At 44.6% G+C, this 1,153,433-nt stretch overlaps 2 protein-coding genes across 3 annotated transcripts; one reads left to right on the top strand and one right to left on the bottom strand.

The window, feature by feature from the left end:
- The first annotated feature begins 449,294 nt into the window (after nt 1-449,294).
- LOC123397754 (transcription factor MYB44-like) lies at nt 449,295-450,857 on the top strand. The gene has a single exon (XM_045092290.1). It carries the CDS (start codon nt 449,444-449,446, stop codon nt 450,425-450,427), a length of 984 nt encoding a protein of 327 aa, XP_044948225.1. The 5' UTR covers nt 449,295-449,443; the 3' UTR covers nt 450,428-450,857.
- Nucleotides 450,858-1,026,580: 575,723 nt separating this feature from the next.
- On the bottom strand, nt 1,026,581-1,032,644 carry LOC123452430 (uncharacterized protein At4g37920). 2 transcript variants are annotated; one of them, XM_045129076.1, is made up of 6 exons: nt 1,032,330-1,032,644; nt 1,029,863-1,030,146; nt 1,029,433-1,029,598; nt 1,028,722-1,028,963; nt 1,027,867-1,028,054; nt 1,026,581-1,027,047 (listed from the first exon to the last, which is right to left on the bottom strand). In XM_045129076.1, the coding sequence occupies exons 1-6, from the start codon at nt 1,032,490-1,032,492 to the stop codon at nt 1,026,831-1,026,833; spliced, it is 1,260 nt and encodes a 419-aa protein (XP_044985011.1). In that variant the 5' UTR covers nt 1,032,493-1,032,644; the 3' UTR covers nt 1,026,581-1,026,830. The 2 variants fall into 2 exon arrangements, with proteins under 2 accessions (XP_044985011.1, XP_044985012.1); XM_045129077.1 differs by lacking the exon at nt 1,026,581-1,027,047 and adding an exon at nt 1,027,133-1,027,443.
- Nucleotides 1,032,645-1,153,433: the final 120,789 nt, after the last annotated feature.

Below are 1,153,433 nucleotides of genomic sequence, written 5' to 3'. Positions count from 1 at the left end.
AAGTCTAATACTTGTGGGAAGCCAGCTCATCTAGGAGCCCTCAAGAACCTTCCTAGGTAATAGGACCCATTCTAACACCATGTACTTAAGATTAGTCTTATGGGCGAAACCCAACCCAGACCTTTTCACGAGAAGCTTCGAAGAGGCTAGAGAGGAAAAATCTGAAGATGCACCGGAAGCATGCGTTCATGACGGCAACGACAAATGGCCAGAGAAGAATGAAGCACATAAACGAACAACTTACTCAAGTAGAAGAACTCGACGAAAAATCTTACGATGAACCTTTCTATTCTAACCCGAGACATCCACGTGTGGCTAACCAACGTGTGCAGCCCCAGGACCAGCACCCAGACAGGCTACCTTGCCACATATTCTGACTTTGGAGTACACCTGCAAGCCAGACGCTTGCGAGAACTTAGTTCACCAAGCCCCTGACCCTTAGTCAAGCCTAACTTATTGCCAAAACCTCGTTCATGGCCACGTCAAGATGAGCGGGGAATTCGAAGCTATATCAACAAGCACTTCAAGACCCACACGGAAACCCCATCAAATAGGGAGCAACATGGGGACGTGAAGACTGCCCTCGACCCAAAGTTCTGTATCTCTCCAACGCCTAGCCTAGAAATCTAGAGGACGAGATTTTTTAAGGGGGTAAGGTCTGTCACACCATGTGTTTTAACTCTCTTGTTTAAACTAACACAACTCAAAAATTAGGACCAATTAAAGTTTTTGTGAATGCTTGTGATGCTTGATGTGATTGTTCTTTGCTGCTTGTTTGCTTGTGTTTTAGATCACTAGGTTCCTACTATTCTCTAGACCCACCTCCTTAACCCAGACCTTTGTCCAATGACCATACCATATCTATAGGACCAGAAAATATTTTTACCAAATATTATTTTGACCAAAAAGCATTTATTTGATTTAAGCTTTCAAAAACCCCTAGGTTTGGATTTGTACTACAAGTCCTCAAAGTAGGAAAGTTGTGTTGCCCCAAATATTTTATTTGGATCCCATTATCAAAAAAACTTCCCAAAAGCTAAAAATTATTATTTTAAAAGTTATTTTCCTATGTTATTTAAATACCTTTATCCGAGGCCAGAAATGGTCTTTTACAAAGAGAGATTATTTTGCTTGCTTTCAAAATATTTGAGAAAATTTAGGGAAGCCACTGGATATATATATTCCATATATAAGAGTTTCAACACATGGTCATGTTCAAAATATTGGACAAAACCCTTCAAAACCCTTCTGCCTATTTCAAGCTTTTGGTATATTTCCATAGGAAGTATTCTCAATAAATTCCAGTAAAATTCTAGAAATTCACACATGAGGTATGTGATGATCTTGCCAAGTTTCATCTCAATCCAAGTTGATTTGATTCATCTAAATATTCCAAAACCGTGTCTGTCCAGATCCAAATTTGAGCAACTCTACGTTTCCATGTGTCTCGAATTGTGCTCATATTTTGTGGACATGTTTTGATGCTCCTATAATGTATCCCCACCAAGTGGTTCATTAAGAAGAATAGATTAACTTGTCCAAAACCCTTCAAAACCTTCTTTGTTGATTTCTAGAATTGGGAAACTTTACATTGTGAAGTTTCTCCAATTGATCCCAAACTTTTTGGGCACGCCTTGATACTCAAATAATGTCACCAAACCAAGTGGTGCATTTGTGGAAATTAAATTACATGGGATTATCTCTAGAAAGTCATTCCTGCCTATTTCCAGCGTTTTTCAAGTCTACATTGGAAATTTTCTCCACCAAATCTCCAATTTGGTGTACAAGCTCATTTTGACCTATCTTATGATCCTGTTAAGTTTCATAGCAATTGGAATCCATTTGCTAGCCCAAACACCCATCAAACACCTTCTGCTCACTTACCAAACTTGCTTCTTTGACCCCTTCTACTAATCTCCTTGAGCTCAAACTTTTACCACAGTGTCATCTATCCTTATACCAACTCGAGTAACTTTGCCATGGCATCTGGTCAATTAGTGGTGGGTGACTCTCTCTCTCTTTACCTCTTCTTTTTATGATGGCAACCCCTCTTTTACTATTTTCTAATAATTTTTTTCAAGCCAATGCCCCAACTCCTTCCAGAGCATCTCTAGTATGACTATGCACAATTTCAAGCAAAGATATGTCATGCTCATGTGGCAAATATGAGCAGCCCTTCTGAAATTTGATTTTGGCAAAAATGTGACCTTGAACTGCAAGTGCTTGCTACACTCCTCTCCTTGATCTAAAACTCGATAGTCTTCTAGTCCTCCCATGCCTAAGACTACCAGACAAGGTTTTATTTCAAAATCCTCCCAGTAAAAACATTTTATGATAGCCCAAAGTTTGTTGTTGCAAACTTACCTCCACTGAAAACCCAACCTAACCTGCTCCATTCAGGTCCAAATTGCACAAGTGCCCTCTGGCACGCATGCCTTGCATGCTGGATGCTACGGCAATAGACAACAGCGCCAGAAATTGGCACATTGACGGAGACTTGGCTTGCGCTGGTTTTTCCCTTGAAGAGGAAAGGGTGATGCAACACAGGAGCAGTAAGTATTTCCCTCAGTTTGAGAACCAAGGTATCAATCGAGTAGGAGAATCGCGTCAAGTCCGGAGTACCTGCGCAAACACAAAAGAGCTTGCACCCAACGTTATAAAGGGGTTGTCAATCCCTTCAAGATTGATTGCAAAGTGAGATCTGGAGGCGGAAAGTGCAACGAAGTAAAAGTGTAAGGCTGAAAATATGATGTGAAGTAGACCCGGGGGCCATAGTGTTCACTAGAGCCTTCTCTCAAAAATAGCAAACATTACGGTGGGTGAACAAATTACTGTCGAGCAATTGATAGAACCACGCAAAGTCATGATGATATCTAAGGCAATGATCATACATATAGGCATCACATCCGAGACAAGTAGACCGATACTTTCTGCATCTACTACTATTACTCCACACATCGACCGCTATCCAGCATGCATCTAGTGTATTGAGTTCATGATGAACAGAGTAACGCCTTAAGCAAGATGACATGATGTAGAGGGATAAACTCAAACCAATGATGAAAACCCCATCTTTTTACCCTTGATGGCAACAACACGATGCGTGCCTCGCTACCCCTTCGGTCACTGGGTGAGGTCACCGCACGGTATGAACCCAAAACCAAGCACTTCTCCCATTGGAAGAATCATAGATCAAGCTGGCAAAACAAAACCCACAACTCGAAGAGAATTACAAGGATATAAAATCATGGATACAAGAGATCAGAAGAAACTCAAATAAGATTCATATATAATCTGATCATAAATCCACAACTCATCGGATCTCGACAAACACACCGCAAAAGAAGATTACATCGGATAGATCTCCATGAAGATCATGAAGAACTTTGTATTGAAGATCCAAAAGAGAAAAGAAGCCATCTAGCTACTAGCTATGGACCTGTAAGTCTATGGTGAACTACTCATGCATCATTGTAGAGGTCATGGTGTTGATGAGGAAGCCCTCTGTATCCGAATCCCCCCTCCGGCAGGGCACCAGAACGTGCCCCATATGGGATCTTGCGGAGACAGAAGCTTGCGGCAGCGAAAAAGTATTTTCGTGGCTCTCGTGATTTTTTTGGGATTTTAGGGAATATATAGGCGAAGGAGCTAGGGCAGAGGAGGCCCACGGACCCCACAAGCCTGGGAGGCGCGGGCCCCCCAGTCGCGCCATGAGGGCTTGTGGGGTCCCTGGAGACCCTCTGCCTTGGTTCTCAAGTCTCCCAATCGTCTTCTGTTTTGGAAAAAATCTTTTCGGATGTTTTATTCCGTTTGGACTCCGTTTAAAATTTCCTCTGAAAAGGGTCAAAAACACGAAAAAATAGGAACTGGCACTTGGCACTGAGTTAATAGGTTAGTCCCAAAAAATATATAAAAGGCATACAAAACATCTAAAGTTTGAGAAGATAATAACATGAAACCATAAAAAATTATAGATACGTTGGAGACGTATCACTGGACACCTTGGCCTGGCCAAAGGGTGGGCGCGGACATACTTTGGCATGGTGACCACGCTGTCTGCATGCAATAATGGTGCTCTACACCTATTTCTCTTGCTGCAGCTTAGGTCCGGCTGTGGCAGCGGTTCCCAGCGTGCCATAAGACCTCCCTTTGACCGCCCATGCCCCTGTGCGTTCCAAGCTAACTTCCAAAGTTGCTACGACGAGTGTGGTAGCCGTGCTAGAGCGCTCCTAAGCGGACCCAAGCTCACACTCGTCGCCCCTTGCTAAATTCTTTTCCCCCGAGCTCCCTGACTCCCCCTAGGGCACTCCCCCTCTTCCAAGTGTCGCGTGCCTGAGCCATTGGAGCTCCCGAGCTCGAGAGGCCTTTCTGTGGCCTCCATTGCCATGTTTTGACCTCGCTCGAATTCGACCGTCCCCGAGCCCCTTCTCTCCTCTCGAGCTTGCCATGGCCTCCCAAGGTTTGTGGTGGCCCTTCCCTCATGCAGTTTTCTCCCTCCAGTTCTCGGTGTGCCATTCCCCCGCGGTCACCAATGACTGCTCCACCGCGGCTAATATCCTGCATGCCTCGGTGGTCCCTGGCGGGAGCAGACCACCCAGGCGAGCGTGCCTCCTAGCCCCGCACGCATCTGGGGTCGGGGTGATGTCACGGACGACTGGGGGCTACAGGGCCAAGCGCTAGGTGCTGCCCTGCCCCGCCTCCTCTGTCTCTCCCCATCGAGTGGGAGTTAGAAAACGGTCCTGACCGACGAGTCCCGCGTGTCGATGACCGACGAGTCCCGCGTGTCGATGACCGACGTGCCAGGCCCATGCATGGTAAGTGGAGATGGGAGCCTCCTGGCCACTTCCCCGCACAAAAGGCACATTGCCAGGAAGGCGCTTCCTGCGCCACCTGCTGCCCGCCAGACAGAGGCACTCAGCCGGCCCACCTCCTCCGAGCGCCACTAGGCGCAGTTTAGCTCCCCTGGTAAAAAGTTTCCCCCCATTTCTTTTAACAGGAACTTCTAAAATCCATAATTACTTATTATGAACTCCTAATTTAATGATTCAAGTTCCTACATACTCCAAAAATCCTTGCCTTCCCAAATATGTGCATTCACATTTTTCCAAAGAATCCTTTAGTGGCGTTAATATTCAAATCCAAATTTGAATGTTTCAAATCCTCCTTGTAAAAATCCTAGAGAACTCAGATCAACTCCAAATGGAGTGATTCCAATTTATAGGTACCCCAAATATCATGCACTATTGTTCTAGCCTTAGTCAACATTTTTATCTACCATATTTGTGTTGCATCAAATAAATAGCACCTATTCCTATTTATTCCATATTGTAAAACCCCTAGAATATTCATACCAACTCCAAATCCAGTGAAATCACTTCTTAATGTTTCTAAAAACATACCCTATTAAATGAGTGCCTCCACTCATTTTTAACAGAATATTTTCTATAGATTTTTGCGGGGCGAGTGATGCCTCCATTTCTACCATTCAAAAAGCTCCGGTGATCCAAATCCCTTAGAACAACTCTAGGCTTTTTCTTCTCGCCATAGGTGTCCAAGAGTGATAAAACTTCTATTTATAGAGCACTTTGTGTTTCTTCTTGTTGTGTGACTTATAATTGTTGTTCCGATGATAGTTGGTGAAATAAACGGAGTACTCGGAGTTGAATCGGAAGAACTCGAAGACCCGGAGACCTATAGAGCAAGGCAAACATCCCTTTAACCATGTCTGAGAAAATACTTTCATGCATGCCATGTTTATTATTTGATTTCGATGCATGTGATCATGATTGAATCCGTAAACCCCTCGGTATGTTGTTTCCGATGGTTCCTCGATAACACTTGCATTTGAGCATGACCCTACCACCTATGAGGGTTACACACATAAAAACGTTGATATGTTGCTAGTAGTGCTACACATAGGATGAGTATATGCATGGTGATGGTAAGTTCGTAACATGGAGGTGATTTAAAAGGATTTTCGGAAACCCCGTCGGGTGCCAATAATGCCCGAGGGTGATGGTGTTGAGATGGTGACCACTTGATAAACAAGTGGTGTACCGGAAAAAGGTTTTGTGTGTGTGTGGTTTTGAAAACAAGGAGAGATTTACGATGTCTCGACCGTGCCAACCTTACATGTGCGACCACGATACCCCTTATGGGACGGGGCTTTGTTGATTACCTTGGTCGACGTGAGCAGAGAGCTTGCAATACTAGTGGCGGTAGTGGTGTGGTCACTCTCGTGACGGGGTCGTGCCGGGTATGGCGACCATGCTGTTTTTACAGGTTCCGGGCACACCGTTGGTCCGTGCATGGATGATATGATCTAGAGCGAGGCTCGTAAGATGTACATCTTGTGGGCTAGGTACCAATCAAGTGGACTCTTTGTTTAGTGCCGTCAGGGGAAAGGCATTGTTCGGGTGCTTACCTCGGGTATGTTATATACCACAAGTCGTGGATGACACAGAAGTTCCCCGAGTCTTGTGGGTACAACACGCAACCTCTACAGAGTGTAAAATTATTCGAATAGTCATTTCCATGGTCAAGGACAGTTGGGTAATCCTTCTTAAACTACGTCCATACGTTTTCACATAAACTAAGTGTGCGTGTGTGAAAAAGATGATGGTGTGAGAAAGATGTACCTGGGTCAAGTCAGAGACTTGGCATGGAGGGTGAACATGGGATGTTCATCCCTCAGATGATATTGATATATGTAACCTCTTCACATGGTTACCACTTACCTTATGATGCATATCCATACATGCATTTTATCATGTTACTGCATTCAGGGAAAAACTTGCTTTCCGCAAAAACTTGTTACTAGTATTGTGTCATGCTTCATTATTGCCTTTTTCCACATCATGGGTTTCTTGCGAGTCAACGCCATAATGGTGAGATATGGATTTCACCTCCTGGATTTCACACCCAATGCAATGGCGTGCATGGAGATCTTTGCCCACCTGTGCGAGAACTTTGTCAGAGTTGCCCCCAACTTAGATTTGTCCAGGCACTTCTTCATCCTACAGATAGAGGACAAAAAGCACCGCTCGGGGAACATTAGCTGGATTCCCTAGGGCAAGAAGGATGATTGGGGATAACGCCCTGGCCAATGTCACGGGAAGTGGGAAAAGTGGAGGGGCAATTGGTGCTAGATCAAGGATGCTGAAGCCCCCGAGTTTTGTTCTACACTGACTAGTTGTGTCTCGCGCGACAGCGACTAGAGCAGCTTGGGCCTTTCCAATGACAAGCTTCACCCTGCACTGAACAGGGTCACCCACCTCAAAGCTGTCAGGCTTACCATTAAGTATGTAGGGGACGATTTCCTTCGGCGCCGCATCACACCACTTCAGAAGAGGGACATGTTTGCTTGGGAGTTAAATAGTCCTGCCGACTGGATGCGGCTCTACCCAGGCGCAAGCAACAACCTGATGATCTACTTCCATGGATGGTTGTGCAATCAGTTGTATGGTGCCATGGGGCCGTTCCATCTGCCGGTAGGGGTCGTCCCCCTTAACATTAACTCTGCCAGGAACTAGATTCTGCAATAGATGCCAGATTGAGACGCTTCCAGGGTCAGGCCCAATTGGGCCCTGCCCTCCCTAGAAGACCAGATGGCATGGCTCTCCAGCTTGGAGGAAAGGGCCTCCAAACAAGAAGACAACCTGACTGCACGCACCAAGGATGCAGAGAGGGCTTTCATTGATGCCCAGATCGCGGAGGATAGACAGGTCAGGGCCGCCATGGGAGCGGCTTCCTAGAACGAAGGAGAAGAGGAATCCGGAGAAAGCGACTTTTCCGGAGAGGAAGACGAGAATCTTCCCCCGGAAGAAGTTGTCGGGTTGGAGTCTGCCGGGACTGGAGCTCCCCAGACTGAGGGCGAGGCTGGGAAGACAAAAGAACCGGTGGTGAAGGAAAAGGGACTCAAAACGGGCCCCAAGCTCCAGAACCAGGGCGGCACCCTCGCCGGCGCGTCGGCCGGTAAGCGGCAGCTCCCGCACCTTCGTAGGCTCCTCTGAAGATGAAGAATACAACTTCTAAGGGAAGAGGACGTTAGGGTGCACGTCGTCAATCCCCCGCCTTTCCCACCCCAAATTTCTCCTGTCAAGCGACGGAGGGTTATGCGGGTGGACCCCAACCCACAGTCAAGTACAACTTCTTCGCCTTCTGCCTGAAGCCCCAACTCTCCCGCCAAACCCTGCTCCACTGAATCTGAAGAGGGATAGATTAACTCCTCCGCCTGCATCATATGATCTAGGATCCATGCTCATGTTGGGGAACGTTGCATGGGAAAAACAATTTTTCCTACGCACATACAAGATCTATCCATGGTGATGATCATCTACGAGAGTAGAGATCAGATCCACATACGCTTGTAGATCACTAAGTGGGAAGCGTTAAGAAACGCAGTGGATGTAGTCGAACGTCTTCGTTATCCAATTCGCAAGCTGTCCCGCGATCCAATCACGATCTAGCGCCGAATGGATGGAACCTCCGTGTTCACCAAACGTACATCTCGATGACGATATCCGCCTTCTTGATTCAGCAAGAGGGAATGGAGAGGTAGATGAATTCTCCGGCAACGCAATGACGTGGCTCCGGTGTTGGTGGAGAAGATCCAGCAGGGATGCATCGTGTGCTACCGAATCGATCTAGAGGTGGAACGAACTAGAGGAGGGAGAGAGAGTTGCGCCGTGGCTTGGGTGCGGCTCCCCTCTCTCCTCTCCAATATATATAGTAGGGAGGGAAGGGGTGGCGCCCTAGGGAAAATCCCTAGAGTTGGTCAGTGGCCCAAGAGGAGGACTCCTCCTCCAACTGGGGAGGTGGAGGCTCAAGAAGGAGTCCTCCTCCAATTCTGACTCCCCCCTCCTAACACTACGGTGCATAGGCCCATAGGGGCTGGTCGTTGAGCCCACCAGGGACTGGTGCGCCACCTCTTAGGCCTATGTGCCTCCGGGGTGGGTGGCCCCTCCGGTGAACCCCGGAACCCATTCATCACTGCCGGTAGTGCCCGAAGCCTTTCCGAAACGTGTATACCTCTTTCCATTATATCAATATTTATCTCCAGACCACTCTAGAACTCCTCATGACGTCCAGGATCACATCCGGGACTCCGAATAACCTTCGGTCACCAACATACATAATTCAACAATACCGAAACATCATCAGACCTTAAGTGTGCAGACCCTGCGGGTTCGAGAACTATCTAGACATGATCGATACACTCTCCGGTCAATAACCAATAGCGAGACTTGGATACCCATATTGGTTCCCACATATTCTATGAAGATCTCTGTCGGTTGAACCTCTATGTCTAGGATTCAGTTAATCTCGTATGATGTTCCCTCTGTCCATCGGTATGTTACTTCCCTGAGACTCGATCGTCGGTATCTCCATACCTAGTTCAGTTTCATTATCGGCAAGTATCTTCACTCGTTCTGTAATACAAGATATTGCGACTAAATCCTTACTCACATTGCTTGCAAGCTTCTTGTGATGTTGTATTATCGAGTGGGCCCTAGAGATACCTCTCCGTCATACGGAGTGACAAATCCCACTCTCGATCCATGCCAACCCAACAGACACCCTCGGAAATACGTGTAGAGCACCTTTATATTCACCTAGTTACATTGTGATATTTGATACACACAAGGTATTCCTCCGGTGTGCGGCAGTTGCATGATCTCATGGTCATAAGAACAAATAACTGACATGTAGAAAGCAATAGCAATAAACTGACACAATTATATGCTACGTTCATAGTTTGGGTCTTGTCCATCACATCATTCTCCTAATGATGTGATCCTGATATCAAATGACAACTCAGGTCTATGGCCAGGAAATCTTGACCATCTTTTATCAACGAACTAGTCCATTAGAGGCTCACTAGGGATAGTGTGTTGTCTATGTATCCACACATGTATTTGAGTTTACAATCAATACAATTCTAGCATGGATAATAAATGATAATCTTGAATAAGGAAATATAATAATAACTATTTTATTATTGCCTCTATGACATATTTCCAATATTCCTCCACTTGCACTAGAGTCAATAATCTCGCTCACATCACTCTGTGATTTACATTGTAATGAATCTAACACCCATACAGTTCTAGTGTTGATAATGTTTCGCTCGTGGAAGAGGCTTAGTCAACGGGTCTGCAATATTCAGATCCGCGTGCACTTTGCAAATATTTATGTACTCCTCCTTGATGTAATTGCAGATGGAAATGAAGCGTTACATTACGTGTCTGGTCCTCTTGTGAAACCTTGGTTCCTTGGCCACAGCAATGGCATCAGTGTTGTCATAGATCAGAGTCATTGGATCCAGGGAACTAGGCACAACTCCAAGATCTGTCATGAACTCCTTCATCCAGACACCTTCTTTAGCCGCCTCCAAGGCAGCTATGTACTCCTCTTCGCATGTAGAATCAGCTACCACACTTTGCTTCGAACTGCACCAACTTACCACCTACATTGATAATATATATATCTATCCCGTTTGTGACTTAGAGTCATCTGGATCAATGTCAAAGCTTGCATCGACATAACCCTTTATGATGAGCTCTTGATCACCTCCATACACGAGAAACATTTACTTAGACCTTTTTAGGTACTTTAGAATATTCTTGACCGTTGTCTAGTGCTCCATTCATGGATGACTCTGAAACCTTCCCGCCATTCTTATGGCAAGGCTGACATCACGTCTTGTGCACAACATTGCATACATGATAGAGCCTATGGCTGATGCATAGGGGGCGACACTCATCATTTCTCTATGTTCTGGAGTCACTGGGCATTGAGTCTTACTCAACTTCACACCTTGTAATACACGCAAGAACCCTTTCTTGGACTGATCCATTTTTAACTTCTTCAAAACTTTGTCAAGGTATGTGCTCTGTGAAAGTCCTATTAAGCATCTTGATCTATCTCTATAGATCTTGATGCCTAATATGTAAGCAGCTTCTCCTAGGTCCTTCATTGAAAAAGTATTATTCATATAATCCTTTATGCTTCTCAAAAAATATATATTGTTTCCAATCAGCAATATGTCATCCACATATAATATTAGAAACACTATGGAGCTCCCACTCACTTTCTTGTAAATACATGCTTCTCCATAAACTTGTATAAACCCAAACGCTTCGACCACCTCATCAAAACGCTGATTCCAACTCCGAGATGCTTGCACTATGTGACACCCTCGATTTAATCGTACGCTAATCATACACGCAAATGTGTACGATCAAACTCAAGGACTCACGGGAAGATATCACAACACAACTCTAGACACAAATAAAACAATATCAGCTTCATATTACAAGCCAGGGGCCTCGAGGGCTAGAATACGAAAGCTCGATAAACACACAAGTCAGCGGAAGCAAAAAATATCTGAGTATGAACATAAAACATGGGGTGCCTTCGAGAAGGCTAGCACAAAAGATACAACGATTGAACGAGGCGAGGCCTCCTGCCTGGGAACCTCCTAACTACTCCTGGTCTTCAGAGGCCTCCACGTAGTAGTAGGCACCGTCGGGGTAGCAGTCGTCGTCGGCGGGAACCACCATATCCTGGGCTCCATCATCTGGTCGCACCAACGGATCAAGGGGACAAAGGGGGAGCAAAGCAACGGTGAGTACTCATCCAAAGTACTCGCAAGTTTTACATCAGAACTAAGCTAAGTATGCATTAGTATCAAAGAAGGGGGTTATATGTGGACTGACTGCAGCAATGCGAGAAAAGAGAGAGAAGGCCTAGTCCTATCGAAGACTAGCATCTTCAGGGTCTTGCAGCAATAGACGAGAGTAGAACAGGTGTACCACAATTAAATAGTCATATTGTTGCAGCAATATTAAAAAGAGGTCATGCCCAGAGATCCTCGCTCGACTCCCTGCGAGGAAGCAATCCTGAGGCAACTAATTCCAGTTAAGTAACAATTGTAGTTCTATAAGATCAGGGCACAACTCCAAGTCCTCCTGTAACCATGGACACGGCTATCTGAATAGTTAATTTTCATCCCTGCAGGGGTGCACCACATGTCCCGTCACGCTCGATAACACTCTGGCCGGACACACTTTTCTGGGTCATGCCCGAGCTCAGAATATCGACACGTCGCAGCCCCACCTAAGACTCAATAGAGAGGCCAGCCCGCCGGTCTAATTCCTAAGCACAAAGGGTTCGTGGGCCCAGTTCCCCTTCGTGCTCCTGCATGATGCGTGGGCGACCGACGCCAGTCCTAGCATCCCTTAATCACAAGCGCGATGCATCTCGGGACCACTCGGGCGCGCGCCGCTACATTGCTGACATCTGAAAAGCTTCGACTGATACTGCGACGCCGAGTACCCATAATTCTTCCCGCGTAGCCGGTTAGTGCGAAAAGCTCTCCAACCAACCCAGATCAAATACCCAAATCCATTATTATTTGAATTAGGCCATCGACACAATCTCGCGGGAATCCACCCGTCTAACATCTAATCACCAATGATCCCAGTAACATGGTTGAGTAACTGTGTGGTTGTAACATCGGGGGGAATCCGAGGTATCACTCTCATTCGATTCCGAACGATGTATCCGTCAAGGTGGGCTTAGAGGAATCACCCTCGGGGGTCCCACACTTGAGGGTTTGCACGACAAAGGCATCGTCGGGGATGGTGAAAGAGGAATCAACCTCGATAACTATGACCGACTAGCTATACTACATAGATATCATCAGGAGTACTTAGCGAGGTGTCACCCTCAGTACTCGATAGTATCTCTATAGCATCGTACAACTAAGAGGGGTGTATGTGCTGTGTCGGGTCCGGCTCGTCGATCAGGGATCGAGATTTGAAAGCAAAGCGGGGCAACTGGACTACGGGGTCAGAAGGGATGACTGCTCCACCTATACTAAGCAGATTTAAAGGTACAATACTGAAAGTAGCAGTTCATCAAAAATAGGCTATGCATCAGATATAGAAGCTAACTACAAGTATAGCAAAATACTAATGCAAGCATGAGGGAGAAAGACATAGGCGATATAGGAATGATCAAGGGGGTTTGCTTGCCTTGCTGCTGTGCAGCAAAGGACTGATCAGCAGGGTCGTAGATGTAACCGGCAACAGCGTCAGTCTCGGGGCCTACCGGTCGGACGAGAAACAATGGAAAAGTTCCATGTTTGCTACGCTAGGGACGCGTGACAGACAAATGGACCGTGTATCCGGGTTCGTCTCATTTTGCTGATCAACTTTCATGTTGAAAATATTATGATCTGACTTACGGATTATTTTATATTAATTTCTATAGTTTTATTAATTATTTAGGGATTAAAAACAGATTTAATTAATTTAATTAAATGCTATTATGACATTAGCATGATGCCACGCTCGCATCAGCAGTTGACTGGTCAACTGACCAGTGGGTCCCAAGCGTCATAGACACAAGTTTTTAATTAAGATTAAATAGTAATTAATCAAATTAATTTAGTGGGGGACCCACGTGTCATACTCTAATTATTCTAATTACCCATTTAATTAATTAACTAATTAATTAACTAATATACCTATTTATTTAATAAAAACATATTTTTATTTTTATATTTTAATTTTCATTTTTCTTCAATGCGGGTGTGGGGCCTCCCTGTTATAGACAACGGGGTGGGTTGTCCCCACCGGTAAGTGGCAGTAGCCACATACACATATTTACCCATATAATAAACATAACGTATTTCTCCATATACCTAGATACATAAATACATACATACGTGCATCTCATACATACAAAATATATACGACATCTAATACATACATACATAGACAAATACATCATTTTTTTCCTTTTCTTTTTTTTCATCTCTCTGCTAACTCTTTGTGTTCACACAAGAACCTCTCTGGCAACAGAGAAATAAGAGCATCTCTATCTACCCCTACGCGATCCTAATGACGTCGGAACGGAGCGCCGTTTGCCGGAATGGAACCGGGACGGCGCAAGGAAGGAGACGGTGGGAGAAGCCCGAATAGGGGCTCACCGACGTTGACGAGAGGGCCCGGTGAAGCAGGAGTTCTCGGGAGGCGTGGAGGAGGACGAGGCAGTGGCAGTGGCGCAGTTCCGGAGACGGTGGTGATGAGGAGGGCCGGCCAGAGGGCCGCCGTGAGGAGCCCCGGAGGGGAGGGGCCCAGGGGATGGAGCCGCTGTGGGGAGCTCCGGCCGGTGGGGTGACGGGGGTGAGGCGCGCCGTCGGGAGAGGATCGGTGTTGGAGGTGGGGGGGTCGCCGGCAGGAGGGTGTGTGGACGAGGTGGAGGTGCGGTAGGTGGGGGGCTCGATGGGGAGGCAGGAGCCCGTGGGGAGGGAGGCCAACGGGGGGGGGGGGATCTGGGGCTCAGTGTGGGAGGTTGTGTCGAGGGGAGGGAGGGAGAGAGACCGAGAGGAGGGAGGGTCTCGGTAGGTGGGAGAGTTGTCGGTGGGAGGCAGTGGGGCTGGGGGGCTCGCGGTTGGTGAGCGGGAGAGGTCCAGCGGGCGCGGGCGGCGGCGGCCAGTGGGAGGAGTGGGAGGAGCGGGTGGGGATTAGGGTTGCCCCTTGGGGGGCTTTATACCCCACGGAGGGGTGGGCCGAATGGGAGTGGGATGGTAGGCCCAATTCGGGCCAGGGGGTCTTTTTTTTGCTTACTTTATTTTATTTAATTATATATATATATAGCTTTCATTTTAAATATATGGGGATTATAAATGATTTCAATAATTCCCGATTCACATTTATAATTTATTAGAAAATTTTAATAACTCCCCGACGTTCTTATTTTAACAACATAAAACCTTTCTCGTTCGACTTTAATTTTAAGTTTCGAATTTTGATTCGGTTTCAACTAACATGAGATCATTGATATAATTAACGGTGACGTGGCATCATTAGCGTGGGATCACTGTCGCTTAATTACAATCATCACTGTAGCAAAAGTCGAGGATGTCACACACTAGTCCTTAAATGGATTGCTGGAGCTTGCACACTTTGTTAGCATTCTCCCGATCGACAAACCTTCCGGTTGCATCCTATGCAACTCTTCCTTAAGGAAACCGTTAAGTAATGTTGTTGTGACATCCATCTGCCAAATTTCATAATCGAAAAATGTAGCTATTGCTAACATGACTCTGGCAGACTTAAGCATCGCTACCGATGAGAAAGTCTCATGGTAGCCCACTCCTTGAACTTGTGAGAAACCCTTTGCCACAAGTCGAGCTTTATAGACGGTGACATTTCCATCTGCGTCAGTATTCTCCATAAAGATCCATTTAATCTGAATGGCCTTTTGCCCTTCAAGTAATACTTCCAAAGTCCACACTATGTTTTCATACATGAATCCTATCTCAGATTTCATGGCTTCTAACCATTTGTTGGAATACGAGCCCACCATCACTTCTCCATAGTTCGTAGGTTCATCGTTGTCCAACAACATGATTGATAAGACAGGGTTACTATACCACTCACGAGCAGTGTGTTCCCTTGTCGACCTACGTGGTTCGATAGCAACTTGATCCGAATCTTCATGATCATCATCATTAGCTTCCTTTTCAATTGACGAAGGCTCCACAAAAACAACTTTCTGTGTTGTGCTACTCTCCAGTTGAAGTTAAGATTCAATAACCTCATCAAGTTCTATGTTCCTCCCACTCAATTCTTTCGAGAGAAACCCTTTCTCAAGAAATGTTCCGTTTTTAGCGACAAACACTTTGCCTTTGGATCTGAGATAGAAGGTTTACCCAACTGTCTCTTTTGGGTATCCTATGAAGACACATTTCTCCGCTTTGGGTTCCAGCTTTTCTGGCTGAAGCTTTTTGACATAAGCATCACATCCCCAAACTTTAAGAAATGACAACTTTGGTTTCTTACCAAACCATAGTTCATATGGTGTCGTCTCAATAAACTTTGATGGTGCACTATTCAAAGTGAATGCATGTGTCTCTAATGCATAACCCTAAAATGATAACGGCAAATCAGCAAGAGACATCATAGAACACACCATATCCAATACAGTATGATTACGACGTTCGGACACACCATTACGTTGTGGTGTTCCAGGCGGTGTCAACTATGAAACAATTCCACATTGTCTTAAGTGAGTGCCAAACTCATAACTTAGATATTCTCCTCCTCCATCATATCATAGGAATTTGATCTTCTTGTTATGATGATTCTCCACTTCACTCTGAAATTGCTTGAGCTTTTCAAACGTTTCTCACTTGTGTTTCATTAAGTAAATATAACCATATCTACTTAAGGCATTGGTGAAGGTGAGAAAATAACAATATCCACGACACGTCTCAATGCTCATCGGACCGCACACATCAGTATGTATGATTTCTAATAAGTCACTTGCTGGCTTTATCGTTCCGGAGAACGGAGTTTTGGTCATCTTTCCCATGAGGCATGGTTCACATGTGTCAAGTGATTCAAAATTAAGTGACTCCAAAAGTCCATCGACATGGAGTTTCTTCATGCACGTTACACCAATATGACCTAAGTGACAGTGCCACAAGAAAGTGGTACTATCATTATCAACTCTACATATTTTGGCATCAATGTTATGAACATGTGTGTCATTACTATCGAGATTCAATAAGAATAAACTCCTCACAACATGACCATCAAAGATATTACTCATATAAATAGAACATTATTCTCTGATTTAAATGAGTAACCGTCTCGCAGTAAACAAGATCCAGATATAATGTTCATGCTTAACGCATGCACTAAATAACAATTATTCAGGTTCCTCACTAATCCTGATAGTAATTAAAGTGAGAGCGTGCCCACGGCGATTGTATCAAGCTTGGAACCATTTTCCACGCACGTCGTCTCTTCGCCCTTCGCTAACCTCCGACTATTCCGTACTTCCAACTTTGAGTTGCAAATGTGAGCAACCGAACTAGTATCAAATACCCAGACACTACAACGAGAGTTTGTGAGGCACACATCAATAACATGTATATCATATATACCTTGTTTGGCGTTAGCCGCCTTCTTGTTGGCCAAATACTTGGGGCAGTTCCGCTTCCAGTGACTAGTCCCCTTGCAATGATAGCACTCAGTTTCTGGCTTGGGTCTAGCCTTGGTTTTCTTCACAGGAGGGGCAACAACTTTGCCACTCTTCTTGAAGTTACCTTTCTTTCCCTTGCCATTTTTCTTGAAGTGGTGGTTTTATTGACCATCAACACATGATGTTCCTTCTGGATTTTTGACTCATTGACTTTCAGCATCGCTAACAGCTCAACGAGTGATTTATTCAACCCTTGCATGTTGTAGTTCATCACAAAGCTTTTCTAGCTAGGTGGCAGTGATCGAAGAACTCTATCATTGACCGCCTGTTGCGGGAGAACAATTCCCAACTTAGCCAGACGGTTAGCATACCCAAACATTCCGAGTACATGCTCACTGGCAGACCCGTTCTCCTCCATCTTGCAACCATAAAACTTATCGGAGGTCTCATACCTCTTGATCCGAGCATTCTTTTGAGGGATAAACTTCAATTCCTGGAACATCTCATATGCTCCATGACGTTCAAAACGTCTTTGAACTCTCAGTTCTAAGCCATACAAAATTGCACACTGAACTACTGAGTAATCATCCAGACGTGACTGCTAGACGTTCATAACGTATTCAGCTGCCGGGAAGGGGGCGCATCACCAAGTGGTGCATCAAGGACATAACTCTTTTGGGAAACCGAGAGGACAAATCTCAGATTACGGGCCGAGTCTACAAATTTGCTCCCATCGTCTTTCAGCTTGGCATTCTCTAGGAACTCATTAAAATTCAGGACTGCTACTGCGCGAGCCATTGATCTACAACATAAATTTGCAAAGATTACTTAGACTACTATTCAAGATATGAGTTTAGTTAATCATATTAAAAACTCTCACTCAAATTGACATCCCTCTAGTCATTCGAGTGACCCATGATCCAAATCGACCAACCCAAGTCCGATCATCACGTGAGATGAGCTTGTTTCAATGGTGAACATCTACATGTTGATCATATCAACTATATGACTCATGTTCGACCTTTCCATCTCTAGTGTTCTGAGACCATGTTTGTACATGCTAGGCTTTGTGAAGTATAACCTGAGTGTTCCGCATGTGCAAAACTATCTTGCACCTATTGTATGTGAACATAGAGTCTATCACACCCGATCACTGATGACCCACAAGTATAGGGGATCTATCATAGTCCTTTCGATAAGTAAGAGTGTCGAACCCAACGAGGACCAAAAGGATCTGATAAGTGGTTTTCAACAAGGTGATCTCTCCAAGCACTGAAATTATCTGTAACAAGTAGTTGTGTGACAAGATGATTCGTAGCAAGTAGCAAGTAACAAAAGTAACAACGGTGCAGCAAAGTGACCCAATCCCTTTTGTAGCAAGGGACAAGCCTGGACAAAGTCTCAAAGGAGGTAAAACGCTCTCGAGGACACATGGGAATTTCTGTCAAGCTAGTTTTCATCATGTTCATATGATTCACGTTCGCTACTTTGATAGTTTGATATGTGGGTGGACCGTCGCTTGGGTACTGCCCTTACTTGGACTAGCATCCCACTTATGATTAACCCCTCTAGCAAATCCACAACTACGAAAGAAGAATTAAGACAAAGTCTAACCATAGCATTAAACTAGTGGATCCAAATCAGCCCCTTACGAAGCAACGCATAAACTAGGGTTTAAGCTTCTCTCACTCTAGCAACCCATCATCTACTTACTACTTCCCATTGCCTTCCTCTAGGCCTAAATAATGGTGAAGTGTTATGTAGTCGACGTTCACATAACACCACTAGAGGAGAGGCAACATACAACACATCAAATATCGAACGAATACCAAATTCACATGACTACTTATAGCATGACTTATCCCATGTCCTCAGGAACAAAAGTAACTACTCACAAAGCATAATCATATTCATGACCAGAGAGGAAATGAGTACCATCAAAGATCTGAACATATAATCTTCCACCAAGTAATCCAACTAGCATCAACTACAAAGAGTAATTAACACTACTAGCAACCTTACAAGTACCAATCGGAGTCCCGAGACGGAGATTGGTTACAAGAGATGAACTAGGGTTTGGAGATGAGATGGTGCTGATGAAGATGGTGATGGTGACGAGTCCCCTCCGATGAGAGGAGTGTTAGTGATTGACACGTCCATTTTGCATCATGTTTTCATGTTGATATTTATCGCTTCTTTGGCTGTTATTTCACTTCACGGTACAATTCTGATGCCTTTCATCGGAGGGGACTCGTCACCATCAACACTCCTCTCATCGGAGGGGACTCGTTACGATCACCATCAACATTCCTCTCATCAGAGGGGACTCGTCACCATCAACATCTTTATCAGCACCATGTCATCTCCAAACCCTAGTTCATCACTTGTAACTAATCTCCGTCTTGCGACTCCGATTGGTACTTGTAAGATTGCTAGTAGTGTTGATTACTCTTTGTAGTTGATGCTAGTTGGATTATTTGGTGCAAGAGTTTATGTTCAGATACTTGATGCTACTCATTACCTCTTTGGTCGTGAATATGATTATGCTTTGTGAGTAGTTACTTTTATTCCTGAGGACATGGGATAAGTCATGCTAATAGTAGTCATGTGAATTTGGTATTTGTTCGGTAATTTGATGTGTTGTATGTTGTTTTTCCTCTAGTGGTGTTATGTGAACGTCGACTACATAACACTTCACCATTATTTGGGCCTAGAGGAAGGCATTGGGAAGTAGTAAGTAGATTGTGGGTTGGTAGAGTAATAGAAGCTTAAACCCTAGTTTATGCGTTGCTTCGTAAGGGGCTGATTTGGATCCACTAGTTTAATGCTATGCTTAGACTTTGTCTTAATTCTTATTTCGTAGTTTCGGATGCTTGCGAGAGGGGTTAATAATAAGTGGGATGCTTGTCCAAGTAAGGGTAGTAGCCAAGCGTCGGCCCACCCACATATCAAACTATCAAAGTAACAAACGCAAATCATATGAACATGATGAAACTAGCATGACAGAAATTCCCGTGTGTCCTCGGGAGCGTTTTTCCTCCTATAAGACTTTGTCCAGGCTTGTCCCTTGCTACAAAAGGGATTGGGACACTTTGCTGCACCGTTGCTACTTTTGTTACTTGTTGCTCGCTACAAATCATCTCACCACACAATCACTTGTTACCGACAATTTCAGTGCCTGCAGATTTTACCTTGCTGAAAACCACTTGTCAGATCCTTTTGCTCCTCGTTGGGTTCGACACTCTTACTTATCGAAAGGACTACGATTGATCCCCTATACTTGTGGGTCATCAAGACTCTTTTCTGGCGCCATTGCCGGGGAGTGAAGCGCCTTTGGTAAGTGGAACTTGGTAAGGAAACATTCATATAGTGTGCTGAAGTTTATTGTCACTTGTCACTATGGATACTAATCCTTTGAGGGGCTTGTTCTGGGTATCTTCACCTCGAACGGAAGCACAAATAGTTGCTCCTCAACCTGCTGCACCTACTTAAAGTATTTTCTTTGAATTTCCTTCGGGTATGCATGAGAAACTGCTGGCTAATCCTTTTACACGAGATGGAACATCACATCCAGACTTGCGTCTGATCTATGTAGATGAAGTTTGTGGTTTATTTAAGCTTGCAGGTGTGCCCGAGGATGAGGTAAAGAAGAAGATCTTTCCTTTATCTTTGAAGGATAAGGTGTTGACATGGTATAGGCTATGTGATGATACTGGATCATGGGACTACAATCGGTTGAAATTGGAATTTCATCAAAAGTTTCATCCTATGCATTTAGTACATCGTGACCGGAATTATATTTAAAATTTTTGGTCTCGTGACAGAGAAAGCATCGCTCAAGCTGGGGGGAGGCTTAAATCAATGCTATATTCATGCCCCAACCATGAGCTCTCGAGAGAAATTATCATTCAGAACTTCTATGCTCGGCTTTCCCATGATGATCGCACCATGCTTGACACTTCTTGTACCGGTTCTTTTATGATGAGAGATATTGACTTCAAATGGAATTTATTTGAGAGAATTAAACACAACTCTGAAGATTGGGAGCTTGAAGAAGGTAAGGAGTCACATATGAATTTCACGTTTGATTGCGTTAAATCCTTTGTTGAGACAAATACGTTTAGTGATTTTAGCGCTAAGTTTGGACTTGACTCTGAGATAGTAGCTTCATTGTGTGAATCCTTTGCTTCTCATATTGATCTCCCCAAAGAGAAGTGGTTTAAATATCATCCTCCTTTAGAAGTCAATGTAGTTAAACCCATTCCAGTTGAAGAGAAAGTTATTGCCTATAATGATCCTGTTGTTCGCAGTGCTTACATTGAGAAACCACCTTTCCCTGTTAGGATAAAGTATCATTCTAAAGCTTCAAATGTGATACGTAGAGGCTATATTAGAACACCTACACCCCCTGAGCAAATTAGAGTTGAACCTAGCATTGCTATAATCAAAGATCTTCTGTCTGAAGAAGTTGAGGGACATAATATTCACTTTTGTGAAAATGCTGCTAGAATTGCTAAACCTCACGCTAGAGACAAACATAGGCCTGTTGTTGGCATGCATGTGGTTTCTGTTAAGATAGGAGATCATTGTTATCATGGTTTATGTTACGTGGGTGCTAGTGTTAGTGCAATACCTCAATCCTTATACGATGAAATCAAAGACGAGATTGCACCTGTTGAGATAGAACCTATTGATGTCCCTATTCAGCTTGCCAATAGAGATACTATCTGCCCAGTGGGAATTGTTAGGGATGTTGAAGTCTTGTGTGGTAAAACGAAGTATCCTGCTGATTTCCTCGTTCTTGCTACTGCACAAGATAGCTTTTGTCCCATCATATTTGGCAGACCCTTCCTCAATACTGTCAATGCTCATATTGATTGTGTCACATGAGTTCAATTTCTCTAAGGTTGGTAGACAACCTCATGAAAAGGAGTTTCCTAGTAGGGATGAAACTATTGCCTTAGCCTCTATTGCCGTGCCTCCTACTGATCCCTTAGAGCAATATTTGCTTGAGCATGAAAATGATATGCATATGGATGAAAGGGATGAGATAGATAGAGTTGTCTTAGAACAATATCCTATCCTTAAGAATAATCTTCCTGTTGAACTGCATGGGGATCCACCCCCACCAAAGGGTGATCCTGTGTTCGAGCTTAACCAGTTGCCTGATACTCTTAAGTATGCTTATCTTGATGAAAAAGAGATATATCCTATTATAATTAGTGCTAGCCTCTCAGAGCATGAAGAAAAGAAGTTGCTAAAAACTCTAAGGAAGCAACGTGCTGCTATTGGATATACTCTTGATGATCTTAAGGGCATTAGTCCCACTCTATGCCAGCACAAGATTAAAACTGATCCTGACTTCAAACCAGTTGTTGATCATCACACGAGATTAAATCCTAAGATGAAAGAAGTAGTAAGAAAAGAAATACTAAAGCTCCTGGAAGCGGGTATTATCTATCATGTTGCTCATAGCAATTGGGTGAGTCCGGTGCATTGCGTCCATAAGAAGGGAGGCATTACCGTTGTCCCTAATGATAAGGATGAATTGATCCCACAAAGGATTATTACTTGCTATAGGATGGTGATCGATTTTAGGAAATTGAATAAAGCCACTAGTCAAGATCATTACACTTTGCCTTTTATCGACCAAATGCTAGAAAGGCTGTCTAAACACACACACTTCTGCTTTCTAGACGGTTATTCTGGTTTCTCCCTAATACCAGTTGCACAATCTGATCAGGAGAAAACGACTTTCACCTGCCCTTTCGGTACATTTGCTTATAGACATATGCCTTTTGGCTTATGTAATTCACCTGCCACCTTTCAAAGATGTATGATGGCTATATTCTCTGACTTTTGTGAAAAGATTGTCGAGGTTTTCATGGATGACTTCTCCGTTTACGGGTCTTCCTTTGATGATTGCCTGAGCAACCTTGATTGAGTCTTGCAGAGATGTAAAGACACCAATCTTGTCTTGAATTGGGAGAAGTGCCACTTTATGGTTAATGAAGGCATCGTCTTAGGTCATAAAATTTCTGAAAGAGGTATTGAAGTCGGTAAGGCTAAGGTTGATGCAATCGAGAAAATGCCATACCCCACAGATATCAAGGGTATAAGAAGTTTCCTTGGTCAGGCTGGTTTCTATAGAAGGTTCATTAAAGACTTCTCTAAGATTTCTAGGCCTCTTACCAATCTCTTGCAAAAGGATATTCCTTTTGTTTTTGACGATGATTGTGAGGAAGCCTTCGAAATATTTAAGAGGGCTTTGATAAGTGCACCTATTGTTCAACAACCTGATTGGAACTTGCCTTTTGAAATAATGTGTGATGCTAGTGATTATGCCGTTGGTGTTGTTCTAGGGCAAAGAGTCGATAAGAAGTTGAATGTTATTCACTATGCTAGTAAAACTCTAGAGAGTGCCCAGAGAAACTATGCGACTACGGAGAAGGAATTTTTTGGAGTCGTGTTTGCATGTGAAAAGTCCAGGTCTTACATAGTTGATTCCAAAGTCACTATTCACACTGATCATGCTGCTATTAAGTACCTCATGGAGAAGAAGGACGCTAAACCTACACTTATCAGATGGGTTCTCTTGCTACAAGAATTTGATTTGCACGTTGTCGACGGAAAGGGTGCTGATACCCAATAGCAGATAACTTGTCTAGGTTGGAGAACGTTCTTGATGACCCACAACCTATTGATGATATCTTTCCCGATGAGCAATTGAATGTCATCAATGCTTCACGTAGTGCACCGTGGTATGCTGATTATGCAAACTATATTGCTGGCAAATATATACCACCTAGTTTCACGTACCAGAAAAAGAAAAAGATTCTTCTTTGACTTGAGACACTACTTTTGGGATGATCCTCACCTTTATAAGGAAGGAGTAGATGGTGTTATTAGACGTTGTGTACCTGAACATCAACAGGGACAGATCCTACATAAGTGTCACTCCGAGGCCTACGGAGGACACCATGCGGGAGATAGAACTGCACACAAGGTATTGCAATCAGGTTTCTATTGGCCCGCCCACTCTCTTCAAGGATGCGCGTAAGTTTGTCTTGTCTTGTGACGAATGTCAAAGAATAGGTAATATTAGCAAACATTAGGAAATGCCTATGAACTATTCACTTGTCATTGAACCATTTGATGTTTGGGGCTTTGATTATATGGGACCTTTTACAAAATCCGATGGGTATACTCACATCCTAGTTGCTGTTGATTACGTGACTAAGTGGGTAGAAGCTATCCCCACTAGTAGTGCTGATCACAACACCTCTATCAAGATGTTGAAAGAAGTTATCTTCCCTAGATTTGGAGTCCCTAGATATCTAATAACCGACGGTGGTTCACGCTTCATTCATGGTGCTTTCCGTAAAACGCTTGCTAAGTACGATGTCAACCATAGAATTGCATCTCCCTACCACCCTCAATCCAGTGGTCAAGTAGAGCTAAGTAATAGAGAGATTAAACTAATTTTGCAAAAGACTGTCAACAGGTCTAGAAAGAATTGGTCTAAGAAGCTCGATGATGCACTGTGGGCTTATAGAACTGCCTATAAGAATCCCATGGGCATGTCTCCGTACAAAATGGTGTATGGGAAAGCATGTCACTTACCTCTTTAGCTAGAGCATAAAGCTTATTGGGCAATCAAAGAGCTCAACTTTGATTTCAAACTTGCCGATGAGAAGAGGTTATATGATATTAGCTCGCTTGATGAGTGGAGAATTCAGACATATGAGAATGCCAAGCTGTTCAAAGAGAAGGTTAAGAGGTGGCATGATAAGAGGATACAAAAGCGTGAGTTCAATGTAGGTGATTATGTCTTGCTATATAACTCTCATTTAAGATTCTTTGCACGCAAGCTTCTCTCTAAATGGGAAGGTTCCTATGTTGTTGAGAAAGTATATCATTCCGGTGCTATCAAGAGCAACAACATAGAAGGTAATTGTCCGAGAGTGGTAAATGGGCAGAGAATCAAGCATTATATCTCAGGTACTCCCATAAATGTTGAAAGCAATATCATCAATACCATAACTATGGAAGAATACCTAAGGGATGTTTATCAGCCTGTTTCAGACTCCGAAAACGAAGAGGCATGCGATTCGGTAAGAAAACGGAGTGCAAAACTTTTCCAGTAGGAATTTTTCTCCGTTTTGGAATATTTGAAAAATACAAAAATTCGAAGTAGTCCGAAAAGCCTGCACGGTGCGGGCCCGCCCCCTAGCCGCGCCGTGAGGGCTTGTGGCCACCTCGTGCGCCTCCCAGACTCTGTTTTCGTGCAGGGTACTCCTTCTGGTCTGACCCCTGCATCATGCAGATTTCCTTTGTTTTTCGTTTCGAGCCTGTTTTCTGCCGCAGATCTAGGTCAAGATGTCGTCCCAGGAATCTGTGGGGAGAACAACCTCTGTCAAATCTATGGAGAAGTTCATGTAGATCTGAAAAGGATGGAGGTCATGGAGGCTAAGGAAAGGCTACCTAAAGAAACCAAGGGCAAAGCTAAGGAGAAGGATCAGGCATGGGATGAAGTGCAATCTCTGCTCAACAAGGAAGAAGTTGAAGGAGTGGATTTCCTCCAACCCTACCTCCACCTACTGTCTCCATCCTTGATTGAACTCTTGAGGTTTTTTGAAACAACTCGTGCTCGCAATACTTGTCCAACTCGTGAAGTTGTTTTGCTGGAAAAACATGTCGCAAATCTCCAAGGTATAAATCAAAGATTAATGGCCCTCTTGGAGTCAAAGATTGCAACAACTCCACCACCATCACCACCAAAGGAAGACAACTGAGCATTGGTATGGGCAATCCCCTTGGCTTGTGCCAAGCTTGGGGGAGTTGTCCCGGTATCATATCACCATCACATCTTTTGCCTTTACCTTTGTTTTAGTTTTCCTTTTCAGTTTTCTTTTTCTCTAATAGTTTAAAAGTCTTAGTGTTTTAGTTTTGAGCTTTCCTTTGTGTCACCCCCGATGTATTCGAGCTCGTGAGCCATATAATAAAGAGTGTCTTAGTTGAAGGGCTTTGCCTCTTGCCATGATCAAAAGAGTGAGAATAGAACAAAAGCATGAAAGATCATGTAATGATCTTATGGGAAGTGATGGCTTCACATATAAAAAGAATGAGGATTGAAACTTGTTGAGGGTAGGCAAACGTAGACCTTGGTCATTGTTGCAATTAATAGGAAGTAATAAAGAAGGAGAGGTTCACATATAAATATATCACCTTTGACACCATCTATGATTGTGAACACTCACTAAACTATTACATGCCTAGAAGGAGATGTTGGACAAGGAAGACAACATAATGAATTGTGTTTGCTTGGCTCTGAACAATGTTATATGATTAGAGATCCCTTAGCATGTGACGATTGCTTCTACCTCATATTAGCCAAAACTCCCGCACTAAGTAGAGATACTACTTGTGCATCCATAAACCTTCAAACCAGTTTTGCCATGTGAGTCCACCATACCTACCTATGGATTGAATAAGATCCCTCAAGTAAGTTGTCATGGGTGCAAGCAATAAAAATTGTTCTCTAATATGTATGATCTATTAGTGTGTGGAAAATAAGCTTTATACGAACCTGTGATGAGGAAGACATAGAAGCGACAGACTGCATAATAAAGTTCTTTATCACAGGAGGCAATATAAAGTGACGTTCCTCCACACTAAGAGGACACGCATCCAAACCTCAAAAGCGCATGACAACCTCTGCTTCCCTCTGCGAAGGGCCTATCTTTTACCTTTACTTTTTGCCCTTGAAAGAGTCATGGTGATCTTCACCAACTCCTTATTTCTCCTTTGTCTTGGCTAACGTCATATGCTTGGGAAAGATCTATATTCATATGTAAACTTGGAGGTAGGCATTCATGAATTATTATTGTTGACATTACCCTTGAGGTGAGCAGTTGGGAGGCAAAACTGTAAGCCCCTATCTTTCTCTGTGTCTAGCTGAAACTTTGATCTCATGAGTACCACGTGAGTTGTAGCAATTGTAGAGAACGAAAGAATGATTGAGTATGTGGATTTGCTTTACAAGCTCTTATTTGACTCTTTCTGGTGTTGTGATAAATTGCAATTGCTTCAATGACTAAAGGCTATCGGTTGTTAGTTCTCGGTAAGGTTCTTGATCCATGCTTTACTTTGTGAAGGAATTATCACTTTAGCATGAGAGATTATATGTTGGTATTGTTGTTCTGATCTTGATCATGATGCATGCATGTTCATATCTTGTTTTGTCAACACCTCTCTCCCTAAACATGTGGACATATTTATTGAGCTCGGCTTTCGCTTGAGGACAAGCGAGGTCTAAGATTGGGGGAGTTGATACGTCCATTTTGCATCATGTTTTCATGTTGATATTTATCGCTTCTTTGGCTGTTATTTCACTTCAAGGTACAATTCTTATGCCTTTTCTCTCTTATTTTGCAAGGTTTACATGAAGAGGGAGAATACCGGCAACTGGAATTCTGGCGTGAAAGTGGAGCAAAGTTGAGATACCTATTCTGCGCAACTCCAAACACCGTAAAAATCAACGAGGAATTTTTTGCCCGATTTATCAAAAATACTGGGCCGAAGAAGTGCCACAGGGGCACCAGGGGGTGCCCACAAGCGTGCACGGCACGACCACCCCCCAGGCCGCTCCATGGGGGCTTGTCCGCAGCCCACTGGCCCACGCGCTCCCCTCTTTTGCTATATGGAGGGTTTCGTCAAGGAAAAAAATCAGAGAGGAGCTTTTTCATGGTTTCGCCGCCGCCACGAGGCGGAACTTGAGCAGAACCAATCTAGAGCTCTGGCAGGACGATCCTGCCGGGGAAACTTCCCTCCCGGAGGGGGAAATCGTCGCCATCATCATCACCAACACTCCTCTCATCGGAGGGGACTCGTCACCATCAACATCTTCATCAGCACCATCTCATCTCCAAACCCTAGTTCATCACTTGTAACCAATCTCCATCTCGCGACTCCGATTGGTACTTGTAAGATTGCTAGTAGTGTTGATTATTCTTTGTAGTTGATGCTAGTTGGATTATTTGGTGGAAGAGTTTATGTCAGATCATTGATGCTACTCATTACCTCTCTGGTCATGAATATGATTATGCTTATAGAGTAGTTACTTTTGTTCCTGAGGACATGGGATAAGTCATGCTAATAGTAGTCATGTGAATTTGGTATACGTTTGGTAATTTGATATGTTGTATGTTGTTTTTCCTCTAGTGGTGTTATGTGAACATCGACTACATAACACTTCACCATTATTTGGGCCTAGAGGAAGGCATTGGGAAGTAGTAAGTAGATGATGGGTTGCTAGAGTGACAGAAGCTTAAACCCTAGTTTATGCGTTGTTTCGTAAGGGGCTGATTTGGATCCACTCGTTTAATGCTATGGTTAGACTTTGTCTCAATTCTTCTTTCGTAGTTGCGGATGCTTGCGAGAGGGGTTAATAATAAGTGGGATGCTTGTCCAAGTAAGGGCAGTACCCAAGCGCCGGTCCACCCACATATCAAACTATCAAAGTAACGAACGCGAATCATATGAACATGATGAAACTAGCATGATAGAAATTCTCGTGTGTCCTCGGGAGCGTTTTTCCTCCTATAAGAATTTGTCCAGGCTTGCCCCTTGCTACAAAAGGGATTGGGCCACTTTGCTGCACCGTTGCTACTTTTGTTACTTGTTACTTGCTACGAATCATCTCACCACACAATCACTTGTTCCGACAATTTCAGTGCTTGCAGATTTTACCTTGCTGAAAACCACTTGTCAAATCCTTCTGCTCCTCGTTGGGTTCGACACTGTTACTTATCGAAAGGACTACGATTGATCCCCTATACTTGTGGGTGATCAGTGATGATGATGGCAACGATTTCCCCCTCTAGGAGGGAGGTTTCCCCGGCAGGATCGTCCTGCCGGAGCTCTAGATTGGTTCTCTTCAAGTTCCGCCTCATGGCAGCGGCAAATCCTCCGAAAAGCCTCCTCCTGATTTTTTCTGGAATGAACCCTTCTTGTAGCAAAATGGGGGAGCCAGAGGGCCAAGTGGGAGCCCACAAGCCCCTTAGGCGCGGCGAGGGGTGGAGGCCGCGCCTAGCAGGCTTGTGGACTCCTGCTGGCGCCCCTGTGGTACTTCTTCGGCCCAGTATTTTTTATAAAACACAAAAAAAATCCTCGTTGATTTTCACGGCTTTTGGAGTTGCGCAGAATAGGTATCTCAAATTGCTCCTTTTTCAGGCCAGAATTCCAGATGCGGGCATTCTCCCTCTTTATGTAAACCTTGCAAAATAAGAGAGAAAAGGCATAAGTATTGTACCATGAAGTGTAATAACAGCCCAAAAAGCGATAAATGTCAACATGAAAGCATGATGCAAAATGGACGTATCAACTCCCCCAAGCTTAGACCTCGCTTGTCCTCAAGCGAAAGCCGAGATCAATAAATATGCCCACGTGTTTAGAGAGAGCGGTGTCAACAAAACAAGATACGAACATGCAGGCATCATGATCATAATCAGAACAACAATACCAACATATAATCTCTCATGCTAAAGTGATAATTCCTTCACAGAGTAAAGTATGGATCAAGAGCCTTACCGAGAAGTAACAACCGATAGCCTTTAGACATTGAAGCAATTGCAATTTATCACAACATCGGAAAGAGTCAAATAAGAGCTTACAAAGCAAATCCACATACCCAATCATCCTTTTGTCTTCTACAATTGCTACAAGTCACGTGGTACTCATGAGATCAACGTTCCAGTTGGACACAGAGAAAGATAGGGGCTTATAGTTTTGCCTCCCAACCACTTACCTCAAGGGTAATGTCAACAATATTAATCATGAATACTTACTTCCAAGTTGACATATGAATACAGATCTTTCCCAAGCATATGACGTTAGCCAAGATAAAGGCGAAATAAGGAATTGGTGAAGATCACCATGACTCTTTCAAGGGAAAAAAGTAAAGGTACAAGATAGGCCCTTCGCAGAGGGAAGCAGAGGTTGACATGTGCTTTTGAGGTTTGGATGTGTGTCCTCTTAATGCAGAGGAACATCACTTTATATTGCCTCCTACGATGAAGAACTTTATTATGCAGTCTGTCGCTTTTATGTCTTCCTCATCACAGGTTCGTACAAAGCTTATTTTCCACACACTAATAGATCATACATATTAGGGAGCAATTTTTATTGCTTGCACCGATGACAACTTACTTGAGGGATCTTATTCAATCCATAGGTAGGTATGGTGGACTCTCATGGCAAAACTGGGTTGAAGGTTTATGGATGCACAAGTAGTATCTCTACTTGGTGCGGGAGTTTTGGCTGATATGAGGTGGAAGTAATCATCACATGCTAAGGTATCTCTAGTCATATAACATTGTTAGGAACCAAGCAAACACAATTCATTAAGTTGTCTTCCTTGTCCAACATCTACTTCTAAGCATGTAGTAGTTTAGTGAGTGTTCACAATCATGGATGGTGTCAAAGATGATATATTTATATGTGAACCTCTCCTTCCTTATCACTTCCTATTAATTGCAACAATGACCAAGGTCTACGTTTGTGTACCATCAACAAGTTTCAATCAACATTATTTTTATATGTGAGTCCATCACTTCCCATAAGATCATTACATTATCTTTCATGCTTTTGTTCTTTTCTCATTCTCTTGATCATTGTATGAGGCAAGGCCCTTATCTAAGACACTCTTTATTATATGGCTCACGAGCTCGAATACATCGGGGGGTGACACAAAGCAAAACTCAAGCCTAAAACACTAAGACCTTTATTCTACTAGAGAAAGATAAAACCAAAAAGGAACAAACTAAAACAAAGGTAAAGGGAAAAGATGTGATGGTGATACGATACCGGGGCAACTCCCCCAAGCTTGGCACAAGCCAAGGGGATTGCCCATACGCATGCTTAGTTCTCTTCCTTTGGAGGTGATGGTGGTGGAGTTGTTGAAACCTCGGTTTGATCCTCCGTCTTCCAAGGCATAGGTGCTCCATCATGGAAAGATGACCGAGTCTCCGGAATCCTCAAATCTGCAGCCAACGGTATTGATTTAAATCTATACTCATACTCACAGTTTTGGTTCTGCAGGTCATAGATCTGGGCTTGGAGGTGATCAATTCTGTCATAGAGCCTGGAGAGGTGCTTCCCAATGTCATTGGCATCTATCTTGTGCTTGTTTGTGAACTTCGTGATCATCATGTGGTTGGCGTTGAGTCCGCGCTCCACCATCCCTTGGCACTTGAAGACTTGTTGCTCCATTGCTTCGAGCATCGCCTCCATGCTTCCGGTCTTCTTGGGCCCCTCAACATCACGGATGTGCAGCATCCCCTCACGCATCTCAATAGATTGAGGGTGTTGCAGCACTCCCGCGAGGTAAGGATTTATGACCTCCTCGAAGATCTTGTCCTTCGGAGCTTTTGGTGGCGCCATAGCGATCTAGATGTGCAGCAGAAACAGGCTCAAAACGACAACGCAGGAAATTTGCGTGATACGAGGGTCAGACCTTTCGGGAGAATATATAATGATTTTTTCCGACCAAAAGGAGTACTCCGCAATAAAACGGAGTCCGGGAGGCACACGAGGTGGCCACAAGCCCCCCAGGCGCGGCCAGGGGGTGGCCCGCGCCTGGCAGGCTTGTCGCCTCCTCGTGCACTTTCCGGACTACTTCAAAATTTTCTTTTAAAAAAAATTCCAAAACGGAGAAAATATCCTACTGGAAAAGTTTTGGAGTGTGTTTACTTACCGAATCACATACCTCTTCATTTTCGGAGTCTGAAACAGGCTGATAAATATCCCTTATGTACTCCTCCGGAGTTATTGTATAGATAATATTGCTTTCAACATTTATGGGAGTACCTGAGTTATAATGCTTGATTGAGTACCTAAGATATAATGCTTGATTCTCTGCCCATTTACCACTCTCGGAAAATTACCTTCCGTGTTGTTGATCTTGATGGCACCGGAACGATATACTTCCTCAACAATGTAAGGACCTTCCCACTTGGAGAGAAGCTTGCCTGCAAAAAATCTTAAACGAGAATTATATAGCAAGACATAATCACCTACATTGAACTCACGCTTTTGTATCCTTTTATCGTGCCACCTCTTAACCTTTTCTTTGAACAACTTGGCATTCTCATATGCCTGAGTTCTCCATTCATCAAGCGAGCTAATATCAAATAACCTCTTCTCACCAGCAAGTTTGAAATCAAAGTTGAGCTCTTTGATTTCCCAATAAACCTTATGCTCTAGCTCAAGGGGTAAATGACATGCTTTACCGTACACCATTTTGTACGTAGACATGCCCATGGATTCTTATAGGCAATTCTATAAGCCCACAGTGCATCCTCGAGCTTCCTAGACCAATTCTTTCTAGACCTATTGACAGTCTTTTGCAGAATCAGTTTAATCTCTCTATTGCTTAGCTCTACTTGACCACTCGACTAAGGGTGATAGGGAGACACAATTCTATGGTTGACATCATACTTAGCAAGCGTTTTACGGAAAGCAGCATGAATGAAATGTGAACCACCGTCGGTCATTAGATATCTAGGGACTCCAAATCTAGGGAAAATAACTTCTTTAAGCATCCTGATAGAAGTGCTGTGATCAGCACTACTGGTTGGGATAGCTTCTACCCACTTAGTAACGTAATCAACAACAACTAGGATGTGAGTATACCCGTTGGATTTTGGAAAGGGTCCCATATAATCAAAGCCCCAAACATCAAATGGTTCAATGACAAGTGCATAATTCATAGGCATTTCCTGACGTTTACCGATATTACCTATTCTTTGACATTCGTCACAAGACAAGACAAACTTACGGGCATCCTTCAAGAGAGTGGGCCAATAGAAACCTGATTGCAATACCTTGTGTGCAGTTCTATCTCCCGAATGGTGTCCTCCAGAGGCCTCGAAGTGACACTTCTGTAGGAGCTGTCCCTGTTCATGTTCAGGTACACAACGTCTAATAACACCATCTACTCCTTCCTTACAAAGGTGAGGATCATCCCAGAAGTAATGTCTTAAATCAAAGAAGAATTTCTTTTGCTGGTATGTGAAACTAGGTGGTACATATTTAGCAACGATATAGTTTGCATAATCAGCTTACCACTGTGTACTATGTGAAGCATTGATGACATTCAATTGCTCATCAGGAAATCTATTATCAATAGGTTGTGGTCATCAAGAACATCCTCCAACCTAGACAAGTTATCTGCTACTGGGTTATCAGCACCCTTCGTGTCGACAACATGCAAATCAAATTCTTGTAGCAAGAGAACCTATCTAATAAGTCTAGGTTTAGCGTCTTTCTTCTCCATTAAGTACTTAATAGCAGCGTGATCAGTGTGAATAGTGACTTTGGAATCAACTATGTAAGACCTGAACTTTTCACATGCAAACACGACTGCTAGAAATTCCTTTTCCGTAGTAGCATAGTTTCTTTGGGCACTGTCTAGAGTTTTACTAGCATAGTGAATAACATTCAACTTCTTATCAACTCTTTGTCCTAGAACAGCACCAACAGCATAATCACTAGCATCACACATGATTTCAAAAGGTAAGTTCCAATCAGGTGGTTGAACAATACGTGCAGTTATCAAAGCCTTCTTTAGCATTTCGAAGGCTTCCTCATATTCATCGTCAAAAACAAAAGGAATATTCTTTTGCAAGAGATTGGTAAGAGGCCTAGAAATCTTAGAGAAGTCTTTAATAAACCTTCTATAGAAACCAACATGACCAAGGAAACTTCTTATACCTTTGATATCTGTGGGGCATGGCATTTTCTCGATTGCATCAACCTTAGCCTTATCGACTTCAATACCTCTTTCAGAAATTTTATGTCCTAAGACGATGCCTTCATTAACCAGAAAGTGGCACTTCTCCCAATTCAAGACAAGATTTGTATCTTTACATCTTTTCAAGGCAAGACTCGATCAAGGTTGCTGAGGCAATCATCAAAAGAAGACCCGTAAATGGAGAAGTCATCCATGAAAACTGAAACAATCTTTTCACAAAAGTCAGAGAAATATAGCCATCATACATCTTTGAAAGGTGGCAGGTGCGTTACATAAGCCAAAAGGCACACGTCTATAAGCAAAGGTACCGAAGGGGCAGGTGAAAGTGGTTTTCTCCTGATCAGATTGTGCAACAGGTATTTGGGAGAAACCAGAATAACCATCTAGAAAGCAGAAGTGTGTGTGTTAAACAGTCTTTCTAGCATTTGGTGGATAAAAGGCAAAGGGTAATGATCTTTCCTTGTGGCCTTATTCAATTTCCTAAAATCGATCACCATCCTATAGCCAGTAATAATCCTCTGTGGGATCAATTCATCCTTATCATTAGGGACAACGGTAATACCTCCCTTCTTAGTAACGCAATGCACCGGACTCACCCAATCGCTATGAGCAACATGATAAATAATACCTGCTTCTAGGAGCTTTAGTATTTATTTTCTTACTACCTCTTTCATCTTAGGATTTAATCTCCTTTGATGATCAGCAACTAGTTTGGAATCATGATTGGTTTTGATCTTGTGCTGGCATAGAGTGGGACTAATGCCCTTAAGATCATCAAGAGTATATCCAACAGCAACGCGGTGCTTCCTCGGAGTTTTTAGTAACTTCTTTTCTTCATGCTCTAATAGGCTAGCACTAATAATAACATGATATATCTCTTCTTCATCAAGATAAGCATACTTAAGAGTATCTGGCAACTGTTTAAGCTCGAACACATGATCACCCTTTGGTGGGGGTGGATCTCCAAGCAGTTCAACAGGCAAATTATTCTTAAGGATAGGATATGGTTCTAAGACAACTCTATCTATCTCATCCTTTTCATCCATATGCATATCATTTTCATGCTCAAGCAAGTATTGCTCTAACGGATCAGTAGGAGGAACGACAATAGAAGCTAAGTCAATAGTTTCATCCTTACTAGGCAACTCTTTTTCATGAGGTTGTCTACCAAACTTGGAGAAATTGAACTCATGTGACACACCTTAAAAGCCAACAGTGATAGTTTGCTCCTCATAGTCAATATGAGCATTGACAGTATTGAGAAAAGGTCTACCAAATATGATGGGACAAAAGCTATCTTGTGTGGTAGAAAGAATGAGGAAATCAGCAGGATACTTCGTTTTACCACACAAAACTTCAACATCTCTAACAATTCCCACATGGCAGATAGTATCTCTATTGGCAAGCTGAATAGAGACATCAATGGGTTCTATCTCGACAGGTGCAATCTCGTCTTTTAATTTCATCATATAAGGATTGAGGTATTGCACTAACACTAGCACCCACGTCACATAAACCATGATAACAATGATCTCCTATCTTACCAAAAACAACAGGCCTATGTTTGTCTCTAGCGTGTGGTTTAGCAATTCTAGCAGCATCTTCATAGAAGTGAATATTACGGCCATTAACATTGTCGAACGTGAGATCTTTGATAATAGCAATGCTAGGTTCAACTCTAATTTGCTCAGGGGGTGTAGGTGTTCTAATGTAGCCCCTACGTATCACAGTTGAAGCTTTAGAATGATACTTTATCCTAACAGGGAAAGGTGGTTTCTCAATGTAAGCACTAGGAACAATAGGATCATTATAGGCAATGACTTTCTCTTCAACTGGATTGGGTTTAACTACATTTACTTCTAAGGGAGGATAATATTTAAACCACTTCTCTTTGGGGAGATCAATATGAGCAGCAAATGATTCACACAATGAAGGTACTATCTCAGAGTCAAGTCCATACTTATGGCTAAAATCACAAAAAGTATTTGTTTCAACAAAGGATTTAACGCAATCAAACTTGAAATTCATACCTGACTCCTTAACTTTATCAAGCTCCCAATATTTAGAGTGGCGTTTAATTCTCTCCAATAAATTCCATTTGAAGTCAATATCTCTCTTCATAAAAGAACCGGTACAAGAAGTGTCAAGCATGGTGCGATCATCATGAGAAAGCCGAGCATAAAAGTTCTGAATGATAATTTCTCCCCTGAGCTCATGGTTGGGGCATGAATATAACATTGATTTAAGCCTACCCAAGCTTGCGTGATGCTTTCTCTGTCACGAGGCCAAAAATTATAAATATAATTCCGATCACGATGTACTAAATGCATAGGATAAAACTTTTGATGAAATTCCAATTTCAACCGATTGTAGTTCCATGATCCAGTATCATCACATAGACTATACCATGTCAACGCCTTATCCCTCAAAGATAAGGGAAAGACCGTATTCTTGACCTCATCCTCGGGCAAACCTGCAAGCTTAAATAAACCACAAACTTCATCTACATAGATTAGATGCAAGTCTGGATGTGATGTTCCATCTCGTGTAAAAGGATTAGCCAGCAGTTTCTCAAGCATACCCGAAGGAAATTCATAGCAAATATTTTCAGTAGGTGAAGCAGGTTGAGGAGCAACTATTTGTGCTTCTGTTCGAGGTGAAGATACCCCGAACAAGCCCTTCAAAGGATTAGTTTCCATAGTGACAAGTGACAATGAATTTCAGCACACTATATAAATGTTTCCTTACCAAATTCCACTTACCAAAGGTGCTTCACTCCCCGGCAATGGCGCCATAAAAGAGTCTTCATGATCCACAAGTATAGGGGATCTATTGTAGTCCTTTAGATAAGTATGAGTGTCGAACCTAACGAGGAGCAGAAGGATCTGACATGTGGTTTTCAGCAAGGTAATCTCTGCAAGCACTGAAATTATCGGTAACAAGTAGTTGTGTGATAAGATGATTCGTAGCAAGTAGCAAGTAACAAAATTAACAACGTTGCAGAAAAGTGGCCCAATACCTTTTGTAGCAAGGGACAAGCCTGGACAAAGTCTTATAGGAGGTAAAACGCTCCCGAGGACAAATGGGAATTTCTGTCAAGCTAGTTTTCATCATGTTCATATGATTCGCGTTCGCTACTTTGATAGTTTGATATGTGGGTGGACCGTCGCTTGGGTACTGCCCTTACTTGGACAAGCATCCCACTTATGATTAACCCCTCTCGCAAGCATCCACAACTACAAAAGAAGAATTAAGACAAAGTCTAACCATAGCATTAAACTAGTGGATCCAAATCAGCCCCTTACGAAGCAACTCATAAACTAGGGTTTAAGCTTTTGTCACTCTAGCAACCCATCATCTACTTACTATTTCCCAATGCCTTCCTCTAGGCCCAAATAATGGTGAATCGTTATGTAGTCGACGTTCACATAACACCACTACAGGAGAGGCAACATACAACACATCAAAATATTCAACGAATACCAAATTCACATGACTACTTATAGCATGACTTATCCCATGTCCTCAGGAACAAAAGTAACTAATCACAAAGCATAATCATATTCATGACCAGAGAGGTAATGAGTAGCATCAAAGATCTGAACATATAATCTTCCACCAAGTAATCCAACTAGCATCAACTACAAAGAGTAATTACACTACTAGCAACCTTACAAGTACCAATCGGAGTCGCGAAATGGAGATTGGTTACAAGAGATGAACTAGGGTTTGGAGATGAGATGGTGCTAATGAAGATGGTGATTGTGACGAGTCCCCTCCGATGAGAGGAGTGTTAGTGATGATGATGGCGATGATTTCCCCCTCCGGGAGGGAAGTTTCCCGTGCAGGATCGTCCTGCCGAAGCTCTAGATTGGTTCTGCTCAAGTTCCACCTCGTGGCGGTGGCGAATCCTCCGAAAAGCCTCCTCCTGATTTTTTCTGGAACGAAACCCTTCATGTAGCAAAAGGGGGGGAGCTAGAGGGCTAAGTGGGATCCCACAAGCCCCCTAGGCGCGGCCAGGGAGGAGGCTGCTCCTAGCAGGCTTGTGGCCTCGTGCTGGCGCCCCTCTGGTACTTCTTCGGCCCAGTATTTTTTGTAAATCCGAAAAAAATCCTCGTTGATTTTCATGGCTTTTGGAGTTGCGCACAGTAGGTATCTCAAACTTGCTCCTTTTTCAGGCCAGAATTCCAGGTGTCGGCATTTTCGCTCTTTATGTAAACCTTGCAAAATAAGAGAGAAAAGGCATAAGTATTGTACCGTGATGTGTAATAACAGCCTAAAAAGCGATAAATGTCAACATGAAAGCATGATGCAAAATGGACGTATTAATCATCACGTGGTGTATCGAAACGACGAACTTTCGCAACGGTGGACACTCGGGGAGAACACAATTTTATCTTGAAATTTTAGTGAGGGATCACCTTATAATGCTACCGTCGTTCTAAGCAAAACAAGGTACAGAAAAAGGACTTACATCACATGCAAATAATAAGTGGCATGATATGGCCATGATCTTGTGCTTTTGATCTCCATCTCGAAAGCACTCGCGTGATCTCCATCGTCACCGGCACCAGACCATGATCTCCATCATCATGACATCCATCATTGTGTTGCCATCGAGGATGTCACGTCAGCCATGATTGTACTATTATTGCTACCGTTTAGCGATGAAATAAAGCATTACCTAGCGCTTAATGAGTGACACGAAGGTCATACAATAATTAAAGACAACCCTATGGCTCCTGCTACTTGTCGTAGCATCGACATGCAAGTCGATATTAACTATTACAACATGATCATCTCATACATAAAAAATATATCATCCTGTCTTTGTCCATATCATATCACAACATACACTGCAAAAACAAGTTAGACGACCTCTAATTTGTTTTGCATATTTTACGTGGCTGTTATGGGTATCTAGCAAGAACACTTCTTACCTATGCAAAAACAACAATGGTGATATGCAAGTTGCTATTTAACCTTCTACAAGGACCGCCTCTGCAAAATCCGATTCAACTAAAGTAGGAGAGACAGACACCCGCCAGCCATCTCTTTGCAACAAGTTGCATGTCACTCGATGGAACAGGTCTCTTCTACATGGAACAGTAAGGTTGGTCCGGGCCGCTTCATTCAACTATACTGCTAAATCAAGAAAAACTAAGGAGGGAAGCAATCTGAATATCAACACCAATAAACTCCTTTGTGCTATGCTCGAGATGTCATCTACTCATAGACTTAGCTCTGATACCACTGTTGGGGAACGTTCCATGGGAAACAAAAAATTCCTACGCACATACAAGATCTATCCATGGTGATGACCATCTACGAGAGGAGTGATCGGATCCACATACCCTTGTAGATCGCTAAGCGGGAAGCATTAGGAGACTTTGGTTGATGTAGTCAAATGTCTTAGCTATTCAAATCGCAAGCCATCCCGCGATCTAGTCACGATCTAGCGTCGAACGGACGACACCTCCACGTTCAACACACGTACGTCTCGATGACGATCTCCACCTTCTTGATCCAACAAGAGGGAACAAACAGGTAGATGAATTCTCTGACAACACGACGGCGTGGCGGTGGTGTTGGTGGTGCTAATCCGAGAAGGCTGCGATGTGCGCTACTGAATCGATCTAGAGGTGGAACGAACTAGAGGAGGCACAGAGAGCTGCGTCGTGGCTTTTGTGAGGTTGCCCTCTCTCCTCTCCAAAATATATAGGAGGGAGGGAAGGGGTGGTGCCCTAGGGAAAATCCTTAGGGTTGGCCGGCATCCCAAGAGGAGGATTCCTCCTCCAAATAAGGAGATGGAGGCGCAAGGAGGAGGCCTCCTCCAATTCGGACTCCCCCTCCTCACACTACGGCGCATATGCCCATAGGGGCTTGTCGCCGAGCCCACCACGGCTGGTGCGCCATCACTTAGGCCTATGTGGCCCCTCTAGGTGGGTGGCCCCTCCCGGTGAACCCCCGGAACCAATTCATCATTCCCGGTACTCTACCAGCAGTGCCCGAAACCTTTCCAGAACTCGTATACCTCTTTCCTATATATCAATCTTCGTCTCCGGACCACTCCAGAACTCCTCCTGACATCCAGAATATTATCCGGGACTCTGAACAACCTTCGGTCACCAACATACATAATTCAACTATACGGAAATGTCAATGAACCTTAAGTTTTCAGACCCTGCGGGTTGGAGAACTATGTAGACATGATCGAGAGACTCTCCGGTCAATAACCAATAGTGAGACCTGGATGCCCATATTGGTTCCCACATATTATACGAAGATCTCTATTGGTTCAACCTCTATGTCAAGGATTCAGTTAATCCAATATGATGTTCCTTTGTCCATCGGTATGTTACTTTCTCGAGTTTCGATCGTCGGTATTTCCTTACCTAGTTCAATCTCGTTACCGGCAAGTCTCTTTACTTGTTCCATAATACAAGATCCCGTGACTAACTCATTAGTCACATTGCTTGCAAGATTCTTGTGATGCTGTACTATCGAGTGGGTCCTGGAGATATCTTTCCGTCATACAGAGTGACAAATCCCAGTCTCGAACCATGCCAACCAAAAAAACACCCTCCGAGATACCTGTAGAGCACATTTATAGTCACCCAGTTATGTTGTGACGTTCTATAAACACAAGGAATTCCTCCAGTCTCCTGGAGTTGCATGATCTCATGGTGATAGGAACACATACTTGACATGGAGAAAACAATAGCAATAAACTGACACGATCATATGCTACGTTCATAGTTTGGGTCTTGTGCATCACATCATTCTCCTAGTGATGTGATCCTGTTATCAAATGACAACTCATGTCTATGGCCACGAAACCTTGACCATCTATGATCAACGAGCTAGTCCATTGGAGGCTCACTTGGGACATTGTGTTGCCTATGTATCCACACATGTATTCGAGTTTCCAATCAATACAATTCTAGCATGGATAATAAACAATTATCTTGAACAAGGAAATATAATAATAACTATTTTATTATTGCCTCTAGGGCATATTTCCAACAGCTCATGGCTTCAGAGTAAGTCCTTTGACCACCAATAGCGTCAAAGCCCTTCATGTTTTATGCCTTGACCGATTTGGTATGATCGTCTTCTTGATAGGGATGAGGACGAGGAGCCCCTCGTGCATAGGGCCAAATGGGATTAATCCATGGCAGGGAGGGATCCCGCGGGAGATACGGGCATAGAGGAAGATGCAGGGGGAACCCCATGTCTAGCCCCCGGGCCAGCCCCCACCACGAGATCCAGGCGCAATCCCCATCCTGTGGCGGGGGCAAAGAAGGCATCCTCCTACCCCCGAGAAGGAGACGGGAGAGGTTCATCAAGGAGAGGCACGCCTAGAGTGGCCTTCCCTTCAAGGCCTCTGTGCAATCATTGCCATGGGGAGAGATTCTTCGGCAAGGGCCTCCGCCGAAGAGCCTGTCCGCGTAGAAGCTGCCATCAATGAAGCAATGATGGATCGTCCCCTGGCAGTTGATCTTGTCGGGGAAACATATATTCTTGCGTGGCAGACTCCATTGGGTATCCCACTTGCTTGTGACTTTATTTCCTCTGTCCCTTTATCTTTCTTTGTTCTGCCATTTGACTTTTATCTTGATGTCCATTGCCTTCGATTACATCATCGCCATCTAAAGAATCAGAGCTGCTCGAAGAGGTGGCTGTTATCAGGAAGGATGTTGCCGTGGAGGCGGAGAAGATTACTGTCGCAGAGGGCTAGGGTTTGGTTGCCGGGGAACTTCACGACTCCCTTGAGATAACGGTATCGAACCCCGGGAGCCCAACTGTCCCATCTTAATCATTGAGGGGAAGACCCCCCCCCTTCAGGATCCGGGACCCTTGCCTCCGTGGTATCCTCTCCTGTCATCTTCCTCGGATCAGCTCACGATGATCACTGCTCCACTTTGTCTTCTAACTCTAGACTTGTCCTTCTCAGCAGCCGCATACATCATTGAAGGGATCGAGCAAGCGTTGGCACCGCTGTGTCAGAAAGTTGGAGGGGTCAATGACCGTGCCAACAATGCCAAGGATCTAGCTTTCTTGGAATCCATGGCTGCGAGGATCAAGGACATGCAGAGCAGGTACAACCTCAAGGAGCAGGCAGCCAGAGAGCAATGAGAGTAGGTGGGCCTTGTGGGCCAGCAGTTGAGACGCAAGGGAAACAAACTACAGGAGTGGTACAACTAGCAGGTCAATTCCCTCAACAGGCAACATGAGATGCTATCCAGGGCCAAGGAAGACGTTGCAGCCCAGGAGACCAGCCTGGCAGAGTGCAAAGCGCATCTGGACACCAGGGAGGCAGAAATCTCCTCCCGTGAAAAGGCCCTCAAACTTTTCCTTCGTGTCCTTTGCAACACACCGAGGAGCTAGAGGACGGCCACAAAGCTGCTCTTTCCACACTCTCCTCGACTTCTGCTGCCAAGTTGAAGAAGGTGTCCGACGAGCTTGCTACTACGGCTGCCACCAAGACCAAATTGGAGGCCCACCTGAACACACTAATGGAAGAACTTGCTAGAAATTGAGAGGAGACCAAGGCTCACAAAGAACAGGCGCGGAAAGTGAAAACCACTATGGAAGAGGCGCACTCGCAGCTTTCTTCCAAGAGACAAAGCCTCGACACTGCCAACGATACTATCTCTGGATTGCAATCCAGACTTGCTTTGTTGGAGCAGAAAATCGAGTTGGCTGGTGTTCGAGAGGAGATGTTGTAGAAGGACGTGACCAATTCCCAAACTCTCCAGAAAGATGAAGAATACATATTGGCGAACCAGATCAAGCAGCACAACCACTAGATTAGGAGCATGGTTGACATCGCTGTGCGCCTCACCACCCAGCTTGTGATCATGAACATGAAGAGTTGGGCCTTCTCCGTCGGTCGGCATGAAGTCCCAAGTGTCAAGATGACACTTCTTCGAGGGCTTGATCGACAAGCTGTAGACGTACAAAACCATAAAAAACCAGGAAGACAATGAGGTTCCATTACGCAGCAGATTCACCATACAAAACCATGGTTGCAAAGGGGAATATGTAAAATGTAAGTTTTTTACCGAAAAATTGACGGTCGTGTTGACTTATCATTGATTAAGGTTTCTTCTCTATCTTGGTGCTCGTCTACCCACATCCGTCGTTCCCTCCTTCTTCCATTGGTGTTCCTCCCTTCGCTGTTTCCACCACGATCATGGTGTAAACCATTGTTGTTCTGGAAGGAAGAGAAGAACGAATAGAGATGAAATGGAGATACTTGGGGAAATGTTAGTTATAAGCATGGTCGACGACAAGAGCTTGTTGGGCCAGTGCAAGCGCTCACAACTTAGTTGGAAGGGAAGGAATAGTAAATATGCTCGGTCGAACCTTCCTTCTTCTCCGTCTTGCCCAACGGTCCCGTAAAAACAATGATGGAAGGAACGTTGGGAAGAAGGACCTCACCGTGGCTCGTTCACTGGGGTTGCCGAGCAACGGATCCGATCGATCATTTGGACTGGGATTTACCAAAGTGGGGAAAATGCAGGACCTAGACGCATGCGAGCTCGCCGACATCGGCGGCTCCGTCGTGACGCGAAACTGACCACATGTGGGAAAGGAGAAGAGATGAAGGGTATCGCCGTGTACCTTTGCTTCTTCCCCGCCAATTCAATCGTAGCCGCACCTCCTCAGGGGTTAGGCGGGCCAGCTCAGAGATTGTAATAGGGATGGCGCCGTTACCTAGTACGCTTCTGCCCCTGCCGAGGTTGTCACCATGGTCGCGCCGTCTGTGTAGGACGCAACAAGTGTGGCATCGATGGTCCTCATTGCTTTTGACGCAACCACGACGGTGGTACGTGGCATGGGGCCGGAGAGGAAAGAGCTCGTAAGGCGACATTCTTCCTCCTTGACGCTCCACGCGGAGGGGATGCTGATGAAGATCGACGAAACGCTCGCAATCTCGGGTTTGCACGAACGGAGCCCCCCTACCTGATGTGCCAAAGATGTCGCTGCAAGTGTGCACTCAATCACATATAGGACCTTTGGCCCCTTTGTGGTTCAGCGGGGAGGTCGTGTGGCACCAAGAGCAGAAACTACAAGGCAACACGATGATGAGACTTGGGGCGTTTTACTCAGGTTCGGGCCGCTGTGAAGCATAAAACCCTACTCCTGCTTTGGTGGATTGATTGAGGAAGATGAAGTTTGCACGAAGTTCTGCCCCGACAAGGGTTGGCACGGAGAGCTATCATGTATGTATAAATACACTTGGTTCTAATCCCCTGGGGTACGAATCTACCAAGTGTTTGAATCCCTTCCTAGGTTGCCTTGGGCCTCCTTTTATAGCTCAAGGGGCATCCACAGTGGCAAACAGTCAACATCAGATAGCTAACAGTGCTATCATACCTAACTCTGCCACCTATTAGCTCACCGTGGCCTAGTGTATTGACACGCCTATGGACAGGTGTCAGCAGGTCATAATATGTCTTCTGGCGCACTGCCACGTATCTAGCGATAGCCACCTAGCCATCTGAGAGGTCGACACCTCATTGATTGGTGATTGGTGTAGCGATGAGGTGGAGCGGTGGCTGATTGGCCCACACTTGCTAGGGTGGCGTCTTGCTGGGTCTTGTTGAGGATGCTTGTGCCATCTCCCCTCGCTGGTGTCTAGGGGTTCTTGGCATGTCTTGGGATGCTTGTGCAGGCCTTGTAGGCATTGTCGCCATCGGGATCGCGTTTGTCGGAGTCTTGGCGTTCTTGATGTGCTCCTTGACCTCTCATACAATGACTTCTCTGGCCTGGGCGAGACCTTGATGGAGTGGTAGCATTCCCCGTCAACCTTAGGTCATCGGTTTGGAGGCTTATTGATGACCCAAAAGTAGAGGGGATCAATCGTAGTCCTTTTGATAAGTAAGAGTGTCGAACCCAACGAGGAGCAGAAGGAAATGATAGGCAGTTATCATTAAGGTATTATGTGCAAGTGCTATTAGTGACAGTAGTAGATAGTTTTGCAGCAAGATATTTTGTAACAAGTGACAAGTAACAATCGTAACTAAGGTGCAGCAAGGTATCCCAATCCTTTTTACAGCAAAGGACATGACGTAAAGTGTTCTTATATGAAGAAAGTGCTCCCGAGGACACATGGGGATTTTTATCTAGTCATGTTCATCAGGTTGAATTGATTCGCATTCGCTACTTTCATAATTTGATATGTGGGTGGACCGGTGCTAAGGTGTTGTTCTTACTTGAATAAAAAATCCAGTTATGATTACCCCCTAGTGCAAGCATCCACAACTACGAAAAAGAATTAAGATAAATCTAACCATAACATGAAGCGTCTCGATCCATATCAGCCCCTTATGAAGTAACGCGTAAACTGGGGTTTAAGCTTCTGTCACTCACGCAACCCATCATCTACTTGTTACTCCACAATGCCTTCCCTTAGGCCCATAACATGGTGAAGTGTCGTGTAGTCGATGTTCACACTACACCACTAAGAGAAGCAACAACATACATATCATCAAAATATTGAACGAATGCCAATTTCACATAATTACTTGTGACAAGACTTACCCCATGTCCTCAGGAACAATAGTAACTACTCACACGTCATCAACATGTTCAAGATCAATGGTATAATGATGGTGACAAACGATATGAACATAATATCTTTTACCAATTAATCCAACAAGCATCAACTACAAGATGTAATCAACACTACTAGAAACCCACATGTACCAATCTGAGGTATTGAGACAAAAATCGAATACAAGAGATCAATGGGTTGGAGATGATATGGTGTTGGTGCTGGTGTTGATGCTGACGAACATTGGTTCTCCCACGAAGGAGGAAGCATTGGTGATGACGATGGCTTCGATTTCCCCCTCTCCACGGGAAATTTCCCTGGCAGAATCGCACTTCCGGAGAGAAAAAGGGCCTCTGCCCAGGTTTCCGCCTCGAGACGGTAGTGCTTCGTCCTGAAAGGGATCTCCTGATTTTTTTTCTAGGGTAAAACACACCATATAGGAGAATATGGACGTCGGAGGGCCAGCAGGGGCCCCACAAGTCATCAGGGCACGACCAGGGGCTTGGTCGCGTCCTCTTGGTTTGTGCCCAGCTCGCAGCCCTCCTTTGGTGTATTTTTGTTCCAGAAATTATTAAATATTCCAAAAATATTTTCCGTGAAATTGCAGGTCATTTGTAGTCTGGTGAGTTATGTGCCTATTCTTCCGTTTTCCGGTCCAGAATCCTAGTTTCCAGATATTTCCCTCATTGTGATGTTCCTTGCATATTTAGAGAGAAAAAGGCATATGAATTGCATAACAATTTGTAATAATGGACAATAACAAAGTAAAAGGTACAAGAAATCATGATGTAAAATGGACGTATCACTTATCGTCCGTGCACAAGTGAGGGGGAAATAAACACCCCTGTTTGTGTACCCCGACAATAAGTGGTTAAATTTGTTGAAGGTTGACAAACATAACATTGGTCGGTGATGCAACACATGAAAGAATTAATAAGGGAGAGAAGATTTACATAGAAACACACTATCCTCGACAACTTTTATGATTGTGAGCCCCTATTACTTATAGTATGCAAAAACTATTGACGTTGGACAAGGAAGACAAGTAATGATTTATGTTTGTTCACATTAACATATAAGTTATGTTGTCATAGATCTTCTAACATGTGGTGCTTGCCCAATATCTTTTCTAGCCAAAACTCCGCACTAAGTAGAGATACTACTTGTGCATCAAAAACCTTAAATCCAAATCCATGTTTTAAGAGTCTACCATACCTACCTATGGATTGAGTAAGATCCTTCATGTAAGTTTTCATCAGTTCAAAAGGCAATAAAAATTACCTGTAAACCTGTTCGATCATTTAGTGTAAGGTAAATTAAACGTTGTACGAACTTGTGATGGCGATTACAAAAGTGATAAAACGCATAATAAGGGTTGCTATCATAAGGGGCAATATAACGTAACGTTCCTTTGCAATAAGGGATTTGGCATACAACTAAAAAGGCATGTCAACCTGCGCTTCCCTCTGTGAAGGCCCTATCATTTACTTTTATGTATTTACTTTTATGCAAGAGTTAAGGTATTCTTCTCTACTCCTTTTTTATTTTCTCTTTTGCAAGCATCACGTGGTGGGGAAAGATCTAGGCATATATATCCAGTTGAATGTGGGTGGTCATGAGTTATTGTTGTTGACATCACGCTTGAGGTGAATACGTTGGGGGGCAACATGTTAAGCCCGTATATATCTATGTGTCCGGTTGAAACCTTTTGCTCATATGTATGCGGTGAGTGTTAGCAAGCATAGAAGACTAAATAATGGTTGAGTATCACTACTGGAATTGAGAAATTTGCCATCTGCCATGCCTTTGCCGTCTGCAGACGCATGGCAAAGATCCTCTTTGCCGTCAGCTAGCACAAAGCAGACGGCAAAGAGGTTGCTGATGGCAAAGGTTTTATTTGCCGTCGGCCACCTCTTTGCCGTCTGCTGACGCATGGCAAAGTCCCCAAAGGCGGACGACAAAGAGAACCCAGACGGCAAAGGGGCGCCACCCTAACGGCCGAAGCCCGCCCCACCCCACCCACCCCTTTGCCGTCTCCCTCCCAGCTTCTGCAGATGGCAAAGGGGGGCTCCCCCTAACGGCACCCAGCCCCCACCCCCGCTCCCCTAACGGCACGCTCCACCCCCGCTCTCCTCGGTCTCCTGCCTCTCTCTCGCGCGCCCCTGCCCACTACAGCGCTGCCGCCACCACCCCCTTCACTTCTCCGGCCCACCGCCGCCGCCCACAACCGGAGCTCCCCGCTCCCCTCCTCCCTGCGTCCCTCCTCCCCGCGGCCCTCCTCCCCGCCGCCCACGACCGGAGGTCCCCGCTCCCCTCCTCCCCGCAAAGGGGCGCCACCCCCACGGCCGGAGCTCGCCCTCCCCTCCTCCCAGCGCACGTCCTCCCCACGCCCCTCCTCCCCGCCGCCCAGGGCCGGAGCTCGCCCTCCCCTCCTCCCACTGCCCTCCTCCCACTGCAGGTAAGTTTTTTTTTCTTTTTTTCTTTATTTGCTGTTTTTTTAAACTAGTAGATAGTATATAGTATAGACATATAGTGTGTAAGTTAAATGACACTTTTGATTTTACATACACAATAGATATTATATAGTATAGACATATAGTGTGTCATTTATTTAGGCTTCACATGTCATGTTTAGGCTTCACCTGACATGTTTAGGCTTCACATGACATATAGTGTGTCATTTATTTAGGCTTCACATGTCATGTTTAGGCTTCACATGACATATAGTGTGTCTATTAAATTGGATAGTTAGTTTTTTCCGTTTTTTATGTGAAATTAGATAGTTAGTTTATTAGGTAGAAAAAGTAGATAGAGAAGAAAACAATAGATAGAAAAAAAACTTAGAAGAAAATAAGAGAATAATAAACTAGAAGAAAAAGGAAGAAGAAGAAGAAGAAGAAGAAGAAAGAGGAAAGGAGGAGAAAGATAAAAGAAAGAAGAAGAAGAGGAGGAGGAGGAGGAGGAGGAGAAAGAAGAAGAAGAAGAATAATATGATGATCAAGAAGAAGAAGAAGAAGAGGAGAGAGGAGAAGAAGAAAGAAAAAGGACCCCGACCCCCGACCCCCGGCCCACGACCCCCAACGCCCGACGTCACCTACCCCCGACCCTCGACCCCCGACCTCCGACGCCACTGAGACCCGACTACCGACCCCCGACGCCCGACACCACTGACCACCGACACCTGACTCCCGACCCCCGACTCCACTAACCCCCGACCCCCGATGGCCGACGCCATTGACCCTCGACTACAGAAGCCACCGACCCTCGACCCTCGACCCCCGACGCCCGACGCCACTGACCCTCGACTCCCGACGCCACTGACCCTCGACCCCCCACCCCCGACGCCCCTGACCCTCGACCCCCGGCCCCCTACCCCCGACCCCCGACACCATTGACCCCCAACCCACGACACCTCTTCGGCCTCTTGTTGACCAAAGAGACCCCAACCCCCGAGGCCAGTGATCCTCGACCCCCGACAACACTAACCCCCGACCACCGACACGACTAACCCCCGACCGCCGACGCCACCGACACCCGACACCACCGACCATCGACGCCACTAAGCCGACAGGGTCATAATTTTGTAAATTATGAGTTAGGTCACATATTTTCCGATTATGTTAATTATAAAAACATCATATTTGTGTTGATCGGGTGAATTTCAATGTGTAGTTGTTCGAGGACCTCCACGTGCGTTGGACGAGCTCCGCCCTTGCGTTTGTTGGTGAGCACAAATGACTTCTCCTCCTACCCCCTTAATTTGCTCTGTCCCGGTCTTCGTGCCGATGAAACTTGCTAGCTATAGGTTTCTTCAATCATGAGTATGCGTGACCAGTATGCGTCTCCCGTTTGAAAGGGCGACATCTATAAATATGCATTTCTTTGCATATTTATAACCGCCATCCTTTCGAATTGTCCAACATTATCCATGGACAGCCCGAGTATGTGTAGATTGGGTTTGATTCCCCGTATGTTGTGCTCCGGATCCGATGCGGAATTTCATCAGTGCCTCCCCTGTTGTTCTCCGGGTACACATCCTCTCTGCTTATTGCCGAGACGTGTATCAGGAGAACAACGGGGAGGTGCTGCCGAAATTCTGCGTCGCATCTGGAGCAGAGCATGGGAAAACGAACCCAGTCTACACATACTCGGGTGGGATTAGGACCTATCTTTATCTATTAGCGTGTAGGTTGCATGGACGTAATAAAACTGACAAACTTGATTAGCGTATGAATATAGACGATGAATTATATATTTATTTCTTGTGCCCCCATAGGTAGCTAGGCAACATGAGTGATCGTGCTTGGATGTACACTGGTCACCCTAGTCAGAAAGACATGACCCATGAATGGTTAACAAAAACCAGGGGGTTTGTGAGAGCCGCATTTGCAAATGGCCAGCATAAAACATGGTGCCCCTGTCCCGACTCCGACAACTGGAAAAAGCAGACAGAGTTTGAAATGGGTAAACACCTGCAGAAGTGGGGTTTTACGCCTAATTATACGGTGTGGACTTTTCATGGTGAGTCTGACCAACGTGCCAGAGCTGAGGTGATTCGTCGTCGCACCGACGAGCATGGTACCGGGATTGAAGACATGGTGCAAGACTTTGATGATGCTCGTGATTCGGACGATGGGATGGAGGAATCTGCAAAGGCCTTCTATGAAATGCTGGAGTCTTCAAAACGTCCTCTCCACGAGCAGACTGAGCTTTGTCAGCTGGATGCCAACGCACAAGTAATGGCTCTGAAGGCTCAATTCAACCTAGGCAGAGAATGCTACTACGCGATGATGACGATATTTGGACGCTTTCTACCCTAAGGCCATGTACTGCCTGCAAACCTGTACCAGTCAGAGAAAATCCTCCATGTACTTAAGATGCCCTATGAGAAGATACATGCCTGTGAGAATGGATGTGGTTTATTTAGGCTTGAGTATGCGGCCTTGAATGAAGAGGAGAAGAAGGGGACGAGAGGAGAAGAAAGAGGAAAAATGAAAGGAAGGAAGAAGAAGAAGAGGAGAAGAAGAAGAAGGAGAGGGAGGAGTATAAGAAGAAGGAGAAGAAGGAGGAGAAGAAGGAGAAGGAGCTCCTCCTTCTCCTTCTTCTTCCTCCTTCTTCCTCCTTCTTCTTCATTTCTTCTTTTCTTCTTCTTCTCCTCTTCCTTCTCCTTCTCCTCCTCCTCCTCCTTCTTTTACTTCTTCTTCTCTTTCTCTTCTTCTACGTAGCTTAGACTCATCCAACAAAGCCTAAATTGGCTAATTATCCATCTAAATGACATAATTAGCTTAGTTAACTCCTAAATGGTCTATTTAATAAAACATGACCTATACTTAGCTAATTATCCTCGAAATGACATAATTAGCTCCAAAAAGGCATTCTTAGCCAATTTAGCCCGAAGAAGGGGACGAGAGGAGAAGAAAGAGGAAAAATGAAAGGAAGGAAGAAGAAGAAGAGGAGAAGAAAAAGAAGGAGAGGGAGGAGGATAAGAAGAAGGAGAAGAAGCAGGAGAAGAAGGAGAAGGAGCTCCTCCTTCTCCTTCTTCTTCCTCCTTCTTCCTCCTTCTCCTTCTCCTTCTTCTTTTCTTCTTCTTCTCCTCTTCCTTCTCGTTCTCCTCCTCCTCCTCCTCCTCCTTCTTTTACTTCTTCTTCTCTTTCTCTTCTTCTACGTAGCTTAGACTCATCCAACAAAGCCTAAATTGGCTAATTATCCATCTAAATGACATAATTAGCTTAGTTAGCTCCAAAAAGACCTATTTAATAAAAAATGACCTATACTTAGCTAATTATCCTCGAAATGACATAATTAGCTCCAAAAAGGCATTCTTAGCCAATTTAGCCCGAAGAAGGGGACGAGAGGAGAAGAAAGAGGAAAAATGAAATGAAGGAAGAAGAAGAAGCAGAGAAGAAGAAGAAGGAGAGGGAGGAGGATAAGAAGAAGGAGAAGGAGGAGAAGAAGGAGAAGGATCTCCTCCTTCTCCTTCTTCTTCCTCCTTCTTCCTCCTTCTCCTCCTCCTTCTTCTTTTCTTCTTCTTATCCTCTTCCTTCTCCTTCTCCTCCTCCTCCTCCTCCTCCTCCTTCTTTGACTTCTTCTTCTCTTTCTCTTCTTCTACGTAGCTTAGACTCATCCAACAAAGCCTAAATTGGCTAATTATCCATCTAAATGACATAATTAGCATAGTTAGCTCCTAAATGGTCTATTTAATAAAACATGACCTATACTTAGCTAATTATCCTTGAAATGACATAATTAGCTCCAAAAAGGCATTCTTAGCCAATTTAGCCCGAAGAAGGGGACGAGAGGAGAAGAAAGAGCAAAAATGAAAGGAAGGAAGAAGAAGAAGAAGAGGAGAAGAAGAAGAAGGAGAGGGAGGAGGATAAGAATAAGGAGAAGGAGGAGAAGAAGGAGAAGGAGGTCCTCCTTCTCCTTCTTCTTCCTCCTTCTTCCTCCTTCTCCTTCTCCTTCTTCTTTTCTTCTTCTTCTCCTCTTCCTTCTCCTCTCCTCCTCCTCCTCCTCCTCCTCCTTCGTTTACTTCTTATTCTCTTTCTCTTCTTCTACGTAGCTTAGACTCATCCAACAATGGCTAAATTGGCTAATTATCCATCTAAATGACATAATTAGCTTAGTTAGCTCCTAAATGGTCTATTTAATAAAACATGACCTATAGTTAGCCAAGTTCTCTCCTAAATGACATAATAAGGCTTACGTAGCTGCAACATGACCTATTCCCCCTAACTTAGATATTAAATGGCCTATAATTAGCCTAGCTAGATCAAAAATGGTTTAATAAGCATAGTTTGCTCCGGAATGACCTATTTTACCCAAGTTAGCTCCGAAACGACCTATAGTTAGCTAGGGTTCCACCTAAATGACATAATTAGCTTAGTTAGCTCCTAAATGGTCTATACTTAGCTAATTTCTCTCCAAAATAACCTATATATACACTACTTCATCTAGTATTGTTCTTCTAACTTTCTTATTTGTCATTTTGCAGATTACCTTCACTTCACGGGAAGCTTGGAAAATATTGATGGAATGCTTGAAGATGATTTCTTGTACCATGGGTTGTATTGAAATTAATGTAGTATATGAATATATGAAACTTTGTATGCACGTGGATGAAACTGGTGTAATATATGAAACTTTGTATGCACGTGGATGCAACTTGAAAGCTAGATATAAGAGGTTATTTTAATATGGTTATGAGTACGGAAAGAAATTTATTTATGTCAAATATATATATATATATATCCTGATTATTGTTAAAAATGTTGGATATAACAAAAAATAAATAAAAAAGGGGCTGGTTCCCCTCTTTGCCGTCTGCCCCCACATGGCAAAGGGGGGAGGCAGACAACAAAGGGGGGAATCTGCCCCCACTCTCTCCCCTCTTTGCCGTCTGCCCCCACATGGCAAAGGGGGGAGGCAAACGGCAAAGGGGGGGAATCTGCCCCCTCTCTCTCCCCTCTTTGTCGTCTGCCCCCACATGGCAAAGGGGGGAGGCAGAGGGCAAAGGGGGGAATCTGCCCCCTCTTTCTCCCCTCTTTGCCGTCTGCCCCCACATGGCAAAGGGGGGGAGGCAGACGACAAAGGGAGGAGGCCTGCCGTTAACACTTAACGGGGATGTTGCAATATATGCCGTCCCAGTTAATTTTCCGTTTGCCCCCTCATGGAAAAGTTTCTTTGCCATCCGCTTTGGGAAAGTAGACGGCAAAGAACCTCTTCACCGGATTTATTTTTACCGTCTACTTTGCCGTCTGCTCACCGACGGCAAAGCCTTTGCCGTCCGTGGTTGCACCCTTTGCCGTCCGCTTTGGCAGAAGGCAAATTTCTGAATTTCAGTAGTGTATGTAGACTTGCTGAAAAAGCTCTGATATGCGACCCTTCTTGAAAATATGATGAATTGTGTTGCAAAGTTCACTAAAAATATTGTTTTATCAGTTTTCATTAGAGTTTATGCTTGATACTTTGATGTTGTGATGAATTGTTACTTGTTTATGAGAAGTTTGTATGATGAAAGCTATATGATGAAAATGATGTGGTGAAGTATTTTATAAAGTTTATTTTCTGTTAGAATAATGAGCATGACAATAATATGTTCGCATTTGTATTTATCGACACCTCTCTTTCAAAGTATGTGGCCATGATTCTTGTTATTGGCTTTCGCTTGAGAACAATCGAGGTCTAATCTTGGGGGAGTTGATACATGCATTTTGAATCATGATTTGTTACTATTATTTATAGTGTTTTGATGCATTATACCACTTTATGGAGTAATTCTAATTCCTTTTCTCTCATATAATGAAAGGTTTACACCAAGCGGGAGAATGCCAGCTGATGGAATTCTGGACCTGAAAAAGCTACGTCGGGGATACCTATTCTGCACATCTCCAAATGGGTTGAAACTGCACGGGGAATTTTTATGTAATAAATACAAAATACTGGAATAAAGAAGTACTAGAGGGGGACTGCCAGGTGGCCACTAGGCACCAGGGCGCTCTAGCCCCCTGGTGCGCCCTGGTAGGTAGTGGGCCACCCGGCCCACTTCTGGCGACCATGTTCTCGTATGTATTCACGTTTGACCTGGAAAAAATAAGGAGAGGACTTTCCAGATGGAGCACCACCGTCTCGAGGTGGAACTTGGGCTGGAGCACCTTTGCCCTCCGGCGGAGCGATTCAGTCGGGGGAACTTCCCTCCTGGAGGGGGAAATCGAGGCCATCGTCATCACCAACAACCCTCTAATCTTGGGGGGGGGGTCGTCATCAACTCCATCTCCTCTCAAAACCCTAGTTCATTTCTTGTGTTCAATCTTGTACCCGAACCTCAGATTGGTACCTAGGGGGTGACTTGTAGTGTTGATTACATCTTGTAGTTGATGCTTTGTGGTTTATTCGATGGAAGATCATATGTTCATATCCAATATGCTATTTAATACCCCTCTAATCATGAGATTTTTCATCACTTCTGAGTTGTTACTTTTGTTCTTGAGGCCACGGGAGAAGTCATTTTGCAAGTAGTCTTGTGAAGTTGATATTCATTCGATATTTTGATGGTATGAATGTTGTGATTCCCTTAGTGGTGTTATGTGAACGTCGACAACATAACACTTCACCATCTTTGGGTCTAATGGAATGCATTGTGGAGTAGTTATAAGATGATGGGTTGTAAGAGTGATAGAAACTTAAACCATACAGTATGCGCTATTCTATAAGGGGCTTATTTGGATCCCTATGTTTAATACTATGGTTAGAATTTATTCTTAATACTTTTCTCATAGTTGTGGATGCTTGCGGAAGAGTTAATCATAAGTGAGAGGCTTGTTCAAGTAAGAACAATAGCCAAGCAGCAGTCCACCCACATATCAAATTATCAAAGTACCGAACGCGAATTAACCCGACAAGACGAAAGTGACTAGATGAAATTCCCATGTGCCCTCAAGAACGCTTTGCCTATTATAAAAACCGTTTTGGCCTATCCTTTGCCACAAAAGGATTGGGCTATCTTGCTGCACTTATAGTTACTATTGCTACTCATTACTTGTGTCGGTGCACTAAAGACTAGGGTCCCTAGTGCCCCAGACTTGTGCACAGTCGCGAAGAGCCCCTGCCGGCAGGGCATGGCAGGACCCAGTCAAGATGCAACCCCCAAGATTATCAAGGCATCGGCAAGCCTGCCTTGCCGGGAGGATGACCAAGGTCGCGTCCATTTGGTCGGCGTGATGAACTCACGAAGTACAAGACCCCGACAAGATCCCTTGCCGGGATGACGACTGAAGCCCCTGGCAAGCTCCCGTGCTGGGACGAAGACTCAAGGCCCCGGCAATCTCCTTGCTGGATGATGGTCCTGGCCACTTGATGGCAACCGCCCTTGCCACACTGCCACCGCCACCCAAGTGCCAGCGCATTCCGCATGCGGCAGCGCAGCTTCCAGGTGTCGAAACACCTGGATACGTGTCTTTACCAGCACATCGCTGACAAGGACAAGACGTGCATTAAATGCACTTGACAACGGTAGATGGATAAGCACCGCCCTAGGTTCACTGTAACTCCTCGTGAACCTACCACCGAGCACTCTAGGTGACCCCTTTGCCTATCAAAGGAGGCCCTTGGCTCATTTCGAAGGGTTTGGACTTTTTGGACATTGATCGATAAGACGGTCATTGACGGTCACTATAACAATCGGAAAAAAACGTTTAATACAACCAGACAAGGAGGACACAGGGTTTTACGCGTAAGCGTCCCAAACCTGGGTAAAAAGGCTTCTCGGGTGCTGATCGTTAGCTGTGCCCTTCACGTCACCTCTCCCCGCCCTATGATCACAAGGTTTTCACGTTGACTCCCATAGGTGTCGACCTCGCATCGCCGACATATTCGGCGCGCCAGGTAGGTGGTGTGGAGTTTTGCGCAAATCTGAGCAAACTCAGCACCAAATTCTTGGAAGTTTGGGCGCTACGCCGCAGTTCCCCCGGAAACGGGGTACCAAGGCGGACACTTTGTTCTGCTACGCTTCCCAAGGCCTGCACTAGCGTGTTGCTACGCGAGCACGAGGCAGGGAGGCGGAGGCTCCAAAGGCGGCGACGTCAGGCCAATGCGTCGCTCGGGGCCAACGCGCAGTTGTCGAGTGCGTACCTGGGAGCTTCACAGAGGCCTCGGTGCATTCTCCGACGGACGCACCTCTACGGAGCGATGCTAGTCGTTGAGGATGCGCCAAACGGTCCCGAAGCCCCGGCATGCACTCCAGCGTAAGTGTTGTGCCCCTGAGAGCGTCGTATCGTCGCCCAAGATGCGCTCAGGGGCTCCGCAAGCACAGGCTAGCAATAGAAAAGTAAAGGGGGTTACACCCTGGCCAACTTTTTGTCCAAATGACGGTCGTGGTGTCACATCCCTAGTTTCCATTTGATGATTACCAAGAATGTGCTGATGTTTTATTCTTCTATTAAAAATGAAAATAGAAAAATCAAAGAAAAACCCTAGTACTTCCATATTCAACCCAATTAAAAACTTGTGATAAATTAATGAACCCAAAATGGCATTCATAAAAGCCCACCATTTTTGATAAATATTGGAAACAATATTTCAGAGGTGGAATTTATTTTTAAAATACTTTTGGCATTTTATTTAAATCACAAAAGCCACTGAAGTCTGTCACACCCTGTTTATCACCACAAGTATTTTATGTTGCAAAATCAGAGCTTGTTAAAACTTTTTCAAATAATGTTGTGAGTGCAATGTACGCCCTTGTATGAGTGAATGCTTGCTTGCTTGATGACTCAAACCCATGAAAAACTTATTATTTTGCTCTCTTCAAAAACCCTTTTTCCTTTATATCAAGGTCACCTTCACCATGTTGGGATACACTACTAGCTCATGAAGCCAACTCGCACTTCCAACCAAAGTTGGTGATCTGATCCAAATATTATTTTCATTCATTAAAAACATTAATTGGTGATTTAAAATATTATTTTCCTATTTTATATTTATGTCTGTTTCTAAGGCCAGGAATGATATTCCACAAGGAAAATTGCTTTCCTGCCTTAGAAATTCTGCGGAAATTCATGGAAGCTCAAAAGGACATATATTTTCCATATATAAGATTTTCAACCCTATTTTATATTATTATTATTTGAGTAAAACCCTGAAAACCATTTCTGTCTGTTTTAGCTTTTTGAGATGTTTCCAAAGGAAATAATCTCAATAAATTCCCATAAAATTACAGGAGCCCTCCCAAGCCATATTAGGTGCTCACACAAAATCTCACCTTGATCCAAGGTGGGGAAGTACACCTAATGAGCCCAAAACCCTTTTGTCCAGAGAAGAGTTGGAACAACTCTAAAATGGAGGAGAAGACGAAGAAGAAGAAGAAGAAGAAGAAGAAGAAGAAGAAGAAGGAGAAGACGAAGAAGAAGAAGAAGAAGAAGAAGAAGAAGAAGACGAAGAAGAAGAAGAAGAAGAAGAAGAAGAAGAAGAAGAAGAAGAAGAAGAAGAAGAAGAAGAAGAAGAAGGAGAAGGAGAAGGAGAAGGAGAAGGAGAAGGAGAAGGAAAGGAGAAGGAGAAGGAGAAGGAGAAGGAGAAGGAGAAGGAGAAGGAGAAGGAGAAGGAGAAGGAGAAAGAGAAGGAGAAGGAGAAGGAGAAGGCATTGCAAAGTTTCTCCAATGGAGCTGAAACTTTGCAGAGGTGTTTGACACCCCAAATGAGGACTCCATACCAAAGATGGGATTTGTGAGACTCTGTTTGGCCATACTTCCTTTGTAAAGGACAGTACTGGTCATTTTGAAGCATTTCCAAGTTTACAAAGCTAAACTTGTTCAATGGAGCTCAAATTTGGTGAAATCCCATGTTTTTACCCCAAGACCAAACCTGTTAAGTTTCAGTTCCAGTGGTGGAGTGGAAGCACCCCAAATCACTGTCGAACACCTTCTGACAGGAAGGTAAAAACCCTCCTAGCCAGTGTTTTACCCAATGGCAAAGCCCCAAACTTGGTGAGTTAGAGCCCAGAACACCCTGAGCACTCAGTCAACCAGCCCCTCCCCAGCTCCAAGCACTAGTGACAAGATCTTCAATTTGAGCCGCAGGCCAGGACTTGCAACACTGGTGTTCCTTGCCTCCTTTGACCAGTTCGTGCTGCCACTAGCACACAACGGCTAGGCACACTCCCAGCAACACTCAGGACATGGAGGACACGTCCTAAGTGCCCCAGAGCGTGCCAGCATGCCGTGGCATGCCAAAACTGCGCTCTGGGCACGCTACAGAGAACCTCCAGCAAGGGGACGTCGCCCCAGCCAGTTCCAACCTCCCCAGTAATGTCCAAACGCTCCCCCGACAGCCACTCTGTGCAAAGCTACCATCAGGGCCCCCTTCTCCTCGCGCAAGAGCTCAGGCGACGCGTGCCCGCGTAGGCCCGACCCGGCCGAGCATGCACGGTCGCCGCGGCTCGACCCCACTCGCTCTCCCGCTACGGCCGATGCACCAGAAGGTCCTAAACCACGTCCCAAACCCGTGGTTTCGCGGCCAGCACCTCACTGTGCATGCACGCGCGCCACGGTGAGTCACCGGCGCGCCCGAGTCGGCTCACCGTCGCTGGCCTATAAATAGGCCTCCCCGGCACCCCAGCACCCCCCACGCAGCTTCAGCACAACCACTAGACTCCCCCTAGCCGCCCAATCGAGCTCACAGAGCCCCGGTGCTCGAGATCGACCGAGGCCCCTCCGCCTCGGAGCTCTGGTCGATCTCCGGCTACACGCCGGCTCCTACGCCGCCCGACCTCCCATTGCACTTCCCTTGACGCCAGGATCATTTCCCCCAACTTCCCCGAGCGAATCCGTGCCCCTAGCCACTAGCTCGACGCCATCCCAAAACCTTTCCGCCACGGTCACCTCATCGCCGGCGACCCAGACCACCTGCGGTGACGTCCCGACCACGAGCGGGTAGGCGGAGGAACGAGGGACCCATTCCCGCTCCTAGATTGGCCTGAGGGCAACGGTAGCCTCGCCGGCGTCCGTCTCCACCTCTCTGGCTGGAGGTAGGAGAAGGACCTCACAGGTGGAGCCCACCTGTCGGTGTCCTGGGCCAGCCAGCGCGCGCAGCCGCTGACACTAACCCCAGGGGCCCGCCTGTCAGGTTTGAACCTGGCCCGGGCGCGCCTGGTGGCCGGTCTGCTGGCTGGGTCGGCTGGGTCCTTCCCCCCTGGCCTTTTCTTTTATTTTTAACCTGCTACCTTAAATGATTTTTATAAAAATATTTAGCCAGTAGAAAAATATGATTCTTCCACCAACAATTTTCTAAAAACGTGTAGTAATTGATTCTATAGAGTTTGGCATTTTTTGAAAACAGAATCTGTTTTGGTATAATAAAATGATATTAAAAGTATTTGTTTGCTCCTGTTTGCTTTTAAATAAATATGCTTAGCTAATAAAAACCATAGGAAACATTTTCCAAAATAATAAACTAAATTTATTCAAGCTTTGCAACATTTTTAAAAGCACCTTGTGATCTGTTTTGGTGTGAGCTATTATTTATTTATTCCTTTCTCGACGGTAGAGTTACCGAGTGACGGAGGATTCGGAGCAGAAGACCTCGAAGACCCCGGATACCTAGCTGACCTTTGACCATCACTTGATCATAAACATTGTTGCATGCTAGTATAGTTGGTATTTTCCCGTTGCATGTGATCACGATGCCGGTTCATCATTGTGGTGATGGCACCGAAGGCTTCTTCAAAGCCCTTGCATGTTGATGATGTTATTCATATGGCTCCTCGGAGCACAAGCATGATGAGCTTGACCCTACCATCGATGAGGATCATGCTACTGTCATGTTGACTAGTAAAGTTATAGGATCATTGCACTGAGCTTGACCCTACCCCTTGAGGGTCATGCTAATACCATGTTGACAAGTTAAGTAAAAGTACTTTATCGTGAGCATGATAATGAGTTAAATCAAAGAGTTTATGAAAACCCCGTCGGGTGCCACTAAAGCCCGAGGGTGATGATGAGTTGGTGCCCACTTTTGCATAAGTGGTGCACCGGATATTTTGGCGTGTGTGGTTTCAAAAATGGGATTAGATTTATGATGTGTCGACCGTCCCAACCTTACCTGTACAACCATGTTACCCCTTTATGGGAGGGGGCCTTTTTGATTACTCTGGTCGGTACTAGCAAAGAGCCACATTACTAGTGACGGGAGTGATCGGTGTCACTCTCGTGATGGGGTCGTGCCAGGTAGGACGACTATGCCATTATTATGAGTTCCAGGCACACCGTTGGTCCCCGCATGGTTGATACTGTCCAGAGTCGGTGCTCGTAAGACGTACAATATGTGGGCTGGGTACCAATCGAGTGGACCTCTTTGTCTAGTATCGTCAGGGGAAAGATGATGATCGGGTACTTAACTCGGGTATACGTGATATACCCCGAGTCGTGGATGACACGGAAGTTTCCCGTTTCTCGTGGGTCCAGCGTACTACCTCTGCAGAGTGTCAAACTATTCGAATAGCCGTGTCCACGGTCAAGGATAGTTGGGTGGTGCTGCTTAAACTACATCCAGCGTTTCCTCATAAACCAAGTGTGTGTGTGAGTTCGGGGAATGGTGTTAATAACCGGAGTTACTTGAGGAATTGATATGACCAAGTTCGGTGACTTGGCATATAGGGTGAACCCGGTGTGTTCAACCCTTGTCAGATATGTTGATATCTGTAACCTGTTCTTCAAGAGTAGTTCTTTAATTTGTTGCATATACCTATTCATTCCACCAAATTGCATTCCACCAAAGATACATGTTACGATTATTCTTCACTATCAATGTTCATATCATGGGCTGTTTGCGAGTACATTCAAAGTACTCATTGGCTTGCCACTGGTTATATTATTGACCAGACATGGAAGGACCGGAGTTTGGCGACGAGTAAGCCTGCGGAGACGAACCTTCGATCTAGGACGCTTCCTAGTCAGAATGCCTGTCGGTGTAGGCTTGATGGCATGGGCACCGCTTAGCCCTTACGAGTTTCCGCTACCCGATGTATCTGTTTAATTGGCTTTAGGCCTTGCTCTTGAACCCGACCTTCTGGTCGTTTGATGTAATAATTTCGGTACTTGGATGTAAGACTCTATTATTCAATATATGTGTTCAGTGAACATTGATCCTTGGGGTCACTGGGCACGGCGAACTCGACTTGCTAGTCGGGGTCCCCACAGAACTGGTATCAGAGCCATCCTGACTATAGGAAGCCTTAGATAGCATGGACATTAGCCGAGAACGTTAGAACGCCAGCCTTGCACAAACTTTTGCACATACAACCTTCTGACTTCTCTCCTATACCTTGTAGATGGCTGTCGTACCTGAGACGCTTTTGGAGACCGGCTTTCCACTACTCCTGGTGGATTTTCTCGAGAAGTGCCACGTACGTCGCACGCCCATCTTCCTCTACCACGAGCACTGGGTCAACGCCGACACTAAGGAATATCACGTGGACGTGATAGTGAAGGCTAATGACTCCCCGTCTAGTTGGTTCTTCGAAGGACCACAGATGGGAGAGCTGATGTTGGCAGTGGACACGGCCGCTCGAGAGTCGCTCGTGCGTCTCCGCAGCATCCTCCCTGAGATGGCTAACGAGCCTGTCACTCGTCACCTACCTTTCATTAAGGAAGGAGTGGATGGGAGTTGGACACTCACCCCAGCCATGGAGGATGGATGCCATTAAGGTTTCAGACCTACTTCAGCCTCTCGTCGGACACCCTGACGCACTTCCTGGTTAAGGAATTAGCCAAGCTTCGCCAAGAGCTGCACCTAGTCAAGGGCCTGCTCCACACTGAAAAGATGCAGAATCGCAAGATAAAGAATGCAGGCGCACCTGAAGGAAGGACAGCTATTGCTACTAGGGGTGGTGTGTTAACCATCCAGGCAGTCCCTCTTCGGAGTCGCCGCCTAACAACGGAAGAGTACACTGAGATCTTTGCCGCCTCGCCTAAGAGACACCGTGATGTGCGGATTCTTTCTTCCACTCCTATAAAGGAAGAAGATGTTGATGAAGACGAAGACAAAGATGAGGATCCTGTTGAATCCGCCTTTGAGACCGAGCAGTCCGCCCCGTAGGATTTAGCGTAGGAAATTAGGAGTACCCCGAGCATAGGGTATCCATGTATCCGTTTCTAATTTACGTATGTGTGTATGATGTAAGTCACATATTGCCTTAGGAAGCCTGTAAGTGACTACCTCACCTAGTTTTTATGAATGCAATTTCCGTTTGTCAAAATCTTTGGTTTTGAAAACTTGGCACTTGCACGCATTGGACCCCCTCTTACTAGGAACGAATCCTTGTATTTCCGAGCAAGGTGGCATTTTGACCTGTCTGTTTCTATGACAGGATGGTGAACGCAACCCGCAACAGCACCTTCGGCAACCCCGGCACCGGCTCCTCAGGGATGCCGCAGGGAACCGAAGGGGAAGCTCACGCTGGAGGTCACCACGAGCAGCATAGCGACATTCCGCCACCACCTCCTCCTGAGAACTTGACGATGGCTCAATTCCTTCAACCTCTTCGGGAGGAGCGTCAAGCCAGCAATGCCGCTATTCATCAGCTGACTCAAGCCAGGGTGAACAACCCGCCGCGGAATGGGAATGGCGGTGGCCGCTCTACTCTTTCTGAGTTCATGCGGACTACGCCCCCCATATTCACGGAGACGACTGAACCACTGGACGCCGATGACTGGATCCGCACCACTGAAGACCTCCTTGCACTGGTCAAGTGCATCGACGATCGTGAGAAGGTCCTTGATGCTTCTCACTGTCTCGGAGGCACCGCCAGGGCATGGTGGGATGGATTCCAGATCATGCGGATAGGGCAAGTCATCACTTGGGTGATGTTCAAGGAAGGATTTCGCGTGGCTCACATTCCACCTAGAACGATGACCATTAAGAAGCGGGAATTCCAAGCCTTGAGGCAGGGCTGTGGAACTGTTAAGGAGTACCTGCAGAAGTTTAACCTCTTGTCGAGGTACGCGCCCGAAGATGTTAACACTGAGGCCGCTAAGGTGGAACGCTTCATGGAAGGGTTACAGCAGTCCCTGTAATATCAGCTGGTGGTTTGCGACTGCAAGACTTTCGGCGAGTTGGTTAACAAGGCGCTTATGCTGGAAGACAAGCGTCCTGCGATGGACGACACCCGCAAGCGCAAACTGATACGCAATGGAGGACCCAGTAGCGCAAGACCAAGGCCATGGCGGTCAGCACCTGCAAGACCCAACTTTCAGCAGCAGCAGTACAAGCACCCGGTGTTCCGCCAGAATTATCAGCCTCAGCAGCAAGCCAAGCCAGTAGTCAACCCGCCGAACAACGGTGGAGTCAAGACCAACCCTCCGGGGCAGGTCACCTGCTTTGGGTGTGGTCAGACCGGGCACTATTCCAGGCAGTGCCCCAACAAGAAGCCCGACGCACCGCGTCCCAATGCACCCAACCCCGGTCAAGGTGCACCAGGAAGGAACCAGGCTCCCCGCAACCAGCAGTTCAATGGAAGGGGCCGGATCAATCACATCACTGCAGAAGAGGCGCAGGAAGACCCGGACTGCATTCTGGGTACGTTCCTCGTCAACTCAACTCCAGCAACAGTGTTGTTTGATTGTGGTGCCTCACATTCTTTTGTTACTCAAAGGTTTGCGGAGAAGTGTGGTTTAAAACCCACTCTACTCCGTGGACAGATGGCAATCCAAACCCCGGGAGCAGTATTGAGGACCAACCTAGGGTGTAGAAGGGTCGAGATAGTTATCAGTGGAACGATTTTCTTGCCAGACCTCATTGTGCTTAAATCGCAAGGTTTAGAAGTAATCCTCGGCATGGATTCGTTGGGCAAGCACCAGAGTCTTTTGGACTGTGCCAACAGGGCCATTACCATGACAAGCAACCAAGGGGTCAAGGTCAAGTTTGTCTCCGAGCCAGTATCGGCTCAAGTGCGTCGAGTCAACAGTCTATCCGAGGTAGAGCTTGATCAAGTGCCTGTAGTCTGTGAATACCCGAACGTCTTTCCTGACGAGCTACCCGGAATGCCTCCTAACCGAGACATCGAGTTCATCATTGAGCTCATGCCCGGATCAAGGCCTATATATAAAAAGTCTTACAGGATGGGTTCCGAAGAGCTGGCAGATCTGAAGAAGCAGCTGGATGAGCAACTCAGGAAAGGGTTCATCCGTCCTAGTGCATCACCTTGGGGATCACCTGTTCTATTTGTTTCAAAGAAGGATGGTACCATTCGACTCTGCGTCGATTACCGTTCTCTTAATGAAGTCACAATTAAGAACAAGTATCCGCTCCCCAAGATCGAAGACTTGTTTGACCAGTTAAACGGGGCCAGGGTATTTTCCAAGATCGATCTTCGATCGGGATATTACGAGTTGAAGATTCGACCTGAAGATATATCGAAGACTGCATTCGTGACCCGATACGATCTATATGAATGCACTGTCATGTCCTTCGGTTTGACAAATGCCCCAGCCTACTTCATGTACCTCATGAACAAGGTCTTCATGGAATATTTGGACAAGTTTGTCGTCGTGTTCATCGATGACATATAAATCTTCTCCAAGTCCGAAGAGGAGCATGATCAACACCTGAGGTTAGTTCTGGGAAAGCTTCGAGAGCACCAACTTTATGCCAAATTCAGCAAGTGTCAGTTCTGGCTGAACGAAGTTGGATTTCTGGGTCATACCCTAACGGCAAGCGGTTTGGCCGTAGATCAGTCCGAGATTAGTACAGTGACCAACTGGGAATCACCAAAGGACGTGAAGGATGTCAGGAGTTTCCTTGGGCTCACGGGATACTACCGCAAGTTTGTAGAAGGATTCTCCAGCATCGCTTGACCTATGACTCGGCTCTTGAAGAAAGGTCGAAAGTTCGAGTGGACACCGGCGTGTGAAGCAAGTTTCCAGGAGTTGAAGAAGAGGCTAACTACCGCCCCGGTATTGGCTACCCAGACATCAACAAGGAATTCGTGATATATTGTGATGCCTCTAGAACCGGGCTCCGTGGAGTCCTGATGCAAGATGGTAGGGTCGTGGCGTACTTGTCACGGCAACTGCAACCGCATGAGGAGAACTAGGCCACCCATGATCTCGAGCTAGCAGCCGTAGTGCATGCTCTGAAGACGTGGCGACATTACCTTCTGGGGAAGCGATGCGAGATATATACAGACCACAAAAGTCTGAAATATATCTTCACTCAAAAGGAGCTGAATATGAGGCAGCGGAGATGGCTTGAGTTGATCAAGGATTACGACCTCAGCATTCAGTATCATCCCGGCAAGGCGAACGTGGTAGCCGATCCCTTAAGCCGGAAGGCAGGCTCCTTGAACGTCATGCTCAAGGAAAGGTTACCCGTCTTGTATGAAGAGATTGAGAGCTTCGGGCTTGAGATAGTCGAACCAGGATACCTGGCCAACCTCGAAGTCAAGCCTACTCTCGCAGACGACATCAAGGAACCCCAGAAGGGACACAATAGTATCGAAGGTCTCAAGAGGAAGGTGTGAGAAGGCAAAGCCCCAGGATTCTCGATTGATGAGCAAGGAGTACTGTGGTACGGGAAGCGCTTATGCGTACCTAACAAAGCCGAACTTAAGGACTTGATCCTGCAAGAGGCGCATGACACACCGTACTCTATCCATTCAGGTGGTACCAAGATGTACCAAGACCTCCGAGAACGATTCTGGTGGCATGGCATGAAGAGAGAAATTGGCTCCTATGTCGCTAAATGCGATGTATGCCAGCGAGTCAAGGCTGAACACCAGCGACCTGCTGGATCGCTGCAACCTCTTCAAGTGCCGGAATGGAAGTGGGATAAAGTCGGCATGGACTTCATCACCGGGTTGCCCCGGTCGAATAAGGTTCATAACTCCATTTGGGTCACAGTCGATCATTTGACCAAGGTGGCCCATTTCATCCCCGTTAACACCACCTACGATGGTAGCCAGCTGGCCAGTTTATACATTCATCGAGTGGTGAGTCTCCATGGAGTTCCCAAGGAGATCGTGTCCGACCGCGACACGCAATTCACCTCAAGATTCTGGAAGAAGTTTCATGAAGCTCTCGAACCAAACTCTCCTTCAGTACGGCTTTCCACCCGCAAACGGGCGGACAGACGGAGAGGGTAAACCAGATACTTGAGGACATGCTCCGCGCCTGTGTTTTGGCTCATGCTGCCAAGTGGGAAGATTGCCTGCCGTTTGCTGAGTTTTCTTACAACAACAGCTACCAGTCCAGTCTTCAGATGGCCCCATTCGAAGCGTTATATGGGCGGAAGTGCCGCACCCCGCTCAATTGGTCTGAAACCGATGAAGGACTAGTTTTCGGACCAGAAGAACTGCAGGAAGCAGGGGACAAGGTTCAGCTTATCTGAGAGAACTTGAAGGCAGCTAAGTCAAGGCAGAAGAGCTATACGGACCCTCGCCGCAGAGATGTGGAGTTTGTTCCCAGAGACCAGGTGTACTTGCGAGTCACGCCTCTCAAAGGGACCAAGCGTTTCCATGTCAAGGGGAAGCTAGCTCCAAGGTTCATTGGACCCTTCAAGATCACGGCAAGGCGCGGGGAAGTAGCTTATCAGTTGGAGCTACCTCCTCAGCTTTCGGGTGTGCACAACGTGTTTCACGTGTCACAGCTCCGGAAGTGTTTACAAGTGCCGAACCGTCCCGATCTTTACAAGGACATTGATCATCAAGCTATTGACCTTCAACCAGACCTTACCTACCGCGAGAAACCGATCCGCATTTTGGATGAAGCCGAACATTGCACCAGAAGCCTCACCATCAAGTTTTTCAAGGTTCAGTGGAGCAACCATACCGAAGCAGAAGCCACGTGGGAACGTGAAGACTATCTCCGATCAGAATTTCCCGAGCTATTTAACGCTTAGCTTAGGAATCTCGGGGACGAGATTCTTGTAAGAGGGATAGGTCTGTCACACCCTGTTTTTCACCACAAGTATTTTATGTTGCAAAATCAGAGCTTGTTAAAACTTTTTCAAATAATGTTGTGAATGCAATGTAAGACCTTGTATGAGTGAATGCTTGCTTGCTTGATGACTCAAACCCATGAAAAACTTATTATTTTGCTCTCCTCAAAAACCCTTTTTCCTTTATATGAAGATCACCTTCACCATGTTGGGATACATTACTAGCTCATGAAGCCAAGTGGCACTTCCAACCAAAGTTGGTGATCTGATCCAAATATTATTTTCATTCATTAAAACATTAATTGGTGATTTAAAATATTTTTTTCCTATTTTATATTTATGTATGTTTCTAAGGCCAGGAATGAAATTCCCACAAGGAAAATTGCTTTCCTGCCTTAGAAAATTCTGAGGAAATTCGTGAAAGCTCAGAAGGACATATATTTTCCATATATAAGATTTTCAAACCTATTTTATATTACTATTATTTCAGTAAAACCCTGAAAACCATTTCTGTCTATTTTAGCTTTTTGAGATGTTTCCAAAGGAAATAATCTCAATAAATTCCCATAAAATTACAGGAGCCCTCCCAAGCCATATTAGGTGCTCACATAAAATATCACCTTGATCCAAGGTGGGGAAGTACACCTAATGAGCCCAAAACCCTCTCTGTTCAGAGAAGAGTTGGAACAACTCTACATTGCAAAGTTTCTCCAATGGAGCTGAAACTTTGCAGAGGTGTTTGACACCCCAAATGAGGACTCCACACCAAAGATGGGATTTGTGAGACTCTGTTTGGCCACACTTGCTTTGTAAAGGACAGTACTGGTCATTTTGAAGCATTTCCAAGTTTACAAAGCTAAACTTGTTCAATGGAGCTCAAATTTGGTGAAATCCCATGTTTGTACCCCAAGACCAAACCTGTTAAGTTTCAGTTCCAGTGGTGGAGTGGAAGCACCCCAAATCACTGTCGAACACCTTCTGACAGGAAGGTAAAAACCCTCCTAGCCACTGTTTTACCCAATGGCAAAGCCCCAAACTTGGTGAGTTAGAGCCCTAGAACACCCTGAGCACTCAGTCAACCAGCCCCTCCCCAACTCCAAGCACTAGTGACAAGATCTTCAATTTGACCCGCAGGCCAGGACTGGCAACACTCGTGTTCCTTGCCTCCTTTGACCAGCTCGTGCTCCCACTCGCACACAACGGCTAGGCACACTCCCAGCAACACTCAGGACATGGAGGACACGTCCTAAGTGCCCCAGAGCGCGCCAGCATGCCGTGGCATGCCAAAACTGCGCTCTGGGCGCGCTACAGAGAACCTCCAGCAAGGGGACGTCGCCCCGGCCAGTTCCAACCTCCGCAGTAATGTCCAAACGCTCCCCCGACAGCCACTCTGTGCAAAGCTACCATCAGGGGCCCTTTCTCCTCGCGCAAGAGCTCAGGCGACGCGTGCCGCGCACGCCCGACGCGGCCGAGCATGCACGGTCGCTGCGGCTCGACCCCACTAGCTCTCCCTCTGCGGCTGATGCACCAGAAGGTCCTAAACCACGTCACGAACCCGTGGTTTCGCGGCCAGCACCTCACTGTGCACGCACGCGCGCCACGGTGACTGGCGCGCCCGAGTCGGCTCACCGTCGCTGGCCTATAAATAGGCCTCCCCGGCACCCCAGCACCCCCCAGGCAGCTTCAGCACAACCACTAGACCCCCCCTAGCCGCCCAATCGAGCTCACACAGCCCCGGTGCTCGAAATCGACCGAGGCCCCTCCACCTCGGAGCTCCGATCGATCTCCAGCTACACGCCGGCTCCTGCGCCGCCCGACCTCCCATTGCACTTCCCTTGACGCCAGGATCATTTCCCCCAACTTCCCCGAGCGAATCCGTGCCCCTAGCCACTAGCTCGACACCATCCCGAATCCTTTCCGCCACGGTCACCTCATCGCCGGCGACCCAGACCACCTCCGGTGACGTCCCGACCACGAGGAGGTAGGCGGAGGAACGAGGGACCCATTCCCGCTCCTAGATTGGCCTGAGGGCAACGGTAGCCTCGCCAGCGTCCGTCTCCACCTCTCTGGATGGAGGTAGGAGAAGGACCCGACAGGTGGAGCCCACCTGTCGGTGTCCTGGGGCAGCCAGCGCGCGGAGCCGCTGACACTGACCCCAGGGGCCTGCCTGTCAGGTTTGAACCTGGCCCGCGCGCGCCTGGTGGCCGGTGTGCTGGCTGGGCCGGCTGGGTCCTTCCCCCCTGGCCTTTTCTTTTATTTTTAACCTGCTACCTTAAATGATTTTTATAAAAATATTTAGCCAGTAGAAAAATATGATTCTTCCACCAACAATTTTCTAAAAACGTGTAGTAATTGATTCTATAGAGTTTGGCATTTTTCGAAAACAGAATCTGTTTTGGTATAATAAAATGATATTAAAAGCATTTGTTTGCTCCTGTTTGCTTTTAAATAAATATGCTTAGCTAATAAAAACCATAGGAAACATTTTCCAAAATAATAAACTGAATTTCTTCAAGCTTTGCAACATTTTTAAAAGCACCTTGTGATCTGTTTTGGTGTGAGCTATTATTTATTTATTCCTTTCTCGACGGTAGAGTTACCGAGTGATGGAGGATTCGGAGCGGAAGACCTCGAAGACCCCGGATACCTAGCTGACCAAGGCAAGCAGCGCTTTGACCATGACTTGTTCATAAACATTGTTGCATGCTAGTATAGTTGGTATTTTCCCGTTGCATGTGATCACGATGCCGGTTCATCATTGTGGTGATGGCACCGGAGGCTTTTTCAAAGCCCTTGCATGTTGATGATGTGATTCATATGGCTCCTCCGAGCACAAGCATCATGAGCTTGACCCTACCATCTATGAGGATCATGCTACTGTCATGTTGACTAGTAAAGTTATAGGATCATTGCACTGAGCTTGACCCTACCCCTTGAGGGTCATGCTAATACCATGTTGACAAGTAAAGTAAAAGCACTTTATCATGAGCATGATAATGAGTTAAATCAAAGAGTTTATGAAAACCCCGTCGGGTGCCACTAATGCCCGAGGGTGATGGTGAGTTGGTGGCCACTTTTGGAGAAGTGGTGCACCGGGTATTTTGGCGTGTGTGGTTTCGGAAATGGGATTAGATTTATGATGTGTCGACCGTCCCAACCTTACCTGTACGACCACGTTACCCCTTTATGGGAGGGGGCATTGTTGATTACTCTGGTCGGTACTAGCAAAGAGCCACATTACTAGTGGCGGGAGTGATCGGTGTCTCTCTCGTGATGGGGTCATGCCAGGTAGGACGACTATGCCATTATTATGAGTTCCAGGCACACCGTTGGTCCCCGCATGGTTGATACTGTCCAGAGTCGGTGCTCGTAAGACGTACAACATGTGGGCTGGGTACCAATCGAGTGGACCTCTTTGTCTAGTATCGTCAGGGGAAATATGATGATCGGGTACTTACCTCGGGTATAGGTGATATACCGCGAGTCGTGGATGACACGAAAGTTTCCCGTTTCTCATGGGTCCAGCGTACTACCTCTGCACAGTGTCAAACTATTCGAATAGCCGTGCCATGGTCAAGGACAGTTGGGTGGTGCTGCTTAAACTACGTCCAGCGTTTCCGCATAAACCAAGTGTGTGTGTGTGAGTTCGGTGAATGGTGTTAATAACCGGAGTTACTTGAGGAATTGATATGACCAAGTTCGGTGACTTGGCATATAGGGTGAACCCGGTGTGTTCAACCCTTGTCAGATATGTCGATATCTGTAACCCGTTCTTCAAGAGTAGTTCTTTAATTTGTTGCATATACCTGATCATTCCACCAAATTGCATTCCACCAAAGATACATGTTACTGTTATTCTTCACTATCAATGTTCATATCATGGGCTGTTTGCGAGTACATTCAAAGTACTCATTGGCTTGCCACTAGTTATATTATTGACCAGACATGGAAGGACCGGAGTTTGGCGACGAGTACGCCTGTGGAGACGAACCTGCGATTTAGGACGCTTCCAAGTCAGAATGCCTGTCGGTGTAGGCTTGATGGCATGGGCACCGCTTAGCCCTTACGAGTTTCCGCTACCCGATGTATCTGTTTAATTGGCTTTAGGCCTTGCTCTTGAACCCGACCTTCTGGTCATTTGATGTAATAATTTCGGTACTTGGATGTAAGACTCTATTATTCAGTATCTGTGTTCAGTGAACATTGATCCTTGGGGTCACTAGGCACGGCAAACTCGACTTGCTAGTTGGGGTCCCCACAAAATAACCCAAATATGTGATTTTAAATATTTCAGAATATCATAAAATGTTGAATTATTTATATGGGCTTGGAAATAATTCAAATAGCACCCACAACTATTTTCACTATTTATGGGAATAGTTTGGAGCCAAAATAAAATAAAACAAATCTCAAAAATGATTTAACAGAAATCAGAAAAGAAAGAAAAGTAGAAAAAGCTTACCTGTCTCTCACCTTGGCCCAGCCCAGTTGCTCCTGTCATCTTCCCCTCGCCAGTCGGCAGCAGCAGGTGGCCGCTGCTTCCTCCGGCGCGGCCACGCACCTGAGTGCGTGCCTGGCCTCTCCATCGCGCTGGCCGCGAAGGGATAAGCCTCCCGAGCCCATTCCATTCCTCTCCCTCTCCCCATTCACTCTCCTGCTCCCCTCTCTCTCGGCCGCCATTAGAGCCGAGCTCGAGCTCGAGCTAGCCGTCGCTTCTGGCCACCGCAAGCCTCCCCGAGCACGCCATCCTCTCCGCCTCGTCGAGCATGTCGTCCATGCCAAAGGAAACGAGCCCCCGAGCCCTGCATCGCCTCAACGTCGTCGTCTTCTTCCTCGGATCGTCGAAGTTCGCCATCGTCATTCTTCCTCTCGAGTCCATCCCTGAGCCCGCTCTTGACGCCTCTGCAACCCCCTTGAGCTCAGGGTACCTTTCCCCTCTTTTCCCCCTCGATCCCGAGTTATAGGCCTCGATTTCACCGGAGCCCGACGAGATTCGCCGTGGGAGCTTGTCTTTAGTGACGCTTCGATGATCGGTTGGTCATTCTGAGGCCACCATCAGCTCCAGCTCGTCGAGTAGGATCCATAGGAGCCCAGCCCCGTGCGTGTTGAGCACCGTAGCAGTGACCTCCACGAGGCCCGAGCTTCGGCCACCGCCAAGCTCGTCGCTAGTGTCGATTCTGACCACCCCAGCCCCTGGGGTTTGCTCCATCGTGCGCGCCATCGAGTGGTCGTTCTCCAGTACCTTCCACCGCTCATTTGGTCATCGGAGATGCGTTTCTAACGCTCCCCGCTGTCCCTGGTGCTGCCGGAGGCTCACCGCCGGCGAGATCGACCTCATCGCCGGTGGGTTCAACCCCCCTGATCCTATGACAGGTTGGGCCAGCCCCTGAGTAATTAAGTTCAAGTTAATAAAAATAATTAATTAATTAAATCCCTAACGAGTCACTCACATGTGGGCCAGCCACTGCTAATTAGCTATTTAACTTAAAGTGTAACTAAAAACTAACCAGAGTCACTGACTAGTGGGTCCCACTGGTCAGGTTTGACTTTCAACAGCCACCTTGACCTACTAATGTCATGCTGATGTAGTAATACTATTTATGTTTTAAAATAATTCCAGAATAAGTTCAAAACTTTGGAAATTCATAGAAAATTAAATATAACTCCAAATTTGACAAATAATATATCTAAAATGATCAGAAAAATTCAATGAACACAATGGTGCTATTTTCATGCATGGCAAACATAGTTATGAAATAGCATCAGGTCAAATAAATTAAAGGAATTTAATTAATGTCCCACTTTAATTAATATTTGAACTTGAATTCAAATCAGGATCAAAGCAAGGGTTTGATAGCTACACTAGCTCATGCTACATTTCATTTCATGCCATGATCATGCATCATATTGCTGCATATGAATGTTATGATTGTCGTTATTATTTCGGTAGGCTCTGCCCTTCCGGATACGTCCGAATATCCGACTGGCGGATTTAATCCTTCTGCTGAGCAACAAGGGAAGCACCCTTTTGATCATCCCGATATAATCCCATGTTCCTCCTCCTGCTCCCACTTATTGCATTAGGAAAAAATATTTCAAATGCTTTACTTCGGTAGCTGAACCTATTCCTTTGCATGACCTGTCATTGTCACAGTAAATAGCCAAACCTTGCAACCTAGCATACCTGGTAGCTGCTTGAGCCATGATGTGTCTTATCCTGCTATGCTTGCTATACCTAGAGTTCTGTCAGGTTGTTTCATGTGGGTGACGAACAGGAATGGATGAATGTGTTCTAGTGATAAAGAATAAGTGTGGAACCTGATTTGGTAAAGGTACCGATGAAAGGCTATGTAGGAGTACATGGCGCGTTGTTTCATTAGAACCGTCCTTAGGAACTAAGTTCCATGTATGTATTCCAAGACAAGTTACTACCACATGTTGGGCCCTGAAATATAACCCCGCTCGACTTATTAATCACCTAGTACTCGGTCCAGGAGTTGCAAGTAGTTTCTGGTGTTTATAGTCATGCTCGAGGCCGTGCATAGTGCTGACCTTAGAGGTGGGCTATGATGCGGTAGGCAGTGGCACGGTGTACCAAGTGGCACCCGAATGGTGGCCTTGGGAACCCTGCGCACATCGTTTGGAGCCGTGGTGGAAACCTCGGCCGAACTTCTGTGCTGGTTCACTCTCAAATAGGCGATAAACCTAGACTAGGTATTAGAGTGGTTAAAGGTCGTGGCCGACTCACTCGCTGGGCTTCCGCTTGAAGGCTGCCGAGGTGCATGACGTGCACATGGCGATAAATGGCGAGAGCGTGTGTGAAGAAGGACACCCCTGCAGGATTATGATCTATTCGAATAGCCGCGTCCGTGGATATGGACTACTTGAAGGCATATGTTCTTCATAGACAACTTTAATGGCTACTCATAAAAGTATCAAGATAAGTGTGAGTATCATGTATGGCATTTCTGTAGGGAGACGGAAAGGAATCCGTGACAGTGTATTGTTGTGGTGGTAGTGGACTCGTGTGCGACTTAACAAAGTTGTTTAAAACTATTTAAAATTGTAGTTATTCTAGCCAAGAGTCAAAGATGGCTTGCTGCATGAAACCCCTCAACCCCCTTATTGATACATGTGCATGAGTAGATAGATCTGTTCTAAAGTCTGGCTGAGTTCCTTTGTACTCATGTTTGTTTAATAAATGTTGCAGAGGATACCCACGAGCCAACACGTGGGTTCTATCTAGATCTCGATGATGACGAGTAGCTGGTGTCCCAACTATGACCTTGCCCCTTTCAGAAGGGATCTGTAGATAGTCATGCTTTATGCTTTTTCCTTTCAACTGTCTGTACTTAGACAACTTTAATGCTTCCGCTTGGTTTGTATAACTCTGCTTGTATGACTTGAGTGTCGGGTCATGTGACCCCTACCTGTATGAACATATTATGCAAGACACTTCCAAGTCTTCTAAATAAATATTGTTATGTTGTATGGTTATGTTGTGATGCCATTGTTGTATCTATGCATATCAAGTATGTCATGCGTACGTGTGATGCACTGTGATATGTATGGGATTCGACACCTAGTCGTATGCCCTTAGTAGCTCTCTATACACAGAAATGCCCCTTTGTGCTTCCACCGAGCCTTGGTAGTTCGCTACTGCTACGGACACATTGGTTGACCGGAAATTATCCTTCTTATTTGTTGTGTATGTACCTACGGGGAAATGTCACGCTGTGTAATGAAGTCCTTGTAGCTTGCTATGACTCGTCTACACTCGCTGATGACCGACACCTGCTTTGTTGGGTTATGTATGCCTGTCTGTGTATAGTTGAGCCACTTGAGTTTATGACTAGTTATGTCGACCCGGGTTCTTTGACGTTGGAATGCTAGCGACACGAATGCATACGTGAGTCAAGAGGCGCAAACGGTCCCGGCTAAGGTAAGGTGGCAGCCGTGGGGTTAACCGTGCGTGAGACCGCAAAGGGATGGGATGTGTTACAAGCTGAATTCTTATGGCTTAGGATCAGGGTCCCGACAGCGTTTGTACCAGAGCCTGACTGACTGTAGGATTACCAAGCCAAACCGGTCGAAGTTGAGACTAGAAATGCTTTAGTTATATGTAAGGGAATTGTTCGTGGAAGGGAACGTAAGTTCTTGCTTCTCTTCTCTAGTCATTCTACTGTGGTGATCCTCATCTTTCCTACGGGGATTAAGAATTAAGTTTCTTATCTATCTTTCAGGATTGCGTGTTACTAATCGGTAGATTGTAGGAAAACGGTTCGAGAGTTAATCTGAGTTTTCTTTTCTTACAAGGAAAAGAAAATAAGTATTTGATGACCATGGAATTGAACTTGATAGTTGAGTGGTTATGCTATTCTATCTTTTGTGGGTTATCTCAAAATTGTTTTTGAGCATTTACAGCCGTTATGCTGCCCAATTTTATCTCCTGAGCTCTAATGCATTTTGCATTATTCTCTATTTCAGATGTTTGCACGTCCTTTTCGTCAGGTGGTCCGTCTGACTAGGTGCATTGATGTACAAGGTCACACGGCCATGCTAGTCAGGATGATGTCAGTAGCCGGTTACCGCTGGTACCCAGAGTATGCAGTGGAGGAGCAGTTAAGTTTCTAAGTTTAAGATTCAGATCTGAAGTAGATAATTTCTATGTTTTCCCTTCAAAAGTTTCCAATATTTGTGTGTGGAGTCTGCGCAGACTGGGACCTTTCGAAAGATCAGTGCACCTTGTCTTTGTTTCGAACTCGTTCAAATGACCTGAACTGCCACAGAGCGCCTTCAAATTGTTTCGAACCTAATCAACAGAGCAAGTGCCTACGTAGCGCCTGATTTTGTCTCAAGGTGCGCTTGGCGATTTCTATGGTTGCGTACGCGGCAAGGAGCCTTGCCGGTAGTTGCAGGCAAGCTCCCAGATAATGCAAAGGCAAATCATACAAAGAATAGAATAGAAAAAAGGGAAAACAGTTTTTCATTCATTTGTTTGGGATACTCTCAAATATATTACATGGATGGTATGATCTACTCTAACCTAGAACTATTATCTTTGGCGAGGAACTACGCTCTCCGGACTCGAGTTTAAGAAGACATGGAGCGGCCCTCCGCGCGATCCAGGTTGGTTACTCCGGGACCAGCACTGCGCGGAGGAGAACGAGGCCGGGAGAGATGGAGAAGCAGAAGACTGGGCGCTGATAGGAAGATGAGGCAGCTCCGATCGGTCCGGCACGGGAGGGAGCGAGCGGCAGACTAACGATAATGGTACGGCCGACGGTTAGCCCAAGGATAGGTCCTTGTATGCAGACAATGTCTGCATGGGGCCTGACCCGCTTCCGCTGTCGTCACCATTCGTCCCTTCATCGTCACTCCCAAGCGAGGAAGGGCTTTCAGTCCCGCTCGAGCTCTCTTCGCAGCAGCCGAGACGCGCACCTGAGCTCTCGTATAGTTTAAGGGAGAGCATGTTATCCACTATCTTCTTGAAATGGAGAACGTGCCCATTCCAGAGGTTGTGGGCGCGGGTGAAGCTTTTCCACCCACGACCCAGGAACAGGGTCCGAGGCCCAGTATGCTTCGCGGCCACCGGCACGGCGCCATTGCCACAACCATGCATGCGAAGCCACACGGTCGGGGACCCCTCTCCTTCCGTTGCCTCGGTGAAGACACCAGGGAGTCGGAGGCGGGACCGTACGGGTCCTCGTAACTCGACGAGGAACTCCACCGTTCCTCGTGGACCGCCACATGAGCAAGCCTCGAGGAAGGCGGAGGCATTGGAGTAGCGCTCCGCCTCCCCCGACCTCGACGTCCACGACGACTGCGGCCCCTTGCCATTCCTCCACCACGGGCGCTCGGGCCGTCTTCTTCCGCGGCGCCCCCAGAAGCTGTGGCATGCTCCGAACGGGATCCTCTCGCCACCCTAGTGGCCGACGGTGTCCGAGCTCGTCCCCTAACAATGGTTAGGGGCGAACGCCATATATAGACAAAAGAAGACACTAAAGAACAAGGCTGAGGAGTTGGGTGAGCAAAACCCCTCGCAAACACTCCCAATTTATAGGACGGGGCACGAGGGCTAGCCTCCCTTGCTCTCGAAGCCACCACCAGTCTCACCCAATCGCTCGTGAGTGACGGGGCGCATGGGCTAGCCTCCCTTGCTCTAGAAGACACCACCCTCTCGCCCAATCGCTCGTGCGCACGGGCGAACAGGGAAACGCCCTGCTGAACCAATGCATGCACGGGCGGGCCCAGCCACTACTGCGCCTTTTAAGGCCACGTCTCCCACCTGTCCATCTATAACTGCGCATGCCACGTGCAGTGGAAAGGCCACTGCGTGCACAACTCCCCACTTCCCGCGTTCAAGGACGACGTGGGGAAAAGCAACTGCCAGCGGATCCAGCCACGAACGCATGTGCACCTCTTTGGGCCTGGCCCAACAACGCTTTGCGTGCGTGTGTGGCCTAGGCCTGGATGCTCCTGTTGGTGCACTAAAGACTGGGGTCCCTAGTGCCCCAGACTTGTGCATGGGCGCGAAGAGCCCCTGCCGGTAGGGCATGGCCGGACCCAGTCAAGATGCAACCCCCAAGATTATCAAGGCCTCGGTGATAACCCACGAGTATAGGGGATCACAACAGTTTTCGAGGGTAGAGTATTCAACCCAAATTTATTGATTCAACACAAGGGGAAGCCAAAGAATATTCTCAAGTATTAGCAGTTGAGTTGTCAATTCAACCACACCTAAAAGATTTAGTATCTGCAGCAAAGTATCAGGAGCAAGGTAGTGTGATAGCAATAGTAGCAACGGTAACAGTAGCAGCAGTGGAAACAGTAGCGCCAGAGTAACAGTAGCAACAGTGATAGCAGTAGCGGAAAAGTAACGTAGCAAGGACCAGTAGGAAAAACTCATAGGCATTGGATCGATGATGGATGATTATGCCGGATGGTATTCATCATGCAACAGTTATAACATGGAGAGATATGTTCCAGTTCGTCAATGTAATGTAGCCATGTATTCCGTATGTAGTCATACCTGCTTAGGGAAAAGAACTTGCATGACATCTATTGTCCATCCCTCCCGTGGCAGCGGGGTCCTAATGGAAACTACGAGATATTAAGGTTCTCCTTCTAATAAAGAACCGGACCAACACATTAACACTTAGTGAATACATGAACTCCTCATACTATGGTCATCTCCGGGAGTGGTTCCGGCTATTGTCACTCCGGGGTTGCCGGGTCATAACACATAGTAGGTGACCAGAACTTGCAAGATAGGATCAATAATACACATATATTGGCGACAGCATAATAGGTTCAGATATGAAATTATGGCACTCGGGCCCTAGTGACAAGCATTAAGCATGGCAAAGTAGTAGCAACATCAATCTCAGAACATAGTGGATACTAGGGATCAATCCCCGTCAAAACTAACTTGATTACATGATAGATCTCATCCAACCCATCACCGTCCAGCAAGCCTACGATGAGATTACTCACTAACGGTGAAGAGCATCATGAAATTGGCGATGAAGAAGGTTGGTGATGACGATGGCGACAATCTCCCCTCTCCGGAGCCTAGAAGGGACACCAGATCTGCCCTCCAGAGGAAGAACAGCAGGCGGTGGTGCCTTTGTATCGTAAAACGCGATGAACTCTTCTCCTTGATTTTTTTCCGAACGAAAGGGACTAAATAGAGCTGGATTTGGAGGAGGTGGAGCAACGTGGGCCCCACAAGCCTGTCAGGCGCGACAAGGGGGGCCCGCGCCTGGTGGGCTTGTGGGCTCCATGCTGCACTTCCTCGGTTGATTCTTGCGCCAGTATTTTTTATATATTCCTCAAAAATTCCTCGTAATTTTCCAGGTCATTTCGAGAACTTTTATTTCTGCGCAAAAACAACACCATGGCAATTCTGCTGAAAACAGCGTTAGTCCGGGTTAGTTCCATTCAAATCATGCAAATTAGAGTCCAAAACAAGGGGAAAAGAGTTTGGAAAAGTAGATACGATGGAGATGTATCACACGGCAAGCCTGCCTTGCTAGCAGGATGACCAAGGTCGCGCCCATTTGGTGGGCGTGATGAACTTACCAAGTACAAGACCCCGGCAAGCTCCCTTGCTGGGATGACGACTGAAGCACCCCACAAGCTACCGTGCCGAGACGAAGACTCAAGGCCCCGGTTAGCTCCTTGCTGGGACAACGGGCCTAGCCACTGGTGGCCAACTGCCCTTACCACACTGCCACCACCCCCCAAGTGCCAACGCATTCCGCATGCGCCAGCGCAGCGTCGAGGTGTCGAAACACCTGGATACGTGTCTTCACCAGCACATCGTTGACAAGGACAAGACGTGCATTAAATGCACCTGACAGCGGTAGATGGATATGCACCACCCTAGGTTCACTATAACTCCTCGTGAACCTACCACCGAGCACTGTAAGCGACCCCTCTGCCTATAAAAGGAGGCCCTTAGCTCATTTCGAAGGGTTTGGACTTTTGGGACATCGACCCATAAGACGGTCATCGACGATAACTGTAACAATCGACAACAAAACATTTAATACAACAAAACAAGCATGACATAGGGTTTTACGCGTAAGCGGCCCGAACCTGGGTAAAAAGGCTTGTCCGCTGCAGATTGTTAGCTCTGCTCTTCACGTCACCTCTCCCCGCCCTACAATCACAAGGTGTCGACCTCGCATCGCCGACAACTTGTTACAATTGTCTTGCTATCACACAACTTGTTAGCGCTATTTCAATGCTTGCAGAAATTACCTTGCACGATTGTCATTTCCATCTGCTCCTCGTTTGGTTCGACCCTTTCACTTATCAAAAGGACTATGATTGATCCCTTATACTTGTGGGTCATCAGCCCATTCACTTCATATTACTAAAACCCTAAATTACTTGCTGGAATTTATTTACTTTTATTTTGTTTTGCAATTCCTATATACCACTATTAGAATTAACCCTTGTTGTTAACAAGTACAAGGGTATTGAGAACCCTCTTGCCCGTGTTGGGTGTAAGTATTTATTGTGTGTTTGTGTGCAGGTACTACTAACTGTTTGTTTGCGTGATCTCCTATTGGTTCGATATACCTTGGTTCTTAACTCAGGGAAATACTTTCTACTACTATACTAGGTGACCCGCTCTTCAGGTAACTCACAATGCCTATCACAAGTAGGAGAATAATTTCTGGCGCCCTTGCCGTGGAGACTTTCTTCATCAAACAAACACAATGTCAATTTGCTAAAATTTATTATTTACTTGATCTACCTTACATTTTTTTCCATTTTTTAAGTACCAAGAATATCTTGTATACTTTCTTTGCTTGTTGCTAAGGCTGGTTCTTCACCTGACATTACCTTTCCCCCATACATTCGGGTGGGTTTTGAGATTTTAAATTTCAAACAACTAGGTGATGAATCTTTACAAGAAGCTTAGGATGGATTATTGGAAATGCAAGCTAGGGATAATCCCAAATGGAAAATTAAGACATTACTTAAGATTTTTTATGTTGGTTTATTCCTCCATCATAGGCATGTATTGGATTTAATATTTAAGGGTGATTTTGTTGGAAAAAGTGCTTTAAATTCCTATGGAAGAATGAAGAATTTACTAGGATAACCCAAAATAGAAACTACTGAACCCACCCTTCTAGTGAACTATCGACAAATTGAATTGACAAAGGACACTAAAGCTAGGATAGATGCACATATAAATGTTGCAAATATTCCTAGAGGCAATAATAAGTTGGTTATTATCATATTTTCTTGTTCATGATAATCGTTTATTATCCAAGTTAGAATTTATTGACCGGAAACTTAAATACATGTGTGGATATATAAACAACACGGTGTCCCTAGTGAGCCTCTACTAGACAAGCTCGTTAATCAAAGATGGTTAAGGTTTTCTAACCATTGACATGAGTTGTCATTTGATAATGGGATCACATAATTAGGAGAATGATGTGATGGACAAGACCCAACCATAAGCATAGGATATGATTGTATAAGTTAGTTTGCTGCTACTGCATTCTTCATGTCAAGAATTTGTTCCTAAGACCATGAGATCATGCACCTCCGTGATACCGGGGGAATGCCTTGTGTTCATGAAACACCACTTCATAACTGGGTGATCATAAAGGTGCTCTACAGGTATATCCGAGGGTGTCTATTGGATTGGCATGAATCGAGACTGAGATTTGTCGGTCCGTATAATGGAGAGGTATCTCTGGGCCATCCCGGTAATACAACATCACAAGAAGCTTGAAAGCAATATGACTAAGGAGTTAGTCATGGGATATTGTATTATGGAACGAGTAAAGAGAATTTCCGTTAATGAGATTGAACTAGTTATGGAGATACAGACGATTGAATCTCGGGAAAGTAACATACTATTAGACAAAGGGAACTACATACGGGATTGATCGAATCCTTGACATCACGGTTTGACAAATAAAGATATTCATGGAATATGTAGGAACCAATATGGGCATCCAGGTCATGCTATATGTTATTGACCGGAGAGGTGTCTCGGTCATGTCTACATGATTCTCGAACCCGTATGGTCCACACGCTTAACGTTCGGTAACGCTAGAGTAGTATTGGGATATGTAGTTGGTGATAGAATGTTGTTCGGAGTCCGATATGAGATCCTGGATGTCACGAGGATCTCTGGAATGGTCCGGAGTTAAAGATTTATATATGCGAAGTCATATTTAGGCTACCAAAAAATTTTGGGTTTTGCCGATATTGTACGGGGGAGCTTCTGGAAGGTTCTATAAGATTCCGGAGGGGTGTGGAAGTCCATGGAGAGTTCCACCACGCCCCTTAGGACAAAATGGGATGCAGGGGGGCTATCCCAGCCTTATTGGGCCAGCCCCTCAGGGGAGACGTCATCAAGCCGCACGTGTGCTGAACACGAAGGTGTCGTCTGTTTGGCGCTGGATCGGATTGGATCGCGATTGGATCATGAAGAGTACGACTACATCAACCATATAATATATGCTTCCAATTAATGGTCCATGAGGGTACGCAGACACACTATCCCCTCTCGTTGCCATGTATCTCCATAGATAGATCTTGGATGTTCGTAGGATTTCATTTTTCATTTCCCATGCAACATTCCCCAACACTGGCATCATGAGATAGGTCTATGCATAGATGATATGCACAAGTAGAACATAGATATGTTGTGGGCATTGATGTTAAGATTGCGTACCGCCTTAGTCGTATTTTGATTCGGTGGTATTGTGGGATGAAGCAGCTCAGACCAACCTTACTTGTCCTCGCACAAGAGACCGGTTAAACCGATTGACATGCAACTTGTTTTGCATAAAGGTGGCTAGCGGGTATCTGTCTCTCCCACTTTAGTTGAATCGGATTCGACAAAGGTGGTCCTTGTAGAAGGTTAAAAGGAAACTTGAATAGCACTGTTGTGGATTTGCATAGGTAAGAACGGTCTTCCTAGTTTCCTATAGGAGCCACGTAAAACTTGCAACAACAAATTAGAGGACGTCTAACTTCTTTTTGCATGGTATGTTGTGATGTGATATGGCCAAGACATGATTTGATATATGTAATGTATGAAATGATTATCTTTTGTAATACTTATCATGACTTGCATGTCGATGAGTACGACAACCGGTAGGATCCATAGAGTTGTCTTTAAATTTGTTTTATGCCATTGCTTTACTTTATCGCTATGCGTTAGCAATAGTTGTAGAAGAAATAGTTGGCAAGGGAACCATGTGACAACACAATGATGGAGATCATGATGATGGAGATCATGGTGTCATGCTGGTGACGATGGAGATCATGCTGGTGCTTTGGAGATAGAGATCAAAAGCACGAGATGATGATGGCCATATCATGTCACTTATTTGATTTCCATGTGATGTTTATCTTTTTATGCATCTTATTTTTCTTAGGTCGCCGTTAACATTATAAGATGATCCCAAACTTAATTTCAAGAAATAATTGTTCTCCCTAAGTATGTATTGTTGCAAAAGTTCGTCGTATCGAAGCATCTCGTGATGGTCGCGTGTGATAGACTGTTCGTTCACATACAAGTTACAATGCGTGTAAGCCAGTTTTTCTCATGTAGAATACTTGGGTTAAACTTGATAAGCCTACCATGTACATACATGGACTCGGAACACAAGAGACTGAAAGGTCGAACATGAGTCATATAGTAGATATGATCAACATGGATATGTTCACCATTGAAACCACCTCATCTCATGTGATGACTGGACTTGGGGTTGGTGGATTTGGATCATGTCACCTGAGACAACCCGAGGTACATTGTTTTGAGTAGGACTTCATTTGTAATTTGATTAACTAAAGTAAATATCCTTAACATAGTCTAAAGTCTTCGGAAAATTATGTTGTAGATCAATACCTCGCTCTATAGCTCCCCTAAATTTTAATACGTTCCTAGAGAAAGACTAAGTTGAAAGATAGTGTAAGAAATTATACGAACTGGGTCCATAATGTGAGGATTGTCCTCACTTCTGCACATACGGCTGATGTCCTTGATGCACCACTCGGTGCGCTACCGCCTTAAGCATCGTGTATGGATGTTGTGAACGTCTAGCAGGCTTGTTCTGATGACAACTCGACAGTTCAGTGCGCCATGCTTTACGACTTAAAACCGGGGCTCCAAAATGTTTTGACCACCACGAAGCATGTGAGATGTTCCCAGAAATGAAATTGGTATTTCAACCTCACGCCTGTGTCTATAGGTATGAGACCTCCGACGGGTTCTTTGTCTACAAGATGGATGAGAACAACTCAGTCGGTGAGCATGTGCTCACAATGTGCGAGTGCTACAATCGCTTAAATCAAGTGGGAGTTAATCTTCCAGATAAGATTGCGATTGTCAGAGTTCTCCAATCACCGCCGCCAAGCTACAAGAGAATTATGATTAACTATAGCATGTAAGGTATGGAGAATACAATCCCTGTGCTAGTCGTGATGTTTCATGTCGCGAAGGTAGAAATCAAGAAGGAGCATCAATTATTGATGGTTAATAAGAACACTAGTTTCCATAAGGGCAAGTGAAAGAAGGTAAACTTCAAGAATGAAAGCTAGTTATCGCTCCGCTGAACAAACCCAGGTTGGACCCAAACCCGTGACTGAGTGCTTCTAATGTAAGGGCAACAGTCACTAGAATCGGAACTACCCCAAATACTTGGCACACAAGGAGGTTGGCAGCGTCCAAAAAAGTATATGTGATATGCAGGTTATTGATGTGTACCTAACTAGTGCTCGTAGTAGGCCCGTGGGTATTTGATACCAGATCAATTGCTGATATTAGTAACTCGAAATAGGAGCTCCTGAGTAAACGAGACTAGCAAAGGACGAGGCGATGATGCACTTTCTAAGTGTCTCCAAGGTTGATATGATCACCATCGACACGCTCGCTTTACCTTTGGGATTAGTATTAAACCTAAATAAATGTTATTTGATGTCTGCTTTAAGCATGAACAATATATCTAGATCTTGTTTATTGCGAGACGATTATTCATTTAAGATAATAATGGTTGTTCTGTTTGTTGGGGAACGTTGCATGGGAAACAAAAAAATCCTACTCACACGCAATGCCTATCCATGGTGATGATCATCTACGAGAGGGGAGAGTTAATCTACATACCCTTGTAGATCGCTAAGCGGAAGCGTATATAACGCGGTTGATGTAGTGGAACATCTTCGCGATCCAAATCGCAGCCCGTCCCGCGATCTCATCACGACCCATCCCGCGATCCCATCATGATCCATCCTGATCTAGTGCCGAAGGGACGACACCTCCGTGTTCAGCACACGTACAGCTCGATGACGATCCCCGCCATCTTGATCCAGCAAGAGGGACAGAGAGGTAGATGAGTTATCCAGCACGGTGGCGTGGTGGTGGTGGTGGTGAACTAATTGAGCAGGGTTGTCGGTGAATACTCACAACATATGCCATAGGTAGGCTAAAGTCGGTGAGAACCGAAGGGACAAAGGTGGACGCTGGGAACGAGGTTGGTACACACATGGGACGCACGATGTACCCAGGTCCAGGGCTCTCCGTAGAGATAAAACCCCTAATCTTGCCGGAGTGTTTGATGTGTATGAACAGAGTACAGGGTTGCTCCCAGAGCTGTGTTGGGAGGAGGAAGAGGGGAGCTGCCGGCTCGTCTCTGCCTCTCTCTGTGGTTGGTGAGCGTATGGTGTTGTGTGACTGTGGAATGATCGGCCCCCCTGCATGGAGGGCAACCGGGGGGTTTTATAGATGAACCCGCCGGCCTACAATATGGATAAAGGGTACAAGTGTGGGACCCGGCTGGCAGCCTCGCCGGCTGGCCAGGGGCCCACTAGAGGGGCCCGCCGGCTGCATGGTCTCGATTGGCAGTGGGACCCGCCGGCTGGCCAATGAAGCTATCACGTAAGGTTGACGCCTTGCACGCGCTGTACGTCAAGCGTCGCCCAGTGATATTCGTCGTGGGCAGGTAGTACGACCACCTCCACTGTTCCCCACGTTGAGTGTAGTAATGGAGTGGGAGTGTGACGGTCCGACACTATGCTAGGTGATGGATCAGACCCCGGGTAGGTCAGCGGCGTGGCCACCGACGCTCGTACCTGCCGGGCGCCCCGATCTAGTACCTTTGCTAACGTGTAGCTACCTTTAATCGTAAGGTCTTATCCTGACCTACGATCTGATGTGACTTGTGATCTTCAGCCGGCTAGCCTACTTGGCTAGCCGGCTTGGGTGCGGCCGCCTCATTCCTAGCCGGGCTGGTGAGACCTGGCCGGCTCAGAAGAGGTAGCCGCCTCGACTCTAGCCGGCAGGGGTTGCCTGGCCGGCCAGAGGGATGGCCGCCTCGTCCTCTAGCCGGTAGGTGCTGCCTAGCTGGCCGGAAGACTTGGGCCTTGGGAATCTGTGTATGTTCATGTCCTTAGGGCTGGAAATGAAGGAGCAGGCTTGATGAGCCTACCCCGAGGTTATCCCCCGACAGTAGTCCTCGAAGCTGGCGAGGCCTGTTGCCTGCAGGCGGGCAGCCTCACCGGCTTGATGATTTGCGTCGACATTTTTGCCGCCACTCGCGACGAGGGGTGCCGGCTTCGAAACCGACTGGCTTCGAAACGACGCCTCGGCCTCGTCGCAATTCGCTCGGGGAAAGCCACGTGCCAGGCCCCGCCTGGCGTAATGATCGTGATTACTGATGACGGAACCGGGCCTGGGCCCTGGGTCCCGCCATGACGCCCCCTCGACCTCCGCGCGAGAGATCCTCTGTGGATTTACTCCACGATGGTTGGGCTTAGGGAAGCGTTACCGCCCGTAATACACGGGGTTAATGGGGGTCCGGTGCGTATCGGATCCCCTCCCCACGATGCTTCGTGGGGGTTTAAATGGGATGCGGGGGTTCCGAGGAGGCCATTCTCCCCCTTCTTGCCCTGCATACGCACTCTCTTCCTCCCTGCGCCCATAGAGAAAGAGCTTGCATCCTTCGTCTTCATCGTCTTCGTCGCCGCGAAGTCGCCAACCCCTTCGGGTTCCCATCACCCGCAGCCATGGCCGGTGGTTCTTCCCCGAAGAGGCCCTCGGCGCAGAAGGCGTTGTTGCAGGGAGCCTGGCTGGGCAGCGATGTCAGCGAGGGGCACATCGAGGCGCTCCGTCACCATCGACTACTGCCCCCGGCCTCCCAAGCGTTGGTGCGACTCCCTGGCGCCGAGACCGCTCCCACACCCGCCGTGGGGGAGGTCATGGTCTTCATCGAGCATTTTTACCGGGGCTTCGGGCTTCCGGCCAGTGCTTTCTTTGCTGAATGGCTCCACTTCTTTGGCCTGCAGCCACATCACCTAGCGCCGCACGCCATTCTGCAGCTGTTGGCCTTCGTGGTCCTATGCGAGGGCTTCATGGGGATCGAGCCCCGCGTCGACCTGTGGCGCAGCCTGTTCTTCTTCAAGCAGCAATCCATCGCTATGGAGAAATCCGAGGTGGAGAAGCTCAAGGGGCCGCGCCCAATGATGCCATGCAGGGCCGCGTTGGTGCACCACCGCTCGAAATCGGGCTTCCCCCAGATGCCCATGCAAGAATCCATCAAGCATTGGCAGAAGGGTTTCTCCTATGTGAAGAACGCCGACCCTGCCCAGGATGTCCTCAACATGCCCCCGTTCGACATCGCTCCTCCGACGAGGTTGAACTAGGATTCGAAGACCCCCAATTCGATTCCGGAAGTGGCGCTGATCTGTGCCCACCTCGACATTTTGGAGAAGGGCGGCTTCCTTGACCGCGACCTGATCACCACCATGGTGGCCCGCCGGATCCTACCCTTGCACAGGCGGCCGCATCTGGTCTGCCAGATGAGCGGCCGGCATGATCCATTTTGGCTATCCATCAAGAGGTTCACCCCTGGTGCTCTGGCGCGAAGGGTGAACCTGATCTCCAACGCCCGCATGGATGAGAGCGGGGAGTGGACGTGGGGGATGTCTCCCATAAACAGGGCCCATCCGCCTCCGATGGTAGGTGGCCTTTCTATTCTTTGTTGTTTGTCTTGTAGCCGGTCGTGTTGCTGAGCCGATGATCGAATCCCTTTCCGCAGCTGTACGAGAACCTGTAGGGGATCCTCCGTCCACCCGCTCCCGATGTGGATGTGTTTGACGCCTCGGAGATTGAGGACGACGGCATGATTGAATCCCGCTCGGACTACTCCGCCGGCTCGGAGAATCCCCTGGAGTCGGAAGGGACAGAGCCATCTGGTGAGTACGCACGGCCCTCTGTTGCGGACTGGAGGGATGACGACGGGATTCCCTCATTCATTTCTGGTGCAGCCTTCGAGGGGGACTCCGATGGGGTGGAAGAGGTCACCAGCCCGCCACTGACGCGCGGCAGGTGCCAAAGGGGCAGAGCGACCGCCGCCGACGAGGCAGCCGGGAAGAAGGACAAGGGTTCTACAGCTTCCCGACCGGCTCCTAAACGGCTGGCGCCGGGTCCTCCAGCCAGAAAATGAGCGGGCGGCACAAAGAGATGCCGCGGGGCTGGCCGGAGGCAGGTCCCTATGGTAGCGGGGTAAGATTTCCTCCCCCTTTTCTTCCTTTATCTTATGAGGAGCTTTGTTCCTTAGGAGCTTTGCTTGATAGGGAGGCGAAGGATGTGGAAGAGGGCACCGCCTCCGTAGCCGAGCGGGCTGGCTGGGCAGCAGCCGATGCTGCCCAGAGGGAGCTTGAGATGGAGTCCAAGCGCCGGTGGGACGTGGCTGCGTGGAAAAGCGGCCGTGGGCCAGTCTTGCCCCAGCCGGCTCGAGAGGCTGGTGGAGAATCGTGCGAAGGCTAGACATGACCCCTCCGCACATGCTCGCGTGGAGGAGCCAGCTAGCGAGGCCGCTTCAAGGCCGGCCCCAAGGGCCGAGGGGGCCCAGCTTTCAGGGCTGGAAGCCTCGACGCGGGTGGACCTGGAAACGGTCCCTGACTCCCCTAGATCTGAGGCGGCACGCGACGCGCCCGAGCTGGACCTAGCTGCGCCGGACACGGCCCCTGACGCACCAGGGGCGTCCATGGATGTGCTGGATGCGGCCCGTCCGCCTCCCGCAGAGGAGGTAGCGCCAGCCGGGACGGTGCCAGAGCCGGTCGCCGAGCCGGCGCCAGGAGCCGGTGCCATCGTCATTCCCCAGCACGGCCCTATTGCACCAGGAGCTGGGGCGGGTCTGGGAGCCGTCCCATGAATACATGGCGGGCGGCCAACCTGGCCCGCCTACAAATGCCAGGCGGAGCGCGCTTACCGGCGTCCCGGAGCTGGTGTCGATGTTTACCAGGAGCCAGTCCAAGGTGGACCAGTCGGCCCGCGTGGTGTGCGGCGACATGGAGCGCGTGGAGGCCCGCACCCAGGTAGGTGTTTACTTTGGCTTTTTGAACTTTTTTCTTCCGTTTGCGTATGTGGGGGAACGACAGCGCACCCACTGGGTGTAGCACCCGATAATCGGGCCGGTCGATCGTCGACCGGTCTGAATCTCTTGGAGGTCCTTTTCCCTGTATTGTTTCTTCAATGGGGGAGCGCTAGCGCACCCACCGAGTGTAGCTCCCGAGAATCGCGTTGGTTAAGTCTTAACCTGGCCGAATCTTAATCCTGTTCCTTTTTGCTTTTTTGGTAGGAGCTTTATGATGCTTAGGCGCATGCTTATAACGAGCTGCGGACCCAGCATCTGGGAGCTGATGGCCGGATCGCTGAGCTCGAAGTCCGGCTGGGTGAAGCTGTCACGGAGCGGGACGCCCTGCGTAATGCCGGCAACCAGCTCCAGGAGCAGCTGGTCCTTCTTCAAACGGAGAAGAAGGAGCTCGAGGCGGCCAGCCGGGTCGAGCTGGAGCGACTGCGCGATACGCTGCAGGAGAAGGAGGCCTCCTACTCCGCCGATGTGGATCGCCTCGCGTCGCTTCATCTCAAGGAGATGGACCTCAAGGACGCCGCCTTGAGGGAGATGGAGGAGGCCCTTGTCCAGAAGCAAACGCAGCTGGCCAAGGCCTTGCAATCTGCAGCGACTCGCCACGAGGAGGGTGCTCGCCTTACTCATGCGAGTAAGGTGCGGGAGCTCGAGGTCCTCGAGAGCTCCCATGAGACCGATGGCGCCTTCCATCGTGAGTCTCTCTTCCTTGTCTTGTTTTTGGTCTTTTTGGCCGTCTCCTCTTTTTACTGTGCTCTTACGTCTTGGCTGTTGCCATTCCAGGTCTATTTCCTGAGACCCAGATCGCGGCTGACACCGCCGTCGAGGTGAGCCGCGAGGAGCGCCACGCGGCTGGGCAGGAGGTAGACACTACCTCCGGCTGGAGCGTGGAGGAGATCGGGGTGGGCCTTTGGGCCCGCCTGCACGCCCTGGGCGAGTCTGTGGCTCAGCTCTAGATCGCAGGCTCGTCGATGGTGGCCGCCTTGTGGCCAGAGGGCATGGAGCTGACATCAATGAGCCGGCTCGCCTGCTTGCTTGCAGCAGGCGGAGAATGCCTGGATGCCTGGCGCGCCTCTGTCGCGCGAGCTGGGGCTTATATGGCCCTGCGCTTGGCAAGGTCCTGGTATCGGAACCTGAACTTGGGCAAGCTCGTCGCCCAGCGTGATGGCTCGGAGGCGGAGCTACAGGGCATGGAGGAGGCACTGCGTGTGAGGGCCAGCGACATCGCTGAGTACGCAGCCTGGGACTATTTTGTTTTGGAGCGGGGTGAAGATGGCGGTGTGATCGCTGAAGATCTGCACGGCCTTCAGCCCTATGACCCTGACGGTAGCTCCGACGAGGCGGCTCGAGCTATGGAATGTGCTGCCGCCTCCAGTGGTGCGGCGTACGCCGACTCCAGTGCGGATGGAGCCGGGAGCCCTCGCGAAGGAGACGGTGCAACCGCCTCGGGAGCAGCCGCAGATGGCGAAGCTACCACATCAGGAGCAGCGGTCGGGGCCACCGATGAGGCCGCAGCCCCATTGTCGGTGTCCTTTGTGTTTTGTTCTACCCCGGAGGGATGTAATTGTTGGAAATATGCCCTAGAGGCAATAATAAAATGGTTATTATCATATTTCCTTGTTCATGATAATCGTCTATTGTTCATGCTATAATTGTATTAACAGGAAACAGTAATACATGTGTGAATAAATAGATCACAATGTGTCCCTAGCAAGCCTCTAGTTGGCTAGCTCGTTAGTCAATAGATGATCATGGTTTCCTGATCATGGGCATTAGATGTCATTGATAACGGGATCACATCATTGGGAGAATGATGTAATGGACAAGACCCAATCCTAAGCATAGCACTAGATCGTATTGTTCGTATGCTAAAGCTTTTCTAATGTCAAGTATCTTTTCCTACGACCGTGAGATTGTGCAACTCCCGGATACCGTAGGAGTGCTTTGGGTGTATCAAACGTCACAACGTAATTGGGTGACTATAAAGGTGCACTACGGGTTCCTCCGAAAGTGTCTGTTGGGTTGGTACGAATCGAGATCGGGATTTGTCACTCCGTGTGACGGAGAGGTATCTCTGGGCCCACTCGGTAGAACATCATCATGAGGTCAATGTGACTAAGGAGTTAGTCACACGATGACGTGCTACAGAACGAGTAAAGAGACTTACCGGTAACGAGATTGAACAAGGTATAGGTATACCGACGATTGAATCACGGGCAAGTTCTATACCGACAGACAAAGGGAATCGTATACGGGATTGATTGAATCCTTGACATCGTGGTTTATCCGATGAGATCATCGTGGAGCAAGTGGGAGCCACCATGGGTATCCAGACCCCGCTGATGGTTATTGGCCAGAGAGGTGTCTCGGTCATGTCTGCCTGTCTCCCGAACCCGTAGGGTCTACACACTTAAGGTTCGATAACGCTAGGGTTATAGGGAATTGTTATACGAGGTTACCAAAAGTTGTTCGGAGTCCCGGATGAGATCCCGGACGTCACGAGGAGCTCCGGAATGGTCCGGAGGTAAAGATTGATATATAGGATGGATGGTTTCGGACACCGGAAGTGTTTCGGGCGTCACCGGTAACGTACCGGGACCACCGGAGGTGGCCCCGGGGGTCCACCGAAGGGGGACAACGACCAGCCCCTAGATGGGCTGGTGCGCCTCCCACACCCAGCCCAATGCGCAAGTGGTGGGGAGAGGGGGCAACCCTAGGCGCAGGTGGGCCTTAGGCCCACCAGGTGGTGCGCCACACCCCCTCCCATCCTAGCCGCCGCCCCCCTCTCCCATCTGGTGCTCGCCGGCCTCTAGGGAGGGAACCCTAGGGGTGACGCAACCCTTCCCCCTCCTCCTATAAATAGAGAGGGGTTTTGGCCATTGAGAGACACACTTTTCCCTCTCCCTCGGCGCAGCCCTGCTCTTCTTTCTCCTCCTCTCTGCCGGTGCTTGGCGAAGCCCTGCCGGGAGACCTCGTCTCTCCATCGACACCACGCCGTCGTGCTGCTGGAGTTCTTCCCCAACCTCTCCCTCCTCCTTGCTGGATCAACGTGCGGGAGACGTCACCGGGCTGCACGTGTGTTGAACACGGAGGTGCCGTAGTTTGGCGCTAGATCGGAATTGCTGCGAGTACGACTCCATCAACCGCGTTCCAACAACGCTTCCGCTTAGCGATCTTCAAAGGTATGAAGATGCTCTTACCCCTCTCTCGTTGCTGGTCTCTCCATAGGAAGATCTGAATATGCGTAGGAAAATTTTGAATTTATGCTACGTTACCCAACAGTGGCATCAGAGCCAGGTTTTCTATGCGTAGATTCTATGCACGAGTAGAACACAAAAGTTGTGGGCAATGATTTGTCAATTTGATTGCCGCTACTAGTCTTATTCTTTTCCGGCGGTATTGTGGGATGAAGCGGCCCGGACCGACTTTACACGTACGCTTACGTGAGACTGGTTCCACCGACAGACATGCACACCGTGCATAAAGGTGGCTAGCGGGTGTCTGTCTCTCCTACTCTAGTCGGATTGGATTTGATGAAAAGGGTCCTTATGAAAGGTAAATAGTTTTGGCATATCATCGTTGTGGCTGTCACGTAGGTAAGAAGGCGTTCTTGCTAGAAACCCAAATCAGCCACGTAAAACTTGCAACAACAATTAGAGGACGTCTAACTTGTTTTTGCAGGGTTTGACATGTGATGTGATATGGCCAAAGTTGTGATGTTGCATGTATGATGTATGAGATGATCATGTTATTGTAATAGGTTTCACGACTTGCATGTCGATGAGTATGACAACCGGTAGGAGCCATAGGAGTTGTCTTAATTTATTGTATGAGATGCAACGCCATGTGCTTACTACTTTTACTTCATTGCTAACGGTTAGCTATAGTAGTAGTGATAGTAGTAGTTGGCGTGACGACTTGACGGAGACACGATGATGGAGATCATGGTGTCACGCCGGTGACGATGAGGATCATGCGATGCCTGAAGATGGAGATCGAAAGAGCAAACATGATAATGGCCATATCATGTCACTATATGATTGCATTGTGATGTTTATCATGTTTTACATCTTATTGCTTAGAACGACGGTAGCATAATAAGATGATCCCTCTTAAAATTTCGAGAACATATTCCCCTAAGTGTGCACCGTTGCGAAGGTTCGTTGTCTCGAAGCACCACGTGATGATCGGGTGTGATAGATTCTAACGTTCGCATACAACGGGTGTAAGCCAGATTTACACAGGCGAAACACCAAGGTTGACTCGACGAGCTTAGCATGTACAGACATGACCTCGAATACAAGAGACTGAAAGGTCGAACATGAGTCGTATGGTTGAATACGATCAGCATGGAGTTGCTCACCATGGTGACTAGTCCGTCTCACGTGATGATCGGACACGGGTTAGTCAACATGGATCATGTATCACTTAGATGACTAGAGGGATGTCGATTTAAGTGGGAATTCATACTTAATTTGATTAAATGAACTTAATTGTCATGAACTTAGTCTAAAAGTTGTCTTTATAAATATTGTAGATGGCCAGCGTCAACCTCAATTTCAACGCATTCCTAGAGAAAAACAAGTTGAAAGATGATGGTAGCAACTATGCGGACTGGGTTCGCAACTTGAAGCTCATCCTTGAAGCAGCTAAAAAGGCTTATGTCCTTAATGCGCCGCTAGGTGACCCTCCCACTCCCGTAACAGCCCAGGACATTCTGAACGTCTGGCAAACGCGAAGTGATGACTACTCTCTGGTTAGGTGTGGCATGTTATACAGTTTAGAAACGGGGCTCCAAAGGCGTTTTGAGCAACACGGGGCATATGAGATGTTCCAGGAGCTGAAGCTAGTTTTTCAAGCTCATGCCCGTGTCGAGAGATATGAAGTCTCCGACAAGTTCTTTAGCTACAAGATGGAGGAGAACAGTTCTTTCAGTGAGCACATACTCAAAATGTCTGGGTTACACGGTCGTCTGACTTCACTTGGAGTCGAACTTCCGGATGATGCTATAATTGATAGAATCCTCCAGTCTCTCCCACCAAGCTACAAAGGCTTTGTGCTTAACTACAACATGCAAGGGATGGAGAAGACCATTCCCGAGTTGTACTCGATGCTCAAGTCTGCAGAAGTAGAAATCAAGAAAGAGCATCAAGTGTTGATGGTCAACAAGACCACTAGTTTCAAGAAAGGCAAGGGTAAGAAGAACTTCAAGAAAGATGGCAAAGCTGTTGCTGCGCCCGGTAAGCCAGATGCCGGGAAGAAGAAAAAGAACGGACCCAAGCCTGAGACTGAGTGCTTCTATTGCAAGGGAAAGGGTCACTAGAAGCGGAACTGCCCCAAATACTTAGCGGACATGAAGGCCGGCAACGTTAAAGGTATATGTGATATACATGTTATTGATGTGTACCTTACCAGCGCTCGGAGTAGGCCTTAGCAAAGGAACCAAGGTTTCACAAGAAGACCAGACACATCAAACGACGCTTCAACCTCATCCGCGACTACGTCGAGGAGGAGGACGTAAATATATGCAAAGTGCACACGGATCTGAATGTAGCAGACCCGCTGACTAAACCTCTTCCACGGCCAAAACATGATCGACACCAGAACTGTATGGGTGTTAGATTTATTACAATGTACTTCACATGGTGATGTGAGGGCTAGATTATTGACTCTAGTGCAAGTGGGAGACTGTTGGAATTATGCCCTAGAGGCAATAATAAATGTATAGTTATTATTATAATTCCTGTATCAAGATAATAGTTTATTATCCATGCTATAATTGTATTGAATGAAGACTCATTTACATGTGTGGATACATAGACAAAACACCGTCCCTAGCATGCCTCTAGTTGGCTAGCCAGTTGATCGATGATAGTCAGTGTCTTCTGATTATGAACAAGGTGTTGTTGCTTGATAACTGGATCACGTCACTGGGAGAATCACGTGATGGACTAGACCCAAACTAATAGACGTAGCATGTTGATCGTGTCATTTTGTTGCTACTGTTTTCTGCGTGTCAAGTGTTTATTCCTATGACCATGAGATCATATAACTCACTGACACCGGAGGAATGCTTTGTGTGTATCAAACGTCGCAACGTAACTGGGTGACTATAAAGATGCTCTACAGGTATCTCCGAAGGTGTTAGTTGAGTTAGTATGGATCAAGACTGGGATTTGTCACTCCGTGTGACGGAGAGGTATGTCGGGGCCCACTCGGTAATACAACATCACACACAAGCCTTGCAAGCAATGTAACTTAGTGTAAGTTGCGGGATCTTGTATTACGGAACGAGTAAAGAGACTTGCCGGTAAACGAGATTGAAATAGGTATACGGATACTGACGATCGAATCTCGGGCAAGTAACATGCCGAAGGACAAAGGGAATGACATACGGGATTATACGAATCCTTGGCACTGAGGTTCAAATGATAAAGATCTTCGTAGCATATATAGGATCCAATATGGGCATCCAGGTCCCGCTATTGGATATTGACCGAGGAGTCTCTCGGGTCATGTCTACATAGTTCTCGAACCCGCAGGGTCTGCACACTTAAGGTTCGACGTTGTTTTATGCGTATTTGAGTTATATGGTTGGTTACCGAATGTTGTTCGGAGTCCCGGATGAGATCACGGACGTCACGAGGGTTTCCGGAATGGTCCGGAAACGAAGATTGATATATAGCATGACCTCATTTGATTACCGGAAGGTTTTCGGAGTTACCGGGAATGTACCGGGAATGACGAATGGGTTCCGGGAGTTCACCGGGGGGGGGGGGCAACCCACCCCGGGGAAGCCCATAGGCTTTGGGGAGACACACCAGCCCTTAGTGGGCTGGTGGGACAGCAGCAAGGGGGCCTATGCGCCAAGAGAAAGAAATCAAAGGAAAAAGAAAAAAAAAGAGGGAAGAAGTGGGAAGGGAGGGGGACTCCTCCCACCAAACCAAGTCCAACTCGGTTTGGGGGGGAGTCCTCCCCCCCTTGGCTCGGCTGACCCCTTGGGAGTCCCTTGGACCCCAAGGCGAGGTCCCCCTCCCTCCTCCTATATATATGGGGCTTTTAGGGCAGATTTGAGACGACTTTCTCACTGCTGCCCGACCACATACCTCCATAGTTTTTCCTCTAGATCACGTTTCTACGGAGCTCGGGCGGAGCCTTGCTGAGACGAGATCATCACCAACCTCCGGAGCGCCGTCACGCTGCCGGAGAACTCTTCTACCTCTCCGTCTCTCTTGCTGGATCAAGAAGGCCGAGATCATCGTCGAGCTGTACGTGTGCTCAACGCGGAGGTGCCGTCCGTTCGGTACTAGATCGTGGGACTGATCGCGGGATTGTTCGCGGGGCGGATCGAGGGACGTGAGGACGTTCCACTACATCAACCGCGTTCTCTAACGCTTCTGCTGTACGATCTACAAGGGTACGTAGATCACTCATCCCCTCTCGTAGATGGACATCACCATGATAGGTCTTCGTGCGCGTAGGAAAATTTTTGTTTCCCATGCGATGTTCCCCAACAGTGATATGTTTTATGGTCATGCTCCGCTGGTGAATGGTTTATTCTTGATGAATCTCGGTCGTGATGTTACACATATTCATAGTGTGAGTACCAAAAGATGTAAAGTTGATAATGATAGTCCCACATACTTGTGGCACTGCCGCCTTGGTCATATCGGCGTTAAGCGCATGAAGAAGCTCCATACTGATGGACTATTACAGTCTCTTGACTTTGAATCATTTGACACATGCGAACCATGCCTCATGGGCAAGATGACTAAGACTCCATTCTCAGGAATAATGGAGAGAGCAACCGACTTATTGGAAATAATACATACTGATGTGTGTGGTCCAATGAACGTTGAAGCTCGCGGTGGTTATCGTTATGTTCTCACTCTCACCGATGATTTGAGTAGGTATGGGTATATCTACTTGATGAAGCACAAATCTAAGACGTTTGAAAAGTTCAAGGAATTTTCGAGTGAGGTTGAGAATCAACGTGATAGAAAAATCAAATGTCTACGATCTGATCGTGGAGGAGAATATTTGAGTCACGAGTTTGGCACACACCTAAGGAAGTGTGGAATCGTTTCACAACTGACGCCGCCTGGCACACCGAAACGCAACGGAGTGTCTGAACGTCGTAATCGCACTTTATTAGATATGGTATGATCTATGATGTCTCTTACCGACTTACCGCTATCATTTTGGGGATACGCATTAGAAACTGCAGCATTCACTTTAAATAGGGCACCGTCTAAATCCGTTGAGACGACACCGTATGAACTATAGTTTGGCAAGAAACCTAAGTTGTCATTTCTTAAAGTTTGGGTCTGTGATGCTTATGTGAAGAAACTTCAACCAGAAAAGCTCGAACCCAAAGCGGAGAAATGCGTATTCATAGGATACCCTAAGGAAACTATTGGGTATACCTTCTATCTTAGATCCGAAGGTAAAACCTTTGTTGCTAAGAACGGATCCTTTCTAGAGAAAGAGTTTCTCTCGAAAGAAGTAAGTGGGAGGAAGGTAGAACTTGATGAGGTAATTACACCCCCTCTCGAACAGGATAGTAGCGCAGCGCGGAAAGTTGTTCTTGTGGCGCCTACACCGACTGAAGGGGAAGTTAATGATGATGATCATGAAGCTTCAGATCAAGTTACTACTGAACCGCGAAGGTCCACAAGGGCACGCTCCGCACCGGAGTGGTACGGCAACCCTGTGATGGAAATCATGTTGTTAGACAACGGTGAACCATCGAACTATGAAGAAGCGATGGCGGGCCCGGATTCCAACAAATGGCTTGAGGCTATGAAATCTGAGATAGAATCCATGTATGAGAACAAAGTATGGACTTTGGTGGACTTGCCCGATGATCGGCGAGCCATAGAAAATAAATGGATCTTCAAGAAGAAGACTGATGCAAACGGTAATGTAACCGTTTACAAAGCTCGACTTGTCGCAAAGGGTTTTCGACAAATTCAAGGAGTTGACTACGAAGAGACTTTCTCTCCCGTAGCGAAGCTGAAGTCAGTCCGAATCATGTTAGCAATTGCCGCCTTTTATGATTATGAAATTTGGCAAATGGACGTCAAAACAGCGTTCCTTAACGGGAACCTTAAGGAAGAGTTGTATATGATGCAACCAGAAGGTTTTGTCGACCCTAAGGGTGCTAACAAAGTGTGCAAGCTCCAGCGCTCCATCTATGGGCTGGTGCAAGCATCTCGGAGTTGGAACATTTGCTTTAATGAGGTGATTAAAGCGTTTGGGTTCATACAGGTTTACGGAGAAGCGTGTCTGTACAAGAAAGTGAGTGGGAGCTCTGTAGCTTTCCTCATACTGTATGTGGATGACATATTATTGATGGGGAATAATATAGAGATGTTGGAGAGCATAAAGGCCTATTTGAACAAGAGTTTTTCAATGAAGGACCTTGGAGAAGATGCATACATATTAGGCATTAAGATCTATAGAGATAGATCAAGACGCCTCATAGGTCTTTCGCAAAGTACATACCTTGACAAGATATTGAAGAGGTTCAATATGGAAAACTCAAAGAAAGGGTTCTTGCCAGTTTTGCAAGTTATGAGATTGAGTAAGACTCAGTCACCGACCACGGCAACAGATAGAGAGAAGATGAGTTTTGTCCCCTACGCTTCAGCCGTGGGCTCTCTAATGTATGCCATGCTGTGTACCAGACCTGATATAAACCTTGCCATAAGTTTGGTAGGGAGGTACCAAAATGATCCAGGTATGGAGCACTGGACAACGGTCAAGAATATCCTTAAGTACCTGAAAAGGACTAAGGAAGCGTTTCTCGTTTATGGAGGTGATGGAGAGCTCGTCGTAAAGGGTTACGTCGACGCTAGCTTCGACACAGATCTGGATGACTCTAAGTAACAGACCGGATACGTATATGTGTTGAATGGTGGGGCACTAAGCTGGTGCAGCAGCAAGCAAGAAGTCGTGGCAGCATCTACATGTAAAGCGGAGTACATAGGTGCTTCAGAAGCAGCTCATGAAGGAATTTGGATGAAGGAGCTCATCACCGACCTTGGAGTGGTTCCAAGCGCGTCGGGTCCAATGACACTCTTCTGCGATAACAATGGGGCCATTGCCATAGCCAAGGAGCCCAGGTTTCACCGGAAGACGAAGCACATCAAACGCCGCTACAACTCCATCCAGGACCATGTCCAGAGTGGAGTGATAGATATTTGTAAAGTACACACGGATCTGAATATTGCAGACCCGTTCACTAAACCTCTTCCACGAGCAAAACATGATCAACACCATAATGCTATGGGTGTTCGATACATCACAATGTAACTAGATTACTGACTCTAGAGCAAGTGGGAGACTGTTGGAAATATGCCCTAGAGGCAATAATAAAATGGTTATTATCATATTTCCTTGTTCATGATAATCGTCTATTGTTCATGCTATAATTGTATTAACACGAAACAGTAATACATGTGTGAATAAATAGATCACAATGTGTCCCTAGCAAGCCTCTAGTTGGCTAGCTCATTAGTCAATAGATGATCATGGTTTCTTGATCATGGGCATTAGATGTCATTGATAACGGGATCACATCATTGGGAGAATGATGTGATGGACAAGACCCAATCCTAAGCATAGCACTAGATCGTATTGTTCGTATGCTAAAGCTTCTCTAATGTCAAGTATCTTTTCCTACGACCGTGAGATTGTGCAACTCCCGGATACCGTAGGAGTGCTTTGGGTGTATCAAACATCACAACGTAACTGGGTGACTATAAAGGTGCACTACGGGTACCTCCGAAAGTGTCTGTTGGGTTGGTACGAATCGAGATCGGGATTTGTCACTCCGTGTGACGGAGAGGTATCTCTGGGCCCACTCGGTAGAACATCATCATGAGCTCAATGTGACTAAGGAGTTAGTCACACGATGACGTGCTACGGAACGACTAAAGAGACTTACCGGTAACGAGATTGAACAAGGTATAGGTATACCGACGATCGAATCTCGGGCTAGTTCTATACCGACAGACAAACGGAATCGTATACGGGATTGATTGAATCCTTGACATCGTTGTTCATTCGATGAGATCATCGTGGAGCAAGTGGGAGCCACCATGGGTATCCAGACCCCGCTGATGGTTATTGGCCAGAGAGGTGTCTCGGTTATGTCTGCCTGTCTCCTGAAACCGTAGGGTCTACACACTTCAGGTTCGATGACACTACGGTTATAGGGAATTGTTATACGAGGTTACCGAAAGTTGTTTGGAGTCCCGTATGAGACCCCGGACGTCACGAGGAGCTCCGGAATGGTCCGGAGGTAAAGATTGATATATAGGACGGATGGTTTCGGACACCGAAAGTGTTTCGGGCGTCACCGATAACGTACCGGGACCACCGGGTCGACCGGAGGTGGCCCCGGGGGTCCACAGAAGGGGGCAACGACCCCGAGAGGCTAGATGGGCTAAGTGCGGGAGGGAACCAGCCCCTAGGTGGGCTGGTGCGCCTCCCACACCCAGCCCAATGCGCAAGTGGTGGGGAGAGGGGGCAACCCTAGGCGCAGGTGGGCCTTAGGCCCACCAGGTGGTGCGCCACACCCCCTCCCACCCTAGCCGCCGCCCCCCTCTCCTATCTGGTGACCGCCGGCCCCTAGGGAGGGAACCATAGGGGTCGCGCAGCCCTTCCCCCTCCTCCTATAAATAGAGAGGGGTTTTGACCAATGAGAGACACACTTTTCCCTCTCCCTCGGCGCAGCCCTGCTCTTCTTTCTCCTCCTCTCTGCCGGTGCTTGGCGAAGGCCTGCCGAGAGACCTTGTCTCTCCATAGGCACCACGCCATCGTGCTGTTGGAGTTCTTCCCCAACCTCTCCCTCCTCCTTGCTGGATCAACGTGCGGGAGACGTCACCGGGCTACACGTGTGTTGAACGCGGAGGTGCCGTAGTTCGGCACTAGATCGGAATCGCTGCGAGTACGACTCCATCAACCGCGTTCCAGCAATGCTTCTGCTTAGCGATCTTAAAAGGTATGAAGATGCTCTTACCCCTCTCTCGTTGCTGGTCTCTCCATAGGAAGATCTGAATATGCGTAGGAAAATTTTGAATTTATGCTACGTTACCCAACAGTAATGAACGTGGGCCGTGGGCCAATGCTTTTTTGAATGTATATATTCAGCATTATATTCGTATTGCCAAGCATGTTGTCTTATATTCTTGTCTTTTGATTCCTGATTGACTCCTTTTTTTTCAATCCTCGTATTCCTAATCTTCCAACCCGCCAACCCGACAGCCGAGAGCCGGTCTGTGGCTGGGTCGAGGTTTCTGATTTTAGAATACGAGACTTAGATTTTTCGAAGCCATCAAGACTTAAAGAACAGGACATAAACCAACAGAGGCCGGCTTGACTGAGATCGTATATATGATCGAGCCATCCCGGGTCGGCGACCCTTTGTAGCCGAACTTTGCATGTATCAAACCTGACCTCGCGTCACCTCGCAAGCCAGGCGGCCGGAGCCAGCCTGCAGGCTCGTACGAGGTGACCAAGGATCAACCGGTTACACTATGTGTTCTTTTACAATAGGGAAGGCGTCCGAGCGGCTAGCGAGCCCCCGAGAATGTTAAAGCCAGCAAGCGGCGTGCGCTGGGTAGCCTCCGAGCTTGATAAAGCGAGCAAGAGGTGTACGCGGTGTAGCCCCCGAGCTTATTGAAGCCAGTCACGGGGCGTACACTGAGTGAAAAATCTCAATAAAAAGATACATGAGGCATGCTCTTTTTATTGCATTTGATGTTGATCCCTGAAGAGGGAGTAAGATACATAAGCATGCTCTTTCCCTTGTTTGATTCTTGCCTTTTAGCAGTAGAATGGGCGAAGCAGCGCCGCGTTCCATGGATGTTCCGTTTCTTGGCCGGAGTTGTCCCTCTTGCGCTTCCTTGCCTTTTGGGCATCGATTAAGTAGTAAGCGTTGTTGTGCAACGCCGCACTGATGATGAAGGGTCCCTCCCATGGGGATGAGGGCTTGTGTTGGCCGGCGGTGCGCTGGATTCTCGTGAGGACCAAGTCTCCCTCCCTGAAGGAGAGAGGCATGATCCTTTTGCTGTGGTAGTATCTGAGCTTCTGTTGATGGATGGTCGTCTGGCTCAAGGCCAAGTCCATTGCTTCTTCGAGGAGATCGACACCGTCTTCTCTTGCCTCCTTCACCTCTGTTTCTGTGTACAGGGCGACCCGAGGCGAGTCGAACTCGATATCCGTTGGAATAATAGCCTCGGACCCGTGTACCTGAAAGAATGGAGTGAAGCCGGTCGACCGGTTGGGCGTGGTGCGGAGGCTCCATAGCACAGGCGGCAGTTCTTCAATCCAGCAGTCGGCTGATCTGACCAGTGGTGCCACCAGTCATGGCTTGATGCCGGCCAGAATCAGGCTGTTGGCCCTCTCTGCTTGGCCGTTTGACTGAGGGTGTGCCACTGATGCCAAATCGAGCCGGATGCCTATCTTGGAACAGTAGAGCGCTAGAGCGCCCTTGGCGTAATTGGTGCCGTTGTCGGTGATGATGTTGTGGGGAATGCCATATCGAACAGATATGTCTGTGATGAACTTGATAGCGGTGGGGCCATCAAGCTTCTTGATAGGTCTGGCTTCGATCCACTTGGTTAACTTGTTGATGGCCACCAAGAGATGCGTCATCCCACCGCGAGCCGTCTTGAAGGGCCCGACCATGTCCAGTCCCTAGACGGCGAATGGCCATGACAGAGGGATGGTTTTGAGGGCCGAAGGCGGCATATGGCTCTTCGCGCTGAAGAATTGCAGCCTTCGCACTTGTCGACCAGATCCAGAGCCTCCTCGAGAGTCGTTGTCCAGTAGAATCTGTGGCGGAATGCCTTGGCCACCAGGTTCTAGAGGCGGCATGATGTCCACACCCCCCTGGTGAATGTCTCTGAGGATCTCCTGTCCCTTTTCTGATTCAACGCTGCGTTGAAACACGCCGGTCACGTTGCACCGTACCTGTTCGCGATTGATAATGGTGTAGGCTGCAGACCTGCGATGGATCTGCCCTCGTTCTGAGGAAGTTCGCCGCGAAGAAGGAAGGCCAGAAAAGTTTGAGCCCATGATGGAGCCGACACAAGGGTCGCCTCCACCTCGTCTTGACTGTAGGGGGCTTCTGCAGCCCCCGAGCTTGATGGAGCCGCGGCTGTGGGCTCGAGACAAGGTGTCTCTGGTGCTGCCGCAGCAGTCGACTCACTGTCTACCTCCATGACGTCCACCCACTGGGTGTCGAGACGACAGGATTCGAGTCCAGGCAGAGCCGGGGTTGTTGTCGTAGCCGGTGCCGCCATTGGAGTCAGTGGGGCAAATAGAGCCCGCATAGGAACTGCAGCCGGCGTAGTTGGTGGAGCCAACAACGCTTGCACCGTGGATTCAGTCGGTGCCGCTATTGGAGTCGGCGTAGTCGGCGCAGCCGGCGTGGGAATCGCAGCCAGCGTAGTTGATGGAGCCGACGGCGCTTGCACCGTAGAGTCAGCCGGCACAAAGATCGATGCCGACTTGGGAGACGGCTTGATAGACGGCTTATGGAGTAGCTCGAGGGAGACGCTGGCTGGAATGGCTTATCTCATGGAGCCGATCTTCGCCAGTGTATCGGTCGCCTCATTTTCTGCCCTGGCAACGTGGTGAAACTAACAGCCCTCGAAAGGGCCGCTGAGCTGCTGAATGAGGAAGCGGTAGCTTGCCATGTTGGCGTCCCTGGCGTCCCATTCGCTAGAGACCTGCTGCACCACCAAGTCTGAATCGTCGAAGCATATGAGCCGCCGGATCTCGATCTCCTTGGCAAGACGGAGGCCATGAGCCAATGCTTCGTACTCGGCGACGTTGTTGGAGGCGGCGAAATCGATCTGGAGAGCATACTTGAGCTGGTCCCCTTTTGGAGACGTCAAGACGATGCCGGCTCCGAGTCATGTCCGCATCTTCGAGCCGTCGAAGTGCATCCGGCAATGCGTGGAGTCTGGAAGGGGTGGCTCAAATGGGTCTCGGCCCAGTCGACTAAGAAATCGGCCACCACTTGATATTTGATGGCGGTATGGGGCTCGTACCGGATATCGTGATCCTCCATAGCGATGGACCATTTGGCAATCCTGCCCGTGGCATCACGGTTGCCCATGATCTTTGAAAGTGGAGCAGTGCTTACCACGGTGATGGCATGCTCTTGGAAGTATTGCTTCAACTTCTTTGCAGCAAGGTAAACACCATAGCACATTTTTTGACAATGCGGATAGTTCTGCTTAGAGGCGGACAAAACCTCGCTAAGATAATAGACAGGGCGCTGCACTGGCAGTGCCTTGCCCTCCTCTTTACGCTGAACTACAAACACTACGCTAACCACGCGAGTGGTCGCCACAATGTATATGAGTATGGGTTCCCTTTCAGACGGCGCTGCCAAGATTGGCAGGCTCGAGATTACCCGCTTGAGGTCGCGGAAGGCTTTGTCCGCCTGGTCATTCCACTCGAACTTTGTTGTATTCTTCATGAGCTGGTAGAGTGGAAGGGCCTTCTCGCCAAGCCGGCTGGCGAACCGGCTAAGGGACGCCAAGCAGCTGGCGAACTTCTGGAGGTCGAGGATTCGAGCCGGCCGCACCATCCGCTCGATGGAGCCGATCTTCTCGGGGTTCGCTTCGATACCACGGGCGGACACGAAGAACCCCAAGAGTTTGTCGCCTGGAACACCGAAGACGCACTTCTCCGGGTTCAGCCGGATCTTGTACTCGCGCAGATTAGTGAACGTCTCCCGCAAGTCGTCGAGGAGGCTGAAGTGTTGCTTCGTCTTGATGACGATGTCATCCACATAGACGTGGATGTTTCTGCCTATCTGTGGCAGTAGGCACTGTTGCATGCAGCGTTGGAACGTCGAACCTGTGTTCTTCAGACCGAACGTCATGGTGGTGTAGCAGTAGGTCCCGAAGGGCGTGATGAAGGAGGTCTTCAGGCGATCAGCTGGATCCAGCTTGATTTGATGGTAGCCCGAATAAGCATCCAAAAACGACAGCAGTTCGCAGCCTGTAGTGAAGTCGATCACTTGATCTATCCTGCGCAACGCGAAAGGGTCTTTCGGACAAGCCTTATTCAGGCTAGTGTAGTCAATACACATTCGCCAGGTATTCTTCTTCTTTAGCACTAGGACTGGATTAGCCAGCCAGTCTGGATGGAAAACCTCCATGATGATGCCGGCTGCAAGGAGCCTGGTGATCTCTTCTCCGATCGTGCATTGCTTCCCCTCGGCGAAGCGGCACAAGGGTTGTTTCACCGGCTTTGCATCCGGCCGCACGTGAAGTTTGTGCTCGGCGTACTTCCTCGGAACACCCGGCATGTCCTTGGGGGACCATGCAAAGATGTCCCGATTCTCACGGAGGAAGTCGACGAGCTCGCCTTCCTATTTGGGGCTGCGGCCAGCCCCGATGGTGACGCACTGCTTTGGGTTGGGAGGGTCGAGTGGGACCTACTTGGTCTCTTTAGCCGGCTTGAAAGAGCCCTTGCCAGCCAATTGGGACAGAGGAGAAGGAATCGCCGGCTGCTCAGTAGCCTGGGCCACGAGCCGGTCGATCTGCCGCTTCTCCTCAGCAATCACCAAGGTGTCGGCGAGGCGGCTGCTATCTTGGGCACACTCGAGCGACTTCTTGTAGTCGCCAACGACAGTGATGATGCCCTTGGGACCCGGCATCTTCATCTTCAGGTAGGCATAATGCGAAATAGCCATAAACTTGGCCAGAGCCAGTCTTCCCAGCAGCGCGTGATACGGGCTGCTGAGATCCACTACCTCGAACCATATGGACTCTTGGCGGAAGTGGGCTTTGTCGCCGAAGAGGACGTCCAGCTGGATCTTACCAATGGGCGAGCAGGACTGCCCCGGCACGATGTCATGGAATACATTACTGGTCGGTAGGACGTCCGTCTCCTTGAGTCTGAGCTTGAGGAGAGTGTCGAGGTAGAGGATGTTGATGCTGCTGTCGCCGTCGACCAACACCCGGGAGAATTGGCAGGTGAGCCTCTTGGAGGCGAGGGTGGGGTCGAGGACGAGTGTGTACGATCCCGGGTTGGGCATCACCACAGGATGGTCCACCCGGCTCCATGTGATTGGTTTGTCGGACCAATGCATGTACTGGGGAACCGGGGGGACCGTGGCGTTTACCTCGTGCCGCCTCTGGCGCAAGCTGTGCTTGTCGTCGCCTTCACTGGTGAAGATGACGAACGCTCCGTCTTGATGAGGGTAGTCGTCTTGGAGGTGGCCGTCGTCGCGAGGCGGCGGCGGCGGCGGAGCCGGAGCGTGGATGGGAGCCGGTGCACGAGGTGCCGCCTGCGCACCTGGAGGAGCCGGCAGGCCATCCCCTTGCGACAGCCGACGTGCAAAGCTGCACTGCCGAAGGGTGTGGGAAGACGGCTGCGCTCCAGAATGTATTTTGCAGGGGGCGTCGAGCAGCTGCTTGAAGGACTGCTTGGGCAGCCAGTTGGTGTTGCTTCTGTTGAGACGCTTTCGCGGAGGGCCGGCTTGAGGAGCCGATGTTTCTCCTTCCACGCTGGCCACCAACTTGCTGTTGCAGCGGGAGTCTGTCCGATCTGCCTTGCGCTTGTAGTTGTTCTGGCCGCCTCGGTTGTCCCCAGCCGGCTTGGGAGTAGCCGGTGTAGGTACAGCCTTGTCCGAGGCGGTCACCTTGATGCGCATCGCCGAGTCGGCTGTGGCGTATTTGTCTGCCTTGGCCATGAGCACCTCCAGAGAGGTGGGCTCGGAGCACATAAGCTTGTGCTTGAGGAGGGTGCCGTCTCGGCAACTGTCGACGAAGTACTGGATGGCTTGTACCTCATGCACCCCCTCGCAGGAGTTACGGAGCTCCGTCCACCCGGTGAGGTAATCGCGAAGCGGCTCGTCGGCCTTCTGGATGCTCATGGCCAGCTCACGGGGCCGGCCAGGGTGCTTGTACGTGCCCGTGAAATTGCGGACGAACGCCTCCTCGAAGTCCACCCAGGAGTTGACACTGCCGGCCGGAAGGCTATTAAGCCAAGTCCGGGCCGAGCCGGTCAACATCAGTGGCACGTAGCAGACCGCTACGCGCTTGTTGCCCCTGGTAATGCCGAGGGCTATGGTGTAGTCAATCAGCCAGTCCTCTGGCTTGGCCGTGCCATTGTATTTTGGCATGTCCCGAGGCAAGGTCAAACCTCGGGGGAACAGCTCCCCTCGGATCCGGGGGCCGAAGAAGGCCGGACCGACGGGACCGTCTTCCTCTAGGAGGGCTGAATGGGCCAGGACGATGAGACGTCGGCGAGCATCCCGATCATCCTGGGCGACGTGAGCGCCAGCCCGAGTGGCGAGAGGAGAGGTGCCTCGCGAACCAGAGACGTGAGTTCTTCGCGGGGGAAGAATCTCACACTTTGAATCGACCTCGTCGCCTGCGTGATGCAAGCCCAAGGTGTGCTCACTCTCGCGCTGAGAGCGCTGGTCTTGGCTTCCCTCGCCCCTTCGGTCGGAAGGGCAATGCAAGGAAGATCCTTCTGCATGATGCTGGCTGCTAGGGTTGCGGCGTGCTCCGGGGTTGGGTCTCGGGGACTCCGATCGAGCCTGACTGGGGTCGCATCGAGTGTGTTGCTGGTTGGCGGTGTCAAGGAGGTCCTTGATCCGCTTTTCCTGCAAAGCGCGCTCCTCGCCTTCCAGGCTCGCCATCTCCTCCATGGCTGCCTGCGCCGCTCGCATGTTGGCCGCGGGGGTCTCGTAGGTGGGCAGATCGCCACCTAGGACTTCGGCAATGAACCGGCCACGACTGCGGACCGATCCAAGCCGGCTAGGGGCCTCGGAAATCAGAGTAAGGCCGTATGCGGAGTTATACTCGCACTGTGTAGCCTCCATCCGACGTTTCACCGAAGCTACGACAATGCCCTCCTCCAGGATATGTTTTTGAGCCTCCTCCAGCGAGGCCCGAGCGTCAGCAGGGTTTGTGGAAGCGGTGACGGGTGTCTTCAGGCCGGCAATGGCGTCCCGAAGAGTATCGGCGGTGGTAGCAGCGGGCTCACCAGCACCTGCTGAGGCCTTGCCGGGAGCTGTGCTGGTGCCGGTGCCGATAACCATCACTTCCATGGTGTTGGAGACGGAAGCAACGTGGTATGGGGTAAAAACCCCACCAACGGCGGAGCACCGTCGAAGACGAGGATGTTGCTCGGATATACATCCTGGGCAGGCATCTTAGCGATAGAGAGCCTGCTTAAGCTGGCGCAGAGCGCCTCAACGTCGAAGTCCTCGCCGAAGTAGCGCGGACCATCATTGAGACGTAGGTCGCTGAAGAGAACACTAAGGTTCTCCATAGCAGCGACGACGACTCTAGGGAGCGCCTCGTCATTAGAATCTTCGTCCGAATCCGCATGGCGGACGGGGACGTCGATCATCATGGGTGTTGCCTCGTCTAAAGCGGGCTCCACGGGCAGGCAAATTGATCCGGACGTGATGCATCCGGTGGTGTAGGTGCGGGGCCCCGCCCAGCGCGTAAAGCCAGCCGATGCCGCGATCGGACCCACGGTGGGCGCCAAATGTCGGTGAATACTCACAACATATGCCATAGGTAGGCTAAAGTCGGTGAGAACCGAAGGGAGAAAGGTGGACACTGGGAACGAGGTTGGTACACGCATGGGACGCACGATGTACCCAGGTTCAGGGCTCTCCGTAGAGATAATGTACCTAATCCTCCCGAAGTGTTTGATGTGTATGAACAGAGTACATTGTTGCTCCTGGAGCTGTGTTGGGAGGAGGAAGAGGGGAGCTGCCAGCTCGTCTCTGCCTCTCTCTCTGTGGTTGGTGAGCGTATGGTGTTGTGTGACTGTGGAATGATCGGCCCCCCTGCATGCAGGGCGACCAGGGGTTTTATAGACGAACCCGCTGGCCTACAATATGGATAAAGGGTACAAGTGTGGGACCCGGCTAGCAGCCTCGCCGGCTGGCCAGGGGCCCACTAGAGTCTTGTCTTGTCGCTTGAGGGGCCTGCGGGCTGCATGGTCTCGATTGGCAATGGGACCCGCCGGCTGGCCAATGAAGCTCTCACGTAAGGTTGACGCCGAGCACGCGTTGTACGTCAAGCTCACCCCGCGAGATTCGTCATGGGCAGGTAGTACGGCCGCCTCCACTGTTCCCCACGCCGAGTGCAGTAATGGAGTGGGAGTGTCATGATCCGACACTATGCTAAGTGATGGATCAAAGCCGGGGTAGGTTAACGGGATGGCCGCCGACGCTCGTACCTCCCGGGCGCCCCGATCCAGTACCTTTGCTGACGCGTAGCTACCTTTAATCATAAGGTCTTATCCTGACCTACGATCTGATGTGACTTGTGATCTTCGGCCGGCTAGCCTGCTTGGCTAGCCGTCTTGGGTGCGGCCGCCTCATTCCTAGCCGGGCTGGCGAGACCAGGCCGGCTCAGAAGAGGTAGCCGCCTCGACTCTAGCTGGCAGGGGTTGCCTGGCCGGCCAGAGGGATGGCTGCCTTGTCCTCTAGCCGGTAGGTGCTGCCTAGCCGGCCGGAAGACTTGGGCCTTGGGAATCTGTGTATGTTCATGTACTTTGGGCTGGAAATGAAGGAGCAGGCTTGATGAGCCTACCCCGGGGTCATCCCCCCGACAAGGGCTTCGCCTAAGCACCGCTGAACTAGACTAGAGGAGAAACAGATCTACAGAGAAGTAGAGGGAGCACGTGGTTGTTTTTCTGTGTCTCAAAACCCCTCAATACCTCTAGTATATATGGAAGGGCGGGAGGGGAGGAGGAAGCCTCAAACCCTCATGGTTTGGACGAAATTGGAGGTGGAGGAGTCCTACTCCAATCCTACTAGGAGTAGGATTCCTCCTTTCCACTTGGAAACCATTTCCACCTTTCCCCACTTTCGGTTTTTTGCCTCTCAAACCTCATCGGCCTTAGTGGGAGCTTATGTCAGCCCACTAGGGGCTGGTTTATATCCTCCCACAACCCATAAGGCCCGTCGGGGCGTGACACCCCTCCCAATGGTCCCCGGTACCCTCCCGGCACTCCCGATACATTACCGATGAGCCCGAAACTTTTCCGGTGACCAAAACAGAACTTCCTATATATCAATCTTTCCCTCCAGACCTTTCCGGAGCTCCTCATGATGTCCGGGATCTCATGCGGGACTCCTAATAACTTTCGGTTACCAACACCTATAACTCAACTATACCGAAACGTCACCGAACCTTTAGTGTGCAGACCCTACGGGTTCGAGAACTATGCACACATGTCCGAGACACCTCCATGGTCAATAACCAATAGCGGGACCTGGATGCCCATATTGGCTCCTACATATTTTACGAAGATCTATATCAGTTGAACCTCTATGTCAAAGATTCAGTTAATCTCGAATGTTGTTCCCTTTGTCCTTCGATATGTTACTTGCTCGAGATTCGATCATTGGTATCTGTATACCTAGTACAATATCGTTATCGGCAAGTCTCTTCAAACGTTCCGTAATACAATATCTCGTGGCTAACTCCTTAGTCACATTTCTTGCAAGGCTTATTGTGATGTTGTATTACCGAGTGGTCCTCGAGATACCTCTCCGTCATACGCAGTGACAAATCCCAGTCTCGATTCACGCCAACCCAACAAACACCTTCGGATATACCTATAGTGCACCTTTATAGTCACCCAGTTACGTTGCGACGTTTGATACACATAAGGTATTCCTCCGGTGTCCGGGAGTTGCAGAAAATAGTAGCAATAAACTAACACGTTCATATGCTACGTTTGTAGTTTGGGTCTTGTCCATCACATCATTCTCCTAATGATGTGATCCCTTTATCAAGTGACAACACTTATCTATGTCTAGGAAACCTTAACCATCTTTGATCAACGAGCTAGTCCACTAGAGGCTTACTAGGGATAGTGTTTTGTCTATGTATCCACACATGTATTTGAGTTTCCAATCAATACAATTATAGCATGGATAATAAACGATTATCATGAACAAGGAAATATAATAATAATCAATTTATTATTGCCTCTAGGGCATATTTCCAACAGTCGCCCACTTGCACTAGAGTAAATAATCTAGTTCACATCACTATGTGATTTTGATGAATCTAACACCCATACAGTTCTCGGGTTTGACCATGTCTTGCTTGTGAGAGAGGTTTTAGTCAACGGGTTTGAACTTTTCAGATCTGAGTGTGCTTTACAAATATCTATGTCATCTTGTAGGTGCTGCTACCAACGTGCCATTTTGGAACTATTCCAAATGATTGTCAAAGCTTGCATCGGCGTAACCCTTTACGGCGAACTCTTTTAACACCTCCATAATCGAGAAAATTTTCCTTAGTCCACTAGTTACTAAGGATAACTTTTTACCGATGTCCACTGATCCATTCGTGGATCACTTTCGTACCCCTTGACATATTCATGGGAACACACCCATCAGGTGTGGTACACAACATAGAATACTATAGAGCCTATGGCTAATGCATAAGGGACGACCTTCGTCCTTTATCTTTCTTCTGTCGTGGTCGGGCTTTGAGTCTTACTCAAATTCACACCTTACAAACAACCAAGAACTCCTTCTTTCCCGATATATTTTGAACTCCTTCAAAAACTTGTAAAGGCATGCATTTCATTGAAATTTTTATCAAGCGCCTTGATCTATCTCTATAGATATTGATGCTCAATGTTCAAGTAGCTCAATCCAGGTTTTCCTCTTAAAACACCTTTCCAAAGAACCCTATATGCTTTCCAGAAATACTACATTATTTCCCATTAACAATATGTGAACCACATGTACTCATCAGAAATTATATAGTGCTCCCACTCACTTCCTTGGAAATACAAGTTTCTCACAAACTTTGTATAAACCCAAAAGCTTTGATCATCACATCAAAGCGCATATCCATCACCGAGATGCTTACTCCAGTCTTAGAAGGATCGCTAGAGTTGCATACTTGTTAGCATCCTTAGGATCAACAAAGCCTTCTAGTTGTATCACATGCAATCTTTCCTCAAGGAAACCATTGAGGAAACAATGTTTTGACAACCATCTGCAAGATGCAGCAACTGCTAACATAATTCCAACAGACTTTTAGCATCGCTACAAGTGAGAAAGTCTCATCGCAGTCAACTCCTTGAACTTGTCAGAAACCTCTTTGCAACAAGTCGAGCTTTCTTTAATGGTGACTTTCACCATCATTGTCTGTCTTCTTTTAAAGATCCATCTGTAGTTAATAGTCTTACGACCATCAAATAGTTCTTCCAAAGTCCACACTTTGTTTTCATACATGGATCCTCTCTCGGATTTCATGGCCTCCAGCCATTTGTCGGAATCCGGGCCCACCATCGCTTCTCGATAGCTCGTAGTTTCACTGTTGTCCAACAACATGACCTCCAAGATAGGGTTACCGCACCACTTTGTAGTAGTACATGACCTTGTCGACCTACGAGGTTTGTAGTAACTTGATCCAAAGTTCCATGATCACTTATCATTAACTTCCACTTCAATTGGTGTAGGTGCCACACGAACAACTTCCTGCTCCCTCCTACACACTGGTTGAACTGACGGTTCAATAACCTCATGAAGTTTCCACCATCCTCCCACTCAATTCTTTCAGGAGAAACTTTTCCTCGAGAAAGGACTCGTTTCTAGAAACAAACACTTTGCTTCCGGATCTGAGATAGGATATGTAACCAACTGTTTTGGGTATTCTATGAAGATGCATTTATCCGCTTTGGGTTCGAGCTTATCCGACTGACACTTTCTCACATAAGCGCGTAGCCCCAAACTTTTAAGAAACGACAGCTTAGGTTTTTTCAAACCATAGCTCATACGTTGTCATCTCAACAGAATTATGTGGTGCCCTATTTAAAGTGAATGCGGTTGTCTCTAATGCATAACCCAAAATGATAGTGGTATTTCGATAAGAGACATCATATTATGCGCTAGATCCAATAGGGCTCGGCTATGACGTTCGGACACACCATCACACAATGGGGCTCCAGGTGGCATGAGTTGCAAAACAATTTCGACAATGTCTTAACTGTGTACCATACTCGTAACTCAGATATTCATCTCTATGATCATATCATAGACATTTTATCCTCTTGTCACGACGATCTTCACTCTGAAATAGCTTGAACTTTTCAATGTTTCAGACTTGTGATTCATCAACCAAATACTCATGTATCTACTCAAATCGTTAGTGAAGTAAGAACATAACGATATCCACTGCGTGCCTCAGCACTCACTGGACTGCACACATCAAAATGTATTACTTCTAACAAGTTACTTTCTTGTTCCATCTCACTAGAAAGACGAGGCCTGCAGTCATCTTGCCCATGTGGTATGATTTGCATGGCTCAAGTGATTCAAAATCAAGTGAGTCCAAACGATCCATCTGCATGGAGTTTCTTCATGCATTTATACCAAATATGCATGGTTTGCATGTCTTAAACGTTTCAAAAATGAGTGAGTACAAAGATCTATTAGCATGGAGGTCCTTCATGCATTTTATACCAATATAACTCAAGCGGCAGTGCCACAAGTAAGTGGTACTATCATTACTACTTTGTATCTTTTGGCATCAATATTAAGAACATGTGTACCACTACGATCGAGATTCAATAAACCATTGAAGGTATTTATTCAAGCAAATAGAATAACCATTATTCTATTAAAATGAATAATCGTAATGCAATAAGCACGATCTAATCATGTTCATGATCAACGCAAACACCAAATAACAATTATTTAGGTTTAACACTAATCCCGATGGTAGAGGGAGTGTGCGATGTTTGATCACATCAACCTTGGAAACACTTCCAACACATATCGTCACCTCGCCTTTAGCTGGTCTCCGTTTATTCCATAACTTTTATTTCGAGTTACTAACACTTAGCAACCGAACCGGTATCTAATACCAACATGCTACTAGGAGTACTAGTAAAGTACACATCAATATCGTGTATATCCAATATACTTGTGTCGACTTTGCCAGCCTTCTCATCTACCAAGTATCTAGGGTAGTTCCTCTTGAGTGAATGATCCCCTCATTACAGAAGCACTTAGTCTCGGGTTTGGGTTCAACTTTGGGTATCTTCACTAGAGAAGCAACTCGTTTTATGTTTCATGAAGTATCCCTTCTTGCCCTTGCCCTTCTTGAAACTAGTGGTTTTACTAACCATCAACAATTGATGCTCCTTTTTTATTTCTACTTTCACGGTGTCAAACATCGTGAATAGCTCAAGGATCATCATATCTATCCCTGATCTGTTATGGTTCATCATGAAGCTCTAGTAGCTTGGTGGCAGTGACTTTGGAGAACCATCACTATCTCATATGGAAGATTAACTCCCAACCAATTCAAGCGATTGTAGCACTAACACAAGCTGAGCACATGCTCAACGATTAAGCTTTTCTCCCTTACTTTGTAGAAAAAGAATCTTTTCGAAGGTCTCATACCTTTCAACAAGGAAACGAGCATGAAATCCCAATTTCATATCTTGGAATATCTCATATGTTCCATGACGTTCAAAACGTCTTTAGCGCCTCAATTCTAAGCCGTTAAGCATTACGCACTGAACTATAACGTCGTCATCAAAAACGTGTATGTCAGATGTTCGCAACATCCACAAACGACACTCGAGGTTCAGCACACCGAGCGGTGCATTAAGGACATAAGCCTTCTACGCAGCAATGAGGACCATCCTCAGTTTACGGGCCCAATCCGCATAATTGCTACTATCATCTTTCAACTAAATTTTCTCTAGGAACATATCAAAAACAGTAGAGCGACAACGCAAGCTACAACATAATTTGCAAGGACATTTTGACTATGTTCATGATAATTGAGTTTAGATAATCACATTACTAATAACTCCCACTCAAATAGACATCCCTCTAGTCATTCGAGTGGCGCATGATCCAAATCCACTAACTCAAGTCCGATCATCACGTGAGTTGAGTATAGTTTCAGTGATGAACATCTCCATGTTGATCATCTCAACTATATGATTCATGCTCGACCTTTCGGTCTCTTGTGTTTCGAGGCCATGTATGTACATTCTAGGCTCGTCAAATTTAACCCGAGTGTTCCGCGTGTGCAACTGTTTTGCACCCCTTGTATGTGAACATTGAGTCTATCACACCCGATCAACGCGTGGTGTCTCAAAATGACGAACTGTCGCAACGGTGCACAGTCGGGGAGAACACAATTTTATCTTGAAGTTTTAGTGAGGGATCACCTTATAATGCTACCGTCGTTCTAAGGAAAATAAGGTGCATAAAAGGATTAACATCACATGCAAATCATAAGTGACATGATATGGCCATGAGCTTCTGCTTCTTGATCTCCATCACCAAAGCAGCGACATGATCTCCATCGTCACCGGCGCCGCACCATGATCTCCATCATCGTGCCGCCATCGAGGTTGTCGCGCTATCTATGCTATTACTACTAAAGCTACCACCTAGCAATATAGTAAAAGCATCTGCAAGAACAAACATTAGTTTAAAGACAACCCTATGGACCCCGTCGGTTGCCGTAGCATCGACGTGCAAGTCGATATTTAACTATTACAACATGATCGTCTCATACATCCAATATATCATATCATGTATTTGGTCATATCACATCACATGCATACCCTGCAAAAACAAGTTAGACGTCCTCTAATTTGTTGTTGCATGTTTTACGTGGCTGCTATGGGTATCTAGTATGATCGCATCTTACTTACACAAAGCCACAATGGTGATATGCAAATTGCTATTTAGCCTTCCACAGAACCGCCTCGGTCAAATCCGATTCAACTAAAGTTGAAGAAACAGACACCCGCCAGTCATCTTTATGTAACAAGTTGCATGTTAGTCGATGAAACCGGTCTCTCATAAGCGTACGACTAAAGTTAGTCCCGGCCGCTTCAATCCAACAATACCGCCGAATCAAGAAAAGACTAAGGAGGGCAGCAAATTGAACATGAACGCTCACAAACTCTTTTATTTTCTACTCGCGATATCATCTATGCATGAAAGTAGCTCATGATGCCACTGTTGGAGAACGTTGCATGGGAAACAAAAAATTTACTACGCACACGCAATGCCTATCCATGGTGATGATCATCTACCAGCTGGGAGAGTGAATCTACATACCCTTGTAGATCGCTAAGCGGAAGCATACATAACACGATTGATGTAGTGGAACATCTTCGCGGTCAAATTCGCAGCCTCTCCAGCGATCTCATCATGACCCGTCCCGTCATCCCATCATGATCCATCCCGATCTAGTGTCGAACGGACGGCACCTCCGAGTTCAGCACACGTACAACTTGATGACAATCCCCGCCTTCTTGATCCAGCAAGAGCGGCTGAGAGGTAGATGAGTTCTCCAGCAGGGTGGCGTGGTGGTGGTGGTCGTGAACTAACCCAAAAGGGATTCACCTAAGCACCGACGAACTAGACTAGAGGAGAAACAGATCTATAGAGAAGTAGAGGGAGCACGTGGCTGTTTTTCTATGTTTCAAAAACCCTCAGTACCTGTAGTATATCTAGGAGGGAGGGAGGGGAGGAGGCAGCCTCAAACCCAAACGGTTTGGCCGAAATTGGAGGTGGAGGAGTCCTACTCCAATCCTACTAGGAGTAGGATTCCTCCTTTCCACCTTTACCAGCTTTGGGTTTTTTTGCCTCTCAAACCTCATGGGCCTTACTGGGAGCTTATGTCGGCCACTAGGGGCTGGTTTGTATCCTCCCACAGCCCATAAGCCCCCTCGGGACATGACACCCCTCCCGATGGTCCCCGGTACCCTCCCTGCACTCCCGGTACACTACCGATGAGCCCAGAACTTTTCCGGTAACCAAAACATGACTTCCTATATTACCTCCGGACCATTCCGGAGCTCCTCGTGACGTCCGGGATTTCATCTGGGACTCCTAATAACTTTCGGTTACCAACACCTATAACTCAACTATACCGAAATATCACCGAACCTTAAGTGTGCAAACCCTGCGGTTTCGAGAACAATGCAGACAGGACCGAGACACCTCTACGTTCAATAACCAATAGCGCGACCTAGAGGCCCATATTGGCTCCTACATATTCTACGAAGATCATTATCGGTTGAACCTCTGTGTCAAGGATTTAGTTAATCCCATATGTTATTCCTTTTGTCGTTCGGTATGTTACTTGCTTGAGATTCGATCGTCTGTATCTCTATACCAAGTACAATATCGTTATCGACAAGTCTCTTTACTCGTTCCGTAATACAATATCTCATGGCTAACTCCTTAGTACATTGCTTGCAAGGCTTATTGTGATGTTGTATTACCGAGTGGGCCCCGAGATACCTCTCCGTCATACGGAGTGACAAATCCCAGTCTCGATTCACGCCAACCCAACAGACACCTTCGGATATACCTGTAGAGCACCTTTATAGTCACCCAGTTACGTTGCGACCTTTGATACACACAAGGTATTCCTCCGGTGTCCGGCAGTTGCATGATCTAATGGTCATAGGAACAAATACATTGACATGCAGAAAACAGTAGTAATAAACTGACACGTTCATATGCTACATTTGTAGTTTGGGTCTTTTCCATCACATTATTCTCCTAATGATGTGAGACCTTTATCAAGTGACAACACTTGTCTATGGCTAGGAAACCTTAACCATCTTTGATCAACGAGCTAGTACACTAGAAGCTTACTAGGGACAGTGTTTTGTCTATGTATCCACACATGTATTTGAGTTTCCAATCAATACAATTATAGCATGGATAATAAACGATTATCATGAACATGGAAATATAATAATAACCAATTTATTATTGCCTCTAGGGCATATTTCCAACAGTCACCCACTTGCACAAGAGTCAATAATCTAGTTCATTTCACTATGTGATTTTGATGAATCTAACACCCATACAGTTCTCGGGTTTGGTCATGTCTTGCTTGTGAGAGAGGTTTTAGTCAATGGGTTTGAACCTTTCAGATGTGAGTGTGCTTAACAAATCTCTATGTCATCCTGTAGGTGCTGCTACCAACATGCCATTTTGGAACTATTCCAAATGACTACACCACTATACGAATCTGGTTTACTACTCAGAGTTTTCCGGATTAGTGTCAAAGCTTGCATCGGCGTAAACCTTTACGGAGAACTCTTTTAACACCTCCATAATCGAGAAAAAATTCCTTAGTCCACTAGTTACTAAGGATAACTTTTGACCGTTGTCCAGTAATCCATTCGTGGATCAGTTTCGTAACCCTTGATATATTCATGGCAAGGCACCCATCAGGTGCGGTACACAACATAGCATACTATAGAGCCTATGGCTAATGCATAGGGGACGACCTTCGTCCTTTATCTTTCTTTTGCCGTGGTCGGGCTTTGAGTCTTACTCAAATTCACACCTTACAAACAACCAAGAACTTCTTCTTTCCCGATCTATTTTGAACTCCTTCAAAAACTTGTCAAGGCATGCATTTCATTGAAAGTTTTATCAAGCGTCTTGATCTATCTCTACAGATCTTGATGCTCAATGTTCAAGTAGCTCAATCTAGGTTTTGCTCTGAAAACACCTTTTCAAACAACCCTATATGCTTTCCAGAAATTCTACATCATATTCGATCAACAATATGTCAACCACATATACTCATCAGAAATTCTATAGTGCTCCCACTCACTTCCTTGGAAATACAAGTTTCTCACAAACTTTGTATAAACCCAAAAGCTTTGATCATCACATCAAAGCGCATATCCATCTCCGAGATGCTTACTCCAGTCCTTAGAAGGATCACTTGAGCTTGCGTACTTGTTAGCATCCTTAGGATCGACAAAGCCTTCTGGTTGTATCACATACAATCTTTCCTCAAGGAAACCGTTGAGGAAACACTGTTTTGACATCCATCTGCAAGATACAACAACTGCTAACATAATTCCAATAGACTTTTAGCATCACTACAAGTGAGAAAGTCTCATCGCAGTCAACTCCTTGAACTTGTCGAAAACCTCTTTGCGACAAGTCGAGCTTTCTTAAATGGTGACTTTCACCATCATTGTATGTCTTCTTTTAAAGATCCATTTGTACTTAATAGTCTTACGACCATCAAGTACTTCTTCCAAAGTCCACACTTTGTTTTCATACATGGATCCTCTCTCGGATTTCATGGCCTCCAGCCATTTGTCGGAATCTGGGCACACCATCGCTTCTCCATAGCTGGTAGGTTCATTGTTGTCCAACAACATGACCTCCAAGACAGGGTTACCGTACCACTCTGTAGTAGTACGTGACCTTGTCGACCTACGAGGTTTGTAGTAACTTGATCCGAAGTTCCATGATCACTTATCATTAACTTCCACTTCAATTGGTGTAGGTGCCACATGAACAACTTCCTGCGCCCTGCTACACACTGGTTGAAGTGACGGTTCAATAACCTCATGAAGTTTCCACCATCCTCCCACTCAATTCTTTCAAGAGAAACTTTTCCTCGAGAAAGGACCCATTTCTAGAAACAAACACTTTGATTCCTGCGCCCTGCTACACACTCGTTGAAGTGACTGAAGGCGATATAACCCTAGGGTAGGGTCATAGGTCTGACCAATACGTCCTACCCAAGGGCACCTCATTATTAGTTTAAGGACTACAAGGGAAATTCCTACTGGATCGTGACAACATCTAATCCACTCGGTACGGATCCATTTAGACAAGTACATTCCATCCACTTGGATGACAGTCAACCACTCGGCCAAATGACTCACTCGGTCATGCAAATACCAATAGTAGGCAAGGTATGTGTAGTGGGCTGACATTATGGCATCAATGCCCCATCTTGTAACATAAGAGGTGAGGAGGTGGCGCACTCTATATAAGCCACCCCCCTCCACATAGCTAGGAACATCTTCTTATTCTCCTCCTTCGGGCTCATTCTTTCCCTGGAGCTCTGGCTCTCTCTATACCATGTAACTCATGTCCATGACAGGTAAAACAAAGCCTCTCCGGAGCACGAGACGTAGGGTTGTTATCTCCACTGTGAGAGGCCCGAACTCGCTAAAACCACCGTGTCACCCATGTGCATCTTGATAGATCATGCTCTATTATCCTACCCCCTTTCTATTGTCGGAATCGTTACCACGACAGTTGGCGCCCACCGTGGGGCATGGCGTCTATCGAGCCATGATGCATATGGTTATTTCTTCAGCCACCGGCGGCGGATCGATTCCGCTAGTGCCCTCTATTCAGTTTCATCTTCATGATTTAACACATTTGTCTGTATTGTTCATCTCCAAGACGAGCAAAGCATCGCAAGCAGAAGGAAAATAGACATCTATCCAAGCACATACAAGGAGCACCACCGACCTTCAGGAAACTGACTGCTCCACCGCACGCGGCCGCCGGCGTGGTCTCCCTCATCGTCGTCTTCGACCTCGACGTTGCACACTGCACTTCATCTGCGATGTCGTCGTGCGGCCCCCATGCGCGGCCAATGGCACCGTCCGCCTCATCGTCGCCATGGGTGGCCGTAGGAGCCTTCCGCCTCATCGTCACCACGCGTGGCCACCGGTTCCGTCCGTCTCATCGTCGTCGCGCACGTTCGCCAGTGCCTTTCGCCTCATCATCGTCTCCAACCACGTTGAGCCCCCACACAGGACCGCCGCCACCGTTCACCTCGTCGTCGACACGAGCCTTGTGTTCTCAGCCACTCGACGGCAACCTACGCGGTGGAAGCGGAGGCTCCGTGCGGTGCGGGCACGCAACGCTTCTTCCTTCAACGCCGGCCACCGGCGAGGTCTCTGTGACCAAGGCGCACAGCAACGACGACCTATGAATCAGCCTCGACTTGCAAGGCTGCAACCGATGGCCATCCAATGCTTCGTAAGTGCGTGTGTTACACGGGCCTGTTCCTTGATTAGATTAACTGCATGCAGGAAAAACGGAAACAGAAGAACGTGGTCTTCATAGTCCTTCATGGGATGGGCTGACGGTTTGCATAAGGTAATGGCCTCATTAACCGGCTCATCAGGTGAGGATTGATGACATCGGTTTCCTAATTAGTGCGGCCAAAACATCTGCCACACTGTTTCCATCAATGGCCAATCGTGCATGCATGCATGCATGCATGCATATTCATTGGTGGTTTTTATTCATTGCAAATTAGCAACTATACAGGACACTTATTCCATTAAAAAATATTCGTAGCTATGGTTACTACTAACATGCAACGAGTCAGCTGCCCCGCGTGTCGCCACTCTGCAGAACGCCTCTACATCAATCGGCCGCCGCACGCATCGCCACTCCGCAGGATGCGTCTTCATCATTCGGCCGTCCCGCATGTCGCCACTCCGTAGGATGAGTCTTCATCATTCGGCCGCCCCGCGCGTCGCCATACAATCGGACACGACGGAATCAATCGGCTGCCCCAGGCGTCATCACTCAATCGGACGCGTCGTCATCACTCGGCTGCTCTACGGGACGTTGCTCAGTCGGACACGTCGTCATCAATCGGTCGCCCCGGCGCCGTCCCTCAGTCCGGCACGTCGTCAACAATCGACCACCCCGTGCGCCGTCCCTCAGTCGGGCGGGTCGTCAACACTGGGCCGCCCCGTGCGCCGCCCCTCAGTAGGATGCGTCTTTATCATTCGGCCGTCCCGCATGTCGCCACTCTGTAGGATGAGTCTTCATCATTCGCCGCCCCGCGCGTCGCCATACAATCAGACACGACGGAATCAATTGGCTGCCCCGGGCGTCATCACTCAATTGGACGCGTCGTCATCACTTGGCTGCTCTACGGGCCGTCGCTCAGTCGGACGCGTCGTCATCAATCGGTGTAGGTGCCATAGGAACAACTTCCTGCGCCCTGCTACACACTGGTTGAAGTGACTGACGGGGATATAACCCTAGGGTAGGGTCATAGGTCTGACCAATACGTCCTACCCAAGGGCACCTCATTATTAGTTTAAGAACTACAAGGGAAATTCCTACTGGATCGTGACAACATCTAATACATTGAGTAGTTGATATCGTTATCAAAATCGCAGCCCTTCCCGCGATCTCATCACGACCCGTCCCGTGATCCCATCATGATCCATCCCGATCTAGTGCCGAACGGACGACACCTCCACGTTCAGCACACGTAAAACTTGATGACAATCCCCGCCTTCTTGATCCAGCAAGAGGGGCTGAGAGCTAGATGAGTTCTCTAGAAGGGCGGCGTGGTGGTGGTGGTGGTGAACTAATCCAGTAGGGCTTCTCCTAAGCACCTTCGAACTAGACTAGAGGAGAAACAGATGTACAGAGAAGTAGAGGGAGCACGTGGCTGTTTTTCTATGTTTCAAAAACCCTCAATACCTCTATTATATATAGGAGGGAGGGAGGGGATGAGGCAGCCTCAAATCCTCAAGGTTTGGCCGAAATTGGAGGTCGAGGAGTCCTACTCCAATCCTACTAGGAGTAGGATTCCTCCTTTCCACTTGGAAACTGTTTCCACCTTTTCCACCTTTGGGTTTTTTGCCTCTCAAACCTCATGGGCCTTAGTGGGAGCTTATGTCAGCCACTAGGGGCTGGTTTGTATCCTCCCACAGCCCATAAGGCCTCTCGGGACGTGACACTCCTCCCGATAGTCCCCGGTACCCTCCCGGCACTCCCGGTACACTAGCGATGAGCCCGGAACTTTTCTGGTGACCAAAACAGGACTTCCTATATATCAATCTTTACCTCCGGACCATTCCGGAGCTCCTCATGATGTACAGGATTTCATCCGGGACTCCCAACAACTTTTGGTTACCAACACCTATAACTCAACTATACTGAAATGTCACCGAACCTTAAGTGTGCACACCCTGCGGGTTCGAGAACTATGCAGACATGACCGAGACACCTCTATGTTCAATAACCAATTACGCGACCTGGATGCCCATATTGGCTCCTACATATTCTACGAAGATCGTTATCGGTTGAACCACTATGTCAAGGATTCAGTTAATCCCATATGTTGTTCCGTTTGTTGTTCGGTATGTTACTTGCCCGAGATTCGATCGTCGGTATCTCTATACCAAGTACAATCTTGTTATCGACAAGTCTCTTTACTCGTTCCATAATACAAGATCTCGTGGCTAACTCCTTATTCACATTTCTTGCAAGGCTTATTGTGATGTTGTATTACCGAGTGGGCCCCGAGATACCTCTCCGTTATACGGTGTGACAAATCCCAGTCTCGACTCACGCCCACCCAACAGACACCTTCGGAGATACATGTAGAGCACCTTTATAGTCACCTAGTTACGTTGCAACGTTTGATACACACAATGTATTCCTACGGTGTCCGGGAGTTGCATGATCTCATGGTCATAGGAACAGATACATTGACATGCAGAAAACAGTAGCAATAAACTGACACGATCATATGCTACATTTGTAGTTTGGGTCTTTTCCATCACATCATTCTCCTAATGATGTGATACCTTTATCAAGTCACAACACTTGTCTATGGCTAGGAAACCTTAACCATCTTTGATCAACGAGCTAGTACACTAGAGGCTTACTAGGGACAGTGTTTTTTCTATGTATCCACACATGTATTTGAGTTTCCAATCAATACAATTATAGCATGGATAATAAACGATTATCATGAACAAGGAAATATAATAATAACCAATTTATTATTGCCTCTAGGGAATATTTCCAAGAGTCACCCACTTGCACTAGAGTCAATAATCTAGTTCATTTCACTATGTGATTTTGATGAATCTAACACCCATACAGTTCTCGGGTTTGGTCATGTCTTGCTTGTGAGAGAGGTTTTAGTCAACGGGTTTGAACCTTTCAGATCTGAGTGTGCTTACCAAATCTCTATGTCATCCTGTAGGTGCTGCTACCAACGTGCCATTTTGGAACTATTCCAAATGACTACACCACTATACGAATCTGGTTTACTACTCAGAGTTTTCCGGATTAGTGTCAAAGCTTGCATCGGCGTAAACCTTTACGGAGAACTCTTTTAACACCTCCATAATCGAGAAAAATTTCCTTAGTCCACTAGTTACTAAGGATAACTTTTGACCGATGTCCAGTAATCCATTCGTGGATCAGTTTCGTACCCCTTGATATATTCATGGCAAGGCACCCATCAGGTGCGGTACACAACATAGCATACTATAGAGCCTATGTCTAATGCATAGGGGATGACCTTCGTCCTTTATCTTTCTTCTGCCGTGGTCGGGCTTTGAGTCTTACTCAAATTCACACCTTACAAAAAACCAAAACTTCTTCTTTCCCGATCTATTTTGAACTCCTTCAAAAACTTGTCAAGGCATGCATTTCATTGAAAGTTTTATCAAGCATCTTGATCTATCTCTACAGATCTTGATGCTCAATGTTCAAGAAGCTCAATCTAGGTTTTCCTCTGAAAACACCTTTTCAAACAACCCTATATGCTTTCCAGAAATTCTACATCATTTCGATCAACAATATGTCAACCACATATACTCATCAGAAATTCTATAGTGCTCCCACTCACTTCCTTGGAAATACAAGTTTCTCACAAACTTTGTGTAAACCCAAAAGCTTTGATCATCACATCAAAGCGCATATCCATCGCCGAGATGCTTACTCTAGTCCTTAGAAGGATCACTTGAGCTTGCGTACTTGTTAGCATCCTTAGGATCGGCAAAGCCTTCTGGTTGTATCACATACAATCTTTCCTCAAGGAAACCACTGAGGAAACACTGTTTTGACATCCATCTCCAAGATACAGCAACTGCTAACATAATTCCAACAGACTTTTAGCGTCACTACAAGTGAGAGAGTCTCATCGCAGTCAACTCCTTGAACTTGTCGAAAACCTCTTTGCAACAAGTCGAGCTTTCTTGAATGGTGACTTTCACCATCATTGTCTGTCTTCTTTTAAAGATCCATTTGTACTTAATAGTCTTACGACCATCAAGTAGTTCTTCCAAAGTCCACACTTTGTTTTCATACATGGATCCTCTCTCGGATTTCATGGCCTCCAGCCATTTGTCGGAATCTGGGCCCACCATCGCTTCTCCATAGCTCGTAGGTTCATTGTTGTCCAACAACATGACCTCCAAGACAGGGTTACCGTACCACTCTGTAGTAGTACGTGACCTTGTCGACCTACGCGGTTTGTAGTAACTTGACCCGAAATTCCATGATCACTTATCATTAACTTCCACTTCAATTGGTGTAGGTGCCACAGGAACAACTTCCTGCGCCCTGCTACACACTGGTTGAAGTGACGGTTCAATAACCTCATGAAGTTTCCACCATCCTCCCACTCAATTCTTTCAAGAGAAACTTTTCCTCGAGAAAGGACCCGTTTCTAGAAACAAACACTTTGCTTCTGGATCTGAGATAGGAGATGTACCCAAGTGTTTTGGGTATCCTATGAAGATGCATTTATCCGCTTTGGGTTCGAGCTTATCAGACTGAAACTTTTTCACATAAGCGCGTAGCACCAAACTTTTAAGAAACGACAGCTTAGGTTTCTTCAAACCATAGTTCATACGTTGTCATATCAACCGAATTACATGGTGCCCTATTTAAAGTGAATGCGGTTGTCTCTAATGCCTAACCCAAAACGATAGTGGTATTTCAATAAGAGACATCACAGTATGCGCTATATCCAATAGGGCGCGGCTATGACGTTCGGACACACCATCACACTATGGGGCTCCAGGTGGCATGAGTTGCGAAACAATTTCAACAATGTCTTAAGTGTGTACCAAACTCGTAACTCAGATATTCATCTCTATGATCATATCATAGACATTTTATCCTCTTGTCACGACGATCTTCACTCTAAAATAGCTCGAACTTTTCAATGTTTCACACTTGTGATTCATCAAGCAAATACTCATGTATCTACTTAAATCGTTAGTGAAGTAAGAACATAACGATATCCACTTCGTGCCTCAGCACTCACTGGACTGCACATATCAAAATGTATTACTTCTAACAAGTTACTTTCTTGTTCCATCTCACTAGTAAAACGAGGCCTTCAGTCATCTTGCCCATGTGGTATGATTTGCATGCCTCAAGTGATTCAAAATCAAGTGAGTCCAAACGATCCATCTGCATGGAGTTTTCTTCATGCATTTATACCAAATATGCATGGTTTGCATGTCTCAAACGTTTCAAAAATAAGTGAGTACAAAGATCCATTAGCATGGAGCTCCTTCATGCATTTTATACCAATATAACTCAAGCGGCAGTGCCACAAGTAAGTGGTACTATCATTACTACTTTGTATCTTTTGGCATCAATATTAAGAACATGTGTACCACTACGATCGAGATTCAATAAACTATTGAAGGTATTTATTCAAGCAAATAGAATAACCATTATTCTCTTTAAATGAATAATCGTAATGCAATAAACACGATCTAATCATGTTCATGATCAACGCAAACACCAAATAACAATTATTTAGGTTTCACACTAATCCCGATGGTAGAGGGAGTGTGCGATGTGTGATCACATTAACCTTGGAAACACTTCCAACACATATCGTCACCTCACCTTTAGCTGGTCTCCGTTTATTCCATAACATTTATTTCGAGTTACTAACACTAAGCAACCGAACAGGTATCTAATACCCTCATGCTACTAGGAGTACTAGTAAAGTACACATCAATATCGTGTATATCCAATATACTTGTGTCGACTTTGCCAGCCTTCTCATCTACCAAGTATCTAGGGTAGTTCCTCTTCAGTGATTGTTCCCCTCATTACAGAAGCACTTAGTCTCGGGTTTGGGTTTAACCTTGGGTATCTTCACTAGAGCAGCAACTCGTTTTATGTTTCATGAAGTATCCCTTCTTGCCCTTGCCCTTCTTGAAACTAGTGGTTTTACTAACCATCAACAATTGATGCTCCTTTTTGATTTCTACTTTCACGGTGTCAAACATCGCGAATAGCTCAAGGATCATCATATCTATCCCTGATCTGTTATGGTTCATCATGAAGCTCTAGTAGCTTGGTGGCAGTGACTTTGGAGAACCATCACTATCTCATATGGAAGATTAACTCCCAACCGATTCAAGCGATTGTACCACTCAGACAAGCTGAGCACATGCTCAACGATTGAGCTTCTCACCCTTACTTTGTAGAAAAATAATCTTTTCGGAGGTCTCATACCTTTCAACAAGGGCACGAGCATGAAATCCCAATTTCATCTCTTGGAATATCTCATATGTTCTGTGACGTTCAAAACGTCTTTAGCGCCTCAATTCTAAGCCGTTAAGCATTACACACTGAACTATAACGTAGTCATCAAAACCGTGTATGTCAGATGTTCGCAACATCCACAAACGACACTCGAGGTTCAGCACACCGAGCGGTGCATTAAGGACATAAGCCTTCTGCGCAGCCATGAGGACAATCCTTAGTTTACGAGCCTAGTCCGCATAATTGCAACTATCATCTTTCAACTAAATTTTCTCTAGGAACATATCAAAAATAGTACACCTACAACGCAAGCTACAACATAATTTGCAAGGACATTTTGACTATGTTCATGATAATTGAGTTTAGATAATCACATTACTAATAACTCCCACTCAAATAGACATCCCTCTAGTCATTCGACTGGCGCATGATCCGAATCCAGTAACTCAAGTCCGATCATCACGTGAGTTGAGTATAGTTTTAGTGGTGAACATCTCCATGCTGATCATATCAACTATATGATTCATGCTCGACCTTTCGGTCTCTTGTGTTTCGAATCCATGTCTGTACATTCTAGGCTCGTCAAGTTTAACCCGAGTGTTCCGCGTGTGCAACTGTTTTGCACCCGTTGTATGTGAACGTTGAGTCTATCACACCCGATCATCACGTGGTGTCTCAAAATGACGAACTGTCGCAACGGTGCACAGTCGGGGAGAACACAATTTTATTTTGAAGTTTTAGTGAGGGATCACCTTATAAGTCTACCGTCGTTCTAAGCAAAAAGATTAACATCACATGCAAATCATAAGTGACATGATATGGCCATGAACTTGTGCTTCTTGATCTCCATCACCAAAGCAGCGACATGATCTCCATCGTCACCGGCGCCGCACCATGATCTCCATCATCGTGCCGCCATCGAGGTTGTCGCGCTATCTATGCTATTACTAATGAAGCTACTACCTAGCGATATAGTAAAAGCATATGCAAGCACAAACAATAGTTTGAAGACAACCCTATGGCTCCTGCCGGTTGTCGTAGCATCGACGTGCAAGTCGATATTTAACTATTAAAACATGATCATCTCATACATCCAATTATCATATCATGTCTTTGGTCATATCACATCACATGCATACCATGCAAAAACAAGTTAGACGTCCTCTAATTTGTTGTTGCATGTTTTACGTGGCTGCTATGGGTATCTAGTATGATCGCATCTTACTTACACAAAGCCACAATGGTGATATGCAAATTGCTATTTAACCTTCCATAGGACCACCTCAGTCACATCTGATTCAACTAAAGTTGAAGAAACAAACACCCGCCAATCATATTTATGTAACAAAGTGCACGTCAGTCGATGAAACCGGTCTCTCGTAAGCGTACAAGTAAAGTTGGACCCGGCCGCTTCAATCCAACAATATCGCCGAATCAAGAAAAGACTAACGAGGGTAGAAAATTGAACATCAACACCCACAAACTCTTTTGTGTTCTACTCACGATATCATCTACGCATGAAACTATCTCATGATGCCACTGTTGGGGTACGTTACATGGGAAACAAAAAAATTCCTCCGCACATCCAATGCCTATCCATGGTGATGATCATCTACAAGCTGGGAGAGTGAATCTACATACCCTTGTAGATCGCTAAGTGGAAGCGTATATAACGCGATTGATGTAGTGGAACATCTTCGCGATCAAAATCACAGCCCTTCCCGCGATCTCATCACGACCCGTCCCGTGATCCCATCATGATCCATCCCGATCTAGTGCCGAACGGACGACACCTCCACGTTCAGCACACGTAAAACTCGATGATGATCTCCGCCTTCTTGATATAGCAAGAGGGGCAGAGAGGTAGATGAGTTCTCCAGTACATCGGTGTGGTGGTGGTGGTGGTGAACTAATCCAGTAGGGCTTCTCCTAAGCACCTCCGAACTAGACTAGAGGAGAAACAGATCTAGAGAGAAGTAGAGGGAGCACGTGGCTGTTTTTCTATGTTTCAAAAACCCTCAATACCTCTATTATATATAGGAGGGAGGGAGGGGAGGAGGCAGCCTCAAATCCTCAAGGTTTGGCCGAAATTGGAGGTCGAGGAGTCCTACTCCAATCCTACTAGGAGTAGGATTCCTCCTTTCCACTTGGAAACTTCTTCCACCTTTTCCGGAACTTTTCCAGTGACCAAAACAGGACTTCCTATATATCAATCTTTACCTCCGGACCATTCCGGAGCTCCTCGTGATGTACGAGATTTCATCCGGGACTCCCAACAACTTTTGGTGACCAACACCTATAACTCAACTATACTGAAATGTCACCGAACCTTAAGTGTGCAGACCCTGCGGGTTCGAGAACTATGCAGACATGACCGAGACACCTCTATGTTCAATAACGAATTACGCGACTTGGATGCCCATATTGGCTCCTACATATTCTACGAAGATCTTTATCGGTTGAACCACTGTGTCAAGGATTCAGTTAATCCCGTATGTTGTTCCCTTTGTTGTTCGGTATGTTACTTGCCCGAGATTCGATGGTCGGTATCTCTATACCAAGTACAATCTTGTTATCGGCAAGTCTCTTTACTCGTTCCATAATACAAGATATCGTGGCTAAGTCCTTATTCACATTTCTTGCAAGGCTTATTGTAATGTTGTATTACCGAGTGGGCCCCGAGATACCTCTCCGTTATACGGAGTGACAAATCCCAGTCTCGATTCACGCCCACCCAACTGACACCTTCGGAGATACATGTAGAGCACCTTTAGAGTCACCCAGTTACGTTGCGACGTTTGATACACACAAGGTATTCCTCCGGTGTCCGGGAGTTGCATGATCTCATGGTCATAGGAACAGATACATTGACATGCAGAAAATAGTAGCAATAAACTGACACGATCATATGCTACGATTATAGTTTGGGTCTTGTCCATCACATCATTATCCTTAACGATCAAGTGACAACACTTTTTGGCTAGGAAACCTTAACCATCTTTGATCAACGAGCTAGTAAACTAGAGGCTTACTAGCGGAAGTCTCTTTTCTATGTATCCACACATGTATTTGAGTTTCCAATCAATACAATTATAGCATGGATAATAAACGATTATCATGCACAAGGAAATATAATAATAACCAATTTATTATTGCCTCTAGGGCATATTTACAATAGTCTCCCACTTGCACTAGAGTCACTAATCTAGTTCACATCACTATGTGATTTTGATGAATCTAACACCCATACAGTTCTCGGGTTTGATCACGTCTTCCTTGTGAGAGAGGTTTTAGTCAACGGGTTTGAACCTTTCAGATCTGAGTGTGCTTTACAAATCTCAATGTCATCCTGTAGGTGCTGCTACCAACGTGCCATTTTGGAACTATTCCAAATGACTACTCTACTATACGAATCCGTTTTACTACTTAGAGTTTTTCGGATTAGTTTCAAAGCTTGGATCGGCGTAACCGTTTATGACGAACTCTTTTAACACCTCCATAATCGAGAAAAAATTCCTTAGCCCACTAGTTACTAAGGATAACTTTTGACCGATGTCCAGTAATCCATTCATGGATCACTTTCGTGCCCCTTGACATATTCATGGCAAGGCACCCATCAGGTGCGGTACACATCATAGAATACTATAGAGCCTATGGCTAATGCATAGGGGACGACCTTCGTCCTTTCTCTTTCTTCTGTCGTGGTCTGGATTTGAGTCTTACTCAAATTTACACCTTACAAACAGCCAAGAACTCCTTCTTTCCTGATCTATTTTGAACTCCTTCAAAAACTTATCCAGGCATGCATTTCACTGAAAGTTTTACCAAGCGTCTTGATCTATCTCTACAGATCTTGATGCTCAATGTTCAAGTAGCTCAGTCCAGGTTTTCCTCTGAAAACACCTTTTTAAACAACCCTATATGCTTTCCAGAAATTCTACATCATTTCAGATCAACAATATGTCAATGACATATACTCATTAGAAAATCTATAGTGCTCCCACTCACTTCCTTGGAAATACAAGATTCTCACAAACTTTGCGATGTTTGATACACACAAGGTATTCCTCCGGTGTCCGGGAGTTGCGTGATCTCATGGTCATAGGAACAGATACATTGAGATGCAGAAAATAGTAGAAATAAACTTACACGATCATATGCTACGTTTATAGTTTGGATCTTGTCCATCACATCATTCTCCTAAAGATGTGATATCGTTATCAAGTGACAAGACTTGTCTATGGCTAGGAAACCTTAACTATCTTTGATCAACGAGCTAGTCAACTACAGGCCTACTAGGGACAGTGTTTTGTCTATGTATCGACACATGTATTTGAGTTTCGAATCAATACAGTTATGGCATGGATAATAAACGATTATCATGAACAAGGAAATATAATAATAACCAATTTATTATTTCCTCTAGGGCATATTTACAATACTGCTTACATGAATAATATTTTTTATGATCATGCACCCAATGTGAATGGTTTATTGAATCTCGATTGCAGTGATACACATGTTCATAGTATTGATGCCAAAAGATGCAAAGTTAATGATGATAGTACCACATACTTGTGGCGCTGCTGCTTAGGTCATATTGGTGTAAAGCACATGAAAAAAGTCCATGTTGATGGATCTTTGGACTCACACGATTTTGAATCACTTGAGACATGCAAACCATTCCTCATGGGCAAGATGACAAAGACCCCGTTTTCCGGTATGATGGAGTGGGCAAGTGACTTATTGGAAATAATACCTATTGATGTATGCAGTCCAATGAGTGTTGAAGCATGCGATGGATATTATTATTATCTTACCTTCATAGATGATTTGAGTATATACGGGTACATTTACTTGATGAAACAAAAGTCTCAAATTTTGAAAAGTTCAAACAATTTTAGAGTGAAGTTGAAGATCATCATGACAAAAAGATAAAATGTGTACAATATGATCGTGGAGGTGAATATATGATTTACGAGTTTCGTATGCAAGATAATATGGAAATTGTTTCACAACTCATGCCACCTCGAACACCACAGTGTAATAGTGTGTCCGTATATTGTAACTGTACTCTATTGGATATGGTGTGTTCTATGATTTCTCTTATCAATTTTCCACTATCATTTTGGGGTTATGCATTATAGACCACTACATTCACTTTATATAGGTCACCACCTAAATCCATTAAGACAACACTATATGATTTATGGTTTGATGAGAAAGCTAAGTTATCGTTTCTTAGAGTTTGGGGATGTGACACTTATGTCTGATAAGCTCGAACCCAAAGCAGAAATGTGCATCTTCATAAGATACCCTAAAGCAACAATTGGGTATACCTTCTATCATAGATCCGAAGGCAAGGTCTTTGTTGCCAAGAATGGATCCTTTCTAGAGAAGGAGGTTCTCTGGAAAAAATTGTGTGGGGGGAAGGTAGAAATTGATGATTTTATCGAACCTTCACTTGAATGGGAAGTATCACAAAGCGGAAAGGTGTTCATGTGGTGCGTACACAAATTGAGGAAGCTAATGATGATGATCATGGAACTTTGGATCGAGTTACTACCGAACCTCGTAGGTCGACAAGGACACATACTACCCCGAGTGGTACGGTGATCCTGTGTTGGAAGTCATGTTGTTAGACAACGATGAGCCTACGAACTATGATGAAGCCATGATTGGCCTGGATTTTGATAAATGGCTTAAGGCCATGAAATACGAGATAAGATCCTTGTATGAAAACAAAGTATGGACTTTGGTTGACTCGCCCGATGACCGACACGCCACTCAGGACAAATGTATCTTTAAGAAGAAGACAAATGATTATGGCAATGTCACTGTTTATAAAGCTCGATTGTTGCAAAGAGGTTTCTGACAAGTTCAAGGAGTTGACTACAATGAGAATTTCTCACTTGTAGCAATGTTAAAGTCTGTTGGTCTTATGTTACCAGTTGCTGCATTTTTTGATTATGAAATCTGGAAGATGTATGTTAAACCAGCATTTCCTTAACGGTTTACATAAGGAAAGGTTGTATGTGATACAACCAAAAGGTTATGTCGACCCCAACGATGCTAAAATGTATGCAAGCCCCAGCGATCCTTCTATGGACCGGTACAAGCATCTTAGAGTTGGAATATATGCTTTGATGAGGTAATCAAAGTTTTTGGGTTTATAGAAAGTTTATAAAGAAACTTGTATTTACAAGAAAGTGAGTGGGAGCAATATAGCATTGCTCATAAGTATATGTGGATGAAATATTGTTGTTTGGAAATGATGTAGAATTTCAGGAAATCATAAAGGGTCATTTGAAATGAGTTTTTCAAAGGAAGACCTCGGAAAGGTTGCTTACATATTGTGAATCAAGATCTATAGATAGATCAAGACGCGTGATAAGACTTTTACACAACACAAACCATGACAAGATTTTGAAGTGGTTCAAAATAGATGAGTCGAAGAAAGAGTTCGTGCGTGAGTTGTAAGGTGTGAAGTTGAGTGATACATCTCCAACATATCTATAATTTTTTATTGTTACATGATATTATATTATCATTGTAGGATACTTTTTGGGAGTTTTTACACCAATTATTATTATTATCGAGCACTAACTTATTGACATAGTGCCGAGTGCTAGTTCCTGCGTGTTTTTTGCTTTTGAGGTTTACAGTGCCAAACGAAGTCCAATTGCCATGAATTTTTTTGATTTTTGCTTGACCAAAAAAAGTCGAGGAAGCTTGGGGAGGGGTCTAGAAGCCGCACGAGAGGAGCAGCACATAGCACGGCTCGACCAATGGGGTAGGACGCGACCTCTTGACTCGTGCTCCCCTCGGTTGCCTCCCTGCATACCTATTTGTCCTATAAATTCACATATATCCCAAAAACCATAGACAGCAACCCAAAACACTTTTTTCTCAGCTGCAAGTCTCTGTTCCGCCGTGTGGCCATCTGGAGCCCTTTTTCGGTGCCTTGTCAGAGGGGGTCGATCACGGAGGACCTCTACATCATCCTCGCTGCTCCGATGCTGATGTGTGAGTAGTTCACCACACACCTATGGGTCCGTAGTTAGTACCTAGATGGCTACTCTCTCTCTTGATCTCTAATACAATAATCACTGCATCTTTGCTTTGATCTATCCGATGTAATTTATTTTTGCGGTGCGTTTGTTGGGATCCGATGAATTATGGTTTTATGTTCATATTATTCATGATAAATATTTGATTCTTATATGAATTATAAATATGATTCTTATGTCCATGATCATTATTGCTTTGTAAATCTCTTCGATCTATTGATTTACTTTGGCCAAGTAGATTGATTTTTCTTTAGTGAGAGGGGTGCATTGTTGTGGGTTCAATCTGATAGTTTTATATATCCTATTGACACAAAGAGACATGATATGTCTTTGTATTGTTTACACTAAGGATAAAACAATGGGGTTAGTTCATATTAATTGAATCCTCTTTGTCTACATCATTTCAATGTTCTCCAAGCGTTACTCTATTTTACTTAATACTCTAGATGCATGCTGGATAGCGGTCGATCGGTGGAGTAATAGTAATAGGTGTAGGAAAGAGTTAGCCTATTTGCTTATGGACATGATGCCTATATACGCATAATCATTTTCATGAATATCACATAACTATACGCCTTTTTATCAATTGCCCAACAATAATTTGTCTACCCACCGTATGCTTGCTTTCATGATCGATGACACTAGGGAAAACTATGGCCCCTGGGTCTATTCACTTATAAGTTTAAAAACAAGAATTTCCTTGCTGCCTTCATTTACTTTTTACTTACTTTTCAGTTTGCAAATTCCAACCTACACTACTTACTTTCTTGCAAATAACAAGACATGGGGATTGATAATCCTCTTGCCCGCGTTGGGTGCAAGTGTTTGTTTCTCTTGTGTGTAGTCACTAAAGACGGGGGTTGATTGTTAATACTATTGGTTCGATCAACCTTGGTTCTCTACTGAGGGAAATACTGACTTATATTGTACTACATCACTCGTTCCCCATCACAAAAAACTCAACGCATATCACAAGGATCAAGAAGGATTTATGGCGCTGTTGCCGGGAGTATCGTCAACCTACTATCAAGTAACTTCACACAAGTTATCATTCACTTGTTCTTATTTTTATTTTTTGTTTTATTTTTCTTGCATCTTAAAAAACAAAACAGAAAACAAAAATATCTATCTTTGCTAGTGTTCTTTCCTAGATATGCTATGTTTATGTTGTCATACACAAACAGAAAATAAAAGCAGAAGTTTAAGATAAATGGATCCTCATCCATTTGCTAATCTTTTTAAACTTGCTGCTTATTGTAAACTATAGCTCATAATGAAAATGCTATTGGGATACATTTATTTAATGAAAAGGATGATCACAATTTTCTCAATATAAATTCTATGAATATCAATTGTGCTAATGATCATGATTGGGGTGATAATAATCATTGTTCTTCTAATTTTGAGAATTCTGAGCTTCATAATGAATCTATTATTGATAAGGATATTTGCAATACTACTAATAGTGGGTTTGTAATAGTGTCAACATTAGGTAATAATGGTCCCACTACTTTGGAGAACGATCAATATTATGAAAACTTTGATATGAGTGGGTTTGGAGAGCTAATGACTTTAGTTGATGTTAATCCCACTATCTTGGAAGACTATAAAACTTTCATGCATGTGGATCATGCAAAAATTATTTTGCATGATAGCTATATCGTTGAATTTGAAAATGACCCTACATGTAATTTTTATTAGAGAGTAAAATATGGTTATAGAAATTTTCATGTTACTCACTCACCTCTTTTAATGTTCAATTTGTTAATGCTTTCCTACATGCTTATGTTGGATACTTCTTGTCTTGATAATTTTGTTTACTTATAAAATGCCTATGCATAGCAAGTATGTTAGACTTAGATGTGTATTTGACATGCTATATGATGCTCTTTTTGTGCTTCAATTATTATCTTTCATCTGAGCATCATTGAAATCTCAAGCCTATCTTGATGGCTATAAAGAAAGAGCTTGTTGGGAGACAACCCATAGTTATCATTTATTTCTGTTTGTGTGTCATAGCATGATTTTTTTCCTATTTAATAAATATTTTTTTGTGATTAAATTAGTGTTTGTGCCAAGTAAAGCCTTTGGGATTGCTTGGATAATAGTAGAATTGATGCGGTGCAAAACATAAACTTTAGCATTCGATGCAGAATTTATCTGAGTTTACTAGAACATATTTTTGATCTGAATTGTTCAAACAGTATTGATATACAATTTCCGCGGGTCACCCTAGTTTTTCATAATTTTTGTAGTTACATAAGCATGGTATTTAACTATATCATTACATGATGTTCTGTTTTAGACAAGTCCTGTTTTTGCTTGCATAGTTTGCTTGTTTTAATGATGCTATGGGTTATATCGGGGGGTATAAGTCATGAAGAAGTTAGAATAAGATACCTAATGCAATAATAAAATTTGAATCAATTTATAATAGTACCAAATTTATTTGATATGTTTAATATACTAACGGATCTCACGAAGTTTCCGTTGAGTTTTGTGTGCTGAAGTTTTCAAGTTTTGGGTGTTATTGATAACCCATACGTGTAGAGGATCATTTGTAGAATTTTTAGATAAGTAAGAGTGTTGAACCCAACGAGGAGATAAAGGTATAATTAATATTCTCTCAAGTTCTATCAAACACCTATACAACTCCACGCATGCTAGCATTCAAGTAGAGATTACAACAAGGATAAGAGGGTTTACACCGCTACATAGAGGGGGACAGACTCGGTGGTGACGGCGGCGAAGTTGTTGGTGTAGATCGATGTCACGATGGTTGTCCTAGTGGTGCTCTGCCCGCGCGGGAGAGACGGAGAGCGAGCCCCCTCCTTCTTCTTCCCTGACCTCCTCCCTAGGTGGGAGGAGGGTTTCTCCTCTGGTCCATGGCTACCATGGCTCCGTGAGGGCAGCAGCACCTCCGAAATTGGATCTCTCTCTCTCTTTCTCTCTTGTTTTGACTTCTATTTTCTGGCCCTTCATCATTTCTTAAATATCTAGAGATCCGGAACTCCGATCAGGCAGAAATTTTGAGGGAATTTTTATTGCAAAAGTAGTTGTCTTGCGACCAAGGGATAGATCGAACTGACTTAAGGGCTAACCACAAGCTATCAGGGCGCAACCCCCCAGGTCGCCCCTTGTTGGCTTGTGGGCCCTCGAGCAACGTTTTGCGTTGATTGTGAATCCCAAAATTCAAATATATTCCAAAAAAATCCTCTAAATTTGTATCACGTTTGAACTTCGTTTGATATGGAATTTCTATGAAACAAAAAATAGGAACTAACACTCGGCACTTGGTAAGTAAGTTAGTCCCAAAAATAATATGAAATTTTGCCAAAAGTATATGAAATTTGTAGAATATTGGCATGAGACGATAAGAAATTATAGATACGACGGAGTCGTATCAGCATCCCCAAGCTTAATTCTTGCTCATCCTAGAGTAGGTAAATAATAACAAGATAATTTTTGATGTGGAATGTTGCCTAACATAATCTTGAACAAGTGTCTAATCATGAAATGAATATTAAGATACGAGTGATTCTAGGAAATATTCTATTATTTGACAAAAATACATCCATACTGAGGTTTACTAGCAAGCAATCATGTCATTTCAAAATAACGATGCTTGAGGAATGCTATCCCGACAAAATCATATAGCCTGTCATGTTTGGTCTTCCTAGCATAAAGTATAAATCATGAGCACCCTAGTGTCAAACAAAGCAATTGGATCATAATTTTTAATGCACTTCAGTTTTTTTATTACTCACGCAATACATGAGCGTGAACCATGGATATAACATAAAGGTGGAATAGAATATGGTGGTGGGATTCAAAGGGGTAAAAGTGGAGAAGAAAGTCTCGCATCAACTCGGTGTATCAACGGGGTATGGAGATTCCCATCAATAGATATCAATGCGAGCACTAGGGGTTGCCATGCAACAGATGCACTAGAGCTATAAGTGTATGAAAGCTCGATTGAAGCTAAGTGAGTGTGCATCCAACTTGCTTGCTCATGAAGACCTCGTGCATTTGAGGACGCCCGTCATTGAAAAATACAAGCCAAGTTCTATAATGGAAAATTCCCACTAGCGTATGTAAGTGACAAAAACAAGAGACTCTCTATATGAAGAATATAGTGCCAGTTTGAGGCACAAGAGTGGTAAATGATAATAGCAAAGTCCCTTCTCTATTTTTCTCTCATTTATTTATTTTATTTATTTATTGATGGTGGGATTTTTTTCTTTTTTTCCTGCCACATTTTTTTGATAGTGGGCTCATTTGGCCTCCCCCATTTTTATTTGCTCACTGTGAAAATGCTCTAATAATGATGATCATCACACTTTTATTTACTTTTACTATGACAATGCTCTAACAATGCTCTAAAAATTGATAGAAAGATACGACTCTATATGAATGCCTCTAGCAGTGTACGAGGATGTGCAATCATCTAGAGTAGCAAATTATATCAAAAAATGTACAAGCCATGTAAATATCATTGTAGCTATCTTACGATCATGCAAAGCAATAGGACAATGAATGCTCAAGTCATGTATATGATGATGATGGAAGTTGCATGGAGATATATCTCTGAATGGATATGGAAATGCGATGATAGGTAGGTATAGTGGTTGTTTTGTGGAAGATATAAGGTGACTTATGTGCAACATAGCATATTATGTTATGGGGTTTGTATGCACCGACAAAAGTTGCACCGATCCTTGAAGTGAGAATGGTCAATGCACGGTACAGAAGAGGCTAGGAAATATGTGGAGGCGAGAGTGCGTATATCCATGGATTCACATTATTCATAAAGAACTCACATACTTATTGCAAGGTTTTATTAGCTGTATCAAAGCAAAGTACTAATCGCATGCTCTGAGGGAGAAGGTTGGGAGGAGTTAACCATCACGCGACTCTAATTATAACAACTCAAAGGATTTCAATCAAGGATAAATTATGCTCCAATCTTCATTGCATAACTAGAGACTATACGTGCATTCTTCGGGAATCAAAAACCTTAACATCAATATTCTTAATCCACAATCATCAACTAGTGCACCCACATATTACTATCTTAATGTCACAAAACTATTGCACGGAATCAAACATATCATATTCAGTGATCAACAAGTTTTATGTAGGATTTTATGACTAACCATGTGAATAACCAATTACCGTTGACACTCTAAATAGGTATAAGTGAAGCATGAGAGTTTATATCTTACTACAAAATACCATTCTCTAATATATATAAGTGAAGCAAAAGAGCTTTATACAAATAACAGTTTTCTGTATGTAGAGAAGCAAGTATCCAACTTCAATTGATATAAGTGAAGCACATGACGCATTCTATAAATCAACTCAAAAGATATAAAGGAAGTGCAAAGAGCATTCTGTAAATCAATGATGAACTTTCCCAAACCAGCATGGTGCATTGCTAAAAGGAAAATAAAAGGCACACGACGCTCCAATAATTTACGCATATCATGTGAACAAAACAAAACCGAGAGATACCAATAATTGTTGAAGAAGAAAGATGGGATGCCTTTTGGGGCATCCCCAAGCTCAGACGCTTAAGTCTCCTTGAAAAATTACTTGGGGTGCCTTGGTAATCCCCAAGCTTCAGCTCTTGCCTCTCCTTATTCTTCACATATCAATACCTCCTCGATCTTCGAACACTTCATCCACACACAACTTAACAAAACTTTTATTAAAAACATTATTGCATAATCATAAAATCTCATCTTGTCCTGCCATGACATTATCGTATAATTATAATATAACATTACCCATTGTATGCTATCACAATTCTATGCCTCCCAAGTCAATGGGGATCAACAAGAATTCAAAACATAAGCATGCAAAGCAACTATAACAACAATCTATGAAAAACAGGACAGTCTGTAAAGATGCAGATGAAACGTATACTTCTGTAACTCAGACAATTCTGAAAAATTAGACGTGGTAAAACATTTTTATAACAGTACTGTGTAAGAATTTCAGATTTTTTTGATGTTCCAGTAAAATATTAAAAATTAATCACTACAGCCAAAGTTTCTGTTGTTGCACAACACATATCAAACAAGCAATTAAAACATCCTAAAGGTAAATCTTGGTACATTATTTTTGTAATACAATGGATTTGTACAAGGGGATAATTATTTTTGTTGAGAAGTTGTTGTAATCAAGATTCACAAAGTTTTAATGGGCGGGAACAAAGTTCAGGGCTAGCCCCCACTTCAAAGGTGCTTGTCCTTCTCACTTTCACTTTTCTTTTTGAAAAAGTTTTAGGTTCCCCACTTTATTTTTTCTTTCTAATTATTTTAAAATCAGATAATAAAAATAAATGAATCTCTAAAACTTCCGGGTTGTCTCCCTGGCAGCGCTTTCTTTAAATCCATTAAGCTAGGCATATAGTGGTGAAGTAATTGATCCACCCGGATTCCAAGGTATATCAAAGTCAATGATTTGTAATTTAGTAGTGAGCATAAAGTGATATATATCATGTAGCAACGAAGTCTAACTCTCTTCTTATGCATTGGCATGTCATAAAAGAACACTTCATTCATACAAAGTAAAGACCAATACATAGCATAAGTAGTTTCTTGCAATTTTATCGAATTGAAAACATAGAGAGGTGAAGATTTGATTCCTCTCTCATAATAATTGCAAGTAGGAGCCGCAAGCACATGAGAGTTATATCCTTCAAATCATCATGTGTAGTGGTAAAACACAAACCATCAATACAATTCTAAAAGATATGATCAACACAAGATTAACATGTCATGAATGCAAAATGCATGCAAGCATCAAACACAACCATCTTAATCATGGATGCAACATGATATTATGGAACTACATGAAATTCTAGGCAAGTTTTGTGTACAACATATTCAAAACGGAGTCAGAGTTCACAAACCACAAACAACACAAGTTTTTGTTATAACTTTTCAAAACACAAACATAGCAATTTGCAACCATAAAAAAACAAGCTACAAGAACTTAAAATACACAAACAGTACATCCACTTCATTTTATCAAAAGGGATCATTGTGAAAAGAGTCATGGTTGAAAGGCTATGAAGCCGAGCACATGTAAACAAAATATAGCAGATTATAACTTGGCATATTTTCACAAACAGTGTTAACATGAAGGCATATTCATGGCAAGTTTCAAATAAGCTACATAACTTTGCATGGCAGGCAATTTTGCATCATGGTATCACATATAATGCACTTCATTTCATTCAACATAAGCATATGCGAAAGATGCACACATTCTTGGCTATTATCAACCCAACAAGCAATGTTGAAAATTACATATTCTCAGACTTAGTGAAAATAAGTGTAGACATGACCAACCTTTTTTAACAAGTTAACATGTTTGAGTCCAGAAACAAATATGACGCCAAGTCTATTCATGGCCCAAGATGATACATGAGAGCATGCTTTACAAAACACCCAAAGTGAGCATACTCAAAATGGCTATAGATCCATGGCAATTAATAAGACAAAATGCAAAGTTGATGAACATATTTCACAATTCGAATTATTTAGCTAGCTCAAGACAGCAACATTGTGTAGGCTTGTTTATATGATGAAGAATATAACTAAACATGTATTTCATGGCATGGCAAAATACTAGTGGCAAATAGACATGACATACTTCAAATTACCCCACTGGCACAACTTTATAGAATGCATGGTTTGGTTAATATGAATTTCGCAAAATGGAACTTAATGTTAATAGAAAACCAATTTTAACACGAAGGCCACTTTAGAGCAACAAATGAACATTCTATGGATGTTTTCCATGACAGGTAATGGCATGTAATAAAAGTAGACATAACAGGGAGCAAAATACATGAATGAACCACATGCATAGGACCTATGGATTAGATGCGACCATCATTCAAAGTTTCAATAAAATAAGAGTATTTTGCAATTATTTCACGATGCACTATTGCAACGAAAATTAAAGCAAGTAGATGCCTCCTAAAATTCATGTGAGTGGCACCACCATGTAGATCACATTGAGTAGATCAATTTACATATATAAAACATTTCCATATGATGAACCGGTACAAAGATAAGGCCATCACACAATGCTATCATGGTGATATTTGCGGGAAGAAAAGTTTAGAGAAATTTACCCGGGACAAAATGGCATGGGGTAGTTCATGGATGCCGGGCAGCAGGACTCTGTTTCGTTCGCAGGGTAGAGGAGTCCATGACAGCACGGGCGGCACAGGCTAGGATGGCGGGGACGGGGCAAATCTGGGCCATGATCGCTGGATCTATGGCGGCCAACCCGTTCTCGGCGACGGGGCTAGAGAACTTTGGGGTCAGGAGGAGGAGAGGTCGCGACGATGGGTCCGTGCGGGGTGATGCAGCGACAACGGCATGAAGTCCGGCAGGGACGCAAGGGCACTCGCTCCGGTGGCTGGTCAAGGCGAGGTGCGCGGAGCGGCATGCTTTGGTCGGGCGGAGGGCGCCAAGAACGGGAGAGGTCGAGTGTGCGGGGCTGTGGTGGCACTACGTAGTCTCACAAGGCCTCGATGGGCCTCCCGCGGGCTCGATGGGCCGAGGTGGATGGTGGTGGCATGGGGCAAGGGGATCTAACGATCCAGATCGCTATAACGGTTGGCATGGTGACTGCCAAGTGGCGAGGAGAGTGTGGCCGGTGCGAATTCTGAGGTGGGTGGCATCGGTTGGAGGTTAGTGGTAGGTCTGGGGTTCTAAACATGGGAGGTGAGGATGACTTAAATAGGCAGGGCTAGGTTTTAGGAGGTTTTCCTTCCATTTTCAGTTGTTCAATCTCGATCGGACGGCTCCGGTTGCTAGCTTGGGCTAGGTGGGCTAGGCTGGTTGTGTAGATGTTGTTGGTCTGAGTTGAGAGAGAGGTTTGCACACCAGCACATGTTTTAGAATACCGCAAATATGTGTGGTTTTACCGCATATCATGTCGCTATATGTTTAAGGGTTGGGGTATGAGAAGACCTCTGAATTGGACCGAATTTGGCACGCGGTCTCCCTACAATAAACCAAGAGTGCATGCCAACTCTCAACACATTTCGAGAACATCTTATTCGGAGTTATAAAACAATATTTTAATGATGCCGTGGGCGCACGCATGTGTGATTGGAATCGTGACGGTCAACAAAGATAATGGGAAAAACCGGCAACTACGAACAGATGCAAGTTTTGAAAAATGATGGTGACGGAGTGCCGCTACAATGTAACTGATGCAATGGTGGATGCCGCAAACAAATGACACATATGGTGACACTCGAAATAAATGGAAGGCATCTGGGGTGATAGTTTGAGGATGTTACAAATATGCTATTTGCCATAGAAAAAATTCAGAAGTAGACTTTCAGTAGGAAGCGTCGTCGTCCCGAGGCGGAACCTAGGAAGGAGCACTTTTTCTCTCCAACGCAGCGATTCCGCTAGGGAAACTTTACTCCGAGTGGGGAAAATTTAAGTCATCGTCATCGCCAATGCTCCCTCCTTCATGGGAGGACAAATCTTCATCACCACCATCTCATCTCAAACCCTAGTTCATCTCTTGTGTTCAATATTTGCCTCAAAACATTAGATTGTTACATGTGGCTTGCTAGTATTGTTGATTACATCTCGTAGTTGATACTAGTTGGTTTATTTGGTGGTAGATTGTATGTTTGGATCCTTAAGAATATTCAATACACATATGATCTTGAACATGAATATGATGGGTGACTTGTTACTTTAGTTCTTGAGGACATGAGAGAAGTCTTGTTATATGTAATCTTGTGACGTTGGCATTCGTTTGATATTTTGATGTTATATATGTTGCTCTTCTCTTAGTGGTGTAATGTGAACGTCGACTACATGATACTTCACCTTACTTGAGCCTAAGGGAAATCATTGGGGAGTAATAACCAGATGATGGGTTGCGAGAGTGACAGAAGCTTAAACCTTACTTTATGCATTATTCTATAAAGGGCTCATATGGATCCATATATTTAATACGATGGTTAGGTTTATCTTAATTATTCTTTCATAGTTGCACATGCTTGCGAGAGGGATTAATATAAGAGGGTTCATTGCAAGGGAAAACACTACCAGTAGCGTGGGTTTTCTGCATACTAGTAGCATGGGGCACCACGCTACTACTAAGACGCTACACCTAAATTTTAGCAGTAGCGTGTTCTAACTCACGCTAGTGGTAAACAGACATACCGGTACCATTGGTAACCCATGGTACTACTATTTCATACCCGCAAAACTATTAACACAATAGTAGTAGCACGTCTATTATACACCCATGCTACTAGTAACTAATTAGCATGTCAAAAAATAGAAATCAATATACTCCAGTTTAGACATACATTTCATAATTCTTACATACATGCATTTGATAATAGGTACATGTTATGCATACAATCAATCATACATATCTGATATAGATAACAAATACATATATACATATATATATATACAATATATGACACATGTATAGGTCGTCGACGCGGGAATCGATGCCTCCACTAACCATGTTGATGGTGTTGATGTCGTCATCGTCGCCACACGAGCAGCATTGTGACGATGTCGTTGTCGTCATCGTTGTTGCCGCCTCAGAACCATGACGACGGTGTCGCCATCCTCGCCACCGCAACACCATGACGAAGTAGTCATCGTCGCCGCCACCGCAGCCCCATGTCGATCTCGATGTCATCGTCATTGTCGCGGCCGTAACCCCGTGTCGATATCATCATCGTCACCACCACGACTTCATGTCCATGTGTTTCCTACTAGGAACTCACAAATCTTGGAATTAAACAATGAACCAAAGCCACTACTAGGAACTCATAAAGAACCTGGAGCATTAGTGCAGTATAACAAACCTATGGAGCACTAAGTAACAACAAAAGAAACAAAAGCATATAGCAGCAGCATAGTATATGTGAATTATAAGCAGTACCAAACAAACCAATCCTAGAAATCAAGGAAACCCCAACTTAAGAAGGATATAGTGCTAGGCATGACCACAAGTGAAACAAGATAAGGAATTCCAAGGCACTACCAAATCTTATTGTAGATCCTGAATCTGAGTTTTTGAGGCAAATAGCAACAAGCAAAGGTTGTGCACAAAGTAGAAGTAATTCCCAGGTCATTCACTAGCAAGCAATCAAGAAGGCATCAACAACAGTAGATGTATTACCAACATTGTACCCTTTACTTTGAGGTGATCTCAGTTTAACTCTTGGTTGCACATGTATTATTGTTGTAGTACTAGTAATCGTCAATAGTAACAACACTTGGTGTCTCAATCTATAAGCAACAGAACCAACAATGATGTATCCTTTATTGATGTTCTAAGTAATCAAAGAAATTGAAAGCACACAAGGATGAGAGAAGTGTGTGATAAACAGTTAAGGAATCTGAAAGCTCTAGAGTGCAAGGTTCAGATGTCATAAGTGTTCATTCTGATATGAGGGATTATGCTAGAAGTTCATGAAGGTCAGTCACCTAGATTCAGAATTCAACATACATGGCATTCCATAACTCCTTACAAAATAATTTCTCTAGATCGCTCGACCCATGGTAATTATATTGACATAATCTACGTGCTATGGACAATCCACATGAGCATAGTGCCTCTCAGCGGTCTCATACTCGACATGAGCCTGCACAAAACAAAACAAAAGAGGCCATAGATTAGCACTTGATCTACAAATGGAGATGAACACAGAAGAATGTATGCCTCAAAATGTCAGCAGCAAGCAGTAAGACCGGACCATTGAGATGGTGATTCCTCCGGCCTTCTCCTTCAGGGCCATGTCGATCTCATCAAATGCCACCGCCTTGGCGCTCCCAGCCTCCGACGTCACTTGCGAAAAGAGTCACTCTTTCGTAATTCAGATCACACCTAGACACGGCGAGCGATTCAAATTTGAACCAACTCACATTGCAACTGAGCCAGAGCATGCCTCATCTGATCTTGGTGATGGCGGCTGTGAGGGTCGTCTTGCCATGGTCGATGTGCCCGATGGTGCCAATGTTGAGGTCGGGCTTCCTATGACACAGGTTTTGCTGAGAGGGGCCATTCAATCTCCTAGCCACGGTACGAAAAAAGGGGGGAAAGGGGAGAGCGTATGGGAGGAGCAAAGTGAGGGAGGGGGTTCTCACGTGCGAGTGAAGGTGGCCATGGACCTCACCAAAAGGGGTGGATGGCGGCAGCGGCTAGGGCCCCGTGGCCGCAACCATGTTTGGGAGCGAGACGGGGACGGAGATCATAGTGGCGCGAAGGGCCGGGAAGGCGAGGACACAGCTGGAGCTCGCCAGAACCGAGCGTTGTGGGTGGTGGTGGAGGCGAGGAGATCGTGGGGAGAGGCGCTCGGCCGAGGGGTGGGGTGAGATACGTGAGAGAGTTTTTAAGGGATTCTCAAGAGAGTTTGGTGGGGTGGGTAGTGGGAGTGGATTAGGGGGTGGATGGTGGCGTGGTTAACATGCTCAATAGTAACTGTGGGTGTCTCACCTATGCTTCAACTACTCACTTAGTAGAAGCGCATGTTATACAACCTGCGCCACTACTATGCCCTGTCCGTGGGAGATATTACTAATAGCACATTTTTTCTCTTCATGCACTACTAGTAACATTTACTAGTAGCGGTCGGAAATATATTGCACTATTAGTAATTAGCAAGAGCGTGGGTCAATATAGAGTACTACTAGTAAGCGTCTACCTATAAGCTATTTCCTATTTGTGGTTGCTTGCTCAAGTAAGAACAACATCCTAGCACCACTCCACCCACATATCAAATTATCAAAATAATGAACGTGAATCAAGATGAGAATTTCCATGTGTCCTCAGGAACTGTTTGATTGCTATAAGAGTACTTTCCGACTTGCCCTTTTCTATAAAAAGGATTGCCACTTGTTGCTTGTTACACATCACTTGGCTACGAAATTATCTATCGCCACTACCTTCAGTACTTGCAGAGAATAGCTAAAAACAACTTGTCAATTCCTTTTGCTCCTCGTTGGGTTTGACACTCTTACTTATTTGAAAGACTATGATTGATGACCTATACTTGTGGGCCATCAGTGATGTGTTCCCAATTGCAATCACGGGGCTTCTTATGAGAAGCTCTGGTTGCAACAAGGTTATACCAAAGCTTGTCCCGAAGTGGAAGAATTTTTACCACAACATGTTGGTTACATATCACTGCACCATGCCAAGTTTCATGAATTTCAGAAGAGTTTTGTATTTACAAGAACTTCTAAACCAAGTTTCTAAATGTTTGTAGTCGAGTTACGACGTTGACATGTTTGAGATTCATTCACGTTTCCTACATGGCACTTAAACATGCACCGAAGGACACATATACAATTTTTCAACACATTTTGGCGCACTACAGTATGTGCATGTAGTACAAGTTTGAATTATGTATATTAAATGCCTCAAAAATTCAATTGATGTATAAAAGGCCAAAAAACAGAACTATTCTCTATTTTACCACAACATTCCTATAGTTGTATTTTCGCTACTTATAAATGTTCTAGAAATTCAAACAACATCCTTTTTTGTTGTAACACCATTTTGTCTTGCAAATCAAAACAAAAATCAAGTACATCATACATAGTGTGATAGCACGACTTGTGAGAGATGTTGTATAAAATATCGTGGGGCACCCTCATATATGGCTTATGCCGGAAGATTCGTCGAGTATAGCCACCACCGACACGTCAACCACACTCACTCTCCAATCCCATTTTAATGTCCAATCGTTGCCGGTCAAAGATGGGGACGTGGATCTGTGTCGTGGGGCAACTTCAGCAGCACCCTCCGGGCCGAGTGTGGCCACATCGTGCTACTTTTATATCATTATTGCATTGTTTTGGTATAATGTTTTTAATATTTTGTTGGACTAATTTATTAATTCAGTGTCCTGAATCGGTTTGAGGCGCTACAAGATGGAACCATGAGACCCACATGGCACCACCTTGCTGTCGGCATGGGGATGACAACCCACAACTTTAAGGGTCGTAAAAGTGAGGACTCTCAAAGAATATTTATAATTCTTAGTAGTTGGATTATTAATTCAAACATAGATGAAAACAAATACTTACTAAAGAGAATTTCTTAATTAATAGGAAAAAAAACTTTTGTGATTATAGTTGAATTGTGGAATAGTAACAAAAGCAATAATACACAACAGTTGTCAAGAACAAAAATAAAAGAGCAATAATGATTGAAAGTGTTGACATGGTGATGGATAGTGGTCGTTGCATGCATAAAATCAATTATAATAGTGATAAGATACGAGGATAATAAGTTACCTTTTGTATATGTAAGGAGCATTATTTTTAGCACGTTGATCAAGGCACATAATTATGGATATTTTAATCCAAAATTATCCTTGTATAATTCATGGATTAACGACAAGTAAATCATTTAGGTTAGGAAAGGAAGAGATACACGCAATCAGGAGATGGGTAGTTTAATTTTTTCTTTACAAAGAGATATATGCAGTTTGAAGGACCACAATCTTAATTATGAGGAATTGCAACAATTACACCTTACATATGGATCTTTATTGATAAATAAATACATCTTACATAAAAAATGGAGAAAGTATTGCTATGCACCTTCTTTTCGGCCCATCATAGTGCAATTTTTGGGTTCTAGGGGACACGTTACACATCTATCGTCTCTTCATGTGTCCAGTAGAGATGACCTAATGATTTCTCATAGGTCCCCGAACGTTTTTTTCGAAAAGGAGGATCAATCGATGCATGCAGCCATTTCATTAAGCAAAAAACCAAACAAAGTCTTAAGTTCTGAAGTACAGATCAAAACTTGGATAAAAACCGCTTACAAGTGGAAAATAACTACCAATCCGGCAAAAACAAACAAATAGACTATGATGCCTATACACCTACTCTATTAGTAGCTCGTCATCTAAATCGGCTGAAGATAGCCCGTGCTACCGTCTCCCAGCGGTTGCACCCAATATCCATAAGCTACCTGCAGTCCACATGGCTAAGTAACGACCACGTACGAATCCACGATGTAGCTCCATGAATAACCTGCAAAAAATTGTGAATACTTTTGCCATTAAAAATCAGATCTTTCTCGTGTTCCATATAGCCCAAAATAGCGCACTTATTGCAATCCTGATATGATTTGCTACAGTTACGTCCACTCCGTTGATTCACGTCCCAAATAGTGTGTTAATGCTTGTTGTATGAGTAATGTTAAAAGATATATGTACAATGCGCCATAAAAGTTAAGCCAAAGGACAATCAAGAAAGAGGTGTTTAACTGTTTCATTCTGACCACAATAACAACATTTAGGACTGCCTATCCATCATCTTTGTATCAAGTTATCTTTGGTTAACACAACCCCCTTGTGTATAAACCACATGAAAATCTTAATTCTGAGTGGCACTTTGATCTTCCAAATATGTAAAGATCTCGAAAGTGTTCCTGAATTAATGAGATCAGTGTACATTGATTTCATTGTAAACCTACTAGACGTAGTTACTTTCGAGTGAATGGAATCTACCTGGTCCAACAGTTGAACATCCATCAAACGTCTCACCAAGTGCATCCAGGCAGTCCATCTATCTCCCACTAGCACTCGCATGAATTCAATATTTAGAGGTATTGATTGAAAACTGTCGCGATGTAATCTTCCTTAACACCTGATCCCTTGTGGGTGTGGAATTAATGACCTATGTCATCATTAACTTTAACCCCAACACTTCCTTGCTGACTGAAAGAGGACACCTGATCCCTCCAGGACTCATTGAGCCCTTTCATACGTAAGGCCTGCTGAAGGAATGACCACTTGACCTTATCGTAATACTTCTTGAAATCCACCTTAAAGATAACCCCATCAAGTTTCTTTTTATGAATTTCGTGCAATGTTTTGTGCAAGACGACAACCCCCTCTAGGATGTGTCTTCCAGGCATAAAAGCAGTCTAAGTTGGTTGTACAACAGAGTGAGCTATCTGTGTTAGCATATTCATGCAAACCTTTGTAAAAAAATTGAAACTCACATTGAGCAGGCATATCGGCCTCGACTGCTCAATGTGGATGGCTTCCACCTTTTTTGGCAACAACATTATTGTTCCATAGTTTAGGTCAAAAAGTTGAAGCTGATCATCAAACAGATCATGAAACATAGGCATAAGATCATCCTTTATGATATGCCAACAGTTTTTATAGAACTCTGGAAAGCCATCCGGTCCCGGTGCCTTATTTGGTTTCATTTGTGCTATTGCGTCAAAAATCTACTTCTCCGTAAATGGTGTTGACAAAATCTCATTCTCATCCGAGCCGAGCTAAGGTATGTCACCATTTTCGGTATCGTCAAGAGAGACAAAATTGTGTTCCGGTTCACCAAAATTTTTCTTGTAATACTTTGAAATGTACAATTTTAGGTTCTCCTGTCCTATAATTGTACCCTCATCTTGTTCTAGATGAATAATCTTCTTCTTCCTATGCTCGCCATTTGCAATCATATGGAAGAAGTGCATCTTCTCATCCCCATGGACTACCTTCGACACCTTTGCTCGAAGAGCCCATTTCATCTCTTCCTCTCTTAGGAGGATTTGTAGTTTCTTCTCAGCCTCAATCTTAATATCTCGATCCAAAGTGATTAGAAGAGAATATTCAGCTTTCACATCTGACTCATTAATGATTTTGATAAGTCTGTCCTTTTCTACTTTGTATCTGCTAGATTGATTCTTTGCCCACCCTCTCAAAAACTGGCGCAAGTGTCTAATCTTATTTTGCCACTTGTCCATACTATAAGATCCATCATAATATCTTGCCCATCCCGAGGTAATAAGATCCATGAATCCTTCTCTCTTCAACCAACTTAATTCGCAAGAGAAGTTATTCTTGTTACATAAATGTGTCGCTTCCCCAGAATCGACTAGTAGTGGCGTGTGATCCGCAATTGCCCTTTAAATGGCATGGACTTTGACAAGCGGGTATTTCTGCTCCCACTCAGTGCTAGTCAGAACTCTATCCAACTTCTCATATGTTGGCATCGGTAAAGAATTAGCCCATGTGAATTGTCTACCAGTGAGGTCAATCTCCCTCAAGTCAAGACTCTCAATAATCATATTGAACATAAATGACCATCTTCCATCAAAGATATCATTATTTTTTCCTTGTCTCCCCAACCAGAAGTGTGAGCCTTCCACAACCACAGATTCTCACTAAACCAACCAGAAAATCAGATTTTAGCTCTGGCTGCGCCGTCCCATATACAACCGCCAGAGCCCATCAGAAGCCATGAATCTTTGATCTTACACGAAATTTGATGGCAAACTCACCATAAATGACACTTAAAACCTCTAATATATCACACTTAACACCAAGAAGGATCCCACCAGATCTACCTCTTGGTGGCAAGCAATGCCAATCAAACTCAACTCCTCTAGAAATGTTGCTAAGAAATTGCGGCGTAAAGTTGTCTCTACCCGTTTCTTGCAACTCTAGAAAATAGAGCTTATGCTCAAGTGAAGCCTCCGTACGAAATCTTATTTTAGCCAAGTCCACTAGACCTCTGCTACTCGAAAAGATTCCTAGCATATTTCATCATGGAATTTTTTCTTTTGCTTTACTCTCGCGCTTCTCCACACCGTTGATACTGGATACACCTTCCTCTTCCAAGGTCTCTTAGGTTTATCGTGGTCATTGGTGTGCGCATTCTGAGGAAAGTTGTCACACATCAAAGGGGCCATATACCCCTCTGATCCCAGTATTTCCTCTTCCACCTCCTCACCCTCCTCTTCCATTAGAGCGTCACAAAAGCTTTGCAGTTTTGTGGCCCCTAGGTTACAAATCTCACTATCATCCATACGTTTAATTGCTGCTAGGTTTGTGATAATTTCCATGTCTCTCTCAGCCTCTGAGTCTAGAATGTCATTAATAGATTTCATAATTTCTTTTTTGTTGCACCCCAAAGATATTCCTAGGTTATGAGCTTTGTCAATGATTTCATGCTCAGAGAAATGAAGTATTGAACAATTAATATTGACTGGCATACCTGTGTTCACTTCGATATCACGAAGGTTAGCGGCTCTCATAGCACGCCCCATTAGTACGTTGTCAGCATCAGGTTGCCCCTGGATACGGTGACTAAATCGCCGCTCCCCAGTAGAAGGATCTGAAATTCCTCCCAAACTGATGACATCCTCCATGGACGTCTCCACGGCTGAACATCACCTCTCAGAGTCCCTCCGTCGTTGGAACAATCACCAGAAGTTGCATGTGTCTCCTTGACAGCAGCCTGTGGTGCTAAACTGCCAGCTGCCTGATGATGAGTTGATGGATATACTTCTGGCCCCTCGTTGGTTACCCCAAGTGGAAGGTGGAGATGTAGTCAGCAGCAGATTTCCCTTACATGGAGACTGTAAGGTTTATCGAACCAGGAGGACTCCTAGGCTCAACAAGTAGTTGTCTTCCACCCTCGCGCTAGCAGAAGACGTGGACCTGCACACACAACAAATAACTTTGCTCCCAACGAGTACAGAGAGGTTGTCAATCTCTCTGGCCTTCTAGTTTTCAAACGATCAAAACACAAGCGGGAAAGTAATAGTGATTGCAACAACAAAGTAAATGAAAGTGGTAAAAGATGGAGGTGTAAACAATGATGGTGATATGGACCGGAGTCACATGATGTTCACTAGTGATGTCTTTCTCCCAAAAGATGATAAACAACTATGCTTGGGTAAACAATTGACAGTTGGGCAATTGACAGAATTATGATCGCACCGCAATGCTAATTATGCTACTAGATAGTTAGAGGTTCAATAGTAATGGGCAGTACGCCAAGATAAGTAGACCGTTTATTCATGAACATCTACCTACTAATCATCCACCTTGAGATATCTATCCAGAACATCTCTCCGGTATTATGTTTCGAGCCCCACCCAAAGTGTAAACTCAAAGCAACGGACAACTGCATTAACGAACTATGCATAAGGTAAACAATCCTTGCAACCGCCAAAGCAATAAATAGCAATGGAGAAAATGCATGAATCACTAAGGAACATAATATAAAAGGATAATCAAATATATAACTAATAACAATCTGAATATTATCTCATAATCCATCCGATCTAAACAAACCGAGCATATTAATATCAAGAGAATTACATAGATGGCTTGATCATGTAGGGCAGCTCACAAGGACTAACCATTGAAGCACAAGATTGGAGAGAAGACATCACATAGCTACTAGTCAAGGACTCATGGTCCAAGGAGGACTACGCATGGCATGTCTGGGAAGCGTCCATGGCTGTGAAGAAGCTCACGGAGGTCAATCCTCCCTCCGGCAGGGTGCCGGGAAGAGGTCTCCTGACGCTCCCGATCTAGCAAGCGCTATGGCAGTGGAACGATGGAGAAATTCACGATTCCTGAAAGTCTACGAGGGTTTCCTCTCGGGACTCTAAATATAGGCCAAAGGAGGGCACCGGAGGAGGTGGGTCCCACCGAGGTGACCTCCTGGCATGGCCTAGGCCTCGCCGCGCCAGCAGGCCGCCTAGGAGGCCCCTGGCACCCCTCTGGCCCTTCTACGGTGATCCGGAAGCTTGTGTTACGCTGATGTTTTATATATTTTTTCTGGAATTTTTCGGGCTTCAGAAAATTGGGTAAAAGCCCGTGCAAAATAGACATCAGCGGACAAAATGGCACTTGGTGCATTGAGTTAGTAGGTTAGTTCAAATATGTGTAAAATGATATAAAAGTGTATCAAAACATATAACAATGTCGCCCAAAAGATCATGGAACAAGCAGAAATTATAGATACGTTTGGGACGTATCAACATCCCCAAGCTTAATTTCTGCTCGTCCTCGAGTAGATAAATGATAACACAATAATTTTTGTGGTGACATGCTAACACACATATAAGAACTTCAAAGTAAAGCAAGTAAAATATGAAATTCAAGTCAAGACAATAACAAGCAAGAGTTTATATCTAGTATTGAGTTTAGCAAAGTAAGAATATAAAGGTGCAAGATCTCTCGCTGTCTGTGACTCGAATGTCTCCAAATGGTGTTTGCGTGCAAGAAGTGGGAGATGGGTTGAGATCATAATTTTTTATATTGAAAACTCAATTTACTAAACCTCACACTTAGTCTGCTTCGAAATCTTATTTTGACTCATTCCCAGACCACTAGTCACGCACAAGTCAAAATGATCCCCTCCCTTTCGACTTTGAGCACTCATGCAATGGATGAGCATAAGCAAGATATGTTGGCACTTAGGATGGGAAATATAATATTTATGGGGAAGGAAGACAAAAAGGTGTGAAAGGATCACATCACTGAGGACAACCATAGGCGAGAGAAAGCCAAATGATAGATATGATGTGAGGAGTAGGGATTGCCATGTAACGGATGCACATATGAGCTAAGGTAAGCTCCCCAATGGAACTAGTGGGGGTGCATCCAACTTGTTTGCTCACGAAGACCTAGAGCTCATTTGAGGAGGCTCATCATTGGAATATGCAAACCAAGTTCTATAGTGTAAGGGTCCCCACATAGTTATGCATGAATGATAATCTCTATGTAGTACCAATATAGCAATGGAGTACGAGTGTGGATCTTTCAAAAGGAATAGTAGTGTTGCCCCCTCCTCTCTTTTTATTTATTTTCCTTTTTATTTTTCTATTTTTTTATTTTGTGGACTCTTTGGCTCTTCCTTTTTATCTCTCATTTGTCCTCTTTGGGATCTTTTGTTTTGTCCACTTTGGGATCTTTTCCTCACTTAAGGGAAACACTCTATGTTTTACATGAATAAAAAGAAAAATTATCACACTTTATAAGAAGTACTCAACATAAAGACAAGTGAAAACTATCATGATGTATGCCTCTGCCAGTGTAGCAGGATATGCAATGATGCTAGTGCGTCGTGCAGCAATAATTTGGGCAAGGCCCAACTAGCATGCGTCTCTACGATCAAGCAAAAGCATGTATGACATGAAGATCAAGTCATGAGATGGTGGATGTTGCATGGCAATGTATCTTGGAAAGGCTATCGAAATGTCTTAATAGGTAGGTATGGTGATTGTTTTGAGGAAACATATAATGAGGCTTATGTATGACAGAGTGTATCATGTCATGGGTTTGGATGCACCGGCGGAGTTTGCACCAACTCTCAATGCGAGAAAGGGAAACGCACGGTACCGAAGAGGCTAGCAAAATATGGATGGTGGAAGTGCCAAAAATCGAATACTCACATTAGTCCGAAGAACTCATACATTTATTATCGGTAACTCTCTATATAGTTAGGAAATTCACAAAGAGACAAGTACCCCGAGGAGGAGTGTTTGGGGGTTTGGTTATCCTTGCGCATTCTCGACTCATGGTAACGTGAGGGTACTCTATATATTCCAACCCCTCTAGAGGTTAGCGATCAATTTAGTAGCTAGAGTTCTCAACTAATTTTTAGTTTTTGAAAAACACACGGATTTCCCAAAATACGACATCTATCACTAATAGGCTCAAGCTCTTGGCACCAATAGTCCAAACATTACTCAAATCAATACCTCAAAACTATTGCAAGTTACTACTATACTTAAATAGCAACCTCAGTTACCTACTCATGCAAGACACACAACTCAGTGCAACGAGCCAACTCTCTAAACAAGATAAACATGATAACTCAAGAGAGTTCCAGAAGCAACCTATATAATAGCTGTGAAAAAGGTAAGCATGAAAACTAAGAGCTAAGCATGACAGTAGCTACGAAAAGATGAAGAACACACACAAAAAAGATAAGCATTAAAACCTATCTTGTGTTCTAGAGTGGAATGGAGCGTGTTTCTCTCCCAAACAAGGTAGGCTAGGTTCCGACTTGTTATGAACAGCAAGCAAAACTAAAACAAACTAAAAAGTAAATAGCGAGACGCTCCAAGCATAGCACATATTATATGAAGTGATAAAAATATAGCATGGAGATGGACGAACTGATGATTGTTGATAGATAAGGGGATGCACGGGGGCATCCCCAAGCTTAGATGCTTCAGTCTCCTTTGAATATTTCTTGGGGTGTATGGGGGCATCCCCAAGCTTGAGCGCTTGACACTCCTGTATCTTTTTTCATCACCTCTCCCATCGCATACTTGAAAACTCCCTTCATATAAAACTCATCATAAGCTGATTAGAGTGGGTAGTAACCTTAATTAAATTAATTCATTATCTGCTGGAAATAAAGATTTTCATGAAAAGATACTGCTTCTCATATTTCCAAAAGGTTTTTTGCAAATAAAAAGCTAGCTTAGGAATTGCAAAACAATGAAAACGCAAAACATGGCAGAATCTCTGAAAACAAAACAATAGGTAGTACATAATTTATTCGGGGCACTTCTACACCTCAAATCAAAAACTCAGAACAGATGCCAGAAAGGCAATTATATAGAGCATGCTGACAAAACAATTCAGATCAAAAAGATGATCTGGTGATTTTTGGTGAATTGTTTTGTCAAGCAGACAGAATCTGTTTCTGGACAACATGTCACAATTTTTGAACTTTCTTGCAATCGGAGGCTATAACTTGGCACAAAGCTTAAAAATAAAGATACAATGATGTTGCTACAGTAGTAACAAGCATCAAGACCACTAAAACAGAAAGTAAAAACAAATTGGGTTGCCTCCCAACAAGCGCTTTCTTTTATGCCTTTGAGCTAGGCATAATGCAAGAAGATCAAGTATTATCAACTCCAAAAGAATAACTTGCGTGAGTAACGGACTCATAAGGTAACTTAATCTTGTTCCTAGGGAAGTGTTCCATTCCCTTTTTAAGAGGAAATTGGAATTTAATAATTCCCTCTTTCATGTCAATGATAGCACCAACGGTGTGGAGAAAAGGACGTCCCAAAATAATTGGACATGAAGGATCACATTCAATGCCCATAATAAGAAAATCAACGGGCACATAATTATCATTGACAATAATAAGCACATCATGAATTCTCCTAAAGGTTTCTTTATGGAAGAATCAACAAGACAAACACCAAAACAACATGGATCATAAGGTTTCCAATCAAGCATATCATACATTCTTTTGGGCATAACGGAAGCACTAGCTCCAACATCACACAAAGCAAAGCAAGACATATTATTTAATTTTATTTTGACCATAGGATCCTAGCCATCTTCTAGTTTCCTAGGAATAGAAGTCTCTAGCTTGAGCTTATCCTCCCTAGCTTTGATACGAGCATTGGTAATATGCTCGGTGAAGGCAATATTGAGTGTACTAGTGTGGGGGTGTTTAGCCATTCTTTGCAAAAAGGTGATAACTACGGAGAGACTACAATTGTCAAAATCAAGGTTACTACCATTAATTAAAGTGGTAGTAATGTCATCTAAGGTCATTCTTTTGGTAGTCTCTAAATTCAAAGGACCTTCTTATCCTATAGTTGAGGTATTAGCATCACCATTAATAGGTCCATTGGGACTAGGAGTGAGATGGGTGCTAAACGTTTTGAGATCCTCAACAACTTGTATCGTAGCAATGGTTGTGTGTGTAGGAAGGATCTTAATTCTCTATTCCTCTTCCTGAGGTACAACCACTTCGGGTTTGGCCGCCATTTGATTTATCAAAGTGGACTGTGTGTGAGACATATTGGTAACTTGGGTCTCCGTCGTGGTGAGTCTAGTTTGGAGGTTGGAAATCTCACTATTCAGGCTCTCAAGTTGTCTTCCAATGTTTTGCAAAATAGAAGAATGCTCATCTAATTGTCTATAGAAGGCTTTGTTTTGTTCATATTGGGTGTGCATATAATTCTTTGTAGCCTTATCTATCTCTAAAAGTTTTTCATAACTAGGCATTCTTCTATCAATAGGAGTGTTACTATAGGTGTCTCTATTCCCATAGTTGTTGGATGGGAACGGTCTAGGATTGCTACCAAAATTACTCCTATAAGCATTGTTATTGAAGTTGTTCCTAGAAATAAAATTAACATCCACTTGCTCTCTTTCTTGAGCAACCAAAGAATTTAAAGGAACATCATGAGGATCAATAGGAGCTTGCTTAGTAAGTAGAGTCATGATCATGTCAACCTTATCTTTACGGGAGGAGATCTCCTCAACAGAGTTTACCTTCCTACCTGTTGGAGCTCTCTCGGTGTGCCATTGAGAATAATTTGTCATCATCACATCCAATAGCTTTGTCGCAGCACCAAGTGTAGTTGACATAAAGGTTCCTCCTGCGGCTAAGTCTAACAGATTCCGTGAGGTATAGTTCAATCCTGCATAGAAAGTTTGGATAACCATCCAAGTAGTCAAACCATGTGTAGGGCAATTCTTAACTAGAGATTTCATACGTTCCCAAGCTTGAGGAACATGTTCATTTTCCAATTGCCTAAAATACATAATGTTACTCCTCAACTGGATAATCTTAGCAGGCGGGTAATACTTCCCAATAAAAGCATCTTTGCACTTATCACAAGAATCTATGCTATTCCTAGGCAAAGATTGAAGCCACAATTTAGCTCCTCCTCTCAAGGAGAAAGAAAAAAACTTAAGTTTAACAATATCACCATCTACTTCTTTATATTTTTGCATATCACAGAGCTCAACAAAATTGTTCAAGTGCAAGGCAGCATCATCTCCACCACCGGAGAATTGATGTTTCATAACTAGGTTCAGTAAAGCAGGTTTAATCTCATAGGACGTGGCTCCACTGGCGGGAGAAACAATAGGAGTGGATATAAAGTCATTGTTGTTTTGACTAGTGAAGTCACACAACTTGAGGTTTTCAGTGGAACCCATAGCAGCAGCAACAAGCAAGAACAAAGCAACTAATTTTTTGTGGTTTTCGGTATAAGTCTCTAAAGAAAATACTAAAAAGCAAACTAACAAGACTAAAAAGCAAAGATAAAAAATAGCGTGCAACTCCCCTATCTTGAAGGTTGGAGTCCCCGGCAACGGCGCCAGAAATTTGCTGGATGATGAGTTGATGGATATACTTCTCGCCCGTCGTTGGTTACCCCAAGTGGAAGGTGGAGATGTAGTCAGCAGCAGATTTCCCTTACACAGAGACTGTAAGGTTTTTCGAACCAGGAGGACTCTCTAGGCTCAACAAGTAGGTGTCTTCCACCCTGGCGCTAGCAGAAGACGTGGACGTCCACACACAACAAATAACTTTGCTCCCAACGAGTATAGACAGGTTGTCAATCTCTCTGGCCTTGTAGTTTGCAAAGGATCAAAACACAAGCGGGAAAGTAATAGTGATTGCAACGACAAAGTAAATGAAAGCGGTGAATGATGGAGGTGTAAACAATGATGGTGATATGGATCGGAGTCACATGACGTTCACTAGTGATGTCTCTCTCCCAAAAGACGATAAACAACTATGCTTGGGTAAACAAATGACAGTTGGGCAATTGATAGAATTATGATCGCACCGCAATGCTAATTATGCTACTTGATAGTTAGAGGTTCAATAGTAATGGGCAGTACGCCGAGACAAGTAGACCGTTTATACATCAGCATCTATTTACTAATCATCACCTTGAGATATTTATACAGAACATCTCTCCGGTATTAAGTTGCGAGCCCCACCCAAAGTGTAAACTCAAAGCAACGGAGAACTGCATTAATGAACTACGCGTAAGGTAGACAATCCTTGCAACCGTGGTCACAAGCACCGTTGTTTTCTCCCTGGTGGCAATATATGAATCACTAAGGAACATAATAGTAACATGTGTGAATCACTAAGGAACATAATATAAAAGGATAATCAAATATATAACTCATAACAATCTGGACATAATCTCATAATCCATCGGATCTCAACAAACCGAGCATAGCAATAACAAGAGAATTACATAGATGCATTGATCATGTAGGGCAGCTCACGGGGACTAACCGTTGAAGCACAATATTGGAGAGAATACATCACATAGCTACTGGTCATGGACTCATGGTCCAAGGAGGACTACTCACGGCACGCCGAGAAGCGTCCATGGCGGTCGAGAAGCTCCCGGAGGTCAATCCTCCCTCTGGTAGGGTGCCGGGAAGAGGTCTCCTGACGCTCCCGATCTCGGAAGCGCTGCGGCGGCGGAACGATGGAGAAATTCACGATTCCAGAAAGTGTGTGAGGGTTTCCCCTCGGGACTCTAAATATAGGCCAAAGGAGGGCACCAGAGGAGGTGGGACCCACCCAGGCGACCTCCTCTCGCCCCGTCTCGCCCTTCTTTGGTGATCTGGAAGCTTCTGTTTCGCCGATTTTTTATATATTTTTCTGGAATTCTTCGGGCTTCGAAAAATTGGGTAAAAGCCCCTGCAAAATAGACATAAGCAAACAGAAATTGGCACTGGGTGCACTGAGTTAGTAGGTTAGTCCAAATATGTGTAAAATGATATAAAAGTGTAGCAAAACATATAACAATGACACCCAAAAGATCATGGAACAAGCAGAAATTATAGATACGTTTGGGACGTATCAATGCCCCCATGGACGCCTCCACTGGCCGAAGACCATATGTTAGAGTCCCTCCATCGTTGGAACAATGGCTAGTAGTTGCATGTGTCTCCTTGACAGTAGCCTCTATCGCTGGACTGTCACCTGCCCCGAGTCAATAGTGGGGGGATTGACAAGCCTTCAGGATGCCCCTCATGATGATCCTCGTGGGATCCTATGAACCCATCTGTTGAAGACTGTGGCTGGTAAGGCACTGGCACACATATGTCATGATCACGTTCGCCTGGGCCTCACCCTACATCGAGCGCCAGCTGTGACCGTGGTGTCTGAATCATGCAAAACTTGCCATCTTCTACCACATTATCACATTCCATAGCAAAATCAAACTTCATCGCTGCACATCCATCAACCATGTCCGCATGACCCCCCCCCCCCCCCGCCACGCACACACACACAAGTTGCTCGGAGCAGACATCGGCTTGAAAGAGCCAAAACGGAGAGAAGCCATGGGTATCGATGAAGGAGCAGTACCCTTTTCGCACTACGAAGCAACATATTTTGACGGTTGAGATTGCTGCCTTTTTGAGACCTCATTCTCGATATTACCAGTTTTCTCATTTTGTCCATGATTTCCACCACCTTCGTCCTCATCCATCATATCTACATCGCCATTCGCATCATCAATAACCTGCTGTGAAAATTCCTCAACCTGCACATCCACATCATAATGCAATCCATCATATGACCATTTAACAAAGTCTGGCAAGAACTCGAGATCAAGCACTCCAACAAGCAGCCTCGCAATCCCATGTTTGCGTGTGAACAACATATCAACCTTATCAGTCTTACCAAGCAAAGTGCCGAGACTCCAGACAATAAGGAAGTCATTAACAAGTGACTCAGGAACACCAGAGAACCTTAGCCGTGCAATCCATCACAAAGTGCCCGGTAACCCCACACCTGAAGCAACAAAGTTTCTCCTTCTTACGCGCCGCCTTGCTTGCCCGTGTAACCTCAGCTTTTTAAGGCCCCTTGTTAGTGCCTTTTCTTTATCTTCAATCACCGTAACAACCGGTATACTAACCACTGCTAGAGCCTTGACCGCCAAAGCCGCGGCCGGAGGCAACACATCGATTTTGCGAACTCCTCCTCCTTCAGCCGAAGCCTCCAGCTCCGCATTGTTGTTCGTGGTCCGTCAAGGCAGAGGCTTGCAACCAAAGCCACGGCCACCACCCCCACATTCGCCGTTCGGACGAAAACAAGAACTCATTGCTCCCTCCACAATGTCCCCTACAGGTGGCGTGAAGTTTTGTTGCCAGTTATTGCTCTGTAAGCCCTACCACCGCCATCATACCATTGGCTGCTCCCTCGTGTATCATCATACCAATGCCAGAACGGCTGCTTCGGACGGTATTCGTCGATGCCTCGGCCATTCCCATAACCACCGCGTCCGCCTGTGTCCGGGTTGGGTCTGCTACCGCGGCTCTAAACCTCGCCTCGCCCGCCCATGCTGTTTGCTCGGTTAGCTCCGGCAGAAGGCTTGGTAGCAGCCGGCTTCGCTGCGGGCTGCTCGTGCGGATTCCCATGACCTGCCATGGTGGCGGGTGGAGGTTCGTTCGCGGGCACAACCCTAAGCACACGCCCCTATCGCGAAGGAAAACTAGGGTAGCAGCGCTTCCGAACCCTAGTCTCTGTCGATCGATCACGCCCCGCATCGGCAATCAAAACACCGATCGGCGAGGCACGCGTTTCCTTCATTTGTTTCCCTTCGGAACACAATGCACCCTCCTGAACTGCAGCCGGTCTGTGGGCCACATACCCAGTTTTCATGAACCCACTTTGGTCCATCTCCGGCCCAAGCGAACCCAGCAGGTAATTCAAGTGCGACATCCTCACCGCTCAGATCTCTCCTGGAGTCTCGGCCGACGGCAGCCACGACAAGGGCTTCTCCGCCGCCACACCACCCTTTTTGCGACGGACCGGAATCGTCTTCTAGTTTGAAAGAAAATCAGCAAGAGTAAGCGCAGGGAGACGTACCTTAGGCAGGGGATCCTTCCACGGCTTGTTCGTCGACGTCGCCGTTCTCCAGTGAACTATGCGTCAGAAAAGATCGATGTTGTCATCACCGCTCAGCCCATCCCATGCCAGATCAGTCTTCGGCACGAAATGGTCAATGCGGGCCGCAATGTGATTCTCCGAATACCCAACAGAAAGAGACTCATAAATGATATCGGAGGGCGTCGAGAAGAGACCCCGAACTCGCGTCGACGAGATCCCGAGCATCCTCGTCGTCTGACTCACTAGTGGGGACAGGGCCTATAGCCCCGGCCCGTAAGGAGCTTTAGTCCCGGTTCACCAACCGGGACTAAAGGGGCAGGACTAAAGGCCTAACCTTTAGTTCCGGCCCTGTTCCAAGCCGGGACCAAAAGTTCTCCACGTGGGCGCCTCGGAGCGCCCTCAGGGGCAGGCCCTTTAGTCCTAGTTCTTAACACGGACCGGGACTAAAGAGTTTCAGATTTTGTTTATTTTTGGGTTTTAGGGTTTAGGTGTTCGGGAGATTAACGTGATGCCTCGTTTCGTGTTCGGGAATTAGTTTTGATATAATTATAAATAGAAATAATTATGCATATATATATATATAAGATTAACTTATCTTACAAGCGAGCATATATATACAATTATATGGAGATCTGAATTATCGGGACTAGAGCCCGTCTATTCGATTACATGGACCAACATCAGTAATGGCCCCTAGCTACACTAAATCGTCCTTTGTCATCTATAGCTTCCGTCCTCAGAAAGGTCGCAAGCTCCTCTGCAACAGCAACCGCGCGTTGCTCTGGTAGGACCTTCTCCCTCATGGCCGTGTACTATATAAGAAGAGGGGATGAATATGAATATCAATCATGATAACAAAGAATGACGGGTAAAAATAGAGGTGTGAATGTTCATTGCTTACGTCGAATCTGTGATCCTTGTGCTCAGAGGTAAACGTGTGAATGGTCTTGCAAACATAGTATCCGCATAGATGCGTCCCCCGTGGCTGCTGGTCGCACTTTACGAGAATAGAATATATATAATCAAAATAATAATCTACCATCATAAATGTATTGAAAATAGAAGTATATCATACTACTACTTACCTGAGCCGCTCTAAAGGTCAGCTTCTCAGGCTCGATACCGGGAGTCACGCACCTGAACCGCTTCCAAACCCTGTCCGACAAGGATAATGATTTGCTAAGTTTTTCATTAATTGATATATCAGAAAATCATCGAAAGAGACCGATAGAGCGCAAGAATGATTGAAATTACCCTTGGAGCATGTCCTGTAGGCTTTGGAACTGTTCCAAGGGTCTCGATAATGGGTCGAAGGCATCAACTCTTCCCTTATCAATTTGAATGTCCAACAGAATCCAATGGAAGCTGCACATGTATATATATATATGTGTGTGTGTGTGTGTCAGTAACTTATCAATTACACTTATAAGTGAATGGACACAACAGAGTAAAGACCCTCACCTGAAGTTGTATGGAAACAGTATGTGGTTACAGAAATTTTGATCTGTTAGAAACCTTAGAAGGTTTTCCTCCGTCTCCTTGGGTTTATCAGTTAGCGTCGCTATATGTATTTTATCTGGGTCAATAAACCCAATATTTAGGATGTTCCTATTTTTACAATCCAGAATCTTCATTCTGCATAATAGAGTACAAGTTATATATAGACAATGAATTGAAATAACTAAACAAGTTATATGTAGACAACGAATTGAAAAACTTACAGACAATAGCAACTCATAAGCGATTTGTCGAGGGTGTCGGCATTGTACATTTGGAAGAGTTCATCAAAGTCGATATGGATTTCTTCGGGCCGGCCGTACTACTCCCGTGGGACACTCACCACGATCATCGTTCTCCCATTCTTTGATTCACTTAAGTATCATGTATGCAAGTAACGCATATTTGTTGGGAGATCATCTTTGCTGACCAAAGGCGCTCCCATGACAAACTGTGGCTTAGGGGCTACCACACCGGTCTCTGCCTTTCACTTCAGCAATTCCAGTGTGCTACCCAGCTTCTTCTGGCCATCTTCACAAGTTGGTTACAACAATTTGTTGTGGTCCTGTAACATCTGCTCGAACTGCAACCTCTCCTTTTCTGTGTCGCAACCTCGCCGTGCATCAGAAATGACCCGGCCAAGATCATCAACGGGCTCATCTGGTTCCCGTTCTTCATCCTGATCTTCTTCTTCATTGTCTTCCATTGCGGTATCAGCATACTCAGGGAACATAGAACGGTAGTTGTCATCATCGTTCTCTTCTTCTTCATCGTCGTCTTCCATCATAACCCCTCTTTCTCCGTGCTTGGTCCAAACATTATAGCCCGACATAAAACCGGACCGAAGCAGGTGGCTCTGAATGACTCTTGAGGAAGTGTAGTCCTTCTCATTCCGACATTCAACACATGGACAAAACATAAAGCCACCACCATGCTTGTTCGCATCGGCTGCATCTCGAAAAGAATGCACGCCTTCTCTGTAAGCGGTTGTGCGTCGATCACCGTACATCCATGGATGGCTCATCTGCGTTATACGACAGTATATCAAATACAATCACGATCCTAAAAATTAGTATCGCGCGGTCTAAACGAGGAAATATAGTTGCTAACCTTTTAGAATAAGTAGAAATAAAGAGGAAGAGGTTTAAGCGTGGCTCAGGCATCTCATATCGTAGTTGTGTTTGGTGAACTGAAGCGGCATCGCTCTAACACACATTTCAACAAACAGCTCTAGTGCATGAAAAAAATGGAGAGCTAGCACACATCCACACTCTTCCATCCAAGAAAAATGCAAGGAAGAGGGGAGAGGGGGGCTGTGCTATATATAGGCAGAGGACTTTAGTCCCGGTTTGAGACACAAATCGGGACTAAAGGTGGCGCACATGCGGGCTGCACACCGCGTAGCCCTTTAGTCCCGGTTTGGGACACAAACCGGGACTAAAGACTCCTTACGGGCCGGGACCAAAGCCTCGTGGGAGGCAATGCGATTTGGGGCGACGTGGCCGGGCCTTTAGTCCCGACCCAGAGACAGGCCGGGGCTAAAGGGTCCAGGCCAAAGGCCCGTTTTCCACTAGTGTCATGTGAGTCCGATCCGGCGATGGCCCAAAACCGGCTACCCTGCTGGAGAACTCCCGCGTGCACCGTTGTTGTTTCACGGCCGCCACACCCCAGGGGTGCGTGTCGAGTCGCCCTCGTGATCGCCTCTCATTCAGTTTAACTTGGGGGTCCTACCCCGAACGTATAGATATTACTTTCTTCGTCCGAAATTATTTATCATAAAAATGAATAATAATGTGCTACCTTCATTTCATAATGTAAGAACATTTTTTACACTAGCATAATATTAAAAATGCTTTTATATTATGAAACGAAGGAAGTATATAGATATATTCATTTTTTCAACAAATATTTTCGAACGAGGGATTATATATAAAAAGGATCGGATCGTATCGGTCGTGCTGATCCGCCCACGCGTCACCAAGGCATGTAGATCTTTTGGTTTGTCCTACGAGCCGTACTTTGATCCGTGCAGCAGAAGAAAGCAAAACAGGTGGTACTCGGCGCACATGCATGGTCGACCGTGCGTGCGGGTGCGGCCACCGGTTGGCTTGTTTGCGAGTTTAATTGGCAGCGGTGGTGGCAGCATGAGCTGCTGCTGATTGTTGGTGCACATGGTATTTGATTCACGGTGCCCCTGTAGACTGTAGTCCCGGCGGCCTGTTGCCTGTCGGCAGGACACGACGACCAAGCTGCCCTACGTACGTACGGCCATGAGTTACCAGATCTAAACTACATTCTTTTTAGATGCATTTTGCATTAGACGTTCTATTTTGTTTAGGTTTTTACGGACACAAACTTATAGTACTCAAGCATCAGCCCTATAATTTCACCTTACACAAATCAATAACTTCCAAGGGGCCGGAGTCAAACCAGACTATAGTTCTACCATCTGCTCTAGCATAATTAGCTGAAAAATCACAAACTAAATTTTGACAATGGTTGATATGAGCAATATGAGTCATACGAAGAGATTTCAGATGTCTGATTTCTGCCACCAAAGATGCATGGACAGACCTGTATGTGTCATTATCATTCAAAATGTTTCGCTCGTAATGAGTCCAACTACATATGAATGGGAGATCGGTTTGCTGGATAGAGAGAGATAAACCTTTCATGCATGCACATGACTTTGTTTCAATGGCATCCCCACAAGAGAAGAGTACCCTCCAAGATGAGTAGATTGTGTTGCCGAGATTATCAAGAGACGTCTTATTAGATCGAGTCTTCATGGATGAGGGGTTTCTGCACAAAGAAATGTAGGGCCGCTACTTTAGGGGTAGACGTGTTCCGCGACATGGATTATGCACTTTACGAGCACATGCTTCAATCTTTTACCAAAATTTAAAAAACGAGTTGGAAAGTTTCAAAAATAATAAAGGACTTCTATAATTACCAAATGCTCGGATTTTAGCTATAGATCCGGACGACTCGTTTCCCACGTGATCACTATCCTCCCAGTTTCGATTCAACTGATTTTTTTTGCTTCTCTCAAAAACCGTAGATGCCAATAGTAATCGAAGATGAGTTTTCTGATTTTTTGCTACACACTATAAAAAAGAAAATAAATTGCTAGAAAGGGAACTCGGATGCGGGTCTTTTCAATAGCTATTATAACCAAATAACCAACTAACCCACATTCAGTTGTTGTCCAGTGTACATAAACAATGTTTTCCGAATCTTTCTTTTTCTATAATATCAGCAATAATAATAATTTTTGGCTTGCTAACTTTGGCACGACTCGCATGATAACTATCACATGAGGAACATGATAACTATACCATGATAATCCTGATAACTACAGTATGAGATGATTAATAACTATATCATGACAAGCATGATAACTTTAGGATGGAGCAGTATGGTAACTTTACACCGAGGTATGTTTCAATAACTTTTTTCCCTGGATGAAGGTTATCATGGTATTTAAACTTAAGATATTAGGTCCGTGGTGCTTAAAATTACCAAGAATTTACATGGAAATTGTGAAAGAAGTTATATTTCAACGCCTTTTCCTTGAAGTCAAAGTTACTATGGTGCTTGAATGTAAGTTGTCAGGTCCGCGGTGCAAAATGGCCATGCTATTTACAGAGTAGTTACCGGCATATTTTAATAACTTTTCCATGGGTAAAAAGTTGTTAATGTGTTGTATATAAGTTATCCGGTGTATGTGGCGTAAATTACATGCTATTTACACTTACGTTATCATGATATATTTCTACAAGTTTTTTCATCCATGGTGAAAAGTTATCAATGTGTTTATATGTAAATGATCACGTATGTGGTGCATAAATTACCATCTTATTTACACGAAAGTTACCGGGGTAAGTTTCAACAACTTCTTGTGCCCAGATAAAAAAGTTACCAATTTGTTTGTATGTACATTAACAGGTCTACAATGCAGACATTGTCATGATATTAACACCCAAAGTTAACGAGGGATGACCAAAAAAATCCTCACGTGAAACTTAACATGACGTTTTTTTGTTATCTAATTGCGCATGAGTTATCGAGGATAAGGTCACAATTACCACGAAATTTATACATGAATAATCAATTGCTTAATTCATATATTATGATGATATTTAGACATAAACTATTGGATGATTGTTTTTTAACAACTTTTTTCCTGGGTCAAGATAGTTATCACATCTGGGCTTAGTTAGTGATCAGGTGTGTTGTTGTACGTATATACCAGGTTATTTACACATGAGTTACCGTAGGTATTTTTCAACAAAAAAATTCTCCGCCTCAAATGGTTATCACATTTTGGCTAAGTAAGTTACCAGCTTTGTGCTCTGTATATTATCATGCTATTTAAAGAGAAGTTAGCGGGATATATCTTTCAATAAAATTTATCTCAAGGACAAAGTTATCATGGTACTGGTACGTGAGTTACCAGCTCTGCATTTGTAAAATATCATGTTATTTACAAAGTAGTTATCGGGGATATATTTTCAATAGAAAATATCCCCGGTTTAAAGTTCACACTTTTTTGCATTTAAGTTATCATATTTGTGATGCACGAATTATCATGCTATTCACAACAAAAGTCATCAAAGAATAGCTTAACAATATTTTAGGGTCAATGTTACCACATATGAGCGACTTAAGTTTGATTCTCATTCATGGCACCAATTTTTATTTAATAATCTGTGGAAAATATGAGAGAACGTATGAGATTCCTGCCTTAATGTTTCTGGAAAGATCCACTCGGCAGGAGCGGCACCTCCATCCATATATGGGAGCAGAATACGCCTTTACAAATGTACAAAATCTATTTAACTACCAGCCAACCACAAAAATTACCAACCCTAGATGGTTACTATACTGTGTTGCCATCCATGAGGCCAAGGGATCGAATTCTTCTTGCTTTTTTTTCTTGCTTTTTCTTACTAGGGAACACGCAGAATAAAAAATGACGTGAGGGTACTTGGCCGTGACTCTTGCCAAGCATACCGGGCCATTGAGCGTTTGAAAGTTAGAAATTTGAAACTATATGGTGTGAGATAGTCGGGTCAGCCATGTGCGGGCAAACTTTCAAGAATTTCTTTCACTTTGGGACAAGTGAAGGTGAGCAGCGAGAATATCATTTTCATTTTCCTATCATGAAAAAGTGTTTGGATCTTTTTATCCCTTTATCACACATGGCAAATAAAATACAATGCAAATTTTATGAAGCAAAACAAAGTCATTTGCATGTGAGGGTGTACTAAAAATATCGGATGAGTGAAAATTATCACTTTTGTAGAGCTTCCCCACATTCTGTGCTTAGGAAATCTCCAACGTGAACCAGCAAACCGTCTGCATCCGTCTGGATCAAGCGGTTCAGACGCACTTTGCCATCCAACACGGTAAATCATCGGTCCTCAGACTAGAACGTTCGTTTTCCCGCAAAACTGAAAGAAAATTAGGGTGGGGGAGGGCATTGCGGGCGTTTGGACCACTGCTACGCATTGATCCGACACCCTGTACCTATTAGAAACAATCTCCTCGCACACGCTCTTTCCCCAGGAATGAGTCGTTGCACATGATGTTCACCTCCCTCTCTTATTTTCATGCTGAATTGAGTCTTGCTCTTTGAGGTTTCTTTATGTTGGATTGAATATTTTGGATTAGAGATCACTTTATGCATGTCTCACTCGCGGATACTTATGATGACATTGGAATATCTATGTGACAATAGAGCTGATTGACGCGCATCATATGATGTTGTCGTATTATAATCTTTGAAACTATTTGTGATACTTTCGGATGGTTCATAAGGTTGATTGGAAACATAACTTTGAGGGGGTTTATTACTTATACGATTTCATCCTACTTTCTGTGATAGTAATAGGAACTTTGGAGTGATTCTTTTCCACACTTTGAGGGATTTTCATCTGATTCAATTATGTTAATGTTAAGAGATTGCACTAGCAAAAGTGTGAACCTTAGGCCTTGCTTCTAAGCATCGAGATACCGTTTATACTCACTTTTCTTACTTGTTAACTTGCTATTTTTAATTTTCCATATTATAAAAACATATTTTTGCCATCCATATTACACATATGTCATCATCTCTTTGCCAAACTAGTGCACCTATACAACTGAAAATTGTATTGTATATGTTGGGGACATAAGAGACTCTTTCTATTTGACTGCAGGGTTGTTTGCACTAACAATCTTCATTGTACACTTCCCACAAATTGATAAACCTTAGGTCATCCTTCATTTAAGGGAAACTTTCTACTGTGATACAAAAGTCATCGTGGGAGCCCCTGCAAGAATAAATATTTATAGTAGACATCAGCATGTCATAATAAATAGCCCACCGCTTGGCCTGGTCGGTGCCCGCTATTTATACAACGCCAGGCCCAACAAGTGCCGTGCCACCCCCTTGCTCCTTAAACCCTCTTTGCACCACACCCGCCATGGCCTCGATCTCCAAATAAATGTTGGACATCCCCTCAACAATAGAAGTCAGAAGCAATTGTCAAGGAGTCAATGATTAAGGGAATTTCTTCAATAATCCCAAGGAAATCCTCTCCGAGTGGAAGAGCAGATAGCAACTATATATACTGGAACAATAGGATATCTTGATTCGTTAGAAACCAAACAGGTAAATAAATTTAGGGACAATTAACTTTGTGCCCCTAGTTGTGTCCCTCTCGTCTGTTTTACCCCTAGTTTGAGAAAGTCACCGGTTCTGTCCACACCACTTTGGAATTCTTTCGTTTTTTCCCTTCCGTCAGGGCTCCGCTTGGTCAGCGCCGTTTGACCACATACGACGCTCTGTTTTGGACCCTGCTTGCCCACCGCTAGGACAGAACCCACTCGAACCCGTCTTACTCTCATCCCCACTCTCTCATGGACCCAAGCCAGGAGGCGACGGCGGCGACCAAGTCAGGACCAACCAAGCCCTAGCTAGGAGAAGACGGCGGCAACCAAATCTGCTACTACTGGAGATGGTGGACGACGGCGACGGCAGGGGTTTCACCGGTGGCGCCCGTGGCCACAAGACAAGGACACGGTCACAGGCAACATTAGGGTAAGTTCCCCCATCCTAGATCTGTTGTTTCTTCCTCCCCCTAGATTTGTCCACACTAGGGTTGTTTGTTGTAGCATTTAGGCTTCTGTAGGATTTGGATTATTGTGTTTCTTGGATGATTTTGGCTAGTATGTTGTTGTATGTTGATATTGTGCCATGTTTGCGTAGGATTGATCTGGCTAGAGCATTTAATATCTGTTAGAACGGAGACATGCACTTTAACTGCTGTTGGTACAAAAGGAAAAGAAATTGGCTTCACATTTCCAATAGTCCGTGGACAAGAGTAGCACATTTGAGAAGTTTAGGGCAACAGTAGCACATTTGAAGTTGTTGAACTTGTTTGATCATATGCGATGCTTGCTATGTCATGCTTTAATTTGAAGTTGTTGAATTTTAACCTATTATGTCATCTGTCAATATGAACCCAATATGTGGTCATCTCCCTATTCATGTACCAATATGAACCAAACTGCAGAAATTTGGAACACCAAATAGCATTACATTTAGATTGGTACATTACAAAGTTCATCTCATGCACTACAAGAACAACAAACATACTTGCTTCACTTAGTGGCTTGATTCTGTGAAAACACTGAGAATGCCACAACTACAACACACACAACAATTCCAGTAAATAACACTGCCCAAACATTAACCATCTCATCTCCCTCCTTCAGTTTCTTCTTCAAAGCACGGTTCTTCTTTGCCAGCTCCATATTTTCCCTCTACAATTTATGAGACTTGATCCACCTACATTCAATCTCTGCATGTAGATCTTCAAATGCAAGGGCCACACATAGTGGAGGAGGAGGGTCAACCCAAACCACCCACTTGCACTCATCTGGCAACTAATTAGATAAAAAAATAGAAATTTCAAAAGAACAACAACCTCCAAATTTGACAATCAGATAGACAAGCAAATCATTACATCAAGAGGGCATCCCAAAAATCGTCGGCCAGTTCTAGCCCCTCCCCAAGCCACGCAACGAGCAGGAACTAGGCCATGTCGAGGGTAACAGTGCTTAGATCTAGGCTCCAAGCCGGAAAATGATTCGTCTCGGTGATGGTACTCCGAGACGAGCTCCACTATCCCCATCCCATCGATCTAAATAAGTAGAAAAGCAAAAAATCCACATATCAGAGAAACCCTAGAATGAGGGGGTGAAATGCGAATGGAATGCTTCACTTACCTCTACGGTAGTAGAACCAGCCGTCGTTGACGAGTTCGACGATGGGAAGCTCGGCGTCCGCATCTTGTCCTCCCGCTCATGCCTCTACCACGGCGGTTGTCGATCTGTTCTTCACAAGCTCTCCCACTCCCTGTTTGTTTCTGCAAGTGAGCTCGAGGAGAACGAAGGGGTAAGGGGACAGTGGACACAGGGGCAAAAATGTCCAAAACGGAGCACCGTATGTGGTCAAACGGCGCTCACCAAGCGAAGGCGTGACGCAAAGGCAAAAACGAAAGAATTCCAAAGTAGTGTGGATAGAACCGGTGACTTTCTGAAACTAGGGGTAAAACAGACGAGGGGGACACAACTAGGGGCATAAAATTAATTGACCCATAAATTTATGGATGAGTCACGTAAACACCTAAGAGATACTAAACCTCAATTCCAAGAAATTATATCTTCTAGCAATACATTTTGATTCTATATTATCCGCACATGTAGAATACTAGCAAGAGAATATCTCTCATTTTTTATGTAATTTAAATGGTATTGATGAATAAAAAATTAACATAATGGCGTTTATTAGTGTCGCATAAAACCTGAAGTGGGGCGTGGTCAATTGGTAAGGCAGCGGGTTTTGGTTTTATTTGTGCTTAGTATTGCCACGATTAGGTTATATGTATATTTATCTTAATTTTGAGATGAGAATTGATTTTTAAGTGTTTTCAGTGGAGTTTGATCTTTTTGATCCCGTAGGATCACGTTTGTATCATTCTACAGAACTTAAAATTATTTTGTTTAGATGTTTGTGATGGGGTCTGCCCGTGTCGCTCGTCGTGGGCCAACAAGTGCATCCGAAGATGCCGCATGCAAGCCATGTGTTTATTTTTTAGCAATCTATCTCATTGATCATGAAGCCAAGAAGAAGTGATGTATGCTTCATGAGAGGAACATGAAAACCATCAAGTAGGCGTGTTTATCCATAATAGTCAAGCTGGTCATCAACAACAAATTCAATTTATTATGTGCTAATGCTGAATTGCACACTTTATGTATGGGGGACATGTCATGTATCATTTGTTGATGCTTTAGTTTCTTAGTACTCTCTTGCACAATGTTTGCTTAAAGCCACGAGGAAAAGATGAGCGGATAACATTCTTCCTCATGGACTGTGACTCAACATCACCTTACGGAGTAGTGTAACTACTTTGGCTTCCTCCACAACGATGAGCACATTCACTACGTCTACGATTTCTTTGATCTACATTGTTATTCGATATTTCCATTATCTTATCACTAACTTGTTGCAGGCACGAGCAGATGTTTCTAAAGTTAATGAAGAGAATACACATATTCATAGAAAGTCTGAAAACCTCTACATTTACTACTCACCCAAGTTAGGGGCAACATTTTTGCTCCACTTAACACACCAAGCATATTGCTCAAAAGTAGACGTTGCTTGTGGCGGAGTGATCACCTTGTTGGCCAACTTCTTTGCCCTAACACTACAAGGAATATGCTAATACACGACGCTATATTTTCGTCGCTACATCGTCACGGTTTTTAATTTACGACGATCTCACGACGAAAAACCAAGCGTCGGAAACGGAGCGTCAGAAATGAACAACAGCGATGTTTTGATCAAAATCGTCGTAACTTTTACGACGATTCCTGGATTGTCGTAACCTTTACGACGATCCTAAATCATCATTGGCAATCTAACACAGTCCTACGTGGCAGTCCTACGTGGCAAAATTACGATGAAATCAAAACATCATGGTTAAAATCAGCCCAACCCATTTTAATTGATCACATGGGCTGGTTTATTTTTTTGGGCTTTTTTTATTGGGCTTCTTTTTGGGCCTTAGCCTATTTACAACCACTTCTAATATATTTTTTCGAATTTTTTTGTATCATTATAATTTGGGCCCTGGCCTTTTAGTGTCCAAATACATTTGGTCCAGTTTGAGTTTTGGCCTTTTTTCATTTTTGAATTCAACAACTTTTTATACCAGAACTTGGTTTCATTTCTATTTATTGGGCCTTTTCAACCCAATTATGTGTCCAATATTAAATCCAACACTATTTCATATTCAAATCAAGAAAACTTCAAGTCGAATTAAAATCATCCATCGTATAACATCACATAATAAATCTCCCAGGTTTACATAACACAATAACTCATCTCATGGATACATTTCGTTACACAGGAATATAGCAACAACGGACAGAATATAGCAAATACATGTTCTCCCAGGTTTTGCCTCAGAACAAGTTGTTGAGGAAGGAGCTGTTGAGAAACGAGTTGGACAGCCTGTCGAAGCACAAGAGAAAGAAAAAAGAAAGCATTGTTACTGATATGAGAACACGTAGAGCAAATTATGTGCATAGGCATTGTAACAACTTGTTTAAGACTATTTATAGCCAACAAAATACAGTAAGATTCGGGCTCATTTAATTAATTCAAGAACAACACTACATATATGACAAATGTACCCACACCAACTGATAGAGTATGTTTCTTGGCACTTCGTCAAAAACTAACGCATACCAAAATCACTGCTAATTGTTTTGTACTCAAAAAATATTATTCAAGGGAAACAAGCAAACTTAGTATTAATGACATTACAAACTGACAAGTTGAGAATAATAGCTTTGGATGGCATCCAACACATACCTCTGGCTCTCACTGCTAATTGTTTTGTACTCAGAAAAGATTATTCAAGGGAAACAAGCAAACTTAGTATTAATGACATTACAAACTGACAAGTTGAGAACAATAGCTTTGGATGGCATCCAACACATACCTCTGGCTCTCTGAACGGGAGCGACAACGATGCCTTCTGTGGCCATCTCTATCACGGTCCCTTCTGCATTATCGCAACATAGATAAGATTATTAACAGAGTAAGCGGCATGGCATACTTTCTGGATAGCAAATGTCGTTCTTTAAATAAAGATAGAAATACAGAACTGTCACATCAAAACAGTCCCATGAGAAGCTTAAGTCATGTGTTTCAAGGGAAAAGTTAAGCAGATACTATCACTAGTTCATGACTCTTATCACTATTAAAATTACTGATTTACTATGCTAAGTGAGGAGCACCACTGCATCCAGCACCACCCCACTAGAAAATATCACAGCTCCGAGATGGTTATACATCAGCAAAGTTGGCTACATTTACCAGTCCTCTAGTTCATGAAGTGACATGTGGGGTTGCCATGTGCAGTCAATAACTATGTTAATGTGTAGAACCATATAAGACAGTCAACAATTCCTACAGATAAAATTACAAAACTCAAAAATATCTACCATAAAGCAAATGTTACACCTTGCCATTTCTTCAGAAAATATAAACATCTCCCTACTAAGCACAAGGATGAATAAGTTTCAACATATTTAACCAGCAATCAATTAAAAGCTAACAATGCTGGAATCACATCCGAATTCACTTTTCAAGGGCGCAACCAAGAACTGAAAACACGATCCAGCACTCATTCGGGGTGCGAAACTTGAACCGGGCTAGGAACTGAACGCTGCTCAGCAAGTTAAAAGCCGAGCTATTCCGAACGAACACTACATATATGACAAATAGCTATCTTGACGCGGTGCCAAGAAACTTGCCAAAATGAGAGAGCTCCAAAATTTCCTCATCTAGAGTTACTGCACAACAAGAAACCCCACATATGTACTTACGCCCACAACAACCAACAATGATTTCCGAAAACATCGCCCCCCCCCCCGAAAACAGAGAGCATCAGGAACTGAATGTGCGCACTCTGTTTCATTCACGAGCATACATACTTTCATGACCCAAAGTTAAACGATACTGGCAAGCAAATTGGCAATAGCACTCACCCGCCATTGCCCGAGGCAGTTCCACAACGTCTCGAACTCCACCGGCCCTGCAACATTGTTTGGAGGCAGCAAGAATATCAGTATCTGTTTTTTGCTGCGACAAAACAGGGTGCTGTAGAACCGAACAGGTTGCAACGCCAAAAGACAAAACAGGGTAGTACAGAATCATGAAGCTGCAGACAAAACAGGGTGCTGTAGAACCGAACAGGTTGCAACGCCTCGTTAGTAGTTTTTATTATATATGCTTATATCACGATTGAAGCTCTGTTGATGATTGACGGCATGCACACAGCAAGACGAACATGAAAAGTCAGGTGCTATTGCCAATTATTAACAGGGGACATGTAAACTAGCAGTACTACACAGTACTAAGAATTAAGGAACCTGTGAGAAAAAATCATTCTCAGTAGCTATTTAATGCATCAATGGTAAGAGCAACTAGCAGGACTCTGAAGAAAATAAGGCACCAGTTTTCATGTGTCAATTAGATAGCATATGTAGCCAACAAGTATGCAATGACGTGACAAAAAAAGTTTCGATTTAGAAGAACTTTTGACCAGAATCTGATCAGGGAGGAATAAAAACTTGTAAAATTGTGACAATGTGGTAGTGCAGTTTTAAAATCCACAAAAGAACGCAAAGAGCAATCTTTTAAGAACAAGAAGATTGCAGTCTAGTTATTTTGGGTGATAGGAGTGAGGTTTGTAGTCAAGTTACATGATACTACACAACATATTTATCGTTTATCAGTTATCGCTGTCATAGAACAAGTGCAGTCTCTTTGTAATCCGTTAAAAAACCCCTAAGTTTATAGGGGGAGATGCGTTAACACAGATGCATGACTCGATACTTAACCGTTGAAAAGTGCCAGGCTTATGTACATAACCCGTCCACCACTACAACTTAGTTATTATTCCAAAGTGAGCACCACATATTATTATATAATTACAGGGACTACAGAGGAGGAGCCGGGATCATCAGGATTGGGACCTTATAACTTGAGAGGAAGTGTACCTTTTGAGGAACAAGCGACACCGGCAGGTTTCAAGTCCTTGCATGCAGGAATGACATTTTGTCAATGCATGTAAACTTTAATTTATTCTATTGAGAAAAGATAAGTACTACTATGACCATTTGTTTCAAATGGTGATCATGGTGAAAACCTACTGTCCCAGATATAACAGCAGAATTAAACATCATTACCACAAAATCAGATTGTTTTCTTAGAATAAAGCAAATACACACTATGATATTTAATGATGTAGGAAGATATACAGCAGAATGCAGCAGCATTAGGAAGAGGCCATACATAGCGCCTCTTCTTTTTATTTAATTAGCATTCACATGTTACTCTGGAGCGCAGTAGAGAGATACTAGTAGCAGGCAGGCATGGAACTGAATCTGTCCAAGAGAAGAGAGAGCACACCAAGATAGATAGAGAGACAGAGTTGGTTCGGCCATCCTCCGCTCGCCTCGCTGTGGTCGGCGGGATGGTCTGGCTTGCTACCACCACTAACACTCTACCGGTGCGTCCTTCATCATCCAGGTTGCCGGATCTCCGACGAGGACGAGGCTCTACCTCAGAATCGGATCGAATCGAATCAAGCGCGTGCGTCGTAGCGAGAGGAAAAGGGAAAGGGGACTCACGAGCCTACGCAGCGCCCTCTCGGCCGCGCCTCCGGCGCCCGCCCTTCCTCGCCGGAGCGCTCCCGCCACCAACGCTGTCGACGAGGGAAATGGAAATTAGTGGCCTTGTCCTTAATCGACGAGGTTGGCCTTGTCCTCGGCGCTGAGCTCTGCATCGAACCACCACCACAGAAACCTGCGGCGTTGGGGACGGCGGCACCGAGGGCGGAGAGGTCGAGGGTGTCCTTGCCGTCGCTGATGGCTGCTGCTGGAGATTCGGGCTCCTCCTTCGAGGGAGGCGGCGAGGGTGAGAAACCCTAGCGGCGGCGGCGCGTGGGGGTGGGGGGTTGGGGGCGTGGACTGCTGCGCGTGGGGGGAGTGGAGGGGTGGAGTGGGGAGGGTGAACGGGTCGGCTAGGGTTAGCCCGAGGGTGGTTATGGGACGGGGCGGTAGATGGTCAGCTGGGCCACTTGGCCTAGTTGGGCGAGGGGATCTTTTTCTTTTTCTTTTTTTAAATACTTTTTTCTATTATTTTTTTATTAGTTATCATTATTATTATTTATGTTTTAAATATATAGGATTTTAACCAATTTTAGAATGTCCGATTCATAAGTATAATCTACTAGTCGTAGACCCGTGCATTTGCACGGGCATAGTTACAAGACTTATATTTAGGAATAGAGGGAGTGTGATATTAAATGGAAATAATTGCAAAAAGTAGTAACTAAAAGGAAAATAAAACCATTTCTCAATCCAATGAGATGTTGGTTGAAAGTACATATATAAAATATTAGTTGACCAAATGATTATGGGAAGAATAGATTATTGAACATTAATTATTCAACATTAATTATTGAACGGTCATACCCGTAGTTTTGACCGTGTTTTGAAATGGCCATGAAAAATTCAAAACAAATTCAAAAAAATGGAAAACCATTGCATTGTGTCATTGTATGTAACAAAGTTACCAGGAAAAATAATAAACTAGTAATACGATAATTATTTTAAATAAGTGTTCTTAGAAATGGGCTATCATGTGTGAAGATTCATGGCTTTCAAGCCAAATGATCAATCTTATGGCCACATTTATGACATAGTTTGTTGAAATGATATAATATTATGCACAAGGGTGCATATTGGAATGGCAAACAATGTTGATTAAGGAAGTTTTCATTTTCCTTGTATGAAAAATTCATTTTCCATTTTTCAAGTGACCAAAATGAGTTTTTTTGTGAAGTACCTACCATATATTTGTTTCAAAATTGGACCAAATCATTTTTCTAAAATACTAGGCCATATTTAATGTATAATTGACAAAATGGTTGGGTGTTAAAGGCTTTTATCGATCTCTCCTAAAAAAGACAAATTTTCGTTGAATCAGTTGAAAGCGGGTCAAATTTGAACTGCATCTACATTATAGTTTGCTCTATATTTTTGCTAAAAACAACTTATGGGTACACAAGTATCTATTTAATCATAGAAACATCAAAACATTGCCAAGATTCAACCACTAGGTATGAACGGTCATACCCGCTATTTTGACCGCGTTTTGAAATGGCCATGAAAAATTCAAAACAAATTCAAAAAAATGGAAAACCATTGCATTGTGTCATTATGTGTGACAAAGTTACCAGGAAAAATAATAAACTTGTAATACGACAATTATTTTAAACAAGTGTTCTTAAAAATGAGTTATCATGTGTGAAGATTCATGACTTTCAAGCCAAATGATCAATCTTATAGCCACATTCATGACATAGTTTGTTGAAATGATAAAATACTTTGCACAAGGGTGCATATCGGAATGGCAAACAATGTTGATTAAGGAAGTTTTCATTTTCCTTGTATGAAAAATTCATTTTCCATTTTTCAAGTGATCAAAATGAGTTGTTTTGTGAAGGACCTACCATATATTTGTTTTAAAATTGGACCAAATCATTTTTATAAAATACTAGTCCATATTTAATGTACAATTGAGAAAATGGTTGGGTGTTAAAAGATTTTATCCACCTCTCGTGAAAAAGACAAATTTATCTTGATTCAGCTCGAAGCGGGTCAAATTTGAACTAGAGTTGCATTATAGTTTGCTCTTTATTTTTCCCAAAAATCATTTATAGCATATAAGTATCTATTTAATCAGAAATACATGGTGTGGTGCCTTGACGTCGAGGTTTGCATGGTGGTCGAGGGCCCCAACTCTAGAGTGTGTGAACTTGCATGCCACTCGCATGGTCACCGCCTAACCATTGCATTGCCACGTGTTCTAGGTGGAATAGTCATGTCTGGTGGGTTGGACAATCCCTCGATAGGTGTTAGCAAGAATAATACAATAGAATAATCTCATGAGGAGACTGAACTAAGCACAAACATGAATTAGCAGCCAAGTGTTTGATTAGCGGTGCGGGTAATTCACATAGACAATGGGCCTAAATTTTGGCTGAGGATGATCATCTACTAAGGAGACTCTCTTGGAAATTTTTTATCTCAAATGGATGAATCTAGGTGGCACTTGCTTTGCAAAGTAACACATTGTGCAGAAATATGGATGTTGAAGCTAGGATCAAATGAATGAATGGATTGACCTGAAATTTGGTGTATGATGTTAACTTGGGCATATGAAGGCACTGTATAAAAATTATACCATTTGGACATGCCAAAGTGACACTTCCTTCACAATGTGCCAATCTGGACAGAAAATGGTAATTAAAACTCGGCTCACATAGATGATTGGATTGAGCTTAAATTTGGAGGAGGATGATAATTTGGGCACATTAAGGTACTGTAAAAAATTCATAAAATTTGGATAAACAAAAATTGTACTTCCTTCACAATGCTCTCTACTGAATAGAATATTGGGAAAAATATTGAGAGAAACTGGCTGAATTAAATGAGCTAAAATTTGGTGCAGTGAGGTTATATGGTCAGTATCATCCCGTGGTAAATTTTTCATCAACTATAAAGCAATATAAAACATAGTTGCTTCACAAAATGAAAATATCACCAAAAACAAAGATTGGATGATGAGCTCACATGAATTATTAGATGTGGCTAAAATTTTATGGAGAGCTACGTTTTGGGCACATAGATGATGTGGAAAAAATTCAACTCATTAGGATATTCCTATCTAGTACTTCCTTCACAAAGTTGTTAGCTGAACACAAACTTTGGAAATTTGTTAAGAAAGATTTAATGGGCAAATCGTTACGAACGTTTTCATGAGGCAATGATTTGGATAGGAAAGAGTGCCCAAACAATATGAGGGTAATCAAAGAAATAGAAATAGCACTTCCTTCACAAAGTGCTATTCTTAACAAAATAGGAAAATGAATATTTTTTAATTATTTTTGAACTATGGAAGGGAGGGTTTTCACATATTTGAGGAATATATAGTCCAAAGTATTTATGAGAATTTTTCGAGAATTTTTGGAATGATAGAATAGTAGGTTGCTTCACAAACTAGGATCAGGTGGGATAGAATGGACCCACGAGTGACATGTCAACATAGTTAGAACATGTTACGACATTTTTACAATCATCGTAAAAGTTATGACGATCTCATCTTATGCGGTTACGACGTTTTGACTCACATCGTCGTAATTTATATGTAGATTTGATCCTCTCAAACGGTTTACGACGATCTCGGATGAAATCGTCATAGATTTATGACGAATTCATCAACGACATTTTAAAAAACATCACATATGAGCATATTTCTTGTAGTGTAAACTTCACCAACCTCCGTCCAGTTATTGGTAACACCCTAGTCAATATTAACGTTCTTACAAGTGTGGGGATGGTAGTAGCGCTCCAAGGTCATTGGATTCAAATTACTGGAGTGACACCAGTGGAGAATGGGCATTTAGTCCCAGCTGGGAACGGCCTTTAGTCCCGATTCGCCAATCGGGACTAACGGTTGGAAACTAAAGAGTCCGGACCTTTAGTCCCGGTTGGCCACACCCCAGGACTAAAGTCCCTCCACGTGGGAGCGCGCGTGCGGTGGGGCGGAGGATCTTTAGTCCCGGTTGGTGTCATCAACCGGGGCTAAAGAGTTTGTTTTTTGTTGGGGTTTAAGGTTTTAGGGTTTATAGTTTATTTTTCCTTTTCATTTTGTGTTTTCCATTCAATTCTTTTTCATTTCAAACATATTTTAGGCCACTACATATTGTACACGTTGATGCATATAATTTCTCGTACGACCATACATATATATATATATATTACTATACACAATTTGGAGATCATTACATGTAATGGTATTCTTCGCCTCTAGGTATGACCTCATTAAGCAAAAATCTCGCAATTTCCTCTTGAATTACTCGTATGCGATTCTCTGGTAGGAGCTTATTACACAATTCATCAATCTTTAAACAAAGGAGATCAATATAAATATATTAGGTTGTATATATATTAGATCATCATAAAAAATTGTGAATAGTGTTTACATACATGACGTTGTTGGCCACTAAAGCGTCGGCGTTCGATCGCAATGCGAATGTTCCCGCAAATGTAGTATGCGCATAAATTAGTCCTCCATTCCTGCCTCATGCACTTTGAGAGAATAGAATTCAATCAAATAACAATCAAGCAAGATAATGGTATTGAAACTGGAATTAAAGAGATGCACGGACCTAGCTAGTACTACTTAATTAATTACCTTGACCATTTTCCAACGCAGCTTCAGAGGCAATTCAGCTCTGCCTCTTTGATGAACTATTTACAAACCCTACCTGGCAAAGAAAATGAATAAAGGAGTTATTAATTACTTGATATATCAGGAAATGAACGACAGAGGCCGACATAGCTAGTGCGATAATGATTGAAATTACATGTCGAGAATTTTAACTACGCTTTTGTAATCTTCAGGATTTTTACCTAGTGAATGATAAGTCTGCGTCATATCTATAATTTTCGATTGTTTCATGTCAATATTATACAACTTTCATTACTTTTGGCAACTTTTTATACAATTTTTGGGACTAACAAATTGATCCAATGCTAGTGCCAATTCCTGTTTGTTGCACGTTTTTTGTTTCACGGAAAATCCATATCAAATGAAGTCCAAACGGGATAAAAACTTACGGAGATTTTTTGGAATATATGTGAATTTTTTGAAGTGGAATCAACAGAAGGAGGTGCCCGGGAGGCCCACAAGCCATAGGGGGGCACCTTGGTGGTAGGGCGCGCCAGGGTGGCTTGTGTTCACCCCGTAAGGCGGTTGATGCCCTTCTTTCGCCGCAAGAAAGCTAATATACGGATAAAATCGTGTTAAAATTTCACCCCAATCGGAGTTAGGGATCTCCGGAAATATAAGAAACGGTGAAAACCCAGAATCTGGAACGCAGAAACAGAAAGAAACACAGAGAGAGATCCAATTTCGGAGGGGCTCTCGCGCCTCCGCCACCATGGAGGCCAAGGACCAGAGGGGAAACCCTCCTCCCATCTAGGGGGGAGGCCAAGGAAGAATAAGAAGGAGGGGGCTCTCTTGCCCTCTCTCCCGGTGGCACCGGAACGCCGCCGGGGCCATCATTGTGATGCCAATCTACACCAACAACTTCGCCACCGTCATCTCCAACTCTCTCCCCTTCTATGCAGCGGTGTAACACACCTTCTGCCCACTGTAATCTCTACTTAAACATGGTGCTCAACGCTATATATTATTTCCCAATGATGTATGGCTATCCTATGATGTTTGAGTAGATCAGTTTTGTCCTATGGGTTGATTGATGATCATGATTGGTTTGAGTTGCATGTTTTATTATTGGTGTTGTCCTATGGTGCTCTCCGTGTCGTGCAAGCGTTGGGGATCCCCGTTGTAGGGTGTTGCAATGTGTTCATGATTTGCCTATGGTGGGTTGCTTGAGTGAGAGAAGCATAAACCCGAGTAGGTGGGTTGTTGCATATGGGAGTAAAGAGGACTTGATACCTTATAATGTTATGGTTGGGTTTTACCTTAATGATCTTTAGTAGTTGCGGATGCTTGCTAGAGTTCCAATCATAAGTGCATATGATCCAAGTAGAGAAAGTATGTTAGTTTACGCATCTCCCTTATAAAAAATTGCAATAATGATTACTCGTCTAGTTATCAGTTGCCTAGGGAAAAATAACCTTATGTCACAAAAAGATCTCTACTAGGACCAACTTAGTTGTTTCCTTATCTTAGCAGCCCCTAGTTTTTTATTTACATGTTCTTTATTTTCTTGCAAACCTATCCTATCATACCTACAAAGTACTTCTAGTTTCATACTTGTTCTAGGTAAAGCGGACATTAACCGTGCGTAGAGTTGTATCGGTGGTCAATAGAACTTGAGGGAATATTTGTTCTAGCTTTATCTCCTCGTTGGGTTCGACACTCTTACTTATCAAGAAAGGCTACAATTGATCCCCTATACTTGTGGGTTATCAGCGAATCATCGACTTCAACAATTCCAGCATCTACTCTAATGTTTAGAAGGATCTAGTGGAACCTGCACACATTTAATTAGATAAGCACACATGCATAACTCATCAACTATACTTAACATCGAGTTAGAAAAATAGAATTTGTAGTACAAGACAGTAACACTCACTTGAAGTTGTAAGGTCATAGCATTTCTGTTTTGGTATTTTGTTCCTTTAAGAACCTTAGCAAGTTCCTCTCTAAGTCTCTGGGCAAGTCTGCTATTTATTTTTTTAGGAAGGGTATATGGGTCAATGTACCCAATGGCATATATTCGCTCTCTTTTGCATTCGAGAATCTTCATTCAGCATAATAGCGTAGAAAAGAATATAGTGAGGGTAATTACAGGCAATCAACGAGTTGAGCTAGAGACTTAAATTACACAAAGAAATCACTTACACACAATAGCAACTGACGATAGATTTGTCGAGTGTGTCTTGATTGTATACCTGAAACAATTCCTCGAACTCAATGAATATATTGTTTTCATAGAAGTTATGATCTTTCTTGACTTTCACCATGAGGTGCAATACGCCACCGTTAACTGCTTTCATGCACCACTCATGCAGTCGTCACATTTGTGTTGTTAGCTGCGGCATCTGCTCAGGTTTGACCAGAGGTTGATCGATCACATATCGCCATGCTAATTCATCCACGAGGATATCCTTGATGCCTTTGAGTTGATTAAAACATAGACCGATGTCTGTAGCAGCGTCGCTCATCACCTTGAGTGGGGGAATCAATTGCATTTCCCGTTCTCCGAGATGGGGAACTATTTTCCCGCTTTTTTGACTATGTGTAGATCTTGACTCCTCCATTTGTTTTTATCTAATATCCTAACAAAGTGACCATAGTCTGATGGCCTATTCAACACATATGATGGGGGTCCCTCAAGAAATGCCTGAAAGTGGTCTATGATTTTCTTAGAACATTTATCCTTTGGCAGCGGGGGCGGTTTTCGTGCAAAATGACATTTCACTTTGGCAGCCACGACCTCGTCGAGTTCCTCAATAGTATTATCGTAAGCTAACTGCTTTTTGGCAGTAGTCTCTTTAGCTTTCTTCTTTTTAGCTTTCTTCTGAATAGGATCGGTCATCGATGGAACGGTGGTCCTCTGCTTTTGGCCGTGCTGGAACATAGGGGGTGGAGTTGGCTGACGCACTGGAGATCAATGTGTACTTGTGTTGGGCTCCATGATATTGACGTGGGGTACTCGAGTCGGCTCACGCAGCGAATATTGGCGTGTATTCCTACTCGGAGGAGTCGGTGGCCTTGACGTCGAGTTTGGAAACACGATGCATTCCTTTCTCCATAAAATGACACAATGTGCGATCTCTCCAAGTCTCTTCTCGCCTTCACCTCTAGGAATGTCAAGCTCTAGTGACTCATATCATGGCATAACATCATCCGCCCTGACTTTAGCATAGCCATCTAGAATCGGATTGCCATGGCAGGTTGCTCCAGGTGCACTCGGTAAAGCAAAGCTGACCGCCACCTTCATGGATATGTTCCACGGGGTAGCAAGCGAGCAGTGCATCATCCGCCAGGACCCCCGTGGAACCCACGCTGCTTTTTCGCATAGATGGTACATCAGTATCATCGAATGTTGGATTTGTCGCATAGATGGTACGCTGCTTTTTCTTCGTGGATGTCCCCTACTTATGATTGCGCCATAACTACGGAGAATCTTCATCGTTTAACAGGATGCTTGGGATAGTGTTCACTTTGAAGGGAGGAATTTCATCAAACTTATTATAATCTTCTAACATGTCTGTCTTGTCCTCTGCTACGGCAACAGAAGTCCTTCCCCGGGAACACTAGGAATTCTTCTTGCTACTTCTCTTGCTTGTGTCGGTTCTTTCACGTATCAAGCATCCCCAAGCTTAACTCCTGCTCGTCCTCGAGTAGGGAAGTGATAAAGAATGAATTTTTGATGTGGAATGCTACCTAGCATAGTTGTCCTTTGCAACTTCTTTCACGTGACATGAATGTTCAGATCCGTAAGATTCGAAACAATAGTTTGCTATTGACAAGAAAACAATAATACTTCAAGCAAACTAGCAAGGTAATCATGAACTTTCAAAATAACAAGGTCAAAGAAAGTTATCCCTACAAAATCATATAGTCTGGCTATGCTCCATCATCCTCACACAACTAATGTAAATCATGCACAACCCCGGTATTGGCCAAGTAATTGTTTTCGCGCTCTTACTTTCTCAAACTTTTTATAACTATCACGCAATACATGAGCGTGAGCCATGGGTATAGCACTATAGGTGGAATAGAGTGTGGTGGTGGTTGTGATACAAAAAGGAGGAGATGGTCACATTGACTCGGCGTATCAAAGGTCTATGGAGATGCCCATTAATAGATATCAATGTGAATGAGTAGGGATTGCCATACAAGGGATGCACTAGAACTATAAGTATGTGAAAGCTCAAAAGGAGAACTAGTGGGTGTGCATCCAACTTGCTTGCTCACGAAGACCTAGGATAATTTTCAAGAAGCCCATCATTGGAATATACAAGCCAAGTTATATAATGAAGATTCCCACTAGCATATGGTAGTGACAAAGCAAGAAGCTCTCAATCATGAAGAACATGGTGCTATTATGAAGCACAAGTGTGGAAGAAGATAGTAGCATTGTCCCTTCTCTCTTTTTCTCTCTTTTTTTTATTTGGGCTCTTAGGCCTCTCTTTTCTCTCTTTTTTGGGATCTTTGGCCTTTTTTTATTTCCTCACATGGGACAATGCTCTAATAATGATGATCATCACACTTTTATTTACTCACAGCTCAACGTTTAGAATGATGATGACTCTATAGGAAATGCCTCCGGCAGTGTACCGGGATGTGCAATGATCTAGCTTGGCGTATGACGTTGAAACATCTCGCTAGCTATCTTACGATCATGCAATGGCAATATGAGAGTGACGGCACAAGTCATGAGACGGAACGGTGGGAGTTGCATGGCAATATATCTCGGAATGGCTATGAAAATGCCATAGTAGGTAGGTATGGTGGCTGTTTTGAGGAAGGCATCTGGTGGGTTTGTGTACCGGCGAAAGTTGCGCGGCACTAGAGAGGCTAGCAAAGGTGGAAGGTGAAAGTGAATCTATACCATGGACTCACATTAGTCATGAAGAACTCACATACTTGTTGCGAAAGTTTTTATTAGTAATCGAAACAAAGTGCTAAACGCATACTCCTAGGGAAAAGGTTGGTAGGTGTTAACCATCGCGCGATCCCGACCTCAACACAAACGATGACAATCAATACATAAATTATGCTCCGACTTCCTAACATAACGGTTCACCATACGTGCATGCTACGGGAATCACTAACTTCAACACAAGTATTTCTAGATTCACAACACCCTACTAACATAACTCTTAATATTACCGAATCCACGTCTCAAAACTAATTGAGAGGAATCAAGACTTCTCTTTCTACTCAATGCACATGAAGATGGAGGTTTTTGTATCCTCTTGGGGTACCTATAACCTTTGGGACTACTTTCATAGCATAAGCCAACTACCAAGTCACGCACCGCCGTGCTCTAAAAGATATAAGTGAAGCACATAGAGCAAAATTATCTAGCTCAAAAGATATAAGTGAAGCACTATGAGCATTCTAGCAAAATCACGATGAGTGCATGTCTCTCTTTCTCAAAAAGGTGTGCAGGAAGGATGATTGTGACACAACAAAAAGAAAAGACTCCTACGATACAAGACGCTCCAAGCAAAACACATATCATGTGGTGAATAAAAATATAGCTCCAAGTAATGTTACCGATGGATTGAAGACGAAAGAGGGGATACCTTCCCGGGGAATCCCCAAGCTTAGGCTTTTTGCTGTCCTTGAATTTGGCTTGGGATGCCTTGGGCATCCCCAAGCTTGAGCTCTTTCCACTCCTTATCTCTTTGTCCATGAGAACATCACCCAAAACATGAAAACTTCACCACACAAAACTTAAACAGAAACTCGTGATATCATTAGCACAAGAAAACAAACTAACACCCCTTTTGGTACTGTACAAAACTTGAATTCTATCTATATTAGTGTTGGGCTACTGTATTCTCACTTTTCCATGGCTAGTACCCCCTGATACTAACCATAGTTTCATCGAAACAAGCAACCAACTCAACAAAAACATAATCTGTCAAAAACACACCAGTCTGTAGCAATATGTATACTTTGTATACTTCTCGTACCTCAAAAATTCTGAAAAATTATGACTGCCTGGGAAAGAGGCATATCAACCAGAAGCAAAACGAATCAACTCAAAAGCTATTTCTGAATAAAAATGAAAAATCATCTCGTGAGGGAAAAGTTTATGTCTTTTTCCAGCAGGATCAAACAACCATTACCAAGACTAGTCATAAAGGTTTTGCTTGGCTCAAACACAAAAAGAAACACAAAAAACACAATCACAATAGAATTATGAAAGTGTGCATGCAACAAAACAGAAAGAAAAAGAAATAAATTCATTGAGTTGCCTCCCAACAGGCGCTATTGTTTAACGCCCTTAGCTAGGCATAAAGCGATAGAATCTAAGTCTAACATACTTCCTATGTATAGGCATTTTATAGGAAAACAGTTTGTCAAGACAACCAATAGTTACCATATGCAAGGAACAAGAAAGAGACAATAGCAATCTCAACATAACGATAGGTGATTTAGTGATATGAAAGTTTCTACCGCCATATTTTCCTTTCTCGTAATAATTACATGTGGGATCATATTCGAATTCAACAATGTAACTATCACATAGGATATTCTTTTCATGATCCGCATGCATGCAAAGTTGACGCTCTTCAAAAATAGTGGGATTATCATCAACTAAAGTCATGACTTCTCCAACCCACTTTCAATAATATTGCAAATATCATATTTATCATGAGGCTTAAACAAATTTTCAAGATCATAAGAAAAATCATCGCCCCACTCATGATCATTGCAACAAGTAGTGGACATAGCAAAACTAGCATCCCCAAGATTAGGGGTTTGCATATTTTTAGCATGATTGTCACTAATAGAATTTATAGTGAAACCATTGCAATCATGCCTTTCATCCAAGGAGCACTTGTGGATCACTTCATAAATTTCTTCCTCACAATTTTCAGATTCACGCATCTCAAGCAAAACTTCATAAAGATAGTCAAGTGCACTCAACTCACTAGCAATTGGATCAACATAATTGGATATGTTAAAGAGATTAGCAAGTGGATGAGGATCCATATCACTAGATTTTTCAGAAAGCGAAGATGCAAGCATATTGAAGGCACATGGCACACAAGCGAACAGAAAGCAAGCGAGAGAAAAGGGCGAACGAAAAAAGGCAAACGAAAAAGGCAAATTGGTGAAGTGGGGGAGAGGAAAACGAGAGGCAACTGGCAAACAAAGTAAATGCAAGAGATGAGTTTGCGACACCTACTTGGATGAGTTCTAGACTTGATCCTCCCCGGCAACGGCGCCAGAAATTCTTCTGCTACGGCAACAAAATTCCTTCCCCGGCAACGCCAGGAATTCTTCTTGCTATTTCTCTTGCTTGCGTCGGTTTTTTCCCTTGAAGAGGCAAGGGTGATGCAGCACATGAGCAGTAAGTATTTCCCTCAGTTTGAGAACCAAGGTATCAATCGAGTAGGAGAACCTCGTCAAGTCCAGAGAAACTGTGCAAACACAAAAGAGCTTGCACCCAACGCTATAAAGGGGTTGTCAATCCCTTCAAGATTGATTGCAAAGTCAGATCTGAAGGCGGAAAGTGCAACGAAGTAAAAGTATAAGGCTGAAAATATGGTGTGGAGTAGACCCAGGGGCCATAGTGTTCACTAGAGGCTTCTCTCAAAATAGCAAGTATTACGGTGGGTGAACAAATTACTGTCGAGCAATTGATAGAACCGCGCAAAGTCATGACGATATCTAAGGCAATGATCATACATATAGGCATCACGTCCGAGACAAGTAGACCGATACTTTCTGCATCTACTACTATTACTCCACACATCGACCGCTATCTAGCATGCATCTAGTGTATTGAGTTAATGACGAACAGAGTAACGCCTTAAGCAAGATGACATGCTGTAGAGGGATAATCTCAAACCAATCACTACTGGAATTGAGAAATTTGCCATCTGCCATGCCTTTGCAGTTTGCTGACGCATGGCAAAGATCCTCTTTGCCTTCAGCTCGCACAAAGCAGACGGCAAAGAGGTTGCTGATGGCAAAGGTTTTATTTGCCGTCGGCCACCTATTTGCCGTCTGCTGATGCATGGAAAAGGCCCTAGAGGCGGACGGCAAAGAGAACCCAGACAGCAAAGGGGTGCCACCCTAACGGCCGAAGCCCGCCCCACCCCACCGACCCCTTTGTCGTCCGCCTCCCAGCTTCTGCAGATGGCAAAGGGGGGCTCCCCCTAGCGGCACCCAGCCCCACCCCCGCTCCCCTAACGGCACGCTGCACCCCTGCTCCCCTCGATCTCCTGCCTCTCTCGCGCGCGCCCCTGCCCACTACAGCGCCGCCGCCACCACCCCCTTCACTGCTCCGGCCCACCGCCTCCTCCCACGACCGGAGCTCCACGCTCCCTCCTCCCCACGTCCCTCCTCCATGCGGCCCTCCTCCCCATGGCCCTCCTCCCCGTCGCCCACGACCGGAGCTCCCCGCTCCCCTCCTCCCCGCAAAGGGGTGCCTCCCCCACGGCCGGAGCTCGCCCTCCCCTCCTCCCCGCGCACGTCCTCCCCACGCCCCTCCTCCCCGCTGCCCAGGGCCGGAGCTCGCCCTCCCCTCCTCCCACTGCCCTCCTCCCACTGCAAGTAAGTTTTTTTTTCTTTTTTTCTTTATTTCCTGTTTTTTCGTTTAAACTAGTAGATAGTATATAGTATAGACATATAGTGTGTAGAAGAAGAGGAGGACATATAGTGTATATAGTATATAGTACAGAAGAAAATAAGAGAATAGTATAGACATATAGTGTATATGGTATATAGTATAGAAGAAAATAAGAGAATAGTATAGACATATAGTATATAGACATATAGTGTATATAGTATAGACACAGGGCCAGGCCGACAAAATTCAAGGCCCTGTGCAAACTCTAAAATGAGGCCTATCTTCCACTGACCGAGCTACACTTTTCTTTAGCGGAGTAATCTAAAGAAGATCACATAAAAGGTGTAAATTCCAAACCATATGTAGTAGTGTTTTAGTGAAAATAATACACACTTGATACATTTTGTTCCCATTGATTATTATATCGGCAAGTTCATCCTTGAAACAATAAGGCCAGCTCGTGCAGGCCGAGGAAAACAAAGAACTCAGGGTTATATCCAACTCTTGTGCACTTTAATAAAAGGCGGCAAAACATTTGATAAATGGCAGTCAAATAGCAGAGGAAGTACACAGAAATTCAGACAATGTATAAAATAAAACTTAGAGAGCCTATACAGTGAATATTGGACAACACCAACACTGAATTTTGTACAACAAAATACTGAAATTGGGACATCACATACACTGAAATTTACATATAGCAAGATGAATGAAATTCTGACAGAAAATAAAAGGGATTATGGACAACATCACATCAACAAGACTTTATCAGTGTCAAGAATGAGCTCACCGGGAGGAGGGGATCCAAGTGGCCTGGCGTTTGGCTTCCAGGACTTAAGCTGTGCCATGTAGATCGAGCTTGACGATGTCCTAGACTCGTGGGCAGCACCACCAGCCCCAGAGGAAAGACAACCCGGTGAATCAGGCTAGGTCCCCGACGTTCCCGGTGGCTTCGCACAACAGGTCCTCCTCGGATGGAGCGGCGCGTGCGGCGGGGGATCGTACTTGTGTGCTGGACATGTAGCGTGTGCGCGGCGGCGGCTACATGTATGCCGGTGCCCACACACTGCGCTTCTTGGACCAGCACCAGATTGATCTGTTGTGGGCTAGAGAGAGGAGCCAGCGATGGATCCATTTGATGGGCTGCGTGCTACCAAGTTGGGCCTTCTACAAAAAATGGGCTATAAGCCAATACTTGATTTAAAAAATCTGGGGCCCCCAAAACTAGGGGCCCTCTGCGGATGCACAGGTTGCACACCCATGGGCCCGGGCCTGTATAGACATATAGTATATAGTATAGACATATAGTATATAGTATAGAAGAAAATAAGAGAATAATAAACTAGAAGAAAAAGGAAGAAGAAGAAGAAGAAGAAGAAGAAGAAAGAGGAAAGGAGGAGAAAGATAAAAGAAAGAAGAAGAAGAGGAGGAGGAGGAGGAGAAAGAAGAAGAAGAAGAATAATATGATGATCAAGAAGAAGAAGAAGAAGAGGAGAGACGAGAAGAAGAAAGAAAAGGACCCCGACCCTCGACCCCCGGCCCACGACCCCCGACGCCCGACGCCACCAACCCCCGACCCTCGACCCCCGACCTCCGACGCCACTGAGACCCGACTCCCGACCCCCGACGCCCGACACCACTGACCCCCGACCCCCGACCCCCGACTCCCGACCCCCGACCCCCGATGCCCGACACCATTGACCCTCGACCCTCGACCCCCGACGCCCGACGCCACTGACCCTCGACTCCCGACGCCACTGACCCTCGACCCCCGACCCCCGATGTCCCTGATCCTCGACCCCCGACCCCCTACCCCCGACCCCCGACACCTCTTCGGCCTCTTGTTGACCAAAGAGACCCCAACCCCCGACGCCAGTGATCCTCGACCCCCGACAACACTAACCCCCGACCACCGACACAACTAACCACCGACCGCCGACGCCACCGACACCCGACACCACCGACCATCGACGCCACCGACACCCGACACCACCGACCATCGACGCCACTAAGCCGACGGGGTCATAATTTTGTAAATTATGAGTTAGGTCACATATTTTCTGATTATGTTAATTATAAAAACATTATATTTGTGTTGATCGGGTGAATTTCAATGTGCAGTTGTTCGATGACCTCCACGTGCGTTGGACAAGCTCCGCCCTTGCGTTTGTTGGTGAGAACAAACGACTTCTCCTCCTACCCCCTTAATTTGCTCTGTCCCGGTCTTCGTGCCGATGAAACTTGCTAGCTATAGGTTTCTTCAATCATGAGTATGCGTGACCAGTATGCGTCTCCCGTTTGAAAGGGCGACAACTATAAATATGCATTTCTTTGCATATTTATAACCGCCATCCTTTCGAATTGTCCAACATTATCCATGGACAGCCCGAGTATGTGTAGATTGGGTTTGTTTTCCCGTATGCTGTGCTCCGGATCTCATGCGGAATTTCGTCAGTGCCTCCCCTGTTGTTCTCCGGGTACACATCCTCTCTGCTTATTGCCGAGACGTGTATCAGGAGAACAGCGGGGAGGTGCTGCCGAAATTCTGCGTCGCATCTGGAGCACAGCATGGGAAAACGAACCCAGTCTACACATACTCGGAGTGGGATTAGGACCTATCTTTACCCATTAGCGTGTAGGTTGCATGGACGTAATAAAACTGACAAACTTGATTAGCGTATGAATATAGATGATGAATTATATATTTATTTCTTGTGCCCCCATAGGTAGTTAGGCAACATGAGTGATCGTGCTTGGATGTACACTGGTCACCCTAGTCAGAAAGACATGACCCATGAATGGTTAACAAAAACCAGGGGGTTTCTAAGAGCTGCATTTGCAAATGGCCAGAATAAAACATGGTGCCCCTGTCCCAACTGCGACAACTGGAAAAAGCAGACAGGGTTTGAAATGGGTAAACACCTGCAGAAGTGGGGTTTTACGCCTAATTATACGGTGTGGACTTTTCATGGTGAGTCTGACCAACGTGCGAGAGCTGAGGTGATTCGTCATCGCACCGACGAGCATGGTACCGGGATTGAAGACATGGTGCAAGACTTTGATGATGCTCGTGATTCGGATGATGAGATGGAGGAATCTGCAAAGGCCTTCTATGAAATGTTGGAGTGTTCAAAACGTCCTCTCCACGAGCAGACTGAGCTTTGTCAGCTGGATGCCATCGCGCAAGTAATGGCTCTGAAGGCTCAATTCAACCTAGGCAGAGAATGCTACGACGCGATGATGACGATATTTGGACGCTTTCTACCCAAAGGCCATGTACTGCCTGCAAACCTGTACCAGTCAGAGAAAATCCTCCGTGTACTTAAGATGCCCTATGAGAAGATACATGCCTGTGAGAATGGATGTGCCTTATTTAGGCTTGAGTATGCGGCCTTGAACTATTGCCCCATTTGCAATTCTTCCAGGTATATTGTGGTAGACAACGGCATGGGTGAGAAGAATCAGACCAAAATCCCCATTAGTGTTCTTCGATATCTGCCAATCGTACCAAGACTTCAACGTCTTTTCATGGTTGAAGAGACGGCCAGACAGATGACATGGCACAAATTGGGCAAAAGAACCGAACTAGATGCGGATGGGAACAAGATGCTGGTACACACTTCAGATGGTTTTGCGTGGAGGCACTTCGATGCATTACATAAGGATAAACCGGAAGATCCAAGGCAACCTAGAGTTGCCATCAGCACAGATGGGTTCAATGTGTATGGTATGATGGCAGCACAATACAGTTGTTGGCCTGTATTTGTCATTCCAGAGCTGGTGATGATAGCTGGCAACGGGAGGCCCCATGGCTCGATCGCCATTGGAGACGGCCTTATACGTTGTCCTAGGTCTCTCCGGCAGATAAAGGCACGCCAAACGAGCTCTTGTCCGGAGATAACACGTCGTCCACGGCCAGTCGAGCTCGCCATCGAGGTTAGTTTAATGGACTAAACTATCTTTCCGCATTATGTTGTGCGTTGGAACCAATATGATTACATTGCTAACAATGAGTTGTGTTGTAGGCTGCTATTCAGAAAGAGAGAGAGGCAATGCAGGCGGCTATGGCGGAGAAGGATAAGGAAATTAGGGAGCTGGAGGATAGGACGACTGCATTGGTGGAGGCGGAGAGGGCACGGAATGATGCGTCTACCAGGGCCATATACGAGCTCTTCGTGGTAAGTTTCTTCTTCATGTTATTTCAAATCTTGCATTTGAATGTCCGTTTCATTAATAAATAAAAAGTTTGACTTGTGGAAACCAAATGTACAGTCTATGTGCGAGAAGAACGGCCAAGTCCCTCCGCCGATGCGAGTCATTAACGTGGCGGGGACGGTGAGTTTCATTTCAGTGGAGTGATCTTAAGAGTGTCCTCATGCTAACTACACATTGCAAACGATGTTTGGTGCAGAATATGTCCCGAAACGCATCGCACGACCATTCTACACTCGAGCCTTCTCCAGGCCAGCCTTCTCCAGGTGAAACAAGCCAGAGCCACCGTGCTTGACCCTAACTTAGGTATGTTATTTCTAGTGTTTTAATAAAAGATAGCTAGATGACATAATTAGCTTAGTTAGCTCCAAAATGACCTATTTCATAAAAAATGACCTATACTTAGCTAATTATCCTCGAAATGACATAATTAGCTCCAAAAAGGCATTCTTAGCCAATTTAGCCCGAAGAAGGGGACGAGAGGAGAAGAAAGAGGAAAAATGAAAGGAAGGAAGAAGAAGAAGGGGAGAAGAAGAAGAAGGAGAGGGAGGAGGATAAGAAGAAGGAGAAGGAGGAGAAGAAGGAGAAGGAGCTCCTCCTTCTCCTTCTTCTTCCTCCTTCTTCCTCCTTCTCCTTCTTCTTTTCTTCTTCTTCTCCTCTTCCTTCTCCTTCTCCTCCTCCTCCTCCTCCTCCTTCTTTTACTTCTTCTTCTCTTTCTCTTCTTCTATGTAGCTTAGACTCAGCCAACAAAGCCTAAATTGGCTAATTATCCATCTAAATGACATAATTAGCTCAGTTAGCTCCTAAATGGTCTATTTAATAAAACATGACCTATACTTAGCTAATTATCCTCGAAATGACATAATTAGCTCCAAAAGGCATTCTTAGCCAATTTAGCCCGAAGAAGGGGACAAGAGGAGAAGAAAGAGGAAAAATGATAGGAAGGAAGAAGAAGAAGAGGAGAAGAAGAAGAAGGAGAGGGAGGAGGATAAGAAGAAGGAGAAGAAGGAGGAGAAGAAGGAGAATGAGCTCCTCCTTCTCCTTCTTCTTCCTCCTTCTTCCTCCTTCTCCTTCTCCTTCTTCTTTTCTTCTTCTTCTCCTCTCCTTCTCCTCCTCCTCCACCTCCTCCTTCTTTTACTTCTTCTTCTCTTTCTCTTCTTCTACGTAGCTTAGACTCATCCAAGAAAGCCTAAATTGGCTAATTATCCATCTAAATGACATAATTAGCATAGTTAGCTCCTAAATGACCTATTTAATAAAAAATGACCTATACTTAGCTAATTATCCTCGAAATGACATAATTAGCTCCAAAAAGGCATTCTTAGCCAATTTAGCCCGAAGAAGGGGAGAAGAGGAGAAGAAAGAGGAAAAATGAAAGGAAGGAAGAAGAAGAAGAGAAGATGAAGAAGAAGGAGAGGGAGGAGGATAAGAAGAAGGAGAAGAAGGAGGAGAAGAAGGAGAAGGAGCTCCTCCTTCTCCTTCTTCTTCCTCCTTCTTCCTCCTTCTTCTTTTCTTCTTCTTCTCCTCTTCCTTCTCCTTCTCCTCATCCTCCTCCTCCGCCTTATTTTACTTCTTCTTCTCTTTCTCTTCTTCTACGTAGCTTAGACTCATCCAACAAAGCCTAAATTGGCTAATTATCCATCTAAATGACATAATTAGCTTAGTTAGCTCCTAAGTGGTCTATTTAATAAAACATGACCTATACCTAGCTAATTATCCTCGAAATGACATAATTAGCTCCAAAAAGGCATTCTTAGCCAATTTAGCCCGAAGAAGGGGACGAGAGGAGAAGAAAGAGGAAAAATGAAAGGAAGGAAGAAGAAGAAGAGGAGGAGAAGAAGAAGCAGAGGGAGGAGGATAAGAAGAAGGAGAAGGAGGAGGAGAAGAAGGAGAAGGAGCTCCTCCTTCTCCTTCTTCTTCCTCCTTCTCCTTCTCCTTCTTGTTTTCTTCTTCTTCTCCTCTTCCTTCTCCTTCTACTCCTCCTCCTCCTCCTCCTCCTCCTTCTTTTACTTCTTCTTCTCTTTCTCATCTTCTACGTAGCTTAGACTCATCCAACAAAGCCTAAATTGGCTAATTATCCATCTAAATGACATAATTAGCTTAGTTAGCTCCAAAAAGACCTATTTAATAAAAAAATGACCTATACTTAGCTAATTATCCTCGAAATGACATAATTAGCTCCAAAAAGGCATTCTTATCCAATTTAGCCCGAAGAAGGGGACGAGAGGAGAAGAAAGAGGAAAAATGAAAGGAAGGAAGAAGAAGAAGAGGAGAAGAAGAAGAAGGAGAGGGAGGAGGATAAGAAGAAGGAGAAGAAGGAGGAGAAGAAGGAGAAGGAGCTTCTCCTTCTCCTTCTTCTTCCTCCTTCTTCCTTCTTCTCCTTCTCCTTCTTCTTTTCTTCTTCTTCTCCTCTTCCTTGTCCTTCTCCTCCTCCTCCTCCTCCTCCTTCTTTTACTTCTTCTTCTCTTTCTCTTCTTCTACGTAGCTTAGAGTCATCCAACAAAGCCTAAATTGGATAAATATCCATCTAAATGACATAATTAGCTTAGTTAGCTCCTAAATGGTCTATTTAATAAAACATGACCTATACTTAGCTAACTATCCTCGAAATGACATAATTAGCTCCAAAGAGGCATTCTTAGCCAATTTAGCACGAAGAAGGGGACGAGAGGAGAAGAAAGAGGAAAATGAAAGGAAGGAAGAAGAAGAGGAGAAGAAGAAGAAGGAGAGGGAGGAGGATAAGAAGAAGGAGAAGAAGGAGGAGAAGAAGGAGAAGGAGCTCCTCCTTCTCCTTCTTCTTCCTCCTTCTTCCTCCTTCTCCTTCTCCTTCTTCTTTTCTTCTTCTTCTCCTCTTCCTTCTCCTTCTCCTCCTCCTCCTCCTCCTCCTTCTTTTACTTCTTCTTCTCTTTCTCTTCTTCTACGTAGCTTAGACGCATCCAACAAAGCCTAAATTGGCTAATTATCCATCTAAATGACATAATTAACTTAGTTAGCTCCAAAATGACCTATTTAATAAAAAATGACCTATACTTAGCTAATTATCCTCTAAATGACATAATTAGCTCCAAAAAGGCATTCTTAGCTAATTTAGCCCAAAGAAGGGAACGAGAGGAGAAGAAAGAGGAAAAATGAAAGGAAGGAAGAAGAAGAAGAGGAGAAGAAGAAGAAGGAGAGGGAGGAGGATAAGAAGAAGGAGAAGAAGGAGGAGAAGAAGGAGAAGGAGCTACTCCTTCTCCTTCTTATTCCTCCTTCTTCCTCCTTCTCCTTCTCCTTCTTCTTTTCTTCTTCTTCTCCTCTTCCTTCTCCTTCTCCTCCTCCTCCTCCTCCTTGTTTTACTTCTTGTTCTCTTTCTCTTCTTCTACGTAGCTTAGACTCATCCAACAAAGCCTAAATTGGCTAATTATCCATCTAAATGACATAATTAGCTTAGTTAGGTCCTAAATGGTCTATTTAATAAAGCATGACCTATACTTAGCTAATTATCCTCGAAATGACATAATTAGCTCCAAAAAGGCATTCTTAGCCAATTTAGCCCGAAGAAGGGGACAAGAGGAGAAGAAAGAGGAAAAATGAAAGGAATGAAGAAGAAGAAGAAGAGGAGAAGAAGAAGGAGAGGGAGGAGGATAAGAATAAGGAGAAGAAGGAGGAGAAGAAGGAGAAGGAGCTCCTCCTTCTCCTTCTTCTTCCTCCTTCTTCCTCCTTCTCCTTCTTCTTTTCTTCTTCTCCTCCTCTTCCTTCTCCTTATCCTCCTCCTCCTCCTCCTCCTCCTTCTTTTACTTCTTCTTCTCTTTCTCTTCTTCTACGTAGCTTAGACTCATCCAACAAAGGCTAAATTGGCTAATTATCCATCTAAATGACATAATTAGCTTAGTTAGCTCCTAAATGGTCTATTTAATAAAACATGGCCTATAGTTAGCTAAGTTCTCTCCTAAATGACATAATAAGGGTTACGTAGCTGAAACATGACCTATTCCCCCTAACTTAGGTATTAAATGGCCTATAATTAGCCTAGCTAGATCAAAAATGGCTTAATAAGCATAGTTTGCTCCGGAATGACCTATTTTACCCAAGTTAGCTCCGAAACGACCTATAGTTAGCTAGGGTTCCACCTAAATGACATAATTAGCTTAGTTAGATCCTAAATTGTCTATACTTAGCTAATTTCTCTCCGAAATAACCTATATATACACTAGTTCATCTAGTATTATTCTTCTAACTTTCTTATTTGTCATTTTGCAGATTACCTTCACTTCACGGGAAGCTTGGAAAATATTGATGGAATGCTTGAAGATGATTTCTTGTACCATGGGTTGTATTGAAACTATTGTAGTATATGAATATATGAAACTTTGTATGCACGTGGATGAAACTGGTGTAATATATGAAACTTTGTATGCACGTGGATGCAACTTGAAAGCTGGATATAAGTGGTTATTTTAATATGGTTATGAGTACGGAAAGAAATTTATTTATGTCAAATATATATATATATATATATCCTGATTATTGTTAAAAATGCTGGATATAACAAAAAATAAATAAATAAGGGGCTGGTTCCCCTCTTTGTCGTCTGCCCCCACATGGCAAAGGGGGGAGGCAGACGGCAAAGGGGGGAATCTGCCCCCTCTCTCTCCCCTCTTTGCCGTCTGCCCCCACATGGCAAAGGGGGGGGAGGCAGACAGCAAAGGGGGGAATCTGCCCCCTCTCTCTCCCCTCTTTCCCGTCTGCCCCCACATGGCAAAGGGGGGAGGCAGACAGCAAAGGGGGGAATCTGCCCCCTCTTTCTCCCCTCTTTGTCGTCTGCCCCGACATGGCAAAGGGGGGGAGGCAGGCGGCAAAGGGAGGAGGCCTTCCGTTCACACTTAACGGGGACGTTGCAATATATGCCGTCCCAGTTAATTTGCCGTCTGCCCCCTCATGGCAAAGTTTCTTTGCCGTCCACTTTGGGAAAGCAGACGGCAAAGAACCTCTTCACCGGATTTTTTTTACCGTCTACTTTGTCGTCTGCTGACCGATGGCAAAGCCTTTGCCGTCCGTGGTTGCACCCTTTGCCGTCCGCTTTGGCAGACGGCAAATTTATGAATTTCAGTAGTGAATGATGAAAACCCCATCTTTTTACCCTTGATGGCAACAAAACGATGCGTGCCTCGCTACCCCTTCTGTCACTGGGTGAGGTCACCACACGGTATGGACCCAAAACCAAGCACTTCTCCCATTGCAAGAATCATAGATCAAGTTGGCCAAACAAAACCCACAACTCGAAGAGAATTACAAGGATATGAAATCATGCATATAAGAGATCACAAGAAACTCAAATAAGATTCATAGATAATCTGATCATAAATCCACAATTCATCGGATCTCGACAAACACACTGCGCAAGAAGATTACATCGGATAGACCTCCATGAAGATCATGGAGAACTTTGTATTGAAGATCCAAGAGAGAGAAGAAGCCATCTAGCTACTAGCTATGGACCCGAAGGTCTATGGTGAACTACTCATGCATCATCGGAGAGGCAATGGTTTTGATGAAGAAGCCCTCCGTATCCGTATCCCCCCTCCGGTAGGGCACCAGAACGTGCCCCAGATGGGATCTGGCGGAGACAGAAGCTTGCGGCGGCATAAAAGTACTTTCGATGATCTCCTGATTTTTTATGGAATTTTAGGGAATATATAGGCGCAAAACCTAGGGCAAAGGAGCCTCAGGGAGCCCACAAGCCAGGGGGCGCCGCCCCCCCCCCCCCCCCCCCGCCCGCGCCATGAGGGCTTGTGGGGTCCCTGGTGGCCACCTGCCCTGATTCTCTGGCTTTCCGATATTTTTCTGTTCCGGAAAAAACTCTTTTGGGCAGTTTCATTCCATTTGGACTCCGTTCAAAATCCTCCTCTGAAAGGGGTCAAAAACATGGAAAAAACAGGAACTGGCACTTGGCACTAAGTTAATAAGTTAGTCCCAAAAAATATATAAAAAGCATACAAAACATCCAAAGTTTGACAAGATAATAGCATGAAACCATAAAAAATTATAGATACGTTGGAGACGTATCATCCTTCACTGCCACGATGTTTCTTATCCCTAAAATAACCATGTGACGCTTTTTAGTCTTGTGAGTTTGCTTTCTAGTTTTTGCTTTAGAGTCTTATACCAAAAAACACACAAAAATTAGTTGCTTTGTTCTTGCTTGTTGCCGCTGCTATGGGTTCCACTGAGAACACCATGTTGGGTGACTCCACTAGTCACAACAACAATGATTATACCTTCTATTCTATTGCTCCAGTTACCACTAAGGGTCTTTTTACAAGTAAACCATGTGACTATAGTAGTCATTATGGAGAATTATGCCCTTGGCATGGTTGCGTCGGGAAGCCCCATGATCTTTGATTTGAAGTTGCTCCTAAACGTCCCCAAACTTTGGAAGACGTCCAAACTGTTATAAAACTGAGAAAATTAAACATAGAGCATGACACTACAATTTTATTTAATAGCAATAATATTGATTTTGACAATTGTAGTCTCTCCGAAGTTATCACCTTTTTGCAAAGAATGGCTAAAGACCCCCACACTACTACACTCAATATTACCTTCACCGAGCATATTACCAATGCTCTTATCAAAGTGAGGGAGGAGAAGCTCAAGCTAGAGACTTCTATTCCTAGAAAACTAGAAGATGGTTGGGATCCTATGGTCAAAATTAAATTGAAAAATATATCTTGCTTTGCATTGTGTGATGTTGGAGCTAGTGCTTCCGTTATGCCTAAAAGAATGTATGATATGCTTGATTGGAAACCTTATGATCCATGTTCATTTGGTGTTCGTCTTCTTGATTCTTCCATAAAGAAACCTTTAGGGAGAATTGATGATGTGCTTATTATTGTCAATGACAATTATGTGCCCATTGATTTTCTTATTGTGGACACTGAATGTGATCCTTCATGTCCAATTATTTTGGGACGTCCTTTTCTCCGCACCGTTGGTGCTACCATTGACATGAAAGAGGAAATTATTAAATTCCAATTTCCTCTTAAAAAGGGAATGGAACACTTCCCTAGAAAGAAGATTAACTTACCTTATGAGTCTGTTACTCGGGCAAGTTATTCTTTTGGAGTTGATAACACTTGATCTTCTTGCATTGTGCCTAGCTCAAAGGCATAAAAGAAAGCGCTTGTTGGGAGGCAACCCAATATGTTTTTACTTTCTGTTTTAGTGGTCTTTATGCTTGTTACTACTGTAGCAACATCATTGTATCTTTATTTTTAACCTTTGTGCCAAGTTATAGCCTCCGATTGCAAGAAAGTTCAAAAATTGTGACATGCTGTCCAGAAACAGATTATGTCTGCTTGACGAAAAACTTCACCAAAAATCACCAGATCATCTTTTTGATCTGAATTTATTTTACAACATGATCTATATAATTGCCTTTCTCGCATCTGTTCTGAGTTTTTTATTTGAGTTGCAGAAGTGCCTCGAATAAATTATTTACTACCTCATGTTCTGTTTTTCACAGATTCTGCCATGTTTTGTGTTTTCATTGTTTTGTGAATCCTAAGCTTGCTTTTTATTTGCAAAAACCTTTTGGCAATCTTGAGAAGCAGTAGCTTTTCATGAAAATCTTTATTTCCAGCTGGTAATGAATTATTTTATTAAGGGTACTAACCACTCTAATCATCTTATGATGAGTTTCGTATGAAGGGAGTTGTCAAGTATGCGATGGGAGATGATGAAAGAAGATACAGGAGTGTCAAGCGCTCAAGCTTGGGGATACCCCCATGCACCGCAAGAAATATTCAAGGAGACTCAAGCGTCTAAGCTTGGGGATGCCCCCATGCATCCCCTTCTCTATCAACAATCATCGGTTCGTCCATCTCCATGCTTTATTTGTAACATAACAAGTCGGAACCTAGTCTACCTTGTATGGGAGAGACACACGCTCCAATCCACTCTAGAACACAACATAGGTATTCATGCTTATCTTTTTTTGTGTGTTCTTCATCTTTACTTAGATACTGTCATCCGTAGCTCTTAGTTTTCATGCTTATCTTTTCAAGAGCTTTTATTTAGGTTGATTTTGGAACTCTCTTGAGTTATCATGCTTATCTTGTTTAGAGAGTTGGCTTGTTGCACTGAGTTGTGTGTCTTGCATGAGTAGGTAAATGAGGTTGCTATTTAAGTATTGTAGTAACTTGCAATAGTTTTGAGGTATTGATTTGAGTAATGTTTGGACTATTGGTGCCAAGAGCTTGAGCCTATTAGTGATAGGTGTCGTATTTTGGGAAATCCATGTGTATTTTAAAAACTAAAAATTAGTTGAAAACTCTACCTACTAAATTGATCGCTAACCTCTGGAGGGGTTGGAATATATAGAGTACCCTCACGTTACCATGAGTCGAGGATGTGCAAGGATAACCAAACCCCCATACACTCCTCCTCGGGGTACTTGTCTCTTTGTGAATTTCCTAACTAGATAGATAGTTACCGATAATAAGTGTATGAGTTCTTCAGACTAATGTGAGTATTCGATTATTGGCACTTCCACCATCCATATTTTGATAGCCTCTTTGGTACCGTGCATTGCCCTTTCTCACATTGAGAGTTGGTGCAAACTCCGCCAGTGCATCCAAACCCATGACATGATACGCTCTGTCATACATAAGCCTCATTATATCTTTCCTCAAAACAGCCACCATACCTACCTATTAAGGCATTTCCATAGCCTTTCTGAGATACATTTCCATGCAACATCCACCATCTCATGACTTGATCTTCATGTCATACATGCTTTTTCTTGATCGTAGAGTGATGTCAGCTATGCTAATGCACAAAAGTCCTTCCAATGGCGCCAGAAACAAGTGTGTCGATGGCACCAGGAATCCTTCAGCTGCGGCTACACCCTAAGGGACTTCCTAGGCAAGTATGCAAAAGATTTCCCCCGTGGCCTTGGAGCCTTGCGTTGGTGTTCCCTTGAAGAGGAAAGGGTGATGTAGCACAGTGATGGTAAGTATTTCCCTCAGTTTGAGAACCAAGGTATCAATCCGGTGGAGGAGTATCACAAGATCCTGCACAAACACAAAAGCTTGCTCCCAACGCTAAGAAGGGGTTGTTAATCCCTTATAGATTGTTTGCCAAGTGAGAACTGAAAGCAACAAAGTAACAAAGCAAAGTAAAAGCGGGGGTGTAAACAATGGATGTGGATAGACCCGGGGGCCGTAGTGTTTACTAGTGGCTTCTCTCATGAAAGCAAGTAGACGGTGGGTGAACAAATTACTGTCGAGCAATTGATAGAACCACGCAAAGTCGTGACGATATCTATGCAATGATTATATCTATAGGCATCACATCCAAAACAAGTAGACCGATACTTTCTGCATCTACTACTATTACTCCACACGTCGACCGCTATCCAGCATGCATCTAGTGTATTAAGTCCATAAGAACAGAGTAACGCCTTAAGCAAGATGACATGATGTAGAGGGATAATCTCAAACCAATGATAAAAACCCCATCTTTTTAACCTTGATGGCAACTACTTGATGTTTGCCTTGCTGCCCCTACTATCACTGGGAAAGGTCACCACATGGTAGAACCCAAAACCAAGCACTTCTCCCATTGCAAGAATTATAGACCTAGTTGGCCAAACAAAACACAAGACTCGGAGAGACTTACAAGGATATCAAATCATGTAGATAAGAAATCAGCAAAGACTCAAATATATATCATAGATAATCTGATCACAAATCCACAATTCATCGGATCTCGACAAACACACCGCCAAAGAAGATTACATCGGATAGATCTCCATGAAGATCATGGAGAACTTTGTATTGAAGATCCAAGAGAGAGAAGAAGCCATCTAGCTACTAACTACGGACCCATAGGTCTGAAGTGAACTACTCACGAGTCATTGGAGGGGCGATGATGATGATGAAGAAGCCCTCCAACTCCAAAGTCCCCTCCGGCAGGGCGCCGGGAAGGGTCTCCAAATGAGATCTCGCGGAAACGGAAGCTTGCGGCGGCGGAAAAGTATTTTCGAGGCTCTCCAGTTTTTTTGCGGAATATTTGGGAATTTATAGGCCAAAGATCTAGGTCAGGGGGCGGCCAGGGAGGCCACAAGCCTGCCCACTTCTGCCTCCCCCCTGGTGGCGGAGTGCGGGCTTGTGGGCTCCCTGGAGCCCACCTGGCCTGGCCCAAAGGCCCCCTGATCTTCTACCGTTCGGGAAAAATTCATTCGGGGTTTTTCTTCCGTTTGGACTCTGTTCCAAAATCAGATCTGAAAAGAGTCAAAAACACGGAAAAACAGGAACTGGCACTTGGCACTGAATTAATAAGTTAGTCCCAAAAAAGATATAAAAGGTACATAAAACAACCAAAGAAGAAAAGATAACAGCGTGAAACCATCAAAAATTATAGATACGTTTGAGACGTATCATAGAGCCGCATGATAGTTGGGCGTTACCATAATTAGTGCTACATGACGCGCTAATATCATTGCATATCCTGGTACACTAGCAGAGGCATACATTTGCATACATCATCATAGTTTTCTCTTGTCTTTATGTTGAGTACTTCTTATAAAGTGTGATGATCTTCTTTTTATTCATGTAAAACATAGAGTATTGCCCATAAGTGAGGAAAATATCCCAAAGAGGACAAACAAAAGATCCCGAAGAGGACAAATGAGAGATAAAAAGAAAGAGCCAAAGAAGCCACAAAAAATAAAAAAAATAGAAAAAGAAAAAAAGAGAGAAGGGGGCAACACTACTATTTCTTTTGAAGATCCACACTCGTACTCCATTGCTATATTTGTACTGCATAGAGATTATCATTCATGCATAACTATGTGGGGACCCTTACACTATAGAACTTGGTTTGCATAATCCAATGATGAGCCTCCTCAAATGAGCTCTAGGTATTCATGAGCAAACAAGTTGGATGCACCCCACTAGTTCCATTGGTGAGCTTACCTTAGCTCATATGTGCATCTGTTACATGGCAATCCCTACTCCTCACATCATATCTATCATTTGGCTTGCTCTCGCCTATGGTTGTCCTCATTGATGTGAGCCTTTCACACCTTTTTGTCTTCCTTCCCCATCATTATTCTATTTTCCATCCTAAGTGCCAACATATCTTGATTCCGCTCATCCATTGCATGAGTGCTGAAAGTCGAAAAGGACAGGATCATTTTGACTTGTGCCTGACTAGTGGTCTGGGGATGAGTCAAAATAAGATTTCGAAGGAGACCAAGTGTGAAATTTTAGTAGATTGAGTAATCAATTAAAAAATATATATTTTATGATCTCAACCCATCTCCCACTTCTTGCAAGCAAACACCATTTGGAGACATTCGAGTCATGGACAGCGAGAGATCTTACACCTTTATGTTCTTACTTTGCTAAATTCAATACTAGATATAGACTCTTGCTTGTTATTGTCTTGACTTGAATTGCTTATCTCACTTGCTTTACTTTGAAGTTATTATATGTGTGTTAGCATGTCACCACAGAAATTATTGTTTTATCCTTTATCTACTCGAGGACGAGCATAAATTAAGCTTGGGGATGTTCATACGTCCCAAATGTATCTATAATTTCTCCTTGTTCCATGATCTTTTGGGTGACATTGTTATATGTTTTGCTAAACGATGACCCACAAGTATAGGGGATCAATCATAGTCCTTTCAATAAGTAAGAGTGTCGAACCCAACGAGGAGCAGAAGGATTTGACAAGTGGTTTTCAGCAAGGTAAAATCTGCAGGCACTGAAATTGTCGGTAACAAGTGATTGTGTGGTGAGATGATTCGTAGCAAGCAACAAGTAAAAAAGTAGCAACGGTGCAGTAAAGTGGCCCAATCCCTTTTGTAGCAAGGGACAAGCCTGGGCAAAGTCTTATAGGAGGAAAAACGCTCCCGTGGACACACGGGAATTTCTGTCATGCTAGTTTCATCATGTTCATATGGTTCGCGTTTGTTACTTTGATAGTTTGATATGTGGGTGGACCGGCACTTGGGTACTTCCCTTACTTGGACAGGCATCCCACTTATGATTAACCCCTCTCGCAAGCATCCACAACTATGGAAGAAGAACTAAGACAAAGTCTAACCATAGCATTAAACTAGTGGATCCAAATCAGCCCCTTACGAAGCAACACATAAACTAGGGATTAAGCTTATGTCACTCTAGCAACCCATCATCTACATACTACTTACCAATGCCTTCCTCTAGGCCCAAATAATGGTGAAGTGTTATGTAGTCGACGTTCACATAACACCACTAGAGGAGAAATAACTTACAACATATCAAAATACCGAACGAAAACCAAATTTACATGACTACTATCAGCATGACTTATCTCATGTCCTCAGGAACAAAAGTAACTACTCACAAAGCATAATCATATTTATGACCAGAGAGGTAATGAGTAGCATCAAGGATCTGAACATAAACTCTTCCACCAAGTAATCCAACTAGCATCAACTACAAAGAGTAATCAACACTACTAGCAACCTTACAAGTACCAATCGGAGTCGCGAGACGGAGATTGGTTACAAGTGATGAACTAGGGTTTGGAGATGAGATGGTGCTGATGAAGATGTTGATGATGGCGAGTCCCCTCCGATGAGAGGAGTGTTGGTGATGACGATGGCGACGATTTCCCCCTCCCGGAGGGAAGTTTCCCTGGCAGGATCGTCCTGCCGGAGCTCTAGATTGGTTCTGCTAAAGTTCCGCCTCGTGGCGGCGGCGAAACCACGAAAAAGCTCCTCCTTGATTTTTTTTCCTTGACGAAACCCTCCATATATAAAAAGAGGGGGGCCAGTGGGCTGCCCACAAGCCCCCATCGCGCGGCCTGGGGGGGTGGCCGCGCCGTGGAGGCTTGTGGGCACGCCCTGGTGCCCCTCTGGCACTTCTTCGGCCCAGTATTTTTGATAAATCGGGAAAAATCTCCGTTGATTTTCACGGCGTTTGGAGTTGCGCAGAATAGGTATCTCAACTTTCCTCCACTTTCAGACCAGAATTCCAGTTGCCAGTATTCTCCCTCTTCATGTAAACCTTGCAAAATAAGAGATAAAAGGCATAAGAATTGTACCGTGAAGTGAAATAGCAGCCAAAGAAGCGATAAATATCAACATGAAAACATGATGCAAAATGAACGTATCAACTCCCCCAAGCTTAGACCTCGCTTGTCCTCAAGTGAAAGCCGAGCTCAATAAATATGTCCACATGTTTAGGGAGAGAGGTGTCGACAAAACAAGATACGAACATGCATGCATCATGATCAAGATCAGAACAACAATACCAACATATAATCTCTCATGCTAAAGTGATAATTTCTTCACAAAGTAAAGCATGGATCAAGAACCTTACCGAGAAGTAACAACCGATAGCCTTTAGTCATTGAAGCAATTGCAATTTATCACGACATCAGAAAGAGTCAAATAAGAGCTTGTAAAGCAAATCCACATACTCAATCATTCTTTCGTTCTCTACAATTGCTACAACTCACGTGTTACTCATGAGATCAAAGTTCCAGCTGGACACACAAAAAGATAGGGGCTTATAGTTTTGCCTCCCAACTGCTTACCTCAAGGGTAATGTCAACAATAATAATTCATGAATACTTACCTCCAAGTTGACATATGAATACAGATCTTTCCCAAGCATGTGACGGTAGCCAAGACAAAGGCACAATAAGTAATTGGTGAAGACCACCATGACTCTTTCACGGACAAAAAGGAAAGGTACAAGATAGGCCCTTCGCAGAGGGAAGCAGAGGTTGTCATGCACCTTTGAGGTTTGGATGTGTGTCCTCTTAGTGCGGAGGAACGTCACTTTATATTGCCTCCTGTGATAAAGAACTTTATCATGCAGTCTATCGCTTTTATGTCTTCCTCATCACAGGTTCGTATAAAACTTATTTTCCACACACTAATAGATCATACATATTAGAGAGCAATTTTTATTGCTTGCACCGATGACAACTTACTTGAGGGGTCTTATTCAATCCATATGTAGGTATGGTGGACACTCATGGCAAAACTGGTTTGAAGGTTTATGGATGCACAAGTAGTATCTCTACTTGGTGCGGGAGGTTTTGGCTAATATGAGGTGGAAGCAATCGTCACATGCTAAGGGATCTCTAATCATATAACATTGTTCAGAGCCAAGCAAACACAATTCATTACGGTGTCTTCCTTGTCCAACATCTACTTCTAGGCATGTAATAGTTTAGTGAGTGTTCACAATCATAGGTGGTGTGAGAGATGATATATTTGTATGTGAACCTCTCCTTCTTTATCACTTCCTATTACTTGCAACAATGACCAAGGTCTACGTTTGCCTACCCTCAACAAGTTTCAATCCTCATTCTTTTTATATGTGAAGCCATCACTTCCCAAAAGATCATTACATGATCTTTCATGCTTTTGTTCTATTCTCACTCTTTTGATCATGGCAAGAGGCAAAGCCCTTCAGATAAGACACTCTTTATTATATGGCTCACGAGCAAGAATACATCGGGGGTGACACAAAGCAAAACTCAAGACTAAAACACTAAGACTTTTGAACTACTAGAGAAAAATAGAACTGAAAAGGAAAACTAAAACAAAGGTAAAGGCAAAAGATGTGATGGTGATACGTTACCGGGGCAACTCCCCCAAGCTTGGCGCAAGCCAAGGGGATTGCCCATACCAATGCTCAGTTGTCTTCCTTTGGTGGTGAAGGTGGAGTTGTTGCAACATGAGTTTGATCCTCCGTCTTCCAAGGCATAGGTGCTCCATCATGGAAAGATGAACGAGTCTCCGGAATCTTCAAATCTGCAGCCAACCGTATTGATTTAAATCTATACTCATACTCACAGTTTTGGTTCTGCAGGTCATAGATCTGGCCCTGGAGTTGATCAACCCTGTCATAGAGCCTGGAGAGATGCTTCCCAATGTTATTGGCATCAATCCTGTGCTTGTTGGTGAACTCCGTGATCATCATGTGGTTGGCGTTGAGTCCACGCTCCACCATCCCTTGGCACTTGAAGACTTGTTGCTCCATTGCTTCGAGCCTCGTCGCCACGCTTCCGGTCTTCTTAGGCCCCTCAACATCACGGATGTGCAACATCCCCTCATGCATCTCGATAGACTGAGGGTGTTGCAGCACTTTCGTGAGGTAAGGATTGATGACCTTCTCAAAGATCTTGTCCTTAGGAGCTTTTTGGGGAAGTCATGGCGATCTAGATCTGCAATAGAAACAGGCTCGAAACGAAAAACATAGGAAATCTTCGTGATGCAGGGGTCAGACCAAACAGAAGTATATATAATGATTTTTTCCAAACCAGAAGGAGTCCCCTGCACGAAAACGGAGTTCGGGAGGCGCACAAGGTGGCCACAAGCCCTCATGGCGCGGCCAGGGGGTGGGCCCGCGCCGTGCAGGCTTGTCGCCTCCTCGCGCACTTTCCGGACTACTTCCATTTTTTGTATTTTTTCAAATATTCCAAAACGGAGAAAAAATCCTATTGGGAAAGTTTTGGACTCTGTTTTCCTACCGAATCACATACCTCTTCGTTTTCGGAGTGTGAAACAAGCTGATAAATGTCCCTTAGGTATTCTTCCGGAGTTATGGTATTGATAATATTGCTTTCAACATTTATGGGAGTACCTGAGATATAATGCTTGATTCTCTGCCCATTTACAATTCTCAGACAATTACCTTCCGTGTTGTTGATCTTGATAGCACCGGAACGATATACTTCCTCAACAACATAGGGACCTTCCCATTTAGAGAGAAGCTTGCGTGCAAAGAATCTTAAACGAGAGTTATATAGCAAGACATAATCGCCTACATTGAACTCACGCTTTTGTATCCTCTTATCATGCCACCTCTTAACCTTCTCTTTGAACAGCTTGGCATTGTCATATGCCTGAGTTCTCCACTCATCAAGTGAGCTAATATCAAATAACCTCTTCTCACCGGCTAGTTTGAAATCAAAGTTGAGCTCTTTGATTGCCCAATAAGCTTTATGCTCTTGCTCAAGAGGTAAGTGACATGCTTTCCCATACACCATTTTGAATGGACACATGCCCATGGGATTCTTATAGGCAGTTCTATAAGCCCATAGTGCATCATCGAGCTTCTTAGACCAATTCTTTCCAGACCTGTTGACAGTATTTTGCAGAATCAGTTTAATCTCTCTATTACTTCGCTCTACTTGACCACTGGACTGAGGGTGATAGGGAAACGCAATTCTATGATTGACATCGTACTTAGCAAGCGTTTTACGGAAAGGACCATGAATGAAGTGTGAACCACCATCGGTCATCAGATATCTAGGGACTCCAAATCTAGGGAAGATAACTTCTTTCAGCATCTTGATAGAGGTGTTGTGATCAGCACTAATAGTGGGGATAGCTTCTACCCACTTAGTGACGTAATCAAGAGCAACTAAGATGTGAGTATACCCGTTGGATTTGGGAAAAGGTCCCATATAATCAAAGCCCCAAACATCAAATGGTTCAATTACAAGTGAATAGTTCATAGGCATTTCCTGACGTTTGCTAATATTACCTATTCTTTGACATTCGTCACAAGACAAGACAAACTTACGGGCATCCTTGAAGAGAGTGGGCCAATAGAAATCTGATTGCAATACCTTGTGTGCGGTTCTTTCTCCCGCATGGTGTCCTTCATAGGTCTCGGAGTGACACTTTTGTAGGATCTGTCCCTGTTCATGTTCAGGTACACAACATCAAATAACACCATCTACTCCTTCCTTATAAAGGTGAGGATCATCCCAAAAGTAGTGTCTCAAGTCAAAGAAGAATTTCTTCTTTTGCTGGTACGTGAAACTAGGTGGTATGTATTTGGCAACGATATAGTTTGCATAATCAGCATACCACGGTGCACTACGTGAAGAATTGATGACATTCAAGTGCTCATGAGGAAAGCTATCATCAATAGGTTGTGGGTCCTCAAGAACTTTCTCCAACCTAGACAAGTTATCTGCTACTGGGTTATCAGCACCCTTTCTGTCGACAACGTGCAAATCAAATTCTTGTAGCAAGAGAACCCATCTGATAAGTCTAGGTTTAGCGTCCTTCTTCTCCATTAGGTACTTAATAGCAGTGTGATCAGTGTGAATAATGACTTTGGAATCAACTATGTAAGACCTGAACTTTTCACACGTAAACACGACTGCTAAAAACTCCTTCCCCGTAGTAGCATAGTTTCTTTGGGCACTGTCTAGAGTTTTACTAGCGTAGTGAATAACTTTCAACTTCTTATCAACTCTTTGCCCTAGGACAGCACCAACAGCATAATCACTAGCGTCACACATGATCTCAAAAGGCAAGTTCCAATCAGGTGGTTGAACAATAGGTGCAATTATCAAAGCCCTCTTAAGTATTTCGAAGGCTTCCTCACAATCATCGTCAAAAACAAAAGGAATATCCTTTTGCAAGAGATTGGTAAGAGGCCTAGAAATCTTAGAGAATTCTTTAATGAACCTTCTATAGAAACCAGCATGACCAAGGAAAATTCTTATACCTTTGATATCTGTGGGGTATGGCATTTCTCGATTGCATCAACCTTAGCTTTATCGACTTCAATACCTCTTTCAGAAATTTTATGTCCTAAGACGATGCCTTCATTAACCATAAAGTGGCACTTCTCCCAGTTCAAGACAAGATTGGTGTATTTACATCTCTGTAAGACTCGATCAAGGTTGCTGAGGCAATCATCAAAGGAAGACCCGTAAACGGAGAAGTCATCCATGAAAACCTCAACAATCTTTTCACAAAAGTCAGAGAAAATAGCCATCATACATCTTTGAAAGGTGGCAGGTGCATTACACAAGCTAAAAGGCATACGTCTATAGGCAAAGGTACCGAAAGGGCAGGTGAAAGTGGTTTTCTCCTGATCAGATTGTGCAACTGGTATTTGGGAGAAACCAGAATAACCGTCTAGAAAGCAGAAGTGTGTGTGTTTAGACAGCCTTTCTAGCATTTGGTCGATAAAAGGCAAAGGTAATGATCTTTCCTAGTGGCTTTATTCAATTTCCTAAAATCGATCACCATCCTATAGCGAGTAATAATCCTCTGAGGGATCAATTCATCCTTATCATTAGGGACAACGGTGATGCCTCCCTTCTTAGGGACGCAATGCACCGGACTCACCCAATCGCTATGAGCAACAGGATAGATGATACCTGCTTCCAGGAGCTTTAGTATTTCTTTTCTTACTACTTCTTTCATCTTAGGATTTAATCTCCTTTGATGATCAACAACTGGTTTGAAATCAGGATCAGTTTTAATCTTGTGCTGGCATAGCGTAGGACTAATGCCCTTAAGATCATCAAGAGTATATCCAATAGCAGCCGTAGGACTAATGCCCTTAAGATCATCAAGAGTATATCCAATAGCAGCATAGTGCTTCCTCGAAGTTTTTAGTAACTTCTTTTCTTCATGCTGTGAGAGGCTAGCACTAATTATAACAGGATATATCTCTTTTTCATCAATATAGGCATACTTAAGAGTATCAAGCAACTGTTTTAAGCTCGAACACATGATCACCCTTTGGTGGGGGTGAATCCCCAAGCAGTTCAACAGGCAAGTTATTCTTAAGGATAGGATATTGTTCTAAGATAACTCTATCTATCTCATCCCTTTCATCCATATGCATATCATTTTCATGCTCAAGCAAGTATTGCTCTAAGGGATCAGTAGGAGGCACGGCAATAGAGGCTAAGGCAATAGTTTCATCCCTACTAGGCAACTCCTTTTCATGAGGTTGTCTACCAAACTTAGAGAAATTGAACTAATGTGACACACCTTCAAAGCCAACAGTGACAGTTTGCTTCTCACAATCGATATGAGCATTGACAGTATTAAGAAAAGGTCTTCCAAATATGATGGGACAAAAGCTATCTTGTGCGGTAGCAAGAACGAGGAAATCAGTAGGATACTTCTTTTTACCACACAAGACTTCAACATCCCTAACAATTCCCACAAGGCAGATAGTATCTCTATTGGCAAGCTGAATAGTGACATCAATAGGCTCTATCTCAACAGGTGCAATCTCATCTTTGATTTCATAGTATAAGGATTGAGGTATTGCACTAACACTAGCACCCACGTCACATAAGCCATGATAACAATGATCTCCTATCTTAACAGAAACCACAGGCATGCCAACAACAAGCCTATGTTTGTCTCTAACGTGAGGTTTAGCTATTCTAGCAGCATCTTCACAGAAGTGAATATTATGTCCCTCAACTTCTTGAGATAGAAGATCTTTGATAATAGCAATGCTAGGCTAAACTCTAATTTCCTCAGGCGGTGTAGGTGTTCTAATATAGCCTCTATGTATCACAGTTGAAGCTTTAGAATGATCCTTTATCCTAATAGGGAAAGGTGGTTTCTCAATGTAAGCACTGGGAACAACAGGATCATTATAGGCAATGAGTTTCTCTTCAACTGGAGTGGGATTAACTACATTGACTTCTAAAGGAGGATGATATTTAAACCACTTCTCTTTGGGGAGATCAATATGAGCAGCAAAGGATTCACACAATGAAGCTACTATCTCAGAGTCAAGTCCATACTTAGCGCTAAAATCACTAAAGGTATTTGTCTCAACAAAGGATTTAACACAATCAAACGTGAAATTCGTACCTCACTCCTTACCTTCTTCAAGCTCCCAATCTTCAGAGCTGCATTTAATTCTCTCCAATAAATTCCATTTGAAGTCAATATCTCTCCTCATAAAAGAACCGGTACAAGAAGTGTCAAGCATGGTGCGATCATCATGAGAAAGCCGAGCATAGAAGTTCTGGATCATAATTTCTCTCGAGAGCTCATGATTGGGGCATGAATATAGCATTGATTTAAGCCTCCCCCAAGATTGAGCGATGCTTTCTCTGTCATGAGGCCAAAAATTGTAAATATAATTCCGATCACGATGTACTAAATTCATAGGATAAAACTTTTGATGAAATTCCAATTTCAACCGATTGTAGTCCCATGATCCAGTATCATCCCATAGCCCGTACCATGTCAACGCCTTATCCTTCAAATATAAAGGAAAGACCTTCTTCTTGACCTCATCCTCGGGCACACCTGCAAGCTTAAATAAACCACAAACTTCATCTACATAGATCAGATGCAAGTCTGGATGTGATGTTCCATCTCCTGTAAAAGGATTAGCCAGCAGTTTCTCAAGCATACCCGAAGGAAATTCAAAGCAAATATTTTCGGTAGATGCAACAGCTTGAGGAGAAACTCTTTGTGCTTCTGTTCGAGGTGAAGATACCCCGAATAAGCCCCTCAATGGATTAGTATCCATAGTGACAACTGACAATAAATTTCAGCACACTATATGAATGTTTCCTTACCAAGTTCCACTTACCAAAGGCGCTTCACTCCCCGACAACGGCGCAGAAAAGAGTCTTGATGACCCACAAGTATAGGGGATCAATCGTAGTCCTTTCGATAAGTAAGAGTGTCCAACCCAACGAGGAGCAGAAGCATCTGACAAGTGGTTTTCAGCAAGGTAAAATGTGCACACACTGAAATTGTCGGTAACAAATGATTGTGTGGTGAGATGATTCGTAGCAAGAAACAAGTAACAAAAGTAGCAACGGTGAACCAAACTGGCCCAATCCCTTTTGTAGCAAGGGACAAGCCTGGACAAAGTCTTATAGGAGGAAAAACGCTCCCGAGGACACACGGGCATGCTAGTTTCATCATGTTCTTATGATTTGCGTTCGTTACTTTGATAGTTTGATATGTGGGTGGACCGGCGCTTGGGTACTGCCCTTACTTGGACAAGCATCCCACTTATGATTAACCCCTCTCGCAATCATTCTCATCTATGAAAGAAGAATTAAGACAAAGTCTAACCATAACATTAAACTAGTGGATCCAAATCAGCCCCTTACGAAGCAACGCATAAACTAGGGTTTAAGCTTCTGTCACTCTAGCAACCCATCATCTACTTACTATTTCCCAATGCCTTCCTCTAGGCCCAAATAATGGTGAAGTGTTATGTAGTCGACGTTCACATAACACCACTAGAGGAAAACAACTTACAACATATCAAAATACCGAACGAATACCAAATTCACATGACTACTATTAGCATGACTTATCCCATGTCCTCAGGAACAAAAGTAACTACTCACAAAGCATAATCATATTTATGACCAGAGAGGTAATGAGTAGCATCAAGGATCTGAACATAAACTCTTCCACCAAGTAATCCAACTAGCATCAACTACAAAGAGTAATCAACACTACTAGCAACCTTACAAGTACCAATCGGAGTCGCAAGACGAAGATTGGTTACAAGTGATGAACTAGGGTTTGGAGATGAGATGGTGCTGATGAAGATGTTGATGGTGACAAGTCCCCTCCGATGAGAGGAGTGTTGGTGATGACGATGGCGACGATTTCCCCCTCCGGGAGGGAAGTTTCCCCGGCAGGATCGTCCTGTCGGAGCTCTAGATTGGTTTTGCTAAAGTTCCGCCTCGTGGCGGCGGCGAAACCACAAAAAAGCTCCTCCTTGATTTTTTTTCGTGGACGAAACCCTCCATATAGCAAAAGAGGGGGGGCAGTGGGCCAGTGGGCTGCCCACAAGCCCCCATGGCACGGCCTGGGGGGTGGCCGCGCCGTGCAGGCTTGTGGGCACCCCCTGGTGCCCCTATGGCACTTCTTCACTTTGCTCCACTTTCAGGTTAGAATTCCAGTTGCCGGTATTCTCCCTCTTCCTGTAAACCTTGCAAAATAAGAGAGAAAATACATAAGAATTGTACCGTGAAGTGAAATAACAGCCAAAGAAGCGATAAATATCAACATGAAAACATGATGCAAAATGGACGTATCACTACACTTTTATATCATTTTACACATATTTGGACTAACCTACTAACTTAGTGCACCCAGTGCCATTTTCTGTCTGTTGATGTCTGTTTTGCACGGGCTTTTACCCAATTTTCTGAAGCCTGGAAAAGTCCAGGAAAAATATATAAAAAAATCACCGAAACAGAAGCTTCGGATCACCGAAGATGGGCCACGGGCTGCCCAGGCGACCTGCTAGCGCGGCCAGGCCCTAGGCCGCGCCAGGATGCCACCTAGGTGGGGCCCACCTCCTCCAGTGCCCTTCTTTGGCTTATATTTAGAGTCCCGAGAGGAAACCCTTCCACAACTTCCAGAATCGCAAATTTCTCCATCGTTCAGCCGTCGTAGTGCTTCTGAGATCGGGGCGTCAAGAGACCTCTTCCCGGCACCCTGCCGGAGGGAGGATTGACCTCCGGGAGCTTCTCCACCGCCATGAACGCTTCCCGGACGTGCCGTGAGTAGTCGTCCTTGGACCATGAGTCCATGACCAGTAGCTATGTGATGTATTCTCTTCAATCTTGTGCTTCAATGGTTAGTCCTTGTGAGCTCCCCTACATGATCAAGGTATCTATGTAATTCTCTTGCTATTGCTATGCTCGGTTTGTTGGGATCCGATGTATTATGAGATTATGTTCAGATTGTTATGAGTTATATATTTGATTATCCTTTTATATTATGTTCGTTAGTGATTCATGCATGTTCTTCGTTGTTATTTGTTGCTTTGGCCAAGTAGTAGATTGTAACTCCAAGAGGGAGCGTTATGCATGATTGTGGGTTCATGCCCTCGATGTCTAGATTGAGTGACAGAAACATGAGACTAGGGGATGTGCTGTTGCCACCAGGGAGAAAACAACGGTGCTTGTGACCATGGATTCAAGGATTGTTTACCTTACGCATAGTTCGTTAATGGAGTTGTTCGTTGCTTTGAGTTTACACTTTGGGTGGGGCTCGCAACCTAATACCGGAGAGATGTTCTCGATAGATATCTCAAGGTGGATGATTAGTAAGTAGATGTTGATGAATAAACGGTCTGCTTGTCTTGGCGTACTGCCCATTGCTATTGAACCTCTAACTATCAACTAGCATAATTAGCATTGTGGTGCGTTCATAATTCTGTCAATTGCCCAACTGTGATTTGTTTACCCCAAGCATAGTTGTTTATTGTCTTTTGGGAGAGAGACATCACTAGTGCACATCATGTGACTCACAAATGTGAAAGTTCTTCAACTAATGGCCTTAAGTACATCAATGTTGATGCCGGGTTGCTTCACGCCTTGGATGAGCACTAGAATCATAATGAACTTTCACTTCATGCACAACCAAGGAGGAAGATTATAGATACAAAGAGTCACAAGCCAAGTGATATGACTGCTACTCTACTCCCCAAAAGGATTCATGCCATCTATACTTAGAGCAAACCATAAGTTCCTTGCGTCAACTTCAAAGTCTGGAAACTCTCTCTCATTTTTTCTCCACTTCAACCCATCAGCGGGTACTCTCAACATCGTGTATTCCTTACGATCTTCATTATGCCATCGCAACAACTTGGCATGCTCCTTTTTCGGAATAAATGTTTCAACTATGGTATTATAGGAGCATACCACATCACCTTGTCAGGAACCCTCTTCCTCGGACGCTCGCCCTCAACATCACCAGGGTCATCGCGGGTGATCTTATAGTGCAATGCACCGCATACCGGGCATGTATTCAAATTCTCATACTCCTCAGCGCGGTGTAGGATGTAGTCCCGAGGGCATGCATGTAACTTCTGCACCTCTAATCCTAGAGGGGAGACATCCTTCTATGTTCGTATGTACTAGCAAGCAATTCGTTATCCTTTGGAAGCATCTTCTTAATCATTTTCAACAACTTTTCAAATCCCTTGTCAGATACACCATTCTCTGCCTTCCATTGGAGGAATTCGAGTGTGGTACCCTGATTTTTCTTGTCATCTTCACAACTTGGGTACAACAATTTTTGGTGATCCTCTGACATGCGCTCCAATTTCATCCTCCTCTTTTCACTTTTGCATTTTCTCTATGCGTCAACAATGGCCCGACCAAGATCATCACTGGGCTCATCTGGTGCCTCTTGATCTTCACCTTCCCCCATTGTAGTATCACCGTAGTCAAGGAACATAGGATATCTGTCATCATCATCTTCTTCTTCATTGTCTTCCATCATAACCCCTCTTTCTCCGTGCTTGGTCCAACAATTATAGCCCGACATAAAACCAGACTCGAGCAGGTGGTTGTGAAGGATTTTTGAGTTAGAGTAATCATTATTATTCTTACACACACGACATGGACAACACATAAAATCATTCCTCTTGTTTGCCTCACCCACACATATAAAATTATGTAGGCCATTAATGAAATCGGGAGACCAACGGTCATTGTACATCCATTGCCGGCTCATCTTCATTACACAACATCGAAGTGACCAAATTAATAGAAGTTCCTCACGTCAAAACCAAAGTAGAGTAGTGACCAAATGTAGTTACTGCAAAAATATATACATAAAGTTCATACATATACACTTCTCATAAAACAACATAGAACTATCTAAAGCATTTAAATGCAACAACAAATGCGATCAAAATCGCAACTAAGGTAATAAGTGATCCGGCGACATAATGATAACAAGCCTCTTTATTAATGGTATATTTTCTAATGTTTCTAATCTTCTAGAGCATCGTATCCATCTTGGTCTTGTGATCATCGGCGACATAGGCAACATACAACTCCGATTTCGTCTTATCTTCTTAATTCTTTTCAACTTTTATTTCAAATAATCATTTTCTTTTTCAACTAAATTTAACTTCTCGACAAGAGGGTCGGTTGCAATTTCTGGTTCACATACCTCCTAGATAAAAATATCTATGTCAACTTGATGGGCATAATTGTCATAAACACGAAATGAAACAAAATAATTATATATAAAAGATAATATACCACATCCAAATCATAAACCGGACAAGGACCGACGGGGACGGATATCAAAACCATGGCACTATATATAACAAACAATCAAACAAGTAAGAAAATTATACAAGCAACTATCTTAATAAGTTTTTTTTCTACAAAATGGATAAGATCAAGAGGCTCACCAAGGTGGTGTCGGCAACGGGACGGCACACGCGATCGACGATGGTGAGGATGAGGACGGGGACGGGAAGGCACTAAATAAACCACACCTACACATATGCAAACTAAGAAGTTAATTTGAGCTCAAATTCCATATAAATCAAGTAAACCCCCACATAACAAATACTCCCAAACTAAAACCCACAAATCACTCTACTTTGCATGAAACGAGCTAACTAGCAATGGGAGATGAAAGGATGAAGTTGCTAACCTTTTAGAACCCCTAGATAGATGGGGTGCCTCCAATTTTGAAAATTTCTTGGCAAAAATGGATGATGAGCTCAGGCTAGGGGAAGGAAAACACAGAGGAGAGAAAAGGAGAGCTTGGGATCAGGCTGGAAGAAGCATCTATATATAGGAAAGACTTTCGTCCCGGTTTGTGTCAACACTAAAGGTATATTTGTAGTGTCGGTTGGTGATACCAAACGGGACTAAATGGCTCGCAGGGCCCCCAACCTGAGGCAACCCTGCCACAACCCTTTAGTCCCGGTTGGTATCACCAACTGGGACTATAGGTCTCTCATGGACCGGGACTAATCCCGGTCGTGCCCCCGGCCGCTCCTAAACATTGGAACCGGGACTAGTGGTCACATTAGTCCCGGTCTGAAACCCAATAGGGACTATAACTATGGGCGAAAGGTGTGTTTTCTACTTGTGTGAGACACGTGTTCCCTACTCCCATGCCTAACCGCATCTCGAGAGAGGAAGCAAACTTACATTATGTGTCACAGGAAGGAGATGCAACGTTCAACCAAGAGGATGAGGATGAACTTGCCACAGATGGGGAGGATGAGTAGTCCCAAGAAGATGTACACCAAGATATGACATACACCACCTATGCCTACATCTACAAACTAGAGGCCTCCATTAATTAACAACATGAGCAGCCTCACCGAGTCCCTTCGAGATACGTTCGCTTACATGGCCTACAACTTCTCCAAGTGGAGCCAAGGATGGGCTCTAAATTACCCGCAGTCATTACGATCTTGCCATTTGGGATTGTAAAAGCCTAAGCTTGGGGTGGTTGGTTCCATGTCTACATAAAGATGTGGAGGTAGTAAAAAATTTAATTTGTAATAGCGTTGCATTTATTTCCAACACTTTGCTTTTTATTTAGTTTTGGTTTTCATTTGATTTCCTTTTTTCCGGTTGCAAAATCCCCAAAACCAAAAAAAAGAACAAAGTTTTCCTTTTGCCCTGGATTTCTGTTCGCAATCTTGTTTATATTTTCACAGCTAAGTTGATCTACGTTGGGTAGTGAGGAATGAAACCTTAAGGATGAGAAGTGTGGAAATTCATGGCCGTGAAGGTATGTCCTATGACTCACTTAGAATAGTTGTAGTAATAGTCGTAGTAGTATCTGGTTAAACAAAGGTTTTGTTCTAGTAGACAAAATAATTTAGTAACCTTTGTTATATTTAATATACATAACAAAGACTTGCCATTGGTCATGTTTTTAATGATTTAAACAACGAGTCACCATGCGTGTGAGAAAGTGTGTAGAAAGACTTGGGTGTTTAGAATTTTTTATAGAGAAGATGATACTCACGATGCTCAACCCTATAGTGTCAATTTTGATAGGCTCAATAGCACTTATGGTGATCCAAAAAATAGCACTTGTGGATTAAATTTGCTAGGGTAACCTAGTTGAAAGGTGATCAAGATTATGCCAAAATCTGTTTTGCATTTATACAAGGCACTTTAGCTTCTTCCTGGTGTCACGGCCTTGTAATATATGATGCTTTACGCCATGTGAACATGATTTATTCACCTCTCTTGATGTTATATTAAGGATTCTCTTGGCCAATGAATAATCTATCTAAGTTTTGACTTGGATTTCAACTATGATAGGTTTTGGTTGAGCGCATTTTTGACAACCTTGATCATCCCAAATCAAACATTCCTAGACCTACAGTTATAATCTTTGAAGATGTAGAACTTTAACAGGGGTAAACTGTCCGTGAAACTCTCACATCATGGACCTAGTTTTGTAACAGAATGGTTGCACCCAGACGACCAGATCTTTGATGCTTTTTATTCAAATGACGCGTCACCATCCACTCTAACCATGAAAAGCCGAGACCATTCCACCTTCGTCCAACATAGAAGCACTCGGGTGCCACACCACCATATAATCAAAAATAGTTTACTAAATTATAAAATTATAAAAAAAATTCAAAACTTTGTATTTGAATCCAACATGAACAAGTATTGCACTTGTGTAAAAAGGTTGAACAGGGAATGACTTTCATCTGTCCAGGGTCAATGTGTTGGAAATATACCCTAGAGGCAATAATAAATTGGTTATTAATATATTCCCTTGTTCATAATAATCATTGATTATCTATGCTAGAATTTTATTGTTTGGAAACTCAAATACATGTGTAGATACATAGACAACACACTGTCCCTAGTGATCCTCTAGTTTACTAGCTCGTTGATCAAAGATGGCCAAGGTTTCTTGGCCATAGACAAGTGTTGTCACTTGATAACCGAATCATATCATTAGGAGAATGATGTGATAGACAAGACCCAAACTATGAACGTATCATATGATCGTGTCAGTTTATTGCTACTATTTTCTGCATGTCAATGTATTTGTTCCTATGACCATGAGATCATGCAACTCCCAGACACCGGAGGAATACCTTGTGTGTATCAAACGTCGCAACGTTACTGGGTGACTATAAAGGTGCTCTACAGGTATCTCTGAAGGTGTCTGTTGGGTTGGCATGGATCAAGACTAGGATTTGTTACTCCGTATGACGGAGAGGTATCTCAGGGCCCACTCGATAATACAACAACACAACAAGCCTTGCAAGCAATGTGACTAAGGATTTAGTTATAGCATCTTGTATTACGGAACGAGTAAATAGACTTGCCAATAAAGAGATTGAACTAGGTATGGAGATACAGACGATCGAATCTCAGGCAAGTAACATACCAAAGGACAAAGGGAACAACATACTGGATTAACCAAATCCTTGATATAGAGGTTCAACCGATAGAGATCTTTGTAGAATATGTAGAATCCAATATGGGAATCCATGTCCCACTATTGGTTATTGACCGGAGAATGTCTCAGGTCATGTCTACATAGTTCTCGAACCCGCAGGGTCTGCACACTTAAGGTTCGATAACATTTCGGTATAGTTGAGTTATAGGTGTTGGTGAGCGAAGGTTGTTCAGAGTCCCGGATGAGATACTGGAGGTCATGAGGAGCTCCGGAATGGTGCAGAGGTAAAGATTGATATATAGGAAGTCCTATTTTGGTCACCGAAAAAGTTTCGGGCTCATCGGTAGTGTATCGGGACTGCCGGGAGGGTGTCGGGGGACCACCGGGAGGGGTGTGACTACCCAAGTGTTGGATATATGCCCTAGAGGCAATAATAAAATATAAATTATTATATTTTTTTTTTGTTTCAAGATAGTCGTTTATTATCCATGCTATAACTGTATTGAATGGAAACACAAATGCATGTGTGGATATATAGACAAAATAATGTACCTAGTGAGCCTCTAGTTGACTATCCTGTTGGTCAAGGATGGTTAAGGTTTCCTAGCCATAGACAACTGTTGTCACTTCATGATGGGATCACATCATTAGGAGAATGATGTGATGGACAAGACCCAAACTATGAACATAGCATTTGATCGTGTCATTTTGTTGCTATTGTTTTCTGCATGTGAGGTATACATTCCTATGACCATGAGATCATGTAACTCACTGACACCGGAGGAATCCTTGTGTCTATCAAGCGTCGCAACATAACTGGGTGACTATAAAGTTACTCTACAGGCATCTCCGAAGGTGACTGTTGAATTAGCATGGATCAAGACTGGGATTTGTCACTCCGTGTGACGGAGAGGTCTCTCGAGGCCAACTTGGTAATACAACATCACAAACAAGCCTTGCAAGCAATGTGACTAAAGAGTTAGCCACGGGATCTTGTATTACGGAACGAGTAAAGAGACTTGCCGATAACGAGATTGAAATAGGTATGGCGATACCGATGATCGAATCTCGGGCAAGTAACATACTGAAGGACAAAGGGAATGATATACGGGATTGTGTGAATCCTTGACATCGAGGTTCAACCGATAAGATCTTCGTAGAATATGTAGGATCCAGTATGGACATCCAGGTCCCACTATTGGATATTAGTCGGAGAGTGTCTCGGTCATGTCTACATGGTTCTCGAACCCGCAGGGTCTGCACACTTAAGGTTCGGTGACGTTTTCGGTATAGTTGAACTATTGATGTTGGTAACTAAATGTTGTTTGGAGTCCCGGATGAGATCCCGGACGTCACGAGTGTCTCCGGAATGGTCCGGAAACAATGATTGATATATAGGATTGTTGCATTTGGCTTCTGAAAAGATTTCGGGCAATACCGGTAAAGTACAGCGAGTGACGAATGGGTTCCGGGGTTTTACCAGGAGGGGCCACCCACCTGGGAGAGGAACTAATAAGCCCATGGGTGGCGCACCAGCCCTTAGTGGGCTGGTGAGGCCAGCCCAATAAGGCTATTTCGGCTGAAGCAAAAATAAAGAAATAAGAAAGAAAAAAGGAAGAAGGTGGACAAGAAGGAAATGACTCCTCCACCAAACCGAATTGGAGGAGGAGACCTTCCTCCTTGGCTCGACCGACCCCTCCTACTTGGAGTAGGAGGCAAGGCACCCTCCCTCTTGTTCCTCCTATATATAGTGGAGATTTGATAGGGTTTTTGCACCTCAAGCCTTTGTGCAGCCCTCTCTCACTCCACTACTTCGTGACACCTCGTAGCTAGATCGGTACGACACGACGAAGCCCTGCCGGAGTATCTCCACCATCATCACCGCCATGTCGTCGTGCTGCCGGAGAATTCAGCTACCTCTTCGTATCTCTTGCCGGATCAAGAAGGCGGAGATCGTCATCGAGCTATACGTGTGCTGAACGCGGAGGTGTCGTCCGTTCGGTGCTAGATCGGAACCGATCGTGGGACGGCGGCGATTTGGATCGTGGAGACGTTCCACTACATCAACCGTGTTTCTTAACACTTCCCGCTTAGCGATCTACAAGGGTATGTGGATCCGATCTCCCTCTCGTAGATGATCATCACCATGATAGGTCTTCCTATGCATAGAATTATTTTTATTTCCCATGCAACATTCCCCAACACCAAGAGCCTTATGGGTTGTGAGAGGAGGTGGACCAGCCCCTGGTGGGCTGGCCGAAGCCTCTTTCAAAAGCCCATGCGGCTAGGAGTGGATATAAAAGGCAAAAGTCCTTTGAAAGGAAAGGAATTAGGAGTCCTCCCAAAGTAGTCCACCTCCCTTGTGGGAAGGTGGACTCTTCCTTGTAGGGTTCGGCCGACCCCTTCTCTTTGGAGTAGGGGCCAAGGCTGCCTCCTCTCCCCCCCTCCTATATATACTAGAGGTTTTGAGGGTTTTGAGACACACATATCAGCCACGACTGCCTCTCTCTCCCTCTAGATATGTTTCTCCTCTAGTCTAGTTCGGCGGTGCTTAGGCGAAGCCCTGCTGGATTAGTTCACCACCACCACCACCACGCCGCCGTGCTGGAGAACTCATCTACCTTTCCACCCCTCTTGTCGGATCAAGAAGGCGGAGATCATCATCGAGCTATACGTGTGCTGAACGCGGAGGTGTCGTCCGTTCAATACTAGATCGAGATGGATCGTGATGGGATCGCGGGATGGATCGTGATGATATCGCGAGACGGCCTGCGATTTGGATCGCGAAGATGTTCCACTACATCAATCACGTTATATACGCTTCCGCTTAGCGATCTACAAGGGTATGTAGATTCACTCTCCCCTCACGTAGATGATCATCACCATGGATAGGGTATTGCGTGTGCATAGAATTTTTTTTGTTTTCCATGCAACGTTCTCCAACACAATGATTTACCAAAAAAAGTCTAGAGACAAGTACTATTCATGCTATGTTGTTGTCAACATTTGTTTCTTTTTTTCCTTGAAGTCAGCGGTAATCATTTTTGTTCAAATCTTTTATACGAGTAACCTGGTACTTGATTCCATAAAAGTTCGCAAATTTTTAAAGTTTTTCATGAATAACTAAATATTTTTTAATACAGGGGGTGGAACACCCGAGGGCTCCTAATCCGCTTCCCTCGTGTCGTGCTCATTTACTTAATTTGCTTAGTTTATCATGTACATGGACACAAATGGTTAATTGTATTCAAGCTTCATCTTTGTATGATTGCAAGTAGACATATGTACATAAAAGTCCGAAAAGGCCAACTAATTAAATGCCTTGTTAACCTACTTCAGTTAATTGTGTTCAAGCTTCATCTTATCTAGAAGGCCTCGACACGTTTTGCTACGCTGTTAATGTTTTCCGATTTTTATAATTTTTATACTCAATCTATCTTAAAATATAAGGTTTATTAGTTTTTTGAAAGTCTAATCTTTTTAAATTTGACCACATTTTTATAGAAATATACCAATATACATATTATCAAATCGGAATCTTAAGTTCATCATGAAATGAATCTTCATATTTTATTATTTAGTATCGTGGATGTCAAAAAATTGCGTGTGAACTTGGGCAAAGTTAAAAAAGTTGACTTTTTAATAAACTAATACACCTTAGAGTTTAGAATGAATTGAATATTAGGTTGGGTTAGTGGGGAAGATGATGGAATGCCTTTTCTTTTTTATTCATATAATTTTTTTATTCATATAATGTAGTGTTCTGGTGGGCTTTCGGGGTGTGATTTTATCAGTTGCTAATCAACTCATATTTATGTGGTTTTTTTTTTTGCATCGGTGGTTCTATGAATTTGTGCTACAGTATCACATATTGATGCTATTTTTTTCTAGGTGATGAGATGGTGCCAAGGGTTGATAAGTTTTTATAGGTCGATTGCTTCCTATTGATTTAAAATATTATTGACCCAATCAAAATCATGAACGAAATCCAATATTTAATTTCTCACTGAAATAAAAAAGCATAGTTAATTAAAAGAATTGAGTGAGAGATTGTTGACCAGGTCAAAATCGATGATCCAATTTTAAATTGATGACCTCAATTGAATGAGAGGCTTCAATTCTAAAAAGCTTAGTGATATACTCCCTACGTTTCATAATATAAAATCGTTTTTGACACTATACTAGTATAAAAAACGTTCTTATATTATGGGACGGAGGGAGTAGTGTATACGGAGTGTTAACCCACTCCATTGAAATCAAATGACAAAGCCAGAGAACATATGGAAGGGATTGATTAAACAAAAGGATACTGTCGTAATTCACCACACAGTTCCAAGCGCATCCTAGTCACAGGCTCCTTTTGCTTAATAACCAGAAGCAAGGAGACCTCACCAGATCTCCGTGTAGTGGAATTCTGCGGCCCCCAGAGGAACCAACTAATTAACTGAAGTTGTTGCTTTGGCATGGCACTATGAAGCATATCCTTCCTTACCTACCGTTTTTCACTTTCAAAAGTAAAACATGACGCATCCGCCACAAATGTAAGCACCTCGAAAAGAGGAGCATATGCATTTGTCTGTTAACTGATTCCCACCATGACCACAAATTGCAACACATGCTTATGTTAATACTGAGTGTTAACCAAAGTTGGAACCAAAAGCGAGCTTAGTGTTGTGCTAGTATTCCTCAAGAACAATTGAAATGGAGCGAAAGGAATGTGGAAGGGCCAGTGAAAATTGCGATATGTGCATAGCCAGTCAGTGGAGCAAAACAGAAAGGAGAGGCGGCCGGAACAAGTGATCAATGTACTATGTACCACTAGAGAATCGAAGCCAAGTGTTGCTGCTGCCTAGATGCCATCAACGGTGGGGTGCTGCTCCCCTCCACCCAACCAGCGCCAATTATTGTCACCGTTTAGGAAATTGTTTAGTCTAATAAAATCAAACACATATATACTCCCAGTTGTGCAACTTTTGCACCCCCCCGCGAGCACCCAATAACCGTACCTTAAAGCAGCCGTATGGAACCTGTGAAGTGTACACCTACCAACTTGTTGCCACTGAGGATTCATGCAGCCGGAGATCAGTTAAACAACTACCAGCACTAACACATGGTGCATTATTGCTTCCTACTCACCATGCAAAATGTTGCTGCTCTAGTGGGAGCTCCAAGAACTTTCTGTTGATACAAATATTTGAATATTTTGTCACGGAAAGAAATCAGCATGTCATTGTATCTGGTGACGGATGGCCTAGCTTTTGCAACCGTTTTTGGACTAGTTTGGGTTGAAGCCCTCTCACTTGTGTTGAATCGAACATTTCTTTCTGCAAAGTGAAAATACAAACCAAATTCTTCGTGTTTGTGACAACTTTTACACGTTTAATTCTGTTTAGAGATCATGGAACGTACGGGTACTATAATGGGAGGGATGTTGATTTCAAAAAAAAATGAGAGGGATGGTAAAATTCGAACATCAGATTTTTATAGCATTGTAAATCAGGTGTCCAAAATGGCAAATTACATTGTCATGAGGATGACAATTTACTTAGCAAGCATGATAAATCATTGACCTTTTAACTTTTTGCCAGAATTTGGCATGCTTGATAAAGTAAATTGTCATGCTCGCAACAATATAATTTGTCATAAAAATCTATTTACCATGCTTCAAGACTTCTATAGGTGATGCATGTATCGTAGTGCGCTTGGGGTGTGTGGGTGCTAATCTTCCTGATTAGCATTGTACATATACTAGAAAAAAGAATTTCTACATTACGGTAAAAAAATGCATTCTTTACTACTCCCTCCGTAAACTAATATAAAATTATTTACAACACTACTTTAGTAATCTAAATGCTTTTATATTAATTTACAGAGGGAGTAAAATTTAGAGGTCTCGGAACTTACGACTACGAGTACTAGAGCAGGAGAGATGTACCGACAAGTGGGTAATAGCTGGCAACCTTCAGCTGGCGCCATCTCGCCGAAGCACTAGTGCACAACGAGTACAAGACGATACATCGGAAAGCAACGGTCAAAGGCCGGTGGTGATGCCACATACTTTCTACGTAAAACCAATGAATCATGGGAGAGGCGTTTTGAAAGCCGAGCTCCATGAAGGCCTTTATTTAAAAAAAAATTCAAATTCAATTTTTATGGTTCAAAAAAATCTGAAAAAAATATGCGTGTATGTAAGGATGTAACCCACATCTATATCTATACTTATACTAATTCTAGACTCTCTAAAAATTCCCACGTTAATTAGAAATTAGGAACCGTTGATCCCATAGGACCGAATTATTACGGTGTAGATCAATCCTGAAAATTCCAAGATTAGTTAAAATTCCCTATGATTTATGTTACTCTTGTGCCAAAAAAATTCTCTTGGGCTAACAAAAAGAACCAATGAACCAAACCACACCAAAATCTGACACAATCTCCTCGGTATCTTTTTTTCCCTTGGTAAATCTCGCATGGCTCTCTCTCACGTACGTCCAAAACCTGACCCAAATTATCAGGTCTCATATATCCCTTTTTTTCCACCAACTGTATATTTATCTCTCAAGACTCCCCCTTCTGTTTTTTCCCAGGATATCTCCTTCCAAAATCTCACGTATCTCCAAACCGGAAAATCTCTCACATATCTTACTCACGTCTCCTTAACCATTGATTTGATGGGCCCAATTGATTACATCTTAAATTTATATAAACTCTGGACCACCCAACAAGATATTACGTACTCCCTCCGTTCTAAAATATAAGACCTTTTAGAGATTTCACTAGGAGACTACATACAGAGCAAAATGAGTGAATGTACACTCTAAAATATGCCTATATACATCTGTATGTAGTTTATAGTGCAATCTCTAAAAGGTCTTATATTTAGGAACGAAGGGAGTACTATACAACAAGATTTGTGAAAATACAAAACGTATCTGCGTGCATGTATTTCTCCCAAAAATATCTGCATGAATGTAAAAACCGAAAAAGTGAAGAAACAAACTTTAATTGACTCTTTTCTTTTAACTAGCATGCCTTGCTCATCTCCTGAAAACGTGCAAGGCAGAAAGCTTCCTTTGCGGTCGTTCAAGTCTCATCAGAGCTGATCACCATACCATTGTCCATAGAAACTATATCTTCTCTATGATCTTTCAGTGCTGTGCAGATTGTGTGCTACGCCGACGGCGGCCACTTATGTTTCCTCCGACTCCAAGCGAAAAATCAAGCGTGCGTACATACTTCCACTGCTGCACTGCCTAGGCTCTGCATACTCGGCATCAACAATAGTGTCGCGCATTATTTTGAGATTCAAGTCTAAAAATATTTTGAAAAAAGTAAGATTTAGTGTACGCGCATTATTTTGAGATTCAAGTCTAAAAATATTTTGAAGATATACATTTTTATTCATATACCACTCGAGTCTGTGACAAAATAAGCCATGTCATGAGATGCTTACTATGAAGTGTTATTCTTTATATAATTCTCCTAAGCTCCTTTGAATAATTTTATTTCACCCAAGAAAATATTTGTTGTTTTGCATTTTATCATCTATGTTAAGTTATATGTAGTAAGTATAGTCATGTGCATTTGTTAGGTACTCACTTGGTTTTTAGTACATATGAAAAATCCTTTTGTTCAGAATTTAATGATTTAATTTTTTTGGGAGATGGAGCCACGTTTTATTGGTTAAAGCTATGGTTAAAAATGAGTGCCGAAAGTCACGTGCATCCCTTATGTACTTATGTCGACCGACTGATTTCGAGAAATAGGCAATTTACAAGAAGTGATACCTAAGATAGTGTCAAAATACCATAGTAGAAAACGAAGAATGTAATTTTCAAGTTATATTTTTAGTTATATATAACTATAGAATAAACAAATTACTAATTCATGAAGCTTCGAGATCAGATAGTTTCTACACTTGGAAAAGGAAAATATATTAGTCAACTCCTAAAAGTCAATATTGGAAACTCACATTAGTTCAATGAATCAATTGTAAACGATTAATAAGAACTACAAACTTAGATTAGTTCTCGCTATCTAAAACAAGTTACAAGTACTGCATAATATCGATTATTCATATATTATATAAACTGATCTAGCCCGTGTGAATGCACGGGTTGTCGACTAGTGTGTGTAAAAATTCATGATGAAATACCTTGAGTTGCGACCTGTACAAAAAAGATAAATTCGTGGTGTGAGAGGATGAATAGTATCATGTGTTAAACTACCTCAAATTTATCTTTTTTGCATAGCCCTCATTTCAATGTATTTTGAACAAAAAATTTACACACATGTGTGTTATATCTTCATGTATATCTATATTTTCTTTCAGATTTTTTTGAAATGTACAAATATGAATTTTGATGAAATTTCAAATTTGAATTTGAAGGCCTCACTGGAGGCCGAGCTCCAAAAGGGATTTCCGAATGAATCATCCAGTGGCATCTTGCCAATTTCACCCATGGTTAAGAAGTGCACTCGAGTGTACGTACGATGGGAAAGTGACACGTCAATAGGGAGCACTCAGTTGACAGGAGAACTAATGAGAACACCAGACACGGTCATGAATTAACGGGGGCCCCATCCATTTAGTCAGTTAACTGTTGAGACGCAAACGCATCCATCGCCACACAGCTGTGCAGCATATTTTGACCAAATGAAGCAAGGAAAGACGATGCCTTGCATGGGACGATCGCCACAAACGTTACATCGGTGGCGGTTGGGATGTTAATTGTCGCCTTGGACCAAAGCGGGACAGGTGTGCACAAAAATACAGAGTTTGCTACTTGTAGTAGCTGCCAGTGGAACATGGCCTTGTGAGACAAATACAGTAACAGCATTTTTAACTGGCCCAATGATCGTTCCTCGAAATGTAAAACAGCGAACAAAACCCAAATACATGCTGCACAGCTTGTCAACAAAAGGCATCCTCTTTCATGTAGCAACATATGCTGCACAACTTGTCCGTAGGCGCCCTTCAATTAGCTTAGCCGTGAGCCCGTGGCCTTTTTCTCGATCTATATTCATCTCTTTGTTGCTCTCGTTGGTTATTTTGTTTCTGGCCGAACGCAGCTTTCCTCCCTTTCTCGCTCCATCATTGTCGATTTCCGCATGCACACTCGATGCATGCAGTCCATCCTACACGACAGGGGCAGGATGGGAAGTCTCTTTCTTCTGATGCAATATATCAAGACGGTTATACGATGTAGACTTCGACTTTAGCAATCACTATTATTTCCGATATTTCCAATTTCCATATGTGCACTAGTCTTAGATATATGCTTTCAAAGGTTATAATCCTCCGAGGCGCGGCAATCATCCATGACCGCTTGAACCACCACACCTCCGTCGGGGTTGTTCAACCCCGCACATTTCACACAAACAAATTATGATTGACAATATTTATTAAAAAGGCCTGCAAAATTTGTGAAATGCACTTGTCGACCGTTTGCTTTGATGTCTTTCCAGTAATACTGCCGGTGGAGTCATTGTGGCTTGGCAATACGACAAGGTTTTGGTTACTAGCTCGCGTGTTGACCTCTTCTCGATCATGTCGTGTCTCAACAACAGTGAACCGTGGATACTCATCAAGGTATACAGGCCAACTATTGATAATCGCAAGGTGCCTTTCGTTGAAAGGTTGTGCTTGATCGGTACCGCTTCTCCTAGTATGTGGGCGACCGCTAGGTCAATCTGATTGTGAACACTGTGGACAAGAGCAATGACCTTCTCAATAGGCCTATGATGGGCTGATCTAGACGACTGCTCAATGACCTTCAGGTCAAGGAGGCGGGGCTTATTGGCATGTGATATACGATAAGAAGGAGCGACAAGGGCTGACTTTGTAGAAGATCGACATGTGGTTCGCTTCCGTGAACTGGAAGGAGCAACAAGATTGCTCCCTTCTGCAAGCGCTATCCACTTCCCCTTGGACCACCATCCGATCATGATGTCGACCAATATGGCCTTTGAGCGGAAGGCGTGGTTCCATTTCTAATCCTTCTGGCCCATGATCCCACAAGGCAGTCTCTAGAAGATGACTTTTCGTCCTTCTATCAATAATCGATTTATGAAAGCGTTCTGGCAGATCAAGCCTACGACCAGAGAGTCTAATATATGGAGCCAGTGGAATATCGGGAACATCAAGTATCATTTGTTGCTTGCGAACGAGGTTGTTTCGATTTTGGATATGGTGTTGGACTCTAGTATGTTGTCTGACGCAGAATGCTGGCTCCACCAAGCTGCACAAGAAGATTTTGGGTCTTGCCTCACTACAATGGACTATTTGCTAGGCAACAATCTCGCCTTACTTGGCTTAAGGAGGGTGACGCGAGCATGACCTTCTTCCACATCCATGCATGGCCTTTTTTATGTTTAGATTTGTGTATGCTTTATGTTTAATTATAATTATTTTCAATTTTTTGTCTTCTCTTCACTAGTTTAGGTCGGTAGTCAATAGTTATAGAGATTTGCATTAGTTGGGTTCAATCTTGCAAGTACTATACGAGTGAGAGGAAATGAAAATTAAATATTATGTATTATTACTACTAAAAAGTGTTAATGGTTAGCAGAGGATAAATAGCCCCCTAACCATAATAGTATGTTATCGTGCTAAATGCAATACACTTAATGTACAAATAATGTGGAGTGTTCTCGGTCAATGGATGGGCTATATAGTTGAAAAAAGCATGAGATGATCTCGGTCTTTACCATTTGGACATACTATCAAATAATGTAGAGTGTTCTCGATCTACGGATGGGCTATTTAGCTAAAGATGCATGAATGGATTTTGTCCTTTAGCATTTAGACGTGCTCCATATATATAATCTTACACATTCATTTTTCTTTCATGAATATGAGACGTTCCATATTGCACTTTTTACACATGATATTGTCATCCACCACACTTCTATGCTTTGGAGAGTTACGCTCGTGAACCTATGAACTTCATTCTAGTTTTTAGCATACGAATCACCTTTCCACAAATTCTACATGATGTTTTATTTTAGTTTTGTTTTCTTCTTATAATACCAAAAATATGTATCCCACATTATCTCTAATAGCCCTTGCAACTAGCAAGACTAGCAAGGATTGATACCCTTGTTAGAACAATTGGAGACACTACTGAATTTTTATTTATGTTGCATGACATTAAACTCATGCTTGATACATGTACCTCTATGGATTGATACCTTGGTTTTTCACTGAGGCTACTCTTATTGGATATTGCAAACTCCTACACTATGAGACCAACAAATGCTACACACCATAACAACAACATTTTACAATAAAATTAATTTTCCGAGAACACATGCTAACACTAGTAGAAAATGGCCCATTTATCCCGGTTCCAGAGGCCCATTAGCACGGTTCTGAAACCGTGACTAAAGGGTCGGGACTAAAGCCCATAACCTTTAGTCTCGGTTCCCTCACTAACAGGGACCGAAGGGTCTACACGTGGCCTCTGCGGGCAGCCCAGGCAGGAGGTTCTTTAGTCCCGGTTGATCCCGCCAACCGAGACAACATGTCAACCACGCGTCAGCATCTGGCCGGAGCTGGGGTTTTTATTTGTTTTTTAATGGGGGTGGGTGGGTTTGGGGGGGGGGGTTTGGAGCGTTAATTTAGTTGTTTCATATTGTGTTAGCTAACTAATAGAGAGAAGTGTCATCTCTTTCTCCATGCTTGGTCGAACAACAATTTTTCGTATATCTATCCGACGCTATTACATATATACAATATAACATCTTTTACAATTAATCCAAAACATCATCTAATTAAGATCCAATGACAAATCCACATGGGATTCTCCGTCTTCAGGTATGACGTGCTCAACAAAGAATCCCGCCAATTCCTCTTGAATTGCTCGTATGTGATCACATGGTAGGAGTTTATCCCGCATCTGCGAGATCTAATTTAAAGAAGGGGGTCAATACATGCATATATAAGAATAAAACTCAACACAATTGTGAATATTATTTGCGTACTTGCAATTGTTTCTCAGAGAAGACCCTCTCAGAGGTCGAGTGGCGAATGAACTCGCATACGCAGTATGCACATAAAACAGTGCCTTCTTTCTGGTACATACACTTTACGAGAATAGAGTTCAATCAAACTGATAAGCATGCCTCGTAATGATATACTGATGAAAATTTGAATCAATTAGATATGGGCGGAACTAGCTAGTACTACTTACTTTGGGGTGCGTAAATCGCAACTCTTTGTTTAGACCGGGAACCTTATTAGCGAATTTCGTCCAAACCCTGCCAGGCAAAGAAAATGATTACTTGATATTAGGAAATTAACGAAAGTTGCATGCCGATATGGTCTCGGTATATTGACTGAACTTACTTCTTAAGCATTGCAGTAATGCCCTCATAATCCTATTTGGCTTTATGTCTCGAGTCTAAGACATTTACTAGTGCTCTGCCAACGTCAATGGATAGCAGAATAAAGTGGTCTCTGCGCACGCATATATAACTCATCAATTACATTACTTAACTAACCTCGAGTAAGCGAAACTGAGTTTACAAAGAAGACAACAACACTCACTTGAAGTTGTAAGGAAAGATTATTTCCCCTTATTTTGATGTATAAGGAACGAGTTTAGCAAGTTCTCCTCGGTCTCTTTGATTGAGTTTCGTACCGTTAATTCATTTACGGCATCTGGGCTAATGAACCCAACGTCGACGATTCCTGCTTTTTTTAATTCAAAAGTCTTCAATCTGCATAATATATATAGTGAGGATAATTATATATACATGCAATGAACAAGCTGAGCTAGAGATTTAACTATAGAAGTAATACTTACATACAATATGAAGCCATGAGTTGTTTGTGGAGGGCGAGTTGATTGTATAACTGAAATAACTCCTCAAATTGAATAGTAATCATGGGAAGTCCAATGAATTTGTGCTCTGGTTTCACAACCACATACATAGCATTTTTCCCAGACTCCCTGCAGGTTATCATGTACTACTCATGCAATATGTGCATCATCGTTGTTAGAGCATGATGACTAGGTTTGACGAGAGGCTTCTCGTGCATGTATTTATATTGTTCTTTTGTTACATCATCCCCAAGTAATCATCGGGATTGGTACCGGGCACCATCTCCGGATGATTAGCGACGACAATATCGAGCTTGGGACTTGTTTTCCCACTTGTTCATTCTGCTAACCTTGCATCACTAGAAGTAGTTCCCGGCCGCACCCCTTGTGCATATGTCTTTTTAAGAATGTGGTCATAGTTGGAATCCGGCGGAGGCGCTGGTGGACGTTACAGTTGATTGATAGTGCGCTCCACTTTCACCGGGTCTAGCTTCTCCTTCGGAGGTGCAGTTTTCTTTGCAAAGTGGGCCCTCAATTCAGCATGACATATCTCCTCGTTTTCCTCCTAGGTCCTCTCATATGGTAACTTTTCCACACGCTTGAGAGATGGACCGAATCTGATTTGCCTCCCTCCTCTACTTGTACTGCTGGCCGTCGGAGAGAAGGAGGTGTCTCTCTTCCGCTTGAGATAAGGAGGCGGACTGCTCTGACACGTCGGACGAGCCGGAGCGGCGGCGTTTGTCTTCCGAGGTTGCCGACGGGGCGGAGGAGGAGGCGGACTGCTGTGACGCGCCGGAGTAGGCGAAGGAGGAGGTGAAGTGCCCTCACGCGTCGGAGGAGCTTGAGAAGGAGGTAGAGTGCCCTGATCACTCGCCGGAGGAGGAGGAGGGGGAGGAGGTGGATTGCCGTCACTCGTCGTCATCGGAGGAGGAGGCGGAGGCGTCCAGTTTGGAAGCTTGATGAACTCCTTCTGCCATAGACATGTACTCCCCACATCACGAACCAGTTGAATCTTCCCTTCACCTGTAGGGTGGTCAAGCTCGAGCTGCTCAAATTCCTCCATTACTTGATCCACCATCACAACAGCATAGCCATGTGGAATCGGAAGGCAGTGAAAAGTTCTGTTGGGTTGAGAAGGTTCAACAGAGCCAACATCCGCCTTGAAAGTGAGGTTCCGACATTTCATCATAAGCTCGCAACGTTGAGCCTCCGTGATAGTATCCACGAGGTAGCTAGGAGCCATGAAGTCATATTTAACGGGCTCCGTGGAAGCCACGCTGCTTCTCCGCTGAGATGGTGGGGGTACGTTCTAGGGTAGCTTCGTGCCGCTCAGAAGGTTAGCGGACAGCTCACTGGCTCTCAAGTTCCTCTAGCTTTTGCAGTCTTGCCTTGATCTCATGCATGTCGCTCAGCTCCGCTTTCCTCTTTCTCTCCCGGCTTCTGTAACCGCTTGCGTTAGGAAACCCAAACTTCCACGGAACGGAGCCTGGTGTGCATCGTGTTCGTCCAGGGTGCTCAGCATTCCCTAGGGCCTCAGTCAGCTCGTCATTCTCTCTGTGTGGAATGAACGTCCCTTCCTGCGCTGCGGCGATCCACTTCTGAAGCTTGATCATGGGTATTGCAAGTTGCTCGCCCGTCCAACGACACTTCCCTGTTTCAGGGTCCAAAGTTCCCCCAACCCCGAAGAACCAAGTACTTGAACGCTCTGGCCAGTTCAATGTCTGTGGTTGGACCCCTTTAGCAATCAGGTCATTCTCAGCTTTGTCCCAGAACAGTCGGTCTTTGAGGTAGCCACCTGACCTTGTGTGATGGTGATACTGATTCTTTGCGGCATTGTTCTTGTTTGTCTCTCACATTTTCTTACTCTTCTCCGATGACTTGTAGGCCACAAATGCGGTCCAGTGATCTCTTATCTTCTCAAATCGGCCCACGAATTCTGGAGTTTTCCCTTTGTCGACAAACATTGTTTTCAAATCATTCTTCCACTTCTCGAATAGATGTGCCATCTTCTTAAGAGCACACGCCTTGTCAAGTGGCTCTATAACTGGCTTATTCGAATCTTCCTCTGGTGGTAGGGTGAAATTTGCCTTCAGCGCGGTCCAAAGATCATCTTTCTGCCTATCGGTGACATAATCACCTTCACGGACGTCGTCGCCCTTAGGCTTTTTCCATTGCTTGACGCTGATCGGGACGTTGTCCCTAACAATAGCTCCGCACTGAGCAGAAAATGCATCCTTGGTCAGCTTGGGTTCTATCGGTAGGCCATCGGTCGCGATTGCTCTGATTGTGAACTTTTCATCCATGCGCAACCTTCTCTTCGGGCCTCGTCTCTTTACCGAACTTTGGCTCGATCCGGAGGGCTATAAAAGAAGAAAGAAGAGTTAATATATGTACATACTGCTGGAATTTTATTCAATTGTTTGGGCCAGCCCAATATATAATTCCTAATAAATCCTAGAGGCCCACGCAACCCATTTGTGCAAGGCAAGAGGTGGAAATGTTTAGTCCCACATTGCTAGTTTAGTGGGAGTCGGACCTCCTTATAAGGGAGGATGTTTCCACACATGTATGAGCTTGAGAACAAGAGAGACATACACGCGCGCTCCTCCTCCTTCGCCGCCCGCCTCGCCACGACGCGCCGCGGGTTGCGGGAATGAGCCGAGCCGAACTAAATTTTTGCCACGCACAACTGGTATTTAAAAGTCCACTCGGAGAAGCTGAATGTTTTGCTAGTGGATATTGAAACCGAACGCTGCAGTTTCGCTGCTGTCTGTTCGTTTCGTATCCCGTTGCTCTCTTCGGCTCCCGTCGCTGGCTTCTCGCCTCCTTCTCCTGCGCCTATAAAAGGGAGGTCGCTCCTCTCCAGAAAACGCATCAGAAATTCTTCTCGCCACCGGTTCCTTTCTCTGTGCTGCTGTTACGTTCTTCCTCATCCCGTCTTGCGGCGTGCCCCGTTCGTCGGGACAGTAGGCCTTCGAAACTCCGTCTCTTCGAGTCCTGTATGGGAGAAGGGCGATAAGGTTTTTGGGGAGCGCTCAGCGCGACTACTGGCTTCCATCACGGACACCGACGATTTCTTCCCGGACGACGACTACTTTCCTGATGTCGACCACCTCTCTGGTAACATGGGCAACGACAATGCCAACACCAATCCTGTTGCTGCAACTCAGTACATACTCACGTTCTTCTTCTTTCATTTTCTATCGCAACTTTTTGTTATAGTATCTCTTCTAGATATGTACCGTGTTTGCTCATCACTTCCTATGGTATCTTGTCTATATAGAACGGTTACGCATATGTTCTTTTCTAGATCATATGTGCACTTGTCTTCTGTCATTTCATCTCTATATTGCTTGCCTTCTTCCGTCTTAGTTATGATGGTTAGATTTATCCTAGCTTTTATTTTAATAAAATCCTTTGGTAAATTGCTCATATTTCCAACAATCCAAAAACCTTATTATAGGCAATTTACCCCGAGTGGTTTTGCTGCCTCCATGAAACCTCCTATTTTTGAGGGTGTTCACTACAAGAGATGGCACGTGAGAGCTGTTTTATGGTTTCAAACCATGAGCTGCTATGACGCCACTCTTGGCAAACCTGAAGGAGATCATGATGCTCAACAGGAGCTAGCCTTTCAGAAAATGGATACCTTGTTTAAGGCTGCTCTTTTGAGCGTTCTTGGTGAGAACATAGTTAATGCTTATGCGTCAATTGATAATGGAAAAGATATGTGGAATGCACTCGAGACCAAGTTTGGGGTCTCGGATGTTGGCACTGAGCTGTACATCATGGAACAATTCTATGACTACAGGATGACTGAAGAGCACTCTGTGGTTGAGCAAGCTCACGAGATACGGTCATTTGCAAGAGAACTTGAGCACTTCAATTTCCTGCTACCGGACAAGTTTGTTGCCGGAGGCATCATCACTAAACTTCCTCCTTCATGGAGGAACTTTGCTACCTTACTGAAGCATAAGAGACAGGAGTTTTCCGTTCTGGATCTCATAGGTACTCTTGATGTGGAAGAAAAGGCGAGAGCAAAAGACACACGTGCTCGAGCTATTGAGGGAGGTTCTAGTGCCAATCTGGTGCAGAAGAAAAACTTCCAGCCCCACAATTTCAAGAACAAAGGCAAGTTTGATGGTAAAGCAAAGTTCGATGGGAAGAACAAGGGTGTACATCACACCAACTTCAAGAAGAAGAATGACAAGAAGAAAGGTGTTTGTCATGTGTGCGGAGATCCTGATCATTGGGCTCCCAACTGCCCTAATGTTATGACAAGCGTCAACCTGGGAAAGGCGGCAAGTCTGCTAATGTCGTCATTGCTGACACTGACGTGGAAGATGTTGGGTATGGTATATTACCCACTATTTTTTCAGTCTGTCATTTCCCGATTGGTTGATTGACACGGGTGCTAATGTGCATATATGCGGTGATATTTCCATGTTTTCATCTTATCAGTCCGCAAGGACTTCCACCGTCCTGATGGGCAACGGTTCACCTGCTTCTGTTCGTGGTGTTGGCACGGTCGATCTGAAGTTTACTTCGGGAAAGGTCGTGCGGCTGAAGAACGTGCATTATGTCCCCTCCGTGAATAAAAATCTTGTTAGCGGATCTCTTTTTTGTAGAAATGGCTACAAGCTTGTCTTTGAGTCTAATAAATTTGTTATATCCAAGTATGGAACTTTTGTTGGTAAAGGCTACGAGTCAGGAGGCCTATTCCGTTTATCCTTGGCAGACGTTTGCAATAAAGTTGTTAATCATGTTTACAACAATAGTGTATCAAATGTGTGGCATTCACGACTTTGTCATGTTAATTTTGGTTGCATGTCGCGACTAGTCAAATTGAACTTAATCCCTAGCTTTAACACAGTCAAGGGATCTAAATGTCAAGTTTGTGTGCAAGCCAAACAACCTCATAAGTCTCATACGACTGCCGAAACGAGAAATCTTGCACTACTAGAGCTCATACATTCAGATCTATGTGAAATGAATTGCATTTTGACAAAAGGTGGAAAGAAATATTTTATGACACTAATTGATGACTCCACTAGATACTGCCAAGTGTATCTTCTGAAGTCTAAGGATGAGGCCTTGAACTTTTTCAAGATCTATAAAGCTGAAGCAGAAAGCCAAATTGACCGAAAGATCAAGAGGCTTAGGTCCGATCATGGTGGAGAGTATTTCTCAAATGAATTTGATTCTTTTTGTGCGGAACATGGTATAATTCATGAGAGGACGCCTCCCTATTCACCTCAATCAAATGGAATAGCCGAAATAAAGAACCATACTCTAACTAATTTGGTGAACGCCATGTTAGATACATCGGGTCTCTCCAAGGCATGGTGGGGGGAGGCGATATTGACTGCATGTTATGTCCTGAATTGAGTTCCTACAAAGAACAAAGAGATAACTCCATTCGAGGAATGGGAAAATAAAAGGTTAAAACTCTCTTATCTACGAACCTGGGGTTGTTTGGCGAAAGTCAATGTACCAATCGCAAAGAAGCGCAAGCTAGGACCAAAAACTGTGGATTGTGTTTTTCTGGGATATGCTTTTCATAGCATTGGATATAGATTCTTGGTTGTAAAATCTGAGGTATCTGACATGCATGTCGGTACAATCATGGAGTCGAATGATGCGACTTTTTTCGAAGATATCTTTCCCATGAAGGATATAACTACCTCATCTAATTAGGAGATGCCTAATTCATCAAACCATGAATTAGCTACTGAACCTATCATTTCGATGGAACACTTTAAAAATATTATGGAGGAGAACAATGAAGCTCCTACCAGGAGCAAGAGACACAGGACTCCAAAGTCCTTTGGTGATGATTTTCTTGTGTATCTCATAGATGACACTCCCAGTTCTATTTCAGAGGCCTATGCGTCTGAAGATGCTGACTACCGGAAGGAAGCAGTCCGTAGTGAGATGGATTCCATCTTGGCAAATGAAACTTGGGAGATCACTGATCGTCCTTATGGGTGCAAACCTATAGGATGCAAATGGGTATTCAAGAAGAAGCTTAGGCCTGATGGTACTATCGAAAAGTACAAGGCACGACTAGTGGCTAAGGGTTATACCCAAAAGGAAGGTGAAGACTTCTTTGATACTTACTCACCCGTGGCTCGACTGACCACTATTCGAGTACTACTTTCACTAGCCGCCTCACATGGTCTTCTCGTTCATCAAATGTATGTTAAGACTGCTTTCCTAAATGGAGAGTTGGATGAGGAAATTTATATGGAACAACCAGATGGGTTTATAGTAGATGGTTAGGAAGGGAAAGTATGCAAGTTGCTGAAGTCTTTATATGGACTTAAGCAAGAACCCAAGCAGTGGCATGAGAAGTTTGAAAGGACTCTCACAACTGCAGGCTTTGTTGTAAACGAAGCTGATAAATGTGTGTACTATCGCCATGGTGGGGACGAGGGAGTTATCCTTTGCTTGTATGTTGATGACATACTAATTTTCGGAACAAATCTGAACGTTATTAAAGAGGTCAAGGATTTCCTATCTCACTGTTTTGAGATAAAGGATTTAGGAGTGGCTGATGTCATTCTGAACATCAAGTTGTTAAGAGACGAAGATGGTGGGATTACGTTGCTTCAATCTCACTATGTGGAAAAGATCTTGAGTCGCTTTGGGTATAGTGACTGCAAGTCCTCTCCCACACCATATGATGCGAGCGTGCTACTTCGAAAGAATCGAAGAATTGCTAGAGACCAATTGAAATACTCTCAAATTATTGGCTCGCTTATGTACTTAGCCAGTGCTACAAGACCTGACATCTCTTTTGCTATTAGCAAATTGAGTCGGTTTGTCTCAAAACCAGGAGATGTGCATTGGAAAGCTCTAGAGAGAGTTTTGTGTTATTTGAAAGGCACTTCAAATTATGGAATTCACTATACTGGACATCCAATGGTGCTTGAAGGGTATAGTGATTCAAACTGGATCTGTGATGCTGATGAGATAAAGGCCACGAGCGGATATGTATTCACTCATGGAGGTGGCGCTGTTTCTTGGAAGTCTTGCAAGCAAACGATATTAACAAGGTCAACAATGGAAGCAGAACTCACATCACTAGATACAGCTACGGTCGAAGCAGATTGGCTTCGCCGGCTCTTGAGTGACTTGCCGGTTGTTCAGAAACCTGTACCGGGTATCCTTATGAACTGCGACAATCAAACTGTGATCACAAAAGTGAGCAGCTCAAAGGATAATATGAAGTCATCAAGACAAATTCAGAGAAGGTTAAAATCTGTCAGGAAAATGAGAAACTCCGGAGTTATTGCATTGGATTATATCCAAACATCTAAAAATATGGCAGATCCTTTTACTAAGGGTCTATCACGTAATGTGATAGAAAATGCATCGAGGGAGATGGGTATAAGACCCACAATTTGAGTTGTTCACACTGGTAACCTATTCTTTGTGATCGGAGATCCCGTGAATTAGATGTGGAAGACAAGTTGTTGGTCAACTAAGAGGAAAGTATCCTTATCATTAATAATACCACTCCATGAAGATGCAATATTTTCCTAAACTGCATGGCAGGTTGATATACATCTTAATATGTTATAAGTGGCTTATTGAAGCAGAGATGTTATCCTGCAGAACATCTTTTGAAGAACATACCTATATGAGTCTGATTGTTAACGTCGCAATCTATGAGAGTAGGGTGCTCTCTAGTAAACTCATGAAAGGTCTCGGAGTATGACGCATAAGCTCCACCCGCGAGGAAGTCCTACGGTAGCCTAGTATTGATCAAACCTGTGTGTGAATCTAGTTTCGCAGAAAACTTGCAGTTCAAGGCCTAGTCCACTGTTCAAGTTGCTTACTAGTGTAGCATAGAGTTCTAGGTGGAAGTTCAACTTAACAGTCTCCACTTCAATATCGATATATAAAACAGTGTTTTGGAACAAAAGGCAATTTTTGTGTGCCTTTGGGATCTGGTGGGGATTGCTGGAATTTTATTCAATTGTTTGGGCCAGCCCAATATATAATTCCTAATAAATCCTAGAGGCCCACGCAGCCCATTTGTGCAAGGCAAGAGGTGGAAATATTTAGTCCCACATTGCTAGTTTAGTGGGAGTTGGACCTCCTTATAAGGGAGGATGTTTCCACACATGTATGATCTTGAGAACAACAGAGACATAGACGCGCGCTCCTCCTCCTCCACCGCCCGCCTCACCTCGTCACGACGTTCCGCGGGAATGAGCCGAGCTGAACTAAATTTTTGCCACGCACAACTGGTATTTAAAAGTCCACTTGGAGAAGTTGAATGTTTTGCTAGTGGATATTGAAACCGAACGCTGCAGTTTCGCTGCTGTCTGTTCGTTTCGTATCCCGTCGCTCTCTTCGGCTCCCGTCGCTAGGAGGTCGCTCCTCTCCAGAAAATGCATCAGAAATTCCTCTCGCCAGCGGTTCCTTTCTCTATGCTGCTGTTACGTTCTTCCTCATCCCGTCTTGCGGCGTGCACCGTTCGTCGGGACAGTAGGCCTCCGAAACTCCGTCTCTTCGACTCCTATACGGGAGAAGGGCGATAAGGTTTTTGGGGAGCGCTCAGCGCGACTACTGGCTTCCATCACGGACACCGAAGATTTCTTCCCGGACGACGACTACTTCCGTGACGTCGACCACCTCTCTGGTAACATGGCCAACGACAACGCCAAAACCAATCCTGTTGCTGCAACTCAGTACGTACTCACGTTCTTCTTCTTTCAGTTTCTATTGCAACTTTTTGTTATAGTATCTCCTCTAGATATGTATCGTGTTTGCTCATCACTTCCTATGGTATCTTGTCTATATAGAACGGTTACGCATATGTTCTTTTCTAGATCATATGTGCACTTGTCTTCTGTCATTTCATCTCTATATTGCTTGCCTTCTTCCGTCTTAGTTATGATGGTTAGATTTATCCTAGCTTTTATTTTAATAAAATCCTTTGGTAAATTGCTCATATTTCCAACACATACCTTCGGGCTTAATTAATATATATACCTCGCCGGACTTTGCAACATCTCCCTCCTCCGTTCGATCACCGGAGCCGTCAACATGGTCTTCATATTCCTCCGGCCTTCGGTCACCGGAGCCATCATGATCATGTCCTTCCTCCTCCATTGTTTGATCATCCGAGCCGTTATCCTCTCCTTCCAGACCGGTGTCATTGAGATACGACAAATAATCACTGAGCCTTATCTCCCCCAACAACTGTTGTCTTTGGTCCATATAGTTTGTGCAAATATTTCAGCTCCTTGTATAAGTAATCGAATTACACGAACTTCTATGTTTGAAACATGCACAAACTTTTTTATATTTCATTTCCAAATGTTGAATAGTTCATAGATGTACGTTATGATATATAATGCAATAGATCTCAAGAGGCAAAAAGGTTTTCTTTCAGTTAGAACCAATAATCAACTTAATACATCTCAAATTTAATCTTGAATACATCTCTAGTATAATCTATATATGAACAAAATTTGTATGAACAACAATATGCAGGGGCGGTGGCGACGACAAGGGGAGCACGCAGAGGAGGAGCTCACCGGGGCCAACGGGCTCGGGCGGCGACAACGACGGGCTAGGGGCGGCGACGGCGACGGGCTCGGGGCGATGGCGACGGACTCGGGGGCGGCGACGGCGACGTGCTCGGGGCGTCGACGACGGCGAGGAGGACTGGATCTGGGGAGGCAGCGACGACGACGTGCTCGGGGCGACGGCGACGACGAGCAGGACTAGATTGGGGGAGGCGACGACAAGGACTAGCTCGGGTGGCGGCGGCGAGCAATGGGAGAGTTTTGGGAGAAATTTCGACAACTCCCGCCTATATGCGAAAACCTTCTGTTCCGGTTGGTGGCCCGAACCGGCACCAATACCACCCTTTCGTCCCGGTTTACTCAACAAACCGGGACTAAAGGTCAATTTTCAGCAGCCCAAATGGTGGGGAAGAAGATACATGTACTCCCGGTTTGCGGAACCAACCGGGACAAAAGGGAGCCATTTGTCCCGGTTTGTGCCACCAACCGACACTAAAGTCTGTCGCTGATCCCGGTTTTTACCACAAACTGACACGAAAGGCCTCTGTCTGGCACAACCGTGGTACGGTTAGATGTTTAGTCCCACCTCGCTAGCCGAGGGAGAAGTGTAGTGGTTTACAAACGCTTGTGCGCACACAGTTTCGAGCTCCTCTCATATGCAGGCTTCCGGGCCTAAACTGTCACTAGTTGTTGGGCCTTCTACGGGCCTGAATCCTCGCCCAACTATCTAGTTGGGTTTCTAGTCATATTCACGCCGTGGTGGCCCATTACCTGACATTTCTTTTTAAAGAATATAGGTTTTTGTTCCTACTTACTGTTTTTCAGTGATTCTTTATATTTTTTGTTTCGTTTGTTACTTTATTTATTTTATTCTGTTTCGACTTACTGCTTTTAGTGATTCTTTTTTGCTTTTAGGTCACAAAAATTATTATCAGGGTTTCATACGAAAACTCATCTGTTAAAAAGGGATTTTGTTTTTTGGAATTATTTGAACTCCAGACTTTTTGTGTGTTCAAAATGCACCATTCAAAGCCACGTCATCAATTTTCAACTATTACTGACTCAAAATGAACTCTAGAACCTCCATTCCCCTCTCTTGCGCCTCTTCGTCTCAAATTACTCGCCCCCGAGGGGAGCCGTCGTAGCCGCTCACCGTGTCGGCCACTAGTACACTCCTGGGTGCATTAGACGGGGTGCACCTAGGATTGTACTATTTTTTGAATTTAATAAATTCCCAAAATTCATAAAATGATTTAAAACTTTGAAAAAACATATAAAATAAATTATAACTCGGATGAAAATATTTTACACATGAAACTATCTCAGAAAAATCCAACGAAACCGATTATGTTGTTAGTCCATCTGTCACATGCCTCTAACATGATGAACATGGACATTTAGCATTAGGATCACTTGTCCGGTAAAAGCCAAAGACCTCGAAAATATCGCAGCTATTTTCCCACTCCATCTGTAACGTGTAGAACTACGTTAGCTCATCCCTAGCACTGCATATTGCCATGTCATGCATCGTGTTGTATGTGTTTCCTTCTATTTATTGTTTCTTCCCCCTCTTCTCCCCGCTAGGTACCAAGACTGATGTTGTTGTCGGGTATGACTATGCCACTGATGTTCGGCCTTTTACAGCAAAGCAACGAGGCAAGAAACCTAGCCCCCTTGATCATTCTGATATCACCCGTTCTTTCTCCCTCCTGTTTGCATTAGACTTTGCTACTGTTGTAGATAGCTCCTATTCTGATGCATAACCTGTTTTTGTTAAACTGTTGTTGTACCCTATTGCATATTAAATTCTTAATACAGGTTGATTAGTAATCCCCACTGACCCCATTATGTCCTAGTTTCCCCTGCTTCATCATCGAAGACTCAACGACGTGAACACTCAAAGACTTGACCAATCGATCGAGAAGCCAGGACCATTCACGTCACCTCACACCCGTGAGTTGTATGACTGTGAAGAGCTACAATCGAGTACCAAGGGTGTCACCTCATAATGTACTCCTAATGTTAACTCTGTATTGTAGTTAATTGGAGGTGCATTAGGGAGGGTGATTCCTCCTTCAACACCCACTGTAACAACTCTGTTGTGCAACCCCTCAAGTGTGAACCATCAAGGGTGGTTCCTCCCAAGTAACCTTGATGGTTACATCGACTGGAATCCATTAACGGTGATACTTCAGATTCCTATGATGTTATAGATACATAGTTACTTTAAATTTACTACTTGAACATGATGAGATGTGTGGAGCACGTGGATACACGCGTGATAGTGATGGGGTGTGGTCGGGCATTCTTGGCCCTTGTGACAAGTCCACGAGATGGGGCAACGGGACCACATACCATGGATCATTGATCGTCACCGCAGTTAAGGAGAGGGTGGAAACCCGCGTCATTGGGACGAGGCGTGGCTGGGCATTCTTGGCCCTTGCCACAAGTCCTGAAGATGGGCTGACGGGACCACATATCATGGATCATTAATCGTCACCGCAGTTAACAAAACATTAATAAGTTTGGATATTTGATCTGATAAGGCCTCTTGCCTGTTTCATACTGACCATCACGTAGGAATAAGTATGGGCACTATATGTCGTACATTTTCCCAAAAGCTCTTCAGATGTCACAATTGATTGGCATGTGCCCGCATGGCCAGCGTAAGTGTCGTCTTTGTATAAAGAGGTGCCATGACTAACACCGGTCGTCCACGTAACACCACGGATTGTGAAGGGAGTTTGGCCCATGACTCTTTGTGATTAGAATGTAGACTAGCGTGTGGCCTCTCTATCGAGCCTAGGTAGGACTACAATGTGTCAATCAGTCGTGGCCGGGAATGACATAGGAAAGTGTGTCCGGTCGGAGTTAATCGACCGTGTTGGGTAAGTTTGTGCACCCCTACAGGGAAGTATATCTATTCGAATAGTCGTGTCCATGGTAACAGATGCTCAGAGTTGTGTCTAGATCTAATACAACTAGAAGTGTGACTTAAATTGAAATGTTGGCTCCAGGATTTCTTTCTCGCGGGGAGTCGAGGAAGGATCTCTAGGCGTTTTTAAATAAATTTGTTGCAACACAATTGTTACATATGTGTTACTGATCTAAACTCTTCTAACGCTGCAGGAAATTGAAGATGCTAGTCTTCAGTAGGACTAGGCCTTCCTTCTATTCCGACATTCTTGTAGTCAGTCCAAAGTTATAGCCCAATTCCTTTGACACTAATGCATACTTAGGATTTTTTTATGTCACTCTTGCGAGTACTTTGGATGAGTACTCATCTTTGATTTTCTCCAACTTTTTCCTCTTGATACAATTGTCGCGACCCGATGACGGAGCCCAGGATCCAGTTGATACCGTTGGTGACTACTACTACCCCGACGGAGCCTACTACTATGTGGAGGCCGCTGACGACCAGGATTAGTTAGGACGTTCCCAGACAGGAGGCTTTGCCTTTTTGATCCATTGTTTATGTTTGTGTTAGCCTTCTTAAGTAAAAACCTGTTTACCTATGTTTGTACTGAGATAATGTTCCCTTCCACTGACTCGTTTGTATTCGAGCTTTTGTATTCAAGCCCTAGAGGCCCCTAGCTTGTAGTATGAAGCTTGTATGGCTTTAATTTGTGTCTAGAGTTGTGTTGTCATATCTTCCCGTGAATCCCTAATCTTGATCGTACGCATTTGTGTATATTATTAGCATACAATAAAAATGGGGCGTCACACTCTCTCAAAGCATCGTACCACTCGCATGCCGCTAAGGAGGAGGTTGGTAGGAGTTAACCATCTCGGGCGCCCGACCTAAGCAACACTAGGATTTCAACGAGGAATAAGAATGCTCACACATCATCACCATGTCATAACCAATATTTAGATGAACCGCAAATTAACACCCTTTAACTATCGATATTTTTACTAACCAACAACCATGCACCCACACCCTTTCATATTACCACATCAATATCATTAGCTTGGAATTTCTCTTTTATGTTCTACATGAAGGTTTTGATTATGCACTCTTTGAATACCTATTATTTTTGGACTAGTCTTATAACCCACCAAATTTACCGTCACTATTTATTAAATCTCAAAACGATTTAAGTGAACAATAAGAGTGCAATTATTTCTATAAAATATATAAGCCATCGTGCTCAAAAATATATAAGTGAAGCACTAGAGCAACTGCTTAGCTCAAAAGATATAAGAAAACCACATAGAGTATTCTAACAAATCATGGTGGACATGTGTTTCTCTCAAGTGGGTGTGTCCAGAAAACAACGATTGTGGAAAACTAAAACAAAATAAAACTATAATACACGATGCTCCAAGCAAAACTCATATCATGTCATGAATAAAAATGTAGCTTCAAGTGACAAACCGATGAATTGAGACGAAAGAGGGGATGCCTTCCGGGGCATCCCCAAGCTTAGACGCTTGAGTCTTCCTGGAATTTGACTTGGCGTGCCTTGGTCATCCCTAATCTTAGGCTCTTTGCCGCTGCTTATTCCTCCATCCATCATGATTACACCCCGAACTTGAAAACATCAGCACACAAAACCCAAAAGAAAACTCGTGAGATCCATTAGTAGGATAGGAGAACCACAAACATTAGGTATTGTTATAAATTGATTCATATCTTATTATTGAATAAGGTCTATATTCTAACTTCTCCATGACTTATAACCCCCGATATAATCCATAGCATCATCAAAACAAGCAAACTATGCAAGCAATAACAGAATCTGTCAAAAATAGATTAGTTTGTAGAGATGAGCAAAGACACCTGACTTATGTAACTCCACAAATTATGAAAATTTAGTTAAACTCAAAGAATATGTATATAAATACTGTATAAAAAATTCAGATCAACAATATGTTCTAGTAAAATCAGAGAAAATCTGCAATGTACACAAAGTTTTTGTTTTTAAACCGTATCTATTCTACTTATCATTCATATCTGCAATGGACGCATAATGCATAGTTTCAAGTGTTGTCATCCTTGACACTCCACCCATAAGTAGCCCTCATGATAGATTCATATGGTGGTTTAATTATCTTCCTAGGGAATTATTTCATCCCTTTCTTTAATGGAAATTGGAACCTTATTTTTCCTTCTTTCATATCAATAATTGCACTTACAGTTCAAAAGAAAGGCCTCCCAATTATTTTTGGACAAGAGGGATTGCATTCGATATCACGAACTATGGAATCTATAGGCACATAATTTCTATGAGCAAGTATAATTACATCCTTTATTCTACCCAAAGGTTTCTTAATGGTATAATCCGCAAGATCCATGTTAAGGGAACCCTCATGTATATCGGTGAAACCAAGCACATCACATAGAGATTTAGGAGTAGTCGAAATGCTAACACCAATTTAACCCAAAGCATTGCATTCATAATCTTTGAGATTAATTTTAATAGTAGTTTCCCATTTATCATGCAACTTTCTAGGAACAGAGACTACCAGCCCAAGTTTCTCATCATAGGCTTTCATCATAGGCTCTTTTGCTATGCCATTGAGAATAGTTCATCATGATGTTGTCCAGAAGTCTGGTGGACTCTCCTAATGTCACCTCCATGAAGGTACCACATGCGGTAGAAACTAGAAGATTTCTGGATACAAAGTTTAGACTAGCATAGAAATTTTGTATAATCATTCATAAATTCAAACCATGAGTAGGGCAATTTTTAATCATCAATTTCATCCTCTCCCAAGCTTGTGCAACATTTTCTTGATCATGTTTCTTAAAATTCATAATTAGATTTCTAAGAGAGATGATCTTAGTAGGAGGAAAATACTTGGTAATCTTTATATTTATCCCATGTTCCAATACTATTACGTGGTAAAGATGAAAACCAAGATTTAGCTTTATCTCTTAGTGAAAAAGGAAATAATTTTAATTTGACAATGTCATTATTGATATCCTTTTTCTTTTGCATGTCACATAACTCAACAAAGGTCTTGAGATGAGAAGTGAGATCCTCATTAGGACTTCTCGAAAATTGTTCTTTCATCACAAGATTTAGTGATGCAGCACTAATATCATAAAACTCCACACTAGTGGCAAGTGGTATAGGATTACTAATAAAATGTAGCGACCCGACTCAAGACGAGTCAAGCCTCTGGTGTTTCCGTACCATCCCAAGATCATGCTGGTACACACACAATACATAATGTATATATTCAAGAGTTCAATCACACAGCTTTATTAATCGAATCTCATAAAGAGTACCTTATTACAATAAAGGATTACAATAAAGTGGTTGAAGGCCAACTCATGAGATATCTAACGAAGACTAGCGGAAGCATCAGGTAGACGAGTCCATCCGACTCCAAGGGCATGTCGCTGAGCGTAGATCGTAGCCCCACTCCTGGTCGGAAAAGTACTCTGCAACATGATACGTTGCAGCCGTGTAGGTCAGCATATTGAATATGCCGGCAAGTCATCAAAGGGAGGAGTAAAACAATAATCAACTATCTCTACATGCATATTTGGCCGGTGGGGCTAAGTTTTGCATAAAACCAGTTTTATCCTACAACAAGAGGGGTTGGAAACGAAATATTACTACATTGTTTGTTGTTAACGAGATGGTTCTGCCAACCAATTCTCGTACCCGAATAGTTGTTAACACCCACATCATTATTAAGTTGTGTCGAGAGTTCAGGGGAAATTCAATGCCTTCGGCTCAAGTTGTCCATGACCGTGGACACGGCTAATCGATTAGGTTGGGCACTCTGCAGAGTTTTGCACACGTTCCCCACAAGATTCGATCGCCTCCGGGTTTGTCCTCGCACTTCTGGGTGTTTGAAGACCGGATGATCAAAACATGGTCTTTCAACGGGTCCCTCTGAATCCCTGTCTGTGCCCATCCATTCCTACCGTTCTTCTACATCTGCTAGCACCGCTTGTCCAGAGTCGCCGCGTTGTCCAACCAAGCCAGAGCCCATAATGACTTGTGGCTGTGCAGGTAAGCTTTGAGTCTTGAAGTCTCCGTCCGTCTCTTCGAGCCTGGGTGAAGCTTTCCGCAGGATGACATGGCCTCTCCAGCATCCTGGGCATCCACTCGGTTCTCCAGGGAACCGATCAACCATCCTTCACCCAGAGTTGCATTGCGTCCGAGGTCTTGAAAATCTTGTCTTAGCCGGTCTTGATTATTTAGTCAACCTCGCATCACTCGTGATATACACTCAACCGAAAACCCGTCTACTCAAGCATAGCATTAAGAAATTGTCGTCCCGGGGCCAAGTATCGGGGTTGTTGTGTGCCTACCACATGATACTACAATCTATACTAAAATTTCCAAGTACCTAAGCATCATGCACTTGGGCATAGGATGGTAGAACTACGATGCATAAAACATAGGTGATAGTATGATCAAAGTGACTTGCCTTGATGATAGTTGTCTTGCTCGAGCGCTTCTAAGTAGCACGCTTCGCACTCCGGATGATCTACCGATACAAACACAAAGCACACCATAAGCACTTCAATCAAGCAACAAGTAAAAATAACATCACAAGTAAGGATTTGCTGAAGCCTAAGTAAAAGAATCCAACGCGCGTTATTAAGGCAGAAACTTGTTTCTGTTGAAAACACCAGTACAAATACTTTAAAAAATTTGAAACTTCTACCACAGTAAGATTTAATCACTAGGAAGCAGTAGCAAAAATAATCAACTCAAAATCATTTTTTAAACTCCTGGAATAGGCAAAACAAGGTTTAAACTAAATCTGATCTAACTTATATTTGAAAATTTCAAACATAGACAAATTATATGTTTTTAATAGCTACAGAAAAATTGGAGTCTACTGGAACAAGAATCAATATCATTGGACTTCGGGATCAAAACTTGTGGCCAAAACAAAACAGAAACTTTCTGTTTTTGCAATTTAGACAGAAAAACTGAAGCTAACTAGTAACTAACACGGGGGTACACGTGGCATGCTACGATAGGCTGCGGGTGATGTTTATTGCAACATTTGGAGCAAACGGCCGAGGGCTAGTAAAACTTGCTGGCTAAAATAATAAGTGAAATTAAACCGCCGGCTTTCTACTCTAAACCGAAAGGTTATTCTAGGATCTAATCTAAACCATACATCTAAGATCTAACGGCTACAACGAAGAAAAGAAAAAGGAACAGAGAGGGGAGAGAGCTATGGTGGCTGGGGAGGCAGTTCCGGCGAGGTGGCGTCGCCGGCGAGGGTGAGGGGGCTCCGGGGGGCGGTGGAGAGGACGGGGCGGCGGCGGCGGTGGTCCTCCTCCGAGGGGCGGCGTCGGGCGGAGCGGGGGTGGCTCGGGTGCTGCTCCCAGGGGGCGACCGAGAGCTGCAGGAGCTTCGGCTCCGGTGGGCTGCGGCAGGGGCTTGGGCGGCGGCGGTTCGGCGAGGTTAGGGTGGGAACGGGGGCGGCTCGGGGGCGGGGTACTTATAGGCCTGGGGGCGGAGAGGAAAGGAAGGAGGAGAGAGGGGATCGACAGGGAATCTCGAGGTTCCTGGCTGGCTCGGTCTCGGACAGACATTAGGAAGGGGAGGGAGAAGATGACCGACGGGGGGAGAAGGGTCGGCCAGTGGGCCCATCGGGCACAGAGAGGGAGGCGGGGAAGAGAGGGGCGGTCGGCCGAGATCTAAGGGATCCATTCCCTGGGACTGTGGGATTCGGCCCATGATCTATAATGCGCTCGGGCGGCGGCTTCCAAAAGAAAAAAAAACTTTCCTATTTCTAAACCTTTTCCGAATCAGGAAATAAAAGCGAATAAAGAGGAAGTAAATCAAAATATTAATATAGGGTATTATATACCAAAAAAATCAGAAAAATATCCTCTACCCGAATAACATTTTTCCAAAGCAAAAATAAAAACTTAAAAAATGTTTTTTTTCAGAAATTCACTAAATTGCTTTATTTCTTTTTGCAAATATTTTTGTAAATAATCTTTGGGTTTCTTGGCTCAAATATTTCAGAAATTTTCCCGCACTTTGGAGGGTCATTTTCCTCCGCTCTCTCTCTCTCTCTTGCGTGCAAGAGAGTATTTCTCCGGGCATTTCTCGTGCGAGGAAAAAATGGAAATGCAAACCAAAAGACGAAAGAAATTCACGTGCTAAATTTATTTCAATCAACATGCATAGATGCTTAGCTACAATGTAAAACATTCCCAATTAGGAAAATTGGGATGTTACATAAAATCTTTGTTATTAGTGTTCTATAAGTCACACAGCTTAGTGTTGTCTTGAGACATGGTGATCAAGCAAGCAAAGTAACAAGCACAACGACTAAACTAGCAAAGATAACAAGCGAACATGTAAACTAGCAAAGATAAATATTTTTTGTTTTTTAAATTTTTATAGAAAGGAAAATATAACATCAAATAAAAAGTAGAACAAGTGAATGATAGTTTGTGATAAGGTACTTGATAGGAAATTGGTGATACGTCCCGGCAATGACACTAGAAATCCTTCCTCACACTTGTGATATGCGTTGGGTTTTCCCTGAAGAGGAGGGGATGATGCAGCACAATGTAATTAAGTATTTCCATGAGTGAGAACAAAGGTTATCGAACCAATAGGAGGACCATGCAATGTATCGTCTTTAGCGCCTACACACAAAAGAGCACACACCAGCATACAACGCGGGCAAGAGGGTTGTCAATCCCCTTTAACTTGTTACTTGCAAGCGATAAGTAGTGATAGATCGAATGGTGAAATATATTAAATATAAAAATAAAATACAAATAATGAAAAGCAACAGCGTATTTCGTATTTTTGTAAATATATTTGTGAATAGACCCAGGGGCCATAGTTTTCGCTAGAGGCTTCTCTCTCGTAGAAAGCATATGGTGGGTAAAAAACCTATTATTGGGAATTGATAGAAAAGCGTATAGTTATAAAATATTTATTCATGAAAATGATCATTACATATAGGCATCACGTCCGTAAAGAAGTAGAGTGACTCCTACCTGCATCTACTACTATTACTCCACCCATCGACCGCTATCCAGCATGCATGTAAAGTATTAAGTAAAACATATTAATGCTTGGAGAACAATGAAATGAAGTAGACAAAGAAAATCCAATTGATATGAATCAACCTATTGTTTTCTCCTTAGTTGAAGCAATACAAATACGTGTCTTGTCCCCTACATTGTCACTCGGATATAGAGTACCACAAGATAGCATCCACTACAATGCACCTCTCTTGCAGAAGATAGATGAATCTAGTTGGCCAAACCAAATCAATAGATCTAAGAGAATTACAAAGTTATCCCAATCATGCATATAAGAATTCATATAAGACTCAAATATATTTCATGAATAATCTAAACAAAACCCCACAATTCATCGGATACCAACAAATGCACCGCACAAAGTGCTTAGATAAGATAGATCACCACAAGAATCGTGGTACTCATGGTGATGAAGAACATAGAGAGAAAGATAGGTATGCCTCTAGGTACTAACTACGGACCTGTAGGTGTGTGGTGCACTAATGTCACATCACAATGGGAGTAGCTAGGTTGATGTACATGCATGATACTTGTGATCTGCGTTGGGTTTTTCGTGAAGACGAACTTGTTATCGCAGCACAATGTGGGTAAGTGCTTCCCTCAGTTATGTCACCAAGGTTTATCGAACCAATAGGAATATCAATCATAACCATGTTCAGCGGCTGCACACAAAAGAACAATGAAATTACACCCAATGTGGGCAAGAGGGTGATATGTCTCCAACGTATCTATAATTTTTTATTAATCCATGATATTATATTATCATTCTTGGATGTTTTATGACCATTTTATAGCAACATTATATCATTTTTTGGACTAACTTATTAACATAGTGCCTAGTGTGAGTTGCTGTTCTTTGCTATTTTTTTCCTTCGTATAAAATCCATATCACATGAAGTCCAAATGCCACAAAAATTTACAGAGCTTTTTTGGACCAGAAGCAAACTTGGGAGCCAAGAATGAGCAGCAAACGAGGCCAGGGGGCGCTAGACACTAGGGCGCGCCAAGGCCCCCCAGCCTAGCCTGGTATCTAGTGGGGCCCTCAGCCACCTCCTCCACCGCCTCTGATCTCTATAAATACCCCAATATTCAGAAAACCCTAGAGGAGCCGACGAAAAATCGTTTCAGCTGCCGCAAGTTCCAGAAGCCACGAAATACAATCTAGAGCCTGTTACAGAGAGGAACACGATCACAGAGGGGTTTACCATCCTCATTGGTGCTCCTCCAATGACGCGTGAGTAGTTCAGATCATACCTACGGGTCCATAGTCAGTAGCTAGATGGCTATCTCTCTCGTTTTGTTTCTCAATACAATGGTCTCTTGGAGATCCATATGATGTAACTCATTCTTTTGCGTTATGTTTGTTGGGTTCCAATGAATTATGAGTTTATGATAAGATCTATGAAAACATATTCATGCTTGATTATTATAGCCTTTTATTTCTTCTCTGATATTTGGTTTTTGTGTGGCCAACTTGATCTTTTATCTTGCAATGGGAAGAGGTGCTTTGCGATGGGTTCGATCTTGCGGTGCTCAATCTTAGTGACAGAAAGAGACATGACACGCATGTATCATTGCTATCAAGGATAAAACGATGGGGTCTATTCCTACATGAATAGATCTTGTATACGTCATGTCACTGTTTTGAAGGCATTACTCCATTTCTCCATGAACTCTATACACTAGATGCATGTTGGATAGCGGTCGATGTGTGGAGTTATCGAAGCAGATGCAGGCAGAATTCGGTCTACTTTGTCTTGGTTGTGATGCCTATATACAAGATCATTGTCTTGAATATCGTCATAATTATTTGCTCTTTTATCAATTGCCCAACAGTAATTTGTCTACCCACCGTTTTCTATTATCTCGAGAGAAGCCACTAGTGAAACCTACGGCCCCGAGTCTACTTCACATCATCTATTTGCAATCTCAACTTTTCTATTTGCATTTCTATTTTATTTTCTCTTTTCTTTTGAGATTTATATTATCAAAAAAACAAAAATACCTCAATGCGTTCTATTTACTATCACTCTTATTTGCATTTGTCAAGCTATCCTTACCTTACCCAGGAGAAATTGACAACCCCTCCACACGTTGGGTTCCGAGGATTTGCTATTTGTGTGCAGGTGTTGCTTACATAGTCTTGTGGATCCTCCTACTGGATTCATACACTAGTTTCATAAATGAGGGAAATACTTGCCGTTGATGTGCTACATCACACTTTAAGCTTGGAGGGAAACCAACGCAATCACCGAAGAGTCAAGATTTCTGGCGCTGTTGTCGGGGAACATCAAGTCAAGATCTATCAGGTTCCTACACAAACTTTCATCTCCATGCAATTACATTATTTTCCATTTGCCTATCATTTTCCTCTCTCCCACTTCACAAAAATATTTGCCTTTTAGTTTCCTTCTTTCCATTTGCCTTTTTCTTGCTTGCTTGCTTCTATTGCCTTCATGTCAACACTCAAAAATACAAAAATAAACAGGAAAAGTAAAGACATATGGATTATCATCCACTTGATAATATTTTTCAAAATATCTAGTTATCTTTAACCAATTTCTAGTGAGTTGAGTGCTCTTGATTATTTTTGTGAAGTTTTGCTTGAAAATCGTGAATCTGAATATTGTGATGAAGTGTTAAAACAAGAAATTTATAAAGTGGTTCATGATATCCTCTTGGATGAAAAGCATGATTGCAATGATGTTATTATAAATTCTATTAATGTAAATTGTGCTAATAATATGGAAAATTACAAGATTGGGGATGACAATTTTGTCATGTCCACTACCAATTGTAATGATCATGATTGGGGTGATGCTTCCTATTATCTTGAAAATTTATTTATTCCTCATGATGAATATGATACTGATAATAATGTTTCCAAAAGTATTGAAAGTGGGTTTTGAAGAGTGTCAACTTTAGGTCATAATGATCCCACTATTTTCGAGAATTATCTATCTCGTGAATTTTTCAATAAAAGTGGGTTTTGAGAGGTCTTGAGTTTAGTTAATGTTAATCCCACTACCTTGGAAGGTTTCGAGAATTATGCATGTGGATCATGAAGAGAATATTTTATGTGATAGCTATATTGTTGAATTTGAATATGATCCTACATGTAAGTATTATGATAGAGGGAAATATGGTTATAGAAATATTCATGTTACTAAATTATTGTTGGGGAACGTTGCATGGGAAACAAAAAAAATTCCTACGCGCACACGAAGACCTATCATGGTGATGTTCATCTACGAGAGGGAGATCAGATACACATACCCTTGTAGATCGCTAAGCGGGAAGCGTTAATAAACGCGGTTGATGTAGTGGAACAACTTCGTGATTCAAATCACCGTCGTCGCACGATCCGTCCCGATCTAGCACCGAACGGACGGCACCTCCGCGTTCAGCACACGTACAACTCGATGACGATCTCCGCCTTCTTGATCCAGCAAGAGAGATGGGGAAGTAGATGAGTTCTCCGGTAGCGTGACGGCGCGCCGGTGATGGTAATGTTCTATTCGTGCAGGGCTCCGCCTGAGCTCCGTAGAAAACCGATCCAGAGGAAGAATTACGAAGTAGAGGTTTAGGGTTGCACATGGCAAAGTTGTGTCTCAAAAAGCCCTAAACCTCAATTATATATAGGATGAGCCAAGGGGTGGGGCTTTGCCCTAGGGCGCCGGCCGAGAGGGAGGATGGATCCTCCTCCAAGTCGATTTGGAGGGAGGAGTCCCTTACTTCCTTCCCACCTCCTCTTTTTTTTCCTATTTTTTCTTTCTCCTTTGATTTTATTCCTCTTGGCCGAAATAGCCCTATTGGGATGGCCTCACCAGCCCACCAAGGGCTGGTGCACCACCCATGGGCTATTAGGTTCTCTCCCGGGTGGGTGGCCCCCTCCCGGTAAAAACCCGGAACCCATTCGTCACTCCGGGTACACTGCCGGCAATGCCCAAAATCTTTTCGAGGGCCAAATGAAACAATTGTAAATATCAATCTTCGTTTCGGAACCATTCCGAAAACCCTTGTGACATCATGAGCTCATCTGGGACTCCGAACAAACGTTCAGTCACCAACACCTATAACTCAACTATACCGAAACGTCACCGAACCTTAAGTGTGCAGACCCTGCGGGTTCGAGAACTATGCAGACATGACCTGAGACACTCGCCGGTCAATATCCAACAACGGGACCTAGATGCCCATATTGGATCCAATATATTCTACGAAGATCTTATCGGTTGAACCTCTGTGCCAAGGATTCATATAATCCTGTATACCATTCCCTTTGTCCTCCGGTATGTTACTTGCCCGAGATTTGATCGTCGTTATCCCTATACCTATTTCAATCTCGTTATCGGCAAGTCTATTTACTTGTTCCGTAATACAAGAACCCATGACTAACACTTTAGCCACATTGCTTGCAAGGCTTATATGTGATGTTGTATTACCGATTGGGCCCCGAGATACCTCTCCATCACACGGAGTGAAAAATATCAGTCTTGATCCATGCTAACTCAACGGACACCTTCGGAGATACCTGTAGAGCACCTTTATAGTCACCAGGTAACGTTGCGACGTTTGATACACACAAGGTATTCCTTCGGTGTCAGTGAGTTACATGATCTCATGGTCATAGGAATGAATACTTGACACGCAGAAAACAATAGCAACCAAATGACACGATCACATGCTACGTTTATAGTTTGGCTCTTGTCCATAACATCATTCTCCCAATGATGTGATCCAGTCATCAAGTTACAACACTTGCATATGGTCAGGAAACCTTAACCATCCTTGATCAACTCGCTAGTCAACTGGAGGCTTACTAGGGACATAGTTTTGTCTATATATCCACACATGCATTTATGTTTTCATTCAATACAATTATAGCATGGATAATAAACGATTATCTTGAAACAGGAAATATAATAATAACTATTTTATCATTGCCTCTAGGGCATATTTCCAACAATTATCTCTCTTCATGTTGAGATTGTTATTGTTTCTTTCTTCTTCCATGCATAAGTTAGATATTTCTTGTCTTGATAATTTGTTTGCTTATAAGATGCCTAAGAATAGGAAGTATGTTAGACTTAAATGTGTTTGTCTTATGCTACATTATGTTCTCTTTGTGTTTCAACTACTATCTTTCATGTGAGCACCAACAAAATCTCAAGCTTTTCAACTACTATCTTTCATGTGAGCATCAACAAAATCTCAAGCCTATCTTAATGGCTATAAAGAAAGAGCTTGTTGGAGGCAACCTAATGAATAAAATTTATTTTTCACTTTTACTTTCTGTTCTTAAAATTATGCCACTGTTATAATTATGTTTTTATGTTTTATTTAGTGCATGTGCCGAGTATGTCCTTTGGGGCCATGTGTGGTGTTAGTTGCTTTAATCCAGTTGAAAAACAGAAACTTTTGCGTCCAGTAGAAAAAATCCTAAAAATCACAAAAATGCCAAAATCGTCTGAATGTTTTAAATAAGATTGATATACACATTCCATATGTTTTCCTAATTGTTTGGAATTTTTGAAGTAACAGAAGTATGAGTAAAATTCGAGTCTTTACACACTGTTGTGTTTTTGACAGATTTTCTTTTCTTTGCGTTATGTGCTTGTTTTGATGATTCTGTGGTTTGTATCGGGGGTATAAGCCATGGTAAATTTAGAATACAGTAGGTATAATGAAAAAACAAATTTTAATAGGTTTTCAACAGCACCTAAAGTAAAGTATGGTTTTCTTATACTAACGGATCTCATGAAAATTTTGTTGAGTTTTCTCTTATTGAAGTTTTCAAGTTTTGAGAGAGATCACGATGGACGAAGGAATAAGGAGCGATAAAATCCTATGCTTGGGGATACCCCATGGCTCCCCAAGGTAATATGTAAGGAGTGCCAAGAAACTAAGCTTGGGGATGCCAAGGAAGGCATCCCCTCTTTCTTCTAACAACCATCGGTAATTTTAGTTGGAGCTATAGTTTTATTCGTCACATATCATGAGTTTTGCTTGGAGCGTGTGGAATCATTTGTGCCTTTGCTTTATTTTTTGTTTAGTTTGTCACAATAAACCTTGCTAGACACACCCATTTGCGATATCCAAATTATACTAAGATTTGTTAGAATCTCTCTTTATGCTTCACTTGAAAAAATGGAGCCATGGAATTGCTCAATTACATCACTGATATCTTTTTGAGCATGGTGGTGCTGTTATTTTTAAGAAATTTTCTCTCATGATTCACTTATATTATTTTGAGAGTAGTAAATTTTTTGAAGAAATCCTCTCTTGCTTCACTTATATTATTTTGAGAGTTGAAAATTTTAAAGAAACTTGTGCTCTCGTTCTTCACTTATATTTGTTTGAAAGCTTGTTATTTGCAATGGAAATTTGCTTTAAATGTAACTAGTCCCAAAGATAAATATCCAGGAAAGATATAATAAAAACTTTCATGAAGATCATTGGATATTAAACTTGATTCTTTGCAATAGTTTTGCGCTATGAAGATAGTGATATGTGAGTTATGTTGATGAGTTATTATGGTTTAGTAAGAATATTGGTGTTAAGGTTTGTGATTCCCTATGAGTGCACATAAAGTCAATCATTATGCTATGAAATTACATTCTATTTGTGTTGCATTATTTGGTGTTAGTTACGTTTAATGTTCACTTATGATGATTTTTGTTCCTTGGTTGGGTGCTTCTCAATCTATTTGCTAGCCTTCACTTGTACTAAGCAGGAATACTTCTTGTGCATCCAAATCCTAAACCCAAAGTTGTGCCAAATGAGTCCATCATACCTACCTATATGGGGTATTTCAACGTTGTTCCAAGTAAATTTGCAAGTGCCAACTCTAATGTTCAAAATACATTTTTGTTTTATGTGCCCGTATCTCTCATGAAGCGGTGAGGGGTGGCCGATGTCTTCCATGTTAAATAGGTTATTCTCAAGATGAGTGTTTATTAACTTATCATTGCACGAGAGTATGATTGTAGTATGGATGCCTCGTCTCAAAATGCCAAAAACATCGAATAATAAATTCCTTGGGAAGTGTTGGTATGGACGGTACCCGTGGATACGGCTAGCCGTGGAATGTGAAACAATGGTGGAAAAAGGAATAAACTTTATTTTCAGTTTAGGAACCGCCTATAATTTGTTTAGCATGGAGGATATTGGAAACTCTTAGTCGTTTTTGTTGACAGAAAAAGCATACCACCCTATAAAAATTATCTCTAAGTTTTTCACTTTGAGCTCTCGCACCTCTACAAATCCCTGTCTCCCCCTGCGAAGGGCATATCTATTTACTTTATGCAATTTTATTTTTGAATTTGAGTCACGTCTTCTATTATAAAGCACGAACTAAGGAACATCATTATCATACTTGAGCATTGGATGTAGTTAACATTTTAGTGTGTTGCATGAATGGATCAATGATAGAGCATGATGGGCTAGGGATGGCGTTCTTTAGCATTGATATTTTGAAAGACTTGGTTGCTTATTGATATGCTTGAGAATTGAAATTTTCATGTCAAACTATAGACTATTGCTTTGCATCATATATAATCCCATATGTCAATGCTCAAAGAAAAATATTGTGATGAAGATGTGAGGTAGCATTCTACATCAAAAATTCTGATTTTCACATTTACCTACTCGAGGACGAGCAGGAATTAAGCTTGGGGACGCTGATACGTCTCCAACATATCTATAATATTTGTATTGTTCCATGTTGTTATATTATCATTGTTGGATGTTTTATGACAATTTTATAGAAACTTTATATCATTTTTTGGGACTAACCTATTGACATAGTACCTAGTGCTAGTTGCTATTTTTTGTTGCTTTTTCCTTCGCAGAAAATCCATATCAGATGAAGTACAAATGCCATGAAACTTTATGGAGATTATTTCTACCAGAAGGAAACTTGGGAGCCAAGAATGAGCAGCAGGCGAGGCCCACGGGGGCATGATGTCTACGCACGCTTCTATTCATGTAGACTATTGCTACTGGCTACGCCTATATGGATTTCCTTGGCAAGTATGCAAAGGATTCCCCCGCGGCCTTGGAGCCTTGCGTTGGTGTTCCCTTGAAGAGGAAAGAGTGATGTAGCACAGCGGCGGTAAGTATTTCCCTCAGTTTGAGAACCAAGGTATCAATCCAGTAGGAGGATTGCGTTAAGTCACAAGTACCTGCACAAACACAAAGAGCTTGCACCCAACACTATGAAGGGGTTGTCAATCCCTTATAGATTGTTTGCAAAGTGAGAACTGAAAGCAAAAAATAAATAAATCAAAGTAAAAGTAAAAGCTGAGATGATAATTGTGAGTAGACCCGGGGGCCGTAGTGTTCACTAGTGGCTTCTCTCATGAAAGCAAGTAGACGGTGGGTGAACGAATTACTGTCGAGCAATTGATAGAACCGTGCAAAGTCATGACGTTATCTATGGCAATGATCATACATATAGGCATCATGTCCAAAACAAGTGGACCGATACTTTCTGCATCTACTACTATTACTCCACACATCGACCACTATCCAACATGCATCTAGTGTATTGAGGTCATAAGAACAGAGTAACGCCTTAAGCAAGATGACATGATGTAGATGGACAATCTCAAATCTATGATGAAAGCCCATCTTGTTACCCTTGATGGCAACAACATGATGCGTGCCTGGTCATCAAGATAAAAGCCCATCTTGTTACCCTTGATGGCAACAACATGATGTAGAGGAGAAGAGAAACTTACCGTAGTGGTCATCAAGGAGGAGAAACACCTGGAGAAGGGTCATGCGATGTCGCTTGGGAGTTATTCTGCAGAAAAGATATTTTGCAATGTCTCAGTTAGCATGATGACACTCAATTATTAATACTAGTTTATAATGAAACTCACCGTGCCAATCGAAGAGAAGACGGGCATCGGCGGAGGGACTTGACCGCTCTTCTCGCACAGACCCTCAAGAGTGGGTCGTATTAGTTAGTAATGAAACAGACATTACACACATGATTTGGCTAATGTGAAAAAAACTTACCACAAAAAGCTTGTATAGGGCCCTTTGACCCGCCTCATTCCGGGCCCTCTCCTCCTCAATAATCATGTTGTGGTCTGGTCCCTCTCATCAAGAGCAGCCTAAAGAGCAGCCTGGCTTGCCAATCTCACTTTCTCAAGAGTAGCCTGGTTTGTCGCTCTCTCTTTCTGAAGAGCAGCCTGAAACACCATTCCTCGTTACCACAGTAATGATCTATGGTGACACACATAATGAAATGGATGAAAGTTTTCTTAGTCCGTACAACTAACCTCGATGGCAAGATTGACTGGTCGTGGACGACGCGTTATCTTAGGACAGCTGCTCGACTGGCGCGCCTTGATCTCCGGGAGAGTGAGTGGACAACGTATTATCCCATCTCCAATGGCTATCGAGCCATGGGGCCTCCCGCCACCAGATATCATCACCAGCTCTGGATCCAAAGGTTCCTGGCTCGGGTTAAATTCATCCCCTTTCGTAGCCTTCCCTCTGTCCCTGTATGTCACGAGCTTGTGGTGGGATGATATGTTGGTGAAGTTATTTGGATCATCGAGGTCAGACTCAGAGAATGCCTTCGCCTTCTTGTACGAGGCAGTATGGGCCATGCCATAAAGGTCGTACAAGTGTGGCATCTCCGTCTTATTGTGATGCGCCTAAAAGAGAGGAACAAAATATTAGCATGGAGAATGAATTGCATGAATCATGAAGCAAATCACATACCCAGTTTCGTCTGAACTGAAGTAAGTTGGCGCTGCCTTGATGGTGTGGCACACCAACCATTTGGCTACACCGATCCTTCGCATTGTCGTGGACGGCTTGCCAGCTGCCTGTGCACCACTCATCAACCAACGCCTCCCAACAATCCATCTTATCCGCACACCATCTCGGGGGCACCTGTAAGTTATTAGGAAGAATTTTGAGCGCTACGCTTATTAATGAAATCAAGAAAACTACGTAGAAGGACTTAAGAATAGGTAATTACCTTCATGTATTGCTCCTTCTTCAGAAACTTTCCGCGGCAATCCTTCTTGTGCTTCTTAATACCACGCGTGGCGTAGTAGTCTTGAATAGCCTGCGGCCGAGCCTCGTGGCGTAAGTTCTGTAGTAACCGCCTATACTCGGCCTCGAGAACCTTGGCCGCCTCCTCCTCATATCCATCCTCACACCTATAGAAGGTCTGCAATCAAACGTGAAAACACCGATTAGTACAATAATTAGCTATATTGTTAATTTTAGATTGTGTAAAAGGATAATTTACCCAAAATCTCTTGATCACAATCTCGGCCCTCGTGTGGCACAAGACACCATCTATAATATCCTCCGGCGGGGCCTGCGCAGCCTGGTAGTGCTCCCAGGAAAATCCTAGTGTAGGAACCTGACCTTCACCAGACAACGTGACAAACCCCGGGAAATTTGTCCGGCAAAGCACACCAAAGACGGACTTAGGCCTATGGACTCCATGAGGGTGTGCCCATCCCCTGCAGTATGATAAGGTCAAAGCACTAGATATTTGAACAAACTTGAAGGCAAAAGCTAAAAAAGAGTAAATGTACTTACCTATCTCCTTCAGGATTAATCACCGGCCTCTGTTCGCGGGTAGCCGGCACGACCGGCAGACGTGTACTACCACGCTTGTACACGATGGCCCCGTCCACCTGCACATCGCCCTCACTATCCGTAAACTCATGCCCGCCATCCCCGCCCCCTGAGCCACCCGGGCCCTCGGTCCAATCCGGCAACTCGGTCCGATCCGGCCAGGCATCCCAACCGGGCCTCTCCACGTCGGGTGAAGCCTCCGGAACCGTAGTCTCGTGGGCCGAATGCACCTCGACCCGAGGACCAGAGTCTCATGGGACGAATGCCCGTCAACACCAGGCTCCTGGACCGGAGTCCCCGTAGCCTCCTCCACAAACGGGTCGACCATAGTAGTCCTATGCTCAGGTGAATGAGCTGGTGGTGGTGGAGAGGACGGCTCAACAGTCCTCCTAGATCTTCCGCGGCCACCACCTCTCCATGTACCCTTCCCCTTCTTCCCTACCCGACCAGCACCTCTCCCAGTGGGCAATGCCGCCGACGAAGAAGAACCCATAGGTGGTGTCGACAGACTGTCTGCCAAGGCTCTGCGGAGAGATAGGGGTGGAAGGGAAGTACCACCCCTCATGCGTGGCACCTCGGAAGAACCCGTCGAGCGATCTGGACCAGCGCCCACCATCTTTCAACACCTGGTGACCTGCCATGATAAAGATTAAAAGAAATTAGTACAACATAAATTTTTTGAATAACTGACATGAATAATAATATGTACATGAATAATAAAGATTAAAATATATATAATTTAAGTTGTGAATATTACAAACTAATAATCATCATCAATAAATGCATCATCATCATCACTATCAAGCATGTCTTCATGAATGATGTGCTCGTCGGGTTCAACGGCGTGAAGTTGTGAAAGGCCTTTCTTTAATCGTTGAAGCATTGACAGGTCATCCGCATCAGTAACCTCTATGAGTTCCAGGTCTTCTGGTTCCGGCTCAGGGGTGGAGTCGGATTCATTGTCGCTGTCTACTTCCATGTTCTTGGGTGAAGCACGGCGGTTCTTGAAACGTTTCTTGGAAAGACGTGTTTCTTGGAAGAATTCTCCATCATATGTGTCTGGGTTAATGTGAGGTTCATAATCCTGTTCATTCAGGAGAGGTGGTCTGACATGTGGTGGCACTTCATAAACAACATACCAACCTTCTAGATTCTTATCCGTTTGGCATGCCCATGGTAGATAGAAAACTTGGGTCGCCTGTTGAGCCGTAATATAGACATCGGGAATATCTAAATGGGTGTTTGGATTGATTTCGACTAGTCCTATATGTTCATGAGTCCTTCTAGTCTCCTTCGGCTAGAACCAATAACATTTGAAGACTACGACGTTCTGTGGGTTTTCACCATATAATTGAAGTTCATAAATTGCTTCAACTCTTCCATAATACTCGATAATACCTTCGCCGATAGCAGAGACACCACAATTTGTAGATTTCCGGTCGGGCATAGATAGCTCTTTGCCAAAGGTACGAAAGAGATACCCGTTGATGATGTATTTCTCAAATGAACGGACCTTATAGTCAACACCATTAGCGACTTGTCTCAATTCAGCGTCCATAGACTCTGAATTAGCCTACAAGTTTAATACGAAACGATTGTTGCATTAGCCGCAAGTTAGACGAAGAAATGAAATGGTCCATTATTAATAATTACCGTTTGTTTGAACCAAAGAGATGAAACTGGGATAGCTGCCTCCTGTCTTTGACAGAAGCTCATACTCTTCGACGGAATCATTTTCGATCACCACTCCATCCGAGAATTTGGCGACATAATGGTTGTTTGAAATATCCGAGAATAAGAGCAGTTCAAAGGAATTAGAAGTTACGGGAAAATGTGCCGAGAACTCACTCGATGTACGGCCGCACTTGTGTTAGGTTGTTGAAGATATACAATGAAATGTTCCGCCATTCTTCGACATCCAATGTTATTGGTTCCGAAGCACCGGTTGGTGCGAGCTTCCCTTTGAATAGGCTGAGGTTGGACCCACCTTTTTTAGGGTCTGCATCATTGTCCCGAGGCTTCGGATTATGCAAATGATGATTTTTGGCTTTGTAGTGTGCTGTCACAAAGTTTGCCACCTCCTCAGTAATGAATGCCTCAGCCATCGATGCTTGAATTCTACGCTTATTTTTACATTTAGCTCGAAGGGTCTTCTGCATCCTCTCAGTTGCATAGCACCAACGATCTTGCATGGGCCCACCCAATCTTGCCTCGGTCGGTACATGTAAAATCAAATGCTGCATTGGATTAAAGAAGCCCGGTGGAAAGATATTCTCTAACTTGTACAACAACTCCGGTGCAAACTCCTCCATGTCTTCTACCACGCCAGGCGACAATTCTTTCGCACAAAGAACATGGAAGAAATAGCTCAGCTCCGCCAGTACTAGCCATTCATCCTCAGGAATAAAGCCACGTAACATCACTGGCTTTACCCGCTCTAGCCATATGTGCCAATCATGACTCTTGAGTCCAAAGATTTTTAATTTTTCAAGACTCGCTCCCCTCTTTAGATTCGCTGCATACCCATCGGGGAACATCAAGTGCATTTTGACCCACAAGATAATTTCCCTCATAGCTGGCCTTCCAAGATTGAACCAGGCCTTTGGCTTCGACCACTTCTGCTTTCCTTTGCCTTCTCGCATGTTTTGTAACGGTCTATGACATAGTGTCTCTTGATAGACTCTAGCCTTAGTATTATCCTTTGTCTTCCCATCTATGTCGAACAATGTACCAAAAATAGCCTCTCCGATATTCTTTTCAGTGTGCATCATGTCGATATTGTGTGGAAGAAGGAGGTCTTTGAAGTAAGGCAGATCCCAGAAGCATGGCTTGTGAGTCCAGGCGTGTTTTGAATTATACCCCTTGAAATACCCTGGACGCTCTGGATCAGGCTCGAGGGCGTTTAATTGATCCAGGATCTGTTGGCCTGTCAACACACGTGGTGCCAAGTTCTTGACAACTTTACCTTTGGTAAAGTTCTTCTTGTCTTTTCTGAACTAATGGTCAGGATCCAAGAACTGTCTATGCAAGTCAAAGCAAGAATACTTCCGACCCTCCTACAACCAATGAAACTGAAGAGCTTCCTTGCATTGGGGGCACGGGTACCTTCCATGCACACACCATCCAGAGAATAGTGCATACACCCGCAAGTCATGCATAGAGTACATGTACCACACATGCATTTTGAAGTTTTGTTTTCTAGCGGCATCGTATGTCTTGACCCCATTATCCCAAGCTTCTTCCAATTCATCCTTAAGCGGCTGCAGGTACACATTCATATTCTTCCTCGGATAATTGGGCCCTGGAATTATCAACGTTAGAAATATGTTCTTTCTTTGCATAATCTGTTTGGGGGGAGATTGAGTGGAATGACAAATACAGGCCAACAACTATATTTGGTTGCCGTCATGCCGAAGGGATTAAAACCATCTGTGGCGATGCAGATTCGAGGATTCCTTGGATCTACCGCTTTATCCTGATGCAATCCATCGAAATGTTTCCACGCTTCCCCATCCGATGTGTGTACCACCATCTTATTCCCATCCGCATCTAGTTCGGTTCTTTTGCCCAATTTGTGCCATGTCATCTGTCTGGTTGTCTCTTCGACCATGAAAAGACATTGAAGTATTGGTACGATTGCCATATACCGAAGAACACTAACTGCGATTTTGGTCTGCCTCTTCTCACCCATACCGGTGTCTACCACAAGATACCTGCAAGACTCGCAATTGGGACAATAGTCCAAGTGTGCATACTCCTTCATAAATAAGACACATCCTTTCTCGCATGCATCTATCTTCTCATAGGGCATCTCAAGTACACGAAGTATTTTGTCCGACTGGTAGAGGTTTGCAGACATGACATGGCCTTTGGGTAGGAAGTGTCCAAATAGTGTCATCATCGCGTCGTAGCATTCTCTTCCCAAGTTGAACTGAGCCTTTAGAGCCATTACTTGTGCAATTGCATCCAGCTGCAGAGCTCAGTGTGCTCATGGAGAGGACGTTTTGAAGACTCCAACATTTCATAAAAGGCCTTTGCAGATTCCTCCATCTCATCTTCCAAATCCCGAGCATCATCAAAGTCTTGCACCATGTCTTCGATCCCGGTACCATGCTCGTCGGTGCGACGACGGACCACCTCAGCTCTTGTGCGTTGTATAGACTCACTATGAAATGTCCACACTGTATAATTAGGCTTAAAACCCCTCCTCTGCAGGTGTTTAATCATTACAGCCTTTGTCGTCTTTTTATAGTTGTCGCATCCAGGACAGGGGCAATAGTTTCTTTCTTGGCCATTTGCGAATGTGGCTTTCACAAATTCCTTTGTTTTTACAAACCATTCTTTCGTCATCTCTTTCTGACTAGGGTGACCGGTATACATCCACGCACGATCACCCATCTTGCCTATCTAGTAAAGACAGAAGAAATATATTTATATATAATTTAGCATTTATATTCATCGATTAATCAGGTTCGCCATTTTTATTACGTCCACGCAACCTACACGCTAATAGGTAAAGATAGGTCCTAATCCCACCCGAGTATGTGTCGATTGGGTTCGTTTTCCCATGCTCTGCTTCGGATCCAACGCAAAATTTCTGCAGCACATCCCCGCTGTTCTCCTGATACACGTCTCCACAATAAACACACAGGATGTGCATCCAGAGAACAACAGGGAGGCACTGACGAAATTCCGCATCGGATCCAGAGCACAGCATACGGGAAAACGAACCCAATCTACACATACTCGGGCTGTCCATGGATAATGTTGGACAATTTGAAAGGATGGCGGTTATAAATATGCAAAGACATGCATATTTATAGATGTCTCCCTTTCGAACGGGAGACGCATACTGGTCACGCATACTGATAAATTAATTTAATTACCTAAATCTAGAAAGTTTCATCCGGGGCGAGGAGGAGATGAAATTTGCACTGACCCACGAATGCAGGGGCGGAGCTCGTACAACGCACGGGGAGGTCTTCGTACAGCAGACCTCACAGCGACGAGACAACTATCACATGTAAATCCACCCGATCAACACAAATATTCTAATTATGTCATTTTAGAGGAAAACAAGTTAAGAATATAATATTCATGAGCTAACCAAGGTTTTTATGCCATTTTGTAGCTAAATGGGCTAATTATCTCATTGTTGGGGAAAATAAGGTAAGGAGAATAAGAAAGAGGAGAAGAAATAGGAGGAGGAGAAGAAGAAGAAGAAATCAAGAAGAAGGAGAAGGAGGAGGAGGAGAAGAAGGAGGAGAAGAAGGAGAAGGAGGAGAAGGTATTCTTCTTCTCTTCTTCTCTTCTTCTTTTCTTCTTCTTCTTCTCCTTCTTATTTTTGTCTTCCCCTCCTCCTCCTCTTCTTCTTCTTCTTCTTCTTCTTCTTCTTCTTCTTCTCCTCCTCCTCCTCTTCTCCTCTTCTCCTCCTCCTCCTCTTCTTCTTCTTCCTATTCTTTCTATTAAGCTAACTAACCTAACTAACTAAGCTAACTAAACCTATCGCTAAACCTATATAGCACTAAACAGCAAAAAAATAACAAAAACAGAATCTACCACTAAGTAACTAAAAAAGAATCTAGCTACCACTAATTAACAAAACAAAATCTACCACTAAACTACCTACTAAATCTACTAATTAACTAACTAAATCTACCAACTAACTAGACTACCACTAAAACTACTAATTAACTAACCTACCAACTAAACTATATATGCCACAACAACTACAATAACAACAACTACTACAACAACTACAATAACAAGAACAACTACTACAACAACAATAAAAAATCATGCCGGTAGTTATAATCTAATTCCAAAAAACTAAATACCAAACAATAAAAAGTCAACTTCCCATGCGGGGGGGGGGGTGTGTGGGGGCTCATCGGGAGGGGCGGCTGTGGCGTCATGGGTGGCGGGGCCGGGGGTGTTGGGGGTGGCGGGGCGGCGTCGGGGGCGCCAGGGGTGGCGGCGCAACGGTGGTGGCTCAGGTGGGTGTCGGGGAGAGGTGGGGCAGCTGCGCCAGGGGCTGTGGGGGCACCGGGGCGGCGACGAGGGCGGTGGGGCGGTGGCGACGGGGCTGTGAGGCACTAGGGCGGTGCCGGGGGCGACAGGGGCGGCGGCGCGACGGTGGTGGCAGCGGTGGGCGTAGGGGAGAGGAGTGGGAGAGAGAGAGAGAGAGGGGCGGGGTGGAGCCGTTACACAGTGGGTGAGAGAGAGAGGGGCGAGGTGGAGCCATTACACATGGAGTTAGCTCTTTGTCGTCTGCCGACGGACGGCAAAGAGTCTAGACTCTTTGTCGTCTGCCTCCGGACTCTTTGCTGTCCGCTAGCACACGGCAAAGAAGGGACTCCAGTTTGACCTACCGACCCCGCGGTCAGGTGGGCCCCCCTACATATTTGCCGTCTGCTGTGCGACTCTTTGTCGCCCGCAGCTGACGGCAAAGATGTGACTCATGGCAAAGACATTCTATGCCATCAGCCAACTCTGTGCCGTCTGCTTTGTGGCAGCTGACGGCAAAGACCCTCTTTGCCATCAGCTAGCAGACGGCAAAAAACTGATTTCCAGTAGATATTGTTATGCAAAAAATAAAGTTCCATAGGTTTTTTAATTTTCTCCTCAAACACTTCATGTTCTAGTTCAAGATAAAGTTTATAAAGCTCTCTCATATTTTCGTTGTTTTCTAGTAAGCCTAACTAGTGAAATAAAAACGAGAAACAAAAAGATTTAATTGCAACATCTAAAGATATACCTTCAAGCACTCATTTCCCCGGCAACGGCGCCAGAAATAGCTTGATGTCTACGCACGCTTCTACTCTTGTAGACTATGTTGGGCCTCCAAGCACAGAGGTTTGTAGGACAGCAGCAATTTCCCTCCAGTGGATGACCTAAGGTTTAACGAACTTAGCAAAGTAGAGGTTGAAGATGGTCTCTCTCAAGCAACCCTGCAATTAAGAAACAAGAAGTCTCTTGTGTCCCCAACACACCTAATACAATGGTAAATTGTATAGGTGCACTAGTTCAGCAAAGAAATGGTAAAATATGGGTGATAGGTGTGGCAAAGCAAGGTAATATAAATTTGTAATAAAAATTACACCAAGGTAGCAAGTGACAAAAGTGATTATAAACGATGTAACAATGGTGAGAAACAAGGCCTAGGCTTCATACTTTCACTAGTGGCAACTCGCAACAACATTAACATAGTCTAATCACATGATATTTTCACTAAAACATGCAATGATGACGTACTCGGAGGTTATTCCTTTGTGATCAAGAGAGGACGAGAATTATGTAGGGCTAAAAAAGCACACCTCAGAGTTCATAGTTCTCATCTATCGATTTTCCAATGTCACCGCGTCCATCCAAAGAGAGTACCACAATCACCACAACGTATCTCAAGGATAGTCAAAGACAAGCACCAAGAGACTCTCAATCTTCAATCAATTCATAAAATAGGAAATCACTCATGAAAATATTCTTCTAATCCATGTCCAATAGACCGCTGTCACCATGGTCTCGGGGATTATACTAGATAAGATCAAGTGAGTACATCAATCCAATACAAAGAAGAAGGGGAAACATCATGGGATCACCCTAGGTTAATATAGCCTATGATCACAATCAAGATCACGTCATGGGAGAGAGAATTAACCACATAGCTGGTGTATAAGACCTCAGCCCCGAGGAGGAACTACTCCCGCTTCATGGAGGGAGCAAGCAACGTCGATGGAGATGAATCCGGGTGCACTTCCCCGTCCCGGCAGGGTGCTGACACACGAATTATGGTCCCCCGAAACTTGTTGGCGATGGCGACGGAGATCGGAATTTCTTCTGGAGAAAAGGGTTCCAGAATCAGGGTTTCCTCCACGGGGGTAAAAATAGGAGCCAAGGTAGGGCACCAGAGGGGGTGGGCCCAACCCAGGCGGCCTCCTTGCGCATCCAGGGGACAGGCCGCGCCACCAGGGTGCCTGGGGTCCTGGTGAACCCCCTTTGGCCCTCCTTCGACCGTGTGGAGTCTTCTGGAACGCTAATTTTTTATATATACTTTTTGGAATTTTTCGGGCACTGTAAATATGGGTATAAACCTGCAATTCATAGACATTAGTAGACAGAAACTGGCACTGGGTGCACTGAGTTAGTAGGTTAGTCCAAATATGTTGAAAAATGTATGATAGTGTACTAAACACATAGCAATATCACCCAGAACTTGCATGGAGCAAGGAGAAATTATAGATACATTTGGGACGTATCAGGGCACTAGACACCAAGGCGCGCCCAGGGCCCCTCGCGCGGCCTGGTATCTTGTGGGGCCCTCGGTCACCTCCTCCACCACCTTTGAGCTCTATAAATACCTCAATATTCTGAAAACCCTAGAGGAGTCGACGAAAAATTGTTTCAGCCGCTCCAAGTTCCAGAAGCCATGAAATCCAATCTAGAGCATGTTCCAGAGAGCAACATGATCACGGAGGGTTCACCATCTTCATTGGTGCTCCCCCGATGACGCGTGAGTAGTTCACATCATACCTACGGGTCTGTAGGCAGTCGCTAGATGGCTCTCTCTCTCGTTTTGTTTCTCAATACAATGGTCTCTTGGAGATCCATATGATGTGACTCTTTCTTTTGCGGTTTGTTTGTTGGGATTCAATGAATTGTTAGTTTATGATCAGACCTATTGAAAACATATTCATGCTTGTTTATTATAGCCTTGTATTTCTTCTCCGATATTTGGTTTTTGTCTGTCCAACTTGGTCTTTTATCTTGTAATGGGAAGAGGTGCTTTGTGATGGGTTCAATCTTGTGGTGCGAAATCTCAGTGACACAAAAGGACATGACACGCATGTATCATTGCTATCAATGATAAAACAATGGCGTCTATTCCTACATGAATAGATCTTGTATACATCATTTCATTGCTCGTAAGGTATTACTCCATTTAGCCATGAAATCAATACACTAGATGCATGCTGGATAGCGGTCGATATATGGAGTAATAGAAGTAGATGCATGCAGAAGTCGGTCTACTTTTCTTGGCGTATGTCCATGGTCTCACATTAGTCATGAAGAACTCATGTACTTATTGCTAAGCTTTATTCATTTTTATCACAAATCAAAGTACTACTCGCATGCCCCGAGGGAGAGGGTTGGTAGGAATTAACCATCGGGCGACTCCCACTCAAAACTACACTAGGATTTCAACGAGGAATAGAAATGCTCACACATCATCACCATGCACTTTTAATTTTTAGATGAACAAGAAGTTTAACATCTCTTAACATCGACACCTCTCTGAATTAATAATAATGCACTCACACCATTTTCATATCACCACGTCAATATTATTAACCCATAATTTCTCTATATGTGCTACGTGATGGCTTTAATTATCACTCATTGAACACCCATTATTTTTGGTCGAGTCTTATGACCCATGAAAATTACCGTCACTATTTACTTAACTCTCAAACATATATAAGTAAAGAGTGAGAGAACAATATTTTTATAAAATCTAAATGCCACCGTGATATTAGAGTAACTCTAAGCTCAAAACATATCAGTGAAGCACATAGAGTATTCTCACAATTATAATGATGTGATATCTATCTCAAATAGGTGTCTCCAGAAAACGATGATTGTTAAAACTGAAAGGAAAATCAAACAAAACCAAACTATGCTCGAAGCAAAACTAATATCATGTGATGAATAAAAATGTAGCTCCAAGTGACATTACCGATGGATTGAGACAAAAAGAGGGGATGCCTTCCGAGGCATCCCCAAGCTTAGACGCTTGATTCTTCCTAGAATATTACCTTTGGGTGCTTTGGGAATCCCCAAGATTAGGATTTTTCTACTCCTCATTCCTTTGTCCATCGGTATAATACCCAAAACTTGAAAACTTCAATCACTTAAAACTCAACAAAACTTCGTGAGATCTGTTAGAATAAGGAACATATCAAATACTTCCAGGTGTTGTTATAAGTTGATTCTTATTTTATTTTAGCATAAGATATTGTATTATAACTTATCCATGGATTATAACCCCCGATACAATCCATAGCATAATCAAAACACACAAACTATGCAAGCAAAAATAGAATCTGACTCAAACAAAACAATTTGTTGTAACATGTAATGAACCTATACTTCTGTAACTCACAAAATTCTAAAAATGTAGGAAGGCCTGGGGAATTTATATATAAATAATGCGTAAAACATTCAGCTTAAAAAGACGTTCGAGTAAAATCAGAGAAATTCTGCACTGGACGTCAAAGTTTCTATTTTTGCATCGTATAAATTCTACTCATCATACAGATCATTCCAAAAGCTTTACATGGCAAAAACACTAAATTAAACATAAAAACACAATCATTACAGAGGAAATAATCATGTTATCACAAAAAAATAGAAAGTAAAATACAAAAATAAAGATAACTACTGGGTTGCCTCCCAACAAGAGTTATTGTTTCACACCCCTAGCTAGGCATATTGCAAAGTTTCAAGTGTCGTCATCCTGGCGAGAATGACCCATCATGCTATAATCATATTCCCTCCTTTCAATAGAAATCTTTATGATGGGTAAGCAAAAATAATTGAAAGGACTAAATAACACAACATTAGGGTCAAAAAGGTCTACTTCGGGAGGAACATGAGGCTCCTCCTTAGGTTTTTCATAAGTGATAGTTAGTTCCTCATTGTATAAGTTCCTATAGAAGTCCCTTAATTTTATTGAAAGATCATGATCCAATCCAAGTTTTGGTATAGAAAATTGATCATTGCATTCAGATATCTTATCAACTGAGACATTAAACGGTACTTCTTTCTAAGATTCTCATCATAAGCAACATAGTCTGTGGATCTTAGTTTTCTTATTTCTTCCAAAGCATAAAGAATTCCCTCTATGGGTGAGCACTCACCGTTAACACTATAATGATAATATATATCCCTTGCTTCTTGTATGATGTTACTAAATTCTTGACAAAGCTACACTTTTAGTGGAAGCTTCATGGATATTAGTGAATTCTAGGAACAACCATTGTATAAAAGGATTCATGTGCAAAAACTGTCTTTCCAATTGTACTATAAGCAAATATATAACATCCGCATAACTTGTAGTTCTATCAATAATAGAATCTCCTATCCATGGTAATGATCGCGCACAAGTGAAAAATCTTGAATCACAATCTTTCCAATAATATTACCACTACCTATGAGGAGTTTCTTAGTTTGCATAATAGGTACTACCTTAGGAGGATCATCATCCCCAACATTATCAAGTTTTTCACTAGCAACTTCAGCAAAAATTCTTTTATCATTCTCATCGCAAGGTAAAGTTGGAAAATCAAAGGCTTCCACACTAGAGGCGGAGGCATCACTCATATCAAACTTAGACATGATAGCAACTTTCAAGCAAACTAGAGAGCGAAGATGCAATCTAGTGACAAGCAAAACAAGCAAATGTAAATATTTTTGTATCTTTACTTTTTATTGATACAAACTAAATATACTAGCAAATAAAAAGGAGAAAAATTGAATGAAAATTTGTGTGGGGTTACTTGGTAGTTGGTGATGATATTCCCCGGCAACGGCGCCATAAATCCTTCCTTATACTTGTGAACTGCATTGGTTTTCCGAGAAGAGGAAAGGGTTATCACAACATAATGTGGGTAAGTATTTCCCTCAGTTATAAAACCAAGGTTTACCGAACCAATAGGAATATCAACCACAACCATCTTCAGCGGTTACACACAAAAGCACAAAGAACTTGCACCCAACGCGGGCAAGAGGATTGTCAATCTCCTTGTACTTGTTATTTGCAAGCGAGTGAGGTGTGTAGATAATTGTAGATAGCAAGATAAAACAAAAACGAGTAAGGTATTGAAGGATTTGTAAATAGGTTGTGAATAGACACGGGGGCATAATTTTCCCTAATGGCATCTCTCATGAAAAATAGCATATGGTGGGTAAACAAATTACTCTTGGGCAATTGACAAAAAAGCAGATAGTTTGCGATATTCACAGCAATGATCATGTGTATATAGGCATCACGTCCATAAACAAATAGGTTGACTCCTGCCTGCACCTATTACTGTTACTCCACTCATCGACCGCTATCTAGCATGCATCTAGTGTATTAAGTAAAACAGAGTAATGCATGGAGAACAATGACATGATGTAGACAAATTAAACGCAAGCAATATGAATAAAACCCATAATTTTATCCTTAGTATTAGCAACACAAAGACGCATCTTGTCCCCTTCTCTTACTGGGATGTAGAAATTTTCCAGGTTGAACCTACTACAATGCAGCTCTCTCACCGAAGAAATATCAATCTAGGTGGCTAAACTATTTCGGTAGATTGGAGAGAATTACAAAGCTATCATAATAATGCACATACGAATCATATAAGTATTCAGAGAAGAATTAAATATTTATCATGGATAATTTGAACATAAACCCATAATTCATTGGATCCCAAAAAATGCACCGCACAAAAGGAATTACATCATGTGGATCAAAGCAAAGATGTGATGATCCTTGTATTGAAGAGAGAGAGAGAGAGATTGCCATCTAGGTACTCGCTATGGACCCATAGTTCTGTGGTAAACTACTCAAAAAACATCGTGAAACATCAAGGTTGATGAAGAGGCCCTCCATGATCGATCACCCTCCGGCATGGTGCCGGAATGAAGCTCTAGATGGCCTCCCGTTGGAATAGAGACTTGCGGCGTAAAAAGTTTTTCGGGACTACTTCTCGCGTTTTTAGGGTATTTGAGAATTTATAAGCCACAGAACGGAGTCGGCAGGGCCTCGAGGGGCCCACAAGTCACCAGGGAACCCCCCAGGCCAGGATGATTTGGCTTGTGGGGCCCTCGTGCAGCCCCAAGCCTTTCGCCTATACTTGTTGGTCTTCTTTTGGTCCACAGAAAATCTCCACAAAGTTTCAGGTCAATTGTACTTCGTTTGGTATGGAAAACCTGAAAAGTGAAAAACATGCAGAAAACACCAACTGGCACTAGTCACTGGGTCAATAGGTTAGTTCTTAAAAATAATATAATGGTAAATAAATACAACAAAAGTATTCTAGAATGATAATATATCAACATGGAACAATAAAAAATTATAGATACGTCGGAGACGTATGAAGGCCCTCCATGATCGACCCCCCCCCTCCAGTAGGGACCGAAACAGGGCTCCAGATGGGCACGTGGAGGAAACACATACTTGCAGCGGCAGAAAGTGTTCCGAGAGGCTCCCTAGAGTTTTGGGGATTAATGTGAATTCATATGACATAGAGTAACGTCGGTGGCCAAGGGAGGTGGCCGCAAGCCATCAGGGCGCGACCAACCCCCTGGGCGCGCCATGTTGGCCTGGCACCACCACGTGGGGCCTCTAGTATCCTTCCAAAGCTTCGAGGTCCTTTTTTCCACAAAATATCATGAAAAAGTTTTGGGGTATTTGGACTTCGTTTGGTACAATATTCCCAAAAAGCCAAAAACATACAGAAAACAACAACTCGCACTTGACACTAGTAAACGCCAAAAAAGCATCTTAGAATGACAATATAATAGCATAGAACAATCAAAAATTATAGATGCATTGGAAACGTATTAAAATCTAGAAGGGGATAGAAAACTGGGAAAATCAGTGAAGGGTGGAAGGTTGGACGACGGGGCGGTTGAAAGAAAAGTGAAAGATGGAACCTTACATTCTTGTTAAGTAGTACATACAGATAGAGATAGTAAAAACACGACTATGGGAGGTGGGCCGAAGGACGAACCTAAGGCGGAGTGGGTAGGAAAAGGAACGCTACGTCTTTGTAACTAGTACAAATTCATTCCCCTAAATGTTACCTTGTGTTACCAAATAAGTCTAGAGTGATATGTGTGATTTGTGTATATTTTACTTTTAGAAATTTATTTAGATTGATCGTGATTAATTTATTCCCATAAGGAATAAGGATGTTACCATATATAACCAAAATTGATCTAATTTGGCATATGAAAAGCGGATTAAATAGATTGTTGGCTAAAAATAACTAAATATATTGATGAAATGAAAAAAAATGATGATGAGGGTGGAGGCTACCAACTCATTTTCAGTAGGGACCCTAATATTTGGTTGACTTTTCACATAAGGGAAGGTCAACGTGAACGCCGATCACTCGGGGAGCACCTCTCAACGAATATTTTCGTTCGCTACCGAAGACGCCTCCTAAAAAACATTTGGTCATGCGAGCCTTTTCTTAAGCCTCCACGCCCAATCACCACCACCGTTCAAAAACAAAAAAAATCCTGATATGCACAAACGAAAAATGGCATCATGTTCAGGAAAATGGATCATGTGCAAACAAAAAATACCTTAAAAATGAAATTTGCATGCCTTACGAATGCAAAATGACCAAGATAGTGAGATATGTTTGTACACACATTTGCCCATATCTAAAATTTAAAATTTTATGAACACAAAAAGGTGCCTCTATGATGTGTGTACTTAAAAATGTCACACAAGAAGAAATAACCATGATATGCTAAAAATGGCATGCTATGCATAAACTAAAAATGTTATGTCCTTGGCAATAAAAATTTCCATGCTCTTTATATTTAACTTACCATGCTCTAAAAAAATAAAAAATGCATGCTTCTGATAATAAAAATGGCATGCACTTACTAACAAAATTACCATGATCTACAAAACATAAAAATAGCATGCTCTATAAAAAATGACATGCTCGTTAAATAAAAGTGTCATGATTGTACAATAAAAATGACATGCTCTACAAAAAATACCTTTCTATTTAAACACTAAAAATTCATGCTATTTATAATAAAAATGACATACCGCACAAAAAATGACTTGCTCTTTGAAAATAAAAATGTCATGCTCTACAAAAGAATACCATGCCCTTTGAAAAAAATACATGCTCTTAATAAAAATGCCATGGATCCAACACAAACTTCCATGGTTTATACAAAAATGCCATGATTTTTTTAATGTTCTTTTCCATGCGGACACATGTTGATTTGCCATGGTATATACATGTTCACTAAAATTAAAATTGCCATATTTCATGCATGTTGGTATTGCCATAAGTAAGACAATGGCACCGTACCTAAAAATAACTACCATGTTATAATATTAAAATGACCATGGTCTAAATGCTAAAGAAGTTTCATGGTGCCTATATTGAAATTGCACATGTCAAAGAAATGCATGTGTCAACATAAACATAATGTTTATGGTGATTGCATAGAGAAATGCCACGAGAAAAAACAAAATTTCCATGTGAGCAAATAAAAAAGGCCATACAAAAAATGCGATGTGAACCGTTTCAAAAGCATTCATATTATTTATGTGGTGGGAAACAAGAGAGATATGCACTTTGCCATAACAATTATGGAGCTACCATGCCAAGAGACTATTTTTTTACCCTCGCAACGGAAAACACAAAGATTTAGACACACGGTAGTGGAAAGTGCCATGCTCCTAACTAACAAAATGCCATGTTTTTGAAGAAAAAAATGTAGAAACTGCCATGGAAAAGAACAATGTCAAAAATGTCATGTTCTAAATTTTGCCATGTCGCCTAGTAAAGTTTGACATGCCTCTAATTAAGAAAATGCCATGTCATTTTAGAGCAGTTCATGTATAAATTGTCATGGCAAGTTCATTTTCAAAGAAAAAAAATTGTCATGGCCAGTTCATTTTTACAATAGTTTATAGAACATTTCATGTATAAATTGGCATGGCTAGTTCATGTATAAATTGCATACATTATCAAAAAATAATCAAATACTTGCCATGTGAACTAGGTAACTTGCAAAAAAGAAATAAAAAACATGACAAAAGTTGACATTCTGATCCAATAACAGTTTCTACATGGACCATTCTATTTTAAAAGTGCAGCCATCTATATATACAACATGACAATTTCACACCAATCTCCACAACACTACTTGTCACGCAACATGGAAATGAAAAATCAAACGATAAACGAAAGATAGGGCGCAGGCGTGAAGATAAAAAAGAAAGATGAGTCAACCTAGGGAGCTCCCATGGCACCCGCTGCATCGCCAGTCTCCCGTCTCGGTCTCTTCTTCCGCGTGCCACCCACGAGAGCCCCGCTCCGAAGACATCCCTATCAAGCAATGGCTCCTCGAGGCCTCCGCCCCGCGTAGCAAGGCGTGGCTACCCGAGGTCCACCACCTTAGGAACGCCCACCGGCGAGAGGAGCGAGGCATAACCCATCGTAGAGAGCTCATGCAACCCTCGGCACTTCGAGGAGCGCGCACAACACGCCGACACCACCCGTCGAGCCGGGGAGTAGGAAATAAGGCGCGAGCAATGCTGCGGCGACGTGGAGCGTGGATCCACCGACTGGCTTGCCAACCAAATTGACCGATCCCTACGAGGTCAGCTCGCCGAGGATCTCGATGGGAATAGCGGCGGCAGCGTGTACCTCTTCCCGCGCCTCGTCGATGGTGGCTCCAGCCTCACCCTCGCCTCCGGTCTCGTCCCTCGCTGCCTCCCGCTTAGTCTAGCGGAGTGTGTATAGGGATGGGTAATGAAGAGTAGGTCACAGTGAGACTCGGCGTTGTCTGGATGCACTGGTTGGTGTTCGCTACCTGTGAGCGACTCGGTTGAGCTGACGTGTCTTCCATCTATGTTTTAACATTCGTGCGTTCTAATCCGACTTCGAGAAGGGCGTTCGCTAGAAAACGTCCCTAGAGAACGACAACTATATAAATATTTTCGCTTAATATTAGAGAATTGATATGCTAAAATATATATGAAGAATAGGATTAAAAATGAAAATACAGAGGAAAAATGGAAGTGGAATGGAAAATTATAAAACCGAAATAAAAACATAATTTTGGATGCAGAAACAAAAATAAAAAATAAAAAGATGTTTTTCGTTGAAACAGGCATGAAAACAAAATTTTCTATTTAAGTTCATATGCAACTTTCCATGTTAAATATGAGCACATACTAGCTGTTTTACAGCAACAAACTCATAATTTGTAGTACTACTACATCGAGCATGGTAGCACGTGAGCCGAATCCCCGATACCTAATCAAGTATGCCGCCGTTGCTACATATCCTATTATGTAGCAATGATATATCATACTAATATTTAGTAATCATTTTATTAATGGAACAACTTTGTTGGTTTAGAGGGTGCTTGGATACGTTTTAGTCCCATGACTAAAAGTAATGAGACTAAAACTTGCTAGTCTCACCCATGCTTGGATCCAAGTACTAAAGAGACTAAAATCAAGTTAATGAGCATTTATTATCCTCCAAACCCTCCAATCCGGAACTTGCATGAGGAGTTAAATGAGGAGAGAGAGGACTAATGCACATTTTAGTAGGGGTACCCCTGACTAAAAGATTTTAGCCTCAAGACTAGTTTTAGCCTCTCTTTAGTCAGGGGTGCTTGGAACTTTAGCCTCTTAAAGAGGCTAGTTTTAGTCAGACTAGTTTTAGTCCCTTGGATCCAAGCACCCTCTTACTTATTTTGTTGTTCAAGTTCTTTGGTTTAGGTGAACACTTCTTTTTCGTGATGCGTGATGTATTGCTTTATTTTTGTTTTCGGCAGTATTCGTTTCAGTTTCTTTATATTTGTTTTTGTTTCTAAAAATACAGATGTTGCGGCACTCATTTCCTTCCATTTTCGTTTGGCAACCGTCAATACAACTAGTGACGATTCTAGTAGGGAGGCTTCAATAGGTTGAAGTCTACCCTTCAAAATTCTATTTCAGTTAAATATAATATACTACATTAAGGTGTTTTGCATGTAATAACTTTAATGTATTTACTAATTAGATTTTGTATAAATTAATGATTTGAGCCTATCCTCTACTATCACGTTAGATTCGTCACTGGATTCAACTATTTCCTAACAGAGAGTACAAATATAGCAACCGTTGATACGAGCACTACGTTTTAGAGGATGTTTGGATACGTTTTAGTCCCATGATTAAAAGTAGTGAGAGGGTGCTTGGATCCAAGAGACTAAAACTAGTCTGACTAAAACTAGTCTCTTTAAGAGGCTAAAGTTCCAAGCACCCCTGACTAAAGAGAGGCTAAAACTAGTCTTGAGGTTAAAATCTTTTAGTCAGGGGTACCCCTACTAAAATGTGCATTAGTCCTCTCTCTCATCATTTAACTCCTCATGTAAGTTCTGGATTGGACAGTTTGGAGGATAATAAATGCACATTAACTTGATTTTAGTCTCTTTAGTACTTGGATCCAAGCATGGGTGAGGCTAGCAAGTTTTAGTCTCACTACTTTTAGTCATGGGACTAAAACGTATCCAAGCACCCTGTGAGACTAAAACTTGCTAGCTTTGTCCATGCTTGGATTCAAATACTAACGAGACTAAAATCAAGTTAATGAGCATTTATTATTCTGCAAACCTCCAATCCAGAACTCATCTGAGGAGTTAAATGACGAGAGAGATGACTAATGCACATTTTAATAGGGGTACCCCTGACTAAAAGATTTTAGCCTCTAGACTAATTTTAACTTCTCTTTAGTTAGAGATGCTTGAAACTTTAGCCTCTTAAAGAGACTAGTTTTAGTCAGACTAATTTTAGTTCCTTGGATCAAAGCACCCTCATAATTGCTCCAGCCGTGTGGCAAGTAGTTGGATTCGATTTGTGCTTGTAGCAAAAGCACGAGGCATACAAGCCGTTCGCGTGCGGAGGCAGACGGTTGGGTTGTTTGTTTGCTTGTGCCGTTGGGAATCTGGATGGATTTGATGCTTGGACAGTTCTCATTTCGTAGGAGTTTGGGCTCGTAGAGGGAAGTCGTTGTCGGTTGGAGGGGAGGCGCAGAGTCGCGGACAGCCTGGCTGCGGCACGGCACTGAAATGATTCCGCCCCCCTTTGTGCCACGTCACCACGCTCCGTTTCGTCGAATCCTTTTCTTTTCCCGGCGGTGTCTTCCCATTATCTCTCCATCCCAACGAACGCTTCTTTCCTATACGTGCCGGTGTCTTCCGATTTCTGTATCGCCATATCGGCCATGCCTCGACTATCTCTGCATCGCAACGAACCCTTCTTTCCTATGCGTGCACACGGACAGAGCAATTTCAATGCAACGATCCATTTCGTCCGACGTCGTCCGTTTGGGTCAGCGCGTTGTCCGTGTAGATCCATTGTCAAAGCGTGACCGTTTCGCGTCTGTGTCGATCCATTTCCGACGCAAATTTGGGATTAAATACGTCGGCGCTGGCGGGAAGCGGACGCGTGCTCCCTCGGTGTCCATCCCCAACCACCGCGGTCAACATAATTTATGACGGCCGTCATCCTCGGACCCACGCGTCGGGTTCGACCATCTGCTTCCAGAACCCTCCTCCGTCCCCATCTCGCCACCCTTCTGTTTCCCCGTCGATGACCCAACAATCATAGACAACTGCGACAACCTCGTCGTTTATGCCGTGAGATGCTGCCAGAGGAGGTCGCCTACCTGCAGGCTAAGAGGGCGATGCATCAGACGCACAAGTGCGCCGTGCTACGCCCGACTTTTTTCAGAACACCCTCGTCGTCGACCCTCGTGCGCTTCTTTCAGAGGAGGTCGCCTATCTTCAAGCTAAGATGGCGTTCTGCCTGGCGAACGAGCGTGTCCGTGCTGCGCCATCGCCGACACCAGCACTACCCGCGCCGGCACAGCCCGCCCCCATTCCGACACAACCCGACCTCGCCCCCGCGCCGGCATAGCCGCCCCCACTCCGACACAGCCCGACCTCGCCGCCGTCGCCGAGGACGTCTAGGTTTTTTCTTTTTCATTAATAATGTAACGCTGGACTCTCGTCGGCCTTCGTGGCCGATTTTTTTAATGTTTAAATTATGCATGTTTGATGTACGTCGGTAAAAATGAGTCGAGTCAGCGTTGGACGCATGCGTCAATCCAAACGTCGAAGCGGAAGTTTGTGTCCGGCTGTCCGACCCAAACGGACGCCATTGAAGTTGCCCTCAAGGTACTGATCAGATGACTCATCAGAATTGATGGCACCTCCGACTCCGATGAGCAGCAGGCGACGTGAACTCATCACTCATCACCCATCGAGTCGTCGCAGATCCGGGGAAGGGGAAGGGGAAGGAGAAGCACGCAGAACAAACAAGAGACCAAAGGCCGCCGGACGCGGCAGGTGGAGCCCACGGGGAATGGCGTCCAGGCTGTCGAGTCAAAACGGCAACGCAACGGCGCCGCATGCACGTACGGCTGTGCTGGTCCGGCCCCCGCGTCACCGTCCCTTTCCGACAACCTTCGCATTCCTACCTCTTCACCTTCAGAATAATACACCACTCCCATCGTTACGTGATCAGCTAATTGTCTATAGTTATCTTAAGATAAACATTTCTTTGTTTATGCCCATCCTTATCTCCGTGTGCTCGGTTCAGTCGAGCCATCTCACCTCGGGTTGGGACCCAAGGAATAGTCAGTCAGTCACACACATGCAGGGCTCATCAAATCAAGCAGGCGACGCAACGTAGAGTACTGGGTTTTGGACCAGGAATTATACTACTTTTTTTTTTGAACAAAGGAATTATACTAGTAGTACTATTCTACTGGTACTGGTAAAGCAGAGCAGATAAAACCATGGCCCCGGACGACACACGTGTGGACGACAAGCGACGGACGGCCCAGATCTCGGATCTCGCCAGCCCCACCACCGTTATCAATCATGAACTGCGCCGGTGGGGCCGCGCGTGGGCATCAGCAACACGTGAAGAATACCTATCTCATTCCTTCCGTACGTGTTCGTCTGCGCGTGGGATTATGTTTCGATTAGATTACACGGAGCTTGAGACGAAATCATGGGGTTCATGGGCGGGGGGATTAGACCTAACACTAAGATATACGGAGTACTTCCTCCGTTTTTAAATGTAAATACATTACATACTACAGTACATACGATAATAAATTTATATTTTAAAGTATGTCTATATGTATTTATATGTAATTTGTAATGAAATGTTTCAAAAGACTTATATTTATAGGTTGGTCCCATGAAGCTCCGCCACCGGCACAAAAGTGCATTGGCTTCATGGATATGGTACATTAATTACTACTTCTTACTACCTAATTTTTGTGTCTTAGTTTTGTTTAAAAATGTATGTATCTAATTATTAAAATGTGACTAAATACATTTATATCTAAAAAGATTTAAGATGAGAATTTTGAAACGGAGGGAGTATACAATCTAAGCATCCATTAAAGAAGAGATTGCATTCGCGTACGAAAACATCCGATTTCCATTCAAACAAAATTCTCTAGCTTACACACGGTATGAAATGGTATTTTGTTTTACCGCACCGTGTTTAGATGACTTGCCATTTGCTCCAACTGCGAGTCTACAAAATGTAAAAGCATCTACGCCACATTGGGAAAATTATTCCCGGTCCCCTAACTACCTATGGATGTATTCAGACACGATCTTGAATAACATCGGACGCCCCTTTAATTAAAAGTTCCGCCGACAACCAAACTTCTTATATGAAAGTCCTTAAATTGATGCAAATCTATGCATGTCGCTCATTTAGCACAAATTCATCAAAATTTAGAAAATCAACAAAGCAAAATAAATCACAATCAACAAGTTGCGGGTGGCCAACGTGATGAATCACTCGTCGGTCGCCATACGGGACACGTCCGCTACTTCAACCGCCGCTCTCGCTCCATCGTGCGACCTCCTTCCACCCACCAACCACTTTTGACTTCCAGATTCAAGAGGTTTGCGTCCGACAACATAATCCGAGAATCATCCGTGTCTCGGGCAAATTGAATCAAAATCAAGTTGAAGTTGAAAACACTTATATGAAAAATAGGCATGGGTACGAGGGCTTTTCTTACAACCATATATTTGTGAACGTGGTCATTATAATCTTAGTTTTTTTCCTAGCTGGAAGTCATACATCTAGATGTGCTTGAAACATATCGAAGTGGGGGAGTGTCCAAATTATAGCTTGACCAGCATGCGTCCTGCATCAAGAGTTAATGGTCCAACCGAAAGGCGCTATCCATTGGGCAGGATTGGCCTGATAATTAAGATAAAAGTCAAACCAAACCATTTGACATTTAATGATTACACCTCTTGTACCCCAAAGGATGGGATGTGTGTTATTCGTATGAAACCTTTATGCCATTGGTTTTCATAATAACACTTCATTGTGTCCCTCGCTTAGCATCAACGTTCGCTCTCCAAGATCCTCGGTGCGTGCAGGGATGAAGAACACGAACGAGACAAGAGACAACTATGAAGCAATTTTATGCTACACATATGTTAATTCAAAGTAATTCCATCGATCACTCCAACAAATACATCGAGTTGTAGGGCTATGCCTCAACCCATGACCATAACGAACTACTCACATATGGAGATCATATCACAAGGAGAAATGATTGAAGAAAACATCATAAAGATCGACTTATTGATAATATGTTTTACTATAGATGTCGGATATGATATCCAATTACAACGTATGCCTAGTTGGCTGACTACTACGGTGATGGTGATGGTGGAGGTTGTGAAGATGTAGATGTAAAATGGCAGGGACTAGGTTTGCTATGGATCACAAAGATGAAGGTTTTAACGATGTTCTGTGTTGTTTATGGCGTTGCCCCTTCATGGTATTTGTACTAGTGGATTAGAGGGCACCCTTGGCACGTCATACGATCGTGCATACGAGTGTGTGCAGTCATGTGTAACGCCATCTTTTGCCATGTTCCTTCTTGTGCACCTCCCTCTTGATCTCCTTTATCTCATCTTTACTTATTTCAATGTATTGGCTTGATTTCATCCATAAATCGCCCATTTCATGTGGAAACAAAATAAAGATTGTATATTTAGAATCATTTGCATTCATTGGTCATTGGTAGTAATATCGCAGCGGTTATCTCGATTTATTTAAAATATGTCGGTATAAAATTAGGTTTTATGAGCATAAAAATAATAGTCACGTGCCTTTGGTTCTGACTAGCCATGCAGAATTACCCATTCAGACGTCGGATCATTGTTGGCCATGGGCAGGGCTAATGGCGTGTTCCTTGTCAATGAGGAAGCAAGCGTGTGCGGTGCTCGTGTCTACTACACAACTTTATTCTTGTAGACTATGTTGGGCCTCCAAGCATAGAGTTTTCTAGGACACTAGCAATTTTCCCTCAAGTGGATGACCTAAGGTTTATCAATCTGTGGGAGGTGTAGGATGAAGATGGTCTCTCTCAAACAACCCTGCAATCAAATACAAAAATAAATCTTGTGTCCCCAACACACCCTATACAATGGAAAATTGTATAGGTGAACTAGTTCGTCGAAGAGATGGTGATACAAGTGTAATATGGATAGTAGATATAGTTTTTTGTAATCCAAAAATATAAAACAACAAGGTATCAAGTGTAAAAAAGCGAGCAAAACGTTGTTTAAATACCGGTAATAAGGCCTAGGGTTCATACTTTCACTAGGGCATGTTGGGGAACGTTGCATGGAAAACAAAAAATTCTAAGCACAGGCAAGACTATCCATGGGGATGCATAGCTACGAGAGGGAGAGAGCTTCTACATACCCTTGTAGATCGCTAAGCGGAAGCATTTATCAACACGGTTGATGTAGTCTTACACATTGACGATCTGTTCCGATCAAGCACCGAATGCACGACACCTCCGTGTTCAGCACACATTCAGCTCGATGACGTCCTGGCCTTCTTGATCGAGAAATACGGGCGAAGTAGTAGATGAGTTCTGGCAGCACGACGACATGGTGTCGGTGGTGGTGAAACTATTTCCGCAAGGCTTCCCCAAGCACAACGAAATTAGATCGAAGGATTAACAACAGGAAGGAGATTAGAACCACATTGGGCTTGTAATGATGAGGATTAGAGGTAGCTAGGGCTAGCTCTAATTAGTCAACTAGGACCAAGTAGAACTAGAACTAGATCAACTAGAGGACGCTCTAAAACTTGTGTTCTAGAGGCTAGCCCTGCTCCTCTATTTATATTTTAATCGTTGGGGTCGTAACTTGCGGAGAGTGCCTCCCCAAAGTCAGTTTGAAACGCAACAAAGAGTCCTTCCCAGATTCCCGGACCAGACGCCATGGTCTTCGGCGTCCAGGGCCAGACGCGAGGGTCCTAGGAGTCTCGTCCCTCACCTCCGCGAAACTTCCTTTTGCACCGACCTAAAGCCCCGTGGGCCTTACCCCTTGGCCCAACCAAAATATCCTCACACCAGAACATTTCCGAAAACATCTGAAACTCTTCCGGTGACTTCGAGAACCCTTTTGGAGACCATCCAATATATCAATCTTTACCTCCAAACCACTTCGGAGCTCCTCATTATTTCCATGGTCTCATCACGGACTCTGAATAAACATTCGGTCACCATCATACGTAACTCATATAATAATATACCGTCAATGAACATTAAGTGTGTGGACCCTATGGGTTCGAGAATGATGTAGACATGACCGAGACGCCTCTCCGGTTAATAACAAGTAGCGTGACCTGGATGTCCATATGGGTTCCTACATATTCTACGAAGATCTATATCGGTCGAACCTTTATGACAACATACGTAGTTTCCTTTGTGTGTCGGTATGTCACTTGCCCGAGGTTCGATCATTGGTAACTTAACACCTAGTTCAATCTCGTTACCGACAAGTCTCTTTACTCATTCCGTAATACATCATCCCACAACTAACTCCTTAGTCACTTTGCTTGCAAGCCTTTTGTGATGCTATATTACCATGAGGGCCCAGAGGTACCTCTCCGTCATATGAAGTTACAAACCCCAATCTCGATCCATGCCAACTCAACAAACACCTTCGGAGATACTTGTAGAGTACCTTTATGATCACTCAATTACGTTGTGACATTTCATACACACAAGGCATTCCTCCAGAGTCCGGGAGTTGCACGATCTCATGGTCGAAGAAACATGTAATTGACAAATAAGAAAGGAGTAGCAATAAACTAAAGATCATATGCTATGCTAACGGATGGGTCTTGTCCATTGCATCATTCTCCTAATGATGTGATCCCTTTATAAAATGACAACTCATGTATATGGAGCGTACCTTGTGGATCAGTTCAACGCAACAACTCGGGCAGTTGGGACAGCAGGTCGTGGATTGAGGATCGACGAGAAGATGGCATTCCGCACGTCCATCTCGTCTCCCTTGCCGCAGGCGCGCCCACGACGGCGCTCCTCATCGCCGGCGGCTCGGGCCGACGCGCAAGAGAGGGTGACCGTGGGGAGCATCCACATACCCCTGCGCGACCGTGTGCCGCAAGCCACGCCCGAGTTGGGCATTCTCGGGCCTAGGCCCGAGTCAAGCGTCGGGCAGGGAGAGGCCCCGGCCCCGCTAAGGGAAGGCCCGCGTGCTACAGGAAGCAGCGATAGGGTTTCGGTGATATCCCTACCCACTCACGCAACATCGCCCATTCTAGATCTCGCCTCCCTCTTCGGCCACTTCTGGGAAAAAGCTAGGGTTTCACCACCTAGGGTTTCGCCTTCCTTTGGCTGGTGGGAGGGGAAGGTAGGAGGGGATAGTAGATCATTCGCCGAGGTGACCACGTCGCCGCTGCGGAATCCACCCATGGCAGGGCGAGAGATGGGTGGCCGTGGGTTCCATGGAGATGGAGGTGGCGAAGGTCGATTCGGGCGCGGTGGAGGTGGTGGTCGGATCGGACCTCGAGGAGGTCGCGGCCATGGCTGAGGCGGAGGCGGACGCAACATGGTGTGGACGCGCGAAGCCGAAGATGGCGGGCAAAACTCCTCCAACGTAGATCCATGACATGGTGGATCTGACAAGTCCAGATGGGAGGGGACAGCCATGGAAGTGCAAGGAGGAGCCCGCGGGGAGAAGTGGGGCGACAACAGCACCTAGGTCGCCACGGGTGGATCTGCGGGGGGACGACTTGAGGAGACGTGTCCGCAACATCTTCATCAACCTCTTGATCGTCGACATCCTACCCCCGGTAAGAGGAACGCCTCTCCACTAGTGGGAGGCGTTGAGGTTTGCGTCACTTGCAAGGATCCTGGGCACTTGCCAATTTGTTGTCCTCGTGCTGTTTGTGGTAGATGTGGGATTCATGGACATCTGCCCCCTATATGCAATACTGTTCTTCCATGGGAGTGCGTAGCACCCATGTGTGGGTTCCAGGCAGAGGGGAAGGGCTTTTTCTATATCCATGATCATAGTACGCCAAGCCAGACTACTGATAGGAATAGATTTATTGTGATTTCTATGGTTGAGGGTCATGCATCTGGGAGACAGCTGGAGGAATTTTTTAACAATTACATCAATACTAACTGGAGATGCTCGACCAGATCTGTTGGCCCTAACACCTTTGTGATGAGATTTCCATCTCCTAGAGATGTGGATAAAGCTTGCTTTGCTGAGAGTATGAACGTGAAGAGCTGTGGTGTTGTGATTAACCTTAGAAAATGGTCTGAATCTGTGGGGGCTAAAGGGGTGCTGAATATTGCTTGGGTCAATGTGAGTAACATTCCTCTAGATAAGAGACATGAGAGGAATATTGCTTATGTGGGATCTTTGGTGGGGGTAACCTTGGAAATTGATAAATCCACTATAAATAGGCCTGAATCTGTTAGAATTAAGCTGGGTTGTAGGGATGCTTAGGACATCCCTGCTTCAGCAGAAGGGGTGTTGGGAGGACACTTTTATGATTTCTTCTTCTCTGTTGATAAAATCCTGATTAAAAATCCTCCGAGAGATAGAATTGGAGTGCAGCAAGAAACTGAGGAAGGTAATGCTGCTAAAAAAGCTAGGTTTAATACTGATACTCGTGTTGAAAGGAATATTGCATCCTCATCTAATATGGGGGAGTCTTCGGTTCCCCCGGGAATAGCTGGAGGTGGTTATGGGAAAAATATGGTGATGAATCGTGTGGAAGAAAACATGGAGGAGGAAAAGAAACAAAATGAGAGTGAGGACATGTTGTCTGAGGAGGAAAGAGAATAAGTGGGTAATGAAATACTTATTGATACTATGGTGGAAGAGGCTGAAAAGATTCAAAACAATGAGGAAGGGGGGAATGTGGACTCTGGAATGGTATCCTATGATGAAATTATAGTGAACTCTATGCAGATTGTGCCAAGCTCTCTTTCTGTTTCTGGTAAAAAATTCTCATCATATCTTGATGCTTGTATGGGGGAACCTGTGGTAACTGAGATGGATCCTAGTGAAACCTATGGTAATCAAAAAATACAATCCTATTTGGTGCAGTCCCCTGATAATTCTGGTGAGAAAGTGGAAGTGATTCATACTCCTCCTGTGAGGGAGGAAATGCAAGTCAGGTTTAGCAAGAGGAATGTGGGGGCCAATGTGGAGCATATGGGTGTCAGAGCTGAGAGGCTGGCTCAAAAGAGAGATTTACAAGGTAACAACATATCTCCTAGTAATTCTTTTGAAGTTTTATCAAATCTTGAGATTATATGTGCTACTGTCAAAATGGGTGTTAATATTCCTGATGATAATTTTGAAACCATAGATATAATAAGATAACTTGAGATTTCCAGAGCTAATATTGCTAAAAAAGTTGATAAGAGTGATAATCAGCAAGATAAAATTCTGTTTGTCACTAATGCTGCTGGAGAAGCATCTCCCTTAGATACTAAGTGGGTGGGAGATGAGGGCTTAGATGCTGATGACTTTACTGTGGTTAGATCCAGGAAGAAAGAAAGGAAAAAAAGTTAATATTACTATCTCTAAACCTGTGACTAGAAGTCAAAAGCACAAAGTGGGGGATGGTGCAAGTAAGGCTATGGCTCCTGGCAAACCTAGCACCAAAACCCAAATTCCAAAAAATAGAAAAAATGATTAGTCTCTTTTGGAATTGTAGGGGGATTGGGAAAAGAGGCATGGGGACATATATTTCTGACTTGGTCAGAGACTATAAGCTTGATTTTGTTGGGATTCAAGAAACTATGAAGAAGGATCTTTCTCCTAAATTCTTGAGAAAATTTAATCCTGGAGAAGCTTTTAGTTGGAAGTGGATCCCTTCGGAAGGGAAGTCGGGTGGAATATTAGGTGGCTTTAGAAGTAATGTGTTTGATCTAGTAAACTGTGTTGAGGGCAAGCATCTTATGAATTTCGAGTTGTGGAACAAGATTCTTAAGATGAAATGTTGTATTCTGGTGGTGTATGTATCAACGCATGAAGAGTTCAAAACTGATTTCCTGACGGAGCTTGCGGCTATATGCAGTCACATTACGTGCCCCTACATTGTGTGGGGGGGGGGACTTTAATATTCTTAGATTTGTTGGGGAGAAAAACAAGAGGGTGAGGCTAGGACACTCCTCGGACCTTTTTAACTCCATTATTAATGCTCTTTCCTTGCGTGAGGTGGATATGAGTGGTGGCATTTATACCTGGTCTAATAACCAACAGGATCCTACTTTGGAGAAACTGGATAGAGTTTTCATGTCCAAGTCCTGGGAACACCGGTTTCCTTTTACTTTTGTTAGGAAGATTATAAGAGAGGTTTCGGACCACTGTCCCCTGATTCTGAATACTGATGATAATATTCCCATTAATTTTGGTAAGAGAGAATTCAGATTTCATCTGAACTGGTTGAGCAAACCTGAATTTAATACTTTAGTGGCTAAAATCTGGATGCAACCTGTACATTCTGGTAATCCCATTGATATCATGAATATCAATTTGAAGAGATTTAAAAAGTATTTTAAAGGGTGGGGCTCAAATAATTTTGGTCAAGCCAGGAAGAGAAGAAAGTGGTTGAGGGAGGAGTTAGGGCATACTGAAGAGTTGCAAGAAACTGATACTTTGAGCCCTGAGCTTTATTGCAAAAAATTGGAGATGCTAGTAGAATTAAATAGCTTGCTGATGGAAGAGGAGGTAGCTTGGCTACAGAAGTCACATGATAATTGGTTGCTAAAAGGTGATAGTAACACTGAATATTTCCATAGGATGGTGAATGGGAGGAGAAGGAGAAATACTATCATTTCACTTAGCTGCGGGGATATGATAATAGAAGGGAATAAGAACATGCTTAAACATGCCACTAATTTTTATAAAGATCTATTTGGCCCTGCTCCTGGAAACCTATGTAAGATAGACGGGAATATGTGGGATGATAAAGAGAAATTGGGAGATATTGAGAATTTTCTCTTACTTAGGCCATTTTCGGACACAGAAGTTAGAAATGCTTTGTTCTTGATGAAACATAACAAGGCCCCTCGACCTGATAATATTCCAATTGAATTTTTCCAATCCTGTTGGGATATTGTTACTTTTTGACTGGTTTCATGAAGATGTGATGTTACTTTTTTACTGGTTTCATGAGAATAATCTTGATGTGGAAAGACTCAACTATGGTATAATAACATTGTTGCCTAAAGTAGCTGGAGCTGACAAAATGCAACAGTTTAGACCTATTTGCTTGCTAAGGTGTATCTACAAGTTGATTACCAAGGTGCTGACTATCAGATTAGAACCCCATGTAAACGTCTTGTTTAGTCGACATTAGAATGCCTTTATCAAAAATAGAGATATTATGGATGGGATCATGTCATTGCATGAGATTTTGCATCATACTTATGCACAGAAGAAAAAAGGGATTGTTCTTAAACTTGACTTTGAAAAAGCATATGATAAGGTTAACTGGGAATTCCTGTTGGATTGCCATAGTAAAAGAAACTTTGACCCACGCTGGATTGATTGGATTCGGAGAATTCTGGTAGGTGGTACCATTAGCATGAAGTTAAATGATGAGGTGGGGGAATATTTCTAGAGTGCTAAAGGAGTGAGACAGGGTGATCCCTTGTCCCCTTTCCTCTTTAATCTAGCTGCTGATTGTCTTACTAAGATGGTCCTGAAAGCATAGGAGAATGGCCTGTTTACTGGGTTAGCAGCGGACTTAGTGGAAAACGGGGTGGCAATACTTCAATACGCTGATGATACTATTCTATGCTTCGAAGACAATTTTAGTAATGCTTTGAATATCAAACTTCTGCTTTATCTTTTTGAGATTATGTCTGGTTTGAAAATCAATTTTTCGAAGAGTGAGATTTTCTCAGTTGGTGCGGATGATGATACTATGAGGAATTATGCTGATATGTTCAATTGTGAGATTGGGGCTTTTCCTATTAAGTACCTGGGTATGCCTGTTAGTTATGTTGGGCTTAAATGCAGTGATTGGCTTTTTGTTGATGACAAATTTATTAGTCATGGGGAATCCTGGATTAGTGAATCTTTGTCCAGTGGGGGTGGACTTATTAAAGTTAACGCGGTGTTATCTCATATTCCCGCATACTATATGTCCATGGCTTTGATAAAAAAATCTACACTCGAGAAATGGGACAAACCTAGAAGAAAATTCTTTTGGCACCGCAAAGGAAGAAAGGGCTATCATATGGTGAAATGGACCGGTGTTTGTAGATCTAAAGCAAAGGGGGGTCTGGGGGTTAAAGATTTAAGGAAGCAGAATATCAGCTTGCTAGCTAAATGGTGGTGGAAGCTGGAGAAAAAGAAGGGATTATGGAAGGATATAGTGAAAGCTAAGTACCTTAGAAGAACATCTGTGGCTAAGGTTAAACATAATGCTACTGATTCTCCCTGTTGGAAAATTATTTTGAAAGTTAAGGAGCATTACATGGCTGGTAGAGGGGTGGTGCTTAAAAAGGTAACATTGCTAGCCTTTGGCTAGATGATTTGGGTGAGAATATCCTTCTTAAAGATAGATATCTTGATCTTTTTGAAATTTGCCTAGATAAGGAGTGTACTGTTGATAAACTGGAGAGTATGAATCATTTAACTTCTTTAGGAGAAGGTTATCTCCAGCTATGCTTCAGAAATGGGATGAAATGAAGCAATATGTGTTGGATAAAATCTGTGCAGATAAAAATGATGAGGTTTACTGGAAGTTAGATAATTCCAGAGAATATTCCACTAAATCTATGTATAGATGGTTAGAAAGAAATCTTGCGGGGGCCCGTTATAAGTGGATTTGGGGGACTAAGATTCCTTTGAAGATTCAAATCTTCCTATGGCAGTTATTTCAAAACTCCATTCTTACTAGAGATAATATGAGAAAACACCGGTGGCAGGGGGACCCTATATGTTCTTTCTGTGATGAACTTGAATCGGCGCAACATCTATTCTTTGGGTGCTCGGTGGCCAAGATTGTTTGGAGAACGGTTGGTGCTGTTTTTGGTACCAGTTATATCCCGAAAACAATTTGGCAGGTTTACTCTTGGTTGTATGCTTTTTTGCCGGGCTTGTGCGAGATCTATACTGTTGGTTTAGCTGCAGTTGGCTGGTCTATTTGGTTGGCTCGGAATCGGGCTACTTTTGAAAAGAAATGGATTAAAACTCCTTTTGAAATTGCTTTCACAACGTGTGCGTTTATTGAATACTGGGCAGGTATGCAAAAGCTGGCGATGGCAGAGACTGTCAAGAAGGGAGCTCAGTTGCTGAAAGAGAGCACAACTCAAATGCTGTGGCTATGTGGACCACCAAGGCCCGAAGCGAGCGAGCAGGCTGATGAGGAAGAAGCCTGGGATGAGTGGTAAATGCAGGAAGGAGATGTTCGATCCCCCCTTGGTGATAAACCTTGCTGGTTGCAGTGCTAATAGCTTGGTTACCATGGTGATGTTTAGATTCTATGTCCAGTTGGTGAAACTTTCGATTTATTCTGTGCTCTTTTGTGAGCCTGGTCCGGTGATGGTTGTTTTGGGGCTCCTCGTACGGTGCTGATACATGGTAGTGTAATACTTTTGGTCTTTGTGGCGTAGTTTCGGATGATATCAGGTTTTCGCCCCGCAGTTTGTGTTCCTGATGACACGCATGAACGGTGGGTTTCCTGATATTGCCCTGAACTCGCTTTTTTTCCTTTCCCTCTCTTTCTGGTTCTGGTCTCAAAACATTGTATTTCCGTTATGAAAGTAATGGAAAGGGGAGAAAGCCCGGTTCGAAAAAAACTAATGTATATGGTTAGGAAACCTTGACCATGTTTGACCAACGAGCTAGTCTTGTAGAGGCTTAGTAGGGACACGGTATTTTTTTATGTATCCACACATGTATTTAAGTTTCCGGTCAATATGATTCTAGCATGACTAATAAACATTTATCATGATTAAGGAAATACAATAATAACCACTTTATTATTGCCTCTAGGGCATATTTCTAAGAGTCTCTCCCAGTTGCACTAGAGTCAATAATCTAGATTACATAGTAATGGATCTAACACCCATGCAGTCTTGGCGCTGATCATCGATGTTTGCTGTGTATCCCCAGCAACAGCGCCAGAAATACTTCTCATGTTTGCTGTGTATCCCCGACAGCGGCGCCAGAAATACTTCTGCTATTGCACCAAATACCTTCCAACGGCGCCGGAGATAGGCACATCGACGGGAAATACTTGGCTTGATCTTTCTGCGTTGGTGTTCCCTCAAAGCGGAAAGGGTGATGTAGCACAGCGACGGTAAGTATTTCCCTCAGTTTGAGAACCAAGGTATCAATCCGGCGGAAGAGTATCTCAAGATCCTGCACAAACACAAAAGCTTGCACCCAACACTATGTAGGGGTTGTCAATCCCTTATAGATTGTTTGCCAAGTGAGAACTGAAAGCAACAAAGTAACAAAGCAAAGTAAAAGCGTAGATGTAAATGATAGATGTGAATAGACCCCGGGGCCGTAGTGTTTACTAGTGACTTCTCTCATGAAAGCAAGTAGACGGTGGGTGAACAAATTACTGTCGAGCAATTGATAGAACTGTGCAGAGTCATCACGATATCTATGCAATGATTATTTCTATAAGCATCACGTCTGAAACAAGTAGACCGATACTGTCTCCATCTACTACTATTACTCCACACGTCGACCGCTATCTAGCATGCATCTAGTGTATTATGTCCATAAGAACAGAGTAACGCCTTAAGCAAGATGACATGATGTAGAGGGATAATCTCAAACCAATGATAAAAAACCCCATCTTTTTACCCTTGATGGCAACTGCTTGATGTGTGCCTTGCTGCCCCTACTGTCACTGGGAAAGGACACCACATGGCAGAACCCAAAACCAAGCACTTCTCCCATTGCAAGAATCATAGATCTAGTTGGCCAAACAAAACCCAAGACTCGGAGAGACTTACAAGGATATCAAATCATGCATATAAGAAATTAGCAAAGACTCAAATATATATCATAGATAATCTGATCACAAGTCCACAATTCATCGGATCTCAACAAACACACCGCCAAAGAAGATTACATCACATAGATCTCCATGAAGATCATGGAGAACTTTGTATTGAACATCCAAGAGAGAGAAGAAGCCATATAGCTACTAACTACGGACCCGTAGGTCTGAAGTGAACTACTCACGAGTCATTGGAGGGGCGATGATGATGATGAAGAAGCCCTCCACCTCCAAAGTCCCCTCCGGCAGGGCGCCTGGAAGGGTCTCCAGATGAGATCTCGCGGAAATGGAAGCTTGCGGCGGCGGAAAAGTATTTTCGAGGCTCCCCTGATTTTTTGCGGAATATTTGGGAATATATAGGCGCAAAACCTAGGTCAGGAGGTGGCCAGGGAAGCCACAAGCTTGCCCACCGCCGCCTCCCCCTGGTGGTGTGGTGCTAGCTTGTGGGCTCCCTGGGGCCCACCTGGCTTGGCCCAAAGGCTCCCTGGTCTTCTTTCGTTCGGGAAAAAAATCATTTCGGGGATTTTATTCCGTTTGGACTCTGTTCCAAAATCAGATCTGAAAAGAGTCAAAAACACGGAAAAACAGGAACTGGCAGTTGGCACTGAATCAATAAGTTAGTCCCCAAAAAGATATAAAAAGGTACATAAAACATACAAAGAAGACAAGATAACAACGTGAAACTATCAGAAATTATAGATACGTTTGAGACGTATCAAGCATCCCCAAGCTTAACTCCTGCTCGTCCTTGAGTGGGGAAGTGATAAGAATGAATTTTTGATGCTTTCATGCTACCTAGCATAGGTGTCCTTTGTAATTCCTCTTATGTGACGTGAATGTTTAGATCCATTAGATTCAAAACAATAGTTTGGTATTGACGTGGAAACAATAATAATTCAAGCAAACTAGCAAGGTAATCATGAACTTTCAAAATAACTAGGCCAAAAGAAAGTTATCCCTACAAAAGCATATAGTCTGGCTATGCTCTATCATCATTGCACGACAAATTTAAGTCATGCACAACCCCGGTATTGGCCAAGTAATTGTTTCACCCCTTTACTTTCTCAAACATTTTCAACTCTCACGCTATACATGAGCATGAGCCATGGTTATAGCACTATAGATGGTGTGGAATGTGGTGGTGGTTGCAAGACAAAAAGGAGAAGATAGTCACATTAACTAGGCATATCAATGAGCTGTGGAGATGCTCATCAATAGATATCTATGTGAATGAGTAGGGATTGCCATACAAATGATGCACTAGAGCTACAAGTATGTGAAAGCTCTTAAAGAACACTAGTGGGTGTGCATCCAACTTGCTTGCTCGCAAAGACCTAAGGCAATTTTGAGGAAGCCTATCATTGGAATATACAAGCCAAGTTATATAATGATAATTTCCCACTAGCTATATGGTGGTGACAAAACGAGAGACTCTCAATCATGAAGATCATGGTGCTTAATATGCACAAGTGTGGAAAAAGTGGTAGCATTGTCCCTTCTCTCTTTTTTCTCTCATTTTTTTATTTTGGTGGGCTCTTTGGCCTCTTTTTTATGGGCTTCTTTGGCCTCTTTTATTTCCTCACATGGGACAATGCTCCAATAATGATGATCATCACACTTTCAACTCAAAACTTAGAGCAATTATGACTCTACATGGAATGCCTTCGGTAGTGTACCGTGGCAATGATCTAGCATGGCATAGACATCAATGGAAACATCATGCTAGCTATCTTACGATCGTGCAAAGGCAATGTAGACGTGGTGGCACATGTCATGGTGGTAGCTGCATGGCAATATATCTCAGAATAGCTTTGAAAAAGCCATAGTAGGTAGGTATGGTGGCTGTTTTGAGGGAGGCTAATGGTGGGTTTTGTGCACCGGCGAAAGTTGCACAGTACTAGAGAAGATAGTTATGGTGGAAGGTGAAAGTGCATCTAAACATTGGACTCAACATTAGTCATGAAGAACTCATATACTTGTTGCAAAAGTTATAGTAGTAATCGAAACAAAGCATTCAACGCATACTCCTAGGGGAAGGGTTGGTAGGTATAAACCATCGCGCGATCCCGACCGCCACACAAAGGATGACAATCAATAGACTAATCATGCTCAGACTTCATCACATAGCGGTTCACCATACGTGCATGCTACGGGAATCACTAACTTCAACACAAGTGTTTCTAGATCCACAACACCTCACTAATATAACTTCTATATTACCATAACCACAACTCAAAACTAATTGAGATGAATCAAACTTCTCTAACTATTCAATGCACATGAAGGTGGAAGTTTTCATATCCCTTTGGATAACTACCCTTTTTTAGACTACTATCAAAGCATAGATCAACTACCAATCCACACACCGTTGTGCTCTAAAAGATATAAGTGAAGCACATAGAGCAAAAGCAACTAGTTCAAAAGATATAACTGAAGCACATGTGAGCTGAATTGTCTAACCAAAGGATATAAGTGAAGCTCGACAAAATCACGGTGAGTGCATCTCTCTCTCTAGGTGTGCAGCAAGGATGATTGTGACACAACAAAAATAAAAGACTCCTACAATACAAGACGCTCCAAGCAAAACACATAACATGTGGTGAATAAAAATATAGCCCCAAGTAACGTTACCGATGGATTGAAGACGAAAGAGGGGATGTCTTCCCGGGGCATCCGCAAGCTTAGGCTTTTACGGCATCCTTGAATCAACTTGGGGTGCCTTGGGCATCCCCAAGCTTGAGCTCTTGCCACTCTTTATCTCTTTGTCCATAAGAACTTCACCCAAAACTTGAAAACTTCACAACACGAAACTTAAACAGAAACTCGTGATAACATTAGTATAAGAAAGCAAACCACCACTTCCTTAGGTACTGTAGCAAACTTAAATTCTACTTATGTTGATGTTGGGTTACTGTATTTTCAATCTTTCATGGCTAATACCCCCCGATACTATCCTTAGTTTCATCAAAATAAGCAACCAACTCAACAAAAACAGAATCTGTTAACAACAGACCACTCAGTAGCAATCTGTATACTTCGTATACTTCTGGTACTTCAAAAATTCTGAAAAATTACGACAGTCTGGAGAATTTGTGTAGCAATCAGCAGCAAAAAGAATCAACTCAAAAGCTCTTACAGAAAAAAGAAAATTCTTTTCGTGAGCAGAAAGTTTCTGTCTTTTCCAGCATGACCAAACGATCATCCCCAAGACTAATCATAACGGTTTTACTTGGCACAAACGCAAAAGAAACACAAAAAAACACAATCATAACAGAATTATGAAAGTGTGGAAAACACAAAACAGAAAGAAAAAGGATAGATTCATTGGGTTGCCTCCCAACAAGCGCTATTGTTTAACGCCTTTAGCGAGGCAAAATGTGATGGAATCACTTATAGTCATCTTTGGTGCTCAAACCATAAGTAGCCCTCATCATAGATTCATAAGGCAATCTTATTTTCTTTCTAGGAAAATGCTCCATGCCCTTCTTTAGGGGAAACTGAAATCTAATATTCCCTTCCTTCACATCGAAGATAGCACCAATAGTCCTTAGGAAAGGTCTACCAAGAATAATGGGACATGAAGGATTGCAATCTATGTCAAGTACAATGAAATCCACGGGTACATAGTTCTTATTTGCGACAATAAGAACATCATTGATCCTTCCCATGGGTTTCTTGATAGTAGAATCCGCAAGATGCAAATTAAGAGAACACTCTTCAATCTCATGAAAACCAAGAATATCACATAAAGACTTTGGAATCGCGGAAACACTAGCACCCAAATCACACAAAGCATTGCATTCATAGTTTTTGATTTTGATTTTGATAATAGGTTCCCACTCATCATGAAGTTTTCTAGATATATATACTTCTAATTCGAGCTTCTCTTTAAGAGATTTCATCATAGCATCTACGATATGTGCGGTAAAGGCTTTGCTTTGGCTATAAGCATGTGGAGAGTTTGCAATTGATTGCATCAAAGAAATGCATAAAAACAAGGAGCAACTATCATAATTGAATTCCTTGAAATCCAAAGTGGGAGTTTCGTTACTACCCAAAATTTTGATTTCTTCTACTCCACTCTCCACACCTTTATCATCAAGATAGGTGGGCTCCGAATCATTGGGGCGTTTTTCAACCAAAGTGGATTCATATCCAGCCCCTTCATCAATAGGTTTGACACGAGCAAACAAAGGTTCAAGAGGAGTCACACCAAGCACTTTAAGATCTTCGTGATCTGCATCACAAATTTCAGTTTTAGTTGCCATCTTATTGACTAAGGTAGCCTGCTTGTCAGAAATTTGGCCCACCAATTTTTCAAGGTGAGCAAGTTGAGAATTTAGTGCAAGGAATTCTTTGGCCATATCATCAACTTCTTTATTCAAATAGGCCATAAAATTATTTTGCTCCTTTAGTTCCCTACGGAAGTAACTATTTTGGTCAAACTGAGAAAACATGAAACCTTTGACACTAGTTTCAATCTCTTCCAACTTTCTGAAATAGTTTGGTTTGGCCATGAGGAAAGGTCTCTCACGAACAAGCCCAAGCCCAAGCGAGTAAAACGACCAAAAGAAAAAGGCAAAGCGCAAAAGAAACGACAAAGGAAAAAGGCAAAAAGGCAAATGAAAACGGCAAATGTGAAGTGGGGGAGAGGAAAACGAGAGGCAACTGGCAAAAAAGGTAAATGCAAGAGATGAGTTTGTGACACCTACTTGGATAGGTCTTGATCTCTCCTTCCTCGGCAACGGCGCCAGAAATACTTCTGCTACCGCAACAAAATATCTTCCAACAGCGCCAGAAACAAGCGTGTTGACGGAAGACTATTCTTGTCTTGATACTCCTCAGCAACGGCACCAGGAATCCTTCTGCTATGGCTACGCCTTTAGGGACTTCCTTGGCAAATATGCTAAGGATTCCCCGTGGCCTTGGAGCCTTGCGTTGGTGTTCCCTCGAAGCGGAAAGGGTGATGTAGCACAACGGCGGCAAGTATTTCCCTCAGTTTTCAGAACCAAGGTATCGAACCAGAGATAGGATTGTGTCAAGTCACAAGTACCTGCACAAACACAAAGAGCTTGCACCCAACGCTATGAAGGGGTTGTCAATCCCTTATAGATTGTTTGCAAAGTGAGAACTGAAAGCAACAAAGTAAACAAAGAAAAGTAAAAAGTGAAAGTGGAAACGATAGTTGTGAATAGACCCGGGGGCTGTAGTGTTCACTAGTGCCTTCTCTCATGAAAGCAAGTAGAGGGTGGGTGAACGAATTACTGTCGAGCAATTGATAGAACCGCGCAAAGTCGTGATGTTATCTAAGGCAATAATTATATCTGTAGGCATCACGTCCAAAACAAGTAGACCGATACTTTCTGCATCTACTACTATTACTCCACACGTCGACCGCTATCCAGCATGCATCTAGTGTATTAAGTCCAAAAGAACAGACTAACGCCTTAAGCAAGATGACATGATGTAGATGGACAATCTCATATCTATGATAAAAGCCCATCTTGTTACCCTTGATAGCAACAAGACGATGTGTGCCTTGCTGCCCCTTCTGTCACTGGGAAAGGTCACCACACGGTATGAACCCAAAACCGAGCACTTCTCCCATTGCAAGAATCATAGATCTAGTTGGCCAAACAAAACCCAAGACTCGGAGAGACTTACAAGGATATCAAATCATGCATATAAGAAATCAGCAAAGACTCAAATATAATTCATAGATAATCTGATCACAAATCCACAATTCATGGGATCTCGACAAACACACCGCCAAAGAGGATTACATCGGATAGATCTCCATGAAGATCATGGAGAACTTTGTATTGAAGATCCAAGAGAGAGAAGAAGCGATCTAGCTACTAACTACGGACCCGTAGGTCTGAAGTGGACTGCTCACGAGTCATTGGAGAGGCGATGATGTTGATGTAGAAGCTCTCCAACTCCAAAGTCCCCTCCAGCAGGGCACCGGGAAGGGTCTCCAGATGATATCTCACGGAAACGGAAGCTTGCGGCGGCGGAAAAGTGTTTTCGTGGATGCCCTAATTTTTTCTGGATTTTTAGGGAATTTATAGGCCAAAGAGCTAGGACACGGGAGCGCCAGGGAGGCCACAAGCCTGGTTGCCGCGGCCCCCCTGGCCGCGACAATAGTGCTTGTGGGCTCCCTGTGGGCCCACTGCCTTGGCCCTCAAGTCTCCCGATCTTCTTCCGTTCTGGAAAAGTTTATTTCAGGGATTTTATTCCGTTTGGACTCCGTTCCAAAATCAGATCTGAAAAGAGTCAAAAACACAGAAAAAACAGGAACTGACACTTGGCACTGGATTAATAAGTTAGTCCCAAAAAAGATATAAAAGGTAAACAAAACATCCAAAGTTGACAAGATAACAACGTGAAACCGTCAAAAATTATAGATACGTTTGAGACATATCAGGTACTTACACTGAATATGTGTAACATCATGATCGAGATTCATCAGGAATAAACCATTGACTATCGGGGCATGACCATAAAACATACCACTCATATAAATAGAACAACCATTATTCTCAGATTTAAATGAGTAGCCATCTTGCATCAAGCGAGATCTCGATACAATGTTCATGCTCAAAGCTGGTACTAAATAACAATTATTAAGGTTTAAAACTAATCCTGAAGGTAGATGTAGCGGTAGCGTACCGAGGACTATCACATCGACCTTGGAACCATTCCCGACGCCCATCGTCACGTCGTCCTTAGCGAGCCTACGCTTGTTCCGCAGTTCCTATTTAGAGTTGCAAATGTAAGCAACAACACCGGTATCAAATACCTAGGAGCTACTACGAGTGCTGGTGAGGTACACATCAATAACAAGTATATCACATATAACTTTGACGTTGCCGGCCTTCTTATCCGCTAAGTACTTGGGGAAATTCCCCTTCGAGTGACCGGTTCCCTTGCAGTAACAGCACTCAGTCTTAGGCTTGGGTCCTTTTTTGGTTTCTTCCCGGCAACTGGTTTACCGGGCGCGGCAACTGCTTTGCCGTCTTTCTTGAAGTTCTTCTTACCCTTTCCCTTCTTGAAACTGATGGCCTTATTGACCATCAACACTTGGTGTTCTTTCTTGATTTCTACCTTGATACGTCTCCAACGTATCTATAATTTTTGATGGTTTCATGCTATTATGTTGTCAAAATTTGGATGTTTTGTATGTCTTTTATATCTTTGTTGGGACTAACTTATTAACTCAGTGTCAAGTGCCAGTTCCTGTTTTTTTCTGTGTTTTTGACCCTTTTCAGAGGAGGATTTTAAAGGGAGTCCAAACGGAACGAAACTTCCAAAAAGATTTTTTTCCGAAACAGAAGAAGATCGGGGAACCTGAGAATCAGGGCAGGGGGCCACCAAGGACCCCACAAGCCCCCTAGCTGCGGCCAGGGGGGCCCACGCCTCCCAGGCTTGTGGGCTCCCTCGGCCATCTCTACCCTAGGTATTTCGCCTATATATTCCCTAAAATCCCAGAGAAAATCAGGAGATCATCGAAAGTACTTTTCCGCCGCCGCAAGCTTCTGCCTCCGCAAGATCCCATCTGGGGCACGTTCTGGTGCCCTGCCGGAGGGGGGAATCAGATACGGAGGGCTTCTTCATCAACACCATGACCTCTTCGATGATGCGTGAGTAGTTCACCATAGACCTACGGGTCCATAGCTAGTAGCTAGATGGCTTCTTCTCTCTCTTGGATCTTCAATACAAAGTTCTCCATGATCTATATGTACATCTATCCGATGTAATCTTCTTTTGCGGTGTGTTTGTCCAGATCCGATGAATTGTGGATTTATGATCAGATTATCTATGAATCTTATTTGAGTTTCTTCAGATCTCTCTTATGCATGATTTCATATCCTTGTAATTCTCTTCGAATTGTGGGTTTTGTTTGGCCAGCTTTGTAACGACCAAACCTCGAAGGATTTGAGTCTCTGTGCTTTACTGTGCTAGTCCCTGGATCGACTCGCTAGCACACACAGTATAGATGAAAACCAGATATAGCAAGTGCATCATTTATAATAACGTATGATCCAGAATTTATAAAATATAACAATCTGCATAGCACTTAGCTAGCTTTATTCCAATAAACAGCGGAAAACTAGCAGAATAATAACGATGAGTCCTATCATAGTCCACTGGCGATGTTGAGTGAAGACTCGCAACCCTAACGGTACCTTACTCATCGTCTGAATATCCTGCAACATGATACGTTGCAGCCATATAGGTCAATACTTTGAATGTATTGGCAAGTTACACAGGAAAAGTAATATAACAGACCTACATGTATATGCATAGTATAACAAGAATTAATGGTTATTTTGCAGAAAGCTGATTTTATCCTCATAGCTACCTAATAGTCAAGTTTTAATTTGTTTGCTACAATAATTCACATATGGTTGAATTGGCATCTCCAACTCCAACCTATTACCATTATTAAGTTTCCCATCAAATTTTATTAAGTGTGTCATCTATCAAGATCATCCAACAACTGTAACGGCCTAGCTGCTCAAAATTGTCCATAACCGGGGACACGGCTAATCATGATTAGTTTATACACTCTGCAGAGGTTAGTACGCTGTACCCACTGGACCCAACCCGAAGATTGAGATGAAGTCTTTCAGAAGCAGTCACCTAGTCCCACAGGAGGCCCATCCCACCTATCATAGCTACATCAGCTGGCACATCCGGGTAAGGTTTCCACGACTGATCAACTAAGCCAGAGCCCATAATAGCCAGTGGTCGCACAAGGAAGCTACTAGTCACTAAGTCTGTTTGATCTTTTTGAACCTGGGCGGCATCCACTTACATTCAGAGGGTAGAAACCATGATGTTCTTGAAACCACCCAGCAATACCATATCTGCCCAGAGGTGTATTATATCCTGAATTACTACTCAAATTTATTTTGTAGTAATCCTCGCATAATCTCAATGAATACAGGAACCAATCCCCGTCTACAAAGCATAGCAAAACTACAAATACCACGATCTTAAATGACGAGGGATATAGCTCAACAACATAGCAATAATAATCTTCCTATACATGCATAATTTTCATAGGGTGATATAATACTACATGCATAGAAAGAAATAGGTAAAGGATGATCAACATGTAACTTGCCTTGATTCTGATTCAGAAGGTCACACTCCTGACAATAGTTTGCGTCGCACTCCGCACAATCTACACGTTGCAAACAATCACACCAATCAATCATCACAATCACATAACACCAAATAAAATCATCGGCAATAAAACAACTTGTTTAAAACCAAAGCATAAATAGCATGACAGCAGGTATAAAATCATCTACATGCTGATACGATGTCAACGCAAAAAGAATCAACTAAACCGGATGAACGGTTTGCAAAATATGGCCTGAAGCTGTTCTTCGGGGTTTGATGAATCGCTCGTGCGTGCGTTCTCACCACGAACAGCGTGGAAAAACGGAACCGTCTCGGTGTGGCTCCTCCGATGATGCTCCGGTGGCGGTCAAACGGACTCCGGTGACGGCGGCTCCGCGAACTACGACGAACACGGACGAACTCGGACGTGCCCGGCGTGTTTTTGCGAAGCTCGAGGCTGCTGCGCGGTGCAGGCGAGGCGGCGGCGCTGTGCGAATCGGGAGCAGGGGGAAATCGGGTCCTGGGGCTATCTCTCTCGCAAGAAAAGGAGCCCTGGCGAAGATGGGTTCGGTCTCGGTCTCGTGGCAAAGGAGTTCTGAAGTTGGGGAAGGAGCTCGCGGTGGGAGTCCGGGTCGGTGAAGGCTGTGGCCACCTGGCGCTGGGGTGGTCAGTGCTCGGGCCAGTCCCTGGCGATCTAGAGCCTAGGGCTCGGTCCCTGAGCTGCTACGCTGGAATAGCTGGGTCTCCTGGGACTCGGTCCCTGGAGCAATCGTGCTGGTGGCCTGGGCACATGGTGCACGTGGTGCACATGGCCTCGTGGGGAGCTGGCTGGGCTGGCTGGCTCGGTCCGGCCTGGCCTGGCCAGCTGGGCCGGCTTGTCCATTTTTTTTATTTTTATTTTTAAAGTAAAAATACAGAAAATATATTAAAATAATATATATATTTTTTAAAGAAAAACAAACAGAGAAAAAAAATAAAATAACGATATACGTATACAAATATATATACATATGTATATTAAAACCAAACGCATATAGTAATATATATTTATAAGTATATATAGATACATATATTAAAATCTAATATAGATATATATATAAGTATAAAATAAATATCCTAATAAATACTAAAGGAAACCTAGTTCCACCTAATGCAAATTTTAAAAATAGTTTTAATGCAATAGACCACGCAAAAAGCATTTAAAAACTTAACTAAAAATAATTTCGGGCATTACAAAATTTGCAAAACCAAGTCGGTAACTCCAAATAATATTCGAAACGTTATGCATTTTAATTCGACAGGGGAGAAGTCACATTATCTCCACTCCAATAAATTGCCCGCAGTTGCATAGTGAATAGAATTCTGAGAAGAACAAAATAGTGCATAAAAATATGAGATGCATATGAATGATCTATTAACATCCGAATTTAAGAAAATTGGGATGTTACAAACCTACCCCCCTTAAGATGAATCTCGCCCTCGAGATTCGGGTTGGTCAGCAAATAGGTGTGGGTGCTCCTGCTTGAGATCCTCCTCTCGTTCCCAAGTAGCCTCTTCTTCGGTGTGATGATCCCACTGAACTTTGCATAACCTGATTGTCTTGGTGCGAGTAACTCTCTCTGCTGTCTCCAGAATCTTAGCAGGCTTCTCATCATATGTCAAGTCAGTCTCCAACTGAATTGCCTCAAGTGGCACTGTATCTCTCAAAGGAACATGTGCCATCTTGGCATGACACTTCTTCAGCTGGGATACGTGAAACACATTATGAACTTCTGACAAAGCTTCTGGCAACTCCAACTGATAAGCTACTTCTCCTCGAAAGATCTTGTAAGGCCCCACAAAGCGTGGTGCTAACTTACCTTTGATTCCAAACCTTTTAATTCCACGAAGTGGTGAAACTCTAAGGTATGCACGGTCTCCTACCTCATATGTCACCTCCTTGCGCTTTGCATCAGCATAACTCTTCTGTCTGGACTGTGCTATCTTTAGCCTTTCACGAACCAACCTGACTTTCTCCTCAGCATCTCTAATCAAGTCTGGTCCAAAGAACTGACGCTCTCCAACCTCATCCCACATCAATGGTGTCCTGCACTTCCTACCATACAGAAACTCAAATGGTGCCATCTGCAAACTAGCCTGATAACTGTTATTATATGAGAACTCTGCATATGGTAAATTATCATCCCAACTGGACCCGTAGTCCAAAGCACAAGCTCTCAACATATCCTCCAATATCTGATTCACCCTCTCAGTCTGCCCATCTGTCTGTGGATGGAATGCTGTATTGAACTCCAGTCTAGTACCCAATGATTCATGCAACTAACGCCAAAATTTAGAGGTGAACTGAGTACCTCTATCAGACACTACCTTTTTTGGAACTCCATGCAGACAGACAATTCTGGACATATAAATCTTAGCTAGCTTAGCACTGGTATAGGTAGTCTTTACCGGGATGAAGTGAGCGACTTTTGTCAAGCGATCAACAACTAGCCAAATAGAATCATAACCTGATCGAGTCCTGGGTAATCCAGTGATGAAATCCATACCAATCTGATCCCACTTCCAATCAGGTATAGGCAATGGTTGTAACAAACCTGCTGGTTTCTGATGCTCTGCTTTAACTCTCTAGCACACATCACATACTGCAATATACTCAGCAATTTCCCTCTTCAGGCTAGGCCACCAAAATCTCTCCCTCAAATCCAAATACATCTTAGTATTACCTGGGTGGATAGAATAAGGTGAATCATGCGCCTCCTGAAGAATCAATTTCCTTATATCTGCATCCTGAGGTACACAAATACGCTTCTCAAACCATATGGTTCCATGTTCATCCTCATGGAAATCCTTTGCTTTCCCTTTTAGCATATTCTCATTTATCTCAGCAATATACTTATCATCCTTTTGAGCCTCTCTAATTCTGTCGAGGAAAGTAGGCCTTACCTCAAGTGTAGCCAAATAGCCTCTAGGGACCATATCCAATCTCAAATTTCCGAACTGCTCACATAACTCCGGTGGCATATCCTCAATATCAATTGCATTAGCATGGCTCCTACGACTCAATGCATCAGCAACAACAGTAGCCTTACCAGGATGATACTGCACATTCAAATCATAATCCTTAATAAGCTCCAACCACCTCCTCTGTCTGAGGTTCAACTCCCTCTGAGTAAATATGTACTTGAGGCTCTTATGATCAGTAAATATGTCACAATGATTACCAACGAGATAATGCCTCCAAGTTTTCAATGCATGCACAACTGAGGCTAACTCCAAATCATGTGTAGGATAATTATGCTCACGATTCTTAAGCTGACGTGAAGCATAAGAAACAACTTTACCTTCCTGCATCAAAACACTCCCAAGTCCTTGACGAGACGCATCACAATATACCTGGAAGTCTTTGTGTATATCTGGCAGAGTTAAAACTGGTGCTGTGACTAAACGTTGCTTCAACTCCTGAAAGCTAGCTTCACAATCATCAGTCCAAACAAACTTATTTCCCTTCTTCAACAATTCAGTCATAGGCTTTGCAATCTTTGAGAAATTCTCAATAAACCTCCTGTAATAGCCTGCTAAGCCCAAGAAGCTGCGAATCTCACCAACTGACGTGGGTGTTTCCCACTCTGTAACAGCAGCAACCTTGGATGGATCAACTGCAACTCCATTACCTGATATAACATGGCCAAGGAATGCGACCTCATCCAGCCGAAACTCACATTTACTGAACTTGGCATACAACTGGTGCTCCCTCAGTTTCTCCAACACCAAACGCAAATGCACTTCATGCTCTTGCTTATTCTTGGAGAACACCAATATACCATCAATGAAAACAACCAAAAATTTATCCAAGAACTCCATAAACACCTTGTTCATCATATTCATGAAGTATGCAGGGGCATTAGTCAATCCAAATGACATAACAGTATACTCATACAGCCCATACCTCGTAGTGAAAGCAGTCTTTGGAATATCTTGCTCACGAATCTTTAATTGATGATAACCAGAACGAAGATCAATCTTAGAAAACACAGTAGCTCCCTCCAACTGGTCAAACAGATCATTTATCATAGGCAAAGGATACTTATTCTTAATGGTTACCTCATTCAGAGAACGATAATCAATACACATCCTCAAGGTTCCATCCTTCTTCTCCACAAACAAAACCGGGGCTCCCCAAGGTGATGAACTTGGGCGAATAAATCCTTGTGCCTGTAACTCCCTCAACTGCTTCTTCAATTCCTCCAACTCTTGAGGAGGCATTCTGTATGGTATCTTTGCAATAGGTCCAGTACCAGGTATTAAATCAATAAGAAACTCAATATCTCTATCTGGTGGCATACCTGGCAACTCCTCCGGAAACACATCTGGATAATCCTTCACAACTGGCACCTCTTCCAGGCTACCCCCCCTAAGAGAGTTCACCTGCATCCTCTTATGCTGGTACTTACATACATATTTGATTCTCTTCCCTCCTAGTGCACTGAGAGAGATAGATCGATAGCACAATCGATAACTCCTTCATATAATTGTAACCAGTCCATACCCAAAATAATATCCAGACCTTGTGACTTCAATATGATCAAATCTGTAGGGAACTCATGCTTCCCAATAGACAAGTTTAACTGATGACAACCAACACCTGCTATCATCTCAGCTCCTGGGGAACTTACTCTAATAGGCATACTAAGGGTTTTGGTTGGCAATCCATGTTTATCAACGAATACCCTCGAAATAAATGAATGCGATGCACCAGTATCAAAAAGAACAAGAGCGGGTACTGAATTGATCAAAAACTTACCAATCACTGCCTCTGGCTCATTATAGACCTCCTCCACATTAACGTGGTTAACATGACCCTTTTGAAAGGGGTTTGGCTTGATGACTCCTGAATTCCCATTACCATTATTGCTCTGTGGGCATGCATTAGAGTAGTGGCCCATCTTTCTGCACTTGAAGCACTGCACCTGATTAAGGTCCCTCTGCACTGGCACATTCTGGCGGTTCTGGTTATTATTACCTCCATTACCATTACCATTACCGTTGCCATTGTTGCCCTTGTGTCCATTATGATGATGGTGGCCATTATGATTGTGGCCATTACCTCCATGATGATGATGCCCATTACCTCCATGGTGATGATGTCTATTACCTCCATGATGATGATATGAAGTGTGTGGCTTCTGCTGTGGTCCTGAATTAAACTTGTTGTTGCTATACTTCCTCTTGCGGTTCTCTATTGCCTGATGCTTTCCCTCAAGCACAATAGCCTTATCAACAAGCTCCTGATAATTAGCAAAAGTGGCCACAGTCAACTGAACTCCCAAATCATCATTCAGGCCCTCCAAGAACTTCTCTTGTCTAGCTGCATCAGTATTAACATCATTAGGAGCATAACGTGCAAGTTTGCTGAACTCCTCCACATACTCATTAACTGAGCGACCTCCCTGACGCAAGCTGCGAAACTCCTTCTTCTTTAGACTCATGGCGCCAGCAGACACATGTGCGGCGCGGAAAGCTGCCTCAAACTGCGCCCATGTAATAGTATCAATGGGATAGGTGACCAAGTAGTTGTCCCACCAAGCTGCGGCAGGACCCTCCAATAGATGTGAGGCAAACCTCAGCCTCTCTGCATCTATGCATCCAACGGTCTGCAGGTTCCTACCAATAGAACGAAGCCAATCATCCGCCATAATAGGTTCAGGGCTGCTGGAGAACCTCTGAGGATTCAACCTCAAGAACCTAGTAAGCATATCCATAGGTGGCGGAGGCGGTGGGTTGTTGTGGTTATTGTTGGCCAAACTCTGGGCAAGCAACTGGATCAACTGGCCTTGTCCCTCAAGTATCTGCCGCACATATTGCGGTGCATCATTGCCATTGCCATCATTGTTGCCTCCTCCTGCATTCCCGTCCCTAGGCTCACGTCTCGCCCGCATCTGGTGGGCAAGAATAGATAAGAAAATAGATAGAATAGGTCTAAAGGAATATAGATATTCTACCCATATGCATATTATGATCAAGGTAATATATATGAGGCAACAAAATATCATAACAAATAACACAAACAAGCATAACAATAATCAAACATATCTATATATATAGTCGAATAATTCCAACAAGATCCTAGTTTAACAAGAAGCAAAATAACAATCAAGCAAGCAACCTAGTATCATCATGCCACAAAGCGGGCATAAACACATACGCTAACACGTTAATAGCGCAAATAAAACAAGATAAGTGGTGGTCTCAGCACTATTTCCTACTTAAGTTGGTCAAGATAGTAGACTGGTTGTCTAATGAAAGAGTAAGATGTAGACAAAGTTAATAGAATAAACTTTCACTCCTATGGCTTTCTAATCCATTTTCTAGGGTCACGACCTACAGTCAACCTGGCTCTGATACCATCTGTAACGACCAAACCTTGAAGGATTTGAGTCTCTGTGCTTTACTGTGCTAGTCCCTGGATCGACTCGCTAGCACACATAGTATAGATGAAAACCAGATATAGCAAGTGCATCATTTATAATAACGTATGATCCAGAATTTATAAAATATAACAATCTGCATAGCACTTAGCTAGCTTTATTCCAATAAACAGCGGAAAACTAGCAGAATAATAATGATGAGTCCTATCATAGCCCACTGGCGATGTTGAGTGAAGACTCGAGACCCTAACGGTACCTTACTCCTCGTCTGAATATCCTGCAACATGATACGTTGCAGCCATATAGGTCAATACTTTGAATGTATTGGCAAGTTACACAGGAAAAGTAATATAACAGACCTACATGTATATGCATAGTATAACAAGAGAAAGGTTAATGGTTATTTTGCAGAAAGCTGATTTTATCCTCATAGCTACCTAATAGTCAAGTTTTAATTTGTTTGCTACAATAATTCACATATGGTTGAATTGGCATCTCCAACTCCAACCTATTACCATTATTAAGTTTCCCATCAAATTGTATTAAGTGTGTCATCTGTCAAGATCATCCAACAACTGTAATGGCCTAGCTGCTCAAAATTGTCCATAACCGGGGACACGGCTAATCATGATTAGTTTATACACTCTGCAGAGGTTAGTACGCTGTACCCACTGGACCCAACCCGAAGATTGAGACGAAGTCTTTCAGAAGCAGTCACCTAGTCATCGAGGACTATCACATCGACCTTGGAACCATTCCCGACGCCCATCGTCACGTCGTCCTTAGCGAGCCTACGCTTGTTCCGCAGTTCCTATTTAGAGTTGCAAATGTAAGCAACAACACCGGTATCAAATACCTAGGAGCTACTACGAGTGCTGGTGAGGTACACATCAATAACAAGTATATCACATATAACTTTGACGTTGCCGGCCTTCTTATCCGCTAAGTACTTGGGGAAATTCCCCTTCGAGTGACCGGTTCCCTTGCAGTAACAACACTCAGTCTTAGGCTTGGGTCCTTTTTTGGTTTCTTCCCGGCAACTGGTTTACCGGGCGCGGCAACTGCTTTGCCGTCTTTCTTGAAGTTCTTCTTACCCTTTCCCTTCTTGAAACTGATGGCCTTATTGACCATCAACACTTGGTGTTCTTTCTTGATTTCTACCTTGATACGTCTCCAACGTATCTATAATTTTTGATGGTTTCATGCTATTATGTTGTCAAACTTTGGATGTTTTGTATGTCTTTTATATCTTTGTTGGGACTAACTTATTAACTCAGTGTCAAGTGCCAGTTCCTGTTTTTTTTCTGTGTTTTTGACCCTTTTCAGAGGAGGATTTTAAAGGGAGTCCAAACGGAACGAAACTTCCAAAAAGATTTTTTTCCGAAACAGAAGAAGATCGGGGAACCTGAGAATCAGGGCAGGGGGCCACCAAGGACCCCACAAGCCCCCTAGCTGCGGCCAGGGGGGCCCGCGCCTCCCAGGCTTGTGGGCTCCCTCGGCCATCTCTACCCTAGGTATTTCGCCTATATATTCCCTAAAATCCCAGAGAAAATCAGGAGATCATCGAAAGTACTTTTCCGCCGCCGCAAGCTTCTGCCTCCGCAAGATCCCATCTGGGGCACGTTCTGGTGCCCTGCCGGAGGGGGGAATCAGATACGGAGGGCTTCTTCATCAACACCATGACCTCTTCGATGATGCGTGAGTAGTTCACCATAGACCTACGGGTCCATAGCTAGTAGCTAGATGGCTTCTTCTCTCTCTTGGATCTTCAATACAAAGTTCTCCATGATCTATATGTACATCTATCCGATGTAATCTTCTTTTGCGGTGTGTTTGTCCAGATCCGATGAATTGTGGATTTATGATCAGATTATCTATGAATCTTATTTGAGTTTCTTCAGATCTCTCTTATGCATGATTTCATATCCTTGTAATTCTCTTCGAATTGTGGGTTTTGTTTGGCCAGCTTTGTAACGACCAAACCTCGAAGGATTTGAGTCTCTGTGCTTTACTGTGCTAGTCCCTGGATCGACTCGCTAGCACACACAGTATAGATGAAAACCAGATATAGCAAGTGCATCATTTATAATAACGTATGATCCAGAATTTATAAAATATAACAATCTGCATAGCACTTAGCTAGCTTTATTCCAATAAACAGCGGAAAACTAGCAGAATAATAACGATGAGTCCTATCATAGTCCACTGGCGATGTTGAGTGAAGACTCGCAACCCTAACGGTACCTTACTCATCGTCTGAATATCCTGCAACATGATACGTTGCAGCCATATAGGTCAATACTTTGAATGTATTGGCAAGTTACACAGGAAAAGTAATATAACAGACCTACATGTATATGCATAGTATAACAAGAATTAATGGTTATTTTGCAGAAAGCTGATTTTATCCTCATAGCTACCTAATAGTCAAGTTTTAATTTGTTTGCTACAATAATTCACATATGGTTGAATTGGCATCTCCAACTCCAACCTATTACCATTATTAAGTTTCCCATCAAATTTTATTAAGTGTGTCATCTATCAAGATCATCCAACAACTGTAACGGCCTAGCTGCTCAAAATTGTCCATAACCGGGGACACGGCTAATCATGATTAGTTTATACACTCTGCAGAGGTTAGTACGCTGTACCCACTGGACCCAACCCGAAGATTGAGATGAAGTCTTTCAGAAGCAGTCACCTAGTCCCACAGGAGGCCCATCCCACCTATCATAGCTACATCAGCTGGCACATCCGGGTAAGGTTTCCACGACTGATCAACTAAGCCAGAGCCCATAATAGCCAGTGGTCGCACAAGGAAGCTACTAGTCACTAAGTCTGTTTGATCTTTTTGAACCTGGGCGGCATCCACTTACATTCAGAGGGTAGAAACCATGATGTTCTTGAAACCACCCAGCAATACCATATCTGCCCAGAGGTGTATTATATCCTGAATTACTACTCAAATTTATTTTGTAGTAATCCTCGCATAATCTCAATGAATACAGGAACCAATCCCCGTCTACAAAGCATAGCAAAACTACAAATACCACGATCTTAAATGACGAGGGATATAGCTCAACAACATAGCAATAATAATCTTCCTATACATGCATAATTTTCATAGGGTGATATAATACTACATGCATAGAAAGAAATAGGTAAAGGATGATCAACATGTAACTTGCCTTGATTCTGATTCAGAAGGTCACACTCCTGACAATAGTTTGCGTCGCACTCCGCACAATCTACACGTTGCAAACAATCACACAAATCAATCATCACAATCACATAACACCAAATAAAATCATCGGCAATAAAACAACTTGTTTAAAACCAAAGCATAAATAGCATGGCAGCAGGTATAAAATCATCTACATGCTGATACGATGTCAACGCAAAAAGAATCAACTAAACCGGATGAACGGTTTGCAAAATATGGCCTCCGGTAGGCTTAAAATAATCTGTTTTAACCAAAAAATTAATTTTCGTAAAACTAAAAACTACTGGTTCTAACATGTTCTCCTCATCAATACGAGATCACAGGAAAAAGAATTTCCTGAATCGGAGTTACGAGTAAAAAGATAAACGCGTTTCAAAATTATACCGAGAATGTGACAGAGTTAAAAACAAATTAAAAATAGACTAAATTTCGTCCTGAAGCTGTTCATCGGGGTTTGATGAATCGCTCGTGCGTGCGTTCTCACCACGAACAGCGGGGAAAAACGGAACCGTCTCGGTGTGGCTCCTCCGATGATGCTCCGGTGGCGGTCGAACGGACTCCGGTGACGGCGGCTCCGCGAACTCCGACGAACACGGACGAACTCGGACGTGCCCGGCGTGTTTTTGCGAAGCTCGAGGCTGCTGCGCGGTGCAGGCGAGGCGGCGGCGCTGTGCGAATCGGGAGCAGGGGGAAATCGGGTCCTGGGGCTATCTCTCTCGCAAGAAAAGGAGCCCTGGCGAAGATGGGTTCGGTCTCGGTCTCGTGGCAAAGGAGTTCTGAAGTTGGGGAAGGAGCTCGCGGTGGGAGTCCGGGTCGGTGAAGGCTGTGGCCACCTGGCGCTGGGGCGGTCAGTGCTCGGGCCAGTCCCTAGCGATCTGGAGCCTAGGGCTCGGTCCCTGAGCTGCTACGCTAGAATAGCTGGGTCTCCTGGGACTCGGTCCCTGGAGCAATCGTGCTGGTGGCCTGGGCATATGGTGCACGTGGTGCACATGGCCTCGTGGGGAGCTGGCTGGGCTGGCTGGCTCGGTCCGGCTTGGCGTGGCCAGCTGGGCCGGCTAGTCCATTTTTTATTTTTATTTTTAAAGTAAAAATACAGAAAATATATTAAAATAATATATATATTTTTTTAAAGAAAAACAAACAGAGAAAATAAAATAAAATAACGATATACGTATACAAATATATATACATATGTATATTAAAACCAAACGCATATAGTAATATATATTTATAAGTATATATAGATACATATATTAAAATCTAATATAGATATATATATAAGTATAAAATAAATATCCTAATAAATACTAAAGGAAACCTAGTTCCACCTAATGCAAATTTTAAAAATAGTTTTAATGCAATAGACCACGCAAAAAACATTTAAAAACTTAACTAAAAATAATTTCGGGCATTATAAAAATTTGGAAAACCAAGTTGGTAACTCCAGATAATATTCGAAACGTTATGCATTTTAATTCGACAGGGGAGAAGTCACATTATCTCCACTCCAATAAATTGCCCGCAGTTGCATAGTGAATAGAATTCTTAGAAGAACAAAATAGTGCATAAAAATATGAGATGCATATGAATGATCTATTAACATCCGAATTTAAGAAAATTGGGATGTTACAAGCTTGATCTTTGATTCTTGCAATGGGAGAAGTGCTTGGTTTTGGGTTCATACCGTGCGGTGACTGATACATCTCAAACGTATCTATAATTTTTGATGGTTTCATGCTGTTATCTTGTCATCTTTGGATGTTTTATGTACCTTTTAAATCTTCTTTGGGACTAACTTATTAATTCAGTGCCAAGTGCCAGTTCCTGTTTTTTCTGTGGTTTTGGCTCTTTTCAGATCTGATTTTGGAACGGAGTCCAAACGGAATAAAATCCCCGAAATGATTTTTTCCCAAACGGAAGAAGATCAGGGGGCCTGTGGGCCAAGCCAGGAGGGCTGCAGGGAGCCCACCAGCCCTCACTCCGCCACCAGGGGGAGGCGGCGGTGGGCAGGCTTGTGGCCTCCCTGGCGCCCCCTGACCTACATCTTGCGCCTATATATTCCCTAAAAATTAGAAAAAAATAAGGGGAGCCTCAAAAATACTTTTCCGCCGCCGCAAGCTTCCGTTTCCGCGAGATCTCATATGGAGATCCTTCCCGGCGCCCTGCCGGAGGGGACTTTGGATTTGGAGGGCTTCTTCATCATCATCGTCGCCCCTCCAATGACTCGTGAGTAGTTCACTTCACACCTACGGGTCCGTAGTTAGTAGCTAGATGACTTCTTCTCTCTCTTGGATCTCCAATACAAAGTTATCCATAATCTTCATGTAGATCTATCCGATGTTATCTTCTTTGGCGGTGTGTTTGTCGAGATCCGATGAATTGTGGATTTGTGATCAAAATATCTATGATATATATTTGAGTCTTTGCTGATTTATTATATGCATGATTTGATATCCTTGTAAGTCTCTCCGAGTCTTGGGTTTTGTTTGGCCAACTAGATCTATGATTCTTGCAATGGGAGAAGTGTTTGGTTTTAGGTTCTTACCATGTGGTGACCTTTCCTAGTGATAGTAGGGGCACCAAGGCACACATTGAGTAGTTGCCATCAAGGGTAACAAGGTGGGCTCTGTCGTTGATATGAGATTGCCCATCTACATCATGTCATCTTGCTTAAGGCATTACTCTGTTCTTTTGGACTTAATACACTAGATGCATGCTGGATAGCGGTCGAAGTGTGGAGTAATTGTAGTATATGCAGAAAGTATCGGTCTACTTATTTTGGACGTGATGCCTATAGATATAATCATTGCCATAGATATCGTCACGACTTTGCGCGGTTCTATCAATTGCTCGATAGTAATTTGTTCACCCACCGTCTACTTGCTTTCATGAGAGAAGCCACTAGTAAACACTACGGTCCCCGGGTCTATTCACATCTCTCGTTTACACCTCCGCTTGTACTTTGCTTTGTTACTTTGTTGCTTTTATTTCTCACTTTACGAACAATCTATAAGGGATTGACAACCCCTTCATTGCGTTGGGAGCAGGTTCTTTGTGTTTGTGCAGGCACTTGTGATACTCCTTCACTGGATTGATACCTTGGTTCTCAAAACTGAGGGGAATACTTACCACCGCTGCGCTACATCACCCTTTCCGCTTCGAGGGAACACCAACGCAAGGCTCCAAGGCCATGGGGAAATCCTTTGCATATTTTCCTAGGAAGTCCCTAAAGGCGTAGCCATAGCACAAGGTATCCTGGTGCCGTTGCTGAGGAGAATCAAGACAAGAACAGTCTCCCGTCAGCACGTGTTTCTGGCACCGTTGGAAGGTCTTTTGTTGCAGTAGCAGAAGTATTTTTGGCGCCGTTACCGGGGGAGGAGAGATCAAGATCTATCCAAGTAGGTCTCACAAACTCATCTCCTGCATTTACTTTTTTGCGAGTTGCCTCTCGTTTTGCTCTCCCCCACTTCACATTTGCCGTTTTCATTTGCCTTTCTCCTTTGCCTTTTTCATTCGCCCTTTTCTCTCGCTTGCTTTCTGTTCGCTTGTGTGCCATATGCCTTCAATATGCTTGCATCTTCGCTTGCTGAAAATCTAGTGATATGGATCCTCATCCACTAGCTAATCTCTTTAAGAGACCCACTTATGTGGAACGAATTGCTAGTGAGTTGAGATGTAGCGACCTCACTCAAGACGAGTCAAGCCTCTGTGTTTCTGTGCCATCCCTGGATCAGTATGCTGGCACACACAGTACATCAATGTATATATCAAAGTGCAATCACATGTAAATAGCGTAAAACTGATATATACCTTAAATTTCTCCTCGGAAGCAGTCAAGGGAGTGGAGTCCCAATAAACACCAACGGCAAGTTGAGTGTAGACCGTAACCCTGAATCGTACTCTTACTCGTCGAAGAAAAATATCTGCAACATAAGACGTTGCAGGCGTGTAGGTCAGCATATTGAATATGCCGGCAAGTCACATAAGAGAGGGGTAAAATATCATCTATACTATATGCATATATGGCAGGTGGGGCTGTAAGTTTTAGCGTAAAGCAAAATTTTCTCCTATAACAAGAGAGGGCTAAAAGCAAAATGTTACTACATTGTTGGTTGTTAACGAGATGGTTCCGCCAACCAGTTCTCGTACCCGAGTTGTCAATAATTACCCTCATCAAATATATTTAATGGTGTTGAGAAATCCAGATAACTTCAGTTCCTTTGGCTCAAGTTGTCCATGACCGTGGACACGGCTAATCGATTAGGTTTGAGTACTCTGCAGAGTTTTGCACACGTTCCCCACAAGATTTGATCGCCTCCGAGTATGTCCTCGCACTTGAGGGTGTTTGAAGACCGGATGATCAAAACATGGTCTTTCAACGGGTCCCTCTGAATCCCTGTCGGTGCCCATCCATTCCTACCGTTCGTCTACATCTGCTAGCACCGCCTGTCTAGAGTCGCCGCGTTGTCCAACCAAGCCAGAGCCCATAATGACTTGTGGCTGTGCAGGTAAGCGTTGGGTCTTGAAAATATCCGTCCGTCTCTTTGAGCCTGGGTGAAGCTTTCCGCAGGATGACATGGCCTCTCCAGCATCCCGGGCATCCACTGGGTTTTCCAGGGAGCCGATCAACCGTCCTTCACCGAGTGTTGCATTGCGTCCGAGGTCTTGAAAATCTTGTCTTAGTCCGGTCTTGATTATTATATCAACCTCGCACCACTCGTGGTATACACTCAACCGGTAACCCGTCTACTTAAGCATAACAAATATAACATTGTCGTCGCGGCGCCAAGTGTCGGGGTTGTTGTGTTCCTACCACATGATACTACAACTTACACTAAAGTTTCCAAGTACCTAGGCAGCATGCAAATGGGCATAGTATGGTAGAACTACAATGCATAAAACATAGGTGAAAGTATGATCAAAGTGACTTGCCTGTGATGTTGACGAAGAAGAATTTCTCGAGAAAATAACTTGATAGACTACTCGTCACTCTCCGATGAAATCTATAACAAACATAACATTCACATAAGCACTCATACTAGCTAGCAATCAAACAAAAGAGAGAAAGCGAATGAGACACCGAAAGAAACTTCAAATAGAACTAAAGAGTCTTCTACTATGACAAACACTAAATAGTTTTGTCTAACAGAAAATTTTAACAAAGAACTAATATATAAATCCTAACTAAGATAAAATAAAGTGTTTTTTCACAAAACCTTTGAAGGTATTCCCAAACGGGATTTGAAACAACGGTGAAAACAATTGCACGTTACTACGGAGCTAGAATTGTTTTCACAAAAACAAATAAAACTAAAATAAGAACTTGTTGCAAAAACTACTGTTAACTAACATAAACAAACAATAATAATGTTTCTGAAATAATAAATAAAATATTTTAAAACAAAAGTAGAAAATGAATTAGCCGAAATCCTAAAAGCGGTGAAACAGAAATTGTTTCACATGAAACAGTGAGCTAAAATACTCAAACAAATCTGAAATTTTTACCACTGATACTTAAGATCACTAGTGATCAGTAGCAAAAGGAATCGAATTAAAAGCTATTTTGAAACTCCTAGAATAGGCAGAACAAGGTTTAAACCAAATCTGATCTAACTTATATTAAAAAATTCAAACATAGACAAATTATATGTTTTTAAAAACTACAGGAAATTTGTGAGCTACTGGAAAAATAATCAACTCCATTGGAGTTGTGTATCAAAAGTTATGATCAAAAGAAAATTGAAACTCTCTCAGTTTTCGAATTAAAACAGAAAAAGGAAAAAAACTGATTCGTGGACAGGGGTCCATGTGGCATCTTCTGATTGGCTAAGGGGGTGTTTGTTGCAAAGTTTTGAGAAAACGGCCGAGGCTAACAAACTCTATGGTTAAAAGATAAGTGGAACTAAAAACCGCTGGTTTTTTCTAATCTAACCGAACAGTTATCCTAGGATCTAATCTAACCATCTAAATAGGATCTAAGGGCTACAAAACAAAAGAAAAAAAACAGAGAAGAGGAGGGAGTTACCTTCGGCTGGGGCTGTTCTTCCTCGTTGGCTGCTGGCCGAGGTGGAGGGGGGGCTCCGGTGGGGTGGGGAGGGGCCGGCGGGAGTGGGGAAGGGAGGGGGGGCGATGGGGCTCCTGGGGGAGGGAGGCGAGGTGGAGGGGGGTGCGAGAGGGAGGAGGGAGTCTGCAGGGGGCCGACGTGGGAAGAGCTGCTGCCTCCTGGTTGCTGGTGGAGGGGAGGAACCGAAGGGTGGAGGGGGCTCTCCTGGGAGGGGAGGGAGGCCGAAGTGGAGGGGGCGAAGGTGGGGACTCCAGGGAGGGGAGGGGCCGGCGGTGGAGGTGGAGGAGGTGCAGAGGTGGCGAGGTGGAGGTGTTCTCTGTTGTTCCCCGGTGACAACTCCGGCGAGGTGGGGCACGAGTTAGAGGCGAGGAGAGGAGGTTTTCTCGGGAAAAATAGAGAGAGGGGGGCGGTGGGATTTTATAGGCGCTCTCGGATGGCGCCCGGAAGGAAGGAGGAGGGAGATTGGGAAGGAGGGGATTCTGTGTCTCCATGGATGAAAGTTTTTCCTGTCACGTGAAGAAGAGAGGAGGAAGAAGAAGATCTCCTGGGCCAAATTTGCAAAATGTCTTAAATGGGCCAGCTCCTATTCTTAATAAAAGTGATCTCCTTCCTATTTTCAAAACAAGGAAACTAAAACATTAAAAAGGAAAGCAAATCAATTCGGAATAAAGAGTTTTTATATACTAAAATTATCAGAAAAATAAAATATAAATGATGGGCATTTTTCCACGGTAAAAATAAAAACTTCAGAAAAAATTATTTTCACAAAATTGCCAAAAAGGTTTATTTTCTTTTGCAAATAATTTTCAAATGATCCTCTAAGTTTGAGGTTGCAAATAGCATTCAAAATGCCCGGGTATTTGAGGGTCATGTTCCTCCGCTCCTTTGTGTTTGACAGAATGCATTTCCCGGCATTTTGTTGCACGAAGAAAAACGAATGGAAATGCAAGGAACTCAATGCAAATATCTCCGTTCAAATTCTTTATAGTTGAAGAAGTCATGTCATCTTCTCTCGTTTCTTTTAAAAGTTTGAATTTGAATTCACCGGAGAGGGGAAAGTCATTTTATTCCCTCTCGTTCAAAAGTTTCGAAAAGTTTCAAATTTCACGCAGGTTTCAGTCACTCAACAAACAAACAAACAAGCAAAACTAATAATTATATTAACATTCCAAAATTTATAATTTTGGGATGTTACATGAGAGCACTTGACTATGTTTATGGAGTTTTGCTTCAGATGCGTGAATCTGAAAATCGTGATGAAGAAACTTATGAAGTGATTCACGAGGGCTCTTTGAATGAAAAGCCTGATTGCAATGGTTTCACTATAAATTCTATTAGTGACAATCATGCTAAAGATATGCAAAACCCTAAGCTTGGGGATGCTAGTTTTTCTATGTTCTCTACTTGTTGCAATAATCATGATTGGGGTGATGATCTTTCTTATGATCTTGAAAATTTGTTCAAAGCTCATGATGAATATGATATTTGCAATAATATTGAAAGTGGGTTTGGTGAAGTCATGACTTTAGTTGATGATAATCCCACTATTTTTGAAGACCGTCAATTTTGCATGCATGTGGATCATGAAAAGAATATCCTATGGGATAGCTATATTGTTGAATTTGAATATGATCCCACATGTAATTGCTATGAGAGAGGAAAATATTGTGGTAGAAACTTTCATGTTACCAAATTAACTCTCGTTATGTTGAGGTTGCAATTGTCTCTTTCTTCTTCCTTGCATATGGCAACTATTGGTTGTCTTGACAATCTGTTTTCCTATAAAATGCCTATGCATAGGAAGTATGTTAGACTTAGATGTGATTTTCACATGCTTTAGGATGCTCTCATTGTGCTCCAATTCTTGTCTTTTGTGAGAGCATCATTGAATGCCTAGCTAAGGGCATTAAACATTAACGCTTGTTGGGAGGCAACCCAACGAATCTATACTTTTCTTTCTGTTTTGTGTTGTCCACACTTTCATAATTCTGTTATGATTGTGTTTTTTGTGTTTCTTTTTGCGTTTGTGCCAAGCAAAACCGTTATGATTAGTCTTGGGGATGATCGTTTGGTCATGCTGGAAAAGACAAAAACTTTCTGCTCACGAAAAGAATTTTCATTTTTCTGTAAGAGCTTTTGAGTTGATTAATTTTTCTGCTGATTGCTACGCAAATTATTCAGATTGTCGTAATTTTTCAGAATTTTTGAAGTAACAGAGGTATACGAAATATACATATTGCTACAGACTGGTCTGCTGTTAACAGATTCTGTTTTTGTTGTGTTGGTTGCTTATTTTGATGAAACTATGGATAGTATCGGGGGGTATTAGCCATGGAAGATTGAAAATACAGTAACCCAACATCAGCACAAGTAGAATTTAAGTTTGCTACAGTACCTAAGGAAGTGGTGGTTTGCTTTCTCATACTAATGTTATCACGAGTTTCTGTTTAAGTTTCGTGTTGTGAAGTTTTCAAGTTTTGGGTGAAGTTCTTATGGACAAAGAGAGAAAGAGTGGCAAGGGTCAAGCTTGGGGATGCCAAAGGCACCCCAAGAGATTCAAGGATGCCGTAAAAGCCTAAGCTTGGGGATACCGTGGGAAGGCTTCCCCTCTCTCGTCTTCAATCCATCGGTAACGTTACTTGGGGCTATATTTTTATTCACCAAATGTTATGTGTTTTTGCTTTGAGCATCTTGTATCGTAGGAGTTTTTATTTTTGTTGTATCACAATCATCCTTGCTGCACACCTAGAGAGAGAGATGCACTCACCGTGATTTTGTCGAGCTTCACTTATATCCTTTGGTTAGACAATTCAGCTCACATGTGCTTCAGTTATATCTTTTGAACTAGTTGCTTTTGCTCTATGTGCTTCACTTATATCTTTTAGAGCACAACGGTGCGTGGCTTGGTAGTTGATCTATGCTTTGAAAGTAGTCTCAAAAGGGGTAGTTATCCAAAGGGATACGAAAACTTCCACCTTCATGTGCATTGAATAGTTAGGGAAGTTTGTTTCATCTCAATTAGTTTTGAGTTGTGGTTATGGTAATATAGAAGTTATATTAGTAAGGTGTTGTGGATATAGAAATACTTGTGTTGAAGTTAGTGATTCCCGTAGCATGCACGTATGGTGAACCGCTATGTGATGAAGTCTGAGCATGATTAGTCTATTGATTGTCATCCTTTGCGTGGCGGTCGGGATCGCGCGATGGTTTATACCTACCAACCCTCCCCCTAGGAGTATGCGTTGAATGCTTTGTTTTGATTACTAATAAAACTTTTGCAACAAGTATATGAGTTCTTTATGACTAATGTTGAGTCCATTATTTAGATGCACTTTCACCTTCCACCATCAATATCTTCTTAGTGCCGTGCAACTTTCACCGGTGCACAAAACCCACCATTAGCCTCCCTCAAAACAGCCACCATACCTACTTACTATGGCATTTTCAAAGTCATTCCGAGATATATTGCCATGCAAATACCACCATGACATGTGCCATCACGTCTACATTGCCATTGCATGATCGTAAGATAGCTAGCATGATGTTTCCATTAATGTCTACGCCATGCTAGATCATTGCCACGGTACACTACCGAAGGCATTCCATATAGAGTCATAGTTGCTCTAAGTTTTGAGTTGAAAGTGTGATGATCATCATTAATGGAGCATTGTCCCATGTGAGGAAATAAAAGAGGCCAAAGAAGCCCACCAAAAAAAGAGTCCAAAGAGCCCACCAAAAAAATAAAATAAAAAAAAGAGAGAAAAAGAGAGAAGGGACAATGTTACCAATTTTTCCACACTTGTGCATATTAAGCACCATGACCTTCATGATTGAGAGTCTCTCGTTTTGTCACCACCATATAGCTAGTGGGAAATTTTCATTATATAACTTGGCTTGTATATTCCAATGATAGGCTTCCTCAAAATTGCCTTAGGTCTTCGTGAGCAAGCAAGTTGGATGCACACCCACTAGTTTTCTTTAAGAGCTTTCACTTACTCTTAGCTCTAGTGCATCATTTGTATGGCAATCCCTACTCATTCACATTGATATCTATTGATGAGCATCTCTACAGCTCATTGATATGCCTAGTTAATGTGACTATCTTCTCTTTTTTTTGTCTTGCAACCGGGTTTGAGAAAGTAAAGGTGTGAAACAATTACTTGGCCAATACCGGGGTTGTGCATGATTTAAATTCGTTGTGCAATGATGATAGAGCATAGCCAGACTATATGCTTTTCAGGGATAACTTTCTTTTGGCCTTGTTATTTTAAAAGTTCATGATTACCTTGCTAGTTTGCTTGAATTATTATTGTTTCCACGTCAATAGAAAACTATTGTTTTGAATCTAATGGATCTCACCATTCACGTCACATAAGAGGAGTTACAAAGGATATCTATGCTAGGTAGCATGAAAGCATCAAAAATTCATTCTTTATCACTTCCCTACTCGAGGACGAGCAGGAGTTAAGCTTGGGGATGCTTGATACGTCTCAAACGTATCTATAATTTTTGATGGTTTCATGTTGTTATCTTGTCATCTTTGGATGTTTTATGTACCTTTTATATCTTTTCTGGGACTAACTTATTAATTCAGTGCCAAGTGCCAGTTCCTGTTTTTTCTGTGTTTTTGGCTCTTTTCAGATCTGATTTTGGAACGGAGTCCAAACGGAATAAAATCCCTGAAATGATTTTTTCCCGAACGGAAGAAGATCAGGGGGCCTGTGGGCCAAGCTAGGAGGGCTGCAGGGAGCCCACAAGCCCCCACTCTACCACCAGGAGGAGGCGGTGGTGGGCAGGCTTGTGGCCTCCCTGGCTCCCCCTAACCTAGATCTTGCGCCTATATATTCCCTAAAAATGAGAAAAAATAAGGGGAGCCTCGAAAATACTTTTCCGCCGCCGCAAGCTTCCGTTTCCGCGATATCTCATCTGGAGACCCTTCCCGGCGCCCTGCCGGAGGGGACTTTGGAGTTGGAGGGCTTCTTCGTCATCATCATCGCCCCTCCAATGACTCGTGAGTAGTTCACTTCAGACCTACGGGTCCGTAGTTAGTAGCTAGATGGCTTCTTCTCTCTCTTGGATCTCCAATACAAAGTTCTCCATGATCTTCATGGAAATCTATCCGATGTAATCTTCTTTGGCGGTGTGTTTGCCGAGATCCGTTGAATTGTGCATTTGTCATCAGATTATCTATGATATATATTTGAGTCTTTGCTGATTTCTTATATGCATGATTTGATATCCTTGTAAGTCTCTCCGAGTCTTGGGTTTTGTTTGGCCAACTAGATCTATGATTCTTGCAATTCGAGAAGTGCTTGGTTTTGGGTTCTTACCATGTGGTGACCTTACCGACTGATAGTAGGGGCAGCAAGGCACACATTGAGTAGTTGCCATCAAGGGTAACAAGGTGGGCTCTGTCGTTGATATGAGATTGTCCATCTACATCACGTCATCTTGCTTAAGGCGTTACTCTGTTCTTTTGGACTTAATACACTAGATGCATGCTGGATAGCGGTCGACGTGTGGAGTAATAGTAGTAGATGCAGAAAGTATCGGTCTACTTGTTTTGGACGTGATGCCTATAGATATAATCATTGCCATAGATATCGTCAAGACTTTGCGCAGTTCTATCAATTGCTCAACAGTAATTTGTTCACCCACCGTCTACTTGCTTTCATGAGAGAAGCCACTAGTAAACACTACGGCCCCCGGGTCTATTCACATCTATCGTTTACACCTCAGCTTTTAGTTTGCTTTGTTACTTTGTTGCTTTCAGTTCTCACTTTGTGAACAATCTATAAGGGATTGCCAACCCCTTCATAGCGTTGGGAGCAGGTTCTTTGTGTTTGTGCAGCCACTTGTGATACTCCTTCACTGGATCGATACCTTGGTTCTCAAAACTGAGGGAAATACTTACCACCGCTGCGCTACATCACCCTTTCCGCTTCGAGGGAACACCAACGCAAGGCTCCAAGGCCACGGGGAAATCCTTTGCATATTTCCTAGGAAGTCACTAAAGGCGTAGCCATAGCACAAGGATTCCTGGTGCCATTGCTGAGGAGAATCAATTCAAGAACAGTCTCCCGTCAGCACGTGTTTTTGGCGCCGTTGGAAGGTCTTTTGTTGTAGTAGCAGTGACCTCACCCAGTGACAGAAGGGGTAGCGAGGCACGCATCATGTTGTTGCCATTAAGGGTAAAAAGATGGGGTTTTCATCATTGGTTTGAGATTACCCTCTACATGATGTCATCTTGCTTAAGGCGTTAGTGTGTTCGTCATGAACTCAATACACGAGATGCATGCTGGATAGCGGTTGATGTGTGGAGTAATAGTAGTAGATGCAGAAAGTATCGGTCTACTTGTCTCGGACGTGATGCCTATATGTATGATCATTGCCTTAGATATCGTCATGACTTTGCACGGTTCTATCAATTGCTCGACAGTAATTTGTTCACCCACCGTAATATTTGCTATTTTGAGAGAAGCCTCTAGTGAACACTATGGCCCCCGGGTCTACTCCACACCATATTTTCAGCCTTACTCTTTTACTTCGTTGCACTTTCCGCCTTCAGATCTCACTTTGCAATCAATCTTGAAGGGATTGACAACCCCTTTATAGTGTTGGGTGCAAGCTCTTTTGTGTTTGTGCACGTACTCTGGACTTGATGAGATTCTCGTACTAGATAGATACCTTGGTTCTCAAACTGAGGGAAATACTTACTGCTCCTGTGCTGCACCACCCTTTCCTTTTCAAGGGAAAAACCGTTTCCGCCTCCGTCAACGTGTCAATCTCTGGCGCTGTTGTCTGTTGCTGTAGGAGAAGAATTTCTGGCGCCGTTGCCAGGGAGGATCAAGTCAAGAACTCATCCAAGTAAGAGTCGCAAACTCATCTCTTTCATTTACTTTTTTGCCTCTCGTTTACCTCTCCCCCACTTCTGAAAAACAAAATTTTGCAAAAAAATCTTCGCCTTTTTCGTTTGCCTTTTTCGCTTGCCCTTTTCCTTCGCCCTTTTCTCTCGCTTGCTTTATGTTCGTTTGTGTGGGATAGTCTACGTGTCCTCATGGCTAGATCCACCACTTCGAACGATACTCTCGAGAACGAAGTTCTCAATTTCAAACAAATTGAGGAAGAAAATTTAAAGGACGCTTGGTATAGGATTTGCAATGCTCAGAGTAGATCTACTCATAAGCAATCTACTACCATCCTGCTTCGCAGTTTTTATGTGGGTGTTTCTCCTTGGAATAGGTATATTCTTGACACCACCGTAGGTGGAAATTTCTTGGGTAGTCATACCGTTGATTCTTACAGAGCTGTAATAAATTTGGTAGGCTCACCCTGCTACTTCTCAAACAACACCGCCAGAAATTGACACGTTGACGGAGATTGGGCTTGCATTGGTTTTTCCCTTGAAGAGGAAAGGGTGATGCAGCACAGGAGCAATAAGTATTTCCCTCAGTTTGAGAACCAAGGTATCGATCCAGAAGGAGGGTCTCGTCGAGTCCATAGTACCTTTGCAAACACAAACAAGCTTTCACCCAACGCTTCAAAGGGGTTGTCAATCCCTCCAAGATTGTTTGCAAAGTGAGATCTGAAGGCGGAAAGTGGAACGAAGTAAAAAGTGTAAGGCCGAAAATATGGTGTGAAGTAGACCCTGGGGGCCATAGTATTCACTAGAGGGTTCTCTCAAAATAGCAAGTATTACGGTGGGTGAACAAATTACTGTCGAGCAATTGATAGAACCACGCAATGTCATGACGATATCTAAGGCAATGATCATACATATAGGCATCACGTCCGAGACAAGTAGACCAATACTTTCTGCATCTACTACTATTACCCCACACATCGACCGCTATCCAGCATGCATCTAGTGTATTGAGTTCGTGAAGAACAGAGTAACGCTTTAAGCAAGATGATATGATGTAGAGGGATAATCTCAAACCAATGATGAAAAGCCCATCTTTTTACCCTTGATGGAAACAACACGATACGTGCCTCGCTACCCCTTCTGTCACTGGGTGAGGTCACCGCACGGTATGAACCCAAAACGAAGCACTTCTCCCATTGCAAGAATCATAGATCTAGTTGGCCAGACAAAACCCACAACTCGAAGAGAATCACAAGGATATGAAATCATGCATAAGAGAGATCAGAAGAAACTCAAATAAGATTCATTGATAATCTGATCATAGATCCACAATTCATCGGATCTCGACAAACACACCGCAAAAGAAGATTACATCGGATAGATCTCCATGAAGATCATGGAGAACTTTGTATTGAAGATCCAACAGAGAGAAGAAGCCATCTAGTTACTAGATATGGACCCGTAGGTCTATGGTGAACTACTCACGCATCATCGGAGATGTCATGGTGTTGATGGAGAAGCCTTCCGTGTCTAAATCCCCCCTCCGGAATGTTCGAATTATGCCCTAGAGGCAATAATAAATATAGTTATTATTATAATTCCTGTATCAAGATAATATTTATTATCCATGCTATAATTGTATTGAATGAAGACTCATTTACATGTGTGGATACATAGACAAAACACTGTCCCTAGCAAGCCTCTAGTTGGCTAGCCAGTTGATCAAAGATAGTCAGTGTCTTCTGATTATGAACAAGGTGTTGTTGCTTGATAACTGGATCACGTCATTAGGAGAATCACGTGATGGACTAGACCCAAACTAATAGACGTAGCATGTTGATCGTGTCATTTTGTTGCTACTGTTTTTCTGCGTGTCAAGTATTTGTTCCTATGACCATGAGATCATATAACTCACTAACACCGGAGGAATACTTTGTGTGTATCAAACGTCACAACGTAACTGGGTGACTATAAAGATGCTCTACAGGTATCTCCGAAGGTGTTCGTTGAGTTAGTATGGATCAAGACTGGGATTTGTCACTCCGTGTGACGGAGAGGTATCTCGAGGCCCACTCGGTAATACAACATCACACACAAGCCTTGCAAGCAATGTAACTTAGTGTAAGTTGCGGGATCTTGTATTACGGAACGAGTAAAGAGACTTGCCGGTAAACGAGATTGAAATAGGTATGCGGATACTGACGATCGAATCTCGGGCAAGTAACATACCGAAGGACAAAGGGAATGACATACGAGATTATATGAATCCTTGGAACTGAGGTTCAACGATAAGATCTTCGTAGAATATGTAGGATCCAATATGGGCATCCAGGTCCCGCTATTGGATATTGACCGAGGAGTCTCTCGGGTCACGTCTACATAGTTCTTGAACCCGCAGGGTCTGCACACTTAAGGTTCGATGTTGTTTTATGCGTATTTGAGTTATGTGGTTGGTTACCGAGTGTTGTTCGGAGTCCCGGATGAGATCACGGACGTCACGAGGGTTTCCGGAATGGTCCGGAAACGAAGATTGATATATAGGATGACCTCATTTGACTACCGGAAGGTTTTCGGAGTTACCGGGAATGTACCGGGAATGACGAATGGGTTCCGGGAGTTCACCGGGGGGGGGGGGGGCAACCCACCCCAGGGAAGCCCATAGGACTTGGGGGTAGCACACCATCCCTTAGTGGGCTGGTGGGACAGCCCAAGAAGGCCCTATGCGCCATAGGAAGAAAATCAAAGAGAAAAGAAAAAAAGGAGGAGGTGGGAAAGGAAAGAAGGACTCCACCCACCAAACCAAGTAGGACTCGGTTTGGGGGGGGGAGACCTTCCCCCCTTTGGCTCGGCCGACCCCCTTGGGGCTCCATGAGCCCGAAGGCAAGGCCCCCCCTCTCCCACCTATATATACGGAGGTTTTAGGGCTGATTTGAGACGACTTTTCCACGGCAGCCCGACCACATACCTCCACGGTTTTTCCTCTAGATCGTGTTTCTGCGGAGCTCAGGCGGAGCCCTGCTGAGACAAGATCATCACCAACCTCCGGAGCGCCGTCACGCTGCCGGAAACTCTTCTACCTCTCCGTCTCTCTTGCTGGATCAAGAAGGCCGAGATCATCGTCGAGTTGTACGTGTGCTGAACGCAGAGGTGCCGTCCGTTTGGCACTAGATCGTGGGACTGATCGCGGGACGGTTCGCGGGGCGGATCGAGGGACGTGAGGACGTTCCACTACATGAACCGCGTTCACTAACGCTTCTGCTGTATGGTCTACAAGGGTACGTAGATCACACATCCCCTCTCGTAGATGGACATCACCATGATAGGTCTTCGTGCGCGTAGGAAATTTTTTGTTTCCCATGCGACATTCACCAACAGTGGCATCATGAGCTAGGTTCATGCGTAGATGTCTTCTCGAGTAGAACACAAAAGTTTTTGTGGGCGGTGATGTGCGTTTTGCTGCCCTCCTTAGTATTTTCTTGATTCCGCGGTATTGTTGGATTGAAGAAGCTTGTACCGACATTACTCGTACGCTTACGAGAGACTGGTTTCATCGCTACGAGTAACCCCGTTGCTCAAAGATGACTGGCAAGTGTCAGTTTCTCCAACTTTAGTTGAATCGGATTTGACCGAGGAGGTCCTTGGATGAGGTTAAATAGCAACTCATATATCTCCGTTGTGGTGTTTGCGTAAGTAAGATGCGATCCTACTAGATACCCATGGTCACCACGTAAAACATGCAACAACAAAATTAGAGGACGTCTAACTTGTTTTTGCACAGTATGCTTGTGATGTGATATGGCCAACGATGTGATGTGATATATTGGATGTATGAGATGATCATGTTGCAATAGATAATATCGACTTGCACGTCGATGGTACGGCAACCGGCAGGAGCCATAGGGTTGTCTTTATACTAATGTTTGTGCTTGCAGATGCGTTTACTATTTTGCTAGGATGTAGCTTTAGTAGTAATAGCACGAGTAGCATGACAACCCTGATGGCGACACGTTGATGGAGATCATGGTGTGGCGCCGGTGACAAGAAGATCGTGCCGGTGCTTTGGTGATGGAGATCAAGGAGCACGTGATGATGGCCATATCATGTCACTTATGAATTGCATGTGATGTTAATCCTTTTATGCACCTTATTTTGCTTAGAACGACGGTAGCATTATGAGGTGATCTCTCACTAAAATTTCAAGACGAAATTGTGTTCTCCCCGACTGTGCACCGTTGCTACAGTTCGTCGTTTCGAGACACCACGTGATGATCGGGTGTGATAGACTCAACGTTCACATACAACGGGTGCAAAACAGTTGCGCACGCGGAACACTCGGGTTAAGCTTGACGAGCCTAGCATGTGCAGACATGGCCTCAGAACACATGAGACCGAAAGGTCGATCATGAGTCATATAGATGATATGATTAGCATAGGGATGCTTACCACTGAAACTATACTCAACTCACGTGATGATCGGACTTGAGCTAGTGTAAGTGGATCATGAACCACTCAAATGACTAGAGAGATGTACTTTTTGAGTGGGAGTTTAGCGAATAATTTGATTAAGTTAAACTCTAATTATCTTGAACATAGTCTAAGTCTACTTTGAATATATTTGTGTTGTAGATCATGGCTCACGCAACAGTCACCCTGAATTTTAATACGTTCCTAGAGAAAGCTAAGTTGAAAGATGATGGAAGCAACTTTGTAGACTGGGCTCATAATCTTAAGCTAATCTTACAAGCTAGGACGAAGGATTATGTCCTTAATGCTGCGCTAGGAGATGAACCACCCGCTACGGCTGATCAGGATGTTAAGAACGCTTGGTTAGCACGTAAGGAGGACTACTCAGTAGTTCAATGTGCAGTCTTGTATGGCTTAGAACCGGGACTTCAACGTTGCTTTGAGCGTCATGGAGCATTTGAGATGTTCCAAGAATTGAAGTTTATCTTTCAGAAGAACGCCCAGATCGAGAGGTATGAGACCTCCGATAAATTCTATGCTTGCAAGATGGAGGAGAACTCGTGTGTCAGTGAACATGTGCTCAAAATGTCTGGGTACTCAAACCGTCTAGCTGAGCTGGGGACTGAACTCCCGCAAGAGGCTATCACTGTCAGAATCCTTCAATCACTGCCGGCCAAGCTATAAAGGCTTTGTGTTGAACTACAACATGCAAGGGATGAACAAGTCTCCCGGCGAGTTGTTTGCGATGCTGAAAGTCGCAGAGTCTGAACTCCGTAAAGAGCATCAAGTGTTGATGGTGAATAAGACCACTAGTTTCAAGAGAAACGACAAAGGCAAGAAGGGTAATTCAAAGAAGAGCGGCAAGCCTGTTGCCAATCCGACGAAGAAACCCAAAGCTGGACCTAAGCCTGAAACAGAGTGTTACTATTGCAAGGGTATGTGTCACTGGAAGCACAATTGCCCCAAGTATCTGGCAGATAAGAAGACGGCCAAAGAAAAATCAGGTATATTTGATATACATGTTATTGATGTGTACTTAACCGGCTCCCGTAGTAGTGCCTGCGTATTCGATACCGGTTCTGTTGCTCATATTTGCAACTCGAAACAGGAACTGCAGAATAGACAAAGGCTGGCGAAAGATGAAGTGACGATGCGCGTGGGAAATGGTTCCAAGGTTGATGCAATCGCTGTCGGCACAGTTTTACTTCAGTTACCATCAGGATTAGTTATGAACTTGAATCATTGTTATTTAGTGCCTCCGTTGAGCATGAACATTATATCTGGATCTTGTTTATTGCGAGACGATTACTCTTTTAAGTCAGAGAATAATGGTTGTTCTATTTCCATGGGTAACATCTTTTATGGTCATCCACCCAATGTGAGAGGATTGTTCATATTGAATCTTGATAGCGATACACACATACATAACATTGAGACCAAAAGAGTTAGAGTTAACAATGATAGCACCATATTTTTGTGGCACTGCCGCTTAGGTCATATTGGTGTAAAGCGCATGAAGAAACTCCATGCCGATGGACTTTTGGAGTCACTTGACTTTGATTCACTTGACACGTGCGAACCATGCCTCATGGGCAAGATGACTAAAACTCCGTTCTCCGGAACAATGGAGCGTGCAAGTGACTTGTTGGAAATCATACATACCGATGTGTGTGGTCCGATGAGCGTAGAGGCACGCGGCGGATATCGTTATTTTCTCACCTTCACTGACGATTTGAGTAGATATGGTTATGTCTACTTAATGAAGCAAAAGTCTGAAACATTTGAAAAGTTCAAGCAATTTCAGAGTGAAGTTGAAAATCATCGTAACAAGAAGATCAAGTTCCTACGGTCTGATCGTGGGGGTGAATATCTGAGTTTCTAGTTTGGTGCTCACTTAAGACAATGTGGAATTGTTTCACAGTTGACACCGCCTGGAACAGCACAGCGTAATAGTGTGTCCGAACGTCGTAATCGTACTTTATTAGAGATGGTGCGATCTATGATGTCTCTTACCGATTTGCCGTTATCGTTTTGGGGTTATGCATTAGAAACAGCTGCATTCACTTTAAATAGGGCACCATCAAAATCCATTGAGACGAAACCATACGAACTGTGGTATGGCAAAAGGCCAAAGTTGCCGTTTCTTAAAGTTTGGGGATGTGATGGTTATGTCAAAAAGCTTCAGCCTGAAAAGCTGGAACCCAAAGCGGAAAAGTGCGTCTTCATAGGTTACCCAAAAGAGACAGTTGGGTACACCTTCTATCTCAAATCCGAGGGCAAAGTGTTTGTTGCTAAAAACGGAGCTTTTCTCGAGAAGGAGTTTCTCTCGAGAGAATTTAGTGGGAGGAAGTTAGAACTTGACGAGGTTGTCAAACCTTTCATCCCTCTGGATGGTGGCACAGGGCAAGGGGAAACCTCTGTCGTTGCGACGCCGGTTGAGGAGGAAGTTAATGATAATGATCATGAAACTCCGGTTCAATTTTCTGTCGAACCACGCAGATCGACGAGACCACGTGCTGCTCCAGAGTGGTACGGTAATCCCATCTTATCAATCATGTTGTTGGACAACAATGAACCTGCAAATTATGAAGAAGCAATGGCGGGCCCAGATTCCAACAAATGGCTAGAGGCCATGAAGTCCGAGATAGGATCCATGTATGAGAACAAAGTGTGGACTTTGGAGGTACTGCATGAGGGCCGCAAGGCTATTCAGAACAAATGGATCTTTAAGAGGAAGACGGACGCTGACGGCAATGTGACCGTTTATAAAGCTCGACTTGTGGCAAAGGGTTTTTCACAAGTTCGAGGAGTTGACTACGATGAGACATTCTCACCCGTAGCGATGCTTATGTCCGTCAGAATCATGTTAGCAATAGCTGCATTTTTCAATTATGAAATCTGGCAGATGGATGTCAAAACGGCGTTCCTTAACGGTTTCCTTAAGGAAGAATTGTATATGATGCAACCCGAAGGTTTTGTCGATCCTAAGAATGCTAACAAGGTGTGCAAGCTCCAGCGATCCATTTATGGACTGGTGCAAGCATCTCGGAGTTGGAACAAACGCTTTGATGAGGTGATCAAAGCATTTGGGTTTATACAAGTGGTTGGAGAATCTTGTATTTACAAGAAAGTGAGTGGGAGCTCTATGGCGTTTCTAATATTATATGTGGATGACATATTGCTGATTGGAAACAACGTAGAGTTTTTGGAGAGCATAAAGGATTACTTGAATAAAAGTTTCTCTATGAAGGACCTAGGAGAAGCTGTTTCCATTCTAGGCATTAAGATCTACAGGGATAGATCAAAACGCGTGATAGGACTTTCACAAAGCACATACCTTGATAAAGTTTTGAAGAGGTTCAAAATGGAAAAGTCCAAGAAAGGGTTCTTGCCAGTTTTACAAGGTACGAGATTGAGTAAGACTCAGTGCCCAACAACTGATGAGGATAGAGAGCATATGTGCACCGTCCCCTATGCTTTAGCCATAGGTTCTATCATGTATGCAATGCTGTGCACTAGACCGGACGTTAGCCTGGCCATAAGTATGGCAGGTAGGTTCTAGAGTAATCCAGGAGTGGATCACTGGACGACGGTCAAGAATATCCTGAAGTACCTGAAAAGGACTAAGGAGATGTTTCTCGTGTATGGAGGTGATGGAGAGCTCGCCGTAAAAGGTTACGTCGATGCAAGCTTTGACATAGATCTAGACGACTCTAAGTCGCAAACCGGATACATATTTATTCTTAATGGGGGTGCGGTAAGCTGGTGCAGTTCCAAGCAAAGCGTCGTAGCAGATTTTACATGTGAAGCGGAGTACATGGCTGCCTCGAAGGCGGCTGAGGGTGTCTGGATGAAGCAATTCATGACGGATCTTGGAGTGGTGCCAAGCGCACTGAATCCAATAACCTTGTTCTGTGACAACACGGGTGCCATTGCCTTAGCAAAGGAGCCACGGTTTCACAAGAAGTCCAGACACATCAAACGACGCTTCAACCTCATCCGCGACTACGTCGAAGGGGAGGACGTAAATATACGCAAAGTGCACACGGATCTGAATGTAGCAGACCCGCTGACTAAACCTCTTCCACGGCCAAAGCATGATCAACACCAGAACTGTATGGGTGTTAGATTTATTACAATTAAATTCACATGATGATGTGAGGGCTAGCTTATTGACTCTAGTGCAAGTGGGAGACTATTGGAATTATGCCCTAGAGGCAATAATAAATATAGTTATTATTATAATTCCTGTATCAAGATAATCGTTTATTATCCATGCTATAATTGTATTGAACGAAGACTCATTTACATGTGTGGATACATAGACAAAACACTGTCCCTAGCAAGCCTCTAGTTGGCTAGCCAGTTGATCAAAGGTAGTCAGTGTCTTCTGATTATGGAAAAGGTGTTGTTGCTTGATAACTGGATCACGTCATTAGGAGAATCACGTGATGGACTAGACCCAAACTAATAGACGTAGCATGTTGATCGTGTCATTTTGTTGCTACTGTTTTTCTGCGTGTCAAGTATTTGTTCCTATGACCATGAGATCATATAACTCACTAACACCGGAGGAATACTTTGTGTGTATCAAACGTGGCAACGTAACTGGGTGACTATAAAGATGCTCTACAGGTATCTCCGAAGGTGTTCGTTGAGTTAGTATGGATCAAGACTGGGATTTGTCACTCCGTGTGACGGAGAGGTATCTCGGGGCCCACTTGGTAATACAACATCACACACAAGCCTTGCAAGCAATGTAACTTAGTGTAAGTTGCGGGATCTTGTATTACGGAACGAGTAAAGAGACTTGCCGGTAAACGAGATTGAAATAGGTATGCGGATACTGACGATCGAATCTCGGGCAAGTAACATACCGAAGGACAAAGGGAATGACATACGAGATTATATGAATCCTTGGCACTCAGGTTCAAACGATAAGATCTTCGTAGAATATGTAGGATCCAATATGGGCATCCAGGTCCCGCTATTGGATATTGACCGAGTAGTCTCTCGGGTCATGTCTACATAGTTCTCGAACCCGCAGGGTCTGCACACTTAAGGTTCGACGTTGTTTTATGCGTATTTGAGTTATGTGGTTGGTTACCGAATGTTGTTCGGAGTCCCGGATGAGATCGCGGACGTCACGAGGGTTTCCGGAATGGTCCGGAAACGAAGATTGATATATAGGATGACCTCATTTGATTACCGGAAGGTTTTTGGAGTTACCGGGAATGACAAATGGGTTCCGGGTATTCACCGGGGGGGGCAACCCACCCCGGGGAAGCCCATAGGCCTTGGGGTGGCACACCAGCCCTTAGTGGGCTGGTGGGACAGCCCAAGAAGGCCCTATGCGCCATAGGAAGAAAATCAAAGAGAAAAGAAAAAAAAAGGAGGAGGTGGGAAAGGAAAGAAGGACTCCACCCACCAAACCAAGTAGGACTCGGTTTGGGTGGGGGGGGAGACCTTCCCCCCTTTGGCTCGGACGACCCCCTTGGGGATCCTTGAGGCCCAAGGCAAGCCCCCCCCCACTCCCACCTATATATACGGAGGTTTTAGGGCTGATTTGAGACGACTTTTCCACGGCAGCCCGACCACATACCTCCACGGTTTTTCCTCTAGATCGTGTTTTTGCGGAGCTCGGGCGGAGCCCTGCTGAGACAAGATCATCACCAACCTCCGGAGCGCTGTCACGCTGCCGGAGAACTCTTCTACCTCTCCGTCTCTCTTGCTGGATCAAGAAGGCCGAGATCATCGTCGAGCTATACGTGTGCTGAACGCGAGGTGCCGTCCGTTCGGCACTAGATCGTGGGACTGATCGCGGGACGGTTCGCGGGGCGGATCGAGGGACGTCAGGACGTTCCACTACATCAACCGCGTTCACTAACGCTTCTGCTGTACGGTCTACAAGGGTACGTAGATCACACATCCCCTCTCGTAGATGGACATCACCATGATAGGTCTTCGTGCGCGTAGGAAATTTTTTGTTTCCCATGCGACGTTCACCAACACGGAAGGGCACCAGGACGTGCCGCAGATGGAGTCTTGCGGAGATAGAAGATTGCGGCGGCGGAAAAGTGATTACGATGCTCCCCTGATTTTTTTGTGAATATTTGCAATATATAGGTGCAAGATCTAGGTCAGGGGACCTCCAGGGGGCCCACAAACCTAGATGGCACGCCCCCTGGCCGCGGGGTGGGGGCTTGTGGGGCCCTTGGGTCTCTTCTGGCTTGGCTCCCAAGTCCTCCGATGTTCTTCCGTTCCAGAAAGATTCTTTTCACGGATTTTCTTCCGTTTGGACTCCGTTTCAAAATCTCCTCTCAAAGGGGTAAAAAACATGGAAAAAACTAGGAACTGGCACTTGGCACTGAATTAATAAGTTAGTCCCAGAAAATAAATAAAAGGCGTGCAGAACATCCAAAGTTTGACAAGATATTAGCATGAAACCATCAAAAATTATAGATACGTTGGAGACGTATCAAGCATCCCCCAGCTTAACTCCTGCTCGTCCTCGAGTAGGGAAGTGATAAACAATGAATTTTTGATGTGGAGTGCTAGTTAGCATATTTGTCCTTTACAACTTCTTGCATGTGTCATGAATATTCGGATCCGTAAGATTCAAAACAATAGTTTGCTATTGACATGAAAATAGTAATAGTTCAAGCAAACTAGCAAAGTAATCATGAACTTTCGAAATAACAAGGCCAAAGAAAGCTATCCCTACAAAATCATATAGTCTGGCTATGCTCCATCATCCTCACACAACTAATGTAAATCATGCACAACCCCGGAATTGGCCAAGTAATTTTTTTCACACTCTTACTTTCTCAAACTTTTTATAACTATCACGCAATACATGAGCGCGAGCCATGGATATAGCACTATAGGTTGAATAGAGTGTGGTGGTGGTTGTGAGACAAAAAAAGAGGAGATGGTCACACTGACTCGACGTATCAATAGGCTGTGGAGATGCCCATTAATAGATATCAATGTGAATGAGTAGGGATTGCCATACAAGAGATGCACTAGAGTTATAAGTATGTGAAAGCTCAAAGGAAAAAATAGCGGGTGTGCATCTAACTTGCTTGCTCACGAAGACCTAGGGCAATTTTGAAGAAGCCCATCATTGGAATATACAAGCCAAGTTATATAGTGAAGATTCCCACTAGCATATGGGAGTGACAAAGCAAGAAGCTCTCAATCATGAAGAACATGGTGCTATCATGAAGCACAAGTGTGGAAGAAGATAGTAGCATTGTCCCTTATCTCTTTTTCTCTCTTTTCTTTTTTTTCATTTGGGCTCTTAGGCCTCTCTTTGTTTATTTTCTCTTTTCTCTTTTTTTTGGTTTTTGGGCTCTTTGGGCTCTTTTTTTTATTTCCTCACATGGGACAATGCTCTAATAATGATGATCATCGCAGTTTTATTTACTCACAGCTCGAAGATCATAATGATGATGACTCCATAGGAAATGCCTCCGACAGTGTACCGGGATGTGCAACGATCTAACATGGCGCATGGCGTTGAAAACATCTCGCTAGCTATCTTACGATCATGCAATGGCAATATGAGAGTGACGGCACAAGTCATGAGACGGAACGGTGGTAGTTGCATGGCAATATATCTCGGAATGGCTATGAAAATGCCATAGTAGGTAGCTATGGTGGCTGTTTTGAGGAAGGAATTTGGTGGGTTTGTGCACCGGGAGAATTGCGCGGCACTAGAGAAGCTAGCAATGGTGGAAGGTGAAAGTGCATCTATACCATGGACTCACATTAGTCATGAAGAACTCACATACTTGTTGCGAAAGTTTTTATTAGTAATCGAAACAAAGTGCTAAACGCATACTCCGAGGGGAAGGGTTGGTAGGTGTAAACCATCGCGCGATCCCGACCTCAACACAAAGGATGACAATCAATAGATCAATTATACTCCGACTTCCTAACATAGCGGTTCACCATACGTGCATGCTACGGGAATCAGTAACTCCAACACAAGTATCTCTAGATTCACAACACCCTACTAACATAACTCTTGATATTACCGGATCCATGTCTTAAACTAATTGAGAGGAATCGAAACTTCTCTTTCTACTCAATGCACATGAAGATGGAGGTTTTTGCATCCTCTTTGGGTACCTAGCACATTTGGGACTACTTTCATAGCATAAGCCAACTACCAAATCACGCACCGCCGTGCTCTAAAGATATAAGTGAAGCACAAGAGCAAAAGTGTCTAGCTCAAAATATATAAGTGAAGCACTAGAGCAAAAGTATCTAGCTCAAAGGATATAAGTGAAGCACTATGAGCATTCTAGCAAAATCACGATGAGTTCATGTATCTCTCTCTCAAAAAGGTGTGCAGCAAGGATGATTGTGACACAACAAAAAGAAAAGACTCCTAAGATACAAGAAGCTCCAAGCAAAACACATTTCATGTGGTGAATAAAAATATAGCTCCAAGTAATGTTACCGATGGATTGAAGACGAAAGAGGGGATGCCTTCCCGCGGCGTCCCCAAGCTTAGGCTTTTTGGTGTCCTTGAATTTGTCTTGGGGTGCCTTGGGAATCCCCAAGCTTGAGCTCTTTCCACTCCTTATCTCTTTGTCCATGAGAACATCACCCAAAACTTGAAAACTTCACAACACAAAACTTAAACAGATACTTGTGATACCATTAGTACAAGAAAACAAACTACCACTTTTTTTGGTACTTTAGCAAACTTGAATTCCATCTATATTGATTATGGGCTACTGTATTCTCACTTTTCCATGGCTAGTACCCCCCGATACTAACCATAGTTTCATCAAAACAAGCAACCAACTCAACAAGAACAGAATATGTCAAAAACAGACCAGTCTGTAGCAATCTGTATACTTCGTATACTTCTGGTACCTCAAAAAATCTGAACAATTATGAAGGCCTGGGAAAAAAATCATATCAATCAGCAGCTAAAATAATCAACTCAAAAGCTCTTTGTAAATAAAAATGAAAAATCATATCGTGAGCGAAAAGTTTCTGTCTTTTTCCAGCAGGATCAAACAGCCGTTACCAAGACTAGTCATAAAGGCTTTGCTTGGCTCAAACACAAAAAGAAGCACAAAAACACAATCAAAACAGAATTATGAAAGTGTGTATGCAACAAAACAGAAAGAAAAAGATAAATTTATTGGGTTGCCTCCCAACAAGCGCTATTGTTTAACGCCCCTAGCTAGGCATTGATAATTCAATGATGCTCACACAAAAGACAAGAATTGAAGCACAACGAGAGCATCATAAAGTATGTGAAAATCACATCTAAGTCTAACATACTTCCTATGCATAGGCATTTTATAGGAAAACAGATTGTCAAGACAACCAATAGTTATCATATGCAAGGAAGAAGAAAGAGACAATAGCAATCTCCATATAACGAGAGGTAATTTGGTAACATGAAAGTTTCTACCACAATATTTTCCTCTCTCATAGCAATTCCATGTGGGATCATACTCGAATTCAACAATGTAACTATCACATAGGATATTCTTTTCATGATCCACATGCATGCAAAGTTGGCGCTATTCAAAAATAGTGGGATTATCATCAACTAAAGTCATGACTTCTCCAAACCGACTTTCAATAATATTGCAAATTTCATATTCATCATGAGGCTTAATTTTTTTTTCAATATCATAAGAAAAATCATCGCCCCACTCATGATCATTGCAACAAGTACTAGACATAGCAAAACTAGCATCCCCAAGCTTAGGGTTTTGCATATTTATAGCATGATTGTCACTAATAGAATTTATAGTGAAACCATTGCAATCATGCTTTTCATCCAAGGAGCCCTCGTGAATCACTTCATAAATTTCTTCCTCACAATTTTTAGATTCACGCATCTCAAGCAAAACTCCATAAAGACAGTCAAGTGCACTCAACTCACTAGCAATTGGATCAAGATAATTGGATCTGTTAAAGAGATTAGCAAGTGGATGAGGATCCATATAACTAGATTTTCAGCAAGCGAAGATGCAAGCATATTGAAGGCACATGGCACACAAGCGAACAAAGAGCAGGTGAGAAAAAGGGCGAACGAAAAAGGCATATGAAAAAAGGCAAATTGGTGAAGTGGGGGAGAGGAAAACGAGAGGCAACTAGCAAACAAAGTAAATGCAAGAGATGAGTTTGCGACACCTACTTGGATGAGTTCTTGACTTGATCTTCCTCCCCGGCAACGGCGCCAGAAATTCTTCTGCTGCGGCAACAAAAGTCATTCCGTGGCGCGTAGGAATTCTTCTTGTTACTTCTCTGGTTTGTGTCGGTTTTTCCATTGAAGAGGAAAGGGTGATGCAGCACAGGAGTAGTAAGTATTTCCCTCAGTTTGAGAACCAAGGTATCGATCCAGAAGGAGGGCCTCGTCAAGTCCAAAGTACGTGCGGAAACACAAACAAGCTTGCACCCAACGCTTCAAAGGGGTTGTCAATCCCTTCAAGATTGTTTGCAAAGTGAGATCTGAAGGCGGAAAGTGCAACGAAGTAAAAAGTGTAAGGCTGAAAATATGGTGTGGAGTATACCCTGGGGGCCATATTTTGACTAGAGGCTTCTCTCAAAATAGAAAGTATTACGATGGGTGAACAAATTACTGTCGAGCAATTGATAGAAGCACGCAAAGTCATGACGATATCTAAGGCAATGATCATACATATAGGCATCATGTCCGAGACAAGTAGACCGATACTTTCTGCATCTACTACTATTACTCCGCACATCGACCACTATCCAGCATGCATCTAGTGTATTGAGTTCAAGACGAACAGAGTAACGCTTTAAGCAAGATGACATGATGTAGAGGGATAATCTCAAACCAATGATGAAAACCCCATGTGGGGACCCCGACTCACTAGTCGAGAATCGCCGTGCTCAGTGATGCCAGAGATCAATGCTCACCGAACACAGATACTGAATAAAGAGTCTTACATCCAAGTACCGATTATTACAACACGTGATCGAAGGGTCAAGTTCACAATAAAGGGCCTAAGGCCAAATCACACAGATACACTAATAGTGGAAAACATAGGGCGAAGCGGGTGCCCATGCCATCAAGCCTACTCCGACTGGCACTCTGACTTGGAAGTGTCCTAGTTTGCAGGGGTGTCGCCGAAGACGTACTCATCTCCAAACTCCGGTCCTTCCATGTCTGGTCAATAACATAACCAGTGGCAAGCCAATGAGTACTTTGAATGTACTCGCAAACAGCCCATGATATGATCAAATGAAAGTGAAGGATAACAATATCATGCATCATCTAGTACAACTCATCGGGGTGGAATGATCATGATTATGCATCAGGTTAAAGAATTACTCTTGAAGAACAGGTTACAGATAGCAATATATCTGCGTAGGGATGAACCATCCGGGTTCACCCTATACGTCAAGTTACCGAAATTGGTCATATCCTCAATGTATCAGTTGAGGGCTAAACCATCCGGGTTCACCCTATATGCCAAGTCACCGAACTTGTTCATATTATTAATTTTATAACAACACCTTTTAAACTCCACACTCACTCACTCACGCACACTTGGTTTATGCGGAAATATCAGGAGATAGTTTAAGCAGGATTACCCAACTGTCCTTGACCGTGGACACGGCTATTCGAATAGTTTACACTCTGCAGAGGTAGTACGCTGGACCCACGAGATCCGGGAAACTTCCGTGTCGTCCACGACTCGCGGTATATCACATACCCGAGGTAAGTACCCGATCAATGCCTTTCCCCTGACGATACTAGACAAAGAGATCCACTCAATTGGTACCTAGCCCACATGTCCTACGTCTTACGAGCACCAACTCTGGACCGTACCGACCATGCGGGGACCAACGATGTGACTGGGACTCATAAAAATGGCATAGTCGTCCTACCCGGCACGACCCCATCACGAGAGTGACTACAATCACTCCCGCCACAAGTAATGTGGTTCTTTGCTAGCACCGACTAGAGTAATTAACATAGCCCCGTCCCATAAGGGGTAACGTGGTCGTACTGGTAAGGTTGGGACGGTCGACACATCATAAATCTTATCCCATTTCAGAAACATTACTAACACAAATACCGGGTGCATCACTTCACCAAAAGTGACCACCTAACTCATCATCACCCTCGGGCATTAGTGGCACCCGACGGGGTTTTCATAAACTCTTGCTTTATGACAACATCATACTCATGATAATGCTACTGCTATCTTTACTTGTCAACATGGTATTAGCATGACCCTCAAGGGGTAGAGTCAAGCTCAATGCAATTGCTCCGGAGGAGTCTTCGGTGAAATCATATGAAATGATTACCGGCATTTATGATCATTTGCAACGGGAATACTTGCTAAATTAACATTCAAGGTAACATATGCGCAGTCATGGTCAAAGGGCTACTTGCCTTGGTCAGCTAAGTATCCGGGGTCTTCAAGGTCTTCCGCTACGATTCCCTCGTCACACAGGTTTTCTGACGTTGATAAAACCACAAATAAGAAATAGCTCACACAGAAACAGTCCACAAAGTCATTTTAAAAATGTTCCCTATTTCTGATAAATCTAAGAAATCATTTTAAAAATACTTGCCTTAATTTTCCTTGGAGGAATATTTTTGAAGACAACCAAGCAGAAGCAAAACTATTCCATTTTAGTCCTTTTTAATATTGCAAAATAGAATAGTTGCTGGAAAAATTCATCTAAGAATATCATTAAATACTACACATTATTAGAAAAATAATAGTGGAAGAATTATATTTTTACACTGGTTAAATTTTTTTATAAAAATCTTAGAAATCCATTTAAAAAATAAAAGAAAAACAGGCCAGCTCCTTTTTGGAAATATGCCCTAGAGGCAATAATAAATTAGTTATTATTATATTTCTTTGTTCATGATAATCGTTTATTATTCATGCTATAATTGTATTGATTGGAAACACAATACTTGTGTGGATACATAGACAAAACACTGTCCCTAGTAAGCCTCTAGTTGACTAGCCCGTTGATCAAAGATGGTCAAGGTTTCCTGATCATAAGCAAGTGTTGTCACTTGATAACGGGATCACATCGTTAGGAGAATCATGTGATGGACTAGACCCAAACTAATAAACGTAACATGTTGATCGTGTCGTTTTATTGCTATAGTTTTATGTGTGTGAAGTATTTGTTCCTATGACCATGAGATCATATAACTCACTGACACCGGAGGAATATTTGTGTGTATCAAACGTCACAACGTAACTGGATGACTATAAAGATGCTCTACAGGTATCTCCGAAGGTGTCCGTTGAGTTAGTATGGATCAAGACTCGGATTTGCCACTCCGTGTGACGGAGAGGTATTTCGGGGCTCACTCGATAATACAACATCACACACAAGCCTTGCAAGCAATGTGACTTAGTGTATGTCACGATATCTTGTATTACCGAACGAGTAAAGAGACTTGCCGGTAAACTAGATTGAAATAGGTATGCGGATACCGACGATCGAATCTCGGGCAAGTAACATACGGAAGGACAAAGGGAATGACATACGGGATTATATGAATCCTTGACACTGAGGTTCAACCGATAAGATCTTCGTAGAATATGTAGGATCCAATATGGGAATCCAGGTACCGCTATTGGATATTGACCAAGGAGTCTCTTGTGTCATGTCTACATAGTTCTCGAACCCGCGGGGTCTGCACACTTAAGGTTCGACGATGTTTTATGCGTATTTGAGTTATAGGTGTTGGTAACCGAAAGTTGTTCGGAGTCTCGAATGAGATCTAGGACATCAGGAGGAGCTCCGGAATGGTCTGGAGGTAAAGATTGATATATAGGAAATCCTGTTTTGGTCACCGTAAAAGTTTTGGGCTCATCGGTAGTGTACCGGGAGTGCCGGGAGGGGTGCCGGGGACCATCGCGAGGGGTGTCACGCCACAAGGGGTCTCATGGGCTATGGGAAGAGATAAACCATCCCCTAATTGGTTGTAATAAGTTCCCACTAAGGCCCATAAGGTTTGAGAAGGAAAAAACACAAGGTGGAAAGAGTTTCCAAGTGGGAAGGTGGAATCCTACTCCAAGTAGGATTGGAGTAGGACCCTTCCACCTCCAAATTCGGCCAAACCTTGAGGGTTTGAGGCTGCCTCCTCCCCTCCCCCTCCTATATATACTAGAGGTATTGAGGGTTTTTGAGACACAACTTTGCCACGGCAGCCCGACCACATACCTCCACGGTTTTTCCTCTAGATCGTATTTCTGCGGAGCTCGGGCGGAGCCCTGCTGGGATAGATCACCACCAACCTCCGGAGCACCGTCACGCTGCCGGGGAACTCATCTACCTCTCCGTATCTCTTGCTGGATCAAGAAGGCCGAGATCATCGTCGAGCTGTACGTGTGCTGAACGCGGAGGTGCCGTCCGTTCGGCACTAGATCGGAACGGATCGTGAGATGGATCGCAAGACGGTTCGTGCAACGAATCGTGAGACGGTTCGTGGGACGGATCGCGGGACGGATCGTGGGACGGATCGCGGGACGGTTCGTGGGACGGTTCGCGGGGCGGATCGAGGGATGTGAGGACATTCCACTACATCAACTGCGTTTTTTAACGCTTCCTGCTGTGCGATCTACAAGGGTACGTAGATCCAATTCTCCCCTCGTAGATGGACATCACCATGATAGGTCTTCGTGTGCGTAGGAAATTTTTTGTTTCCCATGCGACGTTCCCCAACATCTCGTCCTGAGATACCTAAGCTAGGTGCTAAAAAGGTCTGGGAATTCAGATCGGAGATAGTCTTCACGCTCCCATGTAGCTTCGGCTTCGGTGTGGTTGCTCTATTGCACCTTGAAATAGTTCAGGGTGCGGCTTCTAGTGCATCGCTCTGCTTCATCCAGAATGCGGATTGGCCTATCGCGATAGGTGAGATCAGACTGAAGGTCAATGGCCTGGTGATCAATGTCCTTATAAGGATCAGAACGACTTGGCGTCTGCAGACACTTCCGAAGCCGTGACACGTGGAAAACGTTGTGCACACCCGACTGATAAGCGACCTCTCCACGCCTTGCCATAATCTTGAATGGCCCAATGAACCTTGGAGCGAGTTTCCCCTTAACGTGGAAACACTTGGTTCCCTTCAGAGGTGTGACTCGAAGGTACACCAGATCTCCGGGAATGAACTCCACATTCATGCGGCAAGAGTCCGCATAACTCTTTTGTCGCGACTTGGCTGCCTTCAGATTTTCTTGGACTAGTTGCACCTTCTCTTCTGCCTGGTGCAAAACTTCTGGTCTGAAAATCAGCCCATCTCCGGTTTCTGACCAGTTGAGCGGGGTGCGGCTTTTCCGCCCGTACAACACTTCGAACGGGGTCATCTGGAGACTATACTGGTAGCTGTTGTTGTATGAAAACTCAGTGAACGGTAGATAGTCTTCCCATTTGGCTCCATGTGCTAGGACACATGCGCGGAGCATATCTTTGAGTATCTGATTCACCCTTTCCGTCTGTCCTCCTGTCTGCGGATGGAAGGCGGTGCTGAAAGAGAGTTTGGTACTGAGGGCTTCCTGGAGTTTCCTCCAAAACCTTGAGGTGAATTGTGTGCCTCGGTCAGATACAATCTCTTTGGGAACTCCATGAAGGCTTACTATGCGCTCGATATAGAGACTGGCCAACTTGTTCCCGTCATAAGTGGTGTTGACAGGGATGAAATGGGCCACCTTGGTCAAATGGTCGACAACAGCCCATATCGAGTTATGTCCCTTGCTAGACCTTGGTAGACCAGTAATGAAATCCATCCCTACCTTGTCCCACTTCCACTCCGGCACCTGGAGAGGTTGTAGCAGTCCTGTCGGTCGCTGATGCTCAGCCTTAACTTGCTGACACACATCGCACTTGGCCACATACGATGCGATTTCCCTCTTCATGCTATGCCACCATAATCTTTCTCGGAGATCTTGGTACATCTTGGTACCACCGGGGTGAATGGAGTAGGGTGTATCATGAGCTTCCCGTAGGATGAGTTCCTTGAGCTCGGCCTTGTTGGGTACGCATAAACGTTTCCCAAACCACACCACTCCTTGATCATCCTCCAAGAATCATGGGGCCTTGCCTTCTAGAATCTTCTTCTTGATACCTTCGATACTCTTGTGACCCTTTTAGGCATCCTTGATGTCGTCTTCTAGCGTTGGTTTGACTTTGAGATTATCCAGGAATCCTGGTTCCACCAGTTCCAATCTGAAGTTCTCCAATTCTTCGTATAAGGCGGGCTGCCTTTCCTTAAGCATGGCGTTTAAGGTGCTGGTCTTCCGACTAAAGGCATCGGCCACTACATTTGCCTTCCCGGGGTGATATTGAATGCTGAGGTCGTAGTCTTTGATTAACTCCAACCATCTCTGTTGCCTCATATTCATTTCCCTTTGGGTGAAAATATACTTCAGACTATTGTGGTTGGTGTATATTTCACATCGCTTCCCCAAAATGGTATGTCGCCATGTCTTCAGGGCATGCACTACTCCTGCCAACTCGAGATCATGGGTGGCATAATTTTCCTCGTGCGGGCGCAGTTGTCGCGACAAGTATGCCACGACCCTGCCATCCTGCATTAGAACTCTACCTAGCCCGGTCCTGGAGGCATCACAATATATCACGAACTCCTTGCTGATATCTGGAGTGGCCAATACCGGGGCGGTGGTTAGCCTCTTCTTCAACTCTTGAAAGCTTGCCTCACATTCTGGCGTCCATTCAAACTTCTTGCCTTTCTTCAAGAGCTGAGTCATAGGTCGCGCGATGCGGGAGAATCCTTCTACGAACTTGCGGTAATAACCTGCGAGTCCGAGAAAACTCGTGACTTCCTTTATGTCGATTGGCGATTCCCAGTTGGTTATCGTGGTAATGTTAGAGGGATCAACTGCCAATCCACTTGTTGTCATGGTATGACCTAGGAATCCAACTTCGTTCAGCCAAAATTGACATTTGCTGAACTTGGCGTACAGTTGGTGCTCTCGAAGCTTTTCCAATACTAACCTCAAGTGTTGCTCATGCTCTTCTTCAGACTTGGAAAAGATTAATATGTCGTCAATGAATACAACGACAAACTTGTCCAAGTATTCCATGAAGACCTTATTCATGAGGTACATGAAGTAAGCTGGGGCATTTGTCAATCCGAAGGACATGACAGTGCATTCGTACAGACCATACCGGGTCACAAATGCCGTCTTCGGAATGTCATCGGGTCAAATCTTTAGCTGGTAATATCCAGATCGGAGGTCAATCTTGGAGAATACCTTTGCTCCATTAAGCTGGTCGAACAAGTCTTCAATCTTGGGGAGTGGATACTTGTTCTTGATCGTGACCTCATTGAGTCAACGGTAATCGAAACAAAGTCGGATTGTCCCATCCTTCTTGGACACGAAGAGAACAGGCGATCCCCAAGGTGACACACTTGGACGAATAAATCCTTTCCTGAGTTGCTCATCCAGTTGCTTCTTCAACTCCGCTAGCTCTTCGGATCCCATCCTGTAAGGCTTCTTATCGATAGGCCTTGATCCGGGCATGAGTTTGATGATGAACTCAATGTCTCGGTCAGGAGGCATCCCTGGTAGCTCATCAGGAAAGACATCCGGATACTCACACACTATTGGCACTCGGTCCAGTCCTTCCTCTGATAGCCTGTTAACTCGTGGCACTCGAGCGGGTACTGGCTTAGAGACATACTTGACTTTGACCCCTTGGTCACTTGTCATGGTAATGGCCCTGTTAGCACAGTCTAAGATACTCTGATGCTTGGCCAACCAGTCCATATCGAGGATTACTTCTAGGCCTTGTGACTTAAGCACTATGAGATCCACTGAGAAGCTCGTTCCATTGATAACTATCCCAACCTTTCTACACCCTAGGTTGGTTCTCAAAACTGCTCCCAGGGTCTGAATTGCCATATGCCCACGAAGCAAGGTTGGTTCTAGTCCACACTTTTCCGCAAACTTTTGTGTAACAAAGGAATGCAAAGCACCACAATCAAACAATACTGTTGTTGGGATAGAGTTGACGAGGAACGTACCCAGAATGCAGTCCCGGTCTTCCTGTGCCTCTTCCGCGGAAATATGATTAATCCGCCCCTTGTTGTGATACTGCTGATTGCGGGGAGCCTGGTTCCTGCCTGGTGCTCCTTGGCCTAGATTTGGCGCATTGGGGCGCAGAACATCAGGTTTCTTATTGGGGCACTGCCTGGAATAGTGCCCTGGTTGTCCACACCTGAAACAGGTAACTTGCACTGGAAGATTGGTCTTTCTCCCGCCGTTGTTTGGCGGTGTGCTTGCTGGCTTGATGCTGACTTGCTAAGGTTGGTAATTCTGGCGAAATGTTGGGTGCTTGTACTGCTGCTGCTGATAGTTGGGTCTTGCTGGGGCTGACTGCCATGGTCGTGGGTTTGAGTTGATCGGTCCTCCACTTCTTATTAGCTTGCGCTTACAGGTGTCGTCCATTGCACGACGCTTGTCTTCCAACATAAGAGCCTTATTAACTAGGTCACTGAAGGTCCGACATTCACAAACAACCAGCTGATACTAGAGTGACTGCTGGAGTCCTTCCATAAAGCGCTCCACTTTGGCAGCCTCGGTGCTGACATCTTCAAGTGCATACCTTGATAGAAGGTTGAACTTCTGCAAATATTCCTTGACTGATCCACTGCCTTTCCTTAAGGCTCGGAATTCTCGCTTCTTAATGGTCATCATCCCCGGAGGAATGTGAGCGGTGCGGAATCCATCCTTGAACAGGGCCCAAGTGATGACTTTCCTGGCTCGCATGATCTGAAATCCATCCCACCAGGCTCTGGCTGTGCCTCCAAGACAGTGGGTTGCATAGAGAACTTTCTCGTTCTTGTCAGTGCACTTGACCAACGCAAGAAGGTCTTCGATAGTGTGGATCCAGTCATCGGCATCCAAGGGCTCAGTCGTCTCCGTGAATATGGGCGGTGTAGTCCGCATAAACTCAGAGAGAGTTGAGCGACCATTGCCATTCCCGTTCTGCGGCGGGTGGTTCACCAAGGTTTTAGCCAGCTATCGGATAGCGGCATTGTTGGCTTGACGCTCCTCCTGAAGAGCTTGAAGGAACTGAGCCATGGTCAAGCTTTTAGGGGGAGGTGGCGGCGGAGGAACACCGTCTTGCTACACATGGTGATCTCCAGCTTGAGCTTCCCCTCCGGTTCCCTGCTGCTGTCCTCAAGAGGCAAAGCCAGGGTTGCCGAAAGTTCTATTGCGAGTTCCATTCACCATCCTGTCAGGGGAGTAGACAGGTCAAATTCTGCTAAACCGGTTGTACTCGAAAGGGATGACGTTCTAGTAAAGAGGGGGTCTGGTGTGTGCTAGTGTGGAAAATTTTTATGACAAGGTTTTTGAAAGCACTACTACATTAATTTAAAAGCAAGCGATGTAGTCGCTCACAAGCTGCTCAAGGCAGAATGCGACTTGCATCCAACAGGTTCACACAACATCTGAGTCATAAAATCGTGATACAAGGACTCCTACGTTCGGTACATCCTACGCTGCTACGCGATCGACTGCGCGGTCTCATAAGCCGGCTCTGTGGGATCTTCGTCTTCATCTTCATCTCTGTCTTCATCTTCATTAGTGCATCCTTTCCTCGAAGGGGTAGGGGAAGGAAGTAGACCATCTCGACGTCTCTTGGTTGGTGAGGTAGCCAAAAGCTCGGTGTACTCTTGTGCGGTTAAGCGTCGACTCTGAAGAGGAACTGCCTGAAGCGGGGGTATTCCTCCTCGAAATGCAAAGCCAGGTGATATCACATGTGCTCCTTCTTTCTTCACCTTGCGGTTCTTCATCTTCTCCATACGAAATAGGTCCTTGACTTGGTGCAGCTCTTGGCGAATCCTAGTTGACTCCTTGATCAACAGATGCGTCAAGGTGTGTGAGGAGAGGCTGAAGTAGGTCTGAAACCTTAATGGCATCCCGTCCTCAAATGATGGGTTGAGTGTCCAGCTTCCGTCTATCTTATCCTTAACAAAAGGTAAGTGGCGAGTAGCGGGTTCGTTCGCCATCTCAGGAAGGATGTCGCGGAGTCGCACGAGTGCCTCTCATGCTGCAGTCTCCACGGCCAACATCAGATCGTCCATTTGTGGCCCTTCAAAGAACCAACTAGTTGGGGAGTTATTAGCCTTCACTATCACGTCCACGTGATACTCCTTAGTGTCGGCGTTGACCCAGTGTTCGTGGTATAGAAAGACGGGCGTGCGACGCACTTGACACTTCTCGATGCTATCACTCAAAAGCAGAGGAAAGCCCGTTTCCAGAAGCGTCTCGGGTACTGCGGCCATCTACAAGGGGTAGAGGAGAGGGTTAGAAATATATAATGGGTGCGGTTCTCGGGTCACACTAGGAGCACTAATTTTCTGGCTATCTTCCATGCTACCTAAGGCTTCCTATAGTCACGGTGGCTCTGATACCAGCTCTGTGGCGACCCTGACTCACTAGTCGAGAATCGCCGTGCTCAGTGATCCCAGAGATCAATGATCAGGAACATAGATACTGAATAAAGAGTCTTACATCCAAGTACTGATTATTACAACACGTGACCGAAGGGTCAAGTTCACAAGACAGGGCCTAAGGCCAAATCACACAGATACACTAATAGCGGAAAACATAGGGCTAAGCTGGTGCCCATGCCATCAAGCCTACTCCGATAGGCATTCTGACTCGGAAGCGTCCTAGTTCGCAGGGGTGTCGCCGAAGACGTACTCATCTCCAAACTCCGGTCCTTCCATGTCTAGTCAATAACATAACCAGTGGCAAGCCAATGAGTACTTTGAATGTACTCGCAAACAGCCCATGATATGAACAAATGAAAGTGAAGGATAACAATATCATGCATATTGTAGTACAACTCATCGGGGTGGAATGATCATGATTATGCATCAGGTTAAAGAATTACTCTTCAAGAACAGGTTACAGATAGCAATATATCTGCTGAAGGCTGAACCATCCGGGTTCACCCTATACGCCAAGTTACCGAACTTGGTCATATCCTCAATGTATCAGTTGAGGGCTAAACCATCCGGGTTCACCCTATATGCCAAGTCACCGAACTTGGTCATATTATTACTTATATAACAACACCTTTTAACCTCCACACACACACTCACTCACGCACACTTGGCTTATGCGGAAATATCATGACGTAGTTTAAGCAGGATTACCCAACTGTCCTTGACCGTGGACACGGCTATTCGAATAGTTTACACTCTACAGAGGTAGTATGCTGGACCCACGAGATCCGGGAAACTTCCGTGTCATCTACGACTCGCGGTATATCACATACCCGAGGTAAGTACTCGATCAATGCATTTCCCCTAACGATACTAGACAAAGCGATCCACTCGATTGGTACCCAGCCCACATGTCGTACGTCTTACGAGCCCAACTCTGGACCATACCGAACATGCGGGGACCAACGGTGTGACTCGAACTCATAAAAATGGCATAGTCGTCCTACCCGGCACGACCCCATCACGAGAGTGACTACAATCACTTCTGCCACTAGTAATGTGGCTCTTTGCTAGCACCGACCAGAGTAATTAACATAGCCCCGTCCCATAAGGGGTAACGTGGTCGTACTGGTAAGGTTGGGACGGTCGACACATCATAAATCTAATCCCATTTCCGAAACCTAACTCACACAAATATCGGGTGCATCACTTCACCAAAAGGAACCACCTTACTCATCATCACCCTCGGGCATTAGTGGCACCCGACGGGGTTTTCATAAACTCTTGCTTTATGACAACATCATACTCATGATAATGCTACTGCTATCTTTACTTGTTAAGATGGTATTAGCATGACCCTCAAGGGGTAGAGTCAAGCTCAATGCAATTGCTCCGGAGGAGCCTTCGGTGAAATCATATCAAATGATTACCGACATTTATGATCATTTGCAATGGGAATACTTGCTAAATTAACATGCAAGGTAACATATGCTCGGTCATGGTCAAAGGCATGCTTGCCTTGGTCAGCTAAGTATCCAGGGTCTTCGAGGTCTTCTGCTCCGATTCCCTCGTCACAGTGGTTTTCTATCATCGATAAAACCACAAATAAGAAATAGCTCACACAGAAACAGTCCACAAAGTCATTTTAAAAATGTTCCCTATTTCTGATAAATCTAACATATCATTTTAAAAATACTTGCCTTAATTTCCTTGAGGGAATATTTTTGAAAACAACCAAGCAGAAGCAAAACTATTCCATTTTAGTCATTTTTAATATTGGAAAATAGAATAGTTGCTCGAAAAATTCATCTAAGCATATCATTAAATACTACATATTTTTAGAAAAATAACACTCGAATAATTATACTTTTACACTGGTTAATTGTTTTTATAAAAATCATAGAAATCCAGTTTAAAAAATAAAAGAAAAACAGGCCAGATCTTGGCCTGGCTCGGCCCAGAGCCGGGCTGGCCCATGGCCGGCCCACTGCCTGCCCAGGCGCGCGCGCCGTCAGGTTTGAACCTGACACGCGGGGCCCTGCGGTCAGTGGCCGAGGCCAGCGCGGGGAGGAGACTGGGCCACCGACAGGTGGGGCACACCTGTCGGGGTCGTCTCCTAACTCCAGCCAGAGAGGAGGAGGAGGACGCCGACGTGGTAGCCGACGTGCTGAAGCTCCAATGAGCACGTGAATGGGTTCGCCAAACCGTCACCTACCTGCTGGTGGTCGAAACAACGACGGGGAGGCAGGGGTTCGCCGGCGATGAGGAGGCCGTGGCGGAGCGGGTTCGGGAAGTGGTCGAGGGGGTGGCTAGAGACACACAAAAGATCAGGCGAGTTGGGGGAAAGCTTCCTGGGGTCAAGTGGGTCAGTTTGGTGGTTCAGGGGGCGCAGGAGCCGTCGTGTAGCCGGAGATCGACCGAAGCTCTGAGGAGGAGGGACCTCGGTCGATCTCGAGCACCGGGGCTCTGCTGTGTTGCTAGGATGGCTAGAGAGGTGCTAGTGGATGCGGCGAAGCTATCTGAGGGGTGCTGGAGCGAGGGGGAAGGCTATTTATAGGCACTTGCTGGGGGTGTGGCTAGCCGTTTGGTTTTAGTGGGAGCTTCGGCTGGTCAAAGGAGGCAATACATACTGGTGCTGTCATTCATGAACTGAGGTCTAAATTGGGTTTTTTGGCCTTTCCACTTTGAACCAGTGAGGGGCCAGTTGACTGGGGTTAGCTACTGGTGCTGGCTACTTAATCTAAGAGTTTGAAGCAAAGGAGTTTGATTTAGCTGTGGCTAAGGTGGATTTTTCCTCTCTGTCAAAAGGTGTTCGACAGTGGTCACAGGGAGTTGCACCTCACCACTAGTGCTAAGACTTAACAGGTTTGGTTTTGGGGGTAAACCATGGAGTTCCACCGAATTTGAGATCCAATGGACAAGTTCTGCTTTGTAAACTTGAAATCACTTCAATATGACCAGATCTGTTCCTTCCAAAGGGAGTGTGGGAAAAATAAGTCCCACAAATCCCATTTTTGGTGTAGAACCCTCATTTGAGGTATTAGGCACTCCTGCAAAGTCTTAGCCTTGTTCGACAAACCTTGCTATGTAGAGTTGCTCTAACTTGATTCTGGACAGACACGGTTTTTGGGTTATTTTGGGTTCTTATCCACCTTTGATCAAGGTGAAACTTTATGTGGACACCAAACAAGGCTTGGGGACACCACTGAAATTTTCTAGGAATTTATTGAGAATATTTCCTTTGGAAATATCTCAAAATGCCAAAACAGACAGAAATAGCTTTTGTAGTTTTAATCAATAAATATAATATAAAATGGGGTTTAAAATCCTATGAGTGGAAAATATATGCCCTTCTGATCATCTGTAAATTTAATCAGATTTTTCCAAACCAGAAAAGTATTTTTCCATGTTGGAATACCAATTCTGACCTTAGAAATGGACATGTTATTTAATTAGGAAAATACTCACAAAAATAATTATTTTTGTGGTTTTGAAATATAAATATAGGTAAAAATCAGAATACCAAATATGAGTAGTAGCATTGCTTGCTATCAAAGACATGTAGTGCAATCTCAAGGTGGTTTTCCTTTGGTTATCAAAGGTTTTTGAAAATCAGTAAAATACCAAATAGGAATTTAGGGTTTTGAAACCTCACATGATCAAGCATACAAGCATACAATGTCAATCATGGCACTCACAACATTAGTTTTGAAGAAGTTTTAACAAGCTTAGAATTTTACAACACATACATGTGATAGCAAAAACAGGGTATCACACCCCATCTTTTTAACCTTGATGGCAACAACAGGATGCGTGCCTCGCTACCCCTTCTGTCACTGGGTGAGGTCACCACACGGTATGAACCAAAAACCAAGCACTTCTCCCATTGCAAGAATCATAGATCTAGTTGGCCAGACAAAACCCACAAGTCGAAGAGAATTACAAGGATATGAAATCATGCATAAGAGAGAGAAGAAGAAACTCAAATAAGATTCATAGATAATGTGATCATAAATCCACAATTCATCGGATCTCGACAAACACACCGCAAAAGAAGATTACATCGGATAGATCTCCATGAAGATCATGGAGAACTTTGTATTGAAGATCCAAGAGAGAGAAGAAGCCATCTAGTTACTAGCTATGGACCTGTAGGTCTATTGTGAACTACTCACGCATCATCGGAGAGGTCATGGTGTTGATGAAGAACCCTCCGTGTCCGAATCCCCCTCCGACAGGGTACCAGAACGTGCCCGAGATGGGATCTTGAGGAGACAGAAGCTTGCGGTGGCGGAAAAGTACTTTCGATGATCTCCTGATTTTTTCTGGAATTTTTGGGATTATATAGGCGAATGACCTAGGTCACGGGACCTCCTGGGGGCCCACAAGCCTGGATAGCTGATATGTCTCTATGGTATCTATAATTTTTGATTGTTTCATGCCAATATTCTACAACTTTCATATACTTTTGGCAACTTTTTATACTATTTTTGGGACTAACATATTGATCCAGTGCCCAGTGTCAATTCCTGTTTGTTGCATGTTTTTTGTTTCGAGAATATCCATACCAAACAAAGTCCAAACGTAATAAAAACTTACAGGGATTTTTTTGGAATATTTATGATTTTTGGGAAGAAGAATCAACGCGAGGCGATGCACGGAGTGCCGAGAAGCCCTGTAGCCGCCGCCCCGGTGTGGGCCCGCGGCTGGTAGGCTTGTAGCCACTCCTTAAGTCGGTTGGAGCCCTTCTTTCGCCGCAAGAAAGATAATATCTGGAATAAAATCGTGTTAAAATTTCAGCCCTATCGGAGTTAAGGATCTTCGGGAATTTAAGAAACGGTGAAACGCAGAATCTGGGAGCGCAGAAACAGAAGGACACACAGAGAGAGATCCAATCTCGGACGGGCTCTCGCCCCTCCGCCGCCATGGAGACCATGGACCATAGAGGAAACCCTTCTCCCATCTAGGGAGTAGGTCAAGGAAGAAGAAGAAGAAGGGGGACTCTCTCCCCCTCTCTCCCGGCGGCGCCGGAACGCCGCCCGGGACATCATCGTGTGACGGCGATCTACACCAACACCTCCGTCATCTTCACCAACATCTCCATCATCTTCCTCCATCTATATTCAGCGGTTCACTCTCCTGCAACCCGCTGTACCCTCTACTTGAACATGGTGCTTTATGCTACATATTATTATCCAATGATGTGTTGCTATCCTATGATGTTTGAGTAGATTATCGTTGTCCTATCGGTGATTGATGAATTGCTATGATTGGTTTAATTTGCTCGTGGTTATGTTGATGTACTTTGGTGCCCATCATATGATCGCGCGCGTGGATCACACCATAGGGTTAGTTGTATGTTGATAGGACTATGTATTGGCAGGCTAGAGTGACAGAAGCTTCAAACCTAGCATAGAAATTGATGCATATGGGATTGAAGGGGGACCAATATATCTTATTTCCATGGTTGGGTTTTACCTTAATGAACGATAGTAGTTGCAGACGCTTGCTAATAGTTCCAATCATAAGTGCACAGAATTCCAAGTAAGGGATGACATGCTAGCAGAGGCCTCTCCCACATGATACTTTCTATCGATCTAGTGACGTAGTCAATTGCTTAGGGACAATTCCGCAACTCCTACCACCACTTTTCCACACTCGTTAGACACTCGTAGTTGTTTCTTTATCTAACCAGCCCCTAGTTTTATTTATGTGTTCTTTACTTTCTTGCAAGCCTTTCCTATCACTCCTATAAAGTACTTCTAGTTTCATACTTGTTCTAGGTAAAGCGAACGTAAAGTGTGCGTAGAGTTGTATCGGTGGTCGATAGAACTTGAGGGAATATTTGTCCTACCTTTAGCTCCTCGTTGGGTTCGACCTTACTTATCGAGAAAGGCTACAATTGATCCCCTATACTTGTGGGTTATCAATGGCGCCCCCTTGGCTGCAGGTTGAGGGCTTGTGGGGCCCCTGGGGCTTCCCTGCCTTGGCTCCCAAGTTCCCCGATCTTCTTCCCTTCCAAAAAAAATCTTTTTCGGGATTTTCTTCCGTTTGGACTCTGCTTGCTAGCAATCCACAACAATGACACTAGAAGAATGTTGTTGACATGTGCCTGACTTGATGCCTCTGTGGCAACAGAGCCAGAACTGCTCCCAGTTGCTCAACAATTAGTAATTGTCTTGCAATGGCCCACTAGCGTGTGGGTTCGCGGCAGTTTTCGAGGGTAGAGTATTCGACCCAAATTTGTTGGTTTGCACGATGGGAAGTGAGAGTATACTCTCAAGTATTAGCAGCTGAATGTGTCAAATTCAACCGCACCTGAAAGATTAGTATCTGCAAGCAAAGTATCAGTAGCAAAGTAGTATGATGACAACGGTGCCAGAAACGATCTGTTGACGGCAGACTATTCCTAGCTGTTGTATCAATGGTGCCAGAAAAGTATTGTAGCAGGTAGCAGCAATGTAACAAGTAATAGCAGTGGCAAGGAACAGCAGTACTGACAGCAGTAGCAAGTAGCAACAGTAGCGAGTAACAGCAGCAGCAAGTAGCAACAGTAGTAACAACAGTAGCAAGGCAAAACAAGTAACGGCAGCAGCAAGTAACAGTAGCAGCAACAGTAGTAACAGCACTAGCAAGTAGCAACAGCAGTGGGACAAACTCATAGGCAATGGGTCGGTGATTCGTTTGGATGACATTCATCATGCAACAGTTATAACACGGAGAGATATGTGGCTAGCTCCCGTTTGTCAATGTGATGTAGGCATGCATTCCGTGTGTAGTCATACGTGCTTAGGGAAAAGAACTTGCATGACATCTACTGTCCATCCCTCCCGTGGCAGCGGGGTCAAAAGGATACTACGGGATATTAAGGTTCTCCTTTTAATAAAGAACTGGAACAACCCATTAGCACTTGGTGAACACATGAACTCCTCAAACTATGGTCATCACCGGGAGTGGTTTCGGTTATTGTCACTCCGGGGTTGCCGGGTCATAACACATAGTAGGTAACTACAACTTGCAAGATCGGATATAAAACCCACATATATTGGTGACAACATAATAATTTCATATCTGAAATCATGGCACTCGGGCCCTAGTGACAAGCATTAAGCATGGCAAAGTAGTAGCAACATCAATCTCAGAACATAGTGGATACTAGGGATCAATCCCCGTCAAAACTAACTCGATTACATGATAGATCTCATCCTACTCATCACCGTCCAGCGAGCCTACGAATAGATTACTCACGAACGATGAAGAGCTTCATGGAATTGGAGAGGGAAGAAGGTTGATGATGACGATGGCGACGATTTCCCTTGTCCGGAGCCCAGAACGGACTCCAGATCTACCCTCTAGATGAAGAACAGGATGTGGCGGCGCCTCCGTATCGCAAACGCGACGAAATCTTCTCTCTTGATTTTTTTCTGGACGAAAGTGAATTTATAGAGCTGAGTTTGGGGGGGCACAGCCACGTGGGCCCCACAAGCTTGGTTGTCGCGGCTAGGGGGGCCGCGGCAACAGGGCTTGTGGCCCAGTGGCCCATCCCCTCCGGTGGATCTTTGCGCACATATTTTTCATATTTTCCAGAAATATTCTCCGTAAATTTTCAAGACGTTCCGAGAACTTTCATTTCTGCACAAAATCAGCACCATGGAAATTCTGCTGAAAACAACGTCAGTCCGGGTTAGTTCCATTCAAATCGTGCAAATTAGAGTCCAAAACAAGGGCAAAAGAGTTTGGAAAAGTAGATACGATGGAGACATATCAACTCCCCCAAGCTTAAAACCTTGCTTGTCCTCAAGCAACTCGGTTGACAAACTGAAAGAGAAAGAAAAACTTTGACAAATTCTGTTTGATCTTGTTGTTGCAACTATGTCTAACTCATAACCAGAATTTCAGCAAGATCACAAGTTAACCACATAAGCAAGTGAAACAAAGGTCTCACAGTAAACTAATATCAATGGCATAATCAGCTAGCGACCAAATAATAATGAGTTTCAGATACCAACAATTCAATCAAAACAAGCATGAAGCAATATGAATAGGTGGTATCTCGCTAGGTCTTTCTGAGACCGCAAAACATAAATGCAGAGCACTTTCAAAGATCAAGGGCTGACTAAACATTGTAATTCATAGCAAAGAAGATCCAGTCATAGTCATACTCAATATCAATCAAAAGCAAAGCATAAAAATGACAAAGGTGCTCTTTAATTGGTGCTTATCTAAGAAGAGTATGACTCAACAGGAAAATAAATATACAGGCCCTTCGCAAAGGGAAGCATTGATTTGCACAGGTGCCAGAGCTCAAGCTTTGAAAACAGAGATAACAATTTTGGGTGGCATGCTTTCATTGTCAACGCAATGACCAAGAGTTTTCAATATCTTCCACGCTACTCATGCTATAGGCGGTTCCCAAACAGAAAAGTAAAGTTTTAACTCCCGCACCACCAATCAATCACACTCCACGTCTAGCCGAATCCTCGCGTACCGTCCATACTAACATCAATCCGGGGGGAGTCTTGTTTTACAGTTATGTTTTCGATTTAAGCGTGGAACTGACCATTCCAATTACCGGCCCCTTTCTCGTGAATGACAGTGAATAAACACATGTCAGGATAACACGCCTAACATGGAAGATACCAATAGCCCCATGTCACCACATGAGCGGTTCGGGCATGCAAAACAGATTATTTCTTGAAGGTTTAGAGAATGTCACATGCAAATTTACTTGGAACGGCAGGTAAATACCGCAAATAGGTAGGTATGGTGGACTCTCATGGAAAAACTTTTGGGTTTATGGAAGTGGATGCACAAGTTGTATTCCGCTTAGTACAAGTGAAGGCTAGCAAAAGACTGGGAAGCGAGCAACTAGAGAGCGACAACGGTCATCAAGATTCAATGAGTTTGACTAACATGGAGTGCAAGCATGAACATGATATAAATCACCATGAACACGAACATCATAGAGGCTATGTTGATTTTGTTTCAACTACATGCATGAACATGCGCCAAGTCAAGCCACTTGAATGATTCAAAGGAGAATACCATCTTATCATACTACATCATAGTCATCTCAAAATATATGTTGGCATTCAAGACAAACCATTATAAGCTCCTAGCTAAATAAGCATGGCGTCAGAAACTATGATCTCTAAGTTGTCATTGCAAACATGGTTCTCTCACAACAAAGTTGTATCTGGAACGACAAGCTAGTCATATTTACAAAAACAGAATAGATAGAGTTCATACCAGCTTTTCCAGTCTCAGTCACTTCATCATATATCATCATTATTGCCTTTCACTTGCACGATCGAACGATGTGAACAATAATAAGAGTGCTCATGCATTGTACTAAGCTGAATCTGCAGGCAAACACAAAGGAGAAGACAAAGTAATATGTCTCTTTGAAAGCTAAACAGGTATGCATGCAAGAGCCAATAAACATTGTAACCAATATCTTCTACCTTGACCCAAAGAAAAAGAAAACTATTTACACGGGAAGGCTCCCAACAAGCAAAAGAAGAAAGGAAAATATTTTTGGGTTTTCTCAAAAGGACACAAAACAAGAAAACGAAAATAAACTAGCATTGATAATACAGTGGCAAAGTGTAAACACCGACGAACAAAGTTAAAGCATAAGCCTGAATGTAAGGCTGGTGAGAACACGTACTCCCCCGAGCTTAGGCTTTTGGCCTAACTTGGTCTACTCCCAAGGATGGTCCTGGCGAAATCCAAAATCATAATCAGGGTTATACGGGAGCGCTGCAGCCACTGCCTGAATAGCTGCCTCACGAAGACGAGCAGCCGTCGCCTCCCTCTCATACTCCTCTGCCTCTCCTATGGTTATGTAGTATCTCCGTTTCACCTGAAAGTAAAAGAAAGCAGGAGCAGGAAGGGTAATATGGAAAACACGCTGCCGGTTAAATATCAATCGGTATAGTTGGGAGTCATCATCCCTCTCATGGAACTGGTAGCGTGTCAAAGCCATGCAGTCAAGAAAAGCTGTATGGAGCGGGGGATCTCGTGCGCGGATGGGTACTCCAGGAAAATTTGCTATGCGAGTGGCATAGATGCCGCCAAAGAAATCCCCCTCAATAGCATTCTTATTCAGCCTCCTTGCTATAATAGCTCCCATGTTGAAGCTTTTGTCACCCATCACTGCGCTCTTAAGGATACTAAGGTGGGATGCGCATAGGTGACAATGTTCAACCTTACCGTTAATGCAACTACCTATGAAGAGGGCAAAGTAGTGCAAGGCAGGGAAATGAATGCTTCCTACGGTAGCTTGCATGATGTCTCTAGTTTCTCCAACAGATATACTAGAGAAAAAATCTCTAACCGAAGATTTAGGAGGATCCTTAAGATTACCCCCATCGTGTATTTTGCAAATCCTATTGAAATCCACCAAATCCATGGCATAGGATTTATCATACAGATCAAACAGTATGGATGAGTCACGGCCAAGTGGAAATTTAAATCTACACACGAAAGAGGCAGTGAGCAAAGCATATTGTTCACATTTATCTAAGAGGAATTCTTCGAACCCGGCATTGCGGACAAGTGTATCAAACTCATCCTTGAAGCCTGCTTCGATCACAAACTCATCGGAAGGCCATTCACATGGTTGTACCGGTGCGTCCCTTAGTTGATAAGGATCGGGCTCCCGAATAGAAAGACGGGGACCCTTCTTACTTGAGGAACCACCATGAAACTTCCTCCTAAACATAATTTCTTTTGCTGAAATTTTTTAAGTTCCAGAGAAAAGTGAATAAAGACCAACCACACCTTGTAGCAACTACTCCTACTAGTGCCTAGAGATCGTATCACGCGCTAAAACTACTTGGGACCAGCTAAAATCAACATTTCAAGCTCAAGAACAGGGTCACCAAGGTAGCAAGAATACGCGAAGGATAAAGCACTAGATAAAAAACAAATTGGACCAATGGAGGAGTCACTTACCAAGGAGTAATTTCCCCAAAACGGTTCAGAGAATGATGCTTTGAGCAAGGAGATCGAAAATCACAGCCAAATGAGCAAGAACACGGGTTTGAGCTGCGAAACGATTTTTTCTGGAGGTAGAGGAAGAGGATGGGAGCTGGAATGAGTGGAGGGGGCCCCTGTGGGCCCCACAAGCTTGCTTGTCGCGGCTAGGGGGGTGGTCGCGATGAGAGGGCTTGTGGCCCACTGGTGTGGCCCCCAGGCCAGCTCTCTGTCCCGGTATTTTTCAAATATTCCAGAAAAAATCATACTAGATTGTCAGGACCATCGGAGAACTTTTATTTTCGGGGTATTTTTCCCCGGGGCGCTAAAAGAGGAAGCAGGAAAAACTAAACCTATCATTTTCTTCTAAGCAAAAGAAAGACAAAGCTTCAAACAGAGGTATGTGACTCTTTGATTCATCCATTTCATGGTCATCGAAAGAAATCCGTCTATGGGGTTGATCAAATCCTCATGACAAAACTTTCTCGAATCGCAAAAGAGAACGGAGAATTTTCAAATAGCCACTAAGTTACCTCAATGGGGATGTGTATCTTCCCAACAAGCAAATCATACTTCATTTTGACACGAGGAATAGGACATTCAAAGCTCCCAATAAGAATCGATGAAGTTTTTTCGATAGCATTGATGCAATGTACTTGATATCGTTTCTTCGGAAAATGCACTGTATGCTCATTACCGTTGACATGGAAAGTGACATTGCCTTTGTTGCAATCTATAACAGCCCCTGCAGTGTTTAAAAAGGGTCTTCCGAGGATGACAGCCATGGCATCGTCCTCGGGAATATCCAATATAACAAAGTCTGTTAAGATAGTGGTATTAGCAACCACAACAGGCACACCCTCGCAAATGCCGACAGGGAAAGCAGTTGATTTGTCGGCCATTTGCATAGAGATTTCAGTGGATGTCAACTTACCCAGCTCAAGTCTACTATAAAGAGAGAGAGGCATAACACTAACACCGGCTCCAAGGTCACATAAGGCAATTCATATGTAGTTTTCTTTAATGGAGCAAGGTATAGTGGGCACTCCGGGATCACCAAGTTTCTTAGGAGTTCCACCCTTGAAAGTGTAATTGGCAAGCATGGTGGAGATCACAAGATCTGGTATATTCCGTTTATTGGTCACGATATCTTTCATGTACTTGGCATACAGAGACATTTTGAGCATATCAACTAACTGCATCTGCAGAAACACGGGTCTTATCATTTCAATAAAGCGCTCAAAATCCTCATCATCCTTTTTCTTGGATGGCTTAGGAGGAAAGGGCATAGGTCTCTGAACCCATGCTCTCTTTCTTTACCATGCTTCCTAGCAGTGAATTCATTCTTATCATATCTCTTAGGTTGTGGGTTATCAGGATTAACCGTAGGTTCAATCTCCACATCCTTATCATTGCTAGGTTGAGCATCATTATGAACATCGCTGTCCATATTGTCACCAGGTTCATGTTCATCACCAGATTGTGTTTCTGCATGAGACGCAAAAATATCATTTGGTTCTTCAGGTGTGACAGTATTTGGTGAACTGACATGTAGGTTTCTATCATCCTTCTTCTTCTCCTTAGAATGACTCGGTGTATCAGCATTAATTCCTTGAGAATCTTGATTAATTATCTTAGGATGGCCTTCAGGATACAAAGGTTCGTGAGTCATTTTGCCTCCTCTAGTAATGACTCTGACAGAGTTGTCATTTAATTCATTGAGCAAGTCATAATGAGCTTTAAGTACTTGTTCTTCCTGAGTAGTAATCATAGAGGCATGTTTACTCAGAAGCTTCAGATCATTGACATTTCTGTCTACACAAGCACTTAAATGACTAAGCATACGAGTACTTTGTTCCAAATGTCTGCTAACATAATCATTGAAACTCTGTTGTTTGGCAACAAAGTTGTCAAATTCATCAAAGCATAAGCTAGCAGAGAATTTACTTCCACTACCTGTATCGGGTTATCGAGACCATGGATCTCTTCGATAGGTGGTAGATCTTTGACATCTTCAGATCTAATGCATTTCTCGTGCATAGATTTCTTGGCTTCTTGCATATCTTTGGGACTCGGGAATAGAATACCCCTTTTCTTTGGAGTTGGCTTAGGAGGTGGTTCGGGAATAGTCCAAGCATTATCGTTGATCAAGATGTTATTCAGTTGAGTCTCAGCTTGTTCTACAGTTGGTTCCCTAAAAACACAACCGACACAACTATCTAGGTGGTCTCTAGAAGCATCGGTAAGTCCGTTATAGAAGATATCAATTATCTCATTCTTCTTAAGAGGGTGATCAGGCAAAGCATTCTGTAGCTGGATGAGCCTCCCCCAAGCTTATGGGAGACTCTCTTCTTTGAGTTGAGCAAAGTTATATATTTCCTGCAAGGCAGCTTGCTTCTTATGGGCAGGGAAATATTTCTCACAGAAGTAATAGACCATATCTTGGGGACTACTCACACATCTAGGAGCAAGAGAAGTGAACCAGGCTTTAGCATCATCCTTTAGAGAGAAAGGAAACAACTTAAGGATATAGTAGTGGCGGATCTTCTCCTCACTAGTGTAAAGGGTGGCTATATCGTGTAGTTTGGTAAGATGGGCTACGACCGTCTCAGACTCATAACCGTGAAAAGGGTCAGATTCGACTAGAGAGATTATCTCAGGGTCGACAGAGAATTCATAATCCTTATCGGTGATAAAGATAGGTGAAGTGGCAAACTTCGGGTCGTATTTCATCCTAGCTTTCAGAGATTTTTCCTTCCACTTGAGAAGTAATTTCTCAGAGTTATAAGCATCCTTACACGCAAGAAAATCCTCAGCTATCTCTCCCTCCATAACGTAACCCTCAGGTATCTCAGGCAATTCATATCTAGGAGAGCTAGATCTAGTAGGAGCAAAAGCAGGTTCTATCTCAATAGTATCGGCAGTTTCAGAAGCATCACGAGCATTGACAGTAACTCTAGCAATATGAGCATCAAGGAATACCCCTAGTGGCACATCAGGCAAAGTAGTATCTCTAGCAGTATCAAGCATAGCATCATCAGGAAAAATAGCATCTCTAGCATCATCAGGCAAAGCAGTATCAAGCATAGCATCTCTAGCAGTATGAGGCATAGCATCTCTAGCAGTATCAGGCATAGCATCTCTAGCAGTATCAGGCATAGCATCATCAAGCATAGTAGCATCATAAGCATCATCAAGCACATGCGACATATCAAGATTTCTAGCAGGAGGTGATGTCGCAAACTTACTCATAACTGAAGGTGAATCAAGTGCAGAGCTAGATGGCAGTTCCTTACCTCCCCTCGTAGTTGAGGGAAAGACTTTGGTTTTTGGATCTTTCATATTCTTCATAGTGATCAGCAGATATAAATCCCAAGTGACTCAGAGAATATAGCAATCCTTCCCCGGCAACGGCGCCAGAAAAGTGCGGCTTGCTAGTAGTCCACAACAACGACACTAGAAGAATGTTGTTGACGTGTGCCTGACTTGATGCCTTTGTGGCAACAGAGCCAGAACTGCTCCGAGTTGCTGAACAATTAGTAATAGTCTTGCAATGGCCCACCAGCGTGTTGGTTCATGGCAGTTTTCAAGGGTAGAGTATTGGACCCAAATTGTTTTGTTCGCACGACGGGAAGTGAGAGTGTACTCTCAAGTATTAGCAGCTGAATGTGTGAGATTCAACCGCACCTGAAAGATTAGTATCTGCAAGCAAAGTATTAGTAGCAAAGTAGTATGATGACAACGGTGCCAGAAACGATCTGTTGACAGCAGACTATTCCTAACTGTTGTATCAATGGCGCCAAAAAAGTATTGTAGCAGGTAGCAGCAGTGTAATGAGTAACAACAATGGCAAGGAACAACAGTAGTGATAGCAGTAGCAAGTAGCAACAGTAGCGAGTAACAGCAGCATGAAGTAGTAACAGCAGTAGCAAGGCAAAACAAGTAACAGTAGCAGCAACAGTAGTAACAGCAGTAGCAAGTAGCAACAGCAGTGGGACAAACTCGTAGGCAATGGGTCGGTGCTTCGTTAGGATGACATTCATCATGCAACAGTTATAATACAGAGAGATATGTGGCTAGCTCCCGTTCATCAATGTGATGTAGGCATGCATTCCGTGTGTAGTCATACGTGCTTAGGGAAAAGAACTTGCATGACATCTATTGTCCATCCCTCCCGTGGCAGCGGGGTCCAAAAGGATACTACGGGATATTAAGGTTCTCCTTTTAATAAAGAACCAGAACAACGCATGAGCACTTGGTGAACACATGAACTCCTCAGACTATGGTCATCACCGGGAGTGGTTCCGGTTATTGTCACTCCGGTTTGCCGGGTCATAACACATAGTAGGTAACTACAACTTGCAAGACCGGATCTAAAACACACATATATTGGTGACAACATAATAATTTCAGATCTGAAATCATGGCACTCGGGCCCTAATGACAAGCATTAAGCATGGCAAAGTAGTAGCAACATCAATCTCAGAACATAGTGGATACTAGAAATCAATCCCCGTCGAAACTAACTCGATTACATGATAGATCTCATCCTACTCATCACCGCCCAGCGAGCCTATGAATAGATTACTCACGAACGATGAAGAGCTTCATGGAATTGGAGAGGGAAGAAGGTTCATGATGACGATGGCGACGATTTCCCTTGTCCGGAGCCCAAAACGGACTCCAGATCTGCCCTCCAGATGAAGAACAGGATGTGGCGGCGCCTCCGTATCGCAAACGCGATGAAATCTTCTTTCTTGATTTTTTTCTAGACGAAAGTGAATTTAGAGAGCTGAGTTTGGGGGCGGCAGAGCCACGTGGGCCCCACAAGCTTGGTTGTCGCGGCTAGGGGGCCGCAGCAACAGGGCTTGTGGCCCACTGGCCCATCCCCTTCGGTGGATCTTTGCGCAGGTATTTTTCATATTTTCCAGAAATATACTCCGTAAATTATCAAGACGTTCCAAGAACTTTCATTTATGCACAAAAACAACACCATGGTAATTCTGCTGAAAACAGCGTCAGTCCGGGTTAGTTCCATTCAAATCATGCAAATTAGAGTCCAAAACAAGGGCAAAAGAGTTTGGAGAAGTAGATACGATGGAGAGTATCAGACTCCGTTTCAAAATCTCCTCTGCAAGGGGTCAAAAACATGGAAAAAAACATGAACTGGCACTTAGCACTGAGTTAATAAGTTAGTCGCAAAAAATAAATAAAAGGCATGCAAAACATCCAAAGTTTGACAAGATAATAGCATGAAACCATCAAAAATTATAGATAGGTTGGAGACGTATCAGCGACTCATCTCACTTCCATCTTTCCTTCAATGAATGACAAGCCGTCGGCATCCTCAATTTGCTTGAGTCGCTAGGTCATTTGTCGTTGACGTCACCTTCTCCAATATTCCTGAAATTCTGATGACATCACTTCCCAACGGATCGTTTTTGGTCCTTATCTTGTCATCTTGAAAATTTAGGCGACATCATCTCCAGGTTTCAATCTGTCGCCTCGATTCCCGCGAATGTTGTTTTTTCCTTGTCTTGCCTTGGGCCTTTAAATAGCCTCGGGGGAGTGGGAAGGCAACGCCACCTACCCCCACTTCCACCATTCCTACGCATCGTCTTCTCCAGCCGCACCTCGACCAATCCGTCACCGCAGAAGCCTCATCGCAAGTCGTCGCCGTCAGCCGCTTCCAGAGCTAGTCAAGGGTGTAGTCGCCATCGCGGGACTTCCTCGATCCTCGCCTGGCGTCTCCTTCCTTCAGGTAAATCCCCTTCTCCCATTAGGAGTAGATCCGAATCCTCGTACTTCTTAGGTCAGCACCCGAACTCCATGAACATCGCATTCTCTCGCTTTTAGCCCATCTTGATGCGGTATCATAGACCCATATACGAAATTATAATCGTGGTAGTTTTTGTCATTTCCCTTATCAATCTGTTGTTCCTCCATCGCTCTTAGATCTACGCACCATTTTTCATAGTGTCGTTCTGCGGTGTTCGGTCCTTCAGCCAACATTATTTTCTCCATTGAAAATGCACGTAGATCTGTAGATTATCGCTTGACATTACAAACATGTTTGTCCTTCAATCGAGAATATCCCTAAGGAGAACCCCTTTGAGAACCATAACCCGTCTCCTTTTGCCATAGCGAGTTAGAATATCCCGGTAGATACATCGTTGATTATTTAGCTCGCGAGTTGTAATATCCCGGTAGATATACCATCGATCATTTTGGCTGGCGAGTCGCCGTTCCATAGTTCCTGACAACCCGCCCTACTCTTTACTTTTGTAGTTATGGGTACTATCTCGAAATGCAATTGGCTACCAACAAAGGTCAATGATGCCTATCTTGACAACTTCGTAAAAACGGGTAATCTAGATCCCAAGGAAGTTATTGGGTGGCGGACTGCCTTTTGGGAAACAATTCCCCAACCCGCCAAAGGAGAGGTAGTCATGTTTACTGACCACTTGGAGCGAGGTTTCAAGCTGCTCGGTTCAAAGTTTTTTAGAGACGCCCTGCATTTCTTCCACCTTCATCCTCAAGATTTGGGACCGAATTCCATCAGTAATCTTTGCCAGTTTCAAGTTTTCTATGAAGTTTATCTGCAAATCGAGCCCATCGTGCTATTGTTCCAGAAATTTTTCTATCTGAACAGCCAAACAGAATTTGCGCATGGACCTAGCTTGGAACTGGGGGAGTCAATATTCAGCGGCCTCGCGAATGCGGGTTTCCGGCAGTCACTTTGCCTAGTCATCCCAAAGGCTGGGCAAAGACTTGGTTCTACTGCCGTGACACTTCTCCAGCCAACGAGAACCCTCTCCCAGGCTTCAGGGAAGATCGCCCACCTATGGACTTTGAGTTGCCTGAAAAGTTGACTGAAGAAGAAGAAACCACATTCGTTCCCATCTTTGGAAAGTTGAGGGCTCTTACCACCAACGGTCTTACCGGCATCGACTTGATCCGTTGTTGGGTAGAATGGAGGATTCTGCCCTTAAGCCACGAGAATGGTTTGATGTGTGAGCATGGTGGCGACTTTAATCACCCCAATGATTTTATAATGTGAGTCTCTCAGCAGAAGACATTGTCAATATCATAAAGACGCTATGTGGCGAGCCTATTGAAAATTGCTCCCAAATCGGGCTCAAACCCTTCTGCATCACCAACCCGGCTCGAGAGGTAAACAACCTGGCTCCAAAATGTAACTCTTTCATGTACTCATCTATATTTCTGGTCCTAAGCCTTTCATCATGTTTAATCAGAGGGATTCGATGTTCTGGACCCGAAGAACCAAGACTATCATCAAGAAGACAACCAAACCTCCCTCCGAGACTACGACGAAGAAGAAGAGCAAAGGCCAAGCTGCAGCCAAAGAGTCATCTGTCGTTGGCGAGTCTCGCGCTGTTGAGGAGCAGTCAGAGGTAAAATTCCTAATCTTTATTGCTTCATGTTGACTTGAACTTATGCTTTACCGCCTTTCGTTTTGAGGATGATGACTATGAGAGCTAGGATGAAGATGTCGAGGTAATTTCCGTTTCTTCCGACTCAACTCCTTCCCTCCCCAAGCCGGCTAGGCGAATTTGTAAGAAAGTTCCCATGTCTCACCTGGATGCTCATCTGGACCCCAATTTCCTTTTTAAGAAGGCGAGTTACACACCTAAATGCCATACTCGTAGCCATTCTAGAGACCTAGTGTCCGGCTTACCTAAAAGAGCAACTAGTCAAAAACGGCAAAGCGAGGTATGTTTTCGCGAGTATCTTTTCCTTCTTGTGTAAGATATTCTCGCAATTTATTCAATCCTTGAATTCTTGTTCATCAGGTTTCACCTCCTTTGTCCGACGACTCAGCAATGTCGACTCTCCCCCCGATGATTCACGTTCAGGGGTAAATATCTTTAAGAACATGTTCTTTCAATCATCAATGTCTTTTATTCCAACATTGGTACCTTTGTTGCTTAAAGCGCAAGCAAAGAAGAGGAAGACAGGCGACTCATCCTCAGCTCCAAAAGTGGCTGAAATGTCTGGTAAAGGCGCCTCCATCCCAGAGGCTCGAGAAGATCTAACTGAAATCCAGGGCGATACTTTTGATGACATTCCTGATATTCGGGTCGAGCCTTCAAGCCCTCAGAAGGAAGTGATTGAAAACATCGACCCGCCAAGTTCTGCTAAGACACCTAAAGATCCAGACCCAGACATTGTTACTGGTACTGGTTACACTAAGCCTGCAACCGCGGTGTTAACCAAACATACACCAAAAGATACCCAGACATTTGCAGAGAAGGATGTCACCAAGATGAAGCTTCCTCATTATGAAAAATTGGAGTTTGAAGAGTTATATTCCGGTTTTGTGAGCCTTCTAGAAGCAAGCTGTGAGATGGAGAAAAGCGTGGCCAACTTGATGTGAGTCAAACATGAGGTATGACATCTTTATCTTTGTGAATATATCTTCCCATTAGCCCTCGAAAGGGCAGGTCGTCCATGATGAATCGTACTTTTGCATCACTCAGCGATGTGTAGCCCCCAAGGGCCGGGTCATCTTTTCGAAAGATAAACCGGGTCGTGTAAAATTTCTTCAACTTGTAGCACCCAAGGGTCGGGTCATCTTTTGAAAGATGAGCCGGGTCTTTGAATATAAAATTTCTTCAACCTGTAGCCCCCAAGGGCCGGATCATCTTTTGAAAGATGAGCCAGGTCTTTGAATATAAAATTTCTTCAACCTCTTGCCCCCAAGGGTCGGATCATCTTTTGAAAGATGAGTCGGGTCTTTGAATATAAAATTTCTTCAACCTGTAGCCCCCAAGGGCCGGATCATCTTTTGAAAGATGAGTCGGGTCTTGAATGAAGGTATGACTTGAAAAGAATTAAGTCGTACATTAGCCCCCAAGTGTCAGGGATATTGCTTGGAATGGTCCTGAAACTTGCTTCCCCAATTTTTGTTTGCAGGAATCCTTGACTCGGGCCGACTCATCCTTGGTCGGTTTAAAAGAAAGCTTAGCCGAACAGCAGGATGCTCGGGCTAAGTCTAAAGAAAATTTTTGTCTAGCACTTGCTGATATGGAGAAGATGAAAGTTGAACACCAAAAGTTTGAATAGAAGGCCCATGCTGAACAAGCCACCATCTTGAAACGGGCGGAACAAGCCGAAGAAAAGCTAAAAGCCATTCTTCAAGAACTCTCCGGCTTAAAGCATCATATCTCCAACATGACCCAAGCCATATTTGGTAAGGGTCAATTCCCTTCTTCTGAAAAATGTTGCAAAGCATACTGCAAATGCTAATTATCTCACTTTGCCATTCGTAGGTCCATGAGCCGCCGCCATGCAGAATGACTGTATTCTGAAGCTGAAGGCAATTTATACTTTCAGAGAGCAGTTATACACGGGAGGCATCATGACTATGAAGGCCGTGATGGGCAACAGGGAGCCCATAAATCCATCAAGCACATGCTGTGTTGCGTGTCAACATTTCAACCTCAGGTAGAAGAATTAAAAAGGTCAGCCGCCCGCAAAGGAGCACTGACCACCCTAACCCGGTGTATGGCCTATGCTCCAAAACTTAAGCCGGAGGAAGTAGCTGCTGGCTTTCCAGAGTTAAAAGATGATGCCTCGGAGTTCACCGAGGAGGACTATCATCGTTGTGTGAAAGAGTCTCGATCCGCGGTGACTCAGCTAGCAGCTAACCTAGATTTAGGCAAATACCAGGCGGCTTATGATGAAAGTAACAAAAAGGTGACTCCTCCTTCGTATGAAGTCACCAGTCTGACTCCACGACGCCGTAAGAATCCCTTTGACTTTGACGTTGATCTGTCCGCCATCTTGAGTGATGAAGACGATTTTGTCGCCTTGACCAATTGCAATTGGAAAATGGGCGACTTACAGATCGAAGACGGCGAAAGCTCGAAGCAGGGTGACCCGGAGGCGGCTTGAACTGACTTGACAAGAAATCGATTTTCCAAGAATATTTTGATATCTTTCTAACCGGGATATGATGCCCGGTATGGCCTGGTGAGCAATGTAGTAGTCTTAGGTTTCAGGAAAACAGTATGATAACCGTACCTTGCGATTTGTGTTTGGAAATTTCAGCCTCCATTAATATGAATCGCCTTTCCCAATGTCTTGACAAAAAAAGTCTTTGCCCTGTTTATCAGAGAAAACAATAAGCCGGCTCAGTGAGTCGCGGTGGGTTATAAACAAGAAGCCGGCTCAGTGAGTCGTGGTGGGTTATAGAAATTTTATGAAACCTTTAGGCGATGCCACAAACATAGTCATAAAGTTTGTCGGCTCGATGAGTTACGACAGGATAGAACGAGTTTGCAAAACTCTAGTGCTACCCCAAGAAGGCTTTTGCAACAACCTTTAGTTGTTTAGACCGGCTGATCACGTGCAACTCAAGCTTCAGTGAAGCAGGTTTAATGAACCCATGGTTTGTCTATTTTCCATGTCTCGACTCTCGCCAGTACTTTTCATGTTTTAACCAAGGCAAGTTTAGGGTCCAAAAGTGGATTGACTCGCCAAGAGTATATGGGACCATAGGGCAAGTCGTCAAACACACAGTCCAGTATAACCATTGTAATGCATTATTTTTTCGTTAGCCAAGAGGGTATTCAGGCTGAACTCAATGAGTGGAAGCCCCCAAGTGACCTATGATTAGGGAAAAGCCGCGCATAGGATTGCAGAAGCGAATACGCTCTTACTGCAAAACAACTTGGGAGCTAGTAGCACCCAAGTAAGCTGACTTAATTCTCAAAACCATATAAGGTGCCCATGTTTGACCCGTGCAGCGTGGCAACTTCGGTCCTCTTTGGCGTATCAACATCTAGTTTTGAAATAAGCGCGACATGGCGACTTATGCTCTTTGATGCTGATACCGTCCATGCTTGGATGACTTGTAGAACAATAAAGACTCATGCTTTCAAGAAGCTAAAACGGCAAAGGACCCCGAAGTTCATGGGCGTCGGCTTTATTGCTTTATAAATAAAATAAAGGATTACAAATTCGAACTTGTAAACATAGGTAAGGAGCCAGTGGCTCTAAGTATAGTATGGCCGCAAGTGGGCCATGTTCCATGGGCGAGTTGTCTCAACCTCTCTTGCTGGCCTATCCGGGCGAAGATCCACCAAGTAATATGACACGTTATGGAGATTCTTATGATGACAAAAGGTCCTTCCCATGGAGCGGATAACTTATGCATACCAGTATGATCTTGAATCAACCGAAGCAGTAAGTCACCATCTTGAAAACCTCGGCTCTTGACTCGGGGGCTGTGGTAGCGTCGCAAGTCTTGTTGATAAATCGCCAATCGTGACGCGGCCAAATCACGCTCCTCCTCTAAAGCGTCCAACGAATCTTGTCGTGCAAACTCGTTGTCTTGTTCCACATAGGCAGCGACTCGTGGTGAATCGTGTCTGATGTCACTTGGTAATACTGCCTCTGCTCCATAGACCAGGAAAAAGGGCGTGAAACCAGTACATCGATTTGGGGTGGTTTTGATGCTCCATAAAAATGAAGGCAGTTCTTCAACCCAACAGCCCGGGGTACGTTCCAAAGGTACCATAAGTCGGGGCTTGATTCCTCACAATATGTATTGATTCGCCCTTTCAGCCTGTCCATTGGACTAGGGGCGTGCAACCGCGAAAACATCAACCCGGATGTGCTCCCTTGCGCAAAACTCTTGCATGGTGCCTTTTGACAAGTTACTACCATTATCAGTGATAATACTCTGAGGATACCCGAAGCGAAAAATCTACTTTTTCAAGAACTTGACGGTCGTGTCTGCATCACAGCTACTAATTGGCTCTGCTTCAACCCACTTGCTGAACTTGTCAACTGCCACCAATAAGTGAATCTTTTTATTGGATGGCATTTTGAAAGGGCCAACCATGTCCAGCCCCTAGACCGCAAATGACCATGTAATTGGGATAATCCGTAACTCTTGAGCCGGCACATGCATCTGACGTCCGAATTTTTTACAGCCATCACATCGGCGAACTATATCCTCAGCATTTGCATGAGCTGTTAACCAGTAAAACCCATGCCTAATGGCTTTGGATACCAGAGAGCGTGACCCGGCGTGATGACTAAAGTCGCCCGCATGAATCTCATTAAGAATCGCACACCCCTCCTCAGAAGAGACACACCTTTGAAAAACTCCAGAAGTGCTTCGCCTGTGTAACTCGCCTTTATGGATGATCATGGATTTGCATCAACGGACGATTTGGCGGGCCAACAACTCGTCGGTGGGTAACTTGCCTCGCGCCAGATACGCCATGTAGGGGATCGCCCAATCTGGGGTAGCACGGAGAGCCGCCACAAGTTGAGACTCGGGATCGAGAACTACCAAGTCTTCCTGTGATGGTAATTTTACCGATGGGTTATGCAATACATCCAAAAATACGTTAGGAGGAACCGGCTTACGCTACGAGCCAAGTCGTGAGAGAGCATCTGCTGCCTCATTGAGCCGCCGATCAATGTGATCAACCTGATAGCATGGAAATGTCCCGCCACATGTGACACGGCATGCATGTAGGCCGCCATCAGAGGATCTCTGGAATCCCATGTGCCAGAAACTTGTTGTGCCACTAGATCTGAGTCGCCCAAACATCTGACCCGACTGAGGTTTGATACGTCAATTTTGCATCATGCTTTTATGTTGATATTTATCGCTTTATGGGCTGTTATTACACTTCACGGTACAATACTTATGCCTTTTCTCTCTTATTTTGCAAGGTTTACATGAAGAGGGAGAATGCCGGCAGCTGGAATTCTGGCCTGAAAAAGGAGCAAGTTTGAGATACCTATTCTGCGCAACTCCAAAAGCAGTGAAAATCAACGAGGATTTATTTTGGAATTTATAAAAAATATTGGGCCGAAGAAGTACTAGAGGAGAGCCAGCAGGAGGCCACTAGCCTGCTAGGCGCGGCCTCCCCCCTGACCGCGACTAGGGGGCTTGTGGGCTCCCTGCTGGCCCTCTGGCCACCCTCTTTTGCTATAAGGAGGGTTTCGTTCCAGAAAAAATCAGGAGGAGGCTTTCGGGAGGAATCGCCGCCACCACGAGGCGGAACTTGAGCAGAACCAATCTAGAGCTCCGGCTGGGTCGTCCTGCCGGGGAAACTTCCCTCCCGGAGGGGGAAATCGTCATCATCGTCATCACCAACACTCCTCTCATCGGAGGGGACTCATCACCATCAACATCTTCATCAACCCCATCTCATCTCCAAACCCTAGTTCATCTCTTGTAACCAATCTCCGTCTCGCGACTCCGATTGGTACTTGTAAGGTTGCTAGTAGTGTTAATTACAATTTGTAGTTGATGCTAGTTGGATTACTTGGTGGAAGATTATATGTTCAGATTCTTGATGCTACTCATTACCTCCCTGGTCATGAATATGATTATGCTTTGTGAGTAGTTACTTTTGTTCCTAAGGACATGGGATAAGTCATGCTATAAGTAGTCATGTGAATTTGGTATTCGTTCCATATTCTGATGTGTTGTATATAGTTTTTCCTCTAGTGGTGTTATGTGAACGTCGACTACATAACACTTCACCATTATTTGGTCCTCGAGGAAGGCATTGGGAAGTAGTAAGTAGATGATGGGTTGCTAGAGTGACAGAAGCTTAAACCCTAGTTTATGTGTTGCTTCGTAAGGGGCTGATTTGGATCCACTAGTTTAATGCTATGGTTAGACTTTGTCTTAATTCTTCTTTCGTAGTTGCGGATGCTTGCGAGAGGGGTTAATCATAAGTGGGATGCTTGTCCAAGTAAGGGCAGTACCCAAGCACCGGTCCACCCACATATCAAACTGTCAAAGTACCGAACGTGAATCATTTGAACTTGATGAAAACTAGCTTGACCGAAATTCCCATGTGTCCTCGGGAGCGTTTTACCTCCTATAAGAGTTTGTCCAGGCTTGTCCCTTGCTACAAAAGGGATTGGGCCACTTTGCTGCACCGTGGTTACTTTTGTTCCTTGCTACTTGCTACGAATCATCTTGTCACACAACTACTTGTTACCGATAATTTCAGTACTTGCAGAGATTACCTTGCTGAAAACCACTTGTCAGATCCTTCTGCTCCTCGTTGGGTTTGACACTCTTACTTATCGAAAGGACTACGATAGATACCCTATACTTGTTGGTCATCAAGACTCTTTTCTGGCGCCGTTGCCGGGGAGTGAAGCGCCTTTGGTAAGTGGAATTTTTTAAGGAAGCATTTATATAGTGTGCTGAAATTTATTGTCACTTGTCACTATGGAAACTAATCCTATGAGGAGCTTGTTCGGGGTATCTTCACCTCGAACGGAAGCACAAGGAGTTTCTCCTCAACCTGCTGCACCTACTGAAAATATTTGCTATGAATTTCCTTCGGGTATGCTTGAGAAACTGCTTGCTAATCCTTTTAGAGGGGATGGAACATCACATCCGAACTTGCATCTAATCTATGTAGATGAAGTTTCTGGTTTATTTAAGCTTGCAGGTTTGCCCGAGGATGAGGTCAAGAAGAAGGTCTTTCCCTTATCTTTGAGGGATAAAGCATTGACATGGTATAGGCTATGTGATGATACTGGATCATGGAACTACAATCGGTTGAAATTGGAATTTCATCAAAAGTTTTATCCTATGCATCTAGTACAGCGTGATCAGAATTATATTTATAATTCTTGGCCTCGTGACAGAGAAAGCATCGCTCAAGCTTGGGGGAGGCTTAAATCAATGTTATATTCATGCCCCAACCATGAGCTCTCGAGAGAAATTATCATTCAGAACTTCTATGCTCGGATTTCTCATGATGATCGCACCATGCTTGACACTTCTTGTACCGGTTCTTTTATGAAGAGAGATATTGACTTCAAATGGAGTTTATTGGAAATAATTAAACGCAACTCTGAAGATTGGGAGTTTGATGAAGGTAAGGAGTCACGTATGAATTTCAAGTTTGATTGCGTTAAATCCTTTGCTGAAACAAATATTTTTGAGATTTTAGCGCTAAATATGGACTTGACTCTGAGATAGTAGCTTCATTGTCTGAATCATTTGCTTCTCATATTGATCTCCCTAAAGAGAAGTGGTTTAAATATCATCCTCCCTTAGAATTCAATGTAGTTAAACCCAATCCAATTGAAGAGAAAGTCATCGGTTATAATGATCCTGTTGTTCCTAGTGCTTACATTGAGAAACCACCTTTCCCTGTTAGGATAAAGGAACATTCTAAAGTTTCAACTATGATACGTAGGGGCTACATTAGAACACCTACACCCCCTGAGAAAATTAGAGTTGAACCTAGCATTGCTATTATCAAAGATCTCCTATCCGACAATGTTGATGGCCATGATATTCACTTCTGTGAAGATGCTGCTAGAATTGCTAAACCACATGCTAGAGACAAACATAGGCCTGTTGTTGGCACGCCAGTTGTTTCTGTTAAGATAGGAGATCATTGTTATCATGGTTTATGTGACGTGGGTGCTAGTGTTAGTGCAATACCTCAATCCTTATATGATGAAATTAAAGACGATATTGCTCCTGTTGAGATGGAACCTATTGATGTCACTATTCAGCTTGCCAATAGAGATACTATCTGCCCCGTGGGAATTGTTAGAGATGTTGAAGTCTTGTGTGGTAAAACGAATTGTCCTGCTGATTTTCTCGTTCTTGCTACCACAAAAGATAGCTTTTATCCTATCATATTTGGCAGACCTTTTCTCAATACCGTCAATGCTCATATTGACTGTGAGAAGGAAACTGTCACTGTTGGCTTTGAAGGTGTGTCACATGAGTTCAATTTCTCCAAGTTTGGTAGACAACCTCATGAAAAATAGTTGCCTAGTAAGGATGAAATTATTTCCCTAGCTTCTATTGTCGTGCCTCCTACTCATCCTTTAGAGCAATACTTGCTTGAGCATGAAAACGATATGCATATGGATGAAAGGGATGAGATAGATAGAGTTATTTTTGAAAAATATCCTATCCTTAAGAATAATTTGCATGTTGAACTGCTTGGAGAACCACCCCCACCAAAGGGTGATCCTGTGTTCAAGCTTAAACAGTTGCCTGATACTCTTAAGTATGCTTATCTCGATGAAAAAGAGATATATCTTGTTATTATTAGTGGTAGCCTCTCATAGCATGAAGAAAAGAAGTTACTAAAAACTCTGAGGAAGCACCGTGCTGCTATTGGATATACTCTTGATGATCTTAAGGGCATTAGTCCCACTCTATGCCAGCACAAGATTAAAATCGATCCTGATTCCAAACCAGTTGCTGATCATCAGAGGAGATTAAATCCTAAGATGAAAGAGGTAGTAAGAAAAGAAATACTAAAGCTCTTGGAAGCAGGTATTATCTATCATGTTGCTCATAGTGATTGGGTGAGTCTGGTGCATTGCGTCCCTAAGAAGGGAGGTATTACCATTGTTCCTAATGATAAGGATGAATTGATCCCACTGAGGATTTTTACTGGCTATAGGATGGTGATCGATTTTAGGAAATTGAATAAGGCCACTAGGAAAGATCATTACCCTTTGCCTTTTATCGATCAAATACTAGAAAGACTGTCTAAACACACACACCTCTGCTTTCTAGATGGTTATTCTAGTTTCTCCCAAATACCAGTTGCACAATCTGATCAGGAGAGAACCACTTTCACGTGCCCTTTCGGTACCTTTGCTTACAAACATATGCCTTTTGGCTTATGTAATGCACCTCCCACCTTTCAAAGATGTATGATGGCTATATTCTCTGACTTTTATGAAAAGATTGTTGAGGTTTTCATGGATGACTTCTCCGTTTACGGGTCTTTCTTTGATGATTTCCTTAGCAACCTTGATCGAGTCTTGCAGAGATATAAGGATACCAATCTTGTCTTGAATTGGCAGAAGTGCCACTTTATGGTTAATGAAGGCATCGTCTTAGGACATAAAATTTCTGAAAGAGGTATTGAAGTCGATAAAGCTAAGGTTGATGTAATCGAGAAAATGCCATGCCCCACAGATATCAAAGGTATAAGAAGTTTCCTTAGTCATGCTGGTTTCTATAGAAGGTTCATTAAAGACTTCTCTAAGATTTCTAGGCCTCTTACCAATCTCTTGCAAAAGGATATTCCTTTTGTCTTTGACGAGGATTGTGAGTAAGCCTTCGAAATACTTAAGAAGGCTTTGATAAATGCGCCTATTGTTCAACCGCCGGATTGGAACTTACCTTTTGAAATCATGTGTGATCCTAGTGATTATGTTGTTGGCGCTGTTGTAGGACAAAGAGTTGATAAGAAGTTGAATGTTATTCACTATGCTAGTAAAACTCTAGAGAGTTCCCAAAGAAACTATGCTACTACGGAAAAGGAATTTTTAGCAGTCGTGTTTGCATGTGAAAAGTTCAGATTTTACATAGTTGATTCCAAATTCACTATTCACAATAATCATGCTGCTATTAAGTACCTCATGGAAAAGAAAGACGCTAAACCTAGACTTATCAAATGGGTTCTCTTGCTACAAGAATTTGATTTGCATGTTGTCGACAGGAAGGGTGCTGACAACCAAGTAGCAGATAACTTGTCTAGGTTGGAGAATGTTCTTGATGACCCACAACCTATTGATGATAGTTTTACTAATGAGCAATTGAATGTCATCAATACTTCACGTAGTACACCGTTGTATGCTGATTATGCAAACTATATCATTGCCAAATATATACCACCTAGTTTCACTTACCAGCAAAAGAAGAAATTCTTCTTTGATCTGAGACATTACTTTTGGGATGATCCTCACCTTTATAAGGAAGGAGTAGATGGTGTTATTAGACGTTGTGTACCTGAACATGAACATGGACAGATCCTATAGAAGTGTCACTCCGAGGCTTATGGAGGACACCATGCGGGGGATAGAAATGCACACAAGGTATTGCAATCAGGTTTCTATTGGCCCACTCTCTTCAAGGATGCTCGTAAGTTTGTCTTGTCTTGTGACGAATGTCAAAGAATAGGTTATATCGGTAAATTTCAGGAAATGCCTATGAATTATTCACTTGTCATTGAACCATTTGATGTTTGGGGTTTTGATTATATGGGACCTTTTCCGAAATCCAACGGGTACACTCATATCCTAGTTGATGTTGATTACGTTACTAAGTGGGTAGAAGCTATCCCGACTAGTAGTGCTGATCACAACACCTCTATCAGGATGCTTAAAGAAGTTATTTCCCCCAGATTTGGAGTCCCTAGATATCTAATGACTAATGGTGGTTCACATTTCATTCATGGTGCTTTCCGTAAAACGCTCGCTAAGTACGATGTCAATCATAGAATTGCATCTCCCTATCATCCTCAGTCCAGTGGTAAAGTAGAGCTAAGAAATAGAGAGATTAAACTAATTCTGCAAAAGACTGTCAATAGGTCTAGAAAGAATTGGTCTAAGAAGCTTGATGATGCACTGTGGGCTTATAGAACTGCCTATAAGAATCCCATGGGCATGTCTCCATACAAAATGGTTTACGGTAAAGCATGTCATTTACCTCTTGAGCTAGAGCATAAGGCTTATTGGGTAATCAAAGAGCGCAACTTTGATTTCAAACTTGCTGGTGAGAAGAGGTTATTTTATATTAGCTCACTTGATGAATGGACAACTCAGGCATATGAGAATGCCAAGTTGTTCAAAGAAAAGGTTAAGAGGTGGCATGATAAAAGGATACAGAAACGTGAGTTCAATGTAGGTGATTATGTCTTGCTATATAATTCTCATTTAAGATTTTTTTTGCAGGCAAGCTTCTCTCTAAATGGGAAGGTCCTTATATTGTTGAGGAAATATATCGTTCCGGTACCATCAAGATTAATAACACGAAAGGTAATTTTCCGAGAGTAGTAAATGGGCAAAGGATCAAGCATTATATCTCAGGTACTCCCATAAATGTTGAAAGCAATGTTATCAATACCATAACTCCGTAGGAGTACATAAGGGATATTTATTAGCCTGTTTCAGACTCCGAAAACGAAGAGGTATGTGATTCGGTAAGTAAACCGACTCCAAAACTTATCCAGTGGGATTTTTCCTCCGTTTTGGAATTTTTAGAAAATTAGAACATTTTAAAGCAGTCTGGAAAGCGCACGAGGAGGCGACAAGCCTGCCAGGGGCGGGCCAGCACCCTGGCCACGCCTGGGGGCTTGTGACCACCTCGTGTGCCTCCCGGACTCCGTTTTCTTGCGGAGTACTCTTTTTGGTCGAAAAAAATCATTATATAGTCTCCCGAAAGGTCTAACCCTCGTATCACGCATTTTTCCTCTGTTTTCGTTTCGAGCCTATTTTTGCTGCAGATCTAGATCGCTATGGCGTCCCCAAAAGCTCCGAAGGACAAGATCTTCGAGAAGGTCATCAACCCCTACCTCGCGGGAGTGCTGCAACACCCTCAATCTATCGAGATGCATGAGGGATTGCTGCACATCCGTGATGTTGAGGTACCCAAGAAGACCGGAAGCGTGGAGGCGAGGCTTGAAGATATGGAGCAACAAGTCTTCACGTGCCAAGGGATGGTGGAGCGTGGACTCAACGCCAACCACATGATGATCACAGAGTTCACCAACAAGCACAAGATCGATGCCAATGACATCGGGAAGCACCTCGCCAGGCTCTATGACAGAATTGATCATCTCCAAGCCCAGATCTATGACCTGCAGAACCAAAACTGTGAGTATGAGTATAGATTTAAATCAATACGGTTGCCTGCAGATTTGAGGATTCCGGAGACTCTGTCATCTTTCCATGATGGAGCACCTATGCCTTGGAAGACGGAGGATCAAACCCAGGTTGCAACAACTCCACCACCATCACCTCCGAAGGAAGACAACTAAGCATGGGTATGGGCAATCCCCTTGGCTTGTGCTAAGCTTGGGGGAGTTGCCCCGGTATCGTATCACCATCACATCTTTTGCCTTTACCTTATCTTAGTTCGATCCTTTTTGGTTTTATCTTTCTCTAGTAGAATAAAGGTCTTAGTGTTTTAGGCTTGAGTTTAGCTTTGTGTCACCCCCGATGTATTCGAGTTCGTGCGTCATATAATAAAGAGTGTTTTAGTTAAGGGCCTTGCTTCATGCCATGATCTGAAAGAAAAGAAGGATAAAAGAACAAAAGCATAAAAGATCATGTAATGATCTTATGGGAAGTGATGGCTCCACATAAAAAATGATGATTGAAACTTGTTGAGGGTGGACAAACATAGACCTTGGTCATTGTTGCAATTAACAGGAAGTGATAAAGAAGGAGAGGTTCACATATAAATATATCATCTTGGACACCATTTATGATTGTGAACACTCACTAAACTATTGCATGCTTAGAAGTAGATGTTGGAAAAGGAAGACAACATAATGAATTATGCCTGCTTGGTTCCGAACAATGATTATATGACTAGAGATCCCTTAGCATGTGATGATTGCTTCCACCCCATATCAGCCAAAACTTCCGCACTAAGTAGAGATACTACTTGTGCATCCACAAACCTTCAACCTAGTTTTGCCATGAGAGTCCACCATACCTACCTATGGATTGAATAAGATCCCTCAAGTAAGTTGTCATCGGTGCAAGCAATAAAAATTCCTCCCTAAATATGTATGATCTATTAGTGTGTGGAAAATAAGCTTTGTACGAACCTATGATGAGGAAGACATAAAAGCGACAGACTGCATAATAAAATTCTTTATCACAGGAGGCAATATAAAGTGACGTTCCTTCACACTAAGAGGCCACACATCCAAACCTCAAAAGCGCATGACAACCTCTGTTTCCCTCTGCAAAGGGCCTATCTTGTACCTTTACTTTTTACCCTTGAAAGAGTCATGGTGATCTACACCAATTCCTTATTTTGCCTTTATCTTGGCTAACGTCAGATCTAGGGAAAAATCTATATTCATATGTCAACTTGGAAGTAAGTATTCATTATTTCTTATTGTTGACATTACCCTTGAGATAAGCAGTTGGGAGGCAAAACTATAAGCCCCTATCTTTCTCTGTGTTCAGCTGAAACTTTGATCTCATGAGTACCACGTGAGTCGTAGCAATTGTACAAGATAAAAGGATGATTGAGTATGTTGATTTGCTTTACAAACTCTTATTTGAGACTTTCCGATGTTATGATAAATTGCAATTGCTTCAATGACTAAAGGCTATTGGTTGTTAATTCTCAGTAAGGCTCTTGATCCATATTTTACTTTGTGAAGGAATTTTCACTTTGATATGACAGATTATATGATGATTTTGTTGTTCTGACTATGATCATGATGCCAGCATGTCTGTATCTTGTTTTGTCGACACCTCACTCTCTAAACATGTATGCATATTTATTGATCTTGGCTTTCGCTTGACGACAAGCGAGGTTTAAGCTTGGGGGAGTTGATACGTCCATTTTGCATCATGCTTTTATGTTGATATTTATCGCTTTATGGGCTGTTATTACACTTCACGGTACAATACTTATGCCTTTTCTCTCTTATTTTGCAAGGTTTACATGAAGAGGGAGAATCCCGACAGCTGGAATTCTGGCCTGAAAAAGGAGCAAGTTTGAAATACCTATTCTACGCAACTCAAAAAGTCGTGAAAATCAACGAGGATTTATTTTGGAATTTATAAAAAATACTTGGCCGAAGAAGTACCAGAGGGGAGCCAGCACGAGGCCACAAGCCTGCTAGGCGCGGCCTCCCCCTGGTCGCGCCTAGGGGGCTTGTGGGCTCCCTGCTGGCCCTCTGGCCCCCCTCTTTTGCTATCAGGAGGGTTTCGTTCCGGAAATCACGAGGAGGCTTTCGGGAGGAATCGCCGCCGCCACGAGGCGGAACTTGAGCAGAACCAATCTAGAGCTCCGGCAGGGTCGTCCTGCCGGGGAAACTTCCCTCCCGGAGGGGGAAATTGTCGCCATCGTCATCACTAAGACTCCTCTCATCGGAGGGGACTCATCACCATCAACATATTCATCAGCACCATCTCATCTCCAAACTCTAGTTCATCTCTTGTAACCAATCTCCGTCTCGCGACTCCGATTGGTACTTGTAAGGTTGCTAGTAGTGTTAATTACTCTTTGTAGTTGATGCTAGTTGGATTACTTGGTGGAAGATTATATGTTCAGATCCTTGATGCTACTCATTACCTCTCTGGTCATGAATATGATTATGCTTTGTGAGCAGTTACTTTTGTTCCTGAGGACATGGGATAAGTCATGCTTTGTGAGTAGTCATGTGAATTTGGTATTCGTTCGATATTTTGATGTGTTGTATGTTGTTTTTCCTCTAGTGGTGTTATGTGAACGTCGACTACATAACACTTCACCATTATTTGGGCCTAGAGGAAGGCATTGGGAAGTAGTAAGTAGATGATGGGTTGCTAGAGTGACAGAAGCTTAAACCCTAGTTTATGTGTTGCTTTACCTCCTATAAGAGTTTGTCCAGGCTTGTCCGTTGCTACAAAAGGGATTGGGCCACTTTGCTGCATCGTGGTTACTTTTGTCACTTGCTACTTGCTACGAATAATCTTGTCACACAACTACTTGTTACCGATAATTTCAGTACTTGTAGTCTTTACCTTGCTAAAAAACACTTGTCAGATCCTTCTGCTCCTCGTTGGGTTCGACACTCTTACTTATCGAAAGGACTATGATAGATCCCCTATACTTGTGGGTCATCAAGGTTCATCTATTTGGCGATTTTCAACCCATGGAGCAAAGCTTCATACTCTACCGCATTGTTGGTACATGGGAACATGAGTCGGAGGACATAGCAAAATTTGTCACCCTGAGGCGAAGTCAACACCACGCCAGCCCCCGAGCCTTCCAGCTGCCTAGACCCGTCAAAATGGATAGTCTAATACGTGTGATCAGGTATGTCTTCTGGAATCTGTAACTGGGTCCAATCGTTGATGAAATCCACTAGTGCTTGACACTTAATGGCTGTGCGAGGGGTATAGCGCACATGGTGAGGACCTAGCTCAATGGCCCACTTAGCAATCCGTCCAGTCGCCTCTCGATTCTGTATGATATCACCGAGGGGGCATAACTGACCATCGTGATAGGATGCTCTTGAAAGTAGTGTTTCAACTTCCGACTTCCATAAACACCTCGAAGACCAACTTCTGCCAATGTGGATAGCGCTGTTTGGAGAGGGTTAGGACTTCATTGATAAAGTAAACTCGTCGTTGAACCGGGTATTCCTTTCCTTCTTCTTTGCGCTCGACGACCACTATCATGCTTACCACCTTAGCATTGGTCGTGATGTATAGGAGCATAGGCTCTTTGTCAATTGGAGCAGCCAATACGAGCGGCTTAGCTAGTTGTTGCTTCAAGGCTTCGAAAGCTTCGTTGGCTTCATCCGTCCAAACAAAGCGATCAATCTTCTTGAGCAGTTGATAAAGAGCGGTGGCTTTCTCCCCAAGGCGACTTATGAACCGACTTAAAGCCGCAATGCGACCCGCCATGCATTGAACTTGATTTATATTGGTCGGCTTGCCTAGCGAAGTGATCGCTTCAATTTTATCCAGGTTAGCTTCGATGCCTCGTTCTGACACCAGGAAACCCAATAACTTTCCTGCAGGAACACCAAAAACACACTTGGTAGGGTTGAGTTTCATCTAGTACACGCGCAAATTATCAAAAGTCTCCCTGAGGTCGTCCAAAAGTGATTCTTTCTTCTGGGATCTGACCATGATATCGTCAACATAGGCGTGAACATTGCGCCCGATCTAGCTGTGCAGGCAGTTCTGGATGCAACGTTGATAAGTCGCCCCCGTGCTCTTGAGCCCGAACGGCATGGATACATAGAAAAAGGGTCCAAAGGGGGTTATGAATGACATTTTCTCCTGATCCGCCACAACCATCTTGATCTGGTGGTATCATGAGTAAGCATCCAAAAAACACAATCGCTCGCAACCCGCCGTAGAGTCAATGATTTGATCGATGCGAGGGAGGGCGAAATTGTCCTTTGGGCAGGCCCTGTTGAGGTTGGTATAATCCATGCACATGCGGAAAGTGCCATTCTTCTTGAGCACCAAGACCGGGTTAGCCAACCATTCAGGATGGAAAACCTCAATGATGAACCCAGCGACCAAAAGCTTGGCGACTTCCTCCGCAATTGCCTTACGTCGTTCCTTGTTAAACCGGGAAAGATACTGCTGAACCGGCTTTATTTTAGGATCAATATTAAGATGGTGCTCAGCAAATTCTTTCGGTACACCTGGCATGTGTGAAGGTTTCCATGCGAAGATGTCCCGGTTCTCACGGATGAATTTGATGAGCGCGCTTTCCTATTTGAGATCTAGGCCCATCTCAATGGTGAACTGCTTGGATGAGTCACCAGGCGTGAACTCTATCACCTTCGTATCATCCGTCTATTTAAACTTGAGGGTCGGCTCTGAATCAATTGTGGGTCTCTTGAGTGATGTCATATCTGCCGGGTCAACATTGGTTTGGTGAAACTTGAGCTCCTGGGTCGCGCAAGCCGACTCGGCATAAGCTGTGTCTCCTTCCTCACATTCTTGAGCTATCTTTCTGTCCCCATTAATTGTAATGGTCCCCTTAGGGTCGGGCATTTTGAGATTGAGGTAGACGTAACATGTGCGGGCCATGAAACGAGCATAAGCCGGTCTTCCGAACAGCGCGTGGTAAGGGCTCTTGATCTTGACCACCTAAAACATGAGGGATTCGCTCCTGTAATTGGACTCCGTGCCAAAAGCAACATTAAGTTTGATTTGCCCAACAGGGTAAGCCGACTTACCCGAAACAATGTCATGAAAGACCGTGGAAGATGGCATCAAGTCGCTTTCTAAGAAGTTCATCCGCCAGAAGGTGCTGAAATATAAGATGTTAATGCTGCTACCGCCGTCCATAAGGACTTTGGAAAGGGTGTAGCCTCCGACCTGGGGAGCTACGACCAAAGGCAAGTCACGGGGATTATCAACCCGAGGCGGGTGTCCTCCCTACTCCAGATAATAGTCTGTTCAGACCAATTGAGGTACCTAGGGAGCGCCGGCACAACCACACTAAAAGCTCTATGTTTCACCTTCCGGTCCCGTTTGCAAGTGCTCGTGGTGAACACGTGATATTGCCCGCTGTTCAACTGCTTAGGATTATTTCGAAAGCCGCCGTTGTCATCCTGCCGCTGGGGATCACCTTGCGGGGGCAGTTGCTGAAACACACCCTGTGCATTATACTGCTGATTGTTTTGAATCTGGTACTGCCCGGTATTACACTGTGACCCGCCCTGCGGGCCCGGGTTAGGAAACCCACCGAATGGGCTTCGATATGGCCTGGGCGGGCCGAACTACTCCTAATGTCCACCTTGGTTACCTCCCTGACCTTTTTTGAGCGCCTCTGCATGGAATTCCTGCATCACATAGCAATCTTCCCAAGAGTGGGTGGACGAACCTTCGGCTGTGGCGTGCTGCGGGCAGGGACCTTTGAGCATCTCGTGATAGTTGTGTGGTTTCTTCCCACTGAAGCCCTCTTCTTCTGGCATTGGTTCCCGTTGCCAGCGTTAGTGTTAGCGACGAAGTCTGTGACGCCTACCTGCTGCCTCCTCTTACTTTGCCCCGCGTGATTGTGGTTGCTCCGCCCTTGGAACTGGGAGTGGCCTTTTGACGACTCGCTTCTCCTGGCGGTGCTAACTTTATCGTCATCCTCCCCGGGATCTTTAGTGTCGTATGACTCGGCTTACCTGGTCAGTGTGTCAATCAACTCTCCCATGTCTTGCACCTTACGCTTGAGTCGCCCAAGCTTTAGCACCAAAGGCACAAAATGACAATTTTTCTCCAGAATTAGCACTGCCTCAGCCGCCGAGATGCCATCTGGTGAATGAATGACTTTTACAACCCTCCGTGTCCAACGATGGGCCAACTCATCCGGGCGTTGCACGCAGTGTTGTAGGTCAACGATGGTCATCGGGCGTTTACAGGCTCCTCGGAAATTTTTGATGAAGCGTTCCTTCAACTCGGCCCAGGTGTTGATGGAATTGGGCGGCGGGTTTTTCAGCCATGCGCGCACCATTCCCTCAAGCATCATGGTGAAATACTTAGCACAGACTGCCTCAGTCACGTCGAGCATGTCCATTGCAAGCTTGTAACTTTCAATCCACAACCCTGGATCGAGGTCTGGTGTGTAATTGGCTACCTTTCGTGGTCCTTTGAAATCCTTTGGCATACGCTCGTTACGAAGGGCGGGCGTTAGACACGCACCCCGATGTGCCTACCGCCTGTCTCGGTCAACGTGGGAGGAGGCAGGGCGTAAGCCGGATAGCCCTGACCCGTCGCAGCTGTTGTTTCCATCAAGCAGGCGGCTCGTGCCGCATCCACAAGATCTTGAGCCCGTGTATCGAGCATCCCGGTTGGATTGGTCTGCGGCAAGCGCGTTGCTCGCTGGTCACCACAGGCAGGTCATCATGGCGACCCATGGTGTGACTCGCCTGAGGCGTGTAGTGTAGCCGATCGCGGCTATGTGAATACTGCGCATGCTGCACCACTACTGTGTTTCAGCATCTCGATGGTGTTCCTCGCCTCCACCTCAGCCGGGGAGTTTTCATGAATCAGGAGAGATTCCAGGTGGCGGGTTGTCGCCAATACGTTATCCACGGGATTCGAGAAGTGACCCCGTGGTGTTTGGAAACGGGGCGTACGGGCCTCCGTTGGCTGAGGCGGTTGCGGGTTAGGCGGTGGCCGAGCCGGGTCGCCTCCCAGGGCGACCTGCCAAGGCCGATCAGGTTCCATCCCGGGGGTATGCGGGCTATCGAAGAGGCGAGTTGGGTTTAAATCGACTGGAAGGCGGCCGTGATGTCTCCTCTGATGGATCGCATCGGAGGCACGCTGTTGTTGCTCAAGCCGCCAGCCTTCAGTATTCAAACGCTCTGTCTCTGCGGCGATATGGGCCTGCTGTGTTGCTATCCTGGCGGCTTCTGCTTCTATGTCCCGCTGAATTTTGGCCATCTCCTCCCTTAGCTTTGTTGGTTCGGCATTGACTGTTTCCTGGTTCTCCGCCGTCACAGTGATTGCCATGAGTTTTGCCGTCTTTGTGGTCAGGTCAGCCATGGCTTGAGCCGGAGTCTTCCCCGACGTGCCAGCTTCATTGTTACCCGCCGGGTTTAGTTGAGGCGGCGCTGCCCCTGCCATGTAGATGGCGACTTGTTGGTGTGGCCCCGCAAAGTCCTCAGAAGTTACTGCTTGAGGTAACCCTCCGAGTTGTCCCTCGTGGAGAGGGTAGATTGAATCTGTGTCGCCTATGGATGACTCGTCACCCGAGTTGATGGGGGTGATCTCGTGGATTACCGGCCCGTCCGGTAGGTCGGTTCCCTGCATAAAACCAACGAGAACATGGCGTCTAGTGACCTAATATTTGGTGGGATGGGCATACCGGTTCGGCTCGACGATGTCGGTGAAGGTGTCCGGCTCAGGTACGGGTGCCCCAATCTTGCCGATGAAGACGTGGATCTTGCCGAAGGGGACCTTGTATCCAGATTCGATTGAATCGGCCTCAAGCCCCCACTGCGAGTTGTCGATGTAGTATTTTCCACGATGGCTTTGCTTCATGATGCCGACCGCATATCTTCCTCACCCTGGAAGGGCTCCCTTTGAGAACTCAACTCCATCGTGCGCAGGTCCCATGGTGGGCGCTAACTATTGTGGTTTTGTCATGGCAGATGTCCTCGTGAAAGGACTTAGTGAAGGAGCCATCGCACCTTGGTGGCGACTCAAAGGGGGTGAGGGGAAGCGAGACTCAGATTTACCCAGGTTCGGCCCCTCGTGTGGAGGTAAAAGCCTACGTCATGCTTTGTGTATATTGATGGTGGATTCGATTACAAGGAGGGCATAACCCGCCTAACCTAGCTCTCAATGATTTCTAACCTGATTTATCTCCCCACAGACTTGCCTTTATATATAGGTCGAGTCCCGAGGGTTTACAAAGTCCTGGCCACGTTACAAATCATGGCCTTCCTTATCTCTAACTCATCGTGTTCGCCAAACCAAGGAAGACTCCTTGGCGACTTATCTTCTTCGTCAATCTTGAACCGCCATCCGTCTCATGGGCTCTGGCGGCCTTCTGACAAAATCTCTGAACACGCCCCAAGCCCAAACCAAGGCTTATATTGGTCATGTATATATGAGTGCCGTTTTCCTGACCCGTCCCAATAGGGCGGGTCATACCGCAGGTCATATCCCCAACACCGCATCATCCAGAAGTTCAACTCCTAGCTGAGTCAAGCGGTTGTGCAACCCAGACATTCTGATATGCGCTCACTGACAAAACTATTCTCCTCCATCTTACATCTAAAGAACTTGTCGGAGACTTCATATCTCTTGACCCGGGCATGAGATTGAAAAACAAGTTTCAGCTCCTCGAACATCTCATATGCTCTGTGTTTCTCAGAGCGCCTTTGGAGCCCCGGTTCTAAACTGTAAGGCATGCCGCACTGAACCAGAGAGTAGTCATCACTCCGTGAATGCCAGGCGTTCCTAACATCCTGGGTTGCCGCGGGAACGGGAGGGTCACCTAGCGGTGCACTAAGGACATATGCCTTCTTGGAAGCAGTGAGGATGAGCTTTAAGTTACGAGCTCAATCTGCATAGTTGCTCCCATCATCTTTCAGCTTGGTTTTCTCTAGGAATGCGTTGAAGTTGAATGAGACATTTGCGTTGGTCGTTGGATCTACAATATTTGTAAATAAAATTTTAGACTAAGTTCATGATAATTAAGTTCATCTAATCAAATTACTAATGAACTCGCACTTAGACCGACATCCCTCTAGTCATCCAAGTGTTACATGATCCATGTCGACTAGTCCGTGTCCAATCATCACGTGAGACGAACTAGTCATCGATGGTGAGCATCTCCATGCTGATCGTATCAACCATACGACTCATGTTTGACCTTTTGGTCTCCCATATTCGAGGCCATGTCTGTACATGCTAGGCTCGTCAAGTCAACCTAAGTGTTTTGCGTATGTAAACTGGCTTACACCCATTGTGTGCAAACGTTAGAATCTATCACACCCGATCATCACGTGGTGCTTCGAGTCAACGATCCTTCACAACGATGCACTTAGGGTAATACTTATCTCGAAATTTAACGAGGGGTCATCTTGTCTTTGCTACCGTCGTTCTAAGCAATAAGATGAAAAACATGATAAACATCACATGCACTCATATAGTGACATGATATGGGCAATATCATCTTGCTCCTTTGATCTCCATCTTCGGGGCACCATGATCATCATTGTCACCGGCATGACACCATGATCTCCATCATCATGATCTCCATCATTGTGTCTCCGTGAATTCGTCACGCCAACTATTACTTCTACTACTATAGCTAACGTTTAGCAATAAAGTAAAGTAGTCACATGGCGTTGCATCTCATTCAATAAATTAAGACAAATCCTATGGCTCCTGCCAGTTGTCATACTCATCGACATGGAAGTCGTTAATCCTATTACAAGAACATGATCAATCTCATACATCACATATGTAACATCACATCCTTTTGCCCATATCACATCACATATCATACCCTTCAAATACAAGTTAGACGTCCTCTAATTATTGTTGCAAGTTTTACGTGGCTGATTAGGGTTTCTAGCAAGAACGCTTCTTACCTACTTGATAGCCACAACATTGATATGCCAATGCTATTTACCCTTCATAAGGACCCTCTTCATCGAATCCGATCTGACAAAAGTGGGAGAGACAGACACCCGCTAACCACCTTATGCAACAAGTGCATGTCAATCGGTGGAACTAGTCTCACGTAAGAGTACGTGTAAAGTCGGTCCAGGCCGCTTCATCACACGATGTTGCCGAATCAAGGTAAGACTAGTAACGGGAAGTAATTGGCAAATCAGCGTCCACAACTTTTGTGTTCAACTCATGCATAGAATCTATGCATAGAACCTGGCTCTAATACCACTGTTGGGGAACATAGTAATTTCAAAAAAATTCCTACGCTTGACAAGGATCTATCTATGGAGAAACCAGCAATGAGCAAAGGGGTGGAGCATCTTCATACCTTTGATGGAGTCGTACTTGTAGCGATTCAGATCGCGGTGGATTCCGATCTATGCACCGAACGACGGTGCCTCTGCGTTCAACACACGTGCAACCCGGTGACGTCTCCAACGCCTTGATCTAGTAAGGACGGAGGAGAGGTTGAGCAAGAGCTCTGGCAGCACGACGGCGTGGTGACGGTGGAGCTATGTGGCACTCCGATAGGGCTTCGCCAAGCACTACGGAGGACGAGGAGGAGGAGGTGTAGGGCTGCGCCGAGAGAGAGGCAATTGTTGTCTCAAATCAGCCCCAAACACTCCACTATTTATAGGACGAGAGGGAGGAGGGTGCCCACCCTTAGGGTTTCCCACCCTAAGGTGTGCAAAAGTCCTAGATAGCTTTGGGGCGGCGGCCAAGGGTGGAGGCACACTAGGGTGGGCCTTGATGCCCAAGGTGGCCTCTCCACGCCTAGGGTTTGGCCCCCTCCACCCCTTGCTGCGCCTTGGGCACTTAGTGGTGGCGTACCAGCCCATGTAGGGGCTAGTTCCCATCCACTTGTAGCCCATGTATTACACTGGGGCTGGTGGCCCTTCCCGGTGGACCCCCAGAACCCTTCCGGTGGTCCTCGTACATTATTGGTGTCACCCGAAACAACTCTGCTGACCAAATCCTCACTTCCTATATATGAATCTTTACCTCCGGACCATTCTGGAGCTCGTTGTGACGTCCGGGATCTCATCTGGGACTCCGAACAACCTTCGGTGACCACGTACACTATTCCCATATAACCCTAGCGTCATCGAACCTTAAGTGTGTAGACCCTACGGGTTTCGGGAAGCATGCAGACATGACCGAGACATCTCTCCGGTCAATAACCAACACCGGGGTCTGGATATCCATGTTGGTTCCCACATGTTCCACAATGATCTCATTGGATGAACCACGATGTCGGGGATTCAATCAATCCCGTATATAATTTCCTTTGTTTGTCGGTATGATACTTGCCCGAGATTCGATCGTTGATATCCCTATACAATGTTCAATCTCATTATCGGCAAGTCTCTTTACTCGTTTCATAACACATCATCCCGTGGCTAACTCCTTAGTCACACTGAGCTCAATATGATGATGGATTACCGAGTGGGCCCAGAGATACCTCTCCGTCACACTGAGTGACAAATCCCAGTCTCGATTTGTACAACCCAACAAACACTTTCGGAGATACCTGTAGTTCACCTTTATGATCACCCAGTTACGTTGTGACGTTTGATACACCCAAAGCACTCCTACGGTATCCGGGAGTTATACAATCTCATGGTCTAAGAAAATGATACTTGACATTAGAAAAGCTTTAGTAGACGAACAACACGATCTAGTGTTATGCTTAGGATTGGGTCTTGTCCATCACATCATTTCGCAATGATGTGATCCCTTATCAATGACATCCAATGTCCATGACCAGGAAACTATGATCATCTATTGATCAACGAGCTAGCCAACTAGAGGTTCACTAGGGACACATTATGATCTATATATTCACACATGTATTACAGTTTATGTTTAATACAATTATAGCATGAATAATAGACAATTATCATGAACCAGGAAATATAATAATAACCACTTCATTATTGCATCTAGGGCATATTTCCAACAGTAACCGTTTAAAACTTTGTTGAGACCTTAGGCCTGAGTACTTACGTTCGCGTGGAAAACTTTTATCCATGCTAAAGATCTTGGATTTATCTGCATTTTGCTTTCCAATTCTTTGTTTGGCTAAGCCTGTTTGGTTTCCAAGTGAGATTGATGCTCATTACTTCGAAGGATTTTGAACAAAGGCGAAGACTGATTCGCAACTAAGTTTCTGAATGAAATTGTTGCCTATCACTCGACAGGTTTTTTAACTTAGGCGAAGATTGGTTCGCGGATAAGTTCTCGAGTGAGAGGAGTCCTCGCCACTTGGCAGAGGTTTTTTTTGTTCTTTAAACTTAGGCGAAGATTGGTTCGTGGCTAAGTTTCCGGGTGCATAGGATGCTATTCACTCAGCAAGATTTTTAACTTAGGCAAAAACCTGTTTGCGGCTAAGTCCCAGAGTGAGAGGATCGCTCACTACTCGGAGTGTTATTTAAGCTTAGACGAAGACTTGTTCGCAGCTAAGCTCCCGAGTGAGAGGATTCCTCATCACTTGGAGACTTTTTTTTACTTAGGCGAAGATTGATTTGCAACTAAGTTTCCGGGTGAATAGGATGCTATTCACTCGGCAAGATTTTTAACTTAGGCAAAAACCTGTTCACGGCTAAGTCCCCAAATGAGAGGGTCGCTCACTACTTGGAAGGTTATTTAAACTTAGAAGAAGACTTGTTCGCAGCTAAGCTCCTGAGTGAGAGGATTGCTCATCACTCGGAGTGTTATTTAAACTTAGGCGAATGCTTGTTCGCAGCTAAGTCCTCGAGTGAGAGGATCGCTCACCACACAGAGAGTTTTTAACTTAGGCGGAGATTGATTTGCAACTAAGTTTCCGGGTGAATAGGATGCTATTCACTCGGCAAGATTTTTAACTTATGCGAACACTGGTTTGCAACTAAGCCGTCGAGTGAGAGGAATGTTTCTCACTCAGAGTATTTTTTAAACTTAGGAAAAGACTGGTTCTCAGCTAAGCCCCCGAGTGAGAGGAATGTTCGTCACTCGGAGTATTTTTTAAACTTAGGTAAGACTGGTTCGCAGCTAAGCCCCCGAGTGAGAGGAATGTTCGTCACTCGGAGTATTTTTTAAACTTAGGCGAAGACTAGTTCGCGGCTAAGCCCCCGAATGAGGATGTTCGTTACTCGGAGTATTTTTTAAACGTAGGCGAAGACTGGTTCGCAGCTAAGCCCCCGAGTGAGAGGAATGTTTGTCACTCAAAGTATTTTTTAAACTTAGGCGAAGACTGGTTCACAACTAAGCCCCCTAGTGGGATGGATGTTCTTCACTCGGAATATTTTTTAAACTTAGGCGAAGACTGGTTCAGTGCTAAGACCCTGAGTGAGAGGAATGTTCGTCACTCGGAGTATTTTTTAAATTTAGGCGAAGACTGGTTCGGAACTAAGCCTCCAAGTGAGAGGAATGTTCGTCACTCGGAGTACTTTTAAACTTAGGCGAAGACTGGTTCGCAGCTAAGCCCCCGAGTGAGAGGAATGTTCGTCACTCGGAGTATTTTTTGAACTTAGGCCAAGACTGGTTTGCAGTTAAGCCTCCGAGTGAGAGGAATGTTCGTCACTTGGAGTATTTTTAAATTTAGGCGAAGACTGGTCCGCAGCTAAGCCGTCGAGTGAGAGGAATTTTCATCACTCGGAGTATTTTTTAAAGTTAGGCGAAGACTGGTTCGCAGCTAAGCCCCCGAGCGAGAGGAATGTTCGTCACCCGGAGTATTTTTTAAACTTAGGCGAAGACTGGTTTGCAGCTAAGCCCTCGAGTGAGAGGAATGTTCGTCACTCGGAGTGTTTTTTAAACTTAGGCGAAGACTGGTCCGCAGCTGAGCCCCTGAGTGAGAGGAATGTTTGTCACTCGGAGTATTTTGTAAACTTAGGCGGAGATTGGTTCGCAGCTAAGCCCCCGAGTGAGAAGAATGTTCCTCACTCGGATTATTTTTTAAACTTAGGCGAATACTGGTTCGCAGCTAAGCCCCGAGTGAGAGGAATGTTCGTCACTGGGAGTATTTTTTAAACTTAGGTGAAGACTGATTCGCAGCTAAGCCCCCAAGTGAGAGGAATGTTCCTCACTCGTAGTATTTATCAAACTTAGGCGAAGACTGGTTCGCATCTAAGCCCCCGAGTGAGAGGAATTTTTGTCACTTGGAGTATTTTTTAAACTTAATATTGTGCGAACGGAATCAACAAAAGACCGTGGGAGTCATAACTTTGCTAAACAACGTTGTCTAGAGTACTCTTATTACATCAAACAACTTAGTCATCAAGTATAAAATTGTCGAAGTAAATGTGCGTTCCAGGTGTGTGTTTCGTCAATATTCTTCTTGAGGTTTAAAAGATGGTATGCTCCATTCTTCATCACTTTGGTGACGACGAAACAACCTTCCCATGCGGGGGCGAGCTTGTGAGGCCACTTCTGATCCAATCGGAGCACATGATCACCTTGGTGAAATGACCGACTACTGACGTGATTTGCGTGGAAGCGACGCAGATCTTGCTGGTACACAGTCGACCACATCAGAGCCATTTCATGTTCTTCTTCCACGAGATCCACATCATTCTATCGTGCTTGTCCAGCTTTAGCTTGTGAGTAAAGATCTACACGGGGGAATTGGTAAGGAGATCACTCGGCAAAATGGCCTCGGCTCCATACGCCATGAAGAAAGGAGTATGCCCACTCGACCAGTTAGGAGTCGTCCTCAAACCCCACAGAACATATGGCAATTCAGTAACCCAAGCTCTAGCTGCATGATCAAGATCTCGTATGAGTCGAGGCTTCAACCCTTGAAGGATAAGACCATTTGCTAACTCTGCTTGGCCATTACTCTGGGGGTGCAAGACGGATGCGTAATCCACTTGAGTGCCTTGGGCGAAGTGAAAGTATCTGAACTCTTTCGAGTGAAAGTTTGAACCATTATCTGTGATGATACCGTGGGTAACTCCATACCAGAACGTTATCTCTTTTAGGAATTTGATAGCAGTGCGTGAATCCAACTTCTTTATGAGTGTAGCCTCAATCCACTTGGTGAACTTGTCGACTGCTACAAGCATATGCGTGAATCCACTCCTGCCCGTTCGGAAAGGACCGACCATATCTAAACCCCATACAACAAATAGCCACACGAGTGGAATAGTCTTCAGGGCAGACGCATGCTTATGTGACAAGTTTGCGTAAAACTGGCATCCTTCGTAGCGGTCAACAATTTCCTTAGCCATTTCGTTGGCGCACGGCCAGGAGAAACCAGCTCGGTATGCTTTGGCAACAGTCGTTCGAGAGGACGCATGATGATCATAGGTCCCCGATAGGATTTCCTCCAAAATCAATCGATTTTCCTGAGGAGAGATGCACCGCTGAGTTGCACCAATTATGCTTTCTCTGTAACGATGTCCATCCATCACAGTAAAGGCCTTAGACCTACGGATGATTTGTCGAGCTTCAACCTCGTCTTCTGGGAGTTCTTGCCTCAATATGTATGCAATATATGGCACCGTCCAATCGGTCGTAATCACCAGAATCTCCATGACCAAATATATGACTGTCGGTACGTCAACCTAAGTCGGATTGGAGGCGCTTATTTCTTGCGGGGGATCTTCAGTGAAGGGATCTTCTTGCACCGAAGGAGAATGCATGTGTTCCAGAAAAAAGATTGCTAGCTATAGGTCTTCGAGTGGATCCGATCTTTGCTAGATCATCGGTTTCTTGATTATTCACTCGGGGAATATGGTGGAGTTCCAAACCTTCAAATTTCTTCTCAAGCTTCCTCACTGCATGGAAATATCCAGTCATGGCAAGGTTCCTGACGTCCCACTCCTTCATTACCTGATTAACCACCAAATATGAATCATCGTATACCATCAGGCGTCGGACGCCGAGTGAGATGGCCATACGTAACTCGTGGAGGAGTGCCTCCTACTCAACTTCATTATTGGAGGAATCAAAGTGAATCTGGAGACATAACTGAGCTTGTCACCCTTTGGATATACCAATACCACGCCAGCACAAAACCCATTCAACATCTTAGAGCCATCAAAGAACATGGTCCAGTGCGCAGAGTGGATTTGAGTTGGATGTTGCTATTCTATCCACTCGGCCATGAAGTCAGCAAGCGCTTGAGATTTGATTGCCGTCTTTGCTTCAAACTTAATATCAAAGTATAGGATATCAATAGCCCATTTGGCCACTCGACCAGTCGCATCTCGATTGTTGAGGATATCAGACAATGGAGCATCACTGACGACTGAGACTGAGTGATCTTGGAAGTAGTGTGCCACCTTCTTCGCTGACAGATATATACCATAAACAAGTTCCTGATAATGAGGGTACCTTTGCTTGGAAGGAGTCAACACTTCAGAAATATAGTCAACATCTTCATCTCGCTCGACAGTGAGAACCGTACTGAGAAGCAAGCACTGGTTGGGTGGAAAGCAGGGCTTTGAGCTCGACAAATGTTGCTTCTGCTTCAGGAGTCCATGCTGACCCACAAGTGTAGGGGATCTATCTCAGTTCTTCCGATAAGTAAGAGTGTCGAACCTAACAAGGAACAGAAGGAAATGACAAACGGTTTTCAGTAAGGTATTTTCTGCAAGCACTAAAATTATCGGTAACACATAGTTTTGTGATAAGGTAATTCGTAACGGGTAGCAAGTAACAAATGTTACAATGGTGCAACAAAGTGGCCCAATCATTTTTGTAGCAAAGGACAAGCCTGAACAAACTCTTATATAAACAAAAGCGCTCCGAGGATACATGGGAAGTTATGTCAAACTAGTTTTCATCATGCTCATATGATTCACGTTCGCTACCCTTACTTGGACAAACATCCCACTTATGAATAACCTCTCTCGCAAGAATCCGCAACTACGAAAGAAGAATTAAGATAAATCTAACCATAGCATGAAACATATGGATCCAAATCAGCCCCTTACGAAGCAACGCATAAACTAGGGTTTAAGCTTCTGTCAGTCTAGCAACCCATCATCTACTTATTACTTCCCAATGCCTTCCCCTAGGCCCAAGTAATGGTGAAGTGTCATGTATTCGACGTTCACGTGACACCACTAGAGGAGAGACAACATACATCTTTTCAAAATATCGAACGAATACCAAATTCACATGATTACTTATAAAAAGACTTATCCATGTCCTCGGGAACAAATGTAACTACTCACAAACCATATTCATGTTCATAATTAAGGAGTATTAACAATCATTAGGGATCTGAACATATAATATTTCACCAAATAAACGAACTAGCATCAACTACAAGGAGTAATCAACACTACTAGCAACCCACGGGTACCAATCTGAGGTTTTGAAGCAAAGATTGGATACAAGAGCTGAACTAGGGTTTGGAGACGAGATGGTGTTGATGAAGATGTTGATGGACATTCACACCCTCTCGATGAGAGGATCGTTGGTGATGACAATGGCTTTGATTTCCCCGTCCGGGAGGGAAGTTTCACGAGCGGAATAGCTTCGCCGGAGCTCTAAATTGGTTATGTCGAAGTTCCGCCTCAAAACGGCAGCACTTCGTCCCGAAAGCTGTGATGTGATTTTTTTCCAGGTCAAAACCCTTCATATAGCATAAGCTGGGCACCGGAGGCCTGCCAGGGGGGCCACAAGCCATAGGGGCGCAGCCAGTGGGGTAGGACGCTCCCAACAGTCTTGTGACCTCCTGGTGGGTCCCCTCTGGTATTTCTTTCGCCCAATATTTTTATATATTACAAAACAATTCTCTGTAACTTTTCAGGACTTTTGGAGCTGTGCAGAATAGGTCTTTCAGATTTGCTCCTTTTCTGGTCCATAATTCCAGCTGTCGGCATTCTCCCTCTTCATGTAAACCTTATAAAATAAGAGAAAAAGTCATAAATATTGTACCATAATGTGTATTAATAGTCCATAATGCAATAAATATTGATATAAAAGCATGAAGCAAAATGGACGTATCAACTCCCCCAAGCTTAGACCTCGCTTGTCCTCAAGCGAAAGCCGAGATCGATAAATATGCCCACATGTTTAGAGATAGAGGTGTCAATAAAATAAAATACGGACATGAAGGTATCATGGTTATCTTTAGAACAGCAACACATATTGACATTGAATATCTTATGATAGAGTAACAATTCATTCACAACGTAAAATATGAATCAATAACTCTATTGAGAACTAACAAACTATGATTTCAGTCACTGAAGCAATTCAATTTATCGCAACATAGGAAAGAGTCAATATAAGAGCTTGTAAAGCAAATCCACATACTCAACCATGTTATGGTATTTCATAATTGCTAACACTCACCCGGTACCTATGAGGTCAAAGCTTCAATCGAACATAGAGAAAGATAGGGGCTTATAATTTTGCCTCCCAACTATTTACCTCAAGGGTAATGTCAACAATAATAACTCATGATCACCCACATCCGAGTGGATATAGTTGTCTAGATCATTCCCCAACACATGAAGCTTGCCAAAAGATAAAGGTGAAATAAAGGAAATGGTGAAGATCGCCACGACTCTTACATAAAGGTAAGTACTAGAAAGTAAAGGTAATAGATAGGCCCTTTGCAGAGGGAAGCAGATGTTGTCATGCGCTTTTATAATTGGATGTGCAATCCCTTAACGCAAAAGAGCGTCACTTTATATTGCCCCTTGTGATAAAGAACTTTATTATGTAGTCCATCGCTTTTATTTCTTCTATATCACAAGTTCGTATAAAGTTTATTTTCCTTGCACTAATAAATCACACATATTTAAAGAGCAATTTTTATTTCTTGCACCTATGACAACTTACTTGAATGATCTTACTCAATCCATAGGAAGGTATGGTGGACTCTCAAGGAAAAACTGGGTTAAAGGTTTTTGGATGCACAAGTAGTATCTCTACTTGGTGCAGAAGTTTTTATCTAATATGAGGTGGAAGCAAGCGACACATGTTGAAGAATCTATAACCATATAACTTCTAGTCGGAAATAAGCAAACATAACTCTTTATGTTGTCTTCCTTGTCCAACATCAACTTCTTAACATATAATATTTTAATGAGTCCCCACAATCATAAAAGATGTCCAAGATAATATATGTATATGTGAACCTCTCTTTCTTTATTACTTCCTTATAATTGGGACAATGACCAATAGCTTTGTTTGTCAAATCACAACAAATATCAAGCGACATACTTTCTATATGTGAAGTCAACACTCCCCATAAGATAATTATGTATGCTCTTTTGCATTTATTCTATACTTCTTTCTATTTTTTTCTCAAGATCATAGCAAGCAAGCAAAGCCCTCGACTCAAAACTACTCTTTATTATATAACTGACGGACTTGCTTACATAGGGGGGACATAAAGAAAAACTCAAAACTAGATCACACTAAAACTTTATTCTACTAGACCAAGATATAACAAAAAAGATCGAATGAAAAAATGAAGAAAATAAAAGGTGTGATGGCGATACGATACCGTGGCACCTCCCCCAAGCTTGGCACAAGCCAAGGGGAGTGCCCATACCCATGTGTTTAGTTGTCTTTCTTCAGAGGTGGTGATGTTGGGGTTGTTAGTGAGGTTAAAGGTTTGTCCTTCGTCTTCCAAGGCATGGGCTCACCATTGTGAAAATATGAACTAGTCTCTGGGTTCCTCAAGCCTGCAGCAAAACTCATTTTCTTAAATCTGTATTCATACTCACAATTATGATTTTGTAGGTCATAGATCTGGGCTTGGAGGTGCTCGTTTTTCTCGTCAATCTTGAAGACGTGATCCCAGAGGTCCTTGGCGTTTAGCTTGTGCTTATAGGAAACTCCGCGATTATCAGGTGATCGGCATTAAGTCCTCGTTCCACCATCCCTTGGTACTTGAAGACTTGTCGCTCCATTGCTTCGAGCCTAGTCTCCACGCTTCCGGTCTTCTTTGGCCCCTCAACATCACGGATGTGAGGCACCCCCTCATGCATCTCAATGGTTTTAGGGTGTTGCAACACCTCCGCAAGGTAGGGGTTGATGACCCTCTCAAAGAACTTGTCCTTCACAGTACTTGAAGACATCATGTTGATCTAAATGTGTTGCAGAAACAGCTCAAAATGAAAACAGGAACTATTGTCGTGATATGAAGGTTAAAACCTTCGAGAGATTATATAATGATTTTTTGTCGACCCGAAGGAGTATTCCACAAGAAAGCGGAGTCCGAAGGGTGCACGGGATGGCCACAAGTCTACAGGGCACGCCCAGGGGGTAGGTCGTGCCCTCCTGCCTTGTCGCCTCCTCATGCACTCTTCAGATTGCTTTATATTTTCCTAATTTTTTAAATATTCCAAAACTGATAAAAGTTTCCATTGGAAAAGTTTTGGACTCGGTTTTCTTGCCATAACACATACCTATTCCTTTTCGGAGTCTGAAACGTTACGATAGTTCTCCCTAATGTGCTCTTCCGGAGTTATGGTATTGATAATATTAGTTTCAACATTTATGGGAGTACGTGAGATATAATGTTTGATTCTTTGTCCATTTACCACTTTCGGATTTGTGCCTTCGGCGTTGTTGATCTTGATGGCACCGGAACGATATACTTCCTCGATAATGTAAGGCTCTTCCCATTTAGAGAGAATTTTTCCTGCAAAAAATCTTAAATGAGAGTTCTATAGCAAGACATGATCACCTACATTGAAATCACGCTTGTCTATCCTTCTATCATGCCATCTCTTAACCTTTTCTTTAAACAACTTAGCATTCTCATAGGCTTGGGTTCTCCATTCATCAAGTGAGCTAATGTCAAATAACCTCTTTTCACCAGCAAGTTTGAAATCATAGTTAATCTCTTTAATTGCCCAAGAGGCTTTATGTTCTAGCTCTAGAGGTAAGTGACATGCTTTACCATAAACTATTTTATAAGAATACATACCTATAGGGTTTTTTAAGTGGTTCTATAAGCCCATAATGCATCGTCAAGTTCCTTAGACCAATTCTTTCTAGATCTATTAACGGTCTTTTGCAAGATAACCTTAATTTCTCTGTTGCTTAGTTCTACTTGCCCACTAGACTGAGGATGATAAGGAGATGCAATTCCATGATTAACATCATACCTAGCAAGAAATTTACGGAAAGCACCACGGATAAAGTGTGAACCACCATCAGTCATTAAATATCTAGGGATTCCAAATCTAGGGAAAATAACCTCTTCCAGCATTTTAATAGAAGTGTTATGATCAGCACTAGTAGTTGAAATAGCTTCTACCCATTTAGTACCATAATCAACAACAACTAGAATATGAGAATACCCGTTGGACTTTGGAAAAGGTCCCATATAATCAAAACTCCAGACATCAAATGGTTCTATAACTAGAGAGTATTTCATAGGCATTTCCTGACGTATACTAATATTACCAATTATTTGATATTCATCAGAAGACAAGAAAAACTTACGAGCATCCTTGAAGAGAGTAGGCCAATAAAAACAAGATTGTAATACCTTGTGTGCAGTTCTATCTCTAGCGTGATGTCCTGCATAGGCCTCGGAGTGACACTTGTGTAGGATCTGTCCCTCTTCATGCTCAGGTATACAACGTCTAATAATACCATCTACTCCTTCTTTATAAAGGTGTTGATCGTCCCAAAAGCAATGTCTTAAATCATAGAAGAACTTTTTATTTTGTTGGTATGTGAAGCTAGGCGGTATAAATTTAGCAACGATGTAGTTAGCATAATCAGCATACCAAGGAGAATTGCGTGAAACATTTTTAACAACTAATAGTTCATCAGGAAAGCTATCATCAATGGGCAGTGGGTTATCAAGAACATTCTCTAATCTAGACAAGTTGTCTGCTATGGGGTTATCAGCGCCCTTAATATCAATAATATGTAGATCAAATTCTTGTAGGAGAAGAACCCATCTAATAAGTCTAGGTTTAGCATCTTTCTTTTCCACAAGGTACTTAATAGCAGCGTGATCTGTGTGAACGATTACTTTGGAATCAACAATATAAGGTCTAAAATTATCGCAAGCAAACACAATTCCTAAAAATTCCTTTTCAGTGTTAGCGTAGTTTCTTTGAGAAATGTCTAGAGTTTTACTAGTTTAATGGATGATATTTAATTTCTTATCAACTCTTTGTCCTAGAACAGCACCAACAGCATAATCACTAGCATCACACATAATTTCAAAGGGTAGGTTCCAATCAGGTGGTTGAACAACAGGTGCAGTGATCAAGGCTCTCTTAAGAATTTCAAATTCTTCTACACAATCATCATAAAAAAGGAATGGAACATCCTTTTGCAAAAAATTAGTGAGAGGCTTAGAAATCTTAGAGAAGTCTTTAATAAATCTCCTGTCGAAACCAACATGACCAAGGAAGCTTCTTATACCATTGATATCTGTTGGACACGACATTTTTCAATGGCATCAACTTTACCTTTATCAACTTCAATACCTCTTTCGAAGATTTTGTGTCCCAAGACAATGCCTTCATTAACCATAAAGTGTCACTTCTCCCAATTCAAGACAAGATTAGTTTCTTCACATCTCTGCAAAACTTGATCAAGGTTGCTCAAGCAATCATCAAAAGAAGTTCCGTAAACAGAAAAATCGTCCATGAAAACCTCAACAATCTTTTCACAGAAGTCAAAGAATACAACCATCATAAATCTTTGGAAGGTAGCAGGTGCATTGCATAAACCGAAACGCATACGTCTATAAGCAAAGGAACCGAAAGGGCAAGTAAAAGTGGTCTTCTCTTGATCTTCTTTTGATACACGTATTTTAGAGAAGCAATAATAACCATCTAGAAAGCAAAAATGTGTATGTCTGGATAGTATTTCTAGCATTTTCTCTATAAAAGGTTGCGGGTAATGATCTTCCCTAGTAGCCTTATTTAATTTCCTGAAATAAATTACCATTCTATATCCTGTAACAATTCTTTGCGCGATCAGTTCATCTTTATCATTAGGAACAACGGTAATACCTCCCTTTTTAGGGACACAATAAACGAGACTAACCCATCTACTATGAGGAATATGATAAATTTTACCTACCTCCAGAAGCTTTAGTATTTCATTTCTTACAACTTCCTTCATTTTAGGATTTAAACGTCGTTGGTGATCAACAACTGGTTTAGCATCACGCTCCATATTGATTTTGTGCTAACATAGAGTGGGACTAATGCCCTTAAGATCATCAAGAGTATATCCAATAGTGGCACGGTGCTTCCTCGGAGTTTTCAATAATCTCTTTTCTTCATGCTCTCAAAGGTTAGCACTAATAATAACAAGATATATCTCCTTTTCATCAAGATAAGCATACTTCACAATATCTGATACATCTCAAACGTATCTATAATTTTTGATGGTTTCATGCTGTTATCTTGTCATCTTTGGATGTTTTACGTATCTTTTATATCTTTTTTGGGACTAACTTATTAATTCAGTGCCAAGTGCCAGTTCCTGTTTTTTCTGTGTTTTTGGCTCTTTTCAGATCTGATTTTGGAACGGAGTCCAAACGGAATAAAATCCCCGAAATAATTTTTTCACTACCGGAAGAATATCAGGGGGCTTGTGGGCCAAGCCACGAGAGCTACAGGGAGCCCACAAGCCCTGTAGCCGCCACCAGGGGGCGGCGACTAGCAGGCTTGTGGCCTCCCTAGCGCCCCCCTGACCTAGCTCCTTCGCCTATATATTCCCCAAAATACAGAAAAAGAATCAGGGAATCCACGAAAACACTTTTCCGCCGCCGCAAGCTTCCGTTTCCGCGAGATCTCATCTGGAGACCCTTCCCGGTGCCCTGCCGGAGGGGACTTTCGAGTTGGAGGGCTTCTACATCAACATCGTCGCCCCTCCAATGACTCGTGAGTAGTTCACTTCAGACCTACGGGTCCGTAGTTAGTAGCTAGATGGCTTGTTCTCTCTCTTGGATCTTCAATACAAAGTTCTCCATGATCTTCATGGAGATCTATCCGATGTAATCCTCTTTGGCGGTGTGTTTGTCGAGATCCAATGAATTGTGGATTTGTGATCAGATTATCTATGATATATATTTGAGTCTTTGTTAATTTCTTATATGCATGATTTGATATCCTTGTAAGTCTCTCCGAGTCTTGGGTTTTGTTTGGCCAACTAGATATATGATTCTTGCAATTGGAGAAGTGCTTGGTTTTGGGTTCTTACCGTGTGGTGACCTTTCCCAGTGACAGTAGGGGCAGCAAGGCACACATCATGTAGTTGCCATCAAGGGTAACAAGGTGGGCTTTGTCGTAGATATGAGATTGTCCATCTACATCATGTCATCTTGCTTAAGGCGTTACTCTGTTCTTTTGGACTTAATACACTAGATGCATGCTGGATAGCGGTCGACGTGTGGAGTAATAGTAGTAGATGCAGAAAGTATCGGTCTACTTGTTTTGGACGTGATGCCTATAGATATAATCATTGCCATAGATGACGTCACGACTCTGCGCGGTTCTATCAATTGCTCGAGAGTAATTTGTTCACCCACCGTCTTCTTGCTTTCATGAGAGAAGCCACTAGTAAATACTACGGCCCCCGGGTCTATTCACACCTATCGTTCCCACTTTTGCTTTTACTTCGCTATGTTACTTTGTTGCTTTTAGTTCTCACTTGGCAAACAATCTATAAGGGATTGACAACCCCTTCATAGCATTGGGAGCAAGCTTTTTGTGTTTGTGGAGGTACTTGTGATACTCCTTCACTGGATCGATACCTTGGTTCTCAAACTGAGGGAAATACTTACCACCGCTGTGCTATATCACCCTTTCCGCTTCGAGGGAACACCAACGCAAGGCTCCAAGGCCGCGGGGAAATCCTTTGCATATTTGCCTAGGAAGTCCCTAAAGGCGTAGCCGCAGCAGAAGGATTCCTGGTGCCGTTGATGAGGAGAATCAGGACAAGAATAGTCTCCCGTCAGCACGTGTTTCTGGCGCCGTTGGAAGGTCTTTTGTTGCAGTAGGAGAAGTATTTCTGGCGCCATTGCCAGGGAAGGAGAGATCTATCCAAGTAGGTCCCACAAACTCATCTCTTGCATTTACTTTTTTTGCCAGTTGCCTCTCGTTTTCCTCTCCCCCACTTCACATTTGCCGTTTTCATTTGCCTTTCTCCTTTGCCGTTTTCTTTTGGCTTTTTGCCGTTTTCCTTCGCCGGTTTTCTTGCTTGCTTGTGTGCTTGTTTGTTTGTTGAAGTCATCACGGCCGAAAACACCAAACTTTGCGACTTCTCGAGTACCAATAATAATGATTTTATTAGTACTCCGATTGCTCCCGCCACTAGTGCGGAATCGTATGAAATCAATGCAGCTTTGCTGAATCTTGTTATGAAAGAGCAATTCTCTGGCCTTCCTAGTGAAGATGTCGCATCCCATCTCAATACCTTCATTGAGCTTTGTGATATGCAAAATAAAAGAGATGTGGATAATGACGTGATTAAGTTGAAGCTTTTTCCTTTCTCGTTGCGAGATCGCGCAAAAACTTGGTTTTCTTCTTTGCCTAAAAATAGTATCGATTATTGGGATAAGTGCAAAGATGCTTACATATCCAAGTATTTTCCGCCGGCTAAGATTATCTCCTTACGTAACGATATCATGAATTTCAAGCAACTTGATCATGAACACGTTGCACAATCTTGGGAGAGGATGAAGCTTATGATTAGAAATTATCCCACTCATGGCTTGAGTTTGTGGATGATTATACAAATCTTTTACGCTGGCTTGAATTTCGCTTCTCGCAATATCTTGGACTCCGCCTCAGGTGGAACGTTCATGGAAATCACGTTAGGAGACGCTACAAAACTCCTAGACAATATCATGACCAACTACTCTCAGTGGCACACTGAAAGGTCACGTGCTAGCAAAAAGGTACACGCTATAGAAGAAATTAACTCGCTTAGCGCTAAGATGGACGAGTTGATGAATTTGGTTGCTAGTAGAAATGCTACTGTAGATCCTAATGACATGCCACTATCTTCCTTGATTGAGAGTAGCAACGCTAGTTTGGACGTGAATTTTGTTGGTAGGAACAATTTTGGCAACAACAATGCTTTTAGAGGAAACTATGTTCCTAGGCCTTTTTCTAGTAACTCCTCTAACAATTATGGCAGTTCCTACAACAACACTTCTGGAAATCACAACAAATTACCCTCTGATTTAGAGAGTAATATCAAAGAGTTCATCAACTCTCAAAAGATTTTCAATGCGTCCATAGAGGAAAAACTACTCAAAATAGACAATTTGGCTAAGAGCATTGATAGGATGTCTTGTGATATTCATGCTTTGAAACTTAGATGCGCTCCTCCCAAGGTCAACTTGGATGAAACTTTGAAAGCTATGCGTGTCTCCATGAATGAGAACAAAGAAAGAACCACCCAAATTCGCGCTAGGCATGAATGGTTTAAAAGGGTGCGTTCTAGTGATGCAAATCACGAAGAGCTTAAAGTTCTTGGTGTGACTCCTCTTGAATCTTTGTTTTCGCGTGTCAAACCTATTGATGAAGGGGCTGGATATGAATCCACTTTGGTTGAAAAACGCCCCAATGATTCGGAGTCCACCCATCTTGATGATAAAGGTATGGAGAGTGGAGTAGAAGAAATTAAAATTTTGGGTCATAATGAAACTCCCACTTTGGATTTCAAGGAATTCAATTATGATAATTTCTCCTTGTTTGAATGCATCACTTTCATGCAATCCATTGCAAACTCTCCACATGCTTATAGCCAAAGCAAAGCCTTTACCGCACATATCGTAGATGCTATGATGAAATCTCTTGAAGAGAAGCTCGAACAAGAAGTCTCTATACCTAGAAAACTTCATGATGAGTGGGAACCTACTATCAAAATCAAGGTCAAAAACTATGAGTGCAATGCTTTGTGTGATTTGGGTGCTAGTGTTTCCGCGATTCCAAAGTCTTTATGTGATATTCTTGGTTTTCATGAGATTGAAGAGTGTTCTCTTAATTTGCATCTTGTGGATTCTACTGTCAAGAAACCCATGGGAAGGATCGATGATGTTCTTATTGTTGCAAATAAGAACTATGTACTCGTGGATTTCATTGTGCTTGACATAGATTGCAATCCTTCATGTCCCATTATTCTTGGTAGTTGCTATCAAGGGTAACAAGGTGGGCTTTGTCGTAGATATGAGATTGTCCATCTACATCATGTCATCTTGCTTAAGGCGTTACTCTGTTCTTTTGGACTTAATACACTAGATGCATGCTGGATAGCGGTCGACGTGTGGAGTAATAGTAGTAGATGCAGAAAGTATCGGTCTACTTGTTTTGGACATGATGCCTATAGATATAATCATTGCCATAGATGACGTCACGACTCTGCGCGGTTCTATCAATTGCTCGAAAGTAATTTGTTCACCCATCGTCTACTTGCTTTCATGAGAGAAGCCACTAGTAAACACTACGGCCCCCGGGTCTATTCACACCTATCGTTTCCACTTTTGCTTTTACTTCGCTTTGTTACTTTGTTGCTTTCAGTTTTCACTTGGCAAACAATCTATAAGGGATTGACAACCCCTTCATAGCGTTGGGAGCAAGTTTTTTGTGTTTGTGCACGCACTTGTGATACTCCTTCACTGAATCGATACCTTGGTTCTCAAACTGAGGGAAATAATTACCACCGCTGCGCTACATCACCCTTTCCGCTTTGAGGGAACACCAACACAAGGCTCCAAGGCCGCGGGGAAATCCGTTGCATATTTGCCAAGGAAGTCCCTAAAGGCGTAGCCGTAGCAGAAGGATTCCTGGTGCCGTTGCTGAGGAGAATCAAGACAAGAATAGTCTCCCGTCAGCACGTGTTTCTGGCACCGTTGGAAGGTCTTTTGTTGCAGTAGCAGTATCAAGTAATTGTTTAAGCTCAAACACGGGATCGACCTTACGTGGAGGAGGATCCCGAGTATTTCAACACACAGGTTGTGTTTCAGAATAGGCTGTTGATCAAAGAAAATCTTATCTATTTCATTCCTTTCATTCATATGCATATCAGTTTCATGGTCTAGCAAATATTGTTCTAAGGGATCGCTAGGAGGCACAGCGATAGAAGCGAGACCAATAATTTCATCTTTACTAGGCAATTCTTTGTCATGGGGTTGTCTACGAAATTTAGAGTAACTGAACTCATGAGATGCATCCCCAAAACTTACAGTAATTGTTTATTTTTTACAATCAAGCTTAGCATTAACAATATTCAAGAAGGGTCTACCGAATATAATGGTACAAAAATCATCTTGTGGGGAACCAAGAACAAGAAAATTAGTAGGATACTTTATTTTCCCACACAAGACTTGAACATCTCTAACAATCCCAAGTGGTGCAATAGTATCTCTATTAGCAAGCTTGATGGTAACATCAATTTCCTCTAATTCGGCTGGTGCAATATCATTCATAATTTCTTGGTATAAGTTAAAGGGAATTGCACTCGCACTCGCACCCACATCACATAAGCCATGATAACAATGATCTCCTATTTTAATAGAAACAACAGGCACACCAACAATAGGTCTATGTTTACCTTTAGTATCAGGTCTAGCAATTCTAGCAGCTTCATCATAGAAATGAATGACATGCCCATCAATATTCTCAACCAAGAGATCTTTAACCATAGCAATATTAGGTTCAACTTTAATTTGTTCAGGAGATATAGGTGTTCTAGCACAACTCTTATGAACCACAGTTGAAGGTTTAACATGTTCCTTTATCCTAACAGGAAAGGATGGTTTCTCAATATAAGCAGTAAGAATAACAGGATCAACATTATAAATAATAGTTTCTTCTTCAACTTTAATAGGTTAAGCCACTTTAACTTCAATGGGAGGATGATATTTAAACCACTTCTCCTTGGGGAGATCAACATGAGTAGCAAAAGATTCACAGAATGAAGCTACTACCTCAGAGTCAAGTCCATATTTAGTGCTAAAATCACGAAAAGGATCGGTGTCTATAAAGGATTCAACACAATCAAACTTAAGGCTTACACCTGACTCATTACCTTTGTAGAGTTCCCAATCTTTAGAGTCGCGTTTAATTCTTTCCAATAAGTACCATTTGAATTCAATATCTTTCTTCATAAAGGAACCAACACAAGAACAATTGAGAATTGATTGATCATTACGAGAGAGACGAGCATAAAAATTCTGAATAATAATTTCTCTCAGGTTCTCATGATTGGGGCATCAATATAACATTGACTTAAGCCTCCCCCAAGCTTGAGAGATTCTTTCTCCTTCACGAGCCAAAAATTATAAATATAATTCCGATCACGATGAACCAGATGCATAGGATAAAACTTCTGATGAAATTCCAATTTCAGTCAATTGTAATTCCATGATCCAATATCAGCACATAGCCTATACCATCTCAATGCCTTTTCCTTCAAAGATAAAGGAAAGACCTTCTTCTTGACATCATCCTTGGGAGACCTGCAAGCATAAATAATCCACAAACTTCATCCACATAGATTAGATGCAAATGAGGATGTAGTGTTCCATCTCCTGCATAAGGATTAGCTAGCAATTTTTCTATCATACCCAAAGGAATTTCAAAATAAATATTTTCAGTAGGTGCAGCAGGTTGAGGAGCATATCTTTGTACTTCCGGTCGGGTGAAGATACCCTGAACAAGCCCCTCAAAGGATTATTTTCCATAATGACAAGTGACTGTAAATTTTAGCACAGTATATAAAAATTTCATTACCAAGTTCCACGCTTCACTACCCGACAATGGCACCAGAAAAGAGTCTTGATGACCCACAAGTGTAGGGGATCTATCATAGTCCTTTCGATAAGTAAGAGTGTCGAACCCAACGAGGAGCAGAAGAAAATGACAAGCGGTTTTTAGTAAGGTATTCTCTGCAAGCACTGAAATTATCGATAACACATAGTTTTGTGATAAGGTAATTTATAACGGGTAGCAAGTAACAAATGTAACAATGGTGCAGCAAAGTGGACAAATATTTTTTGTAGCAAAGGCAAGCCTAAACATACTCTTATATAAAGAAAAGCGCTCCCGAGGACACATGGGAATTTATGACAAGCTAGTTTTCATCATGCTCACATGATTCACGTTCGTTACTTTGATAATTTGATTTGTGGTTGGACCAGTCCTTGGGTGTTGCCCTTACTTGAGCAAACATCCCAGTTATGATTTACCTCTCTCACAAGCATCCAGAACTATTAAAGAAGAATTAAGATAAACCTAACCATAGGATGAAACACATGGATCCAAATCAACCCCTTACGAAGCAACGCATAAACTAGGGTTTAAGCTTCTGTCACTCTATCAACCCATCATCTACTTATTACTTCCCAATGCCTTCCCCTAGGCCCAAATAATGGCGAAGTGTCATGTAGTCCACGTTCACATGACACCACTAGAGGATAGACAACATACATCTTATCAAAATATTGAACGAATACCAAATTCACATGATTACTTATAATAAGACTTATCCCATGTCCTTAGGAACAAAGGTAACTACTCACAAAGCATATTCATGTCCATAATCAGAGGAGTATTAATAATCATTAAGGATCTGAACATATAATCTTCCACCAAATAAACCAACTAGCACCAACTACAAGGAGTAATCAACACTACTAGCAACCCACAGGTACCAATCTGAGGTTTTGAGACAAAGATCGGATACAAGATATGAACTAAGGTTTAGAGAGGAGATGGTGCTGATGAAGATGTTGATGTAGATTGACCCCCTCTCGATGAGAGGATCGTTGGTGATGACGATGGCTTCGATTTCCCCCTTCGAGGGGGAAGTTTCCCCGGTGGAATAGCTCTACCGGAGCTCTAGATTGGTTATGTCGAAGTTCCGCCTCGAGATGGCAGCGCTTCGTCTCGAAAGCTCTGATATGATTTTTTTCTAGGTCAAAACCCTTAATATAGCAGAAGATGGGCACCGGAGGACAAAGGGGCGCGGCCAGGGGGTAGCCACGCCCAGCAGGCTTGTGACCTCCTGGTGGGTCCTCTCTGGTATTTCCTTTGCCCAATATTTTTTATATATTCCAAAACAATTCTTCATAACTTTTCAGGACCTTTTGAGCTGTGCAGAATAGGTCTCTTCGATTTGCTCCTTTTCGGGTCCAGAAATCCAGCTGCCGGCATTCTCCCTCTTCATGTAAACCTTATAAAATAAGAGAGAAAAGGCACAAGTATTGTACCATAATGTATATTAACAGCCCATAAATGCAATAAATGTCGATATAAAAGCATGATGCAAAATGGACGTATCAGTCCACTCAAAGGTATCACACTTCTTCACTAGTTGGTATAAAGGCAATGTCTTTTCTCCGAGGCGACAAATAAACCTACTCAATGCTGCCAGGCAAACCGTGAGCTTGTGGACGTCATGCACATGCTCAAGGCGTTTCATTCAGATGATGGCACCGATCTTCTCGGGATTGACGTCAATCCCCCGTTTGGAAACGATGAAGCCGAGTAAGTTGCCACCAGGAACTCCAAAAGTGCAGTTGGTCGGATTTAACTTGATACCATATTTCCTCAAGTTGGTGAATGTTTCCGCCAAGTCAATCAGCAGGTCGGAACTTTTGCAAGACTTGACTACAATATTATCCATATAATCCTTGACATTCCGACTGATTTGCTCGTGTAGGCATTTCTGAATCATACACATGAAAGTAGCGCCATCATCTTTTGGGAAGGCCCGAATGATATGTTTAAAATCAATACACATGTGGAGCGACTTGTCTTTCTTGGGGACGATGATGACGTTCGCGAGCCACTCGGACTGGTAAACCTCACGTATGAACTTAGCCGCCAAGATTCGAGCCACCTCCTCGATGAATGCTTTCTGTTTCTCTACCACCGACCGACACAAATGCTCTTTGACAGACTTAGCCTTCGGGTCAACTCTCAGTCGGTGCTCAGCCAGTTCCCTAGGTACACCCGGCATGTCAGAAGGCTTCCATGCAAAGATGTCCCAGTTCTCACGGAGGAACTGGATGAACGCGGCTTCCTATTTGTTGTCGAGTGTCAACGAGATGTTGGTCGGGGCGGCATTGGGATCTGTCGGGTGAACATTCACTTTCTTCACGTCACCCGTCGATTGAAAAGCAGACTCAGAAGCGGGCTTCTTGGAACGCAACATATCGGCGGGATCGGTATTCTTCTTGTTTTCTTCCAGCTCGAGCATAGCCATTTGATGGTCGGCAATCTTGGAGCCTTGCTGAAGGTACCCCTCAGCCCTTTGTCGATTCCCTGTGACTATGATTACACCCTTGGGCCTGGGCATCTTTAGTTTGAGGTACGCGTAACATGGACGGTCCATGAAACGGACATAAGCCGGTCGACCAAGGATGGCGTGATACGCGCTCTGGAAGTCTACAACTTCAAATTTTCAACTTTTCCTTGCGAAAATTCTTATCGGTGCTAAACACCACATACAATGCAATCTAACTGAGTGACCTGGCCTTCTTCCTAGGGATGACTCCATGGAACTGTGTGTTGCTCTCACTGAGTCGGGACATCGGAATGCCCATCCCCTTGAGGGTATATGCATACAAGATATTCAACCCACTCCCTCCGTCCATGAGAACCTTGCAAAGTCAAGTGCCTCACACAACAGGATCCACCACCAAAGCCTGTCGACCGGGGGTAGCGACATGAGCAGGGTGATCTGACTGGTCAAAGGTTATTGGGGTTTGCGACCACTTGAGGTATGTCGGGGTGGCAGGAACAGCCATGTTGACCTCCCTATTAATAACTTCCAGTAGACTTTTGATTTCTATATCCGCAAAAATCATTAGTGACATTGACCTTAGAAAAATCCTCTTTATCTTCATCATCCTCGTTTTCAGAAGTTTCCCACTCGACTGCTTTTCCTTGAACTATTGGATCAACAATCTCCATTGTCGAGTGGTGTGCTTGGGCAATATCAAATTCGTCATCCTTCTTCGTGTGGATTGCGTACGGCATATCTAGAACGTCTATTCCTGACTCATTCTTCGATTTCTTGGGGGTAAATTGCCCTTTGGATTCCTTGTGCCGTGAGAGCGGCTGCTTCTGCCTGAGCAGAACTATTGGTTTTGTGCTTATGCTTCCGATTGGAATTGCTGGCGCGAGCATCATTGTCGACTGACTTTCCTTTGCCGCTACAGAGGTAGTCCTCCTCTTCGCCATTGGCGTACCGGGTGCCAGTCTCCATCATCTTGCTCAACAATATATCTCTTGTTTGACAAAACTTGAGGTAAAGCTCTTTGTGACTAACACGAGCCTTGAATGCGCAGACGGCTTGGTCCTCGAAAATGTTTTCCACCGTGTGATGAAGGGTGGTCCAACGTTGTATGTAATCTCTCAAAGTTTCATTTGTTTTTGTACACAGTGTTGTAGCTCAGATAAACTAGTAGGACGTTTGCACATGCCCTCAAAAGTTCTGATGAACACTTGGGCAAGGTCCTCCCAATAGTAGATTCTAGAAGGGCCAACTGATTAAGCCACGCCCGCGCTGAACCGTCCAGCATTAAAGACAAATGCTTCATGGCTACATTTTCATTGTCTCCACCGATCTGCACCGCCACTCAGTAATCGTCTAGCTATGTTTCTGGCTTTGACTCACCAGTGAACTTGCTTATTCCATCTGGAGACCTAAAGTTGGGGGGAATCTCAGCGGATCGAATTGCTCTGCTGAAACACCCGGGGCCAGAGACAACGGCACCACTTCCACTCGGATGATCTCTATCATAACCATCCTTGTGAGCCCTGCCCTGTCAATCCACCTCTGCAAGAGGACATTCCTCGCATCAAACCTAGCATTCCACTCATCACCGAACGGGCGCCTATCATTATACTGCAAGAGCACATATGAACCACTCCACGGAGGACTAAGCGCTCGACGGCGGTCGTCGCGGTGATAACGGGGAGCAAAGTGATCTCGCCCCTAATCATTGTACTGATCTTCATGGTAACCTCCTCTCCTGCGACGCAAAGGTGACCTCGGGCTGTGAGCCGACTGAACTGTGCCTGCCCTGGGTGAATCATTGTGTAATCTGTTGTGCGACTAACAAACAACCAAATTCTATTGTTGCACTGCGTGAAGCAATGCTCGAATCTGCTCCAAACCTGTGCCAGCCTTTGAACCTGATGGCTGAATGGAATCTGCAATCCTAGCAGTGGCTGCAACATTCAAAACCGGAGTACAGAATACCTGGATGTTGTTCTGAGATCCACTCAGAAATAATTGTTACCGACGTCGACCGAAAGCGGGTAGACGCTTGCGGGTGCGCTAGTTGAGAATATCCTCATCTTGGTGTGTCTGCCCATTTGATGGTTCTCCAACCTCATGCCCTCCGCGGCCGAAACCAGGCGGGCTTTGATGTGAACCCGCCATAAGAACCTCAGCCGCTGGATCGCAACTCTCCCACTTGGAAGGAACGTCAGACTGATCTGATGCCGAGTCAAACAAGCTACAAAGTGATTCTGCGAGCTCGATAGCTGCAATTTGTTGAGATAACGCTTGGTGAGCTGCCGCATGACTCACCCAATGTTGGAGCCGCGAGCGACCTGAATGCTTGTGATGACAAATACGGGGAGAACAAATGACATCGGAGTCGTCCGCTGCCAAAGAAGAACACCGTAGGAGCTTGCACGGAAGTGCATCTCCCCGCGGATCGGGAGCGCCTCAACGTCAAGAGGCGCTTCCTGAAGCCAAGCCGAGTCATCGGCGACGAAGTTGAGTGCATAGAAACAGATCTCGTGGCCCAGGAACAAACTGTTGCCAGAAGACATGACAAAGTAGAAAATTGCAAACTCGCCAGAAGTTGCTTAGACGCCTGCCCCACGGTGTGCGCGAGCTGTCGGGGGAACGAGGCTGACAGTAGAAGTTAGGGGTATGTAAGGAGAAGGCAGAGTCCTAGCTACGGCGAGATTGTACACACGAATGTATGAGTTCAGGCCCCTCTCGTGGAGGTAATAGCCCTACGTCTCAGTGTTCGGGAGCTTCTGTCGTGTGAAATGTGTAGGTTACAAGGGGTGCGAACCCTTGTGCTACACGGGAGGGGTGGATTATATAGAGTGCACTGCCCCTCATCAATACCCAGCAACCAAGGATTCGATCATGGTAATAAAGGTGAACGTTACTGATAACGTATGTAACAAAAGCTACTTATGGGGACGAGTCGAATGTCTTCCCATTGGCCTCCCTGGAGTGGCTTCTAATCTTCTGCGGTCAAGTGACTTCTGGTTCTTCCGAGTCAAAGGCAAGTGTCGAATGGAGGGAGAAACCTCCGAGTGGATGTTCTATCGAGTGATTCATGTGCCATGGTGATTCCAGTCGGAGTCTTCCTTGTAGTCTTTAAGTCCTCCAATTTAGTGTCCTTAGGTAGGGCATGTAGATCACGCCTAAGACCCTACCCTAGGTACAGAGAGTGCATCTACATACCCTTGTAGATCGCTAAGCGTAAGCGTATATAACATGGTTGATGTAGTCGTACGTCTTCGTGATCCAATCACGATCTGTCCCGTGATCTCATCACGATCCGTCCCGAGATCTCATCACGATCCGTCCCGTGATCTCATCACAATCCGTCCAGCGATCTCATCATGATCCGTCCCGATCTAGTGCCGAACGGACGGCACCTCCGCGTTCAGCACACGTACAGCTCGATGACGATCTCCACATTCTTGATCTAGCGAGAGGGGTGGAGAGATAGATGAGTTCTCCAGCATGGTAGCATGGTGATGGTGGTGGTGAACTAATCTAGCATGGCTTCGCCAAGCTTTGCTAAACAATCTAAAGGAGAAAATGACCTAGAGAGAGAGGGCGACACGTGGCTTATTAGGGTTACGGTTACCCTCAAAATCCTCTAGTATATATAGGAGGGAGAGAGGGGAGGAGGTAGCCTCAACCCTAAAGGGTTTGGCCGAAGTGGAGAGGAGGTGGAGGAGTCCACGTCCAATCCTACTCCAAGTAGGATTCCACCTGGGCTCCTCCTTCCCTTTTCCCTTTTTCCCTTTTTTTGCTCCTTGGCCGAAATAGACCCTCTTCGGCTGGCCGCACCAGCCCACTCAGGGCTGGTGCACCACTTTTAGGCCTATTAGGTTCTCTCCCGGGTGGGTGGCCTCTCCCGGTAAAACCCCAGAACCCATTCATCACTCCCGATAGTTTACCGGTAATGCCCGAAAACTTTCCGGAAGCCACATGCAATTTTCCTATATATCAATCTTTACCTCCGGACCATTCCAGAGCTCCTCATGACGTTCGGGATCTCATCCGAGAATCCAAACAACCTTCGGTCACCAACATACATAACTCAATAATACCAAAACGTCACCGAACCTTAAGTGTGCACACCCTGTGGGTTCGAGAACTATGCAGACATGACCTGAGACACTCCCCGCTCAATAACCAATAGCGGGACCTGGATGTCCTTATTTTCTCCTACATATTCAACAAAGATCTTTTATCGGTTGAACCTCTATGTCAAGGATTCAGTTAATCCTGTATGCTATTCCCTTTGTCCATCAATATGTTGCCTGCCCAAGATTCGATCGTCGGTATCTCCATACCTAGTTCAATATCGTTACCGACAAGTCTCTTTACTTGTTCCATAATACAAGATCCCGTGACTAACTCCTTAGTCACATTGCTTGCAAGGCTTATTGTGATGTTGTATTACCGAGTGGGCCCTGAGATACCTCTCTGTCACACGGAGTGACCAATCCTAGTCTTGATCCATACCAACCCAACATACACCTTCACAGATAACTGTAGAGCACCTTTATAGTCACCCAGTTATGTTGTGACGTTTGATACACACAAGATATTCCTCCGGTGTCCGGGAGTTGCATAATCTCATGGTCATAGGAACACATACATTGACATGAGAAAATAGTAGCAATAAATTCACACGAGCATATGCTACGTTCATAGTTTGGGTCTTGTCCATCACGTCATTCTCCTAATGATGTGATCCCGTTATCAAACAAAATCTCATGTGTTGGGGCATAGTTTATGCCTAAGTAATTTTGGTGATTGATGACAGTATCGCAAAGGACTAACCGTGTGTCATTAAGATTTCAGAAAGCACACGTCAACGGCACAAGACGACTCGCCCCCTCGTTCGTGGAATTAGAAGGTCGGCGTTCTCTATGATTCTCTTCATTTGAGTCGTAGGAAAGCCGTACTATTAAGAGGGGAACCGTAGTGGAAAGGTTTGGGTGGAATCAATCTTTGCACGCGCACACTTCACATATTTTCCCCCTTGCCGGCATCTTTGGAGTGGCTCCCGCCTTTGTGTTTCCTTCTTCTTTGCAAATGGTCCCCCAGCGGTAGTACCGCTCGCCCTAGCGGCAGTACCGCTAGCCCTAGCGGTAGTACTGCTACAGCCAGTGGTAGTACCGCTAGCTGGCGGTAGTACCGCCCCTGGTCAGCGGTAGTACTGCTCGAGGAGCTTAGTACCGCCTGCCTACCGGTTGTACGTGGACGGACCTTTTTGCGAAGACTTTCTTGGCGGTGGTAGTGCTTATGCACTACCAGGGGGCCAGCGGTAGTACCGCTGCAGCCAGCGGTAGTACCGCTCGAGAGCCAGCGGTAGTACCGCAGCATCCAGCGGTAGTACTGGTAGACTCGGGCTGAGAGTGGGAAAACGGTTGGATTTTTCCCCCACTATATAAAGGGTTCTTCTAGCTGTGGAACCTTATCTCTTACCCTCCCAAGCTCCATTGTTGCTCCCTAAGCTTAAAAGTGCCCGATCTCTCGCCCTAGCCAATCAAACTTGTTGATTCTTTAGGGATTGGTTGAGAAGGCCTAGATCCACACTTCCACCAAGAGAAAAGTTGATTCCCCCACCAATCCCTTGCGGATCTTGTTACTCTTGGGTGTTTGAGCATCCTAGACGGTTGAGGTCACCTCGAAGCCACATTCTATTATGGTGAAGCTTCGTGGTCTTGTTGCGGGCCTCCAAGCTTTGTGTGGAGTTTGCCCCAACCTTGTTTGTAAAGGTTCAGTCGCCGCCTTCAAGGGCACCTATAGTGGAATCACGGTACCTTGCATCGTGCGAGGGCGTGAGGAGAATACGGTGGCCTTAGTGGCTTATTGGGGAGCATTGTGCCTCCACACCGCTCCAACGGAGACGTACTTCCTATAAAAGGGAAGGAACTTCGGTAACACATCCTCGTCTCCATCGGTTCCACTTGTGGTTATCTCTAACCTTTACTTTGTGTATGTTTATGTTGTCGTCTATCTCTTACTTGTCTTAGTAGCTCTCGTTGTTAGATTCATTAGGGTTCACCCCATTGTTGTTATATTTGTGAACCCCTATGTTGTTTACCCTAACTTGCTAAGATTAATTAAGAAGTGGTCGTTGCCTATTCACCCCCCCCCCCCCCCGCCCTCTAGTCAACCATATTGATCCTTTCAATTGGTATCAGAGCCACGTCTCTTTATTAAGGGTTTAACCACCCGAAGAGTATGGAAGGCGAAGAGGGAATTAACCATGGGCAACCCGAGGCCATGGACTTGACTTCGGTCACAAGGGACGACTTGAATACGGCTATGGCCGCCCTCAAGACGTCCTTGTCGAACGAAGTCAAGACCATGCTTAAAGAGTTAATTGAGGGATTTAAAATTCCACCCGAACCGGCGATAGTGGTTAAACCCACCGTCACCGATTCGGAGGCCAACTCCTCTAAGGAAGCGGCTAAAGGTATGCGACCTTCCTCTCCTCACGAAAAGGATGGGACTAGAACATATGCCTCGGTTCCACCCCCCATGGTCTATGGAGGATTCGTTCCCGCACCACGTCTTAATCCTGTTGGTCCTCCTCCTAAGCTTGTAAAAGGTGACTTTGCTAACTGGGTATTTTCCATTAAGTCTCATTTGAATCACAGCTCAACAAACTTGTGGAGAATCATCGAGCAAGGATATTATCCCCATGATCCAAGCAACCTCACTCCAAGAGAAGATGCAGACAATCAATACAATCACTCCGCTTTGTTTATTCTCCAGTCCACAGTGCCACCTGAAGATCTTCCTCACTTGCGTCCCTTCACTTTGGCCAAGGATTGTTGGGAGCATATTATGGTGTTGTACAAGGGAAGCTCAAGCATTCAACGATCCAACTATGAAGTGATACTTGATAAGGCCTATGAGTTTGTGATGAAGGAAGACGAGGACCCTCGTGATCTCTATCGGAGGGTGACTGCTATTGCTGTGGCACTCAAGGATCATGGGAGCAAGGATGTGGATGATACATGGGTCAAACGAAAGTTTCTCAAAGCCATCATGCCTTTCAACAAATCCATGTCATCTGTCATTCGTCAGCGACCAGACTTCCACTCCTTGTCTTCCAGTGAGGTGTTGGATGAATTCATTGCAATGTCAATCATGAACGAAACAGCCGACAATGCACTTGCTCGTGTTCGCTCAAAGACAACTTCACCCAACCTTGCGTTAAAAGCAAAAGCAATGCTTGAAGAAGAAGAAGAAGAGGATGAGGAAGAGGAGAGTTGCCCTGAAGACACGAAGTATGCCTATCATGAGCACATGGCTCTTGCATCAAGGCAATTCTGGGGCAACAAGAGGAACTCAAGACCCACCTTCACCAAGAACAACTCGAGTGGATTCAAACCCAAACAATGAGTAAGGACATGTTATAACTGTGGTAACGTGAGTCACTTCGTGGCTGAATGTCCCTATGAGAAAAGGAAGACAACGGGGGCAAGCTCATTCGCAAAGACAAAACCAAATCATTTCCAATCAAGAACAACTTTGTGAAGAAACCCCACCCAAAAGGGATGGTGGCCCTTGAAGAGTACCCTTCCGATGATGATGATGATCATGATACAATGGCAACGACAACTGTTGCTATTGCCACTACCTCTCCCCAGAAGGTGTCTCTCTTCAACGCGCCCAACGAGAACCACATCACCAAGTGCCTCATGGCAAAAGGTATCAATCAGGTAACTCCCATCATTAAGACCAACATCGCTACTTCTCCTTCATTGTTAAATTGTGTTGATGATAGTGACGTTGGGGAACTTAATGAGCATGATCTTGACAAGTTTATGTGCACTATTAAGGGAGAATCCAAGAAGCACTTTATTGCTCTCTTGGAACAACTGGGTGAGGCCACTGACCTCATTGAGTCTCATGAGGAGACCATCTCCGAGCTTTAGGGACACAGTCGTGACTATGCAAATGAAATTGCTGAATTATCTATTGCTCTAGAAAAGGAGCGCACTCTTCGTTTGGCTCTTGAGGAGTCATATAACGATGACTGCGCTAAAATGCAAAAGAAACTACAACACGATGTTGTTCTTACTCGTATGCTTAAGTCTGAAAAGTATGCTCTTGGGGTTGGCCATGACAGACTCAAAGAGGAGTTTGACACACTTGACAAGGCCCACAAGGTCTTGAAAGGTGTTCATTTCTCTCTGAAAGAGTCTCATGATCAACTCCAAGCAAAGCTTACCAAGGAGATCTCTACTTGTCCTCCCTTTGTGTTAATTGATAATGCATGTGCAACTAATCCCTGTTGTGAGCATGTACATCTTGTGGAGGAAAATGCCAAGTTAAAGGAGAAACTTGAGAAGGGTCTTGTGTCATGCATACAAGGTGAGAAGAGCCTGAACGACCTCTTGAGCACTCAAAAAGGTGTTGTAGGAAAGGAGGGACTTGGACTTACCTCCAAGTCAAAAGGTAAAAGGAGGAACAGGAACAAACGATCTCCTACCCTCATGGACATCTTTGTCAAAGAGGGTGAGGGGACTCAGAAGGTGAACAGGAACAAGGTGGACTATGGAAACCTCAAGAAGGGCAAAACCATTCCTACTAACACAGCTGACAAACTCAATTCTTCTTATGTCTTTTGTTGTGCTAGTGATGGGCATGTCTATGCCAGATTTGTTGGTTCCTACGATGACTATATTGAATGGGCTATCTGGGTTCCTAAGACCCTTGTCTCTAACATGAAAGAACCCATTAAAAAATGGGTACCTAAAATCAAGCCTTGATCTATTGCAGGAATTTGCTTCCGGTGGGGTGTCATGGTTGCTCGATAGTGGAGCAACAAATCATATGACCGGAAGCAAGGACTTAGTGGTGGATGTGCATCCTTCTCCATCTATGCCCACCCATGTCCAATTCGCCGATGCATCCTCGTCAAAGGTATTGGGATTTGGTAAGGTGGTCGTCTCTCAAGAGTTATCTATTGAAAAGGTCATGCTTGTTGAGTCACTTGCCTACAATTTACTTTCGGTTCGTCAACTTGCAATTATGGGTTTTTCCACATTCTTTAATCTTGATAATGTGGTACTCCTGAGGAGCAAGACTCTTAAAGTAGCCTATGTTGGATACGTCGAAAATGGTCTTTATGTGGTGAACTTCTCAAAGCGACCCACTAAGACCGCGACATGTTTAATGGCTAAAGTTGATGTGGGCTGGCTTTGGCATCGCCGTTTAGCTCATGTCAATATGAGATCTTTGCAAAGTCTTCTGACAGGGGACCATATTCGTGGACTAACAATTGTGAGTTTTGCTAAAGATCGTGTTTGCAGTGCCTGCATTGAAGGAAAGATCCATGAATCTGCTCATCGTCCAACGACTCTTATCTACACTAAGAGGCCATTGGAGCTTCTCCATATGGATCTGTTTGGCCCTCCATCATTTGATAGTCTTGGAGGCAGAAAGTATTGCTTGGTGATCGTTGACGACTACTCAAGATATACCTGGGTATATTTCTTCAAAAAGAAGAGTGAAACTCAACAAACTGTCATCAACTTTGCTAATGAAGCCCAACGTCAACATGAAGCAAAGATCTTGATGATTAGAAGTGACAACGGCACCGAGTTCAAGAACTACACCTTGGATGAGTTTCTAGGTGATGAGGGAATAAAACACCAATATTCAGCACCATATACCCCTCAACAAAACGGCGTGGCAGAAAGGAAGAACCGGACCTTGATAGTCGCTGCAAGGACAATGATGGCAGAATTCAAATCTCCATATAACTTCTGGGCAGAGGCCATCAACACAGCATGTCATGCGTCCAATCGGCTCTATATCCGCAAAGGCTTGAACAAGACGTCGTATGAGATTCTAACTGGAAACAAACCCAATCTCAAGTACTTCCGGGTATTCGGTTGTAAGTGTTTCATTCTCAAGAAAGGTGCATGTTTAGCTAAATTTTATTCTAGAGCACATGAGGGCATCTTTGTTGGTTATGCTACAAACTCTCATGCTTACCATGTCCTCAACAAGTCCACCGGACTCATTGAGGAGACGTGTAACGTGGAGTTTGATGAAAATAATGGCTCCCAAGTGGAGCAAAGTGGTCTTTGTGATGTAGGTGATGAAATTCCTCCCCAAGCCATAAGAAGAATGGGGGTTGGTCAAATACTCCCCATTGAGGAACCCCTTGTGGCCGAAGGATAAGAAAAATGCTCTACTCAAGTGGAGCCATCACCTCCACAAGCCCCACACGCTTCCGATGAACAAAGAGAAGACTCTCAACAAAGTGAACAAGCTCAAGGTCAAGATAAATTGCCCAACAATAATGATGTGTCTCATGATATTCAAGCACTCTCCCAAGACTCCGAACCTGCTCATGATCAAGATCAAGTGCAACCACGAGATCCAGACCAAGTAGAAGCACAAGATCAAGATCAAGAGCGACCACAAATACAAGAACAAACTAGTGAACCTGCTCAAGTCGAAGGACAAGATGTTCAGGATACTGTCTCACAATTCCCTTCTGCAACACCAACAGCCGGTGCCAAGGGAGGCTCATGACGCAAGGGCAAGCAAAGTAAACAAGTCGATGCTCCCCCGTTATCCAATGAAGAACTCTTGGAGCATTGAGCAGCCAAGATTGCGAACAAGCTGAGAGTCAAGTCACATCTTATGAAGAATGTACTTGGCAGTTTAAAAAGGGGAGTATCCACCCGTCAACAGATTTGGAATTATTGTGAGCATCACGCGTTTGTTTCGTATTGTGAACCTCAACAGGTACAGGAAGCGCTCGATGATGAGGATTGGCTTATGGCCATGCATGAAGAACTTAACAACTTCGAGCGCAACCAAGTCTGGGATTTAGTGCCTAGGCCAACGGAGGAACATAATGTCATCGGGACCAAATGGATATTCAAGAACAAGCAAGATGCCAATAGAATTGTGATTCGAAACAAGGCAAGATTGGTGGCTCAAGGCTACTCCCAAGTCGAGGGTATCGACTACGGTGAAAGCCTTGCCCCAGTTGCTCGTCTAGAATCTATTCGCATGTTGCTTGCATTTGCTTCTCATCATAACTTCAAATTACAACAAATGGATGTGAAAAGTGACTTTCTTAATGGTCCTTTAAATGAGTTGGTCTATGTCAAAGAACCCCCGGGGTTCAAACATCCCAAGCTCCCTAATCATGTGTACAAACTTAATAAGGCACTGTATGGCCTTAAACAAGCCCCACGTGCGTGGTATGAGTATCTTACTGAGTTTTTACAAGATCGTGGGTTTGAAATTGGGAAGATAGATCCCACTCTTTTTACTAAGAGGGTTAAAGGGGATTTGTTCATATGCCAACCATATGTTGATGATATTATGTTTGGCTCTCCTAACATTTCCTTCAATGAAGAATTTGATGCACTAATGACTGAGAAATTTGAGATGTCCATGATGGGAGAGTTGAAGTTCTTCCTCGGGTTCGAGATTAAACAAGGCCTAGAAGGGACCTTCATTAAACAAGGCAAGTACACTCAAGACATGCTCAAACGGTTCGAGCTCGAAGATGTCAAACCGGTCAAGTTCCCCATGCCAACAAGATGCAAGCTTGACAGTGATCCCAATGGTAAAGCCGTGGATCAAAAGGTATATCGCTCCATGATTGGATCCCTCCTTTACCTTTGTGCATCTAGACCAGATATTATGTTGAGTGTAGGGATATGTGCACGGTTTCAATCCGCACCAAAAGAAAGTCATTATATGGCTGTTAAGCAAATCTTTCGATATTTGGCTCATACCCCAAACTTTGGCCTTTGGTATCCCAAAGGAGCAAACTTCAATCTAGTTGGCTATTCTGACTCAGATTGGGCAGGAGATTGTGTGGAGAGGAAGTCAACTTCTGGAGGATGCCAATTCCTTGGTCGCTCATTGGTAAGTTGGTCTTCAAAGAAGCAGAATTGCGTCTCTCTATCATCCACCGAAGTTGAGTATGTGGCAGCTGCAAGTTGTTGTGCACAATTGATATGGATGAGGCAAACTTTAAAGGATTATGGTGTCACTTGTGACAAAGTGCCTCTTCTATGTGACAATCAAAGTGCTATCAAGATTTCCCTCAACCCAGTGCAACATAGCAAAACCAAGCATATTGATATTTGCCATCACTTCATTCGTGAACATATCAAGCTAGGTGATATTGAGGTTCACTTCATCCACACTGAAGAGCAACTTGCAGATATTTTCACTATGCCTCTAGATGAAGTAAGGTTCCGGGAGTTAAGGCATGAGCTAAATATCATTGCTTCAAGTAATGTGGATTGAAGCTAGGCATGTTGCACCTCACTATGCATTCTATCTTGTTCTAGATGTAGGCATGGACATAGGGGGATTGTTGTTCTCTCAATGAACTTTTCCTCCCCCCATTATGCATAAATCGATCTAGTCTTTCACTTTAGCCATTGTCAAATGGCACTTGTGCTTCAAAGACGAGCATTGGTCATGAACCCAAGGATAATTCTTCGTGGTGTCATACCTTTGTCTCAAACATAGGTGGCCTCGGCCACCGCCCCCCACCTTTCTCTCATATAGAAGAAAGGATATAAAATGACAAGTCAGTATATCTTTCTGGTGTTATCTTCTTTTTCCACTTACTTGTCATTTGCCCACGTTCTTCTCTTCTCCTAGGTCCCGTTGTGACATTTGCAGCGGTACTACCGCCAGGGGTAGCGGTACTACCGCCAGGACCCCAGCGGTACTACCGCCAGGGGTAGCGGTACTACCGCCAAGACCCCAGCGGTACTACCGCTAGGGATAGCGGTACTACCGCCAGGATCCCAATCTACCACGACCTAACTAGGAAATTTTAGGGCTGTCTCAGGGGGTGCGGTACTACCCCCAGGGGGAGCGGTACTACCGCCAGGACCCCAACATTACTACCACTACAGCCAGCGGTACTACCGCCAGGTAGCGGTACTACCGCCAGGACCGCAGCGGTACTACCGCTGGCCCGTACCCCTTGGGCTATATAAAGGAGGGGGAGCCCGTTTTTCCTGCTCTTTCTTCTTCCTCGCGGCTCCTCCCTCCCCAACCCCGAACTCCCCCGATTTCGATCACTATTCGTGGAGCCCCTTCTCTCCGTTGAGTTGGAGGGTTTGCTCCACTTCTCCTTCCTCCTCCAAGTGCCATGGACCCCGGTAAAGCTCCTCCCCTTCTTCTCTTGGTTGATGTTCTTGTTCTAGGGTTAGGAGCATTGGTGGTTTGGATCCATGGCTTTGCCTTGTTCTTGGATGGCATGAAGGAGATATTTGAGGGGAGTGTAGGTCCTATGAATCTTTGTTGTTTATTTTGCCATGTCCTAGGATTTACATGTTTTAGATCAAGCACTTGAACTATGTTTGGATTAGATCTAAAAACTTGCACTCTCTTGATTAGGCATGTGCTTTTTAGATGATTCTTGTGGTCCTCATGTGGTTAGGGATGTGGTGGAGTTCTTAGTGATCGTACACAACCCATGGCCCTCGTAAAATCCATGTAGCCATCTCTATGGGTTCTATTCATATTTTCATATCTGAAAAATCAAACCCCAGCGGTACTACCGCCAGGGTAGCGGTACTACCGCTAGGACCCCCGCGGTACTACCGCCAGGGGTAGCGGTACTACCGCTAGGACCCCAGCGGTACTACCTCCAGGGGTAGCGGTACTACCGCCAGGAGGATTCTCTGTGTACTCTTCTCATATGCTTGGCAATGAGTGTTTACTTTTCTGCCTTTTCTTGTTCATTGCCTTGACTCTTTTTTGTCGCTCTTTTTCAGTGTGTGTTTTGTGTCACAGGTGGTGCTCGCCGCTCAAACCCCCATGGGACACACAGTCCAAGCATTTTCGCAATCCAGAGGCTCCAGAGGGTTCCGCCACTTCAGGTCTGCAACCCAAAAAGCAGGCCTTCAAGAAGACCGCTCACAAGGACAAGGGGATCAACGTCCGCACCATGCCCCCTAAGGACTTTCTGCGGTTCCGCACTCAAAACCACTATCTCCAAGAGCGGGCTGTGATCAAGAATGTCGAGCATGTTTGGGCAAGGGATCACTGCAGGATCTACCGTGATATCGTCAACAATTTCAAGAAGAACTTTGTCCCCGTTCAGTGGATTGACCTGGCTCACCTTCAGCGGAACATGGACTATTTTGTTGATGCTCTCTCTCTGATTGACAAACTGGGCATCAAGGAGATCATCTCTTTCAAGACAGACTTTGACCCCAATGTCGTTGCCCAATTCTATGTCACGGTTCACTTCTCACCTGATGACGAGCGCTCCATGGTGTGGATGACTGGGACTCAGAAGATGACCGGTACCTGGCGTGAATTCATGGCATTTCTCAAGGTTGATTTCCAGGGAGCTGACACTCCACTTGGGTCGCGTCCTCATGCCGCAGCTCCCACTGATAGGGCTTCCGTCAAGGACAGATTGCAGCAACTCTATGTGAAGAAAGGTGTGCTCCCCAGGCATCTGGACATTATGCATCGGATCTTCCGCAACACCCTCTTTCCTCGCATTGGCAACTTTGACGAGGTACATGGCTCTCTGGCTGAGATGCTACTGCTCTGTGAGGAGGCTATGACTAACGAGTCTGCCCCTCTTGATATTTCTGATGTGATGTTCACTAAGCTCTGGAACTGCATCATGATGCGCAAGGTTCCCATCTACGGGCCCTATCTGTTTGCTTATATCCCTCAGAAGTGGCAAAACACCTATCCGCAGGAGGAGTTATACATTCAGGCTGACTACATTGTGCACGATCCTGTCAAGCTTTGCGTCAAGGATAAATGGACCAACCCATCAACTTCCTCTCAGCACATGGACACTCACATAGAGACTGCTGCTGACAGAGGAACCGCCTCTCAGTCCCGCTCTTCTGCCATGCCATCTTGGGCCATGAAACTGCAGGATAAGATGAAGACTCTCTTCTGTATGCAGGCTAAGGGCCAGTATCAGACACACGTGGCTCACAAGGAGAACCGTCAGAGGCACAAGCGTGTCCTAAGGACTCTTGATGTTGACATCTCCAGCAGATCAGAGGACGACATCACTCCAGAGGCTGCTTGGATGCGGGCTCAAGGTTACCAGTGGTCTAGCGCTGAGGAGGAAGAGGAGGAGCGGGACGATCCGGAGGGTACGGACGAGTCTGGCGATGCTGAGGATGAGGAGTAACCACCTGTGGCGTTAAGTGTGCCCCTTTTTGGTGTCTTGTGCCAAAGGGGGAGAGAGTCTAGGAGCTGGATTTGCTTTGAGAGTCGAACTTTGCTTTGCTTTGCTTATCTTTTGTGTTTTGCTTCGAACTTGGTTTGCTTCTATTTTGCTATCTTTTGTGAGACATGAACTTGTGTGAGATTTATTTCCATCATATGTTGTGAGTCATATGCTCCTTATTGTCATATATCTCTATCTTTTAGTTCTCATATTATTCTCTGTGCAAATCCGGTATTGTCATCAATCCACCAAAAAGGGGGAGATTGTTGGGGCATAGTTTATGCCTAAGTAATTTTGGTGATTGATGACAGTACCGCAAAGGACTAACCATGTGTCATTAAGATTTCAGATAACACACGTCAACGGCACAAGACGACTCGCCCCCTCGTTCGTGGAACAGAAGGCCGGCGTTCTCTACGATTCTCTTTATTTGAATCATAGGAAAGTCGTACTATTAAGAGGGGAACCGTAGTGGAAAGATTTGGGTGGAATCAATCTTTGCACGCGCACACTTCACATATTTTCCCCCTTGCCGGCATCTTTGGAGTGGCTCCCGCCTTTGTGTTGCCTTCTTCTTTGCAAATGGTCCCCCAGCGGTAGTACCGCTGGGCCTAGCGGTAGTACCGCTGGCCCTGGCGGTACTACCTCTGACCAGGGGCGGTACTACCGCCAGCTAGCCCTAGCGGTACTACCGCTGGAGTGCTAGCGGTAGTACCGCCCCTGGTCAGCGGTAGTACCGCTCCAGGAGCTTAGTACCGCCTGCCTAGCGGTTGTACATGGACGGACCTTTTTGCGAAGACTTTCTTAGCGGTGGTAGTGCTTATGCACTACCAGGGGCCCAGCGGTAGTACCACTGCAGCCAGCGGTACTACCGCTGCATCCAGCGGTAGTACCGCTAGACTCGGGCTGAGAGTGGGAAAACGGTTGGATTTTTTTCCCCCACTATATAAAGGGTTCTTCTAGCTGTGGAACCTTATCTCTTACCCTCCCAAGCTCCATTGTTGCTCCCTAAGATCAAAAGTACCTGATCTCTCTCCCTAGCCAATCAAACTTGTTGATTCTTTAGGGATTGGTTGAGAAGGCCTAGATCCACACTTCCACCAAGAGAAAAGTTGATTCCCCCACCAATCCCTTGCGGATCTTGTTACTCTTGGGTGTTTGAGCATCCTAGACGGTTGAGGTCACCTCGAAGCCACATTCCATTGTGGTGAAGCTTCGTGGTCTTGTTGGGAGCCTCCAAGCTTTGTGTGGAGTTTGCCCCAACCTTGTTTGTAAAGGTTCGGTCGCCGCCTTCAAGGGCACCTATAGTGGAATCACGGTACCTTGCATCGTGCGAGGGCGTGAGGAGAATACGGTGGCCTTAGTGGCTTATTGGGGAGCATTGTGCCTCCACACCGCTCCAACGGAGACGTACTTCCTATCAAAGGGAAGGAACTTCGGTAACACATCCTCGTCTCCATCGGTTCCACTTGTGGTTATCTCTAACCATTACTTTGTGTATGTTTATGTTGTCATCTATCTCTTACTTGTCTTAGTAGCTCTTGTTGTTAGCTTCATTAGGGTTCACCCCATTGTTGTTATATTTGTGAACCCGTATGTTGTTTACCCTAACTTGCTAAGATTAATTAAAAAGTGGTCGTTTCCTATTCACCCCCCCCTCTAGTCAACCATATCGATCCTTTCATCATGTCTATGGTCAGGAAACCTTGACCATCTTTGATCAACGAGCTAGTCCCTGAGAGCCTCACTAGGGATAGTGTATTGTCTATGTATCCAAACATGTATTTGATTTTCCAATCAATACAATTCTAGCATGGATAATAAACTAGTATCATGAACAAGGAAATAATAATAACCAATTTATAATTGCCTTTAGGGCATATTTCCAACAATTTGGCCCTTGGAAGAGGTTTAGTCAACGGGTCTACCACATTCAGATCTGTATGTATTTTACAAATATCTATGTCCCCATCCTTGACCATTTCACGAATGGAGTTGAAGCAACGCTTGATGTGTTTGGTTCTATTGTGAAACCTGGATTCCTTTGCTAAGGCAATTGGTCCAGTGTTGTCACAAAAGATTGTCATTGGACCCGATGCACTGGGTATTACACCTAGATGAGATATGAACTCCTTCATCCAGACTCCTTCATGCGGTGCTTCTAAAGCAGCTATATACTTCACTTCACATCTAGATTCCGCCATGACGCTTTGCTTGGAACCGCACCAACTGATAGCTCCACCAATCAATATAAATATGTATCCGGTTTGTGACTTAGAGCCATCCAGAACAGTGTCAAAGCTAGCATCGACATAAACCTTTACGACGAGCTCTTTGTCAGCTCCATAAACGAGAAACATATCCTTGGTCCTTTTTAGGTACTTCAGAATATTCTTGACCGTTGTCCAGTGATCCATTCCTGGATTACTTTGGTACCTTCCTTCCAAACTTATGGCAAGGCACACATCAGATCTGGTACACAACATGGCATACATTATAGAACCTATGTTCAAGTGAAAGCACAATTGCTCCCTAAGGTGGTTTTGGTAATTAATCACAACATATGCATCATTGGACTAGAATTGTGTGGACATGCCCCTTTGATGCAAGGAAGGAATAAGATTGGCTAAACCTTCAAGCAAGAAGACCCTTCATTTTATACTTTATGTGAAATCACTTTGAGTCCATAGGAAAACCAATACTATTATATTCAAAATCGGTGTCACCAACATTTCCTACTCGACCATACCGATTTTACACTTAGACAGATCCTATGCCAAACCCACCATCTCGGTACAACAAACATTCCTATGGGTGCCACCGAGATTTGGTGACCAACATTATATTGAGATAATTTCAATTTTACGAATTTTAGAGTTTGAAATCGGTCTCACCGAGTTTGGAAACCAGTCTAGGTTATCGTATCGGTACCACCAAGATTCCTATATCGGTCACACCGAGAATTCAATAGTTGCCACATTTAGTGAAACTCGGTACCACCGAGATTCATTTCGGTGTCACCGAGTTGGGCAATAATGTTGTAACGGTTGGATTTTGGGGGATGCCTATATATATACCCCTCCACACCTACCTCTCACTCATTGAGGAAGCACTGTGTACACACTTCCACTTGAAAGATCCATTTTTCTAAGAGAGAGCCACCTACTCATATTTTGAGATCAAGAGTGAAAGGACGTGGATGTCGCCTAGAGGGGGGTGAATAGGCACTTTAAAATAATTACAATTTAGGCTTGAACAAATGCGGAATAGAACTAACGTTTAATATGTCAAGCACAAAACTTAAAACAACTAGGCTCACCTATGTGCACCAACAAGTTATGCTAAGCAAGATAAACAACTAAGTGATAGCAAGATATATGAATAGAAACAATATGGCTATCACAAAGTAAAGTGCATAATTAAAGGGTTTGGATAAGAGATAACCGAGGCACACGAAGACGACGATGTATCCCGAAGTTCACACCCTTGCGGATGCTAATCTCCGTTTGGAGCGGTGTGGAGACACAAGGCTCCCCAAGATACCACTAATGCCACCGTAATCTCCTCACACCCTCGCACAATGAAAGATGTCGTGATTCCACTAAGGTACCCTTGAGGGTGGTCACCGAACCCGTACAAACAAGGTTGGGGGAAATGTCCACAACTTAATTGGAGGCTCCCAACAACACCACGAAGCTTCACCACAATGGCATATGGCTTCGAGGTGACCACAATTACTCGGTGCAATCTCCACAACTTAATTGGAGACCCCGACGCTTGCCGAGAGCTTTACACCACAATGATTGAGCTCCGAGGCACCACCAAGCTTCGAGGGGTACCAAGTACCCAAGGGTAATAAGCTTCTCAACTTCTCACTTCCACGTATCACCGTGGAGAACTCAAACTGATGCAACTAATGCAATGGCAAGAACACACTAAGTGGTCAAGTCCCACACACTCAAATCCCTCCACAACAACAAAAGATATGGTGAAATATGAGAGGAATAACAAGGATCTCACAAAGAACTCCAAGATCTAGATCCAAGGGGTTCCCCTCACATAGAGGAGAAAGTGATTGGTGGAGATGTGCATCTAGATCTTCTCTCTCTTTTCCCTCAAGAACTAGCAGGAATCATTGGAGGGATTGAGAGTTAGCAAGATCTAAGAAGGTTAACAATGGGGGAAGAACACGAGCTCAACGGATAGATAAGGTCCAATGGGGAAGAAGACCTCCTTTATATAGTGGGGGAACGAATCCAACCGTTACCGCCACTCACAACCCAATTGGAGCGGTACTACCGCTCCCAGAATGTCCGAGGGAGTGGTACTACCGCCCGGGAGCGGTAGTAAAAAATTACTACCGCTCCAGGAGCGGTACGACCGCTGGCACGAGGAGCGGTACTACCGCTGGATACTTAAACTGCTCTAACTTTGGCATACGAACTCCGAATCGAGCAAACTCAAGCTTGTTGAATTCAAAACAACAAGAGCTATCCAACAATGACATAAAATGTTAAGAGTAAATTTCAATTATATAGAGAAGTGAGACCTCTATGAATGAAGAACCGACAAAAACTTCCAACATCGAAAACATCATAGAAGATGCATATGGACTCCATTTTTGATGAACTCGAGCTTGTCATGAAGATGACCATAAGCTATAAAACTCACAAGGATAAACACCAAACAAGAACCAAGAAATATGATGGAAGTATCCAAATGGTTTGAGCTCTCAACGAATGATACGATCAAGCTACTCACTTGAGAGCCCCCCTTGACAGTACGGTAATCTATCCTAAATAAGAAAACCTATCAAGGGCAAACCTATACCTTGCACCTAGTCATGTTGATCTAGATGATGATGATCTTGGCTTCCTCAAGATGGACCACCTTTCTTGATTTCCTTAGTTTGAGAAGACTAGTTGATTGCTCCCCCATACTCACTATGAGCAACTCTTCAGCACATCTTCACAAGTCCATTGCCACCACAATGGACGGAAACTTCAACCATGATATCTTCGTGATGCTCCACTTGAACTTGCACACCGCAATCTTGATGACAATCACCACTTGATGTCATCCTTCATAGGTTGAATGAGATCTTCCTCTTGACGCAAACCCATGAAGACACACCTAACCCCACATAGAACTCTCACAAGGACCATGGGAGAGTACACAAAAGCATTATGGACAATGCTTACCATAATATGGGATCACTTCATCCCTCTCGGTACATCTTGTACACTTTGTATGTTGATCATCTTGATTTACTCTTTGCTTAGTCTTGATGAACCTTGTGTATTTATGACCAATCTTTGGATAATACCTTGAATACCACCTTGGTCATCATATAAACTCCTTGACACCAATAGATGGACTTCAAGAAGTGCCTATGGACAAATCCTTCGAATATAACTTAAGGCAACGATTAGTCCATAGGGATTATCATCAATTTCCAAAACCACATATGGATAAATATGTTCTAACAAAGAGATTCCATTCCAACCATTTGAACCTTGATTTCTAGCCTCCCCAAGTTGCTTTCCACAAGATCAATCTCTCCTACCCCTGCCAAATCTGAGAGAGAGTGATTGAGTGTTGAGGAGACTATCTTTTGAAGCACAAGAGCAAATATTTCATCCTTCTACCACATCTATTACCTTTTGGAGGGTGGTGCCTCCTAGATTGGTTAGGTGTCACTTGGGTGCCTCCTCCTTAGTGTTGTGGAGTTGAACCAAGATGTTTGTAAGGGAAAGGAGATCGCCTACTTCATGAAGATCTACCGTGAGTGAGGCTAGTCTTGTGTGGATGGAAGCCGTGGTGGAATAAACAAGGCTGCTTCTTCGTAGACCCCTTGTGCATGGAGCCTTCTGTGGACTCTCACAGCCATTACCCTCTGTGGGTTGAAGTCTCCACTAACATGGACGTACGATAGCGCCACCTATCGGAACCATGCCAAAAATCGTCGTGTCAACCTTTGTGTTTGATCTCCCTACCTTATCATCTACTTTACACTTGCATGCTTTACTTTCCACTGCAATACTCTTAGATATGCATGTGTAGGGTGTACTTGACTAGTCTTAATTGCTAACACTTGCCCACACTTAAAATTGGGAAAAGGGCAAGTTTTTATCTTGTCAAGTAGTCTAATCACCCCCCCCTCTAGACATACTTTCGATCCTACAAGTGGTATCAGAGCTTTTGTCTCCATTGCATTGGTTTCACAACCTAGGAGAGTATGTCGTCTAGTGAGGGAAATTGTCACCGTAGATGTCCATATTTCGATGACAGTAATTTTGCTAGTTGGAAGCATAAGATGAAAATGCATATTCTTGGTCATAATCCTGTTGTTTGGGATGTTGTTCGTGTTGGTGTGCAAGGTGATTTCTTCGGAGAAGGAAGAGAACCAAATCGTGATGCCACAACAGAAGAACTGAAGATGTTGCAATTCAATGCTCAAGCCAGTGATATCATGTTCAACTGCTTGTGTGTCGAAGAATTCAACAAAATCAGTCGCCTTGAGAATGCAAAGGAAATTTGGGATATTGTTAGAGCACATTTCTCTATATGTGGTTTCGGTAATTGATGACAATCCATATATACTAGTGGTTGCATTGAGTTATATTTATTTGTCCATAGGCACTTCTTGAAGTCCATCTGTTGGTTTCAAGGAGTTTATTTGATGACCAAGGTGGTATTCAAAGTATTATCCAAAGACTGGTCATAAAGACACAAGGTTGATCAAGACTAAGCAAAGAGTAAATCAAGATGATCAACACACATAGTGTACAAGATGTACCAAGAGGAATCAAGTGATCTCATGGTATGGTAAGCATTGTCCATAACACTTTTGTGTACTAACCCATGGTCTTCGTGAGAGTTCTATGTGGGGTTAAGTGTGTTTCCATGGGTTTGCATCAAGAGGAAGATCTCACTCAATCTATGAAGGATGACATCAAGTGGTGATCCTCATCAATATTGCGGTGTGCAAGTTCAAGTGGAGCATCACGAAGATATCATGTTTGAAGCTTGTCGTCCATTGTGGTGGCAATGGATTTGTGAAGATGTGCTGAAGAGTGGCTCACCCATAGTGAGTATGGGGGAGCAATCGATTGGTATTCAACAAACCAACGCAATCAAGAAAGGTGGTCCATCTTGAGGAAGCCAAGATCATCGTCACCTAGCTCAAGAGGACTAGGTGCAAGGTACAGGTTTGCCCTTGATAGGTTTCTCTATTGTAGGATAAATTGTCGTACTGTCAAGGGGGGCTCTCAAGTGAGTAGCTTGATCGTATCGTTCGTTGAGTACTCAAACCATTTGCATCCTTGCATCATATTTCTTGGTTCTTGTTTTATGTTTCTATTTGTGAGTTTTAGAGCTTATGGTCATCTTCATGACAAGCTCGAGTTCATCGAAAACAGAGTCCATATGCATCTTCTATGATGTTTTCGATGTTGGAAGTTTTTGTCGGTTCTTCATTCGTAGAGGTCTCACATCTCTATATCATTGGCATATTCACATCTGCATTTTCACATTGCTGTTTGGATAACTCTTGTCCTCCTCAATACAACAAGCTTGAGTTTGTTCCATTCGGAGCTCATATGCGGAAGTTATGGCAGTTTGAGTGGCCAACGGTAGTATGGCAGGTGCGAGTGGTAGTACCGCTCTTGGAGCGGTAGTAGTTTTTACTACCGTGCCGTTGGACTTTTGCACAACCGCACCCTCAGCGGTGGTAGGCACGGAAGTAATTTTTTACTATCGTGGTTGGTGAACCTAGCAGCGGTAGTACCACTCTGCTCGGGTTGTGAGTGGGGGTAACGGTTGGATTCTTTCCCCCACTATATAAAGAAGGTCGTCTTCCCCATTGGACTTTATCCATTCGTTGAGCTCGTGTTCTTCCCCCATTGTTGACCTTCTTAGAGCTTGCTAACTCTCAATCCCTCCAATGATTCTTGCTAGTTCTTGAGGGCAAAGATAGAGGAGATCTAGATTCACATCTCCACCAATCACTTTCTCCTCTATGTGAGAGGAACCCCTTGGATCTTCATCTTGGAGTTCTTTGTGAGCTCCTTGTTCTTCCTCTCATATTTTTCCATAGCTTTTGTTTTTGTGGAGGGATTTGAGTGTGAGGGACTTGACCACTTCGTGTGTTCTTGCCATTGCATTAGTTGCACCGGTTTGAGTTCTCCACAGTGATATGTGGAAGTGAGAAGTTGAGTAGCTTGTTACCCTTGGGTACTTGGTACCCCTAGAGATTGTTCTTCGTGGATGCTTTGGCATCCTAGAAGCTTGGTGGTGCCTCAAAGCTCAATCATTGTGGTGTAAAGCTCCGGGAAAGCTTCGGGGTTTCCAATTAAGTTGTGAAGATTGCCCCGAGCATTTGTGGTCACCTCAAAGCCATATGCCATTGTGGTGATGCTTCGTGGTGTTGTTGGGAGCCACCAATTAAGTTGTGGAGATTGCCCCAACCTTGTTTGTACGGGTTCGGTGACCGCCCTCAAGGGTCCCTTACTGGAATCATGACATCTTGCATTGTGCGAGGGCATGAGGAGATTACGGTGGCCTTAGTGGCATCTTGGGGAGCATTGTGCCTCCACACCGCTCCAAACAGAGATTAGCATCTGCAAGGGTGTGAATTTCGGGATACATCATTGTCTCTGCGTGCCTTAGTTATCTCTTACCCGATCCCTTTACTTATGCACTTTACTTTGTGGTAGCCATATTGTTTCTTGTTATATATCTTGCTATCACTTAGTTGGTTATCTTGCTTAGCATAAGTTGTTGGTGCACATAGGTGAGCGTAGTTGTTTTAGGTTTTGTGCTTGACAAATTAAACGTTAGTTTTATTCCGCATTTGTTCAAGCCTAAACCGTAATCATTTTAAAGCGCCTATTCACCCCCTCAAGGCGACATCCACGTCCTTTTAGATACTTTGATTTATATGCACGAAGGTACCGATTCTGTCAGAGAATCTAAGTAGGATGTGCTTCAAAGTCAGCTTGAAAAGTTCAAGATGAAGGATGGTGAAGGATTCGCTGAGATGTATTCTAGGTTGGCTCTCATCAAAAATGAGATTGCCGGCTTAGGAAGCGAAGAGATGACCATTCATCATCGAGAAGATACTTAGAGCTTTGGATGGAAGATACGACACCGTGTGCACATTAATTCAAATGATGTGCAACTACAAGGATCTCAAGCCTACTAAAGTCATTGGAAGGATTTTTTTCTCATGAAATGTCTCTCGGAGACAAAGATGAGTTCCACAACAAGTCAAGCGCTGCTTACAAAGCTTTAGTCGATGCTCCCGCTACTTCAAGTGATAACCTTGTTACCAATGAATAGATCAGCCTTGGTCGGAAAATTCAACAAGTTCTACAAGAGTAGAGGCAAAGAGAGAAGCTCAAGCTCAAGATATGATGAGAAGCGTTTGTCTAGTCGTGACCGAAACTGCTACAACTGTGGAAAGCGCGGACACTTCTCCAATGGGTGCTCGGCTACCCACAAACAAAGAGAAGAGTCACCTAGAAGACGAAGCTCAAGAGCTGAGCCACCTCGCAAGGAGAGAAGGAGTAGAGAAGATCATTATGAAGGTGATATCAAGATGAGAGAGTTGACACCCTTTGTCAATCAGTTAAAGCATGAAGTTGATGCAGTGCACACTCCTAGCTCCAGCCGTGGTGATGATGATTATACATTTCTCCCAACTACGACTCAGTTCAGGACCCAGACCAGATCTATAGCTATTACAGTTCCAGAGTCCAGACCAGATCTATAGTTGTTACAGTTCCAGAGTCCAGACCATCTTCATCACCCCAAGCATCAGCTCCATCAGCTCCATCAACTCCACCAGCTCCTGCAGCTCCAGTGTCTACACCACCACCTTAGAGGACATCTGTTGAAGCCTTCGCCGACTCTCTCCTATCGACTCCATCAACTGCTACCAGAGGAGATCGAGCCTAGAGCAACGCTTAGTTCCAGACCTTTGAACTTTTTTGGTAACTTGTTGCCTAACGTGGAGAGTTGTATAGATCAATATGGCTGAGAGAGAGAGAGAGAGAGAGAGGGAGAGAGAGAGAGTTGTTTTATTGCTCTCTTTGGTTTCTAAAAACATCAGGTCTTTTGGATGTCTTAACTATATTGTGTTTGATCATACACTTTGATTGTTTATGCTACCATTTCATACCTTTGAGCTATCTATATGATGACCATTCACTCATTTGGTTGGTGTTTTGTGCATTACTATTCATTCATATCATTTATGCGCACCACCAAAATGTATGTGACACGGAAGACTGACCCATGCTCCTAATCCATTGTGCATTTGCATTCAAACGCAAATTTAGAATAATGCACAAATTTAGGGGGAGCTCTTGCTTATCACATACTTCTCAAAGAGACGATGCTATTCACTGATTATATCTTGCGTCGAAACTTTGATTTATATGTTGTCGTAAATTACCAAAAATGGGGAGATTGAAAACACAACTTCTCCCTAAGGTGGGTTTGGTAATTAATGACAACATATGTGTCACTGATCCAATGATTCCATCTAGTATATTTTAGGAAAAGTTCAATGATGCATTGGCTAAGGATTGTGAGGAGAACCCCTAGATGCAAGGAACATCTATTGGCAACAAGCTTGAAGACTCTACAAATTATATTTTGTGAGAAATCACATTTGAGTCCATAGGAAAGCCAATACTATTAAAAGGGGGTGAGGTGGTTGTGATGATCTGGTTTCTCAAGTGCTTAGAGATAGCCACCAAAAATAATCATGAGATTATCCCACAAATATTTTGTCACAATCCACGTAGTCCAAAATTCGGTCCCACCAACTTTCCATTCGGCCCTATCGAGTTTTCCACTAGATAGATCCCATGCCAAACCCTAGCATCTCGGTGACACGAACATTCTATTCGGTGCAACCGAAATCAGTGAACAACTTTATAGTTAGCCATTCTCAAGAATCATAATTTCCGAGTTTTAGGAACTGCTCTCACCGAGATTTGGAAAATGCCTAGGACACCCATATCGGTACCACCGAGAATTATCTATCGGTCTCACCGAAAAGACAAAATTTGCCACATTTTGCACTAGTCGGTGCCACTCAGTTTCACCTCGGTTTCACCGAGTTGGGCAATAATGTTGTAATGGTTGGATTTTTGAAGATTCCCATATATACACCTCCACCACCTCTCATTCGTACAGGAAGCACTCAGAACACTCTTACACTTGTCATATCAATTTTTCTGACAGAGAACCACCCACTCATGTGTTGAGATCAAGATATTCTAATCCTACCATTTGAATCTTGATTTCTAGCCTCCCAAGTTGCTTTTCACCCAATCAATCTCTTTCACCCAAACTAAATCTAGAGAGAGTGATAGAGTGTTGAGGAGATTATCTTTTGAAGCACAAGAGCAAGGAGTTCATGGTACTAGCGCATCTATTACCTTTTGGAGAGTGGTGTCTCCTAGGTTGGTTAGGTTTCGCTTGGGAGCCTCCTACTTCAGGTTGTGGAGTTGAACCAAAAAGTTTGTAAGGGCAAGGATATCCTCTACTTCATGAAGATCTACCTTGAGTGAGGCTTGTCCTTCGTGGATGTAAGCCTAGATCGAATAGACAAGGTTGCTTCTTCGTGGACCCTTCGTGGGTTGAGCCCTCCGCGGACTCACGTGACTGTTACCCTCCATGGGTTGAAGTCTCCATCAACGTGGACATACAATAGCACCACCTATCGGAACCACGCCAAAAATCGTCGTGTCAATCTTTATGTTTGATCTTCCTATTCCTACCCTCTATTTACATGTGCATGTCTTTACTTTCCGCTGCTATACTCTTAAATTTGCATCTGTAGGATGTGCTTGACTTGCGACAATTGTTAAAACTTGCCCACAACTAAAATTGGAAAAAGGTTAAGTTTTTATTTGGTCAAGTAGTCTAATCACCCTCTCTAGACATACTTCGGATCCTATACCTCTGCAACCTTCTAACCTCTTCTTAATGCTTTGACAATTTAGTAAGAACTCTTCCACTCTAAGTTTAGATGTGCCAAGAGGAAATCCTAGATAAGTGAATGGAAAACTTCCTTGCTTGAGACATGATATTTACCTATAAGACTAATTATTCAATAGGGACATTGACATGAACCATCACATACTTTCTATAATTGATATTTCACCTAGTTTGAGCAGCATAATGTTGAAGGAGAATTTTAGCTTGTCCTAATTGTTCTTCTGCAACACACATCACTAAGATGCTATCATCGACATATTGAATTATAGGGAAGTTAGGACATGAATTGATAGACATAGGTGTTGTGATAAGATTGAGATGCATTGCCTCTTTAAGAGTGGATTGCAGAAGATCAACAACAAACACAAAGATGAGTGAGACTGGAGAGATAAGGTCCCTTTGGTTGACGCCTCTTTTTACAATGAAAATGTTTACCGACGTCCCATTTAGAAGGACCGAAGAACTACAAGAAGATAAAATCATGTTTGATCTAGTTCAGGCATTTTGTCTCATGTTCTATCATGTCAAATGCCTTTCGAACGTCAAGTTTTGGCACAATAACCTTTTTCTTGGATTGTTTAGACTGGAACATGTACTCAAAAGGCCATGCCAAGCAGACTCCTTTTCTTCACGAATATGTAAAGCTTATGTATCTTCCATTGATAGAAGAAGTTGAAATGAGTACAAGAAAGGCTACACCACATGGCACAACCATAAGAAGATGTAAACATAGTGTCTAGAGCAGAGAGGAATGAAATGCTAGACCCAAACAAAAACTACACCACAACGTTAAACTACCCTAACAATGAACAACCTAAAACTAAGCGATGTACCAAATCTCTAAATACACCACTAGACATGCCACGAGTACTCAAGACGACGCCTTCAAAAAGGATAACGAAGTCACCATCCGATCCGAGGAACCGGATCAGGGGTTTTCCTGGATAATCGAAAGGGGCACAGAGAAAGTCCATACACGTGTCTTCGCTGCCGAGCAGTATTTGATAGGCTTGGATTTTTTAAAACATAATAGTTGATGTGCAGCGGCCAAGGAATATCTCCTTATAGTCTATTTGTGAGAAGATTCGTGGTGATTTTGATGACAGAGGTGAAAGAGCAGATTTGAAATTCTGCCTTTTCATACTGCCTGTTTTATAGTTCCCGGCGTAACCCTCGAGCTCCTGTGTGCTCCTCAACGTAATCCGACGGGAACTAGCAAAAATGAAATAATAAAACAGTAAGAGAATGATTGACATAGCACGACTTCCGCGCCAGAAAAAGAAGGCGGTAGGAGGAAAAGAAAGGTTAAGCATACATTTCTCGTTGTGGTTGAGATGAAATTGTCGCTAGCATTGCTTCCATGCAACGTCGATGTGACTGGCGAGGTGCAGCCACAGCCATGGGTCCATGAGGAACAAACGCAGAGAGACAAAAATATGATGGCACTCCTACTTGCGTTGATTATTATTAGGATTTGATAGGGGGAGTCTGGATTTGACGCGGTTTGGCTTGGGCTTGGGCTTGGGCTAGCTGCCAAAACCGGAAAGCTTGTGTATCACCTTAATAGTAGTGGTACTATAGCCATAGCTGTTTTTGTTAGGCTTAAGATTAAGATGTGGAATTGGAGACGGTCATTGCGCGGGGCGGTTGGTGCAGGCTGGGCTTTCAGATGTTTGGAATAGGATGGAGACGCGCGACAAGTTGGTTGACGCAGCTATCCCGGGCGTTTGTTCGTTAGTATTAATCGGAGCATCGCTCTAGCCTGTGTGTGTGTGTGACGCACAAGGAAGGAAGCACGGCACAGCACAGGCGCGCTATAAGCTAGTATAGCTGAGACGTGAGACCCGTCACCGACCCAGAGAAGAGAAGAGGAGGAATGAAGGTTGCGGCCCGTCGATCATGGCGGTGCTTTTCAGCTGCTGTTAGTTGCGGCGTGCCGTCCTGGTAGTTAGTCGGGCTCTCCTCTATTCTCCCTCAGGCCGGTAGAAGTGTAACGCAAACGAAACGAAAGGAAAGGAGAGGGAGGAAGAAGAGCGGTCGTGGTCGGATCGCGGGAGGAGGAGACGTCTCGATCCCTCGGACGGGGACACGCGCGGGCAGCAACCAACCGCATGCAGATTGGACGCAAGCAAGCCCGCCCGCCCTCCACTCACCGGCAACGGGTGGTTCCTTCGTACACATCCGTTTCCGATAGATCGAAACAAAACCGTTTCCGGAACACGGCTTGCACGGCGCTGCGTCCGTCATCAACGACGGACGCCCTACCACGTCCATGCACCCCGGTTTTAAATTTGCCGGGTTTGTTTTGTTTCGGAGCAGTCGGTTGCAGTTCAGTGGAGCGGACTGGGGGTGGGGTGGGGTGGGCCACCGATCCCAATCCCGCGACCACGCCTCCTCAACTCCCAACGGCCACGACGACTCACCAGCAGCGTCGCACCGTTCCAACACCAATTCCCTTTTCCTTCCTTCCTCTATTTGCCTGTCATCACGTCCCAAAAGAAAGGAAGAAAGATAAAAAGACAGCGAAATACCAGCAGGAACCGGTAGCTCGTTATATGCCTCAGACGTTACCGTAGGATATCTGGCATGGTATCTGAACTGAACGAATTACCACTGCCAGGCTAGATATGTACTCTGCTCTACGTAGCACTCCGCATAATCAGGTTATTAAGTGGTACGTAGCAAAAAAGACAAGGCATTTTCCTGTGCGAAAGGTGCGCCACACGCGTGTGCGTGTGGAAATGACGCGGACGGAGACGGTTTTGCTTGCGACGCATGGCATGCATGGAGACGGCGCGGGATTCAAATTTGTGCTGGGCGAAACAAATCCTCACGTCGCCATACGCGCCGATTAAAAAGCCGAAAATCAGGAAATTCCTACTATCCCCAACAAATACTTACATACTCCTCGGTCACTTGAATCTGTTACTAGAAATAATAGTACCAGAAATGAATATGAATAGCAGAGGTCGTTTCGGTTGGAAGCGATGGCCGGGAAGAGAGATAGATAGATATTATTTTGCGCCTGCCTCCCCATCCCCATCCCTATCCCTATCCATCCGTCCATAACATAACCACACGTAGGCGTTGGAGCAGGAAGAGTCATTTCGGGTTTCAGTTGGGGAGCGTTTATATGGGATGGTAGCGACGCCGCGTGTCCCGGGGCCAGCTGTACCCACGTCCCCCCCTTCCCTCCCCTGCTGGGCTGGAACCCGTTCACCGTCGCCTCCAGTCCCAGGTATATATCCTCCCCCTGCCCCCTCCGCTCCCCTCACTCCATCCTTCCTCTGTCTCCTTCCTTCCTCCCTCCACTTCTCCACCGCACCACCACCACCACATTATTTCGGTAACCCACCACCCGTAGCAGGGAGCGGTTACTACGCACACGTACATCCATCGATCGATCGATCGATCTACGGGCGGCGAGTCATGGCGGCGTGCAGAGGAGGAGGAGGAGGGGGCGGCAAGGACGTGGACCGGATCAAGGGCCCGTGGAGCCCGGAGGAGGACGACGCGCTGCAGCGGCTGGTGGGACGCCACGGGGCGCGCAACTGGTCGCTCATCAGCAAGTCCATCCCGGGGCGGTCCGGCAAGTCGTGCCGCCTCCGGTGGTGCAACCAGCTCTCGCCGCAGGTGGAGCACCGCCCCTTCACCCCCGACGAGGACGACACCATCCTCCGCGCCCACGCAAGGTTCGGCAACAAGTGGGCCACCATCGCCCGCCTGCTCTCCGGCCGCACCGACAACGCCATCAAGAACCACTGGAACTCCACGCTCAAGCGCAAGTACTCCTCATCATCCTCGGCGTCCGCCTCCGCCTCCGCCTCCGCCTCGCCCGGTGATGACGCGGTCGACGACGACCGCCGCCCGCTGAAGCGGACCAGCAGCGACGGGTACCCGGGGCTCTGCTTCAGCCCCGGCAGCCCGTCGGGATCGGACCTCAGCGACTCCAGCCACCAGAGCCTCCCCTCCGTCATGCCGTCCGCCGCCTCGCACCAGCCGCACGTCTACCGCCCGGTTGCGCGGGCCGGCGGGGTGGTCGTGCTCCCGACGGCAACTCCTCAGCCCTCGCCTCCGTCTCCACCGCCGCCGCCCCCTCCTCCTCCTCCGGCGACGTCCCTCTCGCTCTCGCTCTCCCTGCCCGGCTTGGACGCGCCCGAGCCAGCCCCGGTGGCGCAGCCTATGCCCATGCCCATGCCGCCACCTCCTGTTCCTGCTCCTGTACAGCCCGCCGCAGCGCCTCAGATGCCGCCCCCGTCCATGCCGTTCCATCTCCAGCCGCCCCCGCCGCCTCAACCACGCGCGGCGGCGCCCTTCAACGGGGAGTTCCTGTCGATGATGCAGGAGATGATCCGGATCGAAGTCCGGAACTACATGTCCGGCTTCCACCCCCGGTCGCCGACAAGCGCTTGACGACCATGGCCAACATCGAGTACCAGCACGCAAACAAGAAGCAGCATCTCGAGAACAAACCAAGATCAGTCTGCCTGCCTGCTCGACTCAAGAGAAGCAATTAATGAAAGAGGCGGCAAGTGAAGAGGAGAGGCGAAGAAGAAGAAGGCCTGTTTAGATCTTGATCTTGTTTCCCAACAATAATTCCTTAGTTCCATGTGTCTTGATTAGTTTCGTTTTCCTTGCTCGAGATCGATCGATCGATCATGGCAGTTCGTTGGCTGTCGAGAGACTGAGACGGAGAAAACTTCGTGACTAGTGTGCCGAATAAGCTAGGCAGTGCAGAGGCAAACATGTTGCTTGCTGGATAGAGACTTGTTTTTTGTACAGAGGAAAGGGAAAAAGAAATCAAACGAGACGGGGGGAAAAAGGCGAGGCCAAGTTCAGTTCACATGGATGGATGGATCACATCTGATCTGCTTGCTTCTTCAGTTCCGTTTCACTGCTGGCACTCCGGAGTTCCGTTTCACTGCTTGCTTTGGTAGTACAAAGTCGTTTGGTTTCGTTTCCGTGGTGCTGTGCTTTGCTTTGCTAGTCGTACGTAGTAGGTGCACATTTCAGTTTTGGGGTTGTTTTTGTGGTTGGAGTGTCTGGTTTGGGGAGCAGGGGAGAATGGGCGAGCGACGAAACGGAATTATGGTGGGATCGGCAGTGGAGAATGGGCGAGCGACAGCTAACTGACTGCCTCCCTGTTGCGCACCCTCTCTCTCTCTCTGCTTTTTTAATTTTATTTACTGAGGATTGGTATTATTTTGACGTGGGGGCGATTGATGGACGGATGGGAGAGGAGAACGTGTGGGAATGGCGGAAAGGGAGCTTTGAAACGGCAGCTGGCTAGCTTAACAAGGCAACGCAACGCAGCGCAGCGCAAAGTGAAAGTTATCCAGACGACACAACTCACATGACGGACTGACCGCTTGCATTATTGTCCCAGAAAGACGGAGGAACAAGTAAGCTCTGACTGAAGTAGCTGCTGCTGTGCTAAAACTAGTCAAGTTGCAGTTTGTTTCTGGTTTTCAAACCGTCTCCACGCCCGCCCACGACTCTTCCAGCAAGCTACGTCTCCTCCAGAGCCCCCTCTAGTCTAGAATCATGGCACCACCAAATGAACTTGCTGTAATTCCATCGGAACTATATACTTTTTCTCTGTAAACTAGTATAAAACGTCTAGATATAAATATTTTATTCTGAGAATAGTGATTTAAACATTGAAGGCATATTTCTTTACCTCACAACAGGTACAGTAATTTCTTCGTCTGGGTGTATAAGTCGTCCTATGAAAATCAAATAATATAAAAGACTTAAACGTGGTACCTTAACTTTTATCATTTTTTTTATGAATAATAAATCAATCAATAAAGACACGTGCATGTTTTCAATGACTTAGACTAACTAAAACAACATATGTTGATCAATTCATTGCATGTAACAGTATTATATTAATGAACAAATTAACATTAATTTTTGTCGTTTTAATTTTCATTTTTAATTATGATGCATTATTTAAGATGGCTTATACACTGAAACGGGGAAGCATATATTCGGATAAATTGAGCTGATGTCGTTGCTCGTGTCGCGTGTATATATACAATTCCGTTTGTACAGTATCTACCAGCTATATTTGTATGTACCCCGAAACAGTGGCCACTAGTAGTATATCTGCACTGCGATCTGGTGTGTCGGTTTGTTCCGTTGGCGACGTCAGGCTGATGGTTTGTTAATTCGTTGGTTTGTTTGCTGCTGGTTGGTTGGTTACTGGTCAGGCAGGCCCTGGAATTATTATACGCGTGCGTGCATGCACATATGCTACGTCGATTGATTGACTGACTGACTGATTGATGGGTGCGTGCGGTTTGCCTGGCACGAGATATTTCTGGTTAGACGTTGTTTTCGGAGGCAGTTCATCATTTCCGGTCCCGGGCAGCCCTCATCCATCCATCCGATCCGTTCCGTCGAGCCCGACCTGACCTGACCACCTAACACGGGCCAGGAATCAGTATACTAGCGTGCTAATACTGGCATCGGATAGCCATGGTTTTGGCCTGGGAAAGGAGAAAGCTTTGGCCGGAGAAAAAGAAGGCCGTTTTCTGTTAGGGTGTCGTCGGTCAGTCAGCGGTCAGTTCAGGGAAAACAAACCAACATTAATGGTTAACTTGGGAATAGCATTTGGTTGGGTCGTATTCGTATGTGCGGTTGGGGTGGGGGTGTCGACCGACGGACGGACGGCGGCAAAAGGCCGACCACGACGATGTACCGGCCGCCTGCCTGCAACGACCAAACATCGACCGAGTGACGTGAGGCGGTGGGCAACTCTCGTCTTGTGTTTCTTGCTTTGCCCGTCTTTTTGTGCAACTGCACGTTTAGATACTCCGAATGGACGGGATTACTTTGTCACGGAACGGATGACTCGCTTCCAGCTAGCCTTTTTTAATGAATGCACAAAGTTTATGTATCATTTCATTGATAAAAGAAAAGATGAATACTTCCTCCGTTCCTATATATAAGTTTTTAAAAAAAAAATTATTAGGAGACTACATACGATACAAAATGAGTAAATCTATACTCTAAGGTGTACAATATACATCCGTATGTAGTCTATAATGAAATTTTTAAAAGATTTTATATTTAAAAAGAAAGAAGTAATAATACAATACGTGGCACAAATATAAGTGAACATGATATCCACACAAAAGAGAAAATGAGATACTTGGCCTAAACAGGGAAAAAACGCTCCTAAACTCGTCATCCTCATACATGACGTAGACTAAGAACTAGACAACCAACATCCCTTGAGGACGCTCTAAGCACACAAGATAGCACCTTGATATAGGAGAATGACACTGAGACGCCGTCATAGTCCGATATGGAGAACCGGATGTAGGGTTTGCCCTAATGCTCAAAGAGGGGCCCAGATGGCGGCCACGGCGACGCCCCGAGGCAACAACCGGGGGTGCGTCGCTGCCAACAAAGGATGTATGATTTCACCCTAGCTAGAGCCTGAGCATTCCTAGCATCGACACACTAATCAGAGAATAGGAAGTCGAGCATAGGCTGAAGCATTACCATGGGAAAGGGGAGTCACGCTTGTCGACGAAACAAGCATAGAGCGATGTCACACGCACGAGCAACAGATTAGCGAATGGATAGGCATGGCACAGGGGTGGGCAGCTAGGCAAAACACTAGCTAGGCAGTGATGAATGAGACGGTGGCCGAAGGCCCCGAGCGAGTCATAGTCCGGAGCGGGCGCATAACCAGGACGCCGACGAGCCCAAATAGCTGGAAGGCAACACAACTGCTAAAATGCACCGAAATCAAAGTCGCGTCGGGACGACCAACGGGCGCCGACAAGATGGGGGTACCTAGGCGCCGGCGAGCCGATGTGATAGAGGCAAAGTTGTCCCTGTCTTTCCATGAGATGTGACTATCGTTTATGATAAAGTAGACTTTGACGACCCAACTACGAACGTGTGAGGACATCGTGCCTTAGGAATTGCGAAACTAACTCCGAGAGGTTATTGAACACGTCGGAGCATGATCAACCTGACCACGAGGGTCTGTTTCCTGCACGCAAACAAAGAACAAGCAAGAAACTGAAATTGCAATCTAAATATTGCAAATATAAGAGAAAAGCTTTATTGATGAAAGTGGGGTTCAATGGCGTCTTGGCCTGATTGTAGAACACAACCAAGGACGCGAAGTTGCAGCTATGGCGAACTTGTAATCTAAAACGAAGTCTAAACATCATCCTAAGGGTTGTATATATGGGGGAATAGAGTGGGATTTTCGTGACCCCTTGGAGAAGGGGTTCGAAAACAACCCTCACTCAGTTTCCCGAAGCATACAGACTCTAAAAACAGGCTATAATGTAGTATTTTGAAATTACATGGGCCTGGCCCAAAAATAAGTTGAAGCAACACCAATAATAGCATATGGACGAAATTTATAAAGTGACAATTTGTATATTTCGTTCAAGCCTTCATGATCTCCTTATGGTGGCTTCAAAGTGCGAAAATCATCACTGGAAACGCCATTGTTCTTTCCCCCGCGCGCAACTTCTTCTCCATGCTTGATCCCCCTCCAATGGCCATCCTTCTTGTCCATGCTAAGTCCTTTATTTATAAGTAAAACAAAACTATTTAATTTAGGCAGCATCATATGTTCATGAATATTAGAAGGATTTCCAAGAAATGAAAGTACCTGGTAATTCAATCGGCGTGCATGAGCTCTAGTAATTGGTCCAGTATGTATGACAGTAGGGGTTGTGGGTGTAACAATGGTATTGTTGTCCTCATCACGAAGGAACCAGAGGGAGCGCAACTCCGGCAACGCATCGGACCCGGAGCCGCCCTGTCCGACCATAGAGACACGAGGAGGAGCTGGTCCATGGCCACTGGGCAGGATACAACCGCGATGGGGCTGGTGACGATGATGAAGGAGAATACACGCGGATCGAAGGTCCTGACCGGCGCCCTGCAAGAGGCAGCCGCCGTCAGGCACCAGCTTACCAAGGCCATGGTTGATGTCTAAAAGGGTTGACCCAAACTCGACTTTGCGGGAGGGGGGAGTTGCATCACAATGGGGGACGTGCCTGGTCGCCGGATGGCCGTAATTGGCCGGGGAGCATCGAAGCCGAATGGGGAGCACAACCCTAGATCTAGTCGGAGTGGATGAGATAGAGGGGGTCTTGCAGCCACTAGAGAGGAGGCGATGCGGGAGACGGGGTAGAGCGCCCTTTGCTAGAGTCGAGGTGGAGCCTACCGCCGAAGAATAGAATGAGCACGTGCCGCCGACACAAGATGCCGTCCCTAGACAGGCCAATTTTTTTGTTATAACCTTTAAGCCAAACAAATTGCAGACCCGACCCCAGTTTAAAAAAAAATCTGATCTGACCTCTTTACGTGACGCCAACCTCCGTGGCGTCTGGGTTGCACTGGAGACGCCAAGGTCCCTGGCATCTGGCTGGGCCCAGTCGATCAGCCTGCCGTTGACCAGATGACATGGCGATGGGGGCAGTCTAGTGCAAACCTACTAGTGTCTGTTGTGCGCACCCAGACGCCAGGGTCCCTAGCGTCTGGTCCCTGGGCTAGACGCCAGGGACCCTGGCGTCTCATATGTCCAGTTTAGTCCAAACCTACTGGTTCCTGTTGTGCGCACCCAGACGCCAGGGACATGTAGAGATTTTTCAAACTCCTGTTTCTGTAAGGACGTTGCCAAAAAAATAATTGACAAAAAAGAGAGCGAGATCAAGAAGCTGAAGAAGAGGGAAAAGATTGTCGGCGTGATCTTGCAATGCAAGTTGCATTGTGTGCAACAAGGGAAGGACATCATCAGTTTAACATTCACAACCATGGCCAGGTCATTGATTGGTTAGTGAGGCAACCTTTTTCCCCACTCCCGAAGCAGGCTTCTCGTTGGGCATGGGTCAAAGAAAGAAATGATGTCATTTGCTGCAATCCTGGACCTAGCGACAATTAGCCTATGTAAGCTTTGTCATTTGAAACTATAATGACATGTATCCATCAGCCTGTTATATAAGCTTTATCATTTGAACTATGTAATCTTTATCATTTCAACCATGTAATCTTTATCATTTGAACTATGTAATCTTTATCATTTGAACTATGCAATCTTTATCGTTCCAACCATGCAATCTTCATCATTCCAACCATGTAATCTTTATCATTTAAACTATGTAAACTTTATCATTCCAACTATGTAATCTTTATCATTCATAACAAGTACACAAATTAAAGATAACATAGCAGGTGCACTTCATTCCATTTCGTGACATGTTCACGAATTCAAGATAACATAAGGTGTTCACTACATGACAACTTCAAGAATTCAAGATAACATAAGGTGTTCAGTACACGACAAGTTCAATTCACGGCAGGTTCACAAATTAAAGATAACATAGAAGTGCACTTCACTTCACTTCCTTCTTACTCGCTTCGCTGCTTTCCCCTTTCTGGTAGGCACTTCCTGCTCCTCTTCTTTGCTAGACTCCTCTTCTCCCTCTGCCTCTTCCTCTTCTATATCTTCCTCCTCTTCTTCCTCGTCTTCCTCTTCTTCAATATACCGCATCCCCTTAGGCAAACTCTTACGACTATACTCCGGGCTACGTAACCGAGAATTTAATTTCTTCTTTCTCGCCGCACGTGGTGTGTTCTTATTGCTGGACTGTGACGGCTGTGATGACTGTGACGGTTGTGGAACATCAATATCTACCTCATGCTCCTGTGTCGTCTCTTCTTCTTCCTCTTCTTCTATGTCATCAATGGTCAGCTGACGACGTCGAGCTCTGGAGGAGCGGCTTGTACCACCTGTAAACACGTCCACGGACTGAGCACCGTGGCAAGAAAGCATAGCTGCCCACTTGTGGAACCTTGACTTAAACTTCTGAGAAAACACGAAACACTATGTTAGGTGCAAATAAGTAATTTATTAAGACAAACATTTGTAAACATGATCATACCTCCAACGTGGTCCTAAGAGTTCTCTCAGATGATGCACCTCCTCAGGGATGACTAAGTGCTACATTGGCATCGTTCACGCACATAAGGAACTCTCTACCCTTCAATTCATTAGCACAACAAACATTCAGAATTGAAGAAGACAATGTAATGCTGGTTGGTTCTGATTCATTAACTTACACGTTCGTCATGCATGGGTGCATAGTCTACTTGACTCCCTCCGGTCTGTCGCACAACCATGTTGAAGGCAAGATACCCTTCTGCAGTAGATGGATCTTCTGACACCAACTCAGATCACTCTTCCCTAGTCCAACCGGGCTTAAGCTTCAACCGGTAACGCTCTGCATACCACACAAGATATTTGTGGTAGGCAGAATCTTTGTGGGGTCTAACCTCTTTTTCAATTAACGTCTCTCTCTGATTCCACATTGCTATCCACGTTTGGTGTTTGGCAGCCCAATCCGATATATCCTTATTGTTCCTTCGACTGTACCTAAAACGATGCACGATGGTTTAAACGATTATCAAACATAAACTTTCACAATGTTATAGTGCAAAATCTCATGAATCATTTTGGCTTACCGATGTAGGTTTGTGATTACACTACTGGTCAACTCAGTTGGAATACCTTGACGTTTCCCAAATTTCCTGGCAACACGGTCTACAAAGTGGTACTCGACAGCATAAAAGCATATCATTGGACACCTAGACCTTCAAATATTACTATCACGCGCACACATATGGTTGATGTCATACTCATGATCTTCCTAATAAGGTCGCCAGAAAACCTACAACAATAGGACGAACTTAGATGTTAGATACACGTTCTAATATGGCCGTCAGAAAAACATACAATACAAGGAACTGAAATGTTGGTACCTGCTTAGTAGTTATGGTGTCCAGCTTGCTCACATAACACTTGTATCGCACATGAGAGCTTCCTATGTAAACAGACACATGATCCCAATGATAGGCAACTGTCGGGCGACGATATGGATCTTCATGATGAAGCCCTTCATGTGGATTGGGGCTTGGGTGATCAGGGTTCTTTAACATGGGCCGTCCAACCGGCAACCGCTCCCACATCCACACAGAGAGGCTCCACACAAACCCACACAATGAAGATGATTTTCTTGTCCTCATTGACGCCTGATCCAACTACAATTAAACATAAATGTTAGCAATGTGTGACGCATGACAAATTAAAAAGAAAATGTCTGCAGATAGCTATCACCTGACGATACAAGTATGATAGTGCTGCTGAACCCCAGCTAAACGGAACATCCCAGTTCCTTAGGTGCTCCAAATACATCCGGAGTGCCGAGTTACCGGTTGCGTCTATGAAGACTACTTTGGTTAGTATATACGAAAGATAGGCCCGGGCAAATTGCTGCATGACAATGTCATCGGCATCCGCAGGTCACGGTCCTCCTCTCACTTCTTTTAACCAGGAATGCTTCACTTTTGGGGCATCAGGCTTGCCTGACAGAGGGGGAGGGGGTTCAACACCAATTAAGAGGCCAACCCGTTGTCGCCAGTTAACGGCACTGGCATGACCCGTAACGGCATCGCCGTTGAGAGGAAGGCAGCTTATCATGGCCATGTCCTCTAAGGTCACCGTCATCTCCCCAAAAGGAAGGTGGAAAGAGTGTGTCTCGGGCCTCCAACGATCAGTCAGTGCGGTGAGAGCTGCATGGTTCACCGGTGGTGGGTTCCTCTTGAATTGCAAAACAAAGGGTATCAAACCCAACCTTGCAATGTAGGGCTCGTATCGCACGTTGTAGGAAAAGTCATTTGCAACATCACCCCTCATGCGCATAGCTACTACATCCTGCAAAGAATATGAGCTTCATGTCAAGACAACAAACAAACATAAAAACAAAAATAATTGACAAGTTTCGATTAATCCATCATACCTTACGATTCTCAATTGCACGACCACGGTGCACTCTGTGAAACTCTTCTATTAATCCATCATACCAAGGGCCAATATCATCTGCCATCCTATGAATAAATAACATACATCGAATTTCATCATCTCTCTTTTGCAAAAAAAAATAACCAAAGGACAATACATAGACCTACACATACATATCTAAAAAAATGCCTAACTATGCCTAACATATATCATCCAACTATATAATCTAACATATGCCTAACATATATCATCCACTATACTATCCAAAAAAAACCATCATCATCCAAATAAACTCTGCCTAACTATGCCTAACATATATCATCTAACATATCTAACACCTGCAGATACATATCATCTAACATATTTAACTACACAACATCTTCAACTATATAATCTATCTAAAACTAAGACCTACGTAATCTAATCTACACATACTTATATGCCTAACTATATAATCTACACATACATATTCAACTATACACATATTCAACATATTCAACATACACCTACATAAAATCTACCTAAACATATTCAACTATATAATCTAACAACTATCAAACAATCCCTAAAATTAAGAGAAAATCATCTAATCTAACATAACCTAATATACCAAAATACTATCAAAATATAATGTTAAAACAAAAAACAATTCGATAGTTTGGGGGAGATTACCTCAATGAAGCTTGAGGGGGTCCGATCTGTTAGTTTTGGTGGAGGAGGGAGCAGATCAAGGGGGGTGGTGAGGAGGAAGATGGGGGCGAGAGAGAACCAGAACGAGAGAGAGGGAGGGGTGAGGAGGAAGAAAGACCCGGTGGGTGGGCCTGTGGCAGTTATCGGGTCCACACGCCAGGCTGCGCGGCGTTTGGGTCTGGTCGTGGACCAGACGCCATGGCCCCTGGCGTCTGGTCCCTTTTCCTCGTCAGCCGGTCAACGGAAGAGGGAATGGAGCGGGCCCCGTGCCAGACGCCAGGGTCCCTGGCGTCTCAAGTGCAACCCAGACGCGAGGGACATTGGTGTCACGCAAAGAGGTTATATTTGAGCTTATTTTGAAACTGGGGTCTGCAATTTGTTTGTCTTAAAGGTTATAACAAAAAAATTGCCCCCCCCCCAGACAAGAGGTCGCCCCGCACCACACGAAACAGGAAGGCCCGTAGGCCCCGCCGCCACCTTCCTCGGACGCGCACAGACTTCACAGGCATTCCCTCCGATGTCGGCAGTGCGAGGGAGGGCTGAAGCTTGTGGTGGCGGTGCGTGGCTAGGATTGCCCCGTGTCTCCTAGGAGGGATGACACGGGGCTTTGGAGGAAAGATTACAAAAAAGTGCTATTAGTGAGAACAATTATGTTTTGTTTCTTGATTGTTGGGTGTTAGGGCATCTCCAATGCTAATCAGGAAATTTCCTCTCGCACCCATTCGCAGACTAGAGGGGTATGTCCGCGGTCACGGATGTGGGAGCCGGCCATCCAACGCTGCCCACACACATTAGACCTCCCTATCTTATTTCTGCATGCTCAAATAGTCACATAGATAGACTACTCACGTTCAAATGTTCGAATGCAGGAGTAGTCCAGATTTAAAAAAGTTCAAATATTATATTCCAATATTATTGTCCCTTTTAACCTTCCACAGATGCTCAATCAGATCTTCTGTTGGGGCATAGTTTATGCCTAAGTAATTTTGGTGATTGATGACAGTACCGTAAAGGACTAACCATGTGTGTTAAGGTTTCAGATAACACACGTCAACGGCACAAGACGACTCGTCTCCTAATTCATGGAACGGAAGCACGGCGCTCTCTACGATTCTCTTTATTTGAGTCATAGGAAAGCCGTACTATTAAGAGGGGATCCGCAGTGGAAAGGTTTGGGTGGAATCTATCTTTGCACGCGCACACTTCACATATTCTCCCCTACCTTCGTCTTTGGTGCGGCCCCCGCCACTTTGTTTCTTGTCTCTTTGCAAAATGGTCCCCAGCGATAGTACCGCTGGCCCTAGAGGTAGTACCGCTGGACTGCTAGCGGTAGTACCGCTGCAGCGAGCGGTAGTACCGCTAGCTGGCGGTAGTACCGCCCCTGGTCAGCGGTAGTACCGCTCCAGGAGCTTAGTACCGCTTGCCTAGCGGTTGTTCGTGGACGGACCTTTTTGCGAAGACTTTCTTGGCGGTAGTAGTGCTTTTGCACTACCAGGGGCCCAACGGTAGTACCGCTAGGGTCAGCGGTAGTACCGCTGGAGTCCCAGCGGTAGTACCGCTGCATCCAGCGGTAGTACCGCCAGGCGGCGGTAGTACCGCCCATGGTCAGCGGTAGTACCGCTGGAGTGCCAGCGGTAGTACCGCTGCAGCTCGGGCAGAGAGTGGGAAAACGGTCTGATTTCCCCCCCACTATATAAAGGGTTCTTCTAGCTGAGGAACCCCATCTCTTACCTCTCTAAGCTCCATTATTGTGCCCAAGCTCAAAAGTGCCCGATCTCTCTCCCTAGCCAATCAAACTTGTTGATTCTTTAGGGATTGGTTGAGAAGGCCTAGATCCACACTTCCACCAAGAGAAAAGTTGATTCCCCACCAATCCCTTGCGGATCTTGTTAATCTTGGGTGTTTGAGCATGCTACACGGTTGAGGTCACCTCGAAGCCATATTCCATTGTGGTGAAGCTTCGTGGTCTAGTTGGGAGCCTCCAAGCTTTGTGTGGAGTTGCCCCAACCTTGTTTGTAAAGGTTCGGTCGCCGCCTTCAAGGGCACCTATAGTGGAATCACGGTACCTTGCATCGTGCGAGGGCGTGAGGAGAATACGGTGGCCTTAGTGGCTTCTTGGGGAGCATTGTGCCTCCACACCGCTCCAACGGAGACGTACTTCCTGTCAAAGGGAAGGAACTTCGGTAACACATCCTCATCTCCATCGGTTCCACTTGTGGTCATCTCTATCCTTTACTTTGTATTTGCTTATGCTTGTGACTATATATTACTTGTCTTAATAGCTCTCGTTGTTAGCTTCTTTAGGGTTCACCTCATTGTCGTATTATTTGTGAACCTGTATGTTGTTTACCTTAACTTGCTAAGATTAATTAAAAAGTGGTCGTTGTCTATTCACCCCCCCTCTAGGCAACCATATCGATCCTTTCAATTGGTATCAGAGCCATGTCTCTTTATTAAGGGTTTAACCACCCGAAGAGTATGGAAGGCGAAGAGGGAATTAACCATGGGCAACCCGACGCCATGGACTTGACTTCGGTCACAAGGGACGACTTGAATACGACTATGGCCGCCCTCAAGACGTCATTGACGAACGAAGTCAAGACCATGCTTAAAGAGTTAACTGAGGGACTTAAATGTTCACCCGAACCGGCTATAGTGGTTAAACCCACCATTACCGATTCGGAGGCCAACTCCTCTAAGGAAGCGGCTAAAGGTATGCGACCTGCATTTTCTATTAAGCTTGTGAAAGGTGACTTTGCTAACTGGGTATTTTCTATTAAGTCTCATTTGAATCACAGCTCAACAAACTTGTGGAGAATCATCGAGCAAGGATATTATCCCCATGACCCAAGCAACCTCACTCCAAGAGAAGATGCAGACAATCAATACAATCACTCTGCGTTGTTTATTCTCCAGTCTGCAGTGCCACCTGAAGATCTTCCCCACTTGCGTCCCTTCACGTTGGCCAAGGATTGTTGGGAGCATATTATGGTGTTGTACAAGGGAAGCTCAAGCATTCAACGATCCAACTATGAAGTGATACTTGATAAGGCCGATGAGTTTGTGATGAAGGAAGACGAAGACCCTCGTGATCTCTATCGGAGGGTGTCTGCTATTGCTGTGGCGCTCAAGGATCATGGGAGCAAGGATGTGGATGATACATGGGTCAAGCGCAAGTTCCTCAAAGCCATCATGCCTTTCAACAAAGCCATGTCATCTGTCATTCGTCAGCGGCCAGACTTCCACTCCTTGTCTTCCAGTGAGGTGTTGGATGAGTTCATCGCAATGTCAATCATGAATGAAACAGCCAACAATGCACTTGCTCGTGTTCGATCAAATACAACTTCACCCAACCTTGCATTGAAAGCAAAAGCAATGCTTGAAGAAGAAGAAGAAGAAGATGAGGAAGAGGAGAGCTGCCCTGAAGACACAAAGTATGCCTATCATGAGCACATGGCTCTTGCATCGAGGCAATTCTGGGGCAACAAGAGGAACTCAAGACCCACCTTCACCAAGAACAACTCGAGTGGATTCAAACCCAAACAACGAGTAAGGACATGTTATAACTGTGGTAACGTGAGTCACTTCGTGGCCGAATGTCCCTATGAAAAAAGGGAAGACAATGGAGGCAAGCTCATTCGCAAAGACAAAACCAAGTCATTTCCAATCAAGAACAACTTTGTGAAGAAACCTCACCCAAAAGGGATGGTGGCCCTGCAAGAGTATCCTTCCGATGATGATGGTGATGATGATGATACAGTGGCAACAGCAACTGTTGCTATTGCCACTACCCCTTCCCAGAAGGTGTCTCTCTTCAACGCCCCCAACGAGAACCACATCACCAAGTGCCTCATGGCAAAAGGTATCAATCAGGTAACTCCCATCATTAAGACCAACATTGCTTCTGCTCCTTCATTGTTAAATTGTGTTGAAGATAGTCATGTTGGGGAACTTAATGAGCATGATCTTGATAAGTTTCTGTGCACTATTAAGGGAGAACCCAAGAAGCACTTTGTTGCTCTCTTGGAACAACTGGGTGAGGCCACTGACCTCATTGAATCTCATGAGGAGACCATCTCCGAGCTTCAGGGACATAGTCATGACTATGCCGATGAAATTGCCGAATTATCTAGTGCTCTAGAAAAGGAGCACACTCTTCGTTTGGCTCTTGAGGAGTCATATAACGATGACTGCGCTAAAATGCAAAAGAAACTAGATCATGATGTTGTTCTTACTCGTATGCTTAAATATGAAAAGTACGCTCTTGAGGTTGGCCATGACAGACTCAAAGAGGAGTTTGACATACTTGACAAGGCCCACAAAGCCTTGAAAGGTGCTCATTTCTCTCTGAAAGAGTCTCATGATCAACTCCAAGCAAAGCTTACCAAGGAGATCTCTACTTGTCCTCCCTTTGTGTTAATTGATAATGCTTGTGCAACTAACCCCTGTTGTGAGCATGTACATCTTGTGGAGGAAAATGCCAAGTTAAAGGAGAAACTTGAGAAGGGACTTGTGGCATGCATACAAGGTGAGAAGAGTCTGAACGATCTCTTGAGCACTCAAAAGGGTGTTGTAGGAAAGGAAGGACTTGGACTTACCTCCAAGTCAGAAGGTAAAAGGAAGAACAAGAACAAACGATCTCTCACCCTCATGGACATCTTTGTCAAAGAGGGTGAGGGGACTCAGAAGGTGAACAGGAACAAGGTGGACTATGGGAACCCCAAGAAGGGCAAAACCGTTCCTACTAACACAACCGGCAAACTCAATTCTTCTTATGTTTTGTGTTGTGCTAGTGATGGGCATGTTTATGCCAGATTTGTTGGTTCCTACGATGAGGATATTGAATGGGCTATCTGGGTTCCTAAGACCCTTGTCTCTAACATGAAAGGACCCATTAAAATGGGTACCTAAAACCAAGCCTTGATCTATTGCAGGAGTTTGCTTCCGGTGGGGTGTCATGGTTGCTCGATAGTGGAGCAACAAATCATATGACCGGAAGCAAGGACTTAGTGGTGGATGTGCATCCTTCTCCATCTATGCCCACCCATGTCCAATTCGCCGATGCATCCTTTTCAAAGGTATTGGGATTTGGTAAGGTGGTCGTCTCCCAAGATTTATCTATTGAGAAGGTCATGCTTGTTGAGTCACTTGCCTACAATTTACTTTCGGTTCGTCAACTTGCAAATATGGGTTTTTCCACATTCTTTAATATTGACTATGTGGTCCTCCTGAGGAGCAAGACTCTTAAAGTAGCCTATGTTGGACATGTCGAAAATGGTCTTTATGTGGTGAACTTCTCAAAGCGACCCACTAAGACGGCGACATGTTTAATGGCTAAAGTTGACTTGGCCTGGCTTTGGCATCGCCGTTTAGCTCATGTCAATATGAGATCTGTGCAAAGTCTTCTGACAGGGGACCATGTTCATGGACTAACAAATGTGAGCTTTGCTAAAGATCGTGTTTGCAGTGCCTGCATTGAAGGAAAGATTCATGAAACTGCTCATCATCCAACGACTCTTATCTACACTAAGAGGCCATTGGAACTTCTCCATATGGATCTGTTTGGTCCTCCATCATTTGATAGTCTTGGAGGCAGAAAGTATTGCTTAGTGAACGTTGACGACTACTCAAGATATACCTGGGTATACTTCTTTAAAAAGAAGAATGAAACTCAACAAACGGTCATCAACTTTGCTAATGAAGCGCAACGTCAACATGAAGCAAAGATCTTGATGATTAGGAGTGACAACGGCACAGAGTTCAAGAACTACACCTTAGATGAGTTTCTAGGTGATGAGGGAATAAAGTACCAATATTCTGCACCATATACCCCTCAGCAAAACGGCATGGCAGAAAGGAAGAACCGAACCTTGATAGACGCTGCAAGGACAATGATTGCAGAATTCAAATCTCCATATAACTTCTGGGCAGAGGCCATCAACACAGCATGTCATGCATCCAATCGGCTCTACATCCGCAAAGGCTTGAACAAGACTCCGTATGAGATCCTAACTGGAAACAAACCCAATCTCAAGTACTTCCGGGTATTCGGTTGTAAGTGTTTCATTCTCAAGAAAGGAGCACAGTTAGCTAAATTTGATTCTAGAGCACATGAGGGTATCTTTGTTGGTTATGCTACAAACTCTCATGCTTACCGTGTTCTCAACAAGTCCACCGGACTAATTGAGGAGACGTGTAACGTAGAGTTTGATGAAAATAATGGCTCCCAAGTGGAGCAAAGTGGTCTTTGTGATGTAGGTGATGAAATTCCTCCCCAAGCCATAAGAAGAATGGGGATTGGTCAAATATTCCCCATTGAGGAACCCCTTGTGGCCGAAGGAGAAGGACAATGCTCTACTCACGTGGAGCCATCACCCCCACAAGCCCCACACGCTTCCGATGAACAAAGAGAAGACTCTCAACAAGTTGAACAAGATCAAGGTCAAGATCAATTGCCCAACAATGGTGATGTGTCCCATGATATTCAAGCACTACCCCAAGACTCCGAACCTGCTCATGATCAAGATCAAGTGCAACCCCGAGATCCAGACCAAGTAGAAGCACAAGATCAAGAACAAGAGCAACCACTAATACAAGAACAAACTAGTGAACCTGCTCAAGTCGAAGGACAAGATGATCAGGAGACTGTCTCACAATTCCCCTCTGGAGCTCCAACAGCCGGCTAAAGACGCAAGGGCAAGCAAAGGAAACAAGTCGATGCTCCCCCGTTATCCAATGAAGAACTCTTGGAGCGTCGAGCAGCCAAGAATGCGAACAAGCTGAGAGTCAAGTCACATCTTATGAAGAATGTACTTGGCAGTTTAAAAAGGGGAGTATCCACCCGTCAACAACTTTGGAATTATTGTGAGCATCACGCGTTTGTCTCGTATTGTGAACCTCAACAAGTACAGGAAGCGCTCGATGATGAGGATTGGCTTATGGCCATGCATGAAGAACTGAACAACTTCGAGCGCAGCCAAGTCTGGGATTTAGTGCCTCGGCCAACAAAGGAACATAATGTCATCACGACCAAATGGATATTCAAGAACAAGCAAGATGCCAATGGAATTGTGATTCGAAACAAGGCAAGATTGGTGGCTCAAGGCTACTCCCAAGTCGAGGGTATCGACTACGGTGAAACCTTTGCCCCTGTTGCTCGTCTAGAATCTATTCGCATGTTACTTGCATTTGCTTCTCACCATAACTTCAAATTATAGCAAATGGATGTGAAAAGTGTCTTTCTTAATGGTCCTTTGAATGAGTTGGTCTATGTCAAACAACCCCTGGGATTCGAACATCCCAAGCTCCCCAATCATGTGTACAAACTTAATAAGGCACTCTATGGCCTTAAACAAGCCCCACGCGCGTGGTATGAGTATCTTACTGAGTTGTTACAAGATCGTGGGTTTGAAATTGGGAAGATAGATCCCACTCTTTTTTCTAAGAGGGTTAAAGGGTATTTGTTCATATGCCAACTATATGTTGATGATATTATCTTTGGCTCTCCTAACATTTCATTCAATGAAGAATTTGCTGCACTAATGACTGAGAAGTTTGAGATGTCCATGATGGGAGAGTTGAAGTTCTTCCTCGGGTTCGAGATTAAACAAGGTCTAGAAGGGACATTCATCAAACAAGCCAAGTACACTCAAGACATGCTCAAACGGTTCAAGCTCGAAGATGTCAAACCGGTCAAGTTCCCCATGCCAACAAGATGCAAGCTTGACAGTGATCCCAATGGTAAAGCAGTGGATCAAAAGGTATACCGCTCCATGATTGGATCCCTTCTTTACCTTTGTGCATCTAGACCGGATATTATGTTGAGTGTAGGGATATGTGCATGGTTTCAATCTGCACCAAAAGAAAGTCATTACATGGCTGTTAAGCGAATCTTTCAATATTTGGTTCATACCCCAAACTTTGGCCTCTGGTATCCCAAAGGAGCAAACTTCAATCTAGTTGGCTATTCTGACTCAGATTGGGCAGGAGATTGTGTGGAGAGGAAGTCAACGTCTGGAGGATGCCAATTCCTTGGTCGCTCTTTGGTAAGTTGGTCTTCAAAGAAGCAGAATTGCGTCTCCTTATCATCCACCGAAGCTGAGTATGTGGCAGCTGCAAATTGTTGTGCACAATTGCTATGGATGAGGCATACTTTAAAGGATTATGGTGTCACTTGTGACAAAGTGCCTCTTCTATGTGAAAATCAAAGCGCTATCAAGATTTCCCTCAACCCAGTGCAACATAGCAAAACCAAACATATTGATATTCGTCATCACTTCATTCGTGAACATATCAAGCTAGGTGATATTGAGGTTCACTTCATCCAGACTGAAGAGCAACTTGCAGATATTTTCACTAAGCCTCTAGATGAAGCAAGGTTCCAGGAGTTAAGGCATGAGCTAAATATCATTGATTCAAGTAATGTGGATTGAACCTAGGCATATTGCACCTCACTTTGCATTCCATCTTGGTCTAGATGTAGGCATGGACATAGGGGGAGTGTTGTTCTCTTAATGAACTTTCCCTCCCCCCATTATGCATAAATCAATCTAGTCTTTCACTTTAGCCATTGTCAAATGGTACTTGTGCTTCAAAGACGAGCATTGGTCATGAACCCAAGGATAATTCTTCGCGGTGTCATACCATTGTCTCAAACATAGGTGGCCTCGGCCACCGCCCCTTTCTTTTGTATAAAAGAAAGGATATACAATGACAAGTCAGTACATTTTTTTAGGTGCTATCTCGTTTTTACTTAGTTGTCATTTCCCAAGTTCTTCTCTTATCCTAGGCCGCGTTGTGACATTTGCAGCGGTACTACCGCCAGGGTAGCGGTACTACCGCCAGGGGTAGCGGTACTACCGCCAGGACCCCAGCGGTACTACCGCCAGGGATAGCGGTACTACCGCCAGGATCCCAATCTAACACGACCGGCTAGGAAATTTTTAGGGCTGTCTCAAGGGGGAGCGGTACTACGGCCAGTACCCCAGCGGTACTACCGCTGCATCCAGCGGTACTACCGCCAGGCAGCGGTACTACCGCTAGGTCCTCAACGGTACTACCGCTGGCCCGTACCCCTTGGGCTATATAAAGGAGGGGGAGCCCGTTTTTCTCAGCCTGTTTCTTCTTTCTCGCGGCTCCTCCCTCCCCTAGCCCGAAATCTCCCTGTTTGGATCTCGTTCCGTGGAGCTCTTTCTCTCCGTTGGATTGGAAGGGTTTCTCCACCTCTCCTTCCTCCTCCAAGGGCCATGAATCCCGGTAAAGCTCCTCCCCTTCTTCTATTTGGTTGATGTTCTTGTTCTAGGGTTAGTAGCATTGGGGATTGAATCCATGTCTTTGATCTTGTGCCTTGTTCTTGGATGGCATGAAGGAGATATTTGAGGGGAGTGTAGGTCCTATGAATCGTTGTTGATTATGTTGCCATGCCCTAGGATTTACTTGTTTTAGATCTAGCACTTGAACTATGTTTGGATTAGATCTAAAACTTGCTCTCTCTTGCCTAGGCATGTACTTATTTCGGTGATACCTGTGATCCTCATGTGAGTAGGTCTGGGGTGGAGTTCTTAGTGTTCATATACAACCCATGCCCTCGTAAAATTCGTGTATCCCTATGCATGAGGTCTATTTTTATCTGTCAGATCTGAAAGTCAAACCCCAGCGGTACTACCGCCAGGGGTAGCGGTACTACAGCTAGGACCCCCAGCGGTACTATCGCCAGGGGTAGCGGTACTACCGCTAGGCCCCAGCGGTACTACCGCCAGGGGTAGCAGTACTACCGCCAGGAGGATTCACTGTGCATTCTTTTCATGTGCTTGGCAATGAGTGTTTAATTTTCTGCTTTTTTCTAGTTCATTGCCTTGACTCTTTTTGTCGCTTCTTTTTGCTGTGTGCTTTGTGTCACAGGTAGTTCTCGCCGTTCGAACCCCCCCACGGGACATGCAGTCAAAGCAGTTTCGCAACCCAGAGACTCCCGAGGGGTCTGCCACCTCAGGTCTACAACCCAAAAGGCAGTCCTTCAAGAAGACCGCAAGCAAGGACAAGAGGATCAATGTCCGAACAATGCCCCCCAAGGACTTTTTGCGGTTTCGCACTCAGAACCATTATCTCAACGAGAGGGCTGTGATCAAGGATGTTGACCATGTCTGGGCAAAGGATCAGTGCAGGATCTACCGTGATGTTGTCGCGCATTTCAAGAAAAACTATGTCTCCGTTCAGTGGATTAACCTAGCTCATCTTCAGCGGAACCTGGACTATTTTGGTGATGCCCTTTCTCTGATTGACAAACTGGGCATCAAGGACATCATCACTTACAAGACAGATTTTGACCCCACTGCTGTTGCTCAGTTCTATGTCATGGTCCACTTCTCTCCTGATGAAGAGCGCTCTACGGTGTGGATGACTGGGACTCAGAAGATGACCGGTACCTGGCGTGAATTCATGCAATTCCTCAACATTGACTTCCAGGGAGTTGACACTCCACTTGGGTTGCGTCCTCATGCTGCAGCCCCCACCGATAGGCCCCCCGCAAAGGACAGATTGCAGAAACTCTATGTGAGGAAGGGTGTGCTCCCCAAGCATCTGGGCATCATGCATCGGATCCTTCGCAACACCCTCTTCCCTCGCATTGGTAACTTCGACGAGGTTCATGGCTCCTTGGCTGAGATGCTGCTGCTTTGTGAGGAGGCTATGTCTAAGGAGTCTGCCCCTGTGGATATTTCTGATGTGATGTTCACGGAGCTCTGGAACTGCATCGTCATGCGTAAGGTTCCCATCTACGGGCCCTATCTGTTCGCATATATTCGTCATAAGTGGCAAGAGGCTTTTCCGGAGGAGGTGCTCTACGCTCAGTCTGACTACATTGTGCACGACCCGATCAAGCTTCGCGTCAAGGAGAAATGGGCCAACCCATCAACTTCCTCTCAGCACATGGATACTGACACAGAGACTGCTACTGACAGAGGAACCGCCTCTCAGTCCCGCTCTTCGGCCATGCCATCTTGGGCCATCAAACTGCAGGATAAGATGAAGACTCTATTCTGTATGCAGGCTAAGGGTCAGTACCAGACGCACGTGGCTCAGAAGGAGAGGCGCCAGAGGCACAAGCGTGTTCTCAGGACTCTTGATGTGGACATCTCCAGCGGATCAGAGGACAACATCACTCCAGAGGCTACATGGATGCAGGCTCAAGGATACGAGTGGTCTGGCGATGAGGCGGAAGAGGAGGAGCAGGACGACCAGGAGGGTACCGACGAGTCTGGCGATGCTGAGGATGAGGAGTAGCTACCTGTGGCATTAGGTGTGCCCCTTTTTGGTGTCTTGTGCCAAAGGGGGAGAGAGTCTAGAGCTGGATTTGCTTTCATAGTCGAACTTTGCTTTGCTTTGCTTTCTTTCGTGTGGTTTGCTTCGAGTTTGCTATCATTTGTGAGACATGAACTTATGAGAGATTTATTTCCATCATATGATGTGAGTCATATGCCTCGTATTGTCATATATCTCTATCTTTTTGTTCTCATATTATTCTCTCTGCAAATCCGGTATTGTCATCAATCCACCAAAAAGGGGGAGATTGTTGGGGCATAGTTTATGCCTAAGTAATTTTGGTGATTGATAACAGTACCGTAAAGGACTAACCGTGTGTGTTAAGGTTTCAGATAACACACGTCAACGGCACAAGACGACTCGTCTCCTCATTCATGGAATGGAAGCACGACGCTCTCTACGATTCTCTTTATTTGAGTCATAGGAAAGCCGTACTATTAAGAGGGGATCCGTAGTGGAAAGGTTTGGGTGGAATCTATCTTTGCACGCGCACACTTCACATATTCTCCCCTACCTTCGTCTTTGGTGCGCCCCCCGCCACTTTGTTTCTTGTCTCTTTGCAAAATGGTCCCCAGCGGTAGTAGCGCTGGCCCTAGCGGTAGTACCGCTGCAGCGAGCGGTAGTACCGCTAGCTGGCGGTAGTACCGCCCTGGTCAGCGGTAGTACCGCTCTAGCAGCTTAGTACCGCTTGCCTAGAGGTTGGTCATGGACGGACCTTTTTGCGCAGACTTTCTTGGCGGTAGTAGTGCTTTTGCACTACCAGGGGCCCAGCGGTAGTACCGCTGGGGTCAGCGGTAGTACCGCTGCATCCAGCGGTAGTACCGCTGGGGTCAGCGGTAGTACCGCTGGAGTCCCAGCGGTAGTACCGCTGCATCCAGCGGTAGTACCGCTGGGGTCAGCGGTAGTACCGCTGGAGTCCCAGCGGTAGTACCGCTGCATCCAGCGGTAGTACCGCCCCTGGTCAGCGGTAGTACCGCTGGAGTGCCAGCGGTAGTACCGCTGCAGCCAGCGGTAGTACCGCTGGAGCTCGGGCAGAGAGTGGGAAAACGGTCTGATTTTCCCCCCACTATATAAAGGGTTCTTCTAGCTGAGGAACCCCATCTCTTACCTCTCTAAGCTCCATTGTTGCGCCCGAAGCTCAAAAGTGCCCGATCTCTCTCCCTAGCCAATCAAACTTGTTGATTCTTTAGGGATTGGTTGAGAAGGCCTAGATCCACACTTCCACCAAGAGAAAAGTTGATTCCCCCACCAATCCCTTGCGGATCTTGTTAATCTTGGGTGTTTGAGCATGCTAGACGGTTGAGGTCACCTCGAAGCCATATTCCATTGTGGTGAAGCTTCGTGGTCTAGTTGGGAGCCTCCAAGCTTTGTGTGGAGTTGCCCCAACCTTGTTTGTAAAGGTTCGGTCGCCGCCTTCAAGGGCACCTATAGTGGAATCACGGTACCTTGCATCGTGCGAGGGCGTGAGGAGAATACGGTGGCCTTAGTGGCTTCTTGGGGAGCATTGTGCCTCCACACCGCTCCAACGGAGACGTACTTCCTATCAAAGGGAAGGAACTTCGGTAACACATCCTCATCTCCATCGGTTCCACTTGTGGTTATCTCTATCCTTTACTTTGTATTTGCTTATGCTTGTGACTATATCTTACTTGTCTTAATAGCTCTCGTTGTTAGCTTCTTTAGGGTTCACCTCATTGTCGTATTATTTGTGAACTCGTATGTTGTTTACCTTAACTTGCTAAGATTAATTAAAAAGTGGTCGTTGTCTATTCACCCGCCTCTAGCCAACCATATCGATCCTTTCATCTTCCCTCAGCTGCTCATGAGTTGTTCGATGCCGAATTTGTTGATGCATTTGAACACGTCGGATTCTCCTCTCGAAGTTCGATATGATCACCCATGTTCTCAAATTCTATAGTTGTGGTAGCATCCTCATCCTCATCATCATCCTCCACGATCATGTTGTGCATGATCACACACCATGTCATCACATACCACAAGGTCTCTAGATCCATTGTTTAGTAGGTGCACGAACAACCACAAAACGGGATTGTAGAACTTCAAATACCCTCTCGACATCCTTTCTAGCTGCTTTTTCTATGAGATTGTTTTCTGGTCAACTGGATTAGAGATGGTGTTAACAAAGGTATCCCACGGAGGATAGGTACCATCAAAAAGATGGTAGCACATGTTATACTCATGTTGATAGTACAATTGCAATGGTGAGCTTTTCCTTCAGTCAATCTCGCAAACTATGGTGAACGCTATAGCACAATGATGTCATTGTGAGACCTGGGCATGCCAAAGAAAGTGTGTCGAATCCAAAGATAATGTGATGCAAATGCTTCAAGAATGATGTTGGGCTTCTTAAGATGACCCTGCTATTGGCCTTATAAAGCTTTTGGGCATTCTTTCCCATTTTCAATGCATGCATTCATGAGATCCGAGCAAACCTGACCACCCTCTCGCTTGTGAGACTGCTAAGATCCTCTCGGTGTTTGTCCTAGTTGGTTCTCTCAGGTACCATGGTCCAAACACCTCGACCACAACAGTTGCAAAACTGACCATGGCATCTCCACATTGCTCTCATACATCCGTATGTACTCATCAAATGAATCAATGGTTGTGTCATTGCAAGCATCCACAGTGAGCCCCGTGCACTTTGATAACCAAGGAATTCATTCATTTCAATGTCATCTTCTTCAAGATGAAGTAGTCATCATAGGACCACACGCGTACAAATGATTGAAGATAGTCATGCGCATACAAAAATGCTGGCCAAAACGGTGAGGGAAGAGTGCACCAGGGGCAAAGTAGTCGTCCATCAGTCTCAAATGGCCATGCGCCCTTTTGTGGTTCAACACTCGATGACCCTTGGTGGAACCCTTGAAACTGAGAACATGCTTCTCCACATGCTCCATGTCTTCAAGGACCGTCTGCATCGCCGTTTCATCCATGTAGTCCTCCTCGCCGGACGAGCGGATGACTCTACAGAGTGCTCGTATACGTATTCAAAATCTGAACTTGTTGCTTGAAAGAAGAAGGGTCATTTTTTAGCTTAGTCAATTCACTGAACAATTGCCGAGCATGGTGAGTATAGGAGTAGCGGATGGTACCTGGCGGTCGAAGGAGAGGAGTGAAACGACAATGAAAGAGAAGTGGGGGTGGAGCTTGGATGGAACACTGGAGGTGACAAAGATGTAGAGTTTTAGGCGGGGTGTTGTGTGTCGGTTAAGGTGGTGGAGCGACGACGAAGACAAAAGAGCAAAAGGAAGGAGAGAAAATGAAAAGGATGAATGCACGGTCCGGAAAGGTTTTGGGTGAGCCAGGATGTCGAAGGTCTACGTGGCTGCCGTCCTGACTCCCGTAAAGACCCCACGTTTGTCTCAGGTTTACTGAAAAAGGAATGTCCAGATTGTTTGATGGATCGATACATGTGTGCATTGAATGACAAACCGCAGTTTGATGGTCAGTTTGGAGATGCTCTTAAGACCTTCTATATTTAGATAAAAATAAAACAAGTAAAATATATGATTCGTTTACCACAAAAGAACAGAAAACACAGATATGATTCCATGCAAACATGCACTGTACGCTAAGTGCTCTGGCCCGTTCAATCACTCCATTTAGCGCATACCTATACGTGGCGTGGCTGACCGTATGCGTGTAGACTGATGGTGGATCAACGCGTGGCGCTCGATCGGTGCAAGGGAGGTGACCAATTAATTGACATGTTGCCCGTTGGCTTTGACCTGCATCCTCCTATACGAGACGATGATCTGCTCGGTTGGGTCTGATGTGGCCCTGCAGGCGGTGCTGCCTTTTTGACTTCGCGGGTGCCGTTTTACCTTATGCATGTCCGTTTCCATCGATCGTGCCTGTTTCTGTTCGCTTGCTTCTTCCAGTTTCCTCGCATTTCTTCTGGCCGTTGTTGCATGCGAGTTGGCTAAACGGTCAAAGGCCCATGTATCCATCGATCCATCCATCCATCTCATCATTATAGACACTCACGCACTCACTCGCTCACTAGTTCCGTGTCATCTTTGATTTCCTTTTCCGATTACTTCCTCCAATCGCTGTTCCATTCTGCCGCTGATATGAGTGGAGATGCACCGGACCTCTCACAACCTTCCATCCAGCAATTTATCTTTTTTCCTCAAGAGAAAAAGTATTTTATCTCCTCAGGACGCCATGCACTATAGGTTTCAGTACGCACCTTTGATTAGTTTGTTTATTACCCTCCCTAATTGTTTTTAAAAATTTCATTACAGATTACATAAAAAGCGAATAAAATCTTTATAAAAACCTATATTAGAAACGAAGGGAGTAGAAACTATTCGAAATGTATAATCTTCATCACTGATATTGGAGCTTTCATGGTCGCCGTCAATGATCGGTGAATACCCACTGTCATCCACTCTAACGGTGTAGAGTCCAAATGAGATGAGGTCGTATGTGTCAAAACATCATAACTAGACAGCTCGTGTAAAACAATGAAACACCGCACATCTTAATCTAGCTTTGGCTCATATCACGGAGCCGGAGATACTTTGCAATTTTTTTTTTGAGGAAATGATACTCGCAGTCCTACTTCCTCCGTTTCAGTTTATAAGTCATGCATGTGTATCTAGGTCATCAATTTGACCAACTTAATAAGAAGCATATATTACAAAAAATATATCATTAGAAACTTTAGATGTTCTATTTTTTAATGATATAATTTTTATGTTAAACAATATATTTTATATAAGTCAAATTGACGACCTAGATACACGTGCACGCTTTATAAACTGTGATGGAGGAAGTATAACTTATTGACGGTGTCCTAAATTAGGGGTACTAACCTAGTGGACCCAGGCTCCTGGATTGGGCCGATGTGTCCTCCTCATTCTTAAGATGGACTCCGAAAGCTGCACGAACTGACGTGGGCAGGACTGCATCCGTCGAAGGCTTGACATACACTACAAGACCTCTCCTCCCGATGAGGGGGTCCGGGACTAAGGGGTCCTCGAGTCGCTTATCTGTCCTCATGGCCCGAACTCTTGGACCATTCGATCATTATTGGTGGTGTTAAAATCAAGATGGATTCTTTCAAAGACTTGACGTACGATCCAAGGCGATGTAGTGATCGGCATACTTCTTTCTTATCGCAATCGACTTTCTATAACCCTAGCATCCCTGGTACCTATATAAGCCAATGAGTCATAGTTCGTAGGACACATTAAGATCATTACGATTAGGGTTTTAGACCACAACAGTCGATCTCGAGGCAGATCGACATTGTACTTTGTACTACTTCATCAATAACAACAAGAGTAGGCCGTAGGATTTTACCTCTATCAAGATGGCTCGACCCTGGGTAAACACCATCTCTTTCGTCCCTTGTTACCCATCGACCAAAGATCCTTAGTTCGGGCCCCCTACTCGATATCAGACGGGTCGGACACTGACATGGGCGTTTTCATTGAGAGCTCCGCTGTAGGATGTCCAGAAGGATCGATGGCTCGCTTGATCACGAGCGAAAACATCAAGGCCGGGGATATCTTCATCTCCGATCAATCCCCTACTTTCGACAGTACCACCCGCGCTTCAAGGCGGCGCATCACCAGATCAATGGTTTCACCCGGGGCCAGGGATTCAAGTTCGGCGATTTGGAATACGTCGCCGATGCCCAAGGCGATTCGATCCTCTCTGAGGTCTCGGCTTTGGCCGAAGAATTCGAAAACTCCGAAGCCTTAACTTCAGGTCTTCACCCCGACCTCGAGTCAGGGATAGAGTCTACTAATGATCCGTCCTCGAGCGAGGATTCAACCTCGGAGGCCCAGGGTAACCTCGCCCGGACACACTGACTATGCTGAAGCACCGGAGCTCAACTCCGCCAGAGCTCTGAGGACTAGTCCGGTAAATATCTCGTTTGTCAAACGAGACGATGACCCGAACCCAATACACAAATGGTTCGAATGGTTCGGTATGGATCCAGGATCCTTCCGGCTCCGAGACTAGGCGCGGAGAACTTTATTCCCCACCCACCACACACTTCATTGCCAGTACCAAAGATCTAACCGATCTGTTAGACTTCTCCTCGAAGGAAGCCGAAGATATGGACATGACCATCAGATCACCTAGTCCTCCCGTAACGGTATGATGGACTCGCTCCTCCATGTAAAACGTCTACATGGTGGACACCCCTAGGGACGAGGGCGCCACGGGGAACAACGATGATGACACCCCGGTCAAAAACAGTGGCGACGAACCCGTAAAGCGTCGTCGCCAACTCAAAAAGCCTAAAGGTCGTAAGGGCGAGGAAAGCAATGCGGGAACCGGAGATAACCACAACCCCACGGATACGGAAAATCCGATGAATCCCGAGAACCTGCTGACCGCGAATACGACCCCAACCTACCAGGTTACATGGATCTGGTCAAGCCTGAGGATCTCGGCGATTTCAAAGTTAGCAAATACATCCCTCCGGTCGAGGAGGAGGAGAGCTTGTGAGACAAGGATTTCATCGTCCCCGAAGACCCACTAGATCAAGAAGTATTCACGCGACATCTCATAGCCACTGCTCGCAGCCTTAAGCTAAAGCAGAGGTAGCTCAAAGCTGAACATGACTCCATCACCAAGAGATGGACAAAAGTCCTGGCTGCCGAAGAGGGGTACAGACAGGAACGACAAGGACAAACTAAAAGCTACCCACGTCGTCGCTTGTTGCCAGAATTCAAAGACGAGGCCTTGCAGCCCACACCACCCAGATTCGTGCAAGACGATCAACTAGACCGTCCTCCTCGAGGCCAGGACAGGAGAAAGGAACCGGCTCAACCCGGAGACCCATTTGACCTGCGACAAAACATTAAGTCTAGAGCAGGACACGCAAAATCTATTTCCCGATCTAGGAGTCACACTCCCATGAGACAGGACACGTACCAAGCTCAGCCCAATCAGAACGATGGAGTTCGGGATCAGCAGTGTGGTAGGATCTCATCCGATCTCCAACATGATACAACTTGGATAAGGGGCACTGCCCACCCAATATGCTTCATAGATGAGGTGATGGGGCATCAATTCCCTGAAGGGTTTAAACTCGTAAATATCGAGCAGTACGATGGGACGACAAACCCGACCGTATGGATTGAAGATTTCCTTCTCCACATTCACATGTCTCGTGGAGATGACCTCCACGCCATCAAATACTTACCACTAAAGATCAAAGGGACACCTAGGCACTGGTTGAACAACCTCTCGGAAACCTCCATTAGGAGTTGGGAGGATCTCGAAGATGCCTTTCAAGACAACTTTCAGGCACTTATGTCCGACCACGTGGGTCTGATGACTTGAGCCACATTATCGAGCAACCCGATGAGTCATCTCGACAATTCTCCAATAGATTCCTCACCAATAAAAGTCAGATTGTTGATTGTTTGGATGTCGAGGCATTAGCTTCATTCCGCAACAACATACGAGACAAATGGCTAGCCCGAACGCTTGGACAGAAGAGGCGAGGACAATGGCCGCCCTTACTTCTTTCATGACCTGCTATCGCGCGGGTGAGGATACTTGGATAGCTCGTTGGAACAACCCTTCCTCAAACCCCGGCACCTCCACAGTCCGGTATAATAATGGAAATTCACGACGCAACAAGAACAAGCGTTGACACAACTGTGGTCAAACTGATGACAGGGCAGTCAACGCCGTATTTAGCAACTCCACGTTCGGACCCAAAAAGAGGCCTTCTAATGGAAATCGAGACGGTCCGACCACGCTGGACAAAATACTCGAGGGGCCTTGTCAGATACAAGGCACTCAAAACAAACCTGCTACTCACACCTATATCTGGCCATGGGTAGCCCGACCCAAAAAAGCCCGACCAAGCCCGATCCGACCTTGCCCACGGGTCGGGCTCGGGCCTGATAATCAAGCCCGGTGGTCGGGTCGGGCCGGGCCCGGGCCCGCGAAAATCTGCTTTTACGCGTATGTCGGGCCGAGCCAGGCTTCTTCGGGCTGGGGCCCAAAAATTAGGCCTGATGGTCGGGCCGGGCCGGGCTCGGGCCTGGGTTTTGTACCACAGGTTTTTAGGCCCGACCCTGCCCGAGATATGGCCAGGTATACTCACACCAATCGTAACTATTGGGTTATGAAGGTGGCGAGCAAGAGCATGGACGAAGACCAGGACAAGATGCCCCGTAGCAAGGATGACGAGGAACCTCATCGCCCAAACAACGGGGGCCAAAAGTAGTTTCCCCCTGAAGTAAAGACCGTGAACATGATCTATGTCACCCACTTACCGAAAAAGGAGAGGAAGCACGCACTCCGGGACGTATACGCCATAGAGCGAGTAGCCCCGAAGTATAACCCATGCTCGGCATGTCCGATCACTTATGATTGCACAGATCACCCTACCAATATTTGGCATGGGGGATCAGCGGCCTTGGTACTCGACCCATCATTGATGGATATCACCTCACGCGAGTCCTCATGGATGGAGGTAGAAGCCTGAATCTACTTTATGACGATAAAGTGTGAAAAATGGGCATTGATCCATCAAGAATCAAACCCAACAAAACCACCTTCAAAGGAGTAACTCCTGGCATCGAGACTCGCTATTTGGGCACGATAACCCTAGAAGTAGTGTTCGGTTCACCCGATAACTATTTCCGCGAAGATTTGATCTTCAACATTGTCCCCTTCTGCATCGGGTACCAATTTTCGTGGTTTCATCACAACAGATGTCCTCGTGAAAGGACTTAGGTGTGGAGCCATCACAGCTAGGTGGTAACTCAAAGTGGTTGATTGGGAACGAGAGATGAGTTTCCCAGGTTCGGCCCCTCCGATGGAGGTAAAAGCCTACGTCCTACTTGTGTGTACATTGATGATGATCTCAATTACAAGGGTGCGAAATCACTAACCTAGCTCTTGAGGGTTTGCTTGTTTCTTACTTGATCTTTTTAGCTCAAGGGCTTCCCTTTATATATAGGCGGAGGCCTTGAGTTTACAATAGAGTCCGGGTCAATAATGATCCCATGATCTAATCTAACTCCTACTTCCCTCGCTCCTCAAGGAAAATAGGGTTTCATGTTGATGGGGTTATAGTCCTAGGGTAGGGTCATAGGCCTGCCCTATGGGTCCTACCCAAGGACTACCCTTCATAAAGGATAAGGCCCTTGGTCAGTTCCGACTGAATTAAGGACTTCCCATCATCCAGTCGGTGACGATTCCTCCATCACCTAGTTGGAGATGAGCATTCGGAGCGTATCAAACTTACCGACTGGATTCCACTTTGTACATCGTAACCCCCCTGGAGGGCAACGGTCATACGTTTCCATGTACCTTTATTAGCATTCAAGACATACGTTACCTGTAACGTAGGCATTTAATCGCCACTAATCCACCCCTACGCATCGAACCGTTGTGAAGGGTAGCGCACTCTATATAAGCCGCCGTTCCCCACTGGTTCAGGGGTTAGCAATTCACTGTAATCCATATTCCACTCGACAACAAGCTCCCAAGAGCACTGAGACGTAGGGCTTTTACCTCCACCGTAGAGGGGCCTGAACTCATACAACCTCGCCGTAGCTAAGGCTCTGCCCATCCTTTCGTACCCTACATATCTATTGTTAGACTTATACCCACGACAGTTGGCGCCCACCATGGGGCAGGCGTCTAAGCGACTTCCGGCGAGTTTGCGACTACATCTTTTCATCATGTCATCCGGTGGAGATTTGAGCATGGGTCACGAGATCCTCTTCGACGCTCTCTCCTTCATCGTCGACGATTCGGCATGGCTTCGGGATGCCCCTCTCGACGTCGAGGCGCTTCCCAGTCGCGGGGCTACGCACTTCCGTGCTGGCGCCCGCGGTATCCTTCTTCTCCAGCAGTCGGCTCTGGTGTCGACCTACGCCACCGTCGCGCGCTGCAACAATCGGTCCCGCCGTCCGCGGCTCCAGCGTTGGGTGCAACACGCCCAGGCGCGCCAGAACGCGTCCTCACAAGTGGCGGTCCTAGAGTCGGTTGTAGTGGCGCCGCCGTCCCAGCGCTCGGACTCAGTTCCGACTGAGTTTCCTTCCGAGTACTTGGGTCGCGGGCCTGCAGCCGAAGTGCACATGGCCAACTCCCATGAAAGTCCCCGCCAAACCGGCCGGAACGAGCACGAGGTCGGCGAAACATCCGGCGCTCGCCACCAGCCCCGCTGTTCTGCTAGTCGGCACACTCGTCGGAGCAACGTGGAGGTGTTCCGCACACCCGTCCTCAACCTGGCTGCTGCCGCCAAAATAGCCGATTCCCTCCAGCCGACTGATTCAGAGGCTGGCAGAGGGATCGAGCAGATCCGTGCCCTGCTGCACATGGCGCAACAACAAAATTCGGCAGTCTCCCAGTTGCACAACAGGATCCACAATAGTTCTGTTCACGCGAACACGCATCGGTCAGTTCACAGCCCCGGTTCTCATCAGCGGCATAGGGAGGCAGCCGTTCCATTAATCCCGAAGATCGTCGCCGTTCACGCACCCCTCCGCGGGGTGGGCCCTACGGGCCCCGACATCATGATGATCGGCGTTCAGTCGGTGACACTTATGATCCAAGGCCCGACGTGAGTGGGCATATCGCCCAAAGGAGGGTCGACAGGGGCCGGGCCCACCGCGATGGTCACGATATGGACCGTCCGAGTGGAAGCAGGACCATTGTCTCTGGTCCCGAGTGTTTCAGTCGAGCCATCTTGTCGGCTAACATCCCTCCCAACTTCCGATTGGCGACGGGGATCAACAAGTTTACACGAGAATCCAAGCCAGAAACGTGGCTGGACGACTACCGAGTGGCAGTCCAGATCGGAGGAGGGGACGACCACGTCGCCATGAAACACCTACATCTGATGCTCGACGGCTCGGCACGAGCGTGGCTGAACCAGTTGGCTCCCTCAAGCATCTACAGCTGGGCAGATCTGGCCCGAGTCTTCATCAGGACCGTCGAAGGGACGTGCAAACGCCCTGCTGGTCCCGTGGAGCTCCAACACTGTGTCCAGAAGCAGAATGAGCCCCTGCGCGATTTCATTCAGCGTTGGACGACCCCTACCACACGATGGAGAACGTCACAGAGCACCAAGCAGTCTGCGCCTTCAAGGCAGGCGTGCGGTACAGAGATCTGTACCTGAAGTTTGGTCGAACATGCGACATCTCCATGAGTAAGATGATGGAGATAGAGGCACGCTATGCAAATGGCGAAGAAGAAGAGGGGGAAGATGAGGAACAAAATTCTCCGAGTGTGCACTAAACGTCGCACTCGGGGACTTAGCTGCGATCAAGAATCGCCTAAGTACAAACTTTCTCCGAGTGTGCACTAAACGTCGCACTCGAGGACTTGTCTGCGATCAAGAATCGCCTAAATAGAAAGCATCCTTCGAGTGTATCTTACAGATCCACTTGGAGGCTTAGCAGACCCTCATTGAGGCTCATGTAGATGTCAAGACAACTGACAATTACATGAATAGCAGAACCTCATTGAGGCTCATGTAGATGTCAAGACAACTGACAATTACATGAGTAACAACTCGCTCCGAGTACGACCTTACAGTCGCACTCGAAGACTTAGCCGCGATCACGAATCGCCTAAGTACACAATTGCCTTCGAGTGTATCCTACAGATCCACTCGGAGACTCAGCAGACCCTCAGTGAGGCTCATACAGATGTCAAGACAACTGACAATTACATGCTCCACATGTTTGCCATTGGCTTCACCAAGAAACGCCAAACAAAAACCACAAGCCAAAATCGTGTCAACAACTCTTTGGCAAAGGAAGAGCAAAAGATTCGATTCAAATTCAAAGTTCGTCTAAAGATAGTTGGTTCGGTGTAGATCAAGCTTATCCACACCGAACCACGAATGTAACGGCCAACAGCAATGGCCAAAGTTTCATACAACTAACACTCGGCATACCGAGGTAAAAGTTTTCTCAAGCGTCGTCAGGACTGGCACTGGGACCGACAGGCTCCACAAAAGTGTCAAGGTCGATCCCGTCTGCGATGCGAGTGGCGCTCTCAAGGAAGGTCTCCATGAAATCTTCGAATCGAAGGTTCTTGGTGTTTGCGACCTACAGCGCCTTCAGCTTCTCTTCGCGAGCCTCCTTGCAGTGCACTCGGACTAGCGACAGCGCCACGTCCGCACCACAGCGAGCCGTAGACTTCTTCCACGCCTGCACTCGGTTCGGGACCTCCTCCAGCCGAGTCATCAACCCTTCCATCTCTTGCCGGGACTCGTCTTCGGGCCACAACTCCTTGTCGATTCGGCCGACGACCTCTCTCAGTCGACCGATGAAAGGTCCCACTTTGCCCAGGCGAATGTGCGCTTGGAGCATGTCTCGATTGGCGTCCTCGCCGAGTGGAACGTTCGGAAGAACCGACCGCTCAACGTCAGCTGCTTCAGCCTCAGCGTCCATACAAAAATCTGCAAAGACAAGACGAGCAAACAATAAGCGCAGAATGAAATACACAGTCAAGAAGCACTCGGAAAAACAGAACTTACCACCGAGAAGCGCAATCATCTTCCTTGCCCAGTCACTGACGTACTTCTCGTGTGATATGCACCGCCTGTTCATCATCTTCATCTGCCCCATCAGCTCGGTTCTTTGTTTCCGGATTTTCTCCATTTCGGCCACCAATGCCTTGTTTGCCTCACGGGACTCCTCCAAGGACTTCTCTCGTTCAGCCAGAGCACCCTTCAGACCAGCCAAGGCAAGCATTGCTGCATCCAGTTCCGCAACAAGCTGAATCTTTTGAGCCTTCACAGTGTTGTATGCCGATCCCATCTCGCAAGTCTTCTGCAAGTCAGCGCGAAGAGACGATCAGACAAATTCAACAAGGAAAACAAAAAAAACTCGAACTTCTTCAGACCCCTGCCGACGCAAGCAGTCGACAGCGGTCTCGGGGACTACACCTAGTGGGTTCACTAAGAGTGACCCCACTGGCATGAAGCTCAAACAGGTCCGCCCTATTGAGATACATAACAAAAACAAGCCTATGAGGCTACTACTACCCGACCTGAGTAAAATTACTCTCGGGGACTAATCCAGTAGGTGCACTCGGAGTGCCCCCACCGGTAACATTCGAACAGATTAGTTTCGATCTGATCAACTTAACGAAAATGTATATAAAGACAACTGCCGGTGCAAGCACTCGACAGAAGTCTCGGGGACTACACCCACTGGGTTCACTAAGAGTGAACCCACTGCAAAATAATCATCCTGCATCCGAGTATATTGCTTAAACACCCACTGGGTTACAAGGGAAAGCAAATAATTACTAGCCCACTTACTTGGATATCGTCCCGGAGTTCGAAGCTTCGCTTGTACACAGACGCGATGGAGTCGTACGCTCTCTTGGCATCACCCGCCATAAACTCCGCCTGCACCATGGCCCCCTTGGCAGCTCCCACCTGATCTTCCGGAAGGCGCTGGGCGTCGAACTGGACGGTGGACGGACCTGGCACCACAAGAGACTCCTTGGGCATCCCAAGTCCTGCTCCAGTTAGTTCAGCAACGATGAGCGCCGTGTCAGTCGACGGCATCGTCTCGGTTGGCGGCGCGTCCATGGCGGGAGTAGTAACAGACGGAACAGCCTCAAGGACAGGCGCCGCAGCTTGCTCGGACCTCTTCTGACCGTCCTCCTCCACATGGATCACCTCTAAAGGAAGCCCGACCAAACGACGTGAGACCACAGGAAAAAGGACAAGACCAAAGACATAATTTGTGAAACAATAATGTAAGCTCTCGGAGTCGCCACGACGTACCTTGCTGGGATGTGACAACGTTGTCCGTATCCATGGGATCGTCCCCCTGGCGTGGCAGGGAAGTGGCGGAGGTGGCAGCTCTCTCGAGTAAAATTCACTCGACCAATAAGCATGAGTTCAATCAAATACTGGAAGAAGATAGAAGAACAATACACTTACGCTGAGGCGACGGGAACGGCGTCCTCATCCGCGGCAAAGCCTTCCGAGGCTTGGATCCACTCGGTTTGGCCACCTTAGAGGGCTGGCCCGCGGGCTCAGCAGCAGAGTCCCTGGTCCTCTTTGTGCTCCGAGCACTCGGAACCACGGGAGAAGCTGGCAAGGCACTCGGAACCACAGGAGGAGCTCGCGGGGCACTCGAGGCCGCTGGAGGAGCCGACGGAGCCACGGGTTCGTGGCGGCGTTTAGTATGAGGCTCTGGTGGTGGGGGTGGCGAGTTCTGTTCCTCATCTTCCCCCTCTTCTTCTTCGGACTCCTCCTCTGTCTCCCCACTGTCGGAGACGTACTCGACGCTCTCCACGCTGCCCTCCTGGCTGCCTTCCTCTTCCTCAGCCGGATTCCCGTTCGAGACAGGAGAAAACCAGTTGGTCCACGCGTGCACGAGATACAGTCGACAACATCAGACGTCAGACAGTGATACAAGAAAAAGCGATAAATCTAAGACAATTGTGTGCACTCGACAAGTCATACTCACCTCATTCGAAGGAGGGTTGTCCGCGCGGAAGGGCTTCACTCGCCGGGCTCCTCTGGGGTTGTCGCAGGCTCCCGTGATGTTGCGGACCCACGACGTCACAGGCTCCCCGGTCACGCACTCGGGGTTAGTCCGAGTGGAGTCCTCAGGCCCCGCGTAGTGCCACATGGCGTGGTGTTGAGCTTGCAAAGGCTGGATACGCCGACCCAGAAAAATCTCCAGCAAATCTATGCCAGTGACTCCCTTTCGGACGACCTCTACCAGCGCATCGACCAGAGGCTGGATCTGGATCTTCTCCATCTTCGTGAGCGCAAGCTGCCTAGGCAGAGCCGGTCGGTCTAGGCTAAAAGGTGGCAGTCCAATTGCGGCATTCGGACATGCAACATCCTGGCAGTAGAACCAAGTCGACTGCCAGTTCCTAACGGATTCAGACAACTGAAGAGCGGGATAGCTACTTTTACTTTTCTTTTGGAAGCCTAAACCTCCGCAGAGCTGGAGGAGGTGAGTTTTGTCGTCCGACTGGCTAAGTCTTTTGATGGTTTGAGATCTAGCAGAGAGGATGTGCTTGAAGAGCCCCCAATGGGGAGGACAGCCGATAAAACACTCGCGCATCACGACGAAGGCAGAGAGATGAGCTCTTGCGTTGGGAGGAAAATGGTGGACCTGCGCCCCGAAGTGGTTCATTATACCTCTGAAGAAGGGATGAGGAGGCAGAGAGAAGCCTCGGTGCACGTGACTGAGCAGCAAGACGCGCTCCCCCTCCTGGGGCGCCGGCTCCGTCTCGCCCTCCGCCGGCAACCTCCATGTCTTGTGCTCGATCATGCCTTGCTCCACCAGCTCCAGCATGTCCTCCTTGTCACCGTGGAGGGGAGGAAATCCCCCTGGATCAAACCCGCCGACAGTGCTCGCTGCCGCTGCTGAGCAGGAGCCACCACCTTCTTCTTCTTCCGCGCCTCGAGCTTGCTCGTCTGCCCCTTCGTCATGGTGGAGGCTGTAGATCTGCGGGGGAGGAGGGGAAGGAAGGAGCTTGGGATGCACAGGAGGTCGCGAGAGAAGCAGGGCAAGTGCGAGCTATCAGGCGAGTGCAACGAAAAACCCTCGCTGTAGAGGTTTAAATAAGGTTCTGACTGGGTCACTAGCAGGTGGCCCAAAAATCTTATCCCCCGACCGGTTGCTGCGATATTAGTGGAGGAGATGAAGGTGCGGAAATCGAGGCGGCAGATACTACTCGATTGTGATGTCGTCATCCCCGCTGAGCGCGCGGCAACCGAAATTTAAGGATCCCAGAAAATCCGCCGCTGTCAGTTGACTGGTCACGTCAAAAGATTCCACGGAAGCACTCGGTCCCTGACGGTTCGTTTCACAGATACATCCACTCGGATCACTGGTCAAGAGGATAAAATGGATCGAGGCAAACAACGCCAAAGTCGCATCCATACCATACGGATCCATACTCCAAGCATCGCTTCGTCGTTCCAACCCCAATCCATTCGGGGACTAATGATGGGGTTATAGTCCTAGGGTAGGGTCATAGGCCTGCCCTATGGGTCCTACCCAAGGACTACGCTTCATAAAGGATAAGGCCCTTAGTCAGTTCCGACTGAATTAAGGACTTCCCATCATCCAGTCGGTGATGATTCCTCCATCACCCAGTCGGAGATGAGCATTCGGAGCGTATCAAACTTACCGACTGGATTCCACTCTGTACATTGTAACCCCCGTAGAGGGCAACGGTCATACGTTTCCATGTACCTTTATTAGCATTTAAGACATACGTTACCTGTAACGTAGGCATTTAATCGCCACTACTCCACCCCTGCGCACCGAACCGTTGTGAAGGGTAGCGCACTCTATATAAGCCGCCCTTCCCCATTGGTGCAGGGGTTAGCAATTCACTGTAATCCATATTCAATTCGACAACAAGCTCCCAAGAGCACTGAGACGTAGGGCTTTTACCTCCACCATACAGGGGCCTGAACTCATACAACCTCGCCGTAGCTAAGGCTCTGCCCATCCTTTCGTACCCTACATATCTACTTTCAGACTTATACCCACGACACATGTGCCTTCATGTTTGAGCCGGCCATCGAGAAGACGTCAATGAGCCGGCCCACTTAACGAGCCTGCCTTTTACGCCTTGTTCTTCTTATGGATATCTTATGTGTGGACCATCTTTAGTAGATCTCGGGTTAAAACCTGGGCGGGTTATACGTGTGGGGTATATCCCCAACACCATGCACTCCTCGATCATACATCGTACACCCGCTTTAATGTCGTTCCCCATTATGCATACCTCAAGTTGAAGATACGAGGGCCTAAGGGTGTCATTACAGTCTTTTGTAACACCGAGTGATCCCTTCGAACTGAGGAACACACTGCGACATTGGCAGCCAAAGTACAGGCCGAAGACGCGGCTCTAAACTCAAAGCTAACCGTCAAGGAGCACAAACGAGCTCGCGCGCCACCGTAGTTACATATCACTCCAGCTAAATAGGGTTATGATGACCCACATGTATAGGGGATCAATCGTAGTCCTTTCGATAAGTAAGAGTGTCGAACCCAACGAGGAGCAGAAGGCTCTGATAGATGGATTTCAGCAAGGTAATAACTGCAAGCACTTAAAGTAGCGGTAACAAGTGATTGTGTAGCGAGGTGAAACGTAGCAAGCAAAGAGTAACAAGTAACAAGTAGTAGCAACGGAGCAGCAAGTGGCCCAATCCCTTTTGTAGCAAGGGACAAGCCTGAACAAGGTCTTATAGGAGGAAAAACGCTCCCGAGGACACACGGGAATTTCTGTCATGCTAGTTTCATCATGTTCATATGATTCACGTTCGTTACTTTGATAGTTTGATATGTGGGTGGACCGGCGCTTGGGTACTGCCTTTACTTGAACAAGCATCCCACTTATGATTAACCTCTCTCGTCAGCATCCACAACTACAAAAGAAGAATTAAGACAAAGTCTAACCATAGCATTAAACTAGTGGATCCAAATCAACCCCTCACGAAGCAGCGCATAAACTGGGGTTTAAGCTTCTGTAACTCCAGCAACCCATCATCTGCTTACTACTTCCCAATGCATTCCTCTAGGCCCAAATATGGTGAAGTGTTATATAGTCGACGTTCACATAACACCACTAGAGGAAAAACAACATACATCATATCAAAATACCGAACGAATATCAAATTCACATGACTATTATCAGCATGACTTATCCCATGTCCTCAGGAACAAAAGTAGCTACTCACAAGACATAATCATAATCACGACAAGAGGTGTAATGAATATCATCAAGGATCTGAACATAAACTCTTCCACCAAATAATCCAACAAGCATCAACTACAAAGAGTAATCAACACTACTAGCAACCTTACAAGTACCAATCGGAGTTGCGAGACGGAGATTGGTTACAAGAGATGAACTAGGGATTGGAGAGGAGATGGTGCTGATGAAGATGTTGATGAAGATGCCTCCCCTCCGACGAGAGGAGTGTTGGTGATGATGATGGCGACGATTCCCCCCTCCTGGAGGGAAATTTCCCCGGCAGGATCGTCCTGCCGGAGCTCTAGATTGGATTTGTTCAAGTTCCGCCCCGTGGCGGCGGCGAAACCACGAAAGAGCTCCCGATGGATTTTTTTCCAGACCAGGACGCTTCATATAGCAAAAGAGGGGGGGTAGTGGGCCTTCAGGCAGCCCACAAGCCTGCCCTGCGCCACCAGGGGGTGGTGGCGGTGGGCAAGCTTGTGGGGCCCTGGTGGCCCCCTCCGGTAGTTCTTTCGCCCAGTATTTTTTAATATATTCCAGAAAAAATCCACGTAAATTTTCAGGGCATTTGGAGATGTGCTGAATAGTGGACTAGGATTTGCTCCTTTTCCAGTCCAGAATTCCAGCTGCCTGAATTCTCCCTCTTCAAATAAACCTTGCAAAATAAGAGATAAAAGGCATTAATATGGTACCACAAGTAATATAACATCCCAAGAAGCAATAAATATCAACATGAAAGCATGATGCAAAATGGACGTATCAACTCCCCCAAGCTTAGACCTCGCTTGTCCTCAAGCGAAAACCAAGTTCCATAAACATGTCCATATGTTTGGGGACGAAGGTGTCGATAAAACATAATGCGGACATGAGGGCATCATGATCACACATAGAACAACAATATATCATAAAGATTCTTATGGGAAAGTAACAATTCCTTCACAAAGCAAAGCATGAAGCAAAAACCTTACCGAGAAGTAATCAACAATAATCCATAGTCATTGAAGCAATTGCAATTTATCACAACATGAGAAAGAGTCAAATAAGAGCTTGTAAGGCAAACCCACATACTCAATCATCTCTTTTGTTTTCCACAACTGTTACAACCCACGTGGTACTCATGGTGTCAAAGTTTCAGCTGGACACAGAGGAAGATAGGGGCTTATAGTTTTGCCTCCCAACGGTTTACCTCAAGGGTAAAGTCAACAATAATAAAGCATGAGTACTCAACTCCAAGTTGATATATGAATATAGATATTTCCAAAGCATGTGGCGGTAGCCAAGACAAAGGCAAAAAGGGAATTGGTGATGATCACCATGACTCTTACAAGGGTAAAAAGTAAAGGTACAAGATAGGCCCTTCGTAGAGGGAAGCAGAGGTTGTCATGCGCTTTTGAGGTTTGAATGCTTGTCCTCTTAGTGCGGAGGAACGTCACTTTATATTGCCCCCTGTGACAAAGAACTTTATTATGCAGTCTGTCGCTTTTATGTCTTCCTCATCACAGGTTCGTACAAAGCTTATTTTCCACACACTAATAGATCATACATATTAGAGAGCAATTTTTATTGCTTGCACCGATGACAACTTACTTGAAGGATCTTATTCAATCCATAGGTAGGTATGGTGGACTCTCATGGCAAAACTGGGTCGGAGGCTTATGGATGCACAAGTAGTATCTCTACTTGGTGCGGGAGTTTTGGCTAATATGAGGTGGAAGCAATCGTCACATGCTAAGGGATCTCTAATCATATAACATTGTTTGGAACCAAGCAAACACAATTCATTATGTTGTCTTCCTTGTCCAACATCTACTCCTAGGCATGTAATAGTTTGGTGAGTGCTCACAATTGTAAAAAGTGTCTAAGATGATATATTTATATGTGAACCTCTCTTTCCTTATTACTTCTTATTAATTGCAACAATGACTAATGTCTATGTTGATTTATTCTCAACAAGTTTCAATCATCATACGTGTCATAAGTGAAGTTATCACTTCCCATAAGATCGTCTCATGATCTTTCATGCTATCGTTCTTTTCATACTATTGATCATGGCACAAAGCAAAACCCTTGACTAAGACACTCTTTATTATATAGCTCGTAAGCTCGAATACATCGGGGGAGAGACAAAACAAAAGACTCAAACTAAAAACTAAAGTCTTATTCCTCTAAAAGAAGAAATAAAAACTAAAAAGGAAAGAATTAAAACAAAGGTAAAAGCAAAAGATATAAAGGTGATACGATACGAGGGCAACTCCCCCAAGCTTGGCAGAAGCCAAGGGGATTGCCCATACCAATGCTTAGTTGTCTTCCTTTGGTGGTGATGGTGTTGTTGTCGCCTTTGATTCCAAGAGAGCTATCAACCTTTGATTTATACCTCTGAGATCTGTGACATGGTTTTCCAGCAAAACAACTTCACGAGAAAGAGAAATATTGCGAGCACGAGTTGTTTCGCAAAACCTCAAGACTTCAATCAAGGATGGAGACAACATGTGGAGGAAGGGCTGGAGAAAGTCTATTCCTTCAACGTCTTCAACGTTGAACATAGGTTGAACTTCCTCCTTAGCTTGGGTTTTCTCCATAGCTTGGTCCCTGGCTTCCGTAACTTCTACTCTTTTCAGATCAGCATCTACTTCCTCATGAATTTGGTGAAGATCATTCTCCCCAACAGATTCCTGAGACATCTTTGCTCTAAATCTGCGGCAGACAACAAGCTCAAAATGAAAACATAGGAAAACTACGCGATACGGAGATCAAAACCTTCGTGCGACTATATATTGATTTTTTCTGGGCCAGAAGGAGTCCTCCACAAGAAAACGGAGTCCGGGAGGCACACGAGGTGCCCACAAGCTTGCCCACCGCCACCAGGGGGTGGTGGCAGTGTGGGCCCTTGTGGCTTCCTCGTTTGCTCTCCGGACTGCTTTTTTATTTTTCTAATTTTCCAAAAATTCCAAAACTAAGGAAATTTCCTATTGGAAAAGCATCGGAGTCCAATTTCTTGCCGAAACAGAAACATCTTCGTTTTCAACGTCTGAAACAGGCTGATAAACATCCCTTATGTACTCCTGTGGAGTTATGACATTGATGGTATTGGTCTCAACATTTATGGGAGTACCAGAGATGTAATGCTTGATTCTTTGCCCATTTACCACTCGAGGAAAATTTCCTTCCGTGTTATTGATTTTGATGGCACCGGAACGATATACTTCCTCGACAACATAGGGACCTTCCCATTTAGAGAGAAGCTTGCGTGCAAAGAATCTCAAACGAGAATTGTATAGCAAGACATAATCACCTACATTGAACTCTCGTTTCTATATCCGTTTGTCGTGCCATCTCTTAACCTTTTCCTTGAACAACCTTGCATTCTCGTATTCCTGGGCTCTCCATTCATCTAACGACCTGATATCAAACAACCGCTTCTCACCGGCAAGTTTGAAATCAAAGTTGAGCTCTTTGATTGCCTAATAAGCTTTGTGTTCCAGCTCAAGAGGTAAATGACATGCCTTACCGTAAACCATTTTATACGGTGACATGCCCATGGGATTCTTATAAGCAGTCCTACAAGCCCATAGTGCATCGTCAAGTTTGCTAGACCAGTTCTTTCGAGATCTATTGACGGTCTTTTGTAGGATCAACTTGATCTCCCTATTACTCAACTCCACTTGACCACTAGACTGAGGATTATAAGGAGATGCAACTCTATGGTTGACATCATACTTAGCTAGCATCTTGCGGAAAACACCATGAATGAAGTGTGAACCGCCATCAGTCATCAAGTATCTAGGGACTCCAAATCTTGGGAATATGACTTCTTTAAGCATCTTAATAGAGGTGTGGTGATTAGCATTTTTAGTGGGGATAGCTTCTACCCACTTAGTAACGTAATCCACAACAACTAAGATGTGAGTGTACCCATTGGAACTCGGGAAGGGTCCCATATAATCAAAGCCCCAGACATCAAATGGTTCAATGACAAGTGAATAGTTCATAGGCATCTCTTGACGCTTACTGATGTTCCCCATCCTTTGGCATTCGTCACAAGACAAGACAAACTTGCGAGCATCCTTGAAGAGAGTGGGCCAATAGAAACCTGATTGCAATACCTTATGGGAAGTTCTATCTCCAGCATGGTGTCCTCCGTAGGCTTCAGAATGACACTTGTGCAGGATCTGTCCCTATTCATGTTCAGGCACACAACGTCTAATAACACCATCTACTCCTTCCTTATAAATGTGAGGATCATCCCAAAAGTAGTGTCTCAAATCAACGAAGAATTTCCTCTTCTGTTGATAGGTGAAACTGGGTGGTATGTATTTGGCTACGATGTAGTTTGCATAATCGGCATACCACGGTGCACTAAGTCAAGTGTGGATGACATTTAATTGCTCATCAGGAAAGCTGTCATCAATTGGTAGTGGGTCATCAAGGACATTCTCTAGTCTAGACAAGTTATCTGCTACAGGGTTATCAGCACCCTTTCGGTCAACGATGTGCAAACCAAATTCCTGTAGCAGGAGAAACCATCTGATCAGCCTAGGCTTAGCGTCCTTCTTCTGCATAAGGTACTTAATAGCAGCATGATCAGAGTGAATAGTGACTTTGGGGTCAACTATGTAAGATCTGAACTTTTCACATGCAAACACGACTGCTAAAAATTCCTTCTCCGTAGTGGCATAGTTTCTTTGGGCAGTGTCTAGAGTTTTACTAGCGTAGTGAATGACATTCAACTTCTTGTCAACTCTTTGTCCTAGAACAACACCAACAGCATAATCACTAGCGTCACACATGATTTCAAAGGGCAAGTTCCAGTCAGGTGGTTGAACAATAGGTGCGATTATCAAAGCCTTCTTAAGTATTTCGAAAGCTTCCTCACAATCCTCATCAAAAACAAAAGGAACATCCTTCTGCAAGAGGTTGGTAAGAGGCCTAGAAATCTTAGAGAAGTCTTTAATGAACCTTCTATAGAAACCAGCATGACCTAGGAAACTTCGTATACCTCTGATATCTGTGGGGCAAGGCATTTTCTCAATTGCATCAACCTTAGCCTTATAAACTTCAATGCCTCTCTCAGAGATTTTGTGTCCTAAGATGATACCTTCATTAACCATAAAGTGGCACTTCTCCCAGTTCAAGACGAGGTTGGTTTCTTCGCAGCTCTGTAAGACTCGATCAAGGTTGCTGATGCAATCATCAAAGGAAGACCCGTAAACGGAGAAGTCATCCATGAAAACCTCGACAATCTTTTCACAAAAGTCAGAGAATATAGCCATCATACATCTTTGGAAGGTGGCAGGTGCATTACATAAGCCAAGAGGCATACGTTTATAGCCAAAGGTACCGAAAGGGCAGGTGAAAGTGGTTTTCTCTTGATCAGATTGTGCAACAGGTATTTGCGAGAAACCTGAATAACCGTCTAGAAAGAAGAAGTGAGTGTGCTTTGATAGCCTTTCTAGCATTTGGTCGATGAGCGACAAAGGATAATGATCTTTCATGGTTGCGTTCTTCAGTTTTCGGAAGTCTATGACCATTCTATAGCCGGTAATAATCCTTTGTGGGATTAGTACATCCTTATCATTAGGAACGACGGTGATACCTCCCTTCTTAGGTACGCAATGTACTGGACTTACCCAATCACTATGAGCAACAGGATAAATGATTCCTGCTTCCAGAAGCTTTAATATTTCTTTTCTAACGACCTCTTTCATCTTAGGATTTAATCTCCTTTGATGATCAGCAACTGGTTTAAAGTCAGGATCGGTTTTAACCTTGTGCTGACATAGAGTAGGACTAATACCCTTAAGATCATCAAGAGTATATCCAATAGCAGCGCGGTGCTTCCTCAGAGTTTTTAGTAACTTCTTCTCTTCGCACTCTGAGATGAGAGCACTAATAATGACAGGATATATCTCCTTCTCATCAAGATAGGCATACTTAAGAGTATCAGGCAACTGTTTAAGCTCGAAGATAGGATCACCCTTTGGTGGGGGAGGAGCCCCAAGCAGTTCAACAGGCAGATTATTCTTGAGAATAGGATGTTTTTCTAAGACAATTCTATCTATCTCATCTCTCTCTTCCATATGCATATCATTTTCATGCTCAAGCAGATATTGCTCTAAAGGATCCGTCGGAGGTACGACAATTGAGGCAAGAGCAATGATTTCATCTCTACCAAACGACTCTCTTTCATAGGGTTGTCTTCCAAACTTGGAGAAGTTAAATGCATGAGACACACCCTCAAAACTTACAGTGACAGTCTTCTTAATGCAATCAATGTGAGCATTGACAGTGTGGAGAAAGGGTCTACCGAATATGATGGGATAAAAGCTGTCTTGTGCAGTACCAAGGACGAGGATATCAGTAGGATACTTCGTCTTACCACACAGAACTTCTACGTCTCTCACAATTCCCAAAGGGTAGATAGTGTCTCTATTAGCTAGCGTAATAGTGACATCAATGGGTTCTAACTCAGCAGGTGAAATCTCATCTTTGATTTCATCATATAGAGAACGGGGTATCGCACTAACACTAGCTCCCATATCACATAAACCATGGTAACAGTGATCTCCTATCTTAACAGAAACAACGGGCACGCCAACTACAGGTCCGTGCTTGTCTTTCGCGTGAGGTTTAGCAATTCTAGCGGAGTCCTCATAGAATTTCATAACATGCCCATCTATGTCTTCGGCTAAGAGATCTTTGATAATAGCAACACCAGGTTCAACTCTAATCTCGTCAGGGGGTGCAAGTGGTCTAATGTAACCCCTACGTATCACAGTTGGAGCTTTAGAATAATCCTTTATCCTAGCAGGGTATGGTGGTTTCTCAGTGTAAGCACAAGGAACAACAGGATCACTAAAAGCAATGACTTTCTCCTCAACTAGATTGGTTTTGGCTATGTTGCTTTCTATAGGAGGATGATATTTAAACAACTTCTCTTTGGGAAGATCAACATGAGCAGCAAAAGATTCACATAGAGAAGCTACTATCTTAGAGTCAAGTCCATACTTAGCACTAAAATCCATAGAAGTGTTTGTCTCAACAAAAGATTTAACGCAATCAAACTGGAAATTCATACCTGAGTCCTTACCTTCCTCCAGCTCCCAATCTTCAGAGTTGCGTTTGATTCTCTCCAATAAATTCTACTTGTGATCAATATCCTTCTTCATAGAAGAACCGGCACAAGAAGTGTCAAGCATGGTACGATCTTCATGAGAAAGCCGAGCATAAAAGTTTTGAGTGATGATTTCTCTCGAGAGCTCATGATTGGGGCATGAATATAGCATTGATTTAAGCCTCCACCAAGCTTGAGCTATGCTTTCCGTGTCACGAGGCCAAAAGTTATAAATAAAGTTCCGATCACGATGTACTAAATGCATAGGATAGAACTTTTGATGAAATTCCAATTTCAACCGATTGTAGCCCCATGATCCAACATCATCACATAGCCTATACCATGTCAACGCCTTATCCTTCAAAGATAAAGGAAAGACTTTCTTATTTACCTCATCCTCGGGCAAACCTGCAAGCTTAAATAAAACACAAACTTCATCTACATAGATTAGATGAAAGTCTGGATGTGAAGATCCATCTCCTGTAAAAGGATTAGCCAACAGTTTCTCAAGCATACCCAAAGGAATTTCATAAAAGATATTTTCAGTAGGTACCTCAGGTCGAGGAGCAACTCCTCTTGCTTCTGTTCGTGGTGAAGATACCCCGAACAAACTCCTCAAAGGAAGAGTTTCCATAGTGACAAGTGACAATAAATTTCAGCACAGTATAAAAATGTTTCCTTACCAATTTCCACTTACCAAAGGCGCTTCACTCCCCGACAATGGCGCCAGAAAAGAGTCTTGATGACCCACAAGTATAGGGGATCAATCATAGTCCTTTCGATAAGTAAGAGTGTCGAACCCAACGAGGAGCAGAAGGCTCTGATAGATGGATTTCAGCAAGGTAATAACTGCAAGCACTGAAAGTAGCGGTAACAAGTGATTGTGTAGCGAGGTGAAACGTAGCAAGCAAAGAGTAACAAGTAACAAGTAGTAGCAACGATGCAGCAAGTGGCCCAATCCCTTTTGCAGCAAGGGACAAGCCTGAACAAAGTCTTATAGGAGGAAAAACGCCCCCGAGGACAAACGGCAATTTCTGTCATGCTAGTTTCATCATGTTCATATGATTCGCGTTCGTTACTTTGATAGTTTGATATGTGGGTGGACCGGTGCTTGGGTACTGCCCTTACTTGAACAAGCATCCCACTTATGATTAACCTCTCTCACAAGCATCCGCAACTACAAAAGAAGAATTAAGACAAAGTCTAACCATAGCATTAAACTAGTGGATCCAAATCAGCCCCTCACGAAGCAACGCATAAACTGGGGTTTAAGCTTCTGTCACTCCAGCAACCCATCATCTGCAAGAGGTTGGTAAGAGGCCTAGAAATCTTAGAGAAGTCTTTAATGAACCTTCTATAGAAACCAGCATGACCTAGGAAACTTCGTATACCTCTGATATCTGTGGGGCAAGGCATTTTCTCAATTGCATCAACCTTAGCCTTATAAACTTCAATGCCTCTCTCAGAGATTTTGTGTCCTAAGATGATACCTTCATTAACCATAAAGTGGCACTTCTCCCAGTTCAAGACGAGGTTGGTTTCTTCGCAGCTCTGTAAGACTCGATCAAGGTTGCTGATGCAATCATCAAAGGAAGACCCGTAAACGGAGAAGTCATCCATGAAAACCTCGACAATCTTTTCACAAAAGTCAGAGAATATAGCCATCATACATCTTTGGAAGGTGGCAGGTGCATTACATAAGCCAAGAGGCATACGTTTATAGCCAAAGGTACCGAAAGGGCAGGTGAAAGTGGTTTTCTCTTGATCAGATTGTGCAACAGGTATTTGCGAGAAACCTGAATAACCGTCTAGAAAGAAGAAGTGAGTGTGCTTTGATAGCCTTTCTAGCATTTGGTCGATGAGCGACAAAGGATAATGATCTTTCATGGTTGCGTTCTTCAGTTTTCGGAAGTCTATGACCATTCTATAGCCGGTAATAATCCTTTGTGGGATTAGTACATCCTTATCATTAGGAACGACGGTGATACCTCCCTTCTTAGGTACGCAATGTACTGGACTTACCCAATCACTATGAGCAACAGGATAAATGATTCCTGCTTCCAGAAGCTTTAATATTTCTTTTCTAACGACCTCTTTCATCTTAGGATTTAATCTCCTTTGATGATCAGCAACTGGTTTAAAGTCAGGATCGGTTTTAACCTTGTGCTGACATAGAGTAGGACTAATACCCTTAAGATCATCAAGAGTATATCCAATAGCAGCGCGGTGCTTCCTCAGAGTTTTTAGTAACTTCTTCTCTTCGCACTCTGAGATGAGAGCACTAATAATGACAGGATATATCTCCTTCTCATCAAGATAGGCATACTTAAGAGTATCAGGCAACTGTTTAAGCTCGAAGATAGGATCACCCTTTGGTGGGGGAGGAGCCCCAAGCAGTTCAACAGGCAGATTATTCTTGAGAATAGGATGTTTTTCTAAGACAATTCTATCTATCTCATCTCTCTCTTCCATATGCATATCATTTTCATGCTCAAGCAGATATTGCTCTAAAGGATCCGTCGGAGGTACGACAATTGAGGCAAGAGCAATGATTTCATCTCTACCAAACGACTCTCTTTCATAGGGTTGTCTTCCAAACTTGGAGAAGTTAAATGCATGAGACACACCCTCAAAACTTACAGTGACAGTCTTCTTAATGCAATCAATGTGAGCATTGACAGTGTGGAGAAAGGGTCTACCGAATATGATGGGATAAAAGCTGTCTTGTGCAGTACCAAGGACGAGGATATCAGTAGGATACTTCGTCTTACCACACAGAACTTCTACGTCTCTCACAATTCCCAAAGGGTAGATAGTGTCTCTATTAGCTAGCGTAATAGTGACATCAATGGGTTCTAACTCAGCAGGTGAAATCTCATCTTTGATTTCATCATATAGAGAACGGGGTATCGCACTAACACTAGCTCCCATATCACATAAACCATGGTAACAGTGATCTCCTATCTTAACAGAAACAACGGGCACGCCAACTACAGGTCCGTGCTTGTCTTTCGCGTGAGGTTTAGCAATTCTAGCGGAGTCCTCATAGAATTTCATAACATGCCCATCTATGTCTTCGGCTAAGAGATCTTTGATAATAGCAACACCAGGTTCAACTCTAATCTCGTCAGGGGGTGCAAGTGGTCTAATGTAACCCCTACGTATCACAGTTGGAGCTTTAGAATAATCCTTTATCCTAGCAGGGTATGGTGGTTTCTCAGTGTAAGCACAAGGAACAACAGGATCACTAAAAGCAATGACTTTCTCCTCAACTAGATTGGTTTTGGCTATGTTGCTTTCTATAGGAGGATGATATTTAAACAACTTCTCTTTGGGAAGATCAACATGAGCAGCAAAAGATTCACATAGAGAAGCTACTATCTTAGAGTCAAGTCCATACTTAGCACTAAAATCCATAGAAGTGTTTGTCTCAACAAAAGATTTAACGCAATCAAACTGGAAATTCATACCTGAGTCCTTACCTTCCTCCAGCTCCCAATCTTCAGAGTTGCGTTTGATTCTCTCCAATAAATTCTACTTGTGATCAATATCCTTCTTCATAGAAGAACCGGCACAAGAAGTGTCAAGCATGGTACGATCTTCATGAGAAAGCCGAGCATAAAAGTTTTGAGTGATGATTTCTCTCGAGAGCTCATGATTGGGGCATGAATATAGCATTGATTTAAGCCTCCACCAAGCTTGAGCTATGCTTTCCGTGTCACGAGGCCAAAAGTTATAAATAAAGTTCCGATCACGATGTACTAAATGCATAGGATAGAACTTTTGATGAAATTCCAATTTCAACCGATTGTAGCCCCATGATCCAACATCATCACATAGCCTATACCATGTCAACGCCTTATCCTTCAAAGATAAAGGAAAGACTTTCTTATTTACCTCATCCTCGGGCAAACCTGCAAGCTTAAATAAAACACAAACTTCATCTACATAGATTAGATGAAAGTCTGGATGTGAAGATCCATCTCCTGTAAAAGGATTAGCCAACAGTTTCTCAAGCATACCCAAAGGAATTTCATAAAAGATATTTTCAGTAGGTACCTCAGGTCGAGGAGCAACTCCTCTTGCTTCTGTTCGTGGTGAAGATACCCCGAACAAACTCCTCAAAGGAAGAGTTTCCATAGTGACAAGTGACAATAAATTTCAGCACAGTATAAAAATGTTTCCTTACCAATTTCCACTTACCAAAGGCGCTTCACTCCCCGACAATGGCGCCAGAAAAGAGTCTTGATGACCCACAAGTATAGGGGATCAATCATAGTCCTTTCGATAAGTAAGAGTGTCGAACCCAACGAGGAGCAGAAGGCTCTGATAGATGGATTTCAGCAAGGTAATAACTGCAAGCACTGAAAGTAGCGGTAACAAGTGATTGTGTAGCGAGGTGAAACGTAGCAAGCAAAGAGTAACAAGTAACAAGTAGTAGCAACGATGCAGCAAGTGGCCCAATCCCTTTTGCAGCAAGGGACAAGCCTGAACAAAGTCTTATAGGAGGAAAAACGCCCCCGAGGACAAACGGCAATTTCTGTCATGCTAGTTTCATCATGTTCATATGATTCGCGTTCGTTACTTTGATAGTTTGATATGTGGGTGGACCGGTGCTTGGGTACTGCCCTTACTTGAACAAGCATCCCACTTATGATTAACCTCTCTCACAAGCATCCGCAACTACAAAAGAAGAATTAAGACAAAGTCTAACCATAGCATTAAACTAGTGGATCCAAATCAGCCCCTCACGAAGCAACGCATAAACTGGGGTTTAAGCTTCTGTCACTCCAGCAACCCATCATCTACTTACTACTTCCCAATGCATTCCTCTAGGCCCAAATATGGTGAGGTGTTATGTAGTCGACGTTCACATAACACCACTAGAGGAAAAACAACATACATCATATCAAAATACCGAACGAATATCAAATTCACATGACTATTATCAGCATGACTTATCCCATGTCCCCAGGAACAAAAGTAGCTACTCACAAGACATAATCATAATCATGACCAGAGGTGTAATGAATAGCATCAAGGATCTGAACATAAACTCTTCCACCAAATAATCCAACAAGCATCAACTACAAAGAGTAATCAACACTACTAGCAACCTTACAAGTACCAATCGGAGTTGCGAGACGGAGATTGGTTACAAGAGATGAACTAGGGATTGGAGAGGAGATGGTGCTGATGAAGATGTTGATGAAGATGCCTCCCCTCCGACGAGAGGAGTGTTCGTGATGACGATGGCGATGATTCCCCCCCTTCGGGAGGGAAATTTCCCCTGCAGGATCGTCCTGCCGGAGCTCTAGATTGGATCTGCTCAAGTTCCTCCCCGTGGCGGTGGCGAAACCACGAAAAAGCTCCCGATTGATTTTTTTCCAGACCAGGACGCTTCATATAGCAAAAGAGGGGGGCTAGTGGGCCTTCAGGCAGCCCACAAACCTGCCCTGCGCCACCAGGGGGGTGGTGGCTGTGGGCAAGCTTGTGGGGCCCTGGTGGCCCCCCTCTGGTAGTTCTTTCGCCCAGTATTTTTAATATATTCCAGAAAAAATCGACGTAAATTTTCAGGGCATTTGGAGATGTGCAGAATAGTGGACTAGGATTTGCTCCTTTTCTAGTCCAGAATTCCAGCTGCCTGAATTCTCTCTCTTCGAATAAACCTTGCAAAATAAGAGAGAAAATGAATAAATTTGGTACCACAAGTAATATAACAGCCCAAGAAGCAATAAATATCAACATGAAAGCATGATGCAAAATGGACGTATCAGGTTACACTCCCCATAGCAACACCTCGCCTCTAGCAAAGTACTGCCTCGAATGCACAAATTTGCGCTTAAGATACCTTGGGCAGCTGTGGGCATTAGGTAGCTCGACTGGGCACGCCAACGTATGTATTCTGTCTTCCCAATCAAACATTAGTCATTGCAGCTATTTCATCTGGTCTACTAGAGTAGAGAGATCTCTCACTTCACTGCACATCGCACTAACTAATAGCTAGCCGCCTCACGGATCACCTTATTATGTGCAGCTAAAGCGGGGTGTGTGCATTGTTCAACTAGAGCCAAGGAGGACAATCCGAATGGTCATCAGTTTCCCTCACGGCCTAACGCCGTTTTTGAGCTCCATCACATGCCTAAGAAGGACTTGCCGCGGAGCCAAGGCCTATTTATGAGCCATACCTAGAAGATCACTGCTTTCGTGCTGTTCATTCTAATTACAATGAGAACTTCTCCCAAAGAGGGTTCTTATTTCATTTCAAATCATATGAAGCCTAGTGTTTGAGTAAACCAAACTATGGCCAGTATAGTCTTCGGACACATATAGGTACGATGAAGGACCAATTTCTGCGTCAAGCAAACCATACATCAAGACCATCATTGTTTAAAGAACTGTTCATTGAAGTTCTCCCCTTCCAAGAAATATTTCCCGAAGAGTGAAGGTGCATACGCAAAACATGGCATTTAAGGAACATCAAGCCACCTATACAAAACCCTGTGTAAACTTTTCTTCTCTCTCTCTCTCTCTATATATATATATATATATATATATATATATATATATATATATATATGGCCGTTTGGGGCACCTAGGTGCCTGGCACCTTGCCTACATACCATTGGATTATATCCTGATTTGTTGTTGCGATGGTTGCACGCATACCTCATATGGCAACAAAATAACATTCCATACGTTGTACAACCACGTAAATGCATTGATGACATTCCAACAAAATGTTGTGTGTTAATTGTCAACCTTCCAAAGATGGGTGTATGCGTCAAATATATGTAATGATGCTGGCCATTAATTGCCCATAATGCGAGAGAGTCATAATTAAGTAATTTCCATACACGTTGCAATGTATAGTATCCACATGTTTCATATACTACCACGCATGAATATATATACTAATTTATCATTTTTATTATGTTCATATACTATATATAAGATTTTTTAAAGTAAGTTACATGAAAAAATTACAAGTTAATCCATAGTTCTTATTATATTTGTGAAATACGTATATATTTGTATGTAAAAAACATACATAAAATATGACACATACTACTAAAAAAATAGTATATATACTACCTAAACATGATTATATACTACATACTACACATTCATACTCTCTGATTTGATAGATAGTATATACAACATACAAAACGCACGTGGTGGTAACTACCACCGGTGATAGATAAAATTGATATATATATATATGTGTGTGTGTGTGTGTGTGTGTGTGTATGTGTATATATATATATATAGGGTCGCGCTATTCGTCACACTGGATGAGAAATAGTTATTCTTCACCCCCCTCTATTTTAACATCAATGCACCGTAATTTTACGTTCCCTAAATCTTGTCTTATTTTATACGTAAAAAGAGACCGTAAAGAAATATAATCAATGTAAAAATATTTTATGTCACGTAAAATTACGACCATATAAAAATAGTGCAAAAAATAAAAGAAACTCAATTTTCTTTGGTGTTGTGACCTATGTTTTTGTTTTTCTTTTGTCAAATTTTACATAGTGATTCAATATAAATGTAGTTATTTCTATTTCAGATGTAATTTATTTATAGATTGATCGTAAGATTATCTCGGATGAAGAATAAACTATTCTGCACCCTGGGTGATGAATAGAGTTTATATATATATATATATATATATATATATATATATATATATATAAACAGTCGCTTGCTGAGTTCGAATTGTATGGTTACAATTTTACTGGAAATAAGGAACACTCTTTTATGGCTTATAAACTTTGCAATGTCTTTTGCCTCGTCCTTTTTCCGAATTGTTTTCCGAACACCGACACAAGCCTATTTTTTTGCACGCCTTAGATATTGACTAAATTGAGGGGGGGCTTGGCCGTCATGACCGCTCTTCAAATCATTAAAATACTACTTTGCTTTCAAGTGTGCGAAGTCTTGGATTCACATTATATGCATCGGTTTTGAATTATGTCTTCGGTCAAAAGTTGGGTTGCGCTCCTCCTATGCTTGCCCCTTTATGTTCCGCCAGTTCGGCTAAAAGGGTAAAGGGAGAACCGCTACAATTGTACTTCTAGCTAGTCTGGTTAAGTACCTCAATGGAGAAAGCCGAAAACTGACTCGCATAATAAGTGAGAACTGTTGTGCATCCGAAGACAAGTGTTAAACTAAAGAACCGTTGGGGGTTTCATCGCATTCTACGAAAGGTTTGAACTTATTCTGACCAAGTGATTATAGGTTCTTAGACCACAGCATAAGCCGAACATGACGCTTTACAAAGGGTCTCTAATTGGCACCCGTAGTCAAGATCCTATGGTTAACTGAAAGATGTAAAGCCACATAGTCCGATTGCCTGGTTTTCTCCCACATTACCGCCTTAGGGTGCCAAGACGTTGGTTAAGGGTAACAATGCAAAGACCGAAAACACCCGCGCTAGTATCTTGTAGGGGGCTGAAGCCGATGACTGGAATCTTTAAGCATTAAAACAACCGCACAGGAGTTGTAATTAAAAAGACATGTTGTGCCATGCAAAAATTAAAGAGAATTGTATCATACAATGCTTTTACAAGATAAGATTTTCAATCAAAGATCAAGACTTTGGAGCATTGCACTTCTACATCCTGAGCACCTTCCATGGCAGTGGAGAAATACACCTTCGGGTGTCTATGCTCCTTTCCCGGCCATGGAGGTGTGGTGGACATCTTCAAAGGCTCGACCTTTTGCCAGTGCATCATCGTCCTTACAAGAGCCATACGAGCTCCCTCGATGCACACAGAATGCTTCATGATATCATTTTGGGCCGCATAGGCAATCAACTTTTGCACCAGGCCAAAATAGCTTCTCGGCAGTGGCTCTGTTGGCCAAAGCCTAATGCAAAAATCCTTCATAGACGACTTTGTGATCTTGTGCAGCTCCATCAGTTGTTTCAACTAATCTGAGACGAGGATGGGTTGCCCGGGGCGTGAAATTGCGCCTAGAAAAGCCTTTACTGGACCTCGCCCTCCTAGGATGCATAGTGCTTCGCACCTTCCGTCGCACTCTTCGAGAGATCCACAATTGCACATGGAGAACTCCACACTCGAGTAAGCAATGCAAATCCTTCCCTTCCAAATATACACTGTAGTAAATATCACGTTCCATCGACAATTTGCTTGATCTGATGGATCTCCTTCCGATGATCGTGTGCCTTTTTCTATGCTTCTTGGAGTGCGGCAGTTACCGAGGTCACCGAGGAAGATTTTGATTTATTCTTCTGCTCAAGTGCCTCATTTTTTGTGATGGCTTCCTTGAGATCCTGTTGGACCTTAGTACCCCTGGCCTCAGACCACTCCTTAGTAGACTTGCCCTGTTCGGCTGTCGCTCTTTGTTTAGCAGCCTCGTGCTTGGCCTTTTCTAATTCGGCTTTAAGCTACTCGACATCACCCGCAATAGCTATGATGGTCATTGGAATAAATAGCACTTAGAAACAAAAATATTGAACACCTCATTTTTATGAGAGAGCCAAGCTTGAACACTTACCTTGTGCGTCCTCAAACCGCTTGTTGATGCGGTTCAGCTCCTCTTCGGAAACCTTCAATTTCCGGTTCATTTAAGCCAACTCGAGGGAGTTGGGGGATGCAGCCGAAGTAGAGTCCTATGCTAGCTCTTGAGCTTGCACGGTTTTCCCTTGAAGAGGAAAGGGTGATGCAGCGAAGTAGATAAGTATTTCCCTCAGCTCGTCGAGAACCAATGTATCAATCCAGCAGAACGAACAAGCAAGGCTCCAATAGTAGTACCTACACAAATAATCAAAGACTTGCACCCGACGCTATAAAGGGGTTGTCAATCCCTTCAGAGTTATTTGCAAGGATGAGAGCTGATAGAGATAGATATAAAATATAGGGGAAACAAAAGTAAATAAATTGCAGGAATATATTTTTGGTTTATAGATCTGAAAATATGATATGGAAAATAGACCCGGGGGCCATAGGTTTCACTGGAGGCTTCTCTCATAAAGGAAAATAATACGATGGGTGGACAAGTTTCTATCGGGCAATTGATAGAAAAGCGAATAATTATGAAGATATCTAAGGCAATGATCATGCATATAGGCATCACGTCCGTATCAAGTAGACCGAAACGATTCTACATCTACTACTATTACTCCACATATCGATCGGCTCATGCCTGCATCTAGAGTAATAAATTCATAAAGAATAGAGGAACACATTAAGTAAGATGACATGATGTAGAGGGATAAACTCAAGCAATATGATGAAAACCCCATCTTTTTATCCTCGATGGCAACAATACAATACGTACCTCACTACAATACAATACGTGCCTCACTACCCCTACTGTCACTGGGTGAGGACACCGCAAGATTGAACCCCAAACTAAGCACTTCTCCCATTGTGAGAATTACAAATCTAGTTTCCTAAACTAAACCAATAATTCAAAGAGACTTGCAAATTTATGAAATCATGCATATAAGAATTCAGGAAAGATTCAAATAATATTCATAGATAATCTGAACATAATCTCATAATTCATCGGATCTCCACAAACAGACCACAAAAGAGTATTACATCGGATAGATCTCCATGAAGATCATGAAGAACATGGATTGAAGATCAAAGAGATAGAAGAAGCCATCTAGCTTCTAGCTATGGACCCATAGGTCTGTGGTGAACTACTCACACATCATCCGAGGGGCAATGGAGTTGATGTAGATGCCCTCCGTGATCGATTCCCTCTCCGGCAGATTACTGGAAAAGCCTCCCAGATTGGATCTCTAAGGAACATAGGCTCCCGACGGCATAAAATTATTTTGGTGGCTCTTTTTGGTGATACAGGAATATTTGGGAATTTATCGGCAAATAAATTAGGGTTAGGAGACCTGTAGGGGGCCCACAAGCCAGGGGGCGCGACCACCCCCAGGGCGCGACCTGCAGGCTTGTGGCCTCCCGGCAAGTGCCTTGCCCCTTACTCCAAGTCTGTTGCATGTCTTCTGGTCCAAGAAAAATCTTTCCAGAGATTTTGTTCCGTTTGGACTCTGTTTAATATTCCTTATCTGCAATGTTCAAAAACATGGAAGAAAAACTCACACTAGGCTCTAGATTAATAGGTTAGTCCCAAAAATAATATAAAACAACATATAAATCAATATAAAACATACCAAACATAAAATATAATAGCATGTAACAATGAAAAATTATAGATACGTTGGAGACGTATCAAGCATCCCCAAGCTTAATTCCTGCTCGTCCTCGAGTAGGTAAATGATAAAAACAGAATGTTTGATGTGGAATGCTACCTAACATATTAATCCATGTAATATTTTCTATTGCGGCATGAATATTCAAATCCATAAGACTCAAAACAAAAGTCTGTATTGACATAAAAACAATAATACTTCAACCATAATAATAAGGTAATTGCTTACTTTCGAAATAGCATGGTCTTAGAAAGTTATCCATACGAAATCATATGGTGTGGCTATGCTCCATCTTCACCACACAAAGTATCTAAATCACGCATAACCCGAGTGAAAATCAAGAAATTGTTTCACACCTTTTATGTTCTCAAACCTTTTCAACTCTCACGCAATACATGAGCGTGAGTCATGGAAATAGAACTATAGGTGGAATAGAGTATGGTGGAGGTTGTAAAGGAAAATGGAGAAGATAGTCTCACACCAACTAGGCATATCAATGGCTATGGAGATACCCTTCAATAGATATTAATGTGAGTGAGTAGGGATTGCCATGCAACAAATGCACTAGAGATACAAGTGTATGAAAGCTCAAAAAGAAAACTAAGTGGTTGTGCAGAAGATGTAATTCCACCAGTTATATGAAAGTGACAAAATAGGAGAGTCTCTATGAAGAACATGGTGATACTTTGAAGCACAAGTGTGGAAAAAGATAGTAGCATTGTCCCTTCGCTCTTTCTCTCATTTTTTGACGGGCTTATATGGCCTCTTTTATTTTTAATTTTTTATGGGCTTCACTGTCCTATTTTATGTTATGTGAAGTCCGGATACTCATCCCAACTTGTGAGGTGTGTGTCATAAAAACGGGACAATGCTCTAATAATGCAAATCATCACACTTTTATTTACTTACAACTCAAAAGATTACAACTCGATAACTAGAACAAAGTATGCCTTTTATAAGCAATATGTAAGTGATGGTGCGTGTCATAAAAATGGGACGGTGGTGTTGCTTGGCAATATATCTCGGAATGGCTATGAAAATGCCATAATAGGTAGGTATGGTGGCTGTTTTGAGGAAAATAAAAGCTGGCTGTTTTGAGGAAAATAAATGGTGACTGTTTTGAGGAAGGTGGGTTTAATGTACTGGCGAAAGTTGTGCGGTACTAGAGAGGCTAGCAAAGGTGGAAGGGTGAGAGTGAATATAATCCATGAACTCAACATTTGTCATAAATAACTCACATACTTATTGAAAAAGTCTATTATTTATCAAAGAAAAGTATTAGACGCATGCTCCTAGGGGAAGGGTTGGTAGGAGTTAACCATCGCGTGATCCCGACCTCCACACAAAGGTTGACAATCATCAAACAAGTCATGCTCCGACTTCATCACATAAGGGTACACCATACATGCATGCTACGTGAATCACAAGCTTTAACACAAGTATTTTTTATAATTTACAATTATTTACTAGCATGACTCTCATATTACCATCTTCACATCTCAAAACTATATGCAATGAATACAACTTCTCATCATATTCAAGGCACTTAATATGAAAGTTTTTATTATATCCCTCTTGGATGCCTATTATATTAGAATAAATTCATAACCTAAACCAATTACCATGCTGTATAAAGAACTCTCAAAATAATATAAGTGAAGTAGGAGAGTTTAATAATTTCATCACACCGACGTGCTCTAAAAGATATAAGTGAAGTCCTAGAGCAATATTGCCTAGCTCAAGAGATATAAGTGAAGCATTAAGAGTATTCTAATAAATTCACGATTCAGTGTGTGTCTCTCTCTCAAAAGATGTGTGCAACAATCATGATTGTGGCAAACTAAAAATTAAAGACTCATATCATACAAGACGCTCCAAGCAAAACACATATCATGTGGTGAATAAAAATATAGCCTCAAGTAAATTTACCGATGGATTGAAGACGAAAGAGGGGATACCTTGCGGGGCATCCCCAAGCTTAGGCTCTTTGGTATCCTTGAATATGGCTTGGGATGCCTTGGTAATCCCCAAGCTTAGGCTCTTGCCACTCCTTATTCCATAGTCCATCAAATCTTTATCCAAAACTTGAAAACTTCACAACACAAAACTCAACAGAAAACTCATGAGATCCGTTAGTATAAGAAAGATAAATCACCACTTTAGGTACTGTTCTAAACTCATTATTTATTTATATTGGTGTAATATTTACTGTATTACAACTTCTCCATGGTTCATACCCCCGATACAACCCATAGATTCATCAAAATAAGCAAACAACACAAAGAAAATAGAATATGTCAAAAACAGAACAGTTTGTAGCAATCTGTTTACTTAAACTACTTATGTAACTCCAAACATTCTGAAAAATTAGTAAGATCTAGGAAATTTGTAAACCAATCTTGTGTGAAAAATTCAGATCGAAAGAACGTTTCAGCAATTTACAAAATTCCTGTACTGAGAGTGAAAGTTTGTGTTTTTAGCAAAATCAACTTGCAAACACCATAGACCATCCCAAAGGTCTTACTTGGCTCAAACACTAATTGAAACAAGAAATAAAAATTATTACAGAGGTAATAATGTGTTCAACCCTCAAAAATAGAAACAAAAGAAAATAAAAACAAATAAAATTGGGTTGCCTCCCAACAAGCGCTATTGTTTAACGCGCGTAGCTAGGCATAATGCAATAGATCTAGGTATTGTCATCTTTGGTATGCAATCCATAGGTAGCTCTCATAATAGATTCATAAGGTAATTTTATTTTATTTCTAGGAAATTTCTCCATGCATTTCCTTAATGGAAATTGGAACCCAATATTACCTTCTTTCATGTCAATAATTGCACCAAACGTTCCAAGGAAGGGTCTACCAAGAATAATAGGACATGTCGGATTGCATTGTATATCAAGAACAATGAAATCTACGGGCACATAATTACTATTAGCAACAATAAGAACATCATTAATCCTTCCTGCTGGTTTCTTAATTGTAGAATCCGCTAGATGCAAAGTTAGAGAACAATCATCAAATTCATGGAATCCTAACACATCACATAAAGTTTTTGGAATTGTGGAAACGCTAGCACCCAAATCACACAAAGCATGGCACTCAAAATATTTATTTTTTTAAGCTTAATGGTAGGTTCCCACTCATCATAAAGTTTTCTAGGTATAGAGACCTCCAGCTCAAGTTTCTCTTCAAAAGATTTCATCATGGCATACACAATATGTTTAGTAAAAGCTTTATTTTGACTATAAGCATGTGGAGAATTTAACATGAATTGCAACAAGGAAACTCAATCAATTAAAGAGCAACTATCATAATTAAAATCCTTGAAATCCGAAAGAGTGGGCTCATTGCTATTTAAAGTTTTGACCTCTTCCATCCCACTTTTATCAATCTTATCACTAAGATCTATGAACTCCAAATCATTGGGACGCCTTTTAGCTAACGTTGACTCATCTACAGTCCCACCTTTTTCAAGAATTATGCTAGAAGACAAAGATTCAATAGGTGTCACACCAATCACTTTTAGATCTTCATCAATATTATCACGAGAAAACACCTTTTCAAGCCATTCGTGCTTAGCACGTATTCTAGGGGTTCTTTCCTTACACTCATCAATAGAAATTCTCATAGCTTGTAAAGACTCATTAATATCATGCTTGGGTGTAAAATATCTAATTTTCAGAGAATCAATCTCAAGAGAAATTCTATCAACGTTCCTAGCCAAATCATCAATCTTGAGCAATTTGTCTTCAATCATATAAGTGAAACCTTTTTGAGAGCTAATAAATTATTTAATATTATTCTCAAGATTAGAGGGCATCTTATTATAATTTCCGTAAGTATTTTTGTAGGAATTACTATAATTATTAGAGAAATTACTAGAAAATGACCTAGCATTAAAATTACCTCTATATGCGTTATTGCCAAAATTGTTCCTACCAACAAAATTCACATCCACTGATTCATTATTATTTCAAATCAAAGAAGACAAAGGCATATCATTGGGATCAATAGGAGCATTCTTACTAGCAAACAATTTAATTAATTCATCCATATTTCCACTAAAAGTATTTCTTTCTTCCATAGCATGCACTTTTTTACTAGTAGGAGATCTTTCGGTATGGCATTGAGAATAATTAGCCATAATATTATCTAGGAGTTTACTGGCTTCTCCTAATTTCATTTCCATCAGAGTACCACCGGGGGAGGAATCTAAAAGATTTCTAGAAGGAAAATTCAATCGCTCATAATTTTTTTGTATAATCACCCATCAACTCAAACCATGCGTGGGGCAATTCCTAATCATTATTTTCATGCTCTCCCAATATTGTGCAACATGCTCATGATCAAGTTGCTTCAAATTCATTATATCATTCCTAAGGGTGATAATCTTATAAGGCGGAAAGTACTTGGAAATAAAAGCATCTTTACAATTATTCCATGAATCAATAATATTTTTAGCTAAAGATGAAAACCAAGTTTTAGCATGATCTCGTGGAGACAGGAAATAGCTTTAATTTAACAATTTCATTTTCCACATCTTTCTTCTTTTGCATATCACACAACTCAAAGAAATTATTTAGATGGGATGCGGTATCTTCACTAGGAAGGCGAGAAAATTGTTCTTTCATAACAAGAGTGACCAAAGCGGCTTTAATTTCACAAGATTCTGCACTAGTGGCGGGGGCAATCAGAGTACTAATAAAATCATTATGAGTATTAGTGGTAAAATCACATAACTTGGTATTCTCTTGAGCCGTTGTGACAAAGCAAGCAATCTAGCACACAAGCAAGCAATCAAAAAGGCAAACGGAAAAAGGGCGAATAAAAAAGGCAAATCTTTTGGTATTTTCTGAAAATCGTTTTAGAAGTGGGGGAGAGGAAAACGAGAGGAAAATGGAAAATATATTAAATGCAAGAGATTAGTTTGTGATGGGTACTTGGTAAGTGTGATCTTGCTATGTATCATCCCCGACAACTGCGCCAGAAATCCTTATTGCTACCTCTTGAGCTTGCGTGTGTTTTCCATTGAAAAGGAAAGGGAGAGTATTTCCCTCAGTTTGTTGAGAATCAAGGTATCAATCCAGTAGGAGGAACAAGCAAGGCTCCAATAGTAGTACCTATACAAATAATCAAACATTTGCACTCAACGCTATAAAGGGGTTGTCAATACCTTTAGAGTTATTTGCAAGGATGAGATCTGATAGAGATAGACATAAAATATTGCGGAAACAAAAGTAAATAAATTGCAGGAGTATATTTTTGGTATTTTGGGTTTATAGATCTAAAAATATGATATGGAAAATAGACCCGGGGGCCATAGGTTTCACTAGAGGTTTCTCAAATAAAGGAAAATAATATGGTGGGTGGACAAATTACTGTCGAGCAATTGATAGAAAAGCGAATATTTATGAAGATATCTAAGGCCATGATTATGCATATAGGCATCACATCCGTATCAAGTAGACCGAAACGATTATGCATCTACTCCTGTTACTCCAAACATCGACCGACTCCTGCCTGCATCTAGAGTATTAAGTTCATAAAGAACAGAGTAACGCATTAATTAAGTTGACATGATGTAGAGGGATAAACTCAAGAAATATGATGAAAACCCCATCCTTTTATCCTCAATGGCAAAAATACAATACGTGCCTCGCTACCCCTACTGTCACTGGGTGAGAACACCGCTAGACTGAATCCAAAACTAAGCACTTCTCCCATTGCAAGAATTACCAATATAGTTGGCCAAACCAATAATTCGAAGAGACTTGCAAAGATATGAAATCATGCATATAAGAATTCAAGAAAGACTCAAATAATATTCATAGATAATTAGAACATAAACTCACAATTCATCAGATCTCGACAAACACACCGCAAAAGTGTATTACATCAGATAGATCTCCATGAAGATCATGAAGAACATGGTATATAAGATCAAAAGGAGAGAATAAGCCATCTAGCTACTAGCTATGGACCCGTAGGTCCGTTGTGAACTACTCACACATCATCGGAGGGGCAATGGAGTCGATGTAGATGCCCTCCGTGATCGATTCCCTCTCCGACAGATTACCGGAAAATGTTCCCGGATTGGATCTCTCGCGAACAGAGTCTCTCGTCGGCGTAAAAGTATTTTCGTTGCTCTTTTTGGTGATACAGGAATATTTGGGAATTTATAGGCCAATAATTAGGGTTAGGAGACCCGTAGGGGGCCCACAAGCCAGGGGGCGCGGACACCCCCAGGGCACGCCCTGCAGGCTTGTGGCCTCCCGGCAAGTGCCTTGCGCCCTACTCCAAGTCTGCTGTGTATCTTGTGGTCCAAGAAAAATCTTTTCGGAGGTTTTGTTCCGTTTGGACTCTGTTTAATATTCCTTATCTGCAATATTCAAAAACGTGGAAAAACAGAAAGTGGCACTAGGCTCTATATTAGTAGGTTAGTCCCAAAAATAATATAAAACAACATATAAATGCATATAAAACATCCAAAACGTATGATATAATAGCATGGAACAATCAAAAATTATAGATACATTGGAGACGTATCTGCTTACAGATAAGCATTTTTAGACTTCCATAGTTCTGAGATTTTTTTAAAAATCCTATGCTAGTGTGTTTTTTATCATCCCGCTAGAGTCTTTGGGACAACATGCAACTTTTTCCAAACTATTCTGACCCCCAAATGAGCTTTTTTCAACTCACACAAGGCTCGAGGGCTATTGAGCATAAGATTGCTTACAGATAATACAAATAACGGCATCACCTTGTAAAGGGAAAAAGTGCGCGGATTACCTTGATGCCTACTAGCAGCACGTTGAAATCTTCTTTAAAGCTCGTGTCAATGGACTGCATGCTTTTAAATATCGCACTCAGATGAGTGCGGCACTCTTTGGGAATGGAAGAGTCATTGAGACCTTCCTCCCTCGGGGTGTGCCGTAGCGGTCTCCCTTCGTGGAGAAACTACCACCGATGGTGCCAGAAAGGGAGGGGCCTCCAGAGTTGTCTTCAGAGGAGACCTAGAATGTCCAAACCGTCCTTCCTTTCTTACCAGGAGGGATTCATCCTCTTGGTCCTTTGTGACCGAGGTGTTAGACTCGACCATAATATCGTCGCCCCCGGCCTTGATTTTCGGCACAGGAGGGCTTCTCAAGATACCACCTCCCTGATCTACTCAGTGGTAGGGGGAGGTGTGTTGGGTGAGCCAGTCCCGCTTTCAGCCAGATTGGCTGGTAAGGAATCCCTCCTCCAAAATTTGATCGATGGGGAAGTCATGCCGCGGGCTGCAATACAAAAAATGGGCCTAGTTATTAGAGCCATGGCATTACAAGAGTGGAGTATTCATCTTTTGGATAAGTATGTGCGTGCTCGGGGTTTCATCCTCAGACTTCTCATCTGAATCCGGAACATCTTCAAATAGGGTCGTGGGGGCCCTGCGTTGCTTCTTCGTAGCAACGGGAGCTGGATCTCCCTCGACGTCTTCAGATGTCATTCTTTTCCTCGTATGGGAGGAGTCCCTCACCTCCTCCTCCTCGTCTTCTTCCTCTCCCTCCAGATTGGAGGGAGCCAGCGTCTCCTTGGACCTAGTGTCCGATGGACCCTTAGACCAAAGACCCTCCCGGATCTTCTTCTTCCCCTTCTTCTTCTCCTCCTTCCCCCTCGGAGCCGTGTACGACTTCTCGACCAATATGGCCGCCAGCAGGGGCGTCATGTTGTCCTCGGGTAATGGCGCCGGACAATTGATTTGCTTGGACTTTTTAGCCAGAGTTGCAAGCATGGGAGAAGGAAGAAGTGAGTACCTTGTTAAAAGGAATGGATGAAAACTAAGGATGTGATAAAAACCTTACCGGCTCGGGAGGGTTAAGGACGGAAAGGCCTACGTCTTCCCCCTCGGTGGGCCAAGCCTTCTATGGCTTGAAAAGCACCTTTCACAGCTTCTTGCGGTTAATGCGGAAAAAGTCACGCACAATGCGTGCGGCATTGTCCGGATCCTCCGGATTGTGATCCCACATCGATATGGACTCATGTTGGCAGGGGAGAAGGCGACGATGCAACATTACCTGGATTACGTTGGCAAGCTCGATCTTCTTCTCTAGTAGATTGGAGATCTTCTTTGTAGGCTCCTTCAGCTCCACGGCCTCCCCGAATCGAGGGCCTTTTCAATTGAGGACACAAGGTGGGTGGGAGGAACAGATCTGAATGTTGGAGGAGCTGCCTCTCCAGCACCGCGCGACTCCGTGATGTAGAATCACTCTTTTTGGCATGCCTTGACAGTATCTAGAAATGTACCCTTTGAGCATTTGGCCCTAGCAAGCTCGTTGATCATCACTCCACATAGTCAGCCTCATCGCCATTGACGACTTTGGGCTTGAGATTGGGGACTTTCATGCATAGGACAAAGTGGGGTTGGGCCTATATGAACGCTTCACGTAGTGCGATGAAGGCAGACACGTGTGTGATGGAGTTCAGAGGGAGATCATGGAAGTCAAGACCATAGTAAAACATGATGCCCCGAACAAAGGGGTGAAGGGGAAAACCCAAACCCTGAAGAAAATAAGGAACATAGACTACTCTCTCCCCATCTTTTGGTTTGGGGATAACCCGACCCTTCTACGAAGCGCGGTGGGCTATATTGTCCAGCAAGTAGCCAGAGCTCTTTAGCTCGAGGATGTCCTTCTCGGAATGTAGGAGGCCTCCCACTTTCCCTTGGAACCTGAGATGGAAATCGCGGGACTAAGGGAGGAATTCGAGGGAACAAGAGGAAAGGTGGGCCTGAGTGCTAGAGCTTTGGGGGCAGGGAATGGCAATAGCATCGAGAGATCTGGAGTGCATGAGGGGGCTGTGGTGGCGCGCTTACCTTTTATAGCTCACTGAAATACCAAAAGCCCCACTATTGCGCCATGAACTCCGTTGTTTCCCAATAAAATCGTGCAGTTATGGGTGCTTGGGATAACCCAATTCATAAACCATATCCATGAAAAAGAGGGACACGATCTCCGTGATGTAACGTGTTAGTAAAAAAGGCCTCGAACCACTCTTTCTTAAAGTGTTATAGGCCTTGACCAGTCGTGACCTTTTGTATAGAGGAGGAAAAATTGAATAGGAGAACTATCGTCAGTCGAACTATCGTTAGGAAGAGGAGAACTCGCCTCACAAGCCGGAGACTCTATACAGAAGTCAGAGGTTGAAGGTGTTGGCATTGGAGGGCAGTTCATGGGATACTGAGGGAGTCTGGGACTAAGGGGCCCTTGGGACGCTTATCTGTCCTCATGAGCATGACTCCTGGACCATTCGATCATCATTGGTGGTGTTGAAATCAAGATGGACTCTCTCGAAGACTTGGCGTACAATCCAAGGCGACGTAGTAATCGACATTTTCCTTTCTTATTGTAACAAACTTAGGGCCATCCCTTGTATCTATATAAGCCAAGGGGCCATCATTTGTAGGACACATTAAGCTCATTATGATTAGGGTGTTAGACCACAACAGTCGATCTCGAGGAAGATCAACATTGTACTTCATACTACTTCATGAATAACAACAAGAGCAAGACATAGGGTTTTACCTCTAACAAGAGGGCCCGAACCTGGGTAGCACCGCCTCTTTCGTCCCTTGTTACCCATACACCCAAGATTTTCAGTTCGCCCCCCTACTCGAGATCAGCCGGTTTTGACACCGACAGTCGCCTCCACGGCAAGATACCGACCTTATAACCCTAGATACCCGACCTAGTGTGTATATAAGCCATATGGTTTAGTCCGTAGAGGGCACATACATCAACACAATATCATCCTGCTAGCCTTAGGGTTAGAACACTACCGACGATCTCGAGGTAGATCTAAGTTGTACTTGATACTTCATCATCAATATAAACAAGAGCACGACATAGGGTTTTAACTCCATCAAGAGGGCCCGAACCTGGGTAAACGTCATCTCTATGTTCCTGTTACTATTCGTCTGAGATCCATAGCTCAAGATCCCCTACCTCGAGCTCTGTCGGTTTCCACACCGCCATTCGTGCTTTTTGTGAGAGTTCTACTGTGTCATCGACTGAAGGACCGGTGGCTCATCTGTAGATCAACTACGATAATGGCTACGGGAGCGTTTACATTTGTGACCAACTTTTGCTGTTCGGTGATACGTCTCCAACGTATCTATAATTTCTGATTGTTCCATCCTATTATATTATCTGTTTTGGATGTTTTATATGCATTAATATACTGTTTTATATTATTTTTCGGACAAACCTATTAATGTAGAGCCTAGTGCTAGTTTCTGCTTTTTTCATGTTTTTGAGTATTGCAGATAAGGCATATTAAACGGAGTCCAAACGGAATAAAATCTCTGGAATGAGTTTTCTTGGACCAGAAGAAACCCAGAAGACTTGGAGTAGGGGGCAGGTCACCTGCCGGGAGGCCACAAGCCTGCAGGGCACGCCCTAGGGGGGGGCTGGCTTGTGGGTCCCCTGCAAGCCTCCTAACCCTATTCTTCGGCCTATAAATTACCAAATATTCCCCCATTGCAAAAGAGAGCCACGGAAATATTTTTCCGCCGCCGGGAGCCTCTATTCCCGTGAGATCCAATCTGGGATCATTTTTCGGTAATCTATGGGAGAGAGAATTGATCACGGAGGGCATCTACATCAACTCCATTGCCCCTCTAATGATGTGTGAGTAGTTCACCACAAACCTACAGGTCCATAGCTAGTATTGATATGGCTTCTTCTCTCTCTTTGATCTTCAACACCATGTTCTTCATGATCTTCATGGAGATCTATCCGATGTAATACTCTTTTGCGGTGTATTCATCGAGATCCGATGAATTGTGAGTTTATGTTAAGATTATCTATGAATATCATTTGAATATCTTCTGAATTCTTATATGCATGATTTCATATCTTAGCAAGTCCCTTCGAGTTATTGGTTTGGTTTGGCCAACTAGATTGGTAATTCTTGCAATGGGAGAAGTTCTTAGTCTTTGGTTCAATCTTGCGTTGTCCTCACCCAGTGACATAGTAGGGGTAGCGAGGCATGTATTGTATTATTGCCATCGAGGATAAAAGATGGGATTTTCATCATATTGCTTGAGTTTATCCCTATACATCATGTCATCTTACTTAATGCGTTACTTTGTTCTTCATGAACTTAATACTCTACATGAAGGCAAGAGTCGGTCGATGAGTGGAGTAATAGTAGTAGATGCAAAATTGTTTCGGTTTACTTGACACACACGTGATGCCTATATGCATAATCATTGCCTTAGATATCTTCATAATTATTCGCTTTTCTATCAATTGCTCGACAATAATTTGTTCACCCATTGTATTATTTTATTTTATGAGAGAAGCCTCTAGTGAAACCTATGGCCCCGGGTCTATTTTCCATATTATACTTTCAGATCCATAAACCAAAAATACTAAAAATATCTTGGTGCAATTTATTTACTTTTGTTTCCACAATCTTTTATATCTATCTCTATCAGATCTCATCCTTGCAAATAGCTCTGAAGGGATTGACAACCCCTTTTAGCGTTGGGTGCAAGAGTTTGATTATTTGTGTAGGTACTACGATTGGGGCCTTGTTGGTTCCTCCTACTAGATTCATACCTTGGTTCTCAACAAACTGAGGGGAATACTTATCTACTTTGCTACGTCACCCTTTCCTCTTCAAGGGAAAACCAACTCAAGCTCAAGAGGTAGCACTCGGTAGCATGACCTTCCCGCCGATTCGACCGGCCATCGGGCCTCCATCGAGAACTACACCCCAGATGACATGGTGACCTTTGGAGGCCTGGAATACACCACATATTCCTAAGAGAACCCATCCTGTTAGGATGGACACCCGACCAGTTGGAGGTGCTCCCCGGCACCGGAGGATCCACTCCGGAACCAATATTCTTAGAGGACATCGGACCACGAACCTTGGTGTCGTCGGAGAATTCCGATGTAGAGGCTCTATACTACTGCATGATGGTCCAAACCCTACACTACAATCAGAGACTCTTTGACGAAACTGTTTGTGATCCACCAATCGCAAACGGTATAGTTCAAGCTCCGTTACCAATGACACGAACTCTGTGCGATGGCGGATCCATCAAATATGATTCAGAAAAGAGTTGCTTGTGCGATACATGACATACAGTTGGTTCTTAGGAACTGTTTGTGATTATACAATATAACACAAACGGTTAACAAAATGCATAAGTGTGTGAAGTACAACATATAGTTCACTCAGATAAACTATTTGCACTGATCGAGTAGAACACAAACGAGTTAGCATAAGAAGGTGTGTGTGTAATACCCAGCAAATAGTTCATTCATCTGAATTGTGTGGGAAGACCAATTATAACACAGACGGGTCATCCCGACAAACTATCTCTGTTGTGGGCAGACGTTTGCTACCAAACAATTGTCAGCGATTAATGAAATCATCACCGACGCTACATTAGGAAGTGTCGTTTACCTGTATTAACACCGCAAATGTTTTATTATTATGACTCATCTTCCTGTGCATCACCCCGTCTTCCTCTCTCGTGTCTTGTCACCGCATTGCTGCCGGAGGATTCCAGTGCTTGCTTCGGCACCGGTTTTGTCCACGCATCGGCTCGATCAGTCCATTCTCGCGAACAACCGATGCAGGTTCTCGCGCAGAAAACCGTGTTACGGCTCTAGCTTCTCGTCCGACTAGGAGAAATCGACAAATCCCCAATGCTCTTCGGCTTGCTATATAAACCCTCATGGTCAATGACTCCACATTGCCTTCATCCCCTCCTGTCTCATAGCTTATCTTGTTTCCTACTCCCCCAATCGCCAATGGCATCGGCCGTTCATCGTCACTCTGCCACTCTGCCAGAGGACAACTCCAGGTGGGAGACTTCATCGCGTTAGCGCGATAGTCCTGTAAAGCGTGTAGTACACGTGGTGTCACTCGTGGGTGTGTGCACGCCACCCGCTACACGCTCCACCACTGCTGCCCAAAGGAAGTTGGTGCTGGTGGTCGTCGTGGCCGCCACCCCATCAACAGCTGCCGGGGCTACCACCACACAGTCGTCCGCCTTGGACACGACCCTGTCGTAAGGCGGCGGGGTCATCACCCGCTCTACTATCACTACCCAAAAGCGAGAGGTGGAGGTCTCCAAAGGCACACCACTGGGCTTCTACATTGCAAACCTTGCATGCTACATTTACTTCCTAGAGAAGGAGGTAGAGCGCTAGCTCGCACACACAATGAAGCTCACCGAAGCTGTGGCTACAGGAGAAGTCGCAGCGGTAACGCAAAATGCGGAGATCTACATTGAGTCTCACCGCTTAGAGGGGGGCATCTTGAGTGCCGGAGGGCAGCACTGGCATGCAACGGACACGACTCAACCAACTCATCGGCAGACTCCTCCTCCACTGGCTCTTATTGAGCATGCTCGATTTTGTTGGATGTAGTACAAAGCCCGTCTATAGTACTAGTATTTACGGGCTATTTTATTTAGTTATCTAACTATAGATATGATTGAACTATACCATGTACTTTAAATTAGCTAGTATATATAGTTGAACTAGCTATTTGAATACGTGGTTGGTAACAATTGGGAAAAGTTTGTTCGGTTCAGGCGTCGAGTTGAACTGTTTTGTACAAAGACCACTGCTTAATGTATGAATGAAATCCATGTTAAGTGAATTTCAATTGCAAAATTGCACCCTAATTGCATTGTTGTTCCTGGAAAATTTGACAAATGTCAGTGCTACAATGTTCACAAATGGCAATGTTACTAGGTGGACAAATGCTAATGTTTCCGAGTTGATAAATGGCAATTTACCCAATATGATAGATGCAAATCTTCCCGAATTGTATGTACTAAGCATGCACATCATATTAGAGAACCATTTGCAATGAAGCATTGCACCAATCCTTCACGCCAATTTTTCACTTGGCTTACGGGCAAAGGAAACATAGCCGTCGATCTGCAAACACGTATTCAACCTGAACCGTTTGTGATGAGTGGTTATTCAGAGAAAACAATGATTCTTTTGTTTACGATGTGAATTTAGAGATAAATGCTTGGTTTATGAAACTATATATTTCATTTATTCAAGCTTTGACTTTACATTCATAAGATCAAGATACAATATAAAGAAAACTAATTGCAGCGGCAACGGCGACGACATGCACCAGCGATGTCGTCCTCCGGGGCGCAGTTGTTCAATTCTTCAAACGATACCAGAATTTTATGGACTTGCAAATCAAATAGCCAGTCGTCGCGGGATCAACGGGCGGGGGGCTGGGGGATGGCGACTAGTGGCACTACGATGAATCTGTTGTCAGCGGCATCCCAATCTATTGAGGGGGCGTGATGGGTGTAGGCGCGCACACGAGAATGGGACCTATGGGTGCAGGAGGATGCATGGGGACCATCGAGGCCTATGCACGGGTGTGCAAGAGCACATGCGTAGGAGGAGGCGCTCACGCTTGTAGGTACCTGAGCTTGCTTGGGTCCACGGGGACCTTGCTGACGCCCACAGATTCCAGCTCTATGATGATGCTCGATGACCAACCCATCAATGCCAAGGGGATGGTTGGTGGCACGGGCGTGTGGATGGTTGCTGGCGAGTGCACCAGGGCAACATCTGATATGGCATGCAACTCTTCCACCGCCATGTCCATGGCGTCCCATTTGTCTTCATGTGCTATCTCCTCCAGCTCGGTGTCGACTTCACCAAACCGGAAGACTAGTGGCATGTGATCCTTGTGCGACATGGCGTAGGTACGTGGAGATCTTAATGATGGAGAGGAGTGGGAGGCGATGAGAGAGGGTTGTGAGTCAGTGGGCAGTAAAGCCGCTTATTAAAAAGTGGCTTGAGCGCCATTGATGGACATGTTGTAAGTCAGGCGAGCGAATATGGAGGTCAAAGGGCTCGATTACCGCCATACTGCTTGCACGCCTCCCGGCGAGCTTGCGCAACGGAGGCCATCTCGTACGCCTCCCATCAAGTCAAACAGCTTCTCATAGGACACGTCCTCGCCATTAAAGAGTGCAACACGTGGCAGCACGTAAACGAGTAGTAGAATGACCATGGTTTAGAAATAATGCGACCATTTGCGTGGTAACGTCACAACTCTTTGTTCCAAAAAGCTTTTGTTGGCTATTAATGTGTGCGCCTTTTCCCACAAAAATACCACATCATATTTGTGCTATATCATGACTCCGTGCCTAATTTCTTGAAAAATATATTGAAAACGTGTCTCAAATAGGAAAACAAAATCCTATGATGCCATTATGTGCCATGTCGTGACACCATGCTAAGTTTCATGAATTTCTGATGAGTTTTTGATTCACATGAATTCAAAAACGAAGTTTCTCAATGTTTGTGGCCGGGCCGAAAACCTAAGGTGTTTGAAATTTATTTCCATTTCTTTGTATTGGACCTAAAGATTCAGCCATATACACTTATATGATTTTTTACCCATTTTGGTGCACCAGACCATGTGACAATAGTTCAAATTTGAATTATGCACATTAAATGCCTATGAGACTCAATTAATGTATAAAAGGACACAATGAATCGTGGATATAATTCCATATTTTAGCAAGACACTCCTACTAGTCTATGTTACCTCTATAAAAAGTTCAAGCAAGAAGAGGAAGCAAATGTCGTTTCGCCCACATATTGGCATGTTACATGTGCTCCCTATCTAAACCACAAAGGCTTCTCGTGAGAAGCGCTGGTTTGTAAGGGGCATGTGCCAAAACTGGTCCCAAATTGTTCCATTTTTTTTACCATGACACATATGTGCTAGGTCATGACACCAAGCCATGTTTAGTGACTTTCTGATGAGTTTTTGATTTACATGAATTTAAGACCCAAGTGTCTCACTGTTTTTGTGTCCAAGCTAAGACCCCCGAGAAGTTCAAAATATATTCCTATTTCTTGCATGGGACCTGAAGAAGCAACCATGTACACTTGTATTGTATGATTTTAACCCGTTTTGATGCACTAGACCTTGTGATTGTAGTTCAAATTTTAATTATGCACATTAAATGCCTATAAAACTCAATAAATGTATAAAAAGGCCAAATGAATCTTGTATAATTCCATATTTTAGCATCACACTCATATTGGTCTATGTTGCCTCTATAAATAGTTCATGGTGAGAGGAGTGAGTGAATATCCTTTAGCCCATCATGTAAGGCGACGTGTTCCATATCGAAATCATAAAGAGCCTCCCATGAGAAGCTCCAGTTTGTATGGGCCTTGTGCCAAAACTTGACCCAATTTAGACAATTTTATTACCATGCCACATATGAGCCATGTCATGACACCATGCCAATTTCATGAATTTCTAACGAGTTTTTGATTTACATGAGTTTAAAAAGCTTCTCATTTCTTGCATGCCCCCTATAGATGTAGTCATGGACACTTATATGGTTTTTCAACCCATTTTGATGCACCAGACCTTGTGATTGTATTTAAAATTTGAATTATACACATTAAATGCATAGAAAGCTCAATTGATGTATAAAAATGCAAAACGAACCATGAATAATTCCATATTTTAGCAATACACACTCATTAGTCGATGTTCTCTCTAGAAAAATTAAATTTCAAGGTGAGAATATGACGTATATCATTTCGCCCACATAATTAATTTGACGTGTTCCCTATCCAAACCACAAAGCTTCCCATGAGAAGCTCCGGTTTGAAAGGGGCTTGTGCCTAAACTTGTACCAAATTGACAAAAAAAATTACCACAACACATATGTGACATGTCATGACAACGTGGCAAGTTCCATGAATTTTTGACTTGATTTGGATTTACACTAAAATAAAACCAAGTTTGTGAATGTTTGCGACCGAGCCAAGACCCGCGAGATGTTTGCAATCCATTCCCATTTCTTGCTTGTCACATAAAAGATGAAACCATGGACACTTATATGTTTTCAACCCATTATGATGCACTAGACCTCGTGACTGTAGTTCAAAATTGAATTATACACATTAAATTTCTAGAAAACTCAATTAATGTATAAAAAGTGTTCAACCGAACCTGTCAGTGCATCTAGTGCCTCCCCTTGTTGGTTTTGGAGTATTGAAAACAAACGTGGTTGAGGGTCTAATGTGTTATTGAGAGTTCAGCGGTTAACAAAGAAAGAATTCCCTCGAGATTTGGTTTAACCATGGAAGATGACCCTAAGAAATGTCCAAAGACATTGATGATGGCCGAATCCATTAGTGGAACACGAATATATTCCCTTGAAAATAATGAAACACGAATATGAAGTCTTTTGTTTGTTTTTTTGTCTTTCCTGAGCCACATGAACCACCGTTTTCTTAAGTGGGGTCATTGGGATCAAAGTGAGACGCTGTTGTAATGCTTAACCCAAAATACCTATCTCTTCGAGCAAATACATTGAGAGAAAATCTCTTCCAGTGTTGGTTGTGTCAGCATTGCTTGTAGCCCAAGCAATGTTGTCGCTTGTGTCTTCGAAATCTGACCGTTGGAACAAGTGTAAGTTTGCCATTGACCTATGGTCATTTTGGTCATATCATGTAGGGTTGCATGCTGGCTATAAATAGCCCACCCCTCCACCATAAGTTGCTGGCTGCTCAAAGTTAGATACGGTAGTTGTAATTTTGGAGCAACCCACCTTGAACACATTGAGAGAGAGAACTATCCTGCGAGGATAAACCCAAACACTTAGAGCCAGAGTGTTTGAGCATTACAAAATTCGTTCTGTTCTAGGAGAATCGAATACTTGTTACCCTTCAAGACTGCGATCTTCCACACAGTTAGTCGTCAGGCTGTAGCGCATCCAAGAGTCATTGTGGATTTCCGGCTGACCATGATCTAGAATAATCCAAGAGTAACTGTGGATTGTCGGGTGACCAATTTTGTACGGGTTTTAGAAGTCTCCCTGAAGACTTACCTGAGTGATTGGGCGTGGTCTGAGAGACTTCGGCTCAAGGAGATCAAGGCGAAGACGAGGTCTAAGCCTCGCCAACCAGACGTACAGTTCTCACAGAAACTGGAACTGGTCCAACAAATCTTTAGTCTTTGTCAAGCAATTGGTTCTATCTTTCACTCTCTTACTTACTGTACTTTACTGCGAAGCCATTGGTTTATCAACTCGACTAAAAGACATTCACTGAAGACATTCCTAACTGTCATCTATCTTCACACTACCCAAGTTTATCCTTGATACATGATACGTTTCGAACGTATCAATAATTTATGAAGTATTCATGCCAATATTCGACAACTTTTATATACTTTTGGCAACACTTTATATTATTTTTTGGGACTAACTTACTTATCCAATGCCTAGTGCCAATTCCTATTTTTATGTGTTTTTTGTTTCACATAAATTCCATATCAAACGGAGTACATACGCGATAAAAATTTACGGAGATTGTTTTGGAATATATGTGAATATTGGGAAGAAGAATCAATGCCACACGATGCCCAAGGCGCCGAGAAGGCAAAAGGGCGCCACCACGAGGGTAGTCGTCCCCTGATACCTTGTGTCCACTCCTTAAGTCGGTTGGGGCCCTTCTTTCGCCGCAGAAAGATAGTTTTCCTATAAAAATACCTTCAAAGTTTCAACCAGATCAGAGTTACGAATCTCCGTATATATAATAAACAGTGAAGGGCCACAAAACAATAGCGAAAATAGGAGAGAAATAGGGAGAGAGATATAATCTTGGAGGGGCTTCTCGCGCCTTCGAGAGCCATGGCGGCCAAGAACCAGAGCGGGAACCTCTCCCTAGATGGGTACGTGCCATGTAGGAGAAAGCCTAAGGGGGAGACTCTCTCCCCCTCTCTTCCAGCGACATCGGAGTGCCGTCGGGGGAACCATCACCTCGCTGATCGTCTTCATCAACATCACCGTCACCATCACGTTCCGTCATCTATCGCGGTCCGCTCTCCCGCACCTCGCGGTAATCCCCTACTTGAACATGGTGTTTCATGGAACATATTATTAATCAATAATGTGTTTCCATCCTATGATGTTTGAGTAGATTTATGTGGTACTTTGGGTTGATTGATGATCTTGATTGATTTGAGTGTAAGTTTTATTTTGTGCTATCCTATGGTTCCCTTCGTGCAACACACACATGAGGGAATTCTCGATGTTGGGTTTGCAATATGTTCATGATTCGCTTATAGTGGGTGGCTAGAGTGACAGAAGCTTACACCCGAGTAAGGAAGTTGTTAGCGTATGTGAATAAAGGAGACTTGATGTTTAATGCTATGGTTGGGTTTGCCTTAATGATTTCTAGTAGTTGGGGATGCTTGCTAGAGATCCAATCATAAGTTCATATCATCCAAGTATGGAAAGTATGTTATATCATGCCTCTCCATCATATAGAATCACAAGAATGATTACTGATCTTGTTATCAATTGCCTAGGATGATTTCGCACACCATACCATCATTATTCCACACTCGCTATTTGTAATGTATTGTAATATATTCTAACTTTATTTAGGAAGCAACTATTTTCATTTTTTGTTCTCCAAAATCATGCAAAGCTATCCTCTTTATACTCATAGCACAGATTTATTTCTCGTTACTAGAGAGAAGCAAACATTTGGTGTATGTAGAGTCGTATTGGTGGCAGATAGAAGTGGAGAGAATATTTATATTATGTTTAGATCCTTGTGGGTTAGACACTCCATACTTCCACTTCCATATTTGGAAATTGCTATGACGTTCCTTGTACATGGGGATTATCAAGCTCTTTTCTGACGTCGTTGTCGGGGAGCAATGGTATGGGGTTAATATTTTTGTGTTTGCTTGTTTGCTTCTATGAGTAAGTAGATTTTTGTTCTGTTTTCTTGTTTCCCTTCTTTAGTTTGGGTGAAACAAAAAAATTGAAAAATTTAAACACATTTTTACTTGCCTATTAAAATAGAAGCGATTGGAAAGTCATGCATTGAATAAGTGAGGGTCGACCTTGAACACTCGTGTTCATGCTCATGGAAACAATGTAGAACTTTTCATGGAAGTTTCTCATAAAAGTAATTATCCCCTTAAATTTACTAGTCTACCATAAAAATAATGTGCTTGTCATAATACTCATGATGCTCATTTGCATGTTTCATGTACTATTCTTATGTGAGCATCATTGATATTATGATGCCTAGCTGAAAGGCTTTAAAGAAAAGCGCTTGTTAGGAGACAACCCAACACTTATGCTTTTTGTTTTTGTGTGTTCACATGATTAAGCTACTATAGTAATCATTTTTATGTCTTTTATTTCAATAATGTGCCAAGTAAAGCCTTTGTGATGATTTGGATGATAAGTAGAATTGATACGATGCAAAAAAAAATCTTTAACGTCGAGTGTAGAATTCCTATGATTTTACTGGAACGTCTTTTTGATATGACTTTTTTACATAGTAGTAATATTAAAACTCCACAGGTTTTCCTAATTTTCAGAATTTTTTGAATCATATAAGCATGGTGTTTGTGGTGAACATTATAGACTTCACTGTTTTAGACACATTCTGTTTTTTGCTTGCATAGTTTGCTGGTTTTGATAATGCTACAGATTTTATTGGGGGGTACAAGCCATGGAGAAGTTATAATACAGTACCTTATGCAATAATTAAATATGATTCAATTTATAGAAGTACCTAAAGTTTATGACTTGCCTATTATACTAACAAATCTCACAAGGTTTCTGTTAAGTTTTGTGTGATTCAGATTTTAAAGTTTTTGGTGAGATATTGATATGCGGAGAATAAGTAGTAGCAAAAACCTCAACTTGGATATGCCCAAGGAACCCCTAATGTAATATTCAATAAATACTCAATCGTCTAAGCTTGGGATGCCCCGGAGGGCACCCCCTCTTTCATCTTCAACACTATGGGTATATATTACTTGGAGCTATATTTTTATTCATCACATAATATGTGTTTTGCTTGGAGCATCATTTTATTTTTATTTTCTCTGTTAGATGTTATTCATAATCTTGTTTTTAATAAAAAGTTCCAATAATTGCCATTAGGATGCTTGAATTGCATGTGTGAGGTGTGCTTTATAAAAACTGAAACACTTGTTGTAGTATTTTAATTATCATATTTTACTAGGACGTCAAAAGTTTCTAAAACTATTATACAGTATTTTCATACAAATTCTTTAGCTTGTTCGAAATTTTCAAATTTTTTGGAGATACAGAAGTACATTGTTTGAATGAATTCCTATAGACTTTTCTGTTTGGACACATAGTTGTCATAATTTTGTTATCTAGTTATCCTAGAGTTTTCATGGCTTGTATTGGTAGATACAAATTGTGGAAATGCTAGTGTACAATACCTAATGTTTGAAAATTATTCTGCAATTTTTCTTGGTAGTAAATGAAGTGTATATTTATACTTATGTGTACTAACCTATCTCACGAGTTCTTTTCAAGTTCTGTGCGGATGAAGCTTTTGAGACTTTGGTGAGACCGGGATATGAGAGGATTGAACGGGATACAAAAGCTCAAGCTTGGGGATGCCCAAGGTACTATTGGAAATATGCCCTAGGGGCAATATTTCAATTAGATATTATCTTATTTCCTTATTCATGATAATCATTTATTATCCATGCTAGAATTCTATTGATTGGAAAGTCATATACACGTGTGGATGTATAGACAAACACTATGTCCCTAGTAAGCTTTTGGTAGACTAGCTCGTTGATCGAAGATGGTCAACGTTTCCTGAGCATAGACATGTGTTGTCATTTGATGACAGGATCATATCATTAGGAGAATGATGTGATGGACAAGACCCAAACTATTAACGTAACATGTGATCGTATAAGTTTATTGCTATTGTTTTCTGCATGTCAAGTATCGGTTCCTTTGACCATGAGATCATGCAACTCACTGACACTGGAGGAGTACCTTGTGTGTATCAAACGTTGCAACAAAACTAGGTGACTATAAAGTTGTTCTACGGGTACCTCCGAGGGTGTCTATTGAGTTGGCATGGATCAGGACTTAGATGTTTCACTCTGTGTGACATAGAGGTATTTGTGTGCCCACTGGGCAATACGACCCAAACTATGAACGTAGTGTATGATCATGTCAATTTATTGTTATTGTTTTGTGCATGTAAAGTATCTGTTCCTATGACAACTCACTGACAGCATAGGAGTACCTTGTGTGTATCAAATGTGGTAATGTAACTGGGTGACTATAAAGATGCTCTACATGCATCCTCGAGGGTGTCTGTTGACTTGGCATGGATAGGGACTAGGATTTGTTACTTCGTATGACAGAGAGGTATTGCAGGGCCCACTCGGTAATACGGCATCACAAGAAGCTTGCAAGCAATGTGACTATAAAGGTGCTCTCTAGGTAACTCCGAGGGTGTCCATTGAGTTGGCGTGGATCAAGACTAGGATTTATCACTCCGTGTGACGGAAAGGTATCTGATACGTCTCAAACGTATCGATAATTTTTGATGGTTTCATGTTGTTATCTTGTCATCTTTGGATGTTCTATGTACCTTTTATATCTTTTTTGGGACTAACTTATTAATTCAGTGCCAAGTGCCAGCTCCTGTTTTTTCTGTGTTTTTGGCTCTTTTCAGATCTGATTTTGGAACGGAGTCCAAATGGAATAAAATCCCTGAAATAATTTTTTCCCGAACGGAAGAAGATCAGGGGGCTTGTGGGCCAAGCCAGGAGGGCTACAGGGAGCCCACAAGCCCCCACTTCGCCACCAGGGGGGCGGCGGTGGGCAGGCTTGTGGCCTCCCTGGCGCCCCCATGACCTAGATATTGCGCCTATATATTCCCAAAAAGTCAGAAAAAAAAATCAAGGGATCCACGAAAATACTTATCCGTCGCCGCAAGCTTCCGTTTCCGCGAGATCTCATCTGGAGACCCTTCCCGGTGCCCTGCCGGAGGGGACTTTGGAGTTGGAGGGCTTCTTCATCATCATCATCGCCCCTCCAATGACTCGTGAGTAGTTCACTTCAGACCTACGGGTCCGTAGTTAGTAGCTAGATGGCTTCTGCTCTCTCTTGGATCTTCAATACAAAGTTCTCCATGATCTTCATGGAGATCTATCCAATGTAATCTTCTTTGGCGGTGTGTTTGTCGAGATCCGATGAATTGCGGATTTGTGATAAGATTATCTATGATATATATTTGAGTCTTTGCTGATTTCTTATATGCATGATTTTATATCCTTGTAAGTCTCTCCGAGTCTTGGGTTTTGTTTGGCCAACTAGATCTATGATTCTTGCAATGGGAGAAGTGCTTGGTTTTGGGTTCTTACCGTGTGGTGACCTTTCCGAGTGACAGTAGGGGCAGCAAGGCACACATCGTATAGTTGCCATCAAGGGTAACAAGGTGGGCTTTGTTGTAGATATGAGATTGTCCATCTACATCATGTCATCTTGCTTAAGGCGTTACTCTGTTCTTTTGGACTTAATACACTAGATGCAGGTTGGATAGCGGTGGACGTGTGGAGTAATAGTAGTAGATGCAGAAAGTATCGGTCTACTTGTTTTGGACGTGATGCCTATAGATATAATCATTACTATAGATGACGTCACGACTTTGCGCGGTTCTATCAATTGCTCGACAATGATTTTTTCACCCACCGTCTACTTGCTTTCATGAGAGAAGCCACTAGTAAACACTACGGCCCCCGGGTCTATTCACACCTATCGTTTCCACTTTTGCTTTTACTTTGCTTTGTTACTTTGTTGCTTTCAGTTCTCACTTGGCGAACAATCTATAAGGGATTGACAACCCCTTCATAGCGTTGGGAGCAAGCTTTTTGTGTTTGTGCAGGCTCTTATGATACTCCTTCACCGCCGGATTGATACCTTGGTTCTCAAACTGAGGGAAATACTTACCACCGCTACGCTACATCACCCTTTCCGCTTCGAGGGAACACCAACGCAAGGCTCCAAGGCCACGGGGGAAATCCTTTGCATATTTGCCTAGGAAGTCCCTTAAGGCGTAGCCGTAGCAGAAGGATTCCTGGTGCCGTCAACACACCTATTTCTAGCACCGTTGGAAGGTCTTTTGTTGCAGTAGTAGTATCTCTGGGCCCACTCGGTAATACGACATCACAAGAAGCTTGCAAGCAATGTGACTAAGGATTTAGTCACGGGATATTGTATTATGAAACGAGTAAAGAGACTTGCCGGTAACGAGATTGAACTAGGTATGGAGATATCGACGATCGAATCTCGGCCAAGTAAAATACCGATGGACAAAGGGAATTTCATACAGTATTGATTGAAACCTTGACATCGTGGTTCGACCGATAATGATCTTCGTAGAATATGTAGGAGTCAAGATGGGCATCCATGTCTTGCTATTGGCTATTGACCGGACAGTGTCTCGGTCATGTGTGCATAGTTCTCGAACCCGCACGGTCTGCACACTTAAGGTTCATTCACAATTTGGTATTACTGAGTTATGTATGTTGGTGACCGAAGGTTGTTCGGAGTCCCGGATGAGATTCTGTACATCACAAGGAGCTTGGGAATGGTCCGTAGGTAAAAATTAATATATGGTAAGTTGGTATTTTAGTTCCAGAAAAGTTCCAAGATTTACGGGTTTTGTGAGAGGAGTGCCGGAAGTATTCCGTGGGTCCACCTGGAGGGTCCACCAGCCCCGGAGGGCCTCATGGGATGTGAGAGAGGGTGCAGCAGACCCTGGTGGGTTGGCCGCCCCTCCAACCTAGGCCCATGCGATTGGATTTGGGGGGCCAAGCCCGAAAGGGGCGCGCCACCCCTTGGCCGCCGCCTCATCCTAGGGGAAACCCTAGGGACGACGGCCCCCTTGTATCCTCCTATATATATGCACCGGAAGGGAGGGCTGCAACACCACAAGCCACATCGCAGCCTATACCTCTCCCTCTAGATCAATTTCTCCTCTAGAATGGCGCAGTAGCGCTTGGCAAAGCCTTGCCGGACAGCTCCGCCACCATGTCGTCATGTTGTTGGAGAACTCATCTACTTCTCCACCCTTGCTTGCTAGATCAAGGAGGAGGAGACGTCATCGAGCTATATGTGTGCTGAAGGCGGAGGTGCCATCCGTTCGACCCTAGATCGGGACGGATCGTGATTGGATCGTGATTGGATCGCGAAGACGTTCAACTACATCAACCGTGTTTCTTAATACTTCCCGCTTAGCGGTCTACAAGGGTATGTGGATCCACTCTCCTTGTCGTAGCATGTTGATCTTACTAGATAGATCTTGGGTGTTCGTAGGAAATTGTTTTGTTTCCCATGCAACGTTCCCCAACAGTGGCATCTTGAGCTAGGTCTATGCGTAGATAACATGCAGGAGTAGAACACAAAAGAGTTTGTGGGCATTGATGTTCATATTGCTTACTTCCTTAGTCTTATCTTGATTCAGCGGTATTGTGGGATGAAGCGGCCTCGACCAACCTTACTCGTACACTTACAAGACCGGTTCCATCGACTGACATGCAACTTGTTCCATAAAGATGGCTGGCGGGTCTCTGTCTCTCCCACTTTAGTTGAATTGGATTATACAAAGACGGTCCTTCTAGAAGGTTAAATAGCAAGTTAAATATCACCATTGTGACTAATCCTAAGTAAGAACGGTTCTTGCTAGTTGCCCATAGCAGACACGTAAAATTTGCAACAACAAAGTTGAGGATGTCTAACTTGTTTTTGCACGGCATGTTGTGATATGATATGGCCAAGACGTGATGTTATATGTAATGTATTTGATGATCATATTTTGTATAGATTATCACGAGATGCATGTCGATGCATAAGGCAACCGGCAGGATCCATAGGGTTTTCTTTAATCATTGTATGACCTGTGTGTCAATCATTAAGCGATATGTAATGCTTCACTTTATCACTAAACAGTAGTAATAGTAGTAGAAGCATGGTTGGCGTGACAACCCTGACGACAACACGATGATGAGACCAAGATGATGGAGATCATGGTGTCATCCTGGTGACAATCGAGATCATGTTGGAATTATGCCCTAGAGGCAATAATAAATATAGCTATTATTATAATTCCTGTATCAAGATAATCGTTTATTATCCATGCTATAATTGTATTGAATGAAGACTTATATACATGTGTGGATACATAGACAAAACACAGTCCCTAGCAAGCCTCCAGTTGGCTAGCCAGTTGATCGAAGATAGTCAGGGTCTTCTGATTATATACAAGGTGTTGTTGCCTGATAACTGGATCACGTCATTAGAAGAATCACATGATGGACTAGACCCAAACTAATAGACATAGCATGTTGATCGTGTCATTTTGTTGCTACTGTTTTCTGCGTGTCAAGTATTTCTTCCTATGACCATGAGATCATATAACTCACTGACACCGGGGGAATGCTTTGTGTGTATCAAACGTCGCAACGGAAGTGGGTGACTATAAAGATGCTCTACAGGTATCTCCGAAGGTGTTCGTTGAGTTAGTATGGATCGAGACTGGGATTTGTCACTCCGTGTGACGAAGAGGTGTCTCGGGGCCCACTCGGTAATACAACATCACACACAAGCCTTGCAAGCAATGTGACTTAGTGTAAGTTGCGGGATCTTGTATTACGGAACGAGTAAAGAGACTTGCCGGTAAACGAGATTGAAATAGGTATGCGGATACTGACGATCGAATCTTGGGCAAGTAACATACCGAAGGACAAAGGGAATGACATACGGGATTATATGAATCCTTGGCACTGAGGTTCAAATGATAAGATCTTCGTGGAATATGTGGGATCCAATATGGGCATCCAGGTCCCGCTATTGGATATTGACCGAGGAGTCACTCGGGTCATGTCTACATAGTTTTCGAACCCGCAGGGTCTGCACACTTAAGGTTCGACGTTGTTTTATGCGTATTTGAGTTATATGGTTGGTTACCGAATGTTGTTCGGAGTCCCGGATGAGATCACAGACGTCACGAGGGTTTCCGGAATGGTCCGGAAACGAAGATTGATATATAGGATGACCTCATTTGATTACCGGAAGGTTTTCGGAGTTACCGGGAATGACGAATGGGTTCCGAGTGTTCACCGGGGGGGGGGGGGGCAACCCACCCCGGGGAAGCCCTTGGTTTGCTGGTGGGACAGCCCAAGAGGGTCCTATGCGCCAAGGATAGAAAATCAAAGAGAAAGAAAAAAAAGGAGGTGGGAAAGGAGAGAAGGACTCCACTTTCCAATCCTAGTTGGACTAGGATTGGAGGAGGACTCCTCCTCCCCTTGGTGCCCAGCCCTTGGGGCTCCTTGAGCCTCAAGGCAAGCCTCCCCTCCCTCCTCCTATATATATGGAGCAATTAGGGCTGATTTGAGACAACTTTTCAAAGGCAGCCCGACCACATACCTCCACGGTTTTACCTCTAGATCGCGTTTTTGCGGAGCTAGGGCGGAGCCCTGCCGAGATAAGATCATCACCAACCTCTGGAGAGCCGTCACGCTGTTGTAGAACTCATCTACCTCTCCGTCTCTCTTGCTGGATCAAGAAGGACGAGATCATCGTCGAGCTGTACGTGTATTGAACGCGGAGGTGCCGTCCGTTCGGCACTAGATCGTGGGACGGATCGCGGGACGGTTCGCGGGGCGGATCGAGGGACGTGAGGACGTTCCACTACATCAACCGCGTTCACTAACGCTTCTGCTGTGCGATCTACAAGGGTACATAGATCGGAAATCCCCTCTCGTAGATGAGCATCACCATGATAGGTCTTCGTGCGCGTAGGAAATATTTTGTTTCCCATGCGACGTTCCCCATCAGATCATGCCGGTGCTTTGGATATGGAGATCAAAAGCACAAGATGATGATGGCCATATCATGTCACTTATATGATTTGCATGTGATGTTAATCCTTTTATGCATCTTATTTTGCTTAGGACGAGGGTAGCATTATAAGATGACCCCTCACTAAAATTTCAAGATAAAATTGTGTTCTCCCCAAGCGTGCACCGTTGTGAAGGATCATTGTTTCGAAGCACCATGTGATGATCACGTTTGATAAAATCTACGTTCGCATACAACGGGTGTAAGCTAGTTTTTGCACATGCAGAACACTTGGGTTAAACTTGACTAGCCAAGCATGTAAAAACATGGCCTTAGAACATAGGAGACCAAAAGGCCGAACATGAGACATATAGTAGATATGATCAACATGGAGATGTTCACCATTGAAACCACCTCATCTCAGCTGATGATTGAACTTGGGTTGGTGGTTTTTGATCATGTCACACTCGAACAATCTCAGGGATGTTAAGATGAGTGGGATTTCGTAAGTAATACGATTAATTGAACTCATTATCATGAACATAGTCTAAGTAGTCTTTAGAAAGTATGTTGTAGAACAATAGCCCGCGATGTAGCTCCCATGTATTTTGATGCGATCCTAGAGAAAACTAAGTTGAAAGATGATAGTAGCAATTATGCGGACTAGATCCATAAACTGAGAATTGTCCTCGTTTCTGCACAGAAGGCTTATTTCCTTTATTCAGTGCTAGGTGTGCTACCTTCCAAAGCATCGTTTGTGGACGTTGCGAACATCTGACATGCATGTTTTGATGACTACATGATAGTTCAATGCTCATGCTTTAGGGCTTAGTATTGATGCTCGAAAGATGTTTTGAATGTGACGAAGAATATAAGATGTTCCAAGAGCTGAAATTGGGATTTAAAGCTCGTGCCCGCGCTGAGAGGTATGAGACCTCCGACAAGTTCTTTGCCTACAGGATGAACGTGAATGGCTCAATTGGTGAGCATGTGCTCAGATTGTTTGGGTACTACAATCACTTGAATCAAGTGGGAGTTGATCTTCAAAGTCACTGCCACCAAGATACTAGAGCTTCATGATGAACTATAGCATATCAGGGATGGAGAATATAATCCCTGAGCTATTCGCGATGTTTGACACCGTGAAGGTAGAAATCAAGAAGGAGCATCAAGTGTTGATGTTTAGTAAAACCACTAGTTTCAAGAAGGGTAAAGTCAAGAAGAGAAACATCGAGGATAACAAGCTAATTGTCGCTCCAGTGAAGAAACCAAAGGTTGAACCCAAACCTGAGACTGGGTGCTTTTGTTATGAGGGGAGTGGTCACTGGAAGCGGAACTACCCCGGGTAATTGGCAGATAAGAACGTTGGCAATGTCAACAATGGTCTATTTGATATACAAGTTATTGATGTGTGCCTCACTATTACTCGTTGTAGCCCCTGGGTATTTGATACCTGTTCGGTTGCTAATATTAGTAACTCAAAACAGGAGTTGCGGAATAAACGAAGGCTAGGTAAGGGAGAGGTGTTGATGTGTGGTTGAAGTGTTTCCAAGGTTTACGTGATCACCATCGCACGCTCCATCTACCTTGGGATTATCGGTGAACCTAAATAAATGTTATTTGGCGTTTGCGTTGAGCATGAACATTATATTGATTTTTTTACTGTGAGATGATTATTGACGTAAGTTAGCGAATAATGGGTTATTCTCTTTACATGAACAACATCTTTCATGATCATGCACCCAATGTGAATGGTTTATTGAATCTCGATCGTAGTGATACACACATTCGTAGTATTTATGCCAAAAGATACAAAGTTAGTAATGATAATACCACTTACTTGTGGCACTGCCGCTTAGGTCATATTGGTATGCAACACATGAAGAAACTCAATGATGATGGATCTTTGGACTGACTTGATTTTCAATCGTTGCAGACATGCGAACCATGCCTATTTGTGTAGAACGAATGAAGAAACTGCATGCTGATGGATCTTTTGCACTCACTTTATTTTGAATCACTTGAGACATGCAAGCCACGTCACATGGAAAAAATGACTGAAGGCTTCGTTTTCCAGTGAGATGGAACGGGCAAGTGAATTATTGGAAATAATAAATTTTGATGTATGCAGTCCAATGAGTGCTAAAGCACGCAATGGATATCGTTATGTTCTTACTTCACAAATGATTTGGGTAGATACTGGTATATTTACTCTTTGAATCACAAGACTAAAATGTTGAAAAGTTTAGGCAATTTCAGAGTGAAGTTTAAAATCATCGTGACAAGAGGATGAAATGTCTACGATGTGATCGTAGAGGTGAATATCTGAGTTACGAGTTTGGTTTACATTTAAGGTAATGTGGAAATTGTTTCACAACCATGCCAGCTCGAACACCATAGTGTGATGGTGTGTGCATACGTCATAGCCGTACCCTATTGGATATGGTGCATACAATGGCATCTCTTACCAATTTGCCACTATCGTTTTGGGGTTATGCATTAGAGACAACCACATTCACTTTAAATAGGTTCCGTTGAGATGACACCATATGAACTATGGTTTTTCAAGGCTCCAGGCTGATAAGCTCGAACCCAAAGCGAATAAATCCATCTTCATAGGATACCAAAAGGAAACAGCTAGGTATTCCTCCTATCTCAGATCCGAAGGAAAAGTGTTTGTTTGTAAGAACGGGTCATTTCTCGAGAAATTGTTTCTCTCAAAATAATTGAGTGGGAGGATGGTGGAACTTGATGAGGATATTAAATCGCCACTTCAACCAGAGAGTAGTAGGGCGCAGGAATATGTTCTTGTGGCGCCTACACCAGTTGAAGAGGAAGCTGATGATGGTGATCATAAAGCTTCAGATCGAGATACTACCAATCTCGTAGGTCGACAAGGACACATACTGCTCTAGATTGGTATGGTAATCCTGTCTTGGAGGTCATGTTGTTGGACAACAATGAACCTACAAACTATGTAAAAGCGATGGTGGACCAAGACTCCAACAAATGGCTAGAGGCTAGGAAATCTGAGAAAGGATCCATGTATGAAAACAAAGTGTGGACTTTGGAAGAAATACTTGATGGTCGTAAGGCTATTGAGTACAAATGGATCTTTAAAAGGAAGACATATGATGATGGTATATGTCACCATTTAGAAAGGTCGACTTGTCGCAAAGAGGTTTTTGACAAGTTCAAGAGTTGACTATGATGAGACTTTCTCACCCTTTGTGATGTTAAAGTCTGTTGGAATTATGTTAGGAGTTGTTGCATTTTTTGATTAAGAAATCTGGCAGACGGATGTCAAAACATTGTTTCCTTAATGGTTTCCTCGAGGAAAGGTTGTACGTGATACAACCAGTAGGTTTTGTCGATCCAAGGATGCTAAAAGGCATGCAAGCTAAAGCGATCCATTTATGGTCTGGTGCAAGTATCTCAGAGTTGTAATAAGTGCTTTGATGAGTGATCAAAACTTTTGGTTTATACATAGTTTATGAAAAAACTTCTATTTCCAAGAAAGTGAGTGGGAGCACTATACAATTTCTGATATGTATCCTCGAGGGTGTCTGTTGACTTGGCATGGATAGGGACTAGGATTTGTTACTTCGTATGACAGAGAGGTATCGCAGGGCCCACTCGGTAATACGACATTACAAGAAGCTTGCAAGCAATGTGACTAAAGAGTTAGCCATGGGATCTGTTGGAAATATGCCCTAGAGGCAATAATAAAATGGTTATTATCATATTTCCCTGATCATGATAATCGTCAATTGTTCATGCTATAACTGTATTAACAGGAAACAATAATACATGTGTGAATAAATAGATCACAATGTGTCCCTAGCAAGCCTCTAGTTGGCTCGCTCGTTAGTCAATAGATGATCATGGTTTCCTGATCATGGGCATTAGATGTCATTGATAACGGGGATCACATCATTGGGAGAATGATGTGATGGAGTCCTAAGCATAGCACTAGATCGTATAGTTCGTATACTAAAGCTTTTCTAATGTCAAGTGTCTTTTCCTTCGACCGTGAGATTGTGCAACTCCCGGATACCGTAGGAGTGCTTTGGGTGTATTAAACGTCACAACGTAACTAGGTGACTATAAAGGTGCACTACGGGTACCTCCGAAAGTGTCGGTTGGGTTGGTACGAATCGAGATCGGGATTTGTCACTCCGTGTGACGGAGAGGTATCTCTGGGCCCACTCGGTAGAACATCATCATGAGCTCAATGTGACTAAGGAGTTAGTCACACGATGACGTGCTACGGAACGAGTAAAGAGACTTACCGGTAACGAGATTGAACAAGGTATAGGTATATCGACGATCGAATCTCGGGCAAGTTCTATACCGACAAACAAAGGGAATCGTATACGAGATTGATTGAATCCTTGACATCGTGGTTCATCCGATCAGATCATCGTGGAGCAAGTGGGAGCCACCATGGGTATCCAGACCCCGCTGATGGTTATTGGCCGGAGAGGTGTCTCCATCATGTTTGCCTGTCTCCTGAACCCGTAGGGTCTACACACTTAACGTTTGATGACGCTAGGGTTACAGGGAATTGTTATACGAGGTTATCGAAAGTTGTTCGGAGTCCCGGATGAGACCCCGTACATCACGAGGAGCTCTGGAATGGTCCGGAGGTAAAGACTGATATATAGGACGGATGGTTTCACACACCGAAAGTGTTTTGGGCTTCACCGATAACGTATCGAGACCACCGGGACCACCGGAGGTGACCCCGCGGGTCCACCGAAAGGGAGCAACGACCCCGGGAGGCTAGATGGGCCAAGTGGGGGAGGGAACCAGCCCCTAGGTGGGCTGGTGCGCCCCCCACTCCGCCCATGGTGCAGGAAGAGGGGAGAGGGGGGGAACCCTAGGGCAGGTCGGCCTAAGGCCCACCAGAGGGGTACGCCACCCCTCCTCCCCCCCTTGGCCGCCGCACCTCCCCCCATCTAGGGTTGCCGCCCCCCAAGAGAGGGAAACCCTCAAGGGGGCGCAGCCCCTCCCTTCCCCTATATATAGTGGGCACTTTTGGCCTTTTGCAGACATAGTTTTCTCTCCCTCTCGGCGCAGCCCTGCCCTGCTTCCTCCTCCTCTCTGCCGGTGCTTGGCGAAGCCCTGCCGGGAGACCTCGTCTCTCCATAGACACCACGCCGTCGTGCTGCCAGAGATCTTCCCCAACCTCTCCCTCCTCCTTGCTGGATCAAGCTGCGGGAGACGTCACCGGGCTGCACGTGTGTTGAACGCGGAGGTGTCGTAGTTTGGCACTAGATGGGAATCACACCGCGATCTGAATCGCCACGAGTACGACTCCATCAACCGCATTCTAGTAACGCTTCCGTTTAGCGATCTTCAAAGGTATGAAGATGCACTCACCCCTCTCTCGTTGCTGGTCTCTCCATAGGAAGATCTGAATATGCATAGGAATTTTTTTGAATTTATGCTACGTTACACAACAGTGGCATCCGAGCCAGGTTTCCTATGCTTAGATTCTATGCACGAGTAGAACACAAAAGGTTGTGGGCGATGATTTGTCAATTGCTTGCCGCTACTAGTCTTATTGTTTTTCGTCGGTATTGTGGGATGAAGCGGCCCAGACAGACCTTACACGTACGCTTACGTGAGACTGGTTCCACCGACAGACATGCACACCGTGCATAAAGGTGGCTAGCGGGTGTCTGTCTCTCCTACTCTAGTCGGATTGGATTTGATGAAAAGGGTCCTTAGGAAGGGTAAATAGCTTTGGCATATCATCGTTGTGGCTGTCACGTAGGTAAGAAAGCGTTCTTGCTAGAAACCCAAATCAGCCACGTAAAACTTGCAACAACAATTAGAGGACGTCTAACTTGTTTTTGCAGGGTTTGACATGTGATGTGATATGGCCAAAGTTGTGATGTTGCATGTACGATGTATGAGATGATCATGTTATTGTAATAGGTTTCACGACTTGCATGTCGATGAGTATGACAACCGGCAGGAGCCATAGGAGTTGTCTTAATTTATTGTATGAGATGCAACGCCATGTGCTTACTACTTTTACTTCATTGCTAACGGTTAGCTATAGTAGTAGTGATAGTAGTAGTTGGCGTGACGACTTCACGGAGACACGATGATGGAGATCATGGTGTCACGCCGGTGACGATGATGATCATGCGATGCCTGAAGATGGAGATCGAAAGAGCAAAGATGATAATGGCCATATCATGTCACTATATGATTGTATTGTGATGTTTATCATGTTTTTAATCTTATTGCTTAGAACGATGGTAGCATAATAAGATGATCCCTCTTAAAATTTCGAGAATGTATTCCCCTAAGTGTGCACCGTTGCGAAGGATCGTTGTCTCGAAGCACCACATGATGATCGAGTGTGATAGATTCTAACGTTCGCATACAACGGGTGTAAGCCAGATTTACACACGTGAAACACCTAGGTTGACTCAATGAGCTTAGCATGTACAGACATGACCTCGAATACAAGAGACCGAAAGGTCAAACATGAGTCATATGGTTGAATACGATCAGCATGAAGTTGCTCACCATGGTGACTAGTCCGTCTCACGTGATGATCGGACACGGGTTAGTCAACATGGATCATGTATCACTTAGATGACTAGAGGGAATTCGATTTACGTGGGAGTTCATACTTAATTTGATTAAATGAACTTAATTGTCATGAACTTAGTCTAAAAGTTGTCTTTATAAATATTGTAGATGGCCAACGTCAACCTCAATTTCAACGCATTCCTAGAGAAAAACAAGCTGAAAGATGATGGTAGCAACTATGCGGACTGGGTTCGCAACTTGAAGCTCATCCTTGAAGCAACTAAAAAGGCTTATGTCCTTGATGTGCTGCTAGGTGACCCTCCCGCTCCCGCAGCAGCCCAGGACATTCTGAACGTCTGGCAAACGCGGAGTGATGACTACTCTCTAGTTAGGTGTGGCATGTTATACAATTTAGAAACGGGGCTCCAAAGGCGTTTTGAGCAACACGGTGCATATGAGATGTTCCAAGAGATGAAGCTAGTTTTTCAAGCTCATGCCCGTGTCGAGATATGAAGTCTCCGACAAGTTCTTTAGCTGTAAGATGGAGGAGAACAGTTCTGTCAGTGAGCACATACTCAAAATGTGTGGGTTACATGGTCGTCTGACTTCACTTGGAGTCGTACTTCCGGATGATGCTATAATTGATAGAATCCTCCAGTCTCTCCCCCCAAGCTACAAAGGTTTTATGCTGAACTACAACATGCAAGGGATGGAGAAGACCATTCCCGAGTTGTACTCGATGCTCAAGTCTGCAGAAGTAGAAATCAAGAAAGAGCATCAAGTGTTGATGGTCAACAAGACCACTAGTTTCAAGAAGGGCAAGGGTAAGAAGAACTTCAAGAAAGACGGCAAAGCCGTTGCCGCGCCCGGTTGGCCAGATGCCGGGAAGAAGAAAAAGAATGGAACCAAGCTTGAGACTGAGTGCTTCTATTGCAAGGGAAAGGGTCACTGGAAGCGGAACTGCCCCAAATACTTAGCGGACAAGAAGGCCGGCAACGTTAAAGGTATATGTGATATACATGTTATTGATGTGTACCTTAACAACGCTCGTAGTAGCTCCTGGGTATTTGATACCGGTGCTATAGCTCACATTTGCAACTCAAAGCAGGAACTGCGGAATAAGCGTAGACTAGCCAAGGACGAGGTGACAATGCGTGTCGGAAATGGCTCCAAGGTCGATGTGATCGCTCTCGGCACGCTACCTCTACATCTACCATCGGGATTAGTTTTAAACCTTAATAATTGTTATTTAGTACCAGCTTCGAGCATGAATATTGTATCAGGGTCTTGCATAATGCGAGACGGCTACTCATTCAAGTCAGAGAATAATGGTTGTTCTATTTATATGAGTGATATGTTTTATGGTCATACTCCGCTGGTGAACGGTTTATTCTTGATGAATCTCGATCGTGATGTTACGCATATTCATAGTTTGAGTACCGAGAGATGTAAAGTTGATAATGATAGTCCCACATACTTGTGGCACTGCCGCCTTGGTCATATCAGCGTTAAGCGCATGAAGAAGCTCCATACTAATGGACTATTAGAGTCTCTTGACTTTGAATCATTTGACACATGCGAACCGTGCCTCATGGGCAAGATGACTAAGACTCCATTCTCAGGAATAATGGAGAGAGCAACCGACTTATTGGAAATAATACATAGTGATGTGTGTGGTCCAATGAACGTCGAAGCTTGCGGTGTCTATCGTTATGTTCTCACTCTCACCGATGATTTGAGTAGGTATGGGTATATATACTAGATGAAGCACAAATCTGACACAATTGAAAAGTTCAAGGAATTTCAGAGTGAGGTCGAGAATCAACGTGACAGGAAGATTAAGTGTCTACGATCTGATCGTGGAGGAGAATATTTGAGTCACGAGTTTGGCACACACCTAAGGAAGTGTGGAATCGTTTCACAACTGACGCCGCCTGGCACATCGCAATGCAACAGAGTGTCTGAACGTCGTAATCGCACTTTATTAGATATGGTACGATCTATGATGTCTCTTACCGACTTACCTCTATCATTTTGGGGATACGCATTACAAACTGCAGCATTCACTTTAAATAGGGCACCGTCTAAATCCGTTGAGACGACACCGTATGAACTATGGTTTGGCAAGAAACCTAAGTTGTCGTTTCTTAAATTTTGGGGCTGCAATGCTTATGTGAAGAAACTTCAACCAGAAAAGCTCGAACCCAAAGCGGAGAAATGCGTATTCATAGGATACCCTAAGGAAACTATTGGGTATACCTTCTACCTTAGATCCGAAGGTAAAACCTTTGTTGCCAAGAACGGATCCTTTCTAGAGAAAGTGTTTCTCTCGAAAGAAGTAAATGGGAGGAAGGTAGAGCTTGATGAGGTAATTACACCCCCTGTCGAACAGGATAGTAGCGCAGCGTGGGAAGTTGTTCCTGTGGCGCCTACACCAACTGCAGAGGAAGTTCATGATAATGATCATGAAGCTTCGGATCAAGTTACTACTGAACCTCGAAGGTCCACAAGGGTACGCTGCACACCAGAGTGGTACGGCAACCCTGTAATGGAAATCATGTTGTTAGACAACGGTGAACCTTCGAACTATGAAGAAGCGATGGCGGGCCCGGATTCCAACAAATGGCTTGAAGCTATGAATTCCGAGATAGGATCCATGTATGAGAACAAAATATGGACTTTGGTGGACTTGCCCGATGACCGACGAGCCATAGAAAATAAATGGATCTTCAAGAAGAAGACTGATGCAAATGGTAATGTAACTGTTTATAAAGCTCGACTTGTCGCAAAGGGTTTTCAAAAAATTCAAGGAATTGACTACGAAGAGACTTTCTCTCCCGTAGCAAAGCTGAAATCAGTTCGAATCATGTTAGCAATTGCCGCCTTTTATGATTATGAAATTTGGCAAATGGACGTCAAAACAGCGTTCCTTAACGGGAACATTAAGGAAGAGTTCTATATGATGCAACCAGAAGGTTTTGTCGACCCTAAGGGTGCTAACAAAGTGTGCAAGATCCAGCGCTCCATCTATGGGCTGGTGCAAGCATCTCGGAGTTGGAACATTCGCTTTAATGAGAAGCCTGTCTGTACAAGGAAGTGAGTGGGAGCTCTGTAGCTTTCCTCATACTGTATGTGGATGACATATTATTGATGGGGAATGATATAGAGATGTTGGAGAGCATAAAGGCCTATTTGAACAAGAGTTTTTCAATGAAGGACCTTGGAGAAGCTGCATACATATTAGGCATCAAGACCTATAGAGATAGATCGAGACGCCTCATAGGTCTTTCGCAAAGTACATACCTTGACAAGATATTGAAGAAGTTCAATATAGAAAACTGAAAGAAAGAGTCCTTGCTAGTTTTGCAAGGTATGAGATTGAGTAAGACTCAGTCGCCGACCACGGCAACAGATAGAGAGAAGATGAGTTCTGTCCCCTACGCTTCAGCCGTAGGCTCTCTTATGTATGCCATGCTGTGTACCAGACCTGATATAAACCTTGCCATAAGTTTGGTAGGGAGGTACCAAAGTGATCCCGATATGGAACACTGGACATCGGTCAAGAATATACGTAAGTACCTGAAAAGGACTAAGGAAATGTTTCTCGTTTATGGAGGTGACGAAGAGCTCGTTATAAAGGGTTACGTCGACGCTAGCTTCGACACAGATCCTGATGACTCTAAGTCAGAGACCGGATACGTATATGTTTTGAATGCTGGGGCAGTGAGCTGGTGCAACAGCAAGCTAGAAGTCATGGCAGCGTCTACATGTGAAGCGGAGTACATAGCTGCTTTAGAAGCGGCTCATGAAGGAATTTGGATGAAGGAGCTCATCACCGACCTTGGAGTGGTTCCAAGCGCGTCGGGTCCAATGTCACTCTTCTATGATAACACTGGGCCATTGCCATAGCCAAGGAGCCCAGGTTTCATCGAAAGACGAAGCACATCAAACGCCGTTACAACTCCATCCAGGACCATGTCCAGAGTGGAGTAATAGAGATTTGTAAAGTACACACGGATCTGAATGTTGCAGACCCGTTGACTAAACCTCTTCCACGAGCAAAACATGATCAACACCACAATGCTATGGGTGTTCGGTACATCACAATGTAACTAGATTATCGACTCTAGTGCAAGTGGGAGACTGTTGGAAATATGCCCTAGAGGCAATAATAAAATGGTTATTATCATATTTCCTTGTTCATGATAAACGTCTATTGTTCATGCTATAATTGTATTAACAGGAAACAGTAGTACATGTGTGAATAAATAGATCACAATGTGTCCCTAGCAAGCCTCTAGTTGGCTAGCTCGTTATCAATAAATGATCATGGTTTCCTGATCATGGGCATTAGATGTCATCGATAACGGGAACACATCGTTGGCAGAATGATGTGATGGACAAGACCCAATCCTAAGCATAGCACTAGATCGTATTGTTCGTATGCTAAAGCTTTTCTAATGTCAAGTGTCTTTTCCTTCGACCGTGAGATTGTGCAACTCCCGGATACCGTAGGAGTGCTTTGCGTGTATCAAACGTCACAACGTAACTGGGTGACTATAAAGGTACACTACGGGTACCTCCGAAAGTGTCTGTTGGGTTGGTACGAATCGAGATCAGGATTTGTCACTCCGTGTGACGGAGAGGTATCTCTGAGCCCACTCCGTAGAACATCATCATGAGCTCAATGTGACTAAGGAGTTAGTCACACGATGACGTGCTACGGAACGAGTAAAGAGACTTACCGGTAACGAGATTGAACAAGGTATAGGTATATCGACGATCGAATCTCGGGCAAGTTCTATACCGACAAACAAAGGGAATCGTATACGAGATTGATTGAATCCTTGACATCGTGGTTCATCCGATCAGATCATCGTGGAGCAAGTGGGAGCCACCATGGGTATCCAGACCCCGCTGATGGTTATTGGCCGGAGAGGTGTCTCCATCATGTTTGCCTGTCTCCTGAACCCGTAGGGTCTACACACTTAACGTTCGATGACGCTAGGGTTACAGGGAATTGTTATACGAGGTTATCGAAAGTTTTTCGGAGTCCCGGATGAGACCCCGTACATCACGAGGAGCTCTGGAATGGTCCGGAGGTAAAGATTGATATATAGGACGGATGGTTTCACACACCGAAAGTGTTTTGGGCTTCACCGATAACGTATCGAGACCACCGGGACCACCGGAGGTGACCCCGCGGGTCCACCGAAAGGGAGCAACGACCCCGGGAGGCTAGATGGGCCAAGTGGGGGAGGGAACCAGCCCCTAGGTGGGCTGGTGCGCCCCCCCACTCCGCCCATGGTGCAGGAAGAGGGGAGAGGGGGGGGAACCCTAGGGCAGGTCGGCCTAAGGCCCACCAGAGGGGTACGCCACCCCTCCTCCCCCCCTTGGCCGCCGCACCTCCCCCCATCTAGGGTTGCCGCCCCCCAAGAGAGGGAAACCCTCAAGGGGGCGCAGCCCCTCCCTTCCCCTATATATAGTGGGCACTTTTGGCCTTTTGCAGACATAGTTTTCTCTCCCTCTCGGTGCAGCCCTGCCCTGCTTCCTCCTCCTCTCTGCCGGTGCTTGGCGAAGCCCTGCTGGGAGACCTCGTCTCTCCATCGACACCACGCCGTCGTGCTGCCGGAGATCTTTCCCAACCTCTCCCTCCTCCTTGCTGGATCAAGGTGCGGGAGACGTCATCGGGCTGCACGTGTGTTGAACGCGGAGGTGCCGTAGTTCGGCACTAGATCGGAATCACACCGCGATCTGAATCGCCGCGAGTACGACTCCATCAACCGCTTTCTAGTAACGCTTCTGCTTAGCGATCTTCAAAAGTATGAAGATGCACTCACCCCTCTCTCGTTGCTGGTCTCTCCATAGGAAGATCTGAATATGCGTAGGAATTTTTTTGAATTTATGCTACGTTACCCGACATGATCTTGTGTTACGGAATGAGTAAAGAGACTTGGCAGAAACGAGATTGAATTTGGTATGGAGATACCGACGATCGAATCTCGGGCAAGTAACATACCGATGGAAAAAGGGAACTGCATACGGGATTGATTGAATCCTTGACATCGTGGTTCGACCGATAAGATCTTCATAGAATATGTAGGAGTCGGTATGGGCATCCAAGTCCCTCTATTGGCTATTGACCGGATAGTGTCTCGGTCATGTCTGCATAGTTCTCGAACCTGCAGGGTCTGCACACATAAGGTTCGATGACGATTTGGTATTATTGAGTTATGTATGTTGGTCACTGAAGGTTGTTCGGAGTCCCGGATGATATTCTGTACATCACAAGGAGCTCCAGAATGGTCCGAAGGTAAAGATTGATATATGGTATATTGGTATTTGAGTTCCAGAAAAGTTGCAGGACTTGCCGGTTTTGTGATGGGAGTGCTGGAAGTGTTCCGGGGGTCCACCAGCCCCAGAGGGCCCCATGAGCTGTGAGAGAGGGCACACCAGACCCTAGTGGGCTGGCCGCCCGTCCAACTTAGGCCCATGCAGTTGGATTTGGTGGGGGGGGTGATGACGAGATGATGTATATACTTCTCGCACCTCGTTGGTTACCCCAAGTGGAAGGTTGAGATGTAGTCAACAGCAAGTTTTCCCTCACACGGGAACTGTAATGTTTATCGAACCAGGAGGACTCCTAGGCTCAACCAGTAGGTATCTCCCACCGTGGCCCTAGTAGAAGACGTGGACCTGCACACACAAAAATAACTTTGCCCCCAATGAGTATAGAGAGGTTGTCAATCTCTCCGGCCTTGTAGTTTGCAAAGGATCAAAACACAACCGGGAATAGTAGTAGTGATTGCAACGGAAAAGTAAATGAAAGAGGTAAATGATGGAGGTGTATGCAATGATGGTGATATGGACCGGAGTCACATGATGTTCACTAGTGACGTCTCTCTCCCAAAAGACGATAAATAACTATGCTTCGGTAAACAAATCAGAGTTGGGAAATTGACAGAATTATGAATGCACCGCAATGCTAATTATGCTACTTGATAGTTAGAGGTTCAATAGTAATGGGCAGTACACCAAGACAAGTAGACTGTTTATCAATCAGCATCTACTTTCTAATCATCCACCATGAGATACTATCCAGAGCATCTCGCGAGTATTAAGTTGCGAGCCCCACCCAAAGTGTAAACTCAAAGCAACGGACAACTTCATTAACGAACTATGCGTAAGGTAAAAAAAATCCTTGCAACCATGGTCACAAGCACCGTTGTTTTCTCCGTGGTGGCAACAACACATCCCCTAGTCTCTTGTTTCTGTCACTCAAGCTAGACATCGAGGGGCATGAACCCACAATCATGCATAACGCTCCCTCTTGGAGTTACAATCTACTACTCGGCCAAAGAAATAAATAGCAACGGAGAACATGCATGAATCACTAAAGAACATAATATAAAAGGATAATCAAATATATAACTCATAACAATCTGAACATAATCTCATAATCCATCGGATCCCAACAAACCGAGCATAGCAATAGCAAGAGAATTACATAGATGCCTTGATCATGTAGGGCAGCTCACAAGGACTAACGATTGAAGCACAAGATTGGAGACAAGACATCATGTAGCTAATGGTCATGGACTCATGGTCCAAGGAGGACTAGTCACGGCACATTCGGGAAGCATCCATGGCGGTGGAGAAGCTCCCGGAGGTCAATCTCCCTCCGGTAGGGTGCGGGGAAGAGGTCTCCTGACGCTCCCGATCTCAGAAGCACTATGGCGGCGGAACGATGAAGAAATTCGCGTTTCTGGAAGTTGTCAAAGGGTTTCCTCTATGAGGACTAAATATAGGCCAAAGTTTTAGGGAACATTGCATGGGAAACAAAAAATGTCCTATGCACACGCAATACCTATCCATGGTGATGATCATCTACGAGAGGGGAGAGTGAATCTACATACCCTAGGAACATATCTAAAATAGTAGAGCTACAACGCAAGCTACAACATAATTTGCAAAGAGCTTTTGACTATGTTCCTGATAATGAGTTCATTTAATCATATTACTTAAGAACTCCCACTCAAATAGACATCCCTCTAGTAATTCGAGTGGCGCATGATCCAAATCCACTAACTCAAGTCCGACCATCACGTGAGTTGACTATAGTTTCAATGGTGAACATCTCCATGTTTATCATATCAACTATATGATTCATGCTCGACCTTTCGGTCTCTTGTGTTCCGAGGCCATGTATGAACATGCTAGGCTCGTCAAGTTTAACCCGAGTGTTCCGCGTCTGCAACTGTTTTGCACCCGTTGTATGTGAACGTTGAGTCTATCACACCCGATCATCACGTGGTGTCTCAAAACGACGAACTGTGGCAACGGTGCACAGTCGGGGAGAACACAATTTTATCTTGAAATTTTAGTGAGGGATCACCTTATAATGCTACCGTCGTTCTAAGAAATATAAGGTGCATAAAAGGATTAGTGTCACATGCAAATCATAAGTGACATGATATGGCCATGAACTTGTGCTTCTTGATCTCCATCACCAAAGCACTGGCATGATCTCCATCATCACCGGCTCCGCACCATGATCTCCATCATCGTGTCGCCATCAAGGTTGTCGCGCTATCTATGCTATTACTACTAAAGCTACCACCTAGCAATATAGTAAAAGCATATGAAAGCACAAACATTAGTTTAAAGAGAACCCTATGGCTCCTGCCAGTTGCCGTAGCATCGACGTGCAAGTCGATATTTAACTATTACAACATGATCATCTCATACATCCAATATATCATATGATTTCTTTGGCCATATCACATCACATGCATACCCTGCAAAAACAAGTTAGACGTCCTCTAATTTGTTGTTGCATGTTTTACGTGGCTGTTATGGGTATCTAGTATGATCGCATCTTACTTACGCAAAGCCACAACGGTGACATGCAATTTGCTATTTAACCTTCTCCAAGGACCGCATCGCTCAAATCTGATTCAACTAAAGTTGAAGAAACAAACACCCACCAGTCATCTTTATGCAACAAGTTGCATGTCAGTCTATGAAACCGGTCTCTCATAAGCGTACAAGTAAAGTTGGTCCGGGCCGCTTCAACGCAACAATACTGCCGAATCAATAAAGGACTAAGGAGGGCACCAAATTGAACATCAACGCCCACAAACTCTTTTGTGTTCTACTCGATATATCATCTACACATGAACCTAGCTAATGAGGCCACTGTTGGGGAACGCTGCATGGGAAACAAAAAAATTCCTACACACACGCAATACCTATCCATGGTGATGATCATCTACGAGAGGGGAGAGTGAATCTAGATACCCTTGTAGATTGCTAAGCGGAAGCGTATATAACGCGGTTGACATAGTGGAACATCTCCGCGATCCAAATCGCAGCCCGTCCCGCGATCTCATCACGATCCGTCCCGCGATCCCATCACTATCCATCCCGATCTAGTGCCAAACGGACGGCACCTCCGCGTTCAGCACACGTATAGCTTGATGACGATTTCCGCCTTCATGATCCCGCAAGAGAGACGGGGAAGTAGATGACTTCTCCGACAGCATGATGGTGCGTCGATGATGGTGGTGATCTATTCCTGCAGGGCTTTGCCTAAGCACCGCGGAAATCCGATCCAGAGGAAGAACTACAAACTAGAGGAGAGGGTAGCACGTGGCTGAAATTGTGTGTCTCCAAAACCCTCAATACCTCTAGTATATATAGGAGGGATGGAGGGGAGGAGGAAGCCTCAAACCCTCAAGGTTTGCCCAAAATTGGAGGTGGAGGAGCCCTACTCCAATCCTACTAGGAGTAGGATTCCTCCTTTCCATTTGAAAACCCTTTCCACCTTTTCCACCTTTGGGTTTTTGCCTCTCAAACCTCATGGGGATTAGTGGGAGCTTATGTCAGCCCACTAGGGGCTGGTTTGTATCCTCCCACAGCCCATAAGGCCCCTCGGGGCGTGACACCCCTCCCGATGGTCCCCGGTACCCTCCCGCCACTCCCGGTACACTACCGATGAGCCCGGAACTATTCCGATGAGCAAAACAGGACTTCCTATATATCAATCTTTACCTCGGGACCACTCCAGAGCTCCTCATGACGTCCGGGGTCTCATTCCGGGATCCTAACAACTTTAGTTTACCAACACCTATAACTCAACTATATCGAAACGTCACCGAACCTTAAGTTTGCAGACCCTGCAGGTTCGAGAACTATGCAGACATGACCTGCGACATTCTCCGGTCAATAACCAATAGCGGGACCTGGATGTCCATATTCGCTCCCACATATTCTACGAAGTTCTCTATCGGGTGAACCTCTATGTCAAGGATTCAGTTAATCTCGTATGTTGTTCCCTTTGTCCTACGGTATGTTACTTGCCCGAGATTCGATCGTCGGTATCTCCATACCTAGTTCAATCTCGTTACCGGAAAGTCTCTTTACTCATTCCGTAATACAAGATCTTGTAAATAACTCCTTAGTCACATTGCTTGCAAGGCTTGTTGTGATGTTGTATTACTGAGTGGGCCCCGAGATACCTCTCCGTCACACGGAGTGACAAATCCCTGTCTTGATCCATGCCAACCCAACAGACACCTTTGGAGATACCTGTAGAGGACCTTTATAGTCACCCAGTATCGTTGCAACGTTTGATACACACAAGGTATTCCTCCGGTGTCCGGGAATTGCATGATCTCATGGTCATAGGAACAGATACATTGACATGCAGAAAAACAGTAGCAACAAACTGACACTATCATATGCTACGTTTATAGTTTGGGTCTTGTCCATCACATCATTCTCCTAATGATATGAAGTGACAACACTTGCCTATGGCGAGGAAACCTTGACCATCTTTGATCAACGAGCTAGTCAACTAGAGGCTCACTAGGGACAATGTGTTGTCTATGTATCCACACATGTATTTGAGTTTCCAATCAATACAATTCTAGCATGGATAATATACGATTATCATGAACAAGGAAATATAATAATAGCCAATTTATTATTGCCTCTAGGGCATATTTCCAACACAAAGGAGGGCACCGGAGGAGGTGGAACCCACCCAGGCGGCCTCCTGGCGCGGCCTAGGGCCGGGACGCGTGAGCAGGTCGCCTGGACGACCCGTGGCCCCCTTCTGGCCCATCTTCGGTGATCTGGAAGCTTCTGCTTCGTTAATTTTTTTTATTTTACCTGGAATTTTTCGGGCTTCGGAAAATTGGGTAAAAGCCCGTGCAAAATAGACATCGGGAGATAGATTTCTGCTCGTCCACGAGTAGATAGATGATAACACAATAATTTCTGTGGTGTCATGCTAACACACATATAAGAACTTCAAAGTAAAGAAAGTAAGATATGCAATTCAAGTCAAGAAAATAAAAAGCAAGTCTATATCTAGTATTGAGTTTAGCAAAGTAAGAACATAAAGGTGCAATAGCTCTCGTTGTCCGTGACTCGAATGTCTCCAAATGGTGTTTGCGTGCAAGAAGTGGGAGATGGGTGGAGATCATAAAATATGTTTTAATTGAGAACTCAATCTATTAAAATTTCACACTTGGTGTCCTTCAGAATCTTATTTTGACTCATCCAAAGACCACTAGTCACGCACAAGTCAAAATGATCCTCTCCCTTTCGACTTTGAGAACTCATGCAATGGATGAGCGTAAGCAAGATATGTTGGCACTTAGGATGGCAAATAGAATAATGATGGGGAAGGAAGACAAAAAGGTGTGAAAGGCTCACATCAATGAGGACAACCATAGGCGAGAGAAAGCCAAATGATAGATACGATGTGAGGTGTAGGTATTGCCATGTAACGGATGCACACATGAGCTAAGGTAAGCTCTCCAATGGAACTAGTGGGGGTGTATCCAAATTGTTTGCTCATGAATACCTAGATCTCATTTGAGGAGGCTCGTCATTGGAATATGCAAACCAAGTTCTATAGTGTAAGGGTCCCCACATAGTTATGCATGAATGATAATCTCTATGTAGTACAAATATAGCAATGGAGTACGAGTGTGGATCTTTCAAAAGGAATAGTAGTGTTGCCCCCTTCTCTCTTTTTATTTATTTTTTGTGGCCTCTTTGGCTCTTTATTTTTATCTCTCATTTTTCCTCTTTGGGATCTTTTAATTTGTCCTCTTTAGGATCTTTTCCTCTCTTAAGGGAAACACTCTATGTTCTACAAGAATAAAAAGAAGAATCATCACACTTTATAAGAACTACTCAACATAAAGAAAAGTGAAAACTATCATGATGTATGCAAATGTATGCCTCTGCTAGTGTAGAAGGATATGCAATGATACTAGCGCGTCATGTAGCAGTAATAAGGGCAAGGCCCAACTAGCATGCGGCTCCTCGATCAAGCAAAAGCATGTATGACATGAAGATCAAGTCATGAGATGGTGGATGTTGCATGGCAATGTATCTCGAAAAGGCTATGGAAATGCCTTAATCGGTAGGTATGGCAGTTGTTCTAAGGAAAGATATAATGAGGCTTATGTATGATAGAGCGTATCATGTCATGGGTTTGGATGCACCGATGGAGTTTTCACCAACTCTCAATGTGAGAAAGGGCAATGCACGGTACCGAAGAGGCTAGCAAAATATGGATGGTGGAAGTGCCAACAATCGAATACTCACATTAGTCTGAAGAATTCATACACTTATTATCAATAACTTTCTATCTAGTTAGGAAATTCACAAAGTACAAGTACCCCGAGGAGGAGTGTTTGGGGGTTTGGTTATCCTTGCGCATCCTCGACTAATGGTAATGTGAGGGTACTCTATATATTCCAACCCCTCCAGAGGTTAGCGATCAATTTAGTAGCTAGAGTTCTCAACTAATTTTTAGTTTTTGAAAAACACATGGATTTCCCAAAATACGACTCCTATCACTAATAGGCTCAAGCTCTTGGCACCAATAGTCCAAACATTACTCAAATCAATACCTCAAAACTATTGCAAGTTACTACCATACTTAAACAGCAACCTCAGTTACCTACTCATGCAAGACACACAACTCAGTGCAACAAGTCAACTTCTAAACAAGATAAGCATGATAACTCAAGAGAGTTCCAAAAGCAACCTAAATAGAAGCTCTTAAAAAGATAAGCATGAAAACTAAGAGCTAAGCATGACAATAGCTATAGAAAGATGAAGAACACACAAAAAAGATAAGCATGAAAACCTATGTTGTGTTCTAGAGTGGAATGGAGCGTGTTTCTTTCCAAACAAGGTAGGCTAGGTTTTGACTTGTTATGAACAGCAAGCAAAACTAAAAAAACTAAAAATTAAAGAGCAGGACGCTCCAAGCATAGCACATAACATAGGAAGTGAAAAAACTATAGCATGGAGATGGACGAACTGATTATTGTTGATAGAGAAGGGGATGCACGGGGGCATCCCCAAGCTTAGACCCGTGAGTCTCCTTGAATATTTCTTGGGGTTCTTGGGGGCATCCCCAACCTTGAGCGCTTGAAACTCCTGTATCTTCTTTCATCATCTCCCATCGCATACTTGAAACCTCCCTTCATACGAAACTCATCATAAGCTGATTAGAGTGGTTAGTACCCTTAATAAAAGAACTCATTACCTGCTGAAAATAATAATTTTCGTGAAAACTACTGTTTCTCATGATTGCCAAAAGGTTTTTGCAAATAAAAAGTAAGCTTAGGATTTTCAAAACAATGAAAACGCAAAACATGACATAATCTGTGAAAAACAGAACAACGTGTAGTAAATAATTTATTCGGGGCACTTATGCAACTCAAATCAAACAACTCAAAACATACGCCAGAAAGACAATTATATAGAGCATTCCCTAAAAAAAATCGGATCAAAAACATGATCTGGTGATTTTTGGTGAATTTTTCCGTCACGCACACATAATCTGTTTCTGGACAGCATGTCACAACTTTTGAACTTTCTTGCAATCACAGGCTATAACTTGGCACAAAGTTTAAAAATAAAGATACAATGATGTTGATATAGTAGTAAAAAGCATCAAGACCACTAAAACTGAAAGTAAAAACAAATTGAGTTGCCTCCCAACAAGCGCTTTCTTTTATGCCTTTGAGCTAGGCATAATGCAAGAAGATCAAGTATTATCAACTCCAAAAGAATAACTTGCATGAGTAAGAGACTCATAAGGTAACTTAATCTTCTTTCTAGGGAAGTGTTCCATTCCCTTTTTAAGGGGGAACTGGAATTTAATGATTCCCTCTTTAATATCAATGATAGCACCAATGGTGCGGAAAAAAGGACGTCCCAAAATAATTGGACATGAAGGATCACATTGTATGTCCATAATAAGAAAATCAACGGGCACATAATTATCATTGACAATAATTAGCACATCATCAATTATTCCTCAAGGTTTCTTTATGGAAGAATAAACAAGACAAATACCAAAAGAACATGGATCATAAGGTTTCTAATCAAGCATATCATACGTTCTTTTGGGCATAAGGGAAGCGCTAGCTCCAACATCACACAACGCAAAGCAAGAAATGTTATTTAATTTAATTTTGACCATAGGATCCCGACCATATTCTAGTTTTCTAGGAATAGAAGTCTCTAGCTTGAGGTTCTCCTCCCTAGCTTTGATAAGCATTGGTAATATGCTCGGTGAAGGCAATATAGAGTGTACTTGTGTGGGGGTCTTTAGCTATACTTTGCAAAAAGGTGACGACTTTGGAAAGACTACAATTGTCAAAATCAAGATTACTACCATTAATTAAAGTGGTGGTAATGTCATCTAAGCTCATTCTTTTAGTAGTCTCTAAATTCAGAGGACCCTCTTGTCCTATAGTTGAGGTATTAGCATCACCATTAATAGGTCCATTGGGACTAGGGGTGCGTTGGGTGCTAAAAGTTTTGAGATCCTCAACAACTGGTATATTAGCAATGGTAGTATGTGTAGGAAGGCTCTTAATTCTCTCTTCCTCTTCTTTTTCTCTAGCCCATCTATCTTTAAGTTTGGCTAGCATTCTTATGTTCTCATTAATTTGGACTTGGATATCATTCATGGGTGCGGTGTTCCTTTCCTCAAGGGGGGAAGTTTTAATTTTAAGCATCTCTACATCATGAGCTATGTTGTCCACCTTCAAAGAGATACTATCTAATTTTTCTAGTTTCTCTTCTACACTCTTGTTGAAGGCTTTTTGAGAAGTGATAAAGTCTTTAAGCATGCTCTCTAATTCAGAAGTGGAGTTTTTGGTGCTAGGATAATTGTTGTTGTTCCCATAATTGTTGGATGGGAATGGTCTAGGATTTCTACAAAAATTACTCCTATAAGTATTGTTATTGAAGTTGTTCCTAGAAATAAAATTAACATCAACTTGCTCTCTTTCTTGAGCAAACAAAGAATTTAAAGGAACGTCATGAGGATCAATAGAAGCTCGCTTAGTAAGTAGAGTCATGATCATGTCAACCTTATCATTAAGGGAGGAGATCTCCTCAACAGAGTTTACCTTCCTACCAGTTGGAGCTCTCTCGGTGTGCCATTGAGAATAATTTGGCATCATCTCGTCCAATATCTTTGTGGCAGCACCAAGTGTAGCTGACATAAAGGTTCCTCCCGCGACCGAGTCTAACAGATTCCCCGAGGTAAAGTTCAATCCTGCATAGAAAGATTGGATAACCATCCAAGTAGTCAAACCATGTGTAGGGCAATTCTTTACGAGAGATTTCATATGTGCCCAAGCTTGAGCAACATGTTCATTATCCAATTGTCTAAAATTCATAATTTTACTCCTCAATTGGATAATCTTAGCTGGTGGGTAATACTTCCCAATAAAAGCATCTTTGCACTTATCCCAAGAATCTATGGTATTCCTAGTGAAAGAATGAAGCCACACTTTAGCTCCTCCTCTCAAGGAGAAAGGAAAAAAAAGCTTAACTTTAACAATATCACCATCTACTTCTTTATAATTTTTTTTGCATATCACAGAGCTCAACAAAATTGTTCAAGTGCAAAGCAGCATCATCTCCAACACAGGAGAATTGATCTTTCATAACAAGGTTCATTTAAAGCAGGTTTAATCTCATAGGACGTGTCTCTACTGACGGGAGCAGCAATAGGAGTGCAGATAAAGTTATTATTTTTGTGACTAGTGAAGTCCCACAACTTGTTGTTTTCAGTTGAGCCCATAGCAGCGGCAACAAGCAAGACCCAAGCAACTAAATTTTTTGTGGTTTTTGGTATAAGACTCTAAAGAAAAAAACTAGAAAGCAAACTAACAAGACTAAGAAGCAAAGGTAAAAGATAGCATGCAACTCCCCTATCTTGCACACTCGAGTCACCGACAACGGTGCCAACAAACTTTGCTTGATGACGAGATGATGTATATACTTCTCGCACCTCATTGGTTACCCCAAGTGGAAGGTTGAGATGTAGTCAGGAGGACTTCTAGGCTCAACAAGTAGATGTATCCCACCCTGGCGCTAGCAGAAGACGTGTTCCTGCACACACAAAAATAACTTTTCCCCCAACGAGTACAGAGAGGTTGTCAATCTCTTCAACCTTGTAGTTTGCAAAGGATCAAAACACAAGTGGGAATAGTAATAGTGATTGCAAGGGAAAAGTAAATGAAAGCGGTAAATGATGGAGGTGTAAACAATGATGGTGATATGGACCGGAGTCACATGATGTTCACTAGTGATGTCTCTCTCCCAAAAGACGATAAACAACTATGCTTGGGTAAAGAAATCATAGTTGGGCAATTGACAAATTATGAACGCACCGCAGCGCTAATTATGCTACTAGATAGTTAGAGGTTCAATAGTAATGGGCAGTACGTTAAGACAAGTAGATCATTTATTCATCAACATCTACTTACTAATCATCCACCTTGAGATATCTATCCAGAATATTTCGCCGGTATTAAGTTGCGAGCCCCACCCAAAGTGTAAACTCAAAGCAACGGACAACTGCATTAACGAACTATGCGTAAGGTAAACAATCCTTGCAACCGTGGTCACAAGCACCATTGTTTTCTCCCTGGTGGCAACAACACATCCCCTAGTCTCATGTTTTTGTCACTCAAGCTAGACATCGAGGGTCATGAACCCACAATCATGCATAATGCTCCCTCTTGGAGTTATAATCTACTACTCGTCCAAAGAAATAAATAGCAATGGAGAACATGCATGAATCACAAAGGAACATAATATAAAAGGATAATCAAATATATAACTCATAACAATGTGAACATAATCTCATAATCCATCGGATCCCAACAAACCGAGCATAGAAATAGCAAGAGAATTACATAGATGCCTTGATCATGTAGGGCAGCTCACAAGGACTAAACATTGAAGCACAAGATTGGAGAGAAGACATCACATAGCTACTGGTCATGTAATCATGGTACAAGGAGGACTACTCACGGCATGTCCGGGAAGCATCCATGGCGGTGGAGAAGCTCCCGGAGGTCAATCCTCCCTCCGACAGGGTGCCGAGAAGAGGTCTCGTGATGCTCCCGATCTCGGAAGCGCTGAGGCGGCGGAACGATGGAGAAATTCGCGATTCTGGAAGTTGTCGAAGGGTTTCCTCTCGGAGGACTAAATATAGGCCAAAGGAGAGCACCGGAGGAGGTGGGGCCCACCCAGGCGGCCTCCTGGCGTGCCCTAGGGCCTGGCCGCGCCAGCAGGTCGCCTGGAGGGCCCCTGGCCCGCCTCTGGCCCATCTTCGATGATGTGGAAGCTTCTGTTTCGCTGATTTTTTATATATTTTTCCTGGAATTTTCGGGCTTCGGAATATTGGGTAAAAGCCCGTGCAAAATAGACATCAGCACACAGAAACTGGCACTGGGTGCACTGAGTTAGTAGGTTAGTCCAAATATGGAAGTGTAGCAAAACATATAACAATGTTACCCAAAAGATCATGGAACAAGCAGAAATTATAGATACGTATGGGACGTATCAGGGGCAACCCGAAGAGGGGGTTGCCACCTCTTGCCTTGGGAGGCAAGTCACCCCTTGGTCGCTGCCCCACTCTAGGGGAAACCCTAGGGCCACTAGCCCCCTCCTCCCCTCATATATATATGTGAGGGGAGGGAGGGATGCAACACCATGATACGTCTCCAACGTATCTATAATTTTTGATTGTTCCATGCTATTATATTATCTGTTTTGGACGTTTTATATGCATTAATACGCTGTTTTATATTATTTTTGGCACTAACCTATTAATCTCGAGGCTAGTGCAAGTTTCCGTTTTTCCATGTTTTTGAGTATTGCAGATAAGGAATATTAAACAGAGTCAAACAAAATAAAATCTCCGAAATGATTTTTCTTGGACCAGAAGAAACCAAGAAGTCTTGCAGTAGGGGGAAGGGCACCAGCCGGGAGGCCACAAGCCTGCAGGGCGCTCCCCACGGGGTGCACCCCCTCACTTGTGGGTCCCTTGAAGGCCTCCTAACCCTATTCTCCGGCGTATAAATTCCCAAATATTCCCCATTGCAAAAGAGAGCCACGAAAATACTTTTCCGCCGCCGGGAGCCTCTGTTCCCGTGAGATCCAATCCGAGAGCCTTTTCTGGTAATCTTCCAGAGAGGGAATTGGTCATGGAGGGCATCTAGAGACCTATGGGTCCATAGCTAGTAGCTAGATGGCTTTTTCTCTCTCTTTGATCTTCAATACCATGTTCTTCATGATCTTCATGGAGATCTATCCGATGTGATACTCTTTTCCGGTGTGTTTGTCGAGATCCGATGAATTGTGATTTATGTTTAGATTGTCTATGAATATCATTTGAATCTATTCTGAATTCTTATATGCATGATTTCATATCTTAGCAAGTCTCTTCGAGTTATTGGTTTGGTTTGGCCAACTAGATTGGTAATTCTTGCAATGGGAGAAGTGCTTAGTTTTGGGTTCAATCTTGCGGTGTCCTCCCGAGTGGCATAGTAGGGGTAGTGAGGCACATATTGTATTATTGCCATCGAGGACAAAAAGATGGGGTTTTCATCATATTCCTTGAGTTTATCCCTCTACATCATGTCATCTTACTTCATGTGTTACTCTGTTCTTCATGAACTTAATACTCTAGATGCACACAGGAGTCAGTCGATGTGTGGAGTAATAGTAGTAGATGCAGAATCGTTTCGGTTTACTTGACACATACGTGATACCTATGTGCATAATCATTGCCTTAGATATCTTCATAAATATTCACTTTTCTATCAATTGCTCGACAATAATTTGTTCACCCATCGGATTATTTTCCTTTATGAGAGAAGCTTCTAGTGAAACCTATGGCCCCGGGTCTATTTTCCATATTATACTTTCAGATCTATAAACCTAAAATATCTTGCTGCAATTTGTTTACTTTTTTTTTCGCAATCTTTTATATCTATCTCTATCAGTTCTCATCCTTGCAAATAACTCTGAAGGGATTGACAACCCCTTTTTAGCGATGAGTGCAAGAGTTTGATTATTTGTGTAGGTGCTATGATTGGGGCCTTGCTTGTTCCTCCTACTGGATAGATACCTTGGTTCTCAACAAACTGAGGGAAATACTTACGTACATTGCTGCATCGCCCTTTCCTCTTCAAGGGAAAACCAACGCAAGCTCAAGAGGTAGCAAGAAGGATTTCTGGCGCCATTGCCGGGGAGGATATATAGCAAGATCAAGCCTACCAAGTACCCATCACAAACTCATCTCTTGCATTTACTTTACTTTCCATTTGCCTCTTGTTTTCCTCTCCCCCACTTCTAAAACGATTTTCAGAAAATACCAAAAAGATTTGCCTTTTTATTCGCCCTTTTTTCGTTCGTATTTCCGTTTGCTCGCTTGTGTGCTAGATCACTTTGTTTTTCATGATGACTCAAGAGAATACCAAGTTATGTGTCTTTCCCACTACTAATAATAATGATTTTATTAGTACTCCAATTGCTCCCGCCACTAGTGCGGAATCTTGTGAAATTAATGCCGCTTTGCTCAATTTGGTTATGAATGAACAATTTTCTAGCCTTCCTAGTGAAGATGTCGCATCCCATCTAAATACTTGTGTTGAGTTGTGTGATATGCAAAAGAATAAATATGTGGATAATGAAAATTTTAACTTGAAGCTCTTTTCCTTTCTCACTACTAGATCGTGCTAAAACTTGGTTTTCATCTTCACCTAAAAATAGTATTGATTGATGGAATAAGTGTAAAGATGTTTTTATTTCCAAGTACTTTCTGCCCACTAAGATTATCTCCCTTAGGAACGATATAATGAATTTTAAGAAACTTGATCATGATCATGTTGCACAATCTTGGGAGAGGATGAAACTAATGATTAGGAATTGGCCCGTGCATGGTTTGATTTTATGGATGATTATACAATTTTTTATGCAGGATTGAATTTTCCTTCTAGAAATCTTTTAGATTCCTCCGCGGGTGGTACCTTTATGGAAATCACATTAGGAGAAGGTGCTAAACTCCTAGATAGTATTATGGAAAATTACTCTCAATGGCATACCAAAAGATCTCCTACTAGTAAAAAAGTGCACGCTAATGAAGAATTAAACACTTTGAGTGGAAAGATGGATGAATTAATGAAATTGTTTGCTAGTAAGAGTGCTCCTATTGATCCCAATGATATTCCTTTGTCTTCTTTGATTGGAAATAACAATGAATCTATGGATGTGAATTTTGTTGGTAGGAACAATTTTGGCAATAACGCATATAGAGGTAATTTCAATCCTAGGCCGTTTCCTAGTAATCCCTCTAAAAATTATGGTAATTCCTACAACAATTCTTATGGAAATTGTAATAAGATGCCCTCTGATCTTTAGAATAATATTAAATATATCATTAGCTCGCAAAAAGGTTTCAATGCTATGATTGAAGAAAAATTGCTCAAGATTGATGATTTGGCTAAAAACGTGGATAGAATTTCTCTTGAGATTTATTCTTTGAAAATTAGATCTATTTCACCCAAGACTGAAATTAATGAGTATTCAAAATCTATTATAATTTCTTTTGGTAAGTGTAAGGAAAGAACCACTAGAATACGTGCTAAGCATGAATGACTTTAAAAGGTGTTTTCTCATGATAATAATGATGAAGATGTTGAAGTGATTCATGTGACACCTATTGAATCTTTGTTTTATAGTACAAATCTTGAAATGGATGGGACTGCAGATGAGTCAACTTTAGTTAAAAGGCGTCCCAATGATTTGGAGTTTGTAGATCATAATGATAAGATTGGTAAAAGCGGGATGGAAGATGTCAAAACTTTAAATAGCAATGAGCCCACTCTTTAGGATTTCAAGGACATTAATTATGATAGTTTCTGTTTGATTGATTGTGTTTCCTTTTTGCAATGCATGTTGAATTCTCCGCACGCTTATAATCAAAATAATGTTTTACTAAACATATTGTGGACGCTAAGATGAAATCTTTTAAAGAAAAACTTGAGTTGAAAGTCTCTATACCTAGAAAGCTTTATGATGAGTGGGAAGCTACTATTAAGATTAAAATTAAAGATTACGAGTGCCATGCTTTGTGTGATTTCAGTGCTAGCGTTTCCAAGATTCCAAAAACTGTATGTGATGAGCTAGGATTTTGTGAATTTGATGATTGCTCTTTAAATTTGCATCTAGCGGATTCTACAATCAAGAAACCTACATGAAGGATTAATGATGTTATTATTGTTGCAATTAGGAATTATGTGCCCGTAGATTTGAGTGTTCTTGATGTAGATTGCAATCCTACATGTCTTATTATTCTTGGTAGACCTTTCCTCAGAATGATTGGTGCAATTATTGACATTGAAGAAGGAAATATTAGATTCCAATTTCCATTAAGCAAAGGCATGGAGCACTGTAATAGAAAGAAAATAAGGTTAGATTATGAATCTGTTATGAGAGCTACTTATGGATTGAATACCAAAGATGACAATACCTAGATCTATTGCATTATTCCTAGCTAGGGGCGTTAAACAACAACGCTTGTTGGGAGGCTCCCAATTTTAACTTTACGCTTTTGTTTTTGCTTCTGTTTTCTAGTGATGCGCACATTATTACCTCTGTAATAATTTTTTTTCTTGTTTTAATTAGTCTTTGAGCCAAGTAAGACCGTTGGGATGGTCTACGGTATTTGAAAGTTGATTTTGCTGAAAAACTGAAACTTTTGCTCTCGGTCCGGGAATTTTGTAAATTCACTGGAACGTGCTTTGTATCTTAATTTTTACACAATATTTATTCACAAACTTCCCATAGTTTCCAAATTTTTCAGAACTTTTGGAGTTATATAAGTATATCAAGTAAATAGATTACTACACACTGATATGTCTTTGACAGATTCTGTTTTCTTTGTATTGTTTGCTTATTTTGATGAATCTATCGGTTGTATCACGGGGTATGAACCATGGAGAAATTGAAATACAGTAAATATTACATCCATATAAATAAAGAATGAGTTCATAGCTGTACCTAAAGTGGTGATTTATTTTTCTTATACTAACGGATCTCATGAGTTTTCTGTTGAGTTTTGTGTTGTGAAGTTTTCAAGTTTCGGGTAAAGATTTGATGGACCACGGAATAAGGAGTGGAAAGGGCCTAGCTTGGGCATGCCCAAGGCATCCAAAGCCATAATAAAGGATACCAAAGAGCCTAAGATTTAGATGCCCCGGAAGGCATCCCCTCTTTCATCTTCAATCCATTAGTAAATTTACTTGAGGCTATATTTTTATTCACCACATGATATGTGTTTTGCTTGGAGCGTCTTGTATGATATGAGTCTTTACTTTTTAGTTTGCCACAATCATCCTTGCTGCACACATCTTTTGAAAGAGACACGCTGAATCATGAATTTATTAGAATACTCTTTGTGCTTCACTTATATCTTTTGAGCTAGGCAATGTTGCTCTAGTGCTTCACTTATATCTTTTAGAGCACGCGGTGTGGTGTTTTATGGAAATTATTAAACTCTGGTACCTCATTTATATTATTTTGAGAGTTCTTTAAGCAGCATGGTAATTGGTTTAGGTTTTGAATTTAGTCCTAATATAATGGGCAACCAAGAGGGATATAATAAAAACTTTCATATTAAGTGCATTGAATATGATGAGAAGTTTGATTCCTTGCATATGGTTTTAAGATATCAAGATGATAAGATAAGAGTCATGCTACTAAGTAATTGTTAATTAGAATAAATACTTGTGTTAAAGCTTGTGATTCCCATAGCATGCACGTATGGTGAACCGTTATGTGATGAAGTCAGAGCATGATTTGTTTAATGATTGTCAACTTTGTGTGGAGGTCGGGATCACACGATGGTTAACTCCTACCAACCCTTCCCTAGGAGCATGCGTCTAGTACTTTGCTTCGATAACTAATAGGCTTTTGCAATAACTATGTGAGTTCTTTATTACTAATGTTGAGTTCATGGATTATACACACTCTCACCCTTCCACCTTTGCTAGCCTCTCTAGTACCGCGTAACTCTCGCCGGTACATGAAACCAACCTTCCTTAAAATAGCCACCATATATTTTGCTCAAAACAGCCACCATATCTACCTACCATGGCAATTTCATAGACATTCCGAGAAATATTGCCATGCAACACCAGAGTCCTGTTTTTATGACACGCACCATCACTTCCATATTGCTTAGAGCAGCGTCCTGTGTGAGAAAAGGATGATGGAACCTAAGATTCCCTCACAAGTTGGGATGAGTCTCCGGACTTTACAAAAAAATAAAAGAGGCCAGCAAAGCCCATAAAAAATAAAAGAGGCAAAAGAAGCCCACACAAAAAAGAGAAAAAAATGAGAGACCGAGAGAAGGGACAATGCTACTATCTTTTTCCACACTTGTGTTTCAAAGTAGCACCATGTTCTTCATAGAGAGTCTCCTATTTTGTCACTTTCATATAACTGGTGGAATTGCATGTTTTGCACAACCACTTAGTTTCCTTTTTGAGCTTTCATACACTTATAGCTCTAGTGCATTTGTTGCATGGCATCTCCATAGCGTGTTGACAAACCTAGTTGATGTGAGACTATCTTGTTCCTTTTTTTGCAACCTCCACCATACTCTATTCCACCTATAGTCCTATATCCATGGCTCACGCTCATGTATTGCATGAGAGTTGAAAAAGTTTGAGAACCTAAAAAGTGTGAAGCAATTGCTCGATTTTCATCGGGGTTGTGCATGATTTAGATACTTTGTGTAGTGAAGATGGAGCATAGCCAGACCATATGATTTTGTAGGGATAACTTTCTAAGACCATGATATTTTCAAAGGAAGCAATTGCCTTATTAGTATGCTTGAACTATTATTGTTTCTATGTCAACATTAGACTTTTGTTTTGAATCTTATGGATCTGAATATTCATGCCACAATAGAGAATATTACATGGATAAATATTTTAGGTAGCATTCCAAAACAAAAATTCTGTTTTTATCATTTACCTACTCGAGGACGAGCAGGAATTAAGCTTTGGGATGCTTGATACTTCCCCAACGTATCTACAATTTTTGATTATTCCATGCTATTATATTATGTGTTTTAGATGTTTTATACGCATTAATAGTTTTGGGACTAACCTATTAATCTAGAGCCTAGTGCCAGTTTCTGTTTTTCCCATGTTTTTGAGTATTTCAGGTAAGGAATATTAAACGGGGTCCAAATGGAATGAAATCTCCAGAATGATTTTTCTTGGACAAGAAGAAACCCAGAAGACTTGGAGCAGGGGGCAGGGAACCTGCCGGGAGGCCAAAGCTTGAAGGGCACGCCCTAGGGGGTGGGGCCGCGCCCTGGCTTGTGGGTGCCTTGCAGGCCTCCTAACCCTATTCTTCGGCCTATAAACTCCCAAATATCCCCCATTGCAAGAGAGAGTCACAAAAATACTTTTCCGCCGCTGGGAGCCTGTGTTCCCGTGAGATCCAATCTGGGACACTTTTCTTGTAATATGCCGGAGAGGGAATTGATCACGAAGGGCATCTACATCAACTCCATTGCCCCTCCGATGATGCGTGAGTAGTTCACCACAGACCTATGGGTCCATAGCTAGTAGCTAGATGGCTTCTTCTCTCTCTTTGATCTTCAACACCATGTTCTTCTTGATCTTCATGGAGATCTATCCAATGTAATACTCTTTTGTGGTGTGTTTGTTGAGATCCGATGAATTGTGAGTTTGTGTTCAGATTATCTATGAATATTATTTGAATCTCTTGTGAATTCTTATATGCATGATTTCATATCTTAGCAAGTCTCTTCGAGTTATTGGTTTGGTTTGGCCAACTAGATTGGTAATTCTTGCAATGGGAGAAGTGCTTAGTTTTGGGTTCAATCTTGTGGTGTCCTCACCTAGTGATATAGTAGGGGTAGCGATGCACGTATTATATTGTTGCCATCGAGGATAAAAAGATGGCGTTTTCATCATATCACTTGAGTTGATCCCTCTCCATCATGTCATCTTACTTAATGCGTTACTCTGTTCTTCATGAACTTAATACCCTAGATCCAGGCAGGAGTCGGTCGATGTGTGGAGTAAAAGAAGTAGATGCAGAATCGTTGCGGTCTACTTGACACGGACGTGATGCCTCTATGCATAATCATTGCCTTAGAGATCTTCATAATTATTCGCTTTTCTATCAATTGCTCGACAATAATTTGTTCACCCACCATATTATTCTCCTTTATGAGAGAATCCTCTAGTAAAACCTATGCCCCCCGGGTCTGTTTTCCATATTATACTTTCAGATCCATAAATCAAAAATACCAGAAATATTTTGTTGCAATTTATTTACATTTGTTTCCGCAATCTTTTATATCTATCTCTATCAGATCTCATCCTTGCAAATAACTCTGAAGGGATTGGCAACCCCTTTTTAGCATTGGGTGCAAGGGTTTGATTATTTGTGTAGGTACTACGATTGTGGCCTTGCTTGTTCCTCCTACCGGATTGATACCTTGGTTCGCGCTGCATCACCCTTTCCTCTTCAAGGGAAAACCAACGCAAGCTCAAGAGGTAGCACATCACAAGCCAAAGTGCAGCCACTCCCTCTCTCTCTAGATCAATTTCTCCTCTAGATTCTCGCGGCAACGCTTGTCGAAGCCTTGCTGGGACAGCCCCACCACCAACGCCACCACGCCGTCATACTGTTGGAGAACTCATATACCTCTCCTCCCTCGCTTGCTGGATCAAGGAGGCAGAGACGTCATCGAGTTGTACGTGTGCTGAACGTGGAGGTGCCGTTTGTTTGATGCTAGATTGGGATGGATCTTGATTGGATCGCGGGACAGATCATGATTGCATCACGAAGACGTTCGACTACATCAACCGTGTTTCTTAACGCTTCACACTTAGCGATCTACAAGGGTATGTGGATCCACTCTCCTTATCGTATCTTGTTGATCTTCATAGATTGATCTTGGCTGTTTGTAGGAAATTTTATGTTTCCCATCCAACGTTCCCCAACACGTACCCCAAGTAAATATTACATGAATTTTTTAGCATCTAAGGTTGGGGATACTACGCATCTCACCTCTCTTCATCAACAATTATCGGCTAGCCAATTTTGATCCTAAGTATTCATTCATTCACGTGTGCTATTATTGAAGGATATTTTGTGTTTACTATCCCCTTTTATTCTATGCACCATTCTGGTAGAGCTAATTCTTGGTTGATTTATAGAATGATTCATGAGCTTCACTTAAATATTTTGAGTATGTCTTTATAGAATGCTTCGTGTCCTTCCCTTATATATTTTGAGCTTGGATACTCGTCTCTCTATATTCATTGAAGAATCCTCTATGAACTTCACTTATATCTTGTTGAGAGTAGTTTGATGATCACTCTTGTGATTCACTTATAACCTAAGAGAAAGTGTTGAATGAATTGAATTTCATAAAACGTGAAATTACATATGCTTCATATCCTTGTACCATGAGGAGTAGTAACTTCACATACTAAGAGTATAAGCAATAAAATTTATTGGAGGTTAGAAAACATAGCATTGGTCACTTCAAAAATTCATGAAATAATATTGAAGGAAGAGAGATTTCACATATAAATATACTATCTTGGACTTCTTCTATGATTTTTAACCCCATTAATTATTTTCAAACTTGATCAAGTAGTTGACGTTGGACAAGGAAGACAACATGATGGTTATGTTTGTTTATATTCACACAGAAGTTATATTGTCATGGATCCTCTAACATGTGGTGCTTCCTTTAGATCCTTTGCTAGCCCAGAAATTCGCACTAAATAGAGATAGTACTTGTGCATCGAAACTATTGAGCAAAGTTTCTTCCATCAGAGTCCACCATACCTACCTATATATGGTATTTCAGTTCCATTCCTAGTAAATCTGCATGTGCCACCTCTAAAACCTTCAAATAAACATCCGTTTTGTGTTCTTGTACTTCTCATGGGGCGATGGGGTGGTCATTAGATTCCATACTAAGTGAGTTATTCTCATGATGAGTGTTTATTCACTTGTTATTGCATGAGAGAGGCTCGTAAAAGGATGCCCAGTCCTTCATAATACAAAAATAAATAAACAAGATTTCCCCCTAGAAAGTTGATTGTTTGGATGGCACCCGTGGATAAGGATAGCCATGGAATGTGATTAGATAGTTAAGGGGGAGTAAAATTTCAATTCTTCTCGGGAACCACAAACAATGAGATTAGCATGGAAGATATTGAGAACTCTGTTGTGACATTGACATGAAAGGCACACCACCCAAAATTACATATTCAGTTGTATTTTGGAAAAATGAGCTTTGGCACATTTTCAAATCCCTGTTTCTCTCTGCGAAGGGACAATCTATTTACTTTAATGTCACTTACTTTTCATGTTGAGTCAACTTCTTACTCCAATCTATCATGTGGTGGGGAATGATCCAGGCACATATATCCAGTTGGATATAGGTGATCATGATTCATTATTGTTGACATTATCCGTGAGATAAATAAGTTGTGAGGCAGAACATAAGCCCCTATCTTCCTATGTGTTTGATTAGAATTGCTTGTTCTAAAAATATGCATTGGGTTCAGCACTCCTCGAAGAGTAAATGATAGTTGAGTATGTGGAATTTGCTAAATGAAATCTCCTACATAGACCCTTCCTAAAAATAAGATGAATTGTAATTGTTTGATGATTGAGAACATAGTTTGCTAGTTTTCAAGAAATTTTACGGTCTATACTTTAACATGTGAATATCTTGGTACTTGATCATGAGAAGTTCTATGAGAAATGAGTTGTTGGTTATGATGCTAGAAAAAGTGATCGGAGTTACCATTGATCAAACTTATATATTATGCTAGCATTCACACTTCATAAATTATTTCTTTCATCAGTTACCTACTCGAGGACGAGCAGGAATTAGGCTTGGGATGCTGATATGTATCCAACGTATCGATAATTTATGAAGTATTAATGCCAATATTCTACAACTTTTATATACTTTTGGCAACACCTTATATTATTTTTTGGGACTAACTTACTTATCCTGCCCCCAGTGCCAGTTCTTGTGTTTTGTGTGTTATTTGTTTCATAAAAATTCCATATAAACAGAGTCCAAAAGCGTTAAAAAATTACCGAGATTTTTGGAATATATGTGAATTTTGGGAAGAATAATCAATACCACAGGATGCCTGCGGTGCCCACGAGGCAATAGGGCGTCAACAGGGGGTGGCCGCGCCCTGATGCCTTATGGCCTCCACTTAGTCGGTTGGGGGCCTTCTTTCGCTGCAAGAAAGATATTTTTCCGATAAAAATCCCCTCGAAATGTTAGCCGGATCGGAGTTACGGTTCTCCGGATGTTTAAAAAATGGTGAAGGGCCAGAAAATAGCAGCGAAAAAATGAGAGAAACAGAGAGAGATCCAATATCGGAGGGGCTCTCGCACCTCCGGGAGCCATGGATGCCAAGTACCAGAGGGAGAAACTCTCCCTAGATGAAGAGAGGCCATGGAGTAGGAAGCCCAAGGGGGAGACACGCTCCCTCTCTATTCGGGCGGCGCCCGAGTGCCATCGGGGGGACCATCGCCGCGTTGATCGTCTTCATCAACATCACCGTCTCCATTACCTTCCATCTATCTATTGTGGTCCACTCTCCCGCACCCCACTGTAATCCCCTACTTGAACATGTTGTTTCATGCCACATATTATTAATAAATGATCTGTGGCCATCCTATGATGTTTGTTTATATTTATGTTGTCCTTTGGGTTGATTGATGATCTCGATTGATTTGAGTGTATATTTTATTTTGGTATTGTCCTTTGGTGCCCTTCTTGCAGCGCACACGTGAGGGAATTATCGCTGTAGGGTTTGCAATATGTTCATGATTCGCTTATAGTGGGTGGCTAGAGTGACAGAAGCTTACACCCGAGTAAGGGAGTTGTTTGCGTATGGGAGTAAAGGGGACTTGATATTTAATGATATGGTTGGGCTTACCTTAAGGATTTATAGTAGTTGCGGATGTTTTCTGGAGATCCAATCATAAGTTCATATGATCCAGGTATGGAAAGTATGTTAGATCATGCGTCTCCATCATATAAAATTGCAAAAATGATTATCGATCTTGTTATCAATTGTGTAGGATGATTCCACACACGATATGATCATTATTCCACACTTTCTATTTGTCATATATTCTAGCTTTATTTAGGAAGAGACTATTTTCATATTTTCGTTCCCAGTATCATATAAAGCTATCCTCTTTAAACCCACAACACAATTTTGTTTCTTGTCACTAGAGAGAAGCAAGTGTTCGGTGTATGTAGAGTTGTATCCGTGGCAGATAGGACTTGAGAGAATATTGATCTTACCTTTAGCTCCTTGTGGGCTCGAAACTCCATACTTACCACTTCAATCTTTGGAATTGCTAAAATTATTCCTTGCACTCGGGGATTATCAATACATCTTAGTGTGCATGATGATTATGCTCTACCTGTTTGAATGTCTTCATTGCATTGCATGATATATTTAGATCCTTGATTGTTATCCCTACCTGATCTTGTATTTCTTCCGCTTACTTTGAATAAGTTTAATGTTTCAAAGCTTTTCATAGAAATCACCTATTCACCCCCCTCTAGTCGATAACTAGCACTTTCAATTGGTAATAGAGCAAGGTACTCCCTTGTTCTGTGTGTTGGTTGAACCATTGAGAGTTTTAGCTATGACGTCTGCACGGATAATCAAGGTCCCTGCTACGTGCATTGTCTTTGATGGCATCGATTACCCATACTGGAAGAACGAGATGCGCGTGCATCTCGAAGCCATTGGTAACGACCTCTCGTATGTCATCATGGCTGGTGTTCCCAAGATTGGTGAAGGTGTCACAGCTGCCGATGTGAAGAGATTTTCTCAACTAGACACTATCGCCAAGAACATCATTTGTGGTCATCTGAAGCAAGGACAATACGGTCGTGTGATTGCTCTTGAGACTGCAAAGAAAATATGGGAATGGCTGTCCAAAGTCAACGAAAGTGTCTCATCACAAAGAGACTCGCGTGTAGATGTGCTCTGCAACCTATTCAACCGCTTCAAAAGGCTTGACAATGAAAATGTCCATATCACATTTGATCATATCACTGATATCTCAAATGAGTTGAATGCTCTAGGCGCCAATGATATCACCAAACATGAAGTTGTGAAGAAGCTATTGAAATCTCTTGATAGTTCCTTTGACACTCTTGCCCTCAGGATCCAAGAACGCCCTCATTTCAAGGAATTGGATCCTGCTGATATACTTGAGAGGCTAAACAGTCAAGAGTACCAACAAGTCGAGAAAAGGGAAATCCATGGTTCTAGCTACAGTCGTTCTCGTGCACTGAAGGCAAAGGTTGTGTCTTCATGTGAAGGCAAATTTGAATGCATTTCTAATGGTGCCGAAGACTTTGGCAAAGAAATCGCTCTGCTTGTATGAAAGTTCCAGAAGTTTGCCAAGTCAAAATGCTTTGGAAAGTCTTTAAGGCGTGAATCCAAGTAATCAGGTGAAATGTCTTCGCATCATAGCAATAGCAATCCTATCACAAGTGGAAGAAAGTAGGTCACTTCATCACTCATTGTCCTTGATGGGAGAAGGAATCAAAGAAGAAGAGAAAGAACTATGATTCTGATGACCAGAAGAAGAAAAAGCATCACAAGTCTTCATCCCAGTCTTCGTCACATAAGAAGAGCTCCAAGGCACATTCTTTCATTGGCAAGGAGATGGATTCTGACGCTGAATCTGGGTTGAAGCTGAAGAGGGATTTGAGGAGGAGTGTGATTCTAAAGTTGCTGGTTTGGCTATGGCTTCTGCATTCGTCACCTCATCTTTCTTCGACCCTGAAGATAATGGTCACCTAATCAACACTGAACCTAGTGATGACGACAATACTCCACTCTACTGCTTCATGTAAAAAGGCTCCAAGGTATCCTCAAGAGCTTCACGCTATGACTGTGATAGCGAAGCTGAATTTGATGACGACTTGAAACCTAGATATTCTAAACTTGTCAAAAATTCTACTAAGCAACAAAATGCTATTGAAAAAAGCAATAAATTCTAGAGAAAAGCGACGACATGTTGCAGAGCGAGATGAGTCTGAACGAAGCTATGTCAGAAGATATGTGTGATCTTCGTTCAAGCTTTGAGGATCTCCAAAATCGTTGTGATTATATCTCAACTGATCATGAGAAGCTTTCTCTTGAATATCTTCAAAGAATCCTTGATCTTGAAAAGTTGAAAGAGGCTCATGAGGATCTTTGGAAGGGAAATGACTCGCTCCTTGGTGAACAGATCAGTACCGCTCACGATGAATTTGATGCTCTATGCTTAAAATGCCTTACTCTTGAAGCTAACTATTCCACTGCTGAATGTTCAAATGCTTCTAAAAATGCGTTATCTTCAACTATACATGTGGTATCTAACCCCTCATCTGAGGAAATTACTTCTATCAGTGCTGACAATGATAGGTTGAAGACATTACTTGGGACAAGCATGTACAAAAAGTTTGAAGGGACATAAAATCTTATGTGATGTCCTCAAGAAGACAATCGTGAACAAAAACCTTAGGAAAGAGAATGTTGGTTTCAAAATAAACATTAATGTTGATGGATCTTAATAGAAGCATGAGCGGTACCCCAAAACCACATGGGTTTCTGCAAAGGGCCCCTCAGTTGATCCATCCACATTATCTGGCTTTAACTATGCTAATCCTATCATTATTGATGAATCCTTCGGTTCCAACTATAAACTGTTCAAATGCCAAAATGGTGAAGTGTTTACTTGGTTCATTGGCACTAACTGCATAAATGGTTCACCCATGAAGAGGATCTTAGTTCCTAAATGCCTTCTTGAGAAGCTTCATGTGAATGTCATGATGACATCTCTCAAGAAGAAGACATTCCCCAGAATAATGTCTTCGAGAAGACAAAGGTCTTCATATGATCGCACTAACAACTACACTTCACAGGGAAGGACTCAAAAGTCTCATGAATATGAGCATTACGCCACGAACCGTTATGTTCACCCATCTAATAACTTCTCTTCATATTCATTTGAGTATTCTAACCCTCATTTGAAGCGTGCTATTAGGGCAGCATTGCCTAAATTATTTGATGTTGCTTTACGTCTCATTGCTTCTAATACACCCCTCAGGATGTGGATGGTTAAGAAGAACAAATATCTTCATGCACCATCGGGTCTCTAGAGGATGAAGCCTAACTCGAATACTATATCTAGAGACTCAAAAACATTTTTTTCTGGACGCAAGAAAAGTAATAAAAATGGTGTCACCATTTATATCGTCGAGTGTTACTATTACTTACACTACAATATCTTCAACAATGCATGTTTTTATTGCATGCCTTGGTGAACAAAACTAATTCTCAATGCAGGAAGACACATCTAGTGCAACCGAATGGATCATGGATAGTGGATGCACTAGTCACATGAATGGTGATAGAAGCCTATTGATGGAGTCAACTCTTGGACCTCCAACCAAATATCACACCGTCTTTGCCGATAAAAGCAACATCAAAGTACTGGCACTAGATAGAGTTGCTATCACAAGGGAAAGGCACATGGAAAATGTTATACTTTTCGAATCCCTTGGTTACAACTTAATGTCTGTCTCAATGCTTTGTGATCTAGACATGATTTTCATATTTGGTAAATCCCGATGTATTGTACTAATGGCCTCTGACAAAACCAAAGTCTTTGAAGGTCTTTGAAGAGGTGATCTATACATGGTAGACTTCTCTGCATGACCACAGGTTGCCACATGTCTTCTAGCTAAAGCTTCAGAATGCTGGCTATGGCATCGAAGTCTAGGACACGATGGTATGAGAAACTTGCATACACTCGCCAAGAAGAATCACATCGAGGGTGTTAAGTTCAAGAAGGATCACCTGTGTGGTGCGTGTGAAGCTGGGAAGACGACTAGGGCCAAACACCCCTCAAAGACTATCAAGACGACTTCTAGTCCCTTCGAACTGCTCCACATGGACTTATTCGGTCGTACTCACTACTCCACTTTATCTACCAGTGCAAATCTATATGGCTTCGTAATTTTTGATGATTACTCTACATATACCTGGGTGCACATCTTACTTTATAAGATGAAGTGCCTGATGTCTTCAGACGCTTTGCAAACATGTGCATGACCAACTACAACATCAAGATCAAGCATTTCAGGAGTTACAATGGCACTAAGTACAAGAACACGGGTCTATATACCTATATTGACTCCCTTGGTGTCACTCATGAGTTCTCTGCTCCACACACACCACAACAACAAAAACATTGTGGAGCGCAAGAATAGGACACTCATAGAGGTGGTTTGCACTATGCTTGATGAGTACAAGACTCCACGAAAGTACTCGCCTGAAGCCATTAACACTGCATATCACATCATCAACATTGTATATCTTCACAAGTTCATCAAGAAAACCTCAAACGAGCTACTTACTGGTAAGAAACCCAATGTAAGTTATTTAAAAGTCTTCGGTGCAAGATGTTGGATTAGAGATCCACACCACACGTCTAAATTTGCACCGAAAGCAAATGAGGGTTTCACGCTAGGTTATGGAAAGGATTCGCACACCTATAGATCCTTCAAAAAATTTCACAATATAATTGTTGAGATTGTAGATGTGCGGTTCCATGAAACTAATGGCTTTCAAAGAGAGTACCTACCATCTGTGCTAGATGAACTTCCATCTGATGAAGCTATTAGGCCGATGGGCACTAGCATAATCATACCTGAGGAACCAGATGTTGAGGAAGTCATCATTCCTCCAGCTTCTCATCATGAAGACAATGATTCTCCTGAAGATAATGCTACTCGCGAAGACAATGCTCAGAAGCAGGACCAAACTCTTTGACCTCCTCATCCGCGAGTTACTAATGAACTGAAAATTGAGATGATGCTCGATAGCATCAATGCACCAGGTCTTCTCACTCGCTCAAGAGCTAACCAATTGGCTAACTTTTGTGGGCACTTTGATTTTAAGTCTATCTCAGAGCCCACCAAAGTAGATGAAGCTTTCATGGAATTAGAATGGGTTAAAGCCATGCAAGAAGAGTTTCATCAATTCAATCTCAACAACGTATGGTAGCTAGTAAAGTGTCCCGACCCACGTAAGCACAATATCATCAGCATAAAGTGGATCTACCTGTCCGGACCCCGATCCTAAGCCATAAGAATCCAGCTTGTAACACATCGCATCTCTTTGCGGTCTCACGCACGGTTAACCCCACGACTGCCACCTTACCTTAGCTGGGACCGTTTGCGCCTTTTGACTCACGTATGCATTTGTGTCGCTAGCATTCCGATGTCAAAGAACCCGGGTCGACATAACTAGTCATAAACTCAAGTGGCTCGAGTGTACAAAGACACGCATACATAACCCAGCAAACCAGGTGTCGGTCATCAGCGAGTGTAGACGAGTCGTAGCAAGCTCCAAGGACTCAATTACACCGCTTGACATTTCCCTATAGGGACAGACACAACAACTAATAAGGATACATGCCGGTCAACCAATGTGTCCGGAGCAGTAGCGCCTACCAAGGCTCATGGGAAGCACAAAGGGGCATTTCTCTGTATAGAGAGCTACTAAGGGCATACGACTAGGTGTCGAATCCCATACATATCATAGTGCATCACACGTACGCCTGACATACTCGATATGCATAGATACAACAATGGCATCATAACATAACCATACAACATCAAAACATTTATTTAGAAGACTTGGAAGAGTCTTGCATAATATATTCATACAGGGGGGGGTCACATGACCCGACACTCAAGTCATACAAGCAGAGTTATACAAACCAACGGAAGCATAAAAGCTGTCTGAGTACACACAGTTGAAAGGAAAAGGCATAAAGCTTGACTATCTACATATCCCTTCTGAAAGGGGCCATGTCTTAGCTGGGACACGAGCTACTCGTCATCGTCGATGTCTAGATAGAACCCACCTCTTGGCTCGTGGGTATCCTCTGCATCAATTATTAAGAAAACATGAGTACATGAGTAATCAGCAAGACTTTAGAACATGCCTATCTACTCATGCTTAGGTATCAATAAAGGGAGTTGTGGTGTTTCATGCAGCAAGCCAGCTTTGACTTTTGGCTAGACTAACTACAATTTTAAATAGTTTTAAACAACTTTGATAAGTCATACACGAGTCCACTACCACCACAACAATACACTATCGTGGACTCCCTTCCGTCTCCCTACGGAAATGCCATACATGATACTCACGCTTATCTTGATACTTTTATGAGTAGCCACTAACATTGTCTATGAACAACATATGTCTCCAAGTAGTCCATATCCACGGACGCGACTATTCGAATAGATCATAACCCTGCAGGGGTGTAATTCTTCACACACGCTCTCGCCACTTATCGCCATGTGCACGTCATGCACCTCGGCAACCTTCAAGCGGAAGCCCAGCAAGGGAGTCGGCCACGATCGTTAACCACACTAACACCTAGTCCAGGTTTATTGCCTATTTGAGAGTGAACCCGCACGGAAGTCTGGCCGAGGTTTCCGCCACGGCCCCAAACGATGTGCGCAGGGTTCCCAAGCCCACCATCCGGGTGCCAGTTGGTACACCGTGCCACTGCCTACCGCATCATAGCCCACCTCTAAGGTCAGCACTATGCACGGCCTCCAGCATGACTATAAACACCAGAAACTACTTGCAACTCCTGGACCGAGTACTAGGCGATTAATAAGCCAAGTGGGTCAATTAAGTATCCCAATGTGTGGTAGTATCTAGTCTTGGATTACATACACAGAACTCAGTTCCTAAGGACGGTTCCAATGAAACAACCCGCCATGTAGTCCTACATAGCCTTTCATCAGTACCTTTACCAATCAGGTTCCACACTTATTCTTTGTCACTAGAACACATTCATCCATTCCTGTTCATCACCTAGATGAAACAGACCTGACACAACTCTAGGCATAGCAAGCATAGCAGGAAAAGGCACATCACGACTCAAGAAACTACCAGGTATGCTAGGTTGCAAGGTTTGGCTATTTAGTGTGACAATGACAGGTCATGCAAAGGAATAGGTTCAACTACCGAAGTAAAACATTTGAATTATTTTTCCTAATGCAATAAGTGGGAGCAGGAGCAGGAACATGGAGTTATATCAGGATGATCAAAAGGTGCTTGCCTTGTTCCTCAGCAGAAGGATTAAATCTGTCAGACGGATATTCAGACGTATCCGGAATGGCAGAGCCTACCGAAATGATAACAATCAATCAATAACATTCATATGCAACAATATGATGCATGATCATGGCATGAAATGAATTGTAGCATGAGTTAATGTGGCTATCAAACTTTTAGGATGATGCTGATTTGAATTCAAATTCGAATATTAGTTGAAATAATATATTTATCATATTCATTTAATTGATTTGACCTGATGCTGTTTCATAACTTTGTTTTTCATGCATTAAAGTAGCACCATTGTGTTCATTGAATTTTTCTGATCAATTTGCATATATTATTTAAAGTTATAATCAATTTTCTATGAATTTCCAAAGTTTTAGCATTTTCTGGAATTATATTAAATAAGAAATAGAGTTACTGCATCAGCATGACATCAGCAGGTCCAACTCGCCGCTGAAAGTCAAACTTGACGAGTGGGACCCACTTGTTAGTGACTGTGGTCAGATTCCAGTTAAATTATAAGTTAATTAGTTATTTAACACGGGCTGGCCCACATGTTAGTGACTATTTAGGGTTTTAATTAATCATTTATTTTTATTATCCTAAACTTAATTATCCAGGGGGCTGGCCCCACCTGTCATAGACCTAGGGGGGTCAAACCCACCGGCGATGGGGTCAAACCCACCAGCGGCGAGCCTCCGGTGGCTCCAGAGACGGCGCAGGGCTTCGGGATTGCTCCTCCGGCGACCAAAAGGACGGCGGAGGGCACCAGGGGAACGACCACTTGATGGCACATCCATTTTTGCAAGTCTCAGAGGCTGAAACGGCGGGAGCTAACGCCAGCGACGAGCTCGGCGGCTGCCGGAGCTCGGGCAATGTCGAGGTCATCGATCCAATGGGCAAAAGGGACGTGGCTTGGCTCCTACATCATCTACACGTCCAGATGGAGCTGATGGCAGCCTCATATCGACCAACTCATCACCCGGGCGTCACCGGCGACGAGCTCCCACGGCGAATCTCGTCGGGCTCCGGTGGAATCGGGCGCTAGGGCACGGGATCCAAGGGGAAAACGAGGGGGAAGCACCCTGAGCTCACGGGGATTGCAGAGGCGTCCAAAGCATGCTCGGGGACGACCTGGAGAGGGAGAACGACGACGATGATCAACGGCGACCCGAGGAAGAAGACGACGACAATCTGGCAATGCAGGGCTCGGGGGCTCTTCTCCTTTGGCAGGGACGACAAGCTCGATGAGGTAGAGCGAACTGCATGCTCAGGGAGGCACTACTGGAATTCCTATATTTGCCGTCCGCCAAATCTTTGCCGTCAGCCAGAGGACGGCGAAGAGCCTCTTTACCGTGTGTTGGCAAAAAACAGACGGTAAAGAGGAGGCTGATGGCAAAATAAATATTTGCCATCAGCCACCTCTTTGCCGTCTGCTGACAGACGGCAAAGGTAGGGATGGCCGACGGCAAAGCTGTCCCACCCCACCCCTCCTCTCTCCCCATCCCACCCCGGCCCCACCCACCCCTTTGCCGTCTGCCTGAGTAGCTTTGCTGTCCGTGGCTGACGACAAAGGGGATCAGTGGCAGACGGCAAAGGAGATGGACCCCCGAAAAGTTAACGGTCGCCGCGCGCCTACCTCTCTCCTCTCTCCCACGCACTCTCTCTCTCTCCCACGCGCTCTCTCTCTCTCTCCCACGCACGCCCTGCGCCCCCCCTGCGGGCCTCCTCCTCCTCCCTGCGCCCCCAGCGCCGCCGCCGCCCCACCGCCGCCGCCTCCCCCCCCACCTCCCCACCTACACACCCCACCGCCGCCCTGCGCCCCCCCTCCACCGCCCTCTCCTCCACCGCCGGAGCTCGGTGAGTCCTTTTTTCGTTTAATTCATTAATTAGGTTAGTTAGGTTAGTTGTTAATTACCTATTGTTAGTTAGGTTAGTTAGGTTAGTTGTTAATGGTTACGTACTGGTAATTAGGTTAGTTTGGTTACTTGTTAGTTGTTAGTGGTAATTAGGTTAGTTGTTAGTGGTATTACCCCTCGAGCTAGGTTAGTTGTTAGGTTAGTTGTTAATTACCTACTGTGTGTTAGGTTAGTTGTTAGGTTTGTAGTTGACCGCGTAGAGCCCTCCGGTCGCCGCCTATGCTTGCACTAGCCACAACGTTGGGGAGCGTCGGTGAGCTTGTCACGCACCTGCCATGGCTACTATGCCATCGAGCTCACGTGCTGCAACAACGATGCTGCTGCAACCACCCCCATGCAGGTCGGTGCAGAAACATTACTGTTGGGACCACCCCCTTCAGGCACCGGTGATATTCGACTTCAACACCGAGGATATTACAACAGCTCGCAATAGTAGTTGTCGCACTGACACGACATATCGACGACACCCCTGACACCCGTCACGATGCCCCGAAACCCCGACACGACATCTCGACGAAACCCCTGACACCCGACACGATGCCCCGAAACCCCGACACGACGCCCCGACACGACATCTCGACGACACCCCGGCATGAAATATTTTTTTATGGAACCTGGAAAGTTTTATAAAGTAGTATAGGTAACCTGGAAAGTTTTATAGGTAACCTAGAAAGTTTTATAGGTAACCTAGAAAGTTTTATAGGTAAGCTAGAAAGTTTTATAGGTAACCTCGACCCCCGACCCCCGACAACACTCACCCTCGACCCCCGACCCCCTACCCCGACCCCCGACGCCTGCGCCGTGGTGGCCGGTAGCGACTGTTGGGGCAGCCCCCCAGCGGCGCGGTGGTGGCCGGCCACACCGGCCAGGGAGTGCCCGCGGCGTGGTAGTGCTGCAGCAGCAGCTGCGGCGACAGTGGCGGCGCCCCTCCGTGGAGTGGCTGGAAGGCCGGGGTGGCCCACGGCAGCGACGGCGGCCCGTAGGTAGTGGGGGCGACGCTCGGCGGCGGGGGTTGGGTCCCAGCGGGGCGGTGGTGGTGGTTTGCGGCAGTGGGGCGGTGGTGGTGTTGAGCGGCGGCGATGGTGGAGGGAGCGACATGATCAGCCTGGAATCTCTGGATACCAAATTGGTAGGACTAGGGTTCCTACCGGGCCTCCGGCGTAGGTTGTAAGGGCAGGGAGGAGGGGAGCGAGGGCTGGAGCGGACGCGCCGGTGAGATGGCGCCGACGCGGCTAGGGTTAGGTGCGGCGGAGGCTAGGGTTCTGGCTCCTTGGAGAGCCGGGCAACAGAAGATAATATCTCTATATTTTAATATTTATTATTCATGTACATATTATTATTCATGTCAGTCATTCAATTTTTTTGTGTTGTACTAATTTCTTTTAATCTTTATCATGGCAGGTGTTGAAAGATGGTGGGCGCGGGTCCAGAGCGCTCGACGGGTTCTTCCCAGGCGCCCCGCACGAGGGGTGGTACTTCCCTTCCACCCCTATCTCTCCGTAGAGCCTTGGCAGACAGTCTTTCGACACCAGCCGAGGGTTCTTCTTCGTCGGCGGCATTGCCCGCTGGTAGAGGTGCTGGTCGGGTAGGGAAGAAGGGGAAGGGTACAGGGAGAGGTGGTGGCCGCGGAAAATCCAGGAGGACTGTTGAGCCGTCCTCGCCACCACCACCAGCTCATTCACCCGAGCATAGGACTAGTATGGTCGACCCGTTTGCGGAGGAGGCTACGGGGACTCCGGTCCAGGAGCCTGGTGTTCACGGGCATTCGTCCCATGAGACTCCGGTCCAGGAGCAGCCTCGGGTCGAGGTGCATTCGGCCCAGGAGCAGCCGGAGGAGACCGGTTCCGGAGGCTTCACCCGACGTGGAGAGGTCCGGATGGGAGCCTTGGCCGGATCGTACCGAGTTGCCGGATTGGACCGAGGGTCCGGGTGGCTCAGGGTGCGGGGATGGCGGGGATGAGCTTACGGATAGCGAGGGCGATGTGCAGGTGGACAGGGCCCCGGCTACTGTGTACAAGCGTGGTAGTACACGTCTCCCGGTCGCCCCGGCTACCAGCGAGCAGAGGCCGGTGATAAAACCTGAAGGAGATAGGTAAGTACATTTACCCTTTTTTTAGCTTTTGCCTTCAAGTTTGTTCAAATATCTAATGCGCTGACCTTATCATACTGCAGGGGATGGGTACACCCTCTTGGAGTCCGCAGGCCGAACTCCGTCCTTGGTGTGCTTTGCCGGACAAATTTTCTGGGGTTTGTCACGTTGCCTGGTGAGGGTCAGGTTCCTACACTAGGATTTACGTGGGAGCACTACCAGGCTGCGCAGGCCCCGCCGGAGGAGATTATAGATGGTGTCTTGTGCCACACGAGGGCCGAGATGGTGATCAGGAGCTTTTGGGTAAATTATCCTTTTACAGAATCAAAAATTAAGCATATACCTCATTATTGTACTAATCGGTGTTTTCACGTTTGATTGCAGACCTTCTATAGGTGTGAGGATGGATATGAGGAGGCGGCGGCCAGGGTTCTCGAGGTCGAGTGTAGGCGGTTACTACAGAACTTGCGCCACGAGGCTCGGCCGCAGGCTATTCGAGATTACTACGCCATGCGTGGTATTAAGAAGGAGAAGAAGGATTGCCGCGGAAAGTTTCTGAAGAAGGAGCAATACATGAAGGTAATTACCTATTCTTAAGTCCTTCTACGTAGTTTTCTTGATTTCATTCATAGGCATAGCGCTGAAAATTCTTTCTAATAACTTACAGGTGCCCCCGAGATGGTGTGCGGATAAGATGGATTGTTGGGAGGCGTTGGTTGATGAGTGGTGCACAGGTAGCTGGCGAGCCGTCCACGATAATGCGAAGGATCGGCGTAGCCAAATGGTTGGTGTGCCACACCATCAAGGCAGCGCCAACTTACTTCAGTTTGGACCAAACTGGGTATGTGATTTGCTTCATGATTCATGCAATTCATTCTTATGCTAATATTTTGTTCCTCTCTTTTAGGCGCATCACAATAAGACTGAGATGCCACACTTGTACGACGTTTATGGCATGGCCCATACTGCCTCGTACAAGAAGGCGAAGGCATTCTCTGAGTCTGACCTGGATGATCCCAGTAACTTCACCAACATATCATCCCACCAGAAGCTCGTGGCATACAGGGACGCGGGGAAGGCTACGAAAGGGGATGACTTTAACCCTAGCGAGGAACCTTTGGATCTAGAGCTGGTGATGATATCTGGTGGCGGGAGGCCCCATCGCTCGATAGCCATTGGAGATGGGATAATACGTTGTCCACTCACTCTTCCGGAGATCAAGGCGCGCCAGTCGAGCAACTGTCCTGAGATAACGCGTCGTCCACGGCCAGTCGAACTTGCCATCGAGGTTAGTTGTACGGACTAAGAACACTTTCATCCATTTCATTATGTATGTCACCATAGATCATTACTGTGGTAACGAGGAATGGTTTTTCAGGCTGCTCTTCAGAAAGAGAGAGCGGCAAACCAGGCTGCTCTTGAGAAAGAGAGATTGGCAAGCCGGGCTGCTCTTCAGGCTGCTCTTGATGAGAGGGACCAGAGCACGGCACGATTGCTTGAGGAGGAGAGGGCCCGGAATGAGGCGGGTCAACGGGCCCTGTACGAGCTTTTTGTGGTATGTTTTTTTTCACATTAGCCAAATCATGTGTGTAATGTCTGTTTCAATACTAACTAATACGACCCACTCTTCAGGGTCTGTGCGAGAAGAGCGGTCAAGTCCCTCCGTCGATGCCCGTCTTCTCTTCGATTGGCACGGTGAGTTTCATTATAAACTAGTATTAATAATTGAGTGTCATCATGCTAACTGAGACATTGCAAAATATCTTCTCTGCAGAATAACTCCCGAGCGGCATCGCACGACCCTTCTCCAGGGCAACCGTCTCCAAACGAAGCCGGCGCGAGCAACCGTGGTGTTTCTCCTCCTTGATGACCACTACGGTAAGTTTCTCCTCCAAACTTAGCTTGTTTTCCTCTAAAATGAGATAATTAGCCAATTTAGCTCCAAGAAGACATAATTAGGTAATTTAGCTCAAAAAAGACATAATTAGGTAATTTAGCTCAAAAAAGACATAAAGAGGAGGAGGAGGAGGAGGAGGAGGAGGCCAAGGCCAATTTGGCGTCCCAGCCGCCAGAATGTCATCGTGAGGGCGTCGAAGTCCCGGATATGCTTGGCGCGTGGCATGCCAGGGCTTGGAATCGGTCGGCGTAGTCCTGGACCGTTGAGGTAAATGGTAAGCGGCCGAGGGCTGCCAGTCGGCTGCCACGGATGGGGGGGGGGGGGCCAAACCGGAGAAGGCAGAGCTCGCGAAAGCGGTCCCACGGTGGCATGGTGAAAAATTGGAAGCGGGTAATATGGTGAAAAATTGCGGTTGCTCCAAACCTTCTAAAAGCGGCTTCTTGCGACCTGCCTAGAATGCTCAGACATACCTTCGGTTCCAAGAGCTTGTTTATCTTTCGGCTTTTTAAATAAGATAGACCATTACAAAAACAAGGTATAACAATCGACATTCCTATGAGGATTTTACAACCTGAATACCAAGGGACCACTATTAGAAGAGACCATAATAAGTAAATGCCGACGCCATCTTTGACGTTTTGGATGGTCGGCGGCGCCATAAACTCGATAACCAGCACCGCGGAGTCAAGAAATTCAACTAAATCGAATCCTAAAATAATATTATTCGAGCACACACGGGACCCACAACAATGAAATTCACACAAGCGGCAATCATCCGATCAGAGACTGGAAAAAGGGAAATATATTGATTGGACTACCTATATTGATGCTTTAAATCTGTATTCAGAGCTTTTTTCCAACTACCAGGACTAGTAATTTCAAGTAAAAAATCTCTCCTACGAATATGCTACTCCTCTTACTTTCTACCTGAATCCGAGAATTGGAGCAAGATCTTTACCACACCATAACCGAGTCTCTCCTTGCATCTCTAACCAATACACCAGTCACTACAAATAACTGCTCTCTTTGATTATATGTACATTTTTGCTTGATGTCTAGATCACGGATCTGGTACATGAAAAAGCCATTCCTTTTCGCTTTCCTTCAACCACTTATTATACTTTTCTCCTGGAAGAGTCAAGCGAAAGCAATTATTTTAGAAGGAAGAGGAAGACCTAGGGGGCTTACGTCCTCATTTCACTATTATTGCTCCTGCAAGACACGAATCAACTACTTTTTACAATTGACATGGTAGCCCGGAGGTCACTATTATCACAATATCCCTCCTTGTAGGCTTAATGCTATCAATGGTGAATCGATCATTCGCTATCCTTTTTTTGTGAAGAGCTTTTTCTAATGGAAGAAAAGTAATGAAACCCGCGATGGCTACTGAATAACCTCCTTTGATTTTTTATACTAAACCCTTTGACATTTTTCTTCGTTCGCCAAATCTTCTTTAGTTCTATCCAAGCTCGGTTTTGTCTGAATCTTTGTGGAAGAAGACGCGGTTCACCAGCCGCTACATCCAGGGTCCACAAAATCATTAAACCTGGCGGCTGCTCGCTCTTTGATAAGTGATTCATTGGCCACTAGATCGATAAAGAACCTCTCAGAAATCCGCTTTTTGATGAGTCATTCACCAGCCACTAATTCTTTGATACCACCTTATTCTCAAGCCTGGTGGTTCCCTTGATTGGCACTCATGTAAGCTCATCTTGCATGCAAATTTTTGTAGTACTAGGTCCTGCATGCACCAAGAACATTTCATCCCTTAAGCGTAAGCGTAAAACTGAAGATTGTGAGGTGTTTCAACTACATAATGAGAAACTAGAATTAGATCTTGGAAATGATCGACTCCAATAGATGCTCATCAATAGCTTTTTTTCCTCCTATTCCTATTGAACAGAAGTATCCAGCAGCGCCACGCCAAAGTGACTTCTGAAGTGCTATGGACGGGACGAAATCAGGCCTTACTCACCAAGTGGTGGTATAAGCTTCATTGCGGATGAAAAGAAGTCCTTTTGTGCGGAGCTACAAAAGGAAGTTCAAGCTCAAGAAATCCTCTCAATAGGGATTGGGCAAGCAAGTTGTTTGTTTATTAGATCTTACACGGTTGTGAGACGGGACGTCAAGTCAACCAAGTACGTGTGTGTTCATAGTGTCCCCGGCACCTTCCTCATAGCTGAGTATGGATGCTGAAGTTAGCTGGAGTGTGGGTCGAGTGCGTGGTAGATGGAACTCCTATTTACCGCATTTCTTCTTACACTTCCAACTTGAAGAGGAAGAAGCATCTCTCTATGCATTTTCAATAGATAGGAAAAAGGATCTTGACCTGAGGCCTTCGACCAAAGAAAGGGAGACTTGGCGAAGTCACAGGTGGTTTTCCGTCCCTAGATTCATGGAAGGAATTTTTGAAGTTTGAGTGAACAAGGAAAGTAAGGAAATCGGGAAAGGTCTGATACAAAAGAAAGGGTTGCAAGGCTTAACGATTTAGAATATAACTGTTGAGGTGGCACTTGTTCCCCCATGGCAGGGGTATATGCATGTAGCTTTCTTCTGTCACTTCTTTCAGATCAATGAAGTGGAAAAGTAATAAAGTAAGGGACCCTTGTGTACAAAGAAAGTTGTCACTCCAAGAACTCGAAGTCAAGCATGTTAGGGAATATCCAGATTAGTCTTCAACTAGAGAAAGGATAGGAATATCCTTTGCTGAGTTTTCTTCTCCAGCGGATGTAGCGGTAAAAGATTATATTATTTTCACGGTCTAGTTACTTCTTTCCTCTCCCTATCTAAAGAGCACTATTAACATAGACCCTCTCCTGACACTCTATCATTTTCAGAAAGTAGAAGATCCTTCTCTCTATTCTACTATCCGATCTCGTCTGTTGAATTGATCATAAATATGGTCATATCTTCGTTATCCCAATACTAAACCTTCTTACTTCTCTTCGCATATCGAAAGACGCAAAAGATCTATTATTAGCTTATATATAAGTTGTCGAAGGTCCGTAAAAGCCTTGATGAGGAGAAGATGATATTGGAGTTGGATGTTGCCGAGGTGCGTGACGATCACAAGATCAAGATGAATGCAATGCACTTGAAGATTAGAAACATTAGAAAATATGCCATAATAAGCTCCTCCTCTTTCTTCTTCTTCTCCTCCTCCTCCTCCTCCTCCTCCTTCTTCTTGATTTCTTCTTCTTCTCCTCTTCCTCCTCTTTCTTCTTCTTCTCCTCCTCTTTCTTCTTCTTCTTCTACCATAATAATCTCAAAATGAAAAGAAAGAAGAAGAAGAGAAGAAGAAGAAGAGAAGAAGGAGAAGGAGGAGGAGGAGGAGGAGGAGGAGAAGGCCAAGGACCTTCTATCCTTCTCCTCCTCCTCCTCCTTCTCCTCCTCCTCCTCCTTCTTCTTGATTTCTTCTTCTCCTCCTCCTCCTCCTCCTCTTTCTTCTCCTCTTTCATATTATGCTTGCTTTAATTAACCCAACAATGACATAGTTAGCCCGTTTAGCTCCAAAATACCGTAATAATCTCAAAATGGCATAAGAACCTTGGTTAGCTCATGAATATTATATACTTAGCTTCTTTTCCTCTAAAAGGACATAATTGGAATATTTAGCTCAAAAAAGACATAATTAGGTAATTTAGCTCCAACAAGAGGAGAAGAGGAGAAGAAATAGGCAAAATGAAAAGAAAGAAGAAGAAGAGATGAAGAAGAAGAGAAGAAGGAGGAGGAGGAGGAGGAGGAGGAGGAGGAGGAGGAGAAGGCCCCTGGCCTTCTCCTCCTCCTCCTCCTCCTCCTCCTCCTCCTTCTTGATTTCTTCTTCTTCTCCTCTTCCTCCTCGTTCTTCTTCTTCTCCTCCTCTTTCTTCTTCTTCTTCTACCATAATAAGCTCAAAATGAAAAGAAAGAAGAAGAAGAGATGAAGAAGAAGAGAAGAAGTAGAAGGAGGAGGAGGAGGAGGAGGAGGAGGAGAAGGGAGGAGGAGGAGGAGGAGGAGGAGGAGGAGAAGGCCAAGGACCTTCTATCCTTCTCCTCCTCCTCCTTCTTCTTGATTTCTTCTTCTTCTCCTCCTTCTCCTCCTCTTTCTTCTCCTCTTTCTTCTCCTCCTTCTTCTCCTTCTTCTTCTCTTCTTTTTTCTTCTTCTCCTCCTCCTTCTCCTTCCCCTTCCCCTTCCTCTCCTCCTCCTCCTCCTCCTTCTTCTTGTTTTTATTCTCCTTGTTCTCTTATTGCTTCTTCTCTTTCTTCTTCAATTTAGCTTATTTGTCATATATGTTGTTGTTCTTCTTCTACTTACTTTCTTATTCCCATTTTGCAGATTGGATGTACTACATGCATGGAAGCTGGCGTTGGAGTGCTTTAGTTTCCTTTTTTATTTGAGTTGATGAACAATGTGTTGGTTCTTTGTATGTGCTGATGAAAAATGTGTTGATGAACAATATATGTGGAACTATATGTATATATATATGGATGAAACTTTGTATATGTTGGTTTCTTTCGATATATGGATATCCATTGATGAACAAATGACATTGGTGAACTTTATATGTATATCATATATGTGTTGTGAACTATATATCATATATGTGATATGAATTATATATATTATTGATGTGAAATAACATAAAATAAACAAAACAGTGACAATATGGGCTCTTTGCCGTCTGCTGGCTGATGGCAAAGGCCTTTGCCATCAGCCAGCAGACGGCAAAGGTGCCACATGGCACCCAGCTGTGCTTTCTGGGCACTAGCAGCTGGCCATATAGGCTCTTTGCCGTCTGCCTGTTGGGGGGGGGGGGGCAGACGGCAAAGAAGAGGGCACAGAGGAGGGGCAGGAGTGGAGAGAGGGGGAGGGGAGGACACGGCAGACGGCAAATATATTCAATAGGGTAGACGACAAAGAGCCTCCGTTAACCCCTAACGGAGGAAACGCCTCTCTGCTGCCGTCTCAAGCTCTTTGCCGACTGCTCCTCAGGGAAGCTGACGGCAAAGAGCTTTGCCGTCCGCTTTGGGGGGCAGACGGCAAAGAATGTCATATGCCGTCGTAGGCTGACGCAGAAAATTTGCCGGCCGTGACAATCTTTGCCGTCTGTGGTACTGTCTTTGCCGTCCGGGTATTTGTATTTGCCGTCTGTGATGGCAGACGGCAAGAAGGTGATTGCTGTAGTGAGGCTAGCGGTGGCCAGAGATGACGGCGAGCTCGAGCTCGAGCTCGCTCCAATGGCGGCCGAGAGGAGAGGCACAAAGGGGGCGAATGGGGAGAGGGAGAGAGATGGAATAGGTTGCGGGGAGGGTTATCCTCCTTGCCAGCGCGACGGGGAGGTCCAGGCAGGCCTGCAGGTGCGTGGCCTCGCCGGAGGAGGCGGCGGCCACCTCCTGCTGCCGACTAGCAAGAGGAAGACGACAGCGAGGGGATGGGCTTGGGCCACGTGAGCGACAGATAACTCTTTTCCATTTTTTTATTTTTGTTTTTTGTTTTAAACTTTCTCACATTTGTTTGATTTTATTTTTGGCTCCAAACTATTTCTAAAATGGTGAATAAACTCTGTAGTGTTAGTTATAATATTTCCAACCCCACATAAAGTTTTCAACATTTTCTGAAACTCTCAAATATTTGAAATCAAATATATAGTTGATTTCATTGGCTTTTGTGTTTAAAATAAAATGCCAAAAGTATTTTAAAAAAGAAATCCACCCCTGAATTGTGGTTTCCAATATTTATAAAAAATGATGGACTTTTATGAAGGCCATTTTGGGTTCATTGATTGTCACCACTTTGAATTGTTTTGAATATAGAGTTGCTAGGAATTTTCTCTTTGATTTCCATTTTCATATTTAATGCAAGAATGAAAATATGAGCACAATCTTGCTAATCATCAAAGGGGTAGCTAGGGATGTGACATCTCACCCCCACTCAAAAGAATCTCCTCCCGAGATTTAGAAGTTGTCGGGAATAGCGCGGGATACTCAAGTCGATGACGGTCCTCTTTTTCCCATGTTGCCTCTTTTTCGTAATGATTTGACCATTAAACTTTAAGAAACTTGAGGTTTCGACGTCGAGTGGTACGCTCAGCTTGATCAAGAATAGGAACAGGGTATTCTTGGTATGAAAGGTTATCTTGGAGATCAAGCGTTTCGTGGTCCACTTCATGGATAGGATCCGAAAAGCAACACCTGAGTTGCAAGACATGGAAAACATCATGAACCTTGTAAATATGCGGAGGAAGTTCCAACTGGTAGGCAACTTCTCCTTGTTTGGCAAGAATGCGAAAAGGACCAATGTAACGAGGAGCCAATTTGCCTTTGATACCAAAGCGATGGGTACCCTACAAAGGTGTAACCCGAAGGTAAGCCTTCTCGTCAACTTGAAAGGTCACAACCTTATGATGACAATCATATTGGCTCTTTTGACGAGACTGGGCTGTTTTCCACTTTTCACGAATAATGCGAACTTGCTATTCTGCTTACTAGATCATATCCGGACCAAAGAGTTGTCTCTCTCCGGTTTTTGACCAATTAAGAGGTGTTCGACATCGTCGTCCATAGAGAACATTAAAAGGCGATTTGCCCAAGCTTGAATGATAACTATTGTTATAAGCAAATTCGGCGAATGGAAGGCACTTCTCCCAATTCATAATGAACGATATAACACAAGCTCGGAGGATATCCTCTAGGATTTGATTCATTCTTTCTACCTGACCACTTGATTGATGATGGAAAGCAGTGCTAAAAGATAGGTGAGTCCCAATGGCATTCTGAAAACTTTCGCAGAAGCGAGAAGTAAAAATACTTCCACGATCTGAGTTAATCTCCAGAGGAACACCATGAAGAGACACTATTTGAGAGATATATAACTCTCCTAGGTGGCTACCTGTTATTGTCGGGGGGATAACCCCGGGGTAGGCTCATCAAGCCTGCTCCTTCATTTCCTACCCAAAGGATATGAACAAATGCAGTTTCCCAAGGCCCAAGTCTTCTCGACGGCTAGGCTGCGCGTGCCGGCTGGAGGACGAGGCTACCAACTCTCTGGCCAGCGAGGCAACCCCTGCCGGCTAGAGGCGAGACGGCTACCTCTTCATAACCGCCTTGGCCAAGCCAGCCGGCTAGGAACGAGGCGGCCGTGCCCAAGCCGGATAGCCAAGTAGGCTAGTCGGCCGGGGATCACAAGTCACATCAGAACATAGGTGAGGATGAGACCTTACGATTAAAGGTAGCTACGCGTCAGTAAAGGTACTGGAGCGGAGTGTCCGGCAGGTATGAGCGTCGGCGGCCACGCCGCTGACCTACCCCGACTCTGATCCATCACCTAGCATAGTGTCGGACCGTCACACTCCCACTCCATTACTGCACTCGGCATGGGGAATAGTGGAGGCGGTCGTACTACCCGCCCATGACGAATCTCGCTGGACGACGCTCGACGTACAACGCGTGCTCGGTGTCAACCTTACGCGAGAGCTTCATTGGCCAGCCGGCGGGCCCCGCGGCCAATCGAGACCATGCAGCCGGCGGTCCCCTCAAGTGACAAGATAAGACCCTCGTGGGCCCCTGGTCAGCCAGCGAGGCTGCGAGCCGGGTCCCACCCTTGTACCCTTTATCCATATTGTAGGCTGGCGGGTTCGTTTATAAAACCCCCCGGTCACCCTCCATGCAGAGGGTCGGTCGAACAACACTTCACATCCACCAACCACATAGAGAGAGGCAGAGACGAGCCGGCTGCTCCCCTCTTCCTCCTCCCAACACAACTCCAGGAGCAACATTGTAATCCATCCATATACATCAAACACTCCGGCAGGACTACGGGTCTTATCTCTACGGAGAGCCCTGAACCTGGGTACATCGTGCATTCCATGCTTGTACTAACCTCGTTCCCAGCGCCCTCCTTTGTCCCTTCGGTTCTCATCGACTTTAGCCTACCTATGGCATATGTTGTGAGTATTCACCGACATTCGGCATCCACCATGGGGTCGATCGCCGCATCGGCTGACTTTACGCGCTGGGCGGGGCCCTGCACCTATACCACCGGATGCATCGCGTCCGGATCGGTCTGCATGCCTGTGGAGCCCGCTTTCGACGAGGCAACACCGGTGATGATCGACGTCCCCGTCCGCCATGTGGATTCAGATGAAGATTCGGATGACGAGGCGCTTCCTAGCGTCGTCGTCGCTGCTATGGAGAACCTCAACGTTCTCTTTAGCGACTTACGTCTCAACGACGGTCCTCGCTACTTCGGTGAGGACTTCGACGTTGAGGCGCTCTGCGCCAGCTTCAGCAGGCTCTCTATCGCCGAGACGCCTGCACATGACGTGTACCCCAGCAGCGTACTTGTCTTCGACGGCCCTCCGCCGTCGGTGGGGTTCTTCACCCCATACCATGTCGCCGCCGTCTCCAACGTCGTGGAGGTGATGGTTATCGGCGCTGGCACTAGTGCAGCTCATGGCAAGGCGTCAGGAGACGCTGGTGAGCCCGCTGTTGCCACCACAAATACTCTTCAGGACGCCATCGCCGGCCTAAAGACACCCATCGCTGCCTCCGCGAATCCTAGCGACGCCCGAGCCTCACTGGAGGAGGCTCGCAAGCATATATTAGAGGAGGGCATTGTCGTCGCCTCAGCAAAGCGTCGGATGGAGGCCATGCAGCGTGAGTATAACTCCGCATATGGCCACACTCTGATTTCCGAGGCCCCTAGCCGGCTTGGATCAGTCCGCAGCCGCGGCCGGTTCATTGCTGAGATCCTAGGCGGCGATCAGCCCACCTACGAGACCCCTGCGGCCAACATGCGGGCAGCGCAGGCGGCCATGGAGGAGATGGCAGGCTTGGAGGGCGAGGAGCGTGCCTTCTAGGAGAAGCGGGTCAAGGATCTCCTTGACGCCGCCAACAAACAACAAACTCGGCTTGACCTCGGTCAGGCCGAGTCAGAGTCTCCGGGTCCCAACTCCGGAGCACGCCGCAACCCTAGCGGTCAGCATCACGCAGAAGGATCTTCCTCGCAGCGCACCCCCGGCCGAAGGGGCGAGGGAAGCCAAGACCGGCGCTCCGAGCGCCAGAGCAAGCACACTTCAAGCAATCATATTCATTTAATTGATTTGACCTGATGTTATTTCATAACTTTGTTTTCCATGCATTAAAGTAGCACCATTGTGTTCATTGAATTTTTCTGATCAATTTGCATATATTATTTGTCAGATTTGGAGTTATAATCAATTTTCTACGAATTTCCAAAGTTTTAGCATTTTCAAGAATTATATTGTAACAGAAATAGAGTTACTGCATCAGCATGACATCAGCAGGTCCAACTGGCCGTTGAAAGTCAAACCTGACCATTGGGACCCACTCGTTAGTGACTTTGGTCAGATTCCAGTTAAACTTTAAGTTAATTAGTTATTTAACACGGGCTGGCCCACATGTTAGTGACTATTTAGGGTTTTAATTAATCATTTTTTTTTTATCCTAAACTTAATTATCCAGGGGGCTGGCCCCACCTGTCATAGACCCACGGGGGTCAAACCCACCGGCGGCAAGCCTCCGGTGGATCCAGAGACGGCGTAGGGCTTCGGGATTGCTCCTCCGATGACCAATAGGACGGTGGAGGGCACACGGGAAAGATCACTCGATGGCGCATCCATTTTTGCAAGTCTCAGAGGCTGAAACGACTGGAGCCAACGCCGGCGACGAGCTCGGCGGTTGTCGGAGCTCGGGAAATGTTGAGGTCATCGATCCAGTGGGAAAAAGGGATGGGGCTTGGCTCCTACAACATCTAGACGTCGAGCTGGAGCTTATGGCAGCCTCAGATCGACCAACCGATCACGGGAGTGTCACCGGCGACGAGCTCCCACGGCGAATCTCGTTGGGCTCCGGTGGAATCGGGCGCTAGGGCACGAGATCGAGGGGGAAATGAGGGGGGAAGCACCCTGGGCTCACGGGGATTACAGAGGTGTCAAAAGCGTGCTTGGGGACGACTGGAGAGGGAGAACGATGATGATGATCAACGGCGACCCAAGGAAGAAGACGACGGCGATCTCGCGATGCACGGCTCGGGGGCTCTTCTCCTTTGGCAGGGTCGACAAGCTTAATGAGGTGGAGCGAACGGCGTGCTCAGGGAGGCTAGAGGTGGCCGAAGATGACGGCAAGCTCAAGCTCGAGCTTGCTCCAATGGCGGCTGAGAGGAGAGGCACAGAGGGGGCGAATGGGGAGAGGGAGAGAGATGGAATGGGTTGCGGGGAGGGTTATCCTCCTTGCCTGCGCAACGGGGAGGTCCAGGCAGGCACGCAGGTGCTTGGCCTCGCCGTAGGACGCGGGGGCCACCTCGTGCTGCCGACTAGCAAGAGGAATACGACAGTGAGGGGATGGGCTTGGGCCAGGTGAGCGACAGGTAACTCTTTTCCATTTTTTTATTTCTGTTTTCTCTTTTAAACTTTCTAACATTTGTTTGATTTTATTTTTGGCTCCAAACTATTTCTAAAATGGTGAATAAACTCTGGGGTGTTAGTTATAATGTTTCCAACCCCACATAAAGTTTTCAACATTTTATGAAACTCTGAAATATTTGAAATCAAATATATAGTTGATTTCAGTGGCTTTCGTGTTTAAAATAAAATGCGAAAAGTATTTTAAAAAAGAAATCCACCCCTGAATTGTGGTTTCCAATATTTATCAAAAATGATGGACTTTTATGAAGGCCATTTTGGGTTCATTGATTTGTCACCACTTTGAATTGTTTTGAGTATAGAGTTGCTAAGGATTTTCTCTTTGATTTCCATTTTCATATTTAATGCAAGAATGAAAATATGAGCACAATCTTGCTAATCATCAAAGGGGTAGCTAGGGATGTGACACTACCACAACAAGCAAGATTAATCTGGCCAAATGGTTAGAAACAAGGCTCGACTGGTCGGTCAAGGAAAAACATAGGTTAAGGGTATTGATTTCGATGAAACATTTGCATGTTTGCTAGACTTGAAGTCATACACATATTGCTTGCTTATGCTAACCACCATGATATATGCTTATACCAAATGCGTTTGAAAGTGCATTCCTCTATGGTAAGATGGAGGAAGGAGTATATGCTGCTCAACCATGACGGTTTGAAGATCCAAAACACCCCGACATGGTCTAATGGCTCAACGGGGTGTTGTATGGTCTCAAACAAGCACCAAGGTCCTGGTACGACACACTCAAGGAATTTCTGAAGGAGAGAGGCTTCAAACTTGGTTCACTCGATCCTACTCTGTTGTATGGTGAATTGTTTGTATGTCAAATTTATGAGGATGACATTATCTTTTGATATACTAACAATCGATATAGTGACGAGTTTAGATTCATGATGCAAGAGCAATATCAGATGTCGATGATGGGAGAGCTAAAGTTCTTTATAGGGCTCCAGATTCGACAACAACCAAATGGAATCTTCATATCACAGGATAAGTAACTCAAGGACTACCTCCAGAAATGTGGTATGCAAGATTATAAAGGCTACAAGACGCCAATGCCAACAAATGACCACCTCTGCACTCACTAAAGTGGAAAATATTTCGATCAGAAGGTATATCGTTCCATGATTGGATCTTTACTGTACCTATGTGTATCTAGGCTAGATATAATACTTAGTGCTTGCATGAGTGCCTGATTCCAAGCGGCACCAAAGGAATCGCATCACATCGCGGTGAATCAAAAACTTCCATATTTGGCCCACACCCCAAGCTAGGATTATGCTATCGAAAGGGCCCCAAGTTTGATCTCATTGGTTATTCAGATTCAGATTTTAATGGTGATAGAGTTGATCCCAAGTCTACATCAGGCACGTGTCACTTTCTTGGTCGTTCTCTGGTCTGTTGGCCTTCGAAGATGAAAAAATGTGTCTCACTCTCCACTTCTGAAGCCCAATACATTGTTGATGGCGCTTGTTGTACCCAACTTATCTGGATGAAGCAAACTCTCAACGACTACGGCATCAACAAGAATAAAGTACCACTCTACTACGATAATGAGCGTTCTATCAAGGTTGCCTTCAATCTAGTACAACACTAAGACAAAGCATATTCAGATATACCATCATTTTCTCCGTGATCATGTGTTGAAGAGCGACATCGTCATCAAACCTGTGAAGTCAGAGGAGCAATTGGTTGATATCTTCACGAAGCCTTTGGTTGAGAATAGGTCTTGCAAGTTGCGGTGTGAGCTAAATATCTTAGAATACTCGAATGTTCATTGAATGGACACACATCCTAAGGCTTATGCACATCGATGGCTTTGATGCACAACACACAAAGTAACGTATGCCTTCAACACATGAAGACATACACTCTAAGTGTGAATACTTTAACAAAGAATATCACTTCCGAGCACCATGATAATTGTGCATCATGTCTAGGTCAAACATTCTTATAGGTGGGCAACGCCACCAACCATCCTTGATAGATCTTAGTGTGCATGATGACTATGCTCTATCTGTATTAATGTCTTCGTAGCATTGCATGCTATGCTTAGATCCTTGATTGTTATCCCTACCTGATTCTGTATCACTTCCACTTACTTTGACTACATTTGCCGTTTCAAAGATTTTCATAAAAATCTCCTATTCACCACCCTCTAGTCGATAACTAGCACTTTCGGAACCCTTAAGAATTTCATATTTTATCACGACACCACTATTGGTCCATGTTCACTTCAAATAAATCTTATTGCAATCCAGACATCGTCCATCATTGAAGAAACCTCATTTTTTGTTTTAAAAGCAATACGAAAATCAAGTTTACCCACTATTGGAAAAGGAAATGCTTAGGAGGAGCTTAGGCACGCCTAGGCGCTAGGCAATGGCCAAACGCCTCGCCTAGGGCATAAGAGAAAGCCTAGGCAGTACATGCAAGAAACTTTCTACCGATTTAGTAATCACGCCATATTGCACTAATGTGTCAAACAAGACATATTCCAATAACATTAGCTAGTACATAACTTATATGTATGATTTGAATTAAGATAGTGCACGTATAATAAACATAAATACATCCTAATAGTAGAAACTATATTACCGCCTAGGCTACGCCTGGCGCTTATGCACCGCCTAGGCACTATGCCCAGGCCAATCTCCTCGCTTACGCCTACCACTTTTTCCAACCTTGAGTATATCACAAGCAGTTGATGTGCATGAATCGTGTGTGATGCAGTGTATAATATCTTGGGCCAATGCTCATACATGGTGTTTTGTTAGAGCGCTGGTCTTTTGTTAAAGTAATGTTGGTTAGGTCAACTAACGATGTTTAATTGCGTGATTGAGTAAGTGCGGGCAGTGTTGTAGGCTCTTTTGTGTATTACTCAAATTTGCAAGTGGTGTTAAATTAAGCAATGACTTGGATGACCACTGTCACGAAGGAAATTCAGACCAAAATTTGCCGTCGTATGCCTGTCTTCTCTTCCAATTGAAAATGACCAAAATATCAACGTTTACTCTCATCATATACGGGATAAATTGTAGGATTTGTTTGTGATGTTGGATATCGCCCATAGTTCAGATAAAAATATTGTGTCCTATGTGACTCCACGCGCGAGTTGCTCCATGCACCAAAATAAAATTTTGGGTTGCCGGGAAAATATCTACCTACCCCACCCCTCTTACCATCCAAAAGCCACATTTCCTCTAGTTCTCCCTTCTTTTCCTAAGTTCAAACCTTCACCGCTTGCTTGCAGAGCCGCCTCCTTGCTGGCGATGCTCCTTCCTGATCCAAGACCTCCTCCATCTAGTCATGTCATCCACACCTTCCCCGTCCCCCGTCCCCCTCCATCCCACATGGCTCGACCGCCGGGACGACACCTTCCACCCAAATAATGGCCCCATCCTCCAAGTAATAGTGGCCAAAAGCCATGGTGCATGCAGTATAACCAGGATCTCAAGGAGCATTTTGCAGCGGAGAAGCAAATCATGGTTGCACGCATGGATGAGGCAGTGATGGCTTCCATGCGTGCCGACCCCCAGATCTAGGAGGATCACCTCACCGTCAATGCCTCGCACGCGGACGTCGCCACACGGTTGGCTGCTTTACACGAGAGGTCGTGGTGTTTTCTCGAGGGCTACGCTTGTGCCTTCGATGAAGATTACAATTTATTTTCTCAGAGCGACCACGCTTTCCTCAACCCCAGGGCCGACAGGTTGGTGCCGTGACAGGCTGAGGCCACTTACCACTACGAGGAAGGCACCCACGACGTGGAGGCCTCACCCTCTACCAAGACCATCATTATCAATATCTCCGACGACGAGGAATATCTTTTTTAGCTTAATTAGTAATCACATGTGTTCAACTAGCTATGCCTATTAAGCATGTTTGGTTTACCTGTTGCATGTGCTAATCCTACCTTTCCTTAAGAAATTATAGTGAAATACCCAATGTAATGCTACTATCCAATCTGGCCATCTAGTATGTTCTATTATTCATTGTGATGCTCACTTAAATGTTTGGTTCGTTTGTTTTGGTGATCATCTGCAGTGTGATGTTTGATTGTTGTTGGTACTATTTTCTATCGTTACACATGTGAGAAGTAAATTGAATTTGGATATAATAAATACATGTGAAACATAAAATTGCTATATTTATTAGTTCTTAGCACAATTGGTTTTTGCATGTGGATCGAATTAATATGTTGGATTTGCAATGCATTTATTTTCCAGTAGCATATTTTCCTGATAGCATGCCAAATCTCACTTATAACCTCGTCCATATCTATCTTAAAAATGTTACGGGGGGACAATGAGAGGCACTGAAGTTTACCATTGAGGTTTGTACATTCATGATCCTTTGAATAATAACACATTATTGTCCAATTCCAGGAACGATTCTAATATTTAGGTTTCTAATAATCTGGTCTTCCAAATATAGGTCCTGCTGTAAGAGGTTTAGGCCGACTGTTTGACCCATTTAGCATGTGGGGAAATGAGGTGTTCATGAATATCAGTCTGCACAATGAAGAACACAAGAGTGAACTATAGGATGGTACTATCTCTTTTACCTTGACTTTTTTACCCTTGCGACATTTCAATTTTTCGAAACAAAATTTATGCATATCTTTGTTTCCAGTCCTTTCCAAAGTAATTCATCAATGAGTACTTCTCAAATCACCTATGTGTCAAGAGGCAAGGAAGGTGTTCATACAACACCCACGGTATAATCTTGAAGTATTCCTCAAGAGGATGAAGGATGGACGAGCAACCATCCACATGCATTGGTCTAAAGTTGCAAGGACCTTCGACATCAGTGAAGGCTCAATATTTTCCTTCCCCTTCAACAGTTTTCTAGACGAGATACATCTGTCTATTTACCGTCCATGATGCTACTTACCAAAGGTTCTAGATGTTGCAAGTGCAACTTGGTCCTGTTGTGTAATTGGGTAGCTAGCTAGTATATGCCTATATGATGTTGTACTGTGATGTATTACAATTATGAAATCCTGGTTGGCGTAATATGAATATGAATTATATTGTGTGCTTGATACGAATTGTCCATTTGATTACTAGCATGATTATAAATAATAGAGCAATTAGGCTGGTTATTGGGGTTCTCAATTGCAGACTGTTTCTCACACAACATCGTGAGCGATGACCTCAACACACCCACACGGTTTCTGGAACGTTACCATGTTGGATCAGTGAACAATCACACACGAATTTCAGACAACAACTGTGTGTTTTAGGCCACCCTATGCAAAACAGTTTCTTCTAGGCACCATGTGTGATAGACACCCTGATCACAGATGATGTTATGCAGAAAATTGTGTGTGATGTACAATACGAACGGAAACATATCTTTAGGATTTCCTATGTGGGATGCTAACTACATCTGACACGACTTCTATAATATGTATGTGTGTGATGGCGCTCCAAAACACACGTGTTTTGGACATAGGCATCGCCGACGATTTATTAGTATCGTGTGGGATAGCCCCCTATCACCCACAGTAGCAAGGTGATGGTTTAGGGCTACGTCGGGGAAGGGGGTAAAAGCCGTTTGTATAGCAACCACCTGGACTAGTGCTACGCGATCTCCCCTCCAACCCCGGTCCTGACCTAGGCCCGAACCATATCTTTGAAGCTACGTTGGATCTTGAGCCGACCCCGACGCGGGATCCAGAATTATCCATGTATCCCCTTTACGTCGGAAATACTCCAAGCTATACATGGGCATGCTTCGAGTTAGCCCCACTTATAGCCAGACAATGAACCCCGAAGAACTATTTCACCAGAATGAGATGTTCAATCATATTTGGAGCATGTCTATCTCGACTTTGGTTTACAACAAGATCGGACTTAAAGACGACGATCGGGAAAGTTATGTCCCACCGAGCACCCACATAGTCGCGATGATCGATGACTTAACAAACGTCCTATACTATGACGAGGCCACTAACATGGTTGAAGACGTTGATGGCACCGCAAAACACACTTCGCCCCTCGTAAGCACTGGCAAGTGGTCTGCAACAGCCACCTATGATGTCTACATGGTGGATACCCCCAAATCCCGTCGAAGGCGTCGGCATAGACGTCGAAGGGTTAACAATGGGGAACCCAACGGTAACACCATCACCGGCGATGATGATGAGGCAACGTTGACGATGCTGATAATACTCGAGATGACCCTCAAGCCTCCCGAGCACATAATGACAGTTCCGAAGAAAATCCCGAGGAATTAGATACCGACGACCTCTTTGAAGGGTCCGATGTCAATTACATGCTGGAGGCATAGGAGGACGAGTGCCTCGGTAACGAGGACTATATAGTCCCCGAAGACCCTCTCGAACAAGAGAGCTTCCAGCATCTCCTCATTGCCACTACCTGAATCATGAAACACAAACAGCAGCTGCTGCAAACGAATACAGATGCACCATATGAAAACTGGGTGGAAATAGTTTGGTACGAACAAGATCTCGAAGATCAACGATGCAGTGTGCCAAAATCATACACACGTGGTATATGCTGCCGGATTTCGATGACGAACTTGCCGCAGACGTGCCTGATGGACCCCCTAGAGGGCGGGACATGCCAGACTGGGAAAACCTCACTACCGACCGGCTTCACCCCATCGTGGCAACGACCCCGTGGACTACCTAGACCCTCACTATGTTCGAAGTCACATTCAGGTAAACCAAGCGCCTCCTTGGTCCATCAATGGATTAAGAGGATGAGCTCCAGCCGGGCCCGATGGCTATGACACATGGTTAGACCAGAACGGCCATGTCCAAGACCAAGCCTACACACGGCTCTCCCCGACCGCCGACGAGATACTACCCGGTTCCAAGGACCGGCCCACCGGATCTACTTTACAAACGGGGTAATGGAACATCAATTTCCAAAGTCATTCAAGCCCATCAATATAGAATCATATGATGCTACCACAAACCCAGCAGTGTGGATCAAAGATTTTCTTCTCCACATACACATGGCTAACGGAGATGATCTCCATGCCATCAAATATTAGTCGCTCAAGCTAAACAGATTGGCTAGGTTTTAGCTCAAGAGCATGCCTCCTGATTCTATTGGTACCTGGGAAGACCTTGAAGATGCCTTTAGGGCAAATTTCCAAGGAACTTACGTCCAACCTCCAAACTCTCATGACCTCAGACATGTCACCCAGAAGCCACGCAAATCGGCTCGAAAGTTCTAGAATAGGTTCCTTACTAAAAAGAACCTGATCATAAACTGTTCCGACGCAGAAGCCATCACTGTATTAAAAAACAACATACGAGATGAATGGCTCACCCGCCAGCTCGGCCAAGATAGACCTATGACTATATCAGCCCTCACTTCGCCGATGACCTGCTTTTTCATAGAGGAAGACAATTGGCTCGCATGAAGCAGTCACATTGGTGAGGTAGGCACTTCAGAGACACGCGGCGCTAATGGTGTTTCGTATTGCTTCATGAAGCCTCAACGCAAAAAACAAGTACGTGCATAGAGGATGTCACAGTTAATGCAGGGTTTGTTGGACCTAGATCCGGATAGAAAAGGAAACCCTTTAAAGCAAATAATGCAGGACAGAAATAGCTAGACAACATCCTCGATCGACCATGCCGAATTCATGACACTCTGGACAAACCAGCAGCCCACACTAACAGGAATTGCTGGATCTTCAAACAAGCTGGCAAGGTAGCTACGGAGGGTGTAGGTAAAATCCAAAATCCTAGAGAAGACAAGGATGAACCTCAGCGGCCCAACAACGGAGGCGAAAACAAGTTAGCTAGTAAGGTAACAGAAGTGACCATGATCTATGTTACCCACATCCCCAAGAGGGAGAGTAAGCATGCACTTCGAGACATCTATGTGTTTGAGCCAGTCGCCCTCAAGTTTAACCCGTGGTAAGCTTACCCGATCATATTCGACATAAACGATCATCCGACCAATATCAGGCATTGCGGATTAGCTGCACTCCTCGTGGATGCAATTGTCGATGACTTCCATCTAACACGCGTCCTTGTGGATGGAGGAAGCAATCTCAACTTAATCTATGAGGACATAGTTAGGAAGATGGGAATCGAATCATCTCATATCAAGCCAAGCATCACCACCTTTAAAGACATCATATGATGTGTCGAGACTCGTTGCACTGGAACCGTATCACTAGAAGTTTTGTCACATCACCTGAGAACTTCTGAAGCGAGGAGTTAATATTCTACATTGTCCCCTTTCGAAGTGGATGCCATGCGCTTCTAGGATGCACAACGTTCACTCGCTTCAATGCAGTCCCGCATTATGCGTACCTGAAGCTCAAAATACTAGGACAAAGAGGTGTTATCACAATCAATGGTAACACGAAACGCTCCCTTCGTATTGATAAGAATACCGCGGCCTTCACAGCCAAGGTGCACGCATCCAAGAATGCTGCCCGTAGCTGTAAACGCATTTCTAGCTCTTCGAAGTGTATGTGGTCCATGTCAGAATACCTCCGACACATAACCCCACACCCTAAATAGGGGTGTGGGCTCCTCAAGCGCTCCCTTTGGAAAGGGCACTATGTCCCAGGGTGCACAATTTCGCACTAAAAATCCTTTGGGATGCCGAGGAGCCAAAATTTATGGAAACATTGGATAAGCTAGAACGAGGAGCGACTTAGATTTGAGACTCCACATCGGCAAGGCCCTTTGAAAGATTCAGCCTAGAAAGTACACCCACGTGGCTTGAACCACACATCGGACATGGGTAGACATGTTAAAAGGACTCAGCCAACGAGCGCTTCGAGCACATGCAAGGCCGAGGTTGCTTACAGTCCATCCTAGTCTTCGCAATCAACGAGGATAAGCTAGTCAACAACACGAAGACATATACATGCGGTAGGAAGCGGCTCGGGCTCATAAACCCGATGATAATATTCGCTCTATTTTCATTTGTTCCTTTATTTACCTCCTTAAATTGTATCTTTTTAGTTTCTCTCGTTATAGCTCACCATGTAAAGCTCCTTGATACGTTTCCAACGTATTTTTTTATTGTTCCATGCTATTATATTATCATTGTAGGATACTTTTTGAGTAATAACTTACCAATGTATATTATTTTGATCAATAACCTATTGACTCAGTGCCTAGTGCCACTTGCTATTTTCTGCGTGTTTTTTTTACTTTTTAGGTTTACAATACCAATCGAAGTACAATAGTCCAGATTTTTTTGATTTTTTCTGGATCAAAAGTAAACATGGAAGCCTCGAGAGAAGACCAGAGGCCACATGATGGAGGCACAAGTCAACAGGGTGCGACCAGGGAGGTCAGCGCACCCTGATGGCTTGTCCCTCCGTGGTGGCCCTATTACCCCTATTCTCTAGCCTATAAATTCACATATATCACAAAAACCCTAAAGGGCATCCCAAAACACTTTTTCCGCTGCCGCAAGTCTCTGTTCCACCACGATCTCATGTGGAGCTCCGTTCTGGCACCCTGCCAGATGGAGATCAATAACGGAGCGCCTCTTCATCAACCTTGCTGCCCTTATGATGATGTGTGAGCAATTGACTATAGACCTATGAGTATGTAGTTAGTACCTAGATGACTTTCTCTCTCTCTTTTGATCTTCAATACAATGATCATCGCATCTTCGCTTTGATCCTTCCGAAGTAATACTTTATATGGTGTGTTTGTTGGGATCTGATGAATTGTGGGTTTTTGTTCAGATTATTCATGAGGAGTATTTGAGTCACCTTTGATATTATTATGATTCTTAGTTGCATGACCATCACAACTTCATAAATCTCTCCGATTTATTGAATTTCTTTGTCCAAGTAGATTCATAATTCTTAAGTGGGAGGGGTGCATTGTAGTGAGTTCAACCTGACGGGTTTCTATATCCCAATGATAGAAGGGGACAAGATATCTCTTTGTGTTGTGGCTACCAAAGATAAAACGATGGGGTTTATTCATATTTAATGAGTTTACTTTGTCTACATCATGTCATTGTTCTCCAAGCATTACTCTGTTTTTCATGAAGTTAATACATAGAGAGGCAAGCATAGAAATGCTCTTGAAGTGGAGTAATAGTAGTAGGTGCAGGCAGGAGTCAACCTATTTTGTTATGGACGTGATGCCTATATACACATGATCATTGTCATGGTGATCACATAACTATCCTTTTTTTGTCAATTGCCCAACAATATTTTTTTTACCCATCGTATGTTACTTTCATGAGAGATGCCACTAGGGAGCACCATGGTAAAACTAATCTTTGCAAAACTTATCTTTACCTTGTGGCCATTATTTGTCTTTTATTTTATTTAGCAATTTACAATAATCTACACACCTCATTTGTTTTCAAATAATGAGATAAGGGGATTGACAATCCTCTTACCCGTGTTGGGTGCAAGTTGTTTGCTCTTTTGTGTGCAGCCTCTCAAGATGGTTGAGGATTAATATTCCTATTGGTTCAATAAACCTTGATTTTTAACCAAGGGAAATACTTACCCATATTGTGCTGCAATTATCCGTTCCTCTTCACAGAAAACCCAACGCAAACCACAAGTATCACAAAGAATTTGTGGCACCATTGTCGGGGAATATCATCACCAACTATCAAGTAACTTCACAAAAATTAGAATTAACTTGTTCTTATTTTTATTTGCTAGTATATTTATTTTACTTCATAAAAGTTAAAAATACAAAAATATTTATCTTTGCTTGTTATTATTGCTATTTCTTCTTTTGTTCCCTTTATTCCTGATAGTGAGGTATGCAATTTTAAACAAAGGGGAGGAGAAAATTGTAAATATTCTTGGTATAGGATTTTCAATGCTCAAAATAAATTAACTCATAAGCAATCCGCCACTACCTTGCTACGTAATCTTTATGCGAGTGTGACAACTTGGTATAGGTTTGTGCTTGACACCATCACTGGTGGTAATTTCTTAATGTGTCACACTTTGGATGCATGTACCGCTATTGAAAATCTTGTGGGGTCACCTCTCACTATTGTTGATGGAACCATTTTCACATTGGAACATGCCATGCATAGGATTGATGTTATTCAAAATAAAATTACTACTAATGAACAAATTGAGGAGTTGGATAAAAAGCTTCATAATCATATCACTCAATTTGGGTCATGGGTAGGAATGACTTTGAAAACTTTGAAGGACAAGAATACTATTATTGATGAGAGGGTAGAAAAAATATTGAATATGATTGACAAAAAGGAGGAAGTCATTGATAAAGTAGGTTCCGCTTTGACACCCTCCAAAACTAATCCTAGTACCTCTCAAAGTAAAAGTCCCAAATTCATATATATTCCTAAGAGCATTAATACCCCTCCTACTAATAGTTACCTTATTTTTTTGCTTTTTACCTTCTCTTTTGTTGTGCTGACATGATTATTACCTTTGTAGATGTTGGGGAACGTCGCATGGGAAACAAAAATTTTCCTACGCGCACGAAGACCTATCATGGTGATGTCCATCTACGAGAGGAGATGTGTGATCTACGTATCCTTGTAGACCGTATAGCAGAAGCGTTAGTGAACGCGGTTGATGTAGTGGAACATCCTCACGTCCCTCGATCCGCCCCGCGATCAGTCCCACGATCTAGTGCCGAATGGACGGCACCTCCGCGTTCAGCACACGTCCAGCTCGACGATGATCTCGGCCTTCTTGATCCAGCAAGAGAGACAGAGAGGTAGAAGAGTTCTCCGGCAGCGTGACGGTGCTCGGGAGGTTGGTGATGATCTTGTCTCAGTAGGGCTCCGCTCGAGCTCCGCAGAAACGCGATCTAGAGGAAAAACCGTGGAGGTATGTGGTCGGGCTGCCGTGGAAAAGTTGTCTCAAATCAGCCCTAAAACCTCCGTATATATAGGGGGAAGAGGGGTAGCCTTGCCTTGGGGCTCAAGGAGCCCCAAGGGGGTCGGCCGAGCCAAGGGGGGAAGGTCTCCCCCCCCAAACCGAGTCCAACTTGGTTTGGTGGGTGGAGTCCTTCTTCCCTTTCCCACCTCCTCCTTTTTTTTCTCTTTGATTTTCTTCCTATGGCGCATAGGGCCTTCTTGGGCTGTCCCACCATCCCACTAAGGGCTGGTGTGCCACCCCCAAGGCCTATGGGCTTCCCCGGGGTGGGTTGCCCCCCCGGTGAACTCCCGGAACCCATTCGTCATTCCCGGTACATTCCCGGTAACTCCGAAAACCTTCCGGTAATCAAACGAGGTCATCCTATATATCAATCTTCGTTTCCGGACCATTCCGGAAACCCTCGTGACGTCCGTGATCTCATCCGGGACTCCGAACAACATTCGGTAACCAACCATATAACTCAAATACGCATAAAACAACGTCGAACCTTAAGTGTGCAGACCCTGCGGGTTCGAGAACTATGTAGACATGACCCGAGAGACTCCTCGGTCAATATCCAATAGCGGGACCTGGATTCCCATATTGGATCCTACATATTCTACGAAGATCTTATCGTTTGAACCTCAGTGCCAAGGATTCATATAATCCCGTATGTCATTCCCTTTGTCCCTTGGTATGTTACTTGCCCGAGATTCGATCGTCAGTATCTGCATACCTATTTCAATCTCGTTTGCCGGCAAGTCTCTTTACTCGTTCCGTAATACAAGATCCTGCAACTTACACTAAGTCACATTGCTTGCAAGGCTTGTGTGTGATGTTGTATTACCGAGTGGGCCCCGAGATACCTCTCCGTCACACGGAGTGACAAATCCCAGTCTTGATCCATACTAACTCAACGAACACCTTCGGAGATACCTGTAGAGCATCTTTATAGTCACCCAGTTACGCTGCGACGTTTGATACACACAAAGTATTCCTCCAGTGTTAGTGATTTATATGATCTCATGGTCATAGGAACAAATACTTGACACGCAGAAAAACAGTAGCAACAAAATGACACGATCAACATGCTACGTCTATTAGTTTGGGTCTAGTCCATCACGTGATTCTCCTAATGACGTGATCCAGTTATCAAGCAACAACACCTTGTTCCTAATCAGAAGACACTGACTATCTTTGATCAACTGGCTAGCCAACTAGAGGCTTGCTAGGGACAGTGTTTTGTCTATGTATCCACACATGTAAATGATTCTTCATTCAATACAATTACAGCATGGATAATAAACGATTATCTTGATACAGGAATTATAATAATAAGTATATTTATTATTACCTCTAGGGCATAATTCCAACAATCTCCCACTTGCACTAGAGTCAATAATCTAGCCCTCACATCATCATGCGAATTACATTGTAATAAATCTAACACCCATACAGTTCTGGTGTTGATCATGCTTTGGCCGTGGAAGAGGTTTAGTCAGCGGGTCTGCTACATTCAGATCCGTGTGCACTTTGCATATATTTACGTCCTCTCCTTCGACGTAGTCGCGGATGAGGTTGAAGCGTCGTTTGATGTGTCTGGACTTCTTGTGAAACCGTGGTTCCTTTGCTAAGGCAATGGCACCCGTGTTGTCACAGAACAAGGTTATTGGATTCAGTGCGCTTGGCACCACTCCAAGATCCGTCATGAACTGCTTCATCCAGACACCCTCCTTAGCCGCCTCCGAGGCAGCCATGTACTCCGCTTCACATGTAGAATCTGCTATGATGCTTTGCTTGGAACTGCACCAGCTTACCGCACCCCCATTAAGAATAAATATGTATCCGGTTTGTGACTTAGAGTCGTCCGGATCTGTGTCAAAGCTTGCATCGACGTAACCTTTTACGGTGAGCTCTTCGTCACCTCCATACATGAGAAACATCTCCTTAGTCCTTTTCAGGTACTTCAGGATATCCTTGACCGCTGTCCAGTGATCCACTCCTGGATTACTCTGGAACCTACCTGCCATACTTATGGCCAGGCTAACGTCCGGTCTAGTGCACATCATTGCATACATGATAAAACCTATGGCTGAAGCATAGGGGACGGTGCGCATATGCTCTCTATCCTCATCAGTTGCTGGGCACTAAGTCTTACTCAATCTCGTACCTTGTAAAACTGGCAAGAACCCTTTCTTGGACTGTTCCATTTTGAACCTCTTCAAAACTTTATAAAGGTATGTGCTTTGTGAAAGTCCTATCAGGCGTTTTGATCTATCCCTGTAGATCTTAATGCCTAGAATGTAAGCAGCTTCTCCTAGGTCCTTCATAGAGAAACTTTTATTCAAGTAATCCTTTATGCTCTCCAAAAACTCTACGTTGCATCCAATCAGCAATATGTCATCCACATATAATATTAGAAACGCCACATAGCTCCCACTCACTTTCTTGTAAATACAAGATTCTCCAACCACTTGTATAAACCCAAATGCTTTGGTCACCTCATCAAAACGTTTGTTCCAACTCCGAGATGCTTGCACCAGTCCATAAGTGGATCGCTGGAGCTTGCACACCTTGTTAGCATTCTTAGGATCGACAAAACCTTCGGGTTGCATCATATACAATTCTTCCTTAAGGAAACCGTTAAGGAACGCCGTTTTGACATCCATCTGCCAGATTTCATAATCGAAAAATGCAGCTATTGCTAACATGATTCTGACGGACTTAAGCATCCCTACGGGTGAGAATGTCTCATCGTAGTCAACTCCTTGAACTTGTGAAAAACCCTTTGCCACAAGTCGAGCTTTATAAACGGTCACATTGCCGTCAGCGTCCGTCTTCCTCTTAAAGATCCATTTGTTCTGAATAGCCTTGCAGCCCTCAGGCAGTACTTCCAAAGTCCACACTTTGTTCTCATACATGGATCCTATCTCGGACTTCATGGCTTCTAGCCATTTGTTGGAATCTGGGCCCACCATTGCTTCTTCATAATTTGCGGGTTCATTGTTGTCCAACAACATCATTGATAAGACGGGATTACCATACCACTCTGGAGCAGCACGTGGTCTCGTCGACCTGCGTGGTTCGACAGAAACTTGAACCGGAGTTTCATGATCATCATCATTAACTTCCTCCTCAACCGGCGTCGCAACGACAGAGGTTTCCCCTTGCCCTGCGCCACCATCCAGAGGGATGAGAGGTTCGACAACCTCGTCAAGTTCTATCTTCCTCCCACTCAATTCTCTCGAGAGAAACTCCTTCTCGAGAAAAGCTCCGTTTTTAGCAACAAACACTTTGCCCTCGGATTTGAGATAGAAGGTGTACCCAATTGTCTCTTTTGGGTAACCTATGAAGATGCACTTTTCCGCTTTGGGTTCCAGCTTTTCAGGCTGAAGCTTTTTGACATAAGCATCACATCCCCAAACTTTAAGAAACGACAACTTTGGCCTTTTGCCATACCACAGTTCGTATGGTGTCGTCTCAACAGATTTTGATGGTGCCCTATTTAAAGTGAATGCAGCTGTTTCTAATGCATAACCCCAAAACAATAACGGCAAATCGGTAAGAGACATAATAGATCGCACCATCTCTAATAAAGTACGATTACGACGTTCGGACACACCATTACGCTGTGGTGTTCCAGGCGGTGTCAACTGTGAAACAATTCCACATTGTCTTAAGTGAGCACCAAACTCGAAACTAAGATATTCACCCCCACGATCAGACCGTAGGAACTTGATCTTCTTGTTACGATGATTTTCAACTTCACTCTGAAATTGCTTGAACTTTTCAAATGTTTCACACTTGTGCTTCATTAAGTAGACATAACCATATCTACTCAAATCGTCAGTGAAGGTGAGAAAATAACGATATCCGCCACGTGCCTCTACGCTCATCGGACCGCACACATCGGTATGTATGATTTCCAACAAGTCACTTGCACGCTCCATTGTTCCAGAGAACGGAGTTTTAGTCATCTTGCCCATGAGGCATGGTTCGCACGTGTCAACTGAATCAAAGTCAAGTGACTCCAAAAGTCCATCGGCATGGAGTTTCTTCATGCGCTTTACACCAATATGACCCAAGTGGCAGTGCCACAAAAACATGGCGCTATCATTGTTAACTCTAACTCTTTTGGTCTCAATGTTATGTATGTGTGTATCGCTATCAAGATTCAATATGAACAATCCTCTCACATTGGGTGCATGACCATAAAAGATGTTATTCATAGAAATAGAACAACCATTATTCTCTGACTTAAAAGAGTAACCGTCTCGCAATAAACAAGATCCAGATATAATGTTCATGCTCAACGCAGGCACTAAATAACAATGATTCAAGTTCATAACTAATCCTGATGGTAACTGAAGTGAAACTCTGCCGACGGCGATTGCATCAACCTTGGAACCATTTCCTACGTGCATTGTCACTTCATCTTTCGCCAGCCTTCGTCTATTCCGCAGTTCCTGTTTCGAGTTGCAAATATGAGCAACAGAACCGGTATCGAATACCCAGGCACTACTACGAGAGCCGGTTAAGTACACATCAATAACATGTATATCAAATATACCTGATTTTTCTTTGGCCGCCTTCTTATCTGCCGGATACTTGGGGCAATTGCGCTTCCAGTGACCCATACCCTTGCAATAGTAACACTCTGTTTCAGGCTTAGGTCCAGCTTTGGGTTTCTTCGTTGGATTGGCAACAGGCTTGCCGCACTTCTTTGAATTACCCTTCTTGCCTTTGCCGTTTCTCTTGAAACTAGTGGTCTTATTCACCATCAACACTTGATGCTCTTTATGGAGTTCAGACTCTGCGACTTTCAGCATCGCAAACAACTCGCCGGGAGACTTGTTCATCCCTTGCATGTTGTAGTTCAACACAAAGCCTTTATAGCTTGGCGGCAGTGATTGAAGGATTCTGTCAGTGATAGCCTCTTGCGGGAGTTCAATCCCCAGCTCAGCTAGACGGTTTGAGTAACCAGACATTTTGAGCACATGTTCCTTGACAGACAGGTTCTCCTCCATCTTGCAAGCATAGAATTTATCGGAGGTCTCATACCTCTCGATCCGGGCGTTCTTCTGAAAGATAAACTTCAACTCCTGGAACATCTCAAATGCTCCATGATGCTCAAAGCGACGTTGAAGTCCCGGTTCTAAGCCATACAAGACTGCACATTGAACTACTGAGTAGTCCTCCTTACGTGCTAACCAAACGTTCTTAACATCCCGATCAGCCGTAGCGGGTGGTTCATCTCCTAGCGCAGCATTAAGGACATAATCCTTCTTCCCAGCTTGTAAGATTAGCTTAAGATTACGAGCCGAGTCTACAAAGTTGCTTCCATCATCTTTCAACTTAGCTTTCTCTAGGAACGTATTAAAATTCAGGGTGACAGTCGCGTGAGCCATGATCTACAACACAAATATATTCAAAGTGGACTTAGACTATGTTCAAGATAATTAGAGTTTAACATAATCAAATTATTCGCTAAACTCCCACTCAAAAAGTACATCTCTCTAGTCATTTGAGTGGTTCATGATCCACTTACACTAGCTCAAGTCCGATCATCACGTGAGTTGAGTATAGTTTTGGTGGTAAGAATCCCAATGCTAATAATATCATCTATATGATTCATGATCGACCTTTCGGTCTCATGTGTTCCGAGGCCATGTCTGCACATGCTAGGCTCCTCAAGCTTAACCCGAGTGTTCCGCGTGCGCAACTGTTTTGCACCCGTTGTATGTGAACGTTGAGTCTATCACACCCGATCATCACGTGGTGTCTCGAAACGACGAACTGTAGCAACGGTGCACAGTCAGGGAGAACACAATTTCGTCTTGAAATTTTAGTGAGAGATCACCTCATAATGCTACCGTCGTTCTAAGCAAAATAAGGTGCATAAAAGGATTAACATCACATGCAATTCATAAGTGACATGATATGGCCATCATCACGTGCGCCTTGACCTCCATCACCAAAGCACCCGCACGATCTTCTTGTCACCGGCTCCACACCATGATCTCCATCAACGTGTCGCCATCAGGGTTGTCGTGCTACTCATGCTATTACTACTAAAGCTACATCCTAGCAAAATAGTAAACGCATCTGCAAGCACAAACGTTAGTATAAAGACAACCCTATGGCTCCTGCCGGTTGCCGTACCATCGACGTGCAAGTCGATAGTATCTAGTACAACATGATCATCTCATACATCCAATATATCACATCACATCATTGGCCATATCGCATCACAAGCATACCCTGCAAAAACAAGTTAGACGTCCTCTAATTTTGTTGTTGCATGTTTTACGTGGTGACCATGGGTATCTAGTAGGATCGCATCTTACTTACGCAAACACCACAATGGAGATATATGAGTTGCTATTTAACCTCATCCAAAGACCTCCTCGGTCAAATCTGATTCAACTAAAGTTGGAGAAACTGACACTTGCCAGTCATCTTTGAGCAACAGGGTTACTCGTAGCGATGAAACCAGTCTCTCGTAAGCGTACGAGTAATGTCGGTCCAAGCCGCTTCAATCCAACAATACCGCGGAATCAAGAAAAGACTAAGAAGGGCAGCAAAACGCACATCACCGCCCACAAAAACTTTTGTGTTCTAGTCGAGAAGACATCTACGCATGAACCTAGCTCATGATGCCACTGTTGGGGAACGTCGCATGGGAAACAAAAATTTTCCTATGCGCACGAAGACCTATCATGGTGATGTCCATCTATGAGAGGGGATGTGTGATCTACGTACCCTTGTAGACCGTATAGCAGAAGCGTTAGTGAACGCGGTTGATGTAGTGGAACGTCCTCACGTCCCTCGATCTGCCCCGCAAACCGTCCCGCGATCAGTCCCACGATCTAGTGCCGAACGGACGGCACCTCCGCGTTCAGCACACGTACAGCTCGACGATGATCTCCGCCTTCTTGATCCAGCAAGAGAGACGGAGAGGTAGAAGAGTTCTTCGGCAGCGTGACGGTGCTCCAGAGGTTGGTGATGATCTTGTCTCAGCAGGGCTCCGCCCGAGCTCCGCAGAAACGCGATCTAGAGGAAAAACCGTGGAGGTATGTGGTCGGGCTGCCGTGGAAAAGTAGTCTGAAGTCAGCCCTAAAACCTCCGTATATATAGGGGGAAGAGGGGGAGCCTTGCCTTGGGGCTCAAGGAGCCCCAAGGGGGTCGGCCGAGCCAAGGGGGGAAGGTCTCCCACCCCAAACCCAGTCCAACTTGGTTTGGTGGGTGGAGTCCTTCTTCCCTTTCCCACCTCCTCCTTTTTTTCTCTTTGATTTTCTTCCTATGGCGCATAGGGCCTTCTTGGGCTGTCCCACCAGCCCACTAAGGGCTGGTGTGCCACCCCCAAGGCCTATGGGCTTCCCCGGGGTGGGTTGCCCCCCCCCCCCCCCCCCGGTGAACTCCCGAAACCCATTCGTCATTCCCGGTACATTCCCGGTAACTCCGAAAACCTTCCGGTAATCAAATGAGGTCATCCTCTATATCAATCTTCATTCAGGACCATTCCGGAAACCCTCGTGACGTCCGTGATCTCATCCGGGACTCCGAACAACATTCGGTAACCAACCATATAACTCAAATACGCATAATACAACGTCGAACCTTAAGTGTGCAGACCCTGCGGGTTCGAGAACTATGTAGACATGACCCGAGAGACTCCTCGGTCAATATCCAATAGCGGGACCTGGATGCCCATATTGGATTCTACATATTCTACGAAGATCTTATCGTTTGAACCTCTGTGCCAAGGATTCATATAATCCCGTATGTCATTCCCTTTGTCCTTCGGTATGTTACTTGCCCGAGATTCAATCGTCAGTATTCGCATACCTATTTCAATCTCGTTTACCGGCAAGTCTCTTTACTCATTCCGTAATACAAGATCCCGCAACTTACACTAAGTCACATTGCTTGCAAGGCTTGTGTGTGATGTTGTATTACCGAGTGGGCCCCGAGATACCTCTCCGTCACACGGAGTGACAAATCCCAGTCTTGATCCATACTAACTCAACGAACACCTTCGGAGATACCTGTAGAGCATCTTTATAGTCACCCAGTTACGCTGTGACGTTTGATACACACAAAGTATTCCTCCGGTGTTAGTGAGTTATATGATCTCATGGTCATAGGAACAAATACTTGACACGCAGAAAAACAGTAGCAACAAAATGACACGATCAACATGCTACGTCTATTAGTTTGGGTCTAGTCCATCACGTGATTCTCCTAATGACGTGATCTAGTTATCAAGCAACAACACCTTGTTCCTAATCAGAAGACATTGACTATCTTTGATCAACTGGCTAGCCAACTAGAGGCTTGCTAGGGACAGTGTTTTGTCTATGCATCCACACATGTAAATGAGTCTTCATTCAATACAATTATAGCATGGATAATAAACGATTATCTTGATACAGGAATTATAACAATAACTATATTTATTATTGCCTCTAGGGCATAATTCCAACAGTAGATTGTTTTTTTATGTTTAAATCGGTGTTTGTGCCAAGTAAATCCTTTTGGATGACTTGTGTGATAAGAAGAATTGGTACGGTGCAAAAACAGAAACTTTGGCGTGCAGTGCAGAATTTCTTTGATTTTACTGGAACGTCTTATTAATTTGAGTATTGGTATACAAATTCCTCTCGTCATCCTATTTTCTCAGATTTTTTGGATTTACAAAAGTATAGGTTCTTTATAGATAATTATAGACTGTTCTATTTTAGAAAGGTTCTATTTTTTGCTTGCATAGTTTTCTTGTTTTCATAATGATATGGATTGTATCGAGGATGCAAGCCATGGATAAGTTAGACTATAGTAACTATTTTGCAATAATGAAATATGAATCAATTTATAATAGTACCTAAAGTATTTGGCATGTTGCTTATACTAACGGATCTCATGAAGTTTTGTTTAGTTTTTCTGTGATTGAAGTTTACAAGTTCTCGGTGTTATCACGATGGACAAAGGAATAAGGAGCGGCAAGAGCCTAAGCTTGGGGATTCTCAAGGTACCCAAAGGTAATATTCTAGGATGACTTAAGCGTCTAAGCGTGGGGATGCTTCGAAAGGCATCCCTTCTTTTGTCTCAATCCATCGGTATGTCACTCGGAGGTACATTTTTATTCGTTACATGATATGAGTTTTTCTTGGAGCGCAATTTGCTTTTGTGTCCTTTAAATTCTAGTTTTCCACAATCATCATTTGCTGGACACACCTATTTGAGAGAGAGACATGTCGGTGTGAAAACCGGTGGATCTCCGTTAGAGAGTTCGGTATTAAGGGGTCCTCAGGTAGTCGCCTTGCTACGAAGTGGCCGACTTAATGGGCCATACTAATTGGAGGCCAGAGTGTGTGGTCATCTCATATTCAAGGAGGAAAGCACCGAAGACAGGCGTGGCATCCAAGTAAAGTAGACTAGGTCGGTCGAGCCGTCCTTAGCATGAGGTTGGTTGTATGTAACCCTAGATCCCTTGGTGGCTATATAACTCGGGGGTCCTTGTCCATGTAGGCAGGTTGACTCATCTAGGGTTTAGGCATAGGATCTCGAGGTAGATCAACCCTGTAATCATCATCCACATCAATATAATCAAGAAGAACGTAGGGTTTTACCTCCTCAAGAGGGCCCGAATCTGGGTAAATATTGTCTCCCCCTTTCTCCGGCAACCCATCGATCCAAGGTCCATAGTTCGGGACCCCCTACCCGAGATCTCCTAGTTTTGACCAACATTGGTGCTTTCATTGAGAGTTCCACTGATAGGATCACGAGAAGGATCGATATCACACTTAGTCATTAGCGAGGAGATCCACAACAAGAATGTTTTCGTCCCCGGACGGATCTTCACATTTGGAAGCATCGATCTGCATGCCAATCCGGCCGGCCGCCTTGGCCTGGTCGGTAATATTACCCCCGGTCACGAAGTCAGGTTCGAGAGCCTATAGTTCACTACTAAACCCCCTAGGAGACCTTGTGTTAACAAGATTTGTAACTCCTTTCGAGGAACTCGCACGTCCCGATGGTGCGGCTTCGGAAACCGCAGATATCGCCATCGAGAGGACCTTCACCCCTAGCACGGCATTAGAGCGTGATGTGTTCAACATGCCCGAACTTGTCTCAGCCGATTACACTTCAGAGGAGACCTTGAGCTCCACCGAAGCACCAGTGACACGGGCTAACCTCGAACTCACATGCAGCATGAACTCCACTGAAACCCCTGTACTGCATGAACTACTCGACAATATCCAAGCCATGGGCATGACAAACAATCCAGCTAGAACAATCGGATCAGTCTCATACCCGATGACAGTGAAATTCATGTCCCGCCCATTCATACGTCTCCGTCGTATCTACTTTTCCAAACTCTTTTGCCCTTGTTTTGGACTCTAATTTGCATGATTTGAATGGAACTAACCCGGACTAATGTTGTTTTCAGCAGAATTTCCATCGTGTTGTTTTTGCGCAGAAATAAAAGTTCTCGGAATGACCTGGAAATTTACGAGGATTTTTTGTGGAATATATAAAAAATACTGGCGCAAGAATCAACCGGAGAAGTGGAGCATGGATACCACAAGCCCACCAGGTGCGGCCCCACTGGCCGCGCCTATCAGGCTTGTGGGGCCCACGGAGCTCCACCGCCTCCAACTCCAGCTCTATTTAGTCCCTTTCATCGGGAAAAAATCAAGGAGAAGAGTTCATCGCGTTTTACCATACGGAGGCGCTGCCACCTCCTATTCTTCCTCTAGAGGGCAGATCTGGAGTCCGTTCTGGGCTCCGGAGAGGGGAGATCATCGCCATCGTCATCACCAACCTTCCTTCATCAAAATTCCATGATGCTCTTCACCGTTCGTGAGTAATCACATCGTAGCCTTGCTGGACGGTGATGGGTTGGATGAGATCTATCATGTAATCGAGTTAGTTTTGATGGGGATTGATCCCTAGTATCCACCATGTTCTGAGATTGATGTTGCTACTACTTTGTCATGCTTAATGCTTGTCACTAGGGCCCGAGCGCCATGATTTCAGATCTGAACCTATTATGTTCTCGTCAATATATGTGTGTTCTTGATCCTATCTTGCAAGTTGTAGTCACCTACTACGTGTTATGACCCGGCAACCCCGGAGTGACAATAGTCGGAATCACTCCCGGAGATGACCATAGTATGAGGAGTTCATGTATTCACTAAGTGTTAATGCGTTGGTCCAGTTCTCTATTAAAAGGAGAACCTCAATATCCCGTAGTTTCCGTTAGGACCCCGCTGCCACAGGAGGGATGGACAATAGATGTCATGCAAGTTCTTTTCCCTAAGCACGTATTACTACATACGGAATACATGCCTACATTACATTGATGAAGTGGAGCTAGTTACATATCTCTCCGTGTTATAACTGTTGCATGACGAATACCATCCGACATAATCATCCATAACCGATCCAATGCCTACATGTTTTTCGTACTGGTCCTTGCTACGTTACTTTGTTGCTACTGCTGTCACTGTTGTTACTATTACTCTGTCACTACTGCTGTCACTGCTGCTACTGTTACTCTGTCACTACTGATGTCACTGCTGCTACTGTTACTGTTGCTACTGTTGCTGTCACACCACTTTGCTACTGATACTTTGCTGCAGATACTAAGTCTTTCAGGTGTGGTTCAATTGACAACTCAACTGCTAATACTCGAGAATATACTTTGGCTTTCCCTTGTGTCGAATCAACAAATTTGGGTTGAATACTCTACCGTTGAAAACTGTTGCGATCCCCTATACTTGTGGGTTATCATGACCTTTTTCTAGCGCCGTTGCCGGGGAGGCCTAGCAGTATTCTCTGAGTCACTTGGGATTTACGTCTGCTGATCACTACAAGGAATCCGAGAGATCCAAAAACTAAAGTCTTGCCCTCAACTATGAGGACAGGTAAGGAACTGCCATCTAGCTCTACACTTGATTCACCTTCAGTTATGAGTAAGTTTGCGACACCACCTCCTGCTAGAAGTTTTGATATGTCGCCTGTTCTTGATGATGCTACTTATGTTGTCCATGATACTTGTGATGATGCTATGCTTGATACTACTTTGCCACTAGGTGCATTCCTTGATGCACAAATTGCTAGAGTTGCTGGTAGATGTGATGATACTTCTGAAACTGTTGAGATTATTGAAGTAGAACCTGCTATTTCACCTGTTAGAACTAGCTCTCCTAGATATGAATTGCGTGATATGCCTGAGGGTTATGTTACGGAGGGAGAGATAGCTGAGGACTTTCTTGCTTGTAAGGATAGCTATGATGTTGAGAAATTACTGCGCAAGTGGAAAGAAAAATCTTTGAATGCTAGGATGAAATACGACCCAAAGTTTGCTACTTCTCCTATCTTTGTGACGGATAAGGATTATGAATTCTCTGTCGACCCTGAGTTAATCACTCTGCTTGAATCTAATCCTTTTCATGGTTACGAGTCTGAAACGGTTGTAGCACATCTCACCAAACTACACGATATAGCCACCCTCTTCACGAGTGAGGAAAAGATCCGCCACTACTATATCCTTAAGTTGTTTCCTTTCTCGCTAAAGGATGATGCTAAGACCTGGTTCACTTCTCTTGCTCCTGGTTGTGTGCGTAGCCCCCAGCATATGATCTACTACTTCTGTGAGAAATATTTCCCTGCCCATAAGAAGCAAGCTGCCTTGCAGGAAATATACAACTTTGCGCAAGTTGAAGAAGAGAGTCTCCCACAAGCTTGGGGGAGGCTCGTCCAGCCGCTTAATGCTTTGCCTGATCACCCTCTTGAGAAGAATGAAATACTTGATATCTTCTATAATGGACTAACCGATGCTTCTAGAGACCACCTAGATAGTTGTGTTGGTTGTGTTTTTAGGGAACGAACTATAGAACAAGCTGAGATCCTATTGAATAATATCTTGTGCAATGAGAATGCTTGGACTATTCCCGAACCACCTTCGAAGCCAACTCCAAAGAAAAGAGGTATTCCATTCCTCAGTCCTGAAGATATGCAAGAAGCTAAGAAATCTATGAAAGAGAAAGGCATTAAATCTGTAGATGTCAAAAATCTACCACCTATCGAAGAGATCTATGGTCTTGATAACCCGATACAGGTAGTAGAGGTAAATTCTCTTCGTAGATTCAATGAGAGTGATATTCCTTTTGATAAACCTGGTAGCTTATGCCTGGATGAATTTGATAACTTTGTTGCCAAACAACAAAGTTTCAATGATTATATTAGTAGACAATTGGAACAGAATGCTCGTATGCTTAGTCATTTAAGTGCTTGTGTGGACAGAAATGTCAATCATCTTAAGCTTTTGAGTAAACATACCTCTATGGTTATTACTCAAGTAGAACAAGTACTTAAGGCTCAGAATGACTTGTTCAATGACTTGAATGACAATTCCGCCAGAGTCGTCACTAGAGGCTGTAGAATGACCCAGGAACCCTTGTATCCCGAGGGTCATCCTAAGGGAATTGAACAAGATTCTCAAGGAGTTAGCACTGATGCACCTAGTCATCTTAGAAAGAAAAAGAAAGATGATAGGAACTTGCACGCTAGCAATCCTGTTGCTGTTACACCCGAAAATCCAAACGATGTCTCTGTTTCTGATGCTGAAACGCAATCTGGTGATGAACATGAGCCTAATGATAATATTGATAATGATGCTCATGAAGATGTTCAACCTAGCAATGATAAGGATGTCGAGATTGAACCTGTTGATCTTGATAACCCACAGCCTAAGAATAGGAGATACGATAAGAACGACTTTGCTGCTAGGAAGCATGGTAAAGAAAGGGAACCATGGGTTCAAAAACCCATGCCCTTTCCTCCCAAACCATCCAAGAAAAAGGATGATGAGGATTTTGAGCGCTTTGTTGAAATGATTAGACCTATCTTTCTGCAAATGCGTTTGACAGATATGCTCAAAATGTCGCCGTATGCTAAGTACATGAAGTATATTGTGACTAATAAGAGGAGGATACCTGAGGTTGAGATTTCCACCATGCTCGCTAATTGTACCTTCAAGGGTGGAACCCCTAAGAAACTAGGTGATCCCGTAGTGCCCGCTATACCTTGCTCCATTAAAGGAAACTACGTTTGAACTGCTTTATGCGACCTTGGAGCTGGTGTTAATGTTATGCCTCTTTCTCTTTGTCGTAGACTTGAACTGGATAAGTTGACACCCACCGAAATCTCTCTGCAAATGGCTGACAAATCAACTACTTTCCCTATCGGAATTTGTGAGGATGTGCCCGTTGTGGTTGCGAATGTTACTATCTTAACAGGCTTTGTTATTCTGGATATTCCCGAGGATGATGCCATGGCGGTCATCCTTGGAAGACCCTTTTTAAACACTGCAGGGGCTGTTATAGATTGCAACAAAGGCAATGTCACTTTCCATATCAACGGTAATGAGCATACGATGCACTTTCCGAAGAAACAATATCGAGTACATTGCATCAATGCTATTGAAAAAACTTCATGATTCTTATTGGGAGCTTTGAATGCCCTATACCTACTGTTAAGATGAAGTATGATTTGCTTGTTGGGGATATGCACAACCCCATTGAGGTAACCTAGTGACTATTCAAAAATTCTCCGTTCTTTTTTATGCGATTCGAAAAAGTTTGTTAGGAGACTTGATCAACCTCATTGAGGGATTTCTTTCGATGACCATGGGATGGATGAATCGAGGAGTCACAACCCTGTGTTCCAAGCTTTCACCTTCGGTTGCTTAGAAGAAAAATGATAGATTTAGCTTTAGTTTTCCCTGTTTTCTGCTTTTAGCGTCCCGTAGAAAAGTGTCCCGGAAATAAAAGTTCTCCGAATGCCGTGAAAATCAAGTATGATTTTTTCTGGAATTTTTGAAAATTTATGAGACGGAGAGCTAGTCAGGGGGATGCACGAGTGGGCCACAAGCCCTGGAGGCGCGGGCACCCCCTAGCCGCGCCTACCAGGCTTGTGGGGCCCAAGTGTCCCCCTCCACTTATTCTAGCTCCCATCTCCTTCTCCTACCTCCAGAAAAATTCAGCTCAAACCCGTGTTCTTGCTCTTCTTGCTGCGATTTTCGTTCTCCTTGTGCAAGGCCCCATTCACCAAACTGTTTTGGGGAAATTTCTCCTTGGTATGTGACTCCTCCATTGGTCCAATTAGTTTTTTCTCTAGTGCCTTATTTGTTGCGTATTTTTGCTGCCTTGGTGACCCTGTTGTTGAGCTTTCAATGCTAATTTTAGCTGGTCTCAAGTAGTTTTGATGCGTGATATGGCCTATTGGCACTTGTCGCAGTAGTTGCCCCGAGTTTCGTTGGGCCTTGTTCACTTTTCCTTAGAGTCACTAAAAATTTTGGAAATTTTCAGAGATATAAAAAGGAAAATATGAGGAGGTTCTTAAGAGGATCTTCAAGCCGTGACCCCAAGGATGATGAACATGAGAAGAAGAAACCCAAGTATCCGGTCCCCCGAGTTGCAGAAGTTCGAGCGTGCGAGTGTCCAAGCGATGTGTTCTTACGCACCGACAGACTTTTTGAGGACTTTTACTACTTGGTAGAGAACGCAGGCCTTACTTCCTTCGTTGAAGATAAGTGTCCGCAATACCTCCTCATCACTAATATTTTCGTGCAAAGCTTTAATTTCTATCCAAGGAAGAGTCCTCCTATGGTTGAGTTCACATTATATGATATCCCCCAGCGCATGTCACTTCAGGATTTTTGCAATGTTTGCAAATTACCTTATGTTGGGGATGTTCATGAACCTTGTCCATGGGAGTTGGAGGCTTTCATAGATACTATTGCTGTAGGAGAGGAGAGAGGAGTGTCTTGCTCCAGAGCTGCTAGCATACATTTTCCCGTGCTTCGGTACTTCTCATTATTCGTGGGAAAATGTTTGATTGGCCGTGGGAAAGCTGGGGCCCTTAGCTCCCCAGATCTTGCGGTTTTGCACGAAGCCCTTTATAATGGTAAAACTTATAGCTTGGGCGCTATAGTAGCTCAACGGTTGAACACGAACCGTTCTAAAGGCGTTGTTTATGGAGGTATCTATGCTACCCGTCTTGCTAGACATTTTGAGATACCTATTAGACTGCACGAGGAAGAGGAGACTCTTCTTCCTAAGAGATATATAGATTATGATAGCATGGTTCGCCATGACTTTCTTGATAAAGATATAAATAGGAGGATGATTTATAACCTGGTATTTACTCAGGGTACTCGAGAGACTATTACTTTGCCTGCTCCTTCTTTGTTCAATGTTCATCTAGGCAGGTACAATATTATGCCCTCGGACATCTACGCATATTGGGGCATAGCACCACCACAGGCGCCCGTACCCGAGCTACCAGTCGAGTACCAGACGCCAGTTTATCAGTGGGAGCCAGAGGAGCTCACACGGTAGTGGCACCCACAGTACACTCCGGAGTACCCCGGAGACGGTTATTTCCCTCCTTGGGAGTAGACCAACTTAGGCCGAAAGCCTAAGCTTGGGGGAGTACGTGTTTCTCACCGACTTTACATTCTTGCTTATGCTTTCACTTTGTTAGTCGGTGTTCACACTTTGCCACTGTATCGTCCATGCTAGTTTATTTCTTTTTCTCGCTTTTTTCTCGTGTGTTTGTTTAGTTTGAGAAAAACCAAAAAAAAAGTTGTAAGTTTACTTTCCAGCTTGCTTAGTGGTGTTTAAAAAGAAAACCCAAAAATATTTCCCGTTCTTCTTTTGCTTGTTGGGAGCTTTCCCGTGTAAATAGTTTTCTTTTTCTTTGGGTCAAGGTAGAAGACCATGGTTACAATGTTTAGTGGCTCTCGCATGCATATCTGTTTATCTCTCAAAGAGCCATATTACTTTGTCTTCTCCTTTGTGTTTTCCTGAAGATTCCAGCTTAGTCCAATGCACGAGCAGTCTTAATATTGTTCACATCGTTCGGTCGTGCAAGTGAAAGGCAATAATGACGATATATGATGAAGTGACTGAGCCTGGAAAAGCTGGCATGAACTCGATCTATTTTGTTTTTGTAAATATGACTAGCTCATCATTCCTGATTCAGCTTTGTTGTGAGAGAAACATTTTTGCATTGACAACTTAGAGATCATAGTTTCCGATGCCATGCTTAATTACCTAGGATCTTATAATCGTTTGTCCTGGATGCCAACATGAATCTCGAGATGATTATGATGTAGTATGATTGGATGGTATCCTCCTTTGAATGATTCAAGTGGCTTGACTTGGCGCATGTTTACGCATGTAGTTGAAACAAAATCAACATAGCCTCTATGATATTCATGTGCATGGTGATTTATGTCCTACTCATGCTTGCACTCAATGTTGGTTAATCTCAATGCATTTTATGACTATTGTCGCTCTCTAGTTGGTCTCTTCCCAGTCTTTTGCTAGCCTTCACTTGTACTAAGCAGGAATACTGCTTGTGCATCCTCTTTCATAAACCCAAAGTTGTTCCATATGAGTCCACCATACCTACCTATATGCGGTATCTACCAGCCGTTCCAAGTAAATTTGCATGTGCCACTCTCTAAACCTTCAAGGAATAATCTGTTTTGCATGCCCGAACCGCTCATGTGGTGACAAGGGGCGATCAATATCTTCCATGCTAGGCGTGTTATCCTCGATATGTGTTTATTCACTATCATTCACGAGAAAGGGGCAGGTAATTGGAATGCCCAGTTCCATGCTCAAATCGAAAAGATAAGTGCAAACAAAACTCCCCCTGGATTGTTGTTTGTATAGACGGCACCCGAGTATTCGGCTAGTCTTGGAGTGTGATTGATCGGTTGTGGGGGAGTCAATACTTTACTTTTCAGTTTAGGAACCGCCTATAGTATGTGTAGCATGGAAGATGGTGAAAACTCTTGGTCATTGCGTTGACAATGAAAGCATGCCACCCGAAATTATTTATCTTTGTCTTCAAAGCTTCAGCTCTGGCACCTCTGCAAATCAATGCTTCCCTCTACCAACGGCCTATCTATTTATGTTTCTGTTGAGTCATCCTCTTCTTATAAAAGCACCAACTAGAGAGCACCTCTGTCATTTCTATGCTTTGCTTTTAACTAATATTGAGTATGAGTATGACTGGATCTTCTTTGCCATGAATTACAATGTTCAGTCAGCCCTTGGTCTTTGAAGGTGCTCTGCATTTATGTTTTGCGGTCTCAGAAAGAGCTAGCGAGATACCATCTGTTCATACTGCTTCATGTTTGTTTTGATTGAAGTGTTGACGTTTGAAACTCATTATTATTGCTCGCTAGTTGATTATGCCATTGATATGAGTTTACCATGAGACCTAGATGTCATTTGCTTATGTGGTTAGCTTATGATCTTGCTGAAATTCTGGATATGAGTTAGACATAGTTGCAACAACAAGATCAAACAGAGTTCATAAAACTTTTTCTTTTGTCTCTTTCAGTTTGTCAACTGAATTGCTTAAGGACAAGCAAGGCTTTAAGCTTGGGGGAGTTGCTACGTCTCCGTTGTATCTACTTTTCCAAACTCTTTTGCCCTTGTTTTGGACTCTAATTTGCATGATTTGAATGGAACTAACTCGGACTAACGCTGTTTTCAGTAGAATTGCCATGGTGTTGTTTTTGCGCAGAAATAAAAGTTCTCGAAATGACTTGGAAATTTACGAGGATTTTTGTGGAATATAAAAAATACTGGCGCAAGAATCAACCGGAGAAGTTTAGCGTGGAGCCCGCAAGCCCACTAGGCGCGGCCCCCCTGGCCGCGCCTAGCAGGCTTGTGGGGCCCACGGAGCTCCACCGCCTCCAACTCCATCTCTATTTAGTACCTTTCGTCCGGAAAAAAATCATGGAGAAGAGTTCATCGCGTTTTATGATACGGAGGCGCCGCCACCTCCTGTTCTTCCTCTGGAGGGCATATCTGGAGTCCGTTCTAGGCTCCGGAGAGGGGTGATCGTCGCCATCGTCATCACCAACGTTCCTTCATCGCCAATTCCATGATGCTCTTCACCGTTCTTGAGTAATCTCATCGTAGGCTTGCTGGACGGTGATGGGTTGGATGATATCTATCATGTAATCGAGTTAGTTTTGACGGGGATTGATCCCTAGTATCAACTATGTTCTGAGATTGATGTTGTTACTACTTTCCCATCCTTAATGCTTGTCACTAGGGCCCGAGTGCCATGATTTCAGATCTGAACCTATTATGTTGTCGCCAATATATGTGTGTTTTAGATCCTATCTTGCAAGTTGTAGTCACCTACTATGTGTTATGACCAGGCAACCCCGGAATGACAAAAGCCAGAACCACTCCTGGAGATGACCATAGTATGAGGAGGTCATGTATTCACCAAGTGTTAATGCGTTGGTCCGGTTCTTTATTAAAAGGAGAACCTTAATATCCCGTAGTTTCCATTAGGACCCCGCTGCCACCGGAGGGATGGACAATAGATGTCATGCAAGTTCTTTTCCCTAAGCACGTATGACTACATACGGAATACATGCCTACATTAGATTGAAAAACGAGAGCTAGTTACATATGTCTCCGTGTTATAGCTGTTACATGATGAATAGCATCCGGCATAATCATCCATCACCGATTCAATGCCTACGAGTCTTTTCCTACTGGTCCTTGCTACGTTACTTTGCCGCTACTGCTATCACTGCTGCTGCTGTTACTCTGTTGCTACTATTGTTACTTTGCTGCTGCTGGTTACTATTGCTACTGCTGCTATCACCCTACTTTGCTACTGATACTTTGCAGCGGACACTAAATCTTTCAGGTGTGGTTGAATTGACAACTCAACTGGTAATACTTGAGTATATTCTTTCGCTTCCCCTTGAGTCGAATCAATAAATTTGGGTTGAATACTCTACCCTCGAAAAATGTTGCGATCCCCTATACTTGTGGGTTATCAAGACTATTTTGTTGCGCCGTTGCCGGGGAAGCCAAAGTCAAGAATAGTCTCCCGTCAACATACCATTTTCTGGCACCGTTGCCGGGGAGGCACAGCTATATTCTCTGAGTCACTTGGGATCTACGTCTGCTGGTCACTATGAGGAATCCGATAGATCCAACAACTAAAGTCTTGCCCTCAACTACGAGGACATGTAAGGAACTACCATCTAGCTCTTCACTTGATAAACCTTCAGTTATGAGTAAGTTTGGGAGATCACCTCCTGCTAGAAATCTTGATATGTCGCCTGTGCTTAATGATGCTACTTCTGCTGCCCATGATGCTTATGATGATGCTATGCTTGATACTGCTTTGCCCGATGATGCCATGCTTGATATTGCTTTGCCACTAGGTACATTCCTTGATGCACAAATTGCTAGAGTTGATGCTAGATGTGATGATACTTCTGAAACTGTCGATACTATTGAAGTAGAACCTGCTATTTTGCCTGCTAGAACTAGCTCTCCTAGACCTGAATTGTCTGTTATGCCTGGGCGTTATGTTATGGAGGGAGATATAGCTGAGGACTTTCTTGCGTGTAAGGATAGCTATGATGTTGAGAAATTGCTTCTCAAGTGGAAAGAAAAATCTCTGAACGCGAGGATGAAATACGACCCGGAGTTCGCTACGTCGCCTATCTTTGTGACCGATAAGGATTATGAATTCTCTGTCGACCCTGAGTTAATCACTTTGGTCGAATCTGATCCTTTTCACGGTTATGAGTCTGAAACAGTTGTAGCCCATCTTACCAAACTGCACGATATATCCAGCCTATTCACGAGTGAGCAAAAGATCCGCCACTACCATATCCTCAAGTTGTTTCCTTTCTCGCTAAAGGATGATGATAAGACTTGGTTCACTTCTCTTGCTCCTAGTTGTGTGCGTAGCCCCCAGGATATGGTCTACTACTTCTCTGAAAAATATTTCTCTGCCCATAAGAAGCAAGCTGCCTTGCAGGAAATATACAACTTTGCTCAAGCTGGAAAAGAGAGTCTCGCACAAGCTTGGGGAGGCTCGTCCAGCTACTGAATGCTTTTCCTGATCACCCTCTTGAGAAGAATGAAATACTTGATATCTTCTATAGCGGACTTACCGATGCTTCTAGAGACCACCTAGATAGTTGTGTTGGTTCGGATTTTAGGGAACGAACCATAGAACAAGCTGAGATTCTATTGAATAACATCTTGTGCAATGAGAATTCTTGGATTATTCCCGAACCATGATACGTCTCTATCGTATCTACTTTTCCAAACTCTTTTGCCCTTGTTTTGGACTCTAATTTGCATGATTTGAGTGGAACTAACCTGGACTAACGCTGTTTTCAGCAGAATTGCCTTGGTGTTGTTTTTGTGCAGAAATGAAAGCTCTCGGAACGTCCTGGAAATTTAGGGAGAATATTTCCGGAAAATATGAAAAATACCTGCGCAAAGATCCACCGAAGGGGATGGGCCAGTGGGCCAAAAGCCTTGTAGCTGCCGCCCCCCTGGTGGCGGCTAGCAAGCTTGTGGGGCCCACGTGGCTCTGCCGCCCCCAAACTCAGCTCTATAAATTCACTTTCGTCCCAGAAAAAATCAAGAGAGAAGATTTTGTTGCGTTTGTGATGAGGAGGCGCCACGACATCCTGTTCTTCATGTGGAGGGTAGATCTGGAGTCCGTTTTGGGCTCCGGAGAGGGGAAATCGTCGCCATCGTCATCATCAACCTTCTTCCCTCTCCAATTCCATGAAGCTCTTCATTGTTCGTGAGTAATCTATTCATAGGCTCGCTGGGCGGTGATGAGTAGGATGAGATCTATCATGTAATCGTGTTAGGTTTGACGGGGATTGATCCCTAGTATCCACTATGTTCTGAGATTGATGTTGCTACTACTTTGCCATGCTTAATGCTTGTCACTAGGGCCCGAGTGCCATGATTTTAGATCTGAAATTATTATGTTGTCACCTATATATGTGTGTTTTAGATCTGATCTTGCAAGTTGTAGTTACCTACTATGTGTTATGATCCGGCAACCCCAGAGTGACACCAACCGGAACCACTCCCGGTGATGACCATAGTTTGAGGAGTTCACCAAGTGCTAATGTGTTGGTCCGGTTCTTTATTAAAAGGAGAACCTTAATATCCCGTAGTTTCCTTTTGGACCCCGCTGCCACGGGAGGGATGAACAATAGATGTCATGCAAGTTCTTTTACCTAAGCACGTATGACGACACACGGAATGCATGCCTACATCACATTGAAGAACGGGAGCTAGCCACATATCTCTCCGTGTTATAACTGTTGCATGATGAATATCATACAAACAAATCACCGACCCATTGCCTACGAGTTTGTCCCACTGCCGTTGTTACTTGTTTTGCTCTGTTGCTGTTACTACTATTGTTGCTGCTGTTACTTGCTTTGCTCTGCTGCTGTTACTACTGTTGCTACTTGCTACTACTGTCAGTACTGTTGTTCCTTGCCACTGTTGTTACTCGTTACACTGCTGCTACCTGCTACAATACTTTTTCGCACGACGTTGACGGGAAAGAATATTTCCCGTCCACGGGCAACTTCTGGCGCCATTGATACGACAGTTAGGAATAGTCTGCCTTGTCACGAGATCGTTTCTAGCACCGTTGTTATCATACTACTTTGCTGCTCATACTTTGCTTGCAGATACTAATATTTCAGGTGTGGTTGAATCTGACACATTCAGCTGCTAATACTTGAGAGTATCCTCTCACTTCCTGTCCGACGAACCAATAAATTTGGGTTGAATACTCTACCCACGAAAACTGCCGCGAACCCACGCGCTGGTGGGCCATTGCAAGACAATTGCTAATTGTTGAGAAACTGGGAGCAGTTCTGACTTCGTTGCCGGGGAAGCATCACGTCAGGAACATGTCAACAACATTCTTCTAGTGCCGTTGTCGGGGACTACTAGCACCAGCTTTTTCTGGCACCATTGCCGGGGAAGGGATTGCTATGTTCTCTTAGTCACTTGGGATTTATATCTGCTGATCACTATGAAGAATCTGAAAGATCCAAAAACCGAAGTCTTGCCTCAACTACGAGGGGAGGAAAGGAACTGTCATCTAGTTGTGCACTTGATTCACCTTCAGTTATGAGTAAGTTTGCGACACCACCTCCTGCTAGAAATCTTGATATGTCGCTTGTGCTTGATGATGCTAGATATGCTATTCTTCATACTGCTAGAGATGCTATGCCTGATACTGCTACAAATGTTATGCCTGATACTGCTAGATATGCTATGCCTGATGATGCTTTGCTTGATACTGCTTTGCCTGATGATGCTAGAGATGCTATTTTGCCTGATGATGCTATGCTTGATACTACTAGAGATACTACTTTGCCTGATATGCCACTAGGGGTATTCCTTGATGCTCATATTGCTAGAGTTACTGCCAATGCTCGTGATGCTTCTGAAACTGCCGATACTATTGAGATAGAACCTGCTTTTGCTCCTACTAGATCTAGCTCTCCTAGATATGAATGGCCTGATATACCTGAGGGTTTTGTTATGGAGGGAGAGATAGCTGAGGATTTTCTTGCATGTAAGGATGCCTATGACGCTAAGAAATTACTTCTCAAGTGGAAGGAAAAATCTCTGAAAGCTAGGATGAAATACGACCCCAAGTTTGCCATTCACCTATCTTTATCACCGATAAGGATTATGAATTCTCTGTCGACCCTCAGATAATCTCTCTAGTCGAATCTGATCCTTTCCACGGTTATGAGTCTGAGACGGTTGTAGCCCATCTTACCAAACTACACGATATAGCCACCCTTTTCACTGGTGAGGAGAAGATCCACCACTACTATATCCTTAAGCTGTTTCCTTTCTCTCTAAAGGATGACGCTAAAGCCTGGTTCACTTCTCTTACTCCTGGATGTGTGAGTAGTCCCTAGGATATGGTCTATTAGTTAGGTGAGAAATATTTCCCTGCCCATAAGAAGCAAGCTTCCTTGCAGGAAATATACAACTTTGCTCATCTCCAAGAAGAGAGTCTCCCACAAGCTTGGGGGATGCTCATCCAGCTACAGAATGCTTTGCGTGATCACCCTCTTAAGAAGAACGAGATACTTGATATCTTCTATAATGGACTTACCGATGCTTCTAGAGACCACCTAGATAGTTGTGTCGGTTGTGTTTTTAGGGAACGAACTATAGAACAAGCTGAGATTCTACCGAATAACATCTTGATCAACGATAATGCTTGGACTATTCCCGAACCACCTCCTAAGCGAACTCCAGAGAAAAGAGGTATTCTATTCCCCAGTCCCGAAGATATGCAAGAAGCCAAGAAATCTATGCAAGAGAAAGGCATTAGATCTGAAGATGTCAAAAATCTACCACCTATCGAAGAGATCCAGGGTCTCAATAACCCGATACAGGTAGAAGAAGTAAATTCTCTGCGTAGGTTTGATGAGAGTGATATTCCTTTTGATAAACTTGCTAGCCTATGCTTTGATGAATTTGACAACTTTGTTGCCAAACAACATATTTCAATGATTATGTTAGCAGACATTTGGAACAAAGTACTCGTATGCTTAGTCATTTAAGTGCTTGTGTAGACAGAAATGTGAATGATCTGAAGCTTCTGAGTAAACATGCATCTATGATTACTACTTAGGTAGAACAAGTACTTAAAGCTCAGAATGAATTGCTTAATGAATTAAATGACAACTCTGTTAGAGTCATTACTAGAGAAGGCAAAATGACTCAGGAACCTTTGTATCCTGAAGGCCATCCTAAGAGAATTGATCAAGATTCTCAAGGAATTAATGCTGATGCACCCAGTCATCCTAAGAAGAAGAAGGATGATAGAAACCTACATGTCAGTTCACCAAATACTGTCACACCTGAAGAACCAAATGACATTTCTGCGTCTGAAGCAGAAACACAATCTGGTGATGAACATGAACCTGGTGACAATATGGACAACGATGTTCATAATGAGGTTCAACCTAGCAATGATAAGGATGTGGAGATTCAACCTACGGTTAAGCCTGATAACCCACAACCTAAGAGATATGATAAGAATGACTTCGCTGCTAGGAAGCATGGTAAAGTAAGGGAACCATGGGTTCAGAGACTCATGCCCTTTCCTCCTAAGCTATCCAAGAAAAAGGATGATGAGGATTTTGAGCGCTTCGTTGAGATGATAAGACCCGTCTTTCTGCAGATGCGGTTAATTGATATGCTCAAAAAGTATCCGTATGCCAAGTACATGAAAGATACCGTGACTAATAAACGGAAGATACCAGATCTTGAGATCTCCACCATGCTTGCCAATTACACTTTCAAAGGTGGAACTCCTAAAAAACTTGGTGATTCCGGAGTGCCCACTATACCTTGCTCCATTAAAGGAAACTACGTAAGAACTGCCTTATGTGACCTTGGAGCTGGTGTTAGTGTTATGCTGCTCTCTCTTTATCGTAGACTTGAACTGGATAAGTTGACACCCACTGAAATCTCTATGCAAATGGCCGACAAATCAACTGCTTTCCCTATCGGCATTTGCGAGGATGTGCCTGTTGTGGCTGCTGACACCACTATTTTAACAGACTTTGTTATCTTGGATATTCCCAAGGACGATGCCATGGTTGTCATCCTCGGAAGACCCTTTTTAAACACTACAGGGGCTGTTATAGATTGCAACAAAGGCAATGTCACTTTCCGTGTCAACGGTAATGAGCATACAGTGCACTTTCTGAAGAAACAATATCAAGTACATTGCATCAATGCTATCAAAAAAACTTCATCTATTCTTATTGGGAGCTTTGAATGCCCTATTCCTCATGTCAAGATGAAGTATGATTTGCTTGTTGGGGAGATACATATCCCCATTGAGGTGACTTAGTGGCTATTCAACAATTCTCCGTTTCCTCTTGCTATTCGAAAAGGTTTTGTCATGAGGATTTGATCAACCCCATTGACGGATTTCTTTCGATGACCATGAAATGGATGAATCAAAGAGTCACATACCTCTGTTTTAAGCTTTCACTTTCTATTGCTTAGAAGAAAAATGATAGATTTATTTTAGTTTTTCCTGTTTTCTGTTTTAGCCTCCCGGAGAAAAATACCCCGAAAATAAAAGTTCTCCGATGGTCCTGAAAATCTAGTATGATTTTTTCTGGAATATTTGAAAAATACTCGGACTGAGAGCTGGCTTGGGGGCCCCACCAGTGGGCCACCAGCCCTGTAGTCGCCGCCCCCTTGGTGGCGGCTACCAAGCTTGTGGGGCCCACAGGGACCCCCTCCACTCATTCCAGCTCCCATCCTCTTCTTCTACCTCCAAAAAAAATAGTTTCGCAGCTCAAACCCGTGTTCTTGCTCATTTGGCTGTGATTTTCGATCTCCTTGCTCAAAGCACCATTCTCCGAACCGTTTTGGGGAAATTACTCCTTGGTAAGTGACTCCTCCATTGGTCCAATTAGTTTTTTCTCTAGTGCTTTATCCTTCGCGTATTCTTTCTACCTTGGTGACCCTGTTCTTGAGCTAGAAATGTTGATTTTAGCTGGTCCCAAGTAGTTTTAGCGCGTGATACGGTCTCTAGGCACTACTAGGAGTAGTTTCTACAAGGTGTGGTTGGTGCTTATTCACTTTTCCCTTGAACTTCAAAAATTTCAGCAAAAGGAAATTATGTTTAGGAGGAAGTTTCATGGTGGTTCCTCAAGTAAGAAGGGTCCCCATCTTTCTTTTCGGGAGCCCGAACCTTATCAACTAAGGGACGCACCGGTACAACCATGTGAATGGCCTTCCGAGGAGTTCATGATCAAAGAAAGCTTCAAGGATGAGTTTGATACACTTGTCCGCAATGCCGGGTTAAAAGAATTCATCTCAGATAAATGTGAACAGTATGCTATGCTCACTGCCTCTTTCGTGCGTAGATTTAAATTTTCAGTTGGCCATGACTCATCCATACTGTTTGATTTGTATGATAAATCCTACACCATGGATTTGGAGGATTTCAATAGGATTTGCAAGATACCCAATGGGGGTAGTTTTAATGATCCTGCTAAGTCTTCGGTTATAGATTTTGTCTCCAGCATAACTGTTGGAGAAACTAGAGACATCACGCAAGCTACCATAGGAAGCGTTCATTTCCCTGCCTTGCACTACTTTGCCCTCTTCATAGGTAGATGCATTAACGGCAAGGGTGCACATTGTCACCTATGCGCATCCGACCTTAGTATCCTTAAGAGCGCAGTAACAGGTGACAAGAGCCTCAGCATGGGAGCTATAATAGCAAGGAGGCTGAATAATAATGCCATTGATGGGGATTTATTTGGTGGAATTTATGCTACACGCTTAGCAAATTTTCTTGGAGTATCCATCCGTTCACGAGATCCCCCTCTCCGTACAGCCTACCTTGATCGTGTCGCTCTAACATGCTACCCGTTCCTTGAGAGGGATGATGAATCCCTCCTATACCGTTTGATATTTAACCGACAACGTGTTTTCCATATTACCCTTCCTACTCCTGCTTTCTTCAACTTTCAATTAAAACGGAGATACTACATAACCATAGGAGAGGTACAGGAGTATGAGAGGGAGGCGACGGCTGCTCGTCTTCGTGAGACAGCTATTCAGGCAGTGGCTGCAGCACTCCCTTATAACACCCATTATGATTTTTTGTTTCGCAAGGACCATCCATGGGAGTAGACCAAGCTAGGCCAAAAGCCTAAGCTTGGGGGAGTACGTGTTCTCACCGACCTTACATTCATGCTTATGCTTTCACTTTGTTAGCCGGTGTTTACACTTTGCCACCGTATTATCCATGCTAGTTTGTTTTCGTTTTCTTGTTTTCTTGTTTCGTGTCCTTTTGAGAAAACCAAAAAAGATTTTCCTTTCTTCTTTTGCTTGTTGGGAGTTTTCCCGTGTAAATAGTTTTCTTTTTCTTTGGGTCAAGGTAGAAGATATTGGTTACAATGTTTAGTTGCTCTTGCATGCATACCTGTTTAGCTTTCAAAGAGCCATATTACTTTGTCTTCTCCTTTGTATTTTCCTACAGATTCAGCTTAGTCCAATGCAGTAGCACTCTTATTATTGTTCACATCGTTCGATCGTGCAAGTGAAAGGCAATAAGATGATATATGATGAAGTGACTGAGACTGGAAAAGCTGGTATGAACTCTATCTATTTTGTTTTTGTAAATTTGACTACCTTGTTGTCCCAGATTCAGCTTTGTTGTGAGAGAACTATGTTTGCAATGACAACTTAGAGATCATAGTTTATGATGCCATGCTTAATTAGCTGAGAGCTTATAATGGTTTGTCTTGAATGCCAACATATATTTTGAGATGATTATGATGTAGTATGATAGGATGGTATTCTCCTTTGAATGATTCAAGTGGCTTGACTTGGCGCATGTTCATGCATGTAGTTGAAATAAAATCAACATAGCCTCTATGATGTTCGCGTTCATGGTGATTTATATCCTGTTTATGCTTGCACTTAATGTTAGTCAAACTCATTGCAACTTGATGACTGTTGCCGCTCTCTAGTTGGTCGCTTCCCAGTCTTTTGCTAGCCTTCACTTGTACTAAGCGGAATACTGCTTGTGCATCCACTTCCATAAACCCAAAAGTTTTTCCATGAGAGTCCACCATACGTACCTATTTGCGGTACCTACCTGCCGTTCCAAGTAAATTTGCATGTGCCATTCTCTAAACCTTCAACAAATAATCTGTTTTGCATGCCCGAACCGCTCATGTGGTGAGAGGGGGCTATTGATATCTCCCATGTTAGGCGTGTTATCCTCGACATGTGTTTATTCACTGTCATTCACGAGAAAGGGGCCGGTAATTGGAATGCCTAGTTCCACGCTTAAATCGAAAACATAACTCTAAAACAAGACTCCCCCCGGATTGATGTTAGTATGGACGGTACCCGAGGATTCGGTTTGCCGTGGAGTGTGATCGATTAGTGGTGGGGGAGTTAAAACTTTACTTTTCTGTTTGGGAACCACCTATAGCATGAGTAGCGTGGAAGATATTGAGAACTCTTGGTCACTGCGTTGACAATGAAAGCATGCCACCCAAAATTATTATCTCTGTTTTCAAAGCTTGAGCTCTGGTACCTCTGCAAATCAATGCTTCCCTCTGCGAAGGGCCAATCTATTTATTTTCCTATTGAGTCATGATCCTCTTGTATAAGCACCAATTAGAGACCACCTTTGTCATTTTTATGCTTTGCTTTTGATTGATATTGAGTATGACTATGACTGGATCTTCGTTGCTATGAATTACAATCTTTAGTCAGCCCTTGATCTTTGAAAGTGCTTTGCATTTATGTTTTGCGGTCTCAGAAAGAGCTAGCGAGATACCACCTATTCATATTGCTTCATGCTTGTTTTGATTGAATTGTTGGTATCTTAAACTCATTATTATTTGCTCGCTAGCTGATTATGCCATTGATATTAGTTTACCATGAGACCTTTGTGTCACTTGCTTATGTGGTTAACTTGTGATCTTGCTGAAATTCTAGTTATGAGTTAGACATAGTTGCAACAACAAGATCAAACAGAGTTTGTCAAAGTTTTTCTTTCTCTTTCAGTTTGTCAACTGAGTTGCTTGAGGACAAGCAAGGTTTTAAGCTTGGGGGAGTTGATACGTCTCCATCGTTTCTGCTTTTCCAAACTCTTTTGCCCTTGTTTTGGACTCTAATTTGCATGATTTGAATGGAACTAAGATGGACTAACGTTGTTTTCAGTAGAATTGCCTTGGTGTTGTTTTTGTGCAGAAATGAAAGTTCTTGGAACGTCCTGAAAATTTACGGAGAATATTTCTGGAAAATATAAAAAATACCTGCGCAAAGATCCACCGGAGGGGATGGGCCAGTGGGCCACAAGCTCTGTAGCCGCCCCCTGGTGGCGGCTCGCAAGCTCGTGGGGCCCACGTGGCTCTGCCGCCCCCAAACTCAGCTCTATAAATTCACTTTCGTCCCAGAAAAAATCAAGAGAGAAGATTTCATCGCGTTTGCGATACGGAGGCGCCGCCACATCCTGTTCTTCATCTAGAGGGCAGATCTGGAGTCCGTTTTGGGCTCCGTAGAGGGGAAATCGTCGCCATCGTCATCATCAACCTTCTTCTCTCCAATTCCATGAAGCTCTTCATCGTTCGTGAGTAATCTATTCGTAGGCTCGCTGGGCGGTGATGAGTAGGATGAGATCTATCATGTAATCGAGTTAGTTTTGACGGGGATTGATCCCTAGTATCCACTATGTTCTAAGATTGATGTTGCTACTACTTTGCCATGCTTAATGCTTGTCACTAGGGCCCGAGTGCCATGATTTCAGATCTGAAATTAGTATGTTGTCACCAATATATGTGTGTTTAAATCCGATCTTGCAAGTTGTAGTTACCTACTATGTGTTATGATCCGGCAACCCCGGAGTGACAATAACCGGAACCACTCCCGCTGATGACCATAGTTTGAGGAGTTCATGTGTTCACCAAGTGCTAATGCGTTGGTCCGGTTCTTTATTAAAAGGAGAATCTCAATATCCCTTAGTTTCCTTTTGGACCCCGCTGCCATAGGAGGGATGGACAATAGATGTCATGCAAGTTATTTTCCCTAAGCACGTATGACGACACACAGATTGCATGCCTACATCACATTGATGAACGGGAGCTAGCCACATATCTCTCCGTGTTATAACTGTTGCATTATGAATATCATCCAAACAAATCACCGACCCATTGCCTACGAGTTTGTCCCACTGCTGCTGTTACTTGTTTTGCTCTGCTATTGTTAGTACTGTTGATGCTGATGTTACTTGCTTTGCTCTGCTGCTGTTACTACTGTTGCTACTTGCTACTGGTGTCACTACCGTTGTTCCTTGCCATGGATGTTACTCGTTACACTATTGCTACCTGCTACAATACTTTTTCGCACGATGTTGACGGGAAAGAATATTTCCCGTCCACGGGCAACTTCTCGCGCCATTGATACGACAGTTAGGAATAGTCTTCCTTGTCACCAGATCATTTCTGGCACCATTGTTATCATACTACTTTGCTGCTGATACTTTGCTTGCAGATACTAATCTTTCAGGTGTGGTTGAATCTGACACATTCAGCTGCTAATACTTGATAGTATCCTCTCACTTCCTGTTCGGCGAACCAACAAATTTGGGTTGAATACTCTACCCTCGAAAACTGCCGCGAACCCACGCGCTGGTGCGCCATTGCAAGACAATTGCTAACTGTTGAGCAACTGGGAGCATTTCTGACTCTGTTGCCGGGGAGGCATCAAGTCAGGAACACGTCAACAACACTCTTCTAGTGCCGTTGCCGGGGACTGCTAGCAAACCACCTCCTAAGCCAACTCCGAAGAAAAGAGGTATTCTATTCCTCAGTCCTGAAGATATGCAAGAAGCTAAGAAATCTATGCGAGAGAAAGGCATTAAATCTGAGGATGTCAAAAATCTACCACCTATCAAAGAGATCCATGGTCTTGATAACCCGATACAGGTAGTAGAAGTAAATTCTCTGCGTAGGTTTGATGAGAGTGATATTCCTTTTGATAAACCTGCTAGCTTATGCCTGGATGAATTTGATAACTTTGTTGCCAAACAACAAAGTTTCAATGATTATGTTAGCAGACAATTGGAACAGAATGCTCGTATGCTTAGTGATTTAAGTGCTTGTGTGGACAGAAATGTCAATGATCTTAAGCTCTTGAGTAAACATGCCTCTATGGTTACTACTTACGTAGAACAAGTACTTAAAGCTCAAAATGACTTGCTCAATGAGTTGAATGACAATTCTGTTAGAGTCGTTACTAGAGGCGATAGAATGACTCAGGAACCTTTGTATCCTGAGGGTCATCCAAAGAGAATTGAACAAGATTCTCAAGGAGTTAGCACTAATGCACCTAGTCATCCTAGAAAGAAGAAGAAAGATGATAGGAACCTGCATGCTAGCAACCCTGTTGCTGCTACACCTGAGAGTCCAAACGATGCCTCTGTCTCAGATGCTGAAACACAATCTGGTGATGAACATGAGCCTAATGATAATATCAATAGTGATGTTCATGATTATGCTCAACCTAGCAATGATAAGGATGTGGCAATTTAACCTGTTGATCTTGATAAGCCACAACCTAAGACTAAGAGATACGATAAGAATGACTTCGCTTCTAGGAAGCATGGTAAAGAAAGGGAACCATGGGTTCAGAAACCTATGCCCTTTCCTCCTAAACCATCCAAGAAAAAGGATGATGAGGATTTTGAGCGCTTTGTTGAAATGATTAGACCTGTCTTTCTACAAATGCGTTTGACAGATATGCTCAAAATGACTGTGTATGCTAAGTACATGAAGGATATTGTGACTAATAAGAGGAGGATACCTGAGGATGAGATTTCCACCATGCTTGCTAATTATACCTTCAAGGGTGGAACTCCTAAGAAACTAGGTGATCCCTGTGTGCCCACTATACCTTGCTCCATTAAAGGCAACTACATTAGAACTGCTCTATGCAACCTTGGAGCCGGTGTTAGTGTTATGCCTCTCTCTCTTTATCTTAGACTTGAACTGGATATGTTGACACCCACTGAAATCTCTCTGCAAATGGCCGACAAATCAACTTCTTTCCCTATCGGCATTTGCGAGGATGTGCCTGTTGTGGTTCCTAATGTCACTATCTTAACAGGCTTTGTTATCTTGGATATTCTTGAGGATGATGCCATGGCGGTCATCCTCGGAAGACCCTTTTAAACACTCCAGGGGCTGTTATTGATTGCAACAAAGGCAATGTCACTTTCCATGTCAACGGTAATGAGCATACGGTGCACTTTCCGAAGAAACAATATCGAGTACATTGCATCAATGCTATCGAAAAAACTTCATTGATACTTACTGGAAGCTTTGAATGCCCTATACCTCATGTTAAGATGAAGTATGATTTGCTTGTTGGGGAGATACACATCCCCATTGAGTTGACCTAGTGACTATTCAAAAAATTTCCGTTCACTTTTGCGAAAAGGTTTGTCGAGGAGACTTGATCAACCTCATTGACGGATTTCTTTCGATGACCATGAGATGGATTAATCGAGGAGTCACAAACCTTTGTTCCAAGCTTTCACCTTCGGTTGCTTAGAAGATAAATGATAGGTTTAGTTTAGTTTTCCCTGTTTTCTGTTTTAGCGTCCCGTGGAAAAGTACCCCGAAAATAAAAGTTCTCCGAACGTCGTGAAAATCAAGAATGATTTTTTCTGGAATTTTTGAAAAATACTAAGACAAAGAGCTAGTCTGAGGGCTGCACCAGTGGGCCACAAGACGTGGAGGCGTGGGCACCCCCTGGCTGCGCCTACCTGGCTTGTGGGCCCCACGTGCACCCCCTCCACTTATTCTTGCTTTCATCTGGTTCTGCTACCTCCAGAAAAATTTGTTTCGCAGCTCAAACCCGCGTTCTTACTCCTCTTGCTGGGATTTTTGATCTCTTTGCTCCAAGCACCATTCTCCGAACTGTTTTGGGGAAATTAGTCCTTGGTGAGTGACTCCTCCATTGGTCCAATTAGTTTTTGCTCTAGTGCCTTATACTTCGCGTATTTTTGCTGCCTTGGTGACCATGTTCTTGAGCTTTGCATGCTAATTCGAGCTGGTCCCAAGTGGTTTTGATGCGTAATATGGCGTCTAGGCAATTGTGGGAGTACTTGCTATGAGTTTAGTTGAGCCTTGTTCACTTTCCCTATGGGTCACTGAAAATTTCAGAAAAGGAAGATGTTCAGGAGAAACTATCATGGTGGTTCCTCAAGCAAGAGAGGTCCCCGTCTTGTGATTCGGGAGCCCGATCCTTACCAACCAAGGGACGCATAGGTACAACCATGTGAATGGCCTTCTGATGAATTTATGATTGAGGCAGGTTTCAAAGACGAGTTTGATGCACTTATTCACAACGTCGGACTCAAAGAATTCATCTACGATAAATGTGAACACTATGTTGCTCTCACTGCCTCTTTTGTTTGTAGATTCAAATTTTCAGTTGGTCGTGACACATCTATACTATTTGATATCTATGACAAATTGTATACCATGGATTTAGAGGATTTCAATAGAATTTGCAAGATACCTGTTTGGGGTAGTCTCAATGATCCTCCTAAATCTTCGGTTAGAGATTTTATCTCGGGTATAACTATTGGAGAAACTAGAGATATTACGCAGGCTACCATGGATAACATTCATTTTCCTGCCTTGCATTACTTTGCCCTCTTCATAGGCAGATGCATTAATGGCAAGATTGAGCATTGTCACCTCTGCGCACCCGACCTTAGTATCCTTAAGAGTGCAGTAGCGGGTGACAAGAGTTTCAACATGGGAGCTATAATAGCAAGGAGGCTGAATAATAATGCTAATGAAGGGGATTTCTTTGGTGGGATCTATGCCACTTGCATAGCAAATTTTCTTGGAGTATCCATCCGCGAAGGAGATCCCCCACTCCATACAGCTTTCCTGGACCGCGTCGCTTTGACATGCTACCAGTTCCTTGAGAGGGATGATGAATCCCTCCTACACCGTTTAATATTTAACCGGCACCATGTTTTCCATATTACCCTTCCTGCTCCTGCCTTCTTTGACTTTCAGGTAAAACGGAGATATTACATAACCAGAGGAGAGGCAGAGGAGTATGAGAGTGAGGCAAAGGTTGCTCGTCTCCACGAGGAAACTATTCAGACAGTGGCTACAGCGCTCCCGTATAACCCCCATTATGATTTTGGGTGTCACCAGGACCATCCTTGGGAGTAGACCAACTTAGGCCAAAAGCCTAAGCTTGGGGGAGTACGTGTTTCTCACCGACTTTACATTATTGTTTATGCTTTCGCTTTGTTCGTCGGTGTTCACACTTTGCCACTATATCATCCATGCTATTTTATATATTTTTCTCGTTTTCTTTTCGTGTGTCTGTCTAGTTTGAGAAAACCCAAAAAGATTTCATTGTTCTTCTTTTGCTTGTTGGGAGCTTTCCCGTGTAAATAGTTTTGTTTTTCTTTGGGTCAATGTAGAAGATCATAGTTACAATGTTTAGTGGCTCTCGCATCATATTTGTTTATCTGTTAAAGAGCCATATTACTTTGTCTTCTCCTTTATGTTTGCCTCCAGATTCCAGTGTAGTCCAATGCACGAGCACTCTTATTATTGTTCACATCGTTTAGTCATGCAAGTGAAAGGCAATAATGACGATATATGATGAAGTGACTGAGCCTGGAAAAGCGGGTATGAACTCGATCTATTTTGTTTTTGTAAATATGACTAGCTCATCGTGCCTGATTCAGCTTTATTGTGAGAAAAACATGTTTGCAATGACAACTTATAGATCATAGTTGTTGATGCCATGCTTACTTAGCTAGGCTTATAATGGTTTGTCTTGGATGCCCACACGAATGTTGAGATGACTGTGTTGTAGTATGATAGGATGGTACCCTCCTTTGAATGATTCAAGTGGCTTGACTTGGCGCATGTTCACGCATGTAGTTGAAACAAAATCAACATAGCCTCTATGATGTTCATGTTCATGGTGATTTATGTCCTACTCATGCTTGCACTCAATGTTAGTTAATCTCAATGCATTTTGATGAATGTTTTCGCTCTCTAGTTGGTCGCTTCCGAGTCTTTTGCTAGCCTTCACTTGTACTAAGCGCAAATACTGCTGGTGCATCCACTTCCATAAACCCAAAGTTGTTCCATGTGAGTCCACCATACCTACCTATATGCGGTATCTACCTACCGTTCCAAGTAAATTTGCATGTGCCACTATCTAAACCTTCAAGAAATAATCTGTTTTGCATGCCCGAACCGCTCATGTGGTGACAGGGGGCTATCAGTATCTTCCATGCTAGGCGTGTTATCCTCGATATGTGTTTATTCACTATCATTCACGAGAAAGGGATCGGTAATTGGAATGCCCAGTTCCATGCTCAAATCAAAAAGATAACAAACAAAACTCCCCCTGGATTGATGTTGGTATGGACGGCATCCGAGGATTCGGCTAGTCGTGGAGTGTGATTGATTGGTGGTGGGGGAGTCAAAACTTTACTTTTCTGTTTGGGAACCGCCTATAGCATGTGTGGCATGGAAGATGGTGAGAACTCTTAGTCATTGCGTTGACAATGAAATCATGCCACCCAAAATTATTATGCCTGTTTTCAAAGCTTGAGCTCTGGCACCTCTGCAAATCAATGCTTCCCTCTGCGAAGGGCCTGTCTATTTATGTTCCTGTTGAGTCATCCTCTTCTTACAAAGCACCAATTAGAGAGCACCTCTGTCATTTTTATACTTTTCTTTTCACTGTGTTGAGTATGACTATGACTGGATCTTCTTTGCCATGAATTACAATGTTTAGTCAGCCCTTGGTCTTTGAAGGTGCTCTGCATTTATGTTTTGCGGTCTCAGAAAGAGCTAGCGAGATACCATATGTTCATACTGTACCTGATTGTCTTGATTGAAGTGTTGACGTTTGAGACTTATTATTATTGGCTCGCTAGTTGATTATGCCATTGATATGAGTTTACCGTGAGACCTAGATGTCATTTGCTTATGTGGTTTGCTTGTGATCTTGCTGAAATTCTGGTTATGAGTTAGACATAGTTGCAACAACAAGATCAAACAGAGTTCGTCATAGTTTTTCTTTTGTCTCTTTCAGTTTGTCAACTGAATTGCTTGAGGACAAGAAAGGCTTTAAGCTTAGGGGAGTTGATACGTCTCCATCGTATCTACTTTTCCGAACTCTTTTGCCCTTGTTTTGGACTCTAATTTGCATGATTTGAATGGAACTAACCCGGACTAACGCTCTTTTCAGCAGATTTGCCATGTTATTGTTTTTGCACAGAAATAAAAGTTCTCGGAATGACCTGAAAATTTACGGAGATTTTTTCTGGAATTAATGAAAAATACTGGTGCAAGAATCAGCGGAGGACGTGGAGCGTGGAGCCCACGAGACCACCAGGCGCGGCCCCCCTGGCCGCCCCTGGCAGGCTTGTGGAGCCCACGACGCTCCACCGCCTCTTAATCCAGCTCTAGATAGTCCTTTTCATCCGGAAATAAATCAGGGAGAAGGATTCATCGCGTTTTAAGATACGGAGGCGCCGCCACCTCCTGTTCTTCATCTGGTGGGTAGATCTGGAGTCCGTTTTGGGCTCCGGAGAGAGGAGATCGACGCCATCGTCATCATCAACCCTCCTCCATCGCCAATTCCATGATGCTCTTCACCGTTCGTGAGTAATCTCATTGTAGGCTTCTTGGACGGTGATGGGTTGGATGAGATCTATCATGTAATCGAGTTAGTTTTGATGGGATTGATACCTAGTATCCACTATGTTTTGAGATTGATGTTGCTACTACTTTGCCATGCTTAATGCTTGTCACTAGGGCCCGAGTGCCATGATTTCAGATCTGAACCTATGTTGTTTTCGCCAATATATGTGTGTTTTAGATCCTATCTTGCAAGTTGTAGTCACCTACTATGTGTTATGACCTGGCAACCCTGGAGTGACAATAGCCGGAACCACTCCCGGAGATGACCATAGTATGAGGAGGTCATGTATTCACCAAGTGTTAATGCGTTGGTCCGGTTCTTTATTAAAAGGAGAACCTTAATATCCCATAGTTTCCATCACGACCCCGCTGCCACGGGAGGGATGGACAATAGATGTCATGCAAGTTCTTTTCCCTAAGCACGTATGACTACATACGGAATACATGCCTACATTAGATTGCCGAACGGGAGCTAGTTACATCTATCTCCGTGTTATAGCTGTTACATGATGAATAGCATCCGGCACAATCATCCATCACCGATCCAATGCCTACGAGTCTTTTCCTACTGGTCCTTGCTACGTTACTTTGCCGCTACTGCTGTCACTGCTGCTGCTGTTACTCTATTGCCACTGTTGTTACTTTGCTGCTACTGGTTACTGTTGCTACTTCTGCTATCACCCTACTTTGCTACTAATACTTTGCTGCAGACACTAAATCTTTCAGGTGTGGTTGAATTGACAACTCAACTGCTAATACTTGAGAATATTCTTTCGCTTCCCCTTGAGTCGAATCAATGGGTTGGACGAGATCTATCATGTAATCGAGTTAGTTTTGACGGGGATTGATCCGTAGTATCCACTATGTTCTGAGATTGATGTTGCTACTACTTTGCCATGCTTAATGCTTGTCACTAGGGCCCGAGTGCCATGATTTCAGATTTGAACCTATTATGTTCTTGTCAATATATGTGTGTTCTTGATCCTATCTTGCAAGTTGTAGTCACCTACTATGTGTTATGACCCGGCAACCCCGGAGTGACAATAGCCCGAACCACTCCCGGAGATGACCAAAGTATGAGGAGTTCATGTATTCACTAAGTGTTAATGGATTGGTCCGGTTCTCTATTAAAAGGAGAACCATAATATCCCGTAGTTTCCATTAGGAACCCGCTGCCACGGGAGGGATGGACAATAGATGTCATGCAAGTTCTTTTCCATAAGCACGTATGAATACATATGGAATACATGCCTACATTACATTGACGAAGTGGAGCTAGTTACATATCTCTCCGTGTTATAATTGTTGCATGATGAATACCATCCAGCATAATCATCCATCACCGATCCAATGCCTACGAGTTTTTCCTACTGGTCCTTGCTACGTTACTTTGCTGCTACTGCTGCTACTGTTATTCTGTCACTACTGTTGTCACTGCTATTACTGTTACTATGTCACTACTACTGTCATTGCAGCTACTGCTATTGTTGCTATCACGCCACTTTGCTACTGATACTTTGCTGCAGATACTAAGTCTTTCATGTGTGGTTGAATTGACAACTCAACTGCTAATACTCGAGAATATTCTTTGGCTTCCCTTTGTGTCAAATCAACAAATTTGGGTTGAATACTCTACCCTCGAAAACTGTTGCGATCCCCTATACTTGTGGGTTATCACCCATCACGCATCTGATCAACATTGTCGAGTGCCCGGTTAAGGACTCCTTGCACTAGCTACCGGAATTAATGACGATATATGTCCCGGTCACCAATCATCCAGACATACCCGATAATCCGGATTATCTATCTCACCCCAGCAATGCTTCGGGGCCAGTGGCTGATCCAGTGCGTGACCCAGCCATGGACGCGGCCACCGATATCTCCAACCTACAACTCACGAGAACTCAAAATCTTTTCCCACCCACCACCCAACTCGAGCATTAAACGAAATAGTTTGGTTTATGAGCCTCACATGAAGTCACGTAGTGACCAGGGGAATCAGTACACCAGTTCTGGGTTAGATTCCTCCTCAACAGCAAAACTGGGGGCCACGACTAACAGGATCTTATTAGCGCCTTCCGGCATCATTGTGGCAATGAGGGCATCCTCAGCACCCTCTCCCATCGTCGGATTCCAACCCTCGTCGAGCTATCAAGCCTAGTGCTCAAATATTGCGCCATGAAAATCACTTGGCAAATATAGCAAATGTGCAATGATCCCAGCCTTAGTGAGCAAACTAGAGAAATCCGGACAAAACGCATACACCCGCTCACGGGGCCGGTCATGTCCGGACACTCAACAAAGAGAATACGAACAAGGACTAGGTCGGTCCTCGACGTACTACTTGCCAAGCCATGCCCTTGGCCTCGCTTGAATCAAGCTCCACCCATAGCCTTCCAACATGCTAGGTTGTCACGCATGTCGCAAAAAGCAGGGAGAGCATCCTCCAGGCAACACCTGAGGAGGGCCGGTCAGTAGCACAGCTGGATAACTACAGCGAAATCTTAAGGATCTACGAGACATTTACCACAAAGAATGAGAGAAAGAGTGCCTTTCACGAGCTCCATCAAATCCACCATATTGTGGCGGCAAACCCATGGTCTAACACACCCATTACTTTCGACCAGGGCGACGAGCAGATGGCTAGCACATGCGAGACACCTGCCGCCTTTGTCGTGAACCCCATAGTCAATGGCTTCAAACTCAACAATGTACTAATGGACGGGGGTAGGGGGCCCAACCTCATCTATGAGGACACACTCGAAAAAATGTAGTTCGACCGATCTCGAATCGAGCTAAGCACAACAACCATCCAAGGTATTGTCCTCGGGAGAGAGGTTGGCTGCACGGGACGAGTTACGCTCAATGTAGTATTTAGTACACCCGAGAACTACCAATATGAAGAGCTCCTCTTTCATATCGTACCATTTCACAGTGGTTACCACACCCTATTGGGACGCGAAGACTTCACAAGATTCCAAACCATATCACACTATGGGTACATGAAGCTCAAAATGCCAGGGCCAAACGATGTGAGCAAAGTGATTAGTGACCCCAACAGAGCCCTCCGAGCTGAAAATAAAATGACATCCATAGCCCTGGAGGTACTAGCCGAGACCCTCGCTGCGGAGGAAGTCATGGCACTACGTGCCTTGGTGGACAAAGACGACGTGATCCTTGGCAAGCGGCCCAAGTCCACATCCTTCCAACCTGTGAACGAGATCCTCAAGTTCTAGGTACACCCAACGGACCCTAATAAGCCGCGTCCATCGGAGCACAACTGGAGCCAGCAATCGACAAAGCACTACATGCCTTCTTGCGTAAAAATTGGGACATATTTTCTTGGCACCCCTCAGACATGCCAGGAATCCCCTGGTGACTGGCGGAACACTGCTGAACATAATTGAAGGCTTCAAACGTGTCAAGCAGGCCGTGCGCCGATTTTGCGAACCAAAGGGCCAAGCTATGGGTGAAGATCTTGCCAACTTCCTGGAAGACGGGTTCATGAGAGACATTAAACATCCCGACTGGTTGGCATACCTAGTCACGGTACCAAAGAAGGGAAAATCTTGGCGGCTATGTGTAGTTTTCAAGGACTTAAACAAAGCCTGCCCTAAGGATCATTTTCCATTACCTCGGATAGACTAAATTATCAATGCGACCGTCGGACACGACTCCTGGTGTTTCCTCGATGCCTACTCCGGATAAAATCAAATCAATATGAAGGAATCCTATTTGGCCGCAACCACCTTTATAATACCCTACGTGCCATTATGCTTCAACATAATGCCATTCGGATTGAAAAACGCGGGCGACACTTACCACCGCATGATCCATACATGCTTGCGGAAACAGATCGGCAAAACTATGGAGGCATACATGGACGATGTGGTCATTAAGATCAGACACTTTAGTCAGCTGGTAGACGACCTCAGGGGAACCTTCGCCAACCTATGAGCATACGATATATGGCTTAATCCGAATAAGTGTGTCTTCGGAGTCCCAGCTGGCAAACTCCTCAGATTCATACTGTCACAAAGAGGAATCTAGCCCAATACGTCCAAAATTCGAGCATATTCACAACTCGCCATTCCAATAGAACTACAACACGTCCAAAAGCTAGCATGCTTCATGGAGGCCTTAAGCCAATTTATATCTCGCCTCAGTCAGAACGCCCTCCCGCTCTATAGGTTGGTGAAGAAAACTAAGAACTTCAGATTGAGTGATGATGCCACAATGTCTCTAGAGGACTTCAAGGTGATACTGGCTAGTAACCCCATCGTAGCAGCACCCTTCACATGGGAGCCAAAGTTGCTATAAATCTCAGCCACCAATCAAGTGGTCAGCGCGATACTCGTTGTTGAATGAGAAGCTAAGGGCCAACAACTACGGATACAAAGGCCGGTCTGTTACGTATCTGAGGTGATCACCCCATCCAAAACTAGATACCCGCACTACCAAAAGATTGCTTACACATTGTTTATGGCATCGCGCAAACTTAGACACTATTTCCAGGAATGTGCAGTCATTGTGACTTCCAAAGTACCATTGAATGATATCATTAACAATAAGGATGCCACTGGCCGAATTGCCAAATGGAACATCAAGCTCCTGCCATTTGAGATTACCTAGGAACCACGACGAGCTATCAAATCTCAAGTCTTGGCTGACTTCTTCGATGAATAGACTGAGGCCGAACTCCCCAGAGAGTTTAACACTTATGCTCATTGGCCATGTATTTTGACGGGTCCAAAACTCTCGCCGGTCTAGGGTCTGGAATAATTCTCACATGCCCTACCGGGGATAATGTTTGGTCCGTACTACAAATCATGTATGCCGACTCAAATAACACATCAGAGTATGAGGCGCTATTACACGGTCTCCGGATGGCAGCCTTAATGGGCATACAATGGCTCGAGGTACGAGGAGACTCTAACCTCGCCATCTCACAAATCAACGGCGAATTTTATGAAAAAAAATCAAAGATGGCAGCATATAAAAATGCTGTCCTCAAGATATCAGCATGATTTGAAGGGTTGGAGTTCCACCACGTCTCACGACACAACAGCCAAGCTGCGGATGTTCTCGTCCGTTTAGGCGCAAAGCATGACCCCGGCCCGAGCAACATATTCCTAGAACGGCTATTCAAACCACCCGTGGTATGGCACGACGACATGTGTAGGAGAGGTTGCTGATGGTGAAGATCAGGTTGTACCACCTACTGCCGAGCAAGCTGATCAAATCATCGGCGGAACTTCAATAGAAGAAATGCCCTCGGCCCACGCGATCATCACAGTAATGGCGCCATGGACTAAACCCTTCCTTGATTATCACCTGCGCAAGGAACTCCCCGATGACCAGACCGAGGCACGACGTATCATCCTCCGATCAAAGGCTTACGAGATCCACGAGGGCGAACTATATAAAAGAGCACCACAGGAGGCCTCCAGCAGTGCATATTCAAGGAGGAGGGAAGGTAGCTTTTGGCCGAAGTACACACCGGAATGGGCGATCACCATGAAGCAGCTCGGGCCCTTGTCAGCAAGCCTTTCCGAGTTGTTTTCTTCTGGCCGATAACCCAAGAAGACGCCCACACACTCGTTTAGCATTGTGCAGGGTGTCAACTCTTTGCGAATCAAAGCCACACGCCCCCAACAACTCTTGGGACAATCCCGATCACATGGCCCTTTGCGGTCTCAGGTCCGAATATGGTCGGCCCACTTAAAGGGGACACTAAGAAAAAGAAATACCTCCTGGTTATGGTCGACAGATTTACCAAATGGATTGAAGCAAAGCTTGTTAGCTCTGCCAAAGCCGGCCAGTAATCGAATTCATTTCCCTTGTCGTACACCGTTATGGTGTCCCGCATAGCATAATAACACACAGCGGATCCAATTTCATCGCCGAGGAGGTAAAAGATTGGTGTGCAAACTTGGGCATCAAGATCGACTATGCCTCCATATACCACCCAGAGACAAATGGACAATTCAAAAGAGCCAATGGGCTCATTGTGAGTGGTATTAAAACTTGGTTGGTGCGCTCTCTTCAAGAATCTGACTGCCAATGGGTGGAGGATCTCGACCCCATACTATGGGGCTTACGTACCACCCTGAATCATTTCACAGGGTACATGTCATTTTTTTGTAGTGTACCGGGCTAAAGTGGTCCTCCCGTGTGACATTCTACACGACGCACCTCAGGTGTGTATGTACGGGAAAAAGGAGGTAGAGTTGGATCGGCAAGACGACTTAGATGCACTGGAAGGCGAGCGCGACATAGCTCCGTCTCGATCTACTTTCTATCAACATCAAGCTCGGCACAATCAGCGCAAAGAAGTTCGGGCAAAGGCATACAATGTGGGTGAACTCGTCCTACGCCTCAAGAGAAACAGAAGCATAATCTTCACCCAAAGTGGGGGGCCCTCTTATACTTGATGAAGTCTTAACAAGTGGAGCTTATCGCCTGCACAACTTCTAAGATAAGCGCCTTGAGCCGAACCCGTGGAATGCATCTCATCTTCGGCGTTCTTATGGCTAGACCAACGACATTACCTTCTTGCCATCATTGTCTTTTTTCCTTTTCGCCCAAAAAAAATTATTCTCTTTTGTAGGGCTCATTATTCGGACCCAGGGCATGTTCGGCTTAACCAAACTGCCACGAGCATTTATCAAAACATCCGTGTTAAATGGAATGATCAAATAGCACCTGGGGCTTCCTAAAGAAGCCATTCAATGTATTCGTCATACTTATTGTTTATATATACACCTCGACTCAACATCGATTCCCGCCATTATATGTGTCAATTGGACTTAAGATCCTTGCAATGCTAGGTTGCGTAGCTCCTGTGCTTACCCTCTACGTTCCCGATATGTTCGGCTAGAAGGTAAAGGGAGCACTCCTGCGATTGTTACGACTTGTTCTCCCAGATATGTACCTCAGATGGGTAAAGGCAAAACCTAGCATTTATTAAGATACAACTTGGTCGGCTATGAACGTTGTCCATCTAATCGACACTTTTTGTCATATATAACAGTTGTACAAGGGCATATTTCTACCCGAGTAATTTTGGCGATTGATGACAACACTTTTGCGGACTAATCGTGTGCAATATACCTTTCAGGTATTTCCTAGGTTTGCACAAAGATGATTCTTGCCCCTCGGTGTTTTGATGTGAAGACGGTTTTCGCTCTTACACTTCGTTGTGGGTGGACTTGAAACGTAGGAAAAGTCAAACTATTACGAGGGCACCCGCTTTGGAAAAGTCTGGGTGGAATCATCACGTACACTTCTCCCTCACCCCTTTTCTGTTGCGATGGAGCTTTTTCTACCCTGCCTAAACCTTCCTTGCATTGTTCAAGCGGTAGTACTGCCGTGCGGGTGGTAGTATCGCTTAGTGCGGTAGTTTTCCGCTGGTGCTGCTAGCCTGTACCACTCTCAAACGTGCGAACACTTTTTATGGGCGTGTTTTCCGATAGTATAGGGCGGTAGTACTGCGCGTAGGGCGGTAGTACTGCGCGTAGCGCGGTACTACCGCTTGTTACTACCTCCCCCAGCGGTACTAGCGTCTCTGCCTCATTTTTGGCCTGCTCTTTTTGCCTGACCGGTAGTACCGCTCCCAGGAGTTGTAGTACCGCTCTGTCTCGTGCAGAGGGGGTGGGTAATGGGCAAATTCCCTCCCCCACTATATAAGGGGGTTCTTCTTCCCTCAGAACTCCACCTTTTGCCCCTTAAGCTCCATTGTTGCTCCAAGCTCCATTTTAGCCTGATCTCTCTCCCTAGCCAACAAATCTGGTTGATATTCTAGGGTTTGGTTGAGAGGGCCCTGATCTACACTTCCACCAAGACAAATTTGATTCCCCCCACTAATCCCTTGTGGATCTTGTTACTCTTGGGTGTTTGAGCACCCTAGACAGTTGAGGTCACCTCGAAGTCATATTCCATTGTGGTGAAGCTTCGTGGTCTCGTTTGCAGCCTCCAATTAAGTTGTGGAGATTTCCCCAACCTTGTTTTGTAAAGGTTCAGTCACCGCCTTGAAGGGCACCACTTAGTCGATTCGCGGCACCTCGCATCGTGTGAGGGAATAAGGAGAATACGATGGCCTTAGTGGCATCTTGAGGAGCATTGTGCCTCCACACCGCTCCCATGGAGACGTACTTCCTGTCAAAGGGAAGGAACTTCGGAAATACATCCTCGCCTTCATCAGTTCCACTTGTGGTTATTTCTTACCTTTACTTGTATTTACTTATTTCTTCTTATTGTTATTGTTAACGTCAGATAGGTTGCTCCCCAAGGTGCATATCTAGACAACCTATTTGTCACTAAACCTATTTTTTTTTTTAAAATTAATTTTTGTTAGTTTTCTTATTCACACCCCCTCTAGTCAACCATATCGATCCTTTCAATTGGTATCAGAGCCTCGTCTCTTTATTAAGGGTTTCACCACCCAAAGAGTACGGCTGGCGACGAGGACCAGGTTGGGGAGGTGTTCGAGGGAGCTACTGCAAACTCGATCACTCGTGAGGAGTTAAATGAGCTCATGTCCACATTTAAGTCCTCAATGGCTACCGAGGTACAAAATGCTCAAATATTTGATTGAGGGTTTGAAGCCTTCTTCTGAACCATTGTGTGTGGTTAATCGCATTGCCTCTAGTTCGAAGACCAATCCTGAAAAGGAAAATGCTAGTACTCATAGAAACAAATTGCCTCATAGAATGAGTGGGGCAAATACCTTTGCATCTGTCCCACCTCCCATGGACTATGGAGGACCAGTTCACTCACCGCATATTGTCAATCACGGTCCTCCTCCTAAACTTGGTAAGAATGATTTTGCTAATTGGGTTTTTCGTATCAAGTCACATTTGAACCACAGCTCAACACATCTTTGGAGAATTATTGAGGAAGGGTTGTACAAGCATGATCCAAGCAATTTCACGCCAAGAGAAGAGGTTGACAATCAGTTCAATCACTCCTCTTTGTTCATCCTTCAAGAATATGCCCCTATTGGAGGCCTTCCTCACTTGCGACCCTTCACTTGTGCCAAAGATTTTTGGGAGCACATCATCTCCATGTACAAGGGAAGCTCAAGCATTCAACAGTCTAACTATGAAGTGGTTGTTGATGAGTCCGATGAATTTGCTATGATCGAGGATGAGGAACCTCGTGAGCTCTACTAAAGAGTTACAACTCTTGCTGTTGCTCTCCAAGATCACAGAAGCAAAGATGTGGATGACAATTGGATTAAGCGTAAGTTTCTCAAGGCCATCATGCCCTTCAAAAAGTCCATGTCCTCCATCATCTATCAAAGGCCGTACTTTCACTCCTTGTCCTCAAGCAATGTGTTGGATGAGTTTATTACCATGAACATATTGAACAAGACCGCTGACAATGCTCTAGCCTGAGTTTAATCTGTCAAGAAAAGACACCCCCAACCTTGCTTTGAAGACCAAGGCTGCGGTGGAGGAAGTTGAGGAAGACAGAGAAGAATCTTTTCCTGAAGACGCCAAGTATGCCTACCATGAGCACATGGATCTTGCATCAAGGCAGTTTTGGGGCAACAACAAAAACTCAAGGCCCAACTTCTCCAAGAACAACTCAAGCGGGTCTATGGGAAAGCAACACGTGTGAACTTGCTACAACTATGGCAATGTGAGTCACTTTGTGGCAGATTGTCCCTTTGAGCAGAGGGAAGACAATGGTGGCAAGCTCATTCACAAAGACAAGACGAAATCTTTCCCAAACAAGAACAACTTCCCCAAGAAGATGCCCCCTAAGGTGTTTGTGGCTCAAGAAGAATACCTCTCTGATGAGGATGATGATGATGATACAAGTGGTGAAGCAATGGGAATGGCCATGGTGGCCATTGCATCTTCTTCTCCAAGCAAGGTGTCTCTCTTGAAAGCCCCCAACGAGAACCGCGTTGCCAAGTGTCTGATGGCCAAGGCATCCAACAAGGTAACATCTAACGCCCAAACTTCCAACATCAAAGCTATAATTTCCGCTAGTGTGGTTAGTGAAGATGAAAAGGAAGAGGTAGAGGAGGAGGAAAACTCCATTCGTAATTTCATGAGAAATCTCAAGGGTAAATCCAATAAGCACGTTGTTGCTCTCTTGGAACAACTCGGTGAGGCTAATGACCTTATTGAATCTCATGAAGATACTATCTCTATGCTAAAGGTCATAATCATGACTATGCCGATGAGATTGTGGATCTTTCCATTGCTCTAGAAAAAGAAGGACTTCGTTTGATTCTTGAGGAGTCACCAAACGATGACCTTGCTAAGATAAAAAAGGATCTTGATCATGCTCTTGTTCCTACTCGCGTGCTTCAATCCGAAAATAGTGCACTGGGGCTTGATTATGATAGACTCAAGAAAGATCTTGCAACACTTGACAAGGCTCACAAGGCCTTGAAGAGCGCTCATGTCTCTTTAATAGAGTCTCATGCTCAACTACAAGTAAAATTCACTACGGAAATATCCACTTGATCTCCATTTGTTTTAACTGATAATGTCCATGCTACTAACCCCTCTTGTGAGCATGCACATCTTTTGGAGGAGAACTCCAATTAAAAGAGAAGCTTGAGAATCTTAATGACCTATTGAGCAGTCAAAAGGAAGTGGTTGCAAAGGAAGGAGTTGGGTTTGCACCCAAGTCCAAGAAGAAGAACAAGAAGAAGAAGACCAAGCAATCTCGCCATCTTATGGAAACCTTTGTCAAACAAGGGAGGGTGCTCATGGGAAGAAAAAGGACCAAGCTAAGGGTGGTACTATTGCGAAGGGAAATACCCCTCTACCTAACACAGCCGTCAAGTTTAATCTCTCCTATGTGTTGTGTCGTGCGAGTGATGGAAATGTTTTTGCTAAGTTCGTTGTTTATTATGATGAGTACATTGCACGGTCCATTTGGGTTCCTAAGACCCTTGTTGCTAAAATAAGAGGACCCATTAAAAAATGGGTACCTAAATCAAAGCATTGATCTGATGCAGGAGTTTGCTTCCGGTGGGGTGTCATGGTTGCTCGATAGTGGAGCAGCAAATCATATGACTGGAAGCAAGGACTTGGTGGTGCACGTTCATCCTGACCCATCCATTGCCACCCAAGTCTCCTTAATTTGGTGGTGATGCAATTTCAAAGGTACTGGGTCTCGGCAAGTTGGTAATTTCTCCGGAACTTACCATTGAAAAGGTTATGCTTGTTGAGACCCTCGCGTACAATTTACTTTCCGTTCATCAACTTACACTTATGGGCTTTAGTACTTTCTATGGCATTGACTCTGTGGCCCTTTTGTGGAGCAATAATCTTAAAGTAGCCTTTGTTGGGCATGTATAGAATGGTCTCTATGTCGTTAACTTTTTGGAGCGACCCACTGAGACCGCGACTTCCTTAATGGCTAAAGTTGATGTGGGGTGACTTTTGCATCGCCGGCTAGCCCATGTCAATGTGAGATCTTTGCAAATTCTCCTCAAAGGGGATCACGTTCTTGGACTAACCAATGTGAGTTTCACGAGAGATCATGCTTGTAGTACATGTATTGAAGGAGAGATTCATGAGACAGCTCACTGCCCCACCACTATCATCTACACAAAAAGGACCTTGGAACTCCTTCACCTGGATCTCTTTGGTCGTCTATCTTATGATAGTGTTGGGGGAAGAAAGTATTGCTTGGTGATAGTGTATGATTACTCAAGATATACCTAGGAATAATTTTTCAATAGAAAAAGTGAGACTCAACAAACCGTCATCGAATTTGCTAACAAAGCTCAGTGTCAACATAATGCAAAGATATTGATGATCAGAAGTGACAATGGCACCAAGTTCAAGAACTACACCCTAAATTAATTTCTGAGTGATGAAGGAATCAAGCATCAGTACTGTGATCCTTACACTCCTCAACAAAATGGTGTGGTGGAAAGGAAGAACCGGACGTTGATGGATGCGGCAAGAACCATGATGGCGGAGTTTAAATATCCAAACTTTTGGGCCGAAGCCATCAACACCACATGTCATGCATGCAATCGTCTCTACCTTCTCAAAGGCTTGAACAAGACTATATATGAAATTGTTACCGGCAACAAGCCTAACCTCAAGGACTTCCGGGTGTTTGGCTGTAAGTGTTTCATTCTTAAGAAAGGTGCTCGTTTATCTAAATTTGAACCTAGAGCTCAAGAGGGCATATTTGTTGGTTATGCTACAAACTCTTGCACTTACCATGTCCTCAACAAGTCCTCATGACTCATTGAGGAGACGTGTAACGTGGAGTTTGATGAGAATAATGGCTCCCAAGTGGAGCAAAGTGGTCTTTGTGATGTAGGTGATGAAATTCCTATGCAAGCCATAAGAAGAATGGGTGTGTGACACTTCCTACCCGTTGAGGAACCCCTTGTGGCTGAAGGAGAAGGACAATGTTCCACTCATGTGGAATCATCACCAACGCAAGACCCATACTCTTTCGAAGAACGCTCTGAAGGCCCTCATCTACATAATCCCGATCAAGACGAAGATCAACCTCGAGATGGTCCTGCATCAAATGAAGTTCTTCATTCTGCTCACCCCTATGAGGATGCTCGAGATCAAGAGCAAGCTCAAGATCAAGGCCAAGTTCAAGATCAAGAGCAAGCTCAAGAACAAAACCTAGCTCAGGATCAAGGGGAAACTCAAAAAGGCAGTAAAAGTCTCAAACAGGCTTCTCATCTCACCCATGAGGAGATTCAAGAAAGATGAGCTGACAAGACTGCCAGGACACTCAAAAATCATTCTCATGCACTGGAGAATGTCTACGGTGGCTTACAGAGAGGGGTAACCACACGTGATCAATTATTAAACTTTAGTGCCCATCATGCGTTTGTTTCTTTCATTGAACCACTAAAGCTACAAGAGGCTCTCGAAGACCTGGATTGGGTTGAAGCCGTGCATGAATAACTCAATAACTTAAAGCGCAACAGAGTGTGGTGTCTAGTGCCAAGACCAAAGGAGAATCATGATGTCATTTGGACAAAGTGCATCTTTAAGAACAAGCAAAATGCGAAAGGTGTCGTCACTCGGAACAAGGCAAGATTGGTAGGACAAGGCTACTCCCAGGTCGAGGGTATCGACTATGGTGATACCTTCGCTCTTTTCGCTCGCCTTGAATCTATTTGCATGTTGCTTGCATTTGCTTCTCATCATAATTTCAAATTATACCAAATGGATGTGAAGAGTACATTTCTTAATGGTCCCCTTAAGGAGTTGGTTTATGTCACGCAACCCCCAGGGTTCGAGGACCCCAAGTTCCCTAATCATATGTATGTTCACGATAAGGCACTCTATGGACTTAAACAAGCGCCACGTGCGTGGTATGAGCACCTTACCGAGATGTTACATGACCGTGGATTTGAAGTTGGAAAGATTGACCCCACTCTTTTTACTAAGAAGGCCAAGGGGAACTTGTTCATATGCCAACTATATGTAGATGATATGATCATTGGTTCTCCTCACAAAGCTTTTAATATAGAATTTGTTGCACTAATGACTAAAAAGTTTGAGATGTCTATGATGGAAGAGTTGAAGTTTTTCCTTGGATTCAAAGTCAAGCAACGGAGTCATGGAACCTTTATCAATCAAGAAAAATACACTCAGAACATGCTCAAAAGGTTCAAGATGGATGCTCTCAAACCTGCCAAGGCCAACACTCCCATGACTCTCAACTACCATCTTGACCTTGATCCCGATGGTAAAGTTGTGTATCAAAAGGTATATCGCTCTATGATCGGATCTGCTTTACCTTTGTGCATCTAGACCAGATATTATCTTGAGTGTGGGAATTTGTGCACGATTTCAATCCGCACCTAAGGAAAGTCACTATGTGGTGGTCGAGTGAATATTTCGATATTTGGCTCATACCCCAAACTTTGGCTTATGGTATCCCAAAGGGGCTTTGTCGGGACCCCGATCCTAAGCCATAGGAATCCAGCATGTAACACATCGCATCCCTTTGCGGTCTCACGCACGGTTAACTCCAGGGCTGCAGCCTTACCTTAGCCAGGACCGTTTGCGCCTTTTGACTCACGTATGCAATTGTGTCTCTAGCATTCCAATGTCAAAGAACCCGGATCGACAAGTCTAGTCATAAACCAAAGTGGCAGTACCGCACAAGGACAGGCATACATGACCCAACAAAGCAGGTGTCGGTCACCAGCGAGTGTAGACGAGTCGTAGCAAGCTACCAGGACTCCATTAAATCGCGTGACATTTCCCCAAAGGGGACACACACGGCAGCTAAGAAGGTCACATGCCAGTCAACCAATGTGTCCGGAGCAGTAGCGAGCTACCATGGCTCGTTGGATCACAAAGGGGCATTTCCCTGTAAGGAGTGCTACTAAAGTTCACGGCTAGGTAATCGAACCCCATACATATCAAGTACGACAAACGTACGCATGGCATACCGATATGTATAGATACATCGATGGCATCACAACATAACCATAAACATACAAGCTTTATTTAAGAGGCTCAGAAGAGCCACACACATAATATTACATAGTAAGGGTCTCACGACCCATAATAGCAGTCATTCACTTACAAGCCAACGGAAGTGTTCAAAACTGTCTGAGTACAGACAGGTGCAACTAGAAGGCACATGGCCTGACTATACTACAGACCCAACCTAGGGCCAGATCGTAGCTGGGACACCAGCTACTCGTCGTCGTCGATGTCTATGAAGAACCCTCCATTAGAGTCATTAGCAACCTCTCCAACATTTATTAAGAAAACATGAGTACGGAGGTACTCAGCAAGACATTAGGATAACTATCTACTCATGCAATGTATCAATAAGGTATTGTGGGGTTTCATGCGGAGAGCCAACATTTGACTCGTGGCTAGACAACTTGCATTTGTTAAATAATTTTGACAACTTGATTTCTCGCACACGAGTCCACTAACACCACAACAATACTCCATCGTGGAATCATTCCGTCTCCATACGGAAATGCCGTCCACGACACTCACGCTTGTCTTGACAATTTTATGAGTAGCCATTGAAGTTATCTTATGAACAACATATGTCTCCAAGTAGTCCATATCCGCGGACGCGGCTATTCGAATAGATCATGGCCCTGCAGGGGTGTACTTCGTCACACACGCTCTCACCACTTATCTCCATGTGCACGTCATGCACCTCGGCAACCTTCAAGCGGAAGCCCAGCGAGGGAGTCGGCCGCGACCGTTAACCACATTAGTACCTAGTCCAGGTCTATCGCCTATCTGAGGGTAACCCGCATGGAAGTCCGGCCGAGGTTTCCGCCATGGCCCCAAACGATGTGCGCAGGGTTCCCAAGCCCACCATCCGGGTGCCAGTTGGTACACCGTGCCACTGCCTACCGCATCACAGCCCACCTCTCAGGTCAGCACCATGCACGACCTCCAGCATGACTATAAACACCAGAAACTACTTGCAACTCCTGGACCGAGTACTAAGCGATTAATAAGTTGAGCGGGGTCATATTTCAGGGCCCAGCATGTGGTAGTATCTCGTCTTGGATTACATACACGGAACTCAGTTCCTAAGGACGGTTCCAATGAAACAACCCGCCATGTACTCCTACACAGCCTTTCACCGGTACCTTTATCAAATCAGGTTCAACACACAACCTTTGCTTACCGAACACATTCTCACAATTCTGTTCATCTCCCAGATGACATACCATACACAACTCTAAGCATAGCATGCATAGCAGGATAAGGCACATCATGGCTCAAGCAACTACCAAGTATGCTAGGTTGCAAGGTTCAGCTATTTACTGTGACAAGGATAGGTCATGCAAAGGAAGTGGGTTCAACTAACGTGGCAAAAGCATTTGAAGCATTTGATCCTAATGCAATAAGTAAGTGTAGGAGGAAGAACATGGGATTTATCGGGATGGTCAAAAATGGTTGCTTGCCTTGTTGCTCAGAGGAGTGACAATATCCGTCAGACGGATATTCGGTGGAATCCGGGGGAGCGGAGCCTACCGGAAGGAGTGACAACAACCAATATCAAACATATGAAATCAAGATGATGCATGAGCATGGCATGAGAAAGCAAGATGGTAAACTATTATAGATAACATGTATTAGGTTTGAAGTTGATTTGAATCAAATTCAAATACCTACTTCAAACGAGGTATTCTCGGATACCATTTTAATTGATTCGACCTCATGCTCAGATCAACTTGCTTTTAACATGCATGGGATGACATGTTAGGTTGCTGGTTTGTAATTAGGACAGTGTTTGATCATGTCATTTATAGTGAAATTTAAATATTTTCCAAATTCCATCTACAAAGTATTTATAAAAATTAAATTATTCGTTAATCTACATGTTTGGGTTCTGTAACATTTTCAAACATGTTTGAAAATGACATATTCAGATTCCTTGAATTTTTCTGATACTTTTTCATATATAAATTATTTTCATTGGAGTTAGAGATTAATTTCTATGAATTTTAGAAGTTTTGGCATTTTTCTGGAATTCTTTTAAATCAGAAAACTCTTTATTGCATCAGCATGACATCAGCAGGTCCAACTGGCCGTTGAAAGTCAAACCTGACCAGTGGGACCCACTGGTCAGTGTCTCTGGTCAGTTTTTTTTTTGACCGGCTACTGTAGGGAAAAACCCCCACAGCCATTTTCTGTATTTCAACTAAGAAAACTGTATGTACAAGAGGTGGTATGGAATGTACAGAGAGAGGGGGGGGAACAGGGAGATACACACCTCAAGGAGGCAAAAAGGAAATCCACTTAAGGAGATCATCCCTGAAACTAGCCTTAATTCTATGAGCTAATAAAGAAATATCATGGATAAATCCAGCTCTCCATTTCCTGAACTTCGGCTGTGCCTGGGTGAAAACTTTTGCATTTCTGGTGGTCCAGATATTCTAACAGGCAGTGAAAACCACCTCGGCAAAGAACGGATGGGGGAAGTTCTTTCGAGCTGCAGTAGTAGCCGTCCACATAGAAGACCCCTGCCAACTGATCTGTAAGTAGTTCCAAACCCTGATACTGAACAGGCATGTGAAAAATAAATGATCTCTGTCTTCCTTGACTCGGGCATGACATAACACACAAAGATTAGTATCAGAAACTTTCCAGTGACGCCGTTCCAGCATGTCCTGTGTGTTCAGCCTGTCCATAATGAGCATCCAGGCAAACATCTTAACTTTCATGGTACAACAACTTTTCCATATCCAGTTAAGCAGAGGGTTAGGCACAATACTGCTATGAACATGAGCATTGTAAGCCTTGGGTGTATAACCCTTAGCATCCTTGCGCCATACCCATCTGTCAAAGGCATGGTGATCCAGATCTAGACCCAGAATTAAAGATTGGATAGCAGTCAGCTCCTGATAACCTTGAGCGGATAGTGGGAGGTGAAACAGAGAGAGCAGACGATCTTCAGAAAGAGCAGCAAAAACTTCTTGAGCTGTGCAAAAAGAATCAGCTACAAAGGAGAACAAGCGCTGGAATCGAACTGCCAAAGGCATAGTGGAGTTGCCAAGTAGCCAGGAATCAGACCAGAACAAGAATGAATCACCCTTACTAGGCAAGACATAAGTAACAGCTCTGAATTGGTCAAGACGCTTGCATATGTCCTTCCACCAAAAGGAGCCACAAAGTGCAGTGCCCTGAGGTACAGTGTGGTGGTAGTAAGTGTTCCAAATCAGATGAACCCATGGGATATCAGCATGGTTAAGAAATTTATCAGCATGTTTGAGCAAAAGAGCTTCATTCTGAACGGCTAGATTCACAATCCCTAACCCCCTTTATCCTTAGGCCTGCATACCAGTGGCCAACCAGCAAGAGAAGGGGCATGATCATTCCCATTTCGTCACCATAGGCATTGACGTTGAATCCGCTCCAATTGCTTCAGAATCCCTGGTGGCAGAGCCAGACTGCATAAGAAGAATAGGGGAACAGCAGACAATGCTGAGTTGACATATTGCAATCTGCCCCCCTGAGCAAGAAAAGAGGAACTAGCACTGAGCCTTCGTTCCATTTTATCCACCAAAGGCATGAGATCGATAATTCGGGGTTTAGTGATTCCAACAGGCAGACCCAGATATGTGAAGGGCAGAGTTCCCACTTTACAGCCAATGGAGTCCGCCAGATCCTGCAGATGGTGATAAGGAATGTTGACAGGTAAAAGGGCAGATTTGTGATAATTGACTTGTAACCCACTGGACTGAGAGAAAAGCAAAAGCATTTCCTTAAGCTGCAATAATTGTGATTTGTCAGCTGGTAAGATGATGAGAGTATCGTCAGCATATTGCACAATAGGGTAATCTGTATCATGGGTAGGAATGGGCAGCTGGATCAGTCCATCCATCCGCAGTTTGTTAACCAGAGTTTGTAGAAAATCAGCAGCAATAGCAAACAGCAAAGGGGACAAAGGATCTCCCTGTCTGACACCTTTTTTGCACATGAACTTCTTCCCAGGCACACCATTGATTAGAACCGAGGAAGATCCAGAGGCAAGAAGCTGCTTGACCCAAAGGATCCATCGATCATTAAAGCCCTTGGCTCGAAGAATCTGGAAGATGAATGCATGCTCCACAGAATCAAATGCCTTTTCAAAATCCAACTTAAGGATAACAATAGGTTTCCTGGATTGATGGCATTGATGTAGGTACTCGAGAGTCCAGCCCACACAATCCTGAATAGTTCTGGATTTGATAAAACCATATTGATTCTGATGGAGACATTTAACAATCTGCAGTTGTAGCCGATTGGCAAGCATTTTGGACAAAACTTTAAGACCCATGCCCGTAAGAGATATTGGTCTATAATCTCCCACCTGTTCAGGTGACCTGATTTTGCGAATGAGAGTAATATAGGAAGAATTCATGTTTACTAATTGAGCCTGACCAACATGAAATTCAGTAGCAAGTTGATAAAACTCAGGGGAAATAATATGCCAGCATTTTTTGAAGAAAAGTCCATTGAAACCATCAGGTCCAGGGGCTTTGTCAGTAGGCATATGATGCACAGTTTTATCCATCTCAGTTTTGGAAAAGGGTTCGGTGAGGATGTCAAGACCCGGAACTTCCTCCAGTAGGGAGTCAAGATCAAAAGCCATATTAATCCCAAGAGAAGTTCCCATGCGATCCTTGAAAGGCGCCCAGAAACATGCAGCAATTTGCTCATGATCAGAGATAATTGACCCATCAGTTAACTTGAGAGAGGCAATAGAGTTCTTCCTGTACCTTTCAGTGGCCATAGCATGAAAGAATTTGGTATTTTCCTCACCAACCTTGATGAATCGAATAGTGGCCCTCTTCTTCCAGTATAAACATTGAAGATGTAGTAGATGTTCCAAATGCAGTTTAACTAGATTCCTGAAGTTAGCTTCCGGCCTGAATAAGTATCTCAGCTCTTCCAGCTCATCCAAGCATAGCACCACTTGGTTACATCTGGAAATAAGAAGCTTTAAGTGAGATAGGGACGTCTGCCATTTCTTCAGGGCCTGGCGGAGATGCTTCATCTTATCCATGATAATAGCAGATATGTGAGTCTTTCGTGAAGGAATGAGCCACGATTGCTGCACACACTCCATGAAACCCTCCATTTCAACCCAGTAGTTCTCAAATCTAAATAAAGTGCATTTGGGGATGGAGGTGTTGACAGAGACTACACAGGGCACATGATCAGACGCAGTCTTTGCCAGAGGGAGCACTTGGGTGAGAGGATAAAAAGAGATCCAATTAGTGGATGTAAGGAACCAATCCAACTGCTCCAGGAGAGGATTGTCTTGCATATTAGACCAAGTGTAGGATCTACCTTTGATGGGAAGGTCCAATAGTCCCAAATTCCCAATAATTTCATTGAAAATGAACATGTCATTTACATCAGCCCCCGGGAGGTTTCTGTTGTCAGGGGATCTAATGAAATTAAAATCCCCAAGGAGGAGCCAGTTAGCCCCAGTGGGTATATGAAGATTGTAAAGCCAACTCAAAAAAAGATCCCGAGCCTCCCCATGACATGGTCCGTAGACATTAACCAAGGTCCATGATTCACTGGTGTGCTTAGAGGTAAAGGAGATGACTAAGCCATATGGGGTGCACTGCACTAAGTGACCCGTGAGAATAGAGGAGTTCCACAAGGTAATGAGTCCTCCTGATGCACCCCTGGAGGGAGAATAAGCAAATTGATCAAAACGTTTGGGGCAGAAACCTTTAACTGCTCGAAAATCAATAGACTGCATCTTTGTTTCCTGTAGGCACACGACCGTAGCAAGCCTCTCATCGATTTTTTTACGGACCGCCCGTTGTCTATGATCTAAATTGAGGCCACGCACATTCCAGCAAAATACACGCCAATTCCTTGTGGAACGACTATCCATTGCAGATTAGAGATATAGCAAAAGCAAGGCTATGTAATAGCCACTGCAACCGAAGTTTCAAGCACCAAACTACAGCAGAAGTTCGACAATACATAAAAACATGATAGTAGCAGATTAACATGGGCGGATTAGACATCAGAAGATTGGGGTGCAGAGTCATCAGGATCTTCCATAAGATGATCCGCCGTGAGCTTCTCCAGGGCAATGCCCAATGACTGCCCTACTTCTTGGAGTACTGGGATAGGAGTGGCCGGAGGTACTTCCTCAGATTCCTGGGACGTTGAGGGCATAGGCTTGGCCTTCGGCTTCCTCTTCTTGGGGATGTGTGCAGGCAGCTCATGCAAAGTTGGCTTGAAGCCATCGCGTTTGATTGAGCCACGAGTACAGCGCCTCACCGAGGAGTCCACCACTGGGGTGGCCTTCTTGCGGGACCCTTTCTTGGACGGGGCAGGAGAGCGGAAAGATAAATCCTCAGAAGAAGAAGCTGGGCTGATAGGGGAAACCTCCTGTAAAGAGAGAGAGGCGGAAGCAGGGTCCGACAGTGACGGTCCTGGAGTATCAGCATCAAAAGCCACGTCCCAGGATCGCTTGGGGATCAGGATGGGCTGAAGGAGTGGCATCTGGAACTGGCGTGGTATATGCAGAGCAGCAGCAGGGCCCATCAGATTCTCAAAAGTGCGTGTCCATGACATCAGTGGAGGCAGGGGTGGCCCAAATAGAACCCTAGGCACCTCAACATTGATATTAGACTGATTAAGAGGAGGGGCAGTATAAAGAACCATGGCCAGAGGGTTTGTTTCCTCCTCCTCGTGTCTAGGCTCTTCCATCTTCAGCTCGGCCCCATTGGCCCGACCAGCAATAGGACCATCAACACGAGCCTCTAGCCCAGCATTGTCCGGGGCATCAGCGAGAATAGCAGCATCAACAATTTCAACATCAATATTGGCGGCATCAGGAAGATGTAGGGGCAGCTCAGGAACGATCGGTTCCTCCACCATCAGACCCCGCTGTGGATCAAGGTCAACCAATTCATGAACCGAGTCCGAGGAGGAGGGACTTGGCTGATCAATCACCATTGATTCCTGGTCTTGAACTGGATCGACAGCAGGTGCATCAGCGGGCGCAGTAGGTGCAGCGGCATGTTCCCAGCCTCCTCCGTCTGCAGGTGGCTGACCCCAGTCACCAGCCTCAGGGTCGACGGGTGGCTGACCCCATCCACCGACATGAGCATCCGCAGCAGCAGGCCCAGGAACTCCTGGGGCTAATGGAGCCGCGTTCCATCCGAGAGCAGGATATGGGGGCAAAGCAAACTGCAGATTGTGATGAACAAGTTGCCCAGGGAGTGGATGAGGGTTGCCATTGAGAGGCATCGGATCCTCATCATTGGGGAGAACTCAGCAGCCGCCGTACCCAAAATGTACACAGGAGCAGACTAGGACACTCGTGCGCCACCCCAGGCCGAATATTCTGAGAAACTGATGCTGCGGGGTACTAGCCGGTCTTCAGGAAAGGCAGCAAAAACAATAGAGCGAACCAAATATGGGTCGTCCTGGACCCAATGATGAAACTCCCCGAAGGTGTTGACGGCCGCCCGAAGATCTTCGGTGTTACGGTAATCCAAAGGCACCCCAAGAAGCATGAGGCAGCCCTGGCGAAAACCCTCTTGGCCACGGAAGCCAAGACCGTGATCATGACGGATGAAACGCACCTCCGAGTTTGCAAGAGGCTGTGGTACCATGTGGACTGTAGCATAACTCTCCGCTGCATCCCGGAGCTCGAACAAACCTACCCCCTCAATCCAGGGCTGAGCAGACCGGACATGGAAGCCTTGATGTAGGAGGAGCGCAGCAACTTCCTGTCGTACCTGAATCACCTCATCAGCAGGTGGCGCTGGATGAACCATGGCGATGACGAAGCGCTCATGGCGCCGGGTGATGGGTATTGCCGGCGTGGTGAAAGTCCGTGGCAGCCGATCGACCCCTCCATCAATGATGTTGTGACCAGGCGGGAGGAAGAACTCTGGATCAAGCTCAAAGTTTGCCATTGCTGTAGGTGGTGGCGGAGTGACGGGTGGTGTCGCCGAGGGAGTTCGAGGAGATGACGGCGATGGGACAGGACGGAACGGCTTGGCAGGGGTTGCTGTATTGCCAAGGGTATCAGCAGTTCCCGAGATATCGGCGACAGGGGAGGTGGTGGGTCTCTTGCAGTTCCCAGTAAGACAATTATTACGCATAAAAGAGACACCGTTAGATCGTGCGCGGCCCACCATACTGTCAGAGAAGCCAGGCGAAGCTGTACAGTTCGCGGCGAGATGGCCCCGTGCGTGGCAAATAGAGCAAGAAAAGATATCCTCAACCATGCCATTAATAAGCTCATCAAAGGCCATGTGGGCCTCTTGAGAAGAGGGAATATCCATCATGGATTGAGTATCAGGCCCTGCGGATGAAATAACCTCAGCAGGCTCATTAATAATAGTGGAGATTTTTCCAGAATCTAGACTTGCCCCCGACAACGGAATCCCACAATTTTCGGCTGGATTATCTGTATCCTTATGCTGCGCCTGGGAGGTTCCGAAAATTTTGCCGGATGAACCGGGAGAGGAAACTTGGCAAGGAACAGTGCCAAACGTAATGTGTGGCGAGGCTACCGTCCACCGGAGTTCAGCCGGCGGTGGTGCAGAGATGATCACACGTTCAGGGGTAGGCACCGAATAACCAGCATGCTCAAGAGTGACTAGCTCATCATGGGAAACAGGATATCTATAACCCTTGCAAACCTCATATTGTTGTAGGAATGCAAAAGATAACTTCTTACGAACAGAAGATCCAGATTTGAGAGAGGACTTAAGAGGTCTGGAATGCATGGCCATCAGACCTAGAGAAGCCCTCCGTTTGGAGGGGCTCACAATAATCCACTCAGCATCACATTGCTTCTTCCAGAGAGCAAATTCCCAACGCCAATTAGGACCTCCATGTCCCCAGAGATGGAAGAAGCACTTAATATTTGAACATGTGAAAGAGCGTAAGTCCAAAATATGAAAGCCAACTTGCATGCATGAGACCTTGAAAGAGAAAACTGAATCCGTGATTTGAGAAACCCGAAATTCAATAGCCGACCCGCCAATCACCGATTCCAGAGCGGCAGCCACAGTGTCAGGCGATAGCCAGAAAACGTGACGTCCAAAAGAGATCACCATAATGAAAGGGCGACGATGCTTCATAGGATGCACCGTAAAACCCGAGTGGCGATAAACCCCATGAGAGAAAGCCAATCCATGCGAGAAATTCAGATCCAACGTGGAACCTCTCATGCAGGCCATGACCGGCCACGAGAGAAGTGTAGCGACGGTTTACCTGAGCAGATGGGCGGGAGGGGGGGACGAGATTCCGGCTAGAAGTCCAGATCGCCATTGAGTCGCCGCCCGGGGAGGTGGGAGGGAGACGCCATTTTTTTGTGTCATCTAAAGGTTCCTCTGGTCAGTTTTAGATTAGAATTAATCTTTATTAGCTAGTTAATCTCACTAGACCCACATGTCAGTGACTTATTAAATTATTTGGTTTTATTTTTACTATTCCGGATTATCCAGAGGCTGGCCCCACACGTCAGTGGCTCAGGCCAGCTGAGATCCACCGGCGGCGAGGTCGTCCTCGCCGTCGGGGAGCCTCCAGCGACCACCAGTACGGTGGAGGGCATCGGAAACTCGCCTCCGGCGACCAAACTCACGGCAGAGGCCACGGAGAGAACGACCACTCGACGACACGCACGATGGGACAAACCCCAGGGGCTGGGGTGGCCGGAATCAACGCCGGCGACGAGCTTGGCGGCGACCAAGTTCGGCCATCGTCGAAGCCATGAATTACAGGGTCAAAACGCGCGGGGCTGGGCTCCTAAAGCATCTATGTGATGTCGTGAGGCTGCTGGTGGCCTCAGACGGACCAACCCTTCACCGGAGGGTTACCAGCGACGAGCTGCAGCGGCGGTCCTCGTCGGGCTCCGATGGAACTAGGCCTAGAGGAGGGGATCGACGGGGAGATCTTAGGGGAAAGATGCGCAAGCTCACGAGGAGTGCAGAGGAGGGCTTAGACGGCTCGGGGAAGCACTGAGGGCGACGAATCGAGCAGAGCTCGCCGGCGGCCGAAGGTTGAAGACGACGGTGCCGTAGGCGTTGGAGCGCTCGGGGAGGCTTCGGCTTCTGCAGGGAGGACCAGCTCGTCGAGGCGGAGCTAACGGCACACTCGGGAGGAAGTTCCTATGGCTAGGGGCACGGGCAGCTCGAGCTCGAGCTCCTGTCAATGGCGGAAGAGGGGATCGGGAGAACCGAGAGGAGAGGGGGAAGAATGAGCACGGGAATGGATAGCTACGTGCTCGGGGAGGTTATCCCCGTGCTTGCCAGCGCGAAGCGGCGGCCAGGCAGGCAGGGAACCTCCAGCTCCTACCGGCGAGGAGGAAGACGGAAACGTTACTGGGCCTGGGCTGAGGTGAGCGTCAGGTAGTTTCTTCCTCTATTTTTTTCCTGTTTTGTTTCTGTTCTACTAACTAATTGATTTACTATTTATTTCAGCTCCCAAATAGTTTTAAAAAGCTATTTTAAACACACCAGAATATTTTTTGGAATATATCCAACCATTCCTGGAGTTTTCAATATTTTTGAAGACTTAAAGTTTCTGATTTCAAATTTTAAACTTGAAACCAGTAGCTTTTTGCATTTATTTAAAATGCTTAAGGTATCAAGAAAATGGTTTTCTTCATTGCTTATTTACTTCCATGAATTATCAGAAAGATTGAACTTTTCTTGAGGCCATTTTGGGTTCATTGGTTTTAACTAGTTTGAATTTTCCTTGATTTTGAGAAGTGACTAGGGTTTTAGAATTTTCCTTCACCACTTGCTTTGTTCTTGTTGAAAATTTCCTAGATGCAATGCAAAGAAAACATGAGCACAGAGCTAACTTGATTAAGGTGTCAGGGATGTGACAGGCATCATCTGATTTCACACGATATTTAGATTCAGATTGGGTGGGAGACCGTGTGGATAGGAAGTCAACTTCCGGAGGTTGCCAATTCCTTGGCCGCTCTGTGGTAAGTTGGTCTTCCAAGAAACAAAATTGTGTTTCTCTCTCGTCCATTGAGGCTGAATATGTAGCTGTCACAAGTTGTTGTGCTCAGTTGGTATGGATGATGCAAACTTTAAAGTATTACTGTGTCACTTGTGACAAAGTGCCTATTTACTGGGATAATATTAGTGATATCTCTATCTCCAACAACCTGGTTCAACATTGCAAGACAAAGCACATCAGTATTCGCTAGCACTTCATCCAGGAGCATATCAAGTGTGGGGAGATTGATCTAATTTACCTCAACACTAATGAACAACTAGCTGATATCTTCACAAAGCCATTGAATGAACAAAGATTTTGCGAGCTACGACATGAGCTAAATATCATTGATTTGAGCAATGTGGATTGAAACTAGGCACACCCTACCACTCCCATTGTTCTATCTTGTTTAGGCGTAGGCATGGATTTAGGGGGAGTGTTGTTCTCTCAATGAACTCTCCCTCCCCCTATTATGCATAAAACGATTCAGTCGTTCACTTTAGTCATCTTCGATGACACTTGTGCTTCAACGACGAGTTATGGTCTTGGGGCCAAGGTCAAAATCTTCGCGGTGCCATACCTACCAACTCAAACATAGGTGGCTTCGGCCATCGCCCCCATTCCTTATGCCATTTGTCTCACGGGAACTTCTCACGTTTGTCTCTTTCGCTCCAAGTTATTCTCTCTCTATGTTTCTTTTTCATTTCAGAGTGAACTTACCAAGTTGGCATGACCATCTATATTATTCTTCTTCGAAGATTGATTTTCCATGATTTTTTGGACGTTTTTGGGGCCTTCTGGAGCGGTACTACCGTTGCCCCAGCGGTACTACCGATGATAAGAGGTAGTACCACTCGAAGTAGCAGTACTACCGCTTGGGCAGCGGTACTACCGCTTTGAGTCTCCCATGAGGGGTGTGTGTTATGTTGCCGGTCACGGGCAGTTTTCTCTCCCCATTCCCATTCTTCCCCACTCCTCCTCGTAGGCGTCTCTCTCCAGGCGACCCCTAGACTCCGGTGGCCGTCCCGGATCTCCGTTTTCGGCCACCCATTCGCCATTTCAACCGGAGGGATCATTCTCCCCCCTCTTTTCTTTCCATGGATACTGGTATTGTCCCCGTTCTTCTCCTCCTTTGGTCTCTTTTTCAGATCTAGGTCTTGGACAATATGTGATGCATCTAGGTCGTTTTGGTTCCAGTTTGTGGCATGTGAGGGAAGTGGATGATAGATTGAGGCTAGATATGTTGATATTTTAGATATTTTGTCGTCAAGGCACCCCTGGTAGTACCGGATTTGACCTATGGTGGTTTTCATCCCACGGTTTCCATCCTAAGCAGTACTATCGCTCGTCCGAGCGGTACTACCGCTCATTAAGAGTAGTACCGCCTCTCTTAGCGGTACTACCGCCCTGGGCTGGCCTTTTCCGTCTTTTTCTTCTTGTTCGTCGTTTCTTTCTCGACTATCGTTGTGTCTTGCTATTGTGTTTCCATCGGTGTTCTCTCGTGCTTTCGTCTGGATTTGTTTTGGATCTCAAGAGGTGGCAGGTCGGCTGGTCAGTAGCATAGGACGAATCCCAAGTATGGCAGCACGAAGATGTACCGTTCTTGTGCGGATGACAGCTCCAGCCAACCGCTGGAGGTTGTTCCTGTCGTGCAAGCCAGTCAGTCCGCTTCCAAATACAAGGGGAAGCGCCCTGCTGTCAGGCCCTTGTCCCAATCCATGACTACTCTGAGCGCTAAGGAATTTTTTATGTCCCTCAAGCTTAATCCCTATGTGGATCCCGAGGAGCCTACAATGGTCAACCGTCCCTTCTGGACACAGAAGCAAATGTCCATCTACAATGACATTCTCAAGCCAAGGGAGTATGTTCCTCCTATCAAGTCTATTGATGCTGAACATATGCAGCGCAATGAAAGGTATTTCAGGACTGCTCTCTCCCTATGTGAGAAGATGAGCATCCTTGGTATTATGTAGTTCAACAATGACTTTAATGCTGGGATTATTGTAGTGTTCTTTGCCACGGTTCACCTGGGTACTGACGAGGCCTAGACTGTTCAATGGATAACCAATGGTAGGCTGCTTTCTGCTCCCTGGAAATCTTTATGGATCTTCTCCACATTGAGGACAAGGGTCTTGAGACCCCTCTGGGATTCCGTCCTCATCATGAGTATGCTACTACCCACAAGCAAGCCCTATACAAGTTCAACACTGAGAAGATCTCCTCTAGTACAGGCAAGTCCACTTGGGTGCTGGAACCCTTCTTAGATATCATGCACCGCATCTTTTGCGCCACCTTCTTTCCCCATGTTGGCAATCTGGATCAGGTCCACTCCTATCTGGTCGACATGCTTCTGTTTTGTGAGAACCACAAGTTAAAGAGTCAGGTGCAGCCTGTGGATATCTGTCATGTTATGTGGTCTGAGCTCTGTTCAGCGGCGTCCGAGCGTAAGTGCCCCATGTATGGCCCCTTTCTGAAGCATCTGATTGAGAAGACTTGGGAATTCTCCTTTCCCGGTGAGTTGTTTGAAACTGAGGACTTGGTTTCACATAAGATTGTGCAGCTTAGGCAGAAGCACAAGTGGGCTACTCACCGTGCCCCTGAAGAAGATGTGCCTGATGACACGGATGAAGATTCTGCTGATGACGAGGCTGATGAGGACTTTTTGGCTGACGAGGACACTGCTTCCCCTGCTTCCCCTACTGCGCCCACCATTGGAGAACCTTCTTAGGCCCATAAGCTCAAGGATAAGATGAAAAAGCTCTTCTATATGCAGGCTAAGGGTCAGTACCGGGCTCACACGGCCGACAAGGCGGATATAAGTCCTCACAAGGCTCTTGGGACACATGTTGGCTTAACTATTGAGAGTGGTTCTAAGGATTTGTTCACTAAGGAGGATACCTGGATTGCTCACCATTGCCCATGGGTTTCCGAAGCTGAGTTACCTGGCTCTCCTGCTCCTCCTGGCACCGTTCAACACAACTTCGAGTCTGTTGAGTACTGATGTGTCTTCTTTGCCCTTTTTGGCATCTTGCTGCCAAGGGGGGAGAGTGTTGGGATTTGCATATCACAAGTGTTCTTTCATTGCACATCTTTTTACTCGTGATCTCGTTTTATCGTTTGCTTTGCTTAGAAGACTAAGTTGTGTGGTGTGGAACTTGTTGGTTTGCGTTTTTAATGTGTGTGAGACTCCTGTGAGACTATGTCATATGGTGTGCGACATATGCTACCTTAGCTTTATGTCTTTAATTTCGTGAGATGCTTAAATTGTGCCCTTTTGATCATGCTCACTTCACTTCTTGCAGCTATATTACTCTCAGTTGTTTCATTTATGCAAGTAGTGCATGTCTATAAATATAGGTGGAGTGTTGATCCTAGTGTGTGCACTTTGCATTCCAAAAGCATACTTAAATAGTGCACACACTTCGGGGGAGCCTGCCTATATTCTGTAGACTGGGGGCTTGCATTCTATCGTAGGTTTTATCCTCTATGCAAATCCCGTGTTGTCATCAATCCACCAAAAAGGGGAGATTGTAAGGGCATATTTCTACCCCTATAATTTTGGTGATTGATGAAAACACTTTTACAGACTAATCGTGTGCAATAAGCCTTTCAGGTATTTCCTAGATTTGCACAAAGACGATTCTTGCCCCTCAATGTTTCAACGTGAAGATGGTTTTCGCTCTTGCGCTTCATTGTCGGTGGACTTGGGTCGTAGGAAAAGCCATACTATTAAGAGGGGACCCGCTTTGGAAAAGTCTGGGTGGAATCATCACGTCAACTTCTCCCTCACCCCTTTTCTGATGCGATGGAGCTTTTTCTACCCTCCCTAAACCTGCCTTGCATTGTCCAAGCGGTAGTACCGCTTCCCAGAGTGGTACTACCGCTCATCACTGGTAGTACGGCTCAGTTCGGTAGTTTTTCGTTGGTGCTGCTAGCCTGTACCTCTCTGACAAGTGCGAACACTTTTTATGGGTGTGTTTTCTCATAGTACATGGCGTACTACCGCTTGTTACTACCGCCCCAAGCGGTACTCGCGTCTCTGCCTTAGTTTTGGCCTACCCCTTTTGCCTGAGCGGTACTACTTCTTATCATTGGTAGTACCGCTCCTAGAAGCGGTAATACCGCTCTGTCTCGTGCACAGGGGGTGGGTAACGGGCAGATTCCCTCCCCCACTATATAAGGGGGTTCTTCTTCCCTGAGAACTCCACCTTTGCCCCCTTAAGCTCCATTGTTTCTCCATGCTCCATTTTAGCCGAGTCTCTCTCCCTAGCCAACAAAACGTGTTGATATTCTATGGTTTGGTTGAGAGGGCCTTGATCTACACTTCCACCAAGAGAAATTTGATTCCCCCCACTAATCCCTTGCGGATCTTGTTACCCTTGGGTGTTTGAGCACCCTACATGTTTGAGGTCACCTCGAAGCCATATTGCATTATGGTGAAGCTTCATGGTCTCGTTGGGAGCCTCCAATTAAGTTGTGGAGATTTCTCCAACCAGGTTAGTAAAGGTTCGGGTGCCGCCTTCAAAGGAACCACTTAGCGGAATCACGGCACCTCACATCGTCTGAGGGCGTGAGGAGAATACGGTCGCCTTAGTGGCATCTTGGGGAGCATTGTGCCTCCACACCGCTCCAACAGAGACATACTTCCCGTCAAAGGGAAGGAACTTCGGAAACACATCCTCGTCTTCATCGGTTCCACTTGTTGTTATTTCGTACCTTTACTTGTATTTAATTATTGCTTCTTATTGTTGTTGTTTGCGTCATATAGGTTGCTCTCCTAGTTGCATATCTAGACAACCTATTCGTTGCTAAATCTAATTTGTTTAAAGAAAAGTTTTAATTTTGGTTAGTTTCCTATTCAACCCCCTCTAGTCAACCATATTGATCCTTTCAAGTTGTCCGTACTACACGGAGAAACGGCTACACAGACTACATCCTATGTAGCAACACGGAAAAAGGAACCCTTCGAGGAACTATTTATTGTGGAAGATGTTTCTTCTGTCTCATCGTAATATAACATAAACCCCACATGTAATCTTTGTGTGTTAGTACCACATGGACGGATTGCCTGGTTATCGGAAGTTAATTCCATATGTCATAGGATACAAAGTACAAAACACTTCCGAGTTGTTTACAAGGGAGGTAGAAGCCGATGGCCGGTTAAAGACAGAGTTTCAAAACATGAAGAGAAGTTCCTTAACGCAAAAATATTGCATTACATATGATCACACACTTGGCAATTTGTCGAGTTGATCTATTATAGTATCTAAAGCACAGTCCTCTTGCGGCACACGTGCGGTGGGCATCAATTGATCATATGCCAGGTGAAGAGGAATTTCTTTCCCATCCGGCCCCACTGGCCCAACCCGGACCATATGCTCGGGATCTAAACGGATAAAGCGGGTCTTCACCATAGCCCACACTTCCCGAGCTCCTTCTCGGCAGGCTGAAGTCTTCCATAGTTCAAAGTGGCATCAGGCTCCTTTAAATAGCCCGGAAAGCTCGGCCATCCCTTGCGGAGGGTTTCGGTTTGTTCATAAAGCTCGAACCATACTCCACATAGCTTTTCGAGCCTGCTCATGCATAATGTATAGTTCCTTCAGCAGGTCCCCCCCCAAAGGAACAGGCTTCCTCTTCAGGACGCCCAGTTAAGAAACATAATCAAAAAGAGGCGCACATTTTCATGAATAACGCAATAAAACCATGATCCCTTACGACTCTGAGTTTTACTTACAAAATATGCCATCCTTCAACTTGTGATTCTCTTCTCGGGTTTGTGTCAATTGAGCTTTCAAACTCTCAATTTCCTCAGCTTGTTTTTTATTCTCTTCTTTGATATTGTTGTTTTCCTCGCGGCATCGCTTCAATACACGATAACCGGCTTCAAGTTGAGATTCGACATACCGCTATGAATCTTGAGATGCATCTAAATCCTTTTTTATTTGGCCTATTGATTCACCTTATAAAACAAATTTCTTGGTTATTATATAAAAAATGGAAATTTAGCATATCACAAACAAATTCCCTTACCATGGGCTTCTCTTGTTAATTTCTTCGCATCCTCTAGTTCGGCCCTCTTTGCTTGTAGATCCACTTGGCTTAGCTGAAAATCTTTGGATAATTTTTTTGTTTTCTAGCTTTAAGCCTAGAGTTTGGCAGAATGTCAAGTTGACCCTTAATTCAGTCGTCCTGCCCAAATTAAGGCTCTCGGGCTACTGGGTCCAAACTTTTGTTCGGATATGGAGACACTGATGATTCACGTGCAGACGGGCAGACATGTGCCCTGTCACTTCTTTAAGGCCGGCTCGTGCAACTCCAAGGTATGCATCAGCCGAGTTGAGAGTGTTAAACTCTTGCTCGGAAAATATAGGATGATGAAGTGCCTACTTCTGTTGCCAATGATTCATCACGCTTTCGTATTCGGAGTTAGTCACCGATAACCCGTCCGAACCTTCAGGGAGCGAGACCGTGTTCGGGACTCATGCGTCAGCCAAAGATTTTGGTTTTGTTGACTACCCAATACCTCGACACCTTCTTCGGACGGGGAAGGTTGCACACGTCTCTTGAATTTGTCGTCTAAGGGTCATGAACGTTTAAGAGGACAGTCACGACCGTAAGAGATAATGATTGATCTGTATACCTCTTGGCCAAAGGGACAACTGATATATTTTCTTCTGACCCCTCTTATTTGGGGATTATGCTCTTGTTTGACGGAACCCCAGTTGGTATAGCCCAAGGAGTAGTCCGGCGAGTGTTCCAACAACCCCTGGGCACGCCCCCTCGTCAGGCAGTTGTTTTCCTGTTGCTCCGTGAAGATGGCAGGGGCCTTGAGTTGTCCGCTATAAGGGCCACCTTCTGCTCGCCAACGCTTTCTTAATAAAACACCCCATCCTCAAAGATAACCAAAAGGTTTGGGTCTTCGTGATATCGGTGGTCATTGTCACGAGCGAAGTCCTGAGGCTGGGGTGAAGGACAGTTTACCGTCTCGATCCAGCGCCTCCAAGTCTGTAGAGAGGGAGTAGGGGTTATAGGTTAGCAATAAAGGACATAAATATCCACGCTATGCATATGAACACACTTACCCATTCAATGGGGTTATATACCAAATATCCACCCATGGGGGTGAGATGGGCAAAAAATCACCTAGAACGGCTGCCAAGGCCTTCTGATCGTCCACTCCTTGTCGTCTAGCTCGGGTAGAATTGCTCGTCCCGCTCTAGCACCACAAAGGATGTGTATGCTATTGGAGCTGTTGGATGCATCAGGTAATCACAGCGGCCATCATGTCAATGATAGTCAGCCCAACATGAGTAAGTACCCTGACCTTGGAGGATGTGCGCTTCACTTCGGAGCTCTCCTCTTGGGAAGAGCTCTTCGCCTGTGAGCTGAATCGCTTCTTTAAAGGGACCGCGGAGTATTCGGGAAGACCTCTTCAAACTAGTTCGAACAGTGGAACGTCCTCGATATAAAACCACTATGGGGGCCACTCGTCGGTCTCCTTGTTTGGTGTCCCAATCGTGTATCCTCTGGTGGCTATATGCCATACTTTTCCTCCACCCACTTCCCGAATTGTTGTTCCTCTAGTTCGGGGAATGATACAGAAGTTCTTTCTCCATAGATCGAAGTGGGGCTCGCAACCGAAGAACATCTCGCATAAAGCCACGAAGCCTGGGATGTGAAGGGTGGAACCAGGGGTGAGATTTGTCTGCAGCGCATAGAACCCCAACAAACCCATCAGGAAAGGGAATTCCACCCCTCGTAGTAGGAAAGAAACAAACAAACCCTTTCTCCCCTTTGAGCGAAAGGGTAGTTTTCTACGAAGGCTTCACCATTGGCAGAGGCCATACCGGTGCGAGTGGGCGCGACGTCCGATAGGGGAAGATATCCTTGTGTTTCGAGCTCGCGCAAATGGAGAAGGGAAACAGAGAAACTGGCCTAGTCCCCGAAAGGGGGCCAAGGGGGCGTGAGGAGGAACTTGTCATAACCACGGATGTGCTGGAACCCTAGGGTTTCTTGGTGATGCTGGGAAGGCTATGGAGCCTCGGAACAATTTTTTATTTTTTTATAAAGGGTGTTACCTCCTCTTGCTACAGGGAGAGGTTCCGTCAGGATAGATAAAAGCGCTTGCCTTTAGAAAAGCATGAAAAAAAATCAAGAATGGTTATTAATCTTTGTGCGGAGCTAAAATCTATGGGCCCTAAGGCGCTTCAGTAACTGTGAGTCGGCCGATGACTAAATCATCATTCCGTGATCGAAGGAAACAAGAGAACTCACCTTGCAACGAAACACTCTGGGCACGAGCATCCAAAGACCCTACACATCGGCATTGAAGGCTAGTTCGGGGGCTACTGAGGGACTCCGGATTTAAGGGTTCCTCAAGTAGTCGCCTTGGTACAAAGAGGCCGACTTAATGGGCCGTACTAATTGGAGGTCGGACTGTGTGGTCATATCATATTCAAGGAGGAAACCACTGAAGACTGGCATGGCGTCCAAGTAAAGTAGACAAGGTCGGTCGAGTCGCCCTTAGCAGGAGGTCAGTTGTATGTAACCCTAGATCCCCTGGTGGTTATATAAACCGGGGGTCCTCGTCCATGTAGGCAGGTTGACTCATCTAGGGTTAAGATCATACGATCTCGAGGTAGATCAACCATGTAATCATCATCAACATCAATATAATCAAGCAAGACATAGGGTTTTACCTCCTCAAGAGGGCCCAAACCTGGGTAAATATTGTCTCCCCCTCTCTCCTCCAACAAATTGATCCAAGGTCCACAGTTCGGGACCCCCTACCCGAGATCCGCCGGTTTTGACACCGACCCTCGGGTAGGGAGTCTGAACTATGGATCTTGGATCGATTGGTAACAGGAGACAAGGGAGACGGTACTTACCCAAGTTCGAGAACTCTTGATGGAGGTAAAACCCTACGTCCGGCTCTTGTTTATGTGGATGGTGGAGTACCATGTACAAAGTTGATCTACCTCGAGATCGGATGTTGTGGACTAAACCATAGGAGTAATGAGCTTAATCTATCCTATGAACTAACACCCTCGTGTTTATATCGATACCAGGGGTGCGAGGGTTACACAACGTCGGTTATACATCAAGGAGGGAACTTGCCAATCACTACGTAACCATGGTGTACATGCCAAATCTTCGAAAGAGTCCATCTTGAATACAACATTACTTTATTTATCCGTATCCTAATAATGATGATAGAACGACCGAGGAATCTGGCCCATGGAAATAGGTAAGCGGCCCGAGGACCCCTTAGTTTCGGACTCCCTCAGTAGCCCCGAAACTAGTCTGCAACAGCGTAGTCTTGACCTCCATCTGCTTTATGTGTCCAAAGTCTTTGACTTGCGGGGCGAGTTCTCCCCTTCATAAATTTATCCGATAATAGTTCGGTTACTGATGACCTCCCCTCTTGCAAACAATATTATATATATATACATAAAGATGAATTTTAATTTCCAAGCCAACCGTTCGACCGCAACTAGTGTTTTTGCCTGACATTCTTTCTAACGAAAGGTCGCGGGGGGTCAAGGCCAATGACTCATTACAAAAACGTGAACTGAGACGATCTTTATTGACACGTCCCATTACGGAGATCGTTTCCCTCTTTCCTAGGGGTATGGTTTATGATTTGGTTTATCATGTGTGTGCATAACCGCACAATTTTATCAGGAAATGGAGAAGTTTACGACACAGTAGTGGGGCTCTTGGTATTTCAGCAGTTTATAAAATGAAAAAAATTGTCACCACAACCTTCTCACGCATTCCAGATCTCGCACCTCCGTTGCCATTCCTAGCCTCCAAAGCTCTTGACTTCAAGGTCTCCTCTACCTCCCACTTACTCAAACCTTTCACCTATTCCAGACAAGGACACCTCGTGCTCAAAAGTCAAGTGGGAGGTCTCCTATGTCACAGAAAAGGACATCCATGAGTTGAAGAGCTCCAGCTATCTGCCGGAATACATCATGCATCATGCTGCGGAGAAGGGCCAAGTCATCCTCACACCAAAATATGGCGACGGGGTGGTTTTCATTCCCCATTTTCTTCAGGGTCTAGGTTTTCCTCTCCACCCCTTTATTCGGGGCATGCTATTTTATTACGGGTTACACTTCCATGATCTTCCCCCAAATTCCTTCCTGCACATCTCAGCCTTCATCATAGTTTGTGAGGCCTTCTTGCAGGTCCACCCCCACTTCGGCCTATGGCTAACGGTCCTCAACATCAAGCCCAAAGTGGTCAATGGCGAGAAGGTGGACTGTGGGGAGAAATGTTTAGCAAGCTTGCTCAGGTTCAATGTCCAAAGGGTAGCTTCATAGACATCGTCAAATCATGGCAGAAATAGTGGTTTTATATCACCGAGCAATGTGACACGGAAGGGGCAACACCTACGACATTCAGATCTGGTCCCCCGACATGATTAGTGGCCTGGATGGAGAAAGACTTAGATTGGGGAGAAGCCACACAGGTGAAGGCGCTTACAAAGAAAAGCTCTGCCTTAATGGAGAAGAAAATAGAGCTCACCACTGTAGTCAAGGTAATGCTACATCGCCGCCTCCTCACGTGTCAATATCGAGCCACTCCGATGTGGGCTTACAATCTAGACGATCCGACCACTGTGCGGTAATTTTTTCGCATTAGCCATGAGAAATTGTGGAAGGTGTTGTTCAAGCCAGAGAAGGCTTGGCCAGCCAAGGAGGAGGAAATCGGCATCTCCGTCCTTAATCCTCCTCGGCCGGTAAGGTTTTATAATATATTTAGTTTTTTTCCTTTCCTGTTAACAAGGTGCTTACTTCTCCTTTCCTTCATGCTAGCAAATCTGGCTAAAAAAGTCTTAGGGGATCAACTATCCGACACCCTTGCCCGAGGACCCCATGACGCCCTTATTGGAAGCCATGCTGGCCAAGAAGCCATAGACGACTCCAAAGGAGAAGGACGAGGAGAAGAAGGAGAAGAAAAAGACTCGAGAGGGTCTAAGGTCGAAGGGTCCTCCGAACACTAGATCCAAGAACATGTTTTCTCCCTCTCATCTAGAGGGAGAGGAGGAACAAGACAACGAGGAGGAGGGAGGATCCTCCCGTAGAAAGAAGAGAGTGTCGTTCAAAGACGCCAAGGGAAATCGAGCTCCCTCTACTCCGAAGAGGTAATGCAGGGCCCCTACGACCCTATTTGATGATGTTCCGAATTCTGATGAGGAATCCGAGAATTCTGTACTGGTCCCTCAAAGGACCCTCAGGGTGAAACCCCAAGTGCAAAGGTAATTATCAAGAATCCGAACATACTATAGTTTTGAATGTTGTTGTTTAATGACTAGGCCCTTTTTCTGCATTGTAGAGTACCGTGTGACTTCCCCACCGATCAGATTTCGGAGGGGGACTCTTTGCCTCCCAATCTAGCAGAAAGTGGGGTCCGTTCACACAACGAGCCTCCCCTAGCCATCGAGGATATCGGGGAGGTGGAATCTCGAGAGAATCCCCCGGGACCAGAGACCACGGCCGAAGGTGATTATATCATGGCTTAGGTTAATACCTCGATCGCAAAAGACGAGGAGGATGAATCCCTCGTGGAAAGAAAGGAATGATAGCCCAAACACTTTGGGTCTTCTCCGAAGACAATTCGGGAGTCCTCTCAGCCTCGAAAACCATTTGCAGCAGTTTCTCCACAAAGGAAAACTACCATGCCACACCTAGAGCTGTTCATAATAGAGCGGCTCCAAACTGGGTGATCGATCATGATGGAGATGGGTCTAAATGACTCTTCCATCCCTGAAGAACACCACGCGCATCTGATTTCGCTTCTGAAAAGTATTCGGTCCGTTGACAGCGGACTGAAAGAGGCTTTTGACGGCCTGTTGACATAGTTTAGAAAATATCCCCATATAGTTTTAAAAAGTTGACAGTAGCCCCCAAGACTATGGTAGGATGATGAAAACTGCCTAGCAGAGGATTTCACAAAATCTGATAACTTGAGAGTCTAACATGCTTATCTATAGGCCTCAACCTCGGCAGTGAACCCGAACACCGTAGATGTTGGCGAAAATGACCCAGAAGCTGAAGAACTCCGAAGAAGAGCTCGACCACCTGAACAAGAAGTTTGATGACGCATAAGGTAAGTCCGAGCTGGACTATTGAACTTTTATTTTTCACAGAAAAATGAGATGTTTTTATTTGTGGCCTTAAATGCAAATTATTTGCATGACAACTATAACTCCTGCTGCGAGGTCAAGAGGGTCAAAGCAAGCTGGGCAAGGCAAAGCGAGAGGCCGCCGAACAGAAGGCGAAGGCCGAACAGGGGGCGGACGAACTGTTGATGGTGAGGTCTACCAGTGACAGGAACGAGTCCACGGTCACTGAGGTACAGTAGGAGCTCAAGGGTGCCATCACTAAATGCGGTGTCCTTGAGCAGTAGAATAAAGAAACAACTTCTGAGTTGTCCTTTGCAACATCTGCACTTCAAGATGCGCGGAATGAGGCACACAACCATTAGAAGGAGATCCACCAGATCAAGTAGCTTGCAGATAGTAAGAGATATTTACTACAATGTATTTATGGCGGAAAAAGGTTTGTAGTGCTTACTCGAGCGTGGCATTCTCCAAGCATGATTGCGGATCTTTCAAAGAGCGCGGTCGATGCCGCAAGGCATTATGCATCCAAGGAAGGGGCCAATGAGGAAAGGTTGTTTTGGGCGCAATTCCAAGCCCCAGAGCAACCCCTCCTTGTCTCCGATCAGTTGAAGTACTTGATGGAGCTGCACAGAATGGTAGAGCCGGCAATGAAGGATCTCTGCATCTGGTTATGGCCCACACAGCCGCTACTGCGCAACTATTTTGGCCTGGTGCTGAAATTGATTGATGTCGCGCCTCAACTTGACATTGTGAAGCACTCCGTCTACATAGAGGAAGCTCGGTGGCCTTTGCCAGGACTATGATGACCTGGTCAAAAGTGGAAGCCACAAAGATGGCCACCACCACTTTGCCGCGTGGAAAGGAACATAGGCGCCCCGAGCTATACTTTGCTAATGTAATGGAAGGTGCTCGGACAATAGAAGCCCAGTGCCCCAAGGATGTAAACATTGATTGAAAACATTATCTTGTATGAGTTGGTGAATCTTTGTATGACACAATGCTATTTTTCTTTGCATGGTATACCATGTATTATCTCATTTTAAAGTTTGACTCGTGTGTGGTTATTTTAGCTTGAAAGCTTCCACTCCTCGGCTTCAGCCCCCATAATAGATGCTATCGGGGGTGTTTTCGGCTCCCGCACTATTACTTTTAGCCAATGTGTTGGTGCCCACAGGTGGTAGTGCGGGAGGAAACAAGGCAATCAGACTATGTGGACTTAATTCTTTCACTTTACCATAAGAGCTTGAGTGCGGGACCAAATAAGAGCCCCTTTGCAAATTGTGACATTCGGCTTACGTCGAGGTGTAAAAAACCACTATCACTTGGTTTGTATTACCCCAAACCCTCCACATAGCATGGTGAACCTCCAGCGGCTATTGAGCTCCTACTGGCACTGGGAGTGCGGGAGGAAAAAGTCAGTTTTTGCTTTCTCCGATGAGATACTTAGCCAGACGAGCTAGAAGTTCAATCGCACAGGTTCTTCCTTTACCCGTTTAGCCGAGTGAACGAAACATAAAGGGATAAGCACAGGAGCCGGGCAACCAACTATTGACCCAAGACATAATTCCGAATTGATGCAAATAACGCAATATCCAAGACTCCGCACACAGAATAATGGTGGAATGATGCTCGGGATGACCATAATAGCCAACCCCTAGTCAATTAGCCATGGGCATCTAATATGTGTATCAAACATGCTTGTCGTGGTGTTGAAAGACAGTTCGGAAAATAAGGAGAAAAAAGATGTATAAAATCTAACGAATCATAAAGAGTGTTCTTTATTTCTGATTAACTCATATCCGTACAATCCGAATTGCATCAAGAAAATGATATAGATATGGAAAAAAATATAGAGGAAAGGTTTATACAGGGGTTTTTATGGATGGCTTGACGTCCCTTATGATGCCCTGTTGCACGTCTGAGCCTTCGGGAAATGTTCCTTAACACGGGGGAATAGTTAGCGAATGGACCTTTAATAATGGTGGCCTTGAGAAGTCGTCGAGGTATGTGTAGCTTGAAGCAGAGTTGGTCCTATATGGTACATGTAGTTGTCTGAGGACGTTTAATAACCATAGTTTGGTTTAACCGAATACCTAGTGCCGTGTAATTGGTCCCCATAGATGCCCATGGTATCTTAAGCGCAAAATTATGCCTTTGAGGCACGCATTTTGCTGGTGGCGAGGGCCTACTGCGAGGAGTGTATCCTTATTTAGTTTGAGCGTGAGAAGGATCAAGGAACTATGACGGAACGCAGGCTCGTTTGTGTTCCTTAACAGTGAGTTGGGACTTTGGAGCTTTATTATTGGCATGTACTTCGGCTGTCAGAGCCGCAGTATGTTCCTCGGTGCGGAGGGATCGCTCAATGTTACCATTGACGGTAATAATACCCTTGGGTCCGTGCATCTTTAGTTTCAGGTATATTTAGGGGGGGAAGACATTAAAGCAAGCGAACATTGTACGATCGAAGAGTGCATGATACCAGCTTAGCAGTCCCCGGCAACGACACTAGAAGAATGTTGTTGACGAGTCCCTAACTTGATGCCTTCACGACAATAGAGCCAGAACTGCTCCTAGTTGCTCAACAATTAGCAATTGTCTTGCAATGGCCCACCAGCGCGTGGGTTCGCGGTAGTTTTCGAGGGTAGAGCATTCGACCCAAATTTGTTGGTACGCCAGTCAGGAGGTGAGAAAATACTCTCGAGTATTAGTAGCTGAATGTGTGAGATTCAACCAGACCTGAAAGATTAATATCTGCAAGCAAAGTATCGGCAGCAAAGTAGTATGATAACAACGGTGTCAGAAACGATCAGTTGACACGGCAGACTATTTCTAACGGTCGTATCAATGGCGCGAGAAGTTGCCCGTTGATGGAAATTGTCTTTCCCCATCAACGCCGAGCGAACCAGAATTGTAGCACGTAGTGGCAGTGTAACGAGTAGTAGCAGTGGCAAGGAACAACAGTAGTGACATCAATAGCAAGTAGCAACAGTAGCAAGTAACAACAGTAGCAAGTAACAGCAGCAGCAACAGTAGTAATAGCAGTAGCAGCAGAGCAAAACAAGTAACATCAGTAGCAGCAGAGCAAAACAAGTAACATCAGCAGGGGGACAAACTCGTAGGCAATGGGTCGGTGATTCGTTTGGATGATATTCATCATGCAACAGTTATAACACGGAGAGATATGTGGCTAGCTCCCGTTCGTCAATGTGATGTAGGCATGCATTCCGTGGGTAGTCATACGTGCTTAGGGAAAAGAACTTGCATGACATCTATTGTCCATCCCTCCAATGGCAGCGGGGTCTAAAAGGATACTACGGAATTTTAAGATTCTCCTTTTAATAAAGAACGGGAACAACGCATTACCACTTGGTGAAGACATGAACTCCTCAAACTATGGTCATCATCGGGAGTGGTTTCGGTTATTGTCACTCCGGGGTTGCCGGATCATAACACATAGTAGGTAACTACAACTTGCAAGACCGGATCTAAAACACACATATATTGGTGACAACATAATAATTTCAGATCTGAAATCATGGCACTCGGGCCCTAGTGACAAGCATTAAGCATGGCAAAGTAGTAGCAACATCAATCTCAGAACATAGTGGATACTAGGGACCAATCCCCGTCAAAACTAAGTCGATTACATGATAGATCTCATCCTACTCATACACCGCCCAGCGAGCCTACGAATAGATTACTCACGAACGATGAAGAGCTTCATGGAATTGGAGAGGGAAGAAGGTTGATGATGACGATCGCGACGATTTCCCCTCTCCGGATCCCAAAACGGACTCCAGATCTGTCCTCCAGATGAAGAACAGGATGTGGCGGCGCCTCCGTATCACAAACGCGACGAATTGGGGGGCGGCAGAGCCATGTGGGCCCCACAAGCTTGGTTGCCGCGGCCAGGGGTGGCCGCGGCAATAGGGCTTGTGGCCCACTGGCTCATCCCCTCTGGTGTATCTTTGCGCACATATTTTTCATATTTTCCAGAAAAATGCTCCGTAAAATTTCAGGACGTTCCGAGAACTTTCATTTCTGCACAAAAATAACACCATGGCAATTCTGCTGAAAACAGCATCAGTCCTGGTTAGTTCCATTCAAATCATGCAAATTAGAGTCCAAAACAAGGGCAAAATAGTTTGGAAAAGTAGATACGACGAAGACGTATCAACTCCCCCAAGCTTACAACCTTGCTTGTCCTCAAGCAACTCAGTTGCCAAACTAAAAGAGAAAGAAAAACTTTGACAAACTCTGTTTGAGCTTGTTGTTGCAACTATGTCTAACTCATAACCAGAATTTCAGCAAGATCACAAGTTAACCACATAAGCAGGTGACACAAAGGTCTCACAGTAAACTAATATCAATGGCATAATCAGCTAGCGAGCAAATAATAATGAGTTTCAGATACCAACAATTCAATCAAAACAAGCATGAAGCAATATGAATAGGTGGTATCTCGCTAGCTCTTTCTGAGACCGCAAAACATAAATGCAGAGCACTTCCAAAGATCAAGGGCTGACTAAACATTGTAATTCATAGCAACGAAGATCCAGTCATTGTCATACTCAATATCAATCAAAATCAAAGCATAAAAATGACATAGGTGCTCTCTAATTGGTGCTTATATAAGAAGAGGATGACTCAACAGGAAAATAAATACACAGGCCATTCGCAGAGGGAAGCATTGATTTGCAGAGGTGCCAGAGCTCAAGCTTTGGAGACAGAGATAATAATTTTGGGTGGCATGCATTCATTGTCAACAGAATGACCAAGAGTTCTCAATGTCTTCCACACTACTCATGCTATAGGCGGTTTCCAAACAAAATAGTAAAGTTTTAACTCCCCCACCACCAACCAATCACACTCCACGGCTAGCCGAATCCTCGGGTACCGTCCATACTAACATCAATCCGGGGGGAGTCTTGTTTTACAGTTATGTTTTCGATTTAAGCGTGCAACTGGGCATTCCAATTACCGGCCCCTTTCTCGTGAATGACAGTGAATAAACACATGTCGAGGATAACACACCTAACATGGAAGATATCAATAGCCCCTTGTCACCACATGAGCAGTTCGGGCATGCAAAACAGATTATTTCTTGAAGGTTTAGTGAATGGCACATGCAAATTTACTTGGAACGGCAAGTAAATAACGCAAATAGGTAGGTATGGTGGACTCTCATGGAAAAAAATTTGGGTTTATGGAAGTTCATGCACAAGCAGTATTCCGCTGAGTACAAATGAAGGCTAGCAAAAGACTAGGAAGCGACCAACTAGAGAGCGACAACAGTCATCAAGATGCAATGAGTTTGACTAACATGGAATGCAAGTATGAACAGGATATAAATCACCATGAACTCGAACATCAGAGAGGCTATGTTGATTTGTTTTCAACTACATGCATGAATATGCGCCAATCAAGCCACTTGAATCATTCAAAGGAGAATACCATCCTATCATACTACATCATAGTCATCTCAAAATCTATGTCGGCATTCAAGACAAACCATTGTAAGCTCCTAGCTAAATGAGCATGGCATCACAAACTATGATCTCTAAGTTGTCATTGCAAACATGGTTCTCTCACAACAAAGCTGAATATGGAACGACAAGCTAATCATATTTACAAAAACAAAATAGATAGAGTTCATACCAGCTTTTCATTCTTAGTCACTTCATCATATATCATCATTATTGCCTTTCACTTGCACGATCGAACGATGTGAACAATAATAAGCGTGCTCGTGCAATGGACTATGCTGAAATCTGCAGGCAAACACAAAGGAGAAGACAAAGTAATATGGCTCTTTGAAAGCTAAACAGGTATGCATGCAAGAGCTACTAAACATTGTAACCAATATCTTCTACCTTGACCCAAAGAAAAAGAAAACTATTTACACGGGAAAGCTCCCAACAAGAAAAAAGAAGAAAGGAAAATCTTTTTGGGTTTTCTCAAAAGGACACAAAACACGAAAACAAGAAGATGAAAATAAACTAGCATGGATAATATAGTGGCAAAGTGTAAACACCGGCGAACAAAGTAAAAGCATAAGCATGAATGTAAGGTCGGTGAGAACACGTACTCCCCCAAGCTTAGGCTTTTGGCCTAGCTTGGTCTACTCCCAAGGTGGGAAATAACTAGCTCCGGGATACTCCGGAGCGGACTGTGCATGCCACTGTTGTGTGAGCTCCTCTAGCTCCCACTGATAAACTGGCGTCTGGTACTCGACTGGCGGCTCACGCATGGGCATCTGTGGTTGGGCCAAGCCCCAATATGCGTAGATGTCCGAGGGCATAATAGTGTACCTGCCTGCATGAAGATCGAACAAAGAAGCAGCAGGCAAAGTAATAGTCTCTCGAGTACCCTGACTAAATACCAGGTTATCAATCATCCGTCTACTAGCATCTCTATCCATAAAATCATGGCGAACCATGCTGTCATAATCCAGATATTTCTCAAGAAGAAGCATCTCTTCCTCCTCACGAAGTCTAATGGGTATCTCAAAGTGTCTAGCAAGACGAGTAGCATAAATACCTCCATAGACGACACCTTTGGAACGATTTGTGTTCAACCGCTGAGCCACTATAGCACCTAGGCTATAAGTCTTAGTGCTATAAAGGCCTTCTTGCGAAACCGCAAGGTCTGGAGAACTAAGTGATCCAGCCTCCCCACGGCCAATCAAACATTTTCCCACAAATAATGAGAAGTAACAAAGCACAGGAAAATGTATGCTAGCAATTCTAGCGCGAGACACTCCTCTCTCCTCTCCAACAACAATAGTACCTATGAAATCCTCCAAGTCCCGTGGACGAGGATCATGAATATCCCCAACATAAGGTAATTTGCATGCATTGCAAAAATCCTGTAGTGTCATGCACTGGGGGATATCATACAAGATGAACTCAACCATGGGAGGATTCTTCCTCGGATAAAAGTTGAAGCCTTGAACAAAAATATTGGTGAGGAGGTGGTATTGTGAGCACTTATCTTCAACGAACGCGGTAAGACCTGCGTTCCCCACCAAGTGATAAAAGTCTTCATAAAGCCCGGCGGTGCGCAAAATTCATCACTTGGCCACTCGCACGCTCGAACTTCGGTGACTCGAGGAACCACGTACTTGGGGTGGTTCTTCTCATCCTCCTTGGGGTTACGGCATGAAGAGCCTCTCAAGAACCTCCTCATCTTTTTCCTTTTCTAGCTTTGAAAAAATCTGAAATTTTTAGAGACTTCGAAGGAAAAGTGAATAAAGCGTAACCCAACTCGTAGCAACTACTCCTACTAGTTCTTAGAGACCGTATGACGCGCTAAAACTACTTAGGACCAGCTAAAATCAACATTTCAAGCTCAAGAACAGGGTCACCAAGGTAGCAAGAATACGCGAATGATAAAGCACTAGAGCAAAAACTAATTGGACCAATGGAGGAGTCATTTACCAAGGAGCAATTTCCCCAAAACGGTTCAGAGAATGATGCTTTGAGCAAGGAGAACTTTTATTTTCGGGGTATTTTTCTCCGGGATGCTAAAATAGAAAACAAGAAAAACTAAAGTAAACCTATCATTTTTATTCTAAGCAAAAGAAAGTGAAAGCTTAAAATAGAGGTATGTGACTCTTTGGTTCATCCATTTCATGGTCATCGAAAGAAATCCGTCAATGGGGTTGATCAAATCCTTATGACAAAACTTTCTCGAATCGCAAGAGAGAATGAAGAATTTTCAAATAGCCACTAAGTCACCTCAATTGGGATATGTATCTCCCCAACAAGCAATTCATACTTCATCTTGACACGAGGAATAGGGCATTCAAAGCTCCCAATAAGAATCGATGAAGTTTTTTCGATAGCATTGATGCAATGTACTTGATATCGATTCTTCGGAAATTGCATGGTATGCTCATTACCGTTGACATGGAAAGTGACATTGCCTTTGTTGCAATCTATAACATCCCCTGAAGTGTTTAAAAAGGGTCTTTCGAGGATGACAGCCATGGCATCGTCCTCGGGAATATCCAAGATAACAAAGTCTGTTAAGATAGTGGTGTTAGCAACCACAACAGGCACATCCTCGCAAATGCCAACAGGGAAAGTAGTTGATTTGTCGGCCATTTGCAGAGAAATATCAGTGGGTGTCAACTTATCCAGTTCAAGTCTACGATAAAGAGAGAGAGGGTGTAACATCCCAAAATTATAAATTTTGGAATGTTAATATAATTATTAGATTGATTGTTTGTTTGTTTGCCGAGTGACTGAAACTTGTGTGAAATTTGAAACTTTCCAAAACTTTTGAATGAGAGGGAATAAAATGACTTTCCCCTTCTCCGGTGAATTCAAATTCAATCTTTTAAAAGTAAAGAGAGAAGATGACATGACTTCTTCAACTATGAATAATTTGAACGGAGATGTTTGCATTTGAATTCTTTTGCATTTCCATTCGTTTTCTTCGCGCAAGAAAATGCCGAGAAAATACATTCTGTCAAACAGAAAAGAGCGGAGGAACATGACCCTCAAATACCCGGGCATTTTGAATGTTATTTGCACCCTAAAACTTAGAGGGTCATTTGAAAATTATTTGCAAAAGAAAATAAACCTTTTAGGCAATTTTGTGAAAATAATTTTTTCTGAAGTTTTTATTTTTGACGTGGAAAAATGCCCATCATCTATATTTTATTTTTCCGATAATTTTAGTATATAGAAACTCTATATTTCGAATTGATTTGATTTCCCTTTTATCGTTTTAGTTTCCTAGTTTTGAAAACGGAAAGAAATCACATTTAATAGGAAATAAAGAGCTGGCCCATTAAGGAGTTTCCAAATCTGGCCCGTTTAGTTTGTTCTCCTTCCTCTAGACATTCACGTTACCACGAACTTCCATGGCAGGAACCAAGAGATCTCCCCCTTCCGGAATTCGCGAATCTCCTTCCCTCCCAGCACCTCCTCGCCACCTATAAAGGATCCCCTCGTCCTCCTCGTTCCATTCCCCTCGAGAAATGCCCCGTTCCCATGCTCGTAGCCACGGCGCCACCATCCTCATCTTCCTGTCAAGAACAGAGTACAGTAGGTCTCGTGGCGCTTCCCCATCACCCCTGCCGAGCCTCTTCAGCGCCCCACCCCCTGCCGTGCTACTCCTCCGCCGATTCCCCACCCTGCCGGCGACCTCCCCACCTCGCCGGAGCAGCTACCTCGCCGGAGTTCTTCCTCTATGTCACCCATGGTGAGATTCACGAAATCCCGTATTGTAGTTTTTCAGAAAATTGCAATCTTAGAAAATTCATATCTATTAGTCTATAACTCCGATTTAGGTGATTCTTTTTGCTTGGATCTCAAATTGTATGCAGTTTCTGTAGATATATAATTTGTCTATGTTTGAATTTTTCAAATATAAGTTAGATCAGATTTAGTTTAAACCTTGTTCTACTTATTCCAGGAGTTTAAGAATAGCTTTTAATTTGATTCCTTTTGGTACTGATCACTAGTGATCTTATTTATAAGTGGTAAAAATTTCAGATTTGTTTGAGTACTTTAGCTCACTGTTTCTTGTGAAACAATTTCTGTTTCGCCTCTTTTATAATTTCGGCTAATTCCTTTTCTATTTTTGTTTTAAAATATTTTCTTTATTACTTCAGAAATATTATGTTTTGTTTCTATTAGTTAAACAGTAGTTTTGCAACAAGTTTTTATTTTATTTTATTTTGTTTTCATGAAATCAATTCTAGTTCCTTAGTAACTTGCAATTGGTTTCTCCACTGTTTCAAATCCCGTTTGGAAATACTTTCAAATAGTTTTGTGAAAAATACTTTATTTTATCTTAGTTAAATTTATATCTTAGTTCCTCATTAATATTTTCTGTTAGACAAAAACTCTTTAGTGTTTGACGTAGTAGAAGACTCCCTAGTCTTATTTGAAGTTTCTTTCGGATTCTTATTCACTCTCTTCTTCGTTTTGATTGCTAGAATGATTGCTAGTATGAGTGCTTATGTGAATGATATGTTTGTTATATAGATTTCATCGGAGAGTGACGAGTAGTCTATCAAGTTATTTCTCGAGAAATTATTCTTCGTCAACATCACCAGGCAAGTCACTTTGATCATACTATCACCCATGCTTTATGCATTGTAGTTCAACCATCCTATGCCCATTTGCATGCTGCCTAGGTACTTGGAAACTTTAGAACAAGTTGTAGTATCATGTGGTAGGAACACAACAACCCCGACACTTGGCCCCGGGACGACAATTTCTTATTGCTATGCTTGAGTAGACGGGTTATCGGTTGAGTGTATATCACGAGTGATGCGAGGTTGATATAATAATCAAGACCGGACTAAGACAAGATTTTCAAGACCTCGGATGCAATGCAACACTGGGTGAAGGACGGTTGATCGGCTCCTTGGAAAACCCAGTGGATGCCCGGGATGCTGGAGAGGCCATGTCATCCTGCGGAAAGCTTCACCCAGGCTCAAAGAGACGGACGGATATTTTCAAGACCCAAGGCTTACTTGCACAGCCACAAGTCATTATGGGCTCTGGCTTGGTTGGACAACGCGGCGACTCTGGACAGGCGGTGCTAGCAGATGTAGACAAACGGTAGGAATGGATGGGCACCGACAGGGATTCAGAGGGACCCGTTGAAAGACCATGTTTTGATCATCGGTCTTAAAACACCCTGAAGTGCGAGGACATACATGGAGGCGGTCAAATCTTGTGGGGAATGTGTGCAAAACTCTGCAGAGTACTCAAACCTAATCGGTTAGCCGTGTCCACGGTCATGGACAACTTGAGCCAAAGGAACTGAAGTTATCTGGATTTCTCAACATCATTAAATAAATTTGATGAGGGTAATTATTGACAACTCGGGTACGAGAACTACTTGGCGGAACCATCTCGTTAACAACAAACCTTGTAGTAACATTTTCCTTTCAACCCCTCTTGTTGTTGGATAAAACTGGCTTTATGCAAAACTTAGCTCCACCGACCCAATATGCATGTAGAGATAGTTGATTATTACTTTACCCCTCTCTTATGTGACTTGCCGGCATATTCAATATGCTGACCTACACGGCTGCAACGCCTTGTGTTGCAGATATTTTCTTCGACGAGTAAGAGTACGATTCAGGGTTACGGTCTACACTCAACTTGCCGTTGGTGTTTATTGGGACTCCACTCCCTCGATTGCTTCCGCTTAAATAATTAAGGTATATATCAGTTTTACGCTATTTACATGTGATTGCACTTTGATATATACATTGATGTACTGTGTGTGCCAGCATACTGATCCAGGGATGGCACAGAAACACAGAGGCTTGACTCGTCTTGAGTCGGGTCGCTACAGAGATGGTATCAGAGCACATGTTGACTGTAGGACGTGACCCTAGAAACTGGAAACTTCTTAGGATAGGATCTCTCAAAAATCTTATTCCCAAGAACATCCTTCACTTCTCATCTCTTCTGATTTCATCAAATGTTCTCTCTCACCTCAAATAGCTACACAATCCCCTTACCCCTTCGACCTCATGAAGAATCAACGAAGTTCTACTTCAAAGTAAAGAGGATTTCCCCACGCTTTTGAAGAATTGAAGCTACACCAACAGTAGACTCTCAAGACCCGAAGAATTCGAAGACCCTGAAGTGTTCGAATAATTATATGACCATTAGAAGTCCAAACCCCATTTATATACTCACGTTAGATACGATGATTTGTGAGCTGTCATTGATGTGTTTTTTCCGACGGCCACAAATAAAACCTATTTTCAAAAATATTGTTTGTATTGTGTGTATCTTCCTTCCTCTCTTACCCGTCTCATCCCCAAAATCTCAACCCTACCAGATGGAGTATGAAGCTGGACTTGTAGTCTCTGGACCAATGACCCAGCTGGAAGCTGAGATATGGATTCAGAACATGGAGAACCACTTCGGGAGCAACTTGATCTCAAGGAAGTATGAAGTGGAACACGCTCTTCAGTACTTTACACAAAGTGCTGCAATCTGGTGGAAAATGCATCATGCCATACAAGGATTTAGTGGAGCAGAAAGTTGGGGCGAATTCAAGAACACTCTATTAAGATCCCGACTCATTTAGAAGAGCTATGATAATCCGATGAAGAAGCCTTGTGCATGCAAGATCTGTGGAGAAATAGGACACACCCAGGAAGAACACACGGATGGATGCACTCATTGTGAAGAAAATCACCCAGCTGAGGAGTGCGCAAGTAGTCAGGTGACTTGTTTCCTTTGTGAAGGAACCACCCACTACCCAGCTCAGTGTCACATTTACCCTAAGGTGCAACAAGTTGTCAAGCAGCAGAAAGATGCAGTGAAGGAAACACTCAAGAAGAAGATTCTAGAAGAGCCGGTGATGAACGAAAATATTGAAGACCCTGATGGACAAGGTCTGACCAGATTTTTATCCGATGCATGCTACTCATGTGGAGAAGAAGGACATTATTCACAAGACTGCACGAAGAGAAGCCAAGAGTATCTGGGATACTTCCCGACGGAAGAAGTGGAATTTGATCCACTTGAAATAGAAGAACTGGCCAAAACAAAGGAGTCCGGAAAGAAGAAAAAGTACCCTCGGAGGAACCAAACCTGTGCAGATGTAGACCTGAGTCATGTCAGATATTACAAGTGTATGAAATTTGGCCACCACAACTACATGTGCTCAGGGAGGAAGCCGGGAATCCAAGGAGCAAAAGCAGAAGCTAAGAAGCCTCGAGAGTGGTCACAACTCATTTTCTTTTGTTGCAAGCAAGCAGGACATTTTGCTAGCGATTGTCCACAAAGGAAGAAAGCTAAGAAGGAGTAGTTAAGTTTTGGCCGCGGCAATAAGTATAATCTGAAGCACTCTTATTTTTCATGAGATCATGGAGTGAAATTTTTGTAACAGAAGTCCCTGAGATTGTAATAACATCATGAATAAATGGAATTTAGTGTCTCATGATTGCCTATGTTGAAACTGTATGCGTTGTTTCTCATCGAACAAAGATCTCTGAACATTATGAGGATATGAGAAAATATGGTCTATGCAGACATGAGTATAATTCAATTTTAAGTGTGGTAGTAATCGGTAAACCCACAGGATCCATTGAGTAGGAGTGTACCATGATTATCAAGGAGCACCTCTGAAAGTTCGAGTGGAACTAAAGTACCTCCAAGAGAGGCAGATGAATAAAGTTGGCAGAAATGCTCGACCATACCGAACAATGTGGATGGCAGCATTTGTAATAGAGTACTTTTGAATTGGAGTTTTTGATAAGAAATTAAGGATGTAATAAAGGATTGATTATGAAATGCATATGATTTATGGAAGAAGCTATGATGGATCAGCAAACGTTTTCTTAGGAGCATACGACAACTTGAGAGTGGTGCAGAAACGATAGATGTTTCGTTCAGCTTGCAGAACCAATGGATTATCCGAACTTCGTTCGTGGAGAAGAGAAATTCTGCAACGCTTGTGAGGATGCCCAAGTGTTAGAATGCGAGATTCGCTAAACCTTATACAGAGAAATGATTTGGGTGCGGAATGGATTGATTACCATGACGACTTACTCTTATCACTGATCTTGCTATTCGGAATGGTAAATCTGAGAGACTTACCCATATTGAGAGACGACGCTCTTTGAAGCTTTTGTTTAAGCCTTAGAGTAGTATAAAAAAACCCATGTACATGGCACTAGTTGTCACGCGTAGGAAATTTTATAGTGAGGATGAAGCCAAGACCCTCTCTCTGCGGGATAACCACAAATGGTAGACCACCATGAGAACCATCGATATGTTACTTAGAATTGACCTCGAGACTGTCAGTTAAGAAGACCCAGTGACGGAAGAAGCTTATATCAACGGGAGAGCATCGCCAAAGGATTTAATATGAAGACTGTGCGATGTCAGTTGCCAAACCCCAGAGGATCGTTAAAGCATTTTGAGGGACCAGTATCTCTCATTTTAAGTGTGGTAGCATCCCACCTTGCCGGAGATTGGATTTGTTAGAAGACCCCCAAACCCTAACCTTTCTTTCTAGCCTCTTCGAATCTCGAGGACGAGATTCATTTTAAGTGTGGTAGTTTGTAACATCCCAAAATTATAAATTTTGGAATGTTAATATAACTATTAGATTGATTGTTTGTTTGTTTGCTGAGTGACTGAAACTTGTGTGAAACTTGAAACTTTCCGAAACTTTTGAATGAGAGGGAATAAAATGACTTTCCCCTTCTCCGGTGAATTCAAATTCAATCTTTCAAAAGCAAAGAGAGAAGATGACATGACTTCTTCAACTATGAATAATTTGAACGGAGATGTTTGCATTTGAATTCTTTTGCATTTCCATTCGTTTTCTTTGCGCAAGAAAATGCCGGGAAAATACATTCTGTCAAACAGAAAATAGCGGAGGAACATGACCCTCAAATACCCGGGAATTTTGAATGTTATTTGCACCCTAAAACTTAGAGGGTCATTTGAAAATTATTTGCAAAAGAAAATAAACCTTTTAGGCAATTTTGTGAAAATAATTTTTTCTGAAGTTTTTATTTTTGCCGTGGAAAAATGCCCATCATCTATATTTTATTTTTCTGATAATTTTAGTATATAGAAACTCTATATTCCGAATTGATTTGATTTCCCTTTTATCGTTTTAGTTTCCTAGTTTTGAAAAAGGAAAGAAATCGCGTTTAATAGGAAAGAAAGAGCTGGCCCATTAAGGAGTTTCCAAATCTGGCCCGTTTAGTATGTTCTCCTTCCTCTAGTCATTCACGTTACCACGAACATCCATGGCAGGAACCAAGAGATCCTCCCCTTCCGGAATTCGCGAATATCCTTCCCTCCCAGCACCTCCTCGCCACCTATAAAGGATCCCCTCGTCCTCCTCGTTCCATTCCCCTCGAGAAATTTCAGATTTGTTTGAGTATTTTAGCTCACTGTTTCTTGTGAAGCAATTTCTGTTTCACCTCTTTTATAATTTCGGCTAATTCCTTTTCTATTTTTGTTTTAAAATATTTTATTTATTATTTCAGAAATATTATGTTTTGTTTCTGTTAGTTAAACAGTAGTTTTGCAACAAGTTTTTATTTTATTTTATTTTGTTTTCATGAAATCAATTCTAGTTCCTTAGTAACTTGCAATTGGTTTCTCCACTGTTTCAAATCCCGTTTGGAAATATTTTCAAATAGTTTTGTGAAAAATACTTTATTTTATCTTAGTTAAATTTATATCTTAGTTCCTTGTTAATATTTTCTGTTAGACAAAAACTATTTACTGTTTGACGTAGTAGAAGACTCCCTAGTCTTATTTGAAGTTTCTTTCGGATTCTTATTCACTCTCTTCTTCGTTTTGATTGCTAGAATGATTGCTAGTATGAGTGCTTATGTGAATGATATGTTTGTTATATAGATTTCATCGGAGAGTGACGAGTAGTCTATCAAGTTATTTCTCGAGAAATTATTCTTCGTCAACATCACCAGGCAAGTCACTTTGATCATACTATCACCCATGCTTTATGCATTGTAGTTCTACCATCCTATGCCCATTTGCATGCTGCCTAGGTACTTGGAAACTTTAGAATAAGTTGTAGTATCATGTGGTAGGAACACAACAACCCCGATACTTGGCCCCGCGACGACAATTTCTTATTGCTATGCTTGAGTAGACGGGTTATCGATTGAGTGTATATCACGAGTGATGCGAGGTTGATATAATAATCAAGACCGGACTAAGACAAGATTTTCAAGACCTCGGACGCAATGCAACACTGGGTGAAGGACGGTTGATCGGCTCCCTGGAAAACCCAGTGGATGCGCGGGATGTTGGAGAGGCCATGTCATCCTGCGGAAAGCTTCACCCAGGCTCAAAGAGACGGACGGATATTTTCAAGACCCAAGGCTTACCTGCACAGCCACAAGTCATTATGGGCTCTGGCTTGGTTGGACAACGCGGCGACTCTGGACAGGCGGTGCTAGCAGATGTAGACGAACGGTAGGAATGGATGGGCACCGACAGGGATTCAGAGGGACCCGTTGAAAGACCATGTTTTGATCATCCGGTCTTCAAACACCCTGAAGTGTGAGGACATACACGGAGGCGATCAAATCTTGTGGGGAACGTGTGCAAAACTCTGCAGAGTACTCAAACCTAATCGATTAGCCGTGTCCACGGTCATGGACAACTTGAGCCAAAGGAACTAAAGTTATCTGGATTTCTCAACATCATTAAATAAATTTGATGAGGGTAATTATTGACAACTCGGGTACGAGAACTACTTGGCGGAACCATCTCGTTAACAACAAACCTTGTAGTAACATTTTCCTTTCAACCCCTCTTGTTGTTGGATAAAACTGGCTTTATGCAAAACTTAGCTCCACCGACCCAATATGCATGTAGATATAGTTCATTATTACTTTACCCCTCTCTTATGTGACTTGCCGGCATATTCAATATGCTGACCTACACGGCTGCAACGTCTTATGTTGCAGATATTTTCTTCGACGAGTAAGAGTACGATTCAGGATTACGGTCTACACTCAACTTGCCGTTGGTGTTTATTGGGACTCCACTCCCTTGACTGCTTCCGCTGAAATAATTAAGGTATATATTAGTTTTACGCAATTTACATGTGATTGCACTTTGATATATACATTGATGTACTGTGTGTGCCAGCATACTGATCCAGGGATGGCACAGAAACACAGAGGCTTGACTCGTCTTGAGTCGGGTCGCTATAGAGGCATAACACTAACTCCGGCTCCAAGGTCACATAAGGCAGTTCTTACGTAGTTTCCTTTAATGCAGCAAGGTATAGTGGGCACTCCGGGATCACCAAGTTTCTTAGGAGTTCCACCTTTGAAAGTGTAATTGGCAAGCATGGTGGAGATCTCAAGATCTGGTATCTTTCGTTTATTGGTCACGATATCTTTCATGTACTTGGCATACGGAGACATTTTGAGCATATCAACTAACCGCATCTGCAGAACGACGGGTCTTATCATTTCAATAAAGCGCTCAAAATCCTCATCATCCTTTTTCTTGGATGGCTTAGGAGGAAAGGGCATAGGTCTCTGAACCCATGGCTCCCTTTCTTTACCATGCTTCCTAGCAGTGAAGTCATTCTTATCGTATCTCTTAGATTGTGGGTTATCAGGATTAACCGTAGGTTCAATCTCCACATCCTTATCATTGCTAGGTTGAGCATCATTATGAACATCACTGTCCATATAGTCACCAGGTTCATGTTCATCACCAGATTGTGTTTCTGCATGAGACGCAGAAATATCATTTGGTTCTTCAGGTGTGACAGTTCTTGGTCAACTAACAGGCAGGTTTCTATCATCCTTCTTCTGCTCCTTAGGATGACTCGGTGTATGAGCATTAATTCCTTGAGAATCTTGATCAATTCTCTTAGGATGACCCTCAGGATACAAAGGTTCCCGAGTCATTTTGCCTCCTCTAGTAATGAGTCTGACAGAGTTGGCATTTAGTTCATTGAGAAGGTCATTCTGAGCTTTAAGTACTTGTTCTACCTGAGTAGTAATCATAGAGGCATGTTTACTCAGAAGCTTCAGATCATTGACATTTCTGTCTACACAAGCACTTGAATGACTAAGCATACGACTACTTTGTTCCAAATGTCTGATAACATAATCATTGAATCTATGTTGTTTGGCAACAAAGTTGTCAAATTCATCAAAGCATAGGCTAGCAAGTTTATCAAAAGGAATATCACTCTCATCAAACCTACGCAAAGAATTTACTTCTTCTACGTGTATCGGGTTATCGAGAACCTGGATCTCTTCGATAGGTGGTAGATTTTTGACATCTTCAGATCTAATGCCTTTCTCTTGCATAGATTTCTTGGCTTCTTGCATATCTTCGGGACTGAGGAATAGAATACCTCTTTTCTTCGGAGTTGGCTTAGGAGGTGGTTCGGGAATAGTCCAAGCATTATCATTGATCAAGATGTTATTCAGTAGAATCTCAGCTTGTTCTACAGTTCATTCCCTAAAAACACAATGGCACAACTATCTAGGTGGTCTCTAGAAGCATCGGTAAGTCCGTTATAGAGGATATCAAGTATCTCGTTCTTCTTAAGAGGGTGATCAGGCAAAGCATTCTGTAGCTGGACGAGCCTCCCCCAAGCTTGTGGGAGACTCTCTTCTTTGAGTTGAGCAAAGTTGTATATTCCCTGCAAGGCAGCTTGCTTCTTATGGGCAGGGAAATATTTCTCACAGAAGTAATAGACCATATCCTGGGGACTACTAACACATCCAGGAGCAAGAGATGTGAACCAAGCTTTAGCGTCATCCTTTAGAGAGAAAGGAAACAACTTAAGGATATAGTAGTGGCGGATCTTCTCCTCGCTAGTGAAAAGGGTGGCTATATCGTGTAGTTTGGTAAGATGGGCTACGACCGTCTCAGACTCATAACCGTGGAAACGATCAGATTCGACTAGAGAGATTATCTCAGGATCGACAGAGAATTCATAATCCTTATCGGTGATAAAGATAGGTGAAGTGGCAAACTTTGGGTCGTATTTCATCCTAGCTTTCAGAGATTTTCCTTCCACTTGAGAAGTAATTTCTCAGCGTCATAGGCATCCTTACACGCAAGAAAATCCTCACCTATCTCTCCCTCCATAACGTAACCCTCATGTATATCAGGCAATTCATATCTAGGAGAGCTAGATCTAGCAGGAGCAAAAGCAGGTTCTATCTCAATAGTATCAGCAGTTTCACAAGCATCACGAGCATTGGCAGTAACTCTAGCAATATGAGCATCAAGGAACACCCCTAGTGGCACATCAGGCAAAATAGCATCTCTAGCAGTATCAAGCATAGCATCATCACGCAAAATAACATCTCTAGCATCATCAGGCAAAGCAGTATCAAGCATAGCATCTCTAGCAGTATCAGGCATAGTAGCATCATAAGCATCATCAAGCACATGCAACATATCAAGATTTCTAGCAGGAGGTCGTGTCGCAAACTTACTCGTAACTGAAGGTGAATCAAGTGCAGAGCTAGATGGTAGTTCCTTACCTCCCCTCGTAGTTGAGGGCAAGACTTTGGTTTTTGGATCTTTCAGATTCTTCATAGTGATCAGCAGATATAAAACCCAAGTGACTCAGAGAATATAGCAATACCCTCCCCGGCAACGGCGCCAGAAAAATGCTGCTTAGCAGTCCCCGGGAACGACACTAGAAGAATGTTGTTGACGAGTCCCTGACTTGATGCCTTCGCGACAACGGAGCCAGAACTGCTCCCAGTTTCTCAACAATTAGCAATTGTCTTGCAATGGCCCACCAGTGCGTGGGTTCGCGGCACTTTTCGAGGGTAGAGTATTCGACCCAAATTTGTTGGTACGCCAGTCAGGAGGTGAGAGAATACTCTCGAGTATTACCAGTTGAATGTGTCAGATTCAACCACACCTGAAAGATTAGTATCTGCAAGCAAAGTATCAGCAACAAAGTAGTATGATAACAACGGTGTCAGAAATGATCTGTTGACACGGCAGACTATTTCTAACGGTTGTATCAATGGCGCCAGAAGTTGCTCGTTGACGGAAATTGTCTTTCCCCGTCAACGACGAGCGAACCAGATTGGTAGCAGGTAGTGGCAGTGTAACGAGTAGCATCAGTGGCAAGGAACAGCAGTAGTGACAGCAATAGCAAGTAGCAACAGTAGCAAGTAACAGCAGTAGCAAGTAACAGCAGCAGAAATAGTAGCAGCAGAGCAATTAACAGCAACAGAGCAAAACAAGTAACAACAGTAGCAGACGAGCAAGTAACAGCAGCACAGCAAAACAAGTAACAGCAGCAGCGGGACAAACTCGTAAGCAATGGGTCGGTGATTTGTTTGGATGATATTCATCATGCAACAGTTATAAAAAGGAGAGATATGTGGCTAGCTCCCGTTCATCAATGTGATGTAGGCATGCATTTCGTGTGTAGTCATACGTGCATAGGGAAAAGAACTTGCATGACATCTGTTGTCCATCCCTCCCGTGGCAGCGGGGTCCAAAAGGATACTACGGGATATTAAGGTTCTCCTTTTAATAAAGAACCGATACAACGCATTAGCACTTGGTGAACACATGAACTCCTCAAACTCTGGTCATCACCTGGAGTGGTTCCGGTTATTGTCACTCCGGGGTTGTCGGATCATAACACATAGTAGGTAACTACAACTTGCAAGATCGGATCTAAAACACACATATATTGGTGACAACATAATAATTTCAGATCTGAAATCATGGCACTCGGGCCCTAGTGACAAGCATTAAGCATGGCAAAGTAGTAGCAACATCAATCTCAGAACATAGTGGATACTAGGGATCATTCCCCGTCAAAACTAACTCGATTACATGATATATCTCATCCTACTCATCACCGCCCAGCGAGCCTACGAATAGATTACTCACGAACGATGAAGAGCTTCATGGAATTGGAGAGGGAAGAAGGTTGATGATGACGATGGCGACGATTTCCCCTCTCCGGAGCCCAAAACGGACTCCAGATCTGTCCTCCAGATGAAGAACAGGATGTGGCGGCGCCTCCGTATTGCAAACGCGATGAAATCTTCTCTTCTAATTTTTTTCTTGGCGAAAGTGGATTTATAGAGCTGAGTTTGGCGGCGGCAGAGCCACGTGGGCCCCACAAGCTTGGTTGTCGCGGCCAGGGGGGTGGCCACGACAACAGGGCTTGTGGCCCACTGGCCCATCCCCTCCGGTGGATCTTTGCGCAAGTATTTTTCATATTTTCCAGAAAAAATCTCAGTAAATTTTCAGGACGTTCCGAGATCTTTCATTTCTGCACAAAAACAACACCATGGCAATTCTGCTGAAAACAGCGTCAGTCTGGGTTAGTTCCATTCAAATATGCAAATTAGAGTCCAAAACAAGGGCAAAAGAGTTTGGAAAAGTAGATACGACGGAGACGTATCAATACCCACTGGGAAAAGCGACAATGTCAAAGATCAAGTCCTCGCTGTGGAAGTTGTTGGGTGATGTATGTTGTGTATCCCTTGCAATGGCGCCAGAAATAGTTGTGTCGACGGCACCAGGAATCCTTCAGCTATGGCTACGGCTTAAGGGACTTCCTAGGCAAGTATGCAAAGGATTTCCACCGTGGCCTTGGAGCCTTGCGCTGGTGTTCCCTCGAGGTGGAAAGGGTGATGTAGCACAGCGACGGTAAGTATTTCCCTCAGTTTGAGAACCAAGGTATCAATCTGGTGGAAGAGTATCTCAAGATCCTGCACAAACACAAAAGCTTGCACCAACGCTATGAAGGGGTTGTCAATCCCTTATAGATTGTTTGCCAAGTGAGAACTGAAAGCAACAAAGTAACAAAGCAAAGTAAAAGTGGAGATGTAAACGATGGATGTGAATAGACCCGGGGGCCGTAGTGTTTACTAGTGGCTTCTCTCATGAAAGCAAGTAGACGGTGGGTGAACAAATTACTGTCGAGCAATTGATAGAACTGTGCAGAGTCGTGACGATATATATGCAATGATTATTTCTATAGGCATCACGTCCGAAACAAGTAGACCGATACTTTCTGCATCTACTACTATTACTCCACACGTCGACCGCTATCCAGCATGCATCTAGTGTATTAAGTCCATAAGAACAGAGTAACGCCTTAAGCAAGATGACATGATGTAGAGGGATAATCTCTAACCAATGATAAAAACCCCATCTTTTTACCCTTGATGGCAACTGCTTGATGTGTGCCTTGCTGCCCCTACAGTCACTGGGAAAGGTCACCACATGGCAGAACCCAAAACCAAGCACTTCTCCCATTGCAAGAATCATAGATCTAGTTGGCCAAACAAAACCCAAGACTCAGAGAGACTTACAAGGATATAAAATCATGCATATATGAAATCAGCAAAGACTCAAATATATATCATAGATAATCTGATCACAAGTCCACAATTCATCGGATCTCGACAAGCACACCGCCAAAGAAGATTACATCAGATAGATCTCCATGAAGATCATGGAGAACTTTGTATTGAAGATCCAAGAGAGAGAAGAAGCCATCTAGCTACTAACTACGGACCCGTAGGTCTGAAGTGAACTACTCACGAGTCATTGGAGGGGCGATGATAATGATGAAGAATCCCTCCAACTCCAAAGTCCCCTCCGGTCGGGCGCCGGGAAGGGTCTCCAGATGAGATCTCGCGGAAACGGAAACTTGCGGCGATGGAAAAGTATTTTCAAGGCTCCCCTGATTTTTTGCGGAATATTTGGGAATTTATAGGCCAAAGACCTAGGTCGGGGGGCGGCCAGGGAGGCCACAAGCCTGCCCACCGCCGCCTCCCCTGGTGGCGGAGTGGGGGCTTGTGGGCTCCCTGGAGCCCACCTGGCTTGGCCCAAAAGCCCCTGGACTTCTTCCATTCGGGAAAAAATCATTTCGGGGTTTTTCTTCCGTTTAGACTCCGTTCCAAAATCAGATCTGAAAAGAGTCAAAAACACGGAAAAACAGGAACTGGCACTTGGCACTGAATTAATAAGTTAGTCCCAAAACGATATAAAAAGGTACATAAAACATACAAAGAAGGCAAGATAACAGCGTGAAAACATCAAAAATTATAGATACGTTTGAGATGTATCAAGCATCCCCAAGCTTAACTCCTGCTCGTCCTCGAGTAGGGAAGTGATAAGAATGAATTTTTTATGCTTTCTTGCTACCTAGTATAGGTGTCCTTTGTAATTCCTCTTATGTGACGTGAATGTTCAGATCCATTAGATTTAAAACAATAGTTTGCTATTGACGTGGAAACAATAATAATTCAAGCAAACTAGCAAAGTAATTATGAACTTTCAAAATAACAAGGCCAAAAGAAAGTTATCCCTACAAAAGCATATGGTCTGGCTATGCTCTATCATCATTGCACGACGAGTTTAAATCATGCACAACCCCGGTATTGGCCAAGTAATTGTTTCACACTTTTACTTTCTCAAACATTTTCAACTCTCACGCAATACATGAGCGTGAGCCATGGTTATAGCACTATAGATGGTGTGGAATGTGGTGGGGGTTGCGAGACAAAAAGGAGAAGATAGTCACATTAACTAGGCATATCAATGAGCTGTGGAGATGCTCATTAATAGATATCAATGTGAATGAGTAGGGATTGCCATACAAATGATGCACTAGAGCTACAAGTATGTGAAAGCTCTTAAAGAAAACTAGTGGGTGTGCATCCAACTTGCTTGCTCACGAAGACCTAAGGCAATTTTGAGGAAGCCTATCATTGGAATATACAAGCCAAGTTATATAATGAGAATTTCCCACTAGCTATATGGTGGTGACGAAACGAGAGACTCTCAATCATGAAGATCATGGTGCTCAAAATGCACAAGTGTGGAAAAAGTGGTAGCATTGTCCCTTCTCTCTTTTTCTCTTATTTTTTTTTATTTTGGTGGGCTCTTTGGACTCTTTTTTTATGCGCTTCTTTGGCCTCTTTTATTTCCTCACATGGGACAATGCTCCAATAATGATGATCATCACACTTTCAACTCAAAACTTAGAGCAACTATGACTCTATATGGAATGCCTTCGGTAGTGTACCGTGGCAATGATCTAGCATGGCATAGACATCAATGGTAACATCATGCTAGCTATCTTACGATCGTGCAAAGGCAATGTAGACGTGGTGGCACATATCATGGTAGTAGTTGCATGGCAATATATCTCGGAATGACTTTTAAAAAGCCATAGTAGGTAGGTATGGTGGCTGTTTTGAGGAAGGCTAATGGTGGGTTTTGTGCACCGGCGAAAGTTGCACGGCACTAAGAAGATAGTGATGGTGGAAGGTGAAAGTGCATCTAAACCATGGACTCAACATTAGTCATGAAGAACTCATATACTTGTTGCAAAAGTTTTATTAGTTATCGAAACAAAGCATTCATCGCATACTCCTAGGGGAAGGGTTGGTAGGTATAAACCATCGCGCGATCCCGACCCCCACGCAAAGGATGACAATCAATAGACTAATCATGCTCAGATTTCATCACTTAGCGATTCACCATACGTGCATGCTACGGGAATCACTAACTTCAACACAAGTATTTCTAGATTCACAACACCTTACTAGCATGACTTCAATATTACCATAACCACAACTCAAAACTAATTGAGATGAATCAAACCTCTCTAGCTATTCAATGCACATGAAGGTGGAAGTTTTCGTATCCCTTTGGATAACTACCCCTTTTGAGACTACTTTCAAAGCATATATCAACTACCAAGCCACGCACCGCTGCGGTCTAAAAGATATAAGTGAAGCACATAGAGCAAAAGTATCTAGCTCAAAAGATATAAGTGAAGCACATGTGAGCTGAGTTGTCTACCGAAAGATATAAGTGAAGCTCGACAAAAGCACGGTGTGTGCATGTCCCTCTCTCTAGGTGTGCATCAAGGATGATTGTGACACAACAAAAATAAAAGACTCCTACGATACAAAACGCTCCAAGCAAAAACACATAACATGTGGTGAATAAAAATATAGCCCCAAGTAAAGTTACCGATGGATTGAAGACGAGAGAGGGGATGCCTTCCCGGGGCATCCCCAAGCTTAGGCTTTTACGGCATCCTTGATTATCTTGGGGTGCCTTGGGCATCCCCAAGCTTGAGCTCTTGCCACTCTTTATCTTTTTGTCCATAAGAACTTCACCCAAAACTTAAAAACTTCACAACACGAAACTTAAACAGAAACTCATGAGAACATTAGAACAAGAAAGCAAACCACCACTTCCTTAGTTACTGTAGCAAACTTAAATTATACTTGTGCTGATGTTGGGTTACTGTAGTTTCAATCTTCCATGGCTAATACCCCCCGATACTATCCATAGTTTCATCAAAATAAGCAACCAACACAACAAAAACAGAATCTGTTAACAGCACACCAGTCTGTAGCAATCTATATGTTTTCTATACCTCTGGTACTTCAAAAATTCTTAAAACTTACTAAAGTCTGGAGAATTTGCATAGCAATCGTCAGCAAAAAGAATCAACTCAAAATCTCTTACATAAAAAAAATGAAAATTCTTTTAGTGAGAACAAAGTTTCTGTCTTTTCCAGCGTGACCAAATGATCATCCTCAAGACTAATCATAAAGGTTTTGCCGGGCACAAACGCAAAAAGAAACACAAAAAACACAATCATAACAGAATTATGAAAGTGTGGAAAACACAAAACAGAAATAAAAAGGATAGATTCGTTGTGTTGCCTCCGAACAAGCGCTTTTGTTTAACGCCCTTAGCTAGGCGAAAGGTGATGAAATCACGTATAGTCATCTTTGGTGCTCAAATCTTAGGTAGCCCTCATCATAGATTCATAAGGCAATCTTATTTTCTTTCTAGGAAAGTGCTCCATGCCCTTCTTTAAGGGAAATTGAAATCTAAAATTCCCTTCCTTCATATCGATGATAGCACCAATAGTCCTTAGGAAAGGTCTACCCAGAATAATGGGACATGAAGGATTGCAATCTATGTCAAGTACAATGTAATCCACGGGTACATAGTTCTTGTTTGGAACAATAAGAACATCATCGATCCTCCCCATGGGTTTCTTGACAGTAGAATCCGCAAGATGCAAATTAAGAGAACACTCTTCAATCTCATTAAAACCAAGAATATCACATAAAGACTTTGGAATCGCGGAAACACTAGCACCCAAATCACACAAAGCATTGCACTCATAGTTTTTGACCTTGATTTTGATAGTAGGTTCCCACTCATCATGAAGTTTTCTAGGTATAGAGACTTCTAGTTCGAGCTTCTCTTCAAGAGATTTCATCATAGCATCTACGATATGCGCGGTAAAGGCTTTGCTTTGGCTATAAGCATGTGGAGAGTTTGCAATGGATTGCATCAAAGAAATGCATTCAAACAACGAGCAATTATCATAATTGAATTCCTTGAAATCCAAAGTGGGAGTTTCATTACTACCCAAAATTTTGACTTCTTCTACTCCACTCTCTACACCTTTATCATCAAGATAGGTGGACTCCAAATCATTGGAGCATTTTTCGACCAAAGTGGATTCATATCCAACCCCTCCATAAGTAGGTTTGACACGCGAAAACAAAGATTCAACAGGAGACACACCAAGCACTTTAAGATCTTCGTGATTTTCATCACAAATTTCAGGTTTAGCTGCCATCTTATTGACTAAGGTAGCCTGCTTGTTAGAAATTTGGCCCACCAATTTTTCAAGATGAGCAAACTGGGAATTGAGTGCAAGGAAATCTTTGGCCATATCATCGACCTCTTAATTCAAGCAGACCAAAAAGGAATTTTTCTCTTTTAATTCCCTACGGAAGTAACTATTTTGGTCAAACTGTGAAGACATGAAACCTTTGACATTAGTTTCAATCTCCTCCAATTTTCTGAAATAGTTTGGTTTGGCCATGAGGAAAACTCTCTCACGAACAAACCTAGGAGCAAGTGGCGAAAGGGAAAGGCAAAAAGCAAAAGAAAACGGCGAAGGAGAAAGGCGAATGAAAACGGCAAATGTGAAGTGGGGGAGAGGAAAACGAGAGGCAACTGACAACAAAAGTAAATGCAAGAGAAGAGTTTGTGAGACCTACTTGGATAGATCTTGATTTCTCCTTCCCGGCAACGGCGCCAGAAATAGGCACGTTGTAGGGAGAATATTCTTGACGATCCTCCTCCCCCGCAACGGCGCCAGAGGTACTTCTGATGTTTGCTGTGTATCCCTTGCAACGGCGCCAGAAATAGTTGTGTCGACGGCACTAGGAATCCTTCAGCTATGGCTACGCCTTAAGGGACTTCCTAGGCAAGTATGCAAAGGATTTCCCCCGTGGCCTTGGAGCCTTGCGTTGGTGTTCCGTCGAAGCGGAAAGGGTGATGTAGCACAGCGACGGTAAGTATTTCCCTCAGTTTGAGAACCAAGGTATCAATCCGGCGGAAGAGTATCTGAAGATCCTGTACAAACACAAAAGCTTGCACCCAACGCTATGAAGGGGTTGTCAATCCCTTATAGATTGTTTGACAAGTGAGAACTGAAAGAAACAAAGTAACAAAGCAAAGTAAAAGCGGAGATGTAAATGATGGATGTGAATAGACCCGGGGGCCGTAGTGTTTACTAGTGGCTTCTCTCATGAAAGCAAGTAGACGGTGGGTGAACAAATTACTGTCGAGCAATTGATAGAACGGTGCAGAGTTGTGACGATATCTATGCAATGATTATTTCTATAGGCATCACGTCTGAAACAAGTAGATCGATACTTTCTGCATCTACTACTATTACTCCACACCTCGACCACTATCCAGCATGCATCTAGTGTATTAAGTCCATAAGAACAGAGTAACGCCTTAAGCAAGATGACATGATGCAGAGGGATAATCTCAAACCAATTATAAAAACTCCATCTTTTTACCCTTGATGTCAACTGCTTGATGTGTGCCTTGCTGCCCCTACTGTCACTGGGAAAGGTCACCACATGGCAGAACCCAAAACCAAGCACTTCTCCCATTGAATCATAGATCTAGTTAGCCAAACAAAACCCAAGACTCGGAGAGACTTAGAAGGATATCAAATCATGCATATAAGAAATCAGAAAAGACTCAAATATATATCATAGATAATCGGATCACAAGTCCACAATTCATCGGATCTCGACAAACACACCGCCAAAGAATATTACATCGGATAGATCTCCATGAAGATCATGGAGAACTTTGTATTGAAGATCCAAGAGAGAGAGAAGAAGCCATCTAGCTACTAACTACGAACCCGTAGGTCTGAAGTGAACTACTCACGAGTCATTGGAGAGGCGATGATGAAGATGAAGAAGCCCTCCAACTCCAAAGTCCCCTCCGGCAGGGCGCCGGGAATGGTCTCCAGATGAGACTCAAGGTCGGGGAGGGGTCCGAAGTCAAGGCTTCAGGGTTTTCGGGATCTTCGGCCGAAGCCGGGATCCCATCGAGGATCTGATCGCCTTGGGCATCGGGGACGTAATCTAAGTTGCTGAAATTGAATCCCTAACCCTGGGCGAACTCATCGATCTCATCATGGTGATGAATCGGTTTGACATGCGGGACAAGATTGTCGAACACAGGAAGTTGGTTGAGGACAAAGATATCCCCAGTGTTAATGTCTTCGCTGGTGACCAAGTGAGCCATTGATGCTTCTCATGATCCTTTAGTGGAACTCTCAATGAAAGCACCAATGTCGATGTCAAAACCGACGGATCTCGGGTAGGGGGTCTGAACCGTGGATCTTGGATAGTTGGGTAATTGGAGAGAAGGGAGACGATATTTACTCAGGTTCGGGCCCTCTTCATGTAGGTAAAATCCTATGTCCTCCTCTTTTTTATATTGATGGTGGAGTACCAAGTACAAAGTTGATCTACCTCGAGATCGGATGTTATGGACTAAACCCTAGGAGTAATGATCATAATCTATCCTATGAACTAAAGCTCTCAGATTTATATAGATACCTGGGGTACGAGGGTTAGGACAAGGTTGGTTATACATCAAGGAGGGAACATGTCGATAACTATGTAACCATGGAGTACATGCCAAGTCTTCGGAAGAGTCCATCTCGAATAGAACATCACTTTATTTATACATAGTCCAATAATGATGATAGAACGGCCTAGGAGTTCGATCCATGGAAATAGGTAAGCGGCCCGAGGACCGCTTTGTCCCAGACTCCCTCAAGACACCTTCATCATGATTTGCTAGCATATTCTATATGCTTCACTTATACCTTCTGATCTTAGCAGTTGCTCAAGTACTTCACTTATATCCTTTTGAGCACGGTGGCCTATATATTTTATAGAAATAATTTCACTCTCGTTCTTCACTTATATTTGTGTGAGAGTTAATGAATAGTGACGGTAATTTTCATGTGTCATAAGGCTAGGTCAAAAAATAGCTATTCAATGAGTGTTAATCAAAACCATCATGTAGCACACAATGAGAAATTGTGGGTTAATCATATTGATGTGGTAATATGAAAAATGTGTGACTGCATCATTACTCCATCATTCTTGTTTGTCTAAATATTAAAAAAGGCATGGTGGGAATGTGTGAGCATTTCTATTCCTAGTTAAAATCATAGTGTTGTTTTCGGCCGGAGGGCATGTGAGTTGTGCTTTGATTTGTGATAAAGTCATAAAACTAATAAAAAATTACAATAAGCCTCTATCATGACTAATGTGAAACCATGGACATACGCAATCTCAGCTCCTCATATTTTGCTAGCCTCTTCGGTACCGTGCAAACTTCGCCGGTGCATCCAAACCCCATGGCATGATACACTCTATCACACACAAGCCTTCTTATATCTTCCTCGAAATAGCCATCATACCTACATATTATGGCATTTTCATAGACATTCCGAGATATATTTCCATGCAAATTCCACCGTTACATCATATGACTAGTTCGTTCATCATTATATTGCTATTCATGATCATATAGAGGTGACATAGTATTTGTGGCAAAGCCACCGTTCACCATATTACTGATACACATCACACTAGATCACTGCACATCATCGTACACTGCCAGAGGCATTAATATTGAGTCGTATTGTTTCATAGTTCTTCATATCAAGTTTTCATTGAGTTGTAAGTCAATAAAAGTGTGATGATCATCATTATTAGAGCATTGTACTAGTGAGGAAATAACAATGGGGAGGCAAAATGAGCCTACCATAAAAAAGTGAGAGAAAAAGAGAGAAGGGACTTTTCTACTTTACTTTAGCACACTTGTGCCTCAAAGTGGCACCTTGTTCTTCATATATATAGTCTCATGTTATGTCACTTTCATATGCTAGTGGGAATCACTTTTTCATAAACTTGGCTTGTATATTTTGATGATGGGCTTCCTCAAATGCCCGAGGTCTTCATGAGCAAGTAGGTTGGATGCACACCCTACTCAGCTTCAGTTGAGCTTTCCTACACTTATAGCTCTAGTGCATCATTTGCATGACAATCCCTACTCCTTGCATTGACATCTAGCAATGGGCATCTCCATAGCCCCTCGGTATGCCTATTTGATGTGATATTATCGTTTCCACTTTTTATCCCTTTGCTATCTACCACCATATTTCGTTCCACCTTTATGCTATGTCCATGGTTCACACTCATGTATTGCGTGAAGAATAAAAAGTTGATGCACATTGAAGAAGTACGATCCAATTGCCTGACTTGGACACCGTGGTGCTTGACATTTGTATTAATCTGGTGAAGATGAAGTCATGTCTAGCTAATATGGTAAGATGATTGGGGGTAAACATTCTTTTAGGATCGTATACTTTGAAAGATTGATGATTTTGTTGCTTGTGCTTATAAATATTACTATGTTGATGTTTGTTAATTCATCGTTTCTCATTGAGCATACATGCAAAAGATTACATATTTGGTAGCATGCCATGTCAAAAATTCTGTTTTCATCATTTACCTACTCGAGGACGAGCAGGACCTAAGCTTGCGGATGCTTGATATGTCTCCAACGTATCTATAATTTTTGATTATTACATGCTATTATATTATCATTCTAGGATACTTTTTGAGTAATACATTACCAATTTATATTATTTTTTAGCAGTAACCTATTGACCCAATGCCAGTTTTGGTTTTCTACTTTTCAGGTTTACAGTACCAAACAAAGTCCAATTGCCAGAAAGCTTTTTTATGATTTTTTTCTGGACCAAAAGCAAACCTAGAAGCCTCAAGACAAGACCGTAGGCCACACAAGGGAGGGACAAGCCAACAAGGTGCGGCCAGGGGGGGCCGGCGTGCCCAGATGAACTGTCCCTCCGTGGTGGCCCTCCTACCCCCATTCTATGGCCTATAAATTCATATATATTCCGAAAACCCTAAAGGGCATCCCGAAATACTTTTTTGCTGCCGCAAATCTTTGCTCCGATGTGATCTCATCCGGAGCTCCGTTCCGGCACCCTGCTTGAGGAGGATCAATCACAAAGGGCCTCTTCATAAACCTTGCTCCCTCATCATGGTGTGTGAGCCGTTCACCATAGACCTACGGGTCCGTAGTTAGTACATAGATGGCTCTCTCTCTCTTGATCTTCAATACAATGATCATCACATCTTCGCTTTTATCCATCCAATGTAATACTTTTGTATGGTGCGGTTATTGGGATCCCATGAATTTTGGGTTTATGTTCATATTATTCATGAAGAGTATTTGAGTCACGTCTGATATTATTATGATTCTAATTGCATGATCATCATAGCTTCGTAAATCTCTCCAAACTATTGACTTGCTTTGGCTAAGTAGATTGATAGTTCTTTAGTGAGAGGGGTGCGCTGTAGTGGGTTCAACCTGATGGGTTTCTATATCCCAACGACATATGGGGACAAGATATGTCTTTCTTTTAGTTTCTACTAAGGATAAAATGATGAGGTTCATTCATATTGATTAAGTTTACTTTGTCTACATCATGTCATCATTCTCCAAGCTTTACTCTGTTTGTCATGAGTTTAATACGTACAGAGGCAAGCATAGAAGCGCTCTTGAAGTGGAGTAATGCTAGTAAGTTCAGGCAGGAGTCAGCCTATTTTATTATGGAAGTGATGCCTATATAAACATGATCATTTCCTTGAACATCGCATAACTATCCTCTTTTCTGTCAATTGACCAACAGTAATTTGTTTACCCAGGATATGTTGCTTTCGTGAGAGATGCCACTAGGGACCACTCTACCCCCAAGTCTATTAATTTATATATTTACAAAACTTATCTTTACCTTGCATCCATTATTTGTCTTTTGTTTTTTTTTGCAATTTAAAATCATCTAGACACCTCATTTGCTTTCAAATAACGAGATCAAGGGGATTGACAGCACTCGGTGCAAGTTGTTTACCCGTGTTGGGTGCAAGTTGTTTGCTCTTTTGTGTGTAGCCGCTGAAGATGGTAGAGGATTGATATTCTTGTAGGTTTGATAAACCTTGGTTTCTTAACTAAGGGAAATACTTACCCGTAGTGTGCGGCAATTACCCATTCCTCTTCATGGAAAACCGAACGCAGATCACATCCTCAAGGCTCTTACCTTATTTCTGTACAAGCATGACCCGTGGTCTACAAGAATATCTTTAAGATACAACTGGTATAGGGTTTTGTTTTCCTGTCTTGAAATACAAGCCCGAAGTACTCGGCGTCTCATATGTTGCACTATATGCATGAGTTTTGAACCGAGATTTTGGTAAATGGTCGGGTTGTCCGGCTCCAAGTGTACCCCTTACATTCCCGAACAAATTCGAATAAAGGTGTAACGGGAGAACCATTGCGATAGTGTAACCGGTTTAATTGGCGGAGCACCTCAGAGGATAAAGCCGAAAACTAACTATCTCGGTAACCGAAAACTTGTCGGCAATCCAAAGACCACGCTAAGCGACGTAACATCATAGATTACTTGTGTTAAACAAAGGGCATATTCATAGCATAAGACAACATGGATGACACCTCTCCAATGTATCTATAATTTATGAAGTATTCATGCCATGTTCACAATAATTCTATATGATTTTGATATGATTTTATTAGAACTAATCCGGACTAACGCTGTTTTCAACAGAACTACCATGTTGTCGTTTTTGTGGAGAAATAAAAGTTCTCGGAATGGGCTGAAAATTTACAGTGATTTTTTATGGACCAAAATAGACCCCTGAAGCACCAGATATGGGTCGGGAAGTGGATGAGGAAGCTACAAGCCTGCTGGCGCGGCCACACCCTAGGTTGCGCCCTTGTGGCTTGTGACCTCCTCGGGAACCTTCCTCACATGAGAGAGACGCCAAAAATTCTTATAAATACCAAAACCCCTAGAAAGAAACCTAGATCGGGAGTTCCACAGCGGCAAGCCTCCAGAGCCACGAAACACCAATCGGGAGCCTGTTCCGGCACCCTCCCCGGGGGGGACCATCACCCGATGCCATCTTCATCATCCCGGCGGTCTCCGTGACAAGGAGGGATTAGTTCACCCTCGGGGCTGAGCGTATGTACCAGTGGCTATGTGTTTGATCTCTCTTTCTCTCTCGTGTTCTTGAGATGGCACGATCTTGATGTATCGCGAGCTTTATTAATATCGATGAATCATATGGAGTTTTCCCGTCTCTATCTTCTTGTGATGAATTGAGTTTTCCCTTTGAAGTTTTCTTATCGGATTCAGTCTTTAAGGATTTGAGAACTCTTGATGTATGACTTGCGATGGGATATCTATGGTGACAATGGGATGTTCTATTGAGCCACTTGATGTATGTTTTGGTGATCAACTTGTGGGTTCCGTGACCCTGGGAATCTATGCTTGGGGGTTGGCACATGTTTTCGTCTTGACTCTCCGGTAGAAACTTTGGGGGACTCTTTGAAGTTCTTTGTGTTGGATTGAACATGGTGAATCTGAAATTTTGTGATGCATATCGTATAACCATGCCCATGGGTACTTGTGGAGACATTGGAGTATCTAGGTGACATTAGGGTTTTGGTTGATTTGTATCTTAAGGTGTTATTTTAGTATGAACTCTAGGGCTAATCGTGAAACTTATAGGGATAGCTCATAATATTGATCAAAAAAGATAACTTTGAGGTGGTTTCGTACCCTACAATAATTTCTTCATTTGTTCTCCGCTATTTGTGTCTTTGGAGTGAACTCTTTGTCGCACGTGAGGGATTTATATATGATTCAACTATGTTAGTATTGTTGAGAGAACTTGCACGAGTGAAAGTATGAACCCTAGGCCTTGTTTCTAAGAACTAAAATACCGGTTGTGCTCACTTTTATCATTAGTTACCTTCCTGTTTTTATATTTTCAGATTACACAAACCTATATCTACCATCCATATTACACTTGTATCACCATCTCTTCGCCAAACTAGTGCACCTATACAACTTGCCATTGTATTGGGTGTGTTGGGGACACAAGAGACTCTTTATTATTTGATTGTAGGGTTGCTTGAGAGAGAACATCTTCATCCTACGCCACCCACAGATTGATAAAGCTTAGGTCATCCACTTGAGGGAAATTTGCTACTGTCCTACAAAACTCCGCGCTTGGAGGCCCAACACGAGTCTACAAGAAGAAGGTTGTGTAGTAGACATAAATCTCTTTTCTCGCACCGTTGCTGGGGAGGTTAGGTAAGTGGAACTCACATCCCATCAACGAAGCTCTTTTCTGGCGCCGTTGCCGGGGAGGTGAGTGCTTGAAGGTATATCTCTAGATCTTGCAATTAAATCTTTTAGTTTAAAATTTTGAAGTTATGCTTGTTTTGCCTTCCCATGCTAGTTGATTGTTGCTCCCACAAATTGTTTGTTCACAAAATCCCTGTCCATAGGAAGTGGGTTAGACTTAAATGTGCTTGTCATGAGATTCATGATGCTCTTTTGCATGTTATAATTATTATTTCTATGTGAGCATCATTGAAATCATCATGCCTAGCTAAAAGGCTTTAAAGAAAATCGCTTGTTGGGAGACAACCCAACAATTTTACTTTATGTTTTGATGTGTTCACATGATTAAGCTATTGTACTAATCATGTTCCATACCTTTTATTTCAATAAAGTGCCAAGTAAAGCCTTTGGGATAGTGCGGATGATAGTTGACTTGATTCTGTGCAAAAAAACATAAACTTTTGCTCTCAGTCCAGGAATTTTGTAAATTCACTAGAACGTGATTTTGATCTGAATTTTTTACACATGATTTATATACAAATTTCCTGGATTTTCCTAATTGTTCAGAATTTTTAGAGACAGGTAAGTATGGTAACACTACAGATCTTCACAAGCTCTTGTGTTTTTGACACATTCAGTTTTGCATACATAGTTTGCGTGTTTTAGTGTTCCCATAGCTTATATTCAGTGATATAAATTATGGGAATAGTATAATACAGTAGGTATCATGTGGGAACAATTATGAATCTTGTCTTCACAGTACCTAAGTGAATGATCATTATTTATTATACTAACCCATCTCACGAAGTTTCGTTAAGTTTTGTGTGATTGAAGTTTTCAAGTTTTGGGTGAGATACCGATATGAGGAGAATAAGGAGTGACATGAACCTAAGCTTGGGGATGCCCAAGGCACCCCAAATGTAATATACAAGGAATACTCAAGCGCCTAAGCTTGGGGATGCACCAGAAGGCATCCCTTTTTTCGTCTTCAACATTATCGGTATATCTTACTTGGAGCTATATTTTTGTTCGTCACGAAATATGAGTTTTTCTTGGAGTTTCATTTTATTTTTTTGTTCTCAGGTGTTATTTATAATCTTGTTTTCAATAAAAAGTTCCAAGAATTTCATTAGGATGCTTGCATCGCATGTTTGATGTGTGTTGTGTAAAAAACAGAAACTTTTTATTGGAGTGTTTGAATTATCATATTTTACTCGAACGTGGAAAGTTTCTGAAATTTCTAAAAACTGTTTTCATATAAATTTTATAGCATGTCCTAAATTTTCGTAATCTTTTGAGTTACAGAAGTACATTGTTTTCATAAATTGCTACAAATTGTTCTGTTTGGACAGATTGCTGTCATAGTTTCGTTATATACTTATTCTATAGTTTCCATAGCCTATATTGGTAGATATAAATTGTGGAAATTATAGTATACAGTACCTAATGTTTGAAAATTATTGTGCAACTTGTATTGGCAGTACATAAAAGAGTTGATTTATTATTATGTGTACTAACCTATCTCACGAGTTCTTTTTGAGTTTTGGGTGGATGAAGTTTTTGAGAATAGGTGAAACCATGATATGAGAGGATTGAACGAGATTCAAAAGCTCAAGCTTGGGGACGCCCATGGAAAACCAAGTAAATATTTCAATAACTATCAAGCATCTAAGCTTAGGGATGCTACGCATCCCATCTCTCTTCGTCAACTATCGTTAGCCTATGTTGAGCCTAAATTTTTATTCGTTCACATGGTGTGTGCTATGCTTGGAGTGATGTTTTTTCTTTTGCTGCTGTTTAATAAAATACTCAGATCTGAATATATTCATTAAGAGAGAGAGAGAGAGAGATAAAGTCCTCACATAGCTACTTAATTGTTTGAATACTCATTTATATTCACTTATATGTTTTGGAGTAGTTTTGTCATTGACTTTCATGCTTCACTTATATACTATGAGTAAATGGTTGAATGAATTGAATATCATATCTGAAATTAAATATGCTTCATATGCTTATCCCATGGGGAGTAATAACTTCACATATAAGAAGTATAGGTGGTAAAATTTATTGAAAGCTAGCAAACACCGCATTGGCCACTTCAACATTTCATGAAAGAATATTGAAGGAACAGAGATTCCATATATAAATATACTATCTTGGACATCTTCTATGATTGTGAGCCCCATTAATTATTTTCAAACTTGAGAAAATTAGTTGAATTTAGACAAGGAAGACAACTTAATGAGTTATGTTTCGGTATATTTGCATAGAAGTTATATTGTTATGGATCCTCCAATATGTGGTGCTTGTTTAGAACCTTTTGCTAGCCAACACTTCGTACTAAGTAAAGATACTACTTGTGCATCCAAAACCCTCAAACCCAGTTTCTTGCCATGAGGGTCCACTATATCTACATATATGCGGTATTTACCTTCCGTTCCAAGTAAATTTGCATGTGCCAAACTGTAAACCTTCAAATAATATTATGTTTTGTATGCCAGAATCGCTCATGTAGTGACTAGGGGCTGTCAGTATCTTCCATGCTAGGTGGGTTATTCTCAGGATATGTGTTGATTCACTGCCATTCATGAGAAATTGGCTGGTATTATGGATTCCCAGTCCTGGAAAAAAAATGCAAATAATTAAACAAAACTCCACAAGGAATGTTGTTGGTATGGACGGTACGCGTGGATTAGGTTCGCCGTGGAGTGTGATTGATAGGTGGAGGGGGTAAAAACTTAACCTTTCTGTTTGGGAACAGCCTATAATGTATCTAGCATAGAAGATACCAAGATCTCTCGATTGTTATATTGATAATGAAAGCATACCGCTCAAAATTAGTATTCATCTCTGTTTTAAAAGCTCGAGCTCTGGCACATATGCAAATCACTGCTTCCCTCAGCGAAGGGCCAATTTATTTAGTATTCTTGTTGAGTCAAGTTCTTATTCCAACCTCAATGTACTAGTTGGCAAGCCTCATGTGGTGGGTAAAGATCCACACATATATCTCCATACAGATATATTTGATCATGAATTATTATTGTTGACAATTATCTATATGATAAATAAGTTGGGAGGCGACACATTAAGCCCCTATCTTTCTTTGTGTTTGTTGGATGCTATTTGTTCTAAAAATATGCTTTGAGTGTTAGCAATCATGGAAGACTATATGATAGTTGAGCATGTGGAATTTGCTAAATCAAAGCTCTTAGATAGACCCATCCCGAAAATAAGATGAATTGCAATTCTTTGGTGACTGAAAGCATAGTTTGTTAGTTTTCAAGAAACTTTATGAACTACACTTTAACACGTGAATAGCTTGTTACTTCATCATGAGAATTTTTTTAAGATGAGCTATTGTTTATGGTTTATGTTGATGCTAGAAAAAGTGATTGGAAGTATCATTGATCAAACTTGTGCACTTGCTAGCATTCTACCTTCATAAATTAATTCTTTTATCATTAACCACACGAGGACGAGCAGGAATTAAGCTTGGGGATGCTGATATGTCTCCAACGTATATATAATTTATGAAGTATTCATGCCATGTTTACAATAATTCTATATGATTTTGGTATGATTTTAATAGAACTAACCCGGACTGACGTTGTTTTCACCATAACTACCATGGTGTCGTTTTTGTGCAGAAATAAAATTCTCAGAATGGGTTGAAATTTTACGGTGATTTTTTATGGAGAGAAAGAGACACCCGAAGCACCAGAGATGTGCCAGGAAGTGGATGAGGAAGCCACAAGCCTACTGGCACAGCCACCCCCCTAGGTGGTGCCCCTATCGCTTGTGACCTCCTCGAGAACCTTCCTGATGTGAGACGGACGCCAAAAATTCTTATGAATACCAAAAACCCCAGAAAGAAACCTAGATCAGGAGTTCCGCCGACGCAAGCCTCCAAAGCCACGAAAAACCAATCGGGAGCCTGTTCCGGCACCCTACCCGAGGGGGAAACCATCACCGGAGGCCATCTTCATCATCTCAGCGGTTTACATGACGAGGAGGGAGTAGTTTACCCTCGGGGCTGAGGGTATGTACCAGTAGCTATGTGTTTGATCTCTCTCTCTCTCTCTCTCTATCTCTCTCTCTCTCTCTCTCTCTCTCTCGTGTTCTTGAGATCGCATGATCTTGATGTATCGCGAGGATGAGGATGACTCAACAGGAACATAAATAGATAGGCCCTTCGCAGAGGGAAACATTGATTTGCAAAGGTTCCAGAGCTCAAGCTTTTAAACAGAGATAATAATTTTGGGTGGCATGCTTTCATTGTCAACGCAATGACCAAGAGTTCTCACCATCTTTCACGCTACACATGTTATAGGTGGTTCCCAAACAGAAAAGTAAAGTTTTGACTCCCCCACCACCAATCAATCACACTCCACGACTAGCCGAATACTCGGGTGTCGTCCATACCAACATCAATCCAGGGGGAGTTTTGTTTGCAATTATCTGTTCAATTTGAGCATGGAACTGGGCATTCCAATTACCGGCCCCTTTCTCGTGAATGATAGTGAATAAACACATATCGAGGATAACACGCCTAGCATGGATGATACTGATAGCCCCTTGTCACCACATGAGCGGTTTGGGCATGCAAAACGGATTATTTCTTGAAGGTTTAGAGAGTGGCACATGCAAATTTACATGGAACGACAGGTAGATACCGCATATAGGTAGGCATGGTGGACTCATATAGGTAGATACCGCATATAGGTACATGGATGATACTGATAGCCCCCTGTCACCACATGAGCGGTTTGGTTTTATGGACGTGGATGCACAAGCAGTATTCCCGCTTAGTACAAGTGAAGGCTAGCAAAAGACTGGGAAGCGACCAACTAGAGAGTGACAACAATCATCAAAATGCATTGAGATTAACTAACATTGAGTGCAAGCATGAGTAGGACATAAATCACCATGAACATGAATATCGTAGAGGCTATGTTTATTTTGTTTCAACTACATGTGTGAACATGCGCCAAGTCAAGCCACTTGAATCATTCAAAGGAGGATACCATCCTATCATACTACATCATAGTCATCTCAAGATTCATGTTGGCATCCAAGACAAACCATTATAAGCTCCTTGCTAGTTAAGCATGGCATCAGAAACTATGATCTCTAAGTTGTCATTGCAAACAAGTTTCTCTCACAAGAAAGCTGAATCAGGAACGATGAGCTAGTCATATTTACAAAAACAAAATAGATCGAGTTCATACCAGCTTTTCCAGGCTCAGTAACTTCATCATATATCGTCATTATTGCCTTTCACTTGCATGACCGAACGATGTGAATAATAATAAGAGTGCTCGTGGATTGGACTAAGCTGGAATCTGCAAGCAAACACAAAGGAGAAGACAAAGTAATATGGCTCTTTAACGGATAAACAGATATGCATTCGAGAGCCACTAAACATTGTAACCATGTCTTCTACCTTGACCCAAAGAAAAAGAAAACTATTTACACGGGAAAGCTCCCAACAAGCAAAAGAAGAAAAGAAAATCTTTTTGGGTTTTCTCAAACTAGACAGACACACGAAAAGAAAATGAGAAAAAGAAATAAACTAGCATGGATTATACAGTGGCAAAGTGTGAACACCGACAAACAAAGTGAAAGCATAAGCAAGACTATAAAGTCGGTGAGAAACACGTACTACCCCAAGCTTAGGCTTTTGGCCTAAGTTGGTCTACTCCCAAGGATGGTCCGGGCGATACCCAAAATCATAATGGGGGTTATACGGGAGCGCTGCAGCCACTGCGGGAATAGCTGCCTCACGGAGACGAGCAGCCCTTGCCTCCCTCTCATACTCCTCTGCCTCTCCTCTGGTTAAGTAATATCTCCGTTTTACCTAAAAGTCAAAGAAGGCAGGAGCAGGAAGGGTAATATGGAAAACACATTTCGGGTTAAATATTAGATGGTATAGGAGGGATTCATCATGCCTCTCAAGGAACTGATAGCGTGTCAAAGCGGTGCGATCAAGGAAAGCTGTATGGAGCGGGGGATCTCCTTCGCGGATGGGTACTCCAAGAAAATTTGCTATGCGGGTGGCATAGATCCCACCAAATAAATCCCCTTCATTAGCATTATTATTCAGCCTCCTTTCTATTATAGCTCCCATGTTGATACTTCTATCACCCGTAACTGCGCTCTTAAGAATACTAAGGTCGGGTGCACAAAGGTGACAATGCTCAATCTTGCCATTAATGCATCTCCCTACGAAGAGGGCAAAATAATACAAGGGAGGAAAATGAATGCTCCCCATGGTAGGCTGTGTAATATCTCTAGTTTCTCCAACATTTATACCAGAGAAAAAATCTCTAACCGAAGATTTAGGAGGATCATTGAGACTACCCCAAATAGGTATCTTGCAAATTCTATTGAAATCCTCTAAATCCATGGTATACGATTTGTCATAGAGATCAAACAGTACAGATGTATCACGGCCAACTGAAAATTTGAATCTACGAACAAAAGAGGCAGTGAGGGTAACGTACTGTTCACATTTATCGGAGATGAATTCTTCAAGTCCGATGTTGCGAACAAGTGAATAAAACTCGTCTTTGAAACCCGCCTCAATCATGAATTCATCAGAAGGACATTCACATGGTTGTACCTGTGCGTTCCTTGGTTGGTAAGGATCGGGCTCCCGAATCGCGAGACGGGGACCTCTCTTGCTCGAGGAACCACCATGATAGTTTCTCCTGAACATCTTCCTTTTCTGAAATTTTCAGTGACTCTAAGGAAAAGTGAACAAGGCCCAATGAAACTCCTAGCAACTACTCTCAGAAGTGCCTAGAGGTCATATTACGCATCCAAACTACTTGGGACCAGCTAAAATTAGCATGCAAAGCTCAAGAACATGGTCACCAAGGCAGCAAAATTACGCGAAGTATAAGGCACTAGAGCAAAAACTAATTGGACCAATGGAGGAGTCACTTACCAAGGAGAAATTTCCCCAAAACAGTTCGGTGAATGGTGCTTTGCACAAGGAGATCGAAAATCCCAGCAAGAAGAGCAAGAACACGGGTTTGAGCTGCGAAACGATTTTTTCTGCAGGTAGGAGAAGTAGATGGGAGCTAGAATGAGTGGAGGGGGTGCATGTGGACCCCACAAGCCTGGTAGGCGCGGCCAGGGGGGTGCCCGCGCCTCCACGGCTTGTGGCCCACTGGTGTAGCCCCCAGACTAGCTCTTCGTCTCAGTATTTTTCAAAAATTCCAGAAAAAATCATACTTGATTTTCAGGACGTTCAGAAAACTTTTATTTTCGGGGTAATTTTCTACGGGACGCTAAACCAGAAAAGAGGGAAAACGAAACTAAATCTATCATTTTTCTTCTAAGCAACCGAAGGTGAAAGCTTGGAACAGAAGTTTGTGACTCCTCGATTCATCCATCTCATGGTCATCGAAAGAAATCCGTCAATGAGGTTGATCAAGTCTCCTTGTCAAACTTTTTCGAATCGCAAAAGGTAACGGAGAATTTTCGAATAGTCACTAGGTTACCTCAATGGGGATGTGTATTTCCCCAACAAGCATATCATACTTCATCTTAACAGGAGGTATAGGGCCTTCAAAGCTCCCAATAAGAATCGATGAAGTTTTTTCGATAGCATTGATGCAATGTACTCGATATTGTTTCTTCGGAAAGTGCACCATATGCTCATTACCGTTGACATGGAAAGTGACATTGCCTTTTTTGCAATCTATAACAGCCCCTGCAGTGTTTAAAAAGGGTCTTCCAAGGATGACCGCCATGGCATCGTCCTCGGGAATATCCAGGATAACAAAGTCTGTTAAGATAGTGACGTTCGCAACCACAACAGGCACATCCTCGCAAATGCCGATAAGGAAAGGAGTTGATTTGTCGGCCATTTGCAGAGAGATTTCAGTGGGTGTCAACTTACCAGTTCAATTCTACGATAAAGAGAGAGAGGCATAACACTAACACCGGCTCCAAAGTCGCATAAAGCAGTTCTAACGTAGTTACCTTTAATGGAGCAAGGTATAGTGGGCATTCCCGGATCACCTAGTTTCTTAGGAGTTCCACCCTTGAAGGTATAGTTGGCGAGCATGGTGGAAATCTCAACCTCAGGTATCCTCCTCTTATTAGTCACAATATCCTTCATGTACTTAGCATACGGAGACATTTTGAGCATATCTGTCAAACGCATTTGCAGAAAGACAGGTCTAATCATTTGAATAAATCGCTCAAAATCCTCATCATCCTTTTTCTTGGATGGTTTGGGAGGAAATGGCATGGGTTTCTGAACCCATGGTTCCCTTTCTTTACAATGCTTCCTAGCAGTGAAGTCATTCTTATCGTATCTTCTATTCTTGGGATGTGGGTTATCAAGATCAACATGCTCAATCTCCACATCCTTATCATTGCTAGGTTGAGAATCTTCATGAACATCACTATTGATATTATCATTAGGCTCATGTTCATCACCAGATTGCGTTTTAGCATCAGAAACAGAGACATTGTTTGGACTCTCAGGTGTAGTAGCAACAGGGTTGCAAGCGTGCAAATTCCTATCATCTTTCTTCTTCATTCTAGGATGACTAGGTTCATCAGTGCGAACTCCTTCAGAATCTTGTTCAATTCTCTTAGGATGACCTTCAGGATACAAAGGTTCCTCGGTCATTCTACCACCTCTAGTGACGACTCTGACAGAATTGTCATTCATCCCATTGAGAAAGTCATTCTGAGCCTTAAGTACGTGTTCTACCTGAGTAGAAACCATAGAGGCATGTTTACTCACAAGCTTAAGATCATTGACATTTCTGTCCACACAAGCACCTAAATGACTAAGCATACGAGTATTCTGTTCCAATTGTCTTCTAACATAATCATTGAAACTCTGTTGTTTGGCAACAAAGTTATCAAATTCATCCAGGCATAGGCTCGCAGGTTTATCAAAAGGAATATCACTCTCATCGAACCTATGCAGAGAATTTACTTCTACTACCTGTATCGGGTTAACAAGACCATGGATATCTTCGATAGGTGGTAGATTTTTGACATCTTCAGATTTAATGCCTTTCTCTTTCATAGATTTCTTTGCTTCTTGCATATCTTCATGACTGAGGAATAGAATACCTCTTTTCTTTGGAGTTGGCTCGGGAGGTGGTTCGGGAATAGTCCAAGCATTCTCATTGCACAAGATATTATTCAATAGGATCTCAGCTTGTTCTACAGTTCGTTCCCTAAAAACACAACCAGCACAACTATCTAGGTGGTCTGTAGAAGCATCGGTAAGTCCATTATAGAAGATATCAAGTATCTCAATCTTCTCAAGAGGGTGACTAGGCAAAGCATTCCGTAGCTGGACGAGCCTCCCCCAGGCTTGTGGGAGACTCTCTTCTTCAACTTGGACAAAGTTGTATATTTCCTGCAAGGCAGCTTGCTTCTTATGGGTAGGGAAATATTTTTCAGAGAAGTAGCAGACCATATCCTGGGGGCTACGCACACAACCAGGAGCAAGAGAAGTGAACCAAGTCATAGCATCATCCTTTAGCAAGAAAGGAAACAGCTTGAGGATATAGTAGTGGCGGATCTTTTCCTCACTAGTGAATAGGGTGGCTATATCGTGCAGTTTGGTAAGATGGGCTACAACCATTTCAGACTCATAATCGTGAGAAAGATCTGATTCGACCAGAGTGATTAACTCAGGGTCGACAGAGAATTCATAATCCTTATCGGTCACAAAGATAGGCGAAGTAGCAAACTTCGGGTCGTATTTCATCCTAGCGTTCAGAGATTTTTCTTTCCACTTGAGCAATAATTTCTCAACATCATAGCTATCCTTACAAGCAAGAAATTCCTGAGCTATCTCTCCTTCCATAAAGTAACACTAAGGCATATCAGGAAATTCATATCTAGGAGAGCTACATCTAGCAGGCAAAATAGCAGGTTCTACTTCAATAGCATCAGCAGTTTCAGAAGTATCATCACATCTAGCAGCAACTCTAGTAATCTGTGCATCAAGGAGTGCACCTAGTGGCAAAGCAGTATCAAGCATAGCATCATCATAAGCATCATGGGTAGCAGAAGTAGCATCATCAAGCACATGCGACATATCAAGATTTCTAGCAGGAGGTGGTGTCGCAAACTTACTCATAATTGAACGTGAGTCAAGTGTAGAGCTACATGGCAGTTCCTTACCTGTCCTCGTAGTAGAGGGCAAGACTTTAGTTCCTGGATCTATCAGATTCCTCATAGTGACCAGAAGACGTGAATCCCAAGTGACTCAGAGAATATAGTTGTTCCTCCCCGGCAACGGCGCGAGAAAATAGTCTTGATAACCCACAAGTATAGGGGATCGCAACAGTTTTCGAGGGTAGAGTATTCAACCCAAATTTATTGATTCGACTCAAGGGGAAGCCAAAAAATATTCTCAAGTATTAGTAGTTGAATTGTCAATTCAAACACACCTGAAAGATTTAGTATCTGCAGCAAAGTATCAGTAGCAAAATAGTATGATAGCAGCAGTAGCAGCAAAGTGACAGTAGTAGCAGTAAAGTAACAACAGTAGCAACAGAGTAACAGTAGCAGCAGTGACAGCAGTAGCGGCAAAGTAACGTAGCAAGGACCAGTACAAAAAACTCGTATGCATTGGATCGGTGATGGATGATTATGCTGGATGTTATTTATCATGCAACAGTTATAACACGGAGAGATATGTCACTAGCTCCAGTTCGTCAATGTAATGTAGGCATGTATTCCGTATGTAGTCATACGTGCTTAGGGAAAAGAACTTGCATGACATCTATTGTCCATCCATCCCATGGCAGCGGGGTCCTAATGGAAACTACGGGATATTAAGGTTGTCCTTTTAATAAAGAACTGGACCAATGCATTAACACTTAGTGAATACATGAACTCCTCATACTATGGTCATCTCCGGGAGTGGTTCCGGCTATTGTCACTCCGGGGTTGCCGGGTCATAACACATAGTAGGTGACTACAACTTGCAAGATAGGATCAAGAACACACATATATTGGCGACAACATAATAGGTTCAGATCTGAAATCATGGCACTCGGGCCCTAGTGACAAGCATTAAGCATGGCAAAGTAGTAGCAACATCAATCTCAGAACGTAGTGGATACTAGGGATCAATCCCCATCAAAACTAATTCGATTACATGATAGATCTCATCCAACCCATCACCTTCCAGCAAGCCTACGATGAGATTACTCACGAACGGTGAAGATCATCATGGAATTGGCGATGAAGGAAGGTTGGCGATCACGATGGCGACGATCTCCCCTCTCCGGAGCCCAAAACAGACTCCGGATCTGCCCTCCAGAGGAATAACAAGAGGTGGCGGCGCCTCCGTATCGTAAAACGCGATGAACTCTTCTCCTTGATTTTTTTCCGGACGAAACGGACTAAATAGAGCTGGATTTGGAGGCGGTGGAGTTTTGTGGGCCCCACAAGCCTGGCAGGCGCGGCCCGGGGGGTGCGCCTGGTGGGCTTGTTGGCTCCACGCTCCACTTCCTTCGTTGATTCTTGCGCCAGTATTTTTCATATATTCCACAAAAATTCTCCATAAATTTCCAGGTCATTCCAAGAACTTTTATTTCTGTGCAAAAACAACACCATGGCAATTCTGCTGAAAACAACATTAGTCCGGGTTTGTTTCACTCAAATCATGCAAATTAGAGTCCAAAACAAGGGCAAAAGAGTTTGGAAAAGTAGATACGATGGAGACGTATCATCGGTGAGTCACGAGCTGACGAAGAACACTCAGAGGTAAGACTTCCCCCTCACTCATTACATGTGTATTCCGACTCATGCTTATACCATGCGTCTTTATGTGTAGGGCGAGGACAATGAGAGCCAGGATGATGCGGTCGAGGTAATTTCTATTTCTTCCGACTCACCTTCTCCTTCTCCTAGACCAGCCAGACGGATCTGTGGGAAAGTTCCCATGTCTCACCCATATGCTTATATGGACCCTGATTTCCTTTTGAAGAAATCAAGATATACCCCCAAGCACAAAACCCGTAGTCACTCTGGCGACTTAATCTCCGGACTCCGTGAGAAGACAACCGGTCGGAAGCGCACCAACGAGGTACACTTTTGTTTTATCATACCCTTCCTTGTGTAAAATATGACTCGCAACTTCTTTAACTTTTAAGCCTTTATTCTACCAGACTTCTCCCCCTACATCTGGCGACTCAGCAATATCAGCTCTCCCGCCGATGGTTCGTGTGCAAGGTGAGTCCCTTTGTTAATCCCAATTTCTTCTAAATAACGATATGTGATTTTAATCTTGGTGCCTTTGTCTTAGAGCGCAAGAGAAGAGAAGGAAAACTGGTGACTTATCTTCTGCTCCTAAAACAACTAAAGCCTTATGCATGAGCGCCTCTGTCCCAGAGATTGATGAGGAGCAAGCGGCGGCTCATGATATTCCTGAGGACAATATTCCCGATGTCCGGGATGACTCGCCCGTAATTTTGAAGGAGTCTGCTGACAATGTTAACCCGCCAAGCCCTCTCAAGGCGACTGAAGATCCAGATGATGTCGTAGTCACCGGTACTGGCTACTCCACTCCTCCAGTTGCAGTACTGTCTAAGCATACCTCCAAGGAATCTCGTCCTTCCACTGATCAAGACACCAGTAATTCAAGCTCCCCCATTATGAGAAGCTGGAATTTGACCAAGTTTGCTCTGGCTTCGTAAGTCGCCTCGAGACGAGTTATGAGATGAACAAAAGCTTAATTCATCTTATGAAGGTTAAGCATGAGGTACGTCTACTTATGTATTCTCTTCCACCCATTAGCCTTCCAAGGACCGGGTCATCTTTCGAAAGATGAGCCAGGTCTGGAATATAGTTCAAATCTTCAACCTGTAGCCCCCAAGGGCCGGGTCATATTTTGAAAGATGAGCCGGGTCTTGAGTATAGTTAAAATCTTCAACCTGTAGCCCCCAAGGTCCGGGTCATCTTTTGAAAGATGAGTCGGGTCCTGAATATAGTGAAAATCTTCAACCTGTAGCCCCCAAGCGTCGGTTCAACTTTTGAAAGATGAGCCGGGTCTTGAATACAGTGAAAATCTTCAACCTGTAGCCCCCAAGGGTGGGGTCATATTTTGAAAGATGAGCCGGTCTTGAGTATAGTTAAAATCTTCAACCTGTAGCCCCCAAGGGCTGGGTCATCTTTTGATAGATGAGTCGTGTCTTGAATATAGTTAAATACTTCAACCTGTAGCCCCCAAGGGCCGGGTCATCTTTTGAAAGATGAGCGGGGTCTTGAATATGGTATGACTTTGAATAAAAGCATACATTATCCCCCAAGTGTCAGGAGTATTGCTTGCAATAATGTTGAAACTTGTCTCCCCAAATTTTATGTGCAGGAGTCTGTGACCCAGATTGAGTCGGCTTTAGCCGACTTAAGGAAGAATCTCACTGAACAACAAGATGCGCAATCTGAATCGGAGAGGAAATACCGCTTGATTCTGGCTGAGCTGGAGAGGATGAAGGCTGACCATCAAAAACTGGAGAAGAAAGCCAAAACTGACCAAGCCGCCATCCTTAAGCGTGCTGAGGAAAAATTGGAAGCCGCCTAACAAGAACTGTCCGGCTTAAAAAAGCACATTTCCAACATGACTGTCGCTATGTTTGGTATGCATTAACCCTTGCCTTTTGAAAAAATAATCTGGCCTCCCAAAAACTTATCAAACCTTGATGTATCCTTTGTAGGTTCACGAGCCGCCAATCTTCGAGACGACTTCATGCTGAAGCTAAAGGCTATATATACCTTCACCGAGCAGCTATATACTGGAGGCGTGCTGACGATTAAGGCGGTGATGGGCAGCAAGGAGCAAGTCAGAACCATCAAGCACATGCTCAGCTATCTCTCCACATTGCCTCCTCAAATAGAGGAACTAAAAAGATCAGCCGCCCGCAAAGGAGTCCTGAACACCGTGAGTCGGTGTTTAGCCTATGCCCCGGAGCTCAAACAAGAAGAAATAGCCGCCGGCTACCCTGAGCTAAAGGATGAAGGGTCAGAGTTCACGAAGGTGGACTACCACCGAGTTATCATAGAATCCCGCTTCTCGGCAACTCAACTGGCAGCCAGCTTGGATTTGAGTAAATACCAAGCCACCTATGAAGAGAAGAAAAAGAAGGTGACGCCTCCCTCGTACAAAACTGCTAGCTTGGTTCCTCGTCGACCCAAGAATCCTTTTGATCTTGACATGGACCTATCCGTCTTCCTTGATGATGAAGATGAGTTCGTTGCCCTATCCAAGTGTAATTGCAAGCTGGGCGACTTACAAATCGAAGGCGGAGAGAGCTCAAGGCAAGGTGACTCGGAGGCGGCTTGATTCGTCCACTGATCCTTTCTTTACTACGGGATGACACCCGTTTTGTCCATGCGAGCCATGTAATAGCTTGTTAGATTTTCTGGAACAACAATCAGTCAGTAGTACCTTTTGACGGAACCTTTCCTGAACCACTTTTATTCCTTGAATCTATGCATGAATCGCGTGTAAATTTGATGAACCAGGGAGTGTCATAATTTGACAAAAATGTCTTCACCTTATGTGTCAGGAAAAACATAAGCCGACTCAGTGAGTGCATAGCAAAGAGTAGACCAGCCCCCTGGATTATGGCAAAAAATAGATCAGCTCCCCGGGTTATGGCAAAAAATAGATCAGCCCCCCAAGTTATGGCAAAAAATAGATCAGCCCCCCGGGTTATGGCAAATAGTGGTGAGAAAATGAGTCAGGGCGAGTTATAACCAAAAGCCGATATTAGGAAACCTTGTGGTCTTTCCATCAAGAAATAAAATTTTATCGACTCAGTGAGTTACGATAGGATAAGACGAGTTTGCAAAACTCTAGTGTTACCCTTAGAAAGCCTTTGCAAAACGCCTTGTTGTTTTAGACCGGCTGATCAGGCGCGAGTCAAACTTCCGTGAAGCAGGTTCAATGAACCAATGGTTTCTCTATTTCCCATGTGTGACTTTGGCCGGTACCTTTTATGTTTTAACCAAGGCGAGTTCAGGGTCCACATGACAGATTGACTCTCCCTGAGTACATAGGTCTATGTGGCGACTTGTTCAACACATAGTCCAGTATAACCATTTGTAATGCGGTCATTTTTCGCTAGCCAAGAGGGTATTCAGGCTGAACTCAATGAGTGGAAGCCCCCAAGTGACCTATGATTCAGGAAAAAGCCGGGCATAGGATCATAGAAGCGTATACGCTCTTACTACGAAACGACTTGGGGACTAGTAGCCCCCAAGTAAGTCGGCTTAAATCTCAAAACCACATAAGGCGCCTATGTTTGAACCGTGCGACGTGGCAACGTTGGTCCTCTTTGGTTTTATCAAGGCCCAGTTTTGAAGTAAGTGCAGCATGGCGACTTATGCTCTTTGGCTTTGATAGCGTCCATGTTTGGACAACTTATAGAACAATAAAGACTCATGCTTTCAAAAGCTGACACGGCAAAGGACCCCGAAGTTCGTGGGCGCCGACTTTATTGCTTTCATAATTCATGGATTAAAATTTTCTAAAAACTCGTAAAAAAGGACCTCATGGCTCTAAGTGTAGTAAGGCCGCAGATGGGCTATGTTCCGGGGGCGAGTTATCTGAACCTCTTTAGTTGGCCGATCCGGGCAAAGATCCACCAAGTAATATGAGCCGTTCCGAAGATTCTTGCTGATGACAAACGGTCCTTCCCACGGAGGTGATAGCTTGTGCATACCAGTATGATCTTGAATCAAACGGAGCACCAAGTCGCCTTCTTGGAAAGTCCGGCTCTTGACCCGGTGACTGTGGTAACGTCGCAAGTCTTGTTGGTAAATCGTCGATCATGATGCGGCCAAGTCATGTTCCTCCTTCAAGGCGTCCAGCGAGTCTTGTCGCGCCAGCTTGTTGTCCTATTCCACATAGGCGGCGACTCGTGGGGAATCGTGTTTGATGTGACTTGGTAACACCGCTTCTGCTCTGTAGACCATAAAGAAAGGAGTAAACCCCATGGAGCAATTTGGAGTTGTCCTAATACTCCATAGTACTGATGGCAACTCCTCCACTGAACATCCTGGAGTACGTTCCAAAGGTATCATGAGCCGAGGCTTAATCCCCTGCAATATTTGCCGATTCGCCCTCTCTGCCTGCCCATTAGACTAGGGATGTGCAACCGCGTAAACATCAAGCCGGATATGCTCTCGTGAACAAAACTCTTGCATTGCACCTTTGGATAGGTTAGTACCATTGTCAGTAATGATACTATGAGGATATCTGAATCTGAAAATCAGTTTCTTCAAGAATTTGACGGTCGTATCTGCATCACAGCTGCTAACAGGTTCCGCGGCCACCCACTTGGTAAACTTGTCTACCGCCACCAATAGGTGAGTCTTTTTAGTGGAAGACATTTTGAAAGGGCCAACCATATCAAGCCCCCAGACTGCAAACGGCCAAGTGATTGGTATCATCCGCAATTCCTGAGCCGGCACGTGCATCTGACGTCCAAATTTTTGGCAGCCATCACATCAGTGAACGATCACCTCTGCGTCTACGTGAGTCGTCAGCTAATAGAATCCATGTCTGAAGGCCTTCGAAACCAAGGATCGGGACCTAGCATGATGACCACAATTGCCAGCGTGAATCTCATTAAGGATCATACATCCTTCTTCAGGAGATACGCATCTTTGAAATACCCCTGAAGTGCTTCGTTTGTGTAACTCGCCACTGTGTATGACCATGGATTTACACCGACGAACGATTTGGCGAGCTAATAACTCGTCGGCAGGTAACTCGCCTTTGGTGAGATATGCCATGTAAGGGGTCGCCCAGTCTAGAGTAGCGTGAAGAGCCGCCACGAGTTGAGACTCGGGGTCCGGTACCGCTAAATTTTCTTCTGAAGGCAGATTTACCGAGGGGTTACACAATACATCCAAAAAGACATTGGGAGGAACTAGCTTACGTTGTGAACCGAGACAGGAAAGAGCGTCCGCTGCTTCGTTAAGTCGCCGATCGATGTGATCCACTTGATAACCATTGAAGTGACCCACTACATCTGACACAACTCATCTGTAGGCCGTCATCAAAGGGTCTCGTGAATCCTAGGTGCCAGAAACCTGCTGTCCCACCAGATCTGAATCGCTGAGACACCTGACTCGCGTGAGGTTCATCTCTTTGGAGAGTCGCAAACCACGGAGCAAGGCCTTGTACTCCGCTGCATTATTGGTACATGGGAACATGAGCCGAAGGACATAGCAAAACTTGTCACCTTGAGGCAAAGTTATCACCACACCAGCCCCCGAGCCTTCCAATTGCCTAGACCCGTCAAAATAGATGGTCCAATAAGTATGATCGGGCCTCTCCTCCGGGATTTGTAACTCGGTCCAATCATTGATGAAATCCACGAGTGCTTGAGATTTGATGGATGTCTGAGGCGTATACCGCACATGATGGGATCTGAGCTCGATGGCCCACTTAGCAATCCGTCCAGTGGCCTCTCGATTCTGTATGATGCCGCCAAGGGGGCGGAACTGACGACAGTGATTGGGTGTTCCTGGAAGTAGTGTTTCAGCTTCTGACTCAGCATAAACACCCCAAAAACCAGCTTCTGCCAATGTGGGTAACGTTGCTTGGAGAGGGTGGGGACCTCGCTGATGAAATACACTGGTCGCTGGACCGGATACTCCTTTCCTTCTTCCTTCCGCTCGACAACTACTCCCATGATGACTGCTTTGGAATTGGCTGCAATGTACAGGAGCATAGGTTCCTTGTTCGCCGGGGCCGCCAACACTGGCGGGTTAACTAATTGTCGCTTCAGGGCTTCAAAAGCTTCGTCGGCTTCGTCCGTCCATACGAAACGATCAGTTTTCTTGAGCAACTGGTAGAGAGGGATGGCCTTCTCCTCAAGGCGAGTTATAAAACGGCTCAGAGCTGCGATTCGACCCGCCATACGCTAGACCTGGTTAACTTTGGCCGGTTTCCCCAGTGAGGTAATTGTCGCAATCTTGTCTGGATTGGCCTCAATGCCACGCTTCGACACCAAGAAACCCAATAACTTCCCCGCACGGACACCAAAAACACACTTGGTGGGGTTAATCCTCATCTAGTAAACGCGCAGGTTGTCAAAGGTTTCCTTGAGATCCTCCAAGAGCGACTCCTTTCGGTGAGACCTGACCACGATGTCATCCACATAAGCGTGGACATTATGGCCTATCTGGTTGTGCAAGCAATTTTGGATGCAACGCTGATAAGTCGCCCCCGCACTCTTGAGCCCAAATGGCATAGACACGTAACAGAAGGCTCCGAATGGGTTTATGAAGGATGTCTTCTCCTGATCCGCCACCGCCATCTTGATCTGATGGTATCCCGAATAAGCGTCCAAGAAACACAGACGTTCACAACCCGTCGTCGAGTCAATAATTTGATCAATGCGGGGAAGGGCGAAGGGATCCTTTGGACAGGCTCTGTTGAGGTCATTGTAGTCGATGCATATGCAGAAAGTGTCGTTCTTTTTTAGCACCAGGACCGGGTTAGCCAGCCATTCAGGATGGAAAACCTCGATGATAAACTCGGCGGCTAGAAGCCGGGCTACTTCCTCTTCGACCGCCTTACGACGCTCTTCATTGAACCTGCAAAGGTAGTGTCGAACTGGCTTAACTTTAGGGTCAGTATTAGGATGGTGCTCAGCGAATTCTCTCGGTACACCAGGCATGTCAGAAGGTTTCCATGCGAAGATGTCCCGATTCTCACGGATGAATTCGATGAGCGCGCTTTCCTATTTGGGGTCGAGACCCGCCCCAATAGTGAACTGCTTGGTGGAGTTGCCAGGTGTAAAGTCTACAACCTTGGTGTCGTCCGTCGGTTTAAACTCGAGGGGCGACTCAGAGTCGGTGGTTGGCCTCTTGAGCGGCGTCATGTGTGTCGGGTCAACATTATCTTGGTGAAATTTGAGCCCCTCAGCCTCGCAAGTCGACTCGGCGTAAGCTGCGTCCCTTCTTCACATTCTTGAGCTATCTTCCTATCTCCGCTGATGGTAATAGGACCCTTAGGGTCGGGCATCTTGAGTTTGAGATAGACATAGCATGGGCGGTCCATGAATCTGGCGTACGCCGGCCGTCCAAACAACGCTTGATAGGGGCTCTTGATTTTGACCACCTCGAACAGGAGAGACTCGCTCGTGTAATTTGACTCCGTGCCAAAAGCCACGTTAAGTTTAATCCGTCCAATGGGATACGCCGACTTACCGGGGACGATGCCGTGGAAGACCGTGGATGATGGCATTAGGTCTTTCTCCAAGCGGTTCATTCGTCAAAAAGTATCAAAGTATAAAGATGTTGATGTTGCTGCCTTCATCCATGAGGACCTTGGAAAGGGTGTACCCTCCGACTTGGGGAGCCACAACCAAAGCCAAGTCACCAGGGTTGTCCTGTCGGGGGGGATGGTCTTCCCTGCTCCAGGTTATGGGCCGTTCAGACTAGTGAAGGTATCGAGGGAGCGTCGGCTCAGCTATGCTGAAGGTTCTATGCTTCACCTTATGATCCCGCTTGCAGGTGCTGGTGGTGAACACGTGATACTGCCCGTTGTTCAATTGTTTGGGGTTATGCTGATACCCACAACGATCTTCCTGTCGCTGGGGATCCCTTGCGGGGGGGGGGGGTTGCTGGAACACTCCCGGCAGGTGGTATTGCTGATTGTGAACTTGGTACTGCCCAGCGTTGGGATGTGACCCGCCCTGTGGTCCCGGGTTAGGAAATCCAGAGAACGGGACCTGGCGTGACCCGGATGCGCCGGGTTGTTCCTATCGCTGGCCCTGTTCACCACCTTGACCTCTTCTGGGCGCCTCGGCACGGAATTCCTGCATCACATAGCAATCCTCCCAAGAGTGAGTCATCGGTCCCTCTGTCGTGGCATGCTGTAGACAAGGGCCTTTGAGCATCTTGTGATAATTGCGCGGTTTCTTCCCACTAAAGCCCCGTTTCTTCTGGCGCGGGTTTCCGTTGCCGGTATTAGTATTAGCAACAAATTCCGTAGGACCTTCCTGTTGTCTCTTTTTGCCGTGCCCACCGGAGTGGTGGTTGCCCCGGCCCTGAAACTGAGAATGGCCCTTGTGTAACTCGCCCTTCCTAGCGGTACGAACTTTGTTGTCGTCCTCCCCGGGATCCTTGGTGTCGTCCGACTCAGCATACCTAGTAAGGGTATCCATTAATTCGCCCATGTCCTGTAGTTTCCGCTTAAGTCGCCCTAGCTTTAGTACCACAGGTTCGTAATGGCAGTTCTTCTCCACGATCAACACCGCCTGAGCCGCCGAGATGCCTTCTGATGGATGCATAACTTCCGCTACTCGCCGGGTCCAATGGTGGGCCGACTCATCCGGCCGCTGAATGCAGTGTTGTAGGTCGACGATGGTCATCGGGCATTTGCAAGTCCCTCTGAAATTCTTGATAAAGCGCTCTTTTAGCTCTGCCCAGGTGTTGATGGAGTTAGGCGGCAAGTTTTTCAACCACGCACGTGTCATCCCTTCGAGAATCATAGTTAAGTACTTAGTGCAAACCGCCTCATTTCCGTCGAGCATGTCCATCGCGAGTTCGTAACTCTCGATCCATGACCCTGGTTCGAGATCCAACGAGTAATAGGGGACCTCCCAGGGCCCTTTGAAGTCCTTTTGGCATTCGCTCGTTGCGCAGAACCGACGCAAGACATAATACACCGATGTGCTTGCCTCTAGTGTCCAGGGGCGCGGGGGGTGATCACGTGTAAGCCGGGTAGACCTGACCCGCCGCGGCTGCTGTCTCTATCTGACGCGCACCTCGTGTCGCGTCCACAATATCTTGAGCTCGCGTGTCGGGCATCCCGAGCGGGTTATCTTGAGGGAATCACCGCGGCCCGCTGGTTACCACGGGTAAGTCCTCGTGGCGACTCCTGGTGTGGCTCACCTGAGGCGTGGAGCGCAGTCGATCGAGGCTATGAGAGTACTGCGCGTGCTGGACCACGACCGTCTTTAGCATCTCGATGGCGTTTCTAGCCTCTATCTGTGCCGGGGAGTTTCCATAAATCGGCAGGGACTCCAAGTGGCGGGTTGCCGCCAGCACATTGTCCACGGGATTCGAGAAGTGACCCCGTGGCGTTTGGAACCGAGTCGCATGGGCATTCATTGGTTGAGGCGGCGGTGGATTGGGCCGTGGAACCAGACCTCCCCTTGGGACAGTTTGTACAGGTCGATCAGGACCCGCCCCGGGGGTGCGCGGGGTGTCGAAAAGGCGAGTTGGATGTAAGTCGGCCGGGATACGTCCGTGGTGCCTCCTTTGGTGAATAGCGTCGGACGCGTGCTGCTGTCTCTCGAGCCGCCAGCCTTCGGTATTCAACCGCTCCGTCTCTGCTGCGATCGTGGCTTGCTGCGTCTCCACCCTGGCGGCTTCTGCTTCCATGTCCTGATGCGCCTTGGACATCGCCTCCCGCAGCTTTGCTAGCTCGGCGTTGATAGACTCCTGATTCTCGGGCGTGACGGTGGTTGCCATAAGGCCCGCGACCTCCGCCGCTAATTCCGCCATGGTTTGTGCTGGGGGTTTGGACGTCCCACCGGTCTCGTTGTTGCCAGTTGGATTTTGCTGAGGCTGCGCTGACCCCGCCATGTAGATGGTGATTTGTCGATGGGACCTCTCGAGGACCTCGGGGTCCATTGCCAACGACAGCCCTCCGAGTTGTCCTTCATGGAGACGGTGGATTGAATCTGTCTCACCCATGGATGACTCGCCGTTCGAATTGACGGGGGTGATCTCCTGGACCGTCGCTTCGTCTTGTGCGTCGTTTCCCTGCGTAAAACCAATGAAAGCGTGGAGACTCCTGTCCTGCCGTGTGATGGGGAGGACGTACCTGGCCGGCTCGACGATGTCGGTGGAGGTGTCGGGCTCTCGCACACGCGTCCTAATCATGCCGATGAAGACGTTGATTTTGCCGAAGGGGACTCGGTAGCCAGATTCTACTAAATCGGCTTCCGGCTCCCACAGTGAGTTGTCAATGTAGTACTTCCCGTGGCGGCTCTTTGTCATGATGCCGACCACATAGCTTTCTAACCCTGGTAGGGCTCCCTTCGAGAACTCAACTCCACCGTGTGCTAGCCCCATGGTGGGCGCTAAGTGTCGTGGTTTTCTCACGGCAGATATCCTCGTGAAAGGACTTGAAGATGGAGCCATCGCACCTTGGTGGCGACTCGAAGGGGGTGAGCGAAAGCGAGACTCAGATTTACCCAGGTTCGGCCCCTCGTGAGGAGGTAAAAGCCTACGTCCTGCTTTGTGTGGATTAATGGTGATTTCGAGTACAAGGAGGGCGTAACTCGCCTGACCTAGCTCTCGATTCTCTCTAACTCGCCTGACCTTTCCCCGGGACTCGCCTTTATATACAGGTCGAGGCCCTAGGGTTTACAAAGTCCTGCCATGCTACTCCTTGTGGCTTTCCCTATCTCTAAGTCCCCGTGCTCTCCATGATTGAGAACTCCCTTGGTAATCTACCATCCGCACGACCTCCTGTCCGCCATCCAGCTTCTGGGCCACGAGACACGCGTTGAATGGTAAGTCGCCCCTTTGATGACCCGGCCCACTAAGGGTGGGTTATCCGCAGGTAATATCCCCAATAGGCGCCTCTTCCACCTCAAGGAAGAATTGCTCTGTCGTGCAAAGCTTCCGTTTTGGAAGTCCCATAGCAACGATTGTCGCCTCAACCTTCCAAAAGTGCCTATTCATCATGGCGTACGCCCGCCGTTCTCGCTCGAAGCACACAAATCGCTTCCAGCGATCCACCTGCAGTCTAGCAACCTGCAGCCAGTCTAGGAGGCTGAAGAGGTTGTTCGATAGAGCTTTGGTCGTCCATAGCTTGATGCACATGTCGTGGAACACTGGCTGTTGGAAACTGTAGGATCAAAAGTATGTCTAGAGGGGGTGATTAGACTACTTGACAAGGTAATTTTTTTGCCTTTTCCTAGTTTTACTTGAGAGGTAGCTACGACAGTTATAATAAGTCAAGTAAACCCTACACATGCAGTTCTAATAGTATAGGAGCGGGAAGTAAACATGAAGTGTAAAGTAGAGGAGTAAGGTAGGGAGATCAAACGCATGAGGTTGACACAACAATTTTTGGCATGATTCTGATAGGTGGCGCTATCGTACGTTCATGTTAGTGGATACTTCATCAACCCACGGAGGATAACGGCTGTGAGAGTCCATGGAGGGCTCCACCCATGGAGGGCCACAAAGAAGCGACCTTGTCTATCCAACAACGGCTTACGTCCACGGAGGACTAGCCTTACTCACGACATATCTTCACAAAGTAGGCGATCTCCTTGCCCTTACAAACATCTTGGTTCAACTCCACAACACAAAGTAGGAGGCTCCCAAGCGACACCTAACCAATCTAGGAGGCACCACCCTCCAAAAGGTAATAGATAGGGTAGATCAATGAACTCCTTGCTCTTGTGCTTCTAAAGATATTCACCTCAACACAAATCACTCTCTAATAGAATATGCATGGGTAGGAGAGGTTGATTTGGTGGAAAGCAGTTTGAGGAGGCTAGAGATCAAGTTTCAAACGATTGGATTGGAATATCTTGGTCTCAACACATGAGTAGGTGGTTCTCTCTCAGAAAATGGATCTGGTGAAGTGTGTGTTCTGAGTGCTTCTCCCACGAATGAGAGGTGGGTGAAGGGGTATATATAGGTTGCAGCCAAAATCCAACCGGTACACACAAAAGTGCAAACTCGATGCACCAAAGTGGACAACTCGATGGTGCCGATTAGTACTAAAGGTGTGAACTTTTGAATCTCGGTGAGACCGATATATAGAACTCGGTGGCAACGAAAAGGTGACTAACGGTCAGGTGGCCAAACTCGATGGCACCGATACTCAAACTCGGAAATTCCGATTTTGTGTATATTGGCAACAGAATGTTGGTCACATCGAACTCGATAGCACCGATGCAGTTTTGGTTGAACCAATTTGGTGGGAATGGCTAGGGTTCTATTTGAGGTTCAAACCAGGTGGGTATGATGTGAAAATGTTGGTGACACCAAATTTGTCAATGTGGAACTTGACAGAGTGGATATGTGGGAAAAATGACCGAGTGTTTTGGTGGCTAACTTTGAGCATTTGAGCAATCAGTTCATTTTACTACCTCACCCCCTTTTAATAGTACTGCTTTCCTATGGACTCAAAAATGATTTCTCACAAATATAAAATGAAGAGTCTTCTAGCTTGAAGCTTGAGCCAATATTATTCCTTTATTGCATCCACGGGTATCTTCCACATAAACCTTAAGACATATCATCTTTTGAACTTTTCTGAAATATACTTGGAAAACACATTAGTCCAATGATGCATATGTTGTGATCAATTATCAAAACCACCCTAGGGAGCAATTGTGCTTTCAATATCCCCCTATTTGGTAATTGATGACAACATATAGATCAAAGCTTCAACAAAAGATATAATCAATGATTAGCATCGACGCTTTGAGAAGTATGTGAAAAGCAAGAGCTCCCCCTAAATTTGTGCATTATTTTAAATTTGCATTTGAAAGAAAATGCACAATTGATTAGGATCATGGGTAACTCTTCCATGTCACATACATCTTGGTGGTGCGTAATAATAATAGCAATGCAGATGACACCAACAAGATAAGTGAGTGATCATCACAAGGATAGCTAAAAGATGATATTGTAGCATCACACAGGATAAAGTGTATGGTCAATCACACATATAGGATAAAGTCATCCAAAAACCAAAGTTTTTAAAACCAAACGAGAGCAAATAAAGTCAAAAGATCTCTCTCGCACGAAGTCTATGATCTATACATTTCTCCCCCTTTGGCTACAAGTTACCAAAAAGTTCAAAAGTGTAGAACTACTCGTCTCTGTGGGCAGCTGAAGATGGATATGATAGAACAGCGTCTGCAAAGGCTTCTGCTGAATGTCCTGGAGCTGGAGGAGTTGATACTGAAGGAGCTGGAGCTGGTGTTGAAGGTGTTGAAGCTTGTGTTGAATATGTCTGTCTTGTCTCTCGAGCAGCAACAGGAGCTGACCGAGGCTGGATGCTGACCCTAGTGGTAGTGGGAGGAGGAGACTCATCCTCGTCATGATCATCATATTCATATTCATCTTCATCATGTGAGCGTGGAATCTCCATAGAGTCAACTTCATGTTGAAGCTGTCTGACAATGGTGGTCAACTCAGTTACCTTCATATCCATGTTGTGGAATTTTTTCTCCACAACTCTCTCCAGACTCTTCTGATTTTGCATGATCTCATGTATGTTCTTCTCCATGCCTTGAACAATGCTCACTAGAAATTCCATTTGCTCAGCTTGAGTTCTGAGTTGTGGAACTGTAGGTGGCCTATTTCTAGCAGCTTCAACTTCTGTTGCCTCTGCTGCCATTCTTGTTGTAGGTGAGTTGGGATCATTGTCATCCAATCACAACCTCATTATCTTCAAATTCAGGCTGAAGAGGTAGATGGGGACGATCAAGTAGATATGCATGCTTTCCTAGCTTGGCATTGATGAACATCTGAATGTAAGGTGCATATCCATAGCATCTCTTCTGATCAGCAGCAGTCCTTCGGATAGTCTCAACTATCAAATATATGACTCTAAATATGGTATGGGTATCTAGCAGGTGCAGTAGGTTGATAGAATATCCTTTCATCATCTTCTCATCACCTGACTTAGACATGAGGGTGCATCGCAGTATAGTGTTCGTCGTAGGAATACCAGCTTGCAAAAAATATACTGAACCAAACTTGTGACATGCCAAGTACTGATGTGGAATGGTCTTGTACATATTGGCGATGGAGTTATGATTCTGCTTTGCTTGTGCATACACATCTACATCTTCTTCTTCCTGCTTCGGGACACCAATGATTGCAGCCCATTCAGCAATTGTGGCTTCATACTTGTGACCATCAGTCATCCAGACTAAAGAGTCATCTCCATGGAAATGAACAGTTGCGTAGAATTGCATGATTAGCTCGTCATTCCATGGGGTCATCTCCTTCCCAACAAAATCTTCTATGTCAACTAGCCTGAAGTTCTCTTGAACATGTGGAAAGAAATTCTCATTTTCCTTGATGTATGCCGAGTCGGCATACCTCATATCATTGACAGCAGGACTCTTGTCATACAAGACAGTCTCATAAAAATCTTGTTGTTCCTTGGTGTGAAACCTTGGACCAACAACAGTTCTTCTTCTGACAGCATATGGATCAATAGCTCTCCACTTTCCTAGTCCGGCATCCTTCCTCTTCGTCATATCTTCTGCTATAGGATGAGCATCATTGTGGAGTGGTAGGAATGGTCCGAGCTTCCTGAGAACTGGAGCATTCTCATATTCTTCCTCTTCTGCAGCATGGGCACTGGATGCAAGCATTTGCTCTTAGCAGCTGCAGGTATATCTTTGGTGGTCTTCCTGGAAGCTACAGCCTTCTTTGCTTTAGCAGCAGGCTTTGGAGCAGACTTCATTGCATTAGCCATCCGCTTCTTCTTCTTGGGAGGAACTGGGGTCTCCTGAGGAGCTTCTTCCTCGGCTTCTTCTGGATTGTCAAACATAGAAGTCTTTCTGCCAACAATATGGATAGTTCTCTTCCTTCGCCTCTTCACAGTAGCTTTCTTTGTAGGTGCATCCTTGGAAACTACTTTGCCCTTCTTGGCATACTCATGTGCTCTCATATCAGCAACACTAGCAGATATCTTTCTGATAACTTTCCATGGAGGAGCCTTAGGAGGGGTTGAAGTTTCTTCTAGCAAAAAGTGTGAGTCTTCTTCATCAAAAATTATCTTCCTCCTTTGCCCGGTGGATGCCTTGGGAAAGCCATCAGAACTGGGAGAACTTGGGTCTGAAGCAGTCTTCTATGGACTAGTGCCGGAGTCCATCTCAACACTCTGCTCTCTGAAGTCATTCTGACTATCATCTGAACCTGACATACTAGCATACACGCTTAGCAGCAAATATCAGAACCTGTGAAGTGGATATAGGAAAGACAGAATGGATGAGCATCACAAAATTTAGATGTTTTTGAAAATTTTAATTTTCAAACTTAGGGTATGATCTGCTGCAGGATGTAAATCAGTGGCACCGAGTTGGCATTTTTGGAGTCACCGAGAAGGCTTACTCGCTTAACAGAGACTTGGCAATCATTTTCGATGGCACTGAAAAGAGATGCTCGGTCTCACTGACTTGCTTCTCAGGAGCCCTAAATCAAGAACCGGTGGAACCGATTTTACAAACTCAGTCTCACCGAGTTGCATGCAGCGGCAGATTAGATCCAAAATTTCTACTTCTTCTACACTACGAGATTCATCTGGTGGAAGGAAGGGTTTCACATGGTGGCTCGAAGAAAAACATTCCCAGTGAGTAAGAATCAGACGGGGAATACAAAGAAAATCGGATCCGTACCCTAACTTGGTGGCGGTCCGTCTACAACGACGATGGTGGAGCAGATTGCGTCGACGGCGGCGAATCCCGGAGGCGCTGGCGCTCGGGGAGACAAAGGCGATGACCTGGGGTCTCAGGGGAAGCGGTGTTTTGGCGAACAAAACGGTTTTGACAAAGTGAAGTCAAAAGATTCGGTCCACGGATATGTATACCCGTGCGCTGTCGGTGTCACCGAGATGGCAAAATCGGTGTCACCGAGTTCATCAACTGTGAGTAGACAGGGAAACTCGGTGTAACCGAGTTGGCGATTTCAGTGGTACCGAGATTGAAAACCTCATCACGTTGAAAATCGGTGGCGCCGAGTTTTGGATTTGGTCACACCGAGTTTTTCAAAGAGAATTTGGAAGGCAGCCTTTGACGATATGGAATTCCAAGTGCACCTTCACACAGAGGGATCGACAAGTGCTTGTTCAAGTTTTGTGATGAAGCATGAATAGAACTTGAGATGAGATAGCATAGATATCTAGAGAAGGGTCCTAGGCATTGTTGTCCATCCAATTAGCAAATGATAAATCGAAAGCCAAATAACAACAATTGGATGTCCTTGAATGATCAAACACATGCAGACCAACATGCTCACGCGATAAGAATGATGAATAAAACATGGTGAACATGCACACACATCCTAGCAGCTATCAAGCACTTGGACGATGACAAAGTCATCTATATATGAGTATATTGACATAGGAGACAAGTAAGGTTACTTGATCATATATCATCCTCATCATTAAGCACAAGTGGGGTTATCACTTTTACATAAGCATTAATGTGTTCATATCCTTAGTAGATGCTTATACTCAATTCTTAGAGTAAAGCTCCCCCTTGATATGATATCCCCACTAAGAGAGATCAACTAACCTTTGGTTTTGTCGTAGAAGACTTCAAGTAGGTGAAGTAGTGGTGGATGCTCAATGTTGATGAAGATCATCTTGAGTTGGGAGCAATCCTTGTTGTTTTCATACTCTTCTCACCTACATGGGTTAGTCCCAAAGCAAAAGGAACATATGCAACAATATCTATGGACATGGAGTGAAGCACACATGGGATAATGTCCAAAGATGCATTAGTTACCTTGTTCCTTGCTTATCTGTGAGGGAATGTGTGACTCCTTAAACTAATGCATATGGTTGAGGTTGATTGCATATAGTTCTTGCCAAAATGAATATGAGTGAATTTCATTGGCAGAGTCACCCCTCAAGAACATCTAGTTCTTCCTCTTGGGAATCCACACCAAATTAATGGGAATTCTTGAGGTAGAGCTAGTAGTATCCTTGGGAATCCACTTGACCTTAGCTTGGGGTTCTTCTTCAAATAGGTCAATGTCATCTTGAAGATTTCCCTTGCCTTTGTGGTCTTGTGGTAGAAGGCCATCTTGTGAGCTTGTTCCTTCAGAAGGAGTGGACTTCTCCTCTTAGGGAACAAACTTGGGAGTGGGATATGGACCTTCTTACCAAACATCTCTGTTGACGTTGAAGTAGCCAACACCTTGTTTCTTACGATGTCCTCCTTGCTTGCGCATAATTTTCTCAAATTGCTTACTTTCGGCAAGACTCTTAAAGACACCTCTCTCTATAATCCCTTTCAATAGATCATTTTCTTTCTCAAGTGTAACTTGGCTAAGAGAATCGTTAGTGGAATCAATAGAGTTACTAGCAACAATATTATTGGATTTAGTGTTAGCATTGTTGTTACTAGATGAAGAAACCTTCTTGCCTTTGTTACTAGTGTTCCTAGGTTTAACTTGTGGAACAAAGTTAGACAAGAGTAATCGTTTGGCCATATAAGAAGAACTCTTCTTTCGAAGATCATCATTGATTACTTTTAAGAACTCATGCTCTTGCTCCAAGTTGAGCCTCTCGAAGCGTAGCTTCTCATAGGTTCTTGCAAGCTATCTATGATCTCATAGAGTAGTCTCATGAGATAACTTAAGTGTTTTTAATTCTTGAGTTAGTCGTTCCATTTCTTTCTTATCATCATCATTCGATTTCTCTTGACTATCATGATAAATACCAAGTTCATTTTCAGTGCAATCACTAGCTTTATCTACAAGCAAGTCATCTTCTCCTAGCAAGTCATCATCATCACTATTCAAATCAAGATACTTAGGATGTGATACCTTGGGGCCTTTAGCAATGAAGCAGTTTCGACTCCCTCATTTGGTGAATCAAATAAGTCGTAGGAGTTGGTGGAAACAAGCGCAATCCCGGCAACACCTTCATCTTTACTATAGTCGGAGTTGGAGTGATAGCTTCTCTCGGAGTGGTGATCAGACTCGAAGCCAGAGACCCATTCACCAACATGGGCTTGATGTATTCTTCTTGAACTGCTCTTGGTGTATTTGTCATTCTTCTCCGATTCCTTGCCTCTCTGTGAGTGTCTTCATTCATAGTGATCTTCTCTACTCCTCTCTCTACGAGGTGACTCATCTCTTGATCTTCGTATTCGAGGTAACTCTTCTCTTCTTTTGTAGGGAGCCGAGAACTCATTTGAGTAGTGTCCGGGCTTCTCACAATTGTAGCAGTTTCGGTCACGGCCGGACGAACGCTTATCATCATGTCTAGAACTTGAGCTTCTATCTTTGCCTCTACTCTTGTAGAACTTGTTGAATTTTCTGACCATGAGGCTTAACTCTTCATTAGTGACAAGATTGTATTTTGAAGTAGCGGGAGCATCACATGAAGCTTTATAATTACCACTTGACTTGTTGTGGAGCTCATCTTTGTCCTTGAGTGACATCTCATGAGCAACAATCCTACCAATGACTTTAGTTGGCTTGAGATTTTTTTAATTTGGCATCATTTGGATCAATGTGCACACTATGTCATACTTGCCATCAAGAGCTCTAAGTATCTTCTCGATGATGAATTTGTCAGTCATCTCTTCGCTTCCTAAGCCGGCAATCTCATTGGTGATGAGAGCTCGCCTAGAGTACATTCCAGCGACTCCTTCACCATCCTTCATCTTGAACTTGTCAAGCTGACTTTCAAGCACATCCAACTTAGATTCTCTGGCGGAATAAGTAACTTTATGCATATCAAGAAAAGTATCCCAAATTTCTTTTGCATTCTCAAGATGACTGATTTTTTTGAATTCTTCGGGTCAAAAGGCAATTGAAGATGATATCGCAAGCTTGAGCATTAAGTTGCAACATCTTCAGTTCATCAGTTGTCGCATCACGATCTGGTTCATGCCCTTCTCCAAAGAAATTACCTTGCACACCAACATGAATAACAGCCCAAACATGAGAATTAAAGTCAAGTATATGCATTTTTGTTTTATGCTTCCAACTAGCAAAATTATGCCATCGAAGTAAGGACCTCTATGATGATAATTTCCCTCTCTAGATGCCATACTCTCCTAGGTTGCTAAACCAATGAAATGGAGACCAAAGCTCTCATAAAGGTGTAATGGGAGAACCATTGCGATAGTGTCGCCAGTTTAATTGGCGGAGCACCTCACAGGATAAAGCCGAAACATAACTATCTGGGTACGCAAAGACTTGTCGGCAATCCAAAGACCGCGCTAAGCGACGTGACATTAGAGATTACTTGTGTTAAACAAAGGGCATAATCATAGCATGAGCCGACATGGACAATGACATAGACCTCGGCTGCTTAAAACCGACCACTTCACACACTGGGGGCTCGTCATCAGCCCAAACAGTCAATCACCTATGACTAAGTGAAAGTTATAAAGTCATTATAGTCCGATTTCCTAGTACCTACAAGCATAGACCGCCTTTGGGTACCGAGACGTCGACTAAGGGTCAGAGTTGCCTCAAGGAACTCCCTTTGTATATTCTATATTGGGTAGAAGCCGATGACTGGCCACTTTCAATTCAACGCAGTCGCACAGGAGGTAAATGAGTTAAAATAACACAAATATATGAGGAGACCTAACAAAATACTCATTAAAAACAAAAGATGGTTCTTTACATCCCATGTACTTCGGGACTCTCAAGTATTAAACTTGATGCAAAGTGGATTTTGGACACATAGCCTCGGTAGTTCGGGCGCCTCTTCCACCTCGGGGACGAATTGCTCCGTGGTGTGATGCGTCCCTTCTGGAAGTCCCGCAGCAACGATTGTCGCCTCAACCTTCCGAAAATGCATATTCATGATGGCGCACGCCCGCCGTTCTCGCTCGAAGCACACGGATCGCTTCCAGTGATCCACGTGCGGTCTAGCAACCTGTAGCTGGACCAGGAGGCCGAAGAGGCTGGTCGATAGAGCTTTTGTGGGCCATACCTTGATGCACGGGTCCTGGAACACTGGCTGTTGGAAATAGTACAATCGAAAGTATGTCTAGAGGGGGGTGATTACACTACTTGACAAGGTAAAAAAGATCATTTTCCCAATTTTACTTGAGAGGTAGCTACGACAGTTATAACAAGTCAAGTACACCCTACACATGCAGTTCTAATAGTATAGCCGTGGAAAGTAAACATGCAAGTGTAAAGTAAAGGAGTAAGGTAGGGAGATCAAACGCATGAGGTTGACACGGCGATTTTTGGTATGGTTTTGATAGGTGGCTCTGTCGTACGTCCATATTAGTGGAGACTTCAACCCAGGGAGGGTAACAGTTGCGAGAGTCCACGGAGGGTCCACAAAGAAGAGGCCTTGTCTATCCCACCACGACTTACGTCCACGGAGGACTACACTTACTCATGGTAGATCTTCACAAAGTAGGCGATCTCCTTGCCCTTTCAAACATCTTAGTTCAACTCCACAACACGAAGTAGGAGGCTCTCAAGCGACACCTAACCAATCTAGGAGGCACCACGCTGCAAAAGGTAATAGATGGGGTAGATCAATGAATTCCTTGCTCTTGTGCTTCTAAAGATAGTCTCCTCAACACAAATCACTCTCTCACAGAATATGTATGGGTGGGAGAAGTTGATTTGGTGGAAAGTAGTTTCAGGATGCTAGAGATCAAGTTTCAAATGATTGGATTGGAATATCTTGGTCGCAACACATGAGTAGGTGGTTTTCGCTTAGAAAATGGATCTGGAAATGAAGTATGTGTTCGGAGTGCTTCTCCCACGAATTAGAGGTGGGTGAAGGGGTATATATAGGCAGCAGCCAAAATCCAACTGTTACACACGAAAGTGCAAACTTGGTAACACCGAAGTTGACAACTCGGTGGTACCGATTAGTACTAAAGGTGTGAACTTTTGAATCTCGGTGAGACTGATATATAGAACTCGGTGGCACCAAAAAGGTGACTAAAGGTGAGATGACCAAACTCGATGGCACCGATACTCAAACTCGAAAATTCTGATTTTGTGTATCTTGCCAACAGAATGTTGGTCACACTGAACTTGGTAGCACCGATGCAGTTTCGGTTGCACCGATTTGGTGGGAAAGTCTAGGGTTCTGTCTGAGCTTCAAACTCGGTGGTTCCGATGTGGAAATGGTGGTGACACCGAATTTGTGAATGTGGAACTTGACAGAGTGGATATGTGGGAAAATGACTGAGTGTTTTGGTGGCTAACTTTGATCATTTGAGCAATCAGTTCATTTACTATCTTATCCCCTTTTAATAGCATTGGCTTTCCTATGGACTCAAAAATGATTTCTCACAAATATAAAATGAAGAGTCTTCTAGGTTGAAGCTTGAGCCAATATTATTCCTTTCTTGCATCCAGGGGTATCTTCCACATAAACCTTAAGCTATAGCAAATTTTGAACTTTTCTGAAATATACTTGGAAAACACATTAGTCCAATGATGCATATGTTGTGATCAATTATCAAAACCACCCTAGGGAGCAATTGTTCAATCACAAACATGCCTTAGAGGCATGAATAAAGTTGTTATTATCATATTTCCTTGTTCATGATAATTGTTCATTATCCATGCCAGAATTTTATTGACCGAAAACTTAAATATATATGTGGATATATGAACAACATCGTGTCGCAAGTGAGCCTCTACTAGACAAGCTCATTGATCAAACATGGTTAAGGATTCCTAACTATAGACATGAGTTGTCATTTGATAATGTGATCACATCATTTGGAGAATAATGTGATGGACCAGATCCAACCGTAAGCATAACAATTGAACGTATCACTTAGTTTATTGCTACTACTTTCTTCATGTCAAGTATTTGTTCCTAAGACTATGATATCATGGAACTCCCTGACGCCAGAGGAATGCCTTGTCTATATCAAATGATACTTCATAATTGGGTGATTATAAAGGTACTCTACACTTATCTCCAAGGGTTTCTATTGGATTGGCATGGATCGAAACTGGGATTTCTCACTCAATGTGACGGAGACATATCGTTGGGCCCTCTCAGTAATACAACATCACAAGAAGCTTGCACACAATGTGACTAAGGAGTTAGGCACAGGATATTGTATTACCAAACGTGTAAAGAGACTTGCTAGTAATGAGATTGAACTAGGTATGGCGAGACCGATTATCGAATCTCGGGCAAGTAACACACCGTTGGACAAAGGGTGTGATAGAGAGGTATCTCTGGGCCCTCTCGGTAATACAACATCACAAGAAGCTTGCAAGAAATGTGACTAAGGAGTTAGCTACGGGATATTGTATTACATAACGAGTAAAGAGACTTGCCCGTAATGATATTGAACTAGGTATGGCAATACTGATGATCGAATCTCGGGAAAGTAACATATCGTTGGATCAAGGGAACTGCATACGGTATTGATTGAATCCGTGGCATCGTGGTTCGACTCATAAATATCTTCATGGCACATGTGAGAAAAAGTATGGGCATCCAGGTCCCGCTATTGGTTATTGACCGAAAAGGTGTCTCGGTCATGTCCACATGATTCTCGAACCCGTAGGGTCCACACACTTAACGTTCGATGATGATATAGTATTGTTTAGTTGTATATATCGGTGAAGGAATGTTGTTAGAAGTCCTAGATGAGATCTTCGATGTCATGTTTTGTTCCGGAATGGTCCGGAGGTAAAGATTTATATATAGGAAGGTGGTTTTCGGTTTCCAGAAAAGTTTCGGGATTTTGGATATTTTATTGGGAGTGCCGAAAGGGATCCGGGGGTCTACCGAGGGGATCCACCCACCCAGGGGGGCACATGGGCTGAAGATGGAGGCGCACCATCCCCTAGTGGGCTGGGTGCCCCACCCTAAGGGCTCATGCGCCCAAAGTGGTAGGCGGGACGTGCCTTGGGGAGGAGGGACTCCTCCCCTAGGACGCCCACCTCCCTTGTGGGAGGTGGACTCCTCCCCCTTGGCCGGCCATACCTCCCTTGGAGGAGGGGCTAGGTCCATCGCCCTACCAACCCCTTCCTCCTATAAATAGAGAGGGAGAGGTTGGTTAGCCGCACCCCAAGCCATATGTGCAGCCCTCCCTCTCTCCCTATCTTGTTTTCTCCTCCGATCACATGTGCGGCAGCGCTTGGCGAATCCTTGTTGAGATTGATCCACCACCACCATCGCCAAAGCATTGTGCTGCTAGAGAACTCATCTACTACTCAGCCCTCGCTCGCTGGATCAAGGAGGAACATACGTCATCGATCTGCACATGTGCTGAACGCGGAGGTGTCATCCATTCATCACTAGATCCGGATGAATCACGATTGGATCGTGAAGACGTACGACTACGTCAACCGTGTTATATACGCTTCCGCTTAGCAATCTACAAGGGTATGTATCTCGTAGGTATGCATCCCCATAAATAGATCTTGGGTGTTCGTAGGATATTTTTTATTTCCCATGCAACGTTACCCAAGAGTGACATCAAGAGCTAGGTCTATGCATAGATAATATGCACGAGTAGAACAAAAAGTGTTTGTGGGTGTTAATGTTAAAATTTCTTACCTCCCTAGTCTTATTTTGATTCGACGGCATTGTGGGACAAAGCATCTCGGACTAACCTTACTTGTCCTCGCACAAGAGACCGGTTCCATGAACTGACATGCAATTGGTTTGCATAAAGGTAGCTGGCGGGTGTGTGTCTCTCCCACCTTAGTTGAATAAAATTCGCCAGAGGCGGTTCTTGTAGAAGGTTAAAAGGCAACTTGATTATCACCATTGTGGCTTTGCATAAATAAGAATGGTTCTTGCTAGTTGCCCATAACAGCCATGTAAAATTTGCAACAACAAAGTAGAGGATGTCTAACTTGTTTTTGCAGAGTATATTATGATGTGATATGGCCAAGACATGATATGATATATCTGATGTAAGATATGATAATGTTTATGTAATAGTAATCACAACTTTCATATCGATGAGTACGACAACCGGCGGGAGCCATAGGGTTGTCTTCAATTACTTATGCCATTTGCTTTACTTTATCGCTATGAGTTAGCAATAGTTGTAGAAGCAATAGTTGCCGCGAAAACCACATGATGACACGATGATGGACATCAGAATGTTGGATATCATGGTGTCATGCCGGTGACGATGGATATCATGACGATGCTCTGGAGATGGAGATCAAAAGCACAAGATTATGATGGACATATCACGTCACTTATATGATTTGCATGCGATGTTTATCCTTTTATGCATCTTATTTTTCTTAGGATGACGGTAGCATTATAAGATGATCCCTCAATAAATTTCCAGATAAAATTTGTGTTCTCCCCAATTATGCACCATTGCGAAAGAACATCGTTTCTGTCACGCCCAAGATGCGACCCTATCCTCAATTTAGCACGAGGGCCTCGTCAGGGATAGAAGCGCATCTCGTCGTGTCGCAAGAATGGATATCGTTACAAGTACATGTACTGAAAAGAAGAGATATATAATAGATTTGGCTTACACTCGCCACAAGCTACATCAGAGTCACATCAGTATATTACATAATCATCAAGAGTAAGAGCAGGGTCCGACTACGGACGAAAACAAACGACAAAAGAAGAACGACGTCCATCCTTGCTATCCCAGGCTGCCGGCCTGGAACCCATCCTAGATCGATGAAGAAGAAGAAGAAGAAGAAGCAACTCCAAAATGAACAATCAACGCGCTCGCGTCAAGTAACCTTTACCTATACCTGCAACTGGTGTTGTAGTAACCTGTGAGCCACAGGGGACTCAGCAATCTCATTTCCAAAGATATCAAGACTAGCAAACCTTAATGGGTGAGGTATGGTTAAGTGGTGAGGTTGCAGCAGCGGCTAAGAATATATTTGGTGGCTAAACTTATGAGTACAAGAAATAAGAGGGGGGAAGATCTACGCATAGCGGACGTGATCTACTGATGATCAAATGAATGATCATGAACACCTACATACGTCAGACATAACCCCACCATGTCCTCGATCGGAGAAGGAACTCACGAAAGAGACAGTCATGGTTACGCACACAGTTGGCATGTTTTAATTAAGTTAACTTCAAGTTATCTAGAACCAGTGTTAAACAAAGTTTCCACGTTGCCACATAACCGCGGGCACGGCTTTCCGAAAAGATTTAACCCTACAGGGATGCTCCAACTAGTCCATCACAAATTACCACAAGCCGCATAGAAATCCTCAATCACGAAGCTCGCGATCTCGTCGGATTCCTTAGTGGAAAACCTCAACTCTGAGATTACCCAAAGCATCACCGGAATCCCGATGCACAAGATATCTCGTCAAAGGTAAAACTAATCCAGCAAGGCTGCCCGACGTGTCGACGATCCCGATAGGAGTCACGTACCTCGTTCTCAGGACACGACGGATGAGCGGTGGTTACCACGCCAAACGCCGAGTTGCCCCGGGTAGCGTTAATAAGCAGCTCTGTTTTGGACCAACACTCATGAGGAGCACTGGCCCGGGGGTTGATTAAATTATCCTCGTGGTCTGGAAAGTCCCTATGCAATTTTATTAGGTGATTAGGCAAATGTAGTAAAAAAAGTTGGGCCTTTCCAGACCAGCTTTAATCTAAAACGAATTATCAAGGGGGTCCCCATAACAACCCCGATCGTGTTAGGAGCGCTCAATTATGGAACATAACACCGGTAGCCGAAACTAAGGGGGCAAAGGTGGAACAAAACACCAGGCTAGAAAGGCCGAGCCTTCCACCTTTTACCAAGTATATAGGTGCATTAAATTAAATAGCATTTAATATGGTGATATAACAAGGAACCCATGTTAACACATGGAAGCAACTGCACCTACAACTAGCAACGCTAACACAGGGTTAAGCAAGCAGTAACATAGCCAATCAGTGGTTTGCTAGGTTGAAGGTTTTCATGGCATTGTTGAGAGGCTGATATTTAACATGTGGTAGGCAACGAGACATGATCGATAGAAACGGTAAAACTAGCATGGCAATGATAGTAATGGTATCTGGGGAAATGGTCATCTTGCCTGAGATTCCGCTTGGAAGAAGAATGCCACCGTGAAGCAGACGAACCGATGTAGTCGAACGGGTCCTCACAATCCGGCACGCTACAGAACTCTAACGAGACGAAGCAAACTGGAAACACAAATCAACACACAGAAATCACCACATGATGCACAACACATATGATGCATGAGCAGCTGAATACATTCAAGTCACGGCATGACAATTCACACAAACAAACACTACACATTAAGTGAAGTTCAATATGCAACAAGTTGCATATTGACGAAACTCCACGTTTAATTATTTAGTTCTACCCCGATTAGGTACACGACAATATTAAATGTTATTAAACATGGCAAGAGGTGAAGCGTAATTAATCTAACTATCTAGGCATTTTAAACGAGGTCGGAAATGATGTATAGCACCTCCGAGAGGACCTCACATGTTAATTTACAATTCTGTCCAGATCTGAACTAACACATGTAATTAGTCATTAAACAGCAAAACAAATAGGTTCACGTGATTCTACGCATCGTTACAAGCAATTTACACAAAGAGAACATCTACAACGGAGCTACGGTTCAAAAGATACGGACACCGCAAGATATGATGGCATGAATGCAATATGTGTGCAATGACGGTCACGAGCACTTCAAAACATACAACCAGCAAGAGAAAATGAAACTACACGAGATTCTAAGCAAGTTTCATATAGGACACGATCAAACTGGAGCTACGGTTCAACAACTACGAGCAAAACAAGAAATGACTACAATCTGCCAAAATCAGCCACATAGCATTTTCTACGCCCCATAACTATGAGCTCCAAAATCCCAGTAGGCTCAAGCAAGGCATGAGACGATAGAGGGAAAGAAGCACTACAACAAAAAACTAACAACAACTAGCATGGCATCATGGATCACTAGGGAAAGAAGTCACAAAATGGCATCTCACACACTATTTCAGACTTGGTGAAAATAACACTTCATGAAAGTGCAGTTTTCGATCTGAAGCCATATTGACAGCAGCAAAACCATAAGCTACAGGACTCCAAATGGTATGGAAATTTGCAGCATGCTAGAGAAACACAAGGGCTACAACTAACTCCATTGCACCAACCTCAAAAGAGCTACAGGTCACAAGATAGAAGCAAAACAAAATAGCAACAAAAAATAACAAATTCCAGACTTAGACATATTTCAGCACCTCCAAATCAGCACTATTTCTAGCAACTTGAGAGCAAGCAAACCACACCTAAACATGCATTTTTATTGCAACTAAAATTACCAGGGGCTAGTCTAAACACCCAAGAACAACTCCCTAGTTGACAACTTAATCAAACGAAGCACGGAATAAATCCTACGAAATAGACAAGAGGGCAACATGGCAAAATCTCGCGCGAACTAACTTGCTCAAAATCTAAAACTAATTGCACAGAAAAATCCTATGGATTTTTCTACACCGAAAACATATAAAATATGTGGGGTTGCGCAACAAAAATATTGCCACACGTAAATGCGAGATAATGTCCTAAGCACAGAAAATAATCTCGCGGCAAATCCCTACATGCAAAAATACGAATGACTACTCTAAAATACATGGAAAATTGGTTCCTAAAACATGAACATTTCTACCAGGCATTCGGGCAAACTGGACAAGCGCAAAAAATAAATATGGGACGCAAACATATTAGGACAGCACGTTAATCTATGCATACGTTACGCTAAACGTCGTCAAACAAATATGCAAGTTGTGAAATCGTATTCTACGCGAGAAACTATACGGAAACCATATATTACACGTCTCCATCCGACTAACGGTTAAATTTCTACGGGGTTTTTAAAATCTAGCATATTTCCTGAAATTTGAATAAAATCTGAAACCTGAAAAAAAAAGCTACGGGCCTAAACTTCTAACGGGTCGAACAGGCACTGGCGCAAGACAACTAAATACTGCCACGGGCGGAATTTAGAGGGCTGGGGGCTGCATACCTGGGCCGGCCTGGCTCGGAGGAGGCCAAAGGGCCTCGCGGTGGAGGGCTGCTGGGCCGAGGGGATCTCGGCCTGGCAGTGGCGAGGCAAGCTGGGCCGAGCCGGCTGCTGGGCCTCGCACGGGGGAATCGGCCCACGCGAGGGCTGGTGGCGCTACCCTTCGTCGTGTACCTGCGCACGAGCTGCCAGCCATGGAGGCGGCAGCCGGTGGCGAGGGCGGACGGCCGAGGCGCGGAGGCGGCCGGGAGGGGGCGGATCCGGGTGGATCCGGTGGCGGCACGAGGCGGAGGCCGGCTGAGGAGATCGGGATCGGGAGCTCGCTTCCATAGCTCCTGCGAGACAGAGGGGGAGAAGAAGGGAAGCCGGTCACGGATAGAAAAAGAGGAGACTAGAGAGAGGAGCGGGGCGAGGCTCGCCGGTGGCGGGACCACGCCAGAGTGGCGCGGCGGCGGGGCCGAACAGGTTCGCGGGCAGCTCGGTCGCCGGGCATGGCGCTGGAGGCGCGGGGCACGAGCTCGCTGGGGGAGCTCGGGGGCAGAACGGGTGGCGGCCGGATGTGCTTCGGGCGGGCCCGGCAACTGGGGGAGCAGAGAGAGAGGTGGGAGAGGTAGTTAGGGTTTGGTGGCTGCACGGTTTTGGAGGCAGAGGAGAGGGGTAGCTAAAAAAATACATGGGGGTCTATTTATAGGCAAAGGGGGGCTAGGTTAACCGGAATTGCGTTCCGGATCCAACTGGGCAGTCGGATTCGGATAATTCCAAACGCGGGAACGAGTAAGTGGCCGTGTAGAGTAGATCTCCGGAGACGAGAGGGGAAACGGGTGACACAGCAACGAGTTTTAAAACACCGACTAATGTCCGACGATAGACCGAATACGGTACCACTACGGTCGACCGTTCGGGTACCAGACGGACTCCGATCGCGATGAAATTCGACAGGCGGCCTAGCTATATCTAATTATGACCACATGCCAAGTTTGACCCCAATCAAAGAAAGTTTTACGCACACTTTTAAAACAGGGTTTTGACGATGTCGCGGGCACGTGCGTGTGCGGTCGGGCTTAGAACGGACAATGACGCGAACCGGCAACTATCAACGGATGCAAGTTTTGAAAACTAGCGGCAACGGAGATGCCGATGCAATGCTGATGATGCGCATGATGCGATGATGATGCGACAAATGAAAATACCCACACGACGAAAACGGAAAGAAAAGGGGTATCTTCTGGAACGTCGGCATCGGGCTGTCACAGTTTCTAAGCACCTTGTGATGATCGGGTGTCATAGACTCTTTGTTCATATACAACGGGTGTAAGCCAATTTTACACGTGCAGAATACTTGGGTTAAAATTGACGAGCCTAGAATGTACACACATGGCCTCGGAACACAGGAGACCGAAAGGTCGAACATGAGTCATATAGTAGATATGATCAACATGGAGATGTTCACCATTGAAACCACCTCATCTCATGTGATGATAGAACTTGGGTTCGTGGATTTGGAACATGTCAAACTTAGACAACCTGAGGAATGTTCATTTGAGTGGAAGTTCATTAGTAATTTTATTAATTGTACTAATTATCATGAAAATAGTTAGAATGTATTTGCAAATTATGTTGTAGGTCAATAGCTCGTGTTGTAGCTCTCGTGTATTTTGATACGTTCCTAGAGAAAATTAGGTTGAAAGATGATGGTAGAAATTTTGTGGACTCGGTCCATGATCCAAGGACTATCCTCACTACTGCACACAAGGCTTATGTGTTTGATGCACCGCTCGGAGTGCAAACCCTCAAGCGTCGTCTATGGATGTTGTGAACATCTGAGAGGAACGTTTTGATGACAACTTGATAACTTAGTGCATCTTGCTTTATGGCTTAGAATTGAGGCTCCAAAGATGTTTTGAATGTCACGGAGGATACGAGATGTTCCACGAGCTGAAATTAGAATTTCAGGCTCATGCCCGTGTTGACACGTATGAGATCTCCGACAAGTTCTTTGTGTGCAAGATGGAGGATAATAGCTTAATCGGTGAGCATGTGCTAAGAATGTGTCGGTGCTACAATCGCTTGAATCAAGTGGGAGTTAATCTTCCAGATAAGATAGTGATTGATAGAGTTCTCCAAATCACTTCCACCAAGCTACTAGAGCTTGGTGATGAACTATAACATGGAAGGAATGGAGAATATGATCTTTGAGCTATTGGTGATGTTTTACGCCGCAGAGGTAGACATAAAGAAAAAATATCAAGTGTTGATGGTTAACAAAACCACTAGTTTCAAGAAGGGAAAGCGAAGAAGGGAAACTTCAAGAATGGCAAGCCAGTTGTCTCTCTAGTGAAGAAACGCAGGGTTGAACCCAAACCCGAGACTGAGTGCTTCTTTTGTGAGGGGACGGTCACTCGAAGCAGAACTGTCCCCAATACTTGGCAGATAAGAAGGTTGGCAATGTCAACAATTTTATATTTGATATAGATGGTATTGATGTGTACCTTACTAGTGATCTTAATAGCCCTTGGGTATTTGATACCAGTTCAGTTGCTAATACTAGTAACTCAAAATAGGAGCCGCAAAATAAACGGGGCTAGCTAAGGATGAGGTGACGATGCGTGTTGGTAGTGTGTGCAAGGTTGATGTGATCGCCACCAACACGCACACTCTACCTTTGGGATTACATTCAAACCTAAATAAATGTTATTTGGTGTGTGCGTTGAGCATGAACATTATATTGATCTTGTTTATTACGAGATGATTATTCATTTAAGTCACAGAATAATGGTTGTTGTGTTTACATGAATAATATCTTTTATAATCATGCACCCAATATGAATGTTTTATTGAGTCTCATTTCTAGTGATACACATGTTCATGATATTGATGCCAAAAGATGCAAAGTTAATGATGATAGTGCAACATGCTTGTGGAACTGCTACTTAGGTCATATTGTTGTAAAGCGCATGAAGAAACTCCATGCTAATGGATGGACTGACTAGATTTCGAATTGCTTGGGACATGTGAACCATGCCTCATAGGCAAGACGACTAAGACCTCATTTTTTGGTACGATGGAGAGGGCAAGTGACTAATTGGAAATAATACATATTGATGTATGCAGTCCAACGATTGTTGAACCACGTAGTGGATATCATTGTTATCTTACCTTCAAAGATGATTTGAGTCGATACGAGTATATTTACTTGATGAACACAAGTCTGAAACTTTGAAAAGTTCAAGAAATTTTATAGTGAAGTTGAAGATCATCGTGACAAGAAGATAAAATGTCTATGATATGATCGTGGAGGTAAATATCCGAGTTACGAGTTTGGTATGCAACACAATGTGGAAATTGTTTCACAACTCACGCCACGTGGAACACCTCAGTGTAATGCTGTGTTCGAACGTTGTAGCCGTACTCTATTGGATATGGTGCGTTCTATGATGTCTCTTGCGGACTTGCCACTATCGTTTTGCGGTTATTTATTAGAGACAACTACATTCACTTTAAACAGGGCACCATCTAAATCCGTTGAGATGACACCTTATGAATTATGGTTTGGCAAGAAACCTAAGTTGTCATTTCTTAAAGTTTGGGCCTGCGACACTCATGTGAAAATGCTTCAACCTGATAAGCTCGAACCCAAAGTGGAGAAATGTGTCTTCATAGGATAATCGAAGGAAATAATTGGGTACACCTTTTATCTCAGATCCAAAGGTAAGGTCTTTGTTGCCAAGAATAAATCCTTTCTAGATGAGGAGTTTTTCTCGAAAGAATTGAGTGGGAGGAAGGCAGAACTTCATAAGGTTATCAAACCTTCACTTTGATTGGAAAGTAGCACATCACAGAAAGGTGTTCATGTAATGCATACACCAATTGAAAAGAAGCTAATGATGATGATCATGAAACTTCAGATCAAGTTACTACCGAACCTCGTAGGTCGACAAGGGCACGTACTACCTTGTGTGGTACAGTAATCAAGTCTGGGAAGTCACGTATTTAGACAACGATGAGCCTACGAACTATGGGGAAGCGATGATGGACCCGTATTTCGAGAAATGGCCAGAGGCCATGTAATCTGAGATAGGATCCATGTATGATAACCAAGTATGGACTTCGGTAGACTTGCCCGATGACCGGCATGCCATTGAGGATAAATGGATCTTTAAGAAGAAATACACTAGTAGTAATGTCACTATGTGTAAAGGTCGACTTGTTGCAAAGGTGTTTTCGACAAGTTCAAGGAGTTGACTACAATGAGACTTTCTCACCCGTAGTGATGCTAAAGTTTGTTGGGATTACGTTAGCAGCTGCTGCATTTTTCAATTACGAAATATGGCAGATGGATGTGAGAACATCGTATCCTTACCGGTTTCCTTAAGAAAAGGTTGTATGTGAGACAACCAGAAGGGTTTGTCGATCCTAAGGATGCTAAATGGCATGGGAGCTCTAGCGATCCTTGTATGGATTGGTGCAAGCATCTCAGAGTTGGAAGTTTTGCTTTGATGAGCTAATCAAAGCTTTTGGGTTGATACAAAGTTTGTGAAGAAACTTGTATTTACAAGAAAGTGAGTGGGAGCACCATAGAATTTCTGATAAGTATATGTGGATGACATATTGTTGATCGCAAATGATGTGGAATATCTGGAAAGCATAAAGGGTTGTTTGAAAGGAGTTTTTCAAAGCAAGACCTCGATAAACCTGCTTAAATATTGGGCACCAAGATCTATAGAGACAAATCAAAATGCTTGATATTACTTTTAATGACTACATGCTTTGAAAAGATTTTGAAGGAGTATAAATGGATCAGTCAAAGAAGGAGTTATTACCTGTATTATAAGGTGTGAAGTTGAGTAAGACTCAAAACTCGACCACGGCAGAAGAAAAAGAAAGGATGAAGGTCGTCCCCTATGCCTTAGTCATAAGCTCTATGGTATATGCCATATTGTGTACCGCACATGGTGTGTGCCTCGCCATGAGTGTGGTAAGGGGTACAAGAGTGATCCAGGAGTAGATCACTGTAAAGTGGCCAAAATTATCCTTAGTAACTAGAGGACTAAGGAAATGTTTCTCGATTATGGACGTGATAAAGAGTTTGTTGTAAAGGGTTACGTCTATGAATGCTTTAACACCGATCCGGATGACTCCTAGTAGCAAACCGGATACGTATAGGGGAGCAGTCATTTGGAATAGCTCCAACTCGAGCGTGGTAGCAACATCTACAATATGACATATAGATTTGCAAGGTACACATGGATCTGAATGTTGTAGACCCGTTGACTAAATCCTCTTTCACAAACAAAACATGATAAAACCCCGGTACTCAATGGATGTGAATCACATGGCGATGTGAACTAGATTATTGACTCTAGTGCAAGTGGGAGACTTTTGGGAATATGCCCTAGAGGAAATAATAAAGTTGTTATTGTCATATTTCCTTGTTCATGATAATCGTTCATTATCCATGCTAGAATTGTATTGGTTGTAAACTTAAATACATGTGTGGATATATGAACAACACAGTGTCCCTTGTGAGCCTCTACTAGACTAGCTCGTTGACCAAAGATGACAAAGGTTTCCTAACCATAGACATGAGTTTTCATTTGATAATGGGATCACATCATTACGAGAATGATGTGATGGACCAGACCCAACCGTAAGCATAGCATTTGATCGTATCACTTAGTTTATTGTTATTACTTTGTTCATATCAAGTATCTGTTCCTAAGAACATGAGATCATGCAACTCCCTAACACCAGAGGAATGCCTTGTGTGTATCAAACGTCACTTCATAACTCGGTGATCATAAATGTACCCTATAGATATTTCCAAGGGTGTTTGTTGGGTTGTCACGGATCAAAACTGGGATTTCTGACTTCGTGTGATGAAGAGGTATCTCTGGGCCCTCTCGATAATACAACATGACAAGAAGCTTGAAAGCAATGTGGCTAAGGAGTTAGCCACGTGATCTTTTATTATGGAACGAGTAAAGACACTTGCCGGTAACGAAATTGAGCTAGGTATGGAGATACCAACGATCGAATCTCGGGCAAGTAACATACCGCTAGACAAAGGGAACTGCATACGTGATTGATTGAATCCTTGGCATCGTGGTTCGACCAATAAATATATTCATGGAATATGTGGGAACCAATATGGGCATGCAGGTCCCGCTATTTGTTATGGATCGGAGAGGTATCTCGATCATGCCACATGATTCTCGAACACGTAGATGTTGGAAATATGCCCTAGAGGAAATAATAAAGTAGTTATTATTATATTTCCTTGTTCAACATAATCGTTTATTATCCATGCTAGAATTGTATTGAATGGAAACTCAGATACATGTGTGGATACATAGACAACACACTGTTCCTAGTAAGCCTCTAGTTGACTAGCTCGTTGATCAAAGATGGTTAAGGTTTCCTAGCCATAGACACGTGTTTTCACTTGATAACGGGATCACATCATTAGGAGAATGATCTGATGGACAAGACCCAAACTATGAATCTAGCATGTGATCGTGTCATTTTATTGCTACTGTTTTTCTGCATGTCAAGTATATGTTCCTGTGACCATGAGATCATCTAACTCACTGACACCAGAAGAATACCTTGTGTGTATCAAACGTCACAACGTAACTAGGTGACTATAAAGGTGCTTTACACGTATCTCCGAAGGTGTTCGTTGAGTTAGCATGGATCAAAACTGGGATTTGTCACTCCGTATTACGGAGAGGTATCTCACGGCCCACTCGGTAATACAACAACACAACAAGGCTTGCAAGCAATGTAACTAACGATTTAGCCACATGATTTTGTATTACGGAATGAGTAAAGTGACTTGCTAGTAATGAGATTGAACTAGGTATAGAGATACCGACGATCGAATCGCAGGCAAGTAACATACCGAAGGACAAAGGGAAAGTTATACGAGATTAACTGAATCCTTGACATAAGGGTTCAACCGATTAAGATCTTTGTAGAATATGTAGAATCCAATATGGACATCCAGGTCCCGCTATTGGATATTGACTGGAGACTGTCTCGGACATGTCTACATAGTTCTTGAACCCGCGGGGTCTGCACACTTAAGGTTCGGTGACATTTCGGTATACTTGAATTAAGGATGTTGGTAACCGAATGTTGTTCGGAGTCCCAGATAAGATCTCAGACGTCACGAGGAGTTCCGGAGTGGTCGAGGGATGGAGGTTGATATATAGGAAGTATCCATTTGGCTTCTAGAAGGATTTCGGGCATTATCGGTAAAGTATCGGGAGTGACGAATGGGTTCTGGGGTTCCACCGGGAGGGGCTACTCACCCGGAGGGGGAACAAATAGGCCCAAGGGTGGCGCACCAGCCCCTGGTTGGCTGGGTGGCCAGCCCAAGTGGTCCTATTCGGCCGAACTGGAGAAAGAGAGAGAGGTGGGCCAAACCGACTAGGGAGAGGAGTCCTCCTCCTCCAAACCGAATTGGAGGAGGACTCCTCCCTCCTCCTTGCACCGGTCAAACCCTAGGGCAAGTCCCTAGGGCGCCAACCGTCCCTCGCCTCCTATATATAGTGGAGGGCTGAGAGGCTTTTGCACTACAAGCCACAGCGCAGCCCTCTCACCCTCCACTACTTCGTGACACCCCATAGTTATTTCAGTACGGCACAGCGAAGCCGTGCCAGAGTAGCTCCACCACCATCACCGTCACACCGCCGTGTTGCCGGAGAATGCAGCTACCTCTTCGCCCCTCTTGATGGATCAATAAGGAGGAGATCGTCATCAAGCTGTATGTGTGATGAACGCGAAGGTGTCGTCCGTTCGGTGCTAGATCGGGATGGAGTTCGTGGGACGGACCATGATTGGATCGCAAAGACGTTCGACTACATCAATCTCGTTTCTTAGCGCTTCCCGCTTAGCAATCTACATGGGTATGTGGATCTAATCTCTCCTCTCGTAGATGGTAATCACCATGGATAGATCTTATGTGTGCGTAGGAAATTTTTTGTTTCCCATGCAACATTCCCTAACAGTAGGGTCCATATGCTTAATGTTCGAAGACGATATAGTATTGTTTAGTTATATATATTGGTGAATGAATGTTGTTCTGAGTCCAGGATGATATCCGAGACGCCACGAGGAGTTATAGAATGGTCTAAAGGTAAGGGTTTATATATAGGAAAGTGATATTCGGGTTCCGAAAAAGGTTCGGGTTTTTCCGGAATTATACCGGGAGTGCACAAAGGGTTCCGGGGGTCTATCGAGGGGGTCCACCAAGTCATGGGATATATGGGATGAAGATGGAGGCGCACCAACACCTGGTGGGTTGGGCATCCCACCCCTAAGGTCCCATGCACCCAAAGTGGTAGGTGGGAGGTGCCTTGGGGAGGAGGGACTCCTCCCCTAGGGCGCCCACCTGCCTTGTGGGAGGTGGACTGCACCCCTTGGCCGGCCATCCCTCCCTTGGAGAAGGGGATAGGTTCAGTGCCCTGCCCACTCCTTCCTCCTATAAATAGAGAGGTATTGGGAGGGCATCCGCACCCCAAGCCATAGGCGCAACCCTCCCTCTCTCACTATCCCGTTTTCTCTTCGAATCGGATCTGCGGTAGCGCTTGGCAAAGTCATGCTGAGATTGCTTCACCACCACCATCGCAATGCCATTGTGCTATGGAGAACTCATCTACTACTCCGCCTGGATCGCTACATCTATGAGGCGAAGACGTCATCGAGCTGCATGTGTGCTAAATGCGGAGGAGTCGTCCAGTCTGCGCCAGATGGGACGGATCACGATTGGATCTAGAAGATGTACGACTACATCAACCGTGTTATATACGCGTCCACTTAGCGATCTACAAGGGTGTTCATAGATATTGGGTGTTCGTAGCTATGCATCTCCATAAATAGATCTTGGGTGTTCGTAGGAAAAATTATTTCCCATGCAACATTCCCCAACACTAGCCTCGCCATGCGGAGTATCTCCGTCACCTGCTTACTTCGATGATTCAGCAGTTGTGTCGATGGAGGGTCCGGAAACTGCCGCCAGAAAGCCTTCTCCTCTTTATGGCCCTCCAATGGCCCAAAGTGTTGGACGGCGTCCGTCGCACTCTTTGCAATATTCACGAAGACCTCTATTTAACAGCTAGGTAAGCTTTGATACGTCTCCAATGTATCTATAATTATTGATTGTTCCATGCTCATATATTATCGTCCTAGGATACTCTTTGGGTCATAATTAACCAATTTATATTATTTTTTAGCACTAACTTATTGACCCACTGCCTAGTGCTACTTGTTGTTTTCTACGTGTTATTTACTTTGCAGGTTTACTGTACCAAACCAAGTCCAATTGCCCCAAAACTTTTGTATGTCTTTTCAAGACGAAAAGGAGACCTGGAAGCTTCAGGAGGAGGCTGGGAGCCAGACGAGGGAGGCACAAGCCAACAGGGCGCGGCCAGGGGGATCGGCGCACCCTGGTGGCTTTTCCCTCCCTCGTGTTCCCACTTCCTCCAATCTGTATCCTATAAATTCACATATATTCCAAAAATCCTAAGTACCAGAGAAAAACACTTTCTCCGCTGCCACAAGTCTCTTTTCCACGTCGATCCCTTCTAGAGCTCCACTCCGACACTCTGCCAGAGGGGGGATCGATCATGAAGGGCCTCTTCATCAACCTTTCTTCCCTCGTGATGATGTGTGAGTAGTTCACCACAAACCTACAGGTCCGTAGTTAGTATCTAGATGGCTATCTCTCTCTCTCTCTCTTGATCTTCAATACAATGATCATCGCATCTTCGCTTTGATCTATCTGATGTAATTCTTTTTTATGGTGCATTTGTTGGGATCCAATGAATTGTGGGTTTATGTTCAAATTATTCATGAAACGTATTTGAGTCTTATCTAAAATTATTATGATTCTTATTTGCATGATCATCATAGCTTCATAATTCTCTCTGATCTATTGAATTTGTTTGGCCAACTAGTTTGGTATTTCTTCAATGAAAGAGGTGCATTGCAGTGGGTTCAACCTGATGAGTTTCTATATCCGAGTGATAGAAGGGGAAAAGTTGTGTCTTTGTATTGTTGCCACTAAGGATAAACAATGGGGTTTATTCATATTCGTTGAGTTTACTTTGTCTTCATCATGTCATCGTCCTCAAAGTATTACCCTGTTTGTCATAAAATTAACACGTAGAGAGGCAAGCATAGAAGCGCTCTTGAAGTGGAGTAATAGTAGTAAGTACATGCAGGAGTCGGCCTATTTTCTTAAGGACGTGATGCCTATATACACATGATCATTGCTGTGAAAATCACATAACTATCTGCTTTTCTATTAATTGCCCAACACTAATTTGTTTACCCACCATATGTTGCTTTCATGAGAGATGCCATTAGAGAATACTATGGCCCCTGGGTCTATTCACTTATATATTCAGAAAACATATAATTTCCTCATTGTTCTTATTTTTCTTTTATTTTATTTTGCAATTTACAATTCCCTACAATTATCTACACATCTCATTTGCTTGCAAATAACGAGATCAAGGGGATTGACAACCCTCTTGCCTGCGTTGGGTGCTACTTGTTTGCTCGTTTGTGTGCAGCCACTGAAGATGGTTGAGGATTGATATTCATATTGGTTCGATAAACCTTGGTTTATTAATTGAGGGAAATACTTACCTGTATTGTGCTCCAATTACCCATTCCTCTTCACAGAAAACTCAGCGTATATCACAAGTATCAAGAAGGATTTCTGGCGCCGTTGTCGGGCATATCGTCACCAACTATCAAGTAACTTCACATAAATTAGCATTCACTTGTTCTTCTTTTTTTATTTTCTGTTATATTTTTCTTGATTAATAAAAATCAAAAATCAAAAATATTTCTATTTGCTTGCTTGCCTAATTATTTTATAACTTTTTCACACCAAAGTAGGAAGTAAATGCAAAAAATTAAGATAAATGGATCCTCATCCACTTGCTAATCTTTAAGCTTCCTGCTTATTGTAAGCCAATAGATCATAATGAAGATATGAATGAAAATTCTATGGGATTACATTTATTGAATGAAAAGCATGGTTGCAATTTTTAGTACAAATTCTATGAATGTCAATTGTGCTAATGATCATGATTGGGGTGATAATCTTGATTATTCTTGTGATCTTGAGAATTCTAAGCTTCATGTTAAATCTACCATTGATAATGATATTTGCAATGCTACTGAAAGTGGGTTTGGAAGGGCGTAAACTTTAGGAAATAATGGTCCCACTACTTTGGAGAATCATCAATCTTATGAAATTTTTGATAAAACTGGGTTTGGAGAGGTCGTGACTTTAATTAATTTTAATACCACTATCTTGGAAGATTGTAAAACTTGTGCATGTGGATCATGAAAATAATTTATACAATAGCTATATTTTTGAATTTGAATATGATTCTACATGTAATTAGTATGAGAGAGGCAAATATGGTTATAGAATTTTTCATGTTATTCACTTACCTCTCTCTATATTAAAATTGTTAATGCCTCATTATTCCTATTGTCTTGATTAATTGGTTTGCTTACAAAATGCCTATGAATAGGAAGTATGTTAGACTTAAATGTGCTTGTCACATATTTTATGATGCTCTCTTTGTGCTTCAAATTTTGTCTTTTATGTGAGCATCATTGTTACCGCACGCCTATCTTAATGGCTATAAAGAAAGAGCTTGTTGGGTGACAGCCCAATACTTTCTATTTTGGTGTGCTGACATGATTATTTCCTCTGTAATGATTATGTTTTTATATTTAAATTAATTTTTGTGCCAAGTAAAGCCTTTGGGGTGACTTGTATCATAAATATAATTTATACGGTGTAAAAACAGAAACTTTGATGTCGAGTGCACAATTTCTCTGATTTTACTGGAATGTATTTTTAAGATGAAATATTTGCACAGTATTTTTGTAAAAATTCTTCAAGTCGACCTATTTTTTCAAAAAAATTGGAGTTACATAAGTATAGGTTCATTACAGATTCCTACAGACTGTTCTTCTTTAGACATATTCTATTTTTTGCTTGCATAGTTTGCTTGTTTTGATGATGCTATGGATTGTATCGGGGGGCATAAGCCATGGAGAAGTTATAATACAGTACCTAGTATGCAATAATTAAATATGAATCAATTTTCAATAGTACCTAAGTATTTGATATGTTTCTCATACTGACGGATCTCACGAAGTTTTGTTGAATTTTGTGTGATTGAAGTTTTCAAGTTTTGGGTGTTATCACGACGAACAATGGAATAAGGAGCAGCAAGAACTTAAGCTTGGGGATGCCCATGGCACCTGCTACTGCAACAAAAGACCCTCCAACGGCGCCAGAAACAAGTGTGCTGATGGGAGACTATTCTTGTCTTGATTCTCCTCAGCAACGGCACTAGGAATCCTTCTGCTACGGCTACGCCTTTAGGGACTTCCTAGGCAAATATGCAAAGGATTCCCCCGTGGCCTTGGCGCCTTGTGTTGGTGTTCTCTCAAAGCGGAAAGGGCGATGTAGCACAGCAGTGGTAAGTATTTCCCTCGGTTTTGAGAACCAAGGTATCGATCCAGTCAAGGAGTATCACAAGTACCTGCACAAACACAAAGAGCTTGCTCCCAACGCTATGAAGGGGTTGTCAATCCCTTATAGATTGTTTGCCAAGTGAGAATTGAAAGCAACAAAGTAACAAAGCAAAGTAAAAGGGAAAGTGGAAACGTTAGGTGTGAATAGACCCGGGGGCCGTAGTGTTCACTAGTGGCTTCTCTCATGAAAGCAAGTAGCCGGTGGGTGAACGACTTACTGTCAAGCAATTGATAGAACCACGCATAGTCGTGACGTTATCTATGGTAATGATTATATCTATAGGCACCACGTCCAAAACAAGTAGATCGATACTTTCTGCGTCTACTACTATTACTCCACACGTCGACCGCTATCCAGCATGCATCTAGTGTATTAAGTTCATGAGAACAGAGCAACGCCTTAAGCAAGATGACATGATGTAGATGGACAATCTCATATCTACGACAAAGCCCACCTTATTACCCTTGATGGCAACAACACGATGTGTGCCTTGCTGCTCTTTCTGTCACTGGGAAAGGTCATCACACGGTATGAACCCAAAACCAAGCACTTCTCCCATTGCAAGAATCATAGATCTAGTTGGCCAAACAAAACCCAAGACTCGGAGAGACTTACAAGGATATCAAATCATGCATATAAGAAATCAGCAAAGACTCAACTATAAATCATAGATAATCTGATCACAAATCTACAATTCATCGGATCTCGACAAACACACCGCCAAAGAGGAATAAATCGGATAGATCTCCATGAAGATCATGGAGAACTTTGTATTAAAGATCCAAGAGAGAGAAGAAGCCATCTAGCTACTAACTACGGACCCGTAGGTCTGAAGTGAACTACTCATGTGTCATTGGAGGGGCGATGATGTTGATGAAGAAGCCCTCCAACTCCAAAGTCCCCTCCGGCAGGGCACCGGGAAGGGTCTCCAGATGAGATCTCGCGGAAACGGAAGCTTGCGGCGGCAGAAAAGTGTTTTCGTGGACGCCCTCAATTTTTCTGGATTTTTAGGGAATTTATAGGCCAAAGACCTAGGGCAAGGGAGCGCGAGGGGGCCACAAGCTTCGTTGCCGCGGCCTCCCCCCTGGCGCGGCAACAGGGCTTGTGGGCTCCCTGTGGGCCCACTTGCTTGGCCCTCAAGCCTCTCGATCTTCTTCCGTTCTGGAAAAAATCATTTTGGGGATTTTATTCCGTTTGTACACCGTTCCAAAATCAGATCTGAAAAGAGTCAAAAACACAGAAAAAATAGGAACTGGCACTTGGCACTGAGTTAATAAGTTAGTCCCAAAAATCATATAAAAGGTAAACAAAACATCCAAAGTTGACAAGATAACAACGTGAAACCATCAAAAATTATAGATACGTTTGAGACGTATCAGCACCCCAAGGTAATATTATAGGAAGACTCAAGTGTCTAAGCTTGGGGATGCCCCGGAAGGCATCCCCTCTTTCGTCTCAATCCATCGGTATGTCACTAGGAGCTACACTTTATTCGTCACATGATATGAGTTTCGCTTGGAGTGTCGTTTGCTTTAGTTTTGTTTTTATTTTTAGTTTGACACAATCAAATTTTTCTGGACACACCAACTTGAGAGAGACACTCATTTATTAGAATAATCTATGTGCTTCACTTATATCTTTTGAGCTTAGCAATTGCTCTAGTACTTCACTTATATCTTTTTGAGCAGAGTGGCGTGTAGATTTTATAGAAATACTTGCACTCTCCTCCTTCACTTATATTTGTTTGATAGTTAATAAACATTAACTATAATTTGCATGGATCATAAGGCTAGTCCAAAAATAATAGGTATTCAATGTATGATAATTAAAACCGTCATGTAGCACATGAAGAGAAATTGTGGGTTAATGATATTTATATGGTAATATGAAAAGGTTGTGAGTGCATCATTGTTGATTCCTAGAAGTACCGATACTAAGAGGTGTTAATTTCTTGTTTATCTATTAAAAAGGCATGGCGGGGATGTGTGAGAATTTCTATTCCTTGTTAAAATTCTAGTGTTGTTTCGGGTCAGATTCGCGCAATGGTTAACTCCTCCCAACCCTCTCCCTCGGGGCATGCGAGTAGTTCTCTTATTTGGGATGAAACTAATAAAACTTTGTAGTAAGATTTTTTCATGACTAATGTGAAACCATGTACATACGCAATCTCACCTCCTCATATTTTGCTAGCCTCTCAAGTACCATGCATTGCCTATTCTCACCTCGAGGTTTGGTGCAAACTTCGCCAGTGCATCCAAATCCCATGGCATGATACACTCTGTCACATATAAACCTTCCTATGTTTTACTCAAAACAGCCACCATACCTACCTATCATGGCATTTCCATAGCCATTTTGAGATACATTGAAATGCAAATTTCACCGTTACATCATATGACTAGTTCATTTATCATCATATTCCTTTGTATGATCATACAGAGTTGACATAGCATTTGTGGAAAAGCCACCATTCATCATATTGCTGATATATGTCATGCTAGATCATTGCACATCCTGGTACACTTCCATAGGCATTCATATTAAGGCATATTACTTCATAGTTCTTCATTTCGAGCTTTCATGAGTTGTAAGTAAATAAGAGTGTAGTGATCATCATTATTAGAGCATTGTCCTATTGAGGAAATAAAAACGGGGAGGCCAAATGAGCCCACCATAATAAAATAATTAAAAATGAATGATAGAAAAAGGAGAGAAGGGACTTTGCTACTAACCTTACCACACGTGTGCCTCAAAGTGGCACCTTGTTCTTCATATAGAGAGTCTCATGATATGTCATTTTCATATGCTGGTGCAAACCATAATTTCATTATTATAAACTAGGCTTGCATATTCCAGTGATGAGCTTACTCAAATGCCCGAGATCTTCATGAGAAGCAAGTTGGATGCACAACCCACTTAGCTTCATTTGAGCTTTCATACACTTATAACTCTAGTGCATCATTTGCATGGAAATCCCTACTTCTCGCATTGGTATCTACCGTTGGCCAGCTCCATAGCCCATTAGTATGCCTGGTTGATGTGAGACTATCTTCTCCACTTTTTACCCCTTTGATATCTACCACCATATTTGTTCCACCCTTATGCTATGTCCATTGTTCACGTGTTAGGGAACGTCACATGGCAAACAAAAAAATTCCTACACACATGAAGACCTATCATGGTTATGAGCATCTACGAGAGGGAGCTCGGATCCACATAGCCTTGTAGATCACTAAGCGGGAAGTGTTAAGAAACGTGGTTGATGTAGTGGAACGTCTTCGCAATCCAAATTGTCGTCGTCCCACGATCTGTCCTGACCTAGCACCAAACACACGGCACCTCCGTGTTCAGCACACGTACATCTTGACGATGATCTCCGCTTTCTTGATCCAGCAAGAGGGGGCGGAGAGGTAGATGAGTTCTCTGGCAGCGCGACGGCATGACGGCGATGGTGGTGGAGCTCGTCCAGCACGGCTTCGCCTAAGCATCGCTGAAAAGTAGAGTAGAGGAGAAACGGATCTAGAGAGAGGGTAGCACATCGCTAATTGTTGTCTCAAAAACCCTCAAAAGCTCTATTATATATAGGAGGAGAGGAGGGAGGTTGTCGGCCCTAGGGCTGCCCCTTTGGCTCAGCCTACATGGGAGGAGAGGAGGAGTCAATCCTACTCCTAGTAGGATTCCCCTTCCACTTGGAAACCTTTTCCACCTTTTGTATTTTTCCATTATTTCCTACTCCAGTCGCATGGGCCCTTAGAGGTGGCGTTAGCCAACCCACCAAGGGCTTGTCTGCTTCCTCTCTTGGCCCATGAAGCCCTAGGGTCGTCACACCCCTCCCGGTGGTGCCCCGGCACCCTCCCGGCACTCTCGGTACACTACCGATGAGCCCAAAACCTTTCCGGTGACCAAAACAGGACTTCCTATATATCGATCTTTACCTCCGGACCATTCCGGAGATCCTCGTGACATCCAGGACCTCATCTGGGACTCCTAACAACATTCGGTCACCAACACCTATAACTCAACTATACCAAAACGTCATCGAACCTTAAGTGTGCAGACCCTACGGGTTCGAGAACCATGCAGACATGACTGAGACACTCTACGGTCAATATCCAATAGCGGGACCTGGATGCCCATATTGGATCCTACATATTCTACGAAGATCTTTATCCGAAGACACTATGTGATTCATCAAGCCAATACACAATACTCAAATCATCAGTGAAGTAAGAACATAACGATATCCGCTGTGTGCATCAACACTCATCGGACTGCATACATGAGAATGTAATATTTCCAATAAGTTACTTTCTTGTTCCATCTCACTGGAAAATGAGGTCTTCAGTCATCTTGCCAGTGTGGCATGATTTGCATGTCTCAAGTGATTCAAAATAAATTGAGTCCAATCGATCCATGTGCATGGAGTTTCTTCATGCGTTTACACCAATAGGCATGGTTCCCATGTCTCAAATGATTCAAAAATGAGTGAGTCCAAAGATCCATCAGTATGGAGCTTCTTCATGCATTTTATACCAATATGACTCAAGCGGCAGTGCCACAAGTAAGTGGTACCATCATTACTATATATCTTTTGGCATCAATATTATGAACATGTGTATAACTACGATCGAGATTCAGTAAACCATTGAAGGTATTTATTCAAGCAAATAGAATAACCATTATTCTCTTTAAATGAATAATCATATTTGAGTAAAAACGATCTAATCATGTTCATTCTCAAAGCAAACACCAAATAATATTTATTTAGGTTCAACATTAATCCCGATGGTAGAGGGAGCGAGTGATGTTTGATCACATCAACCTTGAAATTTCTTCCAACACACATCATCACCTCACTTTTAGCTAGTCTCCATTTATTCCATAGCTTTTATTTCGAGTTACTAATTCTTAGCAACTGAACCGGTATCTAATACCCCGGTGCTACTAGGAGTACTAGTAAAGTACACATCAATATCATGTATATCCAATATACTTTTGTCGACTTCGCCAGCCTTCTCATCTACCAAGTAACTAAGGTAGTTCCGTTCCAATGATTGTTCCCCTCATAATAGAAGCACTTAGTCTCGGGTTTGGGTTCAACCTTGGGTCTCTTCACTAGAGCAACAATTGGTTTGTCGTTTCATGAAGTATCCCTTCTTGCCCTTGCCCTTCTTGAAAGAAGTGGTTTTTCTAACCATCATCAATTGATGCTCCTTTTTTATTTCTACTTCCGGTGTCAAACATCGCGAATAGCTCAAGGATCATCATATCCATCCCTGATATGTTATAGTTCATCACGAAGCTCCAGTAGCTTGGTGGCAATGAGTTTGGAGAACCATCACTATCTCATCTGGAAGATTAACTCCCACTCGATTCAAGCGATTTTAGCACTCAGAAAATCTGAGCACATGCTCAACGATTGAGCTTTTCTCCCTTACTTTGTAGACAAAAAATCTTTTCAGAGGTCTCATACCTCTCAACAAGAGCACGAGCATGAAATCCCAACTTCATCTCTTGGAACATCTCATATGTTTCGTGACATTCAAAACGTCTCCGGCGCCTCAATTCTTAGTCGTTAAGCATTGCGCACTGAACTATCACGTAGTGATCAAAAACATCTATGTCAGATGTTTGCAACACCCACAGACGATGCTTGAGGTATAGCAGATTGAGCGGTGCATTAAGGACATGAGCCTTCTGCGTAGCAATGAGGACAATCCTTAGTTTACGGACCTAGTTCGCATAATTGCTACTATCAACTTTCAACTAAATTTTCTCTAGGAATGTATCTAAAACAGTAGAGCTACAGGGCAAGCTACAACATAATTTGCAAAGACCTTTTGACTATGTGCATGATAATGAGTTCAATTAATTATATTACTTAAGAACTCCAACTCAAATAGACATCCCTCTACTCATTCGAGTGGCGCATGATCCAAATCCACTAACTCAAGTCCGATCATCACGTGAGTTGAGTTTAGCTTCAATGGTGAACATCTCCATGTTGATCATTTCAACTATATGATTCATGCTCGACCTTTCGGTCTCTTGTGTTCTGAGGCCATGTCTGTACATGCTAGGCTTGTCAAGTTTAACATGAGTGTTCCGCGTGTGCAACTGTTTTGCACCCGTTGTATGTGAACGTTGAGTCTATCACACCCGATCATCACGTGGTGTCTCGAAACGACGAACTGTCACAGCAGTGCACGGTCAGGGAGAACACAATTTTATCTTGAAATTTTAGTGAGGGATCACCTTATAATTCTACCGTCGTCCTAAGCAAAATAAGGTGCATAAAAGTGTTGGGGAACGTCGCACGGGAAACAAAAAAATTCCTACGCACACGCAATACCTATCCATGGTGATGATCATCTACGTGAGGGGAGAGTGAATCTACATACCCTTGTAGATCGTTAAGCGGAAGTGTATATAACATGGTTAATGTAGTGGAACATCTTCGTGGTCCAAATCGCAACCCGTCCCGCGATCTCATCATGATCCGTCCCGCGATCCCATCACGATCCATCCCGATCTAGTGCCGAACGGACGGCACCTCCGCGTTCAGCACACGTACAGCTTGATGACGATCCCCGCCTTCTTGATCCAGCAAGAGGTGCGGAGAGGTAGAAGAGTTCTCCAGCACGGCGGCGTGGTGGTGGTGATGGTGAACTAATCTAGCAGGGCTTCGCCTAAGCACCGCCGAACTAGACTAGAGGAGAAACAGATCTAGAGAGAAGTAGAGGGAGCACGTGGCAATTAGGGTTAGCCCTCACCTCTAAAACCTCTAGTATATATAGGAGGGAGGGAGGGGAGGAGGAAGCCTCAAACCCTCAAGGTTTGGCCGAAATTGGAGGTGGAGGAGTCCTAATCCAATCCTACTAGGAGTAGGATTCCTCCTCTCCACTTGGAAACCCTTTCCACCTTTTTCACCTTTGGGTTTCTTTCCTTCCCACCTCCAATCCGCCTTGGGCTTTAGTGGAGGATTCTTCCAGCCCACTAAGGGCTGGTACACATCCTCCCACAGCCCATGAGACCCTTTGGGGTGGGTGGGCCCACCTGGTGGACCCCTGAAACCCATTCGTCACTCCCGATACACTGTGGGAAATGCCCGAAACTTTTCCGGAGTTCAAAACCCACTTTCCTATATATCAATCTTTATCTACGGACCATTCCGGAGCTCCTCATGATGTCCGGGGTCTCATCCGGCACTCCGAACAACTTTCAGTTACCAAACACACATAACTCAATGATGCCAAAACGTCACCGAACCTTAAGTGTGCAGACCCTGCGGGTTCGAGAACTATGCAGACATGACCTGAGATACTCCCCGGTCAATAAACAATAGCGGGAACTGGATGTCCATAGTGGCTCCTACATATTCTATGAATATGTCTATCGATTGAACCTCTATGTCAAGGATTAAGTTAATCACGTATGTCGTTCTCTTTGTCCTTCGGTATGTTACTTGCCCGAGATTCGATCGGCGGTATCTCCATACCTAGTTCGATGTCGTTGCCGACAAGTCTCTTTACTTGTTCCGTAATACAAGATCCCGTAACTAACTCCTTAGTCACATTGCTTGCAAGGCTTGTTGTGATGTTGTATTACCGAGTGGGTCCCGAGATACCTCTCCGTCACACGAGTGACAAATCCCAGTCTTGATCCATGCCAACCCAACAGACACCTTTAGAGATACCTGTAGAGCACCTTTATAGTCACCCAGTATGTTGCAACGTTTGATACACACAAGGTATTCCTCAAGTGTCCGGGAGTTGCATGATCTCATGGTCATAGGAACACATACATTGTCATGCAAAAAAATAGTAGCAATAAACTGACACGATCATATGCCACGTTTATAGTTTGGGTCTTGTCCATCACATCATTCTCCTAATGATGTGATCCCGTTATCAAGTGAAAAAACTTGCCTATGGCCAGGAAACCTTGACCATCTTTGATCAACGAGCTAGTCAACTAGAGGCTCACTAGGGACAATGTGTTGTCTATGTATCCACACATCTATTTGAGTTTCCAATCAATACAATTCTACCATGGATAATAAACGATTATCATGAACAAAGAAATATAATAATAACCAAATTATTATTGCCTCCAGGGCATATTTCCAACAGTCTCCCACTTGCACTAGAGTCAATAATCTAGTTCACATCACTGTGGGATTGTAATGAATCTAACACCCATACAGTTCTGGGGTTGGATCATGTCTTGCTTGTGAGAGAGGTTTTTAGTCAATGGATCTGAACCTTTCAGATTAGTGTGTGCTTTACAAATCTCCATGTCATCCTATAGATGCTGCTACTGCGCGCCATTTAGAAATATTCCAAATGACTACTCCACTATACGAATCCGGTTTACTACTCAGAGTTATTCAGATTAGTGTCAAAGCTTGCATCGACATAACCCTTTACAACGAACTCTTTAATCACCTCCATAGTTGAGAGAAATTCCTTAGACCACTAGTTACTAAGGATAACTTTGACCGTTGTTCAGTGATTCAATCATGGATCACTCTTTGTACCCATTTGACAAACTCATGGCAGGGCACACATCAGGTGCGGTACACAGCATGGCATACTCTAGAGCCTACGGCTAAAGCATAGGGGACGACCTTCATCCTTTCTCTTTCTTCTGCCATGGTCGGGCTTTGAGTCTTACTCAAATTCACACCTTACAACACAGCCAAGAACTTCTTCTTTGTTGATCTATTATGAACTCCTTCAAAAACTTGTCAAGGCATGCATTTCATTGTAAGTTCTATTAAGCATTTTGATCTATCTCTATAGATCTTGATGCTCAATGTTCAAGTAGCTCTATCCAGGTATTCCTTTGAAAAACTCCTTTCAAACATACCTTTATGCTTTCTAGAAATTCTACATTACTTCCGATCAACAATATGTCAACCACATATACTTATCAGAAATTCTATAGTGCTCCCACTCACTTCTTTGGAAATACAAGTTTCTCATATACCTTGTATAAACCCAAAAACTTTGATCGTCTCATCAAAGCATATATTCCAACTCCGAAATACTTGCACCAGTTCATGGAAGGATCGCTGGAGCTTGCATACTTGTTAGCATCCTTAGGATCGACAAAACCTTCTGGTTGTATCACATACAACCTTTCCTCAAGAAAACCGTCGAGGAAATCGAGAGAAACTTTCAGAAACATCTTTGTGACAAGTCGAGCTTTTCTTAATGGTGACTTTTCACCATCATCATGTGTCTTGATTTTAAAGATCCATCTGTACTTAATAGTCTTACGACCATTAAGTAGTTCTTCCAAAGTCTACACTTTGTTTTCATACATGGATCTTCTCTCGGATTTCATGGCCTACAACCATTTGCCGGAATCCGGGCCCACCAACGCTTCTCCATAGCTCGTAGGTTCATTGTTGTCCAACAACATGACCTCCAAGACAGGGTTACCATACCACTATGTCGCAGTATGTGACCTTGTCCACCTACGAGGTTTGTAGTAACTTCATCCGAAGTTTCATGATCACTATCATTAGCTTCCACTTTAATTGGTGTAGGCGCCACACGAACAACTTGATGCACCCTTCTACACACTGGTTGAAGTGACGATTCAATAAACTCATCAAGTTTTCACCATCCTCCCACTCAATTCCTCGAGAGAAACTTTTCCTCGAGAAAGGACCCATTTCTACAAACAAACACTTTGCTTCAGGATCTAAGATAGGAGATGTACCCAACTATTTTGGGTATCCTATGAAGATGCATTTATCCACTTTGGGTTCGAGATTATCATACCAAAACTTTTTCACATAAGCGTCGTAGCCCCAAACTTTTAAGAAACGACAGCTTAGGTTTCTCCAAACCATAGTTCATATGTTGTCATCTCAACGGAATTACGTGGTGCCCTATTTAAAGTGAATGCGGTTGTCTCTAATGCCTAACCCAAAATGATAGTGGTATTTCGATAAGAGACATCATAGTATGCGCTATATCCAATAGGGCGCGGCTATGACATTTCTACACATCATCACACTATGGTGCTCCAGGTGGCATGAGTTGCGAAATAATTTCCACATTGTCTTAACTGTGTACCAAACTCGCAACTCAAATATTCATCTCTACGATCATATCGTACACATTTTATCCTCTTGTCATGACAATCTTCACTCTGAAATAGCTTGAACTTTTCAATATTTCACACTTATGATTCATCAAGCAAATACTCTTGTATCTACTCAAATTGTTAGTGAAGTAAAAACATAACGATATCCACTGCGTGCCTCAGCACTCATTGGACTGCACACATCAAAATGTATTACTTCCAAAAAGTTACTTTCTTGTTCCATCTCACTTTAAAAACGAGGCCTTGAGTCATCTTGCGCATGTGGTATGATTTGCATGCCTCAAGTGATTCAAAATCAAGTGAGTCCAAACAATTCATCTGCATGGATTTTCTTCATGCGTTTATAACAATAGGCATGGTTTGCATGTCTCAAATGTTTCAAAAATGAGTGAGTGCAAAGATCCATCAGCATGGAGCTCCTTCATGCATTTATACCAATATAACTCAAGTGGCAGTGCCACAAGTAAGTGGCACTATCATTACTACTTTTTATATTTTGGTATCAATATTATGAACATGTGTACCACTATGATCGAGATTCAATAAACCATTGAAGGTATTTATTCAAGCAAATAGAATAACCATTATTCTCTTTAAATGAATAACTGTATTGCAATAAACATGATCTAATCATGTTCATGCTCAACGCAAACACCAAATGACAATTACTTAGGTTTAACACTAATCCCAATGGTATCGGCAGTGTGCGATGTTTGATCACATCAACCTTGGAAACACTTCCAACACATATCATCACCTCGCCTTTAGCTAGTCTCCGTTTATTCTGTAGCTTTTATTTCCAGTTACTAACACTTAGCAACCGAACCGGTATCCAATACCCTCGTTCTACTAGGAGTATTAGTAAAGTCCACACCAATATCAAGTAAATCCAATATACTTTTGTTGACTTTGCCAGCCTTCTCATCTACCAAGTATCTAGGGTAGTTCCTCTTCAGTGACTGTTCCCCTCATTACAGAAGCACTTAGTCTTAGGTTTGCGTTCAACCTTGGGTCTCTTCACTAGAGCAGCAACTAGTTTTCCATTTCATGAAGTATCCCTTCTTCCCCTTGCCCTTCTTGAAACTAGTGGTTTTACTAACCATCAACAATTGATGTTCCTTTTTGATTGCTACTTTCGCGGTGTCAAACATCGCGAATAGCTCAAGGATCATCATATCTATCCCTGACCTATTATAGTTCACCACAAAGCTCTAGTAGCTTGGTGGCAGTGACTTTGGAGAACCATCACTATCTCATCTGGAAGATTAACTCCCACTCGATTCAAGCGATTGTAGCACTCAGACAATCTGAGCACATGCTCAATGATTGAGCTTTTCTCGCATACTTTGAAGACAAAGAATCTTGTCGGAGGTCTCATAACTCTCAACAAGGGCACGAGTATGAAATCCCAATTTCATCTCTTGGAACATCTCATATGTTCCGTGACGTTCAAAACATCTTTGGCGCCTCAATTCTAAGCCGTTAAGCATTACACACTAAACTATCAGATAGTCATCAAAAACATCTATGTCAGATGTTCGCAACATCCACAGATGACGCTCGAGGTTCAGCACACCGAGCGGTGCATTAAGGACATAAGCATTATGCAAGGCAATAAGGGCAATCCTTACTTTACGAATCCAGTCCACATAATTGCTACTATCATCTTTCAACTAAATTTTCTCTAGGAACATATCAAAAACAGTAGAGCTACAACGCAAGCTACAACATAATTTGCAAATACCTTTTGACTATGTTCATGATAAGCGAGTTTAGCTAATCATATTACTAATAACTCCCTCTCAAATAGACATCCCTCTAGTTATTCGAGTGGCGCGTGATCCAAATCCACTAACTCAAGTCCGATCATCACGTGAGTTCAGTATAGTTTCAGTGGTGAACATCTCCATGTTGTGTTGGAAATATGCCCTAGAGGCAATAATAAATAGTTATTATTATATTTCCTGTTTAAAGATAATCGTTTATTATCCATGCTATTATTGTATTGAATGAAAACATAGATACATGTGTGGATACATAAACAAAACAATGTCCCTAGCATGCCTCTAGTTGGCTAGCCAGTTGATTAATGATAGTCAAGGTTTTATGACTATATGCAAGTGTTGTCACTTGATAACTAGATCACGTCATTAGGAGAATCATGTGATGGACTAGACCCAAACTATGAACGTAGCATATTGATCGTGTCGTTTTATTGCTATTGTTTTCTGCGTGTTAAGTATTTGTTCCTATGACAATGAGATCATATAACTCACTGGCACCGGTGGAATACCTTGTGTGCATCAAACGTTGCAACGTAACTGGGTGACTATAAAGGTGCTCTACAGGTATCTCCGAAGGTGTCCGTTGAGTTAGTATGGATCAAGACTGGGATTTTTCACCCCGTGTGACGGAGAGGTATCTCGGGGCCCACTCGGTAATACAACATCACACACAAGAGTTGCAAGCAATGTGACTAAGTGTAAGTCACGGGATCTTGTATTACGGAACGAGTAAAGAGACTTGCCGGTAACGAGATTGAAATAGGTATGTGGATACCGCCGATCAAATCTCGGGCAACTAACATACCGAAGGACAAAGGGAATGACATACAGGATTATATGAATCCTTGACACTTAGGTTCAACCCATAAGATCTAGGGAGAATATGTATGATCCAATATGGGCATCCAGGTCCCGCTATTGGATATTGACCGAGGAGTGCCTCGGGTCATGTCTGCATAGTTCTCGAACCCGCGGGGTTTGCACACTTAAGGTTCGATGATGTTTTAGTATAGTAGAGTTATATGTGTGGTTACCGAATGTTGTTTGGAGTCCCGGATGAGATCATGGAAGTCACGGGGGTTTCCAGAATGGTCCAGAAACGAAGATTGATATATAGGATGGTTTCATTTGGTCACTGGAAAGTTTCGGGCAATTCCGGCAGTGTACCGGGAGTGACGAATGGGTTTCGAGAGTTCACCGGGAGGGGCCAACCCACCCGGGAGTGAGCCCAAGGCCCTAGGGTGGCGTCAAAATTCCATAGTGGGCTAGTGGAGTCATCCCAAGAGGTCTATGGCACCACATAAAGAAAACACCAAAAGAAAAGAAAAAGGAAAAGGAAAGAGGGAGGTGGGAAGGAAGAGGAGGACTCCTCCTTCCCAAACCGAATTGGAGGAGGAGTCCTCCTCCTCCTGGCGGGCGGTGCACCTTGAGGGACTTGTCCCTCAAGGCTAGCCCCTCCCCCTCCCTTGTATATATAGTGGTGGTTTAGGGATTTTTGAGATACAACTTTGCCACGTGCAACTCTAGCCTATACCACATAAGTTTTACCTCTAGATCAGATTTCTGCGGAGCTCGGGCGGAGCCCTGTAGGAGTAGATCATCACCACCACCGGAGCATCGTCACGCTGCCGGAGAACTCATCTACTTCTCTGTATTTCTTGTTGGATCAAGAAGGCTGAGATCATCGTCGAGATGTACGTGTGCTCAATCCGGAGGTGTCGTCCGTTCGGCGCTAGATCGGAACGGATCGTGGGACAGATCGTGTGACGGTTCGAGGGACGTGAAGACGTTCCACTACATCAACCGCGTTTCTTAACGCTTCCTGTTGTGCAATCTACAAGGGTATGTAAATCTAATCTCCACTCGTAGATGGACATCACCATGATAGGTCTTCATGTGCGTAGGAATTTTTTTGTTTCCCATGCAACGTTCCCCAACAGTGGCATCATGATCTAGGTTCATGCGTATATGTTATCTCGAGTAGAACACAAAAGGTTTTTTGGACGGTGATATTCGATTTGGTGCCCTCCTTAGTCTTTTCTTGGTTCGGCGGTATTGTTGGATTGAAGTGGCCCGGACCGACATAACTCGTACGCTTACGAGAGACTGGTTTCATTGATTGACATTCAACCTCGTTGCGTAAAGATGACTGGCGGGTGATGGTTTCTTCAACTTTAGTTAAATTGGTTTTGACCGAGGCGGTCCTTGGAGAGGTTAAATAGCAATTTGCACATCTCCGTTGTGGTTTTTGCGTAAGTAAGATGCGATCGTACTAGATACCCATAACAGCCACGTAAAACATGCAATAACAAATTAGAGGACGTCTAACTTGTTTTTGCAGCGTATGCTTGTGATATGATATAGCCAATGACGTGATGTGATATATTGGATGTATGAGATGATCCTGTTGTAATTGTTAATATCGACTTGCACGTCGATGCTACGGCAACCGGCAGGATCCATAGGGTTGTCTTTAAACTAACGTTTGTGTTTGTAGATGCGTTTACTATATTGCTAGGTCGTAGCTTTAGTAGTAATAGCATAGATAGCACGACAACCTCGATGGCGACACGTTGATGGAGATCATGATGATGGAGATCGTGGTATGGCGTCGGTGACAAGAAGATCATGCCGGTGCTTGAGTGATGGAGATCAAGAAGCACAAAATGATGGCCATATCATGTCACTTATGAATTGCATGTGATGTTAATCCTTTTATGCACCTTATTTGGCTTAGAACGACGGTAGCATTATAAGGTGATCTCTCACTAAAATTTTAAGACAAAATTGTGTTCTCCCCGACTGTGCATCGTTGCGACAGTTCGTCGTTTCGAGACACCACGTGATGATCGGATGTGATAGACTCAACGTTCACATACAACGGGTGCAAAACAGTTGCACGCGCAGAACACTCGGGTTAAACTTGACGAGCCTAGCATGTGCAGACATGGCCTTAGAACACATGAGACCGAAAGGTCGAGCTTGAATCGTATAGTTGATATGATTAGCATAGCGATGCTTACCACTGAAACTATTCTCAACTCACGTGATGATCGGACTTGAGTTAGTGAATTTGGATCATGTACCACTCAAATGACTAGAGAGATGTACTTTTTGAGTGGGAGTTTAGCAAGTAATATGATTAGTTAAACTCTAATTATCTTGAACATAGTCTAAGTACACTTTGAAATATTTGTGTTGTAGATCAATGGCTCACGCGACAGTCACCTTGAATTTTAATACGTTCCTAGAGACAGCTAAGTTGAAAGATGATGGAAGCAACTTTGTAGACTGAGCTCGTAATCTTAAGTTGCTCCTGCAAGCTGGGAAGAAGGATTATGTCCTTAATGCTGCGCTAGGAGATGAACCACCCACTACGGCTGAACAAGATGTTAAGAACGCTTGGTTAACACGTAAGGAGGACTACTCGGTAGTTCAATGTACAGTCTTGTATGGCTTAGAGTCAGGACTTCAACGTCGCTTTGAGGGTCATGGAGCATATGAGATGTTCCAAGAGATGAAGTTAATCTTTCAGAAGAACGCTCGGATCTAGAGGTATGAGACCTCCGATAAATTTTATGCTTGCAAGATGGAGGAGAATTCGTCTGTCAGTGAACATGTGCTCAAAATGTCTGGGTACTCAAACCATCTAGCTGAGCTGGGGATTGAACTCCCGCATGAGGCTATCACTGATAGAATTCTTCAGTCACTGCCGCCAAGCTACAAGAGCTTTGTGTTGAACTATAATATGCAAGGGATGAACAAGTCACCCGACAAGTTATTGGCGATGATGAAAGTCACAGAGTCAGAACTCTGGAAAGAGCATCAAGTGTTGATGGTCAATAAGACCACTAGTTTCAAGAGAAACGACAAAGGCAAGAAGGGTAACTCCAAGAAGAGCGGCAAGCTTGTTGCCAATCCGACGAAGAAACCTAAGGCTGGACCTAAGCCTGAAACAGAGTTTTATTATTGCAAGGGACTGGGTCACTCGAAGCGCAACTGCCCCAAGTATTTGGCTGATAAGAAGGCGCCCAAGGAAAAATCAGGTATATTTGATATACATGTTATTGATGTTTACTTAACCAACTCTCGTAGTAGTGCCTGGGTATTTGATACCGGTTCTGTTGCTCATATTTGCAACTCGAAACAAGAACTGCGGAATAAACGAAGGCTGGCGAAAGATGAAGTGACGATGCGCGTGGGAAATGGTTCCAAGGTTGATGCAATCGCAGTAGGCACAGTTTCACTTCAGTTACCATCAAGATTAGTTATGAACTTAAATAATTGTTATTTAGTGCCTGAATTAAGCATGAACATTATATCTGGATCTTGTTTATTGCGAGACGGTTACTCGTTTAAGTCAGAGAATAATGGTTGTTCTATTTCTATGAGTAATATCTTTTATGGTCATCCACCCAATGTGAGAGGATTGTTCATATTGAATCTTGATAGTGATGATACACATATACATAACATTGAGACCAAAAGACTTAGAGTTGACAATGATAGTGCCATGTTTTTGTGGCACTGCTGCTTAGTTTATATCGGTGTAAAGCGCATGAAGAAACTCCATTTCGATGGACTTTTGGAGTCACTTGACTTTGATTCACTTGACACGTGCGAACCATGCCTCATGGGCAAGATGACTAAGACTTCATTCTCCGGAACAATGGAGCGTGCAAGTGACTTCTTGGAAATCATACATACCGATGTGTGTGGTCCGATGAGTGTGGAGGCATGCGGCGGATATCGTTATTTTCTCACCTTCACTGACGATTTGAGTAGATATGGTTATGTCTACTTGACGAAGCACAAGTCTGAAACGTTTGAGAAGTTCAAGCAATTTCAGAGTGAAGTTGAAAATCATCATAACAAGAAGATCAAGTTCCTACGATCTAATCGTGGGGGTGAATATCTGAGTTTCTAGTTTGGTGATCACTTGAGATAATGTGGAATTGTTTCACAGTTAACACCACCTGGAACACCACAGTGTAATGGTGTGTCCGAACATCGTAATCGTACTTTATTAGAAATGGTGCGATCTATGATGTCTCTTACCGATTTGCCGTTATCGTTTTGGGGTTATGCATTAGAGACAGTTGCATTCACTTTAAATAGGGGACCATCAAAATCCGTTGAGACGACACCATACAAACTGTGGTATGGCAAAAGACTGAATTGTCATTTCTTCAAGTTTGGGGATGTGACGCTGATGTCAAAAAGCTTCAGCCTGAAAAGCTGGAACCCAAAGCAGAAAAGTGTGTCTTCATAGGTTACCCAAAGGAGACAGTTGGGTACACCTTCTATCTCAAATCCGAGGGCAAAGTGTTTGTTGCTAAAAACGAAGCTTTTCTTGAGAAGGAGTTTCTCTCAAAAGAATTGAGTGGGAGGAAGATAGAACTTGATGAGGTTTTTGAACCTCTAATCCCTCTAGATGGTGGCGCAGGGCAAGGGGAAACCCCTCTCATTGCGACGCCGGTTGAGGAGGAAGTAGATAATGATGATCATGAAACTTCAGATCAAGTTTCTATCGGACCTCGCAAGTCGACAAGATCACGTACTGCTCCCGAGTGGTACGGTAATCCTATCTTATCAATTATGTTGTTAGACAACAATGAACCTGCGAATTATGAAGAAGCAATGGTGGGCCCGGATTCGAACAAATGGCTAGAGGCCATGAAGTCCGAGATAGGATCTATGTACGAAAAAAGTGTGGACTTTGGAAGTACTACCTGAAGGCCGCAAGGCTATTCAGAACAAATGGATCTTTAAGAAGCAGACGGACACAGAAGGTAATGTGACCGTTTATAAAGCTCGACTTGTGGCAAAAGGTTTTTCACAAGTTGAAGGAGTTGACTATGATGAGACATTCCCACCGGTAGCGATGCTTAAGTCCGTCTGAATCATGTTAGCAACAACTTCATTTTTTATTATGAAATATGGCAGATGGATGTCAAAACGGCGTTCCTTAATGGTTTTCTTAAGGAAGAGTTGTGTATGATGCAACCCGGAGGTTTTATGGATCCAAAGAATGCTAACAAAGTGTGCAAGCTCCAATGATCCATTTATGGACTGGTGCAAGCATCTCGGAGTCGGAATAAGCGCTTTTATTAGGTGATCAAAGCATTTGGGTTTATACAAGTGGTTGGAGAATCTTGTATTTACAAGAAAGTGAGTGGGAGCTCTATGGCGTTTCTAATATTATATGTGGATGATATATTGCTGATTGGAAACAACATGGAGTTTTTGGAGAGCGTAAAGGATTACTTGAATAAAAGTTTCTCTATGAAGGACCTAGGAGAAGTTACTTACATTCTAGGCATTAAGATCTATAGGGATAGATGGAGACGCCTGATAGGACTTTCACAAAGCACATACCTTCATAAAGTTTTGAAGAAGTTCAAAATGGATCGGTCCAAGAAAGGGTTCTTGCCAGTATTACAAGGTATGAAATTGAGTAAGACTCGGTGCCCAGCAACTGCGGAAGATAGAGAACAAATGAATTCCGTCCCCTATGGTTCAGCCATAGGTTTTATCATGTATGCAATGTTGTGCACTAGACCAGACGTCAGCTTGGCCATAAGTATGGCAAGTAGGTTTCAGAGTAATCCAGAAGTGGATCACTGGACGGTGGTCAAGAATATTCTGAATTACCTGAAAAGGACTAAGGAAATGTTTCTCGTTTATGGAGGTGACCAAGAGCTAGTCGTAAAGGGTTACGTTGATGCAAGCTTCGACACCGATCCGGATGACTCTAAGTCGCAAACCGAATACGTATTTATTCTTAATGGGGGTGCAGTAAGCTGGTGCAGTTCCAAGCAAAGCGTCGTAGCAGATTCTACATGTGAAGCGGAGTACATGGCTGCCTCGGAGGTAGCAAAGGAGGGTGTCTGGATGAAGCAGTTCATGACTGATCTTGGAGTTGTGCCGAGCGCACTAAATCCAATAACTCTATTCTGTGACAACACTAGTGTCATTGCTCTAGCAAAGGAACCAAGGTTTCACAAGAAGACCAGACACATCAAACGACGCTTCAACCTCATCCGCGACTACGTCGAAGGAGAGGACGTGAATATTTGCAAAGTGCACATGGATCTGAATGTAGCAGACCCGCTGACTAAACCTCTTCCACGGGCAAAACATGATCAACACCAGAACTATATGGGTGTTAGATTTCTTACAATGTAAATTGCATGGCGATGTGAGGACTAGATTATTGACTCTAGTGCAAGTGGGAGACTGTTGGAAATATGCCCTAGAGGAAATGATAAATAGTTATTATTATATTTCCTGTTTAAAGATAATCGTTTATTATCCATGCTATAATTTTATTGAATGAAAACATAGATACATGTGTGGATACATAGACAAAACAATGTCCCTAGCATGCCTCTAGTTGGCTAGCCAGTTGATCAATGATAGTCAAGGCCTTCTGACTATATGCAAGTGTTGTCACTTGATAACTAGATCACATCATTAGGAGAATCATGTGATGGACTAGACCCAAACTATGAACGTAGCATATTGAGATGTCTATGATGGGTGAGTTGAAGTTCTTCCTCTAGTTCGAGATTAAACAAGGCTTAGAAGGGACCTTCATCAAACAAGCCAAGTACACTCAAGACATGCTCAAGAGGTTCGAGCTAGAGGATGTCAAGCCGGTCAAGTTTCCCATGCCAACAAGATGCAAGCTTGACAGTGATCCCAATGGTAAAGCAGTGGATCAAAAGGTATATCGCTCCATGATTGGATCCCTTCTTTACCTTTGTGCATCTAGACCGGATATCATGTTGAGTGTAGGGATTTGTGCACGGTTTCAATCTGCACCAAAAGAAAGCCATTTTATGGCTGTTAAGCGAATCTTTCGATATTTGGTTCATACCCCAAACTTTGGTCTATGGTATCCCAAAGGAGCAAACTTCAACCTAGTGGGCTATTCTGACTCAGATTGGCAGGAGACTGTGTGGAGAGGAAGTCAACTTCTGGAGGATGCCAATTCCTTGGTCGTTCACTCGTAAGTTGGTCTTCAAAGAAGTAGAATTGTGTCTCACTATCTTCCACCGAAGCTGAGTATGTGGCAGCTGCAAGTTGTTGTGCACAGTTGCTATGGATGAGGCAAACTTTAAAGGATTACGGTGTCACTTGTGACAAAGTGCCTCTTCTATGTGACAATCAAAGTGCTATCAAGATTTCCCACAATCCGGTGCAACATAGCAAGACCAAGCATATTGATATTCGCCATCACTTCATTCGTGAACATATCAAGCAAGGTGATATTGAGGTTCACTTTATCAACACTGACGAGCAACTTGCAGATATTTTCACTAAGCCCCTAGATGAAGCAAGGTTCCGGGAGTTAAGGCATGAGCTAAATATCATTGATTCAAGTAATGTGGATTGAAACTAGGCACTTTGCACCTCACTCTGCATTACATCTTGTTCTAGGTGTAGGCACGGACATAGGGGGAGTGTTGTTTTCTCAATGAACTTTCCCTCCCCCCATTATGCATAAATCGATCAAGTCTTTCACTTTGGCCATTATTAAATGGCACTTGTGCTTCAAAGACAAGCGTTGGTCATGAACCCAAGGATAATTCTTCGCAGTGTCATACCTTTGTCTCAAACATAGGTGGCTTCGGCCACCGCCCCCACCTTTCTCTCGTGTTGAAGAAAGGATACAAAATGACTAGTTAGTATATCTTGTTGGTGTTACCTTTGCTGTTACACTGACTAGTCGGTGCCCAAATAATTTCCACGAAGTCCTATGTCTCGTTGTGCCTTGTTGAGCGGTACTACCGCCAGGGGTAGCGGTACTACCGCCAGGATCCCAGCGGTACCACCACCAGAGGTAGCAGTACTATCGCCACGACCCCAACGGTACTACCGTCAGGGGTAGCGGTAGGACCCCAGCCTATCGAGGCTTGACTAGGGCTTTTTCGGGCTGTCTCAAGGGGGAGCGGTGATATGTCTCCAACGTATCTATAATTTTTGATGGTTTCATGCTATTAGCTTGTCAAACTTGGGATGTTTTGCATGCCTTTTATTTATTTTCTGGGACTAACTTATTAACTCAGTGCCAAGTGCCAGTTCCTGTTTTTTCCATGTTTTTGACCCCTTTCAGAGGAGATTTTGAAACGGAGTCCAAACGGAAGAAAATCCTCGAAAAGATTTTTTTCTGGAACAGAAGAAGATCGGAGAGCTTGGGGGCCAAGCCAGAAGAGCCCCAGGGGGCCCACAATCCCCCATCCCGCAGCTAGGGGGCCGCGCCATGCAGGCTTGTGGGCCCCCTGGAGGTCCCCTGACCTAGATCTTGCGCCTATAAATTCCCAAATATTCCCAAAAAATTAGGGGAGCATCGTAATCACTTTTCCGCTGCCGCAAGCTTCTATCTACGCAAGTTCCGTCTGGGGCACGTCCTGGTGCCCTGCCAGAGGGGGATTTGGACACGGAAGGCTTCTCCATCAACACCATGACCCCTCCGATGATGCATGAGTAGTTCACCATAGACCTACGGGTCCATAGCTAGTAGCTAGATGGCTTCTTCTCTCTCTTGGATCTTCAATACAAAGTTCTCCATGATTTTCATGGAGATCTATCCGATGTAATCTGGTTTTGCGGTGTGTTTGTCAAGATCCAATGAATTGTGGATTTATGATCAGATTATCTATGAATCTTATTTAAGTTTCTTCTGATCTCTCTTATGCATGATTTCATATCCTTATAATTCTCTTCGAGTTGTGGGTTTTTTTTGGCCAACTAGATCTATGATTCTTCTAATGGGAGAACTGCTTGGTTTTGGGTTCATACCGTGCAGTGACCTCACCCAGTGACAGAAGGGGTAGCGAGGCACATATCGTGTTGTTGCCATCAAGGGTAAAAAGATGGGATTTTCATCATTGGTTTGAGATTATCCCTCTACATCATGTCATCTTGCTTAAAGCGTTACTCTGTTCGTCATGAACTCAATACACTATATGCATGCTGGATAGCGGTCGATGTGTGGAGTAACAGTAGTAGATGCAGAAAGTATCAGTCTAGTTGTCTCGGACGTGATGCCTATATGCTAGATCATTGCCTTAGATATCGTCATGACTTTGCGCGGTTTTATCAATTGCTCGACAGTAATTTGTTCACCCACCGTGATATTTGCTATTTTGAGAGAAGCCTCTAGTGAACACTATTGCCCCCACGGTCTACTCCACACCATATTTTCAGCCTTACACTTTTCACTTCGTTGCACTTTCCGCCTTCATATCTCACTTTTGCAAACAATCTTGAAGGTATTGACAACCCCTTTGAAGTGTTGGGTGCAAGCTTGTTTGCGTTTGCGCAGGTACTTTGGACTTGACGAGGCCCTCCTTTTGGTTCGATACATTGGTTCTCAAAATGAGGGAAATACTTACTGCTCCTGTGCTGCATCACCCTTTCCTCTTCAAGGGAAAAACCAACGCAAACCAGAGAAGTAACAAGAAGAATTCCTACTCACCAGGGAAGGACTTATGTTGTCGTAGCAGAAGAATTTCAGGCGCCGTTGCCGGGGAGGAAGATCAAGTCAAGAACTCATCCAAGTAGGTGTCACAAACTCATCTCTTGCATTTACTTTGTTTGCGAGTTGCCTCTCGTTTTCCTCTCCCCCACTTCACCAATTTGCCTTTTTCGTTCGCCTTTTCGTTCGCCTTTTTCGTTCGCCCTTTTTCTCACCCGCTTCTTGTTTGCTCATGTGCTTGCTTGCTTGCTGAAGTCACCATGAACGAAAACACCAAGCTTTGTGACTTCTCGAATGCTAATAATAATGATTTTATTAGTACTCCGATTGCTCCCGCCACTAGTGCGGAGTCACACAAAATCAATGCCGCTTTGCTGAATCTTGTTATGAAAGAGCAATTCTCTGGTCTTCCTAGTGAAGATGTCACATCCCATCTCAATACCTTCATTGAGCTTTGCGATATGCAAAAGAAAAGAGATGTGGATAATGACGTGATTAAATTGAAGCTTTTTCCTTTCTCGTTGCGAGATCGCGCAAAAACTTGGTTTTCTTCTTTGCCCAAAAATAGTAACGATTCTTGGGATAAGTGCAAAGATGCTTATATATCCAAGTATTTTTTCCGCCGGCTAAGTTCATCTCTCTCCGTAATGATATCATTAATTTCAAGCAACCTGATCATGAGCATGTTGCACAAGCTTGGGAGAGAATGAAATTAATGATTAGAAATTGTCCCGCTCATGGCTTGAGCATTTGGATGATTATTCAAATCTTTTACGCTGGCTTGAATTTCGCTTATAGAAATATCTTGGACTCCGCCTCAGGTGGAACGTTCATGGAAATCACGTTAGGAGAAGCCACAAAGCTCTTAGACAACATCATGACGAACTACTCTCAGTGGCACACTGAAAGGTCACCTACTAGTAAGAAGGTACACGCTATAGAAGAAATTAACTCGTTGAGTGCTAAGATGGATGAGTTAATGAATTTGGTTGCTAGTAGAAGTGCTCCTTTGGATCCTAATGATTTGCCTTTGTCTTCTTTGATTGAGAGTAGCAACGCTAGCTTGGACGTAAATTTTGTTGGTAGGAATAATTTTGGCAACAACAACGCTTTTAGGGGAAACTATGTTCCTAGGCCTTTTCCTAGTAACTCCTAACTTTGGCAACTCCTACAACAATACCCATGGGAATTACAACAGATTACCCTCTGATCTAGAGAGTAATATCAAAGAGTTCATCAACTCTCAAAAGATTTTCAATGCGTCCATAGAGGAAAAACTACTCAAAATTGACGATTTGGCTAAGAACGTTGATAGGATTTCTTGTGATGTTGATGCTTTTAAAGTTAGATGTGCTCCTCCCGAAATCAACATGGATGAAACTTTGAAAGATATGCATGTTTTCATGATTGAGAGCCAAGAAAGAACCGCCCAAATTCGTGCTAGACATGAATGGCTTAAAAAGGCGTGTTCTCGTGATGAGAATCACGAAGATCTTAAAGTGCTTGGTGTGACTCCCATTGAATCTTTGTTTTCTTGTGTCAAACCTAATGATTATGGGGCTGGATATGAATCCACTTTGGTTGAAAAGCGCCCCAATGATTCGGAGTCCATCTATCTTGATGCAAAAAGCGTTAAAAGTGGAGTAGAAGACGTTAAAACTTTGAGTAGTAATGAAATTACTACCATGGATTTCAAGGAATTCAATTATGATAGTAGCTCCTTGATTGAATGCATTTCTTTGATGCAATCCATGTTAAACTCTCCGCACACTTATAACCAAAACAAAGCCTTTACCGATCATATCGTCGAAGCTATGATAAAAGCTCTCGAAGAGAAACTTGAATTGGAAGTCTCTATCCCTAGAAAGCTTCATGATGAGTGGGAACCTACCATCAAAATCAAAATCAAAAACTATGAGTGCAATGCTTTGTGTGATTTGGGTGCTAATGTTTCTGCGATTCCAAAGTCTTTATGTGATATTCTGGGTTTTAATGAGATTGAAGAGTGTTCTCTTAATTTGCATCTTGTTGATTCTACTATCAAGAAACCCATGGGAAGGATCAATGATGTTCTTATTGCAAATAGGAACTATGTACCCCTGGATTTCATTGTGCTTGACTTTGGTTGCAATCCTACTTGCCCTATTATTCTTGGTAGACCTTTCCTAAGGAGTATCGGTGCTACCATCGATATGAAGGAAGGGAATATTAGATTTCAGTTTCCTCTAAGGAAGGGCATGGAACACTTTCCTAGAAATAAAATAAGATTGCCTTATGAATCCATGATGAGGGCTACTTATGGTTTGAGCACCAAATACGACGATACGTAATTCTATCGCTACTATTTCTAGCTAAGGGCGTTAAACAATAGCGCTTGTTGGGAGGCAACCCAATGAATTTACCTTTTTTCTTTCTGTTTTATTGCGTCCACACTTTCACAATTCTGTTGTGATTGTGTGTTTTTTGTGTTTTTTTGTGTTTGAGACAAGCAAAACCTTTATGAGTGGTCTTGGTAATGGTTGTTTGATCTTGCTGGAAAAAGACAGAAACTCTTCGCTCACGAGATGATTTTTCATTTTTATTCAGAAAGAGCTTTTGAGTTGATTCTTTCTTATACTGATTGATATCCTTTTTCCCCAGACCGTTGTAATGTTTCAGATTTTTTGAGGTATCATAAGTATACGAAGTATACAGATTGCTACACACTGGTGTGTTTTTGATAGATTCTGTTTTTTATTGAGTTGGTTGCTTGTTTTGATGAAACTATGGTTAGTATCGGGGGGTACTAGCCATGGAAAAGTGAGAATACAGTAGCCCATCATCAATATGGATGGAATTCAAGTTTGCTACAGTACCAAAAGAAGTGGTAGTTTGTTTTCTTGTATTAATGTTATCACAAGTTTCTGTTTAAGTTTTGTGTTGTGAAGTTTTCAAGTTGTGGGTGATGTTCTCATGGACAAAGAGATAAGGAGTGGAAAGAGATCAAGCTTGGGGATGCCCAAGGCCCCCCAAGCCAAATTCAAGGACACCAAAAAGCCTAAGCTTGGGGATGTCCCAGGAAGGCATCCCCTCTTTCGTCTTCAATCCATCGGTAACATTACTTGGAGGTATATTTTTATTCACCACATGATATGTGTTTTTCTTGGAGCGTCTTGTATCATAGGAGTCTTTTCCTTTTTTTGTCACAATCATCCTTTCTGCACACCTTATTGAGAGAGAGAGACATGCACTCATCGTGATTTTGCTAGAATGCTCATTGTGCTTCACTTATATCTTTTGAGCTAGATACTTTTGCTCTAGTGCTTCACTTATATCTTTTGAGCTTGATACTTTTGCTCTTGTGCTTCACTTATATCTTTAGAGCACGACGGTGCGTGATTTGGTAGTTGGCTTATGCTATGAAAGAAGTCCCATGTGCTAGGTACCCAAAGAGGATGCCAAAACCTCCATCTTCATGTGCATTGAGTAGAAAGAGAAGTTTCGATTCGTCTCAACTAGTTTTGAGACACGGATTCGGTAATATCAAGAGTTATGTTAGTAGGGTGTTGTGAATCTAGAAATACTTGTGTTGAAGTTATTGATTCCCGTAGCATGCACGTATGGTGAACCGCTATGTTATGAAGTTGGAGCATAATTGATCTATTGATTGTCATCCTTTGTGTTGAGGTCGGGATCGCGCGATGGTTTACACCTACCAACCCTTCCCCTCGGAGTATGTGTTTAGCACTTTGTTTCGAACACTAATAAAAACTTTTGCAACAAGTATGTGAGTTCTTTATGACTAATGTGATCCCATGGTATAGATGGACTTTCACCTTCCACCATTGCTAGCCTCTCTAGCGCCGCGCAATTCTCACCGGTGCACAAACCCACCAAATTCATTCCTCAAAACAGCCACCATACCTACCTACTATGGCATTTTCATAGCCATTCTGAGATATATTGCCATGCAACTACCACCGTTCCATCTAATGACTTGTGTCGTCACTTTCATATTGCCATTGCGTGATCATACTAGATCGTTGCACATCCCGGTACACTGCCGGAGGCATTTCCTATGGAGTCATCATCATTGTGATTTTTGAGCTTTGAGTAACTAAAAGTGTGATGATCATCATTATTAGAGCATTGTCCCATGTGAGGAAATAAAAAAAGAGGCCAAAGAGCCCAAAAACAAAAAAAAAGAGAAAAGAAAAAAAGTGGCCTAAGAGCCCAAATAAAAAAACAGAAATGAGAGAAAAAGAGAGAAGGACAATGCTACTATCTTTTTCCACACTTGTGCTTCATAATAGCACCATGTTCTTCATGATTGAGAGCTTCTTGCTTTTTCACTACCATATGCTAGTGGGAATCTTCGTTTTATAACTTGGCTTGTATATTCCAATGATGGGATTCCTCAAAATTTCCCTACGTCTTCGTGAGCAAGCAAGTTGGATGCACACCCACTAGTTTTCCCTTGAGCTTTCACATACTTATAGCTCTAGTGCATCCCTTGTATGGCAATTCCTACTCATTCACGTTGATATCTATTAATGGGCATCTCCATAGCCTATTGATACACCGAGTCAATGTGACCATCTCCTCCTTTTTGTCTCACAACCACCACCACACTCTATTCCACCTATAGTGCTATATCCATGGCTCGCGCTCATGTATTGTGTGATAGTTATAAAAAGTTTGAGAAAGTAAGAGTACGAAAACAATTACTTGGCCAATTCCGGGGTTGTGCATGATTTAAATTAGTTGTGTGAGGATGATGGAGCATAGCCAGACTATATGATTTTGTAGCGATAACTTTCTTTGGCCTTGTTATTTTGAAAGCTCATGCTTCCTTTGCTAGTTTGCTTGAAGTATTACTGTTTTCATGTCAATAGAAGACTATTGTTTCAAATCGTACGGATCTGAATATTCAAGCCACATGAAAGAAGTTACAAAGGACAACTATGCTAGGTAGCATTCCACATCAAAAATTCATTCTTTATCAGTTCCCTACTCGAGGACGAGCAGGAGTTAAGCCTGGGGATGCTTGATACGTCTCCAACGTATCTATAATTTTTTACGGTTTCATGCTATTATCTTGTCAAACTTGGGATGTTTTGCATGCCTTTTATTTATTTTCTGGGACTAACTTATTAACTCAGTGCCAAGTGCCAGTTCCTGTTTTTTCCATGTTTTTGACCCCTTTCAGAGGAGATTTTGAAACGGAGTCCGAACGGAAGAAATACCCGAAAAGATTTTTTCTGGAACGGAAGAAGATCGGAGAGCTTGGGGGCCAAGCCAGAAGAGCCCCAGGGGCCCCACAAGCCCCCACCCCACGGCCAGGGGGCGCGCCATGTAGGCTTGTGGGCCCCCTGGAGGTCCCCTGACCTAGATCTTGCGCCTATAAATTCCCAAATATTCCCAAAAAAATCAGGGAGCATCGTAATCACTTTTCCGCCGCCGCAAGCTTCTATCTCCGCAAGATCCCATCTGGGGCACGTCCTGGTGCCCTGCTGGAGGGGGGATTTGGACATGGAAGGCTTCTCCATCAACACCATGACCTCTCCGATGATGCGTGAGTAGTTCACTATAGACCTACGGGTCCATAGCTAGTAGCTAGATGGATTCTTCTCTCTCTTGGATCTTCAATACAAAGTTCTCCATGATCTTCATGGAGATCTATCCAATGTAATCTTCTTTTGCGGTGTGTTTGTCGTGATCCGATGAATTGTGGATTTATGATCAGATTATCTATGAATCTTATTTGAGTTTCTTTTGATCTCTCTTATGCATGATTTCATACCCTTGTAATTCTCTTCGAGTTGTGGATTTTGTTTGGCCAACTAGATCTATGATTCTTGCAATGGGAGAAGTGCTTGGTTTTGGATTCATACCGTGCGGTGACCTCACCCAGTGACAGAAAGGGTAGCGACGCACGTATCGTGTTGTTGCCATCAAGTGTTAAAAGATGGGGTTTTCATCATTGGTTTGAGATTATCCCTCTACATCATGTCATCTTGCTTAAAGCGTTACTCTGTTCGTCATGAACTCAATACACTAGATGCATGCTGGATAGCGGTCGATGTGTCGAGTAATAGTAGTAGATGCAGAAAGTATCGGTCTACTTGTCTCGGACGTGATGCCTATATGTATGATCGTTTCCTTAGATATCGTCATGACTTTGTGCGGTTCTATCAATTGCTCGACAGTAATTTGTTCACCCACCGTGATATTTGCTATTTTGAGAGAAGCCTCTAGTGAACACTATGGCCCCCAGGGTCTACTCCACACCATATTTTCAGCCTTATACTTTTCACTTTGTTGCACTTTCCGCCTCAGATCTCACTTTTGCAAACAATCTTGAAGGGATTGACAACCCCTTTGAAGTGTTGGGTGCAAGCTTGTTTGTGTTTGCGCAGGTACTTTGGACTTGACGAGGCCCTCCTTTTGGTTTGATACCTTGGTTCTCAAACTGAGGGAAATACTTACTGCTCCTGTGCTACATCACCCTTTCCTCGTCAAGGGAAAAACCGACACAAACCAGAGAAGTAACAAGAAGAATTCCTACGCGCCAGGGAAGGACTTTTGTTGCCGTAGCAAGCGGTACTACCGCCAGGACGTCGGTACTACCTCTAGGACCTCAGTGGTACTACCGCCAGGGGGAGCGGTACTACCGCCAGGGTAGCTTTACTACCGCTATGACCCAGCGGTACTACCGCTGGGCCCGTACCCCTTGGACTATATAAAGGAGGGGGAGCCAGTTTTTCTTCCGCTGCTTCTTCTTCCTCGTGGCTCTCTCTCCCTCTTCTCCGAACTCCCCCCGTTTAGATCTTTCTCTGCGGAGCCCCTCCTCTCCTTTCATTTGGAGGGTTTTCTCCCCTCCTCCTTCCTTCGTCAAGTGCCATGGACCCCTCTAAAGCTCCTCCCTTTCTTCTCTTGGTTGGTGTGTTTGGTTCTAGGGTTAGAAGCTTGTTGATTTGGATCCATGGATATGATTTGTGCTTAGTTTTTGGATGGAACGAGGGAGATATCTTAGGGTATTTTATGTCTAGTGTTCTTCATTGCAAATATTTTGACATGCCCTAGTTTCCATGTTTTAGATCTAGTAGTTCTTATCATACATCTCATGGATTTGATCTAAAACTTGGATCCCATTCACTAGGCTTGTCTCCATCTAGATGATCTCGAGTTCCACACGTGTTAGGGCTATGGTGATTCTTGTAATGAGTTTATTTATTAGTCGTGGATCTCTTGAAACGAATCTAGTAGTTTTTGTGGATTCAAATATTTCCAGATCTGAAAGTCAACCCCCTAGTGGTACTACCGCCAGGAACCCGAGCGGTACTACCGTCAGGGGAGTGGTACTACCGCCAGGGCCCTAGCGGTACTACCGGCAGGAGGGTATTTTTTATTTTTTTTATTTTGATTTCTCTTGGCAATATGTGTTTCTTCTTATGATTTTCGAACATTTCCATGACTCCTTTTGTCGCTCTTTTTGGTATGTGTGTGTTGTGTGTCACAGATGGTCCTCGTCGCTCGAATCCTGCACATAACACCCAACCTAAACAGTATCGCACTCCAGAGGCTCCAGAAGGTTCCGCCACTTCCAGTCTGAATCCTAAGAAGAGGTCCTTCAAGAAGACTGCTACCAAGGCCAAAGGGGTCAACGTTCGCACTATGGCCCCTAAGGATTTTCTGGCACTCCGCACCCATGATCCCTATGTTGATGACAAGGCTCAGCTCAAGAACGTCGATCATGTTTGGTCACCGGAACAGGCAATGATCTATCGTGACATCATCAGGCCCTTCAAGAAGATATTTGTCCCAGTGCAGTGGATCGACCTCGCTCTCTTTTGGCGGAATCCGGAATACTTTGGCGAGGATCTCTCCTTGATTGAAAAGCTTGGCCTTATAGATATCATCACCTTCAGAAAGGACTTCGATCCAGATCTTGTGGCCTAGTTTTATGTCACTGTTCACTTTCAACCTGATGACGCCCGTACCATGACCTGGATGACCGGTAATGAGAAGCTGACTGGTTCGTGGACAGAGTTCATGCAGTTCTTCAATGTCGACTTCCAGGGGGAAGAAAATGCTCTTGGGATGCGTCCTCATGCTCCTACTTCGTCTACTGCCACCCCCAAGGACAGGCTGCAACAGCATTACATCAAGAAAGGTGTGCTCCCCACGCATCTGGATATCATGCATCGGGTCTTCCGCAACTCTCTATTCCCTCGTATTAGCAACAAGGACGAGGTGCATGGTCATCTGGTTGAGATGCTTCTGCTGTGTGAGGAGGCAAGGACTAAGGAAACTGCGCCTCTCGACATAGCTCATGTGATGTCCCATGAGCTCTGGAATTGCATCATGAACCATAAGGTTCCCATCTACGGTCCTTACACATTTGCCTATATTCAAAAGAGGTGGCACGATATCTATCAGATAGATCCCTTCCCTATTCAGGCTGACTATTTTGTGCATGATCCTATCAAGCTCTGTATAAAGGACAAATGGGCCAACCCATCAACTTCTTCTCAGCCCATGGATACGGACACAGAGACTGCTGCTGGAGGAGGACCTGCTTCGCATACCCGCTCTTCTGCTATGCCATCTTGGGCTGTGAAGCTGAAGGTTCAGATGAAGACTCTCTTCTGTATGCAGGCCAAGGGACAGTATCAGTCTCATGTGGCCCAGAAGGAGAACCGTCAGAGGCACAAGCATGTCTTAAGGACCCTTGATGTGGCTATCTCAAGCGGCTCAGAGGACGACATCACTCCACACACTGACTGGATGAGGGCTCAAGGTTACCAGTGTAGTGGGTCTGATGCTAAGGAGGACATTGAGGAGGAGCAGGATGAGCAGGATCCGGATGCCACGGATGCGTTTGGGGATGAGGAGGATGAGGAGTGACCACCTGTGTCTTAGGTGTTCCCCCTTTTTGGTGTCTTGTGCCAAAGGGGGAGAGAGTCTAGGAGTTGGATTTTCTTTGCTTTAGCTTTGCTTTATCTTTATTGTGTTTGCTTTGAACTTAGTTTGATTGTATTTTGCTATCTTTACTACGTTTGATGTGAGACTTGTTTTTATTGTCAGACCTATTTTTATCATATGCTGCGAGTCATATGCTCTTCAATTATCTCTATTAAATTATCTTTATGATCACATGCTTTCTACCGTGCAAATCCGTTATTGTCATCAATCCACCAAAAAGGGGGAGATTGTTAGGGCATATTTATGCCTAAGTAATTTTGGTGATTGATGATAGTACCTTAATGTACTAATCATGTGCATTGAGCTTTCAGATAATACATGACAAAGGCACAAGACGATTCGGCACCCTCCGTGGAACAGAAGCACGGTGTCCTCTACGATTCTCTTTGGTGGTTTTTGAGTCATAGGAACGTCGTACTATTAAGAGGGGATCTGTATTGGAAAGGTTTGGGTGGAATCAATTTTGCACGCACACACTTTATCTCCATCCCCTTTCCCTGCAACTTTGGAGCTTTTCCCATCTCTGGTTTTTCTCCTCTTGCAAAAAGGTCACCTAGCGGTAGTACCGCTGGCCCTAGCGGTAGTACCGCTAGAGCTGGCGGTAGTACCGCTGGCCCAGCGGTAGTATCACCATTGGTCAGTGGTAGTACTGCTCCAGGACTTTAGTACCGCCATCCTTGCGGCTGTACCTCGTCGGACCTTTTGCGAAGACTTTCTTGGCGGTGGTTGGCCCGGTAGTATCTTTGTGCTACCATGGGCTCAGCGGTAGTACCGCTGCAGCTAGCGGTAGTACCGCTCGAGTGCCAGCGATAGTACCGCTGCAGCCAGCGGTAGTACCGCTGGAGTGTCAGCGGTAGTACAGCTGCAGCCAGCGGTAGTACCCCTGGGCTCGTGTTGTGAGTGGGAAAACGGTTGGATTTTCTCGCGCTATATAAAGGGTTCTTCTTGCTCTAGAACCCTACCTTTGACCCTCCCAAGCTCCATTGTTTCTCCCTAAGCTCAAAAGTGCCCGATCTCTCTCCCTAGCCAATCAAACTTGTTGATTTCCTAGGGATTGGTTGAGAAGGCCTAGATCTACACTTCCACCAAGAGAAAATTGATTCCCCCCACTAATCCCTTGCGGATGTTGTTACTCTTGGGTGTTTGAGCACCCTAGACGGTTGAGGTCACCTCGGAGCCAGATTCCATTGTGGTGAAGCTCCGTGGTCTTGTTGGGAGCCTCCAAGCTTTGTGTGGAGTTTTGCCCCAACCTTGTTTGTAAAGGTTCGTTTGCCGCCTTCAAGAGCACCTATAGTGGAATCACGGCACCTTGCATTGTGTGAGAGCGTGAGGAGAATACGGTGGCCCTAGTGGCTTATTGGGGAGCATTGTGCCTCCACACCGCTCCAACGGAGACGTACTTCCTGTCAAAGGGAAGGAACTTCGGTAACACATCCTCGTCTTCATTGGTTCCACTTGCGGTTGTCTCTAATCTTTACATTGTGTATGTTTTTGTTGTAGACTATCTCTTACTTGCCTTAGTGTTTATAGTTGGTAGCATCATATAGGTTCATCACCTTGTTGTCATTTTAGTGAACCTTTATGTTGCTAACCCTAACTTGTTAAGATTAATTAAAAAGTGGTTGTTGCATATTCACCCCCCCCCCTCTCTAGTCAACCATATCGATCCTTTCACTTTGTGTTGTAGTGGGTTCAACATAATCTATATCCCAGTGGTAGAAGGGGACAAGTTGCATCCTTGTGTTGCTGCCACTAAGGATAAAACAATGTGTTTTATTCATATTGGTTGAGTTTACTTTGTCTACATCATGTCATCGTTCTCCAATCATTACACTATTTATCATGAACTTAATATGTAGAGAGGCAAGCATAGATGCGTGATTCCGTGACAGCAGACCTTCCCCTGCAACGGCACCAGAAGAATGCTGCTAGCACTCTCCGGCAATCGAAACTAGAAGAATGTTGTTGACGGCCCACCAGCACGTGGGATCGCAGCAGTTTTCGTGGGTAGAGTATTCGACCCAAATTTGTTGGTACGCCTATAGGAGGTGAGAGGATACTCTCAAGTATTAGCAGCTGAATGTGTCAGATTCAACCACACCTCAAAGATTAGTATCTGCAAGCAAAGTAGTAACAGCAAAGTACTATGATAACAACCGTGTCATAAATGATCTGTTGATGGCAGACTATTCCTAACGATTGTATCAATGGCGCCAGAAGTTGCCCGTTGACGAAAATTGTCAGTTCCCATCAACGACCAGCGTACCAAAATTGTAGCAGGTAACAACAGTGTAACGAGTAATAGCAGCGGCAAGGAACAGCAGTAGTGACAGCAGTAGCAAGTAGCAACAGTTGCAAGCGACAGTAGGAGCAGAGCAAGACAAGTAACAGCAACAACAACAGTAGTAACAGCAGCACAGCAAGACAAGTAACAGCAGCAGAGCAAGACAAGTAACAGCAGCAGTAGGACGAACTCGTAGGCAATGGGTCGGTGATTTGTTTGGATGATATTCATCATGCAACAGTTATAACACGGAGAGATATGTGGCTAGCTCCCGTTCATCAATGTGATGTAGGCATGCATTTCGTGTGTCGTCATACGTGCTTAGGGAAAAGAACTTGCATGACATCTATTGTCCATCCCTCCTGTGGCAGCGGGGTCCAAAACGAAACTACGGGATATTAAGGTTCTCCTTTTAATAAAGAACCGGACCAACGCATTAGCACTTGGTGAACACATGAACTCCTTAAACTATGGTCATCACCGGGAGTGGTTCCGGTTATTGTCACTCCGGGGTTGCCCGATCATAACACATAGTAGGTAACTACAACTTGCAAGATCGGATCTAAAACACACATATATTGGTGACAACATAATAATTTCAGATCTGAAATCTTGGCACTCGGGCCCTAGTGACAAGCATTAAGCATGGCAAAGTAGTAGCAACATCAATCTCAGAACATAGTGGATACTAGGGATCAATCCCCGTCAAAACTAACTCGATTACATGATAGATCTCATCCTACTCATCACCGCCCAGTGAGCCTATGAATAGATTACTCACGAACGATGAAGAGCTTCATGGAATTGGAGAGGGAAGAAGGTTGATGATGACGATGGCGACGATTTCCCCTCTCCGGAGCCCAAAACGGACTCCAGATCTGCCCTCCACATGAAGAACAGGATGTGGCGGCGCCTCCGTATCGCAAACGCGATGAAATCTTCTCTTTTTATTTTTTCTGGGACGAAAGTGAACTTATAGAGCTGAGATTGGGGGCGGCAGAGCCACGTGGGCCCCACAAGCTTGCCCACCGCCACCAGGGGGTGGTGGCGGCTACACGGCTTGTGGCCCACTGGCCCACCCCCTCAGGTGGATCTTTGCGCAGGTATTTTTCATATTTTCCAAAAATAATCTCCGTAAATTTTCAGGACGTTCTGAGAACTTCGATTTCTGCACAAAAATAACACCAACGCAATTCTGCTGAAAACAGCGTCAGTCCATGTTAGTTCCATTCGAATCATGCAAATTAGAGTCCAAAACAAGGGCAAAAGAGTTTGTAAAAGTAGATACGATGGAGACGTATCAACTCCCCCAAGTTTAAAACCTTGCTTGTCCTCAAGCAACTCAGTTGACAAACTGAGAGAGAAATAAAAACTTTGACAAACTCTGTTTGATCTTTTTGTTGCAACTATGTCTAACTCATAACCAGAATTTCAGCAAGATCACAAGTTAACCACATAAGCAAGTGACACAAAGGTCTCACGGTAAACTAATATCAATGGCATAATCAGCTAACGAGCAAATAATAATGAGTTTCAAATACCAACACTTCAATCAAAGCAAGCATGAAGCAATATGAATAGGTGGTATCTTGCTAGCTCTTTCTGAGACCGCAAAACATAAATGTAGAGCACTTTCAAAGATCAAGGGCTGACTAAACATTGTAATTCATAGCAACGAAGATCCAGTCAAAGTCATACTCAATATCAATCAAAAGGAAAGCATAAAAATGACAGAGGTGCTCTCTAATTGGCGCTTATAAAAGAGGAGGATGACTCAACAGGAAAATAAATAGACAGGCCCTTCGCAGAGGGAAGCATTAATTTGCAGAGGTGCCAGAGCTCAAGCTTTGAAAACAGAGATAATAATTTTGGGTGGCATGCTTTCATTATCAACGCAATGACCAAGAGTTCTAAATATCTTCCATGCTACTCATGCTATAGGTGGTTCCCAAACAGAAAGTAAAGTTTTAACTCCCCCACCACCAATCAATCACACTCCACGGCTAGCCGAATCCTCGGGTACCGTCCATACTAACATCAATTCGGGGGGGGGGGGGGGGTTTGTTTTACAGTTATGTTTTCGATTTAAGCATGGAACTGGGCATTCCAATTACCGGCCCCTTTATCGTGAATGACAATGAATAAACATATGTCGAGGATAACATTCCTAGCATGGAAGATACCAATAGCCCCCTGTCACCACATGAGCGGTTCGAGCATGCAAAACAGATTATTTCTTGAAGGTTTAGAGAATGGCACATGCAAATTTACTTGGAACGGCATGTAAATACCGCAAATAGGTAGGTATGGTGGACTCTCATGGAAAAACTTTTGGGTTTATGGAGGTGGATGCACAAGCAGTATTCCGCTTAGTACAAGTGAAGGCTAGCAAAAGACTGGGAAGCGACCAACTAGAGAGCGACAACAGTCATCAAGATGCAATGAGTTTGACTAACATTGCATGCAAGCATGAACAGTATATAAATCACCATGAACACGAACATCATAGAGGCTATGTTGATTTTGTTTCAACTACATGCATGAACATGCGCCAAGTCAAGCCACTTGAATCATTCAAAGGAGAATACCATCCTATCATACTACATCATAGTCATCTCAAAATCTATGTTGGCATTCAAGACAAACCATTATAAACTCTCAGCTAAATAAGCATGGCATCAGAAACTATGATCTCTAAGTTGTCATTGCAAACATGGTTGTCTCATAACAAAGCCTGAATCTAGTTTGACACGCTAGTCATATTTACAAGAACAAAATAGATAGAGTGCATGCCAGCTTTTCAGTCTCAGTCACTTCATCATGTATCATCATTATTGCCTTTGACTTGCACGATCGAACGATGTGAACAATAATAAGAGTGCTCGTGCATTGGACTAAGCTGAATCTGCAAGCAAACACAAAGGAGAAGACAAAGTAATATGGCTCTTTGAAAGCTAAACAAGTATGCATGCAAGAACCACTAAACATTGTAACCAATATCTTCTACCTTGACCTAAAGAAAAAGAAAACTATTTACACAAGAAAGCTCCCAACAAGCAAAAGAAGAAAGAAAAATCTTTTTGGGTTTTCTCAAAAGGACACAAAACAAGAAAACGAAAATAAACTAGCATGGATAATACAGTGGCAAAGTGTAAACACCGGCTAACAAAGCGAAAGCATAAGCATGAATGTAAAGTCGGTGAGAACACGTACTCCCCCAAGCTTAGGCTTTTGGCCTAGCTTGGTCTACTCCCATGGTGGAAAATAACCAGCTCCGGGGTACTCTGGAGCAGACTGTGGATTCCACTGCTGTGTGAGATCCTCTAGCTCCCACTAATAAACTGGCATCTGGTGCTCGACTGGCGGCTCGGGCACGGGCGCATGTGGTTGGGCCAAGCCCCAATATGCGTAGATGTCCGAAGGCATAATAGTGTACCTGTCTGCATGAAGATCGAACAAAGATGGAGCAGGCAAAGTAATAGTCTCTCGAGTACCCTGACTAAATACCAGGTTATAAATCATCCGTCTACTAGCATCTCTATCCAGAAAATCATGGCGAACCATGCTGTCATAATCCAGATATTTCTCAGGGAGAAGCATCTCTCCTTCCTCTCCCAGTCTAATGGGTATCTCAAAGTGTCTGGCAAGACGGGTAGCATAGATACCTCCGTAGACGACACCCTTGGAACGGTTGGTGTTCAACCGCTGGGCCACTATAGCACCTAGGCTATAAGTCTTATCGTTATAAAGGCCTTCGCGCAAAACCGCAAGGTCTGGAGAAATAAGTGATCCAGCCTCCCCACGGCCAATCAAACATTTTCCCACAAATAGTGAGAAGTACCGAAGCACAGGAAAATGTATGCTAGCAATTCTAGCGTGAGACACTCCTCTCTCCTCTCCAACAGCAATAGTACCAATGAAATCCTCCAAGTCCCGTGGACGAGGGTCACGGATATCCCCAACATAAGGTAATTTGCATACATTGCAAAAATCCTGTAGTGTCATGCACTTGGGAACATCGTATATCATGAACTCAACCATGGGAGGATTCTTCCTCAGATAAAAGTTGAAGCTTTGAACGAAAATATTGGTGAGGAGGAGGTATTGTGAGCACTTATCTTCAATGAACGCAGTAAGACCTGCGTTCTCCACCAAGTAATAAAAGTCTTCATAAAGCCCAGCAGTGCGCAAAAATTCATCACTTGGCCACTCGCATGCTTGAACTTCTGTGACCCGAGGGACTACGTACTTGGGGTGATTCTTCTCATCCTCCTTGGGGTTACGACTTGAAGAGCCTCTCAAGAACCTCCTCATCTTTTCCTTTTTCTAGCTCTGAAAAATTCTGAAATTTTTAGAGACTTCGAAAGAAAAGTGAATAAAGATTAACCCAACTTGTAGCAACTACCCCTACTAGTGCCTAGAGACCGTATTACGCGCTAAAACTACTTGGAACCAGCTAAAATCAACATTTCTAGCTCAAGAACAGGGTCACCAAGGTAGCAAGAATACGCGAAGGATAAAGCACTAGAGCAAAAACTAATTGGACCAATGGAGGAGTCACTTACCAAGGAGTAATTTCCCCAAAACAGTTCGGAGAATGGTGCTTTGAGCAAGGAGCTCGAAAATCACAGCCAAATGAGAAAGAACACGGGTTTGAGCTGCGAAACAATTTTTCTGGAGGTGGAAGAAGAGGCTGGGAGCTGGAATGAGTGGAGGGGGTCCCTGTGGGCCCCACAAACTTGCTAGCCGCCACGAGGGGGTGGCGGTGGCAGGGCTTGTGGCCCACTGGTCTGGCCCCCAGGCCAGCTCTCAGGCCCAGTCATTTTCAAATATTCCAGAAAAATCATACTAAATTTTCAGGACCATCGGAGAACTTTTATTTTCATGGTATTTTTCTCCGGGACGCTAAAACAGAAAATGGGAAAAACTAAACTAAATCCATCATTTTTCTTCTAAGCAACAGAAAATGAAAGCTTAAAATAGAGGTATGTACTCTTTGATTCATCCATTTCATGGTCATCGAAAGAAATCCGTCAATGGGGTTGATCAAGTCCTCATGACAAAACCTTCTCAAATCGCAAGAGAGAACGGAGAATTTTCAAATAGCCACTAAGTCACCTCAATGGGGATACGTATCTCCCCAACAAGCAAATCATACTTCATCTTGACACGAGGAATAGAGCATTCAAAGCTCCCAGTAAGAATCGATGAAGTCTTTTCGATAGCATTGACGCAATGTACTTGATATCGTTTCTTCGGAAAGTGCACTGTGTGCTCATTACCGTTGACATGGAAAGTGACATTTCCTTTGTTGCAATCTATAACAGCCCCTTCCATGTTTAAAAAGGGTCTTCCGAGGATGACAGTCATGGCATCGTCCTTAGAAATATCCAAGATAACAAAGTCTGTTAAGATAGTGGTATTAGCAACCACAACAGGCACATCCTTGCAAATGCCGATAGGGAAAGCAGTTGATTTGTCGGCCATTTGCAGAGAAGTTTCAGTGGGTGTCAACTTATCCAATTCAAGTCTACGATAAAGAGAGAGCGGCATAACACTAACACCGGCTCCAAGGTCACATAAGGCAGTTCTTACGTAGTTTCCTTTAATGGAACAAGGTATAGTGGGCACTCCGGGATCACCAAGTTTCTTAGGAGTTCCACCTTTGAAAGTGTAATTGGCAAGCATGGTGGAGATCTCAAGATCTGGTATCTTCCGTTTATTAGTCATGATATCTTTCATGTACTTGGCATACGGAGACATCTTGAGCATATCAGTTAACCGCATCTGCAGAAAGATGGGTCTTATCATCTCAACAAAGCGCTCAAAATCATCATGATCCTTTTTCTTGGATGGCTTAGGAGGAAAGGGCATAGGTCTCTGAACCCATGGCTCCCTTTCTTCACCATGCTTCCTAGCAGTGAAGTCATTCTTATCGTATCTCTTGGGTTGTGGGTTATCAGGATTAACTGTAGGTTCAATCTCCACATCCTCATCATTGCTAGGTTGGGCATTATTATGAACATCACTGTCCATATTGTCACCAGGTTCATGTTCATCACCAGATTGTGTTTCCGCATCAGACCAGAAATATCATTAGGTTCTTCAGGTGTGACGGTATTTGGTGAACTGGCATGTAGGTTTCTATCATCCTTCTTCTTCTCCTTAGGATGACTAGGTGTATCAGCATTGATTCCTTGAGAATCTTGATCAATTCTCTTAGGATGACCTTCAGGATACAAAGGTTCCTGAGTCATTTTGCCTCCTCTAGTAATGACTCTGACAGAGTTGTCATTTAATTCATTGAGCAAGTCATTCTGAGCTTTAAGTACTTGTTCTACCTGAGTAGTAATCATAGAGGCATGTTTACTCAGAAGCTTCAGACAATTGACATTTCTGTCTACACAAGCACTTAAATGGCTAAGCATACGAGTACTTTGTTCCAAATGTCTGCTAACATAATCATTGAAACTCTGTTGTTTGGCAACAAAGTTATCAAATTCATCAAAGCATAGGCTAGCAGGTTTATCAAAAGGAATATCACTCTCATCAAACCTACGTAGAGAATTTACTTCCACTACCTGTATCGGGTTATCGAGACCATGGATCTCTTCGATAGGTGGTAGATTTGTGACATCTTCAGATCTAATGCCTTTCTCTTGCATAGATTTCTTGGCTTCTTGCATATCTTCGGGACTGAGGAATAGAATACCTATTTTCTTCGGAGTTGGCTTAGGAGGTGGTTCGGGAATAGTCCAAGCATTATCGTTGATCAAGATGTTATTCAGTAGAGTCTCAGCTTGTTCTACAGTTCGTTCCCTAAAAACACAACCGGCACAACTATCTAGGTGGTCTCTAGAGGCATCGGTAAGTCCGTTAAAGAGGATATCAAGTATCTCATTCTTCTTAGGAGGGTGATATGGCAGAGCATTCTGTAGCTGGACGAGCCTCCCCCAAGCTTGTGGGAGACTCTCTTCTTGGAGTTGAGCAAAGTTGTATATTTCCTGCAAGGCAGCTTGCTTCTTATGGGCAGGGAAATATTTCTCACAGAAGTAATAGACCATATCCTGGGGACTACTCACACATCCAGGAGCGAGAGAGGTGAACCAGGCTTTAGCGTCATCCTTTAGAGAGAAAGGAAACAGCTTAAGGATATAGTAGTGGCGGATCTTCTCCTCATTAGTGAAAAGGGTGGCTATATCGTGTAGTTTAGCAAGATGGGCTACGACCGTCTCAGACTCATAACCGTGAAAAGGATCAGATTCGACTAGAGAGATTATCTCAGGATCGACAGAGAATTCATAATCCTTATCGGTGATAAAGATAGGTGAAGTGGCAAACTTCGGGTCGTATTTCATCCTAGCTTTCAGAGATTTTTCCTTCCACTTCAGAAGTAATTTCTCAGTGTCATAGGCATCCTTACATGCAAGAAAATCCTCAGCTATCTCTCCCTCCATAACGTAACCCTCAGGTATATCAGGCAATTCATATCTAGGAGAGCTAGATCTAGCAGGAGCAAAAGCAGGTTCTATCTCAATAGTATCGGCAGTTTCAGAAGCATCACGAGCATTGGCAGTAACTCTAGCAATATGAGCATCAAGGAACACCCCTAGTGGAACATCAGGCAAAATAGCATCTCTAGGAGTATCAAGCATAGCATCATCAGGCAAAATATCTCTAGTAGTATCAGGCATAGCATCAGGCATAGTATCAAGCATAGCATCTCTAGCATCATCATGCATAGCATCTCTAGCAGTATCAGGCATAGTATCAAGCATAGTATCATCAGGCATAGTATCAAGCATAGAATCTCTAGCAGTAGCATCATAAGCATCATCAAGCACAACCGACATATCAATATTTCTAGCAGGAGGTGATGTCGCAAACTTACTCATAACTGAAGGTGAATCAAGTGTAGAGCTAGATGGCAGTTCCTTACCTCCCCTCATAGTTGAGGGCAAGACTTTGGTTTTTGGATCCTTCAGATTCTTCATAGTGATCAGCAGATATAAATCCCAAGTGACTCAGAGAATATAGCAATACCTCCCCGGCAACGACGCCAGAAATATGCTAATTCTGTGACAGCAGACCTTCCCCTGCAACGGCACCATAAGAATGATGCTAGCACTCTCCGGCAATCGAAACTAGAAGAATGTTGTTGACGGCCCACCAGCGCGTGGGATCGCAGCAGTTTCCGAGGGTAGAGTATTCGACCCAAATTTGTTGGTACGCCTATAGGAGGTGAGAGGATACTCTCAAGTATTAGCAGCTGAATGTGTCAGATTCAACCACACCTGAAAGATTAGTATCTGCAAGCAAAGTAGTAACAGCAAAGTAGTATGATAACAACGGTGTCAGAAACGATCTGTTGACGCCAGACTATTCCTAACGATTGTATCAATGGAGCGAGAAGTTGCCCGTTGACGGAAATTGTCAGTTCCCGTCAACGACCAGCGTACCAAAATTGTAGCAGGTAACGGCAGTGTAACGAGTAATAGCAGCGGCAAGGAACAGCAGTAGCAAGTAGCAACAGTAGCAAGCGACAGTAGGAGCAGAGCAAGACAAGTAACAGCAACAGCAACAGTAGTAACAGCAGCACAGCAAGACAAGTAACAGCAGCACAGCAAGACAAGTAACAGCAGCAGTAGGACGAACTCGTAGGCAATGGGTCGGTGATTTGTTTGGATGATATTCATCATGCAACAGTTATAACACGGAGAGATATGGGGCTAGCTCCCGTTCGTCAATGTGATGTAGGCATGCATTCCGTGTGTCGTCATACGTGCTTAGGGAAAAGAACTTGCATGACATCTATTGTCCATCCCTCCTGTGGTAGCAGGGTCCAAAAGGAAACTACGGGATATTAAGGTTCTCCTTTTAATAAAGAACCGGACCAACGCATTAGCACTTGGTGAACACATGAACTCCTTAAACTATGGTCATCACCGGGAGTGGTTCCGGTTATTGTCACTCCGGGGATGCCGGATCATAACACATAGTAGGTAACTACAACTTGCAAGATCGGATCTAAAGCACACATATATTGGTGACAACATAATAATTTCATATCTGAAATCATGCCACTCGGGCCCTAGTGACAAGCATTAAGCATGGCAAAGTAGTAGCAACATCAATCTCAGAACATAGTGGATACTAGGGATCAATCCCCGTCAAAACTAACTCGATTACATGATAGATCTCATCCTACTCATCACTGCCCAGCGAGCCTACGAATAGATTACTCACGAACGATGAAGAGCTTCATGGAATTGGAGAGGGAAGAAGGTTGATGAAGACGATGGCGACGATTTACCCTCTCCGGAGCCCAAAACGGACTCCAGATCTGCCCTCCAGATGAAGAACAGGATGTGACGGCGCCTCCGTATCGCAAACGCGATGAAATCTTCTCATTTTATTTTTTCTGGGACAAAAGTGAACTTATAGAGCTTGGATTGGGGGCGGCAGAGCCACGTGGGCCCCACAAGCTTGCCCACCGCCACCAGGGGGTGGTGGCGGTTATAGGGCTTGTGGCCCACTGGCCCACCCCCTCAGGTGGATCTTTGCGCACGTATTTTTCATATTTTCCAAAAATAATCTCCGTAAAATTTTCAGGACGTTCTGAGAACTTTGATTTCTGCACAAAAATAACACCAAGGCAATTCTGATGAAAACAGCGTCAGTCCAGGTTAGTTCCATTCAAATCATGCAAATTAGAGTCCAAAACAAGGGCAAAAGAGTTTGAAAAATTAGACACGATGGAGACATATCAATGCGCTCTTGAAGTCGAATAATAGTAGTAGGTGCTGGAAGGAGTCGTCCTATTTTCTTATGGACGTGATTCCAATATGCACATGATCATTGTCGTGAAAGTCGCATAACTATCCGCCTTTCTGGCAATTCCCCAACAATAATTTGTTTACCCACCATATGTGTTTGAAATATGCCCTAGAGGCAATAATAAATTGGTTATTATTATATTTCCTTGTTCACGATAATCGTTTATTATCCATTCTAGAATTGTCTTGATTGGAAACTCAAATACATGTGTGGATACATAGACAACCCACTGTCCCTAGTGAGCCTCTAGTTGACTAGCTCGTTGATCAAAGATGGTCAAGGTTTCCTGGCCATAGACAAGTGTTGTCACTTGATAACGGGATCACATCATTAGGATAATGATGTGATGGACATGACCCAAACAATAAACGTAGCATATGATCGTGTTATTTTGTTGCTATTGTTTTCTGCGTGTCAAGTATACATTCCTATGACCATGAGATCATGTAACTCACTGACACCGGAGGAATGCCTTGTGTGTATAAAATGCCGCAACATTACTGGGTGACTATAAAGGTGCTCTACAGGTATCTCCGAAGGTATCCGTTGAGTTAGCATGGATCAAGACTCGGATTTGTCACTCCTTGTGACGGAGAGGTATCTCGGGGGCACTCGGTAATACAACATCACAAACAAGCCTTTCAAGCAATGCGACTAAAGAGTTAGCCACGGGATCTTGTATTACGGAACGAGTAAAGAGACTTGCCGGTAACGAGATTTAAATAGGTATGTGGATACCGACAATCGAATCTCGGGCAAGTAACATACCGAAGGACAAAGGGAATGGTATACGGGATTGATTGAATCCTTGGCAACATAGTTAGACAGATAAAGATCTTCATAGAATATGTAGGAACCAATATGGGCATCCAGGTCCCGCTATTGTTTATTGACCGTAGAGGTGTCTCGGTCATGTCTGCATAGCTCTTGAACCAGCAGGGTCTACACACTTAACGTTCGGGTATCTAGATTAGTATTAGGATATGTATGTTGGTGACCGAATGTTGTTTGGAGTCCCGGATGAGATCCCATACCACACGAGGAGCTCAGGAGGTAAAGATTTATATATGGGAAGTCCTATTTTGGCTACCGAAAAAGTTTCGGGTTTTATCAGTATTGTACCGGGAAGCTTCTAGAACGTTCCAGAAGGTTCCAGAGGGTTCCGTAGGAGTCCGGAAGGGTACCTCCAGCCCTTAGGATGTGTTGTTGGGGAACGTCGCATGGGAAACAAAACATTTCTTACGCACACAAAGACCTATCATGGTGATGATCATTTACGAGAGGGAGATCGGATCCACATACACTTGTAGATCGCTAAGCCGAAGTGTTAATAAACGCGGTTGATGTAGTGGTACGTCTCCACGATCCGTCCCAAGAACCGTCCCACGATCCGTCCCGCGAACCGTATCACGATCCGTTCCACGATCTGTCCCGATCAAGTGCCGAACGGACGACACCTCCGCGTCCCGCATACGTACAGCTCGATGATGATCTCCGCCTTCTTGATCTAGCAAGAGAGACGGGGAAGTAGATGAGTTCTCCGACGGCGCGACGGTGCTCCGATGGTGGTGATCTATTCCTGCATGGCTCCGCCCGAGCTCCGCAGAAAACCGATCTAGAGGAAGAATTATGAAGTAGAGGTTTAGGGTTGCGCGTGGAAAAGTTGTGTCTCAAAAGACCTAAACCCCTAGTATATATAGGAGGAGGGATGATGCAGCCTTGGCGAGCCTAGGGAGTCTCCCTTGGGTCGGCCAAAGTGGAGGAGGGAGGAGTCCTCCTCCAATCCCACTTGGATTAGGACTCCTTCCTTATTTTCCCACATCTTTTTGATTTTCCACTTTTTCCTCATGGGCTTTCCTTGGATGACTTTGTCAGCCCATTATGCCTTATTGCGCATCCAATAAACCCATGTGGACCCCTTGGGGCGTGGTGGGCCCACCCAGTGGGCCCCCGGAACCCATTCGTCAATCTCTATACACCGCGAGCAATGCCCGAAAACCTTCTGGAATCCAAACACCAACTTCCTACACTACGGAAATTCAGAAATTTGCCGTCTGCCAAGGCGGAAGGCAAAGGGGGCAACCACGGACGGCAAAGGCTTTGCCGTCTGCCCCCTCATGGCAAAGTAGACGGTAAAAAAAATCCGGTGAAGAGGCTCTTTGCCGTCTGCTTTCACAAAGCGGACGGCAAAGAATCTTTGCCATGAGGGGGCAGACGGCAAAATAAGTGGGACGGCATATATTGCAACGTCCCCGTTAAGTGTTAACGGCAGGCCTCCTCTCTTTGCCGTCTGCCTCCCCCCCCCTTTGCCATGTGGGGGCAGACGGCAAAGAGGGGAGAGAGAGGGGGCAGATTCTCTCTTTGCCGTCTGCCTCCCCCCCTTTGCCATGTGGGGGCAGACGGCAAAGAGGGGAGAGAGAGGGGACAGATTCCCCCTTTGCCATGTGTTGGCAGACGGCAAAGAGGGGACAGAGAGGGGGCAGATTCTCTCTTTGCCGTCTGCCTCCCCCCCTTTGTCATGTGGGGGCAGACGGCAAAGAGGGGAGAGAGAGGGGGCAGATTCCCCCTTTGCCATGTGTTGGCAGACGGCAAAGAGGGGAACCAGCCCCTTTTTTATTTATTTTTTGTTATATCCAGCATTTTTAACAATAATCAGGATATATATATATATTTGACATAAATTCATTTCTTTCCGTACTCATAACCATATTAAAATAACTCTCATCCATAGTGCATACATATTATGGAAGTTACATCCGTACCAAACCATATATTACACCAGTTTCATCCACGTGCATACAAAGTTTCATATATTCATATACTACAATAGTTTCAATACAACCCATGGTACAAGAAATCATCTTCAAGCATTCCATCAACCAAGCTTCCCGTGAAGTGAAGGTAATCTGCAAAATGACAAATAAGAAAGTTAGAAAAATAATACTAGATGAAGTAGTGTATATATAGGTTATTTCGGAGAGAAATTAGCTAAGTATAGACCATTTAGGAGCTAACTAAGCTAATTATGTCATTTAGGTGGAACCCTAGCTAACTATAGGAGAAGATAAAGAGAAGAAGAAGTAAAAGAAGGAGGAGGAGGAGGAGAAGGAGAAGGAAGAGGAGAAGAAAAAGAAAAAGGAGGAGGAGGAGGAGCAGGAGGAGAAGGAGAAGGAAGAGGAGAAGAAGAAGAAGGAGAAGAAGGATACGAAGAAGGAGAAGAAGGAGAAGGAGCGGGAGCTCCTTCTCCTTCTTCTTCTCCTTCTTCTTCTCCTTCTTCTCCTTCTTCTTCTTATCCTTTTGTCCCCTTCTTCTCATTTTTCCTCTTTCTTCTCCTTTTTCCTCTTCCTTCCTTTCATTTTCCTCTTTTTCTCTTCTAGTCCCCTTCTTCGGGCTAAATTGGCTAAGAATGCCTTTTTGGAGCTAATTATGTCATTTCGAGGATAATTAGCTAAGTATAGGTCATTTTTTATTAAATAGGCCATTTTGGAGCTAACTAAGCTAATTATGTCATTTCGTAGGATAATTAGCCAATTTAGCCTTTCTTGGATAAGTCTAAGCTACGTAGAAGAAGAGATAGAGAAGAAGAAGTAAAATAAGGAGGAGTAGGAGGAGGAGGAGGAGAAGAAGAAGGAAGAGGAGAAGAAGAAGAAAAGAAGAAGGAGAAGGAGAAGAAGAAGGAGAAGGAGAAGGAGGAAGAAGGAGGAAGAAGAAGGGGAAGGAGGAGCTCCTTCTCCTTCTCCTCCTTCTTCTTCTTCTCCTCCCTCTCCTCCTTCTTCTCCTCATTTTTCCTCTTCCTTCCTTTCATTTTTCCTATTTTTCTCTTCTTGTCCCCTTCTTCGGGCTAAATTGGCTAAGAATGCCTTTTTGGAGCTAATTATGTCATTTCGAGGATAATTAGCTAAGTATAGGTCATTTTTTATTAAATAGGCCATTTTGGAGCTAACTAAGTTAATTATGTCATTTCGTAGGACAATTAGCCAATTTAGCCTTTCTTGGATGAGTCTAAGCTACGTAGAAGAAGAGATAGAGAAGAAGAAGTAAAATAAGGAGGAGGAGGAGGAGGAGGAGAAGAAGAAGGAAGAGGAGAAGAAGAAGAAAAGAAGAAGGATAAGGAGAAGAAGAAGGAGAAGGAGAAGGAGGAAGAAGAAGGAGTAGGAGGAGCTCCTTCTCCTTCTCCTCCTTCTTCTCCTTCTTCTCCTTCTTCTTCTCCTCCTCCCTCTCCTCCTTCTTCTCCTCATTTTTCCTCTTCCCTCCTTTCATTTTTCCTCTTTTTCTCTTCTTGTCCCCTTCTTCGGGCTAAATTGGCTAAGAATGCCTTTTTGGAGCTAATTATGTCATTTCGAGGATAATTAGCTAAGTATAGGTCATTTTTTATTAAATAGGCCATTTGGAGCTAACTAAGCTAATTATGTCATTTCGTAGGATAATTAGCCAATTTAGCCTTTCTTGGATGAGTCTAAGCTACGTAGAAGAAGAGATAGAGAAGAAGAAGTAAAATAAGGAGGAGGAGGAGGAGGAGGAGGAGAAGAAGAAGGAAGAGGAGAAGAAGAAGAAAAGAAGAAGGAGAAGGAGAAAAAGGAGAAGAAGGAGAAGAAGAAGGAGTAGGAGGAGCTCCTTCTCCTTCTCCTCCTTCTTCTCCTTCTTCTCCTTCTTCTTCTCCTCCTCCCTCTCCTCCTTCTTCTTCTCCTCATTTTTCCTCTTCCTTCCTTTCATTTTCCTCTTTTTCTCTTCTTGTCCCCTTCTTCGGGCTAAATTGGCTAAGAATGCCTTTTTGGAGCTAATTATGTCATTTCGAGGATAATTAGCTAAGTATAGGTCATTTTTTATTAAATAGGCCATTTTGGAGCTAACTAAGCTAATTATGTCATTTCGTAGGATAATTAGCAAATTTAGCCTTTCTTAGATAAGTCTAAGCTACGTAGAAGAAGAGATAGAGAAGAAGAAGTAAAATAAGGAGGAGGAGGAGAAGAAGAAGGAAGAGGAGAAGAAGAAGAAAAGAAGCAGGAGAAGGAGAAGAAGAAGGAGAAGGAGAAGGAGGAAGAAGAAGGGGAAGGAGGAGCTCCTTCTCCTTCTCCTCCTTCTTCTCCTCCTCCCTCTCCTCGTTCTTCTCCTCATTTTTCCTCTTCCTTCCTTTCATTTTTCCTCTTTTTCTCTTCTTGTCCCCTTCTTCAGGCTAAATTGGCTAAGAATGCCTTTTTGGAGCTAATTATGTCATTTCGAGGATAATTAGCTAAGTATAGGTCATTTTTTATTAAATAGGCCATTTTGGAGCTAACTAAGCTAATTATGTCATTTCGTAGGACAATTAGCCAATTTAGCCTTTCTTGGATGAGTCTAAGCTACGTAGAAGAAGAGATACAGAAGAAGAAGTAAAATAAGGAGGAGGAGGACCAGGAGGAGGAGGAGAAGAAGAAGGAAGAGGATAAGAATAAGAAAAGAAGGAGAAGGAGAAGAAGAAGGAGAAGGAGAAGGAGGAAGAAGAAGGAGTAGGAGGAGCTCCTTCTCCTTCTCCTCCTTCTTCTCCTTCTTCTCCTTCTTCTTCTCCTCCTCCCTCTCCTCCTTCTTCTCCTCATTTTTCCTCTTCCCTCCTTTCATTTTTCCTCTTTTTCTCTTCTTGTCCCCTTCTTCGGGCTAAATTAGCTAAGAATGCCTTTTTGGAGCTAATTATGTCATTTCGAGGATAATTAGCTAAGTATAGGTCATTTTTTATTAAATAGGCCATTTTGGAGCTAACTAAGCTAATTATGTCATTTCGTAGGATAATTAGCCAATTTAGCCTTTCTTGGATGAGTCTAAGCTACGTAGAAGAAGAGATAGAGAAGAAGAAGTAAAATAAGGAGGAGGAGGAGGAGGAGAAGAAGGAAGAGGAGAAGAAGAAGAAAAGAAGAAGGAGAAGGAGAAGAAGAAGGAGAAGAAGGAGAAGAAGAAGGAGTAGGAGGAGCTCCTTATCCTTCTCCTCCTTCTTCTCCTTCTTCTCCTTCTTCTTCTCCTCCTCCCTCTCCTCCTTCTTCTTCTCCTCATTTTTCCTCTTCCTTCCTTTCATTTTCCTCTTTTTCTCTTCTTGTCCCCTTCTTCGGGCTAAATTGGCTAAGAATGCCTTTTTGGAGCTAATTATGTCATTTCGAGGATAATTAGCTAAGTATAGGTCATTTTTTATTAAATAGGCCATTTTGGAGCTAACTAAGCTAATTATGTCATTTCGTAGGGATAATTAGCCTATTTAGCCTTTCTTGGATAAGTCTAAGCTACGTAGAAGAAGAGTAGAGAAGAAGAAGTAAAATAAGGAGGAGGAGGAGGAGGAGGAGGAGAAGAAGAAGGAAGAGGAGAAGAAGAAGAAAAGAAGAAGGAGAAGGAGAAGAAGAAGGAGAAGGAGAAGGAGGAAGAAGGAGGAAGAAGAAGGGGAAGGAGGAGCTCCTTCTCCTTCTCCTCCTTCTTCTCCTTCTTCTTCTCCTCCTCCCTCTCCTCCTTCTTCTCCTCATTTTTCCTCTTCCTTCCTTTCATTTTTCCTCTTTTTCTCTTCTTGTCCCCTTTTTCGGGCTAAATTGGCTAAGAATGCCTTTTTGGAGCTATTTATGTCATTTCGAGGATAATTAGCGAAGTATAGGTCATTTTTTATTAAATAGGCCATTTTGGAGCTAACTAAGCTAATTATGTCATTTCGTAGGACAATTAGCCAATTTAGCCTTTCTTGGATGAGTCTAAGCTACGTAGAAGAAGAGATAGAGAAGAAGAAGTAAAATAAGGAGGAGGAGGAGGAGGAGGAGGAGGAGAAGAAGAAGGAAGAGGAGAAGAAGAAGAAAAGAAAAAGGAGAAGGAGAAGAAGAAGGAGAAGAAGAAGGAGGAAGAAGAAGGAGTAGGAGGACCTCCTTCTCCTTCTCCTCCTTCTCCTCCTTCTTCTCATTCTACTCCTTCTTCTTCTCCTCCTCCCTCTCCTCCTTCTTCTCCTCATTTTTCCTCTTCCCTCCTTTCATTTTTCCTCTTTTTCTCTTCTTGTCCCCTTCTTCGGGCTAAATTGGCTAAGAATGCCTTTTTGGAGCTAATTATGTCATTTCGAGGATAATTAGCTAAGTATAGGTCATTTTTTATTAAATAGACCATTTTGGAGCTAACTAAGCTAATTATGTCATTTCGTAGGATAATTAGCCAATTTAGCCTTTCTTGGATGAGTCTAAGCTACGTAGAAGAAGAGATAGACAAGAAGAAGTAAAATAAGGAGGAGGAGGAGGAGGAGGAGGAGGAGGAGGAGGAGAAGAAGGAAGAGGAGAAGAAGAAGAAAAGAAGAAGGAGAAGGAGAAGAAGAAGGAGAAGAAGGAGAAGAAGACGGAGTAGGAGGAGCTCCTTCTCCTTCTCCTCCTTCTTCTCCTTCTTCTTCTCCTCCTCCCTCTCCTCCTTCTTCTTCTCCTCATTTTTCCTCTTCCTTCCTTTCATTTTCCTCTTTTTCTCTTCTTGTCCCCTTCTTCGGGCTAAATTGGCTAAGAAGGCCTTTTTGGAGCTAATTATGTCATTTCGAGGATAATTAGCTAAGTATAGGTCATTTTTTATTAAATAGGCCATTTTGGAGCTAACTAAGCTAATTATGACATTTCGTAGGATAATTAGCCAATTTAGCCTTTCTTGGATGAGTCTAAGCTACGTAGAAGAAGAGATAGAGAAGAAGAAGTAAAATAAGGAGGAGGAGGAGGAGGAGGAGGAGGAGAAGAAGGAAGAGGAGAAGAAGAAGAAAAGAAGAAGGAGAAGGAGAAGAAGAAGGAGAAGAAGGAGAAGAAGAAGGAGTAGGAGGAGCTCCTTCTCCTTCTCCTCCTTCTTCTCCTTCTTCTTCTCCTCCTCCCTCTCCTCCTTCTTCTTCTCCTCATTTTTCCTCTTCCTTCCTTTCATTTTCCTCTTTTTCTCTTCTTGTCCCCTTCTTCGGGCTAAATTGGCTAAGAATGCCTTTTTGGAACTAATTATGTCATTTCGAGGATAATTAGCTAAGTATAGGTCATTTTTTATTAAATAGGCCATTTTGGAGCTAACTAAGCTAATTATGTCATTTCGTAGGATAATTAGCCAATTTAGCCTTTCTTGGATAACTCTAAGCTACGTAGAAGAAGAGATAGAGAAGAAGAAGTAAAATAAGGAGGAGGAGGAGAAGAAGAAGGAAGAGGAGAAGAAGAAGAAAAGAAGAAGGAGAAGGAGAAGAAGAAGGAGAAGGAGAAGGAGGAAGAAGGAGGAAGAAGAAGGGGAAGGAGGAGCTCCTTCTCCTTCTCCTCCTTCTTCTCCTTCTTCTTCTCCTCCTCCCTCTCCTCCTTCTTCTCCTCATTTTTCCTCTTCCTTCCTTTCATTTTTCCTCTTTTTCTCTTCTTGTCCCCATCTTCGGGCTAAATTGGCTAAGAATGCCTTTTTGGAGCTAATTATGTCATTTCGAGGATAATTAGCTAAGTATAGGTCATTTTTCATTAAATAGGCCATTTTGGAGCTAACTAAGCTAATTTTGTCATTTCGTAGGACAATTAGCCAATTTAGCCTTTCTTGGATGAGTCTAAGCTACGTAGAAGAAGAGATAGAGAAGAAGAAGTAAAATAAGGAGGAGGGGGAGGAGGAGGAGGAGGAGGAGGAGAAGAAGAAGGAAGAAGAGAAGAAGAAGAAAAGAAGAAGGAGAAGGAGAAGAAGAAGGAGAAGGAGAAGGAGGAAGAAGAAGGAGTAGGAGGAGCTCCTTCTCCTTCTCCTCCTTCTTCTCCTTCTTCTCCTTCTTCTTCTCCTCCTCCCTCTCCTCCTTCTTCTCCTCATTTTTCCTCTTCCCTCCTTTCATCTTTCCTCTTTTTCTCTTCTTGTCCCCTTCTTCGGGCTAAATTGGCTAAGAATGCCCTTTTGGAGCTAATTATGTCATTTCGAGGATAATTAGCTAAGTATAAGTCATTTTTTATTAAATAGGCCATTTTGGAGCTAACTAAGCTAATTATGTCATTTCGTAGGATAATTAGCCAATTTAGCCTTTCTTGGATGAGTCTAAGCTACGTAGAAGAAGAGATAGAGAAGAAGAAGTAAAATAAGGAGGAGGAGTAGGAGGAGGAGGAGAAGAAGAAGGAAGAGGAGAAGAAGAAGAAAATAAGAAGGAGAAGGAGAAGAAGAAGGAGAAGAAGGAGAAGAAGAAGGAGTAGGAGGAGCTCCTTCTCCTTCTCCTCCTTCTTCTCCTTCTTCTCCTTCTTCTTCTTCTCCTCATTTTTCCTCTTCCTTCCTTTCATTTTCCTCTTTTTCTCTTCTTGTCCCCTTCTTCGGGCTAAATTGGCTAAGAATGCCTTTTTTGAGCTAATTATGTCATTTCGAGGTTATTAGCTAAGTATAGGTCATTTTTTATGAAATAGGCCATTTTGGAGCTAACTAAGCTAATTATGTCATTTCGTAGGATAATTAGCCAATTTAGCCTTTCTTGGATAAGTCTAAGCTACGTAGAAGAAGAGATAGAGAAGAAGAAGTAAAATAAGGAGGAGGAGGAGAAGAAGAAGGAAGAGGAGAAGAAGAAGAAAAGAAGAAGGAGAAGGATAAGAAGAAGGAGAAGGAGAAGGAGGAAGAAGGAGGAAGAAGAAGGGGAAGGAGGAGCTCCTTCTCCTTCTCCTCCTTCTTCTCCTTCTTCTTCTCCTCCTCCCTCTCCTCCTTCTTCTCCTCATTTTTCCTCTTCCTTCCTTTCATTTTTCCTCTTTTTCTCTTCTTGTGCACTTCTTCGAGCTAAATTGGCTAAGAATGCCTTTTTGGAGCTAATTATGTCATTTCGAGGATAATTAGCTAAGTATAGGTCATTTTTTATTAAATAGGCCATTTTGGAGCTAACTAAGCTAATTATGTCATTTCGTAGGGCAATTAGCCAATTTAGCCTTTCTTGGATGAGTCTAAGCTACGTAGAAGAAGAGATACAGAAGAAGAAGTAAAATAAGGAGGAGGAGGACCAGGAGGAGGAGGAGAAGAAGAAGGAAGAGGATAAGAATAAGAAAAGAAGGAGAAGGAGAAGAAGAAGGAGAAGGAGAAGGAGGAAGAAGAAGGAGTAGGAGGAGCTCCTTCTCCTTCTCCTCCTTCTTCTCCTTCTTCTCCTTCTTCTTCTCCTCCTCCCTCTCCTCCTTCTTCTTCTCCTCATTTTTCCTCTTCCTTCCTTTCATTTTTCCTCTTTTTCTCTTCTTGTCCCCTTCTTCGGGCTAAATTGGCTAAGAATGCCTTTTTGGAGCTAATTATGTCATTTCGAGGATAATTAGCTAAGTATAGGTCATTTTTTATTAAATAGGCCATTTTGGAGCTAACTAAGCTAATTATGTCATTTCGTAGGATAATTAGCCAATTTACCCTTTCTTGGATGAGTCTAAGCTACGTAGAAGAAGAGATAGAGAAGAAGAAGTAAAATAAGGAGGGGGAGGAGGAGGAGGAGGAGGAGAAGAAGGAAGAGGAGAAGAAGAAGAAAAGAAGAAGGAGAAGGAGAAGAAGAAGGAGAGGAGAAGGAGGAAGAAGAAGGAGTAGGAGGAGCTCCTTCTCCTTCTCCTCCTTCTTCTCCTTCTTCTCCTTCTTCTCCTCCTCCCTCTCCTCCTTCTTCTCCTCATTTTTCCTCTTCCCTCCTTTCATTTTTCCTCTTTTTCTCTTCTTGTCCCCTTCTTCGGGCTAAATTGGCTAACAATGCCTTTTTGGAGCTAATTATGTCATTTCGAGGATAATTAGCTAAGTATAGGTCATTTTTTATTAAATAGGCCATTTTGGAGCTAACTAAGCTAATTATGTCATTAGATGGAAGTCTAGCTATTTTGGAGCTAACTAAGCTAATTATGTCATTAGATGGAAGTCTAGCTATTTTTTATTAAAACACTATAAATAAGATACCTAAGTTAGGGTGAAGCACGGTGGCTGTGGCTTGTTTCACGTGGAGAAGGCTCGACTGTAGAAGGGTCGTGCGATGCGTTTCGGGACATATTCTGCACCAAGCATCGTTTGCAATGTGTAGTTAGCATGAGGACACTCTTAAGATCATTCCACTGAAATGAAACTCACCGTCCCCGCCACGTTAATGACTGGCATCGGCGGAGGGACTTGGCCGTTCTTCTCGCACATAGACTGTACATTTGGTTTCGACAAGTCAAACTTTTTATTTATTAATGAAACGGACATTCAAATGCAAGATTTGAAATAACATGAAGAAGAAACTTACCACGAAGAGCTCGTATATGGCCCTGGTAGACGCTTCATTCCGTGCCCTCTCCGCCTCCACCAATGCAGTCGTCCTCTCCTCCAGCTCCCTAATTTCCTTATCCTTCTCCGCCATAGCCGCCTGCATTGCCGCTCTCTCTTTCTGAATAGCAGCCTGCAACACAACTCATTGTTAGCAATGTAATCATATTGGTTCCAACGCACAACATAATGCTGAAAGATAGTTGAGTCCATTAAACTAACCTCGATGGCGAGCTCGACTGGCCGTGGACGACGTGTTATCTCCGGACAAGAGCTCGTTTGGCGTGCCTTTATCTGCCGGAGAGTGCTAGGACAACGTATAAGGCCGTCTCCAATGGCGATCGAGCCATGGGGCCTCCCGTTGCCAGCTATCATCACGAGCTCTGGATCAATAGGCCCCTCGCTCGGGTTAAAGTCCTCCCCTTTCCTCGCCTTCCCGTGATCTCTGTACTTCACGAGCTTGTCGTGGGAGGAGATGTTGGTGAAGTTTTCTGGATGCTTGAGGTCAGACTCAGAGAATGCCTTGACCTTCTTGTACGAGGCAGTATGGGCCATCGCATACAGGTCGTACATCTGTGGCGCCTCCGTCTTATTGTGACGCGCCTAAAAGAGAGAGAGCAGAAAATTGTATTGGTAAAGGGCTCAAGATAGCATTAAGAATGAATTGCATGAGGCATGAAGCAAACCACATACCCAGTTCTCACCAAATTGGATTAAGTTGACGCTCCCTTGATGGTGTGGCACGTCAACCATTTTGCCACGCCTCTCCTTGGCGTTTTTGTGGCTGGTCTCCCACGTTTTGGAGCACCACTAGTCCACCAAGGCCTCCCAACAATCCATCTTATCCACACACCATCTCGGGGGCACCTAAGTTAATAAAGAGAAATTTGAGTGCGTAAGAACCAAATCAAGGAAACTAACTACAAAGCCTTAATAATATGTAATTACCTTCATGTAATGCTCCTTCTCCATCTTAGCATCACGGCACTTCGCCTTATCAATCCTAATACGCCGCGTGGCATAGTAGTCTCGAACAGCCTGCACCCGAGCCTCGTGCCGAAAGTTTTGAAGTAGCCTGCACCCGATAACCTTTGCCACGTCGTCCTCGTATCCCTCCTCACACCTGTAGAAGGTCTGCAAACGAGACAACACCGATTAGTACAATAAATAGCTATGGTTAATTTATAATTGTGTGAAAGAGAAATTACCCAGAACTTTCGGATCACCATGTCCGCCCTCGTGTCACACAAAACACCGTCGATCTCCACCTCCGGCGGGGCCGGGGCACCCAAGTAGTGCTCCCAGGTCATCCCTACCTCTCGCTCCCGACCAGGCAATGTAACAAACCCTGGGAAGTTTTGACGGCAAAGAACACCAAGGACGCTGTTGGGCTTGCGGACACCCTTGGCAACAATCCAACCCCTACAGTATGAAAAATTAAAGCCAAAACATTAGATATTTGAGAAAACGCGAAGGCAAAAGGTTAAATAAGAGTAAATTAACTTACTTGTCCCCATTTGGCCTAATCGAGCACCTCTGCTCGGGGGTCGCTGGCACGAGCGGGAGCCCCAAACTACCACGCTGGTAGACGGTATCCCCCTCACCCAACTCCTCGTCGCTACCAGCATGGCCAATTGGCTCTGGCCAGGTATCCCACTGGGTCTCTTGGGACGTACCCTCATCCCTGCTGTGCTGCGCAGTCGTCTGGAAGGAAGCCTCTGGGACACGAGTCTCGTGGGTCAAAGGCTCGTCGACCTGAGGCTCGTCGACCCGAGGCTCGTGAACCGGAGACCGTGTAGCCTCCACCTTAGACGAATCCACCCTAGAAGTCCTCCTGTGCTCAGGTGAATCAGCTTGGGGTGGTGGCGGAGACCGTGTAGCCCTACCTCTCCCGCGGCCACGTGTACCTTTAGTACAACATAAATACCAACATGAGTAATAAAATGTATATAAATACCAATATGCATACAACATGAGTACAACATAAATACCAACATGAATACAACGTGTACCTTTAGTGCCTCTCGGCTTCGCGGGTGGTCGACCTCCTCTCACGGGGGCCGCTCCTTGCATAGTAGAGAGCAACACTCTCCGAAGAGGCGAGGCAGGAATGGAAGTACCCATCCCATCACCTGCCGACGAAGAAACAGTCGCGGCGTGCTTTCGACCCTTTCCCACCATCTTTCAACACCTGTCATGACAAAGAGTAAATGAAATTAGTACAACATAAATACCAACATGACTAATAAAAATTGAATACCTAACATGAACTCAAAATTTATATATAGTATAATAGTTGAATACCTGACATGAACTAATAACAATCGTCCTCGTCTATATATGCTTCAGGGTCAATAAATGCATCATGATCATCACTATCATCAATAAATGCATCATCATCATCACTATCTAGAAGAACATGTGGAAGGCCACCATTATGTAATCGGTCAAGAAGTGACAGGTCATCCGCAGCAGTAACCTCTTCTTCTTCCAGCTCTTCCTGTTCGGGCTCAGGGGTTAAGACGGATTCACTGTCGCTGTCTACTTCAATGTTCTGGGGTGAAGTAGAGCGGTTCTTGAAACGTTTCTTGGACATACGTGTTTCTTGGAAGAATTCTCCTTCGTATGTGTCTGGGTTAATGTGAGGTTCGTAATCCTCTTCATTGAGGGTAGGTGGTCTAAAATGTGGTGGCACTTCATAAACGACATCCCAACCTTTGAGATTTGGATCAGTTTGGCAGGCCCACGGTAGATAGAAAACTTGTGTCGCCTGTTGAGCCATAATATAGACATCGGGAACATCTAAGTGGGTGTTTTGGTTGATTTCGACTAGTCCTATATGTTCATGAGTCCTTCTAGTCTCCCTCGGCTCAAACCAATAACATTTGAAGACTACGACGGTCGGTGGGTTTTCACCATAGAATAGAAGTTCATAAATTGCTTCAACCCTTCAATAATACTCGGTGTCTCCTTCGCCGATAGCAGAGACAGAACAATTTGTAGTCTTTAGGTCGGGCATAGATAGCTCTTTGCCAAAGGTAAGAAAGTGATACCCGTTGATGTTGTATTTGTCAAATGAACGGACCTTATAGTCAAAACCATTAGCGACTTGTCTCAACTCGGTGTCCATAGACTCTGCATCAGCCTACAAGTATAATACGAAAGAATGGATGCATTAGCCGCAAAATTAGACCAATAAGTCAAATGGGCCCTTAATGGTAATTAATTACCCTTTGTTTGAACCAAGAGATGAAACCAGGATAGTCGCCTCCATGCTTTGCGAGAAGCTCATACTCTTCGACGGAATCCTTTTCGATGACCGCTCCATCCGAGAATTCGGCAACGTATCGACTATATCAAATATCCGGGAATAAGAGTGGTTCAAAGCAATTAGAAGTTGCGGAACAATAAATTACCGAGAACTTACTCGATGTACGGCCGCACTTCTGTTAGGTTGGTGAAGATATACAATGAAATGGTCCGCCATTCTTCGACATCCAACGATTTCCCTTTCGAAGCACCGGATGGTGCGAGCTTACCTTTGAATAGGCTGAGGTTGGATCGAACTTTTTCTCGATCGCCATCATTGTACCGAGGCTTCGGGTTATGCAAATGATGATTTTTGGCTTCGTAGTGTGCTGTCACGAAGTTTGCCGCCTCCTCAGTAATGAATGCCTCGGCCATCGATGCTTCAATTCTACGTTTATTTTTACACTTAGCTCGAAGCGTCTTCTGCATCCTCTCAGTTGAGTAGCACCATCGATTTTGAACGGGCCCCCCCCATTCTTGCCTCGGTCGGGAGATGCAAAATCAAATGTTGCATTGGATTAAAGAAGCCCGGTGGAAAGATCTTTTCTAATTTGCAGACCAACTCCGGCGCCAACTCTTCCATTTCATCTAGCACGCCAGGCGATAGTTCTTTCGCACAAAGAGAACGGAAGAAATAGCTCAGCTCTGCCAGTACTAGCCATTCATCCTCAGGGATAAAGCCACGCAACATCACCGGCATTACCCGCTCAATCCATATGTGCCAATCATGACTCTTGAGCCCAAATATTTTCAATTTCTCAAGACTCGCTCCCCTCTTTAGATTCGCAGCATACCCATCGGGGAACATCAACCGCATTTTCACCCACAATAGCATTTCCCTCATAGCTGGCCTTTCAAGATTGAACCATGCCTTTGGCTTCGCTATGCTTTGCTTTCCTTTCCGTTGTCGCAAGTTTTGCAACGGTCTATCACATAGAGCCTCCAGGTCGATTCTAGCCTTAGGATTATCTTTTGACTTCCCCTCTATGCCGAACAATGTACCAAAAATGGCCTCCGCAATATTCTTTTCAGTGTGCGTCACGTCAATGTTGTGTGGGCAAAGGAGGTCTTTGAAGTAAGGGAGATCCCATAAGCATGACTTGTGAGTCCAGGCGTGTTCCGTATTATACCCTTTGAAGTATCCTGAACGCAAAGGATCGGGCTCGAGAGCGTTTAACTGATCAAGGGTCTGTTGGCCTGTCAATGCAGCTGGTGCAGTGTTTTTGACAACTCTACCTTTGATGAAATTCTTCTTGTCTTTTCTGAACTTATGGTCAGGATCCAGGAATTGTCTATGCATGTCGAAGCAAGAATACTTGCGACCAGCCTGCAGCCAACGGAACTGAAGAGCTGCCTTGCATGTGGTGCACGGGAACCTTCCATGCACACACCAGCCAGCGAATAGCGCAAACGCCGGATAATCATGCGTCGAGTACATGTACCACACATGCATTTTGAAAAAAAAATTGGTAGCCGCGTCGTAGGTCTTGATCCCATTATCCCAGGCTTCTTGCAACTCATCCTTAAGCGGCTGCATGTACACATTCATATTCTTCCCCGGATAGTTGGGCCCTGGAATTATCAACGTCAGGAAAATGTTCTTTCTTTTCATAATCTCTCCGGGTGGCAAATTTAGTGGAATGACAAATACAGGCCAACAACTGTATTGTGCTGCCGTCATACCATACACATTGAACCCATCCGTGCTGATGGCAACTCTAGGTTGCCTTGGATCTTCCGATTTATCCTTATGTAATGCATCGAAGTGCCTCCACGCAAAACCATCTGAAGTCTGTACCAGCATCTTGTTCCCATCCGCATCTAGTTCGGTTCTTTTGCCCAATTTGTGCCATGTCATCTGTCTGGCCGTCTCTTCGACCATGAAAAGACGTTGAAGTCTTGGTACGATTGGCAGATATCGAAGAACACTAATGGGGATTTTGGTCTGATTCTTCTCACCCATGCCGTTGTCTACCACAATATACCTGGAAGAATTGCAAATGGGGCAATAGTTCAAGGCCGCATACTCAAGCCTAAATAAGGCACATCCATTCTCACAGGCATGTATCTTCTCATAGGGCATCTTAAGTACACGGAGGATTTTCTCTGACTGGTACAGGTTTGCAGGCAGTACATGGCCTTTGGGTAGAAAGCGTCCAAATATCGTCATCATCGCATCGTAGCATTCTCTGCCTAGGTTGAATTGAGCCTTCAGAGCCATTCCTTGTGCGATGGCATCCAGTTGACAAAGCTCAGTCTGCTCGTGGAGAGGACGTTTTGAAGACTCCAGCATTTCATAGAAGGCCTTTGCAGATTCCTCCATCTCATCGTCCGAATCACGAGCATCATCAAAGTCTTGCACCATGTCTTCAATCCCGGTACCATGCTCGTCGGTGCGACGACGAATCACCTCGGCTCTGGCACGTTGGTCAGACTCACCATGAAAAGTCCACACCGTATAATTAGGCGTAAAACCCCACTTCTGCAGGTGTTTACCCATTTCAAACTCTGTCTGCTTTTTCCAATTGTTGCAGTTGGGACAGGGGCACCATGTTTTATGCTGGCCATTTGCAAATGCGGCTCTCACAAACCCCCTGGTTTTTGTTAACCATTCATGGGTCATGTCTTTCTGACTAGGGTGACCAGTGTACATCCAAGCACGATCACTCATGTTGCCTAGCTACCTATGGGGGCACAAGAAATAAATATATAATTCATCATCTATATTCATACGCTAATCAAGTTTGTCAGTTTTATTACGTCCATGCAACCTACACGCTAATAGGTAAAGATAGGTCCTAATCCCACCCGAGTATGTGTAGACTGGGTTCGTTTTCCCATGCTCTACTCCAGATGCGACGCAGAATTTCGACAGCACCTCCCCGCTGTTCTCCTGATACACGTCTCGGCAATAAGCAGAGAGGATGTGTACCCGGAGAACAACAGGGGAGGCACTGACGAAATTCCGCATCGGATCCGGAGCACAGCATACGGGAAAACAAACCCAATCTACACATACTCGGGCTGTCCATGGATAATGTTGGACAATTCGAAAGGATGGCGGTTATAAATATGCAAAGAAATGCATATTTATAGATGTCGCCCTTTCGAATGGGAGACGCATACTGGTCACGCATACTCATGATTGAAGAAACCTATAGCTAGCAAGTTTCATCGGCACGAAGACCGGGACAGAGCAAATTAAGGGGGTAGGAGGAGAAGTCATCTGTGCTCACCAACAAACACAAGGGCGGAGCTCGTCCAACGCACGTGGAGGTCGTCGAACAACTGCACATTGAAATTCACCCGATCAACACAAATACGATGTTTTTATAATTAACATAACTATATGACCTAACTCATAACTATGTGGGTCAGTGTCATCGGGGGTCGAAGGTCACTGTCGTCGGGGATTGGGGTCTTTTCGGTCAACAAGAGGCCGAAGAGGTGTCGGGGCTCGGGGGTTGGGGGTCAGTGGCGTCGGGGGTCGGGGTAGGGGGTCGGGGGTCGAGGGTGAGTGTTGTCGGGGGTCGGGGTCGGGGGTCGGGGGTCAGTGGCGTCGGGGGTCGGGGTAGGGGGTCGGGGGTCGAGGGTGAGTGTTGTCGGGGGTCGGGGGTCGAGGGTCGAGGGTCAGTGGCGTCGGGCGTCGGGGATCGGGGGTCAGTGGCGTCGGGGGTCGGGGTAGGGGGTCGGGGGTCGAGGGTGAGTGTTGTCGGGGGAGGTTGCCAAATAGATGGCCTGGTCATGCGGATAGCAGTCATCCGGTGCTTTGGCATTGATAGTAATTGTAAATCCCTCAGGAAGGAATTGACAAAATTATGGATCTGCATGGGGCTTTCATATATACCTTCATGAATCGCTTTACGCCTTGATTTCCAGATAGCCCAAAGAGTTACTATCATGCGCGCAAACTCCTCTTGTGACAACTTCTCATGCATTGTAAAGACCCAAGCTTTAGCATTGAAATTCAGATTTTCACACATGAGCTCCACCGTGTCCTCAAACGACAAAGACCAAAAGCACCTGGCAGTAGTGCAGTTGATTAATGCATGTTTCCAGCTTTGGCAGACGGCAAAGACACGGCCGATGGCAAATGTAATGGCTACAACTGCGATTTTCTTTGCCGTCTGCCTGGGCCATCTTTGCCGTCCGCTAGCTGACGGCAAAGAAGTGACTCATGGCAAAGCACTTCTTTGCCATCTGTCAGATCTTTGCCATCTATTTTTTGGTAGCTTACGGCAAAGAGCTTCTTTGCCATCAGCCAGCGGACGGCAAAGACCAGGCAGACGGCAAATTCTCTGATTCCAGTAGTGCTATATATCAATCTTCGTTTGCGGACCATTCCGAAACTCCTCATGATGTCCAGGATCACATCCGGGAATCCGAACAAACTTCGGTCACCAACACATATAACTCAACTATACCGAAACGTCACCGAACCTTAAGTGTGCAGACCCTGCGGGTTCAAGAACTATGCAGACATGACCTGAGACACTCTCTGGTCAATAACCAACAGCGGGACCTGGATGTCCATATTGGTTCCTACATATTCTACGGAGATCTCTATCGGTTGAACCTCTATGTCAAGGATTCATATAATCTCGTATACTATTCCCTTTGTCCTTCGGTATGTTACTTGCCCGAGATTCGATCGTCGGTATCTCTATACCTAGTTCAATCTCATTGCCGGCAAGTCTCTTTACTCGTTCCGTAATACAAGATCTCGTAACTAACTCCGTAGTCACATTGCTTGCAAGGCTTGTTGTGATGTTGTATTAACGATTGGGGCCCGAGATACCTCTCCGTCACACGGAGTGACAAATCCCCGTCTTGATCCATGCCAACTCAACAGACACCTTTGGATATACCTGTAGAGCACATTTATAGTCACCTAGTTATGTTGCGACGTTTGATACACACAATGTATTCCTCCGGTGTTCGGGAGTTGCATGATCTCATGGTCATAGGAACAGATACATTGACATGCAGAAAACAGTAGCAATGAACTGACACGATCATATGCTACGTTTATAGTTTGGGTCTTGTCCATCACATCATTCTCCCAATGATGTGATACCGTTATCAAGTGAAAACACTTGCCTATGGCCAGGAAACCTTGACCAACTTTGATCAACGAGCTAGTCAACTAGAGGCTTACTAGGGACAGTGTTTTGTCTATGTATCCACACATGTATTTGTGTTTCCAATCAATACAATTATAGCATGGATAATAAACGATTATCATGAACAAAGAAATATAATAATAACTAATTTATTATTGCCTCTAGGGCATGTTTCCAACATGTTCATGGGCTGTATGGGGGCGTCCAAGCCTTGTTGGGCCAGCCCCCAAGGGCCCATGCGGTTGGGAGGGAAGAGTCCCTAAAGGGGAAGGCACCTCCTAGGTGCCTTGGGGAGGGCGGAAACCTCCCTAGGCCCACACACCCTCCTTGGCGGAGGGGCTAGGGATGCAACCCAATCCTCCTCCTAGCCTCCTATATATAGTGGGGGAGAGGGAGGGGCTGAACACATCAATTCCCATGCCCCGGTGGCAGCCCTAACTCTCCCATAACTCCGTTTTCTCCTCAGATCGGTTCCAGCAGCGCTTGGGGAAGCCCTGCTGGCACTGCTCCACCATCATTTCCACCATGTCGTCGTGCTGGTTGAGATCCCATCTACTTCTCCTTCCTGTCTTGCTGGATGAAGAAGGAGGAGACGTCATCGAGCCGTACGTGTGCTGAACGCGGAGGTGTCGTCCGTTTGGCGCTAGATCGGGAAGGATCGTGATGAGATTGCGGGACGGATCGTGATGAGATCGCGGGACGGATCGTGATGAGATCGCGGGCTGGGTTGCGATTTGGATCGCGAAGATGTTCCACTACATCAATCGTTTTATATACGCTTCCGCTTAGCGATCTACAAGGGTATGTAGATTCACTCTCCCCTCTTCTAGATGATCATCACCATGGATAGGTATTGCGTGTGCGTAGGAATTTTTTTGTTTCCCATGCTACGCTCCCCAACAATATGTTGCTTTCATGAGAGATGCCACTAGAGAACACTATGGCCCCCGGGTCTATTCACTTATATATTCAAAAAACATTTAAAAATTTCCTCATTGTTCTTATTTGTCTTCTATTTTATTTTGCAATTTAAAATTCTCTACAATTATCTACACATCTCATGTGCTTGCAAATAACGAGATCAAGGGGGTTGACAACCCTCTTGCCCGTGTTGGGTGCAAGTTGTTTGCTCTTTTGTGTGCAACCGTTGAAGACGGTTGAGTATTGATATTCCATTGGTTCGATAAACCTTGGTTTTCTTAATCGAGGGAAATACTTACCCGTATTATTCTGCAATTACTCGTTCCTCTTCATGGGAAACCCAACGCGGATCACAAGTATCAAGATCGACGCACCCTTTGCTACTAAACACACACTGCAATAAGTACGGCTTACCCGATGCTATTTGCTCCACTTCCTCGAGCACTTGATGGTCGGACCGAGCCACGATTTGGAGCTCGGGGTGAGCAAGCTTGAGATTTTTGAGCTCTTCCTTCGCCTGCTTCTACTCGGCGTGAAGTTTGTCACATGCTCCAAACACGCCCTTCCGGGTCTCCTCGACCTCCAGGACCCGCGCTTTGTCCTTCTCCCTAGCCACCTTTTTAGTAGCTCGGGCCTTCTACCCCTCCATGGCCGCAGCCTTCTGCTGCTCCACCTTCTCCTGAGCCCTCTTGAGCTCGCCTTTGAGCCCCTCAAGCTCGGCCAAAGGTGTTGTCATTTAAATAGTTGAGCATCAACCCCTAATTCAACAAACACAGTATGTTTCTTGTCTTTAAAGTTACATTGAAGAATGTGAAGTACTCATCATTTACCTTGAGACTGCTCAAACCGCTCGTTCATCATGTCGCGGTCCTTCTCGGACCTCGCAAGCTTTCGATTCATCCCCGCTATCTCCTCGGAGACAAAGCCCGGAGCCAAGGTAGAAACTTCCAAAACAAGGATTTTTTTTCACATAAGCCCCACGACCAATTAACCTTGGATGAGAGCTTCATTACACTGAGCAGCGTCCTGGGGATACCAATCAAGATCCTACTTCTATACAATCCCAACACTAGTTCTTCGAAACCAGCCTTGGTCTCACGGGCTACCCACTGACCAGGCCATTTAGAAGGCCATAAGAACTTGTCTTTAGAGATATACATAGATTTGCAAATCAAACGCAAATCAAAAAATATTTTTGAACAAGGGTAAAAGAATACCTCGAAGCTTGTTACAAGGCCCTTGAAGACCTCATGCAATCCTGTCCTCATGGACCGAAAACCCTGTACCATCGTGCCTATCAAGTCGCGGTGCTCTTCCTTTAGGGAGGAGAACTTCAGGGTCTCCTCCATCTCCTCAGTCCACCCAAGCACCTGGGTGCTCGGCAAAGGGGTCTCCTGCCTCGATTATGGAGCCAAGGCAGACTTTGGTTGGGCTAATAATTGGCCAAGCGTTTCCTTGATGGCCTCGAGGATCTATTTACCTTGGACCTGCGGGGCTGAGGTGTTAGTCTCGGTCATGACGGTCGACTCTTCGACCCCCGTTATGTCGACTTGGAGAGCCGGAGAGGTTGTTGCCTCCCCCATCCCATTGTGAGCTAGCGGAGGAGTGGAGCGATTCGGGGTTCCACTAGCGGATGGCAGCCGACTTGAAGAGACGCTTGGGAGCACCTTCGGCGGACTGCGGAAAAGATGCTCATATGAGCTCACTCGTACTAAAGAAAATATCTAATGAAATACTCCCTCTATTTTCATATACGAGGCCACAAATTCATATCACATGTACTCCCTCCATCACAGTATATTGGGCACATCTCAAAAACCATGTGTTTTCACAATTAGAGGGAAATAAGGCACATGGCATTAATTAGCCTATTAATTGTGGCATTTTGGGTTTAAGTAGGCCGCTGAATTACCTCTTTCCACTTGCCTTCTTGGTGCGCATACAAGTGGGAACAAGAAACATTTTGTGGAAGGTGTGAATTGGTTCCTGGTCTTCATGCGATCTTCATGGCTGTGTGCGAGGCCTCCTCTCCCTCTCTCCTTCGCTCCCTTTTCTGTTTCTGTTTGCATTCACATGTATAGAAAGCAGGGTATAAATCCCCACACGATGGAGATGCTAGGAGTCCATGTGACACATAAACCCGAACCAATGGACTGCATGGATGGCCTAGGCGTGCTGGAGGTTCCTGCCATGGAGGAGGTGCTAGGCGTGCTGGAGGATCATGCCATGGAGGAGGTGCTAGGCGAGCTCGAGGTTCCTGCCGTGGAGGAGGTGCTAGGCATGCTCGAGGTTCCTACCGTGGAGGAGGTGCTAGGCGTGCTCGAGGTTCATGTCGTGGAGGAGGTGGTGCAAGAGCAAGAGGTCAAAGGGCCAGTTGAATATGAAGTTTTGCGTCGACGTGCAAGGGTACTCCAAACCTACTCGAACCCGATATCAACATGTGAGGTTTGCATTCATCCGGCTTTGTGCAGAAAGTGTGGCATCCGCGGTGATCCATCTATATTCCTTCGCTTAGGATGTAGACTCCCGGTCCCAAAGGATTTGCCTTCTTGCGAGTTGTGTGGAAACCCTCTGTTGTGTGACAATTATTGGTGCAAAGGTTGTGCGACGACGGTGCAGATAAATAAAGATGGGGTATGCATAAGGTGTCGTAACAGCCCGAGGAGAGAAGATGAACACCGTCTGTTCGTGTACCTCCATCGCCACAGCTACTTATAAAGCGGAACACAGGCGGGAACATCGGCGGGAGCTTTTTCATCTCCGAAAATTTCGTTTTATATTTGGGAGCGGAGATCGGCGAGAGATTTTAATCGCCAATTCCGCTGGCCATTTGGATGGAAACAGCGCGGGGGAGAAAGGAAACTACGCGGGGAGAAAGGAGGGGTGCGTGAAGAAGAAGGAAACTCGCTAAAATTTCGCTCTAAACCGTCTCCACCAATGCATGCGAGGGAATCGTTCCTTTATTGGACGGGGGGTCACTATGCATTTGTTTGGCAATTAATTAGGCGCATATCCATAACTAACGCAGCTCATGCGCCTCCGTTTTTTCTGCCAATAGCTACACACCTTGATCCCAAAAAAATGTGAGATGCACCCAATAAACTGTGGTGAAGGGAGTATCAAGGTAAAAGTCTACATGCTTTTAAAACTAGCTTTTCTTTTTGTTTTTTGGGATCATTAATACAATGTAAGCATGCAAGAAAAGTGACCGAAGGAACTAACTGATTGTTATTATGAGTGCATGTAAGAAGAATTAAATAGGTTGCTAGTACGAGAAAATATTATTAATTTTGCCTTGATTATTGTTGGTGGTCTTGTATAGATTAAAATGTACTACTCCCTCCATCACAGTATATAAGGCCTATCTCCAAAATCAGGATTTTTCAGAATGAGAAGGAAATAAGGCGCATAACATTAATTACTATATTAATTAAGACGTTTTGTGTTTACTCCATCCGTGGCGTTCACACGCAATGCTGCATGCAAGTGTCCGCAAGTGTGAACAGAATATGCATGCCCTCAGCCTCTCTCCTTCTCATTCACACTCTCTCAGGTAAGCATTCACACAACTTGGCTGCATGCAACCCTCGGCCTTCTCATTCTCATTCACACTCTCTCCTTCTCATTCACACGTTCTACATGCACCCATAGCAGGATATAAAATCCCACACGATGGAGATGCTAGGAGTCCATGTAACACACAAACCCAAACCGATGGACTCCATGGATGGCGTGGAGGAGGTGCTAGGCGTGCTCGAGGTTCCTGCCGTGGAGGAGATGCTAGGCGTACTCGAGGTTCTTGTCGTGGAGGAGGTGCTAGGCGTGCTCGAGGTTCCTGCCATGGAGGAGGTGGTGCAAGAGCAAGAAGTCGAAGGGCCGGTTGAAGATGAAGTTTTGCGTCGACGTGCAAGGGTACTCCAAACCTACTCGAACCCGATATCAACATGTGAGGTTTGCATTCATCCGGTTTGTGCAGAAAGTGTGGCATCCGCGGTGAGCCATCTATATTCCTTTGCTTGGGATGTAGGCTCCTGGTTCCAAAGGATTTGCCTTCTTGCGAGTTGTGTGGAAACCCTTTGCTGTGTGACAATTATTGGTGCAAAGATTGTGCGACGACGGTGGCGATAAATAAAGATGGCATATGCATAAGGTGCCGTCGCAACCCGTCTATCTATCTTGATGATGAAAAGGAAGTGCAGAATGTGCCGGATAGCCAAGTTTAGTATTGCGGCATGATGAAAAGAAAGTGCAGAAGGTTTCCGATCTTATGTTGTTTCTTATGTTTCTGATCTTATGTTGATGATAAAAAGAAAGTGCAGAAGGTTTTCGATCTTATGTTGATGATAAAAAGAAAGTGCAGAAGGTTTCCGATCTTATGTTGTTTCTTATGTTTCTGATCTTATGTTGATGATAAAAAGAAAGTGCAGAAGGTTTCCGATCTTATGTTAATGATGAAAAGAAAGTGCAGAATGTTTCCGATGATGAAAAGAGAGTACAAATCATGTTGAGTTCAAGAACTCAATTGCCCGCTCAACATATTCTCTGTCAATCGTTAAACGAACCGGGAGAAGCCCTTGTCTCTCTAATGCTTTTTTCTTCAAGTGAGGAACCGCGTAGTGGATAGACCCCTTGTGCTTGATGATCTCTCTCATGCATGCTTGATGACTCAACCAGATCCTATTGAGCTTTTGATGGGGGTACTCAGCTAGGGATTGATTAACCTATGACACATAAAATTAAAAAACTCAATCAGTTCATAAGATTAACCTATGGGAGTAGATATCTTGAACAAATAACATAAAATACTCAAATCGGTGCAAGACCTTTGCGACAATCTCGGGTAGAGTCTTGGGCATCTTTTTATGGAACATTGCTTGAATTGAGGCAAACCAACCAAGATCTAATATGTTTGTGTCAGGAGAATTAGGTGGTTGGTATATCATCCTAATATCCCAACCACCCCTTGCAGCTTCCTGCAAAAAAAGTGGATCATCTGGTTTTATATGAGTCCTAGCATTGTCCTGTTGTACGTAGATGGTGTTCCATCTATCACTCTGAGGCCACTTTTCCTTTATAGCCGGCAGTACGTATTTCACTAAGTACTCTCGACTTTTCTCCCTGTCCACTTTATCGCAGGGCTTCAACTCCCATGCTCCCCTAAACCTAAGAATATAGAAATAAAGAACAAGTAAATAATGTGCATATAAAAATTTAGCAGAAAGTAGGAGTAGTAACAAGAACAAGTACCAACCTATTTTGAATCTTCTTTTTTGCTTGCACCCACTCTGTGTAAGCCCAAACCCCAATCTTGCCATCAAATACACAATTGCCTTGAGCATCATACCTTGGTCTAGCCATTGCGGACAAGAACATAATTTTTTGAATGTGGTTTTTATGTTTACATTCCCGGTGTGGTGCCTCCTCTCTATGACTCAAATACATGTTCTGGGTCTTCCGCGTGCGATAAGACCATTTCTCATCTATATGAACCACATCCATATCAGCCCTAAATGTGGGATTAATACCGCCTTGAGATGTTAGACTACTTCTCTCAAGATGCATAAGAGCATACTCCACACGAGCCCTTTCGTTTGCAGCAGTCAAAGAAGGCTTCAATTCACTTGTTATTCGTCTAATTTCCTTCATCTTCAACCTACAGTAAAATATCTCGTTGACAACACTCACCTCCATATAATAAAAGAATGTTGACATGTAGAAAATTGACAACGCTCACCTCCGCCAAATAGTGGTAGTTGACAAGTTCAAATGTCCAGCAACTTGTTCTAATGTTGTTCTCTCTCCGGGTGGGATGGCCTCCAATGCATCTATGTCGAAATTAATCTTCTTCCTTCCTGATTTGAGCTTTCGATTGTTTTTTACCCCAGTAATACCACCACCTTTTTTAGCCTCCAGCCATACCCTTTGCACTATCCTCCTAGGACAATCACACGCTAGTGCAACAGCTTTAGAAACTCCATGCTTCAACCTTCTACCCGTACCATTACGTTTAATGTCTCAGCATATATGTGATGCTTGTCATCTGTATCGTACTGTCTTCTTGTCTCCTTGTTCGACATAACATCTAGATTCGTTGAAAAAATAATTAGATAAACAAAAAATATGGAAACAACACTATGCTCTAAATATGCTTACTCAAATCGATTGGTTGTTTTTGGGTTTGTACAACCTCTTGACTAGGAGGGTATTCGTCGACATGGGCAAAATTTGGGTTGTATCCATTTCCTCAGTACCCAATGCCCGAACCAGTTGCGTTCTCTCCATTCATCACATTCAAACCATTGTGTCCACCAGTTCCTTTAGAACACATACTCCAAGAAAAACAGTTTTAGAACAGCTTTAGCAGCTACTGCAGATGTCATCAATCAAGAAAGAAAATTTAGCAACTAAGCATGTACAAAATTCAGAGACTATCCAGCAATTTAGAACAGCTTAGGAACTCCAGGAACAACAGTTTTAGAACAACTTTAGAACAATGATGATCTACAGTTTTAGTACACTGCAGCTTTGGCAACGATCTATAGTTTAGAACACAGCAGTTTTAGAACACTGCAGTTTTGGCTATTCTAAAACAGTTTTAAAACACTGCAATTTTGGCTGTTCTAAAACAACAGCTTTAGAGTTTACCTTCTCTGCTCGTACTGAAACTGAAGCCGCCGCCACCGCTGCCTGTACCTGCCCCACCGACGAACGAGTTCCCGCCGCCACCGCTGCCTGTACCTGCCCCGCCGACGAACGAGTTTCCACCGCCACCGCTGCCCGTACCTGCCCCGCCGACGAACGAGTTCCTGCTGCCACCGCCGAACGAGATCCCACCGCTGCCAAACGTGAAGCCGACGAACGTAGAACTTGCGCCGCCACTGCCTGTACCTGCCCTACCGCCGCTGCTTGTACCTGTCCCGCCGACGGAGGCACTCCAGTTCGACGAACCGGCCTCGTTAGGTGCCGGAGGGCGAGATGGGCGTGCGAGGCCGACGCGCCGTCGAGGCAAAGTTGTTGGAGGAGGAAGATGGTCGAAACTGGCCGTGCCGATGGAGAAGGATGCAACTCCCGCTCGTCCGGTGAGACCAAGAGGAGGAAGTCCTCCGGGCGGCAGCGCTCTCGGTTGGAAAGCAACCCTAGAAAGCCCACGGAGGCCAAGAGGAGGAAGACGGCGATCTGATTCACCTTGCTTTCGTCGGCGCCATTGGACCGAGGAGAGAAGATGAGCGTCGTTTGTTCCGTCTATTCCGCCATAGCTACTTATACAGCGGGGGAGAAGAAGGAAACGAGCGCTGCTGCAGATGGAAGTAGCGCGCGGCACGGAAGGAAGCTCGCGCGCGCGGCGTGCGTCGCAGAAGGAAAGTAGCGCGCGGTGAATAAGGAATCTCGCGCGCGGCACAAAAGGAAAATTGCGCGCGGGAGAAGAAGGCAAGCGCGGGGAAGAAGGAAACGCGCGGGGGAGAAGAAGGAAACTGCATGCAGCATTGGAGAGAGAAGAAGGAAACTGCATGCAGCGTTGAATGGACGTGGAGAGAACTATGCGTCGGTTTTGCGTTTCATTAGGCGTTTCTGTAGCCTACCGGCGCGATTTTTCCTTCCAATAGGAAATCATCTTGGTCCCAGAGCCCTCTGAGTGGCGCCTAATAAACTGTAATGGAGGGAGTACGTCTCTCTAAGTGTATAGGGCATGCGCGTAGTTCTAAATTGTTAATTTAACTAGTTAAATATATATCATATGCGATAAAAATTACATATTCAGAAACTACATCACTGCATGAATCTAATGGTATATTATTTATTAAATATAATACATATTTAAGTAGTTAAATTAACGACCTAAAACTAAATGCATGTCCTATACTCCCTCCATCTTTTTTAGTTTGCGTATAAGAGCAAGTACAATAGAGCTGAGCTGACTATAAAAAATAAAATAATATGTTTGTGCTTAGTTGGAGGAAAGAGAAGATGAGAGAGAAAGAAAGTGGGCTCAAGCCACTTTCAATGCATTGGTGCTAAGGCTGTCCGTAATGGGAGTATCATAGGTAGTATCATGCATGTCAACTAAGCAATTTTGATGAGGTGACATAGAATTAAATGAAGAAAGAGAAGGTTGAGTATCATATTATGATACCGTATAATATTAAATGATATGCTACTAGTATGTGTCTTGCATGGCAATAAATGAACCACTCTATAATACTAATATATGATACTATGCATTACGGATGTGGTACATACACTAGTATCATATGCATGATACTAGTATATGATACTACCCATTACAACCAGCCTAAGATGAGGTGCTAAGCACATTAAATAGTTTAGCAACTAAAGTCCTCAATGCATAGGTGCTTAGTTTATTGTAGCTAAGCCTCCTTATTTAATGCGTTTGCAACTAAAGTTGTGCATGCGTTGATGCATTTCTTTCATTTAATTGTTTTATCTAGGTTCACGCGATTAGCGTTGTTTCTTTCTGGGGTCATCATACTCATCTCTCTCCTATTAATTAGCTTGGCACATCATATTTTTTACCTATGTGGCAGCCTTAGCACATGTACAAGGTGAAGCATTGGGAGTAGCCTTAGTTAAGAGTCAGCTCTAGCACGTGCTCTTAGGCGCTTTGTGAGAGTAAAAGATGGACCATATAGTAAAAAACTAGTACACTTTTGTAACCAACTAGTATTGTACATGTTAATTATAAGATAGACTATAAGTGACATGACAATGTCTTTATATCGAACAGTTGGCTATACTATTAACCATGCTCTAACTCAATGCACTCATATCAAGCAGGCCATACCATTGTTTTTTTCTTTGACTGTTTTATCCCTGCATGCAATGACGTGAAGAGATGTACAACAATTAAAACCGATGAAGTTATTGGCTCTTTTTGCTTGATTCTTGCTTTAGTCTCCTCTGTTTCTCCGTGCTCACTACTCCAGACTCCTCTATGCATGTGCATGCATGCATGCATTGGACTGTCATTACTTCCAGGTTGCATGCTCTGTTATGAATTAAAGGATACTTGGCAACTATTACTAGAAAAGCGTATCACGCAGAGCATTGAGGAAAAACAAAAATATCTTAGACACAGACTATGGAAGATAGGAGGAAGTATATTTTATAACGGTCTTGTATAAATAAAAAAGACTGATAGACGTCGGTGCGTCGGCCGACAGTTTCCGTCCATCACACCCTATCCGTTGGATGCGAGCCGTGTGAGCATTGGATTTGGGCAAAAAAAATTTCCTCGGATTCATCTTCCTCGGGTTGGATCTGTAGCTCCCGCTCGGGGTCCTCGTCGTCGCGCCTCCGATCTCCTCTGACGACCGTTCTCGTCGCCGGTCCACATCCTCTCTGTCCCTCCTCCTCATTGGTCCCCATCCTTGTCGGTTGTCCTTGTCGTCGCCTCAACTCGTGCAACAACTGCACCTGCGGTTGGAGCTATCACCGGCGACGGTTGTAGCTTCACCCCGATTGTAGCTCCGCCGCCGCACCTCACCATTGATGCTCGCTAGTCGCTAAATGGAATTGCGTCGGTGGCGGCCACCAGTAGTTCAACGTCGTTGAACGGATGTAGCAAAAAAGTTCAACGGTAGTAGCAAAATCCAACTATGGTTGCAGCAAAATCATTGTCGTCGTCGTCGCGAGGTCGCAACACCGCCTTGATGGATGTAGCAAAAAAGTTCACCGGTAGTACCAAATGCAACTACGGTTGCAAGAAAAAGCGTCGCAGTCGTCGCTAGATCGCAGGTCCACCTTGATGGATGAAGCAAAAAAGTTAGTCGGTAGTAGCAAAATATAACTACGGTTGTAGCTTTCTTTGCTGGGCAGAGCCGATTGAAGCTTCCTCCGTCTATGATTGAAGCTTTTTTCAACAGCGTTTGAAGATGTTTAGATGATGGTTGCAATACTTATATACGCGGAGGCCCGACCATGACGGCATGCGACGAGGACGACACGCGAAGGCTGGAATCAGCGATGCCGATGGTCGATGGAGACGGAAACCGACGATTCAGGCGATCGACGAGGGTAGGCACCTGTGATGCGGGCGACAGCGCGCAGAGGCGAGCCGTTGGTGGGCCCGCTCGATCATGCGCCCCACCACGCGAAAGAATCGGGTCGTCAGATTAGAGGTCATACAGATCGCACGCGATCAGCTGAAGGTTCGGCCGGCAATCCGCCCCAAAACGTTTCCATAAATTAATGAAGGGAGTATATAAAACTATAAAAGCTCATGACGAAAATACTTAAGTGCAATGATAATGTACGCAAAACACAAATTTAATTTTGCGTTGAAAAGGGCGAGCGGTTGAGTCGCTGACACGTGGGTAACTCGGGAATATTTATCGACAGGTTCAGTCCGGAATGGGCTCGTGATAGCACTGCTATTTTTTTATTTTTTATTCTAAGCTAGTGATAGCACTACTAGTATACATATATTTGCAGCTGGTGACTCATTCTACTTTGTCGTTTTGCACGTTGGTTGAGACTTTTATATGTCAAGGCAACACCGCACCAGCATAAAATCCCACCATTTTGGCATGTCGCTCGTAAGGTGACCATCACTTGCAACGGCAACCGCATAAACAAATTTCATTTGGTCTTGTTTTCCGTTCTCTTTTGCAAAGTTGGTTCAAGGAGCGGTCCAAGAGGGTAGAGCCGGGCCTACAGTGGTGCCATATATGCGGCCCGTAGAGGATTCATGATTCTGGGGTTCAATAAAATTAGATAGGTCTAATACTGAAAAAACTAGACCGAAGGGCAGTCCTTCGTTGGTCTTGGCCCAAAGCAGCGAGCCAACGACGGCGAGGGCGAGGGCTAGGCTATCAAGGGCCACGCCTGTCGAGGGTGAGTCTGTCTATCAAGGGCGAGGGCGCAAGGCTGCCTCCCCTCGTCCTCCACTCCTCGTCGACTCGCCTGATCGTCTCGACCCTCGAGCCCTCGAGGCGCTTGTGCCCTGTCGCTGTGGGGTGCCATCTGCCCTGCCGCTGTGCGGTGTCATCGGATTTTTTCACTGTTTTGACCTGGGGAGGTAACTTAATCACGGAACGAACTCGTTTGATAACAATTTCACGTTTTGACCCTTTTAAAACGCCATAGACCGTGGCGTTGCAGCTCTACAGAGAAACGCCACTCTATTGTGGCGTTTCTGGCCATGCACAAAACGCATGTCCACTGTAGCGTTTCTGGTCATGAGAAACGCCACGCACTGTGGCGTTGTGGGCCTGAGGTGAAACGTCAGGCACCCTGCGTTTCTTGGCTTTATAATTTGCTAGCCCGACCCCGTCGGCCACCAACCCCCTTTCTCCTCTTCTCTGGTTCGTTTCTTTGATGAAAAAAGAGACTCTCGGCCTCAAGATCCCCCCCTTCGATGTCCCTCCTCCCTCAACCGTTTTGTTGGTTCTTTGGGGCAAATCGAAGAGGCCAATAAGCTCCTCCAATCCCTTCAATTAGTTTTTGCAATGACTTTCTATTTGTGTAGCTTTTTTTGCAATAGGTGTAACATATGTTTTGAAGTAAAATCTATTTTGTGATGGTTAATAGGTGTAGTTTATGGTGGTTCTAGGTGTAGTTTATGGTGGCTGTAGGTATAACCTAGTTGTACTTCATATTATTCGCACTAGATGAATGGCTAGGTTTAGTTCATATTAGTGGCACTAGGTGAATGCCTAGATTTAGTTCATATTAGTGGCACTAGGTGAATGCCTAGATTTAGTTCATATCAGTGATAGTAGGTGAATGCGTAGCTTTTTTGGCACACTAGTTTAATGCCTAGATTTAGTTCACACTAGTTTAATGCCTAAAAGAATTTCGTTCATATTATGTAGGATGTTTCAGCCGGATAAATATCCGGGACTTGATGAGTTCTACGAGCAGAAGCATCGTGCGGTGCTAGTTGAAAGAGGAGAGGTAATTATGATGGTCTTGATGATTATTTTTCTATATTCCATGATTTTCATATTGTGACAAATTATACGTTTGTTGGTTTAGGTTCCTCCAGTACTTAGTTTGAGGGGGCACAACCCGAATGAATCTCTGTTATATGACCCTCGGTATGAGCCTTATTTTAGAAGAATGAATCTTGTTCACTTTGTGCTCAACTTTAAAGGCACACCACCATGGTTGAACGCCACGGCCCTTACCGCCCTTACGGACCGTGGGAGGCCGGAGACGTACTCTTTTCATCTTCCTCTTGGTGAGATGACAATAACTCTGGAGGATATTGGTATGATCACCGGGCTTCCTATCAAGGGCAGGGCTCTTACAGGGAAGGTTAGGTCCAATGGATGGCGACAACGGGTTGCAGCATTGGTTGGTGTTGAACCCGAGCCATGGACTAATGAAGCCAGGAAGGATCCTAGGCCATCCGGTGTGTTGTTCTCTTGGATACAGAGACATTTTCGCAAGTGCCGAAGGGATGCTAGTCCAGTTGTTGTGGAGAGGTTCGCCAGGGCTTACCTCTGGAATCTTTTGACCCAAGTGGTGTTTCTGGATGGCACGGGGGACACAGTCTCATGGATGTTTTTGGATCCTCTTCGTGACTGGGATGTTAAGTGGAGTTGGGGTTCGGCGGCACTAGCCTTCTTGTACCGTCAGGTACGGTTAATATCATGCATTTTCGTTTATTCAATGCTTATATGATGCATTTTCATTGTATTAAATGGGTATATGTTGCATTTTCGTTTTATGAAATTTGTAGTTGGATGGAGCATGTATGAGGAGCAAGCCGACGTCCACTCTTGGAGGTTTTGTTTGGGCCCTACAGGTTTGGATGTGGGAGCGTATGCCTGTTGGTCGTAACCTCAGCCTTCCTCCGGAAGAACCTTGGATGTACCCGTTTGACGGAGATGAGGAGCGGTACCCCACTATCGCACACACATGGGCTAATGTCCAATGGACGAGTATCGTGGCTATGGGGTGGTATAAGGCATACATAAGCGAGCTAGACATGCTGACTTATGAACAGGTAAATGCTTTCGCAAATTGGCTGGAAATTTTTCATGGATCGTCGAGTGACTTGTCGTTATGTAGGTGAATTGGAGGCCGTACACGGTACTTAGGCAGTTCCCTCTGAGCAACATGTGCATTCGCGAACATCATCTTTGGCGTGTGCGGTGCCCCATGATATGCTTCTTTGCGGTGGAGTGGCATCTTCCTCATCGTGTTTCAAAGCAGTTCGGGGTACAACAACGAACCTCGCCGGATTACGTCGAGACAAGTGTGCAGCTACATAAGTGAGTATTTTGTATCACGTGTTTATCCTGTTGATCAATGTCTAACACGAAAAAATGGAACTGATGTAGTACTGAACTATTGTTTTGTACGACAAACCGGCAAACCAATAAGAGTGTCATCAATTGGGAGGAGCACCACATGATTTGGGTGGACATGTGGAATGCTCAGAGACATGCTCGAGTTGAAAATGATCAAACACCCAACACTGACGAGGCGACATATTTAAGGCATTTGGAGTGGATGCCTATAGAGTACAGAGTTATCCATAAGGCAGCTTGGACTCGTTCTGATTGCTTGGACTTACTGCCGAGTGAGGCTGCTGATGCTGCATTCAACAATTCTATTAGGGAGACAGTTGGAGCGCATCTTGACTATGGCCCTCTTCATGACCGAGTGGTACGTTTATTCTTTAAAATATGAACAAGTGTCATTTATTCGTGGGTGGTATGTCACATATGTTTTATCCAGGGCACGAAGCTATGGAGATGTATCAACGATAGTACCGTGGCCCTTGGCCGTGCCCCATCTTCACAAACGGACGGGTTTGTTAGAACTACTCTGCAAGTTAGATGCCTTGTTAACCTTTGTTTTAGTTGTCGTAGCTTTGTTAGCATATTAACATGTCATTATCTTTTCCTTGCGCAGAAGGTCGCCAATCAGTGTCGCACACTAGCGGCTTTACTTTCTTGCCATGGTGTTTCATCCACCGATGTGAGGGCACGTGCACAGTACACGATGGATGTGCAGTCTTTCGCTCGTCCGTCTGCCAGCCGTCCACGGGCCTCTTCCGCCCGTCCGTCTTCGAGTCGAGCACGTGCTTCTTCTAGCCGAGCACATGTTGAGGAGTTTGAAGAAGAAGAGGAGTCAGACAACGAGGCCACGGATCCGGACTTCATCGAGTTTGGGGCTTCGCAGATGGAAGATGCTCCGCAGCCAAGTCAACCCACTCAGGCGACGGAAGAAACACGTCGAGCTAGCTCAAGGAACGTCCGACGTCCTTGCTGGCAGAATACTCCAGAGGGCTATGTCACTAAGGGAAAGGTCGCTACGAAGAGAGGAAGGAAATGAATTATGAACCGTTAGTGTCATGTCATGCTAGTATTGAACTTGTCTTATGGAGTTTTATGTACTTTGAAGTTTGAAGTAAGAACTTGGGTTATGTAGTTTGAAGTTTGAAGTATCAACTTGGCTTATGGAATTTTAAGTACTTTGAAGTTTGAAGTAAGAACTTGGGTTATGAAGTTTGAAGTATCAACTTGTCTTGTCATGCTAACTTGGGTTATGAAGTTTGAAGTATCAACTTGTCATGTCATGGCTACAACGCCCTAAGGGCCGACGTTTCTTGTAGAGGCTGCAACGCCGCCGAAGACATCGAAATTGTGGTACTTGACTAAGGGAACACCACTGAGGCTGGCGTTTCTTGTAGAGGCTGCAACGCCATAATGGCTGGCGTTTCTATGCTGGATGCCAACGCTGCCGAAGACATTGAAATTGTGGTACTGGACTAAGGGAACGCCACTGAGGCTAGCATTTCTTGTAGAGGCTGCAACACCATAATGGCTCGTGTTTCTATGCAGGATGCCAACGCTGCCGAAGACATCGAAATTGTGGTACTGGACTAAGGGAACGCCACAGAGGCTGGCGTTTCTTGTAGAGGCTGCAACACCATAATGGCTCGCGTTTCTATGCAGGATGCCAACGCTGCCGAAGACATCAAAATTGTGGTACTGGACTAAGGGAACGCCCCTGAGGCTGGCGTTGCAGGGACAGGCTGAAACGCCAGTAGGGCTGGCGTTTCACATACATGATTTTGCCCATATTCATACCACATTTAGCACCTTCACACAGACAACATACAGACCACATTTAGCAGATTCTGGTACAAACATCACATATGCAACTAAGAACAAAGAATACACACATCACATAGCCCATATAAAGTACAAACATCACAAAGAGTTCCCATTAAAGTTAATGTTGGGGAACGTCGCATGGGAAACAAAAAATTTCCTACGCGCACGAAGACCTATCATGATGATGTCCATCTACGAGAGGGGATGAGTGATCTACGTACCCTTGTAGATCGTACAACAGAAGCGTTAGTGAACGCGGTTGATGTAGTGGAACGTCCTCACGTCCCTCGATCCGCCCCGCGAACAATCCCGCGATCAGTCCCACGATCTAGTACCGAACGGACGACACCTCCGCGTTCAGCACACGTACAGCTCGACGATGATCTCGGCATTCTTGATCCAGCAAGTCTCAACGGATTTTGATGGTGCCCTATTTAAAGTGAATGCAGCTGTTTCTAATGCATAACCCCAAAACGATAACGGCAAATCAGTAAGAGACATCATAGATCGCACCATCTCTAATAGAGTACGAACAATTCCACATTGTCTTAAGTGAGTACCAAACTCGAAACTCAGATATTCACCCCCACGATCAGACCATAGGAACTTGATCTTCTTGTTACGATGATTTTCCACTTCACTCTGAAATTGCTTGAACTTTTCAAATGTTTCAGACTTGTGCTTCATCAAGTAGACATAACCATATCTACTTAAATCGTCAGTGAAGGTGAGAAAATAACGATATCCGCCGCGTGCCTCCACGCTCATCGGACCACACACATTGGTATGTATGATTTCCAACAAGTCACTTGCACGCTCCATTGTTCCGGAGAACGGAGTCTTAGTCATCTTGCCCATGAGGCACGGTTCTCATGTGTCAAGTGAATCAAAGTCAAGTGACTCCAAAAGTCCAGCAGCATGGAGTTTCTTCATGCGCTTTACACCAATATGACCTAAGCGGCAGTGCCACAAAAATATGGCTCTATCATTGTTTACTCTAACTCTTTTGGTCTCAATGTTATGTACATGCGTATCGCTATCAAGATTCAATATGAACAATCCTCTGACATTCGGTGCATGACCATAAAAGATGTTACTCATAGAAATAGAACAACCATTATTCTCTGACTTAAAAGAGTAACCGTCTCGCAATAAACAAGATCCAGATATAATGTTCATGCTCAACGCAGGCACTAAATAACAATGATTTAAGTTCATCACTAATCCCGACGGTAGCTGAAGTGACACTGTGCCGACGGCGATTGCATCAACCTTGGAACCATTTCCTACGCGCATCGTCACTTCATCTTTCGCCAGCCTTCGTCTATTCCGCAGTTCCTGTTTCGAGTTGCAAATATGAGCAACAGAACCGGTATCGAATACCCAGGAACTACTACGAGAGCCGGTTAAGTACACATCAATAACATGTATATCAAATATACCTGATTTCTCTTGGCCCGCCTTCTTATCTGCCAGATACTTGGGGGCAATTGCGCTTCCAGTGACCCATACCCTTGCAATAGTAACACTCCGTTTCAGGCTTAGGTCCAGCTTTGGGTTTCTTCGGCGGATTGGCAACAGGCTTGCCGCTCTTCTTCGAATTGCCCTTCTTGCCTTTGCCGTTTCTCTTGAAACTAGTGGTCTTATTCACCATCAACACTTGATGCTCTTTACGGAGTTCAGACTCTGCGACTTTCAGCATCGCAAACAACTCGCCGGGAGACTTGTTCATCCCTTGCATGTTGTAGTTCAACACAAAGCCTTTATAGCTTGGCGGCAGTGATTGAAGGATTCTTTCAGTGATAGCCTCTTGCGGGAGTTCAATCCCCAGCTCAGCTAGACGGTTTGAGTACCCAGACATTTTGAGCACATGTTCACTGACAGACGAGTTTTCCTCCATCTTGCAAGCATAGAATTTATCGGAGGTCTCATACCTCTCGATCCGGGCGTTCTTGTGAAAGATAAATTTCAACTCCTGGAACATCTCAAATGCTCCATGACGCTCAAAGCGACGTTGAAGTCCCGGTTCTAAGCCATACAAGACTGCACATTGAACTATTGAGTAGTCCTCCTTACGTGCTAACCAAGCGTTCTTAACATCCTGATCAGCCGTAGCGGGTGGTTCATCTCCTAGCGCAGCATTAAGGACATAATCCTTCTTCCCAGCTTGTAAGATTAGCTTAAGATTACGAGCCCAGTCTACAAAGTTGCTTCCATCATCTTTCAACTTAGCTTTCTCTAGGAACGTATTAAAATTCAGGATGACTGTCGCGTGAGCCATGATCTACAACACAAATATATTCAAAGTGGACTTAGACTATGTTCAAGATAATTAGAGTTTAACTTAATCAAATTATATGCTAAACTCCCACTCAAAAAGTACATCTCTCTAGTCATTTGAGTGGTTCATGATCCACTTACACTATCCCAAGTCCGATCATCACGTGAGTTGAGTATAGTTTCAGTGGTAAGCATCCCTATGCTAATCATATCATCTATATGATTCATGATCGACCTTTCGGTCTCATGTGTTCCGAGGCCATGTCTGCACATGCTAGGCTCGTCAAGCTTAACCCGAGTGTTCCGCGTGCGCAACTGTTTTGCACCCGTTGTATGTGAACGTTGAGTCTATCACACCCGATCATCACGTGGTGTCTCGAAACGACGAACTGTAGCAACGGTGCACAGTCGGGGAGAACACAATTTCGTCTTGAAATTTTAGTGAGAGATCACCTCATAATGCTACCGTCGTTCTAAGAAAAATAAGGTGCATAAAAGGATTAACATCACATGCAATTCATAAGTGACATGATATGGCCATCATCACGTGCTTCTTGATCTCCATCATCAAAGCACCGGCACGATCTTCTTGTCACCGGTGCCACACCATGATCATCCATCAACGTGTTGCCATCGGGGTTGTCGTGCTACTCATGCTATTACTACTAAAGCTACATCCTAGCAAAATAGTAAACGCATCTGCAAGCACAAACGTTATTATAAAGACAACTCTATGGCTCCTGCCGGTTGCCGTACCATCGACGTGCAAGTCGATATTTCTATTACAACATGATCATCTCATACATCCAATATATCACATCACATCGTTGGCCATATCACATCACAATCATACCCTGCAAAAACAAGTTAGACGTCCTCTAATTTTGTTGTTGCATATTTTACGTGGTGACCATGGGTATCTAGTAGGATCGCATCTTACTTACGCAAACACCACAACGGAGATATATGAGTTGCTATTTAACCTCATCCAAGGACCTCCTCGGTCAAATACGATTCAACTAAAGTTGGAGAAACCGACACTTGCCAGTCATCTTTGAGAAAAGGGGGTTACTCGTAACGATGAAACCAGTCTCTCGTAAGCGTACGAGTAATGTCGGTCCAAGCCGCTTCAATCCAACAATACCGCGGAATCAAGAAAAGACTAAGGAGGGCAGCAAAACGCACATCACCGCCCACAAAAACTTTTGTGTTCTACTCGAGAAGACATCTACGCATGAACCTAGCTCATGATGCCACTGTTGGGGAACGTCGCATGGGAAACAAAAATTTTCCTACGCGCACGAAGACCTATCATGGTGATGTCCATCTACGAGAGGGGATGAGTGATCTATGTACCCTTGTAGATCGTAGAGCAGAAGCGTTAGTGAACGCGGTTGAAGTAGTGGAACGTCCTCACGTCCCTCGATCCGCCCCGCGAACAATCCCACGATCAGTCCCACGATCTAGTACCGAACGGACGGCACCTCCGCGTTCAGCACACGTACAGCTCGACGATGATCTCGGCATTCTTGATCCAGCAAGAGAGACGGAGAGGTAGAAGAGTTCTCCGGCAGCGTGACGGCGCTCCGGAGGTTGGTGATGACCTTGTCTCAGCAGGGCTCCGCCCGAGCTCCGCAGAAACGCGATCTAGAGGGAAAACCGTGGAGGTATGTGGTCGGGCTGCCGTGGAAAAGTCGTCTCAAATCAGCCCTAAAACCTCCGTATATATAGGTGGGAGGGAGGGGACCTTGCCTTGGGGCTCAAGGAGCCCCAAGGGGGTCGGCCGAGTCCAAGGGGGAGGACTCTCCCCCCCAAACCGAGTTGGACTTGGTTTGGTGGGAGGGAGTCCCCCTTCCTTCCCACCTCCTCCCTTTTTTTTTCTTTCTCTCTTGATTTTCTTCTCCTTGGCGCATAGAGCCTTTTGGGCTGTCCCACCAGCCCACTAAGGGCTGGTGTGTCACCCCCAAGGCCTATGGGCTTCCCCGGGGTGGGTTGCCCCCCGGTGAACTCCCGGAACCCATTCGTCATTCCCGGTACATTCCCGGTAACTCCGAAAACCTTCCGGTAATCAAATGAGGTCATCCTATATATCAATCTTCGTTTCCGGACCATTCCGGAAACCCTCGTGACGTCCGTGATCTCATCCGGGACTCGGAACAACATTCGGTAACCAACCATATAACTCAAATACGCATAAAACAACGTCGAACCTTAAGTGTGCAGACCCTGCGGGTTCGAGAACTATGTAGACATGACCCGAGAGACTCCTCGGTCAATATCCAATTGCGGGACCTGGATGCCCATATTGGATCCTACATATTCTACGAAGATCTTATCGTTTGAACCTCAGTGCCAAGGATTCATATAATCCCGTATGTCATTCCCTTTGTCCTTCGGTATGTTACTTGCCCGAGATTCGATCGTCAGTATCCGTATACCTATTTCAATCTCGTTTACCGGCAAGTCTCTTTACTCGTTCCGTAATACAAGATCCCGCAACTTACACTAAGTTACATTGCTTGCAAGGCTTGTGTGTGATGTTGTATTATCGAGTGGGCCCCGAGATACCTCTCCGTCACACGGAGTGACAAATCCCAGTCTTGATCCATACTAACTCAACTAACACCTTTGGAGATACCTGTAGAGCACCTTTATAGTCACCCAGTTACGTTGCGACGTTTCATACACACAAAGCATTCCTCCGGTGTCAGTGAGTTATATGATCTCATGGTCATAGGAATAAATACTTGACACGCAGAAAACAGTAGCAACAAAATGACACGATCAACATGCTACGTCTATTAGTTTGGGTCTAGTCCATCACGTGATTCTCCTAATGACGTGATCCAGTTATCAAGCAACAACACCTTGTTCATAATCAGAAGACACTGACTATCTTTGATCAACTGGCTAGCCAACTAGAGGCTTGCTAGGGATGGTGTTTTGTCTATGTATCCACACATGTAAATGAGTCTTCATTCAATACAATTATAGCATGGATAATAAACTATTATCTTGATACAGGAATTATGATAATAACTATATTTATTATTGCCTCTAGGGCATAATTCCAACAGTTCACACATACGTCCAAAGATGGATAATAGGTTATTAAAGTACATAATAGTGGATTTCATAGTCAGATAGCGCGCAAGCGAACAAGGTTCAACACATAGGGTTCAAACATGAAAACGCGCATGCGAATAGAAGCCTCCGGCTCTATTGTGTCGAGTAAGGCCCCTTCCCCTTTTTCTTCTTCCTCTTCATCTTCCCTTTTGCGCATTTTTGAAGCCTCTTCGAGCACCCTCTCCATGAAGAGTTCATTCTCCCGCTCTCTCTTTGCTGCACCCTCTGCCATAGCAATCTTAAATTTAGCTGCCCATTCTTTGTGACGTTGCTCCATCACCTTCTTGTGATGCTCCTTCATCTTTTTCTCATAAGCTCGGTGCTCAAGGAACATTTTGAGGTCCTCCTTCCTCTTTGCTTCATTCTCCTCGTACTGGCGCTCCCTCTCCATCTTCTTTGCTTCGGCTGCGTCCTGCTCTCTCAACTTCTTTGCAGCCCTCTCCATCAACCGCTGCTCCTCACTGGTTGCATCCTTCTCCGCCCGCACTCCATTTTCTCCTTGTTGGGTTGAGACGCCGCCATACCTACATAAAAACATCAAGGCTCAGAGTTAGTACAATAACATACAACGGAGCATGAAAAACAACATGATAGATAAGTCAAATATGTGACAACAAAAAATGTACAACATGACAATAATAATGAAATGTAGTACACTTACGGAAATGGTCCTCGTAGGTAACCGAACATTCCTCTACCACCACCCAAACCTCTACCCATAAAACCTCCACGAGTACTTGAATCACCATGTCTACCACCACCGCCGGATCCTCGGCCCACAGGAAGGCCACCACGTCTACCACCGCCGGATCCTCGTCCCATAGCAAGGCCACCACTTGAACCACCACGTCTACCACCGCCGAATCCTCGTTCCATAGCAAGGCCACCACTTGAACCACCACGTCTACCACCACCGGATCCTCGGCCCATAGCAAGGCCACCACTTGAACCACCACGTCTACCACCGCCAGCACTTGAACCACCTCTGCCCCCCCCCACATCACTAGTAGATGCATTGTTTCTTTTGCAAGTCCTCTAGTTATGTGTCGTTTCATTGCAATCACCGCATTGGTTCCTATCACATGGCTCCATGAAATGTCCACTACCAAACTCTATGGTGCTCATCAGGTCATCCATATCATTCCTGTATCGTTTTGTTCTCCTTCTACCCTTCGGTTGAACCATCATCTCTGGATCCGGCCTAATATTAGGGCCGTGATACTCTGGCCACTGTGATGGGTCAAGAAAAGGGTGGAATCTCAACGCCCATGTTAACTGATGAGTTTGCAAGTTGAACTCATGCAACCTCACAACTACACCATCAGAGAAGGGGCAAATTCCTCATGCGACATGCCGTCATCATGTGCGAGCATGTCGAGTGGTACTTACTAGGCCGCTCACAAGTGCAATGTCGCGTCCGAAGGGAAACCATAAATGAGCGACAACCATATGATTGCCCATCTCTCATTGTACCGCCTGGATCATCCACTTGGTATTTCATTTCAGCGTTATCGAAACAAGTGGCTCGTTGCATGGCTGACTTCTCTTTTTGAAACTCTAGCCACTCGACAACCTTCTTCGGATACATCTCATTGGGAGGCTTATCACACTCACCAATCAACTTGTCAATTTCTTTGGAGTGCCTCAAAAAATACTCATTGAGCTTGTAAAAGGTATATTCAGCTATTGCCGTGACCGGCAACTGACGTGCCCCCTTCAAGACAAAGTTGAAGCACTCAACAAGATTGCTTGTCATGTTGCCATATCTCATGCCTCCTTCGTCACATGCCCGTGACCACTTATGTATCTCATCTATATTCCCTTGTAGGAATTCTTTACCACCTTCATTTGCCTTCTCATATATTTTGTTCAATCGTTTCGTGAACAAATCAACGAAGAAGGCCACACATGCGGAGTTAAGATCCTTCGCCAGATCTTTGTTCTTACAAGCCCTGTAAAAGTTTGCAACGAAGTGCCTCATGCACCATCGATGGTGAAGCCTCGCATGCCCTGGAATGTGAACATCCACGACCTTCAATATGCCTTGGTGCCGATCGGATATGATGCATACCTCCCTATTGGGAGGAATCACCGTGCTTCTCACAAGTCTCATGAACCATTCCCAGTTGTCTTGGTTCTCCACTGACACCAGAGCAAATGCCACAGGCAACACCTGATCATTAGCATCATGTGCCATTGCTATCATTAGTGTGCCCTTGTATTTGCCAGTCAGGAATGTTCCATCTATAGACAAAACCGGACGACAATGCTCAAAAGCTGCAATGCATGGGCCAAACGTCCAAAAGGCACGACGGAACACTCCTTCAATATCTTGGACATAGTGGTACATTCCGGGGTTTCTATAGGCCATCGCGCCCAGCAACCGGGGTAGCATGTTGTACGCCTCTTCCCATCCACCGTACAACATTCTAAAGGCGACTTGTTTGGCCTTCCATGTCTTCCCGTACTTGACCTTATATCCAAATCTCTCGAAAACCCAACTCATCAACAACTTCACTTTAATGGTTGGATCCTCAACTATATGTTTTTGGTATTTATAACCGATGAATTACGAGGTTAACTGACGGTGTGTCTCTGGTGCTTCATCTGTCGGCGGTGTGCATTGGTGAGTTGCAATGCAACTACTTATCTTCCACAAACCATCTTTCATGAGTCTTGCATTGAGTTTCCATTTGCATTTTTCTACCTCGCATTTCACAGTGTATCGCTTGTGGCAGTCCGAGTGCACAACTCTGAAAGGCCTGTAGTGTTTGACGGCATACTCACACAACCACATCTTCAATTCTAGAATGTCCTCGAACATCAAACCTTTATTTAGGTAAGACGTACAAATCGCGTTGGGTGTGCTACTTGGGAACGTTCTAGCCTCAATTGTCTTGCTCATGCCACCGTCGACTAAAACCTTATCTACAAGGCTAACATCACAAAACAAGGGAACTTTGTGATCCCTACCGGTGATTTTTGTATACCACTCCGCTTCTTTCTCAGTGAAGCCATCCTCATCCAACTCATTCACCGGGCCTTCATCATCCGACTCATCCACACAAGCACACTGATAAACAATGTCAGGATCCATGTCATCATGCCTTACTTGAGCCTCTACGTCACCAACAATGTTGTGTTGCCTCTCATACTCTTCGTCGGAGTCATGACCATCATCTTTGATCGGTGCACTACCTCCAAACTCATATTGGGGATACTCATTGACTTGCACTTCTACTTTATGCTCAACAATAGGTGCCACACCATTATACGGGCTCAAATCATCTACTAAGGGTTGGTTCAAGTCAACATGAAGAGGAGCATTGACCATCGTACTAGCATACACTTCGAGTGACTTGTCTATCGAGGATGCACCAGCCTCCTTGTATGCATCCTTGATAGGTGATAACCCACAAGTATAGGTGTCGTGGGTATAAGCCTGACAGTAGATGTGTAGGGTACGAAAAGGATGGGCAAAGTCCCAGCTACGGCGAGGATGTATGAGTTCGGGCCCCTCTGAGGTGGAGGTAATAACCCTACGTCTCAGTGCTCAGGGAGCTTTGTTGTCGAGTGGAATAGGGAATACAATGAGTTGCTAACCCCTTTACCAGTGGGGGAGGGTGGCTTATATAGAGTGCGCTGCCCTCCACAACGGTTCCGGTACAGGGGTGGAGTAGTGGCGATTGAATGTGTACGTTATAGGTAACGTACGCCCTTAATGCTAATAAATGCACCCAGAAACGTACGACCGTTTCCCTCCAGGGGGGTTACGATGTACCGAGTGGTATACAGTCGGTTGAATCGATATGCTCCGAATGCTAGTCGCCGACTGGAGGACCGAGGGTATGTTACCGACTCGACGACAGGGATTCCTTAATTCAGTCGAAGTTGACTAAGGGTCTTGTCCTCTGCGAGGGGTAGTCCTTGGGTAGGACCTACAGGGCACGCCTATGACCCTACCGTAGGACTATAACCCCATCATTAGTCCCCGAATGGATTGGGGTTGGAACAACGAAGCGATGTTTGAAGTTGGATCCGACTGGAATAGACTCGGCTTGGGCGTTGCTTGCCTCAGTCCATTTCGACTTTTCTGATCGACGATCCGAGTGGAAGTACTCGCGAAACAGACTGTCGGGAGCCGAGTGCTTCGATGGCATCTTCTGACGCGACCGATCAACTGACACCGGCGGATTTCCCGGGATCCTCAAATTTCAGTTTCCGTGCGCTCAGCGGGGATGACGCCAGCGCGCTCGGGTAGCGCCTGACGCCTCGATTCTCGCGCCTTCAACCTCTCCACTAATATCGCCGCGGTGGGTCGGGGGGATAAGGTTTCGGAGCCACCTGCGAGTGACCCAGTCGGAACCCTATTTAAATCTCGGTGGCGAGGCTTCTCCGTTACGCTCGCCGAATCCCTTGCTCTCGCCTGCTTCGCCCTTCTCGCCACCTCCAGCGCTCCTATACTCCTCCCTTCTCCTTCCTCCCGATGGCTCGCAGCTGCCGCCGTGACCAAGGGCCAGACCAGCAAGATGGAGGCGAGGAAGAAGAAGGGGAAGACGGCGGCACCTGCTCAGCGGCGGCAGCGGCCGCTGCCGGCGGGATGGATCCAGGGCGACTTCCTCCCCTCCACGGTGACGGAGGGGGATCTGCTGCAGCTGGTGGAGCACGGGATGATCGTGCACAAGTCCTGGAGGCTGCCGACGGAGAACGAGGTCGAGCCAGCGCCTCGGGAGGGGGAGCGCGTCCTGCTGCTCAGCCACGTCCATCGAGGTTTTTCTTTGCCCCCGCATCCTTTCTTCAAGGGCATCATGAATCACTTCGGGGCCCAACTTCACCATTTTCCTCTGAATGCCATCGCCCATCTTTCTGCCTTTATAGTTTTGTGCGAGTGTTTTATCGGCTGCCCTCCCCATTGGGGTTTGTTCAAACACATGTTTTCCGCCAGATCCCAAACCATCAAATGACTTAGTCAGTCGGATGATAAGACGCATCTCCTCCAGCTCTGCAGGGGCTTAGGTTTCCAGAAAAAGAGTCGGAGTAGTTATCCTGCTCTTCAGTTTAGTGAGTCGGCCAGGAACTGGCAGTCGACGTGGTTCTACTGCCAGGATATCGCCTGTCCGAATGTGTCGACTGGGCTGCCTCCTTTTAGTTTAGATTGGCCCGGCCCGCCTAAGCAGCTTGCGCTCTCGAAGGCGGAGAAGAACGACATCCAGCCCTTGGTTGAGGCACTCGTGGACGTCGTCAGGAGGGGGGTCACCGGCATAGACTTGCTGGAGGTCTTCCTTGGTCGGTGGATCCAGCCTCTGCAGGCTCACGACCATGCCATGTGGCATTACACGGGGCCTGAAGACTCCAGTCGGACCAACGTGGTGGGCGTGACTGAGGAGAGGGTGACCTCGTGGGTGCTCCAAATCACGGGCCCCTGCGAGAATCCCAAAGGATCTCGGCGAGTGAAGCCTTACAACGCGGATCATCCTCCACCGAATCAGGTGAGTGACACTTGTCGAGTGCACTGAACTGTCTTAATTCTTGTCGTTTGTCTATATCTCTGTGTGATGTCTGATGTTGCCGACTGAAATTTATGCAGGCGTGGACCAACTGGTTCTCCCCCGTCTCGAATGGGAATCCGACGGAGGAAGAGGAGGAAGGCAGCCAGGAGGGCAGCGTGGAGAGCGCCGAGTACGTCTCCGACAGCGGGGAATCGGAGGAGGAGACCAGCGAGGAGGAGGAAGAAGACAAAGAGCAGGACTCGCCACCTCCGCAACTAGAGCATTGGACCAAGCGCCGACACGAGCCCGCTGTCCCCTCGGTTCCTCCCGCGTCTTCGAGTGCTCCGCCTACTGCTCCGGTGGTCCCGAGTGTTCGAAGCACTAAGAGGACCAGGGATGCCGCCGCTGAGCCTGCGGGTTAGTCTTCTAAGGCGGCCAAGCCGAGTGGGCCTAAGCCTCGGAAGGCTCTGCCGCGAATGAGGGTTGTTGTCCCTGTCACCTCCACGTAAGTGTACCGATCCTCTAATTTCTTCTGATATCCGAGTGAATTCTTGTTCATTGGTCGAACGGATTTCGCTCGATAGAGTTGCTACTTCTGCCACCTCTCTGGCGCGCCAAGAAGATGACCCCATGGACACGGACAACGTCGTCTCGTCCCAGCCAGGTGCGTTGTAGTGACTTCGAGTGTTTTATTCTATCATAGGTTCTGCCTCTTTCTTTTTCCGAGATCTTGCGTCGTTCGGTCTATCAGGGGCGATTTGCGTGGACGAGGGCGATCAGGGGAGAGCTGAACAGGCTGCGGAGCCCGTTCTTGAGGCCACTCCGCCTGTTGCTGCTCTCGCCGCCAACGTGCCGCCGACTGAGGCGCTGCCGCCGACTGAACCGGCGCTGGTGGTTGAGGTGCCGACTGGAGCGGACCTCGGGATGCCTCAGGAGCTTCCGACGATGCCAGGCTCGTGGAATGTCGAGTTCAACATCCAGCATCTCCCGGAGGAGCAGGTGGGAGCGGCCAAGGGAGCCATGGTGCAGGCGGAGCTGATGGCTGGGGAGGCCAAGAGGGCCTACGACTCCGTCGCGTCCTTGTACCAGCGGAGCCTGGAGCTGCGGGATGATATCCGAGTAAGTGGGCTAGTAAGTATTTACTTTTCTCTTGTAACCCACTGGGTGTTTTTGGATAGCATCTGTTGTTCGCAGTGGGTTCACTCTGAGTGAACCCAGTGGGTGTAGTCCCCGAGACTTCTGTCGAGTGCTTGCACCGGCAGTTGTCTTTATACGTATTGTCTTTGCTTTGGCCAGGTCTGTAAATAACATGACCAAGTGCGCGTAGTTGTGGCACTCGGAGTGCACTTACTGTAAGAGTCCCCGAGAGTAATTTGTACTTAGGTCGGGTAGTATTGGCCTCGTAGGCATAGGTGGTAACATGCATCTCAATAGGGCGGGCCTGCTTGAGTTGCATGCCAGTGGGGTCACTCTTAGTGAACCCACTGGGTGTAGTCCCCGAGGCCGCTGTCGACTGCTTGCGTCGGTAGGGGTCTGAAGAACTTAAACTTTCGTTGTTGGATTTTCTGATTGTCCCTTGGTGTTTGCTGGCAGAAAAATTGTGAAATGGGAACAGCCTATGAGACTCTCAGGGCGGAGAAGAATCAGTTAGCTGGTGAGCTTGATGCGGCGCTGCTTGCAATGGCTGGCATGAAGGATGCTCTGGCGGGACGAGATAAGTCATTGGAGCAGGCGCGTGAAGCAAACAAGGTGTTGACTGAGGAAGTGGAAAAGATGGGGAAACAAAGGACTGCGCTGATGGGTCACATGGACGTGCTGAACAAACGGTGCAGAGCACAGGAGAAATACGTCAGCGACTGGGCTCGACAGATGATGATGCATCTGGCTGGTAAGTCTTGCTCTTTCCGAGTGGTTGTGTTATGCGCGTCACACTCGACACTTATTGTCTGCTTGTCCTGTTGTCGCAGAGTTTTGCTTTGACGCTGAAGCTGAAGCGGCTGATGTAGAGCGGTCGATTCTCGAGAACGTTCCACTCGGCGAGGACGCCAATCGGGATCTACTTCGTGCGCACATCCGCGTGGGCAAAGTTGGTCCTTTCATCGGTCGACTGAGAGAAGTCGTCGGCCGAATCGACAAGGAGCTTTGGCCAGAAGATGAGTCGCGGCAGGAGATGGAGAACCTGATGACCCGACTGGAGGAGATTCCGAACCGAGTGCAGTCGTGGAAGAAATCTGCAGCTCGTTGTGGTGCAGATGTTGCTCTATCTCTGGTCCGAGTCCATTGCAAGGAGGTGCGCGAGGAGAAGTTGAAGACGTTGAAGGTGGCCAACACGAAGAAACTTCGATTTGAAGACTTCATGGAAACCTTCCTCGAAAGTGCTACCCGCATCGCCGACGGTATTGATCTGGACACGTTCGTAGAGCCCTCCAGTCCTGGTGTTAATCCAGATGAAGCGTAAAAACACTTTTATCCTCGGTATGCCGAGTGTTGATCTGTAAGAAACTTTGGCCACTGCTGTTCGCCGTCACATTCGTGGTTCGGTGTGGGTAAGCTTGATCCACACTGAACTACTATCTTTGGTTGAACTTTGAATCGAATCTTTTGCTCTTCTGTTGCAATGTTGACTCGAGTTTTTGTTTGGCGTTTCTTGGTGAAGCCAAAGGAAAACATTCGGAACATGTCAGATGTGTTGACATCTGCATGAACCTCATTGAGGGTCCGTGGAATTCCCTAAGTCCCCAAGTGTGACGTTAAGTGCACACCCGGAGAAGGTTAATACTTAGGCGATTCTGGATCGCAGCTAAGTCCCCGAGTGTGACGTTAAGTGCACACTTGGAGAAAGTTAATACTTAGGCGATTCTGGATCGCAGCTAAGCCCCCGAGTGTGACGTTAAGTGCACACTCGGAGAAGGTTAATACTGAGGCGATTCTGGATCGCAGCTAAGCCCCCGAGTGTGACGTTAAGTGCACACTCGGAGAAAGTTAATACTTAGGTGATTCTAGATCGCAGCCAAGCCCCCGAGTGTGACGTTAAGTGCACACTTGGAGAAAGTTAATACTTAGGCGATTCTGGATCGCAGCTAAGTCCCCGAGTGTCACGTTAAGTGCACACTCGGAGAAAGTTAATACTTAGGCGATTCTGGATCGCAGCTAAGCCCCCGAGTGTGACGTTAAGTGCGCACTCGGAGAAAGTTAATACTTAGGCGATTCTGGATCGCAGCTAAGCCCCCGAGTGTGACGTTAAGTGCACACTCGGAGAAAGTTAATACTTAGGCGGTTCTGGATCGCAGCTAAGCCCCCGAGTGTGACGTGAAGTGCACACTCGGAGAAAGTTAATACTTAGGCGCTTTTGGATCGCAGCTAAGCCCCCGAGTGTGACGTGAAGTGCACACTCGGAGAAAGTTAATACTTAGGCGATTCTGGATCGCAGTTAAGCCCCCGAGTGTGACGTGAAGTGCACACTCGGAGAAAGTTAATACTTAGGCGATTCTGGATCGCAGCTAAGCCCCCGGGTGTGACGTGAAGTGCACACTCGGAGAAAGTTAATACTTAGGCGATTCTGGATCGCAGCTAAGCCCCCGAGTGTGACGTGAAGTGCACACTCGGAGAAAGTTAATACTTAGGCGATTCTGGATCGCAGCTAAGTCCCCGAGTGTGACGTTAAGTGCACACTCGGAGAAAGTTAATACTTAGGCGATTCTGGATCGCAGCTAAGCCCCCGAGTGTGACGTGAACTGCACACTCGGAGAAAGTTAATACTTAGGCGATTCTGGATCGCAGCTAAGCCCCCGAGTGTGACGTTAAGTGCACACTCGGAGAAAGTTAATACTTAGGCGATTCTGGATCGCAGCTAAGTTTTTTTTGAGACCGGAGTCTGCGACCGCGGAAGAACTTTGAACCTGCAAAAAACTCAATCTGCTTTATATTATTTCACCAATACTTGTTCTTTACATTGCTTCAGTCGACGGTCACGTGTAGAAGCGCTTCAGGAGATCTCCGTTCCATGCACGCGGCTCGTCTGTCTCCCTCTCAATGTTGTAGAGTCTGTATGCTCCGTTGTTCAGCACCTTGGAGATGATGAAGGGTCCTTCCCAGGCCAGAGCCAACTTGTGAGGTCTTTGCTGATCCACTCGGAGCACCAGGTCGCCTGCTTGGAACGTGCGACTTCTAACGTGGCGTGCATGAAAACGCCGCAGATTTTGTTGATAAATGGTCGAGCGAGTTAGTGCCATCTCGCGCTCCTCCTCCAGGAGATCCACTCCGTCTTGCCTTGCTTGTTCTGCTTCGGCTTCGGAGAAGAGTTCGACTCGTGGTGCATTGTGAAGCAAGTCACTCGGAAGGACCGCTTCTACTCCATAAACGAGGAAGAATGGTGATCGCCCTGTAGATCTGTTCGGGGTTGTGCGAAGTCCCCAAAGCACTGAAGGTAGCTCGGTAACCCAAGCGCCAGTGGCATCTCCTATCTCTCGCAGGAGTCGGGGCTTCAAACCATGCAAAATAAGCCCGTTTGCCCGCTCTGCTTGTCCATTGGACTGAGGATGCGCTACGGAAGCAAAATCCACTCGGATGCCTTGGCTTGTACAGAAACCTTTGAATCTGTCCGAGTCAAAGTTTGTCCCGTTGTCCGTGATTATGCTGTGAGTGTTGGAATTATGCCCTAGAGGCAATAATAAATATAGTTATTATTATAATCCCTGTATCAAGATAATCGTTTATTATCCATGCTATAATTGTATTGAATGAAGACTCATTTACATGTGTGGATACATAGACAAAACACTGTCCCTAGCAAGCCTCTAGTTGGCTAGCCAGTTGATCAAAGATAGTCAGTGTCTTCTGATTATGAACAAGGTGTTGTTGCTTGATAACTGGATCACGTCATTAGGAGAATCACGTGATGGACTAGACCCAAACTAATAGACGTAGCATGTTGATCGTGTCATTTTGTTGCTACTGTTTTCTGCGTGTCAAGTATTTGTTCCTATGACCATGAGATCATATAACTCACTAACACCGGAGGAATACTTTGTGTGTATCAAACGTCGCAACGTAACTGGGTGACTATAAAGATGCTCTACAGGTATCTCCGAAGATGTTCGTTGAGTTAGTATGGATCGAGACTGGGATTTGTCACTCCGTGTTATGGAGAGGTATCTCGGGGCCCACTCGGTAATACAACATCACACACAAGCCTTGCAAGCAATGTGACTTAGTGTAAGTTGCGGGATCTTGTATTACAGAACGAGTAAAGAGACTTGCCGGTAAACGAGATTGAAATAGGTATGCGGATACTGACGATCGAATCTCGGGCAAGTAACATACCGAAGGACAAAGGGAATGACATACGGGATTATATGAATCCTTGGCACTAAGGTTCAAACGATAAGATCTTCGTAGAATATGTAGGATCCAATATGGGCATCCAGGTCCCTCTATTGGATATTGACCGAGAAGTCTCTCGGGTCATGTCTACATAGTTCTCGAACCCGCAGGGTCTGCACACTTAAGGTTCGACGTTGTTTTATGCGTATTTGAGTTCTATGGTTGGTTACCGAATGTTGTTCGGAGTCCCGGATGAGATCACAGACGTCACGAGGGTTTCCGGAATGGTCCGGAAACGAATATTGATATATAGGATGACCTCATTTGATTACCAGAAGGTTTTCGGAGTTACCGGGAATGTACCGGGAATGACGAATGGGTTCCGGGAGTTCACCGGGGGGGGTGGGGTGCAACCCACCCCGGGGAAGCCCATAGGCCTTGGGGGTGGCACACCAGCCCTTTGTGGGCTGGTGGGACAGCCCAAAAGAGCCCTATGCGCCATAGGAAGAAAAATCAAAGAGAAAAGAAAAAAAAGGAGGAGGTGGGAAAAGGGAGAAGGACTCCACTTTCCAAACCAAGTTGGACTCAGTTTGGGGGGGAGACCTTCCCCCCTTGGCTCGGCCGAAACCCTTAGGGGTCCTTGGACCCCAAGGCAGGGCTCCCCCTCTTCCCCCTATATATACGGAGGTTTTAGGGCTGATTTGAGACGACTTTTCCACGGCAGCCCGACCACATACCTCCACGGTTTTTCCTCTAGATCGCGTTTCTGCGGAGCTCGGGCGGAGCCCTGCTGAGACAAGATCATCACCAACCTCCGGAGTGCCGTCACGCTGCCGGAGAACTCTTCTACCTCTCCGTCTCTCTTGCTGGATCAAGAAGGCTGAGATCATCGTCGAGCTGTACGTGTGCTGAACGCGGAGGTGCCGTCCGTTCGGCACTAGATCGTGGGACTGATCGCGGGACGGTTTGCGGGGCGGATCGAGGGACGTGAGGACGTTCCACTACATCAACCGCGTTCACTAACGCTTCTGCTGTACGGTCTACAAGGGTACGTAGATCACACATCCCCTCTCGTAGATGGACATCACCATGATAGGTCTTCGTGCGCGTAGGAAATTTTTTGTTTCCCATGCGACGTTCCCCAACAGTGGCATCATGAGCTAGGTTCATGCGTAGATGTCTTCTCGAGTAGAACACAAAAGTTTTTGTGGGCGGTGATGTGCATTTTTCTGCCCTCCTTAGTCTTTTCTTGATTCCGCGGTATTGTTGGATTGAAGCGGCTTGGACCGACATTACTCGTACGCTTACGAGAGACTGGTTTCATCGCTACGAGTAACTCCGTTGCTCAAAGATGACTAGCAAGTGTCAGTTTCTCCAACTTTAGTTGAATCGGATTTGACCGAGGAGGTCCTTGGATGAGGTTAAATAGCAACTCATATATCTCCGTTGTGGTGTTTGCGTAAGTAAGATGCGATCCTACTAGATACCCATGGTCACCACGTAAAACATGCAACAACAAAATTAGAGGACGTCTAACTTGTTTTTGCAGGGTATGCTTGTGATGTGATATGGCCAATGATGTGATGTGATATATTGGATGTATGAGATGATCATGTTGTAATAGATAATATCGACTTGCACGTCGGTGGTACGGCAACCGGCAGGAGCCATAGGGTTGTCTTTATACTAAAGTTTGTGCTTGCAGATGCGTTTACTATTTTGCTAGGATGTAGCTTTAGTAGTAATAGCATGAGTAGCACGACAACCCCGATGGCGACACGTTGATGGAGATCATTGTGTGGCGCCGGTGACAAGAAGATCGTGCCGGTGCTTTGGTGATGGAGATCAAGGAGCACGTGATGATGGCCATATCATGTCACTTATGAATTGCATGTGATGTTAATCCTTTTATGCACCTTATTTTGCTTAGAAGACGGTAGCATTATGAGGTGATCTCTCACTAAAATTTCAAGACGAAATTGTGTTCTCCCCGACTGTGCACCATTGCTACAGTTCGTCGTTTCGAGACACCACGTGATGATCGGGTGTGATAGACTCAACGTTCACATACAACGGGTGCAAAACAGTTGCGCACGCGGAACACTCGGGTTAAGCTTGACGAGCCTAGCATGTGGAGACATGGCCTCGGAACACATGAGACCGAAAGGTCGATCATGAATCATATAGATGATATGATTAGCATAGGGATGCTTACCACTCAAACTATACTCAACTCACGTGATGATCGGACTTGAGCTAGTGTAAGTGGATCATGAACCACTCAAATGACTAGAGAGATGTACTTTTTGAGTGGGAGTTTAGTGAATAATTTTATTAAGTTAAACTCTAATTATCTTGAACATAGTCTAAGTCCACTATGAATATATTTGTGTTGTAGATCATGGCTCACGCGACTGTCACCCTGAATTTTAATACATTCCTAGAGAAAGCTAAGTTGAAAGATGATGGAAGCAACTTTGTGGACTGGGCTCGTAATCTTAAGCTAATCTTACAAGCTGGGAAGAAGGATTATGTCCTTAATGCTGCGCTAGGAGATGAACCACCCGCTACGGCTGATCAGGATGTTAAGAACGCTTGGTTAGCACGTAAGGAGGACTACTCAGTAGTTCAATGTGCAGTCTTGTATGGCTTAGAACCGGGACTTCAACGTCGCTTTGAGCGTCATGGAGCATTTAAGATGTTCCAGGAGTTGAAGTTTATCTTTCAGAAGAACGCCCGGATCGAGAGGTATGAGACCTCCGATAAATTCTATGCTTGCAAGATGGAGGAGAACTCATCTGTCAGTGAACATGTGCTCAAAATGTCTGGGTACTCAAACCGTCTAGCTGAGCTGGGGATTGAACTCCCGCAAGAGGCTATCATTGATAGAATCCTTCAATCACTGCCGCCAAGCTATAAAGGCTTTGTGTTGAACTATAACATGCAAGGGATGAACAAGTCTCCCGGCGAGTTGTTTGCGATGCTGAAAGTCGCAGAGTCTGAACTCCGTAAAGAACATCAAGTGTTGATGGTGAATAAGACCACTACTTTCAAGAGAAACGGCAAAGGCAAGAAGGGTAAATCAAAGTACAGTGGCAAGCCTGTTGCCAATCCAATGAAGAAACCCAAAGCTGGACCTAAGCCTAAAACAGAGTGTTATTATTGCAAGGGTATGGGTCACTGGAAGCGCAATTGCCCCAAGTATCTGGCTGATAAGAAGGCGGCCAAAGAAAAATCAGGTATATTCGATATACATGTTATTGATGTGTACTTAACCGGCTCTCGTAGTAGTGCCTGGGTATTCGATACTGGTTCTGTTGCTCATATTTGCAACTCGAAACGGGAACTGCGGAATAGACGAAGGCTGACGAAAGATGAAGTGACGATGCGCGTCGGAAATGGTTCCAAGGTTGATGCAATCGCCGTCGGCACAGTTTCACTTCAGTTACCATCAGGATTAGTTATGAACTTGAATCATTGTTATTTAGTTCCTGCGTTGAGCATGAACATTATATCTGGATCTTGTTTATTGCGAGACGCTTACTCTTTTGAGTCAGAGAATAATGGTTGTTCTATTTCTATGAGTAACATCTTTTATGGTCATGCACCCAATGTGAGAGGATTGTTCATATTGAATCTTGATAGCGATACACACATACATAACATTGAGACCAAAAGAGTTAGAGTTAACAATGATAGCGCCATATTTTTGTGGCACTGCCGCTTAGGTCATATTGGTGTAAAGCGCATGAAGAAACTCCATGCCGATGGACTTTTGGAGTCACTTGACTTTGATTCACTTGACACGTGCGAACCATGCCTCATGGGCAAGATGACTAAAACTCCGTTCTCCGGAACAATGGAGCATGCAAGTGACTTGTTGGAAATCATACATACCGCTGTGTGTGGTCCGATGAGCGTAGAGGCACGCGGCGGATATCGTTATTTTCTCACCTTCACTGACGATTTGAGTAGATATGGTTATGTCTACTTAATGAAGCACAAGTCTGAAACATTTGAAAAGTTCAAGCAATTTCAGAGTGAAGTTGAAAATCATCGTAACAAGAAGATCAAGTTCCTACGGTCTGATCGTGGGGGTGAATATTTGAGTTTCGAGTTTGGTGCTCACTTAAGACAATGTGGAATTGTTTCACAGTTGACACCGCGTGGAACACCACAACGTAATGGTGTGTCCGAACGTCATAATCGTACTTTATTAGAGATGGTGCGATCTATGATGTCTCTTACCGATTTGCCGTTATCGTTTTGGGGTTATGCATTAGAAACAGCTGCATTCACTTTAAATAGGGCACCATCAAAATCCGTTGAGACGACACCATACGAACTGTGGTATGGCAAAAGGCCAAAGTTGTCGTTTCTTAAAGTTTGGGGATGTGATGCTTATGTCAAAAAGCTTCAGCCTGAAAAGCTGGAACCCAAAGCGGAAAAGTGCATCTCATAGGTTACCCAAAAGAGACAGTTGGGTACACCTTCTATCTCAAATCCGAGGGCAAAGTGTTTGTTGCTAAAAACGGAGCTTTTCTCGAGAAGGAGTTTCTCTCAAGAGAATTGAGTGGGAGGAAGATAGAACTTGACGAGGTTGTCGAACCTCTCATCCCTCTGGATGGTGGCGCAGGGCAAGGGGAAACCTCTGTCGCTGCGACGCCGGTTGAGGAGGAAGTTAATGATGATGATCATGAAACTCCGGTTCAAGTTTCTATCGAACCATGCAGGTCGACGAGACCACGTGCTGCTCCAGAGTGGTACGGTAATCCCGTCTTGTCAATCATGTTGTTGGACAAAAATGAACCTGCAAATTATGAAGAAGCAATGGTGGGCCCAGATTCCAACAAATGGCTAGAAGCCATGAAGTCCGAGATAGGATCCATGTATGAGAACAAAGTGTGGACTTTGGAAGTACTACCTGAGGGCCGCAAGGTTATTCAGAACAAATGGATCTTTAAGAGGAAGACGAACGCTGACGGCAATGTAACCGTTTATAAAGCTCGACTTGTGGCAAAAGGTTTTTCACAAGTTCAAGGAGTTGACTACGACGAGACATTCTCACCCGTAGCGATGCTTAAGTCCGTTAGAATCATGTTAGAAATAGCTGCATTTCTCGATTATGAAATCTGGCAGATGGATGTCAAAACGGCGTTCCTTAACGGTTTCCTTAAGGAAGAATTGTATATGATGCAACCCGAAGGTTTTGTCGATCCTAAGAATGCTAACAAGGTGTGCAATCTCCAGCGATCCATTTATGGACTGGTGCAAGCATCTCGGAGTTGGAACAAACGCTTTGATGAGGTGATCAAAGCATTTGGATTTATACAAGTGGTTGGAGAATCTTGTATTTACAAGAAAGTGAGTGGGAGCTCTGTGGCGTTTCTAATATTATATGTGGATGACATATTACTGATTGGAAACAACGTAGAGTTTTTGGAGAGCATAAAGGATTACTTGAATAAAAGTTTCTCTATGAAGGACCTAGGAGAAGCTGCTTACATTCTAGGCATTAAGATCTATAGGGATAGATCAAAACGCCTGATAGGACTTTCACAAAGCACATACCTTGATAAAGTTTTGAAGAGGATCAAAATGGAACAGGCCAAGAAAGGGTTCTTGCCAGTTTTACAAGGTACGAGATTGAGTAAGATTCAGTGCTCAGCAACTGATGAGGATAGAGAGCATATGCGCTCCGTCCCCTATGCTTCAGCCATAGGTTCTATCATGTATGCAATGCTGTGCACTAGACCGAACGTTAGCCTGGCCATAAGTATGGCGGGTAGGTTCCAGAGTAATCCAGGAGTGGATCACTGGACAACGGTCAAGAATATCCTGAAGTACTTGAAAAGGACTAAGGAGATGTTTCTCGTGTATGGAGGTGACGAAGAGCTCACCGTAAAAGGTTACGTCGATGCAAGCTTTGACACAGATCCGGACGACTCTAAGTCGCAAACCGGATACGTATTTATTCTTAATGGGGGTGCGGTAAGCTGGTGCAGTTCCAAGCAAAGCGTCGTAGCAGATTCTACATGTGAAGCGGAGTACATGGTGCCTCGGAGGCAGCTAAGGAGGGTGTCTGGATGAAGCAATTCATGACGGATCTTGGAGTGGTGCCAAGCGCACTAAATCCAATAACCTTGTTCTGTGACAACACGGGTGCCATTGCCTTAGCAAAGGAATAACGGTTTCACAAGAAGTCCAGACACTTCAAACGATGCTTCAACCTCATCCGCGACTACGTCGAAGGAGAGGACGTAAATATATGCAAAGTGCAGAAGGATCTGAATGTAGCAGACCCGCTGACTAAACCTCTTCCACGGCCAAAGCATGATCAACACGAGAACTGTATGGGTGTTAGATTTATTACAATGTAATTCACATGATGATGTGAGGGCTAGATTATTGACTGAAGTGCAAGTGGGAGACTGTTGGAATTATGCCCTAGAGGCAATAATAAATATAGTTATTATTATAATTCCTGTATCAAGATAATCGTTTATTATCCATGCTATAATTGTATTGAATGAAGACTCATTTACATGTGTGGATACATAGACAAAACACTATCCCTAGCAAGCCTCTAGTCGGCTAGCCAGTTGATCAAAGATTAGTCAGTGTCTTCTGATTATGAACAAGGTGTTGTTGCTTGATAACTAGATCACATCATTAGGAGAATCACGTGATGGACTAGACCCAAACTAATAGACGTAGCATGTTGATCGTGTCATTTTGTTGCTACTGTTTTCTGCGTGTCAAGTATTTGTTCCTATGACCATGAGATCATATAACTCACTAACACCGGAGGAATACTTTGTGTGTATCAAACATCGCAACATAACTGGGTGACTATAAAGATGCTCTACAGGTATCTCCGAAGGTGTTCGTTGAGTTAGTATGGATCGAGACTAGGATTTGTCACTCCGTGTGACGGAGAGGTATCTCGGGGCCCACTCGGTAATACAACATCACACACAAGCCTTGCAAGCAATGTGACTTAGTATAAGTTGCGGGATCTTGTATTACGGAACGAGTAAAGAGACTTGCCGGTAAACGAGATTGAAATAGGTATGCGGATACTGACGATCGAATCTCGGGCAAGTAACATACCGAAGGACAAAGGGAATGACATACGGGATTATATGAATCCTTGGCACTGAGGTTCAAATGATAAGATCTTCGTAGAATATGTAGGATCCAATATGGGCATCCAGGTCCCGCTATTGGATATTGACCGAGAAGTCTCTCGGGTCATGTCTACATAGTTCTCGAACCCGCAGGGTCTGCACACTTAAGGTTCGACGTTGTTTTATGCGTATTTGAGTTATATGGTTGGTTACCGAATGTTGTTCGGAGTCCCGGATGAGATCACAGACGTCACGTGGGTTTCCAGAATGGTCCGGAAACGAAGATTGATATATAGGATGACCTCATTTGATTACCGGAAGGTTTTCGGAGTTACCGGGAATGTACCGGGAATGACGAATGGGTTCCGGGAGATCACCAGGGGGGGGGGGCAACCCACCCCGGGGAAGCCCATAGTCTTTGGGGGTGGCACACCAGCCCTTAGTGGGCTGGTGGGACAGCCCAAAAGAGCCCTATGCGCCATAGGAAGAAAAATCAAAGAGAAAAGAAAAAAAGGAGGAGGTGGGAAAAGGGGGAAGGACTCCACCTTCCAAACCAAGTTGGACTCGGTTTGGGGGGGGGGAGACCTTCCCCCCTTGGCTCGGCCGAAACCCTTAGGGGTCCTTGGACCCCAAGGCAAGGCTCCCCCTCTTCCCCCTATATATACGGAGGTTTTAGGGCTGATTTGAGACGACTTTTCCACGGCATCCCAACCACATACCTCCACTGTTTTTCCTCTAGATCGCGTTTCTGCGGAGCTCGGGCGGAGCCCTGCTGAGACAAGATCATCACCAACGTCCGGAGAACCGTCACGCTGCCGGAGAACTCTTCTACCTCTCTGCCTCTCTTGCTGGATTAAGAAGGCCGAGATCATCGTCGAGCTGTACCTGTGCTGAACGCGGAGGTGCCGTCCGTTCGGCACTAGATCGTGGGACTGATCGCGGGACGGTTCGCGGGGCTGATCGAGGGACGTGAGGACGTTCCACTACATCAACCGCGTTCACTAACGCTTCTGCTGTACGGTCTACAAGGTTACGTAGATCACACATCCTCTCTCATAGATGGACATCACCATGATAGGTCTTCGTGCGCGTAGGAAAATTTTTGTTTCCCATGCGACGTTCCCCAATAGTGAGGTACACCGAATCTGAAGATGATGTCCCTGACAAACTTGATGGATATTGAGGTGTCGAGCTTCTTGATGGGCTTCGCTTAGATCCATTTCGTGAACTTGTCGACTGCCACCAACAAATGTGTGTATCCACCTTGGCCTGTCTTGAATGGGCCGACTGTATCTAATCCCCACACTGCAAACGGCCACACAAGAGGGATCGTCTTCAACGCAGACGTCGGCTTGTGGGACTTGTTGGAGTAGAACTGGCAGCCCTCACATCGGTCAACCATATCTTTAGCCATCTCGTTAGCCTGCAGCCAGAACAAACCAGCCCTGAATGCCTTGGCGACGATTGCTCTCGAAGAAGCATGATGACCGCAGGTCCCCGAGTGAATATCCTCCAGAATCAGCTGCCCCTCCTCTGGGGAGATGCATCGTTGAAGAACGCCTGAGATACTTTCTTTGTACAATTGGCCATCAATGACAGTGAATGACTTCGACCTGCAGACTATCTGCGTGGCCTGGACTTCGTCTTCTGGTAGTTCCTGCCTCAGAATATATGCAACGATCGACACAGTCCAATCGGGGATGACGGCAAGAATCTCCACGACCAGATCAACCACAGCAGGAACATCGACTTCAGTCGGATCCGTAGAACTCTTTGGTTGTACCGGCTCCTCTGTGAAAGGATCTTCTTTGACTGAGGGGAGGTGGAGGTGCTCGAGGCAGACGTCACTCGGGACTGGTCTCCGAGTGGATCCGAGTTTTGCTAACTCATCAGCTGCTTGGTTCTTCAGTCTTGGAACATGGTGAAGTTCTAGACCTTCAAACTTCTTCTCAAGCTTCCTCACTGCATTGCAGTATGTAGTCATGGTGGGGTTTCTGACGTCCCACTCTTTCATCACTTGATTGACCACCAAATCCAAATCGCCGTAGACCATCAGGCGACGGAAGCCGAGTGAGATGGCCATACGCAACCCGTAGAGGAGAGCTTCATACTCTGCCTCGTTGTTGGAGGAATCGAAGTGTATCTGTAGCACGTACTTGAGCTTGTCTCCCTTTGGTGATATGATCACAACGCCAGCGCCGGAGCCATTCAACATCTTGGACCCATCGAAGAACATTGTCCAATGGGCCGAGCAGATGTGGGTCGGTTGCTGTTTTGCTACCCATTATGCTATGAAGTCAGCGAGAGCTTGAGACTTAATAGCTTTCTTGGCCTCGAACTTGATATCGCAGTACAACATCTCCATCGCCCACTTCGCCACTCGGCCTGACGCATCTCGATTGTGGAGAATTTCCGACAATGGAGCATCAGAAACGACAGACACCAAGTGGTCTTGGAAATAATGGGGCACCTTCTTCGCAGTCATGTAAATCCCGTAGATAAGTTTTTGATAGTGGGGATACCTTTGCTTGGAAGGAGTCAGGACTTCGGAGATGTAGTACACTGGCCGCTGAACTTTGTATGCTTTGCCTTCTTCTTCTCGTTCGACTGTAAGAACAGTACCGACGACTTGATTTGTAGCCGCGATATACAGAAGAAGGGGCTCTTTACTGAGCGGAGCAGTAAGAACCGGCTGGGTGGAAAGTAGGACTTTGAGGTCGTCGAATGCGACTTGGGCTTCATCTGTCCACTCGAAAGTATCTGATTTCTTCATGAGTCGGTACAGAGGAAGTGCTTTTTCACCGAGTTGACTGATGAACCTGCTCAAAGCCGCTAGGCAACCTGTGAGCCGTTGAACATCGTGTATTCTGACCGGCCTCTCCATTCGGAAGATGGTCCCGATCTTTTCAGGGTTGACATCGATCCTCGTTCGGAAACGAAGAAACTGAGTAACTTTCCGCTGGGAACGCCGAATGAACATTTGGTGGCGTTGAGCTTGATATCGTACCTACGAAGGTTGGCGAATGTTTCTGCCAAGTCAGTCAGCAGGTCGGAACCTTTGCGTGACTTGACTATGATATCATCCATATACGCCTCCACATTTCGACCGATCTGATCGAGGAGACATTTTTGGATCATGCGCATAAAGGTAGCTCGTGCATTCTTCAGACCGAACGACATAGTGATGTAGCAGAAGCACCCGAATGGGGTGATGAAGGCTGTCTTTAACTCATCGGGACCATACAGACGGATCTGATGATAGCCCGAGTAGGCATCAAGAAATGACAGACGCTCGCAACCCGCAGTCGAATCGACAATTTGATCTATGCGGGGGAGCGGAAAATGGTCTTTCGGGCAGACCTTATTGAGATGCTTGAAGTCGATGCACATTAGGAGCGACTTGTCCTTCTTGGGCACCATGACAACATTGGCGAGCCACTTGGAGTGGTGAACCTCGCGAATGAAGTTGGCTGCCAGCAGCTTGGCCACCTCTTCCCCGATTGCCTTCCTCTTGTGCGCGGCGGACCGGCGCAGGCGCTCTCGGACAGGCCGAACCGTGGAATCCACGTGCAGTCGGTGCTCAGCCAACTCCCTGGGTACACCTGGCATGTCCGAGGGTTTCCATGCGAAGATGTCCCAGTTCTCACGGAGGAATTGGGTGAGCTGGGCTTCCTATTTAGGATCGAGGGTGGTGGAGATGTTCGTCGGGGCAGCAGTGGCGTCCGTCGGGTGGATGCTGACCTTCTTCGTCTCTCCCGCCGACTGAAATGCAGACTCTGAAGCTGGCTTCTTCGAGCGCATCAGGTCGGCGGGGTCGACTGTTTTCTTGTACTCGTCCAGCTCGAGGACGGCCATCTGCTGGTCGGCGATTCTTGATCCCTGCTGCAGACACTGTTCAGCCCGCTGCCGATTGCCTGTGATGGTGATCACACCCTTCGGGCCTGGCATCTTCAGCTTCAGGTATACGTAACATGGACGGGCCATGAAGTGCGCATACGCTGGGCGACCCAGAATTGCGTGATAAGCGCTCTGGAAGTCAACCACTTCGAACGTCAGCTTTTCCTTGCGGAAGTTCTTGTCGGAGCCGAAAACGACGTCCAACGCGATCTGGCCGAGTGATTTGGCCTTCCGTCTAGGGACGACTCCGTGGAACTGCATGCTGCTCTCGCTGAGTTTGGACATCGGGATGCCCATCCCCTTGAGGGTGTCGGCGTACATGATGTTCAAGCCGCTGCCGCCATCCATGAGGACTTTGAGCAGTCGGACTCCTTCTACCACCGGGTCAACGACCAGGGCCTGTCCCCCCGGGGTGGGTACATGTGCCGGATGATCCGACTGGTCGAAGGTGATCGCAGTCTGAGACCATTTGAGGAACTTGGGGTTGGTAGGGGTGGCCATGTTCACCTCTCTCTTCACCAGCTTCAGTCGGCTCTTGCTGTCGACGTCAACAAAGATCATCAGGGTTGCATGGACTTGGGGGAACGGATCCTCCTTATCCTCCTCATCCTGTTCATGGTCCTTCTCACTCGGTTGTCGTTCGCTGAACTCCTGGATCAGGAGGCGACACTGTCGAGTGGTATGCTTCGCATATATGGGGTCGCCTTCTTCATCCATCTTCGTATGAACCGGACATGGCTGGTCCAGGATGGGGTTATTGAACTGCTTCTTCTTGGGGGTGAACTGAGCCTTCCCTTTGCCCTTGAACTTGGCATTGGTTACGGCTGCAGCTTCTGCTTGCGGAGCGGTCGGAGCTTTCTGCTTCTGCTTCCGAGTGTTGCCCCCATCGCCATCAGTGACTGTTTTGTGCTTGCCGCTTCGGATGCGGTCCTCTTCTTCACCATTTGCATAGCGTGTTGCTATCTCCATCATCTTGCTCATGGAGATGTCGCCTGTTCGGCCGAACTTCAGGTACAGATCCCTGTACCGCATGCCTGCTTTGAAGGCGCAGACTGCTTGATGCTCGGTGGCGTTCTCCACCGTGTGATAGAGAGTTGTCCAGCGCTGGATGAAGTCACGCAGGGGCTCATTCTGCTTCTGGACGCAGTGCTGGAGCTCCACAAGGCCAGCAGGGCGTTTGCACGTCCCTTCGAAGGTCCTGATGAACACTCGGGCCAGATCTGCCCAACTGTAGATGCTTGAGGGGGCCAACTGGTTCAGCCACGCTCGCGCCGAGCCGTCGAGCATCAGAGGGAGGTGCTTCATGGCGACATGGTCGTCCCCTCCTCCGATCTGGACTGCCACTCGGGAGTCATCCAACCACGTTTATGGCTTGGACTCTCCTGTGAACTTGCTAATTCCCGTCGCCAATCGGAAGTTGGGAGGGATGTCAGCCGAACGGATGGCTCGACTGAAACACTTGGGACCAGAAACGGTGGCCCTGCTTCCACTCGGACGGTCGATATCGCGACCATCGCGGTGGGCCCGACCCTTGTTGACCCTCCGCTGCGCGATATGCCCTATTGCGTCGGGCCTTGGGTCGTAAGTGTCACCGACTGAACGCCGATCATCATGATGTCGGGGCCCGTAGGGCCCACCCCGCGGAGGGGTGTTTGAACGGCGGCGATCTTCGTGATTTATGGAACGGCTGCCTCCTCTGTGCCGCTGATGGGAACCTGGGCTGTGAACCGACCGATGCATATTCGCATGAACAGAACTATTATAGATCCTGTTGTGCGACTGGGAGACCGCCGAATTCTGCTGCTGCGCCATGTGCAACAGGGCTCGGATCTGCTCGATCCCTCTACCAGCCTCTGAATGAGTCGGCTGGAGGGAATCGGCTATCTTGGCAGCTGCAGCCAAGTTGAGGAGGGGTGTGCGGAACAGCTCCACGTTGCTCCGCCGAGTGTGCCGACTAGGAGAACGGCGAGGTGGACGACGCGCGCCGGACGCTTCGCCGATCTCGTGCTCGTTCCGGCCAGCCTGACGGGGATCTTCATGGGAATTGGCCATGTGTACTTCTGCTGCAGGCCCGTGACCCGCGTACTCGGAAGGAAACTCAGTCGGAACCGAGCCCGAGCGCTGGGACAACGGGGCAACCACAACTGACTCTAGAACCGCCACTTGTGAAGTTGCGTTCTGGCGCGCCTGGGCGTGTTGCACCCAACGCTGGAGCCGCGGACGGCGGGACCGCTTGACGCGGCGCGTGAGGCGGTGTAGGTCGACACCGGAGCCGACTGCTGAAGAAGAAGAATGCCGCGGGCGCCGGCACGGAAGTGCGTAGCCCCGCGACGGGGAAGCGCCTCGACGTCGAGGGGCGCATCCCGAAGCCATGCCGAATCATCGACGATGAAGGAGAGAGCGCCGAAGAAGATCTGGTGACCCATGCTCGAATCTCCACCGGACGACATGACGAAAGGAAGTAGTCGCAAACTCGCCGGAAGTCGCTTAGACGCCTGCCCCAAGGTGGGCGCCAACTGTCGTGGGTATAAGCCTGACAATAGATGTGTAGGGTACGAAAAGGATGGGCAGAGTCCCAGCTACGGCGAGGATATATGAGTTCGGGCCCCTCTACGGTGGAGGTAATAACCATACGTCTCAGCGCTCAGGGAGCTTTGTTGTCGAGTGGAATAGGGAATACAATGAGTTGCTAACCCCTTTACCAGTGGGGGAGGGTGGCTTATATACAGTGCGCTGCCCTCCACAACGGTTCCGGTACAGGGGTGGAGTAGTGGCGGTTGAATGTGTACGTTACAGGTAACGTACGCCCTTAATGCTAATAAGTGCACCCGGAAACGTACGACCGTTTCCCTCTAGGGGGGTTACGATGTACCGAGTGGTATACAGTCGGTTGACTCGATATGCTCCGAATGCTAGTCGCCGACTGGAGGACCGAGGGTATGTTACCGACTGGACGACAGGGATTCCTTAATTCAGTCGGAGTTGACTAAGGGTCTTGTCCTCTGCGAGGGGTAGTCCTTGGGTAGGACCTACAGGGCAGGCCTATGACCCTACCCTAGGACTATAACCCCATGAATAAGGGATCAATTGTAGCCTTTCTCGATAAGTAAGAGTGTCAAACCCAACTAGGAGCTAAAGGTAGGACAAATATTCCCTCAAGTTCTATCGGCCACCAATACAACTCTACGCACACTTTACATTCGCTTTACCTAAAACAAGTATGAAACTAGAAGTACTTTGTAGGAGTGATAGGATAGACTTGCAAGAAAGTAATGAACAAGAAAATAAAACTAGGGGCTGGTTAGAAAAAGAAACAAATACGAGTGTCTAACGAGTGTGGAAAAGTGGTGGTAGGAGTTGCGGAATTGTCGCTAAGCAATTGACTACGATTACTAGATGGATAGCAAGTTTTATGTGGGAGAGGCCTCTGCTAGAATGTCATCCCTTACTTCGAATTCTATGCACTTATGATTGGAACTATTAGCAAGCATCCACAACTACTAACATTCATTAAGGTAAAACCCAACCATAGCAATAAGATATATTGGTCCCCCTTCAATCCCATATGCATCAATTTCTATGCTAGGTTTGAAGCTTCTGTCACTCTAGCCTGCCAATACATAATCCTATCAACATACAACTTACCCTATGGTGTGATCCACGCGCGCTACCATATGATGGGCGCCAAAGGACAGCAACATAACCACAAGCAAATTAAACCAACCATAGCAATTCATCAATCACCGATAGGACAACGATAATCTACTCAGACATCATAGGATAGCAACACATCATTGGATAATAATATGTAGCATAAAGCACCATGTTCAAGTAGAGGGTACAACAGGTTGTGGGAGAGTGAACCGCTGAATATAGATGGGGGAAGATGATGAAGATGTTGGTGAAGATGACGGAGGTGTTGGTGTAGATCGTCGTCACACGATGATGTCCCGGACGGCGTTCTGGCGCCGCCGGGAGAGAGGGGGAGAGAGCCCCCTCCTTTTTTTTCTTCCTTGACCTCCTCCCTAGATGGGAGAAGGGTTTCCCCTCTGGTCCATGGTCTCCATGGCGGTGGAGGGGCGAGAGCCCCTCCGAGATTGGATCTCTCTCTCTTTGTCCTTCTGGTTTCTGCGCTCCCAGATTCTGCGTTTCACCGTTTCTTAAATTCTCGGAGATCCGTAACTTCAATTGGGCTGAATATTTAACACGATTTTCTTCCAGATATTATCTTTTTTTCGGCGACAGAAGGGCTACAACCTCCTTAAGGAGTGTCCACAAGCCTGCCATCCGCCGCCGTACCTCCTGGTGGCGGCTACAGGGCTTGTGGGCCCTCCGTGCATCGCCTCACGTTGATTCTTCTTCCTAAAATCATAAATATTCCAAAACAACTCCCCGTAAGTTTTTATTATGTTTGGACTTCGTTTGGTATGGATATTCTGCGAAACAAAAAACATGCAACAAACAAGAACTGGCACTGGGCACTGGATCAAAATGTTAGTCCCAAAAATAGTATAAAAAGTTGCCAAAAGTATACGAAAGTTGTAGAATATTGGCATGAAAAAATCAAAAATTATAGATAAGACGAAGACGTATCAATAGGCATTATCTAATGAGGATGCAATAGCCTATAGCATGTCAACACCTTATCCTTCAAAGATAAAGGAAAGACCTTCTTCTTGATCTCATCCTCGGGCACACCTGCAAGCTTAAATAAACCACAAACTTCATCTACATAGATAAGATGCAAGTCTGGATGTGATGTTCCATCTCGTGTAAAAGGATTAGCGAGCAGTTTCTCAAGCATACCCGAAGGAAATTCAAAGCAAATATTTTCGATAGGTGCAACAGGTTGAGGAGCAACTCTTTGTGCTTCCGTTCGAGGTGAAGATACCCCGAACAAGCCCCTCAAAGGATTAGTATCCATAGTGGCAGGTGACAATAAATTTCAGCACACTATATGAATGTTTCCTTACCAAGTTCCACTTACCAGAGGCGCTTCACTCCCCGGCAACGGCGCCAGAAAAGAGTCTTGATGACCCACAAGTATAGGGGATCAATCGTAGTCCTTTCAATAAGTAAGAGTGTCGAACCCAACGAGGAGCAGAAGGATCTGACAAGTGGTTTTCAGCAAGGAAAAATCTGCACGCACTGAAATTGTCGGTAACAAGTGATTGTCCGGTGAGATGATTCAAAGCGAGCAACAAGTAACAAAAGTAGCAACGATGCAGCAAAGTGGCCCAATCCCTTTTGTAGCAAGGGACAAGCCTGGACAAAGTCTTATAGGAGGAAAAACGCTCCCGAGGACACACGGGAATTTCTGTCATGCTAGTTTCATCATGTTCATATGATTCACGTTCGTTACTTTGATAGTTTGATATGTGGGTGGACCAGCGCTTGGGTACTGCCCTTACTTGGACAAGCATCCCACTTATGATTAACCCCTCTCGCAAGCATCTGCAACTACGAAAGAAGAATTAAGACAAAGTCTAACCATAGCATTAAACTAGTGGATCCAAATCAGCCCCTTACGAAGTAACACATAAACTAGGGTTTAAGCTTCTGTCACTCTAGCAACCCATCATCTACTTACTACTTCCCAATGCCTTCCTCTAGGCCCAAATAATGGTGAAGTGTTATGTAGTCGATGTTCACATAACACCACGAGAGGAAAAACAACATACAACATATCAAAATACCAAACGAATACCAAATTCACATGACTACTATTAGCATGACTTATCCCATGTCCTCAGGAACAAAAATAACTACTCACAAAGCATAATAATATTCATGATCAGAGAGCTAATGAGTAGCATCAAGGATCTGAACATAAACTCTTCCACCAAGTAATCCAACTAGCATCACCTACAAGGAGTAATCAAAACTACTAGGAACCTTACAAGTACCAATCGGAGTCGCGAGACGGAGAATGGTTACAAGTGATGAACTAGGGTATAGGCTATTGCATCCTCATTAGACAAGTCACTTTATCCGGATGCAAATTGGACCTGATAGGCATTGTCTTCATTCGACACTTGTGTGCCGACCCAACATCATATCTTCCTAATAATTCTACTTGGTCACTTGGATCAACCCACTTCAATCTTATTCGAGTTTCTGCCGCAACCTCTTCATAAGTAGGACTATCAAGAAATGTCAACACTTCCTCATATTTGTCAACAATATCAACATTCATGAATGCCTCTTGGTCAACATAATGAATATTCACAATCTTGTCCATCTAAAAAAGGGGACAAAATTACCAATTCTAAGTATAACAAAACAACTAACAAAACATTACCCTAACCATTGTGCATCCAAATTAGGCATTAACACAAACCCCAACCCTTGTCCATCCAAATTAGGCATAACACAAAACCTAACACTAACCCTAACCCTGGTCCAACCAAATTAGGAATAACCCTAACCCTAACACTAAATCTTATCAATAATAATAAACCAACCAATACAATACAACATAAATGGAACACCTAGTGAAAAAAAGCTACACAAATAGAAAGTCGTTGCAAAAACTAATTGGAAGGGTTGGAGGAGCTTACCGGCCTCTTTGATTTGCCCCAAAGAACCAACTAAAAGGTTGAGGGAGGAGGGAGATCGAAGGGGGGGATCTTGAGGACAAGGGAGAGATTTTTCGTCAAAGGAAGAACAAGAAAAGAGGAGAAATGGCGGTTGGTAGGCGAGGGGGTTGGGGTGGCAGAATATAAAGCCAAGAAACGCCATGGTACCTGGCGTTTCACCTTAGGCCATAAACGCCACATTACACTGGCGTTTCATAGAAGGGCTGCAACGCCACAATAGAGTGGTGTTTCTCTATAGGGCTGCAACGCCATTGTCTATGGCGTTTCAAGAAAAGGGTCAAAACGTGAAATTGTTTTCAAACGAGTTCATCCCGTGATTAAGTTACCCCCCTCGGGTCAAAACAGTGAAAAAACCCGGTGCCATCTGGCTTGGTGTCGGGCAGGTTGCTGCTCATGCGCTCCATCTGCCATGTGCGATGTTGCAATTACCCTCAACCGATTGTCTCTACCCATCGCTCCATATTAGGACTCTAAGTGCTTACTGATTAGCATTAGCACCTGATTAGCACATTCTTTTTTATTAACTTTGGGTCTTACTTTTAATTTGTAATTTTGTAATTAATTTTTGACAGGGATCGTTACTTCGTTAGAGATTGATTTTTACCTAGTTGTCATCCTCATCGGATAGGATCCAAAACTAGATGAGTTAGACGGTTCGTCTAATTACTGAACATTGACGCATGATCTTAAATTGACATATGCGACTATATAAGTTCAAGTTTATTTAATTCATCTTCCTTATCTTATTTTTTAGTAATGCAGATTTGAATAATCATGGAAAAACATCAGTAACCGCGAGTTGAATCTTCCTTAAGAATGATGATGTTCAGACGAATACCAACCGCGAGTTGAATAGGTATGACTTTTTTATATGTCCACTTGTTATGCAAGACATTACATTACATAAATTATAATTTTTTCTGCGACATGTATATACATTATAGTTGCTCGTTAGTTTTTCATAGATAGGGCCCCAATTTTCAGTTTGGCACTACGATAGTTAATTGGCATTTTTCAAATGATCAATCATTCTTATCTATTTTTTAGAGAAAAATATATTGTTTCCTTTGAAATTTGTTTGGTCCTCTCAATAGAGCACACAGGGAATAACCAACATGGGTTCAGCATTTTGGAGCCTCAGCAAAGAGGGATTTACAAGTACAAGGGACCTGAACTTTTTTGAAGTTTGTGAACTCTTTTCCAAATTTTGGAAACATTTTTTTGAATTCACTTTTTCTTTTGCTATCTTTTTCCTTTTTTTTAATTTTTTTGTATTTTCATAAATGTCAACGGTTGACAAGTCAAGTGATCAACCGCGACTTGGACAACGCGATCGAGCAAACCATTGTAAACATGACACTTGTCTTATTTTTTGGGCTGGCGTATGAACAGGGCGCGTGAGCGAGGAGAAGCTCAAGAGCCCCTTAAGACAACATGTAGGAACTCCCAGCATTAAGGGAGGCTTAGTCGATGTGTTGAGTCATATAAGATTTCAAGGCCGGTCTTGGGCATGGCGACGAGTGTGGCGGCCTAGAGTCCAACCCGAGCATGGGCCCATACTTCGTGCATAGTACACAAAAGAAACACACTCAACCCATTAAAGGAGGGGCAATAAAGCAAGTCACGAAGAGCTTACGAGGGCATCTTGAAAACGGACCTTCAAACATCCGTATATGTTTGAATCGTGGTGCATGAACCAGTTTTGCCATCCAACAAGGTCATTCTGATATATTTGCAAACCCGAAGCTTTGTAGTTGTCCACACATCCGAATGCCCAACCAAAAGGAACCATGTAGTTCCTCTGTGTCCTCTCTCTCTCCTCCAACCCACACGAGTGGCACGACACACACACAACACATGAGGAAATTTTGGGGATATTTTTGGATGGATCCCTCCCCTATGCTTTTGGGATTATGCCCTAACCAGCGCTTCATATGATACCAATGAGCAGGCGCTCGCGTGACACTAAGGGCCAGTTTTTTTCAGCTATGTTGTGGAAATAAGCTGAAAATAAGCTGTTGCGGAAATAAGCTCGAGATAATAAGCTAGTCAGTTATTTTCAATGCATGTTTTCTCAGATTATATGTGGTACGATCAGCGAAAAGTTTGTAATGCCCTTCGATTATATTGTTTGTTCGGATTAAATGCTATTGCACTATTATTTATTATTTCATTGCCCATATGAATATAAATTCGACTTTGAAACACCACAACATGTCATAATCGAACATAAAGGAGGATCATTGTCTGGCATAATAAAAACATGTATAGGGGATCAATCGTAGTCCTTTTGATAAGTAAGAGTGTCAAACCCAACGAGGAGCAGAAGGATCTGACAAGTGGTTTTCACCAAGGAAAAATCTGCACGCACTGAAATTGTCGGTAACAAGTGATTGTGTGGTGAGATGATTCGTAGCGAGCAACATGTAACAAAAGTAGCAACGGTGCAGCAAAGTGGCCCAATCCCTTTTGTAGAAAGGGACAAGCCTGGACAAAGTCTTATAGGAGGAAAAACGCTCCCGAGGACACACGGGGAATTTCTGTCATGCTAGTTTCATCATGTTCATATGATCTCGTTTGTTACTTTGATAGTTTGATATGTGGGTGGACCAACGCTTGGGTACTGCCCTTACTTGGACAAGCATCCCACTTATGATTAACCCCTCTCGCAAGCATCTGCAACTACGAAAGAAGAATTAAGACAAAGTCTAACCATAGCATTAACCCAGTTTCCGGGAGGGAAGTTTCCCCGGCCGGATCGTCCTGCCGGAGCTCTAGATTGGTTCGGCTCAAGTTCCACCTCGTGGCGGCGGCGAAACCACGAAAAAGCTCCTCCTTGCTTTTTTCCTAGACGAAACCCTCCATATAGCAAAAGAGGGGGGGGCAGTGGGCCAGTGGGCTGCCCACAAGCCCCCATGGCGCGGCCTGGGGGGGTGGCCGCGCCGTGCAGGCTTGTGGGCACCCCCTGGTGCCCCCTGGCACTTCTTCGGCCCAACATTTTTGATAAACTGGGGAAAAAATCCCCATTGATTTTCACGGTGTTTGGAGTTGCGCAGAATAGGTATCTCAACTTTGCTCCACTTTCAGGCCAGAATTCCAGTTGCCGGTATTCTCCCTCTTCATGTAAACCTTGCAAAATAAGAGAGAAAAGGCATAAGAATTGTACCGTGAAGTGAAATAACAGCCAAAGAAGTGATAAATATCAACATGAAAACATGATGCAAAATGGACGTATCAACTCCCCCAAGCTTGGACCACGCTTGTTCTCAAGCGAAAGCCTAGCTCAATAAATATGTCCACATGTTTAGGGAGAGAGGTGTCGACAAAACAAGATATGAACATGCATGCATCATGATCAAGATCAGAACAGCAATACCAACATATAATCTCTCATGCTAAAGTGATAATTCCTTCACAAAGTAAAGCATGGATCAAGAACCTTACCGAGAAGTAACAGCCGATAGCCTTTAGTCACTGACGCAATTGCAATTTATCACAACATCAGAAAGAGTCAAATAAGAGCCTGTAAAGCAAATCCACATACTCGATCATTCTTTCGTTCTCTACAATTTCTACAACTCACGTGGTACTCATGAGATCAAAGTTTTAGCTGGACATAGAGAAAGATAGGGGCTTAAAGTTTTGCCTCCCAACTTCTTACCTCAAGGGTAATGTCAACAATAATAATTCATGAATACTCACCTGCAAGTTGACATATGAATATAGATCTTTCCCAAGCATGTGACGATAGCCAAGACAAAGGCAAAATAAGGAATTGGTGAAGATCACCATGACTCTTTCAAGGGTAAAAAGTAAAGGTACAAGACATGCCCTTCGCAGAGGGAAGCATAGGTTGTCATGCACTTTTGAGGTTTGTATGCGTGTCCTCTTAGTGCGGAGGAACGTCACTTTATATTGCCTCCTGTGATAAAGAACTTTATTATGCAGTCTGTCGCTTTTATGTCTTCCTCATCACAGGTTCGTATAAAGCTTATTTTCCACACACTAATAGATCATACATATTAGAGAGCAATTTTTATTGCTTGCACCGATGACAACTTAGTTGAGGGATCTTATTCAGTCCATAGGTAGGTATGGTGGACACTCATGGCAAAATAGGTTTGAAGGTTTATGGATGCACATGTAGTATCTCTACTTAGTGCGGGAGTTTTGGCCAATATGAGGTGGAAGCAATCGTCACATGCTAAGGGATCTCTAATCATATAACATTGTTCAGAGCCAAGCAAACACAATTCATTATGTTGTCTTCCTTGTCCAACATCTACTTCTAGGCATGTAATAGTTTAGTGAGTGTTCACAATCATAGATGGTGTCAGAGATGATATATTTATATGTGAACCTCTCCTTCTTTATCACTTCCTATTAATTTCAACAATGACCAAGGTCTACGTTTGCCTACCCTCAACAAGTTTCAATCCTCATTCTTTTTATATGTGAAGCCATCACTTGTCATAAGATCATTACATGATATTTCATGCTTTTGTTCTATTCTCACTCTTTTGATCATGGCAAGAGGCAAAGCCCTTCAACTAATACACTCTTTATTATATGGCTCACACATGGGGGGTGACACAAAGCGAAACACAAGACTAAAACACTAAGACTTTTAAACTACTAGAGAAAGAGAAAACCAAAAAGGAAAACTAAAACAAAGGTAAAGGCAAAAGATGTGATGGTGATACGATACCGGGGCAACTCCCCCAAGCTTGGCAAAAGCCAAGGGGATTGCCCATACCAATGCTCAGTTGTCTTCCTTTGGTGATGATGGTGGAGTTGTTGCAACATGAGTTTGATCCTCCGTCTTCCAAGGCATAGGTGCTCCACCATGGGAAGATGAAGGAGTCTCCGGAATCCTCAAATCTGCAGCCAACCTTATTGATTTAAATCTATACTCATACTCACAGTTTTGGTTCTACAGGTCATAGATCTGGCTGTGGAGTTGAGCAACCCTGTCATAGAGCCTGGAGAGGTGCCTCCCAATGTCATTGGTATCAATCCTGTGCTTGTTGGTGAACTCCGTGATCATCATGTGGTTGGTGTTGAGTCCACGCTCCACCATCCCTTGGCACTTGAAGACTTGTTGCTCCATTGCTTCGAGCCTCGTCTCCACTCTTCCGATCTTCTTAGGCCCCTCAAAATCACGGATGTGCAACATCCCCTCACGCATCTCTATAGATTGAGGGTGTTGTAGCACTTTCGTGAGGTAGGGATTGATGACCTTCTCGAAGATCTTATCCTTTGGAGCTTTTGGGGAAGTCATAGCGATCTAGATCTGCAACAGAAATAGGCTCGAAACAAAAAACAGAGGAAATCTGCGTGATGGAGGGGTCAGACCAAACGGAAGTATATATAATGATTTTTTCGAGACCAGAAGGAGTACCCTGCACGAAAACGAGTCCGGGAGGCGCACGAGGTGGCCACAAGCCCTCACGACGCGGCTAGGGGGTGGGCCCGTGTCGTGCAGGCTTGTCGCCTCCTCGCGCACTTTCCGGACTACTTCCATTTTTTGTATTTTTCAAATATTCCAAAACGGAGAAAATTTCCTATTGGGAAAATTTTGGACTCTGTTTTCTTACCAAATCACATACCTCTTCGTTTTCGGAGTCTGAAACGGGCTGATAAATGTCCCTTAGGTATTCTTCCGGAGTTATGGTATTGATAATATTGCTTTCAACATTTATGGGAGTACCTGAGATATAATGCTTGATTCTCTGCCCATTTACCACTCTCGGACAATTACCTTCCGTGTTGTTGATCTTGATAGCACCACAACGATATACTTCCTCAACAACATAGGGACCTTCCCATTTAGAGAGAAGCTTGCCTGCAAAGAATTTTAAACGAGAGTTATATAGCAAGACATAATCACCTACATTGAACTCACGCTTTTGTATCCTCTTATCATGCCACCTCTTAACCTTCTCTTTGAACAGCTTGGCATTCTCATATGCCTGAGTTCTCCACTCATCAAGCGAGCTAATGTCAAATAACCTCTTCTCACCGGCAAGTTTGAAATCAAAGTTGAGCTCTTTGATTGCCCAATAAGCTTTATGCTCTAACTCAAGAGGAAAGTGACATGCTTTCCCATACACCATTTTGTACGGAGACATTCCCATGGGATTCTTATAGGCAGTTCTATAAGCCCACAATGCATCATCGAGCTTCTTAGACCAATTCTTTCTAGACCTGTTGACTGTCTTTTGCAGAATCAGTTTAATCTCTCTATTGCTTAGCTCCACTTGACCACTGGAGTGAGGGTGGTAGGGAGACGCAATTCTATGGTTGACATTGTACTTAGCAAGCGTTTTACGGAAAGCACCATGAATGAAGTGTGAACCACCCTCGGTCATTAGATATCTAGGGACTCCAAATCTAGGGAAGATAACTTCTTTCAGCATCTCGATAGAGGTGTTGTGATAAGCACTACTAGTGGGGATAGCTTCTACCCACTTAGTGACGTAATCAACAGCAACTAAGATGTGAGTATACCCATTGGATTTTGGAAAAGGTCCCATATAATCAAAGCCCCAGACATCAAATGGTTCAATGACAAGTGAATAGTTCATAGGCATTTCCTGACGTTTGCTAATATTACCTATTCTCTGACATTCGTCACAAGACAAGACAAACTTACGGTCATCCTTGAAGAGAGTGGGTCAATAGAAACCTGATTGCAATACCTTGTGTGCAGTTCTATCTCCCGCATGGTGTCCTCCGTAGGCCTCAGAGTGACACTTCTGTAGGATCTGTCCCTGTTCATGTTCAGGTACACAACGTCTAATAACACCATCTACACCTTCCTTATAAAGGTGAGGATCATCCCAAAAGTAATGTCTCAAGTCAAAGAAGAATTTCTTGTTTTGCTGGTACGTGAAACTAGGTGGTATGTATTTGGCAACGATATAGTTTGCATAATCAGCATACCACGGTGCACTACGTGAAGCATTGATGACATTCAGTTGCTCATCGGGAAAGCTATCATCAATAGGTTGTGGGTCATCAAGAACGTTCTCCAACCTAGACAAGTTATCTGCTATTGGGTTATCAGCACCCTTTGTGTCGACAACGTGCAAATCAAACTCTTGTGGCAAGAGAACCCATCTGATAAGTCTAGGTTTAGCGTCTTTCCTCTCCATGAGGTACTTAATAGCAGCATGATCAGTGTGAATAGTGACTTTGGAATCAACTATGTAAGACCTGAACCTTTCACATGCAAACACGACTGCTAAAAACTCCTTCTCCGTAGTAGCATAGTTTCTCTGGGCACTGTCTAGAGTTTTACTAGCGTAGCGAATAACATTCAACATCTTATCGACTCTTTGCCCTAGAACAACACCAAGAGCATAATTGCTAGCATCACACATGATTTCAAAAGGTAAGTTCGAATCAGGTGGTTGAACAATAGGTGCAGTTATCAAAGCCCTCTTAAGTATTTCGAAGGCTTCCTCACAATCATCGTCAAAGACAAAAGGAATATCCTTTTGCAAGAGATTGGTAAGAGGCATAGAAATCTTAGAGAAGTCTTTGATGAACCTTCTATAGAAACCAACATGACCAAGGAAACTTCTTATCCCTTTGATATCTGTGGGGTATGGAATTTTCTCGATTGCATCAACCTTAGCCTTATCGACTTCAATACCTCTTTCAGAAATTTTATGCCCTAAGACGATGCCTTCATTAACCATAAAATGTCACTTCTCCCAATTCAAGACAAGATTGGTATCTTTACATCTCTGCAAGACTCGATCAAGGTTGCTGAGGCAATCATCAAAGGAAGACCCGTAAACGGAGAAGTCATCCATGAAAACCTCAACAATCTTTTCACAAAAGTCAGCGAATATAGCCATCATACATCTTTGAAAGGTGGCAGGTGCATTACATAAGCCAAAAGGCATACGTCTATAAGCAAAGGTACCGAAAGGGAAGGTGAAAGTGGTTTTCTCCTGATCAAATTGTGCAACTCGTATTTGGGAGAAACCAGAATAACCATCTAGAAAGCAGAAGTGTGAGTGTTTGGACAGTCTTTCTAGCATTTGGTCGATAAAAGGCAAAGGGTAATGATCTTTCCTAGTGGTCGATAAAAGGCAAAGGGCAGGTAAAAATTGATCACCATCCTATAGCCAGTAATAATGCTCTGTGGGATCAATTCATCCTTATCATTAGGGACAACGGTAATGCCTCCATTCTTAGGGACGCAATGCACCGGACTCACCCAATCGCTGTGAGCAACAGGATAAATGATACTTGCTTCCAGGAGCTTTAGTATTTCTTTTCTCACTACTTCTTTCATCTCAGGATTTAATCTCCTTTGATGATCAGCAAATGGTTTGAAGTGAGGATCACTTTTAATCTTGTGCTGGCATAGGGCAGGACTAATGCCCTTAAGACCATCAAGAGTATATCCAATAGCAGCATGGTGCTTCCTCAGAGTTTTTAGTAACTTCTTTTCTTCATGCTCCGAGAGGCTAGCACTAATAATAACAGGATATATCTCTTTTTCATCAAGATAGTCATACTTAAGAGTATCAGGCAACTGTTTAAGCCCGAACACAGGATCACCCTTTGGTGGGGGTGGATCCCCAAGCAGTTCAACAGGCAAGTTATTCTTAAGGATATGATATTATTCTAAGAAAACTCTATCTATCTCATCCCTTTCATCCATATGCAAATCATTTTCATGCTCAAGCAAGTATTGCTCTAGGGGATCAGTAGGAGGCACGACAATAGAGGCTAAGGAAATAGTTTCATCCCTACTAGGCAACTCCTTTTCATGAGGTTGTCTACCAAACTTAGAGAAATTGAACTCATGTGACACTCCTTCAAAGCCAACAGTGACAGTTTGCTTCTCACAATCAATATGAGCATTGACAGTATTGAGAAAAGGTCTACCAAATATGATGGGACAAAAGCTATATTGTGCAGTAGCAAGAACGAGGAAATCAACAGGATACTTCGTTTTACCACACAAGACTTCAACATCCCTAACAATTCCCACACGGCAGATAGTATCTCTATTGGTAAGCTGAATAGTGACATCAATAGGCTCTATCTCAACAGGTGCAATCTCATCTTTTATTTCATCATATAAGGATTGAGGTATTGCACTAACACTAGCACCCACGTCACATAAGCCATGATAACAATGATCTCCTATCTTAACAGAAACCACAAGCATGCCTACAACAGGCCTATGTTTGTCTCTAGCATGAGGTTTAGCAATTCTAGCAGCATCTTGACAGAAGTGAATATTATGTTCCTCAACATCATCGGACAGAAGATCTTTGATAATAGCAATGCTAGGTTCAACTCTAATTTTCACAGGGGGTGTAGGTGTTCTAATGTAGCCTCTACGCATCATAGTTGAAGCTTTAGAATGATCCTTTATCCTAACAGGGAAAGGTGGTTTCTCAATGTAAGCACTGGGAACAACATGATCATTATAGGCAATGATTTCTCTTCAACCGGAGTGGGTTTAACTACATTGACTTCTAAAGGAGGATGATATTTAAACCACTTCTCTTTTGGGGAGATCAATATGAGCAGCAAAGGATTCACACAATGAAGCTACTATCTCAGAGTCAAGTCCATACTTAGCGCTAAAATCACTAAAGGTATTTGTCTCAACAAAGGATTTAACGCAATCAAACGTGAAATTCATACCTGACTCCTTACCTTCTTCAAGCTCCCAATCTTCAGAGTTACGTTTAATTCTCTCCAAAAAAATTCCATTTGAAGTCAATAGCTCTCTTCATAAAAGAACAGGTACAAGAAGTGTCAAGCATGGTGCGATCATCATGAGAAAGCCGAGCATAGAAGTTCTGAATGATAATTTCTCTCGAGAACTCATGATTGGGGCATGAATATAGCATTGATTTAAGCCTCCCCCAAGCTTGAGCGATGCTTTCTGTGTCACGAGGCCACAAATTATAAATATAATTGCGAACACGATGTACTAAATGCATAGGATAAAACTTTTGATGAAATTCAAATTTCAACCGATTGTTGTCCCATGATCCAGTATCATCACATAGCCTATACCATGTCAATGCCTTATCCTTCAAAGATAAAGGAAAGACCTTCTTCTTGATCTCATCCTAGGGCACACCTGCAAGCTTAAATAAACCACAAACTTCATCTACATAGATAAGATGCAAGTCTGGATGTGATGTTCCATCTCGTGTAAAAGGATTAGCGAGCAGTTTCTCAAGCATACCCGAAGGAAATTCAAAGCAAATATTTTTAGTAGGTGCAGCGGGTTGAGGAGCAACTCTTTGTGCTTCCGTTCGAGGTGAAGATACCCTGAACAAGCCCCTCAAAGGATTAGTATCCATAGTGACAAGTGACAATAAATTTCAGCACACTATATGAATGTTTCCTTACCAAGTTCCACTTACCAGAGGCGCTTCACTCCCCGGAAACGGCGCCAGAAAAGAGTCTTGATGACCCAGAAGTATAGGGGATCAATCATAGTCCTTTCGATAAGTAAGAGTGTCGAACCCACCGAGGAGCAGAAGGATCTGACAAGTGGTTTACAGCAAGGAAAAATCCGCAGGCACTGAAATTGTCGGTAACAAGTGATTGTGTGGTGACATGATTCGTAGCGAGCAACAAGTAGAAAAAGTAGCAACGGTGCAGCAAAGTGGCCCAATCCATTTTGTAGCAAAGGGACAAGCCTGGACAAAGTCTTATAGGAGGAAAAACGCTCCCGAGGACACACGGGAATTTCTGTCATGCTAGTTTCATCATGTTCATATGATTCGCGTTCGTTACTTTGATAGTTTGATATGTGGGTGGACCAGCGCTTGGGTACTTCCCTTACTTGGACAAGCATCCCACTTATTATTAACCCCTCTCGCAAGCATCCACAACTACGAAAGAAGAATTAAGATAAAGTCTAACCATATCATTAAACTAGTGGATCCAAATCAGCCCCTTACGAAGTAACGCATAAACTAGGGTTTAAGCTTCTGTCACTCTAGCAACCCATCATCTACTTACTACTTCCCAATGCCTTCCTCTAGGCCCAAATAATGGTGAAGTGTTATGTAGTCGACGTTCACATAACGCCACTAGAGGAAAAACAACACACAACATATCAAAATATCGAACAAATACCAAATTCACATGACTACTATTAGCATGACTTATCCGATGTCCCGAGGAACAAAAATTACTACTCACAAAGCATAATCATATTCATGATCAGAGAGGTAATGAGTAGCATCAAGGATCTGAACATAAACTCTTCCACGAAGTAATCCAACTAGCATCAACTACAAGGAGTAATCAACACTACTAGCAACCTTACAAGTACCAATCGGAGTCGCGAGACGAAGATTGGTTACAAGTGATGAACTAGGGTTTGGAGATGAGATGGTGCTGATGACGATGTTGATGGTGACGAGTCCCCTCTGACGAGAGGAGTGTTGGTGATGACGATGGCTGCGATTTCCCCCTCCGGGAGGGAAGTTTCCCCGGCAGGATCGTCCTGCCGGAGCTCTAGATTGGTTCTGCTCAAGTTCCGCCTCGTGGCAGCGGTGAAACCACGAAAAAGCTCCTCCTTGATTTTTTCCTGGACGAAACCGTCCATATAGCAAAAGAGGGGCCCAGTCGGCCAGTGGGCTGCCCACAAGCCTCCATGGTGGCCGCGTTGTGCAGGCATGTGGGCACCCCTTGGTGCCCCTCTGGCACTTCTTCGGCCCAGTATTTTTGATAAATTGGGAAAAAATCCACGTTGATTTTCACGGTGTTTGGAGTTGCGGAGAATAGGTATCTCAACTTTGCTCCACTTTCAGGCCAGAATTCCAGTTGTCGGTATTCTCCCTCTTCATGTAAACCTTGCAAAATAAGAGAAAAAAGGCATAAGAATTGTACCTTGAAGTGAAATAACAGCCAAAGAAGCGACAAATATCAACATGAAAACATGATGCAAAATGGAAGTATCAGTGAACTAGTCACGCATCATCGGAGAGGTCATGGTGTTGATGAAGAAGCCCTCCGTGTCCGAATCCCCCCTCCTGCAGCGCACCAGAACGTGCCCCAGATGGGATCTTGCGGGGAAGAAGCTTGCGGCGGCGGAAAACTACTTTCGATGATCTCCTGATTTTTTTGGGATTTTTAGGGAATATATAGGCGCAACCCCTAGGGCAAAGGGCGTCCAGTGGGCCCTCAAGCGTCTGGGCCGCGGCCTCCCCCCTGGCCGCGGGGTGAGGGCTTGTGTGGCCCCTGGGGCCCTCCTGCCTTGGCTCCCAAGTCTCCTGATCTTCTTCCGTTACGGAAAAATTCTTTACGGGGATTTTATTCCGTTTGGACTCCGTTTCAAAATCTCCTTGAAAGGGGTCAAAAACATGGAAAAAACAAGAACTGGCACTTGGCACTGAGTTAATAAGTTAGTCCCAAAAAATATATAAAAGGCATGCAAAACATCCAAAGTCTGACAAGATAATAGCATGAAACCGTCAAAAATTATAGATACGTTGGAGACGTATCAAGCATCCCCAAGCTTAACTCCTGCTCGTCCTCGAGTAGGGAAGTGATAAAGAATAAATTTTTGATGTGGAATGCTACCTAGCATAGTTGTCCTTTGGAACTTCTTTCACATGACACGAATGTTCAAATCCATAAGATTCAAAACAATAATTCGCTATTGACATGAAAACAATAATACTTCAAGCAAACTAGCAAAGTAATCATGAACTTTCAAAATAACAAGGCCAAGGGAAGTTATCCCTACAAAATCATATAGTCTGGCTATGCTCCATCATCCTCACACAACTAATGTAAATCATGCACAACCCTGGTATTGGCCAAGTAATTGTTTTCGCACTCTTAATTTCTCAAACTTTTTATAACTATCACGCAATACATGAGCGTGAGCCATGGATATAGCACTATAAGTGGAATAGAGTGTGGTGGTGGTTGTGAGACAAAAAGGAGGAGATGGTCACATTGACTCGGCGTATCAAAAGGCTATGGAGATGCCCATTAATAGATGTCAATGTGAATGAGTAGGGATTGCCATACAAGAGATGCACTAGAGCTAGAAGTATGTGAAAGCTCAAAAGGAAAACTAGTGGGTGTGCATCCAACTTGCTTGCTCACGAAGACCTATGGCAATTTTGAGGAAGCCCATCATTGGAATATACAAGCCAAGTTATATAATGAAGATTCCCACTAGCATATGGTAGTGACAAAGCAAGAAGCTCTCAATCATGAAGAACATGGTGCTATTATGGAGCAAAAGTGTGGAAAAGATAGTAGCATTGTCCCTTTTCTCTTTTTCTCTCTTTGTTTTTATTTGGGCTCTTAGGCCTCTTTTTTTCTTTTTTCTTTTTACTTTTATTTTTGGGCTCTTCGGCCTCTTTTTTTTATTTCCTCACATGGGACAATGCTCCAATAGTGATGATCATAACAATTTTATTTACTCCCAGCTCAAAATGATGATGACTCTATAGGAAATGCCTCCGGCAGTGTACCGGCATGTGCAACGATCTAGCATGGCGTATGACGTTGAAACATCTCGCTAGCTATCTTACGATCATGCAATGACAATATGAGAGTGACGACACAAGTCATGAGACGGAACGGTGGGAGTTGCATGACAATATATCTCGGAATGGCTATGAAAATGCCATAGTAGGTAGGTATGGTGGCTGTTTTGAGGAAGGCATATGCTGGGTTTGTGCACCGGCGAGAATTACGCGACACTAGAGAGGCTAGCAATGGTGGAAGGTGAAAGTGAATCTATACCATGGACTCACATTAGTCATGAAGAACTCACATACTTGTTGCGAAAGTTTTTATTAGTAATCGAAACAAAGTGCTAAACGCATACTCCGAGGGGAAGGGTTGGTAGGTGTTAACCATCGACCGATCCCGACCTCAACACAAAGGATGAAAATCAATAGATCAATTATGCTCCGACTTCCTAACATAGCAGTTCACCATACGTGCATGGTATGGGAATCACTAACTACAACACAAGTATTTCTAGATTCACAACACCCTAGTAACATAGTTCTTAATATTACCAAATCCACGTCTCAAAACTAATTGAGAGGAATCAAAACTTCTCTTTCTACTCAATGCACATGAAGATGGAGGTTTTTGCATCCTCTTTGGGTACCTATCACATTTGGGACTACTTTCATATCATAAGACAACTACCAAATCACGCACCGCCGTGCTCTAAAAGATATAAGTGAAGCACTAAGAGCAAAAGTATCTAGCTCAAAGGATATAAGTGAAGCACTATGAGCAAAAGTATCTAGCTCAAAAGATATAAGTGAAGCACTATGAGCATTCTAGCAAAATCACGATGAGTGCATGTCTCTCTCTCTCAAAAAGGTGTGCAGCAAGGATGATTGTGACACAACAAAAAGAAAAGACTCCTAAGACACAAGACGCTCCAAGCAAAACACATATCATGTGGTGAATAAAAATATAGCTCCAAGTAGTGTTACCGATGGATTGAAGACGAAAGAGGGGATGCCTTCCCGGGGCATCCCCAAGCTTAGGCTTTTTGGTGTCCTTGAATTTGGCCTGGGATGCCTTGGGCATCCCCAAGCTTGAGCTCTTTCCACTCCTTATCTCTTTGTCCATGAGAACATCACCCAAAACTTGAAAACTTCACAACACAAAACTTAAATAGAAACTCGTGATAACATTAGCACAAGAAAACAAACCTTGAATTCTATCTATATTGGTGTTGGGATACTGTATTCTCACTTTTCCATGGCTAGTACCCCCCGATACTAACCATAGTTTCATCAAAACAAGCAACCAACTCAACAAAAACAGAATCTGTCAAAAACAGACCAGTTTGCAGCAATATATATACTTCATATACTTCTGGTACCTCAAAAAATCTGAACAATTACGACTGCCTGGGAAAAAGGCATATCAACCAGCAGAAAAAAGAATCAACTCAAAATCTATTTCTGAATAAAAATGAAAAATCATCTCGTGAGCGAAAAGTTTCTGTCTTTTTCCAGCAGGATAAAACAACCATTACCAAGACTAGTCATAAAGGTTTTGCTTGGCTCAAACACAAAAAGAAACACAAAAAACACAACCACAACATAATTCTGATGGTGTAGACACAACAAAATAGAAAAAAAAAGATAAATTCATTGGGTTGCCTCCCAACAAGCGCTATTGTTTAACGCCCCTAGCTAGGCAAACAAGCGATAGAATCACGTATCATCGTATTTGGTCCTCAACCCATAAGTGGCCCTCATCATGGATTCATAAGGCAATCTTATTTTATTTCTAGGAAAGTGTTCCATGCCCTTCCTTAAAGGAAATCGAAATCTAATATTCCCTTCCTTCATATCAATGATAGCACCGATAGTCCTTAGGAAAGGTCTACCAAGAATAATAGGGCATGTAGGATTGCAATCAATGTCAAGCACAATGAAATCCACGGGTACATAGTTCCTATTTGCAATAATAAGAACATCATTGATCCTTCCCATGGGTTTCTTGACAGTAGAATCAACCAGATGGAAATTAAGAGAACACTCTTCAATCTCATTAAAACCCAGAACATCACATAAAGACTTTGGAATCGCAAAAACACTAGCACCCAAATCACACAAAGCATTGCACTCATAGTTTTTGATTTTGATTTTGATGGTAGGTTCCCACTCATCATGAATCTTTCTAGGGATAGAGACTTCCAATTCAAGTTTCTCTTTAAGAGATTTTATCAGAGCTTCGACGGTATGATAGGTAAAGACCTTGTTTTGGCTATAAGTGTGTGGAGAGTTTAACATAGATTGCATCAAATAAATGCATTCAATCAAGGAGCAACTATCATAATTGAATTCCTTGAAATCCACAGTAGTAATTTCATTACTACTTAAAGTTTTAACATCTTCTACTCCACTTTCAATTCTTTTAGCATCAAGATAGATGGACTCCGAATCATTGGGGCACTTTTCAACCAAAGTGGATTCATATCGAGCCCCATAATCATTCGGTTTGACACAAGAAAACAAAGATTCAATGGGAGTCACACCAAGCACTTTAAGATCTCTGTGATTCGCATCACGAGAACACGCCTTTTTAAGCCATTCATGTCTAGCACGAATTTGGGCGGTTTTTTCTTGGCTCTCAATCATGGAAACACGCATAGATTTCAAAGTTTCATCCATGTTGATTTTGGGAGGAGCACATCTAACTTTCAAAGCATCAACATCACTAGACATTCTATCAACGCTCTTAGTCAAATCGTCAATTTTGAGTAGTTTTTCCTCTATGGACGCATTGAACTTTTTTTGTGAGTTGATGAACTGTTTGATATTACTCTCTAGATCAGAGGGTAATCTATTGTAATTTCCATGAGTATTGTTGTAGGAGTTGCCAAAGTTGTTAGAGGAGTTACTAGGAGAAGGCCTAGGAACATAGTTTCCTCTAAAAGCATTGTTGTTGCCAAAGTTGTTCCTACCAACAAAATTAACGTCAAAGCTAGCGTTGCTACTCTCAATCAAAGAAGACAAGGGCATATCATTAGGATCTAAAGGAGCACTTCTACTAGCAACCAAATTCATTAACTCGTCCATCTTAGCACTCAACGAGTTAATTTCTTCTATAATGTGTACCTTCTTACTAGTAGGTGACCTTTCAGTGTGCCACTGAGAGTAGTTTGTCATGATATTGTCTAGGAGTTTTGTGGCTTCCCCTAACGTGATTTCCATGAACGTTCCACCTGAGGCGGAGTCCAAGATATTTCTAGAAGCAAAATTCAAGCCAGCGTAAAAGATTTGTATAATCATCCAAAGACTCAAGCCATGAGCGGGACAATTTCTAATCATTAATTTCGTTCTCTCCCAAGATTGTGCAACATGTTCATGATCATGTTGCTTGAAATTCATGATATCATTACGGAGAGAGATAATCTTAGCCGGCGGAAAATACTTGGATATATAAGCATCTTTGCACTTATCCCAAGAATCGGTATTATTTTTGGGGAAAGAAGAAAACTAAGTTTTTGCGCGATCTCGCAACGAGAAAGGAAAAAAGCTTCAATTTAATCACGTCATTATCCACATCTCTCTTCTTTTGCATATCACAAAGCTCAATGAACGTATTGAGATGGGATGCAGCATCTTCACTAGGAAGGCCGGAGAATTTCTCTTCCATAACAAGATTCAGCAAAGCGGCATTGATTTCGTATGACTTCGCACTAGTGGCGAGAGCAATCAGAGTACTAATAAAATCATTATTATTAGTATTCGAGAAGTCACAAAGTTTGGTGTTTTCATTCATGGTGACTTCGGCAAGCAAGCAAGCACACAAGCAAACAAAGAGCAAGCGAGGAAAAAGGGCGAACGAAAAGGCGAATGAAAAAGGCAAACGAAAAATGCAAATTCTGAAGTGGGGGAGAGGAAAACGAGAGGCAACTGGCAAACAAAGTAAATGCAAGAGATGAGTTTGCGACACCTACTTGGATGAGTTCTTGACTTGATATTCCTCCACGGCAATGGCGCCAGAAATTCTTCTGCTACGGCAACAGACAACAGCGCCAGAAATTGACACGTTGACGGAGACGTGGCTTGCATTGGTTTTTCCCTTGAAGAGGAAAGGGTGATGCAGGACAGGAGCAGTAAGTAGTTCCCTCAGTTTGAGAACCAAGGTATCGATCCAGAAGGAGGGTCTCATCAAGTCCAGAGTACCTTCGCAAACACAAACAAGCTTGCACCCAACGCTTCAAAGGGGTTGTCAAGCCCTTCAAGATTGTTTGCAAAGTGAGATCTGAAGGCGGAAAGTGCAACGAAGTAAAAAGTATAAGGCTGAAAATATGGTGTGGAGTAGACCTGGGGGCCATAGTGTTCACTAGAGGCTTCTCTCAAAATAGCAAATATCACGGTGGGTGAACAAATTACTATCGAGCAATTGATAGAACCACACAAAGTCATGATGATATCTAAGGCAATGATCATACATATAGGCATCACGTCCGAGACAAGTAGACCGATACTTTCTGCATCTACTACTATTACTCCACACATCGACCGCTGTCCAGCATGCATCTAGTGTATTGAGTTCATGACGAACAGAGTAAGCAAGATGACATGATGTAGAGGGATAATCTCAAACCAATGAAGAAAACCCCATATTTTTACCCTTGATGGCAACAACACGATGCGTGCCTCGCTACCCCTTCTGTCACTGGGTGAGGTCACCGCACGGTATGAACCCAAAGCCAAGCACTTCTCCCATTGCAAGAATCATAGATCTAGTTGGCCAAACAAAACCCACAACTCGAAGAGAATTACAAGGATATGAAATCATGCATAAGAGAGATCAGAAGAAACTCAAATAAGATTCATAGATAATCTGATCATAAATCCACAATTCATCGGATCTCTACAAACACATCGCAAAAGAAGATTACATCAGATAGATCTCCATGAAGATCATGGAGAACTTTGTATTGAAGATCCGTAGGTCTATGGTGAACTACTCACGCATCATCGGAGAGGTCATGGTGTTGATGAAGAAGCCCTCTATGTACGAATCCCCCTCCGGTAGGGCACCAGAACGTGCCCCAGAGGGGATCTTGCGGAGACAGAAGCTTGCGGCGGCGGAAAAGTACTTTCGATGATCTCCTAATTTTGTTGGGATTTTTAGGGAATATATAGGCACAACCCCTAGGGCAAAGGGCGTTCAGGGGGCCCACAAGCCTGTGGGCACAGCCTCCCCCTGGCCGCGGGGTGAGGGCTTGTGGGGCCCCGTGCCTTGGCTCTCAAGTCTCTTGATCTTCTTCCGTTACAGAAAAATTCTTTTCAGGGATTTTATTCCGTTTGGACTCTGTTTCAAAATCTCCTTTGAAAGGGGTCAAAAACATGGAAAAAACAAGAACTTGCACTTGGCACTAAGTTAATAAGTTAGCCCCAAAAAATATATAAAAGGCATGCAAAACATCCAAAGTTTGACAAGATAATAGCATGAAACCATCAAAAATTATAGATACGTTGGAGACGTATCAATGGGCCGGGCTGGTCCACGAGCTCGCGGGGAGCGAGAGGTCCCGCCCGCGGGGAGGGAGGGGGTGTCGGCGGATTGGGTAGCCCACGGTGAGGGAGGGGACCGGGCCGAGGGAGTGGCGGCGGGGCTACAATGGCGGCAGGGCGGCGGCGCGAGTGAACCCTAGAGTAGAGAGGAGAGAGACGGGAGGAAACGGGTGTTGGAAATATGCCCTAGAGGCTATAATAAAATAGTTATTAATATATTTTTTGTTTCAAGATAATCGTTTATTATCCATGCTATAATTGTATTGAATGGAAACATAGATGCATGTGTGGATACGTAGACAAAACACAATCCCTAGTAAGCCTCTAATTGACTAGCTCGTTGATCAAAGATGGTTAAGATTTCCTAGCCATAGACAAGTGTTGTCACTTAATAACGGGATCACATCATTAGGAGAATGATGTGATGGACAAGACCCAAACTATAAATGTAGCGTGTGACCGTGTTATTTTGTTGCTATTGTTTTCTGCATGTCAAGTATACATTCCTATGACCATGAGCTCATGTAACTCACTGAAACCGGAGGAATGCCTTGTTTGTATCAAACGTCGCAACAATATTGGGTGACTATAAAGGTGCTCTACAGGTATCTCCGAAGGTGTCAGTTGAGTTAGCATGGACCAAGACTGGGATTTGTCACTCCGTGTGACGGAGAGGTATCTCGGGGCCCACTCGGTAATACAACATCACAAACAAGCCTTGCAAGCAATGTGACTAAAGAGTTAGCCACGTGATCTTGTATTACGGAGCGAGTAAAGAGACTTGCCGGTAACGAGATTGAAATAGGTTTGGGGATACCACGATCGAATCTTGGGCAAGTAACATATTGAAGGACAAAGGGAATGACATAAGTGATTAAATGAATCCTTGACATAGAGGTTCAATTGATAAGATGTCCGTAGAATATGTTGGATCCAATATGGGCATCCAGGTCTCTCTATTCGATATTGACCGGAGAGTGTCTCGTACGGTCTGCACACTTAAGGTTCGGTGATGTTTTGGTATAGATGAATTATTGATGTTGGTAACCGAAGGTTGTTTGGAGTCCCAGATGAGATACCGTACATCACGAGAGTTTCTGAAATGGTCCGTAGATGAAGATTCATATATTTGAATTATCCATTTGGCTTCCGGAAGATTTTCGGGCATTACTGGTAAAGTACCGAGAATGACGAATGGGTTCCGGAGTTCCACCGGGGGGCACTCACCCGGGAGAAGACCAAAAGGGGCCCAAGGGTGGCGCCCTCTGGTGGCCAGCTCAAGAGGGCCTAGGTCGGCCGAAGTGTAAGAAAAGGCAAGGAGAGTGGCAATCCGAATTGGGGAAGGAAGGACTCCACCTTCCAAGTGGAATTGGAGGAGGACTCCTCCCTCCTCCCTCTTGCGCCAGCCAAAACCCTAGGGTTTCCCTATGGGCCTCCCTCTCCCTCCCTCCAATATATAGTGGAGGGGAGAGAGGCTTTTGGCACTCAAGCCAAAGTGCATCCCTCCTCCCCTCACAACTTCGACACCCCGTAACTAGATTAGTCTGGCACGTAGAAGCCCTGCTGGAGTAAGCTCCACCAGCATCACCATCACGCCGTCGCGCTGCCGGAGAATTCAGCTACCTCTTCGTCCCTCTTGTTGGATAAAGAAGGCGGAGATCTTCACCAAGTTTTACGTGTGCTGAACGCGGAGGTGTTGTCCGTTTGGTACTAGATCAGGACGGAGTTTGTTGGACGGATCATGATCGGATCGCGAAGACGTTCGACTACATCAACCGTGTTTATTAACGCTTCCCGCTTAGCGGTCTACAAGGGTATGTGGATCTGATCTCCCCCTCTCGTAGATGATCATCACCATGATAGGTCTTTCGTGTGCGTAGGAATTTTTTTGTTTCCCATGCAACGTTCTCCAACAGTGGCATCATGAGCTAGGTTCATGCGTAGATGATATCTCGAGTAGAACACAAAAGAGTTGGTGGGCATTGATGTTCAATTTGCTACCCTCCTTAGTCTTTTCTTGATTCAGCGACATTGTTGGATTGAAGCGGCCCGGACCAACATTACTCGTACGCTTACGAGAGACCAGTTTCATCGACTAACATGCAACTTGTTGCATAAATATGACTGGCGGGTGTCTGTTTCTTCAACTTTAGTTGAATCAGATTTGACCAAGGCGGTCCTTGGATAAGGTTAAATAGCAATTTGCCTATCACTGTTGTGGCTTTGCGTAAGTAAGACGCGATCATACTTTATACCCATAGCAGCCATGTAAAATTTGCAACAACAAATTAGAGGACGTTGATACGTCCCAAACGTATCTATAATTTCTGCTTGTTCCATGATATTTTGGGTGACATTGTTATATGTTTAGCTACACTTTTATATCATTTTACACATATTTGGACTAACCTACTAACCCAATGCACCCAGTGCCAGTTTCCGTCTGCTGATGTCTGTTTTGCACGGGCTTTTACCCAATTTTTCGAAGACCAAAAAATTCTAGGAAAAATTATAAAAAATAGGAGAAACAGAAGCTTCCAAATCACCGAAGATGGGCCATAGGGGGGCACAGGCCGTACAGGTGACCTGCTGGCGCGGCCAGGCCTTAGGCCGCACCAGGAGGCCGCATGGGTGGGGCCCACCTCCTCTGGTGCCCTCATTTGGCCTATATTTAGTCCTTCGAGAGGAAACCCTTTGACAACTTTCAGAGTCGCGAATTTCTCCATCGTTCCGCTGCCACAGTACTTCCGGGATCAAGAGCGCTAGGAGAACTCTTCCCGACACCTTGCTGGAGGGAGGATTGACCTCCGGTAGATTCTCCACCGCCATGGACGCTTCCGGGACGTGACGTGAGTAGTCTTCCTTGGACCATGAGTCCATGAACAGTAGCTATGTGATGTCTTCTCTCCAATCTTGTGCTTCAATGGTTAGTCCTTGTGAGTTGCCCTACATGATCAAGGCATCTATGTAATTCTCTTGCTATTGCTAAACCCTAAACCCTGATTCTCAGGATTCCCGATCTTTTTCTATTTCGGAAAAAATCTTTTTGGTAGTTTCGTTCCGTTTGGACTCCTTTAAAATCCTCCTCTGAAAGGGGTCGAAAACATGGGAAAAAACAGGAACTGGCACTTGGCACTGAGTTAATAAGTTAGTCCCAAAAAATATATAAAAGGCATACAAAACATCCAAAGTTTGACAAGATAATAGCACGAAACCATAAAAAATTATAGATACGTTGGAGACGTATCAAGCATCCCCAAGCTTAACTCTTGCTCGTCCTCGAGTAGGGAAGTGATAAAGAATGAATTTTTTGATGTGGAATGCTACCTAGCATAGTTTTCCTTTGCAACTTCTTTCATGTGACATGAGTGTTCAGATCCGTAAGATTCAAAACAATAGTTTGCTATTGACATGAAAACAATAATAATTCAAGCAAACTAGCAAGGTAATCATGAACTTTCAAAATAACAAGGCCAAAGAAAGTTATCCCTACAAAATCATATAGTCTCGCTATGCTCCATCATCCTCACACAACTAATGTAAATCATGCACATCCCCGGTATTGGCCAAGTAATTGTTTTCGCACTCTTACTTTCTCAAACTTTTTATAACTATCACGCAATACATGAGCGTGAGCCATGGATATAGCACTATAGGTGGAATAGAGCGTGGTGGTGGTTGTGAGACAAAAAGGAGGAGATGGCCGCACTGACTCGGCATATCAAAGGGCTATGGAGATGCCCATTAATAGATATCAATGTGAATGAGTAGGGATTGCCATATAAAGGATGCACTAGAGCTATAAGTATGTGAAAGCTCAAAAGGAGAACTAGTGGGTGTGCATCCAACTTGCTTGCTCACGAAGACATAGGGCAATTTTGAGGAAGCCCATCATTGGAATATACAAGCCAAGTTATATAATGAAGATTCCCACTAGCATATGATGGTGACGAAACGAGAGGCTCTCAATGATGAAGAACATGGTGCTATTATGAAGCACAAGTGTGGAAAAAGATAGTAGCATTGTCCCTTCTCTCTTTTTCTCTCTCTTATTTTGTTTGGGCTCTTTGGGCCTCTCTTTTTTCTCTTTTTTCTCTTTTTTGGGCTCTTTGGCCTCTTTTATTTTTATTTCCTCACATGGGACAATGCTCTAATAATGATGATCATCACACTTTTATTTACTCACAACTCAAAGCTTAGAATGATGATGACTCTATAGGAAATGCCTCTGACAGTGTACCGGGATGTGCAACGATCTAACTTGGCGTATGACGTTGAAACATCTCGCTAGCTATCTTACGATCATGCAATGGCAATATGAGAGTGATGGCACAAGTCATGAGACAACGATGGGAGTTGCATGGCAATATATCTCGGAATGGCTATGAAAATGCCATAGTAGGTATGTATGGTGGCTGTTTTGAGGAAGGCATATGGTGGGTTTGTGCACCGGCGATAATTGCCCGGCACTAGAGAGGCTAGCAATGGTGGAAGGTGAAAGTGCATCTATACCATGGACTCACATTAGTCATGAAGAACTCACATACTTGTTGCGAAAGTTTTTATTAGTAATCGAAACAAAGTGCTAAACGCATACTCCGAGGGGAAGGATTGGTAGGTGTTAACCACCGCGCGATCCCGACCTCAACACAAAGGATGACAATCAATAAATCACTTATGCTCCGACTACCTAACATAGCGCTTCACCATACGTGCATGCTACGGGAATCACTAACTTCAACACAAGTATTTCTAGATTCACAACATCCTACTAACATAACTCTTAGTATTACCAGATCCACGTCTCAAAACTAGTTGAGAGGAATCAAAACTTCTCTTTCTACTCAATGCACATGAAGATGGAGGTTTTTGTATCCTCTTTGGGTACCTATCACCTTTGGGACTACTTTCATAGCATAAGCCAACTACCAAGTCACGCACCGCCGTGCTCTAAAAGATCTAAGTGAAGCACATAGAGCAAAAAGCTCAAAAGATATAAGTGAAGCACAATGAGCATTCTAGCAAAATCACGATGAGTGTATGTCTCTATATGAAGGCGTGCAGAAAGGATGATTGTGACACAACAAAAAGAAAATACTCCTACGATACAAGACGATCCAAGCAAAACACATATCATGTGGTGAATAAAAATATAGCTCCAAGTAATGTTATCGATGGATTGAAGACGAAAGAGGAGATGCCTTCCCGAGGCATCCCCAAGCTTAGGCTTTTTGTTGTCCTTCAATTTGGCTTGGGATGCCTTGGGCACCCCCAAGCTTGAGCTCTTTCCACTCGTTATCTCTTTGTCCATGAGGACATCACCCAAAACTTGAAAACTTCACAACACAAAACATAAACAGAAACTCGTGATAACATTAGCACAAGAAAACAAACTACCACCTCTTTAGGAACTGTAGCAATCTTCATTTCTATTTATATTGGTGTTGGACTACTATATTCTCACTTTTCCATGGCTAGTACCCCCCCCCCCCGATACTAGCCATAGTTTCATAAAAACAAGCAACCAACTCAACAAAAACAGAATCTGTCAAAAACATACCAGTCTGTAGCAATCTGTATACTTCTCGTATCTCAAAAATTCTGAACAATTATGACTGCCTAGGCAAAAGGCATATCAACCAGGAGCAAAAAGAATCAACTCAAAATCTCTTTCTGAATAAAAATGAAAAATCATCTCGTGAGCGAAAAGTTTCTGTCTTTTTCCACCAGGATCAAACAACCATCACCAATACTAGTCATAAAGGTTTTACTTGGCTCAAACACAAAAAGAAACACAAAAGACACAATCATAAGAGAATTATGATGGTGTGGACGCAAAAAAACAGAAAGAAAAAGAAATAAATTCATTGGGTTGCCTCCCAACAAGCGCTATTGTTTAACACCCTTAGCTAGGCATAAGGCGATAGAATCACGTATCGTCGTCTTTGGTGCTCAAACCATAAGTAAGGGAACACTCTTCAATCTCATTAAAACCCAGAACATCACATAAAGACTTTGGAATCGTGGAAACACTGGCACCCAAATCACACAAAGCATTGCATTCATAGTTTTTGATTTTGATTTTGATAGTAGGTTCCCACTCATCATGAAGCTTTCTAGGGATAGATACTTCCAATTCAAGTTTCTCTTCAAGAGATTTTATCATAGCTTCGACGATATGATCGGTAAAGGCCTTGTTTTGGCTACAAGCATGTGGATAGTTTAGCATGGATTGCATCAAGGAAGTGCATTCAATCAAGGAGCAACTATCATAATTGAATTCCTTGAAATCCAAAGTAGTATTTTCATTACTACTCAAAGTTTTAATATATTCTACTCCACTTTCAATGCTTTTAGCACCAAGATAGATGGATTCCAAATCATTGGGGCATTTTTCAACCAAAGTGGAATCATATCCAGCCCCATCATCATTGGGTTTGACAAAAGAAAACAAAGATTCAATGGGAGTCACACCAAGCACTTTAAGATCTTCGTGATTCTTATCACGAGAACACGCCCTTTTAAGCCATTCATGTCTAGCACGAATTTGGAAGGTTCTTTCTTTGCTCTCAATCATGGAAACACGCATAGCTTTAAAAGTTTCATCCATATTGATCTTGGGAGGAGCACATCTAACTTTCAAAGCATGAATATCACTAGACATTCTATCAACGCTCTTAGCCAAATCGTCAATTTTGAGTAGTATTTCCTCTATGGACGCATTGAAGATTTTTTGCGAGTTGATAAACTCTTTGATATTACTCTCTAGATCAGAGGGTAATCTATTGTAATTTCCATGAGTATTGTTGTCGGAGTTGCCAAAGTTATTAGAGGAGTTACTAGGGAAAGGCCTAGGAACATACTTTCATCTAAAAGCATTGTTGTTGCCGAAATTATTTCTACCAACAAAATTAACGTCCAAGCTAGCGTTGCTACTCTCAATCAAGGAAGACAAGGGCATATCATTAGGATCTAAAGGAGCACTTCTACTAGCAACCAAATTCATTAACTCGTCCATCTTAGCACTCAACTTGTTAATTTCTTCTATAGCGTGTACTTTATTACTAGTAGGTGACCTTTCAGTGTGCCACTGAGAGTAGTTCGTCATGATATTGTCTAGGAGTTTCGTGGCTTCTCCTAACGTGATTTCCATGAACGTTCCACCGAAGGAGGAGTCCAAGATATTTCTAGAAGCGAAATTCAAGCCAGCGTAGAAGATTTGTATAATCATCCAAAGACTCAAGCCATGAGCGGGACAATTTCTAATCATCAATTTCATTCTCTCCCAAGATTGTGCAATGTGTTCATGATCAAGTTGCTTAAAATTCATGATATCATTATGGAGAGAGATAATCTTAGCCGGCGGAAAATACTTGGATTTATAAGCATCTTTGCACTTATCCCAAGAATCGATACTATTTTTGGGCAAAGACGAAAACGAAGTTTTTGCTCGATCTCACAACGAGAAAGGAAAAAGCTTAAACTTAATCACATCATTATCCACATCTTTCTTCTTTTGCATATCGCAAAGCTCTATGAAGGTATTAAGATGGGATGCGGCATCTTCACTAGGAAGGCCGGAAAATTGCTCTTTCATAACAAGATTCAGCAAAGCGACATTGATTTCGTATGACTCCGCACTAGTGGCGGGAGCAATCGGAGTACTAATAAAATCATTATTATTAGTATTCGACAAGTCACAAAGTTTGGTGTTTTCAGTCATGGTGACTTCAGCAAGCAAGCAAGCACACAAGCGAACAAAGAGCAAGCGAGAGAAAAGGGCGAACGAAAAAGGCAAATTGGTGAAGTGGGGGAGAGGAAAACGAGAGGCAACTGGCAAACAAAGTAAATGCAAGAGATGAGTTTGCGACACTTACTTGGATGAGTTCTTGACTTGATCCTCCCCGGCAACGGCGCCAGAAATCCTCCCCGGCAATGGCGCCAGAAATCCTTCTGCTACGTCGACACAAACCTTCTGTCGTCTCTTGAGCTTGCGTTGGTTTTGCCTTGAAGAGGAAAGGGTGATGCAACACAGGAGCAGTAAGTATTTTCCTCAGTTTGAGAACCAAGTTATCAATCCAGTAGGTGAATCTCGTCAAGTCTAGAGTACCTGCACAAACACAAAGAGCTTGCACCCAACGCTATACAGGGGTTGTCAATCCCTTCAAGATTGATTGCAAAGTGAGATCTGAAGGCGGAAAGTGAAACGAAGAAAAAGTGTAAGGCTGAAAATATGGTGTGGAGTAGACCCGGGTGCCATAGTGTTCACTAGAGGTTTCTCTCAAAATAGCAAATATTATGGTGGGTGAACAAATTACTGTCGAGCAATTGATAGAACCGCGCAAAGTCATGACGATATTTAAGGCAATGATCATACATATAGGCATCACGTCCGAGACAAGTAGACCGATACTTTCTGCATCTAGTACTATTACTCCACACATCGACCGCTATCCAACATGCATCTAGTGTATTGAGTTCATGACGAACAGAGTAACGCCTTAAGCAAGATGACATGATGTAGAGGGATAAACTCAAACCAATGATGAAAATCCCATATTTTTACCCTTGATGGCAACAACACGATGCGTGTCTCGCTACCCCTTCTGTCACTGGGTGAGGTCATCGCACGGTATGAACCCAAAACCAAGCACTTCTCCCATTGCAAGAATCATAGATCTAGTTGGCCAAACAAAACCCACAACTCGAAGAGAATTACAAGGATATGAAATAATGCATAAGAGAGATCGGAAGAAACTCAAATAAGATTCATAGATAATCTGATCATAAATCCACAATTCATCGGATCTCGACAAACACACCGCAAAAGAAGACTACATCGGATAGATCTCCATGAAGATCATGGAGAACTTTGTATTCAAGATCCAAGAGAGAGAAGAAGCCATCTAGCTACTAGCTATGGACCCGTAGGTCTATGGTGAACTACTCACGCATCATCGAAGAGGTCATGGTGTTGATGAAGAAGCCCTCCGTATCCAAATCCCCCCTCCGGCAGGGCACCAGAACGTGCCCCAGATGGGACCTTGCGGAGTCAAAAGCTTGCGGCGGTGGAAAAGTACTTTTGATGATCTCCTGATTTTTTCTGGGATTTTAGGGAATTTATAGGGGAAAGACCTAGGGAAGAGGAGGCCCTGGGAGGCGCGGCCCCCCTGGCCGCGGCTAGGGGGCTTGTGGGGTCCCTGGTGGCCCCTGTCCTGATTCTTAGGCTTCCCGGTCTTTTTCTGTTTCAGAAAAAATCTTTTTGGCAGTTTCGTTCCGTTTGGACTCTGTTTAAAATCCTCCTCTGAAAGGGGTCAAAAACATGAAAAAAACAGTAATTGGCACTTGGCACTGAGTTAATAAGTTAGTCCCAAAAAATATATAAAAGGCATACAAAACATCCAAAGTTTGACTAGATAATAGCATGCAACCATCAAAAATTATAGATACGTTGGAGACGTATCAGAGGGTAGTGGGCAACTGGGGCGGTGGGCGGCCGGGGCGGTGGACGACCGGGCCGGTGGTGGTGGAGGGCGAGCTCGGCGGCATGGGGAGGAGTGGAGAGCGAGCTCCGGAGGCGCGGAGAGGAGGGGCACGAGGAGGAGGGGAGGGCGAGCTCCAGAGGCGCGGGGGGGGGGGGGGGGGGGGAGAGGCACATGAAGGAGGTGAGGGCGAGCTCCGGCCATGGGCGGCGTGGGCAGGCCAGGGGCGTCGCGACGGCGGGGGTGGGGGCGTCGGGGGGGTGCAGTGGCGCCTCAAGGGTAGGGGCGTCGGGGGGCCGGAGCTGGGTGGGTGGCCGGGCCGGGGTGGTGGGCTGGAGCGGCTCCGGTGGTGCGACGGTGGCGCTGGGGTGGGCAGGGCGCGCGGGAGAGAGAGGGGGCAGGGGGCGCGCGCGAGAGAGAGGGGTGGGCTGAGTGCCTTTAGGGGAGCGGGGGTGGGGGCTGAGTGTCGTTAGGGTGGCGCCCCCTTTGTCGTCTGCAAAGGCTGGGAGGCAGATGATAAAGGGGTGGGTGGGGTGGGCTGGGCTTTGGCCATTAGGATGGCGCCCCCTTTGTTGTTTGCCTCCCCTTTGACATCCGCCTTTGGTGCCTTTGCTGTCTGCTGGTAGACGGTAAAGGCCAGGCTGATGACAAACAACACCTTTGCCATCAACCATCTATTTGCCGTCAGCTTTGTGCCAGCTGATGGCAAACAACACATTTGCCATGTGTCAGCGGATGACAAAGGCATGGCAGATGGCAAATTTTTGGATTCTAGTAGTGGATGCTCCTTCTAGATTACTGACTCTGCGACTTTCATCATCGCAAACAGCTCGGCAGTGACTTATTCATCCCTTGCATGTTATAGTTCAACACAAAGCCTTTGCAGCTTGGTGGCAGTGACTGAAGAACTCTGTCAGTGATAGCCTCCGGCGGGAGAGCAATTCCCAGCTCAGCTAGATGGTTAGAGTACCCAGACATTCTGAGCACATGTTCACTGACAGACCCGTTCTCCTCCATTTTGCAAGCATAGAACTTATCGGAGGTCTCATACCTCTCGATCCGAGCATTCTTCTCAAAGATAAACTTCAACTCCTAGAACATCTCATATGCTCCATGATGTTCAAAACGTCTTTGAAGTCCCGGTTCTAAGCCATACAAAACTGCACATTGAACTAACGAGTGGTCATCCTTGCGCGTCTGCCAAGCGTTCATAACTTCAGGCAACGCAGGTTGGGGTGGTTCATCACCTAGCGGTTCATCAAGGACATATGACTTTTGGGCAGCCTCAAGGCTAAGCCTTATATTACGGGCCCAGTCAACAAAGTTGATTCCATCATCTTTCAACTTAGCTTTCTCTAGGAACGCATTAAAATTTAGGATTGCTACTGTGCGAGCCATTGATCTACAACATTAAATTTTGCAAAGATTACTTGGACTATGTTCAAGACAATTGAGTTCATCTAATCATATTACTAATAAACTCCCACTCAAATTGACATCCCTCTAGTCATTCGAGTGTAGCATGATCCAAATTCACTATCTCAAGTCCGATCATCACGTGAGTTGAGTACAATTTCAATGGTGAACATCTCCATGTTGATCATATCAACTATATGGTTCATGCTCGACCTTTTGGTCTCTTGTGTTCCGAGGCCATGTCTATAAATGCTAGGCTCGTCAAGTTTAACCCGAGTGTTCCGCGTGTGCAACTGCTTTGCACCCGCTATATGTGAACATTGAGTCTATCACACCCGATCAACACGTGGTGTCTCGAAACGACGAACTGTCACAACGGTGCACAGTCGGGGAGAACACAAATTTATCTTGAAATTTTAGTGAGGGATCACCTTATAATGCTACCATCATCCTACAAAAATAAGGTGCATAAAAAGGATTAACATCACATGCAAATTATAAATGACATGATATGGTCATGAACGTGTGCTTCTTGATCTCCATCACCAAAGCACCAGCATGATCTCCATCATCACCGGCGCCACACCATGATCTCCATCATTGTGCTGCTATCGAGGTTGTCGCGCTAACTATGTTGTTACTACTAAAGCTACTACTGGCGATAAAGAAAAGCATCACTAAGCGTAAAAATAATGAAAGAGAACCCTATGGCCCTGTCGGTTGTCATAGCATCGACGTGCAAGTCGATATTTAACTATTAAAACATGATCATCTCATACATCCAATATATCATATCATGTCTTTGGCCATAACACATCACATGCATACCCTGCAAAAACAAGTTAGATGTCTGATGACGAGAGGATGTATATACTTCTCGCTCCTTGTTGGTTACCCCAAGTGGAAGGTTGAGATGTAGTGAGCAGCAAGTTTTCCCTCACACGGAAACTGTAAGGTTTATCGAACCAGTAGGACCCCTAGGATCAACAAGTAGGTGTCTCCCACCCTGGCGCTAGCAGAAGACGTGGACCTGCACACACAACAAATAACTTTGCTCCCAACGAGTACACAGAGGTTGTCAATCTCTCCGGCCTTGTAGTTTGCAAAGGATCAAAACACAAGCGGGAATAGTAATAGTGATTGCAACGGAAAAGTAATTGAAAGCGGTAAATGATGGAGGTGTAAAGAATGATGGTGATATGGACCGGAGTCACATGATGTTCACTAGTGATGTCTCTCTCCCAAAAGACGATAAACAACTATGCTTGGGTAAACAAATCACAGTTGGGCAATTGACGGAATTATGAACACATCGCAATGCTAATTATGCTACTTGATAGTTAGAGGTTCAATAGTAATGGGAAGTACGCAAAGACAAGTAGACCGTTTATTCATCAGCATCTACTTACTAATCATCCACCTTGAGATATCTATCCAGAACATCTCACTGGTATTAAGTTGCGAGTCCCACCCAAAGTGTAAACTCAAAGCAACGGACAACTACATTAACGAACTATGAGTAAGGTAAACAATCCTTGCAACTGTGGTCACAAGCACCGTTGTTTTCTCCCTGGTGGCAACAACACATCCCCTAGTCTCATATTTTTGTCACTCAAGCTAGACATCAAGGGGCATGAACCCACAATCATGCATAACGCTCCCTCTTGGAGTTATAACCACTACTCGGCCAAAGCAATAAATAGCAACGGAGAACATCCATGAATCACTAAGGAACATAATATAAAAGGATAATCAAATATATAACTCATAACAATTTGAACATAATCTCATAATCCATCGGAATCCTGAAAACCCTAAACCCTAAACCCTAAACCCTAACCCCTAAACCCTAAACCCTAAACCCTAAACCCTAAACCCTAAACCCTAAACCCTAAAAACCCTAAACCCTAAACTCTAAACCCTAGGGGGCCACCAGGGACCCCACAAGCCCCCTAGCCGCAGCCAGGGGGGCCCACGCCTCCTAGGCTTGTGGGCTCCCTCGGCCTCCTCTGCCCTAGGTCTTTCGCCTATAAATTCCCTAAAATCCCAGAAAAAATTTGGAGATCATCGAAAGTACTTTTCCGCCGCTGCAAGCTTCTGTCTCCGCAAGATCCCATCTAGGGCACGTTCTGGTGCCCTGTCGGAGGGGGATTCGGATACGGAGGGCTTCCTCATCAACACCATGACCTCTCCGATGATGCGTGAGTAGTTCAACATAGACCTACGGTTCCATAGCTAGTAGCTAGATGGCTTCTTCTCTCTCTTGGATCTTCAATACAAAGTTCTCCATGATCTTCATCGAGATCTATCCGATGTAATCTTCTTTTGCGGTGTGTTTGTCGAGATCTGATGAATTGTGGATTTATGATCAGATTATCTATGAATCTTATTTGAGTTTCTTCTAATCTCTCTTATGGATGATTTCATATCCTTGTAATTATCTTCGAGTTGTGGGTTTTGTTTGGCCAACTAGATCTATGATTCTTGCAATGGGAGAAGTGCTTCGTTTTGGGTTCATACCGTGCGGTGACCTCACCCAGTGACAGAAGGGGTAGGGAGGCACGCATCGTATTGTTGCCATCAAGGGTAAAAAGATGGGGTTTTCATCATTGGTTTGAATTTATCCCTCTACATCATGTCATCTTGCTTAAGGCGTTACTCTGTTCGTCATGAACTCAATACACTAGATGCATGCTGGATAGCGGTCGACGTGTGGAGTAATAGTAGTAGATGCAGAAAGTATCGGTTTACTTGTATCAGATGTGATGCCTATATGTATGATCATTGCCTTAGATATCGTCATGACTTTGGCGGTTCTATCAATTGCTCGACAGTAATTTGTTCACCCACCATAATATTTGCTATTTTGAGAGAAGCCTCTAGTGAACACTATGGCCCCCGGGTCTACTCCACGCCATATTTTCAGCCTTACACTTTTTCTTTGTTTCACTTTCCGCCTTCAGATCTCACTTTGCAATCAATCTTGAAGGGATTGACAACCCCTTTATAGCGTTGGGTGCAAGCACTTTGTGTTTGTGCAGGTACTCTGAACTTGACGAGATTCTCCTACTGGATTGATACCTTGGTTCTCAAACTGAGGGAAATACTTACTCCTCCTGTGCTGCATCACCCTTTCCTCTTCAAGGGAAAACCAACGCAAGCTCAAGAAACGACAGAAGGTTTCTGTCGACGTAGCACCCTCCTCTCAGGCTCAAGCTAGCTGAGTTTGTTTTATGTTATTTGATTAGATTTAGTTAGTTGATTTAGTTATTTGATTTAGTGGTAGTTTAGTTAGTTGATTTAGTTAAATAGTAGATTTAGTCCTAGGTTTAGTTAATTAGTGCTAGGTTATTTGTTATTTGTTAATTTAGAGGTAGATTCTGTTTTGTTAATTAGTGGTAGATTCTATTTTAGTTAATGATTGGTAGATTTTGTTTTTGTTATTTTTTTTCTGTTTAGTCCTATATTGGTTTAGCGATAGGTTTAGTGCTAGGTTTAGTTACATAGCCATAATTGAAATAAGTAGAAAAAAGATGAAGAGTAAAAGAAGAATAAGTAGATAAGGGAAGAAGAATAAGAAGAGGAGGAGGAGGAGGAGGAGAAAAAGAAGAAGAAGAAAAAGAGGAGAGAGGAGAAGAATAACGAAGAGGAAAAAGGAAAAGAAGGAAGAAGAAGAAGAAGAGGAAGAAGAAGAAGAGGAAAAAGGAAAAGAAGGAAGAAGAAGAAGAAGAAGAAGAAGAAGAAGAAGAAGAAGAAGAAGAAGAAGAAGAAGAGAAGAAGAAGAAGAAGAAGAAGAAGAAGAAGAAGAAGAAGAAGAAAAGGAAGGAAGGAAGGAAGGAAGGAAGGAAGGAAGAAGAAGAAGAAGAAGAAGAAGAAAAGGAAGAAGAGGAAAAATAGAAGATGATGAAGAAGAAAATGACACCCTCACACCCCGACACGATGCCCCGAAACCCCGACACGATGCCCCGACACGACATCCTGACGACACCCCGGCAGAAAACTCCGCGCAGCTGTTAATACGCCGCCCCCGACGCCACTGACCCCCAACCCCCGACCCCGACACCTCTTTGGCCTCTTGTTGACCGAAAAGGCCCCCGACCCCCAACGCCACTGACCCTCGACCCACAACGACACTGACCCCCAACCACTGATGCAATTAACCCCCGACCCCCGACGCCACCCACACCCGACACCACCGACCCTCGACGACACTGAATCCCGACGTACCTAACCCCCGACCCCCGTCACCTCTTTTGCCTCATGTTGAACGAGAAGGTGCTTTTCGGCCTTCCCGAGGCCGACGGGGTCATAGTTTTGTAAATTATGAGTTAGGTCACATATTTTCCGATTATGTTATAAAAACATCATATTTGTGTTGATCGAGTGAATTTCAATGTGCAGTTGTTCGACGACATCCCCGTGCGTTGGACGAGCTCCGCCCCTGAGTTTGTTGGTGAGCACAAATGACTTCTCCTCCTACCCCCTTAATTTGCTCTGTTCTGGTCGTCGTGCCGATGAAACTTGCTAGCTATAGGTTTCTTCAATCATCAGTATGCGTCTCCTGTTCGAAAGGGCGGCATCTATAAATATGCATGTCTTTGCATATTTATAACCGCCATCCTTTCGAATTGTCCAACGTTATCCATGGACAGCCCGAGTATGTGTAGATTGGGTTCGTTTTCCTATATGCTCTGCTCCGGATCCGATGCAGAATTTTGTCGGTGCCTCCATGTTGTTCTCTGGGTGCACATCCTCTCTGCTTATTGCCAAGACATGTATCGGGAGAACATCAAAGAGGTGCTGCCGAAATTCTGCGTCGGATCTGGGGCAGAGCATGGGAAAACGAACCCAATCTACATATACTCGGGTGGGATTAGGACCTATCTTTACCTATTAGCGTGTAGGTTGCATGGACGTAATAAAACTGACAAACTTGATTAGCGGATGAATATAGATGATGAATTATATATATATTTCTTGTGTGCCCATAGGTAGCTAGGCAAGATGAGTGATCGTGCTTGGATGTACACTGGTCACCCTAGTCAGGAAGACATGACGAATGAATGGTTAACAAAAACCAGGGGGTTTGTGAGAGCCGCATTTGCAAATGGCCAGCAGAAACATGGTGCCCCTGTCCCAACTGCGACAACTGGAAAAAGCAGACATAGTTTGAAATGGGTAAACACCTGCAGAAGTGGGGTTTTACACCTAATTATAGGTGTGGACTTTTCATGGTGAGTCTGACCAACGTGCCAGAGCTGAGGTGATTCGTCGTCGCACCGACGAGCATGGTACCGGGATCGAAGACATGGTGCAAGACTTTGATGATGCTCGGGATTCGGATGATGAGATGGACGAATCTGCAAACACCTTCTATGAAATGTTGGAGTCTTCAAAACGTCCGCCCCACGAGCACACTGAGCTTTGTCAGTTGGATGCCATCGCGCAAGTAATGGCTCTGAAGGCTCAATTAAACCTAGGCAGAGAATGCTACGACGCGATGATGACGATATTTGGACACTTTGTACCCAAATGCGATGTACTGCCTGCAAACCTGTACCAGTCAGAGAAAATCCTCCGTGTAGTTAAGATGCCCTATGAGAAGATACATGGCTGTGAGAATGGATGTGCCTTATTTAGGCTTGAGTATGCGGCCTTGAACTATTGCCCCATTAGCATTTCTTCTAGGTATATTGTGGTAGACAACGGTATTGATGAGAAGATTCAGACCAAAATCCCCATTAATGATCTTTGGTATCTGCCTATCGTACCAAGACTTTGTCTTTTCATGGTCGAGGAGACGGCCAGACAGATGACATGGCACAAATTGGGAAAAAGAACCGAACTAGATGCGGATGGGAACAAGATGTTGGTACACACTTCAGATGCTTTTGCATGGAAGCACTTCGATGCATTACATAAGGATAAATCGGCAGATCCAAGGCATCCTCGAGTTGCCATCAGCACGGATGGGTTCAATGTGTATTATATGACGGCAACACAATACAGTTGTTGGCCTGTATTTGTCATTCCACTCAATCTCCCCCCCCCCCCCCCCGGAGAGATTATGAAAAGAAAGAACATTTTCCTGACGTTGATAATTCCAGGGCCCAATTATTTGGGGAAGAATATGAATGTGTACATGCAGCCGCTTAAGGATGAATTGCAATAAGCCTGGAATAATGGGATCAAGACATACGACGCCGCTACCAAAAAAACTTCAAAATGCATGTGTTGGACATGTACTCGACGCATGACTATCCGGCGTATGCACTATTCATTGGTTGGTGTGTGCATGGAAGGTTCCCATGCACCACATGCAAGGCAGCTCTTTAGTTCCGTTGGCTGTAGGCGGGTGGCAAACTTTCTTGCTTCGACATGCATAGACAGTCCCTGGATCCTGACCATAAGTTCACAAAAGACAAGAAGAATTTCATGAAAGGTAGAGTTGTCAAAAACACTGCACAACTGTGTTGACAGGCCAATAGACCCTTGATCAATTAAACGCTCTCGAGCCTGATCCTTTGCGTCCAGGGTATTTGAAAGGGTATAATACGGAACATGCCTGGACTCACAAGTCATGCTTATGGGATCTGCCTTACTTCAAAGACCACATTTGCCCACAAAACATCGACGTGATGCACACTGAAAAGACTATTGTGGAGGCCATTTTTGGTACATTGTTCGGCATAGAGGGGAAGTCAAAGGATAACCTAAGGCTAGAATCGACCAGGAAGCTCTATGTGATAGAACGTTACAAAACTTGCGACAACAGTAAGGAAAGCAAAGTGTAGCGAAGCCAAAGGCATGGTTTAATCTTGAAAGGCCAGCTATGAGGGAAATGCTATTGTGGGTGAAAATGCGGTTGATGTTCCCCGATGGGTATGCTGCGAATCTGGAGAGGGGAGCGAGTCTTGAGAAATTAAAATATTTGGTCTCAAGAGTCATGATTGGCACATATGGATTGAGCAGGTAATGCAGGTGATGTTGCGTGGCTTTATCCCTAAGGATGAATGGCTAGTAATGGCGGGGCTGAGCTATTTCTTCTGTTCTCTTTGTGCGAAAAAACTATCACCTGGCGTTCTAGATGAAATGGAAGAGTTGGCGGCGGAGTTGATCTCCAAATTAGGAAGGATCTTTCCACCGGGCTTCTTTAATCCAATGCATCATTTGATTTTGCATCTCCCAACCGAGGTAGGATTGGGGGGGGGGGGCGTTCAAAATCGATGGTGCTTCTCAACTGAGAGGATGCAGAAGACGCTTCGAGCTAAATGTAAAAATAAACGTAGAATTGAAGAATCAATGGCCGAGGCATTCATTACTGAGGAGGCGGCAAACTTCGTGACAACACACTACGAAGCCAAAAATCATCATTTGCATAACCCGAAGCTTCGGTACAATGATGGTGATCCTAAAAAGGTCGATCCTACCTCAGCCTATTCAAAGGGAAGCTCACACCAGCCGGTGCTACAAAAGGGAAATCGTTGGATGTCGAAGAATGGCGGACCATTTCATTGTTTATCTTCAACAACCTAACAGAAGTGTGACCGTACATCGAGTAAGTTCTCGGTAAATTATTGTTCCATAACTTCTAATTCCTCTGAACTGCTCTTATTCCTGGATATTTGATATAGTCGATACGTCGCCGAATTCTTGGATGGAGCGGTCATCGAAAAGGATTCCGTCGAAGAGTATGAGCTTGTGGCAAAGCATGAAGGCGACTATCCCGGTTTCATCTCTTGGTTCAAACAAAGGGTAATTAATTACCATTAATGGGCCACTTGATTTCTTGGTCTAATTTGTTGCTAATGCATCCATTCTTTCGTATTATACTTGTAGGCTGATGTAGAGTCTATGACGCCGAGTTGAGACAAGTCCCTAATGTTTTTGACTATAAGGTCCGTACATTTGACAAATACAACATCAACGGGTATCACTTTTGTACCTTTGGCAAAGAGCTATCTATGCCTGACCTAAAGACTACAAATTGTTCAGTCTCTGCTATCGGCGAAGGAGGTACCGAGTATTATGGAAGAGTTGAAGCAATTTATGAACTTCTATTCTATGGTGAAAACTCACCGACCGTCGTAGTCTTCAAATATTATTAGTTTGAGCCGAGGGAGACTAGAAGGACTCATGAACATATAGGACTAGTCGAAATCAATCAAAACACCCACTTAGATGTTCCTGATGTCTATATTATGGCTCAATAGGCGACACAAGTTTTCTATCTACCGTGGGCCTACCAAACTGATCCAAATCTGAAAGGTTGGGATGTCGTTTATGAAGTGCCGCCATGATTTAGACCACCTACCCTCAATGAAGAGGATTACGAACCTCACATTAACCAGACACATATGAAGGAGAATTCTTCCAAGAAACACATATGTCCAAGAAACGTTTCAAGAACTGCTCTACTTCACCCCAGAACATTGAAGTAGACATCGACAGTGAATCTGTCTTAACCCCTGAGCCCGAACAGGAAGAGCCGGAAGAAGAAGAACATGTTACTGCTGCGGATGACCTGTCACTTGTTGACCGATTACATAATGGTGGCCTTCCACATGTTCTTCCTGATAGTGATGATGATGATGCATTTATTGATGGTAGTGATGATCATGATGCATTTATTGACCCCGAAGCATATATAGACGAGCAAGATTATTATTAGTTCATGTCAGGTATTCAACTATTACTATATATACATATATAAATTTTTAGTTCATGTTAGGTATTCAATTTTTATTAGTCATGTTGGTATTTATGATGATGATACACTTAAATTATATACATTTTATTACTCATGTTGGTATTTATGTTGTACTAATTTCATTTACTCTTTGTCATGGGAGGTGTTGAAAGATGGTGGGAAAGGGTCGAAAGCACTCCACGGCTCCTTCTTCGTCAACGGGTGGTGGGATGGGTACATTCATTCCTGCCTTGCCTCTTCGGAGAGCGTTGCTCTCTACTCTGCATGGAGTTGCCACTTATTCAACTCTCGCGGCCCCCGTGAGAGGAGGTCAACCCCCCATGAAGCCGAGAGCTACTAAAGGTACACGTGGCCGCGGGAGAGGTAGGGTGGCGGCCACGCCTTCCTCACCGCCACCCCAAGCTGATTCACCTGAGCACAGGACTGCTAGGGTGGATTCGTGTGAGGTGGAGGCTACACAGTCTCCGCTTCACGAGCCTCAGGTCGACGAGCCTTCGAACCACGAGACTCATGTCCCAGAGGCTTCATTCCAGGAGACTCTGGAGCAAAGCAGGGATGAGGGTACGTCCCAAGAGACCAAGTGGGATACCTGACCTGATCTGGGTCAGCCTGAGCCAAGTGGCCATGCTGATAGCGACGAGGAGATGGGTGAGGGGGCCACCGTCTACCAGCATGGTTGTACGGGGCTCCAGCTCGTGCCGACGACCCACGAGCAGAGGTGGTCGATTAAGCCACATGGGGACAAGTAAGTGAATTTACTCTTATTTAACCTTTTGCCTTCACGTTTTTTCAAATATCTAATGTTTTGGCTTTAATTTGTCATACTGCATGGGTTGGATTGTTGCCAAGGGTGTCTGCAAGCCTAACAGCATCCTTGGTGTGCTTTGCTGGCAAAACTTCCCGGGTTTGTTACGTTGCCCAGTCGGGGTCGAGAGGTAGGAATGACCTGGGAGCACTACTTGGGTGCCCTGGCCCTGCCGGAGGTGGAGATCGGCGGTGTTTTGTGCCACACGAGGGCCGACATGGTGATCAGACAGTTGTGGGTAATTTCTCCTTCACACAATTAAAAATCAACAATAGCTAGTTATTGTACTAATCGGTGTTGTCTCATTTGCAGACTATCTACAAGTGTGAGGAGGGATATGAGGAGGACGCGGCAAAGGTTATCGAAACCAAATGTCGTCGCCTACTTCCAAAAAATTTGGCACAAGGCTCGGGTGCAGGCTATTCGAGACTACTATGCCTCGCGGCGTATTAGGAAGGAAAAGGAGAAGTGCCGCGATTCTAAGATGGAGAAGGAGCATTACATGAAGATAATTACATATTATTAAGGCCTTGTAATTAGTTTCCTTGATTTGATTCTTACGCGTAGCGCTCAAATTTCTCTTTATTAACTTAGGTGCCCCCAAGATGGTGTGTGGATAATATGGATTGTTGGGAGGCTTTGGTGGATCAGTGGTGCTCAGAAAAGTGGGAGGCCAGCCACAACAGCGCCAAGGAGAGGCGTGGCAAAATGGTTGGTGTGCCACACCATCAAGGGAGCGTCAACTTAATCCAATTTGGTGAGAACTGGGTATGTGGTTTTCTTCATGACTCATGCAATTCATTCTTAATGCTAGCTTGAGCCCTTTACTAATACATTTTTCCTCTCTCTCTCATTTAGGCGCGTCACAATAAGACGGAGGTGCTACAGATGTATGACCTCTATGTGATGGCCCATACTGCCTCGTACAAGAAGGTCAAGGCATTCTCTGAGTCTGACCTCGAGCATCCTGAAAACTTCACCAACATCTCCCTCCACCACAAGCTCATGAAATACAGAGATCACGGGAAGGCAAGGAAAGGGGAGGACTTTAACCCGAGCCAGGCGCCGATTGATCCAGAGCTGGTGATGATAGCTGGCAACTGGAGGCCCCATGGCTCGATCGCCAATGGAGACGGCCTTATACGTTGTCCTAGCACTCTCCTGCAGATAAAGGCACACCAAACGAGCTCTTATCCTGAGATAACACCTCGTCCACGGCAAGTCGAGCTCGCCATCGAGGTTAGTTTATTGGACTCAACTATTGATACGTCTCCGTCATATCTACTTTTCCAAACTCTTTTGCCCTTGTTTTGGACTCTAATTTGCATGATTTGAATGGAACTAACCTGGACTGACGCTGTTTTCAGTAGAATTGCCATGGTGATGTTTTTGTGCAGAAATAAAAGTTCTCAGAATGTCCTGAAAATTTACGGAGATTCTTGTGGAATAAAAGAAAAATACCTGCACAAAGATCCACCGGAGGGGGCGTGCCAGTGGGCCACAAGCCCACAGGTCGCGGCCACACCCTATGGTCGCGCCGTGCAGGCTTGTTGGGCCCACGTGGCACCACCGCCCCCAAACTCAGCTATATATCTTCCGTTTCGCCTGGAAAAAAATAAGAGAGAAGGTTTCATCGCGTTTTGCGATACGAAGGCGCCGCCACATCCTGTTCTTCATCTGGAGGGCAGATCTGGAGTCCGTTTCGGGCTCCGGAGAGGGGAAACCGTCGCCATCGTCACCATCAACCTTTCTCCATCGACAATTCCATGATGCTCTTAATCATTCGTGAGTAATCTCATCGTGGGCTTGCTGGACGGTGATGAGTTGGATGAGATCTATCATGTAATCGAGTTAGTTCTTGACGGGGATTGGTCCCTAGTATCCACTATGTTCTATATTGATGTTGCTACTACTTGGATATGCTTAATGCTTGTCACTAGGGCCCGAGTGCCATGATTTCAGATCTGAACCTATTATGTTGTCGCCAATATATGTGTGTTTTAGATCCTATCTTGCAAGTTGTAGTCACCTACTATGTGTTATGACCCGGCAACCTCGGAGTGACAATAGCCAGAATCACTCCCGGAGATGACCATAGTATGAGGAGTTCATGTATTCACCACGTGTTAATGCGTTGGTCCGGTTCTTTATTAAAAGGAGAACCTTAATATCCCGTAGTTTCCATTAGGACCCCGCTGCCACTGGAGGGATCGAGAATAGATGTCATGCAAGTTCTTTTCCCTAAGCACGTATGACTACATACGGAATACATGCCTACATTAGATTGTTGAACGGGAGCTAGTCGCATATTTCTCCATGTTATAACGGTTACATGATGAATCACATCCGTCATACTCCACCATCACCGATCCACTACCTACGAGTCTTTTACTACTGGTCCTCGCTACGTTACTTTGTCTAGGCTTGTCCCTTGCTACAAAAGGGATTGGGCCACTTTGCTGCTGCTGCTACTGCTGTTCCTTGCTACTTCGCTGCTACTTGTTGCAAGACTTTTCTGGAGCCGTAGCCGGGGAAGCATTCTTCTTAAGAATAATCCCCCGTCAATGTGCTGGCGCCATTGATACAACAGTTAGGAATAGTCTGCCGTCAACATATCGTTTCTGGCACCGTTGCTATCATACTACTTTGCTACTGATACTTTGCTTGCAGACACTAATCTTTCAGGTGTGGTTAAATCTGACACATTCAGCTGCTAATACTTGAGAATATTATTTCGCTTCCCGTCGTGCAAACCAACAAATTTGGGTTGGATACTCTACCCTCGAAAACTGCTGCGATCCCATACGCTTGTGGGACATCAAGGCTTTTTCTGGCGCTAATGTCGGGGAAGCACAGCTATATTCTCCGAGTCACTTGGGATTGATGTCTGTTGATCACTATGAGGAATCCGAAAGATCCAAGAACTAAAATCCTGCCTTCCACTACGAGGAGAGGTAAGGAACTGCCATCTAGCTCTGCACTTGATTCACCTTCAGTTTTGAGTAAGTTTGAGGCATCGCCTCCTGCTAGAAATCTTGATATGTTTTCTGTGCTTGATGATGCTACTTCTGCTGTCTATGATGCTATGCTTGATACTATGCCTGATGATGCCATGCTTGATACTATGCCTGCTATGCCTGATACTGCTTTGCCACTCGGTGCATTCCTTGATGCACACATTGCTAGAGTTGCTGCTAGATGTGATGATACTTCTGAAACTGCTGATACTATTGAAGTAGAACCTGCTACTATGCCTGAATTGCCTGTTATGCCTGATACGCGCTATGTTATGGAGGGAGAGATAGTTGAGGATTTTCTTGCGTGTAAGGATAGCTATGATGTTGAGAAACTTCTGCGCAAGTGGAAAGAAAAATCTCTGAACGCTAGGATGAAATACGACCCGAAGTTTGCTACTTCGCCTATCTTTGTGACCGATAAGGATTATGAATTCTCTGTCGACCCTGAGTTAATCACTCTAGTCGAATTTGATCCTTTTCACGGTTACGAGTCTGAGACGGTTGTAGCCCATCATACCAAACTGCATGATATAGCCACCCTATTCACTAGTGAGGAAAAGATCTGCCACTACTATATGCTTAAGCTGTTTCCTTTCTCGCTAAAGGATGATGCTAAGACCTGGTTCACTTCTCTTGCTCCTGGTTTGTGCATAGCCCCCAGGTTATGGTCCACTTCTTCTCTGAAAAATATTTCCCTGCCCATAAGAAGCAAGTTGCCTTGTAGGAAATATACAACTATGCTCAAGCTGAGGAAGAGAGTCTCCCACAAACTTGGGGGAGGCTCATCCAGCTACTGAATGCTTTGCCTGATCACCCTCTTGAGAAGAATGAAATACTTGATATCTTCTATAACGGACTTACCGATGCTTCTAAAGACCACCTAGATAGTTATGCCGGTAGTGTTTTTAGGGAACGAACTGTAGAACAAGCTGAGATTCTACTGAATAACATCTTGTGCAATGAGAATGCTTGGACTATTCCGGAACCACCTCCTAAGCCAACTCTGAAGAAAAGAGGTATTCTATTCCTCAGTCCTGAAGATATGCAAGAAGCCAAGAAATCTATGCGAGAGAAAGGCATTAAATCTGAAGATGTCAAAAATCTACCACCTATCGAAGAGATCCATGGTCTCGATAACCCGATACAGGTAGTAGAAGTAAATTCTCTGCGTAGGTTTGATGAGAGTGATATTCCTTTTCATAAACCTGCTAGCTTATGCATGGATGAATTTGATAACTTCGTTGCCAAACAACAAAGTTTCAATGATTATGTTAGCAGACAATTGGAAAAGAATGCTTGTATGCTTAGTTATTTAAGTGCTTGTGTGGACAGAAACGTCAATGATCTTAAACTTCTGAGTAAACATGCTTCTATGGTTACTACCCAGGTAGAACAAGTACTTAAAGCTCAAAATGACTTGCTCAATGAGTTGAATGATAATTCTGTTAGAGTTGTCACTAGAGGCGGTAGAATGACCCAGGAACCTCTGTATCATGAGGGTCATCCGAAGAGAATTGAACAAGATTCTCAAGGAGTTAGCACTGATGCACCTAGTCATCCTAGAAAGAAGAAGAAAGATGATAGGAACCTGCACGCCAGCAACCCTGTTGCTACTACACCTGAGAGTCCAAACGATGCCTCTATCTCTGATGCGGAAACACAATCTGGTGATGAACTTGAGCCTAATGATAATATAGATAGTGATGTTCATGAAGATGCTCAACCTAGCAATGAAAAGGATGTGGAGGTTGAACCTAGTGTTGATCTTGACAACCCACAGCCTAAGAATAGAAGATACGATAAGAATGACTTCACTGCTAGGAAGCACAGTAAAGAAAGGGAGCCATGGGTTCAGAAACCTATACCCTTTCCTCCCAAACCATCCAAGAAAAAGGATGATGAGGATTTTGAGCGCTTCGTTGAAATGATCAGACCTGTCTTTCTGCAGATGCGTTTGACAGATATGCTCAAAATGTCTCCGTATGCTAAGTACATGAAAGATATTGTGACTAATAAGAGGAGGATACCTGAGATTGAGATTTCCACCATGCTTGCCAACTACACTTTCAAGGGTGGAACTACGAAGAAACTAGGTGATCCCGGTGTGCCCACTATACCTTGCTCCATTAAAGGCAACTACGTTAGAACTGCGTTGTGTGACCTTGGAGCCGGTGTTAATGTTATGCCTCTCTCTCTTTATCGTAGACTTGAACTGGATAAGTTGACACCAACTGAAATCTCTCTGCAAATGGCCGACAAATCAACTGCTTTCCCTATCGGCATTTGCGAGGATGTGCCTGTTGTGGTTGCTAACACCACTAGCTTAACAGACTTTGTTATCTTGGATATTCCTGAGGACGATGCCATGCCTGTCATCCTCGAAAGACCCTTTTTAAAGACCGCAGGGGCTGTTATAGATTGAAACAAAGGCAATGTCACTTTCCATGTCAACGGTAATGAGCATACGGTGCACTTTCCGAAGAAACAATATCGAGTACATTGCATCAATGCTATCGAAAAAACTTCATCGATTCTTATTGGGAGATTTGAATGCCCTATTCCTCGTGTCAAGATGAAGTATGACTTGCTTGTTGGGAAGATACACATCCCCATTGAGGTGACCTAGTGACTATTCCAAAATTCTCCATCTTCTTTTGCGATTCGAGAAAGTTTTGTCGAGGGGATTTGATCAACCTCATTGACGGATTTCTTTCGATGACCATGAGATGGATGAATCGAGGAGTCACAAACCTCTGTTCCAAGCTTTTACTTTAGGTTGCTTAGAAGAAAAATGATAGGTTTAGTTTAGCTTTCCCTGTTTCCTGTCTTAGCGTTCGGTGGAAAAGTACCCCGAAAATCAAAGTTCTTCGAACGCTGTGAAAATCAAGTATGATTTTTTCTGGATTTTTTGAAAAATATTGGGACAAAGAGTCTGTCTGGGGGCCACACCAGTGGGCCACAAGCCCTAGGGGCGCGGGCACCCCCCTGGCCGCGCCACCCAGGCTTGTGGGGCCCACAGGCACCCCCTCCACTCATTCTTGCCCTCATCTGGTTCTCCTACCTCGAGAAAAAATCGTTTCGCAGCTCAAACCCGTGTTATTGCTCCTCTTGTTGGGATTTTCGATCTCTTTGCTCAAATCACCGTTCTCCGAACTATTTGGGGAAATTACTCCTTGGTAAGTGACTCCTGCATTGGTCCAATTAGTTTTTGCTCTAGTGCCTTATACTCCACGTATTTTTGCTGCCTTGGTGACCATGATCTTGAGCTTTGCATGCTGATTCTAGCTGGTCCCAAGTAGTTTTGATGTGTAATATGGTCTCTAGGCACTTGTTGGAGTAGTTGCTACGAGTTTCGTTGAGCCTTATTCACTTTTCCTTAGAATCACTAAAAATTTCAGAAATTTTCAGAGATAGAAAAGGGAAAAGATGAGGAGGTTCTTAAGAGGCTCGTCAAGCTGTGACCCCAAGGATGATGGGAGTGAGAAGAAGCCCAAGTATTTGGTCCCTCGAGTCGCAGAAGTTCGAGCATGCGAGTGGCCAAGCGACGTGTTCTTACGCGCCGCTGGAATTTATGAGGACTTTTATCACTTGGTGGAGAACGCAGGCCTTACCGCCTTCGTTGAAGATAAGTGTCCGCAATACCTCCTACTCACTAATATCTTCGTACAAAGCTTTAACTTCTATCCGAGGAAGAATCCTCCTATGGTTGAGTTCAAACTTTATGATATCCCCCAGCGCATGTCACTCCAGGATTTTTGCAATGTTTGCCAATTGCCTTACGTTGGGGATATTCATGAACCTCGTCCACGGGACTTGGAAGCTTTAATCGGTACTATTGTTGTAGGAGAGGAGAGAGGAGTGTCTTGTGGTAGAGCTGCTAGCATTCATTTTCCCGTGCTTCTCTACTTCTCATTATTTGTGGGAAAATGTTTGATTGGCTGTGGTAAAGTTGGGTCACTTAGTTCCCCAGATCTTGCGGTCTTGCGCGAAGCCCTTTATAATGATAAAACTTATAGCTTGGGCACTATAGTAGCTCAACGGTTGAACATGAACCATTCTAAAGGCATTGTCTATGGAGGTATCTATGCTACTCGTCTTGCTAGACACTTTGAGATACCTATTAGACTGGACGAGGAAGAAGAGATTCTTCTTCCGGAGAGATATCTAGATTACGATAGCATGGTTCGCCATGACTTTCTTGATAGAGATGTAGAAGGATGATTTATAACCTGGTATTTAGGAAGGGTGCTCGTGAGACTATTACTTTGCCTGCTCCTTCTTTGTTCAATCTTCATGCACGCAGGTACACTATTATGCCCTCGGACATCTATGCATATTGGGGCTTGGCCCAACCACAGGTGCCCGTGCCCGACCCACCAGTCGAGTACCAGACGCCAGTTTATCAGTGGGAGCTAGAGGAGCTCACACAACAGTGGCATCGTCTGTCTACTCCGGAGTACCCCGGAGCTAGTTATTTCCCTCCTTGGGAGTAGACCAAGTTAGGCCAAAAGCCTAAGCTTGGGGGAGTACGTGTTCTCACCGACTTTACATTCTTGCTTATGCTTTCACGTTGTTCGTCGGTGTTCACACTTTGCCACTGTATCATCCATGCTAGTTTATTTTCTTTTTCTCGTTTTCCTTTCGTGTGTTTGTCTAGTTTGAGAAAAACCAAAAAGAATTTATTTTTCTTCTTTTGCTTGTTGGGAGCTTTCCCGTGTATATAGTTTTCTTTTTCTTTGGGTCAAGGTAGAAGATATTGGTTACACTGTTTAGTGGCTCTTGCATGCATACCTGTTTAGCTTTCAAAGAGCCATATTACTTTGTCTTCTCCGTTGTATTTGCCTGCAGATTCCAGCGTAGTCTAATGTACGAGCGCTCTTATTATTGTTCACATCGTTCGGTCGTGCAAGTGAAAGGCAATAATGACGATATATGATAAAGTGATTGAGCCTGGAAAAGCTGGTATGAACTCGATCTATTTTGTTTTTGTAAATACGACTAGCTCACTCTTCCTGATTCAGCTTTGTTGTGAGAGAAACATGTTTGCAATGACAACTTAGAGATCATAGTTGCTTATGCCATGCTTACTTAGCTAGGAGCTTATAATGGTGTGTCTTGGTTGCCAACATGAATGTTGAGATGACTATGATGTAGTATGATAGGATGGTATCCTCCTTTGAATGTTTCAAGTGGATTGACTTGGCGCATGTTCACGCATGTAGTTGAAACAAAATCAACATAGCCTCTATGATGTTCATGATCATGGTGATTTATGTCCTACTCATTCTTGCACTCAATGTTAGTTAATCTCAATGCATTTTGATGACTGTTGTCGCTCTCTAGTTGGTCGTTTCCCAGTCTTTTACTAGCCTTCACTTGTACTAAGCGGGAATACTGCTTGTGCATCCACCTCCCATAAACCCAAAGTTGTGCCATATGAGTCCACCATACCTACCTATGTGCGGTATCTACCTGCCGTTCCAAGTAAATTTGCATGTGCCATTCTCTAAATCTTCAAGAAATAATCTGTTTTGCATGCCCGAACCGGTCATGTGGTGATAGGGGGCTATCGGTATCTTCCATGCTAGGTGTGTTATCCTCGATATGTGTTTATTCACTATCATTCACGAGAAAGGGGCCGGTAATTGGAATTCCCAGTTCCATGCTCAAATCGAAAAGATAATTGCAAACAAAACTCCCCCAGGATTGATGTTGGTATGGACGGTAGTGTGGTTGACTGGTGGTGGGGGAGTCAAAACTTTACTCTTCTGTTTGGGAACTGCTTATAGCATGTGTAGCATGGAAGATGTTGAGAACTCTTAGTCATTGCGTTGACAATGAAAGCATGCCACCCAAACTTATTATCTTTGTTTTCAAAAGATTGAGCTCTGGCACCTCTGCAAATCAATGCTTCCCTCTGCGAAGGGCCTGTCTATTTATGTTCCTGTTGAGTCATCCTCCTCTTACAAAATCACCAATTAGAGAGCACCTCTGTCATTCTTATGCTTTGCTTTTAACTGTGTTGAGTATGACTATGACTGGATCTTCATTGACATGAATTACAATGTTTAGTCAGCCCTTGTTCTTTGAAGGTACTGTGCATTTATGTTTTGCGGTCTCAGAATGAGCTAGCGAGATACCATCTATTCGTACTGCTTCATGTTGTTTTGATTGAAGTGTTGACATTTGAGGCTTATTATTATTTGCCCGCTAGTTGATTATGCCATTGATATGAGTTTACCGTGAGACCTAGATGTGATTTGCTTATGTGGTTTGCTTGTGATGTTGCTGAAATTCTGGTTATGAGTTAGACATGGTTGCAACAACAAGATCAAACAGAGTTCGCCAAAATTTTTCTTTTGTCTCTCTGAGTTTGTCAACTGAGTTGCTTGAGGACAAGCAAGGCTTTAAGCTTGGGGAGTTGATACGTCTCCGTCGTATCTACTTTTCCGAACTCTTTTGCCCTTGTTTTGGACTCTAATTTGCATGATTTGAATGGAACTAACCCGGAGTAACACTGTTTTCATAGTCACAAATAAAAGTTCTCGGAATGTCCTGAAAATTTACGGAGATTTTTTCTGGAATAAAAAAAAATACCTGCGCAAAGATCCACCGGAGGGGGCGTGCTAGTGGGCCACAAGCCCACAAGCCGCGACCACCCCCTATGGCCAAGCCGTGAGGCTTGTGGGGCCCACGTGGCACCACCACCCCCAAACTCAGCTCTATATCTTCAGTTTCGCTTAGAAAAAAATAAGAGAGAAGGTTTCATCGCGTTTTGCGATACAGAGGCGCCGCCACATCCTGTTCTTCATCTGGAGGGCAAATCTGGAGTCCGTTTCAGACTTCGGAGAGGGGAAATCGTCGCCATCGTCATCATCAACCTTTCTCCATCGACAATTCCATGATGCTCTTCATCGTTCGTGAGTAATATCATCGTAGGCTTGCTGGACGGTGATGAGTTGGATGAGATCTATCATGTAATCGAGTTAGTTCTTGACGGGGATTGATCCCTAGTATCCACTATGTTCTAGATTGATGTTGCTACTACTTGGCTATGCTTAATGCTTGTCACTAGGGCCCGAGTGACATGATTTCAGATCTGAACCTATTATGTTGTCGCTAATATATGTATGTTTTAGATCCTATCTTGCAAGTTGTAGTCACCTACTATGTGTTATGACCCGGCAACCCCGGAGTGACAATAGCCGGAACCACTCCCGGAGATGACCATAGTATGAGGAGTTCATGTATTCACCGCGTGTTAATGCGTTGGTCCAGTTCTTTATTAAAAGGAGAACCTTAATATCCTGTAGTTTCCATTAGGACCCCGCTGCCACGGGACGGATGGACAATAGATGTCATGCAAGTTCTTTTCCCTAAGCACGTATGACTACATACGGAATACATGCCTACATTAGATTGATGAACGAGAGCTAGTCACATATCTCTCTGTGTTATAGCTGTTACATGATGAATCACATCCGTCATACTCAACCATCACCGATCCACTGCCTACGAGTCTTTTACTACTGGTCCTCGCTACGTTACTTTGGACAAGCCTTGCTACAAAAGGGATTGGGCCACTTTGTTGTTGCTGCTACTATTGTTCCTTGCTAATTCGCTGCTACTTGTTGCAAGACTTTTCTGGAGCCGTAGCCGGGGAAGCATTTTTCTTAAGAATAATCCCCCGTCAACGTGTTGGCGCCATTGATACAATAGTTAGGAATAGTCTGCCGTCAATAGATCGTTTCTGGCACCGTTGCTATCATACTACTTTGCGACTGATACTTTGCTTGCAGACACTAATCTTTCAGGTGTGGTTGAATCTATCACATTCAACTGCTAATACTTGAGAATATTCTTTTGCTTCCCTTCGTGCGAACCAACAAATTTGGGTTGATTACTCTACCCTCAAAAACTGCTGTGATCCCATACGCTTGTGGGACATCAACTATCTTTCCGCATTACGTTGTGTGTGTGAACCAATATGATTAGAGTGCTAACAATGAGTTGTGTTGCAGGCTGCTATTCTAAAAGTGAGAGAGGTAATGCAGGTGCTTTTTGCGGAGAAGGATAAGGAGATGAAGGAGCTGGAGGAGAGGACGGTTGCGTTGGTGGAGGCGGAGAGGGCACGGAATGATGCGTCTAACAGGGCCATGTACGAGCTCTTCGTGGTAAGTTTCTTCTTCATATTTGTCAAATCTTGCATTTGAATGTTCATTTCATTAATAACTAAAAAAGTTTGACTTGTCGAAACCAAATGTACGGTCTATGTGCGAGAAGACCGGCCACGTCCCTCCGGCGATGCTAGTCATTAACATGGCGGGGACGGTGAGTTTCATTTCAATGAGTGATCTTTTGAGTGTCATCCGACACAATGCAAACAATGCTTGGTGCTGAATATCTCCCGAAACGCATCGCACGACCCTTCTACAGTGGAGCCTTCTCCAAGTGAAACAAGTCAGAGCCATCGTGCTTCACCGTCGTGATGACGAAAATGGTATGTTTTTCTAGTGTTTTGCTTAACAACCGCATAATGATGTTTACTTACGTTACCTTAGCTCCAAAATGACACATTTTACCCAAGTTAGCTCTAAAATGACCTATACTTAGCTTAGTTTCCTCCTAAACGACATAATTAGCTTAGTTAGCTCCAAAATGGCTTAATAAGCATAGTTAGCTCTTAAATGACCTATTTTTACCTAAGTAGGTCTAAAATGACATATAGTTAGCTTAGTTTCCTCCTAGATGACGTAGTAAGGTTAATTAGCTCCGAAATGGCCTATTTAATAAAAAATGACCTATACTTAGCTAAGTTCTCTTCTAAATGACATAATTAGTTTATGTATCTCCAAGATGACCTATTTTACCTAACTTAGCTATTAAACGGCCTATAATTAGCTTAATTACCTCCAAAATGGCATAATAAGCATAGTTAGCTACTAAATGACCTATTTTTACCTAAGTAGCTCCAAAATGACATATACTTAGCTTAGTTTCCTCCTAGATGATGTAGTAAGCTTAATTAGCTCTGAAATGGCCTATTTAATAAAAAATGACCTATACTTAGCAAAGTTCTCTCCTAATGACATAATAAGCTTATGTAGCTCCAAGATGACATATTTTACCTAACTTAGCTATTGAATGGACTATAATTAACTTAGTTAGCTCCAAAATGGCTTAATAAGCATAGTTAGCTCCTAAATGACCTATTTTTACCTAAGTAGGTCTAAAATGACATATAGTTAGCTTAGTTTCCCCCTAGATGACGTAGTAAGCTTAATTAGCTCCGAAATGGCCTATTTAATAAAAATGACCTATACTTAGCTAAGTTTTCTTCTAAATGACATAATAAGCTTATGTAGCTCCAAGATGATCTATTTTACCTAACTTAGCTATTAAATGGCCTATAATTAGCTTAGTTAGCTCCAAAATAGCATAAGAAGCATAGTTAGCTCCTAAATGACCTATTTTTACCTAAGTAGCTCCAAAATGGTATATACTTAGCTTAGTTTCCTCCTAGATGACGTAGTAAGCTTAATTGGCTCTGAAATGGCCTATTTAATAAAAAAATGACCTATACTTAGCTAAGTTCTCTCCTAAATGACAAAATAAGCTTATGTAGCTCCAAGATGACCTGTTTTACCTAACTTGGCTTTTAAATGGACTATAATTAGCTTAGTTAGCTCCAAAATGCCTTAATAAGCATAGTTAGCTCCTAAATTACCTATTTTTACCTAAGTAGCTCCAAAATGACATATATTTAGCTTAGTTTCCTCCTAGATGATGTAGTAAGCTAAATTAGCTCCGAAATGGCCTATTTAATCAAAAATGACCTATACTTAGCTAAGTTCTCTCGTAAATGATATAATATGGTTACGTAGGTACAAAATGACCTATTTTACCTAACTTATAGCTATTAAATGGCCTGTAATTAGCTTAGTTAGCTCCAAAATGGCATAATAAGCATAATTAGCTCCTAAATGACCTATTTTTACCTAAGTAGCCCCAAAATAACATATACTTAGCTTAGTTTCCTCCTAAATGATGAAGTAAGCAAAATTAGCTCCAAAATGACCTATACTTCTCTTCTTCATCTAGTCTTCTTCTTCTAACTTTCTTATTTCCCATTTTGCAGATTACATTGTCTTCACGAAAGTTTGGATTGATGGAGTGCTTGGGTTACTTGTATTTTTTGTATAATATGTATGGATGAAACTATTGTAATATATGGATATGAAACTTTGTATGTATGGATGAAACTAGTGTAATATATGGTTTGGTACGGATGAAACTTGCATAATATGTATGTATGTATGGACGAAACTTATTTTAATATGGTTATCAGTATGGCAATAACATTACTTCTGTAATATATATATATATATATATATATATATATATATATATATATATATATCCGTGATTCTTGTGAAAGTTGTTGGATATAATGAAAAATAAAATAAACAAGGGCATTTTGGAGCCTTTGTCGTCCGCCAACACACGACAAAGGTGTTGCAGCACACGGTAAAGGCTCTATAGGCCTAGGCTGGAGCAGACTGGATGCCACCTTTGTCGTCCGCCCACACAGATGGCAGACAGCAAAGGGGGCCCACGGCAGACGGCAAAGGGGGCCCAGGGCAGACGGCAAAGGGGCGGTGGGCCCAGTAGACGACAAAGGCTGCCATTAACATTTGACGGCGCTGTCCCACGGATCTTCCGTCCATGTTCTTTGCCGTGTGCCCCCCCCCCCACGGCAAAGTTTCTTTGCCGTCCGTAGGCCTAAGGAAGACCGCAAAGAACCCCTTTACCGGATTTTTCTTTGCCGTATGCAGATGGACGGCAAAGGCCTTTGCCGTTCGGGGTGCTCCCCTTTGCCGTCTGCCATGGCAGACGGCGAAGTCTCTGATTCCTGTAATGTTCAAGTGTTGATGGTTAATAAGACCACTAGTTTCAAGAAAAACGGCAAGGGGAAGAAGGGTAACTCCAAGAAGAGTGGCAAAGTTGTTGCCCCTCCGATGAAGAAACCCAAGTCTGGACCCAAGCCGGAAACTGAGTGCTACCATTGCAAGGGGATTGGTCATTGGAAGCGGAACTGCCCCAAGTATTTGGTCAATAAGAAGGCAGCCAACGCAAAACAAGGTATATTTGATATACATGTTATTGATGTGTACCTCACCAGCTCTCGTAGTAGTACCTAAGTATTTGATACCGGTTCCGTTGCTCACATTTGCAACTCGAAACAGGAACTACGGAATAAACGAAGGTTGGCGAAGGATGAAGTGACGATGCACGTGGGAAATGGTTCCAAGGTTGATGTGATCGTCGTCGGCACGATTTCACTTAGTTACCATCGGGATTAGTGATGAACTGAAATAATTGTTATTTAGTGCCTGCGTTGAGCATAAACATTATATTTGGATCTTGTTTACTGCAAGATGGTTACTCATTTAAGTCAGAGAATAATGGTTTTTCTATTTATATGAGTAATATCATTTATGGTCATGCACCCAATGTGAGGGGTTTGTTCATACTGAATCTCGATAGTGATGACACTCATGTCCATAACATTGAGACCAAAAGATGTAGAGTTAATAAGGATAGCGCCACTTTCTTGTGGCATTGCCGCTTAGGTCATATTGGTGTAAAACGCATGACGAAACTCCATGCTGATGGACTTTTGAAGTCACTTGATTTTGAATCACTTGACACATGTGAACCATGTCTTATGGGCAAGATGACTAAGACTCCGTTCTCCGGAGCAATGGAGCATGCAAGTGAATTGTTGGAGATCATGCATACTGATGTGTGCGGACCGATAAGCATAGAGGCGCACTATGGATATCGTTATTTTCTCACCTTCACTCATGATTTAAGTAGGTATGGTTATATTTACTTGATGAAGCACAAGTCTAAAACGTTTGAAAAGTTCAAGCAATTTCAGAGTGAAGTTGAAAATCATCGTAACAAGAAGATCAAATTCCTCCGATCTGATCGAGGAGCTGAGTATCTGAGTTACGAGTTTGGTGCTCACTTGATACAATATGGAATTGTTTCACGGTTGACACCGCCTGGAACACCACAGCGCAATGTTGTGTCCAAACGTCGTAATCGTACTTTATTATATATGGTGCGTTCTATGATGTCTCTTACCAATTTGCCGTTATTATTTTGGGGCTATGCATTGGAGACAGCTGCATTCACTTTAAATAGGGCACCATCAAAATCCGTTGAGACGACACCATATGAGATATGGTATGGCAAGAAGCCAAAGTTGTCGTTTCTTAAAGTTTGTGGATGTGATGCTTATGTCAAAAAGCTTCAGCTTGGAAAGCTGGAACCCAAAGAGGAAAAGTGCATCTTCATAGGTTACCCAAAAGAGACAGTTATGTATACCTTCTATCTTAGATCTGAGGGCAAAGTGTTTGTCGCTAAGAACGAAGCTTTTCTTGAGAAAGAGCTTCTCTCAAAAGAATTGAGTGGGAGGAAGATAGAACTTGATGAGGTTGTAGAACCTCTACTTCAACAAGATGGTGGCGCGGGGCAGAAAGAAATTTTTGTCGAGGCAACACCAGTTGAAGAGGAAGCTAATGATGGTGATCATGAAGCTTCGGATCAAGTTGTTATCGAACCTCGTAGGTCGACAAGGGCACATACTGCTCCTGAGTGGTACGAGAATCATGTGTTATCTATCATATTGTTAGACAACAATGAGCCTGCGAATGGTGGGCCCAGATTCCAACAGATGGCTAGAAGCCATGAAATATGAGATAGGATCTATGTATGAAAACAAAGTATGGACTTTGGAAGTATTACCTAAAGGCCGAAAGGCTATTCATAACAAATGGATCTTTAAGAAGAAGACGGATGCGGACGGTAATGTGACCGTTTATAAAGCTCGACTTGTGGCAAAGGATTTCTCACAAGTTCAAGGAGTTGACTACGATGAGACATTCTCACCCATAGCGATGCTTAAGTCCGTCCGAATCATGTTAGCAATAGCTGCATTTTTTGATTATGAAATCTGGCAGATGGATGTCAAAACAGCGTTCCTTAACATGCTTTTTATCAAACAGTTGTATATGATGCAACCCAAAGGTTTTGTCGATCCAGAGAATGCTAACAAAGCATGCAAGCTCCATCGATCCATTTATGGACTGGTGCAAGCATCTCCGAGTTGGAATCGGCGTTTTGATGAGGTGATAAAAGCGTTCGAGTTTATACAAGTTTTTGGAGAAGCTTGTATTTACAGGAAAGTGAGTGGGAGCTCTATAGCGTTTCTAATATTATTGTGGATGACATATTGCTGATTGGAAACAATATAGAATTTTTGGGAAACACGAAGGATTACTTGAATAAGAGTTTTCCAATGAAGGACCTCGGAGAAGCTGCTTACATATTAGGCATCAAGATCTATAGAGATAGATCAAAGCGCTTAATAGGGCTTTCACAAAGCACATAGCTTGAAAAGTTTTGAAGAAGTTCAAAATGGAACAATCCAAGAAGGGGTTCTTGCCTGTGTTACAAGGTATAAAGTTGAGTAAGACTCAATGCCCAGTAACTGCAGAAGATAGAGAAACGATGAGTGTCGTCCCCTATGCTTCAGCCATAGGGTCTATCAGGTATGCAATGTTGTGCACAAGACCGGATGTTAGCCTTACCATAAGTATGGCAGACACGTTTCAAAGTGATACAGGAGTGGAGCACGGGACAACGGTCAAGAATATTCTGAAGTACCTGAAAAGGACTAAGGAAATGTTTCTCGTTTATGGAGGTGACGAAGAGCTCGTCGTAAGCGTTACGTTGACGCAAGCTTCGACATTGATCTGGATGACTGTAACTCACAAAACGGATACGTGCTTATTCTTAATGGGGGTGCGGTAAGCTGGTGCAGTTCCAAGCAAAGCATCTAGCTGATTCTACATGTGAAGTGGAGTACATAGTTGCCTCAGAGGCGTCTAAGGAGGGTGTCTGGATGAAGCAGTTCATGACATATCTTGGACTTGTGCCGAGTGCACTGGATCCAATAAATCTATTCTATGACAACACTTGTGCAATTGCTCTAGCCAAGGAACCAAGGTTTCACAAGAGGACCAGACACATAAAACGATGCTTCAATGCCATCCGCGAGTATATCAAGGAGGAGCACATAAATATTTGCAAAGTGCACACGGATCTGAATGTGGCACACCCGCTGACTAAGCCTCTTCCACGAGCTAAACATGACCAACAATAGAACTGTATGGGTGTTAAATTTGTTACATTGTAAATCACATACAGATGTGATACTAGATTATTGACTCTACTGCAAGTGGGAGACTGTTGGAAATATGCCCTAGAGGCAATAATAAAATAGTTATTATTATATTCCCTGTTTCAAGATAATCGTTTATTATCCATGCTATAATTGTATTGAATGGAAACATAGATACATGTGTGGATACGTACACAAAACACTATCCCTAGTAAGCCTCTAGTTGACTACCTCGTTGATCAAAGACGGTTAATGATGGGGTCATAGTCCTAGGGTAGGGTCATAGGCCTGCCATGTAGGTCCTACCCAAGGACTACCCCTCACAAAGGGCAAGGCCCTTAGTCAGTCCCGACTGAATTAAGGAGTCCCCATCATCCAGTCGGTAACAGGTCCTCAACCATCCAGTCGGAGACTAGCATTCGGAGGATACGAAGCTAACCGACTGGCTACACTCGGTACATCGTAACCTCTCTGGAGGGAAACGGCCGTACGTTTCCGGGTGCATTTATTGGCATTTAGAGCATACGTTACCTGTAACATACGCATTCAAACCCCACTACTCCACCCCTGTGCACCGGACCGTTGTGAAGGGCAGCGCACTCTATATAAGCCGCCCTTCCCCACTGGTGCAGGGGTTAGCAAATCATTGTATTCCATATTCCACTCGACAACAAGCTCCGAGAGCACTGAGACGTAGGGCTGTTACCTCCACCGCAGAGGGGCCTGAACTCATACAACCTCGCCGTAGCTAGGACTCTGCCCATCTCATTCGTACCCTACACATCTACTGTCAGGCTTATACCCACGACAGTTGGCGCCCACCGTGGGGCAGGCGTCTAAGCGACTTCCGGCGAGTTTGCGACTACTTCCTTTCGTCATGTCATCCGGTGGAGGTTCGAGCATGGGTCACCAGATCTTCTTCGGCGCTCTCTCCTTCATCGTCGACGATTCGGCGTGGCTTCGGGATGCGCCCCTCGACGTTGAGGCGCTTCCCCGTCGCGGGGCTACGCACTTCCGTGCCGGCGCCCGCGGCATTCTTCTTCTCCAGCAGTCGGCTCCGGTGACGACCTACACCGCCGTCACGCGCCGCGTCAAGCGGTCCCACCGTCCGTGGCTACAGCGTTGGGTGCAACACGCCCAGGCACGCCAGAACGCATCTTCACAAGTGGCGGTTCTTGAGTCCGTTGTGGTTGCCCCGCCGTCCCAGCACTCGGACTCGGTTCCGACTGAGTTTCCTTCCGAGTATGCGGGTCGCAGGCCCGCAGCAGAAGTACACATGGCCAATTCCCATGATGATCCCCGTCAAGCTGGCCGAAACGAGCGCGAGGTCGGTGAAGCATCCGGTGCACGCCGTCCACCTCGCCGTTGTGCTAGTCCGCACACTCGGTGGAGCAACGTGGAGCTGTTCCGCACACCCCTCCTCAAGTTGGTTGCAGCTGCCAAGATAGCCGATTCCCTCGAGCCGACTGATTCAGTGGCTGGTAGAGGGATCGAGCAGATCCGAGCCCTGTTGCACACGGCACAGCAGCAGAATTCGGCGGTCTCCCAGTCGCACAACAGGATCTATAATAGTTCTGTTCATGCGAATACGCATCGGTCGGTTCACAGCCCAGGTTCCCATCAGCGGCACACGGGAGGCAGCCGTTCCATGATTCATGAAGATCGCCGCCGTTCACGCACCCCTCCGCGGGGTGGGCCCTACGGGCCCCGACATCATGATGATCGGCATTCAGTCGGTGAAACTTACGACCCAAGGCCCGACGGAAGAGGGCATATCGCCCAGCGGAGGGTCGACAGGGGTCGGGCCCATCGCGATGGTCGCGATATCGACCGTCCGAGTGGAAGCAGGGCCACCGTTTCTGGTCCCGAGTGTTTCAGTCGAGCCATCCGTTCGGCTGACATCCCTCCCAACTTCCGATTGGCGGCGGGAATTAACAAGTTCACAGGAGAGTCCAAGCCAGAAACGTGGTTGGATGACTACCGAGTGGCAGTCCAGATCGGAGGAGGGGACGACCATGTCGCCATGAAGCACCTCCCTCTGATGCTCGACGGCTCAGCGCGAGCGTGGCTGAACCAGTTGGCCCCCTCAAGCATCTACAGTTGGGCAGATCTGGCCCGAGTGTTCATCAGGACCTTCAAAGGGACGTGCAAGCACCCTGCTGGCCTTGTAGAGCTCCAGCACTGCGTCCAGAAGCAGAATGAGCCCCTGCGTGACTTCATCCAGCGCTGGACAACTCTCTATCACACGGTGGAGAACGTCACCGAGCATCAAGCAGTCTGCGCCTTCAAGGCAGGTGTGCGGTACAGGGATCTGTGCCTAAAGTTCGGCCGAACAGGCGACATCTCCATGAGCAAGATGATGGAGATAGCAACACGCTATGCAAATGGTGAAGAAGAGGACCGCATCCGAAGCGGCAAGCACAAAACAGTCGCTGATGGCGATGGGGGCAACACTCAGAAGCAGAAGCAGAAAGCTCCGACTGCACCGCAAGCAGAAGCTGCAGCCGTAACCAATGCCAAGTTCAAGGGCAAAGGGAAGGCTCAGTTCACCCCCAAGAAGAAGCAGTTCAATAATCCCATCCTGGACCAGCCATGCCCGGTTCATACGAAGATGGATGAAGAAGGCAACCCCATATATGCGAAGCATACCACTCGACAGTGTCGCCTCCTGATCCAGGGGTTCAGCGAAGGGCAACCGAGTGAGAAGGACCATGAACAGGATGAGGAGGATAAGGAGGATCCGTTCCCCCAAGTCCATGCAACCCTGATGATCTTTGCTGACGTCGAGAGCAAGAGCCGACTGAAGCTGGTGAAGAGAGAGGTGAACATGGCCACCCCTACCAACCCCAAGTTCCTCAAATGGTCTCAGACTGCGATCACCTTCGATTAGTCGGATCATCCGGCACATGTACGCACCCCGGGGAGACAGGCCCTGGTCGTCGACCCGGTGGTAGAAGGAGTCCGACTGCGCAAAGTCCTCATGGATGGTGGCAGCGGCTTGAACATCATGTACGCCGACACCCTCAAGGGGATGGGCATCCCGATGTCCAAACTCAGCGAGAGCAACATGCAATTCCACGGAGTCGTCCTTGGACGGAAGGCCAAATCACTCGGCCAGATCGCGTTGGACGTCGTTTTCGGCTCCGGCAAGAACTTCCGCAAGGAAAAGCTGACGTTCGAAGTGGTTGACTTCCAGAGCGCTTATCACGCAATTCTGGGTCGCCCAGCGTATGCGCACTTCATGGCCCGTCCATGTTACGTATACCTGAAGCTGAAGATGCCAGGCCCGAAGGGTGTGATCACCATCACAGGCAATCGGCAGCGGGCTGAAGAGTGTCTACAGCAGGGATCAAGAATCGCCGACCAGCAGATGGCCGTCCTCGAGCTGGACGAGTACAAGAAAACAGTCGACCCCGCCGACCTGATGCGCTCGAAGAAGCCAGCTTCAGAGTGTGCATTTCAGTCGGCGGTAGAGACGAAGAAGGTCAGCATCCACCCGACGGACGCCACTGCTGCCCCGACGAACATTTCCACCACCCTCGATCCTAAATAGGAAGCCGAGCTCACCCAATTCCTCCGTGAGAACTGGGACATCTTCGCATGGAAACCCTCTGACATGCCAGGTGTACCTAGGGAGTTGGCTGAGCACCGACTGCACGTGGATTCCACGGCTCGGCCTGTCCGAGAGCGCCTACGCCGGTCCGCCGCGCACAAGAGGAAGGCAATCGGGGAAGAGGTGGCCAAGCTGCTGGCAGCCAACTTCATTCGCGAGGTTCACCACTCCGAGTGGCTCGCCAATGTTGTCATGGTGCCCAAGAAGGACAAGTCACTCCGAATGTGCATCGACTTCAAGCATCTCAATAAGGTCTGCCCGAAAGACCATTTTCCGCTCCCCCGCATAGATCAAATTGTCGATTCGACTGCGGGTTGCGAGCGTCTGTCATTTCTTGATGCCTACTCGGGCTATCATCAGATCCGTCTGTATGGTCCCGATGAGTTAAAGACAGCCTTCATCACCCCATTCGGGTGCTTCTGCTACATCACTATGTCGTTCGGTCTGAAGAATGCATGAGCTACCTTTATGCGCATGATCCAAAAATGTCTCCTCGATCAGATCGGTTGGAATGTGGAGGCGTATATGGATGATATCGTAGTCAAGTCACGCAAATGTTCCGACCTGCTGACTGACTTGGCAGAAACATTCGCCAACATTCGTAGGTACGATATCAAGATCAACCCCGCCAAATGTTCATTCGGCGTTCCCAGCGGAAAGTTACTCGGTTTCTTCGTTTCCGAACGAGGGATCGATGTCAACCCCGAAAAGATCGGGACCATCATCCGAATGGAGAGGCCGGTCAGAATACACGATGTTCAACGGCTCACAGGTTGCCTAGCGGCTTCAAGCAGGTTCATCAGTCGACTCAGCGAAAAAGCACTTCCTCTGTACCGACTCATGAAGAAATCAGATACTTTCGAGTGGACAGATGAAGCCCAAGTCGCATTCGACGACCTCAAAGTCCTACTTTCCACCCAGCCGGTTCTTACTACTCCGCTCAGTAAAGAGCCCCTTCTTCGCTATATCGCGGCTACAAATCAAGTCGTCAGTACTGTTCTTACAGTCGAACAAGAAGAAGAAGGCAAAGCATACAAAGTTCAGCGGCCAGTGTACTACATCTCCGAAGTCCTGACTCCTTCCAAGTAGAGGTATCCCCACTATCAAAAACTTATCTACGGGATTTACACGACTGCTAAGAAGGTGGCCCATTATTTTCAAGACCACTCGGTGTCTGTCGTTTCTGATGCTCCATTGTCGGAAATTCTCCACAATCGGGATGCGTCAGGCTGAGTGACGAAGTGGGTGATGGAGATGTTGTACTGCGATATCAAGTTCGAGGCCAAGAAAGCTATTAAGTCACAAGCTCTGGCTGACTTCATAACAGAATGGGTAGAACAACAGCAACCGACCCACATCTGCTCGGCCCATTGGACAATGTTCTTCGACGGGTCCAAGATGTTGAATGGCTTCGGCGCTGGCGTTGTGATCATATCACCAAAGGGCGACAAGCTCAAGTACGTGCTACAGATACACTTCGATTCCTCCAACAACGAGGCAGAGTATGAAGCTCTCCTCTATGGGTTGCGTATGGCCATGTCACTCGGCGTCCGTCGCCTGATGGTCTACGGCGATTCGGATTTGGTGGTCAATCAAGTGATGAAAGAGTGGGACGTCAGAAACCCCACCATGACTACATACTGCAATGCAGTGAGGAAGCTTGAGAAGAAGTTCGAAGGTCTAGAACTTCACCATGTTCCAAGACTGAAGAACCAAGCAGCTGATGAGTTAGCAAAACTCAGATCCACTCGGAGACCAGTCCCGAGTGACGTCTGCCTCGAGCACCTCCACCTCGCCTTAGTCAAAGAAGATCCTTTCACAGAGGAGCCGGTACAACCAAAAAGTTCTACGGATCCGACTGAAGTCGATGTACCTGCTGTGGTTGATCTGGTCATGGAGATTCTTGCCGTCATCCCCGATTGGACTGTGCCGATCGTTGCATATATTCTGAGGCAGGAACTACCACAAGACGAAGTCCAGGCCAGGCAGATAGTCCGCAGGTCGAAGTCATTCACTGTCATTGATGGCCAATTGTATAAAGACAGTATCTCAGGCGTTCTTCAACGATGCATCTCCCCAGAGGAGGGGCAGCTGATTCTGGAGGATATTCACTCGGGGACCTACGGTCATCATGCTTCTTCAAGAGAAATCGTCGCCAAGGCATTCAGGGCTGGTTTCTTCTGGCTGCAGGCTAACGAGATGGCTAAAGATATGGTTGACCGATGTGAGGGCTGCTAGTTCTACTCCAACAAGTCCCACAAGCCGACGTCTGCGTTGAAGACGATCCCTCTTGTGTGGCCATTTGCAGTGTGGGGATTAGATACAGTCGGCCCATTCAAGACAGGCCAAGGTGGATACACACATCTGTTAGTGGCATCGACAAGTTCACGAAATGGATCGAAGCGAAGCCCATCAAGAAGCTCGACGCCTCGACAGCCGTCAAGTTTATCAGGGACATCATCTTCAGATTCGGTGTACCTCACAGCATAATCACGGACAATGGGACAAACTTTGACTCGGACAGATTCAAAGGTTTCTGTACAAGCCAAGGCATCCAAGTGGATTTTGCTTCCGTAGCGCATCCTCAGTCCAATGGACAAGCAGAGCAGGCAAACAGACTTATTTTGCAAGGTTTGAAGCCCCGACTCCTGCGAGAGATAGGACATGCCGCTGGCGCTTGGGTTACCGAGCTATCTTCAGTGCTTTGGGGACTTCGCACAACCCCGAACAGATCTACAGGGCGATCACCGTTCTTCCTCGTTTATGGAGCAGAAGCGGTTCTTCCGAGTGACTTGCTTCACAATGCGCCACGAGTCAAACTCTTCTCCGAAGCTGAAGCAGAACAAGCAAGGCAAGACGGAGTGGATCTTCTGGAGAAGGAGCGCGAGATGGCACTAACTCGCTCAACCATTTATCAACAAAATCTGCGGCGTTTCCATGCACGCCACGTTAGAAGTCGCACGTTCCAAGCAGGCGACCTGGTGCTCCGAGTGGATCAGCAAAGACCTCACAAGCTGGCTCCGGCCTGGGAAGGACCCTTCATCATCTCCAAGGTGCTGAACAACAGAGCATACAGACTCTACAACATCGAGAGGGAGACAGACGAGCCGCGTGCATGGAACGGAGATCTCCTGAAGCGCTTCTACGCGTGACCGTCGACTGAAGCAATGTAAAGAACAACTATTGGCGAAATAATACAAAGCAGATTGAGTTTTTTGCAGGTTCAAAGTTCTTCCGCGGTCATAGACTCCGGTCTCAAAAAAAAGAGCTTAACTGCGATCCAGAATCGCCTAAGTATCAACTTTCTCCGAGTGTGCACTTCACGTCACACTCGGGGGGCTTAGCCGCGATCCAGCATCGCCTAAGTATTAACCTTCTCCGAGTGTGCGCTACACGTCACACTCGGGGGCTTAGCTGCGATTCAGAATCGCCTAAGTATTAACCTTATCCGAGTGTGCCCTACACGTCACACTCCGGAAGCTTAGCTGCGATCCAGAATCGCCTAAGTATTAACCTTCTCCGAGTGTGCGCTACACGTCACACTCGGGGGCTTAGCCGCGATCCAGAATCGCCTAAGTATTAACCTTCTCTGAGTGTGCGCTACACGTCACACTCGGGGGCTTAGCCGCGATCCAGAATCGCCTAAGTATTCACCTTCTCCGAGTGTGCCCTACACGTCACACTCGGGAAGCTTAGCTGCGATCCAGAATCGCCTAAGTATTAACCTTCTCCGAGTGTGCGCTACACGTCACACTCGGGGGCTTAGCTGCGATCCAGAATCGCCTAAGTATTAACCTTCTCCGAGTGTGCGCTACACGTCACACTCGGGGGCTTAGCCGCGATCCAGAAGCGCCTAAGTTTTAACCTTCTCCGAGTGTGCCCTACACGTCACACTCGGGAAGCTTAGCTGTGATCCAGAATCGCCTAATTTTTAACCTTATCCGAGTGTGCACTTCACGTCACACTCGGAAGCTTAGCTGCGATCAAGAATCGCCTAAGTATTAACCTTCTCCGAGTGTGCGCTACACATCACACTCGGGGACTTAGGGAATTCCACGGACCCTCAATGAGGCTCACGCAGATGTCAAAACAACTGACATGTTCCGAATGTTTGCCTTTGGCTTCACCAAGAAACGCCAAACAAAAACTCGAAACAACATTGCAACAGAAGAGCAAAAATTCGATTCAAAGCTCTAGCAAAGATAGTTCACTCGGTGCGGATCAAGCTTACCCGCACCGATCTAAGAATGTGACGGCAAACAGCAGTGGCCAAAGTACCTTACAGATAAACACTCAGCATACCGAGGATAAAGTTTTCTTATGCGTCAGCTGGGTCGGCGCCAGGACTGGAGGGCTCCACGAAGGTGTCCAAGTCGATTCCGTCGGCGATGCGGGTAGCACTCTCAAGGAACGTCTCCATGAAGTCTTCGAATCGAAGTTTCTTCGTGTTGGCGACCTTCAGTGTCTTCAGCTTCTCCTCACGCACCTCCTTGCAATGGACTCGGACCAAGGACAGAGCAACATCTGCACCGCAACGAGCTGTAGATTTCTTCCACGACTGCACTCGGTTGGGAATCTCCTCCAGTCGGGTCATCAGGTTCTCCATCTCCTGCTGCGACCATCTTCTGGCCAAAGCTCCTTGTCGATTCGGCCGACGACTTCTCTCAGTCAACCGATGAAAGGACCCACTTTGCCTACGCGGATATGCGCCCGGAGCAGATCCCGATTGGCGTCCTCGCCGAGTGGCACGTTGTCGCGAATGGACCACTCCACGTCCGCTGCTTCAGCTTCAGCATCAACGCAAAAATCTGCAACAAAAGGGCAAGCATACAATAAACGCCGAGTGTCACGCACACAGTACAAGCACTCGGCAAAACATAAGACTTACCAGCCAGACGCGTCATCATCTGCCCAGCCCAGTCGCTGACATACTTCTCCTGAGTTGTGCATCGTTTATTCAGGACGACCATCTGATTCGTGAGAGCAGTCCTCTGTTTCTTCATTTTTTCCACTTCCTCAGTCAACACCTTGTTCGCTTCACGCGCCTCCTCCAAGGACTTCTCTCGTCCCTCCAGAGCATCCTTCATGCCGGCCATTGCGAGCATAGCCGCGTCAAGCTCACCAGCGAACTGGTTCCTCTCCGCTTTGAGAGCCTCGTAAGCCGTCCCCATTTCATAAGTTTTCTGCCAGCAAGCACCAAGAGACAATCAGAAAGTTCAACAGTTAAAAGTATAAGTTCTTCAGACCCCTGCCGACGCAAGCACTCGACAGCGGTCTCGGGGACTACACCCAGTGGGTTCACTGAGAGTGACCCCACTGGCATGCAGCTCAAGCAGGCCTGCCCTATTGAGATGCATGTTATCACCTACGCCTACGAGGCCAATACTACTCGACCTGAGTACAAATTACTCTCGGGGACTCTTACAGTAAGTGCACTCCGAGTGCCACAACTACGCGCACTCGGTCATGTTATTTACAGACCTGACCGAAGCAAAGACAATATGTATAAAGACAACTGCCGGTGCAAGCACTCGACAGAAGTCTCGGGGACTACACCCACTGGGTTCACTCAGAGTGAACCCATTGCGAACAACAGATGCTATCCAAAAACACCCAGTGGGTTACAAGAGAAAAGTAAATACTTACTAGCCCACTTACTCGGATATCATCCCGCAGTTCCAGGCTCCGCTGGTACAAGGACGCGACGGAGTTGTAGGCCCTCTTGGCCTCCCCAGCCATCAGCTCCGCCTGCACCATGGCTCCCTTGGCCGCTCCCACCTGCTCCTCCGGGAGACGCCGGATGTTGAACTCGGCATTCGACGAGCCTGGCATCGTCGGAAGCTCCTGAGGCATCCCGAGGTCCGCTCCAGTCGGCACCTCAACCACCAACACTGGTTCAGTCTGTGGCGGCGCCTCAGTCGGCAGCACGTCGGCGGCGAGAGCGGCAGCAGGAGGAGCAGCCTCAAGAACAGGCTCCACAGCTGGGTTGACTCTCCTCTGGTCCCCCTCGTCTAGCCAAATCGCCCCTGACGGGCCGAATGACACGAGGTCTTAGAAAAAGAAAGAGGCAGAACCTATGATAGAATAAAACACTCGGAGTCACTACAACGCACCTGGCTGGGACGAGACGACGTTGTCCATGTCCATGGGGTCATCTTCTTGGCGCGCCGGAGAGGTGGCAGAAGTAGCGACTCTGTCGAGTAAAATCCATTCGACCAATGAACAAGAATTCACTCGGATATGAGAAGAAATTAGAGGATCGGTACACTTACGTGGAGGTGACGGGGACAGCAACCCTCATCCGCGGCAGAGCCTTCCGAGGTTTGGACCCACTCGGTTTGGCTACCTTGGAAGACTGACCCGCAGGCTCAGCGGCAGCATCCCTGGCCCTTTTGGTGCTCCGAGCACTCGGGACCACCGGGGCAGTAGGCGGAGCACTCGAAGATGCTGGAGGGGCCGAGGGAACGGCAGGCTCGTGTCGGCGCTTGGTCCGATGCTCTGTTTGCGGAGGCAGAGAGTCCTGCTCTTCATCTTCCTCCTCTTCCTCGCTGGTCTCTTCCTCCGACCCCCCGCTGTCGGAGACATATTCAGCGCTCTCCACGCTGCCCTCCTGGCTGCCTTCTTCCTCCTCGGTCGGGTTCCCGTTCGAGACGGGAGAAAACCAGTTGGTCCACTCCTGCATAAAATTCAGTCGGCGACATCAGACATCACACAGAGATATAGACAAACGACAAGAATTAAGACAGTTCAGTGCACTCGACAAGTGTCACTCACCTGATTCGGTGGAGGATGATCCGCGTTGTAAGGCTTCACTCGCCGAGATCCTTTGGGACTCTCGCAGGGGCCCGTGATTTGGAGCACCCACGAGGTCACCCTCTCCTCAGTCACGCCCACCACGTTGGTCCGAGTGGAGTCTTCGGGCCCCGTGTAATGCCACATGGCATGGTCGCGAGCCTGCAGAGGCTGGATCCACCGACCAAGGAAGACCTCTAGCAAGTCTATGCCGGTGACCCCCCTCCTGACGACGTCCACGAGTGCCTCAACCAAGGGCTGAATGTCGATCTTCTCCGCCTTTGAGAGCGCGAGCTGCTTAGGCGGAGTGGGCCGATCTAAACTAAAAGGAGGCAACCCAGTCGACGCATTCGGACAGGCGATATCCTGGCAGTAGAAGCACGTCGACTGCCAGTTCCTGACCGACGCACTTAACTGAAGAGCAGGATAACTACTCCGACTCTTTTTCTGAAAACCTAAGCCCCTGCAGAGCTGGAGGAGATGCGTCTTATCATCCGACTGGCTAAGTCGTTTGATGCTTTGGGATCTGGCGGAAAAGATTAGTTTGAACAAACCCCAATGGGGAGGGCAGCCGATGAAACACTCGCACAAAACTATAAAGGCAGAAAGATGGGCGATGGCATTCGGAGGAAAATGGTGAAGTTGGGCCCCGAAGTGATTCATGATGCCCTTGAAGAAAGGATGCGGGGGCAAAGAAAAACCTCGGTGGACGTGGCTGAGCAGCAGGACGCGCTCCCCCTCTCGAGGCGCTGACTCGACCTCGTCCTCTGCCGGCAGCCTTCAGGACTTATGCACGATCATTCCGTGCTCCATCAGCTGCAGCAGATCCCCCTCCGTCACCGTGGAGGGGAGGAAGTCGCCCTGAATCCACCCCGCCGGCAGCGGCCGCTGCCGCCGCTGAGCAGGCGCCGCCGCTTTGCCCTTCTTCTTCCTCGCCTCCATCTTGCTGGTCTGACCCTTGGTCATGGAGGCGACAGCGAACCCTCGGGAGGAAGGAGAAGGAAGGAGTGTAGGAGCGCTGGAGGCGGCGAGGAAGACGGAGCAGGCGAGAGCGAAGGATCCGGCGAGCGTAACGAAGAAGCCTCGCCGCCGAGATTTAAATAGGGTTCCGACTGGGTCACTGGCGGGTGGCCCCGAAACCTTATCCGCCCGACCGGTCGCGGCGATATCAGTGGAGGAGTTGAAGGCGCGAGAATCGAGGCGTCAGGCGCTACTCGAGTGCGCCGGCGTCATCCCCGCTGGACGTGCGGAAACCGAAATTTGAAGATCCCGGAAAATCCGCCGCTGTCAGTTGACCGGTCGCGTCAAAAGATGCTGCAGAAGCACTCGGCTTCCGACAGTCTGTTTCGCGAGTACTTCCACTCGGATCGTTAGTTAGAAAAGATAAAATGGATCGAGGCAGGCAACGCCCAAGCCAAATCTGTTCCAGTCGGATCCAAACTTCAAGCACCGCTTCGTCGTTTCAACCCCAATCCATTCGGGGACTAATGATGGGGTCATAGTCCTAGGGTAGGGTCATAGGCCTGCCATGTAGGTCCTACCCAAGGACTACCCCTCACAAAGGGCAAGGCCCTTAGTCAGTCCCGACTGAATTAAGGAGTCCCCATCATCCAGTCGGTAACAGGTCCTCAACCATCCAGTCGGAGACTAGCATTCGGAGGATACCAAGCTAACCGACTGGCTACACTCGGTACATCGTAACCTCTCTAGAGGGAAACGGCCGTACGTTTCCGGGTGCATTTATTGGCATTTAGAGCATACGTTACCTGTAACGTACGCACTCAAACCCCACTACTCCACCCCTGTGCACCGGACCGTTGTGAAGGGCAGTGCACTCTATATAAGCCGTCCTTCCCCACTGGTGCAGGGGTTAGCAAATCATTGTATTCCATATTCCACTCGACAACAAGCTCCGAGAGCACTGAGACGTAGGGCTGTTACCTCCACCGCAGAGGGGCCTGAACTCATACAACCTCGCCGTAGCTAGGACTCTGCCCATCTCATTCGTACCCTACACATCTACTGTCAGGCTTATACCCACGACAGTTAAGGTTTCCTAGCCATAGACAAGTGTTGTCACTTGATAACAGGATTACATCATTATGAGAATGATGTGATGGACAAGACCCAAACTATAAACGCATCATGTGATCGTGTTATTTTGTTGCTATTGTTTTCTGCATGTTAAGTATACATTCCTATGACCATGAGATCACGTAACTCACTGACACTTGAGGAATGCCTTGTGTGTATCAAACGTAGCAACGTTACTAGGTGACTATAAAGGTGATCTACAGGTATCTCTTAAGGTGTTTGTTGAGTTAGCATGGATCAAGACTGGGATTTGTCACTCCATGTGACGGAGAGGTAATAAAACATCACAAACAAGCCTTGCAAGCAATGTGACTAAAGATTTAGCCATGGGATCTTGTATTACGGAATGAGTAAAGAGACTTGCCGGTAACGAGATTGAAATAGGTATGGGGATACCGACGATCGAATCTCGGGCAAATAACATACCGAAGGACAAAGGGAATGATATAAGGGATTAAATGAATCCTTGACATAGAGGTTCAACCGATAAGATCTTCGTAAAATATGTAGGATCCAATATGGGCATCCAGGTCCCGCTATTGGATATTGACCGGAGAGTGTCTCGGTCATGTCTACATAGTTCTTGAACCTGCAGGGTCTGCGTACTTAAGGTTCGGTGATGTTTCGTTATAGATGAATAATTGATGTTGGTAACCGAAGGTTATTCAGAGCCCGGATGAGATACCGGACATCACGAGGGTTTCCGGAATGGTCCGGAGACGAAGATTGATATACAGGAAGTATCCATTTGGCTTCCGGAAGGTTTTCGGGCATTACCGGTAAAGTACTCGGAATGACGAATGGGTTCCGGAGTTATACCGAGGGGGGGCACTCACCCGGGAGAAGACCGAAAGTGGCACAAGGGTGGCGCACCAGCCCGTAGTGGTCTGGTGGCCATCCCAAGAGGTCCTAGGTCGGCCGAAGTGGAAGAAAAGGCAAGGAGAGGGGCAATCCGAATTGGGGAAGGAAGAACTCCTCCTTCCAAGTGGAATTGGAGCAGGAGGACTCCCTCCTCCCTCTTGCGCCGTTCGAAAACCTAGGGTTTCCCTAGGGCGCCGCCCCCTCCCTCCCTCCTATATATAGTGGAGGGAAGAGAAGCTTTTGGCACTCAAGCCAAAGTGCAGCCCTCCTCCCCTCCACAACTTCGACACCCCGTAGCTAGATTAGTCCGGCACGGCGAAGCTCTGCCAGAGTAAGCTCCACCACCATCACCGTCACGCCGTCGCGTTGCCGAAGAATTCAGCTACCTCTTCGTCCCTCTTGCTGGATCAAGAAGGCGGAGATCTTCACCAAGCTGTACGTGTGCTGAACGCGAAGGTGTCGTCCGTTCGGTACTAGACCGGGACGGAGTTTGTGGGACGGATCGTTATCGGATCGCGAAGACGTTCGACTACATCAACCGCGTTTCTTAACGCTTCCCGCTTAGTTATCTACAAAGGTTTGTGGATCCGATCTCCTCTCTCGTAGATGATCATCATCATGATAGGTCTTTCGTGTGCGTAGGAATTTTTTTATTTCCCATGCAACTTTCTCCAACTTTCTCTCGTAGATGATCATCATCAGCGACCCCGTTTTTTCATGGTGAACCATTCGATGGCAATTTGGGCATAATAACATACAACAACATGACCATTTCGTTACACTCTTTCGATTCACTTGCAGGAAGTCGGTGCTACCCAGCTTTTTTCATTACACATGACGAGGAGGTGGAAATAAGCTAAGGTAGCTTTTCTCAAACGAATTCTTTTCAGCTTCTGACTTATTTTAGCAATAAACTATAAAATGCTAAAAAAGAACTGACTCTAAGGTGAGCCGCAGCCCAAATAGCACACAGCTCGGTCGCTCGTAGGCTGGCTGGTTCGATCTCCTTTCTTTTTAACAATGGCTCTATCATTTAGTTGCACAATGCACGGGGCAGTAAAAAGACCAACAACTATTGCTTAAAAAATAGGCTTTTGGTTTACTATAGATTCAAAAAATGTTCGCACGTTCTGAAACAGTGCACAACTTTGAAAAAAAAATGGTCGTGAACATAAAACAAATCGTGAATTTGAAACAAAAAATCATGAATACAAAAAAGTTTGTGAAAACAATGTTCATGAATTCAAAATTAACTTATGAATTATAAAAATGTGTCAGCATTTGAATAAGTTTATGAATTTGAAAAGGTTGGTGGATTTTGAAAAAAAAGGAAATTTGGGAAAAGAAAGTTTCGCACATTTGTAATATGTTCACGGATTTGAAAAGGTTCATGAATTTGAAAAAAAAATGAAAAGCTCATGAATTTTGAAAATGTGCATGACCCCAATTTTTTTCTGGAATTTGAAAAAAAATCATGAATTTAAAAAATTTCATCATCATCTTCCTCTTTCTCTTCAGCTACATGCTCCTCATCTGAAGCTGAATCCTTAAGCTACATGATCCTCCTCTTCTGAATTAAACTAGGCATAATTAACATTACCTGAGTGTTAATTGGCTACTCTGTGTGAATTGGTTCCTTTGTCTGGACTGGCCGCAAAGTGTCTACAGTCTTCTGCACACTCTCTTGAGTTAAAAGCATGCAATGCTCATATGTTGGAGGAGACACTGGCCTTAGTAGCATCAAGTTGGCACCTTCTTGTGTCCCAAGAACATATGGTGATCCAGTATATTCATGATATGTTTTGTGCACAACACATGAATCAGTGACAACAAACACAACAGGTGGTTCCACCTCTTTTATTGTTTCAGCATCATCTTTAACATTTATGTTATTCGAGCCTTCCTTATTAGAAGGGAGAGAGGGATCGGTGGAATAGTTGTTGTATTGCTTGAGCCTCATGGGGATATATATATAGGAGTACAATGACCAACTTGGAGTACAAGGCAAGGTAGGACAAATCCTAGTCTATCTCATATATCCTAACTAGTCAATATACTCAACATCCCCCCGCAGTCACAACCGTAGCGACGCAGATGGTGAGACTGAAGAAGAATCCGAAGATAAACCGACGGTCATCCCCCCCCCCCCCAGTCGTATCGGTCGATGCATCGCGGAAGTTGCGGCTGGAGTGAAAACCGACGAGGTTGCTCAAGCAAGGCGGTAGCCCTTTGTGCGTTTGTCGAGATAGCCGAGAGCGTAGGGTGGTGTAGCCGTGGTTGAGGTAGCCGTGCGAAGAATATCGTGGTCGATGTCGAGTCGTGGTAGCCAGTGTCGAGGAAGTCGCCTGGAGCCGCGGGCGCAAGGAGGCGTCGAGTTAGTCATGGGCGCAGTGGTGTCGAAGAAGTGGTGTGTCGGGAAGAAGACGAAGTTGATGACCCATCGCGTCGGGTTTGCCAAGCCTAGGGACACGTCGTGGACAAAGGCATGCATGAGTGTTGCCAGCACCGTGCATGCGTAGACAGACGAAGTCGATGTTGGTGATGCATCACTCCAGGCTTGCCAGGCCTGGGAAGACACCGGGGACGAAGCCACGCATCGGTGTTGCCAGCACCGGGCATGCGTAGACGGGGACCTGCACACAACTTGTACTCCATGTCGAGGAGGCTAGCAGAGAAGGACCCAACGATGTCGTTGACCTGCAACAATGCCAAAGGAGAGCGGCGATGGTGGCCTGATGGCGGCGGCGACAGCTTGTTAGGAGCGGGGCAGCGATGCTCGAAATAGGTGAGCAAGAGCCCGACAGCATGACGAAGACCGACGCGGACGATGGCGTTCCCGCGCCGAAGGAGACGGCACAGCGCATACCACAAGAAGTCGACGCACACGGACGGCGGATTGGACCGCGTGCCGCGGCGCAACGACCCAAAGGGGCGACGAAGCGATAGCGCGCGGGTCGGGGCGACGACGGGAAGACCTCGGGGTGGCGGCATAGACCGCGTGCCGCGACGCTACGTCCCGAAGGGGCGATGCAGCGGCGCTCTCGGGCGGGGGTGGAGACCGCATGCCGCCGCACTACAGCCTGAAAGGGTGGTGTAGCAGTGGCTCGCGGGTCGGGGCAACCGCGGGGAGAACCACTGGGCGATGGCGCTGTGGCCCGACGGGGCAACGTAGCGGTAGTCTGTTGCTCGATCGATGGAGGGGCAAACTATACTCAAGGACAACCTTCATAGGAACCGCGGAGGCGCATGCAACCGACTGATCAGGCCAGTCGCACGGCGTGGATGGAGTCGATCGCGACGGGCGGGTGATCAATCCGATCGCACGCGAGGTCAGGGGCGCTGCTCGGTGATGATGACGATTTCGTGGATGATGAAGCGGGGGTGGTCGAGCAGACCAAGGCGACGGCGGACGGCGTGGAACGGCAAGCCAGAGGAGGCCGACAATGGGCCGAGGAGCCCGAGGTAGCCGGCAGGCCCGGCGCAGCGGCGAGCCCGGCAACCGAAGAGACCAAGGCAGCCGGGAGGCCCGGCAGTCGACGAGGAGGCCGGCAACCGGCAGGCCTAAGGCAGCCGACGATCCCGAGGCGGCCGGCGAGTGGAGACAAATACGGAAGGTGGGTGATGCAGGCGTCCTGTTCAGCGCGGGGCGGCGACGGCGGCGTAAAGCAACGGGTGGGCAGATGCACGGACGACGGCCAGGACGGGCCGCCGCGTCCCACAAGGCCACCGGGTCGAAGTAGAGGCCGGCTGGTCGCGCCTATGTCGGAGTAGAGGCGCGTAGGTGTCGACGGCGGCGGCGAGCGACGCAACCCGATTTTAGATCGAAAAACCAAAAAGGAAGAACGCTGATCAAGAGACCGACAAAAGAGACAAAATCCGGATCAAGAGATCGGAAAAAAGACTCTCTAGGGCAGTCGGTCAACAAGACTTGCGGATGAACCCTAGGTACTTGCGACGCGGCCCCCGGCGGCGGTCATGGAGGCCGACCGCCCCGGGGACGATGCGTGGGGCAGAAGCAGTGGGTGACTGCTAGGTCTAAGAACTTGCGGCAGATACCTTGTTAGAAGGGAGAGAGGGATTGTGGAATAGTTATTGTTATGCTTGGACCTCATGGACACATATATAGGAGTACAATGATCAACTTGAAGTACAAGACAAGGTAGGACAAATCCTAATCTATCTCATATTTTCTAACTAGCCAATATATTCAACATTCTTTAATCCCTCATTTCTTTTCTTAGATGGCGGTAAAAGAATATTAACTGCTCCATCTTGCCCTTCCTAGTTGTCAAATAAAACATTTGCGTGCATTCAAACTTCCTAATCATCTCATCAACTGAACAATTGTTCCCCAAGACAACCAATCCTTGTAACCCTACCCCCTTCCTCTTTCGTATAGCGCAGACTATGAGATAATCCATAGCCATTTCTCATCATTATTGACATCAAGGTACAATAAGTGATATCTCTTTGGTCCATCTTGGTGTTTATGTACTTTTTTTCCTTCAAACTGGATATATGATAAAAAAAATCTTCAGGCCTAAAGCACACCAAAATTGATGTATTTAGTATTTCCTCTGTTATAGTTTAGAAGAAACGGTTAAATTTACGTGCATTTTTATAATAGACAAGGTTTAGAACGCATTGTGTTTACTCCTATCAGCTAATTAGTACTCTGTTGTACTACTTCTATACGCATGTGTAGTGTGATTATTATTTTTTAACCCATCTCACAATCAATCAATAATCACCTAGATCTAAAGAATTTCCAAACACGCCTTCTAAACTGTGACGAGGGAGTAGCAGAAATATGAGCAAATTTACCGACATTGCATTCAAATACACAAGCACAAACACCAGCGGTGCATTTCAGTGCTATAGCACAATTAAAGATTTCTAGGAGTGCACTCAAATAACCCTAAATTAACAATTGATTCTCATAAACTGCAAATAGTTGATTTTGTGGACAGTTTCTCATAATTGGATGCTACAGAATCGGCGGCTAAAAAGAGCTTGTCATATCTATTCGTGTTCTCACTTTGTTACACTGCAATATAAATTACCTTGTTGTGAGGGAAGAAAAATGACCTTGCTATGGAAATCGTTCCACCTTCATGGGCATATAATATTTCTTCAGAGATAAGTGCACTTGTTATTTAACTTATATTTTCTTTCATACTACAAAATTAATAAAATACATCATTTTGTGTTGAGTTGGTCAACTTTTTTTTCTAATTAAAGGATTGCGTGCTTTTGTTTGGCCAACACGGTTCTATCGTGATGTTTTAATTTTGTATTCCTAAATAGAGAAATTGTAAGGCTAAGACAAGAGAATGTACCCATTAAACTAGATTAACTACCTTAGGTTATTTCTAACTGATTTTCTAAAAATAGCGGAGTATTCGATGGAGTAAAATCTTATTAAACTATATTTACTCAATTAAGATTTGGCCGGACCTTGCCTGTCCCCTGTATATAACTAAGCCTAGGCATTCCTTGGGCTGGGCCGGGTTTTGGTCCGGGCTTGTAAAAGCCCAACTAGCAAAGTCTAGGCCCGAGTCCTTCCCGGTCTGAGCAAAAAACTAAAAAGTAGGCCCGGGACCGGGCTGAAGGGGCTAAAAAGAGTTGTTTCAGGCCGGGTCGGGTCGGACCTCCGTGTAAACTACCTAATTTTCCAAGCCTGAGCCCGGCCCGAAGTACACGCCAGGCCGGAAATTAGAGCCCGAGCCTGACCCGGCCCGACCTGGGTTTTCGGGCTGGGTCGTCGTGCCTGACTGCCCATGCCCAGGTTTATATATAACAGAGTAAAAAAGCATTTGCATTTCATTTTCGGCCACCGAAACACATTTATTTGCTTATTCATTTCATTCAACAGCACTTTGATACAATGGAGTACATAAGTCATTAATTCTTCACTAGGAGAGCAAGACCAAAGAAACTAAGAACCACAATTAGACACTTTACAACATATCCAACTTTCAGAACTATTCCCACTAGTTAAATTAATATCTTCTCTATATCTTCACTGTTGATCTACGGATTCTCGAGCTTGCACTTCTTCTTGGATTCCAAAGAAGTAGACGTTGCTTCCCCTCTAGTCTTATCTCTAGCCTCTATTCTTTCAACGAGTGCATGAGTATCTATCAAATATCAATAGATCAATGTATTTATATTTTATTACAAAACCTTGCATCCATCCTACACACAAACATAAGCAAACAATGAGCTATCGAAATTGCGCCGAATCCGGTGAGGCAACTAAATCAGAAGAAGCGCATATCCCATCATCTTTGCACTTGAAGAACACCTATCTGGGATGTTCTCACATGGTAGAGACTCGGTGACCACTAGCCGCATGCAGTCGTCACACTTTATGACTGGCAACAGTGAGCCGATGAGCCGTTGGGCCAGCGTCGAGCCCAGGCGACGGGCAGGCGTGTCTTTACCGGCGGACCGCCGACGGGAGAGATTTGAGTGGCTAGAAGCGGATCCAATACCTCCATGCGACGCGAAGGCATTATCAGGGTCGTGCGGTCCAGTTTCCGGCCAATCCATGGTAAGGCGCAGTCACCGGCGGTTAGAAGCGCCAAATCTGGTGGCGGCGGCGGCAACAGATCCACCGGTTTTGCGTCAGCGACGGGATGAGGAAACAAAAATCCAAGTGACCAAGGACTGCGATGAAGACTGCAAAGTGTCCCCGGCATGCGGGTGCCTGCAGGCAATGGGAGGGACGGCGCCGGCGCAGATGCAGCACGGGAGTGGAGCGGGGGAGGCAGAGGGGGAATGGAGAATTTTTGTTCAACCGTCGAGTGATGGAATAAACATAGGAAGGCGGGACGCGGCTGAGGATAATCTATCCTCCTCTAGTGCCGTTGGGGATCGGCTTGGTGTCGGTTAGAGGAGTAAAATCAAATTTTTATTCCTCTAACCGGTTATAGAAGATCGGTTAGAAATGTTTCAGTGAGTATAAGAGTTCCAAGGGCCACGGGACTCCATTTCATGAGACAAATGCATCCCAAAGAAATGAAAAGACAATGTTGCTAAGCGCACCAATGGCGCACAACAAAGGAGGAAATAATTGATTAACGTGATCCTATAAAAAATGACAAAGAAAAACAACGACGGCAAGGCACACCTTTGAATATACTCCATCCGTTTCTAAATATAGAACTTTTTGGAACAAAATGAATGAATGTAGTACATTCTAAAATACGCTTATATATATATATATATATATATATATATATATATATATATATATATATATATAAAGTCTATTCATCACCCAGGGTGCAGAATAAGTTATTCTTCATCGGAGGTAATTTTACGATCGCTTCATAAATAAATTACATTTGGAATGTAAATAATTACATTTATAATGATTGACATAAAAAAAGCAAAAATATAGGTCATAAGACCAGAAAAATGCATTTTATGTATAATTTACACTATGTTTTTGTTTTTATAATTTTATATGACATAAATTATTTTTTATGGTGACTATATGTTTTTAAGGTCTTTTTTACGTATGAAATAAGATAAAATTTATGAAACATAAAATTATGGTGCATTGATATAAAAATAGAGGGGATGAAGAATAATTATTCCTCATCCAGGGTGACGAATAGTCAATCCATATGTATATATATAGAGAGAGACAAAAGCGAAGATATAAAGTTACGCTGGAGCGACTGCAATCAGTGTTGCACGTTATGTGTTGGGATCTGGTCTCTTCTCTTTCCTTTTTTTCATTTTTTATATATTCGGTGGTTAATTGTTGTTTACAAGAAAGTTCAAGAAATACAAAGCCTCTTTGGTAATTTACATCATCCAAAATTCAAGAAATAGAAACCTTATCTACAAGAAAGTTCGGATCTCGGTGCAAACAAAGTGTTCAGATAGCGACCACCCTAGCTAGTGTTAATAGCAAATCCATGCTTTCTCTCTTTATATATATAAGGATTGACTATTCGTCATCACCCCCCCCCCTCCTTTATTTTCTTATCGATGCATCGTAATTCTATGCTTCAAATTTTTTTCTTATTTCATACATAAAAAAAGATCATAAAAAAATATAATCATCATAAAAAATATTTATGTCACATAAAATTATGAACATAAAAACATAATGTAAAATATACATGAAATGTGATTTTATTTTGGTCTTATGACCTATATTTTTAATTTTTTACATCAAATTTTACGTAATGAACTAATATTAATGTAACTATATATATAATCTATTGTGAATTCTTTAAAATGTCTTATATTTATGAATGGAGGGAGTGGTAGATTTTCTGAAACTTTTATTTGTTGAGAACAAACCCACCCAAATCTGGGTGGCATTGCTGCCTTAATCGTGCTCTCATATTTGGCTCGCGTGCATATGTACGATGAGCACCTAACATCAGGTTCCAACTGTAAAAGCAATTTGCATCATGCTTTCCATCGATTCCAAGATTCAGATTTGACCAGGTTAATGCTAGTCGTGTGTATCATTTTTATGTCAGATAATATGTTATACAAACTAGTACAAATGCCCATGCGTTGCACCGGGTTAGAAAAAAAATACATAACCTACTTGTTTTGTCATTATGCGGCATTAATTTTAATAAATATCAATTATAATGTTAAACGTAAGACATTTATTTTTGGACGGAAGGAATTTTTTTTTAAGTTTTAAAATGTAATGTAATGCTTACATAAAAATTGATTACTTTTTTAATAATAGTTATCATTTTTATTAAGTTGTAATAATGTTTTGTTTTTTGATGGGTAATAGCATTTTTGTGTACAACATATTTTTCATAAAAAATTGAACAATATATATTATTTTTTTGCACAACTTGCTTCTTGTGCACCATTTTTATATGCAAACTTACATGGCAATTTTTGTCTATCACGTGAGCTCATACCTGAGACAGTTGAACCACATAGCTTCCAATTCAAAGTGAGTCTACGTACAATTGTTGTTAAAAAAACTATGAATCCTCAGCTCTAAAATACATCGTACTGCATAATCACAATTAAGTGTAGGCCTACATTTACCTTCTCTTTCTGTGCGGCAGCTACAACCTTCCCGCCCTCTTTCTGTTGCTTCTTCTCTTCTCATTGTATCACTTCTTCTCGTTTATCCTGAACTGGGACTTGCCTGGCTCCACTAACATGGGAGGATAGAAAGCAGGTAGGGCTGTTGGGTAACGTTGCATGGGAAACAAAAAAATTCCTACGCATACGAAGACATATCATGGTGATGTTCATCTACGAGAGGGAGATCGGATCCACATACCCTTGTAGATCGCTAAGCGGGAAGCGTTAAGAAACGCGGTTGATGTAGTGGTACAGCTTCGTGATTCAAATCACCATCGTCCCACGATCCGTCTCGATCTAGCACCGAACGGACGACACCTTCCGCGCTCAGCACATGTACATCTCGATGACGATCTCTGCCTTCTTGATCCAGCAAGAGAGATGAGGAAGTAGATGAGTTCTCCGGCAGCGTGACGGCACGCTGGTGATGGTGATGATCTATTCCTGTAGGGCTCCGCCCGAGCTCCGCAGAAATCCGATCTAGAGGAAGAACTACGAGGTATAGGTTTGAGTTGCAGGTGGCAAAATTGTGTCTAAAATACCCTAAAACCTCTAGTATATATAGGAGAAGGGGAGGGGCTAGCCTTGGGGCTCAAGGGAGCCCCTAGGGCGCCAACCAAGGAGAAGAGGAGGACTCCAACTCCAATTCGGTTTGGGAAGGAGGAGGACTCCTCTTCCTTCCCACCTCCCCCTTCCTTTTTTCTCTTTTGTTTTTTCTTCCTAGTGCCATAGACCACTTGGGCTGGCCTCACCAGCCCACTAAGGGCTGGTGCTCCACCCTCATGACCCACAAGTATAGGGGATCAATCGTAGTCCTTTCGATAAGTAAGAGTGTCGAACCCAACGAGGAGCAGAAGGCGCTGATAAACGGTTTTTAGCAAGGTAATAACTGCAAGCACTAAAAGTAGCGGTAACAAGCGATGGTGTAATGAGGTGAAACGTAGCAGGTGAAAAGCAACAAGTAACAAGAGTACCAACGGTGCAGCAAAGTGGCCCAATCCATTTTGTAGCGAGGGACAAGCCTGAATAAAGTCTTATAAGAGGAAAAACGCTCCTCAGGACACACGGGAATTTCTGTCATGCTAGTTTCATCATGTTCATATGATTCGCGTTCGTTACTTTGATAGTTTGATATGTGGGTGGACCGGCGCTTGGGTACTGCCCTTACTTGGACAAGCATCCCACTTATGATTAACCCCTCTCTCAAGCATCGGCAACTACGAAAGAAGAATTAAGACAACGTCTAACCATAGCATTAAACTAGTGGATCCAAATCAGCCCCTTACGAAGCAACGCATAGACTGGGGTTTAAGCTTCTGTCACTCTAGGAACCCATCATCTACTTACTACTCCCCAATGCCTTCCTCTAGGCCCAAATATGGTGAAGTGTTATGTAGTCGACGTTCACATAACACCACTAGAGGAAAAACAACATACAACATATCAAAATACCGAACGAATACCAAATTCACATGACTATTATTAGCATTAGCATGACTTATCCCGTGTCCTCAGGAACAAAAGTAACTACTCACAAAGCATAATCATAATCATGATCAGAGGGTTAATGAGTAGCATAAAGGATCTGAACATAAACTCTTCCACCAAGTAATCCAACTAGCATCAACTACAAAGAGTAATCAACACTACTAGCAACCTTACAAGTACCAATCAGAGTCGTGAGATGGAGATTGGTTACAAGAGATGAACTAGGGTTTGGAGAGGAGATGATGCTGATGAAGATGTTGATGGAGATGACTCCCCTCAGACGAGAGGAGTGTTGGTGATGACAATGGCGACAATTTCCCCCTCCGGGAGGGAAGTTTCCGTGGCAGGATCGTCCTGGCGGAGCTCTAGATTGGTTCTGCTCAAGTTCCGCCTCGTGGCGGCGGAGAATCCACGAAAAAGCTCCGCCCTGATTTTTTTCCGGACGAAACCCTTCATATAGCAGAAGAGGGGGGCCAGTGGACCACCAGGGTGCCCACAAGCCCTGTTGCCGCGGCCAGGGGGGCAGGTCGCGGCCACCAGGCTTGTGGGCCCCTGGCAGCTCCCCTCTCGCACTTCTTTCGCCTAGAATTTTTATATATTCCCAAAAAATTCCACGTTGATTTTCAGGGCATTTGGAGTTGCACGGAATAGAGGACTCAAACTTGCTCCTTTTCCAGTCCAGAATTCTAGCTGCCCGTATTCTTCCTCTTCAAATAAACCTTGCAAAATAAGAGAGAAAAGGCATAAGTATGGTACCACAAAGTATAATAACAGTCCATAAAGCGATAAATATCAACATGAAAGCATGATGCAAAATGGACGTATCACACCCCTGGGCCACCAGGCTCACTCCCGGGTGGGTGGGTCCCTCCCGATGAAGATCCGGAACCCATTCGTCACTCCCGGTACACTGTCGGTAATGCCCGAAATCTTTTCTGAGACCAAATGAAACAATCCTATATATCAATCTTCGTTTCCGGACCATTCCGGAAACCCTCGTGACGTCTGTGATCTCATCCGGGACTCCAAACAACCTTCGATCACCAACGCCTATAACTCAACTATACCGAAACGTCACCGAACCTTAAGTATGCACAACCTGCGGGTTCGAGAACTATGCAGACATGACCTCAGACACTCTCCGGTCAATAAACAACAACGGGACCTCAATGTCTATATTGGCTCCCACATATTCTACGAAGATCTCTATCGGATGAACCTCTATGTCAAGGATTCATATAATCCCGTATATTATTCCCTTTGTCCTTCGGTATGTTACTTGCCCGAGATTCGATCGTCGATATCTCTATACCTAGTTCAATCTCGTTACCGGTGTCGTGGATATAAGCCTAACACTAGATGTGTAGGGTACGAAAGTAGAGGGCAGAGTCCTAGCTACGGCAAGGTTGTATGAGTTCAGGCCCCTGTGCGGTGGAGGTAACAGCCCTGCGTCTCAGTGCTCTTGGAGCTTGGTGTCGAGTGGAATATGAATGTTATAAAATGCGAACCCTTTTGCCAGAGGGGAGGGGTGGCTTATATAGAGTGCGCTGCCCCTCATAAGTGTCCAGTCTTCAAGGGTGCAAGAAATGAGATTGAATGCATATGTTACACGTAACGTATGCCATAAATGACATTAACTACAACAGTATAATGTCTGACCGTTAGCCTCTCTGGAGTGGCTTGTAGCATTGTATGTCGACTCGCTTCTGGTCTCTACCGAGTGGAATCCAGTCGTTGAGCATTAGGTAATCTTCCGAGTGGTTCTTTGTCAAGTGGATCAGAGATTGTCTTAATCCAGTCGGTAAGTATCTTGTGATCCTTATGCTAATAATGAGGTGCCCTTGGGTAGGAATTATAGGTCAGGCCTATGACCCTACTACCCTAGGGCTATAACCCCGTCATTAGCCCCCGAATGGATCGAGGTTAGAGTGGCGAAGGTTGATGCGTCCATTTTGCATCATGTTTTCATGTTGGTATTTATCGCTTCTTTGGTTGTTATTTCACTTCACGGTACAATTCTTATGCCTTTTCTCTCTTATTTTGCAAGGTTTACATGAAGAGGGAGAATACCGACAATTGGAATTCTGACCTGAAAGTGGAGCAAAGTTGAGATACCTATTCTGCGCAACTCCAAACGCCGTGAAAATCAACAGGGATTGTTTTCCCGATTTATCAAAAATATTGGGCCGAAGAAGTGCCAGAGGGGCACCAGGGGGTGCCTACAAGCCTGCACGGCGCGGCCACCCCCCAGGCCGCGCCATGGGGGCTTGTGGGTAGCCCACTGGCCCACTGGCCCCCTCTTTTGCTATATGGAGGGTTTCATCCAGGAAAAATCAAGGAGGAGCTTTTTCGTGGATTCGCCGCCGCCACGAGGCGAAACGTGAGCAGAACCAATCTAGAGCTCTGGTAGGACGATCCTGCCGGGGAAACTTCCCTCCCGGAGGGGGAAATCGTCGCCATCGTCATCACCAACACTCCTCTCATCGGATGGGACTCATCATCATCAACATCTTCATCAGCACCTTCTCATCTCCATCTCGCGACTCCGATTGGTACTTGTAAGGTTGCTAGTAGTGTTGATTACTCTTTGTAGTTGATGCTAGTTGGATTACTTGGTGGAATAGTTTATGTTCAGATCCTTGATGCTACTCATTACCTCTCTGGTCATGAATATGATTATGCTTTGTGAGTAGTTACTTTTGTTCCTGAGGACATGAGATAAGTCATGCTAATAGTAGTCATGTCAATTTGGTATTCGTTCGGTATTTTGATATGGTGTATGTTGTTTTTCCTCTAGTGGTGTTATGTGAACGTCGACTACATAACACTTCACCATTATTTGGGCCTAGAGGAAGGCATTGGGAAGTAGTAAGTAGATGATGGGTTGCTAGAGTGGCAGAAGCTTAAACCCTAGTTTATGCGTTACTTCGTAATTGGCTGATTTGGATCCACTAGTTTAATGCTATGGTTAGAGTTTGTCTTAATTCTTCTTTCGTAGTTGCGGATGCTTGCGAGAGGGGTTAATCATAAGTGGGATGCTTGTACAAGTAAGGGCAGTACCCAAGTGCCGGTCCACCCACATATCAAACTATCAAAGTAACGAGCGTGAATCATATGAACATGATGAAACTAGCATGACAGGAATTCCCGTGTGTCCTCGGGAGCGTTTTTCCTCCTATAAGACTTTGTCCAGGCTTGTGCCTTGCTACAAAAGGGATTGGGCCACTTTTCTGCACCGTTGCTACTTTTGTTACTTGTTGCTTGCTATGAATCATCTCACCACACAATCACTTGTTACCGATAATTTCAGTGCTTGCAGATATTTCCTTGCTGAAAACCACTTGTCAGATCCTTCTGCTCCTCGTTGGGTCCTACACTCTTACTTATCGAAAGGACTATGATTGATCCCCTATACTTGTGGGTCATCAAGACTCTTTTCTGACGCCGTTGCCGGGGAGTGAAGCGCCTCTAGTAAGTGGAACTTGGTAAGGAAACATTCATATAGTGTGCTGAAATTTATTGTCACTTGTCACTATGGATACTAATCCTTTGAGGGGATTGTTCGGGGTATCTTCACCTCGAACGGAAGCACAAAGAGTTGCTCCTCAACCTGCTGCACCTACTGAAAAATATTTGCTTTTAATTTCCTTCGGGTATGCTTGAGAAACTGCTGGCTAATCCTTTTACAGGAGATGGAACATAACATCCAGACTTGCATCTTATCTATGTAGATGAAGTTTGTGGTTTATTTAAGCTTGCAGATGTGCCCGAGGATGAGATCAAGAAGAAGGTCATTCCTTTATCTTTGTAGGATAAGGCGTTGACATGGTATAGGCTATGTGATGATACTGGATCATGGGACTACAATCGGTTGAAATTGGAATTTCATCAAAAGTTTTATCCTATGCATTTAGTACATCGTGATCGGAATTATATTTATAATTTTTGGCCTCGTGACATAGAAAGCATCGCTCAAGCTTGGGGGAGGCTTAAATCAATGCTATATTCGTGCCCCAATCATGAGCTCTCGAGAGAAATTATCATTCAGAACTTCTATGCTCGGCTTTCTCATGATGATCGCACCGTGCTTGACACTTCTTGTACCAGTTCTTTTAAGAAGAGAGATATTGACTTCAAATGGAATTTATTGGAGAGAATTAAACGCAACTCTAAAGATTGGGAGCTTGAAGAAGGTAAGGAGTCAGGTATGAATTTTACGTTTGATTGCGTTAAATCCTTTGTTGAGACAAATACCTTTATTGATTTTAGCGCTAAGTATGGACTTGACTCTGAGATAGTAGCTTCATTGTGTGAATCCTTTGCTGCTCATATTGATCTCCCCAAATAGAAGTGGTTTGATAATCATCCTCCTTTAGAAGTCAATGTAGTTAAACCCACTCCAGTTGAAGAGAAAGTCATTGCCTATAATGATCATGTTGTTCCCAGTGCTTACATTGTGAAACCACCTTTCCCTGTTAGGATAAAGGATCAACTATGATACGTAGAGGCTACATTAGAACACCTACACCACCTGAGCAAATTAGAGTTGAACCTAGCATTGCTATTATCAAAGATCTTCTGTCTGAAGAAGTTGAGGGACATAATATTCACTTCTGTGAAGATGGTGCTAGAGTTGCTAAACCTCACGCTAGAGACAAACATAGGCCTGTTGTTGGCATGCCTGTGGTTTCTATTAAGATAGGAGATCATTGTTATCATGGTTTATGTGACATGGGTGCTAGTGTTAGTGCAATACCTCAATCCTTATATGATGAAATCAAAGATGAGATTGCACCTGTTGAGATAGAATCTATAGATGTCACTATTCAGCTTGCCAATAGAGATACTATCTGCCCTGTGGGAATTGTTAGAGATGTTGAAGTCTTGTGTGGTAAAACGAAGTATCCTGCTGATTTCCTCGTTCTTGCTACTGCACAAGATAGCTTTTATCCCATCATATTTGGTAGACCCTTTCTCAATACTGTCAATGCTCATATTGATTGTGAGAAGCAAACTGTCACTGTTGGCTTTGAAGGCGTGTCACATGAGTTCAATTTCTCCAAGTTTGGTAGACAAGCTCATGAAAAGGAGTTGCCTAGTAGGGATGAAACTATGCCACTACGGAAAAGGAATTTTTAGCAGTCGTGTTTGCATGTGAAAAGTTCAGGTCTTACATAGTTGATTCCAAAGTTACTATTCACACTGATCATGCTACTATTAAGTACCTCATGGAGAAGAAGGACGCTAAACCTAGACTTATTAGATGGGTTCTCTTGCTACAAGAATTTGATTTGCACGTTGTCGACAGAAAGGGTGCTGATAACCCAGTAGCAGATAACTTGTCTAGGTTGGAGAACGTTCTTGCTGACCCACAACCTATTGATGATAGCTTTCCCGATGAGCAATTGAATGCCATCAATGCTTCACGTAGTGCACCGTGGTATGCTGATTATGCAAACTATATCCTTGCCAAATACATACCACCTAGTTTCACATACCAACAAAAGAAGAAATTCTTCTTTGACTTGAGACATTACTTCTGGGATGATCCTCACCTTTATAAGGAAGGAGTAGATGGTGTTATTCGACGTTGTGTACCTGAACATGAACAGGGACAGATCCTACAGAAGTGTCACTCCGAGGCCTACGGAGGATACCATGCGGGAGATAGAACTGCACACAAGGTATTGCAATCAGGCTTCTATTGGCCCACTCTCTTCAAGGATGCCCGTAAGTTTGTCTTGTCTTGTGACGAATGTCAAAGAATAGGTAATGTTAGCAAACGTCAGGAAAGGCCTATGAACTATTCACTTGTCATTGAACCATTTGATGTTTGGGGCTTTGATTATATGGGACCTTTTCCAAAATCCAACGGGTATACGCATATCTTAGTTGTTATTGATTACGTCACTAAGTGGGTAGAAGCTATCCCCACTGGTAGTGCTTATCACAACACCTCTATCAAGATGCTGAAAGAAGTTATCTTCCCTAGATTTGGAGTCCCTAGATATCTAATGACCGACGGTGGTTCACACTTCATTCATGGTGCTTTCCGTAAAACGCTCGCTAAGTACGATGTCGACAATAGAATTGCGTCTCCCTATCACCCTCAGTCCATTGGTCAAGTAGAGCTAAGTAATAGAGAGATTAAACTAATTCTGCAAAAGACTGTCAATAGGTCTAGAAAGAATTGGTCTAAGAAGCTCGACGATGCAGTGTGGGCTTATAGAACTTCCTATAAGAATCTCATGGGCATGTCTCCGTACAAAATGGCGTATGGTAAAGCATGTCACTTACCTCTTGAGTTAGAGCATAAAGCTTATTGGGCAATCAAAGAGCTCAACTTTGATTTCAAACTTGCCGGTGAGAAGAGGTTATTTGACATTAGCTCGCTTGATGAATGGAGAACTCAGGCATATGAGAATGCCAAGTTGTTCAAAGAGAAGGTTAAGAGGTAGCATGATAAGAGGATACAAAAGCGTGAGTTCAATGTAGGTGATTATGTCTTGCTATATAACTCTCGTTTAAGATTCTTTGCAGGCAAGCTTCTCTCTAGATGGGAAGGTCCCTATGTTGTTGAGGAAGTATATCGTTCCGGTGCTATCAAGATCAACAACACGGAAGGCAATTGTCTGAGAGTGGTAAATGGGTAGAGAATCAAGCATTATATCTGAGGTACTCCCATAAACGTTGAAAGCAATATCATCAATACCATAACTCTGGAAAAATACCTAAGGGGCATTTATCAGCCTGTTTCAGACTCCGGAAACGAAGAGGTATGTGATTCGGTAAGAAAACAAAGTCCAAAACTTTCCCAATAGGAAATTTTCACCGTTTTGGAATATTTGAAAAAATACAAAAATTGGAAGTAGTCCGGAAAGTGCGCGAGGAGGCGACAAGCCTGCACTGCGCGGGCCCACCCCCTGGCCGTGTCGTGAGGGCTTGTGGCCACCTCGTGCGCCTCCCGGACTCTGTTTTCATGCAGGGTACTCCTTCTAGTCTGGAAAAAATCATTATATATACTTCCGTTTGGTCTGACCCCTGCATCACGCAGATTTTCTCTGTTTTTCGTTTCAAGCCTGTTTTCTGCTGCAGATCTAGGTCGAGATGCCGTCCGAGGAATCTGTGGGGGAGAACAACCTCCGTCGAATATATGGAGAAGTTCATGCTGATCTGAAAAGGATGGAGGTCATGGAGGCTAAGGAGAGGCTACCTAAAGAAATCAAGGGCAAGGCTAAGGAGAAGGAGAAGGCTTGGGACGAAGTGCAATCTGTGCTCAACAAGGAAGAAGGTGAAGAAGTGGATTTCCTCCAACCCTACCTCCACCTACTGTCTCCATCTTTGATTGAACTCTTGAGGTTTTGTGAAACAACAACTGCTCGCAATACTTGTCTCACTCGTGAAGTTATTTTGCTGGAGAAACATATCACAGATCTCCAAAGTATAATTCGAAGACTGATGGCACTCTTGGAATCAAAGGTTGCAGCAACTTCATCACCATCACCACCAAAGGAAGAGAACTGAGCATTGGTATGGGCAATCCCCTTAGCTTTTTCCAAGCTTGGGGGAGTTGCCCCGGTATAGTATCACCATCACATCTTTTGCCTTTACCTTTGTTTTAGTTTTCCTTTTCAGATTTCTTCTTCTCTAGTAGTTTAAAAGTCTTAGTGTTTTAGTCTTGAGTTTTGCCTTGTGTCACCCCCGATGTATTCTTGCTCGTGAGCCATATAATAAAGAGTGTCTTAGTTGAAGGACAAGGAAGACAACATAATGAATTGTGTTTGCTTGGCTCTGAACAATGTTATATGATTAGAGATCCCTTAGCATGTGACGATTGCTTCCACCTCATATTAGCCAAAACCTCCCGCACGAAGTAGAGATACTACTTGTGCACCCATAAACCTTCAAACCAGTTTTGCCATGAGTGTCCACCATACCTACCTATGGATTGAATAAGATCCCTCAAGTAAGTTGTCATCGGTGCAAGAAATAAAAATTGGTCTCTAATATGTATGTTCTATTAGTGTGTGGAAAATAAGCTTTATACGAACCTGTAATGAGCAAGACATAAAAGCGACAGACTGCATAATAAAGTTCTTTATCACACGAGGCAATATAAAGTGGCGTTCCTCCTCACTAAGAGGACACGCATCCAAACCTCAAAAGCGCATGACAACCTCTGCTTCCCTCTGCGAAGGGCCTATCTTGTACCTTTACTTTTTACCCTTGAGAGAGTCATGGTGATCTTCACCAATTCCTTATTTTGCCTTTGTCTTGGCTACCGTCACATGCTTGGGAAAGATCTATATTCATATGTCAACTTGGAGGTGAGTATTCATGAATTATTATTGTTGACATTACCCTTGAGGTAAGCAGTTGGGAGGCAAAACTTTAAGCCCCTATCTTTCTGAGTGTCCAGCTGAAACTTTGATCTCATGAGTACCAAGTGAGTTGTAGCAATTGTAGAGAACGAAAGAATGATTGAGTATGTGGATTTTCTTTGCAAGCTCTTATTTGACTCTTTCTGATGTTGTGATAAATTGCAATTGCTTCAATGACTAAAGGCTATCAGTTGTTACTTCTCGGTAAGGTTCTTGATCCATGCTTTACTTTGTGAAGGAATTATCACTTTAGCATTAGAGATTATATGTTGGTATTGTTGTTCTGATCTTGATCATGATGCATGCATGTTCGTATCTTGTTTTGCCGACACCTCTCTCCGTAAACACGTGGACATATTTATTGAGCTGGGCTTTTGCTTGAGGACAAGCGAGGTCTAACCTTGGGGGAGTCGATACGTCCATTTTGCATCATGTTTTCATGTTGGTATTTATCGCTTCTTTGGCTGTTATTTAACTTCACGGTACAATTCTTATGCCTTTTCTCTCTTATTTTGCAAGGTTTACATGAAGAGGGAGAATACCGACAACTGGAATTCTGTCCTGAAAGTGGAGCAAAGTTGAGATACCTATTCTGCGCAACTCCAAATGCCGTGAAAATCAATGGGGATTTTTTTCCCAATTTATCAAAAATACTGGACCGAAGAAGTGCCAGAGGGGCACCAGGGGGTGCCCACAAGCCTGCACGGTGCGGCCACCCCCCAGGCCGCGCCATGGGGGCTTGTGGGCAGCCCACTTGCCCACTGGCCCCCCGCTTTTGCTATATGGAGGGTTCCGTTGAGGAAAAAAATCAAGGAGGAGCTTTTTCGTGGATTAGCCACTGCCATGAGGCGGAACTTGAGCAGAATCAATCTAGAGCTCCGGCAGGACGATCCTGCCGGGGAAACTTCCCTCCCGGAGGGGGAAATCGTCGCCATCGTCATCACCAACACTCCTCTCATTGGAGGGGACTCATCATAATCAACATCTTCATCAGCACCATCTCAGCTCCAAACCCTAGTTCATCACTTGTAACCAATCTCCGTCTTGCGACTCCGATTGGTACTTGTGAGGTTGCTAGTAGTGTTGATTACTCTTTGTAGTTGATGCTAGTTGGATTACTTGGTGGAAGAGTTTATGTTCAGATCCTTGATGCTACTCATTACCTCTCTGGTCATGAATATGATTATGCTTTGTGAGTAGTTACTTTTGTTCCTGAGGTCATGGGATAAGTCATGCTAATAGTAGTCATGTGAATTTGGTATTCGTTCGGTATTTTGATATGGTGTATGTTGTTTTTCCTCTAGTGGTGTTATGTGAACATCGACTACATAACACTTCACCATATTTGGGCCTAGAGGAAGGCATTGGGAAGTAGTAAGTAGATGATGGGTTGCTAGAGTGACAGAAGCTTAAACCCTAGTTTATGCGTTACTTCGTAAGGGGCTGATTTGGATCCACTAGTTTAATGCTATGGTTAGACTTTGTCTTAATTCTTCTTTGGTAGTTGCGGATGCTTGCGAGAGGTGTTAATCATAAGTGGGATGCTTGTCCAAGTAAGGGCAGTACCCAAGCGTCGGTCCACCCACATATCAAACTATCAAAGTAACGAACGTGAATCATATGAACATGATGAAACTAGCATGACAGAAATTCCCGTGTGTCCTCGGGAGCGTTTTTCCTCCTATAAGACTTTGTCCAGGCTTGTCCCTTTCTACAAAAGGGATTGGGCCACTTTGCTACACCGTTGCTACTTTTGTTACTTGTTGCTTGCTACGAATCATCTCACCACACAATCACTTGTTACCAATAATTTCAGTGCTTGCAGATATTTCCTTGCTGAAAACCACTTGTCAGATCCTTCTGCTCCTCGTTGGGTTCGACACTCTTACTTATCAAAAGGACTATGATTGATCCCATATACTTGTGGGTCATCAAAGGTGCAGCTGCAAATCCTCATATCACAGACTGCATTTGAACGTTCTTCAAGGTTTCGTCGAATGGGATGTCGATTGCAATCTTCGTCAGCTGTCTTGATCAATTCTGCTTCGCGCAAAATATCCAAATGGATTCGAAGATCCCAGTGAGTAAACGTAACGGTGCGTCTGACAAGATCTTATGATGTGACCAATCGCTCTGTTAGTTCAGGAGTTTCTGGGATTTGAAAATTTCGGTTGCCGTGCGTTACACGGTGGTGACGTCATCGCCATCAAGTGGATCCCGTCGCCTCGATTCTTGCACCTCAATATCCGCCACGTATCTTGCGGTGGCTCGTGCAGGGATAGGCCGAGGGTCCACTTGCCAGAGACACAGTCGACTGGATATAAAAGTCTTCGGCGTTAGGGTTCGAAACCGCATCGTCTTCTTCCTCTCCTCTGTTCTTACTTCTCTTGAGCCACCAGCGCACACAGAAGCGTCCAATCTTGTCGCCGCCGCTATGACGAAAGGACAGACCGGCAAGCTAGAGAAGGCAAAGAAAAAGGGCGTCGCCAAGTCGAAGAAATAAGCCCTGCCGCCGGGCTGGATCCAAGGGGATTTCCTCCCTTCCACTGTGCGGAAGGAGGATCTCCTTGAACTCGTCGAGCATGGGATGCTGATGGAGATATCTTGGCATCTTCTTGGAGATGAGGTTGAGCCCGAGCCGCGAGAGGGGGAGCGGGTCCTCCTCCTGACTCATGTAGAAAGAGGTTTCTCTCTGCCACCCCCATCCTTTTATTCGGGGTTTTCTGAACTTTTTTGGGGCGCAGCTGCATCACTTTCCGCCGAATGCTTTTGCCCATCTTTCCTGTTTTATCACCATGTGTGAATGTTTCCTGGGGTGTCCTCCTCACCGGGTACTCTTCAAATCCATCTTCACCGTACAATCTCAGTCGGTGAAGAAATTCAATCCAACTGATGACAAGACTAATGTCATCCAGCTGTGTGGAGGTCTAGGGCTTCAGAAAAGAGCCGAAAGTAGCTACCCTGTAATGACCTTTCCCAAGTCGGTTCGCAATTGGCAATCAACTTGGTTCTATTGTAATGATGTAGCTTGCCCGAACATGTCTAGTGGACTCCCTCCTTTTCTTCTAGAGCGACCGAGTGCCCCGAGGACGTTAGTGTTGACGAAGGAGGAGAAAACTTTGGTTGATCCCCTGGTCAAAGCACTGATTGGTCTGGTCCGCAACGGAGTGACCAGAATGGATCTATTAGAGACCTTCCTAGGCACACGCATCCAGCCTCTCCAGGCTTGAGATCACACCATGTGGCACTACACCGGTCGTGAAGACTCCACTCGGTCTCATCCTGAAGAGGTGAGGGAAGACACAGTAGCCAAGTGGATCCGAGGGATAGTGGGTCCTTGTGACAACCCTATGGGGGCAAAAAGGGTCCTGCCCTTCTCAGCTGACAATCCGCCGACAAACAAGGTTAGTTCACTCTGTTGAACATTGTTGTGTTTGAACCGAGTGCTTGTAATTTCCTTGTCGAGTGAATTTGTGGATTGTATCTTGTAGGAGTGGCCGAACCTTCATTCCCCGGTCCCAAATGGCAACTCACTCGACCTTGATGAGGGGAGCATGGAGGACAGTGCAGACAACGAGGAATATGCTGAAGACAGCGAAAAAACTGAAGAAGACGAGTCGGAGGAAGTGAAGAAGAAGACTCATCTCCATCTCGTCACGAACCTCGGTCCAAGCTGCGTCATGATCCCGCGGACACCTCGAGCAAATCTTTGGCGCCGAGTGGCAGGAGTGCCAAACGTACCAGGGATCGTCTGGTGAACCAGTGGAGCAACCTGCAAAGGTTCCCAAGCCCAGTGGACCCAAGCCTCGGAAGGCTCTGCCTAGGATGAAGATCGCCGTGCGAGTTGCTTCTGCATAAGTTCTTGACCTAGTTCTCTTATCTGAGTAAAAAAAATCAATTGGTGATGACCGACCGAAACTGTATCGACAGGGTCGCTACCTCTGTGACATCACCACTTCGAGGGGGCGAAGACCCCATGGAGGTTGACATCGCAAATGCCACCACTTCTCAACTAGGTATTGTTGGTTTACCACTCCATATTACTCTTCCATGTATATGCTTTCTTGTTTGTAATCTCTGGTGTTTTTGTCTGCTAGATGCGCCTGCTGCAAGGGAGGTCATTCAGCTGGACGACGACGATCAAAGGCCACCAGCTGCTGCGATGGAACCTGTTGTGTCCGAGGTGCCCGTGGCAGAAGCAGTTGTAACAAATGCTTCGCCTGTTAGTTCACTCGTTGTCACTACGACTCCGACTGGATTGCAGCCGAGTGTTCTAGTTGTTTCTGCTGCTGCCCCAGGATTGGTATCACCCGCGACCGTGTACACGACGCGACATGTCCCTGAAGACCAAACTGGTGCCGCCAAGGAGGCTATGATCCAGGCAGGGCTGATGACACAACAAGTAAGGACAGCCTATGATGCCATCGTGTCGGTGTACAACCACAACGTGGCGCTTAAAGATAACGTCCGAGTAAGTTCGATCGTAAGTTTGTATTCTGACTCACACCCAGTGGGTGGTTTGTAGAAGTATCTTCGTTTTGTTTGTGTTTCTAGTGGGGTCACTCTGACTAAACCCACTGGGTGTAGTCCCCGAGACCGCTGTCGAGTGCTTGCACTGGTAGGGGTCTTAATCGGTAGAGACTTTTTCTTTGCTGCTGATCAAAATCAACCAGGGCTGATTTTGTTGATTTCTGAATCCAATGGTGGCACGCTAAGTGCACCCACTGGGTGTAGTCCCCGAGACTATTATCAATTCTGTAAGGAATGATAATAGTCTGAAGTTTCGTTTCGAATGTATAATCCTTTTGGTTGGTCAGGACAGACCTGATCGAGTGGTAAGCCAGTGGGGTCACTCTGAGTGAACCCACTGGGTGTAGTCCCCGAGACCACGTCAAGTGCTTGCACTGGCAGGGGTCTGGTCGGATGAAATTACTATCACTCGGAAGTGATGTTAGTAGGACTATATTCACTCAGAGGTGCTATATATGTCGACTGATGTTTATCTTCTGACTCTTTCAGAAAGCTTGTGAAGTGGGTTCTGCGTACGCTACCTTAGCTGCAGAAAAGACTGAACTGGTGGCGAACCTAGAGAAGGTCACAAATGAAGTATCTGCTCTGAAGAAAACACTGGAGGAGAAAGACAAAACGCTAGAAGAGGCTCAGGCAACCAGTAAGAGTTTGCTGGTGGAGGTTGAAAAAATGCAGAGTGAGCGACAGAAGTGGATGAACCAGCTGGTGTGGGGGCGGACGTAGCTTTGTCACTCGTCAGGGTCCATTGCAAGGAGACTCGGGAGGAGAAGCTGAAGGCGTTGCAGGTTGCGAACATGAAGAAGCTTCATTTTGAAGACTTCATGGAGACCTTCATTGAAGCCGCAACCTGTATCGCTCACGTCATCGACCTCGACTCCTTTGTGGAGCCATCCAGTCCAGGTGAGTCGTAAGGAAATCGATCACTTGTGAGAAAAAACAATTATTTGCCTCGGTATGCCGAGTGGATTTTGTAAACTCTTAAAACTTCGTCCGGGTCGTGACTCGAGTGCTTTTGTCCAGTGCGGATAATCTTGATTTGCGTTGGGTATTATTCATCGACTGAATTTTGAGTCTATCGTTGTCGAATGAACTTTTTCTTTTGGGGATGCTCTTGGGCATACTCAAAGTCTTCCCACCTAAGAGAAGCTGGATTCGCAGTTGTGTAGGGATTTGGGCGGGATTCCGACACTAAGGCAAATCTGGTTCGCACCTAAGTCTCTGAGTGAGATGGTAGCTCTTCACTCGGAGAAGATTTTTAACTTAGGCGAATCTGGTTCGCGGCTAAGCCTTCGAGTGAGAGGGTAGCTCTTCACTTGGAGAAGTTTTTTAACTTAGGCAAATCTGGTTCATAGCTAAGCCCCCGAGTGAGAGGGTAGCTCTTCACTCGGAGAAGTTTTTAAACTTAGGCGAATCTGGTTCACAGCTAAGCTCCCGAGTGAGAGGGTAGCTCTTCACTCGGAGAAGTTTTTAAACTTAGGCGAATCTGGTTCGCAGCTAAGCCCTCCAGTGAGAGGGTAGCTCTTCACTCGGAGAAGTTTTTAAGGCGAATATGGTTCGCAGCTAAGCCCCTGAGTGAGAGGGTAGCTCTTCACTCGAAAAAGTTTTTAAACTTAGGCGAATCTGGTTTGCAGCTAAGCCCCCGAGTGTGAGGGTAGCTCTTCACTCGGAGAAGTTTTTTAACTTAGGCGAATCTGGTTCGTGGCTAAGCCCCCGAGTGAGAGGGTAGCTCTTCACTCGGAGAAGTTTTTTAACTTAGGCGAATCCGGTTCGCGGCTAAGCCCCCGAGTGAGAGGGTAGCTCTTCACTCGGAGAAGTTTACTAACTTAGGCGAATCTGGTTCGCGGCTAAGCCCCCGAGTGGGAGGGTAGCTCTTCACTCGGAGAAGTTTTTAAACTTAGGCGAATCTGGTTCACAGCTAAGCCCTCGAGTGAGAGGGTAGCTCCTCACTCGGAGAAGTTTTTAACTTAGTCGAATCTGGTTCGCAGCTAAGCCCCCGAGTGAGAGGGTAGCTCTTCACTCGGAGAAATCCGCTAAACCGGAGTCGACAGATATATTGTGGTAATCAAAACCTCTCGCAAGTAAATTGCTTTATGGAATCTTGTTCGTTACGTCAAAATAGTCCTAAATCACGCATAAAAACGCTTGAGTAAGTCTCCGTTCCATGCTCGCGGCTCATCGATCCTCTTCTCCAAATTGTGGAGTATGTATGCTCCGTTGTTCAGCACCTTGGAGATGATGTAGGGTCGTTCCCAGGCGGGTGCCAGCTTGTATGGTCTCTGCTGGTGCACTCGGAGCACCAAATCGCCTGATTGGAATGTTTGACTCCTGACGTGTCTGGAATGGAACCGTCGCAAGTATTGCTGGTAGATCGTTGACCGAATCAACGCCATCTCGCGCTCCTCCTCCAAAAGATCAATTCCATCCTGGCGGGCTTGTTCAGCTTTGGCTTCTGAGAAGAGCTCAACTCTGGGGGAATTGTGAAGCAGATCACTCGGGAGGACAACTTCTGCACCATACACAAGGAAGAATGGAGATCGTCCAGTCGACCTCTTCGGGGTCGTCCTGAGTCCCCAGAGCACAGAAGGTAACTCGATGACCCAAGCACCTGCAGCATGTCCAATCTCTCTCAAGAGGCGAGGTTTTAACCCCTGAATTATGAGCCCATTCGCTCGTTCTGCTTGGCCATTTGTTTGGGGGTGAGCCACGGATGCGTAATCCACTTGGGTTCCTTGGCTGGAGCAGAAACTCCTCAATTCGTCCGAGTCGAAGTTTGATCCATTGTCTGTGATGATGTTGTGTGGGACTCCAAATCTGACAGTGATTTCTCTCATGAATTTGATTGGAATGCGAGCATCTGGCTTCTTCGTTCGCTTGGCTTCTATCCACTTAGTGAATTTGTCGACTGCAACAGCAAATGAGTAAACTCATCCGCCTTGCCCTGTACGAAAGGGTCCAACCATGTCCAAGCCCCATACAGCAAAAGGCCATATGAGGGAGATTGTCTTCAGAGCAAATGATGGCTTATGTGATTTGTTGGAGTAGAATTGGCATCCTTCACATCGGTCCACCACCTCTTTAGCCATTTCACCTGCACGTGGCCAGAAGAATCCAGCTTGGAATGCCTTAGCTACGATGGCCCTGGAGGATGCATGATGACCATAGGTTCCCAAGTGAATTTCCTCCAAAATCAGTCGGCCTTCCTCAATGGAAATGCACCGTTGAGCTACGCCAGACACACTTTCCTTATATAGCTGATCTCCCATGACTATGAAAGCTTTGGATCTGCGAACAATCTGTCTGGCCTCATCTTCGTCTTCGAGCAGTTCTTGCCTCAGGATATATGCAATATATGACACTGCCCAATCGGGCGTGACTACTCGAATCTCCATGATTAGGTCGACAACTGTCGGGATTTCAACTTCAGTCGGATCAACTGCACTTGTAGGATGAGGAGGTTCTTCAGTGAATGGATCTTCTCGGACTGAGGGAATGTGTACGTGCTCCAAACAGACATCACTGGGTACAATTTTCCGAGTGGATCTGATTTTTGCCAACTCATCAGCAGCTTGATTCTTCAATCGGGGAACGTGATGAAGTTCCAAACCTTCAAACCTTTTCTCAAGTTTTGTGAGTGCATTGCAGTATCCAGTCATTGCAGGATTTCTCACATCCCACTCTTTCATTACTTGATTAACCACTAAATCCGAGTCACCGTATACCATTAAGCGACGGACGCTGAGTGAAATGGCCATACGCAACCCATAAAGGAGAGCTTCATACTCTACTTCATTGTTAGAGGAATCAAAGTGGATCTGCAATACATAATTGAGCTTGTCGCCTTTTGGGGATATAAGAACTACACCTGCACCAGAACCACTCAGCATCTTCGAGCCCTCAAAGAACATAGTCCAATGTGCCGAGTGTGTAGGGGCTGGTTACCGTTGTTCCACCCATTCAGCCATGAAATCAGCGAGAGCCTGAGATTTGATGGCTTTCTTGGCTTCAAACTTTATGTCACAATATAATAGCTCCATTGCCCATTTCACCACTCGTCCTGTTGCATCCCGATTGTGAAGGGTTTCAGACATTGGGGAATCACTGACCACATACACCGAGTGATCTTGAAAATAATGAGCTACCTTCTTCGCAGTCATATAAATCCCATAAAGTAACTTTTGATAGTGGGGATATCTTTGCTTGGAAGGAGTCGATACCTCAAAAACATAATATATTGGGCGCTGGATCTTGTAAGCCTTGCCTTCCTCCTCTCGCTCGACTCTCGGGACTATGCTAACAACTTGATTTGTAGCCGCCATGTATAAGAGGAGTGGCTCTTTGCTGTACGGAGCAGCAAGAACCGGCTGGGTGGATAGCAGATTCTTCAACTCGATGAATGCAGCTTCTGCTTCGGGAGTCCACTCGAAGGTATCTAACTTCTTCATGAGTCGGTATAATGGTAAGGCTTTCTCTTCGAGTCGGGATATGAATCTGCTTAATGCTGCCAAACATCTTGTAAGCTTCTGGACGTCGTGCACTCGCACAGGGCTTTTCATTCGGACGATTGCCTTGATCTTTTCGGGGTTAAACTCGAGTTCTCGTTCGGAAACGAGAAAACCGAGTAACTTGCCGATGGGGACTCCGAATGTGCACTTGGCTGGGATGAGCTTGATATCGTACGTTCGAAGGTTGGCGAATGTTTCAGCCATGTCAGTCAGCAAGTCGGAACCTTTGCGTGACTTCACTAGATATCGTCCATGTATGCCTCCACGTTCCGACTGATCTGGTCGAGGAGGCATTTCTGAATCATGCGCATAAAAGTGGCTGCTGCATTTTTTAGACCGAATGGCATAGTGATGTAGCAGAAGCACCCAAAAGGGGTGATGAAGGCTGTTTTATTTTCATCTGGGCCATACAGACGGATCTGGTGGTACCCAGAGTAAGCATCTAAAAAAGACAATCGCTCACATCCTGTAGTCGAGTCGATGATCTGATCTATGCGGGGGGAGTGGGAAGTGGTATTTCAAACAGACCCGATTGATATGCTTGAAGTCGATGCACATTCGGAGTGACTTGTCCTTCTTAGGCACCATGACAACATTCACGAGCCACTCGGAGTGGTAAACCTCGCGAATGAACTTGGCCTCTAGGAGCTTAGCCACCTCCTCGCCGATTGCTTTCCATTTCTGCGTGGCGGACCGACGCAGATGTTCCTTGACAGGTTGAGCTTTGGGGTCGACCCTCACTCGGTGCTCAGCCAGTTCCCTAGGTACACCAGGCATGTCAGCGGGCTTCCATGCAAAGATGTCCCAATTCTCACGGAGGACTGGATGAGCTCGGCTTCCTATTTAGGGTCAAGAATTGTTGAGATGTTGGTCGGGGCAGCTGTAGGATCCGTCGGGTGGATGCTGACCTTCTTGATTTCGCGTGCGGACTGGAATGCTGACTTGGAAGTTGGCTTCTTTGCACGCATCAGCTCGGCAGGATCTGTTGTCTGCCGGTACTCATCGAGCTCTGCCATTGCCATCTGCTGGTCGGTGATCTTGGAGCCCTGCTGCAAACATTCTTCAGCTCTCTGCCGCACACCAGTGATGGTGATGACTCCCTTCGGCCCTGGCATCTTCATCTTCAAATAAATGTAACATGGTCGGGCCATGAAACGTACATATGTTGGTCGCCCAAGTATGGCGTGGTAGGCACTCTGGAAGTCCACCACCTCGAATGTGATTTTCTCCTTGCGGAAGTTCTTATCGGAGCCGAAGACGACATCCAACGCGATCTGACCGAGTGAATCAGCCTTCTTCCCTGGGATCACTTCGTGAAACTGCATATTGCAGTCGCTGAGCTTGGACATCGGAATGCCCATCCCTTTGAGAGTGTCGGCGTAGATGATGTTCAAGCCGCTCCCTCCATCCATCAACACCTTGCGGAGTCGAACTCCTTCTACAACCGGGTTGACAACAAGAGCCTGACATCCTGGAGTGGGGACATGTGGCGGGTGACCGACTGGTCAAAGGTGATGGCAATCTGCGACCACTTGAGATACTTCGGGGTGGAAGGAGCCGCCATGTTGACCTCCCGGTTCACCACCTTCATCGACTCTTGCTTTCGACATCAGTGAAGATCATCAGAGTGGCATGGACCTTCGGGAAGTGGTCTTCTTGCTCTTCATCCTCTTTCGCTTGGTCTTTCTCACTCGACTGATCCTCTCCAAACCTCTGGATCAACAATTTGCACTGTCGAGTGGTATGTTTAGGCACGATGGTGTTGCCTTCTTCATCTATCTTCGTGTGAATCGCACACGGCTGATCAAGGACATCTGGTCCCGAATGCTTCTTGAATTTCTTTGGGGGAATTGGCCCTTGCCTTTTCCCTTGAACTTTCCCGCTCCCAGAGCGGTTGCTTCTACCGGAGGAGTGCGCTCCACCTTCTGCTTCTGCTTTCGGTTGGCATCTCCGTCGACTGCTTTGCCTTTGCTGCTACGGAGGCGGTCTTCTTCTTCTCCATTGGCATAGTGGGTTGCTATCTCCATCATTTTGCTCATAGACATATCTCCAGTCCGACCGAACTTCAAGTACAACTCGCGGTACCTGACACCTGCCTTAAAAACGCAAACTTCTTGATGCTCGGTGACGTTCTCCACAGTGTGGTGAAGAGTGGTCCAGCGCTGGATGTAATCGCGCAAAGACTCACTCGGCTTCTGGATATGTTGTTGTAGCTCTGAGAGACCAGCAGGGCGCTTGCAGGTGCCCTCGAAGGTCTTGATGAACGCTCTGGCCAAATCTGCCCAGCAGTATATGCTTGATGGAGCCAGTTGATTCAGCCAGGCACGGGCCGAACCATCCAGCATCAGGGGTAAGTGCTTCATTGCAACGTTTTCGTTGCTGCCGCCGATCTGAACTGCCACTCGGTAATCATGTAGCCACATCTCTGGCTTGGACTCTCCACTGAACTTGCTTAATCCGGCCACCAACCTGAAGTTGGGGGAATATCATCGGAGCGGATTGCTCGACTGAAACACTCGGGCCCAGAGATGACAGAGCCACTTCCACTCAGACGATCGTCGTCGTATCCGTCACGATGGGCTCGGCCTCTATCAACTCTCTTCTGAGTGAGATAGTCTCTTGCATCACGCCTCTAGTCGCGGTCGTCGCCCACCGACCGCCTTTCGTCGTTGCACCGGGGCACATACAACCCACTCCGTGGAGGAGAGCGCGAGCAATGGCGATCTTCACGATTGGACCGGGGGGAGTGGATTCCACCCCTCATCTCTGTATCGATCTTCTCGGTGATCTCCTCCTCTGCGACGCTGAGTAGAACCCGGGCTGTAAACCGACCGAACTGTTTCTGCTCGGATGGAATTGATGTGCAGTCTGTTGTGAGACTGAGAGACAGCGAAATTATGTTGTTGCGCTGCCTGCAACAGGGCACGAATATGCTGCACTCCTCTATCCGCTGATGAATTTGACGGCTGGATGGAGTCTGCAATCCTTGCGGCCGTAGCCAAGTTGAGGATAGGCGTGCGGAATACCTCGATGTTGTCGACCTGATGAGAACGTCGACCAGATGCTGGGGGCACGGATGATGATGCGCACCCGAAGCCTCTTCGGTTTCCCGCTTGTCCCGATTGGTCCTTGGAGGGCTCTCGTGTGAGCCGGCCATGAAAACCTCCGCTGCAGGGCTGCGGTTCTCACACTCGGAAGGAGGGCCAGACGGATCTGACACCGAGTGAGATGCAACACACGGAGGTGTAGCAGGTTCGATTGCTGCCACCTGCGACGAAGATGCTTGACGCGCGAGTGCCTGACGCACCCAACGCTGGAGCCGTGAGCGACCGGATCGCTTGTTGCGACATGTGATGGGTAGCACAGTCTACGTCGGAGTCGACGGTTGGCGAAGAAGGACTCCGCAAGAACTGGCGCGGAAGAAGGTCGCCCCGCGGACTGGAAGCGCCTCGACATCGAGAGGCGCATCCTAGAGCCATGCTGACTTGTCGGCGAAGAAGACGAGTGTGCCGAACACAATCTCGTGGCCAAGGCACAAATCACCGCGGGAAGACATGGTGAAGAGGAAAAAAATGCAAACTTGCCAGAAGTCGCCTAGACGTTGTTGGAAATATGCCCTAGAGGCAATGATAAATATTTATTATTATATTTCCTGTTTCAAGATAATCGTTTATTATCCATGCTATAATCGTATTGAATGAAAACATAGATACATGTGTGGATACATAGACAAAACAATGTCCCTACCAAGCCTCTAGTTGGCTAGCTAGTTGATCAAGGATAGTCAAGGTTTTCTGACTATGTGCAAGTGTTGTCTCTTGATAACTGGATCACATCATTAGGAGAATCATGTGATGGACTAGGCCCAAACTATCAACATAGCATATTGATCGTGTCATTTTATTGCTATTGTTTTCTGTGTGTCAAGTATTTATTCCTATGACCATGAGATCATATAACTTACTGGCACCGGAGGAATACCGTGTGTGTATCAAACGTCGCAACGTAACTGGGTGACTATAAAGGTGCTCTACAGGTATCTCCGAAGGTGTCCGTTGAGTTAGTATGGATCAAGACTGGGATTTGTCACTCCGTGTGACGGAGAGGTATCTCTGGACCCACTCGGTAATACAACATCACACACAAGCCTTGCAAGCAATGTGACTAAGTGTAAGTCATGAGATCTTGTATTACGGAATGAGTAAAGAGACTTGCGAGTAACGAGATTGAAATAGGTATGCGGATACCGACGATCGAATCTCGGGCAAGTAACATACCGAAGGACAAAGGAAATGACATACGAGATTATATGAATACTTGGCACTGAGGTTCAACCATAAGATCTTCGGAGAATATGTAGGATCCAATATGGGCATCCAGGTCCTGCTATTGTATATTGACCGAGGAGTGTCTCGGGTCATGTCTACATAGTTCTCGAACCCGCAGGGTCTGCACACTTAAGGTTCGATGATGTTTTAGTATAGCCGAGTTATATGTGTGGTTACCGAATGTTGTTCGGAGTCCCGGATGAGATCACGGACCTCAAGAAGATTGATATATAGGATGGTTTCATTTGGTCACCGGAAAGTTTCGGGCATTTCCGGTAGTGTACCGGATGTGACGAATGGGTTCCGGGTGTTTACCGGGAGGGGCCCACCCACCCAGGAGTGAGCCCATGGCCTTAGGGTGGCGCACCAAGTCCTTAGTGGGATGGTGGAGTCAGCCCAAGAGGGATATGGCGCCATAATCAAAATACCAAAGGAAAGAATAAAAAAAGGAAAGAGGGAGGTGGGAAGGAAGAGGAGGACTCCTCCTTCCCAAACCGAATTGGAGGAGTCCTCCTCCACCCCTTCGTCCGGCGCACCCTTGGGGACCTTGTGCCCCTAGGCTAGCCCCTCCCCTCCTCCTATATATATTGGTGGTTTGGGGCTTTTTGAGACACAACTTTGCCACGTGCAACTCCAGCCTATTCCACATAGTTTTACCTCTAGATCAGATTTCTGTGGAGCTCGGGCGGAGCCCTGCAGGAGTAGATCATCACCACCACTAGAGCATCGTCACACTGCCGGATAACTCATCTACTTCTCTGTCTTGCTTGCTGGATCAAGAAGGCCGAGATTTTCATGGAGCTGTACGTGTGCTGAACGCGGAGGTGTCGTCCGTTCGGCGCTAGATCGGAACGGATCGTGGGACGGCGGTGATTTGAATCACGAAGCTGTACCAGTACATCAACCGTTTTTTCTTAACGCTTCCCGCTTAGCGATCTACAACGGTACGTAGATCAACTCTCCCCTCATAGATGGACATCACCATGATAGGTCTTCGTGTGCGTAGGAAAATTTTTGTTTCCCATGCAACGTTCCCTAATAGTGGCATCATGATCTAGGTTCATGCGTAGATGTTATCTCGAGTAGAACACAAAAGGTTTTGTCGATGTTGATGTTTGATTTGCTGCCCTCCTTAGTCTTTTCTCGATTCGGCAGTATTGTTGGATTGAAGCGGCCCGGACCGACATAACTCGTACACTTACTAGAGACTGGTTTCATCGACTGACATGCAACCTCGTTGCATAAAGATGACTAGCGGGTGTCGGTTTCTTCAACTTTAGTTGAATTGGTTTTGACCGAGGCGGTCCTTGGAGAAAGGTTGAATAGCAATTTGCACATCTCCGTTGTGGTTTTTGCGTAAGTAAGATGCGATCATAATAGATACCTATAGCAGCCACGTAAAATATGCAACAACAAATTAGAGGACCTCTAACTTCTTTTTGCAGGGTATGCTTGTGATATGATATGGCCAATGACGTGATGTGATATATTGGATGTATGAGATGATCATGTTGTAATAGTTAATATCCACTTGCACGTTGATGCTACGGCAACCGGAAGGAGCCATAGGGTTGTTTTTAAACTAACGTTTGTGTTTACAGATGCGTTTACTATATTGCTAGGTCGTAGCTTTGGTAGTAATAGCATAGATAGCACGACAACCTCGATGGCGACACGTTGATGGAGATCATGATGATGGAGATAATGGTGTGGCGCCGGTGACAAGAAGATCATGTCGGTGCTTAAGTGATGGAGATCGAGAAGGACAAGATGATGGCCATATCATGTCACTTATGAATTGCATGTGATGTTAATCCTTTTATGCACCTTATTTTGCTTAGAACAACGGTAGAATTATAAGGAGATCTCTCACTAAAATTTCAAGATGAAATTGTGTTCTCCCCGACTCTGCACTGTTGCGAATGTTCGTCGTTTCGAGACACCACGTGATGATCGGGTGTGATAGACTCAACGTTCACATACAACGGGTGCAAAACAGTTGCACACGCGAAACACTCGGGTTAAACTTGACGAGCCTAGCATGTGCACACATGGACTCAGAACACATGAGACCAAAAGGTCGAGCGTGAATCATATAGTTGATATGATTAGCATAGAGATGCTTACCACTGAAACTATTCTCAACCCACGTGATGGTCGGACTTGAGTTAGTGAATTTGGATCATGTACCACTCAAATGACTAGAGAGATGTACTTTTTGAGTGGGAGTTTATTAGTAATACGATTAGTTGAACTCTAATTATCTTAAACATAGTCTAAGTCCACTTTGCAATATTTTTGTTGTAGTTCAATGGCTCACGCAACAGTCATCCTGAATTTTAATATGTTCCTAGAGAAAGCTAAGTTGAAAGACGATGGAAGCAACTTTGTATATTGGGCTCGTAATCTTAAGTTGCTCCTGCAAGGTGGGAAGAAGGATTATGTCCTTAATGTTTTGCTTGGAGATGAACCACCCACTACGGCTGACCAAGATGTTAAGAACGCCTGGTTAACACGTAAGGAGGACTACTCAGTAGTTCAATGCGCAGTCTTGTATGGCTTAGAGTCGGGACTTCAACGTTGCTTTGAGCGTCATGGAGCATATGATATGTTCCAGGAGTTGAAGTTTATCTTTCAAAAGAACGCCCGGATTGAGAGGTATGAGACCTCCAATAAATTCTATGCTTGCAAGATGGAGGAGAATTCGTCTATCAGTGAACATGTGCTCAAAATGTCTGGGTACTCAAACCGTCTAGCTGAGCTAGGGATTGAAATCCCGCAAGAAGCTATCACTGACAGAATTCTTCAATCACTGCCACCAAGCTATAAGAGCTTTGTGTTGAACTATAACATGCAAGGGATGAACAAGTCACCCGGCGAGTTATTCGCGATGTTGAAACTCGCAGAGTCAGAACTCCGGAAAGAGCATCAAGTGTTGATGGTCAATAAGACCACTGGTTTCAACAGAAATGACAAAGGCAAGAAGAGTAACTCCAAGAAGAGCGGCAAGCCTGTTGCCAATCCGACGAAGAAACGCAAGGCTGGACCTAAGCCTGAAACAGAGTGTTATTATTGCAAGGGACTGGGTCACTGGAAGCGCAACTGCCCCAAGTATTTGGCTGATAAGAAGGCGGCCAAGGAAAAATCAGGTATATTCGATATACATGTTATTGATGTGTACTTAACCAACTCTCGTAGTAGTGCCTGGGTATTCGATACCGGTTCTGTTACTCATATTTGCAACTCGAAGCAGGAACTGCGGAATAAACGAAGGTTGGCGAAGGATGAAGTGACGATGCATGTGGGAAATGGTTCCAAGGTTGATGCAATCGCCGTCGGCATAGTTTCACTTCAGTTACCATCAGGATTAGTTATGAACTTAAATAATTGTTAATTAGTGCATGCGTTAAGCATGAACATTATATCTGGATCTTGTTTATTGCGAGATGGTTACTCATTTAAGTGAGAGAATAATGGTTGTTCTATTTCTATGAGTAATATCTTTTATGGTCATGCACCCAATGTGAGAGGATTGTTCATATTGAATCTTGATAGCGATCATACACATATACATAACATTGAGACCAAAAGATGTAGAGTTAACAATGATAGCGCCATGTTTTTGTGGCACTGCCGCTTAGGTCATGTTGGTGTGAAGCGCATGAAGAAACTCCATTCTGATGGACTTTTGGAGTCACTTGACTTTGAATCACTTGACACGTGCGAACCATACCTCATTGGCAAGATGACTAAGACTCCGTTCTCCGGAACAATGGAGCGTGCAAGTGACTTGTTGGAAATCATACATACCGATGTGTGCGGTCCGATGAGTGTGGAGGCGCGCGGCAGATATCGTTATTTTCTCACCTTCACTGGCGATTTGAGTAGGTATGGATATATCTACTTGATGAAGCACAACTCTGAGACGTTTGAGAAGTTCAAGCGATTTCAGAGTGAAGTTGTTGGTGTTTACTCACAACATAAGCCATGGGTAGGCTAAAGATGGTGGGAACCAAAGTGGAACCGGAGGGCGCTGGGAACGAGGATGGTACAAGCATGGAACGCACAATGTACCCAGGTTCACGGCTCTTCGTAGAGATAACACCCCTAATCCTGGCGGAGTGTATGATGTATCAAAGGGACTACAATGTGCTCCTGGAGCTGTATTGCGGAGGAGGAAGAAGGAGTTGTCGGCTCGCGTCTGCTTCTCCTATATGGTGTGTGTGTGTATGAAGTTGACCGACCCTCTGAATGGAGGGGGCGGGGGGTTTTATAGACGAACCCACCGACCTACAATATGGATAAAAGTACAAGAGTGGGACCCATCTGGCAGCCTCGTTGGCTGGCCAGGGGGCCCACGGGGGTCTTGTTTTGTCGCTGGAGGGGCCCGCCGACTGCGAGGTCCCGTCTGGCTGTGGGACCCGTTGGCTATCCAGTAAGGATCTCGCGTAAGGTTGATGCAGGACACGTGTGGTACATCCGGCGTCGTCCAGCGAGATTTTTCATGGGCAGATAGTACGGGCGTCTCCACTGTTCCCACGCCGAGTGCAGTAATGGAGTGGGAGTTTGACGGAGCGACACTATGGAGGGTGATGGATCGGAGCTGGAGGAGGTCAGCGGCGTGGCTGCCGATGCTGTACCTGCCGTGTACCCCGATCCAGTATATTTGCTGAAGCGTAGCCACCTTTAACCATAGGGTCTCGTCATGACCTACGGTCTCATGTGACTTGAGCTCCCGAGCCGGCTAGTTGCTTGACTAGCCAGCCTGGGCACGGCTGCCTCGCCTCTAGCCGACCGGCTTGGCCTAGACGGCCATAGGGAGGTAGCCGTCTCGCCTCATGCCGGCAGGTGCTTCCTGGCCGGCCAGAGAGTATGTTGTTTCGTCCCTAGCCGGTAGGTGCTTCCTAGCCGGCCAGGGGGATTTGAGCTTTGTAGAATGATTCTTGTTGTTCCTTCTTGGTTGAAGGCAAAGGAGTAGGCTCGATGAGCCTACCCCGGGGTTATATCCCCGACAGTAGTCCCCGAAGCTGGGGAGGCCCGCTGCCTTGAAGCGGGTGGCCTCACCGGCTTGAGTTGTTTGTTGTTGAAGTCCTGTCGCCGCTTGCGGCAGGAGACCCCGGCTCGGAAGCCGGCTGGCTTCCAAGCAACGCCTCGGCTTCGTCGTAGGTTACGCAAATTGTGCCACGTGCCAGGCCCGGCCTGATGTGATGATGGATTGTTTAGATGACGGGAGTGGGCCTGAGCCCTTGGTCCTGCCACGACGCCCCCTCGGCCCCCGCGCGGAGGATCCTCTGCGGATTTACTCCGCGACGGTTGGGTTTCGGGAGTTGTCATGCCTCCGTAACAATCGGAGATGATGGGACTCGTGCACACTGGATCCCCTCCCCACGATCCATCGTCGGGTTTTAATGGGGTGCGGGGGTACCGAGGAGGCCATTCCCCCCTTATCACCCCGCACTTGCACTCCCTCCTTCCCTGAGCCCAGAGAAAGAGAGAGTCTCGCCTTCTTCTTCATCTTCGCCATCGCGCAGACCGTCGCCGCCTCCCCTTCGAGCTCTCACCGCTCGCCGCCATGTCGAGCAGCTCTTCCAAGAAGGACTAGCACAACGGTGTCTGGCTCAGCAGTGACATCTGCGCTAACCACATCGACGCGCTCCGCCACCGTTGAATGCTGCCTCCGGCCTCCCTCGTGGTCGTGCGGATTCCCGGAGCCGAGACCGCCCCGACGCCGCAGGAGGGAGAAGTAGTCGTGTTCGATGAACACTTCTACAAAGGTTTCGGGCTCCCGGCGAGCACCTTCTTCACCAACTTCCTCACATTCTTCGGCTTGCAGCCGCACCATCTGGCGCCAAACGCCATTCTTCAGCTCGCCTCGTTCGTCGTCCTGTGCGAGGGCTTTCTGGGGATTGAGCCTCGCCTCGACCTCTAGCAGAGCCTATTCTTCTTCAAGCAACAGTCCATTAAGATGGACAAGGCCGAGATGGAGAAGCTCGATGGCCCTCGCCCGATGACCCCATGCGGTGCGGCACTGGTGCATCATCGGACGAAGTGCGGCTTCCCCCAGATGTCGCTCCAGGACTCCATCAAGCAGTGGTAGAGGGGCTTTTTCTATGTGAAGAATGTCAGCCCCTCCCACGACGCCATCAACATGCCCCTCTTCACCATCGAGCCTTCGAAGGCGAAGAAGAACTGGCAAGCCAAGTACCCGATGCCGATTGCTGAGGTAGCGTAGATAGGTGTCTACCTCGAAAGCCTGAAGACTCACGGCCTCCTGAGCCACGACCTGCTCACCACCATGATGACCCACTGGATCCTGCCTCTGCAGAGACTGCCTCATCTGATATGCCAGATGAGCGGCTGGAGCGATCCGTGTCGGCTCTCCACCAAAAACTTCCATGCCGGCGTGGTGGCGAAGAACGTGAACCAGATCTCCTCTGCCAACATGAATGAAGGTGGAGATTGGGAATGGGGGATGGTCCCTTACGACAGAGCCCATCCTTCCCCAATGGTGAGTGTCTTCATGGATCTTGTATTTCTTTGTCTTTTGAAACTGTTGTTTCCTCTCTTGAGCCGGCTGCAAACTCTATTGCATCAGTTGTTTGAGAACCTGCAAGGGCTCAGCCCGCCGGCTCCTGACGTAGAGACGTCAGACCCCTTGGAAATTGAGGACGAGGGGATGATTGAGCCACGGGACGCCGTCTCGGAGGAGGCGCTGGAGTCGAAGGGCTCCGAGCTCTCTGGTGAGCACCTGAGGCCTTCCCTTGTTGACTGGACGGACGATGATGAGACGCCGCCTTCTTCATACGATGCAGCCTTCGGGGAAGATGCCAAGGACGTGGAGGAAGTCACGAGCCCTCTGATACGTCCACTTTGCATCATGTTTTCATGTTAATATTTATCGCTTCTTTGGCTGTTATTTCACTTCACCGTACTATTATTATGCCTTTTCTCTCTTATTTTGCAAGGTTTACATGAAGAGGGAGAATGCCGGCAACTGGAATTCTGGCCTGAAAGTGGAGCAAAGTTGAGATACCTATTCTGCGCAACTCCAAACGTCGTGAAAATCAAAGGAGATTTTTTTCCCCAATTTATAAAAAATACTGGGCCGGAGAAGTGCCAGAGGGGCTCCAGGGGTGCCCACAAGCCTGCACGGCGCGGCCACCCCCCCAGGCCGCGCCATGGGGGCTTGTGGGCAGCCCACTGGCCCACTGGCCCCCCTCTTTTTCTATATGGAGGGTTTCGTCCAGGAAAAAAATCAGGGAGGAGCTTTTTCGTGGTTTCGCCGCCGCCACGAGGCGGAACTTGAGCAGAACCAATCTAGAGCTCCGGCAGGACGATCCTGCGGGGGAAACTTCCCTCCCGGAGGGGGGAAATCGTCGCCATCGTTATCACCAACACTCCTCTCATCAGAGGGGACTCGTCAGCATCAACATCTTCATCAGCACCATCTCATCTCCAAACCCTAGTTCATCACTTGTAACCAATCTCCGTCTCGCGACTCCGATTGGTACTTGTAAGGTTGCTAGTAGTGTTGATTACTCTTTGTAGTTGATGCTAGTTCGATTACTTGGTGGAAGAGTTTATGTTCAGATCCTTGATGCTACTCATTACCTCTCTGATCATGAATATGATTATGCTTTGTGAGTAGTTACTTTTGTTCCTGAGGACATGGGATAAGTCATGCTAATAGTAGTCATGTGAATTTGGCATTTGTTCGGTATTTTGATGTGTTGTATGTTGTTTTTCCTCTAGTGGTGTTATGTGAACGTCGACTACATAACACTTCACAATTATTTGGGCCTAGAGGAAGGCATTGGGAAGTAGTAAGTAGATGATGGGTTGCTAGAGTGACAGAAGCTTAAACCATAGTTTATGCGTTGCTTCGTAAGGGGCTGATTTGGATCCACTAGTTAAATGCTATGGTTAGACTTTGTCTTAATTCTTCTTTCATAGTTGCGGATGCTTGCGAGAGGGGTTAATCATAAGTGGGATGCTTGTCCAAGTAAGGGCAGTACCCAAGCACCGGTTCTCCCACATATCAAACTATCAAAGTAACGAACGCGAATCATATGAACGTGATGAAACTAGCATGACAGAAATTCCCGTGTGTCCTCGGGAGCGTTTTTCCTCCTATAAGACTTTGTCCAGGCTTGTCCCTTGCTACAAAAGGGATTGGGCCTCTTTTCTGCATCGTTGATACTTTTGTTACTTGTTGCTTGCTGCGAATCATCTCACCACACAATCACTTGTTACCGACAATTTCAGTGCCTGCAGATTTGTCCTTGCTGAACACCAGTTGTCAGATCCTTCCGCTCCTCGTTGGGTTCGACACTCTTACTTATCGAAAGGACTACGATTGATCCCCTATACTTGTGGGTCATCAAGACTCTTTTCTGGCGCCGTTGCCGGGGATTGAAGCGCCTCTGGTAAGTGGAACTTGGTAAGGAAACATTCATATAGTGTGTTGAAATTTGTTGTCACTTGTCACTATGGATACTAATCCTTTGAGGGGCTTGTTTGGGGTATCTTCACCTCGAACGGAAGCACAAATAGTTGCTCCTCAACCTGCTGCACCTACTGAAAATATCTTTGAATTTCCTTCGGGTATGCTTGTGAAACTGTTGGCTAATCCTTTTACACGAGATGGAACATCACATCCAGGCTTGCATCTAATCTATGTAGATGAAGTTTGTGGTTTATTTAAGCTTGCAGGTGTGCCCGAGGATGAGGTCAAGAAGAAGGTATTTCCTTTATCTTTGAAGGATAAGGCGTTGACATGGTATAGGCTATGTGATGATACTGGATCATGGGACTACAATCGGTTGAAATTGGAATTTCATCAAAAGTTTTATCCTATGCATTTAGTACATCGTGATCGAAATTATATTTACAATTTTTGGCCTCGTGACAGAGAAAGCATCGCTCAAGATTGGGGGAGGCTTAAATCAATGCTATATTCATGCCCCAATCATGAGCTCTCGAGAGAAATTATCATTCAGAACTTCTATGCTCGGCTTTCTCATGATGATCGCACCATGCTTGACACTTCTTGTGTCGGTTTTTTTATGAAGAGAGATATTGACTTCAAATGGAATTTATTGGAGAGAATAAACGCAACTCTGAAGATTGGGAGCTTGAAAAAGGTAAGGAGTCAGGTATCAATTTCACGTTTGATTGCGTTAAATCCCTTGTTGAGACTAATATCTTTAGTGATTTTAGCGCTAAGTATGGGCTTAACTCTGAGATAGTAGCTTCCTTGTGTGAATCCTTTGATGCTCATATTGATCTCCACAAAGAGAAGTGGTTTAAATATCATCCTCCTTTAGAAGTAAATGTAGTTAAACCCATGCCAGTTGAAGATAAAGTCATTGCCTATAATGATCCTGTTGTTCCTAGTGCTTACATTGAGAAACCACCTTTCTCTGTTAGGATAAAGGATCATTCTAAAGCTTCAACTGTGATACGTAGAGGCTATATTAGAACACCTACACCCCCTGAGCAAATTAGAGTTGAACCTAGCATTTCTATTATCAAAGATCTTCTGTCTGAAGAAGTTGAGGGACATAATATTCACTTCTGCGAAGATGCTGCTAGAATTGCTTAACTTCACGCTAGAGACAAACATAGGCCTGTTGTTGGCATGCTTGTGGTTTCTGTTAAGATATGAGATCATTGTTATCATGGCTTATGTGACGTGGGTGCTAGTGTTAGTGCAATACCTCAATCCTTATATGATGAAATCAAAGATGAGATTGCACCTGTTGAGATAGAGCCCATTGATGTCACTAATCAGCTTGCCAATAGAGATACTATCTGCCCAGTGGGAATTGTTTGGGATGTTGACGTCTTGTGTGGTAAACAAAGTATCCTACTGATTTCCTCGTTCTTGCTACTGCACAAGATAGCTTTTGTCCCATCATATTTGGCAGACCTTTTCTCAATACTGTCAATGCTCATATTGATTGTGAGAAGCAAACTGTCACTATTGGCTTTGAAGGTATGTCACATGAGTTCAATTTCTCTAAGTTTGGTAGACGACCTCATGAAAAGGAGTTGCCTAGTAGGGATGAAACTATTGCCTTAGCCTCTATTGTCATGCCTCCTACTGATCCCTTAGAGCAGTACTTGCTTGAGCATGAAAATGATATGCATATGGATGAAAGGGATGAGATAGATAGAATTGTCTTAGAACAATATCATATCCTTAAGAATAATCTGCCTATTGAACTGCTTGGGGATCCACCCCGACCAAAGGGTGATCCTGTGTTCGAGCTTAAACAGTTGCCTGATACTCTTAAGTATGCATATCTTGATGAAAAAGAGATATATCCTGTTATTATTAGTGTTAGCCTCTCGGAGCATGAAGAAAAGAAGTTACAAAAAACTCGGAGGAAGCACCGTGCTGCTATTGGATATACTCTTGATGATCTTAAGGGCATTAGTCCTACCCTATGCCAGCACAAGATTAAAACCGATCCTGATTTCAAACCAGTTGCTGATCATCAAAGGAGATTAAATCCTAAGATGAAAGAAGTAGTGAGAAAAGAAATACTAAAGCTCCTAGAAGCAGGTATCATCTATCCTGTTGCTCATAGCGATTGGGTGAGGCCGGTGCATTGCGATCCTAAGAAGGGAGGCATTACCGTTGTCCCTAATGATAAGGAAAAATTGATCCCACAGAGGATTATCACTGGCTATAGGATGGTGATCGATTTTAGGAAACTGAATAAAGCCACTAGGAAGGATCATTATCCTTTGCCTTTTATCGACCAAATGCTAGAAAGACTGTCTAAACACACACACTTCTGCTTTCTAGACGGTTATTCTGGTTTCTCCCAAATACCAGTTGCACAATCTGATCAGGAGAAAACCACTTTAACCTGCCCTTTCGGTACCTTTGCTTATAGACGTATGCCTTTTGGCTTATGTAATGCACCTGCAACCTTTCAAAGATGTATGATGGCTATATTCTCTGACTTTTGTGAAAAGATTGTCGAGGTTTTCATGGATGACTTCTCCGTTTACGGGTCTTCCTTTGATGATTGCCTCAGCAACCTTGATCGAGTCTTACAGAGATGTAAAGACACCAATCTTGTCTTGAATTGGGAGAAGTGCCACTTTATGGTTAACGAAGGCATCGTCTTAGGACATAAAATTTCTGAAAGAGGTATTGAAGTCGATAAGGCCAAGGTTGATGCAATCGAGAAAATGCCATACCCCACAGATATAAAAGGTCTAAGAAGTGTCCTTGGTCATGCTAGTTTCTATAGAAGGTTCATTAAAGACTTCTCTAAGATTTCTAGGCCTCTTACCGATCTCTTACAAAAGGATATTCCTTTTGTCTTTGACGATGATTGTGAGGAAGCCTTCGAAATACTTAAGAGGTCTTTGATAACTGCACCTGTTGTTCAACCACCTGATTGGAACTTACCTTTTGAGTACATGTGTGATGGTAGTGATTACGCTGTTGGTGTTGTTCTAGGGCAAAGAGTTGATAAGAAGTTGAATGTTATTCACTACGCTAGTAAAACTCTAGACAGTGCCCAGAGAAACTATGCCACTACGGAGAAGGAATTTTTAGCAGTCGTGTTTGCATGTGAAAAGTTCAGGTCTTACATAGTTGATTCCAAAGTCACTATTCACACTGATCATGCTGCTATTAAGTACCTCATGGAGAACAAAGACGCTAAACCTAGACTTATCAGATGGGTTCTCTTGCTACAAGAAATTGATTTGCACGTTGTCGACACAAAGGGTGCTGATAACCCCGTAGCAGATAACTTGTCTAGGTTGGAGAACGTTCTTGATGACCCCACAACCTATTGATGATAGCTTTCCTGATGAGGAATTGAATGTCATCAATGCTTCACGTAGTGCACCGTGGTATGTTGATTATGCAAACTATATTGTTGCCAAATACATACCACCTAGTTTCACGTACCAGCAAAAGAAGAAATTCTTCTTTGACTTGAGACATTACTTGTGGGATGACCCACACCTTTATAAGGAAGGAGTAGATGGTGTTATTAGATGTTGTGTACCTGAACATGAACAAGGACAGATCCTACAGAAGTGTCACTCCAAGGCCTACGGAGGACACCATGCGGGAGATAGAACTGCACACAAGGTATTGCAATCAGGTTTCTATTGGCCCACTCTCTTCAAGGATGCCCGTAAGTTTGTCTTGTCTTGTGAGGAATGTCAAAGAATAGGTAATATTAGCAAACGATAGGAAATTCCTATGAATTATTCACTTGTCATTGAACCATTTGACGTCTAGCGCTTTGATTATATGGGACATTTTCCAAAATCCAATGGGTATACTCATATCCTAGTTGCTGTTGATTACGTCACCAAGTGGGTACAAGTTATCCCCACTAATAGTGTTGATCACAACACCACTATCAAGATGCTGAAAGAAGTTATCTTCCCTAGATTTGGAGTCCCTAGATATCTAATGACCGAAGGTGGTTCACACTTCATTCATGGTGCTTTCCATAAAATTCTTGCTAAGTACGATGTCAACCATAGAATTGCGTCTCCCTATCACCCTCAGTCCAGTGGTCAAGTAGAGCTAAGCAACAGAGAGATTAAACTGATTCTGCAAAAGACTGTCAACAGGTCTAGAAAGAATTGGTCTAAGAAGCTCGATGATGCACTGACGGCTTATAGAACTGCCTATAAGAATCCCATGGGCATGTCTCCGTACAAAATGGTGTATGGGAAAGCATGTCACTTACCTCTTGAGCTAGAGCATAAAGCTTATTGGGCAATCAAAGAGCTCAACTTTGATTTCAAACTTGCCGGTGAGAAGAGGTTATTTGATATTAGCTCGCTTGATGAGTGGAGAACTCAGGCATATGAGAATGCCAAGCTGTTCAAAGAGAATGTTAAGAGGTGGCATGATAAGAGGATACAAAAGCGTGAGTTCAATGTAGGTGATTATGTCTTGCTATATAACTCTCGTTTAAGATTCTTTGCAGGCAAGCTTCTCTCTAAATGGGAAGGTCCCTATGTTGTTGAGGAAGTATATCGTTCCGGTGCTATCAAGATCAACAACACATAAGGTAATTGTCCGAGAGTGGTAAATGGGCAGAGAATCAAGCATTATATCTCAGGCACTCCCATTAATGTTGAAAGCAATATCATCAATACCATAACTCCGGAAGAATACCTAAGGGACATTTATCAGCCTGTTTCAGACTCCGGAAACGAAGAGGTATGTGATTCGGTAAGAAAACAGAGTCCAAAACTTTCCCAATAAGAAATTTTCTCCATTTTGGAATTTTTGAAAAAATACAAAAATTGGAAGTAGTCCGGAAAGTGCGTGAGGAGGCGACAAGCCTGCACGGCGTGGGCCCACCCCCTGGCCGCGCCGTGAGGACTTGTGGCCACCTCGTGCGCCTCCCGGACTCCGTTTTCATGCAGGGTACTCCTTCTGGTCTGGAAAAAATCATTATATATACTTCCGTTTGGTCTGACCCCTGCATCACGTAGATTTCCTCTGTTTTTCGTTTCGAGCCTGGTTCTGTTGCAGATCTAGATCGCCATGACTTCCCCAAAAGCTCCAAAGGACAAGATCTTCGAGAAGGTCATCAATCCCTACCTCACGGAAGTGCTGCAACACCCTTAATCTATCGAGATGCGTGAGGGGATGTTGCACATCCGTGATGTTGAGGGGCCTAAGAAGACCGGAAGCATGGAGACGAGGCTCAAAGCAATGGAGCAACAAGTCTTCAAGTGCTAGGGGATGGTGGAGCGTGGACTCAACGCCAACCACATGATGATCATGGAGTTCACCAACAAGCACATGATTGATGCCAATGACATTGGGAAGCACCTCTCCAGGCTCTTGGACAGGGTTGATCAACTCCAGAACCAGATCTATGACTTGCAGAACCAAAACTGTGAGTATGAGTATAGATTTAAATCAATAAGGTTGGCTGCAGATTTGAGGATTCCGGAGACTCGTTCATCTTTCCATGGTGGAGCACCTATGCCTTGGAAGACGGAGGATCAAACTCATGTTGCAACAACTCCACCATCACCACCAAAGGAAGACAACTGAGCATTGGTATGGGCAATCCCCTTGGCTTTCGCCAAGCTTGGGGGAGTTGCCTCGGTATCGTATCACCATCACATCTTTTGCCTTTACCTTTGTTTTAGTTTTCCTTTTCAGTTTTCTTTTTCTCTAGTAGTTTAAAAGTCTTAGTGTTTTAGTTTCGAGTTTTGCTTTGTGTCACCCCCGATGTATTCTTGCTCGTGAGCCATATAATAAAGAGTGTCTTAGTTGAAGGACTTTGCCTCTTTCCATGATCAAAAGAGTGAGAATAGAACAAAAGCATGAACGATCATGTAATGATCTTATGGGAAGTGATAGCTTCACATATAAAAAGGATGAAGATTGAAACTTGTTGAGGGTAGGCAAACGTAGACCTTGGTCATGGTGGCAATTAATAGGAAGTGATAAGGAAGGAGAGGTTCACATATAAATATATCATCTCTCACACCATCTATGATTGTGAACACTCACTAAACTATTGCATGCCTAGAAGTAGATGTTGGACAAGGAAGACAACATAATGAATTGTGTTTGCTTGGCTCCGAACAATGTTATATGATTAGAGATCCCTTAGCATGTGACGATTGCTTCCACCTCATATTAGCCAAAACTCCCGCACCAAGTAGAGATACTACTTGTGCATCCATAAACCTTCAAACCAGTTTTGCCATGAGTGTCCATCATACCTACCTATGGATTGAATGAGATCCCTCAAGTAAGTTGTCATCGGCGCAAGCAATAAAAATTGCTCTCTAATATGTATGATCTATTAGTGTGTGGAAAATAAGCTTTATACGAACCTGTGATGAGGAATACATAAAAGCGACAGACAGCATAATAAAGTTCTTTATCACAGGAGGCAATATAAAGTGACGTTCCTCCGCACTAAGAGGACACGCATCCAAACCTCAAAAGCGCATGACAACCTCTGCTTCCCTCTGCGAAGGGCCTATCTTGTACCTTTACTTTTTGCCCCTGAAAGAGTCATGGTGATCTTCACCAATTCCTTATTTCGCCTTTGTCTTGGCTACCGTCACATGCTTGGGAAAGATCTATATTTATACGTCAACTTGGAGGTAAGTATTCATGAATTATTATTGTTAACATTACCCTTGAGGTAAGCAGTTGGGAGGCAAAACTATAAGCCCCTATCTTTCTCTGTGTCCAGCTGAAACTTTGATCTCATGAGTACCACGTGAGTTGTAGCAATTGTAGAGAACGAAAGAATGATTGAGTATGTGGATTTGCTTTACAAGCTCTTATTTGACTCTTTCTGATGTTGTGATAAATTGCAATTGCTTCAATGACTAAAGGCTATCGGTTGTTATTTCTCGGTAAGGTTCTCGATCCATCCTTTACTTTGTGAAGGAATTATCACTTTAGCATGAGAGATTATATGTTGGTATTTCTATTCTGGTCATGATCATGATGCATGCATGTCTGTATCTTGTTTTGTCGACAACTCTCTCCCTAAACATGTGGACATATTTATGGAGCTAGGCTTTCGCTTGAGGACAAGCGAGGTCTAAGCTTGGGGGAGTTGATACGTCCATTTTGCATCATGTTTTCATGTTGATATTTATCGCTTCTTTGGCTGTTATTTCACTTCACGGTACTATTCTTATGCCTTTTCTCTCTTATTTTGCAAGGTTTACATGAAGAGGGAGAATGCCGACAACTGAAATTATGGCCTGAAAGTGGAGCAAAGTTGAGATACCTATTCTGCGCAACTCCAAACGCCGTGAAAAACAACGGGGATTTTTTTCCCAATTTATAAAAAAAATACTGGGCCGAAGAAGTGCCAGAGGGGCACTAGGGGGTGCCCACAAGCCTGCACGGCGCGGCCACCCCCCTAGGTCGCGCCATGGGAGCTTGTGGGTAGCCCACTGGCCCCCCTCTTTTGCTATATGGAGGGTTTCGTCCACGAAAAAATCAGGGCGGAGCTTTTTCGTGGTTTCGCCGCCGCCACGAGGCGGAACTTGAGCAGAACCAATCTAGAGCTCCGGCAGGACGATCCTGCCGGGGAAACTTCCCTCCCGGAGGGGGAAATCATCGCCATCGTCATCACCAACACTCCTCTCATCAGAGGGGACTCTTCACCATCAACATCTTCATCAGCACCATCTCATCTCCAAACCCTAGTTCATCACTTGTAACCAATCTCCGTCTCGCGACTCCGATTGGTACTTGTAAGGTTGCTAGTAGTGTTGATTACTCTTTGTAGTTGATGCTAGTTGGATTACTTGGTGGAAGAGTTTATGTTCAGATCCTTGATGCTACTCATTACCTCTCTGATCATGAATATGATTATGCTTTGTGAGTAGTTACTTTTGTGCCTGAGGACATGGGATAAGTCATACTAATAGTAGTCATGTGAATTTGACATTCGTTCGGTATTTTGATGTGTTGTATGTTGTTTTCCCTCTAGTGGTGTTATGTGAACATCGACTACATAACACTTCACCATTATTTGGGCCTAGAGGAAGGCATTGGGAAGTAGTATGTAGATGATGGGTTGCTAGAGTGACAGAAGCTTAAACCCTAGTTTATGCGTTACTTCATAAGGGGATGATTTGGATCCACTAGTTTAATGCTATGGTTAGACTTTGTCTTAATTCTTCTTTCGTAGTTGTGGATGCTTGCGAGAGGGGTTAATCATAAGTGGGATGCTTGTCCAAGTAAGGGCAGTACCCAAGCACAGGTCCACCCACATATCAAACTATCAAAGTAACGAACGCGAATCATATGAACGTGATGAAACTAGCATGACAAAAATTCTCGTGTGTCCTCGGGGGCATTTTTCCTCCTATAAGACTTTTTCCAGGCTTGTCCCTTGCTACAAAAGGGATTGGGCCACTTTGCTGCATCGTTGCTACTTTTGTTACTTGTTGCTTGCTGCGAATCATCTCACCAGACAATCAATTGTTACCGACAATTTCAGTGCGTGTAGATTTTTCCTTGCTGAAAACCACTTGTCAGATCCTTCTGCTCCTCGTTGGGTTCGACACTCTTACTTATCGAAAGGACTACGATTGATCCCCTATACTTGTGGGTCATCACCCTCCCCTGACACGAGGCCGCCGCCACGCTGGCGAGACGGCTGGGAACAAGGGCAAGGGTGCCACAACCTCCAAGCCGGCCCCCAAACAGGACCTCCAGCCGGAGGACGAGCAGGCGGCGCCAACAAGCGTCGAGCCAGCGCCAGCAGGAAGCAGGTTCCCGTCGTGGCGGGGTAAGAGTCCTTCATTGTCTCTTTTTGTTTTGTCATGCGAGGATAGGTTCCTCAAATTGTGCCTGGCAGGGAGGCAGAAGACGTGGAGGAATAAACCGCCTCCGCCGCCAAGTGAGCCGGTTGGGCAGCTGCCGATGCTGCCCAGAAGGCTCTGGAGGACGAATCCGCCCTTCACTAGGAAATGGCGGCGAAGAATATGGCCGCGGGCCAATCTTAGCCCGGCCGGGCTGAGAAGCCTGAGGAGAAGCATTCGAAGGCTAGACATGACCCCTTCAAGCGAACTCGCGTGGAGGAGCCAGCTAACGAGGCGGCTCCGAGGCGCCCCGAGGGAACCGAGGCGGCCAAGCCTCCCGAGCCGGCCGTCTCCACACCTGCAGACCTCGAGGTGATCCCCGACACACCGGAGGCCGACGTAGGCGACGCGCCAGAGATAAACCTAGAGGCGACGGAGGTGACCATATATGCGTCGGAGGCGGCCGATCCACCTCTAGCTGCAGAGACGGAGCCGGTTGGAACGTCCACAGAGCCGACCACCAACTAGCCACTTGGAGCCGGCGCCATCATCGTGACCAACCGTGGCCCAGCTGCTCCAGGAGTCGACTCTAGCACGGGGATACGGATCATGAAGACTTGACGCGTGGCCAACGCCGAGCGCCTAATGATGACCCCAGGCGCCGAGCTCGGCGGTGTCCCGGAACTGGTGGCGATGTTTACAAGTAGCCGGGACAAGGTGAAGCAAGCGGCCCGGGTGGCCCACAGCGATCTGGAGCGCCTGGAGGAACGCGCCAGGGTGAGTCCTTCATCTTTTGCGTCTTCATTGCCTTGGTTTTGGTTTTTTCTGCTCTTGAATCAGTGGGAGCGCGCCAGCGCACCCACTGGGTGTAGCCCCCGAGAATCGGGCTGGCCAAGCATTGCCCGGGCCGAATCTCCTTGTGCTATGCTTTGTCTTTGCTCTTTTAGTGGGGGTGCGCTAGCGCACCCACTGGGTGTAGCCCCCGAGAATCGGGCCGGCTATGAATTAGCGGGGCTGAATCTTACTTCTTGCTTCTTTTGTTTTGCTCGTAGGAGCTTCATGACACCCAAGTGTAGGAGTACAACACATTGCGGGCCCAGATCCAGGCGGCTGATGGCCAAGTTGCTGATATTCAGGGCCTGCTGGGTGCTGCCATCTCGGAGTGCGATGCCTTGCGCGAGGCAGACCAGCGGCTCCAACAGCAGTTGAGTCTTCTCCAGACGGAGAAGAAGGATTGCGAGGCGGCCCTTCAGGCCGAACTGGGGCAACTGCGCACCACCCTTGAGGAGAAAGACTCCTCCTATGATGCCGACACGGAGCGTCTCAAGACGGATCATCTCGAGGAGATGAAGCTCAAGGACGTTGCCCTGAAGGAGAAGGAGGAGGCCCTGATCCAAAAGCAGGTGCAGCTGGCCAAGGCGATGGAAACGGCCGCGGCCCTCCAGGAAGAGCTCTCCCGTGCAGCTCAAGTGAGCACGGTGCGGGAGCGCAAGGCCCTGGAGGAGGCCCGTGAGACCGACATCCATTTCAACCGTAAGCCTTTCTTTCATTTTGTTTTGAACTTTTTCTTCTTTGTTGCTCTCCCCTCTTATTCTTCTTCGCACCCCTTCCCCTGCCCCAGGAATCTTCCCTAAGTCACGGGAAGTGGCTGAAACGGCTGTTGAGACCAGCCGCGAGGAGTGTCACGCTGCTGGTGAGGAGGTGGATGCCGACACCGGCTGGACTGTGGAGGAGATTGTCGTGGGCATCAGAGCCCGCCTGCTTGTCCTCGCTGAATCCATGAAGCGGCTCCAATGTGTCGGCGCATCAATGATAAAGCCTCTGTGGCCCGAAGCCATGGAGCCGGCGTCGATGAGCCGGCTGTCTCGCTGGCTTGCTGTTGTTGGCAATCGTCTTGACGCCTGGCGCGCCTCAGCCGCGCTTGTTGGTGCCTACATGGCGCTGCGCTTGGCCAAGTCCTGGTATCAGAACCTGGACTTGGGCAAGCTCGTCGCACAGTGCGGCGGCTCGGAGGGGGAGCTGCAGGCCGTGTAGGAGCAGTTGTGGATGCGGGCCAGCGACATCGCCTCTTATGCAGCCTGGTATGAGCTCAACTTGGAGAGCGATGAAGATGGAAACATGATCACTATGGATTTGTTCCATCTTCAGCCGTATGATGCCGATGGCAGCTCCGACGAGGCGGCCCTTGAGGAGGAGGTTGCCGACTCCAGCAGCGAGGCTTATGCCGACTCGGCCAGGGATGGAGCCGAAAGCTCTCGTGGTGGAGACGGCGCAACCGCCTCGGGAGTAGTCGGTGATGGTGAAGCCACCACTTCAGGAGCTTCAGCCGGGGCAACAGACGAGGCCGTCACCCCTTAGCTGGTCCTTTTGTTTTTTTCATTGACTTCTGCAATGTATCGTCAGTCCAACAGTTCCACCCACTGGGGGTGTTTATTGTAATGAACTTCGGCCGTGGGACAAATGCTTTTGAATGTATATATTCTACATTAAATTCGTGAACACCATGCTTGCTGCCTTGTATTTTTCATCTTTTGATTCATGTTTGACTTCTTTTTCTCCAACTCCTTTATTCCCTCTAGCATCCACCTCGCTAGCCCGACAGCCGGGAGCCGGTCTATGACTAGGTTGAGGCTTGTGCCTTTGAGAATACTGGACTTAGATTTTTCGAAGCCATCAAGACTTAAAGACTCAAACACAAGCCAACAGAGGCTGACTAGAATAATAAGATCGAAATATGATCAAACCAACTCGAGCCGGCAACCCTTTTTGTAGTTGAACTTTTCATGCGACCAGCCTTACCTCGCACCGCCTCACTAGCCGGACAATCGGGAGCTGGTCTGTAGCTGTTATGAGACGGCCAGGATTCGACCCGGCGTACACTATATGCTCTTCTACAACTAAGGAAATCGTTCGGGCCGGCTAGCGAGCCCCCGGTCCCATTAGAGCCGGACCAAGGGACTCACAAAATGAGTGAAGACTATAGTTATGAATCCAAAAGAGGCGTGTCCCAAGCCTCGGCTTGAAACACCCATTGCATTCATTTGGAAATCCCGAAGAGGGAGAAATATACATATGTACATGCCCTTTCCATTTTTCTTACTTGCATTTAGCAATAGAACGGGCGAAGCAATGCCACATTCCATGGATGCTCCGTCTCCTGGCCGGAGTCGTCTCTCTTGCGCTTCCTTGGCTTCTGGGCGTCAATCAGTTAGTATGCATTCTTATGCAACGCCCGACTGGTGATGAATGGCCCCTCCCATGGGGACGAGAGCTTGTGCTGGTCGGCTGTTCGTTGGATTCTTCTGTGCACCAAGTCCCCCTCCCTGAAGGAGAGAGGCTTGATCTTCTTGTTGTGGTAGTATCTCAGCTTCTGCTGATAAATAGTCGTCCGGCTCAAGGCTAGGTCCCATGCCTCCTCGAGCAGATCAACGCCGTCTTCTCTTGCCTCCTTCGCTTATGTCTCTGTGTATAAGGTGACCCGAGGCGAGTCGAACTCGACATCCGTGGGGATGATTGCCTCGGACCCGTATACCAGAAAGAATGGGGTGAAGCCGGTTGACCGGTTCGGCGTGGTGCGGAGGCTCCACAACACTGCCGGCAGCTCTTCAATACAGCAGTCGGTTGATACGACGAGTGGCGCCACCAAACTTGGCTTGATGCCGGCCAGGATCAGGCCGTTATCCCTCTCCACCTAGCCATTGGATTGCGGGTGCGCCATTGACGCCAAGTCGAGACGGATGCCTTCCTTGGAGCAGTAGAGTGCCAAAGCACCCTTGGCTAAGTTGGTGCCGTCATCGGTGATGATGCTGTGGGGGATGCCATAGTGGACAACAATGTCCTTGATGAACCTCGCAACCATGGGGCCGTCAAACTTCTTGCAGGGCCTAGCCTCGATCCACTTGGTAAATTTATCGATGGCTACCAAGAGATGCGTCATGCCGCCTCGAGCAGTCTTGAATGGCCCCACCATGTCCAACCCCCCAGCGGCGAATGGCCATGACAAGGGGATGGTTTTGAGGACTGAAGGTGGCATGTGGCTCTGTGTGCCAAAGCGTTGGCAGCCTTCACATTTGTTGACCATGTCCACGGCCTCCTCGAGGGCCGTGGGCCAGTAGGATCCGTGGCGGAACGCCTTGGACACCAGGGTTCTAGAGGCGGCATGCTGCCCACACTCCCCGTGGTGAATGTCTCTGAGGATCTCCTGCCCCTTTTCTGGTTCGACGCAGCGCTGGAACACGCCAGTTACGCTACGCCAAACGAGCTCGCGATTGATGATGGCGTAGGCTGCAGATCTGCGCTGAATCTGCCTTGCCTCCACCTCATCTTGAGGAAGCTCGCCGCGAAGGAGGAAGGCCGAGATGGGTTGAGCCCACGACGGAGCCGACACAAGGGTTGGCTATGTATCGACCTGAGTGTCACGGGCTTCTGTAGCCCCGCGCTTGATGAAGCAGTTGCAGGCTCGAGACTCTCTGCCTCTGATGCCGTTGTGGCAGCCGGCTCGCCGTCTACCTCCATGACGTCCACCCACTAGGTGTCGAGACGACAGGATTCGAGGCTTGGCGAAGCCGGATTTGTTGTTGTAGCCAGCAGAGCAGTCGTAGCTGGCGAAGCAATTGTAGCCGGCATAACAATTGGAGTCGGCAGAGCCAATGTAGCCAGCACAGGAGCTGTAGCCGGCATAGCCGACGTGGCTCATGGTGCTTGTACTGAGGGATCAGACGGCACAAAAATTGACGTCGACTCCGAAGACGGCTTGTGCAGCTATTCGAGGGAGACGCCGGCTAGAATTCTTGTCTTGTAGAGCCGATCTTGGCCAATGTATCATCCGCCTCGTTGTCCGCCCTAGGAACATGGTGAAACTCACAACCCTTGAAAGGGCCATTGAGCTGCTGGATAAGGAAGCGATAGCTTGCCATGTTGGCGTCCCTCGCGTCCCATTCTCCAGAGACTTGCTGCACCACGAGATCCGAGTCGCCGAAGCAAAGGAGCCGACAGATGCCAATCTCCTTGGCAAGCCGGAGGCCATGAGCGAGCGCTTCGTACTCGGCGACGTTGTTGGAAGCGGCGAAGTGAATCTGCAGAGCATACTTGAGCTGGTCTCCTTTCGGAGACGTCAAGACGATGCCGGCTCCCAGACCAGTTCTCATCTTTGAGCCGTCGAAGTGCATCCACCAATGAGTGGAGTCTGGAGGCGGCGGCTCAAATTGGGTTTCAGCCCAATCGACAAGGAAGTCGGCCACCACCTGAGATTTGATGGCAGTGCGCGGCTCGTAGCGGATGTCGTGGTCGGCCATGGAGATGGACCACTGGGCAATCCGGCCAGTCTCATCATGGTTGCCCATGATTTCTGAAAGTGGAGCAGTGCTCACCACAATGATGGCATGCTCTTGGAAGTATTGCTTCAATGTCTTTGCGGCAAGGTAAACACCATAACACATTTTCTGGTAGTGGGGTAGTTTTGCTTGGAGGTGGACAAGACCTCGCTGAGGTAATAGATAGGGCGTTGCACTAACAGTACCTTGCCCTCCTCTTTGCACTCTACTACCAACACTACACTAACCACGCGAGTGGTCGCTGCAATGTATATGAGAATGGGTTCCCTTTCAGCCGATGCTGCCAAGATTGGCAGGCTTGAGATGACCCGCTTGAGGTCGTGGAAGGCTTCGTCTGCCTGGTCGCTCCACTTGAACTTGGTTGTTTTCTTCATGATCTCATAGAGTGGAAGCGCCTTCTCGCCGAGCCGGCTGACGAACCGGCTAAGGGACGCCAGGCAGCCGGCGAACTTCTCGACGTCAAGGATTCGAGCAGGCTTCACCATCCGCTCGATGGTGCCGATCTTCTCAAGGTTCGCTTCGATGCCACGAGCGGACACGAAGAACCCCAAGAGCTTGCCGCCTGGAACCCCGAAGATGCACTTCTCCGGGTTGAGCCGGATCATGTACTCGCGTAGGTTGGCAAACGTCTCCCGCAAGTCATCAAGGAGATTGAAGTGTTGCTTGGTCTTGACGACCATGTCATCCACATAGACGTGGATGTTTCTGCCAATCTGTGGCAGGAGGCACTACTGCATGCAGCGTTGGAATGTCGCACCAGCGTTCTTCGGACCGAACGTCATGGTGGTGTAACAGTAGGCCCCGAATGGCGTGATGGAGGTCTTCACGAGATCAGCTGGATCCAGCTTGATTTGATGATAGCCTGAATAAGCATCCAAAAACGACAACAGTTCACAGCCAGTTGTGGATTCGATCACTTGATCTATCCTGGGCAAAGCGAAAGGGTCTTTCAGGCATGCCTTATTCAGGCTTGTGTAGTCGATACACATTCGCCATGTGTTGTTCTTCTTCAGCACTAGGACTGGATTGGCCAACCAGTCCGGGTGGAAAACCTCCATGATGAAGCTGGCTACAAGGAGTCGGGCAATCTCTTCTCCAATTGTGCGCCGCTTCCCCTCGGCAAAGCGACGCAAAGGTTGTTTCACCGGCTTTGCATCTGGTCGCACGTGAAGTTTGTGATCGGTGTACTTCCTCGGAACCCCTGGCATGTCTTTGGGAGACCATGCAAAGTTGTCCCGATTCTCAAGGAGGAATTCTACGAGCTCGCTTTCCTATTTGGGGCTCAGGTTAGCCCCGATGGTGATGCATTGCTTGGGGTTCGTAGGGTCGAGTGACACCTGCTTGGTTTCTTTGGCCGTCTTGAATGATCCTTCGCCGACCGACTGGGATGGAGGAGTAGGGATCGCCGGCTCCTCGATAGCCTGATCCACGAGCCGGTCGATCTTCCTTTTCTCCTCAGCAATCACCATGGCGTCGGCCAGACGGCTGCTGTCCTGTGCACACTCGAGCGACTTCTTGTAGTCGCCAGCGATGGTGATGATGCCCTTCAGACCCGGCATCTTCATCTTGAGGTAGGCGTAGTGGGGGATGGCCATGAATTTGAACAGAGCCGGCCAGCCCAGCAACGTGTGATACGGGCTGCTGAGATCCACCACCTCGAACCATATGGACTCACGGCGGAAGTGAGCCTTGTCGCCAAAAAGGACGTGCAGCTGGATTTTGCCGATCGGCGAGCAGGACCGTCCTGGCACGATGCCGTGGAAGACAGTGCTGGTCGGTTGGAGGTCCTTCTCCTTGAGCCCAAGCTTGAGCAGGGTGTCGAGGTAGAGGATGTTGATGTTGCTGCCGCCGTCGACCAACACCAGGGAGAACCGGCAGGTGAGCCTCTGGGAGGCGAAAGTGGAGTCGAGGACGAGCGCGTATGAGCCAGGATTTGGCATCACCGCAGGATGGTCAACTCGGCTCCATGTGATGGGCTTTTCAGACCAATGCATGTACTGGGGAACCGGGGGGGCCGTGGCGTTCACCTCGCACCGGCGTTGGCGCTGGTTGTGCTTGTCGTCACCCTCGCTGGTGAAGACAATGAATGCTCCGTCTTGATGGGGGTAGTCATCGTGGAGACGACCGTCGTTGTGAGGCGGCGGCGGCGGAGCCGGAGCTGGACCGGGAGCCGGAGCATGAGGCGCTGCAGCTGCACGTGGGGGAGTCGGCTGGCCCTCCCCTTGCGACAGTCGTCGTGCAAAGCTGCACTGTCGAAGGGTATGGGTAGAGGGCTTCACCCCAGAGTGCATCTTGCAGGGTGCGTCAAGCATCTGCTCAAAGCTGAGCTTGGGCTTCCAGTCGTTCTTGCCGGTCCGCCTCCACTGAGAGCCGGCTTGAGTAGTCGGCGCCTCTCCCTCCACGTTGGCCACCAGCTTGTTGTTGGAGCGCGAATCAAGATGATCTGCCTTGCGCTTGTTGTTGTTCTGGCCGCCTCGATTGTCGCTAGCCGGCTTGGGAGTAGTCGGCGTGGGGACAACTTTGTCCGAGGTGGTCACCTTGACCAGCATCGTAGAGTCGGCCGTGGCGCACTTGTCCGCCTTAGCCATGAGCACCGCCAGAGAGGTGGGCTCAAAGCACATGAGCTTGTGCTTGAGGAGAGTGCCGTCTCGGCAGCCGTCAATGAAGTACTGGATGGCATGTATCTCATGCACTCCCTCGCAGGAGTTGCAAAGCTCCGTCCAACGCGTAGCATAGTCGCGAAGGGGTTCGTAGGGCCTCTGGACGCACATGGCCAACTCGCGAGGCCGGCCAGGGCGCTTGTAGGTGCTAGTGAAGTTGCGGACGAACGCCTCCTCGAAGTTAACCCAGGAGTTGACGCTGTCGGCTGGAAGGTTGTTAACCGAGGAGTTGACGCACATACCTTGATAAAGTTTTGAAGAAGTTCAAAATGGATCAGTCCAAGAAAGGGTTCTTGCCAGTGTTACAAGGTATAAAATTGAGTAAGACTCAGTGCCCAGCAACTGCGGAAGATAGAGAACAAATGAGTTCCGTCCCCTATGCTCCGGCCATAGGTTCTATCATGTATGCAGTGCTGTGCACTAGACCAGACATCAGCTTGGCCATAAGTATGGCAGGCAGGTTTCAGAGTAATCCAGGACTGGATCACTGGACGGCAGTCAAGAATATTCTGAAGTGCCTGAAAAGGACTAAGGAAATGTTTCTTCTTTATGGAGGTGATGAAGAGCTCGTCGTAAAGGGTTACGTCGACGCAAGCTTTGACATTGATCCGGATGACTCTAAGTCTCAAACCGGATACGTATTTATTCTTAATGGGGGTGCAGTAAGCTAGTGCAGTTCCAAGAAAAGCGTCGTAGCAGATTCTACATGTGAAGCAGAGTACATGGCTGCCTCGGAGGGAGCTAAGGAGGGTGTCTGGATGAAGCAGTTCATGACGAATCTTGGAGTTGTGCCGAGCGCACTAAATCCAATAACTTTTTTCTGTGACAACACCGGTGCCATTGCTTTATCAAAGGAACCAAGGTTTTACAAGAAGACCAGGCACGTCAAATGACGCTTCAACCTCATCCGCGACTACGTCGAAGGAGAGGACGTAAATATTTGCAAAGTGCACACGGATCTGAATGTAGCAGACACGGTGACTAAACCTCTTCCACGGGCAAAACATAATCAACACCAGAACTATATGGGTGTTAGATTTATTACAATGTAAATCGCATGGCGATGTGAGGACTAGATTGTTGACTCTATTGCAAGTGGGAGACTGTTGGAAATATACCCTAGAGGCAATGATAAATAGTTATTATTATATTTCCTCTTTCAAGATAATCATTTATTATCCATGTTATAATTGTATTGGATGAAAACATAGATACATGTGTGGATACATAGACAAAACAATGTCCCTAGCAAGCCTCTAGTTGGCTAGCCAGTTGATCAAGGATAGTCAAGGTTTTCTGACTATGTGCAAGTGTTGTCGCTTGATAACTGGATCACATCATTAGGAGAATCATGTGATGGACTAGACCCAAACTATGAACGTAGCATATTGATCGTGTCATTTTGTTCCTATTGTTTTCTGCGTGTCAAGTATTTATTCCTATGACCATGAGATCATATAACTCACTGGCACCGGAGGAATACCTTGTGTGTATCAAACGTCGCAACGTAACTCGGTGACTATAAAGGTGCTCTACAGGTATCTCCGAAGGTGTCCGTTGAGTTAATATGGATCAAGACTGGGATTTTTCACTCCGTGTGACGGAGAGGTATCTCGGGTCCCACTCAGTAATACAACATCACACACAAGCCTTGCAAGCAATGTGACTAACTGTAAGTCACGGGATCTTGTATTACGGAACGAGTAAAGAGACTTGTCGGTAACGAGATTGAAATAGGTATGCGGATACCGACGATCGAATCTCGGGTAAGTAACATACCGGAGGACAAAGGGAATGACATACAGGATTATATGAATCCTTGGCACTGAGTTCAGCCGATAAGATCTTCGGAGAATATGTAGGATCCAATATGGGCATCCAGGTCCCAATCTTGGATATTGACCGAGGAGTGTCTCGGGTCATGTCTACATAGTTCTCGAGTCGCAGGGTCTGCACACTTAAGGTTCGATGATGTTTTAGTATAGTTGAGTTATATGTGTGGTTACCGAATGTTGTTCAGAGTCCCGGATGATATCACGGATGTCACGAGGGTTTCTGGAATGGTCCGGAAACAAAGATTGATATATAGGATGGTTTCATTTGATCACCACAAAGCTTCGGGCATTTCCGGCAGTGTACCAGGAGTGATGAATGGGTTTCGGGTGTTTACCAGGAGGGGCCCACCCACCCGGGAGTGAGCCCATGGCCTTAGGGTGGCGCGCCAGTCCTTAGTGGGCTGGTGGAGTCATCCCAAGAGGGCTATGGCGCCACAAGAAAATACCAAAGGAAAGACGCCTTCCCCACGGTGGGCTCCAACTGTCGTGGATATAAGCCTAACAGTAGATGTGTAGGGTACGAAAGTAGAGGGCAAAGTCCTAGCTACGGCAAGGTTGTATGAGTTCAGTCCCCTTTGCGGTGGAGATAACAGCCCTACGTCTTAGTGCTCTTGGAGCTTGGTGTCTAGTGGAATATGAATGTTACAGAATGCGAACCCTTGTGCCAGAGGGGAGGGGAGGCTTATATAGAGTGCGCTGCCCCTCATAAGTGTCCAGCCTTCAAGGGTGCAATAAATGAGATTGAATGCATACGTTACAGGTAACGTATGCCATAAATGACATTAACTACAGCAGTATAATGTCTGACCATTAGCCTCTCTGGAGTGGCTTCTGGCATTCTATGTCGACTGGCTTCTGGTCTTTACCGAGTGGAATCCAGTCGTCGAGCATTAGGTAATCTTCAGAGTGGTTCTTTGTCGAGTGGATCAGAGGTTGTCTTAATCCATTCGGTAACTATCTTGTGATCCTTAAGCTAATAATGAGGTGCCCTTGGGTAGGACTTATAGGTTAAGCCTATGACCCTACCTTAGGGCTATAAACCCATCAACTGGCAAGTCTCTTTACTCGTTTTGTAATACAAGATCCCATAACTAACTCCTTAGTCACATTGCTTGCAAGGCTTGTTGTGATGTTGTATTACCGAGTGGGCTCCGAGATACCTCTCTGTCACACGGAGTGACAAATCCCAGTCTTGATCCATGCCAACCCAACAGACACCTTTGGAGATACTTGTAGAGCACGTTTATAGTCACCCAGTTACGTTGCGATGTTTGATAACCCACAAGGTATTCCTCCGGTGTCCGGGAGTTGCATGATCTCATGGTCATAGGAACAGATACATTGACATGCAGAAAACGGTAGCAATAAACTAACACGATCATATACTACGTTTATAGTTTGGGTCTTATCCATCACATCATTCTCCCAATGATGTGATCCCATTATCAAGTGAAAACACTTGCCTATGGCCAGGAAACCTTGACCATCTTTGATCAACGAACTAGTCAACTAGAGGCTCACCAGGGATAGTGTGTTGTCTATGTATCCACACATGTATTTGAGTTTCCAATCAATACAATTCTAGCATGGATAATAAACAATTATTATGGACAAGGAAATATAATAATAACTAATTTATTATTGCCGCTAGGGCATATTTCCAACAGTCTCCCACTTGCACTAGAGTCAATAATCCAGTTCACATCATTATGTGATTGTAATGAATCTAACACCCATACAGTTCTGGGGTTCGATCATGTCTTGCTTGTGAGAGAGGTTTTAGTCAATGGTTCTGAACCTTTCAGATCCGTGTGTGCTTTACAAATCTTTATGTCATCTTATAGATGCTGCTACTACGTGCTATTCGCAAATATTCCAAATGTCTACTCTAGTATACGAATCCGTTTTACTACTCAGAGTTATTCGGATTAGTGTCAAAGCTTGCATCGACGTAACCCTTTACGACGAACTCTTTAACCACCTCCATAATCGAGAAAAATTCCTTTGTCCATTAGTTACTAAGGGTAACTTTGATCGTTGTTTAGCGATTCAATCCTAGATCACCTTTTGTACCCCTTGACAGACTCATGGCAAGGCACACATTAGATGTGGTACACAGCTTAGCATACTTTAGAGCCTACTGCTAAGGCATAGGGGACGACCTTCGTCCTTTCTCTTTCTTCTGCCGTGGTCGGGCTTTGAGTCTTACTCAAATTCACACCTTACAACGCAACCAAGAACTCCTTCTTTGCTGATCTATTTTGAACTCCTTCAAAAACATGTCAAGGCATGCATTTCATTGAAAGTTCTATTAAGCGTTTTGATCTATCTCTATAGATCTTGATGCTCAATGTTCAAGTAGCTCTATCCAGGTTTTCCTTTGAAAAAACTCCTTTCAAACAACACTTTATGCTTTACAGAAATTCTACATTACTTCCGATCAACAATATGTTAGCCACATATACTTATCAGAAATTCTATAGTGCTCCCACTCACTTCTTTGGAAATACAAGTTTCCCATAAACCTTGTATAAACCCAAAATCTTTGATCATCTCATCAAAGCGTATATTCCACCTCCAAGATGCTTGCACCAGTCCATAGAAGGATCGCTGGAGCTTGCATACTTGTTAGCATCCTTAGGATTGACAAAACCTTCTGGTTGTATCACATACAACCTTTCCTCAAGGAAATCGTCGAGGAAACAATGTTTTTGACATCCTATGTGCAATATTTCATAAATAATGCAACAACTGCTAACATAATTCCAACAGACTTTTAGCATCGCTATGAGTGAGAAAGTCTCATAATAGTCAACTCTTTGAACTTGTCGGAAACATCTTTGCGATAAATCGAGATTTTATTAATGGTAACTTTTCACCATCATCGTCTGTCTTTCTTTTAAAGATCCATCTTCACTTAATAGTCTTACGACCATCAAGTAGTTCTTCCAAAGTCTACACTTTGTTTTCATACATGGATCCTCTCTCGGATTTCATGGTCTCCAGCCATTTGCCGGAATCCGGGCCCACCATCACTTCTTTATAGCTCGTAGGTTCATTGTTGTTCAACAACATGACCTCCAAGACAGGGTTACTGTAGCACTCTGTAGTAGTACGCGACCTTGTCGACATACGAGGTTTGTAGTAACTTGATCCGAAGCTTAATGATCACCATCATCAGTTTCCACTTCAATTGGTGTAGGCGCCACACGAACAACTTGTTGTGCCCTGCTACACACTGGTTGAAGTGACAGTTCAATAACCTCATCAAGTTCCACCACCCTCCCACTCAATTCTTTCGAGAGAAACCTTTCCTCGAGAAAGGACCCGTTTCTAGAAACAAACACTTTTCTTCCGGATCTGAGATAGGAGATATACCCAACTGTTTTGGATATCCTATGAAGATGCATTTATCCGCTTTGTGTTCGAGCTTATCAGACTGAAACTTTTCACATAAGCGTCGTAACCCCAAACTTTCAAGAAACGACGGCTTAGGTTTCTCCAAACCACAGTTCATACGGTGTCATCTCAACGGAATTACGAGGTGCCCTATTTAAAGTGAAAGTGGTTGTCTCTAATGCCTAACCCAAAACGATAGTGGTATTTCGATAAGAGACATCGTAGTATGCACTATATCCAACAGGGCGCGGCTATGACGTTCGGACACACCATCACACTATGGTGTTCCAGGTGGCATGAATTGCCAAACAATTCCCACATCGTCTTAACTGTGTACCAAAACTCGCAACTCAGATATTCATCTCTATGATCATATCGTAGACAGTTTATCCTCTTGTCACGACGATCTTCACTCTGAAATAGCTTTGAACTTTTCAATATTTTAGACTTTGTGATTCATCAAGTAAATACTCATGTATCTACTCAAATCATCAGTGAAGTAAGAATATAACGATATCCACTACGTGCCTCAGCACTCATTGGACTGCACACATCAAAAATGTATTACTTCCAACAAGTTACTTTCTTGTTCCATGTGGTATGATTTGCATGTGGTCAATTGATTCAAAATCAAGTGAGTCCAAACGATCCATATGCATGGAGTTTCTTCATGCGTTTATACCAATAGGTATGGTTTGCATGTCTCAAACGTTTCAAAAATGAGTGAGTACAAAGATCCATCAGCATGGAGCTTCTTCATGCATTTTACACCGACATGACTCAAGCGGCAGTGCCACAAGTAAGTGGTACTATCATTACTACTTTGTATCTTTTGGCATCAATATTATGAACATGTGTAGCACTACGATCGAGATTCAATAAACCATTGAAGGTAATTATTCAAGCAAATAGAATAACCATTACTCTCTTTAAATGAATAATCGTATTGCAATAAACACGATCCAATCATGTTCATGCTCAACGCAAACACCAAATAACAATTATTTAGGTTTAACACCAATCCCGATGGTAGAGGGAGCGTGCGATGTTTGATCACATCAACATTAGAATTACTTCCAACACACATCGTCATCTCACCCTTGCTAGTATCATTTTAATCCATAGCTATAACTTCGAGTTACTAATACTTAGAAACTGAACCGGTATCTAATACACTGGTGTTACTAAGAATACTAGTAAGGTGCACATCAATATCAGCTATATCCAATATACTTTAGTCGACTTTGCCAACCTTCTCATCTACTAAGTATCTAGGGTAGTTCCGCCTCAGTGACCGTTTCCCTCATAACAGAAGCATTTAGTCTCGGGTTTGGGTTCAACCCTGGGTTTCTTCACTAGATCAGAAATTGTTTTGTCGTTTCATAAAGTATCCCTTCTTACCATTGCCCTTCTTGAAACTAGTAGTTTTACTAACCATCAACAATTGACGCTCCTACTTGATTTCTACTTTCGCAGTGTCAAACATTGCGAATCACTCAAGGATCATCATATCTATCCTTGATTTGTTATAGTTCATCACGAAGCTCTAGAAGCTTGGTGGCAGTGACTTTGGAGAACCATCACTATCTCATCTGGAAGATTAACTCCCACTTGATTCAAGCGACTGTTGTATTCAAACAATTTGAGCACATGCTCAACGATTGAGGTTTTCTCCTTTACTTTGTAGACAAAGAATCTTGTCGGAGGTCCCATACCTCTCAACAAGGGCACGAGCATGAAATCCCAATTTATCTCTTAGAACATCTCTTATGTTCTGTGACGTTCAAAACGTCTTCGATGCCTTGCTTCTAAGCCGTTAAGTATTATGCACTAAACTATCATGTAGTCATCAAAACGTGTATGTTAGATGTTCGCAACTTCCACAGACGACGCTCGAGGTGCAGCACACCGAGTGGTGCATTAAAGACATAAGCTTTCTGTGCGGCAATGAGGACAATCCTCAGTTTACGGACTCAGTCCGTAAAGTTTCTACTATCATTTTCCAACTAAATTTTCTCTATGAACATATAAAAACATTACAGCTACAGCGCAAGCTACAACATAATTCGCCAAGACCTTTTGACTATGTTCATGATAATTAGTTCAATTAATCATATTACTCAAGAACTCCCACTCAAAATATGCATCCCTCTAGTCATTTGAGTGGCGCATGATCCAAATCCACTAACTCAAATCCGATCATCACGTGAGTTGAGTATAGTTTTAGTGGTGAACATGTCCATGTTGATCATATCAACTATATGATTCATGCTCGATCTTTCGGTCTCTTGTGTCCCGAGGCCATGTTTGTACATGCTACGCTCGTCAAGTTTAACCCGAGTGTTCCGCGTGTGCAACTGTTTTGCACCTGTTTTATGTGAACGTAGAGTCTATCACACCCGATCATCACGTGGTGTCTCGAAACGACGAACTGTCGCAACGGTGCACAGTCGGGGAGAACACAATTTTATTTTGAAATTTTAGTGAGGGATCACCTTATAGTGTACCTTCGTTCTAAGCAAGATAAGGTGCATAAAAGGATTAACATCACATGCAATTCATAAGTGACATGATATGGCCATGATCTTGTGCTTCTTGATCTCCATCACCAAAGCACCGGCATGATCTTCATCGTCACCGGCGCCACACCATGATCTCCATCATCGTGCCGCCATCGAGGTTGTAGTGCTATCTATGCTATTACTACTAAAGCTACAACCTAGCATTATAGTAAACACATCTACAAACACAAACGTTAGTTTAAAGACAACCCTATGGCTCCTGCCTGTTGTCGTAGCATCGACGTGCAAGTCGATATTAACTATTACAACATGATCATCTCATACATCCAATATATCACATCATGTATTTGTCCATATCACATCACAAGCATACCCTGCAAAAACAAGTTAGACGTCCTCTAATTTGTTGTTGCATGTTTTACGTGGCTGCTATGGGTATCTAGTATGATCGCATCTTACTTACGCAAAAACCACAACGAAGATGTGCAAATTGCTATTTAACCTCTCTCCAAGGACCGCCTCGGTCAAATCCAATTCAAGTAAAGTTGAAAAAACCGACACCCGCCAGTCATCTTTATGCAACGAGTTGCATGTTGGTCGATGAAACCGCTCTCTTGTAAGCGTACGAGTAATGTTGGTCCGGGCCGCTTCAATCCAACAATACCGTCAAATCGAGAAAAGACTAAGGAGGGCAGAAAATCGAACATCAACGCCCACAAAAACTTTTGTGTTCTACTCGGGATTACATCTACGCATGAACCTAGCTCATGATGCCACTGTTGGGGAACGTTGCATGGGAAACAAAAAAATTCCTACGCACACGAAGACCTATCATGGTGATGTTCATCTACGAGAGGGAGATCGGATCCACATACCCTTTTAGATCACTAAGCAGGAAGCGTTAAGAAATGCGGTTGATGTAGTGGTAAATCTTCGTGATTCAAATCACCGTCGTCCCACGATCCGTCCCGGTCTAGCGCCGAACGGACGGCACCTCCGCGTTCAGCACACGTACAGCTCGATGACGATCTCCACCTTCTTGATCCAGCAAGAGAGACGGGGAAGTAGATGAGTTCTCCGGCAGCGTGACGGCGCGCTCGTGATGGTGATGATCTATTCCTGCAAGGCTCCGCCTGAGCTCCGTAGAAATCTGATCTAGAGGAAGAACTACGAGGTATAGGTTTGAGTTGCACGTGGCAAAGTTGTGTCTCAAAAACCCTAAAACCTCTAGTATATATAGGAGGAGGGGAGGGGCTAGCCTTGGGGCTCAAGGGAGCCCCTAGGGCGCCGGCCAAGGAGGAGAGGAGGACTCCAACTCCAATTCGGTTTGGGAAGGACGAGTCCTCCTCTTCCTTTTTTTTATTTTCTCTTTGGTTTTTTCTTCCTAGCACCATAGCCCACTTGGGCTGGCCTCACCAGCCCACTTAGGGCTGGTGCGCCACCCCTGGGGCACCAGGCTCACTCCCGAATGGGTGGGCCCCTCCCTGTGAAGATCCGGAACGCATTCGTCACTCCCGGTACACTATCGGTAATGCCTGAAATCTTTCCTATATATCGATCTTCGTTTCCGGACCATTTCGGAAACGCTCGTGACGTCCGTGATCTCATCCGGGACTCCGAACAACCTTCGGTCACCAACGCCTATAACTCAACTATACCGAAACGTCACTGAACCTTAAGTGTGCAGACCTTGCGGGTTCGAGAACTATGCAGACATGACCCGAGACACTCTCCGGTCAATAACCAACAGAGGGACCTGGATGTCCATATTGGCTCTCACATATTCTACGAAGATCTCTATCGGTTGAACCTCTATGTCAAGGATTCATATAATCCCGTATACTATTCCCTTTGTCCTTCGGTATGTTACTTCCCGAGATTCGATCGTCGGTATCTCTATACCTAGTTCAATCTCATTACCGACAAGTCTCTTTACTCGTTGCGTAATACAAGATCTCGTAACTAACTCCTTAGTCACATTGTTTGCAAGGCTTGTTGTGATGTTGTATTACCGAGTGGGCCCCGAGATACCTCTCTATCACACGGAGTGACAAATCCCAGTCTTGATCCATGCCAACCCAACAGACACCTTTGGAGATACTTGTAGAGCACCTTTATAGTCATCCAGTTACGTTGCGACGTTTGATAACCAACAAGGTATTCCTCTGGTGTCCGGGAGTTGCATGATCTCATGGTCATAGGAACAGATACATTAACATGCAGAAAACAGTAGCAATAAACTGACACGATCATATACTACGTTTATAGTTTGGGTCTTGTCCATCACATCATTCTCCCAATGATGTGATCCTGTTATCAAGTGACAACACTTGCCTATGGCTAGAAAACCTTGACCATCTTTGATCAACGAACTAGTCAACTAGAGGCTCACTAGGGACAGTGTGTTGTCTATGTATCCACACATGTATTTGAGTTTCCAATCAATACAATTCTAGCATGGATAATAAACGATTATTATGAACAAGGAAATATAATAATAACTAATTTATTATTGCCTCTAGGCCATATTTCCAACAAGGGCGTATATTGCTAAGATGAGAAAACAGATTTATTTCGGTAGTTGCGAAATTTAATTTTTAGCTCCAAAAGTAACAATGAAGATAACGTATTTTAATAAATATTGGATATGATATTCTGCAGCTGCTAAATATCTGGACATGAACCCATATAATTCATGATCGTCCTCAACAAAAAATCATTCTATATTGACTGAATACCTTTGCTACAAACCTCATTTCACTACTATTTTTTCCGACAACATAATACCTCATATAGTGAAAAAAAACTCAAATTTACAGCAATTTTTCCCCGGTCTTGCAGTTTTAATTATCCATGAACTGTACCTCGCCCAAAAGTTCAGCCAAATGTAACTCTTTTTGCAGATGTGTGGATGGCCTCTAGAACACTTAATACTTGTAAGAGATAGTACTTAACACTTCAACATGTACAATTTAGTCACTGATATAGCAATGCAATATTTTCAATCTTTGAAAACTATCCACCCAAATATATATCTTTCAGACCAGATTAGTGAGCATTTTATGGCTGTAGATGTAAATTTCCTGGAATGATTTGGGATGGCTAATGCTAAGGTTCCATCAGCTAGCGAGCTGGATTCTTTTGAGCTATGGCAACAAAGCAAGAGAAATAGAAAGAAGCTAGATGTGGATGGACTTTAAACTCCCCGATGGAAAATCACACAAAAGAGATAGAGATAGGAAATATTAAAATCCCACCAAGTCCAGTTTATGGTACAATCTAGAGTGACATATGCGGAATTTGCTAAACCTCCTTCATGTTAAGTGGACCCAGCTCCTCACTGAGTATATATGTACTACTATAACTGAGGACCGACAGACTGGAGCAACATTTTAATATATATACGAAAGTAATTGTTTTGCCCCATTTCTGAAAACTACCTTTGTGAATTTCGAAAATATCAAAGAAATTGTATGCTTATATAGAAACTCAATCTGCACTTGTCATAGTAAAAGCAAAAGAAGAAACACATAAAACTAACGACAAACAACTACTCCCTCCGTCCGAAAATACCCGTCATAAAAATGGATCTATCTAGATGTATATTAGTTTTAGATACATTCTTTTTTATTTATTTGTGCGACAAGTAATTCCGTACGGAGGGAGTATAAAATAAGTATTGATCAACACAATACATGACTCTGTAGTGCTTGCGATTTCCAAAGTATTATCATGTGAGAACCGACAAACATCGGATCTTAATTAAAGCACTCCATCACCTCTTATAATTGGCAACCTGAAAAAAAATTATCCTTGGAAGCTCCCAAAGAATTTACATGTGGTGAAGAACTTCTTAAGTGATGGCTGAAGTACAAACCGAACTCCAGTTTTACTTTCTAAAAAAACTGCTTTACATGTTCATTATCTCCCTGCTCACTTCCTATTAACTGTTGCCGAAACTCTTTTTTTCTGGAATTGTATGGCCAGAAGATGAGCAATGATGCATAGAACACTGAATATGCTAATTGAACTGTGAGTAGATGTAGGTTCGCACATGCATCCATGCATACCCCAAATTAAAACGTAAGTCATTAGTCTTTTTTACACATCAATCTATGAATTTGAGAACTGAAGATTCAATTGGAAGTACAGGAACATACATAGAACTGAGAGGGAAATAAGAATCTGAAGAGCAATCAGAAGTAGCACCAATTTTTCAACAAAAAAACTGAAACAGGGGCTTATATCGCTGATTAACCTTCAAGAGGCGACATACCTTTGGTGTAGCCGCCTCAGGGATGGACGGCTCGACGGATGATTTTCCTTCGCCGGCAACATTGGGCGTTACTCTGGAAGTTGCAATGCCGCGGGATTTTATGGAGATTCTGGTCGAGGGATGCAGCCTGAGGGACTTTCTGGTTGAGCATCCTTCCCCTCCATATTTCCACATCTGGGAAACATTTTGATAATAGTTGTGGCCACGGTGATCTTTTTATTCCACATTTGGGCCTCTTTGATTCAAAATCTTTTCATGGAAAATTCTGAGGGATGAGTTCATATGATTGTTTTTTCTATGGGCCGCTCTTATTTGTATGAGTGAATTAATCTTATAGAGAAGTTGTACAATTTCTTTTGCACTACATTTCTTTGGAAAAAAATATTTGACACTAACCTCTTGGAACGACCCTTCATTTTCTGTTAGAGCATCTAACTAAGATAGCTCGCTTGCAAATTTAATCAAGAATCATATAAGAAAATGCCACATCTGGACAAACAATTCAATGGAATTACACAAACTGATCGACAAATTGGCAGTCTATTCTGTTGAAATTAGCATGTTATACACAGTAAAGGAAGGTCAAAAATAAGAGTCAGAATTATCAGCCTTATAGAAAACTGAGATTATCGACTCATTTGTTCTGCACCAATAGCCAAGGCAACAAAAATAATGCTAGTACATTTAGGAATTTTATCAAACACATACATGTGCTTGATTGTAGAAGTGTACGCGTTCAAACTTATCTGAATTCAGTTAAGCCACCACCCAGTGTAATTTATGAAGCCAGCCGTGACAACTGACAAGATGGCCAAGAGGAGGACAACGACCGCGCGGGCTGCTGCTCCACCATCGTGCACGACAAGCTTGCATCCTCTTGGGCTTAGAGGAGCTCACCTTCGATGCACGGTATTAGACTTAGGTTTTGGGGAACTAGCTCAACCCTCTATGGGGTGGCCTGTCATAATTTATATGCAAAGATGTACAAAGAGTCCTATACCAATACGGTATGAAATACATAGATAAGTTACCTATACAAAGTCTAACACCCTCCCTCAATCTCAACTCACTCCTGAAGCATCGAGGAGGTTGAGATTGCGCCTGCACACCTCAAACATGGGAGAAGGTAGAGGCTTGGTGAAGATGTCTGCAAGTTGATCTTTGGAAGAGATAAACCTGATTTGTAGTAGCTTCTGTGCAACACGTTCCCCCACAAAATGATAGTCAATCTCAATGTGTTTGGTTCGTGCATGGAACACCGGGTTTGTTGATAGGAACATAGCACCAATGTTATCGCACCATAAGACCGGAGGATGTGGTTGAGAGACCCCCAGCTCTCTGAGTAGTGACTCAATCCATATAAGCTCAGCAGTTGCATTAGCAACTGTTTTATACTCTGCTTCTGTGCTGCTACGGGAAACAGTGGCTTGCTTGCGTGCACTCCAGACGATCAAATTAGGACCCAAGAACACAGCATACCCCTCCCCCCCCTGCGCGCATAGATCGTCGATCATCAGGACAACTAGCCCAATCAGCATATGAAAATGCAGAAGGCACTCCACAGGGACTGGGACGGAGATGAAGTCCATAGGAGATGGTGAGACGCACATACCACAGGATGCGCTTCACAGCAGACCAGTGCACATCAGTTGGAGCATGAAGATACTGACACACTCTGTTCACCGCATATGAGAGATCAGCACGTGTGCGTTAGGTACTGCAAACCACCAACAATACTTCGATACTCAGTCGCATCCTTAGGAGAGAGAAGAGTACCATCAAGAGCCGAGAGCTTGTTACTGGAGGACATCGGTGTAGGAGAGACCTTGCACTTAAGCATACCAACACGTCGTAAAAGATCAAGAGAGTACTTCTTCTGAGTGAGAGCAAGGCTGCCATTAGACCGATGAGCAACCTCAATACCGAGGAAGAAATGAAGTTGTCCCAAATCCTTGACTGCGAAGTCTCTTCCCAGGGCAGCCACAAGCGCATCAGCCGCCACTATAGACGAGCTGACCAGGATGATATCATCCACGTACACAAGCAGATACACAGTCACATCCGGGCGCTGAAACAAGAACAGAGAAGTGCCAGCCGTCAAAGGAACAAAGCCATGAGTGTGGAGAGCCGAAGCCAGGCGAGCATGCCAAGCACGAGGCGCCTGTTTCAGCCCGTAGAGTGCCTTCGTCAGACGACAGAGATAATGCGTCTGAGTGTGATCGACAAATCCTGGTGGTTGTCGCATGTAGACCTCTTCGTCAAGCAGCCCATGAAGAAAAGCATTCTGCACATCAAGCTGACGAAGTGACCATCCACGAGAGACTGCTAGAGACAGGAGAAGCCGAATGGTAGTGGGCTTAACAACGGGGCTGAAAGTGTCCTTATAATCCAGACCATGACGTTGTTTGAAGCCCTTTGCCACAAGACGTGCTTTGTAGCGCTCAATAGAACCATCGGCATGTTTCTTCACCTTGAATACCCATTTCGAATCAATGATGTTGACACGAGGTGGAGGAGGAACAAGTGTCCAGGTCTCATTCTGGAGAAGAGCACGATATTCTTGTTCCATAGCAGCCCTCCAGTGTGGGATACTCATAGCAGCCTGATAACTCCGTGGTTCGGTAGTAGGATCAGCGACAACATGAGCCATGCAAGCAGCAAGATATGCAACAGTGCCGTCAGTGCGCGTCTTGGGACGGACGATACCACTGCGGATGCGTGTATGCGGACGCTGCGGAGCAACGAGCACAGGAGCAGGCGAAGCAGGCGGCGCAGGTGCAGGTGAAGAAGGATTCGGCGGTGGTGGAGGGCCAGGCGACGGTGGCTCAGGCAACATGTGTGTCGCTGGACTGAGCACAGCCAACCCAGGCATGGGAAGCAGCGGCGTAGCCTGCACAGGAGACGGTGGTGACGATGGAGGCGAGTCCGGGCAAGAAGGCGGTGTCACATGCCTCTCAGGAGCGGTCGTCGTCATGTCCCGCCTTGACATGTCGCCATGGGCGAAGTCAATAGCAGGAGCCGGTGCATGCACCGGGGACAACACAGGAGTATCATCCGGGAGAAGCTCCAAACGAGCACCACGTCCAGTACATGCACCATGGTTAGGCAATAACATAGGCGAATATGCAACATCTTCAAATTGGCCAGGCATAATAGGAGATGAATGCATGGAGGGAGGTGGGTCGGATGATTGTGGCATGGCTGAAAAGGGGAAGACATTCTCATCAAAGACAACATCGCGAGAGATGTACACACGATTTGTGGGCACATGGAGACACTTGTAGCCTTTATGGAGAGAACTATACCCAAGAAACACACATTTTTTAGACCAGAACTCAAGTTTTCGAGTATTATAGGGACGAAGATGAGGCCAACATGCACATCCGAACACCTTAAGAAAAGTATAGTCAGGAGTTTCGTTTAGGAGAAGCTCAATAGGAGTTTTCATATTAAGAAGACGCGTAGGTAATCTATTAATAAGAAAACATGCAGTAGCAAATGCATCACTCCAAAAGCGAAAAGGTACCGAAGCATGAGCAAGGAGGGTGAGGCCAGTCTCAACGACGTGGCGATGTTTTCGCTCAACAGAACCATTTTGTTGATGTGTATGTGGACATGATAAACGATGAGAGATCCCAAGCTTATTAAAGAAGGTGTTGAGGTTGCGATATTCACCCCCCCCCCCCCAATCTGACTGAATATGAATAATTTGATGCTTGAGAAGACGTTCAACATGCATCTGAAACTGAAGGAATATATCAAACACATCAGACTTGCGCTTAAGAAGATAAAGCCATGTAAAGCGACTGTAAGCATCAACAAAACTAACATAGAAGTTGTGACCACTAACAGAAGTTTGTGCTAGACCCCATACATCAGAAAACACAAGTTCAAGAGGACTCGTTACTTCTCTAGTGGAAGAAACAAACGGAAGTTGATGACTCTTGCCTTGTTGACAGGCATCACACACGGACATCTCTTTATTGCTAGACTCTGACGGCGGCTCGTGACGACGAAGGATATGACGAACAATGGGGGTGGCAGGGTGACCAAGGCGAGAGTGCCACTGTGAAGGTGACACACGTACACCGCTGAAGACGCATGGGGCGTATGGATCCTCCAAACGATACAAGCCTTGGCTCAAGCGGCCACTAAGCAGGACGTCCCGAGTTGCTCGATCCTTGACAAAAAGGTCAAAAGAGTGAAACTCGCATAAGACATTATTATCAAGATTGAGCTTAGGAACAGATAAAAGGTTATGAGTTGTTGAGGGTACCCGTAAAACATTACGAAGGTGGAGCTGCCTAGAGGGATGACTAGTTAAAAGAGATGCTTGGCCAATATGAGATATGGGCATACCTGCACCATTGGCGGTGTGAACCTTGTCGGACCCGTAGTAGGGCTGGTAGGTGGTGAGCTTGTTGAGCTCAGTCGTCATGTGATCCGTGGCGCCGGTGTCCATGTACCACGCAGGATCAACAGGGTAGGACGGCGTGTGCCCTTGCTCGACACGCTGATCCTTGCCCTTGGTGGCGACATGGGTGGCTGGGGCAGCAGACGGACCGAAGTCAGCCATGGCAAACTAACGCTCATTGCCCTTGCCGTCATTGCCGATGCGAAGGAAGCTCCGCTGAAACTGGCGGTGGCACTTAGAGGCGACATGTCTCTCACGACCACATAGCTGACACACACAACTGTTGGGAGCCCCCCCCCCCGAGGTGGGAACAGGGGGTGGAGCGGCCCTGGTAGCAGGCGGAGGCGCGGAGTGGCGTTGGCCACGGGAGGCCCAGTAGGCCGCCGGCTGCTCAGCTATGGTGGCACAGGAGCGTCGAGCCTCAGCACGCTGCTCAGTGAAGAGGAGGCGCAAGTAGAGCTAGTGAGGAGGCAGCGGTGGCTTGGCATTGTGAACAACCTCGACGAGATTGTCATACTCAGCGTCGAGACCCTTGATGACATAGCCGGCGAACTCCTCGTCACTCAGCGGCTTACCAATAGAAGTCAACGTATCCTCCAGGACTTTGATTTTGTTGAAGTAGGTCGTGGCGGAAGAGTCAAGCTTTTTGAGATCACCAAGCTGACTACAGAGAGCCATCGAGCGGGATGTCGAGACCTGAGCAAATGCGTGCTCCAGTGTCGTCCATGCATCCATAGACGTGGTCATGAAGAGACACAGGCCGGCGACCCCGTCGCCCAGGGAACCTTGGATGGCGGAGAGGATCGCCTGGTCCCGTTGTACCCACACACGGTGTTCCGGGTTGAGAGCCGGACCGTGGATGGTAGCGATGATCTATGGAGGACACGGCAGAGAACCATCAACATATCCAAGGAGAGAGCGGCTGCGGAGCAGCGGTAGGACCTTGGCGCACCAGAACAGGTAGTTGTCCGACGTGAGGCGGATGGTGATGAGGTTGTCGAAGTGGAACGGCCTGGCATGTGCGACCTCGGTGACTGGCACAGCAGGCGACAGAATGGCGACAGGAGCGACAGCCGAGGGCTGAACATCAGCCACACCCGAGACCGCCGAGTCGAGGGCGAGTGTTAGGAAGGAGCCGATGGAGGCTGCGGGCGTCACCGCGAGCGTGGTGGCGAGCAACGTCGCTGGCGTAGCAGCCGTAGAGGACGACGGGAGCGGGGCCGAGTACATCGAGTCGACGGCGGTGGTGCCGAAGAACGAGATCGGCGGTGCAAGGGAGCGAGGCGGGAGGTTGAGGAGGGTGGCAAGCGACGCGGGGATGGACCCGGAGCTGGCGGCACCTGAGGCGGAAGCAGACATGGTGGCAGCGGCGATCGTGACAGCGGCCCTAGGGTTGGGCGTGACGGCAGTAGCGGCTGCGGAGGACCTAGGTTAGGCTGATACCATATTAGACTTAGGTTTTGAGGGAACTAGCTCAACCCTCTATGGGGTGGCCTGTCATATATTTATATGCAAAGATGTACAAAGAGTCCTATACCAATACGGTATGGAATACATAGATAAGTTACCTATACAAAGTCTAACACACGGGAAGGAAGGAGACGACAGATCCTCTTCCTCAGGTTGTCCGTTGGGTAGGGAAGGGGATGGGGATGGGGTGAGGAGGGGATCCCCTTCATTCTTGGAGCTAGGCTTCTGCGTTGACCACCCCTCCTCTATGCATTAGCATCTACGGCGAGCACAACGGTCGCCTTCTCGTCCTCCGTCGCCGGCAAGGGCGTCGCCCCTCACCTGAGCACGCGCTCCGGCGAGGCGTCCTCCCGTGCGAGACGGCGGCCGCCTTCTCATCCTCCAGCACGGCCGTAGTTGTCTCCGCCGCCGACAAGGCCCCTCATCCGAGCACGCGCCCCACCAAGGTGTCCTCCATCCTCCCGTGCGAGCACAACGACCATCTTCTCATCCTCCGCCGTCGCCATCGGATCCATGCGGGGGCTTTGCCCGGAGGGGAGGAGAAGGGGGGAGCGGACGCGAACTGCCAAGGAGCTTTTTTACAATAAAAAACTTTTTTTTGCAAAAACACCATGACGACCAGAAGCAGTATTTGCTTTATCTTATTTTGTTAGTCTAACATAAGTCAAACTTTGAAAAAATAAATCCAAATCAAACTTCAACCACCTAGTAGTAACCATACAAGTCGAAGCAGCAAAATCAACGATGAAATTGCAATAATTTCTGATGACGCACTTGCACTCAAAGATCGACGATGAAATATTGACTACATGCACTCCTTTCGACGATGAAATATTGATAGCATGCACCGAAGCTTGCTATTGCTTGAATCACCAATGAATGTGTAATCAGCGTAATAAAAAATCATAAGTTCTAGCTAAAACCTTACCTTGCTATAGGGTACCTACCTACCTATCTATCTGTAAGGCTGTAACTTCAAAAGACCAACACTAGTCCTGGCCCTACAAAACATCGTATCTTCAATATCTGGCTACCAACATCAACGACTCTTGGTCCTCTTATTCAGGCTCAAAATTCTGGTTCTTCCCTGCCCTCTGATTCTTGGTCCTCAGGGTTTATGTATTGCTTCATGTATTCTTCCTCGACCGTCTCTTTGAGGAGAATTAATCGCTGGATGATAACCGGGTCACTCATCCTTCTGGCATCCATGAAATCCGTCTCCTCCTTGTTGAGATGGTACGAATCGAGCACCATTTTGATCCACTTGTGTAGTTCATTGGGAGTTCTGCATAAACGATGATGTCTAATTAGCAGGTCTGGGTAAAATGCAGGGATATTACGATAAGCACCTTAAGTTACATGAACTAACATTTATTGTAACAAAACATTGGCACCCTCTTAGCGAGCAGTTTGTGGTGCCTAGCACAAAGCGTAACAACATAAAATAGTTCCGCCCTGGACCTTTGCATGATCTCAGCTTGTACTTTGTAAGTGTGAATACATGCTCCAGTACTTCTCATGTAATGCATTCCTTGCATCATTTCCGTCTGTTGCATATTGAATGCATCAACATGAGGTCAACATAATATTATCCTGGTTCATTTAGCATTCATTGTGTCGAATCCTTGTCATTTTGTGGATAAGCAGGAACCCAAAGGTACAATGTAGCTCTCATTCAATCCTGAACAATGACTAATTAGGCATGAATTATGAACTATGATTTGTTTAAATATAACTCACATTAAAATTCAATAGAAAATAGTTCAGTCTGAAGATATTAAAAAGTTTCTATCAACTTCATACATCCCCATGGCAACATTTTTTACGGGGTGGAAATTAGACGAGTAAGCTCAATGCTTACATGTCATTATATAGTACGTAGTTCAGTGGAGCATGCTAAGGCCAGTGAATCCTTATTTTAAAGTCACAGAATCAACATTCCCAATTGACTACTCCAATCAACTCAAATACTTGTGACATAATGAATGGACAAGAAAAACTAGATGCATACGAGGCAATAAATATGCCAACATATTATACTGCATGGACAAAATGATGTTGCGGCGAATGAATCGATGAACTTTTACATAAATATCTTACTTACGTGTACAGAGCATCTTCATCCTTGACTTCATGCTCATCTCCTGGAGAGAAAGCAATCGCGAGAGCAGCAAATCTATCTTCGGGATCTTCAATATTCAGTAGGTATTTCAGAAGCTTCATCTCTGGAGGTGAGATGATTTTGAGGCTTTCTTTCGCAGTTGTATAGATATGATGCATTATATCCTTGACCTATGCCACACAATGAGTGTAAACAAACATTATCTAGAAGTTTTGGCTAATAATATTTTGTAAATGTTGCTTAGTCAAAAACATAACAATAATAACTACAGCAGATAAATACTAAGCACATAAAGTTGTTATGTAACAGAACCAGTTCTTGAATTTATACAAACATCCTAGTGATCCGGCAAATTTAATATGTGAACGGAAGTAGAATGCGACTAATACAAGTTTGGAAATCTTATGACGTTATTGTGTATGAGAACCAAATTATGTAGACTGTGAGCCATGACAATGCAATTATAGAAGTATTGAATGGTGTGTCCTCTGTTCCCAAATACTGCAAGATATTTTGGAGATGGGTCTAAGAAAATGAAAGAGGAACACCATATATTAATCTGACATGTATTTTTTCATTAAAGAATTAAATTAAATTTATTGTCAAAATTCCTTGAACCATTAAGTTGTGGGAACCCAGTTCAGGTTGGCAAGCATATATATGTAGCACTTTAATCCAGTATGGTTCCCACAGCTCAGGTTGGCAAGCTCAGGTTCCCATATGGTGTTCCATCTTTTCAATGAAACGAAACGCAAAGAGCCTTCTGCGTTTTCTCAAAAAACAAATATTAAACATAGATAACTTATACAAAAATGTTAATTTTTCACTTTGACCAACCTTGTTCTTCATAGTTTTAGAGTCTTTTGCAGCAGCCCAGGCTCTATTAATCAGAAGAACTAAAGATGAGTCGAGTTCTTTAGCCTTAGCTAATCCTTTTATCTTGTCACACGCATCATCTAGTGAAGAAGAATTCAATATATCATCAAACTTTGATTGAGCAGAATCGATGTCCAACTGCTGCAGCGTGCAATCATATGCATGAATTGCAGATAGACACTTGGCCCCAAGCCTGGCAATTGCTGCATAATTTAGGCAACAATTTAGTTTAGCACAGATAAGAAAAACAAGGCCATGACGTATTATAATATTTGTGACTAGAACTGAAGTGAAGTAGACACATTTCATCATCTGTTCACAGAACAACAAAATGATAATACATTAGACACATTCTCGATAGAATTGATTGACTGAATGAATTAAATGACCAGCCAAAGCATTACAAATAGACTTAATGTAGCCGTAGCTTCTAATAAATAAATGCATCATCAGGTCCTTTTTCATTTACTTTTCTGACTGTTTAAAACAGAGACCTTGCTGCAAGTTCTCAAGAACGACATAAACCCCATTGGTGGCTCTGTTTCGATAACCTTTTATCATATTGTATATCCATATTTGTGTTAGTGGCTGGTTGGCTCGATATTCAAATTATAAGAATACAATAAAATAAATGCAGTTTGTGAGCCAAGAATTGTTCAGGTAGAAAGTTACCATCTCGCTCATCAAGGCCATTATAAGCATTTACAAGAAAATTAAGATTGCGGAAGAAGTCCCCAGTGAAATCCTTTCGTCGTCTCGCAACAATAGCATTGATATCAGTGGGATTCTCTCGAAGCTCTGTGAAGAGTTCCATGTGCATCTCTATTTCAGCATCGATCTAACAAATTAATTGTGAACAAGAGGGTTCAGAAAATTATTATATGATGCACATGAACACTTCTCTTGATTGACTATGGTGCACCTACCTAACAATATCATTATGTAATCCAAATATATGATGTTTCCGAAATTGATGGCTACACAATCATCTCAAGGAATATAATGTTTGCATGAATAAATAAATCAAATAAGAACATAGTTGGCTCATAGTTTAGGCCGGCCACAAAGACTAATTTTGCTCTGTTAAAAAAAAGGAGCGTACCTTCTTTACTTTTCTAGCGAGTACAATCAACTTTTGCTTCACGGAAGTATCAGTTTCCACATCTATACGCACTTGGCAACGCTTGTAGAAGTGTGGTCTGTATCTTCGCCACTCCTCTCTGAAAACCAATATTTTTCTCCAGTCCTTTGTTTCTGGTTTCTCATCCATGAAGAACGCAATAAACCTATCACAGATTTGGGCCATCGTGTAGCCCATTGCGACTTCACTCTCATCTTGGTTATCAATCACCTTAGTAACAGTTGGGCTAGCCACAGACCCTGCACCTGTGCAGTAGTAATTCACAATATAAGAAACATTTTTGCAAGGTACACAAAATTGCTGCACGTGCAGGCAGGCAGTTACATAATCGTAGGATAACAAAATTAATACTGCAGAATTGAATTGAAACTTCCTGGGAAATAGCATTCCCTGTTAAAACCATTAACTGTTGCAATTGTAAAACTAAATTTCACACATGTCCCCTACTGAAACTAACATCAATTTGTGGAAGAAAATCGCATTATCACGGCATTTCAAAAGATTTTAAACATGTGGCTCACCAGTTTGAGAAAGTTTAGTCAAAACACAGTTATTCGTCCCCAATAGGGACTTGTGTAATTGCAGAGCTATCAAATACATCCATCCTGGACAAGAAGAAAGCGTCCTAGTCCTTGAAACAGGGTTTTGCTCGCTTTATATATAAAGCAATCACAGAACAAAGTACATGGCCGAATGATACAAGGTGATAGGACAACCCTCAAATAACACCGATCCCAAGATATTCGGATCACACAAGACGCAAGCGACTATGCTACCGACATAGAGCACGGGAAGAACCGAGTACAACGCCACGCTATGCCCTAAAACACCCACGCTGCACGGCAATGCCCCCAAGTAGGAAAACGACGCTAAGCGTCACCGTTGTCGAGTCCATGGCGGACAAAAGTTTTTACCCGGAACGCAGACACGGAGAGGAGCTCCATGACGACGTCTTCAAGAAGAAAGCGGTGTCATCGTCGACGACAAAGCGCAAAGCTTTCGCTCGCAACTCCCACATGCCACCGAGGTCTTTAGGATAAGCGTAACGAGTTCAGCTCCCCAGATCTGGATCGGAGTGACACCACTGCCAAAGACAGAGAGCACGCCCGAGCCGCCCACCGTTGTACATGTCGTCGCCCACACGACCAATAGACATAGCCACCGCCGCCGCCGCCATGGTGTTCACTGGAGAGCTAACCATGCAGACCACCTTCCAGGGTCGCCGCCCCGACATCCATGCCACGAGATATCGTGAACCGCCCGCTTCACATAGCACAAACCATGGCAGGAAAAGCCCAGCATCAGCCACCGAGGCAGGGTCAACGCCACCACCGTAGGGGCGCCAACGCCTGCAATCCCCTCCAATGGACTGGTGGGGGGGCATTACCCAGCGACTGCCGACGGCTATCGTCGAGTAATCAGCTCCGACGATGGTAAGTCTGCGGCCTGAAGCACCGATCCTATTGCCGGGTCAACATTGTCCCAACCACCACCTCCATGGACCTTCACCGACGCCACAACATGAGGACGCCTGCACATCAGAACCACAAGGTCCCACCTTGGCTTGGCCGGAGACGACCCAGAGCCGAGCAATCTGACCCCAAGGTGACACCGCGCCAGAACTCGCACAAGGAGCAACCAAGCCCGAGCAGAAGAACCACGTAAAACTCCTGCCCTGAAGGCAAGTCTGCCTCGCCGGTACACTGCCGGCAACCGCACCCGCAACAGGAGGCTTCCGCCCCAACAAATGGGACCGCTGATGACAGCCGGCAACCCCGGTCGCCGAGCAGTCGCTCCGGTGCCCCCGCTCCCCATCGGCTCCCCAAAGAAGACCCTTCACTGCCGTCCACAGCCAAGGTCACCACCAACCGAACCCTGGCCCGCCTTCACGCCCGCTTGAAGAGCTGCAGCACCACCGCAGGCCGCCAGCGAGACTACCGTAGGTGGCTCACCACGGCCAGCAGGCCCTCGACAAGCCAGCCCAGCACGGACGAGGCGAAGCGCCTCCACCCCCCGCGTCATCCAGATCGGGTCGACCGGGAGCCGGAGCTGCCGCCGCCAACCCTAAAACGCACCACCACCACCGTTCAGCCATCGACGCCACATAGCCGCGACCCCCAGCACCGCCGCCGGTCGCCACCGCCGCGCCGCCGCGTCCTGCACCAGGCCGCGCTCCGGCTTGGCTAGAGCGGCCTGCGCCGAAACCCCCCCCCCCCCACACCACCACCACCACGACGCGAGAGGAAGAGGGTGCCCCGCGCACACCGGCGACGGCGAGGAGAGAAGAGGGAGAGGACAAGGGCCGCGGGCTGGCGGCGGGTAGGGCCCCTCCCCTGCCGCCCGCGGGAGGGGAGGGGAGGAGAAAGCGCCCTGGTGGCCTCGTCGTTAGAAAAGTAGAGGGCGGGAAGAGGGCCTCGTCGTCCCTAACCATGGCCAACGCGAGTGAGGCCGGCTGCTTCCTCTCGTTGCTGCTCCAAGAAGGTGGCCCTCTTCGCCGCCGTCAGCGCTCGAGGAAGGCTTAGTCGTTGCCGCTCAGACCGCAAGACCCCTGCTGCCGCCACTCTGCAGGCTGGCCCCAACCAGCAGGCCATCTCCTCTTCCGAAGCTCTCTACTCCTTTGTCTCCGGTGAGATTTTCTTCCAAAGTTTGTGAGAAGAAAGGTCATCAGGCGGTGAAGGGTGAAGATAAGGTTGAGCGGGAACATACGGGAAACCGGGCCCAGCCAGGATGGGCGACGGTGGGCTTCGTGCTAGGCACCCTTCCGTTTCCATACTTTGAGTTCGTTGTATTACTTCCTCGGTCTTAAAAATAAGACACTTATTTCAAAACGGAGGAAGTATTATTTATGGCTTGACATATATATAGACGAGAAGTAATCACTGTAACGCAGATCAATCTTCCTTAATAATAAAACACGCATCGTTTCTAACGTCCGTCGTGGCATTTTTGCAAAAAACATCCCTGTAGTTTCATCTAATTAACCCGCGGTACGTTTTTAAGTGAGGCTAAACCATTTTTTTCACATTTTACACAAAACCCCCTTACTTTCGTGCTAAATAACCCGCAGTCCAAATTATATTCAGAACGAATCGTTTTTTAAATTTTTTACATACACCCCTCACATATGCGTTAATAACCTCGAAGTCCATTCAGAATAAATATGTATTTTCAAATAACAATATCTTTTAAACCGTAAATCCAATTTAAACATGTTATATATGAAACTTGATTAGAAAAATGTGTAGAGTTTGAATATGTTGTTATTTTACATATTAAATATTTAAAAAAATACTATTTAGGATACAATGCTAATCAATATTTGTCTTTATTTCGTACCGACTATTTGTATTGTAACATGTTAACTTAAGCATCAATATTTGGGAAATGTTATAATCTTTGGACATGATATACTTGCATTAGGTTCTTTCTTTGTACATATTTTATAATCTAAGACCTTACGTACGTGCCTTTTTTTGACAGTATCCACACGCGTTTTTACCAATGGGCTACATTTTTTTATTTTTCTCCCGTTGCAACGCACGGGCATTTGTGCTAGTCAGTAATAAAGATAGTCTTATCCCTACTTCCTCTCTTTTATCTACCTTTTTATGTGATCAACTACAACGCTCGCTACGCTCTGTAACCTTGGGTCAAAATCGTCGGCAGAAATTGCGTAACACATTTTCATCGAGCCTGCGTCAAGCCTACCTCAAGCAGGCTCTCATCAATCCCACGGAGGTATAGGATCAGATCACTTCTTCTTGCAAAAATGAATTCCTTATGTTATCACAATTTCATTTTTGCGATTAGTTTATTCTTCGGATCAAGTTTATCTATGTTGTGGATTTTTCTTGCGAGATCGCGGCCGACTAGATGCCGCTGGCACAATGTTGATCGGTCTTGCACAACGAGAAACTTGTTGATTACACTATAAGGAGACGGTGGTTAGACGTACTCCAGATAAGCACGACACCGCCGCGATGTACTGAATGTACATGCGTCGTGATGTCCCAATGACGCACGATCTGTCTTGTCCTCAATAGCTACACTAACTGTCGGTGTTTACTCACGACATCAGCCATGGCTAGGCTAAACATGAGTGGTGGAAACCGTAAGGACACCGGCGGGCTCCAGGAACGGGACTGGTACAAGCGAGGGATGCATGATGTACCCAGGTTCAGGGCTCTCCGTAGAGATAACACCCCTAGTCCTGCCGGAATGGTTGATGCACCAAAGGGATTATAGTGTGCTCCTTGAGTTGTTCGACGGAGGAGGAAGAAGGAGTTGCCGGCTCGCGTCTACCTCTCCTGTATGGGTGTGTGTGTGAGCAGTTGACCGACCCTCTGCATGGAGGGGGGTCGGGGAGTTTTATAGACAAACCCACCGACCTACAATATGGATAAAAGTACGAAAGAGGGGCCCGCCTAGAAGCCTCGCTGGCTGAGCAAGGGACCCACAGTAGTCTGGTCTTGTCGTTGGAGGGGCCCGCCGGCTGCGAGGTCCCATCTGGCCATGGGATTCGCCGGCGAGCCAATGGAGTTCTCGCGTAAGGCCGACGCAGGACATGTGTAGTACGTCCGGCGTCGTATTGTGAGATTCGTCATGGGTCGTGAGTATGGCCGTCTCCACTATTACCACACCAAGCTTGGTAATGGAGTGGGTGCTGATGGGCCTATACTGTGCTGGTTTGATGGATCGGAGTCGGCCTAGGTCAGCGGCATGGCCGCTGACATTGTATCTGTCGTGCGCCCCAATCTTGTACATGTGCTGACGCGTATCCACCTTTATTCGTAGAGTCTAGTCCCAGCCTAGGTTTGGATGTGACTAGGGCTTCCTAGCCGGCTAGCGGCCTCGCTAGCCGGCCTTGAAGTTGTTGTCCCGCTCCTAGCCGGCAAGCGCTTCCCAGTCGGCCAGGAGGGAGTGTCGTCTCGTCCCTAGCCGGCGAGAGCTCTCTAGCCGGCCAGGAAGGATTGTCGTCTCGCTCCTAGCCATCCGGAGCTTTCCAGACGGCCAAGAAGAGTTGACCGTCTAGAAGAAGCTGATGCTTCCCTTTACTCTTGGATGCAAAAGAGTAGGTTTGATGAGCCTACCTCGAGGTTATCCCCCCGTCAATAGTCCCCGAAGCAGGGGAGGTCCGCCGCCTCAAAGCGGGAGGCCTCGCCGGCTTGAGTTCCTTGCTGATGCTCTTCATAGGTCGCATGTTGCAGGAGGTGCCGGGTCGGAAGCCGGCTGGCTTTCAACAAACGCCTCGGCTTCGCCGCAAGCAGCGTTGTTGCGCCACGTGTCGGGCCCCGGGCCCGACGCTATGATTAACTGTATAGGTGACGGGGCGGAGCCTGCGCCGTGGGTCCCGCCACGACGCCTCCTCGGCCCTCGCGCGCGCGGATCCTCTACGGATTGCTTCTGCAACGATTGGGTTCCGTGGGGCGTAAATGCCCCCCGTAATAATCGGAGGAGGTGGGAGTCATGCGCACCGGATCCCCACCCCACGATCTCTTGTGGGGTTTTAAATGGGATGCGGGGGCGTCGAGGAGGCCATTCGCCCCCTTCTCGCCCCGCACCAATGCCCCTTCCTGCCCTGAGCCAGAGAAAGAAGAGCGCTGCATTGCCTTCACCGCCGCTCGAGCCATCGCCGTCGGTCGTCGCCAGGACCGTCTTAGCCTCCGCCGCCACCCACCATGTCCAAGCGGCGCCCCTAAGAAGGGGCAGTTCCGAGGCGCTTGGGTGGGCAGCGACATCAGCGACGGGAACATCGACGCGCTCCGCCACCGCCGCATGCTGCCTCCAGCAAACCTCATGGCGGCGCGGGTGCCCGGCGCCGAAGCAGCCCCGACCCCCAAGAAGGGTGAGGTGGTAGTGTTCGAGGAACACTTCTACCGCGGCTTTGGCCTTCCAGCGAGTGACTTCTTCGCTCGCTTTCTTACCTTCTTCGGCATGCAGCCGCATCATCTGGCGCCCAACGCCATCCCCATCTTGTCGCCCTCGTTGTCCTATGCTAGGGGTTCATGGGGATTGAACCCCGCTTGGACCTCTGGCAGAAGTTGTTCTTCTTCAAGCAGCAGTCCGTGAAGATGGACAAGGCCGAGGCGGCGGGGCATTCAGGCCCCAAGCCGATGACCCCTTGTGGCACCTCACTGGTGCATCACCGGACGATGTCCGGCTTCTCATAGATGCCGCTGCAGGATTCCGTCAAGATGTGGCTGAAGGGGTTCTTCTATGTGAAGAACGTCGACCCCTCCCGCGAGTACATCAACCTGCCCCCATTCGCCATTGCTCCGTCGACGGCGAAGCTGAACTGGAAGGCGACGCTTTCGAAGCCCATCGTCGAGGTGGCGCAAATATGCGCCCACCTTGATAACTTGAAGATTCGAGGCCTTCTGGCTCGTGACTTTCTTGCCACCATGATATCACGTCGGGTCCTGCCTCTGCAGCGGCGGCCGCATCTGATATGCCAGATGGGCGGCCGGCACGACCCCTGCCGGCTCTCCGCCAAGAATTTTCGAGACGGCGTGATACGTCTCCAACGTATCTATAATTTTTGATGGTTTCATGCTATTATCTTGTCAGACTTTGGATGTTTTGCATGCCTTTTATACATTTTTGGGGACTAACTTATTAACTCAGTGCCAAGTGCCAGTTCCTGTTTTTCCCATGTTTTTGACCCCTTTCACGGGAGATTTTGAAACGGAGTCCAAACGGAATAAAATCCCCGAAAAGAATTTTTCCGTAACGGAAGAAGATCAGGAGACTTGAGAGCCAAGGCAGGGGGCTCAGGGGACCCACAAGCCCTCACCCCGCGGCCAGGGTGGAGGCCGCGACCCACAGGCTTGTGGGCCCCCTGGACGCCCTTTGCCCTAGGGGTTGCGCCTATATATTCCCTAAAAGTCCCAAAAAAATCAGGAGATCATCGAAAGTACTTTTCCGCCGCCGCAAGCTTCTGTCTCCGCAAGATCCCATCTGGGGCACGTTCTGGTGCCCTGCTGGAGGGGGGATTCGGACATGGAGGGCTTCTTCATCAACACCATGACCTCTCCGATGATGCGTGAGTAGTTCACCATAGACCTACGGGTTAGCTAGTAACTAGATGGCTTCTTCTCTCTCTTGGATCTTCAATACAAAGTTCTCCATGATCTTCATGGAGATCTATCCGATGTAATCTTATTTTGCGGTGTGTTTGTCGAGATCCGATGAATTGTGGATTTACGATCAGATTATCTATGAATCTTATTTGAGTTTCTTCTGATCTCTCTTATGAATGATTTCATATCCTTGTAATTCTCTTCGAGTTGTGGGTTTTTTCTGGCCAACTAGATCTATGATTCTTGCAATGGGAGAAGTGCTTGGTTTTGGTTTCATACCGCGCGGTGACCTCCAGTGACAGAAGGGGTAGCGAGGCACACATCGTGTTGTTACCATCAAGGGTAAAAAGATGGGGTTTTCATCATTGGTTTGAGATTATCCCTCTACATCATGTCATCATGCTTAAGGCATTACTCTGTTCGTCATGAACTCAATACACTAGATGCATGTTGGATAGTGGTCGATGTATGGAGTAATAGTAGTAGATGCAGAAAGTATCGGCCTACTTGTCTCGGACGTGATGCCTATATGTATGATCATTGCCTTAGATATCGTCATGACTTTGCGCGGTTATATCAATTGCTCGACAGTAATTTGTTCACCCACCGTGATATTTTCTATTTTGAGAGAAGCCTCTAGTGAACACTATGGCCCCCAGGGTCTACTACACACCATATTTTCAGCCTTATACTTTTTACTTCGTTGCACTTTCCGCCTTCAGATCTCACTTTGCAAACAATCTTGAAGGGATTGACAACCCCTTTGAAGCGTTGGGTGCAAGCTTGTTTGTGTTTGCGCAGGTACTCTGGACTTGACGAGACCCTCCTTCTGGATCGATACCTTGCTTCTCAAACTGAGGGAAATACTTACTGCTCCTGTGCTGCATCACCCTTTCCTCTTCAAGGGAAAAACTGTTGGAAATATGCCCTAGAGGCAATAATAATTAGTTATTATTATATTTATTTGTTCATGATAATCGTTTATTATCCATGCTATAATTGTATTGATTGGAAACACAATACTTGTGTGGATACATAGACAAAACACTGTCCCTAGTAAGCCTCTAGTTGACTAGTTCGTTGATCAAAGATGGTCAAGGTTTCAGGCAAGTGTTGTTACTTGATAACGGGATCACATCATTAGGAGAATCATGTGATGGACTAGACCCAAACTAACAGACGTAGCATGTTGATCGTGTCATTTTGTTGCTACTGTTTCCTGCGTGTCTAGTATTTGTTCCTATGACCATGAGATCATATAACTCACTGACACCGGAGGAATGCTTTGTGTGTATCAAACGTCGCAATGTAACTGGGTGACTATAAAGATGCTCTACAGGTATCTCCGAAGGTGTTCGTTGAGTTAGTATGGATCAAGACTGGGATTTGTCACTCCGTATGACGGAGACGTATCTCGGGGCCCACTCGGTAATACAACATCACACACAAGCCTTGCAAGCAATGTGACTTAGTGTAAGTTGCGGGATCTTGTATTACAGAATGAGTAAAGAGACTTGCTGGTAAAAGAGATTGAAATAGGTATGCGGATACCGAAGATCGAATCTCGGGCAAGTAACATACCGAAGGACAAAGGGAATGACATACGGGATTATATGAATCCTTGGCACTGAGGTTCAAACGATAAGATCTTCGTAGAATATGTAGGATCCAATATGGGCATCCAGGTCCCGCTCTTGGATATTGACCGAGGAGTCTCTCGGGTCATGTCTACATAGTTCTCGAACCCGCAGGGTCTGCACACTTAAGGTTTGACGTTGTTTTATGCGTATTTGAGTTATATGGTTGGTTACCGAATGTTGTTCGGAGTCCCGGATGAGATCACGGACGTCACGAGGGTTTCCGGAATGGTCCGGAAACGAAGATTGATATATAGGATGACCTCATTTGGTTACCGGAAGGTTTTCGTGCATTACCGGAAAAGTTTCTGGCTCATCGGTAGTGTACTGGGAGTGCCAGGAGGGGTGCCGGGGACCATCAGGAGGAGTGTCACACCCCAAGGGGTCTCATGGGCTATGGGAAGAGATAAACTAGCCCCTAGTGGGCTGGAATAAGTTCCCACTAAGGCCCATAAGGTTTGAGAAGGAAAAAAACACAAGGTGGAAAGAGTTTCCAAGTGGGAAGGTGGAATCCTACTCCAAGTAGGATTGGAGTAGGACTCCTCCACCTCCAATTTCGGCCAAACCTTTAGGTTTTGAGGCTGCATCCTCCCCTCCCTCCCTCCTATATATAGTGGGTTTTTAGGGCTGATTTGAGACAACTTTTTGCCAAGGCAGCCCGACCACATACCTCCACAGTTTTTCCTCTAGATCGCGTTTCTGCGGAGCTCGGGCGGAGCCCTGCTGAGATTAGATCACCACCAACCTCCGGAGCGCCGTCACGCTGCCGGAGAACTCATCTACCTCTCCGTCTCTCTTGCTGGATCAAGAAGGCCGAGATCATCGTCGAGCTGTACGTGTGCTGAACGCGGAAGTGCCGTCCGTTCGGCACTAGATCGGAGCGGATCGTGGGACGGATCGCGGGACGGTTCGTGGGACGGTTCGCGGGCGGATCGAGGGACGTGAGGACGTTCCACTACATCAACCGCGTTCACTAACGCTTCTGCTGTGCGATCTACAAGGGTACGTAGATCGGAAATCCCCTCTCGTAGATGGACATCACCATGATAGGTCTTCGTGCGCGTAGGAATTTTTTTGTTTCCCATGCGACGTTCCCCAACAGTGGCATCATGAGCTAGGTTCATGCGTAGATGTAATCTCGAGTAGAACACAAAAGTTTTTGTGGGCGGTGATGTGCGTTTTGCTGCCCTCCTTAGTCTTTTCTTGATTCCGCGGTATTGTTGGATCGAAGCGGCTCGGACCGACATTACTCGTACGCTTACGAGAGACTGGTTTCATCGCTACGAGTAACTCTGTTGCTCAAAGATGACCGGCGAGTGTCGGTTTCTCCAACTTTAGTTGAATCGGATTTGACCGAGGAGGTCCTTGGATGAGTTTAAATAGCAATTCATATATCTCCTTTGTGGTGTTTGCGTAAGTAAGATGCGATCCTACTAGATACCCATGGTCACCACGTAAAACATGCAACAACAATTAGAGGACATCTAACTTGTTTTTGCAGGGTATGCTTGTGATGTGATATGGCCAACGATGTGATGTGATATATTGGATGTATGAGATGATCATGTTGTAATAGTTAATATCGACTTGCACGTCGATGGTACGACAACCGGCAGGAGCCATAGGGTTGTCTTTAAACTAACGTTTGTGCTTGCAGATGCGTTTACTATATTGCTAGGACGTAGCTTTAGTAGTAATAGCATGAGTAGCACGACAACCCCGATGGCAACACGTTGGTGGAGATCATGATGATGGAGATCATGGTGTGACGCCGGTGACAAGAAGATCGTGCCGGTGCTTTGGTGATGGAGATCAAGAAGCACATGATGATGGCCATATCATGTCACTTATGAATTGCATGTGATGTTAATCCTTTATGCACCTTATCTTGCTTAGAACGACGGTAGCATCATGAGGTGATCTCTCACTAAAATTTCAAGACAAAATTGTGTTGTCCCCGACTGTGCACCGTTGCGACAGTTCTTCGTTTCGAGACACCACGTGATGATCGGGTGTGATAGACTCAAGTTCACATACAACGGGTGCAAAACAGTTGCACACGCGGAATACTCGGGTTAAGCTTGACGAGCCTAGCATGTGCAGACATGGCCTCGGAACACATGAGACCGAAAGGTCGAGCATGAATCGTATAGTTGATATGATTAGCATAGAGATGCTTACCACTGAAACTATTCTCGACTCACGTGATGATCGGACTTGAGATAGTGGATTTGGATCATGTACCACTCAAATGACTAGAGACATGTACTTTTTGAGTGGGAGTTCTTAATTAATATGGTTAATTGAACTAATTGTCATGAACATAGTCTAATGGTCTTTGCGAATTACGATGTAGCTTGCGCTATAGCTCTATTGTTTCTATATGTTCCTAGAGAAAATTTAGTTGAAAGTTGATAGTAGAAAACTTTGCAGACTGAGTCTGTAAAACCGAGGATTGTCCTCGTTGCTGCGCTGGAGGCTTATGTCCTTAATGCACCACTCGGTGTGCTGCACCTCGAGCGTCGTCTGTAGATGTTATGAACATCCGACATACACGTTTCTGATGACTACACGATAGTTTAGTACAAAATACTTAATGGCTTAGAAGCAAGGCGGCGAAGACGTTTTGAAACGTCATGGAACATAAGAGATGTTCTAAAGAGATGAAATTGTGATTTCATGCTTGTGCCCTTGTTAAGAGGTATGAGACCTCCGACAAGATTCTTTGTCCACAAAGTAGAGGAGAAAAGCTCAATCATTGAGCGTGTGCTCAGATTACCTGAGTACGACAATCGCTTGAATCAAGTGGGAGTTGATCTTCCAGATAAGATAGTGATGGTTCTCCAAAGTCACTGCCACCAAGCTGTGAGAGCTTCGTGATGAACTATAACATATCAAGGATAGATACAATGATCCTTGAGCGATTCGCGATGTTTGACACTGCGAAAGTAGAAATCAAGAAGGAGCATCAATAGTTGATGGTTAGTAAAACCACTAAGTTTCGAGAAAGGCAAGGGCTAGAAGGGATACTTCGTGAAACGGCAAAGCAGTTGCTGCATTAATGAAGAGATCCCATATTAAACCCAAGCCCGGGACTAAGTGCTTCTGTTATGAGGGGAACTGTCACTGAGGCATAGCAACTCTAGATACTTGGTAGATAAGAAGGTTGGCAAAAGTCGAAAGAAGTATATTTGATATACATGATGTTGATGTGTACTTTACTAGTACTCCTAGTAGCACGAGGGTATTGGATACCGGTTCGGTTGCTAAGTGATTAGTAACACGAAATGAAAGCTACGTCATAAATGGAGACTAGCTAAAGGCGAGGTGATGATACGTGTTGGAAGTGTTTCCAAGGTTGATATGATCAAACGTCGCACGCTCCCTCTACCATCGGGATTGGTGTTAAACCTAAATAATTGTTATTTGGTGCTTGCGTTAAGCATGAACATGATTGGATCGTGTTTATTGCAATACGATTATTCATTTAAAGAGAATAATGGTTACTCTATTTGCTTAAATAATCACCTTCAATGGTTTATTGAATCTCGATTGTAGTGTTACACATGTTCATGATATTGGTGCCAAAAAGATACGAGGTAATGATGATAGTACCACTTACTTGTGGCACTACCGCTTGAGTCATGTTGGTATAAATTGCATGAAGAGGCTCCATGCTGATGGATCTTTATACTCACTTGATTTTGAATCACTAGTGACATGCAAATCATACCACATGAGCAAGGCCTTGTTTTCATTGAGATGAAACAAGATAGTAACTTGTTGGAAGTGATACATTTTGATGTATGCAGTCCAATGGGTGCTGAGGCACGTAGTGGATATTATTATGTTCTTACTTCAATGACGATTTGAGTAGATACAAGAGTATTTACTTAATGAATCACAAGTCTGAAATATTGAAAAGTTCAATTCTGTTTCAGGAGTGAAGTTCGTCGTAACAAGAGGACAAACTGTCTACGATATGATCATAGAAATGAATATCTGAGTTACGAGTTTTGGTACACAGTTAAGACAATGTGGAAATTGTTTCGCAGTTCATGCCACCTGGAACATCATAGTGTGATGATGTGTCTGAACGTCATAGCCACGCACTATTTGGTATGGTGCATGTTATGATGTCTCTTATGGAATTACCACTATCGTTTATGGGTTATGCATTAGAGACAACCACATTCACATTAAATAGGGCACCGTGTATTTCCGTTGAGATGACAAAGTATAGACTGAGGTTTAGAGAAATCTAAACCGTCGTTTCTTGAAAGTTTGGGGCTTCGACACTTATGTGAAAAGTTTCAGTCTGAGAAGCTCTAACCCAAAGCGGATAAATGCATCTTCATAGGATATCCAAAACAGTTGGGTACATCTCCTATCTCAGATCCGAAAGCAAAGTGTTTGTTTCTAGAAACGGATCCTTTCTCAAGGAAAGGTTTCTCTCGAAAGAATTGAGTGGGAGGGTGGTATAACTTGATGAGGTTATTGAACCTTCACTTCAACCAGTGTGTAGCAGGGCGCAGGAAGTTGTTCCTGTGGCGCCTACACCAATTGAAGTGAAAGCTAATGATGGTGATCATCGAGCATCGGATCAAGTTACTACAAACCTCGTAGGTTGACAAGGTCGCGTACTACTGCAGAGTGGTACGGTAACCCTGTCTTGGAGGTCATGTTGTTGAGCAACAGTGAACCTACGAGTTATGAAGAAAGCAATGGTGGGCCCGGATTCCGACAAATGGCTGGAGGCCATGAAATCCGAGAGAGGATCCATGTATGAAAACAAAGTGTAGACTTTGGAAGAACTACTTGATGGTCATAGGACTATTGAGTAAAGATGGATCTCTAAAAGGAAGACAGACGATGATGGTGATAAGTCACTATTAAGAAAAGTTGGACTTGTCGCAAAGATGTTACCGACAAGATCAAACAGTTGACTATGATGAGACTTTCTCACTCATAGCGATGCTAAAAGTCTGTTAGAATTATGTTAGTAGTTGCTGCATTATTTATGAAATATTACACATAGGATGTCAAAACATTGTTTCCTCGACGGTTTCCTTGAGCAAACATTGTATGTGATACAACTAGGAGGTTTTGTCAATCCTAAAGATACTAGCAAGTATGCAAGCTCCAGCGATCCTTCAATGGACTGGTGCAACCATCTCGGAGTTGGAATATACACTTTGATGAGATGATCAAAGATTTTGGGTTTGTACAAGGTTTATGAGAAACTTGTATTTCCAAAGAAGTGAGTGGGAGCACTATAGAATTTCTGATAAGTATATGTGGTTGACATATTGTGGATCAGAAGTAATGTAGAATTTCTGTAAAGCATACAAGGTTGTTTGAAAGGAGTTTTTCAAAGGAATACCTGGATTGCGCTACTTGAACGTTGAGCATCAAAGATCTATGGAGATAGATCGAAAGCGCTTAATAGAAGTTTCAACAAGATGCATGCCTTGACAAGTTTTTGAAGGAGTTCAAAATAGATCAGCAAAGAAGGAGTTCTTGGTTGCGTTGTAAGGTGTGAATTTGAGTAAGACTCAAAACCCGACCACGGCAGAATAAAGAGAATAGCGAAGGTCGTCTTCTATGCCTTAGCCGTAGACTCTAAAGTATGCCATGCTGAGTACCTCACCTGATGTGTGCCTTGCAGCAAGTCTGTTAAGAGGTACACAGAGTGATCCAGGATTGAATCACTGATCAGCGGTCAAAGTTATCCTTAGTAACTAAATAGACTAAGGAATTTTTCTCGATTATGGAGGTGGTTAAAGAGTTCGTCGTAAAGGGTTACGTCGATGCAAGCTTTGACACTAATCCGAATAACTATGAGTAGTGAAACGGATTCGTATAGTAGAGTAGATATTTGGAGCATTTCCGAATAGCATGTAGTAGCAGCATCTATAAGATGATATAAAGATTTTTAAAGAACGCACGGATCTGAAAGTTTCAGAACCGTTGACTAAAACCTCTCTCATGAGCAAGACGTGATCAGACCCCAGAACTATATGGGTGTTGGATTCGTTGAAATCACATGGTGATGTGAACTAGATTATTGACTCTAGTGCAAGTGGGAGACTGTTGGAAATATGCCCTAGAGGCAATAATAATTAGTTATTATTATATTTATTTGTTCATGATAATCGTTTATTATCCATGCTATAATTGTATTGATTGTAAACACGATACTTGTGTGGATACATAGACAAAACACCGTCCCTAGTAAGCCTCTAGTTGACTAGCTCGTTGATCAAAGATGGTCAAGGTTTCCTGGCCATAGGCAAGTGTTGTTACTTGATAACGGGATCACATCATTAGGAGAATCATGTGATGGACTAGATCCAAACTAACAGACGTAGCATGTTGATCGTGTCATTTTGTTGCTACTGTTTTCTGTGTGTCAAGTATTTGTTCATATGACCATGAGATCATATAACTCACTGACACCGGAGGAATGCTTTGTGTGTATCAAACGTTGCAACGTAACTGGGTGACTATAAAGATGCTCTACAGGTATCTCCGAAGGTGTTCGTTGAGTTAGTATGGATCAAGACTGGGATTTGTCACTCCGTATGACGGAGAGGTATCTCGGGGCCCACTCGGTAATACAACATCACACAAAAGCCTTGCAAGCAATGTGACTTAGTGTAAGTTGCGGGATCTTGTATTACAGAACGAGTAAAGAGACTTATCGGTAAACGAGATTGAAATAGGTATGCGGATACCGACGATCGAATCTCGGGCAAGTAACATACCGAAGGACAAAGGGAATGACATACGGGATTATATGAATCCTTGGCACTGAGGTTCAAACGATAAGATCTTCGTAGAATATGTAGGATCCAATATGGGCATCCAGGTCCCGCTATTGAATATTGACCGAGGAGTCTCTCGGGTCATGTCTACATAGTTCTCGGACCCGCAGGGTCTGCACACTTAAGGTTCGACATTGTTTTATGCATATTTGAGTTATATGGTTGGTTACCGAATGTTGTTCGGAGTCCCGGATGAGATCACGGACGTCACGAGGGTTTCCGGAATGGTCCGGAAATGAAGATTGATATATAGGATGACCTCATTTGGTTACCGGAAGGTTTTCGTGCATTACCGGAAAAGTTTCTGGCTCATCGGTAGTGTACTGGGAGTGCCGGGAGGGGTGCCGGGGACCATCAGGAGGGGTGTCACGCCCCAAGGGGTCTCATGGGCTATGGGAAGAGATAAACTAGCCCCTAGTGGGCTGGAATAAGTTCCCACTAAGGCCCATAAGGTTTGAGAAGGAAAAAAACACAAGGTGGAAAGAGTTTCCAAGTGGGAAGGTGGAATCCTACTCCAAGTAGGATTGGAGTAGGAATCCTCCACCTCCAATTTCGGCCAAACCTTTACGTTTTGAGGCTGCATCCTCCCCTCCCTCCCTCCTATATATAGTGGGGTTTTAGGGCTGATTTGAGACAACTTTTTGCCACGGCAGCCCGACCACATACCTCCACAGTTTTTCCTCTAGATCGCGTTTCTGCGGAGCTCGGGCGGAGCCCTACTAAGATTAGATCACCACCAACCTCCGGAGCGCCGTCACGCTGCCGGAGAACTCATCTACCTCTCCATATCTCTTGCTAGATCAAGAAGGCCGAGATCATCGTCGAGCTGTACGTGTGCTGAACGCGGAGGTGCCGTCCGTTCGGCACTAGATCGGAGCGGATCGTGGGACGGATCACGGGACGGTTCTGTTGGAATTATGCCCTAGAGGCAATAATAAATATAGTTATTATTATAATTCCTGTATCAATATAATCGTATATTATCCATGCTATAATTGTATTGAATGAAGACTCATTTACATGTGTGGATACATAGACAAAACACCGTCCCTAGCATGCCTCTAGTTGGCTAGCCAGTTGATCGATGATAGTCAGTGTCTTCTGATTATGAACAAGGTGTTGTTGCTTGATAACTGGATCACGTCATTGGGAGAATCACGTGATGGACTAGACCCAAACTAATAGACGTAGCATGTTGATCGTGTCATTTTGTTGCTACTGTTTTCTGCGTGTCAAGTATTTGTTCCTATGACCATGAGATCATATAACTCACTGACACCGGAGGAATGCTTTGTGTGTATCAAACGTCGCAACGTAACTGGGTGACTATAAAGGTGCTCTACAGGTATCTCCGAAGGTGATAGTTGAGTTAGTATGGATCAAGACTGGGATTTGTCACTCCGTGTGACGGAGAGGTATCTCGGGGCCCACTCGGTAATACAACATCACACACAAGCCTTGCAAGCAATGTAACTTAGTGTAAGTTGTGGGATCTTGTATTACGGAACGAGTAAAGAGACTTGCCGGTAAACGAGATTGAAATAGGTATGCGGATACTGACGATCGAATCTCGGGCAAGTAACATACCGAAGGACAAAGGGAATGACATACGGGATTATATGAATCCTTGGCACTGAGGTTCAAACGATAAGATCTTCGTAGAATATGTAGGATCCAATATGGGCATCCAGGTCCCGCTATTGGATATTGACCAAGGAGTCTCTCGGGTCATGTCTACATAGTTCTCGAACCCGCAGGGTCTGCACACTTAAGGTTCGACGTTGTTTTATGCGTATTTGAGTTATATAGTTGGTTACCGAATGTTGTTCGGAGTCCCGGATGAGATCACGGACGTCACGAGGGTTTCCGGAATGGTCCGGAAACGAAGATTGATATATAGGATGACCTCATTTGATTACCGGAAGGTTTTCGGAGTTACCGGGAATGTACCGGGAATGACGAATGGGTTCCTGGAGTTCACCGGGGGGGGGGGGCAACCCACCCCGGGGAAGCCCATAGGCCTTGGGGGAGACACACCAGCCCTTAGTGGGCTGGTGGGACATCCCACAAGTGCCCTATGCGCCAAGGAGAAGAAAATCAAGAGAGAAAGAAAAAAAAGGAGGAGGTGGGAAGGAAGGGGGACTCCCTCCCACCAAACCTAGTCCAACTCGGTTTGGGGGGGGGGGGAGAGTCCTCCCCCTTGGACTCGGCCGACCCCCTTGGGGCTCCTTGGCAAGGCCCCCTCCCTCCCACCTATATATACGGAGGTTTTAGGGCTGATTTGAGACGACTTTTCCACGGCAGCCTGACCACATACCTCCACGGTTTTTCCTCTAGATCGCGTTTCTGCGGAGCTCGGGCGGAGCCCTGCTGAGACAAGGTCATCACCAACCTCCGGAGCGCCGTCACGCTGCCGGAGAACTCTTCTACCTCTCCGTCTCTCTTGCTGTATCAAGAAGGCCGAGATCATCGTCGAGCTGTACGTGTGCTGAATGCGGAGGTGCCGTCCGTTCGGTACTAGATCGTGGGACTGATCGCGGGATTGTTCGCGGGGCGGATCGAGGGGCGTGAGGACGTTCCACTACATCAACCGCGTTCTCTAACGCTTCTGCTGTACGGTCTACAAGGGTACGTAGATCACTCATCCCCTCTCGTAGATGGACATCACCATGATAGGTCTTCGTGCGCGTAGGAAATTTTTTGTTTCCCATGCGACGTTCCCCAACAGTGGCATCATGAGCTACGTTCATGCGTAGATGTCTTCTCGAGTAGAACACAAAAGTTTTTGTGGGCGGTGATGTGCGTTTTGCTGCCCTCCTTAGTCTTTTCTTGATTCCGCGGTATTGTTGGATTGAAGCGGCTTGGACCGACATTACTCGTACGCTTACGAGAGACTGGTTTCATCGTTACGAGTAACCCCCTTTGCTCAAAGATGACTGGCAAGTGTCGGTTTCTCCAACTTTAGTTGAATCGGATTTGACTGAGGAGGTCCTTGGATGAGGTTAAATAGCAACTCATATATCTCCGTTGTGGTGTTTGCGTAAGTAAGATGCGATCCTACTAGATACCCATGGTCACCACGTAAAACATGCAACAACAAAATTAGAGGACGTCTAACTTGTTTTTGCAGGGTATGATTGTGATGTGATATGGCCAACGATGTGATGTGATATATTGGATGTATGAGATGATCATGTTGTAATAGAAATATCGACTTGCACGTCGATGGTACGGCAACCGGCAGGAGCCATAGGGTTGTCTTTATACTAACGTTTGTGCTTGCAGATGCGTTTACTATTTTGCTAGGATGTAGCTTTAGTAGTAATAGCATGAGTAGCACGACAACCCCGATGGCAACACGTTGATGGATGATCATGGTGGGGCGCCGGTGACAAGAAGATCGTGCCGGTGCTTTGGTGATGGAGATCAAGAAGCACGTGATGATGGCCATATCATGTCACTTATGAATTGCATGTGATGTTAATCCTTTTATGCACCTTATTTTGCTTAGAACGACGGTAGCATTATGAGGTGATCTCTCACTAAAATTTCAAGACGAAATTGTGTTCTCCCCGACCGTGCACCGTTGCTACAGTTCGTCGTTTCGAGACACCACGTGATGATCGGGTGTGATAGACTCAACGTTCACATACAACGGGTGCAAAACAGTTGCGCACGCGGAACACTCGGGTTAAGCTTGACGAGCCTAGCATGTGCAGACATGGCCTCGAAACACATGAGACCGAAAGGTCGATCATGAATCATATAGATGATATGATTAGCATAGGGATGCTTACCACTGAAACTATACTCAACTCACGTGATGATCGGACTTGGGATAGTGTAAGTGGATCATGAACCACTCAAATGACTAGAGAGATGTACTTTTTGAGTGGGAGTTTAGCCTATAATTTGATTAAGTTAAACTCTAATTATCTTGAACATAGTCTAAGTCCACTTTGAATATATTTGTGTTGTAGATCATGGCTCACGCGATAGTCATCCTGAATTTTAGTACGTTCCTAGAGAAAGCTAAGTTGAAAGATGATGGAAGCAACTTTGTAGACTGGGCTCGGAATCTTAAGCTAATCTTACAAGCTGGGAAGAAGTATTATGTCCTTAATGCTGCGCTAGGAGATGAACCACCCGCTACGGCTGATCAGGATGTTAAGAACGCTTGGTTAGCACGTAAGGAGGACTACTCAATAGTTCAATGTGCAGTCTTGTATGGCTTAGAACCGGGACTTCAACGTCGCTTTGAGCGTCATGGAGCATTTGAGATGTTCCAGGAGTTGAAGTTTATCTTTCAGAAGAACGCCCGGATCGAGAGGTATGAGACCTCCGATAAATTCTATGCTTGCAAGATGGAGGAAAACTCGTCTGTCAGTGAACATGTGCTCAAAATGTCTGGGTACTCAAACCGTCTAGCTGAGCTGGGGATTGAACTCCCGCAAGAGGCTATCACTGACAGAATCCTTCAATCACTGCCGCCAAGCTATAAAGGCTTTGTTTTGAACTACAACATGCAAGGGATGAACAAGTCTCCCGGCGAGTTGTTTGCGATGCTGAAAGTCGCAGAGTCTGAACTCCGTAAAGAGCATCAAGTGTTGATGGTGAATAAGACCACTAGTTTCAAGAGAAACGGCAAAGGCAAGAAGGGCAATTCGAAGAAGAGCGGCAAGCCTGTTGCCAATCCGCCGAAGAAACCCAAAGCTGGACCTAAGCCTGAAACGGAGTGTTACTATTGCAAGGGTATGGGTCACTGGAAGCGCAATTGCCCCAAGTATCTGGCAGATAAGAAGGCGGGCAAAGAAAAATCAGGTATATTTGATATACATGTTATTGATGTGTACTTAACCGGCTCTCATAGTAGTGCCTGGGTATTCGATACCGGTTCTGTTGCTCATATTTGCAACTCGAAACAGGAACTGCGGAATAGACGAAGGCTGGCGAAAGATGAAGTGACGATGCGCGTAGGAAATGGTTCCAAGGTTGATGCAATCGCCGTCGGCACAGTGTCACTTCAGCTACCGTCAGGATTAGTGATGAACTTAAATCATTGTTATTTAGTGCCTGCGTTGAGCATGAACATTATATCTGGATCTTGTTTATTGCGAGACGGTTACTCTTTTAAGTCAGAGAGTAATGGTTGTTTCTATTTCTATGAGTAACATCTTTTATGGTCATGCACCGAATGTGAGAGGATTGTTCATATTGAATCTTGATAGCGATACGCATATACATAACATTGAGACCAAAAGAGTTAGAGTAAACAATGATAGCGCCATATTTTTGTGGCACTGCCGCTTAGGTCATATTGGTGTAAAGCGCATGAAGAAACTCCATGCTGATGGACTTTTGGAGTCACTTGACTTTGATTCACTTGACACGTGCGAACCATGCCTCATGGGCAAGATGACTAAAACTCCGTTCTCCGGAACAATGGAGCGTGCAAGTGACTTATTGGAAATCATACATACCGATGTGTGTGGTCCGATGAGCGTGGAGGCACGCGGCGGATATCGTTATTTTCTCACCTTCACTGACGATTTGAGTAGGTATGGCTATGTCTACTTGATTAAGCACAAGTCTGAAACATTTGAAAAGTTCAAGCAATTTCAGAGTGAAGTGGAAAATCATCGTAACAAGAAGATCAAATTCCTACGGTCTGATCGTGGGGGTGAATATCTGAGTTTCGAGTTTGGTGATCACTTAAGAAAATGTGGAATTGTTTCACAGTTGACACCGCCTGGAACACCACAGCGTAATGGTGTGTCCGAACGTCGTAATCGTACTTTGTTAGAGATGGTGCAATCTATGATGTCTCTTACTGATTTGCCGTTATCATTTTGGGGTTATGCATTAGAAACAGCTGCATTCACTTTAAATAGGGCACCATCAAAATCCGTTGAGACGACACCATACGAACTGTGGTATGGCAAAAGGCCAAACTTGTCGTTTCTTAAAGTTTGGGGATGTGATGCTTATGTCAAAAAGCTTCAGCCTGAAAAGCTGGAACCCAAAGCGGAAAAGTGCGTCTTCATAGGTTACCCAAAAGAGACAGTTGGGTACACCTTCTATCTCAAATCCGAGGGCAAAGTGTTTGTTGCTAAGAACGGAGCTTTTCTCGAGAAGGAGTTTCTCTCGAGAGAATAGAGTGGGAGGAAGATAGAACTTGACGAGGTTGTCGAACCTCTCATCCCTCTGGATGGTGGCGCAGGGCAAGGGGAAACCTGTGTCGTTGCGACGCCGGTTGAGGAGGAAGTTAATGATGATGATCATGAAACTCCAGTTCAAGTTTCTGTTGAACCACGCAGGTCGACGAGATCACGTGCTGCTCCAGAGTGGTACGGTAATCCCGTCTTATCAATCATGTTGTTAGACAACAATGAACCTGCAAATTATGAAGAAGCAATGGTGGGCCCAGATTCCAACAAATGGCTAGAAGCCATGAAGTCCGAGATAGGATCCATGTATGAGAACAAAGTGTGGACTTTGGAGATACTACCTGAGGGCCGCAAGGCTATTCAGAACAAATGGATCTTTAAGAAGAAGACGGACGCTGACGGCAATGTGACCGTTTATAAAGCTCGACTTGTGGCAAAGGGTTTTTCACAAGTTCCAGGAGTTGAAACATGTTAGCAATAGCTGCATTTTTCGATTATGAAATCTGGCAGATGGATGTCAAAACGGCGTTCCTTAAACGGTTTCCTTAAGGAAGAGTTGTATATGATGCAACCCGAAGGTTTTGTCGATCCTAAGAATGCTAACAAGGTGTGCAAGCTCTAGCGATCCATTTATGGACTGGTGCAAGCATCTCGGAGTTGGAACAAACGCTTTGATGAGGTGATCAAAGCATTTGGGTTTATACAAGTGGTTGGAGAATCTTGTATTTACAAGAAAGTGAGTGGGAGCTCTGTGGTGTTTCTAATATTATATGTGGATGACATATTAGTGATTGGAAACAACGTAGAGCTTTTAGAGAGCATAAAAGGTTACTTGAATAAAAGTTTCTCTATGAAGGACCTAGGAGAAGCTGCTTACATTCTAGGCATTAAGATCTATAGGGATAGATCAAAACGCCTAATAGGACTTTCACAAAGCACATACCTTGATAAAGTTTTGAAGAGGTTCAAAATGGAACAGTTCAAGAAAGGGTTCTTGCCAGTTTTACAAGGTACGAGATTGAGTAAGACTCAGTGCCCAGCAACTGATGAAGATAGAGAGCATATGCGCTCCGTCCCCTATGCTTCAGCCATAGGTTCTATCATGTATGCGATGCTGTGCACTAGACCGGATGTTAGCCTGGCCATAAGTATGGCAGGTAGGTTCCAGAGTAATCCAGGAGTGGATCACTGGACAGCGATCAAGAATATCCTGAAGTACCTGAAAAGGACTAAGGAGATGTTTCTCGTGTATGGAGGTGACGAAGAGCTCGCCGTAAAAGGTTACGTCGATGCAAGCTTTGACACAGATCCAGACGACTCTAAGTCGCAAACCGGATACGTATTTATTCTTAATGGGGGTGCAGTAAGCTGGTGCAGTTCCAAGCAAAACGTCGTAGCAGATTCTACATGTGAAGCGGAGTACATGGCTGCCTCGGAGGCGGCTAAGGAGGGTGTCTGGATGAAGCAGTTCATGACGAATCTTGGAGTGGTGCCAAGCGCACTGAATCCAATAACCTTGTTCTGTGACAACACTGGTGCCATTGCCTTAGCAAAGGAACCACGGTTTCACAAGAAGACCAGACACATCAAACGACGCTTCAACCTCATCCGCGACTACGTCGAGGAAGAGGACGTAAATATATGCAAAGTGCACACGGATCTGAATGTAGCAGACCCGCTGACTAAACCTCTTCCACGGCCAAAACATGATCGACACCAGAACTGTATGGGTGTTAGATTCATTACAATGTAATTCACATGGTGATGTGAGGGCTAGATTATTGACTCTAGTGCAAGTGGGAGACTGTTGGAATTATGCCCTAGAGGCAATAATAAATATAGTTATTATTATAATTCCTGTATCAAGATAATCGTTTATTATCCATGCTATAATTGTATTGAATGAAGACTCATTTACATGTGTGGATACATAGACAAAACACCGTCCCTAGCATGCCTCTAGTTGGCTAGCCAGTTGATCGATGATAGTCAGTGTCTTCTGATTATGAACAAGGTGTTGTTGCTTGATAACTGGATCACGTCATTGGGAGAATCACGTGATGGACTAGACCCAAACTAATAGACGTAGCATGTTGATCGTGTCATTTTGTTGCTACTGTTTTCTGCGTGTCAAGTATTTGTTCCTATGACCATGAGATCATATAACTCGATGACACCGGAGGAATGCTTTGTGTGTATCAAACGTCGCAACGTAACTGGGTGACTATAAAGGTGCTCTACAGGTATCTCTGAAGGTGTTAGTTGAGTTAGTATGGATCAAGACTGGGATTTGTCACTCCGTGTGACGGAGAGGTATCTCGGGGCCCACTCGGTAATACAACATCACACACAAGCCTTGTAAGCAATGTAACTTAGTGTAAGTTGCGGGATCTTGTATTACGGAACGAGTAAAGAGACTTGCCGGTAAACAAGATTGAAATAGGTATGCGGATACTGACGATCGAATCTCGGGCAAGTAACATACCGAAGGACAAAGGGAATGACATACGGGATTATATGAATCCTTGGCACTGAGGTTCAAACGATAAGATCTTCGTAGAATATGTAGGATCCAATATGGGCATCCAGGTCCCGCTATTGGATATTGACCGAGGAGTCTCTCGGGTCATGTCTACATAGTTCTCGAACCCGCAGGGTCTGCACACTTAAGGTTCGACGTTGTTTTATGCGTATTTGAGTTATATGGTTGGTTACCGAATGTTGTTCGGAGTCCCGTATGAGATCACGGACGTCACGAGGGTTTCCGGAATGGTCCGGAAACGAAGATTGATATATAGGATGACCTCATTTGATTACCGGAAGGTTTTCGGAGTTACCGGGAATGTACCGGGAATGACGAATGGGTTCCGGGAGTTCACCGGGGGGGGGGGGGGGCAACCCACCCCGGGGAAGCCCATAGGCCTTGGGGGAGACACACCAGCCCTTAGTGTGCTGGTGGGACAGCCCACAAGTGCCCTATGCGCCAAGGAGAAGAAAATCAAGAGAGAGAAAAAAGGAGGAGGTGGGAAGGAAGGGGGACTCCCTCCCACCAAACCTAGTCCAACTCGGTTTGGGGGGGGGGGGGAGAGTCCTCCCCCTTGGACTCGGCCGACCCCCTTGGGGCTCCTTGAGCCCCAAGGCAAGGCCCCCTCCCTCCCACCTATATATACGGAGGTTTTAGGGCTGATTTCAGACGACTTTTCCATGGCAGCCCGACCACATACCTCCACGGTTTTTCCTCTAGATCGCGTTTCTACGGAGCTCGGGCGGAGCCCTGCTGAGACAAGGTCATCACCAACCTCCGGAGCGCTGTCACGCTGCCGGAGAACTCTTCTACCTCTCCGTCTCTCTTGCTGGATCAAGAAGGCCGAGATCATCGTCGAGCTGTACGTGTGCTGAACGCGGAGGTGCCGTCCGTTCGGTACTAGATCGTGGGACTGATCGCGGGATTGTTCGCGGGGCGGATCGAGGCACGTGAGGACGTTCCACTACATCAACCGCGTTCTCTAACGCTTCTGGTGTACGGTCTACAAGGGTACGTAGATCACTCATCCCCTCTCGTAGATGGATATCACCATGATAGGTCTTCGTGCGCGTAGGAAATTTTTTGTTTCCCGTGCGACGTTCCCCAACAGGTTCGTGGGACGGTTCGCGGGGCGGATCGAGGGACGTGAGGATGTTCCACTACATCAACCGCGTTCACTAACGCTTATGCTGTGCGATCTACAAGGGTACGTAGATCGGAAATCCCCTCTCGTAGATGGACATCACCATGATAGGTCTTCGTGCACGTAGGAAATTTTTTGTTTCCCATGCGACGTTCCCCAACAAAAACCAACGCAAGCCCAGTCTCCGTCAACGTGTCAATTTCTGGCACTGTTGTCTGCTGCCGTAGCAGAAGAATTTCTGACGCCTTTGCCGGGGAGGAATATCAAGTCAAGAACTCAATCAAGTAGGTGTCGCAAACTCATCTCTTGCATTTACTTTGTTTGCCAGTTGCCTCTCGTTTTCCTCTCCCCCACTTCACAATTTGCCTTTTTTGTTTGCTTTTTCGTTCGCCCTTTTTCCTCGCTTGCTCTTTGTTTGCTTGTGTGCTTGCTTGCTTGCGGAAGTCACCATGAGTGAAAACACCAAACTTTGTGACTTCTTGAATACTAATAATAATGATTTTATTAGTACTCCGATTGCTCCCGCCACTAGTGCGGAGTCATACGAAATCAATGCCGCTTTGCTGAATCTTGTTATGAAAGAGCAATTCTCCGGCCTTCCTAGTGAAGATGCCGCATCCCATCTCAAGACCTTCATTGAGCTTTGCGATATGCAAAAGAATAAAGGTGTGGATAATGACATGATTAAATTGAAGCTTTTTCCTTTCTCGTTGCGAGATCGCGCAAAAACTTGGTTTTTCTTCTTTGCCCAAAAATAGTATCGATTCTTGGGATAAGTGTAAAGATGCTTATATATCCAAGTATTTTCCGCCGGCTAAGATTATCTCTCTCCGTAATGATATCATGAATTTGAAGCAACTTTATCATGAACATGTTGCACAATCTTGGGAGAGAGTGAAATTAATGATTAGAAATTGTCCCGCTCATGGCTTGAGTCTTTGGATGATTATACAAATCTTTTACGCTGGCTTGAATTTCACTTCTAGAAATATCTTGGACTCCGCCTCAGGTGGAACGTTCATGCAAATCACGTTAGGGGAAGCCACAAAACTCCTAGAAAACATCATGACAAACTACTCTCAGTGGCACACTGAAAGGTCACCTACTAGTAAGAAGGTACACGCTATAGAAGAAATTAACTTGTTGAGTGCTAAGATGGACGAGTTAATGAATTTGGTTGCTAGTAGAAGTGCTCCTTTGTATCCTAATGATATGCCCTTATAATCTTTGACTGAGAGTAGCAACGCTAGCTTGGACGTTAATTTTGTTGGTAGGAATAACTTTGGCAACAACAATGCTTTTAGAGGAAACTATGTTCCTAAGCCTTTTCCTAGTAACTCCTCTAATAATTTTGGCAACTCCTACAACAATACTCATGGAAATTACAATAGATTACCTTCTGATCTAGAGAGTAATATCAAAGAGTTCATCAACTCTCAAAAGATTTTCAATGCGTCCATAAAGGAAAAGCTACTCAAAATTGACGATTTGGCTAAGAGCGTTGATAGAATGTCTAGTGATGTTGATACTTTGAAAGTTAGATGTGCTCCTCCCAAAATCAACATGGATGAAACTTGGAAAGCTATGCGTGTTTCCATGATTGAGAGCCAAGAAAGAATCGCCCAAATTCGTGCTAGACATGAATGGCTTAAAAAGGCGTGTTCTCGTGATGAGAATCACGAAGATCTTAAAGTGCTTGGTGTGACTCCCATTGAATCTTTGTTTTCTTGTGTCAAACCTAATGATTATGGGGCTGGATATGAATCCACTTTGGTTGAAAAGTGCCCCAATGATTCGGAGTCCATCTATCTTGATGCTAAAAGCATTGAAAGTGGAGTAGAAGACGTTAAAACTTTGAGTAGTAATGAAATTACTACCGTGGATTTCAAGGAATTCAATTATGATAGTTGCTCCTTGATTGAATGCATTTCTTTGATGCAATCCATGTTCAACTCTCCACACGCTTATAGCCAAAACAAGGCCTTTACCGATCATATCGTCGAAGCTATGATAAAATCTCTTGAAGAGAAACTTGAATTGGAAGTCTTTATCCCTAGAAAGCTTCATGATGAGTGGGAACCTACCATCAAAATCAAAATCAAAAACTATGAGTGCAATGCTTTGTGTGATTTGGGTGCTAGTGTTTCCGCGATTCCAAAGTCTTTATGTGATGTTCTGGGTTTTAATGAGATTGAAGAGTGTTCTCTTAATTTGCATCTTGCTGATTCTACTGTCAAGAAACCCATGGGAAGGATCAATGATGCTCTTATTATTGCAAATAGGAACTATGTACCCGTGGATTTCATTGTGCTTGACATTGATTGCAATCCTACATGCCCTATTATTCTTGGTAGACCTTTCCTAAGGACTATCGGTGCTATCATCGATATGAAGGAAGGGAATATTAGATTTCAATTTCCTTTAAGGAAGGGCATGGAACACTTTCCTAGAAAGAAAATAAGATTGCCTTATGAATCCATGATGAGGGCCACTTATGGTTTGAGCACCAAAGACGACGATACGTGATTCTATCGCTTTTATGCCTAGCTAGGGGCGTTAAACAATAGCGCTTGTTGGGAGGCAACCCAATGAATTTATCTTTTCTTTACGTTTTGTTGCGTCCACACCATCACAATTCTGCTGTGATTGTGTTTTTTGTGTTTCTTTTTGTGTTTGAGCCAAGCAAAACCTTTATGACTAGTCTTGGTAATGGTTGTTTGATCCTGCTGGAAAAAGACAGAAACTTCTTGCTCACGAGATGATTTTTCATTTTTATTCAGAAAGAGATTTTGAGTTGATTCTTTTTGCTGCAGTTTGATATGCCTTTTTCCCAGGCCGTCGTAATGTTTCAGATTTTTTGAGGTACCAAAAGTATACAAAGTATACATATTGCTACAGACTAGTCTGTTTTTGACAGATTCTGTTTTTTGTTGAGTTGATTGCTTGTTTTGATGAAACTATGGTTAGTATCGGGGGGTACTAGCCATGGAAAAGTGAGAATACAGTAGCCCAACACCAATATAGATAGAATTCAAGGTTGCTACAGTACCAAAAGAAGTGGTAGTTTGTTTTCTTGTGCTAATGTTATCACGAGTTTCTGTTTAAGTTTTGTGTTGTGAAGTTTTCAAGTTTTGGGTGATGTTCTCATGGACAAAGAGATAAGGAGTGGAAAGATCTCAAGCTTGGGGATGCCCAAGGCATCCCAAGCCAAATTCAAGTACACCAAAAAGCCTAAGCTTGGGGATGCCCCGGGAAGGCATCCCCTCTTTCGTCTTCAATCCATCGGTAACATTACTTGGAGCTATAATTTTATTCACCACATGATATGTGTTTTGCTTGGAGCGTCTTGTATCTTAGGAGTATTTTCTTTTTGTCGTGTCACAATCATCCTTGCTGCACACCTTTTTTAGAGAGAGAGACATGCACTCATCGTGAGTTTTGCTAGAATGCTCATAGTGTTTCACTTATATCTTTTGAGCTAGATACTTTTGCTCTTTGTGCTTCACTTATATCTTTTAGAGCACGGCGGTGCGTGATTTGGTAGTTGGCTTATGCTATGAAAGTAGTCCCAGATGTGATAGGTACCCAAAGAGGATGCAAAAACCTCCATCTTCATGTGCATTGAGTAGAAAGAGAAGTTTTGATTCCTCTCAATTAGTTTTGAGACGTGGATTTGATAATATTAAGAGCTATGTTAGTAGGGTGTTGTGAATCTAGAAATACTTGTGTTGAAGTTAGTGATTCCCGTAGCATGCACGTATGGTGAACCGCTATGTTAGGAATTCGGAGCATAATTGATCTATTGATTGTCATCCTTTGTGTTGAGGTCGGGATCGCGCGATGGTTAACACCTACCAACCCTTCCCCTAGGAGTATGCATTTAGCACTTTGTTTTGATTACTAATAAAGACTTCCGCAACAAGTATGTGAGTTCTTCATGACTAATGTGAGTCCATGGTATAGATGCACTTTTACCTTCCACCATTGCTAGCCTCTCTAGTGCCGCACAATTCTCGCCGGTGCACAAACCCACCATATGCCTTCCTCAAAACAGCCACCATACCTATCTACTATGGCATTTTCATAGCCATTCCGAGATATATTGCCATGCAAATCCCACCGTTCCGTCTCATGACTTGTGTCGTCACTCTCATATTGCCATTGCATGATCGTAAGATAGCTAGCGAGATGTTTCAACGTCATACGCCATACTAGATCGTTGCACATCCCGGTACACTACCGGAGGCATTTCCTATAGAGTCATCATTATTTTGAGCCGTGAGTAAATAAAAGTATGATGATCATCATTATTAGAGCATTGTCCCATGTGAGGGGGAAGAAGAGGCCAAAGAGCCCAAAAAATAAAAAAAGAGAGAAAAAAAGAGGCCTAAAGAGCCCATTTGAAAAAAAGAGAAAAAGAGAGAAGGGACAATGCTACTATCTTTTTCCACACTTGTGCTCCATAATAGCACCATGTTCTTCATGATTGAGATCTTCTTGCTTTGTCACTATCATATGCTAGTGGGAATCTTCATTATATAACTTGGCTTGTATATTCCAATGATGGGCTTCCTCAAAATTGCCCTAGGTCTTCGTGAGCAAGGAAGTTGGATGCACACCCACTAGTTCTCCTTTTGAGCTTTCACATACTTATATCTCTAGTGCATCTCTTGTATGGCAATCCCTACTCATTCACATTGATAGCTATTAATGGGCATCTCCATAGCCTTTTGATACGCCGATTCAATGTGACCATCTCCTCCTTTTTGTCTCACAACCACCACCACACTCTATTCCACCTATAGTGCTATATCCATGGCTCACGCTCATATATTGCGTGATACTTATAAAAAGTTTGAGAAAGTAAGGGTGCGTAAACAATTACTTGGCCAATACCGGGGTTGTGCAAGATTTACATTAGTTGTGTGAGGATGATGGAGCATAGCCAGACTATATGATTTTGTAGGGATAACTTTCCTTGGCCTTGTTGTTTTGAAAGTTCATGATTACTTTGCTAGTTTGCTTGAAGTATTATTGTTTGCATGTCAATAGCAAACTATTGTTTTGAATCTTACGGATCTGAACATTCATGTCACGTGAAAGAAGTTGCAAAGGACAACTGTGCTAGGTAGCATTCCACATCAAAAATTCATTCTTTATCACTTCCCTACTCGAGGACGAGCAAGAGTTAAGCTTGGGGATGCTTGATACGTGTCCAACGTATCTATAATTTTTGATGGTTTCATGCTATTATCTTGTTAGACTTTGGATGTTTTGCATGCCTTTTATATATTGTTTGGGACTAACTTATTAACTTAGTGCCAAGTGCCAGTTCCTATTTTTTCCATGTTTTTGACCCCTTTCAGAGGAGATTTTGAAACAGAGTCCAAACGGAATAAAATCCCCGAAAAGAATTTTTTCGTAACAGAAGAAGATGAGGAGACTTGAGAGCCAAGGCAGGGGGCCCCAGGGCCCCCACAAGCCCTCACCCCGCGGCCAGGGGGGAGGCCGCGGCCCACAGGCTTGTGGGCCCCCTGGACGCCCTTTGCTCTATGGGTTGCGCCTATATATTCCCTAAAAATCCCAAAAAAATCAGGAGATCGTCGAAAGTACTTTTCCGCCGCCGCAAGCTTCTATCTCCGCAAGATCCCAGGCACGTTCTGGTGCCCTGCCGGAGGGGGGATTCGGACATGAAGGGCTTCTTCATCAACACCATGACCTCTCCGATGATGCGGAGTAGTTCACCATAGACCTACGGGTCCATAGCTAGTAACTAGATGGCTTCTTCTCTCTCTTGGATCTTCAATACAAAATTCTTCATGATCTTCATGGAGATCTATACAATGTAATCTTCTTTTGCGGTGTGTTTGTCGAGATCCGATGAATTGTGGATTTATGATCAGATTATCTATGAATCTTATTTGAGTTTCTTCTGATCTCTCTTATTCATGATTTCATATCCTTGTAATTCTCTTCGAGTTGTGGGTTTTTTCTGGCCAACTAGATCTATGATTCTTGCAATGGGAGAAGTGCTTGGTTTTGGGTTCATACCATGCGGTGACCTCACCCAGTGACAGAAGGGGTAGCGAGGCACGCATCGTGTTGTTGCCAACAAGAGTAAAAAGATGGGGTTTTCATCATTGGTTTGAGATTATCCCTCTACATCATGTCATCTTGCTTAAGGCGTTACTCTGTTCGTCATGAACTCAATACACTAGATGCATGCTGGATAGCGGTCGATGTGTGGAATAATAGTAGTAGATGCAGAAAGTATCGGTCTACTTGTCTCGGACGTGATGCCTATATGTATGATCATTGCCTTAGATATCGTCATGACTTTGCGCGGTTCTGTCAATTGCTCGACAGTAATTTGTTCACCCATCGTGATATTTGCTATTTTGAGAGAAGCCTCTAGTGAACACTATGGCCCCCAGGGTCTACTCCACACCATATTTTCAGCCTTATACTTTTTACTTCGTTGCACTGTCTGCCTTCAGATCTCACTTTGCAAACAATCTTGAAGGGATTGACAACCCCTTTGAAGCGTTGGGTGCAAGCTTATTTGTGTTTGTGCAGGTACTCTCGACTTGACGAGACCCTCCTTCTGGATCGATACCTTGGTTCTCAAACTGAGGGAAATACTTACTGCTCGTGTGCTGCATCACCCTTTCCTCTTCAAGGGAAAAACCAACGGAAGCCCAGTCTCCGTCAACGTGTCAATTTCTAGCATTGTTGTCTGTTGCCGTAGCACGGCGCGGTGGCCCGGAACGTGAACTTGATCTCCTTCGCCAACATGGATGAAGGCGGAGAGTGGGAATGGGGCATGGCCCCTGACCACGCAATCTCTGGCGTTAGCTAGACAAAAGCTTATGACAACGAACCTTCTCCTGCAACGGCATCAGAAGAATGCTGATAGCACTTCCCGGTAATGAAACTAGAAGAATGTTGTTGATGGCCCACCAGCGCGTGGGTTCGCAGCAATTTTCGAGGGTAGAGTCTTCAACCCAATTTGTTGATAAGCCAGTAAGGAGGTGAGAGTATACTCTCAAGTATTAGCAACTGAATTTGTCAGATTCAACCACACCTGAAAGATTGGTATCAGCAAGCACAGTAGTAACAGCAAAGTAGCGAGCAACAACAGTGTAACAAGCAATATCAGCGGCAAGGAACAGCAGTAGTGACAGCAGTAGCAAGTAGCAATAGTAGCAAACGACAGTAGTAGCAACAGTAGAAGCAGAGCAAGACAAGTAACAACAGTAGCAACAGTAGTAGCAGCAGTAGTAGAGCAAGACAAGTAACACCAGTAGCAACAGTAGTAGCAGCAGAGCAAGACAAGTAACAACAGTAGGACAAACTCGTAGGCAATGGGTCGGTGATTTGTTTGGATGATATTCATCATGCAACAGCTATAACACGGAGAGATATGTGGCTAGCTCCCGGTCGTCAATGTGATGTAGGCATGCATTCCGTGTGTCGTCATACGTGCTTAGGGAAAAGAACTTGCATGACATCATTGTCCATCCCTCCCGTGGCAGCGGGGTCCAAAAGGAAACTACGGGATATTAAGGTTCTCCTTTTAATAAAGAACCGGACCAACGCATTAGGACTTGGTGAACACATGAACTCCTCACACTATGGTCATCACCGGGAGTTGTTCCGATTATTGTGACTCTGGGGTTGCCGAATCATAACACATAGTAGGTAACTACAACTTGCAAGATCGGATCTAAAACACACATATATTGGTGACAACATAATAATTTCAGATCTGAAATCATGGCACTCGGGCCCTAGTGACAAGCATTAAGCATAGCAAAGTAGTAGCAACATCAAATCTCAGAACATAGTGGATACTAGGGATCAATCCCCATCAAAACTAACTCGATTACATGATAGATCTCATCCTACTCATCACCGCCCAGCGAGCCTACGAATAGATTACTCACGAACGACGAAGAGCTTCATGGAATTGGAGAGGGAAGAAGGTTTATGATGACGATGGCGACGATTTCCCCTCTCCGGAGCCCAAGACGGACTCCAGATCTGCCCTCTAGATGAAGAACAGGAGGCGGTGGCGCCTCCGTATCGAAAACGCGACGAAAACTTCTCTTTTTATTTTTTCTGGGATGAAAGGCAACTTATAGAGCTGGAGTTGGGGGCGGCAGGTGCCTGTGGGCCCCACAAGCCTGCCCACCGCCACCAGGGGGGTGGTGGCAGAGCAGGGGCTTGTGGCCCACTGGCCCACCCCCTGAGTTGGAACTTGGCGCAGATATTTTTGATATTTTCCAAAACTGCTCCCCGTAAATTTTCAGGATGTTTGGAGAACTTTGATTTCTGCACAAAAATAACACCAAGGCAATTCTGCTGAAAACAGCGTCAGTCCAGGTTAGTTCCATCCAAATCATGCAAATTATAGTCCAAAACATGGGCAAAAGAGTTTGGAAAAGTAGATACGTTGGAGACGTATCAACTCCCCCAAGCTTAAAACCTTGCTTGTCCTCAAGCAACTTAGTTGACAAACTGAGAGAGAAAGAAAAACTTTGACAAACTCTGTTTGATCTTGTTGTTGCAACTATGTATAACTCATAACCAGAATTTCAGCAAGATCAGAAGTTAACCACATAAGCAAATGACACAAAGGTCTCACGGTAAACTAATAGCAATGGCATAATCAGCTAACGAGCAAATAATAATGAGTTTCAAATACCAACACTTCAATCAAAAAAAGCATGAAGCAATATGAATTGGTGGTATCTCGCTAGCTCTTTCTGAGACCGCAAAACATAAATGCAGAGCACTTTCAAAGATCAAGGGCTGACTAAACATTGTAATTCATAGCAACGAAGATCCAGTCATAGTCATACTCAATATCAATCAAAAGCAAAGCATAAAAATGACAGAGGTGCTCTCTAATTGGTGCTTATATAAGAGGAGGATGACTCAACAGGAAAATAAATAGACAGGCCCTTCGCAGAGGGAAGCATTGATTTGCAGAGGTGCCAGAGCGCAAGCTTTTGAAAATAGAGATAATAATTTTGGGTGGCATGCTTTCATTGTCAACGCAATGACCAAGAGTTCTCAATATCTTCCATGCTACTCATGCTATAGGCGGTTCCCAAACAGAAAAGTAAAGTTTTAACTCCCCCACCACCAATCAATCACACTCCACGGCTAGCCGAATCCTCGGGTACCGTCCATACTAACATCAATCCGAGGGAGTCTTGTTTTACAGTTATGTTTTCGATTTAAGCATGGAACTGGGCATCCCAAATACCGGCCCCTTTCTCGTGAATGACTGTGAATACACACATGTCGAGGATAACACTCCTAGCATGGAAGATACCAATAGCCCTCTGTCACCACATGAGCGGTTCGGGCATGCAAAACAGATTATTACTTGAAGGTTTAGAGAATGGCACATGCAAATTTACTTGGAACGGCAGGTAGATACCGCAAATAGGTAGGTATGGTGGACTCTCATGGAAAAACTTTTGGGTTTATGGAAGTGGATGCACAAGCAGTAATCATCTTAGTACAAGTGAAGACTAGCAAAAAACTGGGAAGCGACCAACTAGAGAGCGACAACAGTCATCAAGATGCAAGAGTTTGACTAACATTGAATGCAAGCATGAACAGGATATAAATCACCATGAATACGAACATCATAGATGCTATGTTGATTTTGTTTCAACTACTTGCTTGAACATGCGCCAAGTCAAGCCACTTGAAACATTCAGAATACCATCCTATCATACTACATCACAGTCATCTCAAAATCTATGTTGGCAATCAAGACAAACCATTATAAGCTCTGAGCTAAATAAGCATGGCATCAGAAACTATGATCTCTAAGTTGTCATTGCAAACATGGTTCTCTCAAAACAAAGCTAAATCTGGGTCGACAAGCTAGTCATATTGACAAAAACAAAATAGATAGAGTTCATACCAGCTTTTCAGTCTCAGTCACTTCATCATATATCATCATTGTTGCCTTTCATTTGCACGATCGAACGATGTAAACGATAATAAGCGCATTGGACTAAGCTGAATCTGTAGGCAAACACAAAGGAGAAGACAAAGTAATATGGCTCTTTGAAAGCTAAACAGGTAAGCATGCAAGAACCAATAAACATTGTAACCAATATCTTCTACCTTGACACAAAGAAAAAGAAAGCTATTTACACGGGAAAGCTCCCAACAAGCAAAAGAAGAAAGGAAAATCGTTTTAGGTTTTCTCAAAAGGACACAAAACAAGAAAACAAGAAAACAAAAATAAACTAGCATGGATAATACAGTGGCAAAGTGTAAACACCGGCTAACAAAGCGAAAGCATAAGCATGAACGTAAAGTCGGTGAGAACACGTACTCCCCCAAGCTTAGGCTTTTGGCCTAGCTTGGTATACTCCCAAGGTGGGAAATAACCAGCTCGAGGATACTCTGGTGCAGACTGTGGATGCCACTGCTGTGTGAGCTCCTCTGGCTCCCACTGATAAACTGGCGTCTGGTACTCGACTGGCGGCTCGGGCACGGGTGCCTGTAGTTGGGCCAAGCCCCAATATGTGTAGATGTCCGCGGGCATAATAGTGTACCTGCCTGCATGAAGATCAAACAAAGAAGGAGCAGGCAAAGTAATAGTCTCTCGAGTACCCTGACTAAATACCAGGTTATAAATCATCCGTCTACTAGCATCTCTATCAAGAAAATCATGGCGAACCATGCTATCATAATCCAGATATCTCTTAGGGAGAAGCATCTCTCCTTCCTCTCCCAGTCTAATGGGTATCTCAAAGTGTCTGGCAAGACGGGTAGCGTAGATACCTCCATAGACAACACCTTTGGAACGGTTTAGGTTCAACCGTTGAGCTACTATGGCTCCCAAGCTATAAGTCTTATCGTTAAAAAGGCCTTCGCGCAAAACCGCAAGGTCTGGAGAACTAAGTGATCCAGCCTCCCCACGGCCAATCAAACATTTTCCCACAAATAGTGAGAAGTACCGAAGCACAGGAAAATGTATGCTAGCAATTCTAGCGCGAGACACTCCTCTCTCCTCTCCAACAGCAATAGAACCAATGAAATCCTCCAAGTCCCGTGGACAAGGGTCACGGATATCCCCAACATAAGGTAATTTGCAGACATTGCAAAAGTCCTGTAGCATCATGCACTTGGGGACATCGTATATCATGAACTCAACCATGGGAGGATTCTTCCTCGGATACAAGTTGAAGCTTTGAACGAAAATATTGGTGAGGAGCAGATATTGTGGGCACTTATCTTCAACAAACGCAGTAAGACCAGCGTTCTCCACCAAGTAATAAAAGTCTTCATAAAGTCCGGCGACGCGCAAAAATTCATCACTTGGCCACTCGCACGCTCGAACTTCTGTGACTCGAGGGACTACGTACTTGGGGTGATTCTTCTCATCCTCCTTGGTGTTACGGCTTGAAGAGCCTCTCAAGAACCTCCTCGTCTTTTCCTTTTTCTAGCTCTGAAAAATTCTGAAATTTTTAGAGACTTCGAAAGAAAAGTGAATAAGGATTAACCCAACTTGTAGCAACTACTCCTACTAGTGCCTAGAGACCGTATCACGCGCTAAAACTACTTGGGACCAGCTAAAATCAACATTTCTAGCTCAAGAACAGGGTCACCAAGGTAGCAAGAATACGCGAAGGATAAAGCACTAGAGCAAAAACTAATTGGACCAATGGAGGAGTCACTTACCAAGGAGCAATTTCCCCCAAAACGGTTCGGAGAATGGTGCTTTGAGCAAGGAGATCGAAAATTACAGCCAAATGAGCAAGAACACGGGTTTGAGCTGTGAAACAATTTTTTCTAGAGGTGGAAGAAGAGGCTGGGAGCTGGAATGAGTGGAGAGGATGCCTGTGGGCCCCACAAGCTTGCACCCCGCCACCAGGGGGGTACGTGGCGGGGGGGGGGGGGGGGGCTTGTGGCCCACTGGTCAGGCCCCCTGACCAGCTCTCAGGCCCAGAAATTTTCAAAAATTCCAGAATTTTCAGGACCATCGGAGAACTTTTATTTTCGAGGTATTTTTCTCTGGGACGCTAAAACAGAAAACAGGAAAAGTTAAACTAATTCCATCATTTTTCTTCTAAGCAACATAAAAAGAAAGCTCAAAACAGAGGTATGTGACTCTTTGATTCATCCATTTCATGGTCATCAAAAGAAATCCGTCAATTGGGTTGATCAAGTCCTTATGACAAAACCTTCTCGAATCGCAAGAGAGAACGGAGAATTTTTGAATAGCCACTAAGTCACGTCAATGGGGATATGAATCTCCCCAACAAGCAAATCATACTTCATCTTGACACGAGGAATAGGGCATTCAAAGCTCCCAATGAGAATCTATGAAGTCTTTTCGATAACATTGATGCAATGTACTGGATATCATTTCTTTGGAAAGTGCACTGTGTGCTCATTACCGTTGACGTGGAAAGTGACATTGCCTTTGTTGCAATCTATAACAGCCCCTGCAGTGTTTAAAAAGGGTCTTCCGAGGATGATAGCCATGGCATCATCCTCGGGAATATCCAAGATAACAAAGTCTGTTAAGATAGTGGTATTAGCAACCACAACAGGCACATCCTCGCAAACGCCGATAGGGAAAGCAGTTGATTTGTCGGCCATTTGCAGAGAAATTTCAGTGGGTGTCAACTTATCCAACTCAAATCTACGATAAAGAGAGAGCAACATAACACTAACACCGGCTCCAAGGTCACATAAGGCAGTTCTTACGTAGTTTCCTTTAATGGAGCAAGGTATAGTGGGCACTCCGGGATCACCAAGTTTCTTAGGAGTTCCACCTTTGAAAGTGTAGTCGGCATGCATGGTGGAGATCTCAAGATCTAGTATCTTTCGTTTATTAGTCACGATATCTTTCATGTACTTGGCATACGGAGACATCTTGAGCATATCAGTTAACCGCATCTGCAGAAAGATGGGTCTTATCATCACAACGAAGCGCTCAAAATCCTCATCATCCTTTTTCTTGGATGGCTTAGGAGGAAAGGGCATAGATCTCTGAACCCATGGCTCTCTTTCTTTACCATGCTTCCTAGCAGTGAAGTCATTCTTGTCGTATCTCTTAGGTTGTGGATTATCAAGATTAATCATAGTTTCAATCTCCACATCCTCATCATGGCTAGGTTGAGCATTATTACGAACATCACTGTCCATGTTGTCACCAGGTTCATGTTCATCACCTGATTGTGTTTCTGCATCAGACGCAGAAATATCATTAGGTTCTTCAGGTGTGACAGTATTTGGTGAACTGGCGTGCAGGTTTCTATCATCCTTCTTCTTCTCCTTAGGATGACTAGGTGTATCAACATTGATTCCTCGAGAATCTTGATCAATTCTCTTAGGATGACCTTCAGGATACAAAGGTTCCTGAGTCATTTTGCCTCCTCTAGTAATGACTCTGACACAGTTGTCATTTAGTTCATTGAGCAAGTCATTCTGAGCTTTAAGTACTTGTTCTACCTGAGTAGTAATCATAGAGGCATGTTTACTCAGAAGGTTCAAAGTATTGACATTTCTGTCTACACAAGCACTTAAATGGCTAAGCATACTAGTACTTTGTTCCAAATGTCTGCTAACATAATCATTGAAACTTTGTTGTTTGGCAACAAAGTTGTCAAATTCATCAAAGCATAGGCTAGGAGGTTTATCAAAAGGAATATCACTCTCGTCAAACCTACGCAGAGAATTCACTTCTACTACCTGTATCGGGTTATAGAGATCATGGATCTCTTCGATAGGTGGTAGATTTTTGACATCTTCAGATCTAATGCCTTTCTCTTGCATAGATTTCTTGGCTTCTTGCATATCTTCGGGACTGAGGAATAGAATACCTCTTTTCTTAGGAGTTGGCTTAGGAGGTGGTTCGGGAATAGTCCAAGCATTATCGTTGATCAAGGGGTTATTCAGTAGGGTCTCAGCTTGTTCTACTGTTCGTTCCCTAAAAACACAATCGGCACAACTATCTAGGTAGTCTCTAGAGGTATCGGTAAGTCCGTTATAGAGGATATCAAGTATCTAGTTCTTCTTAAGAGGGTGATCAGGCAAAGCATTCTGTAGCTGGACGAGCCTCCCCCAAGCTTGTGGAAGACTCTCTTCTTGGAGTTGAGCAAAGTTGTATATTTCCTGCAAGGCAGCTTGCTTCTTATGGGCAGGGAAATATTTCTCACAGAAGTAATAGACCATCTCCTGGGGACTACGCACACATCCATGAGCAAGAGAGGTGAACCAGGCTTTAGCATCATCCTTTAGAGAGAGAGGAAACAACTTAAGGATATAGTAGTGGCGGATCTTCTCCTCATTAGTGAAGAGGTTGGTATTTCGGATAGTTTGGCAAGATGGGCTATGACCGTCTCAGACTCATAACCGTGAAAAGGATCAGATTCGACTAGAGAGATTATCTCAGGGTCGACAGAGAATTCATAATCCTTATCGGTGACAAAGATAGGCGAAGTGGCAAACTTCGGGTCATTTTTCATCCTAGCTTCCCGAGATTTTTCCTTCCACTTGAGAATTAATTTCTCAGCGTCATAGGCATCCTTACACGCAAGAAAATCCTCAGCTATCTCTCCCTCCATAACGTAACCCTCAGGTATATCAGGCAATTCATATCTAGGAGAGCTAGATCTAGCAGGAGCAAAAGCAGGTTCTATCTCAATAGTATCGGTAGTTTCAGAAGCATCACGAGCATTGGCAGTAACTCTAGCAATATTAGCATCAAGGAACACTCCTAGTGGAACATCAGGCAAAATAGCATCTCTAGCATCATCAGGCAAAACAATATCAAGCATAGCATCTCTAGCAGTATCAAGCATAGCATCTCTAGCAGTATCAAGCATAGCATCATCAGGAATAGTATCAAGCATAGCATCAGGCATAGTATCAAGCATAGCATCTCTAGCAATAACATCATAAGCATCATCAAGCACAGGCGACATATCAAGATTTCTAGCAGGAGGTGAAGTCGCAAACTTACTCATAACTGAAGGTGAATCAAGTGCAGAGCTAGATGGCAATTCCTTACCTCCCCTCGTAGTTGAGGGCAAGACTTTGGTCTTCGGATCCTTCAGATTCTTCATAGTATTCAACAGATATAAATCCCAAGTGACTCAGAGAATATAGCAATACCTCCCCGGCAACGGCGCGAGAAAAATGTTGATCGCGCAATCTCTGGCGTTAGCTAGACGAACGCTTATGACAACGAACCTTCTCCTGCAACGGCACCAGAAGAATGCTGATAGCACTCCCCGATAATGAAACTAGAAGAATGTTGTTGATGGCCCACCGGCGCGTGGGTTCGCAGCAGTTTTCGAGGGTAGAGTATTCGACCCAATTTGTTGATAAGCTAGTCAGGAGGTGAGAGTATACTCTCAAGTATTAGCAGCTGAATTTGTCAGATTCAACCACACCTGAAAGATTAGTATCTGCAAGCACAGTAGTAACAGCAAAGTAGCGAGCAAGGCAGTGTAACGAGCAATAGCAGCCGCAAGGAACAATAGTAGTGACAGCAGTAGCAAGTAGCAACAGTAGCAAACGACAGTAGTAGCAACAGTAGCAGCAGAGCAAGACAAGTAACATCAGTAGCAACAGTAGTAGCAGCAGCAGTAGAGCAAGACAAGTAACAGCAGTAGCAACAGTAGTAGCAACAGAGCAAGACAAGTAACAGTAGTAGGACAAACTCGTAGGCAATGGCTCGGTGATTTATTTGGATGATATTCATCATGCAACAGCTATAACACGGAGAGATATGTGGCTAGCTCCCGTTCGTCAATGTGATGTAGGCATGCATTCCGTGTGTCATCATACGTGCTTAGGGAAAAGAACTTGCATGACATCTATTGTCCATCCCTCCCGTGGCAGTGGGGTCCAAAAGGAAACTACGGGATATTGAGGTTCTCGTTTTAATAAAGAACCGGACCAACGCATTAGCACTTGGTGAGCACATGAACTCCTCAGACTATGGTCATCATCGGGAGTGGTTCCGGTTATTGTCACTCTGGGGTTGCCGGATCATAACACATAGTAGGTAACTACAACATGCAGGATCAGATCTAAAACACACATATATTGGTGACAACATAATAATTTTAGATCTGAAATCATGGCACTCGGGCCCTAGTGACAAGCATTAAGCATAGCAAAGTAGTAGCAACATCAAATCTCAGAACATAGTGGATACTAGGGATCAATCCCCATCAAAACTAACTCGATTACATGATAGATCTCATCCTATTCATCACCGCCCAGCGAGCCTACGAATAGATTACTCACGAACGACGAAGAGCTTCATGGAATTGGAGAGGGAAGAAGGTTGATGATGACGATGGCGACGATTTCCCCTCTCCGGAGCCCAAGACGGACTCGAGATCTGCCCTCTAGATGAAGAACAGGAGGTGGCGGCGCCTCCGTATCGAAAACGCGACGAAAACTTCTCTTTTTATTTTTTCTAGGACGAAAGGCAACTTATAGAGCTGGAGTTGGGGGCGGCAGGTGCCTGTGGGCCCCACAAGCCTGCCCACCGCCACGAGGGGGTGGTGGCGGAGCAGGGGCCTGTGGCCCACTGGCCCACCCACTGAGGTTGAACTTGGCGCAGATATTTTTGATATTTTCCAAAACTGCTCCCCGTAAATTTTCACGACGTTTGGAGAACTTTGATTTCTGCACAAAAATAACACCAAGGCAATTCTGCTGAAAACAGCGTTAGTCCAGGTTAGTTCCATTCAAATCATGCAAATTATAGTCCAAAACAAGGGCAAAAGAGTTTGGAAAAGTAGATACGTTGAAGACGTATCAGCCCCCTACGACCAAAACCATCCGGCTCCGGTGGTAAGTGTTTCCGCAGATCCTCTTTTCTTATCTTGAATGCACTTTTCCCTTTCTGAGCCGGATGCTGCTACGGCAACAAAAGTCCTTCCTTGGCGCTAGGAATTCTTCTTGTTACTTCTCTAGTTTGAGTCAGTTTTTCCCTTGAAGAGGAATGAGTGATGCAACACAGGAGCAGTAAGTATTTCCCTTAGTTTGAGAACCAAGGTATCGATCCAGAAGGAGGGTCTCGTCAAGTCTAGAGTACCTGCGCAAACACAAACAAGCTTGCACCCAACGCTTCAAAGGGGTTGTCAATCCCTTCAAGATTGTTTGCAAAGTGAGATCAGAAGGCGGAAAGTGCAACGAAGTAAAAAGTGTAAGGCTTAAAATATGGTGTGGAGTAGACCCGGGGGCCATAGTGTTCACTAGAGGCTTCTCTCAAAATAGCAAATATCATGGTGGGTGAACAAATTACTGTCGAGCAATTGATAGAACCGCACAAAGTCAAGACGATATCTAAGGCAATGATCATACATATAGGCATCACGTCCGAGACAAGTAGATCGATACTTTCTGCATCTACTACTATTACTCCACACATCGACCCCTATCCAACATGCATCTAGTGTATTGAGTTCATGACAAACAGAGTAACGCCTTAAGCAAGATGACATGATGTAGAGGGATAGTCTCAAACCAATGATGAAAACCCCATCTTTTTACCCTTGATGGCAACAACACGATGCATGCCTCGCTACCCCTTCTGTCACTGGGTGAGGTCACCGCACGGTATGAACCCAAAACCAAGCACTTCTCCGATTGCAAGAATCATAGATCTAGTTGGCCAGACAAAACCCACAACTCGAAGAAGCCATCTAGTTACTAGCTATGGACCCGTAGGTCTATGGTGAACTACTCACGCATCATCGGAGAGGTCATGGTGTTGATGAAGAAGCCCTCCGTATTTGAATCCCCTTCCAGCAGGGCACCAGAACGTGCCCTAGATGGGATCTTGCGGAGATAGAAGCTTGCGGCGGCGGAAAAGTACTTTTGATGATCTCCTGATTTTTTTGGGATTTTTAGGGATAGGCGCAACCCCTAGGTCAGAGGGCGCTCAGGGGGCCCACAAGCCTGTGGGCCGCGGCCTACCCCCTGGCCGCGGGGTGGGGGCTTGTGGGGCCCCTGAGGCTCCCCTGCCTTGGCTCCCAAGCTTCCCGATCTTCTTTCGTTACGAAAAAAATCTTTTCGGAGATTTTCTTCCGTTTGGACTCTGTTTCAAAATCTCCTCTGAAAAGGGTCAAAACATGGAAAAAACAGGAACTGGCACTTGGCACTGAGTTAATAAGTTAGTCCCAAAAAATATATAAAAGGCATGCAAAACGTCCAAAGTTTGACAAGATAATAGCATGAAACCATAAAAAATTATAGATACGTTGGAGACGTATCAAGCATCCCCAAGCTTAACTCCTGCTCATCCTCGAGTAGGGAAGTGATAAAGAATGAATTTTTGATGTGGAATGCTACCTAGCATAGTTGTCCTTTGCAACTTCTTTCACGTGACATGAATGTTCAGATCCGTAAGATTCAAAAAAATAGTTTTCTATTGACATGAAAACAATAATACTTCAAGCAAACTAGCAAAGTAATCATGAACTTTCAAAATAACAAGGCCAAGGAAAGTCATCCCTACAAAATCATATAGTCTGGCTATGCTCCATCATCCTCACACAACTAATGTAAATCATGCACAACCCCGGAATTGGCCAAGTAATTGTTTTCACACTCTTACTTTCTCAAACTTTTTATAACTATCACGCAATACATGAGCGTGAGCCATGGATATAACACTATAGGTGGAATAGAGTGTGGTGGTGGTTGTGAGAGAAAAAGGAGGAGATGGTCACATTGACTCGGCGTATCAAAAGGCTATGGAGATGCCTATTAACAGATGTCAATGTGAATGAGTAGGGATTGCCATACAAGAGATGCACTAGAGCTATAAGTATGTGAAACCTTAAAAGGAAAACTAGTGGGTGTGCATCCAACTTGCTTGCTCACGAAGACCTAGGGCAATTTTGAGGAAGCCCATCATTGGAATATACAAGCCAAGTTATATAATGAAGATTCCCACTAGCATATGGTAGTGACAAAACAAGAAGCTCTCAATCATGAAGAACATGGTGCTATTATGAAGCACAAGTGTGGAAAAAGATAGTAGCATTGTCCCTTCTCTCTTTTTCTCTCTTTTTTTTTTCATTTGGGCTCTTAGGCCTCTTTTTTTTGGTCTCTTTGGCCTCTTTTTTTATTTCCTCACATGGGACAATGCTCTAATAATGATGATCATCATACTTTTATTTACTCACAACTCAAAACTCACAATGACGACTCCATAGGAAATGCCTCCGGTAGTGTACCGGGATGTGCAACGATCTAGCATGGCGTATGACATTGAAACATCTCGCTAGCTATCTTACGATCATGCAAAGGCAATATGAGAGTGACAGCACAAGTCATGAGACGGAACGGTGGGAGTTGCATGGCAATATATCTCGGAATGGCTATGAAAATGCCATAGTAGGTAGGTATGGTGGCTGTTTTGAGGAAGGAATATGGTGGGTTTGTGCACCGGCAAGAATTGCGCGGAACTAGAGAGGCTAGCAATGGTGGAAGGTGAAAGTGCATCTATACCATGGACTCACATTAGTCATGAAGAACTCACATACTTGTTGCAAAAGTTTGTATTAGTAATCGAAACAAAGTGCTAAACGCATACTCCGAGGGGAAGGGTTGGTAGGTGTTAACCATCGCGCGATCCCGACCTCAACACAAAGGATGACAATCAATAGATCAATTATGCTCCGACTTCCTAAGATAGCGGTTCACCATGCGTGCATGCTACGAGAATCACTAACTTCGACACAAGTATTTCTAGATTCACAACACCCTACTAACATAGCTCTTAATATTACCAAATCCACGTCTCAAAACTAATTTGAGAGGAATCAAAACTTCTCTTTCTACTCAATGCACATGAAGATGGAGGTTTTTGCATCCTCTTTGGGTACCTATCACATTTGGGACTACTTTCATAGCATAAGCCAAATACCAAGTCATGAACCGCTGTGCTCTAAAAGATATAAGTGAAGCACAAAGAGCAAAAGTATCTAGCTCAAAAGATATAAGTGAAGCACTATGAGCATTCTAGCAAAAATCACGATGAGTGCATGTCTCTCTCTCAAAAAGGTGTGCAGGAAGGATGATTGTGACACAACAAAAATAAAATACTCCTACGATACAAGACGCTCCAAGCAAAACACATATCATGTGGTGAATAAAAATATAACTCCAAGTAATGTTACCGATGGATTGAAGACGAAAGAGGGGATGCCTTCCCGGGGCATCCCCAAGCTTAGGCTTTTTGATGTCCTTGAATTTGGCTTGGGGTGCCTTGGGCATACCCAATCTTGAGATCTTTCCACTCCTTATCTCTTTGTCCATGAGAACATCACCCAAAACTTGAAAACTTCACAACACAAAACTTAAAGGGAAACTCGTGATATCATTAGCACAAGAAAACAAACTACCACCTCTTTTGGTACTGTAGAAAACTTGAATTCTATCTATATTGGTGTTGGGCTACTATATTCTCACTTTTCCATGGCTAGTACCCCCCGATACTAACCATAGTTTCATCAAAACAAGCAACCAACTCATCAATAACAGAATCTGTCAAAAACAGACTAGTTTGTAGCAATCTGTATACTTCGTATACTTATGGTACCTCAGAAATTCTGAAAAATTACGACTGCCTGGGAAAAAGGCATATCAACCAGCAGAAAAAAGTATCAACTCAAAAGCTCTTTCTGAATAAAAATGAAAAATCATCTCGTGAGCGAAAAGTATATTTCTTTTTCCAGCAGGATCAAACAACCATCACCAAGACTAGTCATAAAGGTTTTGCTTGGCTCAAACACAAAAAACACAATCACAACAGAATTATGAAAGTGTGAACGCAACAAAACAGAAAGAAAAAGATAAATTCATTGGGTTGCCCCCCAATAAGCGCTATTGTTTAACGCCCTTAGCCAGGCATTGATAATTCAATGATGCTCACACAAAAGACAAGAATTGAAGCACAACGAGAGCATCATGACACATGTGAAAATCACATCTAAGTCTAACATACTTCCTATGCATAGGCATTTTATAGGAAAACAGATTGTCAAGACAACCAATAGTTACCATATGCAAGGAGGAAGAAAGAGGCAATATCAATCTCAACATAACGAGAGGTGATTTAGTGATATGAAAGTTTCTACCACAATATTTTCCTCTCTCATAATAATTACATGTGGGATCATATTCGAATTCAACAATGTAACTATCACATAGGATGTTCTTTTCATGATCCACATGCATGCAAAGTTGACGCTCTTCAAAAATAGTGGGATTATCATCAACTAAAGTCATGACTTCTCCAAACCCACTTTCAATCTTAATGCAAATATCATATTCATCATGAGGCTTAAACAAATTTTCAAGATCATAAGAAAAATCATCGCCCCACTCATGATCATTGCAACAAGTAGTGGACATAGCAAAACTAGCATCCCCAAGATTAGGGTTTTGCATATTTTTAGCACGATTGTCACTAATAGAATTTATAGTGAAACCATTGCAATCATGCTTTTCATTCAAGGAGCCCTCGTGAATCACTTCATAAATTTCTTCATCACGATTTTTAGATTCACGCATCTCAAGCAAAACTCCATAGAGAAAGTCAAGTGCACTCAACTCACTAGCAAATGGTTCAACATAATTGGATCTCTTAAAGAGATTAGCAAGTGGATGAGGATCCATATCAATAGATTTTCAGCAAGCGAAGATGCAAGCATATTGAAGGCACATAGCACACAAGCAAAGGGAAGGCAAACGAAAAAGGAAAGCGAAGAAAAAAGGGCAAACGAAAATGCGAACGAAAAAAAGGCAAATTGGTGAAGTGGGGGAGAGGAAAATGAGAGGCAACTGGCAAACAAAATAAATGCAAGAGATGAGTTTGCGACACCTACTTGGATGAGTTCTTGACTTGATCTTCCTCCCCGACAACGGCGCCAGAAATTCTTCTGCTACGGCAACAAAAGTCCTTCCTTGGCGCTAGGAATTCTTCTTGTTACTTCTCTGGTTTGCGTTGGTTTTTCCCTTGAAGAGGAAAGGGTGATGCAGCACAGGAGCAGTAAGTATTTCCCTCGGTTTGAGAACCAAGGTATCGATCCAGAAGGAGGGTCTCGTCAAGTCCAGAGTACCTGCGCAAACACAAACAAGCTTGCACCCAACGCTTCAAAGGGGTTGCCAATCCCTTCAAGATTGTTTGCAAAGTGAGATCTGAAGGCGGAAAGTGCAACGAAGTAAAAAGTGTAAGGCTGAAAATATGGTGTGGAGTAGACCCTGGGGGCCATAGTGTTCACTAGAGGCTTCTCTCAAAATGGCAAGTGTTACGGTGGGTGAACAAATTACTGTCGAGCAATTGATAGAACCGCGCAAAGTCATGACGATATCTAAGGCAATGATCATACATATAGGCATCACGTCTGAGACAAGTAGACCGATACTTTCCGCATCTACTACTATTACTCCACACATCGAGCGCTATCCAGCATGCATCTAGTGTATTGAGTTCATGACGAATAGGGTAACGCTTTAAGCAAGATGACATGATGTAGAGGGATAATCTCAAACCAATGATGAAAACCCCATATTTTTACCCTTGATTGCAACAACATGATGCATGCCTCGCTACCCCTTCTGTCACTGGGTGAGGTCACCGCACGGTATGAACCCAAAACCAAGCACTTCTCCCATTGCAAGAATCATAGATCTAGTTGGCGAGACAACACCCACAACTCGAAGAGAATTACAAGGATATGAAATCATGCATAAGAGAGATCAGAAGAAACTCAAATAAGATTCATAGATAATCTGATCATAAATCCACAATTCATCGGATCTCGACAAACACACCGCAAAAGAAGATTACATCGGATAGATCTCCATGAAGATCATGGAGAACTTTGTATTGAAGATCCAAGAGAGAGAAGAAGCCATCTAGTTACTAGCTATGGACCCATAGGTCTATGGTGAACTACTCACGCATCATCGGAGAGGTCATGGTGTTGATGGAGAAGCCCTCCATGTCCGAATCTCCCCTCCGACAAGGCACCAGAACATGCCCGAGATGCGATCTTGCGGAGACAGAAGCTTGCGGTGGTGGAAAAGTACTTTCGGTGATCTCTTGATTTTTTCTGGAATTTATGGGAATATATAGGCGAAAGACCTAGGGCAAAGGGCGTCCAGGGGGCCCACAAGCATGGATGGCGCAGCCTCCCCCCTTGCCGCGGGGTGGGGGCTTGTGGGGCCCCTCTGGCTCCCCTGCCTTGGCTCCCAAGCTTCCCGACCATCTTCCGTTCTAGAAAAAATCTTTTCGGGGATTTTCTTCCGTTTGGACTCCGTTTCAAAATCTCCTCTGAAAGGGGTCAAAAACATGGAAAAAACAGGAACTGGCACTTGGCACTGAGTTAATAAGTTAGTCCCAAAAAGTATATAAAAGGCATGCAAAACATCCAAAGTTTGACAAGATAATAGCATGAAACCATAAAAAATTATAGATACGTTGGAGACGTATCACGGCGTAAGGACGCTGCCCTGAAGGAGAAGGATGCCATCTTGACCCAGGTGCAGGCTCATCTGGCGAAGGAGACCGAAGCGTCCCAGGCCCTCCAGGGCGAGCTCACCCGTGTGGCTCAAGATAGCGCAACACGGGATCGCGAGGCCCTAGAGGAGGCCCGTGAAACCGACATCCACTTCAACCGTGAGTCTTTTTGTCTTGATTTGATATTCATTTTTGCTAGCATTTCCCCTACTTCCCCTTCATACCACACCCATCCCCCAGGGTTCTTCCCCGGCACACGGGAGGTAGCAGAAGCGGTTGTGGAGACCAGCCGTGAGGAGCGTCGCGCTGCCGGCGAAGAAGTGGACATCGACGCTGGCTCGTCCTTGGAAGAGATAACAACTAGCGCCAAGGCCCGTCTGCGCGAGCTGGCGCGTTCCCTGGAGAGGCTCCAGGGCGCGGGGTTGGAGATGGTGAGGGCACTGTGGCCTGATGCGGTGGAGCCGGCGTCCATGAGACGACTCTCTCGCTAGCTCGAGGTCGGCAGCTCCCGCCTCGACGCCTAGCGCGCATCAGCTGCGCGCGCTGGAGCTTAGATGGCACTCCGCCTGGCCAAGTCCTGGTACCGGAACCTGGACTTAGGAAAGCTCGCAGCACAGCGCGCCGGCTCAAAGAGGGAGCCGGTGGCCCTGGAGGACCAGCTACAGGTGAGAGCCAGCAGCATCGCCTCCTTCGCCGCCTAGGACGAATTCGGCTTGGAGCGCGACATAGACGGCAACGTGGTCCCTGAGGACCTGTTCCATCTGCAGCCCTATGGCACCAAAGGTAGCTCTGCCGAGGCGGACTTTGAGGAGGAAGCCGCCGACTCCAGCAGCGAAGCCTACGAGGACTCGACCATGAAGGACGGTGCCGGAGGTGCCCGAGGCAGAGAGGGCGCTTCTACCTCAGTGTTGGAAATATGCCCTAGAGGCAATAATAAATTAGTTATTATTATATTTCCTTGTTCATTATAACCGTTTATTATCCATGCTAGAATTGTATTGATTGGAAACTCAAATACATGTGTGGATGCATAGACAACACACTCTCCCTAGTGAGCCTCTAGTTGACTAGCTCGTTGATCAAAGATGGTCAAGGTTTCCTGGCCATGGGCAACTGTTGTCACTTGATAATGGGATCACATCATTAGGAGAATGATGTGATGGACAAGACCCAAACTAAAAACGTAGCATATGATCGTGTCAGTTTATTGCTACTGTTTTCTGCATGTCAATGTATCTGTTCCTATGACCATGAGATCATGCAACTCCCGGACACCGGAGGAATACCTTGTGTGTTATCAAACGTCGCAACATAACTGGGTGACTATAAAGGTGCTCTCTAGGTATCTCCAAAGGTGTCTGTTGGGTTGGCATGGATTAAGACTGGGATTTGTCACTCCATGTGACGGAGAGGTATCTCGGGGCCCACTCGATCAAACAACATCACAATAAGCCTTGCAAGCAATGTGACTAAGGAGTTAGTCACGGGATCTTGTATTACGGAACGAGTAAAGAGACTTGCTGGTAATGAGATTGAACTAGGTATGGAGATACCGACGATCGAATCTCGGGCAAGTAACATACCGAAGGACAAAGGGAATGGTATACATGATTATATGAATCCTTGGCATAGAGGTTCAACCGATAAGATCTTTGTAGAATATGTAGGATCCAATATGGACATCCAGGTCCTGCTATTGGATATTGACCGGGGAGTGTCTCAGGTCATGTCTGCATAGTTCTCGAACCCGCAGGGTCTGCACACTTAAGGTTCGGTGACGTTTCGATATGGTTGAGTTATATGTGTGGTGACCGAAATTTTATTCGGAGTCCCGGATGAGATCCCGGACGTCACGAGGAGTTTCGGAATGGTCCGGAAACAAAGATTGATATATAGGAAGTTGGTATTTGGATTCCGGAAGGTTTTCGGGCATTGCCGACAGTGTACCGGGAGTGACGAATGGGTTTCGGGGGCCCATTGGTTGGGCCCACCACGCCCCAAGGGGTCCACATGGGTTTATTGGATGTGCAATAAGGCATAATGAGCTGACAAAGTCATCCAAGGAAAGCCCATGAGGAAAAAGTGGAAAATCCAAAAGAGGTGGGAAATTAAGGAAGGAGTCCTAATCCAAGTGGAGTTGGAGGAGGACTCCTCCCTCCTCCACTTCGGCCGAGGCAAGGAGGCTCTCCTTGAGCCTCAAACCTAGCCCCTCCCTCCTCTTATATATACTAGAGGGTTTAGGTCTTTTTGAGACACAACTTTGCCACGTCCAACGCTAAACCTCTACTTCATAGTTCTTCCTCTCGATCGGTTTTCTGCGGAGCTCGGGCGGAGCCCTACAGGAATAGATCACCACCACCACCGGAGCACCGTCACGCTGCCGGGGAACTCATCTACATCCCCGCCTATCTTGCTGGATCAATAAGGTGGAGATCGTCATCGGAATGTACGTGTGTGGAACGCGGAGGTGCCGTCCGTTCGACACTTGATCGGGACGGATCGTGGAGCGGATCGTGAGACGGTTCGTGGGACGGATCGTGAAGACGTACCACTACATCAACCACATTTATTAACGCTTCCGCTTAGCGATCTACAAGGGTATGTGGATCCGATCTCCATCTCGTAGATAATCATCACCATGATAGGTCTTCGTGTGCGTAGGAAATTTTTTGTTCCCCATGCAACGTTACCCAAGAGTGGCATTATGAGCTAGGTTCATGCGTAGATGATATCTCGAGTAGAACACAAAAGAGTTTGTGGGCGTTGGTGTTTGATTTGCTGCCCTCCTTAGTCTTTTCTAGATTCGGCGGTATTGTTGGATTGAAGCGGCCCGGACCAACCTTACTCGTACGCTTACGAGAGACCTGTTTCATTGACTAACATGCAACTTGTTGCATAAAGATGACTGGCGGGTGTCTGCTTCTTCAACTTTAGTTGAATTGGATTTGACCGAGGCGGTCCTTGGAGAAGGTTAAATAGCAAATCGCATATCACCATTGTGGCTTTGCATAAGTAAGATGCGATCATACTAGATACCCATAGCAGCCACGTAAAACATGCAACAACAAATAGAGGACGTCTAACTTTTTTTTAGGGTATGCATGTGATGTGATATGGCCAAAGACATGATATGATATATTGGATGTATGTGATGATCATGTTGTAATAGTTAAATATCGACTTGCACGTCGATGCTACGGCAACCGACAAGATCCATAGGGTTGTCTTTAAACTAACCTTTGTGCTTGCAGATGCGTTTACTATATTGCTAGGTAGTAGCTTTAGTAGTAATAGCATAGATATCACGACAACCTTGATGGCGTCACAATGATGGAGATCATGGTGTGGCGCCAGTGATGATGAATATCATGCAGGTGCTTTGGTGATGGAGATCAAGAAGCACAAGATCATGGCCATATCATGTCACTACGATTTGCATCTGATGTTAATCCTTTTATGCACCTTATTTTGCCTAGAACGACGGTAGCATTATAAGGTGACCCTTCACTAAAATTTCAAGATAAAATTGTGTTCTCCCCGACTGTGCACCGTTGCGACAGTTTGTCGTTTCAAGACACCACATGATGATCGGGTGTGATAGACTCAACGTTCACATACAACGGGTGCAAAATAGTTGCACACGCGGAACACTCGGGTTAGACTTGACGAGCCTAGCATGTACAGACATGGCCTCGGAACACAAGAGACCGAAAGGTCAAGCATGAATCATAGAGTTGATATGATCTATATGGAGATGTTCACCACTGAAACTATACTCAACTCACGTGATGATCGGACTTGAGTTAGTGGATTTGGATCATGCGCCACTCAAATGACTAGAGGGATGTCTATTTTGAGCGGGAGTTCTTAAGTAATATGATTAATTGAACTAATTATCATGAACATAGTCAAAAAGGTCTTTGCAAATTATGTTGTAGCTTGCGTTGTAGCTCTACTGTTTTAGATATGTTCCTAGAGAAAATTTAGTTGAAAGATGATAGTAGCAATTACGCGGACTGGGTCTGTAAACTGAGGATTGTCCTCATTGCTGCGCATAAGGCTTATGTACTTAATGCACCGCTCGGTGTGCTGAACCTCGAGTGTCGTGTGTGGATGTTGCGAACATCTGACATACACGTTTTTTATAACTACGTTATAGTTGAGTGTCTAATGCTTAACAACTTAGAATTGAGGCGCTAAAGACGTTTTGAATGTCACGGAACATATGAGATGTTCCAAGAGATGAAATTGGGATTTCATGCCCGTGCCCTTGTTGAGAGGTATGAGACCTTCGACAAGATTCTTTGTCTACAAAGTAAGGGAGAAAAGCTCAATTGTTGAGCATGTGCTCAAATTGTCTGAGTGCTACAATCGCTTGAATCGAGTGGGAGTTAATCTTCCAGATGAGATAGTGATGGTTCTTCAAAGTCACTGCCACCAAGCTACTAGAGCTTCGTGATGAACTATAACATGTCAAGGATAGATATGATGATCCTTGAACTATTCGTGTTGTTTGACACCGCGAAAGTAGAAATCAAAAGGAGCATCAATTGTTGATGATTATCAAAACCACTAGTTTCAAGAAGGGCAAGGGCAAGGGCAAGAAGGGATAGTTCATGGAACGACAAACCAGTTGTTGCTCTAGTGAAGAGACCCAAGGTTGAACCCAAGCCCGAGACTAAGTGCTTCTGTAATGAGGGGAACAATCACTAAAGAGGAGCTACCCTAGATACTTGGTAGATGAGAAGGCTGGCAAAGTCGTCAGAAGTATATTTGATATACATGATATTGATGTGTACTTTCTAGTACTCCTAGTAGCACGAGGGTATTAGATACCCGTTCGGTTTCTAAGTGTTAGTAACTCGAAATAAAAGCTACGAAATAAACGAAGACTAGCTAAAGGTGAGGTGACGACATGTGTTGGAAGTGTTTCCAAGGTTGATGTGATCAAACATCGCACACTCCTTCTACCATCGGGATTAGTGTTAAGCTAAATAATTGTTATTTGGTGTTTGCGTTGAGCATGAACATGATTAGATTGTGTATATTGCAATATTGTAATTCATTTAAAGAGAATAATGGTTATTCTATTTGCTTGAATAAATACCTTCAATGGTTTATGGAATCTCGATTGTGGTGATACTCATGTTCATAATATTGATGCCAAAAGATGCAAAGTAGTAATGATAGTACCACTTACTTGTGGCACTGCCGCTTGAGTCATGTTGGTATAAAATGCATGAAGAAGCTCCATGCGGATGGATCTTGGTACTCACTCATTTTTGAAATGTCTGAGACATGCAAACCATGCCTATTGGTATAAACGCATGAAGAAACTCCATGCAAATGGATCGTTTGGACTCACTTGATTTTGAATAACTTGAGACATGCAAATCATACCACATGGGCAAGATGACCGAAGGCCTCGTTTTCCAGTGAGATGGAACTAGAAAGCAACTTATTGGAAGTAATACATTTGGATGTATGCAGTCCAATGAGTGCTGAGGCACGCAGTGGATATCGTTATGCTCTTACTTCACAGATGACTTGAGTAGATACTAGTGTATTTTCTTGATGAAACACACGTCTGAATTATTGAAAGGTTCAAATAAGTTTCAGAGTGAAGTTGAAGATCATCGTGACAAGAGGGTAACATGTCTATGATATGATCATAGAGATGAATATATGAGTTGCGAGTTTGGTACACAATTCAGACAAATGTGAAAAAATGTTTCACATCTCATGCCACCTAGAACACCATAGTGTGATGGTGTGTCTGAACGTCGTAGCCGCGCCCTATTTGATATGGTGCATACTATGATGTCTCTTATCGAATTACCACTATCGTTTATGGGTTATGCATTAGAGACAACCACATTCACTTTAAATAGGGCACCACGTATTTCCGTTGAGATGACACCGTATGAACTATGGTTTGGAGAAACCTAAGCTGTCGTTTCTTAAAAGTTTGGGGTGCGATACTTATGTGGAAAAGTTTCAGCATGATAAGCTCGAACCCAAAGCGGATAAATGCATCTTCATAGGACACCCAAAACAGTTGGGTATACCTCCTATCTCAGATCCGGAAGCAAAGTGTTTGTTTCTAGAAACGGGTCCTTTCTCGAGGAAAGGTTTCTCTCAAAATAATTGAGTGGGAGGGTGGTGGAACTTGATGAGGTTACTGAACCGTCACTTCAACCAATGTGTAGGAGGGCGCATGAAGTTGTTCGTGTGGTGCCTACGCCAATTGAAGTGGAGACTCATGATAGTGATCATTAAGCTTCGGATCAAGTTACTACAAACCTCGTAGGTCGACAAGGGCACGCACTGCTACAGAGTGGCACGGTAACCCTGTCTTGGAGGTCATGTTGTTGAAAAACAATGAACCTACGAGCTATGGAGAAGCGATGGTGGGCCCGGATTCCGGCAAATGGCTGGAGGCCATGAAATCCGAGAGAGGATCTATGTATAAAACAAAGTGTAGACTTTGGAAGAACTACTTGATGGTCGTAAGACTATTGAGTACATATGGATCTTTAAAAGGAAGACATACGATGATGGTGAAAAGTCAGCATTAAGAAAAGCTTGACTTGTCACAAAGATGTTTCCGACAAGTTCAAAGAGTTGACTATGATGAGACTTTCTCACTCATAGCGATGCTAAAAGTCTGTTGGAATTATGTTAGCAGTTGTTGCATTATTTATGAAATATTGCACATAGGATGTCAAAACATTATTTCCTCGACGGTTTCCTTGAGGAAAGGTTGTATGTGATAAAACCAGAAGGTTTTTTCGATCCTAAGGATGCTAACAAGTATGCAAGCTCCAGCGATCCTTTTATGGACTGGTGCAAGCATCTCGGAGTTGGAATATACGCTTTGATGAGATGAGCAAAGCTTTTGGGTTTATACAAGGTTTATGAGAAACTTGTATTTCCAAAGAAGTGAGTGGGAGCACTATAGAATTTCTCATGAGTATATGTGGTTAACATATTGTTGATCGGAAATGATGTAGAATTTCTGGAAAGCATATAGGGTTGTTTGAAAAGTGTTTTTCAAAGGAAAACGTGGATTAAGCTACTTGAATATTGAGCATCAAGGTCTATAGATATAGATAAAGACGCTTAATAAAAACTTTCAATGAAATGCATGCCTTGACAAGTTTTTGAAGGAGTTCAAAATAGATCAGCAAAGAAGGAGTTCTTGGCTGTGTTGTAAGGTGTGAATTTGAGTAAGACTCAAAGCCCTACCACGACAGAAGAAAGAGAAAGGACGAAGTTCGTCCCCTATGCGTTAGCCGTAGGCTCTATAGTATGCTATACTGTGTAACGCACCTGATGTGTGCCTTGCCATGAATCTGTCAAGCGGTACATAAGTGATCCAGGAATGGATTACTGGACAGCGGTCAAAAGCTATCCTTAGTAACTAGTGGACTAAGGAATTTTTCTCAATTATGGAGGTGATTAAAAAGTTCATCGTAAAGAGTTACGTCGATGCAAGCTTTGACACGAATCCGAATAACTATGAGTAGTAAACCGGATTCGTATAGTGGAGCTGTTGTTTGGAATAGATCCCAATGGTGCATGGTAGCAACATCTATAGGATGACATCGATATTTGTAAGGCGCACACAGATCTGAAAGGTTCAGACCCATTGACTAAAAACCTCTCTCACAAGCAAGATATGATCAAACCCCATAACTGTATGGGTGTTAGGTTCATTACAATCACATAGTGATGTGAACTAGATTATTGACTCCAGTGCAAGTGGGAGAGTGTTGGAAATATGCCCTAGAGGCAATAATAAGTTAGTTATTATTATATTTCCTTGTTCATGATAATCGTTTATTATCCATGCCAGAATTCTATTGATTGGAAACTCAAATACATGTGTGGATACATAGACAACACACTCTCCCTAGTGAGCCTCAAGTTGACTAGCTCGTTGATCAAAGATGGTCAAGGTTTCCTGGCCATGGGCAACTGTTGTCACTTGATAACGGGATCACATCATTAGGAGAATGATGTGATGGACAAGACCCAAACTATAAACGTAGCATACGATCGTGTCAGTTTATTGCTATTGTTTTTTTGCATGTCAATGTATCTGTTCCTATGACCATGAGATCATGCAACTCCCGGACACCGGAGAATACCTTGTGTGTTATCAAATGTCGTAATGTAACTGGGTGACTATAAAGGTGCTCTACAGGTATCTCCGAAGGTGTATGTTGGGATGGCATGGATCAAGACTGGGATTTTTCACTTTGTGTGACGGAGAGGTATCTCGGGGCCCACTCGGTAATACAACATCACAATAAGCCTTGCAAGCAATGTGACGAAGGAGTTAGTCACGGGATCTTGAATTATGGAACGAGTAAAGAGAGCCGGTAACGAGATTGAACTACGTATGGAGATACCGACGATCGAATCTCGGGCAAGTAACATACCGAAGGACAAAGGGAATGGTATACGTGATTATATGAATCCTTGACATAGAGGTTCAACCGATAAGATCTTCGTAGAATATGTAGGATCCAATATGGACATCCAGGTCCCACTATTGGATATTGACCAAGGGAGTGTCTCAGGTCATGTCTGCATAGTTCTCGAACCTGCAGGGTCTGCACACTTAAGGTTCGGTGACGTTTCGGTATGGTTGAGTTATATGTGTGGTGACCAAAATATTGTTCTGAGTCCCGGATGAGATCCCGGACGTCACTAGGAGTTCCGGAATGGTCCGGAAACGAAGACGATATATAGGAAGTTGGTATTTGGATTCCGGAAGGTTTTCGGGCATTGCCGACAGTGTACAGAGAGTGACGAATGGGTTCCGGGGGCCCACTGGGTGGGCCCACCACGCCCCAAGGGGTCCACATGGGTTTATTGGATGTGCAATAAGGTATAATAAGCTGACAAAGTCATCCAAGGAAAGCCTGAAAGCCCTGTTGCCGCGGCCAGGGGGCAGGCCGCGGCAACCAAGCTTGTGCCCCCCCTGGCGCTCCCCTGCCCTAGGTCTTTGGCCTACAAATTCCCTAAAAAACCAAAAAAAATCAGCGCATCCACGAAAACACTTTTTCGCCGCCGCAAGCTTCCGTTTCCGCGAGATCTCATCTCGAGACCCTTCCCGGTGCCCTGCCGGAGGGGACTTTGGAGTTGGAGGGCTTCTTCATCAACATCATCGCCCCTCCAATGACTCGTGAGTAGTTCACTTCAGACCTACGGGTCCCTAGTTAGTAGCTAGATGGCTTCTTCTCTCTCTTGGATCTTCAATACAAAGTTCTCCATGATCTTCATGGAGATCTATCCGGTGTAATCCTCTTTGGCGGTGTGTTTGTCGAGATCCGATGAATTGTGGATTTGTGATCAGATTATCTATGATATATATTTGAGTCTTTGCTGATTTCTTATATGCATGATTTGATATCCTTGTAAGTCTCTCCGAGTCTTGGGTTTTGTTTGGCCAACTAGATCTATGATTCTTGCAATGGGAGAAGTGCTTGATTTTGGGTTCATACCATGTGGTGACCTTTCCCAGTGACAGAAAGGGCAGCAAGGCACACATCATGTTGTTGCCATCAAGGGTAACAAGATGGGCTTTGTCGTAGATATGAGATTGTCCATCTACATCATGTCATCTTGCTTAAGGCGTTACTCTGTTCTCATGAACTTAATACACAAGATGCATGCTGGATAGCGGTCGACGTGTGGAGTAATAGTAGTAGATGCAGAAAGTATCGGTCTACTTGTTTTGGACGTGATGCCTATAGATATAATCATTGCCAGAGATGACGTCACGACTTTGAGCGGTTCTATCAATTGCTCGACAGTAATTCGTTCACCCACCGTCTACTTGCTTTCATGAGAGAAGCCGCTAGTGAACACTACGGCCCCCGGGTCTATTCACATCTATCGTTTCCACCTTTGCTTTTACTTTGCTTTGTTACTTTGTTGTTTTTAGTTCTCACTTGTCAAACAATCTATAAGGGATTGACAACCCCTTCATAGCGTTGGGAGTAAGCTCTTTGTGTTTGTGCAGGTACTTGTGATATTCCTTCACTAGATCGATACCTTGGTTCTCAAAACTGAGGGAAATACTTACCACCGGTGTGTTGCATCCCCTTTCCGCTTCGAGAGAACACCAATGCAAGGCTCCAAGGCCACGGGGGAAATCCTTTGAATATTTGCCTAGGAAGTCCCTAAAGGCGTAGCCGTAGGAGAAGGATTCCTGGTGCTGTTGCTGAGGAGTATCAAGACAAGAATAGTCTCCCGTCAGCACGTGTTTCTAGCGTCGTTGGAAGGTCTTTTGTTGCATTAGCAGAAGTATTTATGGCGACGTTGCCGGGGAAGGAGAGATCTATCCAAGTAGGTCTCACAAACTCATCTCTTGCATTTACTTTTTTTGCCAGCTGCCTCTCGTTTTCCTCTCCCCCACTTCACATTTGTCGTTTTCATTTGCCTTTCTCCTTTGCCGTTTTCTTTTGCCTTTTTGCCTTTTTTTCCTTTGCCGTTTTCCCTTGCCTGTTTTCCTCACTCGCTCTTAGGCTTGTTCGTGAGAGATCTTTCCTCATGTCCAAACCAAGCTATTTCAGAAGGTTGGAAGAGATTGAAACTAGTGTTAAAGGTTTCATGTCTTCTCAATTTGACCAAAATAGTTACTTCCGTAGGGAATTAAAGGAGCAAAATTCTTTTATGACCTGTTTGAATAAAGAAGTTGATGATATGGCCAAAGAATTCCTTGCACTAAATTCTCAGCTTGCTCACCTTGAAAAATTGGTGGGCCAAATTTCTGACAAGCAGGCTACCTTAGTCAATAAGATGGCAGCTAAACCTGAAATTTGTGATGCAAATCACGAAGATCTTAAAGTGCTTGGTGTGACTCCTCTTGAATCTTTGTTTTCGCGTGTCAAACCTATTGATGAAGGGGTTGGATATGAATCCACTTTGGTTGAAAAACGCCCCAATGATTCAGAGTCCACCTATCTTGATGATAAAGGTGTGGATAGTGGAGTAGAAGAAATCAAAATTTTGGGTAGTAATGAAACTGCCACTTTGGATTTCAAGGAATTCAATTATGATAGTTGCTCCTTATTTGAATGCATTTCTTTGATGCAATCCATTGCAAACTCTCCACATGCTTATAGCCAAAGCAAAGCCTTTATCGCGCATATCGTAGATGCTATGATGAAATCTCTTCAAGAGAAGCTCGAACTAGAAGTCTCTATACCTAGAAAACTTCATGATGAGTGGGAACCCACTATCAAAATCAAGATCAAAAACTATGAGTGCAATGCTTTGTATGATTTGGGTGCTAGTGTTTCCGTGATTCCAAAGTCTTTATGTGATATTCTTGGTTTTCATGAGATTGAAGAGTGTTCTCTTAATTTGCATCTTGCGGATTCTACTGTCAAGAAACCCATGGGAAGGATCGATGATGTTCTTATTTTTGCAAATAATAACTATGTACCCGTGGATTTCATTGTACTTGACATAGATTGCAATCCTTCATGTCCCATTATTCTTGGTAGACCTTTCCTAAGGACTATTGGTGCTATCATCGATATGAAGGAAGGGAATATTAGATTTCAATTTCCCCTAAATAAGGGCATGGAGCACTTTCCTAGAAAGAAAATAAGATTGCCTTATGAATCTATGATGAGGGCTACTTATGGTTTGAGCACCAAAGATGACTATACGTGATTCCATCACCTTATGCCTAGCTAAGGGCGTTAAACAATAGCGCTTGTTGGGAGGCAACCCAACGAATCTATAATTTTTCTTTCTGTTTTGTGTTTTCCACATTTACATAATTCTGTTATGATTGTGTTTTTGTGTTTCTTTTTGCGTTTGTGCCAAGCAAAACCGTTATGATTAGTCTTGGGGAAGATCGTTTGGTCATGCTGGAAAACACAGAAACTTTCTGCTCACGAAAAGAATTTTCATTTTTTTTTCTGTAAGAGCTTTTGAGTTAATTTGTTTTGCTGCTGATTGCTACACAAATTCTTCAGACCGTCGTAATTGTTCAGAATTTTTGAAGTACCAGAAATATATGAAGTATACAGATTGCTACAGACTGGTCAGCTGTTAACAGATTCTGTTTTTGTTGTGTTGGTTGCTTATTTTGATGAAACTATGGATAGTATCGGGGGGTATTAGCCATGGAAGATTGAAAATACAGTAACCCAACATAAACATAAGTAGAATTTAAGTTTGCTACAGTACCTAAGGAAGTGGTGGTTTGCTTTCTTATACTAATGTTATCACGAGTTTCTATTTAAGTTTCGTTTTGTGAAGTTTTTAAGTTTTGGGTGAAGTTCTTATGGACAAAAAGATAAAGAGTGGCAAGAGCTCAAGCTTGGGGATGCCCAAGTCACCCCAAGATGATTCAAGGATGCCGTAAAAGCCTAAGCTTGGGGATGCCCCGGGAAGGCATCCCCTCTTTCGTCTTCAATCCATCGGTAACGTTACTTGGGGCTATATTTTTATTCACCACATGTTATGTGTTTTGCTTGGAGCGTCTTGTATCGTAGGAGTCTTTTATTTTTGTTGTGTCACAATCATCCTTGCTGCACACCTAGATAGAGAGACATGCACTCACCGTGATTTTGTCCAGCTTCACTTATATCCTTTGGTAGAAAATTCAGCTCACATGTGCTTCACTTATATCTTTTGAGCTAGTTGATTTTGCTCTATGTGCTTCACTTATATATTTTAGATCACGGCGGTGCGTGGCTTGGTAGTTGATCTATGCTATGAAATTAGTATCAAAATGGGTAGTTATCCAAAGGGATATGAAAACTTCCACCTTCATGTGCATTGAATAGTTAGAGAAGTTTGATTCATCTCAACTAGTTTTGAGTTGTGGTTATGGTAATATTGAAGTTATATTAGTAAGGTGTTGTGGGTCTAGAAATACTTGTGTTGAAGTTAGTGATTCCCGTAACATGCACGTATGGTGAACCTCTATGTGATGAAGTCTGAGCATGATTAGTCTATTGATTGTCATCCTTTGTGTGGCGGTCGGGATCGCGCGATGGTTTATACCTACCAACCCTTCCCCTAGGAGTATGCATCGAATGCTTTGTTTAGATTACTAATAAAACTTTTGCAACAAGTATATGAGTTCTTCATGAATAATGTTGAGTCCATGGTGTAGATGCACTTTCACCTTCCACCATAACTATCTTCATAGTGTTGTGCAACTTTCGCCGGTGCACAAAACCCACCATTAGCCTCCCTCAAAACAGCCACCATACCTACCTACTATGGCTTTTTCAAAGTCATTCCGAGATATATTGTCATGCAACTACCACCATGACATGTGCCACCACGTCTACATTGCCATTGCATGATCGTAAGATAGCTAGCATGATGTTTCCATTTATGTCCATGCCATGCTAGATCATTGTCACGGTACACTACCGAAGGCATTCCATATAGAGTCATCGTTGCTCTAAGTTTTGAGTTGTAAGTGTGATGATCATTATTGATGGAGCATTGTCCCATGTGAGGAAATAAAAGAGGCCAAAGAGCCCGCAAAAAAAGAGAGGCCAAAGAGCCCATCCAAAAAAAGAGAGAGAAAAAGAGAGAAGGGACAGTACTACGACCTTTCCACACTTGTGCATATTAAGCACCATGATCTTCATGATTGAGGGTCTCTCTTTTTGTCACCACCATATAGCTAGTGGGAAATTTTCATTATATAACTTGGCTTGTATATTCCAATGATAGGCTTCCTCAAAATTGCCTTAGGTCTTCATGAGCAAGCAAGTTGGATGCACACCAACTAGTTTTCTTTAAGAGCTTTCACATACTCTTAGCTCTAGTGCATCATTTGTATGGCAATCCCTACTCATTCACATTGATATCTATTGATGAGCATCTCCATAGCTCATTGATATGCCTAGTTAATGTGACCATCTTCTCCTTTTTTGTCTTGCAACCTCCACCACACTCCACACCACTTATAGTGCTAAAACCATGGCTCACGCACATGTATTGCGTGAGAGTTGAAAAAGTTTGAGAAAGTAAAGGTGTGAAAACAATTACTTGGCCAATACCGGTTTTGTGCATGATTTAAATTCGTTGTCCAATGATGATAGAGCATAGCCAGACTATATGATTTTGTAGGGATAACTTTCTTTTGGCCTTGTTATTTTGAAAGTTCATGATTACCTTGCTAGTTTTCTTGAATTATTATTGTTTCCACGTCAATAGCAAACTATTTTTTTGAATCTAATGGATTTGAACATTCACGTCACATAAGAGGAGTTACAAAGGACATCTATGCTAGGTAGCATGAACGCATCAAAAATTCATTCTTTATCACTTCCCTACTCGAGGACGAGCAGGAGTTAAGCTTGGGGATGCTTGATACGTCTCAAAAGTATCTGTAATTTTTGATGGTTTCACGCTGTTATCTTGTCAACTTTGGATGTTTTGTTTATCTTTTATATCTTTTTTGGGACTAACTTATTAACTCAGTGCCAAGTGCCAGATCCTGTTTTTTCTGTGTTTTTGACTCTTTTCAGATCTGATTTTGGAACGGAGTCCAAACGGAATAAAATCCCCAAAATGATTTTTTCCAGAACGGAAGAAGATCGGGAGGCTTGAGGTCCAAGCAGGTGGGCCCACAGGGAGCCCACAAGCCCTGTTGCCGCGGCCAGGGGGAGGCCACGACAACCATGCTTGTGGCCCCCCTGGCGCTCCCCTGCCCTAGGTCTTTGGCCTATAAATTCCCTAAAAATCCAAAAAAAATCAGGGCATCCACGAAAACACTTTTCCGCCGCCGCACGCTTCCGTTTCCGCGAGATCTCATCTCGAGACCCTTCCCGGTGCCCTGCTGGAGGGGACTTTGGAGTTGGAGGGCTTCTTCATCAACATCATCGCCCCTCCAATGACTCGTGAGTAGTTCACTTCAGACCAACGGGTCCGTAGTTAGTAGCTAGATGGCTTCTTCTCTCTCTTGAATCTTCAGTACAAAGTTCTCCATGATCTTCATGGAGATCTATCCGATGTAATTCTCTTTGGCGGTGTGTTTGTCGAGATCCGATGAATTGTGGATTTGTGATCAGATTATCTATGATATATATATTTGAGTCTTTGCTGATTTCTTATGTTAGGGCATAGTTTATGCCTAAGTAATTTTGGTGATTGATGACAGTACCGCAAAGGACTAACCGTGTGTATTAAGATTTCAGATAACACATGTCAAAGGCACAAGACGACTCACCCCCTCTTTCCATGGAACAGAAGCACGGTGTACTCTAAGATTCTCTTTCTTTGAGTCATAGGAATGCCGTACTATTAAGAGGGGACCCGTAGTGGAAAGGTTTGGGTGGAATCAATTTTGCACGCACTCATTTTATCTTCCTTCCCCTTACCTGCAACTTTGGAGTGGCTCCCGCCTCTGTGCTTATCTCATCTAAGCAAACGGTCCCTCAGCGGTAGTACCGCTGTGCCTAGGGGTAGTACCGCTAGCCCTAGTGGTAGTACCGCTAGAGTGCTAGCGGTAGTACCGCTGCAGCCAGCGATAGTACCGCTAGCTGGCGGTAGTACCGCCCCTGGTCAGCGGTAGTACCGCTCTAGGAGCTTAGTACCGCCTTCCTAGCGGTTGTACTTCGACGGACCTTTTTGCGAAGACTTTCTTGGCGGTGGTTGGCCCGGCAGTGCTTATGCACTACCATGGGCCCAGCGGTAGTACCGTTGCAGCCATCGGTAGTACCGCTAGAGTGCCAATGGTAGTACCGCTGCAGCCAGCGGTAGTACCGCTCGAGTGCTAGCGGTAGTACCGCTAGTCACGGGCTGTGAGTGGGAAAACGGTTGGATTTCCCCCCCACTATATAAGGGGTTCTTCTAGCTGTGGGACCCTATCTCTTACCCTCCCAAGCTCCATTGTTGCTCCCTAAGCTCAAAAGTGCCCGATCTCTCTCCCTAGCCAATCAAACTTGTTGATTCTTTAGGGATTGGTTGAGAAGGCCTAGATCTACACTTCCACCAAGAGAAAAGTTGATTCCCCCACCAATCCCTTGCGGATCTTGTTACTCTTGGGTGTTTGAGCATCCTAGACGGTTGAGGTCACCTCGGAGCCACATTCCATTGTGGTGAAGCTTCGTGGTCTTGTTGGGAGCCTCCAAGCTTTGTGTGGAGTTGCCCCAACCTTGTTTGTAAAGGTTCGGTCGCCGCCTTCAAGGGCACCTATAGTGGAATCACGGTACCTTGCATCATGTGAGGGCGTGAGGAGAATACGGTGGCCTTAGTGGCTTATTGGGGAGCATTGTGCCTCCACACCGCTCCAACGGAGACGTACTTCCTGTCAAAGGGAAGGAACTTCGGTAACACATCCTCATATTCATTGGTTCCACTTGTGGTTATCTCTAACCTTTACTTTGTGTATGCTTATGTTGTTGTCTATCTCTTACTTGTCTTAGTAGCTCTTGTTGTTAGCTTCTTTACGGTTCACCCCATTGTTGTTATTCTTGTGAACCCGTATGTTGTTTACCCTAACTTGCTAAGATTAATTAAAAAGCGGTCGTTGCCTATTCACCCCCCTCTAGTCAACCATATCGATCCTTTCAATTGGTATCAGAGCCACGTCTCTTTATTAAGGGTTTAACCACCCGAAAAGTATGGAAGATGATGAGGGAGTTCCCCGTGCACAAATCGAGGGCATGGACTTGACTTCGATCACAAGGGACGACTTGAATACGGCTATGGCCGCACTCAAGACGTCCATGACGAACGAGGTCAAGACCATGCTTAAAGAGTTAATTGAGGGAATTAAAAACACTCGCAGACCGACATTGGTGGTTAAACCCACCACCACGGATTCGGAGGCCAATTCCGTCACGGAAACGGCTAAAGGCATGCAACCTTCCCAACCTCTCGAAAATGATGGGAATGGGACGTATGCATGTGTTCCACCACCCTTAGTCTATGGAGGACCGGTTCCCACACCGCGTCTTAATCTTGTTGGTCCTCCTCCTAAGCTTGTAAAAGGTGATTTTGCTAACTGGGTATTTTCTATTAAGTCTCATTTGAATCACATCTCAACAATTTTTTGGAGAATCATCGAGCAAGGATATTATCCCCATGATCCAAGCAACCTCACTCCAAGAGAAGATGCGGACAATCAATACAATCACTCTGCTTTGTTTATTCTCCAGTCTGTAGTGCCACGTGAAGATCTTCCTCACTTGCGTCCCTTCACTTTGGCCAAGGACTGTTGGGAGCACATTATGGTGTTGTACAAGGGAAGCTCAAGCATTCAACGGTCCAACTATGAAGTGATACTTGATAAGGCCGATGAGTTTGTGATGAAGGAAGACGAGGACCCTCGTGATCTCTATCGGAGGGTGACTGCTATTGCTGTGGCACTCAAGGACCATGAGAGCAAGGATGTGGATGATACATGGGTCAAGCGCAAGTTTCTCAAAGCTATCATGCCTTTCAATAAAGCCATGTCATCTGTCATTCGTCAGCGACCAGACTTCCACTCCTTGTCTTCCAGTGAGGTGTTGGATGAATTCATTGCAATGTCAATCATGAATGAAACAGCTGACAATGCACTTGCTCGTGTTCGCTCAAAGACAGCTTCACCCAACCTTGCGTTAAAGGCAAAAGCAACGTTTGAAGAAGAAGAAGAGGATGAGGAAGAGGAGAGCTGCCCTGAAGACACGAAGTATGCCTATCATGAGCACATGGCTCTTGCATCAAGGCAATTCTGGGGCAACAAGAGGAACTCAAGACCCACCTTCACCAAGAACAACTCGAGTGGGTTCAAACCCAAGCAACGAGTGAGGACATGCTATAACTGTGGTAAGTGAGTCACTTCGTGGCTGAATGTCCCTATGAGAAAAGGGAAGACAACGGGGGCAAGCTCATCCGCAAAGACAAAACCAAGTCATTCCCAATCAAGAACAACTTTGTGAAGAAACCTCACCCAAAGGGGATGGTGGCCCTTGAAGAGTACCCTTCCGATGACGACGATGATGATGATACAGTGGCAACGACAACTGTTGCTATTGCCACTCCCTCTCCCTAGAAGGTGTCTCTCTTCAACGCCCCCAACGAGAACCACATCACCAAGTGCCTCATCGCAAAAGGTATCAATCAGGTAACCCCCATCATTAAGACCAACATCGCTACTGCTCCTTCATTGTTAAATTGTGTTGATGATAGTGATGTTGGGGAACTTAATGAGCATGATCTTGACAAGTTTTTGTGCACTATTAAGGGAGAATCCAAGAAGCACTTTGTTGCTCTCTTGGAACAACTGGGTGAGGCCAATGACCTCATCGAGTCTCATGAGGAGACCATCTCCGAGCTTCAGGGACACAGTTGTGACTATGCCGATGAAATTGCTGAATTATATATTGCTCTAGAAAAGGAGCACACTCTTCGTTTGGCTCTTGAGGAGTCATACAACGATGACTGTGCTAAAATGCAAAAGAAACTAGATCATGATACTGTTCTTACTCGTATGCTTAAGTCTGAGAAGTATGCTCTTGGGGTTGGCCATGACAGACTCGAAGTGGAGTTTGACACACTTGACAAGGCTCACAAGGTCTTGAAAGGTGTTCATTTCTCTCTGAAAGAGCCTCATGATCAACTCCAAGCAAAGCTTACCAAGGAGATCTCTACTTGTCCTCCCTTTGTGTTAATTGATAATGCTTCTACAACTAATCCTTGTTGTGAGCATGGACATCTTGTGGAGGAAAATGCCAAGTTAAAGGAGAAACTTGAGAAGGGCCTTGTGGCATGCATACAAGGTGAGAAGAGCCTGAACGACCTCTTGAGCACTCAAAAGGGTGTTGTAGGAAAGGAGGGACTTGGACTTACCTCCAAGTCAAAAGGAAAACGGAGGAACAGGAACAAACGATCTCCTACCCTCATGGACATCTTTGTCAAAGAGGGTGAAGGGACTCAGGAGGTGAACAGGAACAAGGTGGACGATGGTAACGTCAAGAAGGGCAAAACCATTCCTACTAACAAAGCCGACAAACTCAATTATTCTGATGTCTTATGTCATGCTAGTGATGGGCATGTTTATGCCACATTTGTTGGTTCCTACTATGAGTCCATTGCATGGGCTATCTGGGTTCCTAAGACCCTTTTCTCTAACATGAAAGGACCCATTAAAAAATGGGTACCTAAAACCAAGCCTTGATCTATTGCAGGAGTTTGCTTCCGGTGGGGTGTAATGGTTGCTCGATAGTGGAGCAACAAATCATATGACCGGAAGCAAGGACTTAGTGGTGGATGTGCATCCTTCTCCATCTATGCCCACCCATGTCCAATTCGCCGATGCATCCTCGTCAAAGGTATTGGGATTTGGTAAGGTGGTCATCTCTCAAGAGTTATCTATTGAGAAGGTCATGCTTGTTGAGTCTCTTGCCTACAATTTACTTTCGGTTCGTCAACTTGCAATTATGGGGTTTTCCACATTCTTTAATCTTGATACTGTGGTCCTCCTGTGGAGCAAAACTCTTAAAGTAGCCTATGTTGGATATGTCAAAAATGGTCTTTATGTGGTGAACTTCTCAAAGCGACCCACTAAGACCACGACGTGTTTAATGGCTAAAGTTGATGTGGGCTGGCTTTGGCATCGCCGACTAGCTCATGTCAATATGAGATCTTTGCAAAGTCTTATAATAGGGGACCATATTCGTGGACTAACAAATGTGAGTTTTGCTAGAGATCGTGCTTGCAGTGCCTGCATTGAAGGAAAGATTCATGAAACTGCTCATCGTCCAACGACTCTCATTTACACTAAGAGGCCATTAGAGCTCCTCCATATGGATCTTTTCGGCCCTCCATCATTTGATAGTCTTGGAGGCAGAAAGTACTACTTGGTGATTGTTGATGACTACTCAAGATACACCTGGGTATATTTCTTCAAAAGGAAGAGTGAGACTCAACAAACTGTCATCGACTTTGCTAATGAAGCTCAACGTCAACATGAAGCAAAGATCTTGATGATTATAAGTGACAACGACACCGAGTTCAAGAACTACACCTTGGATGAGTTTCTAGGTGATGAGGGAACAAAACATCAATATTCAGCACCATATACCCCTCAACAAAATGGCGTGGCAGAAAGGAAGAACCGTACCTTGATGGACGCTGCAAGAACAATGATGGCGGCATTCAAATCTCCATATAACTTTTGGGCAGAGGCCATCAACACAGCATGTCATGCGTCCAATCGGCTCTATATCCGCAAAGGCTTGAACAAGACTCCATATGAGATTCTCATTGGAAACAAACCCAATCTCAAGTACTTCCGGGTATTCGGTTGTAAGTGTTTCATTCTCAAGAAAGGTGCACGTTTAGCTAAATTTGATTCTAGAGCACATGAGGGCATCTTTGTTGGTTATGCTACAAACTCTCATGCTTACCGTGTCCTCAACAAGTCCACCAGACTCATTGAGGAGACGTGTAACGTGGAGTTTGATGAAAATAATGGCTCCCAAGTGGAGCAAAGTGGTCTTTGTGATGTAGGTGATGAAATTCTTCCCCAAGCCATAAGAAGAATGGGGATTGGTCAAATACTCCCCATTGAGGAACCCCTTGTGTCCGAAGGAGAAGGACAATGCTCTACTCAAGTGGAGCCATCACCCCCACAAGCCCCACACGCTTCCGATGAACAAAGAGAAGACTCTCAACAAGATGAACAAGCTCAAGGTCAAGATAAATTGCCCAACAATGATGATGTGTCCCATGATATTCAAGCACTTACCCAAGGTTCCGAACCTGCTCATGATCAAGATCAAGTGCAACCACAAGATCCAGACCAAGTAGAAGCACAAGATCAAGATCAAGAGCAACCACAAGTACAAGGACAAACAAGTGAACCTACTCAAGTCGAAAGTCAACATGATCAGGATACTGTCTCGCAATTCCCTTCTGCAGCACCAACAGCCGGTACCAAGGGAGGCTCAAGACGCAAGGGCAAGCAAAGTAAACAAGTCGATGCTCCCCAGTTATCCAATGAAGAACTCTTGGAGCGTCGAGCAGCCAAGATTGCGAACAAGCTGAGAGTCAAGTCACATCTTATGAAGAATGTACTTGGCAGTTTAAAAAAGGGAGTATCCACCCGTCAACAGATTTGGAATTATTGTGAGCATCACGCGTTTGTTTTGTATTGTGAACCTCAACAGGTACATGAAGCGCTTGATGATGAGGATTGGCTTATGGCCATGCATGAAGAACTTAACAACTTCGAGCGTAACCAAGTCTGGGATTTAGTGCCAAGACCAAAGGAGGAACATAATGTCATCGGGACCAAATGGATATTCAAAAACAAGCAAGATGCCAATGGGATTGTGATTCGAAACAAGGCAAGATTGGTGGCTCAAGGCTACTCCCAACTCGAGGGTATCGACTATGGTGAAACCTTTGCCCCTGTTACTCGTCTAGAATCTATTCGCATGTTGCTTGCATTTGCTTCTCATTGTAATTTCAAATTACAGCAAATGGATGTGAAAAGTGCCTTTCTTAATGGTCCTTTAAATGAGTTGGTCTATGTCAAACAACCCCCGGGATTCGAACATCCCAAGCTCCCCAATCATGTGTACAAACTTAATAAGGCACTCTATGGCCTTAAACAAGCCCCACGTGCGTGGTATGAGTATCTTACTGAGTTTTGACAAGATCGTGGGTTTGAAATTGGGAAGATAGATCCCACTCTTTTTACTAAGAGGGTTAAAGTGGATTTGTTCATATGCCAACTATATGTTGATGATATTATCTTTGGTTCTCCTAACATTTCCTTCAATGAAGAATTTGCTGCACTAATGACCGAGAAATTTGAGATGTCCATGATGGGAGAGTTGATGTTCTTCCTCGGCTTCGAGATTAAACAAGGCCTAGAAGGGACCTTCATCAAACAAGCCAAGGACACTCAAGACATGCTCAAACGGTTCGAGCTTGAAGATGTCAAGCCGGTCAAGTTCCTCATGCCAACAAGATGCAAGCTTGATAGTGATCCCAATGGTAAAGCAGTGGATCAAAAGGTATATCGCTCCATGATTGGATCCCTCCTTTACCTTTGTGCATCTAGACCAGATATTATGTTGAGTGTAGGGATATGTGCACGGTTTCAATCCGCACCAAAAGAAAGTCATTATATGGCTGTTAAGCGAATCTTTCGATATTTGGCTCATACCCCAAACTTTGGCCGGTATCCCAAAGGAGCAAACTTCAACCTAGTAGGCTATTCTGACTCAGATTGGGCAGGAGATTGTGTGGAGAGGAAGTCAACTTCTGGAGGATGCCAATTCCTTGGTCGCTCACTGGTAAGTTGGTCTTCAAAGATGCAGAATTGTGTCTCACTATCATCCACCAAAGCTGAGTATGTGGCAGCTGCAAGTTGTTGTGCACAATTGCTATGGATGAGGCAAACTTTAAAGGATTACGGTGTCACTTGTGACAAAGTGCCACTTCTATGTGACAATCAAAGTGCTATCAAGATTTCCCTCAACCCAGTGCAACATAGCAAGACCAAGCATATTGATATTTGCCATCACTTCATTCGTGAACATATCAAGCTAGGTGATATTTAGGTTCACTTCATCCACACTGAAGAGCAACTTGCAGATATTTTCACTAAGCCCCTAGATGAAGCAAGGTTCCGGGAGTTAAGGCATGAGCTAAACATCATTGATTCAAGTAATGTGGATTGAAGCTAGGCACGTTGCACCTTACTATGCATTCGATCTTGTTCTAGATGTAGGCATGGACATAGGGGGAGTGTTGTTCTCTCAATGAACTCTTCCTCCCCCCATTATGCATAAATTGATCTAGTCTTTCACTTTAGCCATTACCAAATGGCACTTGTGCTTCAAAGACGAGCGTTGGTCATGAACCCAAGGATAATTCTTCGCGGTGTTATACCTTTGTCTCAAACATAGGTGGCCTCGACCACCGCCCCCACCTTTCTCTCATATGGAAGAAAGGATACAAAATGACGAGTCAGTATATTTTACTGGTGCTATCTTCTTTTTACACTGACTTGTCGTGTGCCCACGTCTTTCTCATCTCCTATGTCTCGTTGAGCCATTTGCAGTGGTACTACCGCCATGGGTAGCGGTACTACCGCCAGGACCCCAGCGGTACTACCGCCAGGGGTAGCGGTACTACCGCCAGGACCCCAGCGGTACTACCGCTAGGGATAGCGGTACTACCGCTAGGACCCCAATCTACCACGACCTGACTAGGACTTTTTAGGGCTGTCTCAAGGGGGAGCGGTACTACCGCCAGGACCCCAGCGGTACTACCACTCGCCCGTACCCCTTGGGCTATATAAAGGAGGGGGAGCCCGTTTTTCCTGCCTCTTTCTTCTTCCTCGTGGCTCTTCCCTCCCCAACCCCGAACTCCCCCTATTTGGATCTCTATCCGTGGAGCCCCTTATCTCTGTTGAGTTGGAGGGTTTGCTCCACTCCTCCTTCCTCCACCAAGTGCCATGGACTCCGGTAAAGCTCCTCCCTTTATTCTCTTGGTTGATGTTTTCTTGTTCTAGGGTTAGGATCATTGGTGATTTGGATCCATGGCTATGGTATTGTGCTTTGTTCTTGGATGGCACGAAGGAGATATTCTAGGGGAGTGTAGGTCCTATGATTCATTGCGTTTCTATTGCCATGCCCTAAGTTCTTCATGTTGTAGATCAAGCACTTCTTCTCTTATTTTGGATTAGATCTAAAACTTGAATCCTCTTGACTAGGCATGTCTTTATTTAGATGTTTCTTGAGATCCTCATGTGTTTAGGGCTATGGTGGTTATTGTAGTAATTATATACAGTACCCATGGCCCCCGTAAATCTAATCTAACCGTTCCTATGGGTCCTTTTTCTTATTCAGATATGAAAATCAACCCCCTAGCGGTACTACCGCCAGGGGGTAGCGGTACTACCGCTAGGACCCCAGCGGTACTACCGCCAGGGGTAGCGGTACTACCGCTAGGACCCCAGCGGTACTACCGCCAGGGGTAGCGGTACTACCGCCAGGAGGATATTTTTTCTTTTCATTTTTTTGGCAATGTGAGTTTACTTTTATACTCTTTGTGTTCATTGCCTTGACTCCTTCTGTCGCTCTTCTTTGGTGTGTGTGTGTCTTGTGTGTCACAGGTGGTGCTCGCCGCTCGAATCCCCCACGGGACACCCAGTCGAAACAGTATCGCAATCCAGAGGCTCCAGAGGGCTCCGCCACTTCCGGTCTGCAACCTAGAAAGAAGTCTTTCAAGAAGACAGCTCACAAGGACAAGGGGGTCAACGTTCGCACTATGCCCCCTAAGGACTTTCTGTGGTTCCGCACCAAAATCACTATCTCCAAGAGAAGGCTATGATCAAGGATGTCGAGCATGTTTGGTCAACAGATCACTGCAGGATCTATCGCGACATCATCAAGCACTTCAAGAAGAGTTTTGTTCCTGTTCAGTGGATTGACTTCGCTCACCTTCAGCGGAACCTGGATTACTTTGGTGACGCTCTCTCTTTGATTGTCAAGCTTGGCATTAAGGAGATCATATCCTTCAAGAAAGACTTTGATCCAGATGTTGTCGCCCAATTCTATGTCACTGTTCACTTCTCGCCTGATGACGAGCGCACCATAGTTTGGATGACCGGTACTCAGAAGATGACAGGTTCTTGGCGTGAATTCATGGAGTTTCTCAAGGTCAACTTTCAGGGAGCTGACAATCCTATTGGGTCGCGTCCTCATGCTCCAGCTTCCGCTGATAGGGCCCCCGCCAAGGACAGGCTGCAGCAACTTAATGTGAAGAAATGTGTGCTGCCCAAGCATTTGGATATCATGCATTGGATCTTCCGCAACACCCTCTTTCCTCGCATTGGCAACTTCGACGAGGTGCATGGTTCTCTGGCTGAGATGCTTCTGCTTTGTGAGGAGGCTATGACTAAGGAGTCTGCCCCTCTCGATATTTCTGACGTGATGTTCACTGAGCTCTGGAACTGCATCACGATGCGCAAGATTCCCATCTACGGGCCCTGCTTGTTTGCCTATATTCGCCAGAAGTGGCATGACACCTATTTGCTTGAGGAGTTCCACCTTCAGGCTGATTACTTTGTGCACGATCCTATCAGGCTCCACATCAAGGACAAATGGGCCAACCCATCAACTTCATCTCAGCACATGGACACTGACACAGAGACTGCTGCTGACAGAGGCACCGCTTCTCAGTCCCGCTCTTCTGCTATGCCATCTTGGGCAATGAAACTGCAGGATAAAATGAAGACTCTCTTCTGTATGCAGGCCAAGGGACAGTATCAGACTCATGTGGCCCAGAAGGAGAACCGTCAGAGGCACAAGCGTGTCCTGAGGACACTTGATGTTGAGATCTCCAGCGGCTCAGAGGACGACATCACTCCAGACTCTGCTTGGATGCGGGCTCAAGGTTATCAGTGGTCTGATGCAGAGGAGGAGGCATCTGAGGAGGACAATGAGGAGGAGCAAGACGATCCGGATGCCACGGACGGGTCTGGGGATGATGAGGATGAGGAGTGACCACCTGTGTCATTAGGTGTGCCCCTTTTTGGTGTCTTGTGCCAAAGGGGGAGAGAGTCTAGGAGCTAGATTTGAGAGTTGAACTTTGCTTTATCTTTCGTGTTTGCTTTGAACTTGGTTTGCTTTTATTTGCTATCTTTGCTTTGTGTGATGTGAGATTTGAACTAGTGTGAGATTTATTTCCATCATATGCTGTGAGTCATATGCTCCTCATTTTTATATATCTCTATCTTTATGTTCACAAGCTATTCACTATGCAAATCCGGTATTGTCATCAATCCACCAAAAAGGGGGAGATTGTTAGGGCATAGTTTATGCCTAAGTAATTTTGGTGATTGATGACAGTACCACAAAGTACTAACCGTGTGTGTTAAGATTTCAGATAACACATGTCAACGGCACAAGACGACTCCCCCCCTCTTTCCATGGAAAAGAAGCACGGTGTACTCTATGATTCTCTTTCTTTGAGTCATAGGAACGCCGTACTATCAAGAGGGGACCTTTAGTGGAAAGGTTTGGGTGGAATCAATTTTGCATGCACTCACTTTATCTTCCTTCCCCTTACCTGCAACTTTGGAGTGGCTCCCGCCTCTGTGCTTATCTCATCTAAGAAAACGGTCCCTCAGCGGTAGTACCGCTGTGCCTAGCGGTAGTACCGCTAGAGTGCTAGCGGTAGTACCGATGCAGCCAGCGGTAGTACTGCTAGCTGGCGGTAGTACTGCCCCTGGTCAGCGGTAGTACCGCTCCAGGAGCTTAGTACCGCCTTCCTAGCGGTTGTACTTCGACGGACCTTTTTGCGAAGACTTTCTTGGCGGTGGTTGGCCCGGTAGTGCTTATGCACTACCATGGGCCCAGCGGTAGTACCGCTGGAGTGCCAGCGGTAGTGCAGCTGCATCCAGCGGTAGTACCGCTAGGCACGAGCTGTGAGTGGGAAAACGGTTGGATTTCCCCCCCCACTATATAAGGGGTTCTTCTAGTTGTGGAACCCTATCTCTTACCCTCCCAAGCTCCATTGTTGCTCCCTAAGCTCAAAAGTGCCCGATCTCTCTCCCTAGCCAATCAAACTTGTTGATTCTTTAGGGATTGGTTGAGAAGGCCTAGATCTACACTTCCACCAAGAGAAAAGTTGATTCCCCCACCAATCCCTTGCGGATCTTGTTACTCTTGGGTGTTTGAGCATCCTAGACGGTTGAGGTCACCTCGGATCCACATTCCATTGTGGTGAAGCTTCGTGGTCTTGTTGGGAGCCTCCAAGCTTTGTGTGGAGTTGCCCCAACCTTGTTTGTAAAGGTTCGGTCGCCGCCTTCAAGGGCACCTATAGTGGAATCACGGTACCTTGCATCGTGTGAGGGCGTGAGGAGAATACGGTGGCCTTAGTGGATTATTGGGGAGCATTGTGCCTCCACACCGCTCCAACGGAGACGTACTTCCTGTCAAAGGGAAGGAACTTCGGTAACACATCCTCGTCTTCATTGGTTCCACTTGTGGTTATCTCTAACCTTTACTTTGTGTATGCTTATGTTGTTTTCTATCTCTTACTTGTCTTAGTAGCTCTTGTTGTTAGCTTCATTACGGTTCACCCCATTGTTGTTATTCTTGTGAACCCGTATGTTGTTTACCCTAACTTGCTAAGATTAATTAAAAAGTGGTCGTTGCCTATTCACCCTCCTCTAGTCAACCATATCGATCCTTTCATCTTATATGCATGATTTGATATCCTTGTAAGTCTCTCCAAGTCTTGGGTTTTCTTTGGCCAACTAGATCTATGATTCTTGCAATGGGAGAAGTGCTTGGTTTTGGGTTCATACCGTGTGGTGACCTTTCTCAGTGACAGAAAGGGCAGCAAGGCACACATCGTGTTGTTGCCATCAAGGGTAAAAAGATGGGCTTTGTCGTAGATATGAGATTGTCCATCTACATCATGTCATCTTGCTTAAGGCGTTACTCTGTTCTCATGAACTTAATACACTAGATGCATGCTCGATAGCGGTCGACGTGTGGAGTAATAGTAGTAGATGCAGAAAGTATCGGTCTACTTGTTTTGGTCGTGATGCCTATAGATATAATCATTGCCATAGATGACATCACGACTTCGCGTGGTTCTATCAATTGCTCGACAGTAATTCGTTCACCCACCGTCTACTTGCTTTCATGAGAGAAGCCGCTAGTGAACACTATGGCTCCCGGGTCTATTCACATCTATCGTTTCCACCTTCGCTTTTACTTTGCTTTGTTACATTGTTGCGTTCAGTTCTCACTTGGCAAACAATCTATAAGGGATTGACAACCCCTTCATAGCGTTGGGAGCAAGCTCTTTGTGTTTGTGCATGTACTTGTGATATTCCTTCACTGGATCGATACCTTGGTTCTCAAAACTGAGGGAAATACTTACCACCGCTGTGCTGCATCACCCTTTCCGCTTCGAGAGTACACCAACGCAAGGCTCCAAGGCCACGGGGGAAATCCTTTGCATATTTGCCTAGGAATTCCCTAAAGGCGTAGCCGTAGCAGAAGGATTCCTGGTGCCGTTGCTGAGGAGTATCAAGACAAGAATAGTCTCCCATCAGCACGTGTTTCTGGCGCCGTTGGAAGGTATTTTGTTGCATCAGCAAAGCCCATGAGGAAATAGTGGAAAATCCAAAATAGGTGGGAAATTAAGGTAGGAGTCCTAATCCAAGTGGAGTTGGAGGAGGACTCCTCCCTCCTCCACTTCGGCCGAGGCAAGGAGGCTCTCCTTGATCCTCAAGCCTAGCCCCTCCCTCCTCCTATATATACTAGAGGGTTTAGGTCTTTTTGAGACACAACTTTGCCATGTACAACCCTAAACCTCTACTTCATAGTTCTTCCTCTAGATCGGTTTTCTGCGGAGCTCGGGCGGAGCCCTGCAGGAATAGATCACCACCACCACCGGAGCGTCGTCACCCTACCGGGGAACTCATCTACATCCATGCCTCTCTTGCTAGATCAAGAAGGCGGAGATCGCCATCGGGTTGTACATGTGTGGAACGCGGAGGTGCCGTCCGTTCGGCACTTTATCGGGACGGATCGTGGAACGGATCGTGAGATGGTTCGTGGGATCGATCGTGGGACGGATCATGAAGACGTACCACTACATCAACCGCGTTTACTGACGCTTCCGCTTAGCGATCTACAAGGGTATGCGGATCTGATCTCTGTCTCGTAGATGATCATCACCATGATAGGTCTTCGTGTGCGTAGGAAAATTTTTGTTCCCCATGCAACGTTCCCCAACACTCAGGCGTAGCCATCGATCGTGAAGCCACCACTTCAGGAGCTGCTGCTGGGGCCACAGACGGATCCGCCACCCACTAGCTTTTCCTTTTCGTTTTTTCTGTGCATTTTGTTATCAGTCCAATAGTTCCACCCACTGGGGGTGTTTTTATTGTAATAAATTTCGGCCGTGGGCCTTTGAATGCTTTGAATGTGATATATGCTATCTTATTCTGCATTGTATTTGTAAGCCTGTGCTTGCTGACTTGCACTTTTATCTTTCGATTCCCTTTTGGCTCCTTTTCATTCAGGATGGGAATGGGCCGGGTCGGCCCGCTGGGTCACTGGCCCGACCCAAAAAGTCAAGGCCAATGGGCCAAGTGGGTCGGCCTCAAAACATATATGATCCAGTGGAGCCGACACCGTGCAACCCAATGGGTCACACGGGTCGACCCAGCGAGATTATCACCGTGCCCTAGCCCCAGTCGATCTGTCCGGCTCCAGCCGCCCCCGAGGCCCTGAGTCTCCCCGTCCATCTCCGTCGCCGCCCTCGACCATCTCCGCTGCCACCCTCTGCCGATGGATGCCCTCGACCATCGCTGCAGCTGCCGAACGCCCCCGACCATCTCTGGTGACTGCTGCAGCCGGACGCCGGACGCCCCCGACCACCTGTGCTGTCGTCGCCGTCGGACGCCCCCGATTATCTCTGCTGTCGCTGGCGTTTGCCTCGAGTATGTCGTCCCGGACGCCTCGAGCACGCCATCCCGGTCGCCGTCCTCTCCAACTTGTCGGAGGTAAGAATTCTTCTCGGTTTCCTTCAAGACCCCGTTCACCTCCGTGATTCCAAGACCCAGTTGAATCTCATGTTCTGCTCCTGCGTGATTCCAAGACCCCGTTGATTCTCAACTTCTAGCAGGAACACCCCAAACCAGATCTAACTTATTGACGGATGTCGTGGCGTGGTTGAGGTACGACCACTGGCAACATATCTATTTGTGTGTGTTTGGTTCGTGTTGCTCCAGCTCGATAGTTGTCTATCTGTTCTGTTGGTCTGTCTCCCAGCCCGTTTTGAGAATTGAGACGGAGCAGAGTAGCAGGAGCTGAAACTGTAATTTGATTTCTGCTCGCTCATGGGAGCGGGAGTGCTTGTTACCTATATATATGTATCTGTTATTGTAGACAAAAACTGAGGCCGGTTCCTCATTGCGCTAATGCTTAATTATCCATGAGTTTCGTGTGCCAATCATGTTTTGCTATTCGCCTTTTTTCTGAATAGGAGGATAGCACACTAGGCTTCAGCATGCATAAATTGATATTGGAGGGTTTCATTCGATTTACCGTTTTTAGTAAAAGTTCAGATAAATCAGCACACCCACCAAAAGCATGGCAAGTATAATTTGGATGTAGCAATTCTATGTTTACTTGATGCTCGATTTAGTAGCTAGCCACTAACCACTTTGAGGTCACTCGAGTTTGAAAGGATTACATATATGTCAAAATACATTGAGGTCACTAGATATTCATTTCCAATAAGGTCTTTATTTTCAATTTCTGTTCATATATTTGCCAATAATTACTCTTGTAACATTTCCTTGTAAATACAGACAATGAAGATTTAAGCTTTTTGCGGCAATTGATGTTAACCTCGAGTAGATGGTGAAGCCAAAAGATGTCAGCTTTCTCTATAATTTACTGAAGTTTTGAAATGTAATCGCTGCTCCTTGAAAGATAAAGCTTGATGCTCATTAAACCTGTAATATCGTCAACGAATGTGATTGTGATGTACTGGCTGTGAAAAGAGTTGAAAATGGACTTATGCTTCCTTTGTAACTTCTATTTAATTCATATTATCATGTCTGCTCATTAAAATTATGGAAGTCTAGCTGAATTTTGGGTCGTCCCTGGGTACCCAATGGGCCAACGAGGCCATATGATTTTATCATAATGAGTCGACCCATGGCCCCTGAAATTGGCTTTGAGGCCACGGGGCCAGGTCCAAGGCCAGGTCCGGGCCGCCCATTCCCATCTTGACTTTTCATCCAACTCCTTTGTTTTTTGTAGCATCTACCCCGCTAGCCCGACAGTCAGGAGCCGGTTTGTGACTGGGATGGGGCTTCTGCCTTTAAAAACGTTGGACCTAGATTTTTCGAAGCCATCGAGACTCTTAGACTCAAAAGCGAGCCAGCAGAGGCCGGCTAGAAAGTAAGATCGAAAGCGATCAAACCGACCCTAGCCGACAACCTTCTTTGTAGTCGAACTTTTCGTGTAGCCTGCCTTCCCTATCACAGTCTCGTTAGCGGGACAGTCGGGAGCCGGACTGTAGCTTGTGCGAGGCGGTAAAGGTTCGACCTGGCATACACTATACGTTCGCCTACAACTAAGGAAGTTCTTCGGGCCACCTAGCGAGCCCCCGAGCCCGTGGAGCTGCACCGGGGAACTCACAAACGAGTAAGTAACTCTTGCCATGAATCTGGAAGAGGTGTGCCTCAAGCACCGGCTTGAAACACCCATTGCATTCATTAAAAGTCTCGAAAAGGGAGGAAGATACATACGTACATGCTTTTTTCTCTTGCATTCTAGCTATAGAACGGGCGAAGCAATGCCGCGTTCCATGGACGGTCCGTTTCCTGGCCGGAGTCATCTCTCTTGTGCTTCCTTGGCTTCTCGGTGTCTATCAGATAGTATGCATTGTTATGCAACGCCCTGCTGATGATGAAAGGTCCCTCCCACGGGGAGGAGAGTTTGTGTTGGTCGGCTGTTCGCTGGATTCTTTTGAGCACCATGTCCCCCTCTCTGAATGAGAGGGCCTTGATCTTCTTGCTGTGGTAGTACCTTAGCTTCTGTTGATATATAGCCGTCCGGCTCAAAGCCAGCTCCCGTGCCTCTTCGAGTAGATCAACGTCGTCTTCTCTTGCCTCCTTCGCTTCAGTCTCCGTGTATAGGGTGACCCGAGGAGAGTCGAACTCAACATCCGTGGGGATGATTGCCTCGGACCCATATACCAGAAAGAATGGTGTGAAGCCGGTCGACCGGTTCGGCGTGGTGCGAAGGCTCCACAGCACAGCCGGCAGCTCTTCGATCCAGCAGCCGGCTGACCTGATGTCACACCCTGTTTTTACTACCACTTTCTTTGTAATGCAAAAATCTGAGCTTGTTAAAACTTTTTCAAAACCAATGATGTGAGTGCCATGATTGTCATTGTATGCTTGTGTATGTGATCAAGTGATGATAAAAACCCCATCTCACAATATTGAGTTATTTCTAAAAACCCTTACTTGTTTCTGATCAAGGTAAAAACCCTACTTTGAGTTGCACTACATGCCCTTGATGGCAAGAGGTGCTTCTACCCAAAGTTGGTGATCTGATTTTTACTTACCTTTATATTCCAAAACCACAAAAATAATTATTTTTGTAATTGTTTTCTTAATTTAATTGCATGTCTATTTCTGAGGCCAGAAATAGTATTCCTACATGGAAAAATACTGTTCTGCCTTAGAAAAATATGATTAAATTTGGTGATGATCCGAAGGACATATATTTTCCATACATAAGATTTTTACACTATTTTATATTATAATTATTTGAATAAAACCCTGGAAACCATTTCTGTCTGTTTGACCTTTTGAAATATTCCAAAGGAAATATTCTCAATAAAATCCTAGAAACTTCCAGTGGTATCCCTAAGCCATATTTGGTGTCCACATAAAGTTTCACCTTGATCCAAGGTGATTAAGGACCCCAAATAACCCTAAGACCCCTTATGTCTAGACTGAAGTTAGAACAACTCTACATAGCAAAGTTTGTCCAATGATGCTGGAACTTTGCAGGAATGCCTAATACCTCAAATGAGGGTTCCACACCAAAAATGGGATTTGTGGGACTTAGTTTGCCCACACTCGCTTTGGAAGGGACATATCTGGTCATATAGAGGTGTTTTCAAGTTTACAAAGCTAAACTTGTCCAATGGAGCTCAAACTTGGTGAAACCCCTGGTTTTAGCACCAAACCCAAACCTATTAAGTTGCAGCACCAGTGGTGGGGTGCAACCCCCTCAAACCACTGTCGAGCACCTTCTGACAGATGGGAAAAAGCCATCTTAGCCACAGCTAAACCCAACCCCTTTGCTCCAAACTCATAGATTAGGTTGCCAGTATCCATACCCAACACGAGTCAACTGGCCCCTCACTGGTACAAAGTGGAAAGGCCAAAAATCCCAGTTTAAGCTTCAGTTCAAGGCTAACAACACCAGTGTTTCTTGTCTCCCTTGACCCGCCGGAGCTTCCACAAGACCCAAACGGTTAACCACACTCCCAGCCAGTGCCAGGACATGCTAGACACGTCCAAAGTGCCTCAGAGCGCACCAGCATGCCGTGGCATGCCAAACCTGTGCTCTGGGCGCGCTATAGGAAGCCACCGAGGTGCGGGCGACGCTCTCGGCCAGTTCCAGCCTCCCCCGAGGTGTCCAACCTCTTCCCGGACAACCCCTATGCATCGAGCAACCCTCAGGACCCTCCTCTCCCGCGCTAGAGCTCGTGCGACGCGTGCCCGCGCGCACTAAAACCGGCCAAGGTTGCGCGGCCACGGATGCTCGACTCCTCCCTCTTTCCCTCTGTAGCAGATGGTTCTGGCAGTCCAAAACCATGTCCTGAGAACGTGGTTTCCACCCCATCTCCTCATTGCACCCCCATGCGCGCCACGGTGAGTCACCGGCGCTCCCGAATCGGCTCACCGTCGCGGGCCTATTTATAGCCCTCCCCCTCGCTCCAGCACCCCTCAGATAGCTTCACCACGACCACTAACACGTCCCTTGCCACCCCAGCAAACCAGTAGAGCCCCGGTGCTCGAGATCGACCGAGGCCCCTCCGCCTCAGAGCTCCGGTCGATCTCCGGCTACACGATGGCCCCTGCGTCCCTCGACCCACCAAACTGATCCCCTTAACCCTAGGAAGCTTTCCCCCAACTCGCCCGAGCATTTCCGTGCCCCTAGCTACCTCCTCGACCACCTCCCGAAACTCCTCCACCGCGGCCTTCTCGTCGCCGGCGAACCCTTGCCTCTCCGATGTTGTTCCGACCACCAGTAGGTAGGCGACGTCATGGCGAACCCATTCATGTCCTTGTTGGGGCTTGAGAACATCAGCAGCCTCGCCGGCGTGCTCCTCCTCCTCTCTGGCCCCGATAGGTGTGCCGCACCTGTCGGTGACCCAGCCTCCTCCCTCGCGCTGCCCGCAACCGTTGACCGCAGGGTCCCGCACGTCAGGTTCAAACCTGACGGTGCGCGCGCCTGGGTAGGCTATCGGATGGCCATGGGCCAGGCGAGGGACTTAGCCCATTTTTCTTTATTTTTAAAACCTGATTTCTAAGATTTTTATAAAAACAATGAACTAGTGTAAAAATATAATTTTTCCACTGTTATTCTTCTAAAAATATGAAGTATTTAATGACATGATTGGATGAATTTCTCAACAACTATTCTGTTTTACAATAATAAAAAGGACTAAATTGGAATAATTGTGCTTCTGTTTGGTTAATTTTAAAAATGTTCCTACATGAGAATTTGGGGCAAATATTTTTCAAAATGACAACTTAGATTTATCAGTAATAAAGAACATTTTTAAAATAACATTGTGATCTGTTTCTGAGTGAGCTATTTCTTATTTATTCTTTTATTGATGATAGAAAATCTGTGTGACGAGGGAATTGGAGCGGAAGACCTCGAAGACCCCGGATACCTAGCTGACCAAGGCAAGCATCCCTTTGACCATGACTGAGCACATGTTATATTGCATGATAAGATAGCAAGTATTTCCGTTGCATATGACCATAAGTGCCGGTAAATCACTAAGGTGATGTTACCGATGGCTCCTCCGGAGCACATGCATTGAGCTTGATCCTACCCCTTTTTAGGATCACGCTATTATCATGATGATAAGTAATGCTAGAGTAGATAGCATGAGCATGTTGTTGGTATAAATCAAAGAGTTTATAAAACCCCGCCGGGTGCCACTAATGCCCGAGGGTGATGATGAGTTAGGTGGCCACTTTTGGTGAGTGGTGCACCGAGTATTTTGAGTGAGTATGGTTTCGGAAATGGGATTAGATTTATGATGTGTCGTCCATCCCAACCTTACCAGTACGACCACGTTACCCCTTACGGGACGGGGCTATGTTGATTACTCTGGTCGGTGCTAGCAAAGAGCCACATTACTAGTGGCGGGAGTGATGTGTGGTCACTCTCGTGATGGGGTCATGCCAGGTAGGACGACTATGCCATTTTTATGAGTTCCAGGCACACAGTTGGTCCCCGCATGGTTCATACTCTCCAGAGTCAGTGCTCGTAAGACGTACAACATGTGGGCTGGGTACCGATCGAGTGGACCTCTTTGTCTAGTATCGTCAGGGGAAAGGCATTGATCGGGTACTTACCTCGGGTATGTCATATACCGCGAGTCGTGGATGACACGGAAGTTTCTCGGATCTCGTGGGTCGAATGTACTACCTCTGCAGAGTGTAAAACTATCCGAATAGCCGTGTCCATGGTCAAGGATAGTTGGGTAATCCTGCTTAAACTATGTCCAGTTGTTTCCGCATAAACCAAGTGTGTGTGGGTGGTGAGAAAAAGGTGTTGTTATGGAAGTAATGATATGACCAAGTTCGGTGACTTGGCATATAGGGTGAACCCGGATGGTTCAACCCTCGATAGATATATTGATATCTGTAACCTGTTCTTCAAAAGTAATTCTTTAGTTTGATGCATATTCATGATCATTCCACCAAAGATGCATGTTATTGTTACCCTTCACTTGCAATGTTCATATCATGGGCTGTTTGCGACTACATTCAAAGTACTCATTGGCTTGCCACTGGTTATGTTATTGACCAGACATGGAAGGACCGGAGTTTGGAGATGAGTATGTCTTCGGAGACGCCCCTGCGAACTAGGACGCTTCCAAGTCAGAATGCCTGTCGGTGTAGGCTTGATGGCATGGGCACCCGCTTAGCCCCTATGATTTCCGCTATTAGTTGTATTTGAGTGATTTGGCCTTAGGCCATGCCTTTTGAACTTGACCATTCGGTCTTGTGTTGTAATAATCGGTACTTGGATGTAAGACTCTTTTATTTGGTATCTGTGTTCGGTGAGCATTGATCTCTGGGATCACTGAGCATAGCGATCTCGAGTCGTAAGTTGGGGTCCCCACACCTGACAAGTGGCACCACCAGTCTTGGCTTGATGCCGGCCAGGATCAGGCCATTCGCCCTTTCCACGTGGCCGTTGGATTGCGGGTGCGCCACTGTGACAGCCCGAGACCGATGCTCCAGAAGATTCCCCTTTTAGTCCATTGCCGCCGTGTGATTTAATTGTTTGTCGCATCATGCACATCATCCACATTGCATTGGCACTTCATTGTTGTCAGTTTTCAAAACTTGCATCCGTTATTAGTTGCCGGTTCTCCCCGTTTTCGTCGTTGACCGTTTTGAGCCCGACCACACACGCACGTGCCCGCGACATCGTTCAAACATTTGTTTTTAAAAAGTGACCGGAAAATATTTTCGGATTGGGTCGAAACTTGGCGTGCGGTCTTATTTTAGTGTTGGTAGGCCGCCTGCCAAATTTTCGTCGCAATCGGAGCTCGTTCGATACTAGTACCGTTTATTATATAGCGACACTATAGCTGGTCATTTGTCGGATGTTTCGGTATTTTAAAACTCCGATTCCGGGTTGCCCGTTTTCCCTCTCATCCCCGCCTAGTCCCTCTGCACAGTGCACCGACCTGCCCGCAACATAGCCCGAAGCTTCCCCCCGGACCCGAAAGTATGCTCGTGACCCGGGGGTCCGAATCAACCCCGTCTTACTGCAAACTCTCATCGGTTTGTCAATTGTATCTCCCCAGCCTAATTTTTCTACACCGTCCGATTACAATCGGAAGGATCTGATGACCCCTAACCCAGCTATATATAGCATCCAACACTAAAACCTAGGACCCGTGTCCCATCCATCAATCCTTCCGTGTCGAGCACCCCCGCCACCCATTCTCTCGGGATCGCCCCGATCACGTCCCTCGTTTTGCGTGCCGGCCAATAGAGCTCGCTCGTGCCCCCGAGCGCCTCGCGCAGTCGCATCTATCAGCAGTAACCAGGTCAAGCCGCAGCCCCGTGTCTTCTCTCATCTCTCCTTCTGCTTGACCTCTCTCTCTCTCTCTCTCTCTCTAATTTCTCATCTCTCCCTCTCTCTGTTTCTGGCTGACAGGAACGAAAGACATGGGGCCAGCAGGAGTCGAAGCTTGCCGGGGGCGTGCCGTTGACTGAGCCCAAGCTAGTGCCCCACCGTGCCATCCTCTCCTCCTTCCTCCTTCTTTTCCTCTGCTTTGAAACTCCTCTCTGCTTGTTTCCTGTTTGGCAGTATCCCCACGTCATGGTGCCCAAGCTCGTGGATGCCGGAGCTTCATCGGACGCCTCCAGCGCCGGGAACGGGACCCCCTCGCCCAGATCCATGCCCCCTCGAGCTCACCCTGTCCCTCCTTTGCGTCCTCTCGCTATGGCCGACGGCATCTGTTTCCCCAATGTGAGCAGTTTCTGTTGAGTCTGAAACTTTGCTTATTTCCAGATCCATTCGGGTATGACAGGTTATTTTGAATAGCCTCTAAAATTCTCCATCAGAAATCAGTACCCGAGTTGGCTAGAGCAGCCAATTTCGAAGCAAGCATACTAGGGTTCGAATCCCATGCGTCCCTATTTTATGTTGATGTGGTTTTCCATTTTTATCTGCACTGCACTGCGAGCACAGCCAGCCTAGCTTTGTTTTTCGTCAGGTTCGTTAGAGTTGCTGGTTCAGTTATTTTATCTCTGCTAATTTGACAAGAACATTCGGTTAGCCTAGTGGTAGGCACTCCACGCACACATCCACGAGGTTCTAGGATCGAATCCCTATCACCCTCATTTTTGTTGTTTTGTTTAGATTCTCTTTAGCATTTTTCAACTTTCATGCATGTTAAAAATACTTAAACGTGTTGTTTGCGTCGGTTTGCGTGTCGACGTAATAGAAACGATTTAGGTCATAGCTATTTAACCGTAGCTTCATTGGAGATGATCCATATATGTAAATGGATTAGAACGACGAACAGAATCACGTGAACCACTTTGTTTTGCCGTTTAACAAACATAAAATGTGATTAGGAAAAATCTGAACAGAATTAGAATTTAATGTGTGGGGTCATCTCGGAGATGCTATATGTCGTTTCCGACCTCATTGAAAATTCCTAGATAGGTAGCTTAATTACGCTTCACCTCTTGTCATGTTTAACAACATTTAATATTGTCGTGTATCTAAACAAGAGTGAACTAAATAATTCCCATGTGGAGTTTCGTCGATATGCAACGCGTTGCATATTGAGCTTCACTTGATGTGTAGTGTTTGATTGGAGTGAATTTCCATGTCATACCGTGCATAATTCATACCGCTCATGCGTCGTTGTGTTGTGCATCGCGTGGTGAATATCATGTCTTCATTCTTGTTTTTGATTTGCTTCGTCTCGATAGAGTTCCGCAGCGTGTCGAAATGTGAGGACCCGTTCGACTACATCGGTTCGTTTCCTTCACGGAGTCGTTCTTCTTTTCAGCGGGATCTCAAGCAAGATGAACATTTTCCCAAATATCATTACTATCATTGCCATGCTAGTTGTCTCGATTCTTTCGTTATGGCTTGCTGCCTACCACCTGTTAAATATCAACCTCCCAACAGTACCATGAAATACCTTCAACCTGTACGCAACCTAGCAAACCACTGATTGGCTATGTTACCGCTTGCTTAACCATGTGTTAGCATTGCTAGTTGCAGGTGCAGTTGCTTCCATGTGATAACATGGGTTCCTTGTTATATCATCATAATAATGCTATTTAAAAGGTGGAAGGATCAGCCTTCTAGCCTGGTGTTTTGTTCCACCTTTGCCGCCTTAGTTTCGGCTACCGGTGTTATGTTCCATAATGAGCGCTCCTAACATGCTTGGGGTTGTTATGGGGACCCCCTAGATTTTCGTTTTAGGATAAACCTCGCCTGGCAAGGCCCAACATTGGTACTATATTTGCCCAACATAATAATTTTGTTAATACTGAAAAACATAGGGTGTCATGAACCCGAGGAGTAATTCAACATAATATAGGGAGGGCCAGTGCTGATGGTGCTGGTGCAAAACAGAGCCATTTGCGGGGCCAACCCGGTGCACCTCGGGTTATGTCTATCAGGCCACCGTACGTTGTGCTTATCTATCGTGTCCTGAGAACGAGATGCGCGGCTCCTATCGGGATTGTCGACACGCCGGGCGGCCTTGCTGGACTTGTTTTACCTTTCTCGAGCGTCTTGTGCGAGGGATTCCGGGGATCCTTTGAGCTAACTCGAGGTTGAGGTTTTCCAATAGGAACCCGAGGAGATCACGGGGTTCCCTGATCGAGGTCATTCCGTCACAGTGTGTGGTAGTTTGTGATGGACTAGTTGGAGCACCCATGCAGGTTTAAATCTTTCGGAAAGCCGTGCCCGCGGTTATGTGGCAACATGTAAACTTTGTTTAACATCCGGTTCTAGAGAACTTAAAGTTAACTTAACTAAACCTTGCCAATTGAGTGCGTAACCGTGACTGTCTCTTTCGCGAGCTCCTTCTCCAATCGAGGACACGGTGGGGTTATGTTTGACGTAAGTAGGTGTTTAGGTTCATTCTTTTGATCATCAGTAGTTCACGTCTGTTGTGCGTAGATCATCCCCGTCTTTATTCTTGTACTCGTAAGTTAGCCACCAAATAAATGCTTAGTCGCTTGCTGCAGCCTCACCACTTAACCATACCTCACCCATTAAGCTTTGCTAGTCTTGATACCTTTGGAAATGAGATTGTTGAGTCCTGTGTGGCTCACAGATTACTACAACACCAGTTGCAGGTACAGTTAAAGGATATTAAGACGTGAGCGCGATGATTGTTCATTTGGAGTTTCTTCTTCTTCTTCATCGATCTAGGATGGGTTCGAGGTCGGCAGCCTGGCATATCAAGGGTGGATGTCGTTCTTTTCTCGTTTGTTTTCGTCTGTAATCGGACCCTGCTCTTCTTCGTGATATTTATGTATTGTACCGATGTGACTCTGATGTAGCTTGGCGAGTGTAAGCCAATTCCATATACTCTTCTCTTCAGTACATGTACTTGTAACGATGTCCATTCTTGCGAAACGACAAGATGCGCTTCTATCCCTGTCGAGGCCCTCGTGCCAAAATAAGGATAGGATCGCATCTTGGGCGTTACAACCACCGATGCCAAGTCAAGGCAGATGCCCTCATTGGCACAGAAGAGCGCCAATGCACCCTTGGCAAAATTTGTGACGTTGTCGGTGATGATGATGTGGGGGACGCTGTAGCGGACAACAATGTCCTTGATGAACCTGACGGCCGTGGGACCGTCAAGCTTCTTGATGGGCCTGGCCTCAATCCATTTGGTGAATTTATCAAAAGCAACCGAGAGATGCGTCATGCCGCCTCGAGTGGTATTGAATGGCCCCACCATATCCAACCCCCAGACGGCAAACGGCCATGACAAGGGGATGGTTTTCAGGGCCGAAGCCGACATATGGCTCTGCGTGCTGAAATGTTGGCAACCTTCACACTTGTTGACCATGTCTATAGCCTCCTCGAGGGTCGTAGGCCAGTAAAATCCATGGCGGAACGCCTTGGCCACCAGGGTTCTAGAGGCGACATGATGCCCACACTCACCCTGATGTATGTCTTTGAGGATTTCTTGCCCCTTTCTAACTCAACACATCGCTGGAACACGCCAGTCACGCTACGCCGAACCAGCTCGCGGTTGATGATGGCATATGCCGATGATCGACGCTGGATCTGCCTTGCCTCCGCTTCGTCTTGGGGAAGCTCGCCGCGAAGAAGGAAGACCAGGATGGGTTGTGCCCACGAGGGAGCCGACACAGAAGTCGGCTCCGCCTCAACCTGAAGATCAGGATCTTCTGCAGCCCCCGCGCTTATTGATGTGGTCACAGGCTCGAGAGCTTCTGTCTCTAGTGCCGTCGTGGCTGCCCGCACGCCGTCTACCTCCATGACGGCCACCCACTGGGTGTCAAGTCGACGGGATTTGAGGCTTGGCATGGTCGGTGCTGTTGTTGTAGCCGGTGAAGGAGTTGTAGCCGGCAAAGCAGTTGTAGCCGGAAAATCCGTTGGAGCCGCACAATAGTTGTAGCCGGCACGACAGTTGTAGCCGGCGGAGCTGGCATAGCCGACGTCGTTGGCACAGAAGGGTCTGGAGACGACTTGATGGATGGCTTGTATAGTTGCTCGAGGGAGACGTCGGCAGGGATTGCTTGCCTTGTGGAGCCAATTTTGGCCAAGGTTTCGGCCGCCTCGTTGTCCGCCTTGGGGACATGATGGAACTCGCAACCCTCGAAAGGGCCAGTGAGTTGCTGAATGAGGAAGTGGTAGCTCGCCATGTTGGCGTCCCTGGCGTCCCATTCGCCAGAGACCTGCTGCACCACAAGGTCCGAGTCACCGAAGCAAAGGATCCGTCGGATGCCAATCTCTCTGGCAAGCCGGAGGCCATGAGCGAGCGCTTCGTACTCGGCAACGTTGTTGGAGGCAGCGAAGTGTATCTGGAGAGCATACTTGAGTTGGTATCCTTTCAGAGACATCAAGACGATGCCGGCTCCTAGACCAGTTCGCATCTTTGAGCCGTCAAAATGCATCCGCCAATGAGTGGAGTGTGGAGGTGGTGGCAGAAATTGGGTTTCAGCCCAATCGACTAGGAAGTCGGCCACCACCTGAGATTTGATGGCGGTGCGCGGCTCGTAGCAGATGTCGTGGTCGGCCATGGAGATGGACCACTTGGCAATCCGGACCGTGGCATCACGATTGCCCATGATTTCTGAGAGTGGAGCAGTGCTCACCACAGTGATGGCATGCTCCTGGAAGTATTGCTTCAACTTCTTGGCAGCAAAGTAAACACCATAACACATCTTTTAATAGTGGGGGTAGTTTTGCTTGGAGGCGGGCAAGACCTCACTGAGGTAATAGACAGGGCGTTGTACTAGTAGTACCTTGCCCTCCTCTTTGCGCTCCACTACCAGAACCACACTGACCACACGAGTGGTTGCCGCGATGTAGATGAGGATGGGCTCTCTTTCAGCCGGCGCCGCCAAGATTAGCAGGCTCGAGATGACGTGCTTGAGGTCGCGGAAGGCTTCGTCCGCCTGGTCGTTCCACTCGAACTTGGTCGTCTTCTTCATCAGTTGGTAGAGTGGAAGCGCCTTCTCGCCCAGCCGGCGGACGAACCGGCTAAGGGACGCCAGACAGCCAGTGAACTTCTGGACGTCGAGGATTCGAGCCGGCTTAACCAACCACTCGATGGTTCCGATCTTCTCAGGGTTTGCCTCGATGCCACGAGCGGACAAAAATAAACTCAAGAGCTTGCCGCCTGTAACTCCAAAGACACACTTCTCCGGGTTGAGCCGGATCTTGTATTCGCGCAGATTGGCGAATTTCTCTCGCACATCTTCAAGGAGACTAAAATGCTGCTTGGTCTTGATGACGATGTCATCCACATAGACGTGGATGTTCCTGCCAATTGGCGGCACAAGGCATTGTTGTATGCAGCGCTGAAAAGTGGCACCAGCGTTCTTCAGACCGAACGTCATGGTGGTGTAGCAGTAGGCCCCGAAGGGCGTGATGAAGGAGGTCTTCAGCCGGTCAGCCGGGTCCATCTTGATCTGGTGATAACCTGAATAGGCGTCTAGAGAGGACAGCAATTCACAACCGGTTGTGGAGTCCATCACTTGGTCTATCCGGGGCAAAGTGAAAGGGTCATTCGGACACGCCTTATTCAAGCTTGTGTAATTGATACACATTCGCCATGTCTTGTTCTTCTTCAGCACTAGGACTGGGTTGGCCAACTAGTTCGGGTGGAAAACCTCCATTATGAAGCCGGCTGCGAGCAGCTTGGCGATTTCTTCTCCTATTGTGCGCTGCTTCCCCTCAGCGAAGCGACGCAGGGGTTGTTTCACTGGCTTGGCATCCGGTCGCACTTGAAGCTTGTGCTCGGCGTACTTCCTCGAAACTCCTAGCATGTCCTTTGGAGACCATGCAAAGATGTCCCGGTTCTCACGGAGGAAGTCGACGAGCTCGCCTTCCTATTTGGCGCTAAGATTAGCACCAATGGTGACGCACTGCTTGGGCTACGCAGGGTTGAGTGGCACCTGCTTGGTTTCCTTGGCCGGCTCGAATGAGCCCTCTTCGGCTGACTGGGATGGTGGAGTAGGGATCGTCGGCTGCTCGGTAGCCTTAGCCACGAGCCGGTCAATCTGCCTCTTCTCCTCAGCAATCACTAGGGCGTCGACCATACGGCTGCTGTCGCGTGCACACTCGAGCGACCTTGTAGTCGCCAGCGATGGTGATGATGCCCTTGGGACCCGACATTTTCATCTTGAGGTAGGCGTAGTGAGGACCCGCCTCTTCCCCTTAGCAGCGCGTGGTAGGGGCTGTTGAGATCCACCACCTCGAACCAAATTGGTTCGCGGCGGAAATGCGCCTTGTCGCCAAACAGGACATCCAGCTGGATTTTGCCTATCGCGAGCAGGACTATCCTGACAGGATGCCATGAAAGACAGTGTTGGTCGGCTGGAGGTCCTTCTCCTTCAGCCCAATCTTGAGCATGGTGTCGCGGTAGAGGATGTTTATACTGCTGCCGCCATCGACCAGCACCCGGGAGAACCGGCAAGTGAGCCTCTTGGAGGCGAAGGTGGGGTCGAGGACGAGTGCATATGATCCAGGGTTTGGCATTACCGCAGGTGGTCAGCCCGGCTCCATGTAATTGGCTTTTCGGACCAATGCATGAACTGGGAACCAGGGGGACCGTGGCGTTCACCTCACACCGACGTTGTCGCTGGTTGTGCTTGTCGTCGCCTTCGCTAGTGAAGATGACGTAAGCTCTGTATTGCGGGGGGTACTCGTCATGGAGACGACCATCATTGTGAGACGGCAGTGGTGGAGCTGGAGGGCGAGGCGCAGCAGCAGCCGCCGGGGGAGCCGACAGACCCTCACCTCATGACAGTCGCTGTGTGAAGCTGCACTGCCGAAGGGTATGGGTGTCCGGCTTCGCCCCAGTGTGCATCTTGCATGGTGCGTCGAGCATTTGCTCGAAGGTGAGCTTGGGCTGCCAGGTGTTCTTGCCGGTCCGCTGCCGCTGAGAGCCGGCTTGGGTAGCCGATGCATCTTCCTCCATGTTAGCCACCTGCTTGCTTGCAGAGCGTGAATCAAGTTGATCTGCCTTGCGCTTGTTGTTCTGGCCGCCTTGGTTGTCGCCAGCCGGCTTGGGAGTAGATGGCGTGGGGACAATTTTGTCTGAGGCGGTGACCTTGACTCGCATTGCGGAGTCGGCCGTGGCGTATTTGTCCGCCTTGGCCATGAGCACCGCCAAAGAGGTGCGCTCAGAGCACATGAGATTGTGCTTGAGTAGGGTGCCGTCTCGACAGCCGTCAATGAAGTATTGAATGGCTTGTGCCTCATGCACTCCTTCGCATGAGTTGCGCAGCTCTGTCCAATGCATGGCGTAGTCGCGAAGGGGTTCGTCGGGCTTCTGGACGCACATGGCCAACTCGCGAGGCCGACCAGGGCGTTTGTAAGTGCTAGTGAAGTTGCGGACGAATGCCTCCTCGAAGTAAACCAAAGAGTTGACGATGTCGGCTGGCAGGCTATTGAGCCATGTCTTGGCCGAGCCGGTCAGCATGAGAGGCACGTAGTGAACTGCTACGCTCTTGTTGCCCCGAGCAATGCCGACTGCAGTCGTGTAGTCGATCAGCCAATCCTTTGGCTTGGCCGTGCCGCTATACTTGGGGTGTCCCGAGGGAGAGTGAAGCTTTTGGGGAACGGCTCCCCTCGGATCTAGGGGCCGAAGCATGCCGGACCAATGGGACCCTCCTCCTCGAGGAGGGCCGACTGCGCCAGAAGGTTGAGACGCTTGCGAGCATCGTTTTCGCTGTGAGGAATGCGGGGACCAATCCGAGCTGAGATCAGAGTGGTATCCTCGGACCCTGCCGCCTTGTCCTTTTCCCGTCGCCTCGGAGGGGGAACCTCATGCACCGAATCATCCTCGTCACCATCCTCCTTGCGGTGCCGGCTGGAAACCGGCTCGCTCTGGTGCTGGGAACGTATTTCTTGGCTGCCCTCGCCCTTCTGGCCAGAAGTGCGATGCATGGAGGAGCCTTCGGCGTGGTGATGGCCGGTGGGGTTGCGATGAGCCTCCGGTTGGGCCCCCGGAGACATCGACTGTGCGACGCTGGGGTAGAAATGAGCCTGCTGCTCGCTAGCGGCGTCCAGGAGATCATGGACCCACTTCTCTTGAAGGGCGCGCTCTTCGCCCTCCAAACCAGATATCTCCGCCATAGCCGCCTGAGCGGCCCGCATGTTGGCCACTGAAGTTTCATAGATAGGCTGGGTGCCACCCAAAATTTCGGCGATGACCCGGCCATGACTGCGGACCTCGCCGTGCCGATTGGGGCCATCAACACCCGGAGTGAGGCCGTATGCAGAGTTATACTCACGCTGCGCAGCCTCCATCTGACGCTTGGCGGCGGCGATAGCGATGCCCTCTTCCAGGATCTGCTGGCGGGCCTCCTCCAGTGAGGCCCTATCATGAGTTGGGTTTGCCGTGGTGGCGATGGGCGTCTTTACGCCGGCAAGGGCAGCGTGAAGCGGGTCAGCAGAACCCGCATCAGGGTCGGCTGCCTCCGCTGAAGCCTTGCCATGAGGCTTACTGGTGCCAGCACCAATAACCATCACCTCCACGAGGTTGGAGACGACAGCGATGTGGTGCGGGGCAAGATACCCCGCAGATGACGGTGGATCGTCACAGACGAGCACCTCGCTAGGGTACTCGTCAGGCGCATGCACATCTTCAAGGGAGAGCCTGCTGAAGCTCGTGCATAGCGCGTTGATGTCGATGCCCTCGCCGAGGTGGCGAGGCTCACCGTCGAGGCGCAGACCATTGAAGAGATCGTCAATGTTCGCAAGAGCAGCGATGACGTCGCTGCATAGCGACTCGTCGGCAAACTCATCGTCAGAGTCCGTGAGACAGCCTGGATCATCAACCAGCATCACAGAAACCTCCACAAGGGCACGCTCCACGGGCATGCTAAATGATCCGGACGCAAGGCATCCGGCGGTGTTGGCGAAGGGTCCTGCCCGGAGCATAACTCCGGTCGGTGCCGCGGACGGCCCCACGGTGGGCGCCAAATTTCGGTGTTTACTCACGACATCAGCCATGGGTAGGGTAAACATGAGTGGTGGGAACCATAAGGACACCGACGGGCTCCAGGAACGGGATTGGTACAAGCGAGGTATGCACAATGTACCCAGGTTCAGGGCTCTCCATAGAGATAACAACCCTAGTCCTCCAGGAATGGTTGATGCACCAAAGGGATTATAGTGTGCTCCTTGAGTTGTTCGATGAAGGAGGAACAAGGAGCTGCCGGCTCGCGTCTACCTCTCTTGTATGGGTGTGGGTGTGAGCAGTTGACCGACCCTCTGCATGGAGGGGGATCGGGGGGTTTTATAGACGAACCCACCGACCTACAATATGGATAGAAGTACGAAAGAGGGCCTGTCTGGAAGCCTCGTCGGCTGACCAGGTGACCCACAGTAGTCTGGTCTTGTCGTTGGAGGGGGCCACCGGCTGCAAGGTCCCATCTGTCGATGGGACCCGCTGGCCAGGCAATGGAGTTCTCGCATAAGGCCGACGCAGGACACGTGTAGTACGTTCGGCGTCGTCTTGCGAGATTCGTCATGGGTCGCCAGTATGGCCGTCTCCACTATTACCACGCCAAGCTTGGTAATGGAGTGGGTGCTGATGCGCCTATACTGTGCTGGTTTGACGGATCAGAGTCGTCCTAGGTCTGCGGCATGGCCGCTGACACTGTATGTGTCGTGCGCCCCAATCTTGTACCTGTGCTCACGCGTATCCACCTTTATTCCTAGAGTCTAGTCCCAGCCTAGGGTTGGATGTGACTAGGGCTGCCTAGCCGGCTAGCGGCCTCGCCAGCCGACCTTGTAGTTGTCGTCTCGCTCCTAGCCAGCAGGCGCTTCCCAGCCGGCCAGGAGGGAGTGCCGTCTCGTCCCTAGCCGGCGAGAGCTCTCCAGTCGGCCAGGAAGGATTACCGTCTCGCTCCTAACCGGCCGGAGCTTTCCAGACGACCAAGAAGAGTTGACCGTCTAGAAGAAGCTGATGCTTCCCTTTACTCTTGGATGCAAAGGAGTAGGTTCGATGAGCCTACCCCGGGGTTACGCCCCGTCACTAACCATCGTCGTCACCATGGTTGTGCTGGCCACGACCACCACATTCCCAATGCGCTCAGTCACGCCTCGCCCAACCCTGCTGGTCGCCCGAGCCGCCACCGTGTTCGCCTAGCCGCTCGCAAGTGCCCGCACTCGCTCGCTCGCCTGGTCGCGCCCGCCGTGCCGCCACGCATGACCCGTCCGCTCGCCTCGGCCCGAGCCTCGCACTGTCGCGCCCTGCTGGCCGGCCCGCCGCCGCCCCTCCCCTCGCGGCGCCGTACTGGCTGGCCCGGTTGCCGCCTCTCGCCTCACCACGCCCTGCTGGCCGGCACGGCCGCCGTCCCTCGCCCCGCTCACGCCATGGCCATAGTCGCCGCCGCCAAGGCCGCGCCGGCCACGCTCGAGCCGCCGTTGGATGCATGCACCACAACCATGAAGACCAGATGCACCACCCGCCACCCCGCTCGGGCGCTAGGAATACCTAGCATCCCGGTGGACACCATGTTGGCTGGCTGGGCCGGCCTGATGGGCCGTAGCGGCTGTGCCTCGGTTATTGGGCCCTCTGTACAAAAAAAAGCATGGTTGAGGTTGGGCATACGTGGGCATGGGTAGCCCGTCCCTACCGACCCGAAAATCCTTGGCCTGGCAGGGCCTATTTGTGCCATCGGGTCGGGCTCGGGCCGGAAAGATGAGCCCGATGGTCAGGTCGGGTCGAGCTCGGGCCTATGGAAAAACAAAATTAAGCCGCGGCCGCGCCGGACCGGCCGCGCCGAGTCGGGCTTTTTCGGTCTCGGGCAGAGCTTTCGCCCAACATTTAGGCTCGACTGTCACGCTCGGCCGGGCTCAGGCATGGGTTTTCAGCATCGTTTTTTGCCCGCCCGGCCCGAAGAATGCTGGGTATAGTGCTGAGTGAATTCGACAACAATTTTTTGGGCTCAAATAGTCAGTTTTTTGCTAAAAACGCATGTTTAGGCTTAATGTCTAGGGACATCAATTTTTCGGCTATTTATCACATACTAGATATGCTTAACATGCTATCTCCTACGACTTGATTTTATTGCAACTTTTTACTGATGTAGATTAATTGTTTAGTACTTGTAATCATTATGTAAATCATATAATAACACATGTTAAATAATGAAACTTCATTTTTACTGAATAATTTTATCAACATCGCATTTATGCAAAAGATTACGTGATGTAATCTCATGATTTTTGCATAAATTGCAGATGACCGGAATCGTCAACAAGGAGTTTCGTGAGTTGGCCCAGACAGGGCTAAACTACGCGACATGGGCTTCGGAATGCGAGATCTTCCTCGATGGCGAGAGCCTTCTAAGGGCGATCAATAAGGGGACCATGCTGGCCCCACTGACCCCAAGTTTGCACCCGAAAGTGGCCAAGCTCTTCATTTCCTCCATCATCACCTCTGTCCTACTCTGAAAGACGAGTATATGGCTGAGCGGAGTGCCTCTGGACTTTGGACCGCCCTCAAGCAACGGTTTGAACAGCTGAAGTACACTGTCAAGCCGCATGCAGAGGCGTAGTGGGTCTGTCTGAGGTTCGCAGACTTCAAGACGGTTGGGGAGTACAATTCGGCGAAACACCGCATTTGTATGACTCTTCAGCTATGTGGTACTGAGGTTACCGACACCAAGAAGATTGAAAAAACTCTCTACACTTTCCACCCTGACGCGGTCCAGTCCTCACGGAACCACCGCGAGGGAAACTACGTGAGGTATTCAGAGTTGAATGCTCACAAGTGGCGGAGGCGCAGGATGAGGTTCTCAAAAAGAACTTCGTCGCACAACCACTTGGGGGGGATTTCTCTTTAGGAGGTGAACACTCTCAAAGTTCGCAAGCCTCTCCAGAATAAGTGAGGCCTCAAGGACAAGAAGAAGGGCCCTCAACCTCCTGCTCTGGGTAAGCAGAAAAGCCGGGCAATGGGGGCAGAGGTCTCAGGACTGCTTCCGGTGTGGATCACTGGAGAATTTGTCCCGCCAGTGTCGCGCATCGCATGAGGTCATTGATGCATACAAGCCTCGGAAGGCGTGTGAGATGCACCTCGCCTTGGTTCAGGTGGAAGCACCACCGACACCCCTGTTGGGGATCGTAGTAATTTTAAAAAAATCTTACACCATGCAATGATCTATCTATGGAGAAACCAACAACGAGAGAGGTTGTAGAACATCTTCATACCTTTGAAGATCGCTAAGCGGAAGCGTTGCTAGAACGCGGTAGATGGAGTCGTACTCGCAGCGATTCAGATCACGATGGATTCTGATCTATGCACCAAACGATGGTGCCTCCACGTTCAACACACGTACAACCCGGTGATGTCTCCTCCTTCTTGATCCATCAAGGAGAGAGGAGAAGTTGAGGGAGAGCTCCGGCAGCATGACGACATGGTGACGGTGGAGCTATGTGGTTCTCCAGCAGGGCTTCGCCAAGCGCTGCGAAGGAGGAAGAAGAGAGAGGTAGGGCTGCGCCGTGGGAGAGACATAAACAATTGTGTCTCAAAAATCCCAAAACCTCAAGTGTATATAGGGGGAAGGAGAGGGAGGGCTGACTTGGCCCCTCCTCCAAGGAGGAGGAGTTCAGCCGAGCTAGGGAGGAGTCCACCTCCCAAAAGGGAGGTGGATCCCTTCCTTTTAAACCCCCTCTTGCCCTATCTCATTATCCCTATCCGCATGGGCCTTTAGGGAAGGCCTTGGCCAGCCCAATAAGGGCTGGTCCACCTCCTCTAACACCCCATGAGCTCCTTTGGTCGTCACACCCCTCCCGGGGGTCCTCCGGCACCCTCCCAGCACTCCTGATACACTACCAATGAGCCCGAAACTTTTCCGGTGACCAAAACACGACTTCATATATATATATATATATATATATATATATATATATATATATATATATATATATATATATATATCAATCTTTACCTCCAGACCATTCGGAGCTCCTCATGACGTCCGGGATCTCATCCGGAACTCCAAACAACCTTCGGTAACCACATAGTATTCCCTTTACAACTCTAGCGTCATCGAACCTTAAGTGTGTAGACCCTACAGTTTCAGGAGACATGCAGACATGACCGAGACATCTCTCCGGACAATAACCAATAGCGGAGTATGGATATCCATGTTGGTTCCCACATGTTCCATGATGATCTCATCGGATGAACCACGATGCCAAGGATTCAATCAATCTCGTATGCAATTCCCTTTGTCTACCGGTATGATACTTGCCCAAGATTCGATCGTCGGTATCCCCATACCTTGTTCAATCTCGCTACTGACAAGCCTCTTTGCTTGGTCCGCAACACATCATCCCATGGCTAACTCCTTAGTCATACTGAGCTCAATATGATGATGGATTACCGAGTGGGCCCAGAGATACCTCTCCGTCACACGGAGTAACAAATCCGAGTCTCGATTCGTGCAACCCAATAAACACTTTCGGAGAAACTCGTAGTGCACCTTTATAATCATCCAGTTACATTGTGACGTTTGATACACCCAAAGCACTACTACGGTATCCGGGAGTTGCACAATCTCATGGTCTAAGGAAATGATACTTGACATTAGAAAAGCTTTAGCAAACAAACAACATGATCTAGTGCTATGCTTAGGATTGGGTCTTGTCCATCACATCATTCCCCAATGATGTGATCCCGTTATCAATGACATCCAATGTCCATGATCAGGAAAACATGATCATCTATTGATCAACGAGCTAGCCAACTAGAGGCTCACTAGGGACACATTGTGATCTATATATTCACACATGTATTACCGTTTCCGGATGATACAATTATATCATGAATAATAGAAAATTATCATGAACTAGGAATTATAATAATAACCACTTTATTATTGCCTCTAGGGCATATTTCCAACAGTCTCCCACTTGCACTAGAGTCAATAATCTAGTTACATTGTAATGAATCGAACACCCATAGAGTTTTGATGATGATCATGTTTTGCCGTGGAAGAGGTTTAGTCAACGGGTCTGCGACATTCAGATCCGTATGTACTTTACAAATATCTATATCTCCATCTTGGATGTATCCATGAATGGAGTTGAAGCGGCGCTTGATGTGCTTGGTCTTCTTATGAAACCTGGGCTCCTTTGCAATGGCAACAGCTCCAGTGTTGTCACAGAACAGAGTCATCGGGCCCGACGCACTTGGAATCACTCCTAGGTCGGTGATGAACTCCTTCATCCATACTCCTTCCCGTGCTGCTTCCGATGCAACGATGTACTCTGCTTCATATGTAGATGCCGCTACGATGCTTTTTTTGCAACTGCACCAGCTAATTGCCCCATCATTCAAAATATACACGTATCCGGTTTGTGACTTGGAGTCATCCGAATCTGTCTGGCAGCTAGCATCGACGTAACCCTTTACAACGAGCTCTTCGACACCTCCAACAACAAAAAACATATCTTTAGTCCTTTTCACGTACTTACGGATGTTCTTGACCGCTGTCCAGTGATCCACTCCTGGATCACTCTGGTACCAACCTACCAAACTTATGGCAAGGTTCACATTAGGTCTGGTACACAACATGGCATACATAATAGAGCCTATGGCTGAAGCGTAGGGGACGGTACTCATGTTTTCTCTATATTCTGCCGTGGTCGGGCATTGAGTCATACTCAACCTCACACCTTATAATACAGGCAAGAACCCCTTCTTAGCCTTATCCATATTGAACTTCTTCAATATCTTGTCAAGGTATGTGCTTTGTGAAAGACCTATGAGGCGTATCGATTTATCTCTATAGATCTTGATGCCTAATATGTAAGCAGCTTCTCCAAGGTCCTTCATTGAAAAACTCTTATTCAAATAGGCCTTTATGCTTTTTAATAGTTCTATATCATTTCCCATCAACAATATGTCATCCATATATAATATGAGAAATGCTACACAGCTCCCACTCACTTTCTTGTAAACACAGTCTTCTCCATAAGTCTGTATAAACCCAAACGCTTTGATCACCTCATCAAAGCGAATGTTCCAACTCTGAGATGCTTGCACCAGCCCATAGATGGAGCGCTGGAGCTTGCATACCTTGTTAGCATTGCTAGTATCGACAATACCTTTCGACTGTATCATATACAATTCTTCTTTAAAAAAGCTATTCAGGAATGTTGTTTTGACATCCATTTGCCAGATTACATAATCATAAAATGTGGCAATTGCTAACATGATTCGGACCGACTTCAGCATCGCTACGGGTGACAAGGTCTCATCGTAGTCAATCCCTTGAACTTTGCAATAACCCTTAGCGACAAGTCGAGCCTTATAGATGGTCACATTACCATCCGCGTCAGTCTTCTTCTTGAAGATGCATTTATTTTCTATGGCTTGGCGATCATCGGGCAAGTCCACCAAAGTCCATACTTTGTTCTCATACATGGATCCTATCTCAGATTTCATGGCATCAAGCCATATGTTGGAATCCGGGCCCGTCATCGCTTCTTCATAGTTCAAAGGTTCACTATTGTCCAACAACATGATTTCCATGACAGGGTTGTTGTACCATTCTAGTGCGGAACGCACCCTTGTCGACCTTCGAGGTTCAATAGCAACTTGATCCGAAGTGTCATGATCATCATCATTAACTCCATCTCTAGCTAGTGCAGGTGCCTCAGAAACATTTTCTTGCGCTATGCTACTCTCCGGTTCGAGAGGAGGTACAATTACCTCATCAAGTTCTATTTTCCTCCCACTTACTTCTTTCGAGAGAAACTCTTTCTCTAGAAAGGATCCGTTCCTAGCAACAAAGATCTTGCCTTCAGATCTAAGATAGAAGGTGTACCCAATAGTTTCCTTATGGTATCCCATGAAGACGCATTTTTCCGCTTTGGGTTCGAGCTTCTCTGGTTGAAGTTTCTTCACATAAGCATCACAACCCCAAACTTTTAGAAACAACAGCTTAGGTTTCTTGCCAAACCATAATTCATACGGTGTCGTCTCAAGGGATTAAGACGGTGCCCTATTTAAAGTGAATGCGGCAGTTTCCAATGCATAGCCCCAAAATGATAGCCATAAATCGGTAAGATACATCATAGATCGTACCATATCTAATAGAGTGTGATTATGATGTTCAGACATAGTGTTACGCTGCGGTGTGCCAGGTGGCGTGAGTTGTGAAACAATTCCACATTTCATTAGGTGTGTGTCAAACTCGTGACTCAAATATTCTCCTTCACGATCGGATCGTAAGAACTTTATTTTCTTGTCACGTTGATTCTCCACCTTATTCTGAAATTCTTTGAACTTTTCAAAGGTTTTAGACTTGTGCTTTATTAAGTAGACATACCCATATCTACTCAAATCATCAGTGAGGGTGAGAACATAACGATAGCCTCCGCGAGCTTCAACGCTCATTGGACCGCATACATCGGTATGTATTATTTCCAATAAGTTGGTCGCTCGCTCCGTTATTCCGGAGAATGGTGTCTTGGTCATCTTACCCATAAGGCACGACTCGCATGTGTCAAATGATTCAAAATCAAGAGACCTCAAAAGTTCATCAGTATGGAGTTTCTTCATGCGCTTTACGCCGATATGACCAAGGCGGCAGTGCCACAAGTATGTGGGACTATCATTATCAACCTTGCATCTTTTAGCACTCACACTATGAATATGTGTATCATCATGATCGAGATTCATTAGGAATGAACCATTAACCAGCGGGGCATGACCATAAATCATACCACTCATATCAATAGAAAAGACATTATTCTCAGATTTAAATGAGTAGCCATTTTGCATCAAGCGAGATCCCGATACAATGTTCATGCTTAAAGCTGGTACTAAATAACAATTATTAAGGTTTATAACTAATCCCTGTTGGAAATATGCCCTAGAGGTAATAATAAATTAGTTATTATTATATTTCTTTGTTCGTGATAATCGTTTATTATCCATGCTATAATTGTATTGAATGAAAACATAGATACATGTGTGGATACATAGACAAAACAATGTCCCTAGCATGCCTCTAGTTGGCTAGCCAGTTGATCAAAGATAGTTAAGGTTTTCTGGCTATGTGCAAGTGTTGTCACTTGATAACTGGATCACATCATTATGAGAATCATGTGATGGACTAGACCCAAACAATGAACGTAGCATATTGATCGTGTCGTTTTATTGCTATTGTTTTCTACGTGTCAAGTATTTATTCCTATGAGCATGAGATCATATAACTCACTGGCACCAGAGGAATACCTTGTGTGCATCGAATGTCACAACGTAACTGGGTGACCATAAAGGTGCTCTACATGTATCTCCGAAGGTGTCCATTGAGTTAGTATAGATCAAGACTGGGATTTGTCACTCCGTGTGACACAGAGGTATCTCGGGGCCCACTCGGTAATACAACATCACACACAAGCCTTGCAAGCAATGTGACTAAGTGTAAGTCATGGGATCTTGTATTACAGAACGAGTAAAGAGGCTTGCCGGTAACGATATTGAAATAGGTATACGGATACCGACGATCGAATCTCGGGCAAGTAACATACCGAAGGACAAAGGGAATGACATACATGATTATATGAATCCTTGGCACTGAGGTTCAACCCAAAAGATCTTCGGAGAATAAGTAGGATCCAATATGGGCATCCAGGTCCCACTATTGGATATTGACCGAGGAGTGCCTCGGGGCATGTCTACATAATTCTCGAACCCGCACGGTCTGCACACTTAAGGTTCGATCATGTTTTAGTATAGTTGAGTTATATGTGTGGTTACCGAATGTTGTTCGGAGTCCCGGATGAGATCACAGACGTCACGAGGGTTTCCGGAATGGTTTGAAAATGAAGATTGATATATAGGATGGTTTCATTTGGTCACCAGAAAGTTTCGTGCAATTTCGGGAGTGTACTGGGAGTACCGAATGGGTTCCGGGAGTTCACCGGGAGGGGCCCACTCACCCGGGAGTGAGCCCAAGGCACTAGGGTGGCGCCACAAGTCCTTAGTGTGCTGGTGGAGTCAGCCCAAGGGGCCCATGGCGCCACATCAGAAAATACCAAAAGAAATTAAAAGAAAAAGGGAAAGAGGGAGGTGGGAAGGAAGAGGAGGACTCCTCCTTCCCTAACCGAATTGGAGGAGGAGTCCTCCTCCTCGCCTTGGCTGGCGCACCTTGAGGGCTTGTCCCTCAAGGCTAGCCCTCCCCCTCCCTCCTATATATAGTGGTTTATTAGGGCTGATTTGAGACAACTTTTGCCACGTGCAACTCAACCCTAGACCACATAGTTTTACCTCTAGATCGGATTTCTGTAGAGCTCGGGCGGAGCCCTGCAGGAGTAGATCATCACCACCACCGGAGCGCCGTCACGCTGCTGGAGAACTCATCCACTTCTCAGTCTTGCTTGCTGGATCAAGAAGGCTGAGATCAGCGTCGAGCTCTACGTGTGCTGAACGCAGAGGTGCCGTCCATTCAGCGCTAGATCGGAACGGATTGTGGGACGGATCGCGGGACGGTTCATGGGACGGTTCGAGGGACGTGAAGACGTTCCACTACATCAACCGCGTTTCTTAACGCTTCCTGCTGTGCGATCAACAAGGGTACGTAGATCCAAATCTCCTCTCGTAGATGGACATCACCATGATTGGTCTTCGTGTGCGTAGGAAATTTTTTGTTTCCCATGCAACGTTCCCCAAAGTGGCATCATGAGCTAGGTTCATGCATAGATGTTATCTCGAGTAGAACACAAAAGCTTTTGTGGACGGTGATGTTCGGTTTGCTGCCCTCCTTCGTCTTTTCTCGGTTCGGCGGTATTGTTGGATCTAAGCGGCCCGGACCGACATAACACGTACGCTTACAAGAGACTGGTTTCATCGATTGACATGCAACCTCATTGCATAAAGATGACTGGCGGGTGTCGGTTTCTTCAACTTTAGTTGAATTGGTTTTGACCAAGGTGGTCCTTGGAGAGGTTAAATAGCAATTTGCACATCTCCGTTGTGGTTTTTGCATAAGCAAGATGCGATCATACTAGATACCCATAGCAGCCACGTAAAACATGCAACAACAAATTAGAGGACGTCTAACTTATTTTTGCAGGGTATGCTTGTGATATGATATGGCTAATGATGTGATGTGATATATTGGATGTATGAGATGATCATGTTGTAATAGTTATTATTGACTTGCACGTCGATGCTACGGCAACCGGCAGGAGCCATAGGGTTGTCTTTAAACTAACGTTTGTGTTTGCAGATGTGTTTACTATATTGCTAGGACGTATCTTTAGTAGTAATAGCATAAGTTGCACGACAACCTCGATGGCGACACGTTGATGGAGATTGATACGTCTCCAACGTATCTATAATTTTTTATGGTTCCATGCTATTATCATGTCAACTTTGGATCTTTTATATGTATGGTTATGCTATTTTTGGGACTAATCTATTAACTCAGTGCCAAGTGCCAGTTTCTGTTTTTTCCGTGTTTTTGACCTTTTTCAGAGAAGAATATTAAACGGAGTCCAAACGGAATAACACTTGCGGGATGATTTTTCCATAACAGAAGATACGCACGGGACTTGAGAACCAAGGCAGGAGACCTCGGGGGAGGTCACAAGCCCCCTAGCCGCGGCCTGGGGGGCGCCTGCAGGCTTGTGGGCCCCACGTGGCTCCTTTTCCCTACCTCTTTCGCCTACTAAATCTCTAAAAATCCAAAACCACCAGAGAGAGCAATGAAAATACTTTTCCGCCGCCGCAAGCTTATGTCTCCGCAAGATCCCATCTAGGGCACGTTCTGGTGCCCTGCCGGAGGGGGATTCGGACACGGAGGGCTTCTTCATCAACACCATTGCCTCTCTGATGATGCGTGAGTAGTTCACCACACACCTTCGGGTCCATAGCTAGTAGCTAGATGGCTTCTTCTCAATCTTGGATCTTCAATACAAAGTTCTCCATGATCTTCATGGAGATCTATCCGATGTAACTTTCTTTTGCGGTGTGTTTGTCGAGATCCGATGAATTGTGGATTTATGATCAGATTATCTATGAATATTATTTGAGTCTCCTCTGATCTCTTATATGAATGATTTCGTATCCTTGTAATTCTCTTCGAGTTATGGGTTTCGTTTGGCCAACTTGATCTATAATTCTTGCAATGGGAGAAGTGCTTGGTTTTGGGTTCATACCGTGCGGTGTCCTCACCCAGTGACAGAAAGGGTAGCGAGGCACGCATCGTATTGTTGTCATCAAGGGTAAAAAGATGGGGGTTATATCATATTGCATGAATTTATCCCTCTACATCATGTCATCTTGCTTAAGGCGTTACTCTGTTTGTTATGAACTCAATACACTAGATGCATGCTAGATAGCGGTCGATGTGTGGAGTAATAGTAGTAGATGCAGAAAGTACCGGTCTACTTGTCTCGGACGTGATGCCTATATGTATGATCATTGCCTTAGATATCGTCATGACTTTGCGCGATTCTATCAATTGCTCGACAGTAATTCGTTCACCCACCGTAATACTTTCTATCATGAGAGAAGCCTCTAGTGAACACTATGGCCCCCGGGTCTACTTCACATCATATTTTCAGATCTACAAAATTACTTTGTTGCACTTTCCACCTTCAGATCTCACCTTGCAAATAATCGTGAAGGGATTGACAACCCCTTTATAGCGTTGGGTGCAAATTTGTTTGTTTTTGCGCAGGTACATTGGTGCCTCATCTTGATACTCCTACTGGATTGATACCTTGGTTCTCAAACAAAGGGAAATACTTATCGCTACTGTGCTGCATCACCCTTTCCTCTTCAAGGGAAAAACAAACGCAAGCTCAATAGGTAGCAAGAAGAATTTCTGGCACCGCTGTCGGGGACTATTCAAAGTGAAGCATATCCAAGTAACTATCGCAAACTCATCTCTTGCATTTACATTATTTGCCTTTTGCCTCTCTTTTTCCTCTCCCTCACTTCTGAAAAAATACAAAAATATTTTCCTTTTTCGTTCGCCCTTTCTTTCGCTTGCTTTCTGTTCGCTTGTGTGCTTGTCTGCTTGCTAAGTCACCATGACTGAAAACACCAAATTGTGTGACTCCTCGAATACTAATAATAATGATTTTATTAGTACTCTGATTGCTCCTGCCACTAGTGCGGAATCATATGAAATCAATGATGCATTGCTGAATCTTGTTATGAAAGAGAAATTTTCCGGCCTTCGTAGTGAAGATGTCGCATCCCATCTTAATACCTTCATTGAGTTATGCGATATGCAAAAGAAGAAATATGTGGATAATGATATGATTAAATTGAAGCTATTTCCGTTCTCATTACGAGATCGAGCAAAAACTTGGTTTTCATCTTTACCCAAAATAGTATTGATTCTTGGAACAAGTGTAAAGATGCTTATATTTCCAAGTATTTTCCACCGGCTAAGATTATCTCTCTCCTAATGATATCATGAATTTTAAGCAACTAGATCATGAACATGTTGCACAATCTTGGGAGAGAATGAAATTGATGATTAGAAATTGTCCCGCTCATGGCCTCAGTCTTTGGATGATTATACAAATCTTCTATGCTGGTTTGAATTTTGGTTCTAGAAATATCTTGGATTCCGCCTCTGGTGGAACTTTCATGGAAATCACACTAGGAGAAGCCACAAAACTCCTAGATAATATCATGACAAACTATTCTCAATGACACACTAAAAGGTCACCTACTAGTAAAAAAGTGCATGTTATAGAAGAAATTAACTCTTTGAGTGATAAGATGGATGAGTTAATGAAGTTATTTGCTAGTAAAGGTGCTCCTCTAGATCCAAATGATATGCCTTTGTCTCCTTGATTGAGAATAGCAATGAGAGCTTGGATGTTAATTTTGTTGGTAGGAATAATTTTGGCAACAACAATGCTTATAGAGGTAAATTTAATCCTAGGCCTTTTCCTAGTAATCCCTCTAATAACTTTGGCAATTCCTACAACAATGGTCATGGAAATTACAATAAATTACCCTCTGATCTTGAGAGTAATATTAAAGAGTTTATCAACTCGCAAAAAAAAATTCAATGCGTCCATAGAAGAAAAACTGCTCAAAATTGATGACTTGGCTAGGACCATTGATAGAATGTCTCTTGATATTGATGCTTTGAAATTGATATGTGCTCCTCCAAGATTAATATGGATGAAACTTTGAAAGCTATGTGTGTCTCCATGAATGAGAGTAAAGAAAGAACCGCCCAAATTCGTGCTAGACATGAATGGCTTAAAAAAGTGTGTTCTCGTGATGAGAATCACGAAGATCTTAAAGTGCTTGGTGTGACTCCTATTGAATCCTTGTTTTCTAATGTCAATCCTAATGATGATGGGGCTGGATATTAATCCACTTTGGTTGAAAACGCCCCAATGATTCGGAGTCTATTTATCTTGATGCTAAAAGCACTGAAAGTGGAGTAGAGGATATCAAAACTTTGAGTAGTGATGAAATTACTACTTTGGATTTCAAGGAATTCAATTATGATAGTTGCTCTTTGATTCAATGTATTTCCTTGATGCAATCCATGCTAAACTCTCCACATGCTTATAGCCAAAATAAGGCATTTACCGATCATATCGTTGATGCTATGATGAAATGTCTTGAAGAGAAACTTGAGTTGGAGATATCTATTCCTAGAAAACTTCATGGTGAGTGGGAACCTACTATCAAAATCAAGATTAAAAACTATGAATGCAATGCTTTGTGTGATTTGGGTGCTAGTGTTTCTGTTGTTCCAAAGTCTTTATGTGATGTTCCAGGCTTCAATGAGATTGATGAGTGCTCTCTTAATTTGCATCTTGCGGATTCTACTATTAAGAAACATATGGGAAGGATCAATGATGATCTTATTATTGCAAAAAGGAACTATGTGCACGTAGATTTCATTGTGCTTGATGTTGATTGCAATCCGACATGTCCCATCATTCTTGGTAGACCTTTCCTTAGGACTATTGGTGTTGTCATCGATATGAAGGAAGGGAATATTAGATTTCAATTTCCATTAAATAAGGGCATGTAACACTTTCCTAGAAAGAAAATAATATTGCCTTATGAATCCATGATGAGGGCTACTTATGGTTTGAGCACAAAAGATGACGATACTTGATTCTATCGCCTTATGCCTAGCTAAGGATGTTAAACAATAGCACTTGTTGGGAGGTAACCCAATGAATTTATCTTTGCTTTTTTGCTTCCTGTTTTGTTGTGTCCACACCATCATAATTCTGTTATGATTGTGTTTTTTATGTTTCTTTTTGTGTTTGTGCCAAGTAGAACCTTTATGATCAGTTTTGGTGATGGTTGTTTGATCTTGCTGAAAAAGATAGAAACTTTGCGCTCACGAAATTATTTTTAATTCCTATCCAGAAAGATATTTTAAGTTGATTCTTTTTGCTGCTGGTTTATATGCAAATTTACCTAAGTGTCATAAGTCTTCAGAATTTTTGGGATACCAGAGGTATACGAAGTATATAGATTACTATAGACTGTTCTGTTTTTGACAGATTCTGTTTTTGTTGTGTTGATTGCTTATTTTGATGAAACTATGGTTAGTATTGGGGGGTACTAGCCATGCAGAAGTGAGAATACAGTAATATAACATCAATCTAAATGGAAATAAAGTTTACTACAGTACCTAAAGAGTTGGTGGTTTGTTTTCTTATGCTAATGATATCACGTGTTTCTGTTTAAGTTTTGTGTTGTGAAGTTTTCAAGTTTTGGGTGATGTTCTCATGGAAAATGGAATAAAGAGTGGAAAGAGCTTAATCTTGGGGATGCCCATGTCATCCCAAGCCAAATTCAAGGAAACCAAAAAGCCTAAGCTTGGGGATGCCCCGGGAAGGCATCCCCTCTTTCGTCTTCAATTCATCGGTAATGTTACTTGGAGCTATATCTTTATTCACCACATGATATGTGTTTTGCTTGGAGCGTCGTGTATTATAGGAGTCTTTGCTTTTTTTGTCACAATCATCCTAGCTGCACACCTTTTTGAGAGGGACATGCACTCATCGTGAATTTGCTAGAATACTCAATGAGCTTCACTTATATCTTTTGAGTTAGGCAATTTAGCTCGCATGTGCTTCACTTATATCTTTTGAGCTGGATAACTTTGCTCTAGTGCTTCACTTAGATCTTTTTAGAGCACGGCGGTGTCATATTTTGTAGAAATAAAAACTCTCAATCTTCACTTATATATTTTTGAGAGTGCTCTCTCTAAGTAACTTGGTAATTGGCGTGTGCTATGAAATTAGTCCTAAATATGATAGGCATCCAAAGAGGATATAATAAAAACTTCCATATTCAAGTGCATTGATTAGTAAGAGAAGTTTGATTCCTCACAATTAGATTTGAGATTTGGTTATGGTAGTATTAGAGTTATGTTAGTAAGGTGTTATGAACCTAGAAATACTTGTATTGAAGTTAGTGATTCCTGTAGCATGCACATATGGTGAACCACTATGTTAGGAAGTCGGAGCATAATTGATTTATTGATTGTCATCCTTTGTGTGGCGGTCGGGATCACGTGATGGTTAACACCTACCAACCCTTCCCCTAGGAGTATGCATTTAGCACTTTGTTTCGATCACTAATAAAACTTTCGTAATAAGTATATGAGTTCTTCATGACTAATGTGAGTCCATGGTATAGATGCACTTCCACCTTCCACCATTGCTAGCCTCTCTAGTGCCGCGCAACTTTCGCCGGTGCAAAAACCCACCATATACCTTCCTCAAAACAGCCACCATACCTACCTATTATGGCATTTTCATAGCCATTCCGAGATATATTGCCACTCCCACTGTTCTATCTCATGACATGTGCCGTCACTTCCATATTTCCATTGCATGATCGTAAGATAGCTAGCGAGATGTTTCAACGTCATACGCTAAGCTAGATCGTTGCACATCCCGGTACACTACCGGAGGCATTTCATATAGAGTCATCATTGTTCTAAGTATTGAGTTGTAGGTAAATAAAAGTGTGATGATCATCATTATTAGAGCATTATCCCATGTGAGGAAATAAAAATAATAATAATAAAAGAGGACCAAGACGCACACCAAAAAATGAAAAAAGAGGCCAAAGAGCCCAAACAAAAAAATGAGAGAAAAATAGAGAAGGCACAATGCTACTATCTTTTTCCACACTTGTGCTTCTAAATAGCACCATGTTCTTCATGATAGAGAGTCTCTTGTTTTGTCACTTCTTATACTACTGGGAATTTTCATTATATAACTTGGCTTGTATATTCCAATAATGGGCTTCCTTAAAATTTCCCTAGGTCTTCGTGAGCAAGCAAGTTGGATGCACATGCACTAGTTTTCTTTTTGAGCTTTCACACACTTATAGCTCTAGTGCATCTGTTGCATGGCAATCCCTACTCATTCACATTAATATCTATTGATGGCCATCTTCATAGCCCATTGATACGCCGAGTCGATGTGACCATCTCCTCCTTTTTTCCTCATAACCTCCACCACACTCTATTCCACCTATAATGCTATATCCATGGTTCATGCTGATGTATTGCATGAGAGTTGAAAAAGTTTGAGAAAGTAAGAGTTCGAAAACAATTACTTGGCCAATACCGGGGTTGTGCATGATTTAAATTCATTGTGTGGGGATGATGGAGCATAGCGGGACTATATGATTTTGTAGGGATAACTTTATTTGGCCTTGTTATTTCAAAAGTTCATGATTACTTTGCTAGTATGCTTGAAGTACTATTGTTTTCATGTCAATAGTAAACTATTGTTTTGAATCTTATGGATCTGAACATTCATGCCACAAGAAAGAAGTTACAAAGACAAATATGATAGGTAGCATTGCACATCAAAAATTCGGTCTTTATCACTTCCCTACTCAAGGACGAGCAGGAGTTAAGCCTGGGGATGCTTGATATGTCTCCAACGTATCTATAATTTTTGATGGTTCCATGCTATTATCATGTCAACTTTGGATGTTTTATATGCATGATTATGCTATTTTTGGGACTAACCTATTAACTCAGTGCCAAGTGACAATTTTTGTTTTTTCCGTGTTTTGACCTTTTTCAGAGAAGAATATTGAATGGAGTCCAAACGAAATAAAACCCGTGGGATGATTTTTTCCATAACAGAAGATACGCAAGGGACTTGAGAACCAAGGCAGGAGACCTCGGGGGAGATCACAAGCCCCCTAGCCGTGGACTGGGGGGCCGCGCCTGACAGGCTTGTGGGCCCCACGTGGCTCCCTTGCCCTACCTCTTTCGCCTATAAATTCTCTAAAAATCCAAAACCACCAGAGAGAGCCACGAAATTACTTTTCCGCCGCTGCAAGCTTCTGTCTTCACAAGATCCCATCTCGGGCACGTTCTGGTGCCCTGCCGGAGGGGGATTCAGACACGGAGGGCTTCTTCATCAACATCATTGCCTCTCCGATGATGCATGAGTAGTTCACAACAGACCTTCGGGTCCATAGATAGTAGCTAGATGGCTTCTTCTATCTCTTGGATCTTCAATACAAAGTTCTCCATGATCTTCATGGAGATCTATCCTATGTAACTTTCTTTTGCGGTGTGTTTGTCGAGATCCGATGAATTGTAGATTTATGATCAGATTATCTATGAATATTATTTGAGTCTCCTATGATGTATTATATGCATGATTTCGTATCCTTGTAATTTTCTTCGAGTTATGGGTTTCGTTTGGCCAACTTGATCTGTAATTCTTGCAATGGGAGAAGTGCTTGGTTTTGGGTTCATACCGTGTGGTGTCCTCACCCAGTGACAGAAAGGGTAGAGAGGCACGTATCGTGTTGTTGCCATCACGGGTAAAAAGATGGGGTTTATATCATATTGCATGAATTTATCCCTCTACATCATGTCATCTTGCTTAAGGAGTTACTCTGTTTGTTATGAACTCAGTACACTAGATGCATGTTGGATAGCGGTCGATGTGTGGAGTAATAGTAGTAGATGCAGAAAGTATCGCTCTACTTGTCTCGGACGTGATGCCTATATGTATGATCATTTCCTTAGATATCGTCATGACTTTGCGCGATTCTATCAATTGCTCGACAGTAATTCGTAAACCCGCCGTAATACTTGCTATCATGAGAGAAGCCTCTAGTGAACACTATGCCCCCCGGGTCTACTTCACATCATATTTTCAGATCTACAAAATTACTTTGTTGCACTTTCCACCTTTAGATCTCACCTTGCAAATAATCGTGAAGGGATTGACAACCCCTTTATAGCGTTGGGTGCAAGTTTGTTTGTTTTTGCGCAGGTACATTGGTGCCTCATCTTGATACTCCTACTGGATTGATACCTTGGTTCTCAAACTGAGGGAAATACTTATCGTTACTGTGCTGCATCACCCTTTCCTCTTCAAGGGAAAAACCAACACAAGCTCAAGAGGTATCGGAGATCATGATTATGGGATCATGGTGTGGCGCCGGTGACAAGAAGTTCGTGCCGGTGCTTTGGTGATGGAGATCAAGAAGCACAAGATGATGGCCATATCATGTCACTTATGAATATCATGTGATGTTAATCCTTTTATGCACCTTATTTTGCTTATAACGATGGTAGCATTATGAGGTGATCTCTCACTAAAATTTCAAGACGAAATTGTGTTCTCCCCGACTATGCACCGTTGCTACAGTTCGTCATTTCGAGACACCACGAGATGATCTGGTGTGATAGACTCAACGTTCACATACAACGGGTGCAAAACAGTTGCACACGCGGAACACTCGGGTTAAACTTGACGAGCCTAGCATGTGCAGACATGGCCTCGGAACACATGAGACCGAAAGGTCAAGCATGAATCGTATAGTTGATATAATTAGTATAGGGATGCTTACCACTGAAACTATTCTCAACGCACGTGATGATCGGACTTGAGTTAGTGAATTTGTATCATGTACCACTCAAATGACTAGAGAGATGTACTTTTTGAGTGGGAGTTTATTAGTAATTTGATTATTTAAACTCTAAATTATCAAGAACATAGTCAAAAGGTATTTGCGAATTATGATGTAGCTTGTGCTATAGCTCTACTATTTTTTATATGTTCCTAGAGAAAATTTAGTTGAAAGATGATAGTAGCAACTTTGCGGACTGAGTCCGTAAAACTAAGGATTGTCCTCATTGCTGCGCAGAAGTCTTATGTCCTTAATGCACCACTCGGTGTTCTGCACCTCGAGTGTCGTCTGTGGATGTTGCGAACATCTGACATACACGTTTTTGATGACTACGTGATAGTTCAGTGCATAATACTTAATGGCTTAGAAGCAAGGCGCCGAAGACGTTTTGAAATGTCACGGAACATAAGAGATGTTCTAAGAGATGAAATTGAGATTTCATGCTCGTGCCCTTGTTAAGAGGTATGAGACCTCCGGCAAGATTCTTTGTCTACAAAGTAAAGGAGAAAACCTCAATCGTTGAGCATGTTCATAGATTGTCTAAGTAAAACAATCGCTTGAATCAAGTGGGAGTTAATCTTCTAGATGACATAATGATGGTTCTCCAAAGTCACTGCCACTAAGCTGCTAGACCTTCGTGATGAACTATAACATATCAAGGATAGATATGATGATCCATGAGCGATTCACAGTATTTGACACTGCGAAAGTAGAAATCAAGAAGGAGCATCAATTGTTGATGGTTAGTAAAACCACTAGTTTCAAGAAGGGCAAGGGCTAGAAGGGATACTTCATGAAACGGAAAACCAGTTGCTGCTCTAATGAAGAAACCCAAGATTGAACCCAAACCCGAGACTGGGTGCTTCTGTTATGAGGGGAACGGTCACTGAGGCGGAGATACCCTAGATGCTTGGTAGATAAGAAGGCTGGCAAAGTCGACAAAAGTATATTTGATATACATGATATTGATGTGTACTTTACTAGTATTCCTAGTAGCACAAGGGTATTGGATAGCGCTTCGGTTGCTAAGTGATTAATAACTCGAATGAAAGCTACGGAATAAATAGCGACTAGCTAAAGGCGAGGTGACGATGCGTGTTGGAAGTATTTCCAAGGTTGATGTGATCAAATATCGCACGCTCCCTCTACCATTGAGATTGGTGTTAAACCTAAATAATTGTTATTTGGTGTTTGCGTTGAGCATAAACATGATTAGATCGTGTTTATTGCAATATGATTATTCATTTAAAGAGAATAATAATTATTCTATTTGTTTGAATAATTACCCTCAATGGTTTATTGAATCTTGATCGTAGTGTTACACATGTTCATAATATTGGTGCCAAAAGATACAAAGTAATAATGATAGTACCACTTACTTCTGGCACTGCCACTTGAGTCATGTTGGTGTAAAATGCATGGAGAAGCTCCATGCTGATGGATCTTTGTACTCACTCATTTTTGAAACGTTTGAGACATGCAAACCATACCTGTTGGTATAAACGCATGAAGAAACTCCATGCGGATGGATCGTTTGGATTCACTTGAGACAAGCAAAATCATACCACATGGAACAAGAAAGTGACTTGTTGGAAGCAATGCATTTTGATGTGTGCAGTCCAATGAGTGTTGAGGCATGCAGTGGATATCATTATGTTCTTACTCCACTGAAGATTTGAGTAGATACAGGAGTATTTACTTGATGAATCACAAGTCTGAAATATTGAAAAGTTCAAAGCTATTTCAGAGAGAAGATCGTCGTGAGAAGAGGATAAACTGTCTACGATATGATCATAGAGAAGAATATGTGAGTTACGAGTTTTTGGTACGCAGTTAAGACAATGTGGAAATTGTTTCGCAGTTCATGCCACCTCGAACACCATAGTGTGATGATGTGTCTAAACGTCATAGCCGCGCCCTATTGGAGATAACGCATACTATGATGTCTCTTATTGAATTACCACTATCGTTTATGGGTTATGCATTAGAGACAACCGCATTCACTTTAAATAGGGCACCACATATTTCCATTGAGATGACACAGTATGAACTATGGTTTGGAGAAACCCGACCTGTCGTTTCTTGAAAGTTTGGGGCTGCGACGCTTATGTGAAAAAGTTTCAGTCTGATAAGCTCGAACCCAAAGTGGATAAATGCATCTTCATAGGATATCCAAAACAGTTGGATACATCTCCTGTCTCAGATCCAGAAGCAAAGTGTTTGTTTCTAAAAATGGGTCCTTTATCGAGGAAAGGTTTCTCTCGAAAGAATTGAGTGGGAGGGTGGTGGAAGTTGATGAGGTTAGTGAACCGTCACTTCAACCAGTGTGTAGCAGGGCGCAGGAAGATGTTCCGGTGGCGCCTACACCAATTGAAGTGGAAACTGATGATGGTGATCATTGAGCTTCGGATCAAGTTACTACAAACCTCGTAGGTTGATAAGGTCACGTACTACTACAGAGTGGTACGGTAACCCTGTCTTGGAGGTCATGTTGTTGAACAACAATGAACCAATGAGCTATGGAGAAGTGGTGGTGGGCCTGGATTCCGACAAATGGCTGGAGGCCATGAAATCCGAGAGAGGGTCCATGTATGAAGACAAAGTGTAGACTTTGGAAGAACGACTTGATGGTAGTAAGACTATTAAGTAAATATGGATCTTTGAAAGGAAGACAGACGATGATGGTGAAAAGTCACCGTTAAGAAAAGCTCGACTTGTCGAAAAGATGTTTCCAACAAGATCAAAGAGTTGACTATGATGAGACTTTCTCACTCGTAGCGATGCTAAAAGTATGTTGGAATTATGTTAGTAGTTGCTGCATTATTTATGAAATATTGCACATAGGATGTCAAAACATTGTTTCCTCGACGGTTTCCTTGAGGAAAGGTTGTATGTGATACAACCAGAAGGTTTTGTCGATCCTAAGGATGCTAACAAGTATGCAAGCTCCAGCGATCCTTACCGATGGGGTCAAACCCCCACTCCCACTTACACGGAGGCCCCACACGCTTTGAAGAAAAATGAAAATGTAAAAATAAAAATATGTTTTTAATAAACAAACAAATAGATATATTAATTAATTAATTAGTTAACTAATCAGTTAGGTAATTAGAAGAATTAGAGTATGCCACGTGGGTCCCCCACTAAATTAATCTGATTAACTACTATTTAATCTTAATTAAAAACTGAGTCTATGACGCACGGGACCCAGTGGTCAGTTGACCAGTCAACTGCTGATGTCAGCATGACATCATGCTGATGTCATAATTGCTTTTAATCAATTTAATTAAATATGTTTTTAATTCCTAAATAATTAATAAAACTTTAAAATTAATATTAAATAAATCGTAAGCCAGATCAAAAAAATTTCAACATGAAAGTTGATGAGCAGAACGAGACGAACCCGGATACACGGTCCATTCGTGTGTCTCACGTCCCTAGCATAGCAAACATGGAACTTTTCCATCATTTCCATCTAACCGGTAGTAGCGAGAGACCCGGAAAATATCGTGAGGTATTCTTCTGACCCGTCTATGATGGATGTTGCTGCGTTAGCTCATGTCTAGCCTGCATCTTGCCATGTCATGCATTGTGTTGCACCGTTGCTATTATTTATTGTTTATTCCCCCTGTTCTTACCGGTAGACCCCGAGACTGACGTTGCTGCCGGGTACATCTCCGACCCTGCCGATCAGTCCTTTGCCACAGAGCAGCAAGGCAAGCAAACCCCCCTTGATCATTCCTATATCGCCTATGTCTTTCTTCCTACTGCTTGCATTAGTATTTTGCTATTGTTGTAGTTAGCTCCTATATCTGATGCATAGCCTATTTTTGATGAACTGCTACTTTGAGCACTGTACTTTAAATCTTCTTAATATAGGTGGAGCAGTCATCCCCTTCTGACCCCGTAGTCCAGTTGCCCCGCTTTGCTTTCAAATTTTGATCCCTGATCGAGGAGCCAGACCCGACACATCACATACACCCCTCTTAGTTGTATGACGCTATAGAGATACTATCGAGTACCGAGGGTGACACCTCGCTAAGTACTCCTGATGATATCTCTGTAGTATAGCTAGTCGGTCGTGATTATCGAGGGTGATTCCTCTTTCACCATTCCCGACGATGCCTCTGTCGTGCAACCCCTCAAGTGTGGGACCCTCGAGGGTGATTCCTCTAAGCCCACCTTGACGGCTACATTGTTCGGAATCCAACGAGGGTGATACCTCGGATTCCCCCCGATGTTACTGCCACACAGTTACTCGACCATGTTACTGGGATCATTGGTGATTAGTTCTTAGACGGGTGGATTCCCGCGAGATTGTGTCGATGGCCTAATTAAAATGATAATGGATTTGGGTATTTGATCTGGGTTGGTTGGAGACCTTTTCGCACTAACCGGCTACGCGGGAAGAATTATGGGTACTCGACGTCGTGGTATCAGCCGATGCTTTTCATATATCAGCAATGTAGTGGTGCGCGCCCGAGTGGTCCCGAGATGCATCGCGCTTGTGATTAAGGGATGCTAGGACTGACGTCGTCCGCCCACGCATCGTGCAGGAGCGCGAAGGGGAACTGGGCCCATGAACCCTTTGTGCTTAGGAGTTAGACCGGCGGGCTGGCCTCTCTGTTGAGTCTTAGGTGGGGCTGCGACGTGTCGATATTCCGAGGCTGGGCAGGACCCAGAAAAGTGTGTCCGGCCAGAGTGTTATCGAGCGTGACGGGACATGTGCTGCACCCGTGCAGGGATGAAAATTAACTATTCAGATAGCCGTGTCCACGGTTACAGGACGACTTGGAGTTGTGCCCTGATCTTATACAACTACAATTGTTACTTAACTGGAATTAGTTGCCTCGGGATTGCTTCCTCGCAGGGAGTCGAGAGAGGATCTCTGGGTGTGACCTCACTTTAATAATGCTGCAACAATATGACTATTAATTGTGTTACACCTGTTCTACTCTCATCTATTGCTGCAAGACCCTGAAGATGCTAGTCTTCAATAGGACTAGGCCTTCTCTCTCTATTCACGCATTGCTGCAGTCAGTCCACATATAACCCCCCCCTTTGATACTGATGCATACTTAGAGTAGTTCTACTATAAGACTTGCGAGTACTTTGGATGAGTACTCACCGTTTCTTTGCTCCCCCCTTTGTCCCCTTGATCCGTGTTGCGACCAGATGATGGAGCCCAGGAGATGGAAGTCCCCGCCGACGACGACTTCTACCCCGACGGTGTCTACTACTACGTGGAGGCTGCTGAAGACTAGGAGTAGTTAGGAGGTTCCCAGGCAGGAGGCCTCGCCTCGTTCGATCGTTGTATCTTTTGTACTAGCCTTCTCTAAGGCACCCCATGTTTTATGTGTGTACTCAGATATTGTTGCTTCTGCTGACTCATGTGTTTATAGAGCTTCCGTATTCTAGCCCTAGAGGCCCCTAGCTTGTAATATGAAGCTTGTATTATTTTATTTGTGTCTAGAGTTGTGTTGTGATATCTTCCCGTGAGTCCTTGGCTTTGATCGTATGCATTTGCGTATTAGCGTACGATTAAACCGAGGGCGTCACAAAGGGGTACAAGGAGTGATCCAAGATTGAATCACTAAAACAGCGGTCAAAGTTATCCTTAGTAACTAGTGGACTAAGGAATTTTTTCTCGATTATGGAGGTGATTAAAGAGTTCGTCGTAAAGGGTTACGACGATGCAAGCTTTGACACTAATCCGAATAACTCTGAGTAGTAAAACGGATTTGTATAGTAGAGTAGATATTTGGACTATTCCGAATAGCACGTAGTAGCAACATCTAGAAGATGACATAAAGATTTGTAAAAGCACACATGGATCTGAAGGATTTAGAACCTTTGACTAAAACCTCTCTCACGAGCAAGACGTGATCAAACCCTAGAACTATATGGGTGTTACATTCGTTAAAGTCACATGGTGATGTGAACTAGATTATTGACTCTAGTGCAAGTGAGAGACTGTTCGAAATATGCCTTAGAGGCAATAATAAATTAGTTATTATTATATTTCTTTGTTCGTGATAATCGTTTATTATCCATGCTATAATTGTATTAAATGAAAACATAGATACATGTGTGGATACATAGACAAAAAATGTCCCTAGCATGCCTCTAGTTGGCCAGCCAGTTGATCAAAGATAGTCAAGGTTTTCTGGCTATGTGCAAGTGTTGTCACTTGATAACTGGATCACATCATTAGGAGAATCATGTGATGGACTAGACCCAAACTATGAACGTAGCATATTGATCGTGTCATTTTATTGCTATTGTTTTCCGCGTGTCAAGTATTTATTCCTCTGACCATATAACTCACTGACACCGGAGGAATACCTTGTGTGCATCAAACGTTGCAACGTAACTGGGTGACTATAAAGGTGCTCTACAGGTATCTCCGAAGGTGTCCGTTGAGTTAGTATGGATCAAGACTGGGATTTGTCACTCCGTGTGACGGAGAGGTATCTCGGGGCCCACTCGGTAATACAACATCATACACAAGCCTTGCAAGCAATGTAACTAGGTGTAATTCACGGGATCTTGTATTACAGAACGAGTAAAGAGACTTGTCGGTAACGAGATTGAAATAGGTATACGGATACTGATGATCGAATCTCGGGCAAGTAACATACCAAAGGACAAAGGGAATGACATATGAGATTATATGAATCCTTGGCACTAAAGTTCAACCGATAAGATCTTCGGAGAATATGTAGGATCCAATATGGGCATCCAGGTCCAGCTATTGGATATTGACCGAGGAGTGCCTCGGGGCATGTCTACATAGTTCTCGAACCGGCAGGGTCTGCACACTTAAGGTTCGATGATGTTTTAGTATAGTTGAGTTATATGTGTGGTTACCGAGTGTTGTTCGGAGTCCCGGATGAGATCACAGATGTCACGAGGGTTTACGGAATGGTCCGGAAACTAAGATTGATGTATCAGATGGTTTCATTTGGTCACCGGAAAGTTTCGGGCAATTCTGGCAGTGTACCGGGAGTGACGAATGGGTTTCGGGAGTTCACCAGGAGGGGCCCACCCACCCGGGAGTGAGCCCAAGGAACTAGGGCGGCGCCACAAGTCCTTAGTGGGCTGGTGGAGTCAGCCCAAGGGGCCCATGGCGCCACATAAGAAAATACCAAAAGAAAATAAAAGAAAAAGGGAAAGAGGGAGATGGGAAGGAAGAGGAGGACTCCTCCTTCCCAAACCAAATTGGAGGAGGAGTCCTCCTCCTCCCCTTGGCGGGCGCACCTTGAGGGGTTGTCCCTCAAGGCTAGCCCTCCCCCTCCCTCCTATATATAGTGGTGTTTTAGGGCTGATTTGAGACAACTTTTTCCACGTGCAACTCAACCCTAGACCACATAGTTTTACCTCTAGATCGGATATCTGCACAGCTCGGGCGGAGCCCTGCAGGAGTAGATCATCACCACCACCGGAGCACCGTCACGCTGCTGGAGAACTCATCTACTTCTCCGTCTTGCTTGCTGGATCAACAAGGCCGAGATCATCGTCGAGTTGTACGTGTACTGAACACGGAGGTGTCGTCCGTTCGGCGCTAGATCAGAACGGATCGTGGGACGGTTCATGGGACGGTTCGAGGGACGTGAAGACGTTCCACTGCATCAACCGCGTTTCTTAAAGTTTCCTGTTGTGCGATCTACAAGGGTACGTAGATCCAAATCTCCTCTCTTAGATGGACATCACCATGATAGGTCTTCGTGTGCGTAGGAATTTTTTTGTTCCCCATGCAACGTTCCCCAACAATCCCGAAGGTAGATGTAGAGGTAGCGTGCCGACGATGATCACATCGACCATGGAACCATTCCCGACGCGCATCATCACCTCGTCCTTAGCCAGCCTACGCTTGTTCCGAAGTTCCTGCTTAGAGTTGCAAATGTGAGCAACAACAACGGTATCAAATACCCAGGAGCTACTACAATCGCTAGTAAGGTACACATCAATAACAAGTATATCACATATACCTTTGACGTTGCCGGCCTTTTTGTCCGCTAAGTACTTGGGGCAATTCCGCTTCCACTGACCGGTTCCCTTGCAGTAATAGCACTCAGTCTCATGCTTAGGTACTTTTTTTGGCTTCTTCCCGGCAACTGGCTTACCAGGCGTGGCAACTGCTTTGCCGTGTTTCTTGAAGCTTTTCTTACCCTTGCCCTTCTTGAAACTGCTGGTCTTATTGATCATCAACACTTGATGCTCATTCTTGATTTCTACCTCCGCAGATTTCAGCATTGAATACAACTCGGGAACAGTCTTTTCCATCCCTTGCATGTTGTAATTCATCATAAAGCCTTTATAGCTAGGTGGAAGCGAGTGGAGGATTCTGTCAATGACCGCATCATCCGGAAGTTCAACTTCTAGCTGAGTCAACCGGTTGTACAACCCGGACATTCTGACTATGTGCTCACTGACAGAATTATTCTCCTCCATCTTACAGCTAAGGAACTTGTCGGAGAGTTCATATCTCTCGACCCGGGCATGAGCTTGAAAAACAAGTTTCAGCTCCTCGAACATCTCATATGCTCCGTGTTTCTCAAAACGCCTTTGGAGCCCCGGTTATAAACTATAAAGCATGCCGCACTGAATGAGAGAGTAGTCATCACTCCGCGACTGCCAGGCGTTCCTAGCATCCTGGTCTGCCGCGGGAATGGGAGGATCACCTAGCGGTGCATTAAGGACATATGCCTTCTTGGAAGCCATGAGGATGAGCTTTAAGTTACGAGCTCAGTCCGCATAGTTGCTCCCATCGTCTTTCAGCTTGGTTTTCTCTAGGAACGCGTTGAAGGTGAATGGGACATTTGCATTAGCCATTGGATCTACAATATTTGTAAAGACACTTTTAGACTAAGTTCATGATAATTAAGTTGATCTAATCAAATTACTGATGAACTCCCACTTAGACCGACATCCCTCTAGTCATACAAGTGACACATGATCCACGTCGACTAGCCCATGTCCAATCATCACGTGAGACGGACTTGTCATAAATGGTGAGCATATCTATGTTGATTGTATCAACCATACGACTCATGTTCAACCTTTCGGTCTCCTGTATTCGAGGCCATGTCTGTACATGCTAGGCTCGTCGAGCCAACCTTAAGTGTTCTGCGTGTGTAAACTGGCTTACACCCGTTGTATGCGAACGTTAGAATCCATCACACCCGATCAACACGTGGTGCTTCGAAAAAATGAACCTTCGCAACGGTGCACACTTAAGGGAATACATATCTTGAAATTTTAATGAGGGATCATCTTATCTTTGCTACCGTCGTTCTAACAATAAGATGTAAAACATGATAAACATCACATGCAATCATATAGTGACATGATATGGCCAATATCATCTTGTTCCTTTGATCACCATCTTCGGGGCACCATGATCATCACCGTCACCAGCATCACACCATGATCTCCATCATCATGATCTCCATCATTGTGTCGTCGCGAAGTCGTCACGCCAACTATTACTTCTACTACTATATCTAACTGTTAACGATAAAGTAAAGTAATCAACATGGCGTTGCATCTCATACAATAAATTAAGACAACTCCTATGGCTCTTGCAGGTTGTCGTACTCATCGACATGCAAGTCGTGAATCATATTACAAGAACATGATCAATCTCA

Source organism: Hordeum vulgare, chromosome 5H (assembly GCF_904849725.1).
Source record: "Hordeum vulgare subsp. vulgare chromosome 5H, MorexV3_pseudomolecules_assembly, whole genome shotgun sequence".
Taxonomy (NCBI): domain Eukaryota; kingdom Viridiplantae; phylum Streptophyta; class Magnoliopsida; order Poales; family Poaceae; genus Hordeum; species Hordeum vulgare.
Note: the sequence above shows the minus strand (reverse complement) of the source record. Positions and strands in the feature narration are given on the sequence as shown.

Bases quoted from the DNA above. Each gene is read 5' to 3' on its own strand.
- LOC123397754 (XM_045092290.1), top strand. From the start codon at position 449,444: ATGGCGGCGTGCAGAGGAGGAGGAGGAGGGGGCGGCAAGGACGTGGAC.
- LOC123452430 (XM_045129076.1), bottom strand. From the start codon at position 1,032,492: ATGGCCTGCTGGTTGGGGCCAGCCTGCAGAGTGGCGGCAGCAGGGGTC. The intron at 1,029,599-1,029,862 runs GTACGCTCCTTT...TTAATTTGTTAG, and splicing joins TCGCTAGAAAAGTAAAGAAG to ATCGATGCTGAAATAGAGAT. The intron at 1,027,048-1,027,866 runs GTAAGTAAGATA...TCGTTTATGCAG, and splicing joins GATGAAGATGCTCTGTACAC to AACTCCCAATGAACTACACA.